The 1,153,433-nt window shown below is 41.2% G+C and overlaps 3 protein-coding genes and 1 pseudogene across 6 annotated transcripts; 2 read left to right on the top strand and 2 right to left on the bottom strand.

Annotated features, from left to right (window-relative positions):
* Positions 1–219,007: 219,007 nt before the first annotated feature.
* Positions 219,008–879,157, top strand: FAT3 (FAT atypical cadherin 3). 3 transcript variants are annotated; one of them, XM_004763573.3, is made up of 28 exons: positions 219,008–219,080; positions 361,200–364,508; positions 532,937–533,251; positions 696,728–696,789; positions 752,673–752,987; positions 755,357–755,567; positions 764,446–764,585; positions 777,875–778,150; positions 780,579–780,789; positions 785,370–789,443; positions 793,114–793,310; positions 794,293–794,446; positions 796,670–796,903; positions 817,199–817,588; positions 820,194–820,408; positions 821,864–822,001; positions 822,961–823,104; positions 825,955–826,152; positions 827,505–828,303; positions 839,879–840,013; positions 841,847–842,004; positions 849,304–849,772; positions 863,515–863,668; positions 865,542–866,197; positions 869,888–870,001; positions 872,123–872,182; positions 872,729–872,764; positions 873,373–879,157. In XM_004763573.3, exons 2-28 carry the CDS (start codon positions 361,217–361,219, stop codon positions 873,993–873,995), a joined length of 13,770 nt encoding a protein of 4,589 aa, XP_004763630.1. In that variant the 5' UTR covers positions 219,008–219,080; positions 361,200–361,216; the 3' UTR covers positions 873,996–879,157. The 3 variants fall into 3 exon arrangements, with proteins under 3 accessions (XP_004763630.1, XP_004763631.1, XP_044943137.1); XM_045087202.1 differs by lacking the exon at positions 219,008–219,080 and adding an exon at positions 314,395–314,785; XM_004763574.3 differs by lacking the exons at positions 872,123–872,182; positions 872,729–872,764.
* A 17,704-nt stretch (positions 879,158–896,861) lies between these two features.
* Positions 896,862–897,418, bottom strand: LOC101670057 (annotated as a pseudogene).
* A 25,347-nt stretch (positions 897,419–922,765) lies between these two features.
* Positions 922,766–935,121, top strand: MTNR1B (melatonin receptor 1B). The gene is given in 3 exon segments (XM_004763604.1): positions 922,766–922,988; positions 934,272–934,466; positions 934,469–935,121. Coding segments are annotated over 3 exon segments (1,071 nt in total).
* A 93,835-nt stretch (positions 935,122–1,028,956) lies between these two features.
* Positions 1,028,957–1,084,039, bottom strand: SLC36A4 (solute carrier family 36 member 4). 2 transcript variants are annotated; one of them, XM_045087200.1, is made up of 11 exons: positions 1,083,859–1,084,039; positions 1,066,632–1,066,755; positions 1,065,425–1,065,515; positions 1,063,911–1,063,999; positions 1,062,773–1,062,868; positions 1,060,846–1,060,930; positions 1,055,680–1,055,907; positions 1,053,612–1,053,710; positions 1,046,599–1,046,768; positions 1,037,713–1,037,882; positions 1,028,957–1,033,171 (listed from the first exon to the last, which is right to left on the bottom strand). In XM_045087200.1, the coding sequence occupies exons 1-11, from the start codon at positions 1,083,908–1,083,910 to the stop codon at positions 1,032,864–1,032,866; spliced, it is 1,512 nt and encodes a 503-aa protein (XP_044943135.1). In that variant the 5' UTR covers positions 1,083,911–1,084,039; the 3' UTR covers positions 1,028,957–1,032,863. The 2 variants fall into 2 exon arrangements, with proteins under 2 accessions (XP_044943135.1, XP_012917402.1); XM_013061948.2 differs by lacking the exons at positions 1,065,425–1,065,515; positions 1,083,859–1,084,039 and adding an exon at positions 1,065,321–1,065,368 and having other exon boundaries at positions 1,066,632–1,066,724.
* Between the last annotated feature and the right edge of the window lie 69,394 nt (positions 1,084,040–1,153,433).

The raw sequence follows: 1,153,433 nt of genomic DNA, 5'->3' as shown, positions 1-1,153,433 counted from the left end.
GGAGTGTAATTTAGTGAAATAATCTTTATCTTTGTCATTAGGAAATGTTGGTACACATTCTAGCTGACTCTGTTAGTCCTGTGAGCTTGGACCCATCACTTACTGACCCCTGGCTTCCTCATATAAATTAAGGACAAAATAACTTCCTAACAGAATTATTGGGAGGAGCAAATAGACTAAAATATAAGAGGGTTTTTGTAAAACACATGCCATCATAAAGATTAGCTGGCTATCTCCTGTTGCTGGAGAGACTCATTACCTGTAGTTATATTGAAAATCCCTACCGCTAGTCACCCTGGAGCAAGCAACACAGAAATGTCCAATTGAGAAGCAGCTCAACACAAATCAATGCTGACTATTTAAAGCATCTATCCTAGTGACTTTTGCTTTGGGACTCAGTTTGAAAGCACAATATGTTTTCTCATGCATATGCCATGTCTCTCAGGGTCCAAAATCCTATGGGCTCTTCATTGTTTCTCAGTTTCAACCACTCCAGTGAATGACTCTCTGAGTTGCTTCCTGGGACTCCTCCAAAAATAAATCTTGCATATGCCACACATCTTTTTAAATTCACATCATACAATTTCAAACCTATTGTCGAAAACTGATAAAAATCCATCCAGCCATTTTATATGCTGTGGCAATTGTCAAAGATATAATAAAACTAACTTCAATTATGTAGGCATTCAGCTATTTCTAATACATTTTAGTTGATTAACTATTCTGTGTCAGACATTGTGATATGTGCTAGGAGTATAGCAAGACATATATTCCATCCTCAGGGGCTCCCAATATAGTGGGGACATTTACACCAAGAAGATAATTTCATGCATTAGGAAATATTCTGCCCTGATATTTGTCCGAAATGCCATGGGGACAGTTTGGTAGGTGGAAAACACCAGGATAGTCAAGGAGCCAGCCTGGATTTGCAAGTTTGGACGGACTTACTTTTGAATTCTAGAGTGAATCTAGGCACATAATATAAATAGTTGGGTACATCTAGATTTTGAGGAAGTTATTCCCTTAGGAAAAAATCAGGATTTTGGTTTTGGTTTTGGTTTTGTTGTTGTTGTTGTTGTTGTTGTTTTCTGCTATTTCATTCCTTCTTGAATAAATAATACCAAAGATCCACTAGGTGCCAGATACTGTGCTAAGAACCGAAGAGAAAGAGAAATACAGTATTTTTCTTGCCCGCAAGGGCTATTGTCAAAAAGTAGAGTCAAACATGTAGTATATTGACAAATATGGTGAAATATCAGAGAAATGTACCAAGTGCACAAGTGGCCTGAAGAATTTTAAGATTTGGTCTACTTTGGGTAGTCAGGAGAGGCCATCTCTGAGGAACAGACTTCGACTTGATTTTCCTTGGCCTGGAGTGAAGTGGGGAGGAGGATGGGGCAGGAAGCACAAAAAACAGCACAGGCAGGACCCAGAAAGTCACACAGTGTTTCTGAAGACGAGAGCCCCCACTCCAACAAGGGAGTTTTCACCTCATACTTGGGAGCACTTTCCACATCCCTCAGCCTGTAACAATAGGCTCTTTCACAAAGCCTAGAAAACCACCACAAGCACTAAAACATATGAGGTGGCATCCCTATTTTGACCTGCTCAGTCAAGGGGCACAACTAAGTCCCCTTCTCCTGCTCGGTCTTTGCAGCTAACAACCAACTTCTAAAGCTTAAAAAAAAAAAATTGCTTTTTGATATATTGAAAAGTGAAACTCAGAGATAAGTAAGTACAGAGATAGCTAATGACATAAAGACTAGAATCTAAGTCTCCTGACATTTTTTAAATATTTTATTTATTTATTTGACAGACAGGCAGGCAGAGAGAGAGGGGGGAAGCAGGCTCCCTGCTGAGCAGAGAGCTCTATGCAGGGCTCAATCCTAAGACCCTGAGACCATGATCTAAGCCAAAGGCAGAGGCTTAACCCACTGGGGGTTAAGGTGCCCCTAGTCTCCTGACTCTTGAGCCAATAATCTTTTCACCATCCTGAAGTGACCAACCCGGAGTACAGACACGATGCTGGATACTCTCTCTTCACCCTTGTCCATCCTGTTCCACTCTTCTGTCTCCATGGAGGCTGGTTTCTAAGAATGGCATCAGCCAAGCTTCCCTGCTTCAATCTGGATTCAATAGGAGCCACGGACGTAAGAGAAGAAGATCGAAGGAAGCAGAGGCCAGGGTATTTACACTCCTGGCTCCCTTCCTTTTAGGAAGATTGCTCTACCAAAGATCACAGCACTGGTCAGGGCTCTCCCTGCTAGAACTGCAGCCTCTCTCCAAGTGCTGGTAGTCACTCCCTCCGCTGATACTCCAGACCTAGCGGTGTTAATGGCTTCATATGATTGCTAGCATAAAGATGCCTCTGTTACATTCTTGAAGCCACCCCAAGATCACTACAACATTGGGTGGCTTAAAACAACAGAAATGGGGGTGACTGGGTGGCTCAGTGGGTTAAAGCCTCTGCCTTCGGCTCAGGTCATGATCTCAGGGTCCTGGGATCAAGCCCTGCATCGGGCTCTCTGCTCAGCAGGGAGCCTGCCTCCTCCTCTCTCCCTGCCTGCCTCTCTGCCTACTTATGATCTCTGTCTGTCAAATAAATAAATAAAATCTTTAAAAAAAAACAGTAATGTATTTTCTCAGTTTCAGAACCTAGAGTCTGAAGTCAAGGCATCAGCAAGTTTACACTCCAGAGGCTCTAGGGGAAAAGCGATTCTTTGCCTTGTGGAGCTTTAGGTGACTGTCTACATTCCTTGGCTTAAAGCCTCGCAGTCCATGCCTTGCCTTCATCTTCACATTGCCTTGTCCTCTCCTGTCTGCTTTACCCACCCCTACCACTATGTCGTTTTTATAAGGACACCTAAGAAGGTATTTAGAGTCCACTTGAATAATCCCAGATAATATCCTCATTTCAACATCCTTAACCACATCTGTTACCTTAAAAAGTAATATTCACTCTTCTGCTATATAAGGCAATTTTTAGTTCCAGGAATTGTGAAGCAGTATTTTGGCTTAGATCATGGTCTCAGGGTCTTAGGATTGAGCCCTGCATTCAACCCACTGTAGTGGGCTTGTTTTCCTTAGCCCTGCCCATTCTGGTTTAAAATAATGCCTTCAAAAATAATAACTATAATACCTTCATTGGACTTTCCTCAATTACTCTGCTTGTCTGTGCCATCTCTTTGACACACTCTAATACAAATGTGCTTTGGTAACTTTGCAGCATACATGGGAGTGCACACATAGGAAGCCATGAGACAAAAATAATATAAAGTTTCACTTAATAGAAAATAGTTTTAATATAACTTTTCCATTTTAAGAAAGCATAGAAATAATGTGGAGTAGAATTCACATGAATTTTACAGACCAACTCACAATATGAAGGAAGTTCATAACCCACTGAAGGTCCTTTTTAGCTTCTAGCTTCACTCCCTGATTCTTAGATCCAGCCACTGGGACAAGTTGGCTCATCAGTTCTGTAAGATGTAAGAGTTTTAAACACTAACTACCCTTACAATAACTCACCTTAATTTCTTAATTTGATTTCTGTTTTTAGTGATTAGCCTCTAGGCTTGAAGGATACTGTCTATGAAAAAGAGAGGTTTTGTGTTGCTTGGACCCTATTCCTTTGGGGGCTAGAAAACTCATTTCACCTCTCCCTCCAGTTTACCATCTGTCCAGTGGTAAGATGATCACATAGTGAAATGATGTTATGTTGATCAGGTTAATGAGATTTCCAGTATTGGACCATGCATGCACCTTCATTAAAGAAACTCAAAATGAGTGTCTATTCTAAAATATCCATAGCCCCAGCCCCCACTGATGGCTCTGGGTGGCCATGTGAAAGGCAAAATTGAAGAACCTTCAACTTAGGAGACTACTGACAAATAACGGCATATCTTTGCAAAACCTAACAACTTTGGATAGGCTTTCATGCCAAGAAAGCATTATAAAAGAATCACAGTATGTCAGAACACTGCCTCAGAGAAGCCATTCTTAACGCCTCTCTTTTTATCATTTGCCATTCTTAACTCATCTTTTTTTTTATCATTTTCATTTGCAATTCATTAGCAAATCCTGTTTCATTCACATTAAAATCAAAATTATATATATAATCTCCAGAATCCAGTCACTTCTCAACAACACTCTGAGCTAGACCCACCCTGGCTGCCTGCAGAGTCTCCCTTCCTTCTCCCTTCCTCACTATGGCCTATCCACAACACAGATCTTCTTTTAAAATATGAGTTGGGTCATAAGACTCCTTGATAAAAATCTTCCAGTATCTTTCCATATCACTGCCATATCACTCCAGGGGCTTTCCATATCACTATGAAATGTCCAAAACCCTTAGAAGAGTTTTCAAGGCCTTCAGTCTGTGTTTCTCCCATCCAAGTACTAACCAGGCCCGACCCTGCTTAGCTTCCGAGATCAGATGTAGTCTGTGTCTCTCAATGAAGGTGGTGCTGCAATGCAGGGAGCCTTTTATAAAGTTCTCCAGGGGAATTTTACTGCTCTCATGAGTGGCACTCTCCTGAGCTGGTGAGCAGGGCAGGACTGGTAGGTTCTTCCACACAGCACAGTGACAAATCTCCTCACCTCCTACATGACTTCCTGGCATCTTCACCTGACATTAAACCTCACACTTCATTTGGAACTTTGTCAAGAATTGTTCTTTTCATGAAGTCCTGTCATCAGTGACAATGTCACTCATGATAGTTGAGTCACCATGATATCACATTTGTATCAATCTACATTTTTATGTCATGTATCTGGTGATTCTGACTAAAGGTGAAGCATTTGATGACTTCTTTTTGACTTCTGGTATAATCATACACTAAACACACATATATTTAGAAATTCCTCACGTATTTTACCCTTAGGAAATTAAATGAGTTAGTAAAAATTTTATATATATATAAATATATATATATATATATGTAGGTCATATTATCTATGTATTTAGTTTCAGGAAAGCATGGAAGGCATTATAAAACATTTTCTACAGTGTGAGCCACTGGGTCTGACAGGGTCACTTCACATAATCTGGTCTATGTCACTTCTGTGGTTTCCAAAGCCTCATCAACTTCATCTCCACTAGCTTCCTTGTTAGCAGTCCAAGCAGGGTTTCATCTCAGGGTCTTTGCATTGGTTTTTCTTTTTGCCTGAAATGCTCTCCACTCATATGTCCACATGGACCTCCATTTGAGTTACTTCTGGTCTCTGCAAAATGTCACCTGAGTAGTAACAACTTCCGGGTGCTTTCTTCCTTACCTTATCTTACTTCACCAAAGCATTTATCATCCCAACTGACAGTAGCTATGTTTTACTTGTATATGTATTTAAGGTAAGGCCTTCTTTCCACCAATGCCTGGGCCACTGCCCCAAACATCATGAGCACTCAGTATGTGTTTACTGACTAAATGAATGGTAGTTCATTTTCATTTAAAATGCTAGCTTAAAACATAAAATTTTTAATTTTTAGGAGTCCTTTTTGTTTGCCACATCATCTTTTTTTACTGCATCCTGTTTTTGTTTCATGAATGCAATATATTTTCATGACTTTTCAAAGATTAATGGTAATTTTCATTTGTTTTGTAATATCTTATTCTTCCTAAATTTTCTATTACTCCAAATCTTCCTCTCACCACCTATGTATCTTTAGTTATTCATTCATTCATTTATTTACTATTGTAATCTCCTTGTTTCATGTTAGAGATTTCCTCAAATGCCTTGCCAGACTACATTTTTCTGGGTGGGACGCAAAATTGCTAACTGGAGGTTCTGGGTGAGGATGGAAAGCAAGGTCTGTCCACTGGTGTTTGTTAGTATGAGGTGATCTGGTGGCCAGCTCCCTTCTCAACGGGGATGGCCAAAGGTCTGCTAGTCTTTTCTCTGTAGCAATCCCAAATCTCCAGGAAGTTTCCTCTCAACTCTTCCTGAGACATATCAGCCTGGCTACTAGGCTCTGGAACTGGGTGCTGTTCAACAAGAAGACTTGCATTAGTCCATCTACTTGCTAGCCGAGGTACCAACTCCCCACTTCTCCATGCATGCTGTTCTCTCCAGCCTCTCTGGTTCCATTCTATTCCAATCACTAGCTTCTTCTGCATAGGAAGTGAATATCTAGGGATCTAATTGCTCCTTGAAAAGACTTTCAAGCAAATCCAAGACACACTCCAACAAATACCCATACACTTTATTCTTAGCTTATGTTTGGTGACTCCAATTCGTGGGGTAAATCAAAGGATTTCCAATTAGTGCCACAGTCTGTGGGCATTTACCTCTAATTCTCTTCTGTGCCATAGATAGAGAGAGTTCCACTGAAGATGGAGTTGTCCTTACTTTCGGTGTAATTTATGAGTAGAGGAAAAGAGTGGGAGGCTCTTCATTCAACCACTTTGAAATCATTTATCTTCCACAATGATTTATAATAGCACCAACTTTTTTTGTTTTGTTTTAATTTTTATCTAATCAAATCTTGGTTTTCCTTGTTTTTTTTTTCCACTTGGTCTAACAGATTCTAAGTGCCCAGTATGTGTCAAGTAATGAATAGATACTAGGGTAACAACAGCAAGCCAGACAGACATATGCTCTGCTGTTACACAAGCTTTAGTGCACTGAGGTGACAGACACTAACTTACAGTTGGTAAGGGGAACCCTCCTGCACTGTTGGTGGGAATGCAAACTGGTGTAGTCCCTCTGGAAAGGAGTATGGAGGTTCCTCACGAAGTTGAAAATAGAGCTGCTTTATGACCCAGAAATTGCACTACTAGGTATTTACCCTAAAGATGCAAATATAGTGATCCGAAGGGGCACATGCACCCAAATGTTTATAACAGCAATGTCCACAATAGCCAAACTATGGAAAAAAACCTAGATGTCCATCAGCATATGAGTGGATAAAGAAGATGTGAAATACACAGACACACACACACGCACACAGGAATACTATGTAGCCCTCAAAAAGCCCCACGATATCTTGCCATTTGCAATGCCATGGATGGAAATAGAAGGTATTATGCTAAGCATAAGTCAATCAGAGAAAGACCATTAACATATCATCTCTCTAATATGAGGAATTTGAAAGGCAGGGCATGGGGGTTGTGGAGAGTAGGGAGGGAAAAAATGAAACAAGATGGGACCAGGGAGGGAGACAAACCATAAGAGACTCTTAATTTCAGAAAACAAACTGCGGTCTTCTGGGAAGTAGGAGGAGGGATAGGATGGCTGGGTTATGGACATTGGGGAGGGTATGTGCTATGGTGAGTGCTGTGAATTGCATAAGACTGATAATTCACAGACCCATACCCCTGAAGCAAATAATATATGTTAATAAAAAAATTAAGACTCTAATCTAAGGGCAATGGGAAGCCATCTCTCTAACCAAAGAGTACCTATTTGGTTATATTTGCTACCTGTATATGGATTTTATATTTAAATCTTAATCCATAGGTATTGAATTTTTCCACAGGTTTTGAAATGGGGGTATATGTTTTCTTTTTGAAACAGCTAATTTCCCAAAATAACTTATTACACAGTCTGTTCTTTCTTTATTAATTTGTGATGCCTTCTTTATCATATATAAACTGCTCTATAAACTAAAGCTGCCTCTGATTTGTCTATTCTATACACTGATCTATGTATTCTTTCACCGACATCTCAAGTTTTAAACTGTCTTGGCTTTAAAATACCTCTTCACGTTGACAGAGTAAGTTTCCCTGAATTAGTCTCCCAAAGAGGTTTGAACTGAATTAGAAAATCCTAATTTGAAAAAAAAAATTACAAATTTTCATACTGTCACTAGAATACCTTGGATCTAATATAAAGTAAAATTCAATCGCAGTCTGTATAATTACAGAAAATGTAGGTATATTATACACTTCAGAATCTTCTCATTATTAGGTTAGAGCAGGAACAGCAAATACTCATTCACATTGCCACTGTGCCAAAGTGTTCTGTATGCATCAGCCTACATATCTAGTCCTCTTAGTGCTTGGTGATCCTTCCTGTAGCCCCAGTCAGCTCCAACAGAGACAAACACTTTAACTGTCCCCATTTTGCCATTGAGGAGACCAAGGCTTAGATGGGTTTATTCACCTACTTACGGTTACTTGGACAAGAAAAAATAGATCCACATGATTTTTCTGCTTTACACTTTATCTAATACATAACAAATATTAACTCTATACTCCCACAGCAATCTATACAAACTTTTACCACAGCCTTCACAGCACTCCTGCGATTGCATGTGCCCATTTTTCCTACCATACATGAGAATGCAGGCCACTTATTTATGCCCCAGGGCCCGACACAGTGTTACCAATTTCAGTGGAATAAATAAACACTTGTTCATTGAATTAACTGTTTACCTTTGCTTAAACTGTACCAGAAAACTAAGAAGATGTGAGTGAAATTCAAGGACAGGCATAATGAACACCAAGAAAAAAAACAAAATTTTAATCTTCCACACAATTTTACCATACTTAAAGCTAGTTGACCTAATGCCATTGATTTTGACTTCAATCCCACTTCTGCTTTATCTTATGGAAGGTAAAAAATGAACATAAGCCCCCAGAGAGAAGCTTCTTGGGGCCAGTGCAGATGTGCCTCTAAGGACCAAGTCCTAGGAGCAAAAGGAAACCTGTGACAGCTCTGTGCTGACCAGTACTAAGAATGTTCTGTGACTGGCAGATGCAGACTTGAAGTTTATCTAAGTTTAAATTCTGGGTAACTATACACCCTTCATGAATTAGCTGGTGCCCTACACAGCTGTGACCCACAATGAAAAAAGAACTTATTATCTTCAGTTTAGATGTGTGAGTTATATTAGTTTCAGAGGCTTTTTATAAAATTTCCATCTCCTGGCAATCATAGATACATTACCTTCTCCTCAGGGTCCATAATTGTCCTATTAAAACCAATTATGAGTTTTAATATCTCAGGAAATCTCCATCAGCTCAATAAAAGTTTAAAAGGAAACTCAAAGCTGACACCATATTTTTTTTTATTTCTAAGAACAATTCAGATCAGAAAAACAGTCCAACAAGCTTTCTTCTGGGAGAGATTTTAACCTGTCATGCTACAGAGAAATGAATTTGTTCATTTCTTATACATTAAAGGTATACTGAGCACTTACCATGTTTACTTAATGTGCGGTTCATAATGAGTGATACCTAGATAAATAGATGATGCCCCTGCATGTGGGGGTTTATAACCTATAAGAAAATGAAAATTTTAAAATTATAAACTATAATAAATTATAAATTTATAAGATTATAAATTATAATTTGATTTATTATTATAATGTGATAAGTAATTTTTTTAAGATGAATCAAGTTCTTCAAAAGAACTGAGGAAGAACAGATTCCTCTGGACTTGGTTGGGATGGATGAAGGTTTCACAGAGAAGATCTGCTATGAGATGCATATAAAGGTTGGATAAAAGTTTGGCTAGCAGACACAAGAAGCAAATGTCTATTGACTATGTTCTAACATCTAGATACTATCTATGTATAATAGTATAACAATAGTAGGTCATTTTTATTGAAGAGAATCCATGTGCCATACATTGTGCTAAGGGCTTTATGTGCATTATTTCATTCAACCCTCAAACAACCCCCTATGAAAAATATTTTGATTCATTTAACAAATAAATGCCTTCTGAGTACCTACCATTTGCTAGGTATTGCTCTCGTTATAACATTACTCGCGGATAAAGAAGTTGAGGTGTACAGATCAGTGAGAGCTGGGATGGGAACCTACATGATTTGCAGTCTGAGAGCAGAGTACTGTATTACCTCCCACAGTGAAGTATTCTAAAGTCAGGCTGTCCAATATGGTTAACACTAGCCACATGTGACTCTTGAGCACTTGAAATCTGGCTTGTCTGACCTGAAATGTACCACAAGGGGAAAATATATCAGATGTTGAAGACTTCATATTTTTTAAAATACAAAATATCTTTAATACTTCCTTATATTCCCTACATGTAAAATTATAATAATTTGGGAGTATTGGCTTAAATAAGTATGTTATTAAAATTAATTTGATCTGGCTTTCTGGTTTTATTTTAACTAACATGGTTTTAGAGAAAACTATAAATTGCAAATTTGGCTGGCATTATAGTTTTATGAGATTGCTCTGGAGATTATGAAGGTGAGTAGAAACATGCCCTCAAAGTGACTGCATTGTGTTCCAGTGGGGGAGGTGGGACTGTCTATACAAACCAGTACAATGTAAGGCATGTGATAACTGCTAAAGGGGGGCACACAAATACTGTTACTTAACAGTTTACAGAAGACAAAAATTTCTTCTGATTAGGATAATTGGATATCTTCACTGGTTTGGTTATAACTGAATTTTCACGGAATTCCAAATCTGAATATTTTCTCCAGCCCAGAGGCTACCATGGAAATGCGAAGAACTGCTGGAGCCCAAAAGAAAACCTCTAAGGGTGACTTCTGATGGCTCAATTAACTATACACATAGAGAGTGAGAATAAAATAGATCGACAAAGTCCCCGGCAGCTCCAGAACTCAATTAGCTCAGAACTGCTTCTAAGTAGCAGACTTCCTTCATCTAGCAAACATTTCTTAGGTGCCTGAGACTAAGATATTAGATTCCACTCATAGGTAACTTACTGGATCCCTTTTGTCGTCTTCACTCACACATTACAGGAGACATGGTTAGGCAGAGAACTAACCAAAAATTAAACAACTGGGTGTGAGTGGGGAAAGCAAGAGTCCTACAAAACCCAAAATTAGCAAGTAGCCTCTGAATTAATTAGATCAACATAGCTCCACTGGGATTCCACTGGTTTTTCATTTTTAATTAATTTGAAAAAATCATCTAATTTGTGAACCGGCAGGATGTTTTGAAAGATAAACAAAGCTGTCTGCAATTTGAATTTCTCCTTTGCCCAGCTCCAATTTCACATTTACCTCATTCTCTCAATTGTTATGGACTACTTGCTCTTTGACAACTCAAAAAACCAGATGTGCTTCAAACCAAGAGGCCAAATTCTTCTCCTGAGAATTCTCCTCCACGGGAATTCTTATAAAAAGTGCTATAAAAAGCGAATCTTCCTGGCAGCATTTTGAAGGCGAGCTCTTTGCTCCACATGGCATCAAGTTACCTGGACACCGTTCAGCATTTATGGTTCCGGAGCTGTAACTTTCAAATGCAAATGTGATACAAGCAAGACTCCTTGAGACATGAGAACATATTGAGATGTCATTGTAATTACATAGGACAGAGACCTGGCCAGCAAACCAGGGCTTTGTGCGTGCAGGGGTAGTTTGCTTCAAACCAGTTCTTCCCTCTCCTCAACTCCCAGAGGCCCAGCCAAGAACTGAGACAACACAGTCGCATGTGCACCTTCCTGGGATTGTAAATACTGACAACAAGCTCTTCAGTGTGTGAGCCAACACTGAGTCTCTACCATATAGTAGGCATGCTTTTGACTTTTAAGTCTTACAGTGGTGCTAACCACTGTCCCCAGATTACTACCTTTTTGTCAGTCTGGGTGTCTCAGGTTCTTTGTGTCCTTGTGTGTGTTTCTGTCCTCGTTTCTCTGTAGGGATATTCTTTCTCCCTTTCTTGGAGTCTGCCTCTGCCCTTTTGACACCGCTGGTCAATCTGGATTTCTGTAAGGGCCCTGGTCAGCCCCAGGGCCCACCAGCTGCTCTGACCTGCCCCCCCTGTTGCTTCCCTCCTTCCCTGACTCTCCCTTGCCGGTCAGTTCCCACAGAGCCAGTTTTAGCTCTGAGCAACATGGGAATATGCTTAGCCTCTAAAGAGCTCTGTCTTAGTGCCCCAGCCCCTGGTCCCAACCTGAGTACCAGAAGTTGGACAGGAAGATTGATGGTGCCCCTCTTCCTGACAGTTGACAGAAGCCCTGGAGAGCCAGGGCCCCTCCTCATGGCAACTGGTGAGTAGGGAGTGGAAGAGGCTTCCTCATTCTTGGGTTGGTGAGGATAAGATTCTTTCCCTCTGCCTGTCTGTTCCTTTAGCCTCCATCACTCACACTGGGGAACGTGCCTCAGCTCCTGCTCACATGGACAAGTTGTTTCCCTAAGAAAAATCCACTGGCACCTGTCTTCAAAGAACAGTCCTTGGGTCAGGGTGGGAAGGGAACCCCAAACCCCACAAGGGCAGATGTGGTGTCTGGGCCAACCCCTGCACCCACAATCTTCTCCCGTTCCTCCCCACCTTACCCTCAAGCCCAACTTCTATCCAGGCTGTTTCTTTTTTTTTTAATGACTGTAAACATAAATACTGCTTTTTTGTTGTTAATAATAAGATACTGATGAGGAGCTTTCTCTTGTTTATACTTGGGGAATCTTTCTTGTTTTCCGTTGACATAATAAAGATAGACCATTTAAAAAAAAAAGACAATATTCATTCCCGTTTTAAAAATTAGGAAACTGAGGTGCAGAATGTTTAGCAACTAAGATAAAAACCAGAAGGCTGAGTTCTTTGCCCATGGAAGAACAAAGTTTCAAAGACAGGATTATCTGAACCCATGTCCATGCTCCCCACTGTGGGACACAGTTCTTACCATAATATTTTCTATTTAACAATGTATGAATGCATCCTGTCCACCACTTCACAAAGTATTTGATATAATTGGGCAAATCAAGACATGATTGTTAGCCATCTGTAAAATGGGTTCAATGTTAACAGTCCCATCATAACATCTGGTTGTTAAGTGGTCATGCATGCTTCTTTCTACATATGTTTAATTTTGCCTAGTTATTCTCCATTTCACTCAAATGAGCTTTAGAAATGGCTTGACAAGCTATCTAACAGTTCTAGGTCTCCATACTCCATCTCCAAATAACGCCAGCCTTGTGCTAGCATGTGGGGTTGATGGAATGAAATAATGGATCTGAAAACTATGTATTGCCAGGTGCTATACCAATGTGATTTTGTAAGTAAGCATTGCAGCTGAGGAAGAGTTTAAGAATCAAGAGTTTTATTTTATTTCTTCTCTTCAGTCATAAGAGACAAATAAAACACTTCCATTCCTTTGTTCTTTTAGTTACCCACAAATTTGGGATGTACCTCTTTTAATTAATTCATCATGTTCCTAGTGCTCACAGCTTCAAGAGTCTGAAAAAAAAAAAAAAAGAAAAAGAAAAGAAAGATAGCAGAGGATTTCACATCAGAACCTGCTACCTAGAAGAATCTTTTTGGAAAGATGGGTGGATACTGAGTGGTAAACTTTGGGGATACTTAAGAACAATCCCCAAGATGTCATTTTCTGGACAGCTCCATTCTGTGAATAAGGTCAGAGAGTAAAGTGAAGCCGTCACAGGTAAATATTGAACCAGGTGTTAAAACACCACCAGAACCCATACATAAATAGCAGCTGCTGGAAGGAATGTGGAGATCTCATCACCTGGCAACAGCTTGGATTAAGGCTTCCTCATGAGAGATGGTGGGAGAAGGGGAGAGAAGGAAAATCAAACATCCATGGTGTGTGGCCAGGCCTCCATGACTGCACACATCAAACTTTCCCCCAAAATGCAAAAGGGATTATGGAAGGACTGTTAGAAAATAGAAAGACCAGGGAAAGGGATTCTTCTGGAATAGGAAGTCAGAATGGAGTCGGTCTGGACTCTTCAGCAATTCTTATCTTCCTATAAATGTTTGATGATCCCGAAATGTCACATGAGGAATTCTGTACTGACATGGCTCAGCTTTTTGTTCTGTAAAGTTTGTGACAGTCACCCATGGATGAGAGAAGAGAAGGAAGCTAGCACTTGAGTACCAACCATAGAACCATGTTCCACGTCTTGTGCTAGGTTGGTAGTTCCCAATACCTCACTTCATTCTTCCAAGAGCATCACAGTTACTTCCAAGTTATGCAGGTGGAAACTGAGGCTCAAAATGATGCTCAAGGTACATAACTAGTAATTGATCAAATCAGGACTCAATTCAGGTATCTGTTATTCCAAACCCCATACTTTTTCTGCTTTACCAAGTCCAACACCGCCCTGGTCATGATTATTCCTAATGAGACTTGCCCCATTCCCACTCACCCACCATGAAGCACATGGTACTCTAACTAGACTTGGCTAGTTTGAAGTAAATTATGCCATGAACCCTGCTTCCTAAAGATTTTCACTGATAATACTCAATTCTCCATTTACTCCTCCCCTCCTCTTTTGGAACCCAAACAGAATTTAAAGTAGAACTCCTTAAGCTTTATGTGGACACAAAGATTCACGCATGAAAGGGTTACTGAAAGCAAATGGTCCAAATACTCTAAAGTTACAGATCAAGCAACTGAGTCACTGAGAGATTAAGAGTGTTTGTTAAAAATCACATAGCAGTGAAGATAATAACAGAGTCTAGGCCTATGTCTGTTTCAGGATATCTTGAGATTCTGAGTCCTGTAATCTAAGAGTTACAGAAACAAACATAATATATGTATATTTCAACCAATGTTGTGTTTATTGTTTCCATCTAAAGGGGTGACAAGATAAAACAAACACGTAAATAACAAGGAAAGGTCTAGAATCTTTCTCCACTTGATTTGTGATCCTGAAAAATATTATTCTACCCCTTGAAACTTTGGTTTCCTTATCTACAAAATAGGAATATTAATCCCCACTTTAAGGGTTTTAAGGGTTTAATGAAACAACATGGGCAAAATATCTGGAACAGCCTGGCACGTAGTAGCCATGCAAAAAGAATTCAATTTTCCCCCTCGCTTCTTACAAACTTAAGGAAAAAACCATAAAGTGGCAACAGCACTGTTGAAGCACTTATTCACTTATTTTTCTCTTTCAGCACACTTAAATCCTAGAATTGTGGGTCACACGTGAAAGAAACAAAAGACTCAAAACAGTATTAGACATCTAAACAAAATATACAATCTGGTCACTACTCTAGCATAAAAAAAAATCATATAAAAAATCCACAGTTACCACATTATTTACTCATTTTGTCATCTGCCCATCAGCACCACGTCCCCATATGAGTACAACTGTTTACTGTCCTGACTATGCTCAACACACACTCACAGACCGAGTTCTCATGTGATTTAGTCAACACCACTCCTTTGTCACAGCTTGGCCACATACTCTTCCTCTTTGTTCTTGCAAAAATTTCCACTTAATTCTATACCAAACTCTCTGGCACTCTAAAACAGTATATACAGTTAGGTGTAGCAAAAATTAATGTGCATTAATTCAAATGTGGGCGTACACCTATGAAAGCAACCTGGTACATGGTTAGGACCAGTCTGCTACTGAGCTTAGTTGGCTACTGAGCTCCAGATGGACCCAAAACTCCAAGCCTGCAGTTCCCTGCTCTTCCACTCCCAGATCCTGCTGTCTGAGTCCTAGGTACCCAGGCTGGATGCCAAGAAATGCACCTCTTCCACTTCCTGCTTCTCTTCAAAATGAGTAAGAATGTGTTGTATGATTTTTAAAAAAAAAAAAAAGGTACTTCAAAACTAAAGCCTTCTCAAGACACATGTTAGGAATTAAGATTAAAGATTTGTTTTGTTTTTTTTTTTATTATATGGATTATGTCTCCAATTTAACACTGTCCTCTTCAATCAGAATCACTGTATTTGACTCATAGAAAGTGTCAGGTCACTCTTTCCTTTCTAGGATATTAGTTCAAAATTGTCTGTGCTGATAATGACAGGAAATTGTCTCCAACTGTGTGTGCTCTGCCTGTTGGTTTTAATTGCGTGTACACTGAACAAATATTCATTGTCACTAAACTAATTCTGCTCGATCTTTCTGTCATTTTCAGCAGGGAGAATGAAGACAAAAAAAAAAAAGGAGAGAAGCAGGAGGAGGAAAGAAGGTAGGTAGGAAGAAAGAGAGAGAGGAAAAGGAAGGAAGCGAGGAAGGAGGGAGGGAAAGAGAGAGAACAGATAGACAGACTTCACAGACTTACTAAGACCCACAAAATGCTGGATGTCATCAGGAAAGACAGTAAAAACAAAATGGAAAACATGACCCCACACTTTATATGGGTGACTACAGGTCACTTTGTAGGGACACAGCTTCTTCTCTAACTCTGCATCACCTGTGCCCACCCTCTTGGGACCACCGGAGTCAGTCCTCAGAAACTCTAGAACAAGGAATTCGGCAATAAGGCAGAGCACTGCGTACCCTCTAATTCTATACCATAGTTCTAATTACTGGGCTTCTTTCTTCTCCCTATGATGAACCCCCACTCTTGCCCTCTAATTCTAGAATTTAGATTCACATCACTTTCCATGGTTAAAGCCCGGTCTTTTCTTTATTACCACCTAATATACCATCCTTCTAGAACAAGGTTATTATTATGACCTAAAGCTCATGAAAACTTGACCTTTCATATTTCATTTTAATCCTCACAGAATCCATTCAATACAAGTATCAATTTACAAAAATGAAACTGAAAAGAGGGGTAACTCTTCTAAGGTGAGGCAGTAGTAAGGAGAGAATAGAATGTGGCATCATTTTTCACTCTAAAACCTATTCATTTAAACTAAACACTATAACGTCTCCCTTATTTCTGCCTTGCAGACACTTACAATCTAGCAGTATATGGAGAGAAGAAAATAGGTAATACTGGTACATGAGGACATATATGTGTAACTGTTACATTAGCTGAGGAAGAAGCAATCCATTCTTCTGGGGTGGAAGGGGAGACTTTATTTTTATGATGAGTCTGGAAAAAAAGAGGAGGAAGAAGCCTTAGGATGAGTATTCAAGGAAAAAAAGAAATGCAAAATAGCCAATGGTACTTTATGGTTAGAATTAAGGTGTTTGGTAGGAATGAGACAACAGAAGATAAAAGGTTACTGGAGACTGGTTAGAGAAGAGTGTGAATTCACACTAGTAAGTCAGGACATTGTCCTAGAATGATGTTTTCATTAAAAATTACCTTTTCCCATAGTTTGCAGAACGAATGAGGGCTGAGAAAAAAAAGAAACAGAGAGGCCATAAAAACAGTCCAGACTGAACTGATGGAGCCTGATTCAGGTCTATATGGCTGGTGGGAGAGGGACGATCTGGAGGCGGGACTGAAAGTTCTATACCTGATGGCCAATTGGGTTATGAGGCTTGAGAGTAAAGGATGAGTGGAAAATTCTGGTTCAGGCAATAGTTCCAGCAAGCTCATTATCCTCAAACTAAGGGATACGTCTTGGAGCATTAAAAAGTACAATTAGACCAATGTGAGAAAGTACTAAATCATACAGGAGGTTTATAAAATGCTTAACATCTTGAGCAGGTAGTCTAACATAGTGCTTCTCAAACTTTAATGTGCATACAAATCACAGGAATTTTATTAAAATGTGGATTCTGTTTGAGTAGGCCTGGTTGAAGCCCAAGAACCTGCATTTCTAACTGGCTCTCAGCGACGCTGATGCTGATGTTGGTCCACAGACCACACTTTGAACAGCAAGGGTTTAAAATGCAAAAAGGAGATTTTTGAGATGCTTTTAGACAGATGGGTATTATTACAGATGACTATGTAATAGGTCAGTAAAGAAAACTGGAATATTTGAGGGTGTGTGTGTTGTGGGGGGGTAGGATGCATCTTATTTTTTGCAAGTGCTGAATGAAGGCCAGCGATGCCTTCAAGGACGTGTCCTGAGTGCTGCTTGCAGAGGCCACAGGGACTCACCATGTCTTGAAAGCTCTCCTGGGAGGTCTTTTTAATGTGTGAGATGGAAAGAATGAGGCCCATGTAACTGCCGAGCTTCTTCCATCACAGCCAAGAACATTCACCTTCCATAGAGTGAAGGTTTCCCTGGCTTCTTCCTTTGCCAAGACTCAAAGACTCAGAGTGGAGATGGAGATAAAAACATTTTGCAGTCAGCCCCTTAAAGAACGCTGACAACACACACAAGGGAGCTTTGTCCAAAAGTAAATAATTATTGTTTGGCGAGTGTGTACAACAATGGATGGGACAATACATACATCCTGTTCTCTCTTTACCAACAACTGCCTGCCAGCTTTTAACTTGCAGGTGTGTTGCTGCTTGTTTCGGCTTTAATCTAGCTTCATAATGAAGGTATTCAACAAAATTACTTTTTAAGAAAGGCATGCTAGCTTCCACCCAGTTAATTTACTGCTGTTTCTATAAAATTAAATTCCAAGTATTAAGAGGATCTTTCTCTCTCTTTCTTTCTTTCTTTCTTTCTTTTTCTTTCTTTCTTTTCTTTTCTCTTTTTCTTTCTTTTTCTTTCTTTCTTTTTTTTTTTTCATTATGTTACATTAGTCACCATACAGTACATCGTTAGTTTTTGGTGTAGTATTCCATGATTCATTGCTTGCATGTAACACCCAGCACTCCATGCAACCCATGCCCTCCTTAATACTCATCACCAGGCTAACCCATCCAACCACCCCTCTCCCTTTTAAAACCCTCAGTTTGTTTCCTGGAGTCCATAGTCTCTCATGGTTCATATCCCCCTCTGATTTTCCCCAGTTCATTTTTCCCTTCCTTCTCCTAATGTCCTCCATGCTATTCCTTGTGTTCCACAAATAAGTGAAACCATATGATAACTGTCTTTCTCTGGCTGACTTATTTCACTTTAGAAGTCAGCTGAGATGCCAGTGGTTCTATGCTGATATCTAACTGAACGATCAACTAACTACCCTCCGTTTAAACACTTCCAGTACTGGACAGCTCACCACCATTCAGAGATCTTGGTACACCTGAGAATTTTGCTAGAAAATTCTTACTTTCATTTATTAGTCCTAGTTCTACTCTGTAGAGTCACAAAGAAAAATGTGAGCCCTCTCTCAAATAATAGTTCTTCAAATGTTAAAGACAACTATCTCAGGCCAACAGAATCCACAGCAGTACAGGTCAAAAATGATTAATTCTTCTGACTGTTCCTCATTTAAAATGAATTCAAATCTCTTTTCTATATGATTATCTGTACTATAAATGTACTTTAGTTTTCCTCTTAGTCTGTGGTGTCCTCAATCAAAGGGAGAATCCCAAATGAGACTCAGAATTGCGTAAATTAAAATGTGCCTTTAACCTTCTTTATGTTACTCATTTCTTTCCACCTTAGGGCATCCTAAGATCATACAAACAAGGCAGAAACAGAAAGAGACCATGGATATTGTGAAAGAAGGATATGAGATCAATGACCTATTTCCAATTCTTACTAGCTGTGTAAGCAAGTTATTTAATCTCTCTAAGCTTAAAATTTAAATTAACAAAACAGCAAAAATTATACTTAAAAATTAAAGATGGACATGAAATTTACAAATAAATGTATGCATCTTAACTATCAATGCCTGGCATATAGTCGACATTCAACAAACTGTAAATATCATTATTAATTTTGGTGTTTTGGTGAGGTATGTCATTGGTTAATCTATAGTCCCTTACAATCATAAGATTCTTAAATCCTTTTACTTATCACATTTTACTAGCACAACTACTTTACTAGCACAACTACTTTACCAGGGACATAAATTTACCTTTACCTATTTACTTTTATTTCTTCCAAACATTTATCTATTATTTCAAACACTTGAATTCTGTATGGATGACAATTCAAAGATTAAATATTTTAACTAATATTTTTCTAACTTTGAGCTATATAAAATTCTGATCATTAATTGAATGGCATGTCACTGTTTAAAATGCTTTCAGAGACGCAAAGTCCTGCAGCAGAAGCGTGCTGGCCCATAAAATGCTTTCAAAGAATGCAAGAACTTGTTTAAAAGAAACAACATGACATTGTGTAAAATGTAAAAACAAACAAACAAACAAACAAAAACTATACACACAAACACAAGATTGAAGGAAGAGCCCTAGGCCTCTAGAAATATCCTTCAGATAAACACTGACTCTTTGAATCTAGAGTCTAGAAGACTATGACATCATAATGAAATCCAAACATGTATCATATACACCTAACCCACCAAAGAAGGAAATGACTCTACCGTGGATGATTTGTTCTTGGTGAACCCGTGAAGTCTAATAATAGTCATGAATTCCTTTTCTAAGTGGTTACATCTCCCCTTTCTCTTTAAAGATGCTACTTGTTTTGAGCAGCTTTGGATTCACAGCAAAATTAAAAGGAAAATACAGTTTTCCCACATACCTCCTTGTCCTGAGAGCCTACCTCACTCCAATATCCCCAACCAAGGTGGTACATTTGTTGCAACTATTGTTTGTAACAACTTGACCCTAAAAACTGGAAGTTCTTAGTTTTCCTCAGGGTTCACTCTTGGTATTGTACATTCTATGGATTTGGACAAACATATGATGACATGTATCTACCATTACAGTGTTGTACAGAGTACTTTACTGCACTAAAAATCTTCCGTGCTCCACCTGTGCATCCCTTCCCTCTCCTCAGCCCCTGGCAACTACTGGCCTTTTTACTGTCTCCACAGTTTTGACATTTCTAGAATGTCATATGGTTGGAATTATATAGCATGTAGCCTTTTCACATTGGTTTCTTTTATGTAATGATATGAATTTTAGTTTCCTCCTAGTCTTTTAATGACTTGATAGTTCATATCTTTTTAGCACAGAATAATATCCCTTGTCTGGATGTACCACAGTATTTTTGTCCATTTACTTACAACAACTCTTCCTAACAAACCTTTTTCGATTCTTGCCCAGAACTGAAGAATAAAAAAGTCTCTCTGTCACTAACATGAAACTGAGGGATGGTAAGAAAAAAATAACTTTACATACCACTTCACAGAATGTCTAGTTAAAATAGTGAAGTATTTTTCAAATACACATTACAGAGAAAATTATTCCAGGAAGATGCTCCATTTAACAGTTTGGGAATGGCTAAAAGCATGAAAATGTCTTAGAGATTTTAAATGTAAAAGGCCTACTAAAGACTGTAAGAATTCTTATAGAAAAAAATTTCAATTTGCTAAAATTGAAAGTTCCTTAATATATTTATTTTTTAAAAGATTTTATGTATTTATTTATCAGACAGAGAGAGAGAGAGACAGCAAGAGAAGGAACAGAAGCAGGTGGAGTCAGAGAGGGAGAAACAGGCTTCCTCAATCCCAGGACCCTGGGATCATGACTTGAGCCAAAGGCAGATGCTTAACCCACTGAGCCACCCAGGTGCCCCAGTTCCTTAATATATTAAGTCACAAAATTATTCTCCTTAGGTCACACATGGAAATAGCCCTTAAAATTGTTTTTAAATCAAAGGTATTGAGGAATAAACTTCCTTCATACAATAAAAGATAGCTATTTTAAGTATAAACTTGGATTTGTTCTGACAAATATATGCACTTCCATGTGTAAGAACCACCACAATAAAGACAGAGAATATTTGGATCACCTAAAAGACTTGTCTATGCCCTTTTACTCAGTCCCTAAAAGAACCACAACTTCAGGCAACTATTGACTAGATTTCATTTTCCTAGAATTCCATGTAAAGAAAATCACATGGTATATACTCTCATTTTGGTGTCATCACTCAGCATAATGTTTTAAAGATTCAGTCATGATTTTATATGTACTGGTAGCTCCTTCCTTCCTTTGCTGCTGAATAGTCTTTAGTATTTCATCATACAGATATCCTGGGATTTGTTTATCCATTCACCTCTAAAAATAAATTTACATTGTTTCCATTTTTAGATTATCGTGAATAAAGCTGCTAGGTATATTTGTGTATATGATTTTGTGTAGAGGAGCACCTGAGTGGCTCAGTCTGAGCATCTGACTTAGACTCGGGTAGTGAACTCAGGGTCTTGGGATGGAGCCCCGCATCAGGCTCCACGCTCAGTGGGGAGTCTGCTTCTCCCTCTTCCTCCACCCCGCCTCCTCAGCCCCCAAACTGCGCTCTCTCTCTTTCTTTCAAATACATAAATTAATAAAATCTCAAAAAAAAAAAGAGAAAAAGGATTTTTTTGTAGACATATGCTTTCACTTTCTTGAGTAAATACCAAGGAGTATAATTACTGAGTCATATATTAGGTGTGCTTAACTTCAAAGAAATTGTCAATTCGTTTCCAAAGTGGGTTAAACCATTTCACACTCTTTTACATTTTACATACATGAGTGTTCTAGTTGCTTGACATCTTTACCAACAATGAGTGTGGACAGTTTTTTTTTCTTTTTTTTTTAATTTTAGAGTTGTATGTTGTTTAATCACTAATTATTCAGTTTTATCATGCATTGTTCTATTATTAATTTGTCATTTTATTCTGTTTTGGTGAGAAAGCAGACTCTAAGATTTCAAAATTTTAAATTAACTGATATTTGTTTTACAGACCAGCATAGAGTCTATTTTTGTTTTATGAACCAGCATATAGTATATCTTAGTGACTATTCCTTATTCAACTGGCCAGAATATGTATTCTGTTCTCACTAGGTAGAGTACTCTGTAACTGTCAAGTCATGTTTGGTTAATAATTCCAGGATATATTCATCCAGAGTGTACCTCTACTTCTAATTTATCAGTTTCTGAGTGAGGATTTTGAAAACTTTACATGTAATGATATAGCTTTAATTTATTTCTACTTTCAGCTCTGTCCATTTTTGATGCATGTATTTTGAAGCCCTACTATTAGATGTATTGAAATGTTAGGTCTGAATGATGACTTAACCTCTTGATCATTAGGAAAATTTCCTCATTATCATGAGTTATATTCTCTATTTTTGAGAATACCTTGTCTGATACTGAAAATTGGCTTCTTGTCTGATACTAATAATTTCCTTTGATTACTTTTGTTTTTTAAGCCATGCATGGATTCATATTTAAGTGTTATCGCAGATAGTATATTTTTTTTTTTTTTATTTATTTGTTAGAGAGAGAGAGAGAGTGAGCACAGGCAGAGAGAGTGGCAGGCTAGAGGCAGAGGGAGAAGCAGGCTCCCTGCCGAGCAAGGAGCCCGATGTGGGACTCGATCCCGGGACACTGGGATCATGACCTGAGCCGAAGGCAGCTGCTTAACCAACTGAGCCACCCAGGCGTCCCAGATAGTATATTTTTTATGCAGTCTGATAATCTCTGCTTTTAAATGTCATGTTTACATAACATAGAGTTAGTGTATGTTTGCACAAAATATAATAATGCAATTATCAATATGATTGATTTCAATCCATTATTATTTGTTTTCCATTTATCCCTTCTATTTTTAGCTCTTATTTTCTTTTCCGTCTTCTTTTGGATTAAGTGAATCTTTTCATGATTCTATTTTATCTCTGCTATTGGTTTATTAGCTATATATGTTCTTTTTTTTAAGTGGGTGTTCCAGAGTTTACATTTACATCCTTAGCTTTTCAAATATTATGCCACTTCACATATACATTAAAATACTTACTTCACCATCCTGCTGTCCTTTGTGTTATTATTGTCATATATTTTACTTTTGCTCATGTTACAAACCCTATGATAAATTGGTATCTTTTGTACTAAACAGTGAATTATCTTCTTAAGAAAAAGAAGAATCCCTAATATTTACTATTTCTGTTGCCTTTTTTTTTTCTATAGATCTACACTTCCATCTGGTTTTATTTTCCATCTGTCTGAAGAACTTCCTTTAGTATTTTTTATAGTACAGGTCTGCCAACAATGAATTCTCTCAGCTCTGGTTGTCTCAAAAAGTTTTTTATTTTGTCCTTATTTTTGAACTATAGTTTCATCAGATATAGATTTCTAGGTTGAAATTGTTTTTTCCTTAATAGCTTTAAAAATGTATTCCTATTGTTTTCTGGCTTTCTTTGTTTTGGATAGGTAATGTGAAGACATTCTTATCTTTTCTTTTCCTCCATGTAATTTTTTTGGTTAAGTTTTTGGACTATATCCTGCCAGGAGTCCATTGGAACTTTTGGGTTTGTGTGTTTATAGTTTTCATCAAATACGGAAATATTTTTAACTGCTTTTCTCTAGTATTCTTTTCTACATCCTCCTCCATGAGGTTCAACTACACATTGACAAAGTTAAACATCTTGGTATTGTCTACCAGGTTACTGGGTCCCTCTTAAAATTTTTAATTCTTTTTTTTCTCTCAATGCTATCTTTGGATTTTTGTTGTTGTTGTTGTGACTTCCAGTTCAGCAATCTTTTCTTCTATAGAATCTAATCTTTTAGTTATGTCCATCCAATGAACTTTTCATTTCACAACTCAGCAAGACACCATGTTGTGCCCGACTTCTTCCTCCCTATGCCATGGCTCCTAAATTGCCCCCAGGCAGAAAGCCAAAGCAGTCACAGGATACCCCTCATGTGTTCACCTTCTCTAAGGAGGCACCACCTGCAAAGCCTCTTTCTTGTCCAATGGCTGAACATAATTGTTTCTTCGATTTCACCCAATGTTCTAGTTGTTTACAGTGGAGTGACAAGTCCCATATCAGTTTCTCCTTCACAGCCAGCAACAAAAATCTCACCTGTGCAATTTTGGGAAATGCTAAACTAGAAAATTTATGTGGATACTTTAGGGCTGTTTTTATATTTCTGAATCATTACATTCCAACCATTTATTAAAAGAATGATAATTAATTCATAAGAATTTAAAAATGAGAGGTCTCTAACTTAAATTGGTATTTAATAGCCAGAAGACAAATTGCATGCATATCATTTGAGGAGGAAAAAGCTTAAATTAAGTCAGAATATTTTAAGTACAACTGATTCAGGACACACAATGAGTAATATCATATCAGGTTTAATTTATCAGAAATTCTTACTTCTATATTAAAGAAATGGCTCTTTCCTAGTTCCACAATTAAAATACTAAAACAGGTATCAAAAAGATCATCCAGTATTAGAGCTAGAAAGAAATTATACATCACACCTTCCCTGCCTCATATTTTACAGCTTTGGAATGTAGAGTCAGAAAAGTTAAATCACTCTTTCATTTACCCAAAGCAACATAGCTTGTTATTGGAATTGCTAATACCTGATACTCAGTCTAATGTACCACACAGGCTTTATTCCCTATTCCCTCAAAATTTAGAGTCTACTGAAATATATAGTGCTGTAAAACTAATCAATATAAACAAATAGTTTGTTACCTTTCTAAAAATTAAAATTATTTTTTCAATCACCCTTCATTTGTAATATCATTAAACTTTTAATTAAGCAAATACTAGGTTAATTCTACTACATATCATCTTTTATAGACAATTATTGCTTTTACAAAAATCAAGCAGCCAAATTATGGTGCAAAGGAAGTGAGAAAGAGATATATTTTTCAAAAACCATTTGTTTCCCCTGTCCACTCTTTAGCACTATACAATATTACATTGAGTTAAAGTCTTAGAAAATCATTATTATTTGAGCCCATAGGGAATTTGCAAATAATTACATTTTTTTTTTATCAAGAATCTTAAGTCCTGGGGCACCTGAGTGGCTCAGTGGGTTCAGTGGGTTAAGCCTCTGCCTTCGGCTCAGGTCATGATCTCGGGGTCCTGGGATGGAGCCACACATCAGGCTCTGCACAGCGGGGAGTCTGCTTCCCCCTCTCTCTCTGCCTGCCTCTCTGCCTACTTGCGATCTCTCTCTCTGTTACATGAAGAAGTAAAAAATCTTAAAAAAAAAAAAATCCTCTGCTAATCCCCCCTTTAAAAAAATTTTAAAAATTTTTTAAAAAAAGAATCTTAAGTCCTTGTAAAATATCTGATCTATTCAAGAGGTCCCTTAAGATTTTCTTTTTACAGTCTTACTTAGCAAGCATTTAAGCAAATAATTCATCTGACTGAGTTGTCTACATAGTTGAATTAAATCTTTGGCAAGCTTGTGTTAGGCAGATTAAATAATGACCTGAATGATGTTCAAACAATTCAGAATTGGCTATCATAAAATAAGCTTATAATTCCATTCAATTATTACTAGTACCATATTACCTCACCTACTTGAAAAATGGACACTGAGTTTAAAAAGAGAAGGTGCCACAGTAAATGTAACCTAAAAAATGACCCGAAGCTTTTGATTCCCTGAGACTCTTTCTACTGGTTTTACCAATGCTCCATTTCAGTCTTTCCTTCTGGTCCAGCATTAACCAAAAAAAACACTGTTAAAATGCATGTTTGAGACAAAAGACATAACACAAGTTTGTTATCAGATGGAAAAAGAGTATCAAGTTCATTGGAACTGAGTTTCCAAATATGCATTTATACATTTTAGTCAGCAGATAATTATTGAGCACCTATTACATACCACACATTGTGCTAGGAAATACATTAATGTACAAGCCATAGCAGTGATCAATAATCTGTATTACCTCGTCTATTTGTCTGTTTAGTTGTTGCCTGTTTCCTCCCTCACCACCATCAGCAAACACTGGAATGAAACTCAGGGAGTGATGGAGAGGATCAATGAAGTTAAGGCTGGAGAGAAATATAGGATCCAGTTCATATATTAAAGTCCATACACACAGCAGCAATAACTTTGATCTTCAGTAGCCACAAGTACATTTGACACACACATCCTGGTTTCTAATACCATTCTACAACAAAGGGAACCAAGGCTTCCTAGGGAAAGAATTGGGATATTAAATAAACTAGGTGAGCTAGTAGCAAAATATAGTGCCAGAAAGTGAGGAAGTGCACAAAACAAACAAACAAACAGAAGATGATGGACATAATTCAAAGGGATGCAGGAGCCAAATGAAAGAGCTTCTAGTGGCCAAACCTGAAACAATTTGAGCAAAACAATAAATAAAGTGGCACTGGATTATAATCCAAAGTATAAAATAAATATCCATGAACCCATGCTGATATAGATAAATAACTTCATAAATGCATAAGTGACAGAGAACAGGCACATCTCCCTATGCAGAAGAATTCCAAATAATTTATGTAGATACTTTGCCTTCATGGAAGTAGATCATAACTCCTATTCCTTGAGAGAGAGCTGAACACAGTTAGGAAACTGAACAGAGTTCAGTGTGGAAAGGGGGAAAAGAAGAAATTTACAGAGTAGAAACCTGGCAAACATACCCCAGCAAGGTGATCAGGATCAACACTGACAGATGTAGGACATACTGATAGCATATACCCTTGATATGATGTGTTGAGAAAGACACTTAACTTCTGTGGGCTTCCTTGCAAAGCCCATACTCTACTCTAATCATAGAAAAAAAAATTTTTTTTCAGACAAATCCCAAAGGTGGAGTAGTGTACAAAACCTGACCAGTAGCCTCCACAAATATCAGTGTCATTAAAAACAAGGAAAGTCAGAGAAACTGTCACAGCCAAGAGAAATCTAAGGAAACAAGATAATCAAATGTACTGTGGTATCCGCATAGAATCCTGAAATGGAGAAAAAGAAAGACCTAAGATACAAACTAAGGAAATATGAATGAAGTATGGACTTTAGTTAATAATAATGTATCATAATTAGTTCAAAATTGTGACAAATGTAACATACTGATGTAAGATACTAATAATATGGGGAAAGTGATGTGAGTGTATAAAAACTCAGCATGATCTTTTCAGTTTCACTGAAAATGTAAAACTATTCAAAAATAATAAAATGTTTTAAAAAAATAGGTTAGAAGGAAAGAAGGAAGATAGGTAGGTATGTAGGAAGGAAGAGGAAGGGGGAAGCAAAGCAAAGAAGGTGGGGGAGACCTATATCTAATGTCACAAGCCTAGTCTTTAGTACAATCAGAACTCTGGCTTAAGAGTATTTGCATAGGATCACTCTGCAGTAGAAGAAAAATGTCCATTTGTCTCTCTAATCTTGCCAGCACCCTGTGCAACCTCAGAATCCCTGTGAATGATCCTCTTAAAAGCACCCTACTCTCACAATTCATGAACTTGCTGAGCTTCAGAGATCTCCCCTTCCACTTCCTGCTGGCCACCCACACACATGCCTCTATGAGACGGGAAATGTCTGCTATAAATACCCCAAACCCTTATTCTTCTACTCTGAACCCAACCTCCACCACCATGGCGAATTCCTATCTTTTGTCACTTCCCTGTCGTCCCTATCTATCAATTCTCTTCCCACACTGTGCCTCTCCAGAATTTGCCTGGGCCCTAAGACCCCCACCCCCATTTCCAACAAATATTCAGCATCAGTTCAGATTCTCTTATGCTCTTAGCATTCAGCAACTGCCGATACCCCAGGCCCCAGGCTGCTGATCTTCCAGTTCTGCTCCCAGAATGCTCAGAGCTATCATCAAAAATCAAAGTATTCAGTGGACTGCCTCCCGAATAATAACAATACTTCATCTCTGCTGGACTCCTAATGGGGTCCGTGGATCCCTTTTCTTTCCCCTGAATGCTCTTATACAAAGTGCTCTTAACTGGCTCCCTACACCTTGCCCACTTGATTTCAGTCCCTAGCTTACACTCTTCCTCTTTCATTTTCTCAAACAGAATCATCTCCTGCCTGAGGAGATGGTGGCCATCAGACTCTTAACTTCCTCAGCTTTCCTCTCCTTGTCCTGGAGGAACAACCTCCCTAACTCCCTTCCTTACCACTTTGTCACCCTCACCCTGACAACATGCTTCCCTCTCTCCACCTTGTATTTCTTGTATTTCCCAAAAGAGCACCCGTCAGAGATCTTTACTATACCGCTTCCAACCATTGTATGGAATCCCTCTCATTTCCTGAGGGGCTTATCTCTTTAATTATACCTTTCTCTCTCTCCCTTTCATGACTTACATGTCCCCTTCTTCTCCCTGGCCATCAAACATTCCCCATCCTACAAACAAGTTTCACTTAACTTGTATTTGTTTGCGAAACAACAATACTGCATTCATTAATCACTTGTAAATTATTCTGCTTGATAGCAAGTTTTTTTCAAAATGTGAGCTGAGGCAAAGAAAAAATAGAATAAAGCATATCATTGGCAGTGAAAATATGGGCACTACTAGTCAAGGTGCTCTGTAGATGTCAAGACGGTTTTCTATGGTTCTCTAATTCATCTGTCATTTTCTCTTTCTAGAGCCTCTGGGTACCAATTCTAACAAAGCTTGCTTCATCCTATCTCCTCCTGTACTAGGTTGTTGGCTTGCTTGAGGGAAGAGTTCACATTTTATATATCTCTATTACAGTGTTTTGTGAACAGTAGGTATTAATTAATTTTTAATACTTTATCCCTGAAAGCATTTGAGGCTGTTATTTTCCTTGTTAAGAAGTATAAGAAATACAAATAAGGAACACTGCCTTAGGAACTAGATGATATGAAAAATGATCCCTCTAATTTATTTGATATAGATTCTACATGCTGCCAAGGTAGGTCCTTGAGAGCAAGGCCCCATTTTGATGTATGTTTTATATAGTGTCTATGTCAATGGGAATTGATGGTGAATAAATTGAGGGTGAAAGCAATGTGACTAATGGATACAGTGAGGAACCAGACTCGTATCATCTATTATCAACTCTAGAAATACATAGATAGCCTTTAGCCTCTAACATGGGGGCTTTGAAAGTTAAATTCTTCAGCCTTAGAATCAGAAATAATACTTCTACACACAGCTGGTTTCCAAAGGGTTTTGCTGAGGGTAATGACCCCAAAAGAAAAAGTATTGTTCTTTACGGAGCAGAATTAATCAATAGCCCAGTACTCCAGAGAAGTCTGTACAAATATGACAAAAACACATTCTATCCATTCTTCTAAGTTCTTTCAATCCCAATACATGTGTTCATACTCCTCCTTAATTAGAGTTGCTGGGATTTCATAGTTGCTTAATTAAATTGAAAGAATAGAAATTCTGTGATGCCTTTAGGAAAGTGATTCCAATTATAGGGCCAATCTGTCAGTAAAAGTTAAGAGGCCAAAACATTTTAATAGCAAAGTTTCAGGGAACAAAGGATGAATATAATAAGTAGGAGGCATGCTAGTAATTAGTCTTGCTATTAACTAAGTTTTATAGAAATTGCTCATAGTCTTTGACTTAAAAACTTTGGATGTAAGGCATGGGTATGTAATTCAGCACTCTCAGTTCAGATGGTTTGAGTAGGCATTTGGCCTCTGTTAGGGACAGTACCATGTTGAATCTCAGCTTTGCCTCTGCTGTAACAGATCAGACATCAAGCATCAGTGGTAGTCAAATCAGCTGTGTTGAGGGGGTATCCGTACTGTAGAGCGTATGCATATTCTCCATCTGTGCCACCCTGACTACCCTGCTAGCTGTAGTAGCCAGGCCAGCCCACAGTAAAGAGAAGGGAATTATACAGGACATGGATAATAGGAGAGACATCACTGGAGCCATCTTAGAATCTGTCTGCCACAATCTCCAATGGGTATTTTCATTAAACACAAAGATCCACATATTTTGTGCCTACTCCTATAGGTCCATCCACTCACCTCTTCACTAGACCTGTTTGACTCTTATCTTTCTTCATTGCTCCTTCCAGGCTGCTAACCAACTACCTGAGTCATTTGCTACTTCAGGAATAGGTATAGTATTATCCTTATCTCTGAACATGCTCAACAGAAAGTTGATGGCCAGGTAATTTAAAGCTCTGCGCACTAAGAGGATTTCCCTTCACCACTGTCTTTCACCTCTGAGTAGGGGATGAGTACTCTATTTTTAGCTCATACTAAACACATTAGGCTAACTCATTCACGAACCAGGCCCAAGTTTTGTTTTGGAATCTTGGTTCTTAGTTTTAAAAATACTTTTTTATTGCTTTATTCCTGACTGTAAATAATGTGTCATTGTGAAAATATGGGAATAAAGCTAAAACAATGGAAATTGTTACTGTGACACTACAATTCAGAGATAATAATGTATGTGTATATACATATACAAATATATAAATATTACACATATTTGCAAATATGGAGCTACAGATACACACATTACATATACATGTTATTGGATCTTGTATTTGTTTTGACTGATATTCCTTCTGTTTCATGGACACAGGCAGAAGACCTAATTCCTGGAACAAAGACAAAGAACCTTATTACACAGGGCAGGGAATAAAGCCCAGATTTTTTACTTTTCCTTCAGGCCATAGAGAGCCTGTCAGGCTATAGGTATAAACTGAGGGAGAGATGTCAGTGCAACAGATGTGTAATTAGGGATTCTGTGTTCCTATTCACATAAGTTACCACAGCTTCCAGACCTGCTTTGGTCTGAGCACTAATTATCATTGCTATCATAGAATGGACTGCCACTTTACCTACCCAAATTCCTGATTTTTCTGACAATACTCTTAACTGGCAACTTCAGCTACATGTCCAGTCAACATCTGGTGTTGATCAAGCATTTAGTCTCTATTAAGACTCAACAGCACAGCAGGAACCACATTTTGAGCAGTGATCAGTTCTTGCCATAGAAGACATGATCTTGCTCCAGAACTCAAGAGCATGTGCTATGACTTTCAACTCAGGCCTTGCCAGAGATTCCACTCAACTTTCTCATCTAAGGCTGCTACTTTTAGCACCATTGGATCTACTAGGCCTTATGGTCCTAAAGGCAGAACTGCTCTTACCTTATTGGAAAGCCATCTGTTGCTCTGGGTCTAACTCAAAACTGACAGTCTTCTGAGTTACTTCATAAATGGCTTGGAGCAGTATTTTCAAGTAGGGCTTATCTGTTTATAAAGTCCAAAAATGCTATATAAGTTTGAGATTTCTGGGGAAGATAGTGGAATAGGAGGTTCCTAAGCTCACATTGTCCCATGGATACACTTAGATAACAGTCACATCGGTGTGGAAAAAAAAAAAAATGACCTAAAGACTTCCAGAATGAAATCTCCACAGCTACATGTAGAGAAGATACCACATGCAAGAGAGTAGGAAAGGCAGACGTGTAGTCAGAAGTAAACAGACTACCAGGGCTGTCCCTGGGAGTAAAACATGCTGCAGGCACGAAGAGGGGAGAAAAACGCACTCTCACACCAGGGATCCTACAAAACCTTTGGGTTTGAAAACCAAGGGGGCTAAATGTCTTGAGTTCTTAAAACCTGGAACTTTCAAAATCAGCAGACTCATCAGAAAGCCAGGAGGGTGACAGGTAACTGAATCCCTGCCCTTAAAGAGATAGCACTACAAACAGCTTTTCAGTAGTTCAGCCACAACAGCAGGAAACATGTAACACACATAGGAGACTCCCCTGAAGTGTCAGGTTTTGGTGAAGAGACGACATTGTACTTCAGGGCACTGCTGTAGTGATAAATGTAGTGATAAGGCTACTACCTTCAAAAGCAGGAAACATAGCTGACTTTTCTAATGAACAGAAACAAGCACAGAGAGTTAGACAAAATGAGTAGGCAGAGAAATATGTCCCTTGGGAGAAGAGGGGTGGGGTTATGGACATTGGGGAGGGTATGTGCTATGGTGAGTGCTATGAAGTGTATAAACCTGGTGATTCACAGACCTGTACCCCTGGGGATAAAAATATATTATATGTTTATTTTAAAAAATTAAAAATTAAAAAAATATATGTCCCAAATGAAAGAACAAGGCAAAATTAGAGCAAGGGAACTAAACAAAATGGAGATAAGTATCATGCCTGATAGAGATTTAAAGTAGTGGCCATAAAAAATAAATAAGCAAATAAATAAATAAAGTCAGTAAGTAACAGTCATAAAGATACTCACTGGACTTAAAAAAAGAGTGGAGGACTTCACTGATAACCTTAACAAAGAGACAGAACACATAAAAAAAAGAACTAATCAGAGATGAAGAACTCAATAAGTGAAATCTAAAATATACTAGATGAAATAAGTAGTAGACTAGAGGAAGCAAAAGAATAGCTCAGTGGCTTGGAATGCAATCAGTCTGAAGAGGAGAGAGAAAAAAGTAATAATAAGTGAAAGTAGACTTGGGGAACTTAGCAGGACCATCAAGCATAATAACATCTATATCATAGGGATCCCAGAAGGAAAAGAGAGACAAAAGAAGCCAGAATATGTATTTGAAGAGATAACAGCTGAAAAGTTCTTGAATGTGGGAAAGGAACAGAAATCTAGATCTAGGAGACACAGAGATCCTCTAAAAAATCAACTCAAGGAGAGTCACACACTAAGACACATAGTAATTAAAATTACAAATGTAGTGGTGATGCAACATGGGGGTTTAAGTGGGTAGGAGAAGAATAAATGAAACAAGAGGCGATTGGGAGGGAGACAAACCATAAGTGACTCTTAATCTCACAAAACAAACTGAGGGTTGCTGGGGGGAGGGGGTTTGGGAGAAGGGGGTGGGATTATGGACATTGGGGAGGGTATGTGCTTTGGTGAGTGCTGTGAAGTGTGTAAACCTGGTGATTCACAGACCTGTACCCCTGGGGATAAAAATATATGTTTATAAAAAAAATAAAAAATTTAAAATAAAAAAAAATTACAAATGTAGTGACAAAGAGAATTTTAAAAGTAGCTAGTATGAGAAAGAAAATAGTTGCATATAAGGGAGACCCTATAGACCTATAAGCTGATTCTGAAACTTTGCAAGCCAGAAGAGAGTGGCATGATACATTCAAAGTGCTGAAAAGAAAAAAACCTGTAGCCAAGAACAGCCTATCAACAAGGCTATCAGTCAAAATAGCTGGAGAGAGATTTTCCCAGACAAACAATAGTTAAAGGAATGCATGGCCATTAAACCAACCCTAAAAGAAAAGTTAAAGGAGACTCTGTGAGTGGAAAGTAAGTGGATCATAAGTAGGAGAAAGAAAGTGGGAAACACAAAAGCAGTACATCTATAAAAATCAGGCAAGGGATACACAAAATAAAAAGATGTAAGGTGTGATACTGTAACCTAAAACAAAAGCGGAAAAGGAGTAAAGAATGGGTCCAAACATAAGCAACCATCAACTTTATACAGACTGCTAAATGCAGATGTTAATAAACAAACCTAAAGGTAACCACAAATCAAAAAGCAGTAATAGATATACAAAGAATAAAGAGAAAGAAATCCAAGTATGTCACTAAAGAAAGCCAACAAACTGAGAGGAGAGCAAGACAAGAAAGGTAAAGAGAAAAACTACAAAAACAATCATAAAACAAGGAAAAAAAATGGCAATATGGACATAGCTATCAATAATTACTTTCAATCTGGATGGACAAAATGCTCCAACAAAAGACAGGGTGATAGAATGGACTGAAAATCAAGACCAATGTATATGCTGCCTATAAGAGACCCATTAGAGACCTAAAGACACAAGCAAGTTGAAAGTGAATGGATGAAAAAGCAGTTATCATGCAAATGGAGGTGAAAAGAAAGGCAGAGTAACAATCCCTGTACAAACTAGCTTTTGAAACAAAGACTGTAACAAAAGACAAAGAAGGATACTTTATCCTCATAAAGGGAATAATTCAACAAGAAGATATAACAATTGTAAATATTTACCCACCCAACAGGAGAGCATCCAAATGTATAAAGAAGTTAGTAACAAACATTAAGACACCAATTTATAGTAATACAATAATAGTAGGGGACTGTAACACCCCACTTAGATCAATGGATAGACTGCGCAAACAGAAAATCAACAGGAAACAGTGGCTTTAAATGACATGCTGGACCAGATGGATTTAACAGATATATTCAAAATACTCCATCCTAAAACAGCACAACACAAATTTTTCTGACGTGCATATGGAACATTCTCCAGAAAAGATCACATATCAGGCCACAAAATGTCTCAGTATATTTATAAAGACTGCAGTCACACCATGCATCCTTTCTAACCACAAAGCTATGAAACTAAAACTAAGCCACAAGAAAAAATTAAAAAACACCAAATACACAGAGGTCAAACAACATACTACTAAATAATGAATGGGTCAACCAAGGAATCGAAGAGGAAATCAAAAATACATGGAAACACATGAAAATGAAAATATAATGGTCCAAAATCTTTGGGATGAAACAAAAGGGGTTCTAAGAGAGTTTGTACCAATACAGGCCTACCTCAAGAAGCAAGAAAATACCCAAATATACAACCTAACTTTATGCCTAAAGGTGCTAGAAAAAGAAAAAAAAAAAAAAAAACCAAACCAGGAAAGGGAAGAAAATAATAGAGATCAGAGCAAAAATAAACAAAATAGAAACTAAAAAAAAAAAAAAAAAAAAGAAAGAAAACAGAACAAATCAATGAAACCAGGAGCTGGTTCTTTGAAAAAGATCAACAAAATTGATAAGCTTTTAGCCAGAATCATAAAAAAGAGAGAAAGAGGGAGAGAGAGAGGGAGAGAGGACTCAAATAAAATCAGAAATGAAAGAGGAGAAATAACTGACACCACAAAAATCCAAAGGATTAGAAGAGAATATTATGAAAAATTATATGCCAACAAATTGGGCAACTTATAAGAAATGGATAAATTCCTAGAAACATATAACCACGTAAGACTAAATGAGGAAGAAACAGAAATTTGGAACAGTTGAATTACCAGCAATAAAAGGAATCAGTAATTAAAAACAAAAACAAAAACAAAACTCTCAACAAACAAAAGTCCAGGAGGCCCAGACAGCTTCATGACTGAATTCTGCCAAACATTTAAGAAAGAGTTAATACCTATTCTCAAACTATTCCAAAAAATAGAAGAGGGAGAAAAGCAACACAATTCATTCCATGAGGTTAGCACTACCCTGATACTGAAACCAGATAAGGACACTCCAAAAATTAAAAAAAAAAAAAAAAAAAAAAAAAAAATTTTTAAAAAAAAGAAAAGAATGAAAGAAAAGAAAAGAGTAAAGAAAGTACAGGTCAATAGCTCTGATGAACAGATGTAAAAATCCTCAACAAAATATTAGCAAACTGAATGTAAAAATACATTAAAAAAAATCATTATCCACAGTCAAATAGGATTTATTCCTGAGATACAAGCACGGTTCAATATGCACACATCAATAAACATGATACATCCCATCAATGAGAAAAAGGATAAAAATAATATGATCATTTCAATAGATGCAGAAAAAACATCTGACCCAGTACACCATCCATTTGTGATAAAAAGTCTCCACAAAGTAAGTTTAGAGAAAACATGCCTGAACATAATAAAGGCCATATATGAAAAAGCTAACATCATACTCAATGGCAAAATCAGAGCCTTTCCCCTAAGGTCAAGAACAAAACAAAGATGTCTGCTCTCATCAGTTTTATTCCACACAGTACTAGAAGTCCTACTAACCAATCAGACAACAAAAAGAAATAAAAGGCATCCAAATTGATAAGAAAAAAGTAAAACACTCACTATTTTGCAGATGACATGATACTATATATAGGAAACCCTAAAGAGTCTACCAAAAAACTACTATAACTGATTAATTCAGTAAGGTTGCAGGATACACTATCAACATACAGAAATCTGTTACATTTTTATACATCAATAATCATTCAACAGAAAGAGAAATTAAGAAAATAATCCCATTTACAACTGTAATAAAAATAATGAAATACTCCAGAATAAACATAACCAAGGAGGTGAAAGACCTATACTTTGCAAACTATGAAACATTGATGAAAAAAACTAAAAGCAACACAAACAAATGAAAAGACATTCCATGGTCATGGATTGGAAAAAAAAATAATGTGAAAATGTCCGACTACCTAAAGCAATCTATAGATTTAATGTAATCCCTATCATAAAAGCAATGACATTTTTCACAGAACTGAACAAACAATCCCCAGATTTGTATGGAACCATAAAAGACCCCAAATAGCCAAAGCAATCTTGAAAAAGAACAATAGTGGGTGGCTCAGTGGGTTAAAGCCTCTGCCTTCAGCTCAGGTCATGATCCCAAGGTCCTGGGATCGAGCCCCACACCGGGCTCTCTGCTCAGTGGGGAGCCTGCTTCCCCTCCTCTCTCTCTGCATGCCTCTCTGCCTACTTGTGTCTACTACTACTATCTGTCCAATGGATAAATAAAATCTTTAAAAAAAAAAAAAAAAAGAACAATTGTGGAGATATCACAATCCCAGATTTCAAGATATCCTACAAAGCTACAGTAATCAAAACAGTACAGTACTGGCACAAAACAGACACATAGATCAAGAGAACACAACAGAGTGCCCAGAAATAAACCCATGATAATTTGCCTCTTTGACAAAGGAGGCAAGCATATACAATGGGATTAAGACAAACTCTTCAACAAATGGTGTTGGGAAAACTGGATGGCAACATGCAAAAGAATGAAACTGGACAAGGTTTTTACACAATACACAAAAATAAACTCAAAATAGATTAAAGACCCAAAATGAGACCTGAAGCCATTAAGATCGTAGAAGAGAGCACAGACAGTACTTTCTCTGACATCGGCTGTAGCAGTGCTTTTCTAGATATGTCCCCTGAAGGAAGGAAGGAAAAAGTAAAAATAAACTATTAGGACTACATCAAAATAAAAAGGAAAGAATTATCAAATCTAAAAGATAACCTCCTGAATGGGAAAAGATATCTGCAAATGACATATCTGATAAAAAGTTATAGTGTTCAAAATATCCAAAGATCTTATACAATGCTCAAAAAACAAATAACCCAATTAAAAATGGGCAGAAGACATGAAGGACATATCTCCAAAGAAGGCATACAGTTGACCAACATGAAAAGATGTTCAACACCATTCATTACCAGAAAAATGCAAATCAAAACCATGATGAGATGTCACCTGACAGCTGTCAAAATGGCTAAAATCAAAAACACAAGAAACAACAACTGTTGGTGAGGATGCAAAGAAAAAGGAAAAATTGTGCACCACTGGTGGGAATGGAAATGGTGATGCCACTGTGGAAAACATAATGAAGTTTCCTCAAAATGTAAAAAATAGAACTACCATGTGATCCAGTAATTCCACTACTGGTTATTCATCCAAAGAATATGAAAAGAGTAGTTCAAAAAGACATGTGTACTCTTATGTTTCTTATAGTAGCATTAGTTACAATAGCCAAATTACAGGAGCATCACAAGTATCCACCAATAGATGCATAAAGAAGACACAGTGTGTGTGTAACACACACACACAAAGGAGAATTACTCATCCATAAAAAAGAATGAAATCTCGCCATTTGCAACCACATGGATGGAGCTACAGAGTATAATCATAAGTCAAATAAGTCAGTTAGAGAAAGACAAGTACTATGCGATTTCATTAATATATGGCATTTCAGAAAAAAAAAATGAATGAACAAAGGAAAAAGAGACAAACCAAAAAACCGATTCTTACCTACAAAGAACAAATTCATGGCTACCATAGGAGAGGGGAAGGGAAGACGGATGAAAGAGGGGAAGAGGATTAAGAGTACATTCATCAGGATAAGCAGTGTCAAGTATAGAACTGCTGAATCATTATATTGTATATCTGAAACTACTATAATACTATATGTTAACTATACTAGAATTAGAGGTATTATATACAGCTTCTATACTTCATCCCTAATGGTTGAAGGTGAAAACCAGTAACTTTATCCTTAAAAAGATGTCTTGATGGGTGCCTGGGTGGCTCAGTGGATTAAGGCCTCTGCCTTCAGCTCGGGTCATGATCCCAGGGTCCTAGGATGGAGCCCCATATCAGGCTCTCTGCTCAGCAGGAAGCCTGCTTCCTCCCCTTTCTCTCTCTCTGCCTCTCTGCCTACTTATGATCTCTATCTGTCAAATAAATAAATAAAATCTTAAAAAAAAAAAAGATGTCTTGATTTGCCCTAGACTACTTTATCATTGTGCAGGTCTCTGAAAGATTATAAGTTTACTTTCTACTCTCTGATTCCTTATGTGGGAATTCATACTACTTGCCACCTTCTACTCACAAAGGCAGATTAACCTGATGTCATCAACATAGTAGACTGGCATGATATTGGTTGGAGTGAACAGGAATGGTGAGTGCCAAAGAACGGGATAGTTTCTAGTTCTAAGTCACTTTAATTAGAAGGAAAATAAAAAAATCAAACAACAATAGAAGATTTTATGCTGTACTTATCAACTTTACTGTAGGAGAAAAAATATGGTATAAGCGTTTAGAGAAAGGCAAAAGCATTATAAATCAGATGGTTACTATAAGCCAACTCATAGACCCAGAATTATACACAGATGAAAACACAGATGGATGTGTTGATTAGTCATGTATGATACATATACAATCCAAAGAGTTTCTGTATCAGTTGGAAGACTTGATATCATATATCCGTTTAAGAATCCAGACAAATGGAGGTTTCATCATCTTCAATACATGCTTTCCTAGGTCTCCTCAGATTTTGATAATCCGTTAGAGGAAATTTTTTCATGTGTGCAAGTTTCAGGACTCTGAAAGTGGTACACATCTCTTCCTCAAATTCTGTTGGCTGGGACTTAGTCACATAGCTATACCTAACCACAATCAAGACTGAAAAACATATTCTAGCCACAGGACTGATTACATAATTAACAAGACTCTGTTCAAAATGAAAATGAGAGAATTCTTGTTCAAAAAGCAGAAAAAAGTCCTATTTTAAGACACTAACATATAAACTTTTACCTTTTTAACACGGTCTCTGTCTCAATTTGCTATAGTGGTTTTTTTTATTTGATATCGAACATCATTCTGAGAATTAAAATTTTAGATTATTAGCCTGAATTTTGTTATTCATCCTTGTATGTGCATCTTTTGATGCAAAGACATCACTAAATTTTAGAGTTGTTTTTTTTTTTCGTAGTTTATAAAAGTATGCATATTTTGTTCTTAGCAGGACAATGGAAACACTGTGCAAAACAAATTCAACTACTTTTATTTCACTTCTTGATATAGTCTGCCAACACTCTACCTTCAGCTTACTGGTGAGTAAGGAAGAACCAAAAGGAAAAGTCCCTCTGGGTCACCCTATCTTTCCTTTCCTTTCATATCATCATTTTCAGTGTAAGTGGCTGGTTAAAATAATGAAGTAACATGAGTAAAAAATGATATGATAGTGTTTCTTTGTCACTTATGTTTCTTAGGACATCACTGCCTTCTGCTTTCAAAGCAAGTTCAGGTTCAAAGGGTGTTCCAAGGTGGCCTCCCAAGATTGTCAGTGACTCAGCTTCCTTAGTCATAGATGTAACACATTTGTCTTATGCTTGCGCTGAGTCTCAGTGAACTCCCACGCATGGTGGGTGCACCAGAATTCTCTTTTATGAGGCAACACAAACACTCTATGTAATTGGGTCAGCAAGGGGCCATGGATGGCATTATTATGTGCAGCTCCCTGCACATCTGCATGCTCTACTGTCTCTGTGGACTTTATCTACGATTATAGGGTCAAGAATAAAATCACTAAGAAACTTGAAGACGGTGACAGCAGAGCATTAAACCAGGGATAGGGCCCTGTGAGCGTGATGTCCAGGGAAATTGCACAGGTTGCACACTCATGAAGCCGCCCTGCCTGTGTACCCAGAAATATGTAAAGAATAATTTTTTAAATTTTTTAAAGGTTTTATTTATTTATTTGACAGACAGAGATCACAAGTAGGCAGAGAGGCAGGCAGAGAGAGAGGAGGAAGCAGGTTCCCTGCCGAGCAGAGAGCCCGATGGGGGGCTCGATCCCAGGACCCTGGGATCACAACCTGAGCCGAAAGCAGAGGTTTTAACCCACTGAGCCACCCAGGCACCCCGAGAATAATTTTGTTTTTTTGAAAGCAAAGTTTTGTGGAAGAGTTAATGCTTGAGAAAATCTAGGTGCATAAACAGTGATGCTCTCTGTGGTTCATGTATTTGAAGCTTACCATTATGATAGTCATATACCAATATGGATGCCTAATGCAGACAGGTGTCAGAACTTTGCAGTTTTGTCTTTTTTCTTTTTTCTTTTTTCTGGTCTGTATGTAACCAGTGTCAAAGAGAATCTCAGTAAAGCTTACAGAATTTACCTGTGGTCTAATGAAACCTAACTGTAGACATGAAACATTACTCCTTTTCAAGATCACTACATGGTTATCTCTCTGTTGTTTGACTATCCCAAGCATTGGAGAACTTGTTTATTCTCAGGCAGGCATTCCTTCTGCAGAAAGTCCTCAACAAAGCAAACCTGCATCAAATCCAGTGCTATAAAAATGTTAGACTGCATGTTTTCATGGCATAAAGCACAGTTCCTTTATAAAATTAGACTAAGGAAATACTATATTTAGGAAACATCTAGGCAATAATATTGTCTGGGAGCATAAAAATATTGTCTTCCATTCATGATTACTGATACACAATTTAATAATTTCCCAATGAGGAAGTATCTTAGCCCACAGACAGCTGGGGACAGGCGAATGAGCCTGCAAAGTCTGTGGTCTCTAAGATGTCTTGTCTTGTATTTTGATGCGCTGGTGAGAGACAATATGAGCAACAGAAAATGAATATTGTAGCGTTTAAAAACATCTAAATTCAAATCTCAATGACACAATTTGTTCCAGGTCTCACTAACTATGTGAAGGTTAAATAGAAACTTGTGCTCTCTGTCTCTGTTTTTTTTATCTGAAAACTAAGAATAATAGCTACTGCATAGGAATGTTAAGAGAATCAGTCAGGGGCACCTGGGTGGCTCAGTGGGTTGAGCCACTGCCTTCGGCTCAGGTCATGATCCCGGGGTCTGGGATCGAGTCCCGCATCAGGCTCTCTGCTCAGCAGGGAGCCTGCTTCCTCCTCTCTCTCTCTGTGCCTGCCTCTGCCTCCTTGTGATCTCTCTCTGTCAAATAAATAAATTATTTTTTTAAAAAAAAGAGAATCAGTCAGATCAGATGAGCTGATATAGATCAATGTCCTTTACATATACCATGGTGCTATACAAATATAGATATTGTTATACCTTACAGTACTTAAAGTACATGAATGAATGTACGGATCAGCTAAAGTTGAGAGAGCAACTGACTAAAAGCAAAGCAAGATATATGAAAAATGGATTAAAAAGCGAATGTAACAAACACCATTAGGAAGAAAATGTTCTGCCTTCTGCATTGAAGAGTAACATCTTTATACCCAACTTAATGCTAATTTTTTATCAAGAATTTTTAAAATTATTTTATTTTTTTATTGACATATAATGTATTATTTGTTTCAGGGGTACAGGTCTGTGAATCCTCAGTCTTACAAGAGTCACAGCACTCACCATAGCACATACCCTCCCCATTGTCCATCACTCAGTCACTTTATCCCTCCCCCCAAGCCCCAGCAGCCCTCAGTTTGTTTCCTGAGATTAAGAGTCTCTTAATGGTTTGTCTCCCTCCCAGGTCCCATCTTGTTTCATTTTTCCCTCTCTTCTGCCCATGAACCGCCGCCCTGCCTCTCAAATTCTTCATACCTGAGAGATCATACGATAATTGTCTTTCTCTGTTTGACTTATTTGGCTATCAAAAATTTTTAGAATAACAAGAATCAGTAGAAAAGCTGATTCTAACCTTACCAAGTGCTTTCTATGCAACATAGCAGTAAAAGACCTGGTGGCCTTACTATTTGCTTGACTTATTATGGGTATTTATTTATTTATTTATTTGGTTAAGGATATGGCCAATTTGAGGCTCATTTTTCCCTATCTGTAAAATGGGAATGATAAATCTCTATCTTCCCAGACTGCTGATGACAATTAATGGAAAAAGCATCTGTGAAAATATACTGTGAATATGGGAGCTGTTAGTGTGATTCTGCTCACAGATGGGTTGGTACAAATATTGATAGGATAACAATTCACAGACTCCACCAGGGATTGCTACTACCTATTGATATTTGAAGCATGAACGGGGAGCAGCAGAGCAATAATCAGGATGAAGAATCTTTGGGAAACTATATTTATTTTTCTGTAGAAATTACAAATGAGATTTTAGCTCAAGGAGAGAGAGCAAGCTCTGATACCATCAGGCTACGTTCCAGGGTTTTAGAATACCCATATGCATTTGGAAATCATTTCTGTTTGACAAATATGGCTATAAACCTAAAATGGGACAGTCAAACATAATTAAAGACTAAATGACTCTTCTTTAATGAGAAACAAGCTCCTTTTTAATTCCAACAGCTTTGAGTGTTACGGTATGGCTCAAGGAGTTTAACATGGAAATACAATTCACTGGAGAAATGGTGGCTACAACAGAAGCGTTATCATTCTTTAGGATCCTTTTAATTCCTAAGCCTCGGTTTCTCCCCATGAATGGGATGATAACAACAAATTCACAGTACAGGCACTCTTGGATTGTTTATTTGTTCTCTTGTTTGTATGTTTATTTATGTGTGTTTGCTGCATAGCATGCTCTCTTTCTCTGGAAAAGCACACCTATTTCCTTTGGTAGAATTGGCTCTTTGACTCTGTGTAGTCTCAGCAAATTTTAAATAAAGTTATTATTTCTTTCTTGAATGGGAGGTTGGGTGGTTCATGATTCAGGCTTGGCCAAAAAGACACTGAGCGTAAAGACAAAGGACTGGAAAAGATGGCTGGACCTGACTCATCCTGGAGTGTTATCTGATGAGATTGTGATTAACTCGTGCTACCTGATTTCCCAAGAATTCTCTTGTTTATAAACACTTCCCACTGCAATTCCTCAAATGTTCCTTTGGTTCTGTAAAACAATTCATGCATTTTCATTAAACCACCTCTCTTTCAATTAGTTAGAATGGGCTTCCTTTGCCAGCAACCAAAACTAAAACAAACATCCCCAAATAAATAAAAACAAAAAATGCCATGATACCCTAACCTTGTGGTGCTCAGATGAAATTATTTCAGTCAACTATAAGACTTTATGGGAACAACTGTTGTTGATTTATTTTCCATTGTGCCTTTAAGCAAGTAGACAATCTAAAAGTAAACCTACCCATCTTTACAAGGCAGAAACTCCAACCGTTCTTCAGTCTCACATAGGAAAGAGCATTTGGACCTGCCACAAACAGAAATTTTGGTGTAGTCCATTTATCTATTTTTTTTGTATTGTTTCATTGTCTGTGCTTTTAATGTCATATCCAAGAAATCCTCACTAAATCCACTATCATGAAGCTTTTTCCCATTTTTTCCTCAAATTTCTGTAGTTTTAAATTTTATATTTAGGTCTTTGATTCGCTTCAAGTTAGTTTCTGTACCATATGCAAGGTCACAAATAAAAATTTAAACATTATTATCCAAGAAATCTTGACATGAATTAATGAAAGTTATAACCAAGGTTGTTTACTAAGTCAAAATCCCTGAATAGGAGGAAATATTGTCAATTCAGGCAGTCCTTCATGCACAGTGTATGGAAAACTGTGGGTTTGGTAAAAGGTGGTTTTGGAACCATCCCACTTTCTTTACAGCAACTCTCTCTGCCCTTTCGTAACTCAAGGCCAGTCCTCTTCCATGTCCTTCAAGATCCTGCTCTCTTCAGACTTCAAACTAAACACCACCAAGTTATGTGTTGGGAAAGAGAACTGACCTTTCCAGAGTACCTGCTGTGTGCCAGAAACTACCGTATTGTCTCATTTCACAACATATTTAAAAAAAAAAAAAAAGTTTGCTCTTATCTGTTCAAGATATGGCTCGATCTAGGGGTTTCTGGGTGGCTCATTTGGTTAAGTGGCTGACTTTGGCTCAGATCATGATCTCCGGGTCCTGGGATCAAACCCCATGTTGGGATGGGCACTCAGGATGGAGTCTGCTCTTCTTTCTCCCTCTGCCCCTCTCATGCTCTCTCTCTCTCTCTCAAAACTAAATAAAATAAAATGAAATATTTTTAAAACAAAATAATATGGCTCCATCTGTACTCAAATGAGAAATTCAAAGACCAACAACCTTTCAAATCCATGTTTTCCTTCACTCGTTCATTCATTTATTCTTGTTTTCTGATAACTAATAATGAGCACCAATTATGCACCAGACATCATGCTAAGATCCATAAATATAGGTATTAACAAGCACACAAAGAATTCAATACCTCATGTAGAAGACTGAGATAATGCAAGTGATTCATTAATTGACTTCAAAGAAATCATGGAGAATGGTAGGTTCCCATTTGATATTTGACAGCAAGCAACTCATTAGCCAAATAATCTTGGATCTACATATCCTAGGATCCTATTCACGAGGTCATTCCACAGTCTTCCTAGATCATTTACAATACATATAGTACGATTCGAAGCCATAGTGTTTGGAATTTTCAACAGATGAGAGACCAGCTGAGATAAGCATAGGCAAGTGAGGTGACACCACACTGTCCCCTGTGGAATCTAGTGATAATTCAATAATGTCTCATTCTCACCTTCTCTCTCTCATCAAAAAATGACTGCCCATTAAAATCCAATAAAAACTAATATAGAATCCATTTATTTGCTAACTTCAAATGGAGCTACAGATGTTGAATGGCTGATAAATTGTTGCGTGAAATGCATCAACATGAATGGCTAATAAATTGTTGATTTCCCACAATTTTGCCAACCAGACTTTGTCCTGCATACTTTCCAGCTGCAATCTTGGGCACTGTAAGAACATGTCCTGATTCCTGTATTTTAAAGCACATGTACATTCACAATGAAGATCATATATGATTTCATGAAAATTTGTACCTGAGATAGAGGATGAAAACTGCCCTTTACTGAGGTTTTAATTTTTTTTTTTTTTAATTTTGTTCTTGTTCCTCTATCTCTTTCTGTTGTGGTGAGTTTTTAATTGGGGTTTTGGTTTTCATTTGCTGAGAGTTTTTCTCAGAAATTTCACCATTTCTGTCCAAGAGGTGGTGTCCTACAGCATCTCCCATATGCCAATCCTGTAACTGTCAACTTAGGAAGGACAAAATTTAACACTGAACGAGATGACTCATTTTTATCAGAAAGTGAGCTACATGTTAAGCCTAACTGCTGTTCACTCCACCAGGAAGGGCAGGGAAAAGTATGTGAAGAAAGGTTTCTTAGAGACAATGAAAGATATCTAAAGTGGATCAACAGGACAAGCACACCCATACCTCGTGTTTTCTGACACGAACAGACACTTTAGCCACACAATAGCTTATATTCACAAGATGTCAGGCTATTGAAAGAGTTCTTCAGACTTTTGGAAATACCTCTCTAATGAGAAATTAAAGCTGAAAGAGTGATAGTATCAGAGAGATTTTTTTCCCCCGCACTTTCTTTTGCTTGAGAAACAAAATCCCTGAATACTCTTTTGTGATTGGACTTATTGGCCATTTCTGGAGGCTTGGGGAAATTTCTTTACACGACTATTTAGAAGACTCAATTCAGGTGGGAAAGGTTGAGACCTGTCAGCTAACCCATCCTCCCTCAGGGAGAGTTCAAAAGGAAGAAGAGAGTGAACACTGATACCGGCACTTAGGAAGTACTATTCACCAGGGTTCCGAGGTTGCTTTACCTTGATGATACCTATTTTCATTTATTGAGCAACTGCCCTCCACAAGCACCTGATCAAGCACTCACCCAGCTGAGATTTCAGCTTCTAAATCATAAAAAGGAGGCAGAAAGCAAAGGTAGAGAAAGATGAGAACATGTAAATCGAGTCTACCTGATCGTCCAAGAATCCCAGGTAAGCCATGGAGATCTCGCCTTTTGTCGGCTTCCCCAAGACACAACACGTATAAATGACCCGGTATGGAAACACAGCAATTCAAAATTCAACTTACTTTTCTTCCAAGGAGATAAGCAAGCTACCATGCAGCAGCCTGGTTCGTGGAAATCCAATACATTACAACTCAAATTCACGTATCACCCCAGAATACATTTAAGATTCTGAGGCTTCTCGTCTATGACCTAGTGTCTGGGGCCTACTTTGTGACCGGCAGAGATCCTGACTGTCTCATTCATCATTGTGTCCCCATACCTGGCGCTGTGCCTAAAACACAGCAGACTCTTGATAAGTGTGTGATGAATGAAGGAAAGAAAAAGGGAAAGTAAAATAAATTAAAACCAAAATTATTATCCATATGTGCTGAATGCACTTCTATTCAATTAAAACTCTGGTTGTTTTTGTTTTTTTTCTGCTTTGACTTTCCATTTTGTCTAACTTGATAAACCTGAAAAGTTGAGAAGTTAAGAGGTTTTTCTCTGTTTTGATTTTTAGACTGGGGCTGAGGACAGACATCATAAATGTGGTATTTTTGTCCCTCCTGTTGTTACTCTCCAGGACTTTCAGGCTTCTCTGTGTTCCTCCTTCTGTGTTGTCTCTTCCCTATGCCCCAACAATGCAAACAGGCCCATGTTTCCAGAAAGAAAAACCTTAAATAGGAACACAGCCATCATTGCTTTATTAGGCAAACACCTCCATGGGCCAACGCAGTAACAGAACCCAAGGGACGTTCTGGCCACCTCTCTTCTTCCCCTGCTCCCGCACTCTGGGGCCTCACCTGCTCTCACAAGCTTAGGGGAGTAAGACAAGCACCTGCTTCCCCTTTTTCTCATTCCATGCGTCCTACGTTTCTCCTCCCTCCTCCACTGTTTCATGCTCTTTAATTTCTTTCTATTTCTTCCTCCTGACCAGAGTGATTGCATTTGTCTCCCTGTTCTCAGACATACCTCTCCTCCCAGGGTCTGGGAAGCACAGCCTGCTGAAGTTGTCTCTCCAGATGTCTATTGCTCCCCTCTTCTAGGTTGTTTCCCCAATTCAGATCAACGCATGGGTAAATTAGGTGGGTATCCTCATGAAGAAACTGGGATTTTCTTAAACCGCTGCTTCGCAAAAATCTTTGCCCATCAAGCAGCCATGACAGCATGCTCTCCTCCTAACTAGCTCAATAGTCTATCATTCGGTCCCTGAAGCAACAATGTAAAAGATCATTATAGAAAGATCCATGCAATTTGTGATGGAAGGATGGACTACTTAATAGATTGCTTCATTGTCAACCAACACAGTATAATGATAAATAAAACAGATTATGAAGTCAGGTATACCTGGGTGGCTCAGTTGGTTAAGCCGCTCCTTCAGCTCAGGTCATGATCCCGGGGTCCTGGGATCAAGTCCTGCAACAGGCTCCTTGTTCAGTGGGGAGCCTGCTTTTCTCTCCGCCTTTGCCATCCCACTCTGCCCGCTTGTGCACTCGCTCGCTCTCGCTCTCTCTGACAAATAAATAAATAAATAAAATCTTAAGGGGGAAAAAAAAAAACAGATTATGAAGTCAGACTGCCTGAGTTTGAATCCCAGATCATTATTTATTAGCATTTCAGAGTATGATACTTCTGTTTCTCAGATTCATCATTTGTAAAATGAAGATATCTATAATACCTATCCTACAGCATTGTTGTGATTATTAAAAAAGCATAGATAGATAGATGACTGGTGGATAGATAATAAAAAGGAACACTCCTTAACATTTAGAAGCTGGCCTGGCACCGATAGCTAAACTATGTTATTCTCCTGTTGGAAATAAAAATTCTACAGAATACTAACTTCAGACAATGTTACTCTCAGACCATGATACAGAAAGACAAAGCAAAGCTGCTAAGAACAGACAAAAACAAGGTAACTGTGCTGCCCATAAAATGCAAAAAATCCCTCCAAGACCACCCTTGGGTAAAATGAGTAACTGCTACTTCTTTGCCAATGACAGCTTTATTCTGGCTCTAATCTCCACTCTCCAAAGATAAGATTTAATGAGATACTAGATCATAAAACTGCCCCTGCTTTTTGACAGCATTCAACTTAGCAGAAATTCCTGCTTTCTTAGTCCTTCTTCCAAATCTCTGAATTGGATCCTAAATCCTTTCAGTTTTTTCTAACACCCTGTATTGAGACCCCCTACAGTTTCCTTCTCATGTTCTCATGAGTTCTCCCTTTTGGCAACTAGTAATAAACTCAACTTGTTCAACTGCTGTTGTTGTTCCTGAGGTCTTCGGCTGAAGGGCATTGATGATAGATGGATGTAAGATAGAGAGAAGAATAGTGCCTGCTGGGCCTGCTGGGCATATCACAGAAAGTACTTTCAAGTCTTTCCTAGCATTATTATCACACATACCTTGAGAATAGTAAGTACAGGACGGGGAAATCATGTGCAATGTGAGAACCAAGAAGGAGAACCAGAAGGTCAGGCCTATCTATCAAATAATAAGAGTAAAGCAGGTATCTGTGACAGAAAGTCCATCCCAAGACAATGAGGTAGCTGGGGAAGTGCCAAAGAGCTCACAGGCATTTGTGGTCGGTAAACAAGGCATATTGGGAGTGTTAACACAGTGCCTGGCACATAGAAATCATGCAAAAATATAGCAATTCTTTTCAGCATCTTTATCAAATGCCCAGGAAACCACCTGGAAATGAGATGTTGTTTGTTCTCTGTTTGTATGGTATGAGTGCACGATGGACAAGAACACCCTTTGTACCCTGAAGTACCGCATGACTAAGCACCAGGAGGTTCTACTTTCAGAAAGCTCTTGGCATTCCTGTCTGTAACTGGAAAGCACAAATATGTTTTTGCCCAGCAATCATATCACCGTCATTTGGCATTCTGGAGTATGGCCCATGACAGACATTTACAGTGTAAATTCGAGTCACATCCCAGCAATTTTGCTATCACTCTTACTGTAAAGTCACCTTGCAGGTTTCCTCTATGAGGCCATGCTTATTTTTCAACTTTATTGCTAAGCTGATTTGTTTTCCATTTGCTTATTGATGAATTTTGCTGTTAACCAGAAATATTTGTTCAGTGGCTAGTAGCGAGCCCAGGGAATCTTTACAGGACAAACCTTACCGGCTGGCAGGAGTAACAGGCAAAACTAATGTGGATCCAGCTCACATTGTTCATTCCACAGCCTGTGTTCCAGGCACTTATCAATTTATTCCACTGATAAGAATGGCAAGCTCACAACAAAGTCATCGGGAGTGGAAAACAATATATCTGTGTCCATTATTTATTCATGCCCAAGGCACACGGATGAAAAATACTAACCATTAACACCAGAACAGCAATCTTTTATGATAATTGTGCCACTGCGTTCTTTACCATTCATTCCACAGCATGCTGCACGCAGCAAACAAACAGTAGTTTGGCGATTAGTTCTTAGTGGCTCCTCTGCCAGAGCACAGGCATGGAGATCAGAGCAGAGTTTCTGACTTCTAATGCCGATATTGTCGGTATCAAATATACACACAGTGGAACTCACTTCACACTAGTTGCCACAGTTAACAGAAAAATAAATCTATTATTTTACGTCCCTCCAAAAAAAAATTCACTGTTAATATTTTAGTGTTATTTTTAAATGTCTGCGGTTTGTTTCATACACATTATATAACATATGTGTGCATAGGTGTGCCTAGTTGTAGTCCCATCATATATACAATTTTAAGAAAAAAAATTTTCCCCAACTAGCATATTCTGGCCATATCTTCCAACTTTTGACTGGAAACTCAGGGAATACTCGTGTTCTACCCACATTTTTTTTTTAATTTCTCTCTTTCTTCATATGTTTATTCCTCTTGTATAAAAATATGCCACAGCAGGGGCACCTGGGTGACTCAGTGGGTTAAGCCTCTGCCTTCAGCTCAGGTCATGATCCCAGGGTCCTGGGATTGAGCCCCACATGGGGCTCTCTGCTCAGCAGGGAGCCTATTTCCCCACCCTGCCTCCTGCCTCTCTGTCTACTTGTGATCTCTGTCTGTCAAATACATAAATAAAATCTTTAAAAAAAAAATGCCCCAGAATTTTACTATGCCCTTTCATATCACATTATACCCCCAAAAGACATGCAGCTTTATTCTTTTTAAAGTAGATTTCATCCTCACACCAGTGATAGATCCTGTTTCTCAGAAAACATTACTTAACAACATTGGGGAGAAAAATCATTCACGTAACTGCCTACATAGCAGTAGCAATTTCAATATGAAATCTTGCACTTCATTGTCTAAATCTCCACATGAGTAGCCAAGACCTGCAGAGATCCCGTGAGGGACACATGGAGAATCGCTTATATCAATAAGATAGAGATTATAGTGAGAAATAATGTGCACAGAACTGGAGGGAGGAGACTTTAAAGGAAAAAAGGTAGAACTGGAGAATAATTTCTCAAAAAGAAATCCAGCAGCCCAAAGGAATACTGTAGCTTGTTATACAGGTTCTCATGACTGGAAAGGATTAGAAAAGTTTTTCTGTATAATGAGGGGGCAATTAGAGTGAGTTTAAGGCAGCCTTCTTATTTATGATTGAGCAAGGTCAACGTGATTAAGTCTCTTCCATTATTTATAAGTTTGTATGTAATTATTATAAATTCTAGGTGTTTTGTATATTATAATAGAACTCATGGTAATGTTATTTTAGATCTTCTTGATGTGTGCATCTGTTCCCCCCAAAATTTCAGTCATTAAACCAAAAATATACATAGTATGCTTTGACACTAATCAAGAGAAAGAGCAAAACAATTTCTGGCATACCAAAAATTTTTTTAAAAGTGTATACGATAGTGAAAAGCATAGTCACTTTCATTCTCTATCTTTGCTTATGGAAAACATTTTTTTAAATATACTTTAAAGGTTTTATTGATTTACGAGAGAGAGAGAGAGAGAGCATGTGCGTACACAAGCAGCAGGGAGTGGGAAAAGCAGGCTCCCCAGGGAGCTCTGACATAGGGCTCAATCCCCATCACCCTGGGATCATGACCTGAGCTGAGGGCAGACGCTTAAATAACTGGGTCACCCAGGCACCCCTTATAGAAAACAATTTTTAAAAGCAATTTACATCACACTCTTGGTTTCAATCTTTTTTCTGAAATGTCTCTTTTGGTGGCCATTTAAAATTTAACACACAACCCCTATGATTATTGTCAATGTTCATGGCTAAATGAGTCGATTGTTAAATCAGCTACAACCCTGAAATGTAAGCATGAACAATGAAGGAACCCTCTCCTCTAAATTTGCATGACTAACATTGCACTTTGATGGGAGAGTTAGCTTTTAGCATCTGTTTCAGACACATGAAAATTCAATTAAACTATCAGCTATCAGAATTACTGTGGAGCAAATATCAACATACGAAACCATGACCTAATTATATTATGAATTTTAAACCAGAGATAAAAGCTACATTCCAAGTTAGTCACATTGACTGACTCATTTCCCAGAAAGCTAACAAATATTTTTAAAATAAAATGTTCTCTGGAAATATAGGCAAAGGGGAACCTTCTCTCATGTATTACTAGTTTTTATCAAACCCTTTTAAAATGTAATTTATTAATGACAAAAATAAAGTTTTGGTAAAAGAAGATCAGATGGTGAAGAGACAGGAGGTTAAGTTGGAAGATAGAGCCAAAGTTTCTACGGTTTTGCTCAGGGTAGTAAGAAGGACATTGAATTAAGATTTTCATAGCCTTGGAACTCTATTCACACTTACCCTCTGACCACAAAGGAGAGTGGATGTGCTATGTTGAATGTGAGGGACAGAGCCAGGTCAGAGAAATGGTCGATCCCAGTAGGAGGGGAAACTACCCAGGCAGAGCTAAAGCTAGAAACTCTGTGTTAGACATGACGCCATACTGGGAGTTTTCTTCCATTGGAACTGAGCTAGGGAGTTAAAAAGAGGTCACCTGCCACTCTTCCTATTTAAATTACACACGTGGTTTGGTCACAGAGGTATGCAGCCAACACTGGGAGCTGGAAGCCTAACAGCAGGATAGAGCACCAGAGGCCAGCCGCCATGTTCACTGAATACACCAAGTACGGTCTTGCCTACTAAGTCTCAGACACGGCACCCTCTCATTTTCCCTGACCTATAGTACTTAGAATTTTATCTTTTTTACTGACTGATGCCAAAAATTGTTTAGTCTTTTACCAAACAAATGACTAAAATAGTTAGCTGAGGACAAAAGATTTTAAGAAAAAAAGGAAGTGACAACACAAGTCTCAAACAAATATGACTCTCATTTGGCAGTAAGACCACGAATCTTACGACTGTACAGAGTCCTCTCACACACCTAGTGTTCTGGCCACACTGGACATTTTACATTGCTCAAGCACATATGCTTGTCTCCACCTCCAAGCTTTGGCCCATGCTGTATGCTGGCTCTTTGCCAATGTGCTCCAATGACTCCTGGCCACTTGATCAACTCCCAACCTCGCTTTAGAATCTTTTTTTAAAACTTATTTAAATTTTAGTTAACATACAGTGCAATACTGGTTTGTAGAATTCAATGATTTTCCACTTAAGTGTAATACTCAATGTTCATCATAACAAGTGCCTTCCTCAATACCCATCAGCCATCTAGTTCCTCCCTTACCCACCTCTCCCATCAACCCTCAATCTGCTCTCTATTGTTAAGAGTCACTTACAGCTCTTTCCCCCTTTTCTTTTTTTCTTTTCCCCCTTCCCATATATTCATTTGTTTTCTTATTTGAATACCACATATGAGTGAGATCATGTGGTATTTGTCTTTCTATGACTGATTTATTTCATTTAGCATAATATACCCTTGCTCCATCCATGTCATTGCAAATGGCAAGATTTGATTCTTTTTGGTGACTGAATAATATTCCATTATGTATATATACTGCATCTTCTTTATCCATTCATCAGCTAATGGACATGTGAGTTCTCTCCACATTTTGGTTATTGCTGATAATGCTGCTGTATAAACACCTGGGTGCATGTACACCTTCAAATCTGTATTTTTGTATTCTTTGGGTAAATACCCAATAGCGCAATTGCTGGGTCACAGGATAGTTCTATTTTTAACTTTTTGAGGAACCTCCAAACTGTTCTCCAGAGTGGCTGCCCCAGTTTACATTCCCACCAACAGTGCACCAATCTTGCTTTAATATCAAATTCAAGTATCTAACTGAACACTGTTACCTCCTCTATATTCCCAGAGCATTTTCACAATCAAACTCTATCACAGAGCCTAGAATACAATATTCTTACATATATGTGTCCCTAGGATTTGATGATTATGCATTCAATGATAAAAGATACCTAAGAAAGATGAATTATTCATTTAATAAGGTCCTCAACCTAAGTATCTTTAACTGCTCTGGACTTTAAGTAGGGTAGGAGTAGCTGAGGGGAAAAAAGGGACTTATTTCTATTTCTTTGCCTAGACCCCTTTCTTGAGAAAGAGAAGACCAGGTTTCTTGCTGCAATGGGAGCAAATAAGAGGACAGTCCATTATATAAACTGGACACATGTAGGGGAGAAATCACAGTTAATACTCACATAGGTACTTGGGGTGCTTGGATGGTTCAGTGGGTTAAAGCCTCTGCCTTTAGCTCAGGTCATGATCCCAGGGTCCTGGGATGAAGTCCCACATCCGGCTCTCTGATCGCTTAGGGAGCCTGCTTCCTCCTCTCTCTTTATCTCTCTCTCTCTGTCAAATAAATAAATAAATAAATAAATAAATAAATCTTTTAAAAAAATACTCACATAGATACTCATGTATTTAGTTTAATTCCAAGAACACCATACAATGGAAATGGGGGTGGCAGACTAATTCCAGTTTTTCACTATGGGCAGTTAATTGGAGCTGTGATAGACAGGGATTAATATATATAACAACAATCCAAGGATGAAGTCCCAGCCCTGGGTCAACAAAACCATTAAATTGTGATCATGGCACACAGAGCTGACTAATAAAAGTGTGTCCCTATTTCATAACTATTATAAAAACTAATGAAAACTTAAAACAATTTCCCATTCCTTTAAAAGACCGTGTTGTCCTCTCTAGGATGTATAAGTCATTAAGAGTTGAACTGACAGAACAAAGCAGTTAGTTACCAAATTTCAGTGGAAATAGACCAGGGAATGTGAGTGACCTACAATCTTCCTGGAGATACTAATATTTTTTTTCTGCCTATATGTTCATGGCAAATCCTATTTACCAAAAGATACAGATGTAGTGAAAAGAAGGGCCATATGTACCCCAATGTTCATAGCAGCAATAACCACAACCACCAAACTATGGAAAGAGCCAAGATGCCTTTTAACAGATGAATGGATAAAGAATATATGATCCATATATACAATGGAATATTATGCCTCCATCAGAAAAGATGAATACCCAACTTTTGTTATCAACATGGACAGGACTGGAGGAGATTATGCTGAGTGAAATAAGTCAAACAGAGAGAGTCAATTATCATATGGTTTCACTTACTTGTGGAGCATAAAGAATAACATGGAGGACATTGGGAGATGGAGAGGAGAAGTGAGACGGGAGAAATCGGAGGGATATACAAACCATGAGAGACTCTGGACTCTAAGAAACAAACTGAGGGTTTTGGAGGGGAAGGGGGTGTGGGGATAGGTGAGCTTGGTGGTAGGTATTAAGGAGCGCACATATTGCATGGACCATTGGGGTGGATTGCATAAACAATGAATCTTGGAACACTGAAAAAATTTTTAAAAAATAGAAAAAAGATCTGTATAGCCAGTGAGCTTGTAGGTGGGTTGTAGGAATCTTAGCAATTATTCAAGTCCATATGTTTCCTCAATGCTGCTCATGTACACTGTATTTTTGTTACTAGGATTTTTTTTCATTGAAGGAAAAATTATTCTAGTTCTATGGAATTTTTAATATGTAAGAAGTACAGAAAAAAAAGATCATTAAGAATTGGGTCAGAAGTTCCTTTAAGCATATGATATCCTATATGTATCATCTACATCTCTGACTACAGAGAACTGTCTACATTCTCAGTCTACAATCCCTTTCCTCCCACTCTCTCTTAAACCCACTCCACTCAAGATCTTGCTCTGTTCTGTTCCATTCTTCTCAAAGTATCCAATGACCTCCATCTTTCCATATCTAGTGGTCAATGCTCATCTTACAAATTTACCAACAGTGTTAGACATAGTTGACCACTTTCTCCTCCTTGATACACTTCCTTCACTTCACTTCCTGGACACTACTTTCCCCTGGTTTTCCTTCTCCCTTACTGGTCTCTCATTCTCGTCCTCCTTTCTGGCTACTCCTCCTCAACAGTCTTTACCATCGGAGTACTCCAGGTGTTTATCAGCCTTTACTCCTCTTCCCTTCTCTATTTAATGTCATTCCTTCAGTGATCTTAGTCTCAGAGCTCTGTTTACTACTTGCATGCCGGTAAGTCTCAAGCATGTGCAAACACTGTAATCATGGTACAGACATCTTCCCAAAGTCCAGACTCATCTATCCCCTTCCTACTCAACATCTCCCTTGCATATGTCTAATAAAAATGTCAAACTTCACATGACTACAGCTGAATCTCTGATCTTCTCCCCCAAATCTATTTTATCTCCAGTCTACTCTCTCCCTGTTGTTAGTAATGCCATCTGTCCATTTGCTTAGGCCAGAACTTAGAGGCATCTTTGACTGATTTCTTTCTCTGGCTCCCACATTTAATTAAATCAGCCAATCTTTTTGGCTCTACCTTCAAAATATTAATCCAGAGAACCAAATATTCCAGAAATATCTATGGGGAAAAAGCATATTTTGTAATAGTGAAATATAATTTAAGCATCACTGCGTGCTCATGGTCACATGGATTTCTATACCATGTAATGAACCTAAAAAACTGCATATGTCACCTGAAACTATTGTTTTTGAGTTTCTTCTCTGAACATACAAATGAAAGAAAATGAAGTTTTGGTTTAATTTCTTTTTTATTTTTTTCTAAATATCTATCTTTCCCCACAGAGGCTAATGCCCCACAGCTAATTCATTATTAGAAATTGACGATTTTTTCTCCCAGAAAAGCATAATACTATTCATTTAATACTCCAGAAAGCCTATTAATACAATTTAAGGTAGGTGAAGGTAATCAAGGGCATACATTTTTAGCTTAGTGTATGTACCTGAATGGTAATTAGTAAGAAAGAAATCATTCATTTGTTTCCATCTCTTTCTACTCACATATTTGTCCTTTCTTATTTTTGGTTTTCTCTGTATGGATAAAACGTATTTTCCATAAGATGGGGTATACAGTTGAAAACAGTGTTTAGTAACAAATTTACTTCCATGTTCTAATCTATTCAACCAACATACCCAATATGGCAGGCACTTTGCTAGGCACTGTTGATTCTACAGTGGTCAAGGCAGATGTAGCCTCAGTCCCACAGCACATCTTAGTGTAGAGAAAGCTACAGACAAGAAAATAGTCTATTTATTACAATTCAAAATCTGCTGAGATGGGTGAGGAATAGAATGTCACAGGAATGCTGAATTGAGAAATTTTCTTAAAGTAAGTGACTTGCAAAGAATGCTCCGAAGGATGAGTAGTGCCAGCGTGGCAGGGAGATGAGATTATTGTTCTAAGGACAGGAATGTCATATGCAAAGACCCAGCGATGAAAGGCATCTAAAACACCCTGGAAGTTCAGAATGTTCAAAAAAGTGGTAAGGAAAAGAAGCAAACTGGGGCAATTCTAAGAGAAGACAAATGGCCTGCACTTGGTAGTAAGGGCAACAGACAAATAGTTTTTGTCTTCTCAGCTGCTGTAGACTGAGTGGCTTCAGCAACAAGCACTTATTTCTCATCGTTCAAGAGTCCAGGAGGTCCAAGATGAAGGCACCCACAGATCTGGTGTCTGGTGAGGGCTGGCTTCCTGTTTCAGAGAGGACCAACTTCCCTTTGTGTCCTCATGTGGAAGAAGGGGAAAGGAGTCCCTTTTATAAGGTCCTTAATTCTATTCATGTGGGCTCCACCCTCATGACCTCATCACCACCTAGAGGCCCTTGCTCTAAAAATCATCATCTTGGGGTCAGGATTTCAACATATGAATCTGAGGTGGGAGGAGGGGTCATAAACGTTCAGTCCCTGGAAGAAACCTGAAGCCTGAACGTGAACAACCCAGTGTGTGCTTCAGATAGATCACTCTCATGACACTGCAGAAGACACTAATAGAGGGGCAAGATCAGAAGCAGGAAAACGAGTAATAACTAATGTAATCTTGGAGAGAAATGATGGTGGTGGCAGTCTGAAGGAAAAGAATGAGAACAGGGATAGACATAACAGACAAGCAAGATCCTACAAGTCTGGATCATCACCAAACAGAAGTCTGGCTGTACAGGAGGTTTTAAATTCTAGCACATTCACTCAGCAACACATGTTGAACATCTATTACCAAAGCATGCAAATCATTATCTGGAAACTAAGATCCAAGAAAATTAATTAAATTAATTAAGGTCATACAGATAATTACTGGTATAATAGACTCTCATACAGGTCTTATAGTCCAGTGATTCCAACTCAATGTTTTATATGTAAGAATGCTCCAGTTACCTCAAGAAAAATGAATCCATATCTATCCATCTAAAATGCTACAAAAACAAGGTTATGAACTACCATGTTTAAAGTGAGTTTAATTCTGATCCTTACAATTCACATTTTAGAAATGTAACTTGGTTGAGCACCTTCTCTCAAAGAGTTTAAGTCCCTTTGAAATAAGCTATATATACAATTGTATCTCTGACCAAGAAGAGCCTAATACCATTTGCCAGGGGCCGCCTCCAGCCATGCCACTCAATTTGGTAGAGCCATTAGCAGACAAATTTATCATATACATTAACCTGCTGCCTTGAATAGAAGGTTACGGAAATAATGACTAGGAGTATCAAAATCATGAATAAAATATGGGAATTGGGATTGCAAGTTATGAAGTTCTCTCATCAAGTCTGCACACTAAATGCGCCCTCAGAGGTGGGGCTCCCACCTTGGGTGACATAGATGAATAATGACACTGATTTAAAAAAGGAGAGAAGAGCAGATTAGCACGTTTGTTGAATTTTGTTGGCGTTGTTATCAGTTGGATCCAAATAAAATGTGTTAATTTTTCTGTGTTTTCTCAGAGTTCAGTTGTGAAAATGGAGGTGTCTAATAGAGCAGAAGGTAAGGGGAAGAAGTGAAGATAAAATAGATCTTTTCAAGAGACAGAGTGTGGCAAGTGAAAAGAGGATATTTTGGTTAAAATCAAATTCTTCTTTGAACCAAGAGGGTTGGCTTGGCTTTATTTAAGAGGGAGTAAGGCATGGAAAATGCAATGTAATATGTTGGGATTTCACGTGATAGGTGGAGGAAATAGTGGAATATTGCTCTATAGAAAGCGAGGGGATATTAAATTTAACAAATAAAATTTATCTTTAGATGCCTGTGTTTAATTATCTAGATAAACCTTGATGAAGCTGTAAGTATTTTTGAACAATTCTGCCAAATCTCTCAAAATTCAGTCATATTTTAAACACTACAGAGAGGCTAGCAATTTCAAAAGGCAATGAGTCTCACTGAAGGGGTTCAAAGTAAGCTGACTGACCCATCCTGGCCAAGAACCTCACTGAGGTTTCATACACAAGGTTTGCTTGAGATCAGCCTGACCTCCTGAGCAGTTTTGTAGTGCTTCACCGGAGAATCATGTCTTTTGTTTGCAAGTAAGAGCTGGGTAAATTTCTATTTACAGAGGAAGCAAAAATTCACCCATTCGATACTTATTTTGAATGTGTGACTATTCATCTTTGAATTGGCATCTTTGTACTTAGTAAAGAAAAGAATCAGGCAGGTAAAATAATCATGTATATAAAATAGAAAGAATTTTTATTTTACTCTAGGAAACTAAATGCTTGCAAGCACTTTAAAAACACCCAGTTGTACATTAACATAAGAATGTCGGAATGGTCATGGTCAACTCAAAGAGGAATGTTCAGTCTTACTCCTCATTAGATTACTAAGAATAGACAGTTAAAAAAAAATATTTGCTGCTTCTGACATCTACCTCAAAGTTGATGAATTAAGAAAAAAATAAAATAAAAAAGGTCCTAGCTCCTTTTCCTAATTCAGTAAGAATTTCTTTCATCCCTTTAAGAGTTCTATTATATTTTCAACCATAACTCACCATTTAACTATTTCATTTAATCCTTCCAGCAACCCTAAAAAAAATACAGATTAAGTATCCTCAGGCTGAAAAACCAGATAGCTTCATCTGGGAATTTATTCATTTGACAACTATTTATTTGTCTGGTTTGCTGGAGGTCACCCAGTGAATAGTTGAAATTGTTGCCAGATCTGATTTTGGAGTCAGACAGACTTGTGTTAGAATCTCCTTAATTTAATAACTTGGTGAACGGAGCGAGTTTCCTAAATCCTTTGAGATGCAGCTTAATCATCTGTAAAATGGGTTTAATAATAGTACCCAGTACATACCTGGTGAGAAAATGTACATAAATGGTTCTAATAGTGGCCTTTAGGGGAGATTCTAGGAACCCTTTCATTTATTGTATCCCAAGAGGAAGGAGACCCACTGATCTTGTTAGATCAGTTTTTATACTTTTTTTTTTTTTTTTTGCACTGAGCCATTGAGTAGAGTCACTTAGAATTAAATACCCTTTTTCCTAGTTTGACTTCATTCTCTTCTGTATTCTGTTGTATCTAAGTGGGAAGGATACCCGGGGTTCACTTGCTCTTATCATTCTCTCCCTTTCTCTCCCTCTCTCTCTCTCTCCCTCCCTCTTACTTTCCTTCCCCACTCCTCCCTCTGTCCCCCTTTTCCTCACTCTCTCTCCTTCTCTTTGTCCCTCTCACCACCATCCTATTCTCCTGCATGCTGCAAGGGTGAGGGAATGAGCCCAGGCCAGTTCAGCTCTGAGAGCTGGGGATGCCAACTCTCTTGATTTGTCTCTAGCACCCCTACCTGTGCCTGCCTAATTTGTTCTGGATGATCTTTCCTTCCACTAATGAGAAAGATAGAAGGCTCTGGCTTGGGTTTGGGGAAAGTACTTAAAAAAGCTTAGGAAAGAAATAGCCTTCCTTATGGTCCAGCCCAATACATGGACCAAAGTCCTGAGTAATAAAGGGTTAGTGTGCCCTGCTTTGATGTCTTTGTACACGAATCTCCCTCAGAGACTTTATACCAAGGAAGCAAGGCTCAACCAAAGCTGAAGTCATGTATTCCTTAGTGTTTGGCCAGAGATCACTATAATAATCTTTGCAATTATTTCATTACCTGTTACAATTATTAATCCATTATTTGTCTCCTATTCTTAAGTTCTTTTATATGGGGGAAAACTCAGGAATTTAGCTTATTAGCTTATATTTTACAATTTTAACTGACTGCTCTCATAGGAATAATATTGTATGAAAACTAATGTAAAATCCCTCTTTCTTATTATCAAATAATTTACAAGGTAGGACATTTTAAGGAGGATTTTCTCTGTATAATAGTATGTCATCAGAAACAATAATACTGTATTTTCATAATAGATATTCACACTTTCACTTATTTACCTGGGCCTTTTCCCTAGCTAATCCTACATAATGTTGTTATTGATTCATGGGTCATTTTTATTTATACTCATTTTAATCACAGCCTCTATTTTATTATCCCAAAAATAGGAATATTGGAAGAGTGCTTATTTCCTGGCACTTGGAATTCACTAAATAAGAAAAAAAATGCTGTGTTTGAATAATATGCTTTACAGTAAGTTTAATGTGACTGAATGAGGCATGAAGAAACAGTCATGCACTTAGACCTTGAGTAAACAAAATAATACAGACATTTCAGTTAAAATTACCTTCTCATTAAAGATACTCTGCTGACATAAGCTCTGTTCCAATTGTGGCAAACTTGATTTTGTAATCAAGTATTAGCCTTATGGGTTTTCCCAGCAAGCTGTAGGATTTCATAGTATCACTTTTAGCTGTATAATCAAATGGCTATAACCCAAGATAGTCAAGCGGTCTTAAAAGGCATTCTTAATACAAAGTCTTTCTAAATTATTATATTTTAAAAGATAACAGCTCTGAAAATAAAAGAGACTCAAGAGATAAGATCTAATCTGATGGTGAAGGGATTCAAATGTTTTCATAAAAACAAAGTCATTGAGGTACTTGGCATATAGCAGTGGTATTCTGATATTGAGATACCCTTTAATTTAACAAGCATTTATTAAGTGCCTAAACATTGCAGGCCAGAACTGAACTAGACTTGAGAGATAAAAGAACCAACTGGCCATGAGTTCAGCCATCAAGAATTCCCAGTGTGGTGGACAGGATTGGAGATGTGCAATACACTGTCCATACCTGAGGATGGGGAGTAAACTGGGCCCAGTTCAGGAGGATTTTATACAATGAGTAACGTATTTCCAAATATGCTTTCTTAGGTAACTGATGCAAAACTGAGTAATTACTGGATGCGTGGGAACAAACATTTATATAACTTATTTCATTCTCACATCAAACCTCAAAGGCAGAATTGTTATCACCTTCCATGGAGGAAGTAATAGAGACTCCATGGCTGAAACATTGTCCCTCATCACCTGCTAATATGTGGCAGGCCTAGGATGCCCACCAGATACGTTTGATTTCAAGAGCTTGGTTCCTTCTGTTGTACCACATGGCTCCCCTTCAATAGTAGGACTATCAGGGTGTGTCTAAACAGTGCCTGAGCTTCTGGGAAGGAGAACTCTTGAGTCCTGCTTCAGAGGACAGACACAATAAGTAGATCAAATTGGCTACAGCAGTAAAGATAGTCAAGTGACTTGAGTGACTCAAAACTTTAATACAGGAGCATGCCTCAAGTGGTGTATGAAAGAAGGTGAGAGCTAACAGATGGACCACATGCACCAATTTGCCATCCTTCCTTGCCCAGATGTGGTAACACACTGGAGTAGCTCTAATGACACAAAGGGGTACAGCAATGGCAATCACAGTTGTGCCTAAGACTGTCCATCATGTGATGGACATGATGACATGGACATGGACAGAGAATAAAAGGTGGTATGAATGAAAGGACAGATGAAAAGGTGGTGAAACACTGCATTTCCACTGTACGCTCTGTGTACAAGTCCAGGGTCTGCACCTGGTTCCCTGGTGTGAGCTCAGCACCTAACACAGTGTCTTCACACAACAGAGTTTCAATACTTGCTGAAAAAATGAATGACAGCAGCATACAAAAACCCATGTATCTCAATGAAGATTTTAAGTCAGGTCTTTCTTTCTCTGATGATCTGAGGCCAGAGGGTAGGCTTCAGAGTAAGCCCTGGACTCTGATAGAGAAGCTCCTATATATACCTCTTGGGAACACTCACAGTTTTCCAGGTGAATTCGGTATCTTCATATAATTTCCCTAGGGCTCAGCTGCAGCACCTGTTCAAAGGGCAGCCCTGATGCCTGCCTCAGAATTTAAATGCCCAGCGGCCCTGAGTATGCTCTGCAAGCTCATCTGGGTTTTATTAGAAGGAGTCACTGCTTTCTGTCTATGTATATCTAGTTTATAGGTCAGCACAGATGAATAAATGATGTAGTGCATTAGTGCTGTGATTCAGAACCTCCATCAGCACATGCTGTCTCTCCGCCCCATCAATTCCTCAGCATCAATCTAACTGTCATGGTGAAGAAGCAGAGGACCCACCGGATGTGAACGAGAATGGGGGTGGAGCAGTAAAGGGAAAGCTGACAGGCAGGGTATGTATGTGTGGGGAGAAGTGTGGGTGTGCCCTGGGGAGTGTTAGTCTCAATGTGTCCCAGAGGTAAAAAGGAAAACATAAACATGTCGGAGGTGTAGTACAATACAGGAAAAGCAGGGACTTTGGTGACCAACAGGTATAAGTTTATTTTAAGTTTAAATCTTACCACTGACATTTACTTTATCATATGACCTTGGACAGGTTTAAGTGAAACAGATCAATTGCATATACCTCCATGAGTTATGGTAAGATTAAATGGAAAGAATTATGCAGCTCTAATGACTTGGCACTTCACAAACACTAGTGACTTACGTTCCTTTTTCTCCCTTCTGAAAGGGGAAACATCCCTTGCTAGTATGCTCTGTAATTTGGGAGCCTTCTCCTCTCTATTCATCTAAAGCCCTTTTTGCTGTAACGTAAGTCATTAAGAACTCCATTAACAACCCAAACAACCAGGGTGCCTTTTCTGCTTAGTTGTTAGAGACATCACCCATCCTGCCTTGACTATATCAGAGATACTCAAAAGTTCCCACCATAAAGCATTGCTTTATCAGAGTACTTGTGTGAAGCTGGTCCTGATAAGAGTGGCTTCTATGTATGGAGTACAGAAGAGGGAGATAGAATTTCACAAGAATGAGGAATATGGAATTTGGAGTCAGAACCCCTCTAAAATTTTACTCCATCCCCTTCTAACTATATGACTTCAGAAACTTGATTTTGCTTCCACAAGCTTTGGTTATAATATCAATAATATGGGAATGATGATAGTACCTATTTTGCAGAGTTTTCCTGAAGATTAAATGAGATGCTTCTGTAAAATAGCAGATAGAGTAATACCCAGTCCATGGTAAGCGCTCCACATTTGTTCATTTTTTATTGTCATATAGCTGATGCCATATGGAGACTTCTCTAATGCAATCCTCTCAGCCCAGAGCAGTTGAGGCTACTGAAATTCAGAGAAGTGGACGAAGTGTCCTAGGTTCTCACACTATCTTAATTTCTTTACTCACTGCACCTCCCTCCATCAGGCAGTTTCATCAAACCTGCCCAGAGCAGGGAGGACCCCATGTGTGGACCGAGAGCTGGATGAGGAGCCTGAGAGACTGTTTAAGGAGTGGTCACTCCACTTATCAGCTGCACAAAGGGGCAATTCACTTCACCACTCTATAAATGAGAAGGGTTGACAAGGTGTTTGCTAAGGTCACTCCTGGCTCTGACACACGGATTCCATGCGACAGGCTTGGAGACAGAGAAGCATATGCATCTCACGGGACCTCAGTGGGCCTAACCGATAGTGATGACATTACTGGGATCATCACCCTGCCTCCTTCACTTTTCCATTCACAAGGATGGCCCTGTCTTCCCTCTTCCCATAGGGAGCTGAATGAGGTTCTCATTATAATTCAACTTCCTCATCTGGAAAAGTATACTCCCAAACACCAATCATGTTTCCATATGTACAAAGAATAATTCATTTCCTCTTTTTGCTTCCTTTGATTTGTCATCTTCAGTCTGGGTTGTCACAAGGTAGACTTCCTTGCATATTTTCAGGCCATATCCACTAAAAATGATCACAAGAGTCAGGAGTTGTAAATATTGAAATCATAAATAACATTTTAAATCCTAATTCTAAGAGCAGACTTGAATTGCACCATTCCTAGGAAAGGGTTCCCACATTTGTACTGAAATAATATGTGCAAAAATAGTATTTGAGAAATTTTGTTTAAATTAAAATGCTGATAATCTCATTGCACTGGCACAAATACATTTATTGCCTTGCAGTATTTAATGTGTATTGATGCCTTGCTATGTCAGGCACTGTGCAAAGAACTTCACAGGACCTATCTCATTTAATCCTTAGAGCATCCTGAGGACACTAGAGTTATGATTCATTCCACCTTACAAATAGGAAAAGTGAGGCTTAGACTAGCAGAGGAAGAAAATCTCCAAGATCACACACAGATCTTAGAGAATCTGAAACCCAGGCCTTTCAGATTCTAAAAACCAGGGTCTAAATATTTCAGCTATTCTGTTTTCATCTATAGTCATTCATATTTTTATATAGTTTCAACAACAGTGAGCATGAGATTCTGGTTTTTTGTTTTTTGTTTTTTGTTTTTTTGCTTAATATTTCTCTAAACACTTTCTGGAAGCACTTGAATTCATATTTAAAAACAAAAATAACAAACAACATCAACATTGCCAGGCACTGTGCTAACTGCTTTACCATCCATCACTCTCTTGTTAGACCTTCAAATCATCCCATAAGATAAGGAATTACGAATGTCTCATTTTATAGATAAAGGAACAAGCTCCAGGAGGTTAAACAACTCACCATGGTGTTGGCACTTAGATATAACAGAGCCACAATTTAGACTCAGATCTGCCTGACTGTAGAGCCCAAGCTCTTAACTAAAGCAATACATTGAATAACATTCTGATAACACTAAAATCTTCTCAGTTTTCTAAAAGGTGCAGAGACAGCAAGAAGTAATGGGACTCCCTCCAGAAGTGGTATTTCTTTCCATTCTAACCTGTCATTATTCAAGGACTCTGCACTTCCAGTAAAGGCCTAGGACCTCTGCAAACCAAAGACAAGATGAAAAGAAGCTCTGGTCAGAAAGAGGTGTATGATGGAAACCACACATAGCACAGCTTTAAACATCAATAAGGCCACCAATACCTGTCCCCATGGAGGCCCCCTGGAACTCAACAGGAAGGCACAGAGAGTGATTCCTTCAGTTTGGCTCCCCAACGACATCATCTACTACTACTACGACACAAGCCAGAAGCTGCCCTCCATGGATTACATGTGGTCTTTCCATTCATACCAGGTGTCTCCATTGGCAGAGATGGTCTTCCAGTCATTATCTCCAGCAGATTAACAGAGGAGAAAAGTCAACAAATGCCCACAGACGGGAGTCTTGAGCTCCATAGACAATGTTTGTGGAAGAAATGATAAGGAAACCTCATGAAGTTACAGAAATGGGTTTCAAACTCTGTTATACCACTGCTTACACACGTCAATTCACCCTTTATCAGATTTGTCCTCTATGAATCGGGGCAACGATGCCCCTCTGAAGGCCGTGCAGGGATTCAGATCATCTACACAAGACAGCTGGAATACTCTTTGACCATGATACACAAAGAACACAAATTCTCAGCTCTCCTGCAATAGTCACCCTTCCTTATGAAGATGCATCCCTGAAATCCAAAGACATTCTAGTCCAAAACCTCACAAGAGCTGACTCACAGCCCTGAAAGCTGCGGAGATATCCAGTGGTACCATACACTCTATACAATGTTATGGTGAGAAGTACAGCCATATTCTTTGTAAAAATCATCAGTTTAGAGCCTCTTGCCCAGCCCCTATTAATTTTCTTGCGCAGACGATAAAACAGAAGAGAACGCGATAGTGCCAAGGATTCAGACAGCAAAAGCTGAAAGGCAAACTTCGTTTCAGCTGAATTCACTTACACACAGATTATGCTTAAACACTGGTCATTATGCAGGCTGAGATAAGATTTCCAGATGTGCACATTTGGGAGACCAGTCCTGTGTGTTGGAAGAACTGTGTTTTCACTGATGATGAATGATCTCTTCACCCGTGGAATAACTCACACGGAAGATAGGGACGAGCATGTCTGGTCACCACAGGGCTAATCCCCAGTTTTCAGGCACATGTGAGGCTCCTTTCTTGGCTAAGGCAAGACCCCTCATCCATCAATGGAGGGAAATCTGTGTTCTTTAATACTTGAAGTTACTTCTGAAGCTTGGAATGCAGGATGGTGGGGTGGCTAGGATTCTGCGTCAGACCCTAGTGTTCCCTCCTCTTATGCAGACTCTGAGTCATTCAAGGGAAAACACACTACTCTTTATCTCCTCTGCTACTTTTTATCTGACTAATAAAACTGGAGTTGTAATCATGAGACCTGTGTCTAATTATAGCAAGGGCTAGGATTATGTAGCACAGTTCAAACAGGATGGTAAAGGCATTTTTCAAACTAGAGTTCAACCATTCTCTCAAGCTTCTTCCACTCTCGTAAGCCAATTCCTGAATGCTAAAATTATTTGAACAGGCTCAGAGCGTGGTACATTAATAAATGATCAAAGGGTGTGCATTTTCTAATGTCCCTTTGGCCTCAATAGAGAAACTGGCAAATATTCCATTAACCACAACCCATGAAGTCATTTTTTAAACTTGAAATATCTCATGCTGGAGGTGGGTCACCAGGATTGCTTAGTTTATGCACTTGAAAAGTGGATCCTTAAAGAAAAAGGTTGAGATGGATTATTTATGAACATGTGTAAATTATGTAGTGATTTCATTGAGATTTCTGGGACTTCTATGAAGTGGAATGTCCCCTGTGGTGGCCACATCTCATTTAAGCCATCCATTTCATCTTTTCCTCCACTTCAGAGACATTCCACTTTGAAACAATAGCTCATTTTGAAATGTAATTTTGAATTACACTTATTATTATGTGTCTCTATGTAGTACAAAATGCTGTTTTATATATATATATATATATAAAGAAGCCCATACAACAGTCACCAAGAAAAAGGAAGTTGTAGTTAGAAGTCATCATTGATTTATGAGAAGATGGTCAGGGGAGGGGGGAGGATAACAATACCAAACAAAATCACAGTAAGGAAGAACAATAAGAAAAATCAGAAAATAATAGCCATGAAAACTATATGTGGCATCATTCTTCTAGATGCTTTAAGATACTTTCTTATCTTCCACAAAAGTCAGAGTATTATTAATTCCATTTTATGAGTAAAACCTTGAAGACCATAAAGTCACAAGTCTTACCATTCCTACATAAACGAATCACTTGCAAATTAGCACCAGAAATCTGCAAAACAAAGTATTAATTTCATCTCAACTGCAGAACAGGAAGATAAGAAATCATTGTTTCTTTTTTTCTTTTTTGTCAGTAAAGCCATACATCTACATAAACAAGAGAACATTTTAAAATATATTTGTATGGTTAACCTCCATACTTAATATATGTATTTAGGTACCCTATCACACAAATACCTATATAAATGATACAGCAAAAATATGTGCATAAAATTTTTCATTACAATTTTTGGAAATGACTTTCATGTTTAACAGTAAAAGCTTATATCCATCTAATAAAATATCAAGTAGAATTTTAAAAATAGCAATAGAACCAAATCTTTATTAACATATAAAATATTTTTCTTCTATTGCCAAGAGAAAAATAAAACATACTTCAAACAGTACTTAAATTATAGTATTTTTATAAAGAAAAACTATGGAGCATCCTGTGAGATCGTACACTAAACTTTTTTTTTTAATTTTTAATTTTTAATTTTTTATAAACATATATTTTTATCCCCAGGGGTACAGGTCTGTGAATCACCAGATTTAACACTAAACTTTAACAGTAGTTACCTTTGGTTTTATTTCCTCTGTAAATCTCCAGGTTTTCCAATATTATCATATTGAGCTTTACTATAGTTGTAATTAGGGAAAAACTGCAAACCTTATTTTGTGAAAAGGCCACACCCAGTAGTACTTATTGATTAAAGGAGCATAAGGATTCTGGGTACTCTCTTCTAGAACCTGTCAAATTTTGCACCAGGTTAAATACACTTTTTGATGCTTTGATCATCAAGTTCAAAATGGGAATATCACATCTGAAAAGTCCTCTTTTTAACTGGCAAAATACCCATGGACTTCAACATGAACATGTAATGAGGATTTATCTATACTTCTATAACTCAAGAGTTGGGACTGAAACGGCTGAGGGGATCCAGCATACGGTTTTAAGGTTATCCCTCAATGTCTACGTTGAATCAACAGTTTAGCTTAATTCAACCAATATTCATTGAACATACAATATATGCCAGACATTCTGCTGGGTGAAAGGAAAACAAATATGAATAAGTTCTTGAAACTCACAGTCCAGTATAGAAGGCTGTGTATACTATAGGAAAGTAAAAGAAACTGTGTTCAATCAGAAAACAGGTATCCAAATCATACTAAGGATTGAGAAGCAAAAAAGGTTCCCCGAAGGAGATGATGCTGAACTGAAGAATAAGTAGAAAATGAAGCAGGCAAAGAGAAAAAGGAAGATCACTCCAGGCGTAGGGGACTGCACAAGAAAAAAGGAGATAGAGGGAATTTTTTAAAAAGACAAAATCTAAGCCTGCTCGAAATAACTCACGATGCAGGTAGTGATGGGGACGCAGCCTGGACAAGTAGGAAAGGTTGGATCTTATAGTTACTTGGTTATGGAAGAAAAGGAGGGGCTTGGAACAGGTGGTGAGATTTGGGATGCCTTTCAAATACCTGACTGGGGTGCGTGGTTCAGTGAATCCTCTCACTGAGATAAGAATAGCAACAGTAATAATAGCGTGCATTTCTTGAGATCTAAATATTTGTCAGGACCTGTGCTAAACACGTTCACATAGGACTCATTGAACCCTCACAGCGAGCTCATGAGCCAGGGTGATGCTAAGATATTAGGAGATAGTGACCAGAGGCAGGTGAACAGGCTGTGTGGGAGGAGCAGACATTGAAAGCAGGTTTAACCATGTTGAGTTCAAAGGAAATACAGAGCCTTGAGATGGAAATGTTGATCATCAGGAGGAAGCTAGAGTCTTACACGAGAGGAAAAATTAAGGGTAAAGTTGTAGATTTGAGAATAGTTTGTATATAAGGATTCCTTAGAAAAAACCATGTTCGAATTGTTGCTAATGTGGGTGAAATAGTAGTGTGAGAGAAGGTGGGTTACGGACAGAGCCTCTGGTAAAGTAACAACATTAGAGGGATGTGGAGGAGACATTTTAAGGACACTGGAAAGGAAGAGTCAATGAATTGGGGGAGAGAAGATACCAAAAAACAAACAAACATAAAGATGGAGGAAACTGAAGGGAGGCAGTAATTTTTTAAAAGACTTCATTTTGGGGGGGGGGGCTGTTTTGACTTCAGAACAATATCAAACAGAAGATAGAGAAATTTCCCACATACTCCCTGCCCCTAACCTATAGAAAGTTTCCCCCTCTACCAAAGTCCTGAACCAGAGTGGTATATTTCTTACAAGTGATGAATCTATCACCCAAAGTCCATTGGTTACATCTGGGTTTACTCTTTGCATTGCACATTATGCGGTTTTTGACAAATATATAATAAGATGTATCCACCATTATAAGATCATACACAGTAGTTTCACTGTCCTAAAAATGTCCTGAGCCCCACCTGTTCATCACTCTCTCCTCTATGACCTCTGGCAACAACTGCACTTTTTACTATCTCCATAACTGTACCGTTTCTAGAATGACATAGAGTTAGATTCATGAAGTGCACAGGCTTTTCAGACAGCCTCCTTCACTTAGTAATATGCACTTAATGTTCTTCCAAGTCTTTTCGTGGCTTGGAAGAGCTTCTTTCTTCTTTCTTTTCAGTGATAAATAATATTCCATTGGCTGGATGTACCACAGTCTATTAATCCATTTACCTTTTGTGGAACATTTTGTTTGCTTTCAGGTTTTGGCAATTATGAATAAATCTGCAGCTAACATTTGTGTGGGCATTAATGTTCAACTCATTTGAGTGAAGGAATACAACTGCTGGATCATATGGTAAGAAAGAAACGTTTTTAAGAAATTGTCCGATGGGACACGCCTATGTGGCTCAGTCAGTTAAGGGTCTGCCTTTGACTCAAGTCATGATCTGGGAGTCCCAGGACTAAGCCCCATGTCAGGCTCCCTGCTCAGCAGGAGTGTGCTTCTCCCTCTGGCCTTGCTCACTCTCGTGCTTGCTCTCTCTCTCTCACTTTCTCAAACAAATTAATAAAGTCTTTAGGGTTCCTGGGTCGCTCAGTTGGTTGGATGACTGCCTTTGGCTCAGGTCATGATCCCGGAGTCCTGGGATGGAGTCCCACATCGGGCTCCTTGCTCAGTGGGGAGCCTGCTTCTCCCTGTTACTGCCCTCTCTCACTATTCTATGTCTTGCTCTCTCCAATAAACAAATAAAATCACAAAAATAAAGAAACAAATAAATAAAATCTTAAAAATAAATAAGTAAATAAAAAATCTTAAAAATAAATGAAACAAGATGGGATCGGGAGGGAGAAAAACCATAAGAGACTCCTAATTTTACAAAACAAACTGAGGGTTGCTGGGGATAGGGGAGTCAGGAGAGGGTGGTGTGGTTATGGACATTAAGGAGGGTATGTGCTATGGTGAGTACTGTGAAGTGTGTAAACCTGGCGATTCACAGACCTGTACCCCAAGGATAAAAATACATTTTATGTTTATAAAAAAATTAAAAAATTTAATGAAAAAAATGAACTATTAAAAAAGTATACCACCAAAAAAACCCCAACGAAACAAAAATGTATCTCACAGACATTCAATGGGTTTGAATCTAACAGTATGAAAAGCTCATTGTTGTAATTTCAGATTCTGTGTAACAACTAACCTTAAAACACTACCATTTTCAAATTTTACTGAGGTATCTATCCAAGGAGAAAATCCATGATTATATGAGATGGCTACTGCAATATTATTGTCTTTTCCAACTATAAATCTGTGTGAGGCTGAATATTCATCATCTACTTTACCAAAACAACACATCGCACTAAACTGAATGGAAGCACATTTGAGAAGTGGCTGTCTTATGTCAGGTAATAAAGAGATGTGCAAAAATGTAAAACAATGCCCTCCTGTTAAATAATTTGCTTCTTGGAAAAGATCACTTTTTCATAAAAATATGCTATTTGTGTGAAGATGTAATCAATTATTATTTTTTTAAAGATTTTATTTATTTATTTGACAGGCAGAGATCACAAGCAGGCAGAGAGGCAGACAGAGAGAGAGGGGGAAGCAGGCTCCCCACTGAACAGAGAGCCCGATGTGGGGCTCGATCCCAGGACTCCAGGATCATGACCTGGGCAGAAGGCAGAAGCTTTAACCCACTGAGCCACCCAGGCACCCCGTAATCAATTATTTTTAAATGAAATAATAAATATTTTTAAAACTTAAAAAATAAATAAACAAATAAATGAAATGTTTAAAAAGGAAAAAAAAAACTGCCAGGCTATATTCCAAAGTGGCTATACCATCTTTGAATTTCCACTAGCAATGAATGAAAACTTCTAGGAAACAAATTTTAGTGAAATTCAGTGGCATTACTGCAACCAGATTTTTGTTCAACCATCACCAACTATTAACTCTTTCCTAAATTTTTTCATCATCCATACAGAAAGATTGCACCCATTAAGCAATAACTTTCTATTTCTCTTCCCTAAGTCACTAGTAAATTTGGATCTATTTTCTTCTTTATAAATTTGCTTACTCTAGATATCTTACATCTCACAATATACATACAACATTCCTCCTTCTGTGACTAGCTCCTTTCACTTAGCACAGTGTTTTTAAGGTTTATCCATGCTGCAGCAGGTACTAGAACTTCATTCCTTTTTATGGCTGAATAATGCTCCATTGTATGGATATACCAATTTAGTTTGTTCATTCATCTGTTGAATGGGCACTTGGATTGTTTCTACCTTTCCACTATTGTGAATAATGCTGAAATGAACATTCCTGTATAAACATCTGTTTGAGTCCCAGTTTTCAATTCTTATTATATTATAGATATATTATTATGTTATATATTATTATATAATATTATATATATTTATATTTGAGTGGAATTTCTGGGTCATATGATAATTTTATGTTTAACTATTCTTATTATATTATCAATAACATAATTATATTATTATATATTATATTATACATTATATATTATATAATCATATTATATTATATTATCAATAATATAATTGATATTATATTATCAACTCTTATTATATTATTATATAATATAACTCAATTCTTATTATATTATATTGATATATTTATATTTGAGTGGAATTTCTGGGTCATGAGATAATTTTATGTTTAACTATTTGAGGACCCAACCTGTTTTGTATTGAGGCTGCAGTATTTTACATTCACATTCCCACGAGGTAACTGAAATTTGAAATAGAAGCAGGTATTACACAGGTGAAAAATGAGTAGGAGGACATTCCTTATAAAAGTAGATTTTAGTGTAAAGCCACAAAGATGAAATAAAGTATGGCAATTCTTGGAAACACATGGAGTTCAATATAGATGATCACCACCAGGCAATAGTTAAGGAATGGCTATAGAATAAAGGCAAAGAGCATTCATGAACAGTACTGTGCTGTTACTAAGGAACTTAAATTGTTTCCACAAAGTAAATGAGATATTTTGAAGGATATGTGCTTTAGAAATACTATTTTGCCAGTTTTGTAGAGAGTTGTAGAGACCAGGGGAAAACGGAGAATGTTGACAGATCTTTATAAATACCAGAACCTATGAGCTTAAAGATTACTTAAAAAAGAAAAAAGAAGAGACCTTAATATTATAATTTTCTAAAGCCCATAATGTGTGTAAATATATTTGTTATATTATGTCCTAACCACAGCATCTTATTCTAATTGCTAACAGTCTAGGGAACGAATCAAGAAGTCAACAAGTCAGCTATCAATTCTTCCACGAACCCTGCTGATCTTTTAAAAAACAGACATTTTTCTGATGCCAAAACAATAACTAAGATCATAAATATGTATTGCTATATCAAGTCAGTAATTCGGGTTGGTTAATGAGGCTGAACCTAAAGTGGTGACGATGACCTAAAGTGGAGGAAAAGATGGAAAGGAATGGATATATTGATTACCATCATATAAAATTAGCAAAAAAGGAGAGAAATAGGGAATGGCAACATGGCTCCTAAACATCTGATCATACCTTCAGTAGGGGAAGGGAGACAGAATGAAGAGAAGAGCTAAAGGCAGAGCGGGACCCAGAACGGAGTATCGGTTCATACATGATTAGTTTATATGGCTGTGGGTCATCTTACAGGAATTTCCAACGACAGCTATGCACGACTAGACTTCAGGAGAACATGATGGACAAAAGAAGCTGGGAGTTATTAGAGCATAGGTTGATAAATCTACTACTAACTTTGTAAATGGTAGAACCAAAATTCAAAGACAGATGGATTTGACTCTAAATGTTATATTCTTTCTTCCAAATAGTCTCACTCCCAGTCATGCCATCATGACCAAGAGTAACTCTTAGCCTGATTAAATCATTTATGAAATATACATAAATGGCAAAAGAGAAGAAGACATAAATGAAAATCCTGAGGAACATCGACATTTAAGGCTAAGTAGAAGAAATGCAGAAAAGAAGAGGAAGATGAGGTTTCACAAACCTGAAGGAAGAGCTTTAAGATTTCAGTAAGAACGCTTGCCACAGAAAGCGATAACATTAGGATTGAGACGTCTCTCTTGACTCTGTTTTCCACAGAGAACAGGGATGAAAGGCAGACTGCTGAAGGCTAAGGAATAAATGAGGGCGGGGGAGGACAACTTAAAAGTTAAGGGCAAGGGATGCCTAAGTGGCTCAGTCAGTTGAGCGTCTGCCTTTGGCTCAGGTCAGGATCCCTGAGTCCTGGGATCCAGATGTCCCGCACTGGGCTCCCTGCACAGTGTGGAAGCTGCTTCTCCCTCTGCCTGCCATTCCCCCTGCTTACACGCTCTCTCTCTGTCAAATAAATAAATTAAATATTTTTTTAAAAGAAGGGAAGGAAAAGAGAGAGGGCAAGAGATAGAGAATTAGCAAAATAAGGGAAATGAAGGAGTTTCTTATGATTTTGTTTTATACTCATGGAGGGACTAGAGTTTTTTACTAAGAGAAAAGGAATGGCAGAAGTTGGAGAAACAGACCAGTGGAATAGTGATGAATTGAGTCCCTGGGGGAAAAGAGGTGCCAGAGCACAAATGGTTGGATTAGCCTCCACTTCTCGGAGTCCCCTCTCACCTACCAAGATGAGAATGAGATAAAGAGAGAGGAGGAAGATAAAACTCTGGCCTCATATACAAGTTAATTGCCTCTAATGCTACATGGATTGTACTGCACTCACCAGACCCTGTAGGCTTAAAGATAACATTAAAAAAGAAAAAAAGAAGAGGACCTTAGCATTAGTTTTCTAAAGCCCATAACATATGTAAATAAATCTGTTAAATTATTTCCTAACCACAGCATGTTATTCTAATTGCTAGTAGTCTAAGGAAAGAATCAAGAAGTCAACAAGTCAACCTATCAACTCTCCCGTGAACCCTGCTGATCTTTAAAAAACAGACATTTTCTGAGGCCAAAACAATAATTAAAATCATAAATATGTATTGCTACATCAAGTCAAACAATTGGAAAATGCAAACTCATTAAGAATATTTTAATCATCTCATTACTTCTGTGTCATAGTTGTATATAAATAATTCTAATCGTTCTACAGTTTGTGAAACATTTGAAAAGACGAGTTGTTTTTTTTGTGTCTTTTTTCCCCAAGGCAAAGCTGTACCTGACTGAAACTGGGGTACTTCCTATGGGATAAACCTTTCATAAGGAAATAGAATATGGAAAGGCATATGGATGTAGTGACATTTTGGTTTAATTATCGAAACCACTGTACAAACAACTGTTGTGAATAACAAAACAAGTCTAATTCCAGGTTGTTATAAACAGAGAAATGAAAATCTCAACCACAGATGATACCTCTAATATATGATGCTGAATTGTAGCCTTTGAGATTCACTTCAACTTACTTTCACCTCAGAGTCACCGGCCTCTGGGAAAGGGGTGGGAAATAGACCCATTCGTCTGAATTGCGTCAGCCATCAAGGCAATGGATGGAGGCATAGAGACACCACCTCTCTCTCCATCTCTCCTCTCCCTCCTCACTGACCCACTCCAGGCTGGTCTCCAGTCTTTGATTCCAACCTCAGACACAGGAAAAAGGAGTAAGCTTTCCAAAATGACAAATAAATATTCGCACTGAGTTTCAGTCTTTAGCTTTACAACGTACTGTATAATGTTGCACCACTGGCCTCTGGCCAGGTGCGACAAGATGTATTTTCAGAGTTGGTGGGCAGCAGGGATAATGGGAACGAGGCCTTGCTTCACATTCACCAGAGAAACAAGCAAGACGCCTCTCTTTTGGTGAACCCGAAAGTGCCACTGCCACAAATCAGCGGAAACGCTCAGCCCATGCACAGCAAGGCTAGTATTCACAGGAGACGAGTGGTATTTCAGTGATATTTCACTGGGCACACTGCAAGCCTAGATAAAGTCTTCCTGCTTTCATTTATTCTTTTTTTTTTTTTTTTAATTCCAATCTTCTCAGCAGCCTAAGGACTGTTTAACAAATATGCACATTTTAAATTTGCTTTTTATAGACTTAAAGAATAAAATCTATGTATATTAAAAATATATTTGGCCATCACTTCCCACGCCGTCCCACCAACCATGCCTTCACCAAGAAGCAAACACAAAGGCTAACCTAACCCCCAACCAGCTAAGAGAAAGTTGTTTTGGATAGAAAAAATATGTTCAAGAATTAAAAATCACCACATCTTAAGGCAAAAAAACCACCAGATGATAAAGAAGGATTTTAGCTTCAAATGGCAAAACAATAAGTGCATGCGTCATGTGGGCAGCAAAGGAATAATTTTTATTCTGTAGCCAAAGTTGTTGAAGCACCTGATGGTAAAGATGGCAGTTACCTTCAAAGAAGCTTGTAGACCCCACCTTTGCAGAAGGCTAGGCCTTCCTGTCTACACTCCCAGTGCCACCTCACCCCCCCTCCTATGATCAGAGGACCTCACTCATCAATCTCAGACAACCTGCCCAGCAAGTGGCCATCCTTCCTGAGACAGGGCAGGGTGACTGTTAGTCTAGCTTTTTTCAGAACACTGAAAGAACGGCCAGAAGAAACGTGAACCACGCCCAACACCTGTTCATTCATTCTGTCTGCGCTTCAGCAGACAATTCACCTGGACACATGGACCAAACACTCATTATGTGCTTAGCATTGTGCTGAGAAACACAGATATGACTGCTGCCATGTCAGGGCTTACAATTGAGGGGGATCAACACGTACTGATCTAGTAAAATAATTCAGGGGCTTTGAGTGCTTAAGACTGGACTCTACTTCCAGCTGGGATAGAGTGTATGTGGGGATGGTCAGCAAACCCAGCTCTGAAAAAGCTAAATTTGAACTGAGATCTCAACAAGGAATAGGAGTGATGCAGGACGAGTGCCCCCAGGCAGAGGAAAGAGAGTATGGAAAAGCCTTGAGAAAGGAAGGAGCATAAGATAGTCAAGGAAGCGACCCATGGGACTGAAGAGCAGAAAGGCAGAAAGGAATCCAAAGCAGACACTCAGTCAGTGTTTCCAGTGAGCATATAATGGATGAGGGAACCCATGAATGAATAGGTGTCCAGTTACATAAGCATCTGGCTTTCCAGCCATTCACTCAAGCAAGGATACTCAAGCAAACTCCACTTGCTTATTAGTCCTTTGGACTTCTCCCAGTCTACATTTTTTAAATTCAAGTTCTAGGGATGCCTGAGTGGCTCAGTTGGTTAAGGGTCTCCCTTCAGCTCAGTTCATGATCCCAGAGTCCTGGGATCCAGTCCTGCACCAGGCTCATTGCTCAGCAGGGAGTCTGCTTCTGCCCCTGCCTGCCACTCCCTCTGCTTGTGCTCGTTCTCTCTTTCTGAGAAATAAATAAATACAATATTTTTAAAAAAATAAAATAAATGGGCATCTGGGTGGCTCAGTTGTTAAGCATCTGCCCTCGGTTCAGGTCATGATCCCAGGGTCCTGGGGTCAAGCCCCGCATCTGGCTCCCTGCTCAGTGGGATGGCTGCTTCTCCCTCTCCCAGAACCCTGCTTGTGTTCCCTCTCTCGTGGTGTCTCTCTCTGTCAAACAAATAAAGAAAAATATTTATAAATAAATAAATAAAATAGAATTCAAGTTTAAATTAGGGAGTGGAAACATTAAAGAGAGGGAAAAAAACAAGAGAAAGTCGCCGTCTCCAATGTCTTCAAACTGAGCTATGAACCTTCTGTATTATTACCACCATCACACTACAGAGAGCAGTGTACTAGGCACCTTTTTTGCAGCTTTTATATACATTATATTATCCAAGCCATACAACAACCCTTCAAGGTAGCTATTGTTTCTTCTAATTTTTTAAGATAAGGAACAGAAAGTTTTAGTTACCTTACCCAAGTCCTGAAACCTGAGCCAATGCTCTAACCTTTACACCAGTGATTCTCATCCAGGACCAACTGTGCCCTGAGGGGAATATTTGGCCATGTCTGGAGACACCTTTGGGTGTGACAGCTTTGGGGTAGGATACTATTGACATATACTGAGCAAGGGCCCAAGATGCTGCTAAACATCCTATATCACATAGGGCAGGCACTTACAACAAAGAATTATCACACCCAATGTATCAATACTATTGAAATTGAAAAACGCTGCTTTACACCATTCTGCCTTTGTTATACTTTTTATATACTTTTTTTTTTTTTCTGCATCTCAACTGATGTCAGCACCTATGGGGAATTGTGAAACCATTAAATGCTGGTTTTCTGCCAACTTGTTTTCTCTCGAGAGAGAATACAGTACATGGCACAAAGTAGGTGCTCAATTATCATTTGTTTATTGCTATTGAAGTCAGGTGATACAATTATGGTAAAGAGAAACAATGACGTCCAGTGGAGAAAGAGTATGGGAAATAATTTTAAGGCTAAGTGGCATGCAGTAGTCCAAGGCCTAGTTTCATGCTCTGGCGTGGACTTTTTCTCTTTACAATCAGACTGTCCATAAATGTTCATGAGGGGGACCTTGCCAAGTCAGAAGGAAGAATGTCAGGATGGTAAGATTTAAAACCCTCAAAATGTGACAGATTTTTCAAAAACACAACTATAGTTTGGTTCCTTGGTGGCTCAGTTGGTTAACTGTCTGTCTTTGGCTCAGGTCATGATTGCCGGTCCTGGGACAGAGTCCCACGTGGGGCTCAGGAGGGTAGTCTGCTTGTGTCTCTGCCCCTCCCCCTGCTCATTCTCTCTCTCTCTCTCTCTCTCTCTCTCTCTCCCTCTCTCTCTCTCTCTCTCTCACACACACACACACACAAATAAATAAATAAAATCTTTAAAAAAATAAAAATACAACTACAGAAACAATATGGTCTGCAGAGCAGAATAAACTTCTTCGCCTACACTGGAGATTAAAAAGATGTTATGTAAAATGACACAGCCACTTTGAAAAGAGGTTTGTCAGTTTCTCAAGAGGCTAAACAGAGTCATATGACCCAGTCATTCCTCTCCTAGGTATATACCCAAGAGAACTGAAAATGTCTGTCCACACAAAAGCCTGTCCATAAGTGTTCACGGTAGTACTATTCGAATAGACAAAACGTGGGGGTGGACCCAGATTTCTGCAACTGATGAATGATTTAATGTGGAATATCTTTCAGCCATATAAAGTGAAAATGCATCATATATGCAACACTGATGAATCTTGAAATCTTTATTCTAATTGAAAAAAGCTATACTAGAAAGGACATTCATTGTATGACTCCATTTATGTGAAACATCCAGTCAGTCAGTCCACAGAGACAAAAAGTAGATTCACTGGTGCTAAGAGCTGTGGCAGAGAACATGAGGAGTGACTGCAAATAGGAATGTATTTCTTTTTGGGGGGTAATAAAAATGACCTAAAATCAGATAGTGCGGATGGCTGCACAACTTTGTAAATACACCAGAAAACACCTAATCCTACACCTGTAAGGGATTTCATGGAATACATATTCTATCTCAGTAAAGCTATTACAAAAAAAAAAAAAATTTAAAGTATTTTACTCCCTTCAGTGATGGGATCCACTACTACTCACATCATTCTTGGTACTATATCTTCAAAGTATTATTGTTTATTTTTGAATGGGTAATAGAGTGATTACAAATTCACTGAGATTTTTTTCACTACTGGGCATGGCTTCTGAGGCTGACTCTGCCTGCCCACTTAGGACTGCAGGCTTGGCAAGATTTCTCTCTCTGCTGCCACAGAGTGAGTTGTGTGTTTGCTTTCCTCAAGAGGCCACATCTTTAGATTTTCACCCATTATGAACTGGCCTGGGGAGGTCATAGGATCAGACTAGACAGAACTGAAAGCTAAAAAGGGACAACCTTATGCTATTTAATCAAATATCTCAGACATTTTTCTTACAATTTTTAAAACTCTTTGCCTACACTGAGAGTACCTGTTTTCTTTTCTTTCTACATCAATGCTCAAATCCTTTCAGGAATACCAGGAAAATTATATTTTGGAAAAAAAAAAAGACAAAAAATAAACCCAACATTTACTGTCAGCTTCAGACTAACTCTAATCTCCTGATGTTCCCATCCTAGTTTTCATTAACCAATCAGTGGGGAGAGCTTTAAAGATTAAAATTGGAAGGACACTAGGATCTTTCCCACCTTCACCCTTTCTCAGGAACCAGAGCCTTCCCTTCATTCTCCATTTCATACCCTCATCAGCCAAAACCTGCCAGGGAGGGAAGAAGAAGGAAATAGACCCTTTTATTTCCTCAACGTCCTTTTTTAAGCCCAGACTGTGAAAGCACTTATCACACATGTGGTCTCTGTGAAGTCTGCACATGTAGGAGCGCGTAAGACGTGAGGTCATCTTTCCATGAAAATGCAGAATCTCACAGTTTGCGAGAAAACTAAGTACGAAGATTTGTATTTCTCCTCCAAAAGAAATTATCTAGCCCTCACATCTAGCCTTCATCTAGAAGCTCACTACACAGAAAATAATAATTTGAACTTCATTCCCTGTTTGAGGATTAATGTAACCAAAACGAAGAGCATGTTCCAGTCTAGACTATAGTTGTAGCTTTATCTCTTACTACATCACTAATATTACTATTATTTTTCCACGACTCCCTTTCTCTCATTATTCCCATCCTCCCTCTCAGCAAAGCATCATGGATCAGATAGAAAAGACAGAAAGGCTGTCTTAGACCTCATCCCACCTCAAGCCCTGAATTCAAGCGCCCAAACAATAGCACAGAGCAGCTGGTTAGCAAACACTATAAAGCCCCGCACATCCTTAAGGAATGAGCTTGCTATCATCTAAAACTCATCCATGAGGGGCTCCTGGGTAGCTCAGCCAGTTCAGCATCTGACTTTTGTGTGGCCCAGGTCAGGATCTCAGGACTGTGAGATTAAGGGTCATGTCAGTCTCCGTGCTCAGGGTGGAAGTCTGCTTGAGATGCTCTCTCCCTGCCACTCCCCCATCTCCAAAATAAATAAATAAATAATAAATAAATTCTGCAAAATTTATCCAAGAAACAGAAAGCACCAGTCTCTGACCGTCTGGTGGTTTGAGTGGCACAACTCAGAAGGCTGAGTTCCATCCAGACTTTGCCCTTGAGAGGGGGCCTTAAGGAGAGGTGGGACAGCGCTTGCGTGAGCACCCAGAGAAGATCCGGAGCAACGGCAGTGCCTATCACTCTGTTTTAGGATTTCATTTAGATTGGGAGAGAGGGACATGATTTCTTTAATTATACCTTCTATTAAAGGGTCTTAAATTGATTGACTGGAAGGAAAGACAAGACAAATCAATCTCATTTTTACTGAGAAACTACAATATGCCAGGCCTGGTGCCAGACATACCACTATTCACTACTCGCAAAAGCAATGACTAAACCTAGAGGTGGAACTAAGGCCTGGGTACTGAGTCAAAACCCAAGAATCGGCTTAGTTACGGAAGTGCTCTCTGGTGCTCACTGTCCCCAAACGGACAAGTCAGACCAACGGGTGTCAGCTACCCCCTGGCTCCCTGGAGGTCTCTTGTCTTGCCACTGCAAGCAAACTGATTTATGTAAGCAACCTAAGACAAGCCGTAATGCTGAGATAAAGAAATCCAAGAGGAATTCCTCCTACGTGCTTGTGACACCCAAATGAAGCAAAGAACCCCAGATGAGTCCCTCCATGAAACCAGCAAAATGAGCACATCAAGAGTCACTATTCTGTCGCTGGGACAGTCTATGCTCTCTACACCATTCAGTTAATATTTATTGAGTCTACAATGTGTACAATGTGTCAGGCATTGTGATACAAATGGGGCTTTCAATGATCATTAAAAATTAGTTTGTGTCTTAAGGAATTCAGACTCTTTTAAGGTGGTATGAACACACAGCTAGCTCTCTGGGTTGAGATGCTGCTGAGGGTTGTAATAGAATGAAAATGGGGTGGTAAGGCAACCTAAAGGATGACCGATTAATCCCTATTGAACATCCAGAACAGCTTCCCAGATCTGGACATTAAAAAGGCCTTGGGAGGGAGACAAACCATAAGTGACTCTTAATCTCACAAAACAAACTGAGGGTTGCTGGGGGGAGGGGGTTTGGGAGAAGGGGGTGGGATTATGGACATTGGGGAGGGTATGTGCTTTGGTGAGTGCTGTGTAGTGTGTAAACCTGGTGATTCACAGACCTGTACCCCTGGGGATAAAAATATATGTTTATAAAAAATAAAAAATTATATAAAAAAAAAAAAGGCCAAAGACTGAAAAGTAGCACAGAACACTCCATGTAGACAAGACAGCATAAGAAAGGCACAGAAGAGGAGTCAAGATGGCGGAGAAGTAGCAAGCTGAGACTGCTTCAGCTAGCCGGAGATCAGCTAGATAGCTTATCTAAAGATTGCAAACACCTGAAAATCCATCGGCAGATCGAAGAGAAGAAGAACAGCAATTCTGGAAACAGAAAAACAACCACTTTCTGAAAGGTAGGACCGGCGGAGAAGTGAATCCAAAGCGACGGGAAGATAGACCCCGGGGGGAGGGGCCGGCTCCCGGCAAGCGGCGGAGCAACCGCGCACAAAATCAGGACTTTTAAAAGTCTGTTCCGCTGAGGGACATCGCTCCAGAGGCTAAACCGGGGCGAAGCCCACGCGGGGTCAGCGTGGCCTCAGGTCCCGCAGGGTCACAGAAGGATCGGGGGTGTCTGAGTGTGGCAGAGCTTGCGGGTATTGGAACGGGAAAGCCGGCTACAGAGACAGAGCTGACAGTAAGCTCGCAGCTCCGTGTTACCTTGAACCGGTCGCAGGCTCGGTGAGCTCGGAGCGCGGCCGGAGGTCAGGCAGACGGGAGTAACTGGGCGCTGTTCTCTGAGGGCGCGCTGAGGAGTGGGGCCCTGGGCTCTCGGCTCCTCCGGGCCGGAGACCAGGAGGCCACCATTTGTATTCCCGTCCTCTGGAACTCTACGGAAAGCGCTCAGGGAACAAAAGCTCCTGAAAGCAAACCCGAGCGGATTACTCACCCCGGCCCCGGGTAAGGGCGGTGTAATTCCGCCTGGGGCAAAGACACTTGAGAATCACTACAACAGGCCCCTCCCCCAGAAGATCAACAAGAAATCCAGCCGAGACCAAGTTCACCTACCAAGGAGTGCGGTTTCAATACCAAGGAGAGCAGCAGAATTCCAGAGGAGGAGAAAGCCAAGCACAGAACTCATGGCTTTTTTCCTGTGATTTTTTTTAGTCTTGCAGTTAATTTAATTTTTTCTTTTTCATTTTTTTTTTTTCTCGCCTTCGGGTAAAATTTTTTTTTAACTGTTACCTTTTTCTTTTTTAACGATTTTTTACTAGTTTATCTAATATATATATATAATTTTTTTTACCTTTTTCCTAGGTGTTTTCTTTTTTTAAAAAAATTCTTTTTTCTTTTCTTTTCTTTTTTTTTTTTTCTTTTTTCTTTCTTCCTTTTTGAACCTCTTTTTATCCCCTTTCTCCCCACTCACGATTTTGGATCTCTTCTAATTTGGTTAAAGCATATTTTCCTGGGATTGTTGCCACCCTTTTAGTATTTTACTTGCCCCTTCATTTACTCTTATCTGGACAAAATGACAAGACGTAAAAATTCAACACAAAAAAAAGAACAAGAGGCAATACCGAAGGCTAGGGACCTAATCAATACAGACATCGGTAATATGTCAGATCTAGAGTTCAGAATGACAATTCTCAAGGTTCTAGCCGGGCTCGAAAAAGGCATGGAAGATATTAGAGAAACCCTCTCGAGAGATATAAAAGCCCTTTCTGGAGAAATAAAAGAACTAAAATCTAACCAAGTTGAAATCAAAAAAGCTATTAATGAGGTGCAATCAAAAATGGAGGCTCTCACTGCTAGGATAAATGAGGCAGAAGAAAGAATTAGTGATATAGAAGACCAAATGACAGAGAATAAAGAAGCTGATCAAAAGAGGGACAAACAGCTACTGGACCATGAGGGGAGAATTCGAGAGATAAGTGACACCATAAGACGAAACAACATTAGAATAATTGGGATTCCAGAAGAAGAAGAAAAGTGAGAGGGGAGCAGAAGGTATACTGGAGAGAATTATTGGGGAGAATTTCCCCAATATGGCAAAGGGAACGAGCATCAAAATTCAGGAGGTTCAGAGAATGCCCCTCAAAATCAATAAGAATAGGCCCACACCCCCGTCACCTAATAGTAAAATTTACAAGTCTCAATGACAAAGAGAAAATCCTGAAAGCAGCCCGGGAAAAGAAGTCTGTAACATACAATGGTAAAAATATTAGATTGGCAGCTGACTTATCCACAGAGACCTGGCAGGCCAGAAAGAGCTGGCATGATATTTTCAGAGCACTAAACGAGAAAAACATGCAGCCAAGAATACTATATCCAGCTAGGCTATCATTGAAAATAGAAGGAGAGATTAAAAGCTTCCAGGACAAACAACAACTGAAAGAATTTGCAAATACCAAACCAGCTCTTCAGGAAATCTTGAAAGGGGTCCTCTAAGCAAAGAGAGAGCCTACAAGTGGTAGATCAGAAAGGAACAGAGACCATATACAGTAACAGTTACCTTACAGGCAATACAATGGCACTAAATTCATATCTCTCAATAGTTACCCTGAATGTGAATGGGCTAAATGCCCCTGTCAAAAGACACAGGGTATCAGAATGGATAAAAAAACAAAACCCATCTATATGTTGCCTCCAAGAAACACATTTTAAGCCCGAAGACACCTCCAGATTTAAAGTGAGGGGGTGGAAAAGAATTTACCATGCTAATGGACATCAGAAGAAAGCAGGAGTGGCAATCCTTATATCAGATCAATTAGATTTTAAGCCAAAGACTATAATAAGAGATGAGGAAGGACACTATATCATACTCAAAGGGTCTGTCCAACAAGAAGATTTAACAATTTTAAATATCTATGCCCCCAATGTGGGAGCAGCCAACTATATAAACCAATTAATAACAAAATCAAAGAAACACATCAACAATAATACAATAATAGCAGGGGACTTTAACACTCCCCTCACTGAAATGGACAGGTCATCCAAGCAAAAGATCAGCAAGGAAATAAAGGCCTTAAACGACACACTGGACCAGATGGACATCACAGATATATTCAGAATATTTCATCCCAAAGCAACAGAATACACATTCTTCTCTAGTGCACATGGAACATTCTCCAGAATAGATCACATCCTCGGTCCTAAATCAGGACTCAACCGGTATCAAAAGATTGGGATCATTCCCTGCATATTTTCAGACCACAATGCTCTAAAGCTAGAACTCAACCACAAAAGGAAGTTTGGAAAGAACCCAAATACATGGAGACTAAACAGTATCCTTCTAAAGAATGAATGGGTCAACCGGGAAATTAAAGAAGAATTGAAAAAAATCATGGAAACAAATGATAATGAAAATACAACGGTTCAAAATCTGTGGGACACAACAAAGGCAGTCCTCAGAGGAAAATATATAGCGGTACAAGCCTTTCTCAAGAAACAAGAAAGGTCTCAGGTACACAACCTAACCCTACACCTAAAGGAGCTGGAGAAAGAACAAGAAAGAAACCCTAAGCCCAGCAGGAGAAGAGAAATCATAAAGATCAGAGCAGAAATCAATGAAATAGAAACCAAAAAAACAATAGAACAAATCAATGAAACTAGGAGCTGGTTCTTTGAAAGAATTAATAAAATTGATAAACCCCTGGCCCGACTTATCAAAAAGAAAAGAGAAAGGACCCAAATAAATAAAATCATGAATGAAAGAGGAGAGATCACAACTAACACCAAAGAAATACAAACTATTATAAGAACATACTATGAGCAACTCTACGGCAATAAATTTGACAATCTGGAAGAAATGGATGCATTCCTAGAAACATATAAACTACCACAACTGAACCATGAAGAAATAGAAAGCCTGAACAGACCCATAACCAGTAAGGAGATTGAAACAGTCATTAAAAATCTCCAAACAAACAAAAGCCCAGGGCCAGACGGCTTCCCGGGGGAATTCTACCAAACATTTAAAGAAGAACTAATTCCTATTCTCCTGAAAACTGTTCCAAAAAATAGAAATGGAAGGAAAACTTCCAAACTCATTTTATGAGGCCAGCATCACCTTGATCCCAAAACCAGACAAGGATCCCACCAAAAAAGAGAGCTATAGACCGATATCCTTGATGAACACAGATGCGAAAATACTCAACAAAATACTAGCCAATAGGATTCAACAGTACATTAAAAAGATTATTCACCACGACCAAGTGGGATTTATTCCAGGGCTGCAAGGTTGGTTCAACATCCGCAAATCAGTCAATGTGATACAACACATCAATAAAAGTAAGAACAAGAACCATATGATACTCTCAATAGATGCTGAAAAAGCATTTGACAAAGTACAACATCCCTTCCTGATCAAAACTCTTCAAAGTGTAGGGATAGAGGGCACATACCTCAATATCATCAAAGCCATCTATGAAAAACCCACCGCAAATATCATTCTCAATGGAGAAAAACTGAAAGCTTTTCCACTAAGGTCAGGAACACGGCAGGGATGTCCATTATCACCACTGCTATTCAACATCGTACTAGAGGTCCTAGCCTCAGCAATCAGACAACAAAAGGAAATTAAAGGCATCCAAATCAGCAAAGAAGAAGTCAAATTATCACTCTTCGCAGATGATATGATACTATATGTGGAAAACCCAAAAGACTCCACTCCAAAACTGCTAGAACTTATACAGGAATTCAGTAAAGTGTCAGGATATAAAATCAATGCACAGAAATCAGTTGCATTTCTCTACACCAACAGCAAGACAGAAGAAAGAGATATTAAGGAGTCAATCCCATTTACAATTGCATCCAAAACCATAAGATACCTAGGAATAAACCTAACCAAAGAGACACAGAATCTATACTCAGAAAACTATAAAGTACTCATGAAAGAAATTGAGGAAGACACAAAGAAATGGAAAAATGTTCCATGCTCCTGGATTGGAAGAATAAATATTGTGAAAATGTCTATGCTACCTAAAGCAATCTACACATTTAATGCAATTCCTATCAAAGTACCATCCATCTTTTTCAAAGAAATGGAACAAATAATTCTAAAATTTATATGGAACCAGAAAAGACCTCGAATAGCCAAAGGGATATTGAAAAAGAAAGCCAACGTTGGTGGCATCACAATTCCGGACTTCAAGCTCTATTACAAAGCTGTCATCATCAAGACAGCATGGTACTGGCACAAAAACAGACACATAGATCAATGGAACAGAATAGAGAGCCCAGAAATAGACCCTCAACTCTATGGTCAACTAATCTTCGACAAAGCAGGAAAGAATGTCCAATGGAAAAAAAGACAGCCTCTTCAATAAATGGTGCTGGGAAAATTGGACAGCCACATGCAGAAAAATGAAATTGGACCATTTCCTTACACCACACACACAAAAATAGACTCAAAATGGATGAAGGACCTCAATGTACGAAAGGAATCCATCAAAATCCTTGAGGAGAACACGGGCAGCAACCTCTTCGACCTCTGCCGCAGCAACATCTTCCTAGGAACAACGCAAAAGGCAAGGGAAGCAAGGGAAAAAATGAACTACTGGGATTTCATCAAGATCAAAAGCTTTTGCACAGCAAAGGAAACAGTTAACAAAATCAAAAGACAACTGACAGAATGGGAGAAGATATTTGCAAACGACATATCAGATAAAGGACTAGTGTCCAGAATCTATAAAGAACTTAGCAAACTCAACACCCAAAGAACAAATAATCCAATCAAGAAATGGGCAGAAGACATGAACAGACATTTCTGCAAAGAAAACATCCAGATGGCGAACAGACACATGAAAAAGTGCTCCATATCACTCGGCATCAGGGAAATACAAATCAAAACCACAATGAGATATCACCTCACACCAGTCAGAATGGCTAAAATCAACAAGTCAGGAAATGACAGATGCTGGCGAGGATGCGGAGAAAAAGGGGAACCCTCCTACACTGTTGGTGGGAATGCAAGCTGGTGCAGCCACTCTGGAAAACAGCATGGAGGTTCCTCAAAATGTTGAAAATAGAACTGCCCTATGACCCAGCAATTGCACTATTGGGTATTTACCCTAAAGATACAAATGTAGTGATCCAAAGGGACACATGCACCCGAATGTTTTTATAGCAGCAATGTCCACAATAGCCAAACTATGGAAAGAACCTAGATGTCCATCAACAGATGAATGGATCAAGAAGATGTGGTATATATACACAATGGAATACTATGCAGCCATCAAAAGAAATGAAATCTTGCCATTTGCAACAACGTGGATGGAACTAGAGTGTATCATGCTTAGCGAAATAAGTCAAGCAGAGAAAGACAACTATCATATGATCTCCCTGATATGAGGAAGTGGTGATGCAACATGGAGGCTTAAGTGGGTAGAAGAATAAATGAAACAAGATGGGATTGGGAGGGAGACAAACCATAAGTGACTCTTAATCTCACAAAACAAACTGAGGGTTGCCGGGGGGGAGGGGGTTGGGGAGAAGGGGGTGGGATTATGGACATTGGGGAGGGTATGTGATTTGGTGAGTGCTGTGAAGTGTGTAAACCTGGTGATTCACAGACCTGTACCCCTGGGGATAAAAATATATGTTTATAAAAAATAAAAAATTTAAAAAAAAAGAAAAAAAAAAAAGAAAGGCACAGAAGTATATAGTATGTAGCAGTATAGAAGTGTAGAAGTATATAGCAAAAAATCATGTGGATGACTTAATTAGGAAGGGCATGTCAGGCTAAAATGTTTGGCCTTGATTCATGAAGGAATGAAAAACCAGCAAAGTTCTTAAGCAGAGTCACAACATGATCAACACTATTTTCAAAGGTAACGAGTCAGGAAAACCAGGGAGGGCATAAGAGAGGAGGTGAATTTTTAGCTGAGTCTTGAATACTATTTCAAAAAATAAGAATATTAATCAAAAGAAAGGCAAAGTCCCTTCCCCAAAGATGAATAGACACAAAGGCAGCAGAGCCCAGGTCACATTCTAACAACATCCTGGAATCTAGTTTATCCAGGTTTTAGCTGGTACATATAACAGGAGGGGTAGACGCAGAGCATGAAACTCTGTGAAAATAAAAGCAAAGTGTTTATTAGAATTTCTCAAAAGATGCTAAAAAGCTACCAGTATTTTTGCTTAGATGTTGCTGCTTAAAGTGCTGCTTAATGAGACAGAAACTGGCAGCTAGAGATAGGAAAGTTTAGAGAAAGACAATGGAAAAGAGGAGATGAATGGAATGTCATAATAACAATGGCTAACTTTTATTGAACACATAATTACTGTTACGTGCATTGTTTCATTCAACATTTACCTATGAGGTCAAAGCTTATTTGATCTGAGTTAAGGAACTAAGTATTTGAGAGACTGACTAAATTTTACTATGGCTCACAGCTAGAAAATCGCAGAGCTGGAACACAACCCCGTTCCATCCAAAATTGGAAGATGGACATACGGTAAGGATCTAATAAAAAATGGGTGAATGACTCTGGTTGAGCCATCTCAACTCAGGCCTAAATTTGATACCATCTATTCAAAATGTCTTTTCAGCTCAAAACTGATATGTTTTTTTGGCTTCCCAATGCTAAGGATTCTATTCATTTGTGAGTATGTCCTCCTCCATGTTTGGGGTGGGGAGGCAGGAAATGCATCTCATTTATCCTTGTGTTTCTCACCAGATGTCCAGCACACTCTCTACCCTGACGACAGGCCTGATAAACATAGAATGAATGGATGGATGGATGAAGAGGTAAGAAGCACTTGCTAAGGGATCTACTATCCATTTTGGCACAGGTAAACTTCAGTGACCTTTCATGAACTATCCAAAGCATATAACTGACTCAGGGTTCTCAATCAGATAATTCCTTCCATTTTATTTTCTGATGAGAATCTTTATTAGTTATGACTTAATTTAATCATTACATTCATATTCTCTTTATAGAAGCCCAGGGGCTCTAAGGTGGTGGGTTCCCTTTAATTAAATTTAATCAAATAATAATGATTTTTAATTTCTTAAAATTGGGATCACTGAGCATATAAGAGGCCTTATTTAATGCAATTTTAGGATGACATTCTTATTTCTGTGTTAGAGGAGACATGCATGGACTAGGTATCCTCACTGCAAGATTTAGTGCAACTGGGAAGTCTATTTAAAAATAACTTTCACACCAGCCTGATCAACTCACTAAAATTCCAGCATCGGTATCTTATTTCTTTGGGTCAGCAAGGGCTCTCTTTTAAAATGCAAATGACTCATGTCAGGGAAAGCAAAACCTTAAGTGATCCCTTCTATCTCTTTTATCTTTTCTGTGCAAGGAAAAAGCAAACTTATTATTTGCAGACCAACATCTACACATCAGGCATTGTACTAGGCACTCACACGTCCCTTCATTTAGTATTCACAACTCTGTAAAATATGTATTTACTGATAAGAACCTCAAAATTTAAAGGAGATAAGAAATTGGACAAAATCAAACAGGAAATAGTAGAGCTGGGATTCTGGATTTGGTATTTCTGATTTGATAGCTCTTTCTACTTTTTTACACTGCCTCATCTTTGAGAGAATGGAGCTGTAAGACAAAAGGGGTACATGACATTGTAATACAGGAATGACACGGCACACTTAAGGGTGTGGCAGGGCTATGACAGGAGACTGAACTGCTAGTGGGAATCTGGGGGGATTAAGGGGATTCTAAGAGAACAGGGAGTGGTTACCAAACTCATTGGCCACAGAATGCTCTAGGCCAAGTGACTAGAGGGTGGCTTATGGGTAGTTAATTTAGAAGATGATGCTTGCTGACAAATTATATATCAGAAAAATGTATATACTGGAGGTACTTTCTTCTCTCTATTTAACTCTTGTTTTTAAACCTATACATTGATATATTTTCCCAAATTATTAGATGTTCCCACACCATCCATTATGAAATAAGTGTTTATAGGGGAAAAAAAAAAGCTTCAGAATTCTACAGTGTGGATTATAAAAGCAGAATTGAAAAGTCTCCTGCCATATGAAAAATTCACCAGTCTTTTGATCTGATTTGGAATCACAGAACTCTAAACCTGTTTCTGAATGATATGTGACATTTGGTCTGAGTCTTACAGATCAAACATGCCCCAGAAAAGACTGGCCTGGGTAAAACACATATGATGTTATAGCTGTGTGTTCAACTTTAATTCTTTTAATAGAGATGCATTACATCAATCTGCATTTTTGCCAAATGCAATTTATTGGTGGCTTTTCACCTTCGATTGTAGAAAAAGTCACTCAGAGAAAAACTGTGATTTTATATTTTTCGGTGCAAATTAATTCTTCACTCCTAGTTTTTATGTTCATCAACAATTGTAGGATTCTGTGGGGGAGAGGGACTGTCAAGAGAAATGAGATGAAAGTCACAAATTTAAAGGGAAAGGAAAACCTGGTAAAACCAAATATAATTTCATCCCTGATTCATATTTTATATCTGAATGGATTGCCTCAACTCAAGTCCTCCTACAACAGTCCACTGCAATGAGTGGGAGATAGCTCCTTTGAAACACAGACATCTTTTTGTGGCAAGTGCACTGTGAGTTGCTGCTTATAGAGACACCACAGGATCAATATTGCAGGGCACCCCAGTGTGCTACATTATTGTTAACATCCTGCTAGCTAGAATTCAGATTTCCATTTAATTGTGATCTTATTTAAAATGTCTACTGTACCTGCAGCTGACTTGATCAGTATTAGATATTTTCCTGGTGTCATGTCCATTTATGAACAATGAAAACTTCAGAAAAAATGCCAGCGAAGATACACAGATCATAAATCACAAGACGATACCATCTCACATGAAAACAAAGTCTCTGAGAAAACAGCCCCCGTGATGTAAATATTGAGTTTACCAGTCATGCCATATCCCTACGGAGGATGGACAATAGGGCTGTTTCTTAAATGGCAAAAGGGATGAGTTCTCTTCTTTATCTGTATTCACTTTTCCTTTTATTTCATTCCTGGGAAAGAGAAATGCCAGAGGAGAAGCTTAAAACAGATTAGACTGTGAGTACTGTATATAGGCTATTACATCATAACTGTCTTTGAAAACCCTCGAACAGCTGACCTGTTTATATTACAAGACAGGGTCAATTTCCATTCTAGCGACTCTTTTGAAGTTTGTGAATACTAATGCTCTCCCCAGAATGCTGGCTTAAGAATAACAGCAATTGAACCATTCAGCCTTCCCTGATGCAATCTTTCTGCAGCTAGATAGGATTCTATACATGGATTTCATTGAGCCACACAGTTTGGCATGATCAAAAGCTTTGCTGGAGCCACCAGTAAATGATGTTTCAAATAATAAAGTCACAAAGAGGCCTACAATTTCTGCTCTCGTCACTGAGGTTGTATGTATGGGTATGGATGTGTGTATGTATTTAACAACAAAGCCACAGTTTTGCTTCTATTGGAATGCAGAATGATTAAACATCAAAATGAAACAACAGGGTCATTTTTATAGTAAATTTCTGAGCAAGCAAGAGAGGGCTCTATAGCCACATAGAGTACTAAAGAAATGCTGTAGCTTCGGTGTGAGCAGGACATAGATTTGACTTCCATTGCCACATCTTTCCAACGATGGGAACTCAAGCAATTTATTTGACCTAGGCCTCTGATGTCTTATTTCTAAAATGTGGATGACATCATCAACTTCACAAGATCATAAGGTAGAATCAATTTACATATAGCAACAACAACAGTAATAATAGTGATTAATACTCACTGGGAAATTACTATGTGTCAGGCACTCAACACTTTATGTGCATCACCTCAAACCAATCTTCATAATAGCCTCACTAAGCAGGCACCATATTTATCCCATTCTATATATTAAGAATCTGAGACTTAGAAATAAGATTTGTTGGGGTGCCTGCATGGCTCAGTTGGTAAAGCAGCTGACTCCTGATTTCGGCTCAGGTCACCATCTCAGGTTTGTGAGCTGGAGCCCCACATCGGGCTCCAGGCTGAGCATGAAACCTGCTTAAGATTCTCTCTTTCTGGAGTGCCTGGGCGGCTCAGTGGGTTAAGCCTCTGTCTTCGGCTCAGGTCATGATCTCAGGGTCCTGGGATGGAGCCCCGCATCACACTCTCTGCTCAGCAGGGAGCCTGCTTCCCCCCCCCCCACCTGTCTCTCTTCCTACTTGTGATCTGTCAAATAAATAAATAAAATCTTAAAAAAAAAAAAAAAAGGATTCTCTCTTTCTCCCTCTCCCTCTTCCCCTCCCCACCTTACGCTCGGTCTTCATCTCCATCTCTCTCTCTCTAAAAAGTACTTAAGTAAGTAAGATTTGTAGAGATGAATAAAAGATCTTCAATACATACCAATTCCTCTGAAGACAAATCAGATGAATAAGTTATGATTTTTTTATCTGAACAGACACAAGTCTGGAAATGGAAAGACCATTTTAATCGGCATTTTACCTTTGAATATGAGCAACAGAAGAGGACTTAAATTTTGTGGAGTCTAAGACCCCATGTCCTAAAGTAGGAATTCAAACATCAGCATCAGTGGATCGCCGTCCTGGTCACCATGTCTAGCACCACAAAGATCAGCCCGACAAACCAGTCTGGTTCCATGTTTGGACAGCGTTCCTTGTGACAAAGAATTTTCATCTAGTTTCCCTTATACTCTACCCATCAGTCCTCTGGAGCTAAACACTGACCCTTCAAATAGTGAAAAGCAGTTGCTTATTTTCTCTAACCCTTCATCAGGCTGAGCATCCCATGCTCCGCAATTATTTCTCCTCAACAGTCTCCACACTCCTAAACTGCTCTGACTTGTGAATATCCCCCTGAAAAGATGACAACCAAATTCTAGTCTCAATATACACTGCACTCTCTGGGTACTTTAAATTAACTAGTCTGTAAGAGTAGTTAGTTTACTGATTTATAAAGGAAAGATATCAACTCGTCTTGTTTGTGGCAATCTACATAGAAAATCAGATCCCAAATATTCTTCCCTTCATAATTCAGCCTTCTATTGAAGATGTTACCGCTACTTCCCCTTGCACTGGAGAGGCCTACTATTCAGAGGGAGGCAAATTATGAATTATTTAAATTTTATTTAAATACTTTCCGAGTTTAATCTTCTTCAGCCAGCTGGGCACCAAATGCTTGATAGCTTCAGTTTTGTACTGGCAGGTGAATCAGACACAGTCTTCCAATGGAAATACTGACTCTAAAAGCTTAATCACTAAAATTATAATTTACTCCCTTTGGGGCAGGAAGGGGACCTGAGTTAAAGACATATCTTCCTGCAACGTAAGGGATTCATTTTGTAAGGCAATGGTCTCAGGGTTCAAATTGATTAAAATTTTATAGCATTTTCTTTCTTTTACTTTGATATAGTGAGAGAATGTTCCATCTCTATTGTTACCTGGCCACATTACTTTGAGCAACTCTACATGTCATGTCAATTTCTCATCTGCAAAATGGGTATAATATTTATTTAACCAAGTGTGCTCTGATGATTAAATAAAACAGTATATGAGAGTACAAAGGTTTTAATATAATTACCACTGAAAAACATAAGGGGCATGAGGTGGGGGAAACAGGTAGCAAGAGAAGAGAAAGAAACTAATACTCAGAAGAGGAAAGCCTGACACTTTTTTGGGGAAAAGTCATGAAGTTAATTTTTCCTTAACAGTTAATTATATCCCTGTGGTGGTTTTTGCTTTCACCCACACCTCTTCATTGAATCTCAAAAGAGTCCTACAATATATATAGGTCAAGATCCATTGTTACCACACTGGACATATACATAAAGAGAGATTGAGGGAGGGCGGTACCAAACCCCCAAGATCATGCAACTCAATGAAACAAAGCTCAACTAGAAAGATTTTCTAACTCCAGAAAGGGCTCCAGAGTAGAAAGAGCATGGTCTGTCTACTTCCTGGATTTGTCACATACAAGCTACATTACCTGAGATAAGTTACTTGCTAACCTTGTTTACATAAAAATACTGATAAATGGGGCACCTGGGTGGCTCAGTGGGTTAAAGCCTCTGCCTTCAGCTCAGGTCATGATCTCAGGGTCCTGGGATCGAGCCCCGCATCGGACTCCTGAGCAGGGAGCCTGCTTCCCTCCTCTCTCTCTCTGCCTGCCTCTTTAAAAAAAAAAAAAAAAAATACTGATAAATACTACCTTTCCCAGTCAGGGTACTCCAGAGAAATATAACCAACAGGTTATGAAGGTGCAGGGGGTAGGGAGGGTGTGGACGTGGGTGTGCATTGAGAGACTGAGAGAGAGAGAGAGAGAGAAAGAGATTTATTTTCATGAATAGGCTGTGAGGGCCTGCAAGTCCTGTATCTACAGGGTAAGGGAGTGGGCTAGAAAAGTAGGTAGAATTACTATATTGCTCTTGGGGCAGAATTCCTTCATCTCCAGGAAACTCAGGCTTTCCTCTGAAGCCATTCAATTGATTGAATGATTTCCACCCACATCACTGGGGAGACTCTCTTCTACTTAAAATTAACTGATGGTAGATGATAAGCACATCTACGAAATCCCTTCACAGTAACATCTAGACTAGTATCTGACCAAACAATTGGGCACCAAATCCTAGCCAAGCTGATACATGAAACTGATTATCATGCTACTTCACAGAGTTTTTGTTAGCTTTAGAAGAAAAAGTGTGCATCTCATTCAAGGTGGTAAGTTCTCAACATGGCAAAGGGCAATCTGGGAATCAAGGGGGTGCTTAATTCAGACATGGGATCTCAGGACAGAATTCCCAAAAGAAGACAAGCTTCAACAGGCCCATTCACCTCTTCCCAAGGTCTAGTCAGGAATGAATCCAGGTTTATGAGGCCCGACGCTTCTACAATTTGGATGCTCTTCTTTAATAGCTACAAAAGTGACTATTTACAATGAGAAAAATAATCACAATCACTACAAATTTAAAGCAAATCAGAAATTATATACAATTTGGTCAACATGGAAGCCTATCTTCTTTGCTGTCTTATATTTACTTATTAAAGAATGAAGAAAATCCAATTAAAAGTTAATGAAATATAAAAGGAAGGCAAACAAGATAGGCACTGAAATCAATAGAAATTGTTTTGGCATGGAGAAGAAAATTGAAAATTTATTTTTTTCAGATCATACCCAAGGCAATAATTTATTAAGAGAAAGAGATGAATTTTGAATAGCAACAATAAATAGACTTCTGGGCTATTTGATAATCCAATTAATGAAGAGGAGTGAATCATATGAAAACACTGGCAGAAGATTTTTATTTCCCTGATTTGATACTTAAATAACAAAACTAACGTTATTTTTTTCTGGATTTATAATGCTTGAGCTATTTCTCAGCTTTTAGCCATTTGTGCTTAAAACTGTATACACTGCATTCTTAAGAACCTTTCCAGCAGGCAAGGCCTTCCCTCTTGACGGGGTATAAGTGAGTAAAGAATCCTCTAGTTATAATTTCATATGGCTCATTTTTAGAAGAAATTTCCACAGACCAGCTCCTGGTCTATTAAGCCTTGCTTCTTCTCCACTCCCCAAGTACTTCCAGCAGCGGACGCTGGGTGTTTGGGGTATGCTCTTACAAGACCACTTGTAATTTTGAGCTTCAGTTTCACAGTATCAGTTGAATCAGCACTGTGGCAGCAGGAGAATTCCTGGAAACTGTTCCCACACCAGGGTGACTAGCAACCACTTGGCCTTACAGAGAATTAACTGTGAACCACATATATATTACCCACTGAACTCAAACCGAAAGTATCCTCAACTTAGCCTCCTCTTAATGAGATACCAAAAGCGTCAGAGCCTCTTCAGCATCCCTGGACAAGAGGGAAAGAAAGATGGAGGGAAGCTGGAGCAGAAATGCTTTTGGTTAAGAATCTAAAAGGTTACAAATGCTTTCAGTTAAAATATCTTACTTTTCAAAATTCTATTATATATAGTATAGTATAGTATAGTATATAAAAACGGGAACACCTATGGAGCCCCAGGTGCTTTGATTAGAAGGCTGTCAGGACAGTTTGTTTTTTTTTTTTAAGTATTGCCTTTTCTTTCCTTTCATTTAATCCTAATCATCTTGTTAATGAATAAAGTATTTATTGAGCGCCTACTCATTGCTCAAAACTAATCTGGCTGCAAGAGGTACAGGGTGAGCTGTAATCGTCCATGACTTCATGAGGTCTATAAAAGGTGTACTGCAACCAGGTGATTGCAACCAACCCCAAGGGCTCTGAAGCTTAAGCTTCATTAGTTCAATGTAAATCGGCCTCTGGGGAGTGCAATAATGTTTTGTTGTTCCTCAAACAGAGAATAGTTTTGAAAAAGTGCATGACATGGCATCTCGGCATCATGCATTAGCTGACATCTTAGTCCCCTTCCTTGTTCTTCTTCATATGCAGGTAAACCTGCCTCCCAACTGAGCTTTAAACCTCAGGAAATCAGGGACATTACTGCTCACTCTGTACCTCTTACAATTACATCATTTGGGCAATGAGTAGGCACTCAGTAAATATTTTATTTATTAACAAAGTCATTAGGGTTAAAAGTTGTAAACAAAATGAAAGACATGGCAACACCTAAAGCAAAAGGCTGTCATGATAGCCTTTTAACCAAAGCACGTGGGGCTTCACAGGTGTTTCAGTTTCAATAGCTGCAAACAAATCACTCTAAAACTTAGCAGCTTAAAACAATAATCACTTATTTTCACTCAAGGTTTCTGTGCGGTGGGAATGTGGTGCAGTCAGACGGTTGGTAGGTCTGGCGTCATCTCAAAGACTTCATACACGTTTCTGATACCTGGGTTGGAAGAACCCAACAGCAGGGGCTGAACAGCTACAGCAACTTGGGAATCTTTCTTCCTCTCTCTTTTCCTTTCTCTCCACCTCTCTCCCTGTCTCTGTCACTCCCTGTCTGGTTTCTCTGCATAAGCTCCCTAGTAGGCAGGCAACCGCTAGGAAGCTAGACTTCTTAATGTCAGCCTATGCTCTCAAGGTGCATGTCTCAAGAAGGAGAGCTAGAGGGGAGGCATTTTGCCTTTTATGACTCAGTGTTAGAAAAAACGCAGCATTACTTCTGTTGCATTCTATTGGCTGAGTCAGTTACAAAACCCCACCACCCCCCAGTTTTAAGGGGGTGGGAACATAGACTCAAGGTCCTTACAGAGGTATATTAATGTCAGGCATATTAGTTGTAAGTGCATCATCTGGGATAAGATATATATTGGTGCGGCCATCAGAGGAAATATAATCTGCACTATAGGAGACAGAGGTTTCTAAATTTGTAAGCATTTTTTAAATGATAGAAATGTTTTGTGCTCTTACTAATAGTTGCTAGCCACCAGCTACTGTTCTTTCTGTGTCAGACCACTAGGTGCTCCTGCTAAGGGAATAAAGCATTGCCTATAAACACTGGAATGGCCTTGTCTTCAGGATGCACGTTGGTAGATAGATGATGTTGTGTCTCAGATGACACATGGGATTTACTGTGGTTTTAGAAGTGCATTCTAGAATTCCACACAGCAGCTCTCTCTGTTGCCACCACTATTCAATATAGAGTGGCCAAGTTTAATAACTGATATTAATATGGCATAGCTATATATTATTGTCTGCTTATGTCTCCTCCAAATCCATATGCTGGAAATCTAATCTCCTATGTGATTAGGAGTTGTACCAGAAGGTGGGGCTGTTTGGAGATGATTATGTCACAAAGTTGAGGCTTCATGAATGGAATTAGTGTGAACTTAGAGACCCAGAAAGTTCCCTTGACTCTCCTGCCATTTGTGCACACAGGGAGAAGACAGACATCTGTGAACCAGGAAACAGGGCCTCACAAATAACACACCTATCAGACGCTTGATCTTGGACTTGTCCGCCTCCCAGATGGTGAAATTCAAGTTTGTGTAGTTTATAAACCACCCAGTCTGTTGGTATTTTGTTGTGGCAGCTCAAACTACAACAAGTCCTATATTCTATTTCACCTTCTGAGGATATAATAGGCACATCTTTTGGACCTCCTCACATTCCTAGACTCCAGGCTCCTTCGTTGTCAACCGGTACTGCTGTAGCAAAAACAAACATGCAGCCCTGGGAGTGTCTGCCTGCACAAGCCAATAAGCTTCGTTCCTCTGGTTGCTAACTCCTCCCACCACTTCTACTTCCAGATTCCACTAAACTTCCATGTAACAGGATATGGGATCTGACTTTCTGAGTGGCTGCCAAAGCTAACTCCCCATGGGACAAATTGTGACCAGTTGCAGACAGAATACAGAAGGGAACCAGCAGATAAATTCCCTCTCCCTTCATCCCACTGACAGTCAGTCTGGAAGCACAGTATTACTTGTCTGGAGAAATTCTGCAAGGCCAAACTGGTGCACCTGCCAGGGGACTGACTGCATCTCTGTGGACCATGCTGTAGTGGCCGGCGGAGGCCTGGGTCCTGTTACATCAATTCCTTTTCTTACCTGCTACACTTCCTTTCTCACTTTTAATGCTCTGCGATGACATCTTCCAAATAAAACACAGCAACTAATCCTTTACCCAGGCTCTGTATTTAAAAGAACCTAGGCTACGACTGAAACCATTCATATTCTCATTGTCTCCATTTTAAATACAAAGAAACTAAGATTCATAGAATTTTCCAATATCTCATGGCTGAGTAAAAAACAGTATTTGAATAAGGATTTTTTTAAAGATTTATTTACTTATTTTGAGAGAGAGTGGGGAAGTGTGTGGGGGGGGAAGGACAGAGGAAGAGGGAAACAGAGAATCCCAAGCAAATTCCCTGCCAAGTACAGAGCGCAATGCAGGGCTCCATCTTACAACCCCAAGCTCATGACCTAAACCAAAACCAAGAGTAAGATGCTTAACTAACTGATCCAACCAGGCACCCCTGAAACAGAATTTTTTCCTCAACTACAAAGTTTTGTTTTTTTTTTTCCTTTTCCACCATGATACTTTTTCAAGAAGTATAGTATATAGGAAATCTGGAAAACAGAGCTGTAGTCCTAACAGCACTGGTGGAACGAAAAAAAAAGAAAAAAGAAACCACTGGAAATTAGGTAATATAAGAATTATTATTAAATAATAATAGATAACATTTGTTGAGTCCTTACTATATGCCAGACTCTGTTCAAATTAATTTACATATAATTTCTTTAATTACAGAAGTTCTTTTATGATTTAAGTAGTATCATCTACTTTATAGATAAGGAAACTAAGGCACAGAAGTTTACTACCAAAGGTTCCACAGATCCTAAGTGGCAGTATTTGCCTCAGTCTACTTGTTAAATGTAGACATAATTCCTCTCATGCCTACCTCACAGCATTTTCACAAAGGGTGATAATGAAATAAAAGTGCTGGGCTAGGGCATCTGAGTGGCTCAGTCAGTTAAGCCTCTGCCTTCAGCTCAGGTCATGTTTCCAGTGTCCCGGGATCGAGTTCTGCATCTTGCTCCCTGCTCTGGAGGGAACCTGCTTCTCCCTCTCCCTCTGCCCCTCCCCCTTGCTCATGATTACTCGTTCTCTTTCTTTCTCTCCTTCCCTCCCTCTCAAATAAATAAATAAAATCTTCTTAAAAATGCTTGGAAAAGTACCAATAGGAAGAACCTTTGATATTATATCTGTCCATTGATAAAGGGAGTAAAAGACCAATATACGTGCAATGTCAGAAAGCAGGTCGTAAAGTGTGATCTTCAGCCAACAACAGGCCCTACCAGGGGCACCTGGCTTGCTCAGTCAATAGAGCATGCAACTCTTGATCTATGGGTTGTAAGTTCAAGCCCCATGTTGGGGGTAGAAATTACTTAAAAATAAAATCTTTAAAAGATACAAAACAAAACAAAAACAGGCTCTACCAATTAGAGCCACATCTCCCAGTGGGCATCAGCCAGGAGTGCACGCTCCTGTGAGGAAAGGGTCTCGGCTTTCCCTCCTGTCTTCAGATCTCAGCCACATATCTGGAGCCTTCTGTTCATCCTCTGAATTCAGCATACCCATTTCCTGCCCATTTCTACTTATTCTGAAGATCACATTATACCAATAAAAGGTCACTTCGAAGGAATCATAAATCACTCTCAATCCCAGCACCCTAGGAGATTAGCTATTTTTGCAGGCCTGATATCTCTTTGTTCTCACGCATGAACATTTTTTACATAGTTGTAACTACCAGCCAGGAAAAAACAGTTTTATTTTACTAAATATTATAGAATAATTTTTAACATATCTCTAAAGAATCACTGCTACCAAGATTAAGCAGATACTAGAATAGAATCCAATCATTAAATATAGTCCATTTTCACTATGAATTTGGCAAGAGACAAAATCCAGGCAATGGGCAATCTCTTACCAATCTCTTTCCTAATGCCCCTGAATCTGACCTCAGCATTATTCTACTTCCCAACCCTGCAAGTACATCACTGCCTAATCAACCTCACCCTAATTTCTATGAGGGCAGGGACCGTATCTGTCTTGTTCATCTGCGCTTTAATAAATCACCTGAAAGGGTTTGCCGCTCAAAACTTCCCATCCCTATACCGATTGCTCAAAACCCCATTACACAGCATTTTACATGGAGTTTCCCTACCAGCTGCATCACCCAAGAGCACAAAGCAGAATACTCCATGTACATTAGAAGTACATATCGTGGGCTGATTATATTTGAAAAGGAATTAACTTTGAAGTCACTGCTTAATTACATTCCACAACCCCATGATCTGGATTTGGAGGCAGTTACTTATAGTTTCCTTCTAAGAACTGAAAATATATGTGGTTCCTGGATGGCTCAGTCAGTTAAGTGTCTGCCTTGCTCAGATCATAATCCCAGGGTCTAGGGATGGAACCCCATATTGGGCTCCTCTGGGAGTCTGCTTTCTCTCTCTCCCTCTGCCCCTCCCCCACATGCTCTCTCTCAAATAAATAAAATCTTTTTAAAAATTAAAATTTAAAAAAATTGAAAATGTTACATTCAAGTAACATGTAAATGTTAAGCTCTCTGAGGGCAGAGACTGTCTCTTTGCTCTAAAATCTATCCAATATTAGTACTGCTCCTGCTTTTCTTTTTTTAATCAGTGTTTGCATGGTGTAACTTTTCCATCTTGCCCTTTTAATCTATCTGTGCTATTATATTTGACGTGAATTTCCTGTAGGCAGTGTATTATTGGGTCATGTTTTGTATCCACTCAGGCAATTTTTGTTTTTTAATTTAAGTTTAAACTATTTATGTTCATTACTGATATGGCAGAACTTAAGTCTGCCATTTTTTTCCTTTTTTTTTTCTGTTTGTTCCTTCCATTCCTTATTCCTGTTTCCATTTTCTACTTTCCTTCGGGTTATTCAAACTTTTTATTTTAAGATTCCATCTTGATTCATTTTTAGTGTTTTGGGTTTCTCTTGGTCTACTGGTATCCACATTTTACCACTTCAAGTAACACAAGAAATCTATTTTCACATAGGTCTCTTTACATTTCCTCCTTGTTAAATATAATTGTTTAAATAATATAAATATAATTGTTTCCTCTGCATACATTGAGAATGACAGCAGATGTTTATAATTTTTACTTCAATCATCAAATACTATTTTAAAAAATCTCATGAGGATGGGCGCCTGGGTGGCTCAGTGGGTTAAGCCGCTGCCTTCGGCTCAGGTCATGATCTCAGGGTCCTGGGATCGAGGCCCGCATCGGGCTCTCTGCTCAGCAGGGAGCCTGCTTCCCTCTCTCTCTCTCTCTGCCTGCCTCTCCATCTACTTGTGATTTCTCTCTGTCAAATAAATAAATAAAATCTTTAAAAAAAAAATAAAATAAATAAAAAAAAATAAAAAAAATCTCATGAGGATAGTCTATTATATTCTTCTCTATTTGTATCCATTCTCAGGTTCTTTTTTTCTGAAGCTCCACCCTTCTTCTGCTATCATTTTCTTTCTGTTTAGAGCTTCCTTTAGCCATTCTTCAAAGAGAGATTTTCTAGAAACAAATTCTGTTTTCCTTCAACCGAAAATGTTTTTCTTTCCCCCTTCCTTCCTAGGGGATATTTTCATTGAATGCAGAACTCATGCTTGACAGTTCTTTACTTTCGGTTCTTGGAGACTATTGCACTATTATTCCCTTCTATCCTTCACGGCTCCAGAGGATTAATCTACCATCATTCTAATTGGTGCTCCCTTGTAAGTAATGAATACAGCATTTCTCTGTTGCATTCCATTTTTGTCTTAATTTTTAGAAGTTTAATTATGATGTTCCTTTGCATAAATTTCTTTGGGTTTATCCTATTTGAAGGTTGCTCACCTTGAACCTATAGGTTTTTGTCTTTTGCCAAACTTGGAAAATTTTCACCAACTATTTCTTTAAAAAATGCTTTTATACCACTCTTTCCTCTGCTGGAACTCCATGACATGGATGCTAGCAGTTTTGTTATTACACCACAGGTTCCCCGAGACTGCTCATTTTCTTTCAGTCTACTTTCTCTCTTCAGATTAGGTGAATTCTACTGAGCTGTCTTCAGGTTCACTGATTCTGTTCTGTCATCTTCATTCCACTTCCTGAGCCTATCCAGTGATTTTTTTTTTTTTTAATTTCAGTTACTGTATTTTCAGCTAATTTCTATTTGGTTGCTTTTAATAAGATTTATTTCTTTGCTGAGAATTTCTACTTTCTTTATATATTTCAGGATAATTGTTGAGACTTTTTTGAATTGAAATATGGTTGGCAAACAATGCTACATTCATTTCATGTGTACAACACAATGATTAGACAATTCTGTATGTTACATTGTACTCACCACAAGCATCACTACCATCTGCCCCACACATATTATAGGATCACTGACTATATTCCCTACACTGTACTTTCATCTCCTTGACTTATTCATTCCATAACTACAAGCCTATACCTCCCGCTCTCCTTCATCCATGTCACCCATGCCCTCATCCCCCTCCCCACTGGCAATTACTGGTTGGTTCTGAATTTCTTCTTTTTGTTTGTTTGTTTATTAAAGAATTTTTTTTTTAAAGATTTTATTTATTCACTTGACAGACAGAGACCACAAGTAGGCAGAGAGACAGGCAGAGGGAGAGGGAGAAGCAGATTCCCTGCTGAGCAGAGAGCCCGATGCGGGGCTAGATCCCAGGACCTGAGGACCATGACCTGAGCCGAAGGCAGAGGTTTAACCCACTGAGCCACCCAGGTGCCCCTGAAGAATTTTTTGATGGTTGCTTTAAAATACTCGTCAGTGGGGGAGGGGGGCACCTGGATGACTCGGTCAGTTAAGCATCCAACTCTTGATTTCGGTTCAGGTCATGATCGCAGGGTAGTAAGATTGGGCCCTGCGTCAGTCAGGTTCCATGGAGCCTGCTTAAGATTCTCTCCTTTTTCCTCTCCCTCTGCATCACCCCACTAAAATGCATGTATGCATACTCTCTCTCTCAAAATATAAATAAATTAAATAAATAAAATATCAGGTAATTCTGACATCGGATTCAGCTTGGCATTGGTGTCTGTTGAGTATCCTTCCTCATTCATGTGATTTTTCTGGTTCTTGGTATGACGAGTGATTTTCTATTGTATTCTGACAAATTGGATATTATATTATAGGACTCAGGATCCTAATTTTTTTTTTTTTTTTTGGTACGCAATACCTCTATTTAAGGTGTAGCATGAGAACCAAATGGGCCCTCCCAAAACCATCCAGCAAAAGAGGGGCACTGACTCTGACTCACAATGCCCTGTAACAGACCAGTGGAGTGAACATTCAGCTCACCTGTCTCTGCTGACTCTTTTCCTCAAAAAATGATGCATTAATAGTCAACTTGCCTTACTGTCACCAGGTGGGAGTAAAGATTGAGTCCCAACTTGGGTCCTGCTACCATCAAGTAGGGATAAGCAGAGGACTGACTCATACTCCATTGCTGTAGAGTGGGGGTAGAGGCTTAGCTCCCCCAATGGGTCCCACTGACATGGGGTGGGGAATAGGGGAAAATGAAGTCCTTACTATTACCCTCAACTTGCACCATCTTGTTCACTGTCATAGGGTTCAGCGACAGATCCAATGACACCAATCTTGTGGGAGAACCAGAGTCCTGCCTAGTTCTGCTGGGTGGGGGATGGAAGACCAGCTGCCCACTCAGTCCACCAAGACCATCTGGTGAGAGAGGTAGAGTACCGCCACCTGCTTCTGCCAAGTAGAGAATGGAAGAGAAGTGGGGAATTGGTGCACAATGTCTGCTTCCACAGGGAAGGGACTGAAAGGTAGAATGAAAGATCAGCTCCTCTCTGGCAGGCTGAAACTATAGGGAAGGAGTAGTATGGCTTTTCTGTTGGTTTTTGCCTGGAGTAAGGTGGGTATCGCCAAAAAGACTTCCTACTTTTAGGCCACCCTTTTCCTGGTCCTTTGGCTAGGGGAAGAGGTCTTGTTTGCATATTTTTGGCTGTGCCCTTTAATGCTTCTGAGATGGATGCTTTTGTAGCACCCTGTTGAATACATTGGCGGCACTAAGGAAAAACCCAGGGAACTTACCACAGTGCCATTCCTCAAGACCTAATGTTCCTAAGCAGCCCATCTTCTTCTGTCTACTGAAAGAGTCTTCTTCTAACAAACCTTGTTTGTTAGATTATGGCCAGGGTTTTGGTTGTAAAAGAGAGGACCTGGGAGGAATGAGGCTACTTCACCTTGACAGAATCCCAGAGCTTCTTCCTTGTTCTGCCAGTATTTTGGATGTTATGAAAGTGCCTGGCACACAGTAGACATTTCAAAGAATATTTAGCCTATGAATGGAGAAGTCACTAATGCAAAGATGGCTATAGTACAATCCTTCCCTACAGTGTTTCAGATACCAGTTCTCTCAGTCCAAAGTTCACATTCCTTACCTGCCACTTAGCAGCTTGGGCAATGTCTTAAAACTCGTTAAGATTTATTATCTCTGAAATGGATTATTTAATCATCCTGTTGGAAGTAAATAGTCTTCCTCAATTCTGATGTTTCTTTCTGTGTCAAAGTAGCTTCTTTAACAGGTCAGTCCTTGCTTCTCTCCCCATTTTCTTTCATGCCAGGCAAGAAGGAGTGACCCACCTGATGGGTGAGTTTGGGAGAAGAGACTGAACATGTATACTGAACTTCTAAATCATTCTAACTTAATGCAGGTGGCAGCAGCCCTGGATGGGGACATGTCTCACAGGAAGAATGGGAGAAGACTGCAGGTCTCCCCTGGGCATCTCACATCTAAGGAGAGAGAAGGGTGGGCTCTGCATGTCCGGGGTCATTAGAGTGGGTCATAAACTTCTGTCTCTCCTAATTCATTGTAAGATTCTCGAAACTAGCAACAAGTATTCAATAAATACCTCTTAAGCACTGACCAAGAGCCAGACATTGTGTCACTAAACAAAGACAAATGCCTTAAGGTGCCTGCCTTCAAGCAGCACACTGAATACTTGGGAAATTGGCAATGTAAACAGTAACAAGAAAATAACCTTTTCAGTGCTACACCAGAATTTTGAAAATGCAGTGAATTAAAACAGAAGTGCGGAGCACATGTAAGTTTTCACAAACATGGTCTAATTAACATAATATCGTTAAAAAAACTGGGACATTAATCATAGTAATAACCACAATAGTATACACTAACACTTACTGGGTACTTCCCACGATAAAGCGCTGAGCGCTTTACATGTATTATCTCCTTAATTATCAAAGTAAACCTCTAAAGAACATACTTCCCTACCTTCGTTTTATGGCAGAAAAAACTAAAGCATAAAAGGGTGAACAAGCTTTCTTGGGATCACACCGGTAATTAATGATGAGTCCACCAACCCCAAAGCCTATAATCCTAACCAACAGAAGACACTACCCGCTCCATAAATGAAGAAATTCAGGCTTAATTTTATTTAGTTTTACATCTCCAGCATTTTACAGTGTGCATGGCAAACACCAAGCACTCAATAACTACTATGGGACAAAAATAAGCTGGGAGAAAAATAAAGGAGGCTCTTTGACTTAGGAAAAAAATCATCCATCAGAAAGTCAGAATGATATATTCCTATGGCTCGTGGTAGTGGTAGGACTATTGTCTCCAGGAAGCAGACTTTGAAGAGCAATATATTTGTAAATATTTGGAGTTCTGATTTATCTTAAAGAGGGCAACCTGAATACACAGCTGTATTCACTCCTACGTATTTGTTTGGCCTATAAATAATAGCAATGTGGTGACAGTCCAGAGGCTACTCAGAGAACGCACTCTTGGGTGACTTATCTCACCCCAAACATCCCAGGCTTCTGAGACTAGGTCTGCATCATAAAGCTCGGGCTTTCCATTCCAGCTGACCTTAGCCAGACAGTCAGGGCAACACAGACAACACAGGTCAGAGGAATGACCAAAGAGTGAGAAAATAGAAACAATGGTCAGTATTTAATTATCATTTTTTAAAAAGGCATTTTAATTTCATGAAGTCATATTTTCTATTTCCTTAAGACCATTATGAATTTGAATTATTTTTTTTAAAGATTTTATTTATTTATTTGACAGAGAGAGATCACAAGCAGGCAGAGAGAGAGGAGGAAGCAGGCTCCCTGCTGAGCAGAGAGCCCGATGCGGGCCTTGATCCCAGGACCCTGAGATCATGACCTGAGCCGAAGGCAGCGGCTTAACCCACTGAGCCACCCAGGCGCCCATGAATTTGAATTATTAACACCAATTAGAATTAATTTTACCAGTCAAAGAAAATGTAATAATACTTTCATTATTCCTTGCAGCCTTCCTATACTATATACCATACATATACCGTACATATAAAGTGTCTTCTGGCATGTGCCTGTCTGAGGGTCTAAATATATGCACTTTATGGGCAAAGGCATCTTGCTTTTTAAATGTTATTTATTTCTTCATCCTTAGTTTCCTGCATAATAAAGATATAAAAAGGCACTTGAAAATTCTCAGTAAATGACTGAGAAATTGATAAGTTAAGTAATATTTAAGTAATCCATTTTTGCCTCAGTAGAGATGGAGTATTTTAGTCAAAAGAATAAAATAGGATTTAACCTGTTGCCAGCTTTCTCCCTGCTGCTCCCACCCCAATCCAACCAATCTTCTCCATTGACTTCCTGTTCATCTTCTTTTTTTTTTTTTTTTTTTTTTTTTCACTTAAATAACACATTTTTATTTCTCATAGTTGTGGAGGCTGGGAAGTCCAAGATTAAAGTGCCAGCAAACTAGCCTATGACCCAGCAATTGCACTATTGGGTATTTATCCTGTTCATCTTCTTAAGCAGACTGGGCTGCTTGTTTTTTAAAGCTCTACTTTCTAGTACAGTAGCCTCTAGTCACAAATGTCTGCTTACATTTAAACTAGTTAACATTTAATTGAAAACTCAACACTTCCTTCCACACGCTTCATTTCAGTGGCCAAGAGCCTCATGGGGTTAATGGCCTCTGTACGGACAGCACAGATAGAGAACACGTCCATCCTCGCTGAAAGTTCTCTTGGATAGTACTGCTTGAAAGACCTCCTTCTGCCCCCAGCTCTTAAGGCAACACCTTTATCAAGAATCTGACTCAAGCTTTCCCCAGCACTCATCTATGTTTTAAAATGCAAACACATGACTGCTGTGGTTTTTCAGAATAATCTGAGGCAGGCACGGAGCTGGTAAGAAATGTCTAGGGGACTATTGGTAAAGGAATAGACTGATGAAAGTGTCTAGAATGTGATGATGCTCCACATGAGATTCAGCTCCCTAGGACCTGTGCTATCTGAGCAATTACATGTCCAGGGTTAGGTGATTTGCATTCTAATGGGATTGAGGGGGGTTAGGTCACAAAACAGAGTGCATCTCTCTATTCTTCTCCTAGGATGTGAGGGATTGTGTGTGAATCATTTATATGCTCCCCATAAATATTTATAGAAGATAATATACCTGTATAGATGTATATGTATATTTACTCTACGCACATGGTTAAAATTCATCTACATTAGACCTGAAAGACCTGATGTTTGCCATACTGGAACAACCGTTATGGAACCAGAAATCACTCTGAAGGAATGAGAGCAGGGAATATGCCTTCGCCGAGGCAGAGCAGCCAGGGGTCTGCAGCGAGTGAGCAAAATGCCTTTTCTCCAGCCATTGCTGTCTTCATCCAGCCGTTGCGGACGCACAGCTTCATCGCCGTGACACTGCTGAGTCCTGCTGTCTACTTCATCGGGGGATCTCTCCGACAGTCAGCCTGCTCCCTCCTACCCATTCCCAATGTAAGAATTAGCCACACCCCTTTTTTTCCAGCCCATTTATATTTTTTTAAAGATTTTTTTAAATTTATTTGAGAGAAAGAGAGAGAGAGAGCACAAGCAGGGGGCGGGGAGAGAAAGAAGCAGATTCCCTGCTGAGCAGAGAACCCAAGTTTGGGCTCGATCCCAGGACCCCAGAATCATGATCTAAGATGAAGCCAGATGCTTAACTGACTGAGCCACCCAAGTGTTTCTTATCAACATATTTAAATACCAGTGTAATTGTAAGGAAAAAGTTTTTATCGAAATAGGTTGATTTTCAATGTGCGTTTATCTGCCTCAATTGTAAACCTTGCTTCATTATTACTAATTTATTGAATGCTTTCTGTATATTAGGCTCACTCTATCCTTTAGCTTATTTGACCATACAATGTCATGCATGAACAGTACCAGTAACCTGCCCATAATAGAGATGGGGATATTAAAGCTGAAATAAGTTAAGCTCTTTCCAAAGATCACATAGCAGTAAGTTTTAAAAGCCTGGTTCAATATGAAGCACAACATTTCAAAGAAGCTGGGTAAGTGGGTGCATTTTGATGGAGGGAAGAGAATCTGATGTTGTATACTTTAATGATTTATGTTTGCAGCAGAACGGCCACTGTCTAGGGACACTTGTCTATGTGGAAAGGCCATTTGTGCTCTAAACTTGACACTCACTCAGTAGTACACATTCCTGCTCTGTTATTTCCCTGTGGACATGTTCATTTTCCAACTAGTCTTCCTTTTCAGTTCTAAAACTGGGATTGCACACGGTAGCAGGGCAGGACACTAGGCTTTTAGATTGGTGAATTCCCTGTGCACTTCACTTAATTTCCTCAGCTTTCATTTTCAGATCCCTAGAAAGAGGCACTCACAAATATCCAGACAGAACAACTAAGCACTGAACCCTCTCTGGTTTCAGATAAGATTATTCATAAAGACAAAAGCCTGGAATATTTAACAAATGCAAGTGTAAGCAGCGTAAGCACCCAGCTCAGTCTACCAGGGGCAGGGAAAATAGATTGTGGTGTCAACTTAATCAATGGTTCATCACTGTACTTTTTCAGTGCTTGAACCTTATTAGGATTGAGACTGCATTGCTCAGCTGAAAATCAATCTGGAATTTTTCAAACAGCTGCAGACTGTAGAAATACAACTGCAAATAATTTGATGAATTTTCCAAGTACCTTGGAAAAATCCATGCAGAACTAATTGGAGCTGGTACATGGATGTGCCTCTGATGAGGCAAAGGGATGAGGAAGCCAGCACAATGCATGTTGGATTCCAAATCCAGGGCAAATTGACTGAACTTGTGTTTGACGTCAGTTTTGAAGATGCAGTGGCTGAACTCAGCAGTATGAGTGCTAGACTCTCTCTGTACAGAAACTGACTTCAGGCCAAGGTTGGAATAACAGCATATACAAGAATTGTAGACTTTCTCTTTGGGCCTGACCTAGCATTTAGAAATGGTTTCAGGGATGATATGGATTACCAGGACAAAGGGAAAAAAGAGAAGGGACACTGACAGATGAGCCAACCTAAAAAAGGGGTGAGATACTCTTAGCAAACCTAACCAGGTCACAGTTTCTATAGACCTCTATGTCTGGCTGCAGCTGGCTTGCAGCTGAATATATGATAGAACAAAGCTCCATGTAGACATTAGGGAAAGGGTTTCTGAAGTTTTAAGAAACAAGGAATCCCAGAATGATTAATAGGCTCATAAGTATAAAAAGAGAAATACATCGTGGTTAAGAACATGAACCTTCACGTAGGTGAAATCTGAGTTAAATCCCACTCCACTATTTAGTACAGGTCCTGGTGAGGTGTTCAACCTCCTTGAGTCTCAGTTTCATAGTTCTAACCAATGCTAACATGTCCCACCTCTCAGCCTTGTTGAGACGATAAAATGAAATCATTAAATACCTAGTACCACAACTAGCATGTAATGCATGGTCCCAAATTGTAGACATTGATGCTATATTGTGAGGAAGAGAAAAAATACAATTTTAGGCCAGGTCATTGTTACAGGTTGAACTATGCCCCCCCAAAAATATATACATTGAACTCCTAATCCCTGATATCTGAGAATGTGATCTTATTTGTAAACAGAGTGTTTGCAGATAAAATCAAGTGAACATGAGATCATGACAGTGGGCCCTAATCCAGTATAACTGGGGTCCTTATAACTAAAGAAGAAATAGGACAGACATGCGCAGAGGAAAGACAGTAAAGAGACACACAGAGAGAAGGTGACCATATGAAGCTAGAGACAGAGACTGGCATTATGAACTCCCTGAGGATGCTAGAAGCTGGAAGAAGCAGTGAAGCTTCATCCCATAGAGGTTTCAGAGGGACCACAGTCCAGCGAACACCTTGATTTCAGACTTCTGGCCTCTAGAATTATTAGCAATTAAGTTTCTGTTAGCTTAAGTCACCTGTTCTTTGGTACTTTGTTATAGCAGCTACAAAAAACTAATACAGTCATGATTCATATACAAGGAAAAGAGGAAAAGAGTTTATTTCGCGGGTATTTTATTAGCTGTTAGTCTTAACTAACTAGAGACACTTTGGTTCAGTCAGAAAGTTCACAAAAATCTAGAAAGACTACAAAGTTTTAAATGTCGTAATTTTGTGAAAGAGTTTGTGATTTTTCAATACAGTTATAAGTTTTAAAATACCGCATTAGTTAGTTCAAGCTGCCAAAGCAAAATAGTAAAGTTAGGGTGGCTTAAACAATAGAAATTTATTTTCTCACAGTTGTGGAGGCTGGAAGTCCAAGATCAAGGTGCCAATATGGTAAGGTTCTGTAGACTCCTCCTGGCATAGAGATGGCCACCTTCTTGCTATCCTCACATGGCCTTTTCTTGGTGCTACGTAAGAGAGAAAGAGCTCTAGTGTGTCTTCTTAGAAGGCCACTAATCCCATCAGACCAGGGCCTCATCCTCATGACCTCATCTAACTTGTCTCCCAGTGGCCCCATCTCCAAATAAATACCATTGTCTTGTGGGCTAGATCTTCAATATATGAATCTGGTAGGGACATAAATATTTACTTCATAATGTATGTGTTGAACTAGCAAGCTCTATATTATTCACATCTCTCTCAAATATATCATGAGCTCAGATGAGTGCATTTTGGGAGAGAGGGGACAGAATATGTCCAGTGATTAGTAAGAAATGGTCTCTGACCTCAAGCATTTTACACACTACTAGAAGAGATAGATTATCGACAGGACATTCCAATATAATATGGTAGGTGCAGTGCTAGAGGTGAGCCTGGTGGGGGCAGCCAAAGAGGCCCGGGGAAATCTTGTTACAGGAGACCCCCCAGAGAAGGGGCTGTGTCTCAATCCATTTTATCCATCAAGAGCATAGCAAATGGCAATCGGTACAATTATTGTTTAATAAATACTTGTTGAAGAAGAAAATGAAAGGATAAATGAAATTACCATTAACTAGAACACCAAAATTCCTGACCCTCAAGGATGTTCTAAAAAAGTTCTAAAATGGGGGCGCCTGAGTGGCTCAGTGGTTAAAACCTCTGCCTTCAGCTCAGGTCATGATCCCAGGGTCCTGGGATCGAGCTCCGCATCGGGCTCTCTGCTTAGCACGAAGCCTGCTTCCTCCTCTCTCTCTCTCTGTCTTCCTCTCTGCCTACTTGTAATCTCTGTCAAATAAATAAATAAAATCTAAAAAAAAAAAAAGTTCTAAAATGGGGGAGCCTGGGTGGTCAGTGGGTTAAGCCTCTGCCTTCAGCTCAGGTCATGATCTCAGGGTCCTGGGATCGAGTCCCTCATCGGGCTTTCTGCTTGGCAGGGAGCCTGCTTCCTCCTCTCTCTTTCTCTGTTTGCCTCTCTGCCTACTTGTGATCTCTCTCTGTCAAATAAATAAATAAAATCTTTAAAAAAAATTTTTTTAAGTTCTAAAATGTGGGGCACCTGGGTGCCTCAGACAGTTAAGTGTCTGCCTTCTACCTATCATCTCAGGGTCCTGGGATTGAGTCCCGCATCCAGCTCTCTGCTCACTGGGGACTCTGCCTCTCCCTCTTCCTCTGCTAGTGTGCGTTCTCTCTCTCAAATAAATAAAATCTTAAAAAGAAAGGGAAGAAGGGAGGGAGGAAGGAAAGGATGGAGGGAGAAAAGGAGAAAGAGAAAAAAAGAAAGAAAGAAAGAAAGAAAAATAAGTATAATTCTAAAATATAAGTTGAGGTACTGTGTAGGAAAAAAACATTGAACTAGGAATCTAAGGAATGGGTTTTATTCCTCACTGCCTTACAGTAGCCCTGCACCTTGGATAAGAGCCTGAAGAAGAATACATCCAAGAGCAAAAGGTTTCATCCAGTCCCTTTTAGCTCTAAAACTATGATTCTGAGATTCCCTTTTTGGATTTCATCTCAGAAACATTATTAAAAACATCAGGAGTGTTAAAAGTAACTCATTACTCTCAGTAAGGTGAAAAAGGACTCAATGATCCAAGCAATAGCCACAGAGTGTTTGTCGAATTAAAGTAGTAAGTGGTATAATGCAGAGGTACCAATGGGTTTTATTCATTCACCTGTAAGTATTTAGTCAACTACTACTAAGTGTCAAGCTAGATACCAGGTAATGACATACTGAAATATTTGTGAGTATACTTATATATGAATGTATATATGTACATACATATATGTATACATGTATATTTAATATCATATATATATATATATATATATATGCTAAAATCTACTTAAACTTTTCAATCTGACTGCTCTGTTTCCACAATCTCATGTTAGCATTGCTGTGGAATTTCCTCTAATGCTTTTAGTGCTTGGCTCTTATATCTGAAACATGAGTTTACTGTAGTTGACAAAAAACAAAAATAGCTTCATAAAATGCAGCCTTTTTATTCCCCTTAGAATTTGAAAAGCCTTAATAAAGTTTCATTCAGGGGAAAGTAAGAATATTTTTTAATTCTTCCTGAAGTCAAGTCCATTCCAGTATCAATCCAGGATCCCTTTCCAGACTTTCCTACACCCTAAAGAGATGATGCCCTAGCCTCAGTTTCCAAGAATCATAGAATGTTAGTGATAAAGTGACCACAAGGCTGGTTTAACCCAACTCCTTTATTCTGAAGATAAAGACCTAGAGGAATGAAATGATTACCCAAGGTCATTCAGCTATGTGAGGGTAAGACTATCACCCGAATCACCCCTCACTATGTGAGGGTAAGACTATCACCCGAATCTCCTGACTTTAAGCCACAATTGCTCCAATAAACCATGCACCCCAACTGCCCTGTTTCATTTTTGTCCTTCACATGCCTTAAGTCATAGATGTGGTCATTCTGTGAACTGTGTCATGCATTCAATTGGTTCCTATCTTTTTAGATCAAGGGCCAGAAAACTTTTTCTGTAAAGGGCCAGACAGTAAATAGCTTTGAAGGCTATACAGTCTCTATAGCAACTATTCAGCTCTCTCTGGAGTACAAAAGCACCCTTAGACAATATGGAAAAAGTAAGTGCCTATGTTCCAATAAAACTTTATTTACAAAAAACAGACAATGATCTGGATTTGGCCAGTGGGCCAAAAGATAGATGTGTCTTCCCTACTCTTGATCTTAGAAGCCCACTTCCTCTAATTATCAGGGTAAGAATGAAAGATACCATCTTTCTTCCCTTCCTGTAAAAACAAGAACTTGTGAATCTTATACATTAATTCTACAGAAATCTACTGATTTCTGTACTTTCCCATACTTATTTTATGGGAAAAGAATAAGGGGTAAAACAAGCTGTAATAATAATAATAATAAAGTATGATATCTAATGAGAATTTATTGTGTCCCGTTTACCAAGGAAAACACTTTTATGCATAGGCTTCTCATTATCCTTACAAAGCCCCTGCTAAGAAAAGTGGGCCCAGGAGGAGTAGGAAACTCATCCAAGGACCCACAGTTAGAAAGTTGCAGAAGTAAGATTTGAATCCAGACATGCATGGCTCTTATCACTGTCACATTCTGACTTCATGAGATCTTGGGGGATCTGGTCTCTGGTTACAAAGATCTGTGTTGTCTTCACTTAGTAACTGAGTTTTACCCCGGATCTGTGTTGTCTTCACTTAGTAACTGAGACTACCCCAACCCCCCCCCCCCATCTATTCCTCTACCTCTGTTCTCTTGTTTGGCAATAATATATATCCACAGCTGTGAATGATGTGAGTTGTTGAGCCAAAAGAAAGTATAATGATATATTAGTCTAGGTTTCAACAACAACAACAACAACAAAAAGAAGGTTAAAAGCCAAATTACAGACCTTTTAAAGACATGTATCAATCAGTCTTTTAACTTTTCAGTATGTGTGATTTGTCGGCTCACTCTGACCAGCCCACTGGTTTTCATGCAAGAAAGATTTTGGAGTCCTGAGGTTAAGGCCTTACTTTTCAGCTATTTAGTTGAGACAGCTTGGGCCAACTGTAGTCCTTATATTCCCCTTTAGTAAAATGAGGGAGTTTTATTTAACACTCACCAAGGCTCAGATGGTCTAGTTAAGGAGTCTACAGGAAAGGTAAAGGACCACACAAACAGCCCTCAGGGTCTGACTATTCTTTAAAGAACTACTTCTAGTCTGCAAGGTTCATGTGCAGGGTGCTTCTGGGGACCAAAATTTAACCAGGAGCACTGACTTGACACAAAGATATGCAACTGCATTTGTGTGAGCACCCATATGTGCACGTTTGCCCAATATTATAATGCAATGTTAAGAACCCAGAGTTGGGCATCAAACAACCCTGGTATCATATTTTTACTTTATCACTTGCTAATTCCATGGGACCCTACAAAGGGAGGGTTTAAGTGGGCTGGACAACAGGTTTTCTCTAGCTAAGATATAATAAGGAAGAGAAATGGAGGTGAAGGCATTGGAAAGGAAATTTGTTACCCTATAGAGTAATAAATTGAAACACCGGTGCCTATAAGGGAAATGTTACATCCAAATAAATTTTTTTAAAAAGGAAATTAAATGAGTAGGAAGGCAGTGAGCTCTCTGTCCATGGAAGGACTCAAATAGCCTTGGGACATTCACTTTTTGAAAACTGTTAAAAAAGAAATTTAGTTATCAGATAAGAGCACAGCCAGATAGCCTCCAAGACTCCTTCTGATTCTGAAACTCTGTGACCCTAGAATGTATGAAAGGGATTTGTTTGCTTATCCTCTGCAAAGTGAAGAAGTGGTCTAAGTATCCTTTGGGTTTAGCTTCCACTCTCCTGGAGTATCATGAAGAGCACTTAGCCTAGCTTTTCAGCATCCCCAAAGGGCATTTTCTTCCTTGCTTAGAGCCCAGACAGCCCCTCCCATTATTTATTTGTTCAGCATGTACACAGTGACCTTGAATTCACTGTTTTTATAGGCAAGATAGACTGAGAGCTGTCCAAGCAGCTCCTTGGAGTTCCCAATTCAATGTTCCCTAACTTCATGGTCACAATCCACAAAAGCTTACATTGCTACTTAGTTTTCCTGTGACTAATCAGAACCGTCACTGGAATGAGCTGCCTCTACGAAGTGTGAGTAGTTGGATTAAATACTCTTTCATTCATTCAACCTTACTGTCACACTTTCTAAATGACAGGCACAGTGTAAACAACTAGAAATATAGGAGTCACTCACCATTAGCCCCTCCTACACCTAGTTCCCAGCATTAGTGTTGGGATTGGTAATACGTTGTGTCTGGATCCCTGTGTAGGCGACGCCAGCTCTGAAGGCAACAGAGAGAACCATCAGGGCTGGAGCAAAGCATGATAAGATGAAACGGGATGCACTGTCAGCAGTAAAAGTACATGAGATGATGTCCTCTCCAACAGATGTATCTCTGTTTCAGACTTTTTTTTTTTTTAACTGCTTTGAAATGGCTAGCAATAAACTATCCAAGAATGTCTATGTCCAAGCTTTGGCATGTCCTTATCAAAGCCAATCACTGATCTCTGTTTTGGAACTTGCCCATTCCTCACTACAGATCATCCAACTAAGCACCCAACTCGAAATTCTCAAGGAAGGCTGTGGTGTCCACCTTCCATTATCACATCCTCTGACTCCCCTCTCAGTAGATTCCCTTTATGTGCACAAGATTTGTAAAACAGAAGAAAGGAGGTTATTGTATTAAGTTATGTGCAGGCATGTGGACATGACATTATAGTATTTATCCAAATGCTTTCTGGCAAATACCCGTTAATCCCTCACTTCCATGATACTGGCAGCTGAGACCACAGGTAGTGGCTTCCCTACCTGAACATCAGGGCGATCTGAAATCCAACAGGAGCCCTCCGAATCTTCTTTTCCCAGTCCTTCCAAGTCATGCAAACCTCTCTCTGGGCCGAAACTACAGACCCTTGCAGAGTTCATCTAAACCATGACGAAGCACAGTCTAGAAGGAACTTAAGTACCAGCAAGGACAGTAAAGGAGAAACTCAAGTATGGGCAATGAGACTGGGATACAGTAACCATTCAAAATGGTCAGAGAAGAACAATGTCTAATAGAAAGAAACCTTCAATATGAAATGTGATGACATGCTCTAGCTGTTTTTTAGCTATCCCTCTTTAAACCATCTTGGAATTAAACTAGGATTATCCTCAGAGACTAGGGAGGAAATAAACTTTGATGTGGGTGTCAAGAGGCCTCAGCTTTGTAGAGTGTAAAACTGAAAAGACAGAACTTACTTTGTCATTACCGTGACTTGCTTTATTCCTTTTCCTTATCTTTCAGCCATTGTGTTGTACGAAGAAATATGGCTACCAGAGAAATAAGGAATGAAAGCTACAGGGTGTGTTAGATAGAGTTCCCTAGAAATTTCTTCAAGTGATTTATTCAGGAAGCATTCTCAGGAGAAGAGGTGAGTGAATGCGGGAAAAGCGAAATGGTTTCCTCTAGAGACTGGCTTCACTGTAACAGGAAATCTCTGGAGAACAAGTTGTACCACAAAGTTAGTTCCGCCTTGCAGCATGTGGGATAGCCTTTACATGACCATCCCAGTGAGACTTCTGACCCAAAAGAGGGAATAAGGGACAGCCTCTAAGGTGAAGTGCCCCACAGTCTAAGGCAATTCTCTAAAAAAGGGGATAGCTGTGAACTATTTCCAGCCAACAATCTCAGAAGGTGGGTTTTGGGTACTCTTACTGATTAAGAATATCTGGGCAAGGCCCCACCTGTATTGACTCAGTGTACTGCTTACAACACTTAGATACATTTTTTTCCTAAGTTCCTCCTTCTGAGTATAGCTTCTAGAATTCTCATGTGCCTCAACTTCTCGGAGACCTTCCAGGAAGATGGTGAGTTGGGATGAACTTCATCCCCTGCTGCTGCCTCTGCTGCTGAGGTATAACTGACACTCATCTGTCCTAACTTCTAATGTCTATGTTAGATTTCCCTCCCCATGGTCCACACTTCTAGTAGTCTAGCTGGCTTATCTGATGGGTTACCACAAATTCTCATCCTAAGGGGTCTGCAACCTGGTTACTATGCTTTTATTAGACAATGGTTGCTCTACAAGTCATTTTGAAATTACAGAGGAGGATAAAATACAAGAGATGCTTAAGTGGATTATCTCTATATTAGACATATTCTTCCTTGCCTTCATTATGTATGAGCAATCCTACTACCTCATGCTAATCAGGGTTAAATACCTCTGCCACTAGGGTGACTCCCTTCTTTGGCTGATGGTCAATTAGCTCGAGGACCCCAAGGTGTCCATGTGGCAGCCATAACTTTAGAGGAGGAGTATTCTTACTATATCGCCTGGTAGAAACAATCTCTTCTGGAACCTAAGACCTCCAAACCCACAGAGCCTAAATTTGCAGAAAAGGTTTACAAAAATTCTATAAATGGTTTACAGGGAGTCAAAATGAATGGCGCCATTTCTACTTCCACCCTTTGGTTCTCAGGCCTATGTATTCAACCAATTGGGAATGTAATATATATAATGCTTAATGGTTTAATGTGTATACTGATAGCACTCCATCTTTGCATGGTCTCTTCTCAAAGACACATGATGCTTCAGCTGTGACAGCAGAAGCTTATTTTCCTTGTTCTACTAAGCTATAATCTTCTGGATGGTAAAGTATATGGTAGGAGCAATGGATGCCGTAGCCATGTGCTGTTGATTTCCAAGTTTTTGCAAGTCATCCCGGCATGCAGGGTCCTTCCCAAGGTGGTAAATCCTGTATCAAAAGAGACTTCTCTCGATACAGATAAACCCTCCCTTATCTAACTTCATATTCTATTCCCCATGACGTAACATCGATTCTTTCACGGACACAATCTCCAGTTCATACCAGTACCTGTTAGCCCAGTCCTACAGTTACTTGCACATACAGTCCTGTCCTATCTCAGCAGGATGGTCAAGTTTCATTGCAATTTGACCTTAATTGTATGCATGGGACCAGAGGAGGTAGAACAGATCCCAACGTGTCTTACAAGTCTCTTTGTAAGACTCCTTTGAAGCCTCTCACAGTTAAGCAAGGTGGGGAGGGGGGGCAGTACTCTGTCTCCAGAACCTACTTCTGTCAGCCCAGAGGGTTCCAGAGAATTAGGCAGTTCTGGATTCTTAAGTGCATCTTACCAGCTATCCCCATCCCAAGTCTCACAGTCTCACTCATTCCCTTTGAGGGCCTTCATTTTCACATAGGAGACTTGCCTCAGCTTAGACTTCAGGGCTATCTGAAGTTCTGCCCTCTTCTGAGGAAGTCTTGTTCCTGACCCCTCAGCTGTGCTTCCCCTCTGGCTGTTGGAGATAAGACTCTTTTTGAAAACTTCCAACAAAATTCCCTGCCTCTCCGTTGGCTTTAAGTTGTTGATAGCTATATCCGAGACTGTCTTTTTCTCTTTCGAGTGAATTAATTATGCAACAACAGCTACCTAATTCCACAGTCTTTGGGTTACTATTTCCCTGCACATCTCAAATGCACAATACAATGCATCAGCTAAGGCAACTCTTCCATATGTGTCCCAACCCCAGTTCAATTCAGCGGAATGTCTTAGCAACTGCACTGTTGTCCATGGCGGAGACTATCAAGACCCCACTTACCACCAGTGACAGGAGTCGTCATTACCACCCAGCCAATGAGGGATCCAATCTCCAGAATCCATCCCAGGACCATCTGCAGTCCAAACTGTCTCCAATCCAGAAGCAGAGCCCAAAAGCAAAAACAGGACTGCTCTCAAAAGAAGAGCAAGGGAAGCAGGGTCAGGAATAGGACAACTGCTAAGCAAGAAAGTAACCACAGCTAAAAAGAAGCATAAATCTGATCCCATAGGGTCATTCTGGAACTGGAGCACAAAATGCACAACAGAAGCATTCCTACCCTGAGGCAAGTGGCCCAGCCTCTGAAGCACCTATGCCAGGCTATCCCAGCATATGGTACACGCATGAGAGCATGGGGCAACTGCAGCTTACATTGAGCCAGGGGTACTTCTCTAGGGAAAGAGCAACCATAAACAGTAATCAGCCAGCCCTCACAGCAGCAGGGGAATGAGTGTGGGGAATGAGGTAAAGATGCTCTAGCCTGGACTTAATAGCATCTAATAGAATAGAATTCTGCTCAAGAAAATGTGAACACTTCTAATAGAATTATTTAGTCATTAACTAATTCACTTTTAAAATTTAATGAGCAGTCACCAGTACGGGGTGAATTCCTTATCACTAGAGAGGTATGATCTGAGCTAACGGGTCATTCGGAGCTGGTGAGGAGTCAGTCCATTGGTCTTTGAGGTCCATTCCACATCTGAGATGCTATTATTGCACTTCAGTGGTGAGAAAATGAGTCAGGAAAATCAATGAGACAAAGAGAGGCTGAAAGAAAAAAGAAAGAAAGAAAGAAAGAAAGAAAGAAAGAAAGAAATCAAGGCCCTAGAGAAGAGTGTATTTAGCTGGAACCACTGACCATGGACAAGCCTGGGGGGCTTGTGAACCACTGAATTGGTTTGTGAAATTCTGTGTGAATGGGAGTGTACTTTTTGCTGGGAAAACAGTCTGTAGTTTTCATCATATTCTCCAAAGGGTCTGTGCTAGAAACAGAATTATGTGAGAGAAAAAGGGTTCTTCTCAGAGAAGCAGAAATCCCTCACTGGGAACTCCCTACATACCCATGGCTGAGTTTTCCTTGTACTGTTTTGAAAATGCATTAATTGAATTTCTATAAGAGGAGATTGAAATCAAAACGCCAGAGAATAAGTACTGTACCTGATATTCTGCTATACAGTCTACACATTTTCAACTGACATTTTGCAGGACTCGTCCTCCGATGGAAAAAAGGAAACCAAAGTACCTGCAGTAATCTCTTTGTGCTCAACCAAAATGAGGCCATTCCTGGTGACTGTCACAACCCTATCATAACCAATGCTTTTGCCACGTATATTTTGATTCTGACTATAGTGAGAGAAAGCTCAAGTTTGGGAAGAAGATTACAAGGAGAACAAGGAGGAATCACCTCAGAGGAAAGAAAAGTCCTACTGTGGAGATACCATATTTGTATGGAATCCAGTACACCTCAGCTCCGTGTCAACGGCTCACAAACACAGGAAAAGACATGCAGTCCTTGTTACTCACTGAGCAGTCCCACTTCATGATTCAGCAGTGAGGATGGGTCTGACCTGCAGGACATGCCCTTATGTGATTTTTATTATGACAACATTGATTCACTCTATTGGATAGACTCATGGAAGGCATTTCATGGTTTATCTAAACGACTTTCTCATTTTACCAATTAACAAGCCGAGGCCCAGAGCAGAGAGGTGCCATGCTTGAGGGTGGCAAAGGTGAACCTAGCCCCAAATAATACTGCACAGAAAAGAGAGCAGAGATTCTTAATCCAGGTTGCCTCGGACCAACTCCTGACTCCGGCTTACTTGCTGACCTGTGGCAGGCCCGGTAACCTCACAGTTTACTCACCTGTAAAAGGGGCATCATGTCATTGCAGATATAACAAGTTAGTTCTTCAAACTGCTTCGCACAGACCTGGTATATAGTGAAGGCATAGTTAATTATTAGCCCTATTGTCATTTAAACAAAAGTCACCTGGTTCCAAATCCAGTTTTCTGTTCAATAAAGAACACAGGATTCAAATTCTGAATATTTCACCTACTAAATGGGGCATTTTGGACATGTGACTTAACCTTTCTGTGGATTCATTTCCTTCTCTGGAAAGTGATAGTAATAGCACACCCATGGCACAGAACTGTAGGAGGACAAACCAAGAGAATGAGCATAAAGCACCTCACATTTAAGAATCATCCCACCTCCCACAACCCTTTCCCTTAAAGCCGTTCATTTAGAACTTTCATACCGTGAGAGAAGAGGGTAAATGGTAAGAACTCACAGAAAATTAATGGTTATATTATTTTTACACAAAGTATTCACTTTTACCTGTACCATCTTCATTATCCTCAATCCCAAAACTGTGTTTACTATCAACAGAATTTTACAAATGAAGAAAACAGTGTCAGGAAAGTTCAGGAACTTCCTCAAGTCTGCAGTGTCCATAAGCACGAGAGTCAGGGGCCCCACCAAGGTGCCAGGTTACAGAGCTTTGGCCATTCTGCTCCTGTACACTGGGGGAGTGGGATCTTAGCTTCACATCCACAAGCCCTGCTCTGTGCTAGGCTGTGAGGAAATACAGACCAAGGGAGAGGAGTGAGAACTATCATTACTGGGTGCTCTTATGTCCAGGCTTTACCGGTGATATTCCATTTAGGAAGACATGACATCCTATGAGCCTGGAAACCAGCTCCAAGAAGACAGTACAATGTCTCATAGTCTTGTATTTCAATTCAGCACTGTTTGATTTTTTTTTTTTTTAACACTAAGGTAAGCAACACTAGTGAAGAGGCTCCCAGGTCTGTCCACACAGATATTGACTCAGGCACCATCCCTCAAACAATGGTATTAAGTAAACTTCGAGGTGAGGAATGAACAGCCAAAATCAATTGGAGTTGCAGAGTCCACATGGGCTATCTGCACAAATATTAAAATACCTTCCATGAATTTAAAATCAACTTCTAACCCAAAGAGTGGTGTCTGGAATTCACTGGCCACCAGTCCAGAAACCATGAGCTGGAAGCACCAGCCCCAATACAGATCCAGCTGTGGACAATTTGGGCCTAGAAAATCAGCTTATCTGAATGTGAAAATGTTGCTAATTTAGTCATTTCTGGAAGAAACCACAATTGTTATAACTGTGATTAAGCTGGCATGCTCCTAGTGAGCTCCTTTCATATCTGTGTCTACCTGTTGCCAACACAGCATTTTAAAAAGTAGAAAATAGTTATTCCCAGATCATTGGTGATCATTTTAGGTACACACATCCACTTAAAAGACTTATTACCATATTATAATAATTAGTACATGCATGTTACCTTTCCAAAGGACATTAAAATGTTCTATCTTATCCTCACAACTTGGGAAGTGGGCTTGAATTATTATTTCCAATTTTCAGATAAGAATACAGAGAAATTCAGTGATTTTGCCTAAGATTACACAGCTGAAAATTTAAGCATACTTAAGGTAGTCCTAAGCGTTTTTACCTGAAAGCTAGATACTGTGCTAAGAGACCAGATGTTAATGTTCAAACATTAGTTTGCTCACCTGTAAAATGGGGAAATAATAGTACCTAAATCATAATATTGTGAGTATTAAATGAGATAGTTCATATAAATCACTAAGGACAGTGCTGAAAAATAAGGACTCACTGAATTCCAAATGTATTACTAATATTTCATGGATGTAGCAATGGGCTCAAAAACACTAAGGTTCAAGTCCTGACATAATACTTTCTAACTGCATGAGTTTGGGAAGTGCCTAAATACAAATACGTTAAATAAGGTTAGGTGATTCTTGCCCTACCATCTTCACAGGATGCATGACATAATAAGTGGAAATGCTTTGAAATTTGCAAAGTGCTCGGAAAATATCTGAAGTTATGTCAGTGCAATAAACTCCTGAGGCAGCAGAAATAATACTAGTTAACAAATATTGACTCCTTGCACTCATGCCAGACACTGTGCTCAGTGCTATGTAAGCTACTTCCTTGTCATTCTCACAAAGACCTCAAAGGGCAGGTATTAACATCCCCAACCTATGGACGACTATGCCAAGACTCAAAGCAATGAGGTAATTTTCTCAGAGTCACTCAGCAGTAAGTGATGGATGGGATGGGTCCTAAAATGAAATCCAGATCTTGAGCTTATTAAGCTTTTAAGGACTATACTAAAAAGATGAGCTACTGAACTTTATAATCATAAAGAAAAGTCCAACAATAAAAGAAGAGCGCACTTTTATATATGCAAGGCTCATTTACAACCTAACAATGAAAATGAGTAGATGGGCTTTGCCTGGACCTGAATGCATTATCAGAAAATAATAAATTACACTTAACTAATAGTTTTGTCATCCTCACGTATGGACATGCTCCCCATTTGGGGCCTCTACAGGGGAATCCCAAAGATCTCTAAGTCTACCTAAGTTTGTACCTCTTTCAACTAGAACCCACCACTTGAAAGAAAATGAAAATAAGAAAGTAAAGACAGTGACTCTCACCCCCCTCTGACCAGGGTATTCTAGGGAAGGAAATTAAAATACCACTTCAATGGGGAAAAATTTGAATATTTAATCTTGGGTATTTCAATCTGTTCTTTTGGAACTTGGCAGTATTACAAATTTATTGGCATGTTTTTTTAAGGAAAATGCTGTGGGAGGTCCGATTGGATTTATTTTTACATAGACATACCCACACCAACCTTATTTAGAAGAGGCCAATCTTGAGGGATGTTTATTTTTTAAAACTCAAAAACAAATCAGAATATTTTTTCCTCCTTTAAAAAAAAAAGTTTTCAATCCATTTTAATAAGGCTCAAACTGTCTCTCTGTGAGTTTCCCTCAAGTTATCCATTTTTAATGGTCTTTAGATCTTGGCATCTTGATGTCATGGATAGGAAGTGTGGCTGTGTTCTGCCAGTCTCTCCCACCCCCTTCCTTGTATGCTCGCTGGAATAAGCTTACCAGCCATCTGCAACTCCGTGTGGAGGCAGGCTGAATGTCAGCCCTCCCGCAGGCTCCATGCAGAAGAGAGCTCCAGAAGACCTGCTGGTCTCGCACCCAAACTGCCATGCCCTTGCCTTGCTGTCTTTTCCTATTAATATTTCAGCACTTGGGTTGCATGGGCTCGGGAAGCCCTTTTGTCTCAGTAGGGAGCAAAAGACAAGCTCCATAGAGGGTCTTTTCCTATAGAGAGTCTGAGAATGAGTATTTAGGTCTGACTAAAGAGCAACCCATTGACCTTTTTGGTAGGCTAGAGAGACTAGATATTCATGCTAAACTTTAAGAAAAGCAGAGGAGAAAAGTAGAGGTTGAGCTGAAAGTTGAATAGAAGGGAAGGATAGAGGGGCGCCTGGGTGGCTCAGTCAGTTAATCATCTGCCTTCAGCTCAGGTCTTGATCTCAGGGTCCTGGGATCAAACCCCTCATCAGACTCCTTGCTCAGAGGGAGTCTGCTTCTTCCTCTCCCTCTGTAGCTCCCCTTGCTTGTGTGCCCTTTCTCTCTCTGTGAAATAAATAAAATCTTATTTAAAAATGGGGGGGGTAGAAAAGGGAGAGAGGATATGATAAAGAAAGAGGCTAAGAATGGCCACAGTTGCCAGACGGTGGAAAGAGACAAGATACCCTTCAACAGACGAATGGATAAAGAAGATATGGTCCATCTATACAATGGAGTATTATGCCTCCATCAGAAAGGATGAATACCCAACTATTGTATCAACATGGACGGGACTGGAGGAGGTTATGCTGAGTGAAATAAGTCAAGCAGAGAGAGTCAATTTTCATACAGTTTCACTCACTTGTGGAGCATAAGGAATAACCAGAGGACATTGAGTGAAGGAGAGGAGAAGTGAGTTGGGGAAATTGGAGGGGGAGAGGAACCATGAGACTGTGGACTCTGAGAAACAAACTGAGGGTTTTGGAGGGGAAGATGTGGGGGGTTGGGTGAGCCTGGTGGTGGGTATTAATGAAGGCATGTGTTGCATGAGCATTTGGTGTGGTGCATAAACAATGAATCTTGGAACTCTAAAAAAATTAAATTAAATTTAAAAAAAAAGAAAGAGGCTAAGGGAGAAACAGTTGAGAAAGAAAGGAGGGTTTGAGGGAAGAATAAAGGAAGACAAAGGAATATAGGCATCATGCCTACTGTTGAACTTGGGATCATAGGTAAATCTATAGTAGGAAGGAGGCATTGAGAAGAAGAGAGAAGGAGGGAGGAAGAGAAAAATAAATATACGTACAATGCTTACTATGTACACCAAGCATGTGTCTTGTGCTTTCATATTCACTCTCTCATTTGCTCTTTACCACAGTCCTGTCTGGTAGGTATAAAGAAAACTAGACTCAGAGTGATTTTGAAAGTTGATTAAATTTTCAAAGCTAATAGCAAAACCCAATCTTCACTGGTCAATACATCATCAAACAAACATTTGTTGACTACCTTGTGAAGAGATGCCATACACTATGCCACTTGTCCAAGTAAGTGATGTATAGTTTCTGCTCTCCAGAACCTCACAAATAGGGGTACCGGGGTGGCACAGTCAGTTGAACATCTGACTCTTGGGTTTGGCTCAGGTCACAGTCTCGGGGTCATGAGACAGAACCCCAGGTCAGGCTCTGTGCTCAGTAAGGAATCTGCCTGAGACACTCTCTCCCTCTGCCCCTCCCTCTCTTCCACTCCCCTCAAATAAATAAATCTTTAAAAAATTATTACATATTTATTTGACAATAGGATGGAGTCTAGCTTCACAGTTTAGAGAAGTCTGTATAATAGAAACCAGTCTCTGAGTTTCAGAATAAAATTAGGAGTTCATTCTATGTTGGCTAGAATGTCTCTCCATTCTTCAGACTGTTGATGGAAGTTGCTTGAATGTAGGGCTCATGTGTTACTCAGCTTTCTCTCAATCTAGAGATATTTTACTGAGGTCAATGCTTCCCACAGCTATTAGGGTCAGTTTTGAAAAGACCCAGAGCAAACATCAGCAAGATGATGGGCTAGGAGGTCCCAATTCTTGTCTCTCCTACAAAAAACAATAAATAAACCACCAAATGAGAAAAAGTAGCTTTGGGAAAGCTCTGGACTCCAATGAAGAAGCAGCAGAAATCCTGCAAAGCTCAAAAAATAAGGATAGCCACATAGACAAGCACAGAAAACGTTTTACCGGCATAACCCCAGCCCTGAGTCCAGAGTAGCTCAGTGCCCAGAATTTTCCAGACCAAATCAGTGCCCAAGATTTCCTCAGGGAGATTTCACCCCAAAAGGAAAAGGAGAGCAAGAGAAACACAGCAAGCCCCATCACCACTGTTAACGCTTGTAGCCTTTGCTACTGAGGATCCTCACCCACCAATCTTCACCAGTGCTGAATCCAGCTGATGGAGCTGGCCAGAGTCCCCCTCACTGCACCTCTTTACCAGAGCTGGAGTTCTATCTACAGTGAGACCTGCTCCAAGAGACTCTAGTTGCCACAGTAAACCACTCTCCAGGATCAGGACACCATAGTCCCTCGCCACCTACAGGAACAGCGCTGCCACTGCACAGCAGTCCACCCTTTGAATAATAAGTCAAGGCTTTAACCTGCCAAAGCTAGGTCCAAGCTCTCCCTGCTCCGTACCCTCTCCTCTGAGTCCTGACACGAGGCTTCCACAGGTTATTGCTGGGGCCATGCAGCTGCTATTCTGTGACTGCTCCCTGGGTCTTAAGTCGATCTCACTACCTGGAGATGACAACCAACAGTAGGAGACTTAACCAACTGTGCCACTTAGGTGCCCCTCATAGTTTTTATTAAAGATAAATTGATGATAAATTTTTATCTAGACTAAGAAATAAAAATGGATGAATCAAATTAATAAAATTAGAAGCAAAAGAGGAAACATTACAACTGGTATCACAGAAATACAAAGGGTTATAGGATACTACTGTAAAAAATTAATGCTAAAAAATTAGCTAATTTAAAGATGTGGATAAGTTCCTAGCAACCTGCAACTTAACAAGACTGAATCATGAAATAATAGAAAATCTGAACAGACCAATAACTAGCAAGGAGATTGAATCAATAATCAAAACTCTCCCAACAAATAAAAGTCTAGAACCAGATGCCTTCACTGATGGAGTCTACCACACATTTAAAGAAGAATTAATACTAATCCTCTCCAAAATATTGAAGAGGAAGGAATACTTCCAAGCTCTTTTTAGAAGGTCAGCATTGCCTTATAACAAAACCAGACAAGGACTCTACAAGAAAAGAAAAATACAAGGATATATCCCTGATGAACATATATGCTAGGAAATCAAATCCAAGAGCTTCAAGAGCATATTAAAAGGACGATACACCATGATCAAGTGGAACTTATTCCTGGGATGCAAGTTGGTTCACATATGCAAATCAATGAGTGTGATTTACCACATGAACAGAATGAAGGATAAAAATCATACGATCATGTTAATAGATGCAGTATTTGACAAAAAAAAAAAAGAGGATTTGACAAAATTGAATGCTCTTTCATAATAAAAACCATCAACAAATTAGGCATAGAAGAAATGTACCTCACCAAAATGAAGACCATACATGACAAACCTATAGTTAACATCATACTCTCTGAAGAAAAGTTAAAAACCTTTCCTCTAAGATCAGGAAAAGACAAGGATGCCCACTCTTGCTACTTCTATTCAACACAGTACTGGAAGTTCTAAACACAGGAATTAATCAAGGAAAAGAAATGCAAGGCATCCAAATTGGAAGGAAAGAAATAAATTATCTGTTTACAGACAGATGATATGACCCTACATATAGAAAACCCTAAAGACTCTACTCCTCCAAAAAAAAAAAAAAAAAAAAAAACAACAACAAACCCTGTTAGAACTAATAATTCAGTAAATTGCAGGACACAAAATTAGCATACAAAACTCAGTTGTGTTTTAATACACTAACAATGAACTATCTGAAAGAGAAATTCAGAAAGTAATCACATTTACTATAGCAAGAAAATAATAAAATACTATACTATAAAATAAAATAAAATACTTAGGAACACATTTAACCATGGTGGTAAAAGACTTGCACCCTAAAAACTGTAAGACACTGAGGAAAGAAATTGAAGACACAAATAAATGGAAGTTTATCTTGGATAAACTTCCAAGTTTATCCAAAAAACTTGGAAGAATTAATACTGATAAAATATTTTGGTAGGATAGACTACCAAATCAGTTTATAGACTGAATGCAATTTCTATCAAAATTCCAATGGCATTTTTCACAGAAATAGAAAAACTTTCTAAAATTTCTGTGGACCTTAGAAAGTCTTGAATAGCCAAAGCAATCTTGAGAAAGAGAAACAAATATTGAGGTATCACAATTCCTGACTTAAAACTGTATTATGAAGCTATACTAACCAAGATAGTAGGTACAGGCATAAAAACAGAAATATAGACAAGTAAAACAAAATAGCCTGGAAATAAACCCACTCATATATGGTCAACAAATCTTTAACAAGGGCATTGAGAACACATCTTGGGGAAAGGATAGTCTCTTAAATAAATGATACTAGGGAAGCTGGAAATCCACATGCAAAAGAATGAAGTTGACACCTATCTTACACCATTCACAAAAACTCAAAATGGATTAAAAACTTAAATGTAACATCTGAAAACATAAAACTTCTAGAAGAAAATATAGGGAAAAAGTTCCTTGATATTGGTCTTAACAATAAATTTCCTAGGTAAGATACCAAAAGCACAGACAACAAAGTTAAAATAAACATGTAGGACTACATCAAACTAAAGAGCTTCTGTACAGCAAAGGAAACCATCAACAAAATGAAAAGACAACCTACAGAATGGGAAAAAATATTTGCAAACCATATATCTGATAAGGGGCTAATGTCCAAAATACATAAAGTACTCATACAACTCTCAAAGGGATACAAACACACCAATGTTTATAGCAGCATTATCTATAACAGCCAAATTACATATGGAAAGAGCCCAAATGTCCATCAACTGATGAATGAAAAAAAAAAAAAAGAGAGAGAGAGAGAGACATGGTATATGAGGCACCTGGGTAGCTCAGTCAGTAAACCTGCCTTTGGCTCAGGTCATGAACCCAGGGTCCTGGGATCAAACCCTGCATCAGGCTCCCTGTTCAGCAGAAAGCCTGCTTCTCTCTCTCCTCTGCTGCTCTCCCTGCTTGTGTGCTCACTCTCTTTCTGTTAAATAAGTAAATAAAATCTTTTTAAAAAGAGGTGGTGTGTGTGTGTGTGTGTGTGTGTGTGTGTGTGTGTGAATATTACCCAGCCATGAAAAAGAATTTCACTATTTGCAATGCTGTGGATGGAACTAGAGAGTATAATACTAAGTGAAATAAGTTAATCAGAGAAAGACAAATACCATATGACTTCATTCAAAAAAAAAAAAAAAAGAACATTGGAGGATAAAAAAGAAAGGCGAACCAAGAAATAGACTCTTAAGTATAAAGAACAAACTGATGGTTACTAAAGGGGAGGTGGGGGGGGTAGGTTAAATATCCCCAAGTGATGGGGAATGAGGAGGGCACGTGTTGTGATGAGTACTGGGTGTAGCATGGATTTGCAAAATCACTAAACTATACACCTGGAACTAATATTACACTGCATTTTAACTAAGTGGAATGTAAATAAAAACTTAATTTAAAAAAAAAAGAACTCAGGGTTGCCACGGTGGCTCAGTGGGTTAAGCATCTGACTCTTGATTTCAGCTCAGATCATGATCTCAGAATTATAAGATCAAGCCCCAAGTGTAGCTCTGCACTGGGCATGGAGCCTTCTTAAGTTTTTTTTTTTTTTTTTTCCTCTCTCTCTTCCTCTGCCCATCCCCACTCTTAAGAAAAAAAAAAAAAAGAACTCATATAACTTACTAGGAAAAAAAGCAAATAATCCATTTTTTTAAAAGATTTTATTTATTTATTTGAGAGAGAGAGAAAACACAAGTGCAGGGGGACAGAGGGAGAAGTAGACTCCCCGCTGAGCAGGGAGCCAGACATGGGGCTCTATCCCAGGGCCCCCAGATCATGAGATAAGCTAAAGGCAGATGCTCTACTGACTGAACCACCCTGGTGCATTGCAAAAAAAATCCATTTTAAATGGTCAAAGAACTGAATAGACATTTTCCCAAAGAAGACATACAGTTGAAAAGGTGTTCAACATCACTAATTATCAGGGAAATCCAAACAAAACCACATAAGATACTAGTTCACACCTATCAGTATGGCTATCAGGCTATCATCAAAAAGACAAGAGATAAGCAATGTTAATAAAGATGTGGGGAATGAGATACCCTTATACACTGTTGCTGGGGATGTAAGTTGGTATAGCCATTATGGAAAACAATATGATGGTTCTTCAAAAAATTAAAAATAAAACAACCATATTATCTAGCAATCCTACTCCTGGGTATATATCTCAAGGAAATGATATCAGTATCCCAAAAAGAGTATCTGCACTCCCATGTCTATTGCAGTAGTCACCATAGCCAAAATACTGAAACAACCTTACTGCCCTTCAACGGATAAGTAAATAGATAAAGAAAAAATGGATAAAAGAATGGGTGAAATAGGGTATTATTTAGCCACAAGAAAGAAGCAAATTCTAACATTTGTGACAACATGGTTTTGAGAGTGGAGGGCATTATGATAAGTAAGATAAGCCAGACAGAGGGGGGAAAAAAATAAAAAGCAAATACTATATGGTATCAGATGTATGTGGAATCTACAACAAAAAGAAATCAATTTCATAGAGACAGCAAATAGAAAGGCGGTTGCCAGGGTCTGGGGATGGGGAAGTTAGAAATATAGGTTAAAAGTTACAAACTTCAGTTTTAAGAATAAATCCTGAGGTTCTACTGTATAACATGCTGACTACATTTAATAATACTGTATTATAAATTTGAAAATTGAAACTTGCTAAGAGGAGTATAGCTTAAATGTTCTTACCATAAACAATAACAACAAGAGTTAACCTTGTGAGGTAATGGATGTCTTAATGACCTTGATCTTAATTATCACCACAGTGAATATGTATATCAAATATCATGTTGTATATCCTAAGTACCTAAAACTATGTTTGTCAGTTATTCCTCAATAAAGATGGTGAAAAAAAGATCTATCTCATACAAAAATGAAGAAAAGACTGAGGGCAAAGTACTGTAGGCAGAAGGAAGAGCCACAAGTGCAACACTTGTCACGTGCTAGGAAAGACAGAAGTCTGGAACGGCTGATGGCTCAAACTAAGGAAAGGGAAGAATCAGGAGGAGAAGTATGGATTGTACATTGTAGCAAGGACTCTAGATTTCATCGTCAGTGCAGTAAGAGGCCATGCAGAGTTTTAAGCAGAAGAATGATGTGATCTCATTATGTGTTCCAAGAATGGTTTAAGGCAGGTGGGGAGAAGGGTAGACAGAGGAAGTAAGAGACCAGTTGGCTGACCGATTCAGTAATCCGACTGATAAAAGATGATAGCAGCAGTGGTAGTGGCAACCAAGACGATGAGAAGTTCAGATAAAGAGCATAAGGCAGTGGCATAGTCAGTGGGAGTGTGTCATCAATTAGATGTGATAGGGAAAACAGAGTAGAGAAACAGAGGAGGATTATTCTGTCTCTAGTTTGAGCAGTACAGTGCAAAGTGAAGTATTTACAAAGACCAGGTATAATAGGTGGGAAACACAAGTGTTCCTTAAGTTGTTGGCATAAAGAAACAATAGTTCGTTCTTGGATGTTTCCATTTGAGATGCATTAATTAAATACACTAGTGGAGACGTCTAATAGGCAGTAGGGCATATAACTTAAAATTTCATGGAGAAATTGGGGCAAGAGGCATAACTTTTCAGCACATACAGGGAGAAGCATAAGTAGATAAAAGAAGTGGTCCAAGATTTAAGCCATGGGGTATTCAACATATAGTAGACCAAAAAGAGAAGAGGGGATAAGCTCAAAAGGTAGGAAGGAATAACCTATGAGGTACAAAGAAAATTAGGAGTGTGATGTCAGTAAAGCCAAGAAAAGAGAGTGTCTCTATAGGAAGGGTCAGATAAGCTATATACTGCTGAGAATTCCTGCAAAATGAGAACAAGAGGCAGCTATTGAATTTGGCCAGATAGAGGTCACTGGTGATACTGAAAAGAGCAGTTTCTATGGAGTGTTTGGTATAGAAGCCTAATTAGAATGGTTTGAGGAAGGAAATAGAGAAGCGTAAGAGGTACTACATGACTCTTTTGAGAAGTTCTGCTTTGAAAGGGAGCAGAGAAACAGGGTCGTTTTTAGAGATGGACCTCAGTCAAAAGGGCTTTTCTCCCCTCTTACTGTGGGAAGCCTAAGGTTGGGCTTCCCTAGATGAGAATTCATGTATGACCAATTTATTTATTTTTTTTAGAGATTTATTTATGTATTTATTTGAGAGAGAGAAAGAGACAAAGAGAGCACATGGGCAGAGAGGAGGAGAAGAAAAAGGAAATGGACTTTCCACCCAGCAGGGAGGCAGTTGAGGGCTCAATTCCAAGACCCTGAGATCATGACCTGAGCCAAAGGCAAATGCTCAACCCACTGAGCCTCACGTTTGAGAAATTTATGAAGACAGTGTCCCCTAGTGTTCCCTATTTTCTAGTAAGGGAACAAGAGAAACAAAATGAGGAGAGGAGGAGGTCCAACAAAGGTGGGATTTCTGGAAGGTCCTGCCGGCAGCAACTTCTGCCTAACACATCAGGAGAACTGTGTGGTGTAAGGTACCTTCAGAGCTCTCCAAACCTGAAGCTGGGGGTGCTGGGCTCTCACAACCACTCCCATCATCTGCCCCCACAGACACACACTGCAAATAAATTACAAGCATTTCTGGATTTCCCAGAAGACATTAGAAGTGAAAGACCAGGGAACTGAGTGGGGAACTCACCAATAGAAGAAAAAAAGAGAGACAGAGACGAAGGAAGGAAGGAAGGAAGGAAGGAAGGAAGGAAGGCAAGCTGAGAAGTATACCAGTTAAGAGATGGCTGACCTCTCCTGAAAGAAGTTTCAGTGGAGACCTGACATAGACTCTATAGGAACCTGTTTCTGTTTGCAGCATGGAATTTCATTCCAAAGATATTTACTGAGCATCTACTACATGATTGTCATGAATCCTCAGTGTTGATTTGCAGGCAAGGATGGAGTCTGGGACCTTTCTGCAATAAGCCATGTGGTTTCCATAATGGACATAAACTTATCATTTCCAATCCAAAGACAAAAACTTGTAAGTATTGAAGGGCTTTACTCACGCTTTCAATATCCATTCAACAATCGTTTAGGTTGCTGTTGTTTTGTTTTGTTTTCAACCTCTTTTCTGGAGTTCAGTAGAAAGAAGATTGTTTTTTTCCCTGCCTATGACCAGAAATAAAAATTTTGCAATGCAAGCTCTGATGACAGTTCAGTTGATGGCATGAGAGAGATAATGGATTTCTCTGCTCCTACCGTTCTATTGATGCAAGAATATAGCTAATGCTCACAACTTGCAGGAAAAAGACAAGGGGATTACACAGGCCGATTTCATATACTCCTCAGCTCTAAATACATATTCAGTTCCCAGAATTGTCCATCCAGTTTGGTGCTGAGACTACAGAGATGAATAAGACATAGCCCCGGCCTCTGATAGGCTGGACAAAATCCAAAGGTAATACAGAAACACAAAGAACCAGCAAACATCAATCTAAAATTACGTGAATCCATCCTCATTTCTCTTCTACCCTGATAGAACTGCTCAGCTCAGTAAATTAGCATTTACTCTGAGCCATATTGTGATATAAAAATTCCTTATTGTCACTTTTTGATTCCTCCATCCTCCTCCATAGCCAAGACTCTTGTTATATTTTAAAACCTCATTTCCTTAAACAAGCTCGTCAAGCTGACAATGCAAGAGCAGTAACAAGCCCCAGAACACTTCAAGCCTACCTTGAGACCCAGGTCCACAAATCTACCTGGTTTCTAGGGCACCTCAGATTTAGAGTGTTCTCTGAGCACATACAGAGCCCTCTTCCTTTGTCAATTTCTGGACATAGCCTGAAGGCAGCCTTATAGACCCAGGCATTTCATTGCATTGAAGTGTATAAACATCATTATATAGAAGGACCCATCCACCTACTTAGCAGACTTCTTTCAGGGAGAAACATGACCCCATTTTGGTCAAAGCTAAAACATGAAGGCTCCTTCACGCCACAAACATCATGGAGTTCTGTCAGTAACACTGTGATGTGCCATGCCCCACCCCTTCAGAACTCAGCACAGGTCCCCTGCTGTCAGAGCTCTGGCCACTATATTTGTTTCCCAGGGCTACTGTAACAAAGCACCACACACTGGGCAGCTTAGGTAACAGAAATGTATTGTCTCGAAGTTCTGGAGTGCAGAAGTTCAAAATCAAGGTGTGTGCAGACAGGTTCCTTCTGAGGGCTGTGAGGGAAGATCTGATCCTAACCTCTGGGAGCCTAGCTTCTGGGAGCCTCAGGCATTCCTTGGTTTGCAGGTGGCAATCTTGCTGGGCCTTTACATTGTCTTCTCTCTACATATGTCTATGTCTGTGTCAAAATGTCCCCTTTTTATAAGGACATAGTCATATTTGATTAGAACCATCCTAATCATCTCATCTTAACTTGATCCTCACTTTGATCTTCTCCAAAGACACTGTTTCCAAATAAGTTCATATTCCCAGGTATCTGGGATTAAGACTTCAACAACTCTGGAGGGACACAATTCTACCCATAACAGTAACTGAGAACTTGCCGCTAAAACCCCTCCTGAGATTGCCTTAGCTGAAGAGAGGGACCTCTCCCAAGTCCTACTCCCCCTCCCTATCTCAACCCATATCCTATGACCGACTGACAGAGGGAGTAAAAAGCCCGAATTCCCTAATTCAGGACAAGTGCATGGTTATTCCAGCTCCAAAACTCACTGTAGCATTGTCAGAGATCTCTGCCTTGCCCTTCTTCCTTCACTTCCCCTACAGCCATTAAACTGGCAAATACACCCCCAATACATTTCCTGCATGCAAATGGCCAAATCAGAGTCCACTTCCCCAGTTATACCACTTTTAGCAGGGGCCTCTCTGAGCCTGCCGTCTGTGCTCAATGCTGGGGAATCACAAACAAGATAAATCACTGCCCTCCAAGAGTTTAATATAAGAAAATCTTGTAAGGAATAGAAAGAAAGACTTACTACATCAAACATTTCCTGCCTCTGGGATCACCATTTTCCATTTTGTGATTTGGCTCCCTTATCTGCTCCTCTCCTGTATCACAAACAACGGTCACACTCTTCTGATGAATTGTGCTTCTAGAAGAAAAAAATAAAGAGGAAAAATGATTGTTAAGTAGGACTGTGAGATAGACATTTTGCATATTCAATCACATTGAATTCTCCCAACAACCCTGTTCCTTTATGTTACAAATGGACAAGCTGAGATTCTAGGAGGACCAATAATGGCCCAGCTCATCTGGCTTGTAGTAGATTTAGCAAGGAAGGAAATTCAGGGGCTTCTGATTTCAAAGCCTATGCTCTTTCTACCATGCCAGTGGTTCCCAGACTTACATTACACAAGTCAGTAAATTAAGAACAAACAAAAATTGACAAACAGAAATAGAGCTAGCAACTTCAGATACTGTCAAAAACATTAAATGTAGAAACTTCAGCCTACTATTACCACCATTTCATAATAAAAGGGACATTGCAACACAGAAAACATTGCAATGGCTGAATCTCAAAATAGAAGATCAACACTTACAGTTAAATGAATTTAGCTTCATGGAAAACATACCACATTGCCCTTCATTTTTTCCATCTTGCTAAAGATTTGTGAAAATTTTGTAAAGAACCAGTACAAATCTTGAATTAAAGAAAAAAAAGAGCTTAGTAATCATTTCTAATAGATCTGTATTTTGTTCATACTGAAGTGAAAATAACCTCTCTAGGTTGCATAGCAAAATATTTTTGAGTGTTGCAGAAGATGTATCTAAGCTAGCTTTGATGTGATCAAACATAACTACGGACTGCGAAGGAATGTTACATTCGAAGAAACAAAGTGAAAGCAAAAGGAAATCATATTTTATAACTTGGCTATTTCTCCCCAGGTCTCAGATCTCCCTCAGAATTCAAGAGCTGGCACGAGTCCAGTTTCCAATCAGAAGATTTTCCTTTGGCCCTATCTATTCACATTTGAATGAAGTTATATTCCAGAGTTTTCATTCTCCCGTCAGTTATCTCTGACAGGGAACTAGTGTTAAAATTCACATGTTAGTTAGTAACTGAAAGCTTGTAACATGCCAGTTCAGGGTTTGAAATATATACATTCTATAAGGCATGCTGCACATTCTTTCTAATTATTTGGAAGATGTGTAATGAACTAATATATTCAGTAGTAGCAACACATAGGCCTTGCGCAGAAACACTGGCTTGCATTTACAAGCATTCTTCATCTTGAGTGCTCTCACAGCACCTCACAGATGGCATAAGGATGAGCCGCCCACCAGCAGATACCTCAAGGGTGAAAACCCTTGCGTCTGAGGTTTCTGCAGCGCAGAGAGCACACTGCAGCATTACATGGGATGAGGCCCTAATTCCCCAAGTATTACAGATTTAGAACTGACGTGAGGTATTTCGTTTGAAGAATAGAAGTATTTTAAGAAGGCTGAGTGCAATTTTGAAGTGGCAATCATTCCTTACAGGCAGCTTGTCATAGTGGAAAGAATGAAGTCTCGGGAGTTCATGGGAACTAAGCATGAATCCCAGCTCCACTACTTACCCAGCTGAGTGACCCCGAACACAACCTGACTCCTCTTTGTAAAAGTGGCAGTGATAACGGTACCTCCCCACAAGCTTGCTGTAAAAATCCAGTGGAAGACTGCACCCGATACATAAAAGTCATTGGAGGGATCATCAACTTCAAAGCATTGTGAAAATAAAAATAACGATAAAGAACAGGTGATGAGGAGGTACCATGTGCTAGGAAATGTGCACAGTGCTTTTTCATACGATCTGATTGTATCTTAAGGATCAATGTATCATTTTAACAGGTGAAGAAACTGGAATCCCTGAGACAGAAAGTGGCCTGCCCAAGGCTCCTGGGAAGTTAATAAGTGACAGATAGTACACAGTACCCAAATTTGTAGTGTTTAAGTGTATAGTTGGACCAAACAAATGGTATTTAGTTCATCTCTTTAGAGAATGACTTAGGATGTCCATCTCATCTCTCTATACCTATTTACATTTCTGGCAAATTATGCTGAGTGGATTCAAAGTAAAAGTACACCCTCTACCCTTAAAATGTGCCCTCTCCAGAATAACTCCAATTCAGTTCAATGTACCAGACCATTATGGACCACGGGCAGAGTGCAAAGACTGTTCCTGGTACCTCAGGCACACCCGTGTTTTAGAGATGCATGCCCAGTGCTGTCTTATAACAAGGCCACAATCACAGCTAATTAACAAACAGGTTAGACTGAGCTAAGCATTATAAAAGAAGTAACAGCAAAATTTTACAGACTCAAAGTAAAAACAATTAATTCTGTTTGGGAGGAGAGGGAAATGCACAGTGAAAGGTACATCTGAGTGAGCCTCAGAGACAGTAGCCTCTCTAAGCCATCCCTAAAAAGGATCAACCCTTTGGGTGAAGCATAGCCCTCTTCTAAAATGCAAATATCTTTTCCTGGAGGAGGAAGGTATTACATCTCATTTTTTAGATCATTTTCAGCAGACCCTGAGACTTTCAGCACACAGGGCCCTAAGAAGAAAGGAGCACCAGGACAGGAAGGAAACAGGAAGCCACACAGAGGTTAAAGGCACGGTGGATAACCTTCAACTACTACACCAACTGCAGGACTATTCACCTGGACCAGCTGACCTACCACTTTCTTGGCAGGAGCACCACACCCTTCCCAAAAGTAATGGGCTGAAATATCAGAAGGGAGGGCATATGTTAGATAAGGGATATGACCTTTCCAAACAGCATCTAAGTTTTCAGTTCTAGAGTCAGTTTACAGGAGCTTAACTGGAGTCTTCTGATTTCTGCACAGGAGGCAAGAGACTGGGACAAGGCATTGTTTGGGGTCTTTTCAGTTCTCTTTAGCATTTTGCTGCTTAAAGACTATTCTTCAGGAAATTCATTTCAGTTTCTGAGGATGTCCAACATATCCAAACAAAGGAAGATAGTTTTTTGCTTTAAAAAATCTATCTGAATCTATAACAGTGTCTTAGAAAATAAGTTTGAAAGCCAAACAGGTGTGGGAATCCATTTCCTAGAGCTAAACCTTACAGATTTCTAGCTGTCTGACCTCATAAATTCACTAATCTCCAGTTTCTCATCTGTAAAGTGGGAATTATATTTATCAACCTAATAAGGTTGATATATAATCACCTGCAACATGAGGCAAAGATTCTTATTTTTCTTTTCTTCAGTGATGCATCTCAATGTCTAGTACATTGCCTAGCATTTACTAGAAAACAAATCAATAATAATATCCATTCAAAACCTAGTTATGCTAGGTATTGTTCTAGTAACTGGATTCCTATAAATAATAAATGAGATGATATCTGCATAGCATTAGGTATGCTAAATAAATGTTTCGGTTTTTTTTTTTTTTTCTCTTTATGACATCTCAAACAAGAGCAGTGGATAAGGGAAGAGAGAATCCACCCAAGCATTAGTGCCAGGCCCTACACTCTCCCTGATGTTCTGAATTGTCATGGAGATTCTCACCCTGATGCCTACCATTTGATTTCACCAGCTGCTGCCCCTTTATCAACAGCTGAAAATCCTTAGATCTTCCTGATTGGAACCCTACCACACTGGAAAATCAAAATGAGCCTTACTTAAAGCAAATTCTAAACGTCTTTCCCATAAAAGGCTCACCTTGAAATAGAACTGATTTCCTGCCAATGTCTATTTTGAGCAGACATATATTTGAAGCTCCCCAGGTATGTCTTTAAGTCTCCAGCATTCAGAAAGTCATCTAGCACTGTTTTGCACACAGGGAGTGCTCAGTGAGCGGAGTGTTTTGTTTTGTTTTGTTTTGTTAATTTTATTTTTTCAGTGTTCCAAGATTCATTGTTTATGTACCACACCCAGTGCTCCATGCAATACATGCCCTCCTTAATACCTGCCCTCCTTAATACCTACCACCAGACCCTCCCAACCCCCCCATGCCCCTCCCCTCCAAAACCCTCAGTTTGTTTCTCAGAGTCAACAGTCTCTCATGGTTCGTGTGAGTGGCGTGTTTCTTAAATGAAAGAGAAAACAGAAGAGGAGCAAAACATACAGAATAAGAGGAGATGGGGCGAAAGAGAAGGAGATGAGGGAGAAGGAAAGGCAGGAAGGAAGGATCTTACCCTTGTCCCTGTGCCTATGGGTCCATTTAAGTACTGCTCAGGACAGTGGTTCTTGAACCTGAGTTCACAGAACAATCACTCAGGAAGCCTGCTGAAAATGCAGGTTCTTCCCCCATCCCCCAATATTCTAATTCAGTAAGGTCCTAAGAACACATTTTAACAAATCTCCCCAGTCATTTTTTTTTAAGATTTATTTATTTATTTGAGAGAGAGAGTATGAGCAGGAAAGGGAGAGAGAATTCAAGCAGACTCCCTGCTGAGCATAGAGCTGGAAGTGGGGTTCCATCACATGACTCTGAGATCTCACCTGAGCCAAAACCAAAAGTCTTATGCTTAATCAATAGAGGCACCCAGACATCTCACCCTGGTCATTTCTGATGCAGGTAGCCTTTGGTTGCTCTTTTGAGAAACACTGCCCTAAGAAAGGCATGATAATGACTGCTGTAAAGAATGGAAGCAGTTCAGGAACAGACCACCCAGAGGCTGAATTCAAAACCATCAGAAATAAGGTAGGGAGGGGCTACTTTTTTTGAAATCTCACCACTGTAAAGAACAGAGTTAAAACCTTGCAATTATTACCATGCTATACTCTTGCTAAACATTGCAAAGTGTTCTTCACTGCCAGTAAGATAATTTTAGCAAGGCACTCTGTAATCTGGTTCCCACTTACTTTGCGAACTGCTGCCTTTCCTTGTACATTTATTGTCCATTAGAAGCAGAAGAATTTGTGCATTATCCTAAGCTTACTGTATACATCACTTCTACATCTATGGTAGGATATTAAAAAATGGTCAAATAATTTCCACAACTTGGAGGGACCTAACACACAATTCCTTCCAACCCCAGCATCCAAGGCACCTCGGACCTGTTGGACAGCTCCTGCAAGCCTGTCTCCTAAGGCCTTAGAGCCAGACTCTCAAGACTTCTGGCAAGTCTGAGAGTTCCTAAAAGTCTTCAAATAAAAGCTCTTTTCTCAAGTTATTGAGAGCAATATTGTTGATCTGAATCAAAGAACCCTAAGTCATACATATTCTTCCCTTTAATCTTTACTTTCTGTACCTTTCACTGGGCACTTTACATATACTGCTTTATTCCATTAATTTTTCATACATCTCTGAATTTTTCTGCAAATAAATGCAAGTTCTTTTGGAACAGAGACTATATGTGATAATTCTTTATGTGCCCCTCTAAAGGCCCAGGATAGTGTCTTGAATAAAACATTTGTGGTTTGGTTGGGTAACTCACTACCCCCAGAGGTACAAAGTCACCTTTCTGGCCTTCACATGAAGTGTTCCTAAAATTCTGACATCAAACTAGTTCTGGAATTTTCCAAATCATTACTAGTCCTTTGCCAAGCCAATCTAAACTGTGATCGACAGGAAGCATTCCTGTCTGTAACATTTCCCTGGTGCTGTTGCTTAATAAAGATTGCAGCCCTGTGAACATCTGCTTAAAAACAAAAACAAAATTCCTCTAGGGTAACTTGATTTCTGATCTTCAACAAGATGTCTTGGACTCCAGCACTCATGGGAGCATTAGCAAGCCCCACACTGTAATTACAGAATGCAAACCAACCCTTTCCCTTCTGTTCAGGAGGTAAAGGGTGGGCTTTGAGTCCATACCCTCTCAGCAGCTCTCCAGGCTCTGTTCTCTTGCCCTTTTCTTTCTAATTATCCAAAATATGTACAGAATGTATACCAAGGCTGCTTTTCATGAGTGAAAGAATACTGTTAAGTCAAATGAATTTACCGTGAATGTTGCCCTTCTAATTTCCACATGGAAAGCACACACAAATACACGATATAAATAAAATATCATTGATTTACCCTTTGCTATATGGACAGTCCCCAACTTACGATGGTGCGACTTCAAAATTTTTTGCCTTTACAATGGTGCAAAGTGATATGCATTCAGTAGAAACTGCAGTTCTAATTTTGAATTTTGCTATTTTCCCAGGCCAGTGATATGTAGGCCAATCCTCTCTCTCAATGTTGGGCAGTGGCAGCAAGCTACAGTTCCCAGTCAGCCCCGTGACCATAAGGCTAAACAACTAAATATACTCAGAACCATTCTATATCCATAGTCATTCTATTTTCCACTTTCAATATGGCATTCAGTAAATTACATGAGTCAGTCAACATGCTATGAAAAAGAAGACTGTGTGAGATGGTTTTGCCCGACTGTAAGAGAACGTCGGTGTTCTGAGCACATTTAAGGTAAACTCTATGAAGCTGTACTGTTCAACAGGTTTGGTGTATTAAATTACGTTCAACTTACAATATTTTCATCTCGTGATGGGTTTATTGGAATATAACCTCACCAGAAGTTAAGGAAGATCTGTAACTTTATTACTTAAAAAGCTACTTCTTATGTAATTTCATGTATACTTTGAAAGTACCCATTCCTTTAAATTAACTGACATTTGGAAAGGAGATGGTGAAAGGATTTGAATATAAGCAATTGTTTTGGGGTCCTGTCCATACAGACAAAACCTTACAGTCTTTCTTTGCAGACACTCAGGGATATATCAAGAGGATACACAGAGAGCTTTACTCTACTCAGTCTTGGAATACACTTTCAACCATTTTTTAGTATTTTTCAGTGTAAGAATAATCTCTTTTCCTCCCGCTTTTAGTCACTTTATCCTTTAGTCCCTGGGAACCCAAAAGAATGGGGTAAATATGCAAATACTAGTAACCTTCAAGGTTGGACTTAATTTTTTGACAAGAAAAATGTGCTCAAGCCTGAAGCAATCTCAGGGATATTTTATACTTTCAGGTGACATTTCTTCTATGATAACCTAAGAGAATTCAGCCTGAGGTTACATTAAGAATAAACAAATTATCTTCTAAAGATCTTAATGCTAAAACTCAGACAGTGAGTGACACAATTTAGACTTTATATGAAGTCTGTCTCTATGAAGAATTCCTTAGACAACGAAGTACTGCATTTATAGCTCTTAATCTCTCCAACACAATTGAAAGTGTCACATGCACAAGAAAGCCAAAGTTTTTTAAAATCTTAAGAAAACAATGTGACAATGTCTTGCCTTCAACTTCTTCAGCTGAATACCTCACTGCTTATTACTATTATTACTGATAATAAGCATTTCTGTGCCACTACAATATTCACAGTACTCGTTATAGTCATTCTATCTATAAGCAGCTACTAAACCCCTGTATAAGATGAATTAGTTATATCCTGATTTTAACAATAAACAAAGACCTCAAGTAAATAAGTAATCTACTCCTTCTGAAATTCTTTTGCTTAGAAGAAATCAAAACTCATATTTTCATCACAGGTCAAATAGAGAATTTTTAATATTCTAAAAATAGTATGTAGATAAAAGCGCACACACACACACACACACACACACACAAATCCACTGATACTGGGATAATGGTTTAATGGTTTTCTGCAAAAAATCCTGAAAGATAGTCTCAGAAGTCTAGATATTTAATTTCTTGGCAATTTTATCAAAGGAAACAAATACTAACCTTGTATTCATGCTTAATTTAACCTTCTTCAAGCAATTGCCAGAAACTTCCTTGGAAATCCTGGTTGTAGTCTAGAAATTACGATATCTGAAGTCATGCATGACAAAAACTTTGTTTTACTAAAAACAAGGGAATGGTCTTTGTCTGAAACAACTGTCCTGACAATGTATCACCAAAATGTAGCTGCCAGCCACAGATGGTAGGTCAATAATGTATGGGATGCAATTTTCAAACTAGTAAATTTATCAACTGCATATTCCTAATGAAGCTCCCAATGTTAAGAGCAGAGCTGGGTTATTTTCTACTGGGTTATTTTCTCCCCTTAAAGTTCATAGTTCATTGAAACACAAAACTTTGGAAAGGAATTTGGGAAGACGGTGGAATAAGAGGACCGTAAGCTCACCTGATACCCACATTTACACCTAGATTATCATTCCTATCCATGTAAATGAACTGGAGGACAATCCAAAGCCTGGCAGAACAAACTTTACAATTAAATGTGAAGAAGAAACCACATTTGAGAGGCTAAGAAGGGCTGAAACAGCAGTTGGGAGCTGCCTTCAGAGAGAGAGATCCGTAAGCATGGAGAAAGGAAGGAAACGGTCCCTTGTGCCAGGGAAATCAGCCAGGGAAGATGAACCCCCATACATCTAGTTTTGAAAACCTGAGCCAAATTCCATGAGTTTGTATAAGTCAGACAAGGAGCTTGGAGTTTTAAAAGTCAGCTGACTCAGCACTGGGTGAGCCAAGAGGGTAAATGATAGCTGGGTCCCCACCCTTAAAGAGATAGCAACCCATGGAGAGGCAACATAGATGGGACAGTTTGCACATCTCAGGAAAATTGGGGGAAGATCTGTTTATAATGATTTGGAGCATGCTGGGGGACTTCTCTCAGAACAAGGGAAGTAGTTGGCAGGCACCTTCTTCTCTTCTCCCACCCAGCATAAACAGCAAGCCACCCACAGGAGGTAAGACTTCAGAGACACTTGTTACCTGACCTGTTGGCAGTGCACCCTGCCCACGCATTCTCCCGAGAATGCTCCCACTCCAAGCCTGGTGGCCTTGGCCCTGGGCTGAGCAGAGATTTTCCTAACACCATGTTCCCACAGGCCTTGCCCGGCTACTGTACACAGGGCCCCAGTCACCAAACGCTGTGGCCCCAGCTGTAGAACTTCCCAGAAACCTGACCAAGGAGTCAATGCAAATTTTGCTAACACCATGGCCCTGCCTCCAAGCCCTCTTATGGGAAGACCCCCTCAGGGCTGACCTGCCTGGGCCTCACTAACACCACAGAACAAACATAGCCCACAACAGAAAGAGAGTCAGTGAAAACATCTGGACTGAAAGAAAAAGTGACAAGAGTAGGACACAAGCAATACACCTAGGAGACTCTACTGAAGTGCCAGGTTCTGGTGAACAGGGAACACTGCACTGCAAGGCACCCCAGGACCTCTTCTCCACAAAGTCACTACTCTCAAAAGCAGAAGATGTAGCTGCCTTTCTTAACAAAGAAAAAGGTACAGAGAGATAGACAAAATGAGGTGACGGAAAAATATATCCCAAATTAAAGAACAGAACAAAAGGTCAGATAGAGAATTTAATTTTCTGGAATTCAGGAAAGGGTGGAGAACATCAGTGAGACCCTAACAAAAAAATAAAAAATCTATGAAAGAACTCAATAAAATGAAATTAAAAATACAACAGATGGAATAAATATAGGCTGCAGGAAATAGAGGAACATATAATGGACCTTGAGGCTAGAGTAATGGAAAGCAATCAAGTTGAAGAGATGAGAGACAAACAAGCACTATATTGAGAACAGACATAGAGAACTCAGTGATACCATCAAGCAAAATGACATTCTCATTATATGGGTCCCAGAAGCAGAAGAGAGAAACAGGAATTGGAAAATGTATTTGAAGAAATTATAGCTGAAAACTTCCCAAATGTGGGAAGGGAAACAGAGAACCAGATTTAGGAGGCATGGACAACGCCCAATTCAAGGAGGTCCACACCAAGACACAGAGTAATTAAAATAGCACTATCTCAAGGCAGACAGTCTCTCCTTTGATGTCCTCCCTATCATTTCCTTATGGAATAGTCAATTAAAAATAAATAAGATAATAAAATGGCAAAAAAAAAATTGTGATTAACCACAAATTTGAAAGGTTGCTAGAGGGAGGAAAAAAGCAAATACATAGAAAGGAAACTGTATAACCTTGTCAGCTGATTTATCAGCAGAAATCTTGCAGGCCAGATGGGAGTAGGATGACATATTCAAAGTGCTAAAAAGGAAAATCTGCATCCAAGAATACTCTATCAAGCAAGGTTATCATTCAGAATAGAAGGAGAGTTAAAGAGCTTTCCAGACGGGGGTTGGGGGGTAGGGAAGACTTCATGACCACTAAACCAGCCCTACAAATAATGTTAAGGTAGACTCTGTAAGTGGAAAATAAAAACCATAAGTGAGACTCTATGAGTGAAAAACAAAACCAAAAGTAAGAGAAATAAAACTAGGGAGCACAAAAGACAAAAAAAAAAAGTATATCTCCAATAATCAGTCAAGAGAAGCACAAATAGCATGGAGGACATGGGGAGATAGAAAGGAGAAGGGAGTTGGGGGAAATTGGAAGGGGAGGTGAACCATGAGAGACTATGGACTCTGAAAAACAATCTGAGGGTTTTGAAGGGGGGGATGGGAGGTCGGGGTACCAGGTAGTGGGTATTATAGAGGGCATGGATTGCATGGAGCACTGGGTGTGATGCAAAAATAATGAATACTGTTATGCTGAAAATAAAAAATAAATTAAAAAAAAAAGAGAGAAGCACAAAATAAAAGTATGTAAAAGATGATATCAAATATCTGAACTATAGAAGGGACAGGAGTAAAGAATGAGTTCAAAATTAAGCAACCATCAGCTTTATGTAGACTGTTATATGCAGAGATTACAAATAAACTAAATGGTAACCACAAATCAAAATCAGTAATAGATATGAAAAAAATAAAATAAGGAATCCATTATTTCACTAAAGAAAGCCAATCGTGAGAAAAGAGAACAAGGGAAGAAAGGAACAGAGAAGAAATACAAAACCACAGAAAACAAGTATCAAAATGGCAAGAAGGACATACATATCAGTAATTACTTTAAATGTAAATGGATTAAATGCTACAATCAAAAGATGCAGGGTAACAGAACGGATTAAAAAAAAATAAGAAGACCTATGTATATGCTGCCTATAAGAGACTCATTTCAGACCCAGACACACATGCAGACCAAAAGTGAAGGAATGAAGAAACATTTATCATGTAAATAGAAGTGAAAAGAAAGCCAGAGTAGCAATACTTCTATCAGACAAATAGATCTTAAAACAAAGACTGTAACAAGAGACAAAGAAGGACAAAGAAGGAAATCATATCTGGTATAATCCAACAAGAAGATATAACAATTGTAAATGCTTTTGCACCCAACATGGGAGTACCCCAAAAAATAAAGCAGCTAATAACAAACATAAAGGAATTAATTGGTAGTCATAAAATAATAGTAGGGGACTTTAACACCCCATTTACATTAATGGATGGATCATGCAAACAGAAAACCCACAAGGAAACAGTGGCTTTTCTTTTTAAAGATTTTATTTATTTATTTGAGAGAGAGAGAGAGAGAGAGCATGAGAGGAGAGAAGCCAGTGGGAGAAGCAGACTCCCTGCCAAGCAGGGAGCCCGACGTAACTCCATCCCAGGACTCCAGGATCATGACCTGAGCTGAAGGAAGTCACCTAACCAACTGAGCCACCCAGGAGCCCTGGAAACAGTGGCTTTTAATGACACATTGGACCAGATGGATTTAACAGATATATTTAAGACATTTCATCCTAAAACAGCAGAATATGCATTATTTTCAAGTGCACATGGAATATTCACCAGAACAGATCACAATTTAGGCCACAAAACAAGTCTCAACAAATTAAAAAAGACTAAAGTCATACTGTACATCTTTTCATACCACAACATTATGGAACTAGAAGTCAACCACAAGAATAAAACTAGAAGGCACACATAGTGGTTAAACAGCATGCTACTAAATGAGGGTAGGCAATGAAGAAATAAGAAAATTTTTAAAAATGCATGGAAACCAGTGAAAATAAAAACATAATGGTCCAAAATCTTTGGGATATAGCAAAAGCTGCTCTAAGAGTGACGTTTATAGTAATACAGGTCTCTCTTAAGAAGTTAAAAAAAATCTCAAATATAACCTAATCTTACATCTAAAGGAAATAAAGAACAACAAACAAAACCCAAATGTAGTAGAAGTAAGGAAAAAAGAAATATTAGAGGAGCAATACACCAAAAAGAAACTAAAAACCATGTAAATAAAACTAAGAGCTGGTTCTTTGAAAAGAGTAACAAAATCAATAAATCTTTAGCCAGACTCCTCAGGGGAAGAAAAAAAAAAAAAAAGAAAGAAAGAGGGGTCATATGAACAAAATCAGAAATGAAAAAGCAGAAATAACAACTGGCATCACAGAAATACTAAGGGTTGCAAGACAGTATTATGAAAAATGATATGCCAACAAATTGGAAAACCTAGAAGAAATGGATAAATTCCTAGAGACTTATAACCTCTCAAAACTAAATCAGTAAGGATCAAAAAATTTGAATAAACTGATTACCAGTAATGAAATTGAATCAATAATCAAAAAACTCCCAACAAATGAAAGTCCAGGGCCAAATGGCTTCCCAGGTGAATGCTACCAAACATTTAAAGAACAGTTAATACCTATTTTTCTCAAACCATTCCAAAAATTAGAAAAGGAAGAAAATTTTTCAAATTCATTCAATAAAGCCAACATTATCCTGATACTAAAATCAGATAAAGACACTACAAAAAAGAAGAAGAAGTAGAAGAAGAAGAAGAAGAAGAAGAAGAAGAAGAAGAAGAAGAAGAAGGAAAAGAAAAACGGGAGAGAGAGAGAGAACCACAGGCCAATATCTCTGATGAACACAGATACAGATGTAAAAATCCTCAACACAACATTAGGAATCTAAATCCAACTCTACATTAAAAAATAATTCACCATGATCAAGTGGGATTTATCTATGGGATACAAGTGTATTCAATATTTGTAAGTCAATTGTGATACATATCAATGAAAGATGCTGTACCTGAGTGGCTCAGCCATTTCGGCTCAGGTTATTATCTCAGGGTTGTGGGATTGAGCCCCACACTGGGCTCCACATTTGGCAGGGAGTCTGCTTGAGATTTTCTCTCTCTCTCTCTCCCCCTCTGTGCCTCCCCCCTGCTTACATGCTCTCTCTAAATAAATAAAATCTTAAAAAAAAAAAAAAAGAAGAGATAAAAACCATAGGATTAGTTCAAATAGATGCAGAAAAAGCATTTGACCAAGTACAACATCTATTCATGATAAAAACCCTCAACAAAGTAGGATTAGAAGGAACATACCTCAACATTTTAAGGCCAAATAAGAAAATTCCACAGTTAATATCATACTCAATGGTGAAAAACCAAGAGACTTTACTCTAAGGTTAGGAACAAGGCAGGGATGTCTTCTCTCACTGCTATTATTTAATATAGCACTGGAAGTCCTAGCCACAACAATCAGACAAAACGAAGGGATAAAATGTATCCAAATCAGTAAGAAAGGTGCAAAACTTTCAGGGTGTCTGGGTGGCTGAGTTGGTTAATTGTCTGACTCTTGATTTCAACTCAGGTCATAAAATTAGCCCCACTGGGCTCTGTGCTCAGTGGAAAGTCTCTTCTCTCCCTCTTTTTCTCCCTCTGCCCCTCCCCCTGCTCTCTCTCTCTCTCTCTCTCTCTCTATCTATCTATCTCTCTCTTTATCTCAAATAAATAAATAAATCTTTTTTTAAAAAGGTAAAACTTAAACTATTTGTGGATGACATGATACTATATAGAGAAAACTCTCAAGAGTCCACCAAAAAACTACTAGAACTGATAAATGAATTCAATAAGGCTGCAGGATACAAAATTGATGTATAGAAATGTGTAGCATTTTTATATATTAATAATGAGGCAATAGAAAGAGAAATTGAAAGAGCAACCCCAACTACAATTGTACCAAAGATAATAAAATACCTCAGAATAAACTTAACAAAAGAGGTGAAAGACCTGTACTCTGAAAACTAAAACAATGATGAAAGAAATTGAAAAAAGAAAGACACTGAAAAAAATACAAACAGCTGGAAAGATATTCATGCTCATCAATTGGAATAAAAAATATTGCTAAAATAGCCATACTATCTAAAGAAACCTAAAGATATACGGCAATATTTTTCAAAATAGGAACAACATTTTTCATAGAACATGAACAAACAATCCTAAAATTTGCATGGAACCACAGAAAACTGCAAATAGCGAAAACAATCTTGAAAAAAAAAAAGCTGGAGGTTATTATTCCAGGTTTCAAATTATACTACAAAGTAATCAAAAAGTATGGCACCAGCACAAAAATAGGCATTTGGATCAATGAAATGGAATAGAAAGCTCAGAAATAAACCCATGTTTATATGATCAATTAATCTCTGACAAAGGAGAAAAGAATATACAATAGGAAAAATAAAGCCTCTTTACTAAATGATGGGAAAACTGGACAGCAATATGCAAAAAAAAAAAAAAATGAAATCGGATCACTGGCTTACAGCATACACAAAGATAAATTCAAAATGGATTAAAAACCTAAATGTGAAACCTGAAACAATAAAAACTGTAAAGAGAGCACAGGCAATAATCTCCCCAACACTGGACATAGCCACTTTTCTCTAGTTATATCTCCTGAGGCAAAGGAACAAAAGGAAGTATAAACTATTAGGACTACATCAAAACAAAAAGCTTCCAAATAGCAAAAGAAAAATGAACAAAACTAAAGCAGTCTACTGAATACAAGAAGATATTTGCAAATGATGTATCTGATAAAGGGTTGGTATCCAAAATATATAAAGAATTTAAAAACTCAACAACCAAAAAAACAAATAATGCAATTAAAAATGGGCAGAAGATATGAACATACATTTCTCCAAAGAAGGAATACAGATGGCCAGCAGACACGCGAAAAGATGCTCAACATCACTCATCATCAGGGAAATGCAAATCAAGACTACAATAAGGTATCACCTCATACCTGTCAGAATGACTAAAATCGAAAACACCAGAAACAAGGTTGGAGAGAATGTGGAGAAATATGAACCCTCATACACTGTTAACAGAATTGTAAATTGCTATAGCCATTGTGAAAAACAATATGGAGCTTCCTCATAAAGTTAAAGATGGAATTATCCTAAGATGCAGTAATAACACTACTGAGTATTTATCCCAAAAATATAAAAACACTAATTGAAAGGGATACATGCACCCCTATGCTTATTGCAACATTATTTACAATAGCCAGCACATGGAAGCAGTCCTGTTGTCCATCGATGAATGGATAAAGACTCCATTTATATGGAATATAAATTATATGGAATACAAATCCATTTATAATGGATAAAATTACATATATAAATGGAATAATATTTAGCCATAAAAAAAATCAAGAAAATCTTGGCATTTACTTGGGCATTGATGGAGCTAGAGAGTATAATCTAAGTGAAATAACTCAGTCAGAGAAAAACAAATACCATATGATTTCAATTATATGTAGAAGTTAAGAAACAAAACAAACAAGCAAGGGGGAAAAAGGGAGAGAGAGAGATTAAGAAAGAGAGAAACTGAAAACTAGACTCTTGATACAGAGAGCAAACTGGTGATTATCAGAGGGGAAGTCGGTAGGAGGATGTGTGAAATAGGTGAAGGATAGTAAGAGGATACTTCTCTTGATGAGTGCCGAATAACATGTGGACTTGTGCAATCACTATATTGTGCACCTGGAATGAATACAACATTGTACCTTAACTACATGCTGTATGTTAACTATGTTAACTATGTTAAATAATTCTTAATTAAAATAAGAAACAATAAAAGTTAAAAATTAAACACAAAAGAGAGAGAGGAAAAGAAGAGAAGCAAGCTTTGTTTTGGATACCTCTTGCCATAATGGTGAGCACTCTTCTCTAGCGAGAAGTCATGTATTAAACATTTACATAGTGTATGGCTTACAGAAAGTGCTAAGTTAATTGATAGGTAATTAAAATAAAGATGGATAGAATTACAGAACATCTACTGTACCAAACTGAGTTATTTACAATCTTTTCTGTTGTCTCTAATGTACCTGTTTCCTGCCATGTCAGCAATATATCAAGTATATTTGGGGTTGTGAATAATGAGAGGAGTTCTATCAGCTCCATAGGCCCCCATGTTTCTAATCCTATTTCCAGCATACAAGATCAGGGCCACCACATGGCCACACTGCTCACTGTACAACTCAAGGGAACCTTCCAGTGGCCACCAATAGGAATGACCCATCCTGGAGGCCCGCCACATGGTAACCCTATAAAATTCTTCCTTTAAAACATGAGGCCCACAGGGTAGATACTGATTAATGCCTATGTAGCTTTGATGACTTCTTCTGGACTAGGGTTCAGCTGTGTCATCTGGCTTTTCCTGTCCTGGGGAACAATACAGATGTAGTGTTTGGTCCCTGGGGATCATCTGAATGGATGTAATGACAACTGTGAATGTCAGTTAGAAGCTGACAAGGGCTGAGTTTCATAGAGGAATCATTCACCACCTCCTGACTTAAATGGTCCTTTTCCTCAAAGCTATTAGCTCACACATAGGGGCCTTCCCTTTATTATTATCTCCTCCGAAACCTAAGGCAAAAGGTCAGGTAGGGTCTTACTACTATTAGCCCAACTGCTCTGTTTTACTCACTAAAGAAATACAGTAAGCTAAACACTATCCTGGTTAGGTCGTGTTGACCAATATGAACAAGTGTAAGGGTTTTGTTGTTGTTGTATTCATCTGAAGTCAAGATATACTATTTGAACCCTAAATATAGTATTTATGACTTCTGTTACTCCTTGTTTCTAAAGAAAGATCATAGGAATACTTTATAAGGAAATTCTCAATATATAGACTGATACTTACATTGCTTTTTCTCATTCATCCTCTAAGTTTAAATACTTGCAAACAGAACTTTAAAAATGTTTAATAAAAGTTTATATGACACTATAAAAGACACATTTGCTCATCTCATAAATAATGGATACTTTTGTAAGTGCCAGGAAAATAAAGATGAATAAGACAGACACAACCACTGCCCTCAAGCTGCTGAGAGTTTGCCTTCAGGATCTTAAAAGAAGTAAAAGATTTTTCCAACCTGCCCTTTTCCTTTAAGGAAAACCCATCTTATCCAATGTTAATCCCATAGAAGAACCTCACCAATGGTTAACTGATGATACAGAATAACCAGTCCCTCCTGAAACTGGACACAGTACTCCAGAAATGTCACTATTTAAATGTGGCCTACATTTTTCCATCTTTCCATATCAGAGTGACACTTTGTCTCAGCACACTGGCTGCAAGGTGCACACAGGTTAACTTACTAAAAGTGCAAGTAAACATGCGCTGCTCAGCATGCAGAAGATGTGGAGGCTGATGTTTATTTGCCTGTTCTTTCTGGTAGCATTATAATCCCAGAGGAGGAGAAACAAAGAAGTCTGGATTGTACTGTAGACAAACATGAGCTTGAAAGTCACGAGCAACTGGTCATCCTAGGACTTCAGGTTACTTAGATGGAAACTGGGGGCCTCATTTGGGCTTCACTGTGGAGCCTCAACAATCTCAGACCCCAGGTATTTCACACTTAGAGGTCTATTATAGCTTAAAACATTATTCAGTAAGTTATAGCTTCATATATTGAAAATTCCCCCAGGCCTTCCAATAGGACTCCAGGAGCTGAAATTCGTTGAGGTCCAACCATCCTGTTAAAACCACCAAGGATGACCTATTTCTATGGCCAAATATGCTATGCTCTGATACCACTTTTCTTCTCAATATACTATGCCCTATCATAATTCAGGACACATTTGGGTTTTATCAAACCCTGTCCCATCACCACCACTATGAATCCAACACACACACACACACACACACACCAGTTTTTCTTCCTATGGAAGGTTCTTACTTATCCTTAAGGGTTCAAACCAAATATGTTCTCTTCTGTGTCAATGTCCTATGGGAAGAGCTCCCATATCATGCTATTCATAATTCCATCTTGAAATTTAACATATCATATGGTAAGATCAATATTTACATCCAGGTTCCCCAACTAATCAATTAACTCCTCAAGAATAGAGACTGAAACCTATCTATCTTCCTGGCACAAAGCCTCACAAGGTGATAAGAACATAGTTAAGTGCTTAATAACTACTGAATAAATACAAACATGGTTGAATGGAACATACGCACCCCTTCTAGATTATTTCATAGCCCCACCACCACAAGGGTCAGCTGTCAGGACAACCATCCTCAAGTGTAGCTAGTTTACTGTTAATCTTTAAAAGGACACTCTGAGGGGCACCTGGGTGGCTCAGTGGGTTAAAACCTCTGCCTTTGGCTCAGGTCATGATCCCAGGGTCCTGGGATCGAGCCCCACATTGGGCTCTCTGCTCAGCAGGAAGCCTGCTTCCTCCTCTCTTTCTCTCTCTCTGCCTGCCTTTCTGCCTACTTGTGATTTCTGTCAAATAAATTAATTATTTTTTTTTAAAGGACACTTATCCCTCCATGGATTTAGGGGTGTTAGGAGAAGCCATAAGTTGTTTCTTTTTTAATTACAATAGAAAGAAAGAAAGAGAGAGAGAGAGAAAGAAATGTAGATATTCTAAGGAGCTCTGAGACTTTGGGAAAATATCTGTGGATTTAAAGGGAAAGAAATATCCCATCCCTAGCACAACCTCAAGTACCAAGAGCTGACTTTCCTTAATGAATTGTTAACAAAATGTCAGCACAGACCAGAACATTGCTGATTTGCATACTCCTTTGGTTAATAGTGTTAAAGTAGGACTGCATGGATGTTAAATCCTGTTTATGTTAAAGAACTAAAATGCCTGTTAAGATTATTGGTCCTTTTTTGAGACCCTTCGTACGGAATAGTTTGGTAAATTAAAACTGGATTCATTTGATCACTCAGGGATGTTTACAATTCAAATTTTCAAGTATAATGCATTTCTTCATTGTATCCAGAAATTAAAAGGTTGGATGGCCTTGAGTTTCACAGCAACTTCTTGGTCCTGAAAATTTGGGATTTTGTGTACTAGAGAGATTTAATAAGCACTAGACCCAGTCACTAAGGCCAATCATTCACTCTTGACCACAGGAATACTGCGAGTAAAGCTTAAGTGCTAAGGACCATATTGCATTACTGTTTAAAATATAGTGTAATTACCTTCTAAAACATGATCTGTCAGCAAAGCTGCTTAAATATAAATATAAATTTATAAATAGTTATATATATTAATTTAATATATAAATATTTCCATATTATATAAACCTACTTATAGTATATTTATTTGATATTGATATCTTATCTTATACATTTAACCAACTGAGCCACCCAGGCACCCTGATATCTTACACATTTAAATATTAGTATAGATTTATAGAATTTATAAGCTATGAATTATATAATGTATTAAATATAAAATTATATATAAATACATAAATATGTATTTAGATATTAATATATTAACTCATGTGTTCATTTACTATATAAATATATATTTATAATACATATAAATACATACTTAATATATGCATATAAAACAATGTAAAATTAGGTTTTTTTCATGATTTTAAGCTAAATATTGATGATATATACAAATTCATATCTGCATTTCATTTCCTCCTGTTAGTATTATACGTATATATTCACCTAGAACTTCAAACTCATCAACTCAACCACAAAACTGATCGTCAGTGGAGGAACTTTGTGTGTAGTTTCCCGAAGCTGGGAGGGCGCAGGCTGCCTGGATGGAGGTCTGCACGCTTGGGACGGAGCTCAAGTAAGCTGCCTAGAGGAGGGATCCTTGGGGGAGTGAGGAAACCAAGGTGAGGATATTGTGATTGACGGTGATGCTGAGGAAGCACCCTGTGATATTGGACCCCTAATGCAAAGGACAATTTGAAACAGCAATTACACTTGACTTTTTTTTAAGATTTTTATTTTTATTTATTTATTTTTATTTATTTTTTTTTTTTTGGTATGAGGAGACAGCAAGAGTGGGAACACAAGCAGGAGGTGGGGGCAGGGGTGTGTGTGTGAAGCAGGCTTCTGGAGGAGCAGGGAGCCCGACCTGGGGCTTTCCGTCCCAGGTCGCTGGGATCATGACCCAAGCCAAAGGCAGACGCTTTATGACTGAGCCATGCAGGTGACCCACTCTTGACTTCTAATAAGAGAGAAATATACCCCAAAACTCCTAGGAGAAGATTTGCATTCTTTCTCTGTCCCTTGAAGAGGTAACCTTATCTTGTCCTTGAAATGTAAACACCTAGCACTAAACTCACTGCCCTGGGTTGCCTGAGACTAGACAGTTAGCTCCATGAAGGCAGGAACTCTGTTTGTTTTGTTCTTTACATCCCCTAAACCCAATACATGTCCTGGCAGACAGCTGACGAATGAATGAAGGAATGAATGAATGAAGACATTCTTGTTTGCTTCTAACTTCTCTTAAGAAACTTTTTTAGTTCTTAGGCTGGGGTGACTAAGCTAAAATTCTCTGGCCTTTTCTTGTTTCCTTCTCTTCCACACTGTTCATTTACTTCACCAATTCTCTTAGGATACTTTCCCTTCCCCCATTTTGTATGGTTTTTAAAACTAATTCTGAATGAACAACTTCAGGATGGTCTCTTTTATCTCTCTTTAATTAGCTCTACACATGGCTGTACTTAATTTCCTACCGGATCAGTCTGTGCGATGCAAGAACATAGAGCTCACCTCTCTGATACATACATTGGGAAACTACCTGTTTTAATTCTCTCTCTCTGCTCAGTTGTGGAGGGAAAGGACCAAAAACACATGCTGGCTTCCTGATATAACTTCCAACTTTGATACTACCTGAGAAATCTCCCACCCAGAGTAGAAAAGAATTAGCTCTACCTTATTTCTTGTATTCCATTAGTATATGAGGAGCTGTAACACCACAATGAACAGATACAATCTTGCCTTCAAGGGGTATGTAGATTGGTGAAGAAATGAGGCAAGAAGCCAGAAAACTATAGCTCAGGTGTGGAAAATGTTGTAATTCGCACCAGAGAGTAACTTTCTGACCTGGGGTCCGAAGGGCAGGTTGCTGAGGTGCCCAACTCCACCAGAAGTGAAATTCAACCATTCTAGTGCTGTTCTCTACCCTGTGCCTGAGGCAGAGGTGTGTGCTGGTGCCCTGGCAGCAATCATCAGCAGGTGTGTGTTAGCCCTTCAGCCACAAAGCAAAACAAAACAAAACAAAACAAAACAAAAAAAAGACAAGGTTCAGGCACTACTTTAAAGGTATTGTCTGTTAAGAGGGTGTTTAGTTCTTGGGATAGAATTTTAGGTTTTTCAAACAGGAAGCACGCCCTCAAACTTCTAAATGTACTGGTTTTAGAAGAATGTCAGAGTTCTCAGGCTCTGGTTCAACTCAGTGCATAGCTCAGAACAAGAGCTCCCCTCTCTAAGAATCATGAAAGTAGTGACAGCTGAGACAAGCCTCAGAAAAGAGCTGGCTAGCTTTCTTAAGTGTGTTAACCAACTAGTGTGGCTGTTAGCAAAATCTTGGAGCTGGAGCTTAGAAGCCTTCAATGAGGATGGAGAATTTAGTAAACATTTATTCATGCCTTTATGTGTTTATTCATTCAATAAACACTTACAGGGAAACTACTATGTTTCAGGAAATGTACTAGGACATGGAGATACAGTCATGAATAAGACATAACCCCTACCATCAAAGGGTTTACCATTTAGAAATTCAAGTAAACTTCAGTTATAATAGAATGTTCCATGTGCACAGAATAACATGGAAATGGGGGAAGGGTCATTAATCCCAGTTTGAGGGATCATGGAAAGCTCCTTGGTCAAGTCAGCTTCTTCACTCGATCTTGAAGGACTTAGAAGAAGGCTTAGGACCCTATCTTCCATTTGCCCTTGGTTAACTCAGACTTTTGTGGCATTGACTACATTAACTCTGTACTGCAGAGTTTCCGGTGATCCTTTCCTGAGAAAAGTGGAGATGTATGCTAGAGGTACAGAACAGAGCAAGATGTCATTGACTCACATGTGTGATACTGTTGCTAAATGAACACCAGTCACAACTGCAGTGTTTACAGAGTATATAAAAACATGCCAGTGCTTCATTCATGCAAACTTATTATCGAAGACATTCCTCATTAGGACCACAGACCTCTTTGCTAAACTTCTGAGGCATAGAAGTCTTTGTTTCACCCTGGGAAATCTGCATCTACTTATGCCCAATTGAGTGAACCTGGAAAAATAGAGAGTAAGAGTACTTAAAAATATCTTTACTGAGTGGTTCTGGAATGAAGAGGTGTTGGCATGGATATACTTCATGTTTTTCTATAGGAAGGTTTTAAAATGATTTTTATTTTATTTTATTTTATTTTATTATTTTATTTCATTTTATTTTTGGCTTTTAGTCACAGCTTAAAGAGCAGACGTGCACATTTAAAAATACTTCTCTCAACAGCGGGATGCTTCCAGCACAAGATCTTTATGAACCCTTTTCAGTCAATACACTTATGAACATACTCTGTTTGTGATAAACCTTTAAATTGTTGAGACTAAACCTCAATCAAAACTTTTCAAAAGGGATACCTAACAAAGTACTTACTTAGGCTATCCCCAAGGGAATAGTTTGGAGGTGAGGATGCACTCTCTTTTTCACTTTGAACATTTCAGAAGTTAGGGTTTCTTTTTTTTTTTTTGTAATGCAAAATACAATAAAGATGGGGGCTATAACTGCCAAATTGTGATTCTATGATGAGACCCAGGAGAATATGATATATTTCCATGCCTGAGAAATTTTCTCTTAACAAAAGACAGATAATAATAAAGAAGTACTAACATTAACTAAGAGTCCAGGTGCAACACTGGATTGAAAATTAAGCTAATGTGTTATTGCCATAGTGCCCCTTTGCTGTGGGTGTCAGAGGTATGGCACATGGAAGATGCAACTCCATCAGTAAAGCAATCTTAAAAATAAGTGAGCAGATATTATACAAACATCAGTTCAATTTCCCAAGCAAACGCCACCTGCACAGACATCACTCCATTGATGAGTCAAACATGTGAACCTCCAAGGCACATTCTGTTCTCCAAATCTTAGAATTATGGCCTCCTAAAAGAAGAACCATAAAAATACATGGAAATATTTGTAAGAACAGCATAAATAATGTGAAATAGACTTTTTTCCCCCCACAATCAAGTCCACTCTACATGACTGGGCCAAAGTCCTTGAAAATATATATTGTTATCAGGGAAACTGGCTGAGTCAGTAGAAACACACTCCCAAACCGGATTTTGTAACGTGAAACAAGATTATTGACAATTTAATCCGTATTGGATTGAACCAGAAGAAATGGCAGAAACAACATGCTGAAGTTTACATAGAATCATGATTAGTAACCCTTACTATAAACAGTTCTAGCCCAGGGAATCAGAGACTGAAAGTTCTAGTAATGCCTGTGTTGCTAACTTATACAAGGATGACACTTGAAGAATTCAACCAAGAATTTCCAGCAAACACTTGAGAAAAGTCAGAGTTCTTTCATAGAGAAAATAGCATCCCCATCTAAAAATACTCCTACTTCCCAAGCTTCTATGAGTTGGCCTCCTGACTTAGCAAAAATATAAGTAAAGTTCTTACCTTTCATAATATAATGATGACTCTGCCTCCCTCATGTCTAGTATCTAAAGCGAAAGGGCTTCCCATTAGCCAATATTGTGGAATGGCTGCACCGTGAGTAGTTGTTAGGGAGTTCGATCTTGAATTATCTGTGAGCCGGCACCTGCCAACAGCTGGCTTAAGACATCTGATATTTGAAAAATACAGTCTAATGGACATGCTAAATACTCTTTCTCCCAGATTCCAGCTTGCTGCACTTTAAGTTAGACCACCAAGAAGCAATGTACTTGGACCAAATTATCTCCGTTCTCTGTAGAAATGCCTTTACTGATTGATGATGCAAGGTTTTGCCCTGAGCCTTTACAGAGGGTCGATATGAAAACTGTCTCATCGGTATTTCTGTTGTTTTTGTAAAGCTGTAGCCAGGCAGTGTCCACTGTGGTTGCAAATAATCAGTTTTAAAAAGCCCCACAGAAATTCACCTAATTTAACTTAATTCTCAGAAAAGGTTTGTTTCTGTCTGTAGATGTGTACACTTTCATTTGTCTGTAGTGAACATTAAGGAGCTAATGAGGAATCCTTTTAGAGCTAAATTCAGACATACCTTAGAAATTAACTCACCCTGGGTTTATGGCACTATTTTGGAGGGAGGGCAGGGTTTAGGTAGCATGTCTTCTGTTCTAGTCATCAGTCAGCAGCTATCCATTTTACATCATATTTAACTTGGAAGTTGATTTCTGTTTTTTTCCAAATTTGGGAGGCATATAGCTGAGGGTATATAATTGACTGAACATTTACTCTGTGCCAGGCAGTCATATGCATATCACCTTAGGTGATAATAAGTAACACCATAATCTTTTTAAAGACGAAGTTTGGATATGTCAAATGACATACCAATGTGAAAACACTAGTAAGAGTGGAGATGATATTTGAACCCAAATCTTTTCTGGGTTTGTCCAAAGTACATGCTCTACTGTATATTTATTAAACATTCATTTTTAAAAGAAGCTTATTTTGAGCATGATTATTAAGTTAATTAATTAAGTTTGCAATACTGTTGTGAGGGTAAAATAAAATGAAAGCATGCAAGTACTTTGAAAGAATTTTAAAACGGTACACAAAGGTAAAATGTTTTATTCTCTTACTCCATTATACTGATCATTATAAGATTTGAATCACTATATTAAAATCTAAGGAATGTGTGTTTAAGTATGCAACTCTAAATCTTGACTGCTCCATCCTTTATTACAGTTGATGTGGGAATAACATGGATTTGAGTCATGCAGGTTCACTTATATATGTATTTTTTTTCTTTTTCCTTTTTCTTTAATATTTTATTTATTTGAGAGAGAGAAGGAGAAAGAAAGAGATGAATGGGGCGGAGGGGAGGGTAAAGGAAGAAGAAGAGGTTCCTATTGAGCAGGGAGCCTGATGTGGGACTCAACCCCCAGACCCTGCCATTGTGACTTTAGCCAAAGACAGACACTTAACCAACTGGGCCACCCAGCCCTTCCATGGATTTTTTTTTTTTTTTCAGTAAATACAGTACTGTAAATGTATTCTCCTTGTGATTTTCCTAATAATATTTTCTTTTCTCTAGCTTGCTTTATTGTAAGAATACTGTATATAATATATAAAACATACAAAATATGTGTTTTAAATTATATCCTCCTTTTTTTAAAAAAGATTGTATTTATTTATTTGACAGACAGGGATCACAAGTAGGCAGAGAAGCAGGCAGAGAGAGAGAAGGAAGCAGGCTCCCTCCTGAGGGGAGCCTGATGTGGGGCTGGGGCTCAATCCCAGAACCCCTGGGATCATGACCTGAGCTGAAGGCAGAGGATTTAACCCACTGAGCCACCCAGGAGCCCCCAAAATATGTGTTTTAATTGACTGTTTGTATTATTGGTAAGATTTCCGGTCAACAGTAGGCTATCAGTAGCTAAGCTCTGGGGGTTAGGAGTTATATGTGGATTTTCAGCTTCAAGGAGGGTTGGCATTTCTAACCCCTGCATTGTTTAAGAGTCAACTATAGTTTTCAACAATGATTTTTAATCAAGTGGAAAGCTGAAAAGGGCTTTGACAAAAGTCCCTCAGATGTAAAATACTTCACTGAAATTCATTAACAAATGACATTCTAAATTAAACTTCAGCTCATAAAATTCCTATTCTAGTAAGGAAATTATTCTTATACTATACATATAGCACCTTCCTATAAGCCATATGAAACCATCCATTTGAAAACCCTACAGTGGTCCTCTGACCTGCAAATAGCTATTTCAAAGAAGAGATGTAGAGGAACTGTTTTTTCCTATGTCTTAAGAAACAGCCTCAGAATTTATGAAATTATCAACCATCTCTATATGCAGATAAGAACAGTCCATTCATTCTTCACCTCCGTCCGAATCCTCGGCAAATAAAGTACAACCTCATGATGCCGATCTTATTTCATTAATGCCTCTCTCTTCTCACTGTCAGCATTTTATTCTCCCATAAAATGACTTTTGCTATTTCACCTCTGGATACTAATTATACTTTTCATTTTGTGTGTTAGTCCTACTTCCTTTGGCTTGTCAGAAAAAAAAAAAAAAAAAAAAAGCTTAAAACATACGGCATCACAAACCGTGAATATGTTTCCAGGCATCAACTGCAACTACAGCACAATGAAAACATCACCATATTGGGAAGATTCTGGGGCTGTTTCATTATTAAGATGGTAAACAACTCAGGCAGTAGATCGCAGGACTGGGTGACATTTAAGAAAAGCTTCATTCTTTCGGTAGGACATTTAGCAAGCTACAAAGTTATTTTCTCTATCTTATTTTTAACTTAATGAATCACAAGAATATCCTCACCTAACTCTTGTCCATACTTTGCAATCATCACGGGTGGTTAGAATACATATTTTTGTCTTACTTTTATTTGTGTTTTTAGAGGTCCTTAGACATCTGCCAAATCAAATATTATGGGGTGAAATGTGTCACAGAAGCTTCTGGTGCTCTATAGATTATAAATATAAATGAAATAATAATAACATATGGTCCTTAAATCAGGGTAAGACAGACAATTCTAGGCAGTCGCTGACACTCTGTTAGAGAAGTGGTAGAAAAAAAAAGTTGGGGTTGCAGAGAGAAGTGCCATCCCTTTCCGAGAAGTATGTCTGATCGAAAACACCATTTAGGAGGGACTGCTTATTGAGCAATATTGGCGCATCAGTCTGGGAAACTACTCCCTTAAAGCCAATACAAATGGAGAAAAATAGCCGAAAAATAAGAAAGCATGCAGATGTACTTGACAGGTCCCCTTATCAGGAAGCAGAGCCTGAGGCAAAGATTTGGATACAATCTGTAAGTCACAGAAGGGAGCAGTATGGAAAAGAGAGAACCAAGCAAGGACATGTTGTCAAGTGAAGTCTAGTGCTGGCCTGGTGAGTTAACATTATGTGAGACTACAGAACAAAACTTGGAAGACTCTTTCTGTAAAAGGTCAGATAGCCTCTCTTACAGCTACTCAAGTCTGCCATTGTACCATGAGAGCAGCCACAGACAATAAAATAAATGAGTCTGGCTTTGCTCCAATAAAAGTTTATTTACAGAAACATTCGTGGGCCAGATTTGGCTCCCAAGGCCATGATTTGATGATTCATGCTCTAGAGTATAAATCACACCACAGAATTGCCTGTTCCCTTCTCCCTACCTCAGATGCAAGGAGTTTGGCCTTTTGTCTCTGTATTGTCAGTCATCAGCTGTGGAGCTGGGGTAGGGATGCTGCCTCACCCCCCCCCCCCGAGACAAGGTGGTTCTCAGCAACGAGGAGCAATTCCCAAACTTCATGCTGAGTCAGAATCACATGGTGTTCCAGAGAACACACATTTCTGGGCCCCACACAGAGTGTCTGTGTCAGTAGTTGTAGACTAGAGTCTGAGAATTTGCATTCGTAGCAAGTTTCCCAGTGAGGTTAATGCTCCTTTTCTTGGGAACCACTCTTTAGGATCATGAACTTCATAGTTCTCCAGAAGGAGGGCAGTGGTGAGCCTTTTGTAAACCACACTCTCAATAGCTAGAGGCCCAATGCACTGACTGAGTGGAAGCTATCTCAGTAGGGCATCCACAGCCTCTGGTACAAGACTTTGAGGAGTTTGCATCAGGAAAGATACAGACTTGTTATAATGTACCTCTGAATAAGGAAGTGTTTATTTATGACCATTCTCTTTTTGATGAGGCTGCTTATTCTTTGACTGTCTTTGCCTTACCTATTCTGGTCCAGCTAATTCTTGATACTAAGTTATATCCATCTGGGCATTTAACTTATTTTTATGTGTTTTCTACCATGTGTTCATTGATGCATTCATTGGTATTGGTTGGCATACTAATATTTGTTAAATTTTTATCTTCTCGAGAGCACAGACCATGTTTTTTCCTAATTTTATAACTATCGAGGGAAGAGAATTCTATGTACCTCATGGCTGCTTTGAATCAATATTTCCCTAGGGAAAACAAAACTCAGAGCATACAGAAAATAAGGGTTTCTTTATTTAATTCCTCTCAAACTTCTTATTCTTTTTTTTTCTTTTTTATTTTATTTATTTATCAGAGAGAGAGAGGGGGAGAGAGCGAGCACAGGCAGACAGAATGGCAGGCAGAGGCAGAGGGAGAAGCAGGCTCCCAGCTGAGCAAGGAGCCCAATGTGGGACTCGATCCCAGGATGCTGAGATCATGACCTGAGCCGAAGGCAGCTGCTTAACCAACTGAGCCACCCAGGCGTCCCATCAAACTTCTTATTCTTAATCTATATTTCTTTTATCATAAAATATATTCCTAGACAATTGACATTAAGAGTATAAACACTGAATCTCTCTTTAAATTTGTCCTCATACATATTATGGCCCAGTATTAATGACTTCCTGTGAGTACTGTAATGTTGGCTCATAGATTCATTTTCAGGAGACCAAAACAGAAAGAAAAATCTTAATTTGTGCCTTATAAAGTAAGTTCTCTGAAGCACATTAGTTTGAGGGCAAAGACTAGATCGCCCTGTATCATGAACTGTGTATCTAAATCTTGACTTTATTTTTCTTACTATCATTGAAAACAAAGCAGAGAAATGAGACTTGGTGTTGTGACTAGTTAACTATTTAACTAATTTCTAGAGTGGAAGGTGCCTCATTAGCGCAGTAGGTAGCGCGTCAGTCTCATAATTTCTAGAGTGAAGTTAAGTCTACATAAAGGATAATGACTGATGGAGTTTTTTCAACTGTGAAGTGTTCAAATAATAACACACAAACACAGTAGGTCAGGGAGTGACTACTAAGTTAGGTTGCTGGCTCATTTAGCCAGGGCTAGAGATGGGGAGCTGAGGGGATGAATAAAATGTGAGATCTTATTGTTTATTGAACAAAAGTCTGTTGTTCCCTGAGCAAAGGGAACTAATAAAAATATCAAGAGAAGGGACGCCTGGGTGGTTCAGTGGTTAAGCCTCTGCCTTCAGCTCAGGCCATGATCTCAAGGTCCTGGGATAGAGCCCCGCATTGGGCTCTCTGCTCAGCGGGGAGCCTGCTTCCCCTCCTCCCTCTCTGCCTGCCTCTCTGCTTACTTGTGATCCCTTGTCTTTCAAATAAATAAATAAAATCTTAAAAAAAAAAAAAAGAATATCAAGAGAAAAAGAACTGGATGATAAGCTACAGGTGTCGCCAAAATCCAAATAAAAAACCAGGAGGAATTAGAACTTAAGAGGTCATAAAGAAAGGAAGGATAGACATAGGTGACGACCAAAAGAAAATGGGATGAGTACTAGTGACACATGCAGCTTTTCTCTATTGTCCAGAAGGTATGAAGGCCTAAATGAAAAACCAAAGAGAAGGCATTATTTGTCAGATTGAGTGTAAACATACATACATTACAATCCAGCAGCAGCACTTAACTGTAGCTGTATGAGCTGGAGAAACTTACCAAGGTGTCCCAACAAGTATGAATAAGAGTGTTCGAAGCAAGGCTATTCATAAAAATAAATAAGTAGAAACAACCCAAATGCCTATTTACAAGAAAATGGATAAATGATGCTATGTTCACATAATAGAATATTATACATCAGGGGAAATAAATGACTTGCAGCTCCACGCAATAACATAAATGAATCCTAAAAACATAACGCTGAGTGAAGAAAACATATAAATCCTGCTTCCACTTAAGCTGCAAGAGAATGATCTTCCTGTCCTAATAACAGTAATAAAATAACCAAATTGTAACTTTTCTTGAACCCATGAGGGAACTGAAGTCAAAAGGCAACCACAAGAACTGAATTTCAAAAAGAGGCAAGCTGCTCCAAGGAGAAACAAGACATGGAAAGGATTTTACCTTTGCCAGAGCATGAAAGAAACAGGGAGCCACTCCAGAAGAAGGTAAGAATAAATTAGTTAAAATAGTAACAAATTCCTAAAGGCCAAATATGGGCAGCATATAACTTTAGAATAAGTAATAATTTTTAAAAAATAATCTGCTTGGGTTGGCACAAAACCATCGACTTCCCTGGACCCTCTTCTATAAAAAGCAAAACCACCTAGGGGAGGGCAGCACTTGGGAAGGGTGGCAAGTCCTCTCTCCTCAGTGTCACAAGGTAAGAGACAGAAGCCAAACCCATCTGCATCTACAGGAAGAACATGACACTTTTTCCCCGACCAGAAACCTTCTTGGTGAAGAGTAGAAACAAAGCTCTCTTTCCCAGGAGAAAGAAAGGAAAATCTTTATGTCCAGGGTCCTGCACCAATACACAGCAGAAGTCTACCACCTTAGGAGAGTGTCAAGAAACCCTTCTGCTCAATACCTGCCACAGACATAAGACAGAGTCTGGTTGCCATGGTGGAATTGACAGGCATACTAAAAATACCCTATCCCAAAAGCCCACGCACATAGGTCCTGGCTAAAGATGAGACTGGACCAAGAAAACCAAAATATCCTCTGGTCCCACAAAAAAAGAACAACAAACAAACAAACAAACAAAACCCCCTAGCATCAAGTAAGAAGCAATACCAATCTACCCCTGAGGAAATGAAAAAGAATGTGGAAAGAGAATCTTGTAATATAAGCATATAGCAACTCCTAAAAGCTGAAGGTAGCACCAAGGCACAGGGAATAACCCTCTAGAACTCTAGGCCACATTATAAGATGAAGGTAATGCTGTTCAGTGCTGGAGGAACTTGAAGCCTATGGTACACTATCAGTATCTATAGCAACCATATAACAGAAACCCAGCTGAACTAGAGACTAGATTTACTCAATCACCAACACTAACAGTCTGAGCCAACTCAAGTCCATTTCCAGGAATAAATGCTATTTGTTTCAGTTTCTACTCTGTACAAATGATGTAACACATTCAATCAAAAATTATGAGGAGGGATGCCTGGGTGGCTCAGTTGGCTAAGCGGCTGCCTTTGGCTCAGGTCATGATCCCAGATTCTTAGGATCGAGTCCCACATTGGTGGGACTTGCTCTGCAAGGAGCCTGCTTCTCGCTCTGTCTCTGCCTGCCACTCTGCCTGCCTATACTCTCTCTGTCTCTCTGACAAATAAATAAATAAAATCTTTATTAAAAAATTATGAGGAGTGCCTGGTTGGCTCATTTGGTAGATCATGTGACTCTTGATCTCAACTCTTGATATCAGGGTTGTGAGTTCAAGCCCCACATCAGGTATAGAGATTACTTAAGAATAAAAATAATAATAATAATAAATCTTAAAAAGAAATTCTGAGCCAGACCAAAAAAATAAGGGGAAATAAAAGAACATTGTTGAGAGACCAAGTATTAATAGAACCAGATTAGAGAAAACTCAGGTGTTAGAACTCAAAGATAGTCAACTTTATGATTAATATGCTGAAGGGCCTAACAGGAAATATTGACAACATACATTTAAAAATGGAGGATTATAGCAGGGAGATGGAAACTATCAAAAATATCAAACAGAAAAGCTGTAAATAGGGGGCCTCAGTGGCTCAGTCTGTTAAACCTCTGGCTCTTGATTTCAGCTCAGGTCATGATTTCAGGGTCGTGAAGTCAAACCCCATGCCTGGCTCTGTGCCTGGCATGGAGCCTGCTTAGGATTCACTCCCTCCCTCTCTCTCTCTGCCCTAATCCCCCTCCCTCTCTGAGAAAAAAAAAAGCTATAAATAAAAACTTGATATCACAGATAATTCTTTCAACAGATGTACCAGTAGACTGCATATGGCTGAGGGAAGAATCAGTGAACTTTGGGATAGATCAGTAGAAATTAGCCAAACTTAAAGACAAAGATAAGAGAGAGAGAATCAGAACAGAGCATCTAAGAGTGATGGTATAATATCAAATAGTCTAACATATGTGTAGTTGGAGCTCTAGAATAAGAAGAGCAGACCTCTCATCAGAAACACTGTGACCTAGAAGACAATAGAAAAACATAATTAAAGCACTGAAAGAAAAATATGCCACTCCAGAATTCTATACTCAGCTATGTTATCCATCAAATAGGAAGGCAAAACAAAAACTTTTTCAGAAAAACAAAAGCGAAGATAGTATTTTGCCAGCAGATTTTGTTGGCAGTAATTTTAAGCAAAGTTCTTTAGACAGAAAAAGGATGGTATCAAATGTAACTCTGAATCTGTGTGAGGAAATGTGAAGCATCAGAAGTGGTAAAAATGAGAATAAATATAATCATTTTCTTATTTTTAATCATTTTAAATATATATATATATATATATATATCTAAGGCATAAGGAGTCACAATATATTGAATGGTTTGCATATGAGAACTAAAATGTATGACAACAGCACAAAAGGTGGGAGGAAGGAAATTGTTGTAAGGTTCATATGTTCCACATGAAGTAATATAATATTATGTGAAGATACACTAATAATGAATTAAAAGATATACATTGTAAACCTTAGAGTGATCACCAAAATCATCATTAAGGTGACTTAACTAAAAAACCAAGTGGAAATGAAGTATAATCCAAAAAATATTCAATTAATCCAAAAAAAGTCAGGAAAAGCAGAAAAAAAAGGAAAAAAGAAGAGATTGGATAAATAGAAAGTAAGATAATATATTCAAATCAAACCATGCCAATAATTACATAAAATGTATATTGTCTGAATGCTCTAATTAAGGAATGATAATGCACAAAAATTTAACTACAATGTGATAACATTTGCATAAGCCTCAAAAATAAGCAAAACAAAACGATACCTTTTTTTTTTTTTAAGAGATTTCATTTATTTAGGGGTGCCTGGATGGCTCAGTCATTAAGTGTCTGTCCTGGGCTCAGGTCATGATCCCTGGGTCATGAGATTGAGCCCTGCGTTGGGCTCCCTGCTCATCAGGAAGCCTGCTTCTCCCTCTCCTACTCCCCCTGCTTGTGGTCCCTCTCTCACTGTGTCTCTCTCTGTCAAATAAACAAAGAAAATATTTTAAAAAGAAGAAAAGATTTCATTTATTTATTTGAGAGAGAGAGAGAGAGAGAAAGAGAGAGAACAATGAGCAGGATGAGGGGCAGAGGGAGAAGCAGGCTCTCCACTGAGCATAGGGAGCCAGTCATGGGGCTCGATCCCAGGAATCTGGGATCATGACCAGAGTGGAAGACAGGCCCTTAATTAACTGAGCCACCCAGGTGCCCCTAAATAATATCCTTCTTAAGGACGCATTTATTTGTATATATATGTACTTAAAATGTGAATAATAAAATTCAAAATAAAATTCAAAGTAATAAAATTCAAAATTTTTATAGAAAGAGATTGAGAACACAGAATTTGAAGGAGGAACAGCAGCTTCAGTGATATGGTAAAATTCTGGTTCTTAAGGTGCTGAGTATACATTTACCATGCTTTGTACTCGCATATGTTCCTATATTTTGTCATGTGTGTTAGATAGAATATTTTCAAACAGAAGGTTGTATAAACAACTAAATATAGAAAGGGACCTTGAAGTAAGGTAAACTGATTTTCAAAAAACAAAGAGAGAAAGTATTTCTAGAACTATATGAAGTGAGAGATCCCATAAAATTTTAGTTCAACAACAATTTTTGAGCATATATTCCATCTACAAGGTGCTGAGCTATGCAGTGGGTATAAAATTATGAATAAGACACCATTTCGAGCTTTCAGCAACTTAGAGCATAGTAGAGGAGATGATTGTCAAATCTCTATCTGAAAATCATGTTGTTTGGATATGCTTGAAAATAACTCAGCGGGTGAGCACAAAGAGAACATCAGTAAAGACATAGAAGAGATAAGATTGGCCATGAGTTGATAACTTTTGAAGCTCTGTGATAAGGACAGGGTGTTCATGAATCTATTTTCCCACATCTATATATGTTCCAAACTTCTTCTAATAGAGGTGGTTTTGTTCTGTTTGCTTTACAAAAATGATATGGTTCCATGCTTTTACATTAAAAATAAGATGAAGAATTGGTGATCTTTATGATCAACAGTGAAAAAACAAGGTGACAATTACATGATTCTGAATTTTTTGACAGGCTAGCACAATAGGCTAAATAAAAGAAGAAAAAGGTAATAGAGGTGCAAGAAAAAGAAATTAAACTCTATTATGCATTGGAAAGGAAGACATAAAACTGTTTCTACCTGAGAACAACATGATTGTCTATGTACAAAATCTTGAAGCTTCAAAAATAAAAAGCTATTAATTAGTGCATAGCACTGTTAAAGAATAGGTCAATGTAAAATTTAATCATTTCTATATACTAGCAGTGAATAATCAGAAATTTATATTTTTTGAAGTACCATTTTCAATAGCATCCCCAAAATGAAATATTTATGTATAGGTCTTAGAAAGTAAGTGTAAGATCTCTGTGCTGAAAATTATAAAACATTGGGGAAAGAAATCAAAGAAGATCTAAATAAGTGAAGAAATACACTAGTTCACGGGATGAAAGGTTTAAAATTGTTAATATGTCTGTTCACCCCAAACTGATCTATAGATTCAAACATAATCTCATCAAAATCCCAGAAAGTTTTGTGGGTTTGTTTTTTGTTTTTTGGGGTTTTTTTTTTTTGGAAATTGACAAACTCATTCATTCTAAAATTTACATAGATAGGCAAATCACCTAGAATAGAAAAAACATTTTGGAAAAAAGAGAACAAAGTTGAAGTTTCCCATTACCTGATTTCCAAACTTACTATCAAACTATATCTTTAGGTTCTGGTGACAATTCCAGTGTGGGTAGCAGGGGCCCTGCACGTGCAACAAACAATGTGCTGACACCAGCTGAGCATCCTCCAGCTGAACTCAGTTCTGACACTATCTACCCAGAGATAGCATCACACCCCACTGATGGAGGGGTCAGTCCTACAAAACTGCCCCACACATGCACTTCACATACAAGTCCCCAATCCAGGTTGGTCCCTACACTTCTGTCCCATTGACTCTAAAGAAAAGATTCCCAAGAACCCCTCCTCAAGTTTGAGTCATTTACTAGAGTGGTTCACAAAACTCAAAGAAAGCTTTACTTACTAGAAATATCAGAGAAACATTGACTTTACTAGATCACTAGCTAATTACGGAAGGCTATGACTTAGAAGGCCTGGTGGAAGAGATACATAGGGCAAGACATGGGGAATGGGGATCCCTTGCCCTCTCCAGGTGTGACACTCTTCCCAGCACCTCTTTAGGTTCACCAGCCCTGGAGATCTCTAAGCCCAGACCTTTTGGGCATTTAGGAAGGCTTCATTACACTGGAACAATAGATTAAATAACTGGTCATTGGCAACTGATTGAACCTCCAGGCCCTCACCCTTCCTGAAGTTGGGGCTGGGGGTGGGACTGAAAATTCCAACTCTCTAAATTTTTTGGTTGGTGTCTCTGGTGACCAGCTCCCATTCTCAGGTGACCTAAGAGCACGCCAAAAGACCTCATTAACATAACAAAAGACACCTTTATCTTTCTAAACCCTTAGGAAATTACAAGGTTTGGGGGAGCTGTGAACCAAGAACTGGGGAGGAAAACTAAATATATATGAGAAATATATGTTAGTCATCTCAATGACCAAATATATATTTCTTATAAATCACAATATCACACTACAGAAGTCAAGACAGTCTGATGGAGAAAGGACAGACGTAGTAAAAATAAATGGAACAGAGTCCAGAAATAGAAGTACACACATAGTATCAATTTTTTAAAGATTGTATTTATTTAGGGGCACCTGGGTTAAAGCCTCTGCCTTCAGCTCAGGTCATGATCCCAGAGTCCTAGGATCGAGCCCCTCATCGGGCTCTCTGCTCAGTGGGGAGCCTGCTTCCTCCTCTCTCTCTGCCTGCCTCTCTGCCCACTTGTGATCTCTGTCTGTCAAATAAATAAATACAATCTTTAAAAAAAAATAAAGTTTGTATTTATTTATTTGACAGAGATAGGGGGAGAGAGAGGCAGAAGTAAGCACAAGCAGGGGGAGCAGTGGGCAGAAAGAGAAGCAGGCTTCCCTTATAGTAAGGAGCCCAAGGCGGGACTCAATCCCAGGAACCTGGGATCATAACCCAAGCCAAATGAAGGCAGCCACCCAGGCCTCCCAGGATCAATTAATTTTCTATGAAGATGCAAAGACAATTCAGTGGAGAAAGAAAAGTCGTTTCAAAAAATGGTGCCAAGACAACTGGATAACAAGGGAAAATTAAATAAAAATGGGTTATCTTTTTAAATGAACCTCAATCCATACTTCTCACTCAGTACAAAAATTAATTCAAATTATACGGTGACCTAAATGTCAAACCTAAAACTAAAATTTCTAAAAGAAAACATAAAGGAAAATCTTTGCATTTTTGAGTTAAACATTAATTTCTTAGCTATCACCCCAAAGCACAATCCATAAAAGAAAACATTGGATAAACAGGACTTCATCAAAATTAAGAACACTTACTCTTCAAAAGACGAATCAGAACTATGAAAAGACAAGTCACAGAAAGGGAAAAAATGTTTGCAAATCACATTTCTAATAAAGAACATAAACAACAATCAAAATTCAATAATAAATGGGGGCAATATTTGAATAAACACTTCATCAAAGAAGATACAAAGATTTAGAATAAACACCTATAAAGATGCTTAATAACAAGAGTCACTAGAGAAAAGCAAGGTAAAACCACAGTAGGATACAACTATATACCTACTAAAATCAAATCTAATTTTTAAAAAAACCTGACAACACCAAGTGCTGACAGTATGGAGAGCAACTGAAACTCTCATACATGGCAGGGAGGAATGCAAAATAGTACAGTTACTTTTTGGAAACATTTTGGCAATTCCTTATAAATTCAATATACAGTTAACAAGTAGCATAGAAATTCCACTACCAGATATTTCTCCAAGTGAATGAAAACTCAGGTTCAAACAAAAAAGATGGTCAAAATGTTTACAGCAGCTTACCTATAATTGCCAAAATCTAGAAACAGTACAAGTATCACTCAACTGAAGAATGGATAAACTTGACTGTAGTATATCTGTATGATGGAATAATAGCAATGAAAAGGGAAAGGAACAAAACCCGAAACATGCAACAAGATATAATTGAATCTCCAATGCATTCTGTTTAACGAAAGAAGCCATCATCAAAAGCCTGAATGATTTCACTGAAATGACGTTCTTGCAAAGGCAGAACTGTAGAGACAGAAAACAGAGCAGTGGTTGCCAGAGGTGGGAGTTGTCTACAGAACTGCTCTGGGGAGTTTTTTGGAGCAATTAAACTTTTCTTTATCTTGACTCTGGTAGTGGTTACATGGCTATAAAAATTTGTGAAAACTTGCAGAACTGTACTATAAAAAGAGCAAATTTTACTACGTGCAAATTATGCCTAAATTTTTAATAGAAAAAATCCACCCAAAATATAATAGGGATAAGTATAAAATATTTTGAGTCACAAAATTCATAATTCATAAATGCAAAAATGAAGAAGATCTGGTTTAATGTACACCCATGTAGAAAAGTACAAGAAACAAAGGGCCTGGGTGGCTCAGTGTGTTAAGCATCTGACTTTGCTTTGCCCAAGTGTCTGCCAAACCCTCCTACTGCACGTGCTCTCTCTCTCTTTCTCAAATAAATAAATAAAATCTTTTTTAAAAAGAAAAAGAAGAAAAATACAAGAAATAATTATAAATTCAATATGAATAAACACCTTGGCATAGTTGACAGAAGAGTCATTTAACTCTTTTTTTTTTTAAGATTTTATTTATTAATTTGAGAGAAAGAGAGCACAAGCAGGGTGACTGGCAGGAGAGGGACCTGCAAGAGCAGAGACCCCAATGTGGGGCTCCATCCCAGGACCCTGAGATCATGAAGTAGCTTAATAAGTCAGAACTTCAGGATCCTGGGATTAAGACTCACATTGTCAGGCTCCTTGCTCCTTTCTCAGAGCCTGCTTCTCCCTCTCCCTGATCGTGCTCATGCTCTCTCTCTCAAATAAATAAAACATTTAAAAAAAATTAAAGACATAATTTCCTAATCATTTGCAATTCATTGACTCATTTACTAACTAATTACCTCATCTGCATTTACCAACCATATACTGTGTGTCATTCAACATATAGTGTTAGGTGTAAGAAGTAAAAAATGGTCATTTATAATTACTTTAATTTCATTTGTCTTTTATAGCTGTCTCTGAACAAAGCAAAATGCATTATAGATTCTTTTTTCAAGCTGAAAGGTTTATTATTATAATTAGTACACACAAATCTCACAGTCTACACACACAACTGAAATGTCTTGTTCCTAATTTTTTCTTGTTAAAAATATACTTTGGAGAGCCAGAGTGGCTCAGTCACTTAAGCATCTGCTTCAGCTTAGGTCATGATCTCAGGGGCCTGGGGTTGAGCCTCATGCTGGGCTCCCTGCTCAGCAGGGAGTCTGCTTCTCTCTCTCTCTCTCCCCCTTCCTACCCCCACCCCACTCATTTTCTCTCTTTCTCAAATAAACAAATTCTTTTCAAAGTAAATATGTAAAATCACCTTCTCCCTGAAGGTTTCTCCAATTCTCTTAAGTTCAGGATGACCTCTCCCTCTTGTATTCCCTAAGAATATTTTACCATTTGTCTTTCACGTACAACACTTTATATTGTATCTCTTACTGCAGATCTTTTTGTGTACCTTTTGAAGTTTTTTATTTTATTAAGTATTAAGAAAATATAACTTTACATTAGTAATCATGTAAGAATGATATCAATTATCACACAAAAGGAGTCATCATGAAAAGCAAGTCTCTGTTTCCCTTATCTTGCTGGACAGCTCTCTTCCCCAACTGTCCCACTCTCTAAAGGTAACTGCTGGGACACCTGGGGGGCTCAGTTTGTTAAGCAGCTGTCTTCTACTCAGGTCATGACATTCCTCTCTGCTTGGGCTTGCTTTCTTGCTCTCTCTGACAAATAAATAGATAAAATATTTTTAAAAAATAAAAATATTGGTATTTTATTTAGGTAACTGCTTTTTAATAATTTGTAGGTACTAGCACTTATACCTATTAGCTACTTTTTTGCTATAAACATAAGGCATTATATCTTGGTTCTTGCTATGAAAGAATAGATGTAAACTTCTTTGCCTTGTTTTCCATATTCCTGGTCCTCTCTCAATTTTTATTTTTTTTATTTTTACCAATCTTGTTTCACCAAACTCGGGAAGGACATCTTGACTCTAAGTTATGTACAATGAAGATATTAATGCTCCTTCCTTTAATTCCACCTCTCCTCCCTCCCAAGGAGGTTGCTTCTACTATTATGATCAAGTTGATTCACTAGTGTTTTACCCTATTTATTGTTAATTCAGGCAATACCTTTTATTTCCTTCATATTTGGACAAGGACTTCTGACACAACTTTTTGTTAATTTTTTTCAAACATTTCTAGTTGCCTTCCTTTTTTCTTCTTGACAGAGTAATATTATTATTTCACTATATTGCCAGTTTTCCAGCCCTCTGATAATTCTCTCTACCGCCTATAATCCGTTTCATTTCTTTTTCATGTGGATTTTCTAGTAAAGCCTTCGGCTGCCTTTGGCAATGTACAGCAGTCAGTTTTTAGACCTTTGCCAAAGTTATCATTACAGGATATATTTTACTCATATTCTTGGTTTAGTCCCACAATTTCTTGAATTCTTTATCTTCTTTCTTGGTAATGACCAAAATTTCACTAGAGTTCCATTCTTAGAAAGGTTGCATAGAAAGGGAATGGGAAGGGTATACTCCTTGAATAAATGAAGTGTTTTTATTTTGCCCCTCAAAATAGATTGGCTGGGAATGAAATTCTAGATTCAAAATCATTTTCTCTTAGAATTATATTTAAGTGTCATTCTGTTACCATCTGTCAGTCAATGCAGCTAAAGAGAGTTTCGCTCATTGGGCTCTTATCTTTGTAGATAACTGTTGTTTTTCTCTACAGAAGCTTTTTCTTTGGTGTTAGTCACTATACTGTACTTCATTAGTTTTTGTTACTGTACTTCATTAGTTTTTGATGTAGTGCTCCATGATTCATTGTTTATGTATAAACATAACATGTATATATAAACATGTATGTACAAACATATTGTTCACTGCAATACGTGCACTCCTTAACACCCACCCCCAGGCTCACCCATACCCCCAGCACCCTCCCCTCCAAACCCCCCATTTATTTCTGAGTCCACAGTCTCTCATGCTTCATCTCCCCCTCCAAGTTATCCCAATTCACTTTTCCTTTCCTTCTCTTAATGTCCTCCATGTTATTCCTTATGCTCCGCAAGTAAGTGAAACCATATAATTGACTCTCTCTGCTTGACTTATTTCACTCAGCATAATCTCCTCCAGTCCCATCCACGTTAATACAAAAGTTGGGTACTCATCTTTTCTGATGGCTGTGTGATATTCCATTGTATATATGGACCACATCTTCTTTATCCATTCGTCTGGTGAAGGGCATTTTGGCTCTTTCCACAGCTTGGCGATTGTAGACATTGCTGCTATGAACATTGGGGTACATGTGGCCCTTCTTTTCACTACATCTGTATCTTTGGGGTAAATACCCAGTAATGCAATTGCAAGGTCTTAGGTAGCTCTGTTTTTAATTTTTTGAGGCATCTCCACACTGTTTTCCAAAGTGGCTGCACCAACTTTGTCAGCCAGAATCTTAAAAGTTTATATAGAAACCTTAATGGAGTTCAAGAGCTCAACAGCATATTGCTCTCTCGAGTCTTTTAAAATGGCTTGTTGTGGAATGGTGGGTGGAGTGTAACATTCCAGAGGCAAGGGAGGGAGGAGGAGCCTCCAATTGCCCGGGCAATTGGTGGTCATATCCTTCCTCTTGATAACCTCCTCCAACAGTGAGGTGAGCTCCTTCTTACCTCCTTCCCACCTCTTTTCTACCATTCCTGAGCCTCACATGCTCTTCAAGTCAAAAGCCAAGGAAGAGAAAGAGGTAAGGAACAGGACAGGTGTTAACTCTCTGATATCACCAATCTATTTGGTTTCCCCTGGACTTGTTACAAGGCTATAACTAAGTTTCTTTGGGTGTGGCAGAAGTTTAGACATTTTTTCTGGATTCTTTGCAGACCGTGTCAATGCTGGGATCTTTCACTTTATCTCCCACACCTGAAGCAAATGCCTCATCTGTTTATTCTCTTACTGCCCTCATCTGAGTGACCTATTCTGCACAGACCTCCCTTTTGAGGACACATCACTCTTCCTTCTTAAAGTCATTTCAAAATAGCTCTGGGTGGATTTCGTCTCTCATTGTCCCACATCTGCTCATCAAGCAGTCCTCACCCACACTTTTGCTCTAACAAACCAAGCAAACTAACACAGCTGTCTCTCCTCACTCTGCTATGAACACCATAAACAACAATAGCCTCATAATTGTAGACCATTCTAGGCTTGACCTAGGGCCTATGGAAGACAGGAGTCAATTTCTGCACATGGTTTCCTTGCAGCAACTTTCACTCAATCTGGGGTGAATGTGGACAGAGTGGAAGGTGATATAAGAGAAAATATCTCAGTGCTGAAAAAATTTTTCCATGTACGTTCTCTAACTGCTACCTTTTCATTCTTCAAAAGGTGGGTGTTGATTCAAAGGTTACACGACTGGAGTTTGACAACTCTTTTGCAAATCCTGAATAGATGACCTGGTACTTCACTCCATTATAGAAATATAATCCACCTGCTGACTTGGGGCCTCAGCCAAAACTGAGGCACAAGTGGTCCTCTATAAACATTCTGTAACCCATGTAGAGACTCAGTTAAATGGTAGCAATTTGCATCGGAGAAATTCTCAATACAAGGTAAGCAGACACTATGAAATAAAGTGACAGAAAGATCAAAATGTAGTGAGGCACAGAAAATAAGTATTTCAACAAACCCTCTTGGGGAAGACTTGAGATAACAATAAAATGATGACACTTACCTTAGTAAATAAAATAATAATAGTTACTAATGATTAAGTGTTTAGCCTATGCTATGCCTGGGGAGAAACACTTTTTCAACAGGATCTCTTTTAATCCTCAAGCAACCCTGTATATTAAAAATGATTGTCTTAACTGAGGGTTGCTTGGGGGAGGGGTTCGGGAGAGGGGGGTGGGGCAATGGACATTGGGGAGTGTATGTGCTATGGTGAGTGCTGTGAAGTGTGTAAACCTGGCGATTCACAGACCTGTACCCCTGGGGATAAAAATACATTATATGTTTATTTAAAAAAAAAAAAGATTGTCTTTATAATTCACATAAGGAAACCAAGGCTGAGAGAGGCCAAGTAACTTCTCTGAGGTGATACCTCCATGCTATTAGGTGTAGTTTGTTGACATCTATTTAAGCATATATATTGGATGCCCTCATGAAGTTCCCCAAAAAGCACATTTCAAGATCTTGTCAAAGAAGGACTGCGTTTGTGGGACCTAAATGACAACCACAGTCAGGACTCTGGAGCCCAGTGTGTGTAGGTCAGGTTAGAAGCTCCAGTAACCAGAGTAACTAAATCAAATCTATCCATATTTGTGGTGTCACACTGCAAAAGGACTTTTCTTTTTAGACAAGAAACCGAAAGTATCTTCATAACTTATTCAGAGGGCTCATAACTCAGATCATCTAAGATCTAGCTTCAATATACGCTAAATCACTTTTAACCAAGTTTTTTCCCATTTATGACACGATTTAACCCCTAGCCTCTTTCCTGGTTTAAGCAAAAGCCATTTTTAATAAGTAGGGGAAAAAATCACATACATGAAACTTTTAAGCTTCTAATCATTTTATGCCAATAACCAGCTAGTCCTTGAAGAATTTCATAACATGGTGTTTCCAAAGGTTCTTTGTGACTTAACAGAAACTCTTTGAATTTTCCTGCTTTCTTCCCTCTAGTAGTTTCCAAGGCTCTTTTTCTTCTTGTGTCTTGTTGCCTATCAGATATATTCTTTAATTTGCTCTCCAAGACTTTACATTTACATTTTATGTTAGTTACCAGAAAATATGCAGAGATTAGCCTCATCTTACCACACTTTGAAGTACTGAATATATTTAAATAAATTAAAGCACACACACACACACATACAGACACACAAACACACACACACACACACACACACACTTACACACACGCACTCTGAAGCCTTGATCCTCCAAGGTCAGGTACACCTGCCAGTCCGTGTAGTGCATGCCTCGACTCCTCTCCTCTGAACTAGAATGGCTCCATCCACCTACCTAATGGATCAAAATCTCCATCAAATCACCTCCACACCAAAGGACATCTCAGATGTCTCCACTTACCTCTAGCATCACAGAAAACACCCTGGTTCAAACCACCATCATCTTCCCGACCTTTAAAGTGATCCATTCACTTTTGTCCCTGCCCCATCTGATCCATTCTCCAAATAACAGCCATGCAGAGTTATTAAAAATGTGAACTGCATTCCAGGCACCATGGTTTAGAACCTTCAAAGGCTTCCTATTACACTCAGAATAAAATCTAATCTTCTTAAAATTGCCCATAAGACCCTATATACTTTTGCCTCTGTTAATCCCTCCAATCATATGCTGAACTTTCCACCCAGCTTTTATCCCAATTTGTGTGTTTGGTGTAATGCTTCTCTCCCCCACGAGACTGTTGCATGAAGGGGGACCATAATGATTTTATGCATCATTGATAATTTGCCTGTACCAAAACACCTCATGTAGGTTCTCCATAATTTTTTATTAAATGAGTAAATAAACTTAAGTAAAAATTGCTATAATCAATAGGAAATATTCTATTATATGCAGGCTATAAAATGGAAATTACAAATACAATGGGGAAATATTTACAATACATTATATGGAAAAAGCAGAATAAGAAACATATAAAATACAGTTATACATAACATTTACAGAATGATTAACATATTTACAACATGTATATGTTATATATAATATTTATAATATGATTGAGCCCCTTCAAACAGAATAGACTTGCATATCTTTCAAAACAATCCTGGTTTTACAGATAGAGAGATCAGTTTAAAAAATTATAAAAAGGGTCTGTCTTCTGAGGTAGAAACTAAAGTTTGTCTTTGGAGCAGATGATTCCTTTGTCTGGAAGGAAATTTTTTGGTGGCCTTTTTGGTTACACTGAGTGAAGTAAAAATTCTTCCCTGAAATAGGAATGTATGTGGAACTTACCTGCTCTGCATAATAATGACTTTGCATTTCTGTGGATTGCCTTTCCTTCTGAAAAACCTCCTGAGCATACCTTCTCCTCCCCTCCACTAGTGGGTAGCTAGTGAGGGGGAGAGTCTTTCTAAGATGCTGGAACATGAACTGTGTAGAAACAAGGCCTAGGAATTAGTGCGCTGAAGGCAGCTCATGATAGATTCTAAGACTCAGTTGCCAAATTTTCAGGAATTTTGTGAGATCATTGTTAAATGCAGACATTATTAAAAATTCATTATGTAATCTTACAATTAAATAAATTTTACCAAAAACAAAGATAACAAATATTCAAAACTCACCACTTACTGTTTTGTTATATTGTACTATCACTTATGCTCTTCAGGTTACTTACATCTCCTTTTTTTTATTATTTTTTTAATTTCTTTTCAGCATAACAGAATTCATTGTTTTTGCCCCACACCCAGTGCTCCATGCAATACGTGCCCTCCTTAATATCCTCCACCTGGCTCCCCCAACCTCCCACCCCCTGCCCCTTCAAAACCCTCAGATTGTTTTTCAGAGTCCATAGTCTCTCATGGGTTCACCTCCCCTTCCAATTTCCCTCAACTCCCATCTCCTCTCTATCTCCCTATATCCTCCATGTTATTTGTTATGCTCCACAAATAAGTGAAACCATATGATAATTGACTCTCTCTGCTTGACTTATTTTGCTCAGCATAATCTCGTCCAGTCCCATCCATGTTGCTACAAAAATGGGGTATTCATCCTTTCTGATGGAAGCATAATACTCCATAGTGTATATGGACCACATCTTCCTTATCCATTCATCTGTGGAAGGGCATCTTGGTTCTTTCCACAGTTTGGTGACCATGGCCATTGCTGCTATATACATTGAGCTAAAGATGGCCCTTCTTTTTACTACATCTGTATCTTTGGGGTAAATACCCAGTAGTGCATTTGCAGGGTCATACGGAAGCTCTATTTTTAATTTCTTAAAGAATTTCCACACTGTTCTCCAAAGTGGCTGCACCAACTTGCATTCCCACCAACAGTGTAAGAGGGTTCCCCTTTCTCCACATCCTCTACAACACATGTTGTTTCCTGTCTTGCTAATTTTGGCCATTCTAACTGGTATAAGGCGGTATCTCAATGTGGCTTTAATTTGAATCTCCCTGATGGCTAGTGATGATGAACATTTTTTCATGTGTCTGACAGCCACTGTCTTCATTGGAGAAGTGTCTGTTCATATCTTTTGCCCATTTTTTGATATGATTATCTGTTTTGTGTGTGTTGAGTTTGAGAAGTTCTTTATAGATCCTGGATATCAGCCTTCTGTCTGTACTGTCATTTGCAAATATCTTCTCCCATTCCGTGGGTTGCCTCTTTGTTTTTTTGACTGTTCCCTTTGCTGTGCAGGAGCTTTTGATCTTGATGAAGTCCCAAAAGTTCATTTTCACTTTTGTTTCCTTTGCCTTTGGAGACATATCTTGAAAGAAGTTGCTGTGGCTGATATCGAAGAGGTTACTGCCTATGTTCTCCTCTAGGATTCTGATGGATTCCTGTCTCACGTTGAGGTCTTTTATCCATTTTGAGTTTATCTTTGTATATGGTGTAAGAGAATGGTCAAGCTTCATTCTTCTACATATAGCTGTCCAACTTTCCCAGCACCATTTATTGAAGAGACTGTGTTTTTTCCACTGTATCTTTTTTCCTGCTTTGTCGAAGATTGTTTGACCATAGAGTTGAGGGTCCATATCTGGGCTCTCTACTGTGTTCCATTGGTCTATGAGTCTGTTTTTATGCTGGTACCATGCTGTCTTGGTGATCACAGCTTTGTAGTAAAGCTTGAAATCAGGTAACGTGATGCATCCAGTTTAATTTTTGTTTTTTAACATTTTCTTAGCAATTCGGGGTCTCTTCTGATTCCATACAAATTTTGGATTATTTGCTCCAACTCTTTGAAAAATACCGGTGGAATTTTGATCGGAATGGCATTAAAAGTATAGATTGCTCTAGGCAGTATAGACATTTTAACAACGTTTATTCTTCTGATCCAAGAGCATGGGATGGTCTTCCATATTTTTGTGTCTTCTTCAGTTTCTTTCATGACTATTCTGTAGTTCTTCAAGTACAGATCCTTTACCTCTTTGGTTAGGTTTATTCCCAGGTATCTTATGGTTCTTGGTGCTATAGTAAATGGAATCGATTCTCTAATTTCCCTTTCTGTATTTTCATTGTTAGTGTATAAGAAAGCCACTTATTTCTGTACATCGACTTTGTATCCTGCCACGTTACTGAATAGCTATATGAGTTCTAGTAGTTTGGGGATGGAGTCTTTTGGGTTTTTCATATAAAGAATCATGACTTCTGTGAAGAGAGAGAGTTTGACTTCTTCATTGCCAATTTGGATACCTTTTATTTCTCTTTGTTGTCTGATTGCTGTTGCTAGGACTTCTAATACTATGCTGAACAAGAATGGTGAGAGTGGGCATCCTTGTCATGTTCTTGATCTCAACGGAAAGGCTGTGAGCTTTTTCCCATTGAGGATGATATTTGCTGTGGGTCTTTCATAGATAGATTTGAGGAAGTTCAGGAATGTTCCCTCTATCCCTATACTTTGAAGTGTTTTAATCAGGAACGGATGCTGGATTTTGTCAAATGCTTTTTCTGCTTCAATTGAGAGGACCATGTGGTTCTTCTCTCTTCTCTTATTGATTTGTTCTATCACATTGATTGATTTGCGAATGTTGAACCATCCTTGTAACCCAGGGATGAATCCCACGTGGTCATGGTGGATAATCTTTTTAATGTGCTGTTGGATCCTGTTTGCTAGGATCTTGTTGAGTATCTTAGCATCCATATTCATCAGTGATATTGGTCTGAAGTTCTTCTTTTTGATGTGGTCTTTACCTGGTTTGGGGATCAGGGTAATGCTGGCTTCATAAAAAGAGTCTGGAAGTTTTCCTTCTGCTTCAAATTTTTGAAATAGCTTCAGGAGAATAGACATTATTTCTTCTTTGAAAGTTTGGCAGAATTCCCCAGGGAATCCGTCAGGTCCTGGGCTCTTGTTTTTTTGGGAGGTTTTTGATTACTGCTTCAATCTTCGTTACTAGATATCAGTCTATTCAGGTTGTCAATTTCTTCCTGGTTCAATTTTGGGAGCTTATAGTTTTCTAGGAATGCATCCATTTCATCTAGGTTGCTTAACTTATTGGCATATAACTATTGATAATAACTCCTGATGATTGTTTCTACTTCCTTGCTGCTAGTTGTGATCTCTCTCTTTTAATTCATAATTTTATGAATTTGGACTTTCTCTCTTTTCTTTTGGATTAGTGTGGCCAACAGTTTATCAATCTTATTGATTCTTTCAAAAAACCAGCTTCTAGTTTCATTGATATGTTCTACTGTATCTCTAGTTTCTACTTCATTGATCTCTGCTCTAATCTTGATTATTTCCTTTCTTATGTGTGGAGTTGGTTTAATTTGTTATTGATTCTCCAGTTCTTTAAGGTGTAGAGACAGCTGGTGTATTCTGGATTTTTCTATTTTTTTGAGGGAGGCTTGGATGGCTATATATGTCCCCCTTAGGGCCCCCTTTGCTGTATCCCATAGGTTTTGGACCAAAGTGACTTCATTCTCATTGGTTTCTATGAATTGTTTAAGTTCATCTTTGATCTCCTGGTTGATCCAAGCATTCTTAAGCAAGGTGGTCTTTAGCTTCCAGGTGTTTGAGTTCCTTCCAAACTTTTCCTTGTGATTGATCTCCAGTTTCAAGGCATTGTGATCTGAGAATATGCAGGGAGTAATCTCAGTCTTTTGGTATCGGTTGAGTCCTGATTTGTGACCCAGTATGTGGTCTATTCTGGAGAAGGTTCCATGTGCACTTGAGAAGAATGAGTATTCTGTTGTATTAGGGTGGGATGTCCTGTATATATCTATGAGGCCCATCTGGTCCAATGTGTCATTCAATTCTCTTGTTTCTTTATTGATTTTCTGCTTGGATGATCTATTACTGAGAGAGGCGTGTTAAGATCTCCTACTATTAATGTATTCATATCAATGTGACTCTTTATCTTGATTAATAGTTTTCTTGTGTAATTGGCTGTTCCCATATTGGGGGCAGAGATATTTACAATTGTTAGATCATCTTGGTGGATAGTCCCTTTAAGACTTATGTAGTGTCCTTCTGTATCTCTAACTACAGTCTTCAGTTTAAAATCTAATTTATCTGATATGAGAATCACTACCCCGGCCTTCTTTTGAGGCCCATTGGCATGAAAGATGCTTCTCCATCCCTTCACTTTCAGACTGGGTGTATCCTTAGGTTCAAAATGGGTCTCTTGTAGATAACATAAAAATGGGTCCAGTCATTTTATCCAATCTGCAACCCTGTGTCATTTTATGGATGCATTTAGGCCATTCACATTGAGAGTGATTATTGATAGGTATGTTTTTATTGACATCGTGTTACCTTTGAAGTCTTTCTTTCTGTAGATTGTCTCTATATTTCTGTTCAATGACATTGTTAGGATTTTCCCTCTTTTACAAAACCCACCCTTAATATTTCCTGCATTGTCAGGTTGGTGGTCGCATACTCTTTTAAGCCTTGCTGGTCCTGGAAACTCTTTATCTCTCCATCCATTTTGAATGTCAGTCTTGCTGGATAAAGTATTCTTGGCTGCATGTTCTTCTCATTTAGTGGCCTCAATATATCTTGCCAGCCCTTTCTGGCTTGCCAGGTTTCTGTGGACAGGTCTGACGTTATTCTGATGGGCTTTTCTCTGTAAGTAAGGAGCCTCTTTGTCCTAGCAGCTTTCAAGAGATTGTATCTACAATTATGATTCCTCAATTTTACTATCAGGTACCTTGATGTTTTTTTAGAATCTATAATCTTGGGGGAAGACTGTTCTGCCTCTAGTACATGAACACTGGTTCCATTCATGAGATTGGGAAAATTTTCATGGAGAACTTGTTCTACTATATCTTCTAGACTTCTTTCTTTCTCCTCCCCTTCAGGGATTCCAATAATTCTGATGTTGGAACATTTCATGGCATCATTTATTTCCCTGATTCTCTTTTCATAGTTTCTAAGCTGTTTGTTCCAGGCTTCCTCCTGATCCTTTCTCTCTATCTGTTTGTCCTCCAGATCACTAATTCTATCTTCTGTCTCAGTTACCCTAGCTTTGAGAGAATTTAGATTAGATTGGAACTCACTGAGAGAATTGTGAACATCATCCCTGGTGGCTTTCAGTTCTGCTCTAATCAATTCCATTTGGTCCTGCATGGCTTTCTCCAACCTAGCTATTGCCTGGATAATTGTTAGCCTGAATTCCCTTTCTGATGTGTTGTCTATGTTGATACCCATTAGCTCTGTTGCAGAAGGCCCATCCTCTGAATTTTTCTTCTGTTGGGCATTCCTCCTCCTAGTCATTTTGGTGAGAGATGGCTGAATGGATGTAGCTGGATGTATCGACCATGGTGCATTCAAGGTGCACCCTGGAAGGCTTCTGAGTAATCAGGAGTCCCCACCCAAATGAAAGAAAATAGAAAAGAAAAAGAAGAGAGAGAGACAGGGGAAAAAAAAGAAAAAGAAAAGAGAAGGCTCAGCCCTAATGGGCTGCAAGGTAAGATTTATGACATATGCAAACAAAAACAGACAAACAAAAAGACTGATAAAAGTATGTGACAAGAGAAAAAAAATATATATATATATTATAAAAGCAAAAAAAAAAAAAAAAGAACCTCGTCAAAAAGAACCTCAAGTATAAGATTTATATACTATCAGGACAAACACAAATACACAGAATCATTGGCAGAAGAAAAAATGAGAGGGTGGTTATAAGTTCTCACTGTGGGCAAGGAAGATTATTTTGATTCTTCTTGGATGTATCTTGATATCTTTGTTAAAGGACTCAACTTTCCTAAGATAAAAGGGGGATTAAAAATTGGTTTACCTATAGGGGTAGCATTGATTGGGGAAAGAGGATTACCTTGAAGTTTAACTCTACATGAATGTGGGGCTCCATCCCAGGATGCTGGTATCATGACCTGAGCCAAAACCAGAAGTGGGACACTTAATCTTAGGACCTCTACTTACATCTTTTGTATCAGGAGGGTGGAAACAGTGTACAACAGAATGCTACTGTGTAACTCTTCTGAACTCCATGTTTGATGATTTCATGTTGATAGCTTGAAATCAGCCATAGAAGTGGGCAAATGCTGCAAAACAGGGCTTGATTTATTACTTTGTTGACTTTCTAGACTTAAGAAAGTAAAACAGAAAATGTTAAAAATCCACAGTAAACTTAATATTATGTCACATCTGTAGCTGTTACATTGTGAATAGCACTAAAATGCTCCTGGAGTAAACCAAAATATGAACCAGCATTTATGTTGGAACCACACTTTTTTTGTCGATTGCAACCGTATGTTTTCTAGAAGCACAAAAATTCTGCAAAAATCAACGAAATCATTCTGTAAGCATCAATTGCTATATGGAATTTACTATAAAAACTATTGTATATTTTATTATAATGGTAAATTGTGTTATACATCTTTATATAAGTAAAGTTAATGATAAATTTTATATATATGTACATACATATATAGGTATAGTATATAGTATATATATAGTATATAAATACTATATATATAGTATATATATAGTATATAAATACATATATTATATATATATATACATACATATATATACCTATATATAATATATGTATTTATATACTTTTTTCCTGGAGAGCCAGTTGTGAAATCAGTACTGGGTCTAGGCCACTTCTGTAGCAGAATGGAAATTGTGAAACACTAAACCTCCTTTGGGATATATAGAAACTTTTGAGGAGACCCTAACAACATACTGCCCTTCCTGCAACAGAGATGAGAATTCCATCTATCGGTATTTGGGGATTAAAGGTATAAGTAATTCCTGAAGCCTGAGACTATGTGGTACATTTGTGTTGCCTTTACATAAAATATATGTGCATACTGATATGGACTAGGGAATTATTAGATCATGAGATATAAAATGGTGGGTTTGTGAGTGATTCTTTTCTCCTTACTTTAAGGCTTTTTTTTTAAATTATCTTGAAAACATAGGAATCATAATAAATACATGATTTAAAGAGAATCGGTTGGCTCAAAGAATTAAGAAATATGCAAATCCGAAGATTTAAGGTCTAGTTCTTAACCTGTAACTAATATGGGCTAAGTAGTTTGGCCTCACTGATTCTGTTTCTCATCTCTGAGGAGTAAAATAGCAATCTGGCTCCCCAGGTAGCTGTGAGGAATAAGCAATGCAGTAGCTTGTCACCACAGTTTCTTAAAAGAATGATACATGGAGCCAAGAACACTCTATGTTATAAAAATAAGTAGAGGTAAAGCTAAATCGTACTTAAATCTATAGTGTTTCCTTGGTGCTCAGTTGATATTCTTTATCAAATCTGATGATTTGAAATATCTATGAACTGTCTCTGGACAATCCTTCATTAATTCTCCTAAGTGTCCTCTCTGCTGTTAACTTCGAAAGTAAGAAATGCATTATAATGAGACTGTTAATTATAGAAAGTACTTTATTTCCTAACTTGGCAACCTTATAAATCAAATGCTCTGTACTCTGTAGCAACAAAGATACAGATTTGTTCATTTCACAAGGCCAAAAGTAACAAACAAAATCTACAGAAGTGACACCTGAGCATGTAAGTCCTGTCCCTGCTCGGAGAAGTCCGAAGATCTCTCCCCATGTAATGACACTTGATTGCTCGTGTACAATCTTTACATAAAATAAATTGGTGGCAATGTTTTAAAATAACTGCAATGCTTGATGAAGATAGTGTCAAATTGACATTCATATAGGTAAAGGAAGGTTACAACTCACCAGGGAAGGTGTTACTTCTTTTAATGAGTGACCTTTTACCCTCTCATTATTTTTGTTACCTCTAATTGGTGTCAAAATGAGATCAATATCACATCCTTACTTCACAGGACTCTTATCTGGATTAAATGATATATGGAATGCTTAGAACAGTACACAATACACACTATAGAGATGTTGCTATATTATTATTATTATTATTATTATTACTATTACTACTACTACACATGTTGGGTATGAAAATCTCACGTCCACTCCATACAGCCTGGTGTCTTTCCAAGTTACATTTTTACTGTCTATCTTACGACTTTACGGGGGCCATCTTCCCTAGCTTGTTCTTTTCTCTGACTTCCTGCTTGGTGCTTCAGCCAGATTTCTTCAGGATTTGCTGCCCACCTCACAGAAATTAGAAACAGACATTTAGTCCAGTCATGGTGTCCAAGTAGCAAGGACTTTGTGCAGTTAGATTTTGTGCAGTTAGATTCTTCTAAAGCCCAAGAGATCTGTCATTAGTGTTTCTCAGGTTCTTGTCTAATAATAATGTCATGGGCCCCTCTGCACTGTTGCTATTTTTATCTCTCTATGTTGCCTGCTTAGGAGTGGTCAAGTGACACAGGCTGTCAAAGTAACCCATCACTCTGGACACTGTCATGGTCCGAGGGTGTACATGGGACAAAAACAGCTGATCCCTGTTCTCTGAAAATTGATATTGATAAGGAAGAGAGCACCCTTTGTCTATGGGATCACTAGCAGAGAGGACAGTTCAGGTCCAGAGTTCTCCTCCTCACCAAATAGAGAAAGCCATGCCAGGGAATTCAGTGACCTCTAATTATACGAAGAAATAATCATTTGTTGCACTGGTGGTATATGTAAGGCACTGCTCCTGGTACTTCAACCATATTATTTTATTCAATCTTTGTAACCATCTTTTGAGATGAATATTATCTTTCCATTGGTAGATGGGCTATTTCAGATTCAGAGAAGTTACTTGACCAAAACTAAATTACCAATAATTGGAAGATCAAGAATGAAAAAGACTCATTCTGTCACACCATAGGATGATCTACAATCTCCATGAAAGTGAAAATTGTCCAGTAGCTGGAGCAGCCTTCTTTCCCCCAACAAAGAAGATGGGTGTTCCTGTGGTAGGAGCAGAACTGGGGAGAGGCCAAGTCTTGCCCTCTTGCTGCCTAGAAGAGATGAAGTACTGGCTTGAAATGTGCCTACTCTTCAGCTGTGACGAGGGCTGCTCCATCTAATGGTTAGGCTGTGTCACCAGATACACATGTTGGGGGAAGAAAGCCTGAAAGTGGTCTGTAAGGATTCAAAGCAAATCCAGGCTGGTGCATGTCCCCTGTGTCCCTCAGCCTGTGCCCTCTAGAGCTGCCAGTAGTCCAGACAGCCACATAGATGAAAAAACAGTGACACAAGGAGACTACGACAGATGCCATGACTGAGTTACAACACGCCGTGGGGTGTCCTGTGAAATTGAGAACTCTGCCTCCTCTTCCAATTTTTTTTTTTAAGATTTTATTTATTTGACAGACAGAGATCCCAAGTAGGCAGAGAGGAAGGTGGGGGGCGGGGTAACAGGCTCCCTGCCAAGCAGAGAGCCTGACGTGGTGCTCGATCCCAGGAGCTGAGATCATGACTTGAGCTGAAGGCAGAGGCTTAACCCCCTGAGCCACCCAGGTGCCCCAACCTTTTCTGATTTCTAATGTCATTCTCTTGGATTATGTTTTCCTGAGATAAAATGAGTGAATTCTCATTGAATGAATTCTTCAAAATACAGAAATAAAACATCATCCCCTCTATATGTGCATAAGCACACACGTGCTCATGAACACACCCATGCAGAACTCTCTCCTGTCTTTTGTTCCCCTCTCTTCACTAGGTAATAGAATTCCTCCAGACATTGCTTCACCAAAGAACCTACTTGTGCACCCTGCCTTCCTCAAAGCTTTGCTGAAGACATGCACCTGCAGTAAACCAGAGGAAAACCTCACCTATCCCTGTCCCTAACCGCATGCAAGCTCTGACCATGGAGTGTGGCCGCAGTTTATGCTAGATACTTCTTCCAAAGGGAAGGCTTTTTCCTTTTCTCCTGCTCAGAATGCTCCTTCTAAAAGCAGTTTCCACAGGGAGTTTCTCCAAGCATCTCTCACCTATTCAATTTTGTCCCATTCCAACACAACTCATTCTAAAAGTCTCTTCCTGGCCTCACAGCACTGAAGCCTTCTTTCTATTGCCATTTAAGGTTCAGTGAAGAATGTGTAAGCAAAACGTGTCCTCTCTGGCAGTGCAGTTTGCAGGCTGCCCATGGTGGCTCCAGACCAATGCTGTCCATGTGTTGCTCTTGCCTAGAAATTCCTTACCTTACAGCAGGAACTGAGCTTTCGCCAAAGGCCAGCCACTGTGTGGGTAGAGCACGCCATCTCGGATGAACCTCAGAGTGGTCCTAGCTGATATTTACCATTATTATCACTTGCAGATTAGGGATCCGTGGTTGTAAAAGAGAAGCATCTTAATCAAGGTCACAGAGCAAGTAACATTATTTGGATTCAAACCTCAGTCTGTCTGATTCCAAAGCCTGTGAAGTTGTTTTTTTGTTTTGTTTTGTTTTGTTTTGTTTTTTTGTTTAACCTATGCATCCCTCATTGCTTCCCAAGAGAAATACTGGATATTCAATACCATGAGGTTTGAGCCAAAACCTCTGTTCAACTGCATATTTGGATTTCATTCACCCTTTTGGCCTCGTCATTAATCTCCTGTGGGACCTGCAGTTCTCAGTGTCTGACACATCCTTGCTGTCTGCTCCTTCTGCCTGGACGACCCTCCCATCTGCTCCATGCTTAGCTAAGAACTACCTGCCCTTCAGTCTTCAGCCCTGATTTCCTCTAGGGTATGGGCTATATGTCTCTATGTCACCTGTCTCATGTGCTGTCCCGTGAGAATGCACTTAAGCATCTCCTCCCCTGCATGATGTCCACATTGATTTGATACCAGCATCCGATCAGTAAGCCATGTATATCTGTATGTATATAGACATCATTTGCAGGGATGCCTGTGTGGCTCGGTTGGATAAGGGGCTGGCTCTGTTTTTTTTTTTTTTTTTTAAGATTTTATTTATTTATTTGACAGAGAGAGATCACAAGCAGGTACAGAGGCAGGCAGAGAGAGAGAGGGAAGCAGGCTCCCTGCTGAGCAGAGAGCCCGATGTGGGACTCGATCCCAGGACCCTGAGATCATGACCTGAGCCGAAGGCAGTGGCTTAACCCACTGAGCCACTCAGGCTCCCCAAGGGGCTGGCTCTTGATTTCAGCTCAGGTCATGATCTTGGGGGTGTGAAAATGAGCCCCAGGTTGGGCTCCACACTCAGCAGGGTGTCTGCTTGAGATTCTCTCTCCTTCTCTCTCTGTCCCTCTCCCTACATGCTCTCTCTCTCAAATAAATAAATAAGTAAATCTTTTAATAAATCATTTGCATTAGTATCTTTCTGATGTATATTGTAAACTCATACAGGAAATACAAAACTATAATATGAGAAACAAATTTTAAATGATGTGCTCAATATCTTGATGATTATCATGTCTTCTCACTACTGATTTGCTAATAGTTTAGGACACAATATATCCTCAGGGCAAAGCTGATCATTAAGAGAGTGGAAATAAATCAATATTTCAAACAGTCATCTTGATATATTTCCATGTGGCTTTGCAACAGATCAGATCAGTTTGGCGTTCTCTTTACCTCTTAACATGGCTGACCAGAAAAATGTCTATCTTGCCTTTTTTTACTGTTTGCTTTTGTACATGTTATTAATATTATCTCCAATCCATTCTTTTTTTGAAGGGATCTTTCTCAGCCATTTCTCCATTTTGTGAGTGTTAGACTGTCATAAGCCAACTGAACAGACACCCATTTGACACAGTAAATGGAAGGGACGGTAAATAAGCAAGGAAAGAACCCCTCCTTATAGGTTGCAGAACTACCACTCTTCCCACAACACTCTCCTGACCAAGGGTCCAGGGAGAGTCCAGCCAGCAACTGCAACAGCCTAGTGCATGTCCTCCTTTAGATAAAAGATAATAATAAGCATCTGCCCCTACCTTTCAGAGGAGTGCTGCTCTGGACAAGTTCCTGGAGGATAAGGGCCATGTTTTCTTCAGTTCCATCAGGATTATTATTATTTTAGTAATAATAAACAGCCAAGTATGGTTACCTTTATTAGTTAATCTGCACAAGAAAACTACAGGTGGATATGGTTATTACTACTAACCTATAGATGAAGAACATGAGCCATTAAAAAATTAATTAACTTGGCTAAGGTCACATCCTTAGCAAGTGCTAGATTCAGGATTTGAACCCAGGTCTTAAGGCTTCCAGTACCATCTTGTTCTTAACAATTTAATTCTGCCTCATTATGCGTATTTCTGTGTGTATTTATTATATAATGTCTTATTTATTACATGTATTGTATATAATGTCTTACATATTATATATGTGTATATCTATCCATACAACCTTCTATACATCTATCCATCCATCTACTCATTTATTCACTCATTCAACAAATAATTATTCAGCACCAAGCAGGGACAAGGCATTATTTAGGTGCCAAGAATACTCCAGTGAATAAAGCAAATATCGCTGCCCCTACTGGGAAGAGACAAACAACACATAATTAATACATAATAATAATTATTACAATTAATTAATGCAGCTATAATATAAAATTATACATAATTATGTACAGAATAGGTAATAGATTACATGTGTATTTATAATTATGTATATGTACATATTTATAATCATGCATATGCACATAATTATACATACCACAATTAATACAATCATAATTAATACAATTAATACATAATAAATTCTTAACACTTTTAAGGAGACAAAGCTGTAGAAAAAAAATCAGGAAATTATGGATTTTAGAATATTGTGGAGGTGTAATTTTAAATAGGGTAGGTAAGGAAAGCCTCACTGACAAGGAGCACTTGAACAAAGACGGGAAGGAGTCGAGTGAGTGAGCCACAGGGTGTCTCACCAGGAAAGCATTCTGGGTGGAGGGAGCAGCCAAAAGTGCTGAGGCAGGAGCATGGCCAGAATGCCTGCAGAACAGTGGAGAGTCCACATGGTTGCAGCATGGTGAGTGTGGGAGGCAGAATCCTGGACCTAAAGACATTCCAGGAACCTCTAAGTATGTCACCGTACACAGCAAAGGCAATTTTACAGATGTGATTCAGTTACTTTGAGACTGGAAGATGATTCTGGATTAGCCGGGTGGACCCAGTGTAACAACGAAGGTTCTTAAAAGGGAAAAAGGGAGTCTGAAGAGTTAAAAAGGAGATATAAAAGGACTTGATTCAAGATATATGGGCATCCAAGGCATCTGGGTGGCTCAGTCGGTTGAGCATCTGCCTTGGGCTCAGGTCAGGATCCCAGGGTGCTAGGATTGAGCCCAGCATCGGGCTCCCTGTTCAGTGGGTAGTCTGCTCCTCCCTCTCTGTCTCCTTCTACTCATGCTCTCTCCCTCTCTGTCTTTCTCTCACATAAATAAATTTTGAGAGGAAAAAAAAAATATGTGGACAGTCTTAGAAGCTGGAAAAGGCAAAGAATGGATTTGAGGGCCTCTGGAAGGAAGGTGGCCCTGCCCATGCTGTAAGTTTAGCCCATAGAGACCTCGGACCTCCAGAACCATGAGATAATTTGTATTGTTGAAGCCATGAAATCTGTGGTAATTTGTTAGAGCAGCAATAGGAAACTAATACAGTGAGGAAGGCAGAGAGCAGTAAATGAGGCCAAGGAAATAACAAGGGGCAGATCATGTAGAGACATTTAGGCCATTCTAGAAATTCTAGCTTTTACTCCAAGTGAGAAGATGACCACTGAAAGCTTTCAGCACAGAAGATACATGATCTGAATTGTATTTTAAAGGATCCCTATGTCTGACTTTACAAGAAAGACTAAGGGAGAAAGAGCCTGAAGGGCAGTGTGGGAGGAATGCTGGCTAAGTTGGAAGCAGGAGACCAATCAGGAGACTATTGAAATAATCCAGACAACAAACGATGGTCGCTTGTTCCATGTGGTAACAGTGAAGAAGGTGGGAAGTAATCATGGACTGGAACTCTTTTTAAGATAGAGCCCAGAGGATTTGCTAATGGATTGGATATGGGATGTGGAACACAAGAAGGAATCAAAGACGATTTCAAGGTTTGGACTGAGCCACTGAAGGGATGGAATTGCCATCCATAAGCTAAAGGATACCTTAGACACAGGTTTGAGGTGGAACTGGCAGTGGTGCAGAGGAGAACAGGAAATCATTTGGGGGCATATGAAATTTCTCATTTGCAGTAGGCAGTTGGAACTTTATACATTTATATTTACCATGATTCTTGATATAATTGAAATTATTCTTACTGTCTTCTGAGTTTCCTGTTTTTCATTTGCCATCTTTTTCCTTAGTTCTTATTTAGCTATTCTGCCTTCTGTTCAAAGTGATACAGGTTTCTATATCCTTTTATCACTTTTTAAGCTTTAATTAATTAATTAATTAAGGGAGTGTGCACACAAGTGGGGGGAAGAGCAGAGGGATAGGGAGAATGTCAAGCAGACTCTGCCGAGCAGGGAGCCAAATACCGGGCTGGATCCCAGAACCCCGAGATCATGACCTGAGCCAAAATCCAGGGTTGGAAGCTCAACCAACTAAGTGAGCCACCCAGGCACCCCCTACCCCTACAACCTATTAAAATTTCCCCTGTTGGTGTGGAAACTCTACATTAGGCTTTTATTCTTTACTGCCTACCCTCAAAATTTTAACATATTATTTCTAAACACTTTAAGAATGTCTCAGGATTTCTGTCTCCCAAAGAACTTGAGGACCTGGATAATTTTTATGTTTTAACCATGTACTGAAGATCTTCTCTTGTCTTGCCACTGCTCACCTTTCTTATTGTAGTTACCTTGAGTTTTTGTTTTGATATTAAAAAAAATTACAAAATCAGTTATATTAAAACTTATTAATTTACCAGTGTCTGTGTTCACCAGTGTTTCTGGCTTTTCATTCTTTCCCTCTAATTTCATTTATCTTCTTTGTGGAGTATCTTTTCCATGAGAGTCTGAGAGTAATAAACCCATAGTCTTTTTATATTTGGACAGATCTCCTTTTTGCTTGTATTCTTAAATGATAGTTTGTCTGGATATATATCATTCAAAGTATACTTCAGCTCTGAGGGCTCCTGTCATTTTTCTGTTACAGAAAATTTCTCTCCATTGTCTCTCCAAATATTGTCTGTGCAGCACAGGTCATTTCCCTTCTGGCTCCATTCCATTACCCAACAGGAATTGATGACCTGGAGTTAGAGAACACAGATGATTTCCTTCCATTCTCTCGAGTCCTTTTTTCTGAAATTTCTATTTTATATTATATATATATATATATATATATATATATATATATATATATATGATTTTATTTTTAGGCAATCTCTCCACCCCACATGGGGCTCAAACTCATGACCCTGAGATCGCATGTTATACTGACTGAGACAGCCAGGTGCCCCACTTTTAGACATATTTTGGGACTTTGTGATCTATCCTCTATCTTCCTCACATGTTTTCTTTTATTCAATTATTATTATTAGGAATGTCATACATATAAAAGAATATTACCGTGTGTACATTGTATACAGGCATTTTATTAGTACTCATGCATTAAATAATCTGCTTGAAAAAAAAAATAAGACAGGGGCACTTGGGTGGCACAGTCAGTTAAACATCTAACTCTTGCTTTTGGCTTGGTTCTTGATCTCAGTGAGATGGGCTCAGAGCTCAGTGTGGATGGAGTCTGCTTGAGATTTCCTGCCCTAGTCCCTCTCCCCCTCCTGTTGGTGCTCTCTTTCTCTCTTAAATAAATAAATCTTTTTTAAAAAAAGACTTAAAACCTTCTGTTATAGCCTTTCCCAATTTTATTCCCATCTCCCAAAAGAAGTAAACTAGTATTCTGAATTTTGTATATAAAGTTCTTGGTTTTTCTTTATAGTTTTACTATAGATTTATATATTCCTAAAATAGTTTTGTGCACTTCAAAAATGCATACAGATGGTATGCCCTATGTAGTATTCTTTTCTATCTTGCTTTTTCTTTTACTTAATATAATTACTTGTGACATGTCTTCACAGTGATAAGTGTATCTTTAGTTCATTCATTCTCACTGCTATATAATATTTCATTGTATAAATATAATCACAGTTTATCCATTTTCCCATCAATGTATATTTGGATCACACACTCTTGAAAACATTGCTGCTATAAGTATTATTGTAGTTGAACATGTGAGGGTGTTTTTCTAAAGTAAATATGGCCTTAGAATTAAAACATCACAAAAGTAGTGTGTTAGAATTCCAGTAACCTATATCCTCACTCACGTTTGGTATCATAAGCCATTTTAATTTTTGTCAGTACGATAGGTGTGAAATCATATATTTTTCATTTTCCTGAATGACTGATGAGGTTGACATGTCTTCATATACAAGTTCTTCGTAGGTTCGCGACTTTTGCTTATGTTTCTGCTGAGTAGTGGTGGTTTTCTTATTGATTTGTGTGAATTTTTTATGCATTCTCAGTTTTAGACCTTTGTGGATTTGTCGCTCATACTTTCATACTTTCATGAGTATTCTTTTCACGTTTTCAATGCTGTCTTTGAATTTTAAAAATAAGCTCTTAATTTCAATATTTGTTTTATCTCATTTTACCGGGTTCTCTCTCCATATTGGCATTTTTTTTCCACTCCATATTTTTAAAAGGATGCCTTACTATTTTACTACGAAGTATGATATTTGCTGTAAGTTATTTACATATCCACTTATTTTTGTTTTATTTTTACTGTGCTTTAAAAATATCTTCCCAATCTTTTCTTCATAATAGGGGTATTTTTTATTTGTTCATTTAAAAACAATGAACATACTTATATAACCTTTATTCAAATTCTTCTGTCACTCCTATTTATACTGTGGTAAATCCCATCTCCATTTGTGGACTTTTGAGACGTCCTTGTTATTTGTTCTGTTTATTTTAAACGTATTTTAGATTTCGGATGGCAGGCTAAGCTCAGAAGAGATGTTTCTGTAACTCTCTCTTTTTCTTGCTCTCTTCTACTTCCTTTTTTTTGTTCCTTCTCCCTTCTCTTTCTAATCTGCTTCCCACCTCTTCCTGGGAAAGCCTTGAATTAATTTTCATTCAGCCTTTCACAGGACCAGTAGTCAACTTGACTCCATTGTCAGTCCTGTGGCTGGGACAATGTCTTCCAGCTCCCATAGCTCTGTAGCTGCCTATAAATTACAGCCTAGCAGACAGGTGACATACATTTTCCACATCATTTTGTGAGTGGGAGATGCACTCCTGCCACTGGTTTCAAGCAGTGAGCCTGGCTCGGGTCCCCACCTCTTCAGGAAACATAATGCTCAAACCAGACTCCTGGTCGACCCTGCCTATTTCCATGTCAGAGGCTGGAAGGCCAGCAGAACATCCTCTCAGCTTCATTCCCCTTAGCTTTACTTTTCATTTATTTCATTTCTGGTATATGGAGAGACTTGCCTTATTGTGTTTATTTATTTTTTAAAGATTTTATTTATTTGTTTGTTTGTTTATTTATTTTAGAGAGCGATGCAGAGCAGGAGGAGGAGCAGAGAGGGTGAAGGAGAGAGGAGGAAAGAATCCCAAGCAGACTCTGCCCTGAGCATGGAGCCCGACATGGGGGTCGATCTCAAGACCTGAGATCATGACCTGAGCAGATACCAAGAGTCAGAGCTTAATCGCCTGAGCCATCTGGAGCCCCAACACTAACCTTGTTTTAAAGCACAAAAATCTAAAGATTTCTCATTCTATGTTTTTCCTTGTATCTGGAGGAGAAGGTAGTAGTTAAATGCACAATTTACAATATTACCCTGATAGAAGTTCTCTTATCTTTGTATTCCCAGTAAGGAGCACAGCTCCTGCCCCAGTGACTGAGGCATCAGTGCATCAATGCAGACGTGCAGGACTCCAATCAAGGAGAAAATAATGCCTACTGGTCAGGACTGTCTTGAGGCTTAGAAGTAGCCAGCTCTGACTCTGGCCTTTGGTTTTCATATTTTTCATCTAGCTTTACACCCTCTGAGTTAGTACCCTGAGGAATCTGATTGTTAGGCAGGAGTTTGTGGGAGGAAAAAGATTGCAGAAAACCTTCCTAATCTGAGCTGGCTTCTGCCTGAGGGCAGATTTGGGGAGAGGAGTTAAGTGACTTCATAATTGGGAGGGAGGCGTGAACACCAGACTTACAAAGGAAGACTCCTGGCTCTGGGATGGGAGAAGGTGGTGTGGGAAGTCTAAAAGCCAGATCTTCTGAGCTAGCATAAAGCGAGATGTACTGGGGAAAAAGAATTCACAAAAGTGTAATCCTAAACTGGTGATGTGGGGGTTAACAATCAGGAGACTTACCTAATCTCCCTGTGGTCTGGTCTACCCACACATAAATCGGGAGAGAGAAAGTGTAAGCTGCCCACAGCCTACAGCACGTGTTAAAGGTTGGCTGAGACTACACGTGAAGCCTTTTCAGCTTCCTGGAGGGAAAAAGGGCAGCACAGGGTATATTCATTTTTAAGTGTTTTTATATTAATATTATTAGTAAAAGCTTAAAAATATTATTTTTATGAGCCCTTCTGATTTAGAGGTGTTTATGATGCATGCTCTACAATTTGGTTATTTATATTGCTTTTCTTTAATTTTATTTTTCTCATATGTAATTTAAAGAATTTAATAGGAGAACTTGGTTAGGAAAGGCACTAAAACTCACATTCTCTTTTTTACACACAGTAAAACTTAATCCTCCAGGGGTAAGTTTATTTTAAATATATTTGTATTCACCATAAGGCAAAGCTCTATTTGTCTCTACTTCCTCTTTGAGTCTGAGAAGAGTGGCTGTCTAGGAGCTACCCTAGGTGGGGGTAGGGGAGTGGGGGGAGCTGTTCTGAGTAGAAGCTGACCCAGGGCTGTAAGAACAGCAGTGTGGGGCACCTGGCCTCCCCACCAACCTGTTGCTAAACCTGTGTACGGCTACCAGAATAGCTCTTCTAATAAACAGAAATAAATGTGTACATGGAAGAGCCAGATGCTCTGGAAATAATGTTGCTCAGGTTGAAGAGGGTTTCCACGAACCGTCATTTTCAAGAACAAGAATTTACCTCTGAACAGGCTTTAATAATGGAAACTGAAATCGTTCTAAAGACGAAAGGAAGGTGAGTGTGTTTGAATACTCACAAAAAGATGTATTTCCTAATGTGAGGTGACAGGTATGAAATGAGACCACAAAATTGTTGGCATTTATAAATATATTATTTATATTCTTTCCTGAATCCAGGTACCATACTGTGATTTTTATCCAGCAGTTAAAAAGCTGTGAACCCTGATAAATTTAACCAAGAGTTATTATGCTTCCATCATTATGGAAAGAGACCCCTTTTATTGCTTGAGTTAAGGGTCTGTCCACTTTCATTTTTGCCCGATTTCTGTAAGTTTTTCATCTATAAAATTGTTTAAAGGGTTGAACTTGACATAAATTCTTCAGAGGCATAGGATTTGCACCAATTTTTTTCTGCCCTTTAATCACTTTCATATATTTTACTGTGATTACCACAGAATAAGCCAGTGTGCTCTGAAGATCAGAATGTTCTAATCACTTGCCTGTGTTGCAACAGAGGCACCATTCCCGTTCTGGGTTGAATTACTAGTTGAGCAGGCCTAAAGCAGGGAAGCTGGCATTTCAGAATGCCTACCATGCACCACATTTTTCTAGGTTGTGTTTATCATTTAATCTTTACAACTGCCTTATAAAGTGGGAAGCACTGTCTCCATCATTATAAATATGGAAACATGGGCTCAGAGTGGTGGAAGAACTTGCCCAAGGTCACGCAGTTGGTAGAAAGGAAATTCCAAGCCTGGTCTTCTTGACTTCAAAGATCCCACAAGATCTTTATTCTCCAATCTGAGGGCTCTGAGTGGGGTGGTTCGAAGGAGGCGTTGAGCTGTCTTCTTTTCCTTTCTGTTACGAACTTCCAAAGACAAAGAGCAGATGCTCAGTGTGTAGACTTGAACAAGAAGTGCACTTTAAGTCACAGCTTTGCCGTGGGGAGAGCTGGACTCTCCTTGAGAAAGAGCATAAATAGGCAATCTCTATCCTCCTATCAGTGCAGTCCACCAGGCCTGTGGACTGTCCTCTCCCCATGACAGCAGTGTCCCCTTACCACCATCCAGGTGTCCCCCTGGCCACCTCTCAGGTATTGCTTCTCAAAGGAAATCCTCATTCTTTAAACCTCTGTGGTCAGTAAACTGATACTTCTCGAAGGAAATGTGAAATATCATCTGGGAACCATAGTGAAAAAGGATGATGTAAGGAAAGAAAAATAAAACATAGTTCCTGTCCTCCAGGAGTTCACAGTCTTGGTGGTGGGGAGAGACATCCAAACAGGTAGTTAACTACAAGGTGACACATCTTAGAAGAACCGCAATGCAGGCAGAAATGAGAACACAGGAGAATGAGAAATGAACTCTCCCTGTGGTGTTTGGACCAGGTTTCTCAGAGGAGGTGAGCTTTCTATTGCGTTTTGAAAGTTGAGTAAGAAGTTAAATAGCTGAGGAAGAGAAAGGAGAGATTTCCCCAACAGAGGAGTTGAAGGGTCAGGGAGTGAATGAAGGGTCAGGGAGTGGCCTGACATGGCTGAAGTAGACAGTGGGCTGCAGAGCAGTGGAGCGCTTCGTTTCCTGTGACTGGCGTAATGAAGTACCAAACACGGGGCAGTCCCCAAGCACTGAAATGCCTCGTTTCACAGGGCTGAAGGCTACAAGTCTGGAATCAAGGTATTACCAGGGCTGAATCTAGTCTCAAGGGGACGCTTTCTCCTTGCATCTCTTCAGCTTCTGGTGGCTGCAGGTAATCCCTGGTGTTCCTTAACATGTCATTCCTTCAGCCCAGTCCGATGGCCACTTTCTTCCTTGGGTCTCCACGCCATCTCCTTCTCTGTACCCAAATTCCCCCTTTTTATAAGGACATCGGTCATATTGGGCTACAATCTACCCTAATGATTTTATTTTCATTTGATCACTATTGTAAAGACCCTATTTCTAAATAAATTTACTTTCTGAAGTACTAGGGGGTCAGGATTTCAACATATTTGGGGGGGGGGGCGGGGATCTAATTTAATCCACAACTCAAGAGTTAAGCCTAGAAAAGGAGGTTGGAACTACTGCAAAGAATCATTCATTCAATAAACATTGTCAGTCATATACCATGTGCTAAACATTTTGCTGGAGAAAAAAATAGTTCCTGTCCACAAATGCTCAAAGTTATTTGAGCTATGATGCAATGAACTTAGAGTGTAGAAACTCAAAGAGCAGTGTATCACTCAGCTATTGCCTGCCATTGATCACTCTAAACTTGGTGGTTTAAAATAGGAATCCTACTTATTGATTATACATCTGGGGGTCACCTGGGGGTCAGCTGATCTAGTCTGCATTCACTTGGGAGGCTATGTTTCAAGTATCTCTCATCCTCCTTGGGTCAGTAGGCTGGTTGGGACTTGCTCTTCTCATGATAATGGTGTGGAACAAATGGAAATAAGCAAAGGCTTTACTTCCATTCATGCATCACTGGTCCAAGCAAGATTTACGGCTGAGCTCAAAGCTTAGAGCGAACAACTATAAAGTCACATGTCAAGGGGAGCAAATATAGAAAAGGTGAAGAATTGGGGGCAATTTACCATATGAACTTTGTAGTCAAATAGACCTGAGGTCATGTTTGATGGATGGATAGAGATTAGACAGATGTGTAGATGGAGAGATAGGTAGGTAGGTAGGTACGTAGATAGATAGATATTAGCTAGTACATATCCACTTTACTTCCTTCCAATAACTTGCTTCTATAGAGCGTCTGATGTCAAATTCTCTCCTTTCTTTACTCTTTGTCCTTTTAATCTGCTGTCCTTTTAATCAACAAATTAAAAATCTATTGTCAAAGAAGTAAAACTCTGACATTTAATATAAGATGATAAGGGCTGATAATGGTCCCAGGAATACATTGAGGGACTCTGTCTAGCCCCGGGTGGTGGATATGACTTAATTCATCACAGTGAGGTAATGATGGTAGAAGTCCAGGCATCTGTGACAGACTGGGGGTTAGGCATAATCTTCTCACTGCCCTACGTAGGCAGACACCTACTTTACCTGTATGTAAAGCAATTATGATGCTAAGAATATGAAACAGTCTCTGTACTTATTTCTCCTTATCAGTCATCATCCATGGAAGGTGACGCTAAGGGCTGCCAGGATGCCTTATAAAAATGGTGATTAAATCTAGACTTTGGGACCGTGTCCACTTCTGTGCTCTGACAACATCTTTATGCCGTCAGGACTCACTCAGTGCTCTTCCCTGTCTTTATTGCCATTAGTATCATCCCCCAGCTAGTAAATGTGTACTCAGCCTCACTGCCATGGCAGCTCCCACAGACCTGAAGTGTGAAGCCATTTCTGGGCTTCCACTGGCAGTCGAATTACAGCATAAGCCAAACCAACTTCTGATCTGTGAAAAAGACAAGGATCTACATGCCACTGTGCTTTATCAGGCAGAAACACACATTTGCTTTTATGGAGAAAAAAATGTAAAAGAAGAAATAAATGACTTTTTATGTTCACCTCCAATAACTGTAATTTTTTTCCTCTAATTTTAAAAGTAAAGCATGGTCAGAGACAATTGAAAATTCCAGAAGGACATACGAAAAGAATAAAGACCATGCATAATACCACCACCTGCAGATAATTACAATTGACATGTTAGTGGGGTTTTTTCATATTATTCTTACATGTACATAAATACATATTTTACATCAAATTAGATCACAGAGAACAGATGCATTACTTTTATACATCCTTAATTTGGGCAGCATTAACCCAGGTCGTTTTCATTAATATTCTTGAGGAACATGATTCTTATGTCTGTATCAAGCAAATTGATACCTTTCACTTTTACATTTCTGGTTATCACATTTGCTATCCATGAGTCAAAAAATAAAGGCTTCATTTTAAGGATTCTCATTGCTAAGATGTGAACCTCCCATTCTCAGTGTTTGCCATAATGAGTGTCTCCCAGAAAGCAGAGGCTGTGGCAGAGGGTATGTGTGCTGTTTATTTATTGGAAACACAATCCCAAGAAAGCAAGAGTCGGCTGCAGGGGGTGTGGGGGGGACAAGGTGAGAGAAGCAGGGCAGGAAAGAAAGCCCACACAAAATTTCTTATCAAGCTGGTCCCCACAGTGTTGTCAAGGAACCTGGAAAGACAGAAAGAAGAGACTTTATCCACAGGTACCCATCTCCCTTTGGACAAAGATTCATAACACAGAGTGTTAATTCTCCTGCAATTTGGGGTTGCACACACAGGGATACCAGGCGGAGTGCCCTGTCACTGGCAAGACACTGGCAGGACCCAACCTGCTCGGGCTGGGTCTGCATGAAGACATGGGATCGGGTGCAGGGGGGGAGCTTTCGGAACAGAGACAGGCAGATCGCAAGTGATGAAGACGAGGGGTCTGCTACAGTGCCTTCTTTACTCTGTTTGCAACTTTATGACTATTTAAAACACAAAACAAGATATAAAGAAAGCCCCAAAAAATGTTTAAAAAGAAGCATTTTACTGTTAGTCTTACAATGTTAGGAGAGGAAGGGCAGGGGGAAGAAAACCAGAGGAGAGGGGTTTGTGTATCATATCTGAGTAGGGTGTTCAGAGCCGCCCGCCATTCCTTTCCCTCAAAATCCTCCTAAAAATAACTGCTCTGGGATGCCTTTCTTTATTTATTCTCCCTGAATGAGCACTGTTTGCCTGGTGCTCCCTTGGCATTTTTGCACTGTCTTTATATTGCAGTCATGACAATATTGTAGGATGGATTCTCAGTTTAACAGGGTAGAAATTCCCAAGTATAACTGTTCCGTCTTTATAAGTATGTATGTACTCAAAACTGTGAAGTAATCTAAAACAGTATTTTAGAGCTAGGGGTACTTCATTTCAATACATAAATAGTATCAAATCCCCATCCTGTAAATAGCAACATTGGGGGCAGTTCCGTGGACAAGGAGATAAATTTGATACAGCAGTGGGGCTGGGAATAAGGTAGCACAAACATACAAATGTTTTATCCAACAAATACTGTTTGATCACCTACTCATTCATGCTAAACACGAAAAAGATATATGCAAGAATCAGGTACAAACCTTTATTTCAAATGCTTTACAATTGAAAAAAGAGCATTCTCTGTATTTGTTATGAACTCAGAAGTGCTCTTTAATTGATATTAACTAATTTGCTGTTTATAATAATGCTAGGGAATGGAGGGTAAGCCTTGGAACTCTGGATTAAGAGAGATGTAGTTTCAACTTTGGTTTTTCCCTCAGGGGAGTGGGGTGAGGGATACACTAAGCTTCATTCCACTCACATAGAAAGGAAAATAGGGATAATATGAATTTTGTTGGGTTGCTGAGAGAATAAAATAATATATGTAAAGCACTTAGTACACTGCCAAATGTATAGTAATTCAATGAATGTTAACTGTTTTTATATTGTTCTGATTTCACATTGAATTTAAATGCATTGTTCAGGATCATAAGCCACACCCAAGTGTAGAATTATTATGTTCTGTTTCCCAGTCTAGTGATATTTCCTCTGAGATATGACCATGAAGAGTATGGATCCTGACGCCAGACCTTGAACCCTAATATCTAGCATAGCATTCTGCAAGCAATGGATAGTCAGTAAATAGTGTTGAATAATGAACCGGCAGCAGACTCCAAGTCAAATTATAGAGTTGCTAATGTATCATAAAAATAAAATGTATTTCGGTGCTTTGCTTGGTATTGCTTGGGAGAATATTAAAGATACCAAACATAGTTTGTTCTCTTGGTCAACCATCTGGTGACAAAAATTCAGTAGGTGCGCAGATCGTGAACAAGTCCTTCAAGGACACATTTTGCTTGAGCTGGGTGGGCCTGAGCACAGAGAGGCGGAGAAGAGAGTTCTAGTTCTCATGATCTAATCGGGCGGAAAGCTGGGGATGGTGGGAGTGGCTGTGGGAAACAAAGGCTAAGAAAAGGCCTATGGCTGACTCCAGAGCCCAGGTGTCTGGGAAGGGGGAGCAGTTCCAGGATCACCAGGGTCTGACTCAGTGGCTCTATAGCAAGCATGGTACACCCGTGCAGACGGGAAAGGTATAAGTGACTGAAATCCAGTCCCCCTGGACAAGGACAGGTGCTTCCCTGAGAAGGAGCCGGTGGGATGAGATCCATATCCTGAAATGTTTACCTGTTCTTATTCTCTGGAAAATAAGGGTTCTGGAAAAAGCATACTGTTGGTATTTTTCTATTTGGTAACCTAAGTATTGTTAGAGTGGACTTTCTGGTCACCATTTAATGAGTATCTCCTGTTTGCCATGGGCTGTATATACATTACCTCACTTAATCCTCTCAATTCTCTTACTTCCATGGAGACCTGGCTCTTAGGGTAGGGAATGTGTTTGTTTTGCTCACCATTATATCCCCAGTGCCTACGACAGTACCTGGAAAAGTAGCTTTTCAGTAGTTTTTGCTGAATGTATGAAAAGAATAGGGAACACTATCCAAACCTACAGCTCAGAAGAGTTAAGTGACTTGCACATGCTAGCAAATTGGGGGGTGGGCAGAGACTGGAACCCAGATCCATTGGATCCTAAGTCCTGCCCTCTCAGCCACTCTTCCTGGTTTCCCTGTCCTCCTGTTTCAAAGCAGGGCTTATACCGCCACCATTAGTGTCCTGAACACTGTCTTCATCTTGTCACTTCTCAACTAAAAGTTCTCAGTTTCTCTCAGCTGCCTTAAGACAACATTTCAGACTCCCTGGTCTAGCATCCCAGGACCTTTAAGATCTAGACTTCATATTATTTCTCACAGTAAAGCTTGAGCCCAGTATTCTCACTACCCCTGGAACAAGGGTTAGGCATTTTGGTCCTCGATCTTACTCCCTTTATATATGTCACTGGAAATGACCAATTCATCCCGCCCACCTTTCTGTATCCCTCCCACGCTTTAGGAAAAAGTTGTACCTCTTCAGTGAAGCTTTTCTGACCATCTCAGCATGCAATAATTTCTCATTATGTATCCTACTTTCTAGGCAGTTAAATAATATTCCTTATGATTCCTGGTCTTTATTATATTCCTATGACTCTACGACTCCACTGTTCTTCGATTGGGAACAAGGAACATGGCCAGGAGCAAGCAAAACAAACACTGTACGTAGCATGAAAGAATATTGATTGAATGGTTAATGCAACTAAATATTTTAGGTTATGCTAGCTAGATGAAATACATTTTATATATATATTTATATACACACACACATAACATGTATATATATAATACTTATATATATACATGTTATTTATATTTATTGATTTAGAACAAGAAAGGTCTCTCATATCATATAACATATATACACACATATATATGTATATGTGATATGTGTGTGTGTGTGTGTATATATATATATATATGGGGTTATTGATTTAGAACAAAAGAGGGCTAACTCTTATATCTCAATACAGTAAAATATCCCTTCCCTTTCCTCTTTCTTTGCTTCCTCATCCCTTTCTGTAGGGAGGGTCCCTTTGTGTCCCTCTTGCAGAGCAGAGGGACATGTTGGAAGAGAACATGAAGGGTCAGAGACAAAAGTGAGACAAATGCAGGGTTGCAACAGCCTTGAGGCTGGACTGAAGCTCCAAAGATCCTGGCGAAGATTTCAAGCTGGCTCCCTTCGAGAACTATGGACTTTGGAGTGGCAGATTTTGCTGCAAGATCACCACTGATACAGTTCCTTAGTGACTTCAACAGGGACATGATGGCATGCCACTCAACATGCCAGCCAAGTTAGGAACTGGCACTGTGAAAAGCAAGGTTTCAAAAAGATTGTTATTTATCTGCCCTTGTTCATGCAAAACCACAATGATCCTCTTCTTATACTCGAGGTGGGAGGATCATTCAGACTAGATACTGTTTCTTTCTAGTTAATCAGTTGTTAGGGAAATGCTAATGAATCTGGCTAACTAGGACATATGTTGCCTTAGAGTGGCGGTAGGGAGAAGCTATCCTTCTTGCACTGCATCTGCCACCAGAACAGATAAAGAGCTGCCCAAGTCCATTCTCAGGAGGGCCATTTCTAACCCTTTTGGGGTAAGAGAATGATCTGTGTTGAGCCGTCGCTCAGCAGCAGCTGTTTCTATTCCCAGAGGAATCCAGTTGCTCCAAGGGAGTGGGGGGAGGACCACTGGGAAGAACCCTCTAAAGACTGTTCAGGAAGTAGACAGGTGTCCTCCACCATGTAAAACAGAAACACACACCTGAGATCCTAATAGCTGCTCTCCATGGAGATGCTTTTCAATTAGTCCTTCTCTTAAAAAAAAAAAAAAAATTGGTTTCCTTTTTTCTGAACAATAAAAGCAAGTTAGGGACCTAGGGATACTCTGACAGGGAAAGTCCCTCTGGAAAGGAAGCAAGTTTAAGTCGTACATGGCATTCCATTACTGCCCACTTGTGTTCTTGGCCCTGTGAAGGCAACTAGATACAACTAGAGAGCAGGAGGCAAGCTCCTTGAGGCGGGAGCGATGTCCTATTAACCTCTATGCCCTCTGCTTCTGGAACATAATAGACACTCAGGAGTGTTTATGGGATGCATTTATGTTTGCAAAGTCAATAAATGGGCTAATAAACGAACAAAAGTAGTTGGCTTTTCCTATTTTGGTTCTTCTTGAATATTAGCCCAAGATTATCAGAATATTGTTACAAATCCTCTACTGTAACACTCAAATTTACGGTAATTAAAACTTAATGTTTCCTGAATTCTCTATAGCTTCCAAATACTCTAACCATAATGGACTAAGGCACGCATGTTTACTCAGAGTTTTAAAATAAAACACGCTGCCCCTGCTAAAAACAAAACAAGAAAACAAAAAACACTACACAAACGATGATGTGACCTCCAAATGTTCTTTGTCAGTATCAAGACAGGGCCGGCTTCCTTGACTGTGACCACTCATGAAAAACGACCTGCGCTCCTACCTTAGGGAGCCGGGGGATGCTCGACAGATTCGCGGGAGATTTTCACACTGCTCTGGCCTCCCCGCTAGCTTCCAGGAGCAGCGCTCCAATACCTTGTAATGCCATTACTGTCACTCCGAAACAAGCTCAGAAATATGTACTGAGAAATGAAATTTTCTTCAGACATTCCTTCATCTAAGCCTTCCAACTCAGAAAGATAGAAGGTTCTATCAAGAGAGTCAGTTTTGTCTTAAAGGCAAATAAAAAGTTACTGGCACAAGGTTTCAGATATTTCAGGGACAGTAATATCTGTAGCACAGCTACAAAAACAAAACAAAACAAAACAACAACACCACCAAAACACCAAACCCAAACAAAAAGGGTTACTGGTTTTGGGTGCAACTTGAAGAAAATGAAACTACTTTCCATGTAACTCCTTAAGTATTCTTTCATTTCTAGAAGGTGCCCTAATCCGGGTCGGTAATCTGATTACTTCTTAAACCAAAAGGATTACTTGTAATCACTTGCCACAAAATTCCCGTCTAAAGGTTTCAGAAATCGTGCACCCTTGCACTACGATGGCAACAACCTGCACACGGGGGACAGACTTACCTTCCAGTTCATGTCCATGTGCAGCTGCACTTAACGTGACAGGAAAATCAGCTGCTAAGGCAACAGGCCGGAGACCCGGCCCTGCTCTTCCTAGCGTGTGTGATTCTAAGGACGGGCAAACGTGCCCACAGTGTACTCAGAAAGCGTTGGAAAGCACTTCCTTCTATCGCTCACGTGCCAGGTGCCGGTGGCACGAAATGCGATGAACCTGGGTGTAGAAAAAAACCTGTGAGAGTGTGAAGTATGATGCAGACACTGTTCCTCTCCCCTCCCCTTGTGGGTAATTTCCCCTCCCGGGCAGGGCTCCTGTTGGCTTCACCTGGAGGGGCATAGACTAGAGCACTTTTAGGATCCTGTGGATGGTTTTACCACCAGCTGTGCTTACCTAAGCAAAATGAGTTGGTTAATTGAAGCAATTACCTGGCAATTCAAGCCCAAATACCTCCCCATGAGAGGCAAAAGAGGATAATTTGAAGTTTTTGACAAATTAGGCTAACTGAATACATCCTGAATGCAGATTGAACGGTCAAGTTAAGGGGGTGTGGCACTTATTTTTTGGGGACACAGTGTCAGGCTGAACTGTAAGTTCAGACTTACTCTGAACTGTGAGCACATGTGTATATGTTAAGAATAAGGAAGTTCTATATACTAGAATTAAAAATTAAATATTTCTAAAAGGAAAAAAAAAGAGTGAGGAAGATCTAGGTTAGTGGCTCTCGAATTTTAACTAGCATCAGAATCACCAGTAGAGTTCGTTAAAACTCAAACTGCTGGGCTCCATCCCCAGAATTACCGGTTCACTAGATCCAGTGTAGGGCCTGGGAATGTGCATTTTTAAAAGATTTTATTTAGTTGAGAGAAAGCCGAGTGAGCAGGAACAGGAGGAGGGACAGAGGAACAAGCAGATTCCCTGCTGAGCATGGAGCTTGACGCAGGGCTCAATCCCAGAACCTCAAGTTCATGGCCTGAGCCAAAGTCAGACACCAATAGAGCCACCCAGGCACCCCAGAATATGCATTTCTAACTAGTTCCCAATGGATGCAAATGCTGCTGGGAACAACTGAATTACTCTTCTCTCTCTCTCTCAGGAAGATGAAAGCAATGTGATGCTTCCTATGGCAATCACGTTTCTGCCCATCTCTCAAAAACCCAAACTACTACTAAGATGTTCATTCAACAAGTGTTTTGTCGAGCACCCACTGTGTGATGCTTATCTTGGTGATCTCGAGATAAAGACCCGTTTATACCCTTAAAGAGGCTCCCAGTCTGGTGGAGAGATGGACACAACCAGATGAAGATGTGGATAAGGCATTGTGAGAAGTGATACCACAGAAGTAAAGACCGGGTTCCATTGGGAACACAGAGAGTCCACCTGGACTCGAAGTCCTCTGCCCCTCTGCACATAGTAGGTTTTCAGTGTAGGAATGCAATGCTTCTGATCAGCAATTATACAGGTACTCTACAATGACCTTATCTGCCCAGTGGAAAATACTAAAGTACTAAAGAAATAACTCGATTCAAGTGGACTCCTAAATTGGAGCCAAAGGAAAAGAACTTTTAGTCACCACAAACCTGGTTTGAATTTAGGCTGGCAGATTTTGAAATAAAAAAAAAAAAAACAAAACAAAACAAAGAAAAACCCTGAATCCGATTATCAACTCCTTGAACCTGCTACTTCCTCATAATCAGTAGCTTTTTCGCTTTATTGAAAATCAACTGTATTGGGGAAGTAGTTATTTTCGGGTGAACAAAGTTATCAGGTATGAAAATAGATGATGGTCTTCCAGCTTCCGTTGACAACAGGCCTGGGCAGCAAGGTGCTGGTTCAAAGTGTTGTTTTTGTTATACAAGTCGTCTGATGCAGCTCATTTTTTTTTAAAAAACTATACTCACATTCATGGCTAACACCAGGCCTGGCAAAATGGAATTGATATTAGCTTGTTTAGCTACAGTATCCAAAAAATAAGAGTAAGTAGATCTTTTCATGAATTCAAAAATGAAAATGGGGGGAATCTACGTTCCTTCATTTAGGACAATATGCCAATGTTTATTTTTAATAATATTTGGCTGATTCGATTAAGATCAAGTTAAAAAAAAATGAATTGCTGTAAGTTGTTCACCAACCTCTTAGAAAGGCTTTTTCCTTTGGTTTGGGGGCTCCTTAGTTTAGATGGATTTCTTTTTAAGTTTCCTTTCTTCATCAGTCAAAAAATGAAGTAGAAGACCACATATTAGCAAGTAGACAAAACTCTCCCTTCTGTGCCAAGATGACTTTTTGACAGTATACTAAGGAAGTAAGTAAAGACAGAAATAATAAGCAGCTGTGACATGTAAGCAAATTAAAAGACAGTGAGGGAAGTAAACTCTACTTTTCTAGCTCTTAGATTTTATGGAACTTAATAAATTGTTACCTCACTTTTATATTACATAGCAACCTAACCTTTGATTGGTAAAGGAACATCCTAGTTTACAAACAGGTAATGTTCTAGAAGTCTGTAAGACAGTTGTTTCAAACTCAGAATGCTTTTCCCACAGAAATATGTTATAAATTGTGGTCTAATCAGATTAGCCCACATTAAGCATATTTCATTCACAACTTATCTATTGTACCAAAATATAGGGGCAGGTAATAAGTACCCATAATGTGTAAATAATTTTAAAAGCAGCGATTTTGAATAAAAACCTCTAAAGTTTCATCTCAGGATACTTGAGGAAAAGAAGGTCTCATAAGAGGCCAAAAGGGTAGATGAAAACGTTTGGTGAAGATGTTCAAGTGGGATCCTGAAACTGTTAATACCTCAGGATTTGATGGCATTTGTCATTTGTAAGATTATGTCAAAACATTTATCTGGTTTAACATTAAATATGCTGTTTGCATAATGGCCATAGTGAGTGTTGAACTTTAGCTCAGTATAGTTTATAAATGCACTTTATAGAGAGAGGAATGAAAAGTCCTCCTTTCTGAGGTGGTGGTGATCATCAAGCAAACAACTTGAAGCGTTCATTTGTAGCCCTTCTCTCTGTTACGTGTCCTTATATGATCTTCTGATAAATGGTAACTTCTCTACTGGCCCAAAGACACAAGAGGGCAGATATCTTATAATAAGATCCTTATAATAAGGATCTTATAATAAGGATCCTGCTAGATCCCCAGCACTTAGCAGAAAGCCAACTACATAACTGTTTGAAAGTATTTTTTAAATGAATGAATGAATAAGGGGGAAAAAAGATTGGCCTGAAGAATGTAGAATTGTGTTAAAAATATAGATGTTTTAAAAATGAATGTCTGAAATCACATTTATTATTAATCTCTGTGTAACCAAAGAGGGGAGAGTCATAGCCAAAGACTGGGGTATAAAAATAAATTTCTCCAACGATGAGAACAGTTGGTAAGACAGTTTATTTGGTGAAAATCAAGTAGTTAGTCTGTCCAAGCATGTCTGGTTGTTGTTTCAAAATAAGGGGGATTGGGATCCATCAGCCTTTAGAATAGTTAAGGGCAAAGAAGGCCCCATGCAGGTATAATCAGTGGTGTGCATGGTCATGGGGAGGCAGTAGGAGAAGTGTGCAAGTAATAGGTTGGGTGGAAGCATTATCTGTAGAGAATTAAAAAGAAAGTTTGAAAAGTCAGTCTGCTTTTCAGTATTACTGTATACCTACAATTCTAAAAAGCACCAATAATAAAATAATCCTCTGTAACAAGATCTTTTTAGGTCTAAGTACTAAAAAATCTGCAGTTAAGGTTGTTTCAATTTACTTACTGAGAATTGTTATTTTTAATTTTTAAAAATATTTTATTTGTTTCTTTTCAGAGAAAGAGAAAGCACAAGCAGGGAGAGCAGCAGGCAGAGGAAGAAGCAGACTCCCCATTGAACAAGAAGTCTGACTCAGTCCCAGGACTGTGGAATCATGACCCGAGCTGAAGGCAGATGCTTAATCGACTGAGCCACTCAGGTGCCCTAGTGTTGAATTTTTAATTACTTATCTTTTAATAAGCTTTGTAGTCCAAGTGGAGGTTAATTCAGAGAATTTATAGTTGCATACTGGGTCCCCAACAAAGGTGGCCTTGCCTACAAATACTTGTTTTAAGAGTGGGTTCTTAAGAGTTTGGGATTATCCAAGTTCGCTTCAGAAACCCCTGCAGTTCTTCATATTCTTTCCTTTAAATAGCACATTTTGAAAAAGAATGTTAACACAGTAAGTAACACCTTGAAGATACAGGACTTGAGTTCTGGGCTAAAGTTTTTTATGCACAATATTTTCCTTAATCTTTATTCTATTAAGGGGACTTCAGAGGCACTCAGAGCCTTCTGAAAAGGATGCAAAAACATGTATGGGTGTATTTTTAACAAGAGGCTCTGTTAGTTTCATCAAAGAGGCCTGTGACCCCAACAACATTAAGAGCCAGCAGGACAAGGTGTATCCAATGTAGCTTTTACATTCTTCCATGTTTTATAGTGAGGAGGAATGAGCAGAAACATTTTTCTATAAAAATATTTGAGTTATAATTATAGTCATGTATGAAGTATATGGTATATGTCATTTTTATTACATAATTATATAATGTCATTTTGTAAAAGGTAATTTTGAAATCTACGAAGGTTTAAAAAAAGGAGCAAAAACAGGATAAATAAATGTTCCCACCCACTATATATGTATGTATGTATGTATGTATGTGTATATGTGTGTGTGTAATGGATTGCATGATGTGTGTGTGTGTGTGTGTGTCTGTGTGTGTGTAATGGATTGCATGATACTGAATATCTGGAACATTATCCTTTTGCTGTATTTAAATAAAAGTCTGTCCTGTAACTATGTGGATAAGAAAATACCACTTCAGATCTGGGATTAGAATCATAAAATATTAGCATGGAATGGATAGTGGTAGAGTCTGAAATTTTGTTCTGGCTTCTAACATTGACTTTAAGTTCAGAAGATATAAAATAGTTGCTTTATGATTTGTCTCTAAAAGAATAATAATAGTTGAAATGCATTAGGTGCTTACTATATGTTGAATACATGCTTTTATGAATTACCTTATTTATTCTTAAGATAATTTTTTTTTTAAAGATTTATTTACCCACTTGACAGGCGGAGATCACAGAGAAGCAGGCAGAGAGAGAAGGAAGCAGGCTCCCTGCCAAGCAGAGAGCCCAATGTGGGGCTCGATCCCAGGACCCTGGGATCATGACCCGAGCTGAAGGCAGAGGCTTTAACCCACTGAGCCGCCCAGGCGCCCCTATTCTTAAGATAATTTTATTGGATAGATACCAGTATAGGTTCTATATTACATATAAGGAACTGAGACTTAGGGAAGGTACTTACCCCAGATAAAACAGATTAAAGGTGGAAAAAATGAGAATTTTTTTTAAGATATTTATTTATTTATTTGTTTGTTTGTTTGTTTGACAGAGATCACAAGTAGGCAGAGAGGCAGGCAGAGAGAGAGGGGGAAGCAGGCTCCCCGCTAAGCGATCCCAGAACCCTGAGATCATGACCTGAGCCAAAGGCAGAGGCTTAACCCCCTGAGTCACCCAGGCGCCCCAAAAAATGAGAATCCCAACTCAGTTTCCCTTCCCTTCAGGGCCGGCTCACTTTATGACCACCTTAAGTTGACTCCCTGTTACAATATAACTTGATTTTATCTGTTTTCAAAAATTTGTATTACCAGTTCCTTGAATGAACCAGTTTTACCCCAAGTTGATAAGCACCTATCCTTTGATTAAATACTTTAATGAGGGAAATTCTACCATTTTCCTTAATAGCCCACTGAGGAAACAAACTCTTCTGTAAAGGAAACCATTATCGAATATTTGTGGAAAGTTAACAATAAAGTAGGTGCTTCCTCAAATATCACACCAGATTATTACTTCCTAGATTATTGATTTTATGAACACAAAAACAAAATGATTGGGATTAATAAGAACAAACTGGGCAGGATAGAAGTGATCACAAAGAGGAGCCCGTGTGTGTGTGTGTGTGTGTGTGTGTATGTGTGTGTGTGTGTGTGTTATAGGGCATTTTGAAAAATCATTTGACTATTCCTTGTTGTAAATATTCTTTTTCTTGATATAAATATTTTGGATTGGTGGCAGTAGTCAGGTGTGCCAGAAAGTAGAGCCTGCCTGCCACAAGGACTTACTGAACATACTTTACTGGGGAGTGTGATTCCAGGGATGGAACAAGCAAAAGATGAAGAACCAGTACAGGCTGTGTTACCAACCGGCCACTGATTTAGGTGACTGGTTGCTTAATTCAGCAAGACCAACTAAGGAGCTCTATACTACGCATTTCAGGATCCTTTGTCAGAAGATAAAAAGGGGAGCATTTATCCATGGGCCCCCATCTCCCATTAGACAAAGATTTACCATGGGGTATTTATCTGTAATGATTCTTTGTGGGTTTTCGTGTACACCGAAATTTCAACCAAGAAGCCTCTGGGTAGGGGGGAGAGATGCGAGATAGGCCTTGGAGCAAGGCATTGCCAGGCTGTACCTATGTGAAGCTGGCTGGAGCCCACTTAGAACTGGTTGCTCTTGCAGTGCCTAAAACACACACTAGGCTCCGAGGATCTGAAATGGTACATGGGAGGTGTGAGATAGAAAGAACGTTATTTTTTCATAGAGTCACAGTTTTTCATTTGCTGGCTTCCTTTCCTGTATGGGCTTTAATGTCCTGTACATCCTGCTCACTGGGTCTAGCAAAAGAGTCTCCAGCTTTCATTATCTGTTCATTTCTGTGATGAATATTCATCGGGTGTGTCAGGCCTTGTGTAGGGAACTGGGCATAGAAATATGAATATGATGAAGAGATTCTTGCTGTCACATAGCCTACTACATTATCCAGTCTGTGCCTACCCCAGTACTAGCACTGGGTATCAGCACGCAGTAGGCATTTTTAAAGGAAGAAAAGAGTCTTCTAATACAATCAGTAGTAAATGAGTATGAACTACTCTGGAGGTCTGAAATGACCAGAGGGATGTCCCACTAGATAAACCACTCTATCATCCTTGCAGGAAATCTCTTACCCACTGGCTATAATGGCTTATGTCTGCCCTGGGAGTAAAGACTGTTTACTTTATTATCAGTGTACTGCCTTGGGATAGGGGAGGCTGAAATTTAGACAGATTTCTGTACTTATCTGTAAGGTGCCTCCTAGGCATAAGAGAACAGTCTGAGGAGCTGGAATCCAGGAGCATCACCAGCAGCGGCAGCAGAGGCCGCACCTACACACAGCTGGCAGTATTCCCAGGAAGACGGTGGAAGATGCCATGTCCCTTGCCAGCGCTCTCTCCATGAGCATCCTACTGGCCAAACCACCACCAGCTAACTCTACCTCAATGCCTAGTTTCAGGAGCCAGCTTGTTTCAGTGCTTGCTTGCATAGAAGCACTCAGGTAGGAAATACATTGATTCATTAATATCTCTGATTCACAGTTAGCCACATCCTGTTGTGGAGAGGAAAATGCCATGCCAGAGACATATTTATATGATAATAAAGTTTTCAATGCTTTCGGAAGATGCTGAAATAAAAATAAAATCAGAATAAAAGTATTCAAATGATCACATTTTGGAGGGCAGGTGAGACTTCCTAGCCCTGAGAGTGGTTTCCCTCATTCCAGACCCATCTTCTGGCCTTCTGTGACAATGAAGCCTGAGGTTACATCATGCCTATTACCTCTGAATTAGCTGATGTATGGGGAGCTGTCAGTGTTCTTTAGTATTCACATTAAACTCTCCGGGGCAGAGTGACCAGAGCATGCCGGTGCTTTATGGAGCAGTCTAGGCAGCGAGGCTGCTGGAGACTTTCAAGGGGAACTTTCCACCCGTGGGGAGTAGCGGGGCCATTGTGTGGTGGCAACCAGGGCAGAGGCCCCAGGCTGAGAGCTGGAAGGACCGAGAGATAAACTCAAGTGTCTATTCAAAGGGCTCGCTCTAGTGAGGGAGCACAAAGCCCCACCCCCTCCAGCAACAACCCCCACCTTACTCCCCAGAGAGAATTTCATGGTTGAAAGAGTAAGGATTTCTTCTGGAGGATAGATCTGCAGGCCCAGCGCGCCTCTCCCGCGGGTGCCAGTACTAGAGTTGGCGGGGGTGGGGAGCGCCTGGGAGAGAGCATCTGAGTCCACGCGCCTGTTTGTGTGCTGCTTTACGGGACAGATGTGTGTTGCTGTGTGTGGGGGTGTAGATGGGGAGGGGGAGGCGGGTGCTAAGACTGCCTCTCTCCTTTCCTGGGAAAGAAAGGCAGAAGTGCGAGGATACACAGAGCGGGGGACCAGTGTAGGCTCTGGTGCATCAGAGTGTGGACGTGTGGGTGTGGTCTGCGAGTACTAGGAGGGGTGTGGGCGCAGAAGTTACTTGAACAGGAGTATGGCAGGTTGGAGCTGCAACTCAAGTCGCAAATGAATCACTCATTCTCTTCAGAGTACCGCTCCTTTCATTTCGGCAAAAATGTTTAAAACCATTTGGGGTCAGGGAAGGAGGAAAGAGAATGCACCCCGTTACCTTTGCGGTTGAATACTACTCCCTTCTCCACAGGGAATCAGATGACCCCAGGATTCAAACATGTTCAAAGTAGTACGTAAGAGCCCTGTCTGGAAAGCACATTTAGAATCTAGGTGCAACGTTTGATGGTTTAGTCTTCACGCTACAAACTAACCATGGGATCTTAGAGAAGCCATTTTAACCTCGACGTGCCTCAGTTTCCTCCTCTGTCCTCGGAGGGTAACGGGAGCTTGATCTCTGCGCAGGGCCGCGGTGCTGATCCCACTGAGAGCGGTGTGTGCGCGCTCCCTGAAGCCGGCACCACGCTCTAGGCGAGGCAGGAAGGCGCGCTGGTGTTCTCCTCGAGCCCCGAGAGACCGGTGGGGGAAGACTCGCGCTCTAAAATTAGTCCAGCTTCCAGGCCCCGCGCCGGGAGCGCCCTCCAGCTCGCAGCGCCTCTCCCACAACCCCCTCCCCTCCGCCCTCCCTCCTCGCGGCGCTCCGAGATCGCGAGTCGGCCCGGACGCCAAGGCTTCTCTCCCCCTCGCCCTTTTCGCTCGAGGTTTGGGAGGAGGAGACAGCGAGAGAAAAGCGAGAGGGGGCGACGAGAGAGGGGTTTGGCTGTGCGTCGGCGTCGGCTGTGATGGGGAGCTGGGAGCAGCCAGGCGGCGAGCAGTAGCGGCGGCGGCGGCAGCACGGAGCAGACACGAGAGCCGGCGCTGCTCCCAGCAGGCTGCGCTGTGATCTGGGCTGCGGATTGGGATCTCGCGCCCCGTCCCCCTCCTCCCGCTGCCGTTCTCCTCCTCCCGGCTTCCCCTCCTCCGCCTGCGAGCCTCCGAACGCCGAGCGCCTCTGCCCGCGGCTCCAGTCCGGGAGAGCGCGCGGCGTGCACTGCGGCGGCGGCGGCCGGGCGGCCGGCTAGTCCTGGGCTGGAGCTCTCGGAGAGGAAGACCACGGAGGCTGCGCCTGGTGGAGCCGTAGATCGCCGGCGAAAGCAAGGGTGCGTGGGGATTTTAGCGTAATTATTTGGCTGCCCGGTGCACCAGCCGAAGCGCGCTTCCAGGAGCACAGCTCCAGCTGCCGGGTGCAGATGGGCTGCGAGGTGGGCTCGGGCAGGCGAGAGCCGACGGAGCGCGTGGGGAAACTTTTCACCTTGTAAAGTTCCTGCCTCGGCACAGCTCCGAGCCGCCGCCGCCAGGAGGGAAGAGAGGCTCGGTCTTGCGGCAGTAGCCGGGAGGTTGGCATGGAGAGTTGGCCAAGTTTGAGGCTGAGCGTTTGAGGAGGGCCGCGAGGGGGCTTGCGGATCAGTACACCTATCCCTGGGTCCCCCAAGCCCCGGCCGCCGGTTGCAGGTGGATAGGAGGATCCAGGCTGCTAGCCTATTTGATAGCTGGTGCCTGACGGGCGCAGCGGCGATGTTCAGATGCCGATGGATGCACTTGGGCGACCTGGAGGCGCAAGTTGGGTCGTTGCTAGCAGAGATGCAGGGCGGAGCAGGGGGCCCAGACTCCACTTTCGCTAGGGAGTGAAAGGGGTTTCTGGACGATCTGCAGGTCAGCTCCACGCTTGACTCCGGCTTGCCGGGGTCGCGGGCAGGATGAAATGTTCCGAGAGGCAGCGGCTCTCGGACTGGGGCGCCAGCTTTTAACAGAGTGGCTGGGAGGGAGGATTTTTCTTGTTACCTTCACAGGGAGAAGGAAACAGAGCGCCTAGGGAGAGTGCATGATTTTTGGCGGGCGGGCTTGCACGCGTGAAGGTTGCTTGTCTTTGAAAAGAAAGCGGCGCGGGTCTCACCGCCCCGGGGGTGCGTTGCCTCCCTCTCTGGGTCGGGAGGCGGGAACGCGAGGACGCGCCAGCTCTGCGCTGGGGGCCCCTTCCCGGACGGGTGTGGATGGACCCCCCCAGCCAGGACGACTGTGGGTGCGGGGCTGAGGCCGGGATCTGAGGGAGAGCGCCCGGGAAGCTGCGGAGACGGCCGGGACCGTCCTCGCGCCGCGCGCCTTGCGCGCCAGGATTCCGCCAGTGGGGGTCGCTGAGCTAAAGTGCATCCGGCCCCCGGGCGTGCGCGAGGCGACGAGCCCGGGTATTTTTAGAGGTGCTGTGGTCTAGTCCTCCCTCCCTTCTCCCGCTGACTGTTGTCGCGCGTGCTTTCCGAGATGGTTAAACATTGACCTGAATTAGGCTCCGCGGAAGGCAACTTTGATTGTGCACTTTCCCTTGCTCCACTGTCGTAGGCGGCGGTGCGCTTGGGGCTGGGATGCGGGGGTGGCGAGAGTTTGGCCGCGAGCTGAGGGAGCCTCTAGGGTAGCCTGCGACAAGAGGAAAGGGGTGGGCGCCCCCGGGATGTGTGTGTGTGTGTGTGTGTGAGAGAGAGAGAGAGAGAGATGATGGCATCCTGCGACTGCAGCTCCTCGTAATAATGGGGGCCAACCGGGCAATGGAAGGGGGTTCCTGAATGGATGTGAGGAGCGAGAGAGCCTGCGGTGACCGGGCGAGGTCGCCTTGTGGGGCTAGGAGAGGCTCGCGGCCGGGAGAGGCGCCTGCGGCCCCGGAGCGTGGGCGGTCGGCGGTGGTGGTCGGTGGCGGCGGCGGGTGGCGGCTGGCAGACTCCGCCCGCCTCGGTCTCCGGCCGGTTCTCATCGCCGCCGGGCGCCCACTGGGATTCCGCTTCGGGTTTGGGCGAACCTGCGGCCACCCGGGCGGGAGGGAGGCAAGCGCGGACCGCGCAAATGATTGAAGATTCTTTTCTCCTCCTCATCCCTCCTCCCGCTCCTTCCCGCCCCCAGACTCCGGCGCGTTTGTTTTCCAAGTTGGATCCCACTTCCATTTACAAGTGTCAGACAAACCCGCGCGAACCTCCCCCACTCGCCCCGGCCCCAGCCAGGCGGCAGAGGGGGCGGGGGACGAGCGGTGTGCGCGGCGCCGGGGGCTGTTCGACGCTCCCACCCAGGGCTTGACCGGTCCGGGTTCACCTCGGTGGGTCCTTGTTTAAAAAAGATAACGCATAAGCAAACCACGAAACCCAGACCACTCCCGGCCACTTTGTATTCTGCCGCTTTTCTTTAGCTAGCTTCGGACGTATTAATTTTCTGCCCCCAACGCTTGTCTTTTCAAAGGCGAGTCGCGGGCGGTGGGAGGAAGGGGGCGGGGGAGCGGGCCGACCAGTTCATCACGGTGGATTTGTGCTCCTGGCTTTGTTGCCAGGATTAGATTCTCTCTGATTGCGCCTGGGCCGAGTTAAAATAAATGCAGGGACTGAGAACCGGCCAGAAAATCTGCAGACGACTTTGCCTGGGATCCAGGCGGCAAGTTCAGGTGGTGGAATGGGGAAGCCCGCCATCTAGGAATTGAGGACTTGAGGTTCCCCCTTGTCAGTGTCGCCCAAGGGGAGCCCAGATTTCGCCTCTACCTTCGGGCACTGAACTTCTCTTAACGTTTATGGGAGGCTTGAATGGTGTTCTGGTTTGTGACGTGAAGATTTGAATCTGAGAAGGCAAGGAAGGGAGGGGATGGAAGAGGGAGAAGGATTGAGAGATGGAAATTCTGCAGAATCCTGGGAATTGCACAGAGGCAACTGTTCCTGTTTTCTTTCTCTTTTCTTTCTCTCTTTCTTTTTTTTTTTAAGTTCTTATTCCTAAATTGGAGCAGTTGAGCAGTGAGAGAATAAAGAACAGCCAAGAAAACCAGGGCGCCAAGAGACAAAGACAAAAAATGCATAATAACTTCAGCGCTTTGATGTGATTTTTTTCTCCTAATAGGGTTGGAGTGGGGGAAGGGTTTTTAACATTTTACAAGGAGCAAAGTTGTCTCTTAGAATTAAACCGAATGCTGATATTTAATCATGAATCCATGTGGTTTCCTTTTTGGAACTTGGACAGTGAATGCTGCTGGGGCCAGTGTCTATGCACAGTGCACTGGGATGAGAAAGTTCCCAGAACTGTCCAGCTGTAATGTCTTCATATCTTAACCACACAGAGAACTCCACATGAAAGGCAGGGGGCTCAGAGATCAGAAATCAGTGGCTGCTGGGCTGGCTGCATCCCTTGTAGCTGCAGGATTTTCACAGCCAGTATTTGTTGACCAGTGACTGGGGATCAACACCCCCTTGCTCCACCCCCCCCCCCACCCCCCCATTTTATTTATTTTGCTTCTTGGCAGACTCCTTTTGGGAATTTTTTTTTTTTTTTTTTTTTTTTTTTTTAGCAGTCAGGACCCAGTCTGTCTGTTAACTAGCAATTACAGTTGTGCTGAGCTACTCAAAAATGAAATGAGTAGCAATAAGCAGAGTGGATGCCCACTGACCTGTATGCTATATGGTTATTTTGCCAGCTCACAGCTTTTTGTAAAGCAGCTCTTCAGGCTGCTCACAGAGGAACATTTTGATGTGTCAGGTTACCTTATCCTTGCTTTCTTCATATGTTGCAGAATGACCTGCTGTAATCTGGTTGATGAATTATGTCAAATAGAAAGAAGTAGGCAATTACCAGTGAGGAGAGGGTATTTAGTCATTTCCAGCTGGTCTGAGGAGTGCTCCTGGTGGCTGTTGTGTTATGCTCTATTTATAGCTCATAGTGCAAATAGGACCAAGGTAGTTTTTTCTTACCTTTTGTGGAGCTGGGTGTGGCATTCGTGACACTCCACATCTGTCTGGTTAACTGATGGGTGGGCTTTTTCCTCTGGGGCCAGAGGGAAAGGATAATATTGGGAGTGTTCCGTTTCTTCTATTGTGGGTCATTCTTAGGCTTTTTTTCCCCTGGACAGGAGGAGCACAGAGTGGGGATCATCTGATGGGATCAGGTGGGCTGGCCATGCTGATTGATTTCCTTTGATTGCTGGGGAAGGACTATTGATGAACCCTTGTCCTTGCTGATTTTGACAAACACCAGGGAGGAGTGGAAATTTAAAAGAGGGGATCTGACAGACCTAGAGGGAGGGCCATGTCTCCTGCCTAATTCCTTCCTGATTTCCACAATGTTAAAGGCAGAAATGCACCCCCTGTGTGTATTGCCTTGCTTATTGATAAAATTTTCTGAAATACTTTTCCAATCTCTAGTTATTGAATATATCATTGTGGGAATCCTTCTACCCAATTGTGGGGGTTGGGTCTGTGTTTTATAAGTTTGTCCTCTTGAGGCTGACCACAGTGCCTGCTGCTCAAGAGGCACAAAGCAGATACTTGTGGCTTAGGTGACTTCCTGGTTGAAGACCTTGAGGGTAAATATATTTTCTGTGTTTTGGCCAATTTGATTCTACTGGCTTCTCGAACATACCGATTTTCTGTCAGTTGAGGAGTATCTACTCCTCTAATAAGCTCTTGTCTTTGTTTACATTAACCTCCTTTTCCCCAAATTTCTTTCTAATTTTTAGAACAGCATGCCTTTCCTTAAAGAAACAAAAATAAAAAAATTCAGCTGAGTGCCACAGATTGAATTTATTGAGAACATATTTGACACTTGTCTAGTGGCTTCCAGCCAATTTCTGGTCGACCAAAATAGTCTGTCAGTTACATGTAACAGTGACAAATGACCGTTCTAGTAGCTTTGGATTGGACTGGCACTCCCAGGTTAGTCTTGCTGTTAGCCTATTCTAGGATTGGAATGTATTTGTATTAACTAGAAAGGGTAAAAATTTGAGAATGGATTTTCTGGTTTGATGGTGGTCAGAGAAAATAGAGCACAAATTTCAAAACTTAACAATCAAACCCTCCATATAATGGAAGTGTGTTGCTTCCTTCACTGGGCGGATATGTATGAATGGGAGGCCTAGGGAGCCTTGTAGGATTGTCCTCGCTTCGATGATGAGAGTGTGGCCTTGTCTGGGCAAGAAAAGTTGTGTAGGGGACCTTGAGAAGGACCCTTGGATAGATTTTAGTATTGCATGTTTCTGAACTTACAGGCTTTCAAGACTGTGGATTTTAGCCTCTATTTAGTAAAGGAATTTGTTTAATTAACTCTTGCCCTTGTATGTCTTACATTTTTCCCTTTGTGCTTATTCTGTAAAGTCACATGGAATTTAAAGTCATTTTATTTATTTTTGTTTCTTTAAGAAAAGCTTTTTTCTTTTTCTTATTTTCTTTTTCTTTGTTTCTTTTATCTCTTTAAAAATGCATTTCTTTTAAATTTCTTTCAGTAATATTTACTCAACTTACCTCCCTTTGCAAGGCAGTGGGCAGGATTCAGATATAGCTTTTGTCAAAGTAAAATATATCGTTGTTGATCTGTGCTTACAATTCTTTTGGGAAGATGGCAGTTACCCATGTGTGCAAACTAGAAATCAACACATGGGCATATTTGTTAACTGACAAAAGGGTCCTCGAGGACAAGGGAGAGATTAATAGGAACAGGGGTCAACTTTTAGGAGGAATATAGAGTGAATACAACCCAATTTAGTATTTCTCAGTGAAACCTTATATGGGCAAGATATTACAAAATTAATTCTTTCATTTCTTTAAGAGAGGGCTTCTTTTCTGGAAGAATATATTCACGGAACAGACCAAATAGGCTATTCGATTGTTATCTAGTATTTTGGGAAGATACCAGAATTTACTCAGGCTCTTTTCTTCATTTTCCTTTGGTGGTCCCTCCACCCCCAACCTTGAAGAGGACCCTTCCATGCTTTTTAATGGTGTCTGGGAGCCTGCCTGCAGGTGTACACACCTCCCCCACTTCCTCCCCAACATATACACACCCTGGCTTTCTAGTGGTTATATCAACAATTCTGGGATTTTTTTAGTTGTATTGTTATAATAAACTACTCTTTAGCAGATCCTTTAAAGAATCATTCATTTTTGCTGTTTTCATAAACTTTAATGGGTTGTTTATACCACTACGTATTATTATTCACCGTTAATTCCCTGAGGTGTCTCACACCACCCAAGGCTCTCAGAAGTGGTCCTAAAGCAGTTCTCCACCTTGATGGCACTTTAGAATCACCCGAAGGCTTTTTAAAACAACTGATGCACAAGTTGCATCCAGACCATTTAAATCAGAATCTCCATGGGGAGGATCCAGACATCAGTTATCTTTTAAAGCCTCTCAGCAGATTTCATTAAGTTACCAGGGCTGAGAAGCACCACTACAAAGGTCGGGCATCAGGAATGGAGTTTGAGTCCTGGCCAAAGCTCCCAGACCTCAGGGAATGTGAATGAAAACCTGGAGCCCTTGCGCTCTGCATTGAAGGAGATGGCTGGTACCCTCATGGCTTCAATCTGCCTGCATTTTTTAGTCTTCAGTTTGCCAGTCATTAACATTCCTCTGTTGCCTAATGTCAGTTTATCTTCCGTTTTCCTAGACTTTGCCTCAGTTCCTTCTCCAGATAGTAATCACGGCTGGCCCAGGAGCTGAGAAATAAAATTTCGAAGGCTTCAGACATCTCCAGGAATAAATATTCTTCCCTTTTCCATGTTGGACTCTTGCTCTGAGGTCTTTTTTTTTTATCTACTTCTGGATTCAGGGAATGCATTCAATGTAATCCATCAATATCTGCTCAATTTTCTTTTTATTTGTAAGGGTTTCAAGGGGTGAGTTGCGGAGAAAAATGAATCATGTTCTCAAGGAGCTTGCAGTCTAGTTAGCTAGACTACAGTTTAGCTAGCTAGCTAAAGATGTGTATACTTAAGGAAGAAAAAAATCACAGCACCTTTTAATGTTGGAGGTTGAAAGAATCTATCAAGTTTGGCGGCACGGTTCTGGTGCATGCAAAGGAAGTAGCTTTTTCCTACAGGCTGATGTCCTTGGTATATTCATGGTTCCCAGTTTTCCTCTGAGGCTTAGTTATGAATTAGCTTTGGCACAGAGAACTCTGAGGTGTTTTGTCCTTTGGGAACTTAGCATTCATGTCTCTTGCTTGCTTTATAACGCACATTTAAAAAAAAATAATAAAGTAAACACTATGCATGGTAAGGTTGGCTTCCAGAATGGGTGTGAGAAGGCTCGAAATTTTACCTTGGATGTTCACCATGACTTGCTGTTTGTACTTTGCAGAGCAGTTGCAAATGATATTTCCATAATTCTTAGTTTTTCTTTTTTTCTTTTGAGATGTTGGAGATAAGTTCAGCCATTGAATGAGATAGAGATATGAAATGTTAACTGGAAGTTTAATTGTAACTTCAGGACTTCAACTAAATTAAATTCCAGACTTCAACTAAATTAAATTCCAAACAATCTGATAAAAATTAAAGCTTTTCAGTACCATGGAAGGTTAAAAAGTGAATGCGTTGTAGCAGCGATTGTGTTTCACATTTTGAAATAAATTCCAAATTATTAATGCTATGAAATATCATTGGATGTTACTTAACACTTGTAATCATCTGAAAGCATGCTGGAAAATACAGATTAAATCTAGCGACAAATGTGCTTAATGATAGTATAAATGTCATTTTTTTTTCCTTCAGAATAAACATGGCATGCCCGTGTATGTGTGTGTGTGGGGGGGGGGGTGTGTTCTTCAAAAGCTGAATGGGCCTGCATTTTGGAAGGAGTGGTAAAGGGGTAGGTTGGTCTTTTCTGAAACCTAGACCATCTATTGCAAATGACATTTTGTTGATTTTTTAAAAAGTCTAAGCATATGATTAATAATTTGGGCATCTGAAAAAAAATATTTGGTGCATCTAAAGTCTATTTCAAGGCTGCAGTTTGAGACTCTGTTTGGTTCTAAGCAGTGGCTTAATGATGGCGGTCGGTGCTGTGATTGGTTGAGTGGTGTGTTGTGTGATTCACATGATTATAGTTCCATGCCAGGCCAGGGTTTGAAGCCTTGGTTTCATAAGATTGGCCTGGCTGTGGAGAGCCCCACTGCGAAGAAAGGTACACAAGAAAGTGGGCCAGATGCAAATAGATGACCTTAATGTCTCTAGAGTTATGGACAAAGTGGGGAGTGTGAATCTTTTCCACATTCAAAGAAAAGTTTCAGAATAACAATTTCAATCAGATGAATCAGAATTCAGAAGTGTGTAGTAATCTCCTTTGAGAATTTGGTACCTATCTGATAGGACTGTAAAGGCATTTTAGAATGTCAATTAAATGGAAAAATATGCCCGGAATTGAATATAATTAAGAAATGTTGAAGTCTGATGTCTACATATTCAGACACTGTATTAGATGGTTTAATTAGTGAACCAGAATTTGGATTTATTGACAGAAGGTCTCTTTCTCATGGCATGTTTCACTCATTAAAAGCTCATAATGTCTTGGATCTTTTTAGCTGTTGGAACTTGATCATTTGCCATTTTGTGCTTCTTGACTTAAGTGGTGTGTGCCTTTTTTTTTTTTTTTTTTTTTTTTTTTTACTTTGCAACTGATTAGGATGTTTTTGCTTCTTTCACTGATGGCCATGCCCATGGAGTGAGCCTGTGATAACTCCCAACACGAACTATCACCAAAACCTTAGGCAGGACTTTGTACCTCTGAAAAACAAGGGTAGGCAAGTAAAACTCCTAGTGGAATTTTTGCTCTAACAATTTAAAAGTAGTTTGTGAGGTCAATTTCTTCTTTGTAACTATCAGCCCTATATTATATTTATCTGAAATCTGCATTTCTCAGTGTCCTTTTCAGTTTTAGGGTTGATGGGTTAATGATATAGATCCTTTTGACTCCAGATTGTTGCCATGCAAAAGTTTCCAATCATATAAGAGACTGAGAAATTCCCTTTTTAAATATCCTTGTTGTGGGATAGATTTCTTTTTGATGATCATAAATGCTTGAAAGTGCCACAGTTAGTAAAGAAATACATTGAGAATGTTGACAACAAGTGAAATGTGAGAAACACATATCCTGAAATATCCTCCAGGATTTGTCACTACCTGTTTACAATTTAAATTTTAGCTCTCTCTTGCAACGGTATTAATGTAAACAGCTAGTTCTATGAGATTTCTTAACTCTTCATCTTCCTAAGTATGTTTCTTTAGGAGCTATCTAAAATAATCTACCATTCCCTCTTTCCTGCAGATGTAGCAGATCCTTCATAGTCTGGGTGAAGTAAGTATGCATTATACTGTTAGTTTTGCTGAGGCCTATGCTGGTTCTTAAAATCCATGCCATTGTTGGCAGAAATGCACTGAGTGCTCTAATGACCTTGGACTGATTTTGCATGAAAGCGTATTATACAAATGTGGTGCCTGACCCTTGAAAAGTTAGCTTTCTGGACTGGCTGATGTTTCCCGAAACAGGTCCAGAAAAGGACAGAAAGCATGTGTGCCCTAAGTCAGAAAGATGACACAAGCCATCTTTTATTGAGTTGAAGTGACCTCATCTGCTTGGAAGTGCCTGGAGTAACTACGAGACCCTGATACCTCATTTACATTCAGAAGAGGACGACTAGGATGAGGGAATTATGCAATGCAGGCAATTGATTGGGAAATGTGAGATGAAAACATATTCTATAGCCAGATCAATTTCCTAGATCTTCCTGAATTATCCAATAATTAGATAATCTTCTTTTACTTTGGAAGTGTGGATTTTGTATGTGTAATTATTTACCTGCGTCACTTTATTCCCAAGTTTTATTCAGCATTGCACACAGTCTGTTCAATTTATACTCTCTGTATTTCTGTTAAATAAGTAGGATTAATAGCATATTCTACTTCCTCTTCAAAGAGAGAGAGGGAGATACAGGTATTTTATGAGATATGCCATTTTCATACAGTTCATCAGTGGTTATTATAATAATCAAAGTGAATAAGCCTAGATTGCTCTTATACGATAGATAACGTTTTTAAACATGAGCGTAAATCACATTTTTCAAAGCAAATCACATTTTAAATGCATTCAATTAGGGAAAACGCACTATTTAAGCAGATCCTGGGGCACATTCTTTTCCAAAGAATATTTTGTTTCTCCTTAATTTGTCTGTTTTTTTAACTTTAAATTTTTGTATATTTGATTTCTTGGAGAAAGGCAAGAGGGTACGCATATGGAGAATGTATTTTATTTCAAATATGTGACGGTCTGAAAATTAGAGTGTGACCTTCTCCTTTAGCACTACTTTGAGGAGAAACATCAGAGGGGAGCCGGGGCGGGGGCACATTGGAGTGGGACTGGAATTAGGAGAGAAAGGTCTGCAGAGATGGGAAAGCTGAGGAATTTCTGGGTCGGTGGGCTTAGGCCAGAGCCACCCAGAATCACACTTCTGACTACATCAGCTCTTTTGTGAAGATACTGAATGAGGATCTCTCTTGTTCCCAAACTTGGGAATGTCCAGAGGAGTAGACGTGATTATTCAGAGCTTTCTACCTGCTGCAGGGCCCCCTCCTACTTTTCTCTCTCTCCTTGGTGGCTGCTGGCCCGGTTCTGTGTTCCCCCTGCACAAGCCCCCTGCTCCAACCCTAGCTGGAGCCCTATGCCCTCCTGTAGGTTCGCTGAATCCTTACCTCCTGCTTTGCGTTTACACATTGCCTACTCAGGTTCCCACTACAGTTTGTATTGCTGGTATGGCACCAAATACCATCTGTCTGGTCATGAAATTACCTGTCCCGGTGTCTCTTCCTTGGTGTCCCCGGGTGTCCCCATCCTCTTCCCTGGGACCATCGTTCCTAGGGCTCAGTAGCATTTCATCAACCTTTACTACTTCACTCTTAATGTTGCCAGATCTTCCCCATGTTTAATATTTAAAACTGAATGACCACATTTGTTTCTGTTCAACTTGAATAGTGTATCATTGACCTTCACAATGGAACATCCACAGCCAAATATTGAAAAATCTCTGAGGTATTGGGGCTGCATTATGATTCTGGTGTTGGTGGGATGTAGTACATTTGAGGTCCACATTTTCTATTCCAAGGAAAGATCCTCCAGGCATAGACACACCCAGGTTCTTGACTGGCTGACCTGTCAGAGCTATGGCTCTTTCCCGTAGGTTTTCAAGGAGTGCGGCAAATACACTAAAAAGGCATCGTGGACACATCCAAATGTCTGGTTACCTTCCAGGTGCACCACTTTGTTTCTGAGGAGGTCCTGATAGAGAAATTTGTACCGAATGGTACAACTGCATGGAAATCAGTGTTGACAGTTAACGGTAAAATACACTGGGAGGTGGGAACCCACTTCAGTACTGAGTCTTTTCTGTCTCCAGAAAGCATAGAATACATATGTACATAAGAATGTTGCTATTACAAGGGTCCTTGGGGTCTTTCTAATTTACATTTAAAAATCAAGTCGTCTGCAAACATGTGTGCTGTATCTATTGCTATACTAACCTACAACTAATACACCATTCTGGTGTATACTGAGACATGGAGGTTCCACGCCGCTGCTTACTCACTTCTGACCTTTGTGGGCAAGAGAATCTTGCTTTAGAGCATTGGATTTACAGTGTCAGGCACATAGTGTGTGTGAATGAATGTATGAGAGTACCTGGCTGAGAGTCATAGAATAGATTAAAATGTAAGTCTTGTAAAATTCCGGTTGTTGGTTTTTTTGTTCTTGTTTTGTTTTGTTTCCAATTATACTGCAAGAAAGCATTATTTGAGGGGCAGGCTGGTAAAATCAGCCTATGAACAGGTGTGTGTGTTGGAAATGTCATTTTACAAAAAATGCTCAATAACTGTTTCTTGAATGAATGGAAATTGGAAAAGGCTCTGTCTTTTAGACACTATGTCATTCTGTGAGCTTAACAAACAAAATCTCATTAACACCAAATCCATGGGAGCATGAGAAGTGTGTAATGCTCTTAATTTCTTATTAAGTGATTTGTGTTTATTGAAAATTGGCTTGAAGGTACACTGAACATAATTCATAATATTGGATTTAGGTAGGTCTAGATACCTGATTCTTTTCTGTACTTAGAATGTGCTCACACAGTTCAGTATCGGAATAGAAGGTGGGAAGAGCTATACCTTATTCCTGGAAGGATTTACTGAAATGAGGAGATGACGAGATAGGCTTTGGAGATCCTTCTCTTAAGTTCCTGTGTCTTTTAGGTTTGTGTGATTATTCCAGGCCTTTATTTCTCCAGGCACACTTTGTACGTGTCTACAAGCAGATGAGAGAGAGCAAGGGCACTTAGGGGCTGGTAGAGGCAAATGTGAATCCCGTTTTTTCCCTATTAACTCGTGAGACCTGCTGGGTAGCAGCAGGCAGTACCAGACATTTAATTGTGTGCTAGGTAAGGCTGGCACAACTCCAGCATCATGGTGGGGCAAGAATTACACTAATCAGCTGGGATATACTGCATATATTGATTAGAGTTGGATTTTGTTATGCAAAAAAAAAAAATCCTTATAAATAGTGGGAAAGTAATTGAGAGTAATTAAAAAGGCAGAGAGTTAAATCACAGTTCTTTAGATGAAAAGGCATTTTGATCCTTTGCTTTCATGCAGATTTCCGGGCAGACTGGAGCAGTCTGAGTGCTGAGTCTGAATGGTGTGATCGCTGTTACCACTGAACTGGAAAGAGAGTAAATGGGCAGGGTGCAGAGATGAACCACTGGTGACCAAGTTCCAGCAGTTTCTTCTTGGTGGCTCTTTGCTGCTGGAAGCCTTCTTTGTTTGGGTCTGGGGTCTTTTCATTTCCTTTTCTTGGCCTCACTAATGGCTTTTGGTTATTATTAATATCCCTGATGCGAACTGAATGGGGGCATTGGTGTCCTAGTGAACACTGGTGAGAGCATTAAACCATGCTGGAATTACCCGGGGTGCCAGCGTGTGTTGTCATTGCTTCTCCTTCCCTCAACTGAGAAGGCTCTGTAGCCATTTGCTGTCATGGAAAACACTTCATCTGTGAAATGATGACCTGGAATGGTGTATTTTCACATTCTTTCTTGCCTCCTGAGCCCTTTCTTGCACAGACGGTGTCTGCCACTACATACATGCTTAAGGAATATTTGCCGAATGGAGAAATGAACGAGATGTATAGGTTTTCAAGGCTGGACTGATTTAGCATCTTTTTATTTTATTTTGATTTATTTTGATTATTTATTTATTTATTTAAGTTACTATTATGATTATCTTTTATTTTAGAGAGAGAGGGGGAGCATGCACAGGTGGGGTAGAGGATCATGACCTGAGCTGAAACCAAGACTTGGATGCTGAACCGACTGCGCCACCCAGACACCCCTGAGTCAGCGTCCTTGAGAAGTTAGAGGTGATGGCTGGTGGAGTTGCAAGCACATTATGATCTCAGATCCTAAACAACCAGTAGGAAAGAGGGAGAAGAAAATGGCTAATTTGTCGAGCGTCCACTACATCAGGTTCTTGTATATACACTTTGGTTCCAGCATCCTCTGTGCTCTAGTAGCTGGATGTCAGCATCATTATGTTTTTTAATTTTTGTGAGATTTTATTTATTTATTTGACAGAAAGAGAAGAAGCAGGGGGAGCAGTAGGCAGAGGGAGAAGGAGAAGCAGGCTCCCCGCCGAGTAGGGAACCGGGACATGGGGCTCAGTCCCAAGACCCTGGGATCATGACCTAACTGAAGGCAGATTCTTAACCGATTGAGCCACCCAGGCACCCCAGAGAATTTCCTCTTCTTAAAAAGACTGAATGGTATTCCATTGTGTGCATGTATCACATTTTGCAAAATCTCACCTGTTGATGGACATTGAGATTGTTTCCACACGATATTAGTGAATAGGGTTTCAGTGAACATAGAAGAGCTAGTGATCTCTTCAAGACCCCGATTTCAATCCTTTTGGTTAAGTACCCACAAGTGGGATTGACGGATCATAGGGCGGTCCTATTTTTAATTTTATGAGGATCCTCCATAATGTTTTCATAGCTGCGAACTATTTTGTAAGGGTTTCAACTTCTCCACCTACTTGCCTACACTTGTTATCTTTGTTCTCTTTTCTTCTTTTTTGGTTTTTTGAGTTTTTGTTTTTAAATTTTGTTTATTTGATTTTTTAAAAGATTTTATTTATTTGAGGGAGAGAGAGAAAGAGAGAACACAAGCAGGGAGAAAGGCAGAGGAAAAGGGAGAAGCAGGCTCCCTCCTGAGCAGGGAGCCCAACGTGGGGCTCCATCGCAGGATCCTGGGATCCTGACCCCAGATGCTTAACCGGCCGAGCCAGCCACGCACGCCAGCATCATTATTCCATAGTTAACAAAGATACGGTCAGGAATTGAACCAAGGTCATGGACCTTAGTTAGCAGGACCGAGATTTGAATCCACAGCTCTTGTCTACAACCAGGGCTTCTCAAATGTAGCCACATGAATCCTTGCACCAAAACAGCAGGATGGTCTCATACTCTCAAAGCCTGGTGATGGAGTGCAAAGATAGGCCATGGGTATCAGTCAGATTCCTTTGATGGTTGTTTTTTTCTAAAGCTTTATGTGACTTTAAGTCTATTCATAACGTGTTTTTTTAAACATGAAATAATATTTTAATTCCTTAGCTGTCATCATACTTAAATTTTCTCCCCAAACCCCCTTAATTATAAATGACACACTGGGGCACCTGGGTGGCACAACCGGTTCAGCGTCTGTCTCTTACTTTCGGCTCAGGTCATGATCTCAGGTTCCAGGAGGGAGCCCCACCTCAGGCTCTGTGTGCAGCATGGAGTCTACTTGAGATTCCCTCTCTCTCTCTCTCTCTCTCTCTTCCTCTGCCCCCCAACCCCCACTCGTGCTGAATCCCTGAAATAAATAAAGGAAACCTTCAAAAAAGTAAGTAAAATTGACACACCTAAAAGTTGTTTTGAGAATATCCTCTGCGACAACTTTAGAATTTCCACGGAGAGAAAATCAGACATGGCTGCTGGGTTGGAAGAGAGACCCGGAGCACCTATTTTGAAGTTTTGTTTCCATAGCAAGTATAGTTTTTTATTTAGATTGCATGTTTATTTGCCATGGCCTGAGCTGTTGGAGATGGGAAAGGTACTAAAACTCCTCGTGATTTCATCCGAAAGCTGAAAAAAGAAAAATGGATAAAGAATCCTGAAAAACTCCCAAACTTCCTGCTGCTCAGTAGGCATGGGATTGATAGACTTGATAGACTATTAAAAAGAAATTATTGACAATACTGGTGATAGTAACTTGGGTTTACTTATTACAGTTTCTTTATGCGTTTTTGTATTGGTTCATAACACCTAACACTGATACAAGGTTTCCGTATATCCTTTCATTTACCCCCAACAACCCTCTGAGATAAATACTATCATGATCTCTACTTTAGAGATGAAGAAATTGAGGCACAGAGCTGGGAAGTGACTTGTCCAAGGTGACATGACACAGGAGGTGTCAAAGTCGGGATTCTAACTTGGTTTTGTCTGTCTTTACAAACAGTGCTCTCTGTACCTCTGCTTGTCCAACAACTATTCTCCTTAGCGGAGTTCTGAGCTCCTGGCCTGTCCCCAGCCTGACTCATAGTTACTGTGATCCCGTAGCCATCCTACTGGAAGCGTGCAGGCTTCTCCAGACCACACTGCCCCTGAAAGCACCTGCCAGGACATGGCAAATAGGAGTGTGCCCCCAGGTCGGCAGGAAGCACACTGAGGGCGTCCAGAGATGAGGACAACAGTACAGATGCTCCCTCTGGGAAATGACTTTTCGCTTCCTGACCAGTCTGATAATACAAGAGAAAACGGAAATGTTAACCAATGCCCAATCAGTATGAGTTTTTGCACCCTGCTTGAGTCATTTACCACTTGCTGGATCTAACTTCAGTCTAAGCAGGATGTTCTAGTTCTGTCCTGTTACTTCTGGGGGTGGCCCATCGGATGCTCAGTGAAGGTCCTGCAGCTCTCCAGGGCCCTGCCTGCATGGGACAGGTTGGATAAAGAAGCCGGAAATCTGCTCTTTTCCGATTTTGGCTTCTCAGCTGAATGTAAATAAAAAGATGGAAGATAAAATGTAGAAAATTTCATTAGCATGATTAGGGGTCTTATTTGCATAAAAGAGTCTTTGAATCACAATTACCCTCTGGCTTTGGACCCTGCTTTTCTTGCCTTTCCTATTAACCGGTCCAAGGTCATTACTAAAAGGCTTCCTGTTTCATGGAAGAAGACTTACTAAAATATTAATTTCATTGCCCGAAGTAGATTCATATGGTCTGGTGAATAACTTGAGGTTCTGTCAGAATTACAAAATAAGAGAGTTATTTTTTATGCCTTCAGAAAGGTGGTTCAGGGATTTGAGTAACAGGCAGCTAAAACTTCATTTTGCCTGTCTTTGTGACAGAGATGGATAAAGATCTCTATGTTCTTTGATAATTATGGCAGAAAAACAACGTAACTGGGTAAGTTGCGTGTTCAAGGCATCATGGAGGTTTTTTGTTGTTGTTTTATTTTGTTTTCATTTAATTGTACTCTGCGTTTGAATTTGATGCATAAGACTCTGGGAGAGAAATGAACTTACAACATTTGAAGCGTAGAAGTATTCTCTCTCTCTCTCTTTTTTTTTAAAAGAAATATAGGTAGACCTTGAGTATTCATGATTTTGTTGAACGCCTTTTCATTTTCTAACACAAAAGCTTGATTTCAATGTGGTTTTCTTGTTGTTCTCTTTGCAGCCTTAGCTGTGTGTGTAATTTAATCCAGTATATTAAAAAGAAGTTGCATTCTTCCATGGTAAAGGAAAAAAAAAATCCCCCAGTTTCCCTTAGTATTAGCTAATGATAATAATACTTGCAAGCATAATTCCTGAAAACAAAATAAGACAAAACAAAAACAAGAGCCAAACTGTAACTGAAGGCTTTCACATCATTATAGACAACTGCCTGAGGCTGAAACAGATACACTTTGAAATAGTTTGGCTCATTTCATTGATATTTTGTCTGTTGTGAGCAGACATGCATTATTCTTGGTCCAAGTCACATATATTAGTTGACAAAAGCCAGCAACTTACTTACCTGGTCTCACTTTGAAAATAATCCTCGAAAGTTACTGTTTTACTGTTCGTTTTTCCCCCCAGCTGGTTTTGCTCCCAGAGTGACTTAATAGCTCTTTGCATAGCTACTTTCCAGTCAGTTTTATAATCTATACTTGTTCCCCCTTCCCCGCACCCTCCCCCGTTGCCTGAATTGCTGGAATCATTTCTGTTTTACTTTAAAAAGCAGTTTGCTTCATGTCACAACAAAATAAAGCATGGATTAGAAACAGCATTGCAGTTTCAGACTTAATGCCTTTGTGACATCTCATTGCTATGCAAATAAGATTCAAGGAGGTCATCCCTTTAACAGTTGCTCTAGCCCTGGTATCTACTTGATATTCGTTGGCCAAACTTACTAAGCATTCATTACAGAGCTAGCCTAGGTGTTTAACTCTTTGTTGGCTTTGAACCTGCTGTTCCAATGCTGCTGAGCCAAACTGATCCTCCTTCAGCGGATGTCTATTTGGGGGACCTCCTTGCTTCTCCCCTCTACCTCTGGGTACTGTGGGGACCTCAAGAAACCTAGTACTCTACTGTTTGCAAGATACACTTGTTTGTATGCCACCACACATTGGAAAAGCTCCTTTGTGATGTTTCCTTTGCTGTCTCAAGTGTTTTTTTTTTTTTAATCAATGCTAAATACAGTATTTTTAGATAGATGTTTTATTCACTTGCATCTGTGTCAAGTTCCTGCAAATATTTCATAGAAAATGTAGGTCTGTGCTGCTAAATGTTCAGGTAATACTTATTTTAAAATTAATTGTCTGCTATTCGAATTTGATTTCATCGTTTCACAGCTGTGTGTAAGTAGTCACTGAACGTGGAGGAACCTGATTTTGATTCCGTAAGAACTCACTGTCTTTAATGAGTGCAGATTATTGCTGGTGTTTTGTTTGCTTGGTTAAAAGATTTTTTTCTTAACTCATTAGTCTGCTAGGTATTTTTTTAATGTGGTTATTAAAATACCCATTTCTTTTATAATTCCAGTTAGGAATGAGCCTTCTGCAGTTTGAGCGACTGGCCATATTTGAATGGTTAACTCCCTGAGTGATTGTTCTTTTAGTGACTATTTCAGTCCAGTGGATTTTCTTTGCATACCCGCAGATACAGTGCTGTTTACACACTGAGTTTGTTCTGTGATTTGGGCTAAAATAAATACTAACTGAAAGAAAACACACCTCACACTCGACATACAGGTTTAGGAACTGTGGAGAAGAACATTCATCCTATACGTTAAGAATTAAAATGATGACTTTGCCAGAAGGGGGAATATGAGCAACTTTGTTTTTTAATACCGAGGATTCTAAAAGGAGGGCTTGACTCCTTTCGAGGATTAAGAAGGTGTCTCTGGATTAAGGTATTGAATCAAATACAAATCTTTTTAAAAGATGCAACTTTGGCCTTTTATAAACCAGCACAGGGCTAGAAGTGCCTTATCTGACTGCCTACTGGCGTGAAAGACTGCTCAGACATCTGATAATGACGGGTTATCTTGAATTGTGCTGAGAGAGGCATTACTCCTTATGATTTGGATCAAGGGCAGGGGGAAAACTATGAGTAGTTAAAGTAGCAGAACGGTATTTTTTTTTTTTTTTAGATTTTATTTATTTATTTGACACAGAGAGAGAGATCACAAGTAGGCAGAGGCAGGCAAAGAGAGGAGGAAGCAGGCTCCCTGCTGAGCAGGGAGCCCAATGCCAGGCTCGATCTCAAGACCCTGAGATCATGACTTGAGCTGAAGGCAGAGGCTTACTCTGCTGAGCCATCCAGGCACCCCGCGGAACGGTATTTTTTAAAGGGCCAGTTAAGTGTGACTTTCATGTGAAGGCTTCTAATCTCCCCTTTGTGTGGTTCTCCAGCTCTGGTCCTGTTCTTTACGGGCTCATAAATATTCACAGAGACCCTGTTATCCTGTGACACCTTGCTGGCTGCTGGCAGGGTCAAGGAGATGAATACAACACCATTCTTGACCTCAGGGAACTGAAGGTGTGGGGATGAGGTCAGGCCTGCATTGCTACAGTGGGTGTGCTCTGCTCCTTTCACGTGGACGCGTCCTCTCTGAACTCACCTGAGTCCTCCAGGAACTTCTGTGAAAGCAGGACTCCCCTGACCGATGCCAGTGCCTCCCAGCACTGGAGCTGAGGGTGGTTCATTACCCAGTGATTTACCACTTAAGAGTCAAGGTTCTCGACTTGATGCTTCTGATCCGTGCTGGCACTTCTTATTTCTTCAAGGAGCAAGTTGAAGGCAATGCTGTTTTATCTAGGAGGGATGTTCTGAGAACCTGGATGTATAGGTTTCAGAGGTGTGTTTTTAAAAAGCAAAATTGCTATGAGATCTCTTCACTTCAAGAAACCCTACAAGTTCAACTTGCATCAAGAAACAAATGTCATTTATGAGTTGCAAATTTGGATTTACTAAAACAGTGTTGGGAATTTAAAATCAGGGGATAGTTGTTTTCAATATTCTAGATTATCTTGGTGCCTGGCAACTGCCTCTTCTCTGTTGTCTTCCTTTTTCCACCTAAACTAAATACTGAGTGCAGGACTTGTTGAATTGAAATCAACCAGTATTGATTAAAATGAGAATAGGAGACAAAGTGAGTGAGTAGGTATTAGCTGAAATGAGAGAAAGTCTGAATTTCATTTGTCTCTGCTGTCATTGTTTTCCATGTCCACAGCTGATTCCATGGACTGTGTTCAAGTGTGGGTGACTTATAATAGCAGTAAGTTTTCTTTGGGGGCCTTTGGAGAAAGTTTTAAACATGAGTTTGCTCAAAGTGAGGTGGAAATGTTCATTGCCAGAAGCCTTGATTAAAAAAAAAAAAGAGGTCTATGTTTTAAGTAATTGTCTTTTTTTTCTTCTAATTAGAAAACTCAGAATTTTTTTTCAAGGATTTTATTTATTTATTTGACAGAGATGGAGATCACAAGTAGGCAGAGAAACAGGCAGAGAGAGGGGGGACGCAGGCTCCCCACTGAGCAGAGAGCTCGATGCCAGGCTCAATCCCAGGACCCTGGGATCATGACCTGAGCCCAAGGCAGATGCCCAATGACTGAGCACCCAGGCACCCCTGTCAGAATTTTTTTTAAAAAAACTGATTGTTTTAAAAATCTACTTTCTTGTTCGAAAGATGCTGGTTAACAGAATGCTTAAGTCTCACTGTTGTCATCAGACTTCACAAAACCAATGTGGAAGAGTTCTTCCTGGCTTGTTAATGAGATAAAATGCTACCAGATGAGCCTCAGTGCTGTGGTTTGTGGTCTGGACCAGAAGCCAAGGACTTTGAGTTTACATCCAGATTCCGAACCATGAACTTATCACTGGCTATCATTTTTTTAAACAATTGACCCAATTTTTATTAACATATCTTAAAATACTTAACTTCAGCTCATTTAGTATTGACTGTTTATTATATGAAATGGTTCATAAAGATCAAAGTTTAGAGAAATGAGCATCTGAGTATATTTAATGTCTTATCATTCCATTATGATTCATATCGCAGTCTGTTTCTCATACACACATTTGATTAGAATGTTTCTCTCTGCTTTACGACTTTTCCCTCCACTTGAGGATCAGAATCCCCTTTTCTGGGTTTTTAGGAGAGGCTTTTGAAGTAGCTTAGCCCCAAAAGCCCATGCAGCTGTTAACTGCCATGGGAAGAGGGGAGAGAGAGTTTAAAAATGTGAGATTTTGAGGTTATCATATTGTTCTGCACTGTGTTTAGATCATTGGCTCCCTGAATGAACTCTGTGCTACTTTGGGGTAAAAACTCTTTCATGTTCACTTTAAGGCCTGTGTAGCATTCTTAGGTTGAGTAAATAAAAATACAGATCAATGAAATCTGAATTGCAGATAAACACTGAACAATTCTTCAGTATAAGTATGTCTCAAATATTGCATAAGACACATTTGTATCTGGCAGCTCGACTCCTGCACAGATGGCAGCTTATCCTATAGAGGGTGTTGAGAAAGAGTTGAATGAAGAGGAAGGAGCCTTTGGGTGGAAATATCCAGTAGTTAAATATACTAATTTAGAGCACAGTGAAGCTTAGTTCAAGAGTCACCACATGCATTGGTGGTACTTTTTTTTTTTTAAGATTTCATTTATTTATTTGAGAGAGAGAGAGATCACGAGCAGTGGGAGGGGCAGAGGGAGAAGCAGGTTCCCCACTGAGCAGGGAGCCCGATGTGGGACTCCATTCCAGGACCTGGGATCATGGCCTGAGCTGAAGGCAGACCCTTAACCACTGAGCCTCCCCACGTAGCTGCATGGGTGGTACTTGAAGCCCTGGGGATTGTCCAGTGTTATGTGGACCAGTAGTTCTATTTCTTTCTTTCTTTTTTCTTTCTTTCTATCTTTCAAGATTCATTTATTCGTTTGAGAGAGAGTGAGAGAGAGAGAGCATGAGTGTGGCAAGGGGCAGAAGGAATGAGAATCTTCAAGCAGATACCCTGCTGAGCATGGAGCCCGATGCCGGGCTCGATCTCAAGACCCATGAGATCATGACCTGAGCCAAAACCAAGAGTCGGATGCTTAACTGACTGAGCCACTCAGTGCCGCTGGACCAGTGGTTCTTAAACTGTAGTTGAGCATCAGTCAGTTGGAGAGTTGCATAGATTCCTGTGCTTCTTTCCATTACTTCCTATGTGTTTGGCTTCAGGGGGAGCTCAAAGACTACATGTCAATGCTGCTGGTCTGGGACCATCCTTTGGGAGTCACTGCATAGACTTATCTAGAGAGGGACCAGCAAATGTTTTATGGAAAATACCAGATGTTAAGTATTTGGGGCCGTGCAGGGCATACCATCTCTGTCACAACTACTCACTCAACTCTGTCTTTGTATCTTGAAAACAGCCACAAGAGGTTATGTAAAGGTGTTTAAATGAATGGGGTGCAAGTAAATTTTATTTACAAAAACATGCAACTGGCCCCATTAGGCCCATAGGCCAGCTATGGTTTGCTTCCCCTGCTGTAGGGTGAGAAAAGGCAAGAGTTGAGGTCGCCCAGTTTTAAGAATTGGGCAGAGAAGAAGGAACCAGAGAAAGGGCAGTCTGAGCCATGGTGGACCACCCAGAGGCAGGGATGAACCCTAAAGCCAAGGAACTTGATTTTCAAGAATGAAAGTATGAGTCACTCTTACCCCACTGTTGGAGGGGCCATTACAGATGCAGGGGTGGACGGCTGCTGAAAAAAGCCATTGAATTTGGCCATTAGGATGTGATGCTGACTGCGGAACAGGGCGGTGGAGGGGGATGCCTGCCAGATGGCAGTGGGCTGAAGCGAGGGAAGAGGTGGCAGCAGCAAATTTTGAATACTCTTTCAACAAGTTTGGCAATGAAGGAATGGAAGGGGTTGGGGCTGAAGCCTGAGGAGAAAGTTGGAAAGTTGGATCTGGGGAGGTTTTGTTTTGTTTTGTTTTAATGAGGATAGAGAAAACAAGTGTGTTTAGGGCAGAGAGGAAAGGTCCAGTAGAAACAGAAACCTGGCCTGTGTACACACACCGTCTCCTAAGAAAATGGCGCCCCGGTTGTGCAGCACGCGCTGAAAGGGACTCAGATGCAAATACAGGAAAGGGGGATAATTAATGAAGAAAAAGCCTTCACAAGACAGAGGATGGGAAGGGATGAAGACAGCCTGCAGGGAATGCACGTTGGACTGCTAACCGGGAAGACCTTCCAGGACAGGAGTGGGTGAGGATCATTCAGGTGAAGGGAAGGAAAGGAGTGCCCGGAGGGCTGCCCGTGTTCCCTTGTGGAAGCGGAAGCAAGTTTGGAGTGAGGGGAGTAGGGGTCTTACGGAAACCGGTCAAGGCTGAGAGTAGGCAGTGAGGCAGGGTCTGTCAAAACTAAGTACCAGGCTTGCCAGGCGTCCCCGAGGGCCGTGCTGGGACGTACAGGTCCCTGTGGCATGGAGTTCGGCCATGGTCTGGAGCAGCCTGGGACCTGTACAAAGCTAAACAGACAAGAGGGCTGATTCAGAATCACAGGTTGCCCAGAAAGATGGGTCAGAAGGACATGGGGTGGTAGAGTTTCAGATGCCTCTGAGGAGAAATGTTGGGAAACACCAAGTGTAGGAGAGAGAATGAAAGCGAGAGTGTCCGTGTATCACCCGAAGTCTTGGGGAAGATGGAGGACGGGTTTAAAGAGAGATAGAAGGGGGTTAGAGAAGATCGGAAGTTATTAGAGCTGTGGGTATTTTGTAGCGATTTCAGAGATGGGGCTGTTCCAAGGAATGACAGAGAGCTAGGCTGTGCCTGTGAAATTAGACTCTGGAGTGGAGTCGAAGGTAGCGTTTTGTGGCTGCCTTGTTGAGGGGAGTTGGATGGGGAGGTTAGCAGAGGGGACGTTGAAGTCACATGATGTGGTGGCAAGAGAGGAGAAAGCAGAAGAGAGCTCATCCTCCACCTGCCCTAACTTTGCTACTGAGCTGAGCCTTGAAACCTTGTCTTCTCTTCTGATTTTTTTTTCAGAGCCGCTACTCCTTGCTCATTTTTGTCTTCTCTGCCCTTCCTAGTTGTGACATTCCTCTTTCTGTGACTACTGAAGCAACTCACCACACATTTTCACTCTCTCTTTCCTCATTTTTCCCCCTTTTTAAAAATTTTTAAAATGATTATTTTTTTATAAACATATAAGGTATTATTAGCCCCACGGGTACAGGTCTGTGAATCGCCAGGTTTACACACTTCACAGCACTCACCATTAAAATTTTTTAAATTTGTAAAGACGATTTTTTTATCCGAGAGAGAGAGAGAGAACACAGGGGGAGCAGCAGACAGAGGGAGAGGGAGAAGCAGGCTCCCTGCCAAGAAGGGGAGCCCGATGTGGGGCTCAGTCCCAGGACCCTGGGATCATGACCTGAGCTGAAGGCAGACACTTAGCTAACTGAGCCACCTAGGCATCCCTCTTTCCTCATTTTTTTCTAGATGGCAGAAGCATAAAGAAGGATTTCAGACACATAGGGTACCTCTCTGTTCGTAACTTGAACTTCTGTGACTGTCCATTCTAAATCAGAAGGAAGTCGTTTTCCAGTGTCTTCTATACAGGAGAGATCCAGTCTTCCTCTCTACCAAGGATTACAGATTGTTAGGGGTTGTTAATAACTTACAGTCTATATTGTGTCTCACTTCTTTGAGGAAGCCTGTCTGTCACAACAGATTTGGACCTATCTTTTTATATTCATGCTTCTGATTTCACAGTCTTCTAAAGACAAATAGGAACGATTTCCATTAGAAAATTCAAGCTCACATAGATGACGACTTTAATAAATGAAATAAAAATAATGTTCAAATGAACATTTAAAAAAAGTTTAGAACAAATGGTTAAAATGGCTTCCTAGAAGATCCATGCTGCAAAGGATTATCTCCCCGTTGCTCCAGGACTTCCTTCCTTTCCTCTCTCCATCCTGCTAGCCAACCATCTTCTTTTACCTACAGAAAAAAGGATTGGGTTTTAAATTTGTCTTTGTCTTTGAAGCTTTTCCTTTTTTTTTTTTTTTTTTTTAACAGGAATGGCTTGATTTAGATCTCATACTCTCATGTATCAGTTGAAAAAAATCAGAGAAAATGAATTAGAAAACTGTATCATTTTTTGTATTTGAATCAGCACATCTCACACTACATTTCATATCTCATGCAGATGGCATTGCCCTCTGCATTTTTTCCTTCCAGTTTGGAATTGCCAAAGGAAAGATGTAAATATGAAAGGTAATGGATGTTGGAGAAAGATTATTAGAATAGCTGTCAGATGTTATGAATACCCTATCTGTTTTGTTGGAATGTGTATGTATTTACCTTTTGAATAAATCTGTGCAGAAAAGTTTACCATGTACTTGGCATCCATGAGTATCTTGAGAACTGAAACATTAAAAACAAACTTAAACTCTTAAAGCAAAAACAAAAACAACGCTAGCCCAACTTTGTTTATATTGTCATTGTGGGAAGTGATAGATTATTGGTTAATCCACTGAGCTACCCAGGCCCCCCCTGAAATAATAGATATTGGTAAAAGAGGAACAGCTGATGGGGTAGTACTTGGCCGTCATACGTAGGATCTCAAATCTTACTGCATGAGAATGACGTTCCCATATACGTTTTGGTGAGGCATATAGTTTGGTATTGAAATAAGCTGTAGTACAGAGTTTCTAAGTGGCAGAATTAATTTCAATAACATAACTACATTAATGATCCTGAAAAGATAACAAGAATCATGGAGTGTTAAGGCTGGAAGACACTTCAGAGTGAATTTGATTTAATCTCCTTTTTAAAAAAATTAATTAATTTTTTTACAGATGAATTGAGGTACAGAGAAAGGGTGAATGAATTGCCCAAGATCAGTTAGGGACCTAGTGAGGGGCTAGAATCCTACTCTAAAATCCAAATTCTGTGCCCATCACCAGCTGGCCATCTAGATTTAAGTACCTCAGCCATTTCAGCATCTAAGGCTGTACTTTAAGGTTGTAGCGGATATTTTGAAAGACTTAGTTTTGGCTTAAAAGTAAGTACCTGCATTTTGCTTGTGAAATAAGGAAATGTTTTGACAGCTGCATCACTTTGGACAAACATCATCACCTCGGGTGAACTCGTAGGGAGTAATTTAGATAAAAATGAGGAACTGGAGGGGGAATGGGAGATTGTAACAAGGCAGCCGGTGTGTGTACGTACAGACCCACCACCTGTGACTTAGACGTGAAGGCTCAGAGAGGCGCATGCAATCTGAAATGTGTCTCTCACTCATCAATCAGTGTTTATCAGAATTGGAGGTCTTAGTAAGTGAACTGAACGCTTTCAATCCAGGCATGTCAGTAATTGCCATCGACCAAGCGTTCTGTCACACCTGCCTGCTTTTCTTTCTTTTTCTCTTTACTTCATTACATATTGATTGACTTCTTGGGTTTTACAAGTTCATAAATCACCTGCTTTTGAGAGGCTTTTTGGGTTTTGTGTGTGTAGACTGAGAGTTCTGGAAAAGATGGATACTCAAATCAGAGTAACAAAGAACTTCATCTTCCCTCCTTCAGCTTCGTATCAAAAGACAGTGTCATTATGATGAGACAGATTTGAGAGCAGTATAAACACCCTATAGAAACCTGGGATGCTAGCAACCAGCTCTCCTCGGTTTGATGGAAGCTCTTGCCTTGCTCTCATGGAAGTCATTGGAGAGGACTGGAGACTCTTTACAACCAAGAAGAGGTTTTAATATTCATTACATAATGACATGCCACCCTTGCAAATTACGACAGATTATTACTCAATTGCAAATCTATAATCCTGATACAGAATAAAATAGATTCTCCTCTGTCTTGCAGGGTTATGTTTTATATTGCCTGCAGTAGAATGATAGATGAGTTGATATCTGAGATTTCTTCTGCTCCTAAAATTTTCTGAATACATAAATCTTAGGAAATGAAGTTTTGTTATCATTATTTCCATGAAAAAGTTCATTGTTTTCTCTGCTGTAGACATTCTAAATTCCTGGGTCCTGATACATTCATTTCTTATTGTTTTGGGATATAAACTGATATAAACTCTATTTTTAGTATCTAAGTGTTTTGGGGTTATAATATGAACCAGTTGTATGACATTTTAAATTCTTATTTTACAGATGAAGCCTAAAACATTTTTTTTCCTGTTTACAAAACAGACTTATATACAGAACAGAGTGAAGGGATGGTTTTCTATTTTTGGCATCTAAGCATTGTTTATTCTAATGTAAACCAGTTATATGAGACTTTTGTTGGCAAGACCTATGCAGTTATACAATATTAATGCGCATTGTCCTCTTAAATAACAAGTAAGTCAACTTTGTAGGTTGATAAGCCTAGCATTAGCAACAAAAAATCATTTTCCAGGAAGTTTTTAACAGTTGATTCAATTTGGAGATATTCAGTCATTCCTTTCTGAATTAATTTAATTTCTGACAGCCAGTTTAATACATCAAAAGGGAAAAAGAAAGAAAAACTGCATTTGAGGATGTCTGTAATTAATGGAGCTCACTTCTAAAGAACTCCAGACTGCTAAACCCTTACATGTGAGTAAGTGGCTTATTCTGAAGGGACAATGCTTTGAAAGAACAAAACAACTGAAGCCTGAGGAGAGGGTCTCTGAACCAATTTCCACTTTGGTGATTTGGAGCCATTGCTTACATGTTCTCCGTGAGGATGCGGCAGGAGAAGGACAGGAATGGCTCTGGGAGTCACTGTCATTTCTCAACAGAGTTTGCCAACAGAATTTACAGGCATAAGTGTGTCTTTTGCACTAGTTTAGGAAAGTGACATTGACTTTCACAATGTTGCTACAGAAAGTCAAATCAAACAAAGTGCAGTGGTTAAGATAGCCATCTTGACTGTGGATCAGTCAATTCCTACAGTGCGTTTGGTGTTTTCTTGAGATAGTTAGATAGATAGATAGAGTAAACACGGATCTAGAGAAATTCCCTTTAAACCACAATCTCAAAACCCAAATGAAATATATTTCACTCTCTTTAGTAACAGTAAGTAAGCATTTGTGTTTGTTGAGAGCTGGTACTGTGCTAAGTACTGCATAGGTGGCCTCATGGAAGCTTCCTCACCTCTGGCTTCTGAGGTAGGTACAGGTGAGCACTGAGCCTGAGAAAGGCCATGTTCCTGGCTGATGGTTGCACACCTGGTGAGAAATGGAACCCCCAAGTATGTGGGACATTACAGTTTTCCTTTAACAGCTGGAGTTATATGTTGTATTACACTAATTGAGTTCATTGAATGATTTGTCCTTGTTTCTCTAAGAACTTTTTTTTTTTTTTAAGATTTATTTGAGAGAGAGAGAGATCAAAGGAGCACAAACAGGGGGAGCAGCAGAAGGAGAAGGAAAAGCAGGCTCACTGTTGAGCAGGGAGGTCAATATGGGGCTTGATCCCAGGACCCTGGGATTATGACCTGAGCCAATGACAGATGTTTAACCAACTGAGCCACCCAGGCACCCCTCTTTAGGAACATTTAGAATGTTACATTTAGACAAAAAAGCAAGTGCTTTGTTCTTAAAAACAATGAAAATCAGTTAATGAAATTGTTGAACTAAAATTACCTCATCATGATCTGATTATAGATTTTCCACAACCAGGTATTTTTCCAGTCCTATTTTCCTTATGTCTTACTTCTCCAGTAATGTGCTTAAGGAATTCATATTTATTTTAGTATTAATTGAAGGAGAAATCTAATTTTAAAAAGATAAATCTACTGGATTAAGGCCCACAAATTATATTTAATCGTTGTAAATTACTTTTTCATCAATTTGTTGAATAAATAAGAAATGAGTGCCTACTCTGTGCCAGACATTTTGAAGAGACTAGAGATAACATGGGAGACAAAGGCAAGGTTCTGCCCTCATGAAAATCACGTTTTGTGGGGAAAGATCGCCAATAAACATTTTTTTTAAATTCATTAATTTTTTAAATTCTCTGTGACCTAGAAAGTCCTTCTGAACAAACTGATGTGTTGAAAGGGCTCTTGGTTTACTTGGAAAACCATGTGTTTGCTCCTATTTCACTTGAAAGTTCCACATAGGTAACTTGCTGGTTATTTTTAAAGACGTGACTAGGTTATCTAGGGTTATGTGTGTTATTCCATTTTCAACCATTATCACTTTTTGAAATAACAAGGCTCCTTGGCCTGCTCAGAAATGCGTAAAGGGATCAGAAGCTGCTTGGCTGGGTCGAGCTTCTGGAGAGAACCAGGGAGCCAAGAAACAAGTATCTGAGGAGAAGCATGAAGTGCCAGGGGAAGAATGGAGAAGATCAGTGAGGCAGCTGTGCCCCAGAGCAGTTTTGCTGCCCAGTCCTGGGAACTGAGAGCTCTTCCTCCTAAGCTGTGTATCCATGTCAGTGTTGCGTGTGTGAAGTGGAATCAAAAGAACTGAAATCGTGTAGGTTCAGCCACCCTTGTGACCATCTCAACCATACTAAACGACTCTGTTGCCCCAAAGTGACATGATTGGCAGCGGAACGAGGACTGGAACCTTATGACCACGTCTCAGGAATCCTGTGCTTCTGGAAGGCTCTTTGAAGGGACATCAAGGAGAGAACCGTCTTCACCTAAATCATCCCAGCTGAGCACCTCAACAGATTTACTTGGCCCCAAGCATGGCTGCGGGACCATGTGTCATTTCCTCTCCTTCCTACTGGTGTTTCTTGACTCTGTCCACTTCAGTCTCTAACCATGTGCTAGTGAAAGCTCTTTCCTGAGCTGTGGCTCCCAAACCTAGTTGGGCCTTAGGATCGGGGCAGCTGTAGCGTTACAGATTCCTAGGTCCTGCTGACTTAGGCCACTTACTTGGCAAAGATGAAGCAAGGGCGTGCTGGTAAACCTTCCTCCAGCAGCAGTCTGCAGTAATTCTCTCTGAACTCCACACCATGAATCCGCTCGAAGGAAATCTCTTCACCCAACCCTCCTTCCTCCTCTCCTGTCCTATAGCACTTAAGGTAAGGAGGAGTTACGTGGACAGTACCCATGTTGCTTTTCCCAGGGACCTGACTGACACACTGAGATCAGCAGTCAAACCTAAGTCTCTCCAGCTCCTTCTGTAATTATGGCCATACTTTCCTCCTACTGCTGCCTTTTTGTCTGCAGCAAGCAGTGTTTTACAGGAACTGGGGTCCGTTGTAGCCTCTCTCACATTCTTGTGGTCCATCACCCAGGAATAGGGCTGTATTCCTCTCCTCCCTCATCCCCTGGACAGCTTCTGCTTCCCTTTCTCCTCCTAAAGCCCTGCAGATTTGGTTCCTCCTCTTTTTTCGGATGTCTTATTAGTTTATCTGTCTTTTCCTTGGTGTATTTAAACATGTCACGCAAAACACTAACTTCACACTTGCCAGTGTTGTCCTTCATTCTTACTCATTCTTCCTGCATATTCCCTTCCTTTCTGCTCTGAGGTTTTCCTCTTTGAATGGGACTCATTTGCCAAGGCACCTCGGACATATTTATTGGCTCTTTGGAAAGGAAGCCCACTGGAAAGCGTAAGGATAATTGTTCAGTACTCGGGATTTATAGAGTATTTCTTCACAGTAACTCAGGTTTCTTTTAATGTGAAGTAATTCTCTTCTTAAACCAAATTGTAACCATGATTTAGCCATATTTTCTTTCCCAGTTCTTTTTTAAGAGGCAAATCTTAAGAAAGTCAGCCTCTGTGAGGAACTAGTTTACTGCAGAGAGGTCCAAGGTAGTGGTCCAGGCAGACAGCAGATTCATTGACTTATAGAATCTCGAACTGGAAGAGATATAGAAAAGATTCCCAGTCCTCTACTATTGAAGAAGCCTGGACTTAAAAGATCCCATTGCAAATTCCTAGATCACTCTGAAATTTAATTCATTTGGGTTTGGATACTTGAACTAATTCAAATCAGGTATTAGTAATTCTTTAAACTTTAAAGCAGTGACATCTTTTCTTGACATTGAAATTCTTCATGGAAGCTCCAGATTTGAAATAGATAAAAATGAAGTGTCTCTGGTTGGACAGGAAAAGGCTCTGTACTCTGGTAGGCTCTGGATTAAGGATTCTTATCTTATCTCCTTGTCATTTCTATCTGGCATACCATGCTGCTGCTGCTGCTGCTGCTTCTGCTGCTGCTGCTGCTGCTGCTTCTTCTTCTTTTAAGATTTTATATATTTATTTGAGAGTGAGCATGAGCTGGGGACAGGTAGGGGGAGAGGAACAAGCAGACTCCTCGCCAAGTGCAGAGATTAACTTGAGGCAAAGTAGAAATCCAGTGACTCTGCCTTCTCTCTCACCTCTTAAGACTATACTGCATTACCCACACCAAGGGCCCTATTCTCCACTCCACTTGTCTTATGAGCAATAAGACAAGATTTAAGAAATATTGATATCCTGAGAAATCTCACAGAAGGATCCAGGAGCCTGAGTTTTATTTTATTCACCAGACTGCTAGATAAAATATTACATTAATGCATTTTATAAAGATTTTAAGGGACAAAGTGTAGAAAAAGAAATTTCAAACAATTAAGTTCCTATTGGCTGGAAATATTAACCCTTGTCACTGAGCATGGAGAAAAAAATGAGGTGTTCTTATGTTTAAAAATTTACATATAAAAACCTTTTAAATTATGCAGGGGGGCAGTTCTTAGGTAAACTCCAAACCAGTGTTGGATGCCAGACTAGAAGGCAGAGAAGGCAGAGAACTGCTTGAGATTTGGGGGCTGGAGAAGCATTTTATGACATGTTACCCTATTGAAATTTTATAGGAACTTATTTAATTTCTAGGCACACACAGATAGCCAGGGAGAGGTGGAAGGAAGGTTGGCATTTAGAGACTTCATTGGCAGCCATCTTGTTGGCTGTGCCATTTCCCTGGGCAGGACTCAGGAATTCACATGTTATAGAAGCAGAGCTAGTGGCACCTTTGCATTTATAGATGCCAAGACCAAACTTAACTCTGGGTAATAGCTCCATCAACAACATCGGAGATCAGTGTTTTCTGGTCCTCCAGACCGGGATGGGTCCCTTGCTATCTCCTTCCACAGGGTCCTCCAGGCAATGATTCTGGCTTGATTTAATCATTTACATCATTTTTAATTTTAGGGTATTCTTTGGTAAATTTTATGTAATTATTTGGATAATTTTTAATATTAGGGTTTTTAAAATAAAAGTTTCTCATTACCTTTATAAACACCTTTTGGGCAGATACAATCTTTGTCTTCTTATTCCTGGATTCCTACTATCTAGCGCAGTTTCTGCCATAAAGTAGGGATTCAATTAAAAAGAATATTGAAGGAAGGAGGAAGGAAGGAAGGAAGGAAGGCAGGCAGGCAGGCAGGCAGGCTGAAACAATCAGATTTTTACATGCTCATCAGTAAGGAAGAGCTATTGTGGACACTTGGAGATTAAGGACTAAGTCTCTTAGAGTAATTAAATACATGCTGCTCTGGCTTGAGTCTGGCTTTGTAACTCCCTGACTCTTTGGAGACTGGGAATTTACTTAACCTTTCTGTGGCTTAATGTCCTTCTCAGTAAATGGGTGATGATAATAGCACCTACCTTTAAGAATTTTATGACTATGAATTAGGCATCTGGCACAGAGTGGGTGTTCAACATGTAAGAAGTGGGGTTGGTAACAATGAACCTCCTTTAAGACTAAGTAAAGGAGAAATTTCACCTCCATATATATTTTGCACTGTTACCAATTGGAAACAAAGATACCCAGAGTGGGTAAAACCAGAGAAGCAGGCATTGCCCAAGTAACTGAAATGTAGAGGTGACATCTACCCCATTACAACAGAGGAAATCAAGTAAAAATAGAAAGTAGTTGAGCTCTGATGTAAATATTATTGTCTAACATTGATCTAAAAAAATACAAAAATCCATCATTCTCTTCTGGATATTGATGTGTGTTAATGGATACCTTTTGTTGTTGAGCCTAAATGACACAACTAAATACTAGTGGTTTTGTTTCACCTTTTCCTCTTCTACTTTGAAAAGATTTGGCATCCATCCATTGGCATAGCAAATAGATCCTTTATGGAGCAGGGCATCTTGCTTCAGGAAGAATGTGGGTGCCTGGTAGAGACTACCCTGGGAAGGTACACATTTAATTCGCACATACTGTTAAAATGTCTGTGGTGTCCCTCAGCTACAGAGGAAATCCTTTCAGTGTTTGAAGTTTATAGTTAGGGAATTTAAAAGTGAGCAAGATTATAAATGACTTATTTGTGAGTTTTATATAAATTTTCGGGGGGGCATCTCTGGGTGGCTAAATGGGTTAAGCATCTGCCTTCAGCTCAGGTCATAATCTCAGGGTCCTGGGATCAAGCCCCGCATCAGGCTCTCTGCTCAATGTGGAGTCAGCTTCTTCCTCTCTGTCCCTCCCCTACACGTGCTCGCTTGCACACGTGCACGCTCTCTTTCTCTCTATCAAGTAAGTCAATACATAAATAAAATCTTTTTTAGAAAAGCATTTGAGGTCATAAGAGAAAAGATGTCCTCCATATCTAAAGTTGTTAATATTATATACAAATGAGATAAAGAAATAAAAAGGAATGAGGAATAAGAAAACTCAGTACAAAAAAAAGAAAAAAAAACCTACCAAAACTTGAAAAGTGAAAAAACGATAACCCAGGCATTGCTTGGGACGTGTAAATTGAATCTTTTCTAAATGCAAGGTAGTGTGGTTCTATTCAGGTTAATAGTAATTTAATTGCATTTATTACCATTAACATTTACTATGGATTTTCTGTGGGCCACAGGGTACTTTGTGCAAAGCATTTTTACATGTGCCAAGATCATCAGAGTTCAATGAAGTAGGTATTATTATGTCCATTTTATGGTTGAGAAACAGGTTTGGAAACATCACTTAATTTGGGATTATAGAAGCTAATTAATTGTGGAGTCAGGATTAGAACCCAGGTCTGCTGTGATCCTACGGTGTTCTCTTGACTACAATTAAGCTGTAAATCATACAGTTTCAGCCTTTGGGCAATGTGGATTCTTTGTACCACTAGCAACGGGTCCTAGGTTGGTAAGTTTGCTCGTCTGCCTTACTAATTGAGAATTTCAGAAGTTGGTAGCCTGCTTTTGACCATTCTGGTAGTGGAGTGAAATTCTAAATGAAAATCTTGTACCCCAGCTCAGAAGTTGAGACTTCTGAGACCAGCAGTACGAAAGTTCCCACATGTTGAGGCTTGCTGGGGAGAACAGCTATTGTGAGGTTAACTTAGAAATGCATGCAATCCTGGTGTGGTCTTTTCCATTTCTGCCTAGGGTTGTTTTGTCCGCTTGCAAAAAGCAGGGATCCTGGTCTTCGTAGCTGCTTGAATTTCAGCTCAGGTCTTGTTATAAAGTTTACATTTCAAGCCTTTACAGTGGTACCAGGTTTAGGCTACATTTGAAAGTGGCTGTGGAGGAGGCAACTTTAACATTTCCCCAGGGAAGTGGACTGGAAAATTGCTGGAGAGTGAACTGTAGGGAACAGTCTTGAATTGGTCTCTTGGGCTGGTCCTAATTACCTAATGGAGTTTCCATCTCTCGAAATTTTAGGAAGGAAAAAAAAAATCCCCTTTAAAAAATAACAACAAAAAAAGTGAAAGCTACAAACTCTTCCAATTCTCCTCTGAACTGTAACCTTCTACCCTCCTGCCTACCCTTGAAAAATGGGAGACAAGCGAGGAAAGACACGTGGAAGAGAAATCAGATTGACGTGTGATTGAAAACTCACGAATTGCATAGCCCCATTTACCCCCTCTAAATCACTGCTGAATGCTCAGATTCAGCTCCTTTCAGCCTTGCTTTGGGTGCAGCTGGAAATATATTTTATTTTTTTATTTTATTTTATTTATTTTATTTTATTTTTTTTTTTTTAATATTTTATTTATTTATTTGACAGAGAGAGATCACAAGCAGGCAGAGAGACAGGAGGAAGCAGGCTCCCCGGTGAGCAGAGAGCCCGATGCGGGACTCGATCCCAGGACTCTGAGATCATGACCTGAGCCGAAGGCAGCAGCTTAACCCACTGAGCCACCCAGGCACCCCTGGAAATATATTTTAATGAACAATATAACCTAATTATGATTGGGCATTTTATTTTTCCAGGGGCTATGAAGGTATCTGCTTCACTGTTTGCATATCACAGTTTCCTGGTCAAAAGGGCGCATTATGTAATCGGTTTTTTCACCCAGGACACTCCCACCCTCCACCCCCACCTTGCTTAGAAATGGTATGTGGAACTAGGAACATTAAAGCCAGCCCCCTTCATCCCACCCCCCCAGATAGTCCCAGTACCTTTTCTACTTTAATGTGTTTTTTTTTTCTTTTTTTAAATTATTCATGTTGCCCCAAAATGACAAAGAGTCTTCTCGCTCTTCTGCTTCTCTGGCTCTTATTATTACTGGCTGATGTGTGTAAGACCATGCTTGGCTCCAGGAATAACCATGCTTTAATAGAGGAAGCCAGCCCCTGGGATCCCAAATGCATTCACTGGAGCTGCACATGTGAGTCCTCGCTGTGTGCCTGATGTTGTGTTAAGTCTGAGATGGACCCACAGTGAAACAAACAATGACTCACTGCTTTGTTGATTGGGAGAAGTAAGTCATTTATAGAAGAAACGAAAATACCAGGTATACCACAGCAAGAGCCCTAAGGGATCAAAAATGCAATGAAATTTGGATAAGGGAGATTTCACCCTGGCTTGAGGGATCATGGGAGAGGCCATTTGAATTAGCTCCAGTCTTGGCTGTGCCAGGAAGGGCTGGCGGTCTAAGCTGGGCACAGCAGCATGAGCAGAGGCCCAGGACTGCGGAGCTCAGAGGTGACCCGCAGGGGACCGTGCCTGGTTTCACTGATTGGAGTGTTGTGTGTATGAAGGATGGCAGTAAGGGGAATATATTGGAGCCAGATTTTGAAGAGTCCTGGATGTCTGAGTGGGAGCCTGGACTTGATTCATTAGGCAGTGGACCTTCACTGAAAAAATGTGAGCATTTTGGCATTATGAGAACCATGATGAGTGTTGAATTTTATGTACTGCAGTGTGAACTGTGGACTGGAAGGACATGGGGGTGAAGGAAACAGACACTGAAGAGGCAGGTGGGTTAGGATGAGGACACTAGGGGATGGACCTAGAGCAGGTGAGATGGAGATGGGGACCAGAGACCAAGGACATTTGGAGGGGGAACCGCAGTGGAAGCACTGATGAGGTGTCAGGGACGAGTATTGGAATTTGGAGGACAAAGAGAAAGGTGGCCGCATTATCAGAATTAGGTGAGAAAGGGGGAATGAATGTCTGAGCGTGTGTGCCTGTGTGTGCGAGTGCGTGCGTGCGTGCGTGTGTGTGTGTGTGTGTGTGTGTGGTTGGGGAATGTTGGGCAGGAATGACTCCCTCCTAACTGTGTAATCTTGGGTAAGCAGCTTCACCCCTCTGAGCATGCTTCTGCATCTGTAAAATGCGTCTTTAATTCTTATGACTCACTATTCCAAATATCATTTGTTTTAGAAAAATAGAGAACAGAATTGTTCAAGTAGTTTTCAGAAAGTAAGAAAAGGGAAAGGCAGAAGACACAGTATGGAAAGCTTCTGATCTTTTGCTGCTGCATAAGATTTAGACTCTTGACATTTAAAGCGGAAAGATACAATTCAAATCAATGACAGAACGGTATGTTAATTAGTTAGTGAAGAGGAAATTCTCCCCTTTGACACTTAAGATGGCAATAATTTGGGTGGTGCCTACACTGGCCACGTTTATAATCAAGGCTAATTGTTGAATGGGTAATAAACAGGAAGTGGGTTGAAATTTCTAAAGAGACCACACTAGTGGCCATGTAATGAATATTACAAGCTATGAAAAGAGAACTATAGGTCATATTCCTGTCTTCCTTTATATATGGTAGATGATACAAGGAGACGTCTACATTGGAGTGGGGATATAGGTGTATTTAGTATTCAAAACTCAGCACTTCAGGAAGAACTGAAATCTTTCTCTGCATATGATAACTTGCAAATAATCCTATGGCATCTAAATGACTTGAAATTTTGTTGAGTTGAAATAAATTGGAAAGAAATCAGACCTATCATTGAAAACTAATGGACTGAGCTATCCTCATTGCTGGAGGAGACCTAAATGGCCTGCCTCATCTTTAAAAGAGAAGGTTTTCAGTGTGCTTTCATCTCATCTTCCTTGGGCTTTTTACTTTATTTTTTTCCACATCAGGGATGGAGAGCAGAAGATGTGGTCGGGGTGTTTCTAAGGTGGGAGTGCAGTTTGTCCTCAAGTCTTTCAAGGATAAGACAGTTCTACTTCTCAGGGGTAGGATGTATTATCCCCTAAGCCTCTGCTTTTTTTGATGCAGGAAAGTGAAGCTGGAGAGCTTTGTACAGCTGTCATGCAGAATTCTAAGCACCCATTTTATAAAACCTGTCAGTGTGACCTGGTTTCTTGGGCAGATGCAGCCTTTGGCTATACCCTCTTTCCCTGCTACCCCTCTTCTTTCATCAATTTTGTTTCCGGTTAGGAATGTTCCAGGTTTAGCAGCCTAGAAGGGGTGTGTGTGTGTGTGTGTGTGTAGAATATTCACTTATGTGCTTGAACTCAGACTCACTATTTGTCTTCTAGGAGTCACATACAAAAAAAAAAAAAAAAATTGACTCAGGGCTTTGGAAATTTTGCCCTATAGGGAAAAGAAAGAGCAGAAATCCTTATCAGCTTTCTTATTTGGTTATAAAAGTGGTAAGGCATGAAATTGGAACAGATGGCATAAAAATAGCCAGACATCTCCTTTAGTTGAATTTTGCTGACAATTAAAGAAAATAATCTTTGTAAATTTCCCTTTCAGTAGTTCTTTTAGGGTCACTAAGCCCCTGCGGGTAAGTGTATCAATGTAGCAAGCTCTCATCTAGGTATGTTACAGGAATCAGGCCATAAACTCATTTAAGACCCAGCATCTAAACCAGGAAGGCTATCTGATGTATTTCTAATAAATAGATGGTAAAGTTAATGTATCACCTGCTCCCTTATATGTCCTATAGTTGAGAAGGTGTAGTTACCATCTTAGGTTTTACCTGAGGGGGTAGATGCAATAGATGGCCTATCTTTGATAAGTTAAAGTAGACATTAGAATACCCTTTAACAGAAGAGTAGAGAAGATTTGAGAATTGCAAGCTGAGTAATGCCAACATGTAGGACATCAGATAGACAACAAAATAACTTAAGTAGTGGGTATCCTATTCGCTTTTTGTCTGCACATATTAAGTAGTATGAATAGCTGGGAAAAAATTGTTATATCATTATCTGTGGGTAGTGCGGTGATAGTTTATTATAGGGCAGAGTTACTGAAAGAGAAAGAGCTGTATCATTACTCATATTAAAAAATGCTATGACAATGTACTACTTCAGATGAGTGTTGTTTCCATAAATCATCTCAAATCCCTGTACTCAGGGGATTTTTGAAAAGACAGTATTTTCAGAGGCAAAATTATTTCAATTTCTTCATGGGAGGAATTTCAGAATGTAAGGAGGAATTCACCCAAGCAAGAAACCATTTAATGAGTTCATATCATTAAATAGGAAAGGTAAGGAGGAACAGGCACAGTTTAGAGATATCTTAAAGCAACTGTCCCCAACCTGGAGTTTCCCAGACCTCTGGGTAATTGCTGTGTGTGGCAGATCTTTGTGTTGTAGACTGAAAGAAAAAAACTACATTTTGGGTATTAAAATGACCTCATACCTACAAAGGTTGAGAATTGGCCTCTAAGGTGAGGTATTTGAAGAACAAAGCTTTCTTTTTCTCTCTTTTTTTTTTTTTTGTCTTTTAATTTGGTTATTTACTTATTTGTGAAATTTGTCTTACCATGTGATATTTTAGCTCAGCTCAGAATAGCACAGCCGAATTACAGCCGACTGGACCCAGTTCAGTACAACACAAACCTAAGAGCTTTGTATCTTCTAAATGTTTGTGCTGTTCCAGGCCCTTGGTGGCTACATAACTTACATATTAATCCTGATCCCTCAAGGTATTTCTTCCTAAAAGCAGAAAAAATGCCCCAACTAAAAGTTAAGTGCAACGTACTTTGAATCTCCAAACCATTAGCTCTTTGACCTGTTCATGCTGGCTTGATGCCAAGGCATTTTAGCCATCCCTTTTATTAAAGATTCTTCAATTAATGCCTTCTAATTAATATCCAGTTACATTTACTCTTTTTTTCCCCCTCGGAATCCCAGGTTTTCCTTTTCCTATATTGCTTCTTTAATATATATTGACTTTTTCTTCATTTTTTTTTTTAATTAAAAAAATTTTTTTAATGCCTGTCTCCGGAAGAGTAAATGGACGCAGGCATTAATTTGCTTCCATGTGATCTAAAGAGACTTGGACGAAGGCCACCATATTAGATTAGCTTTGCTTATCAGAGGCATCTGAAATGATGAAATAGTGATAAGAACCTTCTGAGACAGAACATTTAATTGGAAATTCTACTATTGAACAGATTACAAAATAGGAGGCCTCGTTAGCTGCCTTTAGTTGGTAATAACTGCTCATGGGTCGTTTAAATAGCCTTCAGAAATCCTTGTCTTTTCTTCCCTTATATTTTCCTGAAAATAGGTGTCAAGAAGTAGTTTCAGTGGATCTTTTGAGTAGTGGATAGGAAGAACAAGTGTACACCCACTTGTACTTGAGTTCAAAGGAGTTGCTTGACATATCAAGGTCTTTCCATCAGCTGATGAAACCTTAGCTCAGAATTTGGAGAATCTAGTCATTGAACAGTTATGAAATATAGTAAGGCATTCTTGGCATGGCCCTTGTCAGAGCTCAGGAAAGGTCATCAGACCCTTTAATGATACATCCAGGATTTCAGGAAATCAGACAAATCTCTTTCCCCATCCAGTAGAATGTTTTCAGTCCTTTATTAGTAAGACAGAGCATGATATGTTTTAAATAATTTAGTTAAAGGATTGAAACAATTTTTATTTTTTATAATTATTTGGGACTTTAATCCATACCCTGCTTGAGAAAATGAGATGATTCCACATGGGACTGTGATAAGACCAGGAAGAGAGAACATCCCCAGAAGAAGGGTTGAGGTGATAATATCTATGTCTCTGAAGCTACAATGCTGGCTGAAATGCAGTGGATTGTAAATGCTTCTGCCAGATGATTGCCCATTCTGCCCCACAAACAACAGGATCATAGAAGTATAGAAAAAGAGACAAATTACTGTGGCCAAAGTGGCTACTGAATTGCAGATATTCCTCTTTGGGCTCTTGTACCCTGCAGTGACATCTTTTATCTTCCTCCTCTTTTCCTTCTTAATTATCTTTACTTTGTAGCTGGTGACTGTGCACCATGTTCTTCATTATAATAAATGGCCTACTAGTCACATGGACTTGGGAATCTTTGATGGCCCTTTTCCCAGTGTTCCCAGCACATAGGTATGGGTTCTGCCCATCATTTTCTTTCTTTTTTTTTTAAGATTTTTTCATTTATTAGACAGAGATCACAAGTAGGCAGACAGGCAGGCAGAGAGAGAGAGTGGAGGAAGCAGGTTCCCCGCCAAGCAGAGAGCTTGACACGGGGGTCGGTCCCAGGACCCTGAGATCATGACCTGAGCCGAAGGCAGAGGCTTTAACCCACTGAGCCACCCAGGTGCCCCTGCCCATCATTTTCTTTTCAATTCATTTAACTTGGTCTTCCTCAACATTTTGGGCTCATATAAGAGTCTGGAATTTTTCATATGTATATGTGAAATTGATTTCTTAAAAAAGATTTTATATCATCAGTATTGTGGTAACAAAAACTATATCACTGCATATAATAATTTCAAGGGTTTGCAAAAAACTATTTATAGTCTTCCTCAAAAATTTCCTTCCTCATGTCTGCACAAGTCATCAAGATTGTATCTGCTGAGTAAAATTCTATGTATTCTAAGATGTTTTGTGGTAAGTGTGGTATTTGAATATAAGTATATGCATGTTATAATTTTAATTTTTAATTCTAAATGCTTGAAAGTGAACAAATCATAAAACATTTCCCCAGTATGTCATCTGTTAGCATTGATCATATCCTGTTGCTTTTAATCTTCTCTCTCTCTCTCTTTTTTTTTTTTTTCATTTAAACAACTTTTCTGATGACATCTCTTAGGCCCCCAAGAGCAAGGGTCTGCATTTGATACTAGCTTTTAGGATGAAAGAAAGCAGACGTTGACTGAACAACCACTGTGTTCTATGTGTTGTGCTAGGAGGCAGGGTTCAGGGAAGTGTGACAAGGCAGGTATCTGCATGTCCATTATACAGTTAGAGAAACTGAGCAGCAGAGTGGTTAAGTACTAGAGCACATAGTTACGTCCAAACTATTCACCCATAACTGCCAAGCCCACAGCCTCATTTAGATTTTACCAGTATACCTCTCTACCTTGCACATTCTAGGTCTCATTTTGTGGACTTTGGCTAATTTAATTATAGAAATGATAAATAATAGAAACCAGGATACCTTGATATTTTTCCTGTCTTGTGACAAACCAAGGGTTATTACAGTCATGGTGATATTTACTGTAAATTCGAATGCAGAGCAATTTGAGACTTATATTTTGAGCCTCGTTTTTGTTTTTTTTAATTGAAGTATAATTCACATACAATATTATATTAGCTTCAAATGTGCAACATAATGATTTGATATTTGTATATATTGTGAAATGACCGGCAAAATACTATCTGCCACCAGACAAAATCAGTAAAATATTATTGTTTATATTCCCTGTGCTGTACATTACATTCCCTTGACTTACTTACTTTATGACTGGAAGTTTATACCTCTTGATCTCCTTTGCCCATTTTACCCACCCCCCAATAATCCCCTTCTCTGACAACCCCCAGTCTGCTCTCTGTATCTATAAGTTGGGTTTTATTTTTGTTTCATTCTTTTGTTTTTTTTAGATACTATATATAAATGAAATCATACAGTATCTGTATTTCTCTGACTTATTTTACTCACCCTCAAGGTCCATCTATGTCATCGCAAATAGCAAGAGTTCATTCCTTTTTATGGCTGAGTAATATTCCATTGCATATATATATGCCACATCTTCTTTATCCAGTCATCTCTTTTTTTAAAGATTTTTATTTATTTGAGAGAGTTAGAGAAAGAGAGAGAGAGAGGATGAGCATGGGTGGGAGGGGCAGAGATAGAGAGAGATTCTCCAGCAGACACTGTGCTGAGTGGGGAGCCTGACATGGGGCTCTATCTTATGACCCTGATATTATGACCCAAGCTGAAACCAAGAGTTGGATGTTTACCCAGTTTTGCCCCCTGGGGTTCCCTATCCAGTCATCTCTTGATAGCTACTTAAGTTACTTCCATATCTTGGCTATTATAAATTATGCTGCAGTGAACATAGGGGTACATCATGTATCTTTTGGAGTTTTTTTTTGTTTTCTTTGAATAAATACCCAGAAGTGGAAATACTGGATCACGTGGCAATTCTCTTTAATTGTTTGAGGAACCACCATGATGTTTCTCATAGTGGCAGCACCACTTTACATTCCCACCAAGAATGCAGGAAAGTTTTCTTTTCTCCATGTCCTCGCCAACAGTTATTTCTAAGCCTTCTTTTCTTGTTGCCCATGTTTCAGAATAGTGGGTCTTCCTGCATTGGTTTCCACCTTGGATTAGAACACTAATATGTCATCGATAGTGTAAGTGAAACGTGTCTTGAAATGGTTAAATTGTAGAAAACAGTCTTGGGTTGTTTTAAGGACATTAAAGTCCTCTCTGCCCTTTGCCCTGTAGAACAAACTGCATTTAGAAGGAGCTTAACTAGTAATTCAGCCTGACCGCTATCACATACCATACACTTACTGTGGGTGAATCCAGGTTGCTATGACAATAGAAATATTTCTCACTTTCTCCTTTTTAGAGTATAAACACAGGAAGCTTGAATATCGCTTATGTTTGCATTTTATATTGATCTTTTCTGACTTCATGTTAGAAAGACGTGAGAAGACACCAGCCATGCTTCTTCAGAGATGTGCAGTTCTCTCCCTTTCACCCCAAGTTCCTAGTGGCGGTCCTGGTGTTCAGCGTGGCTGTCGCTAGGCTATGCTGACATCTTGAGGGCAGTTATGGAGAAAGATCGGACATCAGTCCTTACTATCATTACTTAAATATCACCATGCGTTTATTTCAACTTGGATTTGAAGCCTTAGTCTCCTTGAGTAAAGAGAATTTAGCAACAGAGATACTCCAAGCTCACCTTTTAGATGGTCGGGACTTAATTCTGTGAATAGTTTGTGGGGACCTTTCTTGACATTTAGTAAAGAAAGAAAAAAGAAAAAGTAGAAGACCTGAGAAAGAAAAAAAAATTGCTAAGCCAAGAATCTAGAAATTATGACCAGCTCCCTGGAGGTTTTTGTCTTGGGGTCTCTTCTTTGGAACCCACAGTGTGAGTGAAGATGACCACTCAAGAGTCAGGGAGCTATAGATGGTTCAGTGTTGTCCAGGAGCTGAAACCCTGTATTTACTTGAAAGATGGAAAATGTAACTGCCTTCTGCTCCACCAGGCTAACAATAAAAACAAAAGCTAAAAAGAAACGACTCTGCCTTATGCTTTGATATATCCTCTCCCTCCATTACACTTTCTTCTTTTTCTCCTTCCTCCTCTGCCCTCCCATATTGACTGAGTGCCAGGCGCTGTACTGGGCGCTGCAGTTAAAATGGTGAATGGGGCAGACTTTTTCTCTGCCATCATAGGACCCCACTCTCATGGGGAAGAGAGTTGAGTTAACAGGAGATTACAGCCCAGTGCTGAGATTGATCAGAGAGGGCAAGGGGAACACCTCCTCTGGGAACATCTTGGGTGCTGGGAAGACTTCCCTGGGAATGGCTAAGGTTGGGGGCAGGGGAGGAGGCTCCAGCATCACTTTCCCTCTCCTCCCTCCTTCATTCCCGTTTCCCTACATCAATTCTCCTTGTTGTCTGGGATTAACTTTAGCAGTTGTCCCAGCTGAAATTATGGTTTCAATAACTACTTTTTATTATTAAATATAAGACATGGTTTGTAATATTCTCCTCCAAATCTTTAACTTGGAAGGAGATTTATCTCAGGTTCTAAATGTCTCTTTTACAGAAATACCGACTAGTTTTTCATTAAGAGAAAGGGGTCATAAATAAGCTACATTTCTTTTCAAAATTCATCAAAGTAGCTCCCTGAGCAATTCATGCTGTTTATTTCATTCTCCACTTTGGGAACCTGGCCTCACAATGAAAAATTATGTCCAAATATCCTTGAAACTATATTTTCTCTTTAGTATGGGCAGGAGCTAAAGAAGTGTCTTCACAACCAAAATGCTATTTATTCCCTGTTTGACACGTACAAATCCTCCTTGTTAAAATGTCATTAGGGAGGCATATTGAGCTGTGTGGCCTTGGTTGATAGGTACTTTTCAGCTTTTATCACTGTCTGTGTCAGAAAATTAAGTACAATCTAGGGTGCTTTCATTTCTTTATTAACTCTAGTGGGTATATTTTATATTAGGGAATATAGTACAACTTTTTGCCTTGGAGAAAGGCATGTCCATTTCTACTCCAATGACTTCAGCTCTGTCTGGTGGTTGTGGCTGAAAAAGCCATTTTTGCCCACCCCCTGGGATAGCAGGAATTGTTCTCCAAGACTCTCCTCATTTCTGTTTCATAAAGGGAATGTATCTTCTACTTGTTGAGTGACTCTTTTTTTTTTTTTTAAAGATTTTATTTATTTATTTGATAGAGACACAGCAAGAAACAGAATACAAGCAGGGAGAGTGGGAGTGGGAGAAGCAGGCTTCCCACTGAGCAGGGAGCCTGATACGGGGCTTGATCCCAGGACCCTGGAATCATGACCTGAGCCAAAGGGAGATGCTTAATGATGGAGCCACCCAGGTTCCCCTTGTTGAGTGATTCTTTGCCAGAAGTTTTATGGAGACACCATGTGAAATTCCAGGTATGCTTTTTGGGTGCCTCTTTTTTATTTTACTTGATGATTTTCATTCTCTGTGATTTATGTTTGTAATTCTTTGTTAATGCTGGCACATTGTCCTCAGAGTTGTATTCCATGAGCAAATGGCATGTGTCCCAGTGCTGGCCTGTGCTGATGGAAACCTGCTGCGAGAACTTTGGACTTTGCCCCAGCCCTACTTGAATGTAGAAAGGCTGCCTGATATTGCCATGCCTGTCACCAGCCACCGCTCCCTCAATTCCTACCATGCCGACTTCTTATACCAACTCATTTATTGAAAACATTTCCTGGAAAAGAAATCTACTTGCCATTTCTGAGTTTATTGTATTATTTGGTATTTAGAAGGGAAGAAATGGGACAATACACATCTATACTTCTCAAAGATGGAAACAGTGTACACAATGTCATTGTAGGGACAGACCTTCCTTCACAATTGTGAAGAATTCCTACATACATGCTGAAATCTGCTACCAGAAATCTAATTAGTTAATTAGTTCTAATGAATTAACCTTAAGTATAGGAAGAAATGATGGATTTGTTTTGACTGAGGACAGGGAAATGAGCACATAGTGCTAGAGTTTCCCTCAGCTGCTTGGAAGGTGTACAGAGTTTGGAGAGGGCCCTTGGGCTGAGAGGGGCAGCTTAGGGAACCATTGCTTTTAGGAATGTAAAACCAGTGTTTGAACATATGGGAAAAAGCAGTGATGGAGATGGGAAGTGACCCCAAAGGACTAGACCTATCAGTCAGACCTCTTACCTATTGTCCATTTTTTATATCTTCAGATTAATGGCTGAAGCATAGTTTTATCTGTAAGTACGTCAAGAGAAAGTTAAAAAGTCATGTTTAATTCTACACTTCTCAACAGAAGCCATCACTTAATATGACTTGTTTGGAGATACTGCTTTTTAAGGCTAGCATCCTAAAATTCTTAAGGAATCCAGGTCTGTGAAAATCTCCTTTCTGGAAACTCACACGTGTATGTCCTTTGTAGAATGACATATATGAGCCTTTATTTGTTAGGATCTGGGGAGCTGGGTCTTCAGATTCAATGGATTTCCACTAACCATGCAATGGGGTGGCACTTTCTGCAGTTGCTTAGATGAATGAAGCTGGAGATGCTTCTTCCTTCAGTGTACATTACTACCATTATGGGCTTTTAGAGTATATATGTGCAGCTGAAGCGAGCACACAGGCTTTTAGAGTATAAAAGGAGTTTAGTTATCTGCCCTAAATCTCTCATTAAAAACAAATACACACACACACACAGAGAGAGAGAGAGAGAGAGAGAGAGAGAGAAACTAATCAGTTCAGAGAAACAACGGGAAGAGGAAGAAATCCTGGTACAAGCTCTGTGCTAATCACTTTCAGATCATTAACTTATTTAATCCTAGCCCTGAGTGATAACTATTATCCCCATTTCACATGTGGGAACACTGACATTCAGAGAGGTTAAGGACCTTGCCCAGGGAAACATATCATGCAGCAGAAGAGAGTTTCAGATTTAGATCTGTCTAGTGCCTATGCTCATGCTCTTTCCACTACCCAAGTAAAGGCCATTTGACTAGTTAGTAATTAAGAGAGGGGACTAGAACCTAGGACTCTTAATCCCCTAAGCAGTATCTTTTCAATACATCATACTACATACATGCTAATTGTAAAAGAGATTCGTGTAGAATTCCTTTTCTTGATTTCTTAAAAAGTAAAAATTATTTTCCTTGAGACTATAATTTCACAATTCCTTTGCCCCTTTGTAAAAAAAAGTTTGGTTCTTTGCATAGAAGCTCATTGAACTTTCAGACCCATCACTAACTCAATTTTAATCTCTGGTCACTCTTCTGTGTTTATTTCTTTTCCGTTCAGATGGTAAGTATGCAATTGCGGTTACCCTGATTAATGTGTTACATATTTCCCCAGGCATTTGTAGAGAATTGACTAAAATATAAGTTACCCTTGGCTTCAGAAACTTCTGGCATTTAGAAACATGCGCAAACTATACCCCTTGGTGAATAGTGTTCCAGCTTACAATTTTCTTCCTTTTAAGGAGGGGGGGGAGTGGAGAAGAAAGAGAAGACATTTTTAGGGGAGATTTTGGTTACAGTAAAGAGAGACTGTGGTTTGAAACTGTTATTTTTTTTCCACTTCAGCCTTTTACTCTGCATGGGAAAAATTAAAAAATAGTTGTATTCAGGTGTTTTTAACACGATGAGCTGGAACGGGAAGCAGAATCAGTTCTTTTTTCCCTCTTCATCTCACAGCAAAAATACCATCATATCTTAAATTGCCTTGGGTCTGAAGACTGTTTGTTGAATTATTCAACAGTTTGAACTGGTAGAATTAGAGGATTCATTAGACTGAAGGTCATAAGTTAAGTTAAAAACATTTCCTTATCGTTACGATGTGACTCACAATGTTGACAGATTCCAGAAGGGCCATGGGAGCTGGGAGACGCATGGTCTTAATGAGTGGGAAACCCTCTTTCTCCTGGCTGGTTAGACCCCATCCACACCGAGGTGCCCTGAATTCACATAATTTCAGTCTGTGTTCTGATCTATAGGTATGTGTGTACTGGGTGAAACTCCTTCCCATTCTTTTCACAAAATATTTAGAAGAAAGTGGAAATTAACTCCTTGATGTATTTTTGTTTTCTTGATCTTATTCATTATCCCATGAAAACATGAATCTGGGTCATATCATTTGAACAAACAGAACTTGGTGCTCTCAGTTAATCTTTGGGTTATGGGCCTATGGCATGAAGTCAGAGGAGGGAAACTAGATGAAGTGGGTTTCTTGTTAGAAGTGATAGCGGAAGGAGGGATATGAGGACTGGGCCTGTGCAGTTTATGAAGCACTCTTGGGTCATGAAATATTTACCCACCTTCTTCCTAATTCATGTGTATATAGTTTATGTGGACTCTCATCATATCAACAATGAAGAAGATGGTTTTCAGAAAAAACAAACAAACAATCCCACGAACGAACTCTGTTTTCTTGACTCCAGTGTACTCCTTGTGCCCCTCCCCCACACTTTGTCAGCCCAGCAGGGAAGCTGGGCCTAGAGGAGTGTTTTACCCTACATCCTCTAATGCCACTGGAGAATATACCTTCTTGCTATCTATTGAAGTCCACTTCTCCCCCCCACCCTTTTTTTTTTTTAAGATTTTATTTGTGAGAGAGAGCCCATGCGAGAACACAAACAGGGGGAAAATCGGGCTCCCTGCTGAGTAGGGACCTGCTGTGGGGCTCCTGGAGGGGCTCAATCCTGGGATCCTGGGATCATGACCCCACCAAAAGGCAGATGCTCAACCGACTGAGCCACCCAGGGGCCCCAAAGTCCACTTCTTTTAACATGTGTTGTTATTGGTTTGGACCGTTCAGAAATAATTGATGGTAGAGCCATCTGGGGAATAAGATGTTCACTTGCTACTTTGGGTGAGGCCACTTTTTTCTCCATTAAGGCTCTTTTTCTCCAGGTGATTGATGACATCTTGTTGATTCTAAGCTGCCAGAGGGAGTGAGATTTCTCAGTAGCATTTGGGATAGATGACTACTTCCTTCATCTTGAAACACTTTGACTTCTGGTCTTGAGTTACTTTATCCTGCTCTGGTTTTCCTCCCACCTTACTGGCCATTCTGAGGAGGCCTGTAAATATTGAGGGTATCTCAGGTCTTGAACTTGGATCTTCTTTCTTTGTCTACATTCTCTTTCCTTACCTCTACTGATATCATTTAGTCCATTGGTTTTAATACCATCTACAGGTTAATTACTCTTAAGCTGATAAATCCAATTGGATGTCTAAGTGGACATACCTGTCTAAAGAGAACTAATGTTCTCACCATCACCATTCTGAAACCCACTTTCACTCCAGTCTCCATAAATGGCATCATCCACCCAGTCCTCAGGCTAAAACTCTAGATGTCATCCTCAATTCCTTTCTTTTCTTCATTTCCCATATCCAACCCATTAGCAAGTCCTATCTGTTTTACTTCTAAAATATATCTCAAACCTAACAACTTCTCACCATCTCTGCTGTCACAACCCCTGTTTAAGCCAACATATGTCTCTCTCCTGGGCAGTTGACGTGACTCCAATGCAGGTATAGACTACCTGCCTCCAGTCTTGCACTTTTATTGTCCATATCCCAATCTGAGCTAGAGTGCTTATTGCCCACATCACTCTTTCCTTAAGGCCTTCTAGGTACTTCCTGCTGTCTAAAATTTAAACTCCTTACAATAGTCTTAAGGTTCCACCTGACCTGTCCCCTGTTGATCTCTCTGAATTCATCTCCCTCCCTTGTCCCTTTGGTTATTGTGACACAGTGGTCTTCTCTCTGTACCTTAAACCTCCCAAATGCCCTATCCTATGACCTTTGTCTCAGGTGATGCTTCTGCTTCCTCTTCCTTAGCATGGTCCTATTTCCTTTTCTTCAGGTACATTTCAATACTTTAACTGATCGTTTTTAGGTATTCTACCCTGCCCTTCATCACAAGAATTTCCTGCCCTGGGAGGTAGAGAATCTGTCTATTGTATTCACTGCTGTATCCTCAGGGTCCAGAACAGTACTTGGCACATAGTAGCTGCTCAATAAACACAGGATGACTGTATTTACCTCTTGATTTTTATGGCTCTTGTGATTTATCCTTTAAAGAGAGAGGTTAACAGTTCCCTTTGATATGCTGCTCTGAATGAATTGGATTTGCTCCATTCTTCTGAAGAAACTATTTTTCCAAATCTCATTAATCTTTTTAATGTAACTTGGCTTTTTCTGTCTTCTTCTAGGTACCCATTTTGGAAGTAGATTTACTTTACATTGCAAAACTGCTGTCCCATTTTTTAAACCTGTGAGGAACAATTCTTGGAATAAGTGTACACTGATTCCTTTCAATTCTCTCTTGGGTTGGGAGTAGTTTACCACGAGACTGAATCTGTTTTGTTATAGACTGAATCTGTTAGATCAGTTCTCCCAAGCAGTCACTGTCCTCCACCTTACTTCTCTGGGGTTGCAGAAGGAAAAATCTGTGGCTTAGTCATCAAAGAGAGCTCTTTTATGGATGTTCTAAATTCCTGCACATGCCAGATGTGGAGGTGATGATGGCAAGGAGCAGTGAAGACAATGAAAAGACATTAAAGGGGAAATTGGCAGGAAGGTTGCTATTGTTCTTTGTGCTTTGCTTCTGTGGGAGTCCCACTTGGTTGCAGATCACCAAGCAGCATAGAAATCTAACAGGTAAGTCTGTGCTAACTTTCTAGGTAAGGATTCTGTGTTCTAGCATAAACTTTGCATTCCCCAGGCACGACTGAACTACTTTCTGAGTCCCTAATACACGTGTAACATTTTGTGAATTACTGAGTAGTAGTAGTGATAGCACCTGGAAAGATGAATGAGACATGGACCATGTGCTTAAGGAGCTCTTAATTAATAAATATGAAAATAACCAACATAAGAGACAGAACCTAATTTAGGCCAGAAGAAAGAAAGAAGCACAAGGCAGTGGGTGTTTAAGGGGTGGGGGTGTTTGATACCACATGCAGGGTGAGGGGGGATAGAAAGAATGGAGAAGGGGTCTGCATGGAAGACAGGTTATATGAGGCACACAAGTCCTATGGGATTGAATAACCCAGGGAAAATGTGCTCCCAAAGACTCAAATGTGAAAGAAAGGGTCATCCCCAGGCCTTTTGACTTCTGTTCTTGTCCATGACCTTGGACAACCTTATTAAGGAAAGGATTGCCAAGACAGCCTGCTAGACCTTTTGTAAAAGTAAGGTCTGTTGAGCCAAGCAAACCATTCATCTACAGACCTGCTCTCTGACTGCCAGACGGAGATCTAACCTGTACCTTGTCTAGTGTTGTGTTTGTCATGGGGAAACGGGGGAATCCCACCCCACAGATTCATCAGATTTTCACACCTCACCTTCTATTGACATGCCATTGCTTGGTTCCCCCGTACCACTACTTATGTATATATTTCAAATCGATCCTCTGCTTTACTTAAATAAATCCCTTCCCAAACAATAGTATCTGTGAAATTAGAGTCTGATGTCCAATGTTGTGTTTTCCAAAATTATATACTAACTACATTTACCTCATGTATTTTACACTGCTCATTTATATTAATGTGTTTTATTTGTTTATAGAGAACTTGTATCTTCTGCCCTTGAAATCATTTCTGCTTTTGGGGAAAAATAATATTACTTCTTCAACATCTTCGTAGCAGTCCTATTAAGACCTTTTCCTTCATCTCCCTCTCAGCTCATCCCCCACCCCCGGCTTCCAGATTCTGTAACATTCTGAGCCTGCAGGGATCATAGAGGACATAATAAAAAAGATCTTGGGTATTTTAGGATTTGAAGTGCAATGAAAGGAAATTACTGACACACTGAATCGCCATTTAATGGGAGATGGTGATATCGATCTGATAATGTTTCTTGCGGTCCTAGTTGTAATAACTGTATAATATCATACACTTTATCAAAATAATTTAAAAGCCGGCAAATGAAGTTGTTATGGAGCCTCTGCGTAAAATGAAATGAAAGTCAGAGGGTCTAGAAGATTGTGAAGGAGGAAGAACAGAAAGGCCTATAGGACAAAATTAGGGGAAGACTATAAAGCTCTGTAACCAGAAGAGATTTCTGAGGATTAAGTAAATGCTTGCATGGGGCTTTGAGTCTCTTGGACCCTGTTATTCTACAGAGGGCAAAAAACAAAGCTTTCATTCCCTCATTTTCTTTAGACATTATTATTCTTCTGAGCTGACGGAAGTTAGCACACAAAGTTGCTTGATTTGTAGAATATGATTATGTTTATTAGAACATTTCTGGTATAATAAACTGACTTTATGAGGGGTCTGCTATCAGCAGGTTGCAAGTTAGTGCATAGCTCGACACATTGGTTTTTATAGCCCATAATGAAATGTCTACTGTTATCAAAAATTTAATGAAAATTATGATGGTATTTCTTAGCTTCCTTATTAAAAAATCAGGCCTCAGTATTTCTAAAACTTTCATTATTACTTTAATCAGTTGTACTCCCATTATCTTTCTTGGGCACTAAAATTCTTGAAATTTCACATTTCTTTTAATATCCTTTCTTCACATGCATAATCTAGATCATGATTATAGATAGAGAAATGGTTGAGAATAATTATGGTTTGTCTTTCTTTTTTTGGAAAACAAGCATAAGTTGAAAAAAACACTCTCCCTGCTTTCCTTTGCCTTCACATGACTACTGCCCTCCACTTCACTTCTGACACCAGATATCTGAAATTTCCACTCATCAAGTCATTCTCCGACACCAAGCTGGGTATCTTACAATTCAGTTTGTATAGATGGAAGGACTCAGTGCCAGAGGACAGTCCACTCCTTTAGATGCTGATTATAAGTCTCATGTTGTCACCTGTCCTGACCTACTGTCACCTGTCCCATGACCCCTTCCTTGGGTTCCGTAATTTTTTTAGAATAACTCAGAGAACTCAGGGAACTTTGTATTTGTGTTTACTGGTTTATTAGAAAATAAAGAATATAAAGGATACAGGTGAACATCCAGATAGAAGGGATGCATAGGCAGGATTGTGGGAAGGGACATGACGCTCCCATGCCTTCTCTAGGTACACCATCTTCCCAGAACCTCCATGTGTTCACAAGCTGGAAGCTCTCCAAACCCCATACTTGGGAGATTTTTACGGAGGCTTCATCAGGTAGGTATGATGAATTATTAACTCAGTTCCAGTCTTTCTGCCCTTCCCAGAGGATGGGGGTATGGGTGGTCAATTTCAAGATTCTAATCATGGCTTAATTTCTTTGGTGAACAGCTGGAAGCCATCCAGGAACCCACCAAGATTTGCCTCCTTAGAACAAAAGACACCCCATCACCCAGAAAATTATAAAGTATTTAGAAGTTCTGTGTCAGGAACTGGGGCCAAAGACCAAATAGTAGAACCAAAGATAATCTTTGTGTTCTGGTCACTTAGGAAATTAGAAGGGTTGTAAGAGTGCTGTGCTAGGGAGCAGTGGCAGAGACCAATGTATGTATTTTTTGTTATTTCACAAAGTAGTTCTTTTTGTTGTTATCAAAATACAGCAAATCTTTGTATTTGGTCTTCAATTAAAATTTTCTAATAACTTGAGGGGTCACTAATGTTTGATTTTGAATTATTGCTACAAAGGGGAGTTTTCTAAGAAATTAATTAGTATTGGAAGTAATTACAGTGAGATAGATTGCAAATGTTAGGTTTAAAGTTAGAGATCCAGATTTTTGAGCACTTTAGAAACATTATTTTACTTGACCACTTCAGGTTTCTTTTCCCAATTCTCATCTTCTGTGAATATGAGATGTCAGTTATAAAGCATTCTTAAATAATTGAACTATACAGGATGTGTTCTTCTAGAAGATATTTTGGTGAAGAGTGGACACATATTTTTAAAAATATTCTGCTATTTATAATATATTACTAAATATTTAATATTTAGTAAAATCCTTACATTATTTCATTAGGTTTCTGTGCTTTCTTTACCAGTTTAGGGACAGAACTATATAGAATATTGATCTTAATATCATTGTGACAATCTAATTTTACTCATTTCTTTAAACCCAGAGGAAAATAGAACACTGAATTCTTGACCTTTCTGATGACTCCGTGAGCACCCACATTTGTCTAACCTTTCTTAGATGTTTATCTTGCTATGCTATGTGCTTTTTTGAGTGTTCAATATAAAGAGATTTTCACAGCTGTTGGAAGGAAGCCCTTAGATCCATATGAAAGACATATGACAAGCTTTGTAAATGGAGAATGTTAAGAGACATTTTTCAAGCAGTCATTTGCACATATATGTGATGGTTACTTGCATATGTTAGTGCGTATGTCAGGTATTTAATGCAATATGCATAGACACGGCAATGATAAGAGGGAAATGTTGCTGCAGGATAGGCCGTGATTTCTAAGTCCTCACTGTCCCTGTCTTCCAGGTACCTCCCTGTAAGCAGGAGTCTTTCCATCTCTCCATCTGTCCAGGAAGAGTGCTATAATCCTAGACCAGACCCTCCTCTCCTGATCTCATGCTGCATTAGGCCATCGCCCTCCCCAGTTCTTACCTTCATTCTTTCTTCCTAGCAATCCATCCATGAAACTTCTCACCTTCAGCCACTTTCAACACTTTGTTTTTTGTTTTTTTTTTAAGATTTGTTTATTTATTTTATTTAATTATTTTTAAAGATGTTATTTATTCTTTGACAGAGAGAGATCACAAGTAGGCAGAGAGACAGACAGAGTGGGGTGGGGGGAGAAGGCTCACCACTGAGCAGAGAGCCTGATGCGGGGCTCGATCCCAGGACCCTGGGATCATGACCTGAGCCGTAGGCAGAAGCTTTAACCCACTGAGCCACCCAGGTCCCCTGTTTATTTATTTTAGTGAGAGAGCAAGGAAGTGTGAGTGGAGGGGAGGGGAATTAGGAAGAGAGAGAGAATCTCAAGCAGACTTCCTGCTAAGCAGAGCTTGATGCAGGGCTCGATTCCAGAGCCCTGAGACCATGACCTGAACTGAAATCAAGAGCCAGACGTTTAACCAACTAAGCCACCAAGGTGGCCCTCAGCATTTAACTTCTTCCTCAAATTCAATCTACTGTGTCTGGATTTCAAATGCTGCCATAATTGACCTCAACCTCCGTATTCAGTCTTTTTTTTTTTTTTTCCTAAATGCATACAAACTTCCCTGTTCATCTTTGGTTCCACTGATTGGCAAACGTACCATGCTTCTTCTTTTTTACATGATATTTAGTTATGACTCCCTTTCTCCGGCTTTTCCAGAATGTATTTCTTATTCTTCACTTTATCAAAACCTATATATCCTCCAAAGTCCAACTTGATTCCTACCTTCATCGTGTATCCTAAATCACTGCTTTTCCTCACTTTGGAAGACAGCACCTCTGTGCCACCAATTTAGTATTTATCTACTAATCGATTGTTTTATTTTTTCAGGAGCATGTATGCTCCATAAAGTAAGAAATGCCTTTAAGTGTTTGTTTTGATGATAATGATTCTTAAAATTGAAATTTATGTACATTTATGTTTATTAATCACAAACTTTTTATAGAATTTCCTAATGCCAGTTTTTTAGTAACCTTCTTAACATAAAATGAAGAAGTTGAATTGGGGGTCCCATCTTTAGAATATTTTCATGATTAAAATATGAACCAAATTTAATAGTGTATAGTTTGTCATAGATTTATGATGTCATAGGTATGTGATACATATAAATTAGCAGTGTTTTCAAAAAGAACCCCATATCTCATTAAATCAAGTTTGAATGTGAAGAGGAGACTACTTTCAATAGAATAGAATTGAATATTTTTTTCTGATAAATTGTAGTTCTCTGTGCTCAAATCTGCATGGGCAGCTAGGCCTGAACAAAAATATTTTCTTTAACTTAGACTATAACAAAACAATATCTGAAACACTAGTCCTTTTTATTTCTATCAACATTATCAATTAATCTAGCAGTACATTTTTATTACAGGAGTCACAACATTGTAACATCATAGAAAGAACTTAAATTGACCTTGAAAATAAGTTTTACCAGAATTTTAACATACTCAAGATCCTACGTCAGTATTTCACTTTGGTCTGTGTGATAGATTGAATTATTCCTGAAAATATTCACACTCTTCCCTCATCTCCACAGAAGTGTATTTTCTCAGACTTGGCCATATGACTTGTTTTGACTTCAGTGTTGGTGGTGTCTGCTACCTGTCCTTGAGAAGTAGTATGGTCATGTGCCTTCTGTTGGCCAGTGGAATTCATGGTGTGTCATCCATGATGTGTCAAGAAGGGGCTTGTAGAATCTTTTATGCTTTGCCATCCCTATGAGCAGAACTTCCCCTTGGATAGCTACTTCCTCTTGGTGACTGGGTGCCCGAGTAGGTATGTGTAGATCAGACCCAGCCCAGTCTATAAAGAGGAATCAGGCTTAGCTGACCCAAAGCTTGAGTCAGGGGTACTCACCTGTGTTGATCAAAGCTGACTTAGGGTACTCATGAGCATGAGGAATAAGATGCTTATTATTGTATGCCATTGGATTTAGGTGGTTTGTTCTGTAACATTATTACAGTCATAACTAACTAATTAGTCTCATAAGACAACTGTATTTGTTATTAAATAATTTCTATTTGTGGCAGAAACTTTTTTAAAATTATTTTATTTTATTTTGTCAGTGTTCCAAAATTCATTGTTTATGTGGCAGATACTTTCTTAACTATAAGCCAGTTAAGTTCCTTTCTGGGTTCCCAGACAGTCTCTCGCACTGTGGAACAGTCAGACTGATGCTCATGATGTGTTGATTGTCTGCAGCTGCTAGCTTACGCTTTGGCATGCCCACGCTTTGGCATGGGGGCTGTTAGGTACTTACAAAAATAAACTTTAGTTGTGCTCAAACTTGCTGAGATAGTTGGACTTAAGTATTTTTATTAAATATTATGTAAATTAGTCTTACATGTCTGTGTAAAGGTTGTTGTTTCTGGGAGACTTAGTGAAACACTGGGGAAAAGATATTTTCCAAAATATTTCTGTCAAATTAGGCAGGTGAGATAACTCTAGGAGAAGAGAAAAAATTGTACATGTAGTAGTGGTTGTGTAAGTTGTTGTTTTTTTTTTTTTAAAGATTTTGTTTATTTATTTGACAGAGATCACAAGTAGGCAGAAAGGCAGTTTGAGAGAGAGAGGGAGAGGAGGAAGCAGGTTTTATCCCAGGGCTCCAGGATCTTGACCTGAGCCGAAGGCAGAGGCTTTTACCCACTGAGCCACCCAGGCACCCCGTTGGTGGTGTAAGTTTAATTGGCATTAAAGAATGCCTAATTGGGAATCATGGGGCTTGATTTATGTATGCTGTATATAAGAGCTGAAACAGGCACTGGCCTTGTCAAATGATTGGTGAATACACATATTTATGTATTTTATGTTAAAAATTACATGTTTAAGTTATTATTTTTTATTTTAATTCATCTTTCTGATTAATTGACCAACTATTAGATTAAAGAGCAGCTTTGTTTGGGATATTCCATTGGAATTTACTGCTGTAAAAAAAAATGTTGGGACAGGGGCGTCTGGTTGGCTCAGTGGGTTAAACCTCTGCCTTCAGCTCAGGTCATGATCTCAGGGTCCTGGGATCAAGCCCTGCATTGGGCTCTCTGCTCAGCAGGAAGTCTGCTTCCTGCTCTCTCTCTCTGCTTGCCTCTCTGCCTACTTGTGATCTCTGTCAAATAAATAAATAAAATCTTAAAAAAACAATGTTGGGACATTCATGAAATGTTTTGACTCTATTCCTTGTGTTTGTGTTTCATTGTAACTCTGATAGGTCTTACATATAGGTCAGCATATATTAGGATGTTCTGCACATTTACAGAAGTTGCTGGGTCTCTTTGGATTTCCCAGATTCAATTTTAAGGGTTTTTTTTGTTGTTGTTTGTTTGTTTGTTTGTTTGTTTTTGGTTATTCAATCTAGAAATACACATGTCCTCTGACTAATGGAGGCAGGCAGGAAGCTATAGTAGGTGGACAATTTCATATGTACATATAAATAAATATATATAAATTTATATTCTCTATATATTCTTCATGAAGTGCATGTGTATATATACATATACACTCATATGTATATACTTCATAAAGTTTATCTATCTGTATATACATATTTTCCCTATGTAAGCAAATTACAACCAAAACTGTGCAAATAGATGAAGGAATTAAAAAAAGTGTGACTCAACAATTTAGTTTTGAATCCTGTTTGTCCAAACTTAATTGAAACATGTAATGATTCTCATTAGGTCCTTCCACCCATAAGTGCTAATTAGTGCTAAGGTATGGAGAGGGGCACCTGTGTGGCTCAGTGGGTTAAATCCTCTGCCTTTGGCTGGGGTCATGATCCCAGGGTCCTGGGATCAAGCCCTGCATCAGGCTTTCTGCTCAGCAGGGAGCCGGCTTGCCTCTCTGCCTCCTAGTGATCTCTGTCTGTCAAATAAATAAATAAAGGTATGGAGATAGAGTGAGGGGTTTTTTTCTGGAGACCAGCCCATCTCAGTGAACAGTCTGTCTCCGGTATGATAAGGATAGTAATATTTGTTGAATAAGTATGCCCTGTTTACTCCTGCGCATTTCCATCTTGGATGGCTTCTTGTCCTCTCTGGTGGGTACTTGTTGGATTTTAAGAACCATAGTCATGCCAGGAGAAGAGGAAAGGAAAATAGTAGGTCTGAATTAGGACATGCGTGAACCAGGCGGATGAAACCCTAGCATGAGCAGTATAGAGGTGGGTCCAAAGAATAGTAATACCATTTAAAATCATACTACTGTATCTTTTGTAAGGTACAGTAAGACTTTTGTAAGACTTTATGCTCTGTGTAAGATGACCTTAGGGCATGTGGGTTTGTCAAAATAGCCATCAGGGCCCACCTGCCTCCTGTCCCTGGTGTGACCCGCCACAGTGTGTGGTTCAGCCTCTCCCTCGGCTAGATCACTGCTGAGGCCATCATGCCCTTCGTAGATGCATGAAAGGCAAATGTAGGTTTGCTTAGAGACAAAACTTTAAGATACTGAGGACACATCATCTGTCAGAAGTAAGTGGGAACACAGATAGCTGTTGACATTTTTGGGGAGAATGTAAAGAGGATATTTAACACGAAGGACACGTAGATTCCTTCCAGAACTTACACCGGCCCATCTCAAATGGGAAGAGTCAACTACAATTCGCCCTGATGGGGGTACTTCACTGTCTTTGAAATCAGTCACCGTATTTTGTACATTCAAATGATTTAATATCCTTTGTACGTATCCCTTTTTGTATATTCCTGACGCCTTGCTTCGGGCCGTTCTTACTTTACTCCTGGATATTACAGGAGCTCTCAGGGGCGTCTTTTCTGCTTCCGTGTATCCCCATCTGTCATTGCCGCAAGTGTGGCCTCTCTAAATCACAAATTTGACCATGTTCCTCCTTTGCTTAAAATATTTCAGAGTTTCTCATAACTACCTCCACGATGGAGTCAAATCCCTGCGATGTAGCTTTCCAGACTATTTATGATGTGGTTCTTGTCCGTTTCTTGAGCTTCATCTCAGCTCAGCCACTCCCTCAGCCCGATGAACACACCCCTTTGATCTCACCTGACCAAATTACCTGAAGTTCCTGGAAGCTATTGTACTGTTCTCTGCCCATGAATCTTCGTCCATACTCTTCCTGGTGCCAACACTGCTTTCCCTTTCCTCTTAGTTTGCTTCTATTTGTTCTTTAAAACTCAAGCTTATTGAAAATATGCATGTTCTCTTTGACCTAATAAGTCCACTTCTAAGAGTTTCTTTTAATGAAACAAATATTTATCTGTAAATATGTTTATTGCAGATATTTATAATAGCAGAAATACTGTCTTTGAAGCAATTTAAATATCTCCTGGCAGAGTAAATACAATGCAATAGTGCATAGCTATTATATTTATATTTTCATAGATTTTTGATAACATAAGAGAAGACCTATAAGATAATATTAAATTAAAAGCACCTGAAGCACAAACACACGTATATGTATTCTCATTTATACATCTTAGTGTTTATTATATTTCATAAGGAAGAAAAGAGAGAGATTGTAAAATATCACTAGAAGAAGGGCTGCCTGGCTGGCTCTATTCATAGAGCATGTGACCCTTTATCTCAAAGTTGTGAGTTCAAGCTCCACATTGGAAGTAGAGATTACTTACAAAAAAAGAAAAGAGAAAAATCACTGAAAGGAAATAATCTTAAAATTAATAGAAACTCTTTGGGTGGTAGGTTTGTTTTATTTTTTTCTTTATATATTTTTTTATGTTTCCCAAGTTTCTACAAGGCTATGTATATTTTACAATCAAGAAAACATTTCTAATTAGGCACAGTGCAAATGGGTTCGGGTATCACCCCACCTGGGAATCTTATGTGAACTACCGATCTCTTCAGAAGGCCTGTCTTAAATGACTTTTTCTCAGTGCCCAGCACAGGAACTGCTTTGGGGTGAGTGCTCAATCAAAGGTAAATGAATCAATAAACGTGAAATGAAGCTTCTTCTGGAGTTAGGCAGATACTCTAATCACTCACTGGGATGCTGTGCCTCACAGGAGACCTGGGAGAAGGGTCTCCTTGTCTGGATTACTCCTCTTCCTAGAATTTAAACTAGCATCTTTACATTCAAGAGTCCTACTCTTCAAATCCCCACCCCCACCCTTTGGCCTGTATATACCAGGCCCCTTCTTTTGTGTCTGTTTCAAATGCCATCAGCTCTTTGAAGTTCTTCCTTGTGTCTCTTCTCTGAGGAGAGATTTTAAGTCTCTTTGGCAAGACTCCTTGTCTCCTGCTCTGTATAAGTCATTTTTGCCTGTACCTTCTCTGTTATGATACTTGAAGGATCCTCAAGGATAAGAAGCATGTCTTGTTTAGATTTCAGTATTTAACAGTACCTGATGATGTATTTGCACATAGCTGGTCCTCTGCAAGTGATCATTACCTTGTATCACCCATTCCGCCTTCTGAATTTTTTTCACTTGGGCCTTCCCTGACCTGTTAACTTAAATCTTTCTTTGCCTTGGAATTGTACATGTCTCAGATTTGGTTTTTATTTTTATTTTATTTTGCTATAAAGTGATCAAAATCAGATACAGTAAATAGATTGCCCATTTCTTTATTATAACCTGCGATAGATAATAGAGATGAATATTAGTTTTATTAACACTGTATCCCCAGAGCCTATGACTGGCCTGGGTCATAAGGTGTCCAGTAAATATTTGCGGGATAAATAGCTCAGGGATAAATAAGTTCAGTTCTGTAACTTCAACAACAGGTGCTAAATGCTTACTATTTGTAAAGCATGACAGAAAGAACATCAGATAATTCAAAGATGACAAAACATGGCTTCTCGTCCACAATTATTTGTCAGTCTCATTTATGAGAAAATACCGCAGATAGGACTCAGCATGAACTTTGGTAAGTGCAATGATAAAATGATCGACCATGTCCAGGGGGAGTCTGAGGAATAGAAGATTTGACGCCCACTCCCTGTATGTGTAGTGGCTTCTTGAAGGCTGTGAAGCAAGAGTTGAGTCTCGAAACATGGATGAGATCTGGAGAGAAGTAGAGAAAATGGTGGACATGTGGATGGTCAGAGTGAGAAAAGCAGGAGCTGGTGAAATGAATTTTGAAGACAGTAAAGAGGTCGTTTGTCGTACTCCTAAAGAAGGAGATGGCAAAGGAAGCAGTTTGGAATTTTACTTAAACTCACACGCATCCCTGTGGATCTTGAGCAAGGCAATATTGTCAAGCCTTGAGAGAGGTAATTTGTAGTAAGGAAGAGCTGGCATCGGGGGGAGGTACAGTGAACAGAGATCCCTTGGGAATCTACTGAAATCCACCTAATGTTAATTGATTACGGGTTGGATTTGGTGGCTGTGGGTATTATATCCGTGAAACTTGACAGTTTGCCACGTAAAGTGCTCCAAAGAAACAGTTTCAAGACAGAACCGGTAGAACTCTGCTCCTTGCTCTGTTTCTTCATTTGTAGAACAAGAATAGGAATTCTGTTTAGCTTAATCTAGTGAAGCTGTTTAGAAAATATAAATTAATCCTAGTTCAACATTAACTTTATTTTGTGAAGTTAGGTAATCTCAGCCTTGAACCAGACTTCAAGGACCAGCTCTGTCTTTTACCCACCCATTGCATTGATCTGAAATTTACAATCTGATTTCACGGCTGCAAAGTAAGCCAGTCAACATGCCCATTTTTGTTTTATAGATGAGCAAACAAAGGTATAGAGGTTGAATGATTGCTCTATCCTCACATAACAATTAAGTTATCAGGCTCGTTCTGGAACCTGGTCTTTGGGATCCTATTTGCATGCAAATCCCAGTTCAGTGCTCTGTCTACAAGCTGGACTAATTCTCTGGGAAATCATCTTGGTGTTATTGCCCCAGAAAAGATCATACCAGTAACCATTTTATTCCTATTAAAGCAGAATCAAATCTGAGACTTGCTTATCAGTAGCGAGCTTTGCCTCTGAGTTGAGAGGCAGTCAGATTTTTCTACTTGACACGTAGTTTGGAGTATTATCAAGTTCATCAGTCAAAATTTTTGACACGAAACCGCCACCTCAAGCATTAAACCTTAAATCATTTTCTAAAGCATCCTCAGTGCTGTGACAGTCAGGTAAGCCCAGTTCTATCAGGACACTGGCTCTGTAACACCTCGATTCTCTACTCATTAGTTTTCATGGTTTGGGTTTCATAGATTTTTAGCTAGCAGTTCAGTGAATGCTCCGAAGAGTTGAATCCAGTTTTCTTCTGCAGCTTTTACAGTTAATGATGGCCTGTTCACTTGAATAAGCTTCTGGTCTAACCTTCCATTCAGGAACAGCTAAGTGATGTACTTCTCCTACCCCTTGTCACTGAGATTGGAATCTTTGTGCTTTCTGGAAGTTTTCGTTAAAATGATCTTGCACAAAGTGAGAGCCCTGGGGTGAATTGATTTGTTATTCATTTGTCCATGCCTTTATTCCTTTATTTCAGACTGTTTATTGGGCTGGTCCACCTGGAGGGGCAGGAACTAAACACAGACCTTGCCCTAAAGTAGCTCAAAGACCAGAAGGGATGACAAGGCCTCTTCCTTGAAGCCTTTACTGACCCATCCGAGCAGATGGTGTTCTTTGCCTCTTGGGACACAAAAGGTTTATTGGGACATTGTGAAATCCCTCACCCTCTTGTACTGCATGTGTATACCGCCCTGTCTCTGGGGGTGCCCTGAGGGCTTGGAGAAAATTCTGTTCATTTATTTCTACCCCCCTAGTACCCAACACAACACGGGGTAGGTTTTTAATAGCCTTGTGGTGGGTAAGTAAAAAAGTAAATAAATAGGAAAGTTAGGAGCCGGATAGCTCTGGGAGGATGGCAGAGGAGGTGGCATTTGAGCTGGCTTTGAAGGATAGACATATGGAAAGGGCTGTAGTGAGGGTGAGGTGGGAGGCATCACGGCAGTGGATGTAGTGTGTCAACCACAGGGAAATGAGAAGGCATCAAGCCTCTGTGATCCCAGAAGTGATGCCTTTTGGTTGGACTGTGGGGTCCACAAAAGTAAGAACATGGAAATAGTGCTGGAAAAGGAGGTTGGGGCTGACACGGGATTTGCAGAGGAAGCCATGAGCAGGCTGTGATGTTGTTGCTCACGGGCCTTCGCACCACCTGTAAAGATTCCCTCTCTTGGGTTTTAAGGTAAAGAAAGGTAAGGGGAAGAATGGGAATATCATGCTATGAGGATTCGAGCCTGGAAAATCCTTCCCGTAGTTTGGGGCTGGGTATAGCTAAGATGGGAAAGTAGCCAGGGCTCTTGGAACAGGCCCATCTTACCGTAGGGTTCGGTGTGTTGATTTTAGTTGTTAATCCCGGGTCCCACTGTGCTTGAACAAACCTGTACTGGACTTCTTTAGATGAACTTTGCAGAGGCTGAGTACTAGGAGGATTTCCTTGCTCTACTCCTTAGTTCTTTGCACGTGCTTTCAAGCAGAGTACTTCAGCTGTTGTCCTAGGAATGCCTGCAGGTCAGTCTTCTGCACAGATGGCTGCAACTGGCTGCTGTTCCTTCATTTTCCCAGATGGAGCGTGGCGCTGGCGCATGGAGGAAACTCTATAAATACCGTCTGAGGAGAATTGAACTGCTGAAATATAGCCAAAGACAGTATTACCTTGGGGACATCAGAAAACAGGAGGTTTCATCTAGATTAGAGTTAGATGCTCATAGCCCACGGGTGATAGAATTTTCTATTAGGAAAATAACATTACAGGTATGATCCTCCTGGTTTCTTTATGCAATGAGACTGGGAGGGAGCAGAAGCTGGAGGGCAGCGGGCTCTCATCGAGTTAGTGGATATCTCTGGGACACAAATTAGGGAATGTTTAGGAAAGGTGAGGTTGCCTGGTGAAGTCAGAGATGGATGTCTTCCATTTTTGAGAAGGTGGGAATGGGAGAGTGTAGAGTAGAAGGTAGGAATGGGAGGATGTAGAGTAAGACAGCTCTGTGGGCTCTGCTTATGAGTTGCATGAGCACGGCTAAGATTACAACTTCTGAAAACACATCCAGTCTGTTTGTTTTTCTAATTAGACACTCATGTATGCATGTGCAGCTTTTACTCAGGGCGGGTGGTTATCTGTTAACATGATGGTATAATAATAATAATAATAATTATTATTATTATTATCATTTTTATTTATTTTGTCAAATGGTTAGGCTTTCTAGGATGGACAGTGATTGACTGTGCTGCCAAGCTTTTATGTGTGGTGGAAGGTGAGGAGTTAGGATACTGGGTAGAAGGAAGATGCGTTGCAGATTGAGAAGTGCTGACCATGTTCTTTTCACAGGGTCACCCCCTCTTGTAGCTCCAGAGAAGCTCATTCGAAGTATCTGCTCAAGTGGCTGATCATCTGTGGGACATCTGGGGACCGGCAGTTAGGTCCCCTCTGATTTTATGAAATTATCTATCTTCGCCAAATTTGAAATTATTTCCTTTATACTTAGGGGAAAGCAGTATTCTTGGCAGAAGAATCCTATCTGGTTCTGTTGTGCATGTCAGTGTTTTGTCTCCTAGAGGAGTCATTTGCATATTTATAATTCAGTGCCAAAATTAAGAAAATGATCTTTTTAATCACTTATGTATTTTTGTATGTGTGTTTGAGACAGTAGAGGATGGAAATGGCGATGTAACTTATTTGGGGGAATCTGTGTTTTGTTTTCTAGAATGTTCCACCTTGCTTCCCTTCCCCTCCTCTCAGGAGAACGGGTGTGGTGGGCAGGATGGCAGGCAGTGGGTAAACAGCTTGGCAGCACTCTTGAGTGCCACTGCTAATGCTCTTCCCCAAGATGAGAGTGTTGGCAAAAATTACTGCTTAACAGCAGCGTGACTCCCCTCCACTCCCCGGAGACTGACTGCTTCTCTTTGCTGTTGGCTCCGGGCTTTAGATCAGAGACGGTTCCTAATGGGAAACTCTCTCCAGTTTTGGCAGTGGGGATACACATTGCTGGTGATGCTTTGTCATTCCAGCAGCTGATTGATTGTAGAGATTCAGTATGCAGTGTCTGTGGATTGGAAAAATTCAGGGTTCAAGACTGTTTTATCGACTTCTAGGCAGGCAATCACTGCCAGTGACAGGATCAGCCCAGGGTTTTTGATTATTCTAAATCTCATGTCGCAGAAGCCTGGATAATCTAGCAGTGAGTAATGAATGTGAATGCCCAGACCCTGGAAATAGCTTTGAGAAACCGTCCCCTATCCACACAGAGGGGACTTATGACTCCATTTGTTCATGGAGCCCTTTGTGTAATCAGCAAAGAGTTACTGGATTGGAGTGGGTCATGTTATTCAAATATAGAATGTGTTTTGGGGTAGCTGTTTTCCTGAATGACCACATTTGAATTAGCAGCAGTCTCTGAAAACTAGTTCATTTCGAAAAGCCTCCCTCTTCCCTTGTCTTAATAATACATAAAACACTTAGGACCTGGTTATGAGCATTTTACTGTAGTGATAGCATGGGAGAAAAAAAATCAGCCATTTTTTGGGTTATGCACGAAGAGCTCATTTGCCTTTTGCTATTAAGGCTCATGGCGTCTGTTCTAGAGAATCTGCTCCTGGTGGTTTGGACTTCATTAGGGGGTGTAGCCTGAAGTACTCAATGAATCAGACTGTGACTTCAAGTTGGCTTGTTACTCCCTCTTGAGCAAAAGACAATATGTGAAGAATTCTGATTACAGCTCAGATCTTTGGCTTTAAGAAGTTGCCCTTTGAGCTTGCTCTGTAAATACTGATTAGTTGCAAACCTTCAATTTTGGTCCTTCACCACCCAGAATGGTGCCTGGGTAGTGAAGAAAAGTGCTTTTCCCACTGCAGAAGCACTTTAAACAGTAGATTCTTTTGCGGGGAGACGAAAATAGGTTTCCTATTGTTTGAATGGGTGTTTTAAGTGCTTTGCAGGTGTATCTTAGAGAATGGAGGTATTTATTTTTAATGAGAAGAACTGAAGAATAAAAACAATCACAGCCTTGGAGAATTGCAGATCAAAGCTTTTTTCATTATAAAACAAATGAAGGCCTCCATCCTAGGAGCTAGTAAATTCATTAATTTTTAATAGAGGAATAGGCTATAAATGGTAATTTAATTCTTTGGGGAGAAGATCATTTAAGTGGTGTTTAAAAATCTACATACTTAGGTGGTTTAGAGTGAAAACCTGCTGTGCTATCTAAGGTAGCAAATGTATAGTGTGGTTCAGAAACTTGTTCAGAAACACTAAGGGTCCTTTATAACTGTTCTCTTTCTACTGAGTGTACAATATAATATGGTGTACTATAGCCGTATTTAGCTCTTCTTTTGGACCTGGGTTTCCTATCTTGCTGTTTGGATCAGAAATGCCTGTGTTGAAGAGAATCGTGTGCAGAAATGGTAAGCCAACCCCAAACCTTCCAAATCTCCTATATTGCCTTGTTTTCAAGTTGACCAAGCTTCCTCTTCACCCTCTCAAACACTTGTGCTCCTCTCTCTAAGAGATCCTCGAGGCTTCTTTCTTTTAATTTTCCCATCAGCAGCTGTGATATTTATTTAAGAAGCAAGCCCTGCTTTCCATGAGTTGCTTTGTTGAATGGACTTTTCTAAGCTGCTGGTCCTTGGGACCATTGACTCAACGTGCGCAGCTTCTCCAGCCTTGCAGGGTTGGCTTGGAAAGAGCCCGTTGGCTCGGAAGGCCCCCGTGTCCCGGGGGGCCATGGAATGGGGGGCATTTGTGAAAGCAGCCTATTGGGAAACCATTCAGCAGGCACAGAGGAGCCACAGAACAAATGAGTTGTCTCAGATAGAGACGCGCGTGGAGGGCGGCGTTTGTAAGGACGATTCTTCGCTGGGCTGAGAAATGCCTTTTGGGAATTGAGATGAATTGTGAAGTCAAAGATATGTCGGTGTAGTGGAGTCCCTGAGACCCTCTGGTTTTGTCCCCTGTTTTGGAGACGAGGAAACAGTGGCCCAGAGTGCTTAGGGCATCCTTGGAGCCTAGAGCTAACTGGCACCCACATCCGCTTCTTGCATCTCCTGTCCTTTAGCTCGGCATTTTAGCCTTATGTGTACATTTCCTCGTCTTATATTTTTCCTGGAACAAGGCAGCACCTAAAGAAGTGAACGAATTCATGCATTCTGTGTTTTAACGTGTTTGTTCTTATCAATCTGCTTGTTTATCCATATTATAAATGTGCACATGTTTGCCTATCTTGCTTGCCTTCCGTCCTCTACCCGTCAAACTTGGAATTGCAAAAAGATGGGAACCTTGTTTAAAGGAAAACAAACCTACAGCATCTAAGATTCCATCACGTGCCTTTGATTTCTAAAAAAAGAAAAGAAAAGAAAGAAAGAAAGAAAGAAAATGTCCCTAGGGCATGAGTATCATAAATCAGGTATTTGCATTTTATTTTCCATGTTTGCTGGACCACACCAGGTTAGCTCTTTGGCGAGGAGTGGCTGGTGCCCCGTGTTCCAGCCTCCTTTTCTGTTCCTTGGGAATGTGTTGACACCTCTATCTCAGAACTATTGAAGCCTGAATAATAATCTGCTATTAACTTCAGCCTTGCTCCCAGGGCTTAGGAGTCAGAAGGTTAGGTCAGGCCCCGAGGCAGAGGTGCAGGGCCATGGAAACAATCACCCATAGTCCTTCTGGGGTCCCCCCAGGAGCCTACATTCTCTAAATGATCTCTTTGGTGAATTGTAGTCACCCAGGTTGGCTGGCAGTCTGGAAACTTCCAGTATTTGAAGGGTTAATCCTGCAGGTCCTACTCCTGGGCTTGTCAAGGTGGGGAGAGGCCTTTTCCCCTGCCTCTCACCTGTGTTTTGTCCTAGACTCAGGCTTGGGGGCCCATTTCTGGCTCTCCTGATTCTGAGTGGAAACTGGTTGCACTGTCTCTCTCTTGCATCATTCTCTGCTTTCTATTACTTCCTAATGGCATGCATGTGTGTTGTAATCCCTCTCATCATTAAGAAGCATCCTTCATTTGAGTTCACATCTCCCTGCAGACACTGCCTCATTTTATGCTCCCCTTTTCAGTAATACTCCTTGAAAGCATTGCTTATCCTTCTTTCCCTCACTTGCTTTCCATCTGGATTCTCCTAGCCCTAAGCCGGTCAGCTTTTTGTCCTCATCACTCCACTGGAACTATTCTTGGCTGTGTCATTGAGGGACATACTGATTTTCCTTTCCAGTACTCTGCACGGTCTTTCTCGGCATTCTTGGCTGCTGCCTCGTGGAGTTTCCTGTACCCCCTTTCTCACTGACCATAGGAATGCCCTGGGATTAGCTCTCAAACATCTTCTCTTCTGCTTCTTCTTCTTCTTCTTCTTTTTTTTTTTTAAGATTTTATTTATTTATTTGTCAGAGAGAGAGAGAGAGGGAGAGCACGTGCGAGCGCACAAGCAGGCAGAGTGGCAGACAGGCAGAGGCGGAGAGAGAAGCAGGCTTCCCGCCGAGCAAGGAGCCCGATGCGGGACTCGATCCCAGGACGCTGGGATCATGACCTGAGCCGAAGGCAGCGGCTCAACCGACTGAGCCACCCAGGCATCCCATCAAACATCTTCTCTTTTACAACAAGACTCAATCACATAGCAATCTCCTCCAGTCACGTGGTTTATAATGTCATCTGGGTGTCCTAAATAACTCTCCCTCGTGCTCCATACTCTATACTCAGCGGTTTATTCAACACTCACTTGGGCTCTCTATAGGGCATCTACAGCTTCGCATGCCCAGGACGAGTCTCCCAGTCTTTACCCCACCCTCTTGCTTCTCCTGCCGTCTTCCTTGCCTCATCTCAAGGATGGCACTGCTCAGAGTCTCCATGGTATAGACATACTACAGTATGTTGTAAATAATAGTTAATTATATCTAATTGTAATGTATTACGAATATAATTAACCAATTTGCTGGCTTCAGCATTTCTTTGCTATGGTCTGTTTTTAACACTTCACTCACTAATGTTGCTAAACATTGGTCTGATCTTACCTGTCCTCTGCACCAAACACTAACGGCTTCCTCACCTAACTTCCAAAAGACTCCGCAGAATCTGGTGCCTTGTTTTTCTCTGACTTTATCTATACTATTCTCTAGCTTGTGAACTCCTGTGGCACCGCCTTCATTCTTGTTCCTTGAGCACACCAGCCTGTTCCCCCTGGAGGCCCCTCTGCTACATCAACCTGGTGTCCTTTTCCCCCTACACATCTACATGCTCACTCCCTTACCTCCTTCAGATATTCAATCAAGTGCAGCTTTCTCAGTGACCACTTACCTAAACGGCCTACTGAAAAATTTCACCTGCCCACAGAGCTGCTTGCCACCTTTTACTGCCCTCTTTCTAAACTCCTTATTATCATGTACGTTTGGCTCTTATCTTCATTTCTTTTCATTCTCCCTCTCCTAGAATGGAAACCCCTTGGGGGCAAAGATTATCATCTGTTGTTTGTTTGATCCTGTGCCCTAGCTACTTAATGGTGCTTGACCTATAATAAGCCATCAGTACACAAATAAATGAGTGAAAGCTTTCCAGCAAAATTTGCCTTTTCATGGCCCAAAGGTTCTGTTTTCTATGGTGTTGGTATTTAATGAGAGATATTCCAAGCTTACCAGCAGAAGGAATGGATTTACTTTTATGCCTTTCTTCAGCGGCACACCAGCCACGTCAGAACACCAATGTGATTTCTCTTGTGTAACTAATCAGAGAATTTTCACGTAATTACTGTAGTGACCTTATAAATACTCACTTGAAAGGCTAGGACTTGCAAAGATATATGAGAAGCTGGATGCCCCTCAGCTGTCTTCTTAAGGAACCATAGCAAAAATATCTAACATTTCCTGAGCATTTCCTCTGGGTTATGTTTTGCTAAATACTTTTTATTATCTCTCTCTGTCTCTTTCTCCCTCATACACAAACACACACACACACCTGTGAGGTAAGTGGTTTTTTTCTCCATTTTGTACATGAAGACCCTGAGTTTTAGAGGCTTACTTAACTCGTCAAGTTCAAAGTTTAGCAGGTGGCCAAGTTAGAAGGTGTCTGAGCCACTCTGCTCTGCTGGAGACATTGACCCCTCAGGTGATCACTGAGGGTATCTTTCCTCACTCACCAGAGGGGAGCTTCTGTGTCTTTATGGGGGCCTCGTGCTTGCACTTGGAAAATCAGTTCCAGCCAGGAGGGTAGAGAGGGGGAAGGGTGAGGATAGTATGTATCCCTTCCTCAAGGGTTAGGACAGTACGCAATCCATACTCTCAGCTTTGGGGCCCAGGTCTGTGCTTCAGGCTGGGGTCATGGGGGTGGGGTGGAGAGGAACATTAGCTAGATAGAAACCCAGATGGAAAAAGGAACCTAGAGTTGGACCAGGATATAGGGGGTGCAACTTCCTCTGTCTGGACCAAGAAATTTGGTCTAAATGCATATTCTGCTTTGATAGCCAAAAGTTATTTCTGCTTCCCTACATCTAAGCCTCAGAGAATACCCTGGTGTATTCTGATAACTCAAATCTGAGGATTTTGGAGCTGAAATGGACATTAGAGACTGTTCGGCACTTCTCTTCCCACGTGTGCTCCAGCCGTTACGAAGGCATGCGCGTTGTCCAGCCCGTGCTTCTCATCGTCACCCTGCGCCTTGGCGTGCTCTGTCCTGTCTCCTAGCAAATTTTCCTTCTGTGTTCCATGGCAAAACTCAAGTTGCGCTTCAAGAATTAGCCTGGGATGGGGAATAGAGTTGAAAACTGGCAGTTATTTTTTCTAGAGTAAGTAAGGACAATTAGCAGTATCATGGTTGACTTTTACATTTTCAGTTTATTCCCTGAAACAAAATATCAGTTTGCAGAAGTGATACTCTATGTGCATGCCATCACAGGAAAATTTGGTGCAACTTTTAATCCCTCGTATTTATTACAAGGCAGAATTTAACCATGGATGTGAAACCCTGGCAAGTCTATTTATTAAGGCATGTCAGTGGCTTGTAATTAAGGCACAAACTGTTGGGTTAAACAAATTCTTAGATTCGTAATAACAAGAATAATTTTTAAAATATGCCAAGTGTGTATCTTTAGCATAAGGGTGTGACTATATTATATGTATTTATCAATATTATCCTTAGGGAAAAGAGGGGGTTAGGTTATTTTTTAATGCATCCAGATGTCCAGAACTGCATTTTCCCTCAAATTTAAACATACCTCCAGTGGTAGTTTTAAAGCTCGGGCTGTTGAACATGACCGTGGGGATGTTAAGTGAGGTGAGACAGCTGCTTTTGTCTGTGAGGAAACTTAATTTGTGCGACACTTGCCTTCTGTCTTCTAGAAAATTAGCATGCATAGTTTTAAAGCACAGAATGGAGATGCTACAGTGTTTATTAAGCAAATCCCGTTTATGTCTGTGCATATCTGTGGAGGTCTGTGTAAACGGTTTAAGACTGTACTAGTATGGCAAATATCTATGCACCGGAGGTGACACTTTTATTTAAAGGGGATGCGTAAGTGGCAGGAGGTGGACAGTAGAAAGTAAAGGACCTGACATTTATTGAGAGCCTCCTATATGCCTGACTGTGGGTTACATGCATGCTTTGTGCTGGGGAGGGGGGAGCATTTCTTTCTGAACTCCCAGATCAAAGGTGTTTTTAAGAAGGACAGACATCGAGAACACTTCTGGGTAAAATCAGCTTCTGGTGACCTGAACTGATGGGGGAGAACAGCAATTTGGGAACAGTGGCAGGTGATTTTCCAAGACATTTTTGGTTTTCTGAGAGAGGGTCGGGTTAAAAGCAGAGATGAGGGTAAGGCCCTGGAGGAGGGGTGGGGCTCACTCTTTTCTCTGTTCTTGCAGGAGGGAGGGAGCAGCTGGCAGGTTGCTGGGCAGGCTATCACTCTTTTCTTTGGGAAAGTCGACAGCCCTTACCCTGTGTCTGTTTTCTTTTTTTTGTTTCTCTTAATTCAAAAGTAATTCAATTATTTGTTGAAAATTCAGGGACTATAAAGCAGATTGTAATTATCCCCATCACTACCTGACCCCGATGTAACGACTGTTATCATTTTGAAGTGGAGAATAAAATGTTGCATAAGTGATTTTTCCTTATCAAATTTGAATATACAGCATGTACCCTTTTACCTTAACATATTAGCTATCAGTTTTCTTAATTGAGCAATTAAAAAGTAATGGCCGGAGAATGATAGCACCAAAATGGTGAAATACATTGTTCCCGACTTCATTCTGCATCTCAAGAGCAACTAATAACCATTCAGGAATGTGATACCATTGAGAGAATCCTAGAGCATGGTCGGGGAGGGTAGGCTATAGCTCCTCACTGTAGACACCCAGACAGACTTCATTAGAAGGTAACAGAAACAGCTTCACATTGATCACACTGCCTCTCCCCCAAACCAGTGCAGCACCAGGCAAAGAATGGCCCCCGAGCCTCTGGCTCCTCCAGGGGAAAAAAAAAGACTGGAGTGGGGCGCAGGGGGGTGGGGGGGGGGACAACCAGCTCCTAGTCTCCAGCATTGGGTTTCCTTATGGGAGCCACTACTCTGATCTTGCACCATGGAGATTGCAGGGGAATCTTCAGGAACAATCATTGGAAATCTGACTGTGACAGAGAAGGGAGGGGAGTGAAAGAAGGGGCATGGTACTTTTAACAACCAGCACATGGGTCTTGGCAAATGTGATTCGCACCTGAAGTACCCAAGTCATAATCCCAACCAGTGGTTTTGCTCATCTGCAGAACCAAGTTGGGGGCTCATTCTGACCAAGAAATTTGGTGGGGTGCAGATCTGCCTGATTCTGATCCTTGAATAAATTTTGCCAGCCCTACACCCTGGTTTGTCCACACCCAGACAAGGAGCTGAATTACAGCCTTATCCGTGTGGAGAGTGTCTTCCAGCCCCATCTTCCACCACAAAGCCTGGTGACAACTGGAAGCTATGTGGCCTGGTGATGATCCAGCCAAGAGGTGGGTGGGTAAAGCTGATCACTCCCAGAGCCAAGCTGATAGCAGGCATGGTTGGTCCCTATGTTATGCCCAAGCAAGAGGATTAATTCATAGCCATAGCTGTGGGTAGCTCCCATCCCCTTCCAACCAGAGAGGCTGTTTGGGAAATTGTGACTAGCCTGGAGTGGTCCCTCCGTTTCCCTCCCAGACAGAGAAGCTGAGACAGCCCTATCCTCTGTGAAGAGTTTCACCTCGCTCCATATGATCAGGGCTGATGACAACTCCTGGAAGCTGTGTAGCCTGGCAGTGTTTCTGAACCCAGGGAAGGGCAGGTAGAGTCAGTAGGTTGCAAAGTGAAGCCAGTGACCCTGTTCAGCCAAGGAACTTTGGGTCTGGATTGACTTAAGACAACAAAGACCTTCACTGGCTTTGGAACAGTTTCTCCCACTGCACCCAGTCAGGGAGTCTAATTTGTAGTCCCCCTCATTGCTGAAGACAACCTTAAGCCTGTCTGACCAGAGAACCTAAACAGAGCATATGGGATGCTGCCCATTCATAGTCCTACATACAGTGGCATTTGAACATACAGCAAAACTCATGGCTTCCCTTATTTGCAAGGCAAAATCAGTGATCTCACCTGATCAGGTTATTGAGTACACACTCTAGCCTAATTGGGGCTCCCAAACAGTGAACTATATGAGCTCTGGGTCCCATTTTGTTGCCTACTAGAGAAGGGAGGGTAATTCGTAGACCCAACTATTGTTGAATATAATACCCAGTTCCAACCATCTAGTAAGCCTGGTCAAAGGATCCATTTTACCCTAGACCCCATTGTACGTCCTCATTTGGGTAGGGAATCAAACCAGCAGTCCTATCCAACCAGCTGTTCTAAGCCGGATGTGCACTCCCCCAACCCCATCCTCAGAATTCAAACAATTGTCTCACCCCAAAATAGACCATAGTAGCATGTCGCACCAGTCCAAGGTTGTTACCAACAGACACACTGAGAAACCCAAACCAAGTCGACTGGTGAATCATTGTGTCTGCCAAAGCAAATCTATAATGTCTAAAAGAGGAGTCTGATTACTCATATGCACAAATATCAATGTAAGAAATCCGTGATCACAAAAAAATTAGGTAAATATGGCATCATCAAAGGAAACTAATAAAGCTCCAATAGCTGACCCTGAAGAAATGGAGATTAGACAAAGAATTCAAAATAATCCTCTAAAGAAAGCTTAATGAACTACAAGGAATACACAGGTAACTTGTGTTTTGGAAAACACAAGGAAGGAGAGGAAATTTGGAAAACAACATACGAACAAAACAAGAAGTGTGACAAGGAAATAGCAACTATCAAGTAAATAAACACTAACATAGAATTCCTAGTGTTGGAAAAAAATGAACTGAAGAATACAATAGAGTTTCAAAGATAGACTCAACTATGCAGAAAATGAATTGGTGACCTGGAATAACCCTCAGGGGAACTCATTACACTGAGTGGAACCAAAACAAACAAACAACAACAACAACAACAAAGAGTGGAAAAGCCTCCAGAATTATGGAACACAATGAAAAGAAACAATGTTTGTATTATGGGAATTGCAGAAAGAGAAGAGGAAGTAAATGGACAGAAATTATATATAAAGCAATAGTACCTGAAAATTTTCTGAGTTTGGGGACAGAAATGAACATCCATTTCTATGAGGCCCAAGGGATGTCAAATATATTGATCCCCAATAAGGCTGTATCAAGGCATTGTAATTTAGTCATCAAAAGTCAAAGACAAAGAATTTTAAGAACAGCAAGAGAAAAAAGAGAGAAGTTACATACAAGGGAACCCCCACAAGAATACTGGTTGATTTCTCAGCAGAAACTTTTCAGACCTGGAGAGAATGGGATGACATTCAAAATATTCAAAGAAAGTAACCATCAACGAAGAATTCAATACCTGGTGAAGCTGTCCTTTAGAAATGAAGGAGGGATACAAACTCCCAAACAGAAGCTGAGGAAGTTCATTACCACTAGACCTGCCTTAGAGGAAATGCTGAAGGGAATTCTTTGAGTGAAGTAAAAGACCACTAGCTAACATCATAAAAATATTTGAAAAGTATTATAAATATCACTGTAATGTTAAAGTATAGTTAGAGTTAGATTCTGCAATATGGCAGTAGTGGTGCATAATTTATTTACAACTCTAGTCCAAAGTTTCAAAAAAGAACATAGCAAAAATAACCAATAGCTACAATAATATGTTATTAGACATGCAAGGTAAAAAATGTAAATTTTAATGGCAGCAACCCAAAATGTGAGGAAAAGGAGAAGTAAAAGTATAAAATTTATGAATTCTCTGGATGTTAAGTAGTTATCAGTTTAAAATAGGGTATTAAAAGTTCAAGATATTTTATGTAAACCTTATGGCTTTCCCAGAAGGGAAAATCCTCTAGTAATTACAGAAAAGAATATGATGAAGAACTCAAAGCATACTGATACCCAAAGACATCAAAACATAAAAATTACAGCAGGATAAGAAATAAAGAACAATGAATCTACAGAACAGCCAGAAAAAAACTAACAAAATGGCAACAGTAAGTCCTTACCTATCAATAATCACTAAGCATAAGAAGATTAAATTACAACAATATTTTGCTTAATAGAGACTCACTTTAGCCTTAAGACACACCTAGAATGAAAGTAAGATGGAAAAAGTTGTTTCAAACAAATGCAACCAAAGAAAAGTAGGAGTAGCTATACTTAATCAGACAAAATAGACTTTAAACTAAAAATAGTAAAAAGAGACAAAGGTTTTTGTATAATGATAGAGTGGTCAGTACATCAAGAAAATACAATATTTGTAAATGTTTATACACCCAACTGCAGAACACCTAAATATATAAAACAAAAACTTTAAAAAGAAATAAACACTAATACAATAATAGTTTGGAACTTTAATACCATACTCTCAACCATGGGTAGGTAATCCAGACAGCAGCAGATCAATAAGGAAACAGTGGATTTAAATAACACTGTGTACCAAATGAACCTAGCATACACATATATATCATTCTTTCTAGCAGCGAAGTACACATTCTTCTCAAGTGCACATAGAGTATTTTCTAGGATATCATATGTTAGGCCACAAAACAAGTTTTAGCAAATTCAAAAGAAGATTGAAATCATATTAAGTGTCTTCTCTGACTGCAGTGACATAAAACTTATAAACAAGAGGAAAACCAGAAAATTCACCAACACATGGAAGTTAAACAATACTCTTCTGAACAACCCCCGATCAAAGAAGATGCTAAAGTAGAAATAAAAGTGTTTCTTGAAACATACAAAAATATAAGTATAACATACCAGAACTTCTGGGATGAAACAAAAGCAGCTTTTAAAGGAAAGTTCATAATAATAAATACCTACATTAAGAAGCAAGGAAAAATATCAAATAAATAACCTAACTGTATACCTTAGGAACTAGAAAAAGAAGAATAAACAGTCCAAGGTTACCATAAGAAAAGAAATATTACAGACTAGAGCAGAAATAAATGAAATCGAAAACAGAAAGACAGTACAGAAGATTAAATAAACTAGGAGTCTTTGAAAAGGTAAACAAAATTGACAAACCCTGAAGTAGGCTAACCCAAATCAGCAAAATTATAAATGAAAATGAGACATTACAACTGATACCATAGAAATTCAAAAGCTTTTACGAGGTTACTATGAACAGCTATATCATAACAAACTAAACAATCTAGAAGAAATGCAAGAATTCTTAGAAACATGCAACTATCAAGACTGAATCAGAAAGAAATAGAAAATATGATTAGATCAGTTACTAGTTAAGAGAATGAGTCAGTAATTAAAAATCCCCTAAGGACAAACGTCCAGGACCAGATGGCTTCATTGATAAATTTTACCAAAGATTCAAAGAGTTAATATTAGTCCTTTTCAAACCCTTCAAAAAAATCAAGAAGAAGAGAACACTCCCAAACGCATTTTCCAAGGCCAGCATTATCTGATAACAAAATCAGAAAAGGACATTAATAGAAAAGAAAACTATAGACCCATATTCCTGATGAATATAGATGCAAATTTCTCAGTGAAATTCTAGTAGACTAACTTCAGCACATTGAAAGGATCATTCACTGTGGGTTAAATGGGGTTCGTTCTGGAATGCACAATAGGTCAACATACCTAAATCAGTCAGTATCATACATCACATTAATAGAATGAAAGAAAAGAATCCTGTGGTTATCCCAATAAATACAGAAAAAAACATTTGATAAAAATCAGCCTCCATTCATGATAAAAACTCAATAAGTTATGTGTAGAAAGAATATATCTCAACATAATAAAAGGCACATATGACAAACCACAGCTAACATCATAGTCAATGTTGAAAGGTGGAAAGCCTTTCCTTTAAAATCAGGAGCAAGACAGGATACTCATTCTAATCATTCCAATTCAGCATAATACTGGAAGTTCTAGCTAGACCAATGAGGTAAGAAAAAGAAATAAAAGGTATCAGAGTTGGAAAGAAGAAGTAAAATTGATTCTATTTGTGATAGCATGATTTTATATATAGAAAATCTTTAAGACTCAACCAAAAAAACCCCAAAACTGTTAAATCTAGTCAGTGAATTGAATAAGGTTTTAGGTACAAAATTAGTATAACAGAAGTCAGTAGTTTTTCTGTACACTAACAGTGAATTTTCTGGAAAAGAAATAACTTCATACCACATACAATAGCATGAAAAAATGCTAACATACTCATGGATAAATTAAACTAAGAAAGTAAAAGATCTCCACTGTAATATATAAGACAGTGAGGAAAGAAATCAAAGAAAACACATAAATGAAAGGTATCTTCTGTTCATGGATTTGAAGAATTGATATTTTCGTAACATCAATACTATCAAAAGCCATCTGTAGATTCAATACAATCCCTATCCAGATTCCATTGGCAATTTTAAAGAAGGAAAAACACTCTTAAAATTTATATGGAACTACAAAAGACCCTGAATCACCAAAGAAGTTATGAGAAAGAAGAACAAAGCAGGAGGCATCACACTTCTTGATTTCAGGCTATACAATAAAGCTTCAGTCATCAAAGCAGTATAATATAGACATTAAAAAAGACAAACAGATGAGTGGAACAGAATGGAGAGCCCAGAAATAAGCGAAAGGATATAAGGTTAACTAATTTTGACAAGGGAGGCAAGATCAATCAAAGGAAACATGGTGAAAAGACAATCTCTTCAATAAATAGTGCTAGGATATTGGATATTCACAACAAGCAGAAACTGAACTAGTATCTTATACCACTCACAAAAAGGAACTCAAAATAGATTAAAGACTTAATTGTAAGACCTGAAACCATGAAAACTTTTAGAAGGAAGTGAAGGAATAAAGCTTGACATGGGGCTTGGTAATGGATGACTACAGTTAACACTGCTGAATGATATGTAAGGATGTTGTTAAGAGAGTAAAAGCCCATGAGTTCTTATCAGAAGGAGAAAAATTCATTTCTTCTTAGCTTCCTCTTTATTTCTTTTCATATATTTCTTTATTAAAGTTCTTTTTATTTAATATTTCTTTTATATATGAGAAGATGAATGTTTGCTAAACATGTGTGACAATTTCACAATAAATGTAAATCAAATCTTCATGCTCTGTGTCTTAAATGTATAAAGCAATATATGTCACATGGTTCTCAATAAAATGTGAAAAAATGAACCCTGTTAATAAGTGTTTTATTGTTCTTCTTGGGGGGGGGGGAGAATGTGTGGGTAGAGATGGGCCTCCAGAAGAGGATTGGGAGCCATTCAAGTTGTCATGGCTCCTGGATACTGAGTGTCAAGGCAAATAGGAAAGGGCCATAGCTGTTTATAACAATAATGCCATACAGCCATGTGTTCATAGCTTTTCAAAACTTCAGAGAGTCTCTCATTCTTGTAGTGTCACTAAGAGTAAATAAAAGAGGTTCTTTCTTGTCCATATTAGAGATGAGGAAATGAGGTACTGGGCTATAGCCATTACTTCTAAGTACATAGTTGGATAGAGATCTAGGTTTCTTTAATTATTTTTATTAACATATAATGTACTATTTGCCCCAGGGGTACAGGTCTGTGAATCATCAGTCTTAACACACTTCATAACACTCACCATGGCCCATACCCTCCCCAATGTCCATAACCCAAACCACCCTATCCCAGCAACCCCTCCACCTAGCAACCCTCAGTTTGTTTTGTGAGATTAAGTGTCTCTTATGGTTTGTCTCCCTCCCAATCCCATTTTGTTTCATTTTTTCCTTCCCTACCCCCCACAAGCCCCTACCCTGCCTCTCAAATTCCTCGTATCAGAGAGATTATATGATAATTGTCTTTATCTGATTAACTTATTTTGCTTACCATAATACCCTCTAGTTCCATCCACGTCATCGCATATGGCAAAATTTCATTTCTTTTGATGGCAGCATAGTATTCCATTGTATATATATACCACATCTTCTTTATCCTTTCATCTGTTGATGAACATCTAGGTTCTTTCCATAGTTTGGCTATCGTGGATATTGCTGCTATAAACATTTGGGTGCATGTGCCCCTTCAAATCACTACATTTGTATCCTTAGGGTATATATCCAGCAGTGTGACTGCTGGGTCATAGTCTAGCTCTATTTTCAATTTTTTGAGGAACCTCCATACTGTTTTCCAGAGTGGTTGCATCAGCTTGCATTCCCACCAACTGTGTAGGAGGGTTGTCCTTTCTCCTCATCCTCGCCAACATCTGTCCCTTCCTGACTTGTTAGTTTTAACCATTCTGACTGGAGTGTGGTCATATCTCACTGTGGTTTTGATTTGTATTTCCGTGATGCTCAGTGATGAAGAGCACCTTTTCATGTGTTTGTTGGCCTTTTTGATGTCTTCTTTGCAGAAATATCTGCTCATGTCTTCTGCCCATTTCTTGATTGGATTCTTTGTTCCTTGGGTGTTGAGATTGATAAGTTCTTTATATTTTGGAAACTAGCCCTTTATCTGATATGCCATTTGCAAATATCTTCTCACATTCTATCGGTTATCTTTTCATTTTGTTGACTGTTTCCTTTGCTGTGCAAAAGCTTTTGATCTTGATGAAGTCCCAACAGTTCATTTTTGCCCTTACTTCCCTTTCTTTTGGTGATGTTTCTATGAAGAAGTTCCTGTGGCTGGGGTCAAAGAGGTTGTGTTGCCTGTGTTCTCCTCAAGGATTTTGATGCATTTCTGTCTCACATTGAGGTCTTTCATTTATTTTGAGTCTGTTTTTGTGTGTGGTGTAAGGAAATGGTCCAGTTCCATTCTTTTGCATGTGGCTGTCCAATTTTCCCAACATCATTTCTTGAAGAGACTGTCTTTTTTCCTTTGGACATTGTTTCCTACTTTACTGTAGATTAGTTGAACATAAAGTTGAGGGTCTATTTCTGGGCTCTGTGTTCTGTTCCATTAATCTATATGTCTTTTTGTGCCGGTACCATACTGTCTTAATGATTACAGCTTTGTAATAGAGCTTGAAGTCTGGAATTGTGATGCCATCATCTTTGGCTTTCTTTTTCAACATTCCTCTGGCTATTCAGGGTCTTTTGTGGTTCCATATAAACTTTAGGATTATTTGTTCCATTTCTTTGAAAAAAAAAATGATGGTATTTTGATAGGGATTGCATTAAATGTGTAGATTGCTTTAGGTAGCATGGACATTTTCACAATATTTGTTCTTCCAATCTATGGGCATGGAACGTTTTTTCCATTTCTTAGTGTCTTTCTCCATTTCTTTCATGAGTACTTTATAGTTTCCTGAGTATAGACTCTTTGTCTGGGACTTAGTGCTCTTTCAGTTTCCACTCCTCCACCATCTTGCTTCCCCCTCCCTTGGCTCTTCTTTCTTATTTTAACATCATCTTTCTGGATTATATAAAATTTTGTAAGTCATGCAAATTCTCTACCTTATTCCCCCCCCCCCCCAATTTTGGAAAGGTGGGATATTAATTAATAAAATGCAGAGCCTGGAGTTAGGTATTCATCTATGTTAATTCCAGGCAACTATTCCTGTCTGTTTCTTTCTTCTAAGTTGGAATATTTAGTAGAGCTAGTGTAATCTCCATCAATCGCTATTGATCCCTTGTAGTGGGTTTGATTGCTTTATTCAGTGGCCATAGGCAAGGTTTCTCCTCTCGAGTTCTGATTACCTTGTTAGAAGCAAACCTGAAATCTCAGTTTGGTAAGAAAAAAACATCAGAGAGTTCCTACGAAAAGGATATCAGAGAGCTGGAGATTTTCTCAAAAATGTATTTCCTATGTCATTGTCTCATTTATTCATTCAGTACACATTTACCAACCATTTACTCATTGACATAAACTCTTCTAGATGAAACTAGTGGGTACAAAGCAGAATAAAAGATTAAAAGCAGAATAAAAGAATTCTTCACCTAGATATGTATTTAGGTTAGCCCAGGAATGGAAAATACTGTTCAGTTCATACACAAACTTGGTTCCAAGGCTGCTAGGAACACCTATGTTAAAAGTTGCTGCATTCAGGCTTGGCCAGGAGATTGTGCTGGGTTAGCGGGGCCACTGTGAGCCAGGGCATGGAGTTTAGCAGTAGACAGTCATATTGCTATTGCTATTTGCTTTCCTGTGCTGGGAAATATCTAAAAGCAGTTCTTTCGCTGAATTTTGGAGCCAAGGAAATGCAAGGGGCCTGGATGGCTCAGTAGGTTAAGTGTCTGCCTTTGGCTCAGGTCATGATCTCAAGGTCATGGGAGTGAGTTCTGCATTGGGTTCCCTGTTCAGTGGGGAGTCTGCTTCTCCCTCTCCCTTTTTACCCTCCTCACTGCTTGTGCTCTTTCTTTCTCTCTCAAATAAATAAAATCTTAAAAAAAAAAAAAAAAAGAAAGAAAGAAAAAAAATGCCTCCTCTTGGTTGGAAAAGAAGTCTCCCATTATAATCAGTTATTGTAACTTTTGGTTAGAAATATATTTTAGTCTTCTGAAAATTTTTCCTCTATTGCCTTTCCTCCCTTTCCTTTTTAAATTTTAGGTTCCAGTTGGGAAATTGTTCTCTTCTTGAGAGAACAATTTATTCCACAAAAGCATGAGATGAAGCCAGCTGTTCTGCTGACTGTGGAATGAAGGTGCCTCAAACTCTTGATTTTTCTTTTCTTTTAACACAACAATTACTATTCTTGGATGCACAACAGAATCACTTCAGATAATTAAAAAAAAAACCCAGATTCTACCCCAGAAAATGATACTCTTTGGGCACCCCATAGATGAGATTCTAAAGTGCAGGCAAGGTTGAGAAACACCATCTAACCAGATCAAGTTCAGCCTCCCCCAGGTTTTGGTTGCTAGATATTGGTCTGGTACAGTTGCTCCCACCAAGTGGTGGGGATAGGACAGAAGGAATAGAGGGAGGCGGCCATATTATTGGTTTCGCCTGGTTCAGTGGTGAGGGACAAACTCAAAGTATATAAGTACAGTTGAGTTATTTTCATCCAACTAGACCCACAATTTTGAAAGTGTCCCTTGAGTTAAAGGGTCAGAATTCCAACTCTAATTCCCATGCAGTCTTGGGGAAACAGTATGGAGTTGCGCCTAAGAACATGTGGTTAAGATTTGTAAAGAAGTTAATTCAAATCCTGATTTTTATACTTAAAATGTGTGTGGCCTAAGCAAGTTACTTAATATTATTCTGACTTAGTTTCTACCTCTAAAAAATAGTGGAGTATTACATGTATTTAAGGGTTGTTTAATGGTTAAATGAGACTGTCTATAACACTTTATGGTACCAAATACACAGGGAAGGCTCACTAAACACTGGTTGTCATGGTAGTTACATATGTAGTGTAAGGGTCAGCCAAAGATCTTGGACCATGAATACCACCATAGCGCTAGCAATGCTGGGGTACTACAATCTACCTAATGACATAGGAATGGTTTAAAGACCTGCTAGTGGTTACTGGCTCATCAGGTCCAACTTGTCATAGTCCATGTATTTCATAGCCCTTTAAAAATCAGTGGAATAAATGGATAAAATACTGAGTGGATGTTTCAAAGCCCAGAATGAAATGGAGATTATCTCAGTAGTTAGCCTTCTTTTTCCACCTTGTCACTGACTTCCCTCTTTGTTAGGATGGTGCATGAAGGATTGACTCCATTGCACATGCTGCCCTTAGTAATGACAGTCCCAATCCCATAGTATTCTCCAGGCTCCGAACCTGTAAAGAAGGGCTGACTTCTTTCCTGGATTTGAATATGCTTCCTTTGCTAAATATTTAGACCCCTCACTGACCCAGAGCCATGAGTTTTAAGTGATCTCTAGATTTTGTTTTAGTAATTAAAGACTGTATGCCCATCAAAATTACTCAGACTTCAATTAGGCAACAAAATAGGAGCTTGAATGAATATTAGTTAACTTGCTTCTGCCCTGTTCCCTAGAAACAAACGAAGCAAAGCATGAGGAGCAACCAAATGCCAGATGGTCGATAGCAATAGAATAGTAGTTGACTGGAGGTGGTTCATCATTAGTAAGTCCTTCTCCTCCATGAAGCTCTCCTTGAATTCCTATCTTTCAGCCAGATGCAAGAACTTGTTTCCTGAATTCTTCTGATGTTTTGTTGACATTTTGATGCTAGTTTTTCTTTTACTGAAAGTCTTTATGTACATATTTCTACTAGATTCTTACAGGAGAGGCTTTGTATTATTTTTGTATCCCCCTTAATATCTAATATAGAACCTTTTATGTAGTAAGTATTCAGTATTTATCAACTAAAGAGGTATATGCTTTGGACACAATCACAAGAAATGAATGTGTACCATCAAGACTCATCACTATAATCCTGACCAGTGAATGACAACTGTTATTTATTCATAAGATATTTAATGGCAATACTGACAATGAAACCTTTCAAGTTCCTTTAGAGATTCTTTGGTATGTTACTTTTTAAATGTCCATTCTCTAGAAAAAACCATGGCCACAAGCAGTGGAGAGCATCCACCATTGTGTTCTTCCTTCCAATTCACAAGTGGTATATAAGCGTACATTTGCAAACGTACTGTTTTGTGTGTTCTGCTGGTGTTTGAGTGTAGTTATCATTTAAAATTCTTCCACCTGCTTCCAGATGTCAAAGTGGGGAGGTGGATTGCTCTTGAGAGCTCATCAATTCTGCTTCAGTGGACTCTGGAAAGATGCATGATGTAAATTTTCTTTTGAAATCTTAAATTGTTCACAATCTGTGGCAATGCTTGCTTTATTTGAATATGTTGGGACGATGGGGTGGCAGTAATTTGAGTGAGAAATTCTGTCCAGCAGAAGCTGGACATACAAAATGAGCATATGCCTGCATGATGGTAAGCTCTTTTTGGAAGAATAAGCTTGTTTTTGTGTGCACAACAAGGAAATGGGGGTGGTGAAGACATCCAGGATAAGACAAGTGGTGATTGACAGCCCAGCTGGTGGAGATGGGTAATTGGAAATTCATGGCACATAAATCTCCCAACACTTATCTTTTAGCACAGGAAGAGAGGAGATCTGAGCATGGGAATGTTTAACTCTTTCAAAAGGATCTAATACTGTAGCAAATCCGTAAGTTCTTCATTTTAAATTTAATTAAATTATGGTTTTCTGTCTTGGAGAGATAAATGCATTCTGCTTAAGGAAATGACTGTTGCGCAGTAAATGGGAATCTATATAACTGTTAGAGAAGTTCTTCATCTGTTAGTTTACTAAGAATACACAGTCCCTTCCCATGGGTCTCATTCCTTTAAGGAGCAATTGTTTCCTCCTCTCTTCATGGATTTCCGGTTTCTCTGTGTACAGTGATGTCTCCTTTATATGTCTTAGCTTTCTAATTTCCAAACTAGTGTTTTAAAAAATGAGATGTTATTAGATCATTAGCAAGTAACATGGATTAAAAATGAGATAGTATAGGGGACATTTGCCATAGTTGTTGAAGTCTCATGCTTTTTCTGATAATTTGACTTTTGGTTCAATGTCTTGGAGCTGGACAGCTACCTTTCTTTTATTATCTTCCTCACGATAACCCATTAGACTACTAAAGATAGTGATTAAGGTCCCTCTTCTAATTTTCTTTTTCTAAGTCAGACAACCCCATATATCATACATGTTTAAAATTTTTTAATCTCAACAGAGTAGAGTGCTTTGGATTCATCAGGGTATTGAGTGAGATTGGCAACCTCAGAGTGTCCTCTTTGTATCTGAACTTACTCCTTTCTGTAAGTGGGATGGGTCTTTGAAAGGAATGACTTGTCTCTGCTCTGCTTTTGTTAATATTAGGACACTTACCTAATCTTAGTGTCTTGTATGCTTGAAGATGTGTGACCACATCTGCGTTGTTTCTGGCTGGCAAAGTGTTGCATCTGTTGCAATGCCAGCGTTCCTGCTGGTGAACAGAGCTACACTGTAGGGGGCCAGCTCTCTAGATGACTTCCAAGCTTCCATGAACATACTGCCATGCCATCTGACTGAAGCCTAAAAAGGGAGTATAGATTGGAGAGGTACACAGACAGAAATGAGAGTAATAATCATGGTTGGGTATAGAATGGGTTAATTAATCTGAAGGAATGCATTGAGTCTTGGAAGTGTTTACTTGTGTTAGGCATCCTTGGAAATACCAACAAGGACAAACTATGCTCCCTGCTAACCTGAAGCCAGGAAACCAAGGTTATCATCTGAGCGCTTCTAGGAGCCAACCTAGTTACCTAGATTGCACTAGATTTTTAAGATGAGTTGGGAAAGTGTTGTACTAGATAATAAAGTATAGTAGGGACAAAAATGTCAAAGCTGTCTTGCCCTTTCCAAAAGCTATTAAGGCTACTTTATGATTCTGATGTGTGGAGAATATGTGATCTCACACAATGCCCCTTGCTGTGCACAGAGGAAGAAGACAATAGATCCATATGGATTGACTGATTCAGTGTGGAACAAGGTAAAAGCGGGCATGGGGTGGGGTGGCGGGGAGTGGTGGGTAACAAGGAATGGCTGAAGACTTATATTTGACAATCACAGCAGGAAACCTTTAGCAGAAGTGATTATCAAGCTTTTAAAACCATGTTTCATGTCTTAAAAAGCAGTGTAATTAATATATGTCTCTTCAGTGAAGGAAACAAAAAGCCACATCTTCATTGAAACAACATCAGCGGCAGCTGTCAGCTCTACCAAATATAGACTTTGTATGGGAAGGCTCTGGGTTCAGTGGTAGGTTAAGTTCATTTTTGTCATCCTTAAGGTTTTTTGTGAATTGTAAAGCCTTTCATGGCCCTCATACCTACAAAAAGAAGTCCAGTTCCATAGCCTGGCACATTTCAACCCCCACAAACTGTCATTAACCTGTGTTTCTACTCCTTATCCCATTAATTCAATAGATATTAACTGACTCTCTGTGCTAGGCCTTATGCAAGTAGCTGAAGATTCTGATTCAAAGAGATTAAGTTTCCTGTTGTCTGGATGAACGTTCTAAAAGCAGAGGAAAACATGAAAGAAATCCATAAAATTAAGTGCTGAAATGTGGTAAGAGTGATTTCTACAGGGTGCAAATGTGGTTCATAGACATGTCCTACATTTTCAAGTTCCTTTGCTCATTGTGTGTCCTATGCCAAGAATGTTGTTTCCCTTGCAGCAAAATCCAACTTTTCAGTCAAGTCTGAAGGTGACTTTTTTTAGAAACTGTCATGGACTTTTCCCATTGGTGTTTGTGTGGGAGTGTGGGTGTGCACTTGCTGTGTCACTGGGTTAGTGTTCCCTGCTATGGGTGCGGACTTTCATGGCAGAGGATTTGCCTTGTTCACGTTTGCGAAGAGTTCCTACTCTTAAATGGGAGTTTGCAGGAGTGCAAGCAAGTTGTTGTAGCAAACTTGACAATTGTGTCAAGAGCACAATTGTGTGTCAGTTGTGCTCTCTGTCTAGAATACTTCTTCCTAAATCTTTGATTTAATGACTCAGTTTAAGAGAAGCCTCTGACTCCCTTATCTAAAATAGAACGTTCTTGGGGTGCCTGGGTGTCTCAGTTAGTTTAGCATCTGACTCTTGATTTCAGCTCAGGTCATGACCTCAGGGTCATGGGATCAAGCACCTTCCGCTCCAGGCTCCATGTGGAATCTGCTTGAGATTCTTTCTCTCACTCTCCCCCTGCTCTCTCTGCCTCTCTCCAATAAGTAAATAAATCCTTAAAATAAAATAAAACAGAGACTTCATTTTATCCAAGTTTCTCTTTATTGCTTTGTCAGCTATGTTGTTTCACAGCATGCATCACTATGTGAAAACTATCTCTTATTTTTTTTTCTCTTTTGCTACTAAACGTCCATTCTCTATGAGCAGGGATCTTGCTTGTCTGGGTCACCGCTGAGTTCCTCACACCTGGAACAGTGACAGACCCATAGAAAGACATTTTGTTTCCTTTTTACCTCGTTTGTGTTTCTGGTCAAGCATATGTTTTTTATTATTAAGAAATGAGCTCTTCACAGATTTTCATAGTGTTTTCGTCTCTCTCTGGGCTTCAGTTCTTCTGTTTCCTTGAAGATACTGGTGGCCAGATGATGTTTCTCTTTGGCTACACTCCGCTCTGTGCCACTGACTTTTCGTGGAGTTTTTCTCAGCTCGTGCCCCACAGAAAATGAGTTCTTTCTGAATCATGGAGGCCTTAACCCTCCCCTCCTGTGCTTTTGGTGGCTGGTGGCCTGGAGTCAAGGTTGGGGTTTTCGAAGCCTTTGTCTTTCTTAGCTGTTTATCTCCCTGGAGTCAGCTGACCAACACTGATACATGTATTACATTTAATAAGGAAGAGAGTAAGGTTCTTCTTTCCTCAAGGACTGCTGACTGCTCCTTAGGGAATAAGGACATGGAGTTGAGGAGAGAGGATGGGTAGATGGCGAAGGGGGAGAGAATACTGTAGTGGATAAGCATGTGCCCTTGGAAATCCTAGGATTCCAACCACGTGAGTGTAGTGAGTGCAAAGGGCCCTGCTCACCTGACTGAAGGTGGCTAGGTGAGGATTTCTCTCTGTGCACCTATAGAATTTGCATAAGGAGGAAGCAAAATGGCCAGTTCTGGGTCTGCAGCTCTCTGCCAACCAGTCATCCTTACTTGGACCACCCTCCTCTATGTAGTCTATAGATGGGCAATGGGGTAAGGGGTGAGGAACTAGCTTTGCTGGATGCTGAGTCCAGCGCCACTCTTCAGTGAGGGCAGTTATACCTACTGTTCTCAGCTTTGGGACTCAACAACTCAACAAGTCAGTTACATTATTATTATTGTATTCTTATGCTGAGAGAGCTTATAATGTGTTGCAATTATGGGGGAACAGGGAATCACAATGACTAAAATATCAGATGTAACTGTATCTTCTTTGTATGCGTCCTAGTTGTTGTGTGTTGTACACACACATGTATTTTAGGTTAAGCTGTAACTGCAAAACTCCACAAAATCCCCAAACTCTTTCCATAGAGCCCAAAGAAGTGCTAAATCCTTCAGTGTACAGCTAAATGTGGAGCCTTCTAGAATTCCACTGGCACATCCTAATGAACTGTCTGTGTGAACTTATCTAGTCTCTGCTTTGGAGATGGAGATACACACATGCATATACAGATACATAGATATGTACATACCATAATCCTCTCATCATAAGAAAATATGGTGGCCTTGTTTTTCACTGATCATTAGCATACATGGTACAAACTGCCTAACAAAAGACGAAAGTATTTTTCTGTGAAGTTTTAAAATACTGTTGGAGAGTATTCAGATGCCCTGGTGGTTTTATGTCACAGAAACTGAAATTCTAAGGAAGAAATGGCTTTTGTCTGTAGCATGGCTACATAATGAACTACAGTAGCATTTATTCAGCTGAAAACCTCTGGCAGTTCATTGTGTAAATGTAAATTATAATTATCTACCTAGTCTTTTCTCATGGTAAGCTTATTATTGAAAAGGTTGTTTTATTTCCTATTTTTTCTATAGTCTTGGCACCATGTATGTGTATATTAAGTTCAATTTAGGGAAAAGAAGAAAAAATTGCTAAAACCAATTGGTAGAAATCACCCCTTTATGGAATATTATCAAACCTCCATAGTAGCATAGAAGGCACCACATTTACAAACAGTCTCTAACATTTATAAACATTTTTTTTTTTTATTGCTGGCAGGAATATCCAAACAGAGCTCATAGACCTGTTTTGAATGAGAAATAGTCTCAAGTTGGAATTTATTATTATAATCACTGTTTTTATTAATCATTTAACAATTGTATAGTGTTGATTAATTTTCTGGCAGCATTATGTTAATAAGATTTCAGGGAAGGGAAAGAAGTCATTTCATGTATGTGGGTTTAGTTTAATTTTATTCACCAAAACGGTATTTACTTAATAACAACTATGGAAATAGACACAGATTCGGGTTTTGTCATCTTCTGTTTTAGTGCAGAGCTAATGAACAGAGTGGGTGCTTGTGGAAAAAGAGGTCGGTAGAGCTAAACAGGGTATGAGTCACAGGGGTGCATTCTGGCCTCATTAGAGGGTTTGCAGTTTGGATCAAAGATGTTTGGCTTCTAGCAGAGTGTGATGTGTCTATGGATGCTTGGTCAAAGTGAAGTAATAAGGAGGATTGAGAGCCTCTGTAATTTTAAATTTGGGCTGATTCTTAATGCACTGATGAGGAAACCCCTTTAAGTGGAAATCAGTTTACTGAGGAATTTATTTATAAATTTGGAGGTAAAAATTTTATTTATTAGATTTTTATTTATTTACTTGACCAAGGGAGGGACAGGGAGAAAGGGAACACAAAGCAGGGGGAATGCGGAGGGAGAAGCAGGCTTCCCGCCCAGCAGGGAGCCCGATTTGGGCTAGATCCCAAGACCCTGGGATCATGACCTGAGCCGAAGGCAGACACTTCATGACTGAGCCATCCAGGTGCTCCTAAAAATTCATTTTGAAGCTAAAATTGATCTGGTTATGCTAGTTTTTAAATTGTTGTGTTGTTCTGTGTTCCATTTTTTCCCTTCTCTTTATTGAATGACGATGTTTTGTTTTGTTTTGTTTTACCTATTTGTCAGAATGAAGATCTAGATCTCTCATACCAGCCCTTGTGGGTATGTATTGTGAATATCTTAAAATAAGTACCATGTGGGGGTGCTTGAGTGGCTCAGTAGCTTAAGCGACTGACTTTTGGTTTTAGGCTGAGATCATGATCCCATGGGAGTCCAACTCCACAGTCAGCGGGGAGTCTGCTTGATGATTCTCTCCTTCTGCCCCTCCCCCCACTCTCTCCATCTCTCTCTCTCTCTCAAATAAATAAATAAATGTTTTTAAAAAACACTATCTGGATATTTAATGCTTTGAGGGACTAATACAGTCTTGATCATTCTAGGTTGTGAGGAATTGAGTCCTATACATTGAACCAAATGGCAGGCATTGCTTAAGTATTTTGCTCTTAGAGTCTAGATAGACTTTGAAAATCTGTCCATAAAAAGAAATTTAAGAATAATAAAGTTATTGTTTACTTCAAAGTTCCTGTAATAGGTCTTAGGTACTATACTATCTTTCTAATTTTTCTTCCTTTATGAAATACTTATAATTTGGGTTGATGGGCAGAGGAACAGTGGTATTGTAACTGGGAGTGGGCTGGTTTGACATTATCACACAATTATTTCATTTTGGATTAGAATTTCACAACTGATGGAACAAACCTTGAATAAACGTTGACAGCCCATTAAAGTGTAGTTTAGAGAGTTTCAGCTTCCAATAATAATAATAGACTTTTTTTTTTAGCAATTGCACGGTTATGTAAAGGTTATGTAAAGGTTTCAATTGAAAGCCCATGGGATTTGATGTTATACTCTGGTGTTTTAGTGATTTTAAAGGGTGTTTGTAGAATATTTATCTGGGAAGTAAGGGAGCTGTGTAATATGACTTTCCAGCCATCTCTAACCTTTTTCTCATAAGGCATTTTCCCTCCTTAATCTTCTCCAGGGTTTTCTGGTCCTCTGAGCCATGCCTGCTTGCAGAGTATGCTTTAGTATAGATCTCCATCAGTGCTCAGAAGGGGTCCTGGTAGCTCCTTTGTTGGTCTCCTGCTTTCTTTCTGCATAATAAATCAGGGTTCTGTCTGGGTTGGAATGTCAATTCCACAGTGACTTCTCTGGGAAGTCACTGAACCTGTTTTGGTTCTTAGCAGAGTGTGATAGAGGCCACAGACCTCAGGGCCTGACCCTCTGCTTTATAGATGCGGGACGAAGGATTGGTGAAGACTTGGGCACCCGCTGAGAATGTGCCCCGGTGTTGGTAACAGTGTTATCACTGGTTACCATAGGTCTTAGTAACTCTTTCTAGAGTGAATATCTACCCTTTGCTCTCACAGAATTTCCCCTTGGTTGAGTTTATTTGTATTTGTGTCATTTGCCTGACTGAAATGTCAGTCTCCCTCTAGTATGTTAGATCAGATGTCCCTGCTTTTTGGAGATGCAAATGGGCAAAGATGGCTAGGGTCTGGGTCCACCTGTGATCTGGACACACTATGGTGGGAAAGATGAGGTCTGTCCTGTTTGAACTGGGAGGACATTATTAGAAGAAGGAAAGTTAAAAGGACAGCATCATCCTGAGACTTGCATTGACCTGGAAGGGCTGAGGTGAGGCGGGGCCCAGAGGAAGCATGGACGTGGAGGTCACAAGTGCACAGGGAATTGATCAGCAGATATGAGCTGTCAGTAGTGGCCATCCTGTGGGTCCTTTTGCCAGGACGGATGCACCATGCTGACTGATCCTTTCAGTGGGTCAGACCAACCCAGGCATGACACCTAAATGCAGTGTGGTTGCTGAATTCGATTCTGGACCAGAAAAAAAAAAGACATAAATGGTACATATTGGCTAAGTTTGCTTCATAGACATTTGTGAGAAAAGTTACCGATTTGTTTCAAAGTTCTCTCATTATAAGCCATAGTAGCTACAGGGAAACTGATGGCATTTCTCTGTCCTGTCATTCTCTGGGCCCTCTTTTTTACTGCAGTGGAGCTGCTGGAGAATCTTGAAATGCCACCAAAATGTTGAAAGAGAAGGGTTCAGAATTTTCACATCATCAAAAAATCAGTAGGCCCAGAGAGGTGTGCTTTTTATAGTTAAACCACCTGTGTCGATTTGGGGGTAACTCAATTTTTATAAGTTTTTTTCTTTTAAAAGTCCCCATTCCAGAAGGGACAGTTTCTTTTTACTGTAGCATTCAAAGTAATAAATATAGAAGGAATAATGGAAAGAGAAAATTACCATTTAGCAAACTCCACAGCAGTAATTGTCATAGGCAAGAGTTACCAATGGGTGCTTAAAATTCGTGAGTAAAAGTATGATAAGGGGGCGCCAGGGTGGCTCAGTGGGTTAAAGCTTCTGCCTTTGGCTCAGGTCATGGTCTCAGTATCCTGGGATCGAGGCCTCCATCGGGCGCTCTCTGCTCAGCGGGGAGCCTGCTTCCTCCTCTCTCTCTGCCTGCTTCTCTGCCTACTTGTGATCTCTGTCTGTCAAATTAATAAATAAAATCTTAAAAAAAATAAATAAAAGTATGATAAGAAACAGTATATTTGCATAGTTCCAAAGTATCTTCCCACAAAAAATCTCTAAGTTAAAGAGTGAAAAGAGTTATTGTATAATGGAGAAACCTAGTAGCTATCATTTTTACCAAATGATCAAAGTTAATATCACCAGTAATGGGGCATATTGGTATCATATACCTGTTGATAAGATGCAGGAGAAAGGAGAACATCATTTCCATGACATTCTTTCCGAAAACGCGCATCCTAAATTAATCATGAGAAGACATTGATAAACCCAAATTGAGAGCCCTTTTACAGTGTAACTAGCTAGTACTCTCCAGTAGCAAGTTCATGAAAGACAAAGGAAGATTGAGGAAATGTCACAGATGACAGGAGACTTAGGGAGACCTGACAATTAAATGCGTGGGTTCTTGAACTGGGTTCTGGACCAGCAAAAGGACATACCTGGGATAGTCAGCAAAAAATGAGTAGTTGATTAGTTAGTTAGTGTTGATTAGTTAATAGTGTTGATTAGTTAATAGTATAGCATCACTGTTAATTGCCTGCCATTGGTATATGGTTATATAAGATGTCAACATCTGGAAAAGCTGCGTGACAACTATATACAAACTCTTTGAACTAGTTTTTCACTTTAGTAACCTTGAAATTATTATTTTTTTTTATAAACAAGATTCTCCTTTCTTTAAGAGACCTTAAGCTTTACTGAATTAATGGATTCATTAACTCCCTCCTATCTTGTCTCTGCACACACACACACACACACACACACACACAGTCACCTTGCTGAGAAAATAAAATCAGGGGGACACTTCCCTTTGATGTTATCCTTTTGAATATTCAGACTGCATTTTTTAGCTTCTCAGAAGCACCCTGTCCTCTTATTGCAACCAGTAGGAAAAGGCACAGCTCCACTGTAGGCGGAAGGAAGTGCTAGCTTTGCCCAACACCTGGGTCTTCCCACCCTTTAGGGGCTGTTTAGGGGGCACTGAGAGCAGCCATATTTGCCGTGAAGTAACTGACTCTTACGCTTCAGATCCCTTCACTCTCGGGGGCTTCTTCCACACTCTCTACTTAGTTTTGAACTCATAATTTTATACTCCCTATTTTAAAGAGAACCCTCCAAATGGTCTAAGTGTCAGGCCCTAGGGTATACCTAGAATCCTTTTACCTAATGGGAGTTATTTTGCCTTAGACAGCCCCTTTTAAGACAACACGCCCATTTGCATGCTGGCTCCTATTTCAAAACTGCAGAGAAGAAAATAAAAAGCAGAAGCTAGGATAGAATATTTCCAAAGTTGCCCTTTGTTTGATTTGGCACACTACCTGGCCAGGCAAAATCACAATCAAATAAAGCCAAAGTAAACGCACATGGAAATCGTCCTTGTAAGCTGTCTGAGATGGGGCACATTTAGTCAGAAGACCAGCTTTGCCGCATCTAAAAAGATCACTGTGTAAAGAGGACGCTCTGGGACGCTTGGAAGCAACATTGCTTAGACTGTGACTCAAGTTGCGGCTGTAAACATACCTAATGCTCGCAAGGGCGCACCAGCTCACCCCCAGCGAGGCCACCAGCAAGGTCACCAGCTCACTCCTCTGCCTTATATCTCTCAGATATGCTAGCAGCCCAGGCTTCTTTCCCCTCTCATTTTAAAGTAGCAGACCTCACAAGAAGAGTCCAGTTATTCGTATGCAGAAATCTGTGTTAAATAAAATACGGGATCAAGCCAAGGAGCATGAAATTTGGAGTTGGTGTTGACAGCCCCTCATTCCTGCCGCTTATTAATTTTATTTCCCTCCTCAGCTTGTGTCGTTGCCTATAAATTATTTAAACACAGGTTTTCATATACTGTGATTTAACTCTTTAAGACCTTTTGTAACACAGGGGAATTAATGATCTCTTTCTCTATGAACAGTTTAAATTGAGCTTATTCTTATGGAAATGTGATCTTTAGTAATTTGATTAAAGGATTTTTTTTTTTTTTTTTTTTTGCTAGCTGTAAATCTAGCTATTCCAGTCCTGAATTTATCACAGACATTTTTATTTTTCTAGTCACGCACTTCTGAAATCAGAAGTTTGGAGTTACAACACCAGAAACAACGTACTCATTTTGAAGTTGACCTCTTGTTTCTCTGACTTTCACAGTTTTGTGTGTGTGTGTGTGTGTGTGTGTGTGTGGTGTTTGGAAAGATTTACCACCATCTCTTTCTTTCACAAGTTGGTTGGATTTGTTTCCAGAGTAAGCAGAGGACAGACTGTAGAAGTGGTTTGAAATAAAAAATTAAACTAGTTGCACCAGAAAGGAAATATTGTTAAATGAAGAATTGCCGGGGTGGAAACCCCACTTGAGAATGATTGCCCCCTCCCATTTCTTTTAATGAAATAATTAAATCTAGCCTTGTCCATTTCGATATTGTTTTAACTCTGGGCTTTGGGGAAAAAAACAAACAAACCAAACCCAGTTTGATATAAAATGAAATCCGAACTAGAGAGAATACAATTTTTAAGAAAGACATGCTGTGAAAGTTACTGGAGGAAACCAAGTCAGGTTTACCAGCAAGAGTCTCCAAAGTGTGCATGAGCGAGTCAAATGTCAGAGCATCAGAATGATGTTATGAAGAACCCAGCAATCATGAAAGTCCCTTGGGAGTTAAAGCCTAGAAAACCTCACAGGAGAAACAGCCTGCTGCCCATCAAAGACCTGAAGATCCAGGAGACATGATTTCACTGACTTCAGAGGTCTATTATACTTAAGGTTTTAAAATATGTTCAATCAAGTCATCCTGCCCTTCCCTGCACTCACTTCATCTCTGATCTGCGTGTGGCTCCTGCCACCCCTAGCCTCCCCAATTTGGCTGTCACTCTACAGAGGATATAAAAAAGCAGCAGACCCAGTTTCCTGGCGGTTTTATTTTATGGAGATGCTAAAAGGCAGCTTATTTCATATTGATCATACCAGCAAGCTAGCCAAGTATGGTGTTAATTGGGTCCTCTGGAATTCTAAACCCCTGGGACCAAAAGCTTTCTAGGAAGGAGGGGAAAAAAACCCATAAGCTGCATAAAAATGAATTCCAGGAGCCCACAATGTCCCAGTTGCTGGTGATTTGGCCAGCTCATTTTGTATCCAGTCTCTTATTTCAATTAGCTTGTTTTGTGTTGTGTTTCCCCACACCCCCCTTTCCTGCAAAGCCGTGAAGCCTTGTTTTGAAAACTGCTGCCCCAGAGTGCACTGGTTTGGCTGTCCTGACCTCATTGTTCTAATGCTCATTCCATATGTGGGTCACATACTAGCGCTCTCCCCCGCACCCCTCCACCTCCTTCTTATCCCTCCAGCCACCTCCCCTTCCCTTCCCTTCCCTGTCCATGCATTGGTTCTCTAGCTCTCATTCTCCTCCCCCCCTCAATCTCTCTCCCTCTCTCAGTCTCAAACACACACACACACACACACACACACACACACACACACACACACTTTTCTCCTCTCAAGAGGCAGAAGTAGGGGCCAGATTTTCTCAGGAGCTTTGCAAGCAGAACCATTCAAACTTAAAAAGCTAGTTGCTGTGCATTTAGTTTATGGCAAACAGCACTTCACCTTTGTGAAAGTAATTATTCTGTTCTCCCTTTTCCCCTCTTCCCACCCCTTGCCCTTTTCCTCTCTTTTTCCAGGACAAAGGTTTTTAAGAAACTAAGATTGCTGCTTCCTTCTGCCCTCTCTTGTTACCGTGGTAGCCAGGATCTCAGACAGTGAAGGATGGAGCCAGCAGGCTGGGGTTTTATGCACAGATCTTTGAGGGCTACAGAAGGAGTCCACTGAGAAATGTGCATTGCGGGCATGCTTGCTGAGTTTATTATGCCGGTTTTCTGTCACTTTCTCTGACTAAAAGGTAAGGGCTTCCGTAATTTGCTGCGGCTGAGAATTGGTACATTGTTCTCTTTCTAAGACCTTCAACTAATTGGCTCTTGAGAGAAGATTGGAATGGGACTTTTTGCTTGACTTCTGTAAGTTATCCTTTTAGAATTCTCTGACTTTTGAACATCTGAAGGAAAAATAATTTGGGCAATTTTATGGTTATTGATGGATTGTCCATGTACGTGTCTTCAAGGAAAAAAAATCCCAACTTTTGATTTCATGATGTTTCTTTCTTTACATTTTAAAACTTTTCATTTGCCAGTGAAAAGATGTGATATATATGTGGTCAGTATTTTCGATGATTTTTGTAAACTTTGGGATATCATCCTAAGCAAGATAGGAATATTTTAATTCAGCAGGTTGCATTTTTATCAATGAAAAATTATAGTGCATTTGAGTAATAAGTAAGTAAGGAAGGAAAGCTTGAGACTATTTAGATGAGTATTAACATTTACAAGGATTGGTCAGTTACTCTAGGATGGATAAATACATATTGATAAACATAAATCACCATTTATGCCTCTTGTTTTATGTATGTTAGAGGAAATTTTCTGCATCTGTTTAGAATTCTGACTGAACTACAAGCAAAAGAATCTTAGTAATAAGAACTTCATTAAAGTATATAGATCCTTTTTAAAAAAAAAAAATATTTATTTATTTTAGAGAGGGAGGGAGGGGAAGTAGGAGAGGGAGAGAGAAACCCTCAAGCAGATTCCCCACTGATTATAGAGCCCTGTGAGGGACTTGATCTCATGACCCTGAGATCATGACCTGAGCTGAAATCAAGAGTCAAATGCTCAACCGACTGAGCCACCCAGACACTCCAAAAATGTATGTAGACATTAAGTTTATGTTTTCAAACTTACCTACTTAAACTAATTGAAACTAGAGTATCAGTTGCTTGTTATCTCTGGGAAGAATTTGCCGTTCTTTAAGAAGCATAATTTCAAAAACAGATTGTACATCACTAGGAATTTATACCATTGGAAACCAGCTGAGCTTTGTTGAAAAAGATGATTACACTTTATTTTCTTAATGGCAGTAATTCATGAAGACACTTCAGTAGGAGTGTAGGAGGTATTTTGTTAGAGATGGAGGATCCCTTTAACGGCATTTTCCTTTATGGCTGCTGCTCAGAATGTGTAGTGGGTGGGTTGGGATCTGGTTCTGCTTATCCGTCTGTCTTAGGAGGCATAAATGGGGGAAGGTGTCTTTTTGGATAATCAATTTAAGTCAGCTTATTCTGTTTATTACTTTATGCAATTTGGGTCAAAGAGCACGGGGGAGTTTTTGTTTTTTTTTTTTTTTTTCCAAAAGGACATATGGATGTGTCTGCTTCAATAACCTAGTGATACTAGCAAAACAAACTGGACTTTTTCCAATGATTCGACCTTGATAGGATACCAGAAGCAATGTGGATACTAAGGCAAGATGGTATCTATGAAGGGAAGAAGCTTTAACTCTTTGGCCCTGATTCAAAAGTTCTTACTGAGTATGTAGGTAGAATAAGGCCTAGATTAGGGTCTGTTTCTTTCCCACAGATACCCATCACCCACAACCTGTTACCTAGTGTCTGTCATCACGTCGCTCTGGTTTCTTTATGTGTCAACAAGATGGCTTTCCTTTCCTTTCAAAATCAGTAAGAGATAGTTCAGATGGGCGCATACTCAGGGAGACCTTAAAAGTTTTCCTCCCCTGTTTTATCCCACACATCTCCTTCTTAATACAAAGGAAAAACAAACAAGGAAAGAAAAGCACACCAAATACTTCTTCATAGGCAATTTCTCCTCTCTTCCCACTTTCCAAACTTTCTAAAATTTCAATTGGATTTATCCCTTACATAAAATATAAAACCTTTCCATGTGTTAAATTGGTGATTGTCAACCAAGGGGGTGTTTAAAGGACTCACCTGTAAAGGATTTAAATAATCTCAGGCTCTAGCTGCCATGCCAGGGAATTTATTCTGGAAGTCTGTATCCGAGCCTGGCCACATGATAGGTGTTCAGTAATAGTCTCTGAATGTTAATTACTGAAATGATTTCCAAGTAGATTCTACAGGCCACGTTAGATAAGACACTGCCAAATCTTTTTCTCTTCCTCTTTAGTGGAAATTGGAGAGAGGCACTTCCTGAGTTCTGTGCTTCCTACCTGTATATAGAGAAAAGCAGGGCCTCTTTTTTAAAGGATGGGCTTCTTTTGCAGATGTTTTCAAAACTCTGAAAGTAAATGAATCACCCTTAAAAAGGCTAGTAGGGTCCTCTAATAATTTTCCACTACCCATACAAATAGTTCTATAGCAGTGATACTAATGCCAGCATTCTTAGAATGCTGTCCCATGACTGTCTTATGCATCTCAATATGATAAAATGGAGAGAATTAACAGATTGAACACTTTGTCTTCTCACAGGTATGTTTTTAAGTTAGGTGTATTTTCTCATTTAAACCAGTAGGAATGTGTTTCTTGGGTACTAATTATTATATGTCTCTTAAACAGCTCTTAAGGCACCCAGGTTGACATTGCATATCAGATGAGGGACTGTATCCATGGATCTGGAATTGGTCTGTGTCCTAAGCCTTTGTTTTTCCTATCAAAGCTTATCTCCTTTATCTTCTCTAACTTAGATGGAGTCTAAAAAAATTATTAGAACCTAAGCTATAGGAGCAACACCTTTATTTATGTATTTTTTTAAAAGATTGTATTTATTCATTAGAGAGAGAGCTAGAGAGTACCAGCAGGGGGAGCAAGAGAAGGAGAAGCAGGCTCCCTGCAGAGCAGGCTACCCCTCTCTCACCTCAGACATGGTGCTCTCTCTATTCCAGCATGTGGGGATCATGACCTGAGCTGAACCCAGATGCTTAATTGATTGAGCCGCCCAGGTGCCCCAGCAGCAAGACCTTTAAAAAAGAGAGAGTTTAGCACACTTCTGCTTATTGCAGCATTGTTTACAATAACGAAGACACAGAAGCAACCCAAATGTCCATTGATAGATGAATGGATAAAGACAATATAGTATTATATACGATGGAATATTTACACAGCCATAAAAAATAATGAGATCTTGCCATTTGAGACGTCATGAATGGACCTTGAAAGTATTAGGCTAAATGAAGTCAGACAGTGGAAGACAAATATCACATGATATTACTTATATATGGAATCTTTTTTTTAGATAGTTAAAATTTATTTATTTTAGAGAGCTTGAGAGAGAGAGCTAGTACGAGTGGGGGTGGCGGAGGGAGAGGGAGAGAGAGAACCTCAAACAGACTCCGCATTGAGTACAGAACCTGACACAGGGCTTGATCCCACAACTCTGAGATGATGATCTGAGCCAAAATTGAGTTTGACACTTAACCAACTGAGCCACTTTAGTGCCCCTTATGTGTGGAAGTTAAAAAACAAAATGAAATAAACATGCACCAAAAAAATAGAAACAGACTCATAAATACCGAGGACAAACTGATGGTTGCCAGAAGGAAGGAAGATTGAGGGATAGACAAAATAGGTGAAGGGATTTAAGAGGTACAAACTTCCAATGATAAAATAAGTCACAAGGGTGAAAAGTGCAGCTTAGGGAATATAATGAATAATACCATAATATTGTATGCTGACAGATGATAGCTGTACTTATCAGGGTGATTATGGTGCAGTGTTTAAATTGTCTAATCACTGTATTATACACATGAAACTAATACACTATCATCTATACTTCCTTAATAACAAAATAAAGAGTAAATTTTTTAAGAAAGAAAATTCAAATAAGATATTCAATATTGTCTGTAATATAAGGACTTGAATTAGAATAGATGATCCTTAAATCATTCCTTGATTCTAATCTGTGAATTTTAGCCTATATTTCTTTTATAAGTTTAATCAGCTCTCAGTAGAGTCAATTCTGCCATAACACTTATTTTGAAAATGAGAATTTTTATTATAGATTTATATATAACATATATTAGAGAACAAACATAAAGCAAATGGTGCATTTGCTTATGTCCATTTCTTTCTAGAGAAACATCAGATAAAGGCAGAAAAGTGCAGCCAGCTGAAAACCACTTAGAACTATCTAGAATGCACACATGTACACATCCCAGTCACTCATAGACTTAATTTATCCGTGCATTATGAGCCGCACCTATCCACCTTTGGTGTTACAACTTTCTGATTGATATCAGATCACCCTCGTACCATGCTTCACAAGAATTCATAAGATGCATCCCTTTCTGCACCCAGTTCTAGGTAAACCCTAGGTTTTTTTAATGAGGTAAAGTGCCATACTGATTGTAGTTTTGCATTAAATTGTAATGTAATGCAAAATTGTAATTTTGCATTAAATCTTAAGCATTTAACCCCTATAAAACTGCTGCCATTTTTATTAAGCTCCTGCTTTAAAAAATAATTATTATTAGTATCCTTTTGGAGTGCTGTACCCATAACTACATGTTTCCCCAAAACCCTATGGTTTTTATCACATGATTTGCATGGCATAGAGATTTTTAGGAACACATATGTTTTGCTGTAGCTGAACTGGCTTTAATGGATTTTGGCATGATAAAATTCCCGGAGGCAAGGTGCAGAGAACATGTGGCATATCCTAGGATTGTTTTCTGTGAATGTTGTCAGCCTAGCATGCTTCTTCCTACTTTGCATTTTTCTAGTGGCTCTGTAGGATTGCCTTGGACTGATCATTTCTCAAACCTCAAAATCTTAGGGAAAGGTGTATGACAGATTCTAAGATTCAGATTAAAACATGGAGATGGTGGCATAACCCAGCTGGCTCAGTCAGTAGACCATATGACTCTTGATCTCGGGTTGTGACTTCAACCCCCAGGTGTGGTGTGAAGTTTATTGAACATTTTTTTTTAAATTAAAAAACAAAACAAAACATGGAGATAGTATCATACTTTTTTGGTTATTATAAAACTTTGTCAAATGAATCCAAATGTCATCATTTTTATATTATATGAAAGCAGGAAGAATGCTGGTCTGGTTTGGCAGAAGGGAAAGGAGATTTTAATCTTCAGAAGTGATAGAGAGGTAGTATAGACTGCAAGCTTGTTTGTTTGTTCTTTGTGTCTGCTTATTGTGGGCCTGGGAATTGGAGTTTGCGTTTTTGTTTCTGATTGTCCTTGGGCTTCTGACTTTTGGCCAAAGCAGTTACAGCTGATGCTGTTCTGGGTACCCTCCTGCTAATCCCTGCTGGGGTGATGTTTGTTTCACCACTGAATGTGCGCTCTAGAACACTGCGTAAGTCCTCCAGAGAGTGGAGCATGATTGGGTGGGAGTCTGGAGCTGAGCTGGGGCTGAGCAGTCCTAGGGTCGCCTGCTGGTTTCTAGCTGTGTTATCTGTCAGGCCACATGGCCAAAATCTTTTGTCCCAAGTTGTAAAACAGAGTTCCTCTCTAGCTCCTTCTCTAGACTTTTCCCTTTAAATCGTAGCCAGTTGAAAGCTTCCTGGGCACATCAAGGTAGTTAGGGAAGGTCAGATGATCATGCTCAGAACTTACTCACTTGGCTGGTGCCCTGAGCATTATATATCCTTAATTCATGTTTATTCTTTTTTGTTATTGTTTGTTTGTTTGTTTGTTTAAATAGAAGGACCGAGTTAGAGGGACAAAGAGAATCCCAAGCATACTCCATGCCCAGCGCAGAGCCCATCTCGGAGCTCCATCTCACAACCCTGAGATCACGACCTGAACCAAAATCAAGAGTTAGATGCTTAACTGAGCAACCAGGCACCCCAAACCTGTGTTTATTCTTAAACATATAGTTAGGGACCCTGTCCTCCTCAAATTCATATGTTTAAGTTCTACCACCCGATGTGACTATTTGTGGAGACAGGGCCAGTGAAGAGATTGGTAAAAGTTAAGTGAACTCATAAGCATGGAGTTCAAATTCCACAGGGATCATGTCCTCCTAAAAAGGGGAAGAGATACCAGATATCTCTTTCTCTTCATCTGAGGACACAGTGAAAAGCCTGTAGCTGTCTGTAAGCCCTCAAGAGAGTTCTCACAGGGAGTAGAAATGGCCTGCACTTTGATCTTGAACTCCCTGTCCTCTAGAACCCTGAGAAACAAATTTCTATTGTTCAAGCCACCCAGCCGTGGCATTTTGTTAGGGTAGCCCAAGCATACTCATACACATCCACGGTTTCTTTTATAACCTTAATGGAGTTCTGATCGAAGAGATGAAACCTATGAAACATTAATGTTGGAATACAAATGTTAACAAGGAGCATGAAATAAAAATCTTGCTAATAACCTCGAGATTGTCCTGGGCAGATAGATCCTAAAGCTGAGTTGATTAGGTTCTCATATTGCATATCAGTTGCTAAAAATATGAAATATAGTCTCTGCTCCATCTGCTTAGGTCCTTTATTTACTGAGAATAAAATTATTCATACCCACTGTATAGTTTATTTGACAAGATGTGTAAACAAATAGAAACCTGAAACCATGAAAATTACCAAAAAAATGTTGTTTAAGCATATGATGAAAACATTTCACCTATCAGATCAAAAAATTAGTTTGCTAATTTTTGAAATAATATTGTGTAGTTAAACCTCAAGGTATATGTTCATATGTACTTGATCCTAAAATAAAGTGTATATAATGTTATTTTTTCCCACAATTGATCACTTATTTATCTCATATTACACACAGAGTAATAGTAATAATACTACTACAACCAAAATAAGAGTTAATTTTTTTTAAAGATTTTATTTATTTATTTATTTGATAGATTGCAAGTAAGCAGAGAGGCAGGGAGAGAGAAGAGAAGCAGGCTCTCTGTTGAGCAGAGAACCCAATGTGGGGCTCAATCCCAAGACCCTGAGATCATGACCTGAGCCGAAGGCAGAGGCTTAACCCACTGAGCCACCTGGGCACCCCGAGAAGAGTTAATTTTTAAATTTTGTTTATGATCTTCCCGAACTCTTTTATACTTGGAGTTGCACACTACATGTCTTATTCTGTCTCTTTTAAGTCCCATTTAATTTTAGTTGTATGAGTAATAATATGTTTTGTGCCCACGCAAGTCCTTATGTTGTCTTCTTGGTTGTCTGAAACTTATTCTATAATAGATTCTTAGTAAGACATCATTGTAGGGATGCCTGGATGGCTCAGTCAGTTAAAGCACCTGACACTTGGTTTCTCTCAGGTCCTGATCTCAGGGTTGTGAGATGAAGCCCTGACTTGGGCTCCATGCTCAGCGGGAAGTCTGCTTGTCCCTCTCCCTCTGCAAGACTTACTTGCACTCTCTCGCTCTCAAATAAATAAATTAATTAAATTAAATCTTTTAAAAGAAAAGATTTCATTGTACCAGTATTTCTTGAGTGAAGAGTTTGTGAACTTTATACTTGATAGTAATTTCTGTGAGATATTATCTCCTTGGTCCACATTTTTTTCATTGACTATCTTAAACATAATACTCCACTTTTGATCTGTAATAAAGCATTCCTATCAAAGAGCTTAATGATCACCTAATTTTCTTTTGTTTCTAATTCACTGCTATTCCTGCCTAAATATCTGCTTTCTGAAATTTTTTTTCTTGTTCTTAAAGGCCAGTAATTTTGTCAAAATAGGTACTGAAATAGGCTTTTCTACTTCAATATTCTCATACAAAGCATGTGGTATACTCTTTTATTACGTAGTTTCATTTTTTTTTTTTTAAATTTTGATTTCAGGACTGTTTCTTACAATTATGTTTTTAGCATTAGTTATATTTTTTTAATTATACTTCATTTTATATTATGTTTTGCAGTGTTATATTAGTTTTGGGTGTACCATATGGTGATTCAGCAATTCCAAACATTGCCCAGTGCTTATGACAACAAATGCATTCCTAATCTCCATCACCTATTTCACCCCTCCTCCCACCCCTGGTAACTATTATGTTTGTTCTCTATAATTAAGAGTCTATCTCTTGGTTTGTCTCTCTCTCTCTTTTTTCCCATTGCTTGTTTTTTTGCTTCTTAAATTCCACATATGAGAGACATTGTGTGGTATTTGTCTTTCTCTGATTGACTTATTTAGCTTAGCATTATACTCTCTAGCTCCATCCATGTCATTGCAAATGGCAAGATTTAATTCTTTTTTATGGCTGAATCATATTCTGTTGGATTTATATACAACATCTTTATCCATTTATCTGTCGATGGACACTTGGGCTGCTTCCATATTCTTGGCTATTGCATATAATGGTATAGTAAAGATGGGGTGCATGTTCCCCTTTGAATCAGTATTTTTGTATTCTTTGGTTAAGTACCCAGTAATGCTATTCCTGGATTGTAGGGTAGCTTTATTTTTAACTTCTTGAGGAACCTCCATTCTATTTTCCACAGTGACTGCACCAGTTTGCGTTCCCATCAACAGTGCACGAGGGCTCCTTTTTCTCCATATCCTCACCAACACTTGTTGTTTCTTGTGATGATGATTTGAGCCATTCTGACAGGTGTGAGTTGATTTCTCATTGTAGTTTTGATGTGCATTTCCCTGATGATGAGTGATGCTGAGCATATTTTCATGTTATCTTCTGGCCATCTGTATTTCTTCTTTGGAGAAATGTCTGGTCATGTCTTCTGGCCATTTTAATAGGATTAATTGGTTTTTGGGTGTTTGTATGTACGGGTTCTTTATGTTTTGGATACTAACCCTTTATTGGATTTGTCATTTGCAAATATCTTCTCTCATTCAGTAGGTTGCCTTTTAGTTTTGTTGATTGTTTTCTTCACTGTACAGATGCTTTTAGATGTTGTCACAGTAGTTTATTTTTGCTTTTGTTTGTCTTGCTTCAGGAGACAGTTCTAGAAAAAATAGTTGATTTCAAAGAGGTTACTGCCTGTGCTCTCTTCTAGGATTTTAATGGTTTCCTGTCTCATATTTAGTCTTTAATCCATTTTGAATTTATTTTCCTGCATGGTGTGAGAAATTGGTCCAGTTTTCCCAATACCATTTGTTGAAGAGACTGTGTTTTACCCACTGCATAGTCTTTCTTTTTTTGTTGAAGATTAATATAGTTGTCAGCTAATTTCTGGGTTTTCTATTCTGTTTTATTAATCTATGTGTCTGTTTTTGTGCCAGTGCCATACTGTTCTGATTACTACACCTTTGTAATATGTATGTTACTTTTAAATCTAAATTCTAGGAAAATCATTATTTTTCCTATAAATTTAAAGTAAATTAAACAGCATGTATCACTCATTAAATGGAGAAGGTTTGAAATTTGTCTTTGGACATAACGAATGTTATTAAAATTATATTAAACGAACTTTATGATAAAATCTTTAATAATGTATTGATCTCAAATGAATGCTTTATTTTAAATCCCTTATCATACACCATGCAAAGAGGATGGAATGATTTAAAGATTTCCTAAGGGGTTTCCAGTGATTATACATGATGGTGAAAAAAGGGTTTCTGAGTAAAATATGAATGCACAACGCTAGGCTGAAAGATTCCCGAAGGCCTCTCTGTAGAGGCTACAGTTCTCAGTTATCTCTTGAACAAAGCAGATTTAGAAATACAAAAATGGATAGGAAGAAGAGACTACTTAGGAAGTGTAAACAAGACACTCCACTTGGAGCTCAGTAAGTACAGAAGGCCTCATTTAGCTGAAAAAGAGTGAGGTTTCAGTTTTCAGACACAGTCTGCCTCATAAGATAACATGCTTGTTGGCAGCAGTAGAACTGTTGGTTTTTGAAGAAATATATACAAAATACATATTTATTAGTTGCTTTGATTAAAAACAAAACTAATCTAAATGTCTTTCTATTCACAAGGGTCCTCTTAATGTCATGCCAAAAATATGCCCCAGCTATCCATGCTTCCCAGGTTCAATCGGAGATGGTTTACATCTTGAGTACTTCACAATTAACTGCTTTGGTTAGTCTTGGCAAATTACATAACCAAATTATTGATCTGTTTTCTAATGCCTCTACAAAATTATGCTGACAAAATGCATACAAAGGAAATTGCAGCTGGAATTGCAGGGTACCCATGTTCTCTTTGTGTTGAGGGGGGAAGTGATTACATCACTTTTTGGGAATCATTCTATTTCAATCAACTTTTTGATCATAGGTCTAGTTAGGAGTTAGTATGTGGGACCTATATGCTGCTGTGTCCTGAGCCGAGTGACTAATTAATAGCCTCATTGGAGCTTGCAGGCAATGATTTCCCACACTGCAATCTTTCTCCACTCAGGAAAGAGGCTTCTTGGGAAAAGGGAGACCCAGGGTTTAATCTGCATAAGGATGGAATTAACCACTCATCATTCCCCTAGGACATAGGGAAGATAGAGCTGTGCTACCAAGAAGGTAGCAGTTGAGGAATTGGGATGTCTGTACTGAAAATTCTGAAGATAAGCTGGTGGGTGGGAAGGAAGGAAGAGAGGATGGATGGAAGGATAGACCAATTAAGAAAATTTAGAGCTTGCAAGTTCAAAATGCTTTCCCTCTTCTTTCTCCACACAGAGGGGACACAGAGATTCAGGTAAATTTCTTCCCTCCTTTAGCTGTATTCTTTTGTTGTAAGGAATATAATGGTATTTATTTATTTCCTTAAATGTAAGTTCTTTCATTCTGCCTGCTACAGCTGAGTGACCTTAGGCTATTTAGCTTAAAAACCAAAGGATTTGGTTGTCTGAAAGGCATTAGCATCAGAAAGGAAGGTTGCCTGGTGTGCTGGAGAAAGTAACCTTGCAGAAAGAGGCTGGGCTGATGGTGAGGGAATTTCAGAGTGCTAGAGAGTCTTTGTTCCATTGTTGGCAATAAAGAAATAAAGCCATGCTCTCCAGTATTGCTGACTATCAAGTTCTCCTTCTTGATTTGGAGTGAAGTCTTTTGCAAATGTCTGTGGCTTCTTCATGGTTGTAAGTAAATGGGTGCCTGAGCCCAGCTAGTGATGCCTTCTACTTTTGTAGTCATCACAACTTCTTCAAATTTTTTCCTGTCTTCAGGCTTCTAGAATTACGTGATGCATAAGCTGTGTGGGAAGTATGGTGGAAGAAAGAGTTCTGGCCAGAGTCCGGAGACTGGCCTTCGGGTGCCATCACTACTCTTAATGGACTGCTCCTGAGTAGTTCCCTTTCCCTAAGCGACCTCAGCCTCATTAAGTTTTAAAATATGGTGCCTGGATTCTAATAGTTCTTACTTTTCTGCTTGCATTTGTTAAGTACAAAAGCTCCTGCCTGTGATGGGAGTAGGCCCCACGTGACTGGAGGGAAAGAGTATTCCAAGACATCTGCCCCTGCTGGGATGCTTTTTAGTTAACAGCAATTGTTTGCCTTTACCTTGAAAATACTTTGCAAACCGCCAGCGCATATAAAGATCCTATCATATAGAAGAGACACCATACTGGGCACTGATTTCTAGAAATGGGCAATCTGAGATAGCGTCAGGTAGTGTGGCAGTCTTAATGTCTCATCCCCAAGTGACCTGCAGGTGAGGTAGGAAGCAATCTCCTCTCTGAGGTTGCAGAAGAAAAGTTAGCATTTCCCCAGGAATGATGACATGGCCTTTTGTGCCTCCACTCCTTATGTTTCCCCATTCCTCTCCTCCTCTTCCTTTTCATTTAGTCATTTATAAGCATTTTCTCAATTTTGCAGCTCTAACATTACGAGTATTGTCTTTAACAATGGTGGTGTATTTTGAAAATAAGGGATATGCAGAGAGAGGAAGTCATGGAGAGACTTAATCCAGTGAGATTTGTATTTCAGGGTGTATATAATTGTAAAAGAAAGGATTCCTCTTTTTTTTTTTTTTCCAGGTGGTTTATTTTAGCCCTAATTATCTATTTCCCCTTCACTCCTTAGACTCCTGGTAGGTAAGCTCCCTGAAGAAAAAGTCCAGCTTATGGAGAAAAATTCCTTTGCTCATAGAATAAGGACATTGTTGTTTCTTGGAGTTGAAAGAGCCATAAAGTAACAGCATTATTTTTCTTTTCTTTTCTTAAAGATCTTATTTATTATTTATTTGACAGCGAGTAAGAGAGAACAAGTGCGCAGTGAAGGAGGGCAGAGGGAGAGGGAGAAGCAGACTCCCAGCTGAGCAGCGAGACCGATGAGGAACTCAATCCCTGGACCCTGAGATCATGAGCTGAGCTGAAGGCAGATGCCCAACCAACTGAGCTACCCAGGCACCTGAAGCATTGTTGTTCATAGAGGTGTTCAACACCTGTGACCAATGCATAGATCTTTCCTGAATGAACAAAAGCTCTGAGAGGTCTCAGTAGAGGCTCAATATCTGGGGACACTGCTGGGGGATCTTGTAGTCTCAAATCTTGATTAGCCAGGAAAAGAGGACTGTGGTAAAAGCAGGCCAAGGAAGTGGGTATTGGGTCTCTGCAGCCACATCCCCAGCAAGTGCATGGGACCAGTGTGGCAATGCCTTAATTCACTGATCTGTTCCCCATGGTTTGTGGAGCTCTATGCTGGCTCTCTCCTACTACTGGAATCGCTCCATCAGTCAACACAACAGACCTCCTCCTCTCTTGGGAATTCATTCTAGTGGGAGAACTGGAGAACTTTAGTCATTTGCATATATATATGCATACACACACACACACACACACACACAGAGTCTGAAATAGGATGTCCTCTAAATGGTTACTGGACACCTCGATTAAAAATACTGGGCAAGGAAAATAGGATCTTTGCCCTCATGTAAGCAGAATGTTTCACAAATAAAGGGTAGACTAGGGATGCCTGGGTGGTTCAGATGGCTAAGCATCTGACTTTGGTTTGGGTCATGATCCCAGGGTCCTGGGTAGAGCCCACATCAGGCCCTCTGCTCAGCGGGGGGTCTGCTTCTCCCTCTGCCTGCTGCTCTGCCTGCTTGCTCTCTCTCTCTCTCTCTGACAAATAAATAAAGAAAATCTTTAAAAAAAAATAAGGGGTAGACTATCAAAAGAATCTTCCTCTGGGTATGTGTTGATTTTCTTTCTCCCTTCCTTGATAGGGTGTAATTGGTTAATAATTTGGAATGGATCAGGGCAGCAAGTTGTGAACCATACATATTCAACTGGTGGCATGAAATGATGGGAAAAATATGAAGTTGTAGTCCCTATACATTGTTTGTGTTGCCTGAGATTTTAGACAATGATGAACCATTTGTGCTTTAACTCACACTATTTAAAAAAGTCTGTAAACTGCTTTAATCCTGTGTTCAGTAAGTGTAATATTATGAATCTTCCTTTTAACAGCTCCAGCAACAAACACTGACTCATTTCATGCTCTGTGCAAAGTGCTGCTGATACAAAAATAAATAAGAAATGATTCCTAACCGTAAGGGTTTAGTTTGTGTAGCTCTGTAGGCGTAGGTGTAGGAGATGGGGAAACTGAGGTCTGAATATGAACCACCCAGTATATATCCAGGGCATCCTTTTCCAATAAATTTCTATTATAAATATATCTACTAGTGCCACTTACCATTTCTAAGCAAATATATATATATATATAAATGAGGTTCTGAGAATATGAGTGATATGGAAACACTGGATTTGCTTATAGTAGTGTTTTCTGAACTTTATTCAGTGAAAAAATGTTGAAGGTTATAGGGGAGGGGGAGAAAGTGGGAGGCGAGAAAGCATTTCCATGTCAAGTGAGTTTGGCAAACATTGGACCAAATGAAGGAAGCAGGATTTTTAATGTGGATTTTCCATAATCTTTCATTTGCTGGTATATATTGTTAATCTGCAGCATGGGTTTTAGCAGTAGTTTCCAAATCAAGTATCCTAATCACAAATTCCTGGGCTCCACACGTTCAGTGAATCCCAATTTGGGAAGGTGGGGCACTGGGGAATTTAATTTAAAATACATTTTGGAGAGTACCTTGAGGCAGGGAATTCCTCTGTTCCAGCATTGGACTGAGGCACCTTTGAAGTGTGGGATGCAGCCCTCCCCTGCTTATTCAATACCAGAACTCCTTTTATCCAAGAAATACATGTTGACATTTATGGAACTAACAGTTTAGAAAATGCTGGCCCATGCATCCTCTCACTAAAGGCTGAAAGAAAAAAATGATCCTTTGCAAGTTTATTGGTTTGAGACTTTCCTTTGAGCTGGATATTTCGCTTGTGGCGGTGGTTCCGATAGCACTAAAGATCAAGCCTGTTTTCTGAACCCACACTGAGGTGTTACTTAGTTTTTCTAGTGGCACTTATTTCATTATATTATCCTTAGACTTTTTTTTCCCCAACAGACATTTCCACAGAGGTTGAATGCAACATGCTGTCGTGAACGTTGTCTGTCCTCTCATTTTGCTAAGGAATAATGCTTTTAAAAGTTTCATTCATAAAACCCAAATCCCCAGAGATAGGAAAATTTGTAATGAAGGAGCATTTGCTAGTTTTGGCATTAAATAGATACGTTTTCAAAGAGAGGAGAGAGTGGAGTATCTCATTTTTAAAATCTCATTGTTTTGGGGACTGGATAATAGATTGTTAATTTATTATGCTGTGAGGGTAACCGTGGCATAATTAAAGTGATAAAAGTAGGCAAATATCATATGAAAAATGACAATCCTGAAAAGAAGATAATTTTCCTGGGGGAAAAGAAAAAAAAAAAAAAAAGCGGGAAAGCCCTTCACAGAGGCTTACCTTTCTCTTCACACACACCTGATGCCGCGTTTGTGGCTGTGGAGTGTGAGTGCTCTCTGCGGACTTCCGGGCGCTCCCCGCAGACTTCCGAGCGCTCTCTGCAGACTTCCGGGTGTGTGTTGACCGCCACCATGGCGCGGGGTGTGGCTGTATGAGGGGCGGTGATGAGACGCTCCAGTGGTCACCCTCGTTTCAGGCATCAGCCTCAGGCTAAACCTAAATACAACCTGCTTTTCTTTCTGAGTGTTCTTCCCTGTGGGAAACTTTTTAGCAACCCCCCCTGAGAGTTCCGGCTCCCTCCCTTCCAAGACAGGGTAAAGGGAGCCGGAAGGGTAAAGCAGATGACCACTTTGGTTCGAGCGACTGGACCCCGAGATCACAGGTGGATGAAAGGACTGTGAAAACTTGTGTGCAGTCGTCAGAAACCCAAATTGCTCAAGCGCAGACTCAGGCTGAACGTAGGCCTTGCCTTCAGGCCCGGGGAGGCCACGTGATTGTCAGAGAACGCAGTGCCCTGAGTCCCTGAACGGTGGCCTCGAACCCGAGTCCTGATGATTATAATTGATCCAAAGAGCCTCCGAAGAAAGGCCAGTCGTGCAGGCTGGTTCTCTGGGTAGGTTAGACGGAGGCCCTCATGGAAGACCGCCACCAGGAATTGGAAGATGGTTCTCGGCGGAGGTATTTTAGGAACCGGGACCTTTAACCTTTAAAACCCATTTCGGGGATGGTGGGGGGATAAATAAATAAATAAATAAATGAACCCCATTTCGGGCTTGTTCGGTAAGTTATGGCAAGGCTCTGGGGAGGGGTCTCCGGAATCTGAACATTCCCTGGGGGATTGTTGTCTGACATTTGGGGCAGGTGACAGCCCTACACCTTGTGAAGTCATTATGGTGCAGTTAGGACAGGCTTGACTTGATCTTCTCTGATTTGCTTGCCAGCCCTGACAGCTCCCAACAGCTGTGGGGACCCGAAGACGCTTCTTCTCTACCTCCTTGTAGCACAAACAGTGAAAATATTCTGCTCCCTGTGGCTAACGCTGCTTGAACGAAATTTTTTTTTGCTGAGAAAAGACAGAAGGCCCTCAGGTTGACGGCTGTACTTAAGTTAGAGGCCTGGGCCCTATTATCCATGACTCCCTAGGTGCACAGAATGGGTATAATTCCTTTTCTTCTTCTTCTTCCTTTTCTTTCTTTCTTTTTTTTCCCCCTCATTTTACTTGTGTTTTTAATTGAAGGCAGATTTTCTCATCCTTGACAGGTAACCCCTTATCTTAGCTTTCATTTGACATGTGGCTACAATGGCACTTCTGGAATGCAGGTCTATGGAGTGTGTGCTCGAGTGACATAGATCAAGGATCATTCTTTATTTGTGGGGATGTGTCCATTTCTTCTGTGCATGCCTTAGTCCTTTGTAATTTAGGGTCTGGATTCCAAGCCATATCCATTGTTGGCAAAATAGTTTATTTGAAAATTTTTTTAAAGATGTATTTATTTCAGAAAGAGAGAGAAAGAGAGAGTGGAGGGAGCGGCAGAGGGAGAGGGAGAGAGAATGCTCTAGCAGACTCTCCACTAAGCACAGAGCCAGATTTGGGGCTCAATCCCAGGACCCTGAGATCATGACGTGAGCTGAAATCAAGAGCCTGAGCCATCCAGGCACCCTGGCAAAATATTTTAAAACAAAACAGTGCTTCTCGAGTGGGCAATGTAATATTATCGTGATCACTGAGCACAGGGTCACACAGGTCCATCATAACTAACTATGTGATTTAGAACAAGTAATTTAGCTTGTAAACCTCAGTTTCCCCATCTGCTCATCTGAGAAAACTGGCTAGTTAAACCTACCCCATAGGGTGAGCTTAAGATGGAATGAGACTGATTTTAAAACACCAGTGTCAGGTACATAATAAGTACTTTCTAAATGATGCTATAATTACTGCTTGCAATTAACTGTACTAACATAAAATATATGTATATATATTTTTATCTTCTTGGAAAACAAGGGTCTTTTATTGACTTCCTTTGTGATAAATGATACAAATATGAACACAGACTAGAATTTCTGAATTAATGCATCTGCTCTCAGGAAGTTATCTTATGTTGCTGGCTATGATTGAAAACAGAATAAAGATGGGTTTCTGGGTGTTTCAGTCAGTTAGGAGTCTGCCTTTGGCTCAGGTCCTGATCTCAGGGATCCTGGGCTAGATCCTCACATCAGGCTCCCTGCTCAGTGGGGAGTCTGCTTCTCCCTCTCCCTCCGACCCACCCTCCGCTTGTGTCCTCACTGCTCTCTCTTTCTCAAATGAACAAATAAAAAAATTAAAAAAAAAAAAAAAAGAAGCAATAAAAAGATTTGCACTTGTCACGGAAGTCAGGTTTAAATTACTGGAGGGCTTATATTCTTAAGTCTTCGGTATTCCATTCCATTCCAGAGAGCCTGGATGGCTCAGTGGGTTAAGCCGCTGCCTTCGGCTCAGGTCATGATCTCAGGGTCCTGGGATCGAGTCCCACACTGGGCTCTCTGCTCAGCGGGGAGCCTGCTTCCCTTCCTCTCTTTCTGTCTGCATCTCTGCCTAGTTGTGATCTCTGTCTGCCAAATAAATAAATAAAATCTTAAAAAAAAAAAAAGTCTTCGGTATTCTTTAACTTCCCTTTTTGACTTTGGTTATTATTAGAGTTCTTTTCCTCCCTAGTTACATACAGATATGTTTTATCTAATGCCTCATTTTGTAAGAAGATAGAAAACATTTGTGTTCTTTAGAAATGCATTAGGCAACAAGTAACAGAAAACCCAACTACAACATTTTAAACATATAGAGGTTTATCATTCTAATTTAGCAATTGTCCAGAGATGAGAGGTTGCTAGCTTTGGTTCAGGGCCTCAGCAGTATTAGGGCTAATGTTTCTGTGATTGTTGTACATTTCCGTCATTTTTTTTTCTCCTACACGGTTGCAAAATGGCTGCCGCATTCCAGATATCACATCCCCCTTCAAGGCAGGAAGAAGGAAAGCAGAGGGAAGGGCCATGCTTCCTGTTACCTAGTATCAGAAAAACAGAAAATTTCACACCCTCCTCTCTGTCATCCATATTTCTCCCAATTTCATTGGCCTAAACTGCATTACAGCCTAGCTGCAAAGGAGAACAATAATTATCATCACCTGGGGTTGGACATATGCTATCAAAAGATACATGCATAGTGTTCTTTAAGCAGCAGTAGGACAATAAACATTGATTGGGTAGACAAAAAATAGTCACAATACTGAAGACCCCAGCTTGGTTTTTTGCAGACTACCTTTTGAATTAGAGAGTGTAAATGCCAGGGGAAATGGATGATCTCAATCCTTCCAGCCTCCCTTCATGTGAACTGAACATGCTCAATGTCTGTATTATTTATTTGGTGCAATGAGCAAAAAGGAACTATTTCAACCAGCCAGTTGCCTTGCCCACCCCCCACTTCCACTTCCCTGGTCTCCATCTTTGGCTTCAGCATGATTTCTTTTCCCTTAATCACATCTATCAGGATGGTTATAGTTGGTGATGGGTATAATGGATATGATGTTGGACCGTGTTCAATGATGGCTGGGTGCTCACCAAGGTATCTAAACAAACAAGCGTGAAGCCTGTTTTTCTTGACCCAAACCCTTGGGATCAGGCACAGACCCTGATGTGTTCTCCTTGCATCGTCTGTATTCATCAAGATGAGGGCCCACCCATCCCTATCCCTACTCCCTCCCTTTTCCCCTTTGTACCCCTTTGCACCTGCACCTCTCCCCACCTTGCACCCCTACCCTTACTTCATCAGAAACTGGGAAATTATTTTCCATTGGCTTATTTACCCCCAAGACTCACTTAGAAATAGGAACCTGTATTGACTCAATTGATATCTAGATTCATGAGTCAAAGTGGAATAATTCTGTAATATTTTTATGGACTAAAGCTTTCTTTGAATCAGCAAGGACTGGCCCAGTACAAAGTAGCTGCTTCCTTATCCTGATACTGTATTTGGAAAGCAAACTTGAAGTTCACTTTCCTTTACTCAGTCATTGTTCAAGCTGAAATAGGTATAACCAAAACTTTCAGATATCCCTTGTGCAGTGCAGATAGCTTTCCAATAATATTTATGAAAAGATATGGAGTTTCTTTTGCTTATCATGCAGTTTGCTACTGACTTTTTCTTTTCTGCATAAAAAGAAAAAAAAAATAAGACTTCTGTAAGCTTCCTATTAAAAGGCACCGAGACTGAATGGAAGATTTCCTTTTATTTAGTATTTCTTCTACCTCCAAAGCCAGGAGTCAAAACCATCGAATCAGAGAATTCAAGTTTCTTTATAGTTCAAGCAGAGGGAAGCAGGGAATGGACAGAAATAGGTCACATTGTGTTTTCAAGACCAGGACAATGAGGAATTTCTTGGAGTGGTCAGACTCTGAGCGATTCTTCTTTGGGGGAAGAATGTTTCAGAAACGTCAGAAGCCAAGATATGTAGTGTATGACAGCCTGCAGAACACTTTTTTCCCAGTAAAAGGAAATTATTTGGCAATTTTAAAAAATCGATTGTCAAAAAGAGCCAGGTGGCTTTTGCCAGGATTGTTAGAAGGTGGGTTAAACATGTCCCTGCAGCTGCACACAGCCCTTGAGTGCTTTTGAGCCATCATGAGCTCCTACCTGCTCAGGACAGGGAGACAGCAGCAGTGCCCTCAGCCGAGAGCTGCGGGTCCTAGCCACCAGTTTTGCTAGCTACGTTACCAGCCATTTGGCAGTGACTTTGAGGAAGGCACTTCACCTGAAAGTTTTCACCAATAAAATAGTGGGGCTGTTTGGTCTCTTCAACATCTAAAATCAGGGTTTTCTTTCTCTGTGGGATGTGAGATTTCAGGATAATCTCGGAATTCTTGGGTTATCGCTCTGGTCCTGACCAGATAGTAAAAATGGGGAGAGAAGCAGGGGAAGCTTCCCTGGGTCCCTGTCTCTACCTTTCTTTTCTTCTTTCCCACAGGAGGACAGGGTGTTACCCAGGAAGGTGTTATTTTCAATCTGTCATGGTCTCAGTGTGCCATGGACCCCAGTTGCTGTCCCCTTCTTGCTGTCTCTCTATCTGGGATTTAGGGGCATTGTTCCCTCTCTCTATCTTCTAAGTTCTGCTCAGAGATGAAGTGCTTTGAACTCCTCTAACCCACCTAGGCATGCCCTTCTGCTGAAAATCTCTCTCTCTCTCTCTCTCTCTCTCTCTCTCACACACACACACACACACACACACACACACACACCCCCAGCAGCTTCTCCAATCTCTGGACACCAAGCCAAAATCAGCTAGTTGCCAGGTTATTTGATGAAAGTCATGGCCATTAGATTGTCAGATGGTGCTGAACATCAGCACGGATATGTGCCTTTTATTTTTTTGAAATATTTTATTTATTTGAGAAAGAGAGAGAATGAGCAGGGGGGTGAGGGGCAGTAGGAAAGGGTGAGGGAGAAGCAGACTCTGCTGATCAGGGAGCCAGATGTGAGGTCTCTCTCCCAGATCCCCGGGATCATGTTCTGAGTCAAAGACAGATGCTTAACCAACTGAGCCACCCAGGTGCCCCAGAATTTACCTTTTTAAAGAGCATCATGTCCCCCTGAAAAGGACCTCCAGTTGAGATGTGTGGAAGAGATGAGAATAACACCCTGTAGTATAATGCTAAGTGAAATAAATCAGTAAAGAAAGGCAAATACCATATGATTTCCCTCAGATATGAAATTTAAGAAACAAAACAAAGGAAAAAGAGGCCGGCCCCCCCCAGAAAAAAAATGAAGCGAAATGAAACAAAACCTAACCAGATTCTTCACTATAGAGAACAAACTGATGGTTACCAGAGAGGAGGTAGGTGGTTGTGGGGGGGAGATGGATGAAACAGGTGATGGAGATTAAGAGTACATTTATCATGATGAGCCCTGAGTAATGTATAGAATTGTTAAATCACTATATTGTACCCTGAGGCTAATATTACACTGTATGTTAATTATACTTGAATTACTGAAAAAAAAAAAAAAGAATAATGCTTTATCCACTGCAAAGGTTTTCACATTCATCATCACATTTATCATAATCCTCACACCCCTTTGGGATTTTATCTATTTTAACCATTGAGACTCAGAGAAGTTGAGCAGGAATTGTTCAAAGTCACCTGGCTATAAAGTGAAAAATCAAGAGCTTGCATCAAGTCTTCCATCCAGGGCTCTGGCTTCCGTGGGAGCACCTCTTCACAAGCGTCACTACCTACTCCTCATCTTCTCTTTCCCTGTGGAGTCAAGTGTACTGGCCCCAGGACCACTATGAATTTCATAGACCTACTGACTTTTTAGAAGATGACTACTGACTTAGACCTAGCTCAGCTCTATGTAGGCTCAGCTTTGTAGCAATAAAACATCTGTGATCATCCCCTTTTTTGGCTTCCCCCCATCTTTTAGAAGTGGATTCAGTGAGGACAGGTGTAAAACTGTATGGCAGAGACAAGGGAGGATATCTTATACCATGACCTGGGCAGTTGTCTGCCTGCTGACAGTATTTAACGTGACAAAGAAGGACAGTTTGGTGGGGTGGTGCAGGACCAGCACCTGTGTTCATGCTTTATAAGACTGTGTTTAAATCACTAGGTCATAAATGACAATTCTTCTTTCAAATAGTATCCTTCAAATAATTCTTTATTCTTCAAACAACAGAGAATAGAAAAAAAAATGTAAAATCTCTTTCTTACCCCATTCAGATTCCTCTCTTTGGGGTTATTTTTGAGTGCATAATCTTCCATATCTTTTTCTCTACCATGCAGATGTATGAATGTCTGTCCATATTTTAAATAACAAATCCTAGTTGCTTTGAAAAAAGATCTTTCCTTGTTGGTAAAAGGAAACTTGTTTGGTTCTTCTGAATGGGTACCTGATGTTCATTGGATGGACTCATGGAAAGGCATTTGCCTTTTCTTTACTGAAAAGCGTTTAGGTTGTCTAAAGTTCATCTCTATTATAAATAATCTTGTAAAATGTATTATGAAGGCTGCCTGGGTGGCTCAGTTGGTTAAGCGTCTGACTCTTGGTGTGAGCTCAGGTCTTGATCTTGGGTTGTGAGATCACGCCCTGTGTTGGCCCTGTGCTCAGCACGGAGTCTGCTTCTGCTTAAGAGTCTCACTCCATTTCCATCTGCCCTTCCCACTCGTACTCTCTTTTGCTAAAATAAGTAAATCGGAAAAGTAAGGTATGAAAGTATTTCTATAGGTAGGGTCAAAGAAGTGAGATTGCAGTGTTGAAACCCATGTTCCATTTAAATTTTTGATAAGAGCTATTTAATTATTCTTTGAAACTATCATTCCAAATTCTTCTCTTCTAGCAGTGTTTGAGTGTGCCCAAGTCCCCTCACCATCACCAACACTGAGGAACATGAGCCTTATAGTATCTTTTGCTGCTCAGAGGCTTTTAATTTGTATGTGGTCAAACATGTTAACCTTTCCTTAATGACTTCTAAGCATTGAATCATCTTTAAGGAGGATGATAGAAATATTATAAAAATTTTTTTCTAGTACTTTTAATTTTTTTGTTTTTTTTAAACGTTTGTTTGTTAGATTCCTCATTCATGTGTGACTCCAGGAAGACTTCTAATTTAACTCTGAAGTCCTTAAACTGGATTATTTTAGGGAATAAACTTAGATACACAATTCACCAAAAAGTCAAGTGAACTCTTGGTGGCTTAGGATCTGGAGAACTGTTCAGGGGGCAGCTGGGGATCCAAGGCACCCACAAAGGGCTGAAATCCCGTGATGTCATTTCCCCACTGAGATCTCAAGATGTTGTGTAGACTATCTCCTGGCCCCTATTTTAAATCCATTAAGGCATATTTTTGTACTGGTCCATGGGTTTAGTGACTGGTGAGAGATAGCAAGTCAGTCATTTGAACTGGTTCCTTTGAAGACAGTGTAAAAGAACAGCCTTGATGACCAAGAAAATACTTGGCAGAGGAAACTCTTTGAGATGAAGGAGAAAATTAAGTGGAGTGCTGCATTTAAGCTGGATTGCAGAATTTCTATTTCATTTCAAAACCCCACCAATAAACAGATGCGCTGTTGACCATGCAGGATGGGAAGCCAGCTGAATTCATGGAAAATGTGTACAAATTTAATGTGAGTGCCTAGTGGCTTAGGGAACATACATAGATGATTGGCCTAGAGTATTGTTTGTAGAGGTAATGGGCTCAGGAAGAGGTCCATGTGGCAGGACTTTATCCTCAGTAAGTCTTTCTTAAAAATACAGAAACCAGATCTTAGGTTAGGGTGGTGGGCTGCAAGGTAGTTGAAGATCATTTGTGGTATTTTGGACTATTTTGAGTCCCCTTCTCCTTGAGATACCTTTAGATCCATAAAAGAACAAAAAAAGGGATTAAGGATGTGATAGACATGTTCATCCCAAAGGTAAGAGGGGAGCAGGGGAAACCCAGGAATGTCATCTTGCCTGTGTCAGAGTGGAACAGCCACACACAGATGGGTGGTAATCACAGAAGGACATTCAAAATTTTTCTTAAGTGAGATTTCCCACAATTAAATTTTCATGAAACCAATTATGATGTCAGCTAAAATCTATTGAAGAAAATGTAACCTTCTTCATGAATTAATGCTTGTCTTTTCTGTCTTGAAGCATAGCAGAAATTATTTATTGATCTGTTTATTTTATTTTATTTTTTTGAGGTCTATAATAATTGTGGCCATTCTAAGGCAAGAACCCAGGACGTTGAGTCCTTGCTTAGGGCCCTAGGGGCTCAATTGATTTGCCCAAGTCACTTAACCTCCCGTGAGCCTCAGCTTCCCCACCTTAAAAGGAGAAATAATGCCAGCTTCAGAGAGTTGCTGTGGAGAAAAAGCTAGAAACCCCTGTGTAGGGGGAGAGGTTATAAAACATACTAGTGCTATCAATGGTTGTCAACCTTTTTTGGACATCTTTCTGATACAGGTCAAGTTTTCTTCTGATGTCAGTAAAATATTTCTCTTGACTCATTGCTCCCTGAAGCATCTGGCAGTGTAAACACATTTTAAAGAAATGTGACATTAGAAGGGAATTTGAATTGTATTTTCTGTGCTGTAAAGGAGGGTGTGGTGAATTAAGCTTTCTGGGGCAAAGTTCCCATTCTCTACTTTTGTTTATCCCTCAGTGTCCAGCTGGTATCGTGCTGTGTCCATAGAACATGCTAAAGAGAGGTTTAGCAACGGTCACAGATCATCACTGACCTCTGCTCCAAATTTACCTGCAACAGGAGCGTTGAGATATAGGTTTCCCTGCTGGAGTTCAAATGAAAATGCTGAAATTCCAGATGGATTGTCAAAAAGGGTCCCTCCGTCTCTCATTTGGGGAGAGGAAGGGCTAATTAGAACCAGGCACTAGAGCACCCATCCAGACTTTGGTACCTTCTCAGCTCCCTGCCACAAAGACCTATGACTCCTCATTTGCTCCAGGGCTCACATTTCCAAAAACTAGACCTTGGAGAACTATCTTTGCAGACAACTTCTGAATGGGTCCTAGTCTTTTCACTTTTCTGCTTTGAGCCATTCTTAAGAATTATTCGTACCTAACATGATCTTGACAGTTAAAACTTTAAGCCATCTGAGCTGTGAGGATTCAGGGAGTTGCTGGGGATGGAAAACTGCCTGTTTGCAAACTTGTTTAACTTAAGCGGGAAGTTGGGGGCTGACCTAATTCTTCCTGCTGTGCTTCTGTTGCTGGGCACCTATCTCTCTTTGTTTCTTGTCCGAGACAGTAAACAGAGAGTAGTGGTCGCACAAGCATCCAGTTCTTTTGTGATAGCCTGGGAGCTTCATGCAAGGAGTTCTGAACAGGTTGCAAAAGGGAGCCTTATTGTTGAATAAAACAAAACAGAGCAAAGCAAAACAAAACAACAAAAAACCACCACACACACAGAAAACCGCGCGCGCACACACACACACAAACTTAAAAAAAAATTAAAACAAAACCATGAAAAACAAAAAACCTTCCCTGTTCTAGCTTGTTAGTTTTTTTTCCAAGCCTTTTTATGCCTTACCTATCAGCAAGTTAGAACCTTGACAGTTTCTGCCGTAATAAACTGCTGGGTAGGATTGAAACTTGTACGCTTGGTGATTTTGTAGGCAGTTCTTACCTGTACTTAATAAATTTCAGCTTCATTTGAACATATTTTTTGCAGTTGCTAGTCGTCAGGCATGCTCTGGAAGTCACACATTAAAATAGCTTTGTACTCTTCATGTTTTAGAGCAAAGGTTGAAAATTCTCAGTGAGAAGAAAACTAACAGACAAACCCAAAAGCAGTTGTAGTGTAGAGGAGAGAGAACTGAAGGAAAAAGTAGAAGACCTGAATTATTGTCCTAGAGACCACTTAAGACCTTTAGCTTACCCAAACATGGAAAGATCATGATGTATTTCCTGTCTGTAAAGCAGAATAGAATGCCGTTTTTCAGAAATCTCACAAGATTCCATGTATGTTGAAATTAAAATAAATACTTCTAGATAGTGTGATTACAGAATTTGGCATGAACTCATGGAAGCCACTGTCTCCCCATCTCTGCTTTGTTGATGTCCTGACAATTTTGAGTCTGCATGTAGGGGAATCTACAGCTATCTTGGCTCTGTTGCCATCTGGCTTTTGCCTCTGGGCAAAACGTTTCTCTTGTCCTTAGCCTCCTTATCAGTGCAATGAAAGACAGTTTATGTATTAAATTTTAAGGTGCTTTTGGATACATGATTTCATTATAGCACTATGAGGTAGGTGAAGAGGAATGAAGTCAAAGAGTGAAGGAAACATTTTTTTTTAAACATTGAGGTATGATTGACCTATAACATTGTATTAGTTACAGGTGTACAACATAATGATTTGATATTTGTATACACTATGAAATAATACTACACAGTAAGTATAGTTACTACAAGTCACTATATGGTTACAATATTTTTTCTCCTGAGGAGAACTTTTAGGATTTACTCTCTTGGCAACTTTAAGATATGCACTACAGTATTTTTGACCATAGTCATCAGGCTGTCTATTATATCCCCACGACTTACGTATTTTATAGTTGGACGTTTCTACCTCTTGATCCCCTTCACTGTTGTGCCCAAAACCCATCCTTCCTCTGTTTAAGCAACTGCCATTCTCTGGACCTATGAGTTTTCTTTTAGTTTATTTGTTCATTTGCTTTGTTCTTTGGATTCAAATATATGGTATTTGTCATTTTCTGTCTGACTCATCTCACTTATGTAATTCCCTCAAAGTCCATCCATGTAGTTATAAGTGACAAAATTTTTTTCTTTTTTATAGCTGAATAGTATTCCATAGTGTGTGTGTGTGTGTGTGTGTGTGTGTGTGTGTGACATCTTCTTTATCTATTCATTCTTCAATGGACACATAGGTTGTTTCCATATCTTAGCTATTAGGATAATGAAGCAGTTAACATAATGAATGTATCATTTGAATTAGTGTTTTCATTTTCAGAACTGCTGGATTACATGGTAGTTCTATTTTTAATTTTTTGAAGAACTATGTTACTGTTTTCCATTGTGGTTGCACCAATTTACATTCCCACCAACAGTGCAGAAGGATCCTTTTTTCTCCACATCATCGCCAACACTTGTTATTTCTTGTCTTTTTGATGATAGTCCTTCTAACAGGTGTGAGGTGGTATCTCCCTGTGGTTTTGAGTTGTGTTTCCCTGGTGATTAGTGATGTTGAACATCTTTTTTGTACCTGTTGGGCAGCTGTATGTCTTCTTTGGAAAAACATTTATTTAGTTCCTCTGCCTGTTTCCTAATTGGATATTTTTTTTTGCTAGAGTTTTATGAGTTCTTATATATTTTGGTTATTAACCCCTTAACATATGTATATGATTTGCAAATATTTTCATTCATTCAGTAGGTTGCCTTTTAATTTTATTGATAATTTTTGCTTGCCATTCAGAAACTTTTTAGTTTGATGTAGAGAATATAGACAGTACACTTGACATTGGTCTTGGTGACGAGTTTTTTTGACCCCAGCTCCCAAAACAAAGGTAACAAAAGCAAAAATAAACACATGAGAGTTGAAACATGTTGTCTAGGGTCAGAAGGCGAACAGGACTACAACTTACATTTACTTTCCAAATTCAGTTCTTCAGCTCCACTGCTTTCCTGGGGTTTATGATAAACAATAAGGATATGACATTGGGTAATGGACAAAAATATGCAAATAAATGGAATACTTTATTGCTTGTTATTTGAGTAAATATTCATTTGAATGTTGCTATTATGCTTCCAAATGTGTAATTGTTTTATTATTGAAAACATTAGCACTTTTGGAAGGAAGGCTTTAAATATCTGATAAACATAGCAAATATTGAATAATGTGAAGTATTTTAATAAGTTTCCGTTGACTTTAGTTTGCAAATTATGGTAATGTAGTAAAAGAAGGGATTTCTTGTTAGCAGGACTGACAGGAATACAGCGTGTGTGTGTGTGTGTAAAACATGTATAACTACATTTACCAGCTCCTCAGATGTTGTTACTGAACACTATACACAGTTGTGTAAATAAATGTTAAGAAAATAAAGCCAGTAATAAAATACTTTTTCATGTCAAATAAAATGTATATTTAGGGAAAAAAATGTATACTTAGGAGTACTGTTTGAGATAAGTTTTCAGCTTATCTCAAGATGTTGTAGATCATGAGTAATTTAACATTATTTAGCACTCCTATTGCACAGTTAAACATTATCTATGGTTGAATGGATAATGAAATGCAGTGCACATAAGGTATGTTTTCTTTCTTCCCTTTTTTTTCTAAGTGAGAGTTCCATCGAAACCTCTCTAAGATATTAAAAGTCCTTTTCTGATCTGAATAAATATTTTCTTTCCAGGCAGGTCATATATTATAGTTTGTTTAACAAAATAAAAGCTTGTGGCAAAGACATATGAAATGCAGAAAATGGTAAAATAGCAGTGGACATTGCTCCCCAGGGCAGGTGCAGAGTGTTATTTTAGCAGTAAACCCCTCCTTATTAAAGTCTCTGTCACAGGGCTTTAGAAACAGCTGATGTTCTTTTGAACCAAAGTGGCCATAAAAACTATATCCTCACTTCTTTGCCTTGATCATGGGCTGAGATACTCCAGTAGCAAGATGCTAACTTTCTTGTTTTCAGCTTTGTCAAATTCATAATATAATGAATACCAAGTAAATGAAAAACTGAATTTGAACTGTGCTTTAAAAAAAGGAATTTTCTACCCCTTATTTTTCAGACTTAGTCATTTTTTAATTTGAGGATTAAAGAAGGTATTGAAATCTAATAAGGGGGATGGACAATTGGAAAAATAATACATTAAGCAATAATGTATTTAGAAAATACTAAAGGTAGGATGAATTAACTTGACTAATGGCCATTATCTTTTCTTAAGATGGTCTTTTCCTAGTTTGTTATTGCATATCAGACTTCCCTGCCTCTTATCTATCTGCTCAATTATATCCCATAAGCATTAGCTACAATGCTATAATTTTCCTGAAGCAGCTCATTCATCATAAAGCTTCCTTGGTCAACAAAACAGGGCAGGGAGTGGGTTCCAGAATTGCCTCTGAGTAAAGTTCATGGTCTTCAGGTTGTTATTTAAGGTTTGAAGACCTACCTTTGAAACACTGTATACCTCTTTCCTCATTGTATCGTTGTGCTCCCTCCTGGCAGGCTCCTGTGTCCCTGATTCAGTGGCTACACACTCTCCCACATCTGTGTTTTTGCTTCCTTTGTTCCCTCTGGAGTTGGGACTGCAAAGATTCCAGGCAGTCATTGGAATTTTTTCCTCCTTCTGTGACCCACCTCAGATGAGTGTATAATACCATGATGGGTGAGAACCTGGGCATTGAAGTTAGACACACCCAGTTGGAATTGGTGCTCTGTCATAAGTGAGTAAGAACAGGAGCAAGAACCTTGAACTCTGGAAACCTCAGTTTCCTCATCTGTAAAATGAGCATAGTGATACTTTATGAATTTATTGTAAGAATTAAATAAAACAATATATGTAGAGCATATATGATCACAGTGCCTGGCATTTATTAAGCACTCAGTAAGATATTATTAAACACCTCCTCCTCTATGATGTTTCTCTGTTTTCCTACACCTACACAGCAATTAGTGCTCCCTGTGCCAGACCCTAACCTTCTTGTATCCTTACTCTGTATCACTTGCCATGTTCTATTCCTTTTTTTTTTTTTCTTGAAGTTTCTCTCTGCTAGGTTTTTCACAAATGTCACTGAGTAAGTTGAGTTGCTACAACAGTGTACTTAATGACAGTGGTTTTTCAATTATTTCATTATATAAAAATGAGGTATTTTAGATAATTAATGGCCCTAGGTTACACCCCAAACTCAAGAATCATACTTTTGTAGTACAATAACTGGAAATTGAGCTGAAAATAAAAAAGAATTGAAGGCCAGATGCTTAAATTAGAAAGAGCTCGGAGATCTGTAGAGATCAAATAGCAGACAGGAAGTCATTCAACTTGCAAACGTGTCAGGGGTGTTTGGACTTCAGCATCACTGGTTTGAGCTGCATCCTTTTTAAAGTCACAAGGAGTGGGGTTCCTGGGTGGCTCAGTGGGTTAAAGCTTCTGTTTTTGGTTCAGGTCATGATCTTAGAGTCCCGGGATCAAACCCCACATCAGGCTCCCTGCTCGGCAGGGAGCCTGCCTCCCCCCCATCCCCCCCGCCCCGCCACCTCGCCTGCCTCTCTACCTACTTGTGATCTCTCTCTCTCTCTAATGAATGAATAAAATCTTTGGGGAAAAAAAAATAGTCACAAGAATTTATTATAACAGCGATTTCTCTGTGTTTTAGATTCTCATTGTAGCATATGAGCAATGTTAACTTTCTATTAACCGTAACCGTTGGCTTACCTGAATCATTGAAATTGTACGTAAGTAAGTAAGGCAGCAGTTGGCACCTGTGACTAGGGAAAGGTGTAGTGAGTGCTCAGTGTCTGGCAGACCCTCTGTGCCTCTCCTCCTCCTCTTTACATGGATGTGATTTCTCTCTAAATCCCCTTATCCAATGGGGCGTTTAGAGCCACCAGTCCTAGAACATAATCAGAATTCTCCAGAATTCTTACCTTGACGTATCAAAGACAAGGAAAGCCATGAAAGTTTCTTTCCAACTTTACTTGTGTCACCCTCCCTACTTCTACCTCATAAACATATGTCCTAATGTAACAGTATTTTTACTCCACTGAGGCAGCAGTGAGATAGTTTTGAAGACAGGACAAGATGTCGGGAGTGCTCCCCAGTTATAGTTCATACAATTGAGCTACAAAGCTTTAATACTCTTCCTAAAGAGTATCTCTTTAATCATGACTCTTCCCTGGCTCCCTTTCCTTCTCAAAAACAGTGAAAAGGGAGAAAAACTTTAGTTTTGCCCCCAGTTAAGGAGATTACAATTGGTAAGAGACTGAGGTTCAAAGTTGAGTTTCTAAGCAAAGTAGTTGACCAATATTCCAGCATTTACATTTTGCCTTTTCTTCTTGTTTTGAGTGACCTCATGCAGACAGGAGAGTCATAACTTTTATTTGGTAGATTGTGAGAACTGTCTTATGAATGCCCTGTGCCCTTTTCAGCACCCACTTATAGTGTGATTCATTTTATACCCCCACATAAGAGGCTCCTCTGTTACCGATGATTTTCTTTTTCTGTTTTTTAATTTCAGTCCTCTCTAGAGGGATTCCGGAGAGTGCTTTTGATAAAAGGCATGATTCTTTCTGTGAGTTAGGAGGGCACAGCCTATGTTCAAATAATGCCATTCGTCTCGAGCTTATAATTCTTTCCCTGGTAGAATATGAAAACACCACCTTGAGGAGAAAAGATAGCGGCTTCCATTATGGAAAGACTTTGAAACCGCCCCAGGCGAGCATTTGTGAAACCTGTTCAGAGCTCCTCTCTTCTGTCAGTGAAGAGCTGACTCAGATAAGAATTGGTCACAATTAAATTAGGCTTATGTGAGGGAATGTCAAGCTGGAGGGACTGCTCTGTATCTTCGCCATTGATTAGACCTGTGGAAATTCTTATCCTGAAGGGACTATGTGCCAGGATCTTGATGAACTCTGCATATATTAGAAAGGAGAAGCGCTTACCACAGTAAAACTCTGATGATGCCACAGTGGGAGCATTAGACACAAAGCCATCTCTGTCATCTGCTTTGAATATCCCTGAGAGTTACCCATTTCCTCCTGTCCTGTGTGCTGGATTCATGTTCGGTTGATCTACAGACTTATTTTTGGTTTAAAAAAAAAAAAAAAGGCACAAAGTCCCCGAATGCCTTCCTCCCCACTCAGACATTGAATGTATGCAAAATTCCCAAATGACTTGAAATTGAAGGTTACACTCCTTGAAGTTATTATTTAGGTTTAAGTAGTTGATTATGGTTTGCTTGACAGGCAGGAGAGTTTTGAAATGGATCGGATGATGGACAGAAGGTGATGTACGGCAGTTCCTGTGTGCTTCCTGGGGCCTGAGTATGGTAACTGTTCACAATTATGCAGTCTGCAATAATTACTCTCTCACCCCTCCAAAAAAATTGTGGCTTTGCTGAAAATCTCAAATATTTTGCATTGTATGCCAGCATATAAATATGATATAAAAAAACATAAAAGCCCTGATTTTGAAGAAGGCCAGTGTTTTTTTAAAGTATTTTATTTTAAATTGTGATAAATAACATGTAGCATAAAATTTACCATTTTATCCATTTTTAAGTTTCGTGTTCAGTGGTGTTAAGTAGTGTTGAGTTCAGTAATGTTAAGTATATTCATAGTTTTCCAGTTGTAGGCTAATGGTTTTGGGGAGGTCCTGGTGCAGAATCCAGTGGACACACTGTGCCATGTGAGTTGTGAATGTGAGGTAGGAAAAAAATTGTTTGGGACTGAAATTAAAGTTGAATCAATGGAGAAGGAAGGAGTAGTTAGAGCAACAAGGTCATTCCCAAATATCCAAAATGAGATAGACACAAACTTTCAAAAGAGCATTGATATGTGTTGAATCATATGGGTGTATGTTCTATATAATCTGTACATGAACAGAGAAGGGAAAAATTACACAAATAATTATTCATTTGCCTCACTTTTACTTAGTGGAGCGATTTTGATGGTCTAGACCCAAACTAATTTTTTTGTTTGTTTGTTTTGCCATTTTTTATAAAGTCAAATAACCAGAGGTGCCTGGGTGGCTTCATTAGTTGGGCGTATGACTCTTGATTTCAGTTCAGGTCCTGGAATCAAGCCCTGCATCTGGCTCCGTGCTTATTGGGGAGTCTGCTTGAGATGCTCTCTCTCTCCCTCTCCTCCTACCCTTGTTTCTCTTTGTCTCTCTCAAATAAATAAATAAATAAATAAATCTTTTAAAAATAAGATAAAATAACCAGTAACTATTCAGATGCAAAGCCAAATAATCCTTTTTTTTTTTTTTTTTAAGATTTTATTTATTTATTTGACAGAGAGAGATCACAAGTAGCCAGAGAGGCAGGCAGAGAGAGAGAGAGAGGAGGAAGCAGGCTCCCTGCTGAGTAGAGAGTCCGATGCGGGGCTCAATCCTAGGACCCTGAGATCATGACCTGAGCCGAAGGCAGAGGCCTTAACCCACTGAGCCACCCAGGTGCCCCAAAGCCAAATAATCTTAAACTACTAAATTACATTTTCTGATTTCTTCCTAGTGGTGTGTGGAATCCAAGTAAACTCTTGAGTGAGAGAGGTAGGGTCATAAACTCTATGATGTTCATCAAAGATTCTATGAGAGTATGGTAAATAAGCATTCTCTTTGTACTTCCAGAAACTTATTTTTAAAATATAATGGTATTTTAACTGTTGTTTTTGGTCTGAAGTTTGTGTTCTCTTCCTGGCCCTGTTATTAGCTAGCCTGGGGGGTGAGTACTGAGTTCTGAGTAGCATTGTTCAACCCTCCATGGCAAGACCGCTGGACTGAACTACTTCTGAAATCCCTTCCTTTTCATTTCCCTAACTCTGGAAACACCAGCCTTCAAGTTACTTGAGATAACATAGCGATACACCAGGTCTGGCAATAGGGTGAGCGTTCCTTCTACAGTCACTATTATTCCCCATTCAACGAGCATTGATTGAAGGAATGGTTTTGATCTTGTAGATTACATGTGAGGCAAAGGGTAGGTAATGCCTAAAATTCTGGTTAGGGATCTTTAATCTAAGTCATTTTTCACTAATCGTACCATTTGTTCTTTCACCCAAAAACACAGAAGAAATAGAAGGATGATATTGTTACTCTTATGAGGTGGAGAACTCATTAGTTCTCTCTCTCTCTCTCTATTTCTTTCTGTTTATTTATGTGTTTATTTGAGAGAGAGAGAACGTGCACTTAAGAGCGCAAGCAGGGAGGAGGAGCAGAGAAGCAAGCTCCCTGCTAAGCAACGAGCCAGACATGGGGCTCGATCCCCGGATCCCAGGACCCCAGGATCATGACCTGAGCCAAAGGAAAACGCTTAACTGACTGAGGCAGTCAGGCACCCCAGCATCTTTCTTTTTGACATGGAAGACAGAAGTTCTTAAAAACAGCAGTGTAGGCTAGTGGATTCTTGAAGCTCAGAACAGTGTTTGGTATACAGACCTTTCTGTTGCTAAATTCTTTGTGAATCATGTTTACTCCTACCTGTTAGCATTTCCTAACAACATGGACCCTAAAAAGCAGATTTTGGAGCTTACATTTGTAATGGCGAAATGACATTTGCTCATAATGGTCAAACCACTAGGACTTCTTTCTTTCGTTCAAAAAAAGGTCGGGGGGAGTGGAAAAGCCTTGTTCAGCACAGTGGTAGAAATCTGTTCGAAAGGAAAATGCAGATCTGAACCCGTTAGATGGAATGGCTTGGTAAAGGTTAAACAAACCTTCTCTCGCCCTTGTGGGACTTTAAAATAAATTTCATCTACATTCTCGTCAGCTTCCCTGTACAGCTGTCCCTAAACATCTGCTGTGGATGCTCAGAATGGCTGCTTCCCCCTTTCACAGTTTACATATGCTTGTGTAAACTATTTATTTGTAATACATAATTAGTGGCAAAGTCTACTTGGTTCTTAACTACGTATACTCAGGGGTGGACTAGAGAAAACTCTGTGTACGTGGAATCAGAGGATTCGGTTTAAGGCTTGTTGGAGTAACAATCACCTTTACTTGCCAGCAGCTGTGGATATTAAGGGGTGTTTAAAAATCTGTTTTGGTTCTTGTAGCTCGTGGCACAGCTCTGGGGGCTGTGATGCTTGGGCTCTTGATTCAGGGCGGGGTCTAGAGCTCTGCCTTGTACACCAGGCTGCGGAGGAAAATGATTCCCCCAAAGCTATGGAAGAGGTGAAAGACTGAATACTTGGGAGGCTGTGGTCTTAGTAGTCATGCAGAGAAAATTATGTAAACCTCTAGAGAAGTGGCCCTCTATTGACCTGGAAAGATCAATCTTGCGGGGTCTTGATTTTGTTGGCAGAATAAATGCTTCTGTAAAGAGTGAGATCCAAGTCAGGGTGGTGGAAAACTGGAGAACATCAGTCCTTGGGAGCAAACAGGGATTCTAGCTGTCAGGGTGACTGATGGCCTTGCCAGACGTGAATACTTCCTGGAGAAATCGGGTCACATGGCTCTACCATGGAAAGGTGAAGATTTTTTCATTCCGTGTTGCAGATGGGGAGCTCACAATGTAGCCAGGGTCATATTGTGGGGATAGAAGCCTTCCTAGCCCTAGAGGAAGGGAACCCAGTTCTTAGCACCAAATACCCACTGCTGATCTCCCTGGGCCTTATTTGGGGACCATCTCCGTGGCACCAAAGGAACTCTGAGCAGTGTCTTGGCTGTGAACCATGCTCCTTGGGAAACACTTCTTTCTACATACTTGCCTCTGCCCTTCTTAAAAGAATTGCCCTAGTTTCTATAATTCAAGCACGACTTCAGCGCTATTGACATTTTAAACCAGGCAATTCTTTGCTTGGGAGGCTCTCTTGTGCCTTATAAGATGCTTACCTGCATCCTATCAGCCTGTACCCACTAGATGCCAGTAGTCACCCTCTCCTTATAGTGACAACACAATATATCTGCAGACACTGCCAGATGTCCTCTGTTGGGGACAGTTGGGAATCACTGCTTTAATTCTACATTTTTGGGGGGCAGAACAACAATGGTGACCATAGGAGACAGTCCCTTCTTTCAGATAGTTTATACTCAGGTTGGAATCACAGACAGTAGGAGACAGTCCCTTTTTTCAGATAGTTTATACTCAGGTTGGAATCACAGACAGTAATCGAATCTTCTTGCTAAAATATAATTAAAATGGTAATAAGTGCAAGAAGGAAATGTTCCGGGTGCCGTAAGAACATATCACAAGAGGCCATAGCTAGTCTTGGGGATCAGAGACATGTGCACCAAAGGATACAGAAACTGGGATTACCGACCTTGTGCGTGTGTTTCTGTGATAAGGAACCAGGAGTGGGAAGAGAGCAAAACTGAGGTGAAAGAGCAGAAGGGGAACACCTTATTTGAAGAGGCAAGTGTGACTGGAAGGGAGAGTGGTTAGAGATGACAGGAAAGCAGTCGGGGCCAAGTCTGGCAGAACCTTCTCCATGTTGACAGTTTTGGTCTTTGTTCTCCTGAAAACACGGGGAAGATGTTGCAGTGTCTCTGCAGGGTTAGGAGATCGCCAGGTTTTAGGTATGTGATGGGCTATTTGTAGTAGAATGGTGTGGGGGACCAAGCATGATGTGTCAGGCTTGTCAGGAGGTTGACGCTACAGGGTTCCTGTCATCTCTTCACAGATAGCCAGCACCTAGAGCTCAGTGACACCCTCCTTTTCCTCATTAGCCATGCACTTTGATAAACTCCACCTCCAGAAAGTCTGGCATTGAAACTCACCAAGTTCTTATATATTCATTTTCTTTTTGAACCTAGTACATTTGCCTTCTTTCTTGGGTCTGGCTTTCAGTTTCCAAAAAGATATCAGGATTCCAAGAAGGAGGATTGAAGGAGTACCTTGGGAAGCCACCTCATGAGCCACACCCACCACACTGGCTTCTAATTCAGTCACAGTTGCTATGTGTGGGAGTAGTCACAGAGGTGCGGAAAGTCCGTCAGCATCTCAGACTGAGCTCACTTGATCTGTGTCGTCCGGGTGGGCTTGGCAGGTATTCTTCAGAGATGACTAGGCTCTGGCCTTTTTTCTCTGTGGCGGGACCTCTCAGGGCCAGAGCTCTTGTTAGGCGGGCCCTGATGCACTGAGTGGTCTCCCACTTAATCCATTTAGGGCTGCTTTGGGAGAGGAAGCCTGTTCTTGGACCTCGTAGAAATAGCTCAGGGCAGTTATGCTGAGAATTACTAACTCCTCTGAGGTTCTTTGATCACTCCTTCATCTTGTATCTATGGAAATGTCTCCAAATGTCTTTTGCCCCTCTCAAGAAATATGTTTTAAGTGAACATCGAGACCCCACTGAGGTCTGCTCACCAGTTCTTGTTGACCTGCTCTCAGGAGTAGACCTGTGTGTAGCCCTCTGTGGGATTGAACCTGTGACCCTGGTCTCATTAGCACAGGGTACTAATCCAGGCCACGTCAGCATAAACCCATCAGTCAATAATAAATAGCCGTAATGGGGAGTGTGGGAGAGCTGAAGGAACCCAATTTGCATTTTTGCCTTGTTTGCTAAGACACAGTTGTCAGCGATGGCGATGTGAGGAGACATGACTGACAAGATTTCTGGGCTGTCAGCAAACTTCCAGACTGCATTTCTTGACCCACATGTGAGCTCTTAGAAATCCTGACAACGCTTATTGTTGCCTAGCCCCAAATAATCTTCTTTACTTCCTCCTGTAATGTAATTCCTACCTCTCTCCATAGTGCTTTCCTCTTCCGAATGTCAGACTCTTGTCTCTCTTCTCCTTTTTGAATTTATCAGGATCGCTGCCAGAGATACTTTCTTCAGTTCTCACTAATTTCCTGATCTATTGTTTCCTTCTATCTTGCACACCTATTCCTTGTATTCTTTTCCCCCATCCTTATCTGCCCTTTGCCCAGCCTTCACGAGGTGACCCATGAGTATTAACCTGTTGTACAGAGACATTCAGCCAAACACAGACATTTCCAGAACTGCCGACGGGAGCCTATGGTCCACTTTATCCGGAGTAAGACCTGGTCCCACATGTAACCTTGGAGAAATTTGGGATTGAATTATATTCTCCCAAAAGTCATCTGCAGTCTTGAGGATGTTTGGTCATTTATCACATCTTCCTTTGGCCGTTCAGCTCTTCCAGAAAAGGGAAGCCTGATACATCCTTTCCCTCATTTAGGTCCTGGAGCTCTGTGTACAGTCCCCCCCATCACAGCCCTTTCACAGATGTATTCACTCCCTCTTGCCCTGATATTACCACCACTTACCAGAGTGGGAGAGGGATGTGCTGAGGGAGGCTCCCCCTCATTCTTGACCTGATTCCTAGCTTTATGGATGTAGAATAGCCTTTAGCTGGAAGGAGAATCACTTTTAAAGGAGAACGGCCATCTGGATGGCTAAAAGGATGTTAACATTTGGAAATAGGACAGGCTGAGGGGACTTAGCACAGCAGTAAATGTGGATTGTATCAGAAGGTCGCAAGCAGAGGGCAGCTTTTTCCCTCACCTGAATTCTGACCTCCTAACTCTTGGATTGAACACTATTTAAAGACACTGTTCTGTTTGAAACTGTTTGGGTTTTGTTCTCTTTCAGGCAGTTTTTCCATAGTAAATACAGTTATTCGGAAAAGGTTTGTTTTTTGGGTTTTTTTTCCCCCATTGCTTTTCTTTTCTTTTTCTTTCTTTCTTTCTTTTCTTTTCTTTTTTTTTTTTTTCAAGAAATCTTGAGCATAAGTGAATACAAGTGTATTTACCCTTTGGATTCTGTCAGCAAGGCCCACCAGAGAAAAATTGAAATCATGCATTTTTCTGGAACATTTTCTTAGACAGCCAAGCATAGGAGAAAATTATATCCTCTCCATACATTTTTTTTTTCTTTTACCCCATGATGAATTTCTTTCTCCGGAGGGAGAAATGATTTTTTAAAAGGCTTGAACAACATGCTAATCTTTCCTTCTGATAGCCCCTGGTTGAATTACCCCTGAATTTGAAGCATTTACTGATGAAATGATACTTGACATTAACCAGTGTTGTATGGAAATATTTCTAGCACCTGGGGAGAAAATAAAGGAGGGTATTCATAACACTGCCGCTGTGTGGCTGAATCTTCCATTTTTTTTTGCAGAACCACTGTGAATTACACTCGCTTCATGCTGATTGACTTTTCTCCTGAGAGACACTTTTAGACAATGGGAAGATTTGCACCACTGGAAAAAAAAATTAGAATTTACAGTATTATAGTAATGAAAGAGGTTGGGTTTGGGTAATGGTCTGCTTGGCTGGTTGGCAGAACCAACTGGAGGCTTTGGTTTGGGATTTTTGTCCTTGTTTAGACTGACAGGAGGTGATACCATATCTTTGTCGATGAAATGCTCTTTTTGCTTGTAAAGCTCTGCTTAGAATTGGGGCTCAGGCAGTCAAGCAGGGTTTTCCAGGGAGGAGTGAAAAATGAACTTGGTTTTAGGTTTTACATCTCAAGAGTATTTTGGATTTGGCAAACTGCTTTTCACCTTTGACCATAGTGAAAATAGATAACAAAAACTACGAGACCATGTGGGTGATTATTTAACATTAATAGCGTTCTTCCCCTCTTGCCTCATGCTGGTCTTTGTTATTTATAGTCCTTGAAACTTCTGGGGTTTTGTTTAAAGATTTTATTTTTGAGTAATCTCTCTGCCCAGCATGGGGCTGGAACTCACAACCCCAAGGTCAAGAGTCACACGCTGCACCGACTGAGTCAGCCAGGAACCTGTTTGTCTGTCTTTTTAACAGGAAAAGAGAAGAGCATAACCAGCTACGGAACAGTTGTCTCATTCTTCAGTTCGAACACGGAGATGTGTTTATATAACAAGTATTGAAGCCATTTCTTCAGGGATAACTCCCAGCTTAGTTGAAATGAGAATCCACACCCAGTGATATGGTGCAGGAAGAATAATGAACTCGTCTGAAGAATCCTGGGATTACATCCCACCTCCAAAGCTTTCCAGGCAGCTGTTTGACCTGTCTGGGCCACAGCGTCTAGCTTGGACTCAATCAGTGTCTCCGTCGCTGTATTCCAGAAAACACTCTCTTCTTCTCCTGCAGGTGGCTATTGTGAAGGTTGGGGGGTGGGGAGGAAATTTGTGATGAAATAGATTTTAAAAGTTGCACACATTATTATACACCTCAGAATCACAATTCGCATAGTATATTTTTGTGTGCAACAGGTATTCACTGAGTCCTGACCATGTGCCAGGGAACTTCGCTTCTGCTAATGGAGGTAGACAGCAGACACCGTGCTTTTATAAAGAGGCAACAGAGTGGGGTAAATTATTAGAGGTGACTAAGGACAGGACAGGAAGACTGTTTCTTTTGGAGCATACAAAAAGCTCCAGGAAGTTCTAAAGTGACAAATCTATTTACCTTTATTCAACCTGTATTTCCTAAAATGTTGTTTTAGTTGCACACATATTCCTATGTCATAAAGTAATGTGTTATGGGACATGGTTTAGGAAATGGTAGACTAGCTATTTACCCGAGGTCCATAAGTTTTATAGTCATAATTCCTGATTTGTCCGACAGTTCATTTAGATCTTCTCTCTGGAGCATGTTATAGAGTTACAGTGGATGCTGACCGGACAAATTTTACTTCACCAACATTCATCAGATTTTTGTCTTTTCTAAGCACTTTGTTAGATAGATACTGTGAGAAGAAGAAATAAGGGAGATTATTGTCCAGTATGTAATTTAAAAACACACAGAAGTAACTTTATTTTTTTTTAATTTTTAAAGATTTTATTTATTATTTTTATTAGAGATAGAGCGAGAGAGAGCATGAGTGGGTGCTGGGGAGACAGAGGGAGAGGGAGAAGCAGGCTCCCCACTGAGCAGGGAGCCCAACATAGGGGCAGACGCTTCACCAACTGAGCAACCCAGGCGCCCCCATAAGTAACTTTAATACAAGGAAGAAAGTGCTATCTGAGAAGAACATATAGATAAAATATAGACAAGTTCAGAGCAGTGGTATTCAGAGTATGGTTGTGCCAGGACCAGCATCTCCTGGGAACTTGCTAGAATTATAAAGTCTCTGCCAACTGATCCAGAAACTCTGGAATGGAGCCCAGTCCTACTGTGGTTCTGATGTTCACTAAAACTTAACAATCACAGCTATCAGACTGGAGCTCACTTTGGGGGTACCTGGGTGGCTCAGTTGGTTGAGCGACCAACTCTTGATTTTGGCTCGGGTCATGATCTCAGGGCCGTGTGCAGGGCTCTGTGCTCAGTTTGATAGTCTCACCTTCTCCCTCTCCCTCTACTCTTCCCCCAACTCATTCTCGTTCTCTCTCTCTCTTTCAAATAAAATATTTTAAAAAAGGACTAGAGCTCACTTTTGAACAGAAATCTCTGGGATTGCTTCACAGAGTAGGTGGCATTTTAGTTAAATCTGAGAAGATGAGTAACATTTGTGGAGATGAACAAGCAGAGACCTGTATTCTTAAATGAGGCAGCAGCAGTGAGTCACATTCACAGGAGACACCTGAGGTCCGATGTTTGCTTTTTCCCCCAGGCAAGCTGTGTGACCCTGTCCAAATCACTTAACCTTTCCCAATGTGTTCCCTCCACTTTAAAATGAGGGTTTTGGACTAGACGACTTTACAGTCCTTTTGACTGTAAAACTCAGTGAATTTACATGGCCCTGGTTCCATATATCATGATATAATCTGAATAATGGCATGGCATGAATTATTTGTGACCCGAATGCCTAGTGGATTATCCTCTGCACTCACTAGCTACAATGGTTTGTATGAAGAAAACCACAGAGTAAACATTTTTTCTTCTCATCAGAAAGCCATTAGCATCAGCCAGAGAGTAAAACTTTATCCCCAAATGTGTCATACAGACAGTCTATAACTGATTTCAGGAGCAAGAGCCCAGAACATAAAGTAGTGCCATGAGAATGATAATTCGAGCAGTATCAGAATTGGTTGCTTTGGGAGATAGGGTTTTGCAGTACCTGGCTGTTCTGGGACTCATCACGGCAAGGGGAAATCCTGCTAGAACCCCACAGGAATTAAATGCCAGGTCTGAGAAGTAGCTCCCTAATGCGGCTTTAGTTTCCTGAGTTGTGAAATATTCCTTGCAGGTGTTGGAGTCAGCTACAGAGCTGTGGCCACAGCCCCTGACCCATGCCACCAGGCACAGCCCGTTTTGGGCACTGACCCCAACCTGGGCGGATGCGGGGGAAAGTGAGTCTGGGTTTCATGAAAGGGTGGCTTTCCTGTTAGGGTGGGGCTACCCCGTAGAGGGTCCAGTTTTCATTTGTTTTCCATTTTGTATGTCTTCTTCTGAAAGCCTTCATAATTTTAATGTCAGTTAATATTTACGGAACATTTGTTGTGTACCAGACACACTTGTAAGCCTGTTATGTGACAGTGGGAGCTCTTATAATCCCTAAGGTGAGACTTAAAAAGGTTTAAGTATTATTCCAATGTCACCCTTCCAGTCAGTGACAAAGCCTGGATTCAAGTCCGATTTCTCTGAACCTTGGGTCTACTGTAGTAATCATTTCTTTCAATAAAGAAAAGATAACTTTTCCTTCATTTTTGATGTGCCTTTTGCTACTGGAAAAGGAACTGTCAGAGGACATTGTTAACCTCCATGATCCCTATCTTGTGACTCACAGATTTTGTTTTCTTCTCTAAAAACTGCCTTAGTTAATGATATTAATAGCTAGCAACTTTATATTTACTGTGTGACATGAACTGTTTTAAATGCTTTCTCTTTATTAAGTCAAAAATCTTAATTGGCTAGCCTTATCATTCCCATTTGTGAGCAGAAGAAACTGAGGCACAGAGAGGTTAAGTAATGTGCCTGACATAACACAGCTAGGAAATGGCAGAGATGGTATTCAAACTCAGGCAGTCCGGTGCCAGACCACATGTCCGGAAAACATCGCGCATACAGCCATTGTGTCACTGAGCAGCTTCTGACACAAGTTGTTTTCATCAAGGGAGCCAGGGAAGAGGAGGCCCTTCAGAGACTGATTTTGTTCTTTGTTTTACCACCTATCATAGCACATTTCCCAAGCACCCTTTCTGTCTGCCAGTAAAACTCTCTCAAAATACACAAGATAAGAAGAGATGGAATGAAAATAGAATGTTCTTGCAAGATGCCATTTCTAATGTTCAGAAATCCCAGTGATTTAAGGAGGCCCGTTTAATGATGGCAGAAAAGAGCTTCCCCAGGTTACCCAAGCAAGCAGAGGCCCCCTGCCGAGTCCAGGCTCACCCAGAGAGCTCTTTGTAAGAGGTGGGAGCTGCCCCTGAGGTCACCCGTATTTATTCAACCCTGGAAAGAAAAATCTGCATGCCCTTCTGAGTTGAAGGCTAGGATCCAGTCTCTCTTAGGCCTCCCAGGGCAGGATGGGGGAGGCCCAGCCTACTGCTCTGAAAAATAAATGTCTTCAAGATTGATGGCTTGATGATTTCTTTGGAGATTATATCAAAAAATATTGATTATGTTGCTAAGTCATAGAAAATAGGCTCTGAGGTTGGGAACTAAGTGCTTTGTTTAATCCAGAAACAGTAGAATAAATCAATGTGCAGAGCATCTAAAACACCGTAACTATCATATTGGCTTCACAAATAGCTTGGCTTCAGTGTGGAAAAGCACACTGTTTGTGTGTGTGTGTGTGTGTGTGTGTGTGTGTGTGTGTGTTTTAAACAGCTTAACAGTTGTCTTAGCATGCTAAAAAAAGGAGCCAAAATCTTATTCTAGTGTTTACTTTGCAGAATTTTACAGAATTCCTCACTTTTAGCAATCACTTATTTTCTAAGTCAATGGAAAAATCTGCAGGTTTTTAAAAAATAGTTGGTGCCAGATAGGACTTTTTTCCTCCCCAAAATAAAGATACCAAAACTTGATGACATATTTTGGTCTCCACAACTGAAGCTGACAAGCTTAGTCCTGCTCAGTTTTTTGGAGTTAAATCCAAATTTCTGTACACAAAAATACTGTGCCATTTCAGCGTGGATTGTAGTTTTTCTCTACTTGCATAAGATTCTGTTTCATATGGAAAACATTGTAGCAGTGTGCCCTGCTGAAAGACTCAGAATGCAAAGGTTCCAACTTTTGAAGGGTTAAATCGAATGATTTTATTTTGTTTTGTTTTGTTGTTTCATATTATGACAGCATTCTGCGTTATGAAGGATTCACCGGAAGGGTTTTTAGAAGTAACTGTCCCCCAGGGCTCTTAAATGTTTACTTAAAATTAACTACTTAGAGGTGGGAGTAGCACCAGGAAGATTAACAAAGTGTCAAGAGACGAAGATCCCTGCAAAGCCATGATAAACCACAGCCCTCAAATTGTTACATAACTCAAAGAGAAACTAATTCAGTTGATGCCGTGTTTCCATGTAATATCAGCTCTGAACCTGGCAGTCCTGAGACCTGGCCTTAGTGAGTCTCTTTATTCTTATGGGTCTTGGTGTCCATATCTGTAAACCCAGGAAATCAAACCTGATGATCTTTAAGGCTTCTGTGAGTTCATGTAATTTCTTGAGTCTGTTTCCAGAAGTGAGATGTGTGTACTTTCTGGGGTTTGGAAACAGAGCATGTGAAAGGCCTCTGGGCCCCCGGTTCCATCAGTACCTTGATGTCCTGTGTGTCTTGAGTGGGCCGGGTGATGCTGGTCATAGATTGAAGCACAGATGCAGCTCCTCTCTTCAGTCAGGGGTGAAGATGGGGTGCAAGATAGATTAAGAAAGGTTCATCTGAGATGAATTATCAGGGCTGTTTTCTTCCTTGATGACCAGAGAGGGGATACCTGGGTGGCTCAGTTGGTTAAGTGTCTGCCTTTGGGTCAGGTCATGATCTTAGGGTACTGGGATGGAGCCTGGCACAGGACTCCTTGCTCAGCGGGGAGTCTGCTTCTCCCTCTGCCTGCCGCTCCCCCTGTCATGCTCTCTCTCTCACTCTCTGACAAGTAAATAAATAAATAAATAAATAAATAAATCTTTTTTTTTTTTAAAGATTTTATTTATTTGTCAGAGAGAGAGAGAGGGAGAGAGAGCGAGCACAGGCAGACAGAATGGCAGGCAGAGACAGAGGGAGAAGCAGGCTCCCCGCTGAGCAAGAAGCCCGATGTGGGACTCAGTCCCAGGACACTGGGATCATGATCTGAGCCGAAGGCAGCTGCTTAACCAACTGAGCCACCCAGGCATCCTAATAAATAAATTTTTTAAGGAAAAAAAAAAAGGTTTTCTCTGATGACCACAGAGTCTGGACTCTGTGGGCAAAGTATCAGCAAAATCACGCTTGTAGGCTGTGCCTTTGGCATAGAAGAGCCAATGGGAAATGAGGCAGAATCTGAATTTGTATTTCTTTGGAGATGCTGGGAGTATCCCCAGTTTTCTCCACTGAGAGACTATCCATGGCCTCTGTAAGACTATCCATTCCCTGTAAGAGCGTTGTCTCATTCCATTCCATTCAGAGTGGGAACCTAAAAATCTCTCCTCTACTTTGGAACGTTCTCAGATAATGAAGTAAGAGTCTACTGAGTTGTATGCGGTATTAATAAAGCTTCTGCTGGTTTGTATCTGTGGTCCCTAAAGAGGGCCATGTCACGCCCATGTGTTAGCCGAGTGTGCTCCACAAAAAGGCAGCTCTAAATGCACTGGTCCCATGGGGCCCTCCATTATTTGGGGGAGGATATTTGAGCCTACGAAGCAGACTTACTTCTTCGCACACTTAGCCTGTGGGCTGCTGCCTAAGGACGGGCAACCAAAGCAATTACATGTGAAATTAACTTCTTTCCTTTTACAAAAAGTTATCTCATCTTTCCACTATTCATTTGTACTATCTATTCTGTTTATGATATCCCTATATTAAACTGTAGTCTTTAAACTTACTACTCCCGTTTCCCGAGTTGCTTCAACAGATGATACCAACAAGGCGTATTTCATCTTCGGTTGGAACCAGGCAAACACATGCCCAGAAATTGGCTTTAGAGTCTTCTGTAAAGCAGAGTTGGAAAAACGAAATGAGAAAGCTTTGCAGGTGGCCTGAGGGCTTGGGTTCTAATCTTGACTCTACCACTAGGAGAATGACATTGTCTAGTCTTATCTACAAAAAGGGTATAACATGTGCCTTGCCAACCCTGGCTATGAAAGTGTTTTATAAAGTACAAAAACAATTGATAATATTTTTTAAAAGATTTTATTTGCTTTATTTGACAGACAGAGATCACAAGTAGGCAGAGACGCAGGCAGAGAGAGAAAGAGAGGAAGAGGAAGCAGAGAGCAGGCTCTCTGCTCAGCAGAGCCCAATGTGGGGCTCGATCCTAGGACCCCGAGATCATGACCTGAGCCGAAGGCAGAGGCTTTAACCCACTGAGCCACCCAGGCACCCTACAACTGATAATATTTTAAGATGTTAAACTTAACATGAGGACGCCTGGGTGGCTCACTGGGTTAAGCCGCTGCCTTCGGCTCAGGTCATGATCTCGGGGTCCTGGAATCGAGTCCCGCATCGGGCTCTCTGCTCAGCGGGGGGCCTGCTTCCCTCTCTCTCTCTCTCTCTGCCTGCCTCTCCATCTACTTGTGATTTCTCTCTGTCAAATAAATAAAAATAAAATCTTTAAACTTAACATGATTGTTCAGCTGATAGCTGATAAATTGGAACTAGTTTAAAACCAGAAAGGAGATAACCATGTGGAGATGCTATAAATTTATCATTTATTAATGATAGATGGTGATTACTTCAACAGAATTAAATCATGTCGTATGTGTTTTTAGGGGGCCTGAATTCTTAGCCTCATAATATTGGATTCTGTATAAATCCTGGTCAGTTTTAAAGTCAGCACAACAAAAAATGACAATGATGCCTGGTAAGAATTTCTTTAAAAGTTCATAGTTATAAAGGTAATCATATAACCATTGGTGAATAGTGTTACTTGGAAAAATATCAGAAAAACAAATAGTCCTCCAGATTCCACAACACAGTTAATCCTTTTTAAATGTAAAATTGCAGTTGTGCATTGAAATGTTTAAATACTAATACAATTATAACCACCTATACTGTTTTATGATCTTTTTTGCACTCCGCATTATATCTTACCACATTTGAAAATGTACATTTGAAAAATAATTATTTTTAGTGGCTGCATAGTATTTCATTTTATGAATGCACTGAAAATTATTTGATTCTTGATTGGTAGACATCTAGTTTCTTTTCAGTTCTTTTGTCTTTTAATCTGTACATTAAATGTATGCTTGTCTAGTTACTTCCACTGGGTAATTGCCTAGAAGATAGAAGATAATTTTAAGTGAAAGGCAGATGCATTTTTTTAAGGCTTCTAGGGATATCTCTAAACTGACCTTCAGAATGGAAGGAATCTTATACCAATGAACAATTCCAGCAGCACTATAAAAGTGTGATTTAAAAAGCTCAAATCATGTAAAGTTAAACCCTAGTGATTTTGAACTCCTTGCCATCTAGTATGATGAGGTCTCTAATTTTTTTTTTTTTTCACACTGACATTTGGTAAGAAGACTTTATAATGAAGTTTTTGAAAAGCACCATTTCATCGCAGCGAGTTCCTACATCTTCTCCCACTTTCCCGTAGATTAATTTATTTTTCTCTCTCTTTCTCCCCCCTTCCAGGATGGAGGTATGATGCGATGGATATAACTATGGGATACTGTGTGGGTACAAGGCCTCCCCCTTCTTGCCTCATCCTCCTGCTTCTCAAGCTTCTGGCCACAGTGTCCCAGGGGCTGCCGGGGACCGGGCCCCTGGGCTTCCACTTCACTCACCCTGTGTACAATGCTACCGTGTGTGAGAACTCGGCCGCAAGGACCTACGTCCACAGCCAGGGTAGGATGGGCATCACCTTAATAGATCTGTCCTGGGATGTCAAATACAGAATTGTATCTGGAGATGAGGAAGGCTTCTTCAAAGCGGAGGAAGTCATCATTGCAGACTTCTGTTTCCTCAGAATAAGAACTAAAGGTGGCAATTCAGCCATATTGAATCGGGAGATTCAGGACAATTATTTATTGATAGTCAAAGGTTCTGTCAGAGGAGAGGATCTGGAAGCATGGACCAAAGTGAACATACAGGTTTTAGATATGAATGACCTGCGACCCTTGTTTTCACCCACAACATACTCTGTTACAATAGCAGAAAGCACCCCTTTAAGGACTAGTGTTGCCCAGGTGACTGCCACAGACGCCGATATAGGCTCCAATGGAGAATTCTACTACTACTTTAAAAACAAAGTTGATCTCTTTTCAGTCCACCCCACAAGTGGTGTCATCTCTTTAAGTGGGCGGTTAAATTATGATGAAAAGAATAGGTACGATCTGGAGATTTTGGCTGTGGACCGGGGGATGAAACTCTACGGAAACAACGGAGTGAGCAGTACTGCGAAGCTTTATGTTCACATTGAACGTGTAAATGAACACGCCCCAACTCTCCATGTGGTCACTCATGTTCCTTTCTCACTGGACAAAGAGCCGACATATGCGGTGGTGACAGTCGATGACCTAGATGAGGGGGCCAATGGAGAAATTGAGTCTGTTTCCATTGTGGCTGGGGATCCTTTAGATCAGTTCTTCCTGGCTAAGGAAGGCAGGTGGATGAATGAGTACAAGATTAAGGAGAGAAAGAAGGTCGACTGGGGGAGTTTTCCTTATGGCTACAACCTCACCCTTCAAGCAAAAGATAAGGGGTCCCCCCAGAAATTTTCAGCAGCGAAGATCATCCACATTGCCAATCCCCAAAGAGACACTGTCCCAGTTAGATTTGAAAAAGAAACATACGATGTGAGCATTAGTGAATTCTCCCCTCCTGGTGTCGTGGTTGCTATAGTAAAATTAAGTCCCGAACCGCTCGATGTGGAATACAAATTATCTCCTGGTGAGGATGCACAGTATTTCAAAATTAATCCCCGGTCAGGTCTGATTGTCACAGCACAGCCACTGAATACTGTTAAGAAGGAGGTTTATAAGCTGGGAGTGACAAACAAGGAAGGAGATTTAAAAGCACAAGTCACCGTTGGCATAGAAGATGCGAATGACCACACCCCAGAATTTCAGCAGGTGCTGTACGATGCTTTTGTGAATGAAAGCGTCCCAGTGGGCACAAGTGTGCTGATGGTTTCAGCTTCTGACAAGGATAAAGGAGAAAATGGGTACATCACCTATAGTATTGCCAGTCTGAATTTGTTACCATTTGCCATTAACCAGTTTACAGGTGTTATTAGCACAACTGAAGAATTGGATTTTGAATCCTCCCCGGAAACTTACAGGTTCATCGTAAGAGCCTCCGACTGGGGTTCGCCATACCGCCATGAAAGTGAAGTAAATGTGACTATTCGAATAGGAAATGTCAATGACAACAGCCCTCTCTTTGAGAAAGTGGCTTGCCAGGGAGTTATTTCCTATGACTTTCCAGTCGGGGGTCACATCACAGCTGTCTCAGCAATTGATATTGATGAACTTGAACTTGTAAAGTACAAAATCATCTCTGGAAATGAACTTGGTTTCTTTTATTTAAACCCAGACTCCGGGGTTTTACAGCTTAAAAAGTCGCTGATGAGTTCTGGCATCAAAAATGGTAATTTTGCCCTCAGGATTACAGCAACCGATGGAGAGCATTTTGCGGACCCCATGTCTGTTAACATTTCAGTCCTACATGGGAAGGTGTCCTCAAAGAGCTTTAGTTGCAGAGAAACTCGTGTGGCTCAAAAGCTGGCAGAGAAACTGCTCATTAAGGCAAAGGCAAATGGGAAACTGAACCTGGAAGACGGATTTCTTGACTTTTATTCAGTTAATAGGCAAGGACCCCATTTTGACAAGTCATTTCCTTCTGATGTGGCTGTGAAGGAGAATCTGCCTGTTGGTGCCGACATCCTGAAGATTAAAGCCTATGACGCCGACTCTGGCTTCAATGGAAAGGTGCTGTTTACGATATCTGACGGGAACACGGACAGTTGCTTTAATATCGACATGGAGACTGGGCAACTTAAAGTCCTTCTGCCAATGGACCGAGAGCACACAGACCTCTATCTCCTTAATATCACCATCTATGACTTAGGCAATCCACAAAAATCTTCATGGAGGTTGCTGACCATCAATGTGGAGGATGCGAATGACAACAGTCCAATTTTTCTCCAAGACAGTTACTCAGTTAACATTCTTGAAAGTTCAAGTATTGGAACTGAGATAATTCAAGTGGAAGCCAGAGACAAAGACTTGGGCTCTAATGGGGAAGTAACTTACTCAGTGTTGACAGATACCCAGCAGTTTGCTATCAACAGCTCAACTGGAATTGTCTATGTAGCCGACCAGCTGGACCGGGAATCTAAAGCAAACTACTCTTTAAAAATAGAAGCTCGAGACAAGGCAGAAAGTGGCCAGCAGCTGTTTTCCGTTGTCACCCTTAAGGTTTTTTTGGATGATGTCAATGACTGTTCCCCGGCTTTCATTCCTAGTAGCTATAGCGTGAAGGTTCTGGAAGATCTCCCCGTTGGCACTGTCATTGCTTGGCTGGAGACCCATGATCCGGATCTTGGGCTAGGGGGTCAAGTGCGCTATTCTTTGGTCAATGACTATAACGGGAGATTTGAAATAGATAAAGCAAGTGGTGCCATTCGCTTGAGCAAAGAGCTGGACTATGAAAAGCAACAATTCTATAACCTCACGGTTCGGGCCAAAGACAAAGGTCGACCAGTCTCTCTGTCTTCTGTTTCCTTTGTTGAGGTGGAGGTGGTGGATGTCAATGAGAACCTCCACACTCCCTACTTCCCAGACTTTGCTGTCGTTGGATCTGTAAAAGAAAACTCACGCATCGGAACAAGTGTGCTGCAGGTGGCAGCCCAAGATGACGACTCTGGGAGGGATGGAGAGATCCAGTACTCCATCAGGGACGGCAGTGGTCTTGGAAGGTTCAATATAGATGACGAGAGTGGTAAGTTTACTAGTTTGTGCCGAAGTGTCGTTTCCCGTTTCACGAACTATGACACTGGAGAAGAAAAGGAATCTTCTCCCACTGAAAAAGAATGACAAGTGAGTTTGCATTTGGTACAGAGAATGACTCAAGTGAAAGCTTTCTGTCAGAATGCATTGGTTTATGAGAGGCATGTTTTGTACAGTGGTTCTAACGGTGGTTTTCAATAGGAGTCCTTTTTCTTGCTTTTTGTTTTTCTTGTTCAGCACTATTACCAGGTTATCTTTTGATAAGCATAGGCAATTTTCACCCCTGTTGATTGCACTTCTGACCTTCACGAAATTAAGGGCCCTGATAAAGTAAATTACATTTGAATTGGCTTTAAATTATAAGTGTGAAGTGGATTTTCGAATGGGTCTTCTACATGGATCTTTCCCTTTCTAGTACAGCTTTGCTGAAGTGGTTTTGCAGCATTGCCTGGCTTTTGATGTTTCACAGGGCACATCTGGCCTTTGAATGACAGGGATTTGCACTAGAGATACTTAATTAACATATGGCAGTGTGTTTCTACAAATGTTTTCATGAGAGGCTGGAGGGGGCATGTTATGGATTGTACTCAGAAGAAATGGATTTTCAGATATTACTTGTAAGAATTGTTTTATAGAAACATTTTAAAATATGGGAGAAAATTGCCCCAATATTTTCATTGTCTTCCACCTTTTTATTTACTTTTCATTATAGATACAGATACACACACACACACTTTTCTGTTCTTGTTATTGTTGTTATTTTTCTTTAAATGGACATGTACCTGGACATGTGCATGTGTGTGTGTGTGTGTGTGTGTGTGTTCTTGATTAGCACTGTGTGTTTTCTATGGGTTGTAGTCATCTCAAGACAGGCCAATGTCTTCTCTGTTCTCAAATAAATGGTAATATTAGCTGTTCACAGTTTTCAAGGTACACTTATATATATTAACTCATTTTCTGCAACACTCACAGAGTGCTTAGTTCCCAGTAATGATGATGATGATTAAAACAGGTCGTGGGGGGTGTTGTTATAGTGGTGGAAAAAGGACTTGAGAAATTGTATTAACTACTGGATAGAAGTTACAAAACTCTATGTATCATCACAAATTTAAACTGTAATTTTTATATACACGGTCTCTAATTATCACCAGTGTAAATGGTAAAATTGGTCTCCATAGCCATAATGAAGGAAAAGATAAATGTCAAGGAAATTAAGTTCTGATTTATTTACACACTGTATTTTATTGTGTATCATTTTTCATTCGACTGGAGTATATTTTCATCATTGAAATACAGAATGAGAAGGGGAGTATGTTTACTGAGTGTCTACTCTGTACTACTTTTGTTACCACTAATGACCTCATGGAGTCCTTAAGGTGGGCACAACACTATGTGAAGGATTTTATAATAGGGTCTTCTTTAATGATCCCAACTGCCCCATGAGGTAGAAATAATAATCATCAAGTTGTGAACTGATACGCAGAGAAGACTGATAACTTGGAGCCTTCAAGCTCAGCTCTAAGTTAACTGCTGTACAGGGTGCTGTCTTGTGTCTAAAGACACATATGGGCTTCCTCGTGTTTCCAGATACACCTGAATTTGGTGTTGATTCAAAATCTCTCAAGCAGTAAGTGTTAAACCATTCAAAGTCCTTATAGCCCTGGGTTCATGGACTGATGGCACTGGCCATTTGTCACCCTTCTTTTTCCTCCTCCTTGTCTCATTGTCTGTGGCTCTCCAGTGAAAGAAGCTTCTCCTCGGGACTCAGATGGGGATGGGTAAGGTAGGCCAAACAGGAAGGTGTCAGGTGGAATCATTAGCCACTGTTACATGCAGGACTGCTTCAGCCACATGGAGTTGGTTTTGTTTGCAAGTTTCATGCTGGTGTAGCTTGGTGCAGGGAAGAGCAGGAGCACCCACGCTGGTGAAAATGGCGTAGCTTTCTCTTATTTGTTCCATATGATTGTTCTCAGCTTGGGTGTGATTTCAGAAAATGTGTGTATAGTTTCGTCTGATGGTACAGCTTACCTCACAATTCTTGATGCCAAGAGTTTGTTGTCCTTTGTCTCTGTTAAAACAAAACAAACAAGCAAACAAAACCCCTCATTGCTCTGACTTTATTCTAGTATATTCTGGACTGTATAAAATAAATTTTGCCATGGGTCGTAATAACACCACTTACATTTGGACATTGCTTTGTGACTTAAGATGCTTACTCAAAAAACATTAAGTCTTTTAGGTTAATAGCTAAGTGAGTTAGGTGAGGTCCTATCTGGAGGACATAGATGTATCTACAACCCACCTGTTTCTCCATTTTAACTGGGTGCCCTTTTCTTTGCATTCACTACAAGTTCTGCTTTACTTCTCCAGAGGATTTTTAATTTTAAAACTATAGTAGCAATTTTTTTTTTTTACCCCCTTCACATATCATTTTTACCTTCTCTTAGAAAGCAAAACTGTTTTTCTCTAAGTATATTATAGAACTGGATATTGATATTGTTTATGAATTTAGAATTTCTGTGTAATAATATCCTGAATCATCTTACTTCCTCCTTTCTCACCTTCTGCATATGTTAATTTGCAAGCCCAGGAAACTGATGAAGAATGATTGCCAAGACTTGTGCTGGCAAGATGCTGGGGTTGAGGAGAGCTTTGGCAAACGTGTGTCCAACAGGAGAAGGCATTACCGTGGTGCTGTTGGGTTTGCATTACTGTGGAGGCATCCATCAGCTCTTTGCCTCCAAGTGCTAAAAAGCATGGCTTGACCTGCTGGCAGAAGGAATGGCTGTTTAGCCCCACGGCTGTTACTGAATCTCAAGTCCAGACTCTGTTGTCTTCATTTGGTCCTTTGGCATAGAATGGACCAAACTTGTTTGGGTGTTTTCTTTTTTGTTTGTTTTTGTTTTTGTTTTTTGGTCTTTCAAGAACCTTTAAGTCAGCTGCCAAAGGCTATTTAATGGCTTTCATTGTCTAGTTGTTCTCAAATTTAGGAGTGCACCTGAATCTGAGAGAGTTTGTTAACAGATGCACATTCCTGGGCCCTTCCCCCAAAGATTCCGTATCACTAGGTGTGGGGTAGCAGCCCCAGGGGATCTTCATTTAAGCCCTCCCAGCATTCCTTCTATACATGGCTCAGAAACACCAGCCTGAATCTTACTTGGGCTCCTTAGAGAATGTCTCCCAGATTAGATCTTTTCTGTAAAGCCCTTTTGCTTCTTCTTTTGAAAGGCAGGAAATTGAGCTCATATTTTAGATAAATTTCTTTTCTAGTCAAGTTTTACAATCCAAATAAATCTTCTATTATTCATTAGTGGTGATCGCTTTCTGAATGCATTCCCAATGGATCAAAAATCTATTTCTGTGGTTTGGTAATTGCCGTGCTTGTGTTTTGTAAAACTGCATATACTGGGAGTAGTTGATCCATTTAGTAGTTTTATGCTCCTGATTTTTTTTTGCGGGGGGGGCTGCTCAGTGAACAAAGCCTTACCTTTGAATTTTTTTTTTTTAACCATGCACCGGTATTTAATAAATGTTTAATGATGTTCACAGTAAATGGATTAAGTGGGAGGCCCCCAGCTACAGTGGATTTGATCACAATTTAAATTACTAGTCTGGAAGATGCAATTTAATCATTTTTCCTTCACAAAGAATGCATTCTTGTTGTCTGACACAACAGGAATTCATATTCTTGACTACTTAGAAGTTTTAGAAGGTTTAGAAAGAGTGCGTTGTATTTTTTAAAACTGTGATTTTTCCGTTAGATTCCTTTCTAAGCTGCAAACTTGAGCAGTGATTTTATTGTTTTATTTATTTGAAGTTAAAAAATATTTTAATTGGGATAAACAGCTTCTAGTTCAACACATGCATGGGAAGCTATTTTGGCTGTCCCTTACTGCTACTTCTATCATTTCTTTCATTCACCAGATATCTGTTAGGTGCCAGGCACTGTGCTAGGTGCTTGGTGGGTGATGTTTCTAATTGTTACAGGAATCCAGAAGGCGGGGTTTCATGAGGCTTGTTCAATCAGGGTCAGCTTCTGGGAGTCCTCAGAGCTGGGAGTGGAGCTGAGCACAGTAGACTCCAGATCTCATGTGAGCTCCCCGCCTTTGCCACCCAAGCGTGCCGTAGTAACTTTCTTGAGCACATGTAATATTTCTGCATAACAAACAACCACAACATTTCAGTGGCTTATGGAAACAGTTTTTCTCCTTGTTCCCAAGTCTGGGAGAACAGTTAAAGATGCAGCTGTAGGTTGAACTGTAGCCTGCCTCACAGGCCTACCAATTCCAGGATCTGGGCTGAAGGAGTACCCTCTGTTTGGGACATGCTCTGTTCTCAGGGGAGAGGTGAGAAGCTCAGGAGGGCTGATGGAAGTCTGTGGTACCTCTTAAAACCCCTGCTCAGATGAAGCCCACATTCCATTAACTGAGTGGGCCATGGGTCCATGTTCAACACTGAGGTGGGACACAGAATATTTATCTTATAGAGGAATGGCGAGGAATGAAGAGTTACTGCATACTCACACAGCCTGCCAGAGCATACATTTATATTTACCTTTCTTTAAATTGAAGCTGCAGCCGGCATTTTTCCAACATATGGGAGCCTAGAATGCTCTCTTTATTCCAAATGTTTCTAACCACTGTCTCATCATGTAATGTTGCTTGTGTGCTCCCTATGCATAGGGCCAGGGCCAGGCACTGATGACTCAGAGAGCTACAGGTACAGAAGTTTCCCTGACTGCCCGAGAAATCAGAAGGCAGCAGCAGGTGGCATTGCTGGCGACGATGGTGAGAGTGCTTACCATTCACCCAGTGCTATCTGTGTGCCAATTTCTTTGTCTTATTCTGGCATCATATGAGGTGGGCATAGTTGTGTCCTTTTTTTTAACACATCTGGTGTCTTAAGAGACAGAGCTCACATACACAAGACATGTACATTTAAATTTACCTTTCTATACATTGAATCTGCAGCGGGTATCCCTCTAACACATGTAAGCATGGGTGCTTTCTTTATTTTTAAATATTTTGGTACAATTGGCAGAAGGTTAGGAGACCTAAAGTACATTTGGGTTCACGCAGACCCCCAAAAGGAACATCTCACACTAAACACTGTAAAGCGAATTATTATTTTCAGTGAACATATATTCTAACAACAAATGAATATAGCTTTATGTTGTGTTCGGTATCTGTACTAGCTCTCTCCCTTTGACCTCTCCAGATCCATTTCCCACCATTCTTTCTGCTTTATGTCCAGATGCCTGAGTTCCTTGGCTTGTGGGCTCCTTTGTTCCCTGATATCTGTCCGTCCTGCCTCTGGGAATGTAGAGAAGAGAATTAGGTCAGGGTATTTATCCCTTTGATTCTTTCCATACTGGTTACTGTGGCTTGGCTGTACCCTCTTAGGGATAGAAATAGCTCCCCACTGTTTTCAACCCTGTAATGCTGCATTATTTTCTCTAAACCCTGCCTATGCCTTCGTAAATAGTCTGTTTATTACATGCTTCTCAATGACTCGGTTGGGATTGTGCCTTCTTTTCTCTGTCAGGATGCTGCCTGATAAAATATTTATTTTATTTTATTTATTTTTTTATTTTTATATTTTATTTTTAAAAAGCATATTTTTAAGTTTAAAAATATTTCAAAGGCTGATGTTTTTCAGAAAATCCTATTAACTCCAATTTCTGCAGTGCTGCCCTGTGTATTGGCATATTCCACTGAAGGCCAGGAAGAAGAGTAGAGAGGTCATAATTATCTATTGCTTTCATTTTGCGAGAAAAAAGAAAGTGAAACTAGGGGACTTTGTGTCCCTATCTCGTTTATATTTCCATGTGTTGTTTACAACAAGACGATAATTTTTGCTTTCCTGAAGACCCTCTCCCACCAGACGTGGGAAGAAGAGGGATTTGGATGGATGGTGTGGTATTAAGATTTCAGGTTTTCAAATGTTGTGATGCTGTACCTTGATCTTCGACAGGGAGAGGGACACACTTCAGCTAGTGGCCAAGGAAAAGAATATAGTCCTCTAACTGAGTAGCTTTTATTTAAGTTAGTTCAACTGAAGAGTTGTTTGCTAGCGCCAGTGCTCAGTCTAATATTCTTTTATCTGAAGACTCTAATCGTCAGAGAATCAAGGGGGGTTGGTAAATGAAAACTAGGAACAGGAAAATCTGTGTTGTGGGGAAAATGAGGAGCTTTCTGTTATTGCAGAAGCTGTTAGTGTTAGCCCAGGTATTTAAAGGGGTGAGTGATTCCCACAGTAGCATGTATCTTACATAATATAATAATATACAAGCTTCCTTTTTCTTATATTCAGAGACGCCAGAAATCCTATTTTATCTTACGGATGGTTGTTAATCTTTCCAGCTTCTTTTCCCCAAACTTATCTTTTAACTCCTCTTTGACAGGCTGAGGAGTAAGACAGATGTTATTTGGCAGTTTTGGTACAATTTCTGACAATTCCAGACTAAAAGGCAGTCTCCATCCTCATTCTGTTTTCAAGGCAATATTTTCACCACCGCCCATCTAAGTCAAAGGAGACTCATTGAATTTTGGCCCAAGCTTGCCCTTAAAATTTCCACTCGGGACCAGAAGAATGAAGTTACGATCCAATGACAGCAGAAACTTTTCTTGGCTCTGGATTTTTAACCTTAGCTCCAGACTTTGTATCATAGTTATTGAAGAGGAAAATAATGTCTCCCAGAGGAGCCCTGAACACTGCACAACATTCAGATGAATTTAGTAGTTATCCTGTAAGCCAGGTGGGAGCGAGGATTAGAAGCTTCTGAAAAATAATGAACAGCATGCTTTTATGACTCTTTTCAGCAGGTGCCTTCTTCTTGACCTTTTCTTAACTGTTGGCTGAAGGCAGTTTAGGTTTTAATAGAGGATTGTTGGTCCAACTCAGTAATTATGTCTGTGTTGTGTACCAAGTTTGAACTGCTATTATCCCCATGCAACTAGTAAATGATAAAAATAATGACAACCATGAAGAGGAAGTACAAATAGTGTGACAAGCCAACCACCTGAAAATTTGTGTGGTTCTTTTCTCTGAAATCCATCTTCCTTTTATATCAATAAGGGAAGTTTTGAGTGACTTACCTGGCCCTTCTTGTCAGAGTGCTCAGTGCTGTGTGATACTAAATTGTTTTTATTTCTTCAGTTAAAAGAGAGGAAAGCCTCAGAGGTCCAGTAAGGAGAGTTTACAAAGACTATCAAATGATTACTTCTTCTCTTAGCAGTTCTCCTTTGGATAGATTGCATCTCATTTCAGTCTTCTAAAAAAATGTATTCTGTAGGTGTTCTGTGTACACATTGAAGGATACTGTCATTTATCATTATATTTGAAGAATTATAGGGTTTGATAAATATTTATGTGATGCCACTACATTCACAATGTTTCACTGAAAAGAAAATGAAATGAAAATGAAAATGGGCTCTAGTCTGTATTTTTAGCTTGCTGGTTCTTATGAAAGCATGTCTTATCGACAAACAGAATCTACAAAGAGTTGTGTGTAGGATTCAATTCAATTTATATTAAATTCTGGGCACCAGTATACGAACTACTGAATATAATAGGAGTCTCCAATTTTCTCTTTGGATGTTGGAGGATTTAGTGTCTCCTCTAGGGCCAGTCTTTGTGATTAAATTCATATTTTCATTTGCATAATATAGTTAATATTTTAGTTACTTTTAAAAAGCAGTATGATGGTGAGAATAATACTGAACTAAAACAACATACTGAATATGAAATGTCTTGAGTCAAAAAGTGAATAAAAGTTGAAGGAATTAAGCTGAAAATTGAAGTCTCTCTCTCTCACACACACACACACACACACACACACACAGATATTCTGGTGAAAACATCATGTGGCTTACCCCCAAGATCTATAAAATAGAACTTAAAACAGTTTTCATAGCTTTTTCTCCACTTGCTTCCTAAAAAGACTGCCTCTTCTCCTTCCATTTCCCTTCTTCCTTTTTCCTTATCATCTCTTTCTTCCCTCATTCCCACATTTGCAGTTCACGATTCCCTGTAGGCAGGGCACTTTGCACTAAAAAGGATGCACACATGATTAAGTCAAGGGCTAGCAGTGAGACAGAAGAGCATGTAATTACAAACCGTGTGATGCGTAAGTGACACAAAGTAAGTGAGTGCCTTGTGCTCGCCATTCATCATGTTTATTGTGGCCTCAGCATCACCCTTTGGCATTGCGGGATGATTTTTACAAATTCCAATTGGAGACAAGACAGTATGAGAGATAACCAGAGCATTAAAGTGAGTTGATGATGATATATAAGCCAGACCTAATTGTCAAGGAATGTCTAACCCCGGAAACAGGTCCAAGTTCTGTGAGGCTTGAAGTGCATACCTTGTATCATCTGGGGTGCCTGCTTTGAGAAAAAGCATAAAAATGTACGACTACAAAATTACTGTATTTGTTTGAACCGAGGAAGGAAATCACAGCAACACTTAAGTTTAAAAGTCAACAAACAACCGCAAATACCACAAAACTCAGAAAAATAATATATTCTGTTGATTAAATTCCTGACCTACCTCTCTAATGCTTTCTTTTGCCTACATATTTTTGGTTGCATTTTTGGTTTGATTGCCTCTTCACGGGATAACAATTTTGCAATTGTTTCTATAGAAAGTACAGAAAGATTATTTCGTTTTCTCCCAGTGCTGTTTGATTGAAATTTGTTTGTTATTGGTGAGGGTTTAGACATGTTACTCCATGGTAGTGGCTTGTTATTGGTAATATTATGTAAGTATTCTACACTGGTGTCAAATTTTTTTTAAAAATCTCTATTGAGTTTCTTTTTCCTGTGAGCTCTAACAAACAACTTTGCTGCTAATACATTTAAGTGTCGGTGCTCTGTAAACAAAAAGAGTCCAGTAATTTCCATTTTGGGGAGCCTAATCAACAAAGGAAAAAGATTGTGGTGTGTTTTTAACTTGTATGCTACATTTCAGGAGAGAACTTTCATTTTTAACTCCAGAGGCAAAAACCAAGTCTTTCAGTTACAACTGTACATATCTAATGACCGGGAAATTTTCCACAAGCTAACGTCTGGCTCTGTATATTTGAGCTTGCCCCCGCCCCAAACCCCTCCTCTGTCAGTAACTGTCATCATCATTCTGACCACCACAGGATATGCTCATATAATGATATAAGTTCTAGTCTTTCATGTCCATGCTACAGTGTTGGGTCTCTCAGTCCAGTAGGTAGTTGGAGTGTCTTTGGAAGCCATTCCTGCACTGGGATGCGTCTAACAACAATTTGTCTCAACTGGTATTGATAGAAAACCATGTAAATGTATGCCACAGAATGCAAACTAAATGTATCCTTAACTCAATTCTGCCCTATGCCTGATGATGCAAATGTAATAGAGGAGAAGTTGGAGGGGAAAGAGAAAAGAGTTTTAAGTTATTGTGGTTAGATATATTACTTTTGTAAAACAAACAAACAAACAAGGTATAAAAAAGTATAAACATGTAAGCATTGCTAGGTTCCTCTCTAGGGCTTGGAAGCTTGGAGTCCGATAGCTTCATGTTAGATCGGCATCTGCCAAGCTTTGCTAGTAAATGAACATTTTTCAGAGAGAAATAAGTCTTCAAGGTCCGGGCGGGGGGGGGGGGGGGTTGGTTGTTAGTGACTGAGCTAGACCAGGCCTCAAAAACTAGTCCTTGATTTGAGGACTGGTATCAGAGACACCTGCACCAGGTTTAAGGTTATTATCCTTCTCCGTTATTATTGAACTAGCAGACAGACAGTGCAAAAGATACAAGATCTAGGCTGCATGTGAATGGATCAGGCCTTGGTAAGTCCAAGTATCTCAAGGAGGTGTTCTGGAAGATCTCTAGCCAAAGCAGCACTTGAAGAGTAAGAAATATGCAAGGTCAAGATGTTTATCATCTTGGGCTCACTGCCTTTTTGGAGCAGCTGGCTGGTGAGAGAATTGCATTGTTCCTTGGGCCCACTCTCTTTATAACACCCATTTGGGAATTCGGCAGTAAGATACACCAAGATCTGGAAACAGATATAAAGAGCCTTTGAGGGCTGTCCTAATAACTGTTGGAGTTCTTTCATTTAGACTCATTATCTGTACCCTAAAAGCATGACTTGGGGATTTCCCCTAAATCTTGAGGGATTTCGCTGAACCATCGTGTCCACATTATTATTAAAATTTATTATAGATAATCTAATTTATGACTGTCTTAATGAATATATCAGTAGCGCATCTCCCAGTGATTTCCCTGCTCATGGGCTGCTGGCGTTGGTAGGATGTTTATGATTTCATTGGCCGGAACCTGATAAAGCCCTGTAATTATTAAAAATACACATTTACTTGGGGCACCTGGGTGTCTCAGTGGGTTAAGCCTCTGTCTTCAGCTCAGGTCATGATCTCAGGGTCCTGGGATCAAGCCCCACATTGAGCTCTCTGTTCAGCAGGGAGCCTGCTTCCTCCTCTCTCTCTGCCTGCTGCTCTGCCTACTTGTGATCTCTCTGTCAAATAAATATAAAGTCTTTAAAAAAAATACACATTGACTGGAGTTCAGCTTTGATAGGGAATTCCATCTGTGGGATATCATATATCAGACTTGAATTAGTGTGAGGCTCCAAGATCCTGAACAAAGTCATGGGGATGGAGCATAAAGTTCAAGTCTTCTCCTGAAAGGTCACACCTGTCCTCATGGAGGTCACACATCTCTCCCCAGACCTGGGTAGAATTTATCTATGTCTTTCTCACCCCTTGAGAACACTTCTAAAGGAATGTTTACCACGTGGCTAACCTGAATGAGCTTGAAAAGGCAAACAGTGATTCAGTTTGGGATAACAATTTCATAAAACATTGTTCTAGTTGCAAGAACTGCAGTCCTCTCTGACTGTAGTTTTAGCCCAGAGGACAAATGATCAGGATTGGAATGTGTGAGAACTATGTTTATCGGTCACTAAGATCTTGTGTTTCTGAAGTAGGATAGTGTAGGCTGTCAAGGGTGTTCACGCTAAGTCAAAATTCTGTATCCCACGGTCACACAGCATGACTGCAAAATGTATATAATAATACCTTGCTAATTGAGAACTTCATAATTTGGTAGGACACCTTCAAGAACTTGGATGGAAGCAAACACTGTTGTTGGGGGCCGTGTAATAGACTTTAAAAAGAATTTGCTCTGACATACCTGAACTCTTGTTTTTTTTTGCCCAGACCTTATTTACTTTGCACATAATTCTAATTAGCTAGACTTCCCAACACCTATCCTACAGTATTTTAGAAATCACATAGCAGAGATATTGTTGTAGAAAGGCTTATAACAACAGTGAGAAGTCACTTTGCTACCCTTTATGCGATTGGACAGCAAGAGGAACAAGTAGCTAACACACATCGTGTGTTTGTCATATCCCAGGCACTAAATCAGTATTCAGTCATTTACTTCTCACAAGTATTCCAGGAGGTGGGTACCCTGACTACCCACATATTATGGATGAGGAAACAAAAGCTAGAATTTAAATGACTGTCCAAGGTTTCAGAGCCCTGGGAGAGATGGGATTTAAAGAAGGCAGGCCAGCACCAGAGTCTGACTTCTTCATCACGACACTTCAGACATTCTCTGGATAAGCAGCCCTAAGTGTCTCCTTAAGGGCTGGAACCCAGAGGGAGCCCATCGCTTCATTACCACGCGGTGTAATAGCTGATCATTATAGGAGAGCCCCAATCAATGTAGAGAGTTAGGTTCCCTAGAAAACAGACCCTGGGGCAAAAGTTACACTGCAGGCTAATGTTTTATTAAGGGTGCGATCCCAGGGGAATGCGGAGTTGGGGGGCGGGCAGTGGGGAGGAAGCCAGCCTGAAGGAAGGGAGTAGGCTGTCAAGGGTACCAAATATAAATTGGTACATTATTAAATTGGTTACAGCTTTACAACAAAACCCAGCATGTTTCTCAGTCTCCCTGTGTGTCTCCAGGGAGGCCACATAGGAGCGCTGCATCTTGGGGTTGGAGGGGAGGGTGAGCGTCCTTCTGTTGGTTCTTGCCCATTTTTGACCTCTTATTGATGAGCTTCGTTGTGGTGGTGGTGGGGGGGGGGTGTTTAACTCCCTCTTCTGGGTTGTGCTTGGTGTGCCTGGGCAACTGAGGGATCCAGGATTTTATTGGCACAGTCTCTCTTACCTGACCGTGCTCTGTGGGGAAGGGGTGGGTGGTATGTGGGGGGCTCGTTTTTCTGTTGTAGCAGCGGGCATTCCTGTCTGAAGCTGGGGAACAAATTGAGGCCTGAGGGTTGTGGAGGGGGTGGGCTGAGCGTGCCTTGGCACCACACACACTGGATCTGGGTAGAGAAGTAAAATGTATTGGGGAAAGATTTTTTCATCAAAAGCTAAACAAAGCAAAATTCCACCCCTCAAACTGCGATGCCTCCCTGGGCTGACGCTCGACTCCTTAGAAAACTCAGCTACATAAAATGACACATTTCCCAAAGGCTCTGATTTGTCAAGCCATTAGGATTCCTGTTTCTCTGGCCCTTGCACCGCTTAGAAGTACAAGGGGAAAGTGCCCGCACTTTGTAGTCTTCGATTGATGCCAGCAAAACGTCTTTTTAGTACCTTGCCTTTCTTGTGAGCCTGGGACATCTGAGTGCCGTTTTCTCGAATGCGTGTGCATGAATTCATGGGCTGGAAATGCAGAGGGAGGTTGAAGAGGAGCTAGAGGTGGGGGTTTTCTGAGAGTTTTGTCTGCAGAACTGACTTTCCCATCTTCGCTCCTTGTCACGGAGTAATACTCCCTTCCCATTCCTCCTCACCAGCACCGTCCCCACTATCCTCCCACACTTAAGGACAGACCGCCTTCTGTTATTTGCTCTGCGGGCTGTTTCCCGTACTTGAACTCACTCCGTCCTCGCGTTGAACTTATGAGGCAGGTGCTGTTATTATCCCAGATTTATGGGTGTGGGAACTGAAGTTTAGAGAGGTTAAATGACTTGTCCAATTGCACAGAGCTAGTAAGTAACAGAGCCAAGGCTTCAGCTCACGTCGCCTTACTCCACAGCCCTTGCTCTTTTCCTGACTGTATGATGCTGCTGAGGGCCGCATGTTTGGGTCTTCCCAGAAAAATGCCACCCCCACCTGCTCTGGGCATCCCATTTTCTCATGTGTCTTTGTTGCTAGGAGCTTTAGTGGAATATCTGCAGTATAGGATCATTTATTTTAATATACATTGTATAATACATTCTGTAACATAATGAACATATAAGACTAAGTAAATGTATTCAGTATAACAAATGTACAATATATAATACAATTTACAATATAAAATGCATAAATAATAAAATACATAATATAAAATAAAATATGTAACTATACAATAGTATATAATAGTATAGTTATGTTATTCTATATTATTATTTAATATACATAATGTGTTTTATATAACTTATGTTATACATTTGATAATATAAAAAATGTCATGTTATGTTATATCATATATATTATATTATATATGTGGAGCACCAACTATGTGCCAGACATTGTTCTAGGCACTGAATCAGACCAGTGAGCCAAATGGACAAGAGTCCTTTTCTTTGTAATATTCTAGTGGAGAAGTAGGTCATAGTCAAGATAGGTGTATTATATTATATGTTAGATGGGCTTAAGTGGTAAGCAGAAAAACAATGCAAGTAAAGGAGAAAGGAAGTGTCACCTGTGGCAGTGGATTCCAAAGAATGCCTCACTAAGAAGGTGACTTCTAGATAATGTCCTGTAGGAATTTTAGATTTATAGCTGGTGATTTTAACATGGAGAACACAAACGAGGAGCACACCTGGTTGATTGCCACAGACAAACTCAAGTCAGTACTCTGTGATTAACAAAACCACTCTGAACTAAGGCAGAAAATAATACAAAAGACGCAATTATTATAAATGCAGATTAGTTAAACACAGAAGTCTCCCATTTAAAAGTATTTTCCAGTTAATCAAAAGTCTTAATGGGGGGCACCTGGCTGGCTCAGTTGTTTAGCGTCTGCCTTCTGCTCAGGTCATGATCCCAGGATCCTGGGATCGAGCCCCGCATCAGGCTCCCTGCTCAGCGGGAAGCATGCTTCTCCCTCTCCCACTCCCCCTGCTTGTGTTCCCTCATTCGCTGTCTCTCTGTCAAATAAATAAATAAAATCTTTTAAAAAAAAGTCTTAATGTAAATGTACCCCATCTCAAATGTCCTTTAACAACTTTTTGTTGCCCTCGCTCTTACTATATTTGTTTCCCATCTTCCTTCTGGACCCCCATTTTTCTGAGTACTGTTTTGCAGCTGTGGTACTTTTATTATCGTCAATTGTATTGTCTTTAAGCCTATTGGACTGAGCATCTTCTGTGTCAGGTGTGAGGTCCTAGCTGCTGAGTGTGGAGGTTGGCCCCTTGCTCAGAGGACTTCCATTCTAATGGGGAGGATAAGGCATGTTGGTAGGAAAAGTGGAAATACATACACATCCTATATGCAAATTACTGATTATCAAGGAATTACAAAGTTGAACTGGATTCTCTTTTAGAAGTCTAGTTACCCTGGAGTTTATTTAAACAAAGAGAAAAAAATCATCATGTTTGCATGAAATACATATTTGATTCTTTAACAATTGTGACAAATAACAAGGAATTATGCCATGCTGCACTCATGATCTATACTAAACACTGGTATTTTGGATTGTATATAATTTGAAGAAATGTCTCAAATCCTTTTTGAAATACTGTAGTAGCCAATACATAGAGGCATGCCCTAGGTGGGCATAGGAATGCAGTTTAGAAAAGAGAGAGAAATATCATACTTGGAATGACTCAATTTCTTCAAAATCCCTGAGCAAGAAAAGCAACATTGAACTTTCATCCTGATTTCATACACCTTCTATATATATGTTGACTTAAATCCAAGAGCAAAAGTTAGTACTCTCCATCTCCATTTTGAGTAAACAACTTCAGGTATATTTAGATGGCTTTCCCCCTGGATTTTTACCTGGGAGTGGTCTTTTCAATTTTTTTTTTTTTTTTTTAAATTTAAAAGAGGCTAGGTTTGGCACCTTTATACTGATGTCACTGGTGTTCCTATTTCTTGGGATCCTAGGAAGATTCATATTCTTTATAGCTGATACAGTAAATAAAGGCTGTAGCTCCCACTAAGCCAACCTGAGAAAAATCTTGACTGATAGAAAATAAGCCTGAGTAAACTATTTGCTTAGAGTCCTCCAGTTTGTGTGTGTGTGTGTGTGTGTGTGTGTGTGCACGCATCAATTTGTGTAATAATCTCATTCATGTTGGTCTCCAGTACCATTCACCCCATCAGCATTGCCGCAAGAATACTGTGAACCTTGTCTACGTGGAAAACTCAATTTATTTCCTAGGTATTTTCAAAAACCTTTTGTAATGTTTTCAAAAACACCTTGAGTTCCAGGGACTTTAGGAAAGATTTTCAAGAAACAGAGAGGGTGGGTTTGGAGGTCAGATCTGGTTATATATGGTTAAGAGATCCATGATTCTTGAGCTTCTTGCATGATTGAATTAGATCTAAAACGCAAAGTTTACTTTCTGAAGAATCCACATAGAAGACATAATGCTGTATAATGTCTATAAATCAGTTTTTCATCAGATCCTCCAAGTAACTATCCTCCATCTGGAAATCACAAACATTTTCATCTCTCTGAGATACCACATGGATCCCTGATGATTTGCTGTGGTGTGTCTTCACTGTAGGGCAGGGCCTACAGTGCCTTCCCGTAGCCTTCACCTTGACGAGGACCCTTCCCTACTCCCTACCCCTTCCGCACCTGGATGCATGTGCGCACGCATTCCTGAGTGGCTGGGTTGGGACTTAAACTGTATTTTTATGAATTCTTTGGGGCACCTGGGTGGCCCAGTCAGTTATGCGTCTGAGTCTTGGTTTTGGCTCAGGTCGTGATCTCAGAGTCATGAGGTCAGCCCAGTGTTTGGGGCTCCATATGTGCTCATGCGGAGTCTTGAGATTCCCTCTCCCTGTCTCTCTGCCCCTCCTGCTCATGCTCTCTCAAATAAATATATAGATCTTTAAAAAAAATAATATAAAAAATCTTTGCTGATTCTTTTGGGCACAGTTAGCCCAGTGTCCTGAGTTGACAATGGAAAAAGGTGCGATTTACTGAGTTAACTGGCTTTTCCATGACCCACAGCTGATGCAGGGAGCCTTGAACTCAGGACTTGTAAGCATGAGTTCGTTCTGCTCTGCTCAGATCTGTATTAATTCAGAAGATGTTTCAGAAGTTTTGGGGTTTGGCTGCCTTTTTTTTTTTTTTTTTTTTGTTTTTTGGTTGTCATCATTAACCATATTTATTTACTGAAAGGTATGATTACTGGATGGGCTGTAAGAAACATCACTTTTTACTAGAATAGCTGATGTCAGAGTTGACTATGTGCGCATTTTATACATGGGAGCTTTTTAGATGACCATCCTTTACAGCGTTTTACAATTATTTTAAATTCTGTTGTTCACTGACCTAAAAACATCATACCTCACATTTGAAGCAAAGATGAAAGAGCACTTTGTAAAATCCCACATCCTCTGTTTTTAGTCACAGAACTCTTTAAATTAAGTCATTAGCATATGCAAACAACACTCCTTTTCCCAAAGTGGTATTTCTACTCTGCAATTATTATGTTGTTTTGGGTAAGATAAATAAACCCTACATTAAAACATTAGACACTGAAATGAGAAACAGTAGCACTGCCATTATAAAATATTAGGGAGCTGTTAAAAACATGAGCAAATTACAAACCATCTCCCTGGGGCTCCTGGAAGGCAGGTTGAGCCAAGTGATACCCCCTGGTACTCTCCTCTCCAAGTGTGAACTCTAGGATGTTAGAAATTCTCTGCTGGGAATGACGGGCCAGGCCACTTAGGCAGGGCTGGCTAGGAAAAAGAGGCTTCTGCATTCATTTGTTCTTTTCAAAACAGTGCAGTTTCTCCAGCTGTGAGGTCATATTTCCAGTTGTTTCATAAACTTAAATTGTTTGCTTTGTCTGATACTGTTCCAGTCAGTTCTGTTTTCAGGCAGACAGATCTACATTGGGGAAGAAACTCGTGTAGGGAACACAGATGTGGGGTTGGCTTTTGGGCAAACAGCAAATCATTCTGGGGGCCTCAGATGCTAATGGAACATGCAGAGCTTGGTAACCAGGTTTGAGTAGATGACTTGAAGATTTCTCTCTGTTGAAGGGAAGTATTTCCTAGTTGGCACATGGGTTTCTAATAAAGAGGCTGAAAACACCAGCCTTGCTGTGTTTGGCTTCTTACCAGAAGGTGAATAAAGATCAGCAGTTTTCTCTCTCTCTCAGATGGATCCTAGAATCATTTTGGATAGGCAGGTGTGTTTTTGTCCACTTGGGTGTTTGTTGTTATTGTTTTCTGTCTTTTAGTGTTTCTCAGTTGCTCTGAGTTGGCAACTCTTGAACAGACATATGAACCCCAAATAATTGTCCTGAGAAATTCAGAAATTACTGAGCAAGAGGCTATTGGATTTCCATAAGTAAGCAAATATATCCTAAGAGCTCATGGGTGAAAATTGCTTTTTATTTAATGAGTCATTTTTATTGGAAGGTAATGATTATGTCCAGGCCATAAATACAGTATAAATTCCCTTCAGTGGACATTAAAAAGATGACTTTCAATTGGAAGCTGCTCTAAAGGCTTCAGAATATTGAGGTTACAAAATTTCAAACCTGTGCATTCTCTACCCTATGAATGTGAGGAAATGGATGAAACCCAGCAAGAGCTTGCATGCAGGAACAGATGTTTATGACTGTGCACCAGCAACTTGGAGAGAACATATGATGGTGTAATGGTTAAGAGTTTTAAAAGGATCTTCTCATGCGTCATCTTATTTTATGGTTATGGGCACCCTCTGAGTGATCTGCCCTCTCCCTTATTTTGTAAATGAGAAAAGAGGCACAGGGGGCTTTAAGGACTTGCCCCAATATGTCATCTTTCCAACATATCAGACTGCTTCTTCTTGGGTTTATGAGTGTGTAATTTTTCCAAGTAGCAATTTGAGCAACATGTCTTCAAAGTCTGAATATATTTTTCTTTCAGGAATATTCGTCCAGGAACAAGAGTTATTGCTGGTGGTCAAACTTACTTGTTATACAGGATGATTTTTAAAAATTCAGCTGTGTTCCATGTACAGCTGGGAAATAAAAACCGTGGTCCAGTTATTTGAAATCACATTTAGGCTATGCATTCTGCATTCTGTCTGTATTAAGATTCTATACAGATGCTCAGAGAGCAGATGATAGACCTTTTCTAGCTGACATTCATGCTACCAAACTATCTAACTGTTTCCAATTCCCTGGTTTGTTATAATTGCTTCGCATGCCTCGGATGTGGGTGTATTTAGGTCTTGCCATGTACACCCTGGCGATACTTTATCTTTGCTCAGTGTTATCGGCATATTTGTCTTACTCCTTCTGCTTGATTGTAGGCTCCTTGAAGGCAGGATTTATTTCTGTAAGTAAATATGCACCCTTGTGTCCCTTGTCTTTCTGGGGCCAGAGTTTGGCATAGGATCACTGCTCAGTAGGATCATAGGATCATAGTGATCATAGGATCACTGCTCACTTTTGAAAGGAGGAAGAGAAGGAAGGTCTGGCTGTGTATATCGCAAATGCCACTCTCTATCTCTGTCCCATTCCTTTCTAGAAGTTGGATTTGATGGAGGCATGTTTCCTGCCCATCGTCTTCACCTCTGAGCATGTGGAGATTTGTTCCATAACCTTCTTTGTTCTTCTGTGGTTCAAAGCTTTGAATAATGTATATGTAGACAAAGGAAATTGAGACACAGATGATCTGCAAGGAGCTTTTGTCAAATACCAGAGTTTGAGGTTTATTTTTTTCCAGGCCATTTAAGGTAATGACAAAAATAATGATAATAGCTTACATTTAAAAAATATATTTGATTTTCAATAATTTCAGTACTTCTCAGAGTAAAGTACCTTAAGTCTTCTTTTTTCCTGCCCTAACAGCCAATAAAATGTCCGAAGAGCTGCCTGTCACTTTCTTATAAATGCAGTCATCTCGGATTTCCAGTGCATTCTTATTATTTTAAAGACTTACTTATTTATTTTAGAGGGAGAGAGAGGGAGATAATCCCCAATCAGACTCCCTGCTGAGCACAGAATCCAAAACCAGGGCTCGATCTCATAACCCCTGAGATCATGACCTGAGCTAAAACCAAGAATCGTTTTAACCAACTGAACCACCCAGGAGTCCCCTCCAGTACTCTTTTAACACCTGGCTTGTTCTTCTCTTACACTGTGTTTAATGCTCTCCTGGTCCATTCTTAGGCTGACTCTTTATATTTCTATTTTCTGATGGACTTTGTCCTCAACATAATTTTTTAAAAATTATCTTTCTTCTCTAGCTTTCAATCAAGTCCTATAAACCTCTTACTGTCAAGTTCAGCTCACCAAGCAGCTCGTCCCCCAGGTGCTGCCTCCCTGATCCTGTTTGGAACTTTGGGTCCATTTCAGGCAAAAGTTTTCCATATAATGTGTTCTGTTCAATTTTGAATGTGCCAAGGACCTCAGACTTCACTCCTCTCATAAAGATGTGAATATATTAATCTTCAGGTCCTTCAATTTCTATTTTATATACATTGACCTCTTTTGGTATTTCTTTGCAAAAGTACTTCAGTATTTTCCTAAGTTCTTTGGCCTTGTCACTTCCCTACTGCCTTCCCATCCATGTGTTTTCAGTAGGCAACACTGTTTTGAAACATTCTTTACATAATAAACATTTCTAAACATACTTTAGAAACATTCCGTCTTTAGGGCTTCTGGGTGGCTCAGTTGGTTATATTTCTGACTCTTGATTCTGGCTCAGGTCATGATCTCAGGGTCATGAGATCGAGCCCCACATTGGGTTCCACGCTCAGCATGGAGTCTGTGTGAGATTCTCTCTCTGCTCCTTCCCCTGCTTGCACTCTCTTTAAAATAAATAGAATTTTTTTAAAAGATTTATTAGAGAGAGAGAGAGATCACAAGTAGACAGAGCAGCAGGCAAAGAGAGAGAGGGAAGCAGGCTCCCTGCTGAGGAGAGAGCCCGATGCGGGGCTCGATCCCAGGACCCTGAGATCATGATCTGAGCTGAAGGTAGAGGCTTAACCCACTGAGCCCCCCAGGTGCCCTTAAAATAAATAGAATCTTAGCAAAATACATTCTATCTTCTCTTTCATTCAGTCATCTTCTTCACTAAGGAATAGTTTTAAAGCTTGCTCCACCATTGATTAATTTATATTAAATGAGTTATTTTGTATACAGCACAGAGCACAATGTTTCTATTCCTTATATATTTATTTCAGCTTCCTTACTGCAAAAGGAACCTAACAGGTATTACTGATGATTGCTCAGACCTGCCCCTATACTATCAGACATTCATAAATGTAAACACAAAGCATTCAGTTATCCAGCATTTCTGCATGACTTCATTTTTCTTCTGGCAGACAGCACACACTACTTTTGATGGAGTTACTCTGTCTGTGGGGGGCCGGGGGCAGGAAAAGGGTCCCTGTGAGCAGGGAATCATCTCTTTTGTATGTATCAGGCAGTTCTAAGACTATGTGGTGGTAATCCAGACCAAGGGGGATTATCTGGTCTTTGCCTTTGTCAAAATCACTTTGCTGGACTGTAGATGAGAAAAAACCTTAGAACTTTGGACGAGTACTCTTTATTTTCTGATAGCTGGGAAACCTTATGAATAAATAAGAGAAAGATTTACAGGTCAACTCTTGTCTTTGGTGTCCACATCGTTCATATTCAGGGCCAGAATCTTCACTGATGTGCTCAAAATATCCTAAGTACTATTGAAAAAATATCAATCTTTTTTCATTTAGTTTCAAACTTCACATTTGTTACTGTTTCAGAATTGTTAAAATGACCAGAACAGAGTCTTTGGAGTATAAAAATATGGGCTTCTTAGTTCTATCCATATGAGGAAGAAACTCAATGAGAATCAGACCAGGTTCTGGAAGACCGATGTCTTAGCATGGGGCTGTAAAGTTAGGTTAGGCCTGCTTGGGGCAGGGGCCGGCTAGGTCATTAACTGGAAGAACATTTAGAGGAAGTAACTGTGAGAGAGACACGATGGCTAGTGTTATCGCTTGATGATGTCATTGGGTTGGAATTCCATCATGTAATTAGAATCGCCCGCGTGTGTGTGTGTGTGTGTGTGTTTAAAAAAGCTGGTTACAGGCGAGGTTCTGTTCTCACGATAAGTGATGTTAAATTTTAAAACTGGGATTATGTGTAGGAAATGTTAAATTTGAAAGCAAGTGTGAATGCACCTGTCACATAGAGTGTCTCATCTTCAAAATCCTTGTTTGTGGTTAACCTTTGATATTTACAGTGCATCTTCTCATGGGTGGAGTGAACAGTCTGGGGCTGGTCCATGAACATTCCACTTGCTCTGTGGCACTCAGTGTTTGGTCCTTCATCGGTCTGTGTGTCTCTCGTCATTCTCTTCCAGCCAGACTTGGCTGTCTGCTTGATTTGCCATTTCCTTTGAGCGCCCCAAAGGAAATCATGTTGTATATGCTCTCTCATGTAGGGTACTGCCCATGTGACCTTCCCAGCTACCCTGTGCTGTGAGGCATAATTATTCCCACTTCAAGACAAGGAAACACAGCATAATTTAGCACTGTCCATAGAGCTGAGACCAAACCCAGATCCCTTCACCTTTAGGCCAACTTTATTATTATTATTATTATTTTAATTTTAGATTTTATTTATCCGAAACAGAGAGACAAAGCAAGAGAGGGAACACAAGCAAGGAGAATTGGGAGCGGGAGAAGCAAGCTTCCAGCAGAGCAGGGAGCCTGATGCGGAGCTCAATCCCAGGACCCTGGGATCATGACCTGAGCCGAATGTAGCAGCTTAACACCTGAGCCACCCAAGCGCCCCGGGCCAACTCTGTTTTGAGGGAGAACCTCTTGGCGGTGCCCCAGTCTTTGGTTTAGCAGCTAGAATTCTTCTGTAGTTGGGAAGGATACAGAGTCTTCTTTTCACGAGTGGGTGCTGTAGCACAGAGTCCCGCTGCATGCCCCCCTGCGCCCTAACTGACCTCTCGCTGTCAGTGAGCTGCTGAGGGGATGCTATCCTTAGGGCAACACTCGAATTGTTCCTTTTTGTTTTCTTTTGTGTTATTGAAGTGAAATTCACATAGCCAGTTAAAAGTGCTCAGTTCAGGGGCATTTAGTATGCTCACAACTGTACATTTGACATTGTGAATGTACTACTACACATTTACCCCCTCTGTCGAGTTCTGAGCTCCCCAATCCCCATTCTCCCCAGCACCTGGCAATTACCAGTCTATTTTCTATCTCCTGTTTTTGCTTTTTATAAGCATAGAGGACAGCCACAGTAAAGAATGGGATGCAACGTGATTCAATTACCCCAATGTTAAAAGAGAAGGTGGAATCTTAAGGACTGGGGCTTCTTTTTATGTTATCATAAATCCAGGAGGTGAGTTTCAAGAATAAAACCACATCTTGATTTATCTTCCCTTTTGTAATAAAAGAAAGATGTTAATTTTCTAAAGCACCTTTGATCTGACTTTTAAGAAGTAAACCCCTATATTTTTGTAAACCCATATATTTTTGCTCAAGCAAATAGGCAGCTAGCGGAAAGATAATTAATTGATGAATTTTTTTTTTCCATTTTAATTGTAAATTTCTTTTGGTGAATCCTAGTGACAGTCTGGGAATTTTATGGATTAATCTCCCATTTTAAGTATCCTGTTCCATTTTTTTTCCCCAACGGAAATATTTTTGAAACATTGATTGTTCATTATGGGATGATGAGTGTAGCAGGCATTATAAAGAGAAGGGAAGAAACAGGAGAGGCTGTCTTTTTTCTCAAACACTGGAGTTCGTGTCCTCTCGGCAGACTTGATGCTTTATGAGTATTTGTTGCTTCTTCATTGTAGTATTAGTTACATTCAGAGGACCAGATCTCATAGAATGCCAGAATATCAAGGAGAAAATTGAACTTTTGGCTCAAATCAATTGAAAATTATGTAAGGAGACAGGAGACTCCACAAAAACATGTCATGTGAAGGAGCAGGAGCCGGTTTTTCCTTTGATTCCAGATTTTAATATCAACTTCTAGTATTTAATAATAAAAGACAAGGCTTCACATGTATTTTTAATGTCCTCAAGTTTGAAAGTTGCATGAGTCTTAAACTGGCCCTTACAAGTGGGTTTCAGAGCTGATTAAAAAATAAACAAATCACTAGAACTCTGTGTGGAGGGTCAGCAGGAGTATCATTTTTAGGAATAAGCAATATTTACATTGTTCTTTGTTCACTATTTTCTTCAATTTGTCATTTGGGAAATCCGGTTGGTATAAAAATGACAAAGCTCATGTAGTTTCCTGCTCAGGTGTTCTCTCCCAGAAGGGCAACTTTCCTTTCTGGAGGGGAGACCATTGTGAGTTCCTGACCCACAGCGGGGACCCTGAAGGGTTGAACTGCTACTTTCCTCCATTCTACCTTAGTATCACTTGGCTTTAATCCCTCTGCCACCACCCAGATACCTGTCAACCTCCAGCTTGAATTTATTTCAAGAGTAACTTCTTGGTCTTTTCCATTTTAAAACAACAACAGCAACAAAGTACTTTCTGGAGGGTTTTTTCCTTCTTCAGGTTCTGCTAATGTCCAGATAACCACAGTCTGACGGATTTTTTTGTGTGTATATCCAGAAGGATGTTCAACGGACACACCAAATTATAGGTCTGGATCTTCTATTTCAAGTGACTATTCTGGTTTGGAGTTTCTTAGAGCGGTCTGCCATGACTCAGCAGGTATGCGGGGGCTGGGGGACAAGCATTTGCATTTGAAACTCTGATACAGGTGATGTATCCACCACATGTTTATAAACACCATGTGCGCCCTACTGAAGTCATTTTGGACCTAGCTTCGCTAGAATGGGTTGGATGGGTATGGGTGGGTTGGATGAGTGGGCTCAGTGGGTTAAGCCTCTGCCTTCAGCCCGGGTCATGATCTCAGGGTTCTGGAATCGAGCCCCGCATGGGGGGGGGGGATGGTCTCTGCTCAGCAGGGAGCCTGCTTCTGCCTCTCTCTCTCTCCCTGCCTGCCTCTGTGCTTGCTTGGGATCTCTCTCTCTCTCTGCCAAATAAATAAATAAAATCTTAAAAAAAAAAAAAATTTGGTGAGATGTTCATGACCTAATCCCAGTCATTAGGAAAAATGTTGACAGATATAAGACTGAATTCAGAGCCCTGAGGCAAGCCACTGGAGACTTCTCTCCAGGTTGACACTGCCTTGTGTGTACTGAAATTCAATCAGTTTTAAACCCCCTTTTCCTGGCTTGTCATTCAGCCCACACTTCCCCTATCTCGTCCTCTGGGACCTCATGAGAGATTTTATCAAATGCCTTGCTGACAGCCAGCTAGGCTGGATCTACAGAATTCCCCCAATCTACCAGTTTAGCAAGCACATTTTTAAAAAGGAAAGGAGACAAGAGAAGGGAAAATGAAATGTTTAAAGAGGAGAAGAAAAATAGGATTAATTTAGCAAGCTATCCCTTGTCCTGTTGATCCAAACATGCAGATTCGAACCAGAAATTTGTTTTGGGTGTTTCATCTGGAACACACTCAGAGGGTAAGACACTTCCCAGGCCTTGCTGTGGCCTGACACATGCACATGCGTTTTACAGAGAGGTTCCCCTTCCTCACAGGAGCCCGTGCAGATCTAAGTGGGACAGGTCATTATGGCTACCCTCCCTCTGTGTGTGACAGCAGGTCGGGGTGGGCCTCTTTAACCCCTGCAGCCCTAATTCTTGGGAAGGGTACAGAGATGGGCAGTTTCCTGTAAAAATCTCAGAATACTTCGAACTGGCCATCCCTCACTTTCTTACCGGAATGGTCTCTCCTCTCGTTATTGCTATATGGCCCTGATGTTTAAAAAGAAGAACGGCCCTGGATCAGGGAGGAAACATGTAGACGGTTGCTGCCTGAAAAAGAAAGAGAAAACCCTGCAGCACATTTGAAGGACAAAATTCTATTTCTCACAGAGTTTATTCCTAGAAAAAGGAAAGAGGGGAGTGGGAATACGTGTGTCTCGGAACTCTGACCATGAAACCGCAGCCAGGAGCTTTGACTCACAACTGGCTTAAACTCTTCCTCCCCCAGCCCCAACCCCTCAACATGGTGATTCATTGTAAAAAATCTGAAGGACACTGGATTTCAGCATGCCAAAGCTGGAGTCCCAGGCATCTGGGAGACCGTGCACCACGGTCATCCCTCAAAAACTGAGGCTTCAAAAGCACTACCCATCTGATGTATAGGTTTTTTTGTTTTAAAGTGGGGAAAGCAAATTAATGATATTCAAAAGGAATTTCAAGCAGCCTCCTCAGCGCAGTGGAGCTGCTTACAGATGTGCTGATGTGGGAAAACCAGCGTCGGCTTTGTCTGGAAGAATGAATTGGGGGGCGGGGGATCTTCTTCTCTAGCTAATTAAAACGGACTTATCTGTAAATTTAGTTATTCATAAAGCTGGCTTCCACCGGGCTGCCGTTTCTCTAATAGGCTGGGAAGGCTGGGCTTCTGTAAATGTGGGTCAACCATGTGATGGAATGACCCAGATTCCTGCAGACACCCGGAAGATGGAGCAGAGAGAGGAGCTGCCCACTCCAGGCTGCACAGCCCCGTGTGGGGTGCACCCGGCGCCTACGCCATGCATGTGCTCATGGCCCAGCTGGACCCAGAACGTTTTCCCTTGGAAATCATGTTGTAGCTTCCTACTAAGGCAGCAGCACCAACTAGCAGGTCTTCTGTTTATTCTTGATCACGTCTCCTTCTAAGTTCATGGAGAGATCTTGTAAGCATTTAAATTATGGGAGCGTCTTTATTGGCTGTGGCTGTAGCTAGGAGAGCTGGCAGCACGGGGAGGGGGCTCGTGTCCCCGAGTGTCCATCAGTGGAGTGTCTGGAAGTGGACTCACACTGATTTTAGACAGCTCATCGCATTAGCATTTTATGATCTCTCTGCACATTTTCTCTATAATTCTATAATGCAGCAACTGTTTTCACTGCACGGTCAGCCAAATTTTGTCTTATAAATTAGGTTCAAGATTGCATGCCTCGATGTGAAAAAACTAGAAAACATGAATAAGCGAAAAAAAAAAGGAAAATTTAAAAGTGAGAAAAGAAAACTCATTCTTATGGCTACTGCTCAGAGATAAACATTCTCATTATTTTGAGGCAATGAGCAAGAAGATAGTTTTGTTTAGCCGTTAAAAGATCGAGCTCTGCACCAGGTGTTGTACGGAAGTGTTGAATCACTCTGTTGTACAGCTGAAAGTAGTATCACACTGTATGTTAACTCACTGGAATTCAAATAGAAACTTTTTTTAAAAAGAGGGGAGTTCTGGAACCAGCCACTGGGATTGAAATCCAGGCTTTGCTGCTTCTCAGCTTTGGGATCGGGGAATTAATTGATGTCTCTGTATCTCAGTTTCTTCTTTGATACAATAAGGATGTCTTCCTCAGGAAAATGCCCTGATACACTTGAAAGGCTTTGAGCATAGAGAACATTGAATAGTGCTGGAGGAGATACTGAATGAACTCTTATGTAGAATATTTCCCATGCAGTACAAAGTTGTTTGCTTGTGTATCTGGTCCCTAGTTGATTGCCCACCCCAGCACTAAAAACATCACGGAGTGTGCCTCAACCTGGTGTGTGCCCAATGCATACTGTGTAAGTGTTATTTTTACTGACTGGCACGCTTCTAGTTTCATTAGGTATTTGTTAAATGAGTGCATGTCAGTCACTGCCCTTGGGTAGTTTAAACTTGAGAGAGAAGAAAGGGGAGATTTGTGAAACAAATAAATTGTGATCCGCTTGGTATCCAGTTTGAGGGGAGAGCTGTCTGGGGGCTGTTTTGTCTGGGAGGTTTCCTTGTTGTGTTCAGTGGATTAAACTGCTCCCATTACAGCCTGATTGTTAGATCAGGAACCAGATCGGGAACCAATGCATTCCATCATTCAGCCTTTTCCTCTTTTAAGAAACATTTCCCGAGCGCTTACTGAGTGGCAAGAACTATGTCAGGTTCATCAGATCCAAAGTCATTGGCAAAGGACACAGTCTTGTTAGGAGACCTGTGATTCAAAGGGGAATTGTAATGTAGTATGGTGTATGCTGTTAGCCAGCAGTGGGAGGATGTGTGTGCGCACATGCAAACACACACGTGTTGTATGTGTGTGTGTGTGTGTTGGAGGGAGGGGTATCAGGCCATTTTTTCCTAAGAAGACCCTGTTGGGGCCAAGTCCCAGCCAAGGACTAAGTTTTAGCTTCATGTGTTAGATTGGGCTCATTACAAACCAAAGAACCAAGAGGAGCATTTGGTAAGGAGTGAGGAGAGTGAGAAAGCTGGGAAGGTGAGCACTCATTCTTAGTTCAGCAGGACTAGAGCTGTAAAGTGAGGAAGGGTATGGATGGGTCTTCAGGTTTAGTGCTGAATGGGGTTGGTAGCCATTGAGTGACTCTTAAGCAGAGAGTGACATGATCAGAGCTGCATTTTAGAAAAGTAGTTCGAAGCCATGTATGTATGGACTGGAGTCAGGGAGACCAGTTGTAGGATATCCAGAAGAAGGGGCTGGAGTAAGGGCGGTGTGAAGGAACTGATTTGTACGGTATTGAGGAAGGAGAAATCATAGACACAACCATGGCTCTGTCTATGTTGGGGGGCGGGCATGGAGAGCAGCGGAGGGGTGATTAAGAATGAATTAATGATGGTTCTCAATGTTTGGCTTGTCCCGGTGTGCATGGAATGATGAGATCTTTTATTTAGATTAAAAATATAGGAGAGGGCGCCTGGGTGGCTCAGTGGGTTAAACCACTGCCTTCGGCTCGGGTCACGATCTCAGGGTCCTGGGATCGAGTCCCATATCGGGCTCTCTGCTCAGCAGGGAGCCTGCTTCCCTCTCTCTCTCTCTCTCTCTCTGCCTGCCTCTCTCTCCATCTACTTGTGATCTCTCTCTGTCAAATAAATAAATAAAATCTTAAAAAAAAATATAGGAGAAAGGCCTAGCTTAAGGTGGGAAGATAATGTCCCAGTTAGCGGTGAGCCCCTGACACACCAGTTGGAGCTTCTGAAGAGGAGGGGGATAGAGGAGAAAATAGCGTGGAGGCCTTGCTGGAAAACACAGACTTCGTGCAGATTATCGTCTTCTAGTTGGATCAGTATATTATCTCTTGATTTTTCCTCATTAAGTAGCTTCGGGAGTTACCAGCTTACATTAAGTTCTGTCTTCTTAGAGTAATTGTCCTGTCAATAAAGAACCATGGTACACTGTCCTTGTTTTAAATACAGTACAAAGATCTTTTCTGAGGAAGGGAATTAATCTGAACAACTAATTTTCATTTTGGGGCTTTTTGCCAGGCTATTTGAGGCAGCTTTTAGAAGCAGAGGGAAATGGATTAGCCCTGACTATAGTTTTTTGATGCTTTGGCTCCAAGCTGATAAAGTAATGAAATTTTTATGATTTCAGTGTGGTTTTGTGGACGTGTCACAATTATTTATCTGTTTTTTGAAAGGAAGGAAATACTAGCTCTTAGAGGGAACAGTGCTCTCACGTTGTAGCTGCTGGACCAGGGTGCAGCCCTTTATCCCCCGACACTAGGTTGGATCATTTTAATACACTCTTCAGGGGTGTTGCATCCTGATCCGATCATCACCGAGGGGTAGAAGGTAATACTTACTGCTGGCTTGCTTTCTAATGCTCTGTGCCTCTGTACAAGATATTTCCGGGAAGAGAAAATGATGGGGAAGAAATATTGAGAAAAATGACGATAGGTCCAGGTTTTATTTCTTAACTGTTAGAAAGTTATGTATTTTGGACATTTCAGGTATGGAAGGGTAGAGAATTGGGCTCATCCTTCAACAGCACTTATTTAGGTTTTCTTATTATGTAACAGCTGTTGGGATAAGTTTCCTGGTTGGGAGATATGTAAACTATGTATGTGTGTCTGTCAAATCATAGGACTTACTGTCCCTGACCTGAAGAAGCTTTATTAATTTCCTGTGGAACATGGGTTTCCAAACAAATAAATGCAAAGCAATGAGAAAAGTACTGAAGTAGAAGTATATCCAGAATAGTTTGCCTAGAAAGTGCTAAGAAATTCTTTATAGCAAGAGTGCTATGTGGGCAGTCTACATGCTCCTTTACCTCATTTGAACCAAATGGCAACTTGTTGAAGGTCATGCATGTCCTTTTCCCTAAACCTGACTTTCTTTGTACTTTATCTAGGCTTTTTCAAATGCATTGGCTGTTTTGGCCTTGTGTTGTATTTTTTAGTTATGAGTTTTTTCTCCCACACTATCCTGGAGCCTCTTCAGGTTAAGATTCCTATCTGTTTAACTTTCTATTGCCTAGAATAGAATCTCCATTCTATGCCCAGTAAGTGCATAGGCACACACAAAATTTTTCATTTTATTCTCAGATTGGGACTATGGCACAGGTGTTATTATTATTAGTCCCATTTTTATAGATAAGAAAATCAAAATTCAGAGGGTTGAAAACTTTTTTCAAGGTGTCTTAGTTTGGACTCTCATAACAAAATACCATAGACTGGCTTTTTTATGATATAATGTAACAGTTTTTAATATAATATAATATAATATAATATAATATAATATAATATAATATAAACAAGAGAAGTTTTGTTTTGTTTTCACCATTCCGGAAGCTGGAAATCTGACATCAGGGTGATCAGGTTCTGGTGAGAGCCCTCTTTCTGGCTTGTCTTCTCTGTGTGTTTTCACATGGCAGGGTGGGGGAGGGTGAGAGAGAGGAAGCAAGCTTTCTCCTGTGTTTTATACCACTAGCACCTATTCCCAACATGGTGGCTCCAAACTCTTGACCTGATTAATTATCTCCCAATGTCCCATCTGCAGATACCGTCCCATTGGACGTTAGTGTGTCAACGTATGAATTTTGGGAGGACACAGTCAGTTCATAGCACAAAGATCACAGAGCTAGTTAAGTAAAAGCCAAGACCAAATCTAGATTTTTTTTGGCTTTAACTCTTAGGCTCTTTTCACTAAACCATCCCACTGAGTGGCATCCCCATACTCGGAGAAAGTATGGACTGTCCTTGTGGAAGCTCTGTGAATAGTGGGCCAACACACATAGGAGCCCCTACTGTCTTAGCTTGACTTCCGAATCTGAAGTCAGGGAGGTTATTTGAGGGGAGCAAAGAGTGGTGAGAGAGAAGAAATTCAAGAAAGGCAGGTCGCTAATAAAGAACATTATTAGTGACTGATCACAATGAATAACTAGGGTTGATTCTGAAGAGAAACTCTGGGAAATAGCATGAAACACATTTCAGAATTATTCTGTTCAAGGGGCAAGGGAGTTGAGGTATTGAGGTACCATGTTCATTCCATCATTAGTTGGGGGCTGCTGGGGGATAGGGGAGATTAATTGCCTAGGCATTAATTGCTTAGTCTGCCATGATGTGAGCACAATAGCCTTCATTTGTTCCAGAAAAAACCTCAGACCCAGAGATGTAGCAGAAAATCATCCAAAGCATTCTGAGGTGGCCAAGTCACTAGGTGGGGATACTGTCAGTATCTTTTAGCCTGCCTCTTTCCTTGCATGGATCCAAGCTCATAGATATGTTTCTTAGGCACTTGGTTTTTGCCATAAGCGATACAACAGTAATGGCTACCGCACCCTGTCCTGAAATTGGACTGAACACTCATAACCACCACGAGTGATAATGCTTACAACTTCACAAAGCAGGTTCTTCCTATTCTTATTTCGCAAACAGGATAATAGTGGACAAACTTAAAGTCTAGCTTAGGAGAGAAGACTTACATGCAAGGTGAGTAAAATAAAAATAGATTTAAAAAATAAAGATTCATGATATTAGATATCTACCTCAAGGTAGAACATGCTCACATGCTCAATTGTTACGTGCATGGTACATAATGAAAACTACTGTTTATTGAGTGTTACAGATGTGACAGTCTTGGTGAAGAACTCTGTAATAATTTACTCCTCAGAGCAGCAGTTAGAAGTGACTACTATTACTTTTCCCTTTTCCTGATGATGAAATCAGCACAGAGAAGTTAAATGTCAATGATCACATATTAGTAAGTGTCAGAGTAAATGTCAGGTCTGCTTGTTTCCAGGGCTAATTCTCTTAAATACTGTGGGATTACAACAGTGTAACACCCTGAGATATTAGACTGGGGAGTTTTTCTTTTTCACACTGTCTAATGTCTGGTCTTTCTGACCAGCTGGTGGTCTTCACATTGCCTTGTGGAAAATCAGGGGCATTCTAGGCAGGGAGCAGAGTAAGCAGGAGGTATGTCCATAGAAAAGCAAAGAAAGCAAAGGGAAAGAAGTGCATTTTTTTTTTTTTTTACTTCCAAAATAGGCTTTTGAAGTCCACATCAAAAATGACAGTTTTAAAAGCAAAGTTTTTTGATCTTAAGAGCTAAGTTTTGTTTGGAGAAGAAAAGGCACCTGAGAATAGAAAATGAAGGTCTCTGAGAAGCGAGCCCTAGCATTTATGCCATGAAAATAGATTAGAAAAAGGCCGGATGGAGATTTAGGAGTTTTCCTTCCCCGCTCAGCTCTCCCCACACTAACTGAGGCTCTTTGAGCTTATAGAAGAGGGAGTGAGATAGGACTTGGGCAGGGAAAAGAGGTCTTGGGGCCTGCAGTGATAGGGCTGGAACTAGGCTACCCCACAAAGAAAGAAGAGGGTGGAGAGTGTGTCAAGCACCAGCCATGGCCATCTCTGGGAGCCAAGCCCAAACCTTTTTCACCACTTGTCATGTGCCTTATAGAGCCCCAGGGCTACTCACCACTGCTTCTCAGGCCTTCATTAATGGCTTGAATGCATGGTGCTTGTGGGTTCTCCTCTAGAACCAGGATTTCTTCCCTGTGTCCTGAGATTCCCTGAACCTTGATTTGAACAACCCAGTTTGGACATTTCCTTTTTTAAGACCCAAGATAGTCAAAACCTCACAAACAAATCCTAGCACTTACCTGGGAAGGACTAATTGTATTTCAAAAGGAGAAGTAAGATAGCTTCTGGGAGCACGCGACACAAAAGCAGGACCTTGATGATGGGTAGGAGCCAGGAGGACCGAGGGTTTAAGGGGAGCTTGTGAGGAAGTACAGCAGAGCAATGCTGTTGAGGGCATGGCTATCAAAAGCATGATTAGTGCCGAGGAAGTATTAAATCCTGTAGTTATAGGTTGGGGCTGGAATCTGGCATAGGGAGTCTTGAATGTGAGGTTAAAGTTTAGACTTCAGCCTGTGGGCACTGGGGAGCCACTGAGGCTAGATGTTGGTTGTTTATCTTTTTAATGGCCTGATGAAACCCTTTACTAAGCATTTTAGAGAGACATATGACTCAATATAAAAAAACAAAACAAAACAAACAACAACAACAACAAACAGGTCCAGAGCTTAAGTAACTGGCCTAAGTCTGCATTTCTAGGAAGTGGTAGAACCCAGCAGATTTGAATTCTGGGTTGTCTGCATGAGACAAAATCTTCGGCCTTTCCAGCTCTATCAAGCAGTTCTCAACCCCTCCGTCACCCTTGGTGATGCTTGACTCACAAGTAGTCAGACTCCAGACTCTCCTCCAAGGGGACAGACCATTCAAGATCCCCGTGTGTTCCTGTAACCTTGCAAGTGAATGTGAGCTCCCAACACTCCTGTCCCCCAGAATTTGTCCTGCTCTGGTTATTCCCAGGTTGTGTGGCACCTCAATCTCCTCATTTCTATTTTGACTGAAAGGTGAAATCAGTGCCTGTGACCCATAAGCTTTGGTCCTGAGGCTGTGGGCATATAGTTTTTTTTTTTTTTTAAAGATTTTATTTATTTATTTGACAGAGAGAAATCACAAGTAGATGGAGAGGCAGGCAGAGAGAGAGAGGGAAGCAGGCTCCCCGCTGAGCAGAGAGCCTGATGCGGGACTCAATCCCAGGACCCTGAGATCATGACCTGAGCCGAAGGCAGCGGCTTAACCCACTGAGCCACCCAGGCGCCCATGGGCATATAGTTCTTTATCTGGATTTCTTACTTTCTGGATCTGTGCTTTGTGAAAGATCTCAGTGTGTTATTTTCTCTTTTTGCTTCTTCAGAGAAACTCAGCTCTAGTGGAGGACAATTTGAATGCTTACCTGTAAGTTCTGGTTATTTGTATGTGGTTCAGATCCATATTCTGTCAGCTCATTAATTTGTCTACTTCTCGTTCAGTTAATGACAAATGTGGACTATGCAAATGTTTGACATTCAAAACAGACAGCTCGGCACTTTTGTGCTTTTAGATCATTTACTCACTCCAACTTGGAGATTTATCTAAATTAGCCTGACAGTGGTTGCCTTTTTTTGTACTTGTACCTGTCTTTTCTGGAGTTTTCCTTGGCACTTCGGGGTTAGGAACGGTATCCCTTAACATCAAAAGTCTTTGAGATTGACAGGACGAGTATGCTGGTACTCTTTCCATAGACAATGACTATATAGTATGCAGAAGTTACATTGCTGCCCAATGGAGTAGAGCTGATTCAATGGAAAGCCCAGTTGTGTCCATTCCATTGGCTTTCAACATCCTGCTCAAGTTGAAAGTAACTCAGACTTCAGATAATCCTACTCTTTCTCCATCTTCCCCTCTTTCTCTGTCTTTTCCTTCCCCCCCCCCTCACACACACACACATGCACAATATATTTCAGCCCAACTGAACCATGTTAATTTTCCAGAATGTTCCATATATATTTTATTTTTACCTCTAAGCATCTGCAAATGTTGCTATTGTGGTTGTTATTAATAATTATAATGACAGTAGTAGTAACAATGATAACCATCAATTACTGCGTCCTAAGTTCTTTACTCACACTTTCTTATTGAGTATTATTATTTTCCCATTTAAGAAACAGAAAGCTAGGGCTTAGAGTATTTGATGAACCAGAACAGATTTCTGACTAAAGCTATTCTTCCTGCCCGGACTCTGTTTCTCCCTAGTCAACTGGGTAACCATGGTTTATCTTTGAGAATCAGTGTGCTACCTCTGCCCTCCCCCTGCCACACACACAAACACACACTCTCATACACGGTATCTTTATACCAACCTCTACCCTACTGTAGATGATGCTTGGTGCACAATGTTGGCCGGCTTCTCTGGCTACTTCTTCACTATGGTCAAAGACCACATCTGTCTTGCTTGGTATTGTGTTTCCAGGCTCAGCCTACGGCCAGACTGTCATTGCTCGATAAAGGTGGAGTGAAAATGGGAGTGATTTGGCAGATATGGAAGGAGAATGCTCCACAGCACCCCTCAGCTATTTTGAGATTATGACTCTTTAAAGCCTCCTCCCCTCCTGGCCCAGAGAGGGTGATCAATAAATATTTGTTAACTGACTGGATGAGTCTGAGAAGGATGAATCTGAGCATTTGTGGCCAGAGCTTTTGAGACCTCGGAGTGCCAAAGGTTGCCAGGGAGACCAGGGGGCTCTGATCCCATCTCTTTGTTGCCAGCAGGCCACCGTCTTTTCTCTGACTATGAGTTTGGTGGAAGACTGGGGTGACTTCCTGTTGTCTCAGTGGACCTGAAATATCAGAGCTGTGTCAGGGAAGAATGAAATAGGTCTTTCCATCCGGGTTTCTACCGTGAAGGGTGGATGAAAGAGGCCGCCAGAAGACAGGGCTTACCTGATCGTGTGTGCCCATGCAGGCACGCTTGCGTGTGCGTTTGTGTGTTCATGCTCACGTGTGTTTGTCAGTGGGGTCCAGGGAAGGTTCTGTTTTGCCACCAGCCTCTCAGGGGAAAGGCATTGCTGTCATCACAGGGAAACATGTGGCATCCAAGCAGCAGCGGCAATTATGCCACCATTTGGATGTCTGCGCTATGGCGGCATCTGCTGATGCTTCAGGACTCTTCTGCCAGGATTTTGCCTGCCAAACTACCCAAACCATATGTTCTCATCATCGGTAATACCCGTGTCCCAGAGTCTTTGAGGGGTGAGGCATCGTAGATCAATGACTGCCGTCGCGGGGGGGGGGGGGGGGTGGGGAACAGCTTGCGTGTGGCTTGGATCACTGAGCGGCGGGGTGGGGGGATGCCTTGCCGTTTTGATTTCAGAAATAATAGGTTTTAAACATAATGTTGAATTTACTTCCAGTCCATGATAATTGGCAAGGTAATTAATTGATTAATTAGTTACACAGAGTGCAATATTTTTCTAAGCCCTAATCTACTAGCCCGTTGTAGTGAGAAGCATCATTAAACAGAACAGCATTGAAGGACTTTTCTTGGAAGCAGTTGTTTTTCTAAAGTGGCAGAAGAGCATTTCCTAACTTCCAGTTGGGGAAGATTCTACTTTCCATTGACACTAACGCATGACTTTTATGTGCTGCTGATTCGTTTTCTTGCAGTATTTCAGGAATTCCTCTTGGTTGCTTTCTAGTTTAGGATATGTATGTTTTATTTCCCACCTTATTTTCCTCCTAAAAAAATGATAAGCCTGTTAAGGGTGTGGGCTACATATTTTCTTGCCATCCATTCCTAGAAACCTGTATGGCATTGGTCTGAGGGAGTACCCAAGATGTCACTCAATGAAAGAATAACAGCGACAGGTAAGAGTCATCCGGGAGGCATTACAATCTGGTTACATCACCAACAGGTTATAAACACTTGAACTGTTGCTGAGTGATCTACATGAAAAAGAACTAAAGTAGAAACTTTTAAATTCAGATTTGATGGACAGTCCTTCCAGAGTTTCTTGGACAATCTGCAATTAAAAGGAAAAAAAGTTTCATTCTTTAATATATATGCCATAGAATATTTAATATATATGCCATAGAATTTTAATATATATTTGCCATAGAATAAATTCAGTGGCATTATTTAACCAGCTGTACTGTAGTATAAACTCTGCTGGGTGTATCTCCCTTTAATATTTAATGATATTAAAAAAAAATTAATTGGGATTTTTGGGATTTGGGCATTAAACAATACATTTGCCCAGATGTTAAAAGTTAATTTCCAAGGGATGGGGAGATCTTGTTTATCATTTATTGTTTAATATTTGTACCTCTACAGATGAAGGCTACAGGACTCTTTATTTACTTATGACTTATTTATTACTTATTTGCTTATTTATTTGACCATTGGAATCTTTAAAAGTCATACAAAGTTTTTTATTTTAGTATTTTTCTACTTTCCCCCAATTTTTAAAATGAAAACACAATAAATGGATCTCTAGAATTCAATTCCCATTAGGGCACGGATCTTGTTTTGTTCTTCCAGCACACTTATTGGCTAGAAAGTTGCTGCCTGGTACATGGCAGGTATTGAATATTTGCTGGAGGCATGACTGAAGCCCAGACCCTTTCTAAAACCAGCCGAGATTGGTATAAATAACATTTTTTAAAAAAAGTCTAATGCTGTTAATAAAAATATTGTCAATAGTACTAGATAGTTTTTCTCTGTAATTTCTCTAGGTATATCCCCTTTTATCCTTTACCAACTTCTTGCTTTGTCTTTTTTAAAAATAAGGCTCAGAATTTAAAGACCCTCGTGAACTCTTTGGTAGTATTGACATTAGCGAGCACTTAGAATCCTGTCTGCCCTCATGTGGGTGCTTAGTGAATATTTGTTGAAACATTGCAGCCTGTTTCACTGACTGTTGGTTATCTTGTTTATAGAGACATCTTTTTGTTCATAAATATTTAGAAAGCAAGACTGTATGCAGGCTGCTAGGCTTTTGATGCTAGCTTTACACCTTACTATTGCTTGCTGGGAGCCCTGGATTCCCGCTTTGACCACATCTCTCGCTGTCCTACAAAGATGCCCTTTATGCGTGCCTTCTTCTGCCGCCTCACCTTGCATCCTTATAATTCAGATTCACCGGCACCTTCTCCGGTGCTGGGCATCCTTGACTCCTTGTTCCTCCTTCAGTGGCATTATTTAACCAGCTGTACTGTAGTATAAACTCTGCTGGGTGTATCTCCCTTTAAGTGTCATGTCTGGGCAGCCCAGGGAAGCTGGCTTTTTTTGACTTTGAAATCTCTCCTGTCTCTCTTCCCTGACAGCCTTCCCACTCCAACACGTAGTCAGTCCCTAGCACATTGGAGACACTGTCAAGTTCATAGAAAAAAGGGATGCTACCTTCCTTCACGTACAGGGCTAGGTTTAAACTGGAGTTGGATGTAGTAAATCCCAGGGGAACAGAGCACATCTAGAAGCCACACATTTTACAGTTAGCATCTCATTTAATTCTCAGAAACTCTATGACATGAAGATGGTCCCAAATTCACTTTTTTTCTGAGGAACCAGGGACACTGGAGCTACTGAATAGAGTGTTGGAGCGTGAGTGGTTTGTTTACTTATATAAACCCTTGTCTCCCCACTGGCTCTGCCCATCACCTTGCTATCTCATGGGCAGCTATTTTATATGGGCTAGAGGGGTGGAATTTAAAAACCCAGCTGTGTGTTTTCATTCAACCTGGCAAGGGGAGATCCAGTTCACGTGCAGGGAGAGAGCATGGAATGGTTTATTGCCAGGGAGGACTGGGTATGGGGGTGCAGTATGAATTGACTCCCTCTCCTAGCGCAGAGCAAACAGCCAGGGGACCCTGTGGAAATCCCTTGCTGAGACGAGAAGCTGCAGCATAAGGACATCACGCCTGCCTTCTTCATCTCAGCATCCTGCTCTTAGTAACAGAATAAGCCATTCGGTTTCATGTTGTTATCTCTTTGATGCCTTTACAAATAAATGAGATTTGCTAACAATGCAGTTTTTCTTCGTTGATAATATCTTAGGATCCTTTCTTGCAGTTTGTGTCATGATTCCAATAGTAAGGCTAACACTGCTAACAAACTGTTTTTTGGTTTCGCCTATGTCAAAAAAAAAAAAAAATTAATTGGGATTTTTGGGATTTGGGCATTAAACAATACATTTGCCCAGATGTTAAAAGTTAATTTCCAAGGGATGGGGAGATCTTGTTTATCATGTGAAGGAAGCTTAAAGGGAATTAGTTTAATTGTGTAAGAATATTAAGCAATCTTCTGCCGTCTGCTGTCAACAGCGCATGGGTCCCTTAAGGTCTGCTTTTCCATTACCCTGATTTTCTCCCTGTCTAGATGGAGTTCCCAATATCATTAACACACCTCACATAGTTTCTTTTGAAGCTTGGACTGGGTTAAATCATCTTATGCAAAGTGGATGGCTAAAACATTTTCCCCAAATATCTGCCCCCAAAGAGCTATTTTTTGTTGTCTCTCACAGGAGACACATGGCCGGTCTCACACAGTATGTTACCCCATCATCAACTACTCTGTCATTGTGCCGCTCTTTCCACCCTTCTTCTTAGGAAAGCGTGTTTTACTCTGGAACCACCCTCACTCCCGACGCCGCACACCTCCACCTCTCTTCTCTTTGCCCAGAATATTTTCTTTGCCTGCCTCCTGTCTTAAGGGGATGGTGAGCTTTCAGTGCCAGTGGATTTGCCTGTGTTACAGAGCACTGTTTCACAGACTGCTTCCAGCCACAATCCACAGTAGGAATTAAGTGTACACTGTGACCCAGAATACACCCCCACACCTACACCCACACCCACTCCACGGAGGCTTTCACAAAACAATACTGTATAGTTTCCTAGGGCTGCTATAACAGTGAACCCTAAACTGGGCAGCTTAAAATAATAGAAATTTTTTGTCTCACAGTTCTGGAGGTCAGAAATCTGAAATCAAGGTTGCTTGGGCTGTGTTCTCTTTGATGACTGCAGGGGACATTCTTTCCAACTAGCCTCTGGTGTTTTGTGGCATGTAGATGCCCCACTCCAGTTCATGGCGTTCTTCTTCCTCTCGTCTTCTCATCATCTTCTCTCTGTGCTGACCTCTCCCTGTGTCAGATTTCCCTTTTTTAAAATCAGGACACTGGTCGTAGTAGATTAAGCCTTGTCTTAATAACCTCATTTTAACTTGACTACCTCTGTAATGGCATTAAATCAAAAAAGGTCACATTCTGAGGTACGCAATGGGGGATACACCCAGCTTTCCCCCATACCATTTTGGGGAATCACAATAAAATTAACAACAAAACTCACCTTTAAATAATACCTCAATGTCTATCCCATCCTCTCATTAAAAAAATATTGATTGTGTCTCACTAAATTGATTTCATTACAGTTTGAAAATACTGTTTAGAATAAAAGTTCTGAATTTGAACCATATCTTCTTGGATTTTCAGTTTTCTCTTTTTAAAAATGGAGGTTATAATCCCTACTTTCCAGGCTTGTAGTGAGAATTAAGTGGAAAATATGAAAAGGTACTTGGAAAATTAAATATAGTAAAAACAAAGAAAAGGTGAATGGGAAATTGCAGCCAGTACCTTTTAAGATTAAAAGCATCTGTTTCGTGAAACTGTGTAGAATTTCTAAAAATTATTATTAGTTGGGGTTGGGGTAGAGGGAAAGGGAGAGAGAATCCTAAGCAGGCCCCATGCCCAGCATGGAGCCTAACATGGTGCTCCATCTCACAACCCTGAGATCATGACCTGAGTTGAAATCAAAAGTTGGATACTTAACCGATTGAGCCACCCAGGTGCCCCTGCATAGAATTTTTTATATTTAAATGAAATGAACAAAAGTCTTGAAAATATATAGATTACTAAAATTGACTCAAGAAGAAATAGAAATCCTGATAGAAAAAGATTTCTAGCTGTAGCTCTGACATGTGGAAGTTGTTACTCCCAAACTTATAATAGCAACAAAAAACCTGGGAGAAACTGGAAAAATTGATATTCTTGAGATTTGGTTACGTGATGCAGAAACTACAAGGTGCCATAACTGGGAGGCAGTTGTTTTTTATTTTTATATTTATTTATTATTATTTTTTTTAGTTTTCTTTTTTTTTCCATTTTATTTTATTTCTTTTCAGTGTTCCAACATTCATTGTTTATGCACCACACCCAGTGCTCCATGCAATACCTGCCCTCCATAACACCCACCACCAGGCTCATCCAACCCTCCAACCCCATCCCCTCCAAAACCTTCAGTTTATTTCTCAGAGTTCACAGTCTCTCATGGTTTGTCTCCCCCTCCAATTTTCCCCATCTCGCTTCTCTGCTCCATCCCCCAATGTCCTCCGTGTTATTCCTTATGCTCCACAAGTAAGTGAAACCATCTGATACTTGACTTATTTCACTCAGCATAATTTCTTCCAGTCCTGTCCATGTTGATACAAAAGTTGGATATTCATCCTTTGTGATGGAGGCATAATACTCCATTGTATATATGGACTATATTTTCTTTATCCATTTGTCTGTTGAAAGGCATTTGGTTCTTTCCACAGTTTGGTGACTATGGCCATTGTTGCTATGACCATTGGGGTATAGATGGTCCTTCTTTTCACTACATCAGTATCTCCAGGGGAAATACCCAGTATTGCAACTGCAGGGTTGTAGGGTAGCTCTATCTTTAATTTCTTACGGAATCTCCACACTGTTTTCCAAAGTGGCTGCACTGACTTGCATTCCCACCAACAGTCTCAAAGGGTTCCCTTTTGGAGAGGCAGTTTTTAATTGAAAGTTTGACAAATTGCAGGAGACTGAATGCAGATAAATGGGAGATTGAAAACCTCTTGTGGATGATGGTCTAAATGGGTCACTATACTTTCACAAGCTTTATGCCTGGAATCTCATCAGGGAGAGCATCCAAGAAAACTCCACTCATGGACTTGGTCATGAAACCTTCTAAGATTCTTCTCCCTAACAAAGGCCTCATCTCTAAGGGGAAGAACTTCTCCAGAGGGCAATTCTGAAACCTTATTCCAGCTGAGGAAATAGAATTCAACCCCACTGAAGCTGCCTCCAGCTTTCCTGTCTTACCTAAGAAGAAAAATCAATAAATAGAAGCACTGATCAACAGGAGAGAGAGAGTTTCAAAGAAATATACTCAGAATAATATAGCCAGGAAAGGTTACCCTTTTCTGGGGGCAGGATAGAAATAAATCTCTGTTCCTAGAGAGGCATAAAACACTTCTGGAAGTCATACTCTGAGACAGAGGCCACTAAGACTAGGACTTACATAGAAGATTTGAGAACGTCCTATTCCCCATACCATCCCACCACTCTAGCAAGCCTCTAGTAATAACAACAGTGGAGTGCAGTTAAAAAACTGCACAACACAGACTGTCTCTGAGAAACAGAAAATAAAAGGAAGCTCCAAAGCCAAGAGGGGAGGAACAAAGAAGACCACTGTAGGAATTTGAAGCCTCAGGAACCAATAGCCACAACAAGCATTAAATGCAGCTCATCTTCTAACCAGGTTAATACAAATTCTCTCACTAAAGGTATCTGTTTACTTCAGTACATATTTTGCTATACAATGTGTCTGGCTTTCAATAAGAAATCACAAGGCATGCTGAAAGGCACAAAAATAAAACCACACACACACACACACAGAGTTTGAAGAGACAGAGCATCAGAAGCAGACCCAGATATGACACAGATTCTTCAAAATCAGAGAATTTAAAATAATTATGGCAAATATGTTAAAGATTCTGATGAAAAAATAGGCAACATGCAAGCTCATTTGTGTAATATAAGCAGAGAAGTGGAAACTCTAAGGAATAATCAAAAGGAAATGACAGGAATAAAACAAGCAGTAGCAGAAATAAAAATTGCTTTTGATAGACTCAGATACATGAAACATAGGCAAAAAAAAGGAATCACTGAATCTGAAAATAAGTCAATGAAACTTCTAAAACTGAAATGTAAAGAGAAAAAAATTTGGGAAAAAAAAAAAAAAAAGAATGTCCACAGACTGTGGGGCAGTGTAAAAGATGTAACGTATCTTTTAAGAGAAGAAGAAAGAACAGGACAAAAGTATCTGAATAATAATGGTTGAGAAAGTTCAAAAATTAATGACAGACACAAAACCACAGACCCAGGAAGCTCAGAGAATACTAAACAGGATAAATACCAAATTAGAGCCCAACCAACCAACCAGCCAAGTAAACAAAATACCAAAAACTTGAACCTACACACATTATAGTCAAACTGCAGGCAACCAGAGACAGTGAGCAGAAATCTTGAAGCAGGTTATGGTGGGGGAAATATCAGAAAGTAGAATCAGAAGTCAAACTCTTCTGGTCTCTTCCTACCTCTAACCTTGCCTCCTTCATTAACAAGTTATTAGACCCATGTTTTACATGCAAGTTGACCTGACTTTCAAGATGTACATAAATCATGTTTTATGCACTTTTGCAGGAAATGAACAAAGGGGGATGGAAGTGAAGGAAAATACACAATTTGCCTTCCCCCGCCCCCCCCCCAGACCCAGAGAGAGTAAGAGTGTGCATGCTGCAGGCAAGGAGGGGCAGAGGAAGGAGGAGAGAGAAAATCTCGAAGTAGAATCCCTGCTGAGTGCAGAGTCCAATACAGGGCTCCATACCAGGACCCTGAGATCATGTCTTGAGCTGAAATTAAGAGTTGGATGCTTAACTGACTGATCTACCCATGTGCCTCCACAATTTGTTTTATAAGGCTAACCTTTTTAACAATACTGGATGAACACAGGATAAGAAAACTATAGGCAGTTCCCACTTAAAAATATAAATGTGAAAATCCTAAACAATGTTGAATAGCAGTGGTGATAATGGACATCCCTGCCGTGTTCCTGACCTTAGCGGAAAAGCTTTCAGTTTTTCTCCATTGAGAATGATATTTGCGGTGGGTTTTTCATAGATGGCTTTGATGATATTGAGGTATGTGCCCTCTATCCCTACACTTTGAAGAGTTTTGATCAGGAAGGGATGTTGTACTTTGTCAAATGCTTTTTCAGCATCTATTGAGAGTATCATATGGTTCTTGTTCTTTCTTTTATTGATGTGTTGTATCACATTGACTGATTTGCGGATGTTGAACCAACCTTGCAGCCCTGGAATAAATCCCACTTGGTCGTGGTGAATAATCTTTTTAATGTACTGTTGAATCCTATTGGCTAGTATTTTGTTGAGTATTTTCGCATCTGTGTTCATCAAGGATATCGGTCTATAGCTCTCTTTTTTGGTGGGATCCTTGTCTGGTTTTGGGATCAAGGTGATGCTGGCCTCATAAAATGAGTTTGGAAGTTTTCCTTCCATTTCTATTTTTTGGAACAGTTTCAGGAGAATAGAAATTAGTTCTTCTTTAAATGTTTGGTAGAATTCCCCCGGGAAGCCGTCTGGCCCTGGGCTTTTGTTTGTTTGGAGATTTTTAATGACTGTTTCAATCTCCTTACTGGTTATGGGTCTGTTCAGGCTTTCTATTTCTTCCTGGTTCAGTTGTGGTAGTTTATATGTTTCTAGGAATGCATCCATTTCTTCCAGATTGTCAAATTTATTGCCGTAGAGTTGCTCATAGTATGTTCTTATAATAGTTTGTATTTCTTTGGTGTTAGTTGTGATCTCTCCTCTTTCATTCATGATTTTATTTATTTGGGTCCTTTCTCTTTTCTTTTTGATAAGTCGGGCCAGGGGTTTATCAATTTTATTAATTCTTTCAAAGAACCAGCTCCTAGTTTCGTTGATTTGTTCTATTGTTTTTTTGGGTTTCTATTTCATTGATTTCTGCTCTGATCTTTATGATTTCTCTTCTCCTGCTGGGCTTAGGGTTTCTTTCTTGTTCTTTCTCCAGCTCCTTTAGGTGTAGGGTTAGGTTGTGTACCTGAGACCTTTCTTGTTTCTTGAGAAAGGCTTGTACCGCTATATATTTTTTCCTCTCAGGACTGCCTTTTGTTGTGTCCCACAGATTTTGAACCGTTGTATTTTTTCATTATCATTTGTTTCCATGATTTTTTTCAATTCTTATTTAATTTCCCGGTTGACCCATTCATTCTTTAGAAGGATGCTGTTTAGTCTCCATGTATTTGGGTTCTTTCCAAACTTCCTTTTGTGGTTGAGTTCTAGCTTTAGAGCATTGTGGTCTGAAAATATGCAGGGAATGATCCCAATCTTTTGATACCGGTTGAGTCCTGATTTAGGACCGAGGATGTGATCTATTCTGGAGAATGTTCCATGTGCACTAGAGAAGAATGTGTATTCTGTTGCTTTGGGATGAAATATTCTGAATATATCTGTGATGTCCATCTGGTCCAGTGTGTCATTTAAGGCCTTTATTTCCTTGCTGATCTTTTGCTTGGATGACCTGTCCATTTCAGTGAGGGGAGTGTTAAAGTCCCCTACTATTATTGTATTTGTTGTTGATGTGTTTCTTTGATTTTGTGTTATTAATTGGTTTATATAGTTGGCTGCTCCCACATTGGGGGCATAGATATTTAAAATTGTTAAATCTTCTTGTTGGACAGACCCTTTGAGTATGATATAGTGTCCTTCCTCATCTCTTATTATAGTCTTTGGCTTAAAATCTAATTGATCTGATATAAGGATTGCCACTCCTGCTTTCTTCTGATGTCCATTAGCATGGTAAATTCTTTTCCACCCCCTCACACTTTAAATCTGGAGGTGTCTTCGGGCTTAAAATGTGTTTCTTGGAGGCAACATATAGATGGGTTTTGTTTTTTTTTATCCATTCTGATACCCTGTGTCTTTTGACAGGGGCATTTAGCCCATTCACATTCAGGGTAACTATTGAGAGATATGAATTTAGTGCCATTGTATTGCCTGTAAGGTGACTGTTACTGTATATGGTCTCTGTTCCTTTCTGATCTACCACTTGTAGGCTCTCTCTTTGCTTAGAGGACCCCTTTCAAGATTTCCTGTAGAGCTGGTTTGGTATTTGCAAATTCTTTCAGTTGTTGTTTGTCCTGGAAGCTTTTAATCTCTCCTTCTATTTTCAATGATAGCCTAGCTGGATATAGTATTCTTGGCTGCATGTTTTTCTCGTTTACTGCTATTCAACATCGTACTAGAGGTCCTAGCCTCAGCAATCAGACAACAAAAGGAAATTAAAGGCATCCAAATCAGCAAAGAAGAAGTCAAATTATCACTCTTCGCAGATGATATGATACTATATGTGGAAAACCCAAAAGACTCCACTCCAAAACTGCTAGAAGTTATACAGGAATTCAGTAAAGTGTCAGGATATAAAATCAATGCACAGAAATCAGTTGCATTTCTCTACACCAACAGCAAGACAGAAGAAAGAGATATTAAGGAGTCAATCCCATTTACAATTGCATCCAAAACCATAAGATACCTAGGGATAAACCTAACCAAAGAGACACAGAATCTATACTCAGAAAACTATAAAGTACTCATGAAAGAAATTGAGGAAGACACAAAGAAATGGAAAAATGTTCCATGCTCCTGGATTGGAAGAATAAATATTGTGAAAATGTCTATGCTACCTAAAGCAATCTACACATTTAATGCAATTCCTATCAAAGTACCATCCATCTTTTTCAAAGAAATGGAACAAATAATTCTAAAATTTATATGGAACCAGAAAAGACCTCGAATAGCCAAAGGGATATTGAAAAAGAAAGCCAACGTTGGTGGCATCACAATTCCGGACTTCAAGCTCTATTACAAAGCTGTCATCATCAAGACAGCATGGTACCTGCACAAAAACAGACACATAGATCAATGGAACAGAATAGAGAGCCCAGAAATAGACCCTCAAATCTATGGTCAACTAATCTTCGACAAAGCAGGAAAGAATGTCCAATGGAAAAAAGACAGCCTTTTCAATAAATGGTGCTGGGAAAATTGGACAGCCACATGCAGAAAAATGAAATTGGACCATTTCCTTACACCACACACAAAAATAGACTCAAAATGGATGAAGGACCTCAATGTGCGAAAGGAATCCATCAAAATCCTTGAGGAGAACACGGGCAGCAACCTCTTCGACCTCTGCCGCAGCAACATCTTCCTAGGAACAACGCAAAAGGCAAGGGAAGCAAGGGAAAAAATGAACTACTGGGATTTCATCAAGATCAAAAGCTTTTGCACAGCAAAGGAAACAGTTAACAAAATCAAAAGACAACTGACAGAATGGGAGAAGATATTTGCAAACGACATATCAGATAAAGGACTAGTGTCCAGAATCTATAAAGAACTTAGCAAACTCAACACCCAAAGAACAAATAATCCAATCAAGAAATGGGCAGAAGACATGAACAGACATTTCTGCAAAGAAGACATCCAGATGGCGAACAGACACATGAAAAAGTGCTCCATATCACTCGGCATCAGGGAAATACAAATCAAAACCACAATGAAATATCACCTCACACCAGTCAGAATGGCTAAAATCAACAAGTCAGGAAATGACAGATGCTGGCGAGGATGCGGAGAAAGGGGAACCCTCCTACACTGTTGGTGGGAATGCAAGCTGGTGCAGCCACTCTGGAAAACAGCATGGAGGTTCCTCAAAATGTTGAAAATAGAACTGCCCTATGACCCAGCAATTGCACTATTGGGTATTTACCCTAAAGATACAAATGTAGTGATCCAAAGGGACACATGCACCCAAATGTTTATAGCAGCAATGACCACAATAGCCAAACTATGGAAAGAACCTAGATGTCCATCAACAGATGAATGGATCAAGAAGATGTGGTATATATACACAATGGAATACTATGCAGCCATCAAAAGAAATGAAATCTTGCCATTTGCAACAACATGGATGGAACTAGAGCGTATCATGTTTAGCGAAATAAGTCAAGCAGAGAAAGACAACTATCATATGATCTCCCTGATATGAGGAAGTGGTGATGCAACATGGAGGCTTAAGTGGGTAGAAGAAGAATAAATGAAACAAGATGGGATTGGGAGGGAGACAAACCATAAGTGACTCTTAATCTCACAAAACAAACTGAGGGTTGCCGGGGGGAGGGGGTTTGGGAGAAGGGGGTGGGATTATGGACATTGGGGAGGGTATGTGATTTGGTGAGTGCTGTGAAGTGTGTAAACCTGGTGATTCACAGACCTGTACCCCTGGGGATAAAAATATATGTTTATAAAAAATAAAAAATTAAAAAAAAAAATCCCAAACAAAATACAAGTGACTGAATCCAACAGCATAATCGGAAACAAAACAAAACAAAACAGTATGTCCAAGCAGGATTTCTCCTAGCAGATAGTTCAACATTAAGAAATATGTCAGTTAGGGGCATGAGTTGCTCAATGGGTTGGGCCTCTGCCTTCGGCTTAGGTCATGATCCCAGGGTCCTGGGATCCAGCCCGAATCAGGCTCTCTGCTTGGTGGAGAGTCTGTTTCCCCCTCTCTCTCTGCCTGCTGCTCTGCCTACTTGTGATGTCTCTGTTTGTCAAATAAATAAAAATATTAAAAAAAAAAAGAAGTATGTTAATTAAGAAGACCAACAGATTGAAGAAAAGAGCATCATGCCTTTCCATGATGCTCTCGTTAGGTAGTTTGCTCAGTCATAAAGCTGTCAATTGTTAGTAGTGCTGTTTCAGCTGCTTCCTCTAGAGCCTGAACTCTTACCCACTACTGTCTCTCTGAAGAGAGACAAGAAAAGGTGAGGATGGGAGACAAAGCAGTAATGGCAACAAGAGGAAAAAAGACTATGGTCGCTGAGCAAGATGTCTCATTACATTGATCTTCTTCTGATGACTTTGTTTCTTCTTTTTACTTTACAAAATCTCTAAATTTCCACCCTCAGTGTCTTCTTAAATAATTCCGTTCCTTGGTTCCTCACTGATGAACTGGGTTTCCCTGAGCCAGTCTTACTCCCACTTCTTCCATAAAAAGAAGGGTTGTCCTTTGGAACACAGAGACAACTTCCAGACAAAACAAGTGAAATACAAAACATTGCAACATGTGATTATAATATGGATATTATAGACCGTAAGTACAGTAGGAGTTTAGAGATGAAAGTGGGGAATATGATCTAGGAAGATTGAATAAAGGAGTAAGATTTGAACTAGACCTTAAAATTTAGTGTTTTCATTTGCAGAGATAGAGTTGATTTATAAGAGTGCGCTATGTTAGGGCCACAATATTGTTCAAAGCCTAGAAGTGGGACTTTGTAGGTCCTGCTCATTCTGCTCCAGGTGGAGAGAAAAGTTTGTATTGAGCAGTTGTGGAAAATAAGTTTGTTATGGATTTTATACTATAAAGAAAAATGAGTAAAGGTATGAAAAAATTTACCTGTGAAATTAGTCATTCCTGCCTTCATTCAACAACTATGGATCATCTCTTCTATGCCACCCCTGTGCTCCCACCCAGAGTACAAGTATTAAAAGGACATGGTTCCTGCTTTTAAGGAGCTTCGCAACTCGAAAGACTGGTATCTCTAATAAAATACACTGTGACAGGTGCTGTACCGGTAGAATGTATGGCCAGGGGTGGGAGGTTCAGAAGCGAAGGAGTGATTCGTTCTCATAGGCCAGAGGAAGAATAACAAAAAGCTGAGAGAATGTAATCCCACATAAACTATGCTGGATAACTCAGAGTAGATGATCTTTGTTAAATCCTCAGCACTATTTCTCACTGAGGCTCGGTGGGTGCTGGGGGTCTTCCATCTGTGTTTGGTCAAAGCCTGACCCCATTGTGTGTGGGTCATGGCATCAGAATCCAATATGGCAGGTACATGAAGCTGGCTGACTCGCAGTTGTTCCCACACATCTCTTATTTATTGCCCCTTTCTGTGTGTTTCTTCATGGCCATTTCTCTCCAAGCAGAGCTTTCCTGTTTGACAGACAGGTGTAGGTGTGTCTTTTGTTTTTATCATGGTGAGAGCCTTCCTGATGCCTTCCCATAATGCTCTAGAGAAGCAAGGGATGCACTTGGGACCATTGTTGGCACAGTACCTGCTATAATGTGAAATACACTGTGGCCAGCCTCTCTCAAGATCTTATCCAACCAAAGAGGTCTATGACTTGGCAAGCACTTGCTATATAACATGAGGTCATCAAATATTCTTTTGATTGGTATCTGAGAATAGTATCAGAATAAGGCTCCCATTGATATATTAAGATCCACCCATCAGTTGGAGAACTTTTAGACAAGTGTGTGTTGGAGGGGTGGAGAAAGTAGGGAATAGAAGTGGCTAGATCCTTAGGTAATTTGCAGAGATTTAAAATTTGCTCTGACCAGTGACAATTTGTTCTTTTTTGCTTGAGACTTTTCCAGTTTCCTAGTTAAACATAGGAACATTTTAAAAGATTGAGTATTGGGGCGCCTGGGTGGCTCAGTGGGTTAAGCTGCTGCCTTCAGCTCGGGTCATGATCTCGGGGTCCTGGGATCGAGTCCCGCATCGGGCTCTCTGCTCGGCGGGGAGCCTGCTTCCTGCTCTCTCTGTGTGCCTGCCTCTCCGTTTGCTTGTGATTTCTCTCTGTCAAATAAATAAATAAAATCTTTAAAAAAAAATTAAAAAAAAATAAAAGATTGAGTATTTTAAGAAATAGTCTTGAAATATGAAATACCTCTTGTTATTGTAAAAGGTTTGTTCCCTTGGTTCATGAGTACCTGTGGCTTGATATATATAGTGCTGCTTATAGATCCTTCCTAGTCTTTGCCATGAGCTCCATTTTTGGTTTTGAATCTGGCAGAAGTGGAATCTTAAAAGGATTTTCTTACCACGTGAGCCCTACATCCTATGTCCATAGAAATGACTTCGTCTTAATATTTCTATGGAGACACCCTTATTCCTTGAGAAAGAAACCTTTTTTGGAGTTAGGAGTCTAGAAAACTGGAGCTAGTTTATTCCTGACTTCCTTGTGTTACCCTAGTCCCTGATAAAAGCATATTTTAGTAGGACTTTATGCACTTCCTTTCTAATTGTATTTTTAGCACCTAAGGGGTCCTTAAAAATTCCTTTGTAACTAATGGTTCACTCTCAAATAAGGACCCCGGTGCCTCTGCCATTAGAGTAAGCAAGGGAACAGCATCTCATTTCCCCAAACATAATCTGATTTCCTTGCTTCGTGAATGTGATTAATTTGCTGGCCTGAAAACTGTACAGGTTGCTGTAGACTTCCAGAATTGTTTCCAAAGGGAAAGATAACTTATGTGGAGTGCTTCCAAGCATGTGCTTCCTGTGAACCTGGCCTGGAGGAACACTTTCATTTCAGCCCCTTTCCAGGAACCAGAAAGAGCGCATCATAGTAGATCCCCCATGTGGGGGTTCCAGGTGTTTCTAGAATCTAAGTGACTGTGATATCAAATGGGGATTACATAGATGGGGCCATATAGACACAACGGACTTCTGTAGGCTTATGCTTTTTACCTCGGCACCCTGCAGAGCCTGGAGAGGCCTCTGTGTCTTTATCACATTGTTAGATGACCTTTTAAAGTTTGAGTATCTTAGAAGGATTGGCTCTTAGAGACGAGCAGAGGAAAGGGGCTATGGAAGGCTAAAATTTTTGAAGTTGACAATTATTCTGGCTGCTAGAAACCAGTCTCATGGGTATTGTCTCTTGCAGCCTTAAACCAGGTGATTTTATTTGATAGAAAAATTGTTTAGGAGGTGCTTTGGTGGCTCAGTAGGTTAAGCATCTGCCTTTGGCTCAGATCATGATCCCAGGGATCGAGCACAGAGTGGGGCTCCCTGCTCTGTGGGGAGTCTGCCTCTCCCTCTCCCTCCACTGTTTCCCTGCTTGTTCTCCTTCTCTCTCTCTGTCAAATAAATAAAATCTTTACAAATTTACTTAGGAGATATTGCAAGAGAAGAATAGAGGAAGATTGTGTGTTTCAGAGAGAAAGATGATGGAGATTGGTTAGTAACACGTAAGGGATATTTTTTAAGAAAATGTGTTCATTCATTCTCCACTGGTGTTGGAACAAATATCAAGTTCAGGTGTTATGCCCGGGGATGGGGATTCAGGGACGGGAAGAAATCATCCTCACACGTCATTACCTCATATGTCTCCAAAACACCTAGAACTCTACATAGCACATAGTAGGAACTCAATAAATATTTATTGAGGGAAAGTGTGAATTCATATTAAGAATAAATTTCCCTGATGTCAGCAATGTGTTATCTTTTAAGTTTTTCTGTGCTTGGAATCTTAGCTTTTGTTCCTGTGTTTGGTGTCGCTGGCCTGCATAATCCCAGGTTGATCTGAGAGGAAATGCCCGTGATTAGAGACATATAACAAGTCAGGACTGATCAGATTGAAATCTAATGTAGGCACCTAATTTAATGAGGAGAGAAAAAATTACCCAAACAAGAGCATGTGTAATTATGCTAAATTTCATGACTTCAGGGTCATAAATGGATTTTTCTTGATGTTCATCTGACACGAATTAATTTGCGTTGTTGCTGACTGTTAAGCAGCAGCTTGTAGGGTCCTTTATAATAAGAGGACATTAATTCCTGTTAAATGATGATGAGCCTCCTGCAGAATCATACATTTTATTCATATGGATGCAGCTAATAAGGAGACAATGAAAGACCAGGAAGATCAGAAGGAGGCTGTTGCTGCAGACATCGAGGGGGAACGAACCTTTTGAACCCATGAGGCGAGGGGGCGGGGAAGAGCTTCCGAATGGTCATCTTAGTCAGCGTGGGCTGCCCTACGGAAACGTCACAGACTGTGGGGCTTAAACAACAGACGTTTATCATCTCCCAGTTCTCAAGCCTGCAAAGTCCAGAAGAGGGTTTCAGCAGGATTGTGTTTCTGGTGAAAGCTCCCTTCCTGGCTTGGAGATTGTTGCTTAGTCCTCACGTGACCTTTCTTCTAAGCACAGGGAGCGACAGAGACAGAGAACTCCAGCATCTCATTTGACACCAGGACCGTTAGATCAGGGCCCCACCCTGAGGATCTCATTTAATCTTAATTACCTCCTTAGAGGCTCTGTCTCCAAATACAGTCACACTGGCGATTAGGCCTTCAGCTAAGGGATGTGAGGGACCCAATTCAGTCTGCAGCAGTGGGATAGGTTTGAACTGCAGTTTTTGTCTGCATAGCTGTTTGGATTTTGGCCAGTTGCATAGGCTCCTGGAGTCTTAGTTCCCCTAACTACAAATACCATGAGAGTAATAATCACAGCCTGCATTGGGAGATGACAGTGAGTTCAGTGAGTGTATGGAAGGCTTGGCCCGGGGCCCATAGCGACCACTCACCAAGCGCCAGCCCTCCACCTTCTCCCTTACCCTGCTATGCCCACTCCCAATTTTGTCCTTTGTCTGGGAAGGCTAGGTTCCAGATTTGCAAGCACATTTTGGGGTTGAGGTCCCTCTGAGTGATTTGTGGATCATAGTCCAGGAGAGCAGAAAACTGTTCAGAAGCATGGATCCAATATGGAATGTGTGACTATCTGAGTGAGCGGTGATGTTGAGAAAATGAGAGGCTTAGCAAGCGCATTAACTCCAATGGAAATTATGGAATCGTGATGCTGCGGAAGGCATTTTTAATGATTTGAGTAAATGAGAGAGTGACCTTAATTCCATTCTTTAAAATTATGGGATTAGGCGAAGGGTTCTCTTTGATGGGAAAATAAAATGGAATAATTTTCAGCAGAATTCCGTTTTAAAATTATGCTCATCTTTAAATATTTTTCTTTAATAATCCTGTCAACTGTTAATGAATTAAACATTATGTGTAGAAGTGTTGTTTTTATTTCCTGCACTGCAAATAATTCTCATGAGAAAAGATTCTGCATCTTCTTTGGGCTTTTTTCTTGTGGTATTTCAAATTAAATTCCTCCGACCAAGTGTTAAATATAATTCTTATTCATGATTTGAGCGTAGATGTTAGTAAATGTCACTACAGTGTATTTGCTTTCTTTATTAACCTGAATTAACGAGGTTTTCATATATATAGGTTTTCATATATATATATATAATGTATACCTCACTACTGTTTAAACCCTGGTACTTTTAAAGAGATAAGCCTATTTTTCTCCTTTTCTTAGTGCTGAAGAAAAGGATTTCATCCTGTGTTTTTCCAGCTGCCTTCTAATACCTTTGTAGTTTTTCATTAAATGTGCTTTTTTGTGCCCCGTGTTTTAAGCCCTCTCCTGAGCTACTAGCAGTCCTCCGCTAGCTCATCTGTGGCTTTCATTCATTCATTCAGTCCATGGAGTAGTTGTCCGTTGGTACTATTTAGTGTGTCGGAGGGAGAAAAGTAAGCTCTGCTTTAAAAGGCTGTCAAATTATTATCATTTATTTTTTGAATAAATGATAGTCCCAGTCCTTGTATTTGGTATTCAAAAGAAACCCTTGATTTTAGGGCATTGAGTACAAAATTAGATCAGTTCCGTCAGATAATGACCATATTTCACAGTTATGAGCTGGTGTGATTGCTGGGTAGTGCTTATGGCTTAGAGTCACTCCTTGTGGTAGTTTCTAGGTGAAGTGTCCTCGCAGTTTTAATTTTCTTTTGTGTGTCCCCAGCCTCGGACTGCGTTTTATACTAGCAGTTGGGGTAACAGATCTTTAATTTTCCTGAATAGGGTGTAGCGGAATGGACATAATCTTTCTGACTGCTGAATCACGCTGGAGCGTTGGTTTATCTACTCATTGGTAAGAAGAAGTAACAAAGAGCGGGCATTGTTTGCTTCTCAGAAAAGGAAAAAAATGGCACAGAGTAAACAAGGGTGAAGAAGCAGGGAATCATCATTTTTAAAAGGTCCACTCTTTAGATTTCTTTTACTTGAGGATCTTTTTTACATTATGACCCTACCTGCTTTGTGGAAAGTGGTCAGCGATTTCATTTTTTTAAGACTCAGATGTACTGCTGCTATGGGATTCCACAAATCCAGAAGTCCTTTGTACTGTTGACGGATCTGGCTTTCTCACCTTCATGGAAGTTCCATTATCTGGCCTTTTATTTTTTATTTATTTTATTTATTTTTTATTATGTTCAGTTAGCCACTGTGGAGTACATCATTAGTTCTGGATGTAGTGTTCAGTGATTCATTAGTTGTGTGTAACACCCAGGGCTCATCACACCACACGCCCTCCTTAAGTACCCATCACCCAGTTACTCCCCTGCCCTGCCCTCTGAAGCCCTCATTATCTGGCCTTTCAAAAGTTTGCCACACTTGAATTTTTTTTTTTTTTTTTAATGGTGTCTGTGTGTGTGTGAGAGAGAATAATCCCTCTGGAACTAGTTTGAAGGGAGAATGGAGCTCTCACCATCCTTTGGAGGCATCTGAAAGATGACAATGTCCCAGAGCTGGACGTACAACCTGACATTTACATTTGTTGGGTTGCTGTGAGTTAACCTGAAGCCAAGAGACATTCCCCCATTTTTCTTTTTCATTAGGGGGTCCTTGTTTTTGCTATTGTGTATAGTCTTGTGTCTTTTTTTTTTTTTTTTTTTCACTTTTAGTTCTTAGTCAATAAGTAAGCTTGGTAGCTGATGGGAAGAAGGAGTGAGTTCTACTGAATAATTTTCCGCATCAGTTTCTGGCCCAGACTTCAGCTGCAACCAGAGTGATTTCAGACATGCCAGTTCCTTTATTTGCTCATTGACCTCACTGGCCTCCCTGCCAGAATCAGGCAAAATAAACAATAAATAAAATAATATGGCTCTCTTCCTGCCATTTTCTTGGAATATAGTCTTGGGGATGTGAGCCAAAACTCTACTCTAATGAGGAAAAATAAACCTTATGGGAGGGAAATTTTCATACGTCACACTAAATTTTTTTTTCCCTTAATTTTAAACAGTAGGTACAGTTGGTATATGTGACAATTTCATGTGCATCGGTCAGCAGCAGGTCTTAGAGCTGTGGAGTGGCTTAGGCAAGGAAACAAGAGAAAGAAATACGTGAAAAATGATAAAGGCAGGGCAAATGTATGGGCAAGTTGGAGTGACCCACTTTTAAGGGAACATGTTAAAGATGGTCTTTCTTAAACACTGCATGTTCCTGGCATTGTGCTAGGCACCAGAGAGGCATCAGTGTTGAATCAGACCAAAGTCTACTAGAAAAGTACATAAAATTTTCTAGTATAGGAACAGTGACAAAAGCCCTGAGAAGTACAGACACATTTTTATAAGAATTAGAGAAGTAGGGGCGCCTGGGTGGCTCAGTGGGTTAAAGCCTCTGCCTTCAGCTGAGGTCATGGTCCCAGGGTCCTAGGATTGAGCCCCACATCGGGCTCTCTGTTCAGCAGAGAGCCTGCTTCCTCCTTCTCTCTCTGCCTGCCTCTCTGCCTCCTTGTGATCTCTCTGTCAAATAAATAAAATCTTAAGAAAAAAAAAAGAAGAATTAGAGAAGTATTAGGGAGCGATGGTGTCTCGGTCTTTGCTTCTGAAAATGTGTCTGCAGACATGCTGCTTACTGGAAATGCAATTTCATGGGTCCCTCAGGAATCTCTTCTGGGATGGGACCCAGGAATCTGTATTTTGATAAGTCCCTTCAGGTGATACTGATGCCCACTGAAATTTGAGAAGCATTCGTTCTGTTCAGCATAGAAAGAGAGAATAAAAGGGTTCTTGGGGGAGGTGGCATTAAACTGGGCAAGAGGAGCCAAAGCGAAGTTTGCACAATCCCTTAAGCTGCCTCCACGTTTAGTGCCTCCAACTCTTAGAATGAAATATTTACTTTCTATTTAATCTAGATTCGTCATGCTTTTCCACAATGATATTTCCTCTCTTTTCATCCTCAGTGGAATACTGAATCATGGTGATCATATTTTATAGGATAAACTTTGCTATGTATCAAAGAAACTATTAAGTTCCCCACTGTCTTTTCTTCCTCAGGCTAATTAATCCTTATTTCTTCAGCCTCTTCTCTTACCTTCCAATGCTTTCAACATGTTCCTTGCTCTTGTCTGGGCTTTCCCCAATTTTCTGTAGTTCTCTAAAGTTACAGAGACCCAAACTATCCTGGTGCAGGGTTGAGGTCTTTGCCTCTCTCTTCAGGCAGAATAAATGGATCTTATCCTCTACATGTTCTTTCCTTTAAGGGAATTTACCTAGAGAAGTAGCGGAGTGTAGGGTAGTATGTTGAATCTATTGTGCTTGGACTCGTGGGGGACTGGGGATTGTTCACATGGGATTTTTAGATTCATATAGGAACCAACCATTGTCTGAAGACTCTGTAACTATAATGATTCCCACATAAATGCATTGCTTTTTGTTTCTTAATGTACTTAGCTGTCATAGGGACTAAAATTCAAAATCTGTTGTTTTATCTTCTTGTATTTTCTTAACACAGTAAGAGTCCACATGCCCCATGGGAATCTATGCAATTTTTTATGTCAACAAAGGAGCCCTTTTGTTTAGAAAACACATTTGTTGGGGCAATAGGCCAGTCAGTGAGCATGATGGCTTGTCCTCATCTGTACAAGAAGGGAAAAAAGGATCTGTCTTTCATGGTGTGAATTGTAATGGTGAAGTGGTTACTGTATATATAAGACCATAGTAGGTGTTCAGCAAATGGTAGTTATTATTATTTGTGTGTATTGACTTTTGTCTCATATGCCTTTTCACCTACCATGATTCATTGTTCAGCTAGCCCTGGAGTATGTATATGGTAACTATCAAATGGGACCACATTTTTCTCCAATTTCATATCTGTATTCTCATCACCTTCTTGTGTTTAAGTTTCTGTGCGTAGCGGGATGCAGGAAGGGTTCCTTTCTGAGAGTTTCCTCAGTCTGTGTTGGCCTTCCCCATGCTGTATCTTGCCATAAGAGGCCCCTTCATACTCCACTGGATGTCTAGAATTTGCTGTTTTCCCTCTTGAACTAAAAGCAGTAAAAGAAATAGTACAGGGTGAGTTGGCCAAACAGCATAAAATTGAAAGTTTAAGATAGTTTTTGTATAATTATTGGACTTGTTGCCAAGAACATTATTTCCATATATGTTGACAGCCAGTAGAGGGAAATTTCTGACCCAGGAGTCTTAAATGTGTTGAAGACTAAATAAATGTTCTTAGTAGACGGAGGTGAAAGTATGGCTGATTATGAAGGAGATGCCATTTTCTTGGTCCAGCCTCTCTGTCACTGTAGGATCTGTTTGTCTGCTGGTAATGTCAGCATCCGCTGTCCTTTCAGCTGTCACTGTGGAAACAGATGACACCACACCTGCCTTCTCTGTCTGCCTTGCATTTTGTATGAGAAGGTCTGAAATGTCCTTGCATGCATGCTTTGATGAGTGACTGCTTTGTTAGTGATGCTCACTTCTTAAAATTCTTTGTTCTGCGTGCCAGAATCCTGTTGCCTATCTCTGTCATTTCTCTTAGTCTTCTACTCTTAGGCTTTGCATTGAGTTATTTTGCTTATAACAAAATTCGCTGGTTTAAAAACAAGCTGGGGGAGCTTCTCATTCCCCATGCCTCAGTTCCTGAGCAGAGAAATAAGACCTCTTAGGAAACAAAGACTACCATGGAAACTAGCGAACAAGAGAGACTCCTTGGGTTTGGGGATCTAGCCAATACAGGATATTTGAAGTTGATTAGAAAGGTGGACTTTCTATGGGTGCCTGTGTGGCTCAGTCAGTTAAGGGTCTGACTCTTGCTTTCAGCTCAGGTCATGATCTCAGGGTCATGAGCTCCTGAATTGAGCTTTGGGCTCTGAGCTCAGTGTGGAGTCTGTCTGTCCCTCTTCCTCTGCTCTTTCCAGGCACACACACACTCTCTTTCAAATGAATAAATGAATGAATGAATGAATAAATAAATAAATAAATTCCTTTTAAAAAAAAAAAAAGGAAAGGAATTTTAGGTCTTATAGATGATTTCCCTTTTGTCAAGCCCTGGCACTAGGGACTTTCCACTGCAAAATAAAATGCAGTTCCTTTCATAGACTCTTATTTTAGCTTTAGCTTGTATTTTCTAATTTTGCTTTTTTAAACCATTACATCAGTTTTTTATTTCTCTGCTACCTTTTGGCTTATGAGAAATACAACACATGGGCTTAGATAATTTTATTTCTTGGAAACATGCTTGACAAAGCTGCATATAATAAAAGCACAATTTTCTCAGCAGGAGAATAAAATACACTACCCTCTCACAACTGGGCTTTAAAAATATCCAAACAATACACTTACTTAGATAAATTTGGCTTGTATTTTAATATTTTTGCAGTGAAATCTTTGCTTCAGAACATTCCCAATTGAAAAATACAAAACTTTCTTTTCCTGATGTGCTGGGGGAAAACGAGATTCTCCTTCCAATTTCAGCATGAATAACTGTGGCGCCTGTTTAACTTGTTCTCTTTGTGAGTTACAAGCCTAGAATAATTCTGCCATGTCACAATTTAGAATGTGTTCTCATTTTATCTAATTTATTAAGCAATGAGTGCTGGTGGCATTCCATGGAATGATCAGCCTTTCGGTTTGTTACACGCCTTGGGTACTGCATTCCTAGATGGTTGTGTGTTCTTGGCATGTCCGAAGCACAGTGGGTATCGCGTCAGAATCCTTGGAGTGGGAACAGATGCCCCAGGCCATTAGTTAATCTATCCTCTTGCTTCACCAGACGAGCAGAATTGCATTTTATTTATCTCATGTTGGCTACAGTTTCAGGTGAGTGAAGTCTCGCTCGCTAGGCCATATTCTACCTCCGTGCTTCAAGTATCAATGGCCATGGTTTAGGAAGTGGCTGTTGTAGTTGAAAACAAGAACACTTCCATTGTCAGAGATGAACAAAGGTGTCACCAGGTATCAGTCCATGTGCCAGGAGATGGCTCAGAGCATCGGATGTCTAGTTGTTTGGGGGTTCCCCTGGTACTACTGGCTTCTGCAAGGTCCAGACTGGCCCCTGAAATGTGCTTTGTGATAGCCTCTACCACTCAGAAGGTGAGAAAGAATGTGGATAACCATATGGGTAAATGTACTCATCTTCTAGGAATTAATTATTGTATTGTTTTGAAACTTATTCCTTAAAATTCAGAGCAAACCATCTCACTCACACAGGATTCCTTAAAACCTTATTTTTTAAGCTTCCCATGTTAACATTAATGATAATTAATTTATATGACATTCAAATTAGTGTTTCTTATATACTTTTCTCTAATTGGGAAAGTGGATTTTCTGTGTTCTCTTAAGGATATATAATAAGAGCAAACTCACCTGCATCAGATTATTTCTAAATTTTGTTAGTGCTTCTTTTTTAAAAGATTTTATTTATGTACTTGAGAGGAGGAGAGATAGAGAGAGAGCACAAGCAAGGAGAGGGGCAGAGAGAGAAGAAGAAGCAGACTCCCCCGAGCAGGGAGCCTGATGTGAGGCTCAATGTGGGTCTTGATCCCAGGACTCCAGGATCATGGCCTGAGCCAAAGGCATACACTTAAGTGACTGAGCTACCCAGGCACCCCATAAACTTTTATAGTGCTTTATCCACTATACAACGCTGCTGTGGCTTGAGATGAAAACAGTTCACAAAAAAAGCTGTCTCATGTCCCTAGACAACTGTTTACATTTTAGCAACCCACCCAGAAATTTTGTCTGATGGATGAGATTTTAGTGGGCAAGAGGTCACCTGTAAGATGCTGTTGTTTATTAGGTCCCAGTATAGAGGGCAAACACCCAGAAAATAAGAACTCTCTTGCAGACTCCTCCAGTGTCCTTCACAGGTGCAGATCTGTCCACATCCTGCTGGGAAAGATTGATGTGGCTGAGCTTCGGTTGGAGCAGAGGATGGTACCAGGACAGTTGCTGGAGGTTAGGCAGTGTCCTGGGGAACTTGGCCAAGGCAGCTTGGATGTGCACCTTGGAAAATACCAGCCGTGCAGAACAATCTTGGGGCTGGTGCAAAGGAATGGAGGATAAAAAGGATATTGAGGCAATTGTTTGATTCCGTAGGTTTAGAAATGGCCTTCTAGTCATCATTGCTTTGGTATGACCTGGTGTTTTGACAGTTCTTAAGAATCCATTATGATTTTGTTGTAGTTGTTGAGTTCCTCCTTTAAAAATGCTAACCTAGTTATTTCTAGATCACAGCTGTGGGGAAGAGTTCACTGTCCAGTGATAACAGGGTTGTGTTTCTCACTAGGTAAGTAAACCCATGCTAGGGATTCTATTTTTGAATTACATGCTCTCAAATTCATCATAAAAATATTTATATATTTTGTACCTCTTCGGTACTTTGCTGATTCTGGGGGTACCAAAATGTGAAAAAATGGGCTCTATTCTCCTAGAGTGGACCATGAAGTAAGAAGAGACATGTAGGTAAGCCAACAATATACTCCCTACAGTAAAATAATACAATGCAACAAAATACACAAATGTAGTCAGTGAGGGTAGCCTGAGAAATGTGTAAGGCAACAATCAGCTTAAAAGAGATCATGGTTAACTTTTCTGAGTGAATGTGTGACCCAGGGACGTCTTTGGAGAGAAAGTAATATCTGAGGTGATTTGACAGGTGGATAGGAATTCACCAGAAGGGTTAAGAGATACTTAGAGGAGAACTGGCTGGTTGGACCCAAAGGTGAGCAAAGTTATGTGGATGGGGTTATCATGTAGCTCAGTCTTATATCACCTTTTTTCTTTTAAAGAAATTATTTATTTATTTGAGAGAGAGAGAGAAAACAAGTGACGGGGGAGGGGCAGAGGGAGAAAGAGAATCGCAAGCCAAATCCCAGCTGAGCACGGATCTCCACATGGGACTTAGATCCCTACTTCCCAGGCTCTAAGATCATGACCTGAGCTGAAATCCAGTCGGTCGCTCCAGATGGCCGCTTAACCAACTGAGCCTCCCCCAGACCCCTTAAATTAATCTTGATGGAAAACTGACCAACAGAATATTTTAAAATGAAATTTAAAAAAAAAAACCAACTAAAGTAATAGAATGATTTTAGTTATAATGGTCTACAACTCCATTTATGCTCCCTGCTGACCTTTAAGAGATAGCTGTCCTTAAAGTTAGGAAGAACCTTTTTTTTTCTTTTTCTTTTTCTTCTTCTTCTTCTTTTTTTTTTAATAGAGAGGACATAATAGGTTTAGCAGGTACACGGTGAATAGTGTTTGTATGGGTGGCTGAGGGATTCTGAAGTGGAAAGTGTGGCTTCCTTTCAGTCAGTCAGTCCCTAACTGGGGTCATAGTCTTAAGCATGTCACCTGCCTCTTGATCAAAATACTTTATAGAATCTAATTTCTTTTCCAAATCTGATTTCATCATCTATCAGGACGCCTCTTAATAAATTCTGACATATAAAAGAGAATAATTCATGTGTCTAGAAAATTCCCTCCTACTGGATAACCAAGGCATTATTCCGTATCACTTAGTAAATCCATCACTTAGCAAGCATATGTAATTGTAATCTCCTCGCCCAAGGAAGGAGCTTTAACCAGGCTAGAGGAGACAATGATTTAAAAAATAATATTTAGTAATAGTTACAGTGATAACAAGAGACTTGGGTGAAAGTGTTCCATAACCTGCGCCTCCATCAGAAAGGGAAAACAAACCTTTCCATCCTAATACCGCCAGCCATCCCTTAGCATCTGTGCCTCGCTGCAGACCTCATAGCCACTGTCCCCATGCGGTTCTGCATACCACAGCATCAGAAGGCCAGGAGCATCTTTGGCAAAAACACAACTTCGAGTAAGTCAGCCTCCCTGTGCCTGAAGGTTCCCCAGGACCCATCTGACGTGCTCATTGACCTTGTGCCCTGGGGAGCTAGCTCTCCAGCCAAGAGTGCTCACCCCATCTGTGGATAACAGATGTGGAATATACTTTGCTTAGGGAATTTGGTTGGATTCTTTTTTGAATCAAATTTCTGTTTCAAAAAGCCAGTAGTTTTTGTTGTTTTGTTTTGGCCTTTTGTTGTTGTTGTTGTTTTAAATTGACCTAACTGTGCTGGGAATTGCTTTCGTGGTACAGACGCCTGACAAACATAGAGCCGTTGCCCTCAGGATGCTCTCAGTCTTTGCAGAACAAAGACTTACCTATTGTAGTTTTTAGGACATCACTGGGCCTGGAGAGAAAAATGATTTTATAATATCTAGACCTATTGGCCAAACATCAATCTAGTTTTTAAAAAATTACAAAACTAAGGTGTTTACAGAGAAGACTTTGGCCTTTTTTTTTTTCTTTTGTTAAGATTTTATTTATTTATTTGACAGAGAAAGAGAGACAGCAAGAGCAGGAACACAAGCAGAGGGAGTGGGAGAGGGAAAGCAAGCTTCCCACCAAGCAAGCGGCCTGATGCAGGGCCCGATCTCAGGACCCTGAGATCATGACCTGAGCCGAAGACAGATGCCCAATGACTGAGGCAACCAGGTGCCCGGAGACTTTGGTTTTTCTCCCAAGATTCCTGGCATATTCGTTGAATGAAACAAAGCTCTCTGGTGCAGGCTTCTTGTTCCCCTACTTCCAATTAATATTCTATCTTAAATTATTAGCTTTCTCGATGGAAACTCCTTGGGAAACCAGAACCATTTTGTGAACTCTGGGTTTTATTTTCCTTATGTAAGGATTCTAATTATAAAACAGCTTTCGTGAGAACTTCACTTTTTTAATGCTTTTAAATTTTCTTATGTTTCTTGGTGGTGAGCTCAGGTGTTATTTTCATCCCTGTGTAGCATTCTTCGAAGTTTAAAGGTCTTTCACATTTCTAAATAGCCCTGGCTTCCAGGGAAACTTTGTAATAAGTTGCAGGTGAAGGGCATTTGTATTAACCTACAAAGGTCCAGGAAATTCCTGAGGCCCCAGTTTTTGTTAATCCCATTAAAGGGGTGCCTGAAGACGAGAGTTTGGGCCTGAAAAACACTGAAGATCTCTATGAAGATTAATTACAAGATATAAAGCAGAGATAGGAGGAGTGTCTTGTATTTCTTTTAGACCTCAAATTTCTGTCATTCTTAGGTGGCCCGGGATAGTGCTTACCTTCGTGTTTGAATTAGCAAACAAATGGAAGAATTCTGAATTCCCGTGTTCTGCCTTTTCAATAAGTGTATTTGTAATTGGTGTTACCTTGTAGATTTGTTCATCTCCAATTGTGTACCTGTCACGAAAGCCAGGGCCCCCGACCAGTCTTAAATGAGGTAAGTGACAGTCTGGAACTTAGAGAGTCAATTGTAGTGGCTCTCTTTTTAATTGTTTGAAAGACTTCAGGCCATCCCTGCAGCTAAATGACAGAATCATATGTTGGCTTAAGGAATACTTGCCTCTTCGAGTCTTTAAGGAAGAGGGAAACTTGGTTTACAAGAAAGATCATTCCCTTACTGGTGTCTGGGTCAGGAGAAACCCTGAGAAACATGGAGAGTTCATTTAGATTTTAAGTCCATTCTGATTTAAGTCCAATCTGAATTGATTGTAAGGGCAGGGCTGGACAAAGTCCAATACGTGGCTGGCCCCTCATTCTAGGAAGTTTTAATGGGACCCAGCTTTTGCCATATAAGAGTAGACGTGAGTAGTTTCCAGAGAAATTATGTGAATCACAAAACCTAAAATATTTATTACTTGACCTTTGACAAAGAGTTTGCCAAATCCTGTCTTAGAGCATTGCTACTGCTCACTCTTTATTAGGATGACTTGCCTGATCATTTTAACCTGTAAAGAGAAGGAATCTTGTCCTTAAGTCCATACATTATGCTTGGGCTTTCTCAAAAGGCATTGGAACTTTTTTGACCATTCAAAAAGGATGCTGTGTGACCATTCCTTAAGGAGGCTGAACCAAGACTGCACGTGTGTGTAGCTATGCCCAGCCTGAGTTCAGGGACACATCATAGAGCCCCTGTTGTTGTCGCTCACCCAGCTTCATATCAAGTAGGATTCCGTGTCCAAGTTCTGGTCCTGGAGGATTCAGCACTTCCAGAAGACATGGCTAGAGTAAGCTCTTCAGTCTCTCCGCTCTTTGATGGGGCATGGGTTAGAGAGAACTATAACTAAATCCTTACTAATAATTTAAATTCTACAAATTCCAGGACTTTGGCAGCTTGATTCAGTAAATCTTTCCTGTCTTTTCTTTTCTTTAAACAAGGAAAAAATACACAAACAGATTAAAGTGCACTTACAAACCCAGCTGGCTTGTTTCTATGCTCCCAAAGGAGCACTTGATTTCCAATTACACTATTTTTCCTTTTTATCAAATTGCTAAGAAACAGTAACTCAATTGATTTAAATGATTTCTATCACACATAGCCTTTAAGACAAGTAATCGGTTTTATTGTGCTCAGTCATAACGATGGTATTTTACTTCTATGAATTGCATTTTCAGCAGTGCTCATAAAATACCCAGTTTGACTTCGTTTATTAACTTTCTCATTTTCCATTAACCGATGTTTTCCTGTCTCAGATCATTTTCCTGCCTGTTGTTATTGCAAAACTCAATAGAAATATGCCTTTCAAAAGAACAAACAAAATATTCTTCGAGGTTTGAATAAGCTGATTTTATCTGAGAATATCTCAAAGAATATTTCTTCAGTTTTTGTTTGTCAAAGTTCACTTCTTATTTTGTAGCATGAGTATCATTTTGAATTTAATTGTATTCATTTTCATGGCTGGCTCTTTAATAATTTCTTATTGGTAAGAGCCTAGCCATTAAAAAAAAACATTTTATTTTCTATATTTTAGATAGGAAGATATGATTCAGTTTGCATTCACTTAGCTCTTGTTGTCTACAAGATTAGTTAGAAAAAACATGTCTGGTCCTATATTAATAAGTTTCAATTTGATGCATAATTCTCCGGTAAGCCCCTTCCAGTCTGTTGCTAGAGCTGTCTTAGCCTGAGTGAGGCATCTGCATCATTTTGTTAACTTCCTCTTGTTTTATTGGCAAGTGATCATGTGTATGATAATTGAGCAATTGTGTGCTTACATGGGTTTATGGAATTTGCATCTGCAACTTTTGGAGATCTGGGATTTTTGTCTCTAAACAGACTTGAGGAAGCTTTCTGAAGCGCCATCTTTTGGTTAAAAATAGATTTTGCTTTTATTGAGTGAGTCTACTTCAAAACACTTAAGATGTATTTCCCTTTTCTCTTGGCCATCCCTTGTGTTTTTGTGTTTTTGGCAGCTGAGACTTTCATTTGTTGGGGGCTGGGCTTGAGGGGGCCACAGATGAGAGGGAAAGTATTCCCTGAGCCCCCAGGCAGAGGGCCCAAGCATCACGGGAGCTTCCCACTTCCATTTTCTAATAGCTGCCGTTTTGTCCTCCCTGTTCGACAAATCAAGGTCCTGAGTTCAGAGGGTGAATCGACCCTTGTCTGAGTCACCCCGCAAGTGTGACAGGTCAACGTTTTGAAGGCGGATCTACCAGAAACCCAAGGCCATGAGCTGTTCCTGTGCTCCATGCCCGCATGTAGCAAACCATTATTATGGTTTTTTGGGGGCGCTCTGGTCACATTTGATCATGCCATCAGGAGAGCCACCTACTTCGTTGTCATAGTCTCTTTTCACAGCCATATTTCCTCCTTGTTTGAGTTCCAGCTCATGCATTGCTGAGCTGTCTGTGCTGTCTCCTGCTCCTCCCCCCCACCATGCCCAGTCCTACTCCTGCCCTCTGTTTCTGACTGACCTTCCTGCACTTCCTCAATCAGAGAGAGAGAGAGTGAGGAGGGGATGAGGGAGAGGGATTCAGGTGTGGGTCTCGATCCCAGGACCCTGAGATCATGACCTGAGCCAAAATCAAGAGTCCCTGAGCCACCCAGGTGCCCCTCAGTAAGAACAACTTTTGATGGGAAAGTGCTTGTATCGAAACTGGGCCCTTGGGACTCAAGCCAAATCTCATCTTGAAGTTGTGGGATCTGTCCAGTCCCTGGCAGCCTCTGGAAAGCCCTGTGAAGGGAATGGGGGTTTGAGTGGGGCATTGAAGAGGAGAACTTCAGCAGGACACCCAGGGGTAGAGGGGGAAAGGGCTGGCCAGAGGCTGTAGGCAGGAGGTTAGGGAGTGGTGGTAAGGGCATGTGGATGAGCACTGGGCACAGTAGGGTGAGGAGTAAGAGGAAGCAGACAGCTGAAAAGGAGGCTGACACTGGGCTCTATGGAGCCTGCAACACAAACGTGAGACCTAGATTTTATTCTGTCTGCAGCCGAGCACTGCAGGGACTTAGTGGCAGTGCCTTGCCTGAGCCTGGACATTATGGGTCTTCCTGCCAGGAAAGTAAGTGGGACTGGAGGAGAGTAAAGCCAGAGACAGCACAACCCAATGGGACGCTGGTGTGGCTCATTCTCCCACTTCTCCGTGTGTAGGAGTCCTTGGAAAGTGGAGATACACTATGGGAAAACACTCTAGAATCATCTTCCTGTAGGACAACGTCTTTGTGTTTACTACTGGTTCATTGACATTTAGGAGAAATACCACCAAGGACTGTATGGAATGAAGAGTAAAATCTCTGATCCACATGCCTCTCCCTTTCCCCTCCCTCTCGCCAGTGTGTCCTGAGACAGGAATGAACACTGCAGGCTCGTCAGCCCCAGATTCCCCTAAGTCAGTGCTTTCCAAACTGAATTTTGCTCCCATCCATGGATCACTCAATAAAACTAGTGGGTTGCAGAGAGTGTTGGAAAGGACACATTATAAAATACAAAACAGCCCATGGTATTGCATGCATTAAAGTCAGTTTTAATTTGTGACATAGGCATATTTCTTATTGTGTGTCTCCCCAGAAGATTGAAAAACAGCATTGTAAGTGAAAAGAGCTTATGACTTTGGAATACCATACATCTGTGTTTAACTCCGCATGTAAAGTGATCATGTAATTTATCATCCCAACCAGGACACATTTCAGAGGGAAAGAGGTGGTTCTTAATTACAGGAAACAACAGGTGGTAAACCAGGATTGCTTCAAGCTACTAAGAAATATGCTCACTCTTCCTGTATTAACCGGGGCTCTCTATAAAAACAGAACCTGAGATATCTATGTATATGTCTCTGTCCGTATCTATATACTCTATTCCCACTGAGTGAGAGAGAAAGAGATATTCATTTTTAAAGAATTTATTCATTTATTTTTGGCGGGGGAGGAATGGGCAGAGGGTGAGAATCTCAAGCAGACACCCTGATAAGTGTGGAGCCTGATTCAGGACTCGATCTTACAACCCTGAGATCGTGATATAAGCCAAAACCAAGAGTTGGATGCCTGCCTAGCCAACTGAACCACCCAGGCGCCCCAAAGAGATACTTGTTTTAAGGAATTGGCTCTCATGAATGTAGGACTGGCAGGCCTGAAATCTATAAAGCAGGCCAGCAACAGGCTGGAGATTCAGGTTAAGAGTTGATGCTGTTGTCTTGAATCCAAATTGTGCTGCGGGGCAGCGGGCTGGAAACTCTGGCAGGGCTTCTCTTTCACTGACTTGAATAAAATTCCTTCTTGGGGCAACCTCAGCTTTGCTGATATGGCCTTCAATGGACTGACTGAGGTACACACACATACAGAGGGTAATCTCCTTTACTCAAAGTTTATTGATTTAACTGCTTATCACATATTAAAAAAATACCTTCACAAGCAACATTGACACTGGTGTTTCACCAGACAACTGCCCGCTATAACTTAGCCAAATTCTCATATGAAGTTACCCGTCACAGACTTAAGGAGGACGGCAGGTGGGGATGAGCACAGGTCCAGAACTTTCTTTAGTGTCCAGAGACTATGCTGAGGCTGAAAACTTTGTGAGGACTTGTGTTGTGCTATTTACTCTCATTCCTAGTTATTAGCAATGAGCTTGATGAATATCATCCTCATGACCTTGTGGCTTCTTAAAACAATTAAAAAAAAAGTTTTACATCTCACTTTGTGAATTTAGATAGCTTTTTAACTAGATATGAGTTATATGTCAATGTATTTAGAGCTGTTTAAGTTTTTTATGAAATACTTTATGAAATGTTTGGAGAAGAATGTTCCTGATTGGCTTCTCTACCGGGGACACAGTTTATCCGACAGAAATTGCCACAAGGATACTTAATGTTTTTAAGATTTTATTCATTTATTGGAGAGAGAGAGAAAGTGAGAGAACATGAGCGGGGGAGGGGCAGAGGGAGAAGCAGACTCCTCACTGAGCAGGGAGTCAGACTAGGGACTCAATCCCAGGACCCTGAGATCATGACCTGAGTGGAAGGCAGCTGCTTAACTGACTGAGCCACCCAGACATCTTGCTGCAAGAATACTTTATCAGTGTTCAGCAACTTGCCATTTCTCTTGCTCCCAATTAAACCGGAAAGGGTCTGTAGAGTGTCCAGGGAGTTCGTGAAAGCTTTGATTCTTATGCAGTGGCAGGAACTAAGGTCTATGCACCTTTCCCTATTTTAGACTGCCACAGAATAGCAGTAAATGCTCAGCAGCAACTTGGCCTTGGTAGGATCTTTGGAGAGAAAGAATTCTGTAGGTTTCCTTACCAAACAAATATCAAAGTGAAACCCTTGTGCTTTCATCTTGATGCTGACCTATTTTTCAACCTAGTGCTGAATTCCTTCAGTTTTGCATTTATTCTAGTTTTAGAAGGATTGCCTGCCAATTACAGAAAATTGGGAAGCTATTGAAGAAGTATGAAGACGTAGAAGAAGTTGAAAATGATAGCTCTGATCGTACAGCAGTGTGGTCATTCGCTTTTGAGTATTTTCCCTCCATCTCTTTTCTGTGAATGTATTTAAGATCTCATTGATGGCATATGTCTACACCTTGTGTTTTTGTGAGGTGACTTAATAAGCTAACAACTTCCAATGACAATAAGTGCTTTATAAACATTATGCTGATAGTCTGTATAATATTGTGTTGTATGGGCATGTCACACTTAAGTTCTGGAAAGTTCTTCCCTGTTGGACCTTGAAGTTGTTTTCTAAGTATTGCCCATTGTGGGAAATAATGCTGCAGCGAACAGCTTTGTGAATGAAGCTTTTCTGTTTTTTGGATTTTTTCAAAGATCTCTTTCCGGTTGCTTTCAAACATTAGGAACACAGCATTACTATTGGACTCTTCTTGTTTTGGGTCCTGAGGTTGGCCAAAGAAGACCCCAACACTTGGCATCCTTGGAGACCTTCAAGGAAAGCCCAACTACTTTTAAGTGGCAACAAAAATCTACTTCTTAAGGTGAGCCATTAACTTGGGTGGAGAAGGTTGAACTTCAGAGGAGAGGCACTCTCCATCCTAGAGTATCTCACCTCACAGTAGATTCATGGAGGCTGGGAAGTCCAGCGCTTAGAGAATGTACAGTGTAACTGAATAGCCTTGCTGGGGAGGCTCATGGTCCTCACTGACAGTGCATCACAAATGAGAGGTTTAGCAAGGAGGACCAGAGCTCTCTGAGAATCTTATTTCCATGTTTGGTGTTTTTTGTTTTGGGTTTTTTTTTTAATTTTTTATTTTTTATAAACATATATTTTTATCCCCAGGGGTACAGGTCTGTGAATCGCCAGGTTTACACACTTCACAGCACTCACCAAAACACATACCCTCCCAATGTCCATAACCCCACCCTCCTTCTCCCAACCCCCTTTCCCCCAGCAACCCTCAGTTTGTTTTGTGAGATTAAGAGTCACTTATGGTTTGTCTCCCTCCCAATCCCATCTTGTTTCATTTATTCTTCTCCTACCCACTTAAGTCCCCATGTTGCATCACCACTTCCTCATATCAGGGAGATCATATGATGGTTGTCTTTCTCTGCTTGACTTATTTCGCTAAGCATGATACGCTCTAGTTCCATCCATGTTGTTGCAAATGGCAAGATTTCATTTCTTTTGATGGCTGCATAGTATTCCATTGTGTATATATACCATATCTTCTTTACCATTCATCTGTTGATGGACATCTAGGTTCTTTCCATAGTTTGGCTATTGTGGACATTGCTGCTATAAACATTCAGGCGCATGTGCCCCTTCAGATCACTACGTTTGTATCTTTAGGGTAAATACCCAGTAGTGCAATTGCTGGGTCATAGGGCAGTTCTATTTTCAACTTTTTGAGGAACCTCCATGCTGTTTTCCAGAGTGGTTGCACCAGTTTGCATTCCCACCAACAGTGTAGGAGGGTTCCCCTTTCTCCACATTCTCACCAGCATCTGTCATTTCCTGACTTGTTGATTTTAGCCATTCTGACTGGTGTGAGGTATATCTCATTGTGGTTTTGATTTGTATTTCCCTGATGCCGAGTGATATGGAGCACTTTTTCATGTGTCTGTTGGCCATCTGGATGTCTTCTTTGCAGAAATGTCTGTTCATGTCCTCTGCCCATTTCTTGATTGGATTATTTGTTCTTTGGGTGTTGAGTTTGCTAAGTTCTTTATAGATTTTGGACACTAGTCCTTTATCTGATATGTCGTTTGCAAATATCTTCTCCCATTCTGTCAGTTGTCTTTTGATTTTGTTAACTGTTTCCTTTGCTGTGCAAAAGCTTTTGATCTTGATGAAATCCCAATAGTTCATTTTTGCCCTTGCTTCCCTTGCCCTTGGCGATATTCCTAGGAAGAAGTTGCTGTAGCTGAGATCGAAGAGGTTGCTGCCTGTGTTCTCCTCAAGGATTTTGATGGATTCCTTTCTCACATTGAGACCCTTCATCCATTTTGAGTCTATTTTTGTGTGTGGTGTAAGGAAATGGTCCAATTTCATTTTTCTGCATGTGGCTGTCCAATTTTCCCAGCACCACTGGTTGAAGAGGCTGTATTTTTTCCATTGGACATTCTTTCCTTCTTTGTTGAAGATTAGTTGACCATAGAGTTGAGGTTCTATTTCTGGGCTCTCTATTCTGTTCCATTGATCTATGTGTCTGTTTTTGTGCCAGTACCATGCTGTCTTGATGATGACAGCTTTGTAATAGAGCTTGAAGTCCGGAATTGTGATGCCACCAACTTTGGCTTTCTTTTTCAATATCCCTTTGGCTATTCAAGGTCTTTTCTGGTTCCATATAAATTTTAGGATTATTTGTTCCATTTCTTTGAAAAAGATGGCTGGTACTTTGATAGGAATTGCATTAAATATGTAGATTGCTTTAGATAACACAGACATTTTCACAATATTTATTCTTCCAATCCAGGAGTATGGAACATTTTTCCATTTCTTTGTGTCTTCCTCCATTTCTTTCATGAGTACTTTATAGTTTTCTGAGTATAGATTCTTAGTCTCTTTGGTTAGGTTTATTCCTAGGTATCTTATGGTTTGTGGTGCAATTGTAAATGGGATTGACTCCTCAATTTCTCTTTCTTATGTCTTGTTGTTGGTGTAAAGAAATGCAACTGATTTTTGTGCATTGATTTTTATATCCTGACACTTTACTGAATTCCTGTACAAGTTCTAAAAGTTTTGGAGTAGAATCTTTTGGGTTTTCCACATATAGTATCATATCATCTGCAAAGAGTGATAATTTGACTTCTTCTTTGCTGATTTGGATGCCTTTAATTTCCTTTTGTTGTCTGATTGCTGAGGCTAGGACTTCTAGTACTATGTTGAATAGCAGTGGTGATAATGGACATCCCTGCCGTGTTCCTGACCTTAGCAGAAAAGCTTTCAGTTTTTCTCCATTGAGAATGATTTTTGCGGTGGCTTTTTCATAGATGGCTTTGATGATATTGAGGTATGTGCCCTCTATCCCTACACTTTGAAGAGTTTTGATCAGGAAGGGATGCTGTACTTTGTCAAATGCTTTTTAAGCATCTATTGAGAGTATCATATGGATCTTGTTCTTTCTTTTATTGATGTGTTGTATCACATTGACTGATTTGCGTATGTTGAACCAACCTTGGCGCCCTGGAATAAATCCCACTTGGTGGTGGTGAATAATCCTTTTAATGTACTGTTGAATCCTATTGGCTAGGGTTTGGGTGAGAATTTTCGCATCTGTGTTCATCAAGGATATTGGTGTATAGCTCTCTTTTTTGATGGGATCCTTATCTGGTTTTGGGATCGAGGTGATACTGGCCTCATAAAATGAGTTTGAAAGTTTTCCTTCCATTTCTATTTTTCGGAACAGTTTCAGGAGAATAGAAATTACTTCTTCTTTAAATGTTTGGTAGAATTCCCCCGGGAAGCCGTCTGCCCTGGGCTTTTGTTTGTTTGGAGATTTTTAATGACTGTTTCAATCTCCTTACTGGTTATGGGTCTGTTCAGGCTTTATATTTCTTCCTGGTTCAGTTGTGGTAGTTTATATGTTTTTAGGGATGCATCCATTTTTTCCAGATTGTCAAATTTGTTGGCGTAGAGTTGCCCATAATATGTTCTTATAATAGTTTGTATTTCTTTGGTGGTAGTTGTGATCTCTCCTCTTTCATTCATGATTTTATTTATTTAGGTCTTTTCTCTTTTCTTTTTGATAAGTCTGGCCAGGGGTTTATCAATTTTATTAATTCTTTCAAAGAACCAAGCTCCTAGTTTTGTTGATTTGTTCAATTGTTTTTTTTGGTTTCTATTTCATTGGTTTCTGCTCTGATCTTTATGCTTTCTCTTCTCCTGCTGGGCTTAGGGTTTCTTTCTTGTTCTTTCTCCAGCTCCTTTACGTGTAGGGTTAGGTTGTATACCTGAGACCTTTCTTGTTTCTTGAGAAAGGCTTGTACTGCTATATATTTTCCTCTCAGGACTGCCTTTGTTGTGTCCCACAGATTTTGAACTGTTGTATTTTCATCATCATTTGTTTCCATGATTTTTTTCAATTCTTCTTTAATTTCCCAGTTGACCCATTCATTCTTTAGAAGGATGCTGTTTAGTCTCCATGTATTTGGGTTCTTTCCAAACTTCCTTTTGTGGTTGAGTTCTAGCTTTAGAGCATTGTGGTCTGAAAATATGCAGGGAATGATCCCAATCTTTTGATACCGGTTGAGTCCTGATTTAGGACCGAGGATGTGATCTATTCTGGAGAATGTTCCATGTGCACTCGAGAAGAATGTGTATTCTGTTGCTTTGGGATGAAATGTTCTGAATATATCTGTGATGTCCATCTGGTCCAGTGTGTCGTTTAAGGCCTTTATTTCCTTGCTGATCTTTTGCCTGGATGATCTGTCCATTTCAGTGAGGGGAGTGTTAATGTCCCCTACTATTATTGTATTATTGTTGATGTGTTTCTTTGATTTTGTTATTAATTGGTTTATATAGTTGGCTGCTCCCACGTTGGGGGCATAGATATTTAAAATTGTTAAATCTTGTTGGACAGACCCTTGGAGTATGATATAGTGTCCTTCCTCATCTCTTATTATAGTCTTTGGCTTAAAATCTAATTGATTTGATATAAGGATTGCCACTCCTGCTTTCTTTTGATGTACATTAGCATGGTAAATTCTTTTCCACCCCCTCACTTTAAATCTGGAGGTGTCTTCGTGCTTAAAATGTGTTTCTTGTTGGCAACATATAGATGCGTTTTGTTTTGTTATCCATTCTGATACCCTGTGTCTTTTGATTGGGGCATTTAGCCCATTAACATTCAGGGTAACTATTGAGAGATATGAATTTAGTGCCATTGTATTGCCTGTAAGGTGACTGTTACTGTATAATGTCTCTGTTCCTTACTGATCTACCACTTGTAGGCTCTCTCTTTGCTTAGAGGACCCATTTCAATATTTCCTGTAGAACTGGTTTGGTGTTTGCAAATTCTTTCAGTTTTTGTTTGTCCTGGAAGATTTTAATCTCTCCTTCTATTTTCAATGATTGCCTAGCTGGGTATAGTATTCTTGGCTGCATGTTTTTCTCGTTTAGTGCTCTGAAAATATCATGCCAGCTCTTTCTGGCCTGCCAGGTCTCTGTGGATAAGTCAGATGCCAATCTAATATTTTTACCATTGTATGTTACAGACTTCTTTTCCCGGGCTGCTTTCAGGATTTTCTCTTTGTCACTGAGACTTGTAAATTTTACTATTAGGTGAGGGGGTGTGGGCCTATTCTTATTGATTTTGGGGGGCGTTCTCTGAAACTCCTGAATTTTGATGCTCGTTCCCTTTGCCATATTGGGGAAATTCTCCCCAATAATTCTCTCCAGTATACCTTCTGCTCCCCTCTCTCTTTCTTCTTCTTCTGGAATCCCAATTATTCTAATGTCGTTTCGTCTTATGATGTCACTTATCTCTCGAATTCTCCCCTCGTGGTCCAGTAGCTGTTTGTCCCTCTTTTGCTCAGCTTCTTTGTTCTCTGATATTTGGTCTTCTATATCCCTAATTCTTTCTTCTGACTCATTTATCCTAGCAGTGAGAGCCTCCATTTTTTATTGCACTTCATTAATAGCTTTTTTGATTTCAACTTGGTTAGATTTTAGTTCTTTTATTTCTCCAGAAAGGGTTTTTATATCTCCCGAGAGGGTTTCTCTAATATCCTCCATGACTTTTTCAAGCCCGGCTAGAACCTTGAGAATTGTCATTCTGAACTCTAAATCTGACATAGTACCAATGTCTGTATTGATTAGGTCCCTAGCCTTCTGTACTGCCTCTTGTTCTTTTTTTTTTTGTGGTGAGTTTTTCCGCCTTGTCATTTTGTCCAGATAAGAGTATATGAAGGAGCAAGTAAAATACTAAAAGGGTGGCAACAACCCCAGAAAAATATGCTTTAACCTAATCAGAAGAGATCCCAAATCGTGAGGGGGGAGAAAGGGGATAAAAAGAGGTTCAGAAAGAAAGGAAGAAAAAAAAAAGAATTAAAAAAAGAAAACGAATAAAGAAAAGTATAAAAAAGAAAATATATATATATTAAACTAGTTAAAAAATGTTAAAAAAGCAAAGGGTAGTGCTCGCTTCGGCAGCACATATACTAAAAAAGAAAAGGGTAAAAGTTAAAAAAAATTTTAGCAGAAGAAGAGAAAAAAATGAAAAAGAAAAAAATTAAATTACCTGCAAGACTTAAAAATCACAGGGAGAAAGCCATGAGTTCCGTGCTTTGTCTTCTCCTCCTCTGGAATTCTGCTGCTCTCCTTGGTATTAAAACCACACTCCTTGGTAGGTGATCTTGGTCTTGGCTGGATTTCTTGTTGATCTTCTGGGGGAGGGGCCTGGTGTAGTGATTCTCAAGTGTATTTGCCCCAGGCGGAATTGCACCGCCCTTACCAGGGGCCGGGGTGAGTAATCCGCTCGGCTTTCCTTTTAGGAGCTTTTGTTCCCTGAGCACTTTCCGTAGAGTTCCAGAGGACAGGAATACAAATGGCGGCCTCCTGGTCTCCGGCCCAGAGGAGCAAGAGATCGGGGCCCCACTCCTCAGTGCGCCCTCAGAGAACAGCGCCCAGTAACTCCCGTCTGTCTGACCTCCGGCCGTGCTCCAAGCTCACCGAGTCTGCGACCGGTCAAGGTAACTCCTAGCTGTGAGCTCACTGTTGGCTCTGTTTCTGTAGCCGGCTTTCCCATTCCAATACCCGCAAGCTCTGTGACTCTCAGACACCCCCAATCCTTCTGTGACCCTGCGGGACCTGAGGCTACGCTGACTCCATGTTTAGCCTCTGGAGCGATGTCCCTCAGCGGAACAGATTTTTAAAAGTCCTGATTTTGTGCTCCGTTGCTCTGCCGCTTTCTGGGAGCCAGCCCCTCCCCCCAGTGTCTATCTTCCCGTCACTTTGGATTCACTTCTCTGCCTGTCCTACCTTTCAGAAAGTGGTTGTTTTTGTTTCTAGAATTGCTGTTCTTCTTCTCTTCGATCTGCTGATGGATTTGCAGGTGTTTGCAATCTTTAGATAAGCTATCTAGCTGATCTCCTGCTAGCTGAAGTAGTCTTAGCCTGCTACTTCTCCGCTATCTTGACTCCTCCCCCATATTTGGTTTTTTGTTTTGTTTTGGTTTTTTGGAGTTTTTATTAATCTGATAGAGAGAGAGCAAGCAAGCACAAGTCCGGGAAGCAGCAGAGGGAAAGGGAGAAGCAGGTTTCTGTTCAGCAGGGAGCCTGATGCGGGGCTAGATCCCAGGACCATGAGATCATGACCTGAGCAGAAGGTAGATGCTTAACTGACTGAGCCACCTGGGGCCCCGGTACATGTCTGTTTATATAATTTCTGCTGATAGCCAAAGTACAAGAAGGGCTCATATCTGATGTCATTCTTTCTACTCTTTAAAATGGACGAGTGATGAAAGTAATCTTCAGCACTAGCTCATCTGAAGAGCCCTCAATTTGCCTTTATTTCCACACCAAATGTGGTCAGACAAGCTGGTATTACCACTCTAGAAGCCTTTTCTCTTGATGCAACGTGGGAAGACCTTGAGGAAGATTCAAGGACTTGGAATCCTGCCCACCTCCTCTTGCTGCTGTTTTTTTTCCTTGAGGTATAACTGACATCTACCATTACATTAGTTTTAGGTGTACAACATGATTCTGTATTTATATATAATACAAACTGATTACCACAGTATGTTTAGTTAACACCAAGCTCTCCTGTTTCTGCCATTGTAGAGACTTTGTCCCATTCTGGAGAGTTTGATGCTGGTTTGTAGCACTGCTTCTAGAACCAGAGAGGTTTCAACTTCGAAATCAGCCTCTGTTACTGACTCGCTGCTTGATGCCCCAGGACTCGGTTCTTCTGTCACATGGAGATGTAGCAGCTACTTCTGAGAGTTGTTTTGGGGATTGTATAATCAAAATGTACTTCTGGCAGTTCATACATTACTTGGCATATTGCTGAGTATTTATTATACGAAGCTGTTTGTATTTTTATTAATGAATGGCCCAAATGATTTCTAAATCAGTGTTACAGTGGATGGCTGTTCCCCAGTGTCTGTACTGTGATTGTAATAACTGATATTAGAATAATAAGAAACAGGGGCGGCTGGTTGGCTCAGTCAGTTAAGCTCTGACTCTTGGTTTTGTCTCATGTCATCATTTCAGGGGGTGACATGGAGCCCTGGTCAGGCTCTGCACTTGGTGGGGAGTCTTCTTGAGTGTCTCTCTCTCCCTCTGCCCCCTCCCTCTAAAATAAATAAGCAAATCTTTAAGAATCATAAGAAATAGCTAAATGTGAAAACACAGCTCTTAAGGACTTTAATCTTTAGGACATTCTCTCCCTTCTTATTTTATTTGTATTTTCATGATCTACTCTGTGTCTAGTAACACGGTACATGCTGAGCGTTTAAAGTTGAGTAAAACACCCTTTCTGATCTCATGTCATTTTTGTAGTCCAGTGTTTCCCAGATTACTAACATAAAAATGCATAAATTAAAGCAAGTTGTTGCTGTTCTCATTCACCTGGGACACACCCTAACTGTTCATGGTTCTGAAGGGCTCTTTAGCCTCCTTTGAATCCTCAAAGTTATCTCAGCTTTGACAAGCATCCTTCTCAAAGGAGTGAGTTCCCACCTTTCAGAGTTCACACACTGTCAGTCAGCTGAGCCTACCTTCAAGGACCCGGGTCCTTGTACCGCTCTTCCCAGTTATTTGAGTGACTGGGTTGGCGTCAGGCACCACTCTTCTTATGGGCGAAGATGAACATCTGCTTCTAACATCCTGGAGCAAGGTCCCTTCAAGAGAGGCTTCTGGCTCCATGCCCCAAGCCAGCTTTGAGGCCCATCTGTTCCATTTTGGCCTCTGAGTTCCTAATTTCTGACAGATCTGCTTTGATTTTCAGGTTCCTGTTCTGTATTGCTTTGCTTCCTGAGCACAGCAACCCTCAAATGAAAAAAATCAAGAGGAGGCATAGTTTTGCACTTGCTATGGAAGCCTCTGGAAACTTCAGTCTTGCATGAAAAGCAGCTTCCTGACACTAGTTTCCTAATGCTATTTTCAGTCCTGTCTTTGCATTTTTGGTTAATATTTATGCTGCTATTTTCATCATTGGATTGATCACTGAGAAGTAGTAAAAACAATGGCATTTATTCAGTGTGTTGGTATTTTTCATCCTGTCTCCAGTGAACTTGGAGGACAAAATATTACTTATTTAAGCTATGTTCTGAGCAGGCAGCAAATAAACTTTCATCCTTATTTTGAGGGATGCAAAGGACTTGAACTTAGATGCATGAAATATTTAAGAAACTCTTAACTTCTCATCGCGTATTAGAGTTGAAAGTCAGTTCATCATTGTTTAGCCTACATTCACTCATTTTTTGTTTAAAGATTTTATTTACTTATTTGAGAGAGTGAGAGAGCTATAGAGAGCCTGGGTGGTGGGGTGTGAGGCAAAGAGAGAGATAGCAGCAGACTCCCTGCTGAGCAAGGAGCCCCAGGGGAATCACACCAAAGCCAAAGGCAGAAGTCTAACTGATTGAGCCACCCAGGCACCCCCTACCCTCCCTCATTTTAGCAGGGAGAAAACTTAAAGCCAAGTTGAAGTTTTGCCTAGTTGTGAACTGCAAAGTGATTCATAGGAGGCAAAAGGACTGAGTTTGAATCCATCTCCCCCTCTTATTAACTCTGTGACCTTGGGCGAGTTATTTTACCTCTCCAAGCTTCGTATTCCTCATCTATATGAGAAGGGTGATTATTTCAATGTAGCTTTTAGAGCTGTTGTCAAGTTAAGTGAGATGTGCTTGCCACTGGTTAGTGCTCTGTGGTTAACGTTAGCTGTTCCCCTGACAGAAAGTGGATAAGGACAGGAGCAAATCCACTCTGAGCTGAGCCATGAAAAAGGAACCCATTTTCAACAGGTGTTAGTGGTGGGTGAGGATATTCCAGGAAGGAAGGACACAGAGTCAGGGAATTGGCAGTCTTAATGAGAACATTGGGAGTAATCTAGCTTGGCTGTGCTGTGTGGGGCCTGAATGCAAGAAGGGAGAGGTAAACTCTGTCAGAGTTTACAAACTCTGGCAAACTCTGGCAAACTCTGGCAAACTCTGACCAAGTGGTTGAAACCTGATCACGGATGGTCATGGATGCCAGGGTGTGGAATTTAAACTTCAGTGAGTAGTCTGGGGGAAAGGAGGGAGCTGTGTGGCTGGCTGGCTTTAATTGGTGTGCATTTGAGAGTGAGATAGACACACAGACAGGAGGTTAAAAAAGGGAAATTATGATTGTAATCTGGCAGTCTCTGTTGAGAACTTAAAAATGTGCCTGCCTTTGGCCTGGTAATTGTAATTTTAGAAAAGTAAGCTGAAACAATGCTTTAAAACTAACAACCTAAATACATGGTAATGGGGACTTGGTTAAATATTGATACATCTATATAACTTAATATTATCTATCAAGTAAAAATGGTGTCATTTATCAGCATAGATCACCAAGATAGTGCTGAAATAATTTGGAAGGTATAAAATATTATGTTAGTGTGATCTCATTTTAAAAATATATGTGTATGTGTAAAGTCCTGTGCCTTCATTCAGTCATCCAGAAAGGATCTAAACCCAAATGAAAACAGTGGTTATATTTGGGTGGTTGTGTCATAGGTAACTTTTTTTTATTATAGTAAAACATATATAACATAAAATTTACTATTTAGCCATTTTTAAGTGTACAGCTTTATGGTAAATATATTCATATTGTTGGGTAAACATCTCCACTCTCCATCTCTCGGGTATATGCCATGTTTTTGCATTCTTAATACTTTCATGTGTTGTTTGAATTTTTTAATTTTGTAGCCAAAACACAATTTTGGTTTAAAAATACGAAGCGAGGACTTGAGACTAGCTAGAATATTATTGCCATGACGCAGAAATCATACCCTGACTCAGGATCACACAGTTGGAATAGAAAGGAAGTGCAAGAACTGAGAAGGCCAAGTTTTCCCAATGTTTTCATGTATAGTGTTTAATCACCTTGAACTAGATGGTGCTTTTTCCTGTGATAAACCCAGGCTGCCAAGTTTATGGTGATGGGACCGAGGAGCTCCTGAGGACCTGCAGGCTTCTGGTGTGAGCCAGGAGATTTTAGCACCGTGGAAAGTGTGTCTAAACCAATAGCTCCATAACCAAGCTTGCGGGTACACTGTCATACCAACTTCAGGAAACCAAGAGATCCAAATAGGTTAAGGTTATGTATGTGACAAAAACAGAGATAGAGGCAGAAGTCCTTACGTTGGCGTGTGGCTAACTGTGGGAGAACAATTCTTGTTTAGCATCAAGAATCTCAACAGCAGGGCTGCTTCAGGTCTCAGTCGGTCAAGCAGGCTACTCTTGATGTTGGTTCAAATCATGATCTCGGGTCCTGGGATGGATCCCCACATTGGGCTCTGCACTCAGTGAGAAGTTGGCTTGAGCATTCTCTCTTTCCCTCACACTCTGTCCCTCCTCCCACTAGCGCGCACGCACACACACACACACACACACACACTCTCTCTCTCTCTCTCTCTCTCTCTAAAATAAATACATTTAAGAAAATAAATCTTTAAAAGAAAGACTCTCAACATCAATTTCATGCTGTATAATTAGATTCTCTGATGCCTAAATTCCTTCACTTACAGGAACTTTTGTTGCACAAACATTAACAAAAAGTCTCAAAGTAACAAAATACAAGACTATTTCAGTTTAGGCTTCCTTTCTCCCCAGAAACCCAGTCGTACTCATGTATATCTGAATGGAGTTTGCATGATATGGTGTAGGAGGAGATATATTCTGTCCAGATGCCCTAGGAATAAATTCCTCCTGCAGGACTTTGTTCTTTCCTTTTCTTCTCACACATCCCTGGCAAATTATCTAAGATAAATAATGGTTGGGAATTGGGTGGACCATTGGCAAGTTGTAAATATCATGTTACGGAGGGACATAGACAAAGGTCTCATGTGAATCTCATCTTAGGATGAAAGTAACACTTGTGAGGTTCCTATAACATGCCAGATACTGCATCTATGATGTAATTATTTTTTTTTTAAAGAATAAGTCAATTTATTTCAAGTAAAAAAACAAATAAGTTCACTTATTTCTCCCTTCCCCCACCTCCTGCTTCTGGAAGCCACCAGGCCACTCTCTCTATCTGTTAGCTTGGTTATTTACTTAGCTAGTTAGTTTTAGTTTCCATATATTAAAAGAGATCATACAGAATTTGTCTTCCTCTGTCTGACTTATTTCATTTATCCTAATGCCCTCCAGCCCATCCATGTTCTTGCAAATGGCAAGAGTTCATTCTTTTTTTAACTGACTCATGTTCCATTATATAGAAACATCACAATTTATTAACCCATTCATCCACTCATTAGGCTGTTCCTGTGTTATGGCTATTGGAAACAAGGCTTCAGTGAACATAAGGGTGCTTCTATCTTTTTGAGTTAGTGTTTTTATTTTTTTCAGATAAATACTCACCAGTGGAATAGTTGGATCATGCAGTAGTTCTATTTTTAATATTTTGAGGACACTCCTTACGATTTTCCTTTATAACTGCACTAATTTACATTATCACCAACACTGCACTAGGGTTCCCTTTTCTCCACATCTTCGCTAACATTTGTTATCATCTCTTTTGATACCAGCCATTCTGGCCAGTGTGAAGTGAGATTTCAGTGTGGTTTTGATTCCCATTTCCCCAATGATTAACAACGGGAGCATCATTTCCTGTCCTTGCTCATCCATCTACATATCTTCTTTGGAAAAAAATGTCTGTTCAGATTTTCTGCCCGTTTTTAAGTTGGATTGTCTTTTTTGCTATTGAGTTATAGGAGTTATTTATATAGTTTGGATATTAACTCCTTATCAAATAGATGATTTGCAGTATTTTCTCCCATTCATTAAGGTGCCTTTTGATTTTGTTTGTGTTTTATTCTGCTGTGTGGAAGCTTTTTAGTTTGATGTGGTCCTACTTGTTCAGTTTTGCTTTTGCTGCCTTTGTTTTCTGTGTCAGAATAAAAAAAAAAAATCATCACCAAGACTTATGTCAAGGAGCTTACTGCCTGTGCTTTTGTATAACTGTTTTATGGTTTCAGGTCTTACACTGAAATCTTTAATCCAGTTTGGGTTCATTTTTGTGTGTGGTATAAAGGGGTGGTCCAGTTTCATTCTTTTGCATGCGGCTATTTGATTTTCCCAATACTATCTACTGAAGAGATTTTCCTTTCATGATTGTATATCCCTGGCTCCTTTGTCACAAATTTATTGACTATATATGTGTGATTTTATTTCTGGGTGATTTATTTTGTTTTATGGATCTATCAGCCTGTTTTTAGGCCAGTACCATGCTGTTTTAATTACTAGAACTTTGTGATACAGTTTGAAATCAGAAAATGTGATGCTTCTAGCTTTATTCTTCTTTCTCATGATAACTTTGGCTCTTCAGGGTCTTTCATGGTTTCATACAAATTTTAAGATTATTTATTCTATGTCTGTGAAGAAAAGGGAATTTAGGTAAAGGTTGCATTGAATCTTTGGTTTCTTTGGGTAGTATGGACATTTTAACAATATTAATTCTTACATTCTGTGAATATAGAATTTAGTTGAGTCTTCTTCAATTAATTTCTTTACTGTCTCATAATTTTCAGTATGTAGGTTTTTTATCACCTTGGTTAAATTTATTCTTAGATATTTTATTCATTTGGATGAAATTATAAATGAGATGATTTTCTTAATTTCTCTTCCTGGTAGTTCCTTATTGATGTTTAGAAGTGCAACAGAATTTTGAATATATTCACTTTGTATCCTACAATATTACTGAAGTTGTTTATTAATTCTAATAGTTTTTGGTAGAGTCTTTAAGGTTTATGCATAATATCATGTCATCTGCAAATAATGAAAGCTTTACTTCTTCCTTTCCAATTTGGGTGCTTTTTCTTTTTCTTGCTGAATTGCTCTGGCTAGGACTTCCAATACTATGTTTAATAAATGGGACAACAGTGGAGATCCTTGTGTTGTTCCTGAACCTGGAGGAACAGTTTTCAACATTTCACCATTAAGTATATTGTTAGCTATGAGTTTGTCATATATGACCTATATTATGTTAAGATATGTTCCCTCTACACCTCCTTTGTTGAGAATTTTTATTATAAATGATGTTGAATTTTAACAAATCCTTTTTATGCATCTACTGAGGTGATCATATAATTTATATCCTTCACTTCTTTTTTTTTAAGATTTTATTTATTTGACAGAGAGAGATCACAAGTAGGCAGAGAGAAGACAGAGAGGGGGAAGCAGGCTCCCCACTGAGCAGAGAGCCTGATGCAGGGCTTGATCCCAGAACCCTGAGATCATGACCTGAGCTGAAGGCAGAGGTTTAACCCAGTGAGCCACCCAGGTGCCCCTAATTCTTCACTTTTTTAATGTGGTATATCACATTTACTGATTCTCAGATATCATATCATACTCACATTGTTGGAATGAATCCCAGTTGACCTTAGTGAATGGTCCTTTTAATGTATTGTTGAATGCAGTTTGCATTCATTTGAGGATTTTTAAAAAATCTATTGGCTTGTAATTTTCTTCTCTTGTAGCATCCTTGTCTGGATGTGTTAACAGAGTAATGCTGGTGTTGTAAAATGAGTTTGGAAGACTTCCCACTCTCATATTTTTTGGAAGAGTTTGAGAAGGGTTGGTATTAATAACTCTTTAAATGTTTGGTAGAATTCACCAGTGAAGCTGTCTGTTCTTGGACTTCTGTTTATTGGGAAGTTTTTGACACTATCTAATTCAATCCTATTAGCAGTAATTGTCTGTTCAGATTTTCTATTTCATTATGATTCATTCTTGGTAGGTTGTATGTTTCTAGAAATTTATTAATATCTTCTAGGTTATCCAATTTGTTGGCATATAATTCTTCACAGTAGTCTCTTATGATCCTTTGCATTTCTGTGGTATCAGTTATAAAATCTCCTCTTTCTGTTTTAATTTTATTTGAGTCCTCTCTCTTTTTTTTTTTTTTTTTTTTCAGTGAGTCTAGCTAGAGGTTCGTCAGTCTTATCTTTCCAAAGAACAAGCTGTTCGTTTCATTGATCTTTTGTTTTAGTCCTTATGTCCTTTATTTCTGCTCTAACCTTTGTTATTTCCCTCCTTCTGTTAACTTTGGGGTTTGTTTTTTCTTCCATTCCTTATCCCTTGAAGTGTAAGGTTATTTGAGACTTTCCTTGTTTCTAGGCATGCACCTCTATGAACTTCCCTTTTAGAAATGCTTTTGCTACATCCCATAAATTTTGATGTTACATTTCGATTTTTTTTTCTTAAGGTATTTTTAAAATTTCTTTTTTGATTTATTCTTTGAATCATTGGTTGTTCAGTAGCATGTTGTTTAATCCCTACATATTTCTGAATTCTCCAATTTTCTTTGTGTAATTAGTTTCTACTTTCATACCATTTTGATCAGAAAAGATGCTTGATAATGCTTTCAGTCCTCTTAAATTTAAGATTTGTTTTGTTGCCTAATATATTATTTATCTTAGACAATTTTCCATGTGAACTTGAGAGGAATGTGTATTCTGTTGCTTTAGGATAAAATATTCTGTAAATATTTTTTTAAGTCCATTTGGTCTGACATGTCCTTTAAGGCCAATGTTTCCTTATTGATTTTCTGTCTGGGTGATCTATCCATTGATGTAAGTGTATTTTTTTTTTTTTTTTTTTAGTTCTCTATAACAGACAGGATCCAGTGCCTCTGATCCAAAACTAAGAGAATTGAACCATTTTAGCACGTTTCTCTCATCTACTCTGCCTTATTAGGCATATTCATTCCAGAATGTTAAAGCCAGAGATCCCTGTAAGATAAGAAAATAACTCCATAAGGAAGAATCTTTCAATAAGAAACCCATGGAGTTTCTGGAGTTGGGTGGAGTTCTTCCTGGGTGAATGTCTTTGGAGTATTGGTAGCGGTGAGCCTGGCCTTGAGCCTTGATGGGTGGGTAACTTTGATAAGGGTGGATATGCATGATAGATATGTTCCAGATGGAGCAAATGGCCCCACTCAGACTGTATACATGGAGCTGTTTAGCATGGAGTTTAGATAACGTCATGTCTGGGATTCCCTTAGAAGCAAAACCGGAGGCAAGGATTTGAATGCAAGTTGTTTATTAGAGTGATGCTGGGAAACATTAAGAGGTTAGTGAAGAAGTGAGGTCAGAAAGGGAAGTAAACCAGTAAATGTTGTATCATGAAGCCAGTATCCCCTGTGGGCCACAGAGCTCAACCCCATGGAGGGAGTTCTGGAGTCATAGTTTGCAATGACCTCAGATTTATCTCACCTGAGGGCCAAGGAACCCGCAACCCAAACCCGCAACCCAATGTCAACACTTCCCAGCCATCATTGGTTAAGAATGGCTTTCAGGGGCCCTGATGCTGGCCCTTACCATTGGAGTGTTCTTCTGTAAGTAAAATAAAAAACTCCTGGGCAGCATGTGGTGTTGGTAATTACAGCTTTCAGCATGTAGAGAAGGAAGAGAATAGAATGTTGGAAGTGCCTCCATTACATTTGTAGTCGGTGGGGGAGGCGTCCACTGACTAAACTAGGGATGGCAAGAAACACAGCAGATTGCCATCAGTGTCTTGGGGGTCACTAGGAGGGAGAATTTCAATAAGGAGAGCAAGTCAAGAGGAAAGTAATATTTTACCAAAAGATAGTAATCGCTGGTCTTTCAAACCCCAAACTATCCAAGTATGTGTTAAGCTGAGTGGTACAGTGGAGTGGTTTTTCTCTGTAACTTGGTTTTGGTTCTGGCTCTGCTCCTATCTAGCTGTGTGATCTAACCCCCTCTGCAGCTCAGAAAGCTGCAGTCTCCTCTAAGATCCCAGCCTCCTGACCTGTCCAGGGAGGTGGTTTATTTCCAATCTCTCCCAGCGCTAAGATGCAATTTGTATGGATTCAAAGATGTGGTGTGACTCCTACCTCACTCCTTGTCGTTTATTAAGTTCCTGAGTGTATTGCATGTTAAACAGAGAAGTAATCTAATTTCACAGTTAAATAAAAGAGCTAATTTAAATTACTTTTGAAATTAAAATGTTCACAGGATAAATTTGCTGGGTCTAATAAATGAACTCTTGAGCACTCCTCCCCACCCCCATCCACCCTTCTATCGTCTACTTTGTGTCTTCTCTCTCTGTCTGCTCCTGTTTCTCCACCACATTTTGGGCTCTAAAGCTATTATTATTTAGTGTTAGTTTACTTTTATCTACAGCTGTTTTGGCAGCAGGAATTATGTGCATTTTCCTGACAGAGGGTTTTTACATGGAGCATGTGTTTGAAAGATTAATATAAGCAGTTGCTTCTGAAACAATTTAATCTTGCTTTCCATAGTAATGAAAAATGAATAATCAAAAGCAGTAAATTATGTCTGGAAGATAATAAATACTTCTTAAAGCATTTTAGCCTTGACTGTGAATTGTGGCTGACCCCTACATCGGGAGGGGTGAGTATGACCAATTGGGAGTCCACAGTAGGTGCGGGCTTTAATATCGGTCTTCAGCTGCTTGATTCATTTCATTGCTCCCCAAGAAGCCAGAGAATCTGCTGTCTGTCCCTCTGATTTAAAACTACAAGTGGCATCTCATACCAATTAGGGGCATCTGTGTTTAAACTGCCATGAAACAGTCTTTGTCTCTTTCTGTCCCTCCACCATCACATAGACTCCAGTGGACCTGGATTAGGATTTGAAATATAAATAGTTACAACCAAATTAATTCGAGATTCACACACCACGAGCAGGAAAGCACCTCAGGAAATATCTTATCCGCAGCTTCATCCATTTCTAAGATATGGATGCAAAACTTGACCAAACTCTAGAAAGATCCCTCAGAAGTGTACTTTGCCTGCAACTTCCCACCATGACCCAGGGTTATTTTACAAATGAGATGTTTTCGAGGCTAATGAGTGTACCTCTTTAACGGGGCATTCTATGAGGTGTTGACATCCTGAAATAAATGATTGGCTTTTTTTATATGCAAAACTTAGGAAACGTATTTTCACAACTGTGCTATTCAGATTGCTTTTGCCACCTAAAATAGTAACTAAAAAAGACAAATACATCTATACTCTCCCTGTCTTGGAGAAACTTAAGATATTCTTGGCAAATACTAATGTACTTTACAAAGCAGCAGTCACGCAGGGATGCCTGGAATTTCCTGCAAAGCTGATGGCAAAAGGAGAGAGACCTGACTGTGGTCCAGCTTCTTCATTCTGTCTGTCTGCCTGCATGTAATGCGCCTTAATATGTTTCTGTGTCAAGCTGCTCGGGTACCAGGGGCAGCAATATTTTCACACCACTGAAACAAAAAGCAGGATGCCTCCCCCTTCTCTGATGAACCTCATCAGGCACTTGTCCATGTTCCATGATGTCAAAAGAAACCCCAGGTACATCTTTAAAAGTCCCTAGGTTCAGTTTTTCCTGGATGCCACCTTTTAACTGAGCTACTTGAACTGAGGTGCTTGACCTCACGGGGCTTCATCATCCTTTAAAATGGAGATGACATTCCTTTCTTTTCTATTTTCAAATAATATTTCTAGTCACAAATGAAAAAGTGTGCTATATAGAAACACCCTTTGAAAACTCTACAGCCGTGTGCAAACACAAGTAGAGGCTGGCTCTCGATGGACTTGCCCGTAGTTGATTCCTTTCATGTGTCCGTTTTGGTTTTTATTGTAATTGTAAACATTACTGTTTAAAAGGTTTAGCCAAGAAATATTTTCACATCTTGTATGTTTGCACGAGTTCGTGTTTTCAAATCTAGAGGTGTAATTCAGAAATCTCCTTTATGAGTGAGAGGCAAATCACATGAGCAAACCAGTCTTTTGACAGAGAAGAGGTTCTTTCTAGTTTATTGTTTCTAAAAATAAGCTTTCCTAATTTGGCACAGCTGTTGGGAAGCAGGGCTGGGATGTCAGTAGCCGAATGTCCCCAAGTGCCTGCTACGTGCACTGTATGGTCAAATGTTCGCAGAGCTACTGAGAAAATTCCTGGCATATGTGTTTTGTTCTAACAACTTAACACAGTATGCTTTTTTTATTTTGTTTTTATAGAAATGTTCAGGTTCTCCTGGAGTCTTTTGAACTGTTGCCAGTTTATGATTTAAGCCCTTAACTTGGCCCTGAGAACAGAAGTTGAAAACCAAAGATGAATAGCCATGTGGACTCTTACACGTGAGAATTGTCCAGTTAATATTTCAAGCCACCAAGGCCAGGCTAGCAGGAAGCATGCATTTTATTTTCATTCTAAAACATTACATTTTGAGATATTTCCAAAAGGGCTTTGCAAGAAATCAATCCATTGTATGTGGGCAGATGGCTGTCTCTCAACCAGCTCCTTACTTCTAATCCCTTGTTCCAAAGTGTCATACTGATGTTGGTGGTTTGAGAAGAATGAGCAGAAGGAGAAAAAAGAAGAGTTAAGAAGTGATTATTCTATTATTTTACAAAGTGATTTTATGTGTTAGTGTCTAACTTCTGCGTTTCCTCATAATATTTAAAACAGCTCAGTGAGAGCATTGATTTCATACATGAAGAAATGTAGTTTAAAAAATGATTTTATTTTTTATTTACTTTATTTGAGAGTGAAAACTTCAATTTGCAGGAGGGAAGGGGCAGAGAGAGAGGGAGAGAATCCCAAGCAGACTCTCTGCTGAGCAGAGTCCAATGTGGGGTTTGATCTCACAACCCTGAGATCATGACCTGAGCGGAAACCGTGAGTCAGACACTGAGCCCACTGAGCCACCAAGGCTCCACACAATTTCCTATGCCTCATATAACTTAAAGGTGAAAGAGCTAGAACTTGAACTTCTGATTCAAAGTCTGATGTTTTTTTCTATCAGTTTATTCCTTATCTGCATTCATTGCTCTACGTGTAAAATATGGACCTAGTTAATCTGTTTGCAAAAAAGCTTGAACCAGTGTCCTGAACAGCATGGTTGCTATATTGAAATTTGATAAATAAATGAAATAAAATTTTTGTCATGAGAAGAAAGAACAAAACATAGCTAGTTGTTAATGCTCATCTCAAACACAGAGGGAGAATGTCCTCCAAGGTCCTAAGAAGAAAAATACTTTAATGTGTTAATGAATATTATTGGAAAAATAATGCAAAATATAGTTTGTGTTATTTCTTAGAACTGCACTGATTTTTTAAGAATGGATGACGCAGTTTTGCAGAGGTTGGAGAAGAATGCTTCCTATATCTGACTATGACAGCCATCACTGAACAAGCCCTTCCCTTTCTCAAAGATACATTGATGACAAATTGGCGGAAACTACATAATTGAAATGAAATGCCTGCACCCTTTCAATGTTTCTGTCTTTGAAGGAAAAGGTTCTACCACTCTGATGGCACACAATATAATTTCCAAAGTCACAACCTGTTATGGGGTTAATTCTGCTCCCCCCACCCCATTCATATGTTGAATTCCTAACCTCTAGTATCTCTGCATGAAACTGTATTGGGAGATAGGGTTTTCAGAGCTAATTAAATTAAATTGGGGTCATTGGGATGGTCTCTAGTACAGACTAGTCTTTATAAGAAGGGGAAATTTAGACTCAGACATATATAAAGGGAAGACAATGTGAAGACACAGGGGGAAGACGGTCATTTACAAATAAAGCGAAAACCAATCTTTCTTCTACTCTCTAGATGGCTGAAGCTCCTTATTTGCAAAGGAAGCTATCCCACGTGGGTCTGTAATGGTCTAAACTGGCTCGTCCTTGGAATCATCTGAGTATCTATTTAAAATTTCATAAAAATTTTTTTTGAAGATTTTATTTATTTGAGAGAGAGCAAGAGAGAAAAAGTACAAGTAGGGGGAAGGGCAGAGGGAGAGGGAGAAGCAGACTCCCCTGGAGTAGGGAGCCTGAGGTAGGGCTTAATCCCAAGACCCCCAAAATCATGATCTAAGCCAAAGGCAGATGCTTAACCAATTGAGCCACCCAGGCACCCCCAAATTTTGTAGAAATTCTGATTCACAAGTAGTCTTTGGATCTCTGAGAAGGGAGACAGGAGAGTTTAAGTTGTTTGTAAGTGATTCTGTTGATACTTCAGGTAGAGAATGGCCTCACATTTTGTTTTTGGCATCTGTATGTGGTGGGCATGTGTGTGTGTGTGTGTGTGTGTGTGTGTGTGTGTACCTGTTATCTTCAACAAGGAAAATTACCTATAATGCCACCAACTAGGAGCTCGTTCATACTTCTGGTCTGTGATTTCCTCAGGTCTTTTTCCTTCACTAGACATTTCAAGATGAGAGTGTTAAGGACACTGGGAATGATTTTCACAAGTAGAGGTAGAATTTCACGGTTTGATGTTTTGTAGCAATGACCTTAGGTTAATCAGTATTTTCTCTTTTCGAAACCTGCTGTTAGGGCAAAAGGTCTGATGCTAACAAATTACGGGGTTCACAATTGAATTGTCATTTGGACTTCTAATTCATTTGTTTGCTAATCGTTCCTCCTTAGGAACACACTGATCAGCACCTTTTGGAAATTCACTTGTGCAGTCATATATACAGGCAACATTTCATTGACCTGAAGTCACTGATCCGCACCCAGCCCAACAAGTTAAGATCAGGTTAGAAGAAAAAAAAATATATGGAAAGTCAAAGTCAATATTACGATAATAACTGACATATGTCAGGAATAACACTAAGTGCTTATAATCATAATGTCAAAACATCCCCGTGTGATGTGCCACTATCCCTACTTTACAGATAAGGAAATTGAAGCCAGGTCAGAGGTGTCTGGTAACTCCCCTAGAGTCCGTGGGCCAAATCGTGGTAGAATCATTTTGACTCCAGAGCCCATGCTCTTAATAAGTTTTTCTTCTTTGCTGACCCTGACCTTACTGGCAACTCATCCCTGAGCCCTTCTGAATTTTTTTTATACTCTTTCAGACCTAATTCTAGCAGGCTAGATTTTTAGGTTTCCTAACCAATATGAGGTTAGAACAAGCTTCCCAATCAAAATACCAGAGCCAGAAACTATATTACATATTAGGTAAAAATAGGTATTTTTAGGGTAAACATAGTTGTCTTGTTTTCATTTACAAAAAAGTAATATAGTATGATTTCCTTGAATACAATGGGTTTTGTAATAATCTCATTTATGATATTCTCATGTATAAAATTATAAGGATAGCTACATGTCCATCAACTGTATTCATCATCTCATCCTTACACAGAAGCGCTTTTTTCTTTTGCCTCCTATCTTCTTGTCTTCGACCTCCTGGCGTTTTTGTATCTTTGCAGATTAGCATATATGGTTTTCATATTCAGTTTTTTACATAGTTCCAAGTAGTTCTTTGTAGTCATCAAAGTAAATATCTGCACATGGCCCCTTGAGTTGACAGATCTGCATTTACATTCTCATGTCTTGGCACCATCAGTGCTTTCTCCGTCTTAAAATCACATAGATTGCAGGCGTTCGGAGGTTGTTACCCTGTCTGAAATTCTTCCCTCGATCTGCAGAGCTTGGCATACTGCAAAACAAATTTGTTTTAATGTTTTATCTGTGTATGTATACACATGTAGAGCACGTGTTTCAGAATTATGCAGATTTGGACTAATATCCTTGCTCCTCTACTCTTCACTCTCTGAGTCACTACAGGGGAAGCTACTTAATCTTTTTGAGCCCCAGTTGTCTTTTCTCTAAAATGAGGAAATAATACCTACTAGGAGGTAGAGAAAGTTGGCAAAATAAAGGTGGTGCCGGCCTGGCCCGGGAAGAGCTCCACAGCGTTGGAATGCAAATTTGATTCACTGCCATCTAAACCATAGTCATGGTATGAAGCAGGGTACAACGTGTATGTGAGAGTCTTACAATGAGAATCTGGTCCTATTTGAAAAGCGACAGAAACACTTTTCTTTCGCTGAATCCGGGTGAGGTTTCCCTGTCGACATTACCAGATTGAGTGTGTTCATGTGAGAAGGTCCATCTACTGCCATGAGCTAAGACCACTCGTCAGGGATGCGGAGATGTTTCTGGAGGAAAAGTGGAAAGAAAAGAAGCAGAATGCCGGGGCACCTGTGTGGCTCAGTTGGTTGAGCAACTGCCTTCGGCTCAGGTCATGATCCTGGACTTCCAGGATCGAGTCCCACATCGGGCTCCCAGCTCCTTGGGGAGTCTGCTTCTCCCTCTGACCTCCTCCTTTCTCATGCTCTCTTTCACTCATTCTCCCTCAAATAAATAAATAAAATCTTTAAAAAAAAAAAAAAAAGAAGCAGAATGCCTTCTTTCATCCAAGGCTAACCCTGAGAGTATCAGAGGGGAGGGTATGCAGGCCTACTTAGAGCAGTTTTACCATTGCTGAAGTGTGGATACTTTATAAAATCTTGCAAACACAGTACCAGAAGGCAAGATTCAGAAATAAGTTCACATCAACTTGAAGCTGTAAAAGTTCATTCTAGAGCTGTGAGAAGGCTTCTGGAAAGGGATCCAATGAAGTCATTCTGGGGCCATATACCCTGAGTTCGACTCCTGGTTCAGCCACTTAGTGTATGACCTTGGACAAGTCCTTTTGCTTTTCTGCAGCTAATTCCTTTAAATGTAAAGTGGGGTTAAAAATAGCATTAACCTTCTCCGGTTGTTGTGAAGATTAAGTAAATCAGTTTATGAAGCTGCTTAGGACAATATATGGCAAAAAATAAAAAGTACTCAATAAATCTTAGCTATTATAATCTACCTACCTTTGGAGGGCTGAATGGTCACTTTTGTTCTTGCCAAGATTTTTTCTTTTCCTCTCTTCTTTTTCTTTCATGATTGCACCTCGACTTATGTGCATTTTTATTTAAGAGGTTTCTGATTTTCTGGGGGCAGGTAAATGTATGACGTTATGAATGATAAGTCCTGAGCCTGTTCTGTTATTAAGTTAGAGTTGTGGGACAGTTACTTTATATATTAGGAATTATTTGTCATCCTTACTGATCTTTACGGGCAAAATCTGTACTCTGATAGGCCTGGGTAGCAAGGAACACCTTTGTAGGCAGGATAAAGTTCTAAACAGTCCCCACACGCCTAAGATTAGAACACAAATTAGTTTTAGCAAAGGTATTTGCTCTGGGTTCCAAGTGCATTTCTTGTTCTCTGTGATAAATTCATCTAACCACAGCTGGAGTTTGGGGCAGGTCTGAACTCCCTGCACCTTCATTAATTTCTTGTCCTTGCTGCCTGTTGAAAGCGCATTGGCAGAACACCACTATGCTATCACGCTTCCTTTCTCTCTGCTCTTTTGCATTCAGAGTCTCAGGGATTCAACTTGTCACTAAGCCCAGTGTAGGGCCACTGATCTCTGAATTCTGCTAAGTTTTTCATGCTGTTACTCCAGAATGTACTACAAGGCTCACAGATGTTGCTACTCAGGTAGTTCCCAGGGGCAGTGTGGAGCTGCTCAGGCGCTGTCTTGAATCTGGAGATGTGTGTGGCCGGCTGGCACACTGGTGCTGGGCCCACTCAGGTCACCTGTTCTGCGGGGAGTACAAGATTCCATTCGGCCAGCATGTAGTGAGGTTTTTACACTGGATGGGACTAAGACTAGGTGGCTTTACGTGCCTCCTTGTTTATCCTTGCAACATCCTGGTCCCTATTTTGCAGACTGTTGAGGGTGTATGAGGAAGACCCCGAAAAGCATCGTTCTTCTCAGCCTGAGTTCCAAGCAATCTGAGAAAGAAAGCCAAAGAGCAAACATGGAAGCCAAAATAGCCTCTTTATTGTGGAGATGCGAAGTTGGCAGATATAAGACACTGTCAGAGCCAAATAAGCTTGCAAAGGTTGAACCCCAGAATTAGGCAGATGGACACACCAGTTACAACATCGGTGGAAGCCTCCACACCTGCTCCCCAGACCCCAGGCATATCTGAGCTCAGGTTGGGCAATCAAAATTGGCTTGCCTGTGGGCAACTTATTCCCAAGAGGAAGAAGTCTAGATAGAGCTGAATGGAGCTCGCCTCGTTATTCTCCCCACATGTACTCAGCCAGTGAATCACCCCTCCTGGAGCTGAATGGAGTGAGTCAAGTGTTGGAGAGAGGCCAGGAGTGTGTTTACGGAAAATATGTCTTTAGGAAAACCAGTGTGGAGGAAAGTTCAGATGAGGAAACAGGAGCACAGAGAAACCCAGTCACTTGCAAAAATCTTACACAGCTCCGTAGCAGCGGAGATGAAATCTAAATGTGGGTGTGCGTTCTTCCACCGTGGACTGAGTACAAGCGTCTCTCCAAAGGAGAGATTAGAATTTGGAAGAAAGAGCCCTGAAAGGCCATTTATCCTCTGGAATCCAAAACAACATTTTATATAAACTATCCAAGAATGATAGATAGCTTCTTTTTCTCTCTTAGTTTTGCTAAAACCTCTGTACTTTTGTTAACTCTCTGTTGAAAGTTCTGGTGGCCTTGGCTTTTATAGTATGGACCACTTTCTTCTCATGCAGCTATCCTGGCCACTGGACTTCTTCCTTCCAAAACTGCCTCTGACCTGGTAGGACGCCCAAGTCTGCATCCTGAAAAACTTGCTTTTGGACCACTGACTATTTGGAAACCAGCTTCCTTCCCCATACCTTACCTTGCCCCATTGTAATGACCTCCTTAGCCAGAGCCAAATGCTGTCCCAACGCCAAGGGGCTGTCACAGCCCACTGTACACTTCCTACTTGCCGTGATGGACTCAGCATTGGTGGGCCAGCCGAGGGCCTGCCAACCATCTTGAGGGCTTGGGTTTTTGTTTGTTTGTTTGTGGGGTTTTTTTGTGTTTTTTGGTTTTGTTTGTGGGTATTTTTCGTTTGTTTTGTTTTTTGAGAGAGGGAGAGGGTGCGCAAGTGCATGGAGTGAGGGGCGGAGGGAGAGAGAGAATCTTAAGCAGGCTCCATGCCCAGTGTGGAGCCTGACGTGAGGCCTCATCTCATGACCCTGAGATCATGACCTGAGCCAAAAACAGATGCTTAACCGACTGAGCTTGAGGCCTTGTCTTAGAACAAACTTCTTCTTCTCAAATTGTCATTATCATGGTATTTAATATTTAAACATTTTAATTGCCTCTTTAAAATTGCCTCTGCCTTTTTTTGGAATGGGATGGCTGAATGGCATTTTCTTTAAGGATGGTTTGCATAGCTTTCTGCAGGCTTGGATCCCTGCTCTCTAATCGCATTCATATTCAGAGTTTGGCTTCCTTGTGTCTGTGTGTGTGTCTGGGAAGGTGTGTGCGTGTGTGGAGGGATTTATGGGTGCAGTCTTGGTAGGAGGCTTCCTGGAAGATCGTTCTGAATGAGCTACGTAGAGGTCCTGAAGGAGACATAGTATCACAGCCTCTAGTTCCCATACAGGCCTTATGAACCACACACGGCTGGAAACAATTAGCAGCTGCAAGATTTGGAAAGTAAGGAGGAACGAGGTAAATCTTGTACCCAGAGTCAGACATGGGAACTTGGATCGGTGTCTTCTTCTGAATCAGACATTATATTCCAAAAATCATGAAATCCCAAACTCTAGTTACCATTTAGGTGATGATTTTAGGAACTGAAAATATCCTTTGCCTTTGTGGTTCTGATAAACTGATAATATACATTTTATAGGTTATGTTCTTGAAATAGTTATTAATGAGATAGGTTTACATTGTTTAAAAACTGGTCCTTCAGTATGGCCCATTTTAGTTGCAATATCGAAAATCCTATAAACTTGGGATTCCTCAAGAAGTTTTAAAATAGAATCCTGATCCTTGCTGATCAGTCTCTTGAAATTTACCAGGCAAATAGTTTTCCCAGCAACTGTAGAAGAGCTTTTATTTAAAATTCTACCAAGCACTTTGTTTCTTACTTTTTCTCTTTCCTGTCCTCATGTGTGAAACCCCAGTGGGTAAGCAGGAAGATTTAAGTTTTTTTCTTTTTTTTTTTAAGGTTTTTAATTTATTTATTTGACAGAGACACTGCAAGAGAAGGAACACAAGCAGAGGGAGAGGCGAGAGGGAGAAGCAGGCTTCCTGCTGAGCAAGGAGCCTGATGTGGGGCTCAATCCCAGGACCCTGGGACCAGAACCTGAGCCAAAGGCAGATGCTTAACAACTGAGCCACCCAGGTGCCCCAATTTAAGTGGTTTTGAAAGCGACCTTGTCAGCACTGACCTGTAGAGAAGAAGTTGCTGTTTTGAGGCACCCAGAAAAGAGAGTTGCCCCCTAGTATGGCAAAGAAGTATTCCCTATTCATGGCCAGCTTCATTGTTCCAGTCACTCTGGGGGAGCCTGTCCTAAGCAATTTAATTCGGGTTGCAAAACTGGTGAATGTTCAGCACAGAGTCGTGGATAAGGTTGTAACCAGCCTTCCATAACACATCCTGCCTCTGATTCTCTGAAGCTAGCGTTATTCTTCGGACTGTCAAACTAGCACCTTTGGATATGTCTGTGACCTTGAAAATTAGAATAATTAAGTTTCCTCTGGCACAGCAGGACTTGATATGCGTAATTAACAGCAGCCAGCAGTCCCTGGAGACCAAATTTATGAACGACATTAAAGGAGGAAGAAGCAAACCTTTTTGAATGAGAGGAAGTGAACATTAGTTATGTTAGCATGGCAGTATTTAGATGTTAGTCACATGCACGTAGATGTTTCTCTGAAATTTAGTAATGCATTTTCCCTTTATTTTCCTTGGTAGCACACATCATATGAAAGAGAGGGAAAGTGAATAATTGGCAACTGAATTAATGAACAGAGGCAGGAACTGAAAAATTATAGGGGGAGAAAAAGGTTAGTTGCAGGCTACTTTAATTTTTTTTTCCAATAAAAGCAGTTTTTAGACCATGGTCATTGTGTATTTGCCTTTTATATTCCTAAACTGGGACTGTGCCTAGCATGAACTGGTCACAGAGTACAATCCCTAAGAAATATGCAACAAATGTTTTTGAGTGTATCTCTCTCTCTCTCTTTTTTTTTTTTTTTTTTTTAGGATTTTTTATTTACTTATTTGAGAGAGACTGAGTGAGAGAGAGAGAGCACAGGAGTGGAGGGCAGAGGTAGAAGGACTCCCCACCTGCCCCACACCTCTCTTCCCCACCCCTTGAGCAGGGTGCCTGAGGTGGGACTTGATCCCAAGACCCTGAGATCATAACCTGAGCTGAAGGCAGATGTCCAACCTGCTGAGCAACCTGGGTGCCTCCATTGAGTATATCTCTTTTTAAACACTTTTTCAAACAACTCTGAGTTTTTATAGCACTGTTTTCTCTAAAATTTTCTTTAAGTATCCATAGATAGGTAAACTGACATGCAGAGAAAGAGAAAGAGAGAGGGGCAGGGAGGGAGGAAGGGCAGGAGAGAAAGATGTAGGACAACCCAGTCTTTTAATCTTTTGCTTGCTCGGACTTTGAGTGCTTGGTTTCAGCCAATGGGAATTAAAAGATCAGAGGGTGGCTACACTCCCAGCCAATGAACATTAGCCTTCCATCTATAGAAGCTGTCCGCTGATAGGCTCTTACAATGATGTTTTTTTCCTTTAGATTCGTTCTCCTCGGGTCGCCTGGGTGGCTCAGTTGGTTAAGCAGCTGCCTTCGGCTCAGGTCATGATCCCAGCATCCTGGGATCGAGTCCCACATCGGGCTCCTTGCTCCGCAGGGAGCCTGCTTCTCCCTCTGTCTCTGCCTGCCTCTCTGTCTGCCTATGCTTACTCTCGCTCGCTGTCTCTCTGACAAATAAATAAATAAAATTAAAAAAAAAAAAAGATTCGTTCTCCTCTTTATTTCATGTTTAATAATAGATAATAATAATATAAACTAATATTGCTCATAAAAAACTAATGCCAAAATGTATGCAAGTCTTAGTGTCTGACCGCTCATAAAGATAAAGAGTATCTGTCTGACTGGAAAAGCCTGGATTTTAAGGTGACCTCAGACACCTGCAAGTAAATGATCCAGGCAATGTAGTAGGAAAACCAAAAGGCGATTAGAGATTACTAGAAGGCCTTTGCCATTATGAAAAGCATCCTAAACACTTTTACCTCTGAGGAAGAGTTGAATGGTAACTTGGGAGTGGTAGCTGGTGAAGAACATGGCAGAGATTTTCTGGAAAGCGTGGAAGGATTGCTCGAGTACTGGGGTAGGAACAAATACCCGTAGGGACGGTGCTCTAATGACCATGTATACTGTGAGGCAGTTAGTGCTAAATGGAACAAGCACATATTAATTCTTTGGTAGAAATGATGAGAAGGAGGACAGGAGGATTAACTGTCTGTAAACATCCATCATGGCAACCCTAAATCGATAATCCCTATTTTTGTTATCGATCTCTACCCACTACCACTCACATCATTGCTGATTCGCTCCTCCACTTCTCTCCCAGAATGAGTTGGCATTGAGAAGATTTGAAAATTAAATGATTATGCAAAAGATATTCTGAGCCTGGGTTCATGAATAGGTTATAGTAAGAAACATTATTGCTCAAATGCTGCTTCTCATAAGTTCATTAGTAAAACCTAATGCTGTAAGTTGAATGTTGATCACGTGCTATTATCTACTATGGACAGTGTGTATTAGGCCAGCCCGCTGGTCGCCTCTTTCTTGGGTTTTTTTGTTGTGCTAGTCGTATTCCAGATTCTCTGGTCCTGAATGAAATACTCATCTGTTTGTACCTTTCCAGATTCCAAAGTAAGAGTGGGGCCATTTCCCAAAACAACTTCTAGGGGGGAAAAAAAAAACCCAGAAAATTTCTATAAGCGGCTCAACTAACTAACCAAATAATTGACTAAATAAAAATAATACGATCAAATGAGTCTGAGAAACACTGGCTATTAATTTTTAGAATCAGATTCCACATAAACATAGAGTAGTAGCTCTGAGAAGTCCTGGACTAAAGAAATTTGCTTTATTTAAACTTAAGCTTTGGCTAACCATATTCATTATGATCAGAAGCTAACATTTATTGAAGGACACTATTGGCCAAGACATTGTATTATTGTCTGTCCTTGTTTTCTTTCTTTCTTTCTTTCTTTCTTTCTTTCTTTCTTTCTTCCTTTTGTTTTGTTTTGTTTATCAATGTAACACCTATCAACTCTCAAAGTAACATGTGAAACCATCAAATGCCTATTGAAGGGCATGTGTTTGACTGTGGACCTCATGGTCTAACTTGGTACTATCCAATAGGTAGATAATTATAACTACGTACATGATTGTAAATTTTCTAGTGAAAAGGGCAAAAATAAATAAATAAATAAATAAATAACAGGTGAAAGAAACTCTAGCAATGTATTTTATTAACCCACTGTGTCTGAATTATAAAGGTTATTAATAAGATATGTTATATATTTTTTCAAAGTCCAGGGCATATTTTGCACTTCCAACATACCTCAATTCCTATTGGCTCCATACAGACTCAGTATAGCATATGTGCCTAGTGGCTTCTATTCTGAACCATGCAGGTCCATCCATCCCTTGGGATGGGGGACCATCTCAAGGTCCATCCCTTGGGATGCAGGACCATCTCAAGATCCATCCCTTGAGAAGACTCAAAGGAAGGTCCAGTTTGCCCTTCCTTCCAGGAGTGTAATGCAGTCAGTTTTCATTTCATCCAAACAGCATCATCTGGAATTAGGCCAGCCTCTATGAATTGGTTGGTAAGACATTTCAGCACAGAACATCTATATTTCTTCGATATTTCTGTTTCATTCAGCTCCAGTGTCAAGTTTGCTTAATGGGGAGGGAACACAATTGGTGGAACTCTTCATGATTTAATAAAAGTCAACAGGAAGGCATCCGGAAACCTAATTTAACCTTATCAGGATAAAATTTAATTTTATTTAGGGTAGGCCCTTGAGTTGACTTTCTGCATGTTGGAACCTTGATAGTATGTGGATATGATTTAAAAAATGATTGAGACTTATTAGATAAACATTGGACTGATCTTTGAGGGCCAGAGAAATGTCAAATACCGTGTACCTAGAATAGGTAATTGTGCGTGTCTTTATTAGGAAATGGTAATATTAGTAATGCTCAATATCTCCATGTGTCAGGGCCTATTTCATATGCATCATCTTTTCATCCTAACCATTCTACTAGTTGTCTCACTGTATGGTTGAGGAAAATAAGACTTTGGAAGTTTAGGAAAATTTGGCTAAGTTTCTGCAGTTGTCAGCTCTGTTTAATGCTAAAACCTCTGGTCTGATAGTGCACTGGATTCCCATGTGCCTCTGCACCCAAGAATCCACAGCCTTCTGGAATCAGCCGACATTGGGCACAGTCAGGGTGGGATGGCTGTGGACTAACCATTAAAGGAGAATGAGCCCTTCAGGGGACTGTCTCTAAATACCCTTGACACTAGGACAGTGTTCAAATGCTTGCTTTATTTTTGTGAATGTGAAGATGATAGCATTTCTATCTTAAAATTAGGGGATAGTATGGAACTAGTCCTGGAAGGTCAAAATTATTCTCTGGCTGTAGCTTCAGTTTATCCAAGCCATGCAATTTCAACATGATGACTCTCTCTGTTCCCAGAAATTGTGGCTCTGACAAGCTCCTGCTGCAGTCACTTCATTAATCTGACTCTAGCAGGACACCTGTTCACCACCGTGCTGTGTCGGCTGATATCACGCACTAGTTATGCTGTTAATTCTTGGGCTGATGTCTTCCAGACTGCAGCAAGGCTTCCTGTAGCTAGTGATCTGGGAAATCAAATGAAGGAGGCCAGGAAAACATTGACAATTGTGTTGCTTCTGCTAGCATGGTTATATGACATGTTTTGGGGAGGAAAGAATACCATTTGGTGAGTATGGTCCTTTTCACTGGGCCACTCCTCAGCAGGAATCCTTTTACTTGAATGGTAGTAGTAAACATGAACTCTTTTTTTTTTTTTTTTTAAGATTTTATGTATTTATTTGACAGAGAAAGACAGCATAAGTGGGCGGAATGGCAGCCAGAGGCAGAGAGAGAAGCAGGCTCTCTGCTGACAATGAGCCTGATGTGGGACTCGATTCCAGGACCCTGGGATCATGACCTGAGCGGAAGACAGACTCTTAACTGACTGAGCTACTCGGGTGCCCTAAACGTTAACTGTTGAGGGAGATTTAACCTGACCTAAATCTAACCTACTTCTTCCTTTGGGGTCTTGAAGTGACTTAACCTCTCAGAGTCTTTACCTGCATGATAGAATAATTATAGAGCAGCATCATAAGATGCAAACTCTTGCTTACCCCAATACGTACTCAAAAAATGCATTAACTTCTATTCCTATCATTTAGTAAATATATATCAATGCCTGCTTTTTACTTACAAATATGGAAAATCTTCTTGCTGAACATGATACTCTAGTTCAGTGTGTGATAGTAATAAAAAAATTAATAGAGATACAATAGAAGAGTGTTCCAGGTAGGGGAGAAAGCTCCTTATGTGGTCTGGTATGAGCTTGGACCCATGAGCTCTAAGAAGCTTCTAGTGCATCTTCAGAGCTGAGATCCCTCTGGAGAGCTTCTGGTAGCTGTCTGTGAGCTGCTTTGTAAAGAGGACACTGGCCCACCAAGTTGTCCCAGAGAAATAGAGCAGAAAAGCTAATCAGTGAACCTCAGTGGATCTCCTTTCCTTAAAAAAAAAAAAAAGTTTATCTAAAATTTCCTTATCCAAATCAGTCTAGTCTCCCAGAATAAGACTATTTAATGTAATTATACATTAAAATGAACAGCTGAGACATCTCAGACCACTGGGTCAGAAGAAAACCAGCAGTCCACCTGCCTTTCCCCTAGCTAGTGGCTGAGAGAAAAAACATCGCCTTCTTCTTCAAAGCCTCCTGCTGATGACCAAAAGAAAATCTCTTATTTTTCCCAACATAGAACCTATTATTAGGGGGTTTCCAATTTCTTTTTCTTCCATTGTAAGCATAGTGCTGTGATAAGACTGTGAGAGACTGTCATATTCCAGCTCAGTTGTTTTTAAATATTTTAACTAATGGAATTTTATTGTATTTTTTACCAGGGGCACTTGAAGCAGTAGGTAGAACCATGCAGGGCTAACTGATAAATAATAAATGCCCTAATGCCCATTAATCTATATTTAGAAGCCGCGCTTCCCTCGCTTTTTCTAGGTTCTGACATTTACTTGTACTTTACCCCTGTGTACATTGGCTTATATAGTTCCATTTCCCATGGAAACATTTTCTTTAAATTTCCAGACCCATAAACATGTATTTTTCTCTGCCATTTACTCAACAGGGAAGAGTGTTCGTTGAAGAATAAGGTCCCGCTTGTTGCCTGTAATTTGTCATGGAACTTTGAGAAACCCGGTTTCTGGTAATCTGCGCTCCTTGTCTCTGCCACCCTCCTTCTCAGCCACAGCGCAGTGACCTTTTGTCTTCATTTATGTCCTTCACCTGTTAGGTTTCCCAAGTGGCGTGGACCATTGTGACTGTCATTTTAAGGATGGATGGCTTTGCATTGGCTTCTCTAAAGATGTTTTACGTGGTAGGCCTTTATAGTGTGTGACATACTAGTGTGTGTGACAGTAGTGTGTGACATACCGCCGAGAGAAATGACAAGAGGCAGCTGCATCTTCCTTGGTCTTAAGGCTGAGCAGACTGTGAGCCTTAAGACTTGTGCCCAGTCCCACAGAGAACACGGGAGTCCTTGCTTTGATTCCAGGGTTTAGCCTGGAGCCTTCATTCAACAAGATTCATCAGCCACCACTGTATCTGCCTTCCAGGGCTCAAACACACACACTTGACTGTGGTTTGCAAAATTTGAATTTAGGCAAAATTTGCATCCGCCTTTTATCATGTGTTAAAACAGGCGATTCTGCTTCCTGGTATCCAAAAGGCATCCTCTGACAGCTTTGTTACAGTCCTTTAACCCTTCCTGGAGTTGGGTCTGAGGACATGCCATTCTTTAGCAGTATAAGGATTGTGTGTGAGTGCAGCGCAAGAAGACACTGGAGGCCGTGAGCAGGTTGGATGGTTATGTGCCACGTTCAGAGAGCCTATTGGAGCCATTTCAGACACTTGCAAGGCTCGGGGCATCCCTGCAGCCTGGAGCCTTCCAGTGGTCCCAACAGCTGCTCCTGTTGTGCTCACCGGGTCACAGAGCATGGAGTGATGGAAAGGGAAGAGCAGCCTTCCATCCCTGGCTCAGCTCCTTGCTAGCTTTGCAGCTTGGTTAAATCTGGATGCGTCTCTGAGCCTTAGAGTATCATGGCCATCCCTATTATGGTAGTAATCCTCTGTGTTTGCCCGTGTTCCGGGCTATTGTCAGGTTCCATTAAGCAAGCTCCTCACGTTCTCCAAAACTTCCTCTGACTTCACTGTCTATGCCTGGAACAGAGGAGGTGCTCAGAAGCATTTGATGATTGAATGAATGTGAACTACCACGCGGAGGATTTGGGTCAAACCTGTTCGATTTTGAGCAGATGTCATCTCGCTCACTTCCCGCTCCTTTGAGGGTAGAGCAATTGCCTTACCGACTTCACTGGGGGAGTAGCCAGCCGTGTTTTGATGCCGCCATCCCTCTGCCTGGCCAGACATCAAACCCACATTTCCCTGGGGATCAAGAACAGGAATATAGCTTTTGGGAGGGCATGGTGTGTTTTTGCCATTGTTTCCAATGTCGGTTGATCTTTAACTTTGCATGCCTTCTCTGCATGCCTGGAGCCCCTTCAAAATGTAATATTGAGCAAGAGGAGCTTTGGTTGGTGCAAAGCAAAGCAAAAATATGTTTTTATTTGTTGTGTCTTTAGCCCAGGGTTTATTGCTGCCAGAGACCTATTTATTAGCTAGTTTTAAAAAGCAGCTGTTCTCTGTCTTCTTTTTCCCTCCAATGATGCCTGCTTTGGATATTTGAGCACAGCTTAATTTTAGCAATGCTCTGTAAAAATGAGTCCTGGGACATAGATTTTGTATCTCAATCAGAGGTTGGAGAAGTAGAAGCATAAATATTGATGGCACATATTAAAGAGAGGGCAGATAATTAAGCTCTTGCCTGGTCCCTGGCAGCTTGTTGATGTGTTTTTATTTTCTGGTGAATGAGTGATGTTTTCAAAGGGAGATGCCATGTGGGAAATCAGATCTCTGCTGAACCATAGCAGTGATCCCTGCATTGTCATGTTCCACACAGGTCCGGCTCTAACCCACGGGCAGGCGGTGGGGCTGGACTAATTACACAGCTGTCAGAATCTCGTAAATGAATGGACCGGGAGTGCTGCTTCCTTATCTGTGACAGTGTTTGTTGCTTTGAATTTCACTCTTTCAATGGTAGTATTTTCGCAGGCGAGAGAGCATTCATATGCAATTGGAAACTTTCTGAAAACAACATTAGAAAGTATATTTGTACATGCATATGGCCCAGCGATACAGAGCTTGCTCCCGGCCTAAAGCCACCATGGCTAGTAAGACGAATGGAGGAAATTTAGAATCCTGCTGAAAGGCAATGACCTTTATACCCTGCAGAAACATCCTCATTCCTACATGCAGAACACATGCACCCCATACCTCAACGCTCATTAGATGGATGTTGTGGACGTCATCTAGCTAAAGTATCATTATGTTGTAACGTACAATAATAGGAAGTTTTATGATAGAAGACATTTGTCTGTGAGTAGGGAAGGGCACTCTGCTCCTGGTAAGCCATCATCCACTGCCCTTCAGATATGTCATGAAGTCATCAAGAAACCAAATAGGAGATCGTTTTTGTTCTGAGCTGTATGGACCAGGGAAATGTTCGAAGGGCTGTACTGTGCTAGCCATATAGGAGCCTGTGGCCAAAGAAAAAACCAGCAAGACCGACTCTATTCTTAATTAATCCTTTATCATAGATTTAAAAATTTTTAAACATTTAATTGTGATATTATCTATGTAGATTATGGTTTTGGGTTTTTTGTTTGTTTGCTTGTTTTGGTTTTTGTTTGGGGGTTTTTTTTGTGTCCTTTTCCGTTTGGCACCGGGGACCGATACCTCACTTGCCTCACTCACCCTTCCCAGCCGCTCAGAGGCTTCTGTGCATTTGTCTGTGAGGTCAGAGAACAGAAATAGGAGCATCACCCACCTGTCCGTGCTGCCCAGCACACTCTCTTCTACTCCCCATTAAGCCTGGTTATGTGATATAACTGAATCAGATACAGTCCCCACAGTCATGGAGTTAATGGTCTGGAAGTAATGATAGGCAAAATCAGATTAAACGTATTTATAAAGTCAGAGTAAACACATTTTATAAGGAATAGTGTAAACACATTTATAATTTTTTTTTTTTTTTTTTTTTTTTACAAAATGCAAAGCACCATTAAAAAAACAAGCAATTATGGGACATTTGGGTGGCTCAGTCAGTTGAGCATCCCACTCTTGGTTTAGGTTCAGGTCATGATCTCAGAATTGTGGGATCGAGCCCTGCGTTGGTCTCTGTGTTCAGCCTGGAGTCTGATCACTTACAGTGTAGTGAATGCTTGTTTATGTATTTAAATCCCTTTCTAGTTGGAAAAGTCTACAAGGACAAAGCATGGGTGGGTCTTGATTGTTCACTTGTATTTCCTGTGCCTGATATGCGGCTCAATAAATATTGTGACATTAACTAATCCTTAGTGACATGGTAGTAGTGACAAGTCAACCTTGCTGGAAAAAAAGAAGGGGGATACCTTGATGATACCCTTACCCTTTGGGACTGTGGTGGGGCTTAGGAAAGCTCCTTGCTGTATCACTGAGATTCTTAGGACCAGAATCTCATACTCTGCAAAGGAGTGTTTTTATACTGTATATGTTTTCTTAGTTAATCTTCTTTCCCTTGGCTTATAAAGAAAATGCCAGCTCATCTAAGCTGTAGGGAGATTTTATCTGGACTGTTAAGGCAGACTCATCATCCTTTTGTGTTTAGAAATGGCGGGGGAAGGTGAAAGCAAAGTGAACAAACACCGAGGAGAAGGCAACCCGGGGAAAGCAGGGGGCCACTTACAGAACGCCCACAAAGCAGAGCTTCTCCCTTTTTCTTCATCGAGAAAACCCGGGATGCTTGGTGAATATCTCGCCAGTCGTGCCTTTGCTCATGTTGGAAGGTTCACAATTTCAATTATTCATTCGCTTTCAAGTGTTAACATCCTGGGCAGTGACTGATTCTCCTTTGTTAATGCTTTTCATTAGGAATTGTGTTTCATAGTGAGGACATGGAAACAACCTCAGTGTCTGCTGATCAGAGAAGAGAGATGGGTAAAGAAAATGTATATATACAGAAAATACTTATATACAGTGGAAGCCATTGGCAACAACATGGATAGATCTTAAGGGCATTATGTTAAATGAAATAAGTTGAATATAGGAAAACAAATACTGTGTGATCTCACTTGTATATGGAATCTAAAAAAACAAACTCATAGAAACAGAGAGGAGGTTGGTGGTCACCAAAAGCTGTGGGATGGGGGACATGGGGAGCTGTTGGTCAAAGGATACAAACTTCTAGTTTTAAGGATCTAGTTTTGAGGATCTAATGTACAGCATGGTAACTGTAGTTAACAACACTGTATTCGAGAAACTTGCCAAAAGATTAGATCTTAAAACTTTAAACTTCTTACCACACACACACACACACACACACACATGTAAATATATGTAGTAGGGATATGCTAACTAACCTTATTGTGGTCATCATTTCATAATACATAACATATATCAATTCATTGTGTTGTACACCTCAAAATTCCATATGCTTTTGCAATTATACCTCAGTAAAGCTGGGAGAAGAAAGAACTGTGCTTTAGGAATTGAAATTATGACAAATTATAAGAGGTTAAAGGAATATTTGTCTTTTTCCCTGGCCAACAGAACCTCCAACACTTCATGTTCTCTTTCATCTCAGAGAGAAATACTACTATCCTGCGGCCAAATCTTTTGTCCATTTGGCACCTTTTATGCCCATTATTTTTTCCTACCACAAGCACACGTTGGTGTCTTCTGTGGGCTGAGAACTGTGTCACGAAGCATCAAGATCCATGAACCCCACAGTCTGCATGGAGGGGCCCCATCTTTGCTGGTTCATGGGGTGACAGAGGGTGTTCCGATGTGTTTTTGAGAAGCGTGGTGGAGTGAAGGTTATTTTTCATGAGTATTTTGGGAAACTTCACAGAGAAACAAATTACCTGTGCCAGCACTTAAAAGATCCTTAACAATTGTGTAAGACCAAATTTATGTACTGTTCGCTAAATATAGTCTGTGGAATAGGTAGCATAGCACAGTGTTTTAGAGTCCTGGTCCGGGAGTGCCTGCCCGGCTCCACTGGTTGAGCATCTAAGCCTTGGTCTCAGCACAGGTGGTGATCTCCCGGTTGTGATGCTGCACCCAAGTCTGGCTCCACACTCAGTGGGGAGTCTGCTCAAGACTTTCTGTCTTCCTCTCCCTCTGTCCCTCCACCTTCTCACTTTCTCTCTCTCTCTCTCTCTCTTTCTAAAATAAATAAAGAAATCTTAAAAAAAGAAGAAGTAGAAAAAGTCCTGGTTCTGGAACAAAATGACCCATGTACAATTTCCTGCTTTCCTAGCTGGCAGGATGTGTAACCTTGCTGAAGACTCGGAACCCTTCTAGATTCAGGTTCCTTATCTTTAAAATGGGGATAATACTAGAAGCTACCTCATAGAGTTTCTGTGACAATAAACGAAAAGGCCCGGAAAAAGCTCTTAGGGTATTAACTGGCAATTAATGTGTTCACTAATTAGTAGTTATTTTTATTAGCATCAGAATTGACTTGGGAATTTTGTTAAAATATACCAGCCCTTGGGTCCCACAGATACTTACTCCGGCAGCTTTTCTAAGTAATTCTAGAATCTGTGTTTCCAACAAGCAGCCCAGGTTAACTCTTAGACAATTGGTAGCCAGATCTGTACTAGGGTTTGTCAACTCCAGGACTTTCCAGTTAGAAAAACAGGGGCTTGAATTGCAGTTTCAAACCCTTCCTTTGGACAACGACCTAAATTCTGTGGCCTTTGTTTCCTAACTTGTAAAAAAAGAAATAATACATACCAGCAATTTGGTGAAACCATAGGAGTGTCAAGATACAATGAATTCACATACATCGCACCTAGTAAATCCTCAATAAAGCATGGCCCTTGTCTCACAAGTATGTGCTACCCACTGTGTTAGATGCTGGGGATATGAAGACAATAGTCATCTTCAAGTTTCCACTTAGAAGTATAAAGGGAGCTCCTGGGGGGCTCAGTCAGTTAAGCATCAGCCTTAGGCTTGAGTTACGATCTCAGGGTCCTTGGATTGAGCCCCGCATTGGGTTCCTTGCTCAATGGGGAGTCTGCTTCTCCCGCTCCTGCCTGCTCATGTTCTCTCTTTCTCTGAAATAAATAATAAATAAAATCTTTAAAAATATATATATAAAGGGTGACTAGTGCTTTAATGGACAATAACACCCAGTAGTTCAAAGGATGTAATAATTGGAAGGACAGTTAAAAATCACCTAGTCCAGGCATCTGGTGGCTCAGTCTTTAAAGCATCTGTCTTCAGCTTAGGTCATAATCCCAGGGTCCTGGGATTGAGCCCCGCATCGGGCCCCCTGCTCAGTGGGAAGACTGCTTCTCCCTCTCCCACTTCTCCTGCTTGTGTTCCCTCTCTTGTTGTTTCTCTCTGTCAAATAAATAAATAAAATCTTAATAAAAAAAGAAACTCACCTAGTCCCATGTGGTGGAGGGATTGCTCCTTTAACACTCCCTGTAGGTGGTGGTTATCTAAATGGCCCACAGCTCTGTCACAAAGGGCTGTCTCTTAAAGCCAGCCAAAGGCTTCCTGTCATGTATGGTTATTACATATAGGTTCCTTGGGGTTCCTGCAGTGTGAGTCTCATCCTTGGCTGAAGTTGCCATCCTGAAATGTCTGAAGAAGATATCATGTTCCCTCTGATTTTAATTTCCTAAGTCAGTATCCACAACTACCCCAGCTATTTCTCATATGGGATGATTTGGGACTTTCCCCATACCTACATTCTGCTCCCATTAGCAGGAATGGCTTCAGCCAGGAGGGTAGCTTAGGGAACAGCTATCATGGCATGGATGTCCAGCGGAAGTAGAAGCAGAGCCTCTTAAAAGGTCCATGTGGGGTGCGCCTGGGTGGCTCAGTGTGTTAAAGCCTCTGCCTTCTGCTCAGGTCATGATCTCAGGGTCCTGGGATCGAGCCCCGTGTCGGGCTCCCTCCTCGGTGGGGAGCCTGCTTCCCCATCTCTCTCTGCCTGCCTCTCTGCCTACTTGTGATCTCTCTCTGTCAAATAAATAAATAAAATCTTTAAAAAAAAAAAAAAAGGTCCATGTGGGAACTGTTTCTCATAGAAATATACCATTGCATCTGATAATCATGGATTGACTAACAGTGCTGGAATGGATGAATCTGATTATTGTGGAAGAACATTGAAAAGATGAATTGGAAAAATAAGTGCTTCTGAACAGTTCTTAGAATAGTCCTGGCCTCAATCTAAGGCTCCGATTTCTGTTTAAAGTTATTTCTTTGGGATGTTGAAATAGCTCTAGCACAGAATACTCATCTGACTTTGTTCTACTCATAACAAATAAAAATGCTCTGGGACCTGTTTGAGAGGACAATGCCATTTAAACCCTGAGAGCTAATGAGAAGGCCAAAGCATACATTTGATAAGCTTTGTCATCTTTTTGTCTGCAGATCATAGACCTTGCATTTTAATTTACTATACATAATGCTTTCTTAATGAGTTCCAGTGGATGGCCATTGAAACATACTGGAGCAGCTGCCGATGTGATTAAGGGGGGAAAGCATGGGGGGAAAGCATTTATTTGATTTACGTGATACGCAGTTAGGGTAACTAATATTTGCAGCCAGGGTACAATAACAGCAAGGAAAAAAAATACTCAGTATTACTGTGGACAGGAGAAAGGTGCTAAATCAATTTATTTTTCCGATACGTGTGAAAACTACTAATTGCAAGCTAATGGAATTGCATTTTAAATGTTGAGTGTCTTGCTAGAATACAGTTTACGTTATGCCAGGAAGTTCAGAGTAAGCCAATGCAATTATCAGAATTATTTTTAAAGTGAAAATTGAATTGAGGCGTCCTGGTACTGATCTGGGCCATATTATAAAGCACTGCCATCAATAATAAATTGTGCCTTCGTGGAAGAGGAGAGAAAGGTTTGGAAATAACTCCTAGGAGTAAACCGTGAGTGATCAAGGTCATAGATGTAATCGCCATGGTCACAAGTGCTAGTTGTAGGGTGTTGGTGTTAGTAAGGGCTGGGAAGCGTTTTCATATGTATCGCTTCATTTAATTCTGTTAACAAATCTGTTCAGCAGGTTATTGTTTTCATCTTCCAGATGACAAAACTGAGGCTTTACTAGCTTTGTTAATTTATGTAAGGTAGGAATCATCAAACCATAATTTGAACTGACTTTATGACTCTAAAGTTCTTTTTTAGGGATAATATTACCTCTTCTTAGAATATTGTCATCTTAAAAAAAAAAAGTCATGGAATGAAAGAATTTGTTAAACTGTAGAATACTATCTATATAGGTATACGGGATGGTTATTACTGTTATCAATTATTCAGTTAAGCCAGAGAGTGAGAAAGGAAAATGGAAAACAAGCAGTCAAAAAGCTGAAATTGAGGGGTGTTTCTGGATCTGTTTTTAGGGTTTTTTTTTTTTAAGATTTTATTTATTTATATGACAGAGAGAGATACAGCAAGAGAAGGGAACACAGCAGAGGGAAGTGGGAGAAGGAGAAGCAGACTCCCCACAGTGGGGCTCCATCTCAGGACCCTGGGATCGTGACTACCCAGGAGGCCTTTTTTTTAGAGTTTTATCTCTTGGTTCTGAAACCATGATTCAAATCTATCACTTCTGCACCCAGCGTTTCTGACTGTGTCCTCATTGTGCCTCTGTACCTGACCTGGCCAATGTGCCATGTCTTTGACATCTTCCTTAATGTCCTTTGACATGTATGGTCCAATGTGTAATATAGTGCTTCTCTTTCATAAAAACACACACAGACATATACACCGATGCACACCAGGGACCTTTTAATTATTATCTCTTTTCTTCCATTAATGCTTCCCTTCTTTGGGTTAATCAGAAGAGTTATGATCCCAACTTCAGTCCCTGTTCTATATAAAGATACAAACTCATAACAATGCACTCACCTGTCCTTATTGCCTTTATCCCTTGGCTGGTAAGTAATTTAGTTTAGTGTGCCTGTATCATGTGCCCAGAAGGAGCCATTCTCTTGATGCATGGTGGTGAGGGCCAACCCACTGTGGCCTCTGATCTGGAGGCAACGGCATCACCATTTTTGGTGACTGGCCTAAGGTCCGGCTGTTTCAACAACCCTAGAATGGAAGCATTAACTTCTTTCTCTTTCCCTGTTGGGAGAAAAGAAGATATAATTGTTAAAAGAGGCTCATTGTCCTGTATCAAAACCCTTGGAGTCAGAATTCAGAACACTGCACAATTTTTAAAAGTGCATTAGGGAGGAGGCATGTACTATAATATATGCATGATATCCTCAGCAGGGTCTGGGGCAGTAGCTTATAACCAAATACTTTAATATTTCAGCGACAAAACATATGGAGGAGGCACTTTGGTGGGCTGAGTATCATAGCTTCACATTGGGCCAGGTTGGGTTTAATCATTAAATGATTTCTGGTTGGACCAGGTTTTGCAATTAAATGAGTTTTCAGTGCTTTGGGGATTTTCGAACTGTGGATAGATCAGAGATCACAGCCCTGTAATAACAGAGGAGTCACTATATAAAATAACTCTCCAGGCCATTGTGCCTTGTTATAGAAATTTGACTTCTCTAATTAGAAAGCAGTACACACTTTCTTATAATTGAATGCACCAAGTTAGAATATGGTTGGTCTAATTTGGTGTTTTATTAACTTGATAGAAGTCCTGGAACATTCTGTCTATATACCCCCCCCCTTTTTTTATTATGTTCAGTTACCCAGTGTATAGTACATCAGTAGTTTTTGATGTAGTGTTCAGCGATTCATTAGTTGCTTATAACACCCAGTGCTTGTCATAACACATGCCCTCCTTAGTACCCATCACCCAGGTTACCCCATCCCCCTCCCCTCTGAAACCCTTTTTTGGTTCCCGGGTCCATAGTCTCTCATGGTTCATCTCCTTCTCTGATTTCTCTCTCTTCAGATTTCCCTCCCTGCCCCTATCATCCTCCATGCTATTGCTTATATCCCCTTTCTTACAGTTTCGGTAAGACACCAGCTCTCAGTGTATTCAAAAGTGGGGTAGCATAATCACCCTCCCCTTTTTCTCTGCACAACTGAGGAAATGTCAGCATAAAGGTAAAAATGTTTTGGAGGTTCTGAGGGGTTTGGGAGACTTTTGGCAATGCTTATATATCATTTTTCTCCCCCGATGGTTTCTTTTTCCTGGAAGTGAGGCCACAGCCAAACACTCAAGGTGTCTTATAATTCCAAAGTCATTTTCAAATATATTCTGAATTTTAATGCTGAGTAGTAATTTCTCAGCATGGTTTCATTGTCTGTTAGGGTCACAGCTTAACGGACCAGAGGGCCGATCAAGGTCATTGTATATGTTAGCGATGATTAAAAGAGAAAAGGCAGGCATATGGGATCTTGATTGTTTCATTGAAAAACCCAAAACTGTTCAGGAACTCATAAATTAGCCATGTTTAATGTTTATAAAGATAATTAGGGAAAGATTGCTTCAAAGTAATAACTGTTATAAAAATGAGCCCTTTTTAAAACCCTGATTTATAAAGCACTTATTTGCCTTCAAGAATTTTGGGGGCTGATTTATAAGCTGATTCACCATCTGTCTCTTCTTGGCAAAACAGGAGAAATGGCTGGATACTATTTTAGGAGCTAGATTAAAATATTAATTGTATATTTTACATGAACAAGAAACAGGAGGAGGTAGTAGTTTTGCCTTTGACTATGGGTGACTCCTTTTTATAAAGTATCTTCTAAATTGCTCTACTTTGTGATTAGATAAGATGAAAAATATATTGTAAATAGGAAAAGTAAAGCTTGAACATGAATAGTGCTTTTTTTAAAAAAAATATTTATTTATTTTTATTTGAGAGATGGTGGAGAGGGGCAGAGGGAGAGAGAAAGAGAGAGAGAGAGAGTCTTCAAGCAGATTCCCTGCTGAGTGTGGAGCCCCGCTGCGGGAACTGATGTGGGGCCAGATGGGGACCAACCAGGGGCCCGATCCCAGAACCCTGAGACCATGACCTGAGCCAAAATCAAGAGCTGGAAGCTCAACCAACTGAGCCACCCAGGTGCCCCTGTTAATGAGCTTTTAATCAAAACGTTTAGAATTTTTTTTTTATATTTTAATTGAATTTATTTATTTATTTTTTGACTTTATAAACATATATTTTTATCCCCAGGGGTACAGGTCTGTGAATCACCAGGTTTATACACTTCACAGCACTCACCAAAACACATACCCTCCCCAATGTCCATAATACCACCCCCTTCTCCCAAACCCCCTCCCCCCAGTAACCCTCAGTTTGTTTTGTGAGATTAAGAGTCACTTATGGTTTGTCTCCCTCCCAATCCCATCTTCTTTCATTTATTCTTCTCGTACCCACTTAAGCCCCCATGTTGCATCACCACTTCCTCATATCAGGGAGATCATATGATGGTTGTCTTTCTCTGCTTGACTTATTTCACTAAGCATGATACGCTCTAGTTCCATCCATGTTGTCGCAAATGGCAAGATTTCATTTCTTTTGATGGCTGCATAGTATTCCATTGTGTATATAGACCACATCTTCTTTACCATTCATCTGTTGATGGACATCTAGGTTCTTTCCATAGTTTGGCTATTGTGGACATTGCTGCTATAAACATTCGGGTGCACGTGCCCCTTCAGATCACTACATTTGTATCTTTAGGGTAAATACTCAGTAGTGCAATTGCTGGGTCATAGGGCAGTTCTATTTTCAACTTTTTGAGGAACCTCCATGCTGTTTTCCAGAGTGGCTGCACCAGCTTGCATTCCCACCAACAGTGTAGGAGGGTTCCCCTTTCTCCGCATCCTCGCCAGCATCTGTCATTTCCTGACTTGTTGATTTTAGCCATTCTGACTGGTGTGAGGTGATATCTCATTGTGGTTTTGATTTGTATTTCCCTGATGCCGAGTGATATGGAGCACTTTTTCATGTGTCTGTTGGCCATCTGGATGTCTTCTTTGCAGAAATGTCTGTTCATGTCCTCTGCCCATTTCTTGATTGGATTATTTGTTCTTTGGGTGTTGAGTTTGCTAAGTTCTTTATAGATTTTGGACACTAGTCCTTTATCTGATATGTCGTTTGCAAATATCTTCTCCCATTCTGTCAGTTGTCTTTTGATTTTGTTAACTGTTTCCTTTGCTGTGCAAAAGCTTTTGATCTTGATGAAATCCCAATAGTTCATTTTTGCCCTTGCTTCCCTTTTGCCTTTGGCGTTGTTCCTAGGAAGATGTTGCTGCGGCTGAGGTCGAAGAGGTTGCTGCCTGTGTTCTCCTCAAGGATTTTGATGGATTCCTTTCGCACATTGAGGTCCTTCATCCATTTTGAGTCTATTTTTGTGTGTGGTGTAAGGAAATGGTCCAATTTCATTTTTCTGCATGTGGCTGTCCAATTTTCCCAGCACCATTTATTGAAGAGGCTGTCTTTTTTCCATTGGACATTCTTTCCTGCTTTGTCGAAGATTAGTTGACCATAGAGTTGAGAGTTCTATTTCTGGGCTCTCTATTCTGTTCCATTGATCTATGGTCTGTTTTTGTGCCAGTACCATGCTGTCTTGATGATGACAGCTTTGTAATAGAGCTTGAAGTCCGGAATTGTGATGCCACCAACGTTGGCTTTCTTTTTCAATATCCCTTTAGCTATTCGAGGTCTTTTCTGGCTCCATATAAATTTTAGAATTATTTGTTCCATTTCTTTGAAAAAGATGGATGGTACTTTGATAGGAATTGCATTAAATGTGTAGATTGCTTTAGGTAGCATAGACATTTTCACAGTATTTATTCTTCCAATCCAGGAGCATGGAACATTTTTCCATTTCTTTGTGTCTTCCTCAATTTCTTTCATGAGTACTTTATAGTTTTCTGAGTATAGATTCTGTGTCTCTTTGGTTAGGTTTATTCCTAGGTATCTTATGGTTTTGGGTGCAATTGTAAATGGGATTGACTCCTTAATTTCCCTTTCTTCTGTCTTGCTGTTGGTGTAGAGCACAGATGCGAAAATACTCAACAAAATACTAGCCAATAGGATTCAACAGTACATTAAAAAGATTATTCACCACGACCAAGTGGGATTTATTCCAGGGCTGCAAGGTTGGTTCAACATCCGCAAATCAGTCAATGTGATACAACACATCAATAAAAGTAAGAACAAGAACCATATGATACTCTCAATAGATGCTGAAAAAGCATTTGACAAAGTACAACATCCCTTCCTGATCAAAACTCTTCAAAGTGTAGGGATAGAGGGCACATACCTCAATATCATCAAAGCCATCTATGAAAAACCCACCACAAATATCATTCTCAATGGAGAAAAACTGAAAGCTTTTCCGCTAAGGTCAGGATCAAAACGTTTAGAATTTTATTCAATTTATACACCATAACAATAAAATATCTGGGACATAGTATTTGATGATACTCCAGTTCTAGATGTAGAAGAAATTTCTGTGTTTCCCGGGATTAATATTTTCCATTAATTGAGGGCCTCGGACATGCCACACATTGTGGTTATTTTTACTATCTCTAACGGTCCAGCAGCCATGCAGGGTTCAGACTGTGTTCTGTCACCAGGCAGGAACTTGAGGATGAAGGAGCTCATTATTGTGCCCAAGATGGTACCTAGGTCTGTCTGACTCTGAGGGATATTCTCTCTTTTTCTGTTCCGTACTTGACCTTGATTCTTTGAGAAATTTGGAAAATCACAAGCAAATATTCTATAAACTAAAAAGAGTTATACCAGTGGTCTAGACCATCAGACTTGGGGATCGAGGTGTATTAAAATTGGTCTTCTTGTTCTGAATTGATGTCTTCTACTATCAGCTACATAAAATATGTTCACTTTCTAACCATCAGAATTCAGTTCTGGTTATGTTTTCCACTTAAATCTGTCTTGACTCTCCTTAAACCAATCTGAAATGTAAGCAGAGACATAGAAACCATGTGCCTATTCCATGACGGGGGTACAAATTGTCTTTCCCATCCCCGTCTGTTTGTCTTAATTGGCTCATCTGTCTTGCTTAGATTGTAAACCCTTTGGGAAACAGGGAGCTGTGCTGTGTATGGAAGCCCCAGAACTTCTCAGGTTATTATTTTCCATTAGGAGAGACAGCAGTGATCTAAGAGTGATCATTTTCTGTGGGTTTGGCTGGAATGTCTGGCCTTGTGAACACAAGTCCGGCATACACGTACACACCGTTCTTATCTGCAGCTTTCCGTGGCTCTTGCAATCTGGTGCTCTTCAAAATTCTGTCTCTTGGATGAATTTTTCTCCTGAGAATCTAATTCTGGGAGAATCTCCACTATACTTATAGATTTAGCTTTTAAAAAAGTATTTCATATACTTTATAGAAATTTTGGAGGAAAAATATAGGAAATAAAGAAGGAAATATAATCCCATAAACTAGTATAACTTCACTTACTGTCATTTTTTTCCATAAGAATGTTTTGCAGTGTGCTTTTTCTATTTAATGTATTTTTAACATTCTTCTGTACGTTAAACATTCTTCTATAAACGCTGTTTTAATGTCTCTATATTAGTCTACTTTACAGGAATGCCAATCCCTTTTTTCCTGTTGGAGTATTTCATGTTTTTTTCTTTTTGTGGCTATTATGTAAGTATACTGCTTGTTGTATTCATTATTATAAACAATGCCCTGATGAACATCTTTGGAGCCTTAAATCTTTTAACCTACTTTTATTCCCTTCTTAGCTTTTATCCATTAAGTGTGATTATTTGATCAAGGGGCATGAACAGTTTCAAAGCCTTAATACATAGTAACAATTTGTTTTTATCTACATTTTTTTAACAAAGTAATGGTATCAACATGTAAAAAGAAATTCTACAAAACACAGTCCGATAGAAAAATTGGCAAATGTCTTGAAAAAGCATTTTCTAGAACAGTAAACCAAATTGTGTAGTAAATGTGAGAAGATGCTCCCCTTTAGTAGTAATCAGGGAAACAAATCAAAACTACAAGAACCATTTCACATCCATAAGGTTGGCAGAAGTTAAATCTGGCTTTCACCAAGTGGTTTTGAGGTTATAAAGAAACTCATGCTCTGTTGTGCAGGCTGTCAATTGCTCCAATTCTGGAGAACAGTTCACCAAGATCTCCTAAGGGAGAGTAGAAGATGCACTTACACTTATCAATACTGGAGAAGATTCTCCTGAAGTGCACAGAAATTTATTACAGTGTTGCTTCTCCTAGCAAGAAGCTGCAAACCTTTTCCAAGTCCATCTCTGGAAGAATGGATAAGCAGAGTGTAATATTTTCATACGGTTGAATACTCTAGATCTGTGAAATGAATAAACCAGAGCTACATTTATCAGTACAAATCTTAAAAAGGAGGCTTCAAAAAAAACCCCTGATTTTTGTGCCTTATGTATCTCATTGGATAATACTTAAAACATATAGAAATTATTTTATATTATTTTTGGAGATATTCACGTGGAGTAAATATATCAATAAGCATGCAGGAGAATGAGAAATTCACAGTAGTGATATACGGAAGGAAATGGAGTGGAACATCTGCATATGGCTTTTAGTTCTATCTGAAATTTTAGCTCTTCAGCTAAATGAGCAGTATGTAGTGTATGTAATATTATTCCTGTATACTTTTTAGCATTCTGAAATATAAACGAACAATTTTACTTCCCCCGACACTAGAAGTGATTATCCAATCCTGCCGCTCTTCCTTACACCGACCACCCCATGGCTGATGGCAGTTTGGTAACGTGGTCTCCATTGTTTAATTTGGAATATTTTCTACCTGCCATGATAGGTTTGACCTCATTGGTAGATCCATAAAACCAAGTTGAGCCTGCCTGATGGTAACCACCAAACATTTTGAAGATACTGGCAGGAGTCAGGGTATTTTCTAGGGCAGTACAACATATTTTTTCTCTGTAAAAATTACCTGGCCCTGGAAGACTTCCAGATTGTTTCCGGCCAAGCTAGTAAGTCAAGTCCTCGCATGTTTATGAATATCTACAGTATAATCCTCCAAAGATGCTAGATGATGGTCAGTGACTTAGCTTGCAGTTGGACTCCTGTCACCATCTATGCGCTCCCCACAGCCCTACTTAGCTTGCACACGCTACAGGCCCTATTGTGTGGTTCTGAGACGGCCACCCCATCTTTCATTTATCAGTCACTTCCAGATTGTTCTTCTGCCCTTTTGGAATTTTCTTCTTTTATCTATTTGGCCAACCCCACTTATCCTTGAAGACTTAGTTTAAATGTAAATTCCTGGGCGCCTGGGTGGCTCAGTGGGTTGAGCCGCTGCCTTCGGCTCAGGTCATGATCTCAGGGTCCTGGGATCGAGTCCCGCATCGGGCTCTCTGCTTGGCAGGGAGCCTGCTTCCCTCTCTCTCTCTCTCTCTGCCTGCCTCTCCATCTACTTGTGATTTCTCTCTGTCAAATAAATAAATAAATCTTTAAAAAAAAAATGTAAATTCCTGGGGAAAGTCTTCCCTGATCCTCAGTGTTCCCTGTGTGCTGCTGAGTCCCCGTACATATCACCATCTGCACACTTTGTCCCTCACTTGTGACTCGTGGAGTGTGTATCTATCTCCCTAATTAGGCTTATAAGCCTCTTAGAGTCAGAGACTATGTTCTTCCTGTTTGTATACTTAATTGGTGCAGTACTTACCATAGAGCAGGTACTCAGTAAATGTTTGTTAACTTAATTGGAATTAGCAGTAATCTCAGTTGTGTGTGTATGAGACGGAGGAAGTGCAGAGGAGGAGGCTGGGTATGGGAGAGACAGAGAAAAGAAAAAGAAGGGAGAGATTGAATCAGCCATCCACCATCTTACTATCACCACCTCTGTGTATCTTTTGCATTTCACCTTTTTCTATTGGGATCCTTTCTTAGTGGATTACAATTATTCTGAAGTTCTATCCACCCGTTCGTAGTGTTGGGATGTCACCTAATTTAACGCCACCCGCAAATTTAATAAGCACATCTTTGATGCCTCCGTCTTAGGCCCAAGTATAGGCAGAGAGAGCTTATAGTTTAGGCCTTATTCCTGCATCTCCCAAGTGCTTGTGAGACATTTGCTCTCATTGGTTTTGTCTGAGGTTAAAAACTGGAGCCAGGATCCCAGTAATGACATATTTTATTTTTTATGCCTCATCTAGGAGATGAGGAGGGCTTTGGTCAGCAAGCCCCCCTCACAGAGACAACATTATGTGAACTTAGGCTCTGGCAAGAAATTTGGATTCTTTTTTTCATATAGATAAAGAATGTATGCCACTTCTGCTGTCCTCGTCCAGCGTGATATGGGTCCTCCGTGGACCTAATGGACAGATTCTACCTTAATTGGTCAGAACTCATGAGTGAATGTGTTGTGAATGCTGGGGACAGGGGGGTGAATGGGCTAGGTGTCCCCTCTGCCCAGCAGGTGCTTAGAGTCATGTGGCCAGGGTCAGAGACCTTTAACATGAGGTCAGGACATGAGCAGGGTCTCTGTGGGAAGAGGAGACTCTAGATGCCTAGCGTAGCATGACTGCTGTAAACCAGGGCCCCTGGGAAGGCATTCTGAGGTAGAAATCAGAAATGGAAGCTAAGACCTGAGGTCTAAGTGGGGAGTTGTGAGCTGAGAAGGTGAAGAGAAAAGTGTTTTTTTTCAATGTAGGTAGTGCCAAGGGGAGAGATATCAGATGACTCCTAGCTGGTGACAAAAGACAGTTCAGAAGTTGGAAGGTGGGGGAAATGCCAGAAGTGCCTAAAAATGTGCTTTGCTGTCTTCCTGATGTGTTGTTCTTCCTGATTCTATTCATTGTTGGTTCCCTCTAGAAAAGCACAGCCACGTCACCACTATGACCTGCACGAGGAACTTTGCCCTTTCTGGATGTCCGCGGCTCGCAAAGCCTTTTCCCTTTTCCATCCCCCACTTGAGATGGATGGCTGTTCCTCACAGTGGGTCTTGACTCCAGGCTATTTTTGTATGTGTATGTCTTACCATTCTCACGGCAAGCTCCTTGAAAGTGGGGATTGTGTCTCTCCTCTAGTCTTTGGGATAATCACTCCTGTCTCTATGGAGATTCTGGGATTCTCTGCATCTTTTTTCGCCCTGTGATGTTTTTAGTGACCTCTCCCCAGCCATTTTGTTCATCTTCCGGCAGGGAACTCCATCTACCAGCAGCACTCCGCTGCCTATTTTCTGTGGGCTGTCTATTTTTTGTCTTTGGGTCACTGATGAACAATAGACACAGACATACCCTAGGATGCCTCTCTGGCCTCCTTTTCTTCGTGGGGAGCCCAGGGTCAGGGGGACGGGGAAAGAGCTCAGAGAGAACCTACATGTATACATGTGAAAAGCTGGCTAGATGCCCACACGGAGACAAAGCCTGACAGTTCTTAGTTTCTAACTTTACAAAATACTGACCTTCTTTGTCAGTTTTCCAGCAATCTCTTGTTGACCAGAGAAAAGCAAAATAAGGAAACAAAAACCTTTAGCATAAGAGAGAGTATAGGAGAATATCCCAGATTCTTGAATGTTTTGATTATCTTTAGTTTACTTCTTTATGCCAGTGCATTTGAAGCGTGTTATTTGAAATTTAAAGTTCTGAGCTAGACTCACTGTAGTCAAATATAAAATGAAATTTATTTTTAGGGAGTCACCTCCCTACAAATCCTTATAAAAAGCCTTTATTGAGAGAGGAGGCAATAAAATCAAGTGAAAAGGAAGAAATTAAAAACCAAAGGTTAATGTGAAGCAAAGGAGGAAGGTTAAGTGATTTATGAGACAACTCAAGTGAGAGAAATCAACTCCCTTTCAAGGTTCACATGTCGAATGGAAGCACCAGCCGCCAGCAGCAAGTGAGTGTGTGTATAACAAGTGTGTGTGCACGCGCGCGCGCGTACGTGTGGGGGAGGGAGGAGGGCTGTGGGATTGGACGGCTGGACAGTAAAGAGGTGTCTACAAAGTAAGGAGCTGATGACTTGGAAAACAGGTAGTAAGGGGGCCGACTTTAGCCTCTTCTGTGTTGGCTAGACCACCATCTTATTGTTGCAGTCACCTGACCAGCTGAAAGACATTGATCAGAGGGCAGTTTTGGACTGACACGTCCCTCATTTGTGTAAATCCCGTTTCAGAACCAGTCATTGAAGCTGTCTGAGTACATATGGGTCAGAAGCAAAATGACATAAAAGTCAAGTCTGCCTGTGTGCTCCAGAGACTCCCTCTTATTGCGCAGGCAGAATGAGCATTTGGAATTTCATGGAACTTATCGTCAGAGCAGCCGATATCTACGAGCATGCAGAACACACAAAACAAGCGAGTAGCATGAAATACTGTTAGGAAGCAAGAGCAGATGATTCCCTTTGGGTTACACGAAGTACATGTAAATACACAGACTCTATCAAAACCCGCTGAGTGATCTGTGTGGTAAGTGCTGAGCTCTGTGAGAAGGAAACCTAACCCCTGCCCTCTTGAAGCCCATAAGCTGTATAAACTAGGATGCCCAAAGAGTTTGGGGTGGGGCCCCTGTGTGGTGTAGTTGGTTAAGCAACAGACTCTTGATTTGGCTCAGGTCATGATCTCAGGGCCCTGAGCTCGAGCCCCACGTCAGCTTCTGTGCTGAGTGCAGAGTCTGCTTGAGGTTATCTCTCCCTCTCCCTCTCCTTCTGTCCCTCCTGCCCCTCCGCTCTCTCTCTCTCTCTCAATCTCTCAAGTAAATAAATCTTAAAGGGAGAAAAAAGAGCTTCTGGTGTAGAGAAGGAAAATTCTCCCTTGCTAAAATGCGCCAGTATTCTGAGTACTTTGCATTAGAGGATCAAGTTGAAGCAAGTGGTACAGAGGGGCTAAAAACTAATTAAATTCGTTTTGGAAAATTGTAGGAAATTGCCCATTTCAAGTATATTTGCTGTGACCTTCTCCTCTACTTGTTTATTCCTTCTGCCACCTCCACCACCACTTGAGGCCTTTAGTGTAACCAGTTATTTAATTTTGCTCAGACTGCCGGCGGCCAAAGGTGGCAATGTAAAATGTAAATGGTGTACTTTAATTGCACTGAAAATTCCTCCATATGCTACCTTTTTTGTTCCTGAATACCTGATGGAAAGTTCATTGATGAACTTTATTAGTGAATCCAAAGGGACCATAATTGGTCTTTCGTTTATTATTTTTAATTGAGACTGTCTGACAGCTTTATTTAAATACTTTCCCACAGAAAAGAGTGGGGATTTCTATGGTAACTTGAGACTATTTGTTCTGTACAGCAGATGACAATGTACATTTCACTATTTGGGGGTTTCTGGTGTGAAGTGTATTTTTGTCTGGGCTTTATGTAGGTGGCAAATGTAACATCCTAAAAATATAAACTAAACTGTCGGGGCACCTGGGTGGCTCAGTGGGTTAAAGCCTCTGCCTTTGGTTCAGATCATGATCCCAGGGTCCTGGGATTGAGCCCCGATGGGTCTCTCTTGCTCAGCAGGGAGCCTGCTTCCTCCTCTCTCCCTGCCTGCCTTTCTGCCTACTTGTGATCTCTGTCAAATAAATAAATAAAACTTAAAAAAAAAAAAAGAAAACTTTCAGACTTTTAGTTCAGGGCATTGAATTAAAAGGTCCAAAATGAGATGCAACCTAATCCTCAAAACAGAGTGTGCCTCTTTTTCTGGGTAATTCTTGTACCTATCATTTTGTAAGCACTTGCTCTTCTAGATACATCTTTACTTCCAATGTCCTACTTTGGTTTAAATATTCTCACCCTGAGCTTATTTATTATCTCACTGGAATCAATTGCTCTCTCACTTCTTAAATCTATACCTCCTCTAGCACTTAATGTTTGTTAGTGTACTGATATCTTTTATTGTCTGTGTTTGGACTTGGGTGGGGGCTTCCTGAAGGCAGAAAATGTGCTATTCAGCTTTGTAGCTCTTACACTTAACACAGCTGGTGCCAGACCCCAGAACAGATGCCCAGTAAATGTGGAAGCTGAATTTGTTCAAGGTTCACTGAGTTTTTCTATGTCTGTATTAGAACATGAGGTCAGTTAGACAGCTCAGGATATGCAAGTCACAGTCGGCCTTGACCTTGGGTAACTTACAAGCGCATGCTCTGGGAGTCCGTTAAAATGGCAGCATGTCGTGGGTCTGTGAAACCATGTGGCTCATTAGAGGTCAGTAATACTCTCCCTGGTAATAGCCTTTAGTATAGAAGCCAGAAGGCCTCATATACCTGTGAGGAGGCTAGCAAGACACATACTTTCCTGAAGTGTCCTTGGGAGAAAAATTACAGAGTAGAAAAGTTTTGTTTAAGGCAGCAAGCATTGGTTAAACACTGGCTATTGTGAGACCAGACATACATCTTAAAAATAAAATGCTTTCTTAGACCTGGAAAATACTATTCAAGATAGTTGTGTATTCAAGATACTTATTTCAAAGAGAACATCTTGAGTTGGTAACCATCACCTGAGCTCTCTCTAGAACCAGCTTTCCTCTTGATCCTAAAGTTTCTACAGATGACAACATTCATTTTTCCAGTTACCCAGACTCAACATATTGAGTCCCAGTTACCCAGATTCAACGTAGTGAGTCCTTTTTTCTCTTTAAAAACAAACAAAAAAAAACTTACCAAAATTTCTCAGTTAGTCGGGTGCATGTGGCTTCATATTTAGCTCTTTTTCCAGTTCTACCATCATTTTCCTTTGGCTCAGCGGGTCCTAGTGATCACATATTGTTGCCTACACCATGAATCCTAACTTCCCTGCTTAGGAGGTAGCTCTAAATCTGGCGTGTTATCATATACCACCTGAGGCTTTATGGGGATGTCTGTTAACTTCTTATTCGGAAGGCTGACGCCCCCACAGCGGCGAGGATTGGACAGGGGAGGCAAGGTAGAGAAGGGTATAGTGGGCTCTCCCCACAACTGAAGAGGGAGGCAAAAGTCATGTTTCTTCAATTGTGTGTAGTGCTTTTAACTTCTGAGTACGCTTTTACGGATCCTTATCACTTTTTCCCTTACTCCACCTCCAGACATTTGTTGAGCACTTACTGTGTGCCAGGCATTCGAGAGACAGACCCCAAAGAAACCATTTCAGCCTGAATTGCAGAAAAAATTAGGGGTGCTTTGCAAGCATATAAAGAGTATATCTTACCCTGTGTTGCTCATGCACAGAGTCTGCAAAGTCTATTGGAAGAAGGTCAGTGTGTCCAAAGTAAAAGGGCATGGAGGGTCTTTCAGGTCTTTTGAAGGAATTAGGCTGTTGCCCAAATATGTTAATGATTTTATGCTCTCAAGTAACCTCCTGAGATAAACAGAAAAGATATCACAGTCCCCATTTTATAGGTTTTATAAATGATTGCAGTATAGCTAAGATGTTCAGTGTCTGGCCCGGTCGTGGTATCCTCCAACGTTTTAGAATCCTCCCACTTTCAACACATTCATTCCTTCATTCATTTACTCTCATTTAGCAAATACTTATGTGTTTAGGCCTCTGGGGTAAGGCCTACAATTAAGGATCAGTATTACGTGTTGCACTTATAACACCTGGTAAAAACAGGAAGTCCTTGAATGGCCTCACTTTAAGTTCCCATTCTCCTTTGTTCATGCCAGTAAGGTCCCCTGGTCAGACGGACACCCCCCTCCCCCACCTTTAACCAAGGGGCCAGGCACAGATGCTACTTATCCTCACCAACCTGCCAAGAAGCCAGTCACATTGTGCTGTGAGAAATGGGGCATAACACCCTCTCTATGCTACAAAACCTGCCTTCCACAGCTGTTCCTTGTGTTCCCAAGTACAGCCCCTGTGGAGCTCTGCATGGTAGGCAGGCCTCTTCTGGACTGTGAGTTCATGTGACTAATGACTTGTTGTCTACCACACCTGTCCAGTATAGAGTGTCATGTACCAGCGATGTCCATGACCCCAAAGTAGGAATTCTTCCCTTACCAACATGGAGACTAGGGGGGCCATTAAAACCGTGCCACAAACACAAATTTTAAAGGGAGTAAGTTTCATCAGCTGCCTTTGCATAACTTACATGATGAAGCAAACCAATACTAGAGCTTTTGCTCTGGAATTAAGGAAAGCATTTGCATCAAAGGACTCCTACTACCAATATTGCATGGAGGAGTTGTTTTTGTGGCAACTGCCAAGGGGAAAGGCAAGGGGAACAACTGAATTTGTGTTCTGTGTCCCTGCTTAGTTCACGTGAAACAGACTTTCTGGTTTCGGCAAAGATGACTAGCAAGAGGTACTCAATCCAGCAAGCATTCTCTTTCGGCAGCATTCTGTGATGGAGGCAGATTTTCTTGGGAGGTCAGAAAGGCTCCAGAGGCAGGTAAAAGGAAGCAAAGCACATTTTATTGTGACTGTAAGTGAATGGAACTGCCTAGTTGTAAGCACAAGGGGAGCCAACCAGTTGTTGATTTTGACTTTAATAAAATACTTTCAGTGAATGCTGCATAACCAAAACATAAATAAACTATGTGGACTGAAATTATGGATGAGGCACTACGGGAAAAACATTTAAGGAGTTCCTGAAAACATTTGTTGTTGTGTGGATCTTAGGGAAGCTGCTCAACTTCCCTTTTATCCAGTCCCTTTTGTTCGTTCAGATCAATGACATGACACTGTTGCACACTTAGAGGAGTTTCTCCCTAGACAAAAATAACTAAGAGTGCCTTATGGATAAGAAACTGAACTGATGATTGGGAAGGAAGACCTGCATTGTCAATTTAATCTTTGCTTCATTTTAGCATTTGTTAAGTTGATGTCCCAGCTGTGAACATTGCAAAGAAAATACTAAAGTATTCCAATTAATTAAACTGGAGTCATGTTTCCACTCCTTGCTTATCTAAATAAAATATCTGGGCCCTGATGATATTTAAATTATACATAGTTTGAAAAATTATGTTTGTGTAGAATATTTACCTCTTTGTGTTATATATTGAGATCCTAACGATGTTTTTAGGTTTTGCATTATAGCTTTAGAAATCAAATCCCAAAGTTGTAAAAAAAAACAAAAGAAAAACAAAACAAAAACCAATCAGAGCCTAAGCTGCAAGGTTATAGGAAGCTTATACATTCAAGGGTATAGTATTTGCCTATGTTAGTTCATTTATGCATAAACCCAGTTTATTTTATGTAGAAAATTTTTGGAAGAGCATTTCTAATTGGAGGTGGATTTTGGCTTGTTCACTTGGTATTATTCTAGGCCTACTACAGAGTCATGTTATCTTAGTTCTAATCATTTCTCAGGATTCTGAGGGACAAACTGACTAATGAAATGAATTGAATCAACATCTAAAATATAAATAAGTTTCCCATGCTTGCAGCTCTTCTCCTTGATTACTGCACCTTTTTGATTTCTCTCCTTTATGAGATTTCAGAGCACAGGAGGCTTAAGTTTCTGACAAGGAAGCAAAAAAAACAGCAGAAGAGTCTAGTGCCCAATGGGACACCATGCAGGAATCAGACTGTTGAGAATTAGACTGTTAAGAAAAAGCTCCACCATCTCAAAATCTGCCCCTTGAAAATAATAGCAAAAATAATTATTGCAAATAATTTATTAAAACACATAAATATGCAATGCATAATTTTTACTTTATCTTGTTCCACAGGCATAACATCTTTTCATTATTTAAAGCTTTTATATATGTATATAATATATATATTATATATATATTTTATATATATATATTTAAAAACTAATGTTACTTAGAGAAATGGGACGATACTCTGAGTATTGTTGAACTTGGTCTTTTTATTTTAAAATCAATTAATTAACATCTAGTGTATTATTAGTTTCAGAGGTGGAGCTCAGTGACTCATCTGTCCCATACAATACCCAGTGTTCATTACATCACTTGCCCTCCTTAATGTCCATCACCCAGTTCCCTCTAGCAACCCTCAGTTTGTTTCCTGTGATTTAGAGTTTTTTAATCACAGGAACCAGTTTCCTTCTCTTCTTAAATTCTACATGTGAGTGAGATCATATGATAATTGTCTTACCTTGGTTGATGTATTTCACGTAGCATAATACCTTCTAGTTCCATCCATGTGGTTGTGAATGACAAGGTTTCATTTTTTAATAGCTGAGAAGTATTCCACTGTGTGTGTATGTATATGTATGTGTGTATGTATATATATATACATACACACACATATATCCCGCATCTTCTTTATCAGTTCATCTGTCAGTGGTCATCTAGGTTCTTTCCATAGTTTGACTATTGTGGACATTGCTGCTATAAACATTAGGGTGCACATGCCCCTTCAGATCACTACATTTATATCTTTGGGGTAAGTACCCAGTAGTGCAATTCCTGGGTCATTTCAAATTTCTGAGGAACCTCCATATTGTTTTCCAGAGTGGCTTCACCATCTTGCATTCCACCAGCAGTGTGAGAAAGTTCCCCTTTCTCCACATCCTTGCCAATATCTGTCATGAACTTGTTTTTGTTTGTTTGTTTGTTTTTGTTTGTTTGTTTTGTTTTTACTTAATTACACATTTGGACACCTGCCGTGGCCATGCACATAGATAGATCTCATTCATTTTCAAACGGTAACCGTTCCATAAACCCTGCTTTTGTTAGCGAACATTTGGATGGTCTTCCAGTTTTCATAATTTCCAACATTATTACAGAGGATAAGTCTTTTCCAACTGTGGGTGTATTTCTGTGCATTAAATTCTTATAGTGGATATTATAAATTTAATAATAATAGCAGAGCTGTTGGTAACTTTTGGGTCCCTACCATGGGACAGTCATTCTGCTGGAAATGTACACTATTCCCTTCTAATCCTTATAGCAACACTATTAAGCAGGTTCTTTTGTGTTTCCCCATTTGATAGCTGAGGAAATTAAGCCATACAGAGATTAAGTAGACCCCAAAGTTATGTAGCAAATAAGAAGCAGAATCTAGACTTACACCTAGATCTTTCTGATTTTATAGTCCATCATCGCTGTCCTTCTGGCCCCAATGGCCGTGTCTGTATCAAGTATTTAACTTGCTCTGTCCAAATGCATTCTCTTCTCTCCGCGGGAGCTTCTGTTCCAGATTCTTCTCTGTTCTGCTGTTCTGGCCTCCTGATAGAGAAATCTTTAGGAACTCTTCTTTTGCCTGTCTATCTGGAGACAGGCCAGAAGCAACTAGTTCTTCTCCCATTTGCTCCTTTCTGAATTCCATATCAGGCTCTGTTGCTGAGACTGCATTCCTACCTAGGTCTGAGAGATGGAGAAGGAGCGTTTCCTCTGGGTTTCCTAGATTTATAATGCCTTTGCTGTGAGCCAGCAGATTCCAGCTGACCACCAGTCTCTGAAGCAGTCACAAAGAGCAGCTGTCATCATAAACCGGTGGCAGGGGCGAGGGGGAGGGGAGGAAAGAAACATTACTGCACTCACAATATGGAAAGAGTGATAGATACTCTCTGGTGCTTTGAATTACTCTGGTATAACCAGGGAGTGGGGGCAGCCAAGTAGATGTACTGGGAGATGCCAGCATGTCATTTGGTAAAATTCATATTGCCGAAAAAACCAGCATCCGGTCGCTGATGTTTAAGCAACCTACGTGAACCATAGTATACAGAAAATATAGTATTTGAATGACTTCTGGGCATCGTGTAGGAGGAGTACATTCTTCTGGAAATTTTCTGTATGTGCATCAGAACCCAGCTCCCTCTTAATCTTTCCCCACTTCCTGCAGCAAGCACTTGTCCTTTTATTTTGTTTTATTACTTCTAAACAAAGTTGTTTTCTAACATTTATTTGTTTTGGCTCACTATATGTTAGACAGCGAGGTCCATGTGGGCATGAGTCCTATTTCATTTATCTTTTATCCTCACCTGTATTTTTCTCCATAGTATTTGCTTCCTTTCTTCAATTCTAGTCTGTTACGCACCTTCAATTCAAGTCTTTATTACGCCTGTCATGCCCATACAGGTGCAGCGATATCTGTGGAAGGTACGGCTTCTTCTCTCACCAACTCATAACCTGATAGGAAGTTTACTTCTAGAACACCCTAGACTCTGGCATATTATCTAACATGGAAGGAACTCAATACATGCTTATTTGTTTGTTAAATATTTACTGGTAAGGCAACTGACTCACGGTTATTAACCAACTTGTCCGCTCAGTCATAAAACATGGGTTGCCATTGTCTGTCGCCATGATGCAGTTTCCAAATGATCTGTCCGCCACAATTATTGCTGTACACTTGGAGGAGGGTGGTATGCCACACGTCATGATCAGTGCTAATGATCATAATAATTAGCTTGTGAGACAGAGAGTTGGTCAGGGGCCATACATACATAGTTCTTACAGTAGTTGTGAGATCTGCATGAATTCTCTAAAAGATTATCTTTGGTTCCAAGGTATGTCTTCTTGGCATAGAGCCCCCACACTGGCCCTATGTCTAGGCTAATTAAATTATAAAAAGAGTTCTTGTCACTTCACAAGTTCCATTGTGGTATTTTCCCCCATAGCAGATTCATGTTTTCTTTTGTTTTAGAATTTATTTACTTTCTTATGCTAGAGCTGTTACCACAAAGTAGTTGCTCAGATTGGTCAGTGTTTACCCATGCCTGTAAGTTCCACTAGTATTTGACCAGTATAAGAAAGAAAGAAACTTCTGGAGGATATTGCTCGAAGGTTGTTGTCAATGAGGTTGCCTCTTCGCATTGGGTGCATAAAAACAGGGATCACGTGCAGCCCACATGGAAATAGACCTGGAAGGAAAGGAAAATGACTTGAGGACAATGGGATATAGCCTTCATTAAGTATCCTCAGAGAAGGCAAAACAATTTAAAATGTTGGATCGTAGGAACTGATAATAAAACTGCATCCATTTTATCTTACGTAAATTATTGAACTACAGAAAAAAATCAAGTCATTTAATCTAAACGCTACAGCTTATTGGTTGTAAGTTCTATTAGAAGACTGAGTCATTCTTGCTATCTCTTTGCAGAGCAATAACTGTAAATTTCACCCTATATGTTCGCGTCTACATCGCTTCTCCAGCTAATAACCACCGTTAATAATATTCTGAAATTAGACACCCGGGCTGTTAGACCATAACTGTAGCTTGTCTATAGGTGAACAGAATTTATTTATTCATAAAGAAGTTAATTGGACAAGTAATTTTTGAGAAATGTCTTTAGAAATGGGTATTCATTGAAAGGGAATGAGTGAGTGTTCACATATATATTTATACAACCTAACGGTTTATTCCATGAGCAATTTTTGGAAAACCAGATTTATAGTTTAAAAAATATAGAAGTAAGCTTATATGTGGGCCCCCTAAGGAAAAAACAGATAATTTTAAAGCTCAATTGACTTCAAATAAAACAATTCTTCAAATTAAAAAGAAGCTTGCAGGTGTCATCTGTGAGTCAATAGTGTAATGAAAACAGGGCATTTTAACTTCTTGGAATCCTAGTGTTAAGTTATATGTGTGCCCACTAAATAGTTTCTCTAGAAACTGTGGCATATAAAGGAGATGTTAAATAAATGTCAAAGACTGAAGAAATTGACTTTTCTCCCCACCACCCCATCTGCTCATTGGGAGACTTCATTTTGGATGACCTAAGAGAGGCTCAGGCATCCCATGTGTCCTGAGAAAAGTCCAGAAAAGAGATCCCCAAAGTAGTGCTGCCCTGGAGACAGAAAAGGACCAAACTAAAGCTGTAGACATTTGAACTAATTGGACCACATATTGATAGACTGGTTTATTTTAATCATCTTAATGAGGACACCAAATCCAATAAACTGCACAGAAATGAAAGGGACTACACACCAAATTAGCGTATGAACAGCTAATTCTATGGCTATGCATGTATTATGTGAATGAAAACATTGGTCCCCATCCTGCCTCTCCCCAAATAAGCACACAAATTCATATGTGCTAAACAACCACATGTCCCCAAGGGAATTCTCGTCAGCTGCTGGAGCAAACCAGAAAGGCACAGAAGTAGTTTCTAATTATGAAGAATAAAATAGCAGCTTTTATATACTCTAAGAATTGTACTGTTTTAAAATAATCATTAATGAATTGATGAAAGGACTTCTGATTGTGTAACTGGCTAATTGCAGCCTTATCAAAACTCTGGATCTGTTCTTAGATTTGTACTGCTCATGAATAGTTAATTCTGAACATATTCTGCACGCAGAGACTAGAAAAGGTAGAGCTCTCAGCCCTGATTTTATACACTGGAGCTATGCTTGAACAAAGGGGTTTTTAGGCTGTTACTGTACACTGTAGGGAGGAGATATGGGAAAGATATGGATAATTTCCATGAATTCCTCTAAGGACTCATATGTGAAATAGAGGAGAGTCTGCTGTTTTTTTGGTAGACTCATCTTTGTTTTGCTTTAATTTGCTCTCAGAATAAAACACTCCAGAATTGTCCTTTGGGGGGCTGTTACTACGGATTGGTTAGTTACTTTATTGACTGTGTATTAACATTCTCTGAACTACGTGTTCTGCCTGTTTCTTTACTAAATTATACTCTCCGACCTAGGCAGATGGCAGTGCCTGTTTCAGAGGGACATGTTGCTGTGCTTTTTCCTACATGTGAGTCTGCTAGTTTTGGGGACCATGTCCTTCTCTTATTTCAGTAGTCAGTAATGAGAGATCACATTACAAAGTATAGAGGAAATAAGAAAGACTTTGGTTTCATTCATTCATTTATTCCTTAGGCATTCATTAAGCACTTTCTTTGTTCCAGATTCTGTAATCTAGGGCCATTAAAAAAAAAAAAAATCCCACATATTCTGTCTTTCCTTATTTGCCCTACCCAATAACATGCCTCAGACTCTACAACCAATGAGCTTGGTATCCTCCAGAGGTTTCGTCCTGTCTTCCTCTATTGTATCTTCCTCCCTCTTCTCTGTGTCTTTATTTTGCCTTTACAAAGCCCATTCAAGTGATTTTCCTAGATAAGCTTTCATTTACATGAAGATGAACCCTGACCTTTACCTTGAAGAACACAGAGAAGTAGAGGAGGGCTTGACATTAGTTTTCCTGTATATTCTACCTAAATCTTGCCCCACTGTCCGGCTCCCTTCTGATTCCTACTAACAGGAATTCTCTTAAATGCAGAGCTCTTCCCAAATGTTGGGGAGTGTAACCTTGATTGGAGAAGAGGAAGGGGACGAGAGAACAGAGGAGAGAGAAGGGTGGAGAATAAAAGAGTCATTGCCTCTTTCCAGAAGAGGCTTCTCCTCCCCTTACCCAGGACAGTAAGATATGGTCCATGCCTGCAAGGAGTTTTTATCCCAATGAGGAAGATAGAAAAGTATGTCCACAACTACAGTATTGTGTGAGATGTGCCAAAAACATAAATTTCCATAGATTGGGATTCCCACTTATTAAGTGTTTAGAAAATTCCCTTAGGGTGTTTGTAATGACTCAGTTTAATCTGTTTCATATTTTGTATTTCAAAAGAGGCAAATATAGTTACTGGGGCCCTGGAAGATATACTAACCATTCAGGAAGTTCCATATGGAGCAAGTTTTTCTAACAAGCTAAGGAGGCTAGTGGTGGCTCACTTCCAGGATTATGGGAGACTAAAAACACAAAAACAACAACTAAACAACAAAAAAAAGCAACTCATAATCTCAGTGCTGCCATTATTATTCTAGGTATCAGAGAAAAAAATGATCCCTTCTCAAAGTAAGATTTTTTTAACTATAATATTTGGATTCTTGAATCACAGGTCATTCATATTGCACGGTCTAATCTCATTTTACAGAGGAGACTAAATCCCACAGATGTCCATAACAGTGGCCTACATTTATTGAGCACATTCTTTGTGTCAGACAATCAGACATAGTTTACATTGATGATCACTTAACTCATAAAACCCTAAATTCTAAGGAGTAGTTTCCATGGGAATGCCATGATACACATAAAGTAGCTGAAGCTTTGTGTGAGTTTCAATAACTTGCCCAAGGTCACACAATCTAGAAAGTGGCAGAGACTCGACCTTGGATCTTAATGGCTCCAAAGCCCATGCTAATGACCTCAATGCTAATCTGTACAATGCAATACAGCGACTTGAGCTCCTCATTCTTTTGGTCCAGCCTTCAAAATGTCTCTCAAATCTGTAATCTGAACTAGAGGTTCTAAACTTGAGTATGCAACACAGTTATCTGGAAGACTGATTAAAACAGAGTACTGTGTGGATGGATTCTGAGGTGTTGCCCCACAATCCTTGCTTCCTGGTGTTCATACCTTAATATAATCCTCCCCCTTTGTGCAAGGATCTGTGACTTGCTTCTAACCAATAGAATATGGCAATGGTGATGGGGTGTCACTCCCACAATTATGGTATATTTTATAAGACTCTGTTGGGCTGGGGCGCCTGGGTGGCTCAGTGGGTTAAGCCGCTGCCTTCGGCTCAGGTCAGGATCTCAGGGTCCTGGGATCGAGTCCCGCATCGGGCTCACTGCTCAGCAGGAAGCCTGTTTCCCTTCCTCTCTCTCTGCCTGCCTCTCTGCCTACTTGTGATCTCTCTCTGTCAAATAAATAAATAAAATCTTTAAAAAAAAAAAGAAGACTCTGTTGGGCTAACAGATTTGCTGCAGAGACACTGCTGGCTTGGTGAAGTAAACAACCATGCTGGGCAAGCTCATGTGACAAGGAACTCTGGGTAGCCTCTGGGAGCTGCAAGGGCCATGCAAGACCTAGGAGAAGCCTCCAGATAATAGTTAGCAAGAATCTGGGCCCTCACTTCTACAGTCACAAGTAAATTAATTCTGCTAACAAACTCAGTGAGCTTGGTGGTAGATTTTCTCCACTTGAGCTTCCAGATGAGAACACAGCCTGTCCAACACCTTGATTGCAACCTTAAAAGACCCTGAGCAAAGAACCCACCTAGCAGTGCCAAGACTCCTGACCCACGGGAACTACAAAGCAATAAATATAAGCTGCATTAAGCTGCTAAGTTTATGGTAGTCTTTCGATAGCAATAAATAACTAACCGATACATCCTCCAAGTGTCTGATTCAGTAGGTATGGGTTATGTCCCAAGAATTCAAATTTATAAGAACCTCTTGGGGGCTAGTCATGCTGCTGGTTCAGAGACCATACTTTGAGAATCATTGGCCTAGACCCTAGACAATTCCATTATATCCAATTTGTTTTCATATGCCCTCTGAACCTCTCTGCTCCATTTTCCACACTGCAGCCAGAGAAATTCTTATATCACAAATCATATTACTGCTGTCCAAAAGCCTTTCAGTACCTTCCCACTGCTGTAAGATGAAGACTCAATTGCTCTGCTCCAACTCAAGCCCATCTCCTTGCACTGCCTCATGCTATCCCCGAGGATAGGGGCCTCCTCTCCTTTGCCCACTTTCCCTCCTCTGCTTCAAATGACTCCATTCCTACAGATTAACTCTGTGCTCTCTTTTGATGGACTCCTACTAACCTATAGCTCAAGTGTTCCCTCCTCAGCAAAGCCTTCTCCAATCTCAGCCTGGATGAGGAGTTTCTATAATACATTGACTTGGGCATTCAAAATATGGGCTCTGAACTGTCTGGGTTAGGATCTCAGCTCCACCATTTATGTCTCTGGAACCCTGGACAGATTAATGTCTCTCTGTCTCCACTTCCTCAACACTAAAGGGCAACACTATGAGTGTAGTTGTTTCATCATATGAGGAAAACTAATACCTTCTACATTAAAATGAAGTGTGGTAGGAGCTTACTTCATTAAGTTGGAAGATTTAAATCAAGAACCGGGACGCCTGATTTGGTTGGAATTCGGCTCAGATGATCCTGGATTCCATGTTGGGCACCCAGCTCCATGGGGAGTCTGCTTCTCTCTCTGACCTTCTCCTCGCTCATGCTCTCTCTCACTGTCTCTCTCTCAAATAGATAAATAAAATATTTAAAAAAAAATAAATAAATTCATAGAGTTGGTAGGTGGTAAATTTTTTTTTGTTATTACTGTCATGATTTCTTATAGAACCATACTCCTTTACTTCACTACTTGAAACTTTGCATTTGGTAATGAGAATGCCCATTGCACCTTCTAGATCACAAGCTTCATGAGACATTTGAGCCCCTTGGCTTCATGCAGTACCTGGTACAACATGGACAGTCAGAAGATACAGTGTCTATTGAATGAATGAATGAATGGTAATGGGGTCAGGACCCCATTCCAGGAGGTCTAGTCCCAGATCAATATGTATTCTTTCCACTTGGTGGAATGTGGTTGCTAACGTGTTTTTCAGTCTGTAATTGTACCAGTCCTTGAGCCCCACCCTTCACCCACTGGGTTGTGGTGAGATCATATGGAGAGTCTATTAGGCTTGTCCTTGATCTTGGGTTCCAGTGAACTCTGTGCCATCAGGTATAATTGGTTTTTATCATGAAGCTTAGAGAAGAGGTAGTCTTGAATAATTATGCTTAGATTGAACACATGGGCATCTTTGCTTCTTGAGATTTTCCTTCTTACTTCACTGCCTTCTAAACTTGTAGCATGCACCAGATGCTATGAGGACACCATTGCTCTAAACCAAACTCTATTAGCATTTCTCTAAGGTCAAGTACTATGTGTCCAAAACTTGGCTCCTCTTCATCAGGGCCGGTCAGAGTCCTGGAACATACATTCCACACCACAGCTCTCTTTGCAAGTGTGCTGGAGGGTGGCCCCAATCCATTCTTGATTCCAAAGAGAGAAATGCATTTTGTAGATTTTTTTTTTTTTTTACTTAATCCTGAGAGCGACCAAAGAGCTGGCCCAGAAAAACTAAAGCCCGCAAAGTTCTCTGGAGACATTCTCCCTCCCTACACCATTCCATTAACCTTTCTTCTGAAACTACTTTTGCATGTCTGGGTTTAATTAAGAGTTTTTGCATGCAAAACTGGAAAAAAAAGCCCATCGTCCCCTTTGGTTTATTCCTTCATCTGATTTGGGTTGAATGTATACATTTTTTGAGAATTAATTATAATTGCTTTTGACAAAAGAAATAGCTCTTTTTTATGTTTTCAAATCCTTAATGCTGGCTTATATGCAACTAATGATGATAGCCGTCGACATAATCAGTTCTAATGGTCTCCACTGTCTACCTAGTTTTGCATATAAGAATGTAATTCAAATTTCAGAAAGGCTGAGCTGAATGGCTCTTTGTTCTGTGTTTAAAACATTACTGCACTGTTCATTGGAAAGAGGTCCGTTATTGCAGACTGGATTTGAGTCACTAGCTCTGGGAACGTGGGGAGTTTCTGTGGGTCTCCTAGGCAGACTCTTCCCTTTTCAGGTAACATTGCCTTGAGCAATGGGGGCCCCTGAAAGATATCATGTGTGCGAGCGATCCTTATAAACTGTGAAGTGTTCTTTATACTGTGATTATTATTTCTAATTCATATCATCCTCACAGGGATTTTTTGAATTTCCTTGAATTCAGAAAAGAAAGCACAATTTTTATTACTGATTTTTAAAAATCCAATCATAACACTTTACAGCTGTTTAGCTATTAGAATTTACCAAGCATTTTCTCACACATTAACCCATTCCTAACCTTCTGGTGGAAGGAGAAAGGGGTTCTTGCTAGGCAGCTTGATGTTTATATTTCACTTAATCCAGAAACCTTGTGAGAAAGCCAACATTAGGTCCACATTTTAGATAAGAAATCTTAAGATCAAGGTTGTATAGCTTGAACTTAGATTTCTGTCATGAATTGTTCTCTTGTCCTTAGGCATAGTTCTGTTCTGTGAAGAAGGTTGTGAACAATACAGGGCAGGCCCTTGAGTTTGCCAAAGTGGACCACTCACTCAACAAATTCTGCTTTTTAGATCTTAACCTTCACTTATATTAGCAGAGAAACATGGAATTAAGAAAGTTCCTCCGAGAATTTATTACTCAAAGGGCATCTGGCTGGCTCAGTTGGTAGAGCATGTGACTTTTGATCTTTGGATTGTAAATTTGAGCCCCACGTTGGGTGGAGAGATTCCTTTAAAAAAATCTTTAAAAAAAAATTTAAAAAGGGGAAAAAACTTCTTGCTCTATTTAAATTGAAGGCTGGGCCAAGTAACCAATATGCAGAGCTAGCCCAAGGATAGACTAGCTTGGTGGTTCTCAACTGGTGTTGATCGCCCCTGCTCCTGCCTCAACATTTGACCAAATCTGGAGACATCTTTTTTTGTTGCAGCTGGTTAGATGCTATTGACAGCCAAGTGAACACAGATTCCACCAAACACTGCAATGTGTAGAACTCTCCTATCTTTCACAACAAGGAATGATATGGCCCCAAATGTCAATAGTGCCAATGTTGAGAAACCTCACTCTAGCTGAAGGGGTCAGGGAAGACTTCCTCCAAGAGGTGGCACCAGAGCTGGGGTTTAAATGATAATTAAGATGTCTTCACGCAGACAAGGGAAGGGAAGGGCATTCCGAACAAGAGGTGTAGCATTTGCCTTAGTACAGAGGCCTAAAGTTGTGCCTCATATGTAGGAATTATTTTGCTCTTTGACAATTGTGTAGCATCTCTGGGAGAAGTAGTAGGGTGACACTAGAGCAATGTGTTGAGTTCTTTTTTTCCAACAGTAATTCACATTGAGAGTTGGATTGTAAACTTACCTCATTCCCCAGAGTAATTCTTTTTGCCAGACACCCTGCGAATATCATCACCAGTTCTTAAGAGGATCATGTAGAGATTACTCTCCAGTAATGATATAGACAGATAATCAAGCCCAATCTCAGGTCTTTACAGACCTGTGCTTGTTGCCCCTTGGTGGATGTCTGTAAGAATTGAATCACATGTAGGTGAACACTTGAACACCTGCCCGAGAACACTTTTTTCCTTGCTTTTGTATCCATGGCCCCCATTCAGTGTCTCCTGTGTGGTCTAAGTGCCAGAGAAATTTGATGGGGCAGCATGCGGAAGTGGTTCTCGAAGTGTCCTTATGTAGTAATACAGGACTGCAGGTCTCTAGCCAATGCAATTTGCTAGCCTTGCGTGCTTTTGAGCATAGAGACACATGCACTAGTGCACACCACAGAAGATTTTCCTCCTTTGTATTATACCACAGCTTTAATTTGGTTAATATCAGTTTAGTGCATTCATTATCCGTGTGTGTGTGTGCACACATGCACCCATGGGCGTGTGCTGGCAAACGTTGGTTTGGATCCTGGCTTTGGCTGTATAACTTCCGGCCTGTGCCTTCACCTCTCCAAGCTCCAACTTCCACGTCTCTGAAACGGACATCATAGCACTTAGCCAAGTTGCATTCAGGATTAGAGACAGGAAGCAAAGAATCTAAAACAGTGATAGTAGATATGCTAAATAAATATTAACTTTGTTATTACTGCTCTTATGACAATGGTGATGGCATTGGAATCCGTGGTGTGGAGGACATGAAGGTCGACAAGATGGCTTCCTGTCCTTTGGAACTCATGGTGAAGACACCGCCTCACCAACCCACCCTAAGGGTTGTTATTACATAATCCTGCCCTCTCAATCCTGTAACAACCCTGCAGCCACAGTGGTAAGATAAAGCTTTGTGACCTTGGGTAAGTTATTTAACTTCTCTGAGCATCACTGAGTGATTTGCAAAAACTGAATGAAAGAAAACATTTAAAATTCTTGGCACACAGTAGACATAGAACAAATACATGGTTCCTTTCTCCCTGAGGCAGTCATCATCAAGATGTTCTGTGGATTTTACTGCTGGCAAAAACAAATGAGGTTAAATTAAAGTCAGGGGTGAAAATAAGGGGAATTATAGAGTTTTTGTTTTCTTTAAGTTTTGCAAAATATTCAGAGATTCTTCTCTCGCTTAACCTTCAGTGGATTTCCGATGACTTGTCATTCTCCAAGGTGAAATTTATTTTTCTGCTTGATCTCTAGACATCTCTAGACATTTCTCACAGATGGCTTTGACCTTGGATGGAGATGTCTCAACTCTGTCTGCATCTATCCTGGTTAAGCCCCCTCTAATCCCAGCTGAGCTTCTAGAATTTCGTCTCTGGCTCACTCACTTTTGCCCTGGCCTGTGGGTGTCTGCTTGCACTAGATGCCCAGAAGACAGGCAGAACTTTCCTGTTTATGCCCAGAGCTCCTGTCCTTTGGCTCCTGGCCTTAGATACTGTCTTGGCACTTTACTGAGGGTATGTGGTTTCCTGCTTCAAGGCCTGAGAGATCCTCTGGAGTTCAGGACTCTTGAGTAAGCTTCTTCCCAATCTTTTGTTTCTTCACACACCCTAATTTGCTTACTGTTCCTTGAATATGCCAATGCTCACTTTCATTCTGATTGCATTGTCCTTCCACCCACTAGGATGTCACTTCCAAGCCTCAACCCAAGAGAACTTTGCCCCCTCCTCTAATCATAGAGTTGGCAATCATCTTTATTGTAACACTTATATTGCATTGTTAGTTTCATGTGTGTCCCCAGAAAAGTTTGGAGTTCTTAGGGCACCGGGCCGTGGAAAAAGAATCTTCATTTAATCCAGGGCAGCTGAATCAATGTAAACATCGAGTGGATGTGTCCCAATGCTTATCATTAAGGAAACAAGGAAGGAAGCAAAAAGGCCTTGTGGACATGCTGAAGGATAATGGCAGGAATGGGACTATGAGTAGATCCCCTCAGATTTCATGCTCTCAACACCGCTGGGAACTGATCATGTGGGAAGTAAAGATCCTAGGAGGTCCAGGATTTTTAGAGGCTGAGTGAGAATCAGCCGTAGACTGGGATGCTGGCCTTGTGGAAGGAGTAAGAGCCACATAGGTCTGGGGCGGATCTTCATTCCACCACTAAGTAGCTTTGTGATCTGCAAATGGTTTCTGTTCTCTGATACTCAACTTCAGTTTGTCTGACCACGTGGTTAGTATCTTCTACTTAGAGACAATGCATTTGGCTCACAATAGATACTCAATGAATTGTCTTTATTAACATATCCATGGGGCACCTGGGTGGCTCAGTCCTTAAGCATCTGCCTTCTGCTCAGGTCATGATCCCAAGACATACAAATGGCTATCAGACATATGAAAAAATGTTTATCATCACTAGCCCTCAGGGATATTCAAATTAAAACCACATTGAGATATCACCTTACACCAGTTAGAATGGCCAAAATTAACAAAACAGGAAACAACATGTGTTGGAGAGGATGTGGAGAAAGGGGAACCCTCTTACACTGTTGGTGGGAATACAAGTTGGTGCATCCTCTTTGGAGAACAGTGTGGAGATTCCTCAAGAAATTAAAAATAGAACTTCCCTATGACCCTGCAATTGTACTCCTGAGTATTTACCCCAAAGATACAGACGTCGTGAAAAGAAGGGCCATCTGTACCCCAATGTTTATAGCAGCAATGGCCACGGTCGCCAAACTATGGAAAGAACCAAGATACCCTTCAACGGACAAAAGGATAAGGAAGATGTGGTCCATATACACTATGGAGTATTATGCCTCCATCAGAAAGGACGAATACCCAACTTTTGTAGCAACATGGACGGGACTGGAAGAGATTATGCTGAATGAAATAAGACAAGCAGAGAGAGTCAATTATCATATGGTTTCACTTATTTATGGAACATAACAAATATCATGGAGGACAAGGGGTGTTAGAGAGGAGAAGGGAGTTGGGGTAAATTGGAAGGGGAGGTAAATCATGAGAGACTATGGACTCTGAAAAACAATCTGAGGGGTTTGAAGTGGCGGGGGGGTGGGAGGTTGGGGTACCAGGTGGTGGGTATTATAGAGGGCACAGATTGCATGGAGCACTGGGTGTGGTGAAAAAATAATGAATACTGTTTTTCTGAAAATAAATAAATTAATTAAAAAAAAAAAAGATCCTGGGATCGAGCCCTGCATTGAGCTCTGCACTGGTGGTGGTGGTGGTGGGGTGTCCCTGCTCAGCAGGAAGCCTGTTTCTTCCTCTCCCACTCCCCCTGCTTCTGTTCCCTCTCTGGCTATGTCTGTCAAATAAATAATTTTTAAAGTCTTAAAAAAAAAAAAACCCAACATATCTAATGGGTTAGTGACTTGAGGGTCCCCTGCAGTATCTGTTGCATTGTCTGAGTATTCTGCATCAGCCCTATTGTTGTCATTAGTGTCCCAAGCACTGTGGTGACCCCTTTCCATACATTTTCTCATTTGATGTTTTCCTTAGTAATCTTTTAAGATGAGTAAGATGTATACACGAGTGGTTCTCATGTCATACATGTTATACAGATGAAGGAACTGGGGATTGGAGAAATTAAGTGACTTGCCCAGTATTTCCCATAATAAGTAACTGGGATTTAAAGCCAGCCTACTGCAGAGGACCGTGTTCCTTGCCACAATCCTCTATCTTCTAGCACTATTGGGAAACAACTATGTGTTTTTGTGAACCTGTCCTTACTCTGGAACCCTTAACAAAGTCATGTGGAAAATACAACCTACTCAGCAATGGACCACAGGGCCAAGGTAATTCTAATACATTAATATCCCTATATACTTAAATAATGAGACCACTGAGCATAATTTCACAGCAGTATGAAAATTGGTTCAGAAGGTGGATTTTTGATGTTTTTCTCTGAAAAAGAAATCTATGCTGTTTTTCAATGAAAAAAAAGATCAATAATCTAGTATTTTTATTCTACTGACCCATAACCTCCTCAAGGAGAGGTAGCATGTTCTGTTAAATAATAAGTCATTGTATTTGTCAGCACATTATATTTTCCACAGTGCTTTTGTAAACTTATCTCATTTGATTCTCCTAGCAACCCAGCAAGGTAGGCAGGTGGAGGACATTCTTCTGTAGGAAAAGATGAGGTGGCGGGAGTGAGGGGAGTTATGCTAGGTCACACAAGTAATTGGTGACAGAGCTGGGGCTAGAATCCATTTAATCCAGGTCTCTTGGCTCAGTGTTCATCTTCTCCCAAATGCCTGTTTCAGTGAGCTCAGACAGCTGCAACAATTTGTACACAATGAAATCTTCAACAAATGTTGACTGGCTGATTTGACTCAAAACAATTGAAGATATTTTTCACTATGATTTCCATTGTTTCTTTCAAGTAGCTGAGGAATGCATTATCTGTAGTTTGCTTGTGAGCAGAAAGAAGCAGCAAGCAAACCGTTGATCAGTCTTGAAAGTTGTTTCTTCAGACATCTGAAAAGTTTTCAGAGCAGGGAAGTTGGCTGTTTCTGTCGAGGGCACTTTCCTGATGCTGCTGTATCACAGACTCGCCTCTCTTTGGTCATCATGGGAATAATCTCCCTGTAGCTGGTGTGGTGGAGTCCAGCCTCGTATTGGAGAGGATGCCTGTGCAAACCCCAGGATTTCCAAGATGTGACACCCACTAGAAGGTTCTGAGAGAGTTACAAAACTGGGAACATAATATACTGTTTTTTCAGATCCTTGATGGAATAATTTAACAGAAGGGTGCCGATTCAGCCTCTGCCTTAGGCTCAGGTCATGATCCCAGGACCTTGGGATCAAGCCTGGCGTCGGGCTCCCTGCTTAGCAAGGAGTCTGCTTCTCCCTTTCCCTCTCCCCCATTTGTGCTCTATGTCTCTCACTTTTGAATGAATGAATTTAAAAAAAAGAAGAGGAATTTAACAGAGTTCTTTGAAGGGCAAGCCACATGAACTATAGATGATTTGGTCATTAGAGCTCAGCTATTTGAGCTCAAATTAGCTAGTTTAAATCAGAGTACAAGAGACAGTTCCAAGATTTTTGGTGTTTTAAAAAAAAATTTTTTTTTTGTAACCTATAAAATTTCATTAGATGTCGATTTTCTCTGGTGTTGATCCATCCAAAAGATGAGCACTGACAATTTTCTGTGCAAAAATTTGGGGATTGTAGATTGATTAAATCTATTGTGCATAGTACTGGTGAAGGTTTGGATTAGGGTCACTCTGCCAGTATGTAACCATGCTGTCAGCTGTCAGCTGTCCCGTCTACCAAATGGATATTTAATAAAAGACAATGGATTATACAGCATATGTAGACTTTTGCCTAAAGAATATTCAGGCTGAATCGAGATTCTGCTCATGATTCTATCCCCTGTGCCTGGCACACAGTGGTCAGTAAATTTTTGTTGCATGAATGCTGTGTGGTGTTGCAGACCTTCGCTTGATGCTCCCCCTGCCTTTCCACTTCACCGGTGCTGCCCTCTGCCCACATTTTAACACTGGTACTCTCCATTACAAGGGTGCCATCTTTTCTACAGCGTCTTGGAAAGCCTCTTCTCCTGCTGCCCATCTCCTACTAATTCATGCTATAAATCCAGATCACACGTTTTTTGCTCTGTGAAAGCTTCTGTGATACCTACTCAAGTCAGAGTTCACAGCATGCTTCTCTCTTTGTAACTCCCTTCCCTGGGGAGCACACTTCCATGGTCATAACTGACAGACCTTACTGTCATATACTTGCAGTGGTGTTGCCGGCTAGACTGGGGAGACATTCGGCAGTGAGGCTTCCCCCCATCCCATCCCAAAGATGTCGCCAGAGGCTCTTGGTCTCATCAGGAGAAAAAATTCAAGGACAGACACAACACGGTGGATGAGTAGCACAGGAAAAAACATTTATTAAAACAAAAGTAACTCTTGAGATGTGAGGGCAGGTGAGCTCTAGGGAGAGATCTGTCCCCTAGGGTTTGGGTTTCTATCTTTTATTCACAGGTGTTAACAATGGAGTGGAATATTCTCTACCTGAGTCAGGGATTTCTTGGAAGTAAGGTTACAGGTTTTCTTTTCTTTATTTGGTCAAGAGTTTTCTGTCATGGGATCCTTAGGGAGGAGATTTTAGTATATTAATGTAGTATGACAAAGGAATAATGTGAACTTTGGCCTGCTTTGTTGGCCATCTTGGGCCTCTCTGGTTTGATCTGGTTTCTTGTGGTTTTGCTGTGGAGCACTGCCAGGGCAGGCCTCTAACTTCCTCACGGTTGGCCATGACTTCCCACTGCTGGCCTCCAGACATTCTGCTAGAACCTCGTTAACTGCCTCCTCTAACAGGAGCTCTGAGTTCTATTAGGCTGCCATCCCCAGTGTAGGCCCTCTGTCTTCCTCACACTGGAGTGGTTCTGGCAGTGGTGAGCACATGGCAGACACTTGCTCCTTTCTGGTTGGATTGAAGCAAGGAAGGAACACTGTGTGCAGCCCCAAGGTATTAGACTTACAAACAACTTTATGAAAAGAGGAAGGAGATCCAGTCTTAAATTCCAAGAGCTGAATTTGAAGAGACCCTCCTGTGCTATTGGAGAGAGTCTTCAGAGAGCACTAAAGGCAGCAACACTCCAGAGCTGGGAAACGCTAAAGATTCTGCCTGATGTTCATGGTGATAATCATAAAAATGATTCACATCTACTCCTTATTCCATACCCTTCCCCAAGATTATATTAACCCATAGCATGCCACAGGCTGTTCCTTGTTCAGCTTCCTTGCTTGGTTTGAGAATACTTTACATTGAACCTGACTTTGATGATAGACTTTAGTAACGTTTGCCTAGAGTTTGTCTGGAACTCTATAGCCTAGTTTGGGTCTCTCTTATACTTGTTTCTGTAAGTCCCTGGACTGCTTCTTTCATAATGAACTAAGTGCGTTTCTAGGGTCACACTTCATTGCACTTTGCCACAGTGGCAAGCTTATTTCCTGCACAGTGACCCCCCCAGTCCCCCACCCCCCAGCCTGTTCACTGCATCAGAGGAGGGACCACAGCGGGCTCTCTGCTGCCTGGCACTGAAGTCTGAAAGCATTTTTCTTAGATAAATATACCTGTATCAGGAGGGCTCTTTTTACCAAAAGGATTCAAATCCCTGCTAAAGTCCTTGCGTTTCTTGTTTGTTTGTTTGTTTGGTTGTGTTTTTTTTAATGTTTATGTGACAGACAGAGATAGGCAGAGAGAGGTGGAGGCAGGCTCCTTGCTGAGCACAGAGCCCAATGTGGGGCTCAATCCCAGGACCCTGGGATCATGACCTGAGCCTAAGGCAGAGGCTTAACCCACTGAGCCACCTAGGAGCCCCAGTCCATGCATTTTAAATAGCACCAGGAGGTGCCTAGTGCAGAGTTTTGGTTGGGGAAAAAAAATATTGTAGCATGAAAATTTTACACAAATGAAAATGAAAGTGGATGTCTCTTTTGCATGTTTCTCTCTTAACTCCCCTATGAGGTGCGTGTCCTTCTCATTTCAGTTTTATGAAGGAGGAAACTGAGGAGGCTCTGGAGAAATTTAGTCATTGGCTGGAGGTCACACAGCTGGTTAATGACAGCATCAGACCTTGACCCAAGTCTGTCTCCAGATTTTATGATATGACATCACCTGGTACTTATTGAGGTGATATAGCTTAAATTGGTCAGAAACCATCGGTCAATAGGACAAGGATACTTTATAACAGAATCCAGTTTGTGGTCTTTTTTGAAAGGTCTTACTTAAAAGGTCTTACTTAAAAGCAAAAGGTGGAATAAAGGTTATGGGTTTGTTTTTTGTTTTGTTTTTTTAAAACCCTGCTCTGCAATTCGATACAGTTTTATAATCTTGAATACAGTTATGCCTATCAAGGAAACTATTCTACAGGTAAAATACACATGAGCGCAGAAGATTCTGCTTCTGAGATCCCTTTTAATACTTTGAAGTTCATTCCATAGCTGTTTATGAAGAGCCTTTGTTGTGTGGGGAGTATTCTGCCAAGTTTCTGTAGCACGGCTGTGCACCAGGAAAAGACAGACATGCTTCTGCCCTCAAAGAACTTACCCTCTAGCATTTTACTTGCTGTACCTGAAAAACCTGCTGGTAAAAAAATACCATTAACTTCCCACTTTATAGAGTATAGATATCTGTGCTACCTTCTTGTACTGTTTTTTGTTTTATTTTGTTTTTTAGATTTTTTGTTTATTTATTTGACAGAGATCACAAGTAGGCAGAGAGGCAGGCAGAGACAGGGGGGAAGCAGGCTCCCTGCTGAGCAGAGAGCCCGATGTGGGGCTTGATCCCAGGAACCTGAGACCATGACCTGAGGTGAAGGCAGTGGCGTAACCCACTGAGCCACCCAGGCGCCCCTGTACTGTTTTGGTACCATTCAGTCAGCAAACGTTTGTTGAAGACTCGCTGTCTTCTTGACACACAGAAGTGATGACTACATGACCTGGGACCTTGAATGATATGTTCAAAGGGAAAATTGTTGTAGAGTCCGTGAGCGCTGTATTAGTAGTTTGCAAATTTATTTTGGGGGGTTGAGTGGATGGGGTTACAAATTCTGCTGGGGGGAAGGCAGGACAGGAATTGGGAAAGTCCCCAAATGGTGTGAGCTGACCCAACCATTTCAGTTCATTTTCAGAGTTATAGCTCAGAACCATATATTTTTTTATGTTATATAAGGCACAATTGTCATCTACTATTCTGATGTTAATTTTACATGATAACTGAATGAGATATTGCTAAATGATACCCAGGAGTGTATATACCTTTAGTATTCATGGATTTAACATCCATGGTTTTGAGTACTCAAGAACTATTTTGAGGGTTCTAGATATGAGCAGTTACTAATTTTGCTGAGAATCTGCTTTTAAATCACCTGGCTTTAAAATGCTTCATGGAAGCAAAGGATTTGTAAAATGAGTGAGTCTAGCCGACTGCTCAGCCATCACACCTGAACTTGGCTTTGTTGTTCTCCTATGTGATCTTTTTGTTTTTTTAAATTTATTTATTTATTTTAGAGAGAGTGTGAGTGCACACACATGCGTGTAGAGGGGTGGGACAGAAGGAGAGAGAATCTCAGGCAGACTCCCCACTGAGCATGGAGCCCAATGCGGGGCTTGATCTTACGACCCTGGGGTGGGAACCTGAGCTGAAACCAAGAGTTGGTTACTTAACCGACTGAGCCACCCAAACACATATCTCTCTGTCACCTTGAGTCATCTTGTATACTATTAGCAAAGCTTTGATTGCTTTGTGGTAAGTGACCATCATTTGAAATATTAAAACTTGAGAAATTTAGAAAGGTGGCTAACTTGTGTTGGAAGAGAAAGCACAGGAAATATCTCCTTTCAGAAAAGTGATAGCCTAGAACTAGAAAAGCCTATAGAATCATTTGAGACTTGATGTATTAATGCAGAGTATCCATTCCCTTCACAAAAGATACAGAGGGCCAAAAGATACAGGGGCCAAAAGCTACAGAGATGTTCAATATTAGATTGAGACTTTCCTAACTAATATGCTATAATGGGGCAAATAATGTTGTAAAATTCAAAATACTTTTAAACCTCCTTGGGTTTTCATATTCCACACTATATCCACAGACTGAGATAGTATCTCTAATGTAGTAAATGCTCCATATGTATTTGTTGTCTGGAATTAAAAAGTCTTACAGACATTAAAATGCTAATTAACATCAAATGCTTTACATATTTACTTTTTCCTTTAAGGATCAATTCCCAGAGAGTTTTACTGGGCTATATAGCGTGACTTTAGAAGTTATGATATGATTTAGTTTAATTTGAGGTGTCTTGTTATCTATAGGGTATTTGTTTTCTTCTAGCAATGTATCTGTGTTGTAGATGAAAAATGTCTGTATCTGTTAGGACAGCACTGATTCTCTAAAATGCTTGCTGACATGATTAGGCTGATTGTAAAAGAAATTTGGAAGAAAAATATGATGAAATGTTTCAAAATAGTGACATCTGTTAACTCACATTCAGTGCCTACTGTGCATTTTTCCTTTATGTTTCTCTCCCTCTCCCTGAAAATATCTTTCCCACAAGTTTCCCCCTTATCAGAACAAAGTAGTAAGAGGTAATTTTTTCAAGCCAAATGTGACAGAACACACATCAGCATTCAGGAATGAGGTTTTTGCAATAGGTAATAGTGTAATTGGTTTTGCCAGCAGCAGAATGTACAATCCTATTAGAGATGGGGAGAAGGAAAAGTATCACCTTAATTTACCTCTAGGCAATAGAGCAATAACTTGGGGTGCCTCGGGCTGCCTGTGTAAAGATACTTTAATCATACAGTAAAAACATTTTTAGTCTGCTGTCTGCTTTAGATGAGGGAAGACTCTCCCAAGTTAATAAATGAAATTCATTCAGCATACAATCTGGCAATGATGATATGCTATTCTTAATCTTTGTCAACATTAAATCTGTTAGAGAAATTTAGCAGACTAGAATGAGATCAGTTTCCCCCCTGCATTCTCTTTACAAATTGAACTGCAGCCCTTGGATGGGGCTGATATGGCACAAAAAGGAATTGCTCCAAAAGGAAGGGGAGTCAGGGCCTCATTCCACAACCTTGAGACAGAAGCTTCTTTCTATTGTCTTGTACCTTTGGGACTGAACTCATTATAGTAACCATCAAAGTAAAAAGTCTTCAGCTGGGGGTATTTCTCATGTTTGCTTTCTGGCTGTATGGGGAATGTGATCTTTAATTAGTTCAGGATATAAAATATTGCAGAGAATTTCCCAGGCACACTCTGCTTTGTCGTCTAGGTCAGCAAATGCAATTCTCTTTTAATTGTGGCTGAGCTATTGTCTTAGACTGGTATTCCTAGAGTGCCTTTTACCAATTAATGGTAATATACTACTGGGAAATCATGTTGCCTTGTGGAAGCCTGTAAATAGCAACACGCTAATAGGCTGTCTATTAATAGTAATACAAAGTCAAGGACCTAATGCCATTAAATGGCGGTATTCATGTGTGAAAGCCTTCTAGTAACTACCCTAAGGAATGTCACCCATCAGTGGCTTGTGTGTATATGCATGTGCACATGTGTGTTTTCTTCTGGTCTCTTTCTCTCTTCTGTTTTCCGTTGGGCTCTTTTCTACTATGAATTTCTATTTTCTGTCAACTCCATGATTGATTGGGTTCAAGAAAGCAACACGTGCCAGTCGTTGCCTTTGAACCTGCACTTCAGATGTGTGGCGTTTTATTTCCTCTCCTGCCTCTTGGCTTATCATCAATTCTAGCAGTGAATTTTGACATGTGCAAATTAATAATCATTCAGTCAAAATGAGTATGATGACCTTTGTGCCCACACAATGTTCTAAAAGGAGAAGGATGTGGTACTCATGAACTCACGGCGTTTACAATTTAATGAGAGAAGCAAAAATGTATGCTTTTGTGTGTATATATATTTTTCCATCTGTCTCTCATAGTCTGTCAACTTATTATAGTCTAGTGTAACCACATGCTTTTTACATTTGCATGTGATACACTCTGGAGAATAATAGTTAATTTTATGCAAGGCAGAATTAAGAATTGAAGTGACCTCTCTAGGATGGAAAGCGGAGCCAAGAGCAAGGCAAGAAAATATTACAGGGATAAAAATAAAACTGTAATTGAGGTCCAAAAACGTGGTTATAGAAATGCAGGATGGAAAGATTGGCCCAGCACTTCATTTGAAAAAATACCTTGATGTTTTAGTGACCAAACCCTGGAGGTGAAGCAGAGTGTGAAGCAGTTTGGTTCCAAAAAGCCTGATGCACTCTGAGGACAGTGATAGATAAGTATGGATTTTAAATGAACCAGTTTTCCAATACTCTGAACAGGCCACATGCCTCAGGAGTATTCCATTAAGGGAAATGTTCAGAGTGAGGACCATCCAGGAGAAAATGAACAATATGGGAAGAAACGGGTAAGAGCCATCCCATGAAAGTGAAGTTGAAAGGCAACTCAGAATGTTGACTCCAGAAAAGAAAAGACAGAAAGGAGATAAATCCTTTTCATTTTTCTAGGACGTGTGAAACAGCAGAAGCTGAATACATAATCTGTGCTGTTTCAAGGGGTCAAAGTGCAGGCAGGCAAATATATGGGCTGACTCCAAAAAAGAACCTGACAGTCTCAATGGCCTTTTGGTAGAGCAGAAAGGCCCAGGAAGTAGGGAGCTAAAGGGGTTTGAGTCTTCAACCCAAACAAAAAGGATGCTAAATATTGAGGCCTGCCATAGGTTGGTGCTTGCATTCAATGATCATGGTATACTTCCCATTTTAACGTCTCAAGACATGCCAAAACTTATCAATAATGGGACCATGAAAAACTTACTTAAACTTCAAACCCATTTCTTCACCTTTAAAATAGATTCAATACGTGCTGTAAATACACTGTAATAAGCACTCAATAAAAGGCAGCTATTCCTGCTCTCACCATATATACCAACTCTTCCTTTTTGGCTTTAGCCTGAGAAGGAAGCTGAAGATCAGCTGGTGGGGGTCCTGGGTGGCTCAGTGGGTTAAGCGTCTTCTTTCAGCTCAGGTTAAGACATGGAGTTCCTGGGATTGAGCCCTGCTTTGGGCTCCCTGTTCAGCAGGAAGCCTATTTCTCCCTCTCTCTCTCTCTGTGCCTCTCCGCTGCTAATAGTCTCTCTCTGTCTCTCACATAAGAAAGTAAGTAAATAAGTAAATAAATAAAATCTTAAACAAAAAATACCAGCTGGTGAACTCCTGGTTAATTTCTCAGCTGAACATCAAGAAGTTTGAGTCAGAAAGTAGGCAACAACCACAAAGTTCCAATCTACTTTGCTTAGTTATGCCCATAGGACTTGGAAAGTAGTATTTGATTCTTATATTTTGGAAATTTCCTGATTATAATATTCATGTTGCCTTACAAGACAATAATAACAATTTTAAAACAATAACATTAACAGCAATAGTTGCTAACTCTCAGTGAGTGCTTGTTAGGTACCAGGCACTGTGCTAAAGCATTTGAACAGTAAAGAATTATGTTCCCTATATTATCATAACAACGAGCGAATTAAACACATGATATTCTTTAAACCTCAAGTAACTTTATGAGGTGCCTCCTCTATTTCAGATAAGGAAACAGGTAGAGAAGTTGTTACTTGCACAAGGGCCCATCACTAATAAATGTCAGAAATAAAATCAGGATTTTTCACCCGAATTTTCACGGTGCTGCCTGAGTTCAGCAGGTCTTTCCTACCTTTTCTGGCCATGAGCCTCAGTAAGAAATACATTTTGTATCACAGCACACTGCATTCTCTCTCTTCAAAGCACCGTTTATCCTGATTGCACAGAGCCCATTCCAATTTTCCTATTCAGTTGCATTTCGTTTTACAAAATACACAGGTCAGACCTATTAAATTGATCCTTACTAACTGTAATTTAAAAAATAAGACACACTTGTTCTTTCTCTTCCTGTAGGAATAAAAATTCTAGGCATTTGGATAAATTATAGTACTCCTGTATGTAAAAGGATTTACTTCTTCCTCTTTTGAGATGGTCCCGTGAAACGGTGTCATTTTCTGACAGCAGAGGTTATGGTGAAGGAGAAGCACATTATATGAATCATGTTGTCCAAATGAATTACCACTGTCATCTGAATTAAAACAGATACGTTGTTCCAAATCAGAGTCCTAAGTGACTTGAACATTTCCATCGGAGATCGTGAATTATTATGTAATGGAAGCTAAATAGTTGTAGTTTTTCATTATAAAACAGCCATAGCTGTCAGGTCCAGATCATACACAAAAGCCAAATTGTGCCATGAAAAATACTGTGTGAGAGCCAGAGAGCTGCACAGATTCCATGAACGAGCCAGGCTTCTTGGGAGGTCGGCGCTCAGACCTGGGCACGGAGGGAACAGGTCTCACTTCTTTTCGTGATTTTTCCCCCATCCATCTCTTTTGGATGCTTCTCAGTGACTACACCTGTTTGTTTAAGGGGCATTTGAAACCTTTCTGGTCTCTGCTCGGGGCTCGGGTCTGATAGCAGAAACAGAAGTTTAAGGTATTCCAAAGGTCTGTGGGTTGTGAACAACTGTTACTTAGGACTTCAGTATTGGTTCTCTGCAGGAAATCATGCAAATGGCTGATTATCTCTATGCAATAAAATAAAGCATTTATTACAGCTGATTTTAAAATCATATGTTGGCCATTGTCTTTGAAGCATTCTTTTAACTGGCTAGGAACAAATACATTATATTTTTGCCTTTTCTTCCTTGCTCTGTTTCTTTGGGTACAAAAACATCCTGGTGGGCTCTACAATCTTCCTGACAAGATTTAGGTGGGATGGCTCTGTGGGTTAAGTATCTAACTCTTGATTTTGGCTCAGGTTGAAATCTCAGGGTCATGGGATCGAGCCCCACATAAGGCTCTGCACTGGACGTGGAGCCTGCTTGAGATTTTATCTTTTCCTTTCCCTTCCCTTCCCCTCTCTCCCACTTAAAAAAATAATAATAATAAGATTTACCTGTTGGTGCGTTGCCTGGCAGGACATTTCTGTGAACGATTGCAGTTCAGGCACGTGTCCCTATTGTCCAGTACACATTTGCTAAGTGATGATGTGTGGATTATGTGTGTCAGGGACAGAAAACACTGAAGATACAGAAGACTTTGGCCCTTTTAAGACACTGTGGACCACCTGGCTGCTCAGATGGTACAACATTCAACTCTTGATCTTGGCGTCGTGAGTTTGAGCCCCACGTTGGATATAGAGTTTACTTTAAAAAATTATCAAAAAAGGGGCACCTGGGTGGCTCAGTGGGATAAAGCCTCTGCCTTCGGCTCAGGTCATGATCCCAGGGTCCTGGGATCAAGCCTCACATCAGGCTCTCTGCTCAGCAGGAAGCCTGCTTCCTCCTCTCTCTTAGCTTGCCTCTCTGCCTACCTGTGATCTCTGTCTGTCAAATAAATAAATAAAATCTTTAAAAAAATTAAAAAATAAAAAATAAAAATAATTAAAAAAAACAAAAAAGAAGACACTCAACAGAGGTGTCATATATTTAAAGAAAACTGCAAAATAGCATGTAAATGACAAAATGATGGTAGGTATAAATAAAAAATATATACATATATATATTATAAATACATAAATACAGTGAGATAGTGGCCACATCTGTTTGCAAGGTTGATCGCTTTAAACAGTGATCAAAGTGCTCAATTTGCATCTTCAAGGTGAGGAAGAGCGGTTATTCCAGCCAGAGAGAACAACGTAGAGCAATTTTGTGGTGTCTGGAGTTTCCAGGTAGTGAGACAGGGAGTGGAAGGAGGCCAGGGTGGAGAAAGGAATGGATGCATCACAGAGACGGCCATGGGTAGTGCAACGGAGATTGTCCAGGTTCCCGTACTATCTCGTCTGAGCCAACTCTGGATGCTGGAACACCCATATGATAGTTTTCCGGGCAGGTTTCCTGCAGAGACTGAGTCTGTCTTGTGCTCCCTCTGTAATTGTTCTTGGACTTGCTGAGACTTCCTGTTGGAAACTAAGCAGACAGTCCCTGGACTCATGACTTTGGGGTTCTGTTTCCATTTCTGGTCCCAGCTCCTGTTTGTGTAGCAGATGCATTTTTGAGGAGCCAAAGCTGAAAGTGTGCACCGCTGCCTTCTCTGGGCTGTCTCTGCAGTGGGGTGAGCTTACAGATCTATACCTACTGCAGTTTATGGGTTATGTGAGTGCTGTGCCAATTGGGGAGAAGCTTAGATTTTCTCCGCTGGGCCTCCTGCTATTTTAATTAAACTTTGCTTTTAGCAGCCTTTCCTGTTTCCACTCTCCTGGGGCTAACTAGGTGATTTTTTTTTTTTTGGCTTTCAACTCATTGCCACATGTTGGACACTGTTAATGGATGTAACAAATTATAATAATTCTCAGCTGGGCTCTTCCGGAGGTAGAAACACCATGCACTAGTTGAACAAATATTTATTGTTCATGTACTATGTCTACAAGCTAGCCAGTGCTCTGTAGGTGCTAGTGTCTGTTGAGAAAGACAGGTAGGATCTCTCTGTCTTGGGGGATATTACAGTCTAGTGGGGGAGATAGGACATTAACCCCATAATCAAGATCACATATGATGAAACTCACTGCTCAGAAATACTTCTGTAGCTACAAAGCATGCCCAAGATTTTGAGCAGGCTGCTGCTAGCAGAACTAACTCTGAAATCCAAAATCCCCCACCCAACCTATAGTCTGGAATGATCTCCTGAAACTCCAGACTATTCCTGCATTCTCTTTTAATACCGACTTTCCTTGTTGTTCCTTTCTGGTGCAGCCTCCTGTAGGTAACTGGAAGTACCTGTAGGTACCTCTGTTCGAGTGTAGATCTATGTAAGGAGGAATGGTGAATATAGGAATGTCCTGGGAGAACCCAGGAGCCATCCTTTCTGGATGCCTTATCTCTTTTCTCTTTGTTCCTAGTTTATCCATATTATCTAAATAAGACCCTATCCTAAGTTTAAGCTAAAACTTTTTATGTTGAGCAGTAGTTCCCGGATACCAGTCTTAAAAAAATTTTTAGTATAGTGAAACAAGTTTCCTTTAGATACTGGCTGTTTATAATAATGTACATACTTTGTCTCTACCTACCATCAAAATTCTTCATTCAACCATTCACACACATTTTATTTTTTTTTTCTCAAAGATTTTTTTTATTTATTTGACAGAGATCACAAGAGGCAGAGAGACAGGCAGAGAGAGGGGAAGCAGGCTCCCCAGTGAGCAGACAACCCAATGTGGGGCTTGATCCCAGGGCCCTGGGACCATGACCTGAGCTGAAGACAGAGGCTTAACCCACTGAGCCACCCAGGTGCCCCAATTCACACACATTTTAAACGGTATGCTGATATAATATTTATATTCGGTACTATTTATATTTGTATTTATATTCTGTAATATTTATATTCTGTACTTTTCACTTAGTGTTGAATCTCAATAGTAATTCAGATACCCCATTGTGGCCCTTCCCCTTTTTTTTGAATTCCTAAAATAGTTGTTTCTGACTCAAATGCATATGACTTCCTTCACATCATGAGCGTGTTTCAATTAATGTTCTTACCAAGGGGAAAAAATGAGACATAATTTTTCATCTCCGTCTTGAGGAAACAGCACAGCCATTTGTCCACGAATCTCAATAATTTGTTCTAAAACTAACATTCACCTGTATTGCTATTTACAGAGCTTAGAATGGCTAAGCACATTTAAACAGACGTTTGGAAAGAGCTATCCTATCTGCAGCCTGAAAGTGCAACAAAATAGTCTCACAACGCTTTTTCTCCTGCTTTTTCACTTTCTCAAGGCAAGTCAGCTGCTCCGTCTTGTCCCAAAATGCCAGCCTTGTGCCTACGCGCTGTGAATTTAGTGCTCTAACTAGATGAGGATTTGTCTTTTGTTTTCTTGTCAAAGCTTGGGCTAACAGAGTGAGTTAGTATTTGTCTGTGTCTTGTCAGTGCCTCTGGTACTGTCCACAGAGCGAGTGGGCACATTTCATCTCAATTACGAATAGAAGATGAATACGGGGTAGTGTGTGTGTGTGTCAGAGGTTAGAGCCATTTAATAGGATGAAATGCGAATGAAAATTGGAAAACAATCCAAGATATCTATAGAAGATGAGAAAGGGAGAAACTCAATTAGAGAAAACCATACACTTTCCTCCTTCTGGGCCCTGGTTTCTTTGCCCTATTGTAGTTGCTTATTTGGTTTTAAATGGAAAAGCAAAGAGTTTATTGTTTCCATTGTGAAGAAAGGTAAGGTGGTTTCAAGGATTTCATTCATGTGCTCTAATGCTTATGTATAGTCTCTATAACCTAATCAACCTAACTTAATTACCTAAGTATAGCATTGTCTGTGATTTTGACAACAGTGGTCAAAGGAAAAAGCAATTTTGTGAGATTTAACCTGAAAGGGTGAAAGAGAACTGAAGTTCTGTTATGGTGTTTTTCCCATGATAGGCTTTTATAAATTTGTCATAATAAATGCGAGTCCAGGTCTGTAGCTCAGAAATAGAAAAACAACAATACTAAACTTAGACCCAGATGCATCTTCCTTTGTTTGGTATGTGTTTCCCTTTTGTCACCTAGAATGTGTTTTAGCCAAGGGAAGCAATTCAGCTATTTTGGTATCCGATGTGCAGTTATCTGTGTAACCTCAGCAAAAATATCTTCTTGGTAAACATCAAATCAGCTGTGAAAGTCAAGAGTGCATTCACTTGAGAAACGAGTAAGTGAACTGTATGCTTTCATTATTTTATTAGGAGGTTCTGAAGTCTGCTGCTCCTTCTGGGGTAGGAGGTATGAGATTTCTGTCTGGGTGGATTCCTCTTTCCTCAGTTTTTATATTCTGATATGGGAGAAATTAAAAAAAAAGAAGAAGAAGAAGAAGTGATCTCTTTGACTTGGAAAAGAAGGTCTCCGCAAAAAAAAAAAAAAAAAAATGTCCACAAAGCTTGAGCATAAAAAGGAAAGAAAGACATTGAGGTGGATCGGTCCTACTTAAAAAAGTGGACTTTGTCCCAGCCTACTTTACTTACAGGGTAAATACATGCATTTTTGTGGATCCGAGAGGATGCACACACTCTCCACAGCTTTACCCAGGTCATCTGGATGGAGGCAGTCTTTCCTGGAGGCTAATTTCTTGAGAGTAAAAAGGCTTTTCCAAACAAAACTCAAATTCTCTGACCATATGAAGACTCCTGAGACCTACTCTTCTCAAAGACCCCAAATAGTCTTTGTGCTGAGTTAGAGTTAATAGTAAATAAGTCTAAATAATGCATTCAAGTATGACCAACATCTGACAAAACCTCCACCTGAAAATGTTCTTCCTGGAAGAGCTAAAGGTTATATTCTGACATTTAGTTGAAAAATCCCACAGCACTTTTCAAGGCTGCTGGATTTGATTTTGTGGACAAATTTTAATTTAATTAAAGTTATGCCTTATGTACAGTATGTCTTTTCAACAGAATTTTCAGCATCATTTCTCTGTCAGCAGTGTCTTGTCTTACCACAAAAACATGGCATTTTGTCATCGAGTCAAATGATTAAATTACAATGAGGAATGGTTTAAAGATTTTTATTTGTGAGGTCTACTGTTATGTCAGACGTGGAAAATTGTAGTATTTGTTTTTTTTTTTTTTATTCTTCTCAACAATAATGCAAATCTTGTAAAGATTTATTTAAAGATGTGGTCAGAAACCTCTGGTGGGAGTATAATTAGTAGAAACTTTCTGGAAGGCAGTTAATTTAAATGCTTCAAAAATGTGCATATGTTCTGTCCTATGAACTGTACTTTTAGGAATTGATCCTTCAGAATAATTGAAAAGAGATAGAGAGACAAGGTGATTCCTCTATGCATGAACTATCATAGTAAAAAGACAAAATACAACCTAACAAATGATCTAACAAGAGGGCTTCGTGGTGTAAAGGATTAACATCATAAGGGCATTTCAACAAATATTTTTTGAGCATCTAGAGTGTACTAGGATATGGAACCACGGTGTAACAGAGAAAATTCTTGCATCTGGGGAACTTCATTTTCTTGTGTTTGTGGCCTAGTGGCAAGTGGGCATCACTGTGACATAGTCATTAAAAGACAATCACATGGGACTGTACTCATTGATGTGGAAAGATGTTCAGTAAACAGTGGTCAATGAGGATCAACAATTATAGACAAATATGCTGCTTTAAGGTTACAATTCTATAGAACAAAGGCAATGCACCAAGGATTTTTAACAGTTATTATCCGAGGCCATGAGCAATATGGGGGATTTTTAAAATTTATTGATGTTGTCTCATTTCTTCTTTAATGAAGTCTTAAGCATTTTTTTTAAACATAAAGATTCACCTAATTACCAAATGTGAATGGTCCCAAACTTCCTGCTAAGCCAAAGAGCCTTCCTCCCTTCTTTCCCGCTTCCCCATCTGTCTACTTCCGTACCTACCTCTCTGTCCTCCATCACTGAAACATAGGAGCAGAAGAGAACTTCCCTTCCCTCCAGATACCTATTCTTTTCTTGGCCTACCATTGTTACCAGAGACTAGTTCTAGATATCTAATTCAAACCCTTCTTTCTTCTTCTAAAGGAATAGAATCTAGCTAATTGCTGCCCTTCACGTAAATGTGATAACCTCCATGTTTTCAGACACTTAACAAAACCCCTTCCCAAGTTTATTTTCTGGATCGTCCAAGAGCATTGCTTGAGATTTCAACCTTCCTTTCTAGCCAGCTGTGAGGATCTAGATCATCACACTGTATGTAGTGGTTATGCCAATTAGCACAGGTCACAGAAAGGGTTTGAGGCTGAGAAGAATCTGGGTGACAAGAAAGGGAAAACAAAAACTAAAATACACCAACGCAAGCCGATGGTTGCTTTTACAACCTGGTACTCTGTTGGCTTCCTGTTTTCAGGTTGCTGGTGCCTGGTGCCAGCTACCCAGACTAGAATTACTGTAAAGAGAGAACAGGAATACATTTTGAGTCTATTAAAAACTGGTCCCAAAATGGTTTTTGTTTTTTGATTTTTTTGTTTTTTTAAAATCAAGTACCAAGCATATGTTTACTGAGCTTCCAGAACTTCATGGCCAGGGAGGCTTTCAAGCTTTTGCAGCTAGGTTTTGGAATTCCTGAGCTTTAAACAGACAAGGAGAGCTGTCCGTTTTCATTAACTCCAAATAAAAGCTTGAATTCAGCCTGCAGCCCTTGGCCTTAATCTTGGGAGCTGCTCTCCAGCTTCCAGGCTTGGGAAAGAACATGGAGTGAAGGCTGCTTGCATTTCAGTACATAATTGTTCCCAACAACTGTGTTGTGGGTTTTTCTTCTCCTCCTGCAAAGATGAAAGATGTCTAATCAATAGGAGTCGGCGGGAGGAAGAGGGTAAAGAGTAGAACAAAAGTGTCCAGGGTGGATGCGAAACCATGGACGAGAGCCCATGAAGAGTGGGCGCCTTGCCGGGGTTTTATCTGGGAGCCCAAGGCTTTGATTCTGTTTGCCTGCAGTGTGTACCTGAGAGCCGTGCAGCATTTAAGTGTGTGATGAAATCAACTGATGTCTTCATCAAGCTCTGTTTCTGATTTAAGTCTTGAGGATATTAACATGACACCTCCTGCATTCTAGGTAGTAAAGGGACAACCCCAAACTGATGTAAGTTCTTAGAAAATGTGTCTTTTAAACAGGATAATTCACAGAGGTAGCACTGAATTTCAGAATCCGTTGACTATCAATTCTGCATAGACATTAGAGAAGTCTCGGTGACAAACCCAAGCTATTCCCATTTTATTTTGCCACCGATCACAGGGTAGCAAAAATCTAGTTGCCTTAGGTTTTGTTCATTGCTGTTTTTGTAATGTAGGTATTTTTCAGGGTGCTTGTCTATAAAAAGTCAGATATCCCAACTTGCCCACATTTGCCAAACTAAGTTATGATGCGAGTTTACTTACTCAACTCATTTACTTACTCAGCATTTATAGGATAAAGAGACAAGAAGAAGGTGCTAAGGAAGAGAGGCAAAAGGGCTAAGTCCCAGCCCCCGCCATCTGAGTGAGCTGGTTTTTCTTGACACTGAACCCTCCTTGAAAGGTGAGGAGCACTGAGGTCTTTTTGTGGAGGCAGGGACCCAAGGAGCAGCATGCATGTGCAGATGTACAGAAAAACAAAGGAGCAATGGCTTTTCAGGGAAGACTCGGTCCTCCAAGTTGCCTGGTCTCAAACTAGTCCAACATTTGATAACCTCTGAGAAGACATAAATGTGGACTCTGAATAATACATTGCCGCGACTTTTAGAAATTGAGGAAAGTAATGAAACTATTGAATTTCCTATTACCAGAGACCTGATACCAACCCACTGTGAGGAGCACACGGGCACGGAATTGCCTTCTTTTTCATGATAATGGACACCTGTGGATAGATCAGTGGGCAACTTCTGTAATGAAAAGGGTGTGTGGCTCCTATTCAGTGCTCTAGATTCCAGGTCTGACTTTGCCACATGATTAGCTAGGCGATTCACTTAAAAATCCCCAATTTAAAAAGGACATTAAAGCCTCTGTTTAAATATACTATATATCATGTATGTGATACAGCGGGTTATAAAGTATATGCTTATATACCATGTGCACACTAAAATGTGTTCAAAGCATTGTAAGCATCGAAGTTAAGATTCTCTCCACTCGCAGTTTCTCTGTTCATCTGGTCTCATCCCGTTTCAGCTCCTTGCAGTTGTGCTGTATAATTGAGACTGGTAGCAATTATAGATAGAACCACAGGAGTGCACTGAGTGAACCTGGCCGGGCCTAGGAGGATAAAATCCCGCATTCTTCCTTAATTATTACCACCCTCTGCTCAGAACAATGATCCCTGTTAAGGCATTAAGAGCCTTATACAAGTCCAGGGATGAATAGGAACAGAAAGAAAAATAGTATCTGTGATCCTGCTGCAGGCAAGCAAGGGTTGGGTGAAAATGGTTATGGGTCCCATGAAGGAATTCCATGGGTTCTCAAAAGCAACTCTAGTGAGAGTCTGATTCTCGAAGCAATAAGCAATTTAAAAATGCCCTCAGATGCTAACAACGAGGGAGGCTGGCTGAAGGGTGCGTGAGAGCTCCTTGTACATTTCCTTGCACCTTCCTGTGACTCAATCATTACCACAAAATAAAAAGTTAATGGAAGTTTTCGATGCATTGAGAATTGGCAGTTAATATTTTGACTAATTAAAAATAATAATTAAACATATATGCACAAATAAACTCTATTAAGGGCATCTATAATGAATATGCCATAAGGGTTTTTGTTTAAAGATTTATTTATTTGAGAGAGAGCAAGCGAGCACGGGCCGGGAGCGGTAGAGGGGGAATGGATCCTCAAGCAGATTCCCTACTGAGTGCAGAGCTAGATGCGGGGCTCACCGGGGGCTCAGTCCGAAGACCCTGAGATCATGATCTGAGCCAAAACCAAGAGTTGGCCACCGAGCCATCGGGGGGTGTTTTGTTTTGTTTGTTTGTTTAAGTTGTTTTGTCTGGGGCACCTGGCTGGCTCAGTCAGTTAAGCATCTGCCTTTGGCTCAGGTTATGATCTCGGGGTCCTGGAATCAAGTCCCATGTTGGGCTCCCTGCTCAGTGGGAGTCTGCTTCTCCCTCTGTCCCTCACCTCACTCCCTCTCTCAAAAAGTAAAAATTTTTTTTTAAAAAAAGTTAAAAGTTTTTTGGTTGTTTTTCTCTAAACTGTCTCAGAATCTGTATTACTTACCTTGGGAAGGGAATTTTCATCATATCTTAAGCACACCACTCCCAAAGCATTTCCTAAACCACTTGACAGTTGTTTTGGAGCTACTGGGGTTGTTGGGGTGTCATTCCTTTGGGGTAAGGTGTCATTTGACACACCTAGGCTGTGGCATATGGGGATATGGCTGGAAAAGTCAGCAAAGCGAGTAACCCAGCCTGTCATGGCCACCTGATTATAAACAGCTACACACAGTTTTTCCTTTCATATCAAGTATTTAGAGCTTATTCAATGACAGCAATATACATATATTTTTTCTAATATTTCTGACTAAAAAGGAACAACTGCAGCTAACGTTCTTCATGCCGGGGTTAACTAATTCCATTTTAAGTTGTACATGATTCTGTAGCAATTAATTACTGTTTGTGTTTCATAATACATACAATTATGTATTAATTTTCCCAAAGAACTCCAGTTCTCCATTGCCTTTATTATATAGCAAATAAAGATGAAACAGGAAAAGAAAAAATTAATAAACATAAGCATATCAAAAATAAATCATTTAAAATCCCAACTGCATTTTTGAAATTTTTTTTGTTTATTTGTTTATTTTACTTAGAGAGAGAGAGATTGCTCCCAGAGGGGAGGGGCAGAGGAGAGGGAAAGAATCTTAAATGTACTCCCTGCTGAGAACAGAGCCTGACACCTAGCTCAATTTCACAACCAAGATCATAACCAGAGCCGAAATCAAGAGTCAGAAACGTAATCTCTGAACCACCCAGGTACCCCCCCCAACTGTATTATTAAAGACTTTTTAAAATGACATTTTCATAAATGTCAACATAAAATTTGAGCTTCTCAGTTGCATCTACTTGGAGCATTTCCACGGTAGATGAAAATGTGAGAGATAATGTGTGTTCCCATCTGGAGTATTTTACCTGAGTACTTTCTACTGAGTCCTTTCCACTACCTGGAACATGCTAAAAGCTCACTATGGATGGTTTCTATTCTAAATAAGATTTAGTTATCACCCATTTCTGCCTCCACTCAGTATACATTTGTGAATGGACAGAGCTTCATGTCCTCTTGATTCAGAGGCAGAGACGGGGAGGAAGAAAAGACCAGAAGCCTACATAATACATGAGGACAGAATTCTTAGACTAGAGAGGAAAATCCCTGGAAAGAGAGGGTCATCTTCTGCTATCTAAAGACCTATCACAGGTGAATGATGGTTTGCAGGCTTGTTCTGTTTTATTCTGGGATGTGGGCAGGGCTGCAGGTAGAAAGAGCATTCAAAACTAGAGAGAGATGGACTTTTGCCTCAATGTGGAGAACTTCCTATTACCTGAAACTCCCTAGTAAATAGAGTCCAGTCACCAGATTCCGAGCAGAGGCTGGGTGTTGGATCAGAGATATTGTGGGAAGGCTGTTTTCACTAGTGGTCAGTAATACCTAGTGGTCTTTGAAGTCCCTTTTGGGTCTGAACAAGAGAGGCTGACTTGTATCCTTAGTAGGTAAACTAACTAGAGGTTGATTTGGTGTCAGGAACTAAATGCCTTCATGAATACGTATTTATTGTGTGCCTACCATATGCCAGGCACTGTTGTGGGCAGTGAGATTACCTAGCAGTTAAACAACCAGATAGAGACTCTCCTTGTAGAGCCTGTTTTCTGTAAGGGGCAGATGGAAGGAGGTATCTTTCTAGAGATCAGTACTCCAGAACTGTATTAGCTAATGGACTAAGAACATACATATTTTTATACATCAAAACAGACTTTCTTTGTAAAGAATCAATACTTTTCTTTTAAATATTCTAAAAGGATAGACCATGAAACACCTTTCTTATGATTTTTTATAATGATTATGGATATGTCAAATAGAAGAGTTTAATATTAACTTAATATTGTTTGCTTAGTTAATAATTCTATCAGAGGAGAAATTCTATCAGATGTTTGGGCATGAAATACCATGTGGATTTTGATATCGATATGAATTAAGAAGACAATATAAAGTTTTGGTTAACAGCTGGTTTCGAGTTTGACAGACCAAGGCTGGAGAACTAGGTTTTCTATTTACTGGCTAAGTAACCACTGGCAAGTTAATTAACCTAAATCTGTTTCCTAATCTGTAATAAGGGGATAAAATTAGTAATGACTTCATGAGTGCTTGGCACTAATAAATACTGGCTGAATGAAAGGGTTTAGAAATGTTAACGAAGAATGCATTTATTGTACCTGTCATAGTACCAGGCATGCTATGATTAAATAGTGATGGGTATGGAGGTGTTGGCTGTGCTGACAGGGATTGTGAAACTGTTCCTCTTTGGAGATAATATGATCATCTATATAGAAAACTCTATGGAATTTTTAAAAACAACATTATAACTAATAAGTGAGTTTAACAAGGCTGCAGGATATAAGATCAACGTACAAAACTCATTTTATATACAAAGAACAAACAATTGAAATTAAAATAATAATATCAGGGGCACCTGGGTGGCCCAGTGGGTTAGAGCCTCTGCCTTCGGCTCAGGTCATGATCCCGGGGTCTGGGGATCGAGCCCCGCATTGGGCTCTCTGCTCAGCAGGAAGCCTGCTTCCTTTCCTCTCTTTCTGCCTGCCTCTCTGCCTACCTGTGGTTTCTGTCTGTCAAAATAAATAAAATCTTAAAATAATAATAATAAATAAAAAAAAATAATAATAATATCATTATGATAGCAATAAAAAACATGAAATGCCTGGAGGTAAATTTGGCAAAGCATGCACAAGATCTGTATACTGGACCTATAAAGCATTGTTTAGAGAAATAAAAGAAGACATAAACAAATGGAGAGCTACACCATTTTCATGGATCAATGGACTCAAAGTTGTTAAGATGTCAGTTCTTTCCAAAATGATCTATAGAGTTAACACAGTCCCAGTTAAAATGCTAAGAGGTATTCCTAAATTTTATATGGTCTCTAAAGCTGATTCTTCATTTCATATAGAAACGAAAAGGATCTGGAGTAGCCCAGACAACTTTGAAAAAGAAAAGCAAAATTGCAAGAGTTACATTTCTTAATTTCAAGACTTCCTATGAAGCAACATTAAATTAAGGCAATGTGATATTGATGCAATCATAGCAAATAGATTGATGGAACAGAATGGAAAGTTCAGAAATACATACATACATGATCAATTGATTTTGGACAAAAATGCAAAGGCAATTCAGTGGAGGAAATGTCATCTTTCGGCCAAAGGTGTTGGGACCATGAACATCTACATTAAAAAAAAAAAAAGAACTTTGATCCATACTTTTCACCATTTTTAAGCTTTAATTCAAAACTGATCATAGATGTAAATATAAAACCAAAGACTATTAAATTATAGATGAGAATGTAGGAGAAAATCTTTGTGACCTTAGACTAGGCAATGATTTCATAGATGCACCAAAAGCATTATGTATAAAAGAAAAATTTTAAACTTGGATACCATTAAAATAAAAAATGTCTGTTCTTCAAAAGCTGTAATTAAGAGACTGAAAAGACAAGCTGCAGCCTGGAAGAAAATGTTTACAAACCACATGTCTGATAAAGGACTTTTAGCTGTATACAGAGAACTCTTAAATCTCAGTAATAAGAAAACAAACCCTAGTCAGAAAAATGGATAAACAATCTGAACATTTAACCAAACAAGACTTGAAGATTGAAAAGAAGCACTTTTCAAGATGCTCAACATCATCAGGAGGGTGCAAATTAAAACTACAAGCTACCATTGTGTAGTATCCGAATGTCTAAAATTAAGGCAACTAACCATGCCAGGTAAGCCACAAGTGAGGACGTGTAGCAACGGGAATGTTCCATGTTGACAGCTAGTGGGTATGTAAACTTGTGCATCCATATACCTGCCACGTGATAGAGCCCTTCTACTCCGGTGATTATTCAAGACTATTGAAAGGACTTATGCATAACAGTTGCATATAAACGTTCTTAGCAATTTTATTTGTGATATCTAAAAACTGAAAGCAACCAAAATGCCCATCAAGTCAAAGGATGAAACAAATGTACTCAATAGAATACTACTCAAAAATAAAGAATAATGATGCATTGGTGTGTATGTGTATAGATATACATAGATAGAGTGATAGATCTATTTGATCGATCACAACATGGGTTTATCTCAAAAGACATTATTATTCTGAGTGAAAGAAGAGTACATACTGCATGGTCCATTTCCATAAAATTCTAGTAAATGTAAATTGATCTGTTTTGACAGAAAGCCAATCTGGTTGCCTGGGAGTAGGGAGAATTGGGAACATTTTTAATTGGGATTAAAAATGGGAAGGATGATACTTTGGGGGATATTATGTTTGTTATCTTGATTGAGGCAGTGGTTTCATGGGTATCAAAACCTTCCGAAATGTTTACTTATCATACGTATAGTTTGTTGTTGATCATTTATATCTCAATCTTTAATAATTATTGTGTAATGGTTGTTACAACACTAAGAGCACATGACATGGTTTTCGTGATCTTTGGGCAACCTCCAACATGAGTTTTTGCCTAATAGAAAAGGTCACGTGGGTTTACATTTTTAGTCATGACCATATAGGTCATAATTAGCTATGAGTGTGTAGTAGAAAGTGAGAAAATGTTGTCACCGGGCATTGGTTGTATTAGTCTGATTAATATGGAGCCTGGGATGAACCTTAGAGTAATTGTTAACACATTCTTTCATTTTGTCCTTACATTTTTGGACCATGAGACTGATATCTGAACACTATGTTCCAAGATACTCATTCGCACTTCTAGTTAGTGAGTAAATATAGCCATAGACATTTTATTTTAATGAGAATGAATTCTCATTTACAGGGACATGTCTGATCCTTTATTTAAAAATAGAGTAAAATTCCACTCATATATTTTAATTGGTGTTCGTGGATGCCTTTCACCCAAGGACTTCTCAAAATCATTTAATGTCCAGAGACTGTAATATACCATCTTCCAGTTTGACAGGTGCAAGAAAAGGGAATTAAGTGGCTGGCAGGGATCACAAAGCAATTCTGCAAATCTGTGTGTGTGTGCACACGTGCTCATGGGCACATGTGAGTGCAATGAATGCACGCGTGGTAGTCAGGCAAGGTATAAAAAAAGCTGACCCAACATCTTTGATTTGGTTGCTTATTGTATTACGTTCTCTTTTTAGTGAACTTATTTTGCTATTTCCTGAATAGGCCAGGTATTGTAACATAAGGGTATATTACAAGCAGGTCACAAAGACAATGCAGGAATGACCACATGCCACATGACCAGAGAAAAAATCTAACACAATAGTCCATCCCAAACTTCTCTCCTCTCAAAACTGCCCTTGCTCTGGAGTGTGGTGACTCTTTACAAAGCTTCTGGTGTTGCCTTTGATTTACACTGACTGAACATATGCTCAGCCTCTACTACATTGCAAGTATTTTGCCAAGCTCTTGACATACATTTAATTACATGATCACTGCAACACTGGGCTATGGGTAATAGAACTAGACTAGATTGGTTTAAACACCTTGTCCAGGAAATGGTGTCTAGATTTGAAATTGGAGGATTAAAGCAGACAAACTTAAGTTCTTCTTCAGTTAGCCATGTGACCTTGGGCAAGTTACCTACTCATATTTGAGACTTAATGGCTCATCCACAGAAGAGAATTACAAAGCTCATGTTATAGAGAAGTTGTGTTGCAAGCCTCACAGCACATCATAAATGCTCAGTGGGGAAACAGAAATAGAAATGCTATTTCGTTAGCACATATACATTCCATCCTGTTCTGCTAGGTTCTTTGCCTTTCCTAGTACATCAGTGCAAACCAGATGAGTCCTCCTGGCTAATGGCTCTGCAGTTTTCCCCTTGGAACAGATCTCCTCATTAGAGATCTGTCTTCTCAGCAAGACTGTAGACTGTGAGTCCCCTGAAGACAGAGATCATCTCTCAGTTATTACTATTCTTCCAGTGCCCAGCCCAAGGAGCAGTAGATGGTTATGAATTGAATTGATAGGTCTCATGCAAGATGTACTTCCCAGCATCTCTAGAGCTTTGTTCACAACCCATACCCCGCATCCCAGATCCTGCCAGCCTACTCTTTGTCTTCATTCCAGAAACTGCTTGATTTCATGTCACTTGACCATCCTCTGACTCAAAGAGTTCTGTCACCATGTCTACATCGTGGCTTATGGCTTTTAGTGCTGTGAGTGTTCCAGAAAACTGACCTTGGCGTGTGTACATGCCTGAGCCCTGTGGACATGCTCACACCTGGCCAGGTCTCTGGCCCACCAGCCTCTCTTGACCTTATTGTCATATCATTCTACACTGTTTCAGCCCAGTTTATAAAGGTGTCTCTTACTCTTTTAGTCAATGGACCCATAGCAGTATGTTTATAATTACTGTGTTTTGCTCTTCCTGTTTTTCTTCCTACCCTGTTATCTGCTTTCTATTCTCCTGATGCCATATGGCCATCCCTATTTTGACTTCTAGGTAACACTGGTGAATCTACAAAAAATCCATCATGTTTTACATATTAGCACTGAGGATATTTAAGATTATCTTTTGTCAGGGTTCCTGGCTGGCTCAGTCAGTAGAGCATGTGACTCCTGATCTCAGGGTTGTAAGTTCAAGCCCTATGTTTGGTATAAAGATTATTTAAAAATAAAATCTTTTAAAAAAGAAAAAAAATATCTTTTGTCCTATTGCATAACGGTTCTTTGCTGGATAACTTTGGAGCTGAAACTCCATCAGTTAGGTTCTTTCCCTTACAATATCAGCCATTCTTAGTTTGAGACAACTTAAGAGTACTCCAGCCTGTTTCTAGACAGACAATGCCCTCCTCTCTTCCAATTGCCATAATAGGCATTTTGTTTATCCAGGGTTGGTAGGTCAAAATATGTGCCTAATACAGTCTAAAGTCTGATGGGAATGCAGAGGGTAGAGCATTCAGTCTAGAATTAGAGAGCTATTTCTTGACTTTTTCCATGGCTTTCTTTTCAGGTTTAAGGATTTACACAGTTTGCATGCGTTCCACAAGTATCCTGATTCCTCTAAGAGATGTTAGAAGCTAAGCCCAAGTTTTCCCACCCTGGTGAAAGTGGTTAGGAGCTCCTGTAGCAAGTTTCGGTACCATGGTGTTTTGGGTGAGCCCTGTGAAAACATTCTAAAGCACTGTGTTTTCTCTATGGCTTTTCTAAAGGACATCAGATTTCCTGGTTGGCACTTATTTTGACCATAAAATAGGAAAGGTGAAGGGAGGAGATCAGGCATTTTTCTGCTCCTAATTTAAAGTGATTGTCCAGAGTAGCTTAGAATTTATTTAGAGCTCTCTGTAGGGTTCTTGACGGGGTGAAGACCATTCAGAAAGCATGCTGGCATAGCTTCTTCTCTCATTCTTTTGGAATAACTGTGACATTGGATTTTCAGGGAAGCAGTGTGAAGGAAGCGTCCATCTTTGCATGCAAAATACTTTCCATCCTAGCTTGCAAAGGAATATTTGAAAGGACTTTTTCATTTTTGTGAATGAACAAATAAAATTATTTACCCTGGGACAGCTTTCTGTTGCATAGGAAATGAACTCAATATCAGGTCAAATGGAGATACTGACCTGACATTGCCCTGACTTCCCATGAGCCTTGGGAAGTGTTTTGACCTCTGGACTACTCTCTTCCCATTGCTCCCTATTGTCCTGTGTGTGTGTGTGTGTGTGTGTGTGTCCATGTGCATGTGTACGTGTGTGTGTATTAAGGTATGTCTTCTCCCCAAACTTCAAATAAAGTATTTGTGAACATAATAAAAATTCTCAAATGGTAGGAGAACCCTTTAATATGGTGTTGCAGAAAATAATTTTCTTATGTAAAGATAAACATCTTAATTAAATTTGTATTAAGGATTTTTTTTTATATGCCAAGATTACTTCACACAGCGCCCCTGAATCAGGAACAGTTTACTTACCGTCTTCCAGTTTTGCTGTAGCAGTCATGTTCTCTCTGCTTTTCTTTTAGGAGTCATCTCTACTGCAGACATTCTTGATCGAGAGACAACGGGGTCCTACTGGCTGACTGTGTACGCCACAGACCGGGGCGTTGTTCCACTTTATTCCACTATTGAGGTCTACATTGAAATTGAAGATGTGAATGACAATGCCCCCCTGACCTCGGAACCTATTTATTATCCTGTTGTCATGGAAAACTCGCCAAAGGATGTATCTGTCATTCAAATCCAGGCTGAGGATCCAGACTCCAGTTCCAATGAGAAACTGACATACAGGATTACAAGTGGGAATCCCCAGAACTTCTTTGCCATCAATACCAAAACAGGTAAGGGAATGCTCATATGACTTTTTTTCCAATTGGTCGTCCAGCTTTTAAATCCATCAGCCTGACACCTGCTTATTTATTTCATTTATTTTCCCCCTGACTTATTTTATGATACAGAGAATAACATTCTCATGATATGGAGAATAACATTCTCTCTCTCTCTGTCTCTGTCTCTCTCTCATACGCCCCCTCCCCCGGGGGGGGGGGGAGTAGTTTCTGAAAAGGTGAGCATTCTACTTGGTATGTTCTGGCTGGTATGTTTTAACTTCAGCTGAACCAAGGTGAAATAATCTAATAGAAATGAGAGGCTTTCACAAAAACTTTAGATTTGCTTTCCTTGTTATAATAAAAAGTGGTTCCTCAGCCACTAAAAAGGCTGCTTGCCCCCTTTGTCTTTCTGGGGAAGGAATAACCTGGCCAATGCTGTGTCTGTCAGTAAGCTGGCTTTGTGACACCTGTACTTCTGGGAACTTCTCCTTTGCTTGACCTTCATCTAGCTTGGTGTAAATGATCTCCTTTAAGCCTTAAATTTAAACCACAGATTTTTTTGTGATTCCTATAGTACCCATGAGTACAGTGTCAATGTTTAGAAGAACTTCCAGTGTCTCAATTTTTACATAAAGTGTACCACCTGTAGATTTTTTGGTCTTTTGCATAAAAACATTTCTAGAGATCATTCTGACAATTTGTTGGCTAAGGCTCAGGAGGGGCAGGTGTGGAGTTCGGTGGACTGCATTCTGAGACAAGTACATACACTGGGAAGGTCTCAGAGGTTCCTTGCTTTCTTGTGATTTGCCTAGTTTAGATCTGAACAAGAGAGCCAAATCGTCAGTGAGAGTTGTGGTGGATAGAGTCTGAATTAATTGAAAGTTAGAAAAAAGAAAAAAAGAAAAAAGAAAAAAGCTATCGTTGTTTCACCCCAGGCAAGTGAATTGACAGTGGTCAAAAGTTAGGCTGGTTTGGTATTTGCTGGTGTGGACATACCCAGTTTTCCTAACAAACTATTGATGGGGTTGATAGCCATTTCTCCTGCCTGTGCTTGTATAAGAGGAAACATACAGCTGACCCCATGTATTTTATAAATGTCAGATTCCTGTGAAAATACTTTAGAGGGAATGTCATGTTTTTTTGGAAATAATTGATTTTCTCTAATTATAAGTGTTAGGCAGAGTCTCACATGCGAACAGTGGAATCAGGATTTCACTTACATTTCACTCCTAGACAAAGAGTGGTCATCTTCTATCTTTCTGACTGAAGCCTGCTAGAACTTGCAAGAGAAGTCTCAGAGATTTGGAGGCTAGGTCAGCCTTTCAGAACCATGTTACATAAGGGAAACTGCCCAAGGACCCTTGGGACCCCTGAGCTGTGCTGGAAATCCCCTCCTGATTCACTTTCTCAGCATAGCTTAAGGACTCTGTGGAATATGGTGACAGAGAAACAAATTCAGATACTTTAGAAAGTCAAGAGAGAGAGAGAGGATGAAGACTGAAAAAAAATGTCACAATAAAGAAGTTGAGGACACAGATGTCTTCATATTTCACAACCCCCGTGGAATGCGAAACACCCCCAGTCACCTTCTGCCTTCCTTCTAATTCTCTTGCCACTTGAGTCATTCAGAGTGAGCCCACCACCCTCTTTTTGAGAAGTAAAAGACCCAGCAGAAGGACAGTTTCAACTCTTCTCTTTCTCCTCTGATGACTAAAAAGATTTTAGAATGAAGTCACAGGGAAGGATTTGAATTGGATGTGGAGAAGGTAGGCTGTAGATTATCTGCAGAGAAGAACAAGTAACTAAAGCTGTCTTTTGTGCAGATTTTAGAAGTTTGCATGAAATCTCAGAAACTCTTGTATGGTCACAATTTAGCCTATAATGTGTAATAAGAACCTTAATTATATTTACAAGTTCTCTGTCCTTGCCATAGATTTTAAAAAACTATTTGTGCCAGGAATGGCATTTTAGACTCCCTTTTCTAATTGTCTAAAAGAAAGATAGAGCATTACTTTGTAGTTCTCCAGCACCTGGTAAGAAAACACTGGATTTTATTGATTCACTTACTCACCAGACATTTATTATCATGCCTACTAGTTTCCAAACAAAGTCTAGTAACAGCTATATAAACTTAAGATATGATCCAAACCTTCCTGGGACCCAAAGGTACATGAAATTAACAAAGTAACTCTTGTTTATCACACAGTGATCTTTCAATAATTGATCATGGTGGGAGAATTTCACTCAACGTGGCCTTGGTGAGAGTGATGGTCAGGGGGTGCTTCATGGAGGCAGTAATATTTAGGGTTAGAAGTCCTGGTTTTTAAGTCCCTGCTCTGCTCTTCCTTGCTGGGAAACACAATTGACCACACCAAGGGGAAACATAAACCAAATGAGACAGTCCTGACTTCACTAGCTTTTTTGAACTTGGGAAAATTATGGAACCTTTCTGAAATTTTCATTTTTACTGAGCAAGGATTGTTGCAAGGAACTTAGGAGTCCTCTGAAATGCTTAGCACATTAGCACAGAGCCTGCAGCATCGAGACCGCAATCGGTGATACCCCATTCTGATTGCCTTACCTTTGATTACAGACACATCATTCACTCTCCTTGGACCTCAGCTTCTTATCTATAAAATGAAAATGGCATTGCTGACTTCATGGGGCGGGCGGGTGTTACTCATGAAGACTGAAAGTCGTGATATGTTTGAAAGTTGTCAGTAAACTACAAAGCTCTGTAAGAATCACGTTATCACTCTATTCCTTTCTATGGAAATTCACAGAACCACAAGCCTGGTGTAATTCTTGTGAAAATCATTGCTCTAATATAATGCTGCCTGTGGAGCAGTCTTTAGCCAGTTCTACAAACCCTCTACAGGGACACTACTCTTTGGCATTTCTTCCTGTCTTTCTAAAGGCGTTTGTCTGAAATCGTTATGTTAACGTAACATCTTTTAGTAATGAAGTGGGAGTGCACCCACCAGCATATTTATTAAAGATCTGTGCTTTAGATTTTTTTTTTCAACTGGATGTAGACTCTAGTAAACTGACCTTTCATTCCTTCCTTTGTGGTAGAGCTGAAATTTAAAGACTTTTGTTTTGTTTTGGCAATGTCCTCTATAATAAATAAGATTTAAATGATTAATGCATGCTCAGATAATGTCAGTGGTTATGGTCCACAGCCTGCAGCAGATAACAGATGTCCCAGACCTAAGCAGTGAGAGAAATTTCTCTGTTGAACAGTGTTCCCTACCCAAAATGCCTTTTTATTTTATTTTTTTTCTAACAGACCTAAAACCACATAAAAGCAGTAATCTGGGACCTTCCTGAGTAATTGTTGTGGCTCAGAGTAAAAAGAAAAACTGTACCTCTGAGGTCCTTTCTACCTGTACAGAGGACCTCTGATTCACTCCAGGCAGAGCAGCCAAATTCAGTCCAGGGCAGCGTCTTTGTGGATATCTGCCCCAACTCACGGGTAACTAGAGCCCTACCAGTGTGTTCTGAGCCGCAGTCCCCCAGCAGGCTGGTGTCCAGTTGCCTTTTTGGGGAAGCAGGCACTCAAATGCTTGCTTCCAGCCCTTGAAACAAAATTTTAGTTGGCCATTGACGAGTCATCCTGGCTCAGTTGGGGAACAGGTGTGAGAAGTTCCTCCAGGGTTTTAGAAGGTCTATTTTAGTTGCATCTGTAGTATGGAGACCACTTAGCAGAGCGCAAGTACGCTGGCATTTGGTAGAGCACTCAGGAGGTGTTAGCTGTTGCTGTTACTATTTTTTTTTTTTTAAAGATTTTATTTATTTATTTATTTATTTGACAGACAATGGTCACAAGTAGGCAGAGAGGCAGGCAGAGACAGGGCAATGGGGAGGCAAGCTCCCTGCTGAGCAGAGAGCCCGAGGCGGGGCTCGATCCCAGGACCCTGGGATCACGACCCGAGCCAAAGGCAGCGGCTTTAACCCACTGAGCCACCCAGGCGCCCCTGCTGTTACTATTATTAATCATCTTGTATTCCACCCTAGAATAAAGTTTATATAAGTTGCACGCATAGTCTTCCCAGCACTGTCTTTTGATAAAGGCGTACTTGAAAGGCAGCAGTGTTTTTCCTTAGTACACAGTGTATAGCACTGGAACCTTCCATTCAGGCTTATAAAGTGTATTACGCACTATTGTCTACCGCTGCTATTTTAGACCCCAGGTGTTGCGGGATGGGAGATATAGAAGAGAAGCATGAGATCGTTTGTGCATTCAGGGAATTTATTCTCATGGGAAAAGTAGGACCGTCACACATACAATGTACTTTAGCAAGGAGTGTAAGGCAACTTATAAAAAATAAATGGTCAAACTCTGTGGAATGTAAGCTGTGAACAGGGTAACACGTCAGAAAGGGGCTGGGGCAAGGACTTCCCAGATCTGAAGTGGGCCCTGAAGAATGGGTCCATCTGCAGAGAGAGCAAGCCAGAAAACAAGTTAAGTTGACCTTGAAAACCCATCTGCTGCTGCTGAAGCTAGTTTGAGAGGCATTATACAATTAGAGAGGGAATTTTAAAAGACTCATAAATGTCTGGAATGTTGTGGGATATTAGAAGTAACAAATATGTGCATCTCTTTTCTCTCTCTCTCTCTCTCTCTCTCTTTGGTTTGGTGATATTTGGATTTTTAAAAGCCTTGGGTTGTATCTCTTTCTTTTGAGAGGCCAACTTAGAAATAATACTTTCAGAAAGAAAAAACATACATAGGAAAGATCCCTCTATGTTTTCCTTTGCCTCTGTTAAACATACAACCAGGATTGACATTTGCTGCCTTAAGAGCCCATGTCTGTGAAAGTGATCCTTGCTTCTTCCAGATCTTCTGCTGGTCGATTACCCAGGGCACAGGCTTTCTGATTTCCTTCCTGCAGTTGTGATGTTTCCCTTTGATGCATGCTTTGGTCATAGGCATCTCCACCTGTGTTTGAGTAGTGATGAAGCCCAATTCTCTTTTACTTTCTGCGAGCATCTTGGGACAAACCTGACCAAAAGATGCTTAATGTGTGGATAGATCAACTGCCCTGCTCACCAGGTGGGTGAAAAGGCAGAGATCCTCTTTAAAAGTGTTTCTGCTGCAGGGACACCTTAAATTCTGCCATCATCGGTTGGTATCTTTGAATTTAGTTATTTTTTCCCTATTAAAATGGGAGGGGTAGCTTATTAGAATACTGGATGTCCTCAGTTTTTTAATCAACTCCAGATACTATTAGCATACTTTTTGGTGTATGTATAAGACATAGTGGGTAAGTCAGCAGGACGGGTAACAGAAGGAAAAGGAAAAAGCCAAGACCACACTTCGGCATGATCACCTGACCATCTTATTAGGCTGCATATCGCTGAGGGGGAGCCCGATAATTTGCACTTCTAGCAAGTTTCCAAGGGAGTCTGATGTTGCTTCCCTAGAGAGCCTCGTTAGCAAGGCTCTAGACTTTAGTACCCACAAGAAACACAAGAGGGAGGTAACATGGTGCTGAGACACACAACTGAGGGCAAGGTTGTTTCCACCTTATAATTTATCCGTACACTCTTTCCTCACAGTACTGGAGTTTTGAGGTGTGACTGTGAATTCAAAGTGCTCTTTCTTTGCCACCCCCAAAATCAGATCCCATAACGTTGCTTATACTTTGTGTTTTATGAAGTAGAGACAAACGAAAATCCAGTCTCTTTAATCATCCATGAGCAAAAACATCACTGATTCCGTTAGGCTTGTTATTGATAAAAAATCTGGGTTATAAAATGTTTGGATGCACTTGTATTATTTCCACATTTTTGGGTAAAGGGGAAGTCGTTACTAAGTGGAGCTCAGACCTACTTCAATGAATAAACAGACATTTGATATTAGTATCTCATTATAAAAAAGGGTTAGTTCGTAAGATAGTGATACTCAAAAATAATGTAGTATATTAAGTAACCTAATTCTTATGTTGCCGCACAGCCCTGTTTGGTGATAATCTGCTTAGGAAACTATCTTTTCTTGGAAACCTTGTTTTATGTATAAAACCAGAGATTAAAAAGAAAAAAACACCCAAGGTGAGGGACAAGGGTACAAATATTGGTGCTTTTTCTTCAGTGTGAACGCTGGGGAAATCTCTTGTTACCATGTCTTATTCTTTATTCCTTCCTAATGGAAAGCTAAATTCTCCTGAATGGGTAGAAATGGCCACTAGATGATGAGTTGATATTCATAAGTACAGGCACAAAGCAGATAATGTAGCGAATGAGTATGTATGAAACTGTAAATCACCCTCGCTCCTTCTTTCAGCCATGAAAGGAGGCCTTGTCCTATAGAACATTAAATTGTGTTCATTTAATCCAACAAGTCCAGTAGAACAAATCGGGCTCATGCAGATTTATCACAGGGGGGTTATTTAAATTCAGCAGTGACCTTTGCATCCCCCTGAATGTGCTCCTAATGAACAAGGACAAAGGGAACTTTTCTGCACTGTCATTATGTTCCCTGGGAGGCTGCGGGTTTCCCCACTTGATCAACTCGCAGCTATGGGCTGGAGGGATGGGGGTGGGGTTCTGAGGGGGCAGAGGGCTTGGTCAGGGCTGGCCATCTTGAGGGAGAGTATGCTTTTCCCTGTTGTGGACTGTGGCTCTCCTTCCTGTGGCTTGATTTTGTCTGCATGCTTGTTATAATTTTAAGTGCTAGTTTCAGAGTTTCTCAACCTCGGTACTATCAGCATTTTGGATTGGACAAGTCTTCTGATGAGGGCTGTCCTATGCATTAGTGAATAGGACAAGAATTGTGACAGTCAAAATACCTCTTGGCATTGTTATGTCTCCTGGGGGTAAAATTAGCCCCGTTGTGAACCAATAAATGAATATGGAATATTTTGCAGGACTCTTCCATATGGCCCTTAGCAAAGCAACCTGTGTAAAGTGAATGACTGGTTATGAAGGTATGATGGTGTAGTTAACCAAAAAAAAAAAGGGCATCTATACGTATATCTACATATAGGTAGATATGCGTACCTATGTATCATCAATAATAAAATGAAATAAAATAAAAATGGGAAAAAATCTAGAGCTGCCTCTCACTTCCCTTAGACTCCAGATTCTTCGTATTTCAAAGGCTCTGTGAATACTTGGAATCAATTCCATTAGGAAAAGAAGAACAAAATAGGGGTGCTGGGTGGCTCAGTTGTTAAGCGTCTGCCTTCGGCTCATCTCATGATCCCAGGATCGTGAGATCAAGCCCCGCATCTGGCTCCCTGCTCAGAGGGAAGCCTGCTTCTCCCTCTTCCACTCCCCCTGCTTGTGTTCCCTCTCTCGCTGTGTCACTCTCTGTCCCACAAAAAAACAAAAAACAAAAAACATAAAATCTTAAAAAAAAAAAAAAAGAACAAAATAATAACAAAACTTCACACAGAATGAATGTGGATAAAGTTATCCTTTTCTCTACTCTTAGTATTTGGAGAGGATTTGGCTGTAACAGAATTGTCATCAGAGTCAGTTTTGAAGAGCATTCTTCAGAAGCCAGCGTGAAGAGATTATTTTGAGAGTTTCCAGGTTTATTCCCTTGAAAGACTTACACAACTCCAAATCCTGTTTCTGCTTAATGTCAGCGTTCTGATGGATAAATATGAGGATTGTCCCTTTCCTGGAATAAAAGTGGATGAAAAAGGAAAAAAAAAAAAAAAAACTTTTGACCTCCACAGAGGATTCTGTAGTCCAGTACATAGATGAAGGCTCTCTGAGGCTGTTGGCATTCCCAGTAAGTATGCAGTCTACAGGACCCAGACGACTGGTAGATATGGGGGGACTTACATTGGGGGACCAGATCACCATCTTTAGACACACCATAGGATTGGAAAGACTTAGCAAAGTGGAAACTGGTGCCCCCCTCAGTAATAGGAAGGAAATCTTTGGACCACCCCTCCCCCACAAATTAAGTCAAGTTTGTCCTTACAAAGGACAGGATTGCTAATAAGGCAACAGTATAAGATTTTACCCATTCCGGAGATTCAGATCTTCGCAATAATACAGCTGTTACTTGGAAAAAGGATTGTATAAAACCACATGACAGTAAGGAATGGGGAATCGTGGCAAAAGGGAGAGAGGACTGAGCGGGCACCCCTGGAGGGAGGAGAGTGATGCCACCACCTAGCTGGGGACTGCCCAGCTCTGTAGGTGGCTCAAAGCTGCCTCCCCAGGGGCAGGGTGCTGGTCATTCGGTGTGGCTGGTGCTAAGCCTTATGGGCTGCTCCCCTGTCCTCTTGCTGACCCGCCAAGATGGGGTAGAGCTCCGAGATATTCAGCCTGCCCCTGGGGCTCAGCTGTGGGCCTAACTGCTCCTGAAAATGACTGAGAATTATTTGGGAGGGTATAAATAAAGGAGATGATGGAGCTGTGTATATATATCTTAAAAAAGAGACTGATTGAGGTCATAAATTTTTCTTTTATTTCTTCTATCTGGGCGTTAATTCCACAGCACTAATTTACTGCATTGGTTTATTGCTTTGTTCTGTTCTGAGAGAAACAGTGAATTTTAATTGAAACCACTGCTTTGCTTCTCTACATTCTTCCCCACCCTTGTTAGGGAGATGGGAGACTCCTGGATCCTGCCTGGGCCTGTCTGTGCCTTTCTCTCTCAGGTATGATAGGAAGGTGGGAAGAGAAACCTTCACCCAGAACATAGTGCTGCCCTGTGTCCCAGGCATGCTGGTGTTTTCTCCTTTAGCTTTGACTGCAATCCTGAAAGAAACCGGGGCTATGGGCTCCTAGGCAATTTGCCAGGGTCACCCGGCTGGTCGGCGCAGAGCTTGGGGTTTGTCTGATTAATGGTCCCTAATGCTAAAGACAAAGGCTATTTAATTTGAAAAAATGGGACAAACTCAATAAACACTTTAATGAGCCTATAACTTTGGTGCTGGGAAAGCTTTCAGATGATTGTGCACACGCTGTCCAAACAGATGCATGATGCTCCCCAAAGAAGTGTTAAAGTCCTAATTCCCCTGTGTTCATGAATGGGATCTTATTTGGAAACAGGATCTTTGCGGATATAATTAAGTTAAAATTCGTTCCTACTGGATTAGGGTGGACCCGAATTCAGTACCTAGTGTCCTTATTAGGAGAGGAAAGTCTGGACACAGAGATGTTATTACAGAAGACAGGTGAAGAAGGAGGTGTAAGAGTAATGATGCCACAAACCAAGTAAGACTGAGGACTGCCAGCAACCGCCAGAAAGTAGGAAAAGACAAGGAAGTATCCCTGTCTGGAGCCTTTAGAGGGAGCGTGAGCCTGCCTAGGAGCATAACCCTCCCTAATTGTGGACTTCTAGCATCCAGAGCTGTAGACAAATAAATTTCTCCTTTAATGCCTCCCAGTTTGCGGTGCTGTGTTCCAGCAGCCCTGGGAAGCTACTATGAGGTACAGTCTCAGGGTACAGATAGGAGGGAAGATTGCACTCTCCTAAAGGGGTGAGGGCAGTATGCAGAGTCAAGGGTCACGGGTTCGTAGTGCAGTGCTCTGCTTACTTGACCAAATATTAAGACTTCTAGTGATTTTTACACTAGTCAAGCCTGGCTTTAGTTAGATAGTTGGTTTTTCATTTGTTTTGCAGTACTTGTGATCTCGTTAAGATTATTTATTTGGGTAGTTCGGAAAGGGATAAGGGTTTCAATGAGAGACTGTGTGACACAACATCACTCGAAGCATCTCAGGACTTCCGGAAGGCCATCCCTGATGGGGCTCACATGCTCCTCGTGGTCCATGGGACCACCTGGAAGTTGCTGTTTACTGGCATTCAGTGTCCCTCACAAATTGGGATCTCATCAGTCTTATTCTTTTTGTCATTTCTCAGCTTTTTAAAGCTGATTCTCTGGAAGCATGGTTCTTTCAAAGCCCTGAAGGTTTCTACATGCGAAGTCACTACTGGATTACCATTAAACTTGAGAGCCTAAAGGCCAGTTTTAGTACTGTTACTACTTTATATTCTGGACTTGTCATTTTCTGTCATCTTTGTATGACTTCTTTCCTAGCTTCTTGACATTGTTACAAAGAGGTATACATGTTCCAGAAATCTATCAAGTGTCATTCACCTTGAGGTAGATGATTCTAGGAAAGAATCATTTGCGTGTAGTGAGGTGTTGATGGAAGTCCTTGTATGTTGCAGCAAACTGACAGAGGTTTGTTGAGCACTTCGACATACGTAGTCATATTAGGCTTCCCAACAGTATGGGGGAGGAAAGAAGCCAAGCAGAGTAGTGCTCAAGAGCTTGGACTCTAGAATCAGATGTCTTCACATCTAAATCCCAGCTCACTCACTTCTTAGCAACATGATGTTGGGTGCATTATATCACCTCTTTGAGCTTCGGTTTCCTGCTCTGTGAAAATGGGAGTAATTATAGTAACTAATGAATTGGATTGCCACCAAGATTAAATGAGTTAATATACATGAAGTTGTTTTAAAAGTACTCAGCATAGCATGTAGTAAGCTCTCAATAAACGTTAAATGATGTTTTCAGGCAGAGTTTTCTTTTTTTTAGCTAACTCGGCATCCACATTGTATGATTACGGCCCGAGGCAGTTGGTGTCTTCAAAGTACAAATAAGTATAACATTCATTAAGTTTTCATCTTGTGAGACTGTGTCTCTCTGTCCTGTTGACTTTCATACATGTGACTGTCTAAGTCATGTCTGAAAAGTGGACTGTGATGGGGTTCTCTTAGCCTCCTAGAAGCCTCTCTCCCTATTTTAGATGTGTCTACTCCCAAGAATAAAATAAAAAAGATGCCTTGGAAAGAGCACTAGTAACAGTCGTTGGGTTGTCTGGACTTTCACCTAGCCCCTGCCATTAACTCCTCTTATAACAAGCTTACCTCATTTCTATAGGTCTCGGAATCCTCACCTATAAATCAAAGACTTGGAACGAGAGTCAAGAGCATCAACATCTGCCTCACATGCTCATTTTCCCATCACAGACATCACTAATTGATAACAGCCTTTCATATTATGCCCACACTTCGCATCCATTTCAACCTAACACTGATGGGGAGCTGGCATGAGAAGGGATGTTTATTTGCTATTGAGAGCCCTGAAACCATCTCTACCTCTGACTAAGTCCTAGAGTCTATCAAGGACCCTGGCACTGTAGAGAAGGAAAGAGGGTGCTAATAGAAGAGACTGTGTAGAAATAATTACCAAGGACTTGGTCAGGCTGAGAACTTGAGAGGTGAAGACAGTCTTCACATAGAAGATACATTGTTGTAAATAACTTCGGAGCTATGTCACCACCTTACAGCACCATCTCTTTTCTCTGAGCATTAACTCTCAATTCTTCCTTCCTTGATACCAGAATCAATATTCTCTCTTCCAGGAATTTGTTGTCAAGATTCAGAGATAATCTCCGGCTATGGTGGACTTGAGAACTGTAGATGAATGTTTGTGTCCCTCTAAAATTCATGTTGAAACCAAATCTCCAAGGTGATGGTATTTGAATGTGGGGCCTTTGGGAAATCATTATGTCACGAGGGTGGAACTCTGCCCTCTGGATGAGGCTTGATTGCCTTGTCAAAGAGACTCTGGAGAGATTCCTCTCCCTTTCTGCCCCACAAGGACACTGCTGGAAGGACACCTTCTTTCAACCAAGGAAGCAGGCCTTCACTAGACACCAAATCTGCTGGCACCTTGACCTTGAGCTTCTAGACTCCAGAGTTAAGAGAAATAAATATCTGTTTATGAGCCACCCAGTCTATGGTATTTTGTTAGAACAACCTGAAGGAACTAAGATAGCGGCTGTGTACGTGAAACAGCTAGAGACTGACAGGCAGACCAGCTCTGATGGGCTTGATCTTGCAGACTTTCTGATGGCTGGTTCTGGTGCTAGTGAAACCCAGTTGTGTTCTTTGCTCTTTGCATTACAAGTTGCTCTAACATACCTTGTAGTAATAACATGTAACTTTGCTATCAACGCTTGAAATGGGTTTCTCTTTATGCAAAGAAAGGACCATACAGGGCCTTTGCTGTAGAAAGCCAATCAGAAGAGAGGCTCAGAAGGAAGAAATGTTCTCTGATAATGGTTGCTGTGTAGATTTGGTCATTGGTGGGGAGATCAGTGAAAGGCATTTGTCTTTATAAGTTATGTTATTACTGGGACTTTCATTTACATTGGTTTGAACATTAACCATCACTTTTTCTGTTTCATTTATGTAGTTCCTTGGGTCATGATCAAAAATATTTGTGATTTCCAGCATGTGCTTGGATTAAGCCCTATCTTTTTTTTATGAATAGTTCTTAGATATTTACTATTTTAAATTTTATCTATAGGATTCCATAGGAAAATTGTCCTACAATTCTGTTGAAAGTGAATTACACTATTTTAGACAACTCTGCTTATCCTTAACCTATTGAACTAGGTGAGCATGGTAACCTTACCTGTCCTGTAGGAATTCCCTCTGTGCAATTCACTCAGTATACCCATGAGAAGCATGGGTTACTTCTGGGTTGGAACCCCTTTTCATTCACATACCAACCATATGGCTATGGACAGGTTTTTAACTTCTTATGGCTCCTCTTCCGTAAAATCAGGTTACTGAGTTCTGAGGATTAAATGGGTTAATGTATTTTATAAAGCATTTGGCTTAGTCTTGTCCATATGAAGTGTTCAACAAATATTAACTACTATAGTTATCGATATCGACTCTCCTAGTTAATATTAAATGCATTCAACATTCTTGCTTTTCAAATGAATTTGTTTTCTTGAAAATTGATGAAGAATATGTCCGATTAAAAGTGTTGGAGGTCTCAGATTTATATTACATGCTTATGTTTCATGAGTGCCTACTGTATACTAGGTACTGTGTTAAACAGGGAGCATCTAGGGCTGATAACACAAGGACCCTACCCTTCAAGATCTCATAGTCCAGAGTCGTGTCACCATCAACTGTTATTTATTGATATTGTCACACAGCTTTAAAATGCAGAGATTAAGTAAATAATATTAAGATTCTTTATGGGTCTTTTTCTGGCAATAATAAATGGTTATAATATTTATTGGTTGTTTGAGGAAGGAAAACATCTGAGAACATGAGCGAGGAGATGTAAAATAAATCCATCACATTAGAAACAGACTCTTTCAGGCTGACAATACGGAACCTTTGCCAGGGCACCATTTTTAAATATGGTGCCATTGCAGTTAAGCAAGACAAATCCAATTTTACCTCCTACCACTTAAGTTAATTTCTCTTCTCTGTAAAATTTCCCATTTTATAAAGACATACTTCATCTTGGCTATGTACATACTAAATTGTTCATTTTTTACTTAGTTAAATTGTTTTCTGTCATAGTGAGAAATGCTTTCCTCTTGAAGAAATGATGTTCATGCACGGGAAATAGGAATATTTATTAAAGTGGTTTATTACAAGACTAGATTTAGACAGATTTCTATAATTTTTGTAGTTAAGTAGTTTTAGTGCCCAATGAAATGACTTTCAGTGCAACGTGGGCTTTGATAATCAGAGTCTCCAAAGTCTCCCTCTTAGACTTTAATCAAATAGAGTTGGTGGATTTATATTTACATGTGTATGTTTAGAAATACTGGAGATGTTTTCAGTGGATCTCCATTAATACATTGCCGGGTTATAATGACTAGTGAATGGCTTAAGTTATCTTGTGCTTTCATCTCTCTCTGATTTAATAAGCCTTTATGGATTTTGGATTCTGCAGATCGGCAAGGGAGGAACACAAGGAAATAGGAAACTTCTCAGAGCTAAAAAAAAAAAAAAAAAAAACCAAACGGGCTGTTTACAAGACAAAAACACTTCAGCAAAGCAAATTCTGGGTCGAGGGTGAGCGCTGAGTTTGTCTCTGATGGCGCGTTTTGACTGTAATGATGTCTTGCACCTCCGGAGATGGAGGAATTATACCCAAGCGGCTTTCCCAGATAACTGAAATTCAACATTTTTTTGGTGCCAAAACAACAATTTAAAAAAGCAGCTATATTTCTGCACCACTTTCCATAGTGGATTATCTGTGTCTTTCCCTTTTCCAGCCTTGCATGCTGAACACAATGATACAAGCAGGTCTGACTTCATAGTCCAGCTACCTCTGCAGTCATATAGGACCCGTGCTCAGAAGGGCCACCTGCTTGGTTTAATGCTCTGCTGTCATTGTCTGGAAATTCATAATAATTTTTTTGAACGAGGGGCTTGGCATTTTCATTTTGCACTGGGCTCTGCAAATTATGTCACCTGTCATGGACACGGGGTTTCCATTTGGACTGTGAATTACTGTCTGGAGCCATCAAATGCAAGTCCTGTTTGGGTCTCCTTACTTGCACTCAGCTTGCCAGTTCTCACTTCTGTTATCAGTCTGCCTCTCTCTTCCAGGGCTCTGCCTTCTAATTTGCTGCTTCTCATCTGCTGAGACATCATATAAATAAGGTATTAGAATAGTAAGTAGGCTGAGAACCAGTAGGCTCTGAAGGGTGACCTTGAAGGCTCCTCCCACAGAGGAAAAGTACCGCAGCTTCCCTCACCAGTCTTTGTGGCATTTTTTTTTTTCTGGGGTCCTATAATTGCTTTCTCTTCTCCTGCACAGACTGCGTTGCTGAAGAGACTTTCTCTGTATAAACACCAGAGGGGAGGGGAGGCATACAGTTCTGACCCATTTCCCTTAAGGGAAAGTTTTTGTAAACAAACTATTTAAAAAGTCTAGTTTTTTTTTTTTTTTTTTTAATTAATCATTAGACGGTAAGAAGGTAAGTGAAATTTCTTTTGGTAATATCCCTGTGGCATCCGTATAAGCTATGAAGGTTTTATCATTAGCCATTTAGAGAACCTTTTGGATTCCAATAGTTTGTGTCCTTTCAGATTTTTCACGTATCTTTATGGTAATGTTAGCGCTGGGCATCCCCTTGTTCTGCAAGAAACCATGGCGTACCTTGCTGACACAGGTCCCAATGTAGGTTTTCTCTACGGTTGCACAATTTCATTTTGCACTGTCTACTTAGACTCCTATCAGCTAAATAAGGTGGATGTTTGCTCTGCAGTGATGTTTATTTACTTGTTTGTTTATTTTTCTGGCGTGCTTTTCCACCTTCCAGCATCCAGGTTTATCTGCAGCAAACGGAAGCAAAACCAAACAAATGTTTTGTCAATTCTTAGACCATTCATAGGACAGGAAGTGTGCTGGCATTTGTATTCAAAGAAAATAAGATTCTTCAGAGTGGGGGAAAACACTGTTACTAACTCATCATCTATTTACTCATTTATGTAGTCAACATTCAGCGTTGTTTTTTGAACACTTAACTGTGTGACAGGCACTAAGATAGGCACTTGGATGCAGTGGGGAGTAAGACAACTATTATTCATTTCAAGAACAATGCTTCCCACACAGGAATGCCCTAGGGAAGGAAGGAAGGAAGAAAGGAAGGAAGAAAGGAATACATGCTTTGGATAATGTGTGTCACTTTTTGATACCACACAGGGATTTCTAAATTCCTTTTGTAACAAAAAAGCGCTTACAACTTTCTGAAATCCAAACATGCCTGAAATTTTCTTGACTAGTTGCTTTTGTTTAAACTCCCATTTGACATTTGAACTATTTTCAAAATGTCATCTCTGGATTTACCTGCCTCTGAGGAATTAAAACAGATTTTATATTGACCTAGTGTGCAAGTTGTCAGAATGTACACAGTACTGGAAATTTCCTAAGTGTTCATAAAGGACAATGAAAGGGTCATCAGTCGCTTTTTAGGTCAGTTTATGCTAGGTTATGAAAGCACTTTCGGTATGACCTCATCAGTTCTGGGCCAAGTTTTACTTAACATTAACTGAAATGGTTAAAGGAGTGAGCGTGGTTAAAACAATGTCATGGTGACCTTTTGCCGCTTTGCCACTGTCCTTCTATGATGTTTGATATCAATGTGATTTGATATGTGGGGGAGAAAGCAGGCAATTATTGGGGAAACGCCTTCTACTTTCATAAACAGGAAAAATATGGGAGTTGGTCTTTGCTAATAGACGTCAGAATAATAATTGCAATCATAATTGTAATTTATGTGATACTTCACAGTGTTTAAACTCTCACATATTTTATCTGTGATAGCTCTAGAATAACATCTTTTACAAGATTAAAGTCTATCTAGGGAACCTACAGAAAAGTTCTCCAGAGTTAGAATTTTATACCTCAGGATGAAAAGCAACAGACAAATTGAGGTTATGAAACTTTAGATCCTTTATTTTTAACGAAGGTCAACCATTGTATTGACAGGTAAAATAAAGGAAGGGGTAAACATAGGCCTAGATGTCTATAAGCCTTATTAAGAACAAAATTTTTAAAGTAGTGGGTTGTGTGCTTATAAATTCAGTCTGTATTATGAACTCATCATGAATAAATTCAGCATTCTCTGGCCTTTAATGAGTTGATGGCATTGTGCCTTGTCTTATGTATTAATTACACACTAATTGATTGAACAAACATGTATGAATAACTCCACATCAGGTGCTGGGCTAGGTGCTGGGAGTACGAGGTCAAGAACGTGTCATATCTCAAGGTAGGCAGGGTCTGTCCATCACAACTCTCTCCCTGTGGATTTTTGGTACGGTTTTTGAGGTACTTCATCTCATTATTTTTTATTATTCATACTGAGCCAGTGCCTCCTTACCCTACATAGTTTTAATTTCCCCTGCATCCTAGGTTCTTTGTCAAGACAAGAGTGATTGTAAGCCAACCATGTGATGTACTCGGGGGTCCTCCTCTGTGTGTGAACCCCATTGTTAACCCTTTGGACAGAGAACAATCTCAGATGGTTCTGTTTCAGGGTACACAGGACCCAGTTAAATGTTAAAATGTATACATTTCTCCGGAGATGCCAGTGGGGAGACACTGGGTTTCTTTTCAAAGATTAAAGTAAAGCCATCAGTCTGTTACAAATGTCAAATATGACAAGGACGGAGTGCCTCTCATCATCTGACCTGTCCCCCACAACATAAGAAGTAAATCGCATTGTGAGAGCAAGACTTTTAACAGGTTCCACCTTAGTAGAGGTGTTTAGAGGCCCCAACTAGGAAAGCTCTTAGAACTGGCAAAGACTCTGGGTCCTTCCAGGGCATGGCACCCTCCTCACCATGTGAGAGGAAGGAACCAGCTGTGTCAGCCCTCAGGGAGCAATGGGTCAGGAACAGCTGGCCATTCACGTGGTTAGGCTCTCCAGATTGGTTTTGAGACTGACACAGGCCACGTACTCTGCCAAGGTCGTGCCACGTACTCTGCCAAGGTCATACCCAATCTTCACAACTGTCAGAAGCATCACTATAACTAATGCGTACCCTTCTACAGATCCTCAAAGAAGTTGGGTCTCATTCAGGCAAAGCCCAAAATCTACCCTCAACTGCTAAGGATAGGTCCAATCTGCTCCCTCTTTGCCCCACCCCCCCTTTAAGATTTTATTTATTTATTTGTCAGAGAGAGAGAGAGTGAGTGCACAAGTAGGCAGAGCGGCAGGCAGAGGCAGAGAAGGAAGCAGGCTCCGATGTGGGCCTCCATCCCAGGACCCTGGGATCATGACCTAAGGCAAAGGCAGCGGCTTAACCGACAGCCCCCCAGGTGTCCCTCTGCCCCTTTCTCATCTCGCTCTTCACCAGCCTCCTTTTGTCAGCGGAGCTCTGGGCCACATTTTGGGCCATAGCTCATGTTGACTCTGCTGCCGGAACCCTCTTTCCTTCCACCGTCCACGTGACTGGATCGCTAGCTCCCTTCAGAGCCTTCCTCGTGTGTCACCCTCCAACACAGCCTTTCCTGGTCACACCATTTGCTATTGTAATTCCCAGTTTTTGGGTGCCCTTCCCTTGCTTTAGTTCTCTCCTTATCACTGATCGCTAACTAACAAAGTATATCTGTGATCTCTTTATTTTTCCGGCTCTTTATTTTCCCCACTAGAATGGAGTCTCCATAAGACAGGACTTCTGTTTTTGCTGACCGTTACATATTCTGCCTTGAACAGGGACTGCCAAGTAGTAGGAATTTAGCCAATATTCACTGAATGAATACAGGAATGGATGGATGAACTAGTGAAAGAATCAATTGGCCTGAATTCTCATTCAGAGATTACAAGCAATGGCGTCCCAATTTGACTCCCTCCACAGAAGCTGTATATTAACCTTCCACACGAAGGGGGCCAAGGCATAAGGAAGACTGTGAACTGGAACTCAGTCTTCAACATTGTGTAAATGTTGTCAAGTTGGTCAAGGGCAGAATCTACAAGGTACACACAAAGGTGTGGGAGCAGAGGCAGCCAGGGACATAGACCTTTCTGCACTGTCTTGGGTTGCTTTGGGAATTTGCCTGCCAAGCCTCTCTATAAAGATAGCCTGTTCCCGGTTGAGTCATAGGTTTTCCATTACTGTAGACCAAAGCTATTATAGAGCCCACTCTTAGACATGTTGGGGCTTAGAAAATAACCTTTCCGTCCTGGGATTAGAACTGATAGGTGAATGTGACCAGGCATTTCCCAAATTAAGCTTTCCATCCCAGGAACATTCAGAACTCTACTTGGAGAAATTGTTATTTTTTTTTTCTCTGCTCCTCTTTCCACGTGCCTGTTAGATTTTTCCATACGTTGTTTATAATAACTTTTCCCTGTGGTTGAAGATAACAGATTTTTGCTTTTAATTCAAGAAATGTCATCTGCTGTAATGTTGTGCAACAAGGCACTTTCCAAGTTTCAAAGCGAAGAGTGTGTTGTCGGATTGTGTTTTTTGCATGGGAAACCCTAGCCATGGTGGAAAGTACCCCCCCCCCAGCTGTGGTGTGCAGAATGGCCCCTTCCATCTTTGTCAGTGTGTATAAGTGAATGTAAAGGTTTTTTTTTTTTTTTGTCATTTTAATTTAAATTCAGAAGGAGTCTATTTGTATGGTAATCATAAGCTAAGGAAAACAGTGTTTCATCCCTCTCTGGGATTTGTTTTCTGACATCTTCACATTCTCTAGTACTTTAACCTGGCAACAGCATATTAACAGCAATTCATTCTCCGTATTTTAACATGTAGAACACTACCCAGAAGATTAGTACATGATGAAGAGAAGGAACGCGGAAGAGATGTTGAGGCCATAATTAATTTTGCTTTCAGACACCATATGCTCATGCTTTCTGATCTTAACTGGAATTGGAGTCACCGTAGAGTTTTCAATATTAAGGGGGGAAATAAAGGATTGTACACAGGGAAGCACTGCTCTTCTTTTAAAGATTAATGTTTTGACATGAGGGTACAAACGATATTCTCGTTGTTTGGATTCATTATTTCTCCACAAGAATTTTTCAGGGGGTAATTTTTTTCCTGTGAGCACCATCGCGAAGGGCTTGCTTCACTAACTGCTTGTCTGAAATGCCCTGAACTGAAGAAAGACAGATAGTTAAAGAGCCTTCTCTCCTAATTCAAGTGATTACCACATGTTCTTGTCTTAAGTGAGAGACTCGTGAGGACTTGGGTTAGACCTTCAGTCACGCTAAATGACAGACTTGGTCACAAAACCAGCTCAATTAGATTAATTTCTGTGGATGATCCTGGTAGATGAGGTGATTCAGCTAATACCTAGAGGTTTCCTCAGGTCAGGGGTCCAGGGCTCAGAAGTCTACAAGGGGAAATAGCTAATGTAAGGGAGTGAAATTGGTCCCAGTCAAAGGGTGGTGTGGAGAACAGGACATTGGCTATGCAGGTAGTTTTCCCTTCAACTCCTGAAGGTGGCCAAGTGGACATTCCCTCCGTGTTTAGAAGGGGGCTACTGCTGTTTAATCCTGAAAGATGACTGAGTCCAGAATGTTGCACTGGAACAGCCAGATCTCTTCCTTCAAGAGAGGCGACAAATCAGTGTTTTCATGCAGAATTCCCTGATTTCTATAGGGCGTTAGTTCAAACCTAAAAGCAGCAATCCTTCACACCAGCCCAGTGAAGCATGCCTGTGGGATTAACATTCACAGATCTGAGATGGAGAACAAATAGAAGCCACGTACAGATATATCTAAAACTAATAAGCCAACAAAACTGTTAATAAAATGTGTTCCAGGGACTCCTGCGTGGATCAGTGGGTTAAAGCCTCTTTCTTCAACTCAGGTCATGATCCCAGGGTGCTGGGATCAAGCCCTGCATCAGGCTCTCTGCTCAGCAGGGAGCATGCTTCCTCCTCTCTCTCTCTCTGCCTGCCTCTCTGCCTACTTGTGATCTGTGTCAAATAAATAAATAAAATCTTAAAAAAAAAAAAAATGTGTTCCATCCTCCACTCTGACAAATATTTGAATCTGAAAGGTCAGATTTGGAACTAGAGTTCTCTAAGTCCTGTAAGTACCAGACGAGGTGGAGTGGGGAAGGCAGGCCCTGCCTACGCCCCTACTCCTGCCTGGGTTCTCTTCTCACCCCTACCTCTCCCCCATGTGCATGTGTGTGGACACCCTAGGCCACATGTCCAAACTCTGGTCTCCTACTTCCCCACTCTCCACCCCTCTGTGAACAGCTTCCCCTTAACCAGTCCTCAATCTTGAGCCCTGGGCAGGCAAGGACTGTCCTAGAGAGAATGGATCCAGCAAAGACACTCACTCAGGCCCTAGAAAGAAGCCAAGTGGTCATCTGGGCAGAGAATTCCAGAATGCTTAGAGCTAGTGCTCGGTCTAGAATCTCGACTTTAGAATGTGTCTGGATAGCCATGAGCAGACACCAAGTGGGCACGTCTCCTTGCCTCCCCAGTCTCCCAGTCTTGTGGGGAGAGGCGTAGCAGAAGGAGGGCCAGGGGTGTCTTCTGCATTGTGAAGGCTGAGGCTTTGGTGGCCAGAATTTAAGGGCAGCATTTGGGCCCTTGTAGAATATTTGCTCCTGATGAGATCTTAGAGATCACCTTATTAGTCCCATGCTATGAGAGGCAGTCCATAGTCCTCTCGAATCACAGGCCTTTTAGTTAGATATATCGGATATTTGAATTTAATCCCATGCCCAGACACTTGTGGGTCTGTGACATGTAATTTATCCCTGGTTTGCTCCTCAGGAAAATGGAGATGAAATACATTTTATTCTGGCATATCAAGGACTTTTCTGATCGATGGTGGTTATCATCTTTGGGTACCTGTTCATCCTAACAAAACATCCACCCCGGGGAGTATCCATCTCATGGAGCTCCCTCTCAGCTATAGTTGTTTGCTTACACTCTTTTGGTTAAATACAAGGATGATCTTAGTCTGCCTTTCTAGTTCTTGAATTATCTTCCATTTTTCCATTAGAAAAAGAACAATAGAGAAAGGAAATTACCAAGACAACGTTGTTTAAACTTGAACAAGTTTGTGTCTTCTCTCCAGATCTGATGGTGATAACTTCAGCTTTTAGGGCCTTTATTTTCAAAGCTCTGTGTGATTTCTAAAATCAATTTTTTTCACAAGACATGACGTGTAGATTCTTGCCTAAACTTCCCTGGAGACTTATACTCAGGTAACTTTCTGGAATCACTTCAGTAAGAGAAATTTTGAAAGATAGTGTTTTTGTTTTTGTTTTAGGAAGGAAGGAGAGAAGAGAAAGAGAAAATATTGCTTTTCTAAAAGGAAAATATTTTAAGCACAATTTAAGCCAAAGCTTTTCTTAAAGAGTAAGAGGGGCTACTTGTGTATGGAATTTAGAATTTATTACTGAAGTGAGAGAAGTTGGCATTGATAGCTTCCATTGGCCAACAGCAATGGCCAGTGAGTGTTGGCATCAAGCTTATATTCTCTTTTATGTAGCATATTAAGTCAATTGCTTAAAAAGGAAAGTCTGGCTAATTAGCCTGCCAAGATCATAAAGCTAACTGTCTGGTTCTAAGGCTGTATACTCCTGAAAAACCCCATTAGAGAATACTTCTTTTATGTCCAGAATAGTTGTAAATGCCTAAAAATGTCATCATCGCCTTTTCATCTCAGAAAAATAATAGATACTATTGGATACCCACTTTCTCATAGATTCATTCACATTTTTCTTATCCTTAAGCATTGTTCCCCTGTCAGGACATTTTGATTTAGGACATTCAATATACCATATTTTGGCACAAGCAGGAGATCTAGTTGTATGTAAGAATATTTCAAACCAGGAAACCCGTTCAAAATGTTTTCTGCTGCTCTAATTGTAGAGAACCCATTAAGTTTTATTATGTTAGAGATGAAGGTTTTATTTTCACTCACCATCACCCTGTTGTTGAAGTACCTCTCTCTCTTCATAAGCTACATGGCTCCGGTGGGTTGGAAGATGGATTGTGTTGTGGATCTCAGATAATAGGAGAAGAAGATATATGAGAGTATGATGATTTGGGGATTTGATGAAAGTATAGGTGGATGACCGTGATAACAGTGGTATGGCAATTTATATTCTGATATATCTTTGCCAAGCATACTTCCCAGCACAATAGCCCACTCAAGTTTGATATTAGTACTATCGTTCCTAGTTTATCACTGAAGAAAATTATATTTAGGCATCTACCTTGCCAGAGTCACTGAGTTAGTAAACAGTAGGTTCAGGACTTAAGGTCAGGTTCACTGCCTCCAGAGCCTGTGTTGTTTGTTTGTTTGTTTGTTTTCAGAGCCTGTGTTTTTTGACCAATACGCCACAGACAGAGAGATAAATGACAATAAACATTTTTTCGTAGTAGGAACTGCTTTATACATATGCTCTCATTTCATTCAATTCCAACAAGCCAGAGAAGGATATTATGATTAGCTGCTTTTTATAGATGAGGACACTGATGCTCAGAGAGTTTTACAAACATGCCCAGATCCTCCAGCTTGTAAATTCAAGAGTTGGGATATACTCCAGAGCCTCTAGATTGCTTTGCCTTTTGACCAGAAAGTGGAAAAACCTTCAAGAATTAAAAGTCAATTTTTGTTTTAAATCACTTTCTATAGTATTTTAGTGGATAGAACTAGGGAATTAAGCCATAAAAGAGATGCCAAGGTGTTTGTATTTGAGCTCACCAAACCACAATTTCCCAATGGGTCCTTTCATCTAGTTGTGTGAGCTCTTTTGTGGTGTATGACCCCCCCGCTTGAATGACTAGATGGCCCCCCAAGCCAGAAGATGAATAGATGGCAAGCTGTGGTTTTGTAAATGTTCAGTGAAGATAGTGGGTAAGTGTTAATGTTATTATATGATTTGTTGTTCAGAGGATCTATCTGTCCATCTCCACACACACATACTGACTTACAATCCCGAAAGTTTTTCAGGGAAATTTTCTTGGGTGTCCTCTTTCTAACGTTGCTTGCTATCTTGTGATTTCTCTGCATTAAGCAGTGAGGACCACTGGGAGTGTTGGCCAAATCTGCTCCCTGCTGACCTGAGTAGCCTCTCTGCAGAGTCCCTGCTAGGACAGAAATTCACAAACAATAGGTGGCCATTGCCAGCAATTTTGAACACAGCAGTCCTGGTCCTTGGCAGTAGTAACCAGCAATTGGCAAGCGATTACCCAAATCCCCTGCCAAGAGAGAGCTAGGACTTTTGAAATTACCTTGTTCCTTTCACCTGGTTGCCACATTTCTCTTAAAAAAAAAAAAAAAAAAAAAAGTAGGATTTGTGTGTGGAGGTATGTTACTTTGTACCTTTCATGCTGAAACTGTCCTTGACACATGCAGATTTGGGTCTTTGCAGATGCTTGGAAAAATGAGTGCCCTTCCATATTGAAATTCAGTTCTTCCCTTGGGTAAGAGATTTGATTTGGGAATCCTTGCTTTTTGATATGTTATTGGTGCTTTAGTTGAAATGGTAAGAAGAGGGGCGCCTGGGTGGCTCAGTGGGTTAAACCTCTGCCTTTGGCTCAGGTCAAGATCTCAGAGTCCTGGCATTGAGTCTCAAATTGGACTCTCTGCTCAGCAGGGGGCCAGCTTCCCCCCCCCACCACCGTCTGCCTCTCTGTCTACTTGTGATCTTTCTCTTTCTGTCAAATAAATAAACAAAATCTTTAAAAAAAAATGGTAAGAAGATAATCTCTGTCAATCTGTGCTGTATATCAACATATTAAATGGTAAATCATACTTGATTTTTCCTTGTGAAAGGTATTCAGAGCTTATGTAACATAGCTTTCCCATGTTATGGAGAAGGGAACTTAGATACACTAAGTTTACTTGATCCCCCAAAAGTCATGAACCTAATTTAATTTATTGGGTGCTTTGTGTGGAAGAGGGTAGCATTGGGGCAATAAAATGAAAACATTTTGTATGTGGTATACCTATCTATATTCAGGATGTAAATAATAGCATAAATCTAGATATAATTAAGAAATAAAATATTATCATAGGTTACTAATTTAATTGGGAAAAGGAGAGCTCATGGCTGAGAGAACACAGAAGATCTAGGACCTGAATCATGCAATCATTTATTAATTCAGCAAAGATATACTGGATGCTTACCCTGGGCCAGAATCTTCCCAGACTAGGGGGTTAGCCCAGCCAAAAGGTACATGTGGTTGCTGCCATTATGGAGCTTGAGGTCCAGAGGGGCACCCAGCTAAATGGGGAGAAATAGTAGAGAGTGATGAGCACTCTGACAAGACAGGGTTCTGTGGAACTGCAGGGTTGGGAGCAATGAACCCAGACCCCAGAGGGCTAGGGATGAGTTGTGTGTAAACCAATGGAGGTGTGATGGAAGGCATTCCGGGAGGGAGCCAGCGGGGTGAGTAAAAGCATGAAATGTCTGGGAAAGAGCCATGTGTTGGGCACTGTTCTAAACCCTTTCCATACAGTATCTGTTCTGTTTGTGTGTTTTTAATTAATATATGATCTATTATTTGCTTCAGGGGTACAGCTCTGTGAATCATCAGTCTTACACAATTCACAGCACTCACCATAGCACATACCCTCCCCAATGTCCATCACCCGGTCACCCCATCCCTTGCACCTTCCTCCCCTCCAGAAACTCTCAGTTTGTTTCCTGAGGTAAAGAGTCTCTTATGGTTTGTCTCCCTCTCTGGTTTCATCTTGTTTCATTTTTCCCTCCCTTCCCCTCTGATCCTCTGTCTTGTTTCTCAAATTCCTCATATCAGTGAGATCATATGATAATTGTCTTTCTCTGATTGACTTACTTCATTCAGCCTAATACCCTCTAGTTCCATCCCTGTCATTGCAAATGACAAGATTTCAGGTTTTTCCGAGGCTGCATGGTGTTCCATTGTATATATATATATACCACATCTTCTTTATCCATTCATCTGTTGATGGACATCTAATCTCTTTCCCCAGTTTGGCTATTGTGGACATTGCCACTATAAACATTTGGGCGCACCTCTTTTAACTCCCACAGCAATGTTAACTGGTGTGTGTATTGTTAACTAAAGTCAACTGACTTGCCCAAGGTGACCTGGCCAGCAGATGGAGGAGCAAGATTCTATCTTAGGTCCATATGATGTAGAGTTGTACCCTTAAGAAACCCCTATGGAAAAGGATTTGAGTGAGCATTTGGAATGACGTTTTAAACATGGCTTGGTACGATGATGTGATTAAGACAATGGCCTACCAGGGTATCCAGGACACTAGACGATCCAGAAGATAGTCATTCTGGCCCCAACTGGAGAGTGCCCTTGAGTGCTGGTAGCCTCTGCTTGCCCCTTGGGCCTCCCTTGCTGGCGCTCCAGCTAAGCTGCCTCTGCAATGCTGAGGTCCTTCCTCGTCCTCCTTGATTGCTTGGCACCTGCTCCAGGAACCAGCCTTGTTTCCTGCTCTTTTGCCCCTCACTGAGCTACCATTCTGGCCTGACCTCTGCCCCCTCCCTCTTGGGAAGTGGACCACCCTCAATCTTTGAATGTGGCCTGGCCTCCAGATCCTTAAATTCCCTGGCCCAGATAAAGGGCTGAACCTCAGACAAAGTACATTTTCCTGTCCACTCATTATCCTCTCTCTGTGTCTGCAACCTGATTTCTCGGGGACAGGGCCAGGCTCTACTGGTTTCTACAGACCAATTGAAGATCAGCTTCAGGAAGTGTCTGGGTTCTGTCTGGGGAGTCACCCTCTGAAAGGACCTGTAGTCAAAATACAACGTTCAAATTTGTGTTCATGGAGACTTTCCAAATCATTCTACTGTAGGAAAACTGTTCTGTCAGCACTTACCCTATAGAACATGGGATCTAGGGACACCTGGGTAGCTCAGTTGTTAGGCGTCTGCCTTTGGCTCAGGTCATGATCCAGAGGTCCGGGAATGGAGCCCTGCATCAGGCTCCCTGCTCAGTGGGAAGCCTGCTTCTCCCTCTCCCACTCCCCCTGCTTATGTTCCCTCTCTTGCCGTCTCTCTCTCTCTGTGTCAAATAAATAAATAAAATCTTTAAAAAATAAATAAATAAAACATGGGATCTGATTCTCCCTAGCCCTCCATATTGAAAACAAGGAAACATATTCCTTGGGTTTCCTCCCACCTGACCTGATTACTGCCACTTGTCTAGGTGATCTTTGTCCTTTCCTCTGTGTGTGTGTGTGTGTGTGTGTGTATGCACGCGCGTGTGTGGTCTCAGCAGCAAACTTCTCCTCAACCTTTCTGCTGTGATTTAGATAAGCATAATTTTCAAAGACCCTGCAATCCAGCCTCCCATATTTTTCCATATTTTGCAATGACTGCCTGATCTTGCAGAAGCAAGACAGGACGGACATTTGGCTTTTACAATTGTGTATTATGTTGGAACATTCAAGGAGACCATTTCTTAGTGAAACTGCTACACTTGGTCATGATTTTACAGGAAGCACATTATGGGCTTGTTGTTTTTACAGTAAGGCATCTTTGGACTGAAAGTTTAAATTACTCACGCAGCTAAGATTTGTTGCTCTTCAGCAATATTTGTCAGGTGTTCCTTGTTTCAAATTTTAGGATTTTTCTTAAACTCTATCAAGTCAGAATAGAATCTGACAAATGTAGTGAGGTATAAGAAAAGCCTGTTTTTGCTTCTCAGGGCAAATCATATTCTGTCTAAGTGCCGCCTTCTTGCCTTTGGTAGGCTCAAAGAAATTAATTTGACTGTTTATGATGTTATTTAATTTTCAATAATTATTCAAGCATATATAACTACAGATATCTATGCAGTAGGCAGATGGATCAGCAATTGTGCATGTAATTAGAAATAACCCTTGAAATACAAAAGTAGATTTTAATATTCAGCATCTAAAGAATTGCTAACATTACAAATTGCCCATACCCTGGGGTTGCAGCCAGTGATGTAAAAATTTAAATATAAAAATTTAAATGAAAATTTCAGCTTCCTCAGCACTAAGCAGTTATTGAATTATAGTAGAAAATCATGGCAAAACCACTTAAAGGAACACCCTTTCTTTCTTTAACATAAAAACGTGATGTGTTTCTAACTAATTAAAACAAGTGATTTTAAATAATTTAACTTTTTTAACAAGGCAAATGCTCAGATGGGAGAAATCAAATTTAAAAATCATACTAGTAAATACCAGCTCATTTTAAGATTCTTACTGAGACAAAACCAAAATATTTTATTTTCTGCTTTTTAAAAGAATTTATTTTTAAGTAATCTCTACATCCAACATGGGGCTCGAACTTACAACCCTGAGATTAAAAGTCACATGTTATACCAACTGAGCCAGCCAGGTGCTTTCTATTTTTGTTTTTAAAACGCTTTCTGTTTTTAAAATGAAGGACAACACTCTTGTTTACTATTGCCAAAAAATATAAGGAATGCACTTCATTTCTTGTTGAGAGTAGGGGAGACACAGAATCATATGATTAAATAAGCTCAGGTTTTAGATTAATGTGTTCTGGATTCAAGTCCATGGTCTGCTATTTATAAGACAAATAACTTGGAGCAAATCCTTTAATCTTAAAGCCTCAGAATTTGTTGGTATTTTGCTCTACTGACTGCTGTTCTCTTTTAACAGTACCTAACATGGTCCCTAACACCCTCATAATGTCTTTTCTTTTTAGGATTTTATTTATTTATTTATTAGGGAGAGAGAGAGAGAGAGAGAGAGAGAGAGCGAGCATGCACACACATGAGCAGGGGGAAGGGCAAAGGGAGAGAAACAAGCAGACTCCCCGCTGAGCAGGGAACCCAACACTGGGCTCAATCTCAGGACCCTGAGATAATGATCTGAGCTGAAGGCAGGTGCTTAAATAACTGAGCCACCCAGGTGCCCCCCTTGTGATGTCTTAATAAAAGTTTACTGATGAAGAAAAGAGGAATTGGAATCATGAAAAAGCATAAAAGAAGATGGAGACAGAAAGAGAGGGAAAAAAGTCTTCAATGACCATTTTATGGCTTTTTATAATATTATAGCTAAAACTTAACACTCATGTTGTACTTTTGCAACTGTGAGCATCACCTCTTTATACTTAGGTCAAAAGCTAGATCTTCTTGTTTGCCAGATGTTTTTTACCTTTTCTTCTTGAAGTAACAATAATATTCGTGGATTTCCTATTTTGTGCCAAGAGCTTTGTGAATTTCAAAGATGAATGAGACACAAGTACTGACTTCAAAGAACTGAAAATTTGAAGAAGTTGATTCTTCCAGAAAGAAGGAATTCATGGCAGGAATACTCTGAGAATTACCAGGCATCTGTTCAGCTTCTGAGTGTGGGAAGTCTGATATTACACATGAAAACCAGAGATTTATGTGCAAAACAATGAATGAAGCTGGGCTTTATGCCACCAGAGGAGCAGATCTAGCCCTCAAGGGACACCGATGGAGACACTGGAGGACATCAATTCTAGAATCCACGATTTCTTTGCCATTGTGAAAGGCAGGGTATGATAGGATTTGGTTCAGGAAAGAAAGGAAGTGGAAGACTTCACAGCATTGTCTGTTTCAAACCCGTGTCTAGAAGAGGCAATATGATGCAAGTAGAAGGAAGCAATGACTGGCCCAGTGAATGGTATCAGTGCTCGTAACATCTGCAGCCCAACTGTAACTCCATCTCCACTCAATGTCATCTACAAGTCCAGAAGGACGTCCTCCTAGGCCCTCCTTCTGTGTCGGACCTTATATTTCCTATGGCCCTTGTGTGCTGGTTACAAGGCCAAGAAGTCCCCTGTCCTTTTTTTTTTTTAAAGCACTTTCTATTTTTTGTTAAATTTTATTTATTTATTTGTTTGACAAAGAGAGAGAGCATACAAGTAGATAGTGCGGCAGGCAGAGGGAGAAGGAAAAGCAGGCTCTCTGCAGAGCAGGGAGCCCAACTAGGGGCTTGATCCCAGGATGCTGGGATCATGACCTGAACTGAAGGCAGGCCCTTAACCGACTGAGCCACCTGGGCACCCAAGAAGTCCCCTTTCCTTAAGAGGAACCATGTGTTGTTTGTCTCGTGATGTATTTTTGCTGGCTGTGGGTACTTCCAGGGCTTCACTGGAGAAAAGAGTGAAACACCTTCTCTGACTTTTGTAACTTGGCATGTCTGTTGCACAGAGGCTCATAATTGGGGGGGGGGGAAGGTGATGCCATTGGGGGGTTATAGAGCTGGTAGCATCTTTTTATTCATTCACTTGGCTGTGCTAATTCACTAGCATCTTAGAAAGAGAATATCTGATGTTCCAGAGGCATGTTTTCAATCCTGTGGTCATAATAAAAGCTTTGAGTCTAAAAAATAATTATCATTTTAATTTTTTCTTAGGATTTCTAGAAGTAGTTGTTTCATTACATTGAAAATTTGCAGAAATACTATCAACCCAGATTATTGTCTCTCCCTGGAAAGCAAAATGGCTTGATGTGAAGATTTTGAGAGTCTGTGATTGTCACTTCTACAGTGAAAATAGGGATTGTACTGCTGCATTAAAGATTTAAGTAGCTGAGTCTGAACTGAAAAAAAAAAAAAAGGTTTCTTTTGGTTGTAGTTAGGACTAAGATTCTTGTTCAACTTTACATTGGAAATGACTTGAACTGCATGCCATAAAATTAGCTTTAAATGGAAATGGGAAACTGTGGTTGTTTGAAGACGTTTTCCTTTATTATTAAGCCAAGTGCTGTCTGGGATAATAGTTTGTGTACCTTTAACTTCTGGGACAAATTTGTTTTTTCTTTAAGGCTTGTATTGCTTTGTTCATTCAGGCATGTCTAGGCCACCTGCTGGTCAGTTCATTCTCTGCTAACACCCAAAGCCTAGCAGAGCAGGAAAGCTGCTCCTTTATCACTGCCCCTTTGTGCCTTGTGTTTTGAGCAGAAAGGGAGAGCAGTGGCCTGTGTTGTCTAATCCTGGCAGCTTCTCGTCCTCCTCAAGGCCGGTCCAGAGTGAAAGCTCAGTCATTGGCAGAGTCAGCAGTATCCACAGATTCATTTAAGAAGTCTATGCCAGTTTGTGTTTTAATCAAAAGCACACAAACACACATAAATTGCCACACTCGCCCTTAAAACCTGACCTTTTATCATCCTTTTCCATATACTGTTGGTTAAGAGTTTGCAGTTTGTGTGGACAAACTAGTTTGCTACTATTGGCTTGTGACCAGGCATGCTAAATATAAACCCTGAGAGCCTCAGTGTGCTCATTTATAAATGAGACATAATAATATTGTCCATGCTGGGTTATGGTGGGGATTAAGTAGGGTAATGCATCAGTAGTCATTCATTCGACACCTGGAATGTAGTAAATACTAAACAAAAGTTAGCTATGATTATTGTTTTTGGATTTAGCCATAGGCACCTCTGCTCCCTGGAGAGGACTTCACTTTTCTGAAATCTGTCTCATGTAGAGGTTATCCTCCTATCTTGCTTAACATGGAGGAGGAGAATTGACGGTAACTTGTACTCTGTCTTTTGCCTAAAACTGCCATTTATTTATTTATTTATTTATTTTGAAGCTGTAGTCTCTCAGCCTCACAGATGTTTTCTTACAAATTGTGAGCTCTATACCTAGCTTCCCCTCATCTTCTCTATCCTTGCCCCCACCATTACTCTCGGGGCCTACAATATCTTCATGGATGATTATCAAAAGTTAGTCATTTCAAATGAAACCATATGTTCTCATCAAGTCCTATCTCTGAAACTGAATTCTCATAATCCTTGAGTCTGGTTTTTCTGTTCGCATCCCTTCCTATTCTGTGAAAAGCCAAAATTATTACTTAATTCATCTTTTCACCTTCCAATTCCAAAACCCAAACAAACAAAAAGTATGGAGGTCAGGCAGAGCCTGGTGCTCTCCAAGGTGCTGAAACAGGACACGGAACAATATAATCATTTCATGAACACATTGATTCCATGTCCAATTTTTCAATTTATAACTCCAAGCCCCATTAGGGGAAGTGAAAAGTCACAGAGTTGCTAATAAGCTCCATTACAGATCATTATTCCCAAAAGCTCAGTGCTTGCCACCATTAGAGCACTCACCTCACACTGAATTGTAACTTTCTATTTACTTATCTGTCTCCCAACTAAACTCAGAGCTCCATATACTGTTTCACATGTCTTTGTGCTCCTGAACCAAATTTGGCTTAAAGTAGGGATTCAATTAATATTTGTTGAATTCATACCAATTAATGCATTTCTCACTTTCAACTTTGTAATAAGTCTCTTAACTGCTGCTTGGCAAATCTATTTTTTATATTTCTTATTTTCCTTTTATTCTCTTTCACATTCCTCCCAGTTTTTCATTCAAACTTTTCCAGTGCCCTGCACTGTCCACTTCTCCACCTCAATTTTTGAAGAGTTTGGCTCATATTTTATCAAGGCTGTTTATATCACTTATATGAGTTTCCTCAACTTCCCTTTAAGTTGTTTCTACCCTATACTATACCACATTACCATCCACCATGAGAGGAAATGGGAGGGATCTTGGGGTCCCTTTTCCTCCCTGACTACCCTTTCCCTATGCTTCCTGACATGCCTAGATTCCTTGCCCGCAAAACAGCACAGGCTCAAAGGAAGTCTGTTGCCCTGGATATTATAGGCAATTGAAGAATCACTAAACTCTACCCCTGAAATAATAGTACACTACATGTTAATGGATTGAATTTAAATATTTTTGAAAAAGAATATTCCTGGCATTTAACTTTTTAATTCCCTTACCAAGTTTGCTGTCCAGAGTGCTGACCTTAAAGCAACTAATGTTGGCACTGTGGCTTTGCAATTCTAATCTCTGCATCTTCACTGCCTGGTTTGGGCCTCATTGGCTGTAGCCAACCCTTATGCCAGAAGTCTGTACTGATTCCTCTCCTGTTTAACCACAGCTCACTTATCACTGGTGCCCTAAACTTGCCAAAATGGAATTGGTTAATTCTTGATCAACACAAGTGTTGTTACCAGGCCTACTCTGAGCTCAGCCATGGTGTGGTACAAGTCTGCAGCTCTCTGCCCCAGTCAGACTTCAGGAAGCCTTTGTAAATTCCTGAGCAGTGCAGGGGGTGATAAAAACTTGCTTTGGTAAGGCTGTGTTGTTTCAGAAGGGAAGAAAACAAAATCATATGATGCCTTAAGAGATCTTGAAACCTTGACCTCTGATGTGTTAAGAACCTGAAAGTGTTCTTAATTCAATGCAGAAAGTAAAAAAGCTTATCCTCTATTCCTGAGGGGTGACTTATTTGGGGATGAAGAATCTCCAGGATTGCCTTTGACAAAATGTGAGAGTTTCATAGGCCTGAAGTCTCTTACCACATATTTTATGGGCCTTATTTTGGAATGGCTTCTTTTATTTGGCCAGGGTAGATGTCTCATGCTATCATATCAAACATTTGCTGCCAGCCTCCGGCTTGTGAGAAATTCTTTAAGGTATGAAGCCTCCCATACAGTGCTATCATTCTCTAAGACAGGCCTGGGCTTGCAGGTGTGGGCATGGGACTTGGGTCTCTGGGGGAGAGGGGGCTACTCTCTGTCCTCTCAGAGGCACTTGGGTGTCCAGTACTTATTCCAGGCAGCATAATTACTAACCACTGATAGGAATTTATTTTAATAACTCCGAAAATGTTTGTTTAGGTAAGAGGGAATTTTCTTTCCTGGAGGTAAGCTCTTGACTAACCAGCATTAAATTACATTTCAAATGGTCTCTCAGAAGCCAAAGTGTGAATGCAATGTGATGGGCTCATATGTGCAAGTGCTATGCACGTGTGTGTGTGTGTGTGTGTGTGTGTGTGTGTGTGTCTGAGCCGCTGAGTGCTTAAACCTGCTTTTATATTTTGAGGGTTATTTCTAGTAGGAGATGAGCCTGTCCAATTTATCTCTGGCACTGAGCAAGCCCTATTTGTCTCTGGCATGAAACAGGCTTAGCTCATCTGGTGCCGGCTCTGGTTATCACGCTACTCAGCAGGAGTAATTTGTTTTGTTTTATTTCTGTCCCAAGAGGTAATTAATAATACAGGGACAAAATTGTCTGTGTGGTGTTTTTATATTTTTGATTACCCAGAGAAGAATATTTTAGGAGGCTTTCCAAATAGCTGCTTTGCACCTGGCTGGAAATCTACTCTCCTCGATGACAAAGAGCTAACTTTTGGAAACCCTCCACAGTGTATTCCTTCACCTTCACACACTCTCCAAGCCCCATTTAATGTGGGTCAAGGAGGATTTCAGAGAGTATTAAAACACATATCAGTGAGTAGTCTTTGGTGCGTGATAACACTGAACCAGAGTCTTCATTTTCCAGCACAATTTTCTGGCTTCTGCCAGTGATTTAAAGAAATCTCCCAAATATTATTGCATACAAGGTGTTGTGCTCCATTCCCTCCATACATCTTACTTAATCTTCCTAACAAAACCAGGGAAATCACTTCTGTTGTTGTGTACAGTCAGTGTTTTTGATGTATTCGCAGAGTCACTCAGCTATCACCACAATCAGTTTTAGAACATTTACATTACCTCAAGAAGAAACCCTGTACCTCATAGCTATCACCCCCACTCCTCACCCCCACTCCTCACCCCCACATCCCTTTGTGCCCTTACCTCCAAGCAACAGCTGACCTACTTCCTGTCTATGTATATTTGTATATTCTGGACATTTCATGTAAGTGAAATCATACCATGTATGGTCTTTTGTGATGGATGTCTTTCACTGAGCATAATGTTTTCAAGGCTCATTAATGTCATTTGTACTGGCATTTCTTTTTTGGCTGAATATTATAAGTATATACCACAGTTTGTGTATCCATTCATCAGTGGGTGAATATTTATATTGTTCTGGCCATCGTGAACAATACTATCAATGTCCACATTTTTGCATCAATATATGTTTTCACTCTATTAAGAATATACCTAGGAATGGAATTACTAGGTCATATGGTTACTCTATATTGAACTCCTTGAAGAATGCCGTATTCTTTTCCAAATGGCTGGACCATTTCACATTCCCACAAGCAGTGTGTGTAAGTGCCAATTTCTCCACATCCTCATCAACACCTACTATTATCTGACTTTTTGTTTTTAGCCATCCAGCTGGGTACTAAGTGGTATCCCATTGTGGTTTTAATTTACATTTCTTAATGGCTAATGGTGTTCAACATCTTCTCATGCACTGCTTTCCTATTCAATTATCTTCTTTAGAGACGTTTACTCAAGCCCTTTGCTCACTTTATTGGTGTCATATTGAAGAACCCCACTGCAAATCCAAGGTCATAAAAATTTACTCCTATATTTTCCTACTTATTTCTGTTGCTCTAAAACATACTTTTGATGGGTATTTTCCCTGGTTCTGGAATACTGGATTTGTTTTAAAATACTCTTCTGCTACACATGATCATTAAAAACCTCTGTTGTCTACTTTTGGCCTTGGGCTTTCTAAATGTCTCTTTGCTTCCAGTTAGACATCACTTTTGTTCTTTATATGTGCCAGGGGTCCTCTGGTTGGGGCTTTGCTGCTGTTCATTGGTCCATTTGTGAATGAGTTATATATTTTAGCTTCTGTGTTTTATCTATGTTTATGTTTTTTGTTATATTTTGTGTGTTTACTATTATTCTATTGCTCTCACAAATAGGCCTTATGAAAACTTTTGCAGAAATATGAAAGCGTTTACTGAAAAAAAAGTTTTCATGCTTTAAAAATTCTGAAAGAAGCTTTTAGAAAAGGAAGAATACTGATCAATGTAAAGGTATAATAATACCTTCTTATATTGTCAACTTTTTTGACAGAATACTTAAAAGGTGATTTAAGACTAGTTAAGCAGCACTTATCAGTAGGAAAGAAAATTTCTCTTTTGGATCCTTAATAGCCTATCTGAGGCACTTGTAAGGAAAATTCTCCAAGTTTCACAGTACCCTAGTGTACTGACACTTTTATAGCTATACTCCTTCAGTATTGACAGTTTTTTAGATCCTTCTATTTCGTGTTTGTTTCTGTCATGACACTTTTATCTGCCTTATATTTATTAATAATGTTATCTGCCTTATGTATTAATAATTTCTGAGAGCTCTTTGAAAGAAAGTATGGTATTTACGCAAGAAAAAGTCAATTATTTATTTGTTTTCAGTCATAAAAATTCCACCAAAGTCCATGTAATTTCAAGTATCTTTAAGTATTGAAATGTATTTCTTCCTACATAGGACTTAATCCAACCTCCATAAAAGATTTTGCCTTTCAGAATTCCCACAACTTTGTTCTTTTTTTTTTTTTAAGTTTTTTATGTATTTATTTGACACAGAGAAAGAGTGTGAGAGCAAGGGAGCGGGCAAAGCAGTGGGAGCAGGGGAGGGAGTCTAATTCAGGGTCAACTGGCTAAGGCACCCAAGCGCACCCCCACAACTTTGTTCTTTAGTTTTCTCAGAGGGAGTAGTAAATTTGTTTCCAGTTGGCATCAACCATTTGATAATTTTAAGTGTCTCTTGCCCACAAAGAGAGTATTTGGGGATGCTGATTTCATAGCTTCTATATTCATTCACTAAGATGGGTCATTAACTGACCTGTTCGGGGTCAGTTGTCACCTTTTACCTCTCTGCCCTGTCACTTGTGTGCTTTCACCTCCCTCCAGCCAGTATCAGCTGGTCCCTCCCTGGCTCTGTTTAACCCTAATTATCACTTTCAGACTTTCACTGGCTAACATTAAGTTTTTATATATATGAGTTAGTTTTGGATATTTGTATTCATATGTAATGTGTGTAAATGGCTGTGTCCTATTTGAGATAAATATATTTACTTCTTATTTTACTTCCTGATGTCCCAGTTACTCCACTGCTATACTGTCTGTAAACTAAGAGAATTCCCTTGAGCTGCTTTGATGCCTGAACTATACCAGGAAATAGCTGAAGAATGGGTCTTCTGCCTCTTGTTTCCTGTGTGGGCTCTGCCTCTGCTGTTTTCCACCCATAGATCCTTCTCTCCTAAGTCCAATGTCATCTTCAGGATAATTGCCCAGAAAATATTTTCTGATGGGTTTCTTGGGGCTTACTTTGTTCTCTGAATATAAGAATAATCCTCTATACATAATACCGGCAGTAGAGAAGCAACAGAAAATCCATGAGACAGAGGGTGGAAGTGGAAGTAATCATGAATTACTAACATGATGGTCTTCTAAGTTTCTTCATGTACTCCTCTCAGTAAATGTTTTTGAGCAAGCACCCAGTATTTTGTGATTTGCTGAAAACATATGTCAACCAGCTTCAAAAAGTAAAGGGTTAACCAAATTAAGAAGTCTCAGTATTCTTTAAGTCTCAGCCAAGAGATATAAACAAGGATAGGCATCATGATAAATTACTCATTTTAACTGAGAAATTGAAGAAATTCTTGAGACTGACTTTCCCTCAACCAACTCTGAAACCCAGCTTAAAATTCAACCCATTCAGTCAGTACAAAATATTATTAGATGTCTACTTGGCCATTTGTCACTATTCTTGAAACTGAGAATACAGCAAGGCAAAAATAAATGTAGTGTCTGCCCTGAGGCAAATCAGCCGGTTAGTCTGGGGCAAACAGAATGCATTTTATGATTTCCAAATTGCATGTATTTTAATGCCCCCACAAGATCAGAACTTATTTTATTTCATTTTAAAGATTTAATTATTTATTTTAGAGGTGGGGAGGGACAGAGGGAGAGTGAGAATCTCAAGCAGATTCCCCATTGAGTGTGGAGCCTGACATAAAGCTTGGTCCTCAGACCCCAAGATCATGACCTGAACCGGAATCAGAGTCCAATGTTTTCATGACTACAACCCCCAGGCGCCCCAGATCAGTAGAATTGAAATTTTACTGATACTTAATATGCAGATTCCCCTTGGCACCACTCCCTGCCCACGAGGCGGGTGGTGATGTGCCAGGAGGAGCCAGTCACAGTGTCCTGAAGGCGCCCTCAGACTCTGAAGAAGTGGACTATGAAGCCATTATTATACTGTGCATATGCTTCAGAATGAGCCAAGAATGTATGCGATGATGCTTAGTTGGGATTAATGCCAGCGATGCAAAGCACGGAAAATGTGTCCCTCATAGGCCCACATACACGAAACTACAACAAAGACTTAGGACAGCTGGATCCTTATGGCCAGATGGATGATAACATAGTGCTTAAGGCTCTGAGTCACTGTCCGATCCTAACAGGGTATTGTTTATGCTCCTTGGCCTGGCATCCAGCAACCTTCGCCCTCTGGCCTCTGCCTGCTTTTTAGTCTTGTTAGCTAATGTTTTAACATTTGTACACTGCTCAAGTGTCATCCTCATCCTGTTGACCTGATGCTTTCCAAGTTGTCCTTCAAAACTCGGTAGGAAGAGAGTCTACTCTGTGACATTATCCTGGATGCTTCCAGACGGTTCCACACACTGTGCTCCAGCGGCTTCTGCACCCGGAGGCCTGTCAACTCTCAGGTCCCTGCATTCTGAGGACCTATTCTCTTCCTCTTACTCTACTGTGAATGAGGAGTGCCACCTTCTTCACAGGAAAACTAAAGTAGTCTTGCTTTGGGCGGCATTCTGGAGATAGCCTGATTGTCAAGAGTTAAAAGGTCTTTTTTTCTCCTCCCAGTGTGGCTTCTCCCTCAGCTGTCACTTGGCTGAAGTTTACTGAGCAGATATCCAAGCTCTCTGTTTGCAAATAAAGTAGAAGTTTCTAATGGATGCAGTAAGGCCAGGGGCTACGGTGGGTAGGGTGGAGGAATATTAGTCAGGAAGGATCCTAGCTCTTCCTCATACCACTCTGTGATCTTATGTTACTTACCTTCTATGGGCTTCACTTTCCTTTTCTGTGAAATGAACATAACAGGCATGCCTATCCTATCATACTTTTATGTGGTAGGAATGTGATATGAAAGGCAAAGCCCTTAGAACATTATTCAATAATGTAACTACTATTTTTTAAAAGATTTTATTTATTTATTTGAGAGAGTGGGAGAGCATGAGCCAGGAGAGGGGCTGGTGGAGAAAGAGCCCCGCATGGGTCTCCATCCCAGGGCCCTGGGATCATGACCTGAGCTGAAGGCAAATGCTTAACCGACTGAGCCACTCAGGCATCCCTATATGTAACTACTACTGTTAAAATGCAAAGTCTATGCCAGTCTACTTAGCCATCAGTCAAATTGTAAATGACAGCATTGATGTCATTATGTTCTTGCTTGTTTTGCATAAGGAGAGAGGGAAAGTCAACCACAGGAAGAAGAATAAAGAAATGTGAGACTGGGACCTCAAAAACATAATTGCCTCCATTTTCCTGTTGTACTGGTGGGAAGTTGAGTTAAAACACTAATGCTCATGTAATGTTGGTTGTCACGCTTGTTGTTTTGTTACCCTAGAGAGATGGTTAAATTTGTGGTTGTCTCCCTAAGAAATTTAGTGGACACATCCTTGCTCAATTAACGTCCCCTCCCTTTCACTTCATCATTTTGCATTTTTAATAAAGCTAGAATGCTCTCTGCTTCATCAGGAGCCTAGTGTATGCTATGGGACTCGCAAGCCTTTACTATCTCAGTGGTTCATCGCAGTAATTGGTTGGAAAAGTGATTTCCAGCAGCTCCCGCTTTCTGGAGCCACGGCTGAGCATTTCATCTCACCACGGGCCTCCCTGGCAGCCTGTGATGTGCTGGCTCTCTCTTTTGTCTGACATATAGGTTCCTTTAATGTCAACGACAGCCGGGTATCTGAAATCCGTCATTTCGGTTGGTGATGGGCATTGTGGTCAGGGTGTCCTTATCAGGCGTTTTGGCATCATGTAGTAAAATTGGGTTTTGGCTGTTAAGTACAGGACAAAGTGAATTTGCAGTAGTTGGCCGGAGTTAAAAACCATGATCGGTTCAACTGAATTCATTCTTCAGCCCTGTATTTGCCCATAGCGCTTTTGAGTGTCTGCCGTATAATCATAATCACAGAGGCAGGTGTTGCCACTCTCCTCTAGACTGTAAGCTCCCTGCAGGCAGTCCTGGTCCTTGGTCAGCCTTGGCCTTGAACATCAAACAGTTTCAGCATGCTTTACTCCTCCATAAATGTCTGATGATGGACTGTATGAGCTTGGTGTTCGGTAGTAATTAGTGCTTTATCTTGGGAAAGTTCTGAATATGAACATTGACAAGCATGTACAAAAGGAAGGAGAAGAGTATAATGAACTCTTGCTTACCCATCATCCTGCTTTGACAGCAATCAACCCTTGGCTAATCTTGTTGTACTATACCCCTAGCATTCCTTTCTCAGACTATTTTAGAGACAACATATAGGAAAGATTTTGACACTTATGTGCAGATAATTTAGTAAATTAATAAATACACAACTTATTTTGCATTGTCAGTGTTCAAGGGATATTTGCCAAGAGGAAGCCCTGTGTGGCATATTAATGCCATGGATTCATAGAGGCCCAATTCGATCTATTTGGTCCTTGTTTGACCACACAGAGCCAGTCTTTTCCAGGGTTTCTCAAGATTCTCATTGCTGAATAGCTGGTGGGACTAAACGACCAGCAAGGTATGATTTCCGTGTCAGAGCCTGAAGCTCATTAATTTGTTCATTCATTCATTCTCTGTATGTTTAATAAAGATTGTTGATTTAGAATTATTTGATGCCGAGGGCTGTCCTGCGTGCTCAGATTTAACAGCAAGCCTCTTAGCCCTTTCTAAAACTCTGTAGCTAGAAAATTAGGATCTTTTAGATTCTATCAAGAGAGCCTGGAAAGGAAGACTGAAAGGAGGGGGAAGAGGTAATGACCTAGAGCAGAGAAAAGGGAACTGGACGGACAAGCGAGGTGTAGTTGGAGGGAGGCTCCCAAGGCATTCTCTCTGCTCTTCCTTAAAGAGGAGGCATCCTCCTCTATGCCTGTGCTGCTCAGCTCTGCGACACAGGCAGTCAGGGCTAAGAGGCACGGGTGGCCAATGGCTCTGACTGTCACTGACAAGGGGCCACAACTGCCCACAGGACCTGTACCCAAAAGCTCACTAACCGTCAGCAAGTGGGTGCCTTGCTACCATAATGGACCTCAGCACAGCCTGCGAAGCCTGAAGATAAAGGTGGCCCTTTCAGAGAGTGGATAACACCATCGCTCAGTAGCATCTTATTTCTCTTTGTAATTTTCGCCATGACTTCAGATAAATTTTGTGAAATGTCATGTTTGAAATTTGAATATGTGATACTGTTGTCAACTCCCTCATGACCCGGCATGGTCGGAGGAGCGCATCGCCCCTGTCATCCCTCCCACCTCCGTGTATCCTTCTCCGTCTCCTTCAGGACTTCGCTCTTCCTTTTTTGGTTCCTGGTTTTCTTTCTCTAAATCTTGTTTTTCTTTGATTGCTCCTTCCCCATCGTCACTCGCTTCCGCATTTGATTTCTTTCTTTTCTCTCATTGTCCCTCTTCCTGGTTTCCCCTGGCTTTTACCTTGGGTGACTGTATGAAAGCATTCAGGGATGGAGCATTTTTGCGTGTCTGAAAATGGCTGAGGACGTCAGCATGGTCTGTCATCGATTTGGAGGGGAAGGATAGCCTGAAGTCACAGCCTTAAATTCAGGCTTGGCTCTTAGAGTCCTAATAAGTCCCTGACCATAAATTCCCATGTTCGTTCAGTGTCCACTGAGTGTCCCCCTGTCCCTGGCACTGGAGATTCATAGAGTTGGGCATGAAGGATACACACTCCCTACCCATATGGGGCTCACCACCCAGTGTGTCTTATGGTGAAACAGCATGCCCCCAAAAGACACCATTCCTTATAAAATTTAAATTGAATGCTCATCCTAGAGGCCTCTGATTTTAAGGATATTATTTACTTAAGTTACTGTATCATCCTATCAACAAGTTTCATGGGTAATTTTTATGGGCCAAAAGTTGATAGATTCTGAAATGAGATTCAGCTTGAAGCCAGTCAGGATGAAATGATAACCCTGAGAATCCGACGATGAAAATAAAATGAAGTAAGCTCAGCAGATAGTTCAGCATTTTCTCATCCACGCAGTAAGTGTCAAGGGATATTTTCGAGAGCACGGCACTCTGCTGCTGCTGCCGAGTATGAAAATCTGACCATGGTTTTGAAAAATCCGTCAGTATTGCGACCTTAATGGTATAGTTAAATGAACGACGGCGAGCGGCAAGGCGTCATTATAATACTGACATGGCGGGCGAGGTCTAAAAATTAAAGATCTCATAGGAAAGTGAAAATTAAGATGACTGTGTACACTGAGGTGCTTTTAACCAGTTAACTACTAATTGAAGCAGCTAATTGCTGAATGGGTGAGTTGTCCTTGTTCAGCCTGTTCTGTTCCCATGACAACAGAACCCTTCGTCTTCCCTAATATACATTGAGTTCTTGGTACTTATAATCTAGGCATTTGATTATCTCATGAGTTAACTGATAAGCATGCAGTGTCTTGCTAACCTAATTAAAGAACTGATGCCATGTAAAAGGGCCTAGGATATAGTGAAAAAGAAAAGGCAGGTTGTTGGAAATGAATTCATGTCAAAATTGAGAAATACTGTGACTTGGTTTCGGCAACAGCAAATCGTACAAATTAAAGCCATTTTATCTTCTTCTCTCTTCTGTTCTGTTAACTTTTCCCCACCTTTCCTGTAGCTTAACTATGTTAATTATTGTGCTCTGGGACCGATGTGGGTAGTAAAGTAACAGAGTTGAAAAAGAATGCCCCTGCTTCTCGTAAGCCAACAGAGTAGTGGGGAAGCAGCAGCTCCATTACTCTCTTGGGTCACTGATGTTTAAACACCTGTGCTTTAGGGATCCCTGAAGCAGTGGCTAGCTCCGCCTCTCCTCCCTCTCCACCCAGGGGGACTGCACTGGTGGTGAGTGGGAGTTTCCCAAGGAGATTCCACCCTGTCCCAGCAGGAAGATTCTCCAGGACTCCTAGAAACATCCCTCTGTTTTCCGTTTGCTGGGAAGTGAACACTGACAACTACTATCACCCCTGGTTGTTGTGGGTTGCATCGTAGTCCCCAGAAATCTATGTCCAAGCCCTAACCCCGGTGCCTAGGAATGTGACCGCATCTAGAAATAGAGTCTTTGCAGGTATAATTAAATTAACGACTTTGAGATGAGATCATCCTGGATTTAGAGTGGGCGCTAACTCCAGGGAAATACGCTTAAGAGAGACAGAAAAGGAGAAAGCTCAGAAACATCCCGAGATAAGAAGGCCATGTGAAGACAGAGGCAGAGTGACTGCAGTTAATGCAGCTCCAAGCCAGTGACTGCCAACGGCTGCCTGCAGCCGCCAGAAGCTAAGAGAGAGACACAGAACAAATTCTCACTCATAGCCTCCAAAGGAAACCAACCCTGTCCACACCTTGATTTTGGAACTCAGCCCCTGGATCTGCTAGAGAATATACTTCTGTTGCTTTTAGCCTCCAAGCCTGGGGTATGATGTCACAGCAGCCCTAGGAAACAAACACACTGGTCAGTTAAAAAAACTAATAAAGAAAATTGAAGTCATCTGCGATGGAAGTTCTCTGTGCAGCCACGACATAAATGGCACATTCTTCTCAAGGCAATTTTAATAAAAGAGCAAATGCTTGTTTACAAGCCTGACATGCCTCGGAATATCCCAAGGGCCTTTGGAGGAAAGAGAAGTTTGATTTATGTCTCTGTGCTGGTTGACAACAGGGCGGCAGTGGGGAAGGCCGGTTGTCACGGAGCAGCACCATACACCTGTTTCAATGTGTTATGGTCATCTTGAACAGAAATATCTGAGACAGCACTGTCTTAACAGAGAAATAAATAAAAATCCCACTCCAGACTCCCCATTCATACCTCAAACTTCAAAGAGAATTTGAGATGCATTCAGTGTGTGCCAGAGATGACAGAAATTTCTGCTCATGTGATGGTGCATCCCTGAGTCTCTCCGTGGCCTCTCAGGGTCTTCCACTGGCCGTGGGCTCAAATGGAACAAGTCCTTGGTCGGCTTGGCCTCTGATGTGTGCCCCTCGAACTGGGAGCTTAACTTTGCAGGGCCGCGATGCTTTGTCAGTAAAATGGGGATGATAATGCCCACCCCAGAAAATGTTGCTCACCAGCCTATATACCAGGAGTGGAAGGTGGCCATTTTCTCCTCAACGGTTGACTTGTTTTTTTCTAATGCAACCTGTAAATCTTGAAGCAGATCTCTTTCCTCTTACTTTAATGGGTTTGAGAATGAGCCAAATCACGGTAAGCTCATAGTAAATGCACTAGGTCTTTGGCATATACCTCTTTGTGTCCTGTGCCTTGTGTACTATTTTTAGCATTGATGGCTGGTGTTTGTGGAGCATTGCTTCGTCTTAGTCGATGTGCTAAGTATTTCATATATATTCTTGATTTTATATCTTCTAGCAGCCAGGTGTGGGGAAACGATGTTCTCTTTGTCATCTCTACTCTGCAGAAAAGGAAACGGGCTTCGGGCATTTTCTGCCATTAACTCCATCCCCGTGAGGGGAATGGAGTTGCTGACCTGCCCTCAGGTTTTGATCTGGTGGCTTCAGGGCACAGGCTTCCAGCCACATGAAACAGATTATTATAATTATGATTATTTTTATTATATAATAATTATTATAATTATAATTATGATGATGATGATGCCTACAATGTGCTTTTTATAAACTGGCTTATCATTGCTATCTTTGTCTTGATTTTTCGCGTCTATTAAATTATTTCTGCTGTTGTTTTCCATGTGTATCTTTTAGCTACTTCATGAATTTTGAGAGACAACATATAAAACTACTACAGGTGATGTCAGGATTATTTGGGATAATACAGGGAGCCTCTAACCCAGGTTCTAGCACAATAAAGGCACATAATAAAAGCTATTCCTTTGGTTTCCCATTCTGTACCTCCCCTTCCCCCATTCAGTTTCTTCTTCACTGCTCAGGCAACAGGATAAATTGATTTGATTGTAAATGATGTGGCAGAAATACTAATAATAATAATGATACATTGTGTGTGAGTCTGTAATTTGATGTCCTAAAATGAATCAAATTTGCTTTTAACACTATTTCTGTATTCTGTCTCTCACACAACTTAATTATCTAAATATAAAATACAAAAGGCCCTTCTGAAGACCTTGCAAAAAAAATTTTTTTTGGAGTGTGGCTGGAGGGTTTTTCCCTTTGACAATATTAACATTTCTCTTCCATTATTTTAGGCCTCAGTTTCCAATCTGGAAATGGGGTTGATAATAATTACTCCACAGAGTTGTCATTATAATCTAGTGTTAAGAACATATGCTAACTCCCTGCTTGGTGCTTCTAAATAGTACAGTTTGATAAGCAATATGGATAAACATTACTTGTCTCTCTCCTTCCCCGAGAGTGTCTTCTGCCCTCCTCCTCCTCCTCCTTAACAATTAAACAAGGCAATTTAAAAAAATTAAAGAATTGTTTTTTAATTCAAATATGTTGATAAGCATAAGGAAGAAGGCTTTGCTTCAGGACTGTTAGCAGGTTTTGGAGACGAGAAATGAAAAGTTAAAGTTTGGAATAAAAGAAAGATACTTAAATGAATCCGAGATCTTGCCTTTTAGGTTGTACTAAAATGTGCCATACTTAGAGGTTTACATACTAATTACTTTAGTCTAATAATTAGCTGTCAGAAAATGAATTATTAATTGGGATTTTAAAAGTGTGTGCTGATCCTAAGTACCGTCTCTGCCAATGAAGGTAATTGCTGAGACCTGGCTATTAGACCCCGCAGCGAATGCAAATTAGCAGGGGTAGTTTCTAAAGGAAGGACTTGAGGTCCTTGAGATGCCGAAGGAAGCAGCTCTCTTCCCCGGTGCCAGCTTTGTCCCAGAGCTGCAGCCCCTCTCTGTGACTGGGTACTCCCTACAGCTAATTCATGGAGAATATTTAAGCACTTGGTTAGGATTTTGTTACTTGCTGGTCTCAACCGTGTCATGGCCTTGCCTACGTCGAGAAACCACTTCCTGCAGTGAATTCTCGCAGACATTTGTACAAACAGGTGGGTGTTTCACTAGTACATCTATAAATCTTCAGCCTGAGGGGAGAGGTCATCTTTCTGTGTTATAGATCATGTGTTCATCCTCAAGAAGGATGTAGTAGTCACTGTTCTTCTGTCAGTTAAGGACAGTTTGTGAAACACTTTTATGCCGTGGGGATCATCCATCCAGATTCTAGTCTCTGTGATCAAATGTTGAGCATTGCCAGTTTGGGCAGAACACCTTAAGTTTATATACTCCGCGGACTCCCTCCTCTGAAAGTTGGCAGTGACTTCCAAAGTTCCAGTCAGTTGAGCCCTTGTCATGTGGAGGAAGGAGAAAAATAGGAAGCAGTATACCTTTCTACACGTGGTGTTTTTTTGTTTGTTTGTTTGTTTGTTTTTTAAAAAAAAGCTTTTTCCCTAACTTAGATTTTGCTTTTTTTTTTTTTAATTAATTTACTTATTTGACAGAGATCACAAGTAGGCAGAGAGGCAGGCAGAGAGAGAGGGGGAAACAGGCTCCCTGCTGAGCAGAGAGCTGGATGTGGGGCTCAATCCCAAGATGCTGAGATCATGACCTGAGTCAAAGGCAGAGGCTTTAACCCACTGAGCCACCCAGGTGCCCCTAGATTTTGCTTTTGATAATCACCCAGAAGAGAAAGAAGCAGTACACTCATTTACAACAAAGTGTTTAACTTCCTCCAGAAAGAGAAGGTGCTTTAGAAAAAAAAAAATCAATATAGTGGCACAAAAATTAGTATTCTCATAGGCAGGCTGCCTCGAGCTCAGTAGAGAAATTCATTTGGCATCCAAATATTAGGAGATAGCCATCCATTTACAAAGGAGAACGCAGATCAGTTTGTGATAGACAGTTTTTTTCTTTTCGTGATACAGTTTTTGGCTTTTTTTTTTTTTTCCTTCAGTTGTGTCTTGCAGGAAGGCTGGAGAGAAAGAAATCGAGATTGAGAGAGAGAAGAGAGAACAGGGAGCTAGAGAACACACACTGAAAATGAAACAACTCCCCAGTAATATATATATTAGAAATTAAGTCAACAGATGCTGAGGGTACACTAGCAAGTTGCATAGCATGATGGGACAAATTGTTAATTTGCAAACTCTAAATTTTGCATTTAAAAATTATGTGCAGGCTAATAAACTGTTGACTCAGAGATGCCGAAATAATTGCCAGAAAATCACAATTTCAGTATTAAATGTCAAGGAGAAGAAAAAAATGGTAATTTGACCAATACCGACTGGTCGCAGCTGTTCGCAGGATTACGTCACCAATGTGACTAGTAGTATTCGTAGAATGACTTCCTTCTCTTTATTAACAGATTCTGTGTGTGCTAAGTAACTTTAAATAATCATACAGTGCATTAACAGTTCAAGGGTTTGAGGGTGCTTTGCTCCTTCCTAGTGGTAACTTCTGCACCCAGCTGGGAAGTATTGATATGTACTCCCTGATTTGCCCAGTAGGTCACAGATTGTTATCAAGAGTGTTTTGCAAAACAAAAATCCAGAATATGTAAGTGATGGAAGTCACCCATCTAAGAAGTGGTGACCTCTGTCTTTAGATTATTGAGCACGTGGGCTTTCCACCAGGCCATGTTGCCTGCAACACTGACACGGTATTTCCTATTTTGATAATGGACTGCAAATTTGAGAGAGTTATTACACCATGCCATCCTCCAGCTGCATTAGGCAACAGAGAGCTTGGGATAGGCACCCCAATTCTTGCCCCTGTTTTAGCAGTCCGTCAAGCCTTAATCACGTAATCTTCTGAGGCCTCACTTTCGCTGTTTATAGAATAAGGAGTAATAAAACCTTCCATCTCTCAGGGATGGGTGTTATAAGGACACATTAGATCACTTATGAGAGAAGCTTTATGTTCTTCAGAAGGAAAGTACATGGCGAAGTAACATTTTTCACCGTAATCATCTAATATGTCATAAAAACCAATGCTGGGAAGGCAATTAAGTATGTGGCTTTGACAGAGGAATTGAAAGGAATGAAGAACTGATGAAAATAAAAATAGTTATCTTGGGGACTGGAGCGGTTATTACCTTATAAGGGCATTTCTGAGCCCTTGGTTCCCTAAGACAGTTCTTTATTAAAAACCCGATGAGCATCGTAGCTCCATTAATTGTGTTGCAAGCTAAAATCAAGACTAATGTGGGAGCCAGATTTGTAACATAAAGATCAGCACTCTGGTCTTATTAAATTGCCATGTCAGGACCCTACAACAAATGAAGTATTTGAAAAAGGTCAGGAATAGATCAGTGAAAATGATTCCAGAACGAGGAAGCAGAAGATTCTTAAGGAAAAATTGGAAGGAGAGAATAAAACAGAAGACAAGGCTGAACTATAAGAGGCAGATGGTGATGGGAAGACAGAATGAAAAGAAATTGGTTTAAATTATGACTGGAAGATTATAACTCATGCCCAGGAGAGAGCCTGGTGCATCTGAACGTTGTAAGCTACTAGAATGGACTATTGATTGAATTCATGGAATCTCTTTTTTTTTTTTCTTTTCTGGAGATGTATTTAATAACAGGCCTCATTTCCATCTCAGCAAATTGCTAGAGGTTGTGGGTAAGAGGGTACGTTCTATCATGGAGTGTGGTTATGCCCTAAGATAATTAAATTTGGGGACAGAGTACTTCTGTATGTGGACTCTGTCACTAGAAGAACTGTAGGATTTCAGGACCCCAATCACATACTACTTGGCATAAATTAAATAAAAATCTTTGCTACATTTTCGAGAAAAAAGTAATATAATTATTCTTTCTCATAGCTACAGAATTCTGCCTATGTTAGCAATGGCTCCAGAAAATCCCCCTGTGATAACCACCTATATAGAAAGATACTGGGGACGGGTTATATGGTATCATATTATGAAACAACTTTATACCTCAGATGGCAAACAGTCCTGGGTGCCTTCTTCGAAAATCATCACAAGTTTATAAAAAGCAGTAATTATATAATCTCTGAATATTTCAATATAATTAATATGCTTTAAATGGACCAATAGTTAGGGTAAACAAATAATTTGGCATAGACTAGTCTATTACATAAGCATAGTTATGGGTACATAGGGTACATTATATGCCCAATAACTGCTTGAATTGCTTAAGGCAGTCAAAGGAGCCAGGATTGTAATCTTGTTTTTGATATTTTTAAGTTAGCATGGAAAAAAATATATATGAGCTTTATCTTTGTGTTAAGAAAAAGATTAGGTCAGGCTGAATAATGACTCATCTCTCTCACTGAGATTTCTGCTTCTTTCCTTCCCTCTAGTTTTGTTCTTCCAGACAATTCCACAGCATCCTTACTTAGGTGTCTCAGTAGATCCTGGTCACAATATGTCCTTTCATCCACTGGTACTACCTGTGACTTGTTGATGTCACCTTTGTTTGAAATGCCCTTCCCCCAGCACCAGCTGCACCTATTAGAATCTTTGTAAGATTTGACTCCATCTTTCAGATCCAACTCAAAAACCCTTTCTCCTCTTTCCTCCCCACCCCCATCCTGGTTAAGGCTGTTTCCTGCCTGGGGTGCCTCCCAGGTACCTAGCTCACGTCCTCTCCTGGCCTTCTCAGCATCTGGCCGCTGAGTGTTCTCCATCTTACTCTCAGTCTTTCTTCTTTTCATCAGGAGCATTGGGAAGGCATTGAGGTTTTACTTATCCTTGCCTTCTGTGCAAAGCCAGGAACACTATCTTTTACATATTGGGTCACTATCTATTGAATCTGCTTTGCTTCCTGCCTCCTCTTTACCCACTGTCTCTGCGGTCCTCTTCTTGATGCCTCTGAACTGGATGTCTTCCAGCCGTTCTCACTTTTACGCTTGTGGTCTAGGCTTCTCTTGGTGATTCATAGCTGAATTCCTGCCCAGCTACCTCATCTGTGCATGTTTACATTCCCTGGCCATCTTGTCCTCCTGCTAAACGTTGGGAGCCCATCAAAACCCCACAGCTACAATTTAGCAGCTCAGGGAACTTTTCCAACCATTGCCTTCTTCACTCCATTCCATTCACGTGTTTGCTTTGAGGTTCCTAGTCTCTAACCTGTTTCCACATGCTTAGGCTTGGCCCTACCAGCTGATCTTGTCATGCCTTGGCTGTTGCTGGACAGCTCTTGGCTCTTCTCTTCGGTTCTGGCTCTTGGCTCCACTTTCCCCGCATTTGTTTCAGCCCAGTGCAAGTCACCACCTAGCATTCCCCAGGTCATAGCAGGAGCACAGAGGTTGACTGTCTTCCTTACAGGAAGGGGAATTAGGACCCTCACAGACCTAGCTAGTTAGCTTCTTACATTGGCATCCAAAACCCTGTATAACTGCTCTCGCCCTATCTGGGGAGACTTCTCTGCCATGTTCTGTCAAATAGCCCCCGCTTCTCAGCTGGGCTGTTCCTGGTGACCCTTGAGGATGGCAGGTTCATTACCTCTGGGAGCAGTTGCTTACACTGAGATGGTCTTTCCTCTAAAACATTCTCCTCCTCACTCTCATTTTTTCTTAACAATTCCTTTAGGACTGAATTCAAGATCTCTCTATGATTTTTTTGTCCAGCAATTCAGGCCATCTCATTCTCCCCCATTCTCACGCACATATCATGCTTGTGATTTTGGCCTTGACTTGCCATCCTATGTTTGTTCCAGGAATGGGTATCTCATTTTACCAGCTCATTTATAAAGTCTCCCAAGGAGTGGGGGGAATGATTCACTGAACTTTTCATATGCCATTGTAACTTCTTCATGATACTAGATGTTCTGCATGAGTTATTTAACTTAAACTACACAATTAGGGTTCCCAGATAAAATACAGGATGCAAATATTAAAATCTATAATGTACGAAATGATTATCCCAAATATTATTTGTTGTTTATCTGATATTCAAGTTTAACAGAGCATCCTGTATCCTAGTTAACGAAATCTAGCCACCCGCTACACACAAACCTAAAAGTTCAGTGTTTAACACATCCGTTATTTAGTAAATGAGGAAATTAAGGCTCGGTGACATTTAGTAATTTGCCCTGAGCTAGATTTCAAGTGAAATCTGTTGGCTACAAAGGCATGTGTTCTCTAAGTGTTATTCTTAGCTTTGTAAATGAGAACTAATATGATGGTGCGTAAAGTGACATGACACCCTTCAGGATAATCTAAATTCCATTTTGTTTTAAAGGGATGAATTATATAAATCTGAATCATCTTCAGACCTTCTTTGCAAAGATTATAGGCCTATTCAGTAGTTGGAAAATTCATTTATTTAAATATTATTTTAACATTGGAATGGACCTCTTGTGAACATGAAAACAAAACCTTGGTCTAAAACTTAGCCACAAAGGGTACCATAGAAAGCAGTGGAGATAAAATATATTGTGTATGACAAGGCACCTTTTAAATACTCTTTAACAATTTTGTGTTTCACTTAATATATTTCCTGTAAATATTGGTTTCCTTATTACATTGTTATTATAGTGAAATCACATTAGCACTTTGCAGGATTTTTTTTTTTTTTTTTAAAAACTACCCATCTCCTACAATTACATTAAATTAAAATTTAATTCTGGCTTCCTTGTCTAAAAGAAAACATCTTTGGATTTAGCGGATCTAATTAGCATTACTTAGAACTTTCCCATTAATGGAGGGGGCTTGGAATATTCCCCCTGAATAGAGAAACTCCTTTCTCTTTTAACAAGAAGAACAGGGGAAAAGTCCAGATAGGCATCTCCTCTCTTTGTCTTTCCCTCTTTTCTGTTGAATTAAGGCAGAAATTTGGTGGAAGGCCTTGCTCTGGGCTGGTCTATAGAAATGGAGATCAGGAGCCTTAGAAATTAAGATACTAATGTATTAGCTCAGATGTGACCATCCTAAGACAACATTCATCAGACACATTGGCTGCCTTTAGCATCGTTAACAAAAATGCAGAGTGTAAATGATATGTCTTTTTGGCCTTCTTCATAGTCTTCTGAGTCATTCTCCCTTCTTTAACCTTCTTTTTGCCAGCAGCTCTGGTGATGACTTTCGGTTTGGAAAGTTACCCAGTTTACCCACTCCTGTCTCCAAAGTTCCAAATGGAACTCATGTGCTATTCAAACTTAGATTTGCACCCCGCTGTCTCTGTCATCAGCCGTATCTGAAGCTGACGTTCTGCCTCATTTGTCTGAAATTTAATTAATCCTGCTCCTGAAAATTAAAAATCAGACCGGCAAGAGACCAAGTGACACTTGGAGAAGTAGGAGAACTCGGATTTATTTTTTGCGCCCGGACCCGGATGAGCTGGTGCTCTTAGTTCTGGGCCCCAGGCAACGGGGTTATAGGGCTTTAGAGGGGACTCTAAGCAGTCAGGTTCCAAGGGCTATGCTGATGGGTTTAAACTGGGGGAGTGGTGGCTGCTTTAGGTGGGAACAGCTGTGCAGGGGGCCTGTGGCGGGAAGCCTGTTTACAGAAGCAGATGCAGAAGCAGCTGGTTATCTCTTGCTCCCATTGGGGCTTCTGGTTATCTCCAGCTTATTGTTAGTAACTTTCGCTTAAAGGAATGAATTATATAAGGAATGAAATATACCTGGGGCCTCTTCTGGGGCCTCCTGGCCTAGGCCTGCTATGGGTAATTTTCCTCTTCAATCCCAGGAAGTTCAGCATCTGAAGACTCACCTTCTTTCTTTCCTCTTCTTTCTTCCTTCTCTCCTTCCTTTCTCTCTCACTCTTCTTCCTCCCTCTCTTCTTTCCTTCCTTTCTCTCTCCTCTTTCCTTTCCTTTTTTTTTCTTCCTTCCTTTCTTTCTATCTTTCTTTCCTTCTTTTGTTGGAAGGAATTCTGGAACTGAGGTTACCGGACACTACTTGCCTACATAGTACAGCTTCAAACAGCATCCTGAAAACCAGAGAGTCACTAGATGAAATATTTTCATTGAGACATCGAGGTGAAACAAAGTTCTCACTGGTACTGGGCAAAGAAAAATGCGGCTCTTATTAGGATCACCCTTAGATAAAAAAGGGTTTGAATTCCGGCTCTGCCTTGTGCAATCTGGGTGGCCTGAGGCAATTTTTATAAACTCTTTGATTCTCCCTTTCCTTGTCTAAAAAATTGTGATGCAGTACAGCTGCCTTTCTGGAATTCTGAGAATATTAAAGGAAATTATTTGGCTCGGTTAGTTTTGCCTTTCATAAATAATAACTATCATTATTGTATTTATTATGTGCGACGCCATTCACCCCACCAGCCGTTCAGCTGCAGCCTCATCTCCCCCCCAGGACCCAGCTACATTAGGTTCATGACATTGGTGATCATGGTGGCGGTCCTTGGATTCTGTATTTTTAGTCATTTTTTTAAAAATTGATGTAACTGTGATTTGTGGAATTTACTGATGTGGTTTTTATGGTAGAGAAAGCATCTTTTGCCACTTAACATGTAGGTAGGTCGGCTTCTGAAGGCTAAGCAATACGTTTAGAGGCTTTCTCGCCTCATCGTTTTATCACCCGGATGTGCTTGTCTTAGTCTGCTCGGGCTGCTGTAACAGAATACAATGAACTGGGTGACGTACAAACAACAGATATTTATTTCTTACAGTTTGAATGCAAAAACATGGGGGAGTTCCAAGATCATGGCGCCGGTGGAGTCAGTGTCAGTTGAGAGCCCATTTCCTTAGATGGCCACTTTCTCGCTGCAACCTCACAAGGCTTCTCTCATATCTCTTCTTATTCGGTCAAAATCCCTTTCAGGAGACTCTGCCCACAGGACCTAATTGCCAACCAAACTGAGTATCAACACACTGAGGGAGTAGGTTTCAACATGTGCATTTGGGGCGCACACAAACATTCGGTCAGCAGCAGCCCATTCGTAGAGCAAAACGTGAGAGTGTGTGCTGGATTAGTGTTCCACTCTGGGCACGCTGGTGCCATGGCTCTGTGACGCAGCTTCGCCCAGGACTCTGAAACGGAAGCTGAAACAGGTCTTCTGCTGGGCTGCCAGCATGGTGGTGGTGACGGTAAAAAGGAAAATGTGACAAAGGCGTGGGAATGTAAGTATTTTGACTGATAGTCCATGATCCTCACAGAGGTGTGTGTGGTAACTATTTATAAGTTAGAATATTTCTTTAGGGACCACTTCACTTTTCAAACATGCTGAGGAATAGTTTCAGTAGATTGGGGGGAAAAAAAAGACTGATTGGAAAATGAAGTCATTATGTCTGCTGGAGGACAGTATTTTGCCCTGAGCTGTACTGTAAATAGTCTGTGGAATTTACTTAGAATATTTGAGCTAGAGATTTTTAATTTAAAATGATACTCATTTGTATTTATTTATGTAGAGGTTGTCCATCTTAGGAATGCTGTTGAAATATACATTATTCTGTAGGAAAGAAAATGATGGAAATGGTAATAGCAGTCATTGACAGGTAAGTTATTGGGAGAGTAATTAATAGTTGCAAATCCTTGATAACTAAGATAAGCCAGACCATTCTTAGGGTGTGGACATTCTGTAGAAGTGAGAGGTTGGAGAACAAGTAGTTAGCGATGATAGCAGAGTGAGTTTCATTTCCCGCGTTTCAAATTCTGCTGACAGTGAATTTAATTTTTCAGTGTCTCTCTGTGGTTCCCATCAGTAGCACTCTTGCCAGGACATCATATGGTAGAAAGTTTGGTGGACCAGATTTGTGTCAAAAAAATGATGTGTCGGGGCGCCTGGGTGGCTCAGTGGATTAAGCCGATGCCTTCGGCTCAGGTCATGATCTCAGGGTCCTGGAATCGAGTCCCACATCGGGCTCTCTGCTCAGCGGGGAGCCTGCTTCCTCCTCTCTCTCTGCCTGCCTCTCTGCCTACTTGTGACCTCTCTCTGTCAAATAAATAAATAAAATCTTTAAAAAAAAAAAAGATGTCTCACAGTGACATCTTTCTATAATACCATTTTAAAGAGATAAATTATGAACTTCTAAAGATAAGTAATAAAATCGTTAGTGTTCAATTGTTCTTACAAAGTGCCAGAAGCTGTTCTAAACGTTTTATATATATAACGCATTAGCCTTGTAAAATAGGTACATGATTTGTGTTTTAAGAATAAGGGAAAATAGAAGGTCAAAGAGGTAAAGTCAACTGCCCACATTTTTCTAGCTAGGAAGTAGCAGATTCAAGCCCAAGAAGATTGATTCCAGAGCCCATGCTCTTAGTCACTATCCTCTGCTGCCTCTTTTGTCTTGCTCAACTCCTTTTTTTTTTCCTTCTCTTCCCCCTTAAATGCACCATTCTTGTTGCTTCCGATTTTTCCCTTCCTCCTTTCCGCCCTCCCCCGCGCTCTCCCTTCTTTCATTTCTCCCTCCTTGGCTCTCTCCTTCTCTCCTTCCCTCTTTTCCTCCTTTTTTTAGTTGAAAACAAGCAGACAGACCCATGTAAAGGGAGGTGACAGAGTGGGGCTGAGCTCACTCAAGGAAGGTTCCTGAGCAAGATGCCCCATGGGGATCAGAGATGGAATGAGGAAGATGCTGAGAAAAATCAGTGGCTGATCAAGTCAGTCGATGAGATTGGTGATGTCTGGAGTTAGTGAACAAATAAGTAAGTGGATAATGGAAATGTTTTGTGTTGTTTGGTTTTGCTTGTTTGTTTGTTTTTGTTTTTTTACTGTCAGAGGAGAAGATGTTGCAAATAAGAGAGGAAGAGTAGGGTGTTGATGAGAGGTATCAGTATGTTTTCAAGGTATATAGTTAGTTATGGAAATAAATATAGATGCAAGGATATGTGTATGTATATTTGTCCAGATATTTCTTAGTTCTGTCCAGTAAAAAAAAAAAAAAAAAAAAAAAAAAACTTAAGAGGAGGGACATCTCTATAGCAATAAGCATACTGGAGCCCACCCTACATCATCAAAAAGGACAAAGTCCTGAAGGTCAAGAAGGACTAAAGAATGTCTTCCTGATTGAAGAAGATGAAGGAGTCAAGGCCAGTAAGTGTCAGATGCAATCCTGGATTGGATCCTTTTACTGTCAAGGGAATAATTAGGACCACTCGTCAAATTTAAATGAGGTCTCTAAATGAAGGATATGTGAGGGTTCTTCATACTCTTCTTGTTGCATGTCTGTAAATTAGAAATCATTTTGAAATAAAAATTGAAAGAAGGAAAGAAAGTGTAATGGCCAGGATAATAGTTGTTACTTTCTAGTTCTTTTTGTCAGTAAATTTAAAATTGTGGAACTTAACCAAGTCCCCAGAATCAGAGATTATTAAATTCCACTAATTGTGGATTACAATGAATTTCTGTTCATTAAAAATAATGAGTCTGAAAATGGCAATATTTTTATATGCTCTCTTTGGGGAGCACACTTTGATTCACTGAAATACCACGTTTTTAAGAAATGGGCTGCATTGCAGCAACTTTTTTCCTTGAATCACTTCTGTGAAAACATGTTTCTGAATGATACTAACTGGAGAATTTTTAGAACAGAGGCTCCAGGTAATTAAGGAAAAGGTGTTTTCCTTGTCTTAGAATAATTTCAAATATAAAAGGTGTGGCAGAAGTGAATTGTACTAAACAGATTTCCTATTAGTATATGTTTACCTGGATTAGTAGCTATGAGAATCTTACATCTGGGTTTCTGCTCTTCACTTCACTTTCTTCCAGAGATGGGAAAATACCAATATGGTATTTACTAAGGATCTTTTTGTTTGATGTTAAATTGGGCTCACTTTTACAATCCTCTTAAATTCAAGTGAATTCATTAAATTATATTTAGGGTCTTCACGACAGGGACCTTGATCTGCAGAGAGTGGAATATTTAATTACACTAAATTGGTTATTCATAGACTTTTATTACAGCAGATCCCATGTATCACCATTACTGTTGTATCTAAGAGCTAGGGTGGTTCTGTTTTTTGTTTCGTTTCATTTTGTTTTGTTCTTAAATTTTGTACTATTTCTTAAAATTTCTTTTTATGTCTTTTTAAATTATTTTATATTATTTTATTTTATTTTATTTTAGACAGGGTAAAAGAGCGAGAGCAAGGGAGGGCAGAGGGAGAGAGAGAACCTTAAGCAGGCTCCATGCCCAGTGCGGACCCCAACACAGAGTTCAATCTCACAACTCTGAGATCATAACCTGAACTGAAATTAAGACTCAGACCCTTAACCAACTGAACCAGGTATATTAATTTCAGATTAAGGAGGTGTTGTGATCGTCATCCTTGTAAGCTAATCTGTTTTTATTTTCCCTTTAGAATAAATTCCTAGAAACAGACCTGCTGGTCAATGAAATGCACATGTTTGAGGCTCTCGATAAATGTTGCAAAATTACTATAAACAAAAATGCCCCCCATTCAGGTTAGCTATTTATGTTATTCCTAATATCTAAAGTGTGGCATATTTAACTTACTGAAATAAAACCTTGATTTTGAATGTTCCCTTATGTTCTTAGAATAGGGACCCTGGTGACCCAGATCATATTATGGTGCTGGAAAGCAGAACTTCTAATTCCTGGGAGGCTCCAGAGAAGTTGGGAGTGTAGGTTCCGACCCCTGAAGAGGGCCGGGAGGGCTCGTGTGGGTTTGCTTCTCCTTCCTTTAAGAAATACTTGGCGTTTCTTGCCAAGACTTTGCTTTTTTGCTCTTTTAGTTGTAGACCTAAAATTAGAGGCCAAATCTCCCCCCTTTCCATTGTAAGCCTTCACTTAGCTCTCTCTAAAGCCAAATCTCTATAAGGGACAAATTTTTATTTTTCCCCAAAAGCAGAATTGGAACAAGGTTGTCCAGCAACACTAACAACCCTCCACTTACTCAAAGTCTTTTGGAAAATCCCTTGCTACCTCTCTGAGCCACCTAAAGATTTCCAGGACTTTTGGCAGTCGGCTTCCTACTTGGCATCATCCAGATAACCACTGAGGCCTAAAGATCTCCATTTTCTGATCTTTTCCAGTAGATTTGTGCTCAAGATTTAGGGAACACTTTTTTTTTTTTTTTTTTTTTTTTTTTGTTTGCTTTACCTTAAGTCCATTTTTAGAATGGAATTTTTCCTTGTTGCTATTTTGTAATGTCATTTTCTAAAAATCTTTTAATTCTTATTAAGATGCACAGATTTTTCATTTGCTTTTTTGCAATAAGATGCTGTTCCAGGACAAAGATGAAATGTTTTCTTTTTCCAGTAACTTGCTAGTGCAGTACATCCATTAAGTCCAGTTACACATGTACTATTGTTATTGGCAGTGACCTCATTGATTAATTACAGGCTGACCCTCTTGACAACTTCCTACTGATTTTACTTCCTGAGTGATTAGTTCCAATGTTGCTTATGCAGTTGGAGTGAAAGAGGCTTACAGTAATAGTCCTGCTTTAGAACACTCTCTGCTCTATCAACATTAATTAACAAAGCCCTTCATTGAGGAAAATGGGTATGTATTCTGTCACAGATGAAAAGGTTTAAGAGACTTGTTCCAGATCACTTGGGAAGTCACTGGTACCCATCAGATGGATGGGAAAGATACAGTTATTCTTTTTTTCCACATCAGCCAGATGAGTTTAGGTGAAGGCAGACAGGATCTATAGAAGAGCAAATAGTATGTGGTACATTTCCCATAAAACATGATCATAACTTGGTCCCCAGTCTGAGTCTTGATGGAAAGGCTAAATGCAGCCACCTTCCAATAGTTCTAGGGCGATTTGTATTAAGGAGTTGATGAGGAATTATATTAGTTAGTATACAAAGTAAGCTGTCAAAACAAATGCCCAAGTACAGTGGCATAAGAGAGATGAACATTTGTTTCTCTTTAATGTAATGGGGATGAGGTGACAGTCCAGGTATATGGAGTGGCTCTGTTCTATGTCATAAATCCAGAACTAGTAATTTACCATCTTATGACCCATCATCTCCTTGGGTATACTCTTAATCTCCGTGGTTGACACGAAGTTCATGTTCTAGCTCACGGAAAAAGGAAAGACAGGAACTTGAGGACATATGACTTGACTTTTTTTTACATTGGGGATGACCTGGAATTTGCATCCCATAGGCCTGCACTAGTCATACCCAGATGCAAGGGAGGCTGAGAAATGTAAGTGGTTTCCAACAGAGTGGCCATGATTTTCCATTACTGTGGAAGAAGAGAAGAGATAGTCATGGACAGTGGCAGGACCCACCACTGATTCTTTTCCTAGAGCACTTCTTCTTGACCACTGAAAGTTTTGTCAAACGTCATATACCTGGCACCAAATATATTTTCACTGGATGAACTGATTCAGGTATGAAGTATGGCAAGTTCTACTCTACAGATACCAAGTCCTGACCCTCCCCCCATGTGCCAACATACATCATCTAGGCACAATTTTCTTCTAATGTATTTGTGTTGCTTACTTAAGCCTAAATCTACTCACTTGTTCAGCGAAGTGGACATATCATATTTGCTCTACTTGAGTAAGCTTATCTTTTCAAGTGACTTTTGGTGGTCCCTCTCTTTCTCTCTCTTTGGTCACATAAACAGTGTTCCTTCCCCTCAGATCTCAGTAACAAAGATGTGACACGTATAACTGAGGGAGGCCTAATTGAGGCTATTCATATTGTGAGGCTGCTGTCTACTTCTATATCAAGCACCGTTTGTCATAAAAAGGATGCTTAAATACAGGAAATCAATCTTGTACCATCAGCAAGCACATGGCATACCAGCCTGCTACATCAGACCAATATAAATGGATGCCTAGAGGCTCCTTTGTATCCCAAATTAAATTCTTGAAGGTTTTTAAGTTGGAACAAACTTCCCTTCCTATGGAGCCTCACCTTTTCCTTCATCGTGGTGTTTTGGTGCCATTGAATATCATTTCTGTACATATTCTTAAAGAAGCTGCTATTATTTGGGGGTTATGTATAATTCCAGTGTTTTGTACATAAAGGCTGCCACATAAAGAATTTGTTTTTAGTCCAGAGAATTTACTCGTAAGTAATATAACCAAAGTACAAAAAATATACTGTAGAAGTATGAAAGAGGGACAGATTAATTTAAAGTGAGAACGTGGCAGAGGCTTCTTGGGAGAAAGATTTGAACTTGACCTTTAAACTTTAGAGGAGCACAAACAGTAGGTCAGCTGTGACTGGCCTGGCTGAAGAGCTGAGCTACAGAGATGCAAACATGTAAAAGGACAGTGCCCTGGTGTATTCGGTGGCAGTGGAAGGTCAGTGAGAAAAACCACGTACATAGGTAGAGGCCATATTGTAAAAGGGCACGTACCTGTCAAGTTCTATGACAGAAAGTAGTCAGGCTCCTAAAAGTACAATTTCTCATCGTAAAATCCAGTTATGGCCATTGCTACTTCTGTGATACCCTGCACACAGCTGACTTTATGTAAAATGGCTAGAGAAAAGAACACTCAAAATCTTATGTTTATTTATCCGTGGAATAGTCCCCTCTGTGTCATACTGTAATCTTCTAGCTTGGTCAGGTGCAAATGTCTCAAAAACATTTGCCTATTGAGTATTCACTGCGGCTTATTCTTACTCAGTGTAAGGTTAACAAAAGAAGAAGAAGAAGAAGAAGAATTTTGTTTTTCTTGTGTTTGCTTTTTCTCTATGTTCTTTCTTTTCCTTAATCTTTTTAAATGACATTCCTTCTCTCCATCTCCATTTCTGTGGTCAGAGGAGCTAGGATTTTGACACAGAAACCATGTGTACAATATTGGTTAACAAGGGAGCATGGGCTAGAAATTGGGAAGGAATCAACATAACCCATTTGGAGAGGCTGCCTTTGAGTGATAGAAGGTAGAGAGGGCCCATGAGGACCCCCTGGCTGAATACAGACAGGCCCATCAGGTGATCACCTCAAAATACCCAGAGGCCTTGATTAAACAATGGGCTACTTACCACCAGGCATAGATGCCAACAGAGGGAGAATTCCGTAAGTCCCCATACCTCCTCATCTTTCCCGTTAAAAACAGCCTCCTTGCAGACAGTCTCTGCTTTGCATTCTATCTTCTTGTTCCGCCTTGGGTGGTCTTTCATCACCTGTGCTGCTTGCTGGCTTCCACCTGACCATTGCCCCACATTTGGGGGCCCCCATCCACCCCACCCTTTCCGCTACTCGACAGATTATTCCACCACAAGCCCAACTGAGCTGACCACCATGTGTGTTCTAAATCAGATACAAGAGAGGGGAAGCTACAGGCCTGGACATTTTATAAGGCAAAGTCTCCAAAGTGCTCATTCCAATTCAGAACCCTTTAAAGAATTCTATTACCAAGCCAAATATAAATCTACCTGCCCATAGGAACGAAATGATAAAAGTCACTGAAGTACTTGAGATGGCCTGCTGGCTTTGAAAATGTTGTTTGGGCGACCTCAGATCCTCTTAGACTAAAGTTCAGTATCCCTTACCTCCGTAAGTGCCAGAAGATTTGATGGGTCTGAATGGGCCCTTGTGCTTGCCCAGATGGGCTTCCACATTGGGTTGGTTTCCACAGTATGGACCCTCTAGAAACAGAGCACTATCAGAGAGGAACATTCCAGGAGAGGTGGTTTTGGAATATTTGGGAACACTGTGAAACATATTCATCTGTTACCAACAATACAAAGAATCCATTAGCTTAACATAAACAACCACATCACCATAACAGAAGCCCAGCAGCCAGTAAGCATGTCAATGACAGCACTCTTAATCTCCTTACTTCACTTATAATGTTATCTCCTCAGAATTTAAATGCCTAATGCTGTTTCTCTATTGCAGAGACTAGAAGAAATACCTTTTTTTGCTACACTATACGCATATCAGCTATTTTACAAAGTTCATAACAGGGGCTTAAAATATTTCTACTCCTAAAAAGGCATAAAATTTTATCATTTTAGCCACAGGCAGAATAGCAAGCATCTAGCTTCTGACATATGAATTGTTGCAAAGGAAAATGAACATTTTCTCTCTTTGTTTCTTTGGACTTGTCTTGTTTCAACAGTAGTGAAACTGAAAGAGAGTGCACGATCTGGTCATTTATTTCACACTGTTTCTTAGGCTTTGGGGACACAGAGTAAATAAGACACAGCCCCCTGCCTTTATAGTCTTTATAGTCTCGTGGTCAAGGAATACGTATCATTTTTAAACTTGTCTAGTTACCAGCTCTTTCATAGACAGCAATATTGCCTGCAACAGATCAGAAATTCTATAATTCTGTTTTTTAAAGAATAGCTATATTCCAAACATTCGTTGTATTTACAGGACAATTGAACATATTTTTAAATTAAATTTATTTATTTTCAGCATAACAGTATTCATTAATTTTTTCACCACACCCAGTGCTCCATGCAATCCGTGCCCTCTATAATACCCACCACCTGGTACCCCAACCTCCCACCCCCCGCTGCTTCAAACCCCTCAGATTGTTTTTCAGAGTCCATAGTCTCTCACATTTGGCTACTGATAGATATTTGATGATATTAAGGAATTCTGTGTCTTTAGGTATTATTGATATCTTTTTTGTTTCTGTGGACTTAATTTTTTAAATTGTGGCAAAATATAGGAACATAAATGTCACCATCTTAAACATTTTTAAATATAGAGTTCATGAATGTTAAGTGCACTCATATCGTTTGGCACCAATGTCTTGAAGTCTTCTCATCTTGAAAAACTGAAACTTCATACCCATGAAGTGGGCCTCAGCAACCACTATTTTACTTCCTGTTTCTGTATATTAGACTATCCTTGGTACCTGATATGAGCAGAATCATACACTATTTGTCTTTTTATGACAAGTTTATTTAACATAGCATCAGGTATTCAAAATTTATCCACGTTGTAGCATCAGAATATAGAGTCAGACATTGCTTCCTTTTTACAGAATAATAATATTCCGTAAATAATATTCCCATGAATAATATTCCACCTTCTGTGCATACCACATTTTGTTTGCCTATTCATGTGTGTATTGACGCCTGGGCTGCCTCCACCTTTTGACTATCGTGAATAGTGCTGCTATGAATGTTGGTGTACAAATATCTCTTTGAAACCTTGCTTTCAATTATTTTAGGTATATACCCAGGAATGGGACTTGCGAATCATATGGCAATTCTATTTTCAATTTTTTTGAAGAACTACTATTCTGTTTTCTATAGCAGCTGTACATTTTTATATTCCCGCTAACAGTACACAAGAGGTCCAGTTTCTCCTCATCCTTGCTAGTAGTTGTTATTTTCTGTGTTTTTTTATAATAGTCATCTTAATGGATGTGAGGTGGTCTGATTTTATTTTAATTAGCCAGATAGCAAATGTTTATGGAGCGCCTACTGGGCAAAAGATACTGGGCAGGGTCGTCTGGACCTCTGAGAATGTTTCCTTGACAATCAGTTGACTGACTCACAGTTACCTAGTGGCAGCTGCCAACAGTCAGGGACATGGTGTACCTTCTACATTGTAGAACATTCTAGAAGGGTAACTAATACAAGGTTAAGGGTCTGCTACACTGACCCTGTCACAAGAATAACAACCATGACTCAGACTTCATGGGAAGACAGTCCTAAGATTATGAGCAGATTATACTTAAACTGTATTTACTCATTGCTTACTGGAACACATTACATATGATTTGATTACCTGTAGGGGCCAGAAAAGCCTACTGGAGCAAAAAATGATAACCAGGTATGACAGGTTTTGTTGTAAAACATTCTTTGAGTCATGTGTGGTCCCATTTGCAGATTGTGATGTCAGAAACAGAGGTCCCTACTTGAGTTGATGCACACACTTGACAAAAACAGGAGGAGCGGGAGCGCCCTTCCCTGACTCTCCTTTCCCCTATTTTTCAGCAGTGCCGGTCAGAACTCTTAGACTAATTCCCTGACCACTGCTAGAACCAGAAAGAGTGTAGAGGCAGGAGTTAAGGAGATAGGGGTGGTGGGGTGGAGAGTGTGTGCTGCAGAAACTTCCAGATACCAATCATTTCATTGTACATCTGCATAAGAGAATGCACGAATAGTCTTCCTTGTTCCTTAGGTGTTTGGAACGTGAAATCAAGGCCCGTTTTCACCTCTGTGTACTAATTCCCCTCATACCTTAGTCATCCTTCACTCAGCAGGCCAGTCTTGTAGTGAATATGTCTTTTCAATGCTTGGTATGGGTCAGGCACTATGCTGGGCACAGACAATATGGTCATGAAGAAGACAACGGTGTCTGAACTCATGATGGCACTGAGAGTCTCCTCGTGTTCATGGATTATTCATAAGGAAGAGCCTCTTAGTTGAAAGACTGCCTATACATTTTGCAATAGTACCCCAGATTGCCTTACCGTAAACCCAGCCCCCCTTTCCCCACCCTTAATATTTGCTGCCAAAATCCACAGTGTGTTTCAGAACGCTTTCTATTTTGGTAGTGCTTCTAAATGGGTGTGAGGTAAATTGCTTACAGGAAAGAAAAAAAAATATATATATATATATGCATACACACACACACAGTAGGGTTCACTTAAAGTATAGCAGTAGAAAAAGCACCCATATTAAAGTACTTACTCATATATTTATTATTTCTTTAGAGCTACGAATAAGGATCATCTTGTTGTCCACATGTACTCCACATAAACCACGTGGGCTCTTTAATTTCACTCTGGACGCTTCTCTTTGACAGGAAGGATGGGACTTGAGAGGGACGTGAACCTCTCAGTTGAATCCAATTTTAGCAGCACATGAGCTCAGAAGGGAGTGGTGAGGGCAGAGTCCCTGGTAAAGCAAGTAATAAGCCAGTGTCCCCGCTGAGGCTCCTCTGAGAAGCTTCCAGTCTTCAGCCCCTGTGTCCTCTTTGGCTTCACCTAAGACTGAATTTCTGAGAAGGCTGGAATCTGTTGAATTGAGCACAGGGATGTGGGCAACTGAACAAAAAGTGTTTTATTTATTTCCTGACAGACTTTTAACAGGCTGTGGTTATAATGGGAGAGAAATGCATTCTGTCCACAACACAAATTGCTTTTCTTCCCGAACATTATAGTGGTACTTCCTGGCCCAGGATTTCCATGGTTGTTGAATTTGGTCTCTCTTTTGTTGGTTTGTGAACTAAGAAAGCAAAGAAAAAGACCTTTGGAACCCAAATGACGAAGTTATAATTAAGTCCTTTATAAAGGCAAGCTTATTCCCACATCTGATTCCAAGGTACAGGACATACTTTCTCATTAGGAGGCATTTTAAGTACTTAGTGGTAGTGTACCAGGCATTAGAGAGAATAAATAAATATGACCTCATTCATAGGAAGCTTTGCCCCTGAGATGGACACCTTATGTACATACAGACACATTCTCAAATGCTGTTAATATTATAAAGTGACATTGCTGGTCAGAACCCCTAGACTAATTCCTTCCCCTCCACTATCATGTTGTCATGCTAGAGATCCACTTTCCGGGGGCCTGAAGTGGAATCAACACTCCATTTTTATTGATTAGCTCAGAAAAAGAAAGAACATTGAGCAGGGTTTGTGTATATGGCCCAGGAAAGACTGGGGGATCAGGGTGGTGAGGATCTTATTGGTGTGAGAAGGCTTATGACGGTGATGTTTCTTAGGTCATCCTTCTGGAAATACACAATTTCCACAAGGGGACCACTTTTTGGATAAGAAATACACTATATTTTAACATATATTCTTCTTTAAAACTTTAAGGGGTGAGCCTGGCCATGTTAGGTCAGTATATGGTTTCTGAGGCCTTTCCCGTCGAGGGAACTGAAGAAACTAACTCCATCTTCAACCTCACTCCCACCACCAAATCTCACTTTCTGAGGAACACCAGTAGCAGCTCTAGAATTTCGATATAGGATGCGTTTGGGTGAAGCGGTCAGATTGGTAGGGACTCCAGGGACTTGCTTTGGGACACATTTTTAGAAACCAACACAATGTTTTGTTCAGATTGTGGTAACTTCAAGGAGACTTAGAGGGCTAATGGAGATTGTTGGCATCTTGCTTTGGTGAAGGGCTCTTCTGAACTGAGTGTTCTGCAGATACAATGACTCAACATACCAGGCCACCACGTATTACCTCTGATGAGAGAGATCGCCATCTTGCTGTTGATCCTCTTGTGTGTAGTGCAAGAGAGTGCTCCGTGGGTACAGTGAGAATGAGCTTCTTTCTCTATTCTGTGGAGTCAGGTACCATGCTCTTTGGTATCCAGTTATAAGAACAACAAACTTGTTTTCCTCCCAACTTCTTAGCGGTCATGATTGTCAAAAAGATTTGACCAAACAGCCTACAATAGGCCTCAAAACTGTCAGGCATCTAGCCTGTCACAGTACCCAGGCTGCTGGTGCCCTGTTCCTTCCCCACCCCACCCTCGACACCCCCCATCCCCGGCAAGCCACCTGAGTTCTCACGGGCCTGATCACAGTCACAGTGTAGTTCTCTCCTCATGAGCCCACCTTGTGTTATTAAGATTTTGTGAGTTTTTTTATCTCAATACTCCTCCTCTTTGCCACTTGAATGACCAACCTTGACATCTGTGTGGATTTTGCTCCCTTCCCTTTTTAGCTTAGCTCTTCTTTTCTTCCCTGTGTCTGTTCCTTACTTCTCTCTGTCCCTTCTATCACCTTCTACAACCTCCTCAACATTCTTTCTCCTTAAACCTGTCTCATTGCATCCTCTTGGATAAACTGATGGTTTACAGAGTATTTTCATAAATTAGCTTGATTCTTAAAAACTTGTCTGATGTCTCATATACCTGGGTCATTTATGGGTAGTGTTCTGATGAAAAATAGACTCTAGGTGGGTCTGAATGCTAATTCAGGCTGTTGCTTAAACCAGTAGCCTTTACATGATCATCCATCAGATCTTATTTTTTTTTTAAAGATTTTATTTATTTATTTGACAAAAAGAGAGAGAGATCACAAGTAGGCAGAGGCAGGCAGAGTGGGGCCGGGGGAAGCAGGCTCCCTGCTGAGCAGAGAGCCCAATGTGGGGCTCAATCCCAGGAGCCTGAGATCATGACCTGAGCCGAAGGCAGCGGCTTAACCCACTGAGTCACCCAGGCGCCCCCATCAGATCTTTTTGAAGTGAATAAATGCTCCCTTTTTTCTTGTTAACATTTTATTGAGAACATACAAGTAACAGGCAATTTACAAGATATCATTATTTCCATTTTACAGCTGGAGAAATCGAGACTCCGAGTTTAAATCTTTTTCCTAGTCTTGCACTTGTGGTGAGGGGACAGTGCCATGATTTAAACTCTGGTCTTTCTGACTTTGCCAAGTCTACTATTTGTGTTATGGAGGCCCCCTTCATGGGTGGAGAATTCTTGGTTTTTAGAAACCAGCTGACTATTTCTCAAGCAATCTTCCTTAACTGCTTAGTTGCACGGGAAATAGAAGTAAAAAGTTTGGCATATTCTTTGCCTCCCCAGGAAATTGCCGAAAATGTTGATTCAAAGTGTATTCTGAGAAATGTGGGCTTTTCATCTGAAGTAGTTCCTATTATATATCATTGATAACAGGATACAAAACTAAATGACCCAGGGATCCATGACGAGTCGCAAGTTTATAACTAAGTCCAGCATGCCAGATGGATAGGAATCAAAAGGAGAACGGTCTTTGGGAAAATGTTTGTAATATTAAAGCAAAAAAAGAAAAATTCATCAGTAGCCCATGGGAATAAAAATGGCCTCATTCATTTAAAACATTTGTATTTTATTTGGAGTTTTGTAAGAGAACAATCTCTGCAGGAAAACTTTTTCTTAGAAGCACATAGTTGGAGAACAACTTTGAAAATCCAAACTGAAGAATCAGATAGGGGGAAAAGCATGTGAACTTGAGGTCTAAAGACTAGATAGCACTTTCCTTTTTAAAATGTTCTTTTTAGGTTTCAGAAAAACATGTTTTTTCTGTGCTGTGTAGGTGTTCACATAGAAATCATTTGCATAATGGGGCACTTGGGCGGTGCAGTTGGTTAAGCATCTGGTTTTAGCTCAGGTCATGATCTCAGGGTGGTGAGATCGAGCCCCGACTCTGTCTCCATGCTTGAATTTCTCTCTGCCTCTGCCCTTACCCCTTGCTTGTGCTCTCTTTAAAATCAATCAATCTTTAAAAAAAAAAAATCATCTGCATAGTGAGATATATAGAGCTTACTTTTGTGTTTCATGTGTAAGTTTCCAAAGGATGTGAAACATTACTTGGGCTTCACACAGTTCTGTGAAGGAGAGACATCGGCTACATTTATTTCCATGTTATAGCTGAGAACACTGAGGCTCAGAGAGTTTAAGAGGTTTATGAGTCATCCAGCTAGAAAGAGGCAGGAATAAGAGAAGCCAGACCTTACAAGGTATTGTGGTATAGGGTATGCTGAAGGACTTTGGGATCACACAGTGTGGAGTGGAGCTTGGCCCCTGTATTTTCCATTGGCTAACCTTGTTCAGGACTAAGCTCTGTGCCTCAGTTTCTTCCTCTATGTGCACTAATGGTGATAATGGTGATAGACAAGACCCAATAGGGCTATTCTTAGGTGAGGTAAGGATCAAAAAGAACTCAGCACAGTCCCTAGCACAAAATATACAACAAATATCAGATCCTCTTGCAGTAGTTTTGACTCCTAACTCTGTGCTCTTTCCTCCACACCATGCTGCCTGTGCTTGCTATAGAAGACACCCCCTCTGGACTGCTTCACATCTAGGGATGAGAATAGTCCTCTGCTATTTTTGACCTCTCTTCTTGGTGTTACTATCCAGGGAGTTAATTTCTTGCCCAAGGGAATAGTCTCAACGTCCCAGGAAGAAACATTTGGTATAAAAGTTCAGAAATTCCAGTCACCAAGCATCAGTCCATCACTAACCCAGTAAATACCAGACCAAACCATTGTCCCCTAGCAACATGAACTGTTGGTTGCAGGAATTCAATTTAACATTCTAGGCTGGTTTCCCAAGTAAATACTTCCATCAGTAAAACTTATGGGTCCAGGCCTGTGCTAAGCATACAGCAAAAGAATGCCTTATTTATTTGACCTTACAGGGAAACAGGTGCTCCACACAAAGAGGAAAAATCTAGAGAACAGAAATCCATATCTTTAATTGCTTAGTCCTTAAAGAATCTTCGTTGATTATAAACTTTCCCAGGATATATGATACTTTCCTGGGCCCTTTAAAGCTAATTGTGATGGTTAAGCCCATCCGGGATCACACTTTGCTGTAACATGGTAGCTTTCATGACACCTTAGGCATGCTTGCAGTAGGTAGGATGTGGGCCTTGACCAGGAATTGCTGTCCCCCTGCACATGGTTGTGCCTTTAACTTCTTATGCCTACTTTCTTCCTTCTTTCTTTCTTTCTTTCTCTCTTTCTCTCTTTCCTTCTTTCCTCCCTCCCTCCCTCCCTCTCTCTTTCTCTCTCTCTCCCTTCCTTCCTTCCTCTTTCTTTCTTTCTTTCTTTCTTTCCTTACTTTCTCTCTTTCTTCAAATAGGCTCCATGTCCAGCATGGAGTCCAATGCAGGATTTAAACTTGTTTTTGAAAAAAAAAATAAATAAACGTGGTTTTGACCCTGAGATCAAGACCTGAACTGAGATCAAGAATCAGACACTTAACCAACGGAACCACCCAGGCACCCCACTTTTTGCTTTTTATAGCTGTCTTCCTCATCTCTATTCTTAACTATCACCTCTTGTTGTCAGAATCTGCCGAATTGCTGGAGTTGTTCCTAAAATAAGAATATACGGGAGCTTAGTGAGGCCTAGGCAGTCTCACTTCCAACTGAAGTGCGTGAACTTCTGATTCATTCCGACTTACCCTGCATTTGGCATGGTTAAGGTTGCTGCTCTCAAGGGAGTAAAAGCCAGTTGGGGAGAGAAAAACATATTCCTACAGCTGAAATTAGACAAATATGTTTATATTTGGATAGTAAATATATTAGGGGTTCAGGTTAAGTGAATCCATTGGAGAAGGCTTTGTAGAATAAGGTCAACCTAAGTTAGATCCTAAAGAACCACTTAGAGTGGTATATTGACTCTTGTGTTCACTTATTCATTCATTCTTTCAGTAACACTGAGTGCCTGGTGTTGTAGGTACAGAAGACATAAGAGGGAAACCAACCAAGGTTTCTGTTCCCATGGAACATATAGGTAATAATAGAAAAAAATACAGACAAGTACACAAAAAAGAAATAAGAGCGTATCAGAGGGGCATGGTTGCTGGAAACAAACAGGGTATACAACTGGAGCTGAGGATGATGGGGGGAGGGCTCATGGGCTACTTGAAGGAAGGTGGCTGGGAAAGGCCACAGCAGAGGTGAGGTACTAGCTGAAACTTGGATTGTCAGAAGGAGCAGTCTGCGGGAAGAACAGAGACACAGAATTACATGGGGAGAGAGGCAAACCACCTGTTTTGGTAAAAAGTCACCTGGTTATGGTGAGGAGAAGAAGGTGGGCTTGGGGTCAGGAATGGAGATGTGTACAAAGAGGAGCAGAGCCATTCCAAACAGGAATCTTCAAGGAAAAAGGCAGAAGAAGCATAGAAGCTATGAGGAGAGAGAGAGAGAAAGAGAGAAAGTGTGAGCTCTGGGCAGATAGTCTGAGAAGAATGACAAAGAATATTAAAGTTAGAAGGAGGGAACTCAGTGGGTAGAATCTTAAACTGGAATCTGTTACATGCAGAATAAACTTCTGTAGCTCTCAAGGCTGCATGTCTCCATTTAGCCTTCTGCAGAACAGCTTAGGGTAGGTCTTCATGACTTTAGCACCAAGAATTGATTGCCTCTGAAAATTCACATAAAAGAAGTGACACTGCACCCAGTCTTCATTCCAGAATAGCCAGCTATTAAACTCTGCTGCCAGGTGAATATGGGGCTTTGGAAGCAAATCTGGGTAGATAGCAGCTGGGGATTGCAAACACACTTAACTCTGCATCTCCCTCAGTAAAAATAACAGCTTATATTTACTGAGTTCATGCTGTGTAGAAGGCACAGTCCCATGGGCTGATGTATATTATTTTGTTTACTATCCACATCCCCTTTTGTCCTGGTTTTGCAGATGAGGAAACTAGCATAGTTGGCTAGTTAGCTTGTTCAAGGTGACAGAAAGTGAGAGGTGTGTCCGGATTTGAACCCAGCCAGCTTGACTTCGCAGTCCACACTAGTGTCCACTCTACTCCCCTCGGACCTCATGGGCTGATGGCATGTTTCGTGATAATATTTAGGGACACAAATGTAGATAAAACATGTGGCAAATTCAAGCACTACCCATGAACTGCCAATCAGTGCCCTGGAAAAGGGCTGGCTATTCTGCTCAATGCCCATTTGTTTGTTTTTCTCCGTTGTTTTTTTTTTTTTCCCCCCGAAGATTTATTTATTTATTTGAGACAGAGACAGAGAACATGAGCAGGAGGAGCAGAAGGATAGAGAATCTCCAGCAGACTTCCCCACCGAGCACAAAGCCTGATGCAGGGTTCAATCTCAAGACCTTAGATGGTGACCTGAGCCAAAACCAGGAGTCGGATGCTTAATCAATGAACCACCAGGTGCCCTAATTTTTTTTATGATTTATTTATTTATTAGAGAGAGAGAGAGCACAAGTGGGAGTTTTTCTTGTTGCTAAACAGCTACTGTAACCCACTCCAGCCCCAACGTGTCTTCTCCCTTAATAGAAGTATGGTAGCCGTTCATTGTTGGGTTTATTAAAAAAAAAATTTTAAAAAGAATATAGAGCAAGCTTTCTGAACGCCTGAACAAAGGATTGAGGAATTTTAATTTCATTTATTTGTTGGCACTGCCAAGTATAGGCCAAAAAATAAAAGTAATCATCCTGGCGGCTTCTACCTGCTTTTCACCAAAGATTTAATAGCCTTGTGCTCTAAGGAAAGTTCATATTGCAAAGACTTCATTACTTTCAGTGTGCATACTGTGAGAGGTGGTGATAAATCATGAACCCAAACTTTGCCAATCAGACTAAATGTACAGAAGTCATGTGGTGGGGGCTTGTGTTGTCTCAGTAATTCCCCAAGGGAAGGTAAGCTTCCCCGAGCTTCCAAGTCCCTACTGAGAATTGCAGGCTTTCCCTAGCTCTCTGCTACTGCCAGTCTGCCCCGGTGATAACTATATTCTTGTCACGTGCTGCCCTGGGAAAAACATTTCCAGGACTGCACACTTCCATAGTAACTTCTGCTTCCTTCCGAATGACTCGATTGTATATGAATGAATTAGGCCAAGAGCCCTCAACTCATCAGACTCTAAACGACAGGAGAATAAAGAACTGTGTGTGTTCATCTGCTGTTCTCAAGGTTAATTCCTTGGTCATTTCAGTGAAAGGCTTTTGCTTCTCATTAGAGCTCCGTGAGATAAACCTGTGCCTCGGTTTTAACAAGGAGTTGGAATTTCAGAAGTTCCACATTATTTCAAGGTATAGATTGAATTTAAATCATTAGCCATTTGCTTTGAAAGCTTTTCCTCTGAGAGCCCTCACTGGGGTCTACTACAGTCCGACTGACCTCTCCGTGTCCCCAGATCTTGCTTCATCTTTGGATTTTCACAGCAACTAACATTAAGCTTGGGAGGTAGAACATATCGACTACGTGTTTGTGATTTGAGCACCTTTGAGGAGTTCATCAGATTGCACTTAAGTAACTGGCATTGGACATACCGTACCCCAAGGAGGCACAGTTTATGCTTTCAACATACATTTTTCATCCAGACTTTTAGCTATTCCGAGATCTGTTTTCCCATGGACTAGATTCTTAGATTCTGTCTGCTGAAAACAAACTAAGATACATATTTCATTTCTTCCTTAATCCTCAGTCTAAAGAACCCTCCCGGCCACTTATATTTAAAATGCTATGATAGGCACCAGAATTTTCCTACATGGAAGAGGCCAACGGTTTTCATTTACAATAAATGGAGATCATGTACATATTTCCATGAGGTGCGCCCCTCAGTATTTGTATAGGCTCTGGGTTCTGTTTTATCCTATGAGTGTGCCCATCAGCAGTACTGATGAGTTTTCAATATTCCCACTAGAGTGTACCTCCCAGAATAACACTGCTGAAGACATAGTAATATGTTCAAAAAATGAGTTGTAAAAACACAAGTGTTAATATATATGGACTAATTTGCTGGTTAAGGATTATTTTCTTCATTTTTATTATGACTTTGTGCCTTCAGAGTGCAGAATAACCTTGTAAACTTCATTATATTTAATTATACTTTAATATCTTCTACACCTACTGTACTACACTGGGGATCATGAAGAAACCAATGACATAAGAATTGCCCTTTTTGCAAGTGAATAGTTTATGATCCTCCCTGGGTGGCCTCCAGTCCCACGGTCTTTCCCCCAAGCCAAACCATGCTATACTTCATAACCGCATCACTGTTCCAAGAAGGAAATTTCCTTCTATGACTTAAACCTGATGTGGAGATTTTGGCTTTCACTGCTCTGTGGTAATTGGCCCCAATACATATACATACATACCCATCCTACGTCACCTCTCTCTGCTCCCAGCAGCAGCATGGGGCTTCAGGAAGGCTGGCCTCTGGTCCCCTGCACCCCTCACTGGCAAGGCACCCCCCATTCCCTGGACAAGCGGAGGAAATGCTGAGGTATGATATGGTTGGAGCAGAGAATTCAGGTCAGGCAGGTCTGAGCTCTGTTATTGCTAGCTGAGTGCCTGTGAGCACGTTATTTAAACATTTTGAACTTGGTTCTTCTCCTCTGTAAATGTAGTGCCTCCTATGAGATGTTCATGAAGACGGAAATGATCTAAGTAGGTAAAGCACCAAACGCAGTGCCTGGCCCACCGTCCACGCTTGGCTCTAAAGCTCCAGCTTCTGAAGCCTTCCCCAGCGCCTCCAACATCATTAGAATGTTCTTCCTCCAACTTCCTCCCACCCTCAGAATCTGAGTCATGGACTTCCTTACAGGCAGAAGCCTGAATATTGTCTTCTTCTGAATTCCCACATGCCACCTCGACTGATAGAAAAGAGGGACTCGACAAGTGCTTACAGACTCTGATCTAAGTGACAAAAGCAATCCAACCTCCTCCTGCAAGGGATATAAGTCAGCAGCATGTGTGTCAAAAAAGGAGGCCATTCTGGAGGACCTGTCACCATGCTTCTGTGACCGCCAGGGTAGACTATGCTGTGACTGGGGTCCTTGGGCCTCACCCCACAGTATTAACCAGGCACTGACTCTTCCCAGCCATGATGTAAGCCCTGCAAAGCCAGGAGGAACAGAACAGGCACAGCCTCTGCCCCTAAACAGGTTATCATCTGGAAGGGGGGGAAAGTGCTTCAGTATACACATATTAACATATATATTGAGGAGAAGAAGAGGGTGCCTTGAGAGAGAATAGGGGAGAGGAGACGAGTATGGTTTGAAAAGTCAACAAATACCCTCTGAATGGTACACATGGCAGACTAACAATTGAAATGACTTGGAGGTTACTTGGTGTACTCTGTACACATCACAAAAATTAAACTCAAAGTAAGGCAATCCAAGAGCTACTGTTTTCCCCCTTTTGCAAATGAGAGAACTGAAACTTCAGGGAGAGTAATTCTTACCGAGTCAACTTCTGTGAAGTAGCAAGAGCCAGGACTGCGGCCAGGAGGTGTCACCTCTTCGTTGGCCCAGTCCAGGGCCCAGTCCTGGGCCCATGGGTCAGCGATCCGTCTGTGAGTCTCCTTGCCAGGGCCCCTCGCTAGCTTGCCAGCGATCATCAGTTTTTGGAATGGGTGACCGGCCAGGGTAGCAGGCTAGAGTGGGGCAGACAGGAAAGTCAGTGAACCCCAAATTATCAAGACCTGCCGTTCTCTCCCCACTTACAAGCTGAGTGAGTTAGTCCTGTGGTGAGGCTTCTGCCTTCTCCCCTCATAAGGCTGTCACCCACTGATGACTGATCCCCAGGCCTCCACTCCCTCCTGTTGACTTCTTTCCTGTAAAATCACAAAGGCATCACCACGTTTTCTCCGTCACACCAGTTGTACCATTTCTGTGACGGCTGTGTTTGTACCTCCTAACTCTGTCCCAGGAGTTTCCTCATGAGGTCTTATTTTTTTTAAAAATTACCAAGCGGAAAATTCTGTTCCATCTCATCTATGGAACCACATCATCCTCCTCCTATCGGGACCAGAGTGCAACACACCCGTCCTTGCAGGAAAATGGATATTTCTGGAGATCAGACCCTGACATTCCATAGGGCCCAGGAGCTGGGCATGGCTAGGACCCCTGGCAGGCAGAGGAGGTGGTCTGCTTTGGACTGCTTTCTGCCCTCCCACCTTTTCTTCCCAGCTCACCGATGCGCGAACATTTGCTGATAATGGTAAAAGCAATAATGCGAGCATTTCCACTTGTTGAGTGCTTTCTCTCCAGCAGTCTCTCTGTTAGCTGCTTCACATGTGTGGTTTCATTGCAGCCTCACCAGTTTTCTGAAGTCGTTATGATGAAACCACATTTGAGAGTTGAGGGCACTGAGACTCAAGGGGGCCCGCTGATTTGCTCATGACTCAAAACTGGCTCTGTCTGAATCCCAGGCCTGGTTCCCAGTCAAGTTTGTGTGGACTCTGAAGCAGATGGGAGTGGGAAGTACCCACCCTCCTGTACCTCACTGCGACTTCTTATCCTTTGGGTCACCATGGGTACCCCTTCCCAACCAGAGAGTGAAGCGGGGAGAATGGAAGTTACAGGAGCGACCCCGCCACGTTGATGTTACAGAGCAGCTCTCTAGCAGCTTCCTACGTCGTCTTCCTCTCTGTTCCAAGCCACCCTGCCATTAACAATGAAGAGGTGACACCTAACCACCGCCTCTCACTGATGTCCTTCATTTTCACCTGTGTAGTCTTTCATAATGTTTTGTTTCTCTCTTGGTTGAAAGATTTCCATAGAGACCCCAGTTTGTATTTTTGGTAGAAGTGAATTTTCTGTAATGTTAGGAATTTTCACTGGTGGTCAAGGAAAGTACTCACTGGAAATGCCTCACGATATTTTCCCACAGAAACCCGTTCTCTCTCTTGCATTCTGTCACCTCTTCCTGCTCCGCAGGGCAGGTTGGCTGTTGACAGAGACCCAAAAAGGCAGGGAAAATGACTTGCCCCAACGCATGCAGTGGGCTGACTGACTTGTTATCCATATGATCAAAGAAAGATGGCAGCAATTGCATCGATTTTTAGAAATTAACTTCTAGAGAACATTTAATAGAACATTTGGTTAAAAACAGAAATTTTTGTCTTCTTCAGGACTTTCATCTGTTTTCCCCACACTATTTTCCAACCAGCTTTGAATCAAATGTTTAGGAATTTCTTGTATATATGAAGGAATAATTACTGCTTTACTATTTGGTCTGAAAACAAACTAACCAAGCAGAACTATATTTTAAATGTGTATTTAACTCTAAGATAAACAATTCAGATGTAGAGAATCCTTTTGAACACCATGTGATTAAAATTGTCCTATTTGGGGCGCCTGGGTGGCTCAGTGGTTTCAAGCTTCTGCCTTCAGCTCAGGCCCTGAGCCCAAGGTCCTGGGGTCTAGCCCTGCATGGAGCTCTCTGCTCAGCAGGGAGCCTGCTTCCTCCTCTCTCTCTACCTGCCTTTCTGCCTACCTGTGATCTCTATCTGTCAAATAAATAAATAAAATCTTTAAAAAAAAAAAATACTGTCCTATTTCATGTACTATACATTATTATAATCTTGTTTTTGCACGTGAGTCATGTTATATAGTCAAAAAATTATTACCAGTTTCTCATTTACCTTTAAAGTGGAAAAGGCAACAGGTTACTTTTCTTGCTGATTCATTTTGAGGCAAGCTTTCTATATACCCATGCCTAACCATGAGTACATGTTTGGTCACCCTTAATATTACCGGCCTCCACTCTCTGTAGCTCTGTGTAATTTCCTTTATCCTGATAAGACTTTGGACCCACATCTCTCATATCGACCCAAACTTCCTTAGATATGTTGGTCAAGTAAGCAGAGTGCCATCCATTTTTGAACACTTACATTTTCCACCCTAAAATGAAATACCTTGACATCGAACATTGCAGGTTGAGGTTCTAAGGTGTGTTCAGGAAATTAAAAGCTGGGCTCCTTGCAGGATCCATAAGATAATGATCCATGGGTGATAAGTGTAACAAATTTCTCCATCTCTCTGAAAGAGCTGAGTCATCACTGGCTTTCTGCTGTGAACAAATGCCAATTCCCTGACCTTAAAATCTTCAAACGTTAAGTTAATGCATTTTATTTCCATTTCCAGTGAGTTGTTTGAGGCAGTATTACACACATGGGTTCTGATGGGTTTTATATTACCAGGATATTGATACTTGCCAACGCTCAGTTAATTTACTTTTCATTTTCTACTCCTTACGGAATGATAGGCTGTTAGTTGTTACTTTTCAATCTTGTGTTCACGCTTTCATATTGCAATTACTCAGCTTTTAATAGAAAACTAAATGGAAAAATCCTGCTTGAGTGTGAAATATGTGAATTTGCAGGTTACATACTTTCTGTCTGTTTCTTCTCCTTTTATCATACCTCAAAACTTCTCTAGCCTATCCCCTCTCTTCCGACAGCATAATGAAACAGGATATAGCTTTTAGAATGGGCTAGCTGATTGCACAGTAGTATTCCTGGGTAATTATGCCTATAACAATCAGAGAATTAAAAAGAACCTGGTAGTGAGATAATGTTCTCCATGAAAATACAGTTCTGAGTTCAACAATTAAAAAAGCCTCCTATCCAACCCGGGAGGTTTCAATGTAGCAGTCAATACGTCAGAAAGAGCAACTCTCTCAGAGAGCATGGAAGGAATCTTAGAGAGTCAGCCAGACAGGGAACACTTGAGAACCTCCTCTTTACCTGAGCCTGATGGAAAGATGGGAAGCCAGCTGTTGCCAAGGCCCTGGCTCCACGGCATAGAGCAGGGAAGGGAGACTATTAAGATAAATGGGAATCTTTCCCAGAGACACTTACTGATTTTTCATTTTTGCATCTGCGGCTTCATGAATGCCACTGTTTATGAACACAACTGTTTTGTTTTGCATACATTTTGAATGGTGTGTCCTTGAGCACTGACTGAGCAAGGAGGTCCTTTCTTTCCCACTGATACCTGCTCCTGATTGCTGAATAATTAACTGTGGGTCCTTCGGCACTCAGAAGTCTAATGCACTCTGTATACCTCTCACTCCATGGAACAGAAGTAAACTTGGAAGTAATTCCTTGATAATAACAGAGTGCATATAGAGGCACAAAACGGGGAGTGGCGGGGGAGAGTTTCTAGTTAATAATTAGTGTCAGTGTGGGTTAGAACCTGTTTGGAACTTGCAGGCTGTTGGATGTCTTTGCTTTCCCTGAGCAAGACGGTGTGTATGTTTGGCGTGACGCGCATGTATTTGTAAATTCTGTTTTAAATGTGCACTTCACAAATCCCTGGCTGAATCTAAATTTGGATTTGCTTTATGAATTCATGAAACACAAGTGCACCCAAAGCTCATTATAGCTCAGGTACTGTCAAAGCTGAAGGAAGTGGTGGACAAAACAATATATTTTGATATCAAAGCTTGTTGGGAATTAAAAAAAAAGAAGAAGAAGAACTAGAGAACAGACTCATGAGTGAAAACCAACAATTATCAGGGATGCAAATAAAATATTGTTCATCTTGCGAATAAAAGCTATACCAAAAAGATAGAGAGTATGTGTGTGTTTATCTACAATGTAAGTACGTCTCTCCTAGCGATAACTTTTTTAGTTGCTCTGTTACTGGGACGTGGGAGCTGTTTCATTTGTTATCAGTTTGTAGGTTCAGACATTCGATAATTGACATTGAACTACATAAAATTGGCAGACTAAAGCTGTCCCTTCGTGTTAGTAAGTGAAACAAAGAAGTATTTATTAAGTTTGAAACTGTCAATAATTCTAGAAATAAATTCCCATTCATCCTTATTTTTCCATATTAACAGTGCCCAAAGCATTTTAAAGCACATTCCTTTTGAATTTCTTTTTCTTATGTGATTTAAACTCCAGTAAGTCAAAGTTAAGTGAAAATTTGAGGTAATTTCATTGTGATTGAACTGACATTGATAATTGCACTGGCATGAAAGATTGCTGACTAAGTTATTAGACGAGGTAAGTAGTAAAAACCAGGTGAGAGGGGGTGTTTCACGCACACTTTCAGGAAGTATTTTTTGAGCCGCTACTCTGTGTAGAGCCTTTTGTCAGGCACAGAGTCTTCCTAAGGATGTTCTCTTTTAAATTTTGTTTTAGACACTAATGGGATTCTATAAAGTAATTCTAATGAGTTCTCTCTAGTCCTTAAGGCAAGTTTGTGCTCTCTCTGAAAACACTCTGGTGACTTTTACTTATGCTGTAATATGTATTTGAAAAGTATTAAGCTATGCTCCAGTCATTTCTATATTTCAGACCAGAAGTTAGGCCCAACATCTCTTTTTTACTCTGTTTAGTGTCCTTTAAATTTTTTTCCTTTTAAACTACAGCCTTCTGATTTTCCTTTTTATCCATGAGAACTCAGTCAGAGTGTCTTGCCCTCGGGGAGGTGTTCTTTGGCGTCACAGTTCAGGTGGGGTTTCCCTCTTCATCATCTGGAAGACCCTAGATTTCTTTATAGCACTTACCGTGATGGAAATTACATAATTAGAGGTATTTCTTCAGTGCCCCCTCCCCTCCATCCTAAAAGCTTCACAGGACAAGGACCATGTTTATTTTGCTCACTGACTGTGCCTGCCACAAAGTAGGCCCCTAATGGGTATTTATGGGGGGAATAAATCTACAAAGACAGCCATGGGCTCCAGTTCTCTGTCTCCTTCACACAAGATGTTCTTGTCTGAACACATTGAGTAGGAGAGGATTTCAAATCCAGAATTTAAAATGGATTAAACCACATTCACCTTCCTTCTTTGACTTTGAATCTCCAATATGTTCGATTCCGCTGGCCTTTTCTTTTTTCTTCTGATGTTTAATGGGTTTTTTCCCTTAATTGAAGGAAAAAGTAGTAACCATCCAAACAAGACTATTGAGTGACTGCCTTCTTTCTGCTCTTTGATACATTCCTATGGGGTAGGGATAATTTGGAGAGCGAAGAGATCGCATTGCAATGGTCTCCACAGAGGTTATTCAGAAAATATTATGAATTGCCCCCAGAAGCCAAACATCTGTACCCGTCATAAAAGAGAAGGGTTGAGGAATAGGCTGAGATGTGTGAGAAAGTTTGAGAAGCACATTTGCTTTCACTGCCTGACCTTCAACATGTGTCTTAACTTTCTTGTGTCTCAGTTTCCTTATCTCCAAAATGGGGAGAAACAATAGCACTTACTTGATAGGGTTGTTAAAATATGAAAAGAGATAATATCTGAAAAGTGCCTAATTAACACAATACTGGGCCCATCAGGGACACTCAAAAAATATCAGTTGTTATTGTTTCTGGCTACTTCGAGTTCACCCAGAGTGAGAGCATCTCCACCTCTTTTTTTTTCTTTTTAAAGATTTCATTTATTTATTTATTTGTCAGAGAGAGAGAGAGAGAGAGCCCGCGTGCGCATGCACAAGCAGGGGGAGGGGCAGAGGCAGAGAGAGAAGCAGGCTCCCCGCTGAGCAAGGAGCTGGTTGCAGGACTTGATCCCAGGACCCTCGAATCATGACCTGAGCCAAAAGCAGCGGCTTAACCAACTGAGCCACCCAGGTGCCCTCCACCTCTTTCTTTCCTTGTTTTACTTATTATAGGGTTCTCTGTACAAAACCATTTCAGTGTTATAGTAAACGTTTATTTTCTTTGTTCCAGAAGACCCAGAAAAATGACAACTGGTTACTTATTTTCCTGCCCCACTTTCACCTAAATACCCCCCATTTTGCGAATTGGCTCTGGGTCCGCACCTTAAAAAAAAATGACCGTGACAAGAAGCGATCTTCAGAAGGTTTACCAATGGAACTATTGCTCAATTAGAGGAGTAGGAGAAAGTTGGAGACTAACAGGGCTGCTGGGTAACTGGGGAATGGACATAGCAGGATAAGAAAAACGGGAAGAAATGAGAGCAGGGCCTTCTCTTATCCGAATAAAGCCAGGATTTAGATCCAGTTCTGTTAGAAGTCCTGCTTTAATGTGGGACATTGACTTGATTCACTGAAGATGACTCATGGAAGAGAAATGACACAGATCATGCTGAAGACATGATGGCAGTCTTTCCCATTTCACAAATGTCTGAGAGCCTGCTCTGAACCAAACCCCAAGCCCCTCACTGCTTCCAGGCTAGTGAAGGGACACTTGAAGTACGTACTTTCTGTAACACAACATTAAATCAGAGATGTACAAAGGGAGTGCTGTGTGACGTTCACAAGGGGAGGGATGGCAATGGTTAGAGAAATCAGGAGAAGCTTCCTGCTGGTAACGCCTTTGAAAATGGACTTGGGGTGGGGTTTTGACAGGTGGAGACAAAACAGGGATCTCTACAGACAGAGGAAGCAGTGTGAGCACAAGCACGAAGTTGGGAGACGTATGAGGGATGCTGGTGTTTCCATTAAGCAGGGATGTATACCATGCAGGGGTTGGGAGCAAAAGACTGAGTAATAGAACTTAAAACATAGGATGGGGTTATAGAAGAATCCTCACTTACCAGACCAAAGTATCTCCTAAATCTAAATCATCAAAGTGATTTAAATGAAAGTCATAGTCTATCAAAGTCAAGGATCACCTTCTTTGATCCTAAGACAGTTTCCCGCAGCTCATATTGGAGTACCTAATTGGGTCTGTATGTGCAGCCTTTCTAGTTCATCCATCTTAAATGTTTGTTTGTTTGTGTTTGTGTTTGTTTTGTCATGTTCCCCTGGCCTTCTTTGGGCAGGAAGGCTTTGGAACTCAAGAGATGAGCTCTTTCTCAGTTGTTTCCTCTGACTTCTTTGGTTCTCCTCATCTGTGGAACTCAGAAATCATTCTAGCTATCATATTCAGTACTTAAGAAAGTTCATTTCAAAATTCCTTTGTTGAGGATGAAAACATGGAGTCCAAAAATAATGAACTGTAAAAAAATGAACTGAGTTTACAAATACTGCAGTTAACTTCTAAACCAACTTTGGATTGATTTTAAAAGCAATGAGAAGGAAAACATGCTTATATCTCTTGTTTTAATCAGTGTTTTTCAGTATTCATATTTTTAAAACCTCAGAGCATGTGTGTGTGTGTGCACGCACGCACACACACACACACACACACACATATATTTAAATATGCACCAACTCTTCTTTGTCTTTACTGCTTGGGATTACTCTTCAAACCCCATCTGTCAGCCTCTGTTGGGGAACTGGCCAAGAAAAATGAGGAAGCTGATTCTCTAAGAACTTTCTTCACTGAAGAGTCAGACAACTTCACTGAGAAACTGATAATTGCTATTCTGGGCATAAAATAAATGATAGAGTATGCACCTTATTTGTTTTTTAAATTGTACAATTTGATTGTCTTCGCTGTATTCAGAGTTGTGTACCTGTCGCCACAGTCAGTTTTAAAACATTTTTATCACCCCCAAAAGAAACCTTATACTCATTGTCAGTCAACCCCTACCTCCTTCAAATCCCCATCTTCAGTAACCACATATCTACTTTCTATCTTTATACTTTTACCTGCTCTGAACATTTCATATAAATGTAATCATCCAATATACTGATAATTTCTCTGACTGGCTTTTTCCAGTTACCAATATGTTTTTTTTTTAATAGTTCTTTTTTTTTTTTTAAAGATTTTATTTATTAATTTGACAGAGAGAAATCACAAGTAGACAGAGAGGCAGCCAGAGAGAGAGAGAGATAGGGAAGCAGGCTCCCTGCTGAGCAGAGAGCCTGATGCGGGACTCGATCCCAGGACCCCGAGATCATGACCTGAGCCGAAGGCAGTGGCTTTTTACCCAGGCGCCCTCCATTTACCAATATGTTTGACCGGCTTTTTCCAGTTACCAATATGTTTTCAAGGGTCATCCACATTAGAGCGTGTAGCAGCTCTTAATTTATTTTTATTGAAGAATACCATTTCTATTCTATTTCTATTTACCCATTTATCAGTAGATGGACATTTGGGCTGTTTCCACATTTCTGTTATAATGAATAGTCCATGTACAACTTTTTGTGTGAATATGTATTCTCACAACTCTTAGGAATATACTTAGGAGTGAATGTGATCATACGATTACTATTTCTTTACACAATTTGAGTACATTACACTGATTTCTAAAGGTGCTATGGAATTTTTATATTCCTATAGTTCTTATTCCTATAACAAGTGTATGAGGAGAATCCTATAATTTTAAATTCCTCTAATTCCTATAATTTTATATTCCTATAACAAGTGTATGAGGAGAGTTCCCGTTTCCCCACATCCTCACCAACACTGGTCATTATATGTTTCTTTTTATTCTAGCTGTACTGAATTTGGAGTGGCATCTCTTTGTGGTTTTCATTTGCATTTACCTAATGGCTAATGATGTTAAGGATCTTTGCATGTGCTGAATGACAATATGTATTTCTTTCTTGGAGACATGTCGGTTTAGAGTCTTTGTCATTTTTAATTGCATTTTTTGTTATTTGATCATTGAGTTGTAAGAGCTCTTTAGGTATTCTGGATACAAGTTCTTTATCAGATACATGATTTGCAAATGTTTTCTCCTAATCACTGGGTTATATAATCACTGGGTTATATTTTCACTTCCTTGATTGTATTCTTTGAAGAACAAATGTTTAAAATTTTCATGATCTACGATTTATCTTTTTTGTTTTGTCACATCTGCTTTTGATGTCATATCTAAGAAGGCTTCACCTGATCCAAGGTCACAAAGATTTAATCCTGTATTTTATTCTAAGATTCCATTTGAGGTGGGTTTTGTGTGTGTGTGTGTGTGTGTGTGTGTGTGTTTGTTGTTATTTTTTGCTTTTTTTACATGGTGTGAGTAGAGATCCAGCATTTTTCAATTGCATGTGGAAATTCAGTTTGCCCCAGAACCGAATGTGTGTGTGTGTGTGTGTGTGTGTGTGTGTATCCATTCATGTATCAATGGACATGGATTGCTTCCATTTGTTGACTATTTTAAATAATGCTACAATAAACATGGGGTTTTGAATTAGTGTTTTTATGTTTCTTGGATAAATAGTTGTGGAATTACTGGACCATATTGTAGTTCTGTTTTTAATTTTTTGAGGAATCTCCATACTGTTTCCCACAGTGGCTGCGCCAGTTTGCATTCCCATCATCAGTGCATGAAGGTTCCTTTTTCTCTGCATCCTCTCCAATACTTGTTTCTTGAGTTGTTGATTTCAGCCGTTGTGACTGGTGTGAGGTGGCATCTCATTGCGGTTTTGATTTGCATCTCCCTGATGATGGATGATATTGAGCATCTTTTTTTTGTTTTGCTTCCCATCTTTATTTTTTCTTTAGAGAAATGGTCTTTTTATAACTTCTGCCCATTTTTAATTGGATTATTTGTTTTGGGGGGTGTTGAGATATATTAATTTTTTATGTATTTTGGACACTAAGCTTTATTAGATATGTCATTGACAAATATATTCTCTCACTCACTAAGTTGTCTTTTGGTTTTGTAAGCTGTTTCCTTTGCTGTGCAGCAGCTTTTTATTTTGATATAGTGCCGGTAGTTTATCCTTGCTTTTATTTCCCTTGCCTCAGGAGATATATAAAGAAAGATGTTGTTATGGCTGATTTCAGAGATAATACTACCTATGTTGTCTTCTAGGATTGTTATGGTTTCAGGTCTCACATTTAGTTCCTTAATCCATTGTGTGTTTATTTTTGTGTATGGTATAAGGAAGTGGTCAAGTTCCATTCCTTTGTATATACCTGTCCAGTTTTTCCAACACCATTCATTAAAGAAACTATTTCCCATTGCATATTCTTGCCTCTTTTGTCAAAGATTAAATTGACTATATAATTGTAGGTTTATGTCTGGGCTCTCTATTCTGTTCCATTGATCTATATGTCTGTTTTTGTGTTAGTACCATTACTGTTTTGATTACTACAGCTTTATAATATAACTTGAAATCTGGTATTGTGATACCCCCAGTTTTGTTTTTTTTTTTCAAGATTTCTTTGGCCATTCAAAGCATTTTATGGGTACATTTAGAATTTAAGATTGTTTGTTCTAGCTCTGTGAAAAATATTATTGATATTTTGATAGAGATTGCATTAAATCTATAGATTGCTTTGGGTATTGTGACATTTTAACAGTATTTGTTTTCTTCCAATCCACGAGCATAGAGTATCCTTTTATTTGTGTCGTCTTCAATTTCTTTCATAGCATTTTATAGTTTTCACAGTACAGGTCTTGCACTGCCTTGGTTAAGTTTATTCCTAGGTATTCTTTTTAGGGAAAACATAAATGGAGTTATTTTCTAAATTTCTCTTTCAGCTACTTCATTATTAGTATATATAATAATATATTATATAATATTTATTATAATAATATATTTATTATATAATAAAATATAAATATATTATTATAATAAATATTATATATTTATTATATAATAAATATATATAATATATATTTATATTATATATATTATAATATATTATAATATTATATATATATAATATATATATTATATTTTGATATATATTATTATTTTGATATAGTGCCGGTAGTTTATCCTTGCTTTTATTATTTATTATAATAAATATATATTATATTATTATATATAATAAATATAAATATTATATATATAATATATATATTATATAATATATTATAATTGCATTAAGTCTATATTATATAATATATATTTATTATACAATATATTATATAATATATATTATATAATATATTATATAATATATATATTATATATTTATATAAAATATATAAAATATATATTTATATAAAATATATCAATATTATATCATAATATATAATATATATTATATAATATATTATAATATATTATTATATATACTAATATATAAAATTATATATAATTATATATAAAATAAAAAATATAATATATAATATATTATCATATATAATATAAAATATATAAATATATAAAATAAAATATATAATTATATAATATATATATACATGATTATATAATATATATTATATAATAATATATTATATATATTATATATATAATATATATATAAATATTATATAATATATATTATATAATATTTATTATAATAATATTATTATTTTTTATTTTATATATAATTATATATAATTTTATATATATATAAAATTTCTGTATTTCTGTGTTTTGACTTTTGTATCCTGCATCCTTACTGAATCTGCTTATCAGCTCTAGTAGGTTTTGGTGGAGTCTTTAGGGTTTTTTGTATATCATATCATGTCAACTACAAATAATGAATGTTTTACTTCTTCCTTACCGATTTCAGTGCGTTTTATTTCTTTTTCTTGTCTGATTGCTGTGGCCAGGACTTCTAGTACTATGTGGAATAAAACTGGTGAGAGTGGACCTCTTTTTCTTGTTCCTGATTTTAAAGGGAAACCCCTCAGGTTTTCACCATTGACTATGATGTTAACTGTGGGTTTTTTATATATGGCTTCTATCATGTTGAGGTATGTTTTCTCTAAACCTACTTTGTTAAGGCTTTTTATCATGAATGGATGTTGTACTTTGTCCAATACATTTTCTATGTCTGTTGAAGTGATCATATGGTTTTTATTCTTTCTCACGTTGATGTGATGTATGATGTTGATTGATTTGCAAATATTGAACCACCCATGCATCTCAGGAATGAATTCCACTGGATTGGAGTGAATTATTTTTTAAACAAGTGGTTAGATAGTTCAATATTTTGTTGAGGATTTTTGCCATCTATGTTCATCAGTGATATTGGTCTGTATTTCTCCTTTATTGTGGAGTCTTTTGTTTTGGTATTAGGGTGATGTTGGCCTCAAAGAGTGAATTTGGAAGCTTTTCTTCCTCTTCTAATTTTTTGAAATAGTTTCAGAAGAGCAAGTATTAACTCTTTAAGTGTTTGATAGAATTCGCCTGTGAAGGCGACTGGACTTTTGTTTCTTGAAAGCTTTTTGATTACTGATTCAATTTCATTGTTGGTAATCAGTATCTTCAAGTTTTCTACTTCTTCCTGATTCAGTTTTGGGAGTTTATATATGTCTAGGAATTTATTTCTCTCTTCTAGATTGCCCAATTTGTTGGCATATAATTTTTTTAAATAATATTTTGTTATAATCCTTTGTATTTCTGATGTCAGTTGTTATTTCTCCTCTTTTTGCTTCTGATTTTATTTGAATCTTCTCTCTCTCTCTCTTTCTTTTATGAATATGGCTAAAGATTTTTTTTAATTTTGCTGATCATTTTGAAGAACCAGCTCATGATTTTATTGATATATTCTATTGGAGTTTTTTAGTTTCTATAGCATTTATTTCTTCTCTAATCCTTATTATGTCCTTCCTGCTGCTGCTTCTGTGTTTTGTTTGTTGTTCTTTTTCTAGCTCCTTTAAGTACAAGAGTAGGTTGTTTATTTGAGAGTTTTCTTGTTCTTGAGGTAGGCCTGTATTGCTATAAACTTCCCTCTTAGAATTAATTTTGCAGCATTCCAAAGATTTTGGACTGTTATATTTTCATTTTAATTTGTCTCTCTGTATTTTGTGATTTCCTCTTTGACTTCTTGGTTGACCCATTCATTATTTAGTAGCATGTTATTTAATCTCCATATATTTGTGTTTTTTTCCAGATTTTTTTTTTTTTTTTTTTTTTTTTTTTTTTTTGGTGGCTTATTTCTAGTTTCATAGTGTTGTGGTCAGAAAACATGTATCATATGACTTCTGTCTTTTTGAGTTTGTTGAGATGATTTGTTGCCTACTATGCAATCTACTCTGGAGAATGTCGCATGGAAATTTGAATGTGTATGCTGCTGTTTTAAGATGAAATGTCCTGAGTGCATCTATTAGATCTATCTCATCCAGTGTATCATTCAAAGCCACTGTTTCCTTGTTGATTATCTGTTTGAATGATCTGTCCATTGATGTAAATGGGGTGTTAAAGTCCCCTACTATTATTGCATTATTATCAATTACTTTCTTTATGTTTGTTACTAGTTATTTTATTTATAAAATAACATGGGTGTTCCCATGTTGTCTGCATAAATATTTACAATTGTTCTTTTTTTGTTGGATTTTTCCCTTTATGATATATCCTTCCTTGTCTCTTGTTTGTAGTTTTGTTTCAAAGTCTATAAATCTGATATAAATATTGCTACTCCAGCTTTCTTTTCATAGTCATTTACACAATAAATTTTTTTTCTATCCCTTCACTTTCAATCTGCTTGTGTCTTTAGGTCAGAAATGACTGTCTTGTAGGCATCATATAGATGAATTTTGTTTCTTATCTATTCTGTTACCCTATGTGTCTTTTGATTTTAGTGTTTAATCTATTTATATTTAAAATAATTATTGACAAGTATGTACTTATTGCCATTTGTTAAGTTGCTTTATGTTTGTTTTTGTAGTTCCTCTCTGAGCCTTTCTTCTTTTTTTTTTTCTCTCACAATTAATTGGTTTTCTTTAGTGATATTCTTTGATTACTTGCTCTGTATTTTTTGCACAATTACTGATTTTTTTGATTTGTGCTTATCATTCAGTTTATGTATTACATCTTCAGCATATAGCAGTCTGCATTAAGTGGTTTCAACTGGAACCTATTCTTGACTCCTCTCCCCTCACATTTTAGATGTATGGTGTCATACTTTGCATCCTTTTATTTTGTGAATCTTTTAATTAATTTTTATAGATATGCTTATTTTTTTTAACTACTCTTTTCTTCCTACTTTCTTATTCCTATTTATGGTCTTTCCTTTCTACTCAGAATCCCTTTAATATTTCTTGTAGGCCTGGTTTAATCATCATGAACTCCTTTAACTTTTGTCTAGCCAAAAAACTTTTTTTTTTTTTAACTCATTTGTTTCAGGGATACAGGTCTGTGATTCATCAATTTTATGCAGTCCACAGCACACCCCATAGCACATACCCTCAGCAGTGTTCATCACCCAGCCATCCTATCCCTCCTACCTCCTCTCCTCCAGCAGTTTGTTTCCTGAGATTAAGAGTCTCTTATGGTTTGTCTCCCTCTCTGGTTTCATCTTGTTTCATTTTTCCCTTCTTTCCCCTGTGATCCTCTGTCCTTCTTCTTAAAATTATCAATTTAACAATTTTTTCCTCCTCTTCTGAATGATAGTCTTGCTGGATGGAATATTCTTGGCTGCAGTTTTTACATTTCAGCACTTTCAATGTGTCATGCCACTTTCTTCTTGGCCTGCACAGTTTCTGCTGAAAAATAAGCTGATAGTCTTATGGGGTTTTCCTTGTATATAACAGTTTTCTCTTGCTGATTTTAAAACTTCTTTCTTTATCACTACTCTGCCATTTTAATTACCATATGTCTTCGTATGGAACTCTTTGGATTGATTTTGTTGGGGATCCTTTGTGCCTCCTGCATCTTGCTTTCTGTTTCCTTTCCCAGATTCAGGATGTTTTCAGCTATTATCTCTTTAAATAAATGTTCTGCTCCCTCTTTCTCTTCTCCATCTGGGATCCCTACCATGTAAATGTAATGTAAAATATAAATATAAAATCAGTGATGGAGTCACTGAGTTCTCTATTTTCATTTTTAACTTTTTTTCTCTCTCCTATTCAGCTTGATTGCTTTATATTTTCTCTCTTCTCTAGATCACTGATCCATTTTGCTTCTTCTACTCTACTATTTTCCATCTAATGTATTTTTAATTTCATTTACTGAGTTTTCATCTCTTGTTGATTCTTTTTTATGTGTCCTGTCTCTTCATTAAGGATCTCACTCAAGTTCTTTTCAACTTTTCTCAAGTCCAGTGAATATCTTTATAACCATTATTTTAAATTCTCCATTAGGAATCTACTTAGCTCCATTTCAGTTAACTCTCTTGCTGTGATTTTTTCCCCCTTCTTTCATTTGGAACATATCCCTCTCTCTCCTCATTTGGGCTAACTCCCTGTATTTCTCTGTGTTAGGAAAACTCAGCTATATCTCCTGCACTTGAAAGTAGTGCCCTTATGAAGAAGAGGTCCTGTCATGCCCTGCAGTATAGTGTTCCCTGTTCACCACAATGTGGCACTTCAGAGAGATCTCCTATGTGCGTAGCATGCACCATGCTTCATGGCTGAGTTGCTTTTGCCTTCAGTCCAGTCATCTATAGTGACTCTCCTTACCCACAGGCATTTGCCAGTGATGCAGTAACACTAAATGCAGGGAGGTTTCCTTATTTTGTCCCCTGAGAAGCTTTCATGGGTGAGTGGGACCTTCAGTAAGACAGCTTTCTGCCCCCAACCCGCTGCTGCGACCACCAGTCTGACTTGTATGTGTGGTTATCTTTCCCTTTCTGTGCAATGAGAGTCACTTTGGAGTGGTGCTGGCCACTGTCACAGCTGCTTGCACACTGCCAGGGTTGTGATACCACATAGGGTAGGATCTAGGCAAGAGTATTGGAAGAGGTGGATCTGCAGAAGCACACAGAATGGGGCGGGGGGACCTCAGAGTATCAGCAATGTTGAGCTGATCCATTGTGGGAGGAAACCTGGAGCTGAGGCCTGGCTGGAGGGAATGTGTCCACAGGAGAACGCAAGGGCAGGGCTGTGATTCAGCAAATTAGGTAAGGAGTGTTAGCATAGGCTCTGTGCTTAGACTTGGGGGAAGAATGAGGGGGGAAGAGAAGCGCTGCTGCTAGATTTTTTGTTCCTGGAGAAGTCTCTTAGAGATCCCGGCCCTTCCAACACAGGCGGTGAGTTGAGTAAATAAATGTCCCTCTTCTATGCCCCAGGCACTTTTTCAAAGTGCTGCTTCTGTGTTATATCTCCTCAGGGCTGTTTGTTATCTCCTTTTAAGGGTGGGGACTGCTTCCTCTTGTCCTCTTGGCTCTTCCTGAGCTGAGCTTGCTGGTTTTTAAACTTCGAGGGTTTAAGTTTGCTGGTTGTGAGAATTCTCGAAATTTCACCCATCTGGTTTTTAAAGCTGAGTGTTATGGGGGATTTGTCTTTCCTTTGTGGCCTCCACAGTGTAAGAAGCTGTTTCTCTTACCCTCTCTCTCCCCTAGACAATCCAGTAGGTCCACTTAGCCCCCAAGCACATCTCTACTCTTCCTGTCTTCCTCTATGCCTCCTGCTCTCTACATTTAGCTGTAGAGGGTCGGCTTGTGAGTCTTCAGGTCTTTTACTGGGTTATTTTTGTTGATGTGCATGTTGTGTAGTTGTGTCCATGGGACGAGGAAAGGTTAGTGTACTCCTAACCCACCATCTTCCTTAGGACCACATCCCGCACCCCGTCTTGACACTTTTGCTGAAAATCAGCTGATCATAAATGTAGGGTTTATTTCTAGGTTCTCTATTCTGTTCCACAGAACTGAAAGTCTATCCTAATGCTAATACCACACTTTTTAAATTACTGTAGTAAACTTTGTAGTAGGCGTTTGAAATTGGCAATTGACTTATCCAACTTTGTTCTTTTTCTTCAAAATTGTGTTGGTTTTTTGTTCCTTGCATTTCCATGTGAATTTTAAAATCAGCTTGTTAATTTCTTAAAAAAAAAAAAAAGCCAGATGGGATTTTGGTAAGTACTATTTGAATCTTTAAGTCAATTTGAAGAGTATTGCCATCTTAACAATATTTAGTTTTCTGATCTATGAACAAGATGTGTATCTTTCCATTTGTCTTCTTTAATTTATTTTAACAATATTTTGTAGTTTTCAAAGTCTAATTCATACACTTATGTTAAATTAATTCCTGTGTATTTCATTCTTTTTGATGCTACTGTAGATGGAATTACTTTCTTAATTTCATTGTTGGATTATTCATTTACAGTGCATATAAAGATAACTGATTTTTTTTTGTTGTTGTTGGGGGTTGTCTATTGATCTTACACCCTGCAACCCTGCTGAACTCATTAGTCCTCATCATTCTTTGTGGATTCCTGAAGTTTATCTATAAAAAGATCATGTCATTTACAAATACAGATAGTTTTACTTCTTTTCTAATCCTGATGCCTTTCATTTCTTTTTCTTGGCTGATTGCTCTGGCCAGAACCTCTAATACAAAGTTGATTTGAAATAGCAATAGCATATGCCCTTGTCTTGCTCCTGAACTTAAACAGAAAGCATCTAGTCTTTTACCATTAAGTATTATGTTAGTTGTGGGGCATTTTTATGGATACCTTTTATCAAGTGGAGGAACTTTTCTATTTCTAATTTGTTTAGTGTTTTAATTATGAAAGGGTTGTTGAATTTTGGCAAACCCCCTTTTCTTTTAGCCTATTAGGATGGTCCTGTGATTTTTTTTTTCTTTAATATATTGAAATAGAATATTTATTAATTAATTATTAGATGTTAAACCAACCTTGTATTTCTGGGATAAATCTCAGTTGGACATGTTGCAAAATCACTTTTATACTTTGCTGGACTCAGTGCACTAGTATTCTGTTGATAATTTTTCATATATATTCATAAAAGAGGTAGGTAAGTAGTTTCTTAATGATGGTCTGGTATCAGGGTAATACTGCCCTCATAGAATGAATTGGGAAGTGTTCTCTTCTCCCATGTTTTTTGACAGAGTTTGTGAAGAATTAGTATTACATCATTTTTTTTTAAAAAGATTTTATTTATTTATTTGACAGAGAGAGATCACAAGTAGACAGAAAGGCAGGCAGAGAGAGAGAGTCCCCCCGATGCGGGACTCGATCCCAGGACCCTGAGATCATGACCTGAGCCAAAGGCAGTGGCTTAACCCACTGAGCCACCCAGGCGCCCAGTATTACATCATTTTTAAATGTTGGTAGAATTTATCAGTGGAGTAATTGGAACTTGGGCTTTTATCTATTGGGAAGATTTTTTTAAAAATTATTACTATTATTATTATTATTACTATTACTATTATTCAGGTCTGTTTGGGTTACCTGTTTATTCTTGAGTCAGTTTTGGTAATTTCCTTCAGGGAATTTTTGTTTGTTTGCTCTAAGTCATCTATTTTGGAAAATATTCTTTTTTTTTTTTTAATTTGGAAATGTTTTGGAAATCTTCATAATTTTCCTTTATAACCCCTTTTGTTTTTGCAGGGTCAATAATAATGTGCTCCCCCCATTTCATTCCTGAATTTTATAATTTCAACCTTCTTTCTTCTTGTTCTTGGTCACTCTAGCTAATGGTTTGACCATTTTGTTAATCTTTTCAAGGAAACAACTTCCGTTTTTTTCTCTATTTTGTTAATTTTCATTATCTCTCTTGTTTCCTTCCTTTTGGTTTTAGGTTTAGTTTGCTTGTCTTTTTCCAGCTCCTTATGGAAGGAAGTTTAGGTTATTGATCTGTACAGCTATAAGTTCCCCTTTCAGGCACCCCTTTGCTATATCTCATACATTTTATATGTTATGCTTTTGCTCTCGTTTATCTCAAAGTATTTCTAATCTTCCCTTTGATTTTCCACATATAGAAGGAGTTCCAAAATTTCCTTCTATATTATTTTCTAATTTCATTCCATTTTGGTGAAAGAACATATTTTGCATGATCCTAGTATTTTTAAACTTATCAAATTTTGTATGGCCCATCCCAAAGAATGTTCCATATGTTCTGGAAATCTGTTGCTGAGTATTAGGTAGGTGTCTCTTTGATCTATTTGCTTTATAGTGTTGTTCAAGTCTTCTGTTTCCTGGTTGACTTTTGCCTAGTTGCTCTGTGGAGTATGCACTTTGACATAGAAATCTCAATAGCGTAAGTTTCATACTGACTTAAAGCTCAGTTTTTAAACTTTTTCACCTTTCTCTCCAGTAGCTTCCCTTAGCAAAATTGTTAGCTTCTTTTTTTAAACCAAATTTCAATTATACCATCTCCTATGGTAATTAGGGAAAATTGTAGTCATTTTCTTTTATTCAGTACATTCTCCTATAGCTTTATTCCAATTATTAATTTTTTTTTGCAACTTACATTTTTAATTGAAGATTGAGCCTACTGGTTTATTTCCATCAAAGATTCTCTTATTTGACTTTTCTCTTTTTTTGGTTTTTCCCTCCAACACTGCCTTACTGGTTTTGGACTGCTGTAACAGTACCATAAACTGGATGGCTGAAACAACAAACACTTATTTCTCATAGTTCTGGAGGCTGAGAAGTCCAAGATCAAGGTGCTGACAGATTGAGTGTGTGGTAAAAGCCCTCTTTTGGTGTGCAGGTAGCTATTGTCTCATTGTATCCTTACCAGGTAAACAATAGAGAGAAAGGAAATAGGCTCTCTTGTGTCTCTTTTTTATAAGGGCATTAAACCCATCATGAGGGTTCCATGCTCATAACTTCATCATCTCCCAAAGTCTCCATCTCCAAATATCACATTGGACATTAAGATTTCAACATAGGAGTTTTAGGAGAGAAAGGATACAGATGTGAGATCAATGAAAAAAAATACTATCTTAAATCAAGGCTTTATCTTGAAAACTACTTCCTGACTTGGTTCCAAAATTTAACCCTGCCTTTTATCCCTATCGGAACGCCTTCTTCCCAGTCTCCCAGAGAATCCACTTACATATGCTGTAGGTTCATCAGGGTAGCAAGAGTATCCAAACAAAGAGAAATAGAAAGAGCCGAAAAACTCTTTTTGTCTTATTCAAGATGTCAGAAGAAAAGAAAAAATTATTCTTAAGATCTTTAAAAAACAACTATTGCCCAATGGATTAAGTCACCAACACTTCTTGTTTATCCTTCAGGCTTCTATTTCATTCCCAAATCCTCCTCCTTGAGATGTTGAAGCTCATTTAACCAGACAAATTCTTTTGGGGAGATGGAGAGAATCAAGTGTCCCACAAAGACTTCTGGCAAAAGCTTCACTGTGTGTGAGATCTGGCTCACTCCTCCAGATGCCGCTGCAACCTCATTAGTTTCCACCACACATGTAGCTCGTGACTATCTTCTTTCTTTTACTGTTAATGATCAGAATTGTCCCTCTACTTGCAGCCTTCGAATCCTTGCTATTCTGTGAATGCTGTGACTCCGAAAGTCTCTTCTTTGTTTTACATGAGTTCATATGATAAGAATGGCATTAAATTTGCATGAGTGTATGCTAAGAGCCAATCGGAGTGAACAGTGGGTGTGGTTTCTCACAGTTTGATGTGCAGAGCCCCTGGGATGCTTGTTTAAAAATCAGATTCTGGCCTAGGAACTCTGGCTTGTCTGTGGCCCAGAATCTGCATTTTACCAACACCATTCTCAGGCCCTGAAATTTTCCTAATCCATGGATTTAGGGACTTGTTGAGTAGGTGCTCCATTATGAGTAACAATTATGTCCTTTTCAGTAGGCCCTGATTAGTTTTCTCCCGGCACCTTAAAAAACCTGGTAGAACATAAGCATGAAAAACCTTGTAGAACGTTTGGCTCTTGTATGAAGGCTGTTATGTTTTGTACTAAATATTACTTGTTGGTTGTAGACGGTCCTCCAAAAACTTCCTTGCTGAGCAGTTTTTTGGAGGCAGCAAAGTGTGCCCCACACCAAGTATTTAGACAAGCAAACAGAGAGAGACAGAGGGGGAGATCCTTGCTGAGTGAGATTTGATTGTGAATGCGTCTTGTTGCTTCCTCAGTCTTGACTCCTGGGAGCATTTGAGGTTTTCCTTTGTGATAAGAAGCAGGCCTGCTGTGTATATTTCTATTTCAACCTTCAAGTGGAAGCATCACACATCAGGAGTTACGTGTGACCTGTTTTCCTGAGATTTAGGAAGAAGTAGTGAACAATCAGCTAAAAGAAGAGGAGAGAGGGCTTCTCGAGAGTTCTCATTCAAGCCCTACTAGTTTCAGAGTGAAGCCATAGCGGTTAACAAAAACGAATTTAAATCTTCTGTCTGAAATTAGGCTCTTCTTCCCCAATATTCCCGTTAAGAAATTTGGGTGCCAAAGCATGTTTGCCTTTGCTTTGAACAAGCTTTCTCCCAAAGACTTGTGGTCTTTTTCCTGGGTGGTTCTGTGATCTGTGGGAGCCTGACGGAGGGATCCCCAATAGTGGCCTCCTAACCAGTCTGGATTCAAGACCCCTCCCATAATAAGGCTGTCCGAGGGAGTCTGAGTATCTTTCACTCCTCGCTCTTGAAAGCCTTGGTGCTTTACCTGCCGCCATCTTAAAAACTTAGAAAAGAACCCAAATACAGTCCCTTCCTGGCATGCTGACCCTCCATGGTTCCAGGTAGCAGTCTAATTAAATATTGCAGAGAAGGAAGTACGCTTCCCCCATTGATCTGTGAGCTTACTGAAGATGAGGCTCTTGTCTCATTCATTTTAATATTTTTAATCTTCCCCATACCACCTGCCTTCCTCACTCCCACCCCCTCCAATGCTTTAATGTACAATGTACAGCGGGACTACACAGTACATATGTGCTGGTTAGAACTGCACTAAATTGACTTAAACCAGATTGGTCTTAATTAGTCTTGAGTCAGATGGATTAGCAGAGGATATGTGAGCTTGGGTTTTTGTTAAGTATACTGTAAGAGAATGGGAATGTGCCATATTGATATTGTATAAGGGTAAAATGATATATCGCTGCTTTATAAAGCATACAAAATTGTGTCAGGGGGGAAGAAAGATACTGTGATTGTTTGGGGATTATAACATTTAGAGTGTTATAGAATTAATATCACCTGCTTTTAAGGATTGAAGCTTTGTCACACAGGGGAACAGATACGTTTGAAGCTCTTACAATGTGCCCAGCACTGTGCTCCATAAAAAGGGATACAAAGGCACACTCAACATGCCCTCTGCTCCCAAATTGTTAACAAGTAAGACCCTATTATTGCACAATCTAGTAAGTCCTTAGACAGACCATGCATGGGTGCTATGGGAACAGTTCTTGGTAGGAACTAAGCCCAGCTGGGGCCAGAGAGATCTTCCCAGGGAAGTCCTTGGAAGCAATGACACCTGGCTGGAGTTGAGCAGGAATTTGGTAGGCAAGGAAAAAGGGGAAGGGTGTTCCCTGTAAAGAGAACAACATAAACAAATGCGTAGAGGTGGGTGAGCCTGGCAGGTCTAGGAAACTAGGTGAGGCTGGACCCATGGATTTGAGGGAGGGAAAATTAACCAGATGAATGTCTGGGAGAAGTCATCTGAGTTAGATCCTCAAGGGTCTGGCCCACAGAGTATAGGCTAAGCACACTTTCTCCATCCTGATGCCAGGATATACGCATTAAAGGTTGAGAAACATATTTGTGTTGTAGAAAGACCACCTTGTCGGGGAGCCTGGGTTGCTCAGTGGGTTAAAGCCTCAGCCTTCGGCTAGGTTATGATCTCGGGGTCCTGGGATCGAGCCCCACATCAGGCTTTCTGCTCAGCAGGGAGCCTGCTTCCCTTCCTCTCTCTCTGCCTGCCTCTCTGCCTACTTACAATCTCTGTCTGTCAAATAAATAATAAATAAAATCTTAAAAAAAAAAAAAAGACCACCTTGTCAAGAGACAGTATTGGAAAACCATGAGATTTGAGGCCAGCTGACCAGCTGGAGGCCTGGGGTGGTGATCCACATGAAATATGATGTGGTCTGAACTGAAATCTGACAATGAAGTAGACAAAAGTGAACAGAGTCTGAAAAATCTCTCTGTCTCTCTCTCTCCCATAAGTACTCTGTTGTAAGTTATGATTCTCTCCTTATCATTGGCCCCTAGTTAGCATGCACATGCATGCATGTGTGCGAAATATATATATATCTATATATATATAGATACATATATATATAGAGAGAGAGTGCGCTTGAGAGAGGAAATGTCAGTGTCTGGCTTGGTGAGTGTTTTAGTTTGCTAAGACTGCTGCAAAAAATACCACAAACTGGATGATTTAAACAAATCTATTGTCTGGTAGTTCTGGAGGCTAGAAGTCTGAAATCAAGAAGTCAGCAGGGCTGTGAGGGTAAGATCTGTTCAAAGCCTCTCTTCTTGGTGTGTGGCTGGCCATCTTCCCTTTTTGTCCCTTCACATGGTCTTTCCTCTAGGTATAGCTGTCTCTGTAACCAAATTTATCTCTTTTTTAAGAACATCAATCTTATTGGATTAGGGACCACCCTAATGACCTCATTTGAACTTGATACCCTCTGTAAAGACCTTACCTCTAACAAAGATCATCTTTGGAAGTACCAGGTGTTGGAACTCCAGCGTATATTTTTTGGTGGGCACAATTCAACCCGTAACAGTTGATGTGGGGACCGCGCACTGAGAACACAGAAGGAGATCCGATGAGAGCTGGAATAAGAGGACAAAATTGGTTTCATGCGATACTGCCCATGCCACGTTTTGTTTAAATGCATTATAGTACAGGAGTCACAGAAGCTTGCTTGCTTGCTTGCTTCTGTGACTTTTACTTTCTGCCTATGCAGCATCTTCGTTTCTGTGTTTATCTGGCTTTTTGGCTCAGTCTTCTGACAGTGCCTAAGGGAGTGGTGCTATGGGGAAACCACAGGCTGGCCAGCTTTACACAGGAGCTGTCAGATTCTATGGCATTGGGGACATTCTTCTTAGATGACATTAATCCATGTTTCAAATTCCCCCTCCTCAGGATCGTGACTGTCATTGCTTAGAATGACACTTGAGGCCAGCAAAACCAGCCTCCAGAAGCTCTCCACAAACATATCATCAGCAGGAGCCCCCAACAAAACCCAGACCGATAGCCCAGAGAGCAAAGATGTTGCTGTCAAATTTACCAGCTAAATATACTCAGACACCACATGATTCTTTATTTTCCCCAGTGTTGTCATTGGCTCTGGTCATTTGATGCTCTGTGGGGCGGGTTAGGGTAGGTAGATTGTCAACCCCTAAGTCAGTAAAGGAAGTATCTGTCCTTCAGTTATTTGGGGGTTTGTTTTGTTTTGTTTTGTCTTGTTTGAAAGCAGGATGCTCCGTATCGCCCAAATCCAGAGGCATGGCTTAGCTAACCCCAGGCCTGCGATCCCTCTCCTTTGTCACTTTGAAACATTGGGTCCTGCTGAAGGTGGAGATGAATTGTGACCCAAAGAGGAGAATCACCCTGGGCAGAGGGACTGCCTGAGTTTAATTAAAGCACTGAAATTGATGAGTATTGTAAGTGACTTGCCAAACTACCTGACGAAATGATTTCCACAGAAAACTCCTTGTTTTCAGAAAAATGCAAGAAAGTAGTCAGAGCTTTGAAGTGAACCAAACAAATGATATTGTAATAGAGGATTAGCTGGAAGATGCCTGAGGTTTGGAGAACGACCAAGCATTACTCTGGGAAACTCCTTTTATGATAGGCACTGGAGTAGCCCCCAAGCCTGAACTGGACGTATCTAAGGGAGTTTTTCTCCACAACTGAAGAAAGGCAAGGAATTGTATTTGTCTAAATTATTGCTACTGAGAGTTCATTTTTAAAGGAAGACCACTGAAATAGTAGTTTCAAAAGTTGGGATTTAATTTGGTAGCCTGGTTTAATTCCCTGAGTTGGTCAGGGAATTTAGAAAAAGAGCCTCCTGGGACTTTTTAAGAGAAGTCCCCATAGAAAGAACATATGTGTTTTGTTTTTGTGGCGTTTTTCATTTAGTTTAGTTTAGTTTTGTTGTTTGGGGTTTTTGTTTTGTTTTGTTTTGTTTTGTTTGGCTAGACAGAAAGTGTTTTTAGATCAAGGAAAAGGGAGTTTGACATTGTCATGGTGTGGCCCAATTTTTCGGTTCTTCAAAAAAAAAGAACCTTAGGCTTTCCTTAATGAGTTATTTGCCAGATGGCTTCTGTTTCTGATACTTGCTTGGGTCCTTTGTTGGGCTGCTCATTAGATCCCAAAAGATACTAAAGTTTCTCATACATGGCAAGTTCAGAATGAATGGGGAATAGTTCTGGAACTTTCTCTTGGTGGAGAAATGAAGTGAGTTTTCACAAGGAGCTGGGATGATTGTGCCGAGGTTTGGGTTTTCTCTCCAGCCCGACAAAACACTCAGGAGAGTGTGGAGGCAGTGGGATGGCTATCATAGGGCTGTCAAGGCAGATTTCCTCCGCTCCATTGGCTCTGCCACCTATTAGGGTTGCTTATTTTACTTCTCATGAACTATACATGTTACTTGCTCTGATACAGAGGGCACCCCATCCCTAATGCTCTTCATCCCAGTGAGAGTCACTTGATAAGACTATGCTTTTAATTCACCCAGTGACATATACTTAAGAAGAAAATGAGTGAATTTTATTAATGAAGCTGCAACATTGTTGAAATAGGTGTAGACTTCCTCACGCTGTAAATATTAATAAGCCTGCAAATCTCCATGTATTAGTGATAGGTAATCTATTGATGCCTCACTTTTTAAAAAATTTTTAATTTTTTTACAAACATATAATCTATTATTATCCCCAGAGGTATGAGTCTGTGAATCACCAGATTTACACACTTCACAGCACTCACCATAGATGCTTTAATTTTTAAAAACCCTCGGAGAAAAAGTGAATGTTGTCAAGTCATTGGGGTCTTCTCCGAAACTTGTTTAACTCATGTTAACATTAATCAGTGCTCATCACAGATTAATGAGAGAAACCTCTTTATAGAAAAATGGGTTAGCAAGGGCACCTGGGTGGTTCAGTTGGTTAAGCGTCTGACTCTTGATTTTGGCCCAGGTCATGATCTCAGGGTTGTGGGACTGAGCCCCGCATTGGCTCCGGGAATCTGCTTGTCCCTCTCCCTCTGCTCTTCCCCACTCCCCATCACACGCTCATGTTCTCTCTCTCAAATAAAGAAGTAAATAAAATTTATTAAAAGATAAAATAAAATAAATAAGATGAAATAAAGATTGGCAAGAAAGACATACACAGTGATTTCAGTGGCCCTCAATGAGCAAATAAAGTCAGCGGATTACTTCGGGGGGAAGGTTCTGTTGCTTCTGAGATGAATACAACCTGAGAAGAACAACTCTGAGATGGGCTGGGGAGGAATGAGAAGAGGCAGCTGCCCCCTCTCCTGGATAGCAGCAGTTAGCCGAGTGGAAGGCAGTCCTCTGTGAAACTGCTCCCTGGGATGCAAACTGTCGTCGTAGAAAAAGGCTCTTAAATCTCTAGGAATTTAGAGCTGAAAGGGATGAAGAGAGGGGAAGGAAGAAGGGATAGAGATGCCCACGCAGGAAGATAATTTATCAACAATAGATAACAATGATTAGGCCGCTCTCTTCCTCATTTGGTTGTTGACTGGGAGAGTTCAGCTGCTGGAGGCCCAGGGCTGAGCATGGTGTCTTGTTCTAGTGGGCTATTAGCAGTGGGCTTTTAATTTCCAAGTAATGCAAATGTGCCCTATGTCATTGCCATGTTTAGCAAATAGCCCTTGAAATTGGGGTTTACATAAGTCTTAGAATGTAAATTTTATCATATGTTCATTAGGGAGCTTACTATTTCAAAGGAATTTAGCTTGGTTCTCTTCAGAAGGGGATTTTTATGATGCTAATTATCTATTCATAATTTATCTTGCTTATTAAGTTTGGCTTCTGTTCTTTGGTGTTTTCTTAAAGTGACACAAGCCTGAAAGCTTCCTAATATCTTGTTCCATTCACATTTGCCCTCTTTTGTGAGCAGCTGTGATGATATGTGATGACTGACTTCAAGAAAAATGCCTCTGCCCTCCTCTCTTGAAACATTAAACTGGGGGAAGCTTTTCTTCCAGCGATTATTCTCACAGGTTGAATGTTCTTTAAATTGCAATTGACAGAGTGCTTAGTGAAATGCTATATTTAGGAACTATTGTGTACCTATGTCTATTGTCTGTGTTTCCATCTCTTTTCCACAAGGCGGTGTTTCCATGGAAAAAGTGCATTTGTTGCTTAGGAGATTGTCCACTCTTGTCTTCTTGCTTATCTTTCCCATTTAATCCCAGACAGGTTTGTAATATCATTCACGGTTGCTGTGGAGACTATTATGATGTCATGTGTGTGGAGCTATTATTTAAAGTGGTGACTTAGCAGCCGGATCTTCTAAAACAAGGAGGCTGAATGCACTCACGCGCAGACACACACACACACACACACACACACACACACGGCACTGCTGAGGTCTTCCTCGAAATGATTCTATCAAAGATTTTTGAAGGGAAAAGTACATCAGTTTATCTTTTCATAATTTAGTTGAACTCCTACTCTGCTCTCAGACAGCATGGCTTCTCAATCATTCAGGATAGAGCTAGGGACAAGCAGAAGCATGTACAGTTTTTCTTAACATCAGATACTACTAAAACTGCCGCGCTCTATAGCAGACCCGTTAATTTGTAGCATGTACCCAGTTCTTTTCCTACAAACGGGTCATTCTTTATTCATCAGCATAAGTGGAAATGAATCGAGATGTGGTAGCAGTGAGAGAATTCAGTTACTCATAACTCTGCTGGAAATCTCATTCTCCTTAAGGGAAAAATGAAAGGAGAAAGGACTAACATTTTATGAAGTTCTTACTACGTAATAAGAGGGTCACATGCTCAGGATCTTATGCCTCTTCTCTCCCGGCACCATGACGTCTCCTTCCCCCGACCCCTGCCGCAAGGCCAGCCTGTAAAGAAAGCTCAACTGTCCCTCATGTTGACCTCTCCTTCCTACTGCTGTCTAAATCAGACTTCCGCCCCATCTCACTCATCCTGTTGTGCCGTATGTCTTCCCAACCAACCTTTTCATCAGAATCACTGGAAGGCCTGATAAAATATGGATTCTAGGTTTCAGTTCAGAAGATCCGAAGTATGGCTCAGATATCTGGTTTCTTTTTTGGCAAGCTCCCTGGGTAATTCTCCTGTGCTGCTGGGTATTGGAACACTCCACTTTTCTCATTGCCTCTTCTATTCGCTCATCAGCCCTCCCCCATCTGGCTTTCATCCCTTTCATGTCAGTGGAAGTTATTTTGCCAGGGTCATTGTGGTCTTTCCTAGCTGTTGAGTGCGGTGGCATGGTAGCCCGCCGTGGAGTGCTGGGCATGGTGGGCCACTTCCTCTTTGGAACTCTCGCCCCATTTGGTGCCTGTGACACTGTTCTTGTCCCATCATCTGCCCTGCCTCTTTCTGATTCCTCATCCTATCCTTGAATTTTTTTGTTGTTGTTTTGCCAAGGATATTATGTTCAGCCTTCTAATCTTATTTCCCTGCAGATGCTGAGCAGTTTCATCTATTCTTATGGCTTAAGTACCAGTTATGTTGATGTATCTCCAACCTGACCATCTCTTACCTAAGCTTCAGATTCACGGATACCCTTATGCCCTGGACACTTGTGTCCCAAGGCCCTGTAAGCTCCTTACATTCAGCTTGTTTAAACCTGAATCCATTGTCTTCTTCACTTCACTTCACTTCAGCATGTTTTCTCCCAGGAGAGATCTCACTGTCAATCAAACCAAAAACTTGAATTCACCCTTATATAATTTTTCTTACCCCGAACACTAAACATTACCAAATCCTTGCAGTTTTTCCCCTTGTGTGTGTGTGTGCGTGTGAGTGTGTGTGTCCTCCAGACTTCAGCCCTTTATGACCCCTAGTGACAATCTTCTAACAGGTTCTCCCAGATATCCAGGAGGAATTTATGTTTCCACTACCCCGTTGGATGGTTAGTTCCATGAAGTTAGAAAATATGGTTTCTTCATGCTCTGTTCTCAGCATCTAGCTGAATGCCTGGCAGGTGATCAATAGAGGGAGATAAATGAAAGCATGAGCCTTCCAGCACACAGCTTCCTTGGAAATCTTACTTACAGATCAAACATATAAAGCAATGAGCTTGAGGGCTCGAGTGTTTAAACCCCAAATTGCCGACAAACAGGTTGGTATTGGTATTAGGCTGAGAATATTGCAATTTATTTCCCTCCTTTAGGTCTTCAGCACCAAAGTAGGTCAGCTGGAATCTTTCCTTCACACTGAAAGAGTCAGCTTATTTCATCTAAAATGACAAAGTTCACTTGAGAGAAGGTATGGATCCATTGCCGCCACTCTCCACTTTACAGCGAGTCACTCACTGTGTATTTTGTATATTTTTGTATATTCTTTCCTGCTGTCTTCAGATTAGCAGTGAATGACAGGCCTGGTTAGTGTGGCTTGGGTCCTCTCTGTCACAAAGTGTCACCATGGCAGTCTCCTCAGTGAGCCTCTGATTTCCCTGTTGGATCTTTCACAAAGTAGGAATACTTGCTGTCATAAAATACCATTGAAAAATTAAAACCCTTCATTCCATTTTCCCCACTGTACGTCACACACGGGTAGAAAGTGGAGCTGGGGGCCATAGACACTTGCTCAATCTGCTGTTGACTTGGGAGCACTGAAAGCGTCCATCTTCTTTTTTGACCCTATGGAAGCCACTCAGCTTCCTTCTGACTCTGTGTCACCATCAGTAAAACCTGCTGGTTTTTCTGGCCCTTCAGTGGATAGCTGCATTGTGTGTAAAAGCATTGGTAGTTTTTTGGAGGAAATATGTCAGCCGGAATGCATGATGATTCGTACAGTCACGGGTGATGGGTGACATGTGAAAGTCTATGTTTACAGCTACTGTTTTTAGGATTCTGTTGGCAGTATTTTTCTTGGCTTCGGCCACTCCCTATGAAAGATCATCAACGTGGAACATCTGTGAAGACTTGTAAGCTAGTTTGCTGCACTATCTGCCATGTCGTAAATATAACCATTCTAGCAAGACCTTGACTATCTATGCTAATGAGGACGAGGCATGGTATGGATAATTTAAACCTACAGATAATATAAAAATCTTGAGTCACTCAGTATTATCTATCTTTGCCTGCTGTCAAATTGGCAGTCATTTGAATTTCACATTCTATTCCTTCCCAGTACGCTTTCTTGAAAGGCGCTAATGAGAGGCAAAATGGCCAAGAGGCAGGCGGGTTACTGGGGAAGGAGCTGTAGCTGGGGGATGAGCCGAGGAAACAACTGGATAATCAGCTCCTGAAAATCAGCTTCAAAAAGCATTATTAAACTCATCTTGACTGCTCCTGAAAGCAGGCAGTCGCTTCTGCTCGCCAAGGCATTCACTGAGACCTCCTCAGAGCCAGGTTCTGTTCAGGGACACATGGGAGGAGAGAAGTCAAGAAGGTAAACAAGACATACACAAAATTGTACACAAATTCCTATAACAGAACACAGCCCCCAATCGGTGTCATGAGGGAAGTTTCATGTGTTACGGGTTCAGAGGCAGGAGGCTGAGAAACCTTGATGGGATTTCACCTTCTGGCCTGTAAATGTATTCTTCCAAATTTCACTGTGGATGTATAATCAGAGGTTAATTCTTATTCTGGGCCTAAGGTCAGAAAGCAAGCGTGTCTTTTCTTCCTCGGTCTTTGGAGAAACACGTGTCTTAGAGCACACGGTAGCACTAGCCTGTTAAGTATGTACAGTTACTTGCACTGCCTCTAAGCAAGTGTCTCGTGTTTTAGGGAACATTACCAGCTCATCCTCTCCATATTCTTCCTTATTTTGCACCTGCTGCCTTCACTGATCATAACTATCTGAAATATTTATTTTGTAATGCATGATTACTAAATTAGTTGTATAGGTTCCTGCTTCTTTTCTTTCTCTGATGCTTTATGACACATTTGTAGCCTTGATTTAGTGTCACTAGGTCTATGCATAAGTAGCTTCACAAAAAAAAGAAACTTTTCCCTCCATAAGAGGACAACAGTTGAGGGGGTTTTAATCCCGCAAGGGTCTGGAGTTTTTAATCTAAAAGACAGAGTTTTCCCAAGTTGGATATAAGGGAGTCATGGCTCCATGTGGTCTCAGACAGCCATTTATTGGTCTGATGCCTCTTTCTAGATAACAGTCAGTATGATGGTTATATTTTCCAGGCCAAGATAAGCCAAATGTTTTCAGAGAGTGACTTTAAATGTATTCTTTATCTTCTAGCATCCTAAAAATCAGGATAATGCCCCTATGAACTCCACAAAGGTCAGTTGATCAAGAGGGTCAGCGTAGTCTATAGAACATTGAATGATTCCGCAGCATGTCATTCTTTTTTTTTTTTTTAAAGATTTTATTTATTTATTTGACAGAGAGAAATCACAAGTAGATGGAGAGGTAGGCAGAGAGAGAGAGAGAGAGGGAAGCAGGCTCCCCGCCGAGCAGAGAGCCCGATGTGGGACTCAATCCCAGGACCCTGAGATCATGACCTGAGCCGAAGGCAGCGGCTTAACCCACTGAGCCACCCAGGCGCCCCCATTCTTTCTCTATGTGCTCAGATTTGGGAGACTGACATGGAAAAAGGAGAACAAACGGTTTAATTTAGGCATAAGTATGAACGGCTCCCCATTTTAAAGAACACGTTGCTCAGCAAACCAAGTTCTATCAGGCTTTTGCTCATCCTGCTGCTTATTAGCCTTGGAGGTAAAAGAGGAAATGTATCACTTGATAGATAGGAGTTTGATCCAATGGTGTTTTTCCAAAGAGATCCTCAGTGTGCAAGGTTAAAAATGGAGTAAAACTGAACATGTCAGGGTTTAGTTGGGTTCATCCTCTGCCTGTAAGGGTCACTATTTTTACTCCCAGAGGGAAAGATAGATTTATCTTTGTCTGTATAGATGGACTGCTGTGCCAAGTGCTGTGAATACAGGCATAAAATGGACTGTTCCTTCTCTCTGGGAGCTTGGATTAAAACAAAGACAGGAGCATGTAATGATCACGGTACACCCATAACCTTTTATTCCTTCTGCCAAGGAACTGAGGTCTGCTGACACCTGCTTGCCAGAATATTGTGCTTTCAACAGCCATCTTCTTGACCACGATAGCTCTGCACAGCCCAGGACAGATTTGGAAATGCAGAGATCCTAACAGTAAAGTCTTAAATGGGTAGCATTTCAATACAGCAGAGTCCTACGTAAGAGCTGGCGTAATAGACTCTGTTTTGTTTTGACCTACCACTGTGTCTTCCTGCCATTCTGGACCCCTGCCTATTTCTTATACCTCCTGAGAGCTCAAGTCTCCCTTTATGATCTATTTTCCCACTTCGTAATCCGCACTGTCAGGCAACAAATTTGTGCTGTCAAGGACTCTCTCCATTATATCTCATTTAAATCTCTATCAGTGTTGTAGCTTACACCTGTTTTCTCCTAGCTGCGCCACTGCCCCCCATAGCAGTAGAGAATTCCTGGTCAAAATTCCGTGCGTGGTATCCCTTCTTGTATTGAAGCTTAGGAGCCATCTCCATCTTCTGTCATCTATATAATTCATGTTCCTTTGATCTTTCTTCTTAAGTTTTATTTTCTGGGGCATCTGGATGGCTGAGTTGGTTAAGCGTCTGCCTTTGGCTCAGGTCAGGGATCCAGCCCCATATCTGCCTCCTAGCTGAGCAGGGAGCCTGCCTCTCCCTCTCCCTCTGCTTGCTGCTCCTCTTGCTTGTGCTCTCCCTTTCTCTCTTTTTCAAATAAATAAATAAATCTTTAAAAAAAATAAGTTTCATTTTCTAATCCTTGAATTGTTTATTACTCACTGACTCTAAGGAATAGAGCTGCAGGAGCTTTCCAGGGCCTCAGAAAACCAGGGAGATCTTTCCCAGGCCCACTTTAGCTGCACACTTAGTGATCCTGGCACCCCACCCAGAAAAGGAATGTGATGAGCAGAGTTATGGACTAGATGTGTGTGTGTTCTCCCAAAACCCATGTGTTGGCATCCTACTCTCCATATGACAATGTGGAGATGGGGCCTTAAGAAAGTCATTCAGTTAAATGAGGTCATAAGGTAAAGCCTTGATCTGGTAGGATTAGTACCTGATAAGAGGAGACCCCAGAGAGCTCACACTCTCTCCACTCACAGGCCTTGAAGAAAGGCCGTGTGAGGACATAGTGAGAAGACGACCATCAGCAAGCCACGATGACAGTCCTCACCAGAAACGGACCATGCCAGCAACTTGATCTCAGACCTCCACCCTCCTGAAGCATGAGAAAATACATTTCTGTTGCTTAAGCCATCCGGTCTGTGGTGCTCTTATGGCAGCCTGAGCAGGCAGATAAAAGCAATTCTGGGGAAAACTTTGTACCACACATGTGTACCTTGACCCTCACAGAGTTTGTTCCCGACTGAACCTACCGTGATGCTTAGATTTCTCCTCCCTGTCATTCTGACCCACTTCCCCAGCAGACTATTGAAGGCAAAATCTTCAGCAGAATATTTCCCTGTCGTTGATATTGAGGAGTCCATCACATGGAAGAGTTCGCTGAATCAGGATTTTACTGGCTGCTGTCATTAGTGTTCCACTGGAATTGGTTTAATCTGATATGCCTTCATGTGTTTTTCAGAGTAAGCCATATCATGAGGGCATTCTACTTTATTATTAAAATATCAGGAATCACTGTCTGATGAGTCTTCGGTATTATGTTTTAATTATATATGGAGAAAAAGAGTCAGGGTGTAATTTAAAAAATTTATTTAAATTGACTTTGAAGCACCTTCCAGCCATTTGTTCAACAGTTAAATTCCCCAGAATGCCTGCTGTTTTCGCTCTAATTTTTGACATTATTATCTTTCTGGAAACAGAGCTGCTATTTAACTCAGCTAGTACTGAACAGAAACTGATTATTCTCTTTTGATATAACTGGAGTGACTTAAATACTTACAGTCTTTTGTGTTAAGGGAAGATTAAAGCATCGGAGAAACGTGTTCTGTCTTACAGCTCAAAATAAATATTTCAAAATGAAGTGGCTATAATTTCGTTAGGAAGAGTGTGTTGGGTCATTGGGTGTTCGGTAACAAAGCCTTAGAGACAGACGTTAAGCAGTTCCTACAGGACTCTTTGTTCTTAAAAGATGCAAAGACATCCTTTGACTTTGGTCATGATACATGATTGAGCAGCAGAAGGTGAAGCTAAGTTATAACCAGAGACTCTTCTTTTTATAAATCAGAGTCTTGTCATTACCTTATCCATAATCCATATTCCTGTCAGAGTTCTTTAGAAATTACCATTCCTTTCAGTCATCACATCTTCTTAAAGCACTTGCTGCACTGGGGACAACTGTGGCTTGAGAGGTTCAGGTAGAACTGAGACGATTAGATCATCCTAAGTTTTGGGCGATGAATCTCAGCAGCTCTCATAAGCATCCTTGGACATGTACTAGTTTCTGAAAAACAAAAATCCAACAACACAGATAAAATCAATGAGTTATAAAAAAAAAGTAAAAAAAAGTCAACAAGAGTCATATAATTCTTGGGCTTTCTATGGATGGCATGTTTTGGAATTCACTAAAGACTGTGCTTGAACTGGATGAACTTCAGGCTTTTGAACCCCTCCTTTTGTTTAGGTGAGGGGTGCAAACTGGGTTACTCATAAGCCTGTTTCTGTCGAAGGAACCACGATGACAGTCCAGCTGTATCATTTTCATTCTTCAAATGCCTTACTGATCTTTCTTGAGTAAAATTAAGTTATCTTGGCTACAGATATCAGTATCACCCATGACTTCAGTGGGGGCCCCGTCTAGCCTCTGTAATTGGACATCTGGCTGTCACAGCAAACTCAACATGTGCTGACCCATTCCCATTTTTCTCCTCAGAGTGATTTCTCCAGCCTGGCCATTTCTGTCGGCATTCAAAGAATCTCTCTTTCAACTTCGGCAAACCCTTATTGAGTCCACATATTCAGTGCCAGTTTTGATGTTGGGAGAGTCAGGACCAAAGTGAGAAAAGGGACAGGGCACCAAGGGACATGAAAAGGAAAAAAAAGACCCTGCTCTGGTGAAGCTGACAACCCGTTGAGTGGGTGGTGTGAGGCATGGAATGCTCGATCGAACAACCAACATTCCACTGTATCCTGGTTTAAGACAAAATACCAAACTTCTTACATATGCTTTCTTCTTAAAGCCCCATCTAAATCTATTGTCCTGTCATCTCAGAAGAGAATAAAGACAAATAACAACAAAATAAAGACCATGTACCCTGCCTCCTATCTTGCTGGAAAGATTGTTACTTTCTCTCACTTTTGCAATGAATCATTGCAAAGAATAATGATAACAATATGATATCTCTGTCATTAATGGCACTGGAGTCACCAATGCTTCCCTCACAGCAGAGCTTGACAAATAACAACACAATTTTCATGTTCACTGGGTAGCTGAGTCACTTACAGTCTGATTTCAGCATATGTTGTTAAGCACCGTAAGACCGGTAGGCATTTTGTGAGTGTTCACCTCCGTGTGGTTACGAAAATCTCCCAAGAAAACAAGAGCAAGGTAACTGTGAATAATAGGGTTTATCTTACCTTGCTGAGCTTCTGAATATTTTCTATACCATGGAAATAATTCAAACTCTATTATGTGTCTGGATAATGGTATCTCCTTACTGCGCATGGAGCTTTTGTTTTTAATATAAATGAACTGGCATGTCAGGTATAGGAAGCAACCAGAAATAAATGTGACTCTGAGAAAAAGCTTCAACTAAAAAAAAAAAAAAAAAAAGCTACATGTTGTAGGAATATTGCCTTTTTTTCCCTTACTATATTGCAAATTCCTCTTTCAGGTGCCAGGTGGTGTTGAGGGTTTGGAAGCCTACATGCTTTGTGTGATGTTTGGCACATCTGGTGACTCAGATCACAGTCATGTGAAAAGAGGAATCTCATCATATTTTATTGACTTCACTTTATAATAGATGTCACTAAAATGTTTTCTGGAAGATCGAGTGGTACTCATCTGACTGGGTGATAGGGTGACTATTTGAATGTTAAATTTAAGCTACATTAAAAAGTATGGACAACAAATAGGCATGTATATGCAAGTGTGTACATGACCCTAAACTCCTATGTCTTTTCATGATCTACTGAACATGATCTTGACCTCAATGCAATAAGGTAATCAGAATCCTAACACAGAACTTTGGTTTTTCAGCATTCTTAACTCTTGTTTCCATGTCATTTGGCCTGTGCTAAGATCGCAAGTGTGCCCCATGTGACTGTCAGCCTTGATAACATCTCTGTAATTCTCCCTTTACCTCTAGCTGAATGGAATAAGTTATGCCTTGTTATAAGTTAGGACTTCATGGAATTCATAAATATAAATGAGGAAAGCGATGGTCTGCCCTGTGGTATGTAAATCCAAGTGAACGAGTTATGAAGTCTGGTTTCTTCCACCTCTTTGTACACATTCAGACTCACTGTTGACTTTGCAGTTAATTGGAAACCTGTTAAGATGCATCATTGCAAAGTCAGTGTTAGTAACAGTTTTCAGAAGTCATGAAGACGCTGATGTGAATTTTGCTTTCCTGTATTATATATATGAAGGAATAAGTGAAACTTAGCCAATTGTGTACAGCATACCTGGTTTCCAGTACTCCTTAACCCTTCATTCAGAAGTTCAACCTGATACACTAAAGCAACTCAATAATGATTGATCTGGCAGTAACATTAGTATGTTTCAGACTATAAAGGTACTTGCTCATCCATACACTATTAATCTCTTAGACGCTCCCCCCCCAAATAGTAGGACATAAGCCATGTCAAATACTCCCAAGCAAAATATTTCATTCCCCCTGTACCTACATTTCTTTAGATTATCTCATTAGTTATTGTAACATGGTAAGTATATTTATGCTAATTGCCTGAGGCACAGAGTGCCTTCCTGATCAAATTCCCTCTTGTCCTGGAATCCACCCTCTAGCCCTTTCCTAATATGTAGATCAGCATATGCATGCAAGGTGGAGAGAAAGTAACAGCAATGCCCTCCCAGGATGGTGAGAGCTTCAGATTTAGTGTCTGCTACTCTAGAGCAAGATTTCCTGACATTGTCTTTAATGATCCACCCATTCTCCTTGTATTGGGAAACAAATGAACCTAATTGCTCTGATCTAATAGATTCTACTCTAAGGATCACAAATGCATAGATTGACGCATAGGCCTCTTCCTGTAATTCACAAGGCACCACAGCATCCTGTAGTTCTCAGCAAATAGCTCTGCTATGTGATTGTGAAAAAGCCAGATCCTTCTCAGTGTTGGGAAAACTGGGTAACAACATGTAAAAGAAAGACATTTGACTACTTTATTACACCATACACAAAAATAAATTCAGAATGGGTTAAAGACCTAAGTGTGAAGCCTGAAACCATAAAAATCCTAGAAGAGAACACAGGCAGTAACCTTTTTGACATTGGCCATAGCAGCTTTTCTCTAGTTATGTCTCCTGAGGCAAGGAAAATAAAAGCTAAAATAAACTCCTGGGACCACATCAAAATAAAAAGCTTCTGTAGAGTGAAGGAAACAATCAACAAAACTAAAAGACAACCCATGAAATGGTAGAAGATATTTGCAGATGACATATCCAATAAAGGGTTAGTATCCAAAATACATAAAGAAGTTATAAAACTCCCAACACCCAAAGGCAAATAATCCAATTAAAAGTGGGTTGAAGACATGAAGAGATATTTCTTCAAAGAAGACATCCAGATGGCCAACAGACACATGAAAAGATCCTCGGCATCACCCATCATCAGAGAAATGCAAATCAAAACTACAATGAGATATCACCTCACACCTCTCGGAATAGCTAAAAATCTTTAAAAATACAACAAACAACAAGAGTTGGTGAGGATGTGGAGAAAAAGGAACCCTCATGTACTGTTTGCGGGGATGCAACTTGTACAGCTGCTGTTGAAAACAGTATGAAGATTCCTCAAGAAGCTAAAAATAGAACTATCCTATGATCCAGCAATCACAATACTATTTACCTAAAGAATACAAAAACACTAATTCAAAGGAATATATACACCCTTATGTTTATTGCAACATTATTAACAATAGCCAAGATATGGAAGCAGCCCAACTGGTGAATGGAGAAGTGTGTGTGTGTGTGTGTGTGTGTGTGTGTGTGTGTGTGAATATTATTCAGCCATAAAATAGGATGAAAGTTTGTCATTTGCAATGACACAGATGGAGTTAGAGAGTATGATGCTAAGCAAAATAAATCAGAGAGAGACAAATACCATATGACTTCACTCATATGTGGGATATAAGAAACAAAACAAACAGGTAAAAAGACAAAAAAAGGGAGAGGGAGGCAAGCCAAAAAACAGACTCTTAAGTATAGAGAACAATCTGGTGGTTACCAAAGGGAAGAGGGGGGATGGGGAAACAGGTGATGGGGATTAAGGAGGTGCTTGCTGGGATGAGCACTGGGCCATGTATGGAAGGGTTAAACACTGTATTGTACACCTGAAATGAATATAACACTGTATGTTAACTAGCTGAAATTTAAAAAAAAATTTAAATCTGTATCAGCATGTGCACTCACTCTCACTCTCTCTCTCCCTCCTTAACCCACCTGGCCTCCCCACTGTGCTGGAAGCCATTTGATGTCAAGGCACGGTACCCGATGATATACCTGAGTATAGAAATAACCCAGCAACAGAAATGTCTAAGAGTTGTGTGACTCTACTCTCCCAGAAAGGAGCATGAGTTTGAGGGCCTTGGAGATGGAGGGTTATTGGGGGGCTTCTGCTTTTGAATATATTACACTTTTCAGTTCTTTACCAGCCAGTAGTGGGGTTTATTTACAGGTAGACTGTCACTATTGAAACTTACTACTTTGCCTTACGAGTTACATGGGTTTTACTCACACTTAACCACTTTACAAGTGTGTTTTCTAGAGTGGAAGTTGAATCATCTTCTAGGAGAGGACCTGGCTCTACTCAGACTCATGAGTTTGGCATTGGAAGCTTCCGTGGCTGATGCCAAGACAGACTCCCAAACATGCCTGCATAGTCCACTCCCATATAACCTTCTTCTTGGCATATACATTCCACCACTCCCCTTGTCCAAACGCTATTCATCTCTTTAATAATGACTTATTTTGCTTAAGCATTTAGTATTGCGATTTTTTTTTTTGTCATTTTCTGTCTTCAAATAAATTAGGACAGGGAGTTTGGAGAGGCCACATCAGGGTCCTGTCACCAATTATGAGTACACAAGAGAATTTCATAACAGATTTTAAGTTCTACCTGCCCACAGGCCTGCTATGTACCTGTTAGGGTCAGGAGCTTTGGAGCCTAACAGCTGAGAAGCAGAGGCCTATCACGATTACTTGCTATAACCCATGCCAGCTTGCGTGAGTCTCTTCATTCCACTAAACATGACATTTGCTTCTGTATCTGAAAAGCAGATATAATGACACATTCCTTGTAGGAATTGTATTTGGACTTGGTAAATGAGATATGTATGTAAATGTACATATTTATGTACATTTGCTGCCAGAATCATAGCAAATGCTCAGAGGTTATTAATTATAACCACTATGGCTATTTTCTTTATTGTTATTTATAGAACAGGTTTAAAGTATATAAAAAATTTATTCTAAATTAATACATAAAATAAGGACATGTGATTGCAAAATTGATGATATGAACCATTACTCTGTGTTTCATACTGCATCTTTTTTTGAATACTGAATGTATTGTACCTTTGCATTTGAATGTATATCTTATTAATATAGCTAGCTCAAATTCTTTTAGGTAACCTAAGCCTAGTTTAGTATTTAATGATTCTTTCTGAAGGAAAGATAGCCCTATATTGTTTTCTTTCTATTCCATTCCCATTTTAGGGACCCAGTGTATTTAGTTCTTTCCCCCATGTAAGCCTTAGTTGGTCAGTGGGGCACAACCTCGTCCTTCTCATTCCTCATGCAAGGCAGGATGTTGAAGGGATTTATATCCTGTGCGATAAGCCAACACATTCACCATGTAATACACACATATACTAGATAGACATACAGAGAGATAAAGATAGAGACATAAGTATAGATTAAATATATACTTTTTTAAACATACTGCATTAGTTTCCAAGGACTGCTGTAACAAATTATCACACATCTGATGGTTTATAGCACCAGAAATTTACTCTCTCATAGTTCTAAAGGCCAGAGGTCTAAAATCGGGATGTGGTAGGACCATGTTCTCCCTGAAGGCTCTGGCAGAGAATTTTCCCTTGCTTCCTTCAGCTTCCTTGGTTCCAGAGCTCTTTGGCCTGCGGCTGCATCACTCTGATCTCTGCCCCCATTCTCAGATGGCTTTCCCTTCTGTGGTTCATATCTCCCTCTACCTTTTTCTTATATATGCCTGTCATTGGATTTAGGGTTCAGATAAGCCAGAATGATCTCATCTCAAGATCCTTAATTCTAGTTGCAAAGATTCTTTTCCCATATAAGGTCCCCTAGACAGATTTTGTGAAGTAGGATATGGACCTAACATTTGTGGGGGGGAGCCAGCCTTCAACTTACTACATGCACGTTCTAACCCATTCTTCATACCCGTTATAACCATTCTGCTACTCTAGGATTTGTGTTCAGTTTGGCAGTGGAGTTTATTACTACAATTAAAGCACAAACAACACGATAGCTCTTAGGTTGGCTGAAAAAAATTCTCAACATTCTGATTACTACTAAGATGCTGAGATCTGAAAAATGTGGAGTTGAAGATCACAAAACACACTCTTTGAGTCCTTGGAGGGAGACTGAATTCTTATCAAAGGCACTGATCCAACTGGGACCACATGTCTGTCTTCCCAAGTGGGAGCAGCCAGAGAAGGGCATGGGATGTGTAGATATGACACAGGGGCCAGTGAGTCTCCCTTCGTGATTTGCCCTTGTGAAGCCTCAGGAACGGATCTGAGGCAGCCATAGATGCAAGTAGAGAAATGGTTCCTGCCACATCCTCCCTCGCGGAAAACCTCAACCTCTTTTCCATCTCACCGTGTGTCATGATTGCCTTTGGGCCCATGAGGACCCTGACTCCGATACCCTCATGCACAAGCAAGGCCAGCCTGGCCCTTTAGTTGTTTTCAGCAAAGCCCAGCACGTTGACAGGGTGTATCACCATCAGGACACAGAGTTGATACAATTTGATACTTGAACCTCTGGTGCAAAACGGGACTGTCATCTCAATTATTGTCCGGGACCCCACACAACCCCCTGACTGGCAGGAAGCCCACTCTGCTCAGCGGATGTTAGAAGGTTTTGTGGATTTCATTCTCACCAGAGAGCTGAGACTATATTTAAACTGGCAAGAAATGCTGATCGTATTGCAAAGGTGGCTGCTATTATTTTTTTTTCCCCTTTCTTTCACAACTTTAAACAAGGGGCACACAGTGAAGCAGTACAGTCTCTCGGAGGATTTTGTGTCTGGATGGCCCTGGGCCATGACTCCTCTCACCTCTCTCCCTGGGATGCAGCCCACTTCATCATGCCCCGCACTTCCTTCTGGAACCTTGCTGGCCAGTGAGCCGGAACAAGGCTTTCCCTAGACTCCTAGAGTTCCAGGGATATTTTCATGTTGGGAAATCTTCAAAACACTCTCCTCCCCCTTTAGAGAGGAGAACAAAATCCACCTGAGAGTCTGATGGAGAAAGGAACAAAACTAGTGCTTACTCTGCCCTACTTTGCACCTGGGTATTACCGATTCCATCCCTACAGTGGCCCTGTGAGGTGTTAAGAATCACATGAGGTCAGCGGCCAGGTGCTTATGATTTACTGCCAACTGCTACCTACCCTCAGGTGTGATTACCTGTGAGGAAGCCAACTCCCAGAGAAGTTAAGTTACCCAGTGAAGCTCTTCTGGTACAGGCTAAGACTGGAACCTGTGCTTGCTGACTGGAATCCTTGGCTCTTTCTGACCTATCAGGTTGCAGGTTAATGAGTACAGTCCTGTTGGGTTCACCCTGACTCAGATTCCTGGGTTCTGGACCTTCAACCTCAAAAGCAGAAGGGACATTCAAGACATCAAGCAGCCTCAGTCAGCCAAAAAACCCTGCAGTGAGCTGCCTCGGTGCCCAAGCTTCTGTTCAGAGGCTTCAGCAAAACCCCCATTAGACGGTGCAGTGTCTGGAAAATCTGGGTTTATGGTGCAAAGATCTGGGTGTGCGTCCTGCTTAGGCTTCTTACTCACCAATTGACTTTGGGAAAGACCCTCAGTGCCTCTGATCGGTTTTGTGCATCGATAAAATTACAAGAATACCACCTGCCATGCTTCCAGCCAGAGCGATGATGATGGTATTGAAGCAAGTGCTATTATGAGGAGTTGCATGAAGTCACGGAGTCTGGTGCCCACCATGATCACAACTGTGAGCACGCCGGCTGGCCCGGAAGCCCAAGATGCAGAGAGCACGCCACTGCTGTGCATACCCCTTCCAGGCCACCAGCCACGCTCCGTGGACCCTGACCCTGGCACCATGTTGGGCGGGGCCTCTAGACATCTCTTACAGTGGGAACCAGATGGTGGCCAGTGTTTTCTTCACACCTGAGCTTGCATCAATCACCTTATACAGGGCATAGCACTAAGTCGATGCCTAGGAACTATTTGTTGAATGAATGGAAGAGTGAGTGTGTGCCTCCGAGATTCTTGTCTGTGAGCTGTGAGGTTATGGCGATTCTGGCAGGGAGGAAAACGTGCTCGCCTTGCAGCCATCCTTGTCAATGCCTGGACGCCTGAGCTGCTGCCTGCCAGGTCAGCCCAGGGCGGTCTCTGTGGTGAAGAGCCAAGGTGTCAGCCTCGAGCCTTCCTTCTGTCAGGCAGGCCGGGGTTTGGGGGCGGGGGGTGGGAGGGCAATGTGCACCTCTGAAGCCTGTGCTGACGTCTAGCATCCCTCTGTAGTAAAGCGCCTCCCCAGTGCCAAGCACCCCCCTCGCCTTCAGTGTATCTGATTTCTCTTCTTCCTCTGTCAACTATTTTTGGATTTTGCCCTCTGGACCAGTCATCATGATGCTACCTTTTGAGATGTCAGGCAGCCGTTCTGCGTATTCTTGACCCTCCTCACTGGGAGCTGGTGCAGAAGCGGTAATTCTGGACACCTGTCACTGTGCATGGTTTGTCCTGTCAAGGAAGACACACATATCCCCCAATAACCTCTCATCCTTGGCCTTGCGCCTGAAATAAAATGATCGCTTCCTAACACCCTCTTCTCCCAGACCTCTCACTGGAGATAGATTTTGATGAATTCTCTATTATGAGTTCACTGGCAAGCGATTACGTCTCCTTCGCCCTGCAGTGCAGAGATGTTGTTACCATGTGACTTGACTATCCCGAGGCCAAAAATCCAATAAAGATGACACGGCAGCCTTGTTACGTGCGTCGCCACTCTCCCACAGCCCAGGTATTGCACTTTGGGGGCAGAGTCGGAAGTTAATTGAAATGGCTGCCACATTGCATCTTGCAGAGAATCCTTTCTCTAACATGCGTGACTGGTTATGCCTCCGTGTAGAAGTTCTTCTCTTTTGCTGTGCAAAGCACAAGTGGAAATATAAAGTCGCAGGGAACGGGGACTTTATTCTTGATTGGAGTGAAAATGTGACAGAAACAGGACTCTCGCCGAGAAAGCGCGTCAGTGGGTGTCAGCACTTTCCTCGAACAGAGTGATCCATTTTTTAAAAATGTTTTTTATCATCCTCCTGTACTTTATTTACTTCGGTCCATGTGAAGAAGTTTTCCAAGTAGATGGCAAAGAACAATTCTTAAAATGTGTGAATACCAAATGTAAGATAAAAAACATAATTGCAGTTTAGACTTCAGATTTATTTGAAAAGGGGATAATGATAGTAATTACCCAGTTTGAGTTTTGTAGAAGGCTAATTAGATCCCCAAAGCATTTGTATGCACAAGGAAAACCATAAATACAAAAGACCATCTGGTCCTTATCAGCTTACAACACTAACACTGTCTGTAATTATTTTTTCTATATTGTTTTGATGTTGACATTTTATGGAGCAATACGTTCTACCCTGGTTAGGGAATAACCTACATTTCTAAAACCTGGGACTTTGCCCCCTCTTTCCTACTGGAAGTTTTAGGACTCCACAGGCAAAAGAGACACTGCTTTGGAGACACAGGTAAACATCGTGTCATTATGCCCATTGTTCCAGAAATGGGTTGTTTATAAACTTCTTTGGCTTATCTGACTTGTCTTCTTTGTAACCTAGCCTTCCAGATACTTGGATTCGGTTAAGTTTTGTTGTTGTTGTTGTTTTGTTGTGAGTAAAATTGAGAATGACACATTTAGCTGCATTCTACGAGCCTAGAAGTGCGGCATTCATTAGTCGCTTTCTATAGTTAGCACTGTCCCTGGCAATTTGGATATTACAAAAGTAATGTTATTTGTTTTCATGTCCAGTGCCCATCTTCCCACTAGAATCTCAGCTTAAAAGGGGCAGAGATTTTGTCTTATTCATTTTACTGTATCGCCAGCTCCTATAGTCTCCAAGGTGATATGTTGAAGTAAATAAAGTAGAATGCACAATTTCAGCCTCAGGGTTATTATGATTTGCTACCAATTGTTGCATAATAAACCACCCCCCAAATCAAGAGGTTTAAAGCAACTAAAATTTCAGGAGATCTCGGAATTTTGCTGGCGAGGTGTTGGGGCAGGACCCACCTGGGAATGAGCATTGGTAGAGCTCACTTGCTGGTGTTCAGTTGACAGATAAACCGATCTCAAGGGTCCAAGACCACTTCATCCCATGCCTGGTCCTTGACAGAGATGGGTCGTAGGCTGGGATCAACTGGGGCCATTGATCAGAACATAAACCTGACCCTTCCATGTGGCTTAAGCTGCCCATAGAACGGCCGCTCTTGAGTTTCAAGAGGGTTAGACAGAAGTTGCCAGGTGTCTGAGAGGAGAAGCCTAGAGTAGGCATAAGGTTATCTCCACCATATTTTATCATTTAAGCACATCACTAAGTCCAGCTCGGATTCCATGGGAGGATAATTTAACTCCCCTTCTCAGTGGTGGAGGTAGCAAAAATGACCACAGCCATCTTTAATGTACGATACTATCCAACTGAAAAGAAAGGCTTGCCAACTGATCAACCTTAAAGCAACATTTAGACAAGAATGGCAAGTCTCCTATATCTAACTCTCATAGGTTGTTGCGGAGTAAGAAAATCTGCATGCTGAAGGAAGGCTTTGTGGAAATTACATCTGAGTTTTGAACAGAGCCTGGAAGAAAGGGTGAGATTTCAAAACCTGAAGCTAATGGAAGGGAGAGTATAATCAGAAAAGGACTTTTTTGACTCTTAATCTCACAAAACAAACTGAGGGTTGCTGGGGGGAGGGGGATTGAATGAAGGGGGTGGGGTTATAGACATTGGGGAGGGTATGTGCTTTGGTGAGTGCTGTGACGTGTGTAAACCTGGCAATTCACAGACCTGTACCCCTGGGGATAAAAATATATGTTTATAAAAAATAAAAAATTTAAAAAAAAAAAGAAAAGGACTTTTTTTTTTTGCTTAAATATGGAAGTAGAACCGGGATGGTCAATACTGATGGCATTTGCTGATCTGTCACCTGTTGGTTTGCAATAAATTAGAGATAAAAGGACATGACCATCACCATTTTGGGGGAAGGCACTGTTGGAAGCAGCATATGTAATTTCCAACTGCAGTTCCTGTGAAATGCTGATTGCATTTCTCCTTATAGAATCCCTTGCTAAGAGTTATCTTTCAGAATCTTGCTAAGAATAGGCTTTGTTAGATCTGTTCTGCTTTTTTCCTTCTGATAAGACAAGGACAATTCTTATTTTATTTTTCCTATTGGCTTTCAGGAGGCTTAAACCCAAAATTGAAACTCAGGCAATTATGTCCATTTGGCATTTTTGCAGCATCTCCTTGTCTTTGATCCTGATGTTTTCATTCTCCTCCTATTTTGCTAGCTCCTTGTATGAAGTTTTTGCTTTAATCTACCTCAAAAACAGTCCACAAAATAAATTCAACAACATTTACTGAGCACTTATGCTAATCCTTAGAGTTTGAAAAAAAGGCATATAAGTGATTATGAACCAATGACATAGAACCTTATTTAAAAAGAATTACATAATTCTGTAGTTTAACTAAGGATTCAGGAGGATGTTAACAACAATAGCAGATTTGAGGAATGGACTTCCGGTGAGGTCATTTCTTTTTTTCTTTTCTTTTCTCTCTTTTTTTTTTTCCATCGTGAGGTCATTTCTTAAAATAAGGTGAACAAGATGAGTGGTCACCTGAGTTCTTGCATGCTAGAATGAGAAGCCTGTCTTATCTGGAAAATTGAAAAAACCCTGCTATCATTATGACAAAGTATTTCAAACTGATACAACATGTGCTTTCCTCAGGAGCTGAATTTGTCAAGGATATTTTCTTTTCGATTGTTATCTCATTCAGAGAATAGGTCAGAATTCTTACAACATTTTTTCAGTTCGCCAGCATTGAGGGCCCAACAGGAACAGCTACCTCTGCTCGGGGATCTGGGAGACATCAGGAGCAGCAAACTACATATTGTACTTCCAGCAAGCTTATCGTAGAGTTGAGGAGACAACCCTGTAGCTTATTAACAACCAGTAGCCCATCGAGCTGTATTTCACCTACCCTATTTCTGGATCCTAATTCCTCTGGCTTTCTAAACAAGGAACACAGGAAATTGTAGACATTTATCATAGGTTTGATGGGGGTGATGTGTAAGCGGGGGTTCTTAATGTTACACGTACAGAACAGGAAATTACTAAATGAAATGATGACGTGCTTATTTCCCACACTGTATGCTCACCCTGGGACAAAGTACACCCAGTCTTATTTCATTGGTGCACCTGAATTTCAGTAGGTTACTTTCACCTCCCAGACGTAGAATGGCCTGAATGGAGATTTCAGTAGAAATTCCCCTGTCTGCATCCCAGAAGAAGAAAAGCGGTCAAGAGACCAGGGGGGATATTCGAGTTAGAGAAGGCATTTCTATCTTCATTTTGATGGTTTGGTCTGCCATATTGTATTCTGGGCAATCAGAAAATTCTTGGTGGGTTGTAAAGTACACAGCAGATGAAGAAGTAGCCAAATGTTCGTTTGGAGGAATGTGACTTTCTGCAAAGAAGGTACAGGAAGATGGTTACTTGAAGGGTAACTGTAGTCAGGGACACCACTGAAAACCAGATAAGGCACTTTAATAGCACTGCATATGGGTGACATCTTTGACTGCTCTCTACTGCGGCCTCTGGCCGACACTATGATGTGCTGTGCGACCCCTTCAGGGTTGAGACAGCATTGCTCTTGCTTCCAGGAGTGCTGGCAGCTGATGATGCTGAGTTGATTCCAGCCCTCGGAATAGTCTTAGCAGAAGAGAGCCACCTCATCTTCTCCAGGGACAGTCCCCATCTGGGGATATACAGAGGCCTGCCTCCCCCTTCCAGAGCACTCTCTGGATCAGCAGAGGCTTCTGTTGCATTTCTGTTCATCCATCTACCTAATCCTGCTCCTGTCACAGCCCCGCATCTATTGATCCCATCACACTCCCCAGTGAACTCCCTACACACCGCTCTTTATCTTGGTCTGCTTCCTGGGGCGGCTGAGCCCAAAACATGGGCTGTTTTCAAAATGGTGTCCCACAACCAGGATCCAGCTAACAATGGTCAAACTATGTTTTGTGCCATGGACTCATGGCAGGCATAAAGATGCACGTTTCAGGTTGGGGGACTCCACCATCCAAAGTTGTCAAGAAACAACCGGGATCAGCCAAGAATGCTGCAAGCATCTCTGGGCGACTTCCTCCGGAAATGAACCATGGCTTTCCTTTCCTTCTGTTTCCCGTCCCTTTTCTCAGCAGTCCTGTTCAAAGTCTCTCCACCTCTATTTGTCTTTATGATTCAGCTCCATGTTCCTGCCCAGTGAGGCATAAATGGTGATATTTGTCTTTCATATCTAGTGTGTGGAAGAGTGTCTGGACACATGATGAAACAGGCCTCACTCCAGATTGTGATGAAGACCGGCATTTCTCACTAATTAGAAAGAATATAGGATCACTGGATCTATTGATTTCCATTAACTTGTGCAGAGTTATGAATCTTAAAATGGAAGCCCACAGCTATAGATACCTTAGGATAGTGTTTCATAGCAAGCAAGACTCTAGAGAGTGCCATAAAAATCAGCTTTTGATGCTCGTTGGAGGGTTTATGGCTTAAAAAATTGCTTGTGCTTTCTCTGCAAATGTTCCCCAGTCATACTTTGCAATACCTGCCTGATTGAGGCAGAGGCTACTACAAACTTTAATGCAGAGCTCTAGAACTCTCTTAAAATTGGCCTGTTTTCTTCTTAACTCCCCTCTTTTTTAGCTGTTATTGAAGAATTATCTCCTTGTCCTATTGCCAGGAGCTTCCCGTTCTGGACATCCATCACCCATGTTTTGGAAGGATCAGCTCCAAAGCTACAGGCAGGCATTAGCATCTCAGCTGAGCACTCTGTTAGACCCTCATCTCAGAGGGCTGCACAGCTTGCCGTGGAATGTGAAGGATATCCAAAATTGAAAATGGGCCTTGAAACGTCCCAATAAAGCCTGGTTGATCTGTCTTAGATATGCCTTGATGTGAGACATCTAGATATTAGATGGTTAGAGATCAAATTGAAATCATGGGTTCTTTCTTCATTGTCTTGCTGCATTTCTTCATCAAGCATTTGTTGAATACCCACTTTGTATCGTCATATATATGTCCCTCCTTTCCTTGTCTATCCCCTTTCTTTCTCCCTTCTTCCTTCATTTCAACAGCCCATAAGTGAGGAGGAAATCGGGCCCTTCCAAAGAGACTTCTAGATTCTATCTTTGTTTTTGGAGAAGGACAGTTTTATTAGTTCACTGGGGAGAGATCAAACATCAGTGACCTAGTAACCAGATCAGTAAGAAGCTGATAGAAGTCATTTTCTGTCATTACAATGGAGCATATACTTTTCTAATGCTCCGGAAGCTGGGGTCTGCCCTTCGTCCCAGGTATCAGAAGGCTGCTAGGAAACAAAGAAGGGGCACTGGATGATCTTGAGAGATACTTATTTGTTCCAGCCCCTGGTGAAAACTAATGAACTATTCCTTCTGCTTTTTGAGAACATAACTTTCCGCTGGCTTAGGTCTTCCAGATACTGTGTGTGCTGTGTGCTGGGGACTTCCTGGCAAATGTTAATGCTCAGTGTTTTTGTCTAGAATCCCCACATGCATACCTCTGTCCTGTTTGCCCTCGTTACACATTCCCCTTCTTGTCTCAATGGACAGCTATTGCTAAGTCCGTGTACTATTACTTATTATGTGTGGAATAGTGGCCCCTGAGCACAAGGATGTCTGAGTCATACAGCCCTAGATAGTGTGTACAGTGGTAAGAACTGGATCTCTTTCTCTCTCTCTCTTTCTCTCTCTCTCTCTCTCTCTCTCTCTCTCTCTCTCTCACATACACACACACACACACGCACACAAAGCTCTGACTTGTAGTGTTTGTTGACTTCCATGGTGTAAATACTCCCCACATCCGTGCTACCAAAGTGAAATCACTGAACACAGAACTGGGACAAGAGGAGAATTATTGTTTCTCGTAAGGGACCCAAGAGCCTTGCCAATCCCAAGGAACATTGCTTATCCTTTCTAATTGTCAGCTTCCTCATGTGTGACATGGAAGTGGTATGAAAATATGGCCCTAAAGGGTTATTGTGACATTTGACAATTAATTTATATATAGAACCTAGGAGGGGAATGTCCTCATAATCCACTGATGAATCCCTAGTTAACTGGATACCCTGGGCACCTTAACCTCGTCAGTAATCTAGCTCTCTCTCTTTCTGGAATAGCATTCCCTCTGCAGAACTTTCCAGTGTAAACACACCCACTTCATGATGTTGGTTTCAGCTGAGGAATGGGACTGACCTCCCTTGGCCTAGGGGAGACTCTTATCAAGTGGGGCTGGCAGCCCGGCTCACCTCCTACAACTCCATCATCCTACTTAATGACCAATTCTTGATTATGAAATGATGGCTCTTCACAAAAGGATATACAGTGCTGGATAATGTGAGGAGAAATCCAGAGCTGGTCTACACTTCGATGGGCTTACAGTTCAGTGGAGGGAGGCAGATGTGTACAAGCGACACAGAATTGGGAAGAATTGGGCTGAGGTAAGTCAGGACAGCACTCTCAGTGCTACTGGATGGTTCTTCCAAGAAGACTGCCGGGCTTGGTCCACCTACCCATCTTCAGAGATGGGCAAAATGGGGAATATGCTTATGCCAGTGTGTGAGCCCCACCTCAGTGTGGCATGGAAAAGGCCCATTGCTCTTCTAAGCCCACAGTCCAGGGCTTAGAGACTCGGGGGTGACTTTTAATGTTTGTGGGGACAGTTGTTTTTGCTCAGAATCGAAGACATGCCCCCAGCCCCACAGAGTTCCATCCCTGCCCACTGGAGTCAAGAGGTGGACAGGAACCGTGCCGAATTAATGCTAAGGATGAGAGCAGATGCCTCTACAGAGAGAGTAGGTGGCTCCTTGCATACTTCTGGCTTCTCCAGCTGTCCTCAGGTCTGTCCACCTCATCTGTGTTGTGAGGGGAACGAACATCCATCCAGTCAGCATTTATCTCCTTTAGGCCATGCCAAAGCTGTCCTTGTCAGCTTTTTCCTACCCTAGCTCTTGAATTTCTGAGAGAGCAAATGTTGCCTCTGATATTCAGGGGATGCTCTGGTTTAAAGGAATTTTAAATTTTAAAATTCATTTTAATGGTCTGTCTTGCCTGTATGGATGGTAAACACTTTGAGAGTAAGGGAGTGCACTTTGCTTTGCCAGATCCCCAAGGAGAGTGGCCATTAACGAAAGACCACGTGGACTCTCCATGGCCACTGCGCGGTCCTGTGAGGGAAGTGTTATTGCAACGCCTCTCAACAAATGTGGGCTCTCAAGCCTCCCTGATGCTCCAGAGTTGGCCTGGTTCCTGCAGGGGTGAAGCCAGGGTGGCCTGACCCTGAAGCCCGGCTCCCAAGGCCTGTGCTCTGACTACCTCCCAGTCTGCTGCCTCTGGCTGCTCAGATCCAGGCCAGAACAGATTTGGGTTCTCATCAAAGCCCTCCTCCATACACACACATTCCCCTCTCTAGTTAAGGAGGTCAGATATTCAAATTGACTTAATTTTTAAATATTTAATTTCACTGTGCTCGTAAGGCTATCTAACTGATTCTGCTTTCAAGAATTTACTAAGCCGCTTTGAAGAGAGAAACTCGTGCAAAACTCTGGCCCACAGGTTCCGATAAAACCCATCTTGTGTCCCTCAGATCTACCAATGGAGCTTTGATTAAAAAATAGAAACGACTAGCCTACTTGGGACAAAAATGTCCCAATGCTGGCTTCTCCTTTTCACTCTCAGTTTCCCCAAGAGCCTGCCTTCTTCGCATGAAATGTTTCCCTTTGCTTTCACTGCTCCTCAGAAACAGAAAAGAAAAAATGGGGGTGGGGATCTGAAGGCACTTGGCTGGGAAACGAAAGCTGTTCTCTTGTATATATGTGTATTGGCGTAATAATTTTGCATCTTCCATTTAAATAGAAGAGTTTGGAAAATGCTCCCGGAAGCATTTCCACCTACTCTGGCCCTGGCTCATTTCCTGGGCTTTTGTCCTATATTTGGGGTCACAGGCCGCTTACAACCTCCTTCTCTATTTGTCATAAAGTGTGGGTGAATGTATATGTCTTTCAGGATCCTGCTAAATTGTTCTTCCTTCGTGAAGGAAGAACTTATTGAGCCCCAAGCCAGAATTTATTGAGCCCCGCTTCTGCATCCCCGTTGCCCAGTCTGCCACTCCAGGGACCCTCATTTGCTGCCTTGTGGTATTAGCAGCGGGGGCGTAGCTCACTTCCTGAACGCCAGTCTAAGCTCTTCGGAGGCATGAGTCCCACATTATCTATGCAGCTCACCTTCCCACCAATATGATGCCTGGATATATCGGAGCTCAGTAAAGCTATCAGATCCGCTTTCTGCTTTCCAAAAATGCACTGAAATATCAATGGGTTGGGGAGCCTACAGAGCTCCTCTCCTAAAGCCATTGGTTACTCTGACAGTATTAAGCAAAGGGGTCTGGTTCACAATACATCTTTAATCATTATATTGGTCACTGTTTCTGTATAGAGTGGTTGGAAAGGCCAGTTCCTTGCTGTTCCTTCTTGCTGTGAACAAACCTAACGAATTACATCTCCTCTTTTTGGCTGCCAAAGCAGGGGCCTAATTAGCATTGAGTCGTCAGTGAATTTTAAATATATCCACTTTCCTTTTTTATTTTTCACTAAAATAGAGTATTTGTGCCACCCCTAAAACAGGCCTCTGTTGGCCCTAGAAAAATAACTCCCTACACAGAATGCCCACCACTATTCAAAGCTTTCTATAAATCTAATGGAGATATTGCAATATTTCTAAGTCCTTTGATATTCTGTGTTTAAAATTGCTTATAAATTACCAGATGATTCCATGTTAAGCCATTGCTTCTTTCTTTTCCTGTGGCATCTTTTCATATTAGTTTGGATATCTTTCCTTACCAATGACGGCAGAAATCCACTTACTTAAGGAACTGTAGGTATTATAACTTCTGTAGTGTTCAAGAGATAAACTGATAATGAATGAACTTCTTATATATTTCCTCCAGAATTCTAGCCCACCTGAAGGGCAGCAACAGTATCTGTTTCATTAAGCTATTTATATCCAGCGCCTAGAACAATTTTTGTTACTTTGTAGAGGCTCATTAAATACTGGATGAATGAATGAAGGAATCAATGAAGGAGTATTGGGTCTATCACTTGGTGCCCATAGATTTACTGCTTACTTCTACTACACTTGTTTTTTTTATCTACAAATGGGTCTGTTGTCAGGACAAAGTATAGTAATTGTACAAACCTCTTAGCAAAATAAGCAATAATAAATGTTTGTTATTTCTGCTGTTATTTCTCATAGCATTTTTTTTTTCTCATCATTCCATCTGTCTACTCTAGTTCGTTCAGGCTCATCTGTCATGTTAGGTGGGAAATGCTCTCTCCCGATTTTGACTTCCCAGAGCATTTGTCTTGAACGAGGCATTTACCTGTGTCCCGCATTCAGCTATTCAGCATTCTTTCAGTGCCCACAAGGTACTGAGCACTGTGTTGGGTGCAAAGGTATTTATTTTTGTAGGTTATTATTTGCTTTCTTTCTGAAGCTTGCCTGGAAGCTCCTTGAAAGTAGGCCAGGTTCAGCACTGTAACCTCTCGTTGCCCAGTATTACACCTTGCATTTAGTCCTCATTTCATATATACTAAATTAATAGATGGATGAGTGGATCACCTTAACTGAATCTTAAGGATCTAGATGCACTAAAACAATTCCCCCCATCTGTCACTGCTTTTCTTGGGAACTCAGGAAACACTGGGCTATGGAATGCTTGAGATCTTTGCCTATATAGTGGCAAAGGCCCACAGACCTCTGTATTTTTGGTTTGTAATTGAGTTGCTTGACCCCACATTTGATTCAAAACATTTGCTCTGCTCCCTTTGACAAATGTTTCTACTGGGAACTATGATCACTAGATCACCTTGGGTACAGAAACAAAATTATAGTGTTCAGTGGTATGAAGATAGAGCAGGGTCGTTGAGTTTCACTTTGTCTCACTGTAGTACATGGAGAACCAACTGCTTTGTTGGTTTTGCTTTGTTCCCTTAAAATCCAGTCTAGTGATCTGGAGGCTCACAAGTGATTCCTTGCCCCGAGCTAGGTCCATCAGCCTCCAAAATACAGATGCCTTCTTTTTTACTTTATTCTTTGCACTTGGCATGCATGCATACATATTTATTTTTATAACCCAAGCTGTGTGTTCATTGCATGTAGCCCCACTTTTTGATGTCATGACCCAACCAAATCACCAGGTACTGACATGAAATTCCCACTATGATGGCTTAGACCACCATTAATTCAGCTATTATTTTGCCATCCCAATAATGGATTCTCAAGTTTAAATTTATCTTCTAATTCAGAGCAATCATAGTTTTGCTAATTACTTTAAATGGTTTCTATGTAAGAAATACTTAGCATTAATGGCATTCTTTGGGTTTTTAAGAGTGAATTATAGTCATTAATTAGCCAATTAATACAGCATCCCTGGGTGAAAGACTTTATCAGCCTGGACTCCATTTTAGAGATGGAGGAACCAAAACCGATTAACTTGCCCCTTGGAGCCCCGTCACTTACTATGTATTTCTCTGTCCCCTCTTCTGCTTAGTTTACCACATTTTCTCTCCTCCTAAACACCTGGCTTTACAGATTGCCGTGTGTGTGTATGGGTGTTTGTGTGTGAAGTGGGGCAGGGAGAAAGGTAGGGGATAATTATGGCACAAAAGGAAACTTGATGACCACCACCAAGACTAAAGTTAAACAAGACCATGCCCTAGGAAAGAAGATGGTTTGAAACAAAGGCTCATATTTCCACAAGGAAACCACATTGTTAAGCCTTTTTCAGATCTCTTTGGATAAGCCATGTCTGTCTGTGGCATCCCCAAAAGACCCACAACCATCCCCAGGTTGGGATAGGGCTGATCCTTTTTAGCCATCCCCAAAATACATCTTCTGTAATGCCCCACTTATATGCCTGATAAACAGAGTGAATAAATTTTGCTGAATAAAGGTAATCCTGAAGGGGTGAATTTATTCATTTAAGATTTCTTGAGTAATCATTTTGATGGTAAAGGTTCAGTAGGCAACATTTGATTATTATTTGCACTGTGGGCACAGAGAAAGGAAATGGTGGCTGTGGCCCTGGTCTTTGAGGTTTATGGTGAGTTTAAGATGAGGGCTGTGAAATCAGCAATCAGAGTACAGAAAAGCCCCTTCAATGGGACTATGAGAGGAGATGTCTTCACTGTTACAAATGATGGTGGGAAGTTGGAATGTGCTGTGGAATTTGCATGTCTTCTTTGAAGCCTTCCCAGATGAGTTTCATGGCATTTTGTCATTGAACCAAAGAGTAGAAGACATATTTATCAAAGTTTCAGAGGGTATAAGAATAAAAAGGAAAGCAAAAACTTTTGAATATTGCATAAGGGTTCGGGGAGATCTTGGACAGCAGGAAGAGGCTGATGATATTTAAATTGGTAGAAGACAGATTCAAATTCAGCTCTTGGCTCTGAAGCTTGAGTGCTATTAGACCTGATAAATCCATTACAAAGGATATGATATTCCAAGCACATTTTGAGTGGTGAGACAATATCTGAAATTTTATGTCCATTTCTGGAGTGTATGGATCCGTGCTGTCAAGTAGAAAGATAATATGAGCTCTCTGTACAATTTAAAAACATGTAATAACTACATAAAAAGTAAAAACAAACACACAAAATTAATTTAATAATGAAGTAATAATTAATTAATGACTTTGTTTAACTTAATATACCCCAAACACAAGTTTGATATATAATGTATATAAAAATATTAACAAGTTGTTTTATGTACTTTTTCATGCTTAATCTTCAAAATTCAGTGCACATTTTACGTTAGTGGCACATCTCAATTTCAGTGCTGTTTTCATCAGAAATGCTTCAACTCTATATAGATATCATAAAATTACAGTTGAAAAAAACAGATTCATGTATCCAAGTTGTTCCAAATGTATTTAAGTTCTCCCAAAAAGGAATCAAGTGGCAGTTTTTAAATTTAAGTTGAAACTATTTAAAATTGAGTGGAATTTAAAAGTTCACTCCTCAGCGACACTGGCCATAGGTCATATGCTCAGTAGCCAGGTGAGGATGCTGGCCCACATATTGGACAGCAAGGCCTAGATTCATCATCATTTCCATTGTGAGCATCACGTTGAGGCAAGGTCTTAATCAGGAACAGAAGGCAGAGCAGAAGTTGTTCGGCCTCCGTCCGGGACACAGTGGAAGGAAATAGAATTAAATGACTGCTACCTTGCTTCAAGTTCATCCAGTTTGTCAGAACCCCATCCAGTGGTCTTCACTTGCTGCCTTCCCAGAGGCGTTGCCTTAGTGCTAAGTGAATAAAATAGGGTCAGAGCCTAGTACGATGCCACTTGTCTTCTCAAGTTCTTCTCTAAAAGTAGACATGATTATCACTCCTCAAGGACTCCTCAAGGCATTTTCTGAATAGGTAAACCCTCTTTCGAAGAGGCAGCTGGCTATATCTGTGCCATCAGCTGAGCCTATACCCTGTTCAGTGAGTTGTGAGTGCCTTGTAGGTAAAAGGGCTAAGAGTTGTTGTTGTCTTCATTGTATTGGCCATTGTCCTCCTCCTCATCATCTTCAGTGTTGCCATCTTCCCTTGCTCTCGTTCAATCTTTCGAGCCCTCAGTATCCAGCCAGAGCTCAAGACTGTTATCTCTGTTATCAAACAGTTGAGAAAACTGAAATTCACGAGGGGAACTAGCTCACCCAAGATTAAACGGCAGGGCTCAGGTTAACTCTGAGAGGGGCCGCTATCGGAGAATAGTTCTCAGGGAAGGTAATAATATATCCAGTCGTCATTGTCTCACAATTGTGTTGCATGTTGGGTTTCTACTCCCAGATGAAGGTGGGGTCATTAGATGACATGGCTGATTTGGCAAAACTTTCTTCCCACCCATTTGTTATAAAGTCATGTCCTTGAGCATCAAATAAGGATCTGCTTTCACTTTTTCTTCCTAAGAATGCTCACAAATATCATCTCATGGTTTCCTCGTAATCACCCCAATTTTGCTGCAGAAAACTTGAGGGAGTTTCTGAGAGGACAAGCAGTCAAAAAGTTAGTGGAGGAATTTTGGCTTCTGGAGAACTACTACTGCAGGAGGGCTGCTTGTTGCCTAGCTTCAGACTCCATATTGTAAAGTCAGGAGCATAACAGAAAGAAAGTGTGAAGCTGATGGTAGAAGATGGCCTTGTTCCCAAAACGTGAGTGACAAGTGCTGATTGACAGTGATGAAGACACTGCAGGGAGTAGCCAAGCCAGAGAGATGACGGAGCCCTTGCCAAGCGCACTTAGAAATCTCACACATGACCTCCAGGAAGGGTACATACTGCTCTTACATAGTAACTGATTGAGGAACTGGAATGTTCTAGGGGGAAAAAAGTCGGACGCAGCTACCAAGACACAGAGCCCTTTCTTGGGGCTTTCTCAAGCCACACGTTGAGAGCGTGATAGTACTTTCTCGGTGGCAGACAGAAAAGACAGGAGAGGAAAATGATGCAAAGCTTCATGCAGCAGTAATGTGTATCACCTAAGACTGGTTTGGTTTTGTTTGGTTTGTTTTTGGTCTGACAAACTGTAAGGAGCGCATAGGTATAGCATACTATAATTTAAAACCCGAAGAACTCATTGGATTTTTACTGCTATTTATTTATTTATTTATTTATTTATTCATTTATTTATTTATACAAAGTGTTCAGCATCCAAACTAAGTGTAAATTGCTGATTTGAAATAGACTGACATTTGTGCTTAGGTTGCCAGGGGTGGTGCCTGGCCAGGTTTATAAAGGTGCCTTTAAATCCATGAAAGAGATGGTCTCCTAAATTAATGTTAGAGCCCTGACTGAAGAAAGATACCCAGAGCATTTCATTTTCTTCAACATCTTACTAGGTGGTGGGCCAGGGTTGGGGGGCAGGGGGGGGGTTGCCAGGAGAGCAGTGGCAGCAGCCGTCAGGGGTGGGTGATGAGATCAGCCAGCATTATCCTTTGGGGTTTGGTGCAGAGGTCTGTCCATGAAGATATCCCCAAGTGATAACTGATCCTACACCAAGAAAAGTCACACTTGCCCCAGCCTGCATCCTGCGTGCACTAGCAAAATCATGTTTTAATCATGATAGAGGGGTGTCCCATGGTAGTTACTTTTTGAGAGCAATGGTAATTATTGCAAGTTTGTGTTATATGAAAGAACAGGGGATGAGAAGTTTGGGTCTCTCGTGCTGTGATTTATATTGTGGTCTTCAACTGTAGATGTGCCCTTTCATTGCTCTGGGTTCTGCGGCATGGAAACAAAAAGGTAAATAATAAAGTCAACTGTCACTGACCTCATGGGGCGAAAGGCTTTTATCGTACAGCTTTCACCTAAAATTTGCTCCGAAATCATAAGCCCATAAAATGTTTCATCTTCTAGATTATGTCTTAAACAGCAACAGCTGTCTTCACAGTGGGGCTTCTTTCACATTTAAGTCCAGTGGCGAGAAGAGTAGTAAAAATTAATCTTTTAAAAAACGTTATTCTACTTCTCTATCTCCACATCTGTATTTTAATCCGGGCACTTCATTGTGTAAGTTCTTGATAATGAGGTGGAAATAGCCAGAGAAATGTGCTGAGTGGTATTGGAAGTGCCTGGGAATTTAAGAGGAGCCAGTAAGTCGTTCAGACTCAGCTTGTCCAAGTTCACGTTCAGTACCCAATGACATCTGAGTCAAGACTATGAAGAAATATTTGTGGAATAAATTTGATGAAATGTGATCACATTAAGGGGACAGAAAGGTGTGTGGTCTTTTGAACCTTAGCCATGGTCCATAATGGGTCCGGAACTGCCCTGCAGCTCTGAGGGGAGATGCTGTTACCATATGTAGTAAAGGCTCAAAATGAACGCAATTCCAAAATCCACATCCTGCCTCCAAACACCCCCTAGAGTCACGAAGACAGTTTCACACATGGATTCCGAGGCATAATGGATGGACATTAAAGTGTGTGCTTGGCAAGGCTCATACGATGCACTGGTGGTTTTTTTTTTCTTTTCTCTTTTAGAGCGTGTTGACACATGTCCATTCAAATGAATAAATGTTCCCATCTCTACTGATCTGTTTGGAAGCATCGAGAAATTCACGTGGCAGAGGGGGAAGCTCATTTGTCTTTAGAAATGGAAAAAGCCAAAGTCTCAGAAAGAACTGGAGAGTGGGGAGAGGCGTTTTACAAATGATCAATAAATCAGCATCTCATTTTTTACTAAAATAAGCTCTGGCTATTTATATAATCCAGCGGGAGATTGTGAGCAAGGAATTAGAAGATAGAGAAATACAAAGAATCTTTGTATTTCGTTAGACAGTCGGAAGATCTCCAAGCAGATGTAGGATGTCTGCCTTACACATCTGGGAGGGGGGTGATTATCATACAGAAAAGTGACTTTCTTGGTAGCCAGGAAGATGATCTGTGTTTCTTTTACCCCTGTATTGATGTTATCAGTGCTGTCACTGTGATTTTTAGAATGACATTAACGTGCCTGACCAGTATCAATATAAAAAGAGCTATATTTTGTGAGCATAACCTAAGGACCTATCTATTCATGTTGACACTTGGAATCCAAGTTGCTAGTGTCTTGTCAACAAAGACACTAGGGAAAGGCATCATATGCTGGGAGCCATTATCAGGTGAGGGCGCAAATGTGGTATCAGCCTTGCAAACAGCAGGAAGTAGAGGCAAGCCATTAGGGGGATAGAGGGCAGCTCTCTCCTTGTTTCTAGATCCCTAGCTGTTGGGTGGTGAGAGAATTCACAAAGAAGAAGCTTCCTCTACTCTGAGACTCCCCTCCTGTTTAACCTGATAGCGTCCTGGAGTAATTCCTTTATAATTAGAGGCCAAGTTGTGCTGTCTTCTGGAAAGATTGTAAACTGTTGACAGTAGAGGCTGCAGCCTGAATTTAGCCATAGTCAGGATTTCAGGGGCTTGAGTTTTCATGCAAGTAGCAATAATCATTTTTTAAAAATGTTAATGTGTCCTGTAACATGAAAACTTCACAATCAAGTTGCCAAAGAGAACACACATCCCCTCTTCATGTGCTCTGCCCGCGGAAGTCTTGATCCTTGGGCTTGGCAGGAGGGGTCGTAACAAGTCGAAAAGTCAGATGACACCAGGGAAGAAGGAAGGTCTAATCTGTGCCATTTTGTCAGCTCACTAAGTCATTTGTCATGTTTCATCACATCACCCTGAGTTCTCTGCTCCCCGCTGGGGCACAAGTGATCAGCCCTGAAGCTTTTAGCTTCCAAGGTGATGGCTAGACCGTGTACCCAGTATCGGAGCGAGGATGTTATATATGCTCTAAGCCCAAGGAGAGAGCCGTTTCCACTCAGCCTGCCTGCCTTTAGCATGTCCTTTAGGGATGGTCCTGCTCTAGATAAACCCTCAATGCAGGACAGGAAAGTGACTGAAGGAAATGGTGAGGGGGCAGGTGGAGGAGGCAAGGCCATACATCGGAGGTGGGAGCCATGTGTCCCTGGAACCTGGAGAAGGAGTTATTTATCATTAAGGGAGTGCCGCTGGGGGAACACTTAAGGCCAAGATGGAATTTTGGCTGAAACCTGTAATGAATCAGATTTCAACTAGTGGAGTAAATGTGGGCTGGAAGGGAAGGATAAGCCGAGCAAGTGGTAGCCCATGATACCTAAGGATGTGTTTGAGAAGCAATGCGTTCTTTACTTGGCTTGAGCATTGAGGGTGAGGGTCCTAGGCTGGTTAGAGAGGTTGAGGCTAGACCACAGTGGTCTAAGAAGGCCTGGGTAAGGAGTCTGCACTGCATTCTATGGGCATTGGAGGAGCCAAAAGGAGTTAGTGCAGGAGAGGGACAGATCTTCAGTTCATGAAGAGAGTAGCTGCTAGTAGACTCCCAGATACCCCCTCTGGAGTAGCCCCACCTAGATTTCTCCTGTAAAATCTTGCATCCGGCATATCCAAAAGTTTTAACCAATCTAAACTTAATCCTCCTTTTTGAGAAACAGCACATCTACCCACTCAGTTGGTCAAACTAAAAGAAAAAAAAAACAATCTCCTCATCCTTCAGGGTCCCGTCTCCCACTTCCCACATCAAACCAGTCATCACATCTGTTAGACGATCACTCCCACTTCATGAATCTGTTTCTTTCCTCTTAGTCATTGCCACCCCCCTGTCTTAAGGCAGGCCCACATCAGCCAATTCAGTTCTACTTTTTGTTTCTGGTTTTTTCCTCCCCAATCCTGGCTTTATGTGGCTGCTAATTATTGTTTGAAAACAGAGAGAAGCTCATATAACTTGGAGATTCTAAAATCTCTGTTGGCTCTCCAGTACCAAAGGACAAAATCATGTTTCATAGGGTATCAAAAAGAGCCATCCCAATGTCACCTCCCCTACCTTTTCTCCTTCCAAGCCCGACAACTCTAATCACTACCCCCCCCAACCAGCACACACGTGTCTGGCCTTGTGTTTTTCATATACGCATGCTTGTCTTCAACTTCATGCTTCTATATAAAATGCATGCTCAGCAAACTCTTACCCATCCTTCAAAACCCAACTGGATCCTTTCCTTTGTTTCCTCTTGACAATGATTCGTTCATTGCTCCGTGCTCCAGCAGGGCATAGTGCACAGAGCAGATGGCTTAGCATTTAAAATCTGTTGCATTTTAACAAACTAATTTTCCGTATCTGTCTCTCCCACCAGGCTATTAGCTGCTTGATGGTAGTGACACAGTCTGAGTGATATTAGTTCTCCTTTTGTCATCTAATATGCAGGAGACACTAATCAGTGTATGTGGAATCAATGAAGGATAGGGACGAGCACACTCCGGGGGCACCTGGGCATCTGACTCTTGATTTCGGCTCAGGTCGTGGTCTCAGGGTCATAGGATTGAGCCCCACATCAGAGTCTGCCAGAGATTCTCTCTCCCTCTCCTTTTGCCTCTCCCTCTCATGCTCCCCACCTCCAAATAAATAAATGAAATCTTTAAAAAAAGTCTCACACATTGTCTGCACTTGGTGAATGAGTCATTCCCACCAACATGCATACGCATGCACACATTTTTAAGAGATAATTTATATTTCTCTAAAGAATGACAACTGGCCAATGTAGCTTATGAAAGAGAACATGAAATATGTAATGAATTTGATATATATTTCCATCTCAGAATTTTAGACAACAGATTGACTTTTGAGCCTTTAGGAAGAATGTTTATTTATTTGCTTGCCATTTGAAGTGGGCGTTTTTATTCATTCCTGTTCCTCTAGTTAGTGTTTTCTCCCTAACCCTCCCCACAACCACCTTCACTCCCAGTGAGGGTGGATTTCTTATTTGTTTTGACTCTTGTTTGTGGGCTTAGATTTAATGAAGAAGGAATAGTTTGTGTTTGGTCCTATTTTTGCTCTGAAATTTCTACCCTAAAAGTCCCCAGGAAGATGGGGGGCCTACTTCTCCCTCTCATTCTGCCTACTTGTGTGTCTCTCTGTCAAATAAATAAATAAAATCTTTAAAAAAAAAAAAAAAGTCCCAGGAAAGAGTCGCATTTGTCTCATTTGTCATCCGTGACAGTCTCCATGCTGATTTGTGCTCAGACTCCTCCAAGAGCTTATTAGGTCATTTTCATCCAATTATGTTCTACAGTCAAAATCATTTTAATATTGTGACACAGAAGAGCTTAAAAGAGTGTCTGTTTGCCTCAGAAATAAATTGAGATTCCCCCCGAACCTCCCACAGATCATGTTGACATTTGGTTTGAATGCCGTGGCCCCACTCTACCTGATCTCCCATCATCGCCGTTGCACTCTTGTCAGAGAGGAATGGTTGACCAGGTGCGTCTCGCAACATGACATCGTCAAGTACAGAAGGATGACTCCAGTAAAAATAACAGATTTTTTAAAAATTTAATAACTACCAGCTGTAGTTAGGTTCATCTGGTTCTACTGACAGCAAGGTTTCTCTTGTTAATTAATAAAACGAGGGAAGAAAATAGCCCTGAATAGGAAAAGCGAGTGATGGCAATAGGTATGTTTCTCAAAGAGCCTCTGAGAGCGTTCTAGTAACTTGCCTGACTTGAATTGTAGCAGAAGTGGTGTCATCTCAGTTGCTGGTCCCTGAAACCCTAGAAATTAAGAGAACGACCAGAGATCAGTCGAGCATGAGCTCAGTGGTTCTCACTTCCTGATGTGAACTCCGGACTCCTGGGGGCACCATCCTTAGGCACATATTCTCCTTTCTGACTCATTATGGCCCTCCCTCCTGCTCTTCTCCACTAGGCTGCCTTGAAAACCTCCCATTCATGTGCTGCATAGCCCCGATCCCATGAGGATGCTGGCCGTTTCTGTGGTGGGAAGACGCATCTTGCCTAATTAGGTCTTCCTTTTCTTCCACTTCAAAATCACTTGCACTCCAAACTTATCTTTTACCTTTTAGCACTTTATTCGAAAACACCTTCTCTGCCTCATTTGGTGCAAGTTTTATGACACTGCCTATTGGCAACTTGCAGCTAAAAAGAGGCTCAAAAAAAAGTTGAGTTATGAAGATAGTAAAAATAGTGAGCCAGGAACATCGAGGTTGAGGGGAGTCTGGGTAAAATGTCTGTGTGGTGATGTAATCAATAAACATGTTAATTTGGTAAGAAATAGATAAGACTTAGGTGATTAATTCATCTGTATTTTATTTTTGATGCATAGTTAAAGGTGAATCTGAAGGTCTTTCAAGTATGTTCTTAAGGGGCAGGTTGCTGTTGTAAATTGTTCTGCTAAAGCAAGAGATAGCAGCATGACACAGCACTGCGGGGAGGCGGGGGGAGGGTAGGAGAACTGAGTGGTATCCAGCCTTATGTTGACTGCAGTAAGCCAGCAGAAGGGGAAGGATCCTGGAGCCAGGGCCCAGAGGTCATCCTGGGTCAGCCGGACAGTCACACACAACCCATGGGCTATTCCATGGCCACACTCAGCTGCAAGGGAAGCTGAGATATCCAGCCCAGCTCCGTGCCCAGGAAGAAGAGGAGACCAGCTCTGGTGAACAGCTAGCTATTGCCAACACAGGACCCAGGCCAAAATACATCATCTCTGGGCTCCATTCATGCACCTGTACAACGAAGGGGCGATGTCTAAAATTCTGCTTGTGACTCTGACATCTGTGATTCCAACTCTGTGGCAAATCGGATTCTGGCGTGCCATTGTAGTTAATTCTTAGAGGAATTTCCCAGCATTTAAATTTTAAAAAGAAAAAAGAAGAAGAACCAGTGAGACGCAAACGAGAGCACTTGTGCTAAAAGAAAGTGTCCCATCCGACCTCTTTCCTATTCCCAACACATGGGATGAGGTGGGCTTTGCTTGCTCTTCCCTCCAACCCCTTCTGCCCTTTCCCCTCTTCTACTTAACTCCAGCAGCACTGTAAACAAACACAGCAGAAACAGAAAACCAAGAGGACGTCAGCACGTTCCCGTCACCCCTCCCGTCCAAGGTAATTCTGAATGCGGGCCAACTCCCTTTAGGATGGAGGCCAGGCATTTTGGCAGATCCCTTTGGAATTCTGAAGCCGGAGTGCTGACAGTTGAGACCTCAGTGAATGGGCCTGCAGACGAGCCAGTGCTGATTAACGACGTACACACAAGCTGCCCAAAGAATGTTGGCTCTTGCTGGTGCGGTGATGTCATCCCTGGCAACAGGTGGCAGCCCTCTTTCTGTGAGCGCTCCTTGAGAAGGTCCTAGTGTTCCCAGTCATGAATGAGGAACAATAAGGCGACCACAGGGTTAACTGCCACTTTCACTTGCTCTTTTGTGGAGCTGGGGCCTTTCCCATAGAAATGTCATTGGCTTGAACTGATTTCTTTTTTTCTGCTGCCCAAATGTCAGACGCTCATATAAAAGTGGATCATGAGCGACTTTCGCCACCGAGGCCTTTTCAATAGGAGCATAGTGATGTGTGTGCTTTCCTTGTGCAAATAGACGTGAACCCGCCTCTGGGAAGGGTAGTGGGACGTGAGCCTGCCTTGGGCTCCCTGTTAGGAAAGATCATCAGGTCAGCAAGAGATCTGCATTGATTGCTGGGTCGGTATTTTGCCTTTTTGTCTCTTCTGGTTTGGGAACCCAGCATGTCTTCATGATTGAATAGCATGGCAACAGAGTTAAGAGGACTCCCTTGGAGTTCTTATAGAAAGTCACCAATTGGGACTTCTTCATGGTAACCTGTATTAAGAACGAGGTTGGCTGAACATGACCTAAGTTGATAGCACTTAATTCTGTTACACCAGAGCCTTTTACAAAGGTTCATCTTTGTACCTTCCACATACACAAGAAGTGGGAAGAATAAGATACAATCCTTGACCATAGAAGATTTGGTATGTCAGGGATTCTGTGTGTAGGCCTGGGAATCTCTGTATTTGTGATTCAGGTGGTTCTCATTCAACTGGCCTCAACACGTGGTCTGGACCTCCTGAGTAGAAAAAGAGATTGCGGTTGAGATGAAAAATACCATATGGGACTTGGACTCACACAATGAGGGTTTGAATCTGGACTCTACCACCCGCAAGCTACGTGACCCTATGCAATTATCTGACTCTTCTGAACATGGCTTTCCATTATCTATAAACAAGGAGAATAGTCCCTTGCTCGGGGATCCACATTCTAAAATGTGTGTTGAGCTCCTAGCCCTATGCTCGAAGTAGTGTGAACTGCTTAGTAAGTAGGTCTGTCTTTACTTGAGGCCTGTTTCTTCAGTCTCTTCTTTGTAAAATGGGAGGGTTGGACCACATGACTTCTCAGAACCTCCTAAGCTTTAGCAGTCTATGTTTCTCCTCTGGTACTGATGTCAAATGTCAGAGGAGGCTGTGTCTAAGGAGCATGCAATATTCCCCAGCCAGGGAAGGAGTCCCTTAGCTAGAGTGAAATGTGGAAGACATGAACCAAATAGGGCAATGAGACATCAGCACCAAAGGCTGTGTGCATACCAACATAATTGTCTTCAGGGACTTTAATTTATAAGATTATAGGGGGTCCTGTAAAACATCCTTGGTTTTCGAAGACCCCTTGTCCAGTCCAAACCAATGATGACTTGCCTTTGTCAGCTTTCTTATGGTTTCACTCTCTTCTTTGCCCTGGGATAAAGGGTCTAAGTTGATTCTTGCCATCTTAAGTAATACTTTCTTTTACTTGGTAGAACTCATTCTTTCATTCTTCAGAGCTTGAGCCCAGTTTCAGACAGATATATGTGATCTCATAGAGCCACTCAATACTCTGAGCCTCTAGAGTGGTGACCACAAAATCTACATTGGCCAGTGGTTGTGTAAATCAAATGAAATAACTTGTGTTCTGTCCTCTGAAAGCACATTGTGTCAGGGAGCTCAACACACGACAGTTCCCTTCTTAACTTCACGGGCAAGCTCATGTTTATTATGAATATACAGGTTTTGACCACATACCTTTTTGTGCCTGTTGCTCTCAGACCTAATCTGTTCTACACAGAATTTATACTTTGGACCATTTACACTTTGGACTCATTGATCAGCATTCCTCAGTACTGAACCTGTCCTTGTCATGGCCCACATGAGCAAGTAGACCATTTGCCCATTCGGGTGAGGATAAGATGGCAAGCCTTCTTTCAGAGGGACTGGGTGGCAATATGACAACATTGAGAGCATGTGCTTTGGAGACCAGCAAGACCCATCATTTACTGGCTGCTGGCCTTAGGGCAGATCATTTAACTCTGTTTATTTAATTTAATTCCCGACCCATAAGATGGGAATAATCATGCCACCTTGCAGTGTGATTGTGGTGATCAAGTAAGAGGATGTAAATGAATGGCATTATTGTCATTCAGAAAGGCAGCATGGTCTATGGGTGGGAAGTGGGTCAGAAGTCAAAGACCCAATTTTACTGACATCTGGTCACCTGACTTAGAGGAGCGATTTAACCCCCCGTATCTGTTCTCTTGGCTGGCAAAAGGTATAATTCTCATAGGGGTACCATAGTGGTGTTTTCTGGCTAAAAGGAAATAATATAAAAGTGGTGTCAATATTCTTATTAATGCTCTAATTATTCTTCTTGGCACTGCCCAGAGGTGGCTTTGGTTCCTAATGACTTGGCATCTGCTTTAGAGACATGCTCTCGAGACGTGGGCCATCCTCAGTTTATCTTCATGTTTGTGATAGGGACATTTTAGTCGTCTCGGTTGAAGTATCTGCTTTCCATCCTGGAGCATTCCTTAAAAGCTGACTTCCCATTCACAAATTTCATTTGAGCCGATGCTGATCAGTACCAACCCCCATGGCTGCCCCAGTGCTATTAGTCAAAAACACCGTGCAGCCTTCTCCAGATAGGGATCGCAAACGCTTCGCATGTTTCTTTATTAATGAAACACGGCAAATCGCATCCTTTTAGAGGATACTCAAATTACCTCTGGGAGGAAGTACTTTGTTAATGAGCCGAACTGCCTCGCATAGGAGGATGAGTTGTGTTGACATATCAGATATCCTTTTGAGCCAGCGTGCCCAAGTGCCTGGGAATTGGGGCCAGACAGTGTTTCATGACACAGGTTTCCTGAATTCCATCGCCTGAAAGTTTCTGCAGCAAAGCGGGAACTAGATTATTTACACCGTGATAACATCTGCAGAAGAAATGGCTTGGATTTCAAAAGAGAAAAAGCGTTTTTATAAATGGGTCACACCTGTGGCAGAAAGCGAGACAGGTTAGGGTGGACAGAGTGTCTGGATTCAGAAACGCTCCGTGTCTAGTCAGCGCTTACTCATAGGACAACAGGAAGGATCAGGAAGCTTCTAGATCCCATGCTGATAATCAGTCATGTCACCCTCTTCCTCAAAAACCCTTAAGTAGCTTTCCATTGCTGTAAAAGTAAATTATTAAAAAAAAAAATCCTAAACTCAGCATATGCAGCCCCTGCCTGTCCCTTATCCCAGCCCATGAGTCATTGGCTCTTTCTTCTGAAGCCACACTGGCCTTCTTTAATTTCCACTGATTCAGCAAGCTTTCCCTACTCCTCCCCCCACATCCCTTCACTCCAGATTGTTACCACATGCCAGTTACGGCTAGGATGTTTTCTCCCTACTCAGGTGGACTAAACTGTGCCCATCCTCTGGAAGTCACCTGTAAGGCCTCTTACTCAAACTGGCCTTCCTCCCTTGTACACTCCAGCTGAAAATCTATCTTCTTTTATCCACTGTAATGCACTCATTGGTTTACCTTCAAAGCATTGACTGTAGTCTCCAATCCTGTATTTGTGTGTTTATCTATTTAATGTGTGCTTTCCTACTAGACTGTATTTCCTGTGAGGGCAGGAATTGTACGGGTTTTGCTCCTCATTGTATCCCTTTTGTATCTGAGTAAAGTGCTTATAGCAGTAGTGGCTTATTAGCAACTCTTGGAATGAATGAATGAATGAATGAATGAGCAAACAGGACAAAATATATAGAGGTGCCTCTTATCCCCACACTTACCCATCTGCTCATGGTTCACTTGACCTGGTGTCATTATTATTTTTCAGGGACACTTTTTAGAGTTGGGCTTTCCATCCACCTGGTCTACAACCTGCCCATTGTTAAATGGAAAATCTAACAGAAGTATCTTTATAGCAGAAATGGATTTTGCAAGGTTTCCAAACATTGGAAGCCTTGGAGTAAGTAATACTGAGAAGAATGCCCTTTGTTTTAAATAGTTGTGAGTTATTATGAATGGAAAGTCTCTGGCAACTATATTGTCGTTTAGTCCCCAATGACAGACATACCAAGAAAGAGGAGGGCATGTCTCAATACTAACTAAAAATAACAAATGAATAAACAAAAAATGCCAGCCAGCCCAGTTGTTCTCATATCTTTGCCTTTTTGTGATCTACTAGATATTCAGACTGGGAATCTTATTAAAAGGAGGATGACCACGGGCTGCTGGGTGGCTCAGTTGGTTAAGTAGCTGCCTTCACCTCAGGTTATGGTCTGAGGGTCCTAGGATCGAGTCCCAAGTCAGGCTCCCTGCTCAGTGGGGATTCTGCTAATCCCTCTCCCTTTGCTGCTCCCCCCTTATGGTGCTCTCTCTCTTTCTGTCAAGTAAATAAATAAAATCTTAATTTTAAAAAAAATGAGGAGGATGAACACAACGGAACATAGTCGGAAATCCTTGACTCAAAGTGAGGAACTGGAGCATAAGGATTATTCTTGAAAACTGAAGGAGAAATCCAGTGTTTGTCATTAAGCATTCAAAGATGCATATGTAGGACAGAAGAATATTTCCCTGTGTTTTGCTGGAGGGCCAAATGAGGAGAACGTGATAGGGATATGCATTTCTATCACTGCAAGAAGGAACTTATGGCCCCTTTATGGATTCAGAAGTGAAGGATGACCTGTCATGAAACTGTGAGAATAATTCAGGTAGAGATTGGTTGACCATCTGGTATGGATATAGCAAAAAGTATTCATGTATTGATTCTGAGATGAGCTCCAAAGGTCATTCTAGCTCGAGGAGTTAGTAATTCTTATTCGGCTTGGGGTTATTATTAAAAACCATCCATTAGTCTGATCTAGCTTCGGATTTAAGTTAATTTAGGCCCTGGGATCAGAAGGTCAGGCTAATTTTCTCAACTAATTTAAAAGGGGACTCAAACTGAAATTAGATTATTTCTTCAGTTCTATGTAAACAACTCATACTCAGTACTCTGCAAATAAATCATAACCTGAAAAGCTTTTTTCAAGTATCATTTTTATTTCTATCTTTCCTGCTAAGTATTTGATTATGTTCAGTTAAACAAATGCTGATGAATATCTACTATGTGCATTCATCCTACAAATCTTTATTGCATATTAACTATGGGCCAGATTGTATTAAACAATGAGAACATAGACCTTGTCATTAGGGACTCATGATCAACTTCATACAAGTATGTCAGCAGTAACAACCCCTGTGGTAAGTGCTGTGATAGACATTTGCCCAGGGTACTATGTGTGTACAAAGAACAGTACAGAAGTCACCTTGTGTGAGAATATGGTGTTAGGAAAGCTTACAAGTGGAGATGAACTGCTTGGTATCCAGATGAAAAGAAGCATGAGACATGTTTTTCATCCTCCATGAGTTTTCAGTTAAATTGGTATTTTAACCAGAAGATGTCTAAATGCTCACAAGGTGTTATGTTAGTTCTTAGTGTTGGACTGTCAACATCCTTTCTGGGCTATGATGTGATCACACACACATAAGATATATTATCTTTCCACCTAGCCTGGACTCTAGTCTTGTAATAAAAAAAAAAAAATTCTTGGAAATCTGGGGTGGGTGTGGCCCCAAATCTGAAGATAGCTATGAAACTGGAGCAGGTGAGGAGCACCCCTTGACTTCTCCCAGACTCTTCCACATTTACCAATAGAAATACTTCTTATTGTCCAGAGGGGATGTGGACTGTGATGGGAGAACTGGCAAGGAACTTGGAGGCATAGAGCCTAGAGAACTTGACGCTGGTGTTCCCAAGGACTGTGAGTTCCTGAGATTTAGGACAAGGAAAGAAAGGATGCGATTTACCGGTGTGTGCTCTGGTGCACAGGAAAGTGCAGCTTTTCATGCAAAAACATTGCAAACCCAGAGTCAATATGTGACCTCTCTCTCTTTTCTCCCTTACCCACACTAATCCTGACTCTTGGTTCCACATTGGGTTACTTTACATTGCTTTTTAAAGTCACAAAAGGATCTGGAAAAAAATAATTTATATATTACATATCCTTTTGTGACTATATATATATATATATATATATATATATGATTAAGGATTTTGGAAGGAACAAGATAAATAAGTTATGTTCATTAAAATGTTTTTATAAACCTCTGGGAGGTTTTATTCTTTTTTCCTCCTCTGAAACTGGCCTTCCCTTAACTCAAGTTTTCTTATCGTTTTAATGGTATGAGAACGCTTGTTACCCTCACAATGTAAAGAGGTGACCTGAGAATTCATTTCCTACAGCTTGAATAGTCAAGAAAGGTAATTCTCAGGCAGGAAGCATGAATGCTACTCTCTTTGTGATCCTTGAGAAACACTTACCATCCATTTGCTCTACTGAGACGCCAAATGAGCAGTGAGAAAGACTTATCTTCTTAGGTTCAGAGAGAATTTCATCCATTCAATTGGAGAAAAGAAGCAGTTTCTAAATGCACAGTTAGGTCATTCGAGAATGTGCTCGTTGTGTTTGTATAGTGGTGAACTTCTCAGTACAGAATAAGGACCTGAGGTCCATCTCAACAGCACTTAAACTTAGAACTCAATGGGTAGCAATTAGGAGAAATTTAAAGCATACCTGGGAGGCTCCAAAAGTAAATATTTCTCTGGGCAGATGTGTTATAGCTGAATTAACTGGGTGTTTGTGCAACTGCAATGAATCGGAGAGATAACAGTCTTTATTGCCTGTAGATCTAACCTGTGATTTCAAAATACAAGTGGTGTTAAATGTTCCCAGTAGAGGTTTAGGCGGTTTGCTGAGCAGACCATTACTGCTGGCAGGTTATAATCATACTGCCTTGGGTTATTTGTCCAATTCTAAGTAATGAGGTTCCCATCACCCTCCATTTGAGGTGTGTTTATCTTACAAGAACTTGGGTCAAATTGAACTTAAATTTCACTTGATCCTCTCTGCTAAGAACCATTCCTAGAGGAGGAAAGTAAGGTTCATTTCTCTCATATTATTCCTTGTTTAAAGTTTCTGCCAGAGGAAAACAAATGATCTCCCCCTTTAGGTTGATTGGGTAATTTGGGGCGATGCCTTCAGCCTCTCACTTGCACTGGTGAGAAAGCTGTAAAAGGGATATCCTATCTGTCTTTTCTGTTTTCATCCTGAGACCACTTGAAAGGGGCAGCCTTTTACGAGATTCCTTACAGGTTATAATAATAGGAGTGGGGGCAATGAGGGTAGAGATTGAGGCCACAGGGGTCAGAAAAAAGAAATAGAGAATGCCTGTAGAGCAATGAGTAGCACATCTATGTACCGGCTTACAATAACTGCTACCTTTGCTGTAATACAATGTGCTTCACCAAGATAAAGACTCTACTACAACTAGGAATGGTTTTGTTTTGGTCCAACTGAGGCCAGGGTAAGGCAGATATTCACACAGGCTCATCCTCCATAGTGCTCCAACCCTCATGCTACGTGCTTCTGTGTGTATGATCGTAGTTTATATGTCCAATAATCATATAAGTTTGGTATTCCCCACCTAACAGATGAGGAAAGGAAATCTGTCCAACCTCCTATGGAAAGCAAATAGCAGAGCTTGGGTGGAAATCCAATCTGTCTGATTCTGATCATCTCTATGGAGATCTGGTTTAGGTCACCATGATGGCCATGATGGCATTTCACACTCAGGCCCATAAAACAGCAGGCCTGACACCCAAAGGGTCACACATGGGAAATTCCTGAAGGTAATAATCCTTTGTGTGTAGCCTGAAAACCTTCAAAACGTTCAGTACATTTAGTCAAATCAATGAATGGGATGAAATTTAAACGGGATTTTGAAGTGGATAAGGTTGAGAAGTTGGTGTCAGTCAAACCCTGACTGTCTAATTGTGGGACAGTTGGAGAGTTTATCATTACACATCCTTTTTTATTTATATCTCTATACTGAGACCTGAAATGTGAGTGACTCTCGTGACTATCCTATTTTTATAACAGAACTATTTTTTATTTTTTGAAATGGCTCTTTCAAAGTTGTCCTCTCATTTTCATTCATTCTCTCCACTGGTATCTGTGAAAGCACTCTATCTAGGCACAGGAGACTGAAGGTTATAAAAAGTCTGGGATCTGATCACAAAAGGCCCTGGATGTCAGGTTGAACTGGGATTTTACTCCATTGGCTACTGAGACACGGTGGTAGGGCAGCCATGGATGGTGATAAATGGAGGAGCCATGCGGTTGGGTGGTTACTGATACCCCGTGGCAAGTGCAGACGTGGAGTCACAAAGATGTTGTGTGACTTGCATCAGGCCACAGACTACCTAAGGGGACAAACAGACATAGAGCCTGGTTCTCCGGACTCTGGAGCTTTCTCCACTACCTTCAGCTACCATCTTTCTTACTAATGCCACCAATGCCTTGCCACAAAACAGGGACAGTGCAAAAGAAAAGAGATAGCTGGAAACTTCTGCCTCCTGGCACAAACGAGCCTCATTTATCCAGGTGGAAGAATACAACTGAGCATAAATGATCTGAGAGCCAGAGATGCTTTCCCTGAAGAGCAGAGAGCTGGTTTCATGATCTCATTTGCAAGGGATTGAAATCAACCTGATATTTGAATTCAGTCCATTGACTCAAATAATATTGGATCTCTTAACCTTCACCAAACCTCTTAGGTCCAGTGGTAGAAGTGACATCCATCTCCCTGGAATGTCTTGCCGACAGGCCGCTGTCCTCCCTACATTGCCATGCAACCAAACCTCTAACTGACCTTCTCTGTCCTTAAAGGCTCCTGGTTTTCCTAAAAAGCATAGAGAATCCTGAGGTTTTCCTGAACTTCCATATATTCCAGGTTTTCTGTTTTCAAATTAACTAATTGTGTACTCAGTGCAGGTAATTAGGTGAAATTATAAAAGTGAAATATACTTGACAATGACATGAGAGGATACATGTTGCATGGCGGGTGCTTTGGTGTGCAGCTCATTTCATAGTCACAGGTGTCCCATGAGACAATAGGAGCCTTCCTAGATTATGGCAAGGAAGTTGGAGTCACCTTCTCATTCAGCTGGGAAGCAGGAAGGGGTGGAAACAAACCTGGATCTTCCTTGACTGTCCTTCTAGACTAGTTCCCAGACGGAGGGCTTCCAGAAACTTTCGACTCGAGTCGAAAGCAATACTGAAAACATTTATTGTGAAAATGATGAAAGAACAAAAACCATGCAGGATATTCAAATGCAAGGACAGGAGGACATCGGTAACATTCATGAGTATTTTGCATAAAGTCATTCCTTCTTCCATTCAGCAGTCATTTGTTGAGGGCCTACCATGTGCCAGACACTCTTCTAGGTACCACAGATACGGCAGGTGCGTGTGAATCTCCTATATTTGTAAGCCTTACATTCTATAGAAGGAGGTAGACGATCAATAAATGAACACATATGCAAACAGGATTACAGACAGAGAAGGTCAGAAGAAAATAAAACCAGGAGGGAGAGACTTTCAGCAGGGTGACCAGAGAGAGGGGAAGTGTTCTCTCTCAAGAGGGGATTTTTGAACCGAGCTCTATGTGATAGAGAAGGGATCAGCCATGCAGATATGGGGGTGGGGTGCGGGGAGAAGAATGTTGCCAAGAAAGGTCAAAGACAAAGGCCTAAAGCAGAAGTAAGCTTTCATGCTCCAGGAACAGAAAAAATTGCAGAGTAGCTAGAATCTGGCGATAAACTTCAATACTTTGATGAATTGAATTGAATTTGTTAAGTAAGAGACTTTCAAAAGGAAGACTAGCAAGAGGAAATCTGGAAGAGGACATTACCTAAGGAGAGAAGAGCTCAGAGAAGAACTAGAAATCCAAATGGTGAAGGTCTTGGCAGAGTTAAGAGAAGCATGGCGCTTGGATTCCTTTAGGATCGGTCAATGGTGGGTCATTGATGTTTAATTGGATCGGTCCTACAACAGCTCAATGGCTTAAGACAAAAACACTATCCACACATCGGATTTGCATTTTTCTGAAGCAATATTGTAGTGGGAAGGTTTGATGTGGCCCCAGGTCCACTGGGAACTGAAAAGCAAATAGAGATTCTTATATGAAGATGTCTTTCTGGTGAATGAAATAATCAATGGAAGGTGGAATAAATGAGAAAGCCATTCCTGTACCTTTTGCAAATATTTTGGTTAAATGATAGAATAATCTTAAATAGCAGAAGGTCAAATTGAATAAGAAGAGGAGTCTTATATCCTCGTGGTAAGGATAAGGATTCTGGAATCAGACAATTTGGTCGAGTTTCCAATCTTTGTCACGAGCTGTGTAACCTCTAGCAAGCTTTCCTGATCTTGCTAAGACTCAGGCTCTTCTGTCTGAAAAATGGAGCGATAATGGTGTTTAGCAATTTGGTAACAGAAATTTAGAATTTGGGGGAGGATTAAGTGAAGTGTTGCCTGTAGAGTGCTCAGAATACCCCGGTTGCATAGAGAATAATCAGAAAATGATATCAGTTCTTAGCTAGGTCAGGGAGGAGCTGAGGAGATTGTTTAGAAATGTGTGATTATGTGGAAGAGAAAAGAAAGTCATAAAGCAGTTCTGAGTGTTTTTGAACAGGGCTACCTAGTCAGAGCTGAGCACTATGGAATCTGACACGGCACTGTCCCTCTCTGTGCCTCGGTTTCCCCATCTGCCAGCCAAAGTGGATGCCACAGCAAGATGGCAAACACTCTCCTATGCATCCAGCCTCGAAGGTCTGTTTAGTAAGTTAGTCCCGGAGACCTGGCATTACATTGTGATCTAAAACTAGGGTGACCACTCATCCTGGTTTCCCTAACACTGAGGATTCTGTGGAACGGAGAACTAGGATTTTGATTGCCACAACACGACCATCTCTGGCACACCGGGATGGTTGCTCACCATGCAAAAGTGTTGTTTCCAAGAGGAAACCAAGGGAGTGGTGAGGAAAGGCTCTATTTCAGAGGGAGCTGAGTGGTGTTCTTCTAGCATCCTCTATCTGTTTCTGTGTTAGGCTCAGGTACTGGCTTATCAGGTGGTCTTGGTCTCTCCATTGTGAGCCTTGCAAGAATGGAGAGCTGACTGTTGCTGTTGGCATCTGCAGTGCTATTTCTTGACGTGTAAAGATGAAAAACATTTCCATGTTCATAAAAGAGCACCTTGCGGTGCTGAGTGTCCCTAGGGGAAATGTATCATAAATAACACAGAATTCCAAAGTTTCCCTTAAGGCCTCTCGAAGTAACTTTGGGACAGAACTGTAGCCCTTCTTGCCTGCATGCTGTCCCTATCCCACCAGCACATGGTGAAAGGCCCTTTTCCTCCTTGTGTACCCGACAGACTCCTCATTTTAACCCAAGAGAGCCCATCCTGGGAAGCCCCTCTGGGTCGCATGTTACCTTTTTGCATAATTCTACCTGAGTCTTTAACCCCTTGGCTATAGTCATGTATTCACTGCCCATTCGCCGTTACTCCAGGCTTCTCTGAAGGCAGGTACGTTTGTGCCAAGTCTGCAGGGGGAATAGACTGTCTGTACCTCATGTCTTATTAAAAACCCAGAGCCCAGAATGGCTGCTGAGACTGTGGAATGCCTTCTCTGTGCACTCCTGTCCGCTGCTTCAGTTTGTTAGTGCAAAGCCTTCTGACAATTTTCTTTTCCACCGGAAAAATGAAACCCATTAATATAATTTCAAACCTTAGTCTCTCTAGCTTGAGCCTCAGTCTCTCTAGTGCCAGGACACCAGTGTGACTCAGAAGAATTAAAACTGCAGCAAAACTAAATAATCTTGTGGAATGGATGCTAAACCAGGCGCCAAGGTCCATGACATGTAGCATTGAAATATACAAGTACTAATTATCCACTAATTACAACCACAGTAGAATTGAGCTCATTTTCACTGAGAAAGGACTGACACAGTGTTGTGAATGGCTTAAAAATCTACTCTCAGGCTCTGTAGGCTCAGCCATTTGTTGAGAAGATACTGAACTTCTCGGAGGGCTAACAAAGAAGATAACATTTTCTTTTAATCTGGGTGGCGTGTTTATTTGGCTAGTGGGTTTTTAAATGGGTCCCTCTTGTGTACCCACCCATTACAAACTGTTAGCCCCAGAGACAAAATATGAAACTGCTAAAAATGTAGAGGAAACGTTTGCCACTGTGCTACTGGCCCCCTCTCCTGACTTCGTGGGAGGGCTTGGAGGTTGGGATGCCAAGAAAAGGAGGAGGGAAAGACAGACAGAGACTTGAACATAAGTGCCCAGGACACCTGCCAGTCCCCGCAGCCCTTAATTTTCAGTTTTCCAGGGTCAGCCGTCCCTTTCTCATCCCTGAAGTAGGAGGAAAACTTCAACAAGCTTCTGCCACCTCTCCTACGGGAACCAGGAAAAGGAAAACCAAGCAAATAATTACAGTGCACTGGTGAAGGGCTCCAATGTAGGAGTCCCGCTCCTAAATTTGATGGTCACTTGGTGGTGTGGCTCTTAACGACTGATACGTATTTATGTTGATCTTCTGGATAAATAGGGAATAAATAAGATCTAGAGACAGATTCCATGATGGTCTTCAAGCCTGCCTACCTCCCCTCCTCACTACACCAAACCCCATCCCACGAGCCAGTATTTGCTGCCCTTTGGTTGTTCCCCAGTCTTACTCTTTCAGTTATTCTCTTCGAACAAGAAGCTAAAATGGCCACCTAAGTCCCTCTTGTGATGAAACATGGCGGAGTTTCCCCCTTAGCACACTCCTTACTAGATTATTGGCTGCATGTTGGAAGAATTAATTCATCAGATTCTAGCTGGGAGTGTGATCCTACAAGGCCCTTTGACTTGTCCTCCATTTTGATACTCACTGCGGAGCGCCCTGCAGACCTAGGGAAGTCAGAGGTTTCCTATTTTTCATCCCCACATACGCACTCCTAATGTTCTTTGCGAAGTGAAACATGGGCTCAGCCCTCTCTGACAGGCAGTGAGCAACCCTACTTCTATGTGACAGGTTCTTGGATAAATAACATAATTTAGTTAAACAAAAAGTAAAGGCAAAAGAGAAATAAAATACATTTTAGAAAGAGTCAAGAAAAACTCATTAGCATTGGCAATCTGCCACTTCCCCCCATTAACCTCAATTAACCACACAGACTGCAGACTCTGACATGTGATCCAAAAAAACATGGCTGTATGAACTTGTAACATTTTGCATTAAAAACCCAAAATAATAATTATCACAGCACATAATTCCATTTTGAAATTTATTTGGAAGCTTTTCCCAAAAGACATGGGCGCTTTTACAAGCTGTAGTATCAATGCTGAGTGAGCATTCCCATAGATAATGGGCCGTCACCTGCTCTGGGTGGTGGTACCTGTGGAGGCATTCACACACGCTTCCGTTCACATTTTCAATAGTATATTTTGTTCATCCAATAGACTAAAACTGATTGATCCCCATCCATATGCACTTTGCTAGGCATGGAAGATACAGAGACTAGCCTAGTTTCCAATATTTTTTAAAAGTTTTTATTTCTTTATTTGACAGAGAGAGAGGGAGTGGCAGGGGAGGAGGGAGAAGTAGACTCCCCGCTGAGCAAAGAACCCAATGCGAGACTTGATTCCAGGACCCTGCGATCATGATCTGAGCCGAAGGCAGACGCTAAACTGACTGAGCCACCCAGGCGCCCTGCTTCCTATATTTTTCTAATGAACATGAATGAATAAAAGCATAGTTGTCCTGGAGAGGTCACAATCTACTGATGGAGACAAACAATAAACAAAATACAAAGTAATAAAGCTAGAATGCAATTATTTATAAAGTCCTCTATAAAAGACCGTCAGGAGTATACAACTCTTCACTGACTTGATACAGCAATTTTTCCCAAGGAGCTCTAAAAAATTTTAACCTCCTCTATTTCCACTTCAATTTACAAGGGGAAAAAAATATTATATATTTCTTCTTGTGAGGAAAAGGGGATTCCTCCCCTATTAAATCATGGCTGTGTTACAGAGGAAGAAACAGAGACACGACATTTTAGAGACTTGCACAAAGTTGCTGCATTCCACATGATTTGGAGGGGAGGTGGTACTTCTTCCCAAAGCACAGAAAGACCATGAAATTCCATTAATTCAGACTCTTGTGGAAGAGGATTTTACAGCAGTTGAAAATGCAGATTCTAGAATATTTCAGGAAACACACATTTACTGCTTTCCAATCAACACATAAGGTTAATGCAACTATTAAAGTGTTGCCAAACAAAAGACCTGGTTGGACAGACTCTAATGAATAGTTACATAGGCTATATGCAATTAGAACATCAAAGTGGGGGTTGTTAAAATTCAAGTGCTTTGCAAATGGTTTGTCTCAAGTACATTAAATATTCCCCTGAGACCTTTCCACCCTATTAATTTACGTAGGTAGTACAAAGGTAAACTTCAACTATCCCCAGAACTATTACAAATCCTCTGATAGGTGGGATGCAAAATAATGAGGTTTTACAGTGTATATATAAATTTAGGACAAAAGGAAGGATTGAATTATGTGGAAATTAATTGGAAAACGTGTGATATAAAAAGGGGGGAAGCTTGTCAGTCTTCTGATAACATTCAAAGCTCTCCATAACAAGCGATATTTTTCCTAGATTTTTTTTAAATTGAGTTGCAAAACATTGCTCCTACCCAAGACCTTGTACAGATTACAGAGCAAAGCTGATCTTACAGAATGGCACGCCTACAAAGCACAAATGTGTTTTCAAGACTTTGCACATCCTCTGAGTAATTTGCACTTTCTCCAACCTTCTGATTTTATCTGTCACATGAAAACAGATGTAGAAACAAATTATTTGCAGTGAAATCATTTCTAAGGGAAGTGCAGTGGTGGTTTTCACACCTCTGGAGTGTGTAGAAATCAAAGAACTTCATAGTGTTCATTTGAATAAGTAGAAGGAAACTTAACTCTCACGGACTTGGTTATTACATTTGCAGACATTTTCAGAGGTGACATGTCTGAAAACAGTAAAGTGTCCCTGTTTTTTATTTTTAAATTTTTTAAAAGATTATTTATTTATTAACTTATTTGACAGAGGGAGACACAGCGAGAGAGGAAACACAAGAAGGGGAGTGGGAGAGGGAGAACCAGGCCCCCCGAAGCGCAGAGAGCCCTATTCGGGGCTCCATCCCAGGACCCTGGCACCAAGACAGGAGCCGAAGGCAGATGCTTAAAGACTGAGCCTCCCAGGCTACCCAAGGTGTCCCTCTTGAATGTAATTATAAATAGCATCCCAGTGCTGTTAGGACTTTTAACAAAAATAAAAGATAATGCACTGCTTTTCATAGACGGTACTTCTGTTTTTTAAACAGCCCAGCTAAGTGGCCCTATGCCAAACACTTTGTCTATACTATTAGCTACATAGAGCCTGTAAGGGAGTTAGATCTATCCCCATTTCAGAGACTACAGACTTAGAACAGAGAAGTTGTGTAACTTGTCCTTGGTCACACGGCTAAGAAATCAGAGAGCCAGGATTGAAAACCAGACTCATCTTTCTCATTAATTTGTTTCAGACCTAGTTACAGATTTTCTACTTCAGTTTTTTCCATCTTCTCCATTTGTTGGAATCTGGTTCTCCATGTAGGGCCCAGTGCAAATTCAACGTTCAATTTATTCCCTTAAATTTTCCGGTCACATGATTCAGTGTTTATCTTTCCTTCTTCAGAGCACCTGGACCTCCCCAGGGTATGTAATAGATCACATCGTGTATCATCGCTGTTTGCGTAGGTGTGTGTCTCCCTCACTGGGTGCCACGGAGACCAACATAAAGGCTTACTATTGTATCGTCTTATCTCTTCCCAATGTGCCTTGTGTTCAGTATGCTTTTGTGGTGAAGAGACAGCGTCGCCACAGAGGGGATGTTTCCCTCTGCTACCTGAGGGCCAGATGGAGCCAAGAGAGGCATCACACAGCACAAGAAAGCCCCCAGAATGAGGTCAGATTGTAGCTGAGATAAACCATTATGTTAGGGGTAGATAGAAGGCATATGTCCGATCTAAAGTTCAATCTAAACCTGGCAACCCTGGGGTTTTGTCCTTTGCTGCGTGGATTCGGAATAGAATTTGGTAGCATTCAGGGGCCCCTGGGTGGCTCAGGTGATTAAGCCTCTGCTTTTTGCCCAGGTCATGATCTCAGGGGCCTGGGATGAGCCACGAATCAGGCTCCTCAGCAGGGAGCCTGCTTCTCCTCCCCAACCTCCGCCCCCTGCTCATGCTCTCTCTCTCTCTCTCTCTGTCAAATAAAGAAATGAAATATTTAAAAAGAAAGAACGTTAGCAAATTCAGTTGAGGACACACAGGAGACTATGCGTGAGGGGCCCCATTTTATTGGTCTTTAAATTCTTTTGTATTTTAAAAATGGAGTATTTTTCATTGTGGGAAAACTAGACCATTTGGATAAGCAAAAAACAAATAAACAAACAGAAAACCAGTTACCTTGGCTGAATCACCCAGCAAGAACAACTATCTATATAGTGATTCTCCCCCTTGCCTGAATTTTGGAATCACCTGGAGCTCTTGAAAAATCTCTATGCTCTGACCTATGCCCATCCCAGATAATTCAGAACTTCGGAACGTGGGACCCTGGCATCCGTGTTTGCTCATGCTCCCCATGGGGTTCCAGACCACCACCAAATGTGAAAACCAGGCATGGTCTTGAACAGGCTTCTCAAAATAGATCACCTAGGTCTGGGAGGAGCCTGCAGGTTTGCACGTCCAAGCTCCTCGGTGATGCTGATGCTGCGACCCTTGCCGCACTTTGAGCTGCAGGTCTGTATACTACCTCCTGGATGAAATGTAACAATGTGTGGCTGAAGGACTTCTCAAAAGTCTTTGAACAAGTTACTTAAACCGAAAGCATCAGTTTTCTTATCTGTCCTGTGACATTGCGAGTAAGAGACATTTTACAATTTTTGTGGCCCAGATGTTCAGACTAATTTGGTGGGAAGTCTTAAAACCGGAGGGAAGCACGATTACATCCTTGAACGCATAGGATACAACAAGCATTATTTGGGGAGCTCATAATGAGAATTACATTACTTGAGCATTTAGTATGTGCCAGGAACCAAACTAAGCCTTTTAAATTGATGATTTAATTTAAGAAGCCTCATTTTACCACTAAGGAAGCTGCTGTTTAGAGAAGCTAAGTAACTTGCTGAAGACCATGCAGTTGCCTGGGGGCAGGACCGAGAGGCAAGAAAGAGCAGATGGTCTAAGGCCAAAGACTGAGTGTTGGTTAGTGCTTTGCTAACCAGTACCCCATCATGCTTCCCAGACTAGGTTACCTCGGAGGCCCATCCACAGAGTGTCCTTAGATTTCTAGCCACTACTTCTTCCTTATCTTGATCATCAAATATTCAGAATTATGCGGAAGAAAACCTTGGCAGAAAGAGGAAGAGGGGGATGTGTTCCATATTGCACATCTGAGCACACACGTCAGTGGTATGTTAATGGCACCTAAAGATGGCATCATTTCATACAACATCCTTAATACGGGTTCACCATCTGTAGCTTAATTTCTCTGAAGAAATCCAATATGGCATTCAAGGTTTAGCTAAATCCCCTAGAGACTTCTTCAGGTGCATAAATCCTTCTTCATCTAGGCCAAACCAGAAGGCAGAGCCAGAGGGCTGTGTGAGATTAGAAGGGAGAGCCATGAGAATTAGTGATGAGGAGAGAAACTCAAGGAAGAACAGATGGGTCTGGTATGTATCCAGGTACTTGGACTAAAGTAGACTCATACACAGTGTCTCTGGTCCTGTGTGTATCTGTGTGTGTACGTATATGTCTGCATGTGTGTGCATGCATATGTTGATGTATGTGGCAGGAACACGTGATATGGGAGAGAATTATTCAGGGAAGAGGTCTTTGGAATATTCTCCACCATACAACATCTTCTTCATTATTCCTCCCTCGTTGGCCACTGTCTTATCCTTCACCCTGATGACAAGTTACCTTGACCCCAAGCCCTTAATCAATCTTGTCTGTAACGAGTGGTACAGCAAAGGAACAGAGCTTGCCAGAACATTAGACCTCTCCCTCCGGGCTGTGGGCAACTCCATCCGTCAGCTGGGCCTGAACTGAAGATACAGAGGTGTGTGCCAAGCCCCAACACTCTTCCTGCACAAGCTGGCTTTTCTCCCTTTGCTACCTGTAGCAGCTGCAACATCCTGTATCCAAGGGTGAAAGCATTTCTAGCAGAAGAATCCTGCCTGCAATTTCCGTGCTGCTCAGGCAGATTTGAGAAATGCCATCCATTGGCTTGCAAAGAAAGAAAATGAAACTTAACTGCCAGAAGGCCACCAGCTCTGCACCACGTGTGAGCCACAGGGTCTCCATCCTTGGTCCAGGATACATCCTCACTCACACAGTTTTGAAGTTTCTACTGGCATCTTCAAAGTCACTATTTATAAAGAAAAGCTCAAGCTGCAGAGGGAAGCTCTCTCCATGATTTCCCTGTCAGATTTTCTTAAGAAAATTTAATAGTAGCACTATGTACTCAGTCAAGCAACTCCAAATCTTTACACCTCATGAAACAGCTCTTACTTAAGAAGCTTGTCTGCTGGAGCCAGTTTCCAGACCCTTTTTTTAACCCCATCATAACCAATGCATTAACTCTTATATATATTTTTTATTTCTGGTGGTTCTTTTCTTTTTAAAGAAATATTGTTTAGGGTACCTGGGTGACTCAGTCGGTTAAGTGTCCAGCTCTTGATTTTGGCTCAAGTCGTGATCTCAGCGTCATGAGATTGGGCCCTAACCCCACTCTGTGCTCAACAGGGAGTTGGCTTGAGCTTCTCTCTCCTACTCTCTCTGAAATAAATAAATAAATCTTAAACCACCCCCTCCAAAAAAAGAAAAGAAAAAAAAAAAGAGGGGCGCTTGAGTGGCTCAGTCGTTAAGCATCTGCCTTTTGCTTAGGTCATGATCCCAGTGTCCTCTATCAGAGATCAAGCCCTGCATCAGGCTCCCTGCTCAGCGGGGAGCCTGCTTCTCCCTCTCCCACTCCCCTTGCTTGTGTTCCTTCTCTCACTGTGTCTCTCTCTGTCAAATAAGTAAAATCTTAAAAAAGAAAAGAAAGAAACATTGTTTAGTCTAAAAACATATTATCTGGTTGTTTCTTTAAAACAAATTTAAGGGGCACCTGTGTGGCACAGTGAGTTAAAGCCTCTGCCTTTGGCTCAGGTCATGATATCAGGGTCCTGGGATTGAGCCCCATATCAGGCTCTCTGCTCAGCAGGGAGCCTGCTTCCCGCGCTCTCTCTCTCTGCCTGCCTCTCTGCCTACTTATGATCTCTCTCTGTCAAATAAAAAAAAAAAAAATTAATAGGTCTCTTCACTCCAACTTTAATTTTTCCTATAAAAATCTTTGCATTTGAATTTGCATTTGCACGGAAATTTACACTTATCATGTGTCTATTTCATTCTCCAAATTCAGTTCACAGCCTTTCGTCCATGTGTAAATACGCAGGCGACATTTCACGGTTCCCTGATGGGCTGAACAGAAAGGTGGAAATGGAAGTTCTAGAAGTTGGGATATTATGGAAGAGACAATAAACATGAGAATATGGGTGTTTTTTTTTTCCACTTAGAAAAACACACTTATAGTTAAATGACGTTTTCATTTTCCTCTTTTTGAGAGACAAGCTTATCCTTAAGTGTTGATTTTGTGCAACAAATGAAAATCATCAACTAAACAGAAAGGCAATCTACTGAATGAGAGAAGATATTTGTAAATGATATACCCAATAAGGGGATAATATTCAAGCTATATAAAGATTTTGTGGGTAAATAAAAACCATAATGCAGCCCCTCTTGTTCCTGCCAGGACGTGAGTTACCCACGTCCTGCTCAGCTGGGCTCGGGTCCACCAAGAAGAAAGTAGGGTCAGTAAGAGATCAAAGAATGATCTCCTTTTAATGTTTTTGTGTTATTTTAGACTCCTTACACTGAAAAGAGACTTAGCGTATTCCCAGGTAAAGTAACAGGGGCCTAGAGAAACCATGTCATTGCCTAGACTCTCCACCCAATAACCAGCAGGGCTGAGACCAGGACCCAGGTCTCCTGGCTCCCAGACAAGGGCTTTGCCACCACTGTACGTACTCATCTGCTAGGGAGATAGTGAAGAGGCTTCAGAATTATGTCCCTCGTACGAATGATGGTTTAATCATTGGTGACCTTGGACACCTTATGTAAGTCAATTTCCTCCTATAAATGGAGTCAGAATAGTTCTTGTCTCCCTCATCACTGTGAGATTCAATGACAGCATGTATGTGAGCTCTTTGGTACAGTGGCTGGCACATAGTACTCAGCAAATGTGGGATACTATGAGGAGATCATTTCTGCATCAATTTGATAGAAACCAGGATATGGAAGACTATGGAAATAGCCACAAAGCCTTTGTGTGTAACATTAAAGATTAAAAAGCTGTCATCAACAACAAAAAATAAAAAAAGAACAGGCTGTCAGGAGTTGTTGTAAACACCTTCAACATTCAGCATGAGAGAGAATTCCAGAAATTGGAAAGACCTTGAAATTACTCAAAGGATGAAATAGAGCGTTTAGGTCAGTTCAGCTCCCGTGGTTTGGGACCATTATGGCCACTCTGTATAAAACAGCTTTGAGCATTCTGGAAGTTTCTTTCAAACAAGTTCTGCTTACAAGGTGCTAGCTTCTATGTTAAGTACCAAGAACACAAGATGACTAAGATCTCTTTTTTACCCTTTTACTTGTCTCATATTAGGAACAGTCCACTAACAAACAGAGCCACATATTGGGTGCAGTGATAATAGTATTTGCATGTTGAACAACTGTGACGGGTTCTCCCCTAGGTTCCCGAGATCAGCAGGTAAACTCCCCCAAATCTCTGCCTTCTTGAAACTGTGGTCTAGAAGGGGATCCTGATGACAGATGGGTTACCCGAAAAATGCTAGAGGGAAAATCAGAAGACTTTGTGGAGAGCAATGTGTGAAATGTTTGGACGGATGGTGAGGGGTTTTCCAGATATCTGGGGGTGGACGAGGAGCAGTCGAGAGCAGAGGAAATGGAGTTAAGAAGGACAGACTTAGTACTAATTGTAGCTTACAGGGCTGATCATTCTAATTGTGTTTTTTTGATACTAAATGCAGTTTCCAACAGTCCTGGAAAATTATGCTGAAGTAGCGAAGACCCACATTGCTGCAAGTAGCACTTAAACAAAATGTGAATGTCACGACACTTAGATTACACAGCTGCGACCCAGGACACCCACAGGGAGAAAAAGCCGGGAAAAGATGTCTTCCCACAAGTATGGCTTCTCTGACCATAACTACTTAGAACACTGTATGTTCTCTTTTGAACAGGAGTGACATTTTCGTGCTCAGGCTGTTTCTCAGAGAGATTATGAGAGTCCCCCGTCTCCACAACAAAAAATCAAAGCTAGTCATTTTTAACGTAATTGCATGGTTTCAGCCATATGCTCCCCCCGCCTTTAGTGAGTATCATTCACTTAGTACTGGCACAATTCCCCTCCTAAATTGGAGGTTTGCATATGTAATTATATCAAATGATGTGTTTGTTTATATCTCCGAACCACATTCAAAAGCTCGCCTATGATTTATCTTTGAAATTCAATTTCATCATGTCAGTCCCCAATTTACTGTGCCCAATGGGTCTTCAGTTACATGTGTGATGTCCACGCCTCTCTCCTGCTGAAGTTACACAATGGGATTGCCATCCACCATGATGCATCAGAAAAGCTGAAGAGAGAGAGTGTGCTCTGTTTTATTCTCTCCTCTTTTCTAAGGCCCAGCTACATTCAGCGACCACAGAGTTGTTAAAAATGAAGACACAGCATTGGCTATTTTGACAAATTCCTCTGGACTGTGAGGATGGCTCACCGCATTCCTTTCTGACTGAAAACCACTGCTGCTAAGGGCCAGAGCTCATCCAAGTGTGTCTCTTTAAGAGAAGAGAGCTCTTGCCTCTTCTTAGTGTAGCTGGTCCCATCTTCATAACAAGGATTATTTCCTAGCACAAATAACTACCAGTTGTAGCTTTAACCCCAAAACATTCTGTTCATTATTTTTATGTCTCTGACTCCCTGTGGACACACCCGATTACACCATTCATCTCAACCCCTCCCTCTTCATGCCTAATTCCTAAAGTAATGTCTCTGTCCGGTCATTCATTTTTTTTTAAATGCCGGTCTTCTCCAAACATGAGGGGCTTGTTAAAAATCTAAAAGGCAGTTTGTGATCTCATCCTGATTTTTAAACAGCTTTACCGACATGTAATTTACATGCAATGACATTCACGCATTTCAAGTATACAATTCAGTGGTTTTCAGAATCCGTGTGGAACCGTGCAACCATCACCACAGTCTGTAATTTTAGAGCATTTTCATCACCCCAGAAGAAACCTTGTCCCCACAAATAGCATTTCCTGTCCACACCCTACCTCATCTGATTTCCCGCCGATTTTCACTTTTGACTTAGATTTTTTTTTTTAACCTGCCTTTTACCATCTCTCTGTGAAAATAAAATGGAAACACAGGGAACTAAAACCTACAGAAGCTTTCCTGCCTTTCTTCCAGAACAGAGTCGGCTTGGCTTTGTCATGCTCCAGGTTCCCTGTTGTGTGTGTTTCAGAATTTTCAGGAAGGCTGTCTCTTTCTCGGTTGGCTGTTAAGTATGTGAAAAACACATCCCGGGATGGAGATGACAGGAGTGTCACACTGCTCCCTCAGTCCTACATAAGCATTATGCAAATAAGTGGCTTTCCTTGGAAAGGAAGGAAGGAAGGAAGGAAGGAGGAAGAAATCACCCTAGCACGAATCAGGAGAGGAAGCCTGACCTCTTCCCTGTGCACAGCACGTCACGGGGTCCATGGCTTCCTGACCCAGTGAGGACGTGACACAAGTGTTCTCAGGGAGAACAGAGGGCAAAGGGCTCTTGGTCTTTTGTGCCTGCAAGAGCAGCAGGCAACCAGCAGAGTGAAGGCTGATGGCCCTTTCATCCATGTATAGCGTCCCTCTAATAAGTGTTCCTCATTCCCATTGTGACTTCTCACAGAGGATGCCCCCTGAGGAGGTGCTGAGGTTTGCGAAAGCCTCCCTTCCCTTTCCGAGAAGTCAGTTACTTCTCATTTGGACAGTGCCATTGTGACATGTGACCCTGTCGGAAAGAACAGCCTGGAAACGAAGGAGTCAGATTTCTGTGTGTGACGCCCCTTGGTGTGACCACACTGACCCTCAGTCAATCTGAACCAGAGAGCTGTGCCCCGCTTTATTCTTCCTTTATCACCTCAGCCACTGGGGCACCCACACCATCTCTGTCTCCCCCACATTCCTCCCCAACCCTCCCAGCACCCCCCCAACACACTGAGCCAGATGCTAAAGCAGCTCGATGCATTTCATTCTTGGATGTGGCTGGGCAGAAAAATTAATGTCAATAAAAAGTCATGCTGAGATTCAACAAAGGAGAGTGGAATGGCACAGAGCCGCCTTTCAGATTTAGAGAACCTGTTCAGGCATCGTCCCAAGAGACCTGGACACTGTAAATGAGAGGTGGACTAGGGCCCAGAATCTGAGTTTTTGAGTTTCCCTGGAGGGGTTCTGATGAGCAGTGAGGGAAGAGAAGTTACTGATTCTGAAGTTACTGACTTCAAAGTCTTGATACCAGTCTTCTCTCCAAAATCTCAGACAGTAGCTCATCTTTGTATCCCAAGAGTGCCTAGCGGTGTGCCAATCCCATGAAGACACTCCGAATGTGGTTTCAAATGAATATGAGAAGCCAGCACCCCTGGTCCACCTGCAAACATTCTCCTGGCACACAAAACAGTACCTTCCTGAAGAAACACGCTCTAAGTCTGCAGCAAAACTGGAGATTAGAAAATAAATAATCTCCTCTATAGCAGCTTTTGTCAACTGAGCATTAATGAAGTTCCTATTCTTTGTTAGAGGCCGGAGGCTAGGGGGACAGCAGGGCTTCAAAATAAAAAGGCAGAGCCTTCCCATGAAGGAACTCTGTCAACTTGTCTAGTGGGGAAATACACACATGTGAACAACGGATTCTAGCACAGAGCAAAGAGCCGTGATGGAGGAGTGAACTGGTTGTTTTGGGACACACCAGATGGACACCTAACCCTGGAAGACAGGTCACCTCTCTAACATCTGAGCTAAATGTAAACCATCTATAGGTGAAGCAGTGGGGGGTGGGGCATGTTCCAGAAAGAATTGATGGGAAGGTAGATCATTTGTAGAGTGGGAACACAGCCTTCCCTCCCATGGGGTGTGTGGGCAGATGAGAGCGAAGGAGAGTGGGGCCATTTTGTAAAGAGATACGCTACCGTCAGTGGGATTTTATTTTGATGCCCATTTCACCTCTTGGGGCCTCTTCTTGGCTTTCTCTAGAATCCACATGCTCCCACCTACCAGGTACATGTAAAACAAAAGCTAGAGGTCTTGAGCCTCTCAGCAGATCTTGGTAAAATGCCTTTTCCATACTTCCTGTACCTCACTCATGTGGGGAGCAAGCTTGACATGCGATTTTCCCTGCTCTTTTCTGTCCATCAGCACAGGTCACAAGATCAACCCAATCCATAGTCTCGTCTTCAGGGACGGTGTAGCATCAAGAAATGGAATATAAATTTGACCTCCTAATTGCCATTTGACAATAATAATAATAATACCTGCAAAAGACAAATTGGTGTAATAACTGGGCAGCCTTGAAGGTTGTGGCTTCTCATTGCCTTTTCTTTGTCTTTATACTCAAAGGGGTGATTCATTTACGGGAAACACCATTCGAAGGAAAGATATAGAGATATTTCCCATGTGGAACTGATTTTGTGTAAAGATTTCAACACATAAAACAAAATGATAAAATTACAGTGTGAGGTCTTTGGTATATAAGTTATTAAATTTGAAATAATTATGTGTACAAGTAGCTATTACCGAAGTAACCTTCCTTGTCAAGGGTAACAAAAAATTGTATCAGCATTAAAAAGTTAAATAAGAAAGTGCTGTTCCATAGCCTGATTCTGATCCGCATCAACAACCTATTAGCGTTCAAGATCTCTGAAATCTTTAATGAGGTTCTTACTGTAGAGTTTCAGTCATATGCAAATGAATCATTGAAATTCCTTATTATCAGGAAAACAATGGTTCTTCAGTGAGTTTCTACATCCCCAGAGTGATTACAGTATCTAACGGAGGTAAGCAGAACCAGAACAAATTTTTCAGGTTTCCTTTATAAATTTTATTTATAAAATTTATAAGAAAAATTCAGAGACCATCTTGATGGGCACTGGGGATGGAAGAGTTACTGTTCCCCATCAGTTTTGCTTTTCCTTTAACTGGATTTGCTTCCCATGCTCAGTAAGCTACTTGCCCCAGATATTTAAAAGTCAAATATTCTCATTTCTACGCAGGTCTGATTACAACAACTTCAAGGAAATTGGATCGAGAACAGCAGGCAGAACATTTTCTGGAGGTAAGTGCATAGAGGGAACTAGCATTCATTAAAACTGACTTTCACTAAACTTCTTTAACCTTCAGTGTAAACTAGAACTTTAATATATTTGAACTACGGATTCCTAAATAAAGATATCTTTCTTGGGCTGCTTGGTTCTGAAGATGGAGATTTCTGGTACCTTCCTCCCAACACACTCCTATGTGCCAAGCGGGGGTGGTAGAGCGAGCAGCCTTTGCCTTCCTCTGAAAACAAGCATGTCAATCATCAGAAAAGAAGGTTCAGAAGCAGAGCCCTGGAAGCCTCCAGGGCCTGGGATGTGAAGGGAGAAAGAGCCAAAGGGCTGTGATCAGAGCAAAGTACATCATTTGTGAAGACGCGAGTTGCTTTTGCTTCTCATTTCTTTTCTGGGGAGAAGGTTGAGGAAGAGAAGCCTGCTAGTTGATTCACTGCCCGAGACAACTGTTTCTGAAACCATAAAATGTACTCCTATAATTCATTAAGACAGAAACAGCAGCAATATAAACTGTAAGAGTGTTATTTCTGGAGGGAAAGAAAAAAACCACCATAAGGCAAGAAATGAGAAAATAGACATGAAAGAGCTTCATGGAACATTCTTTCTATACATATCGAGTATCTTTATTGGGAAGCTTGGAGCCTGGGTAATATGTATGGCACGGGGATTTCAGTGTGACAGTCTGATACGGAACAGATGACAATGCTTGAAAGTTAGGGCTTTATTAAGGTTTTATCACACATCTGCCCTTCTAAAATGGTCTGTTAGTCCCTAAGAATCGCTTACTAGAATCCTCAGGTCTCACACACACACATACACACACACAAACACACACACACTCTTCAAATCTCTCCTGGTGTTTTCCTTTAAATCAGTTCACCAGCAATGATTTCTTTAACAAGCCCTAGATGGGGAAGTGGTGCCTAAGGATCCGGGAGCTGCCTGGCCAAGATATCTCGCATGGCTAAAAGCTGTTTAATTGCCCTGGGCCTCAGTTTCCCCTGCTGTGAAATGTGGCAAATAATTCCCACTCCATATACCTCAAAGGATTGCTATTAGAACCAACCCTTATATTTTATATCAAAGTTCTTTTAAAACTCTTAAAGCATTATACATAATAAAGGATTATTATTATTACCACGCAGCACTGTGATAATCCTTTTAAGACATTGCTATCATCTCATAAAGATGAAAGACTCCAGGCTGCCAAAAAATAATTATTATAATTCTTTTTTCAATATCATACCACTGGGCTGCAGTTCGCGTCTGGTCCAGAATTAGAGTACATTTGCCAGAATAATAACACCTTACATTATATTTATGTGCTTTTTTTCTTCGCAACAGAGGCCAGGACTCCTGGGGAGGTGGCGTGCTCATATAGTTGAACCCTTTACCTGCCTGCAGGGGAAAACGAGGGGTTCTCATTAGCTGGGGAATCTACCCGAGGTTGCTTACTGCCTTGTGCCTGGAAAGGGTGGTGTCTTCCGGAGAGGGGAGGTTGGTGCAGAGTGTGACTCTAGGGAAGAGTGTTTTCCAGGCATTTGAATTTACTTCCCAGAAGAATCCTTCGCTGTTTTGCATCCTTTACAGACTTACATAAATACTGTCCAAATACTTCCATCGTGAGGGTAACACCAATGTATCTGGCATATCATTTCCCAGTACCAGATACTAATCTGCCTAGGGAAGTCGTGCCGCATAGCCGCTATCCACCTCCCTAGAGTTGCTGGGGGGGGGGGGGACGTGTCTAACACCCCGTCTGGGATCTGGCACTAAGTAGGTACTCAGTAAAGAGTTGCTGTACCTGTTGCAGTTTTATTATTAGCATATAGTGTCATGATTCCTAAGCCTTCCAAACATCCAACTTCATCTGCGCGCTCCGGAAGAGAGAGTAGCTCCAAGACAGCTGATGTGCAGACAGGAGCCTCAGACAGCAGCCCCTGGACTTGGCCTGGGTCCCAGGGTTTGCCCTGCATGCTGGGGATACAAAGTAAACAGGAAGGGGCAGGAGGGCACATAATAAACAAGTAAAGGCTGTAAGTTCAGAGACAAGCTCTCCGAGGCCACTCAAAGAAGTCTCCACGATAGTGTCTGAAGTGGGAATGGTAGGCAACACGCAATACACTGGTGAGGAAAGCCTCTTTGAGTAGGTGACATTTGGGACATGAAGCCAAGATTCTGTTCAAGGCCAGTGTGATCACCCAGGCCAGTCTGATTTAAGGGTTTAAAGGTGGATCTGGGTACAGGGGGTAGGAAATGAAGTTGCAGAACCCTGTTTGCCTTCTTGTTGTAAGGATGACGGGTTTTTTTTTTTTTTTCCCTGAGTGCAGTGGAAAGTCAGCAAGCCTGGGTGACGTGATATGCTTGCCCCAGTGTAAGCTACTCAGCTGAGCCGAAATGGGCCGGGACAGGGCACGGGTAGCGGGGAAGACCCTACAGAGCTTCTAGAGGGATCTGCATGAGTCATGATGGGTTTGGATGAAGGCTTTTTAAAAAAATAACTAGAGGAGGCAGGTAAGGTTCTAAAAACAAACGTCAACACTTTGCGAAGCAGGTGTCTCCACTTAGCAGCTGAAAATGCAGTGGGAGGCAGGAAGCGTCCACAGGGTGAGGAGTAAAGAACGAAGAAGACAACAATTTAAAAATATCTCCCTGGCTGGGGCCACACAGCCAGCCTCAGCGTTGGCTTGGCGTTCGGAGACTGACTGACTGGATACCCTTTGGTTCTGGTCAACCCGAGCCTTTACAGGGGCTCCAAAGTTACCTAGGTTTCAGTTTGCTGATGTGGCACCTTGGACAGAAGGGTTCCCTCTTGGGCCTAGAAATTGATTTCAACCAGGGTGAAGGCAGTCGGTCAAAGGGAAGGGTCTGCTGATACAAACCCCGTCATGATTCTGGCTAACCGGCAGCACGCTGGCTTTTCTGAATTCTCAGTGTGGAGATCTGAAACACTGGGAGTCAGCCGAACCAACCCGACTAGCCCCAAGCACCCACCGTCGTTCTGCCCGTCTTCCAGGACCCCCATCATTTCTGCTCTTTCTTTTAGTGACCTCTGTGGCTGAGGTTTTCAGCTAATCCCAGCCTTCTTCTTTCTCCCTCAGTCCCTCCATCTCCCCTTTTCTCTCTCACACGCACCCTCTCTTCCTCTTACTTTCTAAATTGTATAGTTCTTCGTCAGGCTACTTTTTTCCTGCATAACTTTGCTGTGATGGTTTCAGTAACATTCCTTTCTTTTTTTCTGGATGGATCATGGAAAGGGTGTTGCTTTAACTCAGTCCTCCAAACACGGAGTTAAAATAGTATCATTCAGAGTACAGAATAGAGTTCTCTGCTATCCACAGATTTTTTTGTAACTGCTGATACATTGTGTGAGTTTTAAGCGCTGGGTGTGGGTAATTAACCTCCTGGAGAGCCTTTAATTGCCAAGATAACCCTATGCTCCTCTTAAACTCATATTAACCTTCTGGCTCTATTTCATATCTCTCCTTCCCAACGAAACAAAATTGACTCTTCTTGAAAAGACCCGTTCAGAGGCTGACCTGGTGAGGACATTTCTGAATGCGTAACCAGAAGGGCATTAATGATTTGTTTCTAGTTTGCTATCCCCATGATAGAAGGTGCTTCAATTGTATACCGCTGGTACTCTGCCTGTACACTGAATTAAGATATTTAACTTGACCACGTATGGGCCATAAGGGTTTTTGAGTCTGTAAGCATTCACCTTCCATGTCGGATGATAAGACGACTGTGGTCACTATCAGAATCCGAGGGATTTGCTAAAGAAGAGCAGCAAAGAACTGTAGAAAGATTCTCAAGTTCAACATAATCTCCTTTGGTGAATTCTAAGTATTCACTCTTGCCAAATTTGAAGTCTGTTCGATGTAAACATTGGAGTGGTCTTTTGTCCCTACTATAAAATGCACAAATAGGGCATTTTTTAGTTCATTTACTCAAAGTCATATACATTCCTCAACGGCCTTTTATGTTTGTAGCAGAGGTAGAAGGCTAATTCAGGGAAATGTTTTAGCTTAACAGTTAGGATGTTAGCCCCCCTCACTATCAGAGAAGACAGCTGTGAAACGGGAATCATTGCAGGGATCACTGACCCCTTCCCTGGACCTGCAAGGTGAGGATAACAATCCCTAACACAGGTTTGGTGTGAAGAGTTATGGGATGACAGGTGAAAAGTGCTCAGAACGCGGACTGTCAGACAACAAGGGTTCCCCGAACAGTGGCAGCTGTTGTCAGTTCTCTGTCTTACTTCTTTCTGTCTTCAGAGTGTCTGTTCTAGGACTTGGTCCACAGGGGGCACTCAAGAAATGTCCTGTGAATGAGTACTACTCTAACAGGCCCTTGTTCCACCCTCAGGGAGGTGATGGTCGGCAGTTTAGGACACCATGAAGTGCATGGGCTTGGAGACAGAAATAATGGAATACACTGCCTCTTTCCATCCACCTTGTCAACTTAACTTTGATCCCCCATTTCCTTATCTTTAAAGTGGGGTTCCATGATCCCTACCTCACTGATGAACCACACAGAGGGCCTGGCACACACAGACACTGCTAAACCATTACCTGTCCCTCCCTCTTCCCCATCCACGCCCTTCTCCCCTTGTCCTCAACAAACACCTTGTCAATTACCTTTCTTTTTCAGTCCTGGCCCCAGTATTTTGAAAAGCTTATTGCAGTTCAATTATTCTTAAAAGATACAGCCACTTAAATAATCCTATAGTTCCGGCTTAATTATGTGTGAATCTTTATCTTGCGTCTGAAAGAGTATTATTTGCCTCCCTTTTGATCTTGAAATGCTTCTCTGTTCAGGGCTGGATGGTTCTGATAAAAGTCTTCCAGAGAGAACAGAGAGCGTGATTTTATTTGCAAATCAAAAAAAAAGATGACAAGGCTGAGTAACCAGCATAAAGACAGGGGATGGGAAATTATGGTGTGTGTGTGTGTGTGTGTGTGTGTGTGTGTATTACTTGAAGTAGCCCAGAGAACGTGGTGAGATTTTAGAGTACAGTTGATATAAATAACAAAACACATTACAGAGAGATACACTAGAGCTCTAAGAATGTAAATTATTTATTGTCTGTCCCTTTAACATATCATCCATTGTCCTCTGTAAGGTATATCTCATATGACTATTTTTTCTTCCCATTTGAAATTCTCATCCCTTTTTATAGTCTTATTTTCTGAGTGAAAAAAAAATACTGTTCTTGGGTAAGTTTTTGTAACAGTTCCTCTTGCCTTAGGATGCAAATTGATTTCTTTGGTGCGTGTGCAGTCTCAGTGGTTTCTTCCTTTGGTAAGCCTCTACTCTTGAAATGATGGTAATTTCTGGTGGTGAAGAATTGCAGAGCTATTTCAATTAAGTAGTCCGAAGTTTGATGATTTAACTATGAGAGCAATGGAAGTTTCTCTCATTAGGTTCTTCTTTCTGCTACCTTCAAGAAACTTTGAGGAAAGCGCCAGCAGGCCTTGAAAAAAGATGGTCTATCCCTGTGCAAAAACAGCACAGCACTTGTGGCAGACGTTGGCCTCAGATAGACTTGGTCCTCACTTTTCCTTCTTCCTGTGTTATGCTGACTTTGACAGAATTAATGAAAATTCACTGTTTTTCCTTCCTGTCTTAAAGCTTTATTATGTGCTGATTCTAGGCCTGGCATTGGGCAAGACACCAAGCTTCTGTTACTGGAGCGAGTATGTTTTGCCCACTGAACATATTTTTCTTTGCCTTTCACAATGAGGTCATTAGACTCTAACCTGCTGTTTATTCATGAGTTACTGTAGTTAGCTGCTGTCTTGTTATCAAGGGGCTATTTTTCATTCATATCCTCCAGACGCTGCTCCTGCACTATACAGAGGTAGGAGCTAAGACTTAGACGAGAGAGAGCCAAGGTCCCACAGTTCCTTAATAGTCGTGTCCAGGATATGTCTTCTTCTCCTCATAGAACAGTATGGCCCTACACACCCATCAGCACATTGAAATGCAGCCAATGGAATCATCTTTTCCCACTCTTGGATCACAGAACATTTACTGAGCTGTCAGTTCAGCCCACCCTTAAGCATCAGCATATATATGTATGATAAGAGGAGGTTTTCTCTTAGACTCTTTGGTTTTCCATTTGCCACTCCCTCAGTTGCTCCTCTGTGCCCACTATTCTGCCTTCTACTGCCTGCCCAGTTTGAGCAGGGGTTCGCCCTGCTGGCTACCACCCCAAGCTCCAGGACCAAGTCCCCCTGAGAGGATGCTGTGGCCAAAATAGCAGAAGAATAGACCAGGCATTAAGGCTGAATTGCCTGTGTTGAAAGTCATAGGTTGAAGTCCTAAACCCCAGGAGCCCAGAAGGTGACCGTGTTTGGAGTCTTAACAGAGGTAATTAGTTAAAATGAGGCCATGAGGGTGGCCCCTTATCCAGTAGGACCAGTGTCCTAATAGGAAAAAGAAATTTGGATAAGGACCCATTCAGAGGGAAAATCATGTGAAGACGCAGAGAGAAGACAGCCATCTATGAACTAGGGAGAGAGGCCTCATAAGAAACCAATCCTGTCAACACCTTGACCCCAGACTTCTAGCCTCCAGGATTGTGAGAAAATACATTGTTGCGTACTCCATTCAGCCTGTTGTCATCTGTCATGGCTGCCTGAGCTCACTACTGCAGCAGGCCGACTTCCTACATGGGCCCACCCCTGCCCCTCTCTCCTCATACCACCCCCTCACAAGGTTATAGAAACGCATCCAACTTTATTTACTGAGGGCAAGGGCAGCTATAAATATTGTACAACAAGGAAAAAACCTCCACATAAATCTGGTCATTTCCATGTTGCACACTCCATAATTATGAGTGAGAAGTATCCCCAAGTTAAAAGTCCTCACTGAAGGCTCCCTCATGGCATGTACTGGTTTCTAACTGCTTCTCTCCCCTCAAGTGGCTACTTTTCTGAGGGCCTGCTTCCTCCACTGTCTGCAGTGAGGGTTTCCAGCCCATCTTTCCCAGAAATCCTGTAGTTTGGCTTAGGAACAAAACCCTTCATTTTAGATTTTTCTAAATCAATGTCATTTTTGTATTTCAAATAGTGCCCCAAGAGGGCTTAAGCAGGCCAACCAGGGGTGGCTTTGAGCACCACAGCTACAGTTAAATAAGGGGTATTGGTGGTAATGGTGGTGGTGGTTTTGGTGATCATGATGGTGTTGGTGGTGGTGATCACGATGGTGGTGGTGGTCCTGGGGTGATGGTGGTGGTGATGGTGGTGATGGTGTGTGTGCATGTGTACTTGAGTGTGGGAACATGGGCGTATGAGGTAGGAATAAGGGTTGCAGGTCCCAGTCCTGCAGAAGAGTCCAGGTTGGTGTGAGCTCTCAAGAACCATCTCTTGAGAGATCTTCCCAGCACTGTGAATTGCAAATATCTATATCTATATCTATATCTATCTATATCTATATCTATATATATAGATATACACACACCACTTTATTTTCCCAACTGACCAAACAGTAAGTATTGAATCAAACACACACACATTTTTCCAAGCAAATATTAATTCTCAGAGATAGTTTGTTCAAAACGGAAATTGCAAGAGAATCCTGGGTTGATAATTCAGAGGAACATCATGGGTGTGGATGCGGGTGCAGAGGGGAAAGATGGCAGGTCTCACCTGCCCCTTCCGAAGAGGCTCAGCCAGTGGCAAATGTGGAAGTAGGTGGGCCCAGTTTCATTAGGAAGCCTTGTTTTTTCCAAAACAAAATAAAACAAAAAAATTCCCAAATCCAATTTATATGTCACATCTCCCTACACTATCGTTGACACCTACATTTTTTTAAATACTGTATTGAGCCAATGAACTCCTATTTTTCAACATTTGATAGGAGGGGAAGATTTTGTTTCTTACTGCCTCATAATTTGTAATCCTCTCACGGTAGAGAAATTTACATATATTGTAAAATGCAGTTTGTTTTTCATCATCTCTTTGTCCCACATTTTTTTCACACTGTGCCCTTTGGAGCCCCTCAAAATACAAGAAATGAGCCCAGGGCCGTGTCTGAAGAGCCCCTGTTGAGGTTGGAAATGACGGCATGTGAGTACTTGGTTAGGATCTTAGCTGAGGACCCCCTTCCCACCCTGTCTCCATCCAAACCGAGGAAGGGAAGAGTTCTTTTGGCCCCTTGGATGACATAGAGTCTCGAGGGCGTCCTGCCTGCTCTGTCTGCCCCTGGCAGTTTTGTACGTCTTAGCTTTGCTTGTCTGTGTCCCTGGTTAGCCTCCCCGTGCATAATCTGCAGTCACTTCTAGACGCTGGGAGAGTTGTCTGGAATGAGTCCTTGATTCTATAAATAGCCACCTCTAATTTATCGGTTGGTGAAAGATGGCGTTTGTTTTCCTTCTCCTTAAATCCGAACACTAATTAGTTGAGCAACAGTAAATGAAACCTGTTCCCTTGGACCTGGAAAGGTCCCTCCATCCAGTGGCCCCGCCTGGAAATGGAAATGAGCCGGCTTCTTCAGGCTGCAGGCTAGTGGTGCTGGCGGGCAGAAAGCTCTCCAGGCGGGTCACAGCCTGTTGAGCTGGGCACACAAGCTGCGAGGAGCTGAGGCTTTCTGCTTTGGTTTTCAGTTGTGAATCCTTTTGAAAGCCATGCTCTGTGGTGGCTTCCTTCCTGGGCAAGCGCTAATGGCGTCCTGGGGGAGACAGGAGGGATGGGAGAGAACCTCTCTCCCAGCGGGTCTGGGATCACATCCGGGGCTGATCCCTTCTCAGAGAAGAGGGCCAGATTCCTTGCATGGCTCTCTGCACAATCCTGAGGACTCCCCACCGTGAATCTCACGTCCCAGAAGTCCAGGCTGACTTCTTCCCCTAGCACAGTGATGATAAATTGACCCTCTGCCCTGGGCTTCCGCAGCTCCTTTTCTCTTGTGCTCCCTGGTGTGGCTTTCCTAGTTTATTTTGTGCAGCCCACTCTCTGAGCCACAGAATGATCTGTCCAGTCTGATTTCACTTGGACCCTTCAGAAATCATCCAAGCTTGTGCCTAACACCGGATGCGTATGACCCAGTTGAGCACGTTAAGTCTGTCTTGGGGGAAATAAAAATATAATGACAGCAGGTTCAGAACACGAGATCCCAACTCAAGTGCCTCTATTAATAAAAAGGAAAACCGACTCTGGCTTGCTTCCTGCTGGCTGCAGACAGCTTTGCTCAAGTGAGCTGTTGTTGTTGTTGCAAGACCTTCCGAGTGACTTGCTTGGGGGTGGGGGGGAATGGGTTGGGGACTACAAACTCATCTCTTTGCGGGCAAGACCGTAGTAAGGGAAAGGCTGAGAGGTCTTGGCAGCAGGATGCCGGTTACTGTGAGGAGGGTCAGTGGGGGCAGTCCTGGATGTCACAGCCAAGGAAAACGGGTTGTTATGTGAGGGCAAATACCATCAATTCCTTTGAAATTGAGAAAACCTGTTGTAAATTTGGTTATTTCGTCTTTGGGGATGTAGCACTGTATGTATATTTACAGTTCTTCAATCTCACTTAGAAATAAAACGTGTCTCATGAGACAATGTCCTGTGTACTGCAGATGTAGACAGAGACAGTTAAAACTTTGGAGAGGCGGGGCGCCTGGGTGGCTCAGTGGGTTAAGCCGCTGCCTTCGGCTCAGGTCATGATCTCAGGGTCCTTGGATCGAGTCCCGCATCGGGCTCTCTGCTCAGCAGGGAGCCTGCTTCCTTCTCTCTCTCTCTCTCTGCCTGCCTCTCCATCTACTTGTGATTTCTCTCTGTCAAATAAATAAAAAATCTTTAAAAAAAAAAAAAAAAACTTTGGAGGGGCTTTGGAGACAGACCTCGCCACTTGCCAGCTGTACCAGCTTTCTCTGTCCAGTTTATCTAAACGTGCTGCGTGTCTGTTTCCACTAGTGGTCTTCTAGTGGAAAAATTCAGAACACACAGTGCATTGTATTATGCAATGTATTTTGAATTTTTCTCATAGTCGTTGAATACACGTATGGTTCTTTATGAGATGACAGCTATAAATGGTGGCTCCTGGTACGTGATACGCCCTCAAGAGAATATTAATTTCTTCCTTCCTTTTCTAAAGAGCCCAAAGCTTCAGAGATTTCTCAACTTCCGTTTGCCAATATCCATTTAAAAGGATTGTGACCAAGTAAGTTGGAACGGCTCATTCTCCTAAGAAAGCCTGAATGAGGAGTCAGCCATGGGCCTGGCCCAGCTGTGAAGAACGTCATTGAGCCTCCTCTGCAGTCTCGTTGGCTTTCTGAGTCAGAATCGGAGAGGAAACTAAGGCATCCAAGATCATATGGGACAACTATAGCGTTCCCACGAAGGACTCAGTAAAGTGATTATCCCTGAGACTAGCTTGGGACAGATAGCTAATTTCTCCAGTTAGCTATCTCTAGGTCCTCCCAGTGTTGTCACTAACTCCCAAGGTTTCCCCAGAATTATAACCATTTTAAGACTTTAAATGGGGGTTAGCTGCTAACAGAGTAAGTATATTTAATATTTAAACAAATATTGGGATTTTTTTTCTGTTTTATTCAGATGTCTACACCTCAATTTTAGGAAATTGTAGACTGCTCATGAGACGTCAAGAAAACACACAGTCGGGCACCTGGGTGGTTCAGTCAGGTTAGGCGTCTGTCTTCCACTCTGGTCATGATCCTAGGGTCCTGGAATGGAATCCCGAATCAGGCTCCCTGCTGGGCAGAGAGTCTGCTTCTCCCTATCCCTCTGCTGTTCCCCCTGTTTGTGTGTGCTCTTACTCTATGTCTCTTGCTTTTCCTCAAATAAATAAAATCTTTCAATTGGGGCACCCAGGTAGCTCAGTTGTTAAGCGGCTGCCTTCGTCTCAGGTCATGATCCCAGGGTCCTGGGATCCCTGCTCAGTGAGAAGCCTGCTTCTCCCTCTTTCACCTCCCGCCCCTGTTTGTGTTCCCTCTCTCGTTGTGTCTCTCTCTGTCAAATAAATAAATAAAATATTTAATAATAATAATAAGAAGAAAACACACAGGAAAGATAGTGTAATGCAAAATTCATTGCCCTCAGATGGTTCAAGCTCTGCCCCTCCTTCAGACCATCCTCAACACTGGTAGCAGGCTCAGGATGAGCTCCCCAGAGAGTCTGCATCTGTTTTTTCGCTGCCTGGCCCTCCCTTTGGTGAAGGTCCGTTGTAAGCTGGAATGCCGCAGCTGAGGAGTATTGCTCTTTGTACTAGAATCTAGAACAATACCTGGGACATCATAACCACTGTGAATGGGATGAACTTTCAGATGAAGGCCACCCACCAACCAGATAATGCATGCTTGCCGGGTTACCAAGATCTGTACTGCCCAGAAATTCACAGAAAGTCCACAAGGAGGCAAGAGGTTGGCAGGCCTCCCGCCATGCCAGGCAACACGCAGGAAGGGGAGGGGGGCTTCACCCCACTGCATTCCAGTCCCTATACAGGCCCCACTGGCCAACCCCAGAGTGCTCGGAACCTAAAAGCAGTTCCTAAATCACATTTACCTATGGTGAAATCTATCATCCTCAGTAAGTCGTAAATATATAATTCAGAAGGAAGATCATAGATTTTTCATAAGGTGCCCTATTGTAATTCCTGGCATGCCGCTGTACACTCTTAAAGATGCTGATCAATCTTGAAATTGGACATGGGGCTAAACTCCATGCTAATGTATACTTTGCTGTTATGTAATTGAGATAACCCCTACATCTAGGACAGTACTTTTAAATAAAATTTTAAAAGTTCGATATTTTTTTTAAATGTCCAAGTGCTCATTAACAGCCATCTGAAGAAGCTTTATGAAGACGTTCTAAAGTAGAGAGCACCAGCCGAGCAAGGGGCTGCCGACCAGTCAAGCCCGGTGTTCTTACTTTCTTCATATAAAGAGGGGCCTCATTTGTTCTTGCCTTATTTTTAATTTGAGTGCTGTGAAAGCAACTGTTTCTCTCCCTTGGCTTACCAAATAAATGATGGGATTTTTCTCTTCTCAGAGTGGGGACAGCCTCTTTGCCCCTTGAGAGTACATTTGGCGATGCCTCACCTTTCCAGGGTTACCATCCGAAGGCTTCAGATCTCGTCTTATGAGGTGAAAGCGAAGTCAGAAATTCTGCAGTGAAATTTAAAGCCACATTATAGCCTTTGCAGCAGAAGGCAGGGCTAGCTATAGCAGATACTCTTGTGAAATGCACGAGTTAGAGACACGCTCAGTTGGTTTCAGCTAGAGGATATGACGGGGTTTTTATTTAGCGTTTTTACAACAGGAGATGTTGTTCTGTCTCTATCAGCAGTACCCAGGACATGCTTGCCCCACGTTGGAATGACGAATTACAAATCTCTCTGTGCAAGGCCGTGACAGACCCATGATGTGTGCCTTGATACATGCACAAAACCATTTACCCATCTTCAAAAATGATGCTTCTGGGAGCAACTCATTTAAAAGTTCCTGTCATATCACAAGGACATCAGTATGTAGGGAAGAATGAACTCAGTGTCTAATGGTTTAAAACACGCGTATATGTACCTCAGTGAAAGGAAGGAAATTTGGGTCTATTTGAAAACAGTTCTTTTAGAAATTAAATAGAGCCTATAGTAGAATTGTTAAATATAGTTGTTTCTAATTATAGAGTAATTAGAAACATGTAACTGTGATGCACTAGAAGCATATAATGTATAATAAGGATATACTGTAAAACAAAGAGAGACCCGGGAGGGAAGAAGAGGGAGAGTGGGAGAGAGATAGGCATAAAGATATGCAAAACAGAAGAATTTCATACTCATAATTTACCCATGCCATGATGGTCCCTTTTTACATTTTGGAATATGAGCTTTCAGGACATTTTTTTGCATGTATGTATATTTAAGATCATATAATCCTATATAAATCTGTCAGAAAGATTGAAATAACTAACACTCTACATATTGTTTTGTAACCTCCTTTTTGCATTTTTCAATTTATGGGCATTTTTCTATATTCCATGTGTTAGTGTTAATTTTCTTTTTGCTCGCGTGAGATTGCATTCAACAGCAGTCTGTGGTTGGCTTTTAATGACCTCAAGTAATGGACCGTCCATCACTGTTTCTGGAAGACTGCATGGCTACAGTCCAGCCCCCTAGCTCCCCCATTGATACTTCTGTAAGTTGGTTTGGTGCCCACTTTCATGCACTGAAAATTCACTTACCTCTACCTCTGCCTGTAGATCAACTGGAAAAAAACAAACAAACAAACAACAAAAACTGCTGTACATGATCTAAGGTCATCTAGCAGATTATTTCATGCACTGATCCGACTACACACAGATACAAACAGAAATCCTTCCTTCAGCTGGAGTTATATCTTCTACCTGAGACCATTCACTTACTGAAGGAAAAATTACACAATGTAAGAAAATCTTCACATTAGGTATCTCTGAAACACTTGAAAAAAGTCTACTGTATATTAACTCATGTCATTAGGAATATGACATCAGAAGCCCGATCATGAAAGCTTGATATGGAATCGCAGACATATGAACACTTTACCCACACATAGGAACTACTTTCCTCTCTTGCACTGCAGATTAATAGTCAACATTCCAACACTTTCTCATTGAGAGGAATATGATACATCATAAGAGTCTTTTCACAAAAGTACAAGTAAATCCCACAGAATCATGAAACATCAGCATTAAATAGTACCTCAGAAATTGTCTATGGAATGATGGACTATTTAGGTCCCAAATTAAAGATCTGGGCAGACATTTGCCAAATGTGGGCACACAGGCAACATTGACATTTGGCATAGCTGTCTACATTCCCCGCTGGTGACAAAGTGAGGAGTAAAAAGAGGGGAAGGATCCAAAACAAACTAGCTCAGGTCTGACATGTCTTTGAGAGGGCACATATGCCTTCCCATGTTGAAAAGCAGACTACCATCAGATGTGCACACAGACCTAGTGAAAAAAGGGCAGCCTTTACCCATAGTACAGAAGTTCCAACTTGGAGCCGTTCGGTAAAAGGGACTCTGGAAAGACTCTAGCATGTATGCCAAGAACCAGTCAGCTCTGTCCTCAGACAGACTCCATTTTCAGACAACCTTGAAATGTGGTGGTTGGTAGGAGAGGGCAGGAAAAACAGTCTGCTTCACTGAAATACCCCATGTTGAGGGTAAAAACGTAAATAAATGTATAATCAATGAATGGGCATCTGTTGTGAGACCAGAGAGTACAAAGTCCTTAAGGACCATTTTTGTTTTTCTCCTGACACTGAGGTGTTACTGACTAGACCCACAGGTAAGTCCTGGCTGGGTAAGACTGAAAAAATATTCTCGCCCGTCCTCTTTGTTGTGGTTAGACAGAGGAAGAAGAGGAATCCCAACTCAGTTACCACGAGTTCTTATCCAGGAGGAAATTGAGTTATAGCAGAAGGCCCACGTCTGGCTATTTCCAGCAACGTAGTAAGTACGTAGTATGTATGGACATCTGACAAATGACAAGGCTGGTCTAGAAACTGTCCAGGGAAGTTCTGTACATGAGGCTGCCAGATGGGAAGATAAATGTACCTCGCTCATTTGTCTCTACACAGTTCAACTTCATTATGCTGCCCACGATAGGCCCACTTGTCCCCAGAAGGACAGCACGTGGTAGGCTCTGCTTGCTTAATAAATTATATTATCTGGAGATGCCTCCATTTCCAAAGGCCACACAGAGCGTACAAGGAGCCCATCAGCAGCTATCTGACCAGGCTGCATATGACATTTCTGGCTGCCTGCCTCACGCAGGTGTTGGGGCTTAACCTCCAATAGCAGATAAAGACTGCAAGTCAGGGGGAAAGGGCAGCTGCCGGAGGGGAGAGGGCAGCCTGGAGAGGGACTCTAGGATCAGGACTCAAAGGGGTGGGGCTTTGAGAAGGGAGTTGCCCTTGACTGCCACAACCGAGGTTTGAAGCAAGAGTTCAAAACCACAAAGAATGATAAGCAAAGGAAGAGCATTGTTCACACTCCTTTTCTGTTCTCTCCTTGATTGTCATACATTTCAATGGCACCCAGATGTTCCATTATTTTAGCTACCAACTTGGGAAATTACGTTATAGTTACTTTCAAAGTTGTCAGAACACTAACCTCAACAATGACAGTTTATAACCCATTTTCTCTAAAGTGCTTAATTTTTTTCTTACAAGCCTGATGGGCTGGCATTCAAATCAAGAAAGTCAGGATTCTGAAATTCAATTAGTTTTTGTATATGCGGAGTTATTCTTTGTGCTTATCTCCACATATACTGGATCTCGCACTTGCATACTGGGTACATCGTACTTTAACTCTTCCTCCATTTGGGTCCAGATTCGTTAAAAACGGGAAATTTGCTTCATGCTTCTGCGTTGAATAATCGTGCTCTCCGATTTTAGGCTAAACTATTTAAATTCTCTTGGCATGCAAATGTATGCATTTTTTTTCCAGAAAATTGAGGGCTAGTTAAAAAGAGCAATGTTATTAATTTTGAAAATGCATATTCCCCCGTTGAATAAAAAACACAATGGTATGTATATCATTTTTTACAACCGATTTATTTAAGATTCCTCAGGAAACTCCATTTGTAATCTCCCGTTGCAAGGGGATGAATTTCTTCAGTTGTAATGCCTGCAGCATTCTTATGGTAATTTTGAAATTGGGAGACTTGGCCACATTCATAAATGGTAACTGTAGAAAATCGGCCACTTTCAAATCAAACAAAAGCAGAGAGAACCTTGAGGATACTTTTGAAAAGAGGAGACTATTTCTAACAAGTCTAGTTACACTGTCTGTTCCTAAAGCAGATGAATGGGAGAGTTCTTATAAGAGTATTGCTGTTGCTTTTTGGTATCGGCTGCTTATATTATCTGTCCCTACAGTACTTAGCACCCTCTTGAACTCAATAAATATGCGGTGGTGATAATATTATTGCTCAGAATTCATTTAGCGCTTTCACATCTTTTAAGTGTCACAATGTTCTGCCTACTAGGTGCAGGGAATTTTAATTTAATGCTCATTCTGAGGCTTAAAGCTTGGAAGTGTAATGACCCATGTGAGATAATCCTCCATTCCAGCAGGACAGTTTTGGAGCAAAGCCATTGGGTTGTCCAAGAATTCATTAAAAAGCAGAGAAATTTTACTTCCCACACTGAAATTCAGGGGCTCAGTGTACTGGTTTTTCCATTCTCTACCTTCCAAGCCATCCACATCATAGTTTCCCCCTCCAACAGACCAAAAAAAAAAAAAAAAGAAAGAAAGAGAGAGAAATAGAGAAAATACAAAAATATCTCTGACAATTAAGTAGCTCTGACCAACTTCAAACAAGCTGTGCCCACAGTACAGGTTGAAATAGAAATCAGATGGACCTGATGAGTTTATTTTTATTTTATGAGTTTATTTTTTATTAGGACAACCAAGTTTGTCCCTCAGCCTCATTCAGCTATTTTTAGACTTTGGAGTATCTGACAGTTTTCAATTATTATTATTTTTTCTATGAAATTGCCTTTCCTTTAGGCTTAATGAAAACTATCCACAGGTAGTTTTGATACAAATAATATCCTTGATATCTAGCACAGTACTTAGTATCTAATAGGCATTCTGGATCTCTTTAGTGGAATGAATGGATGAATGGATCATCCATAAAGGGACGTTCCCAACTGTTCTAGAAACCCTGGTCTTGGTTATTTTTATTGACTCTTTAAAAGGAAAGAACTATTGGGGTTTCGTGACAAAATTCTTAATTTTTTCTATTATCTCATTTGAGGCTCAATGCCTACTTTTTAGAAATCGACTACATCAATAAATGCAATAAAATGCTCTAAGAATATCCACATTGATAGTAAATCTACATAAATTATCATTTGTGAGAATATGCAAATATGTGGTGTAAGCTTTGCATAACAGCCATGGTTAATACAATAAATAAGTAACTAGAGATAGGTATGTGCACATGTTTAGACACACATGAGTACTTAACAACACATACAACATGGTAATGTTCAAGGTTACCCTGAAGCAGTTGGGAGACACCAGACTAGCACATGAAACAATAATTAATTGTAGGGCAATACATAATAAAATTACATGCCTAATTGTGAGAAATAACATATATATATTGTATAAGAGTTAAGGGCTATGTTTATCTGGGAGGACTTCATGGAAAACAAGGGACTTGGCCTGGGCTTTGGATCAGAGGGGAAGCAGTGTAAAACAAGAGAACCTGCACGATCCACGTGCAGATACAGAGAGGGATGGCTATGGCACCTTGGCCGACTGTGACAAGATCAGCCTACCTGTCAAGGGAAGTAGGATTTGGAGAAGAGTAGAAGGGGAGACGGAGGTGTAGTAGTGTTGACCAGAAACATGAGGAAGTACAGAGCAATGAAAGGTTTCTGAGCAGTGTGAAGACATGATAAAAGTTGTATACAAAGACAATTGGTTTGGGCATCCGGGTGGCTCAGATGGTTAGCATCTGCCTTCAGATCGGGGTTATGATCCTAGTCCTAGGATCGAGTCCCACATCAGGCTCCCTGCTCAGTGGGGAGCCTGCTTCTCCCTCTGCCTTCCTCTTTCTCTCTGTCTCTCATGAATAAATAAATAAAATCTTTAAAAAATAAAAAAAAAAGACAAGTGCTCTGGTAAAAGGGATCTTTGGAATAAGAAAAGGACTAGGATCAGACCAGCCAGTTGGGAGGTGGATTCCGGTGTAAGGGAGTGACTACCCTATCACAGATGGGGGTATCAGGAAGATGAAAGAGACATAGGAACATGGGCAAAGCTCTGGGACTAAATGGGCGACTTAGGGAAGGAACCGGGGTGGTTATTTTCCACAGTTGTCAAAAGCTGGTATTCAGTAGCAGAACCGTAGAGATATATTGTAAGAGTAGATGGCTTCATCCATTTTTCTTCCCTTTAGATGAAGTGAAGCACCATCAGTCCAGCTGCTATCTGCTTGGTTAGCCCCTCCTCATTCACCATCAGATATGATCTCAAGCTCGATCTACTTTTGCCTTGTGCAAAGAGAAGACTTTCATTAGCATTTTCTGAAAAAGAATAGAGAGAAGGTCCTTCTTTTTTATTGTAAATTTACATGTATTTCAGCTTTACTCATTTCCATAAAGTTCTTGATTCTGCACACTGTGACCACTCTGACAACTGCAGTGTTTCGAGCACACATGATTTTTATTTAGGGTCCAAGTGTTTTAATTTTCTCCCTCACTGCATGTGTGTTTGGGGTTCATCCCAGAGATGTAGACAGTTCACTTACCACAGCCACTTTGTCTGATGAGCCCAACATCCCAACAGAATCCCAGTGGCTTGGAGATGAAATCTAGAGAGAGATTCATTGAGGGAAGGGAGGGAAGTTTCCCTTTTGTCACTGTAGTAACGGTCTAACATAATGGAGAAGAGAAACCAGTTGTGCATTTCCTTAGCTGGAAGAAGTCCATTGCTATAGGCTGGAAAGAGCCTAGGTGTAAGCTCAAGTTGTCTAGGGTCTGAATCAAGATTCTGCCATCTATTTGCTGAATGATCTGGAGCAAATTCAGATTCTACAATAGTTTCTGTATCCTCGACTATGAAGTGGGACTAATAACAGCCACCTCGTTGGCTTGTTGTAAGGAGCATGTAGAAGGCTTATGTAGAGAGAATAGCAACATGACTTTCATAGAGCAATGTATCAACTACTATTAGTTTCCATCTTGTTTAAGGCTAAAATTCCTGCACATTTCAATGCCCTCCTACCTCGCACAGTCTTAGGATCGTCAATAAGTATTTTTGCTCTGTGGATGCAAAAGCAGAAGTACATTTTGAGAACTAGGAAAAGCAGCAGTATCCACAGTCAAATATCCCTATTTGCCTTCCAACGAAGAAACCTAGCAAAGCTCTTCCATGTAATTGTGGATGTGCACATTGTACTTCTAAAGGTGAGCCGTCTTATCCCATCTCACAGGTCTGTCAGGAGGTGCATGATGACTCACCCTCCTACAGATCAGGGGGCTAATTATGTTATTAGAATGTCAGAATTATCTGGAATGGTTCTGTCAGCCACCTAACAAGAGAAATAAGTTTGATGCTGCTGTATTCAAAATGCCTAAAAATTGTGAATGATATATGAGGTGATGTATGAACATATATGGAAGATTTTTTTCAAAATGTTTTATGACAGACTTTTTTCCTTTCACTTCTGTGCTTTAGCTTTTACATTGTTCTTTAACTTAAAATTGGTTTTAGTTCATGTCTACAACAATTCCTTCAGTACCTAGGATTGACAGGTTCTGTGCTTCATGTGATAGGAACAGTAGGTGAATAAGACATGGCCCACTGGGGCCCCCAGCTCTCAACACTTGCAGAGTAGGGGATCCCTCCATCAGGACAAAATTATCTGTCACGATATTCATCAAAAGATTTTTACTCACATTATTAGGAAAGAGGTAAACTAGGTGGTACCAAAAAGGGATTCAGCTAGATGGTTATGGTGGGTTGTAAAAATGACCACAGATGTTCACAGTTCCTTTTTGTCAGGAGGTGGAGACTTGGATTGGTGACTGCTGAGACCAAATTCCTCCTGCAGAAGTGGTGTGCAGTTGCTGAGCCTAGTCCCAAGAGACCTTGCTTCTGTTCTTACCATGTTTGTATATTCTGAGGCTTTGCTTGTTTTAGTGATGTGATCACTCCTCAGAGGCCAGATAGACCTCCCATACAAAGTGGTTTGAATGTGGACTCATAATGCTACACAGACACGCACACACGCATGCACACACACACGCACATGCACACACATACACATTGGGTATAGAAGGGTTTATTACCCCAGTAATGCACTTTCAGGGGAGAGCAAGATAAACTTCCAAGTTGGTTCACAAATGGCTTGAGCAAGTTAGGGAAAGGAGACAGGTTTGGGAATTATATGGTGGTTGGAGCTAGGGTGAGCACTTCTGCCCTGGGGCTGGGCAAACATGATCTGAACTTCCTGCCAGCACCAAAGGCAGGAGTAGCTGAGCTTTCTTTTCAGCTTGCCTGATTGTGGAGCAGAAGGGGAAGAAAGTGTTGTGGGGCCTGAAAGCTGGCTGCAGTCAAACTGAAAAATGTAATAAAATTCTTTATTTCGCCTTAGTGTAGATGTCCTCAAAGCATATCACACCTGAAATTATTTTTTCTTTGTAATTTATTATTCCTGTATCTACCTTTACAGATTATAAACTGAGTAGTGGCTGGAATCAAGTCTGCATTGTTCTCCACTGAATCTTCCTCCCTCTAGATGGGTAATTGACATGTAATAGATGCTCAATAAATACTTGTGTCTGAATGGATTTCTTTAAGTGAACATTAGTTTCTCTGCATCCAATTCTGATGCTTAGAGTCCTATTGGAGAATAGCTGTACTGCAGGTAATTTTAACAATCTTAAGTTTGAAAATAGTGCTCTGCATCTCCGATGAATTGATACCCCCAAAAGAATGGTTCAGAGATCTTAGTCTTTGGTTCTTCTCTATGCTTTGTGCTATGTCCTTATATCGAGTTAAATTTCCAGAACATCATAAACCTAGATCGGGTTACTCTGGCTTCCCATGGAAGTCTTTTTACAGCATTACATTCTTGGTTTTTATTGAAGCTGTTATGTTACACAGCCATGTCTACCTGTCACTGAATATTTTGTAGAAGTCCTACTCAGTACACTGCCCTCCCGGCTATTTCCTATTTTCTAGAAAAGACCCCTACAGCAAGATCTCAGAGTTTACCTTTGGGGCTAAGGGGCATCTCCTCTATTATATGAGGAGTTTAGCCATCTGTTATAAAACTCACTGCTGTGCTGGCAATAGTAGCTTCCCTTAACCTAAATTTCCTCATAGTAGTATCCACTCTCATACCCCAGCTCTTGTCTTTGTACCTTTCTACTACCATATCTATAATGTGTATAACATGTGTATAATCTATATCATATATATAATCAATAGACACATACTCTGGAGATGTTACTGGAAGGAAGTCCAAGGAAGACTTTCCTTTCCAGTACCCTTCTTCTGTTTCAGGGAGGGCTGGTGCTTAGGGGGAAACTGAGTACAATGCTATCAGGTCAGTGTGATTCACCCTTCTGTTTCCCATAGCAAGCTTTAAGTGGTCAATAAATGTTTGCTGCATTATTCTGCCTTGAGGTTTTGTCCATCCCAATGAGGCTGAATTAATGCCATTGATGGCCAGAATGTAGAGAATGTAGGGATCTAGAATTTCAAATACATCCATGTTCCAGAGATCTTTCAGAGGCTATCTTTTAAGTAGAATAGAGGTTGATTTTTCATCTGCAGCCTCTCACTACTGAACCCAGTGCCCGACTCTAAGGCCCTGAAAGCTATTATGGACTCATTATTTACGGACCTTTGGGGCACTTTAATATCTTTGAAACTTTGGGATTGGTTGTCTTCTTTTACCTACAGCTTGATACACTAAAAACGAACCAAGAACTCACGGTTAATATAGTTGTTGTTGTTTTTAAAGATTTCATGTATTTGAGAGAGTGAGAGAGCACGCAGGCACACTGGAATGGGGGTAGGGGTAGGGGCAGAGGGAGAGAGAGAAACAGGCTTCCTGCTGAGCTGGGAACACTACAATGTGGGGCTTGATCCTGGGACTCTGGCATCATGACCTGAGCCAAAGGCAACTTATTAACTGAAGGAGCCCCCTAGGAGCCCCTAATGTAGTTTTAACCTATAATTTAAAATGTGTGAACAATATAATCCAGTTAGCCTTTTCTTAAGGAAACAGATGGGTACATGTACAGTGAACTATAGAGATAGTGCCCATGAAATCAATCTATTTGCCTGTTATTTCTTACCATACAGTTGGAGATACGTTTTCATTGAAAGCAAGTCTTGAGATGCTGGACAGTGAAGCATTTGGTGAAGAAGGACTTGAGGTTTGGCAGGGCTGCAGCCTGGGGTGGGGGAAGCAGTAGAAGGGTCCCTGACACCTTGACAATCTGCAGCACATCCCCCACTCTGTTCCTGTGCCCCTTTTTCTTCATCCCCATTTCTAGGTCCCACACCCCATCTTCTGGAGGCTAACTCCTCCCTGCCTTTGCAGCAATTTCAAGGGTCTTGATAGCTATCTACATTTGCTTAATTTTTTTGCACTGAATTAAATGATTTAAACTCTACCAGGGCTTCAAATTCAAAATCTGCTAAATAAGTTCTTTAAGGCAAGTATTTAAACTTGGCTTTTGTTATCCTCTTAGGATTTCTGTGTGAGAGTCCAGGATTCTAAATGCTATGGCATTGCTTAGTAATAAGACCTGTGTGTGTTGCAATATTGGTTAATTGGGCTAATGCAGGAAATATATTAGCACGAAGGAAGTGGGATGTATCTTACCAGCTTTTAATGACAGAAAAATATGAAGTAAAAAGCTAAGTCTCTTTTTGAGAAATGAAAATACTCAAAATTAGATTTTTTTAAAAATTATTTTTATTAACATATAATGTATTATTTGCCCCAGGAGTACAGGTCTGTGAATCATCAGGATTGCACATTTCACAACACTCACCATAGCACATACCCTTCACAATGTCCATAACCCAACCACTCTCTCCATATCCCCTTACCCCCCAGCAACCCTCAGTTTGTTTTGTGAGATTAAGAATCTCTTATGATTTGTCTCCCTCCCGAGCCCATTTTGTTTCATTTTTTTCCTTCCCTACCCCCGACAATCTACCAGCCTGCCTCTCAAGTTCCTCATATCAGGGAGATCATATTATCATTGTCTTTCTCTGATTGACTTGTTTTGCTCAGCATAATACCCTCTAATTCCATCCACATTGCTGCATCAAAATTAGATTTTGGTGATTGCACAACTCTGTAAAAAATACACTAAAACAGGTGTAAAAATATATATGAACTCAATGGCATATAAATTGTATCTCTGTAAATCTGTTTTTTTTTTTTTAAAGCTAAGTCCTGGTAAAGGAATGAAATAATTTTTTTAAGATTTATTTATTTATTTGACGGGGGAAGGATAGAGGAAGAGAGAGAATCCTGAAGTGGGTTCCCTGCTCAGCGGAGACCTCAGTGTGGGGCTCGATTCCAGGACCTCCCAAGATCATAACCTGAACTCAAAATCAAGAGTCAACTGCTTAACCAACTAAGCCACCCTGGCGCCCCTGAAATAATGCTCTCATTTACATATACTTATTTTACATATGTACATTTACATACATACAATTTACATATAGGTCATTAGTGAGCCCAATAAACTTTCAGGTGAAACAACTAGTAATTGCAACATTCAAGGTGTGAATATCAGCTGCCCAAGGAGTTTTGCTAAAGTTTTATCTTGTCTTTGGCTATGGCTGTATCTTATGACATACAGATCCAGTTTACCTGATCCATTCTTGATGCTTATGCCGTTGGCAGGTGTTCATTGAGGCCCATTGGGATAGGAGCCGCTCCCGGAGAAACAAAAGTATAAAATATAAAACATAATTGCATCAGTTAACCTATTTCCCTGTAACAAAATTTCACAGCTTAAGCCAATGACCAACTTATTGTGCTCCTGATGTTTTGCATCGCTGGATTGTTCTACTTGTCGGGGCTGGCTCATTTGATCTCCGCTGGGCTTTTTCCAAGGATTGTGGCCAGCTGGTGAGAAGACTGGTTGATCTAAGGTAGATTTGCTCCCAGGTGTGGCAGTTGGCAGGCTGGTATCCCAGGTGCTCACTGCTCAGTGCTCAGTTCTCCTCCATGTGGCCTTTCATCCTTGAGCTTGGTCACACAGGGATCTCTTGATTTAAGTATAGCAAGAGCAGAGCACACCAAGTGTCTTGAGGCTCAGGATCAGAGCTCACACAGGGTCACTGCCACTGCATTTTATTGGTCAAATCAAGCCTCCAAATGTTTTCGTTTGAATTGCTGTAACTAAGTGTCATAGGCTGACTGTAAAGCCCAAGATCAGGGTACCAGCATGGTTAGGGTCTGGTGGGAGCCCTCTCCCAGGTTACAGACTGCCAGCTTCTCATTTTACCCTCACATAAAGGAAATGGAGTCAACTAGCTCTCTGGGCTCTTCTTATAAGGTCACTAATCCCACTCATGAGCTCTCCACCCTAAAGACCTTCCAAGGGCCCCACCTCCTAATACCATCACGGGGGTTAGATTTCAACATATGAATTTGGGAGGACACAAACACTCATTCTAGAACACTGAGCTAGCCTAACTACAAAAGGTAGGGATATAGGATTCACCTCTTGACATAGGAGCTACAGTGGTTTTGGGGGCTATTTTTACAATCCACAGTGACAATCAATCTAGCAGAATCTAGTTTGGTGCTATCCAGCTTACCTGATCCATTGTAATAAAGTAAGTCTCATGATAAAGATGATTTGGCCCTGAGTGTTGTTAAAATGCAGTCATACTACTACACATGTATTAAATTTTGGATTAATCCCCCCACTGGAAGTAGCAGTAATAACAGCAGCTATTGCAGACATTATTTACATTTTGCCTTTGAGTTTTGCCACCGATTTATCTAACAAGGTTTCTTTGTGTTCCTAAATTGCACATCATTAAAAAGGAGCCTAAAGCCAGAAGAGCAAGGGGAATTCAAGATGTGATTAAAATTATGCAGTGGTTAATACACATTGGGTTATTGAGGATTGACTGCCTTATGATTTATGTTCTGATTCTGGTCATTTGCCAGCTAGAACTTTTCTCCCAGCGATGGGAAGAGTTAAGGAGTAGTTCCAAAGCATTCACAAGGATACAAGCAGAAACACAAGACTGGAGTGGGAAATAACACCCTAAGCCTTATTGACTAATGCCAGAGAAGGAATTAATAAAATCCCATCATAAGGCAAATCAGCAGCAGGAAGTAAGAAATTGTAAAGTACAATCTGACAGCCTTGTTAAAGACATGAGATTATCATCCCACTGCCAGTAGTCCCTGAGAGAGAACAATTTATAAAGGGAGGGCAGAGCACCCGGGTCTAGCCAGAAAAACCACTCAATTCCACAAACGTGTGACATTAGCTACATCAGAAGCAAAGAGCTGTGTGTACAGCCATTGACATGTTCTATAGTCAAACTCTGAAAATCCTCTTTGTTGAAGTTTGAGTCTCAGGAAAGTCTATCTTCCAATTACTTAAAGTATAGTGCACAATTTTGCTGGTTTTTTGTTGTTTTTTTTTTAAGATCTGTATTTGAGAGAGAGGGAGAGAGTGGAAGTGGGGGGAGGGGCAGAGGGAGAGGGAAGCAAGCAGACTCCCCACTGAGCACAGAACCGTACTGAGGGCTCGATCCCAGGACCCCAAGATCGTGACCTGAGTAGAAATCAAGATTGGACACTTAACTGACGGCCACTCAGGTGCCCCATGAAAGTATGGTGTTGAGTTTGATTTCCTATCGTAGGATAGGCAAATTAGGCATCTATTTTCTGTGAGCACAGGTCCCAATGTGATGTTGTCAAATTGAATGCCTGCTTCCAAACTATCTGATAATGGGGAAAACATTTTTTTAAAAAGAATATTTTTATTTCAGAAGTTGTTTTTTCTAACTGATGATATAGCTATAGAAATCTAGTATTTTAAAAGTATCTAAAAAGCCATTTTCTTTTTATAATCTGTTACCTCAGATATGGTTGTGATTTTTCTAATAAAAGCAGTAGGCAAGTTTCTGAGTAGCATGTTAATGCAGGATTATAAAAAGCTTTTTTTTTTTTTTTTTCCTTCAAAACAGAGAACACTTTTCTATGCTCTCATCTTCAGGTTAGTAGATTTATATAAAGACTCCTTTTCAACATGCCTGTCTCCTAAGTCAAGAGGGCAGTAGTGACAAAATTCTTGCCAGGTCTCCACACTGGAGAGACTTTCCATCTCTCCATTAGTCCTCTATAAGTAGACAGTTTTGTTTTTTTTTTTTAATTTGTAAAAATTTCTTTTTTTTTTTTAAGATTTTATTTATTTATTTGACAGACAGTGATCACAAGTAGGCAGAGAGGGAGGCAGAAAGGGAGAGGGGGAAGCAGGTCCCCCCTGCCAAGCAGAGAGCCCAATGCGGGGCTTAATCCCAGGACCCTGGGATCATGACCTGAGCAGAAGGCAAAGGCCTTAATCCACTGAGCCACCCAGGTGCCCCAAAATTGTAAAAATTTCTACTTGTAAAAATTTTTAACTAATCAATTACCAAGATAATTCTGCTATCTAGAGCTTTAAGTCACTTCACTAAATTTACTAAAATACGAACTATAAAGTTCATAGAACTTTATACTGGATGGAATTGTTTTAATAGCAGCCACAATTTCAAGATGATACTAGTTTCCCATATAATCATCATAAATAGGAATTTGCTGAGGAAAGATTCAGAGCAACCATATCAATAGGAAATGGTGACATTTTGGTTACTTGTTAGAAATACAAATCTTCAGCTGATTTACCCTTTGAATAATTGGTAAAAGAATGATGAAATGCCTAACATTTGAAATAGTTTTAATGACAGTGGAGGGAAGATACTCAGATGCCCAGAACAACCTCTTGACACATGATTTGATAAAATTTAACAAGTGAGTTGCCAGAAGCACCAAATTATAGCTGATAAATCATTCCAGTTGAAAATAGAAGAATTGTTAAACTCTGAAATAATAGAAAATGACATTCAGAAACAACTAAAGAACTCTAGAATGTCTAAAGCCATTTCCTCTCAAATGATAAGCTCATTTGTTATTATCTAGCAACTGGGATATATAATAAACGGAATGTGTCAACTCAGTAGCAGTGGGCAGACAGATTCAACATGAAAAGTAAAAACTGTCTAATCAGTAGAAAGGAAATAAGGAAGGAATTACTCAAAATATCAGGACACTATCAAATTTATCTTAATAGTAAATCTATTTCATAGAAGTCTTCAATCACTCTGGTTCTAAACTCTCAATAAAATGAACATTCACTAGGGGCACCTGGGTGGCTCAGTCAGTTCAGTGTCTGACTTTGGCTCAGGTCTCGATCCCAGAGTCCTGGGATTGAGCCCTGTTGTTGGGCTCCCTGCTCAGTCAACAGTCCACTTCGCCCTCTCCCTGTACTCCTCCCCCTGCTCATGCTCTCTCTGTCTCTCAAATAAATACATAAAATGAAAAGAACACTCACAAAGATGCTGCTCAAGTCAAAATGTTAAAAAGAGTCATCAAATAAATGTTATGCAAATAATTATTTAGCTGAAATTGTAATGAGTGTTGTTTTTTTTTAAAGGCAGGGTGTGAAAGGAGAGGGTTATAGAGGAAGCTCTTGTAGTTAGAACTTTTTATTTTTAATTGGGTTGCAATTGGAAATTCTCTAAAACAGGAAATGCTGTCTCTAGCTGCTGAAAGAGACCACAGGCTCAGAGCTAAGTGTTGTTACCATGTCAGATGTTACAGGTGCTGGGTTGGGCAGGAGCAGGGACAGCCCAAGGGCCAAGAGGGCTCCATCCTGAGGAGCAGGAGCCGGCTTTCTTTAAAGTCTCTAGAGTTCATTTTGTGCAAGGGCCCTTTCTGGTCTTCTCACATCCCCAAAAGATGATCTTTGTTCTTAAAGTGACTTTCTAGACTTCCCACATGTGTCTGTCTTTGGCCTCACCTGTGGGTCCCAGCTTCTCTCTGCCTGCTGTTTGCTGTTCTGTGACCACTTGCCAACACCTCCCCTGAGGCTGCTCTCCCACTGCCCTTCCCTTGTCCTCCCTGTGTTTATTCTTGTTCTTCTCTGTCACCTAGTGCTCTTCTCCCGGTTCTCAGCCTTTGAGAGAACATGCTGGCCAGTCATAGCATTGCCATGCCTCTAGGCAGGAGGTTTGAACCCCTAAAATTCATTATATGTAGGATTTGTGTTGCTGACGCTTTCCAGGGAGTGTTTTAAGGTTACTACACTGTTCTATTCCCAGGTAGTCTTTTTTAAAAATCTCAGAACTGTCAGAGTCTAGATTTGAGGACACCAATGTTTAACCTTAACTAATACTAGAAGAGAAATTATCCATATTATTAAGAGAAGCCTTGAGGTACCCAGGTGGTTCAGTCGATTGGGTCATCAACTCTTGATTTCAGCTCAGGTCATGATCTTGTGGTCGTGGAATCAAGCCCTGTGTAGGGTTCCACACTCAGCTCAGGGTCTGCTGGAGACTCCCCCTCCCACTCTACTCTTCCCACCTCTTGCACTCTCTCTAAAACTAAATATAATCTTTAAAGAGAGAGAGAGAGAGAGAGGTCTTGAATATTTAGGATTTGTTGGGGAAAAAAAGATAAAGACCAGAGATAAAATTGTATGTACAGTGTGATTAAGACATACCTATCTCTAAATAGCTATGTTTAAAAAAAAAAAAAAAAAAACTCTTAGTCAAAGTCTTTGAAAGGAAAAATATTTTTATTGAATATGGATATGTGTATGAGAAAACTAATTGATGGTTTGCTTTCCAGTTGATCTCAAGCCTAGAGACATTTCTGGTTCTCAACCAGATTCAAGGCTCATTTGTGGTTGTCACCATACTGAAGGGTGGGGGGAACCCAGGGATATCTGATGGCTAGAGGCTAGGAATACTGCCAAACATCCCCAAATGCACAGGATAGCCCCCCACAATGAAGAGTTATGGAGCTTGGATGTCAGCACTGCCCACAATAAGAAATGCAGGCATAGGTCAGCAGCCCGCAACTTTCATCTCTATCTCACTGAACTGCATAGAGATGCAGGCTTTACAGCACGTGCATTTAGACCAGGAGACCCAGCATTATTCCAGTGAACCAGATTCACTCTTACTTCTTAGCAACTTTCCCGCAGCAGATGGCTTTCATATCATCTCCAGTCTAGGATAACAGAAGTGGCTTCCTCTGTCTGTGGTGGCTCAAGGATTTCTGTGAGCCCTTAGCTTCAGTCCCCTGGGGGTAAAACAAAGTATCAAGTACAATAAGAAGATCCTCAAGAGTTCAGCTGGTAGCTCCTTCGTCTGTATCCTCTCTCTACATCCCTAGTTGAATAGAGGTTTGCTTTTTTATATGTATAATTTAAGGGTGGCTTTTTTGTCTCCTCCATAAATTAAATGAGGGCATAATGCCAGTACCTAACATAATGACAGCACATAAAAATCACATAATAAATATTTGTTGAGTGGATGACTTTAATTGCATTGTTCAGAGTTTTGTATACAAGTTATAGATCATAAATTTGAGTTGCCTATGGTTTCCTGTCATCTTCCTCAGAATTATTCTGTCTTCTGAATTCAATTTCACTTTTTCCATTGGTTTTATTTTTGTCATCGGGGGATCTATTTTTCACCCAGTTAGTCCATTCATCAATTTGCTAATTATTTCTTGTGATAGGTGCTGGCAGCGTTGCCAGAAAAGGTGCAAGAGACCTGTCTTTCAGGAATGTGCAAGCAAGATTCAAGTAAAGACAATATATAATTCAATTACACAGAGAATGTCTGGATGCTCTAGGAATCTGTTCACTCAAAGGCTGAAACAGAATTTGAATCACAGAGGAGGAGCTTGTGGAAGTGACATGACTCAGTCTATACTCCTAAAAGGGGGGATGGAGGGTGGGAGGAGGGATTGGAACAGGTTCTTTTCGTCCATCATTCACACACTCACTCATTCAGTAAGCATGTTTTGAGTGCCTGCCATGTGTCTAGAGATACAAAGATGAATAAAAGAGCTCATGATTTAGTAAGCAAAAAATGGACAGTAAACAAACCTCCCAAGATAGTTTGATAAGTTCCATCCAAGGGATTACAGAGCAGGTTTGCTTGACTGGCGGAAGGTGAGGAAGGACAGCTTCCCAGAGGAGAAAACCACTGAATTTGTTGTTTAAAATGATTGGAAGTCATTCTTAGGGAAATACTGAGTAGAGTGTTCCAGACATAAGAAACAGTAGGTCTGGGGTGTCTGGGTGGCTCATTCATTTAAGGATCTGCCTTTGGCTCGGGTCATGATCTCAGGATCCTGGGATCAAAGCCCACGTCAGGTTCCCTGCTCAGTGGAGAGAGTCCGCTTCTCCCTTTCCCTCTGCTCTTCTCCCCATTCATGCTCGCTCTCTCTCTATCTATAAAATAAATAAATAAAATCTAAAACAAAACTAAACCAGGTTTGTTAAGGGGTAGGTAGTTGACGGGGACCTAGAAAAAGGAGAGACATGACGGGCAAAAAAGGACTGTAAGAACACAAGAGTAGTGAAGAGAGGAGCAAAGCTGTACGTCAACAGGTTTTGTGTGCCAATGAGAGAGCTAGTATACAACTGGGAGCCACTGGAAGAAACAGAATGCTTGGTAAACACTTGTTCGATGAATAAATAATTCTGTGTTCCAGGAGTTCGGGATGAAGACTCAAGTGAACTTGACATATTCTGGGGTTATTGGTCCCGGGCTCCTGTTTGAAAGTTCAGGAAGCCAATTTGAAAAAGTAGCGGAGATGAGACTATAATGTAATTTGGTTGTTGTGGTGGCCTCTTAGCTGCGAAGCAATAGAGCTTTCTCGCACCACGTCTGCGGTAGCCTAGATGAAGAACAGATGTGGAGCTTGAACACCAGATAGGTGACTGTGATTTACTTGCCGCGGACCAAGTGCAGGGGAGAGCAACAGAAGCAAACAACAAGACGGGTGGCAATCTTGCCTAGAGGAAGAATTGACAGATTGAAGAGGAGACGGGGAACCTACACGTAGATCTCAGCTTAGGTGAATGAGAGCAGGGTAGTCCCTGGATGACCTAAGCTGACATGGGATGGTTTGAGAAAGAGTCTAGTGAGTTGAGTTTGATGCATTATGTTTTAGAAGCAAGGGAGCCAAAAAAGCAAAGCGCCCCATTTGGCCCTGAGTTGTTTGTGGCAAAAATGTTTGCAAGAAATTGAATCTGGAGGTATGGCTTAGGAATCATCAAATCATAGATGATTGCTTTAAGAGTAAGTAAACGCTTCTTCCTATTCTAAAGGTCAGTTTTTAAAAGTTTTTCTAGGGTTCAATAGCTGCTTTAGGCTGGTGTTTGATTTACAGAGCAACACTTGGAAGTGTCCTTTCTGTGAGCAGCTGTTATGTTATGTAACCCCCTGGTGATAAATTGACACCTTTGGGAGCTGTGTGAAATGTTCGAGCCTCCAAAGCCCTCCCCAAGTGTCTGAGTGCCTAGGGGAACAACACTAGTTTAGTCATGGTGAGAGCTCTTAGTAACTGGACCCCGTGCAGGTAGGGAAGTCCACCTGCCTCTTCTGGGAAAAAGAAAATCTTTGGTGGGGAGAGAGAGAAGCATGCTAAGGTTCCCTTTGGTGTCACTTATGGCAGTGGGGCCCTCGCGTATTTGAGAACCTTATATGGATTACACACTGGATTAAACGCTGGAGATACAGCAAGTTCTTATGGGGCAGAGGCACACAGGCAAACACAGTGGGCACGGATGAGGACTCAAAGTGGGGTCTGTGCCAAAGACTTTAGAAGCACCAAGGAAGCAGAGGCCACCCTTGTCTATGGAAGAGCGGTAGAAAAGTTAATCATTTGCCCTGAACCCTGAAGGCCAAGTGACATGTGCTTTAACAGTTAAATGAGATACTGTCTGCTAGCGCCAAATTCATATGTTGAGCATCTAGTCTTTTCTGGGCACTGTTTGAGCACTGAGGGTGTAGCAGAGATGGGACAGTCCCAGTCGCCATCTTCCTGTTGCTTTGGTGGAAGTAGGACGAGAGGAGCAGGAAATACGTTAAGAAGTAAAGCAATGCAGGAGTGCCTGGGTGGCTCAGTGAGCTAAGTAAGTGTCTGCCTTTGGCTCAGGTCATGATCCCAAGGTCCTGGGATCAACCCCCACATCAGGTTCCCTGCTCAGCGGGGAGTCTGTTTGTCCCTCTGCCTCTCCCCCTGCCCATGTGCTCACTCGTGCTCTCTCTCTCTCTCTCAAGTACATAAACAAATAAAATCTTAATAAATAAAAAAAAAGTAGTAGAATAGTGTATTGGAGTGACCAGGGAGTCGCTTTAGCAAATGTAGTCAGCAAATGGCCTCTCTGAGGAGGTCCTAGCTCAGTTAAGACCTAAATGAGAAGAAGAGGCAGGTAGGAGAGAAGACTTACAGCTGAAACAACAGTGAGTACTGAACTTGGTATGTTTCAGGAGATGAAAAAGAAAGACAGCCATGGGGAGTGGCCAGAACCAGTTAAGTGGGTAAGACAGCAGCAGATGACAGAGCTGGGGGAGGGGTGGAGGACTGGCAGTGTATGTAGGAGCCTTAGGAGACATGGCATAGAAAAACTCTGTCATTGTACTCCAAATGCAATGGGAAGGCATTCAAGGATTTTGCACTGGGAATTGGCACCCTATGGAAAGATCCCAGGCTGGGGATCCAAAGCCGGGGGTCATTAACTCCATGGATAAGTTTTAAAGCCTTGAGATAAAGTATGTAGATAGAATAGAGGAAAGAGCTGAAAGCTTTGGACAGTCCAACATCTTTTTTTTTTTTTAAGGTTTTATATATTTATTTGTGAGAGAGAGCATGAGTAGTGGGAAAGGAAGAAGCAGACTCTCCACTGAGCACAGAGCCGGATGCAGGGGTCCCTCCCAGGACCTCAAGATGATAACCTAAAAACAAACTCCGATGCCTAACCTGTGTAGCCAGCAAGGCGCCCCGGGCAGTCCCACATCTTAATAAGACTGCAGGGGTGGAGGTAGTGAAGGCAGGAGGAGGGCAGGGAAGCAGGGGTACCTCGGTGGTCCAGAAAAGACAGTGTTTTGAATTAGCTGTGGTCAGAGGTGTCAGAAGTGGTGAGACGTCAAGTAAGATGAATACAGAACAGACCATTGACTTTGGCTAATGTTAGGCATTGGTGACATCGAAAAGATCTCTTAACATGGAATTGTGGAGGCAAAAGCCCAGTTAAATGGTGGGGGGAAAGGCGGGGGAGTTAGGAAATAGAGGTAACAAGCAGACCGACTCTTTCAAGGGATTTTGCTAGAAAAGAGAGTGAGCAAATGAAGCAATGACAACAGCAACATCAAATAGGTTTGAGTCAAGGAAGGGTTTTGTTTGGCTTTTTTTTTCTTTAAAGATTTTATTTATTTATTTGACAGACAGAGATCACAAGCAGGCAGAGAGGCAGGCAGAGAGAGAGGAGGAAGCAGGCTCCCTGCTGAGCAGAGAGCCCGATTCGGTGCTCAATCCCAGGACCCTGGGATCACGACCTGAGTTGAAGGCAGAAGCTTTAACTCACTGAGCCACCCAGGTGCCCCATTGGGTTTGTTTTTTTAAGGTGTACTGTGAAGGCATATTGTTGTTTCTAAGTGAATGATCGAGTAAGGAAGACGAGTTAACGTTGGTGCTCCAGGAGAAAGAAGAGGAAATTGCAGGAGCAAAGCCCCTGAGTGGGTGGGTGGGGAGTCCAAGCTGAGTAAGGATGGATGGGTAGTGAGTGTGGACAGAGGACCCTTGGATGTGGGCTCATGTGGGTTGTTTGAGCAAGAGTACACAGGAAGTCATCTGGAGGAGGAAGTGATAATCACAGAGGAGGTGATAATTATGTTTGAAACTGAGATTCAGAGGTGTCGCCGATATTAGTGATGTCTAAATTGGTTTCTCTATCATCAATAGCATCTAGTCTCTATCTAAGTGTACATTATAAACTTACCTAACGTTGACAATGTCATGATTAACACAATATTCATTCAGCACCGAAATGGTAGTTGCATTGCATACAAATTTCTAAAATTCATAATCGTCACAGAGGTTATGGTTTAGGATCATCAACACTTAGTATAAGAGTTGTGAGGGCATCACAAAGGTAGAACACTTGAGCTGGGGAAAAGAGCAGGTAAACAACAATGGGATACACCCTACACAGCTCTCAGAACGACTAACATCCAAAACACTGATACCAGTGGTCCCTGGTGAGGGTGTGGAGCAACAGGAACTCTCGTTTGTTGCTGTTGGGAACGCCGTATAGGACAGCCACTTGGGAAGACCCTTTGGAAGCTTCTTACAAAATTCAACATTGGATCCAGCAATCATACGTCTTAGTATTAACCCAAATGAGCTGAATACTTACGGCGACAGAAAAACCTGCATGTGGATATTTATAGCTGCTTTATTCATAATCGCCCCAACTTTGAAGCAATCAATATGTCTTTCAAAAGGTGAATGGATAAACGAAGTGTACTACATCCACATGATGGAATATTATTCAGAGATGAGCTCACAAGTCACCAAAACAGATGGAGGAAACTTGAAAGCACATCGCTAAGAGAAAGAAGCCCATCTGAAGAGCTGCAGGCTGTATGATCCCACCTACAGGACAGTCTAGAAAAGGCAAAGCTTTTTGGACAGAAAATAGTCAGGGGTTGCCAGGATCTTGTAGGGCGGGGGAGAGGAATGGGTAGATAGAGCATAGGGAATTTGTAGGGCAGTGAGACTAATCTATCTAATACTCTATATAATCTATATAATACTCTATACTAATCTATCTAGTACTCTAACAGTGGACCCATGTCATTATCCATGTCAACACACAAAATATGCAACACAAAGAGTGAACTCTAACGTAAACTAGGAACTTTAATTAATAATAATATACCAATATTGTTGCATCACGTGTAACAAATGCACCACACTAATAAAACTGTGGGGAAACTGAGAGTGTGTGAAAACTATACTTTTCTCAACTTTTCTGTAAACCTAACATTACTGTAAAAACACAAGTAAAAGCTACTTTTTTTTTTTTAACAGTATATTTGTTTTCTTGGAACATTGTAACTACTCAAAAATTTAAAAAAAAAAATGTTTGCTAGGTGGGCAAGGAGAAAAAAGAATAAAGTGTGTTTATTCCACGATGAGGGAACAAGCTTATGGGTACAAAAACCTAGAGGAAGAGTGGGTATGGTATGCAGGTTTACTGGGCGATCATGCTGAAAACGCTGGCAAGCGAATGATCTTACTTGCTTTCTAAAATGCTCCCTGAGTTGGTTTGAAAAAAATAAATAAATAAAATAAAATGCTCCCTGAGTTGAGGATGGGGAGTATGGATTACTTCCAGAGCAAGAGCAGACCGAACAGACAAGTCAAGAAGCTATGGCTCTGGTCTAGAAGAAAATGAAGGGGATCTGAACTAAGGTTGGGGTGGGGAAGTAAAGGTGTCTTTGAGGTAGACTCTGATGGTAGACTTGAAAGAATTTGGTGGTTGATGGAATGTGTGAAAAAACAAGCCAGGATTCTAGAATGCCGCCATTCAGGGACTCCTGGGGGAGTCTGAGCAAGTCATGTCTGACCCCACCTGAATGAGGGCTGAATGAGGAGCCCGATTTTTCCAGCACCATAGCACTTGCTCTCCTAGATTGTTTGCTTGACACTTTGAGAAGTAGCATTAACACTTTCAGGTCACTAGGGGGCTAATCATAGCCATTTTTATGACTGTAAAATTGAATTGCTGTTCTGAGAATAATCACTGCAGTTGGCACAGGGTTCTTTCTTGGAAGAGGATTTCGCTCTCTTATAAGGACAAAGCCATTTGCATTAAGACCATTCAATGAGGCCACTATCATCAAAAACATTATATATACAGCCTTTGCTCTCAGATTCTTAGCCACCCACCCCAGAGGTCCACGGAATGCTAAATCCCCTGTTCCTTCCAGAGATTGTGTGTTAAACCAATGGACACATGAATGAATGACTAGAAGGATGTATGGATGGACATAGATAGATAGATAGATAGATAGATAGATAGAGATAGACAGAAATTAATAATAACAGTTAGTCCTCTGTTTCCATAGACGTGTTAACAATTTTAAAGGGTGATTATAAAATTAAAAAAATTTAAAGACGATTTAGAAATATATTTTTTAAGGATTTTATATATTTATTTGACAGAGAGAGACAGTGAGAGAGGGAATACAAGGAGGGGAAGCGGGAGAAGCAGGCTTCCTGCCGAGCAGGAAGCCGGATGTGGGGCTCAATCCCAGAACGCTGGGATCGTGACCCGAGCCGAAGGCAAACGCCCAACAAATGAGCCACCCAGATACCCCAGGACCATTTAGAAATATTTTTAGAGGAAAATGATTTATTAAAAGTGAAATTCGATTTTTTTTAAAGATTTTATTTATTTACTTGAGAGAGTGAGCATGAGTGGAGAGAAGGCAGAGGGAGATGGAGAAGCAGACTCCCCATCTAGCAGGGAGCCCCACTCTGGGCTTGATCCCAGGATCCTCAGATCATGACCTGAGCCAAACTCAGATGCTTAACTGAACTGAGCCATCTAGGAGCCCCTGAACTTACGTTTATTAAACATCAGCTATATGCAAGGTACTATTTTAGACACTTACATACACTACTACACTCACAGTTTTTGGCTGCACCAATTTACATTCCCACCAACAGTGCAAAAGCATTTCTTCTCTCCACACCCTCACCAACACTTGTTATCTCTTGTCTTTTGAGGGTAGCCATTCCAACAGGCATGGGGTGATAGCTCATTCTGGCTCTGATTGCATTTTCGGTGGTTAGTGAACACATTTTCATGCACCTGTTGGCCATTTAGGTGTCTTCTCTGGAAATACTGTATTATATACTTGAAAGTTGCTGAGAGACTAAATCCTAAATGTTCTCACCCCCACAAAAAAGAAAATGGTAATTATGTGATGTGATCAGGGGGTGGAGCTAAGCTACGGTGGTAATCATTTTGCAGTGCTGTGGGGGGGAAGACTCCTGGGAGCAGAGATGGAAGATTTGCACCTTTGTGTCCCCAGTGGCTATGGGGAAGGTAGCTAGTGCTCTAAAAACTGTTTGTTGAAGACTGCATACAATATTTCATTAACTCCAGAAAACTCTCTGGGAGGTGATTTTACTCTTCCCATTTAATAGCTATAGATACTGAGACATAATTTAAACAATCTGCTGAAGGGTGGTGCAGCTTGGACATAGTGGGAAAACTCGGAATGGGACACAAGCCCACATGATCCAGAAGCACTGTTCTCTTTCTCCAACATGGCCCTTTGAAGGTACAGTAATCCCACTGAACGCTTCCACACAGTTCCCTAGTTACAGACCAAGTTACTCTTTCACGTCCTGGAGAAGCCTCATCAATTTTTGGCTGCTAACTTGTCTGTGCTGACTCTGATGTTTCATGTCTCCGTCTGGAGCTGCTGTTGGAAAGGCCCCAGCAGAGAGCCTGAGCTGGGGGGGGAGCCCAGCCCACCCGCTTCGTGAAATGAACAAGATAGTGACTTTCCTGACCCCAGCCGTGGTCCCCAAGCCCAGATGTGCACCCTCCACCGAACACATGTCATTCCTCACCCATGGGCCACCAGACTGCGTTCAGAAACCCATGAAAGTGGTTCCCATTGATTCAGTTCAGTCCTATTACACAGCAGAAGAGTGACATGGAGTAGAAGAATGGCGTTCAGAGGCAGAATTGTTGAGTAATAGAAGATAAATCATGCCAGTTGGCCCTTTAGGTATTTGGTCAGACCCCCTCCAAAGACTGGTGAAAGAACAAAATCATTTTCAGACACCTGCATCTCTGTGAATTGCTACTCAAGGTTATTAGCATTGTCCTAGCAGAACAGAAAGTATCCTCTCCAGAAAGCACCCAAGCGTCATTTAGCTACTGATAGTGTAGAAATTTTGTCTTTAAAAAGAAAGTCATACATATAGCAACACCATCCCCTTTCGAAAAGGAAAGATTCCTACTGTTTGCGCTATAACGTCCCATGCAATTTTAGTCACTTCTAGGGTGGTCTTTTATTTTTTTTTTTTCCCTCTCTACTCCATGTAAAATGGAGATTCAATCCCCCCACCCCCACCCATGTCATCGATGTCTTTAGTAAGCTGGAACCAGACCGATTGCAGACCTTTGTTGCCATAAAAAGACAACAAAATGTGGTTGAAGAAGAACAACCTTAACTATGAATTCTTTTCCTCTGATGGCTAGTTGTTGTGCTTTTTGTTTTTTTTTTTTTCTCTTATACCTTTCCAAAAAGGTGGCAAAGTGACATCCACTTACAGGGTATTTAATTGCAGCTTTCAGAAGACCGAAACCGTAATGCCTCACCGAATTCTCTGTCACAATTCAAAATGTTTGGAAAAGCAGAAGATGAAGTGTACTGTCAGCAGAGGGGGAAGAAATTGGAATTTCGAGTAATCCGTGGGGTCTACTGATTACACTCTGTAACAAAGAGGATAGACCAGCCTGTGATTTTGGTCTCTGATTTCCATTCAGCTGGGGTCCTTTCATTACAAACAGGGTTTCTGTCTGGGCAGGCACAGGATTGGTGGTCTAGGAGAGCAAAGGGCACTTTGTTCTTTTACAATGTGGTGATGTCAGAGGCAAGTAATTTGATTCTAATCCGTACCTACAGCAATGCAAAGGCAGGTTAAGGACCTCAGCCGAAAGACCTTCTTCAGCCACCTATATGAACACGTCTGCATCACTGTCTATGTAGAAAAGTTTATTTATAAAGGAACACAAGAGATAGTTATGTGAGTAACGAAAGTGGATAACCCAGTCATTAGATAAGAATTTACCTGATTAGCTTCATTTTTACACAGAATTACTAAGCATAAGCAGTCAGAATTCCCAATCTATCTCAGTCAGCTTTTTAAAATTTAATGGAATTTGGGGCGGCTGGGAGGCTCAGTCGGTTAAGCCTCTGACTTTGGCTCAGGTCATGATCTCAGGGCGTGGGATCGAATCCTGCTTTGGGCTCTCTGCTCAGCAGAGAGCCTGCTTTCCCCTCTCTCTGCATACTTGTGGGGTGTGTGTGTGTAATAAATAAATAAATAAATAAATAAATAAATAAATCTTTGGAAAAATGATGATGATAAAATAAAATTTCGTAGAATTAGTTACTGGCGTTTGGGAAGAATAATCTCGAGGCCAGAATATGCATTACTCGCATAACTCAAAGTCCAGGAGCCATGCCGGGTTAGGAACTGTTCAGCTATGTGACAATGCCAAGAACTCTGGTGCTTCTTGCCTGGCTGTCCTCAGTGTTGGGCCCCCCAGAAACCGACATCTAAGAAGGCTAAGAGAAACAGCTGGAACAACGTGCTGCCTTGTTCACACCAACACAGGGATAGGGGAGGGGCAGAGGTGCAGGGAACAAGTAGCAAATAAACCTGGTATCCAATAAACCTATAAAAAAAGATGTGTAAAACCTATGATCTTTTCTTCTGTAGCATTTTGTGAGAAATATACGTCCTAAGGGCAAGGAGAACCTTAAGAAACCCTCTGGGCAGCCCTCCAAAACAACACAAATACATCACCCCAGATAGATTTAAAAACATCCCATTTTATAAGGCTGAATTCCATAATCACTTTTAAAAAGAGAACTCAATGATACAGATTCCTTTTCCAGGACTTCGATTTTCCAAACGTAGAAGGCATTCCTTCAAAACACCAGGTTCCCCAGGACATTTGAGTGGCATTTAAAATGGTACCATAGGATTGATGTTGCCATTAGGAATTTTTGGACTGAGGACTTTGGTACACAACCAACATAATCGAGCTCTTCCCACTTCCATTATCTCTTCCTTATTTGTAAACATGCCTGTTACCTCTTCTGGGTGGCAAGCTCATGTAGGGGCAGAGACCATGTTTTTGGATGTATTCATCCCTCTGTCCCCCACAGTGCTTTCATATTGCAGGTCCCCAAGGAGTAATTATTGAACATAAAATGCGTATTTCAGGGCTCCTGTGTGGCTCAGTTAGTTAAGCATCTGCCTTTGGCTCGGGTCATGATCCCGGGGTTCTGGGATGGAGTCCTGCATCGGGCTCCTTGCTCAGCAGGAAGTCTGCTTCTCCCTCTGCCCCTCCCCCTGCCTGTGATCTCTCTCTCTCTCTCTCCCACTGTGAAATGAATAAATGATATCTTTAAAAAATACATATTTCAGATTGAGACTAGTAAATATATGAATTATATATATGAGACTAGGAAATATATGAATATATATATTCATATAAATATATGAAGACGATACTTCCTCACTGTTAGCTGGTTTTTCCAAGTGTCCATGAACTTGAGCTCAAGCCCTCTGAGTCTAGGAGGATGTGGGAGCATTAGCCTGGATTTTACAAAGTGCTATGTCTTTTGAGACCATGCTGTCACCCACGAGCTGAGTGACTTTAGAAAAAGCTTTTGACCTTGCTCAGTCTTCCATCAGCTATCAAATGGAATTAATCCTGCTTGACCAATTTCCCTTGTCAAATTGTTGGGAGAATCAAATGAGATCACAGATATGAAAGTGCTCTGAAGGCGTGGCATGAAAGACGTGGCCTCAATATCATTATTGAGTGGGTTAGGGGCCCGGAATATGAAGGGTCCCTGTCACCCTATGGTTTTCAGTAATAAGTCACCCCTGATGGCAGACCCACAAACTCCACAAGGCACTGAGAAAGAACACTAAGACTGGAGCTGGCCTGAGGACCCGAAGTATGTCAGGGGAACAGCTGGATGAGGGCACACAGGTCGTCCATACTCAGCCTGCTCTGATTTCAGTGGTGAGTCCTGGACCCCTGACCAATGGATTTCAAGACCAAAAAGGACCAGAACCTGGATAACAACCATATGTCATCACCAGGGAGCCTTCAACTGCTGCCAACACAATTACTTGATGTCTCATGTGATCTTTTATTTGTATCATTTCTAGAGATTTCTGGGGAAGGCTGTGAGCCTGTATATTTTGGTAATGGGCCTATTCATTGGAGCATGGAAACCAATAACTCTTTTTGATCAAAAGAAATCTTCATCGCCTTTAAGTCTATTCAAAAAATCATTTTTATCATAAGCTTTCTACAGAGTTTTTCGTTCTGGTGAAAGTCTACTCAATTTGGAAGCTTTATACACTGGTTCCTTTTATTGTCGTGGAAGGCTGCTAGGACATTCTCCGTATGTTTTAGTGAAATATTGTTTCTTACATTGGTCAGCTATTGGAATCCTTGACATACTCCTTTGACAAAACCAGAAGGAAAAGAAAGATGCTCACTTGCAAAGTTACATGTTAAAATCTGGAATGAGATTTTTCAGGACGCTTGGAGCAAATCACTCAACCTTCCCTGAGTGTGCGTTGTGGTGGTGAATCTTGCCAAGCGCTTGGCAACCCCTGCTGCCTCTCACATGCTGAAACATGGTTTGGGAATGTATTTCCCTGAGAGCTTTTGCCATAAAGTCAGAATAGTTTCAGCTGCCTGCTAAGTAGCGTCTTACAAAGAGATAGTCATTATTCATGACTCACAGTGCTGCCCACCAGGGATCTCTTTCACACATAGGTGCTTGTAGGCCTGATCGTCTGAGAGGAAGGTTTGGGGAGAAGAGAGAGGAAGGAAGGGAGAGCTGTCCTGGCAATGTTATGCCCTGGTTCATAAAATGAACAAAGAGGGTATATCTGTTAAGCACGGGGACGACTCTGGCCTGTGTGAACAGAGCACATAGTAGGGAGTCATATTTGATCATCACAATCGTACTCTGAGAATAAAAATTCAACGTCGTAGAGGGTCATCTGTAAAAACTACTGTATTCCATTTTCACCCAGCAGAGAAACTGAGTACTTATGGAAGGCCTTGCATTTCAAATGACTTTTCAATATTTTTGCGTGGGCAAAACGACGATCTCTAGAGTTTACAGATGCGCAACTTGAGTTATACATTTTTAATTGACTCCTGGGGCAGTGTGACTCTCATTTATCTTCCACGATTTAACACATTTAATCTATTTTGCTTTTGACGTGGGCAGAAAGTTCACCAGCCACTGTTTTTTACATTACTCAGGCTTGGTGGGGAGAGCTGCCTCTGGGGCATGACGATGAGAATGTTCTTGCTGAGCCCTCTGCCTCCAATGTTGAAAAAGTAAAAAGTGAAGAATCATTTTAAATGGAATTTAAACAGATGAGTGTGGACTGGGAGCAGAGTGCAAGTTTTAGGCTTTTATTTCTTCTAATTATTCTTGCAGGTGATTATTCATTGTCTCAAGTTATTGGATTTCTGAGTCTAGTTGATTTCAGGGTCAGAAGACAACTTGGCATTTTTTTCTCCCTTTATTTCTGGGAGAAGAGTTTTAAGAAAAACAAAACAAAACATGTAAATCCTTAGAAAGAAGACAGTCGTACTTTTTATTTTGCACCAGTCATTCAAATACCCAAGAATTTTTAACCAAAAAGGTTCCTAGAGCACCCATGTCTTTGCTTTTTTAATTCCTTACTACCTTATTAACATTTCCAGGCTTTTCATTTGATGGGTGGGATTTATATTTTACATGCGTGCTTAGGTTTCCTTTTCTGGATACAGCATGGAATTATTTCATTGCTGTTTGTTTTATTCGAGTTTCCATATCTTTGGCAGTTTACTTTTCCCTACATTGCTTTCATCCATCCCATTCTAGGTCCTGAGAATGGAAAGAAAGTTCCTGCCCTTGGGGAACTCACAAATAGTTTTCAGGCAGTTTGATAGAAATGAGCGATTTCAGGCGGTTTGATAGAAATTCTTCTTCTCGAAGAAGAATATAGTTCAGACCTGGGACTGGGTGGACGTGTTTATATTGTCCTGGAAGGCAAGAACTGGATGAACATAACTGCACATCTGGTAAATGTGCTGAATACGGATACATTATGAGACTTCCTAAATATTGCCTATTGACCATTATGTTCATTGTCAAGTTTCTCTTTCCGAATCCATGTAAGTCTAATGACTTGATCTTTATTTAAAACTTCCCTATACTCCCTTTCATCTTGAGAAAGTAATTAGGATACTTTAAGTATCTAAGATGACCCATCTTTCTCTTTTAGTAGCTGCATCCTGAGACATGCTTCCCCAGGGATTTTAATTTTATTATGTGCAAAAAACAAACCCTACCTGTCGTGCGATAAATATAAGAGTATGCAGGATTTTTAATAGCTCTGTTGATGGGATAATGAATAATGCTTGTTTCTAACCAACAGGATATCTTCCTAATTTATCCTAATTTACTGGCAATCTAAGATCTTTACTATGACTCAAAATTAAAATAACATGCTGTTAGAAGTAGGAAAACAAAGCAGGATAAATAATTCCTTCACCAATCCAGAGCTGCATTCCTGATCCCTGTTGTGAAAACCTAAGGGAACTGATGTTAGTTTAGCATTTATTATATATCAGCACATCGTGCCTGGTGCTGCCAATATCGTGATTGATGTGACATGTCTTCACCGCCGGGGAAGTGACGCTCGTTCAATGCAAGGGTGTTAAGGAGGACAGACATAATAATTAGATATGTGATCAGTGAGACAAGTGAGTCATAAAAAGGAAGGAATTTGAGCCTGGTCTCTGAGAAGGTGTCATAAAGGAACAGACGTTTGCATCCAGCCTTGAAGGATTTTACAAGAATTATAAGAAAAAGGGAACAAAGGGGATTCTATGAAGTGGGAATCCCAATCAAAGGCAAAAGGGCATTGAAGTACATGTCCCATGTTGGAAGAAGTAGACTGGGAGCTTCCCGAGAGAAGGGAGCCCACGTTGCTCACCACCGTATATCCAGTTTGTCTAAAACAAGGCATGTTGTAAAGCACTGGCTTATGTGTGTTGAAACAATGTACTCTGTGATTAAAACTTCAGGTATGGGGACATCTGGGTGGCTCAGTCAGTTAAGCAGCTGCCTTCGGCTCAGGTCATGATCTCAGGGTCCTGGGATTGAGCTTGCTTCTCCTGCTCCCTCTGCTGTTTCCCCTGCGCGCTCTCTCTCTCTCTCTCTCTCTCTCTCTCAGATAAATAAGTAAAATCTTAAGAGGAAGAACTTCAGGTAAAGACTGGGTAAAAACTAGAAGCTGAGAGTAGCAGTAACAGGCTGTATCAATACTAAAGAATCTCACATGTTAATCCTGAAGAGTGTGGGCTTTGTCTTGTTAAGTCAGCACTTCCCAAAGTACGTTCCTTGAAATATCAAGTCTAAAGGATGTTAATAAGCATCGCTCAACGAAAGGATCTTATTGTCACATAAGCTTGGGACACAGAGATTTAAACAAAATTAAACCAGCCTCTTTGCTTTCGTTTCACTCAGAAAGCTCTACCTACAGTGTTCTTCAGGCTTCTGGAATCCTGGACCCTCTCTTTTTAAGGCAAGCTCATTGCAGGACCGATGTTCTCCATGACACATTTTATTAGATTTGCTTTAAGCAGTGGGCAGTCCCTGAAGTCCTCTCAGCAGGGGACCGACATCATCTGAATTTCTTGCTAGAAGATTCTCCAGTCTTCTAAAGAATGGACTGAGATAAGGCAAAACTAGAGGCAGGGCAACCAGGCTGAAGACTGGCACAAGATGATTTAGGGAGGAGATAATGAGAGCCTGACCCCAAGAAGGGAGAAGAAAGAACTGAGAGATACAACTGACCCTTCAGAGGTAGAATTGTCAGGGCTGCTATTAGAATGACACAGGTGGTGCCCTGCTCAGAGACACTTGGCCGAGGCGGTCACGGATCACCACCAAAGCCCACCCACACTTTGTTTCTAAGTCCTGCATCCTGGTGCAAAGCCGCCCCCCATCTTCACCTATTTCTGATTCACCCCTGGCAATGTCCCTCGTTAATAACTGATGAGATATGGGAGGAGGGCTAGAGAAGTGTTCCAGATGACTCATATTTGTTGTCTAGGTGACTGTAGGGCTAAAGATGCCTTAAGTTGTTTTTCTTTTCTTTTTCTTTCTTTCTTTTTTTTTTTTTTGGAAAGTTCTTTAGATTTTTATAAAATCATAGTGCCTGAAATCCTCATACCCGGAGTAGGAATGACGTATGTTCAACTCCCCTTGCTCTGGTCTCTGCCAAGAGCTACAGTTTTATCTCTGAAACATATCAAAACATACATCCTATCCATACAGAAAGATTTTTACCAAGACCTTGAACCAAGGGTTACAAGCTCAAATGTCGGCAGAGCCCACTCTGGCATCGTAAGTGAGTGAGGGATAGCAGCAGAGTGTTTGCATATGAAGCTTACAGGAACGTACTTCGCTTACGAAAGAAATGTGCTCTCTTCCATTTGTCTTTGAATATGCAGAATTCTCCATCTATCCTTTATAACCATTTTTGATAAGAATATGGGCAGTAAGAAGTATTTCTGCATTCGAAGAAAAATTTCTGCACGATGTTGTTGAATGATATTGACGTGGCTGAAACATCAGGAACAGAGGAGAGAGATGATGGGCTGGTCCTTCTGAGTTTTCAGGAGAAGCTGAGAATTGGAATTTTTATATGAAACCTCTCTAGTTATGAATGTTGGCAGAAATTTTTGTACTACCCTCCATGGGCCTAGGAAAATTCTATCTCTGGGCCACCAATTTCTTCATGACTTTTACAGTAGTCTATATGTGCTTTCATACATATCCTTGGGCCTAATGTTTTTTTAAGTAGATTGATTTAAAATTCGTATTTTTAGGTAGATAAAGTTTGTTAAAGGACCTGCTGAGTTGTCATACAAACCCATGCTGAATTACCAAGCGAGAGGAGCAAAGCTTTCTCCTGAGCTAGTAATGAGAACAATATCTTTATTTATTTATTTATTTATTTATTTTGCATTAAGTCTTGATTGTGGGAAGAAAGACCAAAAATCTGGTGTCTGGTGTAAGTGTTAGCATTGAAATCCAAAAAAACATCATCAGTGGAGCTAAAGGCGCGAGAGTCTGCAGGATAGAAGTAACATAAAGTGTGAGGTCCGGTGCTGGGAAGTAGGGAGGCTACCAATATACACTTCACACGGTAATTCATACCTGGTGGATTCGGTTTCACAGAGAAGGGGATGTGGAATAGTATACGGACGAAGGCCTTAATGTCGGGGGAATTACGAAATGGTATCGGGGATTGAGTCCTGGGGCTAATATGATGTCACATCTTAGTTCGTAGCAGAACTTTCTTAACGGCCCACATGTGGGCACATAGATTGGACCCATCTGTTTGAAAGGGGGAGTTAGCACATGTGTGGTAATCACCATCATTCTAAAGAAACTTGGAGGAGGTGTTTAGTTCCTGCTGATCGGGAAGATTAGAATCAAGCAAGTTTTATGAATAGAAAATGATGAGCAGATGAGCCTGGAAGGAAATGGAAATGTGATGAGATTAGTAGCTGATGTGTACCTCTCTGCAGGGAAAAAAAGCTTTAAGAGATGTCAGGCTGGGAAATACTTTATTTCCTGAAGTGCCAAGAAGAGATTTGGACAAAGCTTTATAATCTTAGCAGCCACTGCCAAAGCGAATTGGTCAAGGATCTTTCTAAAAAAGCAGCCATTTAGAAATCGCTGGGTCTAAACATGGCAGTGAAAAGGTACCTTCATTGTCCTGAGATGCAAGGTTCCCACATGCATCCAACCAACAAATGTTTTTTGAGGACCCACTGTGTGCTAGTGTGGGCCAGCCCCTGGAATGGCTCACAGACTTATGGGAACCCACGCCCTGCAGAAGACAGGCCACAAGTGCTCACAAGGGGTCTCTGGGTGGATCGTGAGCAGATTTGTCCTGGGGGCCCCCCAATAATGTGACATCTTGGGACAAAGAGAGAGCGTGCAAAAATGAACAGCATGATTCAGTGACCCCAAGACCTAGGTTCCAGGGATCAGGATGCCCCTCTGGTTTGTGCTTTTAACTTTTCAGAGCAAACTTTCTAGAAAATAGTTTAGAGTAAACTCTCATCAGATTAACATCATCTGATCCCTGAAAGATTGCTAACCCGACCCCTCAGTGAATAGATTTTCTCGTTTCCATGCCTTTGTAACCAGCCTTCCTTATGTGAAAGGGAACACACCCCATTCTCTTCAGAAAGCTGCCTGGTGCCTCCTAGATTCACCTCTTCGCAGGACGCTACCTGCGTGCCTGCCCTTCCTACATCCTTCCTCCCTATCTTTTCTTACCTCCCTCACTCTGTACTTTTTCTCTCCTTTCCTGCGTCCTTCCTCTCATCTCTTCCTTCTTCCCTTGTTTCCTTTTTTTCCTCATTCCCTCCTTTTCCTTATTTCAAAGGAAGACTTTTCCCGTAAAAAACAAACCATTCCACGAAGATATTCAACTGAATACACCTCCTGAATACCTGACTTACTGGAAACTGGAAAGCGCAGGGACACGAATCTTCCACAGTCCAGAGAACATGTCCCTCAGCTGTACCTAGGCAGGATGGTGAGTGACTAGAGCGCCTCCAGATGATTTCTTAATGCCAACTGATAGGTCAAGTCAGAGAAATCACATGTAATAAAACCGAGGGCAGGTGGTATAAAACGGGCTTTTTATTTCTTTCCCTCAAAGGAAAATATGGGAGATAGTACAGGTTAATTTTAGCTCAATCATTTTTACCTTTCAGAAGGTTTATCTTCAAGAGCTGTTCCTCCTTCAAGACCTACCCTTAATTTAGTGTTTGTACATAGTTTCCTCTCCAGAAATGGAAGGAAACACTTGTCTTCCCAACAGTGCAGTCATCTGAGCCCACTAGCAGACAGGTCTGGATTCTGACCCCCACATGACTACTCAGTGCCGTGGTATACTTGAAGGAGGTCATTTCTCTGTTTCTCCCCTGGTAGGGAGGAGATAAAGCTGTTTTCAACTTCTCTACTTTCTTGAGAAGATTAAGTTTTTAATGTTTGGGAAACATTTTGAAGACGAAAGTAAACAGAGCCTCTCCTCTAAACACATCTCTTCTTTTTTAAAAGCATGTAGCATTTTGAAAAATACCGAAATTAAAACCTCTGCAATATTGAAATCACACAGCTGAGAAGTTATGAACACGAGGCATCACTTGAAGCTCAAAAGGCGGCTTGGAATTCTGGAGCCAATGTCTTGGAAAAATTAAGGTTATTGCCAGTAATACGATGTTGGTCTAAGAAGCTCATCTGTCTAGACCTGTTTCCTCATCTGTAAAGCGGGCGGAATGAACCAGAATGATGTCTAAACTCCCACTTACTTGTGAGTTCTCTTAGTGTCTAGTGACTCTGTGCTTTGCTGTGTGTAAGGGTAAGGAAAGCCAGTTTCTTTGCTCTGAGGCTCTTCAGTGCATATGAGAATGTTATAGGGAAAAGAAAATACTCAATAGTGGGTCCCCTTCCATCTGTTTGCCTACCCTTGATGATCAAGAATAGAGACATAGAGGGTAAGAGCATTGCTATCCACAACTGGTCTTGTGAGAAAAGCATGAAAATAGATAGGCATCCTCACTGGAATTAATTGTAACAGCCATAGCATCTAAAATCCTTTGCATAAAGAATGTGTCCTTTGCACCCAGTGACCGCCCTAGGCATACTGCTTTAAAATGTCATCAGAGCCAAGAGAAGGGTAACATTATTAGTAATTGATTACAGGCTTCATAACCTTTGTCCCATTATGGTGCACAAAGAAGATGATAATATTTGTACAAGACTGCCAGGTAAAGAGAAAGGCTAACCCCAGCCAGAGATGACCAGCCCCGGGGATCCAGCTCTGTAAGGTCACACTCATCTACCCAAGAGTTAAGAAGTTCAGTGTCACAGGATATCTGAAACCTACTTGTCACGTGGTTGGAAGCTCTGCCTTGGTCTAAATGGCTTTATCTTTAGATTTCTTCCTCACACCAATCTATGAGCTAGTTCCTGAGACTTTTCATAATGAGATGGAGGAGAGAAACATAAATCCCCTTTGAGCTTTGTCTTCTGCCTTAGAAGAATTTCAGGGGCAAAAAATAGCTCCTAGAAATCAGGAGACTCAGCATAAGGACGCAAAGTACTCGGGAAGAAGGGGTATTGCCAGGACGGGGAGAAAGTATGTGGCAGCGACGTGTGAACGTAGAGATACTTGGTATTTGGGGCGTGATCAGCCTAGACTGTGGGCAGATGGACTGGTAGGATAAGGGCTCTGTTTCGGGACTGCTGACGCCACCTGCACTGCAAAGAGGAAACCGTTGATGTCTTGCTAGGATGTGCTGAGGCCATTGGAAGGATGGATTGGAACACATTCAGAGGCAGGAGTGTAGCCACACCCGCGAGTTGGTGTAAGCATTTAGGGGACAGGCAGCAGAGGGTCGTGGTTGGGGGCACAGACCCTGGACTGGGTGGAATCTATTCTACTTCACCTTTCCCTGCCTGTCTATAACCTGTAGTTCGGGGATCATCCCCCCACCTTCCTTCCCCCGGGGCATGAGGACAAATGGGTTAGTGTCTGTAAGCACTTGGAAGAGTCCTGCCCAGAGGAACATCACTGAGTGCAGGATAAATAAGAGGTAACAGAGAAGCTGAAGCCCTCCCCTCCCCCTCCCCTCCTGCCTGGGCTCCTTTATCAGCGAGGAGGGGAGAGCAGATTTTGAGCGGGAACTGAGGGCTCAGAACTGTAGGAAAATAGCAGGAGACAGAACTGCGCTGAAGAAGTTTGCGTCTCAAGTCAGACAACCGAAGGAAGTCGCAGCTGCCGCCCAAGACCTGGTGGCAGTTTTTCAGCAGTTGAGAACAGGAAAGGTGCCAAAAGACCAAGGCCCGTCCAAGATGGTCCCAGTTTTCAAAGGAGGGAAAAGCTGGATTCTAGAAGCAGGGCTCCGAGCTCGGTGTTGATCTGGAGCCATGTTTGGAGAGGGAGTTTCAAACAGATGGTTAACAGATGCTTCTCCGGAGACTCTGCAGGGTGGGGAAAAGAGCATGAGCTGTGACGCCAAACTGACTTGGGTGCGAACCTGTGTTTTGTCACTTACTGGCTGAGTGGCCTTGCAAAAATTCCTCACTTAACTTCTGAGCCCCACTGTCTTACTAGCTGTAGAATCCAAGCGGCGATGTCTACCAGATTCCTGTAAAAAGTAGGGACAACGTAAATCACCACGCAAAGGACTGAGCAAAGCAGGCATACTGTTAAGTGAGAGCCCTGTAACCAAAGACGCGGCAGAACATAAGGTTTACAACAGAGCTCAGCAAATTCTTTATGTAGAGAGCCAAATAGTAACTATAGCATCTATTCTGGCTTTGGGACCCACAGTGTCTCTGCCTCAACCTTTGGACTCTTGTATTTATAGCAGGAGAGCAGCTCCAGGTTACATGTTAATGAGTGTGTGGCTGTATCCCAATAAAACTTTATTTATACAAACAGGCAGCCAGGTTTTGGCCTCGGGGCTATAGTTTGCCAATTCCCTGGTTTAGAACCGAACTGCCAGGGTTAAAACAATCTCTTCCACTTAAGAGCACTGTGACCCAGGACAAGTTCTTAAATTAAAGTTCTTTATCAAATAGGTGTAATCTATCTCATGAGACTGTTTGAACAATCAAAGGAATGAAAGGAAATAATGAAAGGAACCCAGCCATCGTGTTGCAAGGAAGCATAGGCTCAGCCCCAGCTGTGGTCCCAGCAGTGGCTAGTGTCAACCAATAGACATGTCCAGTGACCTACAGACCCAGCTCCCTGGGACTGCAGTTGCTTATGAGAGACCCCAAGTAAGAACATCCCCGTTCAGCCCTAGAAGCCAGGAGAGATAAATAAATTATTATGGGTTAGTTAAGCCCCTGAGTTTTGGGTTACACAGCAGCAGATTATCAAGACAAGGTGCAAGAGAAATTTGACTTTTTCTGTATAGTTACAAAAGGTAAACCTGGTCTTTGGGAAGCGACAGGCAGTCTGGGCTAATGACAGGCAGCTAGATTCAGGTTCAGTATTAGAAAGAGCTTTGGGAACAATGAACCTGTCAAACAACCAATAGACCGCTTCCTAAGGCAGTGAGTGTGTCTTATTGAAAGCATGTAAACTGAGGCCAGTTCATGGTCTCAGAATATTATAGAAGGTCCAGAATATTATAGAAGATTTGGGGCAAGCAAGAAAGGTGAATTTAGTATGAATCCAGAATTTTTGTTGGGTGGTTTGTTGGTTGGTGTTATCTCCCAATTTCCCTCGAAAAGTTAAACTGCCGTGTAACTACATGGCACTGGATGAAAACTTCATTTGTGGAATGAATATTTGTTGAATACTTGCGTGCCAGGAATTCATGGGTGAACAAAATAGACGAATGCCAATGCACATGGAGCTCATATTCTAATAAAGGAAGACATTCAATAAATATGATTGTGAGTTAAATATATGTCTGATAATGAGAAAATGTCAAGGATAAGATCCAAAGTATAGGAAGAAGGATATGTGATCCCTGAAGAGAGGTTTACAATGCCAAGTGTAACGGCCTGGAAATAGCCATTTATGATTAATTAATAGTTAAGGAGAATGTCAGAATTGGACTTTCCATTTTAGAAATATTTAATATATTTTCAGATACTTTCAATAATCCCCAGGGACAAGGTAGTGGACAAGACCCAAGGTCTCCACACTCAGACAGCATCCATACTTCTATTCTACTGTAGGGAAAGAGACCATAAATACAAAAACATCAGGAAATTTCAGTGAGTAAGAAGCGTGGCTTTCACCAGCTGCCTTGAATCCAGAATTCTCCATGTCCATCCATTTTTGGTCTTATAAAGCTTTTGCATCTTCCAGAGATAGACATATAAACATGTTCCTCTTTGTGGTTTTATCGTTATAATCCACTGGGGTGTGTTGATTTCCTCTGGTTCTACCTGATAATCACAGACCCCAAGGACACCACAGGAAAATGAAATGGACTGGACTGTACTTTCAGTGGAACTGCTTGCGTTGTGGTTCCTTTTGTTAGGTGCTCGCTGTAACCACCTAAAGAAATGAGTCTTTCAGGCTTTGATTAATTGCCAAACCACTGATTATTGATCATTGATGAGAACAGAAAATCCAGGTTAGGATGGCTTGGTATTCCCCTGTTGCATTGTGGCAGAGCAAGAGGGGAGAGTTTTCTAAACAATAGAATTCATCGTTAATGAAAAATGGCTCAGTGGAGAGATGGTGGGGACTTATGTTAGTTTTGCTTTGGTCCCCGGTGCTGCTACTCCTTTTCCACAGAGACTGATTCCAGCTAGTGGGCTGAGCCCTAAGGCAACACGGAAAAATAAAGTCTAAAAAGCTGATGGAATCATTGATGATTGATATTCCAGGTACAAACAGAGCTGGACACATGAGTGGGTCTAGAGAAATAAAAAATGGAAATGAAGACTCTGAGGTCAGAAATGACGTAGTCATTGAGCAAGCATTTACTGAGAGTACACTAGGTTACAGCAAGGATGAAAAAGTCAAGGTCCCTGCCTCTGAGCCTGTTGAAAGAGCCAAAACACATGAATAGATCACTTCAGTAGATTGTAGATAAGTGTCTGCAATGACCAGCACAGTTTGAGAAGTGGCTAGAAATCACTATGAGTAATCATGGGATTGGTGATGTGCTCGTGATGTCCGGTGGGTATGAAAGTTGTACTAGCTCTGTCTAACCCCCATTCCTAGATTCATAAAGCAAGAAACACTTAGGGATTGTATGTTATCCATCTCTTCATTGTTTTTACAGATGAAGAAACAGAGACTTTTCAGTGTCTGAATGTTTCCTCCACTTATTATCATAAGGAAGAGTTTTAGATAAATTAATTCTTAATTTCATTTAACAACATTTATTTGACGTGGGGCTGCATAGGGTACCAGAACATAACAATGAATAAGAGACAATCCCTGACCTAGGGTTGTTCTGGAAGGCTTGAGTGGAGACTGACAAGCGTACAGACACTGGAAAACACAGATGATAATTACTATGTCCTGGAGTTATGCACACAGTGGAGTGGGAACATGGTGAGGGTGCCTCCATCTGTCCGCCAGAGGCAGGATTGACTTCGGAGAAGGAGTGTTGGAACTGAAGCTTCTAGAATGAGTCACGCATATTCCCAAGAGAAGGCATTCCGTGCAGACAGTCAGCTGTACAGAGGAATGGGGATGTTAAGAACATGACATACTCAGAACCTCCCAGGCTCACAGTGTAACCGGGCACAGAGGCTGGAAAGGGATGGATAAGGCACAGTAATAAGTAAGTCTGGCCAGATCCTTGTCTTCAAGGAGCCCCGGAAGGGTGTCATCCAAGGTCAGTGACATGATCAGATTTTTAAGGAAGAAATAACTTTACAACAAAGATGAAGGTTGGAGACAGGGAGACCAGGAGGCTACTGCAGCAGTCCAAGCAGGGTGCACAACAGGTCTATTCTGCGGCAGTGTGTCAGAAAATGTGCACCTGCTGGCCTCCCAAGCTCAGCTGGATGTGGAGAGCAAGAACAGGACTCTAGAAAGGACTCTCGGTGGATGCCCGGGGTTCTGGGACAAACGAGCGTGGAAGTAGGTGGGGGGTGTCCTTCACAGAGAAGCAAAACAGGAGAGGGGGGAGGTTTGAAGGTAATGCTTTCAGTCTGTAACATGAGAGGTCCAGAGAATAGATTGCTGGCATATAGTTGGACATACTGGTCAGCTATGGAGAATAAGCCTCCGGCACAGGCACAGGCACACACGTTGAAGAAGGATCAGCTACAGCGGGTGCTGGAAGCCATGGATAAGACGGAGGAGCTCCAGGCCAGAAGGCCGGAAAGGCAGCTGGGCTCTGTTGTAAAAAGGGCCTCGAATGGTCTCTGCCAGTTTTATAAGGCGAGTCTGCTTTGGCTGAAGAGGTTGCCCAAGTAAGACCAGAGTTAGAGTCTGATTCAGTAAATAAGCCTTTGTGGCGCACGTTCGACCTGCGTGGCTTGACGCAGGAGTGAGAGCAGCGAGCAGACCAGGCAAAGTCTGTTTTGCCCGTACACAGCTTATCAGCCCAGACGAAGAAGATTGTATTTATTTACTTTCCAAAAGAGCGCGACAAAAGAAAAGTATAGGGTAATGTAAAGCGTACGCTTCAGGAAGGGATGCGAGGGGGGCAGGAGGATGGCGCTTGGTCTGTGGGCTCAGAGAAGGCACCCCTGAAGAAATGACATTTCAGCTGGACCTCGGGGATGAGGAGGCAAGACGGAGGGGAAGGGACGGGAAGAGCACTCCAGCAAGAGAGGGCGGGGTGTGCAAAAGCCCTAGAGGGAAGAGCTGTTGCTCCCTGGAGGACCCAAGGATGCCTTTGTGGACTGAGAGAGCAAGACAGCGGGGTGCTTGAGGTGAGATGAGGTTGTGGGGACCCACCTTTCCCTGCTAAGCAGACATCTGGAACACCTGGGTGTATAAATCCAGCTCTACCCCAAAAGAAAGCATTCTTTAAAAGTATTTTAGGTACTTGTTATAGAAAGAGAGAGTGAGAGACAGAGCACAAGGGGAGTGAGGGGCAGAGAGAGAAGCAGACTCGATCTGAGGCTCGATCTGGGCCTCAATCCCGGGACTCTGAGATAATAACCAGCATCGAAGCAGATTCTTAACCGACTGAGCCACCCAGGCGCCCCCAAAAGAAACCATTTTTACAGCAGCAGGATCCTTGAGTGAGTGGTGAACTGCAGGCAGGAGGGCCTCTGCTTTCCTTGGCAGCCACGTGGCCCTGAACCAGCCCCAGGGCCCCGTCTCGAGCCCACTGCAGGGGATTTCTTGAGACGCTATGAGGAGGTGATTTTGTGCACAGTGAAGACCGCAAGAGCTGTCTGGCGTCGGAAGGAGGCTGTTCAAGGAGGAAAGAGAGGCAGGGAAGTGGAGCGGCCAAGAAATCAATGTGTTTTGGTCAACACGGCTCACCTGGGAGTGTAACATTTAGAGCTCAGCGTATCCGGGAAAATCTCAGGAGTCAAAATCAAGCGCTGGCACATAGTGGTCCCAACGTGATCTTTTGTGAAACATAACAAACCAATTGGGAAAATAACTTTAGAAGGAAACTTGATTGATTTCTCAAAGAAAGCAAGAACTCCTATGAAAATTTATCTTAAGTCTATTAAAGCCGTTCTCCTAGGCGGCTTGCAAGAAGAGAAACTGAACTACACTGCAGTTCCATTTTGCAAAAAGCCTTTAATTTGTTTTTGCACGTTTCTGGCCTTTGTTTCCATTATTCCTGTCAGGTTGCTTTATTAGGTGAAAAACTGGATGACCAGGTGCTGTAGTTTACTGCTGTTTTTCTCCTTTTGGTGCCGAGTACGTCTTCATGTTCCTTCCAGCCTCCAAATATGTATTTTGTAGGAATAAGCTGTCTTATTCTAGGTAATGATTTAAAGAAGAAACACAGGTTCTTCTAGGTTTGTGGTCACACAGAACATTAAGATTTGCCAAAAACTTAATATCTGGCTTTGACTCTTGGTAACAAGAGGGGCCTTTGAGGCTTTGTTTACTCATCTGTCAAATAGGAACAAGTAAACCTCCACTTAGTGAAGAAGGTGTTTTGGAAAGTGAGGGATACAACGTATGCAAGAGTGCTTTATGAACAGTGTCCCCATCCCCACGTACAAGTATTTCTATGATAGTAATTATTATCACTATGACCAAGAAGAAGATGACCAAGACACCACGTCTCCTTTTCATTTCTCTCCTCTCTCTCAGTTTTCCCAGACACTCGTAAGAATAGCACCTCAGAGATGCAGAAAGAAGTGTCCATCCCCCTCAAGTTTCCCAGAGGGGAAAAGCCATTATTTTGTTACTATTAAAAAAAAATGTATTATAACTGTTAAATGTACTTACGATGAGCCATCAAAATTATGAAGCATATATTTCCGTTTTCCTTTTGTATAGTGGCAGTGCAAAACTCACAAATTTTCCATGAAATTGGAAGATGGTGATATCATTGTCCAAGAATTAGAAGAAATGCCCATTGGTTAACATGTACTAATGATGATACGGTTTTTTGTGTCTGTCGAGGGTCATACTTCATGACCATAAGCTTATATAAGCTAGTACGTTTTGTAAAGTCAGTCTTATTTTCCTCTCCCTCTCCACTCCACAGCACAATGAGAACTCTGCTTTCCTCCCACCGTTTCAGCAAGGATTTCCATTACTGGATGTAGAACAGTCCCTGCTTTTATAGATGAACTATGAAAAGTTATACATTGACTATGAACGACAGGAATAAGAAAAGTTGAGCTGCCCTAAGGCACAGAAGAGGCCTTTTGTGGGCAGCCGGAGGGAGGAGTGGCAAGAAAGGGTTTTCTCCATTCTGATTGCAAAATGCTTTCTCTTTCAAAACTCAGGTGACCGTGACAGATGGCGGTTCCTCTCCAAAACAGTCCACAATTTGGGTGGTGGTTCAGGTTTTGGATGAAAATGACAATAAACCACAGTTCCCAGAGAAGGTCTACCAGATCAAGCTGCCAGAACGTGACCGGAAAAAAAGGGGAGAACCCATTTATAGGGCTTTTGCATTTGACAGAGATGAAGGCCCCAATGCAGAAATCTCCTACAGTATCGTGGATGGGAATGATGATGGAAAGTTTTTTATTGACCCTAAAACTGGCATGGTTTCTTCCAGAAAGCAGTTTACAGCAGGGAGTTATGACATCCTAACGGTAAGATCTTTCTGAACCTCAGTAATATTCATGGGAAGGGGGGACTTTCTTTCTTCCTCATGTATATGCATTTGAGTAATAAATCTTTAGAGTGAGAAGTACAGCCACATGGCTGTGGAAGGCTACTACTTTCTCCTTCAGTGAAATTTTTAAATAATGAGACCATTTCCTTCGGTTGTGTCCTATCAGCAAACCTCCTCCATCTCCAGTACACAGCCTGCCCCGTCACATACTCAGCCACACTTCCTACAGCCTTAAACCATTGTAAGGTACTCAGCATAGATGAAAATTGAGGGTAGGGGAACACGAGAGTGACATGTTACACCTACCACCCAACATATCATTCACTTCCCAAAGAAAACAACTCTTGTAATCATTGACAGTGTAATAGGACATGAATTTAGCCGAGAAAATTGAGACACGAATCTTAGCTATGCTTATTCTACATAAGCTGCCAAAGTGAAAAAACTTAAGTAAGAAATGACTACATTCTTCATTGTTAGAGAATTTTTTTAAAAAATGAGCACTATCTCAAATAGAGACTTAGAATTCCTGTATCTAAAAGTACCACCTGCTCTCACCACCCCCCAACACTTTAGAAAGGTAGCATCTAGGCCAGAAAGGGGATGGATCATCCTTATGAGTGATGGGTCCTTGCCAGTGTCCCAACAGCTGTCAAGAGTCAGCTCCATCTGCCGTCCTTCTCTTAGTTTGTAGCCTTCTCTGTTGTATAGAGTCAGTCCTGTATTATTTTAAAGGATGGTCTGAGTTCCTTAATTTGTCTTTACCGTCTTATGGTCTGGACTTGGGTTTCTTTCCCTGCTCAATAACCTATCTAGAACTGTGGGCAGAGAAAAGAAGATAACAGAGAAGTGACCCTCTTTCTACCATTAGCAGCTCTGATGTAATGTGTGTTACTCTAGTTGTGTGACAATGGGAGACTTTGAAGACTGGATGGACAAACTGTAGTGGATACTGTTTGTGCCCCAGCCAGATCCCCATAGGCTGGTGCAGCTATGCCCCAACTGCTGTAGAGTGTTGGCTGCTAAGGGCTCATATTTTCCCCCTTCTAGAGAGAATCATCCTTGGCTGACCTTCTTGACCCAGGAGGTTACACACTCCCGTCCCAGGCCAGCAGCCCATAGCCAATGACTAAGTGGTACAAAAAGCGGACCCCTTGCCTCCAGGTGGATTCAACCCAGCAGTACAACTGAGGATTCAGAACCCCCCATGGGATCAGGCTGAGGTTAAACTTCAGCTGAGACCACACCTATGTTTACCTTCTTTCTCCTGTTCATCCTGCTTCATTCAGTGCCTTTGTCCCAAGAACACTTCCACCCAAAACAATTTGTACTCAAATCCCTGTCTCAGACCCTGCTCCTAGGAAACCTGACCTAAGAAGACATAAATCCTCGTAGGTCTTCTGTCCCACAGGAAATTTCTGGTGCAAAGTGGTTGTCATGATTCCATGGCATTTGGGTGCTGTGAATTGTCACTGTTTTTAAAGGCTGTAACAAGTGACCATGCACTTGTACGTGTTATTTTTAAGATGTGATATTTTAAAATCCTTTTTTTTTTTAATGTATTGATTTTTAAAAATTTTCTGTCCATGGTTTTTGCTTGTTGAACTTGAACCGTCATTGAAGTCCAGGTCAACATAGCAGTTCACCCTGCACAGCTGAGTGGGCAGAACTGCTTTCTTCAGTGCTTATATAAGACCATAGGGAAGAGTCATTAAAACCCTCCTCCCCATCCCGCTGTCTCCAGGAACCCATGCTTTCACCAAAAGAGTTGTTTGCCCCTTCAGAGTTGGCCTATCTGAGGGGCTTCCAAGGCAGTGTGAGCAAAGCTGCTGCCTTTCCCACACCTATCCCCTCACCTTCCTCGGATTCTGAGTGAACACAGTGCTTTCCCCAGAATAAAGCAGAAGGAAGGAGCCGCACAACACGACCACACACATTCTCATCCACACTTAAGGATTCACGGCGCACTTCATTCCCTTTCAAGCATCACCACCAGAGGTACAAGGAATCAAATGAGCTATTCCTACTTATGTGACTATCAGTCATGCCCATAAAACACTACAAATGGTAAGTGCATCTTCTGTTTTTCAAGTTTTCCACATCTGTAAAGTTGGTGGTGGTTCAGATCACCTTCCAGTGAATGTGGTATGGGACCCCCCCCAACATGACTCAGTTGTGTCCCCTGATTCCTGAGCACATTCTCCCCAGACTCTGCCATCCTTTCCCTTTGCGGACACCGTGATGAGGAGGGATTCTTGGGCCCACGATGGATGAGGGACAGACCCCAATTTCCACAGGGATCTGAGCTCTAAGACCTCTTTCTATGTTCTCTCCATATGTGAGTAGATAAAGGCAGTGGACAATGGGCGCCCACAGAAATCCTCCACGGCCCGCCTCCACATTGAATGGATTAAGAAACCACCCCCTTCACCTATACCGCTGACTTTTGACGAGCCGTTTTATAACTTCACAGTCATGGAAAGCGATAGAGTCACCGAGATTGTAGGGGTGGTGTCTGTGCAGCCAGCTAACACCCCTCTGTGGTTTGACATAGTTGGTAAGTTCGAGTCCTCCAGAGCAGTAATGGGCAATGTAATCACGGACTGGAGTAACTAGCCAAAAAAAATGCAAAAAATACCAAGAAATACAAAAAATACAAAAATAAAAAAACAACCCACTAACAATTAGTGCTAAGATGAAAAGATGTATAGTGCTGGAATGCAAAAGAGCCAGTAAAATGAATAATCGACCTGTGCTTTCGTTCCAACTCTGTAGCTAAGCTGAACAGAAAGTGCTCTTTGGCTGGATTTTCCATAGTATGTTATTTACTGCAATCTTAATGTCTTTCTGTGTGTCATTTAAATTCTATTGTCACACTTGGCTAATCTCATTTCTAAATGTATTGATGGTACTAGACTTGCTGTCCTTCATTTCTCTCTTTTCTTCACCTTTTTTCTGCATTCTGTTCTTTTTTTTTTTTCTGCTCCCGACTGCCCTGCTTCAAGGTGGCAAGCATGCTCGAGAGATGTTCTATATTCTACAGACAGCTTGTGGGCAGAACTGTTCAACAGAAGGTACCCTTAGTGCACACACATTTGCTAAAATACAGCTATCCAATCTGCCTTTTACGGTTTTTTTTTTTTAAAGCAAATTAAATTACATCTTTCATAACTGCCTATGACAGGCTCAAGGGCAGCCCAAAGATTTCATACAATGCCTCTAACAACTATTGCATTACTCGAATCCACTGACTCCTTTGTTTGAGGTTTGATGGGGTTTGGATTTGGGGGAGGGGTGGTTTTGATTTACTTAAAAAATTATTTTTTTCTCTGCTTTTGAGGTATATGGGCTTTTGGTTGTTTTGTTTCTATCATTTGGTAGGTTGGGTTATGTGATGGGGCCTTTTCCAATTGGAAAAAAGAATTAAAATTTTTCCCAACACCTCTATTTTGCAGCAGTAGTGCCATTCATAGACCTAAAAGCTCCACCAAGAGGGTCCCTGGCTGCTGTCCACAAAAGGAAAGGCAGGAAATGGAACCTAGATATATAGCCAGTGAGCGCTTCCTACGAGAACGGAATAGAGAAAGCAGATGGAAGCGTGCAGAACAGACCGTGGGAGCCAACCTTTACATTCCTTGAAAGCAAGCAAGCAAGCACAGCAGGCTGCAAAAGGAGAGGGCAAAGGAGCACCCCTGTCCCCCCACACACAGGCAAGGAGAGGCAGGGCAGGGCAAATAAGTGCCAAGGACCAGGAACCAGAATGGGCCAGAGCTCATAGGAGACAGCAGGGAGAGGATGCCGACCCCGGACTGGATGCCGGGTCGAGCTGGAGCTGACTTCCCACGCTTCTTTGTGGGAGACCAGAAATCCAGAGACCTGGTCTGGGGGAATCATTTCCCTCCACATGTCCCTGCCTGGATGGGATGGGCAAGATCCTATCCCTCTTCCCAGGAATGGCTGGATCTGCAGAAAGCATTGAGAACATTCCACATCTGTTTTAATGAGGCACAGAAAAAGAATGCCCCCTGGCCTCCAATCAAACCTCCATAGAAGGTCCTTTGAACTCCCCCAGATAGGCGTGTTTTCTGCATTATTTCATTTGCTGGAATGCCGGTAGAATGTCTCTGTTTTGCTTGGTTGGCATTAAATCTACCATCCCTGTACCTGGCCATCCTCATTCCAAGCTTTCAACTCCTTCTTCATCTCCACTTAAAGCATTTGAAATGGAACCTCTTCTGATCCGTGAAAGATGTCTTTGAGTCTGTATCTTCTCAGTAGTTTTCGGTCCATTAAGTTTTTCTCTGATGCTGCTTCTTTCTTAGTGAAACAGAGAACGGCGCGCACGCATCACCTCGTTCTCTATGCCATCCCCTTTGGTGGTTCCTTCACTGCCACTTCCAACTGGAGTCACGGGAAACGCATCTCACTTTCTCCCTGTGTCCCTGGTGCCAGGCCTCCAGGGGCATGTGCAAAAGGGATTTCTCTTAAATAGCCCAGGGGCACCTGTCGGTTATGTGTCAGACTCTTGGTTTCAGGTCAAGTCACGATCTCAGGCTTGTGGGATGGAGTCCTGCATCAGGCTCTGCACACAGCATGACATCTAGTTAAGATTCTCTTCTCCCTCTGCCCCTCTCCCCTGATGTCTGTCTGTCTGTCTCTCTCTCTCTCTCTCTCTCTAAAATAAATAAATAAATCTTTTAAGAAATAAGTAAATAGCCCAGAGAAGAGTGTAGTCAAAATCCAGCAGGCAGCAGGGCTCTTGGCATTGCTGTCCTTTGCTGTGGGAGGGCTTAGTGTCTCTCATTAGCCACCCGTTCATCTTCCTCCTCCCCTGACACTCCAGTTGACAAGCTCCTCTAAACCCAACAGCACTGCTTCACCCCCTTGTGTGATCCACACATGCAATGTCCTGCCCCGTGACGCAGCCTGCTACCATCCCCCCTGCCCTACCTCACATGTACACACTTCAAAAAATCCTCCAAGCACACTTTTCTCTGACATTCAGTCCCAATAGCCATTTGATCCCAGATATCCTGATCAGTTTGCAATTCCTCAGCCTTCCTGCGTGTGTGTTTGTGTGTAGTAATGCTGGTAATGCTGCATGTCACCTTACCTGCATGTTTTCACATTAGCATTTTCAGGGCAATGGTGTCTTTTCATTTGTGTTGATCCAGTCTCCATTCTTAACAGTCAAGGCTTTTGTCTCCTCATCCCTTCCTCCTGCCCATGCTTGTGTTGATTGCTTCAGGGTGAGTGGGATAAACAGTGGTGACCCATGGAGATGCTCCAGGCAGCCAATTATTAGCCCTACTAGCACCTCTTGAGACCAATCCAGAGTTAGCATGACCTTCTGCTATATTCCCAGCCTTAGCAACCATGGCACCGTGGACAAAATGAGAACTATCCCGAGAAGAGAGGGGCAGTTTATAGGTGACTAACCTCCCCAGATGGAATCCTTCAGGCTGCCCCAAATACATAGCCAGGAATCATCAAAAACATAGCACCAGTTTTCATGTTTCTCCACCTTCCTGTTTCTAAATGCCACCCTCCTCCTAATCCTCTTGGTGTCAGTTCTCTTAACAAAAACCTACAGCGTTGTCCCTCTAGTCTAGATGCTTCCATCACAGAGATTTCACTGTAGATCGGGTCACCTCTAGCTGAGCTTCTTCTGCAAACTGAAATTACTGGGCCCAGTTCCCAAACAGAACATGATTTTATTTCCATCCCCACATCCAGCCAACAATATCTTGAAACACCGATTCTGTTTCACCACAGACATTAAATCTTATCCCCAGGTGCTGTGGTGGCTCTCACAATCAATATGGTCTCCCTTCCACCAAATCCCCCTTTTTAGAATCCTTTCTAATCGAACAGAGTCTTTTTTTTTTTTTTCAATCTGCTGACAATGCCTTTCCCTTCTCTAAAAATCTATTGTTTTCTTTATCATATTCAGATGTTTCCTTCTCACTTTCAGTATTTCTTGCATAGTTATCCTTGACCATCCAGACTCTACTCTCTTTTCCCTTTGGTAACTGAGTGTCTTCCTCAGCCAAGCTAACTCAGAGGGAAAAGATAGGGAACACGGCTTCCTGATGTTTAAGAAATTTGGCAATATACTATAGTGGAATATTGGCATATACCATTAGCATAGATCTAAAATGAGATCTCATATTGAAGCTGCGGTCTTGCTTAGGTAAATACTCAGCAACTCTTCCAAGACAGTCAAGACCTGGTTCCATTATACACCTAGGGCACCTAGACACCTATACAAGACATTCCAGAGCTTTCAGCATCCTGGCCGAGCACTTGAAGTTTACAGATGCCCGTAACAAACGAATTCTCATTAAGTAAGCAGATATAGTGTTTCTGCATGCTTTTCCCCCTGGGAGTGTAGTCTCCTCATTTCCATATTTCCGGATCTACCCGATTCTTGTTTAACCGCATTCCTTTTCCTCCCACCGTAATATAAATTCACAAAAACTATAGCAAGAGAGATCTCATTCCCAAGTGTGGACCCCTTTACCACAGATCAGCCAGTCACTTTCCTGTTCCTCCGAAGAGACCACTGCTTACAATATTATGTAGCGGAACCCTCTTCAGCTTCCAGAAACAGAAGCCCTACTTGTAACCCAGTAAAGAAAGCTGTAATTAAAAGGAAACACCATAAAGTTCAGCTGTTCTGTGTTTAAACAGCCCAATGCACAGCATGTTCCTTCTCTGTGTTAAAAGAGAAATGAAGGGAACAAAAATAACCCATAATCCTTTGTGGTTTTTATCACATATCTTCACACTTCTCAGGAGACTATGATTCAACTCAGCAGCTCCTTGATTTACATTCTTTTTAATGTGCAGGCAATCTGGTTTGCAGCTCATTCCACATATCTTTATCCCAATGGCAAATATTTGTATTGTAAAGACCACCATTATTATACACTTCAAACAATTCCACTTCACCCACAGTTTGATGGTGGATGCTGCCACCCACTCTTCTTGCTTTTTACTTGGTACTTCGGTTAGGAAAATGGTTTTTCTTGGGGACAGAAAGCACTTGAAATATCTTGCTTATTTTCCTTGAAAACAATTCTCTGATGGTGCAAGCTATCACATAGGTCCAGCTCTAGCCAAAGGCCTGTCCATGTTGTAGGTATATAAAGATCACCTTGGCTCATACATGGTCATAGATTCCTACAGACTTTGGGTTCTGGGCTGCTTTCATCACATGAGCTTACATCTGTCCTTCTCGAGCCTTGTCCCCAAGTGGAGCCATCCCTTAGAGTTGGATCAAGTGGGCAAGTGAAACTCTTTGGTAGCGCTAATAGCAGGTCTGGTCTCTGACAATAGACTGAGTCTTTTCTAATCAAGCAACCATGTTTCCTTATCCCAAAACTCTTACCCAGCCCTCCTGAGAGAAGCCATGTCTGTGTACCATTTCTAACACAGTTGCGTACCCATTAGAGTAGTATTTGCTCAAAGACATTCAGTGGACCTCAAATACTTCATTTCTCCTATTCTGCACTCTGTCCCTAATTTGATCCCCCAAAGCCCTCCCGTTTCTCCATAGTGACATTACAGACCATAGGAGCACATCTGAAGAGGTTTCAGCGAAATAATAAAAAGTGCCAAAAGCACCTCGTACATCAATTATTTTAAGAAAATGAATTTTAAACCAGATTCTAGAAGGATTTTCCTTCCTACCACTGTTTCCTGACCTCTACCCAGCATCTCCTGCCTTCCATGTAAATATCCTTTTCAGCCCCATATTGTGCTTGCTTCATTCCAAGACAGAAAATTATTCATGATCAAACCATAATCGGTGTTTAGCATTTTTCCTTAAGTTCGACGTACATGCCGAACTTGAATGAACAGCTTGTGAACGACTCCCTTAATTCATTGAGATTCAGCAGCTCGGTGTTTTGGAAGCCTCTCACATAACACTTCCCCCCTTGGTGACTACTAGATTTCGGTTGGTGTTTTTACAATTACACACAGAGTGGAACGGAATCATATGCTAGGGGCCGGGCCTGGAAGCTTCTCTAAAGGGGAGGCGGTAGGGTACCCGCCATTGGATCTCATTATGGAGACATGGTGACATTTTGTACCCTTCTTTAAAGAAAGGCTTGACCAGATCACAGGCCAGTGCCCTGCTGCCCAGCATAGTTAAGCGGTAACTGCTGGCTTCAAGTATTTTCACCCCTGTCCCATTTTTGAAGCTTTTTAGGATATTCTGACTTGTTATGTTTAACTTGAGAATCCAAGAGAAACCCAACCCTCCTCTTCTGCTCTTCGTTTACTCTATTACACCCGTCTTGACCAAAAATGGTCACAGAGCCATGTTCCTGACATGAACTATCTGTTATGTGGGCTGTTCACAACCTCGCTTTTAACCATCTCTGCCGCACACCCCCGCAGCAACATTCAGGCTGTGACTTTTCTAATTTCCCACTTTGTTGAAGCTCAGACCAGCTCGGCGGTGTCCTCCCCTGTCCCCCACCTTTCGTTTAGCCTAACGCTGCTGCACTAGCACACTCTGGCTTTGCATGTTGTGTTACTGGCTCTGAGGAAGCACATCTTGTTGAAACAGAATGCTGCTAGCGAGAAAAGACTCCTTCCATTTGATAGTCTCACCCCAGATGAATTGGCCGTGGTTCCCCATGAAATGAAATCACCTTTCAGGCTAAAAGGGAGCCTGAGAAATGAGCCCTGGGGGAGAGATACAGAGTCGTTCATGAACTGGATGCCTAAGTGGTAGCTTATTAAATTGTGTGAGGGTTGATGGTGCACTGCTGGTCTGGATTCTGCCTCCCTTGTCAGAAATTCAATTTAAAATCAAGGGAAGATTTGGGGAGCCTCTTTTCACATGCAGTCTTGGTTTAACTCGGAGCACAAGCTCTGGAAGCAACTCTCAAAGGCTGCTCACCATATTGACGGGCTGAGAGACACTTCACAGACCCTGTCTCTCAAGCTCGCCTTGACCTGCCTTTCATTTGTCTATCTCCCACCCTTTTAGAAGTTTCTAGAGTATTGGAAACAGTAACGGGATGTGAGGGAGATACACACACATACACCCAATCACACACACACAGCAAAAGGAAGAGAGAGAACTTAAAAAAATCATATCCCTTAAAGTAGCCAAAAATGTTTTTTCATATGAAAAATGACTGATAAGAAAACACAATCTATATGCCATTTGTAAACTATGCAACTTTTATGCCACTCGGCCCGTGAAATGATTATGTCTTTCAGCACAGGGCCCTGAGGAAAATGGGCATCCCAGGCAGTGAGAGAGAGCACATAGGATTGCCCCATTTAAGCAGGAACTGAAGTTGGAAATCTTGGCTTGTCTGTTCTCTGCATTTCATTTTCGTGCATCTTTAAACGGGAGCAAACCAAAGTTTTATAATTTGCATAATTTCTGTTTTGCCCTGACCTACCAATTTCCACCTTCTGAAATTAATTGACATAGCAGGATGATCTTTTTTTCCTAGATCCTAATCCTGCCCCCCCCAAAATAATGTGTTTTCATATTTAAGAAAGTAAACAACCTGGTTAGGAAAACATGCGAAAAATGATTTTAAATGTGATTTAAAATATGAAGTAGCACCCACCCAAAACAGCCCAGGAAATGGCAGTATACCCTTCCACACAGGTCTGACGTCTTTGATGTCCTTCCTTTGAAACTTTCTGTGACAAAGTTTTTTTTCAGAATGTACTAGATGATAGCAAATGATTTTTCTTTGCTCATTAGGGTGGTAGTTCAAGGTGCTTGAAACAGCCTTACATTTTATTTCATGTAGTTTTCAACAGGAAGCACTCCCTTCGAAAGAGAAACAGTGACCTGAGGTTTGCTTCCCTGATTTCCTCCCCTTTCTCCTTCTCCTGTTCTTCAAAAGATTTTTTTTTTTTTTTTTGGAGTTAACATTAAGTGCTCCTCAGTAAATCAATTAAAGATATTAATTGGAAGATGAGTCTCTTTTTAGATGAAATTTTTGAAAAATATATCATCTCCAAGTAATTCTGTGGTCCCCCTGTATCTCCATAACTTTAATTAAATGTCAAGGGCAATTATGTTCCCTCTAGCAATTAAATAATCTTAAGTGTATATGACAGCTGCAAGCAATAAGTATTTGAAATATATACCACTGGTGTTTTGTTTTTTTTTTTTTAAGAAAACCATATGATTTATTTTGTGTCACCGTACATCCCATTCTACTAATTCAGGTTAAATTCTCCTTTCTCTGAAGTCAGTCATTCACTCATTTGTAATTGTAGTATCATAGAAATTGTATATGGTATTTTTCATTGATCCACAAAATGAAATGCAGAGTATGGTGAACATAAGAGAAGCCAAGATTTCTTTCCTAAAATATGAAATTCAGTGAAAGCATTGCCCTCTGTGCTGTAGCTAAATAAAATTACTATCCAAGAACAAAATTAATTGACATCATGAAATTTCAGACTAAAATAAATAGAACTTGTGAACATGTACTGATATTTAATTAAAGTCAGTCCAGCATTTATACCATTATCTTTTCTCCTCCTTAAAAAGAGAAAAAAATCATTTTGGGAAAGATCATAAACCACATTTTAGTTCACAGAGATGGAAACAGCTACAGTAATTTCAAAATAGCCTGTGTTGTCTTTGCACATTGTTCACAGATTGTGGGCTGTACTTGGTCCGACAGACTGGAGAGGAAAGTTTTTTAAACTTTTGTACTGATTGCTTTATGAGTGATATCACATAAACTGAGGTATTCTTCTACTTCCTTCCAGATTTCATTTTATAAATCTCCCATAAACTTGCTACTTATGGGGGACAAAAATAATTCACACTGTCAAAATGGCCAAAAAAAAAATTTCTATAAACACCCCAACTTGCAGATACAAAGTTTTTTACTTGAAACTCAATTTTTTGGTCCTTTTTCTTATTTTCTACTATTTATACTTTTACTTCTGACATCTACTGGAGGGAATCTGAATTCTATCAACCAAATGTTTACCATCAATCCTAGATTTAAGAATGTCTACACAGTTTTGTTAATAACTGGACTACTTATTTACTTCGAATTTAATCTATTTTAGAAAAAGCAGAAAGGTCTAGAAATTCTTAGCAGAAAAACCACAAGGGGGAGGGCCTTAAGCTTTCTAAATATTTTACTGAGTCAGGTTATGCTTTACTTCTTTACCATTAGTGCTGAGGTTTTTCTTTGCAATACATCCTTTTTTGTGACATTTGTTATGCATTGTAGAGGCTGTGTTTGGAAATACAAATTAAGTTGGAAATAAAGAGGTCCCATTTAAGATGTATAAAATTGAACCATGGGGATGCCTGTCAAAAAATATTTCTATATGAGATCTCCCTTTAAAGCTATATGCTTCAACAGATGTAATAACTTCTCAGATATGCTAATTTTGTGTTGTTTTTGTGAAATCATCAGGGGGGAATTTTGACAGCTCTTTTGACGCAGAGAAGGGTGTCGGGACCATTGTCATTGCAAAACCTTTGGATGCAGAACAGAGGTCCGTCTATAATATGAGTGTGGAAGTCACCGATGGGACAAATGTTGCTGTCACTCAGGTAAGATGTCAAATTACTAAATGGTGAGAATGCCCAACGATCTGCTAATGTCAGTGGTGCAAGTGATTAAAGAATGTATTGGAATTTGTAAATGTTGCCCATGGTTTTCTACTGTTATTAAAAAAAAAAAAAAAAAAAAAAAAAGCAAAAGCATAGGAGAGAACAACCTGGGAAAGGATTCTATCAATGATATTGTATAACTTAGCTGTGACTGTTCATGCATGGAAGAGTGATAAGTATTTTCTTCCTGATCATTGACTGTAGATTGCCCTCTTAGACAACAAAGTCAGCTTTCCTTGAATTTACATAGAAGAGGACATGTACATCATCTGAGTCAACACACCATTATATTCTTCACCTTTTCACTTTTCAGTCTCAGAGAGTTAGAGCTAGACACACCAAGGAGTCCAAGTTAATTCCACAAACTCAGATGAGTTATATGTTCAAGGTCACACAGACTTCATTAAGTACAAGGACTGAGATTTGGGTGCCCTGCATCCCATCTCTGGTTCTAGTCTCTGTGCCAGTGGTCCTTCATCCCAGCTGCTCAGTGGAATCCCCTGGTCGTGGAACATAGGGTATTAAAACGAGTGAAGCCTGGGCCCCACCTGCAGAGATCCTATAGGATTCTAACTAACAAGCAGCCAGGGGTGAGGACCACTGCTCGGACTTTGGCATGTGAGTGTTGATGAAATAGCATTCAGAGCAAGGATGAGAAGAAAATCTCTGGGTGAAATTAAAACAGGGTTAGATATCAGCGGGGGAAGATTTACCCCAAATACAAGATTTTTTTTGTCTTCTATATTAGGACTGGCATACACACTTGTCCTATACCCCTTCCATTCTCTCTACCTTCTCTCTCCTTTTCTCACAACCCCAGATGCCATCACTCATCAATCATGGTCCTTCTTTTCAGCCCAAATTATGTTCTGAGACTCCTCAACGCAATGCTTCAGGACGTGAAGATGAAATCATTGCCAATCCCAAAGTTAGCAAGTGTGAATTTGTTGAAAACATGATGTAAGCTCTTGTAACTATGCAGGTTTAAAAAGGAGAGAGGGGGATCTTTTCATGTGCTGCCCCTAAGTTTGAAGTGGTTTCAAAACTACGATGAGACTTTCTCCTTTGAGGTTCTGCATAATCATAAAATAGTGAAATTTTAAAGAAACAGTAGGATTTGTTCTCACTTTTACTTCACCTTTTACTTTTCACTCAAATTAATGGACCCCCAGAAAGGGGCATCATGTGCAGAAGACATGGCAGCCACTGTGTGATGTCTCTGTATCCTTCAATCCATGTCTTCTCCCTAGGACGCTGTACAGCCCTGACTACCTACGAGATGCCCACTGACACCTGTTGCACCAGTGTAAAGACTAATAATTATCCCATTCACTCTTAAAATTACCCCAGTTGGGACAATAAATTATATGGCTGTCCTACTTAAATCTGCACTGCTTTCGAGGATTTTCAAGGCTAAAATACAGACTCCTGGAAAAGACAGCATGGTAGGGATCCTAGGGACTCAATCTAAAAGCAAGCCCCAAAGACTAAGACAAAAACAACCCACTTGTGGGGTACCTGGGTAGCTCAGTGGATTAAAGCCTCTGCCTTCGGCTCAGGTCATGATCCCAGGGTCCTGGGATCAAACCCCGCATCGGGCTCTCTACTCAGTGGGGAGGCTGCTTTCCCCTCTCTCTCTCTGCCTCCCTCCCCACCTACTTGTGATCTCTGTCTGTCAAATATATAAATACAATCTTTAAAAAAAAAAAAAAAGCAAAACAAAAACAACCCACTTGCAGTATTGCTAAGTCTTTATCGCTCATTCACTTTTGGAATTCGTCAGTTCTTAGCATAGTCAACCTCAACTTTTTAGCACCACTTAAAAACACAAGACGGAGTTGAGTAAAATACAAATAGAGCATGGAGCCATATTCATTCCCACACTTTTCTCCAGGGTTTTACAACAATTGAATGAAACGGTAAGTTGGTGTGTGCCCAGAATATTCTAGATACACATGAAATATGTTTACAATGAGTGAGCGAATGGTAGGTTGGACACAGCTAGCAGGGTCTGTATGGCAGATATGCCGGATCTTGAAAGCACACAACTGATTCGTGTTAACTGAAAAAAAAATTATCAATGAAACTTTTCTTTTAGACTTTCATTAGGACCAGATGAGAAATCACTGAACAGCGCGTATTCCACAAGTATTTCTCGGGTTTGTACCATGTGCTAGGAGCTATGCTAGATGCCTGAGGTCACAGTGATTCAGAATTTTAAAACCAGATGACTGATAGGCACACACTCTTTAAAAGTTAACTTGGAAGCATATATTATCAGACTTTGAATGTACACATTGTTCAAGTCCTACGTTGGCTGATTTTTAGTTCAGACTAACATACATATCTCTAGAGCAGATGGGAAAGTGGGAGAATGGGGGTGAACTTGGAGGTTTCCTTTGGCAAGGGCGAGCTAAGTAGGTTAATGAAGGATAGCAAGAGATTTTCTTGTCAAAACCTTCCAAGTCACTCTGTGTCTCCAGGGTCTCAAGAAGTGAGAACTAACCATTTCCAAAGTATAAACTTGTGTGTCATCATTATTATCACCAGAAAATCATTACTCTGTCCATAAGGCTGTGTTTGGGCCTGAACACCCACCCAGTCCCTGTCCATCCTATGTCAATCCAGGCCTCTGCTCACATTTGCCACAGAACCTCTGACAATAAAGACAGAAGGAGTTCTCTCAATTAGTCAAAGCCCTCAGTATCAAGGACATTATTACAAAAAGATGTTTTGGTAAAGAAAAGGCATTCTAGATTTCTTTTAGAAATCACTAAAGCACACTCCAACCCATGACCCAAGGCCAACTTCATGATTCCATCATCAAACAGTACCCTTCACCATATAACTAAATCAATGTTTTGTAGCCCAAAACACCTGTTCAGTTTTTCCTTTGGGAACTTTTCTTTCCTTTGTTCCTTTGGAATCATAAAACATCTATGACAAGGGCTTCAAATCAGCCAGAAACAACATGTAGAATTTCACTTCACAAATGTCATCTCTCTCCGAGCCTCAGGGATCTCTGTGTCTACATGAAAACCCTCCCTTCTTCTTCCTTTTTGTTCTTTTGTCCCAACTTGTAGGATTCTTGTGCCTGGTGGCCAATAAATATCCTTTTCCTTACTGAGATTCCCTAGCGTGAGTACAGAATATAAAAAGATTCTGCAGATTTCGAGTTCTAAAGATTCAGATGTACTAAATGAGCACGTAAGATGAGTTTCTCCAGCTGGCATAGGAAGAGAGGCAGCGAAGGGGGATGTCAGAGATTCCAAATGTGAGATGATTTGAAACCTCATCACTAGTTCAGTTGGGGGGGGGGGACAACATGGCAAGGAACGAAGGTAGCCTTGAGGTGCTGAAAGGGGCTCTAGCTGACAGCCCACAAGGAAACGGGAACCTCGGGCCTCTCACCTCAAGGCACTCAATTTGGTTAATAACCTGAATGAGCTGGAGCTGACTCACCCCCAGAAACTTCCAGAAAGGAACACATCCCCGCTGACTTCTTCATTTTGGCTTCGTGGGACTCTATGTAAGAGTCTCATGAACAAGTGAGCCACACTGTACTCAAACTTCTGACTTGCCAAGGCAGGCAATAACAAATGGGTGTTGTTTTAAACCAGGTTTGTGGTCATTTGTTATGTTAGAAATAAGAAACTGTTGTCATCTTCATTTTGCAGAAAAGGAAACTGAGCAAAGCAAGTTTATGTAACTTGAGTAGGTCGGGATTCAGAGGTAGGTAGCTAGATTCCAGAACCTTCTCTCTCAACCACTGCCCTGAGCCGCCTCTCAAAAGCAAGGGTAAATCTTTACTACCTGATCTAAAGTAGCCACCTTAGAACACTTAGCCAGAGAAATCCACCTGACTCTCCTGGTTATGAGGGGGACACCTGTTACGATTGCTGCCTGGGGAACACAGTGCCACCTGTGACTAGTAGAATGTCTCATAGCCAGCCAGACATGCTGGGGAGAGAGCAAAATATCCCAGTCTCCTCAGAGCCTCCACTTAGCCAGATGCGTTTATGTGCCACAGATACACACATTACCAAGAATGAGAAATTACAGGTTTTAAAAACCTTCCCCATACATCTATCAAGTCCATCTGAGCTACTGCATCTTCATAACAAATTTAAATAAATGCAGAACAAGGCTCTTCCAAAGGACCAATGGATAGAAATATATAGTAATATATAATGCCTGGTCTTTGCCTAATGACACTTAACCAAGCTTCTTTCTTGTTTTATTTTCCTGTCTTACTGGGAATAGTTAAATCAAGTATTATCACTACACTTACTTTTCTAGTGAGAAACTGGCACACACATGGGTTGGGTGGCTATCCTCGGCGTACACAGGTAACGAGGTCCAAACCCACTTTTTCCTTCTCAAAATCAGATTTCAGAAACTTTTCCCTACACTTCTATACAGAATATATGATTCATTAGTGGCAGCATCTGGTATAAAGGAAGGAGCACTGACCTTGAATCAGATGACCCAAGTTCAAGTCAGCACTGAACCAGTTCTTGTCTTTGTTTTCATGAAAGGTAGTACTGTCTTTGTGAGACTCAGCTTCTTCTGTAGAATGGGGATAACACCTTCCATACTTTATAGGTTATTATCAGAATAAAATAAGATTTTTTGAGCTATCTCAAGATCTGTGATGTGCTGGACATATGCAGCTGTTATTATTAGTCTAATCCTCAACTTAAAATTGGAATAATATACCTGATAGCTATAAGATACTGTGTGTGCGCCTTTCATTGTTATTCATGAAAGACAGCAGAGATATTCATGCCCAAATAATAATATAAAAATTACATTGATTTGATTCAGGGGCTTGTGATTTATGCTTTTGTGATTTTAATATGCTTTTCTTATTCAAGTCTTGCTTTGATTTATAAAGATATGAAAATCAGTTTGTATTTGTATGCTCCATAGCCAAACCTGAGATTAAAAATCTCTTTCAGATAATCTCCAAAGTTCTTCAGTTCCACAAAAGCAGTTAATTGAGTTAATGAGCCAGAGAGGTTTTCTACCAAAAGAGTGTATGCACTGGGACTGAAAGGTCTGGTTAGCCTTGGTTAGCCTTGGTTAGCCTGGTTAACGTTCCCTGGGTGGACCTTGCCCTCCACAGCCGTGAGGATTCCATTCTTTTGTCTCTAAGGGATGTGTTGGGAGTTCCTAACTGGCCTTCTTCCTCAAAAAGCAGACTTTGTCCTGAAGACTTAGACTCTGTCTTACCCTTTCCCTCTACCTTATACTTGCTCAAAGGCCGGTGAGGATAGGAATGAATCCTTTTGCCAAAGCTGCTCCGTGATTCCCTAGATGAAGGAACTCCCAAGGGATACCTTCGTTGTCAAAGCTTTTCATTTCTTTTCTTTAGTGTCATCTCCCTCTTAGTAGGTGAGAAAGGAAGTAGCCACGAGCCTCCTTATACATTTACATTAGGAAAATACTGGAACTAGTACAATTAACATAGAGATTAAAAAAAAAAAAAGGCAGCAGGCCAAACCTAAGGTGGGACTTTCTTATTTTTTTTTTAATATTTTTAAATATATAATGTACTGTCAACCCCAGGGGTACAGGTCTGTGAATCACCAGGTTTACACATTTCACAGCACTCAAGGTGGGACTTTCTGTTAAAAAAAAAAAAATAGTAATGATAAAAGTTCACTATATGTCATAGATCTGTGCCTAACAACTTACAAGTAAATTAATTTTTGAAGATGGATTCCAATTTTAAAGGCAGCAGGGAACTTTCTATTTAGAATAATCCTACGATTAATATTCCCCAAATGACAATGATCATGTCAATTATCTCTCGTGTCAGTTAGGATTACTGTATAGCAAAGCATATAATATTTGCACATGTAATTGTTCACATACATGTTAGTGCTTTTATAATTAGTGTGTATATAATTTAAGGGTATATGGAAATGATATAATGGAATGAGTGTCAAATTTGACTCCATATGACCAAGTTTAAGTCTAGCCTTGCCATTGGTACTTTGGGCATAACCTCTGACTTCTCTGATTCTCATTTTTCCCATTAATACCCTGGGGACCATAAAGTTTAAGACACATATATGATATGGATTGATACATTGTTAAACAAACATATCGACATTTTTTTCTATATACACGTTCAAATACAAGACTTGTAAACCTGGGGAGATTAAAAGGGGCACTACCTTTGACATCACAACCATTGAGTATTTTAAGTATGGTTTTGAAATGCCAAGAGGGGCATAACAGAGGTTCGGTAATTTAAGACTTAATTGGTTCTCATAAAAGACGGAGGCCTTACCCTCTAACACACCCCATGGACACTCCATTCCATGAGCCTTTGTAAAGCCAGGCTTGGCATCTACCCAAACTTAGCTTCGATGAGCCTGCAAAACCCAAAGTGTTTGTGGGGAGCAGCATTGAATCCAGCTCTGAAGAGACTTCCTACATTCAGGTTTCCTCCCACTTTGATTCCATTGTACTTCCTTAGGCCTTTCAATTACCATTTTGAGCACAACGTCTTTGAGGGTTACTTTGCTTTGTTTGTTAGTTCAGGAGCTCACAAATGGCCCCAACTGTGGGAAATAAAAAGCAAATGAGGAAAAGGAAGTCTTTGACAGAGAAACACTTGTTCTGACTGTAGATTAGGCTCAAGACAAAGCAAGCAGAAAGAGGCAAGCTTTTCAGGAGCACGTCAACTTAGAAACTTCGTAAAGGTCAGGGCAGCCTTGCTGGCTGGAAAGGCTTTTTTATTCCGTTAATATAACTGCTTCTGTGAACACAAATATTTTAGCATCTTGACTAAGTTAACTTGAACTTTTTAAAAGGAAGAATTGGCAATCAAAGAATCTAGTATGACTTCCAAATACAGTGAAGATTAGAAACAATACCTAAAACTCACAGCACACTTCTTGCTTCCCCCCTCCTTTTTTTTTTTTTTTTTCCATAAACTCCAGGCAAATCTTGTTCCCATGTCAGACTCACTCTGTGGGCAAGTCTTCCTGACACAGAGGTCATAGCACTGCCCTTTTCTTTTCTTCAGAAAAGCTTATATGCACCAAAGTGAATGACCGTGCAGAAATTTATAGGGGGAGCGGTGGTCTGACCACATTTATTTTAAAAAGTAAATAATTTTGTAGAATGCAGCCAAATGCCTGAATATTACTTTTCAAGGACAATTGGTAAAAGTTTTCCTGCTAGTCAGTAATAAGACAAGAAGGTGACCATCTTCACTACAATTTAACATTGTGCTATAATTATTAGCCAGTGCAAATAGATGAGGTAAAGCAATCTGTGTTATAAAATTTATAAAGAAAAAAGGTAAAAAAAATGTAATCCTTCAACATGGACTCCCTGGGGTTTGTGCATTTTGGATATAGGAGTTTGGGTGGTTTTGTTTTGGTTTGGTTTGTTTTGGGGAGAGTCCTTTCACACCCAAGCAAGAGCTGGAGGCGGGGGAAGGGAAGATGGAGAGGGAGAGAGAGAATCCCAAGCAGGCTCCATGCCCAGCGCAGAGCGAGACGTGGGACTGTATCCCACAACCAGCCAAAATCAAGGGTCAGACACTTAACCAACTGAGCCACCCAGGCACCCCTCAGTGCTTTTAATAATTAAGATAGTCCCCAATTCAAGAAAACTCAACAAAAATAAAGGAGCTTTTGTTAAGTACTGTAAAAATAAAAGAAAGTATATCATCATTGATCTAATTGCTGCTATTATTATTACTACAATGTGTAATAGTTTTATTGTTGTCATTGTTATTATTAAATTATACTATTAATATTATGATCATCATCATCATCTTTATAATCATCATTTCACCTGGATCATGGCCTAAGAGAATAAAATCTGTGGTATCAAAGATTTTGTGATATAATTGTGGTATCTCAATCTATGCCTAAAGTACCTACATGTACCAAGATACCAAATATTTAACTATGATATTTATCGAGTGCCTGTGAAGTATCCATCCCTGAGCTAGATGCTGGGTATGCATTGATAATCTCTGAAATTTATCTATAATCCCAAAATCAATGTTCTCAGCACCCCGTGTTCATTCCCTGACATGTGCAGAGCAGCAAAATATTTTCCCTGCTATTGCTGAACGAGGTAATGTTCCACCATCTTGTCTCAGCTCTCATACTATGTACAAGTGTCCTATTTGCAGTCTATTTAGTGCCACATTTTTTTGCATTTTGTGTTCTGTGTTGGTAATCTCATGATTTGAAAGACCCCAAAACGTAGTACTGAAGTGCAATCTAGTGTTCCCAAGTGCAAGAAGGACGTAATGTGCCTGAAAAGAAAATATGTGTGTTCGATGGGCTTCATTCAGGCATGACTTACAGTGCTGTTGGTTGGAGAGGCTCTCTCTCTCCTCTTCTCCCTCTGCCCCTCCCTCTGCACACATGCTCTCTCAGTCTCTTAAATAAATAAGTAATTCTTAAAACAAAACAAAACAAAAACTATTTGAGGAAAACTAAAACATCCCTGAAAAATGAAACCATAGAGCAGAATAAATGAAAAAAGACAAACTATGTCCTTGGATAGGAAGACTCCATCATAAAGGATCAGTTCTCCTAGAGTTAACCTATCCTTTTGCCATAAAGCAATTTAAAACACTATCAATTTTTTGTCAGGTGCTATACCAGTCAATTATAAAATTCATTTTGAAGAACAACAAAGTAAGCATAGCCTGGAAAACCCTTAAGAAGAACAAAGAAAGGGCCTAACTTTTCCAGTTAATACATTCTGTAAAGCCTTTTTAATTGAAATATTTTATATTGACATATGAAAAGACAAATAAACAATGAAACACAATAGAAAATCCATATACCATTTGCATATGTAGCTTTAGCATACAATAAAAGCTTCTCAAATCAGTGGGAATTTGATGGTCTTGTAAAAAGTGGTATTAAAATAAAGGGAAAGCCATGTGGAAAAAATAAAACTGGATCCATTCCTCACGTAATATTGGAAAAGTTCCAAATGGAGTAGAAAATGTAAGAAAAGGAAACGTGCAAGTGCTATTTTTTTTAAAAATGAGTGTATTCACCTGTAACCTGAAAGTGCACAAAATATTCTAAACTATGACTCAGCTTCCAGAAATGATAAGGGAAAAGACTTATGTATTCAATTCCATGAAAATAAAAATAAAAGCTTTTGCATGCCCCCCGCAAAAAAAAAAAAAAAATCACCATAGCAAAATGAAGTTAAGTTGACAAAAATTGAAAACATATTTGCAATTTATATCACCATGCTTCCAAAAATAAAGAAGTAAAAGGCCATCTAACCCATAAAAGAATGAGCTGATACAATTTTCACAGAAAAAGAAATGCAAATGACTCTTAAACATATGAAAAGATGCTCATCCTCATAATAAGAGAAAGACAAATTACAAGTACACTGAAATGCTATTTTTTATCCATCAGATTGGCAAAAAATACAAAAGTTTGAGTATGTATGCTGTTGGCAAAGCTATGGAAGACAGCCATTCTTATATATTGCTATGGGAATACAAATTAATAAAACTTTCTTGAAGAGGAATATGGAAATAACTAGCAAAACTATATAAGCACTTATCCTTTGATCCAACACTCATAATTGTAGGGACCCAAGCATAATATAAAAAGACCCGGGCCCAAGACTTCTCTTTGCTCATTCTTTCTAAGAGTGAAAATTGGAAACATCTTACGTGAGCATCAGTAGAGGAATGGTTGAATAAACTGTGACCCACCTACTCACTGGAAGAGTATCTCTTTATGGTGTGGGTTAGTCTTTAGAATATGATAATGCAGAGTTTCTCAACAGTGACACTATTGATGTTTCAGGTCAGATCGTTCTTTGTTGCGAGCACAAGCCTGTACATTGTAGGATGTTTAGCAGCATCGCTGCCCCCTATCCATTAGATTCCAGGAACACCCCAACTCCCAACTGGACAACGAAAAATCTCTCCAGATATTGCGAAATATCCCCTTAGGGACAAAGTCATCCTCAGTTGAGAATCATTGATATGATGTTAAGTGACATAGCATGTCAGTGTGCCCGGGGTGGGGGGCAGGGGTTGGGGAAATGTATACAATATGTTTATATTAGTGAAAGAGATGGATAAAACGTAACATTAAACTTTTAAAAATCATTCACCGGGGGCACCTGGGGGGTGGGTGCCTGGGTGGCCAGTCAATTAAGCAACCAACTCTTGGTTTTGGCTCAGGTCATGATCTCAGGGTCATGAGATCAAGCTGGGGCTCCGGGCTCAGGGCAGAGTCTGCTTGAGATTCTCTCTCCCTCTGCCCCTGTCCCCCTCCCACCCTTTCTCTGTCTCTATCTCTCAAATAAATAAATAAATCTTTAAAAAATATCATTACCTATAAGAAAAGAAGTGAATAGGATGAGGGGGAAAGAGACAGAAGCTAAACTACTTTAATTATACTGTTTTTGTAAATTTAACGTTGGTACTTTTACATAAAATGTAAAACAAAATTCAATATTAAAACAAGTTTGAAATTTGAAAGTAAATGGAAGCAAATGAACATATATATGTTGATGGCATAGCTACACAAAGAACTCTTGTGACTTTAAACATCCTAATGTGACTATATATCCCTAGTGCGATAAATCTCAAAGACCAAAAGAACTAAAAATAATATTAAATTGCTTTTGAATGATCATAGTTGTAATGTAATTGCAGTACCAATATTGTATTATAATTTGAGGCTTGTGTGCATGTATTTCATATAAAACAGTGAATAATTGTGATGATGTCAGTCAGCATGAGAAATTTTAGGTTGAGATTTCAGCATGGGATACAAATATAAAAAGAATGAGATTAAGTAAAAAACATGATACCCTAATTTTGAATTGGAAGTGTCAGTATGAACTCCTGAAATGATTATTAACAACAAAAGACCTTTGCTGACCATCCACTGAAAAAAGCTAAATACAATAGCAAATCCAATAGCCATGATCATTCCTAGCACCATTTTCTAACTAAAAAGAAATCAATAATTTTTGGAGAGAGAAATGGATAATGTAAGACTGAGTCAGAAAATGTACAAGGTGACCCTGGAAAAAGTCACCAGTAGCAATTATTAGAAAGCAAAGAAGCTATCAAAGACTTTAAGAATTGTGTTGAAAGATCTCAAAGGCCAACTTGAAGAGGCTCCCACTGGCCAAGGAAGGGCCATTTGTGCATCAGTAAGTATAGTACCTGCAACAGACAGAAATATATCATCTGATTAAACTCATGCACTCACACCAATGCTTGAAAAAAAAAATAATGAGTTGGAGAACCAATTTGTTATTTTGAAATAGTAAACGAAGGCAAAGAATGAAATATTAGTTATGACTTTACTACATAAATTGTCCTTCAGAATAAACCACGTAATTGGAAAGAAGTTTCTTTTTAGAACTACTCTACCAAAGAAATGAGGAATAAAACATTACCATTTCATATTTTTAATAAACAAATATTATCTCTGTAATGATCTTCAGTGGTTGCTAATACCACAAACAAGGATGATAAATAGATAGTATATATATCCAGATGGAAATATACTGTCTCACTCATTAGAAATTTTTTTTTTGTCAAAAAAAAAAAAAAAAGGAAGAGAAAGGAAATTGAATGTGAATCTTATCAAGTCTCCTAGATCAAACTAGCAGTTTGTAAGAAATACAGAAAACAAAGGGACATGGGAAGAATGAACAAAATTTGGGCTGTGACACCTTAAGAGAAAATGGTACAGTTTGTTTACCACCAGCAGCAACAACATAAAAATTGCAAGGAAATAAAAGGAGACAGAAGGGGAACCTATAAATTAAAAGATAATTAAAGGACATACCAACCAAATGTAATGTTTGGACCTTATTTACATGTCCTGATTTTTTAAAATATGTTTGTTTTTATAAATATACCTAACACCCTAAAAAATTATAGAACTATGAACACCCTGAATATTTAATATTAAGAAATTATTGTTTTCTTGGTTTAGGTGCAGTAATGGTAGTGTGTATGTGTTTGTGTGTTCATAGTAAGGGTCCCTATCTTTTAAAGATACATACTGAAAAGATGGGATTTGCTTCAAACTAAAATGGGGAGCAGGGGCGCCTGGGTGGCTCAGTGGGTTAAGCTGCTGCCTTCGGCTCAGGTCATGATCTCAGGGTCCTGGGATCAAGTCCCGCATCGGGCTCTCTGGTCAGCAGGGAGTCTGCTTCCTCCTCTCTCTCTCTCTCTCTGCCTTCCTCTCTGCCTACTTGTGATCTCTCTCTGTCAAATAAATAAATAAAATCTTTAAAAAAAAAAATGGGGAGCAGACAGGGATGAATAAGTACATATATAAAACAAGATTAGCCATAAATTGATCACCATCAAAGCTGAGCTATGAATATGTGAGGGTTCATTAAACTATGACTTGGCTATTTTATTACTATTACTTATTTATGTCTGCCTGAAATGTTTTGTAAGAAAATGCCTTATTAAAAAAAAACAACTTGGGCACCTGGGAGGCTTAGTCGGTAAAGGGTCTGCTTTCAGCTCAGGTCATGATCCCAGGGTCCTCGGATGGAGCTTCTCTCTCTCTCTTTCCCCCTGCTTGTGCTCGCACTCTTTTTCTTTCTCTGTCAAATAAATGAATAAACTCTTAAAAAAAAAAAAAAGGAAAGAAAAAAACTTGGGAATGCCCTATTTTCACCATCATCAGTACCATGCTCTTCGCCAGATGTCTCCCATTTGAAGAAGAACCACTGTGTGGGGCCCCTGCAGTTGAGTTCTGATTGCTCTGAGAAAACCACACCTGTGTTTGTGCTTCCCCTTCCTCTGCCTCATTATTAGTCTTACTATCCCATCGTTGTTTCCATGTTGCATCCACTTGAAGGAGCTCATAATAAAACTTAAGATAATAGAAACATACCAGACTAAGGTCACCTTGTGATCTCTTACATTATGCCTGAGATAGTCCATGGCTTTATCACTCCCAGGGGCCTGTCTCAGCTGTTCAATTAATAGTGAGAATATTGATTAGCTCATAGTTTATGTTCCTGCTTATGTGAACTACTGGTTTATTGTCAGCCTCTAATTATGGAATGTTTTCATATGAGATCTTCCTACATATTGAGATAGCTACTACTGGAAGCTGGGCTCCAAGGACATGGAGGGAGGAGAGAGGGACGGGGCCTCTTTATTAGCAATGAGTGAATTGGCATTCACCATCACTCTTGTCTTCTTTTAACTATAGGTATTTATCAAAGTGCTGGATAATAACGATAATGGCCCAGAATTCTCTCAGCCAAATTACGATGTCACAATCTCTGAGGACGTGCTTCCAGATACAGAGATCTTGCAGATTGAAGCCACAGATAGAGACGAGAAGCACAAACTGAGCTACACTGTCCACAGTAGCATCGACTCGGCCAGCATGAGGAAATTCCGGATTGACCCTAGCACTGGCGTGCTCTACACTGCTGAGAGGCTGGACCACGAGGCCCAGGACAAGCATATCCTCAACATCATGGTAGGACCACACTGCTATTGCGCTCTCCTAACACAGTCTGTCACCCTTGGTCTTCAGAAGTACAGGGCCCTTAAATGTTGTAAGTAGGAGTGAATTTGGTCTTCTCACAGCAGGGCCACCTTCGTTTCTGCCTTTTTATCTCCCTGAGGACAAAATGGCTACTCTCCTGGAGTGACCAGATATTTATGCCAGACTGAAAGAGTAGATGAGTTCTGCAACAGTGGCTGCTGACAGGCTGACTTGGAAGAGAAGGAACAGGCCATGTTGCGGTAAATCTTCCAGGCTATGATATTGGTTCTCATCCAGAAGATTCTGTGGAAAAGTTTAAAAGAAGTTCCTTGAGAAGTTAATCACAAGGGTAATCATTTACTCAAAATATGCCTTGCTCAGTCCTTGGAAGCATTTAGAAGACTGATTTATTACTGCACTGGCGTTGGATCTAGTCGTAAATACCGCCACCCAAAACAGATCTCAAAACATACCAAAGCCTGCGGAGAGTGTTCATTAAGTTTGAATTTGGGTTCATGGGACCTCCAAATTATGTGGAAGTTGCTTTAATTTTAAAATGGAATTTTCTTAGTTCACATAAATGAGAAGTAGAGATTGATAAGAAACATCCTTGACTAGTTTATTGACCAAAATCTATCCCTTTGACCACCCAAGAAACCTGGGGGAAATCGCACAGCCCCTGCTTAACAGACCCGCTAAGTTTCTTGAGACACAGACTAAACCTTGGGTACTGATTGCTTTTAAAACATGTTAAGATGCTACCAGTTTCCTAGCAGCTGGAAGTGATGTTCCTCTAAGCACTACTCTTCCTTCTCCCCAAGTCTGGAAACACTCCTGGGCCAGAGGAAGAAGACCATGCCCTTGGAAGTTTCCAGCTGAGAAACATCCTCCCGCCCCGACCCACCCCAGGTGGGAGGAGCAAGAGAGACTCAGAGGGATGATCCGATCCACCCTCTCATTCCTTCAACAGATATTTCTCCAGCACTTACGGTGTACCAAGCACCATTCTAAACCCTGGGAATGGGAAAGAGACAAAACTTCTGTACCCTTGGACATTCCACTAGAGCAGACCTAGGTCTCAATAATCCCCAAATACAGAGGTCAGCTTGGTCCCTGGGTGTGGCAGGCCAGTCTACATGCAGGAGGACTGAGCACACTCACCCCGTTGTTTTTGCATGAGCTTTATTCAGGGGCAGAAACCGTATGCCAAGGACTAACTCCATCCTCACGACTCAATGCATTTCTGTTCATGCTTTCCTTAACAAACTCAAAATTCAGTTTGGTCACCCTGTATCATTTGTCATGGCTGTAATGGATTATTTAGCGCAAACATGTCCTTTAGGCTGCCTTTCTCCGTGCTAAGCCATTTTAGTCCTTTTGCTCATTCCTTCTAGGTACTATTTCTGAAAAGCCCTTTTACTTTGATGGCTCTCCTCAGTCTGCTTTCTAATTTCTCCACATCTCTCTGAAGTTATGGAGTCTAAAATTGAACAAACGCAAGGCACACATTTGATTAGCGCAACATAAAATTATAGCGAAATCACACAGTGAGGGTTAAAGGGTTGATTATTTGCAAGTTTCTGGCATATGCAAACCAGGGGAGGCTTTAAAGCAGTCAGATGGCTCAGTGAAGTCACAAGGGGGGTCTGGCGTTTTAGAAACTAAGGTTTGGTTCATTTTCCTGGGAATCAGGGTTCTCTCTCAGTCCTGGGCCTTGCCTTGGAGGCTGTCCTTGCCTGAAACATGCTGCCCACACCACCGTTTGGCCATTTCTACTTATTTTTGTTACCTCTTCCAAGAAGCTGAGCGCCCGGTTATCTGCTTCTTATGACTCCCTCCCATTCCGGCACTCACCACCAGGCCTCCTACCCATTTGCTTGTTTCTATCCCCCACCCACCTGTTAGCATCTGGAGGGCAAGGACCAGATCTGAATCACTGCTGAACCCCCAAAGCAAAGCCAGGACTTGACAGATAATAGGTGACAATAAATGTTTGTTGAATGAATGAATGGAGGGCAATGCCTGCTTTGCATTTATGAGTTCTCTCACTGAACGTTCGAGTGTCCCTTTCAGAAAAGCGTCCATCCACCACTCCATTAGCAGCTAGATACATGAACAAGAGGGGACCAGCTGTGGGCGGTGGTTCAGAGGAAAGTGCTGTGGCAGCTCCACGAACACAGGCTGAACACAGGCCACGGGCCAGTCATCATGAAATGGGTGTGGCCACGGCTCTCAGTTTGCTCACCATTAGCACCCTCCCCTGGTAGCACCATCACTTACCGTGGCCCTGCCCCGTGCCTGGGATGGCATCAAGCACTTTCCGTGACCTACCCCATTTTCTGTTTGCTACAGACATAGCCGTGCAAGTTCCTTGCAACTTAAGATTTTAGTCCTACCACTTCTTGTATTTTGCCTAAAGGTCAGAGATCAGGAGTTTCCTTATCGGAGAAACTTGGCCCGCGTCATTGTGAATGTGGAAGATGCTAATGATCACAGTCCCTATTTCACCAACCCGCTGTATGAAGCATCTGTGTTTGAATCGGCTGCTCTGGGATCAGCTGTTCTGCAAGTGACCGCTCTGGACAAAGACAAAGGGGAAAATGCAGAACTCATATATACCATAGAAGCAGGTGAGAGCTGTTGCACAGATTGCAACATAATGCATGGCTTTTGACCCTCTGCAGTGAAATTCACATAGTCACCCTGGAATGGCTTCAAATGCATTGTGTGGCCAAGCCACTGCCCCAGCTGCGTGATGATGGCTCTATCAAGTTCTTGGCATTTTTGGTAATACGTTTTCCAGCACTCACGGTGAGGAAAGAGTTCCCTTTGATGGTGTTCTCGGTGGTGTTCTTGGATTTTTATGGAATGGAGGAAAGAGAAGAAGTGCATGGTAAGCTCAGTGGCTTTTACCGATAGGTCAACAAGCCATGGCCTCAGACGAAAATAACCAAAGTCTCCCATCTCCTGGGGGCTGCCAGGCTGTTCCATGAATTGAATCCTACATGTCTCGGTGGGAGATACTGAACTGCCTGCTTAAGCAGACAGATGAATTCATACAGGCTCACATTCTGTTAAATCTGAGATTTTTAAAATCAATTTTGACATTCTTAAGGCCAGACTCTACTTCCCTGATGGTTTGAGGATGGACAGGAACAAAACATTTATGACAGAAGAGATGATTGTCCAAGCGAGGGATGAGACTATGAACCTAACAATTACAAATACCCCTTATCTGCTGTATTTTCCCTTCCCCTCTTCAGTCTTTTTTTTTTTGAATATTCAAGCCACGTATTTCCAAAATGTTCTGCAACATTATGTCTGTCGTGCATAATGCCAAATGATGTCTCCTTTTATGCCAGTGCTGGAAAGGCCTCTTTCCCATGATTTAAATGTGGAGCATTTTTGTGAGTGGTTGAATTAAAATATGAATGCTAGAATGACAGTTTGGGACTAAAAAATATTAGAGAAAGAAAAGCCAACCATCTTCTTTATACAAAAGCCACTGCAACAAATGATAATCTAAAACTATTTCCTGTATTAGGCACCCACATTGTATCAGCATTGAAGCTAAGCTCTATACAAAGAAAAAATAAAAAAAAAAAGGTAGAGAAACAAAAGAGAGTAGTTCAAAACAGCCAGTTGCCCCAAGCAACTTCACTTGTTTCTTTTGTAGATATTTAGGGAATTTTCTTCTAACCTAAAGCCTGACCAGTATTTTTTTAAGTGCTATTTGGCATCTGTTGTTTACCACAGAAAATTTTAATTATTTAATTATATAATCCTTGTTCTTCTAGTTCCACAAATAATGTAAGAAAGCTTCTTTTTAAAAACACAAATGTTTAAATAATGTCACAGAAAGTATCGCCTGATCCAGGAGCTCTTTGGACTCTTTCCACAGTTTTTTCCTAATCTTAGATATATTTTTCTTTTCCTGGTATTCATCCACGTGCCTACATTTTTCCATATCCCTGTGCTCACTGAGGTAGGGAGTTTGATTTCTGGTTTTTTTTATTTAGCATTTCTTAAACATTGTCTACGGTGTCTGCTTGATTTTGTATTTGTCATTAAGGCTACTATTTACAGTCTCCTAGTTAGGCAGATAACTTCTAAGCCAATTGGGAAGTTCTGAGGAGATGCACGAGTGCCATATCCCATCCTGCTGACAAAACCACTTTCCTTATCTTTCCACAGCCACACGCTGAGGCCTGGTGCTATGGGTAGACAATGGATTCTGTCGTTCCTTTAACTGCTGACTAAAAATAGAGAGAAAAGTTTTTTTCTTAAAACATCTTTTCTGTAGAAAACTCGTATTTCCAGAAACTCATAGAAATGATCGGTAACTAAAAAAACTAAAGAAAAAACCAACCTCTGATTGTTTGTGTAGGAAGATAATGAGGATTTCAGTGTACACAGTAAGTCCCAAGTGGTCCTGGGGCTCCTTTGTGGACAGACAGACCTCCACAAGCCCTGGACTGCTCCTGGCCAAGCCAGTTCCTTCCCTGATCCTGGTAGGAGAAAGGGAGGACCCAGATGCCACAACATTGTGAAATAAATGACAGGGGGTTGTGTAGAGTGTATATTTTCCGTAGGTTCTCTTCCAGGCCTCTGCTTACTGGTGGGCCGTATGCTTCCTAACCCCTGCCTGGCCTTGGAAGTAACTATGGAAGCTTTTATCTGGGCCCACAGAACTAAGGGGATATTTGAGTGTGGAGCTTCAGTTCCTGTATTTGGTTCAGGTTTCTCCTTCGCGCCACAACGGCTCATGAGTGGCTCCAAAACAGGAGACACGAGGACTAAGAACTAAGTTACAACGGGGGCCTCTTGGACCCCAAGGGGCATACAGACAGAAGACTAACAATCTTTCTTCAGATCTACCTCTCCTCTCGATCATTTAATACATATTTACTGAACACCATCTTTGTGCCAAACTGTGCTACATTCTAAATAAGTCATGATATGTAAGATAAGCCCAGCTTTTGCTCAGCTGCCAAAAGTCTACAAAAAGCTGTAGATTCCAAGGAAATAAGCAGACGCTAGCCGGAGAGAATAAGCAGGAAGCAGATGCTAAGAAAATGGGTAGGGAGTATGTTGAAGAGGGGAAGAGGCCAAGAGCCCACTTTCGACCTGCTGTCCAAGAGCAGCAGCCCAGAGTGGTATGCCAGGCAGGTGAGCAGCTGTGGGGCAGCAGGGTTATGAAGTTCTACTTGAAACCGGAAGCTAGCTCCCCTTGGTCCCTGCCATGTACGTCCTGCTGGGCATGAAGAAATGTGCTGGGTCTGCAGAAAGGGAGGACTTGGCTGGAGATTCCGCAGCAGAGGGACTCCACAATCAAGGAACACAGACACACTTGACTTTCTTGCATTTATCAGTTGGGGTTGACTGTTGGCCCCATTATCTCTATAATCTCTACATTTTCCTCCCGGATATGCTGATGTGAAATGATTCCTGTCTCCTTGCAAGGGTCTATGAATCAGACGTTGAACTCACGCTCAGTTCCATTATTTATTGAAAGTTTGCACGATTACTCATGAGATCATTGAACTTTATGTTGACCTCACAAAGTGCTCATGTTCAGGTGGCAAGGAAAAACTATCATGCTGACACGGAAGAGGACACTATGCGGTACTCACATGTGGGGGCTGGAATCCTGTTCTTGTTTGTTAAATTAATTCTTGAGGGCACCTGGCTGGCTCAGTCAGTTAAGCAGCCAACTCCTGATTTTAGTTCAGATCATGATCTCAGGTTCCTGGGATGGAGCCCCAAGTCGGGCTCCACGCTCAGCAGGAGTCTGCTTGAGGATTTTCTCTCTCTCTCCCTCTCCCTCTTCCTGTGCCCCACTCCCTGCTCATGCTTTCACTCTCTAAATAAATAAATCTTTTAAAAAATAAAATAACTTAATTGTTTAAAAATAAGCAGGTTTTATAGAAAGATGAGTTTTTTATTCTCGGACATGGAAAAGTTTAATGAATAAGTACATTGTAAGAAGTATGTATACAGCTGTATTTGCTGCACATCTCAGGAGATACATATAAGTGCCATCAGGAAGGGAGCCGGTCTTAACAATAATGACATTTAAACCATCTCTGTGTCTGTGATACTGCTGTACTTCAAGCAGGGAAAAAAAAAAAAAGGCAGCTATAACTGAATGACCAAGATTTTTCACTTTGTTTTCAAAGAATCTAGACAGGAAAGCATGTGTGCTCTTGGGGAAGTATCAGAAAGCCTGATGAGAACAGCAAAAGCAGCTTGGTGAAGGATTCTGCATAACACTGTCCACTACTTTTCAGCCAGGTTCTTTACATTCTTCAGACCTCGTGTTGCTCACTCTCTGCTCCTCTCTCATTATCTTCATCTCTCAGCGATCTCAGACTCCACACCACTGCATGTTTCAGACGTGAGGCGCTAAACGTCTGAGGTATCATGGTTCATAGCCCTTCCCATCTGAGCTTCCCATTGCCGGTTCCTCGGCTTCAGGAGGATGATGCCTCCAGTTTTGGGTTTTAAGGTTGGTTTAGATGATTGGCAGTTCACTACGTCACCGGAAACCTCTCTGGTACTTAGCAAATGGGACAATTACAGATTGGAGGAATGGCCTTATAATTTTTACGTCTAGTTTTAAGTGTGTGCATGCACGTGTGTCTTTTGGGGTTTGAGGGGGTGAACAACATAAGGGTGGCAGAAAATATCCTGACAACTTATAGAGCAAACAGCTTGGGAAGAGTCCTTCAGACCCAAACAAAAGACCACCACTCACCAAAGTAGTGTTTGGAGTGAAGTTGGTTTTGATAGGGTGAAATATAGCAAAGCCCACCTTTGGGATAATCTGTGGGATAATATTCTGAAACAGCTCCTACAAATGTCTTTCTCATAACATGAAACATAGACTATGGCACTGGTTTAGGCAAAAATCCATTTTGAACAGTGGCATTGTACACAATCTTGTGGTGGTGGTGGTGGTGTTAACACCACCTGAAATTCTGACCTAAGGATACTGACCTGAAATTCACAATTTTACTTAAAAAACTCACTTCAGTTGCTTTTGAATACCCCTAAAAGAGAAGGCTTTCATTCTATTTCAGAATGAGATGGAACAAATATAAATAATTGCTTTCAACTTGCCATGTTGCTGCGAAGTATCCTTTAGATGAAAAATTAATCTTCAAAACATGATATGTGACTTATTTCTCCATTTATCTCTGTATTTTAGGGAACACTGGGAACACATTTAAGATCGAACCAGTCCTGGGCATCATCACCGTTTCCAAAGAACCAGACATGACAACAACGGGTCAGTTTGTCCTGTCGGTCAAAGTCACAGACCAGGGTTCCCCGCCAATGTCTGCCACTGCAATTGTGCGCATTTCTGTTACCATGTCTGATAACTCTCACCCCAAGTTCACTCACAAAGACTACCAAGCAGAAGTAAATGAAAATGTTGATATTGGAACATCAGTCATTCTAATCGCTGCCATCAGTCAATCTACCCTCATTTATGAAGTCAAAGATGGAAACGTTGATGGGATCTTTACCATAAATCCATATTCTGGAGTCATCACCACCCGGAAGGCACTGGATTATGAGCGTACTTCCTCCTACCAGCTCATTGTTCAGGCCACTAACATGGCAGGCATGGCTTCCAATGCCACAGTCAATATTCAGATCGTTGATGAAAATGATAATGCCCCAGTTTTTCTCTTTTCTGAATATTCAGGCAGTCTGAGTGAAGCTGCCCCAGTCAATAGCATTGTCAGGAGCTCAGATAATAGCCCGCTGGTGATTCGAGCCACTGATGCCGACAGCAACCGGAATGCTTTGCTGGTGTATCAGATTGTAGAGTCCACGGCCAAGAAGTTCTTTACAGTGGACTCCAGTACAGGTGCAATCAGAACTATTGCCAACCTGGACCATGAAACTATTGCCCATTTCCATTTCCATGTCCACGTGAGAGATAGTGGCAGCCCCCAGCTGACAGCAGAGAGTCCTGTTGAAGTCAACATAGAGGTAATGGATGTGAATGATAACCCACCTGTTTTCACCCAGGCTGTGTTTGAGACTGTCTTACTTCTACCCACCTACGTTGGAGTGGAGGTTTTGAAAGTTAGTGCCACAGATCCTGACTCCGAGGTGCCCCCAGAACTGACATATAGCTTAATGGAAGGTAGCTTGGATCATTTCTTAATTGACTCAAATAGTGGAGTGCTCACCATAAAAAACAACAACCTCTCCAAAGATCACTACATGTTGATAGCTAAAGTGTCTGATGGAAAGTTCTACAGTACATCCATGGTCACCATCTTGGTTAAAGAAGCCATGGATAGCGGCCTCCACTTTACACAAAGCTTTTACTCGACCTCAATTTCAGAGAACAACACTAACATAACCAAAGTTGCTATTGTCAATGCCATTGGAAATCGCCTTAATGAGCCCTTAAAATACAGCATCTTAAACCCAGGAAATAAGTTCAAGATAAAATCTACCTCAGGGGTCATTCAGACCACTGGAGTCCCCTTTGACCGTGAAGAACAAGAGTTATACGAGCTGGTGGTGGAAGCCAGCCGAGAGCTGGACCATCTGCGTGTGGCTAGAGTGGTGGTCAGGGTTAACATTGAAGACATCAATGACAATTCTCCAGTCTTTGTGGGCCTCCCTTACTATGCTGCTGTGCAAGTTGATGCTGAGCCCGGGACTCTAATTTACCAGGTGACAGCCATTGACAAAGATAAAGGTGCAAATGGAGAAGTGACCTATGTACTACAGGATGACTATGGCCACTTTGAGATTAATCCTAATTCAGGGAACGTTATTTTAAAAGAAGCATTCAACTCTGACTTGTCCAACATTGAGTATGAAGTCACCATCCTAGCCAAAGATGGTGGAAAACCCTCTTTATCCACCTCTGTAGAACTTCCCATCACAATTGTCAACAAAGCGATGCCTGTGTTTGATAAGCCCTTTTATACAGCATCAGTCAATGAAGACATTAGAATGGATACCCCCATTCTAAGCATCAATGCCACCAGTCCAGAAGGCCAAGGCATCATATACATCATTATTGATGGGGATCTTTATAAACAGTTTAACATTGATTTTGACACTGGGGTCCTGAAAGTGGTTAGCCCTTTGGATTATGAAATCACCTCTGTTTACAAGTTGACAGTAAGAGCCAGTGATGCCCTTACTGGTGCCAGGGCTGAAGTCACTGTTGACTTACTGGTTAATGATGTAAATGACAACCCCCCTATTTTCGATCAACCCACATACAATACGACGTTATCAGAAGCCTCTCTCATTGGAACACCTGTTTTGCAAGTTGTCTCTACTGATGCAGACTCAGAAAACAATAAAATGGTACATTACCAGATCGTCCAGGATACTTACAACAGCACAGATTATTTTCATATAGACAGCGCAAGTGGCTTGATCCTGACAGCGCGGATGCTGGACCATGAGTCAGTGCAACACTGCATTTTGAAAGTCAGAGCCACAGATAACGGCTTCCCATCACTGAGCAGTGAGGTCTTGGTTCATATCTATATCTCAGACATAAATGACAACCCTCCCATTTTTAATCAGCTCATATACGAATCATATGTGAGTGAATTAGCCCCCCGGGGCCATTTTGTAACCTGCGTTCAAGCCTCTGATGCAGACAGCTCTGATTTTGACCGCTTGGAATATAGCATTTTATCTGGGAATGACCGGACCAGCTTTCTGATGGACAGCAAGAGTGGCATCATCACCCTGTCCAACCACCGGAAGCAGCGGATGGAGCCCTTGTACAGTCTCAATGTGTCAGTCTCTGATGGGTTATTCACTAGCACTGCACAGGTGCACATCAGGGTACTCGGGGCTAACCTGTACAGCCCTACCTTTTCCCAAAGCACCTACGTAGCTGAGGTGAGAGAGAATGCAGCCGCTGGGACAAAGGTCATTCACGTTCGAGCCACAGATGGGGATCCTGGGCCATATGGGCAGATCAGCTACGCCATCATCAACGACTTTGCCAAGGATCGATTCCTCATAGACAGCAATGGACAAGTCATCACAACAGAGAGGCTTGACCGGGAAAACCCTCTGGAGGGAGACATTAGTATTTTTTTGAGGGCCCTCGATGGCGGAGGGAGGACGACCTTTTGCACCGTGAGAGTGATCGTTGTGGATGAGAATGACAATGCTCCCCAGTTCATGACATTGGAATACAGAGCCAGTGTCAGGGCAGACGTTGGAAGAGGCCACTTGGTCACTCAAGTTCAAGCCATGGATCCAGATGATGGAGCAAATTCAAGGATTACTTATTCTCTATACAGCGAGGCCTCGGTCTCTGTGGCTGACCTCCTAGAAATCGATCCTGACAATGGCTGGATGGTCACTAAGGGCAATTTTAACCAGCTGAAAAGCACAGTGCTGTCATTCTTTGTCAAAGCAGTAGATGGGGGCATTCCAGTAAAGCACTCCCTTATCCCTGTCTATATTCATGTCCTGCCCCCTGAAACGCCCTTGCCTTCATTCACCCAGTCTCAGTATTCCTTCACTGTTTCAGAAGATACAGCCATTGGGAGCACGGTGGACACCCTGAGGATTTTGCCCAGTCAGAATGTCAGGTTCAGCACAGTTAATGGGGAACGGCCAGAAAATAACAAAGCGGGTGTCTTCATCATAGAGCAGGAAACAGGCACGATCAAGGTTGACAAACGCCTCGATCATGAAGTCAGCCCAGCATTCCACTTTAAAGTAGCAGCCACCATACCCCTGGACAAGGTAGACATTGTGTTTACTGTGGATGTAGATATCAAGGTACTGGACTTGAATGACAACAAGCCAGTCTTTGAAACTTCCAGCTACGAGACGATCATAATGGAAGGGATGCCTGTGGGCACCAGACTCACACAGGTCAGAGCCATCGATGTGGACTGGGGAGCCAACGGGCAGGTCACTTACTCCCTGCACTCAGATTCCCAGCCTGAAAAGGTCATGGAAGCCTTCAACATTGACAGCAACACAGGCTGGATCAGTACCTTGAAGGACCTGGATCACGAAACAGATCCCACCTTCACCTTCTCTGTGGTGGCCTCTGACCTTGGAGAGGCCTTCTCTCTTTCGTCCACAGCTTTGGTCTCTGTCAGGGTGACGGATATAAATGACAATGCGCCAGTCTTTGCCCACGAGGTGTACCGAGGGAATGTGAAGGAGAGTGATCCTCCTGGCGAGGTGGTAGCCGTCCTCAGCACTTGGGACAGAGACACTTCCGACATTAATCGCCAAGTGAGCTACCATATTACGGGTAAGTCAGCCACACTTGGCTTTCACTCTGTGTACTCTGCTCTCCCAAGAAAGGTGGGCAGTGGCAGGAGGTGAGAGTTGGAGAGAAGAAGGGAGATGAGATGGGGGTTTAGAGTAATAAAACCTTTCTGGGGCTGAGTAAAAGATCTCTGAGTGGGCAGGGTTTCTCAGTTGTTGGTTGTGGCTGAATGAGCCTTAGTTTGGAGTCCATTCCTTCACCTATGACACATTACCCAGATTGGTACCCAGTCCTTGAGCTGCTATATCGTTTAAAAAGGAGTCCAGCCAGGGCGCCTAGGTGGCTCAGTCAGTGAGGTGGCTGCCTTCTGCTCAGGTCATAATCCAGGATCCTGGGATGGAGCCCTGCATTGGGCTCCCTGCTTACTGGGGAGCCCACTTCTCCCTTTGCCTTTGCCTGCCATGCCCCCTGCTTGTGCTCTTCTCTCTCTCTCTCTCTCTGTGTGTGTATGTGTGTGTGTGTGTGTGTGTGTCAAAGGAAGGAAGGAAGGAGTCCAGCCAATTATCTCACTTGAAGAAATGAAAATAACAGCTTTGGGGTGGGGCACATGTATTTTTAACTCTAATCCTACTTCTTGTATTGGTAAGAAAAATAAATAGCTGGGGCTCCTGGGTGGCTCAGTTGGTTAACCAACTGCCTTCATCTCAGGTCATGACCTCAGGGTCTTGGGATCGAGCCCCGCATCAGGATCCCTGCCCAGCGAGAATCTGCTTTTCCCTCTTCCTCTGCCCGCCCCCATGCTCTCTCAAATAAACAAATAAAATCTTGAAAAAAAAAAAAATCTAAAATAAATAAATAAATAGCTGATCCCAGTAAGCTTGACTCACAAGTTTCTCCCAGTGCTAAAAATTCCTATGCCTGCACACGTACATAACTGTACCAATTAAAGGGCGTGGTTTGACCTTTTACTAAAACTCTTAAGTTATAACTCTAAATCAAAGGGTATTTCTCCTGATAACTCAGTTTTCTTGGATCCCTTTTTTGTCTTTCCTGATAATAAGTAGCAGTTCAGTGGAAAAGCCAAACTAGATCAAGGAAGTCACCCAGAGCGGACCAAAAAAGTGTCACTGTTGCGAGGGGGAAAGGATTTCATGTCAGTGTCACTCAGCAGGGGTAGCTTCCTGGGAGTGACTGGCTTGAAACTGCAAGTGGAAAGGTTGGTGGGACAGGAGTAGTCTTCCTAAAAACGATTGAAGTGTTTTAAAGCTAGTATTTTGATGTTGTGACATTCAAAGGCAGAACATAAGCAAAGTGCCAAAAGATTTTAAAGAATCCATCAATACTTGTAGTCAGGTGGCTTCCCTTTAGAAAAACTACATTATTCAAAGTGAAAAATGAATTAATTAGAATGCCCTCAGGACACAGAATCTGCTTAAGTACGTTAGTGGGAAAGTTAATTAATCACTGCAGAATAAGATCCACGGGAGAGCATGTGTCAGTGCTTGGGAGAGGCACTCTTCCGCATTACTCCTCTCCTGTTTCTTCCTGGAACTATTTTCCTGACGGTGCTTTCTGTTTAAACTCTGTATGCATTGGTGCATTATCTGATGTCTTCCCTTTTTTTCATTAAAATGTATATTTCTGCAGAAAAGACAGGAGCCGTAGTGGCAAGGGCAGAAAAGTGAGCAAAGAGTCACTTGCATTTATTGGCATTCAGTTTCAGACAAAAAGCTTTTTAGAGATTCTGAGGGATACTTTCCTATTGGAAAGGCTTGCTGAATGTTCAGCTTTAATTATTTATCCTTCGTCTCTGAATTGTCAGTGGATGATTTAAAGGGACCCTCCCATCAACTCTACCAAAGTAATAAGAACAGAGTAGCTTAAAGCTACTGTTACTATTAGACCTGCCAACCACCAACCGATTTTAATTAGATTTAACTTTTGCTCTTGATGTAACACAACTTGGCTGTGCTGCCGCAGTTTAACAAAGGACCATTAATCATTTTATTTAACAAAAGATGTGGGCCTGCACTGAAAGCATTTAAGAAAGAGGTTAAATTTGTGCATGCTAAAGTAATATTCAACTGAAGCATAATTGAATCCTAGCCAGTGGTGAAGGAAAGTGATATCCCAGGGAGGACCCTGAGCCTTGCCAGAGCCGGTTTTTCAACCTCAACGCTATTGACATTTGGGACTGGATGAGTCTTTGTTGTAGGTGGCCGCTCTGTGCATTGTAGGATGGATGCCTGGCAGCATCTCCGGCCGCTGCCCAAGAGACTCCAGTTAGCCCCATCCTCACCCGCCGGGGGATGCTATTGTGACATTCAAAAATATCTCCAGATGTTGACAAATGTCCCAGCGGGGGGGGGGGGGTCTTCCAGCTGAGAGCCACTGCCCTAGAGGAATATACGGCCCTCATCATTTCTGTACCGTCTACCCCCAATATGGTTCATTTATCCCGCGGCTGTCCCCCCACGGCGGAGGCCCCTGGACTGACACCGCCCCACGCCTGAACAGTGAGAAGTGCAGCGGGGCACTAAATTTCCTGTACTTCCACCTCAGTCTCTCTGGCAGGACCCAAGTCTTGGCCCTCTGCTCCTTGAAAGATTCACTGTGAGAAGCTGAGATGGCTCCGCTCAGCCAGGAAGCAGTATATACGCTTTCCTTATTTATTTGTTTAGGGTCGGTCTTCCCCCACTAGAATGTGCGCTCCAACCCAGGAGCGGGGATTTGTGTCAGTTTTGTCCGCCGCTTTAGCCGTACTGCCCAGAACAGTGCCTGGACTGGAGCAGGTGATAGATACTTGTTAAATGCCCAACGAAAATAGTGTTGATCTAACTGGCTTTCGGGCTTCTTGCCAGTAGTCTTGTGCAGCCTTCCTCCATGATGTGAGTGACACTGTTTGCCTCTTTAACTTTAGAAGGTCAAAGCAGCTGTCTTCTCCTTTCCTCTTCCTGTCTTGTCCACGCAGCTTTTTGTCTCCAGGTAACGTAATGATGTGGGGAAGTCATATTGCTGGGACCACTGTCGGTGGTGTCGTATCATAAAAAGCTGTTCTACTGCATCTCTTCTCCTTTTCTTCTGCGATCACCAGCGTCACTCTGATAAATTTCATCTAATTGCAGCGTTTATATTTGAACCACTTGTTCCGTGACCCCTGGTTTGGGCCATTTAATACTGATGGGTCTTCCTCTGTCATGCAAACTTTTTTCCCCCAAACACCCATGCTGGTAAGATGCACGAAGCTGTATGAGAGAGTTTTCATTAAAGGATTCCTTAATAGAACTGACTGCCTTCCCTTGATTGCATAATCACCAGCTAATGAAATTGTCTTGGTAATAAGAGCTATAGTGTATCACATCCTCTCTTGAGACAAAGTGCAAAGACAATTGTATCATCCCGGGAAGAGGATTGATTGTTCGCAGTTTGAATTTGATTGTCCTTCAGGGGGACTAAACAAGAGATCATCTCCAGCTTCTCTAGTGCATTCTGTTCTTTTGGAAAGTTACTGTTTGACAGTCCTTACAAGTGAAGCATATAAATATCGTGCTTTGTTGCAAGAGAATCAGAAGGAAGTGACTGTCTTTTTTTTTTCAGTTTTGTAAACGATACAATCGGCAGACCAGCTGGATGACCCCACACGGGCCTCTCAGTGGAGGCGTAGATCAAAGCTTTTCATTGCACATCTTCAAAAATGTTTTTTTCACTATAGGAGGGAACCCCCGAGGAAGGTTTGCCCTGGGCCTGGTGCAGAGTGAATGGAAGGTCTATGTGAAGAGACCTTTAGATAGAGAAGAACAAGACATTTACTTCCTCAATATCACTGCCACCGACGGGCTTTTTGTCACCCAGGCTATGGTGGAAGTGACCGTCAGTGATGTGAATGACAACAGCCCAGTGTGCGATCAGGTGAGATATGTGCAAATGTCTTATATATATTGCTGCTTTTTACTCTGCCCTTCTAAAATTAAATCAGAGCCCATTTCATTTTTCTCCTTAGGGTCAAGCTCCTTTCTGTGCTTTTCTCCTTAAATTAGTGAGCTCCATTTGGATGCCAGAGGGTAGGAAAAGGCATAGGTGGGAAGTTCAGATACCTAATTTTGCCCACCCTCCAAAAAAAAAAAAAAAACCCAAAACAAAACCTTAAAATTAAATAGTGTTTAAGGAATCATAAGAGACCTAATGACGTAAAGGACTTAGGTCTAAATCACTGATTCTATAAAAGAAAAATGGACCACTCAAAAGCAGAAATTGTTTTTCTAATAAGTTTGCACAGCTGGTTAGTGGCAATGTTGGTTATGAACCCAGGTCTCCAGGCAATTCATGAAATAGCTTGTCCATCACAATACAAAACATGACAGCCAGCACAAGATACCAGTAGCAAATTTTATTTTCTTTTTTACTGAACTTAAATCACTGTTAATTTACCTTTGCCTTACTATGTGGACCAAGAGACAATATTGGTAGTCTATAGCTTAGAAAACCGTTGCAAATAGATTGACTCTATCATACGAATGCCAGACATGGAACTCTTTAAAGAGTGGAAGGATCCAAAGAATCCCTGGTGCTTAACAGAAAAGGGGATCGTGATCAACACGTGGCGGGACCTTTGTCTGCTTTCTTCACCATTGTAGTCCTAGCATCTAAATCGTACCTAGCACATGGAGAGACTCAATCAGTATTTGTCGAATGAATGAGATTGGCCGGGGACTAGGGCAGGGCAAAAGACATACACATTTCATCATATATTGTAAGATAGCTCTGTAGTGAAGGGAGAAATAGCCAGAGCTAAATTATATGAATGCATTTTTAAAGAAACCATTTATAATGTGAAAGATGGCTATCGCCTCACAAATACTAATGACTTCATTACCTTTCTTTACTTTGGCAGGTTGCATATACAGCATTATTTCCTGAAGACATTCCGTCAAATAAAATTATCCTGAAAGTCAGTGCCAAGGATGCCGACATTGGGTCCAATGGAGATATACAATACTCACTCTATGGATCTGGAAATGACGAATTTTTTCTAGATCCAGAAAGTGGTAAGGTGAAATGTATTCCTTGGGGAAATGCCATTGCTAATCCGTGAGAAAAGTTGAATTCTCATGTGGTGTCATCACTAGTGGGTAATTAGCATACAAGAACTTTGATATGATGCCCTTGCTCTCTAGGACCCTAAAAAATGCTAGTCACACTTGGTGTCTGAAGATGTATTTGGCCTATAAAATTTGCCCTGACTTTCCTTACATTTATTAGCATCAAGTAATCAGATGTGGTTTTCCTGTTTTTCATAGCTGATTTAGGCATCTGCTCTGTAAAGAATATAGAGTTACATCACAAATATAAGTTGCAAACCAGACAGCAGTGCATAGGAAGGAAGAGTTTTTCTCTCTTGAAATCCCTTTTGGGTCCCTTCCCAATGCTTATTAATACACTTGTCTGGTTTTTATTAAATATTCCTGCCTAGTTTCTCCAAAGCTATGAGCCCTCAGATTAGCCTTGATATTCAGGCAAAATTTATAAGGTCAGAGGTTGGGTATGTTAACGGCAGATGCCCACATTGAGGGCCAGAGCTAATGGAAAAGACATTTCTTAATGGAGGTATGTCATTTCAGTGCTGTATACTGGATGGCTCGTCCAATGGCAAATTTTAAATGAGGTGTAAAGACTGAATAATTTGCACATTTCCAATGTTGTGTTTGGTCCTAATGAATAATAACTAACTATTGAGCCTCCAAAGATGATGGCTTCTCCCTGCCACTCTCCCATGTCAGCTGGGTCCTACTAGGAAGCACTTAGCTCTACGGAAATATACTGCTTGGCTACATAGACCTAGCAATTATTTATTAAATAGCTAACATTCATTGAGTAACTAGTAGATATAAAAGCACTTGATGGGATATCTGCGATAGGCTGCAGAACCAGCCATGTCCACGGGATATAATAAGCCAGTGGGAAACACAGACCAGTAAGCTAATAATAATAATAATAATAATAATAGGCAGAATGAGATGAGTATCCTAGAATGGCTTTAAGGGAGTTATATCTGGGCACAGGGGAAAAAGGCGCTGATATTCTCACAAGGGGGAAGAGGAAACTGTTTTAAAGAAGAGCTAGCATCTCAAACGAGGCAGGATTCTAGAAACGAAAGTAGGTTCCTGCAGGCCGTAGCGGCAGCAGGAACAGCGAGCACAGCACAGCCGGGGAGGGCCGCTTGTGACATTGTCCCTGGCAAGAAGAGTTGTGGAAGGGCTGGTGATGGGCGGAGGAACTGCAGGCCAATCGTGGGGGGTCCCTGAGGCCCCAATGAAAAACCCCTGGAAGTTTCTGAGCAGGAGAAGGAAGTAGTCCAAACCGTGTTTGAGAACTGGCCTCAGCAAGGAGTCCACAGAAGGAAATGCTTTATAAGCCTAGATGGCTTGGTTGGAAGAAGGTCTACTAATTGTATTTAACAATAATTATACTTCAGGAGTCATACTTTTCCCCAAATCGCGTTTATTCGGGTCTGTCTCTGCTCGTTGCCATTGTCCATTGAAATTTAAACAACCACCTCGAGTCTCCACAGGGACTGATGCCCAGCACGAGCATAGATGACCCAGTGGATAAAGTACAGACATGACTTACCTGCCGATCCAAACTCTGCAAATATTCCTCCACCAAGAGTCCTCCCCCCAACAACCACAGGCCCTTCTATATCTCGGCAAGTCAGGTTTACCCCATCACGACAGAATTCCTTCCAGACCTTTTTCTGCTAAAACCAGCTTCTGCTTTGATTGTTTCCCTCTAAAACATGGAGTAAAAAGATACTGAGTCTCTGGAAGCAGAGACCCAGCCCCTTCTGGGTCTGTGGATTATTGACATGTCTAACCACAGGAGAACTAAGGATGCTCGTCCATTCGCTATGTTTTTTCTGAAAATCGAGCAGAAATCTAGAGACATGCTTTGCTGGTCCCCAGAGCATGTTTTCAGAGGTTTCAAGGGGCATAGAGCCTTCCAAGGTAGCCAAAAGAAGGAAATCCTGATACCAGAGGTTTCACAATGGGATTAATTAATTTAAAGGCCACACAGTTGATTTGTTGTTGCCTCGAGAATCCCATAAATGTTTCCCTGGTGCTTAACATTGAATTTCCTCTGTCTTTCGAAGTATAAGACACCTGGGCCAAATGTCATTGCTCCTTCCTGTGTTGGGGATTCTTTATAAACTTGGTTCTCTGCTCTTCAAAGAAAGAGGATTTTTTGAAAAGCCAGGCCATTTATTTTCACAGGTGAGTTAAAAACCTTGGCTCTCTTGGACCGGGAAAGGGTCCCCATGTACAGCCTGACTGCCAGGGCCACTGACGGAGGTGGTAGGTTCTGCCAGTCCGACATCCACCTGATCCTGGAGGACGTGAATGATAACCCACCTGTGTTTTCTTCCGACCACTACAATGCCTGTGTCTATGAGAACACAGCCACTAAGGCCCTGTTGACCAGAGTACAAGCTGTGGATCCTGACGTTGGTAAGTCAGTTGCATTGATGGAATGCCTCCATGTTTTATGCACTTGGCATATCTTCACCTTTCCTTTGGTGTCACCAGCCGACCTGGGTTCCTTGGCATTAAACCAATGACCACATGTCAGCTCTTCTCCTGATACACTTCACATGTGCACAAGAACTCTGCAAGGTGTCCTCCCCACTTCCCAGCATCTAAAGAAGTGATGCTTTTAATGTCCTTGCCTTTTAACAAAGAGTTTGGGATTTGTTGGCTTTTTTAACCTTTAGAATAAAAATAATAGCTTTCCTATTTGCCCATTCCTCCTGAACACAGTTAAAATGCTGTGTCGCGTGGCCAAAAGAATTCATTTCCATTTCTATAAAGAATTGCATCACATGCTTCAGCTGACATATGACAATCGCGATTTATGGGAGAGCCCCCTAGTGCAAAGAACAATTACTAAATGGGCTGCCGGTCCAATGTCAATTTTTTTTAACTGCCGCTTTCCAATAGTCTTTTGGTCACATAGATCCTGACGTTACTAGGCAGAGCGAGGGTGGTGGAAGTAAGAAGGAATTTGAAGTGAAAGTTGCTAATAAAGTTTGTGTTCAAGTCCACTTCGCATAATGAGATGGTGGGTTAGAGAAGACGGGAGTTAATTGCAGGTAGTCCTTTGGAGAATGCATAAGTTATCGAGGTGACTGCCTGATGGAGTGTAAATACAAAAGGGCATATAGAGAGCCTCTTGCGTGTGCATTTTAAGAGCTGTAAATCAGAGGACAAGAGAATGATGGGGTGTGTCTGCGATGCTAAACAGGCCTTTATAGAATTCAGTGTCTTATTGCTTAATTCTGAATTGAAAGAAAAATTATTGGACTAATGGAAAAGTAAATATATGATAATTAGTTGAAAACAAGCATAGAACCTGGGGTCTCTGCATATTTCCCCTTCAAGAAATTAATGGCTACTTCAAATTATTGCTCTTATCTCATTAATGTAATTTTCCAGGCGAAGAACCAACCCTTTAAAAGTCTGCATATTATGTAAAGCTTGGTAAAAAATAGTGAACAGGAAAAGACTCATTTGGGATTTATAATTATGGAGTACCTACAGATACTCTTTTTTTTCTCTTTGTAACTGTATTTCAAGTTCCTTCCAAAACAAGGCCCCAAGGTTCATGTGTGTCCCTCACCTTGCTCCACCGCTGTCTTGTACAGATACTCTTTTTTAAAGGATCATTAGAAAACATTCTCTGGACTTGTAGGAGGAGACTTCTGGGGGGGAAACATAAATGGAAATTATGCAAATAAATCTTGTAATAATTTAAATTTGAGAATGTGTAGTTGAGCCATAGATAAAATGTTAAGATTGATTTTTTTTAATTAAGTTATTTTAAAATCCTAATTTTTAAAAATTGAAATGTTTCTACTCATTTCCTTCAGGAAGGAGTTGGGTCAGTTCTGTCTCCCAGAGATTGAAGAGCGAAGGAGCCTGATTAGTGCACAGGGTAGCATGACCAGTAGACAGTGGGGGGATGTTACGGGCTCCCAGATGTGGCTTGTACTGAAGAACATACAGTTAGCTCCATCCTCCTTTTTGCTTCTTCTGAGTCAGCCATCCAGGTTGGGAGTTGGGGCAGAGGGATGACTAGACTCTGGGCCTTTAGCTGGGAAGAGATGATAAAGCCTTGAAAGGACCAAAACCAGAATAATGATCTCATCAGCACCTGCCTTTACTCATTTGCACTCATTAGCCAAAGTCTCACATTCAGCTCTTCAGGTAGATCCTGAGGTTGTGAGTGCTGCTCATGTAATAAACTTTCCCCAGCCGTAGTGTCTGTCTCCGAAAAATTCTAGCATAGCAACCTGGTTTCTATTTCTCAGTTTTCGTACAACTCATTGAGCTATAAAAAAATAAAAGAACCGAGATAGCTAAAACAAACAAATGAACACATGAAAATGCAGAGTAGGCACCTGACCATGTCTCAGGCCGAGGAAGAGGGTGTGCCAGTCCTGGCCAGAGCCTGCAGAGGAATTCCAACAACAGAGGCATCAGTCTCAGCTCTCATCAAGCCAACTTCCTCTGAGTCCCTGGGCATCAGTGTGGCCTCGGCCATTTTCTTTAGCAGCCCGATCAGAACACTTTCTTTCTCATCTGTCATGACAGACCACAGAGGAGCTTGAACTGTGTACTGAGATCACCAGCTCATCCAGTGGACAGTTCATTTTGGGGCCAAGTTGAACCTCTGAGCCGAAGCTGAGTTTGCACATTCATCATGAGACTGAATCCAGCCCTCTGGTGTCTTTAGTTTGGCTTAATGGTGTTCTAAAAAGTTTGACCCCATTGTCAATAAATGTCAGGAGATTTTTATTCAAAATTCCAGTTTCTAGCATATTATCAAAACAGCAACAGCCCTCAGAAGACTTCAGGTACACAGCTCCATAGTGACAGGAGTTGTAGGAGAAGCAGGAGCATCACTTACCCACTCTATTTCCAGCCACTTCGATTAATGTTAATTATTAACATTAATTTAATTAATTATCTATGAATTAATTAATTAAATTGACTGATTAATTTGATTGGTTATAAATTGAGTTGATTAATTTAATTAATTATAAATTGATTAATTAATTATAAATTAATTAATTTATGTTACTGCCTGACCCTCTGGGCCTCTTTGGGACAAGAAAATAGCTGATTTTTAAAAAAAATTTATTTTGAAATAGTAAGAGGTTTATAGGCCGTTGCCCAAAAAAAAAAAAAAATGTACAGAAAGTCACATGTACCTTTCACCCAGCACTTTCCCCCAGTAAGGACATCTTGTATAATATAGTACACTATCTGATTTGGTGTGTGCATGTGTGTGTGTGAGTGTCTAGTTCTATACAATTTTATCACTTGTGTAGCTTCATGTAACCACCATCACAGGGTTCCCCCCTGTTACCCCTTCATCACCACACCAACCTCCTCCTGGTGCTTCCTTCCCAAACTCTAACCCGCCAGCAACCATTAATCTCCATATATATAATTTTATTATTTCAAAAACATTATTTAAAAAGAATTATATAGTTTATCATTTTCTGAGATTGGCTTTTTTCATGAAACAAAGATCCATCCCAGTTGCCCATTCCCTTGAGATTCGCCCCAATTGGTTTTTGGTCCGAGGAAAGAACATTGGCTCCATCTGTGTAGATGATGGGACTGTTTGGTTCATGAAACTTCTTTTGTTCAGCATATTCTTTTACCTGAAGATATAAATTACTTCATCACCATTTAGCTACAGCATATACTAAGTCACTGTAAATTACAGAGAAAAGACAAGGGCATATTCCTCTGAAATCTGATTCTATAACTTCATGAATTCAAAGCTTTTATATAGACTTGCTAAACTTTCATAGCCTGATTTTCTAATTTGAAAAAATATTACTACTTTTAGCCAAACATCTCTTTCCTATGCTGAATTCATTATTCATAATACAACCAGACTAATGTTAGAATAATTGCCTACACTAGGAACAAAATCAAAACAGAGGAGGACAAGATAAATTCAACACCCATTTTATGAGCTCTAAGAAATAGTATGGCAACTGTCTAGATTTTAATATCAAAGCTTTAGTCTTCCTGTAAAATGGAAATATCCTCAATCCCATAAACTAATGGCATGACTTTATGACCTAACATGCTTAAAAATGTGATCCTTTGAGTAAAGATTAGGGGACCTTTTGTTGTACTACCTCTTTGGGGTTAATATCTCCCTATTTAGTCTACCTCATATAGATAGGGTTTGTGTCCAGCTTTCTAATTTGGAGGGTTTTCTAAGCTAACAAAGGAAACGTGCAGTGATGAATATCAGAGCTAAAGTCTGTAACCATTTTAGGCAAAGTTATATGAAAATAAAATGTAAACATGCTCTACAAAATATGCTATAGCTCATGATTTATTGAGAGGACAATTTCCAACATATTTGAGATGCAAGAAGACATATTCTTCCTGTTATGGACCGGGGACATAAAACAAAGAAAGGTTCTAATAAGCAACTCACTTACTTCTTTCTTATTGACTATTTCCTGCAAGGGTTGGAACATCTTTTAGGGATTTCAGAGAAACTTGGGGATTCATAACACACATTACAATTATTTTCCATTCAATTTAACAGAAATTTAGTGAGTAGCTATGTAGAAGACACTACAGAAGGAAACACAAGATTCTCCAAGATGAGGAATATGCAGTGCCAGGCCTCAGGTCATATGCACGAATGAAGAACATGAATCAGGAGCACACACACATTTAACAAAAGGCAGAGCTCCCAGAGCGAATAAGATTTCAACAGGCAGGTGTAGGAAGGCATTAGGAGACAGGAACCATGAGGATAAGCTTGTGAAGTTGGAACATATGGACCCAACTCAATAACTGGGAGAGTATCATGTTAGCCGGGATAGAAAGAAGTAAATGAGATGAGAAAAGTCATCTGGGCTTGACTGTGGTGGTTCAAACAGACCAGGATTGTGTACTTAAACCAATCAGTGGAAAAGAGCTACTGAGTACTTCTGAGAAAAGAACTCATCAATTCTAGGTTTGGGAAATGCTAATCTGACAGAAGCCTCTAAATTGAAGGTGAGGAAAGCTCCCAGGAGGGTATTGAAAAAGACCACAAGGGCCAAAATTAGAGTTGTGGCTTTGGGATTTAAAAAGTAGGAGCATGGCCATTACCCAAAGTGACTCTCGTGGCATAGGAGAAAAGGGGGAGGGGTGGAAGGGGAGTAGCCCTCCCCACCAGCACACCAGCAGAGGCCATAGGTGGACCTCTCAGCTAGCCACACCAGTGCACCCACAGCTGTCACGGCCCAGCCACACAGTCCACACAGGCGACACCCCTGTAGTACCTGATTCTGGACACCAGCAGGGGCCCTCTACATAAGGCCACTCCTTCAAGACTGGGAGACACAGCTGATCCACCTAACACAAAAACAAACACAGAGGGGGTGCCTGGATGGCTCAGTTGATTAATCATCTGCCTTCTGCTTGGGTCATGATCTTGGGGTCCTGGGATCAAGCCCCCACATCAGGCTCCCTGCTTAGCAGGGAGTCTACTTCTCCCTCTCTTTCTGCCTACACCCCCCTTGCTCATGCTCTCTCTCTCAAATAAATAAAATCTTTAAAAAAAAAAAAAGAGTGAGAGATAGAGAGAAGAGAAGAAAAAGAACACTGAGAGCCAACAAAATGATATGGCAGGGAATATGATCCAAATGAAAAAAAAAAAATTTTAAACCTAAAATTAAAAGAACCAGAAATAAGCAATCTACCTGATAAGGAGTTCAAAATAATGGTCAAAAAGATCCTCACTGGACTGAAGAGTGGAAGAACAGAGTGAGAACTTTAACAAAGAAATAGAAAATATAAAAGAGAACCAGTCAGAGTTGAAAAATACAGTAACTGAAATGAAAAATAGAGGGAATCAGCATCAGATTAGATGATGCAGAGGAATGAATTGGTGAGCTACAAGACAGGGTAACAGAAAGCACCCAAACTAAAGAGCCAAAAACAGAATTTTAAAGAATGAGGGTAGTTTAAGTGACCTCTGGGACAATATCAAGCATGTTGCATATAACATTTGCATTATAGGGGACTCAGAAGGAGAAGAGACAGAGAAAGGGGTAGAAAACTGATTTGAAGAAATAATAGCTAACAAGTTCACTAACCCAGGGAAGGAAACAGACATCCAGGTCCAGGAGGCACAAAAAGCCCCAGCAAGATGAACCCAAAGAGGTTCACACCATAACACATAATAATTAAAACCAGCAGGGAGTGCACTTCAAGGGCTTAAAGAAAAATGAGAGGAATTCACCAAGAAATGAGAAGAAATGCCTCTCCCAGTGAGGGCTGTGTAGGTGGTGCATTACATTAAGGAATGAATTAACAGAAAATACAGAAAGTCTCTCTTAGAGTCTTCCAGAATGATGCCTTTCCCTCTAAAGTGAATGGTTAGGTCCTCATATTAACAGAGTACAGGAAAGAGACAGAAAAAAGTGATGATCTTGTGGCAGAACTTTCCTATTTTGACTCAAATATTTGTATTGCCACAGCCCTTAGAATTCTTTCTTTTGTGCTGTCATTCACTATAATAATGTAAACTTGCTGTTCATGTTGGGGGTTCATTTTCTGAATATTTAATGAGGGAGTTGATATGGCTCCTGCGCTGTGCTCTCATGGAGCAGATACTGGAATGAATTTGTTTTTCCAAAGCACCAATCTTGTCAGAGGAACTGAATGACTGGCCCCGTATCTTGGAGCATTATTTGTTCCAAGAGGGTAGCTCCTTATGAAGGAGCAGAGATTATTTATTGAGTAATGTTCATAAAAATAACCCATGCGGGTTGTTAAGCAGAGATCTTTCTACCAAACCACATTACATGGATCTCTCCCATTGTTTTTTAATCTCTTCTGACTCATCCTAGCCTTGTGTATGTGCCACTTACTGAGAGCCATGAAAAGTGATCTGGGAAGAAAAGTCAAGAGAGGAGATAAGTTCTCAGCAAAGTATTGTGGAGTAGGTGCTGGAACTATGACAGAAAAGCACACTGAGAGCTCTGGGCTAGCAGATTCCTACATCTTCATGGGACAAACTCAAGGGAGTGTCATTCACATCAATCTGTAAGGACCTCCCTGCATCCTTAGGCTCACATGTTCTTTCCATGGTGTATGTAGTAGAGAAAGAAAGAGCTCTGTCTTCCTCTTCTTATAGACCACGAATCTTATTAAATCAGGACCCCAACCTTATGACCTCATTTAACTTAATATCTCCTAAAAGCCCCATCTCCAGATACAGTCACATCAGGATTAGGACATCAACATATGGATTTCAGGGAGACACAATTCTTTGCATAGAACTCTCTCTCCCTCCTTTGAATGACTCACCTTGGGGAAGAGAGCTATGATATCCAGGTAGGTCTATGAGAAGCCCACATGACAAAAGACTGAATCCCTATTGGCAACTAGATGAGGGAGCTTGAAAGTGGACCCCTACCTCCATTTGAGCCTTCAGATGAAGGTGCAGCCCCACTCAACAGGGAAATGAGAAACCTTGAGCATAGCCAGCCAGCTAAGCCATGCCTGGATCCCTGCCCCCACAGAACTCGTGAGATATTAAATATCTGTTGTTTCATGCTAAGTTGTGAGGTAATTTGGCATGGAGCGATAGAGAATGATCACTTTAATGCAAGTGTATGGGCCTTCTGAATTCTGTCCACATATCCTTAAGAATCCCTTGCCATTGCCATTGCCCTCCCACAGGCTCCACTCTGGGAGGAAGACGAACTGTCGTGCAGGGCAGTGGCAATAAAAACAGGGCCCTCTCTCAAGGAGGAGTGGTTCAGCCAAGCTGAGAACTTGTTGCTTTGGTGTGGCATGGTGAGTGGTAATACCACAGCATTGGCTGCTCCTTGTCGCTGTTCTCATGGTTTCCTGGATTTTCTCTGGAGCCATAGGCATCAGACCCTAGCAGATCTTGAGATATTACACTGAGAAAGGCCCTGAAACAAAATCCATTCAAACCCTTTCTAATCCCGAAGAAGAAACTGAGACCCTTAGATAAAGAGACGTATCCAAGATGACTTTCTTAGTGGCAAAATGGGATCTAAAAAGAGGGTATCCTGACATCTCAGTCCAAGGCTCTTTTCTGTATTCTAGTAATTTCTATCAGATGACTCAAGAGGAATTCAATTCTGATTCAGCCTGTATGCTCTTACATACCATTTTTCTATGTCTTTCCTAATGCCTTAGAGCTTGTTACCTCTAAGCTGCATAGGTCAGTGATTTAATGTGGTTTTTTTCTTCCCCAAAGCACTGTTATTCTCTAAAGTATTAGATCTTTGAAAGTGGCTGAGAAACTATTAAAATTTTCATAAAAATTAAATAATCCCCTAAAGACTTGGAGACATAAGCCATTTCTGGACCATGTTGTGGCTGAAACCCTTTGTCTCTTGGGGATATCAAAAAATATAATATTGTGCTTAAAGCCTGTCTGCAGAGAGTCCCACATGCTGACACATGTAATCTTATTATGGCCAAAGAGCCACTGACAGTCTCACCTCAGATGGAGAAACTGAGGTTCAAAAAGTTTAGGTCACTCCTCTTAAGCCATCTGGTTTACAGACGGTGGTCCTGAGCAAAGGTTTCCATGGCCCCATAAAGCCCTGAATTCTTGAGCTCCCACCAGTTCAGGATAACTTCTTCAGTCTCTGGTGGACTGTGGACTGTGGTGGACTCAATGGTGGACTGTGGACATCCTATCTCCTCCTTGTCACATTTGCCTGTTACTTTGGGAAGCAATGGTGGACTGTGACATCCTATCTCCTCCTTGTCACATTTGCCTGTTACTTTGGGAAGCAATATCCTACAGTGGCTTTGGGAGGAGACTGGATGAAATATTCCAATTCCAACCTTTACTGTCTCACCTTACATAAGCTCTGCAGCCCTTTTGAACCCCACTTCCTCTCTGAAAAAATGGGAGATACGAATTCCTTGTTTCCCCACCAGACCATGAGCTCTTGGAGGGCTAGGGTACTGCCTTCTGTGTCACCAGCCCTGCCATGGACCAGCCACCCAATACATACCCCACACCTATCTGTTGAACTGCCAAGTTGTTGGACGAACCACGTGAGCCATTCCAACATAACTTCTAATGTTATGTCTAGTGCGTATATGGGTTCCTTCTGCCACTCACAGAGCCTCAAATCCCTCGTGGAGGAAGCCTCAGGTGCTGGAAATTAATCTCTCCATCTCCGTTGGGAAGAATGTGAGTGCTTTCTGTCACACAGGGCTTAATTTGGGACCATGAAATGACCCTCTATGCCTAAGAAATTAGGATCCCTTCAGTTGATTAGAGCCCTACAAAAACTACTCCCTCCCAAATTCCAGGATCCAACACCAGAAGAAAAATAACCCACAAGAACCAGACAAACATGTTACAGCCCTGACTGTGCATTAGAATCCCTTTGGGAGTTTCTAAAAATAAACAGCCAAAAATAAACACAAACAGCTGAGTGCTCCATCTCCAAAATCTGATTCAGAAATTCTGAGAGAGGGTTGGGTAAGCACCTTTTTTCCTCTTTTTGACTGTGATGCCTTCCTGGTTTAGAAGACTTTGCCTTTGTCACATATAAGTTGTTGTCATTATTATGTTTTTTTAAAACCCCGTTTCTTCAGGGGGTGCCTGGGTGGCTCAGGGTTGTGGGAACATGAAATCAGATGGAGCCCTGTGTCAGGAGCTTGTGCATGGAGCCTGCTTTGAATCTGCTTGAGATCCTCTCTCTCTCCTTCACCCTCTGCCCCTCTACCCACCCCCACCTGTGGGCATGCTCTCTCTAAAAAAAAAGGAATAAATAACAAAATAAAGTAAAATTCAATTTCTTTCAAACAGGGAATCTAAACCAATGAGATAGCTGATTCCTTCCAGAAAGGAATATATTAATGAAGGGCTTTAGCACCACTCCCTATAGGGAGGGAATAGTCAGGGGATTCGAATTTCTACGGTTGATGGTAGTGATTCACTGACACTTACTCACCCATTCACACAGGACTTCACTCCTGGGTGCCATGAGGTTCGGTAACAGCTTCTGAGCTTCTCCGTGGGTCAGTTCTGATCCAGCATGCAGGGATTCAGAGTATGGATTTACAGGAGTGCTGGTGTCTTGGGGAATTTCCACCTACTGCTGGGCATTTTGTGCAGACACTACGGACCCCCTATACCCCCACTTTTCCTGCCTCTTCAGGGTATGTTGAGGTGCAGTAGAGTGTGCTCGTCAGCTTTGCGTCACCATACTCACTATCATTTCACCTGTGAAGCCTCCTTGACAGGCCCCATGATGTTGTCCGTCACCTGTGGGGAGCTCCTTGACAGGCCCCATGATGTTGTCCGTCACCTGTGGGGAGCTCCTTAAATAACATCTCACAGATTACAAAAAGCTCCCCACTCGGACAGCCTCTTCCTCCTACTCCTCTAGTCTTCCTTCTCTCTCAGCAGATTCATCCATTCACTTATTCCCAGCTTTCCATTTACTCTAGCTCTGTTTATCATAGCTATGGTAATTTGCTAGTGGTTCTGAAAATAGACAGCTTTAGCTTCTGCCCTTCTAAACCTCTCATTTAACAGTACTGAGCCCTTTGCCCTTCTGCGAGCACCCAGTATCATCATTCTTGACTTCAGGTGTGTGCGCGTCACCAAAATGCCCCTTCTTCTCAACACTTTTCCACTTTGGTACTCCTGACAACTCCTATCTTTCCTTCATGACTCAACTGAGTTGTTTTCCTCCCTTGGAAATGTCTATTGGCCGTCCCTCTCCAACAATCAACTAAATCCATGATTGTCTCCTGACAGATGGGAGACATTGAGGGGCTGTGATTCTTCTGTGCACTTCTAGTGTCTACCCTTGGCAGGAGTTCTATGAGGATTTATTGGATGGAAGTGATTTATTGGAGCGATGAATGATTGATCCGGTGGTCATACATAACGACCCTCTTCGGAAACATTTTTAGTATTATCACATAGAACATAGAAGTTCTAAGTTCTGTGTTTGCATAGAACATAGAAGTTCTATGCACCAATAAAGTCAGAGTTTCAAGTACTTTGATGAATTCATTTACCCACACTTGACTCTCCTGGGCTTAGGAAAGTGCCAAGCCATAGATGGTTGAGAGGGTTTATATCTGGATGAATTGCAGCTTTTGAGGTATCATGGAAGGTAGTGTTGCTCACCAGCGGGGCTGGCTATATGGGACTGCAGCCTTTGCATATAGTCCTTTACTTAGAAGGACACCATGTTGGTTTATCACTCTGCTGGGGCTATGCTGAACTTTACAACTTTTTAAAAATGAGGGGCCTTGCATTTTTATCTTTCATGGAACCTCTCAATCATGTTGCCAGTGCTGCCCAGCAGAGCTGGTACTAGCCCAACTGGAGAGTCCCCAGTCTCTGTGGTATCATCAGGATCTCTCCAACCCTGACTGGGGCTCCTTATGTCCTTTTTGACGATTTTGGGGATTCCTGACTCCAGAGTTGGTATCTCGCCTGGGGGAATGCTCCAGTGTCAGTCATCACCCAATGAAAAACTTGTAAAAGGCACTTAAAACAGAAATAATCAAGAGAGTCTATTTAAAGTCTAACTTGAAAAGTAATTGCAGTTCTATGGACCTCTTAATGGCAACTGTCTTTTATTTTCTATCATCTGAATGCCTATTTTAAAGACATAAAAAAGTGGTCAGTTTGAGCTCTTTTGCTATAATGGGATTTTATTTGCCTTCCACAAACAATGAGAGGAGATTTGAGGGTAACCATTTTCTACTACTTAATTTAAGGATACAAAATAGTTCAAAACAGTGTATCACTTGAAATAACTCAATAATGAAACCTTGACCAAAAAACATTTTCTAAGTAAAGTCAGTGTGTTTAGGAGCACAAGAAAAAAAAATGGGGAATGGAAATACCCAGAAAAAGAATGCTTATACAATATATAGATATCCTTTTCTACAAGTACTTCAAATGACATGTATGTTGAGAACTGAACTGGCCTGGAAAATAACTCTGAAATTTGACTGTTTTCCAAAATTTCCAAAATTGGTAGTAAATTTTCCATACATAATTATTATAATAGTCCTTTTACTTGCTAGAAACATGATCTGTGTCCACTATAAAACCTAGAAAGATAGGCAAAAGGAAAAATAAGTCAATTCTAACCACTGTTAGGGCTTGGGTGAAGTATCTTCCACCTTTTTTCTTTACAAAAATGGACCCCAAAACTAGATATGATTTTGTAACCTCCTCTTTTCACGGGCTCAGAAACATAGTTCTGTGTCGCTCTATATTCTTTCACGCTTTTGTGTGATTGTGTATGTAGTATTCTGTGATATGAATGTACTGTAACTTATTCAGCCAGTCCTCATTCTTGGACAATTGGGTAGTTGCCAATTTTATTAACAAATGCAAATATCCATTTGGCAATAGTTTCTGTATATATGTGTGAACGTTTTGTGTACATCTTTAAAGATTTTATTTATTTATTTATTTATTTATTTTAGAGAGAGAGGTTGTGTGTGTGTGCACATGAGCAAGTACAAGGGAGGGGCAGAGGGAGAGAGAAAGAGACAGAGAACCTCAAGCAGACTCAGCTCCCCACTGAGTGTGGAGCCCGACGCAGGGCTCGACCCTCAGATCCAAGAGTTGGACGCTTAATCAGCTGAGCCACCCAGTACATTTTTAATATCAAATATTCGCAACTTCTCTCTGATGCAGCCATTTGGGACTCTTCTGTTCTTCAACACACACACTTTCCAGTGTGTGCCGTGTGTTTCCCGCCTCCCTGTGCTGTGTTAGCTCATACTCCTGCTTTGGTCCCCCACTTGCTCCTTCTGTAATTCAGTGTTCCTTGCTTTCTGGCTGTGTGCGGGGCCCTAGACTCAGCACGGAGATACAGAAATCACAAGACACAGTCCCTTTGCCTAAAAGCTACATTAATCAAGTGGGAGAGAGGACATAACTGATGATACTGTAAAAATCCTGTTAAGGGAGCACAGAGAAAGAAGTAACTGGGGAACTGAAGGAAGCTGTCCCGAGGAAACCTTACAGAGAGCGTGCAGAATGTTGATCAGAGAAGGAGGGGAAGAGAGTGGTCTGAGTAAATGGACAAGCATGAGCAGAGGCCTGGAAGGGTAAGTGTGCATGGAGTCTTTATAAAAGCCAGGGGAGGCAGCACACAGTGGAAGGGGCAAGAGGTAACACTCATAGGGTGGACTGGGACTGGAGGGCAGAGGATTGGAAAGCCGTCCTCAAACGTCTCCACTCTGACTATAAGAAGTGAGCAGTCAGGAAGGCTGGGTGTCTTAGTCGGTTAAGCATCTGCCTTTGGCTCAGATCATGATCCCAGGACCCTGTGATCGAGTCCCGCATCGGGCTCCCTGCTCAATGGGAGCCTGTCTCTCCCTCTCCTCCCTGCTTGTGCTCTCCTTCGCAATCTCTCTCTCTCTCAAATAAGTAAATAAAATCTGTAAATTTAAAAAAAAAAAAAAGGAAGAAGAAAAAAAAAGAGGAAGTGAGCAGTCAGTGACTATCTTGAGCCGCTGAGGCAAAACTGGATGGAGAGTTTTAAGCGCTGACCTCTGGTTAAGTTTGGCCACGAGGGGAAAGCCTCTGAGGTAGTTAGCCATCAGGAGTCTCTTGCTACAGTCTAAGTGAGACTAGAGAGGAGCTTCACCTGGCGGCGAGACCTGGCCACAGACCATCAAGAGATGTCTCCAAGACAGAATCAAAAGAACCTGCCATTCCAATTCAGAGGTGAGAAGGACACTGAGGGAAGGCATGCAGGAAAATCTAAACCTTCTAGTTTATTTTATTTTTTTAAAGATTTTATTTATTTATTTGACACACAAAAAAAGATCACAAGTAGGCAGAGAGGCAGGTAGAGAAAGGAGGAAGCAGGCTCCCTGCTGAGTGGGGAGCCCAATTCGGGGCTTAATCCGAGGACCCTAGGATCATGACCTGAGCTGAAGGCAGAGGCTTTTTTTTTTTTTTTAAGATTTTATTTATTTATTTGACAGAGAGAGATCACAAGTAGGCAGAGAGGCAGGCAGAGAGAGAGAGAGAGAGAGAGAGAGAAGGAAGCAGACTCCCTGCCAAGCAGAGAACCTGATGCGGGACTCGATCCCAGGACCCTGAGATCATGACCTGAGCCGAAGGCAGCGGCTTAACCCACTGAGCCACCCAGGCGCCACCATAAACCCTCTAGTTTAAATAATTCCTCATCAATTGTTAAACTCCTAGGTTTAGAGACGGTGTCCTTTGGGCTCCCCTCCCCTCAGAGCTGTACCCAGACTAGTCAAACAGGTGGCACTTGGCAAAACCTGATGAAATGCAAGGGTCATGTCCAATGTCTGCTGTGAGAAAGACAGAACCCTTGCCCCTGTCAGAAGTAACTACTGTCTTTTAAGGATAAGGCCGTCAAAAAAGAATGCAATGACGTACTCAAGAGCCAAAACTTTGTCTATCATTTTTCTTCAAGGGATAATCCTTCTAGCTTAAATAAGAGCGTGCCTTAGTCACCAAGTCTGGGCCATAAAGACTGTGAAAACTCAATATACTTGTGGGATTTCTGGCACTGATGAATAGGCATTAATGAAAGCCGGAAAAGTGCTGGTTCAAAACCAATGTATTAGACTGCCGGCAGTGTGGGATTGGGGGACTGACCAAAATGGAACATGAAGGAACTGTCAGGGGTGATTGAAATGTTCTAGATGCCAATGAGAGCCACGGTTCCATGGGGGTATACATTTGTTAGAATTTATGGCTGGACACTTAAAATGTGTTCCTGTGGCAATACACTAATTATGATGCCTCAGGATAACAATAAAGTTGATGAAAAAAAAATAAGCGATGAGAACCAAAATTTAGAAGGTTACTAGAGTCTGATTGTTGAGATTATTTCAGATCATTTCTTCCCCAGATAGCTATTCCATTGGAATTCAAATTCTTTTATTAAAAGCCAGTCTAGGGGTGCCTGGGTGGCTCAGTTGTTAAGCGTCTGCCTTCGGCTCACGTCATGATCCCGGGGTCCTGGGATGGAGACCCACATCTGGCTCCCTGCTCAGCTGGAAGCCTGCTTCTCCCTCTCCCCCTCCCCCTGCCTGTATTCCCTCTCTCATTGTGTGTGTCTCTCTCTGTCAAATAAATAAATGGCATCTTTTTTAAAAAGCCAATTTATAAGAATTGAGCAGAGCCCCCATTTTTACTGGGCTTCCTAAAGACCAGATGCTGTGCATTTTGCTGGGGGTATGCATGTCACAGATAAAGGTCCTGATAGAGTCATAACTGCCTCCGACCGAAAACCCCAAAGCAAGCATGACAGGGCTCTTGCAGTTTCCTTAAGCTTAGAGAGCTTGATGTTAGAAGGGAGGGCAGAAAACATTTTTTCCACGTTATAACAATCTCAATGTACCTGCTGCGTCGCCATTCAGTTTCAGTGCTGATTCTAACACCTTTAACAATCTCAAACATAAAGGTGAGTTCTTCTGACACTGGGTTAGATCCCTGGGAATGACCCTACAGTGAGCTTTCTTTCTCACTGAAGTGATAAAACCTTGCTGGAAGCCGTATATGTGAACTCTGAACCCTTAACTGAGTGGTAAGAATGGCTGTGCTAAGTTTTCTTCCCATCCAGGATATTCCAGTAGCTCATCATGATGAGGTTTACTTTGTACTTCAGTGATGAAGCCTACGTATGCCCATGCCTGCAACTTAATGAGCACTTTGAGAGTGGGGGATGATCTTTTGGAAATATAAACGAAACTCTCTCTCTTGGTTTAATCTGGACATGAAGCACGGTCTAGAAGGTCGTTCTGGGCCTCAACTGACCTGGGTTCTGTCACTTTAAAAATGAAGAGACCTGAGACCCAGGGAAGAAGTTAAGTGACCTGTCCAAGTATGCTTGGGTAGTTTGGGCAAACCATGGGCCAGAGGCAAGATCTCCTTCCAGAACTGGACCACTTTATTGGAAAGCATTCACAACTTTGACTTTTATGTGCTGTTCCATGCCCAAAAGATCTATCATTCCATTTGGCTGAGTTGAGAGGAACCTAACCGTCATTTAGAAACCTTCCAAGGAAGGGAATATAGATGCCCTTGGCCACCCCTACCCCCGACCCCCCGACAAACACACAGTCTCATAGCATTCCCAAACTTGGAATTTTTAGAGGTTCTTTCTTCCCTCCAAGCCCACTCCACAAAATGCCACTGCCTCTGACTTCCTTTGAGCAAATAGGGATTTTAATCACTCTCTTTTTACTTGATTTTTATCCTCTGAAGACCTGCCTGCTCCGTTTGCCACAGTTAAGGCGAAGAAACTTCACTTACAGTGAAAGGCGTACTTCTCTCAATAGCCTGTCATTTCAGCATTTTGAGAAGCTAAGTAGCTCCGTCCTCATTAAATTAGGCTCAAATTGGAGAAGAGAATTACATACTTAAAAACACAGACACAAAATGATGGATTAATGTTATACCTTAATATAATACATGGTGTCATGTAGTAAGAGCATTAGGCCAATTAGCAAGCAAGTTTTCTACTCGGGTTCATCTTTTCTGCTGGGGAACATAGCAAAGGGATGGTGATTTGAAGGATGGCATTTATCCTACGCCCTTGGGTAGAAAGTTACCTCTTCAGCGACATGACCTTCATTCATTTAGCAAAGATAGCTCCCATCACATGGTAACACAGCAAAGATCCAAGTACTGCACCTCCAAATTGGCATTTACCCATCTGACTTTATTTCTAGAAATCATCGAAATCCATTGCAGTTGGGTCCAAATGGGAATTTAAAAATATTCCAAAAATATATTCTGCTCATTTCTTGAGAGCTACCAAATCATAAGTGATACCATTAAGCAGGTTTGTTGGTTTGAGGTGTTTTTTTTCCCCTCCCCCTTTTCTGGTCTCGCTTCCGTATCAGTCTGACTGGGAACAGAAAGGAGAAGGAAAAAATAAATCTCCCAGTTTGTCCTGGTGTGAATGCCCAAGGTACTGTCAGAAGCAAAATGAATGGGAAGTGGGGGGGAGTTTGGGTCAGCAGCTTGGTGGGGGTGGGGGTGGGGGGAGGGAAAGGGATGGCTTTCTGCTGTGGTAAAGCAGAAAAAAACCCGTCACCGAATTTAAATGAACAGAATCTGCCTGGAGGGGAGCCGTGGTCTTTGTGTGCTGATTAATGTCAGCCTTGTAAACGGAGCTCCAACAACACGGCTCTCTGGCTAGCCCGCTGAGCAGGATGCTCAGAGAACACAGCATCTCCTGCTTGAGGATGGGAGCAAAGCCCGGCTCCTCTGAAAAGGCTGGAAGAGAAAGCGGCAGACAGGGAACATACGTGATAATTTTAATTAGATTTTAGCTGTCTGTCCCAGTGAAGGAAACCCAAGGCAGCCATGAGAGGCACCTTGCCTTCAGGCCCTGCTGCCACAGCCGGGTGTGGCTCCAACCCCTTCCTCTCCTCACTCAGCTCGTCCTGAGCGCCCCTGCTGTCAGAACAGCAAGTCACAAATTCCCTTCTTCTGGACGATCTCCAGGCCTGAAGGGGCATCGTGTCTGGGAGCAGATCTCTGGAAATCCTCAAGGGGCTTTGCCTAGGCAACCCAGGACTTTGTCCCTTGTGCTTACCTAAAAATGTTAGTGGCCAGGGGCAAATCCGTCAGTCCTTGGTCTGTGCCTCAGAGAAGTGGGTCTTGTAGTTGTGAGCAGATGCTCAGATGAAAGACCCTGCGTGAACTTCCTGCTCCATCTCATCCTTGGTAAGAGCCGTTGGTCTTCCAGATGCTGGGCATGGAAGTCAGATCCATAGGCCGCGTGTGGGATTTGAAAAGCCGTGTGGTATATTTGTGTCCATCGCCGATGTGTTTCCATAAATCTGTGCTTGTGATTTTGAAAAGTTTCCTGAGAGCAGCTAATCAGTCCAGGCCACCTCTGGGTCACATAACCAGCTCTGACACCCAGGCAGCACTCTTGGAACACTGGGTATATTCACCCCCCAGAATCGCTGAAGAATTTAAACTTGGAGCCACCCCGCAAAGGGTCAGAAAACATCCCTGAAACCTCTGCTCTGGGGCTTTATGTCAAGGGACAGCAAGGGAAGAGGAAAGCCTTCTTGTTTTTAACCCCCGCACCAAGAAAATCAGAAGTTGGTGTTTATATATCACAGGGTAGTTGTTTTGAAAGAGAAATAAAAGTAAATGATGAAACTTTGGGGAAAAATGGACTCTCTGGAATGGAACCAAGAACAAGCTCTCTCAGTGTTGACCTTTTGGTGAAAGCCACATACTGCAATTTATGTCATTCCCTCTAGATATATGATTTTATTGGTTTGCTGGGAATTTTGGCTTAAGGGAAATTACACATTGTGAGGGGGAGGTAAAGTGTTTAACTCTTATTACTGCCAAATGCCTGACCCCATGGTAAGGTGTTATAGTGGAAAACAACACAGACGGAGGCCCTCCCCTCTAAAAGCTTACATTCTAGGAGTCCATGATTCGCAAGAGACATTTTCAGTTGGCCATTCTAGCTAAAGACCCTTGATTCATGGCTGTCTTCATTAAGAGCATTTAGAATCAAGGGGCACCTGGGTGGTTTAGATGGTTAAGCATCTGTCACCATCTCGGGTCATGATCTCTAGGTCCTGGGATCGAACACATGTCTGACCCCCAGCTCAGCAGGGAGTCTGCATCTCCCTCTCCCGCTGCCTCTTCCCTGCTTGTGTTCTCTGTGTGTGTCTCTCTCTCTTAAATGAATAAATTTTTAAAAATCTTTTTAAAAAAGCATTTAGGATCAAAATAATGCTTTTTCAGCCTACAAAGTCATTACATTTTGCCTCTTACAAATCTTCACACCTGCTGAATTTGGGGTGCATAAACTATTTTGAAATGCTAAAGTCCTCTGATGAAAAGAGTTAAATCGGTCTCCAGAACCAGAACTCAATCAGATCATCATTCACTAATTTGTTGGTTGTTGGTAGACATGTCCTGGCTGATAAGTTCTAGCTTTTGTGTATATTAAGGTAAAATGATATTTTGGTTAAGTAAGCACCTTCCTTTAAATCACAGAGCTTGAGGTCACCTTCTGAGCAGGTATTCTCCCTTCTTTGATGGAGTGCTCCAGGCTCCCTGGCCACTGGATTTCTTTTTTCTCTTTACATCCCCTTATGGCCTCACCCATTCTCATGGCTCTGCACAGCACCTGAATGCTGGCAGCCGCCCATTCATAGCTCGCGTGGACCTCTGCTCTGATCTCCAGCCTCCTGTGCTAGCTCCCTACTTGAGTCTCCACTTATGTATAAGATGCCCATCTCGAATTTAATCTGTCCAAAATGGGGCTCCCATGGGGCGCCTGGGTGGCTCAGTGGGTTAAAGCCTCTGCCTTCGGCTCAGGTCATGATCCCAGGGTCCTGGGATTGAGCCCCACATCAGGCTCTCTGCTCAGCAGGGAGCCTACTTCCTCCTTTCTCTCTGCCTTTCTGCCTACTTGTGATCTCTGTCTGTCAAATAAATAAATAAAATCTTAAAAAAAAAAAAAATGGAGCTCCTGGCCTGTCGTCCTCATCCTCCTGCCATCCCCTCTGACCCTGCCGACGGCAGCTCCCTCTTTTCAGCTGCTCAGGCCCAAACCTGAGTCATCCCAGGATCTTCTCTTCCTCTCACACCCTGTATCCTGCCAGCCCCACCATCAGAAATCAGCCTTATCACCTACGTGTTCAGAACAGGCTGGCACCGACCAGTTCTCATCATCTGAGAGGCCTGAGCGAGCTGCCGCTGTCACATGCCTGAGCTCCCGTGGAAGTCGACCAGCTGTCTCGGCTGGTTCGCTCGCTCGCTGCTTGTCCTGCTCTTTGCACCCAGCAGCCTGAGTGATCCTGTTAAAATCTGAGTCCCATGTCATGACCTCCCACCTCAGAGACTCAGCTGGCTTCCCACCTCAGCACCACAACCCCACGCTTTCTGCTCCCCAGCCTGCTCTCACCCAGAAACCATCTTCTACTCCTTTCTTCCTGACTGTGTCACATGGGCCTTCTGGACGGTGCCTTCAAACACACCAAAGGGGCTTCCACATCTGCCCTCGTGGGTCCCTCTGCCTGCCCTCTTCCCTACCCTACCAACAACTGTGCTGTTCATTCCTTCCCCTCCTTTGGGTGTTTATTCAAATGTCAAGGCCTTCCGTGACCACCTTGTTTAAAGTGACCACCCTTCCCTCCACCTCACACACACTCTCTCACTGCAGTATTCCCATCACCCCTTACGGCTTTATTTTTCCTTCTTTTTACTCCCTAACATACCATTTATTTTACTCTTTATTGCTTGTTAATTTCTTATTTACTCCCACTAAGTGTAATAATTTCCTCAAGAAATGTTTGACTCTTGTCCATTGCTAAAATCCCTAGCACCTAGAATAGTGCCTGATCAATTCCACACACACACATGTGTAAAGGGAATGGATGAATTTGTATTTCTCTTTCTGTGGCACATCGTTACCCGTATATCTATTGACATCTTGGACTTTTTCTTTAAAAATATGTGGGCTTCTTTAATATGTGAAGAATACACGACTACTTACATTTCTTGCCAATATTTTACATTTCCTTACCATTTAATTTAATTGTATATTTTTAAAACTTTTGTAGGACCACAGCTGTTGGTTTCTGTCAGTACAGATCTTTGAGCAGCCCCCTAAGTCAGCACAGCCATAAAATTCTAGTGCAGAGCGTCAAGCCATGCTCTTGTCACTAACCTTCTCATGTCTCCCGCAGGCATCAACAGGAAGGTGGTGTACTCCCTGGCGGACTCTGCCAACGGGTTCTTCTCCATCGACAGCTCATCGGGCATCATCATCCTGGAGCAGCCGCTGGACCGAGAGCAGCAGCCCTCCTACAATATCAGTGTCCAGGCCACCGACCAGAGCCCCGGCCAGGCTCTGTCCTCTCTTGCCACGGTCACCATCACCGTCCTGGACATTAACGACAACCCGCCTGTGTTCGAGAGGAGGGACTACCTGGTCAGTGTGCCTGAGGACACCTCCCCGGGCACCCAAGTGCTTGCTGTTTTTGCCACCAGCAAAGATATCGGCACGAATGCTGAGATTACGTATCTCATACGGTCTGGGAATGAGCAAGGGCGATTTCGAATCAACCCCAAGACAGGTGGGTACAGGCCAACCTGCTCAGAACTCTCAGCTTCAGTATATCCTGCTTCTCTTAGCCTTCTAACTGAACTTTGGGTGGACTCTTTTTCCTCCTCCTCCCTCCCTCCCACTAGAAGCACATCTTCTCATGGCTGGGCCTGCGTGCTGATGTGAGGGGTCCTTCTGGTACCTGCTTCTGGGGATGCCCACTGCCAAGTGTTAAACCCCTAGCTGTGGGCTCATTCAGCAAACACTTGACCTCTAGGTGGGCTCTAGTAATGTCTCGGAGGAGGAAGGCTCGGGATTAGCAATGTTGCTCATAGATGGGGGACAGGAAGTAGTATTTGCATACCAAGCATAAGGGTTTGTTTCTTTCCCTGTCTTTTCTGTTTTTGCTTTGTTTCATTTTTTGTTGTTTTACCTGGATCATTGTGTTTATGTGTGTGCAAGTGCTCCTAGAATCTAGGAGCGCTTTTCCCCGTCCACGCTCAGGCTTCCACTCTCTGGTCACCCACCCAAGCAGATGCTGAAAAGTGGTGTGTGTGTGCACGGTGACACGCAGACCTCATCAGCTCAGCACCCTGGTCAGATGGAACCCGCCCTGTGCTGGAGTCCCGCCCCCTACTCCCAGTCAGAAGACTCCCAGGCCTCGTGCTTTGCAAACTCAGGGACGGTGCCTCATCACCTAGGGAAAACATGTCTAGAAAGAAATCAAGAGAACAAAAAGAGGACACTAGGGCTTTCTTTTTATTAGGGAGTTAACTATTGGGGGCACTTAGGACCATAAAGATAGTAATTCAAGAAACAAGTTTGGGTATTCCTTGAAGAGTAAATATAACTTTCCACTATGTATTTATAATGTTTGTATCAATGTTTTCAAAGCACTTTCATAGATACTCTCATTTGCCTACCTATTCCCCTATAAATAATCTTAGTCAAGGCAGGCCCATTTTTCAGGTAAGAAAGGTAAGTCTCTCCCACTTTCCGTCCGTTGGACACAAGGAAAATGTACTTGTTGAGCAAGGTGGCAAAGGTGGCAAAAATTCTCCTTTGAATAATTCAGTTAACATGAACAGGAAACTATCATAATTAGCAACATTTACTTAACATAGTGAATACGCCAGATTCCTATTAAATTGTTAGTTATTTCTCTCCTTTCCCATGTGAGGAAAACAGAGCTTCGAAGAGGTTAAGTAAGTTCTCCAGCGCCTACTGGGAGTCAGTGGGGGAGCCACGATTTGAGCCCAGATCTTCCTGATTCTGGAATACACATTCTCACTCCATTAGGCCCTACTCTGCTGGGTGGGGGTGGTGCAAAAAAGGGAAGGAGATACAATCCCTGCCATCAGGTTTAGGAAATATTGGTGGAAAGAATTGTTTTTGCTTTGTTTCATTTTTTGATATTGATAGAAGAATTGCATTAGCAGCTTCTCCCAGCAGTAACTCTGTTTATTATGGTCCCTACTTCAAATTAAAATGTATGGGATTTCCCTCATTTAAATATGTGTTAGACTTGGTCTGTCTAGTTGCGGTCATTGTATATGAACACCATGGGGAAATGGTTAAGTGCTGTTTAAGTTTGGCACTGGACAACAAGACTGGAATACAAAACAAAGCACTAAGAGTGGTAACTGCTGAAAAAACTTAATTATGGGGGAAAAGAGGCTCTTGTTATAGGTATGACTTTGTTTCTCACCTTAAATAGAAGGGCAAGTTTAGCAGCTAGGGAAGGTGATGGTTTGGAGATGTGAATGGATGTGACTTACTGATCTTGGTCCTAATGATTGTTTTCCAGTAGGCAGAGAGGTGAATGCCCTTGAGAACAGCTCTGCAGGCAGGACTGTGACCAGTTTCCAGTTGCGGAATGCAGGATTGGGTCACCTCACCAGAAGGGGATATAGTGGGAGGGAGAGGCACTCTCAGAGCCCCTCCAAGGGGTGGCACCTCGCCAGGGACTTTCACCTGTTCTACTGGCTTAATTTGAATTGCACTATGATATGGACACCATGTCCTGTAGTTGTGGACACTAAACTCACATTTACTGTTTGACTGCTAATCCCAGGTATTTGCTTTTCTTTAGGTCACTGTACCTTGAGCTGTCTGAGCTCTTTGTCCTCTTTGTGCTGTAATAGCTTTAGATAAGCACATCATAACTTGGCACAGCACGTTAGTGGTTAATTGAATTCAGCGAAGTCTGTGGCGGGGTGGGGGGGTCATGAAATCACAGCCCCACATCTCAGCTCATTCTCTGTCTGCCTGTGTCCAATTAAAGGATCATCAGGAGACCCTTATCAGGGAAGCTTGTTTCTGTCCCTTTTCCCCAGCCGCATAGAGGCGAATAATGCCAGACAGTTTAGGGCTGCTTGAGAGAAGTTCAGAAACTATTGTAAAAACCGTCAAAGACTTTTTTTGTCCAGTGTTGCATCTGATGGATGGCTGTGTTTTAACTGACAGCATTAATCAGACTCTGAAATGCATTCCACGGGGCATTAAATAAACAGATTCCTGAATATCTACAATTCCTGGCTGGAGATGATGTTATAAATATTCCCATGATTACGGAACTGCTGACCAGTGTTTTTTTCCCCTAATCAAATCTAAAAACTTCCCATTTTTCTTCAAAGGGGGTATTTCTGTCTCTGAGGTCCTGGACTATGAATTATGCAAAAAGTTTTTCCTGGTGGTGGAAGCCAAAGACGGGGGTACACCAGCTCTCAGTGCGGTGGCCACCGTCAGCATCAACCTCACGGATGTGAACGACAACCCTCCCAGGTTCAGCCAGGATGTTTACAGCGCTGTCATCAGTGAAGATGCCTTGGTCGGTGACTCTGTCATTCTGGTAGGTGCCAGTGGGCGGCCCAGATGCCTGGGACTCATGATTCCAAATAGAGTGAAAAAGTGAGCAAAAGTTACCTTGGGTTCTCGTCATACTTTCTGTATTCAGGGTCTTTTTGTCCCCAAGAACTCTAGTCAGTCACCAATCTTTCAGCTGTTCCTTCTTTTATACATTGGAAGGGTCTGATAAATTCGTTTATAGCAAGGTATAAATGACCAATAATTACTTTCTTTCTTGGAGTGTATGTTTTCCAAGAAAACAAAACAGACCATGGAATACATTTGTAATGATAGCTCTCACCAGTTTCTGACCTAAGATAATAAGTTATTACATGGCTAAGGATAAAATAAATTCACCCCCCAACCAGCACACACACACACACACACACACACACACACACGCATCTACAAAGAGTAGGGCAGTTTATATAGGAGCAAGATTAAGATTGATTGGCCACTCTTTTTTTTTTTTTTTAAAGATTTTATTTATTTGTTAGAGAGAGAGAGAGAGAGAGAGCACAAGCACGGGCAGACAGAGTGGCAGGCTAGAGGCAGAGGGAGAAGCAGGCTCCCTGCCGAGCAAGAAGCCTGATGTGGGACTTGATCCAGGACGCTGGGATCATGACCTGAGCTGAAGGTAGCTACTTAACCAACTGAGCCACCCAGGTGTCCCTGATTGGCCACTCTTAAAGGAACTCCTTCTGGAAGGAATTTTTTTTCTAATACCAGTAAGAGCAAGCCATGTGTTAGGAGAACATGGGTCCTCTCAGACTTACAAATTACATGTTGGAAACCATCAGTCCCACGCTTATCATCATCACCATCCCTACTGGACAAGTCCCTTCTGTCTATCCCTATCTTTGGCTCCTGCAGTACCAGTGGTGGACTTCCCAGGCCCTCTCTCCTTCCTGGCTGTGAAGAGACTACTTGCACCCACAGAAATCCCAATATCCCCAAAATGGAGCAGCAGACAGTGGGGCAGGTGTGTTTGCCATGTGGGAAAGGGAATTCTCTTTGGGCTTCCTTAACATGGAAATGCATAGATTTAAAGAATGTCTTGACTTCATGACAGAGACCATTGTTTTGCAGAATTAGAGAAAAAAAAAAATCACCCAACTATCCCTATCAGTTAGCTTTGGCTCTACCCTTACCTGCTCAAGGCCTGAGGAAATTCATGTCTAACGAGCATCAAATGGCAGACAGACAGAAATCACTGGAAAGAAAATGGCGGCTCCAGTAATGACACCTCGCTCATTCAGCCAAGCCGTCAGCTCTTCCAGTGGGGGGTGATCGTTGGCACTTGAGCACAGTGCCTAAGAAGACTGTCCCAGCTATGCCCATTTGTAAGACCTGGGACCCTAAAAATAAACCTTTTCTCGGTCTCTCCTGTAATGGTTTTGTTGTTGTTGTTTTGTTTTTTTGTTTTTGTTTTTGTTTTTTTTGCTTATGTCCCATGAAGCTAGTAGCAGAAGATGCGGATAGCCAGCCCAACGGACAGATTCGTTTCTCTATTGTGAACGGAGATCGGGACAATGAATTTGCCGTGGAGCCTGTCTTAGGACTTGTAAAGGTTAAGAAGAAATTAGACCGAGAACGGGTAAGCTAGTCTGGGCCAGCTCCCCTCACATCCACCCCCGTCCCTTCACTGGAATTCAGCACAGGCTCCCTGAGGAAAATGTAGGAAGATTCTCCACGCCAGATAATGACAGTAAATAGAATGGCCCGAAGGGCAGCATAACATATTGGGGTTAAGTCTTGGAAAGAATTTTCTGCCAATAGATACGGGCAGTTTCTTATTTATGGGTGTTTTAAAGAAAGAGCAAAGGTGTGTCTTTCTGGATGCTTTGAATTTCAGTCCTTCCTAGAGTGAGAAGGCAAGAAAATACCTTCAGCATTGGGATCCTGTGGCCCTGGTCTCATCGGCAGCTTTAGGCCTAGGTGAGAAGTTACAAAAGGACCACCTGAAGATATTTAGGTCAGAAAGAATGATCCAGAAAACTCCTCCTCTGCCAAGGTTAAACTAAGTTTCTAAACATTGTGTGTTTTGACTAAAAATATATGCCTTCGGAGTGAAATTAAATATGGGAAAAGATATCACTAAAAAGAAAAAGAACCTCCCTACGTGGCAGGTACCCATAACTCCTGAAGGATCAGAAGAAAAATAATGTTCGGGTGACAGCAATTGTGTTTGAAACAAAGGCCGAGAGCTGCAGTTCTAATCAGGGGTGGTTTGGCCCCTCCAGGGGACCCTTGGCAATATATGGGGACAGTTTTGGTTGTCCCAAATGGGCAGCAAGGGACATTGGCTTCTAGTGGGTCGAGACCAGGCATGCCGCTAAACATCCTACAAAGGCACAAGCCAGGCCCCAGCAGCCAAGAATTACCTCAGGCCCACATATCAGAGTGTCGAGGTTGAGAAACCCCAATCTAGAGAACCAAGAGAGAAGGTGCCAGTTTTCAGCAGCCCGTGGCCGAGCCTGCAGCACCTCCGAGTGTGGGCAGCAGGACGAAAAGGCTGCCCTTCCTCACTGTCGTCGGCCCTCTGTGCTCTGGCAGGTGTCTGGATACTCCCTGCTTGTCCAGGCAATCGACAGCGGCATTCCTGCGATGTCATCCACAGCCACTGTCAACATTGACATTTCCGACGTGAACGATAACAGCCCAGTCTTCACGCCTGCTAACTATACCGCTGTGATCCAGGTGAGCAAATCTGGGCCTGATACACTCAGCCTTCTTCCTCTGCTATGGTTTACTCATCGTTTTGTCCACTTTTTTTTCTTTTTTCCTATCAACTCATCCTGTTACGAGCCTGGGATGAAAGAGCCTGACTCTACCATAGCAGCTGACTGAGAACCACTGATGAGCACTGTTGCCAATGGCGTCCTTCCAGGGGTGCGGCTCTTTGCAGGCACCAACTCTCCCTACCACAGCCCAGTCAGTGAAGTGGGAGGGAGCAGCAACCCAACCCCCACTTGACAGTGAGGGAGCTGAGGGCCTAAGAGGTTCAGTAGCTCCCCCAAGATCCTGCAGCTTGTAAGTGTCAGAGTCGGGATTTGAACCCAGGTCAGTCCTCTGCAGAAACCACCCTCTTTTCACCCCCACAGCAGGCTGGCTTTCTGCCACTCCATGCAGTCCCGGCAGCAGAGGGAGATTGCTCCAAACTGTCTCATCTCTCCAAGACAGATCGGGTATCAGGAAAGAGCTGCTACTCATTAAAATCAATCTTCCAGAAGCAATTTGCTTAGCACTTTAAATCCACCTGCTCCTTAAAATCACGCTGCAGGATGGAGTAGCTTCCTGCTGGTCTTCTGCTGTGGTGCAGTAGGGGAGTGGGGGTGGGCAGAGATGCCTCTTCTTCCCATGCATTTTTTAATTCAAAAGTTGTTTCATGAGCCCGGTGCTAGGGGCAGAGCTACCCACCCCCGCCCCCACCTTTCCAGCTCCAGGAGGGTCAGGGGATCCAGTCTGGGGATGCTGTGAGCAGGGAGGAGCTAGAGGCAATGGAGATTGATATGCAAGTTGTGGGGGGCGCCTCATAGAGTCCGGAGAACCAGCCATTGTCTCATCCAGTTTGGCCTCAGAATCACCTCCCACGGGGTCTGCAGGCTCTGTGGGTAGAAGGTGAGATGAGAGTGAGCCGGGGCCTGAGGGACCTCTTTGGAATAACATCAAGACTGTGAGTCTGGCCCTCCATGGCCGGCTCCCCACCTCCTCCGCCAAGATGTCCAGGACTCAGGCGGGAGAGGGGAGGTGCACCCCTCTGCTTCTCGCCTCCCACTTCGTCCACGAAATCTGATGCCTTCCCTGGTGGTATTTCGGTCTTCCTCTCCTCTCTGATGCTCTTTCCAGCAGTCCTGCTTGCTTCTCCCTCTCCCGCTTCCACCAAGCTGGCCCCTGGGGTCCACCCCTTCCTGCATTTCCCCTCCTGGAACACCGCTCTCCTGCCAGGCTGCCTCCCACAGTGGCACCGTCCGCCTCGCACAGCCTCTGCACACTCGCCCGGAAACAAAATGGGCTTTGCCTCCTCAACATTCGGGTTTATGACACCCATCGATCAGCTTGACAGACTGTTTTCACGTGCACCACGGGAAGTCAGCAGTGAAAGAAACAAGAATCTCAGCCATGAGCAGTGACCGTGGCTCACAGCAGCGCTGGGGCCTGTCTGCGCTTTCTCTCCCCCTTCCTTCTCAGATGCTGACCCCTGGGGCACACATTCTCTCTCTCTCTCTCTCCCTCTCTCTCCACTGGAGGAAATGGCCTTTATAAAGTGAGCAAACAAATCAATAAATCTGCTGTTTTGTGTGGTGCTGAGTGTGTTGTCACCATGAAACAGTAAATCTACCCTGCACTGAGGCCGCGCGGTGGCGGACAGCAGGGGGATCTGGTGTCTAGTCCTTGATGACCAAAAGGCCACTTGAGAGAAAGAGCAAAATAAGAATCTTTGAAGTCCATTTCTCTTCCTCCTTCAAAGAATGTGCCTCCCTTTTTTCCAACCCAGGATAATTCCCTTATCCCAACACATGGTTTTCATAAGACGAATCAGCACATAGAGCCTGAGTGTGCCTGCCCCAAGCATGACTCCCGTCCACACGGCAGTGTATCACGGTCTCCATCTCTGTGACCCAAACTTACTTAATGCTGAATCAATGTCATCAGCAGGCCTGACTAATGAAACTGACTTCAGGCCCAAAGCTGTGGACTTGCTGAAGTCTAAACAGAGGGGGGCCAGAAAACCAATGCCTAAGCTACAGAGAAATTTAATTTGGCGTTATCGGAGTGAGGAGAACCTTCAACCCTCGGAGGAGTGACAAAGAGCCTTTGTGTTTCTATTCTGGGGCACAGGCAAGAGATGGTTCTGCGAACTAATGCTTGAATGATAACATGAGGGTTTCCAAAAATTCTGATGACTTTAAGGATTTTTGTTCTCTTCATTCTTGGCCTAGGAACCAATCCACCCCCTTTCCCTTTCCTCGAGGAACATGGCAAACCCATGTTCTGAGGGGTGAGGCGTAAAGGCCCGATTCCCACCTGGCATGTGCCTTTGTGTGTTTACTGGGAAGTTGCCAGGAGGTCTCTTTACTTTCTCCCCAGAAAGTTCGATGTTGTGACACTGTGTCACAGTGTTGGGCCTCAGCATGATCTCCTGGTGACAGGATGTGACGAAGGGCCTTCCCATTCTGAAAGGCGGATGTTTTCTTGGCCTGAGAGGGTTTACGATCAACCACTGGTGGGCACCCTGTAGTCGAGAGCCATTGAGGTGAACTCAGGGCCTTTCCAACCTGTGAAGGACAAGATGGAGCCGGTGCCCGTCTGGGAGGTCCTCGTATGCATACCGGCAGCTCCTCAATGCACGGGGCAGTCGTGGGGAGGCAGCCAAGGATGCCGAACATGATGCTTACAGACGCCAGCATGTTTTCAGAAGACAAGATAATATCACAGGGAATCCCTTCTGCTGAAAGCCCTGTTTTCTAGCCGGTAATGATGGGGTTTTTTTTCAGTGTAAAGAGAGGTGTAATTTTATCTTCCTTTTTAATATCCTCTTTTATGCAGGAAAATAAGCCGGTAGGCACCAGCATCTTGCAGCTGGTGGTGACAGACAGAGACTCCTTTCACAACGGGCCTCCCTTCTCCTTCTCTATTTTGTCGGGAAACGAAGAGGAGGAGTTCGTCTTGGACCCGCATGGGATCCTGCGGTCCGCCGTGGTCTTCCAGCACACGGGGTCTCCAGAGTACGTGCTGTGTGTCCAGGTACGGCCCCGTCCTCTGTCCACATCAGGCCCCCGCTCCCTCGTGCTGGTTTCTGTGCCCATCGGATGGGTTTTCTTTGTTGAGCGAGTCAACATAATTCATTACCGTGCAGGAATGTTCCCCTTTTAATCTCAAATTCAATTTCACACCAATAAAAGCAGCTTCTTTGTGTGAAATTGAACAGGAAGGAAGGGAAGCATCCGTGTTCAGAAGGGACATTCCTGTAGCCTGTCCCAGGCAGATAGTCACTGGACCGAAATCTGCATTCTCCAAGTTCCTGGCATTCTAACTGACCCTCAGAGATGACTCGCTGGTCAAGGCTTGCAGCTCTATACCCACTAGAAATTGCCACACACTCCACCTGTCAAAGCTACCTAATGTGATTGAGGCATATCATGGCCTCTGCTTCTGAGGAGACCTTTGTTTGGTGAGTTGTCCCAGGGAGACAGGAGAGGCCAAGTCGGATGGCCATGGTCTCCCAACATGTCAGCTTACTCAAGATGAGTGGCCTATGTAAAGTGAAATAGGACGAAGAGGCAAAAAGGCCGGTATGGAAAGGCTTTGGCCAGGAGCAAGAAGTGAGTTCCCAGGATTGAAGTTTGCATATACGAAGATTTGGGTCCCTTCCATGAAACCAAGTGATTTTTTTTTTTTTTACTCACAGTTGCCACAGAGGGCAACCCAAAGTCATTATTCATGGCAGCAATAATAACAATAATAATTATATTTGGATGGCATTTCGTTGTGTTCATTATTTCTTAGGGTAAGTTACAGCTTGCTCTGGTCCAAGAAACCTTCCAGATTAATGACTTTTGGCTCTGAGCACATCTGTGAATGCTCCAGTTGCTTTCCACTCCTCCAACAATACTATGTAAATAATTTGATATCACAGTAGAGGTACCAAGAGCAAGGAGAGACATTTCGAGCCTTCTCACAGAAGCTAGTACGGTTCCTTGCCTACACTTTCAGACTGGTAGAGAGTAGATTCTGCATCTCAGACTTTGGGAACACCACGGAGAGCTTCCTCGTCCTTGTCCCTAAGGAGAAACTACCTCCAGGTGCTGAGTTTCTACCTTCCTAAGGTCCCTGAGTGCACCAGTTACATTTCCTTTGTCCTTGCCTCACTGTGTCCTGTCCCGCCCTGCATGCTGACTGCTGCAGGAGCCAAAGGTGAGAAATCACTTCTCCTCCTGCAATGCACGTCCTCGGCAATTTCGCGGAACGGGAGCAGGGAATGGAGGAAGGAGCAAACACGGGTAAAGGAATAAACGTCTTCTCGGGAAGTTTGATTGGTTTTCCAATGATTCCGCTCTTTCTGAGTTTCTTGCCTTTCTCCCTCTTGGCTGTTTTAGGCAAAAGATTCGGGCAAACCCCAGCAGGTCTCCCACTCCTACATCCGCGTACGGGTCATCGAGGAAAGTATCCACAAGCCCACGGCCATTCCGCTGGAGATTTACATCGTCACCATGGAGGACGACTTTCCTGGTGGGGTCATTGGGAAGATCCATGCCACGGACCAAGACATGTATGATGTGCTCACGTTTGCCCTGAAATCGGAGCAGAAGAGCTTGTTCAAAGTGAACAGTCACGACGGGAAGATCATCGCCCTGGGGGGCCTGGACAGCGGTAAGTACGTGCTAAACGTGTCTGTGAGCGACGGCCGCTTCCAGGTGCCCATCGACGTGGTCGTACACGTGGAGCAGCTGGTTCATGAAATGCTGCAGAACACCGTCACCATCCGCTTCGAGAACGTGTCCCCCGAGGACTTCGTGGGGCTGCACATGCACGGCTTCCGCCGAACCCTGCGCAATGCCGTCCTCACACAGAAGCAGGACAGTCTGCGCATCATCAGCATCCAGCCCGTGGCGGGGACCACCCAGCTGGACATGCTCTTCGCCGTGGAGATGCACAGCAGTGAGTTCTACAAGCCGGCCTACCTGATCCAGAAGCTGTCCAACGCCCGGCGGCACCTGGAGAACGTCATGCGCATCTCGGCCATCCTGGAGAAAAACTGCTCCGGGCTGGACTGTCAGGAGCAACACTGCCAGCAGGGCTTGTCCCTGGACTCCCACGCGCTCATGACCTACAGCACGGCGCGCATCAGCTTCGTGTGCCCACGTTTCTATAGAAATGTGCGCTGCACCTGTAACGGTGAGTCTGATTTGGAGGCCCCCACCTCTTGCACTACTCCCACCCCCGCTCCTGCACCTCTGCGGGTCTGCATAGACCCCAGTGCCCTTCACATAAGCGTGCGTTCGCTCACTCAACAAAGTGTTTACTGACCACCTATGGTGAGTCAAACCACTGATGCCCGGCCAGGAGCAAGCAAGATGAGGGAATCCCCTCTTCCCGGGGATCAAACAGCTCACTGAGCAGCACAGACCAGCAGGCTAGCAGGTGCCCGGGCACCAAGTATTGCTAGAGGAAGTACAAAATCCTGCAGGAGGACCCATCGAGGAGGAAGGTCTACTGACAAGTTGGGAGAAAGGATAAGTAGGAAACAGACACATGGGAACGGGTAGGGGAGGAAGAACATTCCAGGCCAGGGGGCAGCTTGGATGAGGAAGGTTCAGGGCAGGAGAGAAGCCTACAGCAGGGGAGTGACAGAGATGTTCTGTTACTGGAAGTGGGGGCATGATGACAGATGAGACCTGCGAGCAAGCCCAGGGTTCACACAAGGGCCATTAGCCAGAATGAACGTGGTAGAAATTGTTCCAAGGCAGGAGGAGCCGTGGTAGGCTGATGTGAGGTGAAGAAGTGACAGGATCAGAGCTGTTTTTCGCAAAAAGCGTGCTGGTTGCAGAGGGGAATGAATTAGCTGGGCCCAGGCAAAAGGCAGGCCAACAAGTTAGGAAGCCATGGCTGAGGGTAAGGGCAGTTCAATTTGCTTCAGAGAAAAAACGGACCACACAGAGAGGAGCACAGCCAAGGGAGGGAGTCAGCCCTCAAAGCAGAGGAAATGGAATGGCTCAAGTTTGTTGATGTAACTAGAGTCCCTGAACCTTGACCTTTCCCGGTCAGAGGCCATAGTTGTTCAGAGTCCTGTGCCCATGGTGGTCAGTGAGAAGTGTTACCCTCTGCCTCTTTTCCTCTCTGACACGTAGAGCCATAGATTCACTGCCCTCTTCTAAGAAAATTGCACCCAGAGTTTTTCTAGCCAGCGTGAACTTGACCCAAAAGAACTGGCCAGAAGAGAGGCCATTTGTAAAACATCCCTTTAGGTAAATTGGGGACAGGCAGGGCCCCTGGCCTCTTTCCCTTATAGAAAGTTCTTGGTTGTGGCTTGAAAAACAAGACCATCAGAGCACAGGTCCTGAGATCACAGCTCCTGCCAAGAGATGTTCCAACAGCCTCCCGGCAGCACAGAAAGTGCTCGCCACTCACCCCGTGGTGGTACCCGGTGAATTCTGTGTTCGCATCAGGTGGGTGCAGTGCTGTCTGACCTGTTGAATATGTAAATCAGCTCCAAAGTAACTCAAAACGCGCCGGCTGGAAATGATGCGTTTCTGGCAGGTGCCACCAACATGCAGGATTTATGAGTGCCAGCTGTCCCGGGCTTTACCTAGACTTCCTTTGTAGGCAAACTGATTTATGCACCAAAGCTCTGCTGGGGACTTCCTGCAGTGATTCACGGCAGGGTTCGAAAGAGGTTCACTACAGGACGGGGCAGACCCTGCGGGAGAAACTAAACCAGCTAATTAATCCCTGTGCTCTGAGAACTCGTTTCAGCCAGTAGAAGTGTGTGGTGGCAGCCGTGTGCGAGGCACTAAAGCTTCAATGTGGAAAAGACCCGACCCTGCCCTTAGGAGCTGGCCACTGGGAGGTCAGCTTGCAAGTACTTATTTGCAATAATGAGGTTAAAATGCATGCAGGGAGTAGAAAGGACGGGATCCCTGCTCTCGCCGGAGGGAAGCTCTCTGTGACATTTCTATACCATGGACAGTCTGTGTCCTGGGTCTTGAGGGATGAGTATGAGTTCATCAGGAAGAGTCAGAGGAGGCCCAAATGGGCAGAATTCCTTGAAAGAAGGAACTCAGAAGGGTGATTTTTTTGTTGGAGAGAGGGAGGTTTTTCATGAGACACTAATATTTTTTTTTTAAGATTTTATTTATTTATTTGACAGACAGAGACTACAAGTAGGCAGAGAGAGAGGAGGAAGCAGGCTCTCTGAGGAGCAGAGAGCCCGATGCAGGGCTCAATCCCAGGACCCTGAGATCATGACCTGAGCCGAAGGCAGAGGCTTTAACCCACTGAGCCACCCAGGCGTCCCCTAATATTTTTTTTAAGATTTTATGTATTTATTTATTTAGCACAGAGAGAGAGAAAGATGAAGAAAGAACATAAGCAGGGGCAGAGGGAGGCAGAGGGAGAAACAGGCTTCCCTGCAGAGCAAGGAGCCTGATACGGGGCTCAATCCCAGGACCCTGGGATCATGACCTGAGCCAAAGGCAGATGCGTAAGCCAGGAGCCCTGAGACACTAATGTTTATAATGCAGCTAGTTTCATAGTGGGGTCCCCGCACAGGACTTCTATTCTGTGGTCCCCATACACCTTTCTACTCCCAGTAAATCCAGAAGGCTGGAAGCTTTATTATTATTTTTTTTAATTTATTTATTTGAGAGAGAGAGCACAAACAGAGGGAGCAGCAGACTTGATCCCAGGACCCGGAGATGATGACCTGAGCCAAAGGCAGAGGCTTACCCGACTGAGCCACCCAGGTCCCCATTCCAGAAGCTTTTGTGGTTCAACCCCCAAGCATCCCACAAAGAGACCTTCTTGGTTTGAAAAGAGCATTTCCTCAAAGAAGGCTGTACATGTAGATTCGGGCTCATCTTGGGGTCTCTTCTCACCTTCAAGTCACTCTTGTAATTAAGCTGTAAAATTAAATACTGGATTTTCATAGTAAAAAGACATGGAAAGGTCACCTGGCCCAGACCCATCTTCCACAGGTGATGTATGAGCCTCTCCGCTTGATGGAATGTGGTTGCTCCATGCCCTGCCCAGGGCTGTGTGGCTGGTGGGGGTGGCATGTGGATTCAATTGTCTCTTCATGGGCCCCTCTTAAGAACAAGGGCTCTTCCCTTCCCTGTGTGAATCACGTTCCCAGTGCTGTATGCTTTGTGGAATACTCAGGTGGCCCCGTTTTCCCTGGCAGACCACTGACCAGCATGGGTCTTAACAGAAATACCTACCGCCAGGCCCATACTTCAACATAACGGAGGGTCTCAGGTGCAGACTAGGAATCTATATACATAGCCCTGAGTGATTCTAACGCTGGTAGTCAGGAAAGCAAACGTGGGGAAATCCCATAGCAAGATAAAATAGGAAAGATTTTCTGCAAGTTCAGGGACAAACTCTTAGAAACAGAAATAGCTCTCACTTCTTCTCAGGTGTCCTCTGATAGTGAGGAACTGTTAAAGAAACAGTGAGGAACTGTTAAAGAAACACTAGGCATTTTAGACATTTTCTCGTTTATTGGATAGGGAGGTAATTGAATTCAGTGAATTCCCCCCCCTTAAAACACACAGACACACACGCACACATGTGTGCACACATATGCACAACTAGTATTCACTGCTCCTTGGTTTACCCTGGGAGCTTGGCAGATACAGTAAATGGACTTCTCCACCATTGGTGGAATAATTACAATGGTAAGGACAGGTAGCTGCCTGTTTTGGTCTGTGTCGCAGTATTTATAGAGATCTGGCCTCAATATACTCCTCCCCACTTCCACCTCCTCTTTCTCTCCTGCACAGTTTTTTAGGTCCAATTAACAAAATTAGCATCATGAACCAAAATGCTGAGTGGCTTTGACTAAATGAAAGCAGACTTGAATTTTAGTGCCAAATCAGCTCATTAAATTCCAGCCACCATCAAGCATCATGTTTGAACTGAACTTCAAGAGACACAGAGTTCTGATGTCACTAGATGACTCCTGGTGAACTTTACAAGTTCAGTGAATATCAGCACTTCAGGAAGAAAGCCTGAAGGGAACGATGGGTGCCCTATGGGCTGTCCCTGATGCCCTGCCCCCTTGCTGTCCCATAGGGCTGTGCCAGTTGTTCATTTTTTAAAAAATGTCAATGACTTTTCAAAAGTTCAATATAGGCATGCCTGGGTGGCTCAGTTGGTTAAGCGTCTGCCTTCAGCTCAGGGCATGATCCCCAGTGTCCTGGGATCGAGTCCCACATTGGGCTCTTTGCTCAGTGGGGAGCCTGCTTCTCCCTCTGACTTCTCCTACTTGTGGTCTCTGGCTCTTTCTCTCTGACAAATAAATATATAAATTCTTTAAAAAGAAAAAAAACAGAAGTCTGAATAAAAATCTGTCAAAAAGGAGACAGTTGTCCAGGAGAATGGACTCCCTAGGAGACCACTGGAGCTTAAGACCAGGGTGTTGATGGCAGTGACAGCCAGAGCTCTGAACAAGGTAAAGGGAGCATTGGCCATGGGGGAAGCATGGCGGTGGCCAGGCTGAGTGTGAGCAGCAGCAGTCCTGCTCTCAACCGTGGCCTGTGGCGTTGTCACAAGAGATTGTTCAGGGAGGGGAGAGCCACACTGGAGCACATCACTGAGTGTGATGCCCACTGAGCTAGATCTGAAAGGATGCCTAGAATCACGCACGTGCTCCAGGCCGAGAAGCATGAGAGCCAAGGCATGGAGGGGAGAAGCAACAACAAGTTTAACAACTAACATTTATTGAGTGGTGACCAGGGACTGTGCTGTTTTTCCAACATACAAAATGGCATTTAACCTTTCTAATAACCGTAAAGGCAGAGTATCATGAACTTTCCTCAAAAGTTAAGGAGATTAAGACTTGGGAAGATCAGTGGACTTGCTTAAATTCACAGAGCTACGCCAATGGCTGCACCATGATTTGTAGCGGGCAGCCTCAAACATGGCTCCCTACTACTTCTGCAACCATTTGAAAGGACCTTCAAGGTTTCCAATCCAACCTCTCTCCCATGACAGACATCCCGTTAACTACGTTCCTGACACGGCAATTCAGCCAGCCTCACAAGCTCGCAATTTGGACCCGAGATGATCTTCTCTCTCCTAGTACACCCAAATCCACCTTCTTCTCATGTCACCCAGCTCCATCCATTAGAACCATCCAGAACCTGACCTGTCTAACTCCTCCTGTACAAGCTGCCCTCCAGATATTAAAGGGCAGTGGTTGTGACCCCTTGAATCCTCTTTTCCTAGGCAAACTGCAGAAGTTCCCTTGCTCCTTGGCTGCAAACAGAAGCTAGAAACAGTTGTAGGTGGTGTTGTTAGGGCAGAGAAGAGGGACAAAGGAGGGGTTCCTCAGTCCTACTGGAGGAGTCCACGAAAGGCATTAGTAGCAGTGAAGCTTGTCCTACTAGGTCTTTGCCAGACAGGGGATGCAGTGAAGAGAAGGACCCAGAGATCTGGGGCATCCTTTCATTTGCTTATTCACTCAGCAGTGACATGAAGACTTTACCAGGCCCTGGGCAGGATGCTAGAGGAATAGGGGTAAGTGAGGCTGCTGTGGCTCCTGTCCTCATGAAGCATGAACCAGCATCATGCCCTGGACACATGGCAAGGATGGTGAGGAGTCAGGGTAGTCCAGTACAGGGGGACAGGCACATGGAGTCTGTGATAGGCAATCACAGTAATGAACTTTTTTATTTTTTTTTTTTGAAGATTTTATGTATTTGAGGAGAGAGAGAGAGCCTGAGAGGAAGAGGGATCATGAGCAAGGGGGAGGGGTAGTAGGGGAAAAAAGACTCCCCACTCAGGGAACCTGATGCAGGACTCAATCCCAGAACCTGGGATCATGACTCAGGCCGAAGGCAGACACTTAACCGACGGAGCCATCCAGGGGCTCCTTAATGCACTTCTAATAAGCACCATAAAATAAAATGACGAAGACTTCTGTGAGGCAGTATGACATGTTAAACTTAGCCTTGGTGAGTTTTTAAAAAGCAGAGAAAAATCTGAGATTGGGTTTGCCTTGGGCTGGGGTTCGTTAAGGCTAGCACTCAGAGAAGAAAGCCAACAGTCCTCAACCCAGTGGTTTCAAATAACCTTCAGTGTAGTTTTTGAATCTTAACCTGGAAACTGGGACATTTCCATTTTACATTCATAACAGCAATGTCTCTGCAGCTCCCTCATCTCCAACACACACAAGTCCCCAAATGCCAGGAGAGGGTTAGAGGTGTCTACACTGGTGATGACACCAGCTTCCCAGAGTGTGGATCTTCCCTTATATATTCCACCCACACACAACTGCCCCGGAGAGGATGTCTTAAAATTAAATTCAAGCAAAATCATCTGGAAAATACAGCTGAGCCAAGCAAACACCATTCCAGATGATTCTGCGCTTGTGGGAGAACCCTAAGAGACCACTTCAAACCCGAGACCTCTGGAGAATATGTTTTAAAACCTCATGCAGGCCAGGAATTAAGAGGAGAGCTTACTAATTTGTGCAGTATTTGCTAAGACATGGCATCTTGGCCAAGTGTGTGAATTGAGGGCGTAGGATATTTACCCTTCAGTTTTGGAACCAAAGTATAATGAGGCAGAAAACGTACATCAAGGGGTTGAATTAGCTCAAAGTGTTGGTGAAAATAATGACTGGTGGATACTGATGTATTTGCTCAAGGCATAGACTTTATCCTGGGGGCTGTGAGAATTCTGGGGAGACAAGGGAAAGAGCCATAAATACGGCAGCGAGAACCTCCAAAACCCCCAGAGAATCATGATTCTCTGGGCAGTTTCCAAAGCTCTGAAGCTTCTGCTCCAGGGAATTAAACATTGTCAGCTCTGTGAAAAGTGACCTAAATTTCCACCTGAGCAACACTTCAGAACGTGGAAACCTTCTTTTGGACAGTAGCCACATCCTCTGCACCTTTCTCTTGTCCAAGGCTGCATACAAGGCCACCTTTGCCTTAGACAAGGTGGCCAAGGGTCTGACCCCCCATAGTGGCCTGGGACGCTGGCTAATAAAATGCTCCAGGCCTTAGCTTGTACCTCCCAGGCACACAGTATTTCATATCATCTATCAATTTACAAATCATGAATTTGACCCAAAAAAGACAGCAAGAGAAAGATGACATTTGAGTTCAGGCTTCTGCCATAGGGCTGAATACAACTAGCATCTCCAGTTTTGAGACCTTGTACTAATTTGTTTTTACTTTCAGTTTTTCCCTTTAAAAAAATTGCCTTCGTGGGATTCCTGGGTGGTTCAGTCTGTTAAGCGTCTGCCTTCAGCTCAAGTCATGATCCCAGGATCCTGGAATCGAGGCCTGCATCAGGCTCCCTGCTCAGCGAGGAGCCTGCTTCTCCCTCTGCGTCTGCTGTTCCCCCTGCTTGTGTTGGCAGTATCTCTCTCTGTCTCTCCTACACACACACACACACACACACACACACACACACACACACACAAATAATAAATAAAATCTTTAAAAAGTAGAATAAAAACTGCCTTCACATACACACACATTATACACCCATTTAACCCTCACAATTCTATGAACAATTATTAGCTTCATTTTTCAGAAAAGGGGATCAAGACTCTCAGAAGTCAACTGACCTGTTCAGAGCCACACAGTGAATGAATAAGTGGCATAATTGGTCAGAGCCAAGATCCAGCCCACTACTTGCACCACAGATCCTGTCCTGTTAAACTGCGCTGGCTTCTTGAGGGGACCTGGGCACGGGGAGCAGAGAGTTCTCTGCCTGCTGCGTGTTCTCAGAGTGGCGAGACATCCCATCCTTCTGTCCTGCTGCAGCAAACCGGCATCAGTTGGTTTGATCAAGCGGCCCCCTTCTCCCTTCACACTCGCTCTGGCTCCAAACTGATTGATGCCTGGAGATGCGGAACGTGTAGGTCTAGAGAGTTCCCCTCCCCCAGCTGTCACCGATCACAGTGCAAGTTAATTAAACCTGGATTATTTAATGATAGTTAATAAGATAAACTTCCTCCCAGAGGCCAATGGGACCTGACCCTACTGTCTCGTAACTATTACTATAGTTAGGCACCGAGTGCTACCAGAAAGAGGGTCTTTCAGACTCACAATAGTGTCTATACTTCCATGAGAGGGGAATGGAATAAACATGGGATTTCTAAAAACAAGTTGACCCATCAGCATCCATATAAAGCATACTGGGTTCCATGTTGCTGGAGAAGGTAGGGCTTTGGCTGAAGAGAGGCTTATTATCCCCAGGAAAGTGTCCTCAGGACCCAAATATCTGGGTATACCTGAAGTCGAGGGACATATGACAGTGTTCAGCATTGGTGTACAAAGGTCAAGTCCCTCTGACAATGTACATGTCAGAAAGGACCTAGTGCCTTATCCTAACTGATAGGGAGGGAAGAAATACAATATTGTACATGGGGGTTATTCAGTTTAGGGAGAACTGTTTTTTGTAGCCAGACGTCTCTATTCAGAATAGGCCTTCTTCTGCGCACGTGCTCACATCTGTCCCCAGCTAAGGAGTACATTACGTTCTACACCAACCTCCAGACTTCTAATCTGCCTTCCTGCTCTTTTGAGCCACAGGAGAGCAAACCGACTGTGAGCAGAGTGAGCTGACAGCAGCAGCTGGAGTCCGAATGTTTATGACTGCTCCCGGCCCGGGCTGGGACTTGGCAGGGGGCAGGCCCCAGAGGATTTTTAATGCATCAAGAGATAGTTCACTTGCCAAGAACTGTCCCCTTTGCCTTAAAAAGCCTATTAAAAAAAAGAAAAAGAAAGAAAGAAAAAGAGCCTATTGAAGTCAATGGCTGTTAGAATGAATAGATATATACTTACTATGTATCTAATATGTATATTAATGTTATTACTTTTTAAATGCTCATATTATAATACTTTACTGTAATTTTTTTACATATCCTCCAGCTAGAGTTTTTATAATGGGCATTGAATCTTACATAATCCATTAATTTAGTGGATGTAATTATATGGGTTCCACGGTTATAACACAAGAGAAAAGAAAAAGCTGTGAGTTTGAACCCCAGCTGCTGGTCTGAGTGGCTTTGGCTTTACCCCAAGATAAGAGAGATGGTGACAGAGTAAGAAGCCTGTGCCAGCTACCAGAGCAGGGCTGATGGTAAGAGAAGAGGCAAAAAAAAAAAAAAAGTGGATAAAGGGAGAAGTACTCAAATCCTGTTTTAATGTGAAATATTTTGTTTAGTTTTTATTATATATGCTTATAGCTGTTTGTTTGTTTGTTTGTTTTAATCTCACCATAATTCCTGCAGAAGAAAATAGCTTTCCTGTCATGAGTCTGAAATCATCTAGCCCTCTCTTCCCCCTCTGAAATAATGGCTTTTAAATGGGATTTTTGATAATGCACGGTTTCTTAACAGTGGAGACTTGCACTAGAGCAGAAATGGGGTCTATGCTTCTGTGTCTCAGAAATGTAGAAATGTAGAGAAAGCTATCTGCCGGTGGGCAAAAGTAGGACATGGAAAAAGTCATGTCCATGGAATGGGAAGAAATGGATTTCTTAACTACGTAAATTACTGTTTCTGTGTGCAACTGGAAGGCGAGGCCAAGGTAATTCAGAATTACATCTATTGGATGAGATCCATTTTGTGATTCATCTATGCACATGGCCTCCTCCATGTGGCCAAGGTTAGCGTTGGGCTGAGGTAGCATCTCTGAGCATATACTACCCAGTCCACATTTAGGAGCAACCTGGAAGTGCCCAAGGCCACCCAAAACTGAAATGAAGCCATGTATGGGGACAGCAAAAAGTCAGCTGGCAGAGTTATGAACTCTTCGTGAATGAGCATTAACACACACAAGCAGTCAAGCCACGGGCTACGGCTGGCTCATTCCCATGTAACACAGCCCCTTTTTCCTCAAAGGACCTCATTCTTCAAGCCTGAAGTTTAAAACACTCCCTTCTTTGGTGAGGACCTCTGACATTCTCCCAGGAAACACAGTTGTCCCTTCTCTGGTTGCATTCCCAGACTTCTATCAAGGCAGTTACCTCATTGCATTGTCTTCATGTGTTTGCTGGTTGTTTCCTGGAGGGAGGAAGAGATGGCATGGTTTCCTTTCATCTTTGTATGTCCAGGCTTCACGCACCTGGGTGGTTCAGTTGGGTAAGTGTTGGCCTTCAGCTCAGGTCATGTTCTCAGGACCCTGGGATCGAGCCCCGTGGCAGGGGCTCTCTCTCTCTCTCTCTCTTTCTCTTTCTTCCAAAGAAAGAAATATATAATCTACGTGTCCAGGCTTCTCACTTCTTTGGCCCTAAAAAAATTATTTGCTGAATGAATGCACCAAAAATCATTTTAAAACTGGTTATCCAAAGCCCTTTGAAGCAGATCGTAAGGTGGTAGAACAGCTGTTTGAAGCTGCATAAATATTGATAGATACATGGCAGGAGTAAAGATTTCTTGGGACGAAAATAGGAAGATGTATTTTGGGGCACTTAGGTCTTTTAGAACCATTTGTAGAGATCATTCCAAATTTTCAGTTGCAAATCCCTTCATCTTCTAAGACTTTGTAAGCTGGATCCTTGCCAGGAGGATCTTTTATGGCTGAGCTCTAAACCGGTGGAAAATAGGATTTATGAATTCTGAGTTTGCTGGAGCTACTTATACTGCTCTTCTCGAGGATTACAGTTTTTAAATGTTTCTATGTAGTTCGCATTAAATGTCTGCTTTCTCCTGGACAAAGAAATGACCGTATAAGGGGACAATATGCTTAATGACGAGCAAGGAGGAGGCTGGATGGGAGTTTGGTAACGGGTCACATCCTCCCAAGGAAGAAAGCTGCTGAGGTCCGGGCATTCGTGGTTCGTAGAGAAGGTGCCGCTTTAGGCCACTGCTAACCCAGTTCCGACAATCTTTCGTTCCTTTCTCCTTTCCTACCGTCCTTTTACTGCCTAAACTCTCACCACATGGAAAGCGACCTACTCGTTTGAAATAGCTGAGACTTCTGAAACGTGCCCTTCCTCCTGTGGACTCCCCATTTATCCTCACCACAGTTCAGAAATGACTCACTTGGGTCCTGGATGTTGCCTTCATTGGCTGATCTGCTTTCCAGGCTTTTCTTTCTGAGGGATTAACCTTCCATCTCACTGGGCTGTGAGCATCGAACAGGTAGCCAGAAAACGTGCTTTTGCCAGCGATAATTCGACTGTTTTTGATAGACGGTGGGGCACCTTTATCGCAAATCCATACAAAAGCAGGTAGCAAAAGGGATTAGGAAACAATGGGAATTGTGTTTGCCCGATTTAGAATTAGTCATACTTTTCTTTAGAAACACTTTTTTTTTTCCCCCTCTGAAAACAATAGCCAACATCTTCCGAAGCAGCCCCTGAAGTTTTTTCAGGGCAGGAAAGAAAAACGGTGTAGGACAACTGGGAACTCCAGCCATGCATCCGGGTAGTTCCTCATGAGCAGAACCCCGCTCTAATAAATATGTCCAGAGCCCGCGCAGTGTGCCCTTTTCTCAGCTGACGCTGGTCCAGTTACAACCTTAGCATATCTGAACCAAAAAGGAAGAGTTCCATTTATTCTTTGAGGCCAGCCTACTTCAGGCTGGCTGTGAGCTCTTGGCAGATGCAGGGACGTTGGATGGTCACTCACAGCAGCTGAAGCCCATTCGGGTGCTCTCACTTCTGGGTGGCCTCTTTGCCTCTTAACCCAGAGCCTGTAGAGCCCAGCTCTGGAACCATCCCGGTACCGACTAGGATGTGAGGTGATTCCCTCCATACTGATCATGTGTGTTCCCTTTCGTCACAGGAGGACTGTGCCCGGGGTCCAACGATCCTTGCATGGAGAAGCCATGTCCGGCGGACATGCAGTGTGTGGGTTACGAAGCCAGCAGGAGACCGTACCTCTGCCAGTGTCCACCAGGGAAGCTCGGAGAGTGCTCAGGTGCAGAGGGGGTGGAATTATTAAATCTGAAGCACTTGCCCTTGAGTAAATGACTCTGCCCTAGCTCTTCAGGCAAGCATTTCTGTCTGCATGCAATGTTCACTGTCAGGGGCCCCCAGCTAACATCTGCCCTCCCTGTACTTGGGATTTAGTCCAGCTTCAGCTTGTGCTCAGGAAACGTGCAATGACCATGGACTCCTTGTATAACAAGAGGACCACAACATGTGTTTCCGATGATGTCGCACGGACGTTAGAAGTGTAAAATGGAAAATAGAAGGCCGTGGGTTAGGCAGAGGGTCAGAGTATCCATGGCATGGCCTTTGATGGTCAGATGGCTGCAGAGCCAGAGCCCCAAAGCAGAGCTCGCCAGAAGGTACAGTTGACCTAGTGCAGTTGACCTCCCATGGGGTAAGCCCAGCCTAGATCACCAAGGGAGCGGACTCTCTGCTCCATGTTCCCGAAAGGGCAGGTGCTCATCTCTGTTTCCTAAAGGGGGAAAAAAAAAAGAGAGAAAAGGAAAGAAAGAAACATATTTATGTTATTTTGATCCAAATATCCTGTTACTGATCCTCCCTTAATCCCAATACTAAAGTTGATTTGCATATTCCTTATCACATCTAAACTCTAGGAGTATTCATTTTTGGTACCAGTAGGACTCTTTCTGGTAGAAAGTCTATGTAATATACAGTTACACTGATACCCTTCTTGGAATCCAAGAAATATTTATGAAGTGGGGATTATAATAGCAATTAGAGGGGGAATACAGAACAGTGATGCCTGCCACATGCAAGGCATTTTCCTAAGCAGTGGGCTCTAGAAATTCAGTCTCTGCAAAGATAAAGAACTGTTCTCAAGCATGGGAGCCAAAGCTCTTTCATAGATGATGTCAGGAGCAGAGCTGCTTGCAAAGTGAAGAGGTCACCGGCATACTTGCCTTTGACATCCTCTAGGGTTCAGAGTTGAAAGATACTTAGGCTGACCCCATCCCTACACATACCCTGGGCACAAAGCAGGTGGGTATGTAGGGGTAACAAGAAAGCCAGCACATCTCCTGACTTCAGATGTCACTTTCTGCCCATCTCCCTTCTCTTTGCTATCTAGAAAATTTGTGATTGTCCATGACTTTCATCCATTGGATGTATTTTCACACTTGCCAACTCTTATCCCAGCAAGACAGCTTTTCAGCATCATAAGGTTGAAGTCAGTACAAAAGAGGGTGAACTCAGAATGGGATGACTTGAGTAGGACTTTGGATTCTGAAAGGGCTAGCCTTAAAATTCACGGTCAAAAAGTAGAACTGTGATGACACAGGAGCAAGACATGAACTTCCTTCTTCCAACATTAGAGTAAATGACATCAGTTGACTGTTTGGCATTCAGACACTCGGGAAGGGGCTGCTCTTTGCAAGTGGACTTATCTTTCCCTTATTTCATGGAGTGGCAAGTTTTTGAGTGTCTGAGTGGCTGACAGTGGGCAGGAAGGGCATTATCTATTAACAGTGCTAATTTTAGAAAGGGGGAATTGAGACTCTAAGAGAAACCAGTTTATAGGATTCACCAAGTTTCCCTTGGCATGAGACCACTGGGATTTTTTTTTTTTTTTTTTTTTTTTTTTGGTAGCTGAAATTAATTTTTTTTTTTTCACTTCGGAATTAAGCTGTGACCTGAAGTGGAGAGAACCCGTTTTTAATCAAAAGCGGCTTCTCCTCAGTGCCTTCATTAACTTCCCACGGTCTTTCATCAACGTGCTTGGTGGTTGTTGGGTGATCTCTTGAGTCTCTGACCGTGTCTGGATGTTGCCAGTATATATGTCTTCTCCTAATGGTCTTCTCAGGGCACACTTCTCTCAGCTTTGCTGGAAACAGTTACATCAAATACCGGCTGTCTGAAAATAGCAAAGAAGAGGACTTTCGGCTCGCTCTGCGTCTGCGCACCCTGCAAAGCAACGGGATTATAATGTACACCAGAGCAAATCCCTGCATAATTCTGAAGGTAATTAAAATGGGTTATCTTTTCCTGCAGTCAGTTCTCATGTTAATATTTTGGCTCTCGGACTGGGGCCTGAAATCTTTTTTGTCTTTTAAGTTCTGAAGACCAGAAACTGGCTGGAGGGCAGAGCGGAGCAGCCGTGGTCCTGGGAAGTGCGCCAATATCCCATTTCCTTTTTATACGTTCGGCTTCAGAATAGGCTCTTCGGATATTGGGGCATCTCTCTCTAGAGTGGTTTCAAGGGCTGCCCTCCTTGGAGCTGTAATCATGCCACAGTTCATTAGAATGCACTTCCTAATCAATTCCACGGCAGGGGTGGTCCTTTAAAAAGATTGGCTGTCTCCTCTTCTCCCGCACGGGCTTATCCCCCACTGACCCTGAAGGTGACTTCTGTTCTTACTCGGGGAGGAAGTTGGAGACCTAGGGTGGAGGAGGTTCCCTGCGTCCTGTCGCGGCCCCCAGTTGTCCACTGCTGCAATCCTTGCCAATCTCAGAAACGCTCCAAAGCAGCCAGATCTCCCTGAGAGCAAGTCTCTGGCTCACAGCTTCTGGTGCCTTCGTGAAACCGACGACGACACGAATACTAACGGTGTTGTGCCCCTCGTTTGTTTTTTATGACTAAGTTAATATGATACATTTATGACACACAATCAGCCCCATCTGATCAAGGAGAGAACAGAGATTCAGAAAGGTTAAGTTCGTTACCCGGGGTCAACCAGCTCATAAACGCCCGGTCCCGGACCTGCATTCCCATGTCCCTCACTGTACATGCTGCTCTCCTGCCTGATCTCCCCCGGCTCTCAGCCTTGCTGCTACCATTATTTCATCAGAAGTCACATTCTGGGCATCTGTCCACCCAGGGAAGCCTTCCAGTGCAGGAGGAGAAGGGAGAAGAAGGAGGCAGATGTTTAATCTGATGCTGTTCTCCCATTCTTGCAAGGTCCCTGTACCAGTCCATTGTGTGTTCAGAGGCCAATGCAGTCTGACCGGTAGGAAGTGCCCATACAAGTGGAAATGGCCAACATTTGTTTCCTTCCTAGGGTTCCATCACTGGGCTTAATTGGGATCGTGGTGGGCCTTTAGAGCTTCTGTTCTTTGATCGTTAGCTTGGTTACATCCAAGTCGATGAGGTGTCCCAGGCTTTCATCCCAGAGGGAGAAAAAATGTAGGACAACAGTGCTTGTAGCTTCTCTTATCACACTGGCTTTTATTCACCTGCTTCTGGTAGTGCAGGGCACTGCGTGGTGGCCGGAGGGAGGGAGCAGGCAGTTTGGGTTTAAAACTTTTGTGGGGGGCTCTCCCACGACCCGCACTCTTTGAACTCAGAGAATCCTTTCAGCTCTCGGAAAGCCAAAAGGAGAAGCTCTCAAGGCACAGTTTTAGCAAACAGTGAATTCAAATCCAGTATTTGTGGTGGAGGAAGACACAGGCAAAGACCCAAGTCCTGTCTTTTTAACCTCTAGCCCCGAACCCGCCTGCCTTAGGTCAGCAGATCACTTTCTAAATAGCCCTGGGAGGTGGGGTTTGGTATACTTGCTGGGGAAGGGTTCTGGCCCTTCAGAGCTTCTAGCTCCAAGAGCTCAGCTGAAGTGTCGCCGGCCTCCGTTTCCTTCAAGTTCTTAATAGGACCTCTGGTTTGCAGACCTTCCTTACGAGGCAGACACTTCCTACTAGCAGATCTCTTCTAGAGCACTGAATCTGAGAGCAAACAAAACTACTGGGCCTGAATGGCCAGATCTTAAAAACGGAGCTTGTCATTTGACACTTCGTTGGCAAAGGTCTAAAACGCACAGGACCCTGGGGATGGGAAAGAAGAATAATTAAACCTTTTAGGCAGCTCTGGCTCCTAAGGTATATTGTATTTCACGAAACAAGCGTGTTTCTGAGAGTTGTGTAAACTGAATCTCTGTAAATGGAATTCTAATAAACGGTGGATGGTGGCTATTTGAAGGAACCCTTCCATTAATCCCTTTGTGATGTGAATAATCACCCCCAATCTGTCTGTTCGGTACGTTTGCTTTTCATATGTTGAGTTTGCCTAAAGCAGGACACAGCTGTACTGAACTATAGCAGATATTCTCCTACAGTTGCCAGGAATATCCACTTAGGGGATTTGAATCTGTTTGCTTAACATTTCCAGCCTCATGCAAGATTTAATTTCATTGGCTTTAGGTACAGTATGTGCCTTGTACTCAGGTTCAACGACTATACTGAAATGCTTTGTTTAAGTTGCACCTCGTGGTTGTTTCTACTTTCCCAGTTAGAGCCCGTTCTCTAAAAAGTACTTGAGACAATCCATGGGGGTGTAGGGAACCCCTTGAAGACAGTCGAAGTATTGTGCGAGACCGCAAGGGTTAAAAATGTTCATGGACAAGGAGCACCACTGTCTCTTAACAGCAGTGAAGGTGCTCATTCTTCAGTTGACCATTGACACCTTGTCTTCTTCCAGAAGAGATCCCAGGCTTACCATAAATACCGAAATGCAGTAAGATCAGAGCACCATTAAGATGAAAATAAAAGGTTAAGAAAATAAAAGGTTAAGACCCAGCCAATGAAGTGGGGAAGAGCAGAATATCATTGTTAAAAAAATCTAGACCAAGGGTTGCTATATCAGTTGAACACAAACCATGAGTGAATTTTCAGGCAGCCCAAACAAGAATAAAAATGGTGCAATAGGTTCTCTGCCTGTTCTCAAACCTGTGTAAGAAACCTGTCAGATCACTAGGAGAAATTTACAGCTTTTCCCCCTGTATCCGTCTTTTGGGTCCAATATTATAGTGAAAGCACAAGAAGTCCTTGCTTGTTAATCTAGAAATGTCATCATTTCATCTTGTGGGGAAGTTATAGATGACACATGGTTTCATTTCGATGGTTCTCCAATACAGCTAACTCAAAACCCCAGGAATAAAAGGAAGATGGTCAGGGAAATCTCACTGACTTTTTAAAACAGCCCCCTTGGAATGGCTAGATCTTTCTAACATAGAAAACTAGCAAGGAAGCCCACACAGGATTCCAGAGTTTCCAGGACCTGTGTAAGAGTATCCCTAAGAAGTGAGTTAACTGATAGCAATTACAGGATGATAATAATAAGATACCTATAAGTTTACAAACTACTTCACAAAATACATGCATGTATTTTTGTACTTTCCTGTGCCTAGATAGGAGCCCGTCCTTTTTCGCCTGTGAGGAAACAGGTTCAGAGAGAAAATGGGTGGGCTTACCCAAACATAACCAGTCAGGAGTGGATCTGACCCTCTGACCAGGGCAAGCGGGTCAGGAGTACTAAAGGTGTTTATCAAAAGAAGAGTTTGGGAGGGCTGGGATGATCATTTATTCATTCATATAAGTTTTTTTTTTTTAATGTTCAATGAGCCCGCATATAGTACATCATTAGTTTTTGATGTAGCATTCAAGATTCTTCAGTTTCGTGTAACACCCAGTGCTCAGAACCACCCGTACCCTCCTTAATCCCCGTCACCTGGTTACCCCATCCTCCCCCACTCTCCCTTCTGTAACCCTCAGTTTGTTTCCCCAGAGTCCAGAGTCTCTCATGGTCTGTCTCCCTCTCTGATTTCTTCCAACTCAGTTTTCCCTCCCTTCCCCTGTGGTCCTCCGTGCTCTTCCTTACGTTCCACATATGAGTAAAAACATATGATGAGGTATTTTTTTTTAAAGATTTGATTTACTTATTTGAGAGAGCAAGAGACGTAGGGGCAGAGAGAGAGGGAGAAGCAGACTCCCCACTGAGCAAGGGAGCTTGATGCAGGGCTCGATCCCAGGACCTTGAGATCATGACCTGAGCAAAAGGCAGACTCTTAAACAACTGAGCCACTCAGGCACACCCTTAAGGCATATTTTTTGAGCCAGATAACCATCAATGATAGCCTTGAAAACAGGTTTTTCAAAAGTTCCCTTTACAAAGAATAGTTCCTAACCCTCTCACAAGTTTGGGGCATCAGTGCATTTGCTGGAGCCACAAACCAAAGATTCGAAGCAGTAAGACTTTGTGCCATGATTTATATACTTTTTCACTCAAAATCCTGCTTTCCTACAAAATGACTTAGAGCTCTGACGGCTTGTCTTCCAAGCCCCAAGCCACTCAAGATCCAGGTTAAAGCCCATCGCTGATTTTAGACAAAACTAAGGACCTAAATATCTTATAAGATTAGAGTCCTGTTCAGAATCTTGCATTTCATTGACCGAATTGCCTACCTGCCTCCCCCAAGCACATCATTTCAGATCATTGCTGCAGACTTTTTTTTTTTTTTTAGCACGTTCACCTGCAATACAATTTCTATTAAAATAGCTTGCTGTCTGGCTTGAGAAGGCTCTGTCCTCTTAAAAGATCCTTTCGAATGAGGTCTACTCTATTCTGGAGACAGAGAAGCTAAATATGATCAGAGCGTGAGTTTCCAGTGTGAACAGACTAGTGTTCCCTCCCTGGCGTAATAGGCTTGTGACATAGGAAAAGGTGAACGTTTACAAAGTTACCTCTGACATCAGCACTCTGGTGTGTCACCTAAACAAGGCTTATAATTCCAAATGCCTAGAATTTTGAGGATACTAATCACTCTTGTTTTCCAAAGGCATCAGGCTTCCCAATCATTCAGCAGGTTGCTGCTGTTACTTTTCTCAGCAGAAAAGAAATGGAACCGTACTCACTGTTCCTATGGGATCATTTTATGTCTGTTAGTTACGGAACTTCGATGTATATGAGTACATTAGAGCTACAGTGGCTCTCCTGGATGAATTTGCAACTTGGTTATTATCCCAAGAGGTAGGGAGTGGGGATGGAGAAGGGAATGGACCGAGGAAATCTGTTAATGGAATACACCATCTTACAAAACCATCGATGAATCGCAGCTTCACCACCCGATCTTCCTTGATAGTCTGGGGACACCCCTTTGTAGCCACAGAGCATAACAGCAGATGGACTGTGCCAGAGGAAGGAAGTCCCCAACGTCGCATTTGATCATTTTATTACTTACATTGAAATAAAAATATGGATATTACCCAGGAGTTTTTCCTGAGCAAGTTTACTGGTATGATTTACAATATCCATTCAGTCCATTTTGTGGAACCAAAAAATGACCGAGGCAAAACAGCGTAGATCACATAGGAAAGCTCTAGAAAAAAACACATAAATATTTGCCTCCGGTCTCTTTATGTGTATACAATTGCATTTCAGAGTGGAGTATGTGTGCACTGTGTACCAGGTAGCTAACCATTCTGCAGTGGGCGTGGGATCCTCGGAAAAGGAGCCATAGCAACGATCTCTGCTCACCACATAAGGGATCCCAAGCCCAGACAGGTCATCCAGTGCTCTCCAGGTCACCTGAGTGCGACACAACAAATCCTGCATGAGAGTCCTCATTCACACTTCCCAGGGCTCTGTCTGGTTCGCACAGCGCCCTACCTTCCATATATGCACATTCCCACAGCATGACTTTATATGCAGGAAGAGAAGGGGCTAGAGAATCCACAGAGGCAGGAATGTGAGTCCCTGAGAATTCGTTGCCTGTGGAACACACTGAAGCACAGGGAAAGAAATACTTCATTCGTGAGGATGAGCAATGCTGTGAAAAATCCCCATCAGGCCATCCTAAATCAAGCACGTGTTGGGAAGAGTGGGTCAGTCTGTTTCCATGAATTCATTTGGTGTGTATACCCGCCTCGCTCTTCGAGATCTGGAAGATCTGCCTTCCCTTCACTTCCCCTTCCCACTCTCCCCACGTCTGTGTTCTTTGCCCACATTCTGGCACAAGAATACTGATGTCAGCAGATCCTAAATGAAGGCCTGTCAGCCTTGCATGACTCAGATGTTGGCCCCCACAAGACCCCCTTGCTGGGTCACACAAAAAGGCCTGCAAAGTACCTTTTGTTTCTTCACAGTCTCTAGCTGCAGGTCATTGCATGGCCCAATATTGGTTTGTCGGCAGGACAGGGATCCAGCATCATTCCCTGGATCCTCAAGCCACTTTGCGTTTCTAGGAAATGCAGAGGGGAGGGTGGATCCCCGGGGATTCAAAGGCCAGTCCGTCTCCTCAGTAACAGTTGAACCTGGGTCTCCATGGAGGACCGGTTCCCGGCCAACAGGTCCTGGCCGGCCGCCATCACTCAACAGCACACACTTTCTGAGTTTAATATCCCCCTGTGGTTTGTTAGCCTCCCAGAACGGACTTGGATGCCCTCCATGCACCAGTGCAATCAAAGTAGGCAGGTCTCTGTTGTAGCTGACTCTGGACTGGGGCTGGGGGCATCGATGAGGCGTGAACAGTTACCCAGATAAACCCTTCTGGGGGACCAGATGTCATTAAACATACACTGCTATATTCTAAGCAAATGGCCAAGCCCTGAACACTTTGTGGGATAATCTTAACCTAAATGATGGGCAGCCATCTTAAAGAACCGTTTGTTTGTTTGTTTGTTTGTTTTTTAAGATTTTATTTATTATTTGACAGAGAGAGAGAGCACAAGCAGAGGGAGCAGCGGGCAGAGGGAGAGGGAGAAACAGGCTCCAACTGATCAGGGAGCCCGATGTGGGACTCAATCCCAGGACCCCAGGATCATGACCAAAGCTGAAGGCAGCTGCCTAATCAACTGAGCCACCCAGGCATCCCCTAAAGAACTGTCTTAAGAATATACGAGTGTTTAATATAGAAGCATTTTAAAATCTTAACCATATATGAAGCCGGGAAGTAGGGCATCTTTTATTTCTGCCTGGCCTCTTTTCCTCCCTTCTAGAAACTTCACACAGACTTGCTTGTGGAGTACCTAGTTATTTCAGTGCTTATCTGACTTATGGCCATCTCCCCCGCAAAGAAACATAAGCCCCTGAGGTCAGAGATAGTAACTCTTTTTGCTCAGAGTGGTCTCTGTAGCACCTGGAACACTGCTTAGGACATAGTAGATGTTCAATAAATATTTGTAAATAAATGTTGAGTTCATAGAAATCATTCCTGCGGTGGTAATAACAAAGAAGGGTGCAGAGAATCAACAGACCCCCTCAACAAGATATTGTTGTGACCTCTTAAAGGCACAGATCCAAAGAATAGGAACATTCTTAAATTTAATGGCAGATCTATGCAGATGTGCTGGTGTTACTCCTTGCAAGATCTGGGACATTTCAGGCATGCGTAGGGCACATCATGGGGAGAGACCAAGCCACCACAGACTTAGGACTGACCCCCAAAGCAACCTCTATCCTAGAGGTTTCCCATGGACAGGGTGGAAACCGGGGTGTCCAGGAGTCTGTTGCCAGATGCATACTGAAAAGCGCCCGATGCTCATTCCCCCACACAGATCGTGGACGGCAAACTGTGGTTCCAGCTGGACTGCGGCAATGGCCCGGGGATCCTGGGCATTTCCGGCAGGGCGGTCAATGATGGGAGCTGGCACTCTGTCTTCCTGGAGCTCAACCGCAATTTCACAAGCCTGTCCCTGGACGACAGCTATGTGGAGCGGCGCAGGGCACCCCTCTACTTCCAGACGCTGAGCACGGAAAGCACCATCTACTTCGGGGCGCTGGTGCAGGCGGATAACATCCGCAGCCTGACGGACGCGCGGGTCACGCAGGTGCTGAGCGGCTTCCAGGGCTGCCTGGACTCGGTGGTGCTGAACAACAACGAGCTTCCGCTCCAGAACAAGCGCAGCAGCTTCGCGGAGGTGGTGGGCCTGACCGAGCTGAAGCTGGGCTGCGTGCTCTACCCTGACGCATGTGAGCGCAGCCCGTGCCAACATGGGGGCAGCTGCTCCGGCCTGCCTTCGGGAGGTGAGTGCACCTCGCTCCGCTCTCGCACCAGGCAGGGGTGGGGGCTTGGGGATGGTGGGAGGATGGGGTAGAGAAGGTAGGGGCGGTGGGGGTGGGGAGGCAGAGGGGCCTATCGACCTGCGAGGGACTGGCTTTTACAGGCTTCCCCCACTCAAGTGCTCTCCCACTCAGACACTGGCCGGGCTTCCTTTAGGAAGGTCCGGGAGCTTGAGAAGTGTCCAGTGTCACTGGTCCTTTCACAGCAAGCTACAGGCTCAGGGCTGTGACCTCAGGGGCCCAGAGATGCTGTCACGAGGCCCGTCCCCTGTCCCCCCACACCTTTCCAGGCCTGGGGAGGAATAGGACCCTCTTTGAGGTATCAGCCCTCTTGAGCCACATGGGCGTCACTGCAGAATGATTGGTGGCAGAATCTGAATCATGACATCCCCACGCGATCCTTTGTCGCCCAGACATGGAACTTCCCTAGAAAGGGAGGGAAGGGTTAAAGCCACCACTCCGGGAATGGAAAGAGAGTGGAGATGCTTTGGAGAATGCTTTTTAAATGTGCGCATTAAAAATAAATCCAATGACTGCTCTGTAAAGGGGTAGAGGGTCAGGACTAAAGAGAGGGCATTTTACAGGGAATCTCAGGACAGATAAACAGTGAAGGTGCGAGGCTCTACGGCAATAAGTTTTTTCCCCAAACCTATATCATGAAGAAGAAAGAAAGAAGAGGAGAGACAACAAAAGCATAGGAAGGGAATGGAGGGCTTCTGCTGTTTGAGGGAAAGGCCAAGATCATCTAAGTCCTGGGAGTCTGGAAGTAAAAGAATCTCTGACTTCCCCAGCTGCGGTTCCTGCGCTGACATAAACTGGGTCAGGCACTCCCCTGGTTGAAGCCTCTGCTGCCTCCCAACAGCCTCTGATCACGCGAGCCCCTTTGCAGAGTCTCTCAGCAGTAGTGTGATTAGCAAATTTAAACCTTCCTCACAAATCACTTAGAGATTCTGCTGTGCGCATTACCATCTAATGTTCGTGAAGCCCAACTCCGAATTTAGAGTCCATTTTATTATTAGAATGTTATAAACTGTCCATGAAATGATACACTGCCGAAATACAGACACCAAAGTTATTTAGACTTGCATATGTTGCCGCCACAATGAGGGCCAAGTGCCCTGGGGGGAAATTTCTGCCGTCTCGATTTAAGAAATCTATTTGCTGTTTTTACTGTCTCAGCAGTATATGTAAATAAAGGGTTGTTATGGTGCCATAATTCCCAACTGATGGGCAGTAACTATACTTCAGTGGTTCTATAAACCAGCCCATGATGACAAGTCATGGCCAGTTTTTCACCAGGCAAAACAATTCTGCTAGTGCGAGCCATCCACGATATATAAAAGGAGCATATAATTAAATTGGGTTGAAACAGAACACCACTCCATGTCAAATGCCCGGTGCATAGCCACAAATTGTAACATACTTTCAGCGATGGCAGGATGGTGTTTTTGCTGGCAAAGCTATGGGCTTCCACCATGGGTTATCTTTAAAATAATAGTAACGATAATAATCACCCTCTTAAAGAAAAAGGGAATCTTGCTCTGCGACGTGCATTTTAGTGTTTTTTAATTGCCTGAAATCCATGAACTAAGTATTCAGTGCAGGTATGTTCATTAAGTGAATGTGACTCGTGTCAACATGGCAATTTTCCTCTACTTTTTGTTTTTTTAAATCTCATTTGGCTTAACTACATTTTAACACTGAGGACCCCCATGCTGTATGCTTTTCACACGGCCTCAAGCGCTTGCTTTCCTCTCCCGGCAGGCCTGCCCTGGCCTGGTTGCGTTCTCTCTCCCATTCTTCTTTGTTCCTGCTCCCCACTTTGCCCTCTCTTTGGGTTTGGGACTGGGATTCCACAACAGGTGCCCTTTCTTCCGAGGCGATAGAGACTTCCATCAGTTCAAATGTCTCCTTTGTGCCTGGAGGCTCATGTTTTCCTAAAACAAAGTATCTTTCCTCATCTCCATCTATATGACTCTCTTCTTTCAAGTCTACTTTCTCTTGAGTGAGGAGGCCCAGTAGTTCTTACCTCAGCGACCCCCAGGCCATGATCCCCAATCTGGGGGTCTTGTGCACAGTAGTACTGAATGTAGGGCCAGCAAACTCTTCACCACCTACCAGGAAATCCACGAACTGGGTTTCTGTTGCTTCCCTAGGAAAGCAAAGACACAGAATTCCTCCTCTGATATGTGGGGAGGTATCTATCCACCTGCTCCTGGGTATCAAGATTAAAACCTCAGCTTCTAAAAAAAGAGGAGAGGAAATCCATTTTCTTGCCACTATTATCTGTTAATATGAGAAGAATTTTTTTTTCCTAACGGTTTTATTTATTTATTTGACACAGAGAGAGAGACAGCAAGAAAGGGAACACAAGCAGGGGGAGTGGGAAAGGGAGAAGCAGGTTTCCTGCCAAGCAGGGAGCCCAAAGTGGGATTCAATCCCAGGTCCCCGGGATCATGACCTGAGCCAAAGGCAAACGCTTAACCGATTGAGCCACCCCTATGAGAGGAATTTTTGCTAGGCCCTTATATCTTCTCTGCGAATGCCTGAAATTGGGGGAGAAAAGCCAGGAAGGAAATAACCAATAATTTGGCCTTTAACTCCCGTCTGTGAAACTATGCAGCTAATTGTAAGGGTATTTAAAAGAAAGTAAAAAATCATCCTAGTTGTGAGGGATGGTTTAAAAAGAACAAAACCCTCAGTCGTTAATGGAAGAATATTCATGCCTTAAAGAATGCCCTCTGGCTGCAGAGGTGTGTAATCACAGAGAGAGCAGCGAGCCCGGCTTCTCCAGATCAAAGGCTGGGATACAGACAGTATTCAAAAAGGGGGAGAGGGTTAGAGAAAGTGGAGTGAGATGCTTCCGGTGTGACTCCATAAAAGGGAGGAGGCTGATGACAAAAGTTAATTGACTCAGCATCTTCCTGCTGTTCGAACCCTGTGCTGTGTGTGGCTTTAAATTTCCAGAACACGTAATTGAGTATAATCACCCCCTTGACCACTGAAGAATTCTGGCGTCTTGGTCATCGGCTCTCCTGGGGACAGGCTTCACTCTCCAACTGTGGCTATCCCAGCTTGCAGAGCATTCAGACTTTTTAAAGCAACAACCCACAGCAAGAGGCATTCTATTTCAAAGAGGCGGGGCTGTGCTCTAGCCTCCTCCAAACCCAAGCAGGTCCTTGGCAGGAAGCAGCCAGGAAGCCGCGTCTGCTCACTCAGAATGACATGGTCAGCAGGTTTGACCAGCGTATAACTCTAGCTATCCTGAGAACGATCTGCGGGAGCCCCAAGGGAATTAGAGCCCGGAATGCTAACTTGTAATAAGAGTGTAAATATGACTCTGTAAATCAACCACAAAAGGAAGGCTCTCTCTTGTTAAAGCCTTGGAATTACATATATTTCATAAACATGAACTGGAAATAGCAACCACCGTGGAGGAGAAATGGTCTCGTCCCACGCTGACCCCTGCATTACCAGACCCTGTGGGGTAGGGAGCTGCCCACTGAGCACCCACAATCTGGATAAGGAGTCCTCAGTCCTCCCTGCCTCGTCCTGCTCTGCTCAAGCCCATTACTGGAAAAACCTAGCTGAAGCTAAGCTATAATTTGGCAAAGCAGTGCAGCGAGCCAGGCAGGCACCAGGCCAGAAATAGCCATTCTATCAGCTCTGCATGAGACCAGAAGCCTAACTCTCAAAGTGAGAACTTGGTAATTTGTAAATGTTAAGAGTTACCATGTATTATGCTCTTACTTTGTGCTTGGTACTGTGGTAAGTGCTTGCCTGATAGGTGCTTACACGCTGTGACAATTCTTAAAATACACTGGGCTCAGTACTAATCTTCCCCCACGCCCCACCATTTTACAGATTAAAAACACAGGCCAGAGAGGTTCAGGAACTAGCCCCGTGTCACACAGCTAGTACAGTGGGGAAGCCAGGATTTGATTCAGGTTTGTGGAACCCCCCTCCAGCCTGTGCTCTTGGAATCCTTGTCACCTAAAATGTGTTCTAGGAGCCAACAGCATCGGCATCCCTGCAAATACTAGGAATGTATCTTAGATCCCACCCCAAACCCACTGAGTCCAAGTCTTATATTTTAACAAGATCTCTAGGTGATATGCTGATATCTTTCTCTATTTCTGAACTGCCCTGAAACCTAAGAAAACTAGTTCTTTTTTTGTTTTCACATATACATATATGGTTGTTCTCAGTCTCTGAGAGGCACCTGCCTCACCTGAGGACCTTATTAAAATGAAACCTTGCTATGGAAGAGTCTCTTGATTGTTAAGGGAAGAGAAGAATCTCTTTACTTGCCTCCTTCATTCACTGCCCAAGTCAAAGGAACCTTCTGCTAGATCACTGAGTCATAGTTGCAAATTGCTAAACTTACTACCAAGAAAAATTTCTCAGTGAAAGTTTGGTGGGGGGGTGGGGAACAACACCCAAACCTACAAGTTGGAATCTCAGAATCTGCAAAGGAGGGGAGTTCAGACATCTCTGTTTTTAACAAGTCTCCAAGGTAGTTCTATGCACATCTGAGCTTACAAACCAGTGACTTTTGAGGATGCCAGTAAACTCTATGTTTGCAGGAATGTGAGTCAGTGATTTCCAGGAGAGGTGAGCAGACATTGGATGTTCAGGGAGTAAACATTAGGTGTGCGGCCTGCTTTGATTGTCACTGTTTTAGTGTGAAGCTTGAAATTTGATCCCCAGTAGGTCAGAAGTTTGAAGTCCCCCTGAGCTCCCCTCTGAAGAGGAAAGTGAGAGTGTCTACCTACTCCCTCTAAGTAAGTTGCACAGGACAGCAAGTTCTTGGATGTTGCCAGGAGTTGGGTGTAGAAGTGTTTTCAACAACAAAGGTGACGGAGATACTTTGAGTGATGTTTTAGTGAGTATTTTGCATCCCTAACTGTTAAGGGTCTGGAAAAGCTCAGGCCTTCAAACTTTTGGTAAATTCTGGAATCCCATTGCTGTCTCTGGGACCAACAAATTCCATTGTGTGGCCTCCCTCCCCTCCCAACTGGCTTAAGGGAATTGAACAGGGTTCCTGTATGAGTTCAGCCTGCTGGCCACTGAGCGAAGTGGGACAGAGAAGGGAGGAACCAGACTCCCAGTTGATATATTGTGAACATCACAAAGTGGGCCTCCAACTCAGAACCTGGAGATCACGTCTCACTTGCTCTACTGACTGAGCCAGCCAGGAGCACTTACTGTGGACACACTTTGCCTGAGCTTTGCAGCTTATGGGGATTTTTTTTTTTTTTTTTTTTTTTTCCTGAGGCACCTTGTTTTCGGTACTTCGGAAAAAACCTCATGGTAACAGCATTAATCATATAGATACTGCTATAAAACAAAAAAAACACCCAAACTCTCAAAACCCAAAAGCAGTCAGAATGTGTGCAAACACAAAAGAACATGCTGGGACGTGAGAATTTATTGTGTGCCTAATGTTCTTAACACATTACGTGTTTCCAGATCCTCAAAGAAAAATGCTAGAAGCTCAGCCCAATATACAGTGGTTGAAATGTAAGCAAGCTGTCCTAGGGAAAGTTACAGGTCCCATTTTCAAAGGTCATTCTGCACCCTGTGTGGTAAAACACAGGAATGACAAAGGATATGTTCTACAGCCAAACCCCCTCCCCACTTGTGATTAGCATCTCATAATGGGCCCACTGAATTAAGTATGAGTTTTCTCATGCTTACTGAGATTCACACAGAATTTTCAGGATTTCCCAAGATTTAGCCTGAAAGTCAGAGTAAGAAACTCCCATGGCTTTCAGTCTTTTGGTTGATGGGCAACACAGAAACGCAGCTGATTTCAGAATCCCTGGTAATTACAATAATTATAACAACAAAGCACCTAATGTGTGTGTGCTACATTGTAGCTGATGAATCCAAAAGCCTTATTATCCTCCGTGAAGTGGGTATTAGTGAGATTCAATTACCAGATAAAAATAGGGAGGTTCCTGGAGGCCAGGCAGCTCAGCTGTGAACATATCTTGCTGGTGGGTAACAGCCAGAACTTAAAAGGACCCAGGAGCTCCCTTACCCCTTACGGCTGCCTCCCCAGATCACGTGAGCTCTTGGAGTCTCTAGATGAAATCCATAATCCAGCAACGTAGTGGTTGATACTGACTTCAGATCCCAAATGCCAGCTCACATTTGTCATTACGTCCACCTTTGTGCACCAGGCAGATGTCACCTTATCGAGGCAGCCATACCTGATTGGAATCATGTCATCTAGATCAGGGAGCAAGGCTAAGGGTTGAGGCCATTACCTGGATGAATCAGCTTGGAGAACAACTAATAAGTCAAAGGAGTCAGATAGAAATGATCTTGACTATTTGCTTACCCAGCCCCTAGTCACTCTGTAATTGCTTAAGCCGTTTCTATTTTTTGCATTTAATAGGTTTTGCAGTTTTCTTTGAACGAGGAAAGGAGGGGGCATTTTAAGTTGGTCTGGGTGCTGATTTCAAAGCCATCTGCATCTGCTGTAACTAGAGGATTGTAAACAAGAGCACAGCTTTGAGGCAAGGCTTAAAAATACACTTCTCACTCTGCCAGGATTCCGGGCAAGAGAGGCTATAACAGTATTATTTTTTTGTAACATGTATCCAATGCTAAGAATATGATTTGTATTTTTTGAACCTGGGAACTGAACTGCTTTAAGTGGTGTCTGCCACTTATTGACTATGTAACTTCAGGCAAACCATCTTATTTAAGCCTCAGTTCCCTTGTTTCTGAAATAACTGTAATAACAGTACTTACAACATAGGGTCATTGTCAAGAATTAAATGAGTTAATGCACAGAATGTTCTTTACGTTTTCCTAGTGCTGTTGTTCTTTTTTAATAATAATAATAATAATAATAAGCTGTTGTTCTTTTTTAAATTTTCTTGAAAATTTATTTATTTTAGAGAGACAGGGGGAGCCCAAGTGGGAGGGGCAGAGGGAGAGGGAGAAAGAATGTGAAGCAGATTTGCGGGAAACCCAAAACAAGGCTCCATCTTACGACCTTGAGATCATAACCTGAGCTGAAACCGACTGTGCCACCTAGGCACCCCTAAGCTGTTGTTCTTGCTAATAATTTCCTTATTTGGCCTTTTCCCCTAACCCTGAAAAAAAAAAAAATCCTACTATTTTTAATAGTATCCACTGCATTTTATTTTTCTTTCACATTTGCAAAGTGTTAAAATATTATTTATGGTCAAATAATGCCTGGATAGTTCTTGAAATTCCGTTTCCTTGATACGTAGGAGGGTTGTTTTTTTTTTTTAAGATTTTATTTATTTGAGAGAGAAAGAGCATGAGCCCGTGTACATAAGCAGGGAGAGGGGCAGAAGGAGAAGAAGGAGCAGACTCCCTGCTGAGCAAGGAGCCTGACATGGTATTTGATCCCAAGACTCCAGGATCATGACTTGAGCCAAAGGCAGATGCTTAACCAACTGAGCCACCTAGGCGCCCCACTCCCCGCCCTTGATTTGTATTTTAGACCTACATATGGTAATGCTTGGGAAGAGCAGAAACTTTATGACGCCAGTATCTTACTATTTAATGATTATTTGGCTCCCAGAGGATGTCTGATGTCCATCTTCCTTATCTCCCTGGAGCATTGTGGGATCTAAGTACAATCCCCTCCTCATTCCTAGCTAGTGATAAGTTCCCGCTCCTGATGAGTTTCGGTGCCCATATCATCTTGTAGAAATGTTTGAGAATCTGAAAGCCTGGATTCAAGCTCAAGCTCAATCACTTACTGGTTATATGTACTTGAACGAACCACTAACCTCTCCAGCCCCCATGGAGTTGAAATGTTAATGGGGCTTTTCATTTTTCCTTCCTAGGGTTATTGTGGTCCTTCATAAAATGACTCAGAGTGATTTTAAACCACTATGGCATTAGATCCCTTAGTATCATTGTGGCAGACTTATTGATATTCTAAAATTACTAATAATAGGCCCTGGCCAGGAGAATGAGATCATAAGGAAAACTTGGTAATAACAGTGACTCTTGATCTAGAAACCTCTTTCACAATAGATCTCACTCTTCTTTCGTTGAAAGAAAAATCTGACCACTTTAAAATAAGATCCAGTCACTTCCTCCTCTCACTGTGTTAACATAAAAACTCCAAATTCAAGGTTCTACAAGCATTATTTTTTACCAGTCTCTGCCTCCTTTGCCCCATGGTTTTAAGATGGTGCAAGCAGATACCAGACAGCTTCCTTCTGTCTTTGGATAAGCAGAGAATCCAGAAAGAGACTGTAATGTAGTACAGTTGTTAAAAATAAAGTTCAGAGGATATTGAATAGTTTGGGGACTGTGGAGTCAGATCCGCACCAGCTTCATGATCGTGAACAAGTTAATCAACTTTTCTGTACCCTAATTTCCTCATCTAGAAAATAGGAGGAAAAACAGCATCTCCGATACAGGCTTCTTTTCAAAATTAGATGAGTTAGTAGATGCGAAGTGCTTGGAACTGTTTTTGGCACAGAATAAACGTCCTACAAGTGTCACCAGCCATCCTCATCATTGACGTCATCACCTTCAGATGTAAAGCAGAGATCCCCTCTGTCAGGTGTGGTTTTCTCCAGCCTAGATCCAATGTTCCCATTCTGTACCCCTGCCACACCCCGTGCCTGCTCTCATAGTGGTCTTGTAGCTGCCTTTATGTGTGTAGATGGTGTATTTTTATCTTTATATCCCCAGGGCCCGCCTTAGTCCCTCTTGCAGGGTGTGCTGGGAACCAGCTCTCTAGAAATCGAAGCCCCAGTTGATAGTGTTTCTTGATTTCTGTAATGTAGATACTCCCACCGTGACTCATGTCAGGCTACCAAGGGTATTACAACGGGCCTGCCAAGTTCCCAACCATTTAGCAGTCCGTTCTCACAACACTGTGAGCAGGCGCCAGCCGACCACTGCCTGTGGCTTAGGCACTCAGTCAGTGAATAGGTTAATCAGTCAACCTGGCAGCCGCATCCAGTAGTAACACCAGCTAGCCCACAAAAGATAATGAAAATGACAAAATGCAGAAGGGAATGTGTGGGAGTAAAATAGTGCACTAGAGGTATCGCCTCATTTTAAATTCTGATTTTCCAAGGCACCGAGACATCAAATCAAAGAAATCAAACCCATGACCTTAGTTAGAATCCAGTTTCCATGATAGTAATTCAAATATCCCTTATTTCCAGACAGGACTTCCTTGTGCCTCCCTTCCCCCCAACGTCTTCTGCTGAGGCTTTATTTGGGGAATTGTAGGAAGCTTGCCCGTAGGAGCTGGAGAGGGGGGAGTTTTACCTGCCCAACCCACCTTGCCTTAGATTGCCCCTTTGGCTTCACTCCCACCTCATCACTGATGCTCCTTTAAGTTCTCTCCTGTGGTTGTGGCATCCCTCCCTTAAGTCAAGAAGGGAGTCTAATTCATCCTCACAGGTCACTCTACCTCTAAATGGCATGCTTTTCTGGCCAAGGACTAGCCAGGTGACACAAAGACACATTTTTTCCCAGTTATAACTGTTTTCATCAATCCCATCTGACTCCATTAGGGCGAGCAGCTTCCCAAATTGAAAAAAAAAAAAAAATTCCAAGTCAGCATAATTTAAAGCAAGCATACCTCAGACCCCTGCAGCCTGTCCGCAGACATCAGGCCGACCGCCTTTGGACACAGTTTGAATCAACAACGTTCTTTCCTTAAGAGTTAGTTCCCTGGTGTTTCACCGTTGTTGCATTCAAGAGCACCGTGTCTCTCCAGGAGCCTCAATCTCTGGCCCTTTGTGCTTCTTGGTACCGGGGAGGCTGGGACCACACGGCCCCCTCCTTTTGTAAATGTAGAGTTCTCTCTTGCCTCCTGCACCTGCCTCCCAAAGGCAAGTCTTTCTCGGAACGTAGGAACACCCAGAGAGTCATAAGGTCCCCCTAAATGTAGAGATCTCTGTATTGTGGGTTGAGTACACATGAATGAGCACATATACACTGTTTCAATCTAGAGATTTTTAACTATGTTATGCCTATAGAAATCAATCTATAGGAGCACCTGGCTGGCTCAGCAGGAAGACCATGTGACTCTTGATCTCCAAGATCATGAGTTCGAGCCCCCCCCATTTGGTGTAGAGATTACTAAAATCAATCAATCAATCAATCAATCAACTTTTAAAAATCAATCTATAAAATCTCAACCTCAGTCACTGGGAACAGAGATTAGCCCAGGAACCCTTCAACTAAGAGTGAGAATGGTTATTTATAGCATTTACAAAAGATCTTAGATCTTAGAAATGAGGAAAGTCTCATTGGTCACTTCCAGGTAATGTGGCGCTCTCCATCACAATCCCACCATCACATGAGTAAGAGCATTTTCATAAGCCAGAAGCCCCGAGGAGTAAGGGGACTTGAAAAGGAGACAGCATCAACCAAGGGTGAAGGTGGGAGGCAAAGGGACGGGTGGTACGGGAGAGAGAAGTAAAGCTTCAAGAGGCTGAAATGTTGACCAGCAGAAGGGAGGCTGGGAACTGAATCCCCAAAAGGCTCAGGAACTGGAGGCATTAGTCACTTCTAGAAAGGTAAGAGATGCGGAGAAGTGCTTAAAATAAGAATTGGTCAAAAACCTGTTTGAGAGGCAGTCAGAACCCTAGATTCCTGCCTTCTCTCTGTGCAGCCAGGTAACCACGCCCCCCATGCCCTGGCAGAGGGTGATGAAGGTGATGGTGGATTGCAGGGGTGAGAAGACAGGGTGCAGGGAGGGCCTGGGTCTGCCCTGCACTTGGTCAGAACTGGGGTGGGTAGAAGTGAATCCCATGTGTTCATTGGATGCTGAGACCCACAGCCATCCCTCCTCTCCCACCATCCAGTCCCCCGAATGTTAGAAACCAGACCTTCACTCTCCCTCTGGGCAGGTGATAAGGGTCATAAGTGGGGAAATTTACCAACCCAGTGGTACTGAAACAGTATCACAGTATCACAGTTGACAAACCCCACTCATGTCTCAGAGCTTCCCATCAGATTTCTAATTTCCTACTGTCCCACTCTGTGATCTGAGCTGATTAGGAGGGATTGCCGGACAACGTAGGAAATCCTCTAATTTGGAAGATAAAGAATGTACCAAGCTTCTCCAGAGAAGCAGAACCAATAGGATGGTTAGATAGATGATAGATAGACAGATAGATGGGTTTTAAGGAATTGACTCATACAATTGTGGGGCTGGCAAATCACCTATTTATGGGGTAGGCCAAGAGGCTGGAAATTCAGGGAAGAATTGATTTTGTAGTCTTGAATTTGAAATTACAGGGCAGGCCAGCAGGCTGGAAACTCAGGCAAAATTTCTGTTGCTGCAGAATTCCTTCTTACAGCAGTCAAATGAATGAATAAGGTCTAGCCCATATCATGGAGGGTAATCTGCTTTGCTTCAAGTCAGCTGATTGTAAGTGTTAATCATATCCACAGATACTCTCACACCATCACCTGGACTGGTGTTTGTCCAGCAGTTGGACACCATACCCTGGTCCCACTGACACATGAAATTCACCATCGCAGAGACCAAAGCAAAGAAACAGAGAAAAAACAACCTGGACAAAACTATGCAGGGAGAGAACTTCATAAAAATATTAATATCCTCGAGAGATAAGATATTGTAACCACAAAACATGAGCAGGATGCTATTGTGCTATTGTTTAAACACACACACACACACACAGAACCTTAGTGAACAAAAAAAGAGCTCCTGGAAAATGACAACATAAATGAAAATCTCAGTAAAAGTTTCAGACGATGAGAATCTCAGAAAGCACAGGAAGAAAAAAAAAACCCACGGAGATGTAATATAAGAAAAATAATTAGAGGAAGGTCCAGGAGATCTGAGATCCAAATCATAAAACTTTCATAAAGACAGAACAGGGGAAACAAGGGAATGGAAATCATCAATGAAATAATTAAATTTTCTGAAGAATTTAAAGGACAAGAATTTCCAGAGTGCCCAGGGCTGATTGAAATAAACCCACACTACAGCAAATCATGGTGAAATCTCAGAAAACTGGGGGCCAAGAGTAGATCCTCCACGTTGCTGTAGAGGAAAAGAAACCAGGTCCTGTACAAACTTCAGGGACCAAAAGGCCTTGGATTTCTCAAAGGCCACTTGGAAGGAATTGTCCAGAATTCTGGGCACAGCCTACCAAAGAGGGGTAAGGGTGAAGCAAAGACATATCCTGCTATGCACAGTCTCACAACATTGACCTGCAAACCCTTTCTCAGCTACTGTAGGATGGATCCTAAGGAAATAGAGAGGAAGCCAAGAAATTAGGTAGTAGGGGATACCAAAAACACTAGATCCAGCCCAGGAGAGCGGAGAGGGCGATCCCAGGGACAGCAGCCTCAAAGGCTGTCAGTCAGAAGGCCTCAGAGGAAAGATTTCTCCAGCGTATAAAAATACAGAACACCAGGCCAAACAGCAACCCCCAGAGAGAACTAGTATGTGAAGAGTTTGGTGCTGAATTAGCAGTAAGTACAGCTGGCCCTTGAAGAACGTGAGAGTTAGGGACGCCGATCCCCTGCACAGCCAAAATCTCTGTATACCTTTTGACTCCCCAAAACTTAACCCCTGAATATAGGCCACTATTGACGTGAGGACTTACTGATGACATAACAGCCAATGAAAACATATCGTGTATGCTCTACATATTATATACTGTATTCGCCCAATAGAGTAAGCTAGAGAAAAGAAAACGTTATTAAGGAAATCATAGGGAAGAGAAAATACATTTACAGTACCGAACTATAAAAAGTTCATGCATAAGTGAGCAGAGGTAGTTCAAACCCATGTTGTTCAAAGGTTAGCTTTCCTGTTCAATGGCATGTAGAGCTGCTGTTGTGCTAAGTGGGACTTAGAGAACCATCAGACTTTTTACTATGTGCATTACACCTTTCATAGGAAAAGGAATTTAAATTTTTTTAAAGTAGGCAAAAGAAAGCCCTCACTAATTATTCACCCCTTCCATCTCTGAGAGGTAAATAATGCCACTGTCCTCGTAGACTCTTACCTTCTCTGATACTTAATGTTCCCGGTGGTAAGGATGCTACCCCCCCCCATTTCCTCCTGATGGGTTCATGAGCAGAAACAGAGAAAGTGGACAAAGATGTGAAAATCAGGGACCCAATACAGGAGCTGGGTGAAGGCTGGGATTCTTCCATTTCCCTGTGCATCTGTGAAACTGAGGTCCATTTGAGTCAACAGATATCCGCATGTTACCTTCCTTTCCTCACCTCCTCTCCAGGCGGGAATTGCGGTTCTTGGCTAAGCAGAGAAGCAGCATGAGGTTGGGAAGAGGGGTTCAGGAAAGGAGCTAGAACGGTACCTAGGGTAAAGGGCTTATCCCTGGAAGCATCCTGCCTTTTATGAAGGAGTGTGCTGGGAAAAGCATCTTCTCCCCATCTTGGCCTCTGCTCTTCCGAGTCTGTTCCTTGGGTGTCTCTTACCAGTCTCACTCTAATTTGCCCTGTGGTTAATTAGGTGCGTTTTTGTGGACTAGTGGGGGATCCAAAGCATTACTTGGCATCTTTGTGGCAAATGAGTCCCCAGTTCAGAACAACCAATACGATAATCATCGTTGGAATCTGGGCCCCGCTGAAGATTTGGTTTAGGAGGAGTCGGGAAGGGGAGTGATGGCCAAATCCCTGCACTCCAACCATTGCCAATGGTACATGGCTCATGAGGACCTCTGTTTCTCTAGGCTATCAGTGTACCTGTCTCTCACAGTTCACCGGAAGAAACTGTGAGTCGGAGATCACAGCTTGCTTCCCAAACCCCTGCCAGAACGGAGGCTCCTGCGACCCCATAGGGAACACTTTCATCTGCAATTGCAAAGCTGGGCTCACTGGAGTCACGTAAGTGAGATTGTAACTAGCCTTCCTCTCCTCTGCTTCTTGTTGCTAAGAAAGCCAAACAGTAAACAATTAGAAGGGATAAAAGACTTATCTACCATGAGTAGGACAGGCATAAGGTTAATATCTTTACAAAAAGAGGACTTACAAATGATATAACCGTTAACAGGGACTATCTCTGGGTAATGGGGTTGTTAGTGATTTATACTTTTTTAACTCTATATGTCTCTATTTGCAAATTTTTACATAATTACTATGTGTTCTGTAGTTAGGAAAACAGTTCTTTTAAAGAAAATCATCTATAACCTCTTATATTTCCAGTATAATTCTGAGGCAGACAAACCACCCATTTCCCCAGAACTCATTAACTGGACTCTACTGCCTAATGTTTTATGATCGTTCTGAGAAACTAGAGCCTACCTTTCCTTTGCAAACTCTTTCTCCCCCAAGAAATGAGGGAAATTAAAGTGTGAGCCAAACGGAAAGAGAATGTTTTAAGCTCTTAGTAAAACGCCACTTCCAACCATCCTTGATCGTTTGAGAAGTATATATATGTAATCTCAAGCAAGTGATATTCTAATTACAGATCAGTCTTATGTATTCATTAAAGCAAATCTCCCGAGGACTTTACCAGGAAATACTTAGCGGACTTTGAATGGTTGGATGTAATTTAAAGTAATAAAGCTGCATTTATTTTTAAATACTCTGTGATTCTAATTTCCAAATGACCTGGCCTCAATCTGTTCAAATTAGGAACGTTTGACTACATTTTAAAAGGTGGATTATCAAAGATATAAGTGATCACACCTTTTAAAAGAGCACACCAAAGCAATTGCTGAAGTGAAGAGAAAAGTGAAGGAGTGAGGTCTATGCTCTCATGTAACGTTAAACTAACAAAGAAAAGGACTGAAATGTTTGCCTTATAATTATACTCAATGGGAGTCACGGATTGCTTTAAAAAGAATAAAGTTGATTTAATAATTTTTCATTAGAATGATTTAATCATTTTTTTTCCTGGTTATCTGCATTAGTACTAACCTTTATGGTAAGCACAGAATCTGTAGGATATATAGATCTTTAGCCCTCCACCAGTCCACTTTCTCTGTCATGCACCCTATACACATACACACACACACACAGTTCCCAAAGGGACCTAAAATTATACCGGAACTGTTGAACCAAGGATTTCTTCCTCTTGGGAAAGCCTGTGTAAGTTATACAGGTTCACTGCTTTTCCTCTGCAGTTCAATCTTAGTAGTTCAGAGAACTAAAAGGATTGAGGGTAAGTTAGTGGCAAACTAATTTGGTAGCAAAACCGGCCAAAACTGCTCCAAGACTATCTCTAGTCTTTATTTCTCTGATTTAGTGTGAATGTCCGTATATTTTGTCATAGAGGCACGGTACAGTTTCATTCTGGGGTCCTATGGCAGCACCAGTTCCAGCAGTGGGGCGGATGTATTACAGAACGGGAAAGACATGTACTGCATGGCATTTCCCACATTACAAAAATGTAAATCCTGAAGTGCATCGGCCCGAGGATTCGGAGACCAGTCCCTCTCCAACAGCATCTGTTCTTTCTCCTCTTCCCTTCCGACGTCTTTGCCCTACTCCCTTCTGGAGGGGGATCGGACTCTCTGGGAGAGATCCGGTTGGTTGGGAGAAGTACCTTCACTCACCACGACAACTCGGGCCACCTGCCAAGGTGCCCACCACCTCCCTCCCTCGACAACAGACACACGCACACACGCACACCATCACTCTATCTTTGTCTCGCTTCACGTGACTTTGGGGCGCTGGACTTCCTTGGAAAGACGGCCGCGGTGAACCGCGCTGCGTGGCCCGCCGTCTGAAAGGCGTTTTGTGTTTTGTCCCGAAGGTGCGAGGAGGACGTCAACGAGTGCGAGCGGGAGGAGTGTGAGAACGGGGGCTCCTGCGTCAACGTGTTCGGCTCCTTCGTGTGCAACTGCACGCCAGGCTACGTGGGCCAGTACTGCGGGCTGCGGCCCGTGGTCGTGCCCAACATCCAGGCCGGCCACTCGTACGTGGGCAAGGAGGAGCTCATCGGCATCGCCGTGGTCCTCTTCGTCATCTTCATCCTGGTCATCCTCTTCATCGTCTTCCGCAAGAAGGTCTTCCGCAAGAACTACTCGCGCAACAACATCACGCTGGTGCAGGACCCCGCCACGGCCGCCCTGCTCAACAAGAGCAACGGCATCCCGTTCCGGAACCTGCGCGGCAGCGGGGACGGCCGCAACGTCTACCAGGAGGTGGGGCCCCCGCAGGTGCCCGTGCGCCCCATGGCCTACACGCCGTGCTTCCAGAGCGACTCCAGGAGCAACCTGGATAAGATCGTGGACGGGCTGGGGGGCGAGCACCAGGAGATGACCACGTTCCACCCGGAGTCCCCGCGCATCCTGACGGCCAGGCGTGGTGTAGTCGTGTGCAGCGTGGCCCCCAACCTGCCTGCCGTGTCGCCCTGCCGCTCGGACTGCGATTCTATCCGGAAGAATGGCTGGGACGCAGGAACCGACAGTGAGTAGGAGGCCCTCGTGCGTCTGCTTGTGCCTTTAGTGTCGCTAGGGAGCTGTGGTGTGCCTGGCACTGGGGAAGGAAATCAGGGAAAGGAGAGAGAACCCGCCTGGGCAGGGCACTCCCTGTGACACGTTCTGGCACTGAGTGTCCAGAAAAATCGCTCTGGTTCTTATCCCTCTTTGACAGATGGGGAAAATGAGACTCCGGGAGCATGCATCAGGTGTCCCAGGCCACAGAGCTAGGAAGAGGCAGCAGAACGGGCCAGTCCCAAGCCGCCAGCTCTAAAAACCCATGCTATACTCACACTAGCATACCATTGGGGGTAATGCAAGCAGTGTGGTGACAGAAGTGAAATACAGAAAGCGTGTTCCAGAAGGTCAGAAGAGGAGAGTATTTGTAGACTTAAGGTGAAGACTTGAGATTAGCAGAGAGAAATCTGAGTTGGATCATGATGGATTAAAGGTCTGGGGAAAGGCAGAGGGACCCACACAACTGGAAGACCAGCAATTCTGTTTGGCTGGAATGCAGCATCCTTGAAATAAGAGGGTGAACCTCAAGGTAGGAAAAGTCCAGTCCAGATAGTGGTATTTCCCTCTCCTTCAGGCCTCATGGGGCAATATTCTAGCCCGAGAGCCATAGGTGCAAAGGCTCTGTGGTGGGAAAGGCCTTGACATGCTGAAGAACAGAAAGGAGGTCGCGGTAGTTAGAGATTGGTGAGCAAGAAGGGAAAGTGAATGCAATTTTTTTTTTAAGATTTTATTTATTTATTTGACAGACAGTAGGCAGAGAGAGGGGGGGAAGCAGCTCCCTGCTGAGCAGAGATCCCAATGTGGGGCTCCATCCCAGGACCCTGGGATCATGACCTGAGCCGAAGGCAGAGGCTTTAACCCACTGAGCCACCCACGTGCCCGGAAAGTGAATGCATTTTAATGGCAACATGAGTGCAGGTTTTTAAGCAGGGAAGCAGCATGATCCAATTTACATTTTTGAAAGATGGCCCTGACTGACCCATGGAGAACAGACTAAAAAGGACCAAAGAGGAGCGAAAGCAGAGACTAGTTAGCTATCTTCCATGAACAGCTAATGAACATCTAATTGAGCAATGGTGCTTGATTTCCCTGTCCTAACACGGTGAGGATGAAGCTAAGGCAAGCTCTATTGTAACCTGTGGCTTTTCATCAGGCCATTATGGCTTTATATTTCAGCAGCAGATTTGCCCTTGTAGCAGGAGTTTCCAAAGGCTGGGGTTTTAGTACTATGATACATGTTGGGATAGAGGGTAGGGGAACACTGTTTTCAAGTGGAGAGCCTATGAGCAGAGGAGGTGAAGGGCATCTTTGGGGGACAAAAGGGAATTCCTGCTGTGTCTTCAAGCATAAATTAGATCTTAGTAGGAAACTATTAGAGAGGACCTTCCAGAAGCAGGAAGCAGCCTGATGAGGGTAGGGGGCACATGAGGGTTACCTGACAGGTTCTCTTGTTCAGGAGAAAGAGGAGGCTGGAGATGAAAGTTTGGACATCATCTGGATGCACAATGGTTAAATCTTGAGAAAGGGGGTCAGTGATGAGCTCACGGAGGGAGCAAGAATAAAGATGGTCAGACTGGACCTCCAAAAGAACTTGGAGATGCCCACATGTGGGAGGTGGGCAGAAGGCAGAGGCCAAGAAGGGAGGCAAACAATTGCCAACAAAGAGAGCAGGGACAGAGGACATGGCAGGTGTGCAGAAGCCAAGACTGTCGATAAGGTTAGTGGGGATGAGTACTGTAAAATGGTCCAGAAGGACACAGGCTTAAGAAAAAAGCAACAACAGCAGTGTGCTTGACACCTAGAAGATCTTTGGTCATCTGAAGAGTGTTTCAGTGGGTCGTCAAGAGAGAATCCAGAATGTAAACATTAAGGACAAAGAGCTTTGGGGAGACAATGGAAGTAGCAGGTGAACGTTTGCCATATGTTGGATCTTCATAAATCTTCCCAGGGACCCGTGTGGGCATCCAATTGAAGGAGTACATGGGTGAGATAGCAGCTTAAGAACAAATGGCTAGTAGAAGGGGTGATGAGGACTAGGACCTGGCCCATCACGGTCCACAGCCTGTGCTCTTACCAACACTCCTGTTGGGAGCTTTAGCAGGAGGGAGAGGGATAAATTGGGAGAGGACCCCTGATGACAGAAGAGGGTCTCTGTTCTTTTCTGGGGCCACCCAACCACACTACCTGTGGAGTCTGTCTTTCTATAGACACTCTTGTAAGTTGTTGCCCTTGGATTTTCACTATAAATGTATTCCCTGTCAAATGACTTCACTAAAGGCTTGCCAGTGAAACAGCTCTTGGAAAGGCTCTTTTTTATTTAACAATGAAAAAAAGAGAGGGTGGAAAAAATGAGGTGGAGGAAGGAGTTTTATGCACAGCCTTCACTGAGATGGAACATTTGTTGTTCCCTTCCTGGTGTTTGGCGCTAAGCTCGGCCATTACCCGGTGCTTTTCTGAGACATATCTTGGTATTTGGGGCAGCATGGCTGTTGGGAGGTGAACTCCTCTCAGGCGGCTCTCTCTGCTTAGATCAGTTGTTTATCCAGCTCCTGGTCCCGCTGTGCTTTTAGCATCTGACAGCAGATGTGGAGTCTCAGTACCCAATATTAACCTCACCCTTCGTGAAGGAAAGAGTGATTTCCACCGTCACAAAGGGGAACAACTGCTCCCTTAATCACAAGTCCCTGTCTCTTCTTTCCATCATGTTTCGTGATGATTTGAAGCTTCTCCTAGTGATCCTTCTTCTCTACTTCCTTCCTAATGTGACAGCTTTATTTCCAGAATTTACCTTGGGCCAAAACTCACATTTCCCCCAAAAGTATTGTTACGTTTTTATTGAGTAGATTTCCTTCTTTGTTAAGCAAGGCAGAGTTAGCTGGCAAGACAATCTCTAGGCAACTAATTCATTTTTTTACTTGACAACTTCAAGATACGGCTTGTTTTTATTGCTTTCTTTAGTCCATCAAATAAGAAAATAGCCCTGTAGAGTGTGTGTGTGTATGTGTGTGTGTGTGTGTGTGTGTGTGTGTGTGTGTGTGTGTTGTTCAGGCTGTCTCTGGATAGCCAAAAGGAGGAAGTGGGCAGATGAGAACAGGTCCACACCGCTGACTGCCCTCTTACCACATAGATTCCAAACACTGCCGTTCCCAAAAGTGGTGTGACACTGCCCTCTAGGAGGCAAGATGGAGAACTCCACTCGCTCCCCAGAGATGAAAGTTGGGATGAATGTAATGGCATTCTTACCTATAAAATATTTATATCCTTATTTTATAAGTAATCTCATTTAACCTGGTGTTGACACCGTGTCGGTTCATGTAAATGATTTAAATTAACTCTGAATGGCAAAGAGCAGCCCGGCCGCTTCATCCTGCCTTCACTCTTCACTTAGTCACCTCTCTTTGAGGAGGGAACAGCTCCTTTCGGCTGTCAGCGATCTGGAAGCTCATTTACCACAGGTTAAGGGTTTCGAATCCATAATGTAAATCACTTGATTGACAGACCTTTGCCCCCAGTGGCACAGTCAATTTTCTATTGTGGAGCTAAATTATTTTCTCAAAGCAAATGAAAGAGCTCGGAGAAGTGAACTCCGGGGGCAGGCGGGCTAGACATCCGCACAAGGTAACCGGTGTCATTTCTGCTTTCTCCCTGGCTGTCCACAAAGACAAAGGGGTTGATGATCCCGGAGAAGTGACCTGCTTCGCAGGCAGTAATAAAGGCAGCAACTCTGAGGTTCAGTCCCTGAGCTCCTTCCAGTCGGATTCTGGCGACGACAATGGTAAGCCCTCGGTAGTAGCTGTGTTCCCCGGTAGCTTTGCCTCATGTGCTGACAGTGGGTAGGGAGGAGGGTAAGGTGACCAGCTCTGTTTCTGGGCCTGATCATTGACTTCAGAGCATGTTCACCAGCTTTTTGGGCTGGTCCCGTTGTGGGGTGTCATCACAGCAGGAGCACCTGCCATGGGTGCCCCAGGGGTCCTTGTCAGAGGTGGACCAAGTTCCATGACCTCCAAGAATGCATCCGCTTTGAATTTTTCCTGCTGGAACCACCTCATCCCAAATGATCCTCTCTAGAAAACTGTAATTGATTGATTGATTGATTGATTTTTTTAAATTTTACGACTGGTGATCTGGTCACACTTCACTGTGTATCCAACCTCTCTGCATCATTAGAAATTCCTTTAGTGGTGAGACCTCCTTCCCATAGAACCTCCTTCCCCTAGAAGTGGCATTGTCATTCAGCTAAAGTCCCCTTATAAGCAACCAGGGTCATGGGCCTTTGGAGTCTCTATGAAAACTGTGACTGTCAATCCACTCCTTAGAAAAATGGACATTCCATATGGTTCCTGAACCTCATTGACACTCCAAAGCTGCCATCAACTCTTGGGAACTTATCTTTATGGAGAGGGTCCTAATGCTGGACTGGGTTTTCTGAGCTCAGGAACCTGCTCTGGAGGATGGGTTGGTCTCCCCAGGCCAGGAGGTGTGGCAGAAATGGTCACAAAATAGTGAGAGTTTACTATATGGAGTGAATTAAGACTAATTTCCAGTAGTCATCCCCAGAGACAACATTCTCTTAGTCAATACCTTATTTCATTTCCCTCCCAGTAAGCCATTGGCAAAAATTGAATAGGTATCAATTAACGTAATCACACAACCCATATGCATGCCACGTTTCTCCTACATACTGAACCCTGTGCTGAGTATTTTGAGCCCAGAAATACAAAAGGAAAAGATGTCGTCTTTGCACCCCAGGTAAATAGAGGAAAAGGGGAGCTCCAAGGCCATAGATACAATTATGGAAGTAAAAGAGTCTATTTTCATGACCCTCATCCCCCAATCTCTTCTACCCCGATACCCTGCATTCCAGAGAGGTACAGACCCTGCTTGTTTCTGACTGCTGGGGTAACAAACCACGTAACAGTGGCTTTCTTCTGACCATTTCCAGAAGGTCAGGGTCATACCTCCAGATCTGTTTGCCGTGATGCTTACTCCTTCCCTCGTCTCCAACCAAAGGAAAGCTGGTGCTGCTTGGCATTTTGTATAGAAGCAGCCGAGAACAGATACCTTCCACTTTGGCCAGAGTTCTTTCTCATGATGCTACCTGGCTGACGTTTCTCACGGGCTCTGCTCTGTGCACCCTTAAGCTCAACGCATTTGACCCTTCATGCTCAACCTTCTGGATCATTCCTGATGAAAGTGGATGGTAGTAAGAATTTCCAGCAACTGAATTTTAAGCCTGATTGCCTCTCTGGCAACCTGCTGGTATCGGGTGCAAAAACAACCCCATATGGAGCACAGAATTCTCCTTTCCAGAGTCTAACAATTTCAGAGGCCAGACGCTGACTTCCATCTGTGCTTTACCGGTAGACACTGGGCCTTGGGCTTGCTCTAGGCTCTCCTGGCCATCATGGGAGCGTGACACCATCCGTCCTGCAGAGCTGATCCTCCATCTCTGGCATTTGGTTTAGAGCGGCATGGCTGACTGACAAATAATTATCCATGGGAACAGCGAGGTCTTCCCCTGAGAGCCTTTGGGAGTTATTAATGAGAAATTAGCTTGAACTTGATGAGCCACTGCTTTCCTAGATTGATTTCACTGGGCCATGAGGTGTGAATTTATGATCCAGCCCTTCCTGTCGACCGTGCCTTTCCAAGGACCGGCTCCAGATTTGCTGCTGTGGCCCTTCCATTCTGAGGATCCCCGGGACCCCCCCACTCCCCAGATAAAAGCGAGCACCAGAACACTGCCTAATGGGCAGACTGGGGAGGCTTTGGATGTTTGCCTGCTGTGCCTTTGATGTTGCCATTGTTGTGAAGAGAAGTTCTCTTCTATCTGAAATACATGACTAACCGGAAACTGTCCTTCCCTTCCCCTCTGTCTGCTTTTCCTGGCCACAAGCGTCCATTGTGACTGTCATTCAGCTTGTCAACAATGTAGTTGACACTATAGAGAATGAAGGTATTTACTTTTTTCTTCCATAGCCTCTCATGTAAAAGAGTTATCATTTTGGAAATTCGGCTTCCTTGTTGTATTGATCCAGGGTTGCTTTTAATCGGTCGGCAACCTCGGGGACACTGGTTGTTTCTCTAGGCATTGGAGTGAATTTTACCATTTTGGAGGGAAAAAAAATCTAGTTCATAAGTTGTTAAATAGATGAGTACTCTTTTTTATAAAAGCCCTTCTAAGAGTACCCAGTCAGTTGGAATCCATATTACTAAGAAATTCGTTCTTACATTCAACATGTATGTACTGAGCTCCTATTATAAGCTGGAAATACTTAAGAAAGCATTCCAAGCTGTCATCTTATGGGGATTGATTTCAATCAGGTAACTTTTATTAGTTACTTAGTACAGTTAGGGGTGGGAACAGGTGTGGTTTACCTTTTTATTCCCCCAACAACAAGGAGGAGAAACAGCATGTTTTTAAGTCATCTGAAATGTTCTGTTTTACCCTCTTCATGTGGCCCAGATTATCGGGTTTACCTCTTGCTTTGTATTTGAACAGTGTCTATCATGGACCAAGGACAGAACTACAACCGAGGTGACTCTGCCACAACCCCAGCATAACATTTCACTTCCACGTTTTGAATTGCTGAGTTCGTTCTTCCCCGTCCCTCTCCCTCCGTCCTTTCCAGGGGTTCTCTGATCTGCATTTTGCATGTTCCAGGTGTCTTGTGTGCTTGGCATTGGAAGCGAGAGTCCCACCAGCATCCCTCCCCTGGCCTCCCCACCATGTGTGTCCTTCATCCATTTGCAGCACATCTCCCTGCCTTCCGGGGACCACAGTAGGGCCCACACCCCTCCTCTCTCCGGGAGCATGCTGCCAGCCTCGCTCTGCATTTAGCATATAGAAAGGAAGAGAAGCTAGCAGGGAGGGGGTGCACGAACCAGGTTTACTCCACATGCCCTGGTAGGCCATCCCTTGCGGCACCAGGCACCCTCTCTCTGAGTCACCATCGCCTTACTGTCTAGGAAGCCGGAGCATGGCGGGTCCCTGATAGAGCCCTAGAAGGAGCATGCACGTGACCCCGGAGTCTTAGTGTCTCTGGGATGTTAATTGCATGTCAGCTCCCCGCATCCGTTCCTTTCCTGAGCCCTGCCCCAGCTCAGGTCTGGAGGAAATTGACTGTCACGACTTTTCTCCCACAGCCTATCACTGGGACACCTCCGACTGGATGCCCGGGGCCCGCCTGTCGGACATAGAAGAAGTGCCCAACTATGAGAACCAGGAGGGAGGGTCGGCCCAGCAAGGCAGCACGCGGGAGCTAGAGAGCGATTACTACCTGGGCGGCTATGACATCGACAACGAGTACCCTCCCCCGCAGGAGGAGGAGTTCCTGAACCAGGACCAGCTGCCCCCGCCCCTGCCTGAGGACTTCCCAGACCAGTATGAGGCCCTGCCGCCCTCCCAGCCTGTGTCACTGGCCAGCACACTGAGCCCTGACTGCAGAAGGAGGCCCCAGTTCCACCCCAGCCAGTACCTCCCTCCCCACCCATTCCCCAATGACACGGATTTGGTGGGCCCACCTGCTGCCTGTGAATTTAGTACTTTTGCCGTGGGCATGAACCAGGGCGCAGAGACGGCAGGCCCCGCCGACAACCCGTCTCTATCCTTGCACAATTCCAGAGGCACCTCGTCCTCGGATGTGTCGGCCAGCTGTGGCTTTGACGACTCCGAAGCCGCCATGAGTGACTACGAGAGCGTGGGAGAGCTCAGCCTCGCCAGCCTGCACATTCCCTTCCTCGAGACTCAGCACCAGACCCAAGTGTAGACAGCGCGCCTGCCCAGGGCCCTCGGCGCAGTCCGTGGCCAAACTGCGGGAAGGATGTGGGGCTCGCATCTGCACGGCCAGCAGCCAGACGGAAACAGGGACTTGCCCCCGGGGAACTTCTTCACAAGCCCCGTGGTCACCGGCAAGCTCCTGTCCGGCTGGGTGGAAAGAAAAGGCTCCGAGAGTTTCTTAGCGGGGACGGATAGCCTTGCAGTAGGTACCTGCGTTCACGACCAAGCACGGGCACCGAGTTTCTGCAGGGGGAGTAAACCACCTGCTGGGTTATACAGCCCATCTTGTATGGCTTTGTGCAGTATTGGGACCCGGGAAGGGTTACAGCAGCAGAGCGGGCAGTATTAGTACTGGCAACGAGCAAAGACGCATCGTCGCATGTCATTTTGAGCCAATGGGGGGAGGGGATGAAAACAGTAGTTATGATGGTTGGAAAAGTTAGTCTCTTAGGGGAAAGAAAAGAGAAACACACATTATTTAAAAAAAAAACAAAAAAAAACACAAGAAAATGGGCTGAAGCCTTTAAAGTCAACTCTATTTTTTTTTTTTTTAAATAAGCTGTCCAGTTTTCAGCTATAAAATTAGGTTTGGGTAACATGGTTTGTATGCTTAGTTATTTTTGTTTGTGTTAAGCATCCCATATAATATAGCTGGGCTTTATGATCTTTGAGAAAGGTATCAATGGAAGGAATGTGAAGATACTTGGGCTTGATTTTGGGGGTCAGGGAGAAGGTTAACATTGTTCCAACATTAGAAAGAATGTGATTATCTGTTTTTGTGTTTTCCAGTAAATATTCCTGGCCATAGCTACAATTTTAATATTACTGCAGAAATTGGCTTTTGTTCTGAGGATCAGGGAAGAAAAAAAAAGTGTATTTTGATACACTCTTCTCTACAATGAGAGGAATTAGGGGTGTAAGCAGAATTCAAATTCAGGGGGGGAAAGGGAAGAATATACTTTCAAAGTTTTCAGCTGGATAATCACAATTCTTGATAATGCAGATAAAATCCAAGTGTTATTTTAAATTGGTAGCATCATCACTCTAAATGCAATTATGTTTGCAAAAAGAAGAAAATAGAGTAGTTCTCGTGTATAGATTAGTAGTGTGTGTGTCTGGGCCTATATACAATTATGTGCTTGCACTCCATAAGGCTGCTCTTGAGGAAAGCGAAAGTGAAGGTTTTAGGATAAGGACCGTGTTGAAAAATCCTGCCAGAGGCAGACCTTCCAATTTCTCTGATCTCTACAATGTTAGAGAAACACCAAATGCCATATTTTGCTCCGGTTCACTTAACTTTTTTTTGGTATTGCCATTTATAGTGACTTAAAACTGTGTTTTTGAAGAAATAATATTTTGTTACAGTTTTCCAGAATGAAACTCTTATTTGAAAGATGTGTAATGTTTAATTACACCTCCTGGGGGTTCTCCTCTCTCCTGACGTGTGGGCTTCGGCCAAGAGTTTACTAAATTGTCAGGAGAATCTTTCCAGCAGACATACAGTAACCCCATCCTCGAGGCGGAAACTTACCAAGTTGAGTGACTCTCCTCTTTTGCTTCAGTCAGATTATGGCTGTGTGCACAGCGGCCATAGTAAATAAATGCATATTTGCACTATCTGCTTCATGAGCAAATCTCTGTGTCCACGGTCTCTGGTGGCATATGGCATTGGTGTGTCAACTGTTCTGTCCTGGTTCTGTGTCTCATCCGCAAAGACATATTTTTAGTTGCTTCCATTGTGTTTAGTCCACTGCTCTGTGGGAGTCAGTGTTTCTGAAGCTCGTTGCAAAAACAAGCAAAAAAAATTCCTTTTCATTCCAAGCTTCCTGAGTTCAGGATACACTTCACAGATTTTCCAGCTTTTCTTCTCTCCCCGTCTCTTGGTCAGACCTCCTCGTGGAAGCATTATCCGCACTCTGGTCTTGAAATAAATGAAATTTCACTGAGGCTGCTTTTGAGAATAGTGTCTCTGGTATTTTTCTTATGTAAGAAGCACATTTGCAAGAATCACGGCGAAAATGATGAGCTAATGGTCTAGAATAGAATCACTGCTACACTTTTAATAATGCAATGACATAAAAACCGTCAAAGTAAAACCAACAATTCATTTCTTGCCCCCAGGAAATATTAGAACGAGATTAATGCCGATGAGTCCCTACTGCTTACACAGCTTCTCCTCCAGGGAGAATGCCTGACTGACACGGTAATGAAGGAATAAATAGAACCCTAATGCAGTTGTGAAGTCACCCAAGAAAATTGTGCCCACTCTTTTCGCCCTGACCTATATAAAATACCTCTTTTTTCAGCATATCTTCCCCTGATTTTCTGCAGAAGAGTTCTGCGGCTAAGTGTATACCAGATAAGCATGTGTTATGTTTTGATTCATTACCTTTAAGCACATGGTATCTTTTCACTTGGGGGATAGTCGGTTTTCCCTGTAGGTTACAGAATGGCTTGCAGTCCGGCCAGCATGGAACTGGGTGGGGTCACCACTGATCCAAGGAGCTGGAAGGGTCCTTAAAATCTGCTTGTCTAATCCCACTCCCCTTTTTATTTTTTTATGAAAGAGGAAACATGGCCAGAGAGAGGAAAGGACTTGCCCAAGCTCATACAGGAAGTGAAATAGCTAAACAGGGACCAGAACCCGTCATTTGGCTAATATTCTTTCTATATAACATTGTTCACCACTAAACCTCCGGGGACGTGGTATCTGCCTGCTTCTGCTGGACCGTCCGACATCCTGTACTCCTGCTTTGGAATATGCTAGCAAAGAGAATTCGTGGAGATTATTTCTCTGGAAGCCTTAGGATCTCAAGTTTCCTTGAAGCCACCCCCAGTAAGGATGTAGTTTCAGAATTCACACATTTCTTTGGACACTTATCAAAATGCTGCTTTTACCAAATGAATGTTTTCTAAAATGAGGATGGAATGTTAATTACAGAAAGGAACTCAGACCAGGCGTCAGTTATAGTGAGACTTTGATTACAGTGTTACCTACTGGATGCAGTTCTGTTTTTTTTTTCTCCCTCCCCTTCCCAGTCTTGCTGTTGGTTCCTCTCCCCTCCTCCCCTCCGCCATGATGAACCACATGGAAAATAGGTAAGCCAATAAGTGTCTTGCCTTTTTTTCGATCACGTATGTGCTACCTCTGAGAAACCATTTCCCATAGCCTGTTTGTGGGGCACTTTACCTATATTACACACATTCTTGTGAGGTTGAGAGTAGCTGGACTGGACCTTTGATGTTTGTCATGTAGCGAGCAGAAACTATGAGGCTGTAAAAGATGAATAGAGTAGGTGTTCATTTGTTTTCTTCTGCAAGCGTTTTGCTGCTGTGTTCCATTCCACGCCAGCTTTCCATTTACTCATGTCCTGCCCATTCGTGAAATGCCGTTGTAGAAGACAGTGGGAAGAGCGGGTCAAGTCTATGCATTTGAGGTTTACTCTATCAGACAATCAGTCAGAAGACCTGGAATGGGCATTTAGGATGCATTCCTGGGACTTATCTGGAACTACCATCGAGAATCACTAGCACAGCCTAAAAAAGAAGCAGATGAAAAAGATAGACACCACTGGCCATCGCTTACTTACTTCCTACCCCGTCCCCTCCCCCCGCCCGCTACCCCCACTAATGCTGTGTCTACATCATCAAAGTCAGGGGAACTGAGAAGAGAGATAACCACAGGGAATCATGTGAGATCCAGACAACACTTCCCTGTGAACGAATTCGGGAAGATCTGATGTTCATTTTGCATGGGCTGCCCAGATAACTGTCTGGTTTCTTCACACTTCTGCCCTCCCAGTGCACAGGTTTTGCTAAAAGTCCTTAGGCTTGCATGTTTTCTATTTTTCATTTCCAACCATGAGAAAGGGGAGATTTGAAGAGGTGCTGCTTCAGAGTTCTCATTTTGTGTGGTCTGTGAGAAGGCGGTTACATGTTTAGGCTGGTGTTCGTCCCGTGACATTCAACTGCACATTTTTCTGGTGGAAATCCACAAGGGCTTTGAGCTTCTGGTTGCATAATTCTAGGGTTTAAAGTCACCATTTGTGGGTTTGGCATCAGTTAATACTTAGCCAGCTGGCTAAGAGGTAGGAAAAGTAAGATTTTCTTTCCTTACATAATAATGAAAAGCAATAATTACAAGTATGTAATATTACACAAAGGCCATAATTAGTCTCTTCCAGTGTTGAAGATGCACTAGAGAATCGTACAGTCCATTCAAAGTGTGTTTGGACCCATTGGTATGGACCGTAGCACCCTTTCCGGCAAACAAATACCAGAATTGCTACTACTTGACAACTTTCTGAGCCCATACTACTGCATTTCAGGAGGTGACAAATGTGTTCAGGAAATGGAAGCACTGTATCAGAGAGATTGTCTTGTAAATTTACCTGTTACAAACAGGCTGGTTTGTAAAAGATGTATGTTTTGGTGTTTAAAATGTTTATAAAATTGTATATAACGGTTACAATTTTCCAGGCTTTTTGTAGATACTGTATTTGATGCCTATCAGGATGCTTTAATTTGGGGGGTCGAATATAATTCTAAGTCACCCATGCTGTTGGTCTGCAAACCTTTAAGGTAACTCCATGCATACAAACAAACACACAGGATTTTAAATTTGAAAAGGATGTTTTTTAATCATTTCAAAATGTACTGTAATCTTTTTGGGTTTCTACTGTTTTCATTTAATTTTCTCTGTTTCCAAGAAAATGTTTGTATCGACATTTTTTTTTAAAAAGTGTGTTTTGCCCAGTTACTAAGTATGTGATTTTTATGCCATTTCAGGTTCAGATGAAGTATGTCGTTTCTTTACACACACACACACATGCACGCGCGCGTGCACATATGAACTCCCCTAAACTTGCACACACACCACACACCAAACCTTATGCAAAGGGGAAAGCTAGCACTTCAAGTGAGCCTTGTCCCTTACCTTAGAGATGGATTGTTTCTGCATATATTGCTGTTGGCAGTATTCAGTCTTGTGTTCTTTTTCTAAAAAAAAAAGCAAAGAAAGAAAGAACAGAACAACAACAACAACAAGACAGCCAAAAAAAAAAAAAAAAACCCAACAGTGTACAGGTTTGTAATTGCCAAAATTTGATGGTTAAAACAAGTTTTCAAGTAAAAAGAAAAAAAAAGAAACTAGCAATTGTGTTGACCCTTTTTAAGTGTTTTCCTTTATTCGCCTTCAGTTATTGGCTCCTTTGGAACTTGGGCAGTCCTATTTTGCAGAAGATGGTGTTTTCTCCAGAGACTTCTTATCTCCAGAAATACTTCCATTGATTCTGGTGCACTCGTGTTGGAATCCTAGGTAGCTTCTTCCTGGGCACATACCCCACAACTGGGATTTGCCCTGATGAGAAGGAACACAGTCCTGTGGACTTGGAAAAACAGGGGCTGTAGAGTCCCCCACCTCTACAGAAATGTCTCCTATATACCTCCCCACACCTTCTAGGCAGCTTCTCCAGTACTGGTCTCCCCGAACAAAAACAAAAACAAAAACAAAAATGAACAAAAAATCCTAAAGTTTAAAACACAACTAGCACTTGAGGTTTCTGCCAGAAAGCTCTAGAAAGTTTTCCATACTGAGCCAAAGTCAAAGGATATACAGAAGTTGGGGTGGGGGACAATTTGATATTTTGAAGAGGCAGTGACCTTACAAGAGGTTAGTTTGAGACCAGGAAGGACTCCAGAAGGGCACCCTCTGTTTTGCCTCGGTGAGGGAGAGCCGGCAGACCGGGAGAACAGCCCTGTCTGAGCCCCAGCAGCAATAAGCGCCACCCCCCAACCCACCCTCAGCAAAAGTAAATGCAAAACCACTGGATAAGAGAAAGGGAGCACCAGTTTAGCACATTAGACCACTTCCATGGTATAAATACTCCAATCGTGGCTGATTTCAACCTACTCAGGTAATGTAAAGAGGCTCACAAATTCCCAAAAGTCAAGCCAACCCTGGCTGATGCACGCCAGTCTGAGTCAAGTCGTGTCTTCATTGGCTTTGGTTCCAGGTTCCCAGTACAATACCAGCCCTCCACTAAGTATACTTGATTGAAAATTTCACTGATGTTGTCTACCGCGAAATCCCCTGGACCTCATCAGTCCTCCCTCATCTTGCTGGATTGGGTCACTGCAATGAGAAGGATTTCCAGAGAGGCGGATGTTGAAAATATTCCAAGTCTTTTGCCTTTCAAGCCAACAGCACAGTGATAGGGTCATGAATTGAGCACCAGGAAAATATTCATGTCTGGGCCTTTCATGTGGCCACCCTTAGAAAAAAGATAATCTGTTTACATCTCCATCCGTGCCTCAAAAATGACAGCAATCCAGAGACGTCACTTAAGAAATAGCACTGGTCCATTCTGTTGGGGAAGCAGAAGAAGAAAAAGGCTTTTCCTGTCTGTAATTATTCTCTGCTGGTTCTCTGAGGTAGAAGGGTCAGGTACGAGCTTGGACCTAGCTCTCCATGGAAAGGTCACTTCTTCTTCTATGCCCGGGTCAGGGGTCCCCAGTGCCACTCCTGGTCTGGATGATACCCTAGGACCCAGGACTCAGTATATAGTCGTACTCATGGCTATGAAATATTGCCAACCAGGGGTGCTCATTAGATATTTAGCTATATTTATAAACTCCCTTTTTAATATTTTTTATATATAAAATATTTATACACTGTATTTATAAATTCCAAGGTTTTTTTGGAGGCTCGGGTCACCTGCAGCCTCTGCCTAGGATGTACTGAAATTCCAGACTCCCAGAAGAAATGCAGGTCTTCGGCATTAATGATAGGGAAGTGGGGAGCACCTCCCTAAGTTCCATTCCCAGACACGAGCCCACCTGTTAACAAGGGTTTTCAGAGGATAGTATCAGACCGGCCGGTCCCTGCAGAGTCCCTCTGAAATTTCCTTCTTTTTAAAATGTTATTTATTTATTTATTTATTTGAGAGAAAGAGGGATGAGGGTCAGAGGGAGAAGCAGACTCCCCACGGAGCAGGGAGCAGATGTGGGACTTGATCCTGGATCGAGTCACCCACAGACCCCTGAAATTTCTACCAAATGGACACGCCTCTGTTTCTCCAAACTCATAGTAATTAATCATTTGCATTTTTCATGGGACCCTCCATGTGGCCTGCACAGTACCGCTCTTCAACTCTTGATCCGGCCTTCTCCTTGGAAACAAAGGATTGCAGCAACATAAATTCTGCCACAACCTCCTGGGTGAATGCAAGCTGGTCATTAGAATGATGCTATTCAATGGCGATTTGAGCAAAAATTATCATCATCAGTCACCAGCTTTGGATAACTGCTAGTTTGGGTGCATGGCAGGGCAGTTTCTCCACCTACATCTGCATCTTGAAGCATTTTAGCCCATTTCTCAAATTCTTCCATTTTTGCCTCCATTCTTTTTTTTTTTTTTTTAAGTAAGTGTTACATGCAATGTGGGGCTTGAACTGATGACCCTGAGATCAAGAGTCACATGCTCTGCTAATCCAGTCAGTTACCCCTTGTGTCCATTATTTTACTTGTTAAATTCTAATGAATTTTTAGCCAATTATGCCCATTTCATACTGTCTTTAATAAGAAGATTTGGAACAGCCTTAATATCTAACAATAAATAATAACTTGGAACAAACTGGCACAAAAATTAGAACAGCTTAACAAGCCAAGCAGGAACAAGTGCCTTAAAAATAGAAAATTCCAGAACTTTTTTTTTAGTGTTCCCTTAATTATTTGTACTGCCGCCCGCCCTTCCTTCCTTCCTTCCCCCCTTCCCTCCTCATTTTCTTTTACTCCAAACCAGTGCAAGTTCTTTACAAAGAAGAAAATGAAGACAGGGAACAGAAGGTCATAAAGAACCCCTATATGTCTCCCAAAACAGTTATTATTATTATTGATATTATTCTTTCATATCATTCTATGTAGATATCCATTAACACATTTTTGAAAGGAGAATCTTTATTAATTTACTTTTGGGAATTTTTAAAAAATATTACTGCAGTAGGACACCTGGGTGGCTCAGTCATTAAGCCTCTGCCTTTGGCTCAGGTCAGCCTTCAGCTCAGGTCATGATCCCAGAGTCCCGGGATCGAGTCCTGCCTTGGACTCCCTGCTCAATGGGGAGCTTGTTTCTCCCTCTCCCATTCCCCCTGCTTGTGTTCCTTCTCCCACTCTCTCTCTCTCTATCAAATAAATAAATAAAATCTACTTCAATAGATGACTACTTTCTCATGAAAAGACAAAAATAAAAAAGGCATCCAAAACAAGGCATGAAAGTTCCCTTCACTTCACAACTGACATTCCCACATCTCTTCTACCTTCAAAGTATCACTTCTTTAAATATGGAGGGGACATTTTCAGCACTTTATATGCAAATAATCCTCCATTAAGTACCCTTCTGTGATCTTCCCTGATGATTTCCTTTTTATGGCTTCTGATCCGGCAGCCCTCTGTTTGACCCATAGAATTCGACCAGATTCAAGCACCTTTTCAAGCTTCAGGAAATCCTGCATTGTCTGCCAAATGCTCCCTTTTGTTTTGTGCCCTTACTGCCTGGCACTGAATTAGCAGTTAAGTTTAAGGAACCCACAATCCGCTAGAGCCAGAACAGTACAGATTTTAACTCCAATCCCAAGCAGGAAGAGACATTGGAATAGAGAATTTACAGTTCATTGGTGAATATTTCCTTAGTGTAAATACCTTTTCTTCCCCCTTCAACCTCTTCATGGTAAAAGATCCAGATGATGGAGACTCCCTGTATATGTACAAATACATATATGTAGATAGGAGGAAGAAATATAATGGGATCTAATTGTCCAGAAACTTGCTGTTTGCCTAACCATCTACCTTAGATGTCTTAGCAGTTAGTGCTATATTCTTAATGTTTGCATTATTTTCCGTATGATGGTCATTCCATAATTTGTTTAATCATGCCATTATTGATGGACTGTTTTGCTGTTTGGATATTACAGATAATGCTCCCATGCATTTCCTTTTGCCAAAGTGCACATGTGTTAGTATTTCTGAAGGATAGATTTCTGGAAGCCAGAATTTTTGAGTCCAAGAGTATGTCCCTTTTTAAGTCCAAGAATTTCTCCTATTTTAATTTGCCTTCAAAATGGTTTCATCAACTAATAATCCTATCAGTAGTTACACATAGTATGTAGAAAACAATGTAACCCACTCTGTCCACCAGTCCATGGAGTTGGCCCCATGTTCCAGAGCCATGTGCAGCTCTAGATTTCTCTGGAGATCCTAGGTTGAAGACTGCTATGGCAGGCTCCCACCACCTTGAGAACTGACCTCGTAAAAGTCTCTACTTCCGTAGACATGTCATGTGTGCTACTCGTCTGTGGGGCAGGGCTCGAAGAGGAGGGCTGAGAGCTGGCTGGTAGAACCACCAAGAACTCATTCTTTCTGAGACACTAAAAATCCAGCTCTCAGGCCCTCCATGGGGACAAGATTATCCAGGAGGGATAAAACTTACCAAGAAAAACATAAGCGGATTCTCTAAAGACTGAACACTGAGGGTCCTATACCAACAGGTCATATCTGAACAATCGTTTTCCCGCAACTGTTAGCCTTGAAGTTGTTTATGTCTGAGCTGTAGAATAACTCAAAGGAATCCTTAAAACGAGAAGCTCCATATGAGGTTCCATCAGTCAAAACCAAAGAAGGACCAGTACGTATTGCATTGGAAGCTGTGGAATTAGGGTCTACCTCCTTGCTCCTCAAATTGTGGTCCACAGACCAGCAGCATCAATCTCACCAAAGACCATGTTTGAAATACAGAATCTCAGACCCATGAAGTCAGAATCTGCATGTTAACAAGTTTTCCAGGCAATTCATATGTATGCACATTCATGTCTGGGAAGTGCAGCCAGATTCTTGACTTGGACGCTGATACATACTAGCCATGTGAACTTGAGTGAGTTACTTAATCCCCCTGTACTTGAGCTGCATAACCTAGAAGATAGGTAGCTTACAAGAACACAGTGAGGCAGTGCATGCAAAGAGCTCCGTACAATGTCTGACACATAACAAGCACTCAAATAGTAGCCCCATACTGTTTCTTCTAATTTCCATCCAGGTTCCACTGTGCAGAAGGGGCTTTAATAGTTTCCAAGGGTTCCATCTCGTCTGGCTACTGCAGAAACCGTTCAGTTCATAGTGATTGAAAGTATTAATAAAAAAGAAAAATCCTTTGAGTTCAAGCTCAGGCGTTCTCTGGAGTCATGCTTTCTGAGAATACTCCTCGGTGCATGATCAAGCCTTGTGTTTAAATAAATGTGTATTACACAGATGGGAGGGACAGAGCTTTGAGGGGCTGCCTATCGCTACCGAGGCTCACTGTTCCTCTCGTCCTGGCTTTTCCTAATGAAGCTGAGTCCCTGATCAATGCCAGGTCCTACTTCTTGAGACAGAGATTTTTAAGGCTGTATCATTTCTGTGACCCAGAAAGAACTGGCATTTAACTGGGTCACGAAGGAATTCAGTGACAGGTGACAAGATGTTGGTATGGGGGAAGGCTCACGGTGGGTATGCTTGTTCTAAATGGTAGGAAATTGACTCTGAGAAGAATGAGATTGAAATGACCAAAAGGGCAGCAACTTCAGGGACAAAACTGAAAGGCCGTGATAAGATTTACCGTGTAAATAATTCACCTTGCACAGAAAAAGGCTCAGGCTCTGAGCACAAAGGGACTTCTTCACATTCTAGAATATAATTAATTAAGAATTCAGGATACAAGGTAATTAGAGGAACTGTAACCTGGAGGCATGCTGCTGAATTATTCTGATCATCTCTAACAACGAGAAAATTTAATTTTCCCATCATGTGGCATAGATTTTAAATTCGGGTAATGTGACGAGGAGTGTTCATACAGTGCAGTCAGCAAATTAAACTATTTCTTTTGATTTGATTTTCCAGCAAAAATCAGCATCATGTGATTGAATCTAAATCATGGACATGATTGTCAGAGCTAGAAGATACTTGAGAGGAAAATGTACAAATTACAGTTGAGTCTCCCGTCTTAATACTAAGCTGCCTGTGCTGCTCCCTTTGTAGTGTGTGTGTGTGTGTGTGTGTGTGTGTGTGTGTGTGAGAGAGAGAGAGAGAGAGAGAGAGAATCTATTGCATTATTTGATGTTATGAGGGGCAAGGGGGATGAATAAATTATTCCTATATATAATGGAGGCGATGTCAAGCTACCAACAAATTACACTCACTTTCTTTGACAGGAGGAGGCTGTCAACACTTTTTAGTCTCCAATTAGTACTCATAGAGTTAAAAGTGAAGAGCTAAATTTATTTTTTCTGATGAACCCAGCATTCATCGATGCCGCAATCTATTGTACTTGAATTACCCATTTTTCACATTATTTCAGGCATTGCTTATTTAAATATTTCTAAGTGTACTTGTGATGCTTTTTATTAATGCATCAATTATCCAGTATGCATTTTCAGGCTATTACAGTGATTTCCCAAATATCTATTGCCTCATTTTGTACCTATAAAATCCCTACTTTAATCGTGCTATCAAGATTTCTGAAGGCCTCACCCAAAGCATAGTTTTGGTTTCAGGGAGACTGGGTTTGACTCCTTCTGTTGCAGGTTGAAATGTGTTCCTTAAAAAAGATATGTTAAAGTCCTAGCCTTGGGATGCCTGGGTGGCCCAGTGTTTTAAGCATTGGACTCTTGATTTCGGCTCAGGTCATGATCTCATCGTCCTGGGATCAAGCCCTGCATCTGGCTCCACACTCAGTGGAGAGTCTACTGGAGATTCTCTCTCCCTCTTCCTCCACCCCTTTCTGCCTGCTCCTTCCCCTTCTCTAATAGATAAATTAATTAAAAAAAAAAAATCCTAGCCTTGGGAACCTAAGAAAGTGACCTTATTTGGAAATAGGGTCATTGCAGATATAAGAAAGTTAAAACAAAGTGACACTGGATTAGGGTGGTCCCTAACCCAATAGAACTGTTGTCTTCAGAAGAAGAAGTGGGGGGGGGAGGAGAAGGAGGAGGAGGGGGAGGGAATGAGGAACTGGAGGAGGGGGAAGAAGAAGAGAAGGAGGAGGAGGGGGAGGAGAAACCACACACACAAAAGGGAGAACACCATGTGGAGGTGGAGATGGACTGAAGGGACAGGTCTCAAGCCAAGGAACCCCAGGGATTGTCATAACCACCAGAAACTAGGAGAGAGGGTCGGACCAGATCTTCCCTCAGAAAATTCCAGGAGAAACCAACTATGCTGACACTTGGATTTTGAAAACTGACGTTAACTGACCAAATCTACAGAGCTGGGGTGGCGGTTATGCGAGAAGCCTCCAGCGGGTGCAAATAGTGTAAGTGTCGCTACATGCTATTTCCAGCCTCCGTTCAAGGAGGCCTGGACGCAAGAAGCCAGGTAGAGATAAACAAGCCTGTCCTCCTCAGACAAAAAGGCCTCATTGGTTTTTCCATTTTGACTGACAAGTAACAAAAGCAATACGAAATAAGCTCTAAATAAGGGGAGATAATACATAATAAGAGGAGACCTCACCATCCCTCTTCCACACGAGTGATCTCTGTTTTTATTTTCCATTTATTTTATTTTCCATCGTTACTTTGCAGGAACACAGCCATTCATTTACATAATTTCTCACAGCTGTAATTGCAATATTGACATCATTTTTACATTCCAATCCTATTCTCTCACTCTGTGTACGTAGGTATTTTTATTGCATTTGCAAGTCATCATATTTAAGTTGGAATGATTTTCTTTCCTTATATTTGAGGTCCCTGGATGAGCTCAAGGCAGAGAGAACTTCTCCTAAGCTTGGAGAGCTAATGGGGTAGAAGGTAGGAACCCTTCACCTGCTGAGGCTAGTCATCATGGAAGCCCCCTTCTCCTGGCACATCCCCAGATGGTGGACCTGTCCACCAGGAGGGAGGTCTTATGTAGAGAATGAAAGGCCTTGGAAGACCTGGAGGCCAGGGTCCAGTCCCCTGCTGGTCACAAGGAATGGATGCTTTCCAAAACGTCATGCCTTACTCTCCAGAGGCAATCACTATCCTGGGAAGACTTTCTTGAAACTGCTTTTGCTGAGAAAACACAGCACACTCTTGGGCATTTGGTTTATTTGGTGGAAGTTATGCAATATTGGAAGTTATGGAGCTTCGAAACACCCCTAAAAGCCACCCCTTGGTGTGCCTGCCAATACCTGTGTAGCCTCAGGGGCTGCCTAGAAGAACCAGCCCTTTGCTGGCACCATCACTAGACCATGAGCCCTCATGCTCCTTCGATTAGTCAGGGTTACCAAGAGAAACAAGAACCAAGAGGAAGTGTGTGTATGTAGAGAGATTTATTTTAAGGAACTGGCTCAGGTGGCTATGGAGGTTTTGTGGCTCCAAAGTCTTACAAGGTGAGGTTAAGTCAGACCAGGAGTCTGGAGGCTCAGGGAAGAGCTTCTGTTCAAGTCCAAATGCAGTGTGCTGACAGAATTCCTTCTGGCTCTGGGGAGATCAGTCTTCGTTTTCTGAAGGCCTTCAGCTGGTTAGATAAGACCCACCCATATTATGGAGGGCAGTCTGTTTTACTCAAAGTCCACTGATTTAAATGTTAATCTCGGGGAGCCTGGTGGCCCAGTTGTTAATCCTCTGCTTTCAGCTCAGGTCCTGGGACTGAGCCCAGTATCAGGCTCCCTGCTCAGTGGACACCCTGCTTCTCCCTCTCCCATTCCCCCTGCTTCTCCCTCTCCTACTCCCCCTGCTTGTGTTCCCTCTCTGTCTCTTTCTCTCTGTCAAATAAATAAGTAAAATCTTTAAAAATAATAATGATAAAAAATAAATAAATAAATGTAATCTTATCTAAAACACCTTCAGAACATAACATTTGATGAGCACCTTGTGGCTTAGTTGGTAGAGCATGAAACTCATAATCTTGGGGTTGTGAGTTCTAGCCCCACAGTGAGTGCAGAGATCACTTAAAAATAAAGTCTTTTAGGGGCACCTGGGTGGCTCAGTGGGTTAAGCCGCTGCCTTTGGCTCAGGTCATGATCTCAGGGTCCTGGGATCGAGTCCCGCATCGGGCTCTCTGCTCAGTAGGGAGCCTGCTTCCCTCTCTCTCTCTCTCCCTGCCTCTCTGTCTACTTGTGATTTCTCTCTGTCAAATAAATAAATCAAATCTTTAAATAAATAAATAAATAAAATCTTTTAAAAAAAGAAAGTAATATTTGACCAAAATAATGTTGGACCAAATACATTTTTATTTTAATGGTAAAAGTAATCTATACATATTTTAAATCAGAAGACAAAGAAGAGGGGTGCCTGGGTGGCTCAGTGGGTTAAAGTCTCTGCCTTCAGCTCAGGTCATTTCCTTATATTTGCTTTCCTTATATTTGAAAGGAAATATAAGGGGATCGAGCCCCACATAAGGCTCTCTGCTCGGCGGGGAGCCTGCTTCCCTTCCTCTCTCTCTGCCTGCCTCTCTGCCTACTTGTGATCTCTGTCAAATAAATAAATACAATCTTAAAAAAAAAAAGACAAAGAAAAAAGCTAAAATCTTTCCTATCTCCAACATACTTCCCATATATATTAATATATAATAATAATCCCAAAGATAATAACTTGATGCACATCCTTCCAGCCTTTTTTCTATAATTTCTATAAACTTGTTATACAAATACAGGATCCAACTGCATACGCTCTTCTGAAATTTTCTTTTTCCATTTCATGGGACTCCCTGGACATCTTTCCATAATCTGTACATTCTTTTAGCAGCTGCATACTACTTTGCTGTATGGAAGCACTCTAATTTACTTAGCAGTCCTCTTAGGGATGGATATTTTGCATTTTTGCAGTTTGGGACCATCACAAACAACACCGCAGTGTATATTGTTGAACATATCTTAGCAATTCTGTACAAGCCTATTGTACAATAAAGATCTAATAGTGAAAAAGTTGTATCAAAGGATATACCCGCTTGAGATATTGTTGGATATTGTCAAATTAATAGATGCTTAAGAAGTGCTCGTTGAGTTGATTTGAAAAGACAGAGTCCTAAAGCAAAGACCAGCAGAGAAGGAAAGGAAAGAGAAAAGGAAGGAAAGAAGAGAGATTAGGAAAGACGGTAGAAAATGTTTTGATACTAATTGCATTTGGCTGAGCTGCTGCCGTAGACAATACATTGTATACATGAGACAAGTTCCAAGAAGACAGGGCTGTTTTGTCCTTGATACAACCCAGTCAGGCCTGATAAAAAAAAGATGCCAGATAGATAAATATTTGTTGGATAATGGTATAAAGAAAACCAAGACCCACTGAGTTTAAGGGAAATAGATATGAAAAAGATATTGTGCGTCTTAGGCACTCAGTACACGGTAGCTGCTTTTATAATAGCAGATACAAAATCATGCTGGCACAAAGCGTTGGAATAGTGAGCAAATCCCAGTTTGCTGCTTGCAGAGCACATGACCTCCCATTGCCTCGAATAGGGCGTCCTTGGTCGAGGGACATCATTTAGAAAAAGTGGGATTCAGCTTCCATGCGGATTGAAATCGACACCAGGACATGGTCAAGTATCCGAGAATGGCATGTTTTGGAGTAAGCCTGGCAAGGGATCCCGAAAGACTTGAGGGTGGCCTCGGGCTACGTTTTTGTTCCTGAGGCTCTGGTTGCTAGCTTTATGTGGCTCAGAGGGAGGAGCACAAATGTTTTCTTCTGTACAATTTCCTCCTACAATGAAGCCACCCGTTCTCATCATGGCTTTAAAGGAAAGTGGCATGAGGGCTGTATAGGTTCCGCCACACGCCCTGTAGCTGTGGCAATTACACCATTTTGGATAATTGTCTTGTAATTGCTGCTGTGATTTAAAATCTAATGCTATCCTCCAATTGTTCTGATGTCTTTTCATGAATAATGCAATTGTCCCGGGAGTCCTCTGCCAGTTTCTCATTCAGATTGGCCCTGTGTTTGAGTTATGCACCATTGTCTTACCCACCATTGTCTCACAAAGCTAATGTGGCAGAGACAGTACAGGGAATAATTAGGACTTGGCTAATTATGGGAAATGGGAACGTGAGTGAGTAAGGTAGGAAGTTTTTCCTCGGAAAATATTTCCAAGCCCCAGTTGGCCTGTAGGTAAACAGGAGGAGGGCAGATTTATCTTGGAGGGCCTGAGTCTACTGCTTTCTCCAAAAGCTGGGCATGCTTGTTCTGTCTGATGGGGCAAGATCTTCCTTTTCAGAACAGAAGGCAAACAGATTTTTTCCATAGGGTGACTTCTCTCAGTGGCATTGTGTTGTCATCATTGAATGCAAACAGCTCTGTAAACATGAGCTTGTGCCTCTCCCTACAAGGCCAAAATACCAATTGTTTAAATGAATGGGCAATGAAAGCTTGGGTGTCTGTTTCTGGAATCTGGGCCTTGGTTTAATAGAACCAGAAGAAATCGATTCTGTGTTCAGACAAATGACAATAGAGTCATTTTTAGAATTTCAATTTAGCTTCTAACCAGGGAAGAGACCCTTAGTCTGATGGAGACTTGATCATTAATTTCTGTGTCAGTGACATGAGGGCCTCACTTCTGGGCCCTCTGAGCTCTAATGAGAGGTGGAGTTTCCCTGACCACCTCGCAGTGAATGGCGGTATCAGGTCACGTCTAGCCACTGTGGGGTTTTGCATTAGGGCCCAACCTAAGTTTCTGAGTCAGCTCAGAGCCCGCCTTTCTCATTTAGAGGAAAGGCATTCATGTGGGTACATCATGGTTCCCCGCTGCCCTCACATCAAGGCCTGCCCATGTTGGCATTCCCCATCGGCACACCCGCCATACTGTCCTCCTGGCTCCTGCTCCCTTCTGGGCCTTTGGACATGCTTTTCTTTAGAGGTCGGTATTTCCAAGAACTGTTTTAATTCCTCAAGCTCTGTTGTTGGCCCCTTGCATTCTTTCATAGCCTCCTGAGGTTAGCCATACCAGAGGTTTCTCATGTGATATTACAGTGTTCTATTTATGTATCTTCCTTGCCAGACTAGGAGGTCTGGGTGGGCAGGACTAATGGTCCCACCCAGATCAATCATGTCTGTGATCAATGGACATCTGGAAAATAACAAGATGAATAAATCAGTAGTGATTCCCTGTCCTCCCGGTCTTCATAGCTGAGGTAAGCAGTGTTTCCTCAGTGTCAGGGGTCAGGGGTGAGCAGCTACAGCCCAGGCTACTGAGAGGCCTGACCCAGTGATTTCTGGGTGTCAGCCCAGAAGCAGCCCCCTTCAAGCACTCACAGAACACCCAAGGAGCAGGTTGGGAGCTGCTGAGCCTCCCCGCATGGGCCTGGGGAGATATGGGCTTTCAGATGCCTGGACCGGAAAAGAGCCTGACAGAAGAACAGACTGGAATCTGGCAGCCAGGGAGCTCCTTGTGTGTCCGAGACCATTGGGTCACTCTGCCACGGGGGCTGTCGGGAACAGAGACAGGGGCGGGGTGCAGCAGGCTTCTCCCTGAGAGGGTGATCTAGGGACAGTGAGGAAGCTTCCAGCACTGATCTACCCATAGAGGGAAAGCTGCTGCCCCAAAGCAAGGTAGGATTTCCCCAGAAGAGGGTGGGGATGCTGAATCAGACAGGAGAGATCCAGGAGACGGTGGGCCCAAGGACTTCCCGGCACATTCTGATGTGATCTATGGTCTGTAGGATAGTTTATTCTACACAATAGAGGTGGTTGTTTAATATCTGAAGTCCCCTAATTGGAACGACACCCTCGAGAGGTGGTTGTTTAATGTCCCACAGGGGCAGAGGGGCTGTGGGTGGGGGGGTGGGATGGCTGTCACCGGGAGCCTCGGGCAGGCCTCAACCCTATTCATCTCCAGTTAGCACAGGGAGTTTTGTTGTTTGTCCTAACGGATTTTAGGAGAGATTTTTCAGTGAAATGAGTCCAGGTGGTGTCTCTAACATATGAGTTACTACCTAGGCAATTTCCTGGTTGAACAGGGGAGCCCAGAAGGGGCTAGAAGCCTCTACCCTTTTAAGTGGCAGCCAGGGCCTCGGGGCTCCATCCTACATGGAGTCATTTTCAGAGGATCCTGTCCAGCACTAGAAGCCTCGCTCGAGCCCACCACCAGATACCGTCTTCTCCCTGCAAGCTGCTTGTCGGGTTTGCAAGGACAGACCGCTGAGACTCCAAACTGCACAGCTGTCATGCCTGTTCTAGTCCTTTCAATGGAAGCATGTGGGGGAGAATTCTGCCTGAGGCTTGCCTCACTACACCCACCTGTCTCAGGGTTGGGAGCAGTGAGATCAAGTAAGGAGAGGCATCCCACACCTGCCAACAAAGAACCTCATCATCATACTAAGAGAGTGGCCTCAGATCCGTTTGCAACACTGTGTTAAGGACTAAATGAGGGGGACCTAGACCAGCAGGAATATTTCTCAGGACAACTGGCAAAGCTCTTATGTACTGGTCTGAACTGCTATAGTCAGACTTAGGTGCAAAATCTCAGCTAATCCTGGCAGCCCTTGGCATCACTGCACAGAAATGTTATCAGAGTTTCTAATGAGACAAGATTCCCCCTCCTACCAGCCACATTTCCGCCCAACCTGGTGAGGAATTACTGAGTAGAGAACACAGCACTTGGGAGGGTTAATAAAGATATTTTTAGTTTTCTTTTCTTTTCTTTTCTTTTTAAAGATTTTATTTATTTATTTGACAGAGAGAGATCACAAGTAGGCAGAGAGGCATGCAGAGAGACGAGGGGGAATAGGAGGGAAAGCAGGCTCCCTGTCCAGCATGGAGCCCGATCCAGGGCTCGATCCCAGGACCCTGAGATCATGACCTGAGCCAAAGGCAGAGGCTTTAAGCACTGAGCCACCCAGGTGCCCCTAGTTTTTTCAAATTGAATTTTTCAAATTGAATTTTTCAAAGCATTTTTAAGAAACAAGCCTCAGAACCGAGATCATTCTTGAGAAGGAAGAGTAAGTTGGCATTCACCCTCATTCACAGACTTCAACACACATGTTGACACTCATTCATTCACTATTCAACAAATATTTATTGAGGACTTATCAGGGACCCAGACCCAACAAAGTTACGATCTCAGTTCCCCGATCGCTTTCAGCAAAGCTGTGGAGGCGAGTTACAGAATCCTTAAGAAAGAGTTCTGAGGACAAAAGGAACTAGTCATTTTGCATGGTCACAGGAGGGAGTGGGGAAGGGCAAGGCAGGTGATCTGCACTCTCTCCCCACCAAAGCTTTGTGACAAGCCTGTCACCCCAAGGCAGGAAGGATGGCCCTTGATGACACTGATTGGCTTGAGGTGCTCCAGGTCCCGTCAGGCAGATCTGTGCTGACAATAGCTGGAACTTGATGGCTTCCCCAGCCTCACAGATAGCTGAGTTTCTTGATGCCTGATGTGGTGACAGCTCTGGTAGGCTATCCTGATATTATTTCTAGGTTTGTGCAGGGTCTGGGGTTTCCCTAGGTAGTCACAATTAAGAGGGAGCCAACTCTACAGGCACGGACTGGTAATGTGATTGATCAGTGAGAAGAGACCACCGGATCCTAGTCTAAATATTGAACATCAAAGTCTCAGGAAAGGGCAGGAAGTGATCTTCCCAAACTGGCTTCAGAAAAAGGACTGCATGGGAAGAAGTAAAACTTTCCCTGTTTGCTGACAATGCAATACTCTATATAGAAAACCCTCAAGACTCCACCAAAAAAAAGTATTGGAACTGATCAATGAATTCACTAAGGTCTCAGGATACAAAATCAGCACATGGAAATCTGTTGTATTTCCATATATTTTAACAAAGCAGCAGAAAAAGAAATCCATAAACCAATTCCATTTATAATTACAACAAAAATAATAAAATACTTGGAAATAAACTTAATCAAGGAGGTGAAAGACCTGTGAAAACTATAAAACATTAATGAAAGAAATAAAGATGACACAAATGAATGGAAAGATATTCCATGCTCGTGGATTAGAAGAGCAAATGCTGTAAAAATGCTACCCAGAAGCAAACTCCAGATTTAATCCAATTCCCATCAAAGTACCAACAGCATTTTTCATAGAACTAGAACAAGACTCTTAAAATTTGTGTGGAAGAAAAGACTCTGAATGGCCAAAGCAATCTTGAAAAAGAAGAACACTGGAGGTATCACAATCCCAGATTTTAAGATACACTACAAAAAAAAAAAAAAAAGGTACTGACACAAAAATAGACATATAGGTCAATAGAACAGAATAGAGAGCCCAGAAATATACCCATGTTGGTTCATCTTCAGCAAAGAAGCCTAGAATATGCAAGAGGAAAAAGAAAGTCTGCTTAACTAGTGGTATTGGGAACACTGGTCTGCAACATGCAGAAGAATGAAACTGAACCACTTCCTACATCATACACAAAAATAAATTCAAAATGGATTAAGGACCTGAGACCTAAAACCATAGAAGAGAGCACAGGGAGTAACTTCTCTGACATTGACCATACCAACTTCTTTCTAGATCTGTCTCCTGGGACAAGGGAAACAAATGTAAAAATGACCTATCGAGACTCAAAATAAAAGGCTTCTGCACAGCAAAGGAAAAAAAAATCAACAAAACTTAAAGACAACCTATGGAATAGGAGAAGATATTTTCAAATGACATATCTGGTAAAGAGTTAATATCCAAAGTATATAAAGAACTTATACAACTCAACACCAAAAAGCAAATAATGCAATTCAAAAATGGGCAGAAGACATGAATAGACATTTCTTCAAAGACAATCATATGGCCAATAGACTTATGAAAAGATGCTCAACCTCACTCATCATCAGGGAAATGCAAATCAAAACCACAATGAGATATCACCTCACACCTGGCAGAATGACTTAAAATAAAAAATACAAGAAGTAATAATGTGGGTGAGGATGGGAGAAGTAGGAACCCTCATGCGTTCTTTGTGGGAATGCAAACCAGTGCAGCCCCTGTGGAAAACAGTATGGATGTTTCCCAGAAAATTAAAAATAGAACTACCCTCTGATCCAGTAATGCGAGCACTGGATACTTACCCAAAGAATATGAAAATACTAATTCAAAAAGATACCTGTGCCTTTTGTTTATAGCAGCATTATTTACAATAGCCAAATGATGGAAGCAGCCCAAGTGTCCATCAACGGATGAATAGATAAAGATGTGGTGTATATACATCTACATAATGGAATATCATTCAACCACAGAAAATAATGAAATTTTGCCACACTCAAAATCAGATCTAGAATTTAATGCTAAGTGAAGTAAGTCCATGAGAGAAGGTAAATACCACAGGATGTCACTCCTATATGGAATTTAAGAAAGAAAACCAACCAAGAAGAGACAAACTAAGAAACATATTCTAAACCTCAGAGAACTGAGGTTACAAGAGGGGACGGGGGTGAAAAATGAGGGAAATAACTGAAGGGGATTAATGGTAATATACTGCGATGACCACTGAGTAACGTATGCAAGTGTTGAATCATATTGTATACCTGAAATATAACACAGCATGTTAACTATACTGGAATTAAAATAGGAAAAGATTCCACAGTTCTCCCAGACCCTGATACATTTTAAGTGTAAAACTAATGGTTTTCCCAATAGATAACTGATGGCAATCACATAATTGATTTCATGAGCCTCCAGCAGGAAAGATCCATATGCTTGTCCTGACTCCTCCCAGTAGAGGCTTATGGGCAAGGGATTCTGCTTCCATATTTTAAGGAATGTCCTGATTACTTGAGCCTCTCTCCCTTCTCTCCACCCCAGGAGCTTAATTGGCAATCCGCCCCTGCCTTTCATAGAAGCTCTACCATTCCACCTTTCACAGAAGATCTACCATTCCAAATCCTCAGGCCCCAAACCCAGATATCAGCTTTGACTTCTACATACTATACATGCAATCTTTAGGAATGCATCGGTTTGTAAAGATTTTTGGAAATTCTACAAAACATTTGGAACTTCTCACCACTTAACTACCCCCTGGTCTGAGTCACCACTTGCTTGGATTGTTGGAACAGCCTCTACTGTGCTGTCTTTCATGGTCTCCTCCCCACCTCTACCATTCTCTTGACTCACTTTCTTCAGGCATTTGATGTTTGCCTCTATCTCTAACGACGTCAAGGCCATGGGGTGAGAACAGCATCTGGCTCATGCTAAGTGCTGGTATTGGATAAATGGACAAGGAACATACCAGCAGACCCTGGGGACCTGACTCCCAGTGTATGTTGGACGAGCATAAAATTTAGCTTAGGGTCCATGAGATGTTATCCTGTTTCATGTAAAAAGTTAGGGAACAACAGCCACTGAGTTATATCTGTTCACTCCTCATCCTACAGGCATCTGACTTAGACTACTATGTGGGGCAACAGCTTGAGCCCAAGCTTCCAACGGAGCTGCTTGGAGTTCCCACCCCACTCTTGGCTGAGTGATCTTGACATGTCCTGCCCTATCAGGGTCTGCCTAACAGAGCACCTAGCAGCAGGAACCACACAGTAAGGCTGGACTAACCCACAGGCACTCCTGAGATCCTGTCCTACACCATTGTGAGTATACTTTTCACATCCCAGAACAATTTAACCTCCCCGGAGGAAGGATAGGCCGGAAGTGACTAAGTCTGAGGGAAATGAGAAAAGCTGGGATAGAGACGTGGCTGGGAATGAGGTAGAGGGTCCTGAATCATCACAGCCCAGAGCATAAACGCTTTGCAGACAATGGGCTTTAAATCATAGCTCATTAGCCTACCTAGAGGTTCCCTATTTACCTCTTTTGAAGAAATAAGTAACCAGGACAGTTACTTCAGTTTTTATTAATCTTATTCAGTAGGTACACAAAATTCTATTTTTATGGTGGAAGATTGCTGTAGAAACTGCATGCTTCATTTCTTGCTGGCCTTTACCATGGACTTGGTGACCTTGCCAGCCCTAGAGGACTTCACCGCCTTAATAACTTAATAACTCCCACGGCCACTGTTGTTCTCCTGCCCCACATGGCAAAGCAGCCTAGAAGAGGAAGAATGAGGTTTCTGGAAAGTGGTATGGAAGGAGATGCTCCTTAGCCCGTGCCTCGCCTAAAGGAGACAATGCTTTTTTCCCGTGACTCAGTAGTAACCTGACTCACCTAGAGGTGGGGACTCCGAGAAGGTCTCTGCGCACATGGCCTTGCCAGGGACCACCTGCACGATGGCGTCAGTCACGATGGACTTCAGGGCCTTGGAGTTGTCCTCGAGCTTCCTGCCCGAGCACTGGTCAATCTTTGCCTCAGTTCGGCAAACTGGCAGGAGATGTGAGCTGTATGGCGGTCCGGCAGGGGACTAGAGCCATTGTGGATCTTCCCGGGTGTTAAGACAATCACCTGTGCTAGAAAGCTGGCAGCCTCCGTGTGGGGTGGAAGGGGAAGGGGGTTGGGGGGAGCGGGTTGGATCGTTCTTGCCATTCCGGCACGAATCCACGGTGAATGTCCTTTATGGACACATTCTTCACATTGAAACCCACGTTGTCACTGGGCAGGGCCTCACGATGCCATCTCCCGACTTGACCTCTGTGGTGAGGTTCGTGGGGGCAAAGGTGACCAACGTGCCAGGTTTCAGGAAGCTTGTCTCCATGAAGTCCACAGACATGGTGCCAATGCCCATCCCAGAGAAATCAGAGTTGTCCCACACACCTCTGCCCCCAGAGAACTGACTTCTCCAGAGGTCCTTTGGTTCTGCATTCAAGGACAAAGGACCACCTACAGAGCCGGTATGAAGCACCAAATGGACTGGGAAGCATTTAAATGACCTAAGTTGGAAAATGCCAGGTGCTCTTAGACCTCGAATCCTAGCTCAGAAGCTGTGGATTCAAGTCGGGATGCGAACCCTGGCCATCACACACCAGAGCTCTTTCCTAACCTTTCCTCATTCCGGAGTGAACAGTGTCCCCTTGCCCAGCCTGGCCATGCCCAGGGGTCCTGCCTCCTAGTGAAATTCTCCTCTAGTTCCACAAATGAGCTTCTAGTCCTTCCTGGAGCCCAAGGAGGCTCCTGGGGGCAGACTGCTTTACCTGGGATGTGCCAGAGATCATGTTCTTGAAGTCCCTGTGGCTTGGGCCATCAATGATGGTGATCAGTACTCGCCAGTCTCAAAGTCTCAAAAGTTCCAGAACCGAGATGTTGAGGGTGATGCCGCTCTCTCTGCCCTCAGCTTGCCCAGCACCCAGCCATATTTGAAGGAGCCCTTGCCCATCTGGGGAGGGGTAGCGTGCATGGATGGCAAGCAGACAAGTCACTCACAGCCAACTTCCAGGCACCTTGAGTTGCAGCGTGCACCCTGCTTTCTGCACTCTGCAACGAGACCCACCCAGAGAGGGGACGGACCCCAACCCCTGCTATTCCTAGCCAGAGTGGGTGCCTTACCTCAGCGGTCTCCTTCTCAAACTTTTCCATGGTTCTCTTATCAATAACCCCACACTTGTCGACAAGGCGCCCAGTGGTGGTGGACTTGCCGGAGTCACATTGTTGTCAATGACAACAATATTGAAATGGGTCTCCTCTTTGCCCATGGCTGAGGCTTCCCGAGTCCCTGCTGGACAGATAATGGGAGTGGATGAGGCCAAAGCATTCCAAGCCTGCCTCCTTTTTAGTTTATTTCCCTCCACACTGCTTGGGTCCAGCACCCTTTTCCACCTCAAAGCCTAGCCCAGAGTCCAGGACAGGGTGGCAGGTGTAAGCTGACAAGTAACACTGACCCCGCCTAGGCTTACATGCGGGGATGAGTCCCAGGGCCCTGCTGGGCATTTCCAAGCTGTTCTACCTCATCCTTTCTCCTATGTGGGCCTTCCCTAGAATACCAAGTCTCAGTCAATCTCTACACCTCCAACCCCACCTCACCCCCTCTGGCTCACTTCTAGTGCAAGAGACCCTGATGCTCTCTGGTTTGCAGCTAATCCCCTTTAGTCCTCACCTTAAAGAAAAAGAGGCAAGCTTGATCCAGGGACCAGCAAGAATGACAGTAGCTGCGAAGGCAGAGAACATCTTGCATCTTGCTTTTGTAAAGCTCTCACCGGACCCTCCTTCTGGATCCCACCAAATCTGAAACCACAGCTAACCGCTTAGAAAATGCCACTCCCTAACCCCAGGCCCAATTTGGGAGACTTTGACCTTGACTGATTGGGTGTTTGGATGAAGAAAGTGTGGGTGAGGTGCTTTTTTAAGTAGACTTGCTGGGCATGTGGAGTGGGATGGGGGGAAGGCTGGATATGAGAAAAAAGAAAATAGACAATACAGGTGCATAGGACCAGACTTGTGCAGGTGCTCCCTCAAGACTAAGGGCAGAGTGGTCATGGCTTTTCATTCATTCATTCATTCATTCATTCAGCATTTATTGAGGAGTACAGCATCCAACACTGTTCAGAAGAATGAGGACCCCCAAATTAGGAAGCACTCATGGCCTTTCTTTTGAGAAGCTTTTGGGCCCCTGGAGAGAAAGATGGCAGTCCCTTCTGGGTCTCCTCCAAGTCAGCAGTCCAGAATCGCTTAAAGAGGGGGCTGCTTGGATTGCATTAAGACCGGCTGTGGCTGTTTGGAGCCTTCTCCGAGGCCAGGTATGTCCTCATCCTTCCCCTGGGAGGTCCTTGGCAGAGCTCTGTCACACACAGTAAATGCTTCCTTGTTTCCCCAGCCGCTTGCCCCAGCTCCTGCTTGGGCCCAGGAGGATGGGAGGTCTGGGGGGCATCTGGACTTTCCAGGTTCCTGGTCTCATGGAAGCCCACATCCCTGAGTATTGCCCACATGTCATTTTTTAAAGCACCAAGAAACTAGAGTGTCAGAGACATGAGGGCCTTAGGAAACATCGAAATCTTCCCTTTGTTGCAGAAGCAACTAAGGTCTCAGGTGATAAAACGCTTCTTCAAAGATTCAGCAACTCCTTGTTCAGCACTGTCACTATGTTCCCCTCATCCATACACCTTCTAGAAGAAAAGAGGCAGAGCCCATTTGTCCATTCCTCTAACATCTAGGAGTAGTCCTGCTTCCTCTGCCCTGGGAGCGGTAGATGCAAATATGGAGATACTCCCCTGTGACTGTTAGAGGGATTCACACTCTGGACCCCACAAAGCTCTTTTGATGTAAGGATATAGGACTAGGAGGGCCGTCAGTGGGGCCGGCTGGTTTAGGAGAGTCCCAGGCATATGAGGAGGTGAGGACGACTTCACAGAGGAGGGACTTCATTGGGTCTTAGACAGTGAGCATGTTGGGGCCCATGGGGGGGGGGAGTGGGGAGGGCCACTCGCCAGGCAAAGGCGTCTGCTGAGCACGATGGCTACACTCCATTTGCCCAGAGGGCAGGGAACGGATTGGAGAAAATGGTAGCTAAAAAGATGAAGAGGGAAAGATTATACATTAACTCCTCAGCATTTAATTTTCCTCCACTGTAAATCTAATTATATAATCCCCCTGCTTAAATCTCTTGATTACTCTTTATTGCCCTCAGGGGGAAAATTACCCGTTCATTACATGAAACTGAGACTGGAGGCAGGGGGCCCCTTAGGAGCCTAATGCAGGAGTCCTGGAGTGAGGTGGTGGGACCCTAGCCACGCCGAGCCACGGATGTGCACTGGATGTAAGTGGAAAGGGAATCAGAAGCCAGCGAGGGAGACCAGGAGTGCTCATGGGGCCCTTGTCATCAAGATGGGGAGCGCAATGTCTTCTCCCTCCTCCCTGAGTCAGGCTCAAACCCTTGAAGCAGCTCCCAGCTCCTGGAGAACTGTGCTGTGAGCTCTAAGGAATTGGAGTCTCGACCTCTCCCCGGCTCTGCATCCCATGCACACGTGCAATTGAACTGATCCCTCCCTGAGTGAAATTCCCCAGGTTTAACGTGAAACCGTAATGACATCTCATTTCAGCCTTGTCAAAGTCACGCAGAGGCAAATTGAGCAAATAAGACAAATTCACTTCAGAGTCAGACCTGAATCTAAATGCTGCTTCCCCTACTCATACGAGGTATGTGAACTAGCCTTTCTCTGCTTCAGTTTCCTTATCAGTAAAGTAGGGAGCATATCTACCTCCTGCTTCTTGGATGGATTATGTGAGATCATTCTGCCCACTGGCACATGGCACATGGCCCATGGCAGGTGATAAATAATGGGTACCTACTAGCTCGTCTTCCTCTCCCTGTCTTGTGTGGCCAGACTCCTCTGACTGAGAGGGGAAGCACTCCTGTATAGAAAAAACGATCTGCCCAAGGTCACAGACTACATTAATGAAGAAACAGGAGGCTACCTCTCAGTCCCTGGGCTTCCAGGCTTCTTCTGAGCCAGACTGTCTCCTCATTAAGAATTATTGTTACACTTCTTCCATTTGAGCCACTTACATTGTATCTCTGTGGTCTTGGCTGACTCAGAACTGGAGGAATAATGAGAATTAAGAGGTTTTCTGACTTTGAAATAAACTGAAGGGTAAATGTTCCTGATAGAATGACTTTTCCTGCCTAGTATAATTGGCTGTTGCTAGGGGAAATATCCCCACCATTTACAATTTTGAAGGGACCCAGCCATTCATTATCTGTTTATTGGAAATAGTATTTACAATTCATAAACACTAAGGCATCAGAGTTTCTGGAATGGGATGGTTACAAATTAGAAATGAGTCTATAGTGACTATCATGCAGGCTTTGGACGGGATGAAATAAGATCATTTAGATGGACAAGCCAAGGCAGTGAGGAAATGCTGAGATAAATGGAGTGACACGGTCAAGATACACTTGCTGGGCAGCTGCATAAAAATGGAGAGAGGTGACTTTGGGGAGCACCACGCCGAGAGGGTTAATTCCTAAAGGACTAACTAAAAGATATCTCCAATTTTAGCATATGAAGTAAATACATTCATCAAGTAATTTCTCTCTCTAGATAACTATTAACCAAAGCCCCTTGGTCTCTAGAGCTAGTGAGCAGAGGTATAGCTATCAGATTCCACTACTTTGTCTGAGTTTCTAGGCACAGAACGCATTGCAGACATAGACCAAGTCTGTTTATGGCACCAGGACATTGACAAACAAATGAAATGAACCAGAGTTAGCAATGGGGAGCTTTAAAAGATCGAAGTTTAACACCTCGTACCGACAAGTCAGAAGAGCCACCAGCACTTTGGTTTTGGTCGGCTGCTGGATTAGATCTGATTTGAACAAAATGGATTCACTGCACCATAGACCTATCTTCTGTGTCCCTGGTAGGTACAAAGCCATTCTCTCTGGGGGAAGCTTCAGTAAGATTATGGGTGTCTTCCATAAGGGGTTGGGTTGAGGTGGATATGGGGAAGACTCCTTTTCTGATTCCTTCTACTGACCAAGCTCCTGGTATTCTTATTTATAAAATGGAATTTTCCCAACTTCACAGTTGTTTTGACTTAGTTCAGCCCGGTTTTCAAATGTGTGAACAAGTAGATAGAGCCAACTTGTTCCCAGGGTCTGATTGCCTCAATAAAGAGAATTCTAGTTTATAGACCCGCAGAAGTAGGAAATCAAATAAGTAGGAAGGACTTACTTACTTCTTTGGAATGAATATTTATAAAATGCCTTTTCTCAGGCAGTCTTGGAATAGGAGATAGACCTTGATGATCTGCTCCCACTGACTCAACAGGCTCAGATCCCATTGCACCCAGGAGCTGCACAAAGTCAAAACTCTAGATGAAACAAAGCCCTTAATGTTGTAGTGACTCTAATTTGGTGATCTTTCTGCTCAAATAAGTCTTGCTCAGGTCTGGAACGGAGACAAAGGAAGAGGGTCCTTTCCTTTATGTGCCAGAGCGTGACCACTTCCAGGGAACATAGCATTGTGGAAGTTCTGGCCAAGCAGAGAGTTTTTCCTGTGAACTATCCAAGCATAATTTTTTAAACAAAAATTTCTTGAGCATTTGTGCTGTTGGACCCCCACCACCACCCCGCCAGTGCCGTGGATGGGTATTTTTGCTGAACCTTCCTTTAGGAATGGCCCAGAGAAGTAAAACGAATTGTCTAAACCACATAACTAGTTTGTAGGTGGGAGTGTGGGGGTGTGGGGGTGTGACATTTAAACCAACCAAACTATTCCTTTTAAAAATACCATTCTTACCCCAGCTGGGATATGCTGCCTCTTTGGAAGTCCCCTATACATTGTTCTAGTATGGTACCTTCATCTTTGATGAGGCTCGGGGTAAGGATGTTTTAATCTGATTTGAGACCATAATCATTTATGTGAGAGGCACTGAGCAAGGAGGAACCATGCTTCTGGAAAATCCCAGGCCAGCTACAGTGATGCCCTCCCACCCACACTCTGTAGGCTCTCACAATACAGAGATCTGTCCTTGGAAGGGGAAACACAAGCCTTCAGGAGACCCTGCTGATTCACTTAACCCTAGGTGCCTCGCCGGAGCCAACGTCCATCCAACAAAGAAAGCCCCTGGTAATAGTTACATGATTACTTTCCTCTTCTGGTGCTCTGGAGTTAACATCTCTTTCTGCCAGGACCACGGTTAATTTTAAGGCTCCCAATCTCTATTCACATTGGATTATAGGCCAGGTAGAAACATAAATCCAAAAGTGAGTAGATTTTGAACTTCAGTCCAGAGGCAGGGCAGGGCCCAGGATGGTGACTAAAACTGTCAAGGCAGCCCGTCCTCCAGCCCCAGAGTCAGCTTGGAGAATAATCTTTCAGGGGAAGGACTGGAGCAAAGGAGAGGCTCCTTTCCTTTGCGTTTCAACGGATAGAGAAGGAAGAAGGATGAGAAGAGGGTGGTAGTAGGTGGTTAGTAGGATGCTAAGGACACAGTTAAAATTAAGGATGCTAAGGACACAGTTAAAATTAAGTGTCTTGAGAGTTTTCACTCTGAAAACAGCAAGTGTCTGGGAAGTCAGTAAAGGCAAGTGAACATAGGATTGCCTATTCATTCATTCATTCATTCATTCATCCATGTAGCAATGGGTAAGTACATATTTCCAGTCGTACCTTTTTTCATTATAAAGTGTATGATGGGGGGAAATCAGTTTGTAGATACCCCATCTTTTTCTGCACCCTTTCTACCTTTGATTCTAGAGATTTCAGTTCAGTTTCTGCCTTTCATCGATCACTGTGACTTTCCATAGCCACCCAGCCACTGAGTGGTGGGCTCTTCACCAGAAGAACTGATAACCATCCCTGCCCCCTCCCTCTACCAGTCCTTAGGAGAATCAGACAAGCGGTTGGGAGTGAACCCATGGGCTCCATGAGGGACCCAAAGAGCAACTAGAATCAAAATGAGTAGAGACCGAGAGCTTTGACATTGACTCTGCTGTGCTGGGAAGAATAGACATCATACCCAGAGCACTGGAGGAGAAAAGTGATTATGTAATTATGACCAGGGACCTCCTTTGATGGATGCTCAGGGATCACGGCAGACTTATTCATCGCTATTTCCAAGATGCCACTCACGGTGATTTTCACATAGTCCATTCATGAAGGATCAGTGAAGTGCTCAGAATGTCTATTCAGTGTCCATACTTTGGTTCCATCTAAAGCACTTATACATCTGAACTCATGCTATTAGCCGATGAACACATGCATGTTTTATGAATACTTTGGTTTGCTTTTGGAAGTAAATTTTATTTGGTCTATTGAGAGAGAGTAAGAGACAGGGAAAAAAATTATAAGGCAAAACAAGGTTCTCCTTCCTCTGGGAAACTTGTAAGTTCAGTACACCTCTCGCCCTCCCCTCCTCCCACACTGATTCCCCGACTCCAGGGTTGACAACACATCGGCTGAACTATTAAAATATTATCCCGAGGAACATCAGATTCCACTGTGCAGTGTTGATAATTTAACTGTTATTTAGCATTTATGGATAACACACATACTTGAGAGCTGTTTTACAATCATTTCATGGTAGCTCTGTGAGAGATAATGAAAGCAAAACAACTTTCAATGAAGCTACTCAAAGGGACAGAGTTGTTGTGCCAATGATGTGCTATAGAAATGCAAATTATCAGGGTTTGTAGCATAGTGAAAACTGCTTATACCATTTTTCATGGGACCAGCCTGTAAAAGCTCGAACAGTTCCCGGATTTATAGATCCCTCTTCTCCCCAAAAGATAAGCATACCTAGCCGTGTATTGTTTAACACATCTTCCCAGCTCCCAGGGATGAGTAAATTTATTCATTTACTGAGCCTTTCAATCAGATCCTGACACAATGCTGAGCTCAACGTAGGTCCTCAGTGTTTAACATCCAAATGAATGAATGACATGGCATTCTAACAAGGCTCATGAACATTTGTGGCCTCCATGCAGAGAATGAGGGCAGGGAGATGGTCATGAAGTGGAAAAGGTCAAGGTCACAGCATTTGATGAGGCCTTGAAGAAGTCCGAAGACTTGGCAAGGACAAAGGTTAGGGAGGAGGGTTGAGGCTACCATGAGCGCGTGGTGAAAAATCTGTTTTTCTAACCCTCAGAAAGTGAAACTGGAAGAGAAGAAAGGATACGAAAATTCACTAGTAATAGGGGAAGTTAATGTACTGGAGAAGTAACCCCAACTGAGCAATAATCTGTAGGTTTTAAGTGCCTGAGAAGCTAATAAAAATGTAATCTTGGGAAAATCGTGTCTTCATTAGTGTGGATAGAGCAGCAGCATTGTCAGTGGTATGAAGAGAGCATGCCATTCTAGGTTCTATAAGAATCAGTTTTAGAGAAAGAAAACTCATCTTGGAGTTCACCACGTACATTTGGTTGCAGAGCCCATTTTTAGGAGCACACTATTAACCACTCATGGAACCGATGTGCTGAGAAAGGTGTTTTAGAAAATACTTGTTTAGCACATAAAAAATAGGACAGAAGAGTGGTCCCAAGGTGGCCATAGTTCTCATCAAAAACAAATCACCCCCTCCCTGTGCTTGCTCTCTTTCTCTCAGATAAATAAATAAAATCTTAAAAGAAAGAAAGAAAATGAAAGAAAGTAAGTAAGTCATGCACCTGTTTATCTTTGGCATTAATCAAAAGAGATGTCCCCAGACCTTAAATTCCGAATCTTTACGGTAGATGTGTAATTTCTTCTTGGTACAGGAGAGAACATTGGATATATTTTTTTAAAGATTTTATTTATTTATTTGAGAGAGAGAGCAAGAGAGAGAAAAAGGTCAGAGGGAGAAGAAGACTCCACATGAAGCTGGGAGCCTGATGCAAGACTTGATCCCGGGACTCTAGGATCATGACCTGAGCCAAAGGCAGACATTTAACCAACTGAGCCACCCAGGCACCTAAGAAGAACACTGGATATTTTTAATCATAATGGACAGATCAGGACTCTAAGCAAAAGGAGATTTAAAAGACCCACTGAGCTTGAAATGAATGTCACCAAGCCAAGTTTGGAAACTATCTCAATAGTCCTCTCTCCTTGGGGTGCCTGGGTGGCTCAGCCAGTTAAGCGTCTGCCTTCAGCTCAGGTCATGATCCCAGGGTCCTAGGATTGAACCCCACATTGGGGTCCCCGCTCCGTGGGAAGCCTGCTTCTCTCTCTTCCCACTTGCCCTACTTTTGTTCCCTCTCTAGCCCTCTCTCTGTCAAATAAATAAATAAAATCTTCTAAAAAAAAAAAAATAGCCCTCTGCCCTCTAATACTTTCATCAATTCATGACACAGAACTGACAAATGACTTCTTTCTCTTCTTTTTTTTTTTTAAGATTTTATTTATTTATTTGTCAGAGAACGAGAGAGACCACAACCAGCAGGAGACACAGGAGGAGGGAGAAGCAGGCTCCCCGCTGAGTAAGGATTTCCCCATGCCTGGCTCCATCCTAGAGTCTTGGGATCATGACCTAAGCCAAAGAAAGATGCTTAAGCGACTGAGCCACCCAGGCACCCTGATAAAATGATTTCAAGTTCAAGGTCATAACAAAAGAAGGAGAAAATACCTTAAATCCCAGTAGTAGGAGAAAAAAGAAAATTTTAAATGAATATGGAAAAATAAATCTGGGCCTCTGGGTGGCTCAGTCCTTAAGCATCTGCCTTAGGCTCAGGTCATGAACCCAGGGTCCTGGGATCGAGCCCCTCACTGGGCTCCCTGCTGGGCAGTCTGCTTCTCCCTATCCCACTCTCCCACGTGTATTCCTCCCTCACTGTCTCTCTGTCAAATAAATAAATAAATAAATACAATCTTTAGGGGAAAAAAAGATAAAGAAAAAGAAAGCAATATTTTAAATATATAAAAGAAAGAGATGAGGGGACTTAGTACTTTACAATGATGGTGGGAAAAGGGTGAGATGTCCTTGTGGTCTCAAGATTGTGGGGCATAATTGTTAGAAGTTGGAGGCATCAGACAAGCTGGGCAAAAACCTCACTCTACTACTTCCTAGCTAAATGATTTTGAACTGGAACTTCAGAAGCCTTGGTTTGTACCATAAAGTTGAAATAATACTGTTGCCTACCCCCTTACATTTGCTTTGATGCTTTCAAGGAAGAATCCATAAGATGGTTCTAGCATATATTAAACTCTGAATAAATGATAATTTTATTATGCCTTTCTCCTCAACAAATCTGAGAACGAGTCTGGAAAGGCGAGGTGACTGTGCCAAGGAATAGATCAGATTCAGTCATGGAAACAGCCACTGGGAGTGGAAACTCAAAGTGCTTGCTAGTACAGGACAAATACGACTTCTGAATGACATGAGAGAATGTAGGTAATTTCTCTATGGGCTGCAAGTGACTCTTCTGAGAATTTTGTGCTATTTGCATTTTAGGAGACCTGATGCCAATGCCTGGATTTCATTACCTGCTTTGAAGTCATTGGGGATACCCCAAGTTCGCAGCCTGGTTTATTTCCACTGAGTGGTTCGGGACCCATCTGTGGAAGCCTGGAAGGGGAGAGTGTCAGCCTTTCCAGTTGAGCCAATTTCCAACCATTTTTGTTTGATTTGGTTTGGTTTTAGCAAAGGTGCTATTTTTTTTTTAAGATTTTATTTTTTTATTGGTCAGAGAAAGAGAGAGAGAGACCACAGTGGGTAGGGAGGTGGGAGGGTCGGGGGCAGCAGAGGGAGAAGCAGGCCCCCCACGAGAAGGAAGCCTGAGGCAGGACTCGATCCCAGAACCCTGGGATCATGACCTGAGCCAAAGGCAGAGACTCAACTGACTGAGCCGCCCAGGTGTCCCTGAGCAAATGTGTTAAACCTTTGCCATGTGTCGGAAACTTTCCCATGACACCATTTCACTCTACCATCATTACTAGTAAATGGCAATTGTGTGGAAGGGTTAAATGTTTCATCTCAATTTATTTTCATATCAACCGTATGGACTATGGGTTTGTAAATCTGGAAGTGGAAGATCAGGATGAGAAGGGAAGAGGAAGAGAGAACTGAGTTGAGTGCCGGTTACAGAATTCAAATGTGTTTCCCATTTTTGCTATTCTGAAATATACTGCAGAGAATGACGCTGAAATAATAAACATTTTGTCATGTAAAAATATTGATCTAAATTGTTGATTAACATTGACACTGCCTGAAACTAGTCTGTATTCCTCTAATGACTTCTGAACGACCCCCGGGGAAAGTGTGTATCATTCTGATACTGAGCCTGACCTTGGCAATGGACCCATTTTCCTCCCACACAAAGGAGACCCTGAGCATCTACTGAAAATGTGTACCTGGAGATGTAACATTCTGGGAGCTCCAGAACCTGGAGTCTGTGCCCAGTCCCTTCTGCCTTGTCTTTCCCCCATGCTAATTATCTCACTCCCCAACCTTGATCTCACTTAGCCCAGCCCTGGGGTCCTTGGAGTCCTTGGAGCTCCTGCTGGCAAACCTCTGGCTTGGGAATAGGAAGGGGATTCTCTACTTTCACTTTGGGATTTGGGCTTTCCCAGCCTAACTTTGGAAACCTACCCAGTGGGCCTAGAGTTTTTAGAGAGGGTCAATATTCTTACCAATAGAACTTTACAGCATGTAAAAAATTCACCATTAAGGGGTTATGTTTTTGTTTTTTGTTTTTTTTTGCCCACCAGGCTCCCTGATGTCATGATTCATAAATGAAAATCCAATAACTTTCTTTACAGTGAGTTGGTCTTTGTCTTATCTCTATCTTCCTGTATGGCTACACAAGGAGATAGTGAATGTAGAAATTGGACAGAATGCTTCCCTGCCGACAAAACTTCAAATTTAATCCCTTATTGTTTCTCATCCATTGCAAGGGCAATTCAGCATTGGGGGTGTGGCTCTGACTCCGACAGATCCAGGTTCATTCTCCAAGAGCCCCCAGAGGTCGATAACCGAAGGGGAGGCACAGGAGGGCCAGGGTTTCTGCCCACACAGTAACACAACATCTTGAGCACAGACTGCCTGAGAACTCACGCTTTGCTACCTAGTAGCTGTGTGACCTTGGTCAAGTCACTTAACTTTTCTGAGTCTCAATTTCCTCATCTGTAAAATGAGGGTGATAATAGTCCCTCTCTCTTAGGATCATGAATATCGTATGAATTAATCCACATAAAGGGCTTAAGACAGTGTCTGAACATAAGTGCCCAATGAATGTCTGCTATTGGGCTTACTTCTAATTGTCATTGAACTGTAGAAAGGATGCACCAAGTCCAAGCTGCCTTGAGAAAAAATATTTCACCCTTCGTGGGCAGACTTGACCTGACAGCTAGATCTTCACTTTGAGTAAACAAAATGCATATGCTATTGAGGGGGTCAATTTGCATGAACTATGGACATGTTTTTCATGTGGTCACTCCATGCGGTAAATGCTGAGGTCTAGGGATAAAATCTATTCATTTATTAATTCATTAAATACTCATCAGGCTCTGGGCTAAAGTGGCCATAGAGGTCCGCATACCATGTGTCTAAACATTTAATATTCATAAATCAAGGTCACAAGTTATTGCATAAATTAGGCTTTCTCACATTGACAAATTCACTTTTAAGATGACCCAGAAAGCCAGGTTCGAGTTGAGGATTCTTGGAAGTTTCCAAGTTCTGGGCCCAAATGTGTCAGTGTGAGGATGGCCAGCCCTGCCCATCACCTGACACCTGCTCTTCCCAGACCAGTTCAGTTCCTCCCCCTGCGTCCTCACGCACAAGCACATGGGTGCTCTAGCTTGCATGTCCCAGTGGCACGCACCCCAGGTTGCTCACCCTGACAGCCTCAACCCCCCTTGTGAGGAGAGACCCAGGAAAGGGGTGCAGGTAGGCAATGGAAGTGAATCCTGGACCACTGGAATAGAAAAACCCAGGTCCTGGGCATCTAGAAGGAGGGTGTCGTCTAGGATAAACAATTCCTGTGGCCCAGTAGACTCCTTATCCTGTAGGAAGAGGCATCACTGGAGGAGGGTGGGAACACATGCCAGGGAGGAGCCTCTGGTTTGCATCTAAGGATGGTACTGCTTAGTAAAGCCTCTCATTGCTGCCTGCATTGCCCTTGACCCTGGAGATACCACGGTGAGAAGACCTGGTATGGAGCAGATAAGATGAATAAGCAACTGCTTAATAATTAAACAACAATTTAGCAATAGTAGTTGAATAACTATTTAAATAATTGCTCCACTTGGGACAACGCCATGAAAGAGAAACCCAAGGTGTTGTGGGCATGTGGAGAGAGAGCTCTGACTTACTTCCTCTGGGGTTTGTGGGAGGTTTTCCTGGGAATCTCCAAAAGCCGGGAGCTGAAGGACATGGGAGATTCTTCTAGGCAAAGGAAGCGTCACGTGCAAAGACCCTGAAGTAGGAAGGAACTGAAGAAGCTTAGTATATCTAGGGGGCAGAGAAACATGGAGAAGGAATGGCAAAAGATGGGAGACATAGGAAGGATGGAGACATTTCAGGGTATGAGAGGAATTTTGTTTTGTAAGGACCTATCTAGAAGTGGGGGAGGGGCACGTAAGGTTTTTAAGCAGGATGATTTGATGCTGGGGAGGTGGGCAGGGGTGCACATTGTGAGCTATTTGGGAAACTGGCGCAAACACGTTGCTGGCTTCTAGAGGATGTAGAGAGAGATGGAAGGCTTCAAGGCATGGAGCTAAGTAAATGCGGAGGTAAAGCAGAGGAAACATCCAAGATGAATTTCAAGTGTCCCGCTTAGCAACTAGGTGGGTGGCACATGGCTCATGGGGCAAGCCATGTTGAATTAGAGGTGACAGTGAGAAAGATTCTCTCTCTCCCTCTCCCCCTCCTCTCCCACTCATTCTCTCTCTCAAATAAATAAATCTTTAAGCGATTAAAAGGAGGTCACTTGTTCTGATGAGCACTGGGTGTTGTATGAAAGTGATGAATCACTAAATTCTACTCTTAAAACCAAAATTACACTATATGTCAACTAACTAGAATTTAAACACAAATTTGAAAAGAAAAAAAAAGGGGCTGATCCAGTCTGAACGCAGAACTGGTGTGCTCACCCACCCACCGCAGCGGCCTCCAGCCACCAGGGAAATGTGCCCCGTATTGTGGACTGCCCACCTTATAATAATTATGCTTAATTATCCCAGTGTCCTGCGACATCAGCATCACGTCTCTTTCTTGAGTGAGCCTGCGGATGTCCTCGAAGGTTAAGTCACTCGCACCAGTGCACAGAGGCGCTCTGTGGGCGAGCTGAGTGGATGCTGAAGTTTCTGGCTTCCAAAGCTTGTTCTCTTTTCCCACATCGAGGTGCCTTGTCAAATAAAGTAGCACAAGGAACTGCTTGGCATTTTGCAAAACACTCTACTGATAATAACAACAGTGTTACCTTTGTCAGAAGTTCTGACTGTCCCCAGAGCTCGCAGGGTACCATTGCATTACCGGTAAGAAAACTGTCTCAGAGCAGTAAATTCATTTGCCGACCTCACACAGGAAACAGGAGAGCTGGGATTGGAAGCTGTTGAGTCCCGCCCCATGGTGGTGACCACAGTCTCCCTGCCTTGGGGGGAGGGGACCTGTAGGTTCAGGGGTACTGGCTAAGGTGCTCTGCATAAAAATGGGGTATCCTTCTAAAGAGTTGATTTTATTCAGAGATTTGAATAAAATATGTTTATGTTAAACATAGTGGTAATAGCGCATTGGTGTGTAGTGTTCATGTAAGTGTTTAGAATAAAACATGAAGCTTTCAACAGAACAATTTTGTCTTTGCTGCTGCAGCTAAGGACCATCCCCCCAGGCTCCCAGGGAGGACGGAGATTAGCCCTCAGGAAGTTTGAGAAGTTCCTTTTGCATCATGCACCAGCATCTGAGGGACAAAATGCAAAGACAGCAAGGGGGGCATTTGTGTCTTCTGGGCATTGTTGTACTGGTGGAGGTGCTGACTGCTTCGATGTGAATAAAACTCCCCGGGACATGAGGTGAGATGCAGAGGTGTTTTATCGTTATATGTCGCCCTGTAGATACGGTTTTGCCTATAGTGTAAGCCCTGCCACTGAGGCTTTGGCGAGAGCTCTTTGTTCCTCCTACCGGATCTCACCGCGTGTATTTCCCTTCTCTACCACTGGGGGTCACAAGTACCCACAATAATGCTCCGTCTCCTTTCAAGAAAGCAGAGGTTACCTTTTCCCCGAAGCTAGGTCATTCCGCCTCTGTGTTAATGGGAGAGGGTCGGGGTCCTTTGGGTGGGGATGGGAGTGGGGAGGGGAAATTACAAGGAGGCGGAGCTTCAAGCCACAGGGCTGGAGCTGAGGTCTCCTCCCTGGGAAGCTGCCACCTGCTACCTGATGACCGCTTGGGGATATTGATAAAGCCCCTGTAGGGCAGTGGGAAGAACTCCACACACGCAGAGTACGACCTTAACCACATCTCCTTTCCCTACAGGATGAATGGCCTCCTTCTGGGCTGCTAATGGGAAACCAGGGCTAAGAACTGGCTTAGGATGAGGTCATATTTTAGAGGCAAATAGACTAAAAAACTCGGAGTAAGAAAAGGTTTAAGAAATCTGTCTGTGGCAAAAGGGTAAGTAACTGAACGATGGGAAACCTTTATTTTACTGGACCTTTCTCCTCCACTAGTCTGGGACCTCAGTGCTTGGTGTAGCTCCCAGGCCCTGGTAGGCACACAGTGAATGATAGAAAGAAGTGGGGAGGGAATGGAGGAAGTCAGGAGACAGAAAGGAAGGAAGGTATGTATGGTAAGACCGTGTTTGTGGAAGATGGCCGCCCGTGAGTCCATCTTCTGCTGTCCATGACTTTGTGTCACCCCCCCCACCCCTTGAGTGCAGGCTAGTCCTAGTGACTCACTTCTAATAAACAGAATATGGGGAAAAAAAAAAAAAAGAGCGCCTGGGTGGCTCAGTCGCTTAAGCCTCCAATCTTGATTTCAGCTCAGGTGATGATCTCAGGGTCATGAGATCGAGTCCTGCATCAAGCTCCAGGCTCAACAGGGAGTCTGCTTGAGATTCTTTCTCTCCCTCTGCACCCCTGCCTCTCATAAATTAAAAAAAAAAAAAAAAAAATCTTTTAAAAAAGTGAACATGGAAAAAGTAATGGGGACTCACTTTCAAGATTAGGTACCAAAAGGCTGTCCCTTGTGTCTTGAGCACCCTTTCTTGCTCTCTGACTCTTTGGCTTTGAAGGAAGCAAGCTGCCAGGTTGTGGGCTGCTCTACAGGGCAGACTGGGCAGCAAGGACCCGTGGCCTCTGGGCACAGCTGAAGAACCAAGTTCCGTCAACAAGCATGCACGTGAGTTTGGCAGCAGGTCTTCCCCTGTGAGCCTTGACATGACCACAACTCCAGTTGGCATCTCTCCCACAGCCTTGTGAGAAATCCCAAGTAGGAGACACCAGCCTATTACACTTGACGCTTGCCCCGCTGAAACAGTGCCGTAATCAGACGTTATTGTAAAACGTCGATGTTATGACAAAATTGCTGGGCAGCCCCAGGTAGCTGACAGAGATGTGGGTACCTAAAAAATAGGGGGTGACTTTCTACTTCCCAGAGAAGTAGAAAAGTAGGCAGGGGATGGAGATTGGAAGGATTTGAGAGAAATTGTAGATTGCCTGGAGCAGACTTTTTGTAGGTCATTGCTCTTAATGATTCTATGTCCCATGCCTCTCCGGAAATGCAGAGACACTGCTCATATGCAGGAATCTTTATGCAAATATTTGCGTTTGTCTTCAACAACTCTGGAGAAGTTAATTGCTTCTCATGTTTTTAAACACAGGCATGCTGTCGTTGTAATTATCTCACAGATACTTAAGCTTCTTTTATATGCCATGCCCTGTGCCAGGCACTGGCAAGATGTAGGTGAATAAAATCGTTTTTGCTCTTGAGAACATGGTCTAGTCAAGCATTTTGGTTTTCTTTTTTTGTTTTAAAACAGGGCCCCAAGTTGAGAAGTCCTTGCATCTGAGGGTTGCACGTGTTCCTTGTAATGACAGCAGTGATCATTCCAGAGGCTCTGTGCCCTTTAAGATGTGATAGATTTGAGTCAAGAGCTTCACACCGAAGCTCTTTTCTCAGTAACCATTTTCTCCATTTAAGCATCATAGCATTGGGTCAGCAAGATCAGCTCCCAGCGATGTGTTGAAGGCATCTTGTTAGGACAGAGTCACTGAAAAAGTGCCTAATGGTCTTCTGTGGACCCTATTTGACTCAAGGACGGTTTACTAACTGCAAACCCCACAAGAAAGAGATTTGGGTTGAGAGCCAGATAAGAGGGTTAAATCTTGTCTTTGCCTTTGACTGAGTGATGTCTGGCTAATCACTTGGATTTTTTGTTTAGAGAATATTTAGAGAATCATGATAATGGAGAAATCATGATAATGGCATCATGATAATCAGAGTTCTTGTGACTATGATGACAATGTAGGTGAAATGGCTTGACACATGTTTTGTTCCTTACATATGTGTTAATAATCTTGCAATATAATGGAGATCAAATTATACTTTCCCTTCTTTTTTTCCTGGCAACAATTTCCTGTGTTCTGACAACGTTCCCGTAAGTATTTCAGAGGAAAGCACCATTAGCCCCCCAGATGTTTTAGATATGGCATTAGCCTTATAAAATTTATAAAAGCAAATGAAATGCCTCTTGCCCAGTTTTCCTTGGAGGACCCAGCCAGGCCCATTTTCAGTGTCTTCACAGACCACCTTCCCTTCCTCTTTTTCCACCTTCCTTCTGTCATCCTCCCTTTCTCTGAAAATGCTTAAGAATTTTTTCTTTTGTACATTTCATTATGGAAAGTTTCAAACACGTATAGGTGTAGAAAGAGTAGTATACTGAACTCCTGTGTATTATTCAACTTCAATAGTGACCAACTTACAGCCATTTCAACACCCACACGATTTCCCTCCCCAATTGCCCTGCCCTCATTTATTTGGTTTTTAAAGATTTTTATTTATTTGTCAGAGAGAGAGAGAGAGAAAGAACACAAGCAGGGGAGCGTGGCAGGCAGAGAGAGAAGCAGGCTCCCCGCTGAGCAAGAAGCCTGACTCGGGTCTTGATCCCACGACCCCGGGATCATGACCTGAGCCAAAAGCAGACACTTAACCAGGTCCACCCAGGTGGGTGCCCAGGATAAGATATTTTTGACCATAAAGAGTGTCATGGAAAATCTAGGTCTGAGAATTGGATTTTGTAGCAAGAAGAGCTCACTGAGAAGTGGGGAGGTGCTTCCTGGCTCAGCCCAGCAGGTGCATGGTGGGAGGTCAGCAGAAGCTTTATGCTGAGAATATGTCTTCTTTCCAGGTGAGAAGGGGGACCTACTGTAGGCAAGACTCTCAATATCACATCCAACAAGGTCGCTCCAAGGTTTGGATTCCAGAAACATTTTTATGTGTGCCATCGGCATCTGTTACGTCACTGGTTATACTTTCTCAGATGCAGGAGCCAACCTGTTTTGCTGAGCTGGTTATCTTGTGAACCTGGCACATGGCAGATGCACATGTTGGATTCTGAGGAGATGTTTTTGAACTCAGAGCGGGCCACCCATCTTGGTGCACTCCCAAAGGTGAGAAAGGAGAGGTCCAGCAGAAGGGTCTGGAAATCTGGTTTTGCCTCTGGGTTCCCCACCAGCTGTCAAGGGCTGGGCAGGCCAACTCCTCTCCGGGAGTGTAAAATGAGAACATTCCTGTCTCTGTATCTGAAGAAGCAATGAGATATAGATGTGAACATCTTTGAAGACAGAACAATAATACCCGAAATATACTTAGTGCTAACTTACGAACCAGGCACTATCTTGCTTCATTTCATCCTCACAACATCTTTGTGACTTCAGCATTATTATCCCTATTTTGCCCATCAAGGAACTAAGTAACAGGAAGGTTAAGCAGAGGGCCCAGGGTCACACATCTAGTAATCTGGCTTCCGTGTTAACTACTACATCATGTGTCTCAGAGATGCTACTACCAGGAAGACAGTCGTGGTCAAGAGCCATCAGACAAACCCCCTTCTTAGCTCTCTGGTCTTGGGAAAGTCAGTAAATGTCTCTATGCCTGGTTCCTCAACTCTAAGACAAGGATCCTGACTTTATTGACCTTCGAGGATTGTTTTGAGGTAATGCAGAGGAAGTTACATCCTCTCTCACTGTGTCTCTCTCTGTCAAATAAATAAATAAAGTCTTAGAAAAAAAAATTCTCTCCCCTTTGCCCTCTGCCTCTCCCCACTCCATCTCAATAAAAAAAAATAATAATAAGATAAAAATAAAATAAAATAAAATCTTTAAAAAAAGATTCTCTCTCTCCCTCACCCTCTGCCTCTCTCCACTCCATCTCTAATAATTAAATAAATAAATAAACAAACAAAAAAACGATAAATAAAATTCTGTCCTAGGCCGAGTTTATTACTTATTGGCCTTAACAACAAAAGTGATACATTATTGACCGAGGGGACAGAGGCCTCTTCCCCAGAGAGTGCTTGGGCTGATACCAGCATCTCGGCGGGGCACTGGCTATTCTTGGTAATGAACGTGCTCCCGAGAGGCAGGAGGCTGGGTACCTATCCCGTCCAGCTGAGGCTCCAGGACCATGTGGAGCGCCCTCCACCCCGGGGACACAGTGCCCATTGGCCCCTGGACCAGACTGGTCTGGCCAGAGCCTCCCCCCACAAACAGCTTGTCTTTGGACTGATTTCCCCATGACTGGGTCCTCTCATCCCCAGGTTTTAAAAACAAGCACTAAGATTCCAAAACAAATTTCCTCTATAAAAGTTAAAACCATCACAACTTTGGTCCAGCTCTTACCCCGAACCTTTCTTATGATTTGCAGCTTATAATTATGTAATTATATAATATATAATATTATATATTATCTATTTTATATATTATATAATATTATATGTTATATGCTGTGTATTATATTGCATATATTATATATAATTTATATTAATTTAAATTTATGCAGTATAATTATAAATTATATATTTTGTGTAGTATATAATATATATTTTATATAAAATATAATTACATTATGCAATTACTAGGAAAGTATAGTGTTCTGGTAAACTGTAAATCATCAATAAAAAACTTCTAATAAAGCAAAAACTTTTAGCTGTATATATAAATATATATAGTATTGCATGTATTTCATATATATATATAAATTTCCCCCTTAAATAATCTATTCTGGACAGGTACAATAATAAAAAAGCCCTAAACTGCTGTTCAGCAGATTCTGAGGAAAGGGTCAGCCCCTTCTGCTTGAACATTGAACTATTAGATCAGATCCACATCTGAAATAACCAGGGCACTAACTCTCACTCTGAGGTTTCCTCTGAAGGGAATGAAAAAGTCAGAAAAGGTAAAGATCGTGCGACCCGCAGTAGAGAGAATTTGAGGCTCTGACTGCCTGGCCCTGCGAGGTCACTGGGTCCCCTACGGGTTCTGCATGCTGGTAACAGGACAAAGATTGCCCAGAGGATGGTTTTTGTTGTTGTTGTTGTTTATTTTATACTTTTTTTCTTGCACAATATCTCCTTTCCAGACTATTCTTCATCAGGAAAAGATGGGACAGCTTCCCAATGCTAGACAATGGATATCTTCTAAGTAATCTATATAAAAACCATCTTTTTCAAAACTGACAGATCTATTCTCTCCCAAGGTTCAACCTGCCCAATGACATCAAGCTTCCCCATCCTTCTCTTGAGGGGGAGAACAGTCCAGAGGCTTTAATATTTCCTGATGCCATAGCAAGACTGCACCTGGTGTAGGAATCAGCCTCGATCCTAATTTTAACTCTTAGATCCACTAGCTGGGCAATGTGAGGCCAGTTGCTTAACCTCTCTGAGTCTCCACTCCTTCACAGTGCATACATAGCGGTAAATATCCATCTCTTAGAGGTGTGAGAGTTAAATGAGGAATCCATATGACTCGTGTGTCCGGCAAACACTCCCTATTAGCTGGGGCTGCGATCCTAGCATGTATAGTATTATTAAAAGGGCAAGGGGTTGTTTTACTCCCATGGCAAACTGACGACCTACAGAAAAATTTGATTATGATCTTTGTATATTTCATACTGAGGGAGGAAAAACCATTGTAATTCAGTAAAAGAAACGGATTCTGCTAGACAGCTGGTTTAGAGACTCATCTTGGCCACTCATCGGCCACCAGCCTTGGCAGGCAACTTATCCCTGAAAGCCTGTCCTCTCTTTTCCAGATGGACCCATCATACGTGCCTCCCAGTCTCACTGAGCTGTTGAAAGGGGACACGAGATGGCCGCGGGTGAAGTGGTTTGGGAAGGGTTTCAAGTATTATCCAGATTGAAAGGTATTATTGGTGAACTGCAGGAGGCTGGGCTGCTTTGAGCATATTTTGATTTGCATTTGGAACTGGGGACAGGTGTAAGGGACACCAGTCCTCATTTTTGTAACACTAGAACTCTCCTTAGGTTCAGCGTGTTGATTTATTTTGTTGAGAAACCAGCTAGGAATCTTGAACCTCTCTCCTTTGTTTCTCTCCCCTTCCTCCTCCAGGGTGTAATTTTTCCTCCCATATAGTTTCATTTCACTGTCGGCAGCCACTGTGGGTTTCACCTATTGTGAAAAGAATCTGCTCGCGTTTAGAGGCCATCAGCATGGAACGCTGAAGCAATCACCGCTCTTCTACCCTCCAAGGAGTCGGAGGAGTTGGCGTGGGAACTGTTCTGCGGCAGACATCCGCTCTGCCTTGGAAGGGCAGCCTGCAAAGGAGGGCAGAGCACAGATAAATGTCTCAGTCCTCAACAGTCTCCTCTGCAAGGGGAAAAGTCCAGTCTTAGATTCCTGGCTTTGATGCTTACCTAGTCCAGTTCCTGCCCAATTCTCCAGGCTCGTCTAGCCTCTCTGCCCTGAGTTCACTCCTTATGGATGTCTTCTCTGTTTCTGCAATGTGATACCCTCTCGCTTGAATCTCCCCTCCATCACCCCCCCGCTCCACCACCACCCCCCCATCACCGCGGGTGTCCTAGCTACAACTTCTTTACCATCAAGATTTTGCTCTCTGGGTTTGCTTTAGTTGGTCTTGCTGCTATTCAGTGGTGTGGATTCTATTTTTGCTGAAGTGGTATGATCCTTGGGGGCATTTTCACCGTCCCTGACAACGCTCCTTCTTTCCCTTTCCTCCCCCTTTTAACTTTTTTATTTTTTTAAAAGATTTTATTTATTTATTTGACAGACAGAGATCACAAGCAGGCAGAGAGGCAGGCAGAGAGAGAGAAAGGGAAGCAGGCTCCCTGCGGAGCAGAGAGCCCAATGGGATGTGATGATGCAGGGCTTGATCCCAGGACCCTTGGGATCATGACCGGAGCCGAAAGCAGAGGCTTTGACCCACTGTGCCACCCAGGCACCCCTCTCCCCCTTTTAAATAGACTATTTTTTAGAGGAGTTTTAGGTTCGGAGCAAAATTGAGGGGAAAGCACAAAGAGTTCCCATATGTTGCCTGTATATGCAGGGACTTCCCCCACTGTCAATATCTGCCTCCTCCCCAGAGTGGTACATTTGTTGCAATTGATGAACTTAAAGTGATTGATACATTGTCATCCCCCAAAGCCCATGGTTTAGATTAGGGTTCACTCTTGGTGTTATATGACTTTGAATAAATGTATAATGACACCAGTTCACCATACAGTATCATACAGAGTTGTTTCACTGCCCTAACTATCCTTTGTGTTCTGCCTGTTCATCTATCTCCCCTTATCTCCAGCAACCACTGATCTTTTTACTGTCTCCATAGTTTTGCCTTTTCCAGAATGTTGTGTCGTTGGAATCCTATTGTATGGAGCCTTTTTCGGTTTACTTCTTTCCCTTAGGCATATGTCGTTAAGGTTCTTCTATATCTTTTTGTGGCTTTTTCGGAGCATTTCTTCTTAGGGAGGAATAATATTGCATTGTCTGAACAAGGAAGGTTGCCCAGGTTGCCCCTTCTTTGAAAACAGCCTGTGACATTTTCCTCCCATCCTGAGGTCTCTGCTCCTCCTCTTGCCTGCCTCTCTCTCACCACCTGGCTGGTCATTCTGCCCCCTCACTGGGATTTGCCCCCTGACTCAGTTTCTCTTTTCTCTCACCACCACAGTACCTGTACCTGGGTTTCTCAGTTCCTTGACCTCCTCATTTCCAGTTAACGTTCCCTCGCCTTCCTCCGATCACCCACTCCTGTCATCCCACTCAGAGACCTCCCTTCGGCAGAAAGAAGCTGCACTCCTAAGAAATCTCCAAACAAGCTTCCAAGCAGTCACTCTCTCAATAGCACAGCCTACTTGTTCACATTCACCCACCACAAGTCTTTGAATTCAGCCCCTCTGAGCCCTTGATCCCATCTCTGTGTCATGGCCCATCAGCCCAGCATCCCTCATATACTGTAGCTCCCGGGATCCGTTTTCCCATCACGAATCGCACTTCCTCCTGCTATTTACTCCTCCCCAGCAAACCTGATCCTCCTGAAGATCCTCCCCCATCCTCCTCAGTGCCTGTCCTGAGCAGATCCAAGTTGCTGATTAAGAAGCACCCCATGAAGCTGACTGTCTTCCCTTAAAGCGACATCTGAAGCCGCTCAGGGGTACTCCCTCTCCTCACAAACCTGCTTCTGATCCTAGTCAGTGTACCTATTTTCTGAAACAACTTATCGACGTACAGTACCTTCTCCTGTCTTCAGACCTCCCACATTCTTTCCCCCAGTCCCGGCCAATGAGGTAGCCTCAAATTCCTTGAGATTAAAGCAGACACAAGGCAGGTCCCTCATGTGTTCATCCCAGTCTAGAAACACTTCGAACACCTGGCTTCTGCTTTTCTTCTACTGTAGGAACGAAGCCTCTCCCTGCTGTTCCTTCTCTGGGCTCGGGATGGGCTCACTGCTCAGGGCGGCTGCTGTCCAACTCTCACATTCTTCTCCGGAATCATCACCCCTTTCTACCGCACTCTTCCTTTGCTTTTGTTTCTTGGGAGCTAGGGTAGGACACAAGTGGGACAGTATGATTTACATGAAATACAGAATCATATTTATATAAAACAACATGCAAATAACACCCCAGAAATTTATTTTGCGCTCTGTCCTGGTCCATCCTCACCCCCATGGTCAACCATTGTTCTCTAATTTTCTATCACCGTAGATTAATTTTTTTCCCACTTTTTGACTTCATATAAATGAATTGTATGGTATATACTCTTTTGGGTCTGGCTTTGTTTGTTCAATGAAGTATTTTTCATTGTGCGGCTCAGCAGTTTTTATTGTCAGGTGGTATTCCCTGTAGGAATATATCACAATTTGTTTACCTATTTCTGGATATTTGGGCTGTTTCCCTGATTGGGCTACTATCCATAAGATTGCCCTGGGCATTCCACACGAGTCTTTTCCGTGGACATATGTTTCATTTCTGTCTCATTTCTGGTTGTAGGTTGGTTTATGTTTAACTCTTTAAGAAACTACCAACCAGCTCTTTCAAGTGGCTGGACCATTTTGCATACTCATGGAAGCAATGTATCCAGATGCTTCCCGGCCTCCTCTAATTTAAAATGGTCCATCATTTTGATTTTAGTGGTTCCAGTGATGTGAAAGGCACTGACAGCACTTGGCGTAAAATTCACCCTTGGAAGAGGTTAAGCTGTTGCTGCTATCAGAGAAAGTGCTCAAACGTTTTAAATAAAGGGCATCTAAGTTCCTTCTTTCCAGGAGTCATATTTCACTCTTTGTTCAAAATCTGTCCAAAACCATACTATAATAACCCCCTCAGCATCGACCATGTGTCTAGTTAAGTATTGTCATATTTAAATAGATGTTCATATAATAATAGACGTCTTGGCTTTATAAAGAGGACAGGGCAGAGTCATCATCAATGTCTCCCAGAATAAATAAGTGCTCAATATAGCAGGGGTTTGCTTTTCTCCTGCTGCTGCCTGGAATGTAACCCTCTACCCCACTTTGCCCTGGTATCTGTCCCCTTACCCTGGAGACTGTGCTCTCTTTGGAGCTAACCCCACCCACCCACCCACCGTGGGGGCCTCAAACCTGACCCTTGGGACAACAGGAGGGCAGGTCCCCACCACCAGCACCTTCTCCAATCCACAAATTTGGCTGCTTTTCCTGGATACAGCTTCCCTTGGGGGTGGAAGGGCTGAGGGAATCTGGGATCTGAGTGTGGAGGTGCGCTCAGGAATTGAGGCCTGAACCGGGCCAAGCAGTTCTGGGCTCTAGGACTCAGGTGCCCCTGAGCCGGCCCCCAAGGGAAGGAGAGGGAGGGACGCACTCCTTTTGGCAATGCCTGCACCCCAAGTCCTCCTCCCATTCCTACATTTTCTCTGCTCCGTGCCCATGCTTAATTGCTCCCTCTAGGCCCCTCCCTACGGGTCCGGGCCCACTTGGGGGTGGCAAGAACTCCCGGCGCCGCCGCGACATCGCGCTCCCTCCAGTGGGTGACAGCGCGTGGCGCGGTGGCTGGCGCGCGGCGCCAGACGGTCCACGATGCTGGAGAACGGCTCTCTCTCCAACTGCTGCGAGGCGGGCGAGCTGGCCCGGCGCCCGGGCTGGCCGGGGGAGGGCAGCGCGCGGCCCTCCGGGACCGCCCGTCCTCCCTGGGTGGCACCCACTTTTTCTGCAGTGCTCATCGTCACCACCGCGGGGGACGTCGTGGGCAACCTCCTGGTCATCCTCTCCGTGCTCAGGAACCGCAAGCTGCGGAACGCGGGTGAGCGTCACGCCCGCGTCTAGGGCGGACCCTTCCCTGAAGTCGGATCTCCATCCTCACCCCTTCATGGGTCCCCGGCGCCCCGTTCCCTTTTCTCTAACCTCATCCCCAAGTTGAGCCCTGTGTTCAAAAGGTGGGGGAGCTGCTGCCTTTCCCCGACGTGCGGTTCTGGCGCCCACCTCTCGCCGCTGCCGGGAGCGCACTGGGCACATCTGTGCCGCGTGAACTGAGCAAAGCTTTTCTTGTGCACTTTTCGGCTGGGCGCCCGCTCTGTGGGAATCCACGTGGCTGGAAGCTTCTGTCATCCAGGGCGCCCCAGTTTGTAGGGGTCCAGAGGCTGCCTGTATCCGACCACAAGAATCTCCGGATTTTTAACACCTCTCTCCGTCCCCTGCAGTGGGTGGTGAGACAAGGAAGCCCAGGGGTGGGGTGGGGTTGGGGAAGTTTTGTGTCAGAAACTTCTCTCCAGGTCATCTGAAGACCTATTTCCAACCCAGAGAGTGCAGTTGCAGAAATCTGCAGGCTCTGCTTCGGTGGAACTACATTACTTTGGGATAACGTGTTCTTTTCTGCAGATAGGGAATTCGTGGGATTAAATGAAGATTAAAACAGCGATTCGGCAAAGTAGTGTTGCAATGGGGAAAAGTATGTTTTCCCTTCTGTTCACTCTCATTTCAGTTTTTCCTGGAGGGAAAATTTGGAGGGAGCCGATGTCGCCGCGGCGCCGGGAGTTCTTGCCATCCCCAAGTGTGCCCTGACCAGTAGAGAGGGACCTAGACGGAGTAATTAGGCGTGGGCAGGGGCGGAGAAAATGTAGGTTTGGGAGGATGACTTGGGGTGCAGGCATTCCTTAGGTCTGCAAGGGAATAAAACCAGGGGGAACTCTGAACTCTGACCCTGAGAGGTCACTGGAACATGCTGACCATTTCACCGGGGAAAGCTCACGGCCTGGTTGTCAATTTGTAATTTCCTAATATGGGCGTTACTCCAATTTGAGTGAATTACAATGAAAAGACAACAGCAGAAAGCCAGGCATGTCCTTTAACCACGCTTTCCTAAGAAGGCAGACTATCCAGAAGGCCAGTTGTAGTAAATGGGTGTGTGTGTATATATATACATATATATATGTATATATATATATATATAATTATTTTTTTAAGATTTTATTTATTTATTTGACAGAGATCACAGGTAGGCAGAGGCAGGCAGAGAGAGGAAGGGAAGCAGACTCCCCGCTGAGCAGAGAGCCCAATACCGGCTCCATCCCGGAATCATGATCCCAGCCGAAGGCAGAGGCTTTAACCCACTGAGCCATCCAGGTGCCCCGAGGGTATATATATTTTGTGTTCTGGCTCCAGTATTTTTATCTACAGAACAAACAAAAAATAAAAATAGGAGCTTCTGTTTATAATATGGGAAACAACGCTGTTAAGTAGAAACAAGCTTTCTGACTCAGTGATGGTTAGAATCATCTGGAATACCTTTTTCAAGATGTTGTCATGTCCTTTGACTAAAAGCTTATATATTAGGAAAGAGCAAGTCATGCTGGGGGAAGAGATGTATTTGATATTTTTTATTATATCGTCCCTTTTCAGCCGTCACAAACATGCATCTCCTGCACCAAGGCAGGAAGGAGGCAGGGCTGGGCCCTCCAGGTTCTGACTCTGACCCAGTTCTCTCCCTGACTAACCTGGTGGGGTGGGCTATTGGTCCGTGGTCAGTAATTTGAGCTGCCTGAGGTTGGAGGGGTGGCTGAGTAGGGGGAGTGTGGCTTCCTTTTACATGAAGCAGACAGGCATCTTCTCCTCTTCCTCATCCCAAGGAGGGCTGGCCTCTTCTGCTCTCCTTGCCGGGCTCACAGAAACCTTACTGATTGGGGGAGCATGGCTGGAGGTGGGTACTGGGCTTTCAGCTGGCGGTCCATTCCCTGTTCTCTCCCTCCTCTACTCTGTTAAGTAGGCTATAGCCCAGCACCAGAAGCAAATGCTAACATCATAGCTAAATGACATGAATTCCTGATACGCTGGTGTCTGCTCCAGCCTCGCAATTTAACCAGCTTTTATTTGAGCACTGGCTTTATTGGTAACAGCCTTGAAAAATCTGCTATTGACTTCCATTAACCCTTGGCACAGTGAGATTTCGGAAGGTGCTTAAAAACCGATGGCACTTAGAATTTGTCCTCTTTCCTCTAGGAATCGAGTCTCTCTACTCAGAGTTTAGGGTGACTTTAAGAAACCCTCATCTCAGACTCTGGACTCCAGGAACCGAACTGAGGGTTACAGAAAGGAGGGAGGGAGGGTGGGGGGATGGGGTCACCGGATGATGGGTATTAAGGAGGGCACGTGTGGTGATGAGCGCTGGGTGTTATACGCAACTAATGAATCGTTGAACACTACATCAGCCACTAATGATGTACTATATGCTGGCTAATTGAACATAATAATAATAAAAAGAAAAAGAAACCCTCATCTCAGACCTTTCTATAATTAAGTCTGGTTCCTTAATTCACTGCTATTAAGAAGATAGGACCGTGGCGATGAAAACACTTATAGGTCCCATAACCAAGCCACACAGCCCATATTACGATCACAGACCTTTCTCAGCAGACATCCGTATCTTTCATGTGACTGCTGCAAGAGCAGCTCTTTTTATCATCCATCACAGCAGTGATCCTGAGAGCAGGTTGAGTGGTTAGCTGAATTATCCTTTTTTCCCAGGATCATGCTGCTGGACCCCCCCTGGCTGCATGTGTTGGGTTGACTTTTTCAGAGATGGCACTAGAGAAAGAGAGGGAGGGATGGAGGGAAGGTGGGAGACAGATCCAGAACATTGACCCAACTTGGAAGGTAAGACTATGTGTGCATTTCACACTTGAGTGCGTGCTTCCTGGGGACCTGTCCTATTTAGGGCTGAGGACATTCCTGTGCCTGCCATGGCCATGCATGCCTTGGTCTAGACTTTGCCAATAATAATCTCTGTGTTTTCAGTTTTCATCTCTTCCTTTCTCTGCTTTTCTGGAACCTTCCCCCATCAAGTTCTTTCTCCCTCTTCTGTGTTTTCAGTGTTTGTCTCTTTCCCTTTAGCCCACATGCACCCACACATGCACCCACACATGCAGGCATGTACACACAAGGGTCTTCGGTGTTAGGGAAAAAAAAAATCCTCCCTTGATTTTATGTTCTTTTTTTTTTTTTAAAGATTTTATTTATTTATTTGTCAAGCGATCACAAGCAGGCAGAGAGGCGGGAGGGAGGGAAGTGGGTTCCCTGTTGAGCAGGGAGTCTGCTGCAGGGCTTGATCTCAGGACCCTGTGATCATGATCTGACCTGAAGGCAGAGTCTTAACCCACTGAGTCACCTAGGTGCCTCTACGTCCTTTTTCCCTTTTTTTAAGATTTTCATTATTTATTTGAGAGAGAAAGAGAGAGAGCATTAGCTAGGGAGCACTGGGCAGCAGGATGGAGGGGGAGATAGGGGAGAGAGAGGGAGTGAGGAGACCGGAAGAGCAGACTCCCCGCTGAGCAGGGAGCTCGGTTTGGGACTCAATCCCAGGACCCTGAGATCACAACTGGAATGAGCAGAAAGGCAGCCGCTTAACTGACTGAGCCATCCAGGTGCCCTGATTTTATGCCTGTTTCTGAATCCATCACTACTCTCTCCTTCCCTTCACAGCCAGACATCAATTTCCATGCACTGGCTACCTCGTGGCTTCCCATTCCCTCTTCAGGGTTCTGGAGACTGGCCTCTGAAATGCCCGCCTGTGCAGTGTGTGACTCTCAAGCCTACGCACTCCTTGAAAACTTTCATTCCTTCGGCTTACCTCATGCTAGTTCTTTGGATCTCCTTCTTTTCCTCTCCCAGACACCTGATCTCTGGGTGTCATTCCTGGTTCCTTCATTCCCCAAGCTCCCATGATTTTTGTCTTCTAATATTTCTCAATATTCCCCTTTCCGGCCCTCCGTCCTCTCACTGCCTCTTTTTACACGTTCATCATCTTTAAAAAAAAAAAAAATTATTTGACACAGAGAAAAAGAGAGAGCACAAATAGGGGGGCAGCAGAGGGAGAGGGAGAAGCAGACTTCCCGCTGAGCAGGGAGCCTGATGCAGGTCATGACCTGCGCCAAAGGCAGACACTTAACCACCTGAGCTGACCAGTCACGGCCCATGCTCACCATCCCTGGAACAAATTACGTCTGTAGTGTCCAGACAGATTGGCAGGCTCCCTCCTCCGATGGCTGACCCCGCTGGCAGAGGCATGCCATCCCGTCAGTGGCTGCCCTGTCTGTACAGCATCAGACTCTGCCCACACAGCCCTTCTCCCTCTAACCCGTCTAACAAGACAGCCTTGCCTCCCTCCTCCCATCCAGCTTGTGAGCCACTGCTGCTCCCATGCCGCCAGACTCCTGTGCACTGCCTCATCTTGGAGAGCTCCCTGCCTCTCTTCTGCCATCTAACTTCTTCAGACCCCTCTTCAGCTTCCCTCTGTGGTGGTTGATGTTGCTTATTAATACCAAGCAGGGTGTGGGGCTGGTCTCCCTCCTCTGGCTGCCACATGCCCTCCCCAGACAGCACCCACCGCACCGTGCTGTTGTCCATGTCCCGCTCTCCCCAGGGCACTGCGAATCTGTTGAGAACGGAGACTTGTACTCCCTTTCTGTCCACAGAGCTGAGTACACAGTAAGACAAAAACACCTGTCTGTTGAAATGAATTGAAAATGGACAAGACATCAGGAGAGCAGTGGGACAGAAGGAATAGATTTTGTGTCACAAGGTAGGGGGGACTCAGTGACAGCACTCAGCCTTGCTCATGCCACCGGTACAGTTTTTGTGGAACTGAATGGCTTCCAGCACAAAAAGCCCATAGTCCACCTCACTGGCACCATCCGCTCAGAGGTGTGCCTGCTCCCGCTGCTCCTGTGTGGCTAGCGGTCTCCAATGCCGCCTGGCCTCCCCCAGGTTATGCCTCCCTGCCTCTTTAGGGAGTTTTCCCCCTGCTGGTCTGTCCTGAGATTGCCCGCCATCAGGCTGCCCCTAAAATGTGAGCCTCCCGCCATTACTTTCACCATCCAGACAGTTGACTCCCCAGAAGAGAGCTGAGAGAAACATGTCCTTACTGGAAGGTCAAGGTAATCTCCGATAACAGGGGGGAAAGCCCAAAGGGTATCAGGTATTCCTGGCCCATGGGCACAGTGCCTGATTTCCCGGGCTCTCTGGGAGGAGTTGTGAATGAGTGGACACGAATCTGTATCTAGGACAGTTGGGTGATATGTAAAGAGAAGGGATATGAAATTGACATTGGAATTGCCCAGGAAAACGTGGAGGATTTGGTTGCTGAACACACAGGCCCTCCTCTAGAGTCTGCCCTGTCCTCCGGGCACCCACAGATGCTCAGTCCACGACATCTTTTAACCAGACATAGGGACTGACTGCACTGCAGGCTTCCTGATTGGCATTTTCAGCCTGACAGGTGTTTTGCATCCCTAGTCAGGGGGGAGCTGAGCCCACCTTTCCCCCCCACTTGCTGACTGAGGGTGTAGATGATGAATGAGTAGATAGACTAGTTCTGGATAAAGGCCGTTGGAAGGCTTGGAGGAAATACTTAATAGACCCACAGTCCCTGCACTCCAGGCATTGTAGGGTAAGGTGGAACCCACTTCATCCCGGTTTTATGCTGCTTCTGACCACTCACGGAGATGCCACTTGGTGACGGGTGTCTTTTGACCCGCTCAGCCTGCACGGGTTTGAAGTGCCTATTATCAGCTGAACACCAAACTGGACTTAAACGTGGACTCCCTCCCTGATGGGACTTGAGTTCTCCAACTTCGGGTTTCTGCTCTGAATACTTTCTTATCTCTTCACCAAGCAAAGACAAACACATTTTAAATCCCATAATTATGTCTTTAGCTGAACAATCAGGAAAGCTCATAATCCTTTTTAATTCCTCCCGTGTAGCTCTCAGTAGCCCAGGGGTATGAAAACTTTCGTGTTTGACTGCTTTATCCCCCCCAACCCCACCTGCCGAAATTGCGGGTCTGTATTTAGCCCGAGACATCACAAAACTCTGGACATACCAATGCCTGGATTAGGTCTTATGCTTTAAAATACTTCTTGCTGAAAGAGTAGAATTTAGCGAGTGGAGAATTGGAGTCCCCAGTGCTTAGGGAGTTCCCGCCGGTCACTGTCCTCCCGCACTGTGACTTCTCCTATCTTATCTCCTAGGGATTGTAGTCCAATGTTTGGAGTCTCTTTCTTGTTATTTTGACACCACTAATAATATAAAAGCCGCCATAATAAAAAATAGCTGCTATTACTGTGTGCTCACTACATGCCAGATAAAATCTCTCCCATTTAGAAGAAAAAGAAAAAAACCCTGTACAACCCCCCCACCAAAGGGATATCCTTTTGCAAGTATCACTCCGATTCTTTCTTCTCTTAAAGCCAAAGCTGACTGGGAGAACAACCCACGGTACTAAAGTTTATTTTCCAACATTGGACAGAACCGTGCCCTTGTGAATAGTCAGAGGAGTCTGACTTCCTAACTGCTGGGTTAAATGGGCTTGCTTTCCTGTTCTTTCTCACTTTGGTTGCCCTTGACATTTCTTTTTCCTGATTTCCTCCTGTTTCTCTTCTTTCTCACTCTTTCACTGTTATGGCCCTGGGCAAGTCACATAATCTGAGTGCCAGTTTCTAGAAATGGAAATCATGAAATCAACCCTAAAGGATTCTTTTGAGATACAATTGAGTCAATTTATGTAAAGGCACATTATAAACTTGAAGGTGCTATACCAATTGTGGTTTTGTTGTGAGTATTAAGTGTAATTGAAGTCATAAAATGCTATCGAAAGAGTTTCCAAATGATCTCTGGTGATACTTATGGAAGGATGTTTTGTAATAGGCATCTCAGTTAAAAAAAAAAAATAGATGCTTATGCTCTTAAATATGTTCTCTTCCTTTAAGTGGTTGAAATACCCCCATCCCGCTTTTGTTTACACGATAAGCTTACTTAGCCGGCCTCTTTGTTTTTAATTAAAGCACAGTTACATTTCAACTTGCCCCTTTTATGATTCATCCACACTCTCTAAGATTTTCAAAAATAATGTGATTTTAGTGGAAAACAATCTCTGCCCTCAAGGAACTTGGGAATCAAATTAAGAGCTTACTATAATATAAAAATGCCTTGTTTAAGTATTTGTAAGGAAATCAGGTTTTTAACAAATAATCTGCCTATTGACTTCCAATGCTTATCTCCAGAGAGTAGCTGATGAAAATATTTCGCATTCATTTCGAGACTACTAGTGTTTCCTATGTCCTTCCTTTCCCATACAGATCCCTTTTGAGGAAAACAGCCATTCTTGGAAGGAAGTAGGCCAGTGGCAAAGGTCTTTGTGATTTTCTTCAACTCCTTGGTGAATTTTCCTGCCTGGTCAGCCCCATCTCCAGGCCATCTTAGCTCTTCCTCACTGTTCCCTTATCCTGGGCTCCCTCTTGGCTTTCAGCACACTGAAGGGCTGTGTGCCTGCTGTTTCTCTGTTTCTCAGCCCAACAGCCCTGTTGGCATCTCCCCAGCGGGGGCCATGTCTTTGACCCATCCCTGTGCCCTGCAAGACAGATGGGGTAGGCACTCAGCAAGTATATTGTATGCTTGAATAGGTAATGCATGGAAAAAAGCCTCAAGTCACAGGAAATTCAGCCCTGTTAAAACTGATAGCTTCTCTGTTGAATTCCCTATTTTAACCTTTGCACATCTTGTTTTTATTTTTTATTTTCTTCTCTGAGACCACCAGCTTTGTAAGGGGAGGAGGCATGCCTCTCTCGCTCGCCATGCTTCCCTTGGCCTTGGCAAAGGCAAAGCTCTTCCCTAGTAGATACTCAGAAATATCTGTTGAGGAAATGACTCCATGACTATCTATTTCTACACTGGCTTTTAGCTCAGTGACCAAGGACAATTTAAATTTAACAAACTCTTTGGGCCTGTTGGGTGGTCACAGGGAGAAGGGGTAAGGGATGGAGGTGGCTTGACCTTCTGGAACTCTCCTATCACTCAAGGCTTGCTGGCTTTTTTCCCCAGGGTTACCAGATCCTTCTTAAGAAATAGATTTCTTGGGGCAGCTGGGTGGCTCAGTCGGTTAAGCGTCTGTCTTGGGCTCAGGTCATGATCTCAGGGTCCTGGGATCAAGTCCTGCACTGGGCTCTCAGCTCAGCAGTGAGCCTGCTTCCCTCTCTCTCTCTGCCTGCCTCTCTGTCTACCTGTGGTCTCTCTCTCTCTCTCTCTGTCAAATAAATAAATTTAAAAATCTTAAAAAAGAAAAAAAAAAGAAAAATAGATTTCTTGGAAAAAAGGGAAGAGGAAGCAGGAGTGGATTGTGGAGGGATGTGCTTTTCCTATGATCGTTAAAAGGGAATTCCATATTAGTGAACAAAGGTCTGCTGTTGAAGTCTGTCTCCACTCACACACCCTGTCTGGTGGAAGCAGATGGAAAGAAGTCACGCCAGGATGTGTGATATGAATATTCATTAGACGCCTGCGCAGAGCGGGCTGAGCGGTGCTGTGCGTATCCTGATGGATTTCTCACCTGTCTGGGGAAGAGACGGATAGACGACTAGGTCTCCCTTGACTACCATCCAGACAGGACCTGGCTTCTTACAGATGGGAGACAAAACAAGAATTTTATTTGCCTAATTTGGAAGGATGTCAAGAAATCTGGAAGACAGTACGACGTCTGGGCGGGTGAACCTACAGCAGGAACTGGTTGATTTCAGCCTTTCAGGAACAGCCCGAGTAATAGGGGAGAGTAATTGAATCACTCTCTCTGTGGAGTTGAATGTGTTCTTCCCACTATTTACAAGCTGTTCGCCAGCCTCCGGGGCATTATTAGGGGATGAGCCACATTAACACCGCGGAGCTTGACTGGCTTTGGGGGGAAACAGCTGGCTGAGCTGGCAGCCGCTCCCAGCAGCCCTTGACTTTCTCCGCACGTGCTTGCAAGTGCCAAAAGCTTGTTTGCGGCTCTGCTGGGACCCCAGAGGGCCCTGCAGGGACCAATATCCCTGTGTCAGAAAGAAGCGATTTTCTTCCCAGAAGCAACCAAGTGCGTGTAAAGAAAAGGAAGGGGGACCTCTAAAGAATAGGGGGGAACCGGCAAAAGAACAGTCATGGAGAAAGAAGTTTCAGGAGGTTGCCCAACTTCAAAGCTGCAAAACAGATTCCCCAGGTCATCCCACCCTCCAGCACCACCTCCCAATGCCAAAAAGACACTTAGGATTCTGGGAAGAGAGGAGGACAACTGATACAGCTGAGAACAAGAACTCTGAGAGGGGAAATGCCTCACTGTCTTGAGACCAGGTGAGGTCTGCCTAGGAGAGTCAGAGGCTGACATCCACCAGTGGAGAACGCAAACAAAACTGGGAATTAAATGGAAAAGGAGGAGACCTTCTCCGCCCCTGGAATAGGTCCTCAGATGTGCATTTCTTGTCAGGCTGTACCAGGCAGAATTTACCCCACTGAATAAATAGATCCCTAACAGAGTTGAAGGAGAAGGAAGCCAGCAGTTCAAGCCGAGGCCAGACCGCTTTACACCCCATATCTCCATGAATGTCTGGAGAGACGGGAGAGCTCACCACCTTGTAAGCATTTTAATCATCCAAACGAAGGCTGCCTGGGGGTATTCCATATTCCCACACCCACATGGAGTGCATCCTGTGGAATTTTCTTGGAGGTGTGCTGAATGAATGTGGGTGGGAACAGGGGAAGCCTGGAAGCAGCCCTTTCTCTGCCTTGTGGGTTTATAACTGTAATAGTGGAGTTTCCCTCACCTGAAGGGTCTGACTTGGGGAGAGGGGAACCCCAGCCGGGTGGTTCTGAGCCTCCCTTTCCCCCTACCCTCTTGAAGCCAGACTGCAGACTGGCCTCTCTGATTGCTGCATCTTTTGGACCCTTTCCATCTGCCCGAAGCTTTTGCATCCCCGAGAAGGTTATATCAGCCTCTGCAGCACACAGAGCACACGCGTGGTCATGGTGGAGTGAGCACCCTTAGCTCCTCGAGAATTCCCTCTTGCAATCGTTCCATCCTCTCTCTGTGTCTAGCCACTGTAGGGCTGGCAGCTTGCACTTCACCACATGGCAAGAGGCCAGAGGACTTGGAAGATGACACTAGTACCTACTGCATGCCAGGAAAGGATATCAGCTCCTGGGCATGCAGTAGGTGCTAAAACCGTACACTTGGTGAATGGAACAAGTCACATCAAGGATGGAGCTTCTCGTGCTCTGAGCTCTGTTTTGGCCACCCTTCTGAACTCTTGGTGCCTTCTTCATGAGTCAGTGTTTGCTTTAGACTCCAAATGCTTGAGAAATAGAAATATTGGATTTCTCAATTTGGCTTTAGCCCCAGGTCTTCCCTAGGATCCTGGCCCAGAACATGCCTGAAGCATATCACTCAATGGATGTTGTGGTTTCCAGAGGCTCTCTCGATGACTCCTGAGGCTCTCTTGGGCTAGAGAATTCTGCATTCAGAGGAGGAAGGCAGTTCAGAGAGCTGGAGAAGGTGTGGGCAATGCAGGGAGGCCACTGGAAGCCACGAGACCTCACAGGATGGGACTCTCCGCCAACAAGGCCGCCTGACTGTGAGTGTAGGCCCCAGATGAGGCAGGCAGGGGAACGCCAGAGCACATGGTTCCTACTCCCAGAACTTTCTTCGATCCCACCTGCAAGATGCAATTCACATTTAGAAAACTGAGGTAAAGACACTTAGAAAGTAGCCTGTTGACCAGTGCTGGAGAAGGAACAAAAGGAGACTCTACCAGAGACACTTGTGGGAAGGTGGGAGTGTGGGTGGGGACTGGTGCTAGTGAAGCCACTTTCTGGATATTCAGATACTTCTCCCTTAGAACCCTTGCCGGAGCGTCAGTGATGCAGAGCTCCAAAGGATCTGTGCTTGTGGTGAAAACAGTCATCATCAGTGAGCACCCATGGTGCCCCCAGGACTTTGCCCCATCATTTGATCCTCACAACTATAGTATAAAGTAGGAATCACTATTCCCATTCTACAAATGAGGAAAATGAGGCTTGAGGAGTTGGGGCACTTGGGTAAGTTGCCTAAGCCGCACAATGTGTGAAGGAAACACAGTCTGAGCCTGAATTTCATGTCCCTAAAAGCCACTAGGTTCCCAACCCCAATACTAACAGTGACATAGTTCATTTTAAGCGACTGGTTGAAGAGTAGAATGTTCTCCAGGCTAGGAGCTGTGGGGTCTCTTGCTGACTCTTGCTCCCTCTCTCCTGCTCCAGGCAATTTGTTCTTGGTGAGTCTGGCATCGGCTGACCTGGCGGTGGCCTTGTACCCGCACCCGCTAGTCCTTGCGGCCATCTTCCAAGATGGCTGGGCCCTGGGGGAGGTGCCCTGCAAGGCCAGTGCCTTCGTGATGGGCCTGAGTGCCATTGGCTCCGTCTTCAACAGCACTGCCATTGCCCTTAACTGCTACTGCACATCTGCCACAGCGTGGCCTACCACCAGATCTGCTGGCCCTGGCACATGCCCCTCTATGTCTGCCTCATCTGGCTCCTCACTGTGGGGACCTTGGTGGCCAACTTTTTCACGGGGTCCCTGGCATATGACCCGGGCATCTACTCCTGCACCTTCATTCAGATGGCCAGAGCCCGGTACACGATGGCGGTGATGATCGTTCACTTCCTCCTCCCCGTCGTGGTCGTGTCCTTCTGTTACCCGCGCATCTGGGTGCTGGTGCTCCAGGCCCGCAGGAGGGCCAAGCCGGACACCAAGCTGCGCCTGCAGCCCGGCGACGTCCGGGGCTTTCTGACCATGTTCGTGGTGTTTGTGGTCTTCACCATCTGCTGGGCCCCGCTGAACGGCATTGGCCTCATGGTGGCCATCGACCCGGAGGCAATAGCTCCCTGGGTCCCAGAGGGGCTCTTCGTGGCTAGCTACTTCCTGGCTTATTTCAACAGCTGCCTTAATGCCGTCGTCTATGGGCTCCTGAACCAGAACTTCTGCAGGGAATACAGGAGGATTGTCTCGGCCCTCTGGAACCCCCGGCGCTGCGTTCAGGATGCTTCCAAGGGCAGCCAAACTCCCCCTTTGGGGAAAGCCCAGCACCCAGTCCGGTTAGACACTCTCTAGCCTGGATCACCGGCTAGGCACCAGATTCGTGAAGCGGTAGGAGGAGATCTGCCCCAAGGGGGAGATCGGGCAGCATTCTGGGCTACGCCGTCCTGTCGACGTGACGGCATACAGCTTGTGAAACATCATCGTGTGGACAAGAAGCCTGTCAGCACCACAGGTTCAGGCTGGTCAAAGGAGGCCAATAGCTACAGGGAGGCGTGTCCCAGCACCGGCTCCCGCAGATGCTCTGTCAGTGCGCTGGGCGCTTGGCGCCTTCGTCAGCCAAGGAAGGGACAGAACGAGGACAGGTTTGGGGTCAGAGAAGCCAATGACTTCCTGTGAGCTGCTCTCTCCTCCTACTTGGGACTCCTTGCTTCTTCTTCTCTCTTCCCCAAAGGGCGGTAGGAACGGATGTCTTCCTGTTGACAAGAATGAAAGCACGAGCTCTACAGTGCTGGGAGCTCTAGGTAGCTCTGAGGGGTTGCAGGGGGCTGGCATGGCTCAGAGGGCACGTGTTATGTACTCTCCCCCACAGACTCTCCCTACGCACACACACACAAGCACACACCCCCCCACCTACCTCCACAGCCACATATACACATACCTCCAACACACACACACACACACACAGTCCTCAGGCCTCTGGGGCACGAAGTCGGCCTGGCTTCTCCACCACGTTGAAGTTGTGTGACTTGAGGCAGGCCCGTGACCTCTGTCTTCTGAGGCTGACTTACCTTGCCATGGAGATCTCGCCAGGGGCTGCCTCCCAGGGCCGTGGTGAGGATTCGCTGGGATAATACAGCTGAAGAGCTGAGGACAGTGCCGGCCCCGGGGCTAGCCCTCAGTAATCACAAACTGTATTATTCTTCTCACTACACAAAATGAGAGATAATCTTGACAGAGAGAAGGGGTGACGCACAAAGACAGGAAGTAGGGGGAAGCGAGTGAGGAAGGTTGTGTGTGGGGGGGGGAAGGGCACGTGTACCTATTTTGCAGGTGCCTCGGGTCTTCTTTCAGCGCCGACAGATTGAGCTTCCTTCTTCAGCTCCACGAGCATGACTGACTAGTCTGTAACCAGGTCCAGCAGGAGAAACAAAAGGCATGTTGCCTGCCCTCTTGGAGATCACAGTCAGTTACTGAATGGTGTCAGCTGACAGTCTCTGGATGTTCGCTTTGGACCAGATCCTGTGGTCAATGCTTGATTCACATTATCTCATGTAATCCTTGCAAAATTCTTTGAAAATGAATCTTTATCTACATTTGTAGTAAGAAACTAAAACTCAAAGAAGTTAAATGATTTCCCGAGTTCACAGAGCCCAAGTCTGTCTGATGGCAACACCCCATTTCTGCCCCTCACCCCCCACCTTAGAATGTGTGGAAGGAACAAAGTGGAGGACGGTAAGGACCCCAAGTACCTAGGGTGCCAGGAGGGGTTCCCAGAAGAGAGAAAAGTTATCTCAGCCAGCTAGCTGCATTGCAGAACCAAGAGCCTGGAACACTGACCTCTTGGCGTTCTGAATGCTCTCCCTCCCCTTGTCATTTGAGTTGTTAGATGGAGTGATGTGCCCAGTCATTTTGTCACCCGGGAGCTTGTTAAACATGCATGCACTCTTGGCTCCACTGAGAACGTTTTGAGTGTGGAGATCGCAGAAGGGCCTGGGAATCGGATTCTGACCCTGGAAGTCCTTTACCAAACTGTTAGGAATGCAGGGGTTTCAGCCCTTGTTGCCTGCCTGTTGGGATCCCGTTCCTGGGTGTTGAGTCTGATCCAGGAAGGTCTCTGAGAGGGAAACACAGGAGACCTAGGGCTTCTCCCTGAACTTTGGCCATTTCTCTGGAGTCTGAGCGGAACCTGAGCTCATCAGGTCAGGCACATGTTTGCTTTCTGGTCTCTCTGCCTTCTCTCCCCAGACACCAGCTATAGGGATTCGCCTTTCATTCTTTTTTTTTTTTTTCCCAAGATTTTATTTATTTATTTGACAGAGAGAGAGAGAGAAATCACAAGTAGGCAGAGAGGCAGGCAGAGAGAGAGGGGGAAGCAGGCTCCCCACTGATCAGAGAGCCTGATGCAGGGCTTGATCCCAGGACCCTGAGATCATGACCTGAGCAGAAGGCAGAGGCTTAACCCACTGAACCACCCAGGTGCCCTCCCTTTCATTCTTGACTCAGAGGCAATGGGGTGTCACCCACTGCTCCCCTTATTTCCATCTGTTAACTCTAAGCTGAGTGCATTGGTAAAGGCTCAGTAAATACAGATTGAAGAAACAAAAGCTGTCTTCAGTGTGCTGGACCCACGGATGTTACCTGATTTGCCAATTCTGACAATTCACTAACTGGGATCTTATCTTGTTTCCAGAGGTTTTGGTAGTAATCCAGGAAGCAACAGAATGAAAGGGCAGAAACTCTAGGCATTGGACATGGAGAGAGAGAATTCTAGACATTGGGCCATGTATATGCTCATATGGAGTAGCCTCACGCTGCAGGCCTTGATTTTAAATTAAGACAATTTTGCTGCAGTATTATAGGAACTCTATCCATCCTCTACTTCCTTGCTCTATATCTACTAAAAAACTTGAATTTGTAATGAAAAATTTTCCCACAAAGATAAATACTCCCACAAAGATACCTACTCCTACAAAGATAACTTCCCACAAAGATAGCTTCCAAACAAAGATAATCACATAATTTAACTTGTGAGTCTTATCAAACATTTAAGGAAGAATTAATACTGACTTTACACACACTCAGAAAATAGCGGAAGGAAAAAAACACTTCTCAATGTATTTTGTCATATCAGCATAACCTTTCCTTATAGCACTGCAATGTCATCTAAACAAAAGAAAAAATCACACACACACGAAAATCATGTCTCTTACAAAGTTGCAAAAATCCAGAATGATATATTAGCAAATTGATTCTAAAAATATGCCAAAAGGATTCTGTATCATGACCACAGTGGGAGAGGGTGGTTCCCTGGGACTATAAGGTTAATTTTATATTTGAAAATTGGATCAGTGTTATTATTTATTTATTTATTTATTTAGAGAGCATGAACTGGTGGGGGCAGAGGGTGTGCACGGAGAGGAGAGAATCCCAAGCAGGCTCTGTGTTAAGCATGGGGCTCTATCTCATGACCCTGAGATCATGAAAGGTGAAATCAAGACTCAGATGCTTAACCAACTGAACCATAGAGGCACCCCTGTAATTTATAACTTTAACAGAATAAGAGAGAAAAATCATTTTAATATGTGTAAAAAAAATCATTTTATACCATTCAACATTCATTCATGATAAAAAAAAAAAAATTGGGGGAAACTAGGAATAGGAGTAAATTTCCCCAGTCTGGTAAAGAATAGATCTGAAAAACCTACAAATGATAGCATATTTAATGGTGAAATCAGGATTTTTTTTTTTCTCTGAGATGAGAAAAAGATGTTTGCTCCCACCATTTCCTTCAATATTTTACTGGATGTTAAGAAGTTAAGAAAAAGAAACAAAGAACACATATTGAAAAAAATGAAAAGTAAAACTCTCTTTATTCTCATATTGTGTGAACCAGTATGTAGAAAATCCTATAAAATCTTAAAAAGCAACAACAACAAAAAAGCTACTGGAATTAGGAAGTGAATTTAGTAAAATCATAGGCTGTAGGATACATTTTTAAAAATCTATCATTTTTCTGTAACACTAGTAATAACAAATTTAAAATAAAATTGAACAATACCAATACCACAAAAATAACCAAATATAGAATTAATCAACCAAAAGATAGGCAAAGCCTCTATACTGAACATTACAAAAGACTGCAAAGAGAAACAAAAGAAGACCAAAACCAGTGAAGAGAAATACCATGTCATGGATTAGAAAAATATTTTATTAAAATGCATATTTTCCTAAATTCATCTATGGATTCCATGAAATCCCAATCAAAATTCCAGCAATATTTTTTGAAGATACTGGAAATCTGTTTATAAAACTTATATATAAATGCAGATGAGGTGGAAACCAAAATAATCTTGAAAATGAATTAAGTTGGAGAACTAACAAGAACTATTTGAAGATATATTATAAAGCTACGTTAATAGAGGCAGTGTGGTTTTGGCATAAGGATAAGCAAATAATCAGCAGAACAGACTAGAATCAAGAAATAAACCCATACATATGTGGTCAATTGACTTTGAACCAAGCCACCACATCAGTTCACTGGGAAAGTAGACAAGTTTGGGGCACCTGGGTGGCTCACTGGGTTAAGTGTCCAACTCTGGTTTGGTTTGTGTCATGATCTCAGGGTTGTGAGTTTGAGCCCCATGTCAGGCTCTGCACTCAGTGGGAGGTCTGCTTGAGATTCTCTCCCTCTCCCTCTGCCCCTCTCCTGCTCTCTCTCTCTCTCAAATAAATAAACAATTATAAGAAAAATAATTCAGGAAAGTAGACTAATCTTAACAAATGGTGCTGGAAAAACTGGATATCAAAAGGAGGGGAAAACTCTCTTCAATCCCTCCCTTACTCCATACTCAAAAATAATTCAAAATAGATTATAGCCTTAAATATAAAAGACATAATGATAAATATTCTAGAAAACTACTTAGGAGAATGTCTTCATGCCCTTGTAGTAAGCAAAGACTTCTTAGCTGAAATATGAAAGAACTAACCATAGTCTTCATCGAAGTACCTCTGTACCTGAAATTAAAATTTTCTGTTCATCAAAAGATACTGTTAAAAAATAGATTGGGGAAAATATTCACAATACATATATCTAACAGGAGAGTTGTATCCAAACACATAAAGAACACATACAATTCAACAACAAAATAATGAACAATTCAAAAAACAGACAAAAGAAAACAATCTTGACTTAAACTACATTACTTATATAAAAATTGAGTCAAAATTGATCACACATTTAAGTGTATAATGTAAAACTGTTTTGGGGGAAAAAAAAACAGAAAATATTTGAGATGTTGGGCTAAGTTAAGAGTTCTTAGATTTGACAACAAAAGCACAATCTATAAAAGAAAAAAATGGATTATTTGGACCTCATTGAAGTGAAAACATTTTGCTCTGTAACAGACCTTGTTAAGAGGATAAAAAGAAAAGCTATAGACTGGGAGAAAATATTTGCAAATCACATATCTGACAAAGAGCTAGTATCTAGGACATATATAAAGAATTTAAAAAACTCAACAGCAAAAGCCTAAACATTTCAATTAAAACATGGGGGGGGGAACAAAACAGAAATTTCACTAAGGAGGATATACAGATGGCAAATAAGCACATGAAAAAAAAATTTTCAACATTATTAGCCATTGAGAAATGAAATAAAACCACAATTATATGTCACTATATACCTATCAGAATAGTTAAAATAAAAAATAGCGCCAAATGTCAGTGAATGTGCAGAGAAATTGGATCCCATATGCATTGCTAGTGAGAATGTAAAATGGTACCACCACACTGGGAAGCAGTTTACAGTTCCTTATAAACTAGCCATGCAATGACCCCCTGACCCAGCAAAAAAACCTGTACATGAATGATCATTCATTCAGCTTTGTAAATAATAGTGAAAACTGTAAACAACCCTGATGTCTTTCAGTGGGCAAATGGTTAAACACACTGTAGTACGTCCACACCATGGAATGCCACTTACCAAAAAAAAATGAATGAACGATCAAGACAAACAACAATTGGAATGAATCTCTGGGGAATTATGCTGAGTGAAAAAAAACACCCCAAAGATTATATACTGTGTGATTCCATTTTCACAACATTTTTTAAATGACAAATTTTATAAGTGGAGACAGCTTTGTGGTTGCAGAGTTTAGGGATGGGTGGATAGGGTTGTGAGAGATCCTCATGATGATGGAACTGTTGTGGGTCTTGACTGTGACAGTGGATTCAGGAACCCATGCATGTCATAAAATCATGCCCAGCTAGTACATACGCACAAATGAATATATGGACAGGGAGTAAATCTGAATGTGATGGATGGACTATAGCAATGTCGGTATCTGGCTATGATGTTGTACTACAGTTTTACAAGATGTTACCAAGGGATACACTAGGTAAAAGATACACACAATGTCTGTATTCTTTCTTACAACTGCATGTGAATCTACAATCGTCTCAAAATAAAAGTTTACCTAAAAAAAAAAAAATGAGCAAAAGATTCGGTCACTTTGCAAAAGAAGATAGATGAATGGCCTATAAAAACAAGAAAAACTGTTCAGTATTATTAATCATCACAGAAATGTAAATTTGAACCATAATCACATCAAATTTTATACCTTTTGGAGTGGCTTAAATCAAAAAGCCTGAAAAGTATCTAACGTTGTCAAGGAAGTAGAGCTCCTGAAACTCTCATACGTTACAGGATGGAGTGTAAGATTAAGTTTTAGAGAACCATTTGACAGTTCCTTGTAATCCTACATTATTACACATAGCTTTTATTTTTTTTTATTATAATTGGTCTTATGACTCAACTATTCTCTCCCTAGGTAATCATGCAAAATAAATGAAAACATGTCTGCACAAAGACTTGCACGCAAATGTTTATAGCAGCTTTATTTACAATTACCAAAATCTTAACAACCCAAATGCTCATTAATGGAAGAATGAATGAGCAAGTGACAACTTTTGTATTTTTCTAAATGGTCCCCTAAGAAGGTACATGTTTATTCTAATAAGATCCCATGGTTCCAAACAATTTGGGAGTTGCTTTGGGAAACTATAGCACTTTTTTGGGGAGGGGGCATTGTCAAAGATATACATTTCTGTCTTCTGATGATAGATTTAAATTTTGGAAGTGAGAAAAATCATTCAAAGAGAAGCTGGGTTAAAAGAAAAGATGTAATTTTTAATCCTTGCCACATATAAGTATCATCTAAGAAATTTTAAAAAGCTGTGAGTGCCCAACCATGCTTACTTAATTGCTTTGCAGTGAGATAGTCCTTGATTTTGGTTTGTTTTGTTTTTTAAGTACTTAATCTTTTTTTTAAAAAGATTTTATTTATTTATTTGAGAGAGAAAGAACACAAGCAGGGGTGGGGAGAGGCAGAGGGAGAAGAAAACTCCCTGCTGAATAAGGGAGCTGGATGTGGGGCTCGAGCCCAGGACCCCAAGATCATGACCTGAGCCAAAGGCAGACGCTTAACCGACTGAGCCCTCCAGGTGCCTCCAGTTTGGGTTTTAAAACTCTTTAGCCGATCTGAGGTGCAAACAGAGTTGAAAACTAAGGTTGGAATTGAGGTTGATTTTCTTGTGCAATTTATAGATTGACTTCTAAAAGTGATCCCAAAGAGGAATTTCCATCCATCCTTGGGACCACAGGGTTGTAGGAACCCGTATCCAGTGACTAGAGAGGACTACTGTGAAGAATAATGCACATTTGAATGTCTGCAGTTTAGAGTGTTTCCTGACAAATGTTTGCCTACTTGTTTAGAGACCCAGCAGAGGGCCAGTAAAGGTAAAAAATCTATTGGCTGGCCTAATTTCCTCAGGAAATAAGTTCAAGGGGTTAAATATAAAATTTTCAAAAATGCACTTCTGTTTTTCTAAAGCAGACAAAGTAATAATGATTCTTTGCTTTTTTCCAGTTTGGGGCAACGGAGAAGATTGTAACTAGTAATACAGTTGTCTGTCTCTTCTCTTTGGGAGAGTTCATGGTCACAAACTGTTATCTGAAATCTGAAAAATGATCTGAAATATACCCATAAAGCATCAGTGTAATTTCTTTTATAGTAGTAAGGTATAGCTTGGAGATGGGCAAGGAACTTGACATGCTCTCGGATGAAGCCATAACTGTGCATGATGGCTGATTCCGCCCTAAGCAAGGTCAACAAAGAGCCTGGCTAACTGAAGGAGTTGGCCCATGACCTGCTTTGGGTGGCCAGTGTGCACAGCCAAACGACAGGCCAAGCCAGAGGGAGGGACGGTGGCACTGATCTGCCACATACTGAGTCAGCTGCGCTCAGCGATCCTTTCACGGGCTGCCTTACCTGGGCTTGGGAGAAGGACGTGCAGACAGGGTCACACGGGGTTCCTGCCCTCTGGGCAGCTCACCGTCCAGGGGGAGGGACTTCAAAGCCAGGAGAAAACTCCTCTTGTGCACAGGAAGCCAAATGCTTGCAAGAAAAATGGAAGAATGCAAGCCATTAGACGGAAATACATCTATAAATGCCTCACCAGCGCCATACGCGCAAGGCTTGCTGCGAACATTCAATGTCGTGTTTGTTGAGCGCTTCGCTGAGCCTGAGCCAGGGAAGGCGTTCATCACTGTGGCCGGAGGTGGTGGTGGCGAGAGAGAGGGGGACAGTCTCAGCAGTGTGTTACAATCTGATGGGGAAACTTCTGTGCTGTGGGCGAAGAGCTGTGAACGAATGGAAGGCCTCCCCACGGCGCCATAGCTGGTCAACACGAGCCAGCTTGTCCCCCGAGGAAGGAGCAGGAACAAGAGGATGGGGGCAAGTTGCTATGGAGTGAGGTGGAGAGCCCCTGGGGCCCCCTGCAGTCTGGGTTTGTCAGTGTAGTTTCCCAAAGGCGGCAGGGCACGGCCATCATACGCCTGAAATCAAACACCAACCTGTCGCTTAGCAGCAGTGAGAACTTGGCCTCACTGTCTAAATTCTCGGACTCCCGGGCTCCCTATTTGTGACACGCAGAGGGTAAGAGCCACCTCTACGGGTCCCAGGGGGTGCTGAATGACTGTGCGTCGTCAAGCAGCCGGTGCAAAGTTCTTGTTCAGCGAAGTAGTGGTCACGTCCCGAAAATTTCATGTATGCTGAGGGAGAAACTGAGGTAGGTGAGATCCAAAGAAAATTCATGAACTTCACAGTCTTTCTTGAAAGCAGGTTGTTGTTGTTTTAAATACATTGAACACATGGCTTTAAAAGCCACTTTTAAAGAAAACAAAATCCGGGTTGCCTGGGTGGTTCAGTTGGTTAAAAGTCTGCCTTCAGCTCAGGGCATGATCTCAAGGTCCTGGGATCGAGTCCCAGTCGGGCTCCCCACTCAGCAGGGAGTCTGCTTCTCCCTCTGCCTCTGGCCCTCCCCCGCTTTCTACCCCAGTCTTGTGTGTGCACATACACACAAACTCTCTCTCTAATAAATACAATCTTAAAAAAAAAAAAAAAAAAACATAGAATCTCAAGTTCACTAAACCCTAAGCATCATGCATTGATTTCTGTTTCAGACTCTTTCACAAACTTTGGTAGCATGTGCTTTTGTAAATTACACCCTTCCTCTTACCTTGGAGGCCAGGCCCTGTCTACAGTGTCCCCCAGCTCTGAGGCTTCACTGTGTCTGAAGGCTGGAGGTCAGATCTCAGAGTAAGGTCCAAAGGCATGACAGGTGCGTGTGGACGCCTAGGGTGTTGCAGGAGGTGGGGAGGGTCAGGACCTAGTAGAGGTTACTTACTGGAGTTCAATAGCTGTGTGTTAAGAACCAGAGTTGAGGGGATAAGGGACGGGTGACATGGCCCAAGCTGTATGTTGACAAAATTAATCATCTGGGTGTTCCAGTCGGATGTGTGGAAGAGAAAGCCTAGAGGGCAGGGACCATTTAAAAAGCTCTAATTCCAGGAAAAGCAGAGAAAAAAAAAGAGGGGTTGTGCCATGTAAATAGAGAGCAGGTGTTCAACACGAGCAACATGGCAGGGATCACATCTACAGATTTCAAATAGGCTGTAACAAGTTCCTTCTGCCACCAGAAGTTGCGTCATTGTGAGCTGGGACAACCCACCATCAGGTTTCAGTCCCAATATCTTTCAGCCCATCCCAAATGCCAACTAGCAACCTGACCACCTGACTCGTCTTGGCTTACGCGTGAAGCACAGAGATGAGCCCACCAGCGTCCATACAAATTTATTTGTTCCGTGAAAATGCTTGCACGGGAGGGTAAGGTTTATGCCCATATCGTGTTTCACTGTATGCTTCTGGAAATTCTTATACGCTGATAAACTGATTGGTTTAAGGCCAAGAGTGTGTTCATCTAGGCAAACAGCTCTGAGAAGGATAGATTTTGCTCATCTGGATAAACGGCTTCTCACTAGCCCAGTTTACCTCTCAAGAACTGCTAATTCTAAACTACTATGTCGTAAAACTTATTACCGGAAATCATTTGTCCCTAAACCACTTAAAACCAGACCCCCACCCCTTGCAAATGCCCTCCCTGACCTCCCCCGTCTGAGACCCTACCAAGACCCAGTAGGAGTTCTCCCTTACTGCAGACAACCTTGTGAACCTAACTTGGGCCCAGAGACCCTCTGCGGACCTTCTGCAGAGCTGACAGTGTCAAGGCAAAGCCACCAACCTGAAGTCCACAGCCACACCCGATTCCCCCTGTTCTGTCTGCGCTGCCTGCTTGCTCGGAGACCATGGTCATGCACGACACACCTGTTGGCCTCCAGCTGTGAGACCACTCCCTGCTCTGACCACCTGCCCCCATCTCCCCCCATGCTCTTGGGGTTACTTACTTTCCTTTGCCTCATATTAGAGCTGTATTACGTATTTGTTTTATTGCTGATTGTGGCACCCTCTGAATTTCAGGGAAAGATGCCAATCCTGTGCCTTGCCCATGACCGGGAATCACCAAGCTCATTTTAAAAGTGTTTTGAAATCCAAAGCATTTAAGGAGAACAAGTCAAAGGAAATGCAAAATCTTAATTTTTTTCCTTTAAGGCAAAACTCTAAAACCAAGATCTCTGGGATAATTCAGAGTTGTTTCGGCTTTACAAAATAGGCTCCTTCTAGTTCTTTTCAGAGTACCAGATGATTACTTTTTGGTCTCTTTCGTACTGCTTACACACACACGTGCACACGTGTATACACATGCGCACATGCACAGACATCAAGTATGTTAGCTTCCGGGTACTGGGACTGCCCTTTCCTGTTGGTACAACTATCTTCTTTCTCTCTTCTGTCTTCTGTATCTTTGGTTTTGTGTTTTTAGATCTTTATCTACTTCTTTCCCTTATCTTAGATCCTACTAGGAACACGTCCCACGCACTGTGCTGGGTGCTCTGTGTACATCATGAGGATCCTGCCTGTGTGGAGGGCAGGATTGGATGTCCTACTGGGGGAGAGTGGCTGGGGGAGAACAGGGGACAGCATGCCACCAGTATCCAGATGGATTCCTTATTTTGCACAGATACCGTGTTTCTAATTAAAGCTTAGGCATAAACAGACAAAGATGGATGGATTGCTTCATCGTGGAAGTGAGAGAGCATCAGGGAAATGACAGACCTTGAGAGAAAAACCATCCAGTGAGTACAATGTCAGACACCATGGGACAGACTCAGCAAGAATGCCTGAGAGCCAGGGACAGGGAAGACCCTGTCACTCTCACAACCACACCCTATGACAAGGGACCGAGCCATCATTGCGAAAGACAGAAGAACCAGACATACCCAGTGACTCTCCCATTGAGTTTAGCCTAGAATTTCCAGTCTCGGTCTCTTTCTGTGAGCTTCTGTATCTTGAGATAGATGATACCCACCCGTGGATCACTAAAGACTTCCCAGCAAGATCCGAGCTTTCTTCTACATGTTACGACCAGATCAGGGGTGTTACTTTGATCCTCTCCAAATATTAACTGATCAGCTTGATATTAAATGAATATAAAATATAAATTTGGATAAAGGCAACGGTGAAAATTTCTAAGACAATAGGATTTTAGTATATGTGCTACTGAAACGAGCACTCTAAGACAGTAGGAAATGCAGACAGGCAGTGGGTTGTGTCCCAAGGGAAATAGGGACAAACTCTTTCTAAACGTCTTGACCTCCAGACCTCTGCTGTGTAAGTGGGGAACACCCCCTACCCCCATCGAATTGGGGTTCCTTTCAAGAGTACTTGAAGAGTACTGTTAACCTTACCAGATACCCTATACCATAGTTAGACCCCTCTCTTGGAATTGGTTAGACCTAAAATTGGTTTTGGGTCTCAAAAGGATAGAGGGTCTTTCTCAAAATTTTAATCAGGGAGAAGATAGACTTTAAACGTAGTGCAAGGTTTAGTCTCCCTTATTTTAATGACTCAGAGAAATCTTTCTTGGAATTTATTTGTAAGCCCCTTTTATTGCCCCAACTTTCTGTTCATGTATATACTCTATTGGCTGGTTTACCCCATTATTAATAAAAATATCTTAATAGGCTATCAGAGTAGGTATGGATTAATTATTTTTCCTTTTCAAATAATGAATCATTATTAAGGTGGCTTGATGGAAAAATAACATGGCTATTTAACCCATTAGATGATGTGTAAACAACTCTCCACAGATACATGTGTAGATAAACCATATATATCCACACACCATTTTATACATAGATACATCACAAATCTATCTATCTGTCTGTCTGTCTATTCCACAATAGCCTGGATGTTATGACGACCTCTTAAATGTCTCTGTGGTTCTAATCTCATTCTTGTCCAATCTCTTTGCTATACTTCAACCAAAGTGATTTTTTCAAAATGTAAAAATGGCACTTTCATCTTCCTGGGAAAATAATTCTCGTATTTCTTTATATTGTTGAAGTTGAAAAGCCCTTCCTGATTTTTATCTCTGCTTTTCTCTCCAGCAGCACCATCCCCTGCTTCATCCCACTCTTTGTCTCTCCTCCAGCCATTACCTCAGCGCTCCAGTGGCTTGTCCTGGTGTCTGTGCTGGCTCTCCTGGATCACCTGTCCTGCCTTTGGCCACCTGCTGAGCTCATGTTCACCCTTCAGGACACAGCTATGTATCCCGTCCCCTCCCCTGGGCTCATCCACCCTCACTTTGGGTCAACACTCTATCTTGTATTTACCCTTCATTATACCTTTTAAACCAACACTTGTTCATATTTCTGTGTCCCCTAATGAGGCTGTAAATGGCTTGGGGACAGGGTCTTTGTCTAGTTTTGTCTTTCCTATGCTTAATACAGTATACACGGTACATAGTAAGTGTGCAATATAAATATATGTCAACTGAATGAATGAATGAATGAATGAACAGAACTCTTGAGGATCTTTTGATAGACTCTAGGACATCTGGAGAAGAAATCTTTTAAGTTGTCCTCAAATTTTAGATTCACGTAACTCCTTTTCTTTATGCCCAACTGAAGGTAGTATAGATCCCAAAGGACCACTGTTAAGGAAAGCCACTTTCAAACCCTCTTTTAAAAATTGTTACAGAGCACTATAGTTATATTCATTAGTATGATACAAATACAAATGAAGGACAACCTTAATATCTCTTAATACAGCATGAACCATTTAATCTTGGGTTCACATAAAGCTCACTGCAGTAATATGTGAGTAGATCCATGGACCAGAAACAAATCCAAAGATAGAGTCATATATATTTGGAATTTAGAATACAAAATCTGTTATTACAAATCAATAAGGAAATGGTGTATTTGTAAATTGTACTTGGATAGCTATCTCTTCATTTTGCAGAAAGTAAAGAAAGATCCCTTACTCACACCATATACAGAGATGAACTATGGAACTAAAAATGCAACAAAACTATGAGGTCTAGAGGAAATAAAGAACATTTTTATAATTTGGGGCAGGGAGGGCTTTTCTAAAGAATGGTATGAAATCCAGAAGCCTTAAATGAAGACTGACAGATTTAGCTACATAGAAATCTAAAGCCACTAGATGGCAAAATATATTATGAATAAATTTTTAGAAAGCAAACAATAGATGAGCAGAAAATATTTGCAATACCTTAAAAAAGCAGTGATATCTAAATTATAATTTATTTAAAAATGTACAATATAAAAATGTAAAAACAAAAGGTCAAATAGACATAATGCACAGAGGAAGAAATAGAAATGACTTTTAAACATTTGAAAAAATATTCAACCAAAAATTATTAAAAATGCCAATGTGGTATCATTTTTTCACTCACTAGATTGGCAAACTGAATCAAAGATTGAAGGTATTGAATATTGGCAAGGATACGAACATTGTCATTTGTTATTTTAGAAAAGCAGGTTTTCATAAAATATTTGTAAAATAATTTTTAGTGTGCTCATCAAAATTTTATACATATATACCTAAGAGTTTAACTTGTGAAACTATCTGTACCATTTAGTAAAATAATGTATAACACATCCCTATTTCTTGTGCTGATAAATTGGATTCAGTTTAGGTATATATCAACAGAATCATGGTCACATAGAAAGCAGTATAGAAATTATGGGATACTGTGCTGGTGTTCATGGACTATTACATAGGTAAGTGAGAACCTACACACTGAAGATCCCCCATATTATATCTTCTGGGTACGTATGTTCACCTATTTATATTCTGTTACCTAACTTTTACCTTTGGGGAAAGGGATGGACTGTGATTGTAGGAAGAGACCTTCCATGTTTTATTTTATTTACTTCTTTCTGTTTTTTTCTTTCCAATTTAACATGTCTTATTTGGGGAAATAACAGTTAAAAATAAAAATTTCTGTAAGTGTCCCACTAGCTTGTCATCTATCACTATGTCACTGAACAAAGGTGGCTTAACCACAACAAAAGAAGATGAACAGAAGAGGGTCTGGATGAACTTTCCGAGGCTATTGGTGCTAGCAAGGGACAGGCCAAGGCAGATATTGTTGCATTGAAAAGATTGGGAAGAAGGAGACCCAACATGTAAAATCAGGTGTTCAGGGACAATGGTGAGAGATACAGGTCTAGGCTAATAGCCAGTGTCTATGGTCTCAGAGATTTACAGGGTATCCTCTCCCCTCCTCTTCCCAGGTGGAAGACTAGGAAAGAAACCTGGAATGTGGCTGGAAGGAGGAATCAGAGGCCTATCCAAAAGCCTGGAGTGCAGGGGGTGCCCCTCAGGCCCTAGGGTGAAGCCATGGTAGATTGCAAGAACGAAGGAGAACCTTCTGAGTACGCACGTCAACCTGAGTCAGAGGGTGTGACAAGGCCACAGTTATGGGCCCATAAAGAGAAAGGCAGACCCCAGTTTTAGAACAGTGGTAAGTTATTTATTCACATATTGCATGACCACTGACCCGTGTGGAGGGCCGGGCCGGACCTACATCAGACAGCCACCTGTTCTGACCTCGGGGTAAGAAGACTGTGGAGAGAGCAAACAGGCCAGTGTTAGTGCCATTCTGGATAACTAAGAAAGTGCTGTGGACATTGGCCCCCGAGCTGACTCTCCAAAGCTGTACAATCAGAATGTATTGGTCTAGACTGGGGATCGAAAATAGGATGTCACAACATAATCTGAAGAAATATTAGAACTAGTGCTGACTCAAACTGAAGATTTCTAGAATTTCTGATAAATACTCCTCAGAAATGGCTTCTTATTTTGAGGGTTATTAGGCGTTGAGAGATGGGTCGCACATTTCCACGTTAGGTCTAAGCCCATCGATCTTGGCAATTCTCTCTCCTGATCTTTCCGGAAGCCAGTATCTATCTGTAATTGATGGAGGAGCAAGCAAAATGAAGAGACACCAATGCTGTCTTAGATTTATGACCTCTTTTTTCACTCAAGGTAAGAACTCCAGAATTCAGAATACTATATTCTTATCTGATGCACGGGACTAGGTTAAATGTTGAACTACATGATAGATGAAGCCGAATTAATTAATGTCAGTCCTCATATAAATTGCTTATGATGAGAAACAATGAAATTAAGGAAAGTAGATGTGATACATCATCATTCCTCCTCATTTAATCCAGCTGAGAGGTGGCCCAGAGGAAGACGTATCTCATAAATGAGAAAAATGGGCAGGGTTGGTAATACATTTGCATTCATTTCCTCTTCACAGTTGTCGAGAGTTGTTCTCATGAACCTAAAATTCATGTTTAGGGTACAAACAAGCTCCATGCTTTCATTTTAAAACAATGTGGCTTGTTCTGTCTGGCAATAATAAAATCCTTTATTTTAGCAACACAAATTTGTGAGGAAAATCAGGGGAAGTTTTTGATGGCTGAGATATTAAAGCATTAGCACTTTCTAGTTAAGTCCTGGATGGAATGAGCTCCCTTGAGGCTTGGCACACATGACAGCAGGGGATTCGGTATTCTTCCAGCCTGGCTCAAGTGCACGCTGAAGTCAAAGCCAGACCATCCCCAGGAAGTACAGAGTCCCATCTGATGATCAAGTCCGCAGTTCTTTCCCAGTCACCGTCTCCCTGTTCTCTGCAAGGAATGGGTGCTCCGTGGCAAGGCAGAGAAGCGTCCTGACTTAGATTTCAGGGAGCAGGGTATCACCCAAGTATGTCAGAGGGGAGAAATTCCTTCAGATTGCTAAAATCTAGTTTTCTAATTTTGTTACCAGTGGATATGCGACCGAGTTATTTTTCAAATTCATTAAACAGGTACATACCTGTCAGGCCTGCTGGGGTTTGAGGACACCAAAATGAGTAAGTCAAGATTCTGGTCCTAGAGAGGTTCATGGTCAGGAGATAGACATCTGAACAGAGAATGTGGAAGGTACAGTAACCCAGCAAGATCAAAGTGCTGTGGGAACATTTTGTAAGCTTATGGGATTGTAGATGTCTCCTAGAAACAAAGCCTTCAGGCAGTGGTATGATTAGTTAGAAGGTCCCTGGTCAGAGGGAGGAGGGTGGATACGGCAGACTTAAATGCAAAGGAAAGGCATAGAAGCCTGGAACGCATAGTCTGATTCTATGCCTATCAGACTGTCAGCCATTAAAAGATGCATATGATACTGTGTGGGTAACAGTGTTGGAAACAAGCCCTTTCAGGTCTTCTGGTTGGAGTGGAGGCTGGTCCAAGCCCTGTTGAGGACAACTGGGCAGATCAATCACAATCACAAATGCACCTGTGCATAACTGAGCAATTCATCTTTTAGGAAGTTGTCCTAGAGATACGGCTCATCTTTGTGCAAACTGTAGCAGGTCAATCATTGTAGCATAGTTTGTGCTAGCCAACTATTGGAAAGAGTTGAAGTATATGTCATAAGGGGTAGGCAAATAACTTTGACAGAGTCGCACAATGCACACTATGGTGCCATGAAAGAATGAGAAGGCTTGGGGGTTTCTGGGTGGTTCAGTTGTTAAGCATCTGCCTTTGGCTCAGGTCATGATCCTGATGTCCAGGGATCAAACCCCATATTGGGCTCCCTGCTCAGCAGGGAGCCTGCTTCTTCCTCTAACTCCTTCCTGCTTGTGTTCCCTTTCTCCCTATCTCTCTCTGTCATGAGAAAATAAAATCTTAAAAAAGAGAGAGAGAGAGAAGGCTCTTTATAATCTGAGTTGGAATGATCTCCAAGATCTATTACTAAGGAAAAGCACAAGCTGGTACATCAACTAGGTTAGGTTAACAGTAAGTAGTTTCTTTGTCCTCATAACACTGTTCTTAAGTGAGGTAGTCCTGTTTTCATGTAAACCTAACTTACTTCCAAGCACTGCTTAGTATTCCTTGGTATACACAGATCACCTTTATCTGTTCTAGCAATAGGCACCTAGTTGCTTTACATCCCACTGCTATAAGCAATTTGACATATAAACCTCACACATATATCCTTCTGAATCTGTTAAACAGGCTTTTTTTGGGTATACATACATATTGAAACATCAATATGTATGCATACTTAATTTCACTGACCTATTTCTGTACCATCTTTCAATTTCCCCTCTCTCTGCCAAGGCATGGCATTATTTGATGTACCAGTGGGTAGGGAAGACTTCTATATGTGTAAACAAAGTGGACAACATAGAATAAAAAATAAATATAAACTTTCAGTAACCTCTGGTAACCACTGCTCTACTCTTTACTTCTATGAGTTTGACTATTTTACGTTCCATGGATAAGTGAGATCATGCAGGCTTTTTGTCTGTATCAAGCTTATGTCACCCAGCTTTAGAATCCCACCCAACACTTCCTGGCTATGGGTAGGACAGTGCTTGGCCCATTTCCGGCCACAGTGGGCTCTCAATAAATCCCCCTCCCACCCTCCTTTTTCTTTCCTCTTCTTACTCATTCCTTATCTAGCGGGATGAGGGTATTCACTGAGGCAGGCTTGAAGAGGGAGGCATTTACCTCGATGGTGCCCAACGCTTTTCTAAGCCCTTTTGCTATATTAGAAAAAGCAGTTAAAGAATGAGACCCATCGTTTTAATTATTGTTCTCCAGGGGACACATTACCACAGTTGTATGCATCTCAGAGGGATGGCTCATCAATCAATATGGTAGAGAGCAAACAAAGTAAAGATGAAATTGAATGTGAGAGGCTACATGGAAGTGCCCTCAGATTAGCTCACGCAATTCCATTTAGCACGGCCCGTGCATCAGCAAAACATCACTCCTCCAGACTTCGCTTCCTTCCCAGAATGACTGAGTGCATGAGCGAGGCTCAAGTCATCAGGCAAGCAGGTTATCATCATGGTAGCAAAGAGGAAGATTCAGCTTTCTAAGGAAGCAAGGAGACTGGAGATTTTGATCAGGAGCCTTGTGGTGGCAGGACCCGAGGACAACAGGACCGGAAGCCCCGAGGCTACCCAGCGCGGGGACTGGGAAGGCAGGAGATTCCCAGGGACTTACTCATTTATTCTGGTAGAAAGTGGCATTTTGATTTCTACATTTTTATAAATCAGAATGTGCCCCTCTACTTTTCTGGCTTTCTTCCCTTTTTCATTTTTCTTTCATTTATTCAACCCCTATTTTTTAAATGCCTATTATTGGTTCCACATTGTGAAGGCAATCAGAACACATAGAAGAATAAAACAGTTTTTGTTCTCAAGGAGTTCATCCCTTTGCATGCCCTTTCCCTCCTGCCTATTGAATTTGCATTCTTGTGTTCAGAATGTCTATCAGTATCAACGCCAAATGTGCGTACACACACAGACACACAAACATAGCTGTCGTCGCTAAGAGACTAGGAGCGTAAAACTACAATAAAACCTTCCATTTTTCTCTGAAGAAATTATCTCTGGCCTTGACATGTGATAATAGTGAATCCAAGACTTGGTATGTGAACCAGACTACCTGAAATAAGTGGCTGAACTTAGCATGACCAGTAATGGACCAAACCGACAAGATACCCCTCTTGGCATAACTCAATGGGAAATACTCATTATCTGCATCTAGTTAGTAGGAAACAATAAGAAGAATCCAGAGCCTGGGCATCCTACAAGACACCTGGCCTGATCTTTTCAAAAACATCAGTACAAGTGTGGTAGCTACCTTCCAAGGTCATCCCACAATGATCCTAGCCTCTTGGTCATCCCCTTATGTAGCACCCTCCCACATCGATTAGGGTATAGTGGAATGAACTGTGTCTGGATTCTGAGGCTCAGTCATAAAGGACATTTTGGAGTCTGCCTTGTACCTTCCTGGATCAGTTGCTCTGGAGAAAGCTAATCATCATGACCTGAGAAGGACACATAAATATTCCTGTGGAGAGGTCGACTGGGGAGTAACTCTCCTGCCAGAATCTAGAACCATCTTGTCAGCCATGTGAGAAAGCCACCTTGAAAGTGATTCCCCAGCCTCAAGCAAGCCTTCAGATAACTGAATTCTCAGGTGAACTATTGACTACCCTTTGATGGACCTCAAATCAGAACCGCACGACTAAGCGGTTCTCAAATTCCTAATCTGCAGCAGCTATGCGATAATAAATGTTTATAGCTGTTTTCAGCCACTAAGTTTTGTGGTTAGATAGCAATTTATTATTTTATTAGACAACAATAGATGACTAATACATCATGAAAAACAAACCAAAAAAAGGCAAAAGGATGATTCCAGATTAAAGGAGAACTAAAGGAACATGGCAACCAAGGGTAAGGTATTGCTTTTCACTGAATCCTGGAAGGGGGGACATTGCTGACAGGATTTTTATTTGGAGGATGACTGGGGAAATTTGGATAACATTTTTGAATTAACATTTAAGTTTTGGGGTGTGCTGATGGCACTATGGTTAAGGGGGTTAATGACTTTGTTCTCAGGAGATGCAAGCTGGACTAGTTAGGTGAAATGTCATGTTTGTAGTATTTAATACTTTTCAATATAAATTTATGGAAAAAGATAAAGCAAATGTGACTTAATGAATTTTGGTGAAGATTATATGTTTATTATTCTATTCCTTTGGGGTCTTTTAATACTTTTTTAAAAGACTGTATTTGAGAGAGTGAGCGAGAGAGAGCCCATGAGTGAGGGGGAGGGGCAGAAAGAGAGGAAGAAGCAGACTCCCCACTGAGGAGGGAGCCTGATGCAGGACTCGATCCCAGGCCGCTGGGATCATGATCTGAGCTGAAGGCAGACGCTCAACCAACTGAGCCACCCAGGTGCCCCTACTTTGGTTTTTTTATACATCGGAATATTTTTAAAATAAAAATTTGGGAGGAAATGTGCATGCAGCTTGAGCCAGTAATTACCTTCCAAGGATTTATCCTAGTGATGTAACTAGAGATAAGCACAAAGATGAAACTATGGGAATTTTTTTTTTAAGATTTTATTTATTTATTTATTTATTTGACAGAGAGAGAGAGAGAGAGAGATCAGAGAGAGAGGCAGGCAGAGAGAGAGAGGGAAGCAGGCTCCCTGCCGAGCAAAGAGCCTGATGTGGGGCTCGATCCCGGGATCCTGAGATCATGACCTGAGCTGAAGGCAGAGGCTTAACCCACTGAGCCACCCAGGTGCCCCCTATGGGAATTTTTTTTAAAAAAGATTTATTTTAGAAAGGAAGAGAGCACAGGGGGAGGGGAAGAGAGAGAGGGAGAAGGAATCTCATGCAGATGCCACCCTGAGTGCAGATCCAGACATGGGGTTCTATCTCATGATCCCCTGGGATCACAACCAGAGCTGAATCTTAGAGTCTAACGCTTAGCCAACTCTACCACCCAGGTGACCCATTTTTTTTTTTTTTAAAGAACTACAAGATTTTTATCCATCTTTTTTATCGTAGTCAAATGCAATTTTTACATGGATATTTTTGTGTCACTCTTTATATTTTTAGATCTATTTTAAATATGCTCCCCAAATTATAAAATTCAATTGTCAACTATCTAAATATTCAAGCACTGAAAGAATCATTAAGTTATATCAATACTATGAAATACTATTTTACCATCAAAAATGATGTTGGATATGAATATAATCAGTATTTTTTTTTAAACTAAAGGTTATTATTTTCCTTTTTTTAAGACTTTGCAGATAGGGGTGCCTGGGGGGCTCAGTTGTCTGGGCATCTGACTCTTGGTTTCAGCTCTGGTCATGATCTCAGGGCCTTGAGATTATTCTGCATTTCCTTAGCCTTCATCTCAAAATAGACTCTCCTTTGATCTTATCTGGTTGTGCGTACTCAGGGCACATCAAGACTGCAGTCCCTTCTCCTTCTCTCTTATTTCTCTCACGTGTTTGAGTTTTCAAGTGCTCTGTGGCTTTCTCCTCTGGAGGAGCAGTGCGGCAGGAATCTGCTGGGTTTGAAGACTCCAAACAGGACCATGCGCCAGAGACAGAAAGTCATGGTCACAGGCCGGGTGACCTTGGAGCGCGGCCGGAGACCAGGGAGACAGGAATGATTGAGCGCTTTTCTCTGAGTACGCACTGAGGAGTGGGGCCTCGAGCTCTCAGCTCCTCTGGGCTGGAGTATCATCAGTATTTTTTAAAAACCTACCCAAACGAGGGATTCCTGGGTGGCTCAGTCGGTTAAGCGTCTGCCTTTGACTCAGGTCATGATCCCGGGGTCCTGGGACCGAGTTCCACATCAGGATCCTTGCTCAGCAGGAAGCCTGCTTCTGCCTCTGCCTGCTGTTCTCCTTGCTTGTGCACACTCTCTTGTTCTCTCTCTCTGACAAATAAATTAAAGAAATCTTTTAAAAAATTAAAAAAAAACTTTAAAAAGAAGAAAAACCCTAGCCAAGTAAATAAAAAGCAGATAATAAATCACCAGGAGTAGCGTGATCTTATTTTTAGAAAATGTATGTTAAAAAAATATGTGGAAGGATAATTCCACAAGAAATTCCACCATGGGGCTATTTCTGGGTCATTGAATAGTGGATATTTTTTCCTTCTTTTTATTTGTCTGCATTTCCCAGTTTTTCCTTCTTTTTATTTGTCTGCATTTCCCAGTTTTCTTCAATGAATGTGCATTGACTTTGTTATAACGGGAAAAAGGGGTTATCGTTTTTGTTTTTGGTGCATAAAGGTGGTTTATTAAAGCATAGGGATAGAACCCATGGGCAGAAGGGGCCATACTGGGGTTGTGAGGAGCAACTGATTATACACTATGGGGTTGGGGGAGAAAGGGAAAAGGGAGGGTTTTTTTTTTTTTAAGATTTTATTTATTGATTTGACAGGGAGAGATCATAAGTAGGCAGAGGGGTAGGCAGAGAGAGAGGGGAAAGAAGATTCCCTGCTGAGCAGAGAGCCCAATGCGGGGCTCGATCTCAGGACCCTGAGATCATGACCTGAGCCGAAGGCAAAGTCTTAACCCACTGAGCCACCCAGGCGCCCCTAAAAAGGAGGTTTTCAAAATAACTTTCATATGCTAAAGAGGACCTACAAGATACTTGCCATTGTCAAGCTCAGGTTGTTTTTCCCTCTAGCAAAGCAGTAACATTAGTTTGGGAGCTTCCTGGAGGAATAGCACACATGTCCCACCCAGAACTGGGAGTGTGGGGGAAGGTGTCAGGGTGGCAGCTTATGCTTTGTCTTCAGCTAGCTTCCGGCTCCCTCCTCATTTGCCCCCTGAACAATTTTGACCCTTAAATCCTTAAGGTCACTGAAGGTGGAAGGTCTCATCTTCTGTGATGTCTTCCTGCTGAATAGGGGCATAGAGAGGTCCCTACATACAGGTCAATATTGGTCAGATGGGGAACATATAGGGGAGTTATGAAAGGGGAAGACAGCTGAATCCAACACAAAGGACGTATGTGAAACTTCTTGAGTAGGAGGGATCATCTATCAGCTGGAAGTGAAGGAATCTTGGCACCAGTCTGGGAGACACAGGAAAAGACAACAAAATAAGGTTAATAATGGGAAAAAAGAAGCCTGACAAAAACACCCATTGGTAGTTGACCATAATTTTCCTCCAGTCCAGGAGTTTTAACCAACCATTAAAGGAAAGAGAGGGGTCATTAAAAGTGCAAATTTGCACATTTATGTCAGGTAGAAACCCAGAAGTGTTTTTTGGTGATCTAGAATGCATACACAGCATTCTGTTTTCATGCTGGCACAAGGTTATTGTTTTGAAAAGATGGCAGTGCTGTTTCATTTTGGTGTCGTATACTTGTATGTAAACTGGTTTCTGCCCTCACAAGAAAAGTCAGGTTGACCTCATTCATGTCCAGAATATGAAGTGTAGACATAAAGTGAACCTGGTGTGGTTAAAAAAACAAGTCCAGTTTCCCCAACAAATTAACGTATGGGTGAGTCCTAACCAACCCTAATAAGTAGAATTTCTTCTGCATAGTTCAGCTGGACAGTCCAATCCAAAGGTGACCCTTCAGTCCTTCCTGTGCTCTTGCCCCAGACACTGCTGGGTCTCAAAGATCCCTTTGTGGGAGTCCCTAGCGGGGTTCCTAGGTTTCCCCCTACTCTTACTTCTTCCTCCACTGCTCCTGGAACACCCTCATCCTGACGTCCGCTCTCCTGGACCACTGTGATTCCTGGCTTCTGCAGGGAAGGAGCTCCTGCTGGTTTTGCCCACTGACCCTGTCAGTGACATTGGCCTTCACCACTGCCACTGCCCTCTCCTAAAGATTACAGGGCCATCTTTTCCCCCTTTTCAGAATGATTTTATTTATTCATTTGTGAGAGATTGAGATTATAAGCATGGGGAGCAGCAATGGGAGAGGGAGAAGCAGACTCCAGGCAGAGCAGGGAGCCCGACGGAGGGCTCACTCCCAGGACCCTGAGATCATGACCTGAGCCGAAGGCAGACGTTTGATCAACTGAGCCACCCAGGTGCCCAGGAACTTGCCTTTCAATTCTAAACTGTGTCCCACTTCCCAGCCCATAAAGGCATATGCAGGTTCCTTGTGCTAATCTCCTTGGCCCGAGCACCTCAGAGTTGTCAAAACGCCTTCACCTCCACTTCCGCATCTGATTATCACGTCTACCTTGAGGTCAGGCACTCCCATTTGAGAGAGAAGGGGCTGAGCACAGCAAGGGACCACAGCGGGCCTTTGCTCCCAGGTGGCCGTTGGTATAGCAGGTGCATGGGCTTTCCAGATGGACCTGGGTGTGAATCCTGCTTTTGCCATTTATCCACCACTGGGCGTGGGGTGTATTTTTTAATTTTCTGAGTTTCTTAAGCCATGAAATGAAGATAAAAGTATTTAGCTAATTGGGTTTGATAAAAGTTAGTGGAAAAGGGGCATCTGGGTGGCTCAGTTGGTTAAAGCCTCTGCCTTTGGCTCAGGTCATGATATCAGGGTCCTGGGATCGAGCCCCACATCGGGCTCTCTGCTCAGCGGGAAACCTGCTTCCTCCTCTCTTTCTCTCTCTGCCTGCCTCTCTGCCTACTTGTGATCTCTGTCTGTCAAATAAATAAATAAAATCTTAAAAAAAAAAAAAGTTTAGTGGAGAAGACTAGATGCTCAGCAAATTTTCATTTTCACCCCTCAGTTCAGAGTTCTTTTGGCCACATTCGGCAGTTTCTCTTAATGGAAACATCCCAGCCCAGAAAATAACACTCTCATTTTTTTTAAAGATTTTATTTATTTATTCATGAGCGACAGAGAGAGAAAGAGAGAGAGAGAGAGAGAAGGCAGAGGCAGAAGCAGAGGGAGAAGCAGGCTCTTCTAGGAGCAAGGAGCCTGATGTGGGACTCGATCCCAGCATCCCAGAACAACGACCTGAGCTGAAGGCAGGCACTTAACCATCTGAACCACCCAGGTGCCCTCGTTTCATTATGTTAATGACAGAGCGGTTCATTGCTGTGAAAAGCAGGTGCAGTTGGAGTTCCTATGAAGGACTCCTTAGCTCTAGCAGGAGCATATGCTGCTGTCGCTTGCTCACAGTGGAAGTCACCCAGAAGCCGGGGCCCCAGCTGTGTGGACCATTAGTTAGCTGAGCTGCCAAGCTGTGGGATGTCAAGAGCAAAAGCGAGGCTGCCTTTGAAGGCGGCGGGCACAGGCTTGTCGTCCATCAGACAGCAGCTGAAGACAAGCGGGGATCCAACAGGTTCCCTGTGTCACTCAGGTCCCAGAATACTGTTCCCCCCACCATTAAATCACTGTGCATTTGCATAGATGATTTCCCCAGGGGAGTTCAGAGAGACCACCTGCTCCACACGTGGGGGTCCTTTCCGGGAGGTGTGGGGGGAGGCCTTCAGGTGGTGCTGGCTGTGGGATGGGCAGGGGGGGCGAGGGCCTTGCAAGTGGACAAATCCCCCCCAAGTATACCCCTTGTCCCTTCCTGGGAGGAAGAGGGGGTGGGGAAGTGCCGGCTGGACCTGCAAGGACCCAGGTCCCGCCTCAGCTGGCCTGTGGGACGTGTGCAGGATGGAGAGGCAACCACGACATGTGACCTTCTGTGGGCTTCCGGCCCGCAGCCTAGGTAGCAGTCTGGGCCTAAGCTATGACTCGGTCTGGACCCAAGCTATGGCCCAAGATGAGACGGGGTGAGGGTTAAAAATCGAGCAGGTGGAGAATTTCCGCCGTGTGATAGCACAGCCGATGGAGGGAAGAGGAGCTTGGAGGCAGTGAGCCAGCATTCAGGGATGAGCAGTAACTTTTTAAGGGATGTCTGTGGCCGCTGGCAAGACTGACTCATGACAGTCGAGGAACCAAAAACAGAGAACCCGATATTTGGTAGCTTCTCACCCAGTTCTGTTGACTGTATGGGTCCATCTAGGGAATCAAGAATCGACTTACCGTTTCTCCTGAGATGCGGTGGAAAACTCTTGTCCCTCCTAGCCTCTCCAGGCCTAAAGAAGGACATTCAAGAGATTATTTGTATTCTTTTCTTTATGCTTGGGGGGCTGTCGTTAATCCTCCAAGGTACAAGAAGAATCTAAAAGATCTTCGGTCCTCATGAAGAGTAAGTTCTACTTCTTTAAAAGAGGGCCAGAATTTTTTTCACATAGGCTCAAAGGATGGAAGAGATGGATTTAGGAAAAACAGAGTATTTCCTATTCGTTGGGGGTGGGGGAGGAGTAGGGGCTGTAAAAACCTGTGTAGGATCGTGGGATCTGCCACTGGAACGTTGCCATTTAGTGACTGCTAGAGCAGAAACACCACCGGCTCATGTTGTTGGGGACAGTGTAAGGTCACACAGTGACACATGGGGGCCTTGCTTCTGCCTAAAAGCTCTCAGTTTCCGAGTTTGGCGAAAAGGCATGCGCAACGTGAACGCTGGAGTCTGGTGCAGATGGGTTCGTAGAGAGAGCTAGTCCTGCAGCGTCTCCTCCCTGGGCTCTTGCAATTTATTTTTGTTCATTTATTCTTTATTTGTTTAAGCCAAATTCAAAATTATAAAATAAGGGGCACCTGGGTGGCTCAGTGGGTTAAGCCTCCACCCTTCGGCTCAGGTCATGATCTCAGGGTACTGGGATTGAGCCCTGCATTGAGATCTTTGCTCAGCAGGGAGCCTGTTTCCTCCTCTCTCTCTCTCTCTGCCTGCCTCTCTGCCTACTTGTGATCTCTGTCTATCTAATAAATAAATAAAATCTAAAAAAAAAAAAAAGAAACAAACAAAGAAGAAACAAAATGTTACAATAAAATCACCTTGTATTATTTTATTAGATCTGATTCCTCTCCAGCCTGCTGAATCTTCCCCGATCTCAATTCTGCAATAAATATTCAACATCTATTGAGTGTCTACTCCATGCCAGGTACTTTGTGGATCACCCTTAATTTCATAACAAGCCCAAAGGTAAGTATTACTAACATCTTCATTTGATAGGCTATGAAACTCAGGCTAAGCAGTGGCTCACCTGAGATGACATGCTAGAGGCAGAGTTTGACACCATTGTGTTTCACTTCCAGCCCATGCCTTGATCAGATTATAATACATTGCATTAGCCGCTTCGATGAGGATGCCTTTGACATCTTCACTCAAGCCGCTAATGGAGGTCATGAGCCTGGGGCCAGCGCCTGGGACTGAGCACAAGCCCTATTACTCGGAAGCTTCCTCCAGGTCACCATATTAGCCTAGCCACGGTATGAACCTCCCTGGTGCTTTGCTTTTCCTATAGATTTCTCCATGTTGAGTAGGAAGGGGTGGTGGCACTTCATGGAGGGTCTTGCCCAAAAGAGGTACCTCTACCTCCTACCCTCCTTATCTATTGGTTCAACCTAATTCCTTTGTTAAAGAAAGACATTAAATTTGTCCTCCATCACTTGTAATTTAAGGAAACTATGCCAAAACTTATCATGAGGTTTTCTTTTTTTTTAAGATTTTATTTATTTGACAGAGAGAGGGAGATCACAAGTAGGCAGAGAGACTGGCAGAGAGAGAGAGAGAGATGAGGAATCAGTCTCCTCACTGAGCAAAGAGCCTGACTCAGGGCTCGATCCCAGGACCCTGGGATCATGACACCAGCCAAAGGCAGAGGTTTTAACCCACTGAGCCACCCAGGCGCCCCATGATTGGGTTTTCTCTTCCAAGTTTATGTTCCCTGCCTTCCTCTCTCTTCCTTGTCTTGTTTTACTACGGATTTGGGATATCTTATATGGAAAACCTACAACATAATGGTAAGGCACAAATAAGCACTATTAAGCAGGGCCCAAGAGTTTTAAAGCAGAATAGGAGGACTGACCAGAGGCAGAAAATAAAATCCAATTATGCAGACTGTAAAGGTTTTCATAGATGATATGGCTGAGCCCAAAGCTGTTTGAGACGTGACAAAATTCTTATCACAATGGGAGAGAAAATTTCATGCTGGGAACTCAGGAGGAAAAAAGTCTTGTTTAGTATTTAGTTTTATAAGAAAATAATCACATCCTGTTTTGTTAAGAATACTAAAAGCAGATATGCTCACCTTTAACTCCAGAATATTGCTTGGAAGATCCACACCTGTCAGAGGCTTGCATAATCCACTTTCTTCCTCTGCACAAAATGTGGAATTAATTCAGCTGGTTTCTAGTACTTTCAGCAAGTTTTACAAGTTTGCAAAGAGGCTTCAGGTGCTACTTAAAATCCTGGGGGGATTTCTAGAAGAGAAAAAGACATTGATTCTTCTTACTAAAAAGGATTATATGGGACACCTGGGTGGCTCAGTTGGTTAAGCAGCTGCCTTCGGCTCAGGTCATGATCCCAGCGTCCTGGGATCAAGTCCCACATCGGGCTCCTTGCTCGGCAGGGAGCCTGCTTCTCCCTCTGCCTCTGCGTGCCACTCTGTCTGCCTGTGCTTGCTTGCTCTCTCTCCTTCTATCACTGGCAAATAAATAAATAAAAAATCTTAAAAAAAAAATTAAAAAAAAAAAAAGGATTATATGCATCGGCTATGATGTAGGAGAGATGTTAGGGTTTGAAGCCAATGGCCAGGAAAGAATTCTTGAGATGTTTTTGGTGCAAAAAGGTAATTTTATTAAAGCACAGGAACAGGATCCCTGGGCAGAAAGATCTGCACTAGGGACATGAGGAGTGGCCCATTATATACTTTCAAGTTGGGAGGGGTAAGTCTCTAAGGAATTGGGAAGCAAGGTTTCCAGGGCCTTGAGGGGGCTAGCTGTTGTTGGGAAAAGGTCCTTTATTACTATCTACTAAGACCTTAGTCAGGAGACCCTTCAGGTGGCTGTCAGTGAGCCATATGCTTGGGGGATGGTTGCCAACAGGTATCTTGGGGGTTTAGAGATAAAGGAAGTCTCTGGTGGAATTTCCGTATGTTAAAGTAGACTTACAGGATCCTAGGAGGGGGGCGGTTTGGGCTAGGTGGGCCTTTTGCCCTTAGCAGGGTGTCAACAGTCGAGGCAGTTGAGTCCCTAGAGGAAGGTCACTCTGCCCATTTCAAGGACTTGTCAAAGGGCTGCAGGTAGTAAGGAAATTTTAAAATTTTCTTCTGCCTTTTTTTCCCACATCAGGCTATGCATCTGTTCTACAAATTTGAGCACCTGCTCTATGTAGAACTAAATGATAAGCCTAGACTTTGAATCAGTCTTTAAAAATGTTAAGGGAAATTATGTTACCACAATATTTTATAGAGAATATAATTTACTGCTCGAATCAAAAACGTTGCAAGCTCTGCTTCTCTTTCAATTGTGAAATGTAACATACGAAGCAGCACATACAGTACCCAAACGTGATTGGGTTATAATTACAAGGCAAATGCCCATGTGACTACCACTCTAGTCAGGAAAAAAAAGATCTTGTCAACACTCTAGAAGCTCTCCTCATGCCCATTCTCTATCACGAATGTCTCCACCCAAAGAGTTAACTACTGCATTAAATTGTGTAATAATCATTTGTTTACATTTATCGTTTTATGACCAATGGGTATAACCAAATACCATTATTTAGTTTTGCCTATTTAGAATATACTATGAAAGCATCATACTGCATGTCATTTTTCATGCCGTGATCATCTATGTATCCTGGGGCACACATGGGCATATTTTGCTAGAGAATATGGCTGGGAGCAGAGCTGTGAGGTCTTGGGTTCATGGGCACTTTCAAATTTACTGAATACTACCCAGTTAGTGGTGCCAATTTATACTCCCTGTCCTGGCTACCTTTGGGTAGTGTAAGATATTTTAATTTTGCCAGTCGGGAGGCTATGCAATGTTATCTCCTTAATTTGCACTTCCCTAAAGACTGACTTGTTGATGGATAAGCCTTTTATTCTGCATTTGGATCTTCTCTTTTGCAAAGGCCCTACTGAGCATTTTTCTCTCCTCTTCTCTTAGGTTGTTCTCTTGCCTTATTGATTTATACGTGTTTGTCATATATTCTGCATTCTATTGTGCTACTGGTTTTATGAGATAAGAGTAGCTTTCTCCTCTCAGTGGCTTGCCTTTTTATTCTCTTTACGGTATTTATTGGTTTTGTTTTGTTTTCTGGTTTTTTTTTTTTAAGTTCTTCATTTAATGTGGTCCAATTTATCAAACTGTTCCTCCATTATTACCTTTTTTTTTTTTTAACCTCTTGAAAGAATCATCCTGTATTCTTTAGAATCCTGCCTTCCCCATGGAATAAACTTTGTATGGTATAAGATAGGAAGTCAACTCCATTTTTATCCATATACAATATCTTGTTGTCTGAGCACCATTCACTCTAAACACTGACCTTGTCCCATGAACCCACAATACCTTTTCTGTGGTGTCCGTGTTTCTCTGCCCACATATTAATAGATTTATTTCAGAGCTCTCTACTCCGTTTTATGGACCTGTTAATCTCTCCCTGCACTAAACCACATTTTTCTTTATAGCAGGAAGTTTGTTACTTTTTGCCCCCCTTTAGCCATTTTGCCTAGCTCCCCCTGCCCCAATCCCTGCCTCTGGCAACCACCCATCTATTCTTTGTATCCGTGAGTTTGGGTTGTTGTTTGTTTTTCGATGTCACATATCAGTGAAGATCATGTGCTATTGACCATCTCGGTCTGACCCACTTAGTACAGTCCACCTGTGTCGTTATAAATGACAAGATTTCCTTCTTTTGTACCATCTCCCTTTTTTATTTTATGAATCTCGTTAGGAATTTGTCAGTTCTATTAGTTTGACAAAGAATCTTTCTGTTATATGTGTGCTTTCTATTTTATTAGAATTTAACCGTCTCCTTTTAAAATTTCTTTGGGCTGTTTGAATGCTTAGATCTTCAATTTTTCAGCTTCCCTTCTTTTCTTATACACACAGGAAAAGGATACATTTTCCTTTGAATCTTTGTTTTAACTGCATCTCAAGCTGGATACATTGAATTTTGTTAATTTTCAGTATAAAACATTTTCTAATTTCTGTTATGATTTCTTCTTTGATGCATGACTTATGTGAAATTTTTAGAGTTGGAAGGAAAGTTGGACTACATAATCTTTTGGCCACATTATTTGTCCTTTTTAACGCTTTCTGATATCCACAAATATAAGTTATCTCTTTTGATTAAAATATCTCTATCTCACCAATAGTCTCAGGGTGTTGAAAAGCAAATTGTTGGTTCTCCAAGATATTTAGTTATTTAACTACAAAAATTTCACTTACTTTCACAGGACTACAAACCTTAACCAGGTATCCATTATAACTACAAAGTGGGTTTAACATTTGTTTTAGGGAAAAATAATTGTTTAGATTGTTGAATATATTTGTTAAAGAAAATTGATTTTGATGGCAAGTCTTAAATGCACTCACTACATCTACTATTAATTCACTATTTTACGTAGATGTAGTGGTTTCTTCCATTAACAAGAAAAAATCAGATCCCGGTGAAGATTTTTCTCTTTGCATCCTGCTTGAAATAAAGAGCACCTCTAGCAGATTTTAGTTCAAGCCAATAGGAAGATGTTCTCTTCCCCCGGCAGGTCTGTATGTTGAATACAGGAGATATAGAATGAACAAGACAGAGAAGGCTCCTGCCTTATAGAGCCGACATTCTCAGGCAAGGGTCAGCAAACCATAGGTTGCAGGCCACATCTACTCTCTGTGCCTTTGTTGGCTGCCTGGACATCCATGCACAGAGTGACCTTGGAAGCCACAATGAAAATGGCATCTCTTTGCCTTGGCCCTTGATGGACAGAAAGGAGACACACACCCCCAATGAATAAAAAGAAAAATTCTCTTGAATTAAGCTGTTCACATTTTAGTGGTGTGGACACACATGGAGTGTGGGTTCCAGATGGAAGGTGATCTAATGATACATTGGGTGGGACAGACCCAGGGGAAGGGGGCAGCAGCAAGCAACAGGTCTTGGGGACAGAGTAATGAACATGTGTGAGACATCGGAGCTGGTGGACAGCAGGTGGACCTGTCTGGAACTCAGGTGAGCATTTCCAGCTGAGGAGGCTAGATCTGGAGTTGTCATTATTATAAAGGTCATTGAAGCTGTTGGTGAATGGGAAGGCCCACAAAGCAGGTGGACGTTTCTCTTCTCTCTAGATAAGAGCTGATGTGTAGAGTCCTATCGTGATGTCCTAGGTCTTTAATTCCAAGAGTGTTATCTATTCTGAAAAATACTTTTTGCTTCCCTATGAACTCTACTAGAAGGTATGTCTCTCCTTTGGAAATGTGGAGTGACTCTTCCCTTTCATTACCAGCGTCTGAGCACACAGATGGAGCTCTAGCCTCTGACTCACATCACAGCGAGTGACTGCTAATGAGAACAGCTGCCTTCAAACACTAGGAGAAGCGGAAACCAGCAATTAGCTGCTGGCCTGGCAGAGAGAGGGAATCAGGCTCTGACTCAGACAAACTTCTGAAGATAATCTTCTCCCCGGTGGGGCTGAGGGAGTGGGGAAGCTCTGCTGTTAGGCTGTTGGGAAGAGTGACACTCTCAGGGAAACACATTTTTCTGACTGATACAAGGTTATTCTGAAAATGGATTTATACCATACTGTTAGTACTGAAGTATTTTAAAATAAATTACCATATAGAAAACATACTGAATTTTTTCAAAGTATAACATGCTCACAAGGTGAAGCTCAAAGTTCTCGCCACTAACCTTTGATGATTCTGGCCACAGTGGGTAATACAAGCATGTACCCCCCTGTTCCTGCACCACTAAAAAATTAAAATGTTCTCAAAAAGGGAGAATGAGACAACCCAACAAAACAGTCCGTCAGCGTACACATCGGTCATTTTAGACAGGATTTTGGAAGGAAAGGCTTTGGATCTAAAGATCCTGACATAGAAATCCACCAACTTCACCAACAATATTATTGTGGGAAAGATTAAAATAACTCCTAACAGATTCATTTCTGCTATCCTAAGTACTGTTTTTGTCAACCTTGGGGTGGGAGTAGTAATTTTTATTAATGTATTTTGTCAACTGTATGTAGGGTAACTTGTTAGCATGTGAACATACTATCCTTTGATTTAAAAAATAATGGATTAAGGTTTGCCCGCACTCTCATGGATAGAGTAGTTCCAAAAGTGTGTCCTATTAACCAGTTACTAAGGGAATGACCTTGTTATCAGGACCATAAGTTGGATTAGCAGTCAGAGAGGTTAATGTTGGTCTCTCCTGCAGTGTTTAAGAAAGAAGCTTTCTGAGTGGGCTCTATCTCTGGATCTTACAGGGCAATTCCAATAGGATTTAAGTCTTCAGAAAGAAAACAGAAGCCAAATAGATCTTTGGGAACGGGGCAATGATCTTATTTGGGGATATTAGAACGATGGACACATTGCTGGCTAGCAACTGCTCAGACCTTCCTTATTCCTCAGGCTACAGCAGGAGACAACCTTAGCCAAGACTCACAAAGATTTGGTAACTAAGCTCGTTTTGTAGGAAGAGATGTGCCTCTCAATTTTTTTTTTAAAGATATATGTATTTATTATTTGAGGTGGGATGGGAGGGTGGGAGGGGCAGAGGGAGAGGGAGAGAGAGAATCTCAAGCAGGCTCAGCATGGAGCCCCACACAGGCCTTGATCTAACGATGCTGAGATCGTGACCTGAGATGAAGTCAAGAGCCGGGTGCTTAACCAACTGAGCCACCCGGGAGCCCATGAAGCAAATGTTTGGGAGGGAATATGGGGTAGTTCTTACGTGCTTGAATCTTGTATGATGGGAAATGGTGGGAGGTTGGTTTGTTGTACTTTTTCACCCTGTCTGATCATACCTCACACACAAGGTACGTGAAAATATTTAGTTTTTGAAGGTCAGAAGGAAAATATGTCTAAAATCGGTTGTGTATACTTTTTTTAAAAAAGAAACTATGTTTTTTGACAAATGTTCCTGTCTTCTGTATAGTGGTGATGGTTAATGTATGAATATAATGTATGAGAAGCTGTAATAAAGACAGGAAAACAGTTGCCGACACCACCTGTAACCCTCTGCGATGTGCCCCAAAATGTGCGAATGATAAGCCTGCTAAGAGTTGGAAATTGTGACACAATCATGTGTTATTGGACATTTTAATATTACAAATATGTACATATACCATATATACATACATGTCACATGTGTGTAGATTATAATATTGGTGTACTATGGCAGAAAGTAAAACAAAAAACAAAGAACCAGAAAACCCAGCCACTGTACTGTTAATGGCTATCTATCCATCTTGGAGGAAGTGCTTGGATGCTTACAACAAGAGAATTGAAGTTAGAAACACAGATTATTAAGAATATGGCATGGGGTGCCTGGGTGGCTCAGCTGGTTAAGCGTCTGCCTTTGGCTCAGATCATGATCCTGGAGTCCCAGGATCGAGCTTCTTCCTCTTCCCCGCCCCTCTCTTGTGCTCTCTCTCTGTCAAGTAAATAAATAACATATTTTAAAAAATGAATATGACAGTATGTGGGAAGTGTGTGACCAAGAGCCCCAAGGATTTGGTTGGGGCACAGCTGCTGGCTATTTTATTTTATTTTATTCTTTTCTCCCCCAGAGCCCTGAGCTATCAGAACAAAGAGGGTGTCTCTGAATCACACAGATCATTTCTCAGATGGATACAGCCTGCAGCTGCACCAGCTGCCAGGGGCTGGCCAGCCTTCCTAAGACACTCTGGGGACCAGCCTTGTGCAGAGAAAGCACCTGAATCCGAATTTCAGGGACCTGAGAACATGCAGGCTCTGGGGCAGGGATTCCAAAGCAGCTGAGAGTAATAAAGGTAAGGTTTAAAAGATTTTCATTCTTAAAGAAACCAAAAATTCCCATGTGACATTTTCATAGCGTGGAATAGAATCACAAATTCCTTCCCCAAACCAGACACTATCTTTTACAGAACCCCTGGGAGTTTCACAAACTCATCAGCAGAACTGAGCCTTAGAGGTTTAGACCCAGCTCCAACTGTCAAGAGATGTTCAATAGCCACGGTCCTTGCACAAGCCAGAATGCTGTAAGACTCCTTGTAGCAGACTAACGTGACCTCGCTGGTTTTAGATGGTGAAGATTTCATGATGGTGGTAAAGAGCGAGAGGGGAAAGGTGGAGGCAAATCTTCAATCTATTCTTTGTCCTCAGATGACTCATCAAATGAGCAGCACCTTGTAGATTTTCGACACTTGGAGGCTCACGTGTATTTTTGCTCCCACTCTTTATGCAACTCCGACAGAAGATGAAGATGCTACCGGTGTCCCCGCAGGGGCACATCACAAGGTCTGGGGTCTTCTTTTCAGAGAGTGACACAGCGGAGAGGTGGAGAGAACGTTCGAATGTGGCTCCCACGTGACCGTGGTGAATGGGAACACTTCTTTCCTGGAGGTGTCAGCAATGGCTTAATTGGTTTTGAGACTTTTATACTCTGATAGTTATGACAGAATGGGAAATATAGGGATGTTTCTGGGTTGACTCAGATCTGTGCCCAATGCCATGTCATTTATAAGAATAAACACCAGGGGCTCAGTGGGTGAAGTGTCCAACTCTCGGTTTTGGCTCGGGAATGAGCTCGGGGTGGTGAGATCGGGTCCCACACCAAGCCCCATGTCAGGATCTGCATTCAGTGTGGAGTATGCTCGAGAGTCTCTCTCCCTCTCTCTCTACCCCTCCCACTCTTGCTCTCTCTCTAAGGAAATAAATAAATATTTTACAAATGTTTTTTAGAACAAAAGAATAAACACGAATGTGATCGCGAACACATTCTTCTAGCCTCTGTCTATCATTACAGTGTGAGGAGCGACTTACCCTGCTCCCCACCCTGAGCTCCTTCAGAAAAGCACATGAAAAGACATTACCCTCACAAATTAGCTTTCAAGAAAAAACGCGGCGTGGTCAGTGCCTCTGATGTGTTTCCTCAAAGAAATATGATGTGAGGCTTTGCTATGGAATCATGGAAGGTTGTTTTGAAGGTATGGAATCATGGAAGGTTGTTTTGCTTTAGACCTCTAAAATACTTAGAATGTACCCAAGAACCCAAGCTATATGTTTCGTATTAAATTAGGCAGCACACGTGTTCAAAATCAAGGGAGAACTTGGGGACCGATTTTAATAATCCCTAAACAGACTGATCACAGCTGCTTTTCAAGACTACGTATGACCCACAACACAAGCCTTGGAGTGAGTACCACAGACAGTCACTGGTGAGAAAGCCCACGAGCTCCAGGCTTCCTGAGAATAGGGGGCAAGCCCCTGTTCTAAGAAAGTGTTTCAGAAGCAGAAACAGGTCCGTGATACCTATGGACTAGCAGAGCTCAAGCAGACAGTGTCAGCTGATGGAGCAGAGTTTTTGCTGTGGAAGGAAGGGAATAAATTGATCCATACAGTTATGGTGAGAACTTGCCTGTGTCTTTTCAAATACATACGCGGTGAGCATGACCCTCTCGGGAGGCACAATGTCGTCTCTCCATTGTACTCAGCTTCTGTGTGTGTGCAAGAGAGACGTTTTCACTGTTTAAGACACGAACATCGACTCTGAGACCCCTGGATGGCCACCTCTGCCTGAAGCATCATTCCGTGATGATCAAGCACTGAGGTCTGGGTGCTCAGGTAGGACATTTCCACGTATCCCCCGTGCTGCAGTGGAAGGTGCAGTCCCAGGAGCCAGCGTGGCCTGTGAATATCCTGGCTGTTCTCCTGCTCTGCTGCCTCCCTGGCTTCAGGGGCGAGCACAGTGCTGTGGCTGGAGGAGCCTGTGAAATGACTCCCGCCAGGACTGTGGTCAGTAATTACATTCTCTAACAGGGTTCCCTTCAGCAGGGGCCTTCTGGAGCCCAAGCACCGCTGCCCAGGGTGTTGAACGGCTGCCACCGGCTGACACCATAGCTCAAAGCCTGTCCATTCCAACAGCGCCCGTTTATATTACTTAATGTAAAGAAGGTGAAATACACATGGGGATTAATTACCATCATTGTGCACATACTGTGAAACATAGTTCGATCTGAAAAGGGTGAAATTGTATTCACTCTTTATGGATGTTTCTCTGCCCAGCTCTTGGGGAGGGGGCGGAAGGCTAATATTCGTGCTGTACCCTCTACGTACAGAAAGCCATAGATGGTTCTTGGTGTACCGGAGGGTTCTGTCAGAGAAAACTCAGGGCTTGAAGGGACTGATAAAGCTCTGAAATTTTCAAAACCTGGCATTTTAAAGGCATTCCCACCAAGCTTTGTGATGACTGTGTTCACTGCCTCTGTCACAAACAGGAGGCACTGGTGTCCCACTGGGGTGAGAGTATCAGACAGTCAGTACAATGTACTGAGGACCGTCCCTTTAGAGAGTTACTGCTTTGAACCTCCTTTGAACCTAATAGGATTGCTGTTGGAGAGGTCTATTTCCACCATGATCCCAGCCTTCCAGTCTCACTTGAGTGAGACGTCTGGGAGCTTGCCACGACCAGTTTTCACCTCCTTAGCGGATGCCTTCTTGAAAATTCAGATGTGTCAGAAGGATGCCAAAGTCCCAACTCGGACTAGGGTAAACATCTTCAGGGCCTGCTGTCCTGGGGTATGAATTCCAGACCACCGGTCTTCGGCAGGTGTAGCTCTGAGATCTTCAGCATCTTAGAGGAGGACCCATCCCCAGGTGATCACTCAGGAGAACACAGTAGTGTATTGCCACCTGGGCATCACACTCCAGGGTAACCTCTCAGGCCCCAAGTATTACAGCTCGAAGACATGACAGTGGTCAAAACAACAGCATCACACGGGGCCCTGGGAAGAGAAGCAAAGTTAATTTCGAAAGGTGGAAGGACCTCAGGTTTAATTATAGAAAAAGGAAAAACGAACCCTCGAGATTGCCGTGCAGCACGAGGCCATCATTTGAGCTGAAGACTGTATGGGGTAAGGGGGAAAAAATAGCAAAGTGACCCCATGGTGTGATCATTAATGACTTTAAAACTTGTGTTTGTGGCTAAGTCTTTTGATAAGCAGTGATATACTAGCTAGTCCCTTTAAGTCTGGGAAGAGCTCTGTGTGTACGAGAGAGAGAGAAAAAACTAGTGGAGCGGAGAGTTAAGATGTTATCAGAAGTTTCTTAGAAAGTTGTTTGGAGTTGGTTGTCTTTACAGAGTGAGTAGCCTATCCTTTCCCACTCATCCGATCTACGGAGGCCCTCAGGGGCTCTGGGAGGAGGTTGGTAAGGACAATAGTGAAGGTCAAAAAAGTTCTCACCAAATATGTCACACGAGCTATCATCCCAGTCCTTAAACTTACTCTGAATGTGTTCTGACTAGAGCAAGAAAAACTACACTGCCAATATCATCACAAGATACAGAGTTCTTTTTATCATCTGCCTAAGATGAATTACAGATACCTACAGAGACCAGATAGATGTACTCCATCCATGTGCATTTCCTTCTGGAAGCTTCCATGGTGCTGCCTCATTGTCTCTGCAGAGGCCTCGGGGTGAAGTAGATGCAACTGAGTCTCCTTGACATCCGGATTGCTTAAGAAATCCCCACAGAATGCAGGTGTCTGCACCCAGCTGCCCGCTTCTGAGCATCTCAAGGAAGCACTTGCTCAGGAAGGCTGCACAGAGGGTCATTCTGCAGCAATCTGCAGTCACACACATCCACACTATGCAGCCTAGGCCATGTCCAATGACATGCTACACGTGATCTGAACCTATTAAAGTTACTGACATGGGCGTCGGCCAGACAAAGCAAAACCACGAATAATCCAGTTCCCGACATCTCAGGGATTGCCTTCGGTACACTGAAGAAGAACACACTTCTGCCAACCCAAAGCAGATCTGCATTTTATTTTATTTTTTAATTTTCATTTACTTATTTGGTAGAAAGAACAAAGCAGGGGGAACAGCAGGCAGAGGGAGAGGAAGAAGCAGACTCCCCACTGAGCAGAGAGCCTGATGTGGGACTGGATCCCAGGACCTTGGAATCATGACCTGAGCGGAAGGCAGCCACTTAATCGAATGAGCCACGTAGGCGCCCCCCAGATCAGCATTCTAAATAAAGGCAGACGCTGATTAAATGTATAATTAAGATTCCTTATATGATAACATGTTCTGCTATTTCTCTCGTTCTGAGAATTCTGACCAGTTGTGAGTGGACTGTAACAAGAAGTTGCATCCAAACTGCCTTCAGATGGAACAAATGAAGAGTATACAACTGCTTCCTCTTTAGAGGAAAACCTCGTGATTCTTTTTGCCTCCCGTCTAGACACACACTCATCAGTGCCATAACCAGTCACCACATGGGCCACGAGGTCCTTGAAATGTGGCTGGTCCAAAGCGAGATGAGCTAGAAGTGCAAAACACACAAGAGATTTCAAAAATAGAGCTTTTTAGAAAGTATAAAATACCCCACTAATGAATTTTTATATTTATTATATGCTCAACTACTATTTTTGGTATATTTATTACTTAAACCATATCATTACACCTAATCACCTGTTATTTTGCTTTTTAAGAATTTTTTTCCTTCTTTTTGCTTTTAAAATATGACTCTCAGCAAACTTAAAGTTACACCTATTGTTTGCATTTGCATGTCATATTAAATTTTACTGCACAGGGGCACCTGGGTGGCTCAGTGGGTTAAGCCGCTGCCTTCGGCTCAGGTCATGATCTCAGGGTCCTGGGGTCGAGTCCCGCATCGGGCTCTCTGCTCAGCAGGGAGCCTGCTTCCCCTCTCTCTCTCTGTCTGCCTCTCCGTCTACTTGTGATTTCTCTCTATCAAATAAATAAAATCTTAAAAAAAAAAAAAATTTTACTGCACAGCACCAGTGAAGAAATTTCATCCTGCTCTGGAAAAATAGCCAGGGGAAACTCTCAAACTTGCTGTGCTCTAACAGTGTGATCAAAAAGAGGAGATGCTTTGGCTGGTCCTTCCCAGAAGCCAGCGGACCTCCTGCCCAGCTGTGCGTGGGAGAAACATCACACCCTGACGGCAGGTGCAGAAATGTGGGATCATGTGAGCTAACGCTGCAGAGAAACCCCGGACTCCTGCTGAATTAGATGCAGCACCATAAGCAACGTGAGCAAAGCAAGCCGCGAGGTCAGCGCCGGCGGGGGTGGGGGGGGGGGGCTAGGTTGTGTTCTGGAGCTCATCGGGCATGCTATTACTCAGCTGGATTGCTTTGCCATGCAACCTGGCACAGGCAGGCACCTGCACAAGGTGCAGACATTTCCATCACGTCTTTATCATCCAGCACATTCCATTGTTTATCCGGAGGAAACGCGGAGGCATGGAGGGATGTGCAGCTTCCCAAATACACTGGTCTGGTGAATCTGGAGAATTAAAAATAGTTCTGATGTGGAATGAGTACAGTTGCTACTATAAGAAAAGCCTGACATTTTATCAGAGGAAGGAGAGAGTCTTTATTCATCCTGGGTTTGGTTTTTTTTTTCTTCTTTCTTTTTTCTTTCTTTCTTTCTTTTTTTCTTTCTTTCTTTCTTTCTTTCTTTCTTTCTTTCTTTCTTTCTTTTTGAACAAAATTAAATGCATTTTTTAGTTTATTAACATGGGGGAATGTATGAGCTTGAGAAGAGGGTGAAAAACCGCACGTCCGGAAACACAAAGGAAAGGCCGCGAGATAGTTTACGACTGACGGATTGCAATCTCCTTTATTACCACGGTTGATGGAGCTCCTCTCTGGAGATTCGTATCTGTAGAGAGTGGAAGACTGGCGGTCAAAGTGTATTCTTGCACCAAAACCACTTGTTTGATTTATAAATAAATAACTGTCCTGCTATGTAGACAGAGGAAGATGGAATATATTTTTACATTTGGGTAAGAGAGAATCCCTTCCAATGTTAGTATAAGAAATCAACATTTTTAAAGAGATTTTATGTATTTATTTATTTGAGAGAGAGAGAGGAAGCACAGGAGCAGGGAGAGGGAGAAGCAGGCTCCCGGCTGAGCAGGGAGCTCCAATGCAGGATTCGATCCCAAGACCCTGGGATCATGACCCAAGCTGAAGGTGGACATGCTAAACTGACTGAGCCACCCAGGCACCCCAGAACTCAACATTTTTGAGAACAACTGTGATATAACCTCATGTTACATCTTGTGAAATATTCCTGTTCTGAGATGTTAATGGTATTTCACTCGAACACAGATTATGAAGTCTTTTTGGAACCTATTATTTAGGGAAGTGTCTAAAGAAATGAAAAAAGAAAACAAATTTACCAGTTGCTTTACAGAAATGAGCTTGCGGGCTTGCAATAATTTTAATATAAAAAATGAATTAATTATAACACATCAGATAAAAAATATCCATGAACCCTAATGACTTTTAAAAAAGCGGGGAAGGATAAAATAAAACTCCCCTTTACAGATATAAAGTTGATGAATATGAAAGGAACAATGGAATTAGAATCAGTAGTTTCCAGCCTCCGTTATAACAACTGACCCAGGCAAGCATCAGTAAGGTTGCGAAAATTAGCGGGTGGAATTTGGTTGGGGAACAGGATATTTGCATGGGGCCAAAGTATCAGCCCACAGATTCCTTGCTAACATAAAGATGAAAACATCCCTTTGTAATGAGGGAATCTGATGGTTGCCCCCTTCACCAAATGATAAGGTTCACATCACTAATCATGGGAGACCATGACATCCCGGGCATGTAATATGAGCGATAATATATGAAGAATGCAACACCCTCTATGAAGTATTCTGGCCAAAAATGTTTATATACAATCAAGCTTAGAACTATCCTATCCAATACTTGCCACATGTGGTTACTGAAGAATTGAGATGAGGCTAACCAGAATTGAGATGTGCTGTAAATGTAAAATAGTGGATTTTGAAGACTATATATGAGATAAAAGTATAAAATACCTCATATCAGGGCACCTAAGTGGCTAGGTCGGTTAAGGGTCTACTTTTGGCTCAAGTCATGATCCCGGGGTCCTGGATCGAGTGCTGCATTAGGGCTCCCTGCTCAGTGGAGAGTCTGCTTCTCCCTCTACCTTTCCCTCCTGCTCATGATCTTTCTCTCACTCTCAAATAAATAAATAAAATCTTAAAAAATTAATTAAAGGGCGCTTGGGTGGCTCAGTTGGTTAAGCCACTGCTTTCAGCTCGGGTCATGATCCCAGAGTCTTGGGATAGAGTCCCGCATTGGGCTCCCAGCTTCATGGGGACTCTGCTTCTCCCTCTGGCCTTCTCCCCTGTAATGCTCTCTCTCACTCTCTCTCTATCTCAAATAAATAAATAAACTCTTTTTAAAAATTAAATATCTTATATTGATTACACATTAAAATGATAACATTTTGGATATACCAGGCTAAATGAAACATGTTGTTAAAATTAATTTCACCTGCTTTACTTTGCTTTTTAAAGGAGTAGGCTTAAAGTTTTCACAGTTGTACCAAATGTAAATACCTCGAGACTCTCACCAAATTAAAAATAGAAAAAAATTGGCATTCCCATCACTCCCAACAGACCTGGGCATAGATGATCACTGGACTTAAGTGACAGCTCAGTAAAGGTCCCTTAAGGTTGGCCACTGTTGCTTTGGCTGATAGGTTAGGCTCATATTTAATTACAAGATGGAGTTATTGATCAGGTCTGCAGAACCTCCTTCATCAAAATCTTCCTGCTTTTATAAGCCAGGAAGAACAGATCCCATTGCAATAAACGTTTATCCTTGCCAGTTACATACAGTTCAAGAGGGGAGGGTCAGATGTTCCCGGAGGTCAGACTTTGTCCCAGGTACTTTCCTCGATGCCTGTGAGTGTGCACTCTCTCCAGGAGGTCCCTCTCATTTGGTTCATTTGCTGAGCTGTAACACGCTTTAAAACTATCATCGAGGGGCACCTGGGTGGCTCAGTGGATTAAAGCTTCTGCCTTCAGCTCAGGTCATGGTCCCAGGGTCCTGGCATCGAGCCCCACATCGGGCTCTCAGCTCAGCGGCGAGCCTGTTTCCCCTGCTTCCCCCTCACTCTGCCTGCCTCTCTGCCTACTTGTGATCTCTCTGTCAAATAAATAATAAAATCTTTAAAAAGCAAAACAAACAAACAAACAAAACCTATCGTCACAATTTGTGATGTGTGTATGTGTGTGCAAAGTGTCCTGAGAAAAATCCATGGTGTGCCGGTGTGGCCCTCCATGGGAATTCTCTACAGCTCACTGTCGCCTTTTGCTGATGCGTCGTTTGTCTGAGGTTGTTTTTCTTTTTATAAGTTTCCCTTTCACATTCTGTAGAAGTCCCTCCCCTTTGGATCAATTTCTTGATGGAACACAGTCTTTGATCATTCCTCAGTCCCACACACCCAGCCATCCTTTCTAGCTGTCCTTGTGTGAGGCCTAAAAATAACATGGCTTTCAAACGAGAGACAGCCTTTCAAAATTAGCCTCAGAAGTTTCTTGCCCCGGTCACCCCTGAGGTTCCATGAAGTTATATTCATTCCAAAGCAACGTGAGTCCTCTCTCACCTTGCTACAGTTTTCAATTCTTGTCCTCTTTTTAGAAAATCATCCGTTTCTCTGAAGCATTCTCATCTCTCAGGAGTTTCTGAGAAGGGGCATCCTCCCAATGATAATGAGAAAAAGACACTTTGTCTATTCAGCATTGGCCTGGGCTCCTAGCCAGTATGGTAAGACAGGGGAATATATTATCACAGATGAAAATGTTCCTTATAAAAATATAAAATAAACATATAACTAGACATGCTATCAGAATTAAGTAGGGATTTGGGGGCACCTGAGTGGCTCAGTGGGTTAAAGCCTCCACCTTCGGCTCAGGTCATGATCTCAGGGTCCTGGGATAGAGCCCCGCATCGGGCTTTCTGCTCAGCAGGAAATCTGCTTCCTCCTCTCTCTCTTCCTGCCTCTCTGCCTACTTGTGACCTTTGTCTGTCAAGTAAATGAATAAAATTTAAAAAAAAAAAAGACTTAAGTAGGGATTTTAGCACAGTCACTGAACACAGGACAGTATATAAAAATTGTGTTTCTAAGTACTGGCAATGAATGGTTGGAAAATGAAAATACCATTTACAATAGACCAAATAATTAGGAATAAATTTAATGAAAGATATGCAATACCACTGGACAGAAAACAATTGACCAATACTGAGAGAAATTTCCATTTCTAACTCAGTGGAAAGATTCCCTTAAAAAAGGGTGTAGGGAGGAGATAAGGCTCTTCTTTACAGATATAAAGTTAATGAATGTAGAAGAAATAATAGAGTTGAGGCGCCTGGGTGACTCAGTTGATTAAGCGTCTGCCTCTTGATTTCAGTTCAGGTCATGATCTTAAGGCTCTGTGGTGGGCATGGAGCCTGGTTAAGATTCTCTCTCTCCCTCTCACTCTCCTTCTGCCCCTCCCTGCCCCATGCTCTCTCTCTACCTCTCTAAAAAAAAAATAATAATAAAAAATAAAAAATAAATGGAATTAGAGCCAATAATTTCCAGCCTCCATTACGATAATTAATACAGACAAGCATCACCAATGGCTATTAAAATCAGTAGGTGAACTTTTGTTGGGGAACAGGATATTTATGTAGTGTCAGAGTGGAGGATTCAGTATTGTTAAGATGTTAATTACCTTCAAATTGATGTATAGATTCAATACAACCTCATCAAAATCTCAGCAGGTGTTTTATTGAAAATTTAAAAGTTGACTGTAAAATATTTACAAGGCTCAGTTAGTGGAACATGCAACTCTTGGTCTCAGGGTCATGAGTTCAAGTCTCACATTGGCTGTGTAGGGTACTTTAAAAAAAAATAAAAATAAAGTATTTATGGAAATGCAGAGATCTAGAATTGCCAAGAATTCTTTGGAGAAAAAAAAAAGGAACAAAGAAACCTAAAAGTCTTACCTACCAGCTTCCAAAGCTCATTATAAAGCTATGATAATTACCGCAGTACATATTGGTATGAGGTTAGACAAATTAGACCAATAGAATAGAAGAGAGAGTTAAGAAACAAAGTTATGATAAATAGTCACTTTATAATAAAGACACTACAGTAATTTAGAAGAAAAGTATTGTCCTTGAAATAAATATTCCTGGATCTTTTGTCTACTCTTCACACTATACACAAACATTAATTTCATAAGGATCATAGTCCTAAATTCTAAAGGTAAAACAAAAATTTTAGAAGAAAATAATTTCATGACCTTAGGGAAGACAAAATTTTCTTAATAATACATCAGAGTACTAACTGTAGAAGAAAAGATTTATTAGTGGAACTTCATTAAAATTAAGAACTTCTGTCTTTCTAAACACCCTATTAAAGTGAAAAGGCATCATGAGGAATAGAAACTGAAAAGTGTTCACCTTTAGTCCAGAAGACTGATCTGTAGACTGCATGGTTTCCAGAAGGATAAACTATGTACTGATTGCTACATTCCTAAAGGGTCTTATGGCTGTCTATACATCTCACCCATAGCTAATACCAAGCTGAATGATAAGCATCAGAAAAATCTTGAGAAAGTAATTTCACAAGTAGAAATTCAAAGGCATTTATGATCCGATATTCCCTGCATGTCCCCTCACCCTTGAGCACTAAGTATATAGCTACCAACCTCACACAGTCAAAGTACATCTCTTTCTGCTCAAAGGTCCTGTCCCCATGCTACTTAAATAAACTTAATAAGTTGCATCATAAAACCTCTCAAGAATTCTTTCTTTGACTGTCATACTTAATGGCCTTGCAATAGACAAGCCATTTACTTGGCTCATGATATCCAACCAAAGACTTATATCCAGTATAAATAAAGAATTCCTATAACTTGTTAAGGAAAAGACACATACCTCCATATAAAAAATAAGCAAAGATTAAACTCTTCACAGAAAGGGTATCCATATGGCAAATAAACATGAAAACAGACTCAGCTCCATGACATTTCAGAGAAATGCAAATTAAAATCACTACAAGATACAGCTACACATTCAACACAATAACTAAAACTAAAAACAAACAAACAAAAACCAACAACAAAAACCCAAAACCCAAAAAAAGAAAAAGCTGAGAATTTCAATTGTGGATGAAGTTGTAGAGCAACCAGAACATTCATTTTTCCCCAAACTAGAAACAATACGAATGTCCATCATCAGGAAAAAGGATAATTGTGTATCTTCATCGTATGGAACACTACGCAGGAAAAAACAGAGAGGGACTACACAGAAGTTGAATGAATCTCACAAACACTATATTGAATGAAACAAACCAGGCAGAAAAGAACAGGCAATATGATTGTGCTTATATAAAGCTCAAAAACAGATGAAATTAATAAATCCTACAACAGTCAGAATGATGGTACCACTTGCAGAAGTGGGGGCATTGACTAGGAAGAGAACAATGGAATTTTATAGAGTCCTGAGGATGTTTTCTGTCTTGATCTAGAGGGTGGTTACATGGGCATTTATACATGGAATAATTTAACAAGCTATTCACTCAAGATTAGTGCATTTTGCTGTATTATTTTTACCTTTGATACAAAATAATTGTGTTTTTTTTTTAAAGCAATAGAAATCTACATAGTGGAGTTGGTACCTACTAAAGGAAATTTTTGCAAATGTAGAAATGTTTTAAAGACTGCCTTCATTTTGCCATAATTCTCCAGAAACACAATTCTTCTCAGTCAGAACAAACTCATTTATTTTTAAAAACAACTTGAGGGGCACCTGGGTGGCTCAGTGGGATAAGCTTCCGCTTTCGGCTCAGGTCATGGTCTCAGGGTCCTGGGATTGAGCCCTGCATCGGGTTCTCTGCTCAGCGGGGAGCCTGCTTCCCCTCTCTCTCTGCCTGTCTCTCTGCCTACTTGTGATTTCTCTCTCTGTCAAATAAATAAATAAAATCTTAAAAAAAAAAAAAAATGGGGCCCGCTGGGTGGCTTAGAGGATTAAGCCTCTGCCTTCAGCTCAGATCATGGTCTCAGGGTCCTGGGATCAAGTCCAGCATCTGGCTCTCTGCTAAACAGGGAGCCTGCTTCCCCATCCCCCTGCCTGCCTCTCTGTCTACTTGTGATCATCTCTCTCTATGTGTCAAATAAATTAATTAAATATTCTTAAAATAAATAAATAAATAATAAAACCAACTTGAGCCATCTAATTAGGGTATTTCCTGAAGATTGAAGATTGTTTACATAAACAGCTTCTGTCTTAAAGATCCTGTTTTTTTCTGTGGCCTCAAAGCTATCACAAATACCTCCCCCAGCCTTCTGGCATTTTCCCTTTATTTCTGGCTAGCAGAAACTCAGTTTCGCTTCGTATCCATCAATTATCCACCTGACTTCTGGAAAGGGGATCCCATTCCTAAAGAAATCCTAACTCTGTGAATTATGGCACTTCTCCTTCCCTAGGTAGGGTCACATCTAGGGAATGTACTCTTTTCACACTCAAACTGTTTCCTTACCCTAAAATTATCTCAAGTATTATTCAAGGGCTGGGGTAAGTCTGGTCAGAGCCTCACAGACACTAAGCCAATCCCCTGGAGTGCACTCGATACCATTACAGGAATCACAGTGTGGTGCAGTAGAGGTTTTGACTGCGGGCCAATACCACTTCTTTACAGCCTTGAGCCCCCGTGTCAAGATTCTCCAGACTTGCATCTCCCTGGCACCTCACACCAGACCTCGGCCATAAGGACGGCTGAGGCAGCACTTGGTGGGATTAACAACCCAAACGTCGTTGGCTTATTAGGCCATTGGCCAACGGATGCAGCTGGCACTTTGACAGAGCCTTGAGGCTGGACCCCAGGGGGCCTCTTCTGCACAGCTAGGAAGACAGCTCTGCTAGTCACCCAAAACAGGCAGGATGGCAGTCGTCTATCTTTTCGACTTGCCACCCGACTTCCTGCATTCCGTAACTGTCACCTCTCTACTACTTCGGCTACCTCCTCTCAAGTCACAGCTCCATTTTCTTCTGAAGTTGTCCCTCTCTATTATCTCAGACTGCATTTCTTTCCTAATTAAACACAACTTCTGACCTGCCCATACACTTGCTCTCTTCCTCCCTCACAATCCTGGGAGGCCTCCCAGGAAACTGTTCCATCATCCCCCCATCTCCCAGCTCCCCTTGGACCAGATGGTACCGTCTTCCTTCTTCCCACCCCCCACCCCACCCCCCACTCCCACCCCTGGCTCCTGCGGGCGTATGTGGATTGTTATGTATTGCTGACGTGTGACCTGCTGAAGGGGAGATTCGTTCGCTGATCTAAAAGTACCTAAAAACACATATAAATCCATATACGTAGATGGTGGTGATGGTTGCAGGATGAACATACATGATACCACTTAACTGTCCCCTCAAACATGGCTAAGAGAGTAAATGTTATGTTATGTGTATTTTGCAACAATAAAAAAAATCAACAAAAAAAGAAATAACATGTTACAGAAGTACAGAATAGGGAGAAAAATGTGGACAAATTATGCTTTTTTAAAGATGTTTTTGACAACAAATAAATAAAACCAAACTTCAGATGACCTTAAAAAATAAGTAAAAATAAAAATTAAGTTTAAAAATGTTTTAAATGTTTGTTTTTAAGATTTTTTGATGACAAGTAAATAAAACCAAACTTCAGATGACCTTAAAAAATTAGTTAAAAATATATATATATATATAAAATAAGTAAAAAAATAAAAATAAAATGAAAAGTAAAAAAATAAAATACATCAAAGAAAGGAAATGCACCATTCAGTTCTTCTTCAAATGGTCACACCAGTCCCGTGCGCAGACAGCTGCACACTGTGGCTTCCAGGTGGCTGGGTTGTCCTCCCCATGGAACGGAAGAGAGGCTCAGAGGGCTGGATTCAGAAGCCTGAGCTGGCGAGTCCCCAGGCTGAGCAGGAATTTCATTCTGTGCTCAGAGGAAGATGAAAAAGGAACCTGCCTTCAGCCTTCAGAGTGTCGGGAGAGACTGTGGGTCAGGAACGGTGTCAGAATATGTATTCTAGGCTTGTCCTTGGAGGAAAAGACTGTATGAGCAAATTATATTAATTTCCTTGTTGGTGTCCAAAGTCTGTGGTTCAGTCCTTTATAGAAGAAAGGAGATGTTGCTGTATTTACAAATGCAGCAAGTATTCTTTCTTGCCTCTGGAGTCCCAGAGGCTATTATTAAAATGATAAATTCCCAGGCTGGTAAAGTAAAATGACACTCTGGGTCAGGAGCAGGGATGACTTTTCTGAATAATGCATTACACAAACTTGTTTACTTCCGACTCTGGTACCAAGACTGGCTTTTTCTTCCTGGGTTTAAGCGTTGTCTGTTCCCTCGGGAAGTCTTGGCCCCACAATCAGAAGGATGTTTTTAATTCCATACTTTCTTGGGTCCTGTGGTTCCTTTGAGCAATTGGCCTCTGTAGCAAGAACTCCCCAGGAGCCGGAACAGGCAAGGGGACGGGGAGACCCAAGTTCAGTCCCCGCGGCCCTCCCTGGGACCTGGCCTTACGCTGCTCTATGCCCCTCACTGGCCTTGCTCGCCATGGTGCTGGATGGGAGCGAGATCTGACTGGGTCTGCCTCACAGGCTGTTCGCTGGGGAAACGGTGGTGAGGGTGGAATGTGATGCGGATGAAAGGTACTCCAGGATTCCTGCAGGACCAGCTTGCGGCCCAGGGGGGGATATGAATACCCAGGAGCTACTTTGTCTGGAACTAAGAAGCCATGTCCTCAGCTCCTTTGGGGCTTTAGATAAAGGGCTCCAGGCCCCCTTCCACGGCCATTGTGCCCAGGTACACCCCTGGCAAACCACCGTAAGCCATGGCTGTGGGACAGACGCTGTGGGGATACACAGTTCCTGCGTTCAAGGAGCACAGTTTCGCGGAGAAATGAAGACACGCGTATGTGAAGAGTTCATGGTAGGTGGAATCTGGTTAATGTCTCTGCCTGGTGTATTAGCTCATTAGGGCTGCCATGACAGCGTACCACAGACTGGGGGATTCAAACAAGAGAAATTTGCTTTCCCGCAACTCATCTGATGACCTTGTTTTAACTGAATCACGTCTTTGAAGACCCTGCCTCCAAACACAGTCACGTTCTGAGGTACTAGAGGTAGGGACTTTGACATAAAAATTCTGGGGGTGTACACGATTCATCCTCTAACACCTGGCTTCTAAATTTTATAGAATCTATAAAGAAATGGACTAATTGCCTCTCTTCCTTGGATGTCTACCAGGCATCTGGACCTAACTTATCTAAAACCAAGCCCCTGCTCCTCTACCCTGCCTCCCGATTTCTGCTCGGCCGCTCGTCTCTCTCTTCTCTGTAAATGGTACCACTCACCCACGCCCCCACGCCCCCACGCCCCCGTCACTGTCCTCTTGGTGCAACTGATTACACCTGAAATTGTGCTTTTATTTTCTTAGGTGGTTTCTGCCTGAATTCCCTGAACCAGAGTGCTTACAGGCACTTACCACATGCTTGCTTGAATGAATTGTCAAAATAGTTACATAGCCAGCCTGCGCACAGAGAGGGAGATTTCCGTGGGCTAGGGAAGTAATGGTAGGGTCCAGGCAGGGGTGCGCTGGAAGAAGTTGGCTTAACGCAGCCCAGGAGAGACAGCTGTCTGATTTTCAGTTGTTAAATGAAGCCATTATTGAAAATTAAGTTAAAGAAAGGTACAGCTCAACTATATGAAAATAAAGGTGATAAATACATGACTCATCATTTCCTAATTATTTCACTTTCTTTTACTCTTATCTATGTTCTTAAGATTGCCTAATTTTATTGTGCCTGATGATAGGAATAATGTATAACTGTGTGTGTTACTGCTTATCTCTTCCAACTCTTCATTTGGTGATATCGCGCTAATAGACTGAAATTGACCATAGTGGGAATATTTACTCCATAGAAATCAGTATATGCCACAAATCAGTTTGCCTGCTTGTTTGTGTATGTGTGTTCCTGAGGAGCTGGTTGTGAAATATTTAGCAGCACACTACAGCTTCCTTGTGATAGGTGTCTTTGAAAGGTAGTAAAGATATACAGGGATTCAAACATAAACAAAGATCCTAAAGGAGCAATAGTAATTCATATTTGGAGTGTGGGGTGTGTGTGTGTGTGTGTGTGTTGGTAGGAATTGAGAGAAGATGAGGAATGGAACCACCCTGACAGGACCCACAATATGAGACTCAGGGGGTTGGATTTGGATTCTATAAGCAATGAAACGCCACTAAGAAATTTTGGGTAGGCATGTGAAGTGATAAAGCAAAGAGCGAATGCCTAGTCAACAGCCAGAGAAGGGAATGAAAGGGAGAACTTTTAGTACAGAAAACACTATTCATAGCTCTTTCCCTTCTACTGAGTCTGTAAAGAATCTACACAGTCACTTGGAACATGAGAGCTGGAGGTTTCACCAGGGGGGAGAATTATTCTTTCAGCTAAAATTTCTCGTCTTTGCAAACAGAATGAAATCAAACTATGGCTGCATTTAGGCTATAGATGGAGACCTCTTTCTTCATGAATAAAGAAAACTCATGGAAAACTAGAGCCAAAAGGTGGAGTGATCCGTTTGATAAAAAGTTCAACGTGATTAACTGTAACCATGAGAGAAAAGCCACCATGACTTCTACTGCCAATAAATCTGCTAATATACCCCCTGCACTGACCTGAAGAGGTGAGCAATTGTAGTTGTCAGTGTGTTTTCTGAGGGTGGGAAGGTGTATGTGTTTCTTTCTAAAGTGGAAGCTCATTAGCAGCAGCTGAAAGTAATTAGAGGGCTAATTAAAACAGGGTAATGAGGTAAGTAAGCACAAATGGTATGGTACTCATTGTTATCCGTTCAATGGTGCCCTTTGTTCTCTCATCAGTGACCAGGGAAGAGCATGTACTCTACTACATACAAAAGGGTTCTACCATTTTTATTATAAAAACATCACAATTCTGCACCCAGAAAGAAAATGTTGAAAGAAGAAAGTAAACTTGCTACCTCTCCCTTTCCATAAAGTGAATAAATTTGTTCGCAAGGACAACAAGAAGCCCCAGTTCAGGTGTATCTTTCTCTCCTTATTTCCGCAAGTCTACACACTTATATATGCTTACATGACCAATCAGCGAGCAGGGTACAGGAGGGAGCTAATCAGGCTGCGCACCTAAACGAACAACTTCGCTAGCAACCAATGCTGTTTACTTCCTCTTTGGGCGTTCTGCTTAGTCTCACGAGGCAATCCTAACCTGGCAACTAGCGAGGCGCCATCTTTTAATGGCGGAAGCTGCCCTGGCCAGGGGCCTGCCTCCGACATCTCCCCCTTTTTCCTTTTCTGGCAGGGATCGTGCCTGTCTTAGGTTGTCAGTGGCGGGGAATATCCTTACCCGTCATCAGACGGCAGATATCAATGATCTGTATCCTGTCTTAGATTGGTATATTTCCCCCACCAATCTTACCCGTCGTTGACTACTGATCCAGCATACTTAGCCACACTTGGAGGGATGTTCCAGCCTCGATGGCTAACAAGGCCAGCACCATGGCTTGCTGTTGCCTATGTTGCTGTCGCCTCCAAATTTGCAGTTTCCTTACTAGTAGAATCAAGCCCACTACGAAGATTGTCATCAGACCAATTATGCTAGCTCATTGTTTCGTAAAGGTTAACACATCTTGCAATGTTTTGATTATCTCTGGGAGGGTTGCAAACTCAACTCTGGTGTTATTTATCCTTGTTATGCCTAGTAGCAGGTGCTGAGTATAGTTTTGGAATTCTGTGGACCAATTCCCCTGCAAGTATTGGGAGAGCTGTTGGGAGACATTCTGTAAGTCACTCATATTAGTATAGGCTATGGGAGTTACACAAATTGCCGGGAAGGGTACTATACATCCCAGTCCCAATAGGGCCCCCAATATGTCCACTTGTTCTTGAACCAAATCCACTCTCTGGTTGACTATCAGGATTCCTGCTTGCAGATGTGCATTGGTCTGAGTCTGTGTTTAAAGGGCAGCTGCCGTTCCTTCTGCAAGGGTGTTCACAGCTTCTGCAGTGGGTATAGTTGCAGCAAGCGAGACTGCTGCTGCCGTGGCAGCTGCTGTAGATATAGCCAATGCTGTCACAATGGTGGCTGTGATACCAAAATCTCTCTTCTTTCTGGATAGCACCACCAGTAACTTGTCCTCTGCAATGGAAACTGGGATAGGAACATGGGTAGGGATACGCATAATCACAGCCAGCTTGAAGGCCGTGACATTCCAGCACTGGGAAAGATAGCAATTCTTAGTGCAATTCAACGTATCATTCAGCTCGCTAGCATTTGTTACGAGGAAAAGGAATGGTGGCAAGACGCATGTGGGAGTGGGCTGATAAGTAATATTATTGGGACAAGACACATTAACTGTTGTCTCAAAGGTACTAGAGTCATTTTGTTTATAAGAACAGTTGAGGAATTTGCCACCATTTAACATGGACACTGCTGAGATATCAGTACATGCTCCTAGCAAGTTACAGACCTGACATGCATCAAAGGGAGAGGAGGAATTGCCTTGCTTAGGATTTTGAAAGGAATAATTTTACCCTGTAAAGGTATTATTTTTATAAGTAGGGAAGCGTGGAGTGAATGTAAAGCTATGCATTTCATTGATGTAAACTGAGCGCAAGGTACTCTGACATCCAGACCATTCCGGTGGCCATACCCTGTTATTGGTGCACCTGGGCAACTTAAAAGGTTGATATGGCCCCGAGGCATTAATAGGTTTCACAGGGGCCAAACCCTGGATCACAGGTGGTCCCACTGAAGTTTGTTTAGCAAGCCTTCATCTAGGAACCATGGAGCCGCCTTTTCCACTGTATTCAAGAAGGCCCGAGCAGTTTTGGCTTTTAGTGGAGTTCCATTGGCTTTCAGCAGGTCTTTTAAAGACCCTTCCAACTGCACTTTAGATACTTCAGATCCCATTATGAACACACAGACAACAGACACGGACGTTAAAGACACTAACTAGCACATTAACTTTTTACACGCATATACTTCAGTCGACATTTACTCCCCGCTTTACCGCGGAATTCCCACTTTTGAACGTGGCTGATGTCCCCGCTTTCCTGCGGATTACCTTGCAAGATTCCTTTATTTAGTTCCCGGGTTTCGGCACCATTTGTCGCCCTCGACCCGCAAGGACGACAAGAAGCCCCAGTTCAGGTGTATCTTCTCTCTCCTTATTTCCGCAAGTCTACACACTTATATACATTTACATGACCAATCAGCAAGCAGGGTACAGGAGGGAGCGAATCAGGCTGCGCACCTAAACGAACAACTTTGCTAGCAACCAATGCTGTTTACTTCCTCTTTGGGCGTTCTGCTTAGTCTCACGAGGCAACCCTAACCTGGCAACTAGCCAGGCACCATCTTTTAATGGTGGAAGCCGCCCTGGCCAGGGGCCTGCCTCTGACAGTCAATGGGATTTGAATCCTAATGGCTAATCTTCCCTTTTTGATATGAAGATGGGCATATATGGGAAGATAACAAACAAGTTAAATGGGAACGGGAGAACACAAAGACGTTGAAAATGACATGAGTGTATTTGTGAGAGGAAAAAGAAAACACAAGGCTTGAATAAACAACATGACTGCCTCTGTCCAGAAGGACGTGTTCAATCTCAGAATAATGAAAACACAAAGAAACTTTTCTTCATTATTTTTCATTTAAGCTCATTTGGCAATATCGATATTGCCTGGTAAAAAGTGATTATGTTGCAAATATTGCTTTTCTGAAAATGATGACAGTAACAGAGAAAATTACGCCATCATTTCGAATTTCAACACAAGTGTTCACGTATACACTTTTATAAAAACCCACCCCACAATTTGATGGTGATGATGACCAGGATGTCCCTATTGAAATTTCCATGGAAATGTCTAGAATATGACCTAAATAAAGAAACCCACCTGTTGTAAGACTCCTTCAAAATCGGTGAACACTTTGCAAATAGGGAACTCTGGGTGTTGGAAACACTAACAATCTCAAGAGAGTTTAGCAGAATTTGCCCAATAATTAATCCAACCACAGGGTGTTTTGGGTCCTGAACATTTTAAGAACTTCACATATTGTCTTGGCAAGCAGAGAAATTCCTGAAGAAAGATTAGTTTGATCTACCTAACCTAGTTCAGATGATCTGACAGGTTAGTAAGATCGTCACATGCTCTCCACTCTCGTCACACTCCCGATCTCTTGTTCAGCCCCAGTTGTCTTCCTCGTGGCTGTCACATCTCAGACTGGTCATGACAAAAACTCTTTGGTTGCTTCCCCTTCCTTGACAATGGTCAGTTGGTAGGCATGCAAGTCTCTCTCTCACTTGGCGCTTCTCTCAGATTACCTTCTGATGTCTGCCCTCCTGTCTTTGGCCCAGGTAAGCTAAACTACAGCAAGCTGCAGATTTGGAAGAACTTTGTTCTTTCATGCTTTCGCATACCTAATACTCTGTTCAAAATGGCTTCTCCCTTGCTTTTTCCCATGCAAACTCCTACTCACACTATAAGAGTCTGCTCAGGTAACATCTCTTTAAGCTTTTCCTTATTTTACCCTCTCTCTGGTCTGATATCTTAAACACCTAATTATCTCCTTGTTTTTTCTGCTTTTACACCAAGACAATGGGAGACTTGAGATTTTTGAACATTCAGCAAATATTTATTGAGTGCCCACTATCAGCCAGGAATTCCTCTAAGTGCTGAGGATACAATCATGAACAAAGTAGATCCCTGTCCTCGTGGAATCTCCATTTTAGCTGAGAAAGGCTGATTAAAACAAAAAAAAACTACACAGTGTTTCCTAACATTAGGGAAAAAGATCTGGGAATTTCAGATTCTGAAGAGGCAAGATAAAACCTTCAAAATTTACACCCTGAATGAATCCAAGGACATCTTTTCTAATGACCTTATTTTCATTTCATTGCAAGGAAACCTAAGGCAGAAATGTGCATGGACTGTTCAAGGAAAGTCACATAGTTTATTGGAAGCAGAGGTGAATCCCCAACCGCACTCCTGACCCTTGGTTGAGTGTTGTCTTAATTCTTCTAAACTATGACAACTCTCAGGCAACTCATTTATGGTACAGCCTTGACTGTGATCAGGACTTTTTTTTTTCAGTTTTATTGAGATAGAATTGACATATAACATTGTGTCTGTTTAAGATATACAACATGCTGATTTGGTACCTGTGTGTTGGCAAAATGATGACTGCGGTGGCATTAGCTAACACCTTTATCATGTCACATTATTAACATTTCTTTTTGGGGGTGACAGCATTGCATATTAACTTAGGAACTTTCAAGTATATGATACAGGATTATAAACTATAAGGACTGTGCTCTACATTAGAACCCCTGAACTTATTCATCATAGATCTGGAAGTTCATTTTTTTACCAAAATCTCCCTACTCCCTCCTCCTTTCCCCAAACTTTGGTGACCACCATTCTAATCTCTATGAGTTCAGCTTTCTTAGATTCCACATATAATTCATTCACATATAATTCATTCCACATATAATTCCACATATAATTCAGTATTTGTCTTTATTTGACTATCTGACTTGTTTAGTTAGCATAGAACCATAAGTTCTATCTATGTTTTTGCAAATGGCAGGATTACTTTCTTTCATGTGGCTGAATAATATTCCATAGTATATAGATATATGGGTATAGATATATGTATATATAGATAGATAGATATAGATATGTGCGTGTGTGTGTGTGTGTGTGTGTGTATGTATATATACATATATACACTGCATCCTCTTTATCCATTTGTCCATTGGTGGGCGTGTAGGTTGTTTCCGTATCTTGGCTATTGTAAGTAATGCTGCCCATAACATGGAGGTAGAGATAAAATCAACTCAAAGTGGATTAAAGACTTGAACATGAGACCTGATACAATAAAACTAGCAGAAGAAAACATAGGGAATAATCTTTTTGATGCTGGTCTTGGCAATGGGTTTTTTGCGTGGGACACCAAAAGCAAAGGCAATGAAAACAAAAATAAACAAGTGAGATGAAATCTTTTTAATACTGACGGTATAAGGTTATTTGCATGAGTTCAAGTATGGAGTCCAAAGCCCCGCTGACTTGCCAAGCTATGGCTTAGGCAGAATGATTGGCTTCCTATTAGGGCCACTGCTCTAGAAGGTCACCTTCTTTCTGGAGGAGAAACAAATCTAGAAGGTAGTACTCTGAAGTGGTAGCTGCATCTGCTGTATATCTCATCAGCCCCATCATCTGAGATTCTTCTGATGGCAGTGCTGGTTGCCTTAAACACTGAGTGTTCACAGAGAAGTCTGGGCTATATCCTGCAGGGATATCTTCTTCCTCATAATCAAGACAGGTGGTTGTGTGAGATTTCTGGTAGAAAAGCAACCTGAATGGAGACTTACACTTGGCGTTCTTTTTCTGAGTCACTGATTTACACCATCTCTGTGAGGATTTGGATGTGCACTTTAGTAATAAAGGTAGAGAAGAAGACAAGGTCCTGGGACACCTGGCTTGGCTCAGTCGGTGGAGTGTGAGACTCTTGATCTTGGGATTGTGAGTTTGAAACCTCCATTGGGTTGTAGACATTACTTAAAAAAAAATAAAATAAAATCGTAGAAGAAGAAGAAGAGAAGGTCTCACCATCAAGCATTTTCTTGTGTGATTCTTCTGCTTGGAACGCCCTCCTTCCTCTACTCATTGAGGCAAATGTATCTATCCTTCCAGGGCTGCCTTCTCTACAGTGTGCTCAGACTACTCTGGTCTTTGCTGAACATTCCTCCCTCTGAATTACTGTTTCTTTATAGCCCTTGGAACATAGTTTTTGTTTTTCATTAAAACAAGTTTTCTTAACCTCAGCGCTGTTCACTATTTGGGCCACATACTTCTTTGTTGCCCTGTGCACTGTAGGATGGCCAGCAGCATCCTTGGCATCCTCGGCCTCTCTCCACCAGATGCCAGAGCACTGCTTCCAAGTCATGACAATGAAAAATTTTTCTAGGCATTGGTGATGTCCCTTGGGAGACAAAATCGCCCTGGATTGAGAGGCATCGACTTAAACTCTCATACGCCAGGGCACCTCACTGGCTCCATCAATAGAGCATGAGACCCTGGATGTCAAGGCTGTGAGTTCAAGTCCCACATTGTGTAGAGATTCCTTAAAAAACAAACAAACAAAAAAACCCTTTAAAAATAAATTAAATAAGCATACTTTTATTCATAGCAACAACAGCAATAGTGCATTGAGAGTTTATGCACTAGGTAGTTTGTCAAGCACTTTATGAGATGGTCACTCTTGATCTTCAGATAGGGAGTATCAGATAAAGAATAGTGGTCCCATTTTACATATGGGAACATCGAGGCTAACTTGCCCAAGGTCACAGAGCTAAAAAGGGGTGGAGCGGGGATGCAAAAGCCATCCTTCTGACTTTAGGGTGGTTACTTGTAACCGCCATTCTGCACAGCCTGGTCTCCCCTCCTGCCAGCACCCCCAGCCACATGTCTTGTTCCTGGCAAGGGCAGGTCTTCCAGAAGCAGCAGGTTTTCCAACACTCCCAGAGCCACCTTATTGTACCACCTCAGCTTCTAACACCAGTCCACCATGCCCCCTCCTCTGAGGTGTGGGTCTCAGATCCGTGGGGCCCCACCGCTAGGCTCTGAAATAACAGGATCAGCTGAGCAGTGTCCCCCTGCTCAGAGATCTGATTTACAGTTTGGCAGGAGCTCTTCCTCAAGCTTCTAAATTTTAAGAATCGCAACCTCTTCCCTTTGTTTTCCCAGCCAAGGTCTTAGCTTCTTCCTGCTTTGGCTGCCTCTGAGATATCTTATTGTTCTTTTTCTGACTCTTCAGGTACCTAGTTAGCAATTCTTGTTACCTAGGGAAGCCTGGGTGGCTCATTTGGCTAAGTGTCTGTCTATGGCTCAGGTCATGATCACAGGGTCCTGGGATCAAGTTCTGCATTGGGATCCCTGCTGTGTGGGGAGTCTGCTTCTCCCTCTGCCTGCCACACCCTCCCTGCAGCTTATGCAGTCTCTCTTTTTCTCTCTCTCATTGACAAATAAGTAAGTAAAACCTTAAAGAAAAATTCTTGGTGCCTAGCTAACATAGACACTATGGCACAAGCAATGATGGAAATGACTTATCATCTCATACTATCCCACTCTTCATGGGGGAGTCTCCGAAGACACAGGCAACAGGCAAACACAGCACACCGAGCAGGGCAGCTGAATCTATGAAATGAACTTAAAAAAGAAAAAGATACATTTGGTATAGCAATAAATGACAGGCAAGAAACTAAACCGAAGTAAGAGAATGGGCGTTCCTTGGGGGAACTCTGGATCAGTACACTAGGGAATTTCTTTAAGAAATCAATGGGGGAACGTCTAGGATGATAAATCCCACCAGTCCATTTTGATTAACAAATGCTTTCTCCCCCTAGTGATGTGAGCATTAATGAGTTTTAGTTATGGGAAAAGCACACTTCACACTCATATCCCCAGCATGGCAGTTTTCATATATTTTCTAAGTATTGTGCTGTGCCCCCCAAAGTTCTGAGGGCTTCAATCACATAGTTTGTGTAATAATCCCCAACTTGATTCAAAAGGCTAAACTTATGCCCCAAATGTCCTAAATTTTCTTGAGCCATTTTATAGTAGTTGTTCTAAAGGGTTTCCAGAAGCTCCCTGTAGGACTAAGAATCCTGCACAGGAGAACTTGCGGCTGACACCGAGAGCTTCCTGAGGAATGACCCCAGCCCCTCTGACTTGAGTCTCAGGATCCCCACAGCCCTGGTGGAAATCATCTTCCCATCAGGGGCCCTTTGCAGCAACAACAAATACTCAGACACCCACAGAGTCCCTGTGTCTCTGAAAAAGGTCAACTTCTCCGTGGATTAGGCAAGGTCCCCCCCGCCCACCCACCACCACAGTATTTCTTCTTTTCCTTTAGAGTGTCACATTGACTAGGTTTCAGTGTATACAACTTGACAATTCCCTGAGGTTCTATGCTAAGGACAAAAGTCTGTGGAAATCTGTGCTTAAAATTTCTGCAGGGATTCTAAGATTTATTAAATAAAAGAATAAAAATCATGGTCTAGAGGAAAGGGCCCGGGGTTCCTTTACTAATATTATCACCAGTTAGTTCTGGAAAATTCTGGAAACTTCAGTAAGCTACCTAATCTGCCTCAACAATTGAGTAAATAAAGAAGGAAGAAGAGACTAATATCCCTTGTGTAAGAATTCCAAATAATGTAGACAGATACTCCACCCTCAGGATGGAGGACGTAACTTCCTCCTTCTTAAGGGTGGGGAGCACAGAGTACCACCAGGAAAAAAAGAGGAGTAGCTTTGTAGAGGAAAACCTGATAAACTCTACCTTAGTCAATGTCAAGGTCAGATAAACAGTGATAAATCATGTTGATATTATGTGATAGAAATGACAATTTACCCCATCATCTTCCTCCCAAGAATGAATAACCCTTGTCTAATCATGACGGAAATACCAGACAAATTCCCATAGAAGAGCATCCTGAAAAGTACTTGAGTAGCAGTACTCCCCAGAACTGTCAAGTCATCAAAAACAAGCGAAGTCTAAGAAACTCACAGCCAGGAAGAGCCTAAAGAAGCATGACAAATAAATGTACTGTGGTGTCCTGGGTGGGATCCTAGAACAGAAAAGACATTAGGTACAACTAAGGAAATATGCATAAACTATGTACTTCAGTTAGCAATATATCAGTATTATTTAATTAATTGTGATAAATGTGCCATAACATATAACATATAAGATGTTAGGGGAAATTGGATAAGGGAGTATATAGGAATTCTTGCTACTATTGTCTCAATTTTTCCATAAATCTAAAACTGTGCTTTAAAAAACCCAAACCTATTTAAATAGATGAAATATTCAAACACCAACGCACAAATCCTACCATCCTGAAATTCAGTGAAAGTGTGAAAATAAGGAAATGGATGTGCCTTTTAAAAAATTTTTATATTAGGTTAAAGAGGTCAAAGCTGTATGGCTTTAATTAACAATTCTTGTTAATTGTGCACCTAATATGTTTTCTTCCTTCCTTCTTTACCAACAAACACGTGGTTTTCTTTGGGATATCAAGGTGCCCAATTAGAAAGACTCATTTCTCCAGGCTCCCCTGCCTCTAGGAGTGGCCATGTGACCAAGCTCTGGCTGACTAGACACAGGGGAATGCCAGGCTCTTGGAAAGCATATTACAAAGTTCAGGCATCTTTTACCTTTTATCCTTAACCCTTTGTCCTCTCCACGTCTTCCTGCCTAGAACATAGACACAGACCTAGAGGTGAAGTAGCCATCATTCAAAGATGAGGAAACAAGCCACACGCTACAGATGGTGGAACCAGAAGGTAGAAAGGGCCAGTTCTCATGGTCATGAAGCCACCTGATTAATGCTTTCCCCAGCTCCAAGTTCTTTTTCATGAGAAAACAAATCTTTTTTCCTTTTTTAAAAAATGTATTATTATTATTAATATTTTTTATGGCGAGGGGATAAGGCTAGTTGGTTAAGTTGTATTCCTGTTACCAGCAAGACAATGTATCATCCAAAATGAGAATATCGTTCTAGCGCATCAGAGGAATTGGTCAATTCAGTTCAGCCCAAAAAAACCCAGTCAGCCAAACGGACAAAACGAATGTGTCGTGTGCGCACTGCATTGAGCAGCTACACACACTTTTTTATTTCAGTCTTGGCCATGTTTTATGGGTACCCAGGGATTGTATTTGACCTTCTGGGATTAATGAGAAGATGAGACGGTCCAGCCCAGACTGCCATGTGATCATCACCAGCTTCTGTTTCTTCCATTCTTTGATTCTAACAGCCTTGCAATGGGTTTTTTGTTTTGTTTTGTTTTGTTTTGTTTTGCTCTTTTTCTGAAATGAGACTTGCTTTTTGCCCTGGCTTCCAAGAAATTTAGAAAAAATTTTATGCTTCCTACATTAATGATGCTATTTCCTGAGAATTGGTAATAGTTATTTTCCCCTAGATTATTAGTTTTTTTCCTCTTCTTGTTTCATTATTCTTTTTGAAAGTCCATGAGCTACTTTTAAAATCCTTTGAAGAGGGCACTTGGGTGGCTCAGTGGGTTAATCCTCTGCCTTCGGCTCAGGTCATGATCCCAGGGTCCTGGGATTGGGATTGAGCCCCACATTAGGCTCTCTGCTCAGCGGGAAGCCTATTCCCCCTCTCTCTCTGCCTGCCTCTCTGCCTACTTATGATCTCTCTCTCTCTGTCAAATAAATTTTTAAAAATATTTTTTAAAAAAATAAATAAAATCCTTTGAAGAAATAGGTGGAGTATAAACACATTTTTTCATACAGAATTTGGTTATATTACATCATAATTTGAGGTGGCTGCAGTCCTTTTTGAAGGGCTTTTCAGAATAATAGGAACCATCCTTATTACTTGGTGAAACTTCCTTTTTTTAAAAAATTTATTTATTTTCAGCATAACAGTATTCATTATTTTTTCACCACACCCAGTGCTCCATGCAATCCGTGCCCTCTATAATACCCACCACCTTGTACCCCAACCTCCCACCCCCCCGCCACTTCAAACCCCTCAGATTGTTTTTCAGAGTCCATAGTCTCTCATGATTCACCTCCCCTTCCAATTTCCCCCACCTCCCTTCTCCTAACTCCCCATGTCTTCCATGCTATTTGTTATGCTCCACAAATAAGTGAAACCATATGATAATTGACTCTCTCTGATTGACTTACTTCACTCAGCATAATCTCTTCGAGTCCCGTCCATGTTGCTACAAAAGTTGGGTATTCATCCTTTCTGATGGAGGCATAATACTCCATAGTGCATATGGACCACATTTTCCTATCCATTTGTCCGTTGAAGGGCATCTTGGTTCTCTCCATAGTTTGGCGACCGTGATCATTGCTGCTATAAACATTGGGGTACAGATGGCCCTTCTTTTCACGACATCTGTATCTTTGGGGTAAATACCCAGTAGTGCAATGGCAGGGTCATAGGGAAGTTCTATTTTTAATTTCTTGAGGAATCTCCACACTGTTCTCCAAAGATGCTGCACCAACTTGCATTCCCACCAACAGTGTAAGAGGGTTGCCCTTTCTCCACATCCCCTCCAACACATGTTGTTTCCTATCTTGTTAATTTTGGACATTCTAACGTGTAAGGTGATATCTCAATGTGGTTTTAATTTGAATCTCCCTGATGGCTAGTGATGATGAACATTTTTTCATGTGTCTGATAGCCATTTGTATGTCTTCATTGGAGAAGTCTCTGTTCATACCTTCTGCCCATTTTTTGATATGACTGCCTGTTTTGTGTGTGTTGAGTTTGAGGAGTTCATTATAGATCCTGCATATCAACCTTTTGTCTGTACTGTCATTTGCAAAAATCTTCTCCCATTCCGTGGGTTGCCTCTTTGTTTTTTTTTTTTTTTTTTTTTTTTTTTTTACTGTTTCCTTTGCTGTGCAGAAGCTTTTGATTTTGATGAAGTCCCAAAAGTTTATTTTCACTTTTGTTTCCTTTGCCTTTGGAGACATATCTTGAAAGAAGTTGCTGTGGCTGATATCGAAGAGATTACTGCCTATGTTCTCCTCTAGGATTCTGATGGATTCCTATCTCACGTTGAGGTCTTTTATCCATTTTGAGTTTATCTTTGTGTACGGTGTAAGAGAATGGTCGAGTTTCATTCTTCTACATATAGCTGTCCAGTTTTCCCAGCACCATTTATTGAAGAGACTGTCTTTTTTCAATCTATACTTTTAATGCCATTCCAATCAAAATTCCACCAATATTCTTCAAAGAGCTGGAGCAAATAACCCAAAAATTTGTGTGGAATCAGAACAGACCCCGAATCGCTAAGGAAATGTTGAAAAAAAATAAATAAATAAAACTGAGGACATCACTCTACCTGATTTCAAGCTTTATTACAAAGCTGTGATCACCAAGACAGCATGGTACTGGCCTAAAAACAGACACTATATACCAGTGGAACAGAGTAGAAAGCCCAGATATGGACCCTCAGCTCTATGGTCAATTAATCTTCGAAAAAACAGGAAAAAATATACAGTAAAACTTCCTTTTTATGCCATCTGTTCTTTCACGTTCATCATTCAGGAGACAGCATCGCAAACTTCTCCAGAAGTGATGAACTGAGATGGTGGCCTGGCTCCCTGTAGAGTTGAGCTCCAAGATTTTTATCTGATTTTTCTAGAGAACAAGTCTATACTATTGTCAATAAATGGCATTTACTTTCCCAACTCAGAAACGAATCAAACACATTGCTGTTTTTCATGATGGAACTGTCAAATACTACTTCAAGGATCTTTCAGCCTTCTTCCATTTATTTTTTTTACTTCCTGTTTTATATTTGAAAATAAGACTATGAAAATTTGAGCTTTGAAAATCTCTAAGGGTCTTGTCCTAACCATTAAAAAAAAAAAAAAAAAAAAAAAAGCTTTAAGTTTAAATCTCATAGTTAGAAAGGCAGAGAAATGGGAGGACGCATTTGCCCAAGATACTAGAAAGTACTCACTGGCTTCTAATACAGAGTCATCTTTGTGTTCCTTCTCATAGAAAGTTAATAGTTTGCTTTCTAGAGAAGCATAATGATTATAAGATTTAGTGTTTTCTTCATCGCCAGCCATTGTGCTAAGAACTTTGCAAACACTTACTTTATTTAATCCTTATAACAAGTCCTTAAAGTGTGAGAGAGTAAAATAAGGCAGGAAAATGTGTAAGTTCAAATAGCAATGTTCCTTTATGAAAGGAATCAGCTTTAAATAAATGAAAACCAGGGGCGCCTGGGTGGCTCAGTTGGATAAGCATCTCCCTTCAGCCTGGGTCACCATCCTCACGTCCTAGGATTGAATCCCATGCCCGACTACCTGCTCAGCAAGGAGCCTGATTCTCTCTCTCCCCCTGCTTGTGCTCTTTCTCTCTCAAATAAATAAAATCTTTAAATGAACAGATATATAAGTAAAGGAAAACTATAAGAGGAAAATGATTCCTGAAAGTACTTAGTTCCGTCCTTGGACGTGTGTGGACAATGCTGCTCTGTGGACAAGTGTGTGGACAAGCTGCTGAATCAAGGCTGGAGATCCAGAACCCATTTGCGGATCGCCAGTAGGACTGGACTGGCTACACCATTCTTTCTATCAGTGAGACATTTGGCCCTCATGCTCTCTTCCTGGTCAATTTAGAGCCTGAAATTGTTTTATTTAAAAAAACAAAAAAACAAAAAACTGCCCTTATCTATGTTTGACTAGATGTCAAGAATTGTAGAACACTTTTTAATTGTTGTAGGAAGTCACTACAACAATATTGATATATATTATCAATCCCTTTAGATATAACTGAACTTAAAGTGAATTTATTGGACTTTCTTTTCTCTGTCTCTGTCTCTATTTCTCCCTTCCTTTTCCCTCCTAATGCTGAACTCAGTGCTCTTTAAAAACATAAGGAACTCAAAAAAAAAAAAAACAAAACATAAGGAACTCAAAATAATTCCAGTATTTTAGCTAACAACTGTTTTGTTATTTCTGCTCTGGAAATCTGTAAAAATATAAGGCAGCACAAAGTTTTCTTTATTCTCAGAGTTAAAATTACCCAGTCGAGGAAACCAAGACCTGGAGAACATTTTTGAGAAAGTCCCATAGTAGGTGAGATTTACAATTCAAACCCAGGTCAGCCTGACTTGAAAACCTATGTTTTGCCAAAAAAAAAAAAGCCTATATTTTACAGAATTTATCATCTTGTAAAATGGGATAATAACAATAGATAACAATGCTGAGAGCTAATACTTATTACACATTAGATCTGTTTTAATGATCTAAATATATTAATTTATTGAATTCTCACATCATCCCCATGAAATAAGTGCTATTATTATCCCCATTATACAGATAAAGTGTTAATGCACAAAGCCGAGATTCAATACCTTGTCCAAGTGATGAAGTTCTAGAACCTAGGTGAGGTTCGGTGGGCTGAGGTCCGGAGCCGATGACCAAGAAAGAATTCTTGAGACCTCTTTGGTGCAAAATGGTGGTTTATTAAAGCACTGGGACAGGACCCATGGGCAGGAAGAGCTGCTGCCCCGGGTTGAGAGGGATGGCAGGTTATATACCTTGCCGTTGAGGGGGTGGTGAAGGGATGGGAGGTTTCAACGGAGTTTTCATTTGCTAAAGAGGGCCTACAAGGTGCCAGGATATCGGAGGCCTACCGGAGGCCTTGCCCTTGCAGGCCTTGCCCTTGTGGCTTGATCAATATTGTCTTTAGACCAGCCATTAACATTAAGATAGTTGGGAGACTTTTTGGTGGGATGTCACAATCCTGCTATCAATCGTCTTTGTTAGTGAGATTTAGGACATTTGCAAGCCAAGGGAGACTCCTGTCTAGCAGGATTGTGAGCTTTGCAAGTTAACTATTTGCTTATTGTTCATGGCAGTCGGGGTGCCTGAGGGATGCTACACATAGGACTGAGGGGAAGTGGATGGGGGGGGGGGTACAAGGCGCCAGCTTTTGCTTTGTCCTCAGCCAGCCTCAGGCGGTGTGGGAAACGGCAGTTCTTTCTGCCCTTGGGTCCTGTCCCTGTGCTTTTTTAATACTTTTTTGCACCAAAGAGAATTGTTGGGCATCAGCTCCGGACCCCAACAACCCTACTCCAAAAACTACATCAATTTTGTCCTGTGTTTCTCTTTATATTTTACATTTATATAAAATCTCTTTACATATTTATTATATTTATATAAATCTTTTTATATTTATATCCATGTATTCATTCATGGTGTGTTTGAGTTTTCTTCACCCAGAGAAAACATCAGCTACTTGATGCCACGAAGAAGCTGACTTAAGAGATCTATTTACTATCCTTTGATATTAATGATATTGCTAGCTATACAGTAGAAATGGTGTATTTTAATAGTTTACGTAGCATTTAATTAAGAGATAAAATGTAATGGAATGTGGTTTATGAGCCTCATTACACTTGCTTTAGTGAGTCTAGTTGGTCTTTTGATATGTTTTTTCATCCCCCAATACATGTCTTTTTAATGAACCCCAGCCCCAGAAGATGTTTGCCAAACCATTTTCTTCCCAAATCTAAATATCTAATGAAACAACATTTCACTAAATGAGTATACTGTTGAATAAAATTCCAGCTTCAGAAGTGACTGGGATTTCATGTGGTAGAAATGTGAGGCAGGCTTTACGATAAAGTAAAATTTGTGTCTGGACTGGGTCTCAAATTTACATCTAAATCCCAGTTTCAATGCATATCAGTTTGATCTTGGGGAATTCATTTAGACTCTGAGTCACAGTTATTTTTCATATAAAATGACTATAACAGTACTCATCTTACACAGATGGTGTTTCTTAGGATGATGTCAAAATTAAGAACTTTTTTTTTAGATTTTATTTATTTATTTGACAGAGAGAGATGGAATACAAGCAGAGGTAGTGGGAGAGGGAGAAGTAGGCTTCCCGCTGAGCAGGGAACCTGACCTGAGCTGAAGGCAGACAATCACTGAGCCATCCACGTGCCCCCAAATTAAAAACTTTTGCTTTATAAACAATACTGTCAAGAAAGCAAGAAACAACCCACAGAATGGGAAAAAATATTTGCAAGTCATACGTCTAATAAGGGACAGGTACCCAGCATATATAAAGAACCTTTTCAACTCAAGAAATGAAAACATGCATCCACAAAAACTTGTACATGTGAGTCCACAGCAGTATTATTGACAAGAGCCAGAAAGTGAGAACAAGAAAATGTCATTCAACTGATGAAAAGATACACAAAATGTGGCACATCTAGATAACAGAATATTATTCAACCATAAGAAGTAATGAAGGGGGTGCCTGTGTGGCTCAGTGGGTTAAAGCCTCTACCTTTGGCTCAGGTCATGATCCCAGGGTCCTAGGATCCAGCCCTGCATGGGCTCTCTGCTCAGTGAGGAGCCTGCTTCCCCCCACTCCTGCCTGCTTCTCTGCTTACTTGTGATCTCTGTCTAATAAATAAATAAAATCTTTAAAAAAAAAAATAGGAATGAAGTACTGATCCATTCGATGACATGAATGAAACTCAGAAACGTAATGTTAAGTGAAAGGAGCCAGACACAAGAGACTACCTATTGTAAGATTTCATTTATATGAAATGCCAGGAAAAGGCAAATTCATAAAGAAAAAAAGTTGATTACTGGTAGCCCAGCTTGGTGGGGGAAGGGAATATGAAAAAGAATGGGGAGTGAATGCTCAAACTTCTATGATGTTTTCTTTATGTAGAGACCAGAATGTTCTAAAATTAGATGGCCATTAGGGTTGTGCAACCCTGTGAATACACTAAAATCACTGAATTCTATCCTTTAAGTATAGGAACTTTATGGTATGTGAATTATATCTTAATAAGGCTATTTAAGAAGAATAAAAATAAACAGCATTTTTAAAGACCCTATAGATTGTAAAGGACGTACCAGGCAAGCAGCATATTCCAGTTCCTTTCCCCTGGGCTGTCATAAACATGCTGGTTTAGCTGATCTGGAGTACTTTTTTTCTATTTCATTAATTTCTATTCTCATCATTATTTCTTTTCTTCTGTTTCTTTCACTTTAATTTGCAGTTCTTTCCCCAGCTTTTTTAGATGAACTCTGAGCTCATTGATTTTCAACTTTCCTTCACTGCAAATATATGCATTTATGAAACATTTTTCTTTAAGTATTGCTTTAGCTATCGTCCCAAATACTGCGATATGTACTATTTTTATTATGCAGTTCGAAATATTCCCAATTTACCATGTGACATCTTAAATGTTTGGAAATACGTTTATTCTTTTCAGAATGTGAAAGGATTTTCTAGTTGTATTTCGTTATTGATTTTTACCTTGATTGCATCGTGGTCAGAAAATATAAGTACATACCTTTTGATCCTGAAATCAACTCTGGCGTGTGTGTGTGTGTGGTGATGGGGTTCTCTCTACAGCACCAAGCAATTCTCTGGACACCAGCTGCGTGTCTTATAATTCATCTCCATTCTGACACTGTCTGCCTGGAGATAGCATCAGGTTATACAAGCTAAGAGCTCAGTCCTACCTGCCCAAGTTGTTCGCCATACTTCTGACCAACTGGCTATAAATCAGAGCTTCCCCAACCTCCTCCCCGGCTTGGTTAATTTGCTAGGATGAGCAGCTTACAGAACTCTGAGAAAGCTTTTACTTATCAGATCACCAGTTTATTATAAAGGATATAATTTGGGAAAGGCGAGATGAAGAGATGCATAGAGTAGGGTTTAGGGAATGGGTGCACACCACACTCCCCGAATCTCCACGTGCTCACCAACCTGAAGGTCTTTCGAAATGGTTATGTCACTCTTTGTAGTTCCAAGCTCTTGGCTGAAACTTTCGAAAATATAAGGTATGTACTTATATTTTCTGACCATGATGCAATCAAGGTAAAAATCAATAATGTCTTTTGTCCTTGTGAACACAGTAAGCATAATTTAACATTTGCATCAGGTAACTCTAGTGCCTGGAGTCCCTTCCTGTCTCTGTTATCTACAGTTCCATTGGTGTTTGTTCTCATCATCTCCTGGTCTGGAATGCCTGGCTAGCACTGATGATGTGCTGGGCATAGTATTTGGGAAAAAAAAAAAGTTTGAGTAATATCTTAAAACCTAGAATTATGTCATCTTTCTCCAGAGAGGAGTTTTGCTTGCTTCTGTCAGGGGTCAAGTGATATTAGCAATCAGGATCGTCTTAATCCAGTTTCATGGATTAATTTATCTTTGCCATCCAGTTGGTTGGAATTTGGTGTTCAATCCCTATAAGGGTTGGTTTACCTCTTTCTGATTCTTATACGTGTGGATTTTTCTTAACTGGATTCGTAACTGGACACAAATCCATTCCAGTGAAATAGTAAGATATAAAACCAAAGAACTATTGGAAGCAGTATTCCCTGTCATATAGAAAATATAGTTCTCACCAAAGTCCACAATATAACACTCATAAGAACAGCTAATACACAGTGTTTACTACACACTTGTCTGTTTAAAGCACTATGTACATCAACTCATTAATTCTACCACAGTCTTGAGACAAGGACAGAAGTCCTGTTGTTATTTGAGTCCCTGACTCCGGATGTTTCCAGTGCCTGGCCAGATCCCTGCCCTCACTATAAAAGTCAGAGAGATTGAAAGGCAAGGTTCCTCATCTTGCAGACTTGTGTTTCCTCAGATGTCATAGGCTGAATCAGGAGTGACCTCCTCATGTCTCTTGTTCCAGCTCTGGGCCTTACAACTGCAGGGTCTGTCTTTTTTGTAAATAATGGCATCGCTTGCCAATTTCTGCATTTCTATCTGTCAAGTTGGCTGCTACTGACTGACTGACAGAAACTGCTGGAAACCTTTCCCAAGAACACACAGAGACTTTGTTGGATTTTTTGCTTGTTTTGAGTAAATGGTCCTGTCTTATACAATACCCCTAGAAAGGCATTTTATACTTCACATTTTTATTGCACATACGACATTATCCGAACCACAAATGAAATTATAAAGAAAAGAAATCCCTCATGAACTCATTACCTTAACAGTTCTTGCATCTTCTCTGTAATTCCTGTAAGTAGTTTTAAAAACATGATAGCCATCATTCCATAGACACATTAACTGCACTTAGCAATGAACTAGTATTTCTCAAGTTACTGATTCAAAGCACCCTCCCCCCCAACCTTTGGTGGGAACTTATCAGAGAGCCGTGAGAATTGTTTCTTCTACTGTTGGATCCATGGTCAAAGGAATGAGACTGATACAAAGTGAAGGTCAAGCAAAGCTTTATTTCGTGCCAAGCATCGAGAATCAAACCGACCTTTCGGGGCCATCTCTTGCAAAGAGGCGTCGCCTTCCTGCCTTACAGACGAAGTTTTATAGAGCAAAGGCTATGTGGTTGAGCCCGGCCACACACAGGTGACCAATTGAATTACAATTCACCCTATAGTAGTTATTTGAACTAGCCTATCACTCTGGTCAGAACTGGCACCCAAAAGGCAGGGCCCACATTCTTTGGTAGTCAGGGAGATAGTATGTATGCTTTACTGATTGGATGTCTCCACCTTCCCTGACTCGTCCTTGCATTCTGGGCTCTGTTATCTCTCCTTGATCTGACATGTCCTGGTATATAGACTCTTTTATCAGGGGCTGGTCGGCCATATTTTACTGGTTTCCCAGACCCATTTTTAAGTGAGTTCCTCTGGGGGGCAGGGTCAATCTAAGTTCACTGCATAAACAATAAAATGGCTGTCCTACCGAGATGGGGCTGCTCTGGCTAAGTAGGCCCTTACACTACAAGGTAGATTAACAAAGGGTGGAGGTGAAGCCATCAAGGGAACCAAAAATCACCAAGTCTCTACTTTTGGTCAAGAGCCTACCTTACTTTACCTGGTCTAAATAGCTTTATTTTCCACTCCATTTCATGTTTTATTTTGAAACAAAGCAGGATGTAAATAATAGTCTTCTCTAATTGTTTTTAATTAATAAGATCATGATTCCCATTTAGAAATTTACATTCAAAAGATTACATGATTCACACTTGTTCTGAATGGTAAAGCAGGCATTTGAGGGTTGGACCGAAAGACAAAAAGGTGCTGGTTAATCATAATCACTTCCTTGGCCCCCAGAGTGGATGGACACCTTCAGAGTGCCTCCAGAGAGCACTGTAGACTTAGTAGAGAAACATATAGATCACCCAGTGTAATTTGGCTTTCAGGGAAATAAGAAGTTAGTTTTTAGTACAAGTATGCCCCCCAAATATTGTGTGACAATCTCATCCCCATAGCCCATACTGAAGATGCGCCAAAGTGGCCACTTTTGTGCAAAGAGACTCCACCAAGTCTATACATATGCTCATTCTCTTGCTTTCTTTAACTAACTAATGGCACAGGAAGCATGGACAGAGCTCTTGAGCATTGGAGCTGGGATCAGACATAGCACCGTGGTTCACCAAACCATCTACAAGCTGAATTTATGGGAGGGTAGAAAATGCTGTTTGTGGAGAGGAGCAGAAGTGCAGAGAAACTGAAGGTAAGAGGTCATGAGGTCACAGGGAGCAAGACGAAGAGGGCAGCTGCCCAGCAGCTTCCAGACCCTACAAGGCACAGTAGTGTATGTTACACTATGTTACACTAGGGCCAGAAGATCTTCCTTATCTACGCAAAGTTGAGAGAGTTTCTGCTCCGTGTAAGCTAAGTCCTGATGAAGCCTCCTCCCTGCATTGTGGGAGTTCATGGCAGGTGGTGTGGTTCAGCTTTCTGGCTGGGTTTGCAAGGTAGGAGCCTCCATGGGCTTTGTGATGGTGTGTGGCAGGCCCTGCATGCGTGTGGGCATCACGGGGTGTACCCCACCTGCTTCCTTTCTGTTCACCCTTCTAGAAATTTAAAGTTCAGGGACTCAGATGTGCAGACCAGATTCTTCAGACAGACTGAAGAGGACCAAAGAAGTACAAAGTGTTAGGGAACTTTCTGGAATATGTCTAGAAATAGATGCCAAGAAGTCATCTACCAATCTACCTCTATTGGTTCAATCACATCCATACACGGTCACACGCCCACGCATGCATACACAACCCACACACAAGGGTAACACACATACACATGCACACTGGCACTCACACACATACACAAACACAGCTGCACATGCCAGCACACGCTCCAACCATTCTTTCCTCTTCTTTTCTTCCATTTTATTAACATCCCTCCCCTGCAGCAACTCCTCATGTATTAGTAAAGGACAATGAGGAAACCCAGAAGTCATGAAGGGTGACATCCTTCTCAGGGCACCTAAGTGGCCCAAAGCAGAAAGGTGGGTATCGGGTGGAGGAGCCCCCAGCTTCTTGGAAAAAAACACCTTCCCCAAGGTCAGGTCATGGTTTCTTTTCCCAGGGTCAGGATATTGCCAGATGCTTAGCAAATGCTCTTCTCTGACCACTGAGATCTCTGTATGAGCTACTTTGCTGCAAAGAGGCAGGATCTGTCCTGGAAATGCAAATCAGCCAACACAGAGGGCATCAAACACCTGAGAGCACAATGTTCTTTTCCTTCTCACTCTCATCGAAGAAACTACCCTGCTAGGAGAAAAGTTTATAGGCAGCTAAGGCACGGCTTCAGCTCTAACTCCTGAAAATGAAGATTTTGCTCTCTAACTGAAAATGAACAGGCCCTCACACTTGTGGCTCCCCTTAGCTCTAGGGAGAGATGCTCACAGAATTCACAGCTACCATCATTCTATTTATACTCACTGCTTTATTCACTCACACCCAGATCTAGGATCTCCTCAACCTCACAGTTTCCATACAGGTGACTCTGTGGACTTTGACAGGGGTCCACTCAGCACCTGCTGTAGACGCTCTCTCTACACCTTCCTTCTTGCTTCTGGTACCCAGCTCCCTTGCAGACTCAGTACTTGGGGAGAATAGCCTTCAGGACACAGTGAGCCTGGGAAACCAGGTCTGACCAGCACATGCTCCCGTGAGACTCTGTTCACCATGCTTCTTTTCTTGAGACTTGGCACATACATGATCTCCTCCAGACTAATCAGGATTCCTGCTGGGATGCTGGGGCAGAAGCTGTTCCTTTCCTCCTTCAATTCTCAAATTAGTTTCTAATCCTTCATGATCCTCTCGTAAATGGAACTAGCGCTCCTAGCAACAGACCAGAAAGAAGGGCAAAGAAAGTGCGACCAGAGAGAGTGCAATGACCTTGCTGAGCTGCTGAATCCATCAGCTTGCTGTCTGCTCTTTGGCTGGACTTTCCAGGAACACAGACTAACAAATTCCCCTTTCGTACTGATCCTAGTTTAGATTGCATTTTCTGTTATGTGCAACTAAACATGAATACAAACTATGAATGTGAAACAACTAGCAAATATGCTAGTGAATAATGAGATGGCCATTCCAAAATTGCTAGTGTATATTCATGGTGACCCCTAACATTGTGCAGTGTGCAACATGCACAACTATACCAGGTGGGCCCTGGGTAGGAGCAGGTGTCTATGTTAAAGATGCATTTACAAAGCAAACACAGTATTTACATTTAGATTGCTTATATTTGGTTGGTTTGAGGTGTGAGCTAATAGAGGTTATGCCCCCCCACACTCATTCATTCTTTTAATCATTTAACACAAAATTATTATTGGATGCCTAATATATGCAAGGTCCTGATATTCGAGACAAAGGGAAACAGCAAGCATAAAGACCCTGAGGCAGGAACAAAGTTGGCACATTTGAGAAACAAGAGTCAGTGGAGTGGGAACAGAAAAAATTAGGGTGTAAGTATAGGAAATGAGGCAAGAGAGAGAAGCAATGGTCAGTCACGTATGGCCTTCTGGTACAAGAAAGGAGATTGGACTTAATTCCTAAGTGTGGTCGGCAGCCATTGATGGGTTTTGAGTAGGTGAATGACACAATCTGATTTAAGCTTTAAAATGCATCAACATGGTTGAATGTTCAACATATGTTGAAAAAGAAGCAAGTCAGGGAAGAATTAATGAGTCCAAAACAAACAATACAAGGGCGCCCCAGTGGCTCAGTCAGTTAAGTGTCTGCCTTCAGCGTGGGTCATGATCTCAGGGTCCTGGGATCAAGCCCCACATGAGGCTCCTTTCTCAGTGGGGAGCCTGCATCTCTCTCCCTATCTCTCCCCACTCACTCTCAGGACCCTTTGATCATGACCTGAGCCTAAACCAAGAGTCAGACACGTAACCAAGGGAGCCACCCCGGCCCCCTTCGTGAGTCTATTTTTAAAATCCAGGTGAGTGGAGATGGTGGTTTGGGCTGGTAGGATAGCAGTGGCTGAGCGGGGACCCCATGTGGGCCATGTTTTTAAGTCGCACTAATAGGAACTGCGTATGTGTGCATATAGGGACCAAAATAAACAAATGGAGATGGGGCCGGACTTACAGAGAAGCAGGGCTGCTTGGAAGGCAGGGAAGTCTCATATCTCCACATGCCTTCAACGCTGCCATGCCAATGCCCTGGGGTTGTAAGAGGCCTTGCAGAGAACCCAGTACCAGCACCTGGAAGAGAAGCCCGGGGTTCCTCAGGGCCCCAGGTCCACAGACGCACCTCAGTACCCTGCCTCCAGCAGCTGTCGGAGCAGCTTGAGCCTCCCCCCTGTGGGAAAGGACTTCTGCTCAGATTCCGTGCCTGTGAAGCAGAAACAGAGGAGAAAATGAAGATCCAGGAACAAGAGGTAGAAAAAGAATGTTCTGTTTTTTCTAATAAATAATTCTCTAAGTAATTGGGCTTTTAAGTTGTTTGAGCAGAGGAAGGAGGAAAAAGAGCCAAAACAAACCCTCCACACCAACACAGCTAAAACAACTTCAAGAGGGGAAGTGAGGTAGCCTCACCTTGGAGAGCCACTTGGTCAAGGTCAGAGCCCCTCGAGGGCCTTCTGAGGGCGTTCTCACTCCTTGCTCCGCAGGCCAGCTCCGCTCATCTGGGCTGGGGCAACGGGAGCCAGGTGAGGGCCAGGCTTTCACTCCCTACTCCCACCCAACAACCACTAAAGAAGGAAGCACCCTCAGCACTGTGTCTCCTGCCCCTGGGCCAAGGGGCAGCCAGGAGCACTCAGGATAGGCCATGACTCTGGGGGGCAGGAAGATGCTGGGGCCCTGATTTAAAGCTGAAGACAGCCATGGTTCTTTGTTGGGACCACTAACACAGATTTTGTGTATGTGCATGAGGACTGAAATTTAGAAGCTCCCTGTTCCTAAAGCACACGAAAACAATAATCTGATCAACCCTAATGACCGCTACTCCTCCTACCCACCATTTACTGATCACGTCTATGTGACAGGCACAGTTCGTATTTTCCTTAGGTTAACTCATTCTGTCATCATAGCAACTTCGCCGAGGCATCTTTATGCTCATTTCACATCTAATAATGCTAGCCCGCATGTAGCCCAGTCTTTCCATTTGCCAGGCACTCTGAGAAGGTTGTGTGTTATCTCACAAGGAGGAAGGCATAACACCACCCCCAAGTCACATAGGAGACACAGCCAGGGAAGCGACACAACTTGTCTTCCCGATGCGCCCAGCGGGGTTCCGTGCAAGGACTAAGGTCCTGGGGCCTGAGAGCCACTGCAGGCCAGAACGAAGGTGCTAAGGAGCCCCGCCCCCCCACGGGCATTCCCCCCAACAGCTTTGTTGAGCTAAAACTCCCACACTCTCTACTTCTACTCCTCCCCTTTGCAGCGTAGGATTACAAGTGTTTCAGCATATTCACAGAGTTGTACACCCCTCCCTTCCGTGAATGTTAGAGCATTTGGGTTTCCCCCCTAAAGAAACCTCTCGAACCTTCATCGTCATCCCCCTGGCTCCTCTGTCCCCACAGATCGAGGCAGCCACTAATTTACTGTCTTTGCTGTGAGTTTGCTTATTCTGGGCACTTTGTGCAAATGGAATCGTACAGTATGTGACTCTTTATGACTCACTTCTTTGGATCAGCGTCATGTGCTCAAGGCTCATCCTTGATGTGCCGGGTACTTCATTTCTTATTGTTGCCAAATCATACCCCACTGTCAGGCCGCACCACATTTCACGCATCCATTCCTGAGTTGATGGACGTGTAGGCTGCTCGCACTTTGCACCTCTTTTCAATAATGCTGCTATGGACAAACACTCATGTGTAAGTTCTTGTGTGGACCTAAGTTCTCCTTTCCTGCTGGCATTTTTTCACAGGCCTCTGAGATAATGTTAAAGATGGTCATCTGAACTTGACCTTCAGTGCTGTTGGGAAGAGAAGAGGATTTTTTTAGAGTACTGAATGATAGAAGATAATACTGGTTGGCATGGTTCTGGGCATGCTGAAATGCTTTCTGTAAAACTACTCTTTGAAAAATTAAAATGCTTTGGACTTGTATTGCAGACAAAGGAATAAATTCATCCTAAAGCAAGTAAGTCAAATGCATGACAGTAGTTTAAAGAAATTGCTTCTCAGATGCCTTTGAATGTCTTCTTTTAGGCCACGTATATTTGGCCCACCTTCCCAGTCTATCTTCACTCCCCAACATGGCAGACCATGCTTTTTTCATTATAGGGGGTAATTATTGATGAGAATAATTCATATCTTTTTTAAAAAAAAAACACAATTTTCATTTGCTAGATGTATGCCCTTTATACAATATTTACCATATTTCCATTTAGCATTAAGTTAATAGCTGCATTTCTGTTTGTTATCTTAGATAACCAAGGTCAGGTGAAATTTACAATATCCTGCTCAGGATTATTAACATTTTTTTGTTTTATTCTGCTTATGTGTTTAAAAAAAAAAAACAAAAGCAGCTAAGCACCAGAGATAAAAGAAATGTGATTTCCCAGGGGGGAGGCAGGTGGGGGGATGGGTGAAATAGGAGATGAGGATTAAGGGGCCGTCGTGATGAGTGCTGGGTGATGCATGAAATTGTTGAATCACTATATTATATTCCTGAGGCTAATATACCACTGTATGTTAACTATACTGGAATTAAAAATTGAAATTAAAAAAGGAGGTGTAATTTCTGTGTACTTTTAGCAAATATGTTCTTCATTCTGCCTTCCCTAACAGTGCTAAGGCAGCATTAATAGTTTTTATCACTGTAGAGAAAAACTTAAGATTTTGGAATGAGCGAAAGACTACTGAATATTCTTTTAATGAAAGGCTGAAGGCTCCAGAATTATTTAATTCCTTATGGAGGTGACTCTGACTAGGCTCTTTTACAACTTTGGAGAGGTAGAAGTTAACGTAGTAGCAAATTGGCAGCAATGGGAACAATGCTTGTCTGTAAAACTGTAAATTAGATACGCCTCATTGGAATAAAATTGACTATTGCTCTATGCACAGAACAAGTTTTGCAAACTCAATTCAACATTTATTTACCTCATTATAATTTGTGCATAAAATGAGTTCAAATCTTTGACATGTGTTCATCTTTTTTTTTTTTTTTTTGTCATAAAAAATTGGTCTTGTCTTTTATTACTATCTGGTACCTCAACCATGTTTTGTTTTTTGTTTTTTTTTAATTTTTTATTTTTGATAAACATATATTTTTATCCCCAGGGGTACAGGTCTGTGAATCACCAGGTTTACACACTTCACAGCACTCACCAAATCACATACCCTCCCCAATGTCCATAATCCCACCCCCTTCTCCCAAACCCCCTGCCCCCGGCAACCCTCAGTTTGTTTTGTGAGATTAAGAGTCACTTATGGTTTGTCTCCCTCCCAATCCCATCTTGTTTCATTTATTCTTCTTCTATCCACTTAAGCCTCCATGTTGTATCACCACTTCTTCATATCAGGGAGATCATATGATAGTTGTCTTTCTCTGCTTGACTTATTTCGCTAAGCATGATACGCTCTAGTTCCATCCATGTTGTTGCAAATGGCAGGATTTCATTTCTTTTGATGGCTGCATAGTATTCCATTGTGTATATATACCACATCTTCTTGATCCATTCATCTGTTGATGGACATCTAGGTTCTTTCCATAGTTTGGCTATTGTGGACATTGCTGCTATAAACATTCGGGTGCATGTGCCCCTTTGGATCACTACATTTGTATCTTTAGGTAAATACCCAATAGTGCAATTGCTGGGTCATAGGGCAGTTCTATTTTCAACATTTTGAGGAACCTCCATGCTGTTTTTCCAGAGTGGCTGCACCAGCTTGCATTCCCACCAACAGTGTAGGAGGGTTTCCCCTTTCTCCGCATCCTCGCCAGCATCTGTCATTTCCTGACTTGTTGATTTTAGCCATTCTGACTGGTGTGAGGTGATATCGCATTGTGGTTTTGATTTGTATTTCCCTGATGCCGAGTGATATGGAGCACTTTTTCATGTGTCTGTTCGCCATCTGGATGTCTTCTTTGCAGAAATGTCTGTTCATGTCCTCTGCCCATTTCTTGATTGGATTATTTATTCTTTGGGTGTTGAGTTTGCTAAGTTCTTTATAGATTCTGGACACTAGTCCTTTATCTGATATGTCGTTTGCAAATATCTTCTCCCATTCTGTCAGTTGTCTTTTGATTTTGTTAACTGTTTCCTTTGCTGTGCAAAAGCTTTTGATCTTGATGAAATCCCAGTAGTTCATTTTTTCCCTTGCTTCCCTTGCCTTTTGCGTTGTTCCTAGGAAGATGTTGCTGCGGCAGAGGTCGAAGAGGTTGCTGCCCGTGTTCTCCTCAAGGATTTTGATGGATTCCTTTCTCACATTGAGGTCCTTCATCCATTTTGAGTCTATTTTTGTGTGTGGTGTAAGGGAATGGTCCAATTTCATTTTTCCAATTTTCCCAGCACCATTTATTGAAAAGGCTGTCTTTTTTCCATTGGACATTCTTTCCTGCTTTGTCGAAGATTAGTTGACCATAGATTTGAGGGTCTATTTCTGGGCTCTCTATTCTGTTCCATTGATCTATGTGTCTGTTTTTGTGCCAGTACCATGCTGTCTTGATGATGACAGCTTTGTAATAGAGCCTGAAGTCCGGAATTGTGATGCCACCAACATTGGCTTTCTTTTTCAATATCCCTTTGGCTATTCGAGGTCTTTTCTGGTTCCATATAAATTTTAGCATTATTTGTTCCATTTCTTTGAAAAAGATGGATGGTACTTTGATAGGAATTGCATTAAATGTGTAGATTGCTTTAGGTAGCATAGACATTTTCACAATATTTATTCTTCCAATCCAGGAGCATGGAACATTTTTCCATTTCTTTGTGTCTTCCTCAATTTCTTTCATGAGTACTTTATAGTTTTCTGAGTATAGATTCTGTGTCTCTTTGGTTAGGTTTATTCCTAGGTATCTTATGGTTTTGGATGCAATTGTAAATGGGATTGACTCCTTAATATCTCTTTCTTCTGTCTTGCTGTTGGTGTAGAGAAATGCAACTGATTTCTGTGCATTGATTTTATATCCTGACACTTTACTGAATTCCTTTATAAGTTCTAGCAGTTTTGGAGTGGAGTCTTTTGGGTTTTCCACATATAGTATCATATCATCTGCGAAGAGTGATAATTTGACTTCTTCTTTGCCGATTTGGATGCCTTTAATTTCCTTTTGTTGTCTGATTGCTGAGGCTAGGACCTCTAGTACGATGTTGAATAGCAGTGGTGATAATGGACATCCCTGCCGTGTTCCTGACCTTAGCGGAAAAGCTTTCAGTTTTTCTCCATTGAGAATGATATTTGCGGTGGGTTTTTCATAGATGGCTTTGATGATATTGAGGTATGTGCCCTCTATCCCTACACTTTGAAGAGTTTTGATCAGGAAGGGATGCTGTACTTTGTCAAATGCTTTTTCAGCATCTATTGAGAGTATCATATGGTTCTTGTTCTTTCTTTTATTGATGTGTTGTATCACATTGACTGATTTGCGGATGTTGAACCAACCTTGCAGCCCTGGAATAAATCCCACTTGGTCGTGGTGAATAATCCTTTTAATGTACTGTTGAATCCTATTGGCTAGTATTTTGTTGAGTATTTTCGCATCTGTGTTCATCAAGGATATCGGTCTATAGCTCTCTTTTTTGGTGGGATCCTTGTCTGGTTTTGGGATCAAGGTGATACTGGCCTCATAAAATGAGTTTGGAAGTTTTCCTTCCATTTCTATTTTTTGGAACAGTTTCAGGAGAATAGGAATTAGTTCTTCTTTAAATGTTTGGTAGAATTCCCCCGGGAAGCCGTCTGGCCCTGGGCTTTTGTTTGTTTGGAGATTTTTAATGACTGTTTCAATCTCCTTACTGGTTATGGGTCTGTTCAGGCTTTCTATTTCTTCCTGGCTCAGTTGTGGTAGTTTATATGTTTCTAGGAATGCATCCATTTCTTCCAGATTGTCAAATTTATTGCCGTAGAGTTGCTCATAGTATGTTCTTATAATAGTTTGTATTTCTTTGGTGTTAGTTGTGATCTCTCCTCTTTCATTCATGATTTTATTTATTTGGGTCCTTTCTCTTTTCTTTTTGATAAGTCGGGCCAGGGGTTTATCAATTTTATTAATTCTTTCAAAGAACCAGCTCCTAGTTTCGTTGATTTGTTCTATTGTTTTTTTGGTTTCTATTTCATTGATTTCTGCTCTGATCTTTATGATTTCTCTTCTCCTGCTGGGCTTAGGGTTTCTTTCTTGTTCTTTTTCCAGCTCCTTTAGGTGTAGGGTTAGGTTGTGTACCTGAGACCTTTCTTGTTTCTTGAGAAAGGCTTGTAGCGCTATATATTTTCCTCTCAGGACTGCCTTTGTTGTGTCCCACAGATTTTGAACCGTTGTATTTTCATTATCATTTGTTTCCATGATTTTTTTCAATTCTTCTTTAATTTCCCGGTTGACCCATTCATTCTTTAGAAGGATACTATTTAGTCTCCATGTATTTGGGTTCTTTCCAAACTTCCTTTTGTGGTTGAGTTCTAGCTTTAGAGCATTGTGGTCTGAAAATATGCAGGGAATGATCCCAATCTTTTGATACCGGTTGAGTCCTGATTTAGGACCGAGGATGTGATCTATTCTGGAGAATGTTCCATGTGCACTAGAGAAGAATGTGTATTCTGTTGCTTTGGGATGAAATATTCTGAATATATCTGTGATGTCCATCTGGTCCAGTGTGTCGTTTAAGGCCTTTATTTCCTTGCTGATCTTTTGCTTGGATGACCTGTCCATTTCAGTGAGGGGAGTGTTAAAGTCCCCTACTATTATTGTATTATTGTTGATGTGTTTCTTTGATTTTGTTATTAATTGGTTTATATAGTTGGCTGCTCCCACATTGGGGGCATAGATATTTAAAATTGTTAAATCTTCTTGTTGGACAGACCCTTTGAGTATGATATAGTGTCCTTCCTCATCTCTTATTATAGTCTTTGGCTTAAAAAAAATCTAATTGATCTGATATAAGGATTGCCACTCCTGCTTTCTTCTGATGTCCATTAGCATGGTAAATTCTTTTCCACCCCCCCCTCACTTTAAATCTGGAGGTGTCTTCGGGCTTAAAATGTGTTTCTTGGAGGCAACATATAGATGGGTTTTGTTTTTTTATCCATTCTGATACCCTGTGTCTTTTGACAGGGGCATTTAGCCCATTCACATTCAGGGTAACTATTGAGAGATATGAATTTAGTGCCATTGTATTGCCTGTAAGGTGACTGTTACTGTATATGGTCTCTGTTCCTTTCTGATCTACCACTTGTAGGCTCTCTCTTTGCTTAGAGGACCCCTTTCAATATTTCCTGTAGAGCTGGTTTGGTATTTGCAAATTCTTTCAGTTGTTGTTTGTCCTGGAAGCTTTTAATCTCTCCTTCTATTTTCAATGATAGCCTAGCTGGATATAGTATTCTTGGCTGCATGTTTTTCTTGTTTAGTGCTCTGAAAATATCATGCCAGCTCTTTCTGGCCTGCCAGGTCTCTGTGGATAAGTCAGCTGCCAATCTAATATTTTTACCATTGTATGTTACAGACTTCTTTTCCCGGGCTGCTTTCAGGATTTTCTCTTTGTCATTGAGACTTGTAAATTTTACTATTAGGTGACGGGGTGTGGGCCTATTCTTATTGATTTTGAGGGGCATTCTCTGAACCTCCTGTATTTTGATGCTCGTTCCCTTTGCATATTGGGGAAATTCTCCCCAATAATTCTCTCCAGTATACCTTCTGCTCCCCTCTCACTTTCTTCTTCTTCTGGAATCCCAATTATTCTAATGTTGTTTCGTCTTATGGTGTCACTTATCTCTCGAATTCTCCCCTCGTGGTCCAGTAGCTGTTTGTCCCTCTTTTGCTCAGCTTCTTTATTCTCTGTCATTTGGTCTTCTATATCACTAATTCTTTCTTCTGCCTCATTTATCCTAGCAGTTAGAGCCTCCATTTTTGATTGCACCTCATTAATAGCTTTTTTGATTTCACCTTGGTTAGATTTTAGTTCTTTTATTTCTCCAGAAAGGGCTTTTATATCTCTCGAGAGGGTTTCTCTAATATCTTCCATGCCTTTTTCGAGCCCAGCTAGAACCTTGAGAATTGTCATTCTGAACTCTAGATCTGACATATTACCGATGTCTGTATTGATTAGGTCCCTAGCCTTCGGTACTGCCTCTTGTTCTTTTTTTTGTGTTGAATTTTTACGTCTTGTCATTTTGTCCAGATAAGACTAAATGAAGGGGCAAGTAAAATACTAAAAGGGTGGCAACAACCCCAGGAAAATATGCTTTAACCAAATTAGAAGAGATCCAAAATCGTGAGTGGGGAGAAAGGGGATAAAAAGAGGTTCAAAAAGGAAGAAAGAAAAAAAAAAAAGAAAGAAAGAAAAGAAAAGAATTTTTAAAAAAAGAATACACCTAAGAAAAATGTAAAAAAGAAAAAATATATATATTAGATAAACTAGTATAAAATCGTTAAAAAAGAAAAAGGTAACAGTTAAAAAAAAATTTTACCCGAAGGCGTGAAAAAAAAAAATGAAAAAGAAAAAATTAAATTAACTGCAAGACTAAAAAAAAATCACAGGAAAAAAGCCATGAGTTCCGTGCTTGGCTTTCTCCTCCTCTGGAATTCTGCTGCTCTCCTTGGTATTGAAACCGCACTCTTTGGTAGGTGAACTTGGTCTCGGCTGGATTTCTTGTTGATCTTCTGGGGGAGGGGCCTGTTGTAGTGATTCTCAAGTGTCTTTGCCCCAGGCGGAATTACACCGCCCTTACCCGGGGCCGGGGTGAGTAATCCGCTCGGGTTTGCTTTCAGGAGCTTTTGTTCCCTGAGCGCTTTCCGTAGAGTTCCAGAGGACGGGAATACAAATGGCGGCCTCCTGGTCTCCGGCCCGGAGGAGCCGAGAGCCCAGGGCTGCACTCCTCAGTGCGCGCTCAGAGAACCGCGCCCAGTTACTCCCGTCTGCCTGACCTCCCGCCGCGCTCCGAGCTCACCGAGCCTGCGACCGGTTCAAGGTCACCCCGAGCTGCGAGCTTACTGTCGGCTCTGTCTCTGTAGCCGGCTTTCCCGTTCCAATACCCGCAAGCTCTGCGACACTCAGACACCCCCGATCCTTCTGTGACCCTGCGGGACCTGAGGCCACGCTGACCCCGCGTGGGCTTTGCCCCGGTTTAGCCTCTGGAGCGATGTCCCTCAGCGGAACAGACTTTTAAAAGTCCTGATTTTGTGCGCGGTTGCTCCGCCGCTTGCCGGGAGCCGGCCCCTCCCCCCGGGGTCTATCTTCCCGTCGCTTTGGATTCACTTCTCCGCCGGTCCTACCTTTCAGAACGTGGTTGTTTTTCTGTTTCCAGAATTGCTGTTTTTCTTCTCTTCGATCTGCCGATGGATTTTCAGGTGTTTGCAATCTTTAGATAAGCTATCTAGCTGATCTCCGGCTAGCTGAAGCAGTCTCAGCTTGCTACTTCTCCGCCATCTTGACTCCTCCCCCTCCGTAATGTGTTCATCTTATATCTGAAAACCAGGATTCTTATCAATTTTTGAAAATTACCCTTTGACATCACATTTAATTTGCACAGATTTTCAGTTAACTAGTAATTGTACTGAATTGTGAGTTCAGTAATTAGCAAGGCGTAAAATAGAAATGAGTCCTTTTGCCATTTTGGTTGGCACAGCAAGATAAGCACAAAATATTTAGAACTTGAAAGCTGGGATACGCTGGCCTAAAATCCAGTCCAAGTAGTAACGAGTCTTTTTCACCCAAATTTCCAATTTATTTGATAGTAATTCAATTCTTATCTGTTAAGTCTATGGTACCATCCAGTGATGGTAACAGCTAAGTAGGCAACAGTTGTCTTGGGGAACTGGAAAGAGCCTATGGAACAAAAAGCCATTCAAAATGAGACTGAGAGTTGGGGGGAAGTCGAATAAGTACAAGATTTACTGGGCTTTAACAGCTCTTCTGATGAATTATTTTATTTTGGCAATCATTTTTGAATTTATTTTTTGTCATCTTTCATAACATCCTGTTCTCAATTTGCGGCAGCAGCCTTTTATCAAATCATTCTAAAGAACACTGAGTAATTTTTTTTAAAATATATATATAACCTGTTCTCAGAATTAGGTCTATGTCTTCTAGGTTCATTTTTACCCCCTTTTATTTGTATCGGACTTCCTCTTCCATCTTGACATTTTCCTCATTTGTCTGATGACTCTTGGTTGTCCACTTATATTTAAGAATGGTTGTTGGAGGTGGATGGTGTGAGGTTCTTTGCCATTGTTAGGAGATTGATTTTTCTAGTAAGTGTCTCCCTTGAATAGGAAGACTATAAAAGAGCTCTGTGTATGTGGGTAGGCCATCTAAGAAGGGCAGTAATTAGAGAAGATTGATTTTGGGGTTGTTGGGCAAGGATCTGACTATTTGTCTTGCTTACCAAGTATCAGAATGAAGAGGACTACACCGAGGCGACAGTATTCTTTCCAGGAAGTTCCTTCAGTTTATTTATGGAAATTCTTCTCTGTCTTTCTTCTGTGTGTGCATCCAACATGAGGTAGCCATATTGAATTAACATTGAAATTCTTATTATATAAAGGACCACATGCTTAACGCTTTGAAACAACACTGTGTAGAAAGCTTCTTTCAATTAATATCTTCTTTCATTAAGATGGAAGTTTTCCCCAAAAAAGACAATCTTATTGCAAAACTTACTTGTTATTCTTCTTTGGAGGTCTTAATTAGTAATAAAATGTTACCAAAATCTTAGTTGTCTAAATAGTCCTCAAATTCAGAGAGATTTGAGACTGTTTGGTGTTCCCTTATTGTAACCAAAAAAAAAAAAAAAAAAAAAAGAGGCACCTGGGTAGCAGACTCGGTTGAGCTTCCAACTCTCGATTTTGGCTCAGGTCATGATCTCATGGTACTGGGATCGAGCCCCCACTGGAGCTCACTGCTCAGTGGGGAGTCTGCTTAAGGATCTCTCTCCCTCTGCTCCTCCCCCTCACGTGTGTGCTCTCTCTCTCTCTCTCTAAAATAAATTAAATTAAATAAGTCTTAAAAAAAAAAAAAAGATTTTAGGCATATGTTTTCAAGGACCTGAACTTTGGTTCACAATGTCCTTAATAATGAAAGCCCTTTAAGATTTTCAGAAGTAATTAACTCAATTCCTCTTGCTCTGGGCTGAAATCTTTAAACCTTTTGTGGGCATCTTAAGATTATGCACTTCCTCCCTCAGTAGAACATTTCCATACTTATTATACTGTTGGGAATTTCTTTTTTACATCTGACCTGTTCCACTTTGAGCTTGTCTTCTTTCTTTTGTCTCCTGACATTTTCAAGGAGAGTGGAACAACCTGGAAGCATTCACATAATTACCTAAAGAAGTTACTACTTCATTGTTTGACTTTTGAAAACTGCCAAGAGCTATTATCATTAAAGTTGAATAATGTCATAGGATGATAATTAATTTGATCCTTAACTGTTCAGTGTCATTTCCCTTCACGAAGATGCAATCAAATATAATGTGTATTATACTGGTTGGGAACATGCAGTTTCATGTTGGTCAGACCTTAGTCTCTATCCTGGCTCTACCACTTGCTAGCTAGGACCCCTGAGGTACTTTGCTTAACTTTCTTAGGACTTGGTTTCCTCTTTTATGGATTGGGAGAATAATGCTGCCTCCCTTGTATGGCTGTGGGATTTCAACAAGATACCGGCCCCACACATACTACGTGCCCTAGAACTATTTGTTTATATTGTTTATTAACTACAATACTACTAACTACTATTTTATTAAAGCTGAGCAATGAGATATTATATAGTAGATAATTATCCTTTTGAATTATCTAAGAGAAAATTTGTCATTCCCATTACTCCATGTGGCCAAATGTGAAAGCAATGATGAGGATTTCATTTATTTATTTTCTAAATATTTAAGTCCAGAAGAAAAGAAAATACACTGAGTGTCTTTATAAATTTTAAGCAAATTTTTAAAAAGATTTTATTTATTTATTTGCAAGCAAGAGAGAGAACACAAGAAGGGGAGGGCCACAGGGAGAAGCAGACTCCCTGCTGAGCAATGAGCCTCATGTGGGGCTCAATCCTGGGACTCTGGGGTCATGACCAGAGCTGAAGGCAGACGCTTAACTGACTGAGCCACCCAGGTGTCCCAAACTTTAAGTTTAAGCAATTTTTATTCTTAATTACCTATGGCTCTGCTCTTTTCACAAAGTTAAGTGACCTTAATTCTTGCTGAGGGTCACTGTGAAAGATATTCAGACAACAATGCTTATTGAGTGGCAACTCTCAACTACCACTGGCAAAGTGGCTCTCAGAAGTCATTGGAATAATTCTTAGAACATTTTTTTTTCTCTGCATTGGATGTCCATTAATGGAGCCTAGTAGAAAGGCAAGGTAGCAGTATAGAATAGCAAGCAAGATACAAAGCCAAGGGATGAGAGAGGGAGCACTACAGTCAGGCTGCCAAAGGAGGCAAATTCTTGGGGGTGAGAGACCATTGGAAGCAAGAATGAAACCTCCATATCTTTCTGCTGGTACCACTCTGTGCTCTCACAAAGGTGGGCTGCTTATGCTCTAAGAATAACAGCTACCCAGCTGGACACCAGAGGATAAAATTGGAACCCTCCAGAAACTAGGGAACATAATCGGCGTAAACATAAAATGATTATACAATGACCTCTCACATTTGCTCTTTCTGAAATTGTGAACAGACGATGAGCAAAAGCTCTACTAAAGGATTTTTAGTAGACACAGACAATATTATTCTAAAATTTGCATAGGAAAATGAGGGTAGTAAAATAGCTAAAGCAATTTTGTACTAGAAAATAAAATGGCAGAAATTAGTAGACCAAATATCAAGACACATGCCATAGCTACAGTAATTGGGGCAGTGTGAGCACTGGGGGACGAATAGACTCATAGAGGAGTATAACAGAGAATCCAGTAGTAGACCCACAGGTAACCCCAGATGGTGTTTGACAAAGGTGCAAAAACAAGTCAATGGTGCCAGAGTGGGTGCCTGGGTGGCTCACTTGGTTGGGCGACTGGCTTCGGCTTAGGTCATGATCCTGGAGTCCCAGGATCAAGTCCTGCACAGGGCTCCCTGCTCAGCGGAGAGCCTGCTTCTCCCTCAGGCCCTCCCCCTCTCAAGCTCTCTCTCTCTCTCTCTCATTCTCTCAAGTAAGTAAATAAAATCTTAAAAAAAAAAAAAAAAGATGATGCCAGAGCAATTGAACATCCATGTGGGGAAAATGAATCTTGACCTAAGTGTCGCACCTTAAACAAAAGTTAACTCAAAGTGGATCATGGACTTAAACGTAAAAGTAGAATTTTATTATTTTACTATTCATTTATTTATTTATTTTTAAACTTTTTTCTTTTTAAAGGTTTTTAATTCTTTATTTTTTTTAATTTGACAGACAGAGATCACAAGTAGGCAGGGGGTGGGGGCGGGGGCTGTGGAAGCAGGGTCCCTGCTGAGCAGAGTGCCCAATGCAGGGCTTGATCCCAGGACCCTGGGATCATGACCTAAGCCGAAGGCAGAGGCTTTAACCCACTAAGCCATCCAGGTGCCCCTGTTCTTTAAACTTCTTTAAAAGGTAGGAGAAAGTCCTTAGGATTTAGGTCTAGGCAAGGCATGGTTAAACTTGAAACCAGAAGCATGACCGATGAAATAAAAAGTTTATAACTTAGACCTCAAGAACATAAAAACTTTGCTCTGCAAAAAACCCTGTTAAAAGGATGAAAAAGCAACGTACAATCTGGGGGGAACGTTTGTGCAAGCCACCGAGGTTTAATCTGTGATTTGGTGAGGTCTGCACTCTGTTATGAAGGTTTGGTAGTTTTTTTGTGTTTATTTCTTATGTCCAGTGGCTTTCATTCTCAGGTTGTACTAAGCCATGCTTTTTACTTAAAAAATAGGAAGTTTTGGTAACTATTTACCTATAATCAAATCATAACTACATATTAATGCTGTTGTCATTTCGGGAAACTTACTCTCCTCTCACAAGTTTAATTACCGACTTAATCTTTTTAGTTAAATCGATGCGGTGCTATATTCAGGAATTGTCCGTACGTCAATATCATTCTTGACTTCTGTTCCTCAACCCATCAAATGTTTCTTGATACCTTGCTGTGTTCACAAGGGACTTTTAAATTTAGTTCAGTGGCCGCATTCCATGCATGACGCTTGCTCTGTTCTGACTCATAAGGTCTGAAGAAAAAAAGGACCTTCAAATTTCAGAATTGAAATACCATTCCATATTCTCCCCAGTGGTGATTTGTCTTCTCTCCTTGTTCAGTGTTAACAGCTGAGCTGATTGGACTGCTTTCACCTTTTTTATGACAGCAGTTAATCTTCAATCATTAATGTTCCCATGTTGAGGCCCCTTGGTTCCAAGCACAGTGCTCATCAGATCAGCAGCTTGGGTCCCTCACAGGACTCAAGGATCGGTGTTAAGGGAGTGGGGAGGAATGTGTGAGAAGAAATTCTGTCCGATGTCTGCAAATTGTGTATCTGAGTCTCCGACATGGATCTCCGAGCTGGAAATGACAATGTGTGGCCAGCTCAGTCTGAAAACATGGCTGCCGACTTCTCCAGCTTCTTTACCAGGACACCTTTGAGGACAGCAGAGTCTGTTTTCCCAGAGATCCGTAGTATAACCCCATTTGAAATCCTTAAGCTCAAAATTTCCCGAAGGCATTGTGCTATACGTGGTCTTTTGGATCTTACAGCATAATGTTTTTTCAAATCTCAAGTAGCATTTTCAGTTACCATCTCCAGCTGAGACTGACTAGCTGTTTACCAATCCTACCTCCTTTTCCTGGGCATAGAGAAGTTTGATTCATGAGCCTTTATTGCAATCAATAGTATAGGGCCAATTGATTTAGGTCCCAGGTAATGGGATGTGGGTGACAGTGATGTCCCCCTCTTTTAGGACTGGCCATAAAACTGCATACAATGTTACTCATGCTTTCTCTTTCTCTTCCAGCGACCATGGAAGTTAGGTGTTTAGCATGATAGGGACACAAGATGCAAAGAGCCAGGATCCTGGAGTCTGCACCTGGGGGAGGGGGCCCACTGTATGGGATTTTGTGACTCGGACAAGAAATAAACTTCATTATGTGACATCACTAAGACTTTAGGGATAGTTTGTTATAGCAGCTATAGTACTTGTCTCGACTAATATGAGAGCCATATTTTGGTGCCAGCTGTTCTCATCCAGGTGCCGTTTCCTGGGGTTAATTTTGAAAATGGACTGAATTGAAGAATGACAGCCTTATCAGATTTAGTATCTAGGCCATCCCTCCCTTCTTTCTTGCTCTGACAAGACTCCTAGACCCTAAGCTCACAATAATATGTGGATATCAAAAATTGTTAGTCTTTTCTTTCTTTTCTTTTCTTGGAACATATCCTTCATGGATATGGGTGGGGGTATGGGAGTCTTAAAGGAGTCAATCATCACCATATTTATCAAACGCAAAAACTAGGATTTGTAACACTCTTTCCCTTATGCCCGTTCTCAAAATTTTTCCCAATTTTCTATGGCCATGACAAGAATGAAACCCTTGAGGGCTCTCTCTTGCCATTTTCAGGTTTTGTGTATCCTAGACAGTTCCCTCAGCCACTCATTCCTCCAACAATCTCTCATCAGCATTTCTCAAATTTTCGTTATCCCCAAACTACTTAATGGCTTACTCAGTGTACCCTTAGACCATTAATTCTAAGTGAATAGAAAGAGACATGATACGTATTTAAATTATAAAAGTGGAACATAATATTAATGATAAAGATAATTGTTTCATGTCAGTGGAAGAAAGATGATATCACTGCTAACCTGTCACTAAGCTTTGGCTCAATAAATTAAGCATTAGCTTCTATATGCGGTATGTTTCTTCCCTGCTTCTTTATTGCTGGTAAATTGAAGGATTAAAATTAAAATTATAGGTGATTGAGAATTTCAGCAGATGTCTGAAGTCTCCATCTGATAATTCTGGATATCCGGGTCAAACATGGACCCAGAACTTACTAGAGAGATTTAATGAGGACAGGACCTTGAAAACCCTTGAGTCCACAAGGAAAATGTGACCTGGTGGATTGACTGGGTCTAGTTAGGGGTAGTGATGGTAATTCCTAATCTGCCCTGATTGCATTGCGTTCTGTTGAACAATTCCTCGTGTCTCATTGCAGCTTTTAAACATACCCACAATTTCTTCACTTTTTTTTTTTTTAAAGATTTTATTTATTTGACAGAGAGAGAGAGATCACAAGTAGGCAGAGAGGCAGGCAGAGAGAGAGGGGGAAGCAGGCTCCCTGCTAAGCAGAGACTTCGCGGGGCCCGATCCCAGGACCCCAGGATCCCAGGCAGAGGCTTTACCTCACTGAGCCACCCAGGCACCCCCACTGTTTTTTCTAATGAGAAAAAAAATCATCAAATATTGGGAATGAGTCCAATTCCTAGTGACCAAGGTATTTGGCCCCCAGCTTGTTTTGCTTTGTCTTCAGGCTTATACCTGATCTTCACCATTGAAAACTGGCAGTAGTCCATCCCTGCAGTGATAAAGCCAAGCTTGTCAGGACAAATGAGGGTATTGCTGAGATGCCCCATGTGCTTGAAATGATAGACATGACCTCTGTCAGCATTATCAGTGTCATGGAGGGATTTCCCCACCCCTATTTCCCAGCTCCTGAGAGCTTATTTCCCTCTGCCAACCAGCGTTTGTCAGTGGGGGAAAAGCAGGGTCTTATATTCCCTGCCCCCTTGGTGACAGAACATGCTAACAATGTCTACACTCAGTAACTGCAAGGTGATCACAGTATAATTTTCACTGCTTCCTTAAACTCAAAATTGCAATCAGGAGGGGCTATGCTAGACGGCTAATTCATCTCTGAAAACCAAGCAAGTGTGGGTCTATCTTTGGGGGCTACTCTTCTAGATTTGCAAGAATCTGGACATCTGTCAGAATTGAGCACGACACATCTCCTGTCTATATAATGGCTCCAAAATTATTAATTAATTAATTTTTAAAGATTTTCTTTATTGATTTGTCAGAGAGAGTGAGCAAGCACAAGGAGGGGGAGTGGCAGGCAGAGCAAGCAGCAGGCTCCCTGCTGAGCAGAGAGCCCGATGTGGGACTCCATCCCAGGACCCTGGGATCATGACCTGAGCTGAAGACAGATGCTTAACTGTCTGAGCCACCCAGTACACCCAGGTGTCCCCCCCAAAAATTAAAAACCTCTTCTGTTATGGGTTTTCTGTAGTACAATAACCGAAAGTCAACCAGCATTTCCTTTGTACATGTGTCATACAGCATTAGCTGAAAGGGGAACTTGCTCCCCGCATGCCATGTGTGATGCTGTCTTCCACACCACACCCACTGGTACTATGTGATTTCTGACACCATCTTTTAATACTGAGCAGTCATCAACACTGGGTGATACCACTAGTACGAACACCTAAAGACGGTGACCTGGGCAACATGAGGACTGGAACCCTGAGGGGTCTTGTCTTCCCCCAATGACAAAATTCATCTATTTTATAGTGAAAACTAGGACCGTGGTCTGAGAGCACACTGCAGATAACATGCATGGGGGAGGTCTCGTGAAAGACAGTGTAGGGAGCAGTGGCTCTTCCATTAAATTAATTCCAATTTCCAGATGTCCATAGTTAAATATTCCTAGCTAGTTCTGCAAAACGATCATCTTGACAGTCCCTCCCAACAGTTCTAGATTCCCATTCTTGATTTTTACTGGGCTCTCTTTATGGCGTGTACTGTGATGCACTTTGACAATGGGTAGCTTCTCAGAACAGCTGAGAATATTCTCCTCTGTGAGGGGCTTCCCCCAAACTACGTGGTCTTTTGCTTCATGGCACTAGAAAACTTTGACTTCAAAGACCTTCAGAAAAGACCTGATTCTCTCCCACTGTTTAAAGCCTTCAAACAAATCCATCCTTAAAAGGAAAATTCGAATCAAGCCAGTTTTTAACGTGTGAACCCCGCCAATGTATGTGCAAAATTCTGAGACCCACGCGTGCATGTTAGAACCACCACTCTCTTCTGCATAAAAAAAAATCTACAACTAATTTTACGAAGTGGCTCTATTTGTTTTCCTTCAGCTGGCATTCTGTGAGTCTTTTCATTGCATTCTCTCTCTATACCGAGTTCTAGCCCTTCTCTACTGGTTTATTGTCTTTGTCTTTCCATTTCTTCTATTGCTTGCTAAAAGCATGTACCCCTATGGCTTTTTAATTTTATTCCCCTTTATTTCTCTCACAGTCCTCCCTTTACTATTCATATAATAAATACAGTAAATACTATTCATATTCAAATAGTAAAACCCTTGTGGTTTTTTTGTTTGTTTGTTTTCCAGTTTATTTGAGAGAGAGCACACACAGGAGTGTGTAAGGGGCAGAGGGAGAGAATCCTGAAGCAGACTCCCTCCTGAGCACGAAGCCTGACGCAGAGCTCCATCTCACCATCCAGGAGATCATGGCCTGAGCTGAAACCAAGAGTCAGATGCTCAACTGACTGAGGCATCCAGATTGTCCAAAACCCATCTTTTTCCTAACACTGTGGTTCCACTTTCTGTGTACCTTGTATCAGTTCAAAAGCATTATTTTTATGGAGCTGCAATCAAAAATTAATTTTATGTATTTCTTCCCAAATTATTAACCTTTAGCATAACAACAATGTAATTAATATGATCTTCATTATATTCTAGGTTACTGTGTCACAACTTATTTCCTTATTGTTGAACATTTAGGTTGTTTCCAACTTTTCACTACTAAAATGTTGCCGATGCACCTTTGGGCAAAGAGTGTTTCTCTTCTCAGGAACTATGATATGCCCTTAGGCTAGGTTCACAAGAGAAGGATTATTGATATAAAGGTACAAATCTTTATGATCTTTGATTTGGTGAGTTGGCATAACACAAGCAAAATGTATCAAAGTGTAACTGATACATATTCTTGACCTGAAGAGTGTGGTAAATTAAATCACAGACGTAACATCTGCAGACTGCCTGCTCATTCTGCATTTACTCCATAGGAAGATCAGGTCACGGTTTTGATTATGTCCCTTCATTTTTAATCAACCTCTCCTCTTAAATCTTAGGGGCTGATGATATCAACTTCGAAGGCTGAAGATCACATGACAAAGAACCACATAGACTGATTAAGATGAGAATATACAGTGCCATTTTCAGCTTATGACATTTGTCAATATCATTTCATTTTGAGAAGACAAATTCATTTTAAAAAGCATTTGCAAGCAAAATAATTATATTTTATTGAAAATTCAGAAGAGTTACAGTACTTTAAGATGGTTTTTTTCCATAGTGTAAAGAAAAATAACTTAAAAAGAATTGACTCAAGTACAATGATTTTTAGTTTTCAAACTCACAAAATCATTTTGAAAAACACAAAAATCCACAGCTTAATTTATTCACGGTATAAGCATTTACTTTCCTAACTGTTATCAATAAAACGCTAATGTAATCATTTTGGGAGTGATCTTTCAACAATCATCTTTCGTTCCCAGTTTAAATGGTATGTTAATATTAGTATCTAATTCACATGGATTACTGGTGTGTGTGTGTGTATGTGTGTGTGTATGCACACGTAAGAACTAGCTAATTTTAATACGGCATTTCAAGAATGAGAATAAGTCATCATTTCATTTATCATAGAGTAATAGCATTTCCAGTCATTTCTTAAGCATGTTTTCTCATCTCCTAGGCGAAAACCAACCACTTTTATTAAGGAGAGGTTAGCCAAGTAAGCACTAGGGGTATAAATAAGATTATCCATAATACTTCCAAAGTCTTAACTATTATAGTCAGCCATTTAATGTCAGGAAGGTTCTCGTTACACCTTTTAGATCAAAGTTCTCAGATTTTCTTAGGAAGGGGGAACCTAGTACAGCTGAAATGAACAAAACACACTCATTTAAAGAAAAACAAAATTCATTTTACATGATCAATGGTCTGTATATTTACCAAATCGTACTCCTCAACAGAAAATACCCATTGGGCCACCTGTCTGCCGCAGCAAGATGTGGCCCCAATGCAGAACTTTAATTCACTGTCCCATTAATATTTTTATAGTGCTTTGCAGGTAGACAGCTTTCCTGTAACTATTCTGAAAATACTGAATGAAATTCGGCTCTGTTAGGAAATTTACAACATGTACATTGCATAAAATGCTTATAAAAACATTCAGTGCGTTGCCTAGATGAGAGGCAAAAATGGTTTTAAGAAAGGAGAATCCAGCAAGGAGAGAATTAAAACATCATGTGGCACTGGCTGATCCCATATACTATTTTTAGTCGATAACATCATACAAATTGGTCTTTCACCAAGGAAAAACCCTAGTTCTTATTTAATTGTGGAGAGATCTGACCAGGTGGGGAAAAGAAGATCCTCTGATAAAAAAAAAAAATCCGAGAACCAGTGTTTTGACAAGTTGACTCAAACTGGTGACACGGTTTTGAAGGTCAGGGACTAATGATAACTGACTTAGGACAAAGGTCAGCAGAGGTCAGCAAAGGTCAATGAAGCTTTCCTTTCCTTCCCCCATGTCAGTGGTAGAAAAGGCTCTCAGGCACCCAATCCGCTTTCAAAGAAGAGGGCTCTTCATGGTGCCAGATGAAATGTGGCAGTCGTCCGAGACATAATGTAACAGACCAAGATACCAGACACAAAATTTCACGGGTGCAATTGTTCTCATTTTCCAGGCCCCGAAATAAAAGCAACAGCTGGCCCCATCAAAATATCTTCTCCCAAAATCTTTAAAAAAACGTTGTGACTCATTAAAACTAAATTTTTCAGAGGAAAAATATTGCCACTGATTTTTTCCCAAATAAAATACATCATCAAAAACTCTTAAGTAAGGGCGCATTTATGCTTTATACCTAAACAGTTTCTTGTTAAGGATTAAGACTAGTCTCTACCGGTTTTAGCCCCTGCTTTCACCATTTCCACTTTTCTCTGATATTTAAAGTGTCGATGAATAAGGGGACTAAGTACTGGCTGTGTATGCAGCACCCGCTGCGTAAGGAAGCCTGGCTGACAGTGCACTCAATGTTTCGTTCATGCTCAATCTCGAATTTATTTATTGCTATGATCAACTACTCAGAATTTATTGAATTTGATGAATTAATAAGGAAAATAAACAGGTCAAAGTATAAAAATAAAATTTCACGCATAGACTAGAAATATCTGAGGACAGCTGACAAAATAATAGTGCTTTCTATTAAACAATGATTTTCAAGTCATTTTATACCAAGTTATACATTTTTTAAAAAACCCTAATTTATTCTTAGAAACACGGTTATATAACAGTTTCAATGATGATTACTCTTCCTATAACTTCTTCCACATTCTCTCAGTATGACTAAAAGCTCAATAGAACAGATTTGATATAAAAGTATCACAAACAATTATTGGTGACATCTAATGTAAATGTTTAAAAAAAGTTTGATTCTTATGAATTTGTACAAAAATAAAGCTTCTGATATTTTGTTAGAATTGTATTTGATGACTCATTAATGATGCAAAGCAAAAATTACTTAAACTAAGTTAACATTTACATATAAAAATATAGAATACATACACTACACTGATCTTGATGATATATTACAAATAAGAGTCCCATCAGCCTGATTAAAAAGTTCAACATGTTTGAAAGTATGAGTTTTTTAAAAAGTCAAGATTCTTCATGTTTTAAAAGTAAAATTTTTTCATTTTTCAAGTCAACTGAGACTGTTTTGATTAATAACCGGGATTGACAAATCTGGGGTAATAAAAGGCATTTCTTTTGAAGAAACCTGGAGTGTCTCAAGATTTAGCAATCTATCACTGCCTTGATTTTTCCTCAGCATACATTTCTTTATAGTTTTTTTTTATTCTGCCCATTCAGATCAGTAAAAGGCTATAACAAAGCAAGCCACAGGGCTGGAAGGAATACACAAATCCTGTATTTTGTCAGATAGCTATGTTCTGCTATTGAGAAAGACGGTGCATACAAAACCCAAAGAGGGAGGAACTAATACGGAGAGTCCGAGCCAGAGAGTACTGTGTACCTTCTACTAGCCAGCAGTTAAACCAGCATGTAGTTTCTCTTTAAAAAACAAAACAAACAAAAGAAAACTTCCTTCTCTTGTTGGGGTTTATATGGCTGTAACACAGGTTTTCTAGAGTTCTCTGATCTTTATGGTCAGGTCACACAGAGTACAAAGATCCCTGGTTTTCCGAGTAGTAAAATATAACTAAATAGATGCAACACTAACGGCTAAACTGGACCTCATTTGTTCTTTTTCCTGGATGTGATGTGAAAAACAAAAAATCCTAGATTGGGGATCAAAAGATCACGTTCTCTTGCTTGACGTCAAAGCTGAGTGGTCTTGACCAAGTTACTTGAACCTTTCTGGGCGTGAATTTCCTTAGATAAGAAATAAGGGAATTATGCTGGATAACCCTTAAAGTCTCTTCCACATCTGACTGAGACACAGAGTCGGGACCCCACACAGTGCCTCAAGAGTTTTCGTTGTGCAGATCAACGACCATCAGAGAATCACGCAGCATAATTCCGGTTGTAGAGACTTCTGATGCTTACATTAGGGTTAATGAAGTTTCCATCCTTCCAGGGACAAATCATAAGTATTTGGCTCTCTAGTAAAAACGTGATTAAGACATTTTTACATTATACACAAAGTACACTTTGATATTCACCGAGATAGTGAGAAGACTGTTAACTAGGTCCTTCTTTGATTCTCTTATTGTTAGATCCCTGTTCCCTCCTCAGCTGGGTGGGGAAAGAGGAGCATGGGTCAAAAAGAGAATCTTGGTTAGAGTATTTCTGATTGAATGAAGAACAGTGGAAGTCTTTTTATTCTTTAATTTTTCTACATTTTAATTTTTAAAAATTTCAAAACTAAATATTTTGAAATTATCGCAAATACTTAAAACCAATAATCTGTCATGATTTACCACTATCAGTAAAGAACTCTAGTTTACTACTAAAATGCCATTATTGTACCAAAAGAAAAGAAAATTTGGTTCTATTTATAAGCTCACTGCAATGTATTCTACTAGTTCTTATTTGTATCATTTCCGGAGTCAAGAGAAAAGGAGAAGACTCACAGTTCTGTTTCCACTATTTCAAACCAGATGTAAAGCATGTTGAATTCAAATTTAGAGAAGGATTTTGTGGCGCGCCAGCTGTAACTTTAGGAGTAGGATAAATGATTTCTTCAACAGTTACATATGTACCTAAGAAGAAACCAACAACTCCAGTGAACGCTATGGAAATATTTTTCAGGATCATCCATATATTGTAGTGTTCCTTAGAAAATGTAAGAATTTCAACCAGAGGTGGTAGAATCAGGGCCAATGTGCTGCTGCTCACGGCTCCAACAAAGGAAATCACAATGTCCAAACGAGGAATCAGAATCGCTCCAGCACCTAGAAAATGAAAATACATATAATCCTTAATTAAATACCTAATACTTAAGTGAAAACTAAATGCAGACAGTGGGTATGATTACTCTCTTTTATAACTTTTCTGAGTTATTTCCAGATGAAATTAAAAAAAAAAAAAAAAGTACCACTACTTCTGACCGATTTTCTTCCAAACTACTGGCAAGCTTTCTGAAAAGCTCTGATCTTATATTTTCTTAGTCCTACTTACCCTTCTCTTGCTGAAGGTATCAACAGAGAGTTTGTGAAAACTAAGACTCAGATTCCTTTCTCCAACATTACCGATCGACTTGCTGAGGGTTTGGAGCAGCCACCAGAAATAACCCTAGAGTCTGCTCATGGGCAAGCTATGCCAGCTATGCACTCGCCCGCCCCCGCCAAACGATGAGGATTCCGTCACCACAGTTCTGGCTTTGGGGACTCCACTGACACGTGCATTGGCTCTCCCTAACTTGTCTCCTAAAGCTATCATCTCCCCTCTGATCTTTTTTATCCCTCTCTTTTTAAGATTTTTATTTATTTTTAGAGAGAGAGAGAGAGAGAGAGAGAGACTGTGAGCATGCGTGTGTGAGCGGGGGAGAGGCAGAGGGAAAGAAAGTCAAGCAGGCTCCCAGATGAGCATGGAGTCCAATGTGGGACTCGATCTCAAGACCCTGAGATCATGACCTGGGCCAAACCAAAATAAAGAGTTGGGCGCTCAACTGACTAAGCCACTCAGGGGCCTTTATTCCTCTCTTTTTATTCCTAAGTTTACATACTTTTGCTTTCCTCATTTCTAGCCTCTTTGTCTCTTGCTGAACTTTCCTGGTGTATATATAATTTAACTTGGGCTCTGGAATGAACTCTTCCATTTCCACTCCTTTATTTTTAGGTTATGGGTTTTTTCCTTCCCCTATTCTTTTTGTGGCCTCAATGCTTTCCAGGAGGGTATGGTATTAATCTGGAACTACTAGGTTTCTTAGAAGTACTTGTTATTTATTTAATTTCTTTTGAAAGCTAAAACGCTAAAAATTATTTTGAAATGATAAACCTAGCCTCACACCTAGAGGACTGAAGTGCAGCAAGCTTTCCTAAATAAGACACTTGACTTTGAAGGAGTTGCAGCTCTAAACTGGAAATGCTTGATAAAGTGGGTTCCCTGTTGAACAGATGCTTGCCACATTCTTGTAACATGTTTCTCCAGGGAACCATAATCGTGACTCCCGAACAAAAATAGGACCTTTCAAATTTCATGGACAACATCCATTTCTTAGAGGCCACCGTATAGCAAGTCAATTCCTGTGAGTCTGACCCATCTTCCCAAGCTTTTGAGTCCTACTAAGAAGACAGTTTGAAAGGATGATTCAAATGCTAACTGGAGAACAGGTATAAGGAATATAACGCAGGCTGATGAACTCAAAACTCTAAACAGCAGTACTACCAACTTGCACTCAGTGTTTGGAGAGGACTGTGGAACGCCTGAAGATACCCAAGCTTCACATCCAGCTGGGCCTCTGCTCTCACTGCCAGCGTCACACAGCCTGCTCTGTGGACACGATGGTCCCACTGGCTGTCCACACAGGCATCCATCAGGAGCCTGCCCCCAAAGCTTATCAAGGGCCCCCAGGGCAGATAAAAAACAGTCTCATCCTGCATGTGGGCTGGCTTTGACTTTAATTGGGAAGCACAAGCTGAAGATTCCAGTGAAGGTCAGCGTCTGGCGATGCGTCCCAGTGAAGCACAAAGGGGATATTCCTTGCTTTGTGTTCTCTTCATCCAAAGCGCGCCGTAACTATAGTTCTCATATACCGCCGAGTAACTTCAACTATTTTTAAAAATTTTTTCAGCGTTCCAAGATTGTTTATGCACCGCACCCAGTGCTCCATGCAATACGTGCCCTCCTTAATACCCACCACCAGGCTCACCAAACACCCTGCCTCTCTCCCCTCAAAAACCCTCAGTTTCTCAGAGTCCACAGTCTCTCATGGCTTGTCTCCCCCTCCAATTTCCCCAACTCACTTCTCCTCTCCATCTCCCAATGTCCTCTGTGTTATTCCTTATGCTCCACAAGTAACTGAAACCATATGATAATTGACTCTCTCTGCTTGACTTATTTCACTCAGCATAATCTCCTCCAGTCCCATCCATGTTGCTACAAAAGTTGGGTATTCATCCTTTCTGATGGAGGCATAATACTCCATAGTGTATATGGACCACATCTTCCTTATCCATTCATCCGCTGAAGGGCATCTTGGCTCTTTCAAAAGTTTGGCACCTGTAGCCATTGCTACTATGGTACAGATGGCCCTTCTTCTCACTACATCTGTATCTCTTGAGTAAATATGCAGTAGTGCAACTGCAGGGTCATAGAGTAGCTCTATTTTTAATTTCTTAAGTATTTTTAAGTAAAAGAGCGAAGTAGGGGGCACCTAGGTGGCTCAGTCATTAAACATCTGCCTTCAACTCAGATCATGGTCCCAGGGTCCTGGGATCAAGCCCCACGTCTGGCCGCCTGCTCGGCAGGAAGCCTGCTTCTCCCTCTCCCAACCCCTGCTTGTGTTCTCTCTCTCACTGTGTCGCTGTCAAATAAATGAATAAAATCTTTAAAAAAAAAAAAAAAAAGAGGGAGAGAGAGAAGCAGCAAAGAAACACTAGCCATTCTGTGTGTCATGAACTCAGCTCCTGAGGAGAGTCCCAGGCTTCTAGGAACAGACTCTTGGTAGCAGATGTGCAGACGGATCACTTCGATATAACAATGGTGGCCAGTGCACAGAAATGGGTGCAGTTACTGAACTATCAGAAGTTATTAAATCCCTGTAACATTTTCTTCAAGTGAACTTCAGTTACTAATTTTCAAAGGAGACACACTTTCAGAATACAGCAGTCTTACATCTAGGATAAAAGGACTCGTACTGAAATCAGCCTTTTTATTTAGTACGGTTGTCAAAATTCAGTAAAAACAATGTGTAAGAAGTATTTCAAAATGTCGTAAAGTGACTTTTTCCTATTGAATGTTTTCTTAGTCATCAGAGTATGGGCTCATTGACTTCACTCATTATGATTTATCTTATTGTTGCTATAATTCATTTAAATGATTACTTTGGAAAATAGGTCTCATTTACTTTTCCCAGCTTTTTCTTTAGATCTCGGCATAAGTTCCACCCCAAGCTGCTCACTGAAATTTACAGTTGTCTGTCCCGAATTTCTAACTCTTTCATTCTCTCGCCTTGATTGGGCCAAGGTGGTTACTCGTATCTTCCACAGAAAGCTGACCCATTTCCAGTGGTCCCTGGTATCACTCTAAGTAGTCGTCAGTTCAGTCATCTTATACTTGTGGTTATAACAATAACAGTGACAATTATAACTGCTGGCTACCTACTTTGTTAATATTCTTTTTTTTTTTTAAAAGATTTTATTTATTTATTTGACAGACAGAGATCACAAGTAGGCAGAGAGGCAGGCAGAGAGAGAGAGAGAGAGAGGAGGAAGCAGGCTTCCTGCGGAGCAGAGAGCCCGATGCGGGGCTCGATCCCAGGACCCTGAGATCATGACCCAAGCCGAAGGCAGCAGCCCAAACCACTGAGCCACCCAGGCGCCCCACTTTGTTAATATTCTTAAACCCTACAAAATATGCCATAAAAGGAAGTCTTTCTTCATTCCACAGTTGAAAAAGGAGGAGCTTACAGATGGTAGGGAACTTGTCTAAAGACACCGGCAGGTAACTGGTAGGTTTAAACTGTCAGGTCAGTGTGGCCCCAAAATGCACCCTATTTCCCACTGAAATAAAATCAAGCTGCTTCTCCACAGGTCTCCATGATTACTGCTCCCTGGTGAGGCATTTTATAATGTGAAACCTTAGGAGGAGATTACACACATTCCTTCAAATAGTAAGTAAAATTAGCCACTGAGATTATTAAAGACCAAAACAAAACAAAATCCATTCCTATAGGTAGTCATGGAGATTTAAGCAGTTAAATATACAAAAGTTAGCAGAAATAAAAAAAAACCTGAGGAAAACTAGAATCAAAGTAAAATGTCTATCAACAATATAAGAGTCCCTTATATATCTAATTTAAATATACTTATATTTTTTTTAGTTTGTTTTTTTTTTTAAAGATTTTATTTATTTACTTGAGAGAGAGACAGTGAGAGAGAGCATGAACGAGGAGAAGGTCAGAGAGAGAAGCAGACTCCCCATGGAGCTGGGAGTCCGATGCGGGACTCGATCCTGGGACTCCAGGATCATGACCTGAGCCGAAGGCAGTCATCCAACCAACTGAGCCACCCAGGCGTCCCAAATATACTTATATTTTTAACCACTGATGCATTTTCAAAATAATTATCTGATTAGTTCTTTTAAATGTAATAAGATCTGCTCTATGTTTTCCTTCTACAGTAGTAGAATAACAGAATTTTAACTCAAAAAGTATCTCAGCTATGTAAACAAAACTGATTTTAAAATATTAAAAAATATACTTTACGTAGCTTCATTATATGACACTCAACAAGAAAAACTGATGATGCTATAAATGTATAGTAATACTTACACGTAATAGCAACCAAGAAGGACCTTATGGCAAATTCACAGATTTGTTTCCATTTAGCATGAAATTTGGATGTGATCATAGGGATGATGATCTCTGCCGGAACGTAGAACTGAATTGAATATGTCACAAAGATGCCAAAGGAATATAGAATTTTTACTGATTGATACAACCTGTTAAAAAAAAATTTCAAAATTCAGTCATTCTTTTTTCCCCAGATTTACTGAGGTACAACAAGCAACACCGTTAAACAGGTAAACAGGTACAACATAATATTAAATATACACTGTGACAGGGTTCCCACTATCGAGTTAATAAACACTTCTATCACCTCACATATTTGCTTTTTTTTTCTCTTTTTGGTGAGAACACTTTGATTCTACTCAGTGAATTTCAGTTATATGCTACACTGTTACCAACTGTGGTCACCACGTTATACATCAGACCCTTAGAATTTCTTCATCTAACAACTACAAGTTTGTACCCTTCTAGCAAACTCTCCTCTTTTTCCCCATTCACCAGCCCCCTAGCAACCGTTGGTTGACTCTGTTTATGTGAGAGAGAGATACATATATTTCACATAAAGTCAATGTGAGATCAACTGCATGTGTGTGTGAATCTTTTTTTAACTTCATGGACATGACACAGAGAAAGAGAGAGGGAGAGAAAAAGCACAAGTAGGGGGAGCAGCAGGCAGATGGAGAGGGAGAAGCAGGTTCCCTGCTGAGCAGGGAGGCCGATGTGGGGCTCGATCCCAGAGCCCTAGGGTCATGACCTGAGCTAAAGGCAAATTGCTTAAAAGACTGAGCCACCCAGGTGCCCCACATATTTTTTAATTAATCAATTTTTTTAAAAATGTACTTATTCTAGAGAAAGAAAACATATGTGAGTGAGCAGGGGGAGGGGCTGAGAGAGAGGGAGAGAATCCTCAACCAGAGGCCCCGTTGAGTGCAGATCCGGATGGGGGGCTCGATCCTGGGACTTTGAGATCATGACCTGGGTTGAAATCAAGAGCCAGCCACTTAACCGACTGAGCCACCCAGGCGCCCCATATGTATTTTTTTAGATTCCACTTATGACGAATGCCACACAGTATTTGTCTTTTCTTTCTTTGCCTGGATTATTTCACGTAACATAATGGCTTCCAGGTTCATCTACGCTTTTGTTTTTTTTAAAAATATATTTTATTATTTGACAGAGAAAGAAACAGCAACAGAGGGAAAACAAGCAGGCGGAGTGGGGAAGGGGGAAGCAGGCTCCCACTGAGCAGGGAGCCCAATGCAGGGCTCAATCCCAGGACCCTGGGATCATGACCTAAGCTGAAGGCAGATGCTTAATGACTGAGCCACCCAGGCGCCCCTACACTGTGGTCTTGACATGAATCTGGCTTTCTTCTTTTTATCTTTAATGTTAACATAAGTTAAGAAATCCAACACAAACATAGGCCAGTATCTTACTAATTAGATGCTTATTAAAAAAAAAAAAAAAGTCAGCGGGTCTCTACAGAATTTCTAGATGACTGGTGGACAGTTCATTCTGACAAGTCCAGAGGGCTTAAATGTAGCAATGCAACGGTTTGGGAATACTGCTGCAAAGATTTCATTTTAGGCTAACCCAGTGTTCTAAAGGCTAGACTGTGTCTCATGAAGAATCAATGTTTTCTCAACTCTCTTTTAAAAACTAGAAATACTATTACGTCTTTGATAACTTACTGATCTATATATAGAAGAAAACTTCACATTGAACTCTGAGTTACAGTTCTCCTTAAAAAACTTGGTAGGTATGTCATTTGTTGCGGAAACACCATCATTCTTAGGTCCAAAAGGAGAGCATTTAAATGGTTTCAACTTAAAGAGTTCTCCAGATTCTATAGGAATTTCACCTATGTTAAAGTTGCATTAGTAGGGAAATAAAGTTTGTTAGTTGGGTTGATGCCCAGTGCTTCAAAACAGCACAGCAACGTTCAGTTTTACAAATATCTTTAGATTTCTACATGGTAGAAAAATCTTGTCAAAATCAGTACCCATGTCTGGATAGAATCTTTGGTTAACTTCCTTTTGTCTGGCTTTTTAAATGTTGATAGTGGCACAGAAAGAAAATGCAGTATCAGAGGACTCAGGACTATAGAAACTATTCTCCTGGGTTACAGATAATAAAACTGTTTTGTTTTTTGAAATTTCGAGTATTTTACAACAGTTAAAATAGAAAACCCCAAACAACGGGGGAGAAGACTGAGGAGGGAACATGCCGCAGCATCAGGGGTAGTGGTCAACACCCACGTCCTCTTGAGGCAGAACCATCCCTGACAGCCCCGTCTTCCCGTGTGACAGTCCTGCTTTCCCACCTGCAAGGCCCATCTATGCCAGGGAAGAGTGTTTCTTAGGAAAAAAAATGCAATCCTTTTAAAGAGAAGTGAAATAATCCACTTTTGGTAGAGAAAGGCCTCAACATTTAATTGGACTTTAAGCTTATTTCTGATGTCTTAAGATTTCAAGTAGCGAAGATTATAAATAGTTCTCTAAACCATGGCCACGCGGGAAGGAATTCTGTAAGTGTCCACCTATGATACATGCATTAGAGGAGTGAGTAAGAGAAAGGAAAGAAGTTGAATAGAATCAGATTCAAAAATACTATAAACATAATTACAGAAAGAAGGAACTCCTTAGGGCTAGCAACAATAAAATCTTAATTTTTAAAACGATTTCAGGATATATTTCTCAGCTTGAGGCTTAAAGTTGAAATATAAATGGTCAGGGGGCGCCTGGGTGGCTCAGTGGTTAAAGCCTCTGCCTTTGGCTCAGGTCATGATCCCAGGGTCCTGGGATCGAGTCCCGCATCGGGCTCTCTGCTTCTTGGGGAGCCTGCTTCCTCCTCTCTCTCTGCCTGCCTCTCTGCATACTTGTGATCTCTGTCTGTCAAGTAAATAAATAAAATCTTTAAATATAAATGGTCAGTTATTGCAATGCACAAAACAACTGAAAGACTCCTGCCTCATATACTGATATGTAACAGCAGATAATTAAATGAATATTCTTATCAGTTTATTATTTGAACATTCCTTTTGTTGTTATTATTTGTTGTTTATTTGTTATTATTTGAACATTCCTAATTATCTTTTAACTTACATGTTTTTCAATATGGTTAACAATATACTTAAAAATACATCATTATGCATGTAGGTATAATTACTTTTCTATTGATTTAAAACAAGTTATACAGACTTAAGAATTTGGTTATTACTAACACAAATCAGTAAGATTAAATAGAATAAATGTGAAATAAAATGGTATGAGACTTTTAAAAGCTAATATACATGCTATTTATCAACAAAGAGTAATAAAGATGTTTAAGAAAAGCATTGCAGTCTATTGAAATCAATTGTTCTATTCTGACTTCTCTGTTTTAAGAATACTAGTTTCATCTATATTTTCAATCACTCTGTTTTTCTCTAATCAGGTTTTCTACAGGTATTATCAACCTTGGTTCTCCTTTTGGTGTGAAGCAGGCATCTATTTACTGTTTTAGAAATGAAGAGTTGAAAGAAGAATCTACCCTATAAACTCTCTCTCCAAAGGATAAAACACCTTCTTAAAGTCACAAGAATTTATTTTGAAGATAGAGAACATAAATAACTTTTAAGTAACATCTAATGCACATTAAAAAGCATTCTAAAAATCACTGCCAAGGGGTTTTGTTTTTTTAAGATTTTATTTATTTATCTGACAGAGAGATAGAGCCAGAGAGCACAAGTGGAGGTGGGTGGGTAGGAGGAGGATGGCAGAGGGGCAGGGAGAAGGCGGCTCCCCGCTGAGCAGGGAGCCCAATGTGGGGCTGGGTCCCGGGACCCTGGGATCATGACCTGAGCTGAAGGCAGACATTTAACCAACTGAGCCACCCAGGCATCTCCTGTACTTTTCTTTTACTATTTTTTAGATTCTATTTATTTATTTACTTTAGGTGGGGAGGGGCAGTGGGCGGGGGAGAGGGAGGGAGCAGACTCCATGCGGAGTACGGAGCTGGACATAGGGCTCAATCTCTTGACCCTGAGATCACGATCTAAGCTGAAATCAAGAGTTAGATGCTTAACCAACCGAGTCACCTAGGCGCTCCCTAATAAAACAATACTTAATCGAAATGTACAGATATGAGGGGCGCCTGGGTGGCTCAGTGGGTTAAGCCGCTGCCTTCGGCTCAGGTCATGATCTCAGGGTCCTGGATCGAGTCCCGCATCGGGCTCTCTGCTCGGCAGGGAGCCTGCTTCCCTCTCTCTCTCTCTCTCTGCCTGCCTCTCCATCTACTTGTGATTTCTCTCTGTCAAATAAATAAATAAAATCTTTAAAAAAAAAAAAAAGAAATGTACAGATATGAATATCTCACAAAATTTCCCATCTGGGAAGAAAGCTGCTGATTCTCCTCTCAAGGGTGAATACAGCAGCTACTCTTGGAAAGACTGACTCAACTTGCCCTCTTAGACCCTTCATGATACTCACGTTAAAAATCTTGAGCTTAGTTCTGTTAAGAAGGAGTCTGTCTGAGGCCTAGCTATAATCCTTACCAAGAAGCTCACCTCATCCTAAGCTGAAAAATACCACCACAAGCGTTATCTAGTATTCACAACTAGACTGACGGCTGTGATCCACTCAACTGGTAGAGCATGTTTGCCGGACTCTACGTCCTGTGAGGAAGAGATTCTCACCTGTTCACCGCTGTCTCTCTAGTGCCTGCAGCAAGCACATGAAAGGCATACGATAAATATCTGCTAGATGCCTTTCATTCTAAATTTGATGTAATAAAGAACAGTCATTCTGAGAGAAGAGTCAGAGGCAGTTTGGCCCAGGATTCCCAGTCACAGGCAACTTTAATACTGGAAGGAGATAATTAAGTCTGTCCTAGAATTTTGAGACCCATTAAAACAAAAGTTTAATGAGAAAAAACAAAGAAACAAACAGAGTTTGTCAGAAAGAGAACAAAGGGAATAGTCCAAGAGATAGGAACCTTATTGTTCCAGTTTCCTTAAATTTATTTCTCTCAACTGCTTTTTTATTGTACCTCTTGGCGAGTCTGTTTTGCCCAAATATTTTCATTTTAGGTAACGAGCTCCTCAGAGTTCAACACTCTGCCTGCCTAGTAGGTTCAGCGATTACCTGCCATTACTCAGCTTTATTCGCAGAACGTTCAGGATCCCAGCTCCGGTAAGCTGCAAACGCGGGCTTAGACCTGGGGTTGGTTCTGTTACTTTGGGCGGGGGCGGATGAAGGGCCAGTTCTATTTTCTTAATAAATTAAAATGCTACCTTATCCCTTCCCTGTTCTTACATGGTTCCTCTCTATTTTTTTAACTGAATTATTCCTATCCAACACATGCTTCACAAAGAACGTCATGTGTGAGAGCAGAAACACCTTTCTGTTTCTTAGCCTTTTTGTGTGTGTGAAAACCTAATACCCTTGATATTTCTTAGAAGTGCTATGTGTGCTGAATAAATGAGTAACATATGAATTCACTCCAGGCCAGTATTTTTCAAACTAACCATGACCCACTGGTAGGTTATGGTATCAACTGAGGGAGTTGTGAAAAGTTTTTTTCTTCATTTTCCCTAAGATACAGACTGGAACAGAGAATACCAGGGGACACTGTATGTAGAAAATATGGGTTTTTATTTAACCTTTTACTTATACCCTACTTCAGTGACTTATAGGAGTGTGGGCAGTGGGCACCACAAAAACACATATATACAGACACACACACTCTTATTTCTAGAAGGTTTTAAAACATTTCCCTTTTTTTATTATGGGTTGTAGTTTAAAAAGGTACAAAGCCACTAACTGGAACCAAGAAGGCATGGAAACTGTGATGGGGAAAAGGCGGAGGGGTATGGAACAGACCTTGTATTTCAGACCGGTAGAAAGTAAGCAACACAACACAACTGAACAAAGGAAATCACAACAAAAGCGAAAGATGTTTGTTCCTAAGATGTCACTCAGCAAGACAGATGCCAGAATAAATACGTTTGCTATCTTAGGTCCTCTTGTGAACTGGTTACACCAGTGTTCATGCTCAATAATCATCCTCCACTCCCACTCCTCCATGCTATTCGTGAAACAGGCTACTTGACAGGTCTAAAGACTCCCAAGAGAATACTTTTATTTCCCTCTCGGCTGTTATTTAGGTTCTGTTAGTGGAAGTCCTGGAAAAACGCTGCTACAACATCACTCAACTTGGACCCCTATCAGTGCCCTGGTTCTATTATCAGGTAACAAGGGACATGCTCTTCAACTCAGAATGCTAGGTAGCAAACATTTACCAAGGCCTCTTAAGCGCAGAGCCACGTGCTAGATCACAGAGGTATATCCTACGCCTAGAAGCTGCGGGGTTCCTGTTCTCAAGGTGCTAATGATGCAAATTTACTTATCATCTTTCAAACACACTCTTTGCTTCAAAGTCAAAATGAGACAGACTGAATACTACTACTCATTACTGGTTTGAAAAGATGACACCTCAGTCAATAAACAGTAAATAACTTGGAGCTTCTCTAATCCATACTCGCTTTATCCTGCGCTGCCTTATAACCCAGCCTTTTCTTGTAGGACGACCCCAATGAACTCGGAGAACCTATGTCACAGGGCATTAAGAGCCCTGCACAGCATCCCAGCAGTAGTGGCTGAGAGCGCCCCAGGCTCCGTGACAGCCGTCGGCTTTTATACCCACAATAACCAGCACCCTGCCCCTGCTCTGACTTCCTAGGCCTATTGCCTGAAGCACGGGGAGGGAAAGGAAAAGGGAAAGGAAGAGACATAGCACATCAAGAAAGAAATTTTAGATACAATCCTATGATCATGCCGGTCCAAACTTCTCATTCTACAGAAGACTATCACTGTGAAGAGATGGGCTTCTCCTCCGCAGTATCCCTCAGTCGTGGCTGTTATTTTAACCGGCCCAGATGCACAGACCACAAAGAAATGAACAGCAGGCCGCAGATTCAAAGTTATGCTGCCTCTGATTTCATCACGGAAACACATATATCCTAAGGCAGCTAATGTTACATACAAGGTTGTAACGATTCCCACACCTCCCACAAGGAGAAGGAACTAGCCAACACCAGCTTGCTCGCCAAAGGACAATTATGTATCTTGACTTGCTTTCCATTTTATTCCAGATTTTTGTTTCTTAGGATATGTGTACTTATCCTTTCCTCTAAACGAAAAGCAGGTGACTAGCTAGGCTTTCTTGAACACAGATGATGATGTAATGGTCCCTTTTCAATGGAGACGTGCAACTAGTTCTGTTCTAAGTGTAACGCCACAGCCAAGAGGGGTAAGGGGAGAGGCAGGAAGGGGATGCAGAAAAGGCAAGGATTACACAGAGCTACTGCCAGGGCATACACGGCTCCCTCAGGACTCAGCTGTGAACACCCAAAGCATTCCCCACTTGTCTCCCCCACACTGCTTCGCCATGCTCTGAACTCTCTGGGGATAGGCACATCTTAACTTGACATGCAATGTAACTCCCCCTTCGGTCCCTGCTCTTTTTAAATACTTCTGTGAGTAAGAGTAGGGAAGAAAGTTCTGAGACTATTTCCACCTATATTTTATATTTGACATTAGAAGTACTTGTCAATTTTATTTATGAAATTGTTCTTCAGATTTATTCTAAATATTATTCTTAGTAGGGAAAAATACTACTTTCTAGACATCATATAGTATTAGAAAAAAATAAAGAACTATGATACCATACTTTTTAGCAGCCTTGATCATCTCTTATATTAATCTGTTTAAGATTCTAGCCTGTATTAAACTATTATAAAAAGAGACATATTTGGAAGAAACACAATTATGTAATCAACTATAATGTAAGTTAATGAAATAAATGCTTAAAGTTACTTATCTTGTCTGTGATCATGTCTCTAGTCTGAAACGAAGGTATAACATTTGACACGTTTCCATCATGAAATAAAAATGTGTCACAGCTAAAGTAGAATTATAGTTGAAGAACACACTGCATGTTTGCCCTTTGTGAATCTGGGAACTATTCGAGGTACATTCTATCACAACTGTCTTCCCATATGCATTTGTTCTTACAACATTTTTGACTCCAGTAAAAAGCCGGGCTCAGAGGACTACTGAGTGACGGATAAACGCCCAGCTACCAATAGGAAGCCAGTTAGAACACATAATACTTAAAAACACTGCAGGTTTGACTTCTATCCAAGCAGCTCAAGGAGCAGTGGGGCATTAATTGAATCAGCATTTTAGCATTTATTCTTTGTATTTATCAAAACTAAGGAGTTACTTTCCCTTTTATAAATAAGGAAGCATGTCAACATGGTAATTGCTGCCAATAATCTTTTTAAAATCCCCAGAGACTAAACTCTGGAAGAAGGAAAAACCCCATTACTTCATTTTGTAGAATATGGTTCTAATATTAAGAGAATATTAAGAGGCACCATATTATTTTTTTAGTAATATGTCCCATCTGTGTTCTGAAAGGATCTGGGGTACATACCTATTAAGGCTGACCAGTAAAACAGTGAGGGTCATAAGTGGTGGCTTTTATTATTTTATCAGGAATCCAGGGTGTTGGATTATTTGGCAACAAATACAAGTATTACATTTTTTTATTACAGTGAGTCCACAGTAAAAGAATCCACATTTTACTTTTATATTTTACTCAAATTTGGAATATGTTACAATTTTTCATCTTTTTAAAGAATCCCAAACAAATCTGTAAAATCACAGATGGTCTATTCTGAAGATTATGAAAAAATTCAAGGTTACACAAATAAGAAAGCACAATAAAATTTTTAAATGTTTAAACCATAAATCCAAAAATACACCTTTATCACCAAATATCGGTAAGCTGTATCTAAGGGCTAACAAACTCGTATCTACCTACCATACATCCTGGGGAAGATTCAAAGTTATGCTGCCTTTGATTTCATCACGGAAACACATATATCCCAAGGTAGCTAAGGTTATATACAAGGTTGTAACGATTCCCATGCCAATATTCAAAGCTTGGGGGAAGCGTTTTGATTCTTTCATTTGATTTTCCAGTGGAAGGACCTAAGAAGAGATGCAGGTAATACAAGTAACTGAAAACAATCTAGTATTCCATCTTACACATATATGTATATTAATCTTTCTAGAGTTTATATGCACATTTTATTTCCTTTAAAATAAGACCTAATTCAATCAGAGAAACTCCATTATCATATAATCTCTCTGATATGAGGAATTTGAGAGGCAGGGTGGGGGTTGTGGGGTGTAGGGAAAGAAAAAATGAAAAAAGATGGGACTGAGGAGAGAGACAAACCGTAAGAGACTCTTAAGCTCAGGAAACAAACTGAGGGTTGCTGGGGGGGGGGCTGGGGTGGCTGGGTGATAGAGACTGGGGAGGGTATGGGCTATGGTGAATGCTGTGAAATGTGTAAGCCTGATGATTCACAGACCTGTACCCCTGAAGCAAATAATACATTATGCGTTAATGAAAAAATAAAAATAAAAAATAAGACATAATTACCGAATATTTTTATTGGTGTTATATATATTTTTACACTACAGATTTTTCAAATCCTTAAAATAAAAACATCTGAAATTAGCTCTTAGCAGGCAAACCTGTCAGATTTTTTTTAAAATAAACTTTTTTTGGGGGGAATAATTTTAGATTTACAGAAAAGTTACAAAGATAAACAAAAAACTCTCATACACCCGACCAGTTTGCCCAATTGTTAACATTTTAAACTACCAAAGTACGTTTGTTACCACTAAGAACCAACATGGGTTCATCACTATTAAACTCCACATTTTATTTGCATTTCATCAGCTTTTCTACAATGCCCTTTTTCTGTTCCAAGGTGCCTTCCAGGATGCCACACTGCATTTTGTTACCATAAACCTCCTTGGTCTTCTCTGATCTTTGATGGTTTCACAATCCTTCCTCATTGTTCATTATCTTGACAGTTTGGAGAGCAGTGGTTAGGTGTTTGGTATAATGTCTCTCTGGCAGGGTTTGTCCGATGTTGTCTGATGTCTGCACACTGGGGTTGTAGGTTTTAGAACAAGATACCATAAAGGTGAAATGTCCTTCTTACCACACCTTCTACCAATATGATTTGTCACTGGTGAAACTAACTTTGATCACTTGGTTTAAGGCTGTGTTTGCCAGGTTTCTCTGCTTATAGAGGTCTTCTCTTCTTTCTCATCATATTCTGTTCACTACAAGCCAAGTCACTGAACACAGCCTGTACTCCAGGGACTGGGGAGAGTAAGCCACACCTCCTGAACGGGAAGTGCCTACATAAATTATGTGGGAATCCCCCCATATATGTATTTATTTAACCACCTGTTTATATTAGTATACATTCACGTGTATTTGTTTTATATTGTGGATATGAATCCAAGACACTTATTCATTTTGTTGCTCATGTTCTTCCAGCTTTGGTCATTGAGAATGCCATCAGGTTGCTTCCTGTATTCCTTTGCATGCCTCCGTTCTTTCGGTTTTTTGCTTGTTTTCTTTTCAGCATTTACATACTTTCTAGAACTACAAGATACTCCAGACTCATCTTGAATGTCCTTGTTTCAGCCCTAGAATCAGACGTTTCTCCAAAGAACTTGGGTTCTTTTGCTGTAAAGTGGTACTTAGAAGTCAAGATCAGGGTGCTGGGTGTGCCCATAGCTACTGTGTAACTCTCAGCTGATGTGATAGGAAATACGTGTGTGCACACTATCCCAGCTATACTCATGTCTGTAATTGCTTCTACAGCTAGCCACCTGTAGCTACTGTCTGTCAATGCAGTGAGATGAAAAAGTTATTTTTATTATGTGCAGGGAAAAAAAAAACCTTGAAAGAAAAGAAAGAAAGGCTAATTGAAGAGTTAAGTTTTTTAGGCAAATCTTCAGAGGTTTTGGCCAAATGATTTGACCATACAGTTAAAGATACTAAGAAATAGGAGTAGTAAGAGAAAAACAGCAGCAGCAAGCACACTTACAATGTGCGAGGGGTTCTTCTTTTTTAATTAAGTTAAAATAGTCATATAACATTAGTTTCAGGTGTAAACATAAGAATTTGGTATTTATATACACTGCAAAGTAATCACCACAATAAGTCTAGTTACTATCCATCACCATACAAAATTACAAATTTTTCTTCTGTAATGAGAACTTTAAAGATTTATTCTCTTGGCAATTTTTAAATATGCAATAAAGTATTATTGCCTGAAGTTACCATGAGAAATGGGCAAACCTTTAGTTCGACTCACCAACTAAAAAGGAGATAGGGCTCAAATAAATAAAATCAGAAATGAAAGAGAAGTTACAACTGATACTACAGAAACACGGAGTTTCATAAGAGACTACTGCGGATAATTAGATGCCAAAAAATTGAGGAACTTGGAAGAGATGGACAATTCCTTGAAATATACAATCTTCCAGGACTGAATCATGAAGAAATAGAAAATCAGAACACTAAGATTACTAGTAAGGAGATTAACTTTAAAAAAACTTCTAACAAAAGTCCAGGACCAGGTGACTTCACAAGCAAATTCTACCAAAATTCAAATAATATTTAAATACCTCCTCTTTCCAGATACTTCCAGAAAACCGAAGAGGAGGAACAATTTCAAATTAACTTACAAGGGCAGCATTACCCTGATACCAAAACCAGACAAGGGCACGGAAGAAGAAGAACAAGAAGGAGAAGAACAAGAGGAAGAAGAGGGGCGCCTGGGTGGCTCAGTGGGCTAAAGCTTCTGCCTTTGGCTCAGGTCATGATCTTGGGGGCCTGGGATCGAGCCCCGCATTGGGCTCTCTGCTCAGCAGTGAGTCTGCTTTCCATTCTCTCTCTGCCTGCCTCTCTGCCTACTTGTGATCTCTGTCTGTCAAATAAACAAATAAAATCTTTAAAAGAAGAAGAAGAAGAAGGAAGGAAGGAAAAAAGGAAGGAAGGAAGAAAAGGGAGGGAATTATAAGCAATATTCCTGATGAACACAGGTGCAAAAATCCTCAACAAAATATTAGCAAACCAAATTCAACAATACATTAAAAGGATCATATATCATGATCAAGTGGGATTTATTCCAGGGATGCAATGGGTCAGGATCTACAGATGAATTAACATGATACACCAAATTAACAAAATAAAGTTTAAAAATTGTATGATCATCTCAATAGATGCAGAAAAAAACACTTAGAAAATTCAGTATCTGTTCATGATAAAAACACTCGATGAAGTTTATATACAGGGAACATTACTCAACAAAACAAAGCCTTTTAAAACAGGCTCACAGCTAGCATTAATTCAAAAATGAAAAGTTGAGAGCTTTTCCTCTATGATCAGGAACAAGTCAAGGACGCCCATTCTCGCATTTTTATTCAGGTTAAGTGCTCCTTTAATTCCAAATGATAACCTTGCTAGATACAGTATTCTTGGTTCAAAGTTTTGTTGTATTTTTTTTTTCCTTTCAGTACTTTGAATATATCATGCTACCCCCTTCTGATTTTTCTGGTGAAAAATCAGCTAATAGCCTTAAGAGGGTTCCCCTGTATGAAACAAGTTGCTTTTCTCCTGCTGGCTTTAAGATTCCCTCTTTGATTATGTATCTCTGTGTGGATCTCTTTGGGTTCATCTTATCTGGAACTGCCAGTTGAACTGGGTGACTCTTTCCTTCCCCAGGTTAGGGAATTTACAAGCCATTCTTTCTTTATTATTTTTTGGCATCTTTTTCCCTCTCCTCCTTCTAGGATCCCTATACTGCAAATGCTATGTTGCCTGGTGTTACCCCAGAGGTCCCTTACGCTCTCTTTACTTTCTCAAATTTTTTTTTCTTTCTGCTGCTCTGTTTGAGTGAGCTCCACTGTCCTGTGTTCGAGGTCACTGATCAGTCCTGCTTCATCTGGTCTGCTTCTGAACCCCTCTAGTGTATTTCCAGTTCAGTAATTGTTTGTATTCTTCAGCTTTATGACTTCTGTTTGGTACTTACTTTTCTTTTGCTTTTTTGAAGAACATCCATTGTTCTCCCAGGTTTCAGGAGCATCTTTATGGCCATGACTTTGAACTCTTTAACAGGTAGATGACTTATCTCCATCTCACTAAGGTCTTTTTCTGAAGTTTTGTCTTGCTCCTTCATTTGGAACATATTCCTACACCTTGTTTTTCTTAACTCTCTGTGTTTGTTTCTATGTATTAGCTGAAACAGCTGCATCTCCCAGTCTTGAAGGAGTGACCTTGTATAGGAGACGAACTCTATCATTCAACCTTGCCCTAGCTCTTGGTTGTCTCTTGGACCTTTGTGATTATCTAAGTAGCCTAATTTATTCTTGACAAATTTCAGTTGTTGAAGGTGTGCCAAGGCCTGCCAGTGTTCCAGTGTAGGGATTTAAGTCAGTACCAAGTTTCAGGATGATGGAACTCAGATCCTCAGGAAGTAGCTTTTAAAGTATGGAAAGACACAGTCCTATGGTACTTTGTAAATCCTGCTGGCCTCTAGACCAGGAGATCTGGAGGGGTCTGCTGGAAGGACAGTTGCAAATTCAAGGCTTCAGATAGAAGCCCCTTTCTGGGGGGAACCAGCAAGCTGTAGCAAGACCAGAGGGCACAAGATGGTATTTCCCTGTTTACATTCCCTGAGAGCATTTCCACAGCCTCAAGATATGTGACAAACCTAAAGCCTATCCCTCGGGTTAAAGCTTCTGCACCAGCAAATAGGCCTTTTTCACTGGCCGACTTGTGGTGCATTTCAGTCTGCTGTCTGTGTAGTGCCCTCAGTGTGGCAGGCTGCCAAGAACTTTCTTTCCCATTGTTCAAGTCTCATGGGGCTCTGGCACACAAACCCTCCTACACCCCAGAGCCAGGTGATCAAGGGGCATCCCCAGTGTGGACTACGCTCGCCCACAGCTTTATTTAGTAAGGAAGGGCAAGGACACTGGGGGCAGGGCACGGCCACCAGTGTTAGAAAGGCAGCAGGAAACTGCTGTGTTTGTGAGTGTCCACCTGGACAACCATGAGAGAGCGGGGAACCACGGATAGGGTGCTCGCCAGTGCCTCCATCCCTGGGGAAAGTCCCAGCTTGTCCCTGCCCCTCCAGCAGATGCTTTTAGACCAGCAAATGAATCCCCTTCACATAGAGTCTAGGTTCCTTTCAAACTGCAGCTTTCATGCCAGTTTCTGAGTCCATATACAAGTCCTTCAGAAGGAGTTTCTCAGATCCCAACAGCCCTTTGGATCCTTTGAATGTAAGCCTAGTTGGGGGCTTATCTCTCGAGGGCAGGTTTGAAGGGCTGGGATGCCTGATGTGGGGGCACAAACCCCTTGCTCAGGGAAAAGCTCCAGGCCTATAAGATCCCTCCCTGTATTGGGTCGCTGCAGCAGGGGCAGAGTTTCTGGTGAGAACATATCTCTGTCTCCCCCATCCAGATGGTGCCTCCTCCATCTGTCTTGAGGTGGACCTTTTACTCCTTTGCTGTGGAGCAGCTGTTCAGCTAGTTTCCAGGTCCTTCTCAGAGGCCATTATTCCACATGTAGTTTTAGTTGTAGTGTGTCCATGGGAGAAAGGGAGTTCAGGCTCTTCCCTTCTTGCCATCCTGGACCACCCCCTGCCAGGGATTTTTCCAGATGCTTTGCAGGCAGCACCTCATGTAATCCTCACAATAGCCCTATACCACAATAACTCCAGTAGCAGCTCTACTTCTTAGGTAAGTCAGATCCATATGGAAATATTAACTAGTTAATAGGAGAGAGAACCATCTGGATGTTCTGGAGATAATCCAGACCTAAAATAAGGGACTATGGTTAAGAATGGTGCCAGCACAGCTAGCACCATGTAGGCTCCCTCTGGGGCAAGAAGCACTGTGGGTGTTTTAAATGTAATTTCATTTATGGGGAACTATGAAAGAAAAATAAACATGCCTTGATTACCAATGGAATGGGGGGAAACGGACAAAGTGAAATGAAACGTTCCAATGTTTCAAGCTTGAGTGACTGAAAGTAAAACTAAGAGAAATAGGGAAATGAGAAAGTGAAGCTAGCTTTGGATTAAGAAAGTCTATGTCAGCTTCAGAGCTGTCGAACTTGAGATGTTAAAGGACAACTTAACTAGGTACGTCTAATAGTTAACGAGAACTTACTGGTTAAAGATAGAAACGAAAATCTGCAGTTATGTCTGTAACCGTCATAAACAGAACTGTAAGAATTCGTGAGAATTCTCTAAAGAAGAATTAAGAGAGAGCAAGAACCCAAGTAAAATGGTATAAAACTGTCTTCTAGGTCGTATTTCATCTGTGGTTCATATAGGTATGTGTAAGTGTTTTCCCTCCCGTACTAAACCATTAGACATGGAGAGAGCAGAGAGTGATATTTTATCTTCCCCAAATGTACACATTCCAGGCTTTAAATAAACTGGAAGCATCTTAAATGGAAATACTTAATATCTGAGGATCCTTAGGGTGCTTGTATTTCTTGGTAGTAGCTTTATGATAACATCATTTCTCAAAACAAACATGATATGTATAAATCTAAAGGGAGAATTTATATTTGATTCTTCTATGTAATGGCAACTTTGTAACAATTTCAATTCCCTTAAAATCATCTAGTCTATAAAATGTGATGCTTGGGCTCTTTCTGAATAATTTGGTCTTGGCAGACGAGATAGAAGACAGATAAAACAAAATTGGCCATGAATTGAATTTTGAAGCTGGGTGATGCTGACAAGAAAGTTCATCTACTATTCTGTATTTTGTCTTAGGCTTGAAATTTTCCATAATAAAGTGTTAAAAATCTAAACTGAACTATAATTCAAATATAAGCTACCAAACTACAAAACAAAAAAGAAAAAATGCATTTTTTAATGTAGTTGGACTACATAAATCTTTGTGTTGCCTTAAAAATAATAATAAAGAGTAAATCCTTACCACTCCTATGCCTTCAAAAGCAAACACAGCAGTACCAAAAAAGAGTGGGTATTTTTTCCAACCAGCCACTATTGGAAGGTTGTGGGGACTTGGCATATTCTAGAGAAAGAAAACAAAATAAGAGAAGTTAACGTCTTTACTTATTTTAAATTCTTTAAAATAAAGAGCAAAATCATATACTTCTGAGTTTTACAACAGCAAATGTATGTTATAAAAGTGAGTAATTCTTTCAATAAACACTTTAAGCATCCTATGTTAAATGTAGCCAAGCTGTTAGGACTTCACTGCCAAAAGCCATTGTTTCCCTCATGCCCACACATTCCATCTGGGCTAAACGCTTCTGATTACCTGCTGCTACCTTCAAGTCCCGGGCTCTTCACTCCAGGTATGGCTCCTGGCATGACAGGAAATACACAAGCATCCTCAGTCTGAACTGAGAGCCACGGTGTCAAACCCCACTCACGGTGTCCAATGAAATCCATTTTCTACTTTGTTTCCATTGCTCTTTCAGTCTCCGAGGTACCTGCTCCTAACTTTGGCTTTTTTACATCATAACTCTGCTGCTTCCTAGTACAGGTCTCCTCCTGGTCTCTGTGTCTTAAACTTTACCTTGACAGTTCTCATTACCCTCATTATTTGTACATATTCCTTGACTTTGGCTTTGATTACTTGGTCTTGACGCATAGCCTCGTTCCAACTTTCACTATCTGGAAACTCACAAATGCACATCTTGTTCAAGAGCTCTGGTTCCACAATGGCTCTATTTTCCAGCTACACCTAGACTGGTTCTCACTCTGCCCTAGTTAACTGGAAGTGGGATTCAAGACAAAGGAAACAGGATGAAAAAAGAAACTGAAGTGTGAATGCACATGGATAATCTGGGAAATAAAGAGGTCTAGAACATCTGAAGCACAGGGAGACATGTTTGCTATAGTGATGATACATGATGGAAAACACAAGCTATGGTCAAAGTGAAAAGGGTAGTAAGTGTCTGAGTCATTTGATAACATCAACAGTTACTCAAGGCTCACACTGTTCCCTCTACCCAAGGAGCCTCCTTTTCTGCTCCGCTAACTCTTACAAGCTCAGCTAAGGATTCATGAACTATGGAAAGCCTTCTGAGACCTTCCGGCCTGTCCCCTTCCACTCTTATGTACAGTAAGAAAATGTCGACAGATTTTGGAATTTGGTGGGGGAGGCAGGTATGAAACAGAGTTTGTAATAAACTGCCAGTGGAGGTTTTAGAACAACTGCAGCAATAATATACAAAATGGGTTGGATGAGAAAAGAAGAGAACAGGAATGCTTGACCTTTTCTGAGTCACTGGCCCCTTTTGAGAAATGAAAGCTATACAGTGCTCAGTAGAAGAATGCATATATATATAAACATTAGATCTTGCAAATATTTTGACTGCATCTGCAGATCCCCTGAATCCCATCAATCAAAAAAAAATTTTTTTTTAAGGAATACTTCTTTTATGGTTGGGCTCCCCAGACAATGGACAATGAAATCAACCGAGGTCTTCTGATTAAGAAGTTACAGACTAGGGCAATGGCAGTGAACAGACTAGGGCAGTGGCAGTGAACTGAGATGGTAGCAGCAAATAAAGGAAAATTAAAAAATAAAATAAATAGGAAAATAAAAGCAAATAAAAGAAAATTTAAAAATTATATCTATACTCCATCTGGAAGCTGGTTCAAATCTTAAAAGAGTAAACAAAACAGTTCTGAGGTCTTTGTTTCATGTTGCACTGTGTATTGAGGCATGATCTTAAATCTCACAGCTTCCTAGGGTGGGTATTACTCTTTTCTGCAGCAAAGTCATAAAGCCCAGAAGCATATTTACCAAAATCTAAAACCAGACCTGAACACTAAGCCTGTGCTCTATGGCACACACCTTTCAAGCTGATCAGTATCCCCCAACCAGAGACCAAAGTTGACTCAAAGTTGATCGGTATGCCACATAACGAGGCAGGGGTCTTTACGTACCACTGCTTTCACCTCCAAAGTAAACAAAGAATTTACTTATTAAGAAACACATATGACAGTTAAAAACATATTATACTTACCCTAATGACATACTGATAAATTATCACAAGGCTGACAGCCATGGAAATGTTGGCAAGGAATGAAAGCACAAACAGATTCTTTAGCTCACGAATGAAGACCAAAAGAATTATGAATGGTAGAAAGCAAAGCATATATATCCTTAGGTCAATACTTCTTCTCTCGCAAGGGTTTGAAGAATTGGTACTGTTCAAAAGAAATACTTTACTCTCCAGGAATCCTTCATGAACCTATATAGCATTACCAGGAGAATAAGAAAGAGGGGGGGGAAATTCCATCAACTTATAAATAAAAAAAAATAAAGAAAATTATTATCTATATACTCTATGTTAAATTCCTTTATGATTAGTCAAATATTTACCTTTTTCAAGATAGTCTAGCTTCTTAGAAATATATATTTATCAAGCTTAAGGATAATTAAATAGGATAATCTTCTTTGCAAAATAACTTTTTATCATACTGTAAAAAGAAGGTTCACTAGAAAATGATGAGGATGAATTTACTAATTTATTTTGAAGCTTTGTACTCATGATCCCTGCAAAGGTTCAATTTGTTTTTGAGATAATCAAAAGTGGATGCATACTTGTTAAGAATGACCATATCCTGAGGCACCTGGGTAGCTCAGTGGGTTAAAGCCTCTACCTTAGGCTCAGGTCATGATCCCAGGGTCCTGGGATCGAGCCCCGCATTGGGCTCTCTGCTCAGCGGGGAGCCTGCTTCCTCCTCTCTCTCTGCCTGCCTCTCTGCCTACTTGTGATCTGTCAAATAAATAAATAAAAATCTTAAAAAAAAAAAAAATGACCATATCCTACTACAACTTATTTTCTTCAGAGGAGGAAGCAAGCTCTAAGTTCCTCTAGGAAATGTACAGTTGTCAAGATAAAGTTTAGAAATCATAGTCTAACTTTAAAACTGTTTTATAAAACAACTGTTTATAAATTATCATCACTATCAAAAAATACTTAATAAGAATCCACTAAATTCATTGATGGCCATGTGTTAGATGTAGGTAAATTTCTGCTAGAGCAATACACTTCAATAAATCAGTTTTACCTTAAAATTTATTCAGCCATTTCTATAAACCAACATTTAGTGTTCAAGAGAGATATAATAACTTATAGTTTATATATATTAAAAATGGTCTCTTATCCAATTAATTCTGTGATCCAATTTACTAAACTAGAAATGAAATTATAAAGGATTTTAAAAACATTCTTAAAAACTCACAGCAGAGGCAGACAATATTGTAATTTAAATACTAGTGAAAATCTACTTGCCCCCAAACACTGTACCCCCTCCCCACTGAACACATGAACGTGATCAAGTCTCCAGATACATCAATTTTTAAGAACCACAGCCTACAGTAATAACAGGAAGCAGTTTTTGAGGACTGAACTAACGTGGTACACAACATCTCATCTCATCCTCAAAACAACTCTCTCTGAGGTGGGTTTTAAGAAAACAGGTTTAAGGAGGGTTAAAAAAGCTTACGTAGTATCAAGTCAGTAAGTGGTAGTTCTAGGATTCCAGCCCAGGCATGAGACTAGAATTCAGATTGTGACAACTGCATGCTTTAACTGGACTAAATACCCCCATTGCAGAGGGGGCCCTGCCCAAGGAGCCGCCTGGCCTCTACTCTGACATCCCTCTCTCTAAATATACTAAGTATTAAGAGGCCTGCAGGTCAGAAGTTTAGAACAAAAATTATAGTATGACTAACAATTCAAGTGTTTATTTTAATTTTATATTTACAACTTATGAAAAGCAACGTTTAGTGTATACATCATCTTAAACTGCAGGGACTATATTTACGAGTTTAAACTAGATAGGCAACTTGTAACTCACACAGTGCTAACAAACTCTCAGGTTACATCAGAAACCACTTAAACTGCACACCTCATATTTATCTTGTGACTGGTCATCACAACTTTCTATTTTATATTTTACAATTTGAAATAAAAGATTGGTAATTCACGTTACTTGGTTTTAAGATTATAAATTTTTTGTTGACTCAATTTTCCCAATTGCAAATTTATTTATAGCCAGATGCTTCTGTATCTAAGAAGTACTGCCCATAATCAGATTAGATAATGATCAAAATTAAGCTCTAACAAGGATACCTGGCAAGAGAAAATCAGTTACATAACCAATTTTAAAAAGGGTAGTTTGAATGGTGAGATGGTTGAGAATATGAAATTAATTCTATCACAAATATCTCATAATAATTTAGTATTCTTTGGCAGAAAGACAGTTATAAAAATTGTCAGGATTAAAAAATAAAATAAAGTGTAGATACATACCCAGAGCAAGATTCAGGTAAACATTTGAGTCCTTTGATGCCCTCTAGAGACAGATATTGGCTATCTAATAGGACTTCCTATGATCTCACATGTTTACCAAAATGCAAAACACTGAAATAAATATTATAAAATAAAATTACTAAATTCAGTTGTTTCCATTTAAAGCTTAAATTTACTAACATCTACTACTTATGAGTTTTCAATGATTCAGTAATCTAATGGTTAGAATTCCAAAAGTAGATTATGTTCTTCAGCAAAGCGAAAATAAATGCAGAACTAAAGACCCTGTATTTCTAAACTACTTCACATTTTGCAAAGGCTTTCACAAACTTTTTGTCAGCTGAGCCTCATGGTAAGTTTAGGAGGAACAATGGGAGATTTTGTTGCTATTCCCATTTTACAAGTAAGGAAACTAAGGCTTGACCAAGGATAAGGGGATCTTGACCCATGTGTGACTTAAAACTGAGAGTAGGGATTTGAATTTGGACCTTCTGTCTCTGAAGTCCATGGTCTTAGGTTAACATTATGTATTTTTTCTGTTAGTGTAATATCCTTTCCCCATTCTTCATGCCCATATATACTATTTTTATCCTTCTGAAGTTCTCTAGAGTATCTTAGAGTAAGAACAGAAAGGAGCTACCCACAATGGGCTAGAATCCTGGAGGCACTACCCATCCTTCCCCCTCCCTCCCCCCAATGCTCATAATGACTTAATGGGACTAAAAACAGCCCTGCGGCAGTTACAGAGCAGGAGGTTCCCTGTATGTACTCCCATCTCCCTGTATGGCAACTAAACCCCCACTTCTCTGATTTGATAAAATATTGCATCTTTGTTTTTATGTGGATTAATGCAGTAATAAACTTAAGAGTTTTAAACTGTAAGAGTAGTAGACGGTAAGGTGGAACCACCAGCGTGTCTACTGCTGGAGACTGCCGTCAGATGCGGGCTTCTCTGAAGCGTCTGTCTCAGGGACCATCTGTCCGCTCTGCTAAGGCGAGGGGTTCACTATTGCTTTCAAAACCTCTCTCAAGTCTGAGCATCTTTTTCCATGTTGCTTTTTATGCCTCAAAAGGACTTTTGTCCTTCTATCTACAGTAGGCAATTTCCTTCCTCCTAGAAAGTCACTTTTTCTACCTGGTCTGCTTAGAATATGTGCAAATGATTTACATTCTTCCAGTCAACTTTGGAAGCAACTGATTCTATTCTGCAGGAAAACGTCACCAGCCCTAAGCTTACAGACATCTATTCTGTCATACTGCACGCACACACAGCTAAAATCAGACATGATCCTGTCCAGTGACGGGTGGCAGCTGGGTCACAGACCTAGGTCTCAGCTTGAGTCACACGACTTAGGGCACACTGCCCATGCTTTGTGAGAGTCAATTTACGCATTCAAAAAACGAGCATTGTACATTACAGAGTAGTTGTAAAGACTAAATGAAAAAATGTCATACTTTATTAACATAAAATTATAAGGCATTATTAGCATTATCCATAAATTCAAATCAAGCTTTTTGGAAGCTCTCTTGGGAAATATTAGAAAAGACACATTATTGCCAAGTTGCACAATCCTAAAAAGGGATCATTTCCCTTGTATTCCACATAAATGACTGGTAAAATGATGTGTCTTATCAGTTCTTAATACCAGATAGCCTCTTGACTGAGTTAATAGTCCAAAGAATAAGCAACTTGTGGAATTAAACACTTGTAAATCACAAGCACATCAACTGTAACAAGCAATGCTAATGAAAGCATTGACTCTCTTATTTATAAAGAAAGGCTGACTCAATGAGCCTTTCCAATATTAAAAATCTAAGCTAGAGGCTTTAGCAAATTATGTCCCATACACCAAATCCAGTCTGCCACCTAATTTTGTAAATATGATTTTATTGGAATATTACAGTTTATATTTGTTTATATATTATTGTCTATGGCTAAGCTGAGAAGACCATATGGCCTGTGAAACTGAAAATAATTACTATCTGGCCCTTTCCAGAAAAAGTGTGCCATCCCTGCTCTAACTACAAAATGAAGCATATTTTATACTTGAGAAAGTAAGCCAAATATATACTTATATTGCTACATACAGACTCTTTAGAAAACATATTTACATCATCATTTTGCATTAAAATGCCTACAAGTTCTACATACTACTATGTAAGATGTCTACTACTGCAAAATGCACGCGTGGACAGTTAATGAACGTTATTGATGAAAATAATGATTAAAGAAGAACAGGGCATAATGTACTAGTTACAAGCTAGAGCGCATAAGGAAATGTGTTTCGGCATTGTTTGGATAGAGGAGCTTTTTTTATTTCAGTGCTTTGCATGTTTGTTCAATTTGACAGTCAGTCTCTACCAAGACTGCAAACCACTTGCTTGTAAAGCAAATCCTTAAAGTATGGAGACAATTTCAGAACACTGCACATTTTTGGATGTAGTATCTTTCCAGATAATAGCAGTAACTACTAGATTTTAGTAATACCCACTTTTTACTTTACTTTTTAGGTTACTGGCTAAAACCTTATATATTTATTTATGAAAAAGCAATATGCTCCCCAATATGCTCCCCAAACATCTGTGTTTCTGCTAAATTTCAGGTATCTAAGAGTCAGTTAAATTATGTCCAGTTCAGATCTAACAGAACAAACACTACTGATACATAATGGCAAGAAAAGTAAAATCAACAACAGTAGTAGAAAATCCAGCTTACAAAAAAGGAGACGAAAGGAAAATTTATAAAGGAACATGGCTTATGAAAGGAACACATTTCCGTGTTCAACCAGGGCTTACTCAGAGGAGATCTGATGCCATAACTATAGAAGTGGGAGAAACTGATCTCAATAGCTGGAGGAAAATACTTACTTGTTTTACATTTTCAGCTAAGAAGACAATATAAACACTACAGAATCCCAGCTGTGTTATCACCAGAAAAAAGTCAACCACACTCCTGAAAAGAGATACCCACAAATAAGATCACTAAGAGCTGCTGATACATCAATATATTTTTCTCTTTTTAAACTATTTTAAAACATTTTGTTACAGCTTACATTCTTTTCACTTCCTTCAAATAAGAAATAAACAAAATATGTATTTTTCTACAAACGGCACACATTTATAATCGGTAGGTCACTAGAATTATTATTGAGCAAAAAGATGTTCCATTAAGTTAAAAGGTGAAAATTTCCCTATCATTTATTTCTGAAATTCAACAGTCTGAGTATCTGCTTATAAAACAACTTAGAAAACATTTAATCTTTTAGATTAGGCCCGTCTCTCCTGCTTCTCGAGAACTTTTCCTGATTAACCCAGGGTACTTCCCAGCCCTCCCGGCTTCATATCATTTGCAAGTATGATGAGTGAGCAAGCTCTCCATTATCCAAATCACCAATAAGAACACGGAATGGGAAAGGACTGGGGGCATGGCCCTGAATCATAAGACCAAAGACCCTTCCAGTAGCTTAGCTCTGTTATTGTTTAATGAGATACTTAAGAAAATTCTAGCTACATGAAATAGTGCACAGTAGTGGAAAGGGAATGTCACCAGTCAAATTAGCATAGTTTGGGAATGGTAGTTCTAAATCTGCATATCTAGTAATAATACACAGCCCACATTTCTCTATTTTGTTTGGAGAACGATGAGTGGTTACAACAGCATGCACCTACTAATTCATTACAGCTTTTATCTGACCACGGATGTTAACGTGTCAAACAACCTGGTCCACAGATCTATACACCTTCCTTCTCTCATCTGAAACTGGAAGGGCCCTTGCCTATCTTCACTCTTGTCATAACTACAGCTCTCATAGTTCTTCGGGGATCTCCCTTGTAAATAATCTTGGTACCCTATAACAAATTCAAGTCTCTTTTCTCTGATGAGCTCCATTTAAGTATTCCCTTAAGATCTTTTCATCCACCTTGGATTTTAGTATCCTACTAACAATCATTCCAGCCACATCTACTTGGAAAGTCATTCTTCTTGATAGAAAAAAACGGACAAAGCTGTGTCTACTCTGGGGCAGAAAAAGGAAGAAGATGGGGTTCTGGGGCAAATCCTAGAGCATAAGGCCATTTTCTTCTTCTTCTACTTGGCATATCAAGAACTCTGAGCAGTTCATAAACAAATCTCACTTCCTACAAATCTCCAGAAAGGCCATATTGAACCATAAAGTCTCTTAGCACTGTTTTTTACCCCCCTGCTCTTAATTTCCCTTACACATATCACTGGTACTACAGTGAGCATTTTGTTGATTACCCATGCTTATTTTTCCAGTCCTGTATTCATCTGGCTTTGATCAGTCATGTATACCAATGATAGTTACATTTAAACAATAAGACAGTAAAATTAAGATTATGCTAAAATACACACTTCAAATATCCCATAAGCATATAGCTAAATACCACAATTTAATCTAAAATAATGAGTCTGCAACATTTTTCTTGCTTTTTCTCCTTTCCTTAAAAACATATTAGCACGATTATGTCATAGGTTAGCCAGATGCTTTATAAATGTCATTTTATTTAAAATACTATAGTAATCCTGTGAAGTAAGTATCACCATAAAGTCATCTGATGGTGAGAAAACTAAAACAAAATGACAAATCATTTGATTCAGGTCATAAAACTGAAAAATGGTAGAGTTGAGATTTGAACCCAAGTCTGTGTAATTCTAAAGATTATATTTATTCCCCCAGCTTTATCATACTTCTATTCATGTATCTTGCCAAAATTAAAATAGTTAAAAAATGATGTGATTTCTGTAAGCAGATATTAACAACATACAAGTGCTTACCGTCCCCATGCTGCTTGCTTCTGAAGACAGCTCCAAGGACTTACTTCCATAGCAAAACTCACAGTGTCACTATAACCTAATGTTGACTTTTTGAACCTGTAATTTAAGGACACATGTGCATATGAAAAAGGAAAATTTGAAGTTGGCCTATAAATCCAACCCTTGAAAAGAACATCAAATAAATAGGAATTAATAAATGCAAGGCCATGCACTGACAGAGGAGTTTTCGAAATTTCAAGAACTGCATACTCAAAGATATGTATCATGAAATTTTAAATGTTATTTTTACCAATATATTAGTTTTTATCTACTGTCAAAGTTTACATATTTGTAGAAGTCATATAATGTAATATTTGTGCTTCACTGCCTTAAATATGTAAGTATTTCAATTACAAAAAGCTTCAACTACATTATTCACTGCCTGATTATTTATTCTTAGAAGGGCATTATTTTATACATCAGCACAGGGCTTTACAATTTATTTACATATAAACTATCTTACCTAATACTCAGCCCCTGAGATAGGCATTATTTCCCCTTGTTCTATTCCCCACTTTTTTTTTCAGGTATCATTGTTATTTAAAGATCGTAAATGACTTGCCCAAAGTTATGATAACATTTAACAACAATAACAAAAAGACTTAAGATTAGAGTATTAGTTTACTAGAATAGGCAATATTTAGTTTTTAAATAGTCCATTGTGTAAGTAGAAACATTTCATGATACAAAAACAAAGAAAAAAGAATATAATTTTACTATTTGCCAATCCACAGGTCAGCAAAGAACACCAAGGCACCATACCCTAAAATGAATTTCTACCAAACAGAAGACCATCACTCTATAACTGAAAGTAGTGCTGAGGCCTCCATGTCGATCCGGATTTTTTTTAATTTACATGGTAAGAAACCATGCCATTTCACTAAACAGGGCTGTATTCTAGAAGAAGTGAATATATTCTGACCAGATTTCAATCACAGGAAATACTATCTTTTTCCATATTCATTATTTTAGACTTGACTACTACCAGATTAGAGGAAATATAATTGTTAGTTGCAAAGCACAGTTAAGACTAGCTGATGCTTTAAATAAATACATTGCTTTAAAGGAAACAGAGCACACTTAACAAATCCTCATTTACCTCTGACACAGAAAGTGACTGCAGCGTACCAAAATGTGCATGCAGTGAACCGAAATAATTCCTATAAATACAAGGCTGATTGGTCCAAGCTGTGGGGGGAAAAAATGTATAGGATTAAATATTTAAGTTTAACAAAAATTAAGCTGTCTTACTATGAATGAGACAACGGACTACTCATCTGTGTGATTCAATTTTGATGGACAAAATGATTAGTCATTTGCATATAGGAAAATTCACGATCTTGATACTGAACCAATTTCAGTAATACTTAAGACAAGTGCGTATGACTCCATCTCCACGGCTTGCTAAGCCGACCCTATGAGCACAGACTACAGGCGTGCAGTAAGGTAGGATAGACCTCACCTCCAGTAACACCCGATGGTAAGCCTATGACCATCAGTGTCCCATCGTGATAGTTAAATCTGAATGACTAAAAACTGCTGTACCCATCTTGGGCTGTGCTTGTTGAGCACTTGCTATGTGTGAAGAAGATTATTTTTAAAAGTGGTACATAAAAAATTTCAAGTATTTGTTTACTAATATTGAAGTAATGCCTGGATTATTGCAACCCAGAAAAATACTGTCAGAATTTATTTTTGTAATCAGAAATAGTTTAAGTTTCTCTAAATTAGGGTGGGCAAGTCAAATGCAGAGAGAAAGGATAGTTAAAACTGTTCTTAGCAAATTGGTAAGGTTTTAGACCTCTAATAAAAGGTTAAGCAGGGACACCTGGGTGGCTCAGTCAGTTAGGCCTCTGCCTTCAATTCAGGTCATGATCTCGTGACCTGAGATGACCTGAGATGACCCATGACTCCGGATCCTGGGATCCAGCCCCACGTCGGGCTCCCTGCTCAGCAGAGCCCGCTTTTCCCTCTCTTCTGCCTCTCCCGCCACTCATGCTCTTTCTCTCGCTCCCTCTCAAATAAAATCTTAAAAAAAATTAAAAAGACTAAATATAATTTCATTAGTTCATAAGGCAATTCTCCCTAAGATTCTCTGCAATGACAATAACTAGTTCTAACAACACTTTGCACATTTGTTTTCAAACAGTATTGTTATCCCTTTTCTTTACTAATATTCTTTAAATCTGAAAACCGCATATTTTATTCTGAATCCAAAAAACCATAAAATTTCACCAACTCAAATAATCTACTCTATAAATATATTTGTTGATATGAGTACATGGCTTACATCCCCAGAAATCTAAAAAAGTAATAAGATAAAACCATACTTGGAAAAATCAAATACTATTTTAGGCTTTCTGCCAAACACTATGAAGTATTTGAAAGTTAAGTGATTAAACAAAAAGTTAAGTAGTTAAACAGAAATGAAAAGAGTAATTAATTCTCATTTTTGCTGACTATTACTATCACTGTTTACACAATCTTATCAGTACAATCTCATTGTTACCTGGTCAGGTCATATGTGACTAGGCCAGCGGTTAGCTTGTCATTTTTGCTGTAATTAAGAGAGATAACTGTAAGTTAGATAGAGTTCACAAAGATAATTCTTACCACTATGCCTGCATTTTTTATTGCCAGTGGAAGCCCTAACAGGCCCGTTCCAATATTTCCTTTAAGCAGATGCATAAGAGTTTGCACAAATCTGAAAAGTAAACATTGTTAAGATTTTAGGAAAAAAGCTAATAAAATCACATGATCACAGTTTTAGCATTAGAAAGGAATTGAAAATCAATCTCGGCAAGGAATCAAGTAACATTTCTACTCAACCAGAAGTTGAACAGGCCAGAGGTCGTATGGACTCATGTGCTACCTCTGCCATTCAAAAAAGGAGACACAGAGGGTTATTATGTAGAGTAAATGAGATATTTAAGTGATACTATTTTTGTACATACTAAAGAAATACATAAAAGGTAATTTTCTCATAAGATGCCTGGCTGCTATGACATTCAGAATAATGCTGAAGATTATACATGGCTAGGCTATTAAAACAGAGCAATTTATTGACACTGTCTATGAAACACAGTACTAAACACATTTGATCTATGATTATCAACCTAACAGCAAGTTAACTAAAAGAAAAAGCACACAAGTCTTAAAACTATGTGAATCACCAGGTAAGATAAATACTGATTACCATTTAGACATCATGTACTCCCTAAGGAATTCCACCTAAATTTCCAAGAGGCATCAGAAGAAAGTCTCTTAGCCAAGAAAAAGTAAGTTCAACTAAGAAGAATAGTGCAAATCTTAAATGGATTGAAATAAACATGCTTGCCTAAATTTTTTTCAGTTTATACTATTTTGATCAACTAAAATCTAACTTTGCTTAACTGTCAGAGTAAGAACTTACTCAAATCTATTAATGATGACAAAATAACAAAAACAGTTCTACAAGGTTCCACTGCTTTCCCACCACCATGACTTTGTTTTATACCATTCACTCAGCATGAAGAAGTGTTTACTACCTCCCACTGTCTAACTCTTAACCATTTCAAAGCCACAGCTCATAAAATTTCTAATCCTTTCAATCAGATCTCCCTTCTTGCAAGATCCAAAGCATGGGACCATCACTGCAGCAATTTCCATGTGCTGCTCTGTCTTTTAGATGCATTTCTTCGTTCCCAAATGGACTACAAATACCTTGAGGGTAGGGACAATATCTTACTCATCTGTGTGCCTTGTGTAGTACCTGTGCTTTACCTACAGAAGGTTAAAATATACTAAATGAAAAGGAGACATTTAACCCCGTAACACTTACGAAATACCCTCCTGGTCATCAAGCTGGTAGTGCTTCTGAACAGGAAGGAGCTCTTGTTCCTGATCTTCATCCGATGTCCCATCAAAATTCTGCTCATTTATTAAGGGCCTCATTACATCCATATCTTCAAAAAGAAAAACAAAGTACTTCATTATGATTTTTAACACTGAGTTAAAGCTGGTATAAATGCATTTTTTTTAAAGAAGGGCCTACCACTGGTACTAGTTAAGTCACTTAATTTTTCCAGTCTAAGTTAATTCCCATTAATGCTTTGAGTTATAGTGTATTTAAAAAACGAGACTCATTAAAAAAAACAAAAACAAAAACAAAAAACAAAATGAGACTCATTTGCTGATTATTTTGTTTGGACAAAGAAGGGCAAAGCTTAAGTATTCAATGCAAATCTTCTTCTGCTTTGTCAACATGAGGTTTTTAGCAAATGATCACAGAGTTATGAGACTAAAAAATGTGAATAATCAGGGCACCCGGGTGGCTCAGCTGTTAAGCATCTGTCTTTGGTGGGTGTCATGATCCCAGGATCCTGAGATGAAGACCCTCATCAGCCTCCTTGTTCAGCGAGGAGCCTGCTTCTCCCTCTCCCTCTGCCAGTCACTCTCCCTGCCTGTGCCCCCTCTCTCTCTTTCAAATAAATCAATATGATCTTTTTTAAAAATCTGAATAATCAAATGAATTTTTAGCTCTTTTAGTTTCAATCATATTGTATACATACATAGTAATCATGTTTTTAAATACTTTAAGAAAATTACAGTGAGGATGAGGGGAGGGGCAGAGAGAGAGGGAAAGAGAGAATCTTAAGCAGGCTCCATAGGAGCCCAACATGGGACTTGAGCTCACAACCCTGAGATCATGACATGAGCTGAAATCAAGAGTCAGATGCTTAACCAACCAAGCCATCCAGGCACCCCCACGCCCCCGCCAAAATGTATTCTCATTTTTAGCCAAGATTTATGATGACATTAGTCATCGCTGTCTGCCTTGTTCTAATAAAATTCACTAAACTCAAATTTATTGAGATGACTGATATGCATTAGCAAGGTTTGAAATATAGAATATTTTAAAGAAGTGGAAGACTGTTCCATTCAAATACAATAAACCTGTGAACCAGAGAACTGGGGTAACTATCACTGACTGACACGGAATTTTTACAAACTTTTTATTTTGCAATAATTTAAAATTTACATTAAATTTGCAAGAGTACCAAAAAACTCCTATACACCCTTTACAGACTTACCGATTTTTAACATTCTGCCATGTTTGCCTTTTCTCTCTCAACTTTTTCTGAACTATCTGAGTAGGTTACACGTATAACACCACTTTACCCCACAGTCAGCACTTTCTCTCTAAGAACAGGAAGTTCTTGAACGTTCACATCACAGTCAACACTCAGTTTGATGTTGATGCAGTATGGTTACCTACATTCCGTATTCTAACTTCATCAATTGTACCAACGAAGTTCTCTCAGTAATTGTTTTCACCGCAGGATCATGTATTGGATTTAGCTGACTTATTCTACTGGTGACTTTTGCCATTATGTCTTTTATGATGTCCTTAATCCTCCTTTTTTTCCTTCCTTAATCTTTTACTATCCTTGTTTGTCAGGTTTGTCAGTCTCTGGGGGCACTGGGTGGCTCAGTTGGTTAAGTGTCCAACTCTTGATTCCAGCTCAGGTCTTGATCTCAGGGTCACGAGATCAAGCCCCACTCTGGGCTCCATACTCAGCAGGGAGTCTGTTTGGAGATTGAGATTCCCTCCCTTTCCCTCGCCGCCCCCCCCGCCCCCACAAAACAAAATAAATAAATCTTTCTAAAAAATGGTATCCTCTGTGGGACTAGAGGATATTATGCTTAGCGAAATGAGTCAATCAGAGAAAGACAGCTATCATATGATCTCCCTGATATGAGGAAGTGGAGATGCAATGTGGGGGGGTTGGGGGGTAGGAAAAGAAAAATGAAAGAAGGTGGGATTGGGAGGGAGACAAACCATAAAAGACTCAATCTCAAAAAACAGACTGAAGGTTGCCGGGGGGGAGGAGGGACTGGAGAGGGTGGGTGGGGATATGGACACTGGGGAGGGTATGTGCGATGATGAGTGCTGTGAAATGTGTAAACCTGGTGATTCACAGACCTGTACCCCTGGAGCTAACAATACATTATATGTCTATTAAAAAGAAATAAATAAATTTAATATTTAAATAAATAAATAAATAAATAAAATAAGCAAAAATAAATTTTAAAAAATGGTATCATCTGAAATCTACCTATTACCTATACAATAATTAATGGTCTTATTCTACTTTTGTCATTTATTTATTTATTTATTTCCCAGAAAACCACACGGCTCCCCCCACCCCCACATATGCCCTTATTCTATTCTCTCACTTCTGTGAGAGAACAACTTTTGTTGTTGTGCTCTTTCTATTTTGGTGACATATATGATGCTTTACACACTGCTACTCCAATCATGTCCCCACCCATGTCTTAGATTTACATCTACCATCAGTATATTAAATGCCTGTTATCAGTCCTCTGTCAAAAGTGTTCTCATTCTTTGGCTGGAAGAAGCCCATTCTCTTGTGGACTGTGCCTCACAATGACCTGGAGGATTTGATGAAATACAAACTGATGAACCTCACCCCGAAGGCTCTGATTCAGCAGGCCTGCGGGGGGCCTGAGAAGATGCATTTCTAAGTTCCTGCGTGATTCTGATGTTGCTGGTCTGGGAACCACACTTTGAGAACCACTGTGCTAGTAGATCCTTGAGGATGCGCTTACGGCACAGCATTCCCTAAGTTCTCGAACACTTTAAATTGTTTTTCTATAGCCTTGCTACGATGGACAGCTAGATATAACACCTTTGACTCACACTCTCTATCCTTGAGTTTCTTGAAAATGCTATTCCACTCTTGGCTTGCTGTATAAGCTACTTTTGAGAAGTCTAATGCCAAACCAATTTTTTTAGCCATTACATACTGTGTTCTTTGCTTGAGATCCTGAGGAATTTTTCTTTGACTTTAAGATCTAATGGTTTTACCATGATACGTCCTGGGCTTAAGCATTCTGAGTCAATTTTCCCAGGGATCAGTGGGCCTTTTTAATATATAGATTTAGGTTTTCTCTTATTTCTAGAAATTTTTCTTGGATTATGGCTTTGACTATTTATTTAGTTCAAATATTGTTTTTCTTCTTTAGAGCTTCCAATTGTATGTCAGATCTCCTCTGCCCACCTTCCACTTCAACCACTTTCTGACCCTTTTAAAGTCTGCCTTTACCTCATTTAAATTCTCCTTCCAAATTAAATGAATCTTATTAAACTTTCATTTCAATACATTTTCCCTTGGACACCTTGTACCTTATTATTTACTTATGATTTTGCCTACCGCTAGGCAGTTCATGGACAGGGATCCCAATTTGAGAGCAGTGCCTTCTGTTGGCATAGGAATGATGCTGACTTACTGGGGTTACAGGGAGCAAATGGTGTATCTTCAGTTCTCTTCGTTTCTGCAGGATAGTCACTTCCCTACTCACCCTCCACCCCCTGCTCCTTACTTCCTTCTTTCTTTTCACCCCCAAGTATTAGAGGGACATCTCAACTGCTCCTTGTATCTCCTCCTCCAGAAGCAATGTTTTGCCGAGGCTGCTGTGTGACTACACGTCCTAATGCCCTCTTCTCTCTTCCAGAGATTCTAAACAACTCTCTTTAAAGAGTTCTTGCAGCAGCAGGAACTCTGAAATTTGCTATTTTTTTTTTCTACATGTAATGTGAGGTTTGTGGTAGCTTTGTCTCCTACTAATGCTAAAAGAACAACTTCATGAATGGTTTACTTGTGCTTCTTTTTGAATTAACAGGTTCTGGGGGAAGGACACGTGACGAAATTAGGATTTAGGTAGCCTCCATTATCCCGGTACTAACTGGAACACATGACAGCATTTTTTCATAAAAGTAATGTTATTCTTTGAGATACCAGAAGATGCTTTAGCTTTGTATTATATATTTTTGTAATGCATTTTGAAATCAGGAAGTATGATCAGCTTTATCAAGATTGTTTTGGGTATTTGGGGCCTTTTGTAATCAAAACAGTATCACATTGGCATAAAGATAGACATACAAACCAATGAAACAGCACAGAGAACCCAGAAATCAATCTTTATGGTCAACTGATCTTTGACAAGGGTGCCAGGAATGCACAACTGAAAAAAGTCTCCTCAACAAATGGTCCTAGGAAAACTGAATATCCACATGCACAAGAATGAAAGTGAGTATTTATCTCATACCATACATAAAAATCAACTCAAAATGTATTCAAGACTTGGATACTTGAGAAAGCTTCAGATGTTGGTTTTGGCAATGATTTCATGGATAGGACACCAAAAGCACAGGCAACAAAAGCAAAAATAGGCAAGTGGGAGTACAATAAACTAAAAAGCTTCTGCACACCAAAGAAAGCAATCAACATAGTGAAAAGCCAACCTACAGAATGGGAGAGAATATTTGCAAACTATATATTTGATAAAGGATAGATTTAGGTTTTCTCTTATTTCTAGAAATTTTAATTTCTAAGATATATATTAAACTCCTACAACCCAAGAGCAAAAAAAAAAAAAAAAAAAAAGACCAAAAAACAAAAAAACCCTAGAGAACCAATTAATAAATTATCTAAAGATTTGAACTGATATATTTCTCCCAAGAAGACATAGAAATCCTCAACAGGTTTATGAAAAGATGTTCAATTTCACTAATCATCAAGGAAATGCAAATTAAAACCACAATAAAATACCACTTCATACTAAGGGTGGTCATTGTGAAAAAACAGGCCAACAAGTAATGGTGAGCAAGTGGCAAAACAGGAACGCCTGCACACAGGTAGTAGGAATGCAAAATATTGTGGCTATGAAGGAAAACAGTACAGAGATTCCTCAAAAATCTAAAAACAGAAGAACCTATGACCCACAGTCCCACTTCTGAATATTCATCCAAAACTACTGAAATCAGGAACTTGAAGAGAGGCTAGTTACTTCCATGCTTAGTTTAGTGCTAGTCACAAGGACCAGCACGTAGAAACAATGGGCACTGACAGATAAATGGATAAAGAAAGTAGAGGTCTACTTACAATGGAATATTATATAGTCTTCAAAAAAATTCTGCAATATGCAACAACACGGATGAACCTTAAAGACATTAGGCTAAATGAAACAGGCTAGTCACAGAAGTTCAAATACCATGATTCCACCTATATGAGGATCTAAAATAGTCAAACTCATAGAAGCAAAGATTACTGTGGTGGTTGCCATTGGGGAGGGAGAACAGGGAGCTGCTAATCAACATGTGTAAAATTCCAGGCATGCAAGGTGAGTAAGTTCTAGAGACTGGACAGACAACATTGTGCTGATGGATGACAACACGGTACTGTACACTTAGTATCTGTTAAGAGGCCTAGATCTCATGTTAAGTGTTCATACTACAATTTAAAAAATAAACCACTGGGGGAAAAAATGCTTGAAAATAGTCTATGCTTAAGTCATTTAAATATTCTTCCTCTAGGGCCACCCAGATGGCTCAGTTGGTTAAGCATCTGACTCTTAATTAAAGCTAGATCATGATCTCAAGGTCCTGGCATCAAGCCCCACATCAGGTCTGCACTCAGAAGCAACTGTACTTGAGATTCTCTCTCTTCCTTTTCCTCTGCCCCTTCCCCAATCACTCTCACACTCTCTAAAATAAATAAAGAAATCTCTTAAAAATATATATTCTTCTTCTAATAATATTACTAATATGTGTGAAGTAAAATCCAATGAATTATCAAAAACTCCAAATGCCCGGAGTGTAAATTAATGAGTATTTTCTAGAATTCAAATTCCCCAACTTCATCTTTGGGTAGTTTTTCTAACCCTCTGACCTGCCGGACATTGTGGGATTTCAAAGTGGTTCAGTCTAAACCTGCACACAGTGAAAATTAAGTGATTCTCAGTATTAGGGAGCTATGTCACATTTATTCCAGTGTTTTTTAGTATTACAAATTAAGGTCAGCTTTGGTTTGAACAGATTCTTATCATTTTCTGTTATGCTCTGTACAAAGAAAATTGATACTTTATCTTGTAAAACCACTAGGGCTGCCTAACAAGGTACTTCAAAGTGGGTAGCTTAAAGAACTGAAATTTATTATCTAATAGCTTTGGAGGCTAAAAGTCCAAAATGAAGATGTTGGTATGGTTGGTTCCTTCTGAGGGCTGGAAGAGAAGGATCGATTCCAGGCTTTTCTCCTTGGTTAGAGATGGCCGTCTTCAAGTTCATAGGGCATTCTCCCAGCACGCGTGTCTGTGTCTTAACTTCCCCTTATTATAAAGACACAAGTCATCCTGGATTAGTGTCCCACCCCACTCCAGTGTGGCCTTATCTTAACTATTTACATCTACAATGATCCTACTGTCAAATAAGGTCACTTAAGGACTGAAGAGTAGGACTTCAATACAAATTTAATTGATAACAATCATCATTATTTGTTACATCATCTTTAAATAGAATCATGTTAATATTTTCACTCCAAATTTCATTTCATTGCCCTTGCTGACTCTTGAGTTCATTTGCATTTTTATTCATTCAGTTATTCAAATTGTCAGTTATTTGAACTAATTTCTTTCTGCCAGAGGCTGTACAGTATGTTTTGTGTATACTAAGCACACTATTTAAGTTCTCCATAAAGACAGTTATCACTACCAACATCTCAAAAGCTGAACAATCTGTTATTTGAAGCATACTTCCCAAGAAGTACTGACTTGCAATGGCAAGTCAGGAAAAACGTTTTCTCGCAACTTAAAAAAATATGAACTCTGAAGGATAAGTTTACTTTTAATGTCATCACCAGATAATTTGTCATATCTTTTAGTTAAGCCTGAATTTGTAGAAGTGTTAAAATAATCTATAGTACTAGTTCTACTAGTTCCATAATTCACAGAATCAAGTTTGTTTGTTGTTGTTGTTGTTTTAAGATTTTATTTATTTATTTGACAGACATGAGATCACAAGTAGGCAGAGAGAGAGGAAGGGAAGCAGGGTCCCCACCGAGCAGAGAGCCCGATGCGGGGCTCGATCCCAGGACCCTGGGACCATGACCTGAGCAGACCTGAGCAGAGGCCCCAACCCACTGAGACACCCAGGTGCCCCAGAATCAAGTTTTTAAAATGGGATTATAAGGTATCCTCAAATTCCCAACTAAAAGTTGGCTGGGCTCCCAGTCACTCTTAACAAATTTACACTGAGTAGCAACTGTCTTGTTTAATTTTAACAGTGTAAATGACTTATGGTTTAAACTTTTCCTCACTTCTTAAATTCATTATTTCCCAACTTTATGTGGTCTAGGAAACATTAAATATGACTTACTTGAAAAGTAACTTTTCTTTCTTTGGTCTAAATCCATTTGTCTCACCTTTCACCTTTAAAGCCTTAATAAAATTTAATAATTCCAGGAAGCTTCTTGAACTACAACAATGAGATTAAAGAGTCAATTTTTTTTAAAGTTGAAACTATTTGAAATAAAAATAATTCTTAACAATGTTAGGAATTTAAAAAGTACACATTTATAAACTGTTTCGAATAGACCATTAAAGCATTGTGAAACATTATTAGCTAAGTTCTAAGTATATGCTTAAACGTATTTTTTAAAACTACATTTAAAAAAAAACTCTCTAAGTTTTTCTCTGCGACTTCACCTATATTATTTAGTTGACATTACATACTAAGAAATACGCATCTGTTAAACGAAGTAAACTAAGAGTAGGTGAAGAAATTGGGTTTTAGGCCTGATTACATTAACTTGAATGATATAAAATAGTTACTGACTCTAAAGAATACATTCAAAGACACCTAACTACAAGTACTTGAGAAAGTGATACACTTACATACCCAAGAAGTTGCATCTTTAAATGACAAGAGCCCACTGAGGCCTGGATTTCTGAGGCTGAGATTTATTAATAAATAGAGTCTCAACCAGTCACTTATGACTTTCAGAAGCTCCAGGTAATACTTCAATAAAAAATAAGAAATTGTATTTTTGTTCCAAAGTTTAGCATACAGTATAGGAAAATGCAGTATATTTAACTCTTGAATTCTTTGCAAGAGGTTTTAACACTGGCATAAGCCATGAGAACGAGTGGAGCATATGCACCTGCTTGGTTATCTTCAGAGTTACTGAATGCATATGTAGATGGCAGAAGATCAGCTGGAAAGCTTGAAAAGATTTTCTGAACCGTGCTAGGGACTCTGGACTTGATCTCAGAGGCTGTGAAAAGCCAGAGAAAGAATTCAAGGGGAAGCGGTCAGATGTGCATTTGGGTAGCATCACCTTGGCAGCAGTGTCAGCAACAACTGGAAAAACGGCAGGACTGGTCTCAGCAAGGCCAATCAGCACACAGTGCAGGCAAGAGACCGGTGAGGGCATGAATTAAGCTAGCTTGGTTGAAGAGAAGAGAATGGTTATTCAGAGGAGAGACACAACAAGACTAGTTAACCAACTAGACGTGGAAGATAACGGAACAGAGGATGCTTCCTAGGTGACCGCAGTGGAGAAAACGGAATGGATGCTAATGTCCCTGAGAAAAGAAACACAGGGAGACAGTGTCATGTGATCCACAGCCCTGATCTCAAATTTAGAAGCCTGAGCTGAATCCCAATCCTACCAGCACTAGTTCTGGGAATCTAAGCTAGTCTGGTGACTTTAGTTCTGCCATAAGGAATGATTTCTCTTCCCTCCGTGGCCTTTTTTCTCTTGCTTCTGGCCTTCACATATGCTGTTCCCTCCTGAATCATACTCTATTTTCCCGTTCCCTGTTCTTCCCATCCAATTTTGTCTAACCACTTAGTCTAACTATTCCTTGCTCATCTTTCAGGTCTCAGTTTAGACACCACCATCTCCCAGTAGCCTCCCTCACCCCAAGCCTGGCTCAGGTCTCTCCTGTGGGTGTTCCCACAGCACCCTACAACCCTCCTGTAATACACTGTATTGTAATGGCCCATTCTATTTGTCTGCATTCTCCATGAAGTGACAGCAGTGATGTCCGACTTGTCTGCTAGTGGACCCTCGATATCTGGAATGCAGGAGATGAGGGACAAATAAATGCATAAAAGAGAAAGCAGCATGTTAAGGAGGAAATACGAGTTGAATTTTTAAATCATGTAAACTGAAATTATATCCTGAATGAGCAGTCAGGAACAGGGTCTAGAAGTAAGAAGAAAACCTGGGGCTAAATATAAAGATTTGAGAATTACATCAGAAGGTAGTTAAGAAATAACTGGGATCAAAAGGCAGGATGACGTCACTCAGAGATTGTATGGAGAACAGAACTGAACACCGAATAATAGAGATCCACTAACATTTTAAATTCAAGTAAAAAGTTGGCAAAAGCAACTGAAAAGGAATGATCAAAGGCTGCACTGAGTTTGGTACAAGAGATATTCAAAATAGTAAGCAAAAGATTAAAATTTTCAAATCAGTCTTGTCAAGATCCGCAACCCCTTTCCAGTGAGCAGCTTCTAGCTCAGGGTCAAGGAAGGCACCCCTACCCACCATGTCCTTCCCTGGCTTATTGCACACTGTGGTGTCACTGTTACCCTCTCTGATCTTATCTCCTACTACTCTTCCCACCGCTCATTCCTCTGAACTCCACGTCAGAGAGGTAGAGGCGGGGACAGGGGGTAGAACCGTGTCCCTCATTGCTCCTGGACCCATTCCATTGCAGAAAACCAGAAAGATGTGTATGTGGAAGCCATCAGCAGGATGTTTTAGACTGAATGTTTGCATCCCCCTAAAATTCATGCATTAAAACCCCATCCCCCAATGGGATAGTATTGGGGGATAGGGCCTTTGGCATGTAATGAGGGTTAGATAAAATCCTAACATGTCCTTCTAAGAAGAGGACACTTCTTAGCACGTGAGGACACAGCAAGAACATGGCCATCGGTAAACCAGGAAGAGGGCTCTCACCAGAACTGAATCAGCATGCATTTGCTCTTGGACTTCCTCCTCCCTCAGAGCCCTGAAAAAGAAATGTCTGTGGTTTCAGTCACCCAACTGAAGGTATTTTGTTCTAAAAGCCTGAGCTGAGAAGACAAGGGAGTTGCCTTTCTTGGCACAATAAACTCTGAAGGCCTTGCCTTTGGGTTTGCTAGAGAAGAGAGTGGTGGTGAGCACAAGGACGGCTTTGGGCATGTGAGCACCGCCGGGGGAGCACAGAGCAGGGGCCATGCAGAGGCGCGAGCACGGCTCGCTCAAGAGGCTCCACGAATGGAATGGCATGGCCTCTCCCCAACATCTACTGCCAGGAGCCCCCATCACAGAAGCCCAGTGCCTCCTGATGGAACATACTCACGCGAGAGGGTGCCATCCTTTCCAGTTCAGTTTCACAAGTATTAACACCTATGTGTCAGGCATTCAAAGATGCTGGGAAAAAAGCAATTCCTACAACTAAGAGAAATTCTTAACCTCATGGAGCTCAAATTCTAGTAATGGAAGAGACAGTTAAGTGAGTAAATAGGGAGCATGCTAGTGTTCGATACTCACAAGGAAACTAGGGATTGGGAGGGAGAGCCCGTAGTTTCAGTTAGGACAGCCAAATTAGCTCTCCTGGAGAAAGAAGGATTTTAAAGAAGACCCGAAGATCTGATAAATATTGTGGATATCTAGGGGAAGAGCAATTAGGCAGTGGGAACAACAAAGACAGAAGCCCCAAGGGTGCAGAGAGCCCGGTGTGTTTAAGTAGGAAGGAGTCCAGAGTAATCAGAGAGGAGAGGACGAGGAGGAGGAAGGTGTGAGGTTAGAGAAGACAGACGGCACACCACTTTGCAGACCATTCCCAGTGATAGGAAAGCCACCTACAGCAGTGTTGTACAACAGAAACATCATGTGAGCCGGAAGTAACTTTTTCTAATATTTACATTTTTAAAAAGAGGGAAAAGCAGCAGGTAAAATTAATTTAATAACAGGTCTTATGCAACTCAATAAATCAAAGTATTATCATTTCAAAATGCAGTCAACATAAAAAATTACTAACCAGAATTTTACATTCTATTTTTCATAGTAAGTCTTGGAAATCCCGTGTGCATTACACTTACAGCAGATTTTAATTTGGACAAACCACATTTCAAATGCACACAGGGCTAAGGACGATGGCACTGGACAACACAGAAATAGAGAGTTCTGTGCAGAGGAGTGATGCAATCTGATTTGTATTTTAACCAGGGCCTATCTTCTCATGTGTAAAATGGGAGTAGTAACTTCTACCTCACAGGGGTTTTATAGTAATGAAATGAGGTTATATTCAGGAAGCACAGAGCCTAATTCTTGGGATGTAAGTCTTTAATAAATACTAGTTTTCTTCCTCTTCCTACACAAAGAGAGTTTTTTGGCTTTTTTTTTTAAGATTTTTTTAAAAGACAGAGATTACAAGTAGGCAGAAAGGCAGGCAGAGAGAGGAGAAAGCAGGCTCCCTGCTGAGCAGAGAGCCCAAGTGGGGCTCAATCCCAGGACCCTAGGATCATGACCCAAGCCAAAAGCAGAGGCTTTAACCCACTGAGCCACCCAGGTACCTCATTTTTTAAGATTTTTTAATTTATCTGAGAGACAGACAGAGAGAGAGCACACAAGCAGTGGGGAGGGGCAGAAGGAGAGAGAGAGGCAAACTCCCCGCTCAGCAGAGAGCCCGATGTGGGACTTGATCCCAGAACCCTGAGATCATGACAGAGCCAAAGGCAGAGGCTTAACCCACTGAGCCACCCAGGTACCCTGAGAGATTATTTTTTCTTAAAGATTTATTTATTTATTTTTACTAGAGAGATAGTGCATGCACGTGCAGGGGGTTCAGGAAGAAGAGGCAGAGGGAAAGAGAATCTCAAGCAGACTCTGCTCAGTACAGAGCTCAATCTCAGGACCCTAAGATCAAGACTTGAGCTGAAACCAAGAATCAGATGCTTAACCAACTGTGTCACCCAGGCGCCCCCACGATGATATATCATAAGCAAATTATGCTGTATAGGATTTTAACTGTTGACAAGAAGTTGTCAGTGATTAATAATTCTGAGCATTTATGAACCTACAAACTGCTATAATAGGCAAAATTTGAGTAGGCAAAATGTGTGACACCAGCCAGAAGGAAACACAGACTGGGGAAGACACAAACACTTAAAAACTTAGCATGCTAAAACCTTTAACAAAATTAAGAAGGTTTGGAATAAAAATCTGAACACTTATGCAACATAATTAAAAGTTACAAAATACAATTTACATTACACACAAAGTCTACTATTTGTCCATGTCTTGCTGTAATTTTTCGCTTAGTACTTAGTACTGAACCGGCAGTTCTAAAAAGTGCTATGTGATCACTACAGGTAAGAATTAATAATGAACACCTTATATGATAAAACACTATTAAGCAACGGAAACCAAACCACCAAACCACCTAAACACAGTTATTTCTATTCTATTTATATTCTATTTTCTATGGAAAAATTACAGATGAATAAGAGACACTAGCTTAATTTAATATTATATACCATACATGATATAACATATATATACATTATTGTGGCATAAAACTGGAACATTCTTAGGTTAGACAGTACTTGTTTCATCTCTTCTACTGCCTGCCCAGACAACTGTCTCAACCTCAATCTCCTAACCCAAAATCAACCTAAATTTTTATTTGTAGTTAGAATTAAAGAAAACCACGTTAATTTAGCAACAGGTCTTGAAATCTTAAAAATGTTTATCCTTTCACCTACTAATTCCACTTCTGACAAGCCAATATATAGAAAAAAAGAATTTCTGCACAAAGACGTTGATTGAAACATCATAAATGTTGAAAATTTGGAAACAACCAAAATGTGCAGCAATCAGGAAATTGCAAAATTAACTACAGACCTCCACTTTATAAAGTATTACAGTGATGCTAAATTATAGTTTTGAAGTCTGAGTAAAACAGGGAAAGGTATATCATACTGAGTGTGAAAAAGCTGGACGGGGTGCCTGGGTGGTTCAGTGAGTTAAGCCTCTGCCTTCAGCTCAGGTCATGGTCTCAGAGTCCTGGGATTGAACCCCACATCTGGCTCTCTGCTCAGCAGGGAGCCTGCCTCCTCCCCCACCACCCTCTGCCTGCCTCTCGGCCTACATGTGATCTCTCTCTCTTTGTCAAATAAATAAATAAAATCTTAAAAAAAAAAAAGTGCTAGATAACAACAGTATTAATTCAATGATGTTTTAAAAAGTCAATTTAAAATGGAAGCAAGGAAATATACCAAAAATGGGAATAAGGGGTGAATGGGCAAGATTTTATTTATTTATCTGACCGACAGAGATCACAAGTAGGCAGAGAGGCAGGCAGAGAGAGGAGGAAGCAGGCTCCCCGCTGAGCAGAGAGCCCGATGTGGGGCTCCATCCCAGGACCCTGAGAACATGAGCTGAGCTGAAGGCAGAGGCTTAACCCACTGAGCCATCCAGGCGCCCAAGCACGGGCTTCTTAATTTCAGCTCAGGTCATGATCTCAAGGACATCAATGTGAACCTGTGTCAAGCTTACACTCAGTGCCCAGCTGACTTGAAATTCTCTCCCTCTCCTTCTGCCCTCCCCCCCTGTTCTCTCTCACTTTCTCTAAAATAAACATTTTTTTTTTTTTAAATGGGAATAAGTTAACAAGGATGGAGATGGGCAAAGGGATCATGAGTACTTTTTACTGTCTTTCTCTGGCTAATCCAAAAAAAAAAAAAAAGCAATAAACATATTACTTTTATTATAGCAAAATAAAGGAAATCACTTCTATTTTGACAATGGACAAATTAAAAGTAGAAAAGTTTTTTGTTAATACAACATAATGTAGCTATCTAAATCTATAAACTACTACATATATAAGATAGAAGCAGTAACTATTTTATTCATTTCTGAAAAACATGCACAGCAAGAAACTTCCAGAGGTCCCCACTGCCTATGAAATAAAGTATAGTTCTTATGCTATACAAATAACATTTGTATAGCTTAAGGAAACCTGTATCTTAACATTTCTACCAGTGCCTTTTACACACATGCTCAATTTTTAAAAAATCTTTTTTAAATTAAATAATATTTGGTCACTGTAGAAGATCAGAATATATATATATATATATACATATATATATATATATATATATATATGCAACATTTCTGAAATTAAAATTACCTCACCACCCAGAAATAACCACTGGTAACATTTTAGAATATACACAAATACACCCACCTCCTGTACATTATCATTTAGTCCCATGGCTTTAAATACTATCTACATGCTGATGACTTCCAAATTTGTATCTCTAGACCAGACCTTTCACTAACTCAAGAAATCAATCCCATTGCTCACTCAACACCTGTTTGAGTGTCCTCACAACATGGCAGCTGGCCTTCCCTCCAAGTGAGGGATCCAAAAGGGAGCAAGGCACAATGTCTTTTAGGATCTGGCTTTGAAGTCACACATTATCATGTCCACCATAATCTATCCAATAGTAGCAAATTACTAAATCCAATCAACACTCCAAGGGAAGAAAATCAAGTTCTTCCTTTGGATGAGACAAGTATCAAAAACTCTGTAGACATTCTACAAAACCACCGTAACATCTGAGTTGGTGACAAATTCATTCTTCTGGATACTCAGGTCCCTGGAGTCATCTTTGTTTCCTGTTTCACTCTCAACCCTTTCCCAATCTGTTAGGAAATCATGCTGGTTCTACTTTTAAGTATATCCAGAGTCTAACCATTTCTCTCCACTCCCACTGCTACGAGCATACTTCAGTGAGGAACATGTGCATTTCTTTCTTGCATTTCAGAAATACCCATCTGCTGCTACTTCTGCCCCTTACAGTCTATTCTTCCCACAGCAGCAGTGTAATCTTTTTAGAATTCAAGTCAGATCATGTCATTTCTCCGCCGAAACCCTGCACTGGCTCCCCATTCTCTCAGAGTAACAGCCAAAGTCTTTACACAACCCTGAAAACCTGACATAACCTGGCCACATCACCATCTTGATCATCCCACTTCAGCCATCTTAGCCTCTGTGTTATTTGTCTTTATTCAGCCATTCGTTCTACCTGGAATTTCTTTCCCCAGATACCACCTGACTAGTTTCCTCAGCTCTTCCAAGTCTTTACACAAACCTCACCTCTTCAATACGATCCATTCTGTCCATTTCATAAAATACAGTAACTGTCCAGCCTCCACCCTGACTCTGACTTCTCTTACTCTGTCCTTTTCTCTACAGCACTTTTCACTTAACATAATATATAATTAGTTGATTATTGTCTTTACTCTTCATTGTCTGTGTCTTCTTACTAGAATACAACCCCACAAGAACAGGAATCTTGATCTTTTATTATATATACATCTGTGTTGTTCACAGATGTATCCCAAGTGCCTAAAACAGCATCTGGCACATAAGAGAAGCTTGTTGAATATGTGTTGAATGAACAGACATAACTTTTAAGAAATAACTTGGAACCTTTCTCAGTTAATAAAAACATATATGGTAAACATCTTCCCACACTACTTTTTTTTCTTTTTTAAAGATTTTATTTATTTATTTGACAGAGAGAGATCACAAGTAGGCAGAGAGGCAGGCAGAGAGAGAGGGGGAAGCAGGCTCCCTGCTGAGCAGAGAGCCCGATGCGGACCCTGAGATCACGACCTGAGCTGAAGGCAGAGGCTTAACCCACTGAGCCACCCAGGCGCCCCCTCCCACACTACTTTTAATGTTTATTCAGCACATGACCATACGGCTCTATCACAATTCACCCATCTTCCTTTAACTGGACAGTTAGATAGTTACTATATTTTCTCAACTACAAAGAATGTGGTGAACATCTCTCAATGTTAAGTATTTGTTACCTGACTTATTACCTTCGGAAATACTTCTGTAAGTAAAATTGCTGGGTCAAAGGATATGTGCCTTTTTAAGGATAAAGACACTACACTGCTCTTACCAGTAACGCAGGAGAATGCACATTTCTCCACATCCTAAGATGTGTTTTTAATGAATTTCAAACAGTCAGATAAACCTGGGTTCATATCTGGGTTCTGCTATTAATTAACTTAAAATTACCATAATGGGGATAATAACAGCATCTACCTCACCCAATCGTGTTAAAGATTAAAAGAAACAATGCATATGTAAAGCACTTAGCTGGCTGCTTGACACACAATACGCAATCAATAAAATGCTAAGTTTATTTCTACCCTTATTACGATTTGAAAGAAATTACCTGCAGAGTGCCCTGCCCATTATTACGGGACCGCCAACCTATTAGTCACTAAAATGAAGTGTTGCTTTAAAAAGCTCAACTTTTAAAAAACCATTTAATCACTCAGGGCCGATTTCAAAATATTCCTAAATAGAATGCATATCACTGGCTGGGAAAGGACAGTACTGCCCTGACCCTTGCTTTTGCTTCCTTGCTGATGGCAGGAAACCATAAACAAGCTTTTGCATTCCCAGGGGCCAGGAAGATAAGACCAGATAAGCCCGCAGGACCGCAGGAAAACAAACTTCGCTTCGGCTAGTGAGGTAGCTACAGGTATCTCCCGTCGGGTCCGGTCCGCACGTCGCGCTCGCCACTTCGGAGGTGGCATAGGGTAAATGAAGGAGTCACTCAGGATGGGGCTGCGGCGTGTGAAAGCCGTCAAGCACCCCTGGAGAAAACAGTGAGAGTCACAGCGCAGACTCTCGCTTGCCTTTGCATACACAACGCACCCCAGCCCCCAACATACACATACTCTCGCGCGCGCGCGCCCATCTGATGCCCTTTGTAGGCCCCTCTCGTTACCGGCCCAGCTCCCCAGTCAGCGGGTTCCTGCGCGGGTGCGGTCCCCAGGTCCCCAGGTCGGTCACCTCCCCAGCCTCAACTCACCCCCTGTTCGGGGAGGTTTGCTCGGCTGGGTTTTTATTCCAAACCCGTGCCCGACCCACGACCCCAAGAGCCCCGACCAGAAACACCCAGTGGCCCCGGGAAGGCCACCCGCCACTGTCGGGGTCCGGCGACCAGCCGCTCCGCGCCGGATGCGGCCCGGCCACGCGCAGGGGGAGGGGCGGCGGCGGCCCGGCGCCAGCAGCAGCCTCCCCGGCCGAGGCCGAGGCCGAGCGCCTGCCCGGAGTCCCGGGCGCATCCCGCGGACACGCGGCCCCGCGTCCGGGCCGCACGCAGCACCCACCGAGCTCCTCGCGCCCCGCCGCCTCGGCCGCCGCCGGCGCCGCCGCTTCCATCTCGCCGGGGTCTCCAGGACGCCGTCGCCCCGGAGCGCGCTCCCCCGCCGCTGCGTGGCCCGCGACTGGCGGAGGCCTTCCCAGCCGAGCGGGACCCACGCCCAGCGCCCGCCTCCCGGCCCCGGGCACCCCACCCGCGCGGCGAGGAGCATGCGCAGTGACGCGGCCCGGCCCGCCGCGGTGCTGGGGCGCGAAGGGCCCCCCTGGGGCTCGCGGGGCGCTGCGGGCGAGCCGCATTGGGGAGGGAGACCCGAGTGACGGAAGGCGGGGCGGAGCGGGGTGGGATAACCGGAGAGAAGGGGCGCTGCGGAGATCTCCGGGATGGGAGCTTAGAGCTGGCGGGAATCCAGGCCTCTCATTCCCTGGAGGACTTTAAAGATGACCACGAACTTAAATTTGAGGAGCCCATCTACTTGCAAGGCTTTAGCATTCTGTATGGTACCTGGGAGAACGCAGAGTAGGAGGAGACTGTCCCCTCTCCGTGTTGGAGTTCTGACTGTTCCTTAGTTATCCATCTTCCGGTGCCCCTTTTTAGAAGAGATGCAGGATGCACTCCCATTTAGGATTGAATTTAATCAAATAGTTTCACTTCAAGGATTTTTCAGTGCCCTTCAAAAATACTTGACATTCACTCGGGGCTGAAAAAAAATTAAGATTAAGAATTATATTGATGTGCTGTCAAATATTCTTAAGCACTATACATAATTCTGATGACAATCCTGTGAGATAATTCTAGTATTTATATCCATTTTTCAGATGAGGGAACTAAAGGCACACAAAGCTAAGTAACTTGCCCAAGGACGGTGAACTAATAAATGGCAAAGAGGGAATTCTAACTGCAGCCAGAGAAAGGGCTCTCAACCAATACACAAAGCTGACCTCGCAGGTGTGTACCAGTTCATTTTGGTGAATCAATAGATGAAGCAAGCTTTGGGTTTGAAAGGAAAATATTTTAATTTCGAAAATGCTTTCAATGTTTTTTTCATTTCATTGTTCTTTAAAGTCAGACAAACTTTTTCTATCGGTCTGTTCCATTTCAGTGCGGTCTTTTGGGAAAGTCTTTTGCAGGGGGTGGGGGGGCATCTAATTTCTAAGACCACTGCTGTAAGTACATGGTAACAGTGTTAAATGTTTAAAATTTTAATATTAAAAAGGTACACAGTTACATAATATCCAATTTCTCCTCCTTGCTGCATCCTTTGTAGGTTTTACTAGTGATAACGATGATTTGCCACAAACATTTGTTTTCCCTCACATCAACCCCAATCACTCACACACATCCACATGCAAACCCCAAAGAGAGGTTTGATTTGAAATGTCCCTGACAAGTAACACAGATGAAGGCAGAGAAATAAGAATTCTATTCTAGGTCATGGCTAGAGGAATAGTCCCTAAACGGTATTGATGAAGGACTAGGTTAGAGATGAGTGGAAAATAAAACAGTCATTAGACCGGTAATTGTCCATAAAACCACCCATTGTGATGAGAATACTTGGGACAGTGTTGTGACAGAGAAGCATTATTCTTTGAGTGTTAAAAGGAATCAAAGCAAAAAGTAAAAAAAAAAAAAAAAAAAGGTGGGATGGGGGGCTCAAAGCCATTGTCCTCTAATCTCAGCATCAGGAAAGCAGATCTGATTGGGTGGGGGGAGTCGGGGGAGAAGGCCTGACCCGTAATACAGACCTGGGCTTCTTTGAAGAAGACTGGGCTGAGGCAGGCAGCTAGACTCGGTGTCTTTGCAGAGTGATATGGAGATCAGCCAATGACAGGTTGATCCCAAGACTCAAGAAAATGATGGTTTTCATATACCACTACTTGAGAAGATACTGTCACTTCTTCTCCAGGTCTTCCAGATTGGAAGAGTTTATGGGGGACAGCTGTATCTGGATAGAGACATAAAGAATCTAACCATTTGAATAGCCCTGGCCTTTTCTCTTTTCTTTCCTCACTTTAACTTCCTAGGTTATATCTTGATTATTTCCTCCCTTATGACCACGGCACCTTGTTTATATCTCTGTTATAAATCATCTCCCCTTGTATTATAATTCTTTGAGTCTCAGCTCAAATAAGTCAAATTCAGTTTGAGTTCACAGCTATACTGTGAACCCCTGCAAGAGAGAGGCCATATCTTTGTATGTGTTTTTGGCTCAGTTAGGGGCTGGCAGAGTGCCCTGCACGTTTGGTATTGAAAGTTGTTGACTCTAGACTCATAAATACATAAAAGAAAATATTTAGAAATATTTAATGTCTCCAAACGTGTTGATGGAGCAATTTCCATGTGCCAGGGAGATGGTGCTAGATGTAGGGGCTGTAATGGCAAACAACTCTAGGATAGCCCCCACCATCCTGGACTTCATAGTCCAACGCAGGAGAGTGCAAAGGAAAAGAACTACACAAAATATTGTGTAATTACATTGTTGAAGGACATCAAGTGCTAATGAGAAATGTACTGCAGACTGGGGAGGCACGACAGTCTCCTCGGAGAATATTTAAGCTGGAATCTCAAGGTAAGAAGGACTTGGCTAGGTGTATGTAGGGAAAATGAGTGGTTCCGGCTGTGAGAACAGCTTTCCCCATTTTACAGATGGAGAAGTGGTATGTTTTTGACATGCTGATTTACACCACGGGACATCTAGCTAGTGGTGTCTATTATACAGTAGTTGAATGTATAAAGTTTCTTTATGTGTAAAATTTTACCAACCTCACAGACTGTCGTGACGATTCAATGAGATAAAGCATATAAAGCACTTATACATTGCCTAGTTCATAAAAGCGTCAATAAACCAAGTGTGTGATTTAGGAAGGTTTTGTTACCATGGAGAGAAAGGCCACCTCAAACTAGCTTAAGCCAAAAGAAGAATTTAATGGGGATACTGAAATCCCTAGGGCAGAGATGTGCCTTCGCTCAGAAACAGCAGATCCTCCTGCTCTGGGACTCTTACCTCCTTCTCCACTAATCACCTTTCTCTGTGCAGCTGCTTGGGCATCTGCGTTAGTTTGTGCAGCAGAATTCCACTGCTTCTCAGGTTTGCCTGACAGCAAACATGCTTCCTAAGAACTCTCATTTTCTATATCTTATGGTTTAGAAAAATACTGTCCTCTTTTTCTCAGTTCTGATTTTAAAATTTTCCCAGAGGAAAAATTGTGGTTTTCTCTGTGTAAAAATAGGTTTAAAACATACTCACTTAACCAAACACTGCTCCATACTTCTTTAAATTTATGTATGTGCAAATTTTCATCACTCTGAATCAGGTCCCTACCCCAGACTAGTCAAGTGAGTGGTGGAGAAAGTCATACCTCAGGGTCACAGTAGGTGCTGATAGAACCATGTGGATGACAGTGCAGAAACGGGAACGGTTTTCAAAAGGAGAAGTTGAGCAAACCAAATCCTGGGTGTCTGCCCTACTTTGATTCCCCTCTATTTAAAATATTACCCATTATTATCTTAAGGCTGTTTAAGCCCTATGCTTTCAGAGGATAGGGACACAAGTTTCTCATCATCTTTAAAATAACATGTGCTTGAATGACTTCTCTATTCTGTTAATGAGCTTAGGAAACATGATGACATAAACATGAATAAACATAAAACAAGAATACGATGCCATAGAAAAAGAAATGTTTAGGGAAGGAAAATAGAACAAAGAGTCAAAATGAAAGGAAGATAGAAAAAGTAAGAAAATTAAAGATCCATCCAGCAGATCTATGACCTTAATTCAGAAATGTAAGGGCTAACACAAAGAAGGCGAAAAAATCAAAGTAATAATACAATGGAAATTTTCACAATTGAAGGACGTTTGATTAGAAGGATCCACTGATTGAATTAGCAATACAACAGATGAAAACAGACTTATGCCAAAGATATATCATTATAAAATTTTAGAACACTGAGAATAACAGAAATATCCTAAAATCTTCCTGAAATGAAAAACTAAAAGGAAGGGGTTCACGTTCAGTTCAATACTAAAATTCAGTAGCAATACCAGAAGCTAGAGGATAAGGGAGCGCATTGCATTACAACTTCTGTGGGAAAACATGTCCAACTTAGTATTCTGTATCTAGCCAAACAGTCCATCAGGTGAAAGGGCTTTTTATTTTTTAAATTTAGTGTTTATTTTCATTATGTATTTAAAGGATCAAATAAGACTCAAAACAAGAAACAAGTTCTGACCCTCTTTCCAAGAGACAACCACTTTGAACTTTTTTGGTAGTTTCATTTGGTATTTACCTCCATATTTCTAAATAACATACTTATAGCACTATTAATTTTTCAGTTTTAGAAGCTGTAGTCTAATATGAAACTGAGAATTTAGTCTTTTGCATCAACTTCATACAGAATAGTTCTGCCCACTCCAACTACTTCTTCAAACAGAGTCATAACACATCCTGGATTAATTTTGTATTTTGTATTTTTTGTATTACAGCTTGCATGTATTTTTCACTGCCAAGGAAAATGGTGCACTATACTTATATTTCTTTTATCAATGTTCTTTTGCACTTGTTTGTTTGTTTTGTGGAGTAACCCTTCCTGGTAACTTCTGTCCTCCTGCTCCCATTTGGACTAATTGCTCTCCTTGGCCTTCAGCACAACTGTGATAACTGGAATTTCCCTTCGGCATCCTCTCGGGATTCCTCTCTCCTGTGTTAAATCCCTGGTTTCTTGGATCCCAAGTGTCCTTATTTCTAGGTTTACTCCTTAATTTTTATAGAGAATTCCTCTACGGCTTTCTAAGGAAAGGCACATGGAAATAAACAAATCTCTTTGTACAGAACTTATATAAAGCTCGTTCAAGCTCCCATATGTCTTAAAACTGGTCCCTGCCAGTTACTAATTTTTATTAAGTCAAATATCCCAAAAGTCATCTATAATGTGACGTGTATTATCTCTATATTCCTATATTTTCCCCATGTGTAGTTGGGTTTTCTTTTTAAAGATTTTATTTATTTATTTGAGAGAGAGAGAGAGCAAGGGGAGGAGCAGAGGGAGAGGGACAAGCAGAGTCTGTGCTGAGTGCAAAGCCCACCTCGTGGCTGGATCCCATGACTCTGAGATCATGACCTGAGCCAAAACCAAGAGTCAGATGCTTATCCAACTGAGCCACCGAGGCACTCCTTCATATAGTTGGCTTTAGGCCCAATCAGCCCTATGACTAGAGAGACAACAGTTTCAGAAGTTGAATTTTTAATGACTGGGAAAGACTATGATTGAAGCAGATTTTCTAAAAAGTTCTTTGAAGTTTAGTAGTCAAAATAAGAGGGAACCTTCTCAGTAAGGATTCCTGACCCCCAAGAAATAGTTTTAAAACATAGTAATTTAACCAAACAGTGCTCCATACTTCTTTAAATTTATGTATGTGCAAATTTTCATCACCAATCATAAATCATAAGTCTTTTTTAAATTTGGATTAGGAAAAGCTAAATTCCTTTAAGCTTTTATTAAAATGTGGCTTTTATTAAAAAGCATGGTTGGGACACTGGAGTGGCTTGGTTTGTGAAATATTTTTCTTTAGCTCAGGTCATGATCCCAGGGCCCAGGGATTGTGCTCAACCTCTCTCTCTCAAATAAATAAATAAAGTATTTTATAAAAAGCATTGAATTGAAATGCTGCCTGTTTCACTAACAGACCTGAAAAAGGTTCTCTAGATAAGTGTGACACTCCAGAGAAAAAGGAAGTTCAAATTAAAGAACTGGTTGACAGAATTATATTTATTCCCAGACTTCCACACTTAATGTTTTCTTTTTCCCCAGTAATTTGGAGCAACACTGTTAAACTTATACTTGCAAAGTATTAGTGTTATTGGAAAAATCCTCTTAACAATAAGCAGACTGAAACATATTTAGGAAATGTTGGAAAACTTTATAAACTTTGAACATTTCTAAAAAGCTCTGGGAAAAAAAAAAAAAAAAAAAGCTCTGGAATTATCTTCTTCCCAACCCCCAAAGATGGAACTAGAATTTGAAACCTGATCTGTGTACTCTTTTCTGTAGTTCACTCATTATAATTAATATCTATATGCCAGGCAAAATACTAAGTACCTGCTAATGTTCCATTTTCCCCCATTTTACCCTCCAGATCTACTTTCCCCACTTTTCCATTTGGCTCTGGGCTCTGGAAAACTACCCTATACAGAATGCTTCAGTGAGCTTCCTGACCTCTGGCCTCCAATGAGGTTTGGTGATTGGAGGTTGAGGAAGGAGATCAGAAGAGGTTAAATTGGTAAGAAATTCATTCCTCTGGTGCCCTCCTTACTGAGTCACTACAAGTTGGTTCCATCTCTCTATGAAAACCATAGCTTCTCTCCAGCAGCCTTTCCTAGGGTACCTGTAAACACCCCTTCCCTTTCCCTGTCCAGGCCTAGAGGCAGGAATACTTCTCCCCATTGCCTACTGGGGACCCAGGCATTATTCCTGTTGATTTTCCTAAAAATCTGTCCATCCTATTGTAAATAGTTCCTCTACTGGGCCCCTCTCAACTCACAATTTGTGTGAGTATGTATGCCATCTCCTAGAGAGACCCTTATAAATGCACATACATCATCTTGTTTATTTCTCTAAAACAAACAAACTTCAAGTTGTATCTTCATTTCACAAATGAAGAAACCTTGATGAAGAGAAGTTAAGCAAATTGCTAAAGATCCAATGACACTGTGTCCACAAACGTTTATTCAGGGAATGGGAAATCACATTCCCATTCCAGAAAGTTCTCCAACCTTAGAATCCTATGAGCTTTCATTATCACCTCAATAACATTTGTTGGGAATGGTTATTTATATAGGCCAATAATTGTCAGTCAGAAGGACAACTTCTGAAGATTCAGCTCCTGAAGCAGCTGTTGTCATGATTTTGGCCAAAGAAAAAGGCCTCTGATCAAACAAAGAAAGCATGCCAAATGAAGAGGTACATGGGCACCAACAGAGGGGCCCCTGTCAGAAGTCATCTCACCCTGCTTAGCCATCTTTCATCTCTGGCTTCTTTCCTTTTCTTCAGGGCCAACTGGGAACAGCCAATGAAGTAATGTTATATCACTTCATTTCTAAAAAATCTTATTACCATAGAATGTATTATTTGTTTCAGGGGTACAGGTCTGTGATTCATCAGTCTGACACAATTCACAGCACTCACCATAGTGCATACCCTCCCCGTCACCCAGCCACCCTATCCTTCCCACCCTCCATTTGTTTCCTGAGGTTAAGAGTCTTATGATTTATCTCCCTTCCTGGTCCCATCTTGTTTCATTTTTCCCTCCTTACCCCCCACAATCCCCTGCCTTGCCTCTCGAATTCCTCATATCAGAGAAATCATATGATAGTTGTCTTTCTCTGATTGACTTATTTTTGCTTAACATAATACCCTTTAGTTCCATCTACATCACTGCAAATGGCAAGATTTCTAGTTTTTTATGGCTGCATAGTATTCCACTATATACATATATACCACTTCTTTATCCACTCATCTGTTGATGGACATCTAGGTTCTTTTCATAGTTTGGCTATTGTGGACATTGCTGCTATAAACATTTGGGTGCACCTGCCCCTTCAGATCACTACATTTGTATCTTTAGGGTAAATATCCAGTAGTGTGATTGCTGGGTCATAGGGTAGCTCTATTTTCAACTTTTTGAGGAACCTCCATACTGTTTTCTAGAGTGGCTGCACCAGCTTGCATTCCTACCAGCAATGTAGGAATGTTCCCCTTTCTCTGCATCCTCAACAACACCTGTCGTTTACTGACTGGTTAATTTTAGCCATTCTGACTGGTGTGAGGTAGTATCTCACTGTGGTTTCAATTTGTATTTCCCTGATGCTGAGTGATGTGGAGCACTTTTCATGTGTCTGTTGGCCATCTGGATGTCTTCTTTGCAGACATGTCTGTTCAAGTCTTCTGCCCATTTCTTGATTGGGTCATTTGTTCTTTGGGTGTTGAGTTTGACAAGTTCTTTATAGGTTTTGGATACTAGCCCTTTATCTGATATGTCTTTTGCAAATATCTTCTCTCATTCTCTTAGTCATCTTTCAGTTTTGTTGACTGCTTCCTTTGCTGTGCAAAAGCTTTTTATCTTAAAGATTTTATTATTTATTTGAAAGAGAGAGAGTATGAGTGGTGAGAAGAAGCTGAGGCAGAGGGACAAGGAGGCACCCCGCTGAGCTGGGAGCCTGACATGGGACTCGATCCCAAGACCCAAAGATCAGGACCTAAGCCAAAGGCAGACACTTAACTGACTGAGCAACCTGGGTGCCCCTACTTCATTTTTTAGTCAAGGAAATAGGCTTAGATAGACAAAGTGGCTTGCCCTAAGTCTAACAGCGGGTAGTCAAGCTCACTTATGACTCTTGGATATACCTCTACACCACTCTGTCTCACAACTGCTTGACCTGAGCTCCCTGAGCAGGAAGGTTATGGGTGCCATTGAACACTCCTGACCACAGGTTGATGGTGTGGTTTAGTCATGAGAGCTTTGCACATGTCTACCTATCCATTCTCATACAGATTAGGAAAATCATCATGAAATCAGGTAATTGAGCTTCTCTATTGGGCCTTAACTCTGCCATAAATATCACTACCAACATATTTAACATTGTCCTCTGAAAATATTACTCTTTGAAGGATGATAGAAAAAAAGTGACTTATGGCTAGCGCTAAGAAGCACACAATATTTTCTCACATGTTATTTATTCCTCTTGTTATTTAATATCCATAGTAGAAAAATAAAGCAAAACAAAACAAAACAAAACAAAAAACCTTTAAAGCTTGTGCTTAAATAAATCTCAAGGGTACTTCTACACTCTCAAAAGAAAAAGTGCTTTCAAAAATTTGCTTTTTAAGTATTATGTATTGGTGAGACATTAACCTACATGGAAATTATTCAACTTGACTTGTCTTCTAATGAAACTACTGTCATGCCAAGTATAAAAGTCTAGTTTTCTCTGGACACAGAGAATTCATGGTCCTCACATGTAAGTTTAACATGGTAAGTCCTCTCTGTTTCAGGCTTTTAACATCAAGATTGATCTGGGATTTAATCTGACAGGCTGTACCTGTTGGCTTTTTTATAGCCTCCTTTTCATCACAGTTGAAAGAGAATGTGTTAAAGACTTACTTATGGAAAGTAGGTCACCTGAGACACAGGTCATGCATGAGGAATCCTAGAATTCCTGCTACCTGGAACCCTTTTCACAGTGATTTAAGGAACTTACTCACAACTGAATGACCTTGTTGAGTGATAACAGCCACACTGGGGAGAAATAGAACCATTCCTCATTAAAGAAATCTGTCTAAGAGATGCTGATCCCCAGTGGGCCTCGTTAAAAAAAGTAAACACAAGCCACATAACTTGCTTTCTGGTAATAAACAAATGTGATATAGAAGTTATAATGTTCCGCTCAGGATAAAACAGAAGTTCCAGCTAGGACTGCATTCCAGCTCATGTGCTCTGAAGTTTTTAACACAAGAAGTCCTTGGGAAAAGATACCCATTTTAAAAAGGAAATGTCACTCGTCTGTTTCCATTAGGGCCAGGCTGGTAGACAATCACATGATGCTCTGTTTATATGGTCCTGTTCCTGTCAGTTTTGTTTTTCAGTCATAACTGATAACTGTTCATTGTCTGATTTTTCTCTCCTGAAAACAGCTAAGCACTTTGACCTGATTTTCTTAATAGACTGTATCCATTTTACAATAAATTGGATCATTGATTGACTATTTAAAGATGGGCCATTACATTAAGTCAGAGAAGTGAGAGACTGACCAAGGAAGAGTTCACTTTGCATAATATAAATGTTTCCTAATTCATCCCTCAGTCAGCTCTTTGGGCCTCCATTAGTTGTGTCAAGAGACTCTCTATCATCTAATGAGTTTGAACTTCACTGGAGATCATTCAAATGTGACTCTTTAAGGAAATAAAAAACAAAGTTATTTATATCACAACATTTAGGATAAAACTCTAATTTTTGTCTTTATTTTCATCTTAATTACCAAAACTTGACTCTGAAATATGGAGCTCCACGGGTAAAATTTACTTGGTTTCATATCTCCTGGACTTGGATGAGTACAGTAGGGATGGAGACAGAGTGGACTTTCCATTCATGGGCGGAGAGGGGATAGGTTTTTCACAGATAAGAGAGTACTTCCTGGAGTTGACCTCAAATGACAGCCTCATGCTGCACTAAATAGTGTGATTCAGTTGCTATGCATGTTCTACAACTTAATGTCTTGATGTGTCCTGGAATAAATGAAGCCTCTAGCCAAAACTGGGCTGAATTCTAGATTGTTTAACTAAGGGATCAAAGAACTCCCCCCACCCCTGCCAAAAAGGTTTCCTGCCTAGATCCTGGGGTCCAACCCAATAGAAGAGCATATTGTTAACTGCTGCTATTCTCAGGGATTGGCTCCTTCCTTGCAGGACTCTTGAAACCCTTTCAACTCTTTTATAATAATTTGCTGCTGAAACGTCTATCATCCTTGTAGCCATCTTCTGTTACTGTTGAGAAAGAAACAGAAACCAGGAAATGGGTTTTACAACAGAACTTTCCACCATGTCTAGAGTAACACACAACCATACCCTTACGCTGTAAGTGACTGTTCCTGGAACAAATTGCTATTCCCATGCCCCCATTTTCCCTCTCCTTTCAGGAATTGGTGTTATTAGCATTTCTGCTGTTAACAGAGACTATTCATTGTCTCTTTCCTTCTTTTATTGAAATACAACTTTTAGCAATACACATGACAGCCTGGCCATCTCTGTTATTTGACTAGACTCTGGTCAATGAGATATGATCAAAGAATATGTGCAACATATGAGTTTTGCTCATAACCGTGGAAATAAATGCAACACTTTAGGAATGGTGAGTCAGCATAACAGAAGGAACCTGGGCCCTTCATGATTTCCTAGAGTAAAGCTGGTCATACCGTCTTGGACTTTTATATGAGAGAGAAATCTTATTCAAGTCATTGTATTTTGGATCTCTGTCACAAATAGCTAGTCAATACAAGCTTTCATTCAGATGACTACAAGGTTCAGGCTAAATCATATGAAGAAATGATTACAGACTCTTACTCAAGTCTGTGTTAGTCTAATAGAAAATGTCAGGAGAAACCTTCCTCCACAGAAATCCTGTGTGAAATTTTATATGTGTTCATCCAGATCTACAAAGAAAATCAGTTTACTTTGCTAGCAAACTCTGAATTTACAATGATACTTACCAGGATTCTTCCTAGACAGATACCTTAATACTAAGACAGTAAAAGATCTTGGGCAGTATCACATTCTATTGACTTACTTCTCAAAGTCAGGTCCATGGACTGAGAGCATCCTTATCTTTTCAAACTGCAGATCTCAGATCCCCATCCCAGGGATGAAAAGTAGAGCATACACTATGCTAGGAATACAAAGTTTGTATGGGGACAGATGGTAACTACACTTCTCATGTATATAATTGTCAAATCACTATGTTGTACAGCTAAAACTAATATATATCAACTATACTTCAATCTGAAAACAATAATTTTAAAAAGGAAGACAAATTCTTGGGCCCTAATGCAGACCTAGTGACTCAGAAACAGAGAGGGTATGTCCCTGTGATAATACACTAACACAGCAATTCCTCAGCAAGTCTGATAACACGTTGCTCTTTTAAGGCAATATTTCCTGCAACTTATATTTTTAATTAGTAAGGTCTGTGTAGACAGATGTTATGTGAAAAGGGCTCCATAGTCAAATAAGTTTGAGAAACACCAAGTTTAAACAGTTTAAAATGCAGAGTTTCTCAGTCTACAACGTGTTAGTATGCATGGCTATCTCTAAGAGGGTGATATAGAATGCAAGATTTAACAAACTCACTTGACACTTTTAGTGAATTAATTCTTAGCACTAGTTTCAACGGACCAAACTTTAGGAAATGCTCTTCCATACTTTCCCAAAATCACTGAAATAATTTTGGACTGAGGATACAGTTTGCGATCTGTTATATCAAACCTGAAAGTTTCCAGAGAAGCCAATTCAAACTTCGGGATTATTACTTCCTTATGACACTCCTTTCCAGGCATCTGGCATCATGTAGAGTCACTGTGATTCTGTATTCCTCTTTGTCTCACAGCTACTCCCCTCCTTCTGTCCTAGAATTATAGGAATTGGCATCCCCTAAAGCAACTTCAGTGGCCCATTCAGTTTGAGAATTATCTAACATTTACGAGCACTTACTCTGTTCTAGGCATTGTGCTATGTACCTTCTTCTGTACATAATCCTCACATTAGCTCGGTGAAATAGATATTGTTATCAATATTTTACCAAAAAAACCCCAAGGCTCAGAGAGGAAATGAATCTCAAAGTCCCATAGTCAGTAAGAACCAGACCCAGACCCAGACCCAGAACCCAACTCTGATTTGATGGATTTAAAAGCTTCTGCTCATTTTACAATTTCACTGCATACTTAAGACTTTCAGCATCAAAATATTAATATTAACTGCATGCCCTCATCTTTTTTAAGAAGTCTGATCTGAATTCCAGATTAGCATAGAGGTTTTGAGGGGAGAGGACTGCTAATATATTCAGAAATGAGGGCAAAGCCTAGATAAGTTTTGCTAAAATAAATAGCTCTTCCCTTTGGAACAAAACTAAAACGGTTCTATGTGTAAAATAAGCCTTCCAAAAATCAGTAAGCCCTCACCGACAATTGAATCACATGGATGGGAAGAGGGACAATTGTATATGACTTGCATCCCCGGGGAATTTGGGAAAACAAAAGTCCATGTTAAAGAACAATGTAAGGCCATATATGCCAAAGATGAATGGGATTGAACAACTTCTCAGTGCCACAGGGGTTAAAAATAAGTAGGGCCACCTTCTACTTGGGCTACTGATGAACTTCAGCTCAAATCTCAGAATTGTAGTACAGAAGGCTAAACAGTTTCTGAGAAAAGAGAAAGCAAGGGGTTTGGAGTACAGTGTGACTACACAGAGCCGTCCACCTCTGAGTGAGCCTTGATAATAAGGCAGGATTTGGAGAGAGCCTGGGATAACCACTTGGCTGGAAAGTCAAGAAAATGTTGGATGTGGTCATTGTGACTTTCAAGTTGAGGTGTCAGCCCCATTTCAGGCAGAGCTCTGCCTACCCATCATCACAGGGCAGTATTTACAGGGGAGGCCTGACTCTTGGTCAGTGGAAAGCATGACTTGCTCTTCTAACTGAAAAGCCTGCCCTTACATCAGGTGTCAGTGCAGGGATCTATTGGATTCATTCCAATCTGTCACTTCAGGATTAATTGAGCACATCAGAGTATCACTGTACTTATTCTCAGCACTCACTCCTTCCCTTTTGTCACTCATCTGGAGTGGAAAGAAGTGTCTGTTGCTGACTTCATTCCCAGGGAGGTGATCCATGCTCTAATAGGTGAGGTCCTAGCTTGCCTGAGATCAACCTAATTGACTCTGTTGTTTCGGGTGTCCTAGTTAGAACAGGTCATATGGCCACCCTAGTCATAGCAATGATTTTCTTCCAACAGGAGAGCTCATGCCCAGGAAGTCATAGGAAGTCATTCTTGTCCCCTATTCCAGCAAGGCCGATCCACATCTCTGGTATTGTTCATGGGGACAGGGTGCCAGGAGCCAAAACCCTCACTTTTTGGAGGAGTCGGGGATCTGGTAAGGCCACTGCTCTTTGAAACTCAGCCTCATTCTAAAACCATTTAAATAGCCACATGGCTGATCATAATGACAAATTATCTGGATAATTTTAGTTTTGACAGTGCACTATGTTTTCAGAGAGCACTGGCAACAGATAAGTCATAGATTCTACCTTGTACAACAGTACTGGTCCTGAATGCTCAGAGGAAGACTTGATTACCTGGTATTGTCACCCAGTGAACTGTTTCCTTCTTACAGTGCTCAGAAACAGCTGGAGAGGTGTGCTAAGCAAATATCAGAAACAAACGTTAGGTTAAGCAAACAACGAGAGGTAAGCATGCAGGATAGGGAAGAAGCGCCATGCTACACAACTGTTTCAAGGGCAAATAGACCTGTGGGCTTGCAAAACTTCTCTGTCATAGGAATGAATATATTCACTTGGCTAAATAGAGAATGCATATGTGAGAAAGAGATTTTGTGGAACTAGCAAAGTGTAGGAAAAGGAAAAAAGCAAAAAGTCATGAAGACAGATACTAGCAGCACCCATCTCAGCCTGTACAAGAGAGTCAGTGACCTGTCCAGTATTTCTGGTTCTGTGAGTGAGGCACTCTTCACCCAATTCCACTGACCTGATGCCAGCTCTCCTCTTAGTTCCCATGCTCTGCATTTGGAATAACCTTTTTGATTATGGCTAAGCTTCTGTCTTGAGAAGACTGTGTTGTTCAAAAGGAACTTTTGCAGTCTGTCCCTATGCAGTCATTTCTTCTTGTAAGTGGACTCACAGGCCTCTGATTTTTATTGGACACTTTGTGGAGTTTGCTGCTGACCATAAGGATCCCTGCCTTCTGATAATACTTTCTCATCAGAAATTAATGAGCACCCTGTTGGAGCAGACCTGGCTAATTGCTTCTGGGATGTCCTCATTTATTGATACACTGTGACGATTGGTCCATGTTTGGCCCTCTTTTACTTATTTGTTTTATATACCATTGACAAATAAAAATAATCAATATTAAAAGCTAAAAATAAAAGATACACTGGTTTGTGTATCTCTCTAGTAAGTACTGGTTAATGTAGGGAACTAATCCTTAGAGAAAAGTTTTCTGTCCATGGATGGACAAAATTAGGGTTCTGGTCTGTGTGGGTGTATCAAGGCCATGACCCTATAAAGGGTCCTTAATGGCTTTTCCTGGCAGATATGCTCTGGACATCATTGCTTGTTCTCTGTAGTAGCCACTGTGGACACAAATGCTTATCTTTCCATACTGCTGTGTGGATGGACAGAAAATGGTGGAACAAATACAACACAAACCTTGACACTTAGTCTTCTGCTTCTGTCCCAAGGGAAATTAATTGGTTAATTTTCAGAGTGCAAAAGACTAAAAATAGCTCACATGTATTAAGTTTTAACTGTGTTCCATGAGCAATACTATGCATCTATTTGCATTATCTAATTGACTCCCACAGCAGTGTGCCTAACGCCCAGTGAGAATAAGCTCCTGGTACCTTGGCTGTGTCCACAGTCTGTGTCATAAACACTGTGGATTTACCCAGCTGTGACCTGTATGTCCCACGGTACCCCTGATCTTGGCTCCTCACCCTCCATTCCCAGCAGTGGCACTGCCCAGGAATCCAGGTCTGATCCTGACCTTTCTGAATGTCCTCAACTGTGGTTACTCCCTCCCGTCAGAATAGTCTGGGGATGACTCATCTGGGTACAGGCTGGCTACAGCCCCTGAAGCCAGTGTCCCCTCCAGGCTTGCCCCAACCATTCTATGAGGGCATCAAACACCTCACTAGAACACCTCCTGTGGGGCTGGCCCCCTCCCCCCTCTCCCTGGGAATCAGGAGACCAGGTTTGCACTACCTGAAGTATGTCAAGCAGCTCAGCTTCTCTTTCCTACCTCCTTCTCCACTGGAATACCCAGCTTCCTGATGCTAATCCTTAATGCTCTAATTTTTCTGTTGAAACCATCCCGGGAATGTTTTCCTTGATTTGCTAGAAAGTGCTTTAGAGAAATGTAGTTCCCTTCTAAATATGGGGGTTTTATTGTTGTTATTGTGGTTGAGATGAGGATGATGGTGATGTCTGTTCAATCAGCAGGTCTTTAATGATATCTTTGAATGTTATTTTTGTCTTCTGGAGAAGCCCGACTGATTAAAATAAAACAGGCAACAAACTAATAACACTATGATTTATGGTGACTAACTTGTCTTGATTTGCCCAGGACTTTCCCACATTTAATACTGGAAGTTCCTTATCTTGAGAGGCCCATCAGTCTTGGGCAACTGGGGACAGTGGGTCACCCTATGAGTGATCTTAGACTTATCATTAGATAAGTCTTCAAATTGACCCTTTAATTCATGTGAAAGTCTTTTCTAAGGAAATTTTCCATTCTGTAATCCACTGAAAGATGATAATAATAATAATATACTATTATTATTAAATAATAATTTAATAATATTATTAAAAACTATACTAACACATTTATTGAGTAATTGCTACATTCTAGGCAGTGTGATAAATGCTGTGAAATCAGTATCATTATTCCCATTTTCAGCTAAAGAAATCTAGAAGAGTTAACAGAGTACCACAGCCAGGCATCACCTTTGGTATGTTTGATTCCAAAGCCCATTCTTTTTATTATTTATGGAGTTAATATTTTATGTTAGGTAAAAAGAGAAAGAGATGAAAAAGTTGAATGTTTGAGGGAAGTCTAGTTCCAATGCCATTTATCTGGACAAAATCAAGAAACTGACAATGTAGCTTATAAATACAGCCAGACAAATATTTTGGTAAATTTAGAAAGATACTCCCTTCACCCGAATTCCTATCCTAAGTCAACCGAACACATCATTTTTTATGGTAAACTACTCAAGGCATTCCACTAAATCAGAAGAAGACAAGCTTGTTATTCAATTCAACTGTTATTCAATTTCCTCCTAGAAGTTTTAGAGTCTAAAATAAGAATATTTAAAAGATAAAATAAATAAATATTAGGAAAGTGTCAATGTAATTATTCATTGCAAACCCTGGTTGTCTCCCCTGGAAAAAGCTATGAAAGTCAGGTGGAACACTGCTAGCTCTAGTAAAAGATTTTGTATCTCTATCCAGAAAATATGCTTTAACAATATGAACCACAGGGAATTTCTCATTGGTAATTATGAGGGAGTTTCATTTTCTTCCTTTTCTCATGTTGCAGATGACATGCTAGGGATCAGGAAGTGGCCAAAATAATTATCCAGAGAAGTTACCTTCCTGAGCAGTAACCTTCCTTTGTGCTACTGAGATCTTGCTGGAAGAAAAGGGATCTAGGGGTTGATGGCAGCCTGTCTTAGAAAGGAGGCCAGGGAGTTCCTTTGTCTGCACTGAAGGTAATATTGGTCCTTCCATGGTCAATGGCCCCAGAAACAGGGGACTTCTAGATCGAGAAGAGACCCCAAGATGAGAAAGCCCCTCCCCCCAGCTCAGAGGTCTGCAACTATTCCAACACCTTGAAGGAGGTATGCTAGGGTTGCTGAAGCACAGAGGAAGTATTTAGTGTGATGATATAATTTATTGACTCACTTGGCCCATTTTATGAGACTGGAATGGGATTGTTAATAATTACACCGGGTGTCAACACAGACTTTATGGGTCAAGCAGCACACGCGCTCACCCTTGTGAATGTACTTTGGGCCAACGCCGGGGCCTGGAGTATGGCTGGCCAAGGCTGGTCACCAAAACAGTGATCTCTCCTTGTGCTCCCAGCTGCCATTGTGGGGGAAGATTCTGGGTGACCAGAGGAGTCTCTGCTTCTCTCTCGTGGAGACAATGTTTGCTAATGCTTGGGTTGCTCTAATACTCCGAGACTGGAGCTTGGGCTCCGTACTGTGAGGAAGAACTATATCACATGTATGTACTCATATGGGCACACATATGCACTTCCTGAAGGAGATATACATACCTGGATTTTTAAACTGTCGGCTGAGAGCATATGCCATTTCTATAATAACAGTACCCTGAATTTCCCCGGGCCACACTGGTCTACGGGTACCACCAATCAGACCGCCTTGTCACTCATTTCCTATTCTCCATGGCTCAGTTTCCCACATGGTATGATTTCCTAGCCCCTGGGAAACATCAAGAGGTGTCACATGCTTTGCGATCTCCACCATCGGAGCCACCCCAGCCGCTGTGTCAGGAGTCAGCATCCTTCTGGAGGCTTCACCAAGCACAGTGACGTACACTCAGTATGCTCGGTATACCTTTGATCTACAGGTCATCAAAGCCTTCTTTCAGAATTAAAAATTTACGGAGGTGCGTAGGTCATAAGTCACTGTGTGAGAGGCAGGGAGAATGGCTCTCTGTTTTCTGTGTGTAACACTATAATGGGGAAAAAACCAAGGCAGGCCCGCTTACGTCACAGCCCGTTCCAGAGAGCCGTGTGGTTTTCCTAATTGGGCCTCGCTCTGCTCAGGACCAAGCAAAGCTGTCAGGAGTCTGGGGACAGAATCAGACGCCCACCTCTTGCTCTGAGCCCCACTGCCTTCTGATGATTAAGGCTTTATACTGTGAGGATTAAACTCATTTGGCCTGGCTTCTCAGCCATGGGCCCTGGAAAATAACTTCATTGGGTCACCCAGAAACTCACAGGATGTTCCCAAGATAAGGGAATCTCCCCCAGAAGACCCAAACAAAGATTGACATGATTCTAAAGAAAAAAAAATTTTTAAAAGAAGATATATGCTCTGAGAAAGGTCAATTAGAATTGAAAATTATTTATAAAACCCTATAAAAGGCCCTTGACTAAACTATGAACAGGCTTTCTCAACTTCCTCCTCTCCTGGGCAGGGCGGTTAAGCCGTGAGCACATTGAATATGTGGTTAGTGTTACAGAGACAGGAGCTCACCTGTGGAAGGCTTCACTGAAGGACATCTCTAAGAAGTAGGGTGTCTCAGGGCCCTGATTATTTATGACTTATTTATGACAGGGCCTGAACACAGTAAATGCTTAATAAATGTTAGCTCATTTTATTATTGTTGTAGTTGTTTCTATAAACTCAAGTGATTCAGTATGTCAAAAGACTAAAATCCATTGTTTAAAAATCTGGGGTGTAATTATCTCAGGAGAGCAACAATGACATCTCAGGCCATGTATCATAGTTTTAGCAATAAGTACTCTCTCCAGAAAGGCGGGCTCTTCTTCCAGAAGATTCTCAATCACGATCTGTTCCCAAGGAGCCATGATTAAGGTAATGCTATGGGCTCTGCTGTCACCTAGTGGAAAATTAGATTCTGATAAAACTGTTGTCACTAACAACCTCATAGTGAACTTACCCATTCCCAACTGATGGCCATTAACTTGCATTACACAGTTCTTCAGAGTTGCAAACCACAGCCAGGGGCCACGATGTCTGTGTGGACATGCTTCGAGCCCTCACTGCAAACAGCCAAGAGCATGTGATCTGGTGCAGCTGCCCAGTCCGAAGCCGGCAGCCGTGGAGAACTTTCTTGGCAACTGCCAGGTCTCCAGCTCCCTGGAACACTGCCAGATCCTAAGAGCGGAAGATCTGGCACGTGGTACGCCTTTGGCGAGTAAACGCTGAATGAGTCTTTGCCACAAGAATTAGAAACAGACCAACACAAACAAACCCACACACACTGACAATAACAACAACAAAGTGAAAAACACAATCCACGGAATCACTTTTCCTTTTAGAATTGTTAGAGTGCTTTCATAAAATATCTTAACTTATTCTCAGAGAAACCTATGAAATAGGGCACATCTTCCCATTTTGAAGATGAGCAAATGGCTGCTTGGGAAAGATAGTGTCAGGAAGTCAAGCAAAACAAAACAAAACAAAAAATGAAACAAATTAAAAAAAAAACCCCACCACACACAGACAGACACACACACACGTGTGCACAAGCCGGCGAAGGCGTCCTCTGACTAAATTCTGAGCTCTACCCACATCAGTACTCTGCTTTGCAGATTCTACAAAGGGAAATAATAGGAAGGAGGGGGACATTCTGGTGTGTTTCTTGGAGAGGAGAGCGCTGTAGGGAAAGAAAGGCTACCCAAGCAAGGTTCTGGGGCCTGCAGGCCGCTGGATGGGAGGTGACATTCTTCCCCTGGCTAGGGCTGGGCCCACCACTGTGTCCAGATGTCCTGGTCGCTAGTTTATCAAGGATCTTGCCAATCCAAGCATCACTCCTTTCTGCTTCTCCAACCTCCCCCTCTCGTTAGGCAAATCACTATCAGTTTTTTTTTTTTTTTAATGATTTTATTTATTTGACAGAGAGAGATCACAAGTAGAGAGAGGAAAGAGCAGGCTCCCTGCCTAGCAGAGAGCCCGATATGGGACATGATTCCAGGACCCTGAGATGATGACCTGAGCTGAAGGCAGAGGCTTAACCCACTGAGCCACCCAGGCAGCCCCACACTATCAGTTTTAAAAATCAAAATTAGGGTGCCTAGGTGGCTCAGTTGGTTAAGCATACGACTCTTGGTTTCAGCTCAGGTCATGATCTTAGGGTGGTGAGTTCGAGCCCCGAGTGGGGCTCCATGTTCAGCAGGAAGTCTGCTTGAAGATTCTGTCCCTCTTGCCTCTCCCCCACTCTCTCTCTCTCTTTCATAAATAAATCTTTAAAAAAATCAAAATTAAGACTCTGCCTTCACCCAGCTGTTGCTATGGTTGCTATTACATTTTCTCCTATTCTTCAAAAGACGCTTATCAGAAGAGTGGACTCAGCACATTCACTCCCCACTAACTACCCTTCTACGCAGCTCAAAGTGGTTTCATCCCTGACGCCACGCCCCGCCCCCTGGAAATCACTATTGCATAGGTCACCAAGGACCACCTATTGGCCAAACCCAGTGGACTTTGTAGGTGTCCGCTCTACTCCTTGGTGCATTTCACAGCCATGGCTTGGCTGTGGCGTGCATACTGACATGTCCCTCTGTTGCCCCTGGACCCCACCAGGTTCTCCCAGGACATGGCTTCCCCTGGCTCTCCCACCATTCACTCTCAGTGTCCTTAAGGGTCACTCTTATTTTCCAAGATCCTCCCAGAACTCTCAAGGGAGTAACACCACCTGATAGTTCTATTTCTTTAACCTAGACCTCTCCTCTGAGCACCTGTCTCACGAGACCTTCCTGAGACTCCTCGGATCCACTGATTCCAAACTGTACCATCTCCATCTTTTTACCCATCCCAGCTGCCCAAGCCAGGGAACTAAAAGTTATTATTAACAGAAAAAGGTAAGAGTTAAAAAAAAATACTGGATTTAAAGGGAAAATATTTTTTATTATGCTGGCTAGTTAGGAAGAGAAATTCACCTACAGACTTAAAACTTTTGTTTCAGGGATGCCTGGGTGGCTCCATCATTAAGCATCTGCCTTTGGCTCAGGTCATGATCCCAGGATCCTGGCATCGAGCCTTGCTTTGGGCTCCCAAGTGTGCAGGAAGCCTGTTTCTCCCTCTCCGACTCCCCCTGCTTGTGTTCTTTCTCTCACTGTTAAGGAAATAAATAAAATCTTTTTAAAAAACTTTTGTTTCACATCTTAGTTTGCAAAAATTTAAAACTTATTTTAAAAAGTTACAAAATTCAAACAGAGCTGGGAATAGCCTTCGCTGAGATTCACCAATTACTAATATTTTGACACATTTGCTTCATCTCTCTCCATATATAACTGTTATTGTTGTTATTTTTGCTAAATCATTTGAGATAAAGTTACAGACATTGTGTCCATTCACTCCTAAATACTTTAGCATCTATCTTTTAATAAAAGAGACATTCTTTTACAGAAAGCAATCATCATTTAGAAAATTGAATGGCAATATAATAATAGTATTATGTAATATGTAGTTCATTTAAAAATTTTTTCCATTGTCCCAATAATATCTTTGTTAGCTACATTGGGTTTTTCTTTCCTAATTGAGCATCCAATAGAGAATTATGTTCTGCATTTAGCTCTTTAATGTCCTTTAATCTGGAATGGTTCCCCAGCCTTTCTTTGTCTCTACTGACACTGATATTTTTGAAAAGCAAAGACCAGTTTGTAAACTTTATAGATTTAGGTTATACATTTTTGGCAAGAAAGTTAAATAAGGGGTGTTGTGTCCTTCTCAGTATATCTTTTCAGGAAACATGATATCAGTTGGTCAGTGATCACTTAGTTATAATGTTGTCGGCTGTCAAAGCACTTTCTTTCCTCTGGTAGTTAAGAATCTAGGAGGACAGGAATGGCTGGTTGGCTTAGTCGGTGAAGCGTCTGCCTTCTGCTCTGGTCATGATCTCAGGGACCTGAGATCAAGTCGCACATAGAGCTCCTTGCTCAGCAGGGTGCATGCCTGCTTCTCCTTCTGCATGCTGCTCCCTCTGCTTGTGCTCACTCTCTCTCTCTTTCTTTCTGACAATTAAATAAATAAAATCTTAAAAAAAAAAAAAGAAGAATCTAGGAGGACAAATTTTCAGACTGTGTTACTATGCTCATCCCCAACAAACTTTCACCTAATGGTTTTAGTATTCCTTGATCATTCTTATCTGAACCAAATATTGCTATGATGGTTTAAAAATGATGATTTTGCTCCACAGGAGACATTTGGTAATAGGGACATTCTTGTTTGTTATAACTTGGCAGGGAGGGAGTTACTACTGATATGGGGGATAAAGGCTAGGAATGTTGCTAAACCTTCTATGATATACAGGACAGCCCCCTACAACAAAGCCTTATTCTGCTCCAAACCCTGTGATGATAACCTGGCCTCTGGGGATTATTATCTAAAGGGCAAGAAGGATGCCTGGGTGGCTCAGTGGGTGAAGTGCCTGCTCTTTGGCTCAGATCATGATCCCAGGGTCCTGGGATTGAGCCCTGCATTGGGCTCCCTGCTCTGCGCGGAGACTGCTTCTGCCTCTCCTTCTGCAGCTCCCCCTGCTTCGGCTCTTTCTCTCAAATAAATAAAAATTTTTAAAAATGAAATAAAATAAAATAAAGCTTAAAAAAATAAAAATGGTGATTTTTTTTAACTTTAGTATCCCTTCTACATTTATTAGTTGGTGTTCTATTTTAAAGAAAAGCTATCCTGTCATCCTTACTCATTTCTTTGGTGTTTTTCTCCCCCTTTTTAGTATCATTAAGGACTCAGGGATTCTTATGTGTTTTTTTTTTCTCCCTCCAGTGCCATAACTCATTTGTCATTATTCTTTATTATTATTTTGCTTAAATTGTCAGTGATTTGGCTAGTAGAAATTTCTTCAAGTATTGTTCCTCTTTTTGACTTCCCCCACCTTTTTTAAAAAAGCATTTCATTATTTTCTGACACAAAAAAGTCCTAGTCTTATCTCGTACTTTAAAATCAGCTATTTTTTTTTAAATGGGAGTGATATTTACACCCTAAGATCTAGTGCTAGGTCATTCAATTGCTGCTAAGGTAGCATTACTTGAAGACACTTTCAGCATACAGAGCTAGGGAATATATATACATATGCATATATTCCTTTTTTAATTTTTTTTTAAGTTGCCTCCACACCCAGAGTAGAGCCCAATGCAGGGCTTGAGCTCATGACCCTGGGAGATTAAGACATGAGCTGGAAAAAAAAAAAAAAGAAAGAAAGAAAGAAAAGACATGAGCTGAGAGCAAGAGTCAGATGCCTAACCAACTGAGCCACCCAAGTGCCCCTTCTTTTTAATTAAAAAAAAAAAAAATCATGATTTCATACTGATACCTTACCCCCTATTCCATAAACTGTATCGCCTTTTTTCCCCCATAGTAAAAAACCTGTCTTCTGGAAACATCATTATATTTGCTCATTTGCTCAGTTCTAAAATAGATACAAAATAGCTTCAGAATCCCTACACCCATAGCACTATCAAAACGTTTGTATTTCTTTTTCCCTTTAGACCTAGGGCATATATGGAAGTGCTATGTTCCAGCTGACTTGGCTTCATTCTCCTTTTTTGCCTTCTATGTAGTTCTGTCATCCATTAGGTATGCTGTCAGTTTTATTTGTTTCTGTCCTTATTCACTTCTGGGCCTCTCTCTCCAAACTTGTTGATTTACTTTAATGTTTTCAATATGTAAAATACAACATGCTTCCAAAAGTCAAAACTACACACAAAAATAATATACCACACTCAAGGTAAACAATTCTTTCAGTTTCTGGTTTATCTTTCATAAGTTTTGCGGGGTTTTTTTGTTTTTTTTGTTTGTTTGTTTTTACAAAAAGTGGAGATACATGTATATATTTGTGTTTCTTCCTCTTTCTTACAGAACAGACAGCCTAGTAAATATGTTCTTTCCTGCCTACGGAATCTGATCAAGGAAGGCTTTGTACAAAGTACAAGTTGAAACTTCCGCTTGTTCCTAAAGGTAGGAAGCCAAGACTGATGGCTCTTATGTTAAGAAAAACAACTTAATAGTACTTTTTTAAGTGGAAAAAAAATAGACTGTTAATTCTCAAAGTATGATCCTTGGACCAGCTTCACAGCAACTCCTGGGAACTTAGAAATGCAAATTTCCCAGCCCCATCCCAGATCTACTGAATCAGAAACTCTAGGGTTGGGTCCCAGAAGTTCTGTCACGTAATAAGCCCTCCAGATAATTCTGATGCGTGCTGAAGTTTTAGAACTAGGCTCGTCTAGGAAGGAGAAGTTGAGGGAGAATAACACCTACCTCTCTTGGGGTGCTACTAACTTTTGACCAAGAATGGGTATGAGTGTCTTATAGGACTAGACTCTTCATATTATCCTTATGATCGTCCCAGCCGGCAGGGGGCTGGGTTTGAGTGATGAGTCCGGGTTTACAGATGGGGCAACTGTGGTGTGGAGAGAGTGAGTAACTTCTTAAAATCATATAGCTAGTAAGCTGTGAACACCAGATTTGAAACCTGGGCAGACTGCCTTTGAACCCTTGATTGCAATCATTACTCTGTGCTACCTCTCTCCTTCATGTCAGATAAAATGAGAACTAAATTTCCCTCCATACCAAACTGATGGCCTGGCTGCCTGGAGGACAGTTAATGAGGGTGTCCTTTACTGAGCGAGTTGAGAGAAACGCTTGGCTAGAAGGAGGTGAAACAAATCCAGGGAATGACGGCAAACAGGGCTTCATAAAAAAGCTGAGAATGTCCACTGGTGAAATAAATCGTTGTGGCAGGGAGAGCAGAGGTTTAATGTGAGTGCCGTTAACCATTTGATTTCACATTCTTTCCCATCTTGTGTTTTACAGCATTCCCTTGCCATCACCCCCCCCCATCATTCAGGAAGAGTCTATTATGCACAATAAGCATGATTAGTTGTTCTTTAGGCTGGAAGGCTGAGGGATGGGGTCCTGGCATGTGGAAACCTGTGTGGAGAGGCTCCATGGCTGCAGGAGTCCAGGGAGTGAGGGGGGATAGAGAATTCACTGGGGAATGGGATTCAGTGTCCAAGTTCTCCTGATGGGTATTTAGTGAAGCCGTGAGACTCACCAACATTATGGTGAGGCATGTATCATGTATGGAAAGTAAAAGAAAAACCACCCAGTTTCCAGCGCGAGCATTGGTAGGAAGAAGCAAAGGCAGAGAGTAAGAGAACCATATGTATGTGTTCTAATATTCCTCATTTGGGGATGACTCATTAGGTCAGTGCCCTTTCTCATTTAGGTCTCTGGGGCAGGGCTCATATATCTAATGGTGTGGCGGGTCAAACAGAGAGAGGCCCTGACATTTAACATTCCCGGGACCTTTCAGTTCCCATGTTGAATGGACGCTAAGTCTAAAGCCCATGGGTCTGCCATGCCGAGATCAGGACCCTCCCTGCAGAGATCAGGAGCAGACTGTCAGACCGACAGGCTGGAGAGAGAATGTGGTAAAGACTCGGGGTCTGTAGCTAGCAGAGGTATTGGCAAGGCCCAGCTAGCCAGGGTTTAATTCCCAGGTCTGACCCAACCTGGTCTGAGTCCCAGTGACACTAGCCCCAGTCTTCAGCAGCTTGGTTGGGTAAGCGTCCAACTCTTGATTTCGGCTCAGGTCATGATCTCATGGTTGTGAGATCAAACCCCATGTTAGGCTCTGTGCTGGGTGTGGAGCCTGCTTTAGATTCTCTCTCTCCCTCTACCCCTCCCCTGCCTCTCTAAAAGATAAAAAATAAGAAGAGACAGAGAAGAGATCATCTCTCTCCCTCTCTCTCCACATGAGGACACAGCAAGAAGATAATCCTCTGCAATCCAGGAAGAGGGCCCTCACCAGAAGCTGACCATGCTGCCACCCTGATCTTACCTTTTCTCCTCCAGAACTGTGAGAAGGAAATTGCTGCTGTTTAAGCCACCTCATCCTTGGCATTTGGTCACAGGAGCCCTCACAGTCTAAGTGAGTGGTCTACATGAGGCTCTTCTAGGGCAATGGAAGGAGTGAGGCAGGGCTGGAGCCCTCCTCTCCAGCCTGTTCATGAGGAAAGGGATGGGGCACAATTCCTCTGTGCCCCCAGAGTTCTGCCATGCAAATGCAGTTGAGTTTTCTCACTTGGCCTGCCGTTTGTAAGAGAAAGCTGCATGCCCTTGCTTTGCAGTAAGGCTGGTGGCTGTCTGAGTCAAGGGACGGGGAGGGTGGGGGAACATTTACTTCTTCATCTAGAAGCCTGCCTCACTAGCCTGAAGCTGAGCACCAAAGAGGATCTTGGTGTCCCGCCCAATCCTGGCATTACCAGGCTTGCCCACACAGGGGCAGTGTAACCTCAATAAGCAGGTGCTTATCCCCGGGCTGCGTGGAAAAAAACGGCAACGCAGTGGCCCCTTTTAGCTAGGATGCAGCAACTGATCTGGGTCCTTTGGAGATAAGCACTGACGTTTCTGCCATATATTCATTCATTCATTTTTTTTTTTTTTTACTTAGTAACCGTGCGTTCAAAGCCCACTATTTGTAGTAGTTCTGTGAGAGGTGCTGGGGATACAGAATTTAAAAATAATAATAATAATAATAATGTAGGGATGCGCCTGGCTGGCTCAGTCAGTGGAGTGTGCAATTCTTGATCTTGGGGTTGTAAGTTCGAGGCCCATATTGAGTGTAGAGGTTACTCAAAAATAAAATCTTAAAAAAGTAATAATGATCATAATTTACATTATGCTCCAAGACCTACCCAAAGTCAGGGTTGAGTGAAAGGTTTTAAAATGGTGAATCCCTCGCACCCATGTTCAGTACATGACTTAGTAGTAGTGGAAATGACGTGTTGTGTGATCCTGGACAGAATCCTTCAGATCTCAGCTTAAATGCAGCTTCTGTAGAAATGCCTTCGGGCCCTTCGGCCAGGTTATATACCCCCGTTCTGTGGTATCTCAGATCCCTGGACTTCTCTATTGTAATACCCAGAACACTGCATTGTTATTCCTTGTTTAATTGTCTGTCTTCCCTGACGGATGTAACAAGCAATTCAAAGGAACCAATTCTGTCTTTCTTTTCACTACCTCCCCAACACCTATCATAGTAAGTAAGAGTAGTAAGTAGTAGTAGTAAGTACTCCATAAATAGTTACTGAATGAAGACTAACCTGAACTACAATTGCTCCACGACACATCAAGTGCAAGAAACGTCATGGTTTTATATTTCTACATCAAAACAAATCTCAATTTATCCAAATGAGCCACCGAGTCTAATATTTATAAATTATTTTTAGAAATATTGTTTCATCTCCTGTGATTCATACCCAAATCCCAGAGCTGTGAGGTTATGCAGTTGAGAGAAATGGAGGTGAAAAGCCATGGGCCCGTACCTTTGAGATTGATCCCCATACGATCAACTGTGGTCACTGCCAGTTAGCTCGCTGCTCGGCGTGGGCTATCCCTCTTCCTCTCACAGCCATTGCTCTGGCCCCTGATGTCTGTAACCCCATCTAAGGCCTGCTCCTCTCAAACATTGCCCACGAGGGGTATGCAGGGGCAAGGCACGGCCCAGAACATGTAGACACCACCCCCCCCGCCCCAGTCCCTGAGAAGTCAGCTCCACGGAGGAGCCACTCTCCACTTTCCCTCTCCTCCCCACTTGGATAACTGTCTGAAGAGACCTTTGTGTCTGTCCTTGCTATCATCTTGGGAGGAGGAGAGAGATACCGTCCAAATTAACACTGATGAATTACAGCTTCAAAAAGGCAAGGTACCCATTAATTCTCAATGACTCTCCCTGTGTATATATTCATTCCATGAGTGAATGTGTATTTTTATGGAGCAATCTTTTATTAGGACATTCCATACGTCTATCATGAGGTCACTGAAATTCTGTAAGTCAACAGGCACTGATCACTTCTGGGCTCATAACTTCTTTTGACCTCAGAAAAGAACACCTATTTCCTTGCAAGGGTTAATGGGGATAATGTCTTTGAATGCACTTTGGGAACTGAGTACTATACAAATATAGAATATTGTTGGTATTAACCAGTGACTTTTATGTTTTACAGTCAGAAGAGAGGTGACAGGATAAATGATCTCTCTGGGGTCCTTTCCAATTCTCCCTTGATAGGAGAGAATTATTTTGCTAAAAACTGTCCTTCAGGTAGCCATTATTCTCAAATACTTTGTACTCCCTAGAAAAAGTCATGTATCAGTGTTGGCTTCTTTTTCTGTCTTTCTCACGGGCTCCTTTTAATTCTAAGATTTCATAATTTCCGAATGCTAATGATACCAAATACTTGATTTCTCTTCCATTCACTCATTCATCCATTTATTGTTTGAACAATACGTATTGAGCACTTATTCTGTTTAAGAAACCTTAAACAGGCTCAGTCGGTTAAGCGTCTGCCTTCAGGTTAGGACATGATCCCAGGGTCCTGGGATGGAGTCCTGCATCAGGCTTTCTGCTCAGTGGGGAGCCTGCTTCTCCTCCTGCCTGCCACTGCCCCTGCTTGCGTGTGCTCTCTCTCTCTGACAAATAAAATAAATTAAATCTTAAGAAAAAAACCAGCCAATCATTGTAAGCATTTCCGATATTTATAATCAGCTATGAACATACCTATTTAGTAGCCTGAGAACCCCTGAAATTAGCAGACTGAATTTAGCTCACAGACAGCCCCCCAATTCCATAGTGTCCACGGCTGTAAGTTGTTCATTCAGAGCCCCTCACCAGCTACTCGTGCTTTTCTCCGCTTTATCTCAGTGTCCTTGGATGCCTTGCGGTTAATGTGCCTCCACTCCTATATCAAGGTTCTTGACTGTTAACACTGTTTATTGTGTTTTTATTGGTGGTTAGAGGAGAGCATTCAAAAACTCTGAGATAAAACACTGAGAAACAGCATTGAGATAAAAGCAACAGAATAAAAACCCGGTGAGATATAAAATCAAAGTGTGGATTTCTTGAGGTATGACCTGTTTTTCCCCCCCTCTAACTGAAGAAATTATCCATCTTGACCTGGCTAAGGACAGAGTTAAATATTCAGGATTAATGGACGCTTTGACATCGTGTGCATAGAGATGGCTTAATTCTGAAGGAAGACGGGCCACCAAGGTGCTATGTGTGCTGTATTCCTCTTACGTTACCTCCCAAGCCATTCCTTCCTTCTATTTCTCTGAAAACTGATCTGCTCCACCTTTTTAAAAAAGTTTATAACCCCCTAGTGTGGTTTGAATGGTTAGTTTTACAATGGAGTCTGTCCTCATACCTTTTATATCCAGGGAAGGAACCTGGTGTGTGAAATTGGGAACTAGCACTGAGAGAGACAGAATGGGCTCTCTGCTTTTCCGTACGACCAGGAGCTGTGTGCAACCATACTCTAGCATCTGGATCCCAGAAGCAAACATTAAAACACACGTAGTAACGACTATAACAACAGGAGCTGTTTCCCCACCCCAGGACAGGCACAGCTTGGGGTGCTTGACAAGTATCACACTTTGACTTCTGTGCATTTCCTGAATGAGAGCCCTGAGGCACAGAGAGGTTCAGTAACCTGCTTGAGGTGAAACAGAAGGGAGTGGATCTGGGCTGTCAACCCAAGGATTCTGGTTACAGAGTCTGCAGCTCACTGCTGCATTCTCTATTCCCATGCTTTCTGGCTCTTGACCCCATCTATTTCTGCCTCCTTTTCATCACCTAATTATGACCTCACTTTTTGGGGAACTGTCTGCCTTCTTCCAAATTTGTCCCCCCACCCCAGTTTGGAGTACAGTTCCAACTGCCCTCACCCACTATATGCACACTATGCCAGCATTTCAGAGAAACAAACCTCCCCTCCCAGTGTGCCCCGTAAGAATTTCCTGGCATGGAACAGCTCTCCTGAGGAAGTGGGACTTAATAAAAAAAAAAAAAACTTTGGCAATACAGGCAATGGGGAACTACACTAAGAAAGACTTATTTAAGGGGCACCTGGGTGGATTAAGCCAGTGGGTTAAGCTTCTGCCTTTGGCTCAGGGTCATGATCTCCGGGTCCTGGGATCCAGTCCCACATCAGGCTCTCTGCTCAGCGGGGATCCTGCTTCCCCCTCTCTCTCTGCCTGCCTCTCTGCCTACTTGTGATCTCTCTCTCTGTCAAATAAATAAAAAAGAAAAAGAAAGACCTTTTTTAGTTAAAAACAGTACACAGATCATAAGTGAGTAGCTTAAAAAATTATCACCCAGCAAACATAGCTATGAAACCGGGTCGAGATAAAAAATGTTATCAACACCCCCAGAAGTCCCCCTCATGCCCTCTTCCAAACACTCTCCCTCCTACCCCAAAATGAACCATTTCAAAACTCTACATTGGCTTTTCCTAGTCTTGCATTTTATATAAATGGAATCATACCTTACACATTCTTTTGTATCTGGCTTCTTTTGTTCATTAGTAGTTTGTAAGATTCATTTATGTTGTTTGGTGTCACAATGGGATATCTACTTTCAAGGATGTATAGAATTGCACTGTATGCACTGGAGAGGGTATGTGCTATGGTGAGTGCTATGAATTGTGTAAGACTGATGAATCACAGACCTGTACCCTTAAATAATACATTATATGTTAATTTTAAAAAGTATAGATACAGGGGCGCCTGGGTGGCTCAGTGGGTTAAGCCGCTGCCTTCGCCTCAGGTCATGATCTCAGGGTCCTGGGATCGAGTCCCGCATTGGGCTTTCTGCTCAGCAGGGAGCCTGCTTCCCTCTCTCTCTCTCTCTGACTGCCTCTCCATCTACTTGTGATTTCTCTCTGTCAAATAAAAAAAAATTTTAAAAAAAAGTATAGATACAGATTGAAATTAAAATATTTCTGTGACTGTGAAAAAAAAAAAAAGAATTCCACTGTGTGAATCTACCACAGTATATTTGTCCATTCTGCTGTTGATGGACATTTGGGTTGTTGCTAGTTTGAGGATATTATGAATCAAGCTATTATAAACATTCTTGCACTTATCTTTGGTGAACAAATACATAACCTGTGTTGGATTTATGCTTCAAGTTTAAAAGGAGAACTTTTAACCCAGGAGGCATGATGGCAAATGGGACATATTTGACAAAGAGACCATAGGAAAAAGCACTTCTGACTAATGAGAACATCTTCAGGCCATAGCCCTAAGAAATATTCTTTTTCCATTTAAATTCAGGGAGGCTTGTAAAAGCATGCTACTTGGAGAACAGAAGTTTCTATAGAAGGTGTCCATGGGCAGACAGAATTTTTTCAGTGTACATTTATACTTGAGTGATACTAGCTTGCCATTATGTGGTTTCTACAATAGTAAAAAGGAATAGAACTAGAGCAATAGAGCACCATGGATTGGAATGTGTGTGGCTATAGTTCAAAAGTCTGACACTTTAGCCACGTAGTCTGAAAACTGCCTGGATTATAGGGAAGCATTTCATCCAAAGAGACAGGCATGGGTGGGAGTTTTGGAAGATAGCAGAGTAGGACCCTGAGCTCCCCTCATCCCACAATTTCAACTAGATATCATCCCCATCTGAGTCAACAAACTGCAGAGTGACCAAAGATCTTCAGAACAAACCGCACAACTAAATATAGAGAAGAAGCTACATCTGAAAGTGAGGAAGGTCAGAAAGGAGGAGAGAGGCTGCCTGAAGGAGGGGGACAACAGTTTCTAAAGAAGGCAGAGAAACGGGCCCTCGCACAGAGGGGAGGGCTAAACCCCAGAGGATTTGGCTTTAAAGACCAGAGGGGCCGGATTCTATGAGTATGTAAAACCAGTGGGACTTGGAACCTGGAGCATTAGAAGTCAGCTGACTCAGCACCAGATGAGCTGAGTGGGTGAGTGACCGTGCATCCCTGCAAAGTGACAGCAGTCTGCATGGTGAGGCAACATTAAAAAACACAATGTTGAGAACACACAGGAGACAGAGCTATTCATACTGATTTTTGGAGTGTGTCTGGGGACTTCTTAGGGAACAAAAGGGCTGGCAGGGGCCATTTTCCTCCTCTTCCCCTGTGAGAGTCAGGACTGTACAAACACTTGCTACCTAGCCCACTAGCCATCCCCTATGCTCACAAGTTCTCCTGAGGACTTGCCTCAGGAGGACTTGCCTGCTCTGAGCCTGCTTGACACTGGGCAGGGGCCAGCAAGCTTCAGGGGACTGGCATAGCACTAGCGGCCCAGCACAAATTTTGCTAACACCATTGCCCTGCTCCCAAGTCCCCCAATAGCCACACCCCCCTCACAGCTGGCCTGCCTGGGTTCTGCAAGCACAGCCCCCCACAGCCAGCAACAAGACTGAAAGGAAAAGAGACTCAACAACAGGGCATAAGCAACACCCATAAGATGTTCTCCTGAGGGGCCAGGTCCCAATGAAGAGGGGCACTGCACTGCAGAGCACTCCAGAATCTCTTCTTTATAAAGTCACTATTTTCAAGAGCAGAAAACCCAGATGACTTCCTTAACACAGAGAAACAGACACAGAGAGGCAGACAAAGTGAGGAGATAGAAAAATTTATCCCAAACGGAAGAACAGAACCAGGCCACACCCAGAGAACCAAGCAAAACAGATATAGAGAATTTAAAGCAATGATCATAAGGATACTCACTGGCGTTGAGAAAAGAGTTGAAGACATAAGTGAAAGAAACACTTAACACAGAGTTAAGGAATGACAAAGCAGAGATAAAGGGCACAATAAACAAAGTGAGAAATAGTGCAGTGACCAGCAGGATAAGAGAAACAGAGGAACAAATTAGTGACCTACAAGATAGAGTAATGGAAAGTTATTAAGTTGAAAGAGAAAAGAATTACACAAAATGAGAAAAGACTCAGGGAAATCAGTGACTCCATCAAACATAACATTCATCTTATAAGAGTCCCAGAAGAAGAAGAAGAATGAGAAAAGGGGGCAGAAAATTTATTTAAAGAAATAATAGCTGAAAACTTCTCTAATCTGGGAAAGGAAACAGATATCCAAAACCAGGAGGCACAGAGAACCTCCAACAAAATTGACAAATGCAAACCCATAGCAAGGTATATAAGTAATTAAGTTTGCAAAATATAGTGATAAAAAAAATTTAAAAGCAGCAAGACAAAAGAAGTCAGTAACTTACAAGGGAAAGCCCATAAGGCTGGTAGGAGATTTTTCAACAGAAACTTAAAAACTAGAAGAGAGCAGCATGATATATTCAAGGGGCTGAATGGGAAAAATCTGCAACCAAGAATCCTCTATCCAGCAAGCTATCATTCAGAATAAAAGGAAAGATGAAGAACTTCCCAGACAAACAAAAACTAAAGTTCGTGAACACTAAATCAGCTCTGCAAGAAATATTAAGAGGGACTGTTTGAGGGGAAAGGAGGGACCAAAAGTGACAGTACAGAGGTAGAAAACACAAAAGCAATAAAAATTAGTATCTCTGTAAAAAAATCAGTCAAGAATTGGGGTGCCTAGGTGGCTCAGTGGGTTAAGCCTCTGTCTTCCACTCAGGTCATGATCTCAGGGTCCTGGGATGGAGCCCCGCATCAGCATCTCTGCTCAGCAGGGAGCTTGCTTCCCCCTTTCTCTCTGCCTGCTGCTCTACTTGTGATCTCTCTCTCTCTCTGTCAAATAAATAAATAAAATCAATCTTTTAAAAAAAACAGTCAAGGAACTCACAAAAAAAAGATATAAAATATAATAGCATATACTTAAAACATGTAGAAAAGAATAGGTTCAAACTTAAACAACCATCAATTTCATATAGACTGCTAATGCAGAAGTTATACACAAACTTATTGGTAACCATATATCAAAAACCACTAATAGACATGCAAAGAATAAAGAGAAGAAATCCAAATACATCACTAGAAAATCAGCAAAAAAGGAAGGAAGGAATCAGAGAAAATCTTCAGAAACAACTACAAAACAAGTAATGAAATGGCAATAAACATATATCGATCAAAAATTACTTTGAATGTAAATGGACAAAATAATCCAATCAAAAAAACACAAGATGAGAGAATGGATTTTAAAAAAAAAGTAAGACCCATCTACGTGCTACCTATAAGACCTATTTTAAACCTAAAAACCCCTACAGATTGAGTGGGGGGATGGAGAAACATTATCATGCAAATGGATCTCAAAAGAAAGCCTGAGTAGCAATACTTATATCAGACAAAGTAAACTTTAAAACAAATACTATAACAAGAAACAAAAAAGACACTAAATAATAATGAAGGGAACAATCCAACAAGAAGTATAACAAATATTGTAAATATTTATGCTGCCAACATGAGAGCATCCAAATATGTAAAAAATTAATAACAAACATAAAGAACCAATTAACAATAATACACTAATGCTGGAGGACCTTAATACCCAACTTACATCAACAGACAGATTATCTGACAGAAAATCAACAAAGAACCAGTGACTTCAAATGATACACAGAAAAAGGTGGACTTAACAGATGTATTCAAAAGACTCCATCCTTAAACAGCAGAATACACATTCTGTTCAAGTGCTCATGGAACAGTCTCCAGAAAAGATCACATGTTAACCTGTAAAATAAGCCTCAACAAATTCAAGAAGATTGAAATCATACTGTACATCTTTTCTGATCGCAACACTATGAAACTAGAAGTCAACCACAAGAAAAAATTTAGAAAGACCACAAATATATGGAGGTTAATCAAGATGCCATTAAACAATGAATGGATCAACCAGGAAATAAAAGAAGAAATTTAAAAAAATATGGAAACAAATGAAAATAAAAACACAGCTGTCCAAAACTTCTGGGATGTAGCAAAAAAAAGTTCTAAGAGGGAAGTTTATAGCAATACAGGCCTACCTCTAGAAGCAAGACGAGTCTCAAATAAACAACCTAACGTTGCACATAAAGGATCTAGAAAAATAACAACAACAAAAACTAAAACTATCAGAAGGAAGGAAATAATAAAGATCAGAGCAGAAATAAATGATACAGGATCAAAACAAAACAAAAACCAGTAGAAAAAAAAATCCATGAAACCAGGAGCTGGTACGTTGAAAAATCAATAAAATTGATAAACCTCTAAACAGATTCACCAAGAAAAAAAAAAGAAAGAACTTTAAAAAATGAAATCACAAATGACAGAGGAGCAATAATAACCAACACTCTAGAAATATAAACAAGTATCGAGAATATTATGAAAAACTATATACCAAAAAACTGGACAACCTAGAAGAAATGGATAAATTCCTAAAAATATATAAACACCAACAGGAGGAAATAGAAAACAGGATGAGAAAAACATAAGATGAGAGAATGAAACAGGAGGAAATAGAAAATTTGAACAGATTGATAACCAGCAAAGAAATTCAGTCAGTAATCAAAAATCTCCCAACAAACAAAAGTTCAGGACCAGATACCTTCACAGGTGAGTTCTACCAAACATTTAAAGAAGAATTAATACTGATTCTTAAACTATTCCAAAAGAAATACAAGAGGAAGGAAAACTTCTAAGTTCCTACTATGAGGCCAGTGTCAGGCCAAATCTCTGATAAACATAGATGAAAAATACTCAACAAAATATTAGCAAACTGAATTCAACACTACATTTTTAAAAAAGAGAGAAAAAAAGCTTCTGCACAGCAAAGGAAACAATCAACAAAATTGAAAGACAACCTTCTGAAAAACAATCTGAGGAGTTTGAAGTGGCAGGGGGGTGGGAGGTTGGGGTACCAGGTGGTGGGTATTATAGAGGGCTCGGATTGCATGGAGCACTGGGTGGGGTGAAAAATAATGATACTGTTATTCTGAAAATAAATAAATGAAAAAAAAAGACAACCTTCAAAGTGGGAGAAGGTATTTGCAAAGACATATCTGATAAAAAGTTAGTATTCAACATATATAAAGAATTTACACAACTCAACACCAAAACCCCACAAATAATCACATTAAAAAATAGCACGAACAGATATTTCTCCAAAGAAGACATCCAGATGGCCATCAGATACATAAAAGGACACTTACTTCACTCATCATCAGGGAAATAAATGCAAATCAAAACTACAATGAGCTATCCCTCACACCTGTCAGGATGTCTACAATCAACAACACAGGGAACAACAGGTATTGGCCAGGATGTGGAGAAAAAAGAACCTTGCACTCTTGGTAAAAATGCAAACTCATGCAACCATTGTGGAAAACAATATGGAGGTTCCTCACAAAATTAAGTATATATAGAACTATGCTATAATCCAGCAATTGCACTACTGGATATTTACCAAAAAAATACAAGAAGTTTGATTCAAAGGGATACAGCATCCTGATGTTTATAGCAGCATTATCTACAATACCCAAGATATGGAAGCAGCCCAAGTGTCTATGGATTGAAAAAGTGTAATAGATAATATATACATTTATATGTATATGTAGATATATACACTATGTATGTATTATATGTATGCAATGTATATATATGTATACTTATATACATATATAATGCCATTTACAATGACAGGGATAGAGCAAGAGAATATAATGCTAAGTGAGATAAGTCAGTCAGGGTAAGACAAATACCAGGTGATTTCACTCATATGTGGAAATTAAAAAACAAAGAAGCAAAGGAAAAAAAATAAGAGACAGAAAGTCAAGAAACACTCTTAATTAGAGAGAACAAACTGATGGTCACTATGGGAGAGATGGGTGGTGGGTTGGGTGAAATAGGTGGCGGGATTGAAGTAGGGCAAGTGTAAGGAGCACTGGCTGATGTGTGGAAGTGTTGAATCACTATATTGTACACCTGAAACTAATATAACACTGTGTGTTAACTAACTGGAATTAAAATAAAGCTTAAGAAAAAAAAGAGAATGGCATGGACTGAGTTAGGCAATGCTTAGAGTGAAACATAAAAATACAAACCTAACAACAGGATGAGAGCAAATGAAGAAACTCCAGGCAGGAATCATCACAAGCAGGATGCTGGGCACCCCAGCTAAGGCATATACCATGTTTCTCCCAGGGGAATGCATGCTCCACAGGGGCAGGGAGAAGGAAGCAAAGATAAGAGATGGGATGGGGTGCCTGGGAGGCTCAGTTGGTTAAACATCTGCCTTCAGCTCAGATTGTGATCTCAGTGTCCTGGGATGGAGCCCTACATGGGGGTTCCTGCTCAGCAGGGAATCTCTACCTGTTGTTCCCCTTGCTTTTGCTCTTTCTCTCTCTGTGTCAGATAAATAAATAAAGTCTTTTAAAAACACATTGTAGAAGAGAGGTGGGGAGAGCAGCACACAAGAGGTATTGTATGAGGTATTCTGGGTAAAGCTGTGCCTGGATTCAGCTGTGCCTGAACCTGACACATCCTGACCTCTCAGTTTCATGAACAATACCGTTCAAGGGAGGTTTTCTACGGCTTGCCTTCAAAATGATTTTCACTAACAGTGGAGATACCTTATGTATTGAAAAGCCCATCCTCTTACCTCCTGTGCTGCAGGAAGGGCCAGAGTTAGAGGAGAAGTTAGTACAATATATATGATTAAAATTAGTGGAAAAAAATAGAATATACTTGAGAGCCAGAGGAATGTCCAGTGTTTGTGATAAATCATGGGCAAATAATGGCTACTAGAGAAATAAAAGGGATAATATCTTAAAAGAAAGATATTAAATTTGGTCCCTTCTAGGTATCTGTGTGCATAGACATCACTCTGGATCAGAGCCTTTTTATCTGGTATGGCAAGATTTATGTCCCTTTAATTTATTGGAGTGAAGTTCTCAGCATGGAGACCAGCATAGAGACATTGCTACGGCCAGGTGATATAAATCAATGTTTCTCAACCACAGACCCGTGCTTAAGGGGACTTAGAAACATTGCCTGGGATCCATGAACTGACAGGTATAGTGTATGGCTGGAAGTAGATCCCCATAAAGCTTTGTTTCTGAATGAATGAAAGAAAGAAAGAACGAGTGAGTGAGTGAATTAGTGAATGAATGAATGAATAAATACACACATAAAACATTACCTGTGAAATTACAAATGAAACATTTGGCTCACACAGATATATTCTAATGCTTTAGATGATATTGTGATTAATAAAATAATAAAATTTCACTAAAAGGCTTTATTGATTTAATAAAAGCTCCTTTCCCCCATTAATAGATTCTACTAAATAGTAAGATCTTTAGTAGATAACTAATAAAATACCTAATACCTAATCATTATCTTATGTTAAAAATGCATCATTAAACTTGGAAAGGTTGGGGGCCCCATATGGATGATAAGTTTCTTGAAGTCAGAAATATGTTCACCCCCATGCCCCTATAATAGTGCCTTGCATGTATTCAAAATTATATCACAGGTATAATACAAGATGGATAATAATCATACTCTATGAGAATACTCCTCTCACCATTTAAAATTCATGGCTTAAAACATCATTTTATTTTATTTTTGAGATTTTATTTATTTATTTGAGAGAGAGAGAGACAAAGCATGAGCATAAGTAGAGGAGAGAAGACAGAGGGAGAGGCAGACTCCCCTGTGAGGAGGGAGCCTGATGCAGGACTCGATCCCAGCACCCTGGGATCATGACCTGAGCTGAAGGCAGACGCTTAACTGAATGAGCCACCCAGGTGCCCCAACACGTTATTTTAATGTTAAATATATCTACGCTGCTACAAGTGCATATACATACATTTTTAGACTTACGAAGTATTCACTTGTGGGGTAAGAAATAGAATATTGCCAAAATTCTAGCCCCTTCCTCTAAATGTGTCATAACCTGATCACAAACCCTTCCTTTTTCCTAAAGGTAACCATTATCCTAGCTTTAATGATAAAGATATCATTATTTTAAATCTACATATGCATCCCTAATCTAAGTAGTTTAATTATGCCTCCTTTTGAATTCTCTACATGGAACATATGCATTCATTCGTGTCTTGCTTTGTGGCTCAGTAGTAAGTTTGTATGATTCATCCACACCATTGTGTCTAGCTGCAGTTTTTTCTTTACTATTGTTTTTATTTATTTATTTATTTATTTTGCAGTATGATTCATATGCCTTAGTGTGTCTATGTTGCAATTTATCCAGTATACTGTAGATTCACATCTAAGCAGTTTCCAGTTTGGACTAACACAGTGTGAATGGAATCATTTAGTTAATTTGAGTTTCATGGAATTAACGGATATGTTGGGTTTAATTCACCATTTATTTCGTGTCTCTATCTCACCTACCTCTTCATTTTTCTCTCCTTTATGTACTTTTTTGGATTATTTTCTATCATTTTTATTTTTTCTACTATTAGTTTAGAATGTATACCTGCTGTTCTGTTCTTTCAGTGGTTCCCTAAATATTTCAAAATCTATACTCAAATCATAAAGCTAAAATTAGTCAACACTTTGCCCCATTTTAGACAATATGAGAATATGAGAATATTTTAATCCAATTTTCTTACCCACACAACTTATGTGTTATTCTTATCATGGGTTTTAATTCTTTTTTTGTTTTCTTGGACTAAACTACTTATTTTCCCCTTATTTTTTTTTAAAGATTTTTATTTATTTATTTAACAGACAGAGATCACAAGTAGGCAGAGAAGCAGGCAGAGAGAGAGGAGGAAGCAGGCTCCCAGCTAAGCAGAGAGCCCGATGTGGGCCTCGATCCCAGGACCCTGGGATCATGACCTGAGCCGAAGGCAGAGGCTTTAACCCACTGAGCCACCCAGGTGCCCTCCCCCTTATTTTTTAAAGCAATTTCTAACTGGGTATAATCATAGATTTACAGCTATTTTTTAATCAGAAGTTCTATCTAGTTTTTTTTTTTTTTTCCAAATAAGAATATGTTAGGTCATAAGAAACAAGGCAGAGGATCATAGGGGAAGAGAGGGAAAAATGAAACCAGGTGAAACCAGAGAAGGGGACAAACCATAAGAGACTCTTAATCATAGGAAACAAACTGAGGGTTGCTGGAGAAGATAGGAATGAGGGGCTGGGGTAACTGGGTGATAGCCATTGGGGAGGGTATATGTTGTAATGAGCACTGGATATGGATCACAGACCTGTACCCCTGAAACAAATAATACATTATATGTTGATTAACTGAATTTAAAATTTTAAAATGTTAAAAAAAATTAAAAAATTAAAAGTAAATATATAAAATATATGTATATAAAATATATGTTTATATGGCTATATACTCATGCAATATGACTATATATATATATATATATTAGCTCACATTTCATAGTTTTGTTCCCTGAAGATATTTTCAAACGTGTCTTTTATTTCTTCTAAAACGATTATTAGCACAGTTGTTTTATTATCTTTGGTAATTTCAATAACTGAAAGTTATGGGTCTATTTCCCTTTTCTGGATCTAACTCATGGGGTCTTTTTTCTTTAGATGCTTGATTATTTGTGACACTATGCTGGTCATTGTTCTTGAAAAATTACTTGTGAGGGGTTCTTTGAGGCCTAGGATGAAGGTGTCCTCCTCCAGAGAAGATATGAATTTGCTTCTTCATAATGCCTAGGAAAGTACAGCCTGGAATTACTTGATACCAAATTTGTGTCTTGGGGTATTTTGTACCACCTAGACAAAATTAATTTGCACAGATTAAGACCTATTAATCTGAGACTGTTTCCTCTCATTCCCACCCCACATACACATTCTGCCCAGCAACAAGGCAACCCAACCTCTGTCCCCTTGGAAGAGTGATGAGAACGGATTTACTCTGGTTCACTCTTATTCTGAAGGTATAACCCTTTGGGATTCCAACTGAACTTTGTGGCAGTGTCTTTAGATCCCATAGTTTGGACAGGTTCTGGGCTTTGCTTCCCCCACCCCCCCACCTTGCTTTGTGATACATTAATGACAAAGTTCAAGTTTTCATGGATTGTCAAATGTCCTTAAGATAAAAGTGGATTTCATGTTTTGCAAACTTCTCCAGGTTCCTATTTTGTCATAGATTTTGGTCTAATCATTTCATATACCTTGTCAGATCTTTAATTATTTTAAATAAGATTTAAAAGCCATATCCATTTCTAGTTGTTTTCAGTAGGAGGGTTGGTATGAATAGCCTGTCCAGTATAAGAGATTTCTAAAATCAACACGAATTTCTCTCATCCCTAGGTAAGCCCCTTTGCAATGTGTCTTTGTCAGTTTTCCCATCAGGAGGTAGAGTTTGTATCTCCACTGCTTGAATCTATGTGTCTGTGTGGCTTGCTCTGGCCGATTGAACACAAACAAATGGAATGCAAGCAGAGATTTGAAAAAGACTTGTGCTCTCTTGGTGCTCTTGGGAACTTTATAATCACCATCATATGAAAGGACCTAAGCTAATATACTGAGTATTGAATTACTGAAGATGAGCCTCATGCAGGGCTCTATCTCACGACACTGAGATCATGAGCAAAAATCAGAGGCTTAACCCACTAAGCCATCTGGGCACCCACCCCCCTACAACATTTTTAAAATGGGCTGTTTCTCATAAAAAAAAAAAATCCAGATTTCAAACACTTCCCTTATGATATCCAAAGCTCTGCCAACAACTGACTGGTGTGGAGACCTTGAACTCTCCTTAGAGGGAGCGGGTACCCTACAGTTAGCCCCAACACTCTCTATTGCCTCATTCATTCTGAAGCTCTGTATACTGTTTTACTAAACTGCTTTCCTCCTCTGTTTATCTACTGGACTCTACATGCCACTTATGTTGCATCTCCTGGTTTAAATGTTTCATTATTAACTTAGTCAATGGCACTGTGGCCGGCCATTTGACATCTTCAGTCCCTCATTCTTCAGACTGCATCCATCCTTTCTTTTCACCTTATCTCCCCATCATTTTCCTCCCTCACAGCTAAAATTCAGAGTTCCTTTTACCCAGGTCACAGTGATGTGAAAATTTTGACTGTTGGGAGGCCCACATACTATGGTTTATACTGAAACCTGTGTCTTCTAGAAATAGCATATTGTTTTCTTATGAATTTCAGGGACTTGTACTCTTCTTTGCATAGGCCAGGAGAGCTTTGTGAGTCTGGTAGGTAATATTCTGAAATAAAGGAATACAAGAGAGTAATTTTTTTTAACCTTTGATGTTTATTTCATGTGATTTTTATTTAGAACATTATCATTCCAGGTAATTCTGTTAAAAGAAATCTGTGACCCCTTGCTTCTTCCTTGGCCATTATGAATCAGAAGAGTGGGGTACAGCTTTGTAAATGTTACTATTTTAGAATTCAGAAAATACCCCTTTAAACCTCCATCTGGATCTCTGTATTGTTGGGCAAGGCAGCACAATCCTCAAAAAATAGTCCTCTGACCTCTGGCTTTGAAATTGCGTACACAACGCTGGGGAGCAAAGAGCTGTTTTTCATCTGCTTTTATATATTCAATTTAAATCACACTATAATAGACTATTTTAAGTGCAAAATTTGGTTGATGTATTATTTTCTAGTTAATTTGAGTTGCTTCATTTGTGCATGTTTTATCTCCCTCACGTGGCTAAAGTGGTTACTTAATGCAGTTCTAGACCATTGATTTTGCTCAGGTCTGTGTAAAAGATTGAAAGTGAGAGAAACTTGAGGGAAGGTCACCTGTAGGAGACTCCTGCAATAGTCTAGGTCTGCAGAATCGTAATGACGTCGGCCAGCTTACAGCAGTAGGAATGGAAAGAAAGACATACACATTCATTACCTGACTAAAAGGCGATCCTTTAGAAAAATCCTGGGGGTGCGTGGGTGGCTCAGTGGGTTAAGCCGCTGCCTTCGGCTCAGGTCATGATCTCAGAGTCCTGGGATCGAGTCCCGCATCGGGCTCTCTGCCCAGCAGAGAGCCTGCTTCCCTCTCTCTCTCTGCCTGCCTCTCCATCTACTTGTGATTTCTCTCTGTCAAATAAATAAATAAAATCTTTAAAAAAAAAAAAAAAGAAAAAGAAAAATCCTGGAGAATATAATGCTAAGTCAAATAAGCCAGTCAGAGCAAAACAAATACCATATGATTTCACTCATTGTGCAATATAAGAAACAAAATAAATAAGCATGGTGGGGGGCGGGGGGAAGAAAGAGAGAGGGAAACCAAGGAACAGGCTCTTAATTATAGAGAACAAACTGATGGTTACCAGAGGGGAGCAGGATGGGTGAAGCAGGGGACAGGGATAAAGGAGGACACCTACTGTGATGAGCACTGGCTGGTCTATGGAAGTGTTGAATCACTGAATCGTACACCTGAAACTAATAAAACACTGTATGTTAACTCGACAGGAATTAAAATAAAAAATAAGAAAAGAAAGAGAACCAGGAAAATCCTCGAGAAAGGAAGCCAAGAGGAATTTCTTCAAGCATTGAAGGAACTTCAGCAAAAGGTTGTTTTCTAGAATTCTAGTTTCATGAACTGTTACAAGAAGACAAGTTTGAAAATACTAACTCTAGGAAAAAAAAATTTGTTGTGCTTCAGTCATCTCAGAGATTTCAACATGTTGATGTGCTTTGTGAACCTGCAAGAGTGTTATAAATTAGGTCACGTGCACCAAATTTGTTTGACTATGGAATTCTTTTTGGAGGACATCTCATAGTATTAGTGTTCTGTGGAACAAAAAGAAGACAACCAAGACACTGAGGACTTGCTAATGAAGTGCTGGCCTGGATTCAGAGGAGAGAAGCTTCAGACAGATCTTAAGTAACTTCGGAGAAGGTACTTCCAGTGTTATAGAATGCCATGAGACAACACCCAGATGTCCCTTTCAAAGTCAAAGGGAAGGAACTCACTCTACCAGCTTTGAGGAATGTTGCCCAGCAAACAGCTTACAAGAGAGGCTCTGTCCAGAAATTGCCCTCAGATGAGGGTAGTTGCCTTGCTCAGATATACAGTGCCTCCCCAGAGGCAGCCTGCATCCAGTGATAGTTGATATGACGGTACCAAGTCTCAACTCCTTGCTTTGATTCAGATTATCTCTGATGGGTCATTCCAGTTCAAAACTAGGCCCGGGGTTGACTGAGATCTCTTTTATAATGCATTGCCATTCAGTTTCTCCTTGAGTCTTATCTGAGCCAACTTTCAGTCAGGAAACCCACTGGTTAAAGGAGGGGCCAGTACATAAGGAAGGAATCGGCAACATTATGGCAAGTGTGTGGGAGCAGTGATTCCCCTGGTTCTTCCCCCAAAGAATCTACAGCCATTTATTCAGGCTACCAAATACTGAAAGGAGAATACTCAGACATTTCAAGGACTATGGGACACTGAGTCAAGTTGATATTGATCCCCATACGATCAACTGAAGTCACTGTTGTAACTATGTCATAGTGGCCACTTTATGAAAGTGGGGTTTTATGGGGTTCAAGTAGTAAATGGAGTCATGATCTAGGTCCTGGTTCACAGTGTGTTCACCAGCTCCATGGACCCACCCAGTAATCCAGCAATCATTTCTCCAGTACCCACATTATAATTTTCATGGACATCCTGGTAATTGGCTGAAACTTCACGTTTACTCTTTTGCCTATGGGGTAACAGCAATTATAATGAGGAAAGCCAAATGGTAGCCTCTGAAACCTCCATTCTTCACAGACAAGATTATAAAATCAAAACAATACCACTGCATGGGAAGAATGGTAGAGATTAGCATTACCTTTAAAAACCTACAGAATACAGGGGTGGTAGTTTCTATCATATCCCTATTCATTTAATTCACTAGTCTGATCCCTAGGGATGGAAGTAGACCATTACAAACTCAACAAAGTAGTAGTCTCAGTTTCAGCTGCTGTGTGAGTGGTAGTATCTGTGCTAGAGCTGATTAACACAGGCTCAGGTTCATGGTAAATATATATTGATCTCATCTGGTGAGTGCTTTCTTTTCCACCTCCATCATGAAAGGCAATCAATTGAAATTCAAGTGGGATAGATAACTGTATACACTCTCGCCACAGGACTATGTTAACTCTACCATCTATCGTCATAATATAGTCTGAATGGATCCAGACAATATAGACTTTTCATAGTACCTTGTATTACTTTACCACATTTATGATAATTATGTTTATTGAACCAGATGAGCAAGGAGTGGTACATCAGAAACTTTGGAAGACTTGGACAGAAGTATTTTCATCAGGGAGTAGAGATGAACTTTTCAGAGATTTAAAGACTCATATCAGTTAAGTTTTTTTTTTTAAATTTATTTATTTATTTGACAGGCAGAGAGCACTAGTAGGCAGAAAGGCAGGCAGAGAGAGAGGGGGAAGCAGGCTCCCCGCCGAAGCAGAGAGCCCGATGTGGGACTCGATCCCAGGACCCTGGGATCATGACCTGAGCCAAAGGCAGCGGATTAACCCACTGAGCCACTCAGGCGCCCTCAGTTAAGTTTTTAGGAGTCCAGTGGGGTGGGCCATGGTGGCACATCCCCTCTCAGGTGAAGCACACATTATTACTTGTGCCTCCCGCCATTACAAAAGAATCACAACATCCAGAAGGCCTTCTCAGATTCTGAAGGCAACAACTTCCAAACTTGACACTATTACTCTGACCTATTCATCAACAGATATGGAAGACAGCCAGCTCTGAGTGAGGACTAGAGCAGGAAATGGCTTTGCAGCAGTTCAGTCTGTGAAACAAACAGCCCTGAAATTTGAGCCACACAACATGACAGATACACAGTGTTTGATGTATCTGGTCACAGGGAGCCCATATGAAGTTCATGACAAACCTCAGTAGGAAAATCACAACAATGAGCACCAGGGTTCTCGAGCAAGGCATGCCATCCTCAGCAAAGAACAATACATTATTTGAAAAAGCTGCCATAGAGCCTAAGATGTAGCTTATCATGTGACCAAAACTGTCTATCATGAGTAGGATTCCACCAGTCTTGCCAAGTCATGAATTCTGGCAGCTCCAGAAATAATTCTCCAAAAGACAGAAGTGACACATCCGGGACCAGCATTAACAGAGCCAAAGGGTGCAAGTAAACTGAAGAATCAGATCACTCAGACTCCCATGTCATTCATCACTATTGCCCTGGTGCCTCTCCTTTAGCTCACACCAACATGGGTCTATTATGACCTGTCGATGAAAAAATAAATAGGATAAGCTTGGTTCATGGATGAGCAAGCCCAGTATATGGATGAAGCTGAAATTAGATTGTCACTGCACTGCAGCCCAAATCAAGAATGACCATAAAAGATAGTAGTGAAGGGAAATCTTCCCTAAGAGTGAAGTTTCAGTAAGTGTACCTGGTCATATACTTTGTATAGAAAGAGAAGTGTATTATCCCGATATTAAATGTGTATGTGTACATTTAATATCAGGATATACACATCACACATTCTCATGGGTTATGGCAAATGTCTTGATTGGTTAGTGAGACACATAGGAAAGAGGGAAATTAGAAGGTCACAGTCCAGAAGAAGTGGGAAAGAGGCATGTATATACCTTATGGAGTGAGCACAGAGTGTGAAGACCTTTGTATGATATGTTAATTCACACTGCAGAGTCTTCACCACAGAAGAGGCACTAAACCACCAAGGAGGCAGAATGACTTGGCCAGTCCAGCACTGGTACAATGGGCACATGATCAGAGAAGCTATGCTTTCGAGGAATAAGGTCCCAGAACATGGGTTTCCCCCTCTCTAAGACCAATACTGTTGCTGTGAAATGTCTAACCTACCAGCAACAGAGGCTAGGATTGGGCTCTCAATATTAAATCTTTCTTAGAAGAGACTAACCTTCCATTTGAAGGCAAAATAATTACATGGGACCTCTTTGACCCTGGCACTTCATCTTGACTGGAATTTACATATTTCTGACAATGAGCTTTTCTTTCCTGCTCATATGACTTCGTCCAGCACTATCAGAAGGCTCATGGAATTACTGATCTATTGGCATGGGATCCCACATAAAGTTGCAATTGACCAAGGGACCCACTGCAGCAAAGGGATTCATACCATGGGAGCCATTGATCCTATTTTATATTGCACCACTGAGAAGACATTGGCCTGATAGAGCAATGGAACCAGTCTTTAAAGACATAATTAAGGCACCAGACTTGAAATGAAGCTTTATGAATATGAGATACATCCGTTAGGACCCATTATATACCCTAAACCAATGATCATTATAAGGTACTCTGTCCCTAGTATGTAGGCTACATGGGTCAAGGAACTAAGGAATGAAAGTAGTAGTCCCACTTATCATAACCCTCTGATTGAAAAATTAATGCTTCTATTTTTATAACCCTAGGTTCTACAGATCTAGAACTTCTGATTCCCAGATGTAGAATATTTCCATTAAGGGAAAATTAAGGGTCCCATTGAACTTTAAGTTATGGCCGTCATCTAATCTCTTTGGGCTTTTGCCAAGACCAGTAGGCAAGGAAAGGAGTCACCAGCCTGCCAAGGGTAATTGACCCTTATCATTAGGAAGAGAGATGGTTATTGTTATACAACAGGAACAAGAAAGAATATGTTCAGCATCCAGGTGAACCACTACAGTGTCTCTTGTCATTCTAATAGCAGCCATGATCTAAGAATTGTATGTTGACCCCACAGGAATAAGAGTCTGAATCACTCCACTAGGTCATCCACCTAGACCAGCAGAGGTGCTAGCTAGGTTGTGAGGAATTTAGAATGAGGAGTAGAGGAGGGTTATTTGCAACCTTATAACCATTTGTAGCTGCGGGTCTTCAAGTTTAGCCTACTAATTTTCATCTTGTTAGTTTCTCCAAGAAACAAGAAACCTTAAGTTGTTGTCCCAACAACTTAATGATGGCATGAGTTTATGAGAAGCAAGTGGATTCACGTAGAAGAAGAGATGGACTTGTGAGAGTGTTGTTATATGCTACCCAGATCCCCCAGTGGCCAGGAAGCCTTCCCCAGGAATCATTTTTGCTCAAAGGGAGCTGTCTCACTCAATATCATGCCCTCTTCCTAGGGGGTAGACTGGATCCTAGTCTACATGAGGAACAAAGGCCGTAGGTCTCTTGCTCAAACACGACATCTCTGAAGGGTCATCTCAGCATCAGAGCTTCCCAGAGAATCAGCTGAAGGCTCTGTTACAACTGTATTATGATTCAACTTCTCCTTTTGTTTAATCCAGCTTTCCTCATTCCCTGACAGCTGTTGTAACTGAGAGTCCTCCCCATAAAGCACGTGCACATAAATCTTAAAGTCTCTTTTCAGGGGAACCCATCTCATGACAGATGTGAAATTTAAGGGTTCTCTCTATAGCTTAGGCAGCCTGCTGTAAATCAAATATCTACTCACAGTCTGATGATTATGTTACACTAAATCAAGCTGGCTTTAATGGACACTCTTTGTCCTTATCAATTTCCTGCGGATGCAGTAGGAACCCTGAGATTTTTTTTTAATGTGGCAGAATAGCTATGTGTTTCAAAATCTAAAGGAGTATAGTGTGACAGGAAGGGTTTTTGGCCAAATGTTAGAGAGATCATGGTCCTGAGGCTGTGGTCAGAGAAGGATGATTGTTGAGTATCAAGGAATTCCACTGGTTGACACTCTCAACTGAGAATGGGAAAGGTGTGTTGGTTTCCTAGGGAAGAGGTATGTCAGCAGAGAAGCAGGTACAAAATGCCAAAGATAATCCCTTGTTCTCCAAATGGTAAACCTCTAAGTCCTATATTTTATATTCTTGTGACGATAATGCTAGTTTACTACTTTTAAGCCAGACTTGGCTGAAATTAAACATTTTTGATGACCTTTAACATACACAAGTGCAACCCAAACTTAAAAATCCCCATGATCCAGTAATTCTATCTTTGGTAAACACCCCCAAAGAAATTCTACATTTGAAAGAATGTTTATGCATCATTATTCACTGTGTCCAAACTCTGAAGCAGCCCAAATATCTATTAAAAGAAAAATGGGTGTATATTTATTTGATGAAATATTGTCACAATCAGCAACAGAATACAGTTGAAAGGAACTATAGTGAAATGCAAAAATATGGATAAATTTGGCAACAGAACATTCCATAAAAAAGGAAGAACCAAAGGATTACATAGGGTATGATCCCATTTTTATAGCAGTATAGAAACGTCTAAGAAAATTTTGTAAAGTTGTTTTATAAGAATACATATAAATGCAATAAAACATGAAATGCAGGCTGATGGTTTCCTAGGATAGGGGAATGTCAAGAGATGCTTGATTAGTTGTAGGTTGTTGTCATGGACCTAGCTTTTACGCTAGTGGTCAGTAGGTCTATGATGTTTATTATATTATTAAGTACTTTGGGATCCAAATGTAGATCACTGATGTGAGTGTATCATGAACCAAAGATTACAAATAATACAATTCCAGTCCTGAAGGAGGAAAAAAATAAACCCAAAAGATGACCATATCTGATTTTCACCCGCAAAGTTACTCGAGTTTTCAGTAATACCCAGTTATGTACCCAGAATAAATACTCAAGTTGGCTCATTGGCCTCCGTTCTGGATGCTTTTTACCATGCAGAGGCCAGAAAGCTAAAAGCTCAGTCTTCCTTGCAGGTACAGCTTCACAAATCAAGTATAGTCAAATGAAACTTTAATTTAGAACTAAAGCCACATGGGACGAGAGACAAGATGTCACACCGCTTGGTTGGTGTGGAGACTGTCATGGGCAGAGAGGCAGGATATCCAGGAGCAGGTAGCTAGGATTTTAGCTTTCTGAATCTGCAGCCTCTTGACCACTGCAGAAGCAGCTGCTCCCCTGCCCCAGATCTACAGTTGTTTTGGGAGTCGTTCTTGCAAGTTCAATCTGGGAGGCAATTCTTTGCTTCCCAATGGCACAATAAACCATAAAATAGCCTTTAATAAATCCCTTTCTCTTAAACTTGCTGAATAGATTCTGTTCTTCAAAACTGAATCCTGGCTGATACAATGCCCAAGACAGATTTTTTCCTATTTCTCTATTAGTAAGATAATATTAAAAGAAAAACAACTGTCATTGATCAGTCTTTTTTTACTCAAAGCTTTCTTCTGATCAAAAAGGACCTAATCTTTCCTGTTCTTCAATTTTAAATAGGAGTGACACATCTAAATGGGAAATACGACAGATAAAAGTTTTTTTCTTTCTCAGGGTTCATCTCATTCTTGAGATAGACAGTATATGCCTTGGTCATACCAAATTGCTATGCACCAATCATACCTCTTTATAGTGAAACAATATGGTGCTTGTTGAGTATTAAAATTCTACAAATGTAGAAAGGTGTGTGACACTGTGATAATTAAATAAAATTCAACTTGCTATTAAAGTCACATCTACTCAGATGTTCCTAATACAGAATCATTAATGAAGGAGGCTTATTATAATCCCAAAGTGACAGGAAGTGTATGTGATGTGGATACTTAACTCAGATAGGTCACTTATCCAGCAAAAAAGAGACTCAGCGGGGTATCGTTCATCTTCAGAGAATGGCTTAATCTCAAGGCAGGAGTCCTGCCTGATTATGCAATGTGGCCCTTCACTGAGACCTGCCTAGACTGGACAGTCTCTGCAAATGACATTTCCCGGAGAGGACCCTTCTGTTTCCCATGTGTTGAATATGTGGCAAAAATGACAATCAAGAACATGAAAAATTATAATAATGTAATTAGAATTAGACCACTACTTACTGCCAGGCTCATCGTCCTGTGATAGTTTTCTTCTTGAGTGTCATTGAGCCATATTAAAACTATATAGTAGAAGACATTTCATTAACCACCCAATGGAGCCTCCAGAAGGGCTAACCATACCTATGACAAGTTCTGCAGGGCATGCAGGAGTGTGTGTGTATGTGTATGTGGTGGGGGGAACAAGAGGGGAAAGATCAGTTACAGCTAATTTCATCTGTGTTGAACACTTGACTAGAGGAAACTCCAGCAGAGAATTTGAATTCTGATCCACAGAAAACCAACATCAGTGGCAAATCTGATGCTTAGTTGAGGCTAGAGACTATTGGGTCATGAGATAAGCAAGTAAAAGAAGTTCCTGGTTAGAAAGAGCCAGAGTGAAGCAAACAGAAAGAAAGATACACAGACATGATGAGGCTCTGTAGCCTCAATCCCTCTTCTTCTAAGAGAATATAATCTATTCTAAACAGTGCTTTAGAACCATGCATAAACACACATGAAGGCAAACTTCACAAGGCATCTGCTCACATACTGACCAGGAACCACATGAGTAAACAATAATTTCCATGACCCCATTATGACTTCCATGAGAGGTGGACACTTTTGCCTTCATGGGTCCCTCTCCCATAAAAAAAATTATATAATATATTTTATGACTGCATTGGTTAAAGGCAAACATAATTTTGGCTGGATTCATGATTGTATATCATTATTATTATTACCATTTTCCCCTGATTTTAAAAGAAATTGCAGTTAGGATATCTCACTGAGCCCTGAAAGCATCATGGACCATTTGTGCATGGTATCATAATACTGTGAGCCTAATGGGTAAGTCAGTCCTGCAAATTTCTAATACTTCTGAGGATTAGGCATAGGGACTTTTGTAGGAGCATAGGTTGTAGCTTCAATCCTCCCTATTCATTTGAATGCCTCTTCAGTTTTTCTCTTAAGGTGGACTTTAATTTCTTCATGGCCGTCGTGTCAAAATACATGATTTGTTTGCCAGCAGATAGTTCCTGTTCCAAATACGTCTGTAATTTGGCTGTCGGTTTTTAAGTGGTTGTCATTTTCATCCTAGAAATTGATGCATTTATTTCCTTGCCTCACTTGAGGAAGTATGTGACTTTGAACTGAGTCACCTTAAGGCATGATTAGCTTTCCAAAATGGGACTGTCTCCTCAGAAAATCAACTGAGGAGAAGTATTCAGGAAAAAGACTTAGAATTCATCAGAGGACATTGCAAGAGACCCAGTGCAAAACTCAAGGAAAACGGAATATATGTGACCAGCTTGTTCTGGATTTGATAAATTTTGATTAAGGGAGTTGGCCTTTGTCTGCCATCCTATAGAAGCCCAGACTTTTTGTGAGTCTCATTCCAAGGCCCCTAATAAACTTGACAAAGGCCATTTAGCAATATAGTAAATATCAACATGACAATTTCTCAGGAATCCTGTACGTTAACAAAATAACTATAATTTTTGTTTGAGGATAGTTTTTAATAATTCTATTAAGTTATATTTAGTAGCTTAACTTTCCTTTCTTAGTCCTCCACAGATCAAGTAGGGTATAGAGCAGATTTTTTTTTATAGAGCAGGGGAGTCACAGATCCCTTTGAGAACATGAAAAAACTATGAACCTTCCCTCTATTAAAAAAAAAAAAAAAGTACAGCTCTCCTGAAGCTCATCCATAGATCGCCAGTTTGAAAAATCTTAATACAGAGAAAATAAATAATTTAACTAATGAGGTATTTAAATTTTATGCCTAAGAAAATTGGAATTTCATACCTTTCCTTTTCATGTGTTCATAGGAGTATTGACGGAAATTGATCATACAGTAAACCACAAGCAAATCTATAAACTCCAAATATAAAAATAAACAGAAAAATTATCCTCAATATTTTCTGATCCTTACCATCCTTAGTATGTTACCGAATGTTTGCCACTTTTATTGTTTCCGTTAGTAATGAGTGGAATTATGGTTTAGATTTTGAAGCTAATAAAAATATTAACTAATAATTGTAAACCCTTTAGTGGCTTATGAAACAATGTTTCATTATCTTCCTTTTTTTAAGACTTTATTTATTTATTTGACAGAGAGAGAGAGCACAAACAAGGGGAACAGCAGGCAGAGGGAAAGGGAGAAGCGGGCTCCCCGCTGAGCAGAGAGACCGATCTCAGGACCCAGGGATCATGACCTGAGCCGAGGGCAGAACTTTAATTGACTGAGCCACCCAGGCACTCCTGCATTTTCTTTCTTAACACTTACAACAGTTCTGGGATAGGGATAGGCATTCTTATTATTCCTATTTGACAAACAAAGATTGAGATTGAGAGAAGCTGACAAACCTGCCGTACGGAATATTCTTTAAATTTCATTTGTGATTAACTAACCCTAGAGAGTGAGGAAAGGTAAAACAGATGTTGGTGTCTGTTTAGGAATTTTCCCCTGCCTGACATTACTTTGTTCATTACCCCTGGAAAGAGAAATAAAATGCATGCTATCGTGCATTCCGACATTCTGAATTCCGACAACAAGCATGTTTGGGCTTAAAACTCTGTATAAAGATCCAGCTAGCTGAAGGCAGCCAGGAAAATGGTGTGCTTCATTCACCTTGTCTTCCTGCCAAATAAAAATTGGGAGCTCATAAAAATTAGATCTTTGCTCTTCGGTTGGGTGTGAGGAGAAAATAAACCAATGAGAACCAATGAGTAGAACCATGCCTGACGTTGCAGAGATGGGACCAGTGGAAAGCCCCCTCAATACAGTGGGCAGTAGCTGGGGCGGTGTGGAAGGAGAGAGCTCCTGTAGAGCTCGGCAGTCTTCTTTCCACATCCCTTGTTCAGGACATACCCTGAGACACAGGCTTGCTTATTTCTCTAATACCTTGGTATAGGAAAATTGTCCTGGAGAAATCGGGAGGTATATTTCCACTCATCTCAAAAATAAGGTTGCCTATCCATGCAGACAGTGTATCTTAGAGCCAAGAGTAAAAATATGTGCCATTTGGTAGTTAGTCCCATTTCTTTCTTTTTTTTTTCCCTGAGATTTTAGTTATTTGAGACACCCAGAGAGAGTGTGCAAGCACATGAGCAGGGGCTGGGCAGGAGCAGAGGGAGAGTGACAAACAGGCTTCCCACAGAGCAGGGAGCCCAATGTGGGACCCCATCCCAGGAACCTGAGATCATGACCTGAGCCAAAGGTAGACGTTTAACCGACTGAGCCACCTTGGTGTCCCAGTTTTATTTCTGTTTATTCCTTTTTGACCATATCACCCAAATTACAAAAACACCCCTCTTATCTCTTTTAAGTGTCTTTTTTATAGGGTCTTTAACTTAATAAAAGCGTATAAGTTGGTAGGCTAAATTTTAAAAGGCTGTCTGAAAATGAACTAAATCAAGAGACATTCTAGCCACCTGCCGAAGATCATACTGTTAACAAAAAGATGTTCTGATTCTGGATCTGATGTTGTTTCCACTTTTCAACTATCCCATTACTATATGAAGAATTCTACCTCAGATTCAAAGTCAATCTTACTGTGGTTCTCAAAGTCCCTGTTTCCTGCTATTGCCCTCAAATTTCTCATTGCTGGTGCTAAATAAAGGGCACTAAAAAGGCTTCCTGTTCCCAAAATATCTTCCCCATTTACTTCCTAAAGTACCAAGTTAGAGTCATTTAGATGCAAATGGAACATAACTTCTGAAGCTTGAAGCAAAATTTCATAATAGAAGACAGATATGATGAAAAAAAAAGATTAAAGTAAAAGAAAGCAGAGAAATGTAAAAACACTTTAAAAAAATAGTAGATGCAAAGGGGAATATGATTTGCTCTTAGTCTAATGGGAAGATAGTTACTATCATAATCAAACTATTATAGTTAGAAGGTAACCTGCCAATAGGTACAGAGACCAATCATACATTCACCGTAAAAACTAATACTGATTTAAATTCCATAACACCACAGCATACAGAAGTGAAGGAATCTGCCCAAAATTGTATAACCAGGAAGAAGATCCTAGCTTCTCTGGCTTCAGAGTCTATGCTCTGCATCTGTGCTCTGTGCCTCTGATGGTCTTTGGCCTAATAATACTACTCCTAGGAACTTGTTCCAAGACACACATTCAAAACTAAAATAAATAAATAAATAAATAAATAAATAAATAAATAAATTCCAGGGGCTGGATGGGAAAGCCTTGGACTCTTAGTTTAGGCTCAGGGCATGATCTCAGTGTCATAGGATCCACCCCTGCATCAGGCTCTGCACTGGGTGTGGATCCTGCTTAGGATTCTCTCTCTCTCTCTCTCCCCAAATTAATTAATTAATTAATTAATTAAAACGCACAAAAATGTTTACAACAACATATTCGAAACACAAAAACCAGTAATAAGCTAGGTATAAAAGAGACTCAGAAGCATTAGTAATGACCACCATGTGCTGAGCACATATCCCTGGATATCAAGCACTATGCTGATGTACAGCATTTTACTTAATCCTCACAGAAAAATGATCTTCCTCATGTTATCCTTGAAGAAATAGAGGCTTAGGAAGATTAAGCCACACATCCAAGTTTATAGAGCAAGTAAATGACGATTCAGATGCAGGCTCATTCCAAATTCCCTGCTTTCAGCCTCCACTTAGTCCTGTCTCTAAGAGCACTCAGGAGTGCTTGCCTCTTTCCCAACCTGGCTCTGGCTTTAACTAGCTTAAAGTACCTGGAGCAGCAAATCCAGGTGGGAGGGCCTTTGGGGAAAGCAGAATTAGCTTCAGGCCATGTGGGCCCCCTTCTCTCCCCAGAGGCAGAGTCAAAGGCATTCCCCTGTGTCCCAGTAGGGATTGCTTACACCATTTCTGGAATGAGATATGGGGGATTTGCTGTCAGCCAGTATGCAATGTCTGCAGTGGAAGTCCCAAGGGGATGGGGGCTGGCCAGGGTGGAAGAAATACTCTAAAAGAGAAGAGAAGGGCATCTTCCCTTCTGAGTCCAAGGTGGCCCTTGTCTTCCTTAGGTCTATACCATCTGGATATAGAGGGAGAACAAGAAAGGATTGCCACATCAAGCAATTAAAAATACAGGATGCCCAGGTAAATCTGAATTTCAGATAAGCAACCAATAATTGAATATTCCATGCAATATTTTAGCTGGCAATCCTAGCTGGATAGCCTGTTTTTATTTTGTAAGAATGGGACTGCCACTTTCAGAAGATCATCTGTACGTACAATATTGCTCGGCAGTGCTTTGCCTTCAAGCCTGACTTTCTCACTGGAAGATCAGAGCTGATGTCTTATGCTTAGACCCCACCTTTGTGCCTAGCAAAGTGCCTGGTGTGCCATGAGCACTCACAGAATTCATCCAAACCCTAAGTGTTGGTTGAAATTAATGGATGAATGACAAAGGAATTTATAGTGTATAAAGTAGAATATTTAGAAATGATGTCAACACCTCTCAGAAGTGAGCTCCTCTGTGAAGCCTTCCCTGATACTCAATCTGCATTAGAGTTCTCCAGAGACACGAAACCAACAGGGTGTATGTGTGTAAGAGAGACACGCAGAGAGAGATTTATTATAAGGGATTGGTTCATGCAATTAATGAGGCTGGTGAGCCCTAAGATCTGCAGTCAAGAGGGCTGAGCCACAAGAGCCGATGGCAGTTTTAGTCTCAAGGTTAGCAGGCTCAAGACCCAAGATGAGTCGATGGTGCAGTTTGAGCCAGAAGACAAGAAGAAAATCAATATCCAGTTCAAAGGCAGCCAAGCAGGAGGAATTCCTTCTTATTCTGGGAAAGGTCAACCTTTTGGTTCTCTTTAGGCTTGACTGGTTGGGGCCCATCCACGTTAGGGAAAGCAATCCACTTTATTCAGTCTATCAACTGAACTGTTAAGTTCATCCAAAAACACCCTCACAGAAATAGCCCCAAGTAACGTTTGACCAAATATCTGGGCACCCTGTGATTCAGTCACGTTGACACATAAAAATTAACCATCACCCAAGTTGAATTAGGTGTCCCCTCTGGGTTCATGTAACACTCTGAAAGACAGGCATAATTAGGGAAAAGTAAAAGCCATTGGTCTAGCACTTTAAAGTTATTAACAACATTTTAAGTGTTGGCTCTTCTCAGTCCTCTGTTGGCAGATTCTTCTAGTCTTTTGGACCCTCTGCGCATGCCCCTGGGATGGTTCCCTGTCTATGGCCCAGCCCACTGTGTGTTTCTTTAGAACGGAAACTCAGGGCCTAACACAAAATAAGACCTCGGCTATGTTTTATTTTTTTTTAAATGTGTTTGTCCTCTGACCATTACTTTTATAGATAAGAGCATTTGGTTCAGTTGTTCTGAACATGGAGGTAGCGATATGCTCTGAATCTGAAGGACAGACAGCTGCCCCAGGGTCGTGCCTTATGGCATGGGAGAACCATGACCAGGAGCCTGTACCCGTATAAGCTGCTGCCACATCCCGCCACTGGACAGAAGATCATTGTTTTTATAGATGCTGTTGCTGACATGATACATACCAACCCCATCTGAGTGCACCTTACAAAGATATGCTCATTTGTGGGAGACTCTGTCAGGTGATTTAGAGCTTTGCCTTCTTCCTCCCCCACTCCCCCCAAGATCTACCCCACTTGTCCACCAGGGGGCTTGGATTTTTTTTTTTTTTTTTTTTTTTTTTTTTTGGCGCGTGTGTGGTGGGAGGCTTGGATTTTAATCAATATTCACACATAAGAACAATGCCTGCAGGCGTGGTCCAGGGACTACCTAAATGAGAAAGTTTCAGGTGATTGTTGGAAATGCAGATTCATGCGCTAACCCCAAGTGTATCATATCAGAATCCCTAGGGAAGAAAAAAAAAATCTCTATTTTATTTTATTAATTCAAATTAAATTAAATTAATTTTTTTTCAGTGTTCCAAAATTCCTTGCTTATGCCCCACACCCAGTGCAATACATGCCATCCTTAATACCCACCACCAGGATCACTCAACCCCCAACTCTCCTTCCCTCCAAAACCCTCAGTTTGTTTCTCAGAGTCCATAGCAATTCAGTAATGTGGCAGGACACAAAATCAATGTACAGAAATCAGTCGCTTTCTTATTTTATTTTTTTCAAGATTTTTTTTTTTTTTTACAAGTTATCTCTATACCCACTGGGGCTCGAACCTACAACCCTGAGATCAAGAGTCACATTCCCTACCAATTGACGCAGCCAGGCTCCCTAAAAAATCTCAATTTTAATAAGCTCTCAAATGATTCCTTTATCCACTAAGGTCTGAGATCCATAGCTTCAGAGTTTTCAAAACACTTCCATATATATAAAGCTAGCATCAAAGCTTCTATTAGTCTTGTTATCGTTAGTCATATATTAGAAATAATTTTCTAATGCTTCTTTAAGAAATTACCCCATACCTAGTGGCTTGGCTTAAAACCATACCATTTGTTCTCTCATGATTCTGGAAGCCAGGAATCTAAAATCTGTTTTACTGGACTAAAATCAAGGTGTCAGCAGGCTTGGTTCCTTCTGGAGGCTCCAAAAGAGAGTCTGCTTCTTGCCTCTTCCAGCTTCTAGAGACTGCCTTGGCTCATGCCTGCATCACTACAGTCTCTCCTTCTGTCTCCACATTGCTTTATCTTCCTGTCTCCCTCTTTTTAAAATTTAATTTAATTTTATTTAAATTCAGTTAATTAACATGTAATGTATTATTAGCTTCAGAGGTAGAGCTCAGTGATTCATCACTTGCGTAAAATACCCAGTCCTCATTATATCACGTGCCCTTCTTAATGCCCATCACCCAGTTACCCCATCCCCTCACCCCACTGCCTCCAGCAACCCTCAGTTTGTTTTCTATAATTAAGAGGTTCTTATGGTTTGTCTCCCTCTCTGATTTTGTCTTATTTTATTTTCCCCTTCCTTCCCCTTTAACCCTGTGTTTGTCTCTTAAATTCCACATATGAGTGAAATCATATGGTATTTGTCTTTCTCAGACTGACTTATTTCGCTTAGCATAGTACCCTCTAGTTCCATCCACATTACTGCACATGGTAAGGTTTCATTTTTTTGATGGCTCAGTAGTATTCCATTGTATATATGTACCACATCTTCTTTATCCATCCATCTGTCTGTGGACATCTGAGTTCTTTCCATATTTTGGCTGTTGTGGACATTTCCTACTTCCCTCTTGTAAGGATTCCTCTGATCACCCTGGGCAAACCTAGATGATCCAGGACAATATCCCCAACTCAAGATCTGAATGTAATCACATCTGCAAAGTTTCTTTTCCAGACAAAGTAACATGCACAGGTTCCAGGGATTAGGGTGTGGACTTCTTTGAGGGCAAAATATGATTTGTCAAGATCCCTAGCCAGTTAATAGCAGAGCAAATATGCAAACCAAAGACTTGTGTTTTCAAATTGAAATTACCACGTTGAACTGTGTTGTCTATTGACACATTCTTGAGCATGTGTTCCTTAAATTAGTTTCAAATGGGAACTTGAATTCATTGGATGCATATCAGGACAATTCAGAGCATAGGGAAAGGCTAAACTCAAGTGGAATGCCACGGTGAGAACACTGAGCTTCCATGACATACCTTGCAGAGGGCATCTGGAAGGATAAAGGGGGATGGAGAAGCAACAAAAACTTGAACTAACTTGGGGGCGTGCTTCAGATACAATGCCACCCGCCCATGGAACTTCTACATTTCCTAGAGATGAACCCTCTCCAGGCTCCAACTGGAGCATTTAAGGATACCCAGGGCTATACAAGAGGGCCCATCATCTGCCTACTCACACACTGGGCCCAAGCCCTTAGCACCAGCAGCACCTTGCTAGGACGTAGAAACTTACGCCCTGGTCCAGACCAACTGAATCAAAATCCATATTTTAACAAGATCCCCAGTGTTGTGTATGTACGTTGAATTTTGAGGAGCATTGGCTTTTGTCACAGCTTACTGCCTCCCTGTTCATAGAAACATAGAGCTGTTTATACATTTTAGGCTCAGGGCATCATTATGATCTGAAACTGGTCATTCTTAAAGAGATGCCATAAACCCTACACAGACTGACTGATGTAAAACACAGAGGAAAGCTCTGAGTCAAATGCCCTCAAGGTTATCTGCTGTAGAGCAAAGATAGATACTGGGTTCATCAAAAGAAACGATTCCAAGCAAAAAGGACAAAAGTCAAGGACATACTTTGAACATAGCCCCAGTTCAATTTAAGAAATCTGGAAAACATCCAAGTATGATCTTAGAGCTGTAGTCATGCAATACTAAAAGCTACTGCCAGGTTAAAATAAACTGAAAAGAAATGTAAATGTCACCTGAATATAATAAAAGAATGTATGTCATCCAAAGGTTAACACATTAATAGAAGAGAAGATGTAAAATATAGAAAAGTAATTATAAAGCTTTATTCAGTTATTTTTAGAAAAATCAATTACTTGAAATGTTATATATGAATTATGTTCTAATTTGGTTAAGGCTGACATGAATACACTTATTCATTCAATTAGACAAACATTTGTTGAGTCCCTCCTATGAGGCAAGTACAGTGAATATGAAAATAAATAAGATACAGTATTTGCTCTCAAGAAATTCACAGAAGAGACACATAGAATTTTTGTTTGGTTGGTTTTTGTTTTTGAAGGTGCAGTACAGGGTCATAAGTTCAATGCAGTAAGTACAATGTATCAAGTGCGGGTAATAAGTATAGGTGTGGATAATAAATACAAGATAATAAGTCCAGGGTGATAGCTACAGAGTAATAAGGCACAATCTGCGACAGAAGCAAAAAGGAAGAAGCAACAGTGTTGGTGAATGAAGCAAAAGCAATAAAAAATTTAGAAAATACAAATAGCAGGAAGAAGAAAATAAGAAGCATATGCAGGGGTGCCTGGGTGACTCAGCTGGTTAAGCATCCGACCCTTGATTTCAGCTCAGGTCATGATCTCAGGGTGGTGGGATCAAGCCCTGAGTAGGGCTCCATGCTCAGCAGGGAGTCTGCTTGGAATTTTATCTCCCTCTCCTTTTTCCCTCCCCCTCATGCTCTCTTTCAAATAAATAAAGAAATTTTTTTTAAAAAAGCATATACAGACTCACTGTAGGATTTCACAGTTAAATTTTTGCCATGTGCCCTTTGGAACTTTTCCTCACACACATACATCTTGTATTTACTTCTGATTTACAAGTTGAACCATCTGGATTTGCTCCTTTTATAGATTCAAAATGATTGACTATTGGCAACTTCAGATGGCTCAACTTAACACTTTCAAAAATGTTTGGAGATAACTTATAATAAAAATAGGTCATTTTTAAAATATGAGAACAAAATGTACTGGAAACACCAGGTATATAAATGGTCCCAGGTATATAAGATCGATTAATGAGAGCCTTGCACATTATCCTGGGGCTGTGAGTTTCCTGGCAGCTAAGAAATGGCAGAAAACCTAATGTTATTAAAATTCTCTTTGTAATTAAAGGAAGCATATGTTGTTCAGTTGGAAAAATGAATTTTTCCTCCCAGTGAAACAAAAGTAATTTATTATTTTAAATGATGCTCCGTACATGCCTCTCTTCATTGGAGCAAAACCTATAACACTAAATCTTCACTAAACAGTGGCCTAATTTAATGCTGGGAGAGAATTTTGAGAAGCTGAAGGTCTGGAAAACTCACAAGTCTCTCAGACTCAGCCTCAGAAAGTGCTTCAAGTCAGCTTTTAGCAAGTGTCAATTTATAGTCAAATTAACTCCTAAATTCTCTTGAAGAGTAGGTCATCTATGTCATTAATTAGAGAGTACTCCGTGTGTTTCAGGTGTGAGGAATGTTGTCAGGATTAACTTTCTTCTATGACGATTTCTTCATAGAAATCAGGAACCTGATTCTTGCCCAAGCAAAAGATCATTTCTGTGTTACTTAGGGTTTGCTCAGGGAGCTAGGGCCAAAGATGACCTCAGGTGACTTCTTTGAGGAAATGTCACATGATCAGGCCTAACGAGAGCTGGGATGCTGAATGTCTTTCAAGGTCATTTAGCGTGTCTGGCATTTCTGAGCTATAGTGACATAGTTATCATCTCACTCTTTCTGGTTCCTGACAATGCCCATTCTCCTAAGCCTGTGCTCTCTATCTTTACCTCTTTTCTATTTCTTTTGCTTCCACACTTTCTAACTGTAAGTGTCACCTTCAACACACCCTCCAGGAAGAGAGGATTTGACTGAGTTGTAGCCATACAGAAAACCCTCATTAAGCACAATGAGATGACCACACAGGCTATGGGTTAAGAGTAAGGGCTCTTTAAGCAACTCTTAATCTTGGGGTTATGAGTTCAAGCCCGACTTGGGGAATAGAGCTTACTTTAAACAAACAAACAAAACAAACAAACAAAAAAAACAGAGTAAGACTCTGGAGTTAGGCAGACAGAAAGATCCTGGGTTCAAGCCCCAGCAACTCCACTTTCTAGCTTGTGACATTGACCAATTACTAAGATTCTCTGGGGGCATGAGCTGGTCATGGACATGTGTTTAAAGTTGAATTATTATTGAGAATTTTTTCAGTCCTGTCAGGGTGTCTGTTATCAAGATGCATCTAATAATATTCTGACCACCTCATAGAACAATTTTAAGATTAAATAAAACAAATGAAGACCTCAGCCTAGTGTTTGACTCACAGTAAGTGCTCATTAAATATTTACCTATTGTGACTATGTTCAGCTCTTAACAATTACTTTTGACTCTGATTTCCGGGTCAATCCATTTTGGCTAGGTAACAGGGTCACATGCCCCAATTCTGATATATTTAAATGCAAAAAATTATCTTTTCTTCTAAAGAGATGATAAACATGGTAAGTGGCTGGCACTTACCACCATACGTATTGTTCAGAAAGGTCCCATTTTTGCATGAAAATGAGATGCATTTAGCATCATAAGCCTGGAAGATATAGTTTGGTCTTTAAATAATTAAACATTATTACAAACTGCTTTCTCTGACCACGGAGGGAAAGAACCAGTAGAATCAGTAGAATAGCATCCTGAGGGACTGACAAGGACATTTATCTATATTTGTTTCTTAAATATTTCCTAAACATAAATCTTGATGCCACAGCCAGATTGGGAGCTTAACACAAAACTATATATTTTAGTTTCTTTTTATTTCCCCAGACTCCTAGGCAAATAAATAATAGATTCTCAAAAAGCACTTGTGGCCTGTCTTTTTGAAGACATTTAAACTTCTACTGAGTGGTAAATAGGAATAGCGTGCATTTTTTGTTATTGTTGTTTTTGTTGGTGGGAATGCAAACGGGTGCAGCCACTCTGGAGAACAGTACACAGGTTCCTTAAAAAATTAAAAATAAAACTACCCTATGATCCAGCAATTGCACTGCTAGGTATTTACCCAAAGGATACCAAAATACTGGTTTGAAGGGACACATGCTCCCTGATGTTTATAGCAGCATTGTCAACAGAAGCCAAATTATGGGAAGACCCCAAATTTCCAACAACTGATGAATGAAAGAAAAAGATGTGTTGAATATGTGTATTGAATATTACTCATCCATCAAAAGGAATGAAATCTTGCCATGTGCAAAGATGTGGATGGAGGGGTGCCTGGGTGGCTCAGTGGAATAAGCCTCTGCCTTCAGCTCAGGTCATGATCTCAGGGTCCTGGGATCGAGCCCCGCATCTGACTCTCTGCTCGGCAGGGAGCCTGCTGCTCCCTCTCTCTCTGCCTGCCTCTCTGTCTAGTTGTGATCTCTCTCTCTGTCAAATAAATAAATAAAATCTTAAAAAAAAAAAAAGATGTGGATGGAGCTAGAGTGTATAATGCTAAGCAAAGTAAGTCAATCAGAGAAAGACAATTACCATATGATTTCATTCATATACAGAATCTAAGAAACAAAGTAGATGAACGTGAGACTAAAAAGAGAGAGAGAGAGGTAAACCATAATACAGACTCTGAACTGTAGAGGACACACTGATGGTTGCTGGAGGGGAGATAGGCAGGTCGAGGGGTTGCATGGAGGATGGGTATTACGAAGGGCACTTGTTTACAACTTTCAAAGTATGACTGGTGCAGAAATTCTCTTGGGGTCTTTTGAAAATGCTGTGCTTCCTCCCTATAGACCCTTTCCTCCACCACATTTATCACAGTGTTTTGTAGATCTACGGTTGCATAGAAGACAAGAAAGACCCAAGTCATTTCCATTTTTTGTGATTTCTGCATTAAAAAAATTTTTAGCCAAAAGAAGATTATAAAACAGAAAAACAATGCAATGTAACTATTATTCATAAGAAAAGATTTATGCAACTATTAATGAAGAAAATATAACAAAAATAATTTTAGTGGTCAGATAACAAGATTCTATAGCTTAAATTTTTCTCAGGATGATAAAAGGAAAAAGGAAAAATACAATATGATAAATATATTAACTCCCAGTGTATATGGATGGTGTGGTCTAACAATGAGATACGCATTTTTAAGTGGTACGACCTTTGACAACTGGGCCCTTGTCAAGATGTCTCTATGGCAATGTGTATATTATTATCTGTAAACAGTGTCTTAAGGTCCAACCCTGACTCCCAACCAAGAACATAATAATTTTACCAGTAGCTATGTGAATAGTGCCTACTTGTAGATGCTCCAAATCTGAAGGTCCTGGGAAGTCTTCTTGCCAACCCACTCTCCACTCAGCTTTCTCCCCTCCCCCAACACCCCCCCCCACGACTCTGCCAACATTGGCTTTTAGTATTCAATTAAAATGAGTCAACATTTTTGATAATCAGCAAAGTGATCCAAACTCTAAATTTTTTATAGCAAATCTATAATGTACCCCCTTCTTGTATTCTAAAAACTATGCAATGCAGAGGGACTGTACCCCTATAGGAACATATGCTCAGAGTCCTTCATGCTCCTGCAATAAATCTTCATTTATTTCATCTCCCATACCAGAAACCTTGGAATCCCCTTTCTTCTACTTCTTTCTCCTCCCTCATTATCAATCGGACATCAAGCATTGGCTGTTCTTTCTTTACAGTGAGGATTTTTATCCTTTAGGTAGTAGACCCTTATAAAATAAAGTTAATGGGGTGAAAAAAATTTCACATTATTATTGTTTTATTGCTTTGCTCTCTCCAGAAGTTTAAGTAACATGTCTAAAGTTCCAAAAGTTGTGGTGGTAGAGACAGTGTTTGAGCCTAGATTTTCTAAATCCAATGCAGTACACATTACTATGTATAGTGCCTCTGCAGAGAGGTTAGGAAGACCGACCAGACTTACTGTCCATAGAAAAATACATAAATAAACTATATATACTATCTAAATTTGAGGACTCAACAATCCTAAAATTTATCTTTGTATCCCAAAATAGATCTGTAGTCCCTACATTAAGAAATTTTGATTCGGGGCCCCTGGTTGGCTCAGTCATTAAGCATCTGTCTTTGGCTCAGGTCATGATCCCAGGGTTCTGGGATGGAGCCGAGCCCCCACCTCAGGCTCCCTGCTCAGCGGGAAGCCTGCTTCTCCCTCTTGCACTCCCCTTGCTTGTGTTCCCTCTCTGGCTGTCTCTCTCTCTGTCAAATAAATAAATCTTAAAAAAAAAAAAAAGAAGAAGTATTGCTTCAAAGTATTTCTTGGTTTCACTGTCTTTTCTGTATTCTCACTGCCATCACCCACACCCAGGTCCCTTATTAACATCTCTCCTTCTCAATCTCTCCTGGTGCCAACTTAGTCATTTGAAACACTGGTTTCATCATATAATGTCCATTGAAAACATATGACAATGATGGAGATGAATCTTGGCACATTTTAGTCATTTGCTGAACAATTTATAATTTTAGATGCTATTTTATCCACTATACAGCAAAATCTGTGAAAGGCAGGGACAATGTTTTGCTCCCCATTACACAGCAATTCCTAAGCATACAATAAATATTTCTTGCTTGACTGGAGTTTTAGACACTCTTGTACATGAATAGTGGGAACATAAATTATAGGGAAATTTGCCAGCATATTTATATGCATAGGAAAACTGCTGGGGAAACACAAATAATGTTAATAGTGGGTATCTCTGAGAAGTGAGATTATGGATGGGTTTTATTTTCTGGATCATCTAAAGAAAAAACAAAAAACATCCAACTCCAGTGTTTTCCCTTAACCTACTCAAACACGTCCCTCCTTCCTTCCCTCTTTCCCTTCCTCCCTTCCTTCCTGCTTTCCTTCCTTCTCTCTTTCTCTCTTTCTTTACCTCTACCTTTGTCTTAGCTTTTAAAAAGGCCTTCACAACACTGCTTTATCATATATAGGAAAGTTGTTAGGAGAGTACATCCCGCGGAGAAAAAGGAACGCTCGTGCACGGTTGGTGGGAAGGCACACTGGTACAGCCACTGTGGAAAACACTAAGAAGTTTCTCTAAAAACTTAAAAATAGAATTACCAGGATCCAGTAATTCCACTCTTGGGTATTTACCCAAAGAATATGAAAACACAAATTTGAAAAGATCTCTGCACCCCTTGTGTTTATAGTAGCACTACTTACAATAGCCAAATTATAGAAGCAGCCCAAGTGTCCAGCAATACATGAATGGATAAAGAAGAGGTGACATATACGTGTGTGTGCGCCCACACACATACACACACACGCAATGGAATATCACTCAGCCACAAAGAAGAATGGGATCTTGCCATTTGCAGCAATGTGGATGGATCTAGAGAGTATAATGCTAAGCAAAATAAGCCAGTCGGGGAAAAACAAAACACCAGCTGTGATGTGAAAATCATGTGAAATTTAAGAAATGTGAAATTTAAGAAATAAAACAAACAAGCAAAGGAGAAAAGAGACCCCCCGCCCCAAAAAAACAACCCAACAACAACAACAAAAACCCCAGACTCTTAACTCTAGAAAACAAACAGATGGTGGTGACCAGAGGAGCAGGGGAGGAAGGGGGTGTGAAACTGATGATGAGGAGTAAGGGTAACACTCATCACAATGAGCACGAAGTAATGCATAGAACTATGGAAGTGCCGTACTGTACACCTGAAATGAATATATCAGTGAATTACAATTTTTAAAAGAGAGTAAATCCTAGGAGTTCTTATCACAAGGAGAATTTTTTCCTTTTTTCTTTTCTTTTTATTGTATCTATGAAAAATGGATGTTCTCTGAGCCCACCTACTGTGATAATCATTTCACAGTATCTGTGAATCAGACCACCCAGCTGCATGCCTTCCACTTACACAGTGATGTATGTCAATTATTTTTCAATAAAACTAGGGGGAAAAAGGCCCCTCAAAATATAGACCCATCTTACCAGATCTCCCACTGGTCTCTCATTAGAAAGCCCTCCTCCAGTTAATTTGTCTGTCCATCCACCCATACAACAAATATTTGTTGAGAACCCCTGATTTGCCTGGCACCGTGGAGGGGAGAAACAGACACATACACAATTCATTACACTCCAGTGTGGTTGCTGATGCGTTAGAGACACATACAGAGGGCTATGGGAGAGCCATAGAGGGAGGAGCCGACTTTGCCCAGGTGCCAAAGGAGGCTGGGGAGGTATCTGGAAGAGGAAACCCTATTTGAATGCCCTTGGGGAGGGCAGAAAGGTGGAGGAAGAATATTCTAGGCAGAAAGGGCAGCTTATAAATAACTTTATGAGGCAGGGAGCCCTTGGTGGCTCAGTGGGTTGAGCATCTGCATTCTGCTCAGGTCATGATCCCAGGGTCCTGGGATTGAACCCCATGTCAGCCTCTCTGTTCAGTGGGAGCCTACTTCTCCCTCTCCCTCTGCCTGCCTCTCCCCCTGCTTGTGCATTCTCTTTCTTTCTCTCTGTCAAATAAACAAATCAAATCCTTAAAGAAAAAAATCCCATGACACCTGCAATTTCACATATTCCTTCAGAAGTACAAGTGTCTGTTTTCCATGGGGTGAAACGTCGTGTGCCTGGATCACAGGAGTCCACAGGCAGGGGTGACAATCCACACCTACGTATCTTAAGTCCTATTCCTCCAATAAGTCTTCCTGGACGCTCTCGGTACCCTGTGGCATCTCCCTTCTTATAGACCCATTGCCCAATTATTTGGCACTTGATTCAAGACCTCTTCTGTTATTCTGTGATACTTCTCCCATCTGGTTTGCATCCTTCTCATGAGCAAAGAATATGCTTTCTGTTGGTTTCTTCAGGAGCCACTTCAGCAACTAGTCAGTGTACTATTATGTGTCGGAAGTTGTTAAAACTCATTGCTGACTGACAGACAGTGGCCTTTTAGCTTCTGTTTTCAGCTCCAAGGCCATCTAAATGGTTAATTCTAAAGGTGACTGACTGCAGCATTTTGATGTGCCCCTGAGATAAGTACTGCTGTGCAATCACCCCAAACCGTCTTTCGAATCTTCCCTCACAGTAGAAAGGGCAGGTATACCACTGGTGCAGAACCAGAGTTTCTATAAATAAGGCCTGCTGAGGCCCCATAAGACCTCTCACTACAGACTGAAGAGCTGGTGATGTTTACTAAACTCCTGAGATCACTAAAGTCTGAGGTAATCTCTTACGCCTCATTAATCTGCAATGTTTGAAGTAATCACTAAGCGGTAATAAATCTCCAGTCTCCAAGGGTTTAAATCACGCAGAATGTGTTATTTCAGATGAATAACGACAGACATGATTTTGTCATCTAGTCACTGGACCCACATTTAGGGAACCTGCCAAGTTCAAAATACTGAATGGGGCTCTTTTCCTGTGACCCACACTTCCGTGTCCTGATTGCTCTATGTCATGATGAAAAATGGACCAGCTCACAAAAAAAGTGGACTGGAAGTTCTATGAATGCAAAGTAAATGGTTATTTTGGTGTTCAAATAGATCAAAGGAGGGGCGCCTGGGTGGCTCAGTTGGTTAAGTGTCCAACTCTTGATTTCGGGTCAGATCGTGATCTCTGGGTCCCGAGATCGAGTCCTGGGTTGGGCCCCCCACCCAGCAAAGAATGCGCTTGAAGATTCTCTTTCTCTTCTTCTGCCCTCCCCCTGCTCTCTCTCTCACACTTTCTCTATCCCCCTGTCAAATAAATAAATAAATCTTTAAAAAAAAATAAATCAAAGGAACTTTTCCCATTGGTTTAAGGATAAAGACTTAGAGATTCTTTCATTACCCTCCACTTCCTTCCTTCTTTCCCTTAATAAATGTTTATAGAGAACCAATAATGTATCAGGTGCTCTACTTGAAACCAAAGACAGGATGATTTAAAAAAGAAGAGATATGAAAGGTACAGACTTCCTGATATAAAATCAGTCAGTTCTGGGGATATAACATGCAGCATGGTTATGATAGCTAATAATGCTGTATTGCATATTTCAAAGTTGCAAAGAGATGAAACCTTAGTTCTCATCACAAGAAAAATTTAACTATGTATATTATTAATGACAGATGTTAACTATGCTTATGGTGGTGATTATCTCACAAAATATACAAATATCAAATCATTATGTTGTATACCTGAAACTAATATGTTACATGTCAATTGTGCCTCAATTTTCAAAAACAAAAAAGAAAAGAGAAAAAGAGAGATGAAATTTCTGCCCATATGGAGAAGAAATACCTTGCACTTAGAAAGCAGAGTTGTCTAGAGCTTTCTACTCCTTTGATCTACTGAATACCAATGTTATGCCAGGCAGTAATATGGTCAAGATAGGTCATGTGAGTTATATATGTCCATTACTTTAAAGTATGCTTTTTATACGGATGATGATGATAGTAAGTACTTAGAGCGTGAGATTCGGATTTAAAAGGATGAACACCTGCCATTTACATAGCTGTGGATGGAACTGGAGGGTATTGTGCTGAGCAAAATATGTCAATCAGAGAAAGACAATTATCATACAGTTTCACTCATATGTGGACTATAAGAAACAGAGCAGAGGATCTTAGGGGAAGGGAAGGAAAACTGAAGGGGAAGAATTCAAAGAAGGAGACAAACCATGAGAGCCTCTTAACTATAGGAAACAAACTGAGGGCTGCTGGAGGGGAGGTGGGTAGGGACTGGGGTAAGTGGGTG

The sequence above is a fragment of the Mustela putorius genome, unplaced genomic scaffold, assembly GCF_011764305.1.
Source record: "Mustela putorius furo isolate JIRA1106 unplaced genomic scaffold, ASM1176430v1.1 tig00001069_pilon_pilon_pilon, whole genome shotgun sequence".
Lineage (NCBI taxonomy): Eukaryota > Metazoa > Chordata > Mammalia > Carnivora > Mustelidae > Mustela > Mustela putorius.
This window is presented reverse-complemented; position numbering and strand designations above follow the sequence as displayed.

What these genes read in the sequence shown, in the direction of transcription:
- SLC36A4 (XM_045087200.1), bottom strand. Translation starts at nt 1,083,910, where the DNA reads ATGGAAGCGGCGGCGCCGGCGGCGGCCGAGGCGGCGGGGCGCGAGGAG. An exon ending in AAGCAAGCAGCATGGGGACG is followed by an intron (nt 1,060,931 to 1,062,772) that starts GTAAGCACTTGT and finishes ATCTCTTTTCAG; the next exon opens with GAGTGTGGTTGACTTTTTTC. An exon ending in AATCTTCCCCAGGATGTATG is followed by an intron (nt 1,037,883 to 1,046,598) that starts GTAGGTAGATAC and finishes TTTTTTTAACAG; the next exon opens with GTTGTATCAATCAGTAAAAA.
- FAT3 (XM_004763573.3), top strand. Translation starts at nt 361,217, where the DNA reads ATGGATATAACTATGGGATACTGTGTGGGTACAAGGCCTCCCCCTTCT. An exon ending in TTTTCTAGATCCAGAAAGTG is followed by an intron (nt 794,447 to 796,669) that starts GTAAGGTGAAAT and finishes TTATTTTCACAG; the next exon opens with GTGAGTTAAAAACCTTGGCT. An exon ending in ACTATACCGCTGTGATCCAG is followed by an intron (nt 823,105 to 825,954) that starts GTGAGCAAATCT and finishes TCTTTTATGCAG; the next exon opens with GAAAATAAGCCGGTAGGCAC.